Below are 1,153,433 nucleotides of genomic sequence, written 5' to 3'. Positions count from 1 at the left end.
CATTCATTCGTTCGTTTATTCATTCATCACATTAACTTTTCATTTAAAATGTATTGACAGAGCACGCACTACATGCTAAGCACTGTATAAAGCAGTAGGTATACAGAGGCAGCCAAACAGGCTGGTTCCTGACTTCTTAGAGTTCTGAGTATGAAATGTGCAATGGAGGAAGTTTACGTGGTACCAGAAGGGCATTAGTCATGGCGCTCTGCCTAGTTTGGGGGTCAGGGAATACTTCTTGAATCAGTGACTCACCTGGTCCTTGAAGGATCTGCAGGTTTAGGGCGGTTGCAGGAGTATGGCCACAGTGCAAAGGGAGCCATTGGCTGCAGACCCAGCTGCAGTCCAGAGCTGTCTCCTACGGAGTAATAGAAGCACATATTACAGTCTCATTATTCTCCATTGAATGAATCATGCAGAGTAATTGAGACCAGGTTAAAATGTCTAGCAAGGCCCTAGTGAAGGCGTGGGGTTATCAGCGTAGAGGACTTACATGGGAAATTCTTACAATGGGGGAGCCTCAATATGGATTCTTTCAGAGTCTCTGAGCCCAAGGCCCATCATGTGGCTGAGTCCCTCCCACAGGTAAAGGCTAGCCTTCTCTCCAGACACCTAGTAGAACTCTCATGTAGCCATTTATTTAATAAACAAACCTTTATTAAGTGCCTCCTATGTGCTAAGCACTCCTCTGGGCACTGGGGATATATAAAAATCCCTGTCCTAAAAGTTTCTATTTTAGTGGGTAAGAGGAAAGAGATAAATATGAGGCATATAAGACGGTGATAAGTATTATGAAGATAAAGCATATTAGGCAGAGGGGAAAGCTCCAGGTGGGGGTGGAGAGGGGTGCTATTAAGTAGAAAGTGTGCAGGTTAGGTATCTCTGACCAAATGCCATTTCAACTGGCGAGAGTAAGAAAGTCCCTTTGCTGCCTGGGGGCAGAGTCCACACTTCCCACTCCCTGTCAAGTCAGAGAGAATAATATGACCCCTCTGTTTCTATTCTAAAGGCCTACCCTCGAAGGTCACATTTTCTGCCCATGATTTGCTGCATCTTAGGATGACTGACAGTGTTAATATTTATTGCATTCAAGAGAAATCTGAAGGGAGGAACTAGTTTCTGAAGGTCTTTTGACCCTGTCTAGCTTCTAACAAATCTCTCAGTTTGGTCCACTAGTTTCAAATGGTTGCTGACGCCTATAATAAATTATTATAACCTTTGCTACTTTAAGGACAATTTTTGGACCTCACAGTGTGGTTTTATTTTGTCTTTTTCAATGTTACAGTCCCCTAAGAATAAGGTGGAACAAATAGAGCATACATGTTAGTCATTAGGGCCTGCTCAAAAATGAAATTTCTCTCACTCTGGGATTTAGTAGGATTGTTTTTCTCTGCCAGTTTGAACTTAGCCTTGGCCATGTGACTTCATTTGGACAGTAAAATGTGAGCTGAAGTGATTGATGTGTGTGACTTCCATGAAGAAGCTCTAAGAGCCGTTGTATAATTCACCATGTTTTTTTCCTGCCTCTGAGATCATGGAAATGATGTGTTGAGATAACAGTCTTCCGTTAGCTGGGTTCCTAAGTGATAGTGTTGAGTAGAGATCCCTGGCTTATATATGATAGAGTGGGCAATTAATAAACCTTGTTGCTTTAAAGCCACTAGATTTTGGTGTGTGTGTTTTTTTTGCTGTTGTCGGCCTAGTTTGCCTTAGTTTATCCTGGCTGATTCAATAGGGCAAGGAGGCAAGTGTTTTAGTCCCACGCACAAGGCTAAGAGTAGTCAGTTTGGCATTTACCTGTAAAAGGTTCCATCTGAGCTAGGAGCAGTATTATCCATGGAGAATATGAGAGATGAAAGTGTAGCTAGGAAAGAACTGGAGGTGAAGTCGAGGAGCAATTGGATCTTACATCAAGCTGAAGGCCCTGAAATAGTATCAGTGATCTTCACTGCAAAGACAGGGAGACAAATGGAGTGACTCTTAGGATGCTAATAAGGTCAGGCATTTAAGAAACAATAGGCCCGTGGCAGAAGATTTCTTTTTACAGGATCTGCAATATCCTGCTAGAATTGCGTGGCAGCTAAAACCACCGCTGAGGAATGGACAAGTGCATTCCTTTCTAATGAATTCTAAGTGAATTCCTTTCTAATCAACCCATGCCTTGATATGGGATAGTTTGTTGAGTACTTTACATTTGCTCTTCCAGAAGCATTCTGTATCCTTCTCTATGCTACTCTCTTTGCAGGGAATATGACCTGTATGAGTTGCCTTGATCTTTGGCTTTTAATTAAGTTTCGGCAATGGGAGGCCCCATCAGAGGATCGAGGATGAAAGGAGAATGAAGCAGCTGTCCTTGGTCTGCGGGCTCTACCCCTGCACAGTTTCTGTGGGTTGGCTGTAACCCTCTGCCCAAAGTCACAGCTCCTGACAGCCACCCTCTCCAGACAGACCTTTTCTCAGAGTGCTGGAACTCCTCCCTCCTGTCATTGCTCTGGTTGTGTAATAGCATCAGCCTGCTGTTTCTGGCTTGGGACACTGCACCTTTCCTTGCTGGTTCCCCTAAGCCTTGCCCACACTTTTGTAAATGGCTGCTTTAATGAACTGCCCTTCATGACTCCATCTGAGAGTGTCATCTGTTACCTACCAGCGGTCTGACTAGTAGAGGCACCTATTTTCTTATTCTCCTCTACTTTTTTCTGTTTCTCTACCTTCTCCAGTGCAATCATCAGGGCAGTCCTTGACTCCATGTTTGAGACACTTATGATTCTCAAAGTCAGAGTTACCATTTATTCTGTGGACTGTCATGGTCTTCATAGGACTCCCTGGGTTCTGTCTGGATATCATAAAATTTGTGAGGTTGGAATGCCAGTTATGCCCTTACTGGGATCCTTGCCATTTTAAAAATTTTCATTTATAGTTTTAAACACCTAAGCAAAAAGTAGTCATTGTAGAAAAAATTTCAAATTTTTCTACAGGTAATGATAGCTAGTAATTGCCAACATTTATGGGTAGTGCATATTATATGTTGGGTACTATTTTAGGTGTTGTGCATGTATTAACTAAAAAAACCCCTGAAATACTGTGTACAGAGGCACAAAGAATTTTGTTGTACATCCTTTGATTTTTCTTATGCAATACTGCATAATTATTTTTAACAAAAAAGAGATCCCATTGTGTATGTTATTTTGTAATCTAGTTTTTCATGTAGAATACGTGTGAACATTTCTCTAGGCCAATATAATCCACATCACCACTTTTAATAGAAGTGAAATTTTGCATTTTATATTGTATTTATATATTCTTCTATTGTTGGACATATGAAGTTATTTCCAGTTTTTTGCTATTATGAACAAAGTGGTGATGACCATCCTTGTAGATAAATCTTTGCCACATTTCTTATTATATCTTTAGGATAAATTCCAGTGCCTGGAATTACTGGGTGAAAGAATATGAACATTCTAAGACTTTTGTAAATATTACTAAAGAACCCTATCGAGAGCTGTATCAATTTCTCCTTACATCAATAGTGTAATAGTGTTTCTACATATCCTACCCCAAAAGGTTCTCATTGTTAATGTTGATCTTTCTCAATACAAGTTTGAAAAGTATCTCATAGCATTTCTTTAATTGCTAGTAAGACTGAGAATATTTTAAAATGTTAATTGTTATTTATATGTTATTTCTCATTTAGTGAAATGTCTCAATGCCCTTTGCCTGATTTCTACTAGAGTGTTTGGCTTCTTATTTTTGAATTTTAATGTATTTATTTATTTTTATTGTTTTAGTTTCTTTGTGGTATGCAGGCCTCTCACTGTTGTGGCCTCTCCCATTGTGGAGCACAGGCTCCGGACGCGCAGGCTCAGCGGCCATGGCTCACGGGCCCAGCCGCTCCGCAGCATGTGGGATCTTCCCGGACCGGGGAACGAACCCGTGTCCCCTGCATCGGTAGGCAGACTCTCAACCACTGCACCACCAGGGAAGCCCTAATGTATTTATTTTTAATCAAAGTTACATATGCACATAGTTTAAGGAGTCACTAAATGCATAGTTTAAGAAGACAGTAGTCCTGGGAATTCTCTGATGGTCCAATGGTTGGGCTTGGAGCTTTCACTGCCATAGCCCAGGTTCAATCCCTAGTCTATCCTGCAGGCTTCACGGCCAAAAATAATAATACTAATAAAATAAAAAAGACAGTAGTCCCATTTCTCCTGCCCTCCATTCATTTCCTCTTCCCCAGAGACAACCCCTTTCCATACTTTGAGTTGATTCTTCTAGCATTTATCTCTATATCTGTAAAACACTCTAGCTAATTGATCTTCCACTATGCAATATGAACATGCAGCTCTTTTTCCCCATTATTTCCCCAGCATGCATGTGCTCATCTCTCCATTCTCATACTATATTTATACCATCATTTTGGTTAACTCAGTATTCATTGTTTGTGTTATTATGAGTATGTATTTTTAGAGATAAGTCATGTTAAACTATGATTAATTTCCTTTCTGGCACAAATTTTTGTTTCTCCTGGGTTAAAATCTTTTTTTTTTTTTAAACCAACTTGTCTTTTTTCTTTGTTTGCTTAGTTTCAATAGCTGAACTTCAAATTGTCTTCCAAGTTCCTAATCTCATTTCTATTAGGTTTTCTGTCAAATTCACCCTCCTTTCTTTGCCAGAGTTGTAACTACTCCGGTATGGACTGGTGGTCTTCTATACCTGGAACACAGATGGTGTCCCGGGATCTCCCTTTATTCTCACCTATATGATTTCTTTCCTGTTTCTTTGGTATTGCATTTCCTGTGTCCTGTACCTCAGATGTTCCTCTTTTTGTGTTGATTCTCTCTCATTCTTTGTACCCTCCAGGTTCATGGGGTTAAAATTTTAGATTTTAAAGTCTGATAATGTCTTTATTTCTACATACACACTCGACTGGATTTTGCGCTGGATAGAGAATTCTAGGTTGTAAATAACTTTTCCTCAAGAATTTTGAAGCATTGCTTCCATTTTCAAATCTGAAGCTATTTTCTTTCCTGATCATTTGACTGTGATCTGCTTTTCCTCTCTGGACACTTGGGAGATCTCCTTTTAGTGTCAGTGTTTTGAAATTTTACAATGATATGCCTTGGTGAAAATCTGTTTTCATACAGTGCTGAAAACTTGATGGGTCCTTTTAATTTGGACACATATTCTTCAGTTCTGAGTACTCTGAACAGTTTCTTTAATAGTTTTTCCCTTCTCTGTTCTTTGTTTTTTGATTATTCAATTGTTGGACTCTGTGAACTTTATCATTTTCTTATTTTTCTGTTTCTCATTTTCTATCCCTATGTTTTTAAAAATCTCTTCCAGTTGAATTCTTCAAATTTACCTTCCAATTCTTCTAATGAGTTTTTTAAAAAACATGTTATTACATTTTAAATGTAAACCTTTTTATCTTTTGTTATTCACCAAATTTTTCTATGTGTATGGCATCCTGTTCTCATTTATAGTCCTGGGGATTGATTATCTAGGAGTAATACAGTTACTGGCCATTGCCAGTGAGACTTGGGTTTTCTTTGGCAGTTTGGTTCCCTCGGAAACCTAGTAGGCTTCTAGTCTAGTTGCTTCCAGTAGATTTAAGTGTGAGGAACTACAACAAATCTGTTTAAGTTTGAAGCTTTAGAACTTTTGGCTTCTGTGTTTTGAACACCCTCATTAGCTTAATGGCTGCTGCTTTGCAGAAATCTGAAATAACCTCTTGGGTAGAATGACTGACCTTACTATGGGCTTAGCTCTTTTGTTTCCTGCCAGAGAACTTTTAATGGAATGTGCTTAAGAAAGCCCAGGGTCACCAACTTCATTTTCTGTCAAGGTTGCTACTTTACAACTTGTAAGAGTTTCAATATGGGGTACAGAAGTAATTGGCTTTTATACCCTGAAAGAATCCTTACTGGGGACTCTCAGTCAATCTAGATTGCTTGCTGAAGGCAGAGTGTATCTCAGTAATGTTGTATTACTTTCCACTTGTGCAAGCAGAACGGCTTTCTCTAGTCTGAGTTTAACGTTTTTGCTGTTGTTGTTGTTTTTGTAGGAATTGGCTGAAAATTGCAAGAACTAACCATCATTTCCCACATTCTGAAAAGTCCCATTTTAAAACCACATACTGTGTTGAACTCCTGGTTTGTGTTCCAGAATGGGTCACAAATGTTCTGCCTCCACGGGACAAATGTCTCTACATTGCAGCCTGGAATGTCTGGGTATTTGATATTCGGCTGTTATCGCCACCTCTCAGGCAACTCTGTGTTTTAGGTTCTGTTGCTTGCAGTACCCTGATTTTGGTCTCCAAATTCTATCTGAATCAGTTATTAATTTCTTTACCTGTTAGTAACAGAAAACAAAATTAAGGGTGGTTTAAGCAGGTAAAGGTTTTTTTATTTTCTGTTTTCACATAATGTGTCTCGATATTGATAGTGCAGTTGCTCAAAGACATCCTCAGCATTCCAGGCTCCTTCTTTCTTCTGGACTTGCCATCCTTAATGTGTGTTTTTCACTCTTGTGGTTGTGAGTTGGCTGCTGTGCCTTTAACCGTTTAGGGAGAAGGGGAAAGACAAATACAGGCCACTTGCTTTTTTACCTTTGAGAAAGCTTTCCAGAAAGCCCTACTCAGCAACTTCTGCTTATAGCTTATTGGCTTGCCGTAGATCACATGATCCCCACTTGCCCAATCCCTGGATGGGACAGGTGTGCTGTGGATGAAAGTTGGGTTAGTCAACCCATAGTGTCAGCACAGACATTGTGCCTGAGTTATTGGGACATTTGTCCTAGCCCTCGGCCTGTCTGTGCTGACCTTTTATTTCAACTCTCTTGGATGTGATCTCTCTCCTGACCAAGATCCAATCTGAGTCTAGTTTCACACAGACTAGTGAGCTTTTCAGACTTCTAGTTCAATTGTGCAGAGCTGTCTGGCCTTCTTCCTTCTGTAGGTGGACTTCCCTTCTGCCCTGAATCAGCCTCATTTTCTCTCTATCCATATTCTCCTGTCTCTGCCTTGTTCAGTCAGACCCTATTTATAGGAAGTTTCTTATTCAGTGCTTTAAACTATAATGCATTCATTCATTTAAATGAACTCTAAAGATTTTACAGTGTGGTAAAGTTTTCCAACCTTAAGCAAAATATTCAATGCAAATTTTAAATGCATTTAAAAATACTTCAAGGCATGTAAATAGATCTGTATTTAATTTCTGGTTCTATTAGAGGGAAGATTGACAGTAAGAAAATCCCTTATCAATTTACCTGATCATATATAAATTTGGCTTTAATGAGAATGCAGGGGTCTCTATTTTCACATTATCACTGTCATTCTCATGTTGATCTTTCCTTGTCCTCTAATTTGTCTCTATTAGAGCCCAAAGTCACCTGGACACAGAATTCAGAACCTCTTCAAGTTTCTCTCAGTCATAAGAAAGCATGAATAAGCACAGTAGATTTTACTGAAGGAGACAAGAGGAAGGAGGGGATTTATATCTTGCACCTCACAGAAAACAATATCTATTTTAAACAAAGTCCTTTCTTAGTGGTTCTGCCATGGGAAGTCTCTCTGTGACCATTTCCCAGTAAGTGCTCCACTTTTATGCAACCTCTTCTTTCCTGCTGGATTCTAACCTCTGCCCTCCTTCACCTCACCTTTTGCCTTCTGTTATATGGAACAATTCAGTTCTGACCTGACTCCCACATGGAAAGTTGTACACACAAGCTCAGAAAGGGGCTTATTAAAGCAAAGCTCTGTTCTCTCCTTAGAAGACAGATAAAGTTGCTTTAAGGGAAATAAAAAGTTTTTTGTTACAATATAATCCAGTAATTCTCAAACTAGACTTCAGTCAGGAGAACTAAAAATATATTTTGTGGAATTTGATTATTTCAAATGAGTTGTTATATTTTTGAGAGACATGCTGGTCCATAGACCATTTTGGCTAGGTAGTCTTTGAAATTTTTATTCCAAATAGACCACAAAGGTAGAGTAAGAAGATGATACTAAAAGGGTAGAACTCCTCTGTTTCTCTATATATTTATCGATACATCTTTATGCATTATGACTGAGAGTCTTGGCTGTTCTCTTTTATAATAGAATCCCTGATTCTTTCTTGCAGCTAGGTGTAGACTTTTGAGTAATTTCTCTCCAATGGGATGTTATCAGAGTGTTGTGTTAAATTTACAAAAAGTGTCTTTCTTTGTCCATTTCTCTTTATTGCTGATTGGGATATAGATATGATGTCTGGAGCCCAAGAATTCATCTTGGATGATGAAGGGGAAGCATGTGTGTGGATGGCAGAGGAGTTAAGACGGAAGGAGCCTGATATCCTGGGACGCCAAGTTAGCTCTTGGATGCTTATCTCCAAAAATTTGTTTATGTGAAAAAGAAACAAACCCTGTCTTGTTTAAGCCACTCTATTTTGTGCATTCTGTAACATGCAGCAAAACCCATTTCTAATGACATATGTATATTTGATTCCAAGGATTTGATATATAACCAAAGAGTTGTCACTTTGTAGCTAGACTGACCTCTAAAGACATGCTTTCCAAAAGGAGTAACTATATACTGCAATATGTGCAAGATACATTGGGATATAGGAGGAAAATAGTAGAGCATTTCTGTTTAAAAAAATCTAACAATAGGGCTTCCCTGGTGGCGCAGTGGTTGAGAGTCCGCCTGCCGATGCAGGGGACACGGGTTCGTGCCCCGGTCCGGGAAGATCCCACATGCTGCATAGCGGCTGGGCCCGTGAGCCATGGCCGCTGAGCCTGCGCGTCCGGAGCCTGTGCTCCACAACGGGAGAGGCCACAACAGTGAGAGGCCCGCGTACCGGAAAAAAAAAAAAAAAAAAAAATCTAACAATAATGTAATAATAAAGAATTTAAGGGTTACTCACATTTAATTAATGAATTGACTGCAGTATCTTGACTCTGTCTGGATATTGGATAATCATGTAGCCCAAGGGAAATTCTACAACTTGGAAGGATTGGTGGTCACAGTCTCCATTCTTGGTTTCTTTTTAGCATATTGCAACATTCGGCATTTTACTTGCACTAATTAAGAAGAGTTACAAATCATATTCTCTAGTTTTAACTAAACTAACCCTCACAAGATGGCTAAATGACTGAATAATATTTCAGGAAAGAAACTATAGATTGAAGATAATGCTAACACAAATGAACACCAAGAAAATGACACTTACCCTGTTCTATGATTTGAGGTCACTCTTTGACTACGTTATGGGATGATTGCATCACCCCTATTTTACTTCATTAAGACATTATTATTATTTTTTAGTGTGAGGAAAATAGTTTAGTACTGTTAATAAACACAGTAAACCTCTCAAAAATATTGTTTATTCATATTAATTTTTCATTTATAATTTCTATTTTTGTATCTGTTTATAGTATACATAGTATGAGTAATGTATAATTTTATATATAAATATATATATATGGGGTGAGGTATTCTTTTTCCTGATGGGGTGAATTTTTCAAAAGTTCATTTTTTTAAGTTTGAAGAAATTGAAAAACTAAAAACCTGAATTTCCAAATCCTCTGTAACTGAGATTTCAAAAGACGAAGTGAAGGATGGACCTCCTTCCTGCAGTTAAGTCAGGCTATTTCTGAGCTAAAATTGTGATAACTCCATGACTAGCTTGAAAGAAGATTATGATAAACACATTTTGTTTCTTCTCTTTCTAGTGTCCTAGCAGGTCAGGCCTGAGGCCCTGAATGAAAGGAAATATGGAACTAGGGATAATAGTAGAAATAACCAATGTCTACCAATGAAACTTATCATAATTCTTGAACCATCTTTCCTGGATCAGGCTCACATGTTGACACTGGGCAGTGAAGTCAGCTCATTTCAACTCACTGGATGTGTGGGATCACTGTTTGTAGGGAAAATATTTCCTGGTATTAAAATTGAGAAATTCTCAAAGTGTTGAAAAAATACAGCTACTCTTTTCATCAAGAGCTAAGATTGTAGGCAATACGTCCTTTGTTTTTGCTACCATGACAATAATTTCATGGTATAAATTTCTTTCAGTCTAAGGCTAAGAATACTCATCAACAGAATTTCAGAAGATTTAGATCTGACTAGGGTAAATGCCAGAAATGTCTACTGTTACACTGAAATGCAGAAAAATATCATTTTCCAGAAAGGCTGAGCACTCGTTTCTTTGTCCCCAAGAATGAGATTCAAAGTAGAATCCAAGGTATAAGATATTCAGAGAGATGCACAGTGCAACCCATGTGGATGAATTTTTCGTCAACCTTTCTGTCTGTCCTTTGTCACTCTGATATTGACTAAATGGTATGAGTGACTGGTACTTGATCCTTGCTGGGATTTTCTGAAGAGCTTTATAAAATACATTTCCGAGCTGTTCATCTGTGGGACAAAGAGGAGAGTATTTATCAGTTCACATTCACCCATTTGTCAAGGGTGATCCCTAGGGCATTAACTTCTGAGATATGCATGATGTGTGCCAGGCTGATTTCTGATGGCATCTCATGCTGCATTGGAGAAGCCATGGGGTAGGAAGCAATACAGGTATACCCCACAGACACCAGGTGACGGGCTGTCAGGTGGTACCTGCACTCAGCTTGTTGAACCTCCATTGAACTCATTATTGCAGGAGGGGCTGGAGTAAGAGGTGGACCAAGAGGATCTGAAGTGGTGCACAAGTGGCATCTATTCTAATAGGTAACAGAAATACTATAGATTTATGGAAAAGCCAGCAGGCACAGGGTGAAGAAAATATTCCTAAAGATCCCTGATGATTAAGATGAGGTAAACTAGTATTGTGGGTAATTTCTGGTAATAATGTGGTTCATTTGAATACTAATTAGCAGTTCATTGTTTTTGAAAGTATCTCATTTAATCCTTAAAACTCTGAGAGGTGTGTATTTTTAATTCCTTTCTTTGTTTTTACATCTTTATTGGAGTATAATTGCTTTACAATGGTGTGTTAGTTTCTGCTTTATAACAAAGTGAATCAGTTATACATATACATATGTTCCCATATCTCTTCCCTCTTGTGTCTCCCTCCTTCCCACCCTCCCTATCCCACCCCTCCAGGCGGTCACAAAACACCGAGCTGATCTCCCTGTGCTATGCGGCTGCTTCCCACTAGCTATCTACCTTACATTTGGTAGTGTATATATGCCCATGCCTCTCTCTCGCTTTGTCACAGCTCACCCTTCCCCCTCCCCATATCCTCAAGTCCATCCTCTAGTAGGTCTGTGTCTTTATTCCTGTCTTACCCCTAGGTCCTTCATGACATTTTTTCCCTTAAATTCCATATATATGAGTTAGCATAAGGTATTTGTCTTTCTCTTTCTGACTTACTTCACTCTGTATGACAGACTCTACGTCTATCCACCTCATTACAAATAGCTCAATTTCGTTTCTTTTTATGGCTGAGTAATATTCCATTGTATATACGTGCCACATCTTCTTTAGCCATTCATCCGATGATGGACACTTAGGTTGTTTCCATCTGCAGGCTACTGTAAATAGAGCTGCAATGAACATTTTGGTACATGACTCTTTTTGAATTATGGTTTTCTTAGGGTATATGCCCAGTAGTGCAATTGCTGGGTCATATGGTAGTTGTATTTGTAGTTTATTAAGGAACCTCCATACTGTTCTCCACAGTGGCTGTATCAATTTACATTCCCACCAATGGTGCAAGAGGGTTCCCTTTTTTCCACACCCTCTCCAGTATTTATTGTTTCTAGATTTTTTGATGATGGCCATTCTGACTGGTGTGAGATGATATCTCATTGTAGTTTTGATTTGCATTTCCCTAATGATTAATGAACTTGAGCATTCTTTCATGTGTTTGTTGGCAGTCTATATATCTTCTTTGGAGAAATATCTATTTAGGTCTTCTGCCCATTTTTGGATTGGGTTGTTTGTTTTATTGTTATTGAGCTACATGAGCTGCTTATAAATTTTGGAGATTAATCCCTTGTCAGTTGCTTCATTTGCAAATATTTTCTCCCATTCTGAGGGTTGTCTTTTGGTCTTGTTTATGGTTTCCTTTGCTGTGCAAAAGCTTTTAAGTTTCATTAGGTCCCATTTGTTTATTTTTGTTTTTATTTCCATTTCTCTAGGAGGTGGGTCAAAAAGGATCTTGCTGTGATTTATGTCATAGAGTGTTCTGCCTATGTTTTCCTCTAAGAGTTTGATAGTTTCTGGCCTTACATTTAGGTCTTTTATCCATTTTGAGCTTATTTTTGTGTATGGTGTTAAGGAGTGATCTAATCTCATACTTTTACATGTACCTGTCCAGTTTTCCTAGCACCAATTATTGAAGAGGCTGTCCTTTCTCCACTGTACATTCCTGCCTCCTTTATCAAAGATAAGGTGACCATATGTGCGTGGGTTTATCTCTGAGCTTTCTATCCTGTTCCATTGATCTATCTTTCTGCTTTTGTGCCAGTACCATACTGTCTTGATTACTGTAGCTTTGTAGTATAGTCTGAAGCCAGGGAGCCAGATTCCTCCAGCTCCGTTTTTCTTTCTCAAGATTGCTTTGGCAATTCGGGGTCTTTTGTGTTTCCATACAAATTGTGAAATTTTTTGTTCTACTTCTGTGAAAAATACCAGTCATAGTTTGATAGGGATTGCATTGAATCTGTAGATTGATTTGGGTAGTATAGTCATTTTCACAATGTTGATTCTTCCAATCCAAGAACATGGTATATCTCTCCATCTATTTGTATCATCTTTAACTTCTTTCACCAGTGTCTTATAATTTTATGCATAGAGGTCTTTTGTCTCCTTAGGTAGGTTTATTCCTAGATATTTTATTCTTTTTGTTGCAATGGCAAATGGGAGTGTTTTCTTGATTTCACTTTCAATTTTTCATCATTAGTGTATAGGAATGCCAGAGATTTCTGTGCATTAATTTTGTATCCTGCTACTTTACCAAATTTATTGATTAGCTCTAGTAGTTTTCTGGTAGCATCTTTAGGATTCTCTATGTATAGTATCATGTCATCTGCAAAAAGTGACAGCTTTACTTCTTCTTTTCCGATTTGCATCCCTTTTATTTCCTTTTCTTCTCTGATTGCTGTGGCTAAAACTTCCAAAACTATGTTGAAAAAGAGTGGGGAGAGTGGGCAACCTTGTCTTGTTCCTAATTTTAGTGGAAGTGCTTTCAGTTTTTCACCATTGAGGACGATGTTGGCTGTGGGTTTGTCATATATGGCCTTTATTATGTTGAGGAAAGTTCCCTCTATGCCTACTTTCTGCCAGGCTTTTATCATAATGGGTGTTGAATTTTGTTGAAAGCTTTCTCTGCATCTATTGAGATGATCATATGGTTTTTCTCCTTCAATTTGTTAATATGGTGTATCACGTTAATTGATTTGCGTATATTGAAGAATCCTTGCATTCCTGGAATAAACCCCACTTGATCATGGTGTATGATCCTTTTAATGTGCTGTTGGATTCTGTTTGCTAGTATTTTGTTGAGGATTTTTGCATCTATGTTTATCAGTGATATTGGCCTGTACTTTTCTTTCTTTGTGACATCCTTGTCTGGTTTTGGTATCAGGGTGATAGTGGCCTTGTAGAATGAGTTTGGGAGTGTTCCATCCTCTGCTATATTTTGGAAGAGTTTGAGAAGGATAGATGTTAGCTCTTCTCTAAATGTTTGATAGAATTTGCCTGTGAAGCCATCTGGTCCTGGGCTTTTGTTTGTTGGAAGATTTTTAATCACAGTTTCAATTTCAGTGCTTGTGATTGGTCTGTGCATATTTTCTATTTCTTCCTGATTCAGTCTTGGCAGGTTGAGCATTTCTAAGAATTTGTCCATTTCTTCCAGGTTGTCCATTTTATTGGCCTAGAGTTGCTTGTAGTAATCTCTCATGATCTTTTGTATTTCTGCAGTGTCAGTTGTTACATCTCCTTTTTCATTTCTAATTCTATTGATTTGATTCTTCTCCCTTTTTTTCTTGATGAGTCTGGCTAATGGTTTATCAATTTTGTTTATCTTCTCAAAGAACCAGCTTTTAGTTTTATTGATCTCTGCTATCATTTCCTTCATTTATTTTTCATTTATTTCTGATCTGACTTTTATGATTTCTTTCCTTCTGCTAACTTTGGGTTTTTTTTTTGTTTTTCTTTCTCTAATTGCTTTAGGTGCAACGTTAGGTTGTTTATTCGAGATGTTTCCTGTTTCTTTCTTTCTTTCTTTTCTTTTTTTTTTGTGGTGCACGGGCCTCTTACTGTTATGGCCTCTCCCGTCGCGGAGCACAGGCTCCGGACGCGCAGGCTCTGCAGCCATGGCTCACGGGCCCAGCCACTCCGCAGCATGTGGGATCTTCCGGACCGGGGCACGAACCCGTGTCCCCTGCATCGGCAGGTGGACTCCCAACCACTGCGCCACAAGGTAAGCCCTCCTGTTTCTTAAGGTAGGATTGTATTGCTATAAATTTCCCTCTTAGAACTGCTTTTGCTGCATCCCATAGATTTTCGGTCGTCGTGTCTCCATTGTCATTTTTTTCTAGGTATTTTTTTATTTCCTCTTTGATTTCTTCAGTGATCACTTCGTTATTAAGTCGTTATAAATACCAACACATGTTTAGCCTCCATGTGTTGGTATTTTTTACAGATCTTTTCCTGTAATTGATATCTAGTCTCAGAGCATTGTGGTCAGAAAAGATACTTGATACGATTTCAATTTTCTTAAATTTACCAAGGCTTGATTTGTGACCCAAGTTATGATCTATCCTGGAGAATTTTCCATGAGCACATGAGAAAAAAGTATATTCTGTTGTTTTTGGATGGAATGGCCTATAAATATCAATGAAGTCCATCTTGTTTAATGTATCATTTAAAGCTTGTGTTTCCTTATTTATTTTTATATTGCATGATCTGTCCATTGGTGAAAGTGGGGTGTTAAAGTCCCCTACTATGAATATGTTACTGTCAATTTCCCCTTTTATGGCTGTTATTATTTGCCTTATATATTGAGGTGCTCCTATGTTGGGTGCATGAATATTTACAATTGTTATATCTTCTTCTTAGATCGATCCTTTGATTGTTATGTAGTGTCCTTCTTTGTCCCTTCTAATAGTTTTTATTTTAAAGTCTATTTTGTCTGATATTAGAATTGCTACGCCAGCTTTTTTTTGGTTTCCATTTGCATGAAATATCTTATTCCATCTCCTTACTTTCAGTCTGTATGTGTCTCTAGGTCTGAAGTGGGTCTCTTGTAGACAGCAAATATATGGGTCTTGTTTTTGTATCCATTCAGCCAATCTGTGTCTTTTGGTGGGAGCATTTAGTCCATTTACATTTAAGGTAACTATCGATATGTATGTTCCTATTCCCATTTTCTAATTGCTTTGGGTTCGTTATTGTAGGTCTTTTCCTTCTCTTGTGTTTCTTGCCTAGAGCAGTTCCTTTAGCAGTTGTTGTAGAGCTGGTTTGGTGGTGCTGAACTCTCTCAGCTTTTGCTTGTCTGTAAAGGTTTTAATTTCTCCATCAAATATGAATGAGATCCTTGCTGGGTAGAGTAATCTTGGTTGTAGTTTTTTCCCGTTCATCAATTTAAATATGTCCTGCCACTCCCTTCTGGCTTGCACAGTTTCTGCTGAAAGATCAGCTGTTAACCTTATGGGGATTCCCTTTTGTGTTATTTGTTGTTTTTCCCTTGCTGCTTTTAGTATGTTTTCCTTGTATTTAATTTTTGACAGTTTGATTAATATGTGTCTTGGATGTGTTTCTCCTTGGATTTATCCTGTATGCGACTCTTTGTGCTTCCTGGACTTGATTAACTATTTCCTTTCCCATATTAGGGAAGTTTTCAACTATAATCTCTTCAAATATCTTCTCAGTCCCTTTCTTTTTCTCTTCTTCTTCTGGAACCCCTATAATTCGAATGTTGGTGTGTTTAATATTGTCCCAGAGGTCTCTTAGATTGTCCTCAGTTCTTTTCATTCTTTTTTCTTTATTCTGCTCTGCAGTAGTTATTTCCACTATTTTATCTTCCAGGTCACTTATCCGTTCTTCTGCCTCAGTTATTCTGCTACTGATCCCATCTAGAGTATTTTTAATTTCATTTATTGTGTTGTTCATCGTTGTTTGTTTCATCTTTAGTTCTTCTTGGTCCTTGTTAAATGTTTCTTGCATTTTGTCCATTCTAATTCCAAGATTTTGGATCATCTTTACTATTCTTATTCTGAATTCTTTTTCAGGTAGACTGCCTATTTCCTCTTCATTTGTTAGGTCTGTTGGGTTTTTACCTTGCTCCTTCATCTGCTGTGTGTTTTTCTGTCTCCTCATTTTGTTTATCTTACTGTGTTTGGGGTCTCCTTTTTGCAGGCTGCAGGCTCGTAGTTTCCGTTGTTTTTGGTGACTGTCCCCAGTGGCTAAGGTTGGTTCAATGGGTTGTGTAGGCTTCCTGGTGGAGGGGACTAGTGCCTGTGTCCTGGTGGATGAGGCTGGATCTTGTCTTTCTGGTGGGCAGGTCCATGTCTGGTGGTATGTTTTGGGGTGTCTATGGACTTATTATGATTTTAGGCAGCCTCTCTACTAATGGGTGGGGTTGTGTTCCTGTCTTGCTAGTTGTTTGGCATAGGATGTCCAGCACTGTAGCTTGCTGGTCGTTGAGTGAAGCTAGGTGCTGGTGTTGAGATGGAGATCTCTGGGAGATTTTCACCATTTGATATTATGTGGAGCTGGGAGGTCTCTTGTGGACCAGTGTCCTGAAGTTGGGCCTCCCACCTCAGAGGCACAGCATTGACTCCTGGCTGCAGCACCAAGAGCCTTTCATGTACACGGCTCAGAATAAAAGGGAGAAAAAGTAGAGAGAAAGAATTAGTAGATGTAGAAAGAAAGAAAAAGAAAGAAAGAAGGGAGGGAGGGAGGCAGGAAGGAAGGCAGGAAGGAGGGAAGGAAGGAAAAAAAGAAAGAAGATAAAGTAAAATAAAGTAAGATAAAGTATAATAAAGTTATTAAAATAAAAAAATAATTATTAAGAAAAAAAAGAAAAACACACCAGAAAAAAAACCGGACGGATAGAACCCGAGGACAAATGGTGGAAGCAAAGCTATACAGCATAAATGTTGCTCTCAAAGTCCACCTCCTCAATTTGGGATGATTCGTTGTCTATTCATGTATTCCACAGATGCAGGGTACATCAAGTTGATTGTGGAGCTTTAATCCGCTGCTTCTGAAGCTGCCGGGAGAGATTTCCCTTTCTCTTCTTTGTTCTCACAACTCCCAGGGGCTCAGCGTTGGATTTGGCCCCGCCTCTGCGTGTAGGTCGCCGGAGAGCGTCTGTGCTTCGCTCAGGCAGGACGGGGTTAAAGGAGCCGCTGATTCGCGGGCTCTGGCTCACTCAGGCGGGGTGGGGGTGGGAGGGAGGGGCACGTAGGGCGGGGCGAGCTTGCGGCGCCAGAGGCCGCCATGACGTTGCACCAGCCTGAGGCGCGCCGTGCGTTCTCCTAGGGAAGTTGTCCCTGGATCCTGGGACCCTGGCAGTGGCGGGCTGGACAGGCTCCCTGGAAGGGGGGTGTGGATAGTGACCTGTGCTCGCACAGAGGCTTCTTGGTGACGGCAGCAGCAGCAGCCTTAGCGTCTCATGCCCGTCTCTGGGGTCCGCGCTTTTAGCCGGTCGCGCCCGTCTCTGGAGCTCCTTTAAGCAGTGCTCTTAATCCCCTCTCCTCGCGCACCAGGAAATAAAGAGGTAAGAAAAAGTCTATTGCCTCTTCGGCAGGCCCAGAGTTTTCCCGGGACTCCCTCCGGGCTAGCCGTGGTGCACTAACCCCTTCAGGCTGTGTTCACGCTCCCAACCCCAGGCCTCTCCCAGCGCTCGGACCGAAGCCCGAGCCTCAGCTCGCAGCCCCGCCCGCCCTGGCGGGTGAGCAGACAAGCCTCTAGGCCTGGTGAGTGCTGGTCGGCTCCGATACTCTGTGCGGGAATCTCTCCGCTTTGCCCTCCGCACCCCTGTTGCTGTGCACTCCTCCGAGGCTCCGAAGCTTCCCGGCTCTGCCACCCGCAGTCTCCGCCCGCGAAGGGGTTTCTAGTGTGTGGAAAGCTTTCCTCCTTCACAGCTCCTTCCCACTGCTGCAGGTCCCATCCCTATTCTTTTGTCTGTGTTTATTCTTTTTTCTTTTGCCCTATCCAGGTACGTGGGGAGTTTCTTGCCTTTTGGGAGGTCTGAGGTCTTCTGCCAGCGTTCAGTAGGTGTTCTGTAGGAGTTGTTCCACGTGTAGATGTATTTCTGGTGTATCTGTGGGGGAGGAAGGTGATCTCCGTGTCTTACTGTTCCGCCATCTTCCCGGAAGCCCTAATTCCTTTCTTAAGAGGGGGAAATGGAGGGTCAGAGATGATTAAATCACTTTCTTAAGGCTCCACAGTGAATTTTGTTTCTGCTCAGTACTTAGTGGAAGCTCAGTGAGAGAAATATTGATGCTGTACTGTCTGAGGTAAATATACTCTGTACAATATACTCTGTTTCTCCAGGTGAGGAGTTTCAAACTAATGTGAGTTACAGGGACCAAGCAGGCAGTGCTGATGACTGAGGTGGCAGAAAGGGGACAATGGCTAACAGGATAGCTGATCTTCAGCTTCCAGTGACCTCCTCAAGTTGGAATGGGTTAACAGTGGGGCTAGACCTACTAAATCAAATCAAACACACACTGGAATTGGATCTTATTTGAAACTCCCAATTTAAATGTGGGAAACAATAATAATAACATTAACAATAATAATACAACCCCAATGAAAATACATTTATGGGCTGGATGTAGTCTATTTTCTGCCCCTTTGTGACCTCCTCTTCAGAAACTTTAAGCCCCCATCATGGGACTGGTCATAACACGTCATTTATTCTTTTTTGTAGAATCGGTTTTACAGCATTGTGCTTTTGGAATATTGTACTTTCGGCTTACATCGAGGTACATGAGGTCCATGATAAGAAACTCATTCTTGCATTTATTCTAAGGCTATTTGGAGGACATTATTCACTGCGTTGGTCCTTGTTATAAAAGCCCAATGGGAAAAATTTCTCTCTGGACTCAGTGTTAGTAATAGTTGCACTTCTCATGAATAACTGTGTTTAAGTCTTATGGACCCTGTAAATTATGTAACTGAGCATGCTTTTTCACTTGTCTTGCTTGCCAGAAGGTTTGAAACCAAATTTGTGGTCCATAATAACAAAAGATTAAGGTAATAGTGACACATTATTTGCATGCTGATCTGACTGTGAATTTTATTTCATTTCCTGCTTTTATTTTATCTTTGCTCAACTTATTCTTGAAAATAACCTTGTATTGAATGCATTTTAAGCACACCACAGGGTATAAATGATATATGTCTAGTAAAGGTTAGAATCCGAATTTAAACTCAGAGCTGCAATTCTAAGTCCAGCCTTCTCTCCTTTAAGACACAATTTACTCTTGCTTTTGGACTCTGAAACTAAAAGTAGTTGGGTTGGAAGGGATGTGTAGTTGGTTATTTCAGTACAGTGCAATGCTTTTTTAAAAAAACATGCTTCTTGGTGTATGAATATGTGTGCATGTGTGTGTGCATGCGGACATGTGGGATGCTGTGAGGTTTGAAGGGGTGAAGGGGTTGCTTGAAATTGATAACTCTTTTATACATTCACAGCAGGGCTGCAAAAAGTTTGACTCTGAGCTTAATGAAAATTAACATCTTCCTTCTCTCAATTTCAGGCCATTTAGATTTATTTGGATAGAAATTGTGTTCTTGAGAAAGCTCTGAATGTGTGTGTGTGTGTGTGTGTGTGTGTGTGTGTGACATCTGGCTGTGTATACTCTGTTTGCCTGGAACCAGAGGTAATGCTTAGGGGAAGACAAGATGACAGTGGCAAAATCAGCTCAGGCCGGGGAGATTGTACAGCTGAAATAAAGAAAATCATGTATTCTGCTCACCTACTATCCCTTAGGGGTCACTACAGAAGGTTAAGATACCACATTTGCTCTCACACACTCCTTCAGTCCTAAAGTTTTTGAAAACTCATTGTGAAGCTTAAAAGGAACACCAAAATTGTCCCTGCCTAGCCCATTACTGTATTATTAACTCATCATCCAAAAACCTATTCAATTTCTTATTCTCCCTTAACTTTGGGCGTTTAATTTATCTAAAACTGTATAGAGCTATGCAAGCTTTCCAGAGGTCATTAGTTTAGCCTTCTGCTACCAAGCAAGACTGCATTTTTCAGCATTTCCACAGTCATAGATTTTATAACCTCCTTTGGAAACACCTTTGGACATTTAATCAGTTCTTGCCTTCTACTTAGCCTTCATCCCTCCAGCTGTATCTTGAACACAGTTCTTTCTAAGTGACAAAGAAAAAAACATCAATGATCTATACCAGTGTTTCTAAAACTTTGTATCAGAATAACCCAAGTTGCTTGCTAAAATGCATATTCCCAGGGCACCAGCATCAGAGGGGTAGATTAAAAGAATCTTGGGTAGCATCGAGGAATCTGTAATGTTCTAAAGCACTGGAGGCAGGCTGCTGTCCCATGCTTTAGGAAGCATTATTTTATGCCTTCCACCAGTGAGCCTCAGACTTTAGAATAGAGTTTGTTAATTTTAAATTTATTGCCTAGCCATCTTCCTGGAGAACCAGATTTTATAGATCAGATATTGGACCTGGGAATTCAGAGAAACTCTTGATGATGTTCAACAGTGTTTGAGATGTATATCATTAGGTCACCTCTCATCTCCTCCATAAATTTAAAGTTATGTAGTTTCTCTTCGCTTAAAGTCAAAACTTCTGTGTGTTACGTATTATATTTAATATTTCAGAGATATTCACACAATATTAAGTAAGGTATAAGTATGCATATGTCATAGTTGTTGTCATCCTGGAGCAAAATTTCTTTTTATAGATACTAAGGAAGTCGTATTGTTCACTTACAGGGGTAATTTTGTGTAATAGGTTAAAAACAAACCCAAAACCATACAGGAAAGTAGGGAGACTTACATAACAAATACCTAGATACCTAGTACCTGGATTTAACAAGTGTCGCCATGTTAGTGTATTTAATTCATATTTCTTTTACTTTTAATAAAATGTTATAGATAAAACTGAAGCATCCTTTGGATCCTAACCTCTTCAATTTCCATTCCCCCTGTCATGTTCTTGTAAGTAAATCTTAATCCATATGTATATTATTCTTCCTTAGGCTACATTTCCAGAAATCTAACTGATGAGCCAGCTTAAACAAAGATTTAAGATCTTGACAAAATTGCTCCAAAGAAAGAATGTACCAGTTTGTATGATTGCTGTTTTATATATATATATATGGTTGCTTTTTTCTGTTAGGACATTGCCAAACTGCGGGTTTGTCATTAACAATAATACCTAATTTTATAGGTGTAGGTAGTATATTATTGTTTGAATTTTTATTATTATTATTGAGTTTACACATTTATGTACATTTTTAAATTTAGTTTTTTTGAATATAGTAATATATTCACATTTTTAAAAACCCAGAAAGTATTAACAGGTATATAGTGAAAAATCTCTCTTCCATCCTCGATAGCCAATCCCCTCACAGATAACTATTATTTTTGGTAAATTTGTCTGCTTCCAGAGTTTCTGTATGTATATTTGAATATAACATGTATATTTCACTAGACTTCCATCCCTTTTTCCCCTTGACACACCAAAGTTAGCGTATTTATTCACTGTTCTGTATATTGATTTTTCCCCACATAACAGTATAGCTTGTAGATGTTTCTACAATGGTATACAGAAAAGTCTCATTTATTTTTTCCTGCTGCCTACTATTCCATTATACACCTGTACCATACTTTATTTAACCAGCCCCTATCGGTAGATATTTGGACTGTTTACTTACTTTTCCTATTACACATGGATTTTACATGTGTAATAATGTATGGCAGTGAATTTGTCAAGTCCAAGGGTATATTCATTTGTAATTTGATAGATATTGTCTTATTGTCCTGCTTAGGTGTTGTACCAATTTACTTCACTCAAGAAATGCATGGAGCTCCTATTTCTTCACAGTCTTACTGAAGTGTGATCATACTTTTGAAATTTTGCCAATCTGATAAGTGAAAAAGTTTTCTAAGTGTATTTCTATCCTAATTTTCTATTACTTTAAGTGAACTGAGAATCTTTTTTTATATGTTTGAGAGCCATTATTTTTATGTGAACTCTGTTCATATCTTTTGGCAATTATTATATTGAGTTGTTCTTTTCCTTATCAGTTCTAACACTCTTTTTTTTTTTTTTGCGGTACGCGGGCCTCTCACTGCTGTGGCCTCTCCCATTGCGGAGCAGAGGCTCTGGACGCGCAAGCTCAGCGGCCATGGCTCATGGGCCCAGCCACTCCGTGGCATGTGGGATCTTCCTGGACCGGGGCACAAACCCGTGTCTCCTGCATTGGCAGGCGGACTCTCAACCACTGCGCCACCAGGGAAGCCCTAAGACTCTTTTATGTATTAGGGAGGTTATTTTCTGTCTCTAATATGACTTGAAAATTATTTTTCTCATTTTTCAGTTGTCTTTTGACTTTACTTATAATTTTTATCCCCAAAAATATTAAAAAAAATTTTTGAGTCATTAAATTTATCTATGACTCAAAATCCAAAATGTACATGAAAATCTACCTTATCTCATGTAGATTCTGGATTTTGAGTCACAGATAAAATGACCTTACAACATAATTCTCCCATGTCTTCTCTTGCTACTTTTATCACTTTATTGAAAAAATATTTAAATCTTTGTTCCATGTGTAATTTACCCTAGTGTGAGGTAGGAATTGCATATTTAACTTTATTTTTCCACATGGCTAGTGAATTGTCCCAACACTTTATTGATTAATCTATTTTCTCCACTGGCATGAGACTCCATCTTTATCATATAGTGAACTACCATAGGTATTTGGGTCTATTCTGGATTTCCTTTTCTGTATCAGTGGTCTATTAATGTCTCACTACAATACTGATTTGATTATTGGTATTTAATAAAATGTTTTAATATCTGATAATTCTAATCCCCCCTTTGATTTTTTTTTTCCAGTTTTTTCCTGACTATTGTATTTGATTATTTTTCTATATGAACTTAAAGATCTACCCATCTAGTTAAAAAAACTAACTTTTAGGGATTGTTAAATTTATACATTTCTTTAAGGAGAGAACATGGTATATATTTCAATTTGTTCCTGTCTTCTTTTGTGTCTTTTTGTAGCATTTTAAGGTTTTTTTCATAATGGTCTTGTTCATTTCTTACATTTATTCATTGGTATTTTATCTTTTTCATTGCTATTCCATATGCAATCACTTATTCCATTTTGTTTTGTACCTGGTTGTTATTTTTACTTATGAAAATATATATTTCCTTATCTGCTGTGAAGATTATAGTTATCTATTGAATTTTAAATTATAATAACAATTTTTATATTCACAGAATTTCTATTATTAAAGCTCAGCTGGAGCTTTTTTCATAGTTTCTAGTTATTGTTTTAGTTTCTTAATAATTCTAAACAGTTTATTTTATGGTCTTTTTCAGCTCTCAGGGGCCAACTTCTCAGGGGAATCTGTTTTGTCCCTCATGGCACTACCTTTTCTTAGGAGATTTAAAATTTTTGCTCTGAGTTCCTCTTCAGCTGAGCGACTTTTCCCCACAGGAGTCCGTTGAGCTCTTGGTTGTGAAAATATTCCTAGAGTACTTTTGTGGCTGCTTGCTCCAGAGCCTTAACATTTTCAGTGGTTGTGGAGAGGTCTGTATCTTAATTTCTTGTCGTCAGGATGCCTTACCATGTAATTAGTGTAGGTTGAGACCCTGCCTGCCTGGGGTTTGATGTCTCATGAGTTTACTTTGATCCCTCCTTAGAGCCCTGGACATATGGCAAATTTTCGTGCTTTTTCCGCAGGCTTTTCAGTTTTTTTTGTTTTTGTTTTTGTTTTCAATGAAAGCAACAGCTCTTCAACACTCTGTATTTTGCAGAGGGCTCCACTTCAGCCTTTCTGTTTGCTGCAGGCAGAGACCAAGCCAATCTTCTCTCTTCCAGAGGGAGTGGTAACACTCCATGCTCTCATGTGCTGTTGGCCTATGTCTTCTTTAAAGAATCTTAGGACTGATAAGGCAAGACTGTCCAAACAAATTTAAATGAATAAGAATGTAACACTGGGAAATATTGGAAAAGAATAGTAGTGTGAACGTGGAGAAATTTCTTCCCTTTCTTATAGGGAAGTATTGGAGAGAAAGTCTGTAGTGCTTTTTCCCCAAATGAATGCCTCAGGGTTTATGTCAATTTGTACCCTTGCCTTAAGAAAAAGTTGATAAGGTCTGCATTTTCTTTTCTCACCTTCATTCCTTTTTATGTCAGAAGTTAATTATCCAGTCTCTCTAATTATTACCAGCACACAGAGTCTCAGGGCCTGCAAGAGGTTCAGAATTACATATGGGCTTTTATTTAGCAGTTTACACAGTATGGGCTTTGAGCCAATTTGAGAAACACTGAAAGCCATTATCATCTATCTGTAAAGTGCTTTGCCCTGTGTTTGCTGCCCTCAGAACAGTGGGTTACAAGAAAGCCACAAAATACTGGTGAAATAATTGGGCATGCAGTTCTGGGCATTTTGTAGACAGCCATTTGCTAGCTGCACATCCATTGTGTGCTTATTGGCTTTTTTCTTTTGAGAAGTCAGGCAAGTTTTTCTTTTGTTCTGGAGAATCACTATCCTATTCCAGCTAATCATTCCCTTCAGAAGATTTCTTTGCCATAATCCAATCTTCCCAGAAGACAATTGATTTTATTCCAAGTCTATGAGTGCCACATCCTTGTTGGCTGGGTCAGTTATTTCAGAGTGATATAGAGGGTTTTTCTTTCTTTCTTTTCATTGAGTCTAGGGATTGAGGAACTGGATTTCATCCAACAGTTGACTTTCTTCACTGTTCTTTCTCTACTTTCTATCTCAGCATTTTTCCCCCGCCCCCAACCCCGTAGGTATTCATACTAGAAGTTATCCAAGCCTTTGGAAATACTGTTTTTTTACCTTTTATAGTGTTCGGTAGACTGTTTCTATCTTGTATGTGAACTACTGTTTGGCTATGAAGAAAATTCTTTTAAATTATTTCAGTCTCTTGACAGTGATATAAGATTATATCATCTTTTCACTAGGTAAAAGACAACAGCACTATGCCTTCTTAGAAAATAAACAGCATCACACACCAATCAACAAGGTACCACGGGAACCCTCCAGTCCATGAGTGAGTGGAATAATGAGGGGAGGCCTGAGATTTGTTGCATTCCCAGACCTCACATACCCTACTGGACTCAACTGCACATTTGGCTGCAGATTCTAAGAGTAAACCATACCCTTGTGTTGTTATATGGAAAGAAACACATAAGTTACAAAGGAAACACATAAGCCTCAGGGATGCTTTGCCCAGAGCACGTGAGCCAATTTTGTGGCCAGACTTAGCATAAACTGAGATTTGCCAGTAGACCCAGAAATCTGCCTTTGGTGTTCCTAAGCTAATACCATTTTCCCTCAAGACAAAAGACATGCCACCTAGAATGGGGCCTCGGATGCAGAACTGGTTAGAAATGAGAAAGTCCTTCTTTTAATGACAGAGATTCCATTTGCACTGCACACTGATTGCAAGAGCAGTTTTGTGGGGCTCTCAGGCCTCACTAGGGATATATTTGCGGGAGAATGTGATGAGGATGGCAAAGCGGTACCTCATTGTCTCCCTGGGCTTCTTGCACAGATGTGCTGATTTAACTCAAGGATATGCTGAAAAGACTTTCTCTGCTTGGAATACAGCTTACAGAGAGAAGCACTCTTGCAGTCCATAAGAATGAGGAGATGACTGTTTGACCCAAGAGCATTTATTCCCCACTGGAATAAATGACCTCAAGATTTGATAATTATAATTGTTGTGGTTGGGCTGAAAGTAGGCCTCCCTCTTCCTAGGCTGACTGGGTAAAATGGTCTCTTGGTTGATGTGAGCATTACAAGTGTGAATTTGCTGACGTGGTTGGTCCACGTGATATTTCAGGAGAGGTGGGCACTGTGTCTGGCCTGTGGAATGGCAGATAATTGGCTACGTGTAGGGGCAGAGAAACAGTAACATACTTTAAACACCCACTTGCCCCGTCCCCTCCTTCTTGCAGAGAATTGTGGGTAACATACTTTAAACACCCACTTGCCCCGTCCCCTCCCTCTTGGAGAGAATTGTGGGATAATTTGGTCTAAAGTAACTCCTATCATAAAAGAAAACATTCTCTTGGCATGGGCAGGGCCTATAGTAACATGATGATTTTATATACTACTTTTCCTAAGGAAATTCTGGTTTTATCAAATGAACAACCTGGCAGTCCAAAACTCTTCTAATTTTTCTCTTACCTTAATCTCCTATAAAAGGCATTCAAACAGCTTGAATGAACAGGTTCCATTTTATGTCAGGTTTTCTGCTTCATTCAAATAGAATCCACTTTCAGTGCACTTTGTTATGAACATACGATGCTGTTATTTCTAGGGCGCATTGTTTAGGAATTGACAGGTATATGAAAGATATGTGAATCCTTCCACTAGGGGAAGTTTGTTACTTCAGGAAAGGAGTTTTGGTTTTCAAGAATTAGACACACTATTAAAATACCTGTAAATTACGGTGAAATATTACACTTGGCTAGCTACCCTCTCACCAGTCTAGCTTCATTCAGCCAGCTTTTCAGCAACTCAAAACACTTCACAATTTGGCTACAGCTGTTTGAGAAACTTGCCGGCCCCGAGTGTGACATTATTTTCTCCTTATTTACTATTTTGTCTCTGATGCAGAGCCCTTAAATTTAAGGGTCCTAAAGCATCTTTTAGAAACAACAATGAAAACAAAATCAAAGTGGAATCAGTTTATGAAAGCATTCCAACTCACTCGTACAGGTTGAATCCATGTTTCCACTTATCTTTTCACCAATGTGATGGGTCCCTCTCGTCATTGAACAGAGCTTTACTAAGCCCTCAGTGCTAAGCACTGGCAAGAATGCAGACCTTTACCAAAATCTGTATTTCCTCCCCTGAGTGTGACCCTCCCACCAAATAATCCTATTGTTTCCCATACTACTGGTTGTGAGAACTTTTTTGAATTTATTTTATAAGAACTTCCTTTTTCTCCCATGTGTAGGTGACCCTCTTCCTCCATGGTGGGAATGGGTGCATGGGTGGTACCGGGGGGAGGGGAGTAGGGAAAGAAGCTGTCAGTTCATTCTGTGTGGGAAATGAACAGTTTAAGCTTCCTTGAGTAGTGTAGCATGGGTTCTCTGTAATTCTCAGTTTCTCCATTTTGGAAACGTCTTTTCTAAAGTGGAACCACACTGGCTTTAATCCATTTCATACATTTAGAGTTTTACTGAAATAGGACGGCAAGTAAGGGTATGTAATTTGGATTCGTGTATAACAGTGCTCAAATCTGGTCTCACCACTTACAATCTATGTATCTCTGAACAAATTCCATTATCTCTCTGAGATCAGTTTTTTCATTGTAAAATAAGGCTGATAATCATAGCAAACCTATTACATTGTTTTGAAGATTAAATTGAATACTAAATGTGTACTGTCTGTTACATAGTAGTTCCCTTTCTTTTTTTTTTAAATATAATAAATCTGCCAGGAGACTAGTATCTCTATTCGAAATTCTGCATTCACTTCTTGACATCTCAACATCAGATGTTAAATTGGCAAAAGTGAAGGAAATTTAAAAGAAAGGGAGTGGAAGCAATTGATGTCATAAGATTTATTTACACAAGTAATAAGGATAGATGTATTTTTGTATAAACCATGTGGAGAACACACTTCTGCAAATAATTCAAATATAAAAGCATTTTAAATTTAATTTTTAAGTTAATTTATCAAAATGCTTATGCTTTTACTCAAGGATTTTGAAGTCTTTACCCCCGTTTTCAGTAAGTTTTCAGAATCCCATGAGGAAGGTATTATCTCTAAATTGTGGATGGGAGAAAAAAAGATGCATAGAGATAATGTGATGGGAGCAAAGTCACACAATGGATGAGGAGCAGAGACTAGCGCGGGCTCTGGCCAGGCCTTCACTGTTCTGGTCCAGGAGCCTGAATGTACAAGGTCACCAGTAACTACTCAGGAATGTAACACATGCCACCTTGGGTCTCCTTCGCAGAATCTGTTCAAATAGGAGGGATTAATCAACGAGTGACCTGCCACTTTCACTGACCTACGTCCAGCATAACCTCCATGCTTGGTGGCGATAATCCTTCTTTTGTCCCATTCCCTTCATTGTACTCACTTGTACTCTCCAACCACAACTCTGGTTAAATCCAACTCTCTAATTTCTCCAGGCCAGCACCCATATGACTTAAGAAAAATACATAACGAGGCTGACTAATCTCCTTAAATTCTTGACCTTGAACCTCATCTGGGCTCTGAGTGCCCACCGACAATCATTCCAAACTTTCCCTATTCTGCTCTGCTTGATAGCTAGTTTACTCTTTCCTGCTCCCCAAGCTTCAACACTTTCATTACCTTCATTTTTACAGAGAAAATTCGGGCATTGGAAGAGCATTTCCACAGCTTCTCATGACATTTACTTTCAAAGCCCTCTAGGGTCTGCACCCACATACTCTGCTGTCCTAGCTGTGACCATGGGTGGGTGTCTGTACCCCTATCTCAGCCCCCCGGGTCCCATCTTCTCTCAGCTACTCAAGGACATTCCTCCAGAAATTCTCCCCTCCCTCTCTGATGTCATTAGGGTTTTGTTTGTTTGTTTGTTTTACTGGTCTACTGGGTCATTACCATCAGCATTCAAACATGTGGCTGTTTTTATCTTACTAAAAACAAAAAACCAAAACAAAACCCAAAACAAGCAAGAAAACAACTCTTCTTTGACTTCACTTCTTCCAGCTCTTGTTGCCCAGTTTCTTTGCAGCAAAACTCTTTGAAGCAGAGTGGTGTAAACTCAGTTTCCAATTTCTCTCCTCCCATCTCTTTTCAATTTGGCTTTTATCCCCCTACTGTCCTCAAACTACTCTTGTCTGGGTCACTGATGTCTTCCTTATCGCGAAATATAGTAGCCATTTCTCAGTGCCCATCTTAGTTCTGTAGCAATGGGCACACTGCTCTGTCTTCTCTTTAATAGACTTTCTTCCACTGGCTTCTAGGATACCATGCCCTCTGTTTTCTTTCTACACCATTGGCTCCTCCTTCTCAGGTGCCTTTGCTTGTTCCTTCTCATCTCCCAGACCTCTTAACATCGGCGCGCCCAGGGCAGAGTCCTTGGATGCTCTATCTGTGATCTCATACAATCTTGCGGCTTAAATGAACAAACAAAAAATAACTCCCAAATTTACGTCATCCCATCAGATCTCTCTTACTGTCTCCAAAGTGATATTTTTGATTATTTTCTGCTTAGATGTCTAATAGATATTTCAAATTTAATGTCTCTGAAGCTGAGCTTCTGAATCCATCTTTGGATGACAGCAAATCCATCTTTCCAACTGCTCAGGCCCAGACCAGATAACTCATCTTTCACTCTTCTTTCTCTCATACCCCAATCCAGTTTATCAGAAAATATTGTTAGTTCTTTCTGCAGTGTATCTCCAGATATGCCAGAATTTGGCCACTTCTCACCACCTTGACTACTCCCACTGGTCCAGGGCTCTGTCACCTCCCCTTTTACTTGATAGCCTTGTCACATGGGCCTCCTGCTTCTGCCCATATCCCTCTGCCCATCCCCCACTGATTTACTGTTTACTCAAAATATAGCATCCAGAGTGAACCTTTTTAATGTGTTAGTCATATTATGTCACTTTGCTACTCAAAATCTAGCAGTAGGTGCCACTTGGGATAAAACCCAGTCCTTACACTGTTGTACAAAGCCTTCCATAGTCAGACCCCATGCCCCTCTCCATCCTATTACTGTGCCTCATGTCCACTCTACCCGGGCAGCACAGCCCTCCTTGCTTCTTCAAACTTGTCAAGCATGCTTCTGTCCTAGGACTTTTGTATGTCTCTCAGGAACCTTCTCCCCCAAATGTGCACATGGCTAACCACTTAACTTCATTTAATCCTTTGCTCAAATATCAGCTTCTCCATGGAGTCTAACCTGACTGTCCGATTCAAAATTGCAACGCGTACCATCTGCACATTCCTGAGTCCCTTTGCAATACTGGATATTTTTCTATAGTCCTAGTCACCTCCTGATATCTGTTGTATGATTTGCTTATTTATTATGTCTATTATTTCTTGTCTTTATCCTGCCAGAATTCAAGCTCCCCAAGGGCTAGAATCTCCTGCTTTTTTCACTGATATATCCTGAGTAAGTACAGTTGTATCAGGCAAAAAGTGGATGCTCGAAACACATTTGTGGAATGAATAAATGATTTTAGGGATCCTGCTGCCCTAGGGATGCAGTTATAGACAGGGTTTGCATTGGAATATTTTGGGGTTCGTGGTTTTCTGTTCCTGGGCTGACATTATTCTTTGTTGGAAAGAGTCAGGATATTCTGTGGGGCACTATTGTGGAACCCTGACCCAGTATGGATTTCACTTGGAGGACTCCAAAATTCTTTTTTCCTAAGATTTTACAAAAGTATCCCACATGTTTAGCACATTATCTGGTACATTAGCGAATGAAGGAAAAAAGCTCCATTTGCATTCTTGTAAAATAATACGAGTTCTAGAACATACTTCCTGGAGAGCAGGGAACCAGCTGGGTCTCCGTTGTGGCCAGCTCCTTGGGCCTCGTGGCCACTTGGCATATACTGAGGCATTGGAAATCTATTGGACTATGCAATGATTGTTAAATAGTTCATGCTGAGGTGGAAACAGCGCAAGCTTGAAGTCAGACAGATGTAGGATCAGGTCAGATCCTAGACTTAACGCTCCAAGCCTTTTTTTCTTTACTATAAGGTCATTGCAAGGTTCAAATGATATAGTGTAATGTTGCCAGCTCAGGGCAGGCACAGAGCAGGACCACTAAGGGTGAATTTTTTTCCCCTGAGAACTCTCTGCATTAACTCCTGTTATATTATTTTCTGGGCATCACAAAGGAATTTACCTTGCCTCAATATATGAACATACACCAAAGAGATTAATTTATGAACTGGAAGAAACAGAACAAAGGACTTCTTGCTTCTCTTTTATTAACTCTGAATGCCTCAGATTTACAATAGAAATTACAAGACTACAGTAGTTTTCCAGGGAATATCAATGAAAAAACCACAAATCATCAATTCTGGAGATAAAAGAACTCAGTAGCCATTTAAATTTCCACTAAGAATATGTGATTGTGAACATTTATTGAGAACCTACTGTGAGCAGTATTAGGTGTCTTGTAGAACCGAACACAGAAGAGATGTTAATGTGCTTTAATAGCACTGGGTGAAATATTTCTATCAAGACTACTGAAGTGCTTCTAAGGGACTTTCTCAGAGATTGTTAGGCACACTTTAGAGGATGCTGTTAGGAAGCTTTTGTGCAAATGCATAGTCAGCTTACAGCTGTTAAACACATTAATTAAAGCCAATTATTCTCGTGTGGTGGCCATAGTTTCAATTGAAAATGACTCCGCCGCATCTGTTTCCTTCAGGCACAAATTTAGGCTTCATTTGAGAGAGTGTGTAGGAGCTCAAGGATTTAAAAAAAATCCTTAGGAATGGTAAGAAATACAATTCCTGTGTAGTCCTCTAAAAATCACCTACCCATTTAGTGCTACAATTAGTTCACCTGTGAAATAGAAACAGTAACAATGCAAACAAGAATTATTTTTCTGGAACTTCTAATCGAAGTTCTCCAAAATTGAAGTGGGCTGAAAATGGCTTTGGAAATTATAACGCAGTGTAATGACTGAGGAAGCTCAATTTCATTAGAAGGCTAAGTATAGATTGAACCAGTGCTTGTTCCTGTTTCCCTGAAGTTGTTGCTGCTTACACCAGGAATATAACACTTTGGTAGCCAGTGCGAGTAATACCAGCTTTGAATTGAATTTGTCTAGTCTTCCATACTGAGTTATTTTCAGCCATTCAGAAAAATATACAAATGTCATACTTCTAATGATGCAAAACCAGTTTGGACTATTGGAACAACTTTAATTTATTTTCAAATAATTGCAACTAAACAACTGCTGCTTTCTAAGTATTAACTAGGTTGACATAAGCGATGACTTTAAGATACACTTTATTTTTTAAATTAAAAATATTTTTTAGCATCTTTATTGCTTTACAATGGTGTGTTAGTTTCTGCTTTATAACAAAGTGAATCAGCTATACATATACATATATCCCCATATCTCCTCCCTCTTGTGTCTCCCTCCCACCCTCCCTATCCCACCCCTCTAGGTGATCACAAAGCACTGAGCTGATTTCTCTGTGCTGTGTGGCTGCTTCCCACTAGCTATAAGATACACTTTAAAAGTGCAGCAGTAATTAAGTTACATATATAATTTGGTATGTCCTCATCAACAGCTAGGTGAAAAACCAGAACACAAAATTGAAATCAAAACATGATCTTAATTATGCAAAGATATTTATATACTTCACATTTTCTTCATGTATGTATGCAATAGAAAAATATTGGAAGTAGACATGGCAAATGTTAGCAGTGGTCATCTCTAGGTGATGAGATTACTGGTGTTCTTCTGTTTTCTTTGTATTTTCGATGCTTTCTGGGTTTCAGTGAAAATCTATGAGTCTGATAGTAGTAGAAAAAAGCCATTAAAATTGTGCTTAAATGTACTTTGCACAGGGCCAGGGGCATAGAACAGTAAATGCTGAGTGAATGAATGGGTCGATCAGGAAAGCTAACGAGCTTTACCAATTCTCTGGCAGCTTTGTCCATCTTTCTTGTAGGATGAGAGTAAAATGTCACATCATGAAGGTTTTGTTACAAAATAAATGATGACATGTTATAAATCACTACAGTAAATAATAAGATGGACTAATCAAGTCCATTTTGTGAAGAGACGGCCCTAATTGCTTTTTTTTTTTTTTTTTTGCCGTACGCGGGCCTCTCACTGCTGAGTCCTCTCCTGTTGTGGAGCACAGGCTCCGGACGCGCAGGCTCAGCAGCCATGGCTCACAGGCCCAGCCGCTCCGCAGCATGTGGGATCTTCCCGGACCGGGGCACAAACCCGTGTCCCCTGCATCGGCAGGCGGACTCTCAACCACTGTGCCACCAGGGAAGCCCCCTAATTGCTTTTAATTTCACGCTTTCCCTTACCGTACTTGCTAATTCTTAAATTTGTAATATCCAGTGTTCTCTCAGTCACTAGCATAAATTGGCGATGTTCTACTGTAGGCAAATCAGTTGGCTGAAAAAGTCAGTTGTGTGGAAAATACTGTAAATAACCTCTTTCAACTCAATTAAACAATTTTGGCGTGATACCCCAGGCTTTAAGGAACAAGTAATTCACTACAGCAGTTAAAAACCTCTGGGTCCAATCCAGAAAACCTTATACAGACAAAATTCTCACTTTCGTCAGCACTAATCTTATACTCCCAAGGGTATCAGGATAAGGCCAGAGATGAAATCCTATGTGGACAAAAGAAGAGGATGTGAGCTAACACTTACTGAATGCTGCACGCACTATCATTATTCTTAGTTTCCAAAGTAAAAATGGCGTTGGACATACACACTACTATATATAAAATAGGTAACCAACAAGGACCTACTGTATAGCACAGGGAACTATACTCAGTATTTTGTAATAACCTATAAGGGAAAAGTATCTGAAAAGGTATATATGTGTTTGTGTGTGTGTGTGTATCAGTGGTTTTCAATGGGCAATAGTCCCCTCTGTGGGATATTTGACAATGTCTGGAGGCATTTTTGGTTGTCACGTGTGTGTGGGTTGCTACTGGCATCTCGTGGGTAAAGGCCAGGGATGCTGCTAAACATCCCACAATGCATAGTACAGTTCCTCACAACAAGAATTACCTGGCCCCAAATGTCACTCATGCTGAGAGTGAGAAACCCTGATGTGGATCAGTGGTTCTCAGAATGTGGTCCCCAGACCAGAAGTATCAGCATTAGCTGGGAACTTGTCAGACACGTACACTCTCAAAGCCTCACCTTGGGCCTCCTGTTCAGAGTGGGCCCAGCAGCTGTACTTTAACAAACACTGCGGGGGATTCTGATACATGCTAATGTTCAAGAGCCACTGGAATGGATATTTCCATCTTCTTCTTTTTCAGCCACTTTAAAAAATGTGCTTTAAAAAATTCTTGCTTTCTGTTCAACCTTTGTCTTTGACCAGTAGCTAAAGTCTGAAATCAAGACCCTTCACCGACTCCAGTTTCTTCTACCCTCAAGAACCTTCTTGTCTGGTGGCCTCTCTCTAGTTCTCTGTCCCAAAGAAACCCCCTCCCCAGGAACAAGCTTCTCTTCTCTTGCATTGTTCTAAAATACAACAGCCAGTCCTGTGCTTTGGTCTCCCACAACTGGTCCACCACACAGCTTGTCTAAAGCTAGAGCTTTGTCCTCCAGTGAGTCAGTGCTAGTAAGTGGAGGTTTCACGCAGTTGCTCAACATGTGGCATCAAAGGGCTTTTGAGGTTAGCACTCTGTGTCTTCTTTAGTTTTGAACCTGTTACACCCACTTTTTCAGGAGTTTGGGGCGGTATCCCTTTCCCAGTCTGTCTCCTCACACCCGCCAAATCATTTACACATGGGGTTTCGCTCAAAACTAAAATCCACCCTGTAAAATGACTCACAGTGCACATCTCAGATGATGGGGAGTTAACATGGGCTTCTTCATGTATGAACAAGTGCACCACCCTTTCTTCCTGCCTGTAGTACAGGAAATGGAACTTCCAAAATTGTGAGACCAGGAGGTGAATTTTATAGCTTATACCTTTTGGTAACTTGAGAAGGACCTTTAGTCCTTAAGAAATACTGTTAGGAAGGCATTTGATTTGCCAATCTGTCCTTTCTCCATCATGCATTTAAACTCTTATTTCAGTGAAGGAAAAAAATAGGTTTTGAATAAGCTTTTATGATGGAGTGGAGAAATGTAAATCTTATAATTAAGAACCCAGTCTTCATTATGAGCCTGCAAATCATACAATAAAATAAATCTGGCAGACATGGCCAAATGTTCTTACTCGATTAATTTGGAAATATATTCATCTGTTGTGGGCTGCTATTGAAGCTGACAATTTTGCTTTTCTTCATCTCTATTAAGGTTTCTGGCAAGTGGTGCTGCCAAAGGCAGTGAGAACCTGAACAGGGCAATTGTTGCAAATGTGGAGGAGAGGTGGACCATGTCACCACCTGGAGTTTTCTTCCTGAATCACCCCCTCCATTTCCATGAGTGGTGGGAGACTTCTACCGATCGTAAGGCTTTTCAACCAGGTGATGGCCACAGAGCCACAATGAAGGAACCATTAACATACATCCCACATTGAAGATAAACTTCTGTTCCGACCTGCCACCTTGTCTCCTCACATCTCATTCAGGGTCATTCTTCTAGAATGGAGCGGTAGTCATGCTCTTCATGGCCCTAGACTCCTTTCTTCTTCTTGGTGTCCATAGAGGAGGGGTTGGGATCTGAATTTATTCTGTCAGCTTTTATCTAGTTTATTGACATAAATTTGCCTACTTTCTAAGTAGGCAGGTTTTTTTCCCCTTAAAAATAGCCCCAGTGTGGCTTCTTATGCTTTGAGGTAGCAGAACCTGTTTCTGCTCTTTAAAACGTAGTGAGGTTGCTGGGTTTCTTAAAGATGATCAATAAAATACACGCAGACAGATTCCTTCATAACAGTGATCACCCATCGGAACAGACAATTTAGGGATGACACTAATCTAGCAGCCTTGTTTTGTGAGTGTGTTTGCAAGGAGAAAGCAGTTTTTAATTCCCTGAATCTGTGCTTTGGGGGGAGGGGTTAGTGTGGGTGGTGATAGTCCTTGTTGAGGGGGTGTGTGTGTCCCTGACTGCAGTAGACAGTCTGGGGGATGGCATGGACTCAAGGAAGGAATAGGTGTTTCAGAGTAAGAAACAGTGGGTTGCTGGGGTGAAATCCTTCAGGCATTTATCAAATGCTTTCTAGGTCAGGCTTCCGTTTTTGGAACCCCTGCCTTAAACACTTTTTTGTCCTTAGCCATCAGTCATTTCTCAATGCCACTGCTAATTCCTTTCCAAACAGACCCTTTCCAGAAGAGTTGCCTATCTGTACTCTGCCACTATCATGCTTATCAGAGAATTCAAGGTTCTGTTTCATGAGCACCGGTAAATATAAGATACATTAATGTACCCGCATAAAATTTAGTTTCCACTCCTAAAACCTCTAGAAAGAAATAGAAGGGATATGGGGCACATCTCTTGCTCTGTTAATATGATTTTACACCATGCCTGTCACATTGCTAGAATGCAATAGTTTGTATCTTGAATTAATGAGTATGCAAGCAAAGATGAATTTGACTCCATTAGAAAAGCTAATATGGTTACCAAGAACCAATAGAAACAAGGGGTGCTCTTACTGGTCACTTAAACCATTCCTTTCTCTTGAAACGAAATTGTACATAATTTACTTCAGGTACAATATGAAAGAGAATTTTACAGTTGCCTTGTTCAACTGAGTTATCCATCCCAAACAGGACAACTTTGCCTAAACTAATGTAGTGACTCTGCTCCCCAACAATAGGCTCGAGCTTGTTCTACTTCTAGACTGTTGCTTAAGGATACAGTGGGGCAGTTACCCAGGTTAGATGAGAATACTGATGGTAGGCAGATTTCAACTCAGTATCTTGGGGGGAAAATAGGAGAGTAAGAGCCACATCTGACAGCCAAGAGAGCTGATACAGGTAGGGATAAATGTTACCCGACCTTCTAAATTCTGCATTGCTCCCTTCATATCTCTCTTCTGGAGAGTTTCTCTCCCCTTTGATGGGTCCCTTCATCATTGTTTTCAAAGTTAAACACCTTCCATTCTTTTCTAGTAGTTGGTAGATGTTTAGATTGTTTAACTTTCTAAACTGACTGACCTATTCCCTTATTAGCTGGGTACCTCGAAGAGCTTGATAAATAGATGGCTTGGCAAAATACGAGATTTGGGGTTTTTAAAAGGTCCCCGCCAGGTCAATTTATCAGGTCAATTTCAACTGCTTATCTTGCTGAACATCATGCTTATTGCCATCGCAGAGGGAGAGGTGCTAGCACGTACTGCTTAAATTCACACTCAGTTTGCTTGAGTTTCAATCCTCCTTCCGTCACTTTCTAGCTGTGTGACCTTAGGCAGGTTACTTAACTCTTCTGTGCATCAGTTTCTCCATTTGTAAAATGGGGTTAATAATACTATATTTAAAATGGATAACCAACAAGGACCTACTGTATAGCACAGGGAACTCTGCTCAATGTTATGTGGCAGCCAGGATGGGAGGGGAGTTTGGGGGAGAATGGATACATGTATATGTATGGCTGAGTCCCTTTGCTGTGCACCTGAAACTATGACAATATTGTTAATCAGCTATTCTCCAGTGTAAAATAAAAAGTTAAAAAAAATAGCTCTATATCAAAAAAACAAGCAGCCCAATCCAAAAATGGGCAGAAGACCTAAATAGACATTTCTCCAAAGAAGATATACAGACTGCCAACAAACACATGAAAGAATGCTCAACATCATTAATCATTAGAGAAATGCAAATCAAAACTACAATGAGATAGCATCTCACACTGGTCAGAATGGCCATCATCAAAAAATCTACAAACAGTAAATGCTGGAGAGGGTGTGGAGAAAAGGGAACCCTCTTACACTGTTGGTGGGAATGTAAATTGATACAGCCACTGTGGAGAACAGTATGGAGGTTCCTTAAAAAGCTACAAATAGAACTACCATATGACCCAGCAATCCCACTACTGGGCGTATACCCTGAGAAAACCATAATTCAAAAAGAGACATGTACCACAATGTTCACTGCAGCTCTATTTATAATATCCAGGACATGGAAGCAGCCTAAGTGTCCATCAACAGATGAATGGATAAAGATGATGTGGCACATATATACAATGGAATATTATTCAGCCATAAAAAGAAACGAAATTGAGTTATTTGTAGTGAGGTGGATGGACCTAGAGTCTGTCATACAGAGTGAAGTAAGTCAGAAAGAGAAAAACAAATACCATACGCTAACACATATATATGGAATCTAAGAAAAAAAATGTCATGAAGAACCTATGGGCAAGATGGGAATAAAGACACAGACCTACTAGAGAATTGACTTGAGGATATGGGGAGGGGGAAGGGTGAGCTGTGACAAAGCGAGAGAGTGGCATGGGCATATATACACTACCAAACATAAGGTAGATAGCTAGTGGGAAGCAGCCGCATAGCACAGGGAGATCAGCTCAGTGCTTTGTGATCACCTAGAGGGGTGGGATAGGGAGGGTGGGAAGGAGGGAGACACAAGAGGGAGGAGATATGGGAACATATGTATATGTATAACTGATTCACTTTGTTATAAAGCAGAAACTAACACACCATTGTAAAGCAATTATACTCCAATAAAGATGTTAAAAAATAATAATAATAATTGGGGACTTCCCTGGTGGTACAGTGATTGAGAATCTGCCCACTAATGCAGGGGACATGGGTTCGATCCCTGTCCCGGGAGGATCCCACATGCCACAAAGCAACTGAGCCCGTGTGCCACAACTACTGAGCCTGTGCTCTACAGCCTGCAAGCCACAACTACTGAGCCCACATGCCACAACTACTGAAGCCTGTGCACCTAGAGCCCGTGCTCTGCAACAAGAGAAGCCACCGCACCACAAAAAAGAGTACCCCTGCTCGCTGCAACTAGCGAAAGCCCGTGTGCAGCAACGAAGAACCAATGCAGCCAAAAAAAAAAAAAAAAAATAGTACCAGTATCAGCATATAATTGTACTAATTGGGTCGATATGTGTAACACTCTTAAAACAGTCCCTGGCATATAGTAAGCACTTGGAAAATGTTTTTATTGTCCTTTTTGTCTGTCTCCCTGTAGAATTAAGATGGTTCCCAAACAGAAAAAGACGTGGCTTCTTGTGGCAGCCATGGCTACCTCTCCATAGCATTATAGATTCTAACAGGGAAGGAGAGAAGCAGGACTTAAAGACACTTCCCTGGAGGGAACTGTGAGGGAAGGAAACTTTAATTGACATAGTTTGCTTCTCTTTTTTCCCATTTTTATATTGATGGCTAGCATATTTCTAGGGAAATTAAACATTTTTTATCAGTACAATTTGGGTACCTTTATTCTACCTAATCCATTTTTAGGAATGGGTGACAGTAAGATAATGCCTGACAGGTGGAGATTTATTTTTCTCATGACACGAGAAGTCTAGAGTATTGATTAATTGCTTAGTGGCTGAGGGTTTTTATGGTTGTGACTCTAATTCTTGTGGCCTTGTCTTCATATTTGTTACTTTACTGTCTGTCCCCTCCCACCTGAGAAAACCAAAGCTTTCCCAGAACTGCCTCCATCCCCACCCTACCTAATATCCAGGAACTTTCTACTCAGGTCTCATTGGCTAGAAACAGGGCACCCCACAAGCTCTAACTGCAAAGGAGGCTGGGAGAGTGGGGACAGGGTTGTCAGAATAGGTCTAAACAGATCATGATTCACTGCTTGGAATTAGACACTGACTGTGTGCATTCTCAGAAATCTGTTTGCAAAGAAAGCGGGGGGCAAAGATGGGCAGTGGCCGGGCCATTAGCAAAATGTCTTCTAAGTCAGCATCCATTTTACTGTTCTTGCCTGTCTCAGTGGTAAGCACTTTTATTTGAAATAGCTTAATTATTGATCAAGACAAATTTATAAGTAGGTATCTCATCTTGTAGTTGAGAAAAATGAGGAAGCTAGTAGGTGATGGGGACATGATTCCAACTCAGGCCCTCTGATGTCATGCTGGTGCCCTCACCCACTTTTCCATAGTGATTATATTAGAGCTAGAGACAAAGTGATTACCTGGCACCTCCTGAGAAAATGAAACATGATTTGTCAGACTTATTACTAGAGAGAAGACTCCGGAGTTTTCTCCATGCGAGTCCTGAGCTGAGAGTTTCTTGTCACAGCAAGTGACCCAGAATTTCCACGAAGCACAGCCTCTCTTCTGAGCCCCGAGACACTTTCATCTCTGTACCCATTTCAGGAATTCTATCTTGATCTTTTGTATCCTTCTGCCTGGGATCTCCTTTTTCTGTCAAATTATGGGCAAGTCCCAGGAAAGTATAACTCCTATAGTGTGGGTGACCCTGGCCATTTCTTGATTTGTGTCAATTACCCTTCTGTAATGAAATCTTTTCAAGAAACACACACAGTAAGTGTGCCTCCTTTCAGTGTTGGGGGGAGTTCACAGTTCACCCAGGATGCTGTTGCATATCTTCCACTCGGATGACGCTTACACTTGGTTTGAGGCCCGTCAGCTCTGGCCTGTGTGTCTAGCTGCACAACGGCAGAGGGTGTTGGTACTGGGCTCGCGTGTAAAGGGAGTTTAGCAGGACTCTCACAGAGGAAATCTAGAAGCCTCTTGTTTAGACTAGAGAAATGCTAGGGCATTCATTTTTTACCTCTGCTTTTTGGCTGTGGCGGACCTGGGCACACTGTGGTTAGCACAGTAAAATGCGATGCTCTCACACCTGTCTGTTGGTATTGGGGAAGCAGACACTCTTCCCCTTTAATCCCCACAATATCAACACATACCCTTAGCACTGGTCCTTCTCCTTTCCAACCTCCAACACAGAAATGAAAAGACATTCCATGTATCTGACACATCATTAGCATTTCAGTGTAAGTGTTATCTGGTCTCCTCATAACCTTTCAGAATCTGAGACAGGTTTGGAGACCTTAGCACCACCCTCTAGAGCAGAGGTCAGCAAACTTTTTCTATAAAGGGCCAGATGGTCAATATTTTAGATTTTGCCGGTCATACGACTTGTCAAAAATACTCAACGCCATCTATAATATGTAAGTAAATGAGTATGGCTATGTTTCAATAAAACTTTATTTGTAGACTCTGAAATTTGAATGCCACATAATTTTCACATCCTAGAATCTTCTTCTTTTATTTCTTCCAGCTATTTAAAAATGAAAAAAACCTCCTTATCTCATGGATTGTCAAAAAAAATTGGACTATGGGCTGTAGTTTCTTGAGCCCTGCTTTAAAGCACCTCTGTTTAATAGAATATTCTGTAATGATGGAAATGCTGTATAATGTCAAACACTTGAAATATGGCTAATGCAACTGAGGAGCTGAATTTTTAATTCTAATTCATTGAAATAGAAATCTGATTTTAAAGAGCCACCTGTGACTCGTAGCTATTGTATTGGACAGTCCAGAGCTCTGCTGTTTATCTGAACAAGATTCAAAATTTCCAGTTTTTGTGTCTTTTAGATTAGAATTTTAACTTCCTGGAAGAAAATGTCTGACTGGCCTAGTTAGGGCAAAATCACATAATGTAATAGACACTTGGCTTCTAGGAGTTCCCCTGTTGGTTGGGGTCAAGAGGGGGTGGTTCCTGCAGAAGAGAGCCTGAATGTACAACACAACATGGGTTTGCTACAGTTTCCTGAAGTCTTGCATTTCAAAAAGAGGTCTCTAATGGAAAGGAAAGGAATGATTTCAGAATGACACACTGTTGGTAGAATCAGCGCAGGAGAGAGATTTTGTGGCCGTACCTCATAATTCATACTGCAATGTTGACTTGTGTAACCCCAGGCCTGTTAGAAAATATAACTTATCATTTTAAAAGATGCTATTTGTGTAGTTAGTCAACAAGCATTATAAAGCATCTGCTATGTTCTAGGCACAGTGCTAGGTGCCCTTCACAAACTGTTTCAGATTTATTCTTCATCTCATGAACGTTCTCACACAAAATGCTGTTTTACGAAGAATTAAAATGAAATTAAATGACCTTATCATGAAAATATTATGGATTATTATTCTGTTACAGAGGGCATTTCAAAACTATATTATGAAAAAGTTAAGACTTGAGCCTTATGTCAACGTCTGAAACTCTGAAAAAGTTTATTAACATTCAGAGCTTTGTCTTTACAAATTAATGGCATGTTTACCAACTTAAGCTGCTGGTCATTCTTACCTGCTATTGGGAACCCCTTACCATCTCTGGAATGTCCTTATTTGTGTATGATGGGCGTGTGGAGATGGGGATACTAATTCTGAGTGAGAAATCGGGTAAGGCACCACTGACATTTCATATAAGACTTAAGTGGTAGGAAGGTGCAAGTTAGGAAGGTTTGGGAGTAGAGATTTCTAGGAACAGCAATTGTAGAAGCTCTAAAGCAGGAATGAGCTTTCTTTGTTAAAGGAAAGGAAGGTGGCCAGAGGGGCTTGGAGTATAATGTAGCAGGAGGACACTGAGAGGTGAATTCTGAGGACGGGCAATGGTCAGATCATGACACAAGGCATGTTAAGCACAGACCCAGGAAGGGATCTCATGTTAGCATACAGTAGACATAAGTGACGTCACTGACTTTGAAGACTCAAGACTGTTAGTTTATGGCTGAGTTGAAGGTGAGGGATCAGCCTTCATGAATGGACATGCATCCAACTGAAATAGAAAATAGGTTTATAGAATCATGTCCCCAGTTTCCTTTAAGGTATCGCAGACCAAATAGTTCAGAATGAAATGTCTCATACGGAATGCAGCAGAGGGATCTGGCTGTCCAGAAACCTCTGACTATGTGTGAATTGGAATGCTGGTAAATTGAAGGACTCAGATGACCAAGAGATACTAGCATATCAAATCACAGAAGATGTAGAGCTAGGATATCTGACACAATTTGCTCTGAACAGAAATCAACAAAAATGCTAAAGAACTAGAAGGTAAAACAACAAACAAATCAAAACAAATGTACAAACCTATGAACTCTCTAGACCCCAAAGAAGCTGAATATGCCACTTAGTCTGTAGTCTGGTTGCTGGAGCCTGGCCACAGCAAACCAAGGGTTTGAATCAGAATTGGTAGAGGTGCCATGACCACAGTGTTTTAAATTTCTATGAATGAAAGAAAAAATAGGATTCCATGATAGAGATAATTCACTTATTTCATTATTAATGTTTGGAAATATACCTATGAACAAGGAATTTACAAGGTAGTGTTTTCCATGGAGGACATTGAAACCATTTTGAACACATTTATTTGTGGTGGTAGAGTGGGGATGACAATTATTACTGAAAAGGCAGGCATACGTGACTATGGAGACAGAATGTGACTCTAAAGAACCTGTTGAAATCCATCAACCCCGTCGTACAGGCCACTGGTTTGAGGTTTCTGCCCAGTTTTTGAACACTGGCACAAAGGTGGTGTGATGTCACCATCAGATGTAACTTACTCAGTTCATTATGGGTATCAAAGTTATTAGAAATCACACTTTAGAGAATACAGACTTGGTGTTACAAAAAATGTTTTTTAATTTATGAAGATGCAAAATTTTTATTGTTAACAATAACAGTGGCTTAATAGTATGTAATACAGAAGAGTACTATAATCCCCAGAAAATTTTATCAAGATTTTAAGGCCTTTTTATGGTTATTTGAGGGAAGATAAGGCAACAATGCATATTTTCCAAGAACTTTAAATATAAAGCTTAAGAATTCCCAAGTTTTAAGTTGTTAATGAGGTCATTTAGATATTTTGTGTATCTGATTCATCCCAACCATTCTACTTTACTTTTAACCATTGAAGAAGCTTCTTGATGACATGAGATGAGCATAAATGTGGTAAAGGAAGGGGTTGCAAAGGCAGTGAATGTGGACTTGTAGTGTGGGTGTGGGGAGACGTGATCCATTTTCTAGACTCCACTGTATCTTTCTGTTTCAAAGATATAATTGGAAATTAAAAAATAAGCCACTATACTTAACTCAAGCACAAATGATAACTGTGGCCCAGGGATAAGATGTGATTTTTATTGTATAAATATTAACTATCATTCTGTTTCTAGCGAGGCTATTTCACTGTACCTGCTGAGCTGTATAATTTCTTGTAAGTTTCAAAATAAAACAAAAAATAAAACAAACCCACTTCAGTTCTGCTTCTTCTAATTAAATTATATCTTATATTACATCTTTGCAGCTGAGTAATCACCAGCCAGTGCCTTCGGCCCTAGACGGTGTAGCTTAAGAGGACCATTTCTCCTGGCATTGCGATATTGATCAGCCTTGCTTCCTCCCATCAGATACACTTGGCCTTTTCTGGTAAGCCCAGTTCTCATATATCTCTGAGTCCCAAAGGCAAGCCAGGGATGAAAAGTCATTTTTCTGCAGTATGACAGAATGAAGCCCTACATAGAGATACCTACTCTAACTTCTTTTAAAAAGTGCTTACTTGACTGTAAAATAACTCAATTTTAGAAAATGCTCTTTTCCTATTCCCACAATCTTAGGCGCTTTCTTTTAGCACCATGCACATAATAGTAGAAGTAAAGTGTGAACGGTGAAAATACCACCTGAGAAATGAATTATGGTTTAAATAATTGTTGAAGGAGAGCGAAGGTGATTTGAAGCCCACGCAGTTCTAACCCTCTGCTTCCCCCTAAAGGAGGATTCTGCCAGGAACACCATATGATATAATCAGGGGGGAGGGAGGCTTTCCAAAGACCGCTGAGCACTTATATTCTGGTAACCAGGTCATGTCCTATCCTATTCCTGTAATCTTTTTTGACAAACAAGAACAAGTTTTCTTTACCTTTTGGACATCAGAGAAATCTGATGCCCCCAATATTGACTTTTTAATGTAATTGCAATCTCATTTGATGGAATTTCGAACAAATAGGAGTAACAGTCCTGGATGTCAATTCGAATATATGCCCATTAAAAGACTTGGTGATGCAAATACACGTACACACGTACAAATACTCTTTTGGAATGGAATGAAGTGATTCTGATGGTTTTAGATTCTTCTTTAGAAAGATCATCAATTATTTAAGTTTTGAATGCAGCCCTCCAGGGGAGAATGTAATCTATAAGTGGCTGAGATTTTCAATTATACCTAGTCATTTGTCAAATGTTCACTTCACTTAGCATGAATGTTTATTGATAATTTTTATAGTCTCTAGGTTACGATGTCTGATCTTTTTGATCACTTTTTTCTTTTAATATTTATACCTTCAGATATAATTAGTGATTGCTCATCAATTTAAAAAGCTACTTAATAGCCTTTAAATATGCATTTGTAAATGTCCTTGGCTGGTTTGAATGTCTTTGTGTGTGTGTGTGTGTGTGTGTGTGTGTGTGTGTGTGTGTGTGTGTGAAGTTCTTCCTAAATAGCCACAATACAAGAATAAAGCATTTAAGACTGGCTTAAATATACATACTGTTCAGTTCAATCCTATGTAAATTATCTTGGGTTCAATTATGTTATTCCACCTGTTTTTATCATCTGTTGTTACAATACTTTATCATTTCTACATGGTATTAAAATGTAAATGAATCTAGAGGAAACACATCTGTGGATGGTTAGTTAATAAAACTACATTCGGCAAGTGAGCTGTCATAATAATTAATTAAATTTCACTGCCCATATACGCTTGTAATTGTATATTTAGTGTTTATTTGCATAATCACATAATGGGATCTATATGATTCATGCTTTGTTGAGCATAATCTGTATACACAAATTACCACTTCCTATACACAAATTAACCACTTCCAAACGAGTTACTGAATTTTATTTTATTTTTATACAGCAGGTTCTTATTAGTTATCTATTTTATCCATATTAGTGTATATATGTCAATCCCAATCTCTCAGTTCATCCCACCACCCACCCCTCCCCCGTGCTTTCCCCCCTTGGTGTCCATACATTTGTTCTCTACATCTGTGTCTCTATTTCTGCCTTGCAAACTGGTTCATCTGTACCATTTTTCTAGGTTCTACATATATGCATTAATATACAATATTTGTTGTTCTCTTTCTGACTTACTCTGTATGACAGTAGGTTACATATTCTTAAAGTTCAGCAAAGTAACAGACTGAAAAGACAATTCAGGTTACAGACAAGTCCTGGCTTTGTTCTTTGAAATCCTGCTTTTAAAAGTGCACTGGTATTGTATTTAGTAGTTTTTGATCAGGGAAAGATTTGCTCTTTTGAAGAGGTGGTGTGAACAGGTTAGATTAGGTATTGTTCTGAGCCAGGTTATATTTTAGGACCCCACATACAAGAATTTTTGATTCACTAATATTCCACTTAGTCTAATCCCACAAATAATTGATTCAATTTTTCAAAATGGAGCCTAGATAGTTGTTTTAGGACCATATCCTGGGGCAAAATTGTGCATACTGGCCTTAAATTCTTAGATGTATACAATTTACAACATTTGCTGAAGGTGACAGGGGACACTTTTCAGGAGTGACATACTGTAAACAGCAGGCTCTAGACCACCTCCACCTCCTCAAAACCCAGTCCTCTCCAGTTGCCCTGTGTTGAGCTGATCAAAATAACGCACAGCAAGTTTTGAGTGACAAAGGCTTAACCTCTCAGGTTTATCTGCATATTGAAAATGAAGCTTTTAATCAATTAGATTTTAAAGATGTCAGTCTGCTCTAACCACTCCCATGCCTGCTACCATTTCCTGCCCCCTCAGTGCATCAAGTTCAAGTTTAAAGTTCTCAGTGCATTTAGCATTGCCTGTCAGATCCTTCATCATCTGATCATCTTGGCTTTCCTCTTCTGCCTTCCTCATCTCTCACAGTTGTCTGTCTATGACTTAAGAACTGAATTGCCAAGAAACCTCCGGTGAGCACAGGTTGAGTATTATTTTTTTAAAATTGAGAAAATGGTGTCAGAGACTAGACTGTTTCAGTCTCACAATTATATTCTTCCCTGTGCTAATGGCAGATTAAGGAGTAGGTCAGTTGGGTGGCTGTTCCAGGTACAGTCACTTGAAAATGCTGAAATGTGATTGGAACAAATGAGAAATAGGGAACCAGTTAACTCATGTATCTAAGTGCAATACCTTTAATAACCGGACAAAATTAAAAAGTGCCCCTTATTCTGCCAAAGGAGATTGTGCCCTTGAGTGAAAATAAAAACGCAGCACATCACAGGTGCTCCGCACTGGTTTATCCACTGAGCACTCTTCCAATGGGCAGAGCAGATTCAAGCTGCAAGTTGAAGAGCTAGGGCAGGCCACCAACCCAGAGAACAACCAGAGGCACAGTTAACTGAAATTCCAAAGGAAATCAAACATTACTAATCTTTAAGAATGAGCGGGTTTGTTTTGGTATTTACATTTTAAACTCTTTTTGGAAAATATATGCTCCCTCCTTAAAAAAAAAAATTCTTCTCCATACAGAAAAATAAGCTCAAAATGGATTAAAGACCTAAATGTAAGGCCAGAAACTATCAAACTCTTAGAGGAAAACATAGGCAGAACACTCTATGACATAAATCACAGCAAGGTCCTTTTTGACCCACCTCCTAGAGAAATGGAAATAAAAACAAAAGTAAACAAATGGGACCTAATGAAACTTAAAAGCTTTTGCGCAGCAAAGGAAACCATAAAGAAGACCAAAAGACAACCCTCAGAATGGGAGAAAATATTTGCAAATGAAGCAACTGACAAGGGATTAATCTCCAAAATTTATAAGCAGCTCATGCAGCTTAATAACAAAAAAACAAACAACCCAATCCAAAAATGGGCAGAAGACCTAAATAGACATTTCTCCAAAGAAGGTATACAGAGTGCCAACAAACACATGAAAAAATGCTCAACATCACTAATCATTAGAGAAATGCAAATCAAAACTACAATGAGATATCATCTCACACCAGTCAGAATGGCCATCATCAAGAAATCTAGAAACAATAAATGCTGGAGAGGGTGTGGAGAAAAGGGAACCCTCTTGCACTGTTGGTGGGAATGTAAATTGATACAGCCACTGTGGAGAACAGTATGGAGGTTCCTTAAAAAACTACAAATAGAACTACCATATGACCCAGCCATCCCACTACTGGGCATATACCCTGAGAAAACCATAATTCAAAAAGAGTCATGTACCAAAATGTTCATTGCAGCTCTATTTACAATAGCCCAGAGATGGAAACAACCTAAGTGCCCATCGTCGGATGAATGGATAAAGAAGATGTGGCACATATATACAATGGAATATTACTCAGCCATAAAAAGAGACGAAATTGAGCTATTTGTAATGAGGTGGATAGACGTAGAGTCTGTCATACAGAGTGAAGTAAGTCAGAAAGAGAGAGACAAATACCGTATGCTAACACATATATATGGAATTTAAGAAAAAAAATGTCATGAAAAACCTAGGGGTGAAACAGGAATAAAGACACAGACTTACTAGAGAATGGACTTGAGGCTATGGGGAGGGGGAAGGGTAAACGGTGACAAAGCGATAAAGAGGCATGGACATACATACACTACCAAACGTAAGGTAGATAGCTAGTGGGAAGCAGCCGCATAGCACAGGGAGATCAGCTCGGTGCTTTGTGACCGCCTGGAGGGGTGGGATAGGGAGGGTGGGAGGGAGGGAGACGCAAGCGGGAAGAGATATGGGAATATATGTATATATATAACTGATTCATTTTGTTGTGAAGCTGAAACTAACATACCATTGTAAAGCAATTATACTCCAATAAAGATGTTAAAAAAAATGATAAAAAAAAAAAATTTAAGGAAAACCTGCACGTAGAACAAAATCTATAGAAAAGATGGAAATACTTTGTTGCCCTGGAAATAAAAGAAAAGATCATAAACATTTTAAACATATTTTGAAAAAGCCTAATTGGGAAAAAACTCTCTATAATTCATGACATTTTCAAATAAGTTAAAATGCGATATCACATCAGTGCATTTAACAATTACTTATTTTGAACATAAGGAAGAGACGTGATTTTGATTAAAATAACATGTTTCTCCCTGTCTCTGCGAAACATTGAACCCTCAGTTTCCTTCTGTGTCTCCTTGTCAGCAGGAACAACTCCTCCTCTCCTACGTAGCCTTCTCTCTTTTTAAAACTTTTAATTCTGAATTAATTTCAGACTTACAAAAACTTGCAAAAATAGTACAAAGAGTTCCTCATACACTTTAGCCAGCTTCTCTGTGAATAATGCTTCTGACAGTACACCATTGGTAGACTCATGGATGACTTACTCAGCCTAAAGTGATCCCACACAAGAGCATATCTGACAGAGGAAATCATTTCACAGCACAAGTGAGCCTGTGGGCCACGGAATCCTCTAGTTATAATTTACCCTGTAACCCAGAAAAAGTTGGCTTCATAGAACAATGGAATGGCCTACTGAAAACTCATTATGGCTCCAGCTGGGATATGATGCCCTGCAAATTGGTGATGCTGTCCTACAAGATGCCACGCATGCTTTGAATTGGCAGCTAATATAGAATGTTCTTTCTCCCATAGCCGAATCCAAGGGGTAGGAGTAGGAGTGATTCCTCTCACTGTTATATCTAATAATTCCTCCCTTCCCCACAACTCTGGTCTCTAATGACTTTTGATTTCATTCCCACAGCCTTGATTTCAGATGTTTCAGAAGTTTTTGTTACTAGGGGAGAAGGCTTCAATAGGGGTATGGAGGGGTGGCATAAAGATGGTTTCCGTGTGTTGAATTGGAGTTGAAGTTACCACTTGGCCACATTGGGCTCTTCATGTCACTGAACCAGTAGATGGAAAAAGAGGTTACTAGCCTCTTTTAGTCTAGTCTCAGCTAGTCTTAGTCTACTAGCTGAGAAGACTGATTTCAGTTGACAAGGGAAAGTTGGATTGCTCTTGCCATGGAGATGCCTGGGACCCAGAGTATTCACTGGGCACTTAGCACTTCCAGATAGAATAAAAAAAGTTAATGTGAGACCAGAACAATCCAGTAAAGGCTGGACCACTAAAGGCTGAGCTTCTTCAGAGAAGAATGTGTAGGTCACTCTGCCAGGCAGAGAATCTCTACCGCCAAGGTGTTGGCTAAGGGCTAAGGGCAAAGGGAACATGGAATGGATGGTAGAAGAAAGATGTGTTAAAATAGTAACAATCACTCATGATCGGTTACTAGAAGGAAGACCAGAAAAGATATGCATATTTTATATATGTGTGTGTGTATTCATATGTATAATGAATATGAGTTCTGTGTATATTGAGAAAGAAGAAAAGCAGCCTCTGTCATCTGGTAGCTGGTCTGCTGCTCATAGGTAGCCCAAATTATTCTCCTGTTGGATATAAACAGTTTCACAGAACATCAATATCAGACAAGGTCAGTCTGAGACCACAATGAAGTGAGACAAAAGCAAGGCCACTGAGCCAGCCACAAACAACCAAACATCCTCTTCTCCCAGATAATAAGAGTGACTGCTGCTTCTTTTTCGGTTTCAGATTTATCCTCGTTCTAGTTTACCCCCATTATAGATAAGGTTTTTTGAGTTACCCCATCATAGACAGCTTTCTGACAGCGCTCAATCTAAGGGGAACCCCCACTTCCTCAGAGCATCCTCAAATCACCCAGCTAAAGCCCGAGTCCTACCCTGTAACAGGTTATCTTTCACACCACCTTACCAAGTCAACTCTTGGTTCCCATGGCATGTGTTCTCCCTCGATGCAGTAGGTATTAAACCCAACTTGTTCAACTCATTCAACTGATGGCCTTTGGCTGAAGGACACTGACAATATTAACCACTCATTTCCCTTTTCTACTTTTCCCTTGCTCTACTATTTCATATAAGAAGTGTGCTCCTTAATTTCACAAGTAGTTTTTAGGTTACAGAATACCCTGGTAGGATTTTGAGTGAGTTAGATGAGAAATTCACACAGATGGGACATTCTCTCCCTTTTTGAAGGAGAAGGCGAGAGTATGTTAGCTTGTATGAAGGATCTTTGCATCACGATAGGCAGATACAAGTAGTTCCTGTTGTATGAAGGGTAGAGAGTGAAGATGGATGCTGAGGAGCAAACATCTGGTGCTTTACTCTCAGATGGAGCCCCTTTCTTCCTCTACACTGCTCTGTTTCAGGGGGGCCTGATCGCTATAACCCACACTACCCAGGCTTCCTTTCCCACTGGCTTCTGGTTGGGCTTGGCTGAAGGGAGGGCTGCCAGGACATTGGCAAGCACGAGTTTAGAAGAAGCTGGTGGTGCTTCTAGTGATGTTCAAGACAGTGGCTACATCTTTGTGGTCCTGGATCCAGTTATACACACTACTATATATAAAATAGATAACCAACAAGGACCTACTGTATAGCATAGGGAACTATACTCAATATTTGTAATAACCTATAATGTAAGAGAATGTAAAAAAAGAATACGTACATAAAATAAAGAATAAATATATATATAACTGAATCACTTTGCTGTATACCTGAAACTAACACAACATTGTACATCAAGTATATTTCAATAAAAATTCAAAAAAATGGTGTTAATACCTGTGGACATTCACATCCTAATAAGGCCACCAATGACATTGCTTAAAAAAAAAAAATGAAAGAAAGCCACTCCCTCCTAGTCACTTCTGCCTGGTTCCAGCTCACACACGGAGGCCTTCTCAACTTGCTTCTGATAACACCATCTACTCTATCTGCGCACTTGCCCTTAAATGGTAGCAATTTCCTGCTGTTGTCATTTTCTGGTTACCTCATCTTTCCTTGTTTTCATCTCTTCTCACATCTCTGTAAGTAGTTATCTGTACTAAATTTCCTCTCTGTGGATACCTGGATTGAATTATGTTTTCCTCATCTTACCCAAGATGGTACACTCTGTAAGCTTAATTTATAGATTCCTTTGAAACATCTTTATAGAAAATAGATGATGAGTCTTGGCACTGGTTATTTTGATAAAATTACATTTTCCGAAATGGGACAGCCTAATTCTAAGAAGCTCAAAGTGATTTTTGATAACCAAATCCTGTGCAAACACAAACCACAAAAAGTAGACACAAACCCATCTGTTTCTCCACATTCTTGCTTTATTTTCCTTCGTTACATGCAGTTTCACTAACACTTATAAATATATGAACCAATTAAGTGAAAACATTCTAAATAGTCATTTTCTAATTGTTTGAGATTATAAAATAGATATAATGTGACAGGGGTAGGGGGGTTAAAATGAAGCATAAATCTTAATGATTCTTCTGTCCCCAGAAACTGGTAGAAGCATATGAATTTCTCTTTTTGATGCACATCTGCCCTGGCTTTAGCTAGAGTTATACACAAATCTAGCTGGAGAAGAGGATCTTAATTTTTTATTCTCTCAGTGGGCACCTGTCTGGATCTTCTTTCTCAAGGCTAAACGATACTTGAAGGTGCTTTCAAGATCAGAATTGAGTAAGTCTCAAATGCTCGATATGTCTGTAGGAGACTTCTGGGGTAGGTCATCATCTTTGCAAATTGCCTCACACCTAAGCAAGGGGAAATAAAATCTAAGTGTAAAAAAATACAATTAACAAAACACTTGATGTCTCTAAACTTGGTACAATTTATCATTGGAGTTGTGTTGATTCATCTTTTTTGTTGGTATTTTTTCTTGGCTGCTACAATTATAGTCATATCTGGAAGTTTTTTTTAAACAATATTTAAATTGTGAAGAAATAATTCATTTTAGAATAAGAGTGTCAGTCATTGGTGGGCATTCTGCTTGGCTTTGGTAAAACCAAAACGCAGAGTTCTGCTTCCTCTGTGCTAGTTAACATGCTGCAGAGAGCTTGATATTTCCCACTGGCTCAGGGAAGACTCCTTACCCATCTTTGGGACTCGGGAATTTTGTTTCTCTTTTGGTTTTTCACTATATATTCAGCAAATGGGCCCCTTGTGGCCTGAAAGAATTAATGCACCACCTTAACTGTCCACATTACCTTTGGGGAGTGACTTAGAACTGTGGCAAATCTGGCTCCATGTCTTTGAAGAACTTTGAGCAAGTCGGATGAAAGCAATTGCCAAGAAGCAAGTAGAAATATATGCTATTTATTGAAGTGTTGAGTATGTTTATTAGATGAGCCTATTAGCTACAGGGGACATTTCAAAATTTTAGCAAGTAAACATCCAAACCAGATAAGCTTTGTGCATGCCTCTCTTCACATACTTGAGCGCAGAAGTCATTTTATAGACTGACTCTTCCGTTGATTCAGGAAAGGTTTCTTCTCTCCCTTTTCTGTTGTTAAAGAGGCAGGAAAGTGGGTAGAATCGTAGAGCTCAGTAATGTCAAGGAATCAGCGTGAAGGAATGGAGATTTCCACTGTGTATACAGTACACACACAAGTCCAGGGCTTGAGGCCTCAAACCACAAGTCATTTTAGATAAAGATTAAAAATATAACCCGGTAATGTGTTTTGATTCATACCTATTTTCCTATGTCTGAGCCACTTCCCTTTTTTTCTGCCAATCTAAATATCACCTACTTCTGAATGCCCAGTTCAGATCTCCCCTTCCTCCAGTGGGAGTTTTTCACCAACAGTTTAATCTGTAAAGATCTCCTGGGGCTTCCCTGGTGGCGCAGTGGTTGAGAGTCCGCCTGCCAATGCAGGGGACGCGGGTTTGTGCCCCGGTCCGGGAGGATCCCACATGCCGTGGAACGGCTGCGCCCGTGAGCCATGGCCTCTGAGCCTGCGTGCCCGGAGCCTGTGCTCCACAACGGGAGAGGCCACAACAGTGAGAGGCCTGCGTACCACAAAAATAAATAAATAAATAAATTAAAAAAAAAAAAAAGATCTCCTTCCTTTGAAATCTCATAGCTCCTATCGACTGTATCACTCTGAGGCAAAGTATAAGGTATTTAAGCTCAATCGATATTACTGAAATGAATCAATCAGAAACTTAAAATATTTTATTACCTTGCATTGTGTTGGAAAATCACATCACTTGCATGTTATTTTCATTTTCTCTTTGCATTTGCATTAAGATTTATTTCCCTTTCCAGACTATAAACTCATTGAAGACAGGGATTAGTTTTCATTTCAGCTGGGTATTATTCACAAAGCCTCCTGCAGTCCTCAGGTTATATATATACACCTATTTTTTAGTTATTGATGACCCCTGTCATGACTTTTTATGGTTGGCCTAGGGCACTCTGAGATGATTCCAGTACTCTTCTCCAGGGGTGGTCCTCGATCAGGTGGCAAGTGATTCAGCACCTAGAAGCCTGGGTGATTACCTTGTTAATTTCCCATGAAAAAGGCTCACTTCTTAGCACCGATCTGATCTATATTTCTTCAGACATAATGTTGCTCCTCTGAGTTTGGTGGGTCATAATTTGCCATTATGTTGTCACTTTGAAGGACGTAGTATCTCAGACATTCCATTTTTGGTAAAAAAATTTGTTTTAATATGATTTTTTTGCCCCAGGGAGCAGAGCTTCTAAGTGATTTAAAGCAGGTTCACAACCTTTATCGGAAGAAGCATTTTCATTTCTCTCCTTACGTCTGCCCTTAGAAATTATGAAAGTTCAGAAATGGAAATAGGCTGTGTAATTTGCTCAAAGGCTGCTGTGAGGCTTGCTACTGCAGGTTTCTGGAAATTTAAATAAATGAAGATGGTACTAATATTTTCAGAAAGAGCTTCTTTGTTAAATGGCTCAGTATTGATAAAGGCTTTTTCATATAGAACCACAGGGCCTGCTGAGATCTCAGAGTTCTATTGTGATTTTGAAGGGAAGAAAAGCAAGAAAATAGTCTTTAAAGGTCTTCTTGAGTCTAGCCAATAAAGCACAAAGAGGACTCAGTGCCTTCTGTGTGCTCCTATGCTAGGTCCTGGGATAAATGCAAACCAGCGACAGGCTCTGCTTACAAGAAACTCATAATCTAATGCAGGAGACAGAATATACTTAATAGCATGTGAAAAACTGCAATAACGAATGCATGTAGAAGATACAGAGATTGCGTAGATCAGGGGATGATTATTTCTCCTCTGAGTTACCAGAAGGCGGGTGACAGTAAAGCTTTTTGCAAGCAGGTTTTGAACTGGATTTTGAAGTTGGAATAAGAATTATCCAGACAGAACACAGGAGTGTGTATGTGGGTTGTTTGTGGCAGGACACGGGAAGGTGGGCATTCCATGAGAGACAACATCATTTATAAATAACAGGAGATGCCAGATGACATGGGCATGTAAACGATGTGGTGCTCTTGAGATGCTGTAAACTGTTCAGAATTGCTGGATCAAGTGTGAGAAAGGAGTAGCAGAAGATAAGTTTGTAAAGTTAGTCCATCCATCTACAATCGTGATGGGCTTGTGATGCTGAGGAATTTGGAATTTGGTCTGTAAGGGACTGGAATCCATGGAAATACTAGAACAGGAAAGAGACATGATAGATTATCATTTTAGAAATTTCTCCTGTGTGTTCAGGAGGTTTGTGAAGGGACACAAATAAAAGCAGGGAGCCCTAAAAGGGACTCTACAGTTTATGCAGTAAAGGAGCACCCACTATATCTCCATTTATAGAAAATTTAAAATTGTTTATTGGTTTTTGACACTGTTCTTCTCGGTGGAAATTCATATTTGCTGGAAAGGAAGATTAATTTCATATTAGCAGAGATGTTTCTGTATTCTCAAATATATCTTACCAATTATTACTTAGGTATCATCCTTTAACCTGTGTGTGGACTTAAGTTTTAAGGTTAGCTTTACAGATTCATATATGATAAATATATTTTTAGTTAATAAAATTTAAAATATTTTAATTAAATTGATTACTGAATATTTATTCTTGTGTATCTGACTATGGGAATCTCTAAAATCCCAGCACTATTTTATTTTCTTGATTAAAATAACATTTTAAAATAACTAGACCAGGCCAAATTTAAAATTTTAGATTATCAAACATTCAGAAAATGTTGAGAAGTAATTGCCTTCTGTCAACGGAAATATATTTAAAAACTAAGTCTGTGAATGGCATTTAAGGACTTCGGTGAATTATGAAAACTTTCATCTAGTACCAGAGATATTACACCCATTTAGGATACTTGCAAGTGGTTCATATGTACAATAGTCCAGAGAAGACTTTATCTTTCTGGTGTAAGTTATTTAAAATTTGTAAGAAACTAGACTCTTACTCCTCTTACACATTTTTAGCACATTTTAGAAGCATAAGTAGCCTAGGTAATGATTTAAAAATCTTTTGTACTTATTTCAATACCCCTTATCAAATAATTCATGGAATGAAATTTTATTAAGTGGTACTGATGTATCAGAATATATATCACATTCAATTCCACTTATATCAGTGGTAAAAATATTCACCAACATATACAAAGTAGAGTATAATTGATAGGTTTCTAGACTTTCTATTTTAAAACACATCAAAGACTTAAGCATTATGGGCAGTTTTCTTCTAACCCATAATGCATGGAAAAACAAATGTAGCAAATTATAGCAAACATTCATATAGGAGTTATGTGTCTGGCACATTTCAAGTGTTTACCAATATTGACTCATTTGAATCAGCTGGTATGTTATTCTATAAATTATGCCATAATGTATAGGATTCGTGTCCCAATAGTTGTCAAAGGCAATAATTATTGTCAAGGAAAGTCTCAGTGGTGTCCAAGGAATAATACTGTAGACTCCTGAATAGTTCAAATTATGTTTATGACCAACATGGCCTACTTCTCAAACTTAGAGAGTACACATATAGTCACTCCTCTTATGGTCAAAAATATTCGTTGAGTCCCAGACTTCATGTTGGCAGGGACCACACTCTCCTTTGCCAAATTATCCAAGGAAACTGGGAACTTACTTAATCATGGTATCACTGTTGATGCTGAGTTGTACATCCCATGGACACTTGTCCATTATAGCCTAGGCCCAAACCTGCAGGCAGCTGTGGTTCTTCTAGGGAGGAAGCTTGAACTCCACTCCTCCACCCCTCCACCCCTCCCCCACAAGTGATGAGCACCACCAAAGGGTGTATATACTAGGCTTCCCAGGACGCCAACTGTTTAGTTTACCCAACATGCTCAGCCATTTTTCCTCATTATTCCCAATCTCCCCACCAAGCTGGCTGAACCCTAAAGGTCTTCCAGCATTAGAAATGTACTGTTCAGAAAGCAACTCTCCCCCTGTACTCTTAGTATGAATCCAGTGTCATCAGCCTTGATGGTTATGTTATTTTGGGGCTTCCATAACTATACCCTGATACCAGAGTGTGATCAGGATTATCTAATATATCCTGAAAAAATTTCCCTAGTTTCAAATTTCAGAGAGTAGAAATTAGGCTTTAAGGACTATTTATGTATTTATTTATTTATTTATCATATGATCTTTTTTTATTGAATGAAAGTTTCTTTAAATTCTGTAACGCTCTACAATTTTCAGAAAGTTTCACATGTGTGATTTCATATAATCCTGTAATAACCCTTTTTTTCCCCTTCCCCTGTATTGCCCTTCCCCTCTTCCCTCTCCCCACTGGTAACACCTAGTTTGTTCTATATATCTGTGAGTCTGCTTCTTTTTTGTTTTATTCACTAGTTTGTTGTATTTTTTAGATTCTACATATGAGGGATACATACAGTTTTTGTCTTTCTATGTCTGACTTATTTCACTTAGCATAGTGTCCTCCAAGTCCATCCAAGTTGCTTCAAATGGCAAAGTTTAATCCATTTTTATGGCAGAGTAGAATTCCATAGTGTATATGTACCATATCTTCTTTATCCATTCATCTGTTGATGGACACTTAGGTTGCTTCCATACCTTGACAATTGTAAATAATGCTGTTATGTACATTGGGGTGCATGTATCTTTTCGAATTAGTGTTTTTGTTTTTTTGGATTATACTCAGGAGTGGAATTGCTGGGTTATATGGTAGCTCTATTTTTAGTGTTTTGAGAAACCTCCATACTGTTTTCCACAGTGGTTGCACTAACTTGCATTCTCACCAAAAGTGTAGGAGGGTTCCCTTTTCTCCACATTCTTGCCAACATTTGTTATTTGTGTTCTTTTTGATTATAGCCATTCTGACAGGTGTGAGGTGATATCTCATTGTGGCTTTTGATTTGCATTTTCCTGATGATTAGCAACGCTGAACATCTTTTCATTTGCATGTTGGACACCTGTATTTCCTCTTTGGAAGAAAAAGTTCTTCTGCCCATTTTAAGTGGGTTATTTGTTTATTTGATGTTGAGTTGTATGAGCTGTTCAACAGATTATCAGAAAGAGAAATTAATTCCATTTAACATTGCATCAAAAAGAATGAAATACCTAGGAATAAACCTACCTAAGGAGGTAAAAGAGCTGGGAAAACTATAAGGCACTGATGAAAGAAGTTGAAGACAACATAAAGAGATGGGAAGATATACCATGTTCTTGGATTGGAAGAATCAACATTGTGAAAATGACCATACTACCCAAGGCAATCTACAGATTCACTGCAATCCCTATCAAGTTACCAGTGGTATTTTTCACAGGACTAGAACAAATAATTCTAAAATTTCTATGGAAACACAAAAGACCCTGAATAGCCAAAACAAGAACAGAGCTGGAGGAATCATGCTCCCTGACTTCAGACTATACTACAAAGTAGTATGGTTCTGGCACAAAAACAGACACAGAAATCAATGGAACAGAGTAGAGAGCCCAGAAGTAAACCCGTGCACTTATGGCCAATTAATCTATGACAAAGGAGGCAAAAATGTACAGTGAAGGAAAACCAGTCTGTTCAATAAATGGTGCTGGGGAAAATAGACAGCTAGTTGTAAAAGAATGAAATTATAACGTTCTCTAACCCCATATACAAAAATAAACTTAAAATGGATTAAAGCCCTAAATGTAAGACCGGATACTATAAAATTCCTAGAAGAAATCATAGGCAGAACACTCTTTGACTTAAATCACAGAAATATTTTTTTGTATTCATCTCCTAAAGTAAAGGAAATAAAAGGAAAAATAAACAAATGGGACCTAATTAAACTTAAAAGCTTTTGCATAGCAAAGGAAACCACTGACAAAATGAAAATACAACCTACTGAATGGGAGAACATGTTTGAAAATGATTGGACCAGTATGGGGTTAAAACACCTTTTAATTCTAAAAGATGCTTTTTTCCCCCCACAAATTGATTTTATTTTGCCTTATCGATAATCTCTGAGTACAAGAGTTGCAAGTAGTAGCATCCCTCAGCCACACCTTAATTCAGAACAGTAGGTGTGTGTTTACTCTAAATTTCTATAAGTATATAAACTCCTTAAATGATAAAGAATAAAACTTTTCTTATTAAATATAATCAAACCAAACCACATTGCACAATGTCACACCAAATCAAACTAAAACACAGACAAAAAACAAAACAGGACAAAATATCCCAAACTGTATGAAGCTACATGCATATAAAAATGGTTATATGAATTTCTTTGGTTGCTCATCTTTTTTTGATTTAAATATATTCTGTCTTCCTGAGCTGGACTTGAATTCAAAATCCATAATCCAAGTAGGGCATACAATTTCCTTTGTAAATGACAGTCTGATCCTGTACTACTTAGGAATGAAGATTAAGCCTTCTGTAAAACATTTTAAGCCCAGCAATATCCTCCACTCTCATTCCTCTTCTTACAGAGAAAGATAATAAAAATAGAGAGGGAGAGGGCAAGGGTGTGTGTGTGTGTGTTGTGTGTTGTGTGTGTGTGTGTATGTATTTCTTAATTATTGGCTTAAAGGATGGAGTAGCTACAAAAACTATAGAACAATTTTGAAGGTGAGGAGGCAATATTCAAGGTAAAAGTGGCTCACAAATTGATCTTACTGAGTTGGTTTATATAAAGTTTTTATATACCTGGATATTGAGATTTATAAAAGAAGAAATACATATTTGGTTTTTATCCTGTTTCTGACACAGAGTTCTTAAAACCCTTGGAGTTTCCTAAGTGATGAGAACAATAAAGGTCTTTTATTATGTGAATAAGGTAACTTTAAGGAAGCACCTAAGAATCGGGGCTGGTTGCCAGGAGAACCAACCACGTGATTGTGATTGGAGGGCTGGAACTTTCAGTCCTACTCCTCAACTTCTGGGAAAGTGAGAGGTGCTGGAGGTTTTCAGTCACCAATGGCCAATTATTTAGTCAATCAGGCTCCATAAACCCCCCAAAGGACAAGGTTCAGAGAGCTTTCAGGTAGGTGAACATATGAAGGTTTGAGGAGAGTGGTGTGCCTGGAGAGGGCTTAGAAGCTCCACACCTTTTCCCCATATCTTGTGCTATGCATTTCTTCCATCAGGCTGTTCCTGAGTTATAACTTTTTATAATAAATTGGTGTTCTAGTAAGTAAAATGTTTCTCTGAGTTCTGTGAGCCACTTGAGAAAATTAATCCAACTTGAGCAAGGGGTTGTAGGAACCTTTGATTTATATTCAGTTGGTCAGAAGCACAGGTAACAGCCTAGATTCATGACTGGCATCTGCAGTGGGACAGATGGCAGTCTTGTAGGACTGAACTCTTAACCTGTGGGATCTGATGCTACCTCTGGGTAGATGGTGTCAGAATTGAGTTGAGGTATAGGACACCCAACTGGTGTCCAGAGCATTGCTTATTGGTGTGGGGAACACTGCTCCCAACCCCACTGGAAATTGAGTCTCAGAACACCCTAGTGTACCCTCAAAAGGCCATCATTTGACATATGAAATGAAAGCCAGGAGCCTAGATTTTGAGACTCAGCTGTTAGGCTTTGTCCTAAATGCAATGGAGTGCTGATAGAGCTTTAAGGAGAGTGATGTGATCAGATTTGCTTTTTATTTTATTTTTATTCTGGAGAATGGATTGGGCAAGAGCGAATATCAGATGATCGGTTAGGAGGCCATTTCAATTGTGCAGATAACAGATGGTGGTGGTCTTATGGTGGGTGATGAAGTCTAAAGGACAGTCTTTCTGATAGTTTTTCCTGATTTCATCCATTCAGAAGATTAGCTCATGGCACCAAACCTGAAATATCATGTGTAATTTTTAGTTCAGGAAGAAAGAACACATGGTTTTCATTGCTATTCTTCAAAGGGTTGAGGAAAGACAAGTTGAGGAGAAACTTATTTTGGGAGAGGTATATAGCTGTCACATCATTGCTGAAAGGTCTTCAGACAAGTAAATGAATGCACTCACTCCTGTGATATGTTTCAAGTTTTAATTTACATGATTTCCTGATGGAAGGAGAGTTGATTAGAAATAGATTTCTATCAAAATCACATTTATTATATTGACATAACATTTTAGTCATTATCGTTTATTAATTACATAGCTGGGACTCAAAAGATGACTGTTGACTAAAAACAAATTATTGTAATTTTGGTGTCTCGCATATTAGTGCACAGATATTGTGGTCCTGTAGCTCAGTCAATTACTATGGAAAACTGGTTTGCTCTATGAATTAGTAAAGATCTGGGGAGGAAATGAGCAGGCAGTTTTGAAGCTCAATGCCCTGGGTAAAGGATTTTTAGATACTTTGAAGCTCAATGCACTAAGTAAAGGACTGTTAGTTACTTAGACTTATAAGCTGAAATTTTAGAATATCCTCTTCCCGAAAGATCAGAGAAACATAGGTATGTTACCATGATGAGGATTTTAAAAAAGTAGAATCTGGCTCTTGAGACTAGGAAATTCTAAAACTAGAATCGTGACTGGACAATCTTCATTCATTCAAATGAGAAAAAAAAAGGGAGAGTATATATTCTTAAAAGTGTTTTCTGATGATAAAAGTTAGAAAATTTTGAAATTTGGAGACTACAGAAAAGTATATAGTGAAGTATTAAAAAATATTACTCATTATCCTACTAAACGAAGATGGATTACTTTCTAGATACCTTTCTAGGGTTTTTTTTTTTTTCTACCTGAATTTACATGTTATACATATATGAGAACATATGAAAATTTTGTTTTCTTGCTTTTAAAAGACATATTATTATATAAAACACATTTTACCGTATTATTAGGAAGTCGATAAAAATGCCTCTTTTGGATAGTATATGAAACTATCAAATTAATGTGTTGTTTTTAATTTTTTTAACCTTTAATGGTCATTTTCAAATACATAGAAATAGAGAAAATAGCATAATGGATTTCCAAGTTTTGGCAATTAACCACATTTAGATAATTTTGCTTCACTGATCTCCAAAATATTTTTTTTTAAGTGGAGTATTTCCTTTTTAAATTGGAATACTTAAAATTCCAGATGTAATTCCACTTGTAAATAGTTCCAAATGTATATCTGATAAATTTAAAAACTATAACTAGAATGGCATTATCACATCTAAAATAGGTAGCAGTAATTTCCTAATTTACCCAATATGCAGTTTATATTCAAATATTTCCAATTGACTCAATAAATATCTTTTTGATAGTTGACTTGTTTAAATAGAAGCCAAACACTACATTTAGTTGTCATGTTTATTAAATCTCATTTAATTTCTAATAAGCTTCCAGCCCCCCACTTTTAATATCATGTATTTGTCCCCTAGTGTGTTCCACATTGTTGATTTGACTGGCTGATTCTTCATGATTTGTTTTACTTCTTCTCACCCCTGTATTTCTTGTAAATGCATAGCTATATCTAGAGACTTGATTGGATTCAGGCTCAATTTCTTTTTATCAAGAATATGTCATAGTTTGTGATGTTTACTCCTTATTGCATTGCATCAAAGGCCCATATCATCTGGTTGTCCACATTTAGTGATGTTGAGGTAGATCAGGTGTTGTCAGCCCACTAGAACTCCCCTCACCCTTATTTATAATCATTAAACATCCATTGATGAGGATTGACTAGATCCATAACTTCATTAGGACTTTGCAAAATGGTAATTTTCGAATTCTACCTCCCCTTTTGCATTTAAGATCCACAAAGAACTTTCCCTCATTAACAATTTGGCTACTTCAAAAGATTGTACAGATAAAATCTTATTCTTTCTCTCTATTTCTCACCTTTCCTGATAAAGAATTGGTGCCTGAACAATCTCCAAGGGCAACCAAAGAGGTGTTTTGCTTTTTAAATTTCATGGTGAATGAATGCATTTTCATACAACAGTTTTTATTCTTTTTGATAATCCAATTGCCCATCTTTTGTCAGTGGGAATACGACAGTTTTTATTCTTTTTGATAATCCAATTGCCCATCTTTTGTCAGTGGGAATACGACAGTTTTTATTCTTTTTGATAATCCAATTGCCCATCTTTTGTCAGTGGGAATACCTTTAGATTAGTTCCTGTGTCCCTTTGACATGACCCTGTTTATATTGGATGTGTTCCTTGCTTTCTGGCACAAAGAAAAATATTCCCAGCTCTTGTGAATCTCTTGTCCCAGAAGTGGGAACAGTGGTTTCTCCTTAGTACCCTGGTACAAATTAAGGGAAAATCATATCAAACTCTGAAACATTTATAAGACATTGTCTTACTTTAAAACTTTTAATTTTAATAAAGATTTCCAGGGTTAACATTTTTGCAGAGAACTTTCTTAATTTCTGATAATTTTGTAAGAATAAATTTTAAGAATTACTCTGTCATAGAGCATCATTGTTTTAATGCTGTTGTTTTGTATTGCCAGATTGTCCCTGAAAAGGTTATATCAATTTGTATTTCTACCAGCAGTATTTAGAAGTTATTCTATACTCCTGTCAATTTGCTGTTATCCTTAACAAAAAGCAGTAGAAGGAAATGGTTTTTTAAAAAATTTTCTTTGTCTTTAATTATTAGTGAGGACGAACTTTTAATTTTTGAATGCAGGGGCAAGTTTTTGAGTTTATTGCACTCTGTGAATCATAGCACATTCCTATTATGCATGCATGCAAGACTGCTATATATCCATCTGTCAACCACCCATCCATCTACCTCTTATCTATCGTTACCTATCCATTCACCCATCATTTATTTATCTATATCTACTGATGTATTGATTCCTATGTATTTCATGCTTCATTCCCATTCTCTTGGTGTTGCATGTAACTATTTTATTATATTTCATGTATAACTTTTGACTCAAAACTTTTCTTGTAAAATGTGTATTATTTTGTTTATATGTATTTTAATCTATATTGGTCATATTATGTTATATATATCATTCTTTTTCCTGTTTTCTCCTATTAACTATTAAGTTCTAGGATCTATCTTTGTTGTTATTTGTATAGCAACTCCTTTGCTCTGACCACTGCAAAATTCTCCATGGTGTGCCACATTTTGCCCATTTCTTATTTCCTTTGGTGGACTTCCAGGGAGCCTTCAATATTTCACCATCAAAAATATTCCCATATGGACCTTTTTGAAAATTTCCCTGGAATTTCTGACTGTTGTATGCAGTAGTTAATTTGACTAAATAGGATCGTGGGATTTATTTCTATAAGCAGTACAAAAATTTTGCTATATACGCACATCCTCATCAACATTTGGTGTTCTAATTTTGCAGACTAAAATATGTATTGTCTCATTGATTTAATTTGCAATTCTGCGAACATCAATGAGTTTTGGCATCCTGTAATATGCTTGCTAAATTTATGTATGCATGTGTGCATTTCTAACTGCCTAATCGTATGGAGATTTTTGGAAGATGATCATTATTTTCCCAATTACTCTCCAGCCCTATCACAATCAATGTTGGGGTTATTATTCATATATTCTCTTTTCCTATTCTTTGATCTCAGCGTTAAAAACAGCAATCACTTTATTAAGGTATTGATAAACCCCAATTTCCACCTCTCTTGCAGCCTCTTCTGGATTGTTCTCTTTTATTTGAAAACTTATTGCAAAAATATTTTCAGTGTCGGCTTTTGGTGGTACATTTTTTGAGGGAATATACATGGACTTATTTTTATTTTGCTCTTATATATATTTTTTCACTTTTACATTTAAATGATACTGTGCTAAATAGAAAATTGTAGGTTTCAAGTTCTTTTAGCATTTAAAAATATATTTCTTAGTTGTGTTTTGCATAGAGAGAACTCTGATGGCAAGCTTGTTTCTCTGTAAAAGATTTGCTATTTTTTCTTAACGTCTTTATTGGAGTACAATTGCTTTACAATGGTGTGTTACTTTCTGCTTTATAACAAAGTGAATCAGCTACACATAAACATACATCCCCATGTCTCCTCCCTCTTGCGTCTCCCTCCCAACATCCCTATCCCACCCCTCTAGGTGGTCACAAAGCACCGAGCTGATCTCCCTGTGCTATGCGGCTGCTTCCCACTATCTATCTGTCTTACATTTGGTAGTGTATATATGTCAATGCTACTCTCTCACTTCGTCCCAGCTTACCCGTCACCCTCCCCGAATCCTCAAGTCCATTCTCTAGTAGGTCTGTGACTTTATTCCCGTCTTGCCCCTAGGTTCTTCATGACCATTTTTTTTTCTGAGATTCCATATGTATGTGTCAGCATACGATATTTGTTTTTCTCTTTGTGACTTACTTCACTCTGTATGACAGACTCTGGGTCCATCCACCTCACTACAAATAACTCAATTTCGTTTCCTTTTATGGGTGACTAATATTCCATTGTATATATGTGCCACATCTTCTTTATCCATTCATCTGTCAATGGACACTTAGGTTGCTTCTATGTCCTGGCTATTATAAATAGAGCTGCAGTGAACATTGTGGTACATGACTCTTTGAATTATGGTTTTCTCAGGGTATATGCTCAGTAGTGGGATTGCTGGGTCATATGGTAGTTCTATTTTTAGTTTTTTAAGGAACCACCATACTGTTCTCCATAGTGGCTGTATCAATTTACATTCCCACCAACAGTGTAGGAGGATTCCCTTTTCTCCATACCCTCTCCAGCATTTATTGTTTGTTATTTTTTGATGATGGCCATTCTGACTGGTGTGAGGTGATACTTCACTGTAGTTTTGATTTGCATTTCTCTAATGGTTAGTGATGTTGAGCATCCTTTGATGTGTTTGTTGGCAATCTGTATATCTTCTTTGGAGAAATGTCTGTTTACGTCTTCTGCCCATTTTTGGATTGAGTTGTTTGTTTTTTTGATATTGAGCTGCATGAGCTGCATGTAAACTTTGAAGATTAATCCTTTGTCAGTAGCTTCGTTTGCAAATATTTTCTCCCATTCTGAGGGTTGTCTTTTTGTCCTGTTTACGGTTTCCTTTGCTGTGCAAAAGCTTTTAAGTTTCATTAGGTCCCATTTGTTTATTTCTATTTTCATTTCTCTAGGAGGTGGGTCAAAAAGGATCTTGCTGTGATTTATGTCATAGAGCGTTCTGCCTAAGTTTTCCTCTAAAGGTTTTATATTGTCTGGCCTTACATTTAGATCTTTAATCCATTTTGAGTTTATTTTTGTGTATGGTGTTGCAGATTGTTCTAATTTCAATCTTTTATTTGTAGCTGTCCAGTTTTCCCAGCACCACTTATTGAAGAGGCTGTCTTTTCTCCATTGTATATTCTTGCCTGCTTTGTCAAAGATAAGGTGACCATATGTGTGTGGGTTTATCTCTGGGCTTTCTATGCTGTTCCATTGATCTATATTTCTGTTTTTGGGCCAATACCATACTGTCTTGATTACTGTAGCTTTGTAGTATAGTCTGAAGTCAGGGAGCCTGATTCTCCAGCTCCATTTTTCTTTCTCAAGATTGCTTTGCTATTCGGGATCTTTTGTGTTTCCATACAAATTGTGAATTTTTTTGTTCTAGTTCTGTGAAAAATGCCATTGATAGTTTGATAGGGATTGCACTGAATCTCTAGATTGCTTTGAGTAGTATAGTCATTTTTGCAATGTTGATTCTTCCAATCCAAGAACATGGTATATTTCTCCATCTGTTTGTATCCTCTTTAATTTCTTTCATCAGGGTCTTATAGTTTTTTGCATAGAGGTCTTTTGTCTCCTTAGGTAGGTTTATTCCTAGGTATTTTATTCTTTTTGTTGCAATGGTAAATGAGAGTGTTTCCTTAATTTCTCTTTCAGATTTTTCATCATTAGTGTACAGGAATGAAAGAGATTTCTGTGCATTAATTTTGTATCCTGCTACTTTACCAAATTCATTGATTAGCTCTAGTAGTTTTCTGGTGGCATCCTTAGGATTTACTATGTAGAGTGTCATGTCATCTGCAAACAGTGACAGCTTTACTTCTTCTCCGATTTGGATTCCTTTTATTTCTTTTTCTTCTCTGACTGCTGTGGTTAAAACTTCCAAAACTATGTTGGATAATACTGGTGAGAATGGACAACCTTGTCTTTTTCCTGATCTTAGAGGAAATGGTTTCAGTTTTTCACCCTTGAGTACGATGTTGCCTACTTTCTGGAGGGTTTTTGTCATATATGGCTGTTAATTTTTGTCGAAAGGTTTTTCTACATCTATTGAGATGATCATATCGTTTTTATCCTTCAATTTGTTAATATCATTTAACACATTGATTGATCTGTGTATATTGACTAATCCTTGCATTCCTGGGATAAACCCCACTTGATCATGGTGTATGATCCTTTTAATGTGCTATTGGATTCTCTTTGCTACTATTTTGTCGAGGATTTTTGCATCTATGTTCATCAGTGATATTGGCCTGTAGTTTTCTTTCTTTGTGACATCTTTGTCTCGTTTTGGTATCAGGGTGAAGGTGGCCTTGAAGAATGAATTTGCGAGTGTTCCTCCCTCTGCTATGTTTTGGAAGAGTTTGAGAAGCATAGGAGTTAGTTTTTCTCTAAATGTTTGGTAGAATTCGCCAATGGCTTTGGTGAAGGCATCTGGTCCTGGGCTTTTGTTTGTTGGAAGATTTTTAATCACAGTCTCAAATTCAGTGCTTGTGATTGGTTTGTTTATATTTTCTATTTCTTCCTGGTTCAGTCTTGGAAGGTTGTGCTTTTCTAAGAATGTGTCCATTTCTTCCAGGTTGTCCATTTCATTGGCATATAGTTGCTTGTAGTAATCTCTCATGATCCTTTGTGTTTGTGCAGTGTCCGTTGTTACTTCTCCTCTTTCATTTGTAGTCTGTTGATTTGAGTCTTCTCTCTTTTTTCTTGATGAGTCTGGCTAATGGTTTATCAGTTTTGTTTATCTTCTCAAAGAACCACTTTTAGTTTATTGATCTTTGCTATTGTTTCCATCATTTCTTTTTCATTTATTTTTGATCTGATCTTTATGACTTCTTTCCTTCTGCTAACTTTGGGTTTCTTTTTTTTTTGTTCTTTGTCTAATTGCTTTAAGTGTAAGGTTAAGTTGTTTATTTGAGATGTTTCTTGTTTCTTGAGATAGGATTGTATTGCTATAAACTTCCCTCTTAGAATGGCTTTTGCTGCATCCTGTAGGTTTTGGGTTGTTGTGTTTTCATTGTCATTTGTTTCTACGTATTTTTTGATTTCCTTTTTGATTTCTTCAGTGATCTCTTAGTTATTTAGTAGTGTATTGTTTAGCCTCCATGTGTTTGTATTTTTTACAGATTGTTTTCCTGTAATTGATATCTAGTCTCATAGCATTGTGGTCAGAAAAGATACTTGATATGATTTCAATTTTCTTAAATTTACCAAGGCTTGATTTGTGACCCAAGATATGATCTATCCTGGGGAATGTTCCATGAGCACTTGAGAAGAAAGTATATTCTGTTGTTTTTGGATGGAATGTCCTATAAATATCAATGAAGTCCATCTTGTTTAATGTGTCATTTAAAGCTTGTGTTTCCTTATTTATTTGCATTTTGGACGGTCTGTCCATTGGTGACAGTGGGGTGTTAAAGGCCCCTATTTGATTGTGTTACTGTTGATTTCCCCTTTTATGGCTGTTAGCATTTGCCTTATGTATTGAGATGCTCCTATGTTGGATGAATAAATATTTCTAATTGTTATATCTTCTTCTTGGATTGATCATTTGATCATTATGTAGTGCCCTTCTTTGTCTCTTGTAATAGTCTTTATTTTAAAGTCTGTTTTGTCTGATATGAGAATTGCTACTCCAGCTTTTGATTTCCCTTTGCATGGAATATCTTTTTCCATCCCCTCACTTTCAGTCTGTATCCCTAGGTCTGAAGTGGGTCTCTTGTAGATAGCATATGTACGAGTCTTGTTTTTGTACCCATTCAGCCAGTCTGTGTCTTTTGGTTGGAGCATTTATTCTATTTACATTTAAGGTAGTTATCAATATGTATGTTCCTATTACCATTTTCTTTGTTGTTTTGGGTTTTTTATTGTAGGTGTTTTCCTTCTCTTGTGTTTCCTGCCAAGAGAAGTTCCTTTAGCATTTGTGGTAAAGGTGGTTTGGTGGTGCTGAATTCTCTTAGCTTTTGCTTATCTGTAAAGTTTTCAATTTCTCTGTCATATCTGAATGAGATCCTTGCTGGGTAGAATAATCTTAGTTGTAGATTTTTCCCTTTCATCACTTTAAGTTTGTCCTGCCACTCCCTTCTGGCTGGCAGAGTTTCTGCTGAAAGATTAGCTGTTAACCTTATGGGGATTCCCTTGTATGTTATTTGTTGTTTTTCCCTTGCTGCTGTTAATATTTTTCTTTGCATTTAGTGTTTGATAGTTTGATTAGTATGTGTCTTGGTGTGTTTCTCCTTAGATTTATCCTGTATGGTGGTCTCAGTGCTTCCTAGACTTGATTGACGATTTCCTTTCCCTTATTAGGGAAGTCTTTAACTATAATCTCTTCAATATTTTCTCAGTCCCTCTCTTTTTTGCTTCTTCCTCTGGGACCCCTATAATTTGAATGTTGGTGCGTTTAGTGTTGTTCCAGTGGTCTGTGAGACTGTCCTCAATTCTTTTCATTCTTTTTTCTTTATTCTGCTCTGCAGTAGTTATTTCCACTATTTTATCTTTCAGGTTACTTATCTCTTCCTCTGCCTCAGGTATTCTGCTATTGATTCCTTCTAGAGAATTTTAAATTTCATTTATTGTGTTGTTCATCATGCTTTGTTTGGTCTTTAGTTCTTCTAGGTCCTTGTTAAACATTTCTTGTATTTTCTGCATTCTATTTCCAGTATTTTGGGTCATGTTTACTGTCATTACTCCGAATTCTTTTTCAGGCAGATTGCCTATTTCCTCTTCATATCTTTGGTCTGGTGTGTTTTTACCTTGCTCCTTCATCTGCTGTGTGTTTCTCTGTCTTCTCATTTTGCTTAACTTACTGTGTATGGGGTCTCCTTTTCGCAGGCTGCAGGTTCATAGTTCCTGTTGTTTTTGGTGTCCACCCCCAGTGGCTAAGGTTTGTTCAGTGGGTTGTGTGGGCTTCCTTGTGGAGGGGACTGTTGCCTGTGTTCTGGTGGATGAGGGTAGATCTTGCCTTTCTGGTGGGCAGGACTGCGTCCAGTGGTGTTTTTTGGGGTGTCTGTGACCTTATTTTGATTTTAGGCAGCCTCTCTTCTAATGGGTGGGGTTGTGTTGCTGTCTTGCTAGTTGTTTGGCGTAGGGTGTCCAGCTTGCAGGTCATTATGTGGAGCTGGATCTTAGCATTGAGGTGGAGATGTCTGGGATAGCTTTTGCTGTTTGATATTACGTGGAGCTGTGAGGTCTCTGGTGGACCAATGTCCTGATCTCGGCCCTCCCACCTCAGAGTCACAGGCCTGACACCCGGCCGGAGCACCAAGACCCTGTCAGCCTCATAGCTCAGACTAAAAGAGAGAAATAAATAAATAAATAAATAAATAAAATTAAGTTATTAAAATAAAAAATAAGTATTAAAAATAAAAAAAATAAAATAATTTAAAAAAAAACAAAAAATATCTGGAGAGACAGAACCCCAGGAAAATGGTAAAAGGAAAGCTATACAGACATATCACAAAGAAGCATACACATACACAGTCACAAAAAGAGAAAAAAGAATAAATATGTATCTATACATAAAAAAAAAGAAAAAGAAAGAGAGCAACCAAATCAATAAACGAATCTACCAATGATAATAAACTCTAAATACTAAACTATGATAAACATAAAATCAGAAACAAATTAGATGCATAAAGCAAACCTCAAATCTACAGTTGCTCCCGAAGTCCACCTCCTCAATTTGGGATGATTCGTTGTCTATTCAGGTATTCCACAGATGCAGGGTACAACAAGTTGATTGTGGAGATTTAATCCACTGCTCCTGAGGCTGCTGGGAGAGATTTCCCTTTCTCTTCTTTGTTCGCACAGCTCTTGGGGTTCAGCTTTGGATTTGGCCCTGCCTCTGCGTGTAAGTCGCCTGAGGACGTCTGTTCCCGCTCAGACAGTATGGCGTTAAAGGAGCGGCTGATTAGGAGGGTCTGGCTCACGCTGGCAGAGGCCGGCGTGATGTTGCAACAGCCTGTGGCATGCCGTGTGTTCTCCCGGGGACGTTGTCCCTGGATCAGGGGACCCTGGCGGTGGCGGGCTGCAAAGCCTTCCGGGAGGGGAGGTATGGATAGTGACCTGTGCTTGCACACAGGCTTCTTGGTGCCTGCAGCAGCAGACTTAGTGTTTCATGCCCATGTCTGGTGTCCGTGCTGACAGCCGTGGCTCGCGCCCGTCTCTGGAGCTTGTTTAGGTGGTGCTCTGAATCCCCTCTCCTCGCACACCCCGAAACAGTGGACTCTTGCCTCTTAGGCAGTTCCAGGCTTTTTCCCAGACTCCCTCCCGGCTAGCTGTGGTGCACTAGCCCCCTTCAGGCTGTGTTCATGCAGCCAACCCCAGTCCTTTCCCTGGGCTCTGCGGAGCCTCAGCTCCCAGCCCCAACCTGCCCCGGTGCGTGAGCAGACGAACCTTTCAAGCTGGTGAGTGTAGTTGGCACTGATCTTCTGTGTAGGAATCTCTCCGCTTTGCCCTCTGTACCCCTGTTGCTGGGCTCTCCTCTGTGACTCTGAAGCTTCTACCCGCCACCTGCCATCTCAGCCAGTGAAGGGGCTTCCTAGTGTGTGGAAACTTTTCCTCCTTCACAGCTCCCTCCCAGAGTTGCAGGTCCCATCCCTATTCTTTTGTCTCTGTTTTTTTCTTTTTTTTTTTTTTGCCCTACCCAGGTACATCGGGATTTTCTTACCTTTTGGGAAGTCTGAGGTCTTCTGCCAGTGTTCAGTAGGTGTTCTGTAGGAGTTGTTCCACATGTAGATGTATTTCTGATGTATTTGTGGGGAGGAAGGTGATCTCCACGTCCTACTCCTCCCCCATCTTGAAGGTCTCTCCAGATCCGCTGTTTCTATCTGGAAGCATTTAGAGTTGTATCATTGCCTTTGTTAGTCTTAAATTCACTATATGTCTTTGCAGGATTTTTACTTGTCTCTCACTCTCTGAGCCTTTTCTGTCCACAACCTTTTATTTAAATTTTTGTGACTCTTTGTTTAGCTCCTTAATACATTTTAAAGCCTATGTTATGTTTTTTTTTTTTTTGCGGTACGCAGGCCTCTCACCGTTGTGGCCTCTCCCATTGCAGAGCACAGGCTCTGGATGTGCAGACTCAGTGGCCATGGCTCACAGGCCTAGCCGCTATGCGGCATGTGGGCTCTTCCTGGACTGGGACACGAGCCTGTGTCCCCTGCATCGGCAGGCGGACTCTCAACCACTGTGCCACCAGGGAAGCCCTATGTTATGTTTTTGATCTAATTTTTTGAATAAATTCAGCTGATACATTTTATCTAGTTTTTAAAAATTCCAGTGAGATCCTTATACTTCTTGTTTTGTGAACCCATTGTCACTTGGGGGATGAGCTACTTTGTTTAGTAATGTGAGTTGAGAAAGGGCTGAAGACAGGCTTCCAAGTGTTTGCCTGTCTGGTGAACTTAAGGGGTGAAGGGGATGAACCCCAGTGCAGAGAGCCTCAGGTACAAAAGACCCAGTCTTGATTACTCCCATTTTCCTCCTGTATATCATCTCTCTTCTGCCTTCTCTAAAGCCTTAAGGAGAACAGCATTAGGAGGTTACCTCCCTAAGTTGTAACTCGCCAGCCCCGGGTGATTGGACAGGGAGGGATGTAAAAGCAAATGTCTGGGGCAGCTGCTTAATGGGCACCTGTTTATATAGGCCACATACACCAATGGGGCTTTTGCTCCTTGGACCATCTGCACTGGCATCTGAAAAGTTGCCACTGATTTTTATGGTGAAGACATAGGAAATGATGATCCCAAACACACAGAGGAGAGGCCAGAGCAGTATTTACAAAGTTATTCTAACATATCCTGTCACTGGTCCTCCAACTGTCCTCTGTCCCAAGCTTCAGGCAACTACCTCCCCTCAACATATCTTTTAAATCAGCTTTAGTATCACTATGGAAAAGTTAGTTTCTGAAATACATTTTCCTTCTCACTTCTATAGTTATTCCAGGGTTAATTTTATAGAGGGAGCCAGAAGCCCCATGTTAAGTTGCCATATGGGCAGGAACCAGAAGTTCCTACTATGTTGAGTAAATATTTTTTTCACAGGCTGATGTCCTATTTTACAAAGCATCTGTTCCTTTTTTTTGCCCACTTATCCTTTGGGGTCTTTATTTTTTAAAATTGATTTTATGAGCTATTTATGTATTATGGATATCATTATATTTCCTGCTATTTTAATACAATTTTTTTTTAAATGGTACAACCACTTTATTTATTTATTTTTGGCTGTTTTGGGTCTTCATTGCTGCATGTGAGCTTTCTCTAGTTGTGGTGAGTGGGGCCTACTCTTCATTGTGGTGTGCGGGCTTCTCATTGCGGTGGCTCCCCTTGTTGCAGAGCAGGGGCTCTAGGCACGCGGGCTTCAGTAGTTGTGGCACGTGGGCTCAGTAGTTGTGGCTTGCGGGCTCTAGAGCACAGGTTCAGTAGTTGTGGCACATGGCATTAGTTTCTCTGTGGCAAATGGGATCTTCCCAGACCAGGGATTGAACACGTGGCCCCTGCATCAGCAGGCAGATTCTTAATCACTGTGCCACCAGGGAAGTTCAATAGAAATATTTTAATGTAGATATTGAAATAAGGATATTTTCTCATTTTTTTGCTTTCCTTTTATATGCTGTTAGTGAATAAAATAAATTTTATATTTTCAATACAGGTAATTATATCTACCATGTCCATTAAGATGTCCTTCATTACTTTTAAGCTTAGAAAGTTCTAGGGATCAGAGGAAGTCAAGGTTAGGAAAAATTTAAATCACTTAAATATATAGGATATATATGTGTGTGAACATCCTGATAAACATAAAGTAAAAAAAAAATCGTGTCCAATAAATGTAAAAGGCATATACATCAATGACTAGTAATATGGAGAAAAATGCTCAGACAAAATTGAGGCTTATATAAATTGATTAAAATATATAGAAAACAAATCTTTTAAGACATTCTTTGGAATAAGGATATCCCAGGATCCAGGAACCAGGATCCAAGAGTCTTGAGTTTTAAAGGCATTTGAAACTTTCTAAAGGATAAGCTTATATATTATTTAGCCTCTTTGAGTCTGAACTTAAAAAACCTTTTAAATGATGATGATAATATAATTGAAAGTACATAGTTTTAACATTTTAAGCATTTTAAATTTAATAAAAACTTTTATATTAATCAATGGTAATAATGTTAATAATAAAAGTAACAAGAAATGACCAACTGTAAGAAAATAAGAGAGAGTTAGTGGGCTGTTAAATTTTGTGTTCACCTTCTAAGAAGGATTATGTAATATCCAGAAAGAGTATAACCCCCCTCCCCAGCCAAATGATCTCGCTTCACTAATGTAAGAAGATGATAGAATAATACTTAGGTGTTTTCTTTTTTTTTAATTTATTTTTCTATTGAAGTATAGTTGATTTACAAACATTGGTTAATTTCTGCTGTACAGCAAAGTGATTCAGTTATACACATTATATACATTCTTTTTTGTATTCTTTTCCATTATGGTTTATCCTAGGATATTGAATATAGTTCCCTGTGCTATACAGTAGGACCTTGTTGTTTATTCATTCTATACGTAATAGTTTGCATCTACAACCCCAAACTCTCAGTCCATTCCTCTGCACCCCCCTCCCCCTTGGCAACCACAAGTCTGTTCTCTATGTCTGTGAGTCTGTTTCTGTTTCATAAATAGATTCATTTGTGCCATAGTTTAGATTCCACATCTAACTAAGTGATATAATATGATATTTGTCTTTCTCTTTCTGACTTACTTCACTTGTTTGATAATCTCTAGTTGTATCCATGTTGCTATAAATGACATTATTTCATTCTTTTTTTATGGCTAAGTAGCATGCTATTGTATATATGTACCGCATCTTCTTTATCCATTCATCTATCGATGGACATTTAGGTTGTTTCCATGTCTTGGCAATTGTGAATAGTGCTGCAGCGAACATATGCATGCATGTATCTTTTGGATTATAGTTTTGTCCAGATATATGCCCAGGAGTGGGATTTCAGGATCATATGATAATTCTATTTTTAGTTTTCTGAGGAACCTCTGTATTGTTTTCCATAGTGGATGCACCAACTTACATTCCCATCAACAGTGTAGGAGGGTTCCCTTTTCTCCACACCCTCTCCAACATTTGTTATTTGTAGACTTCTTAATGATGGCCATTCTGACAGGTGTGAGGTGGTACCTAGGTGTTTTCAATGATTCCAGGATCAGACATCATATTTAAATCCTTCCACCTATTTTCCATTGCAACATGCAGGAGTGATGAAATGCACACACACAATATACCAGTGAATGCCTATGGACATTGATTAAACTCTTGATTGGTTCATAAAGTAGATCAAAGGTCAACACTATTGTGTTGCTTAACCAAGACATAAGTTCAGCTGTAGGTAACAGAAACTAAAAAAACAGTGGCTAAATTGAGATAATTTCATTTTCTCATACATGTAACTGTTTTTAGGTAGGTGTTTGATAGCTGATATGGCAGCTACGTTCCGGACACCTACACTCCTTCCATCTTTTTTATTTTCTCTGAAATATAATTGACATATAACTTTGAGTAAGTTTAAGGTATACACTGTGATAATTTGATGCATTTATATTTTGCGGTGTGATTACCACCATAGCGTTTCCTAACAACTCCATCCCATCACATAATTATCATTTCTTTTTTCTGTTGAGAACACTTATCATCTGGTCTCTCAGCAGCTTAGAAATATATAGTACAGTATTGTTGACTACAATCACAATGCTGTGCATTAGATCTCCAGAACTTGTTCATCTTCTATCTGTAAGTTTGTCCATTCTATCTGTCCATTCTACTCTCTGTTTCTGTCCATCCTACTGTCTGTTCTACTCTCTGTTTCTATGAGTTTGACCTTTTTTAGATTCCACATATTAGTGATATACAGTATTTGTCTTTCTCTGTCTGACTTATCTCACTTAACATAATACCCTCAAGTTTCATCCGTGTTGTCATATCTATATCTATATCTGTAGCTGCCTCATGTCTTCTTTATCCATTCATTTGTTGACAATGCTTAGGTTGTTTCCATGTCTTGGCTATTGTGAATAATGGAGCAGTAAACATTGGAGTGCGGATATATTTTCAATATCCTGTTATCATTGACTCTTTCCATTTAAATGCTCTGCTAGAATGCTGCCATCATCTGTCTAATATGGCTCACCCCCATGATTATACTCAAAGCAGCAGGATGGAAGAAAGCAAAGAAAAAGAACATGTCCCTCCCTTTAAGAATATAATCCAGAAATTGCACACTTGCTTTCTCTTACCTCTCAATGGCAGACCTTAGTCAAAGGTCTATTTTTGCTACAAATTTAATGGGGAATTTAGTCTTTATTCTGCACAAATATTGAGGTAAACATAATACTCTGAGAGTGAAGCAGAGGATGGATATTAAGGGGACCATCAGGAACCTCAGCATATTGGCTCTTTGGGCATTAGACCGCTTTCCTACTCAAATCCAAATTTGTATATTTTCCTTTGATTTGGAATTGGTTGTCTATTATGTTGTCTTAAATTCTTAATAATTACAGATTTGTAACCAGAACATGGATTCCCAGCAAGTTTTGAATAAACATTTAAAGAAATACAAAGTGATCACTCAGATTCTACTTTATAAACCCATCAAGATTGATTCACTATCAATAAAACCTTTGAGATTAATGAATAGTAAGAAAAGAATCATTGGATAGAAGGAGAAAAGTACAATCCAATAAAACATACTAATTCCATTATGCATTTTAAGAATGAATATTTATTAAGCACCTACTATATTTCAGATACTGGTCTAGACACTGTCATTAAAATGGTGAGGCCAAGCCACCTTGGTCCCTGCCAGCAAGAAAGGGAGCATGGAGTTACTCAGATCATCACACAAATAAGTGTGATTGGAGCTGAGGTAATTGCTGTGAAGAAAGTTAAATGGTGCCAGGAGAACATATACTAGGGGCATGTACCCAGTGGAAGAGATCAAGGGAGTGCTAATTTAACTATGAGCTGAAGGATGAATGGTCTCTGAAAAGAGATCTAGTTCTCATAGAAGCAAGAAGTCCAAAAGATCCCTCCTTCTCCCTTCTTCATTCTCTCCTTCTCTCTCCCTTCTTTCCCCTCCCCTTCTTCCTTGTCTGTCCTCCTTATCCCCTTTCCCTCTCCTTTTCTTTTCCTTCCATCTTCCCATTTGCCTTCTTTCTCCTTCCCTCCTCCTTCTCTGTTTCCTCCCTTCCTCCTGCCTTTCCTACCTTCCTTCCTTCCTTCCTCCCTTCCCTCCTTCTCCTCTATACGTAGATTGTACCCATCTCTGCTTATTTTTCTAACTGGGGTCATGCCACTGTTCTGAAGATAACTTGGCTCCAAGTCCAGGTTTTGTAAATAGCCTATGTGCAAGTTAAGGTTCCATAGAGATTTTTAAGAAACTAGGGCAGGGGTACCAGTAAGAGTTGGGGTGAAATTTACACATGATGAATCATTTGCCAAATAGGTCTACTTTCTTTACTCTAGCTGATTTTGACTGTGTTTTGGCCACTCTTATAGTAATGGAGAAAAATCCTTGATCTTGCCGTTGAACGCCTCTGGCTCTCTTAAAATTTAAAACTTAGTCCCTCTTTGATGAATTCAGTCTCTCTCGTGTCAATGATTAGTTTCTTAGCACCTCTGCCCTCTGTTGTTTTTTACATCCCTCCCTCTGCTTCCTGGCCAGTATCTCCTCACTACCACTACTGTCACCGCCATAGCCCTGCCTCCTGCCAACACTCAGGACCAGAAGGAAGCTTATAGAACATCATAGTGATGGGGAGTGTGGTTCACTGGCTCCTGCTGAGCTCTGGTTGAGGTGTAGCTCGTCTTGCCAGCTCTTTGGTTGTTGATTTATCCCCTTGCTGTCTTTGCTCCTGACTTATCTGTGGCTGCTGTAACGTGTAGTCTCCTTTCTCAGCATAGGCAGTCCCTGGTAATTGCTCCCATGTAGACTGGCCACCATCTCTCTATTATGTCTATCCCCTGCCCTCAACCTTTCACTAGTACCACACATTCCCAGAGATTCCTCTTTTGATTCCTGGTTTGGGAAGTTGATGCTGTGTCTTTCTGCTGGAAGATCACGATCTTGCATCTTCAGCTATCTTCTGAATCTACCAGTAAGACAAAAAGGAATTTCTGGATTCTCTAAATGCCAAACACAGACTGAGCAGAAACAGGGAGCTATTTCAAGTCCGTTCACCTGGGCCCTCCCCTCAGTCATTTCTATTCTTATCACTCAGGCACCGTGTTCAACATATTACCACGACAACCTCAGAGCTCCTCTGAAAGGCATGCAGTCTTTGGAGATTGTGAACAAGCAGTAACTCATTTATTCTGGAAATCTACTGAACTATTTGCATGTATTTACAGTCACAACTTCTCCCATCTCCCCCAGTCTCCCTGTTTGACTTTGGGGCTTCCTTGGAGGGTTATATAAAGAAGGCTTCCATCTTCCCCTCAGACTTCTTTTTTTCATTTTCTCTTTCTGTCAGGCAGGGGTAGTCCTAAGTCACTTCCTTCTGCTTCCCAAGATGGTATTTGCCCTCCACTTGCCTATGGAAATAAGAACTAAAGTCATATCTGTCTTAATAGCAGAAGAGCTGCAGAGAAAAATTCAAATTACACTGGGAAAAGTACCATCAGGGAATATTTTAAAGTGTATCACCCTGCTATAGGGTGAAGGGACAGATATTCCAGGCAGAAACAACAGTGTGTAGAGAGTCTCTGAGGTGGGAAGGAGCAAGGCCACTTCGGTGGGAATGGAGGGGTGGACGGTGGGAGTCCTAGGAGATGAGGCTGGAGGCAATGCTGACCAGATGTTGTAGAGCCTCCTAGACCATGTGAAAGGAGTTTTGTCGAAAATGTTTATATCCAGGTAAGGAATCTGGCTGTGGTTTTTTCTGATTTCGCAAAAAGCACAAACGAACAGCAGCAAAAAAAAAAAAAAAAAAAAAAAAAAAAAAAAATCCTTCCTCTTCTGGGCATCCTGTTGCATTTTATTTCAGCCTAAGATCTGATACGTTTCATGCTTCCATGCAGTAAGTGCAGAATAGATGATGACACAGAAACCCGTGGATGATCAGCCCAGGGTGAACATAAGGGGATTTATGGGGTGGGGGTTATTGTGCTAGAGATGTGTTACTCCAGCAGAAATGTGTTCATTTCTGCTGTCACCATTGCTAGTTGTGGCAAAGAGAAAAGAGGAAACAAATTCCAGGTCCAGACTGTACCAGGGTCTTATAGGCCTGCTGGTCATCTTGGTGACAGTTTTAGAATCTGATTATGGTCTCTGTAGACAGCAGAAAGGAGAAGATTGAAAACGTAAGGGAAACATTTCAAAGCAGCATGTGCAGTCTGAGTTGTGGGCCTTTCCTTCAGGTCAATGTGACCAAGAACTACACTGCCTGTCATATTACAGCTTACTGTTACCATCCAGGAAAGAGACAGGATGGAGGTTTCGGTAAAGCTATTTGTTCAGGTGGGTTTGCAACACTTGTTGTTTATCTTGCACTCTTTGGAATAATATACCACCTCAGCCTAAACTCGGCATTTGTTATTTTCAGTGTTCGAATGCACTTTATCTTTTTTTAGTGAGAAGAGATTTTGGAGAGCAGCCTAATGAGATTTCTTGTCAACAGTTTTTGTTTCCTGAGTTTTAAAAGGTGGTTAGTGTGACTTTGGAGAGCAGATTAAAATTGTTTGAAATTGCGAGAAGAGAAAGTAATCCTTCATTGAATCAGGACAAATCAAAATGAAAGAGAAAAAAAGAAAAGGAAAAAGGTCACACTTTCAAGTTTTCAAATATATGTCTTCTGAAAACTAGTAATTTCCACAATTGAGTTGAGACATCTGATCTAATTCCAGCTTCAATACTAATGATCTTTATGGATTTGGACAAATCCTTTGATATGCTGGTGGTTCAACTTTTGGAAATTAAAAAAAAAATTGCATAGATGAGATGCTATCTTATTTTTCCTCTTATGTCTTACTGTGCACTGAAGTATATTATATGCTCCCCAGAGCATATAATATATGCTATATGAAGTATATAATATGAAGTATTATAATATGAAGTATATAATATGAAGTATATTATATGCTCTCCCAGATTTTTGACAATGGATGTTGTGTGCCCAGACATGTGGTCAGACATTATCCTTAGTATGTCTGTGAGGGTATTCTAGATGAGATTAACATTTGACTCAGTAGACTGAGTAAAGCAGATTGCCCTCCCTAACGTGGGTGGCCCTCATCCCATCACTTGAAGGCCTGAATAGAACAAAAAAGACTGACTCTCCTGTGAATAAGAAGGCATTTCCTCCTGCCTGACCACCTTGAGCTGGAACATAGGATTTTTATTCCTGCCTTCTAACTCAGGCTGAAACTTTGGCTCTTCCTGGGTTTCCAGTCTGCAGACCTATGGACTTGGGAACTACCCCATCATCTCTCCTGGGTCTCCAGCTTCCTGTCTGCAGATCTTGGGACTTGTCAGCCTCCATAACTGCATGAGCCAATTCCTTATAATAAATGTTTATGTATATATACACACACAAACACACACACACACATATATGCACACATATATATATTCACACACACACACACACACACACACACACACACACACACACACACATATATATTCTGTTTCTCTGGAGAAATCTAATACACATGCTGATGACTTTTTTAGCAGCTATTCTGGAAAATGAAGACAAACTCCTCACTGGCACCATGGGCCTGCTGTTATAAACCAGTTTTATGTTTGCTTCTCAGAATGTGTATCTTTTCATTCTGAGAGGAAAGGGTGTTGAAGAAATGTATTGCTCGTTGACTTTTGCTGTGTGGCACACATCTCTAATTCCCTTCTGAACCACTTCTGAACATAAATGAAATAAACACAATCAAAGGATCAGATTTTTCATAATTAACAAGTCTTTGGTATAAAATTAGAGATCAAATATTTTGTCTTCCCTTTATCTTCTGTCATTTTGCTTATTTGCCATTCACTTTTACTGCCTTTAGGCTATTCCTGGCTGACTCAGCCTCATCTCAGGAAGGAACCACTCATCTGGAATCTGGCCAGGTGCACAGCTTGGCTTCCAAAGCCTCTTTCATCTTTCCAGGGAGCTGCCAACTCACGTCTTAGTTTGCATTTCTGGAGAACATCAGTAGGAGCATGGGCCTAAGCACTCATGTAGAAGATGTTGGGGAGCATATAATATACTTCAGTGCTAAAATTATAAGGAAACATATACCAGCACTTTATTTAGATTCAGTTTCTTATGGAAATTCTCCCAGATTTAAAATTCTGTACTGATGGCTTAATGTCTAGTTGATAATTGAACATTTTTCTATAAACAAATAGGTAACTTGTTATTAAAATATAACAACAGAGAATACACTTCTTGTTTAATTAGGAGACTTAGCTGATTTTCCCCTCCAAAATCCTAAAATTAAGGCTTTTCATGTCTACCTTTATGTCTTGAACATCTGAAAAATAAGCATAAATACTGAGAATTTTATCATTGATATTTCATGAAAAATCATGTGAAATGCTCTTAGAGATATGGGGCAGGTCTACACCAGAAAATAAAACAAAGATTTGAGGGAATTATCCAGATATTTTAAGCAAAACATGCATTTTTATTTTAGTATTAGTTTAAGACCCTTCTAGCACTTATATGTGATTCATTCCCTTGCTGTTTTTGAATTTTAGTAACTGATTTATATCTATACCGTATTTGGTTAGTATAGACAAGTATAGTCATGAATACAGAGGTAATTTCAAGTACTAAATGAAGATTTTTATAATATAATCAAAATGTTTTTACCGTAGTCCCTATAACACACCGGTGTTTTTACAAATGAATTTACACACTTATTTAGCAATGTGCTTCACCATAAAAATAGTATAGTATTCATTGCTAGCAAAAAACTAATAAATGGAACTAAAATCATGATAATTGAAAACCTAAATCTGAAGGTGAAAACTTCAAGGCTAAGCTGTGTTTTGCTGCAAATGTAGGTGAATTATAGGCTTGTTCTTATAATTCAGGTGTAAAAGCCTGAAGGTATTTGAAACTGAGCAACATCAAGAATTAACATGCTTAGGGCTTCCCTGGTGGTGCAGTGGTTGAGAGTCCGCCTGCTGATGCGGGGGACGCGGGTTCGTGCCCCGGTCCGGGAAGATCTTGCATGCCGCGGAGCGGCTGGGCCCGTGAGCCATAGCCGCTGAGCCTGCGCGTCCGGAGCCTGTGCTCCGCAACGGGAGAGGCCACAGCAGTGAGAGGCCCGCGTACCGCAAAAACAAAACAAAACAAACAAAAAAAGAATTAACATGCTTAGAATTAAATTGTAATAAGAGAAATTCAAAGGAAATTATTGTCATTGGTATACAAATTGTCTTTCTAGAATACTGTTTGTCATTTTTCTTACCCATATTTATTACTCACATTTATTCTTGTATAAGATCACTTTTTTTAACCCCTTAAAAAGCATAAAGTCCCTATGTAATATATATTTATTACATATACATGTATACCTTTTTAAGGGGTTAAAAAGGTGATCTATCTACCTATCTATCTATCTATCTATCTATTGACAGAAAAGAGGGGAGGAGGAAGGCGGGAGGGAGAAAGTTAGGAAAGACAGAGGGAGAAGGAGGATCTCAGAACCCGGAGTAAATATGCTCTTGTTGGACTAAGCTGTTCTAGAAAAGTTTTTCACATAGACATGTCTTTCTGGTCAGAATAGGGTTATCATTCTGCTTGTCAGTTCAGTCATGATTATTTCCTCTCTTCTATGCCAATCAAATAAATTTCCTTTCATTTGCAGATTATATCAGGAAATCAATATTGTTAGTAGATTGAGTCTGATAAGAGCCTTAGATTCAGAATTAACTTTCTTCCAATGAACACATCATTGTCAAATTTCTCCTGGCTGGTGCATAGGAAAGACATGAATTATACTGTGGAACTGTTATACTATGGAACTGTTATGTCACTTTGCTGGTCTCATGCATTCAATCAGCTCTTCTGCTCATTATACAATTAACAATTCACTGCAGTGCTGCTAAGGTTGTAATGATATTTTCCAACAGTGCAAAACACACCAGGAATTTAGATTTTTTAGGGAAGCCCTAAGCATGTTTTAATTATTTTTTTTTCCCACTGTATATCAACAACGACTTAGTCTTTAAGACACAGACCAGGGCGTCCTTCTCTGGAAAGCCTCCTTCGGTACCCTCAGCTGTTCTCTCATATCCCCTGTGCTTTCTTTTAACATAGCAAATTTTTTATTATAATGATAATGTTAATTTTCTATATCCCCAACTAGATTTTCAGCAAGTCAAGATTTATTGGTCCTTATCTCTAAATATTCAGTATCTGGTGTATAAATAGGGACTCAAATATTTGCTGAATGAACAAATCACTGGGCAAATTTATAGAAATTTTCACTTCCCTAAGTCCATTTCATTCTAGGAATTCACCAGGTAGAAAAAGGATGAGCCATATCAGGCAAATCATACAGTATGGACAGAGAGAGGATAGGTGAAGAGTTTGGTGTATTTGGGGGACAGCAAAGAGTTTAATAGGGGCATAGCACTATGTGTACTGGTAGAGACTAGGGAACTACTGTTTGTTCTTAGAGACAGTGCTCAAATATTCTCTCTTTGGAAAAGACTCATCAGACCTTCTTCCTTTTCTTTCACCCCAACCAGAATTTATTACTCTTTTTTTTTGCCATTACTTTATAATGTTCATATTTCCATTGTACTTTAAATATTTTATTGCAAGTGTTTACTTGCCCATCTTTCTTGCTTCAGCTCTTGGCAGAATAGTAGAGAGAACCTGGAATTTGCAGTTTGACATATTTTGGTTGAAATCCTGACTTTGCTACTTAACTGGGTAATTAATGATAAACAATCACTTAGTTTCCTTGAACCCTAGTTTCTTTGTCAGTAAAATGTGGAAAATAGTACAAACTCCATAGCAGTGTCATGATCACATATATTAAGTGCATGACAGATGCTCAATTATATTTCCCTTTCTCTTTCACCTTCCCTGAAGACAAGAATCATGTTTTATTAATTTACTCCTAGCAGGTACATTCCCTGACACCTAGGGGATGTTTAATAGATGCTGTTGAATGAATAAAGTATGTGTTTATTTAAATGTCTAATATAAATGTGTGTGTGTGTAAGAGTAGATATTCAGGAACTTTATTTGTAACTTATAACTTCTAAATTTAGTATTTCAGGGCATATACTACTACAGTAGTTCCCATATCTATCTACTCTACCATCCTGGCCAAATTTCAGGCCAGCCTGAATTTATATGTGGAAGATGGGAGGAACGTTCTAGGCATTCCACTTGCTCAGGGCACTCCTATAGGAAAAGCTGGGGCAATAATCATGCATGACTTAGCACAGCTACCACGTAAGTACGAATCATTTTTCAGCCTACCAAAATTTATGTCTTCCCTTCCCTGAGGAGGTGCACAGACAGTTAAATAAATTGAATCGGTGCTGTTTGTTACTGGTCTATTATAAGCATCGAGTGAGTGCATATTATTAACTAGGTTGCTTTAACATGCCATCCTCTTTGCATTCCCAAGCATAATTGCTGATTAAAGATTGCTTCCAGGGAGGCTCAGCTTTTCCTTTTGGCAGCACGTGCACATGAACATCTTATGTCATTTCTATAAATATTAACTATCAGCAGGGTTGGATAAGGTGCAAGGCAAGGTCTATGGATGACTCAGTCTCTTTCAACTTTTCATTTCACTCTGGTATTTGGAATTGGTTGGGCTTGCTTTTTCTCTCTTCCTTCTGCTTTTCTCCTCCTACTCTTTTCCTGCCCTTCTTCTCTTCTCACCTCCCACTCTCCTTCTCCATTTTTTTAATTGGCCCAATAGCTGGGCCAGTGACACAGACTGCAAGACTGCCTGGCTACATCAAGAATGTGATGAGGGCAGGTAAACTTTTTACCCTGGAAATCCCATTTTGGCTGACTGCTGCCTGTTGGGAAAGGTGGCTTCTCCTGCTACTCATTTGGAGAGTCCAATTACTTTGAAAAGCTTCAGTGTTTTAGTGAAATAAAGTGGAGAAATGAGATAATGTGGTTACGAGGGGAGGCCTCTTCTACTAAGTAATTTATCTGTTATCCTAACTGAGCTCTCAGTATTCAGTTATTATTGGTGGGGGCTGTGTAACCTAGTTGAATTTTCTAACTTTTTACAGTTACATTAATAGGAGTAGGTTTTACTGCAGAAAACTGTTAATTCCCAGGTGAATTTTATCTTATGTCATTTGATGTCATTCTTAAATTTTTTCAAATTAAATGTAGAATAATTTTACTCACAGAGGAAACTTTCGTACATTTCCTTTCTCATATTTGCTTTGTGCCAAATTCTCTTTCCACATTAATAAACAGCCATCAAGAGGTGTACCTTCTGTGATCTCTCCTCATCCTTCAGGGTATCTCAGGATTTGTTTTTAGATGCTCTTCAGTGTGTGGTACTCAACAGAGTCAAGGTATAATCTAAAGAAAACTATGCATTAAAATCTTAATTCTCATTAAATAATGGAAGAGTCTAAAGGTTGTATTGAAGAATTATTTTCCCAGTACAGGTGAAAAGGATACTTCAGACTGACTTAATGCCTGGTATATAATAAATAGCAAGCACATTTATAAGATTTACAGAAGCATATTCAGATATTAAAATAGTTTCTCTAGGTGTGCTGAAAAGCTGATGTGTATTAAGGAAGAGTCCAGTGCTTGAAGTGTTTGTGGGTTACAGGAGCGAGGTATTTTTCTGGGTTTCTTGCCCTTCCCATTGTGGAAGGCAGGCTTTACTTCAGCTGAGCTTGTCAAAGCCTATAGCCTGGCACTCTGCCTCTGTCACTGAACTCAATTCAGCCTTTTAAGAGAAAAATGAAAAACATCAACATTCTGTGTTTACACTTTGCCAATTGTTGTACATAAAAAAATCCCTTTTTGATGTTTTATATTTAAGCAATGTATTTACACTGGCACTTTCTTTTCACTAGTCAACGAAGTGTAATTGAAATGCAGCTAACTATACTATGTATTTAGGGGTTCATCCCACTATCTTTGATATAGTTTTACATGTGCTAATGCCATTATTCTTTTTTCAAGTAAACAGTAGGTTGAATTAAAGCATATTCTATAAAATGGATACTCCTTTACGGTAGAGAAATTATATTCCATTTCTTTATATGTTTACGGTAGAGAAATTATATTCCATTTCTTTATATGTTTTCTTATATTAGAAACAGTGACATTAACAAGGGGAAACAAATGATGTACTTAATATTCAGTTATGTCTATGAACTGGCATTCTTTCCACTGTGTTAGTTTAAGTAATATACAGGCACAAAGAATGGAGAATATTATTATTCCTCCCTGTTATGGACTGAATTGTGTGCCTATCCCTCCCCCCCGCCATAATTCGTATGTTGAAGTCTGAACTCCGAGTACCTCTGAATGTGAGTGTATTTAGAGATGGGGGTTTCTAAAGAGGTAATTAAGGTTATGTGGGGTCATATGAGTGGGCTCTAATTTGATTGGCGTCCTTATGAGAAATGGAAGACACATGGGATGCATGCAGAGAGGAAAGGCTACATTGTCATGAGGACACAGTTAGAAGATGGCCACTTGCAAGCCAAGGAGAGAGGCCTCAAAAGGAATCAAACCTGCAACACCTTGTCCTTGGACTTCTAGTCTCCAGACCTGTGAGAAAATAAATTTCTGTTGTTCAAGCCATTCAATCTGGAGTATTTTGTTAGGGAAGCTGAGCAAACAAATTGCACTGTCTGATATTCCTTTGAGGAAGCCTGATGGTACTCATTCTTCCTGAAGGAGAGAGAGAGAGAAAGAAGGAGAGAGAGGGATGGGGAGAGAGAGAGGAGAGGAAGTAGAAGAAGAAGAAGGGAGTGAGGAGGAAGAAGAAGCTGCAGCAACAAAGAGGAGGATAGAAGAAGAAAACATGATGAGATGGTTTATAGAAGCAGTGTAGAGGATATGTCACAGTTTTATTCTCTCAGAACAAAAGGGGAAAAAATAACAGTTAACGGTGAGAGAGTTTTAAATGCATCAGGATTTGTGCTAAACACTGTATGTGTATTAACTCATATAATCCCCTGAATCCTATCAAAAAGTATTATCATTATTTTTGTTCTAGTTCTGTGAAAAATGCCACTGGTATTTTGAGAGGGATGGCATTGAATCTGTAGATGGCCTTAGCTAGTATGGTCATTTTAACAATATTCATTCTTCCAATCCAAGAACATCAGTTTGTGTTGCCTTTAATTTCTTTCATCAGTGTCTTATAGTTTTCTGAGTACAGGTCTTTTGCCTCTTTAGGTAGGTTTATTCCTAGGTATTTTATTCTTTCTGATGCTGTGGTAAATGGAATTGTTTCCTTAATTTCTCTAATATATATGATATATATATATACGATATATATCAGATATACACAGTAGAATACTACTCAGCCATAGAAAAGAATGAAATTTTGTCATTTACAGCAACATGGATGGACTTGGAGGGTATTATGCTAAGTGAAATAAATCAGACAGAGAAAGACAAATACTGTATATATCACTTATATGTGGAAGCTAAAAAAATACAACAAACTAGTATATATAACAAAAAAGAAACAGACTCACAGATATAGAGAACAAACTAGTGTTTACCAGTGGTGGAGGGGGCATATAGGGGTGGGGGAGTGGGAGATACAAACTATTGGGTGTCAGATAGGCTACAAGGATGTATTGTATAATATGGGGAATATAGCTGCTATTTTGTAATAACTGTAAGTGGAGTGTAACCTTTAAAGATTATATAAAAATTAAAAAAGAAAGAAAAAAGGTATCCTTATTAAGCCTATTAGTCTTATTTTATAGATAGGGAAACTAGGGTTTATTGAAATTAAATAATTTTGCCAAGGTCACATATATAGGCAAAAGAGAGGTGGGATTTGAGCAGAGGTCTTCCTGATACCACAGCTGATGCTCCTAGATGCTATACACTATATTCTCTTTTTTTGGAAATAAAAGCCCTCAGAACAGTGAAATTGTGTTTTTCACATTTTCTCTCCAAGCACCAAGCTGACGTTTTCAAGTCTATCATATTTGGCACAATCCAATTTAGTAAACATTCTTTAAGTATCTAAATGGGAAGGAAGAAGACACGTACTCGAAGCAAAAATTCAATAGTAGTAGAACTGATGGTGAGTGCAGTAATCCAAGAATGTTGAAGATAGGAAGAAATGACACAATTTCCCAGGGGGTTGTGGTAGTGCTGCTGCTGATTTGCCATTTTAGTTTTTCTTCTTTAATATTTTCATGTTCTCTTATATTTTTTCAATGTCTTATGCCATATCCTTGTTGTCAGTTTGATATGCAGAAACAATACTGATTGATCCAGAATTAAAATTCCTTCAGAGGCTTTGCATTTAAGCAATACATTAATATCACCATTGTTTTCATTGGTTGTATTTTTGAACAATTATTTTATTTCCTAGATATTAGGCCCTCTCTGAACTCGTTCAGTAACTTGGCTACCTGTTTCAGAAATGATATTAATGTTGATATAAAAAAATCACATGGCCAATATAGACATATTTTATTTACAGATATGATTGGCTCTCAGCAGTTTCAACAACCTCACATGATTCTCTACTACTGTCAAGTTATCAGCCTATGCCGCTCCTTCCTTCAGTCACCAGAGTATCCAACATCATGGTCTCCCTATCCCTTCTACATGGTTTCTGATCAGATTTCTGCCCCCACAGCTGTCCTATACCAGCCTCATCAGAAGTCACCAGTGACTCTTACCCACCAATCACCTCACCTTTTCTCATCCTCCTCTTCTTTGATTGGTCTCTGCTCAACACAAGACCTTTCTCAAAATGCTCTATTCCTGGATTCCATGACGTGGCCTTTCTTGGTTTCCCCTGTTGTTCTCTGAAAGGCTCCCATAATCTTTCATGAAGTCCTCTTACCTTCACTCCTTAGTGACAAGGCTTTTCACATCTTTTTCCTTGAGGATTTCATTAATGCCTGGGACTTGAACTCTCATCTCTCTAAGGTTGACTTCCAATGTCATCTACTCTTCTAAGCTTAAAATCTCTCAATTAAACTTTACTCTTATATTTCTTAATACCTCCTTTTCTCTCTTGTTATAAAACACCAGCATTTAAAACCAAACAGATCTAAAATACTCTTTTAAGGACATATCTATTTCCATTTTTAAAAAAGACCTCATTTTTCCAGTCATCCAAATTAAAACTTTTATCATGGCTCTAAATCTTCCTCTTTCAGCCACAGTACCAGTTGCTAGTTCTGCCTGTAAACTCTATTCCACGAGGTTTCTTACATCCATTAGTTAGGATTTAGACTTTAGAGCCAGAATGCCAAGTTTGAATCCTGGCTCTTCCAATGAAATTCTGTCATTTTGGCAATAACTTTATTTCTTGTGATTATATTCCTTCTTCTGTAAAATGGGATACTAATAAGGGAGTTGCAATCATGACTGAATGTGTTAACATATGTAAACTATTTCAAATAGTGCTAGTACAGGAATCACATGGTCACCATCATCACCATCACCATCATCTCCTTTCTATTTTTAGATCCATCCTGTTTCAGGTTCTCATTATGTCTTGTTTTGTCCCTTATAGATCTCTCTAACTGTTTTCTCCCATCCTCAATCCTTCCTTATTCTACTCCATTCCATAACATATTTTGAAACCACCATTGCAGAAGCAAGACCAGATCATTATGGCCCCGTCTGGAAAAGCATTCAGTAGTTCCCCAGTTAATGATTTGTGTGATGTCAGCAAGTCACTGAACCTCTCTGGCTTTAGTTTTTTCATCTCTACCACTAGGGGTAGGGCTGAATGCTCGCCGCAAAATGATTGATTCTATAACTTTGATTGCCCATCGCCTGTACAGTGCAACACATATCCCTAATCATGACATTCAAAGATTTTTCTGCTTTGGCTCCAAACCGCATTCCTGGCATTATCTCATTCTTTTTTTTGTGACTAACCAGCCAGAATGAAATATAGTATTTGTTATTCTGTAAAAATATCTGGTGCTGTCCCACCTCCATGAATATAATTGTGACTTTCTTTCTGCTTGGAATGTCCTTTCTTCTTTATTTACCTTACAAAATTCTGACCTTTTTCCCATGTTCAGTTCAATGCCACTGCTTTTATAAATCTGCCCCACAGATAAATCCCCACACAGAATTACAATTCCTTTCTCCTTCATAATCGTATATGACTAGATAGTATTACATACTTGTTTATCTGTCTTTCCTCCCTTAATTGCAACTTCCTTGTGATTTAGGGACCCACTTTTGTTTATGATTGCCTTCCCTGTCCTCACACCTGGCATATGCACTGTGCTTGCCACATAGGTTCTCCGTGGATATTTGTAAAACAAGTATGTTGGACACCTAGTGTCAGCACTTTATGTGGCTCACCAGAAACTTACTGAAATGCAGGGGACACAGTATTGCTATATAAGGATCCTATGGTGGAAGAAGAATCTTCACTGTAATATAGTCACGGAGAACCCCAAGTTGTATCACCCCATAGATGGTCCTAAGCCATACAGAGAGACCTTTTTCTCAACGGCAGTGATTTGTGAGCCTGTTTTGATTTAGCTTTTTCAGATGACTTCTTATTCTTCTGTGCTCAGCTATTGGATTAGTCTCTTCTTTCCACTTCCGTGAGGACAAGTGCTGTGTCTTAAATAATATATGGGAAGTTATTGAAATGTGACCTTCTTATTCACAATGGCATTTGTAGGGCCTGGCAAATGGTGGGTTCTTCATGTGTCTTTGGGCGGGGAGCTGTAAGATCATGCCTTGTGGGTGGTGCATGACAGGCCCGTCTGAAGCTTGCATTCAATAGCCAAATTCATCTATGCCAGGGTTTAGCACATGGAGGCAGTAGAATCAGGGTCAACCAGAAAGACAAACTTCATAGTCTCTCTGAATAAATAACGCTAAGCTGAGTGACGCTAATGTCTATTTTATTTAGAGGTTTCCTAAAATATATACATTTTAAACAGGTGTCTGGTATTTTTTTCTGGTCACTGAATTTCCAGAGACTTTTTAAGTTATCAGGGTTAAAATAGTACTGTCCTTTGATTTAACATCCATGCATTACTTAGATGAGTCTGGTGTTATCTGTAATCTATTGCCATCTGTCCTTTGAAAGTTAATTGCTCTTCCCAATTCTAATGCAAAATCTCCATAAACAGAGAGAGGGTCGCTGGATTATCTAGAATTGAAATTCTACTTATTAAGCCAAATTCTCTTGATGACCACATAGAGCTAGCCCACAGTGTAATTGCCAATTTTCTATCTGGTGGAGAAAGTCATAGTAAAATAAACTTAAATAACTTGGCCGAGTTTGTATAGCAAACTAAGAACAAGGATAGGAATAGATGTTGAACAATGATGCAGTGTCTACAAACTCTTGTTTCCTCTGCTACTCCTGAGCCTTTCTTTAGGGCCATGAGTAACTTTACCCCTGCTATTGTGTTTGGCAAAAATAGAATGATGCATAAAGGTTTTGGCTTGTGAAGTTATCATCTCAGTCACACTCAAAGTTCTACTGTGTCTTAGTCTCATACCATGTTGGATTACTACATTTAAATTATAAAAAAATAATGAAGTGACCCTGCTATCACATTTAGTTAGTGTATGCACTTGGAGACAAGGGTTTCCTAACGAAATTTAAGAAATATAGTTGGTATAGAAATATGAGTAGTCCTCAAAGCCAGAAGCATTAACATGAAGGGAGGTTCAAAGTTCAGCTGACTTCTGAAGATCTTTGTTTCAATTCATTATGTAAGCATACTTTTCACTACTTTGCATGTGTTATTTTTGAGTTTTATAACCAGCAAAAAACAACAACATTTTATGCTACAACACCAATCCTTTAACAAGTGTCTTGAGATCTGGATTTTTACAAAGAATTTGGTTTGCATTTTTTTATCTACAAAAGCCCCATGCACAAAACTCATTTGTCATTTAAGTATATAGATCAACAATCCTCTCCTGAAACTTCCCTGGTAAACAGCTCCCAAACCAGTAAATTTGTGAGAGAGGGCAGCAGAGAATCATACCTATTAATAGAGTATACAGCAGAAGAACGGTGGTAAAGTCCAGATGGCAGCACCCATAAATCATACAGTGTCATCAATGCCACGTTACTCATGTAAAATGGATGTTTGTTCCAATTAGCCCAACATTCTTTCAGTGTAATGATGCTGCTGCTGAAAGAGTATAGTGCATGCTAAGTATTAAGTACTCTGGGTATCTGATAAGTGTGTCTAATTATGCCACATCATCTTTCATGGCCCCTTATTATTCTATTAAATAATGGCCCCAGTTTTAACCCTTTCGGCCAACCACTTCATTCCAATACAGTTTTTGACCTTTTCATGGCTATGTTGTCTTTCTTGTTACTTATTTAAATGGTTTCCTCCCACATAGTTGGCTATCAATTTCTTCTTCATGTATTCAAAATACCACTGAAAGATAATTTCTTCCAGGAAACCAACCCCCAAGTCACCTTGTAAAGTCAGAACTCAGATCGAGTGAAACTCCCTAACAGATTCAGCTGTATGGAATCTTTGGAGAGATAAATTCATTCCCCAACTATGCATTGAACATTTAAAATATGCTTCAGCTATGCTCATTTCTATGGGGAATATAAATACTCAAAGGTCTCTGCTTTTCAAACATTGCCATAATGAGTTGTGATAAATATTAGGAATGAAGAAATGTGTATTTAGCTAGAAGGATGAAAAGGGAGAGTATTAGTGTAATATTGTCTTTGGAGTTTACTCTCAAAGGCCTAAATATCGATAATGACAACCAGCATTATCAGAAGCAAGGAGTCCTTTTCCATTACATAAATACTGAATTTACTCTTCACAAAAGAATGGGGGATTCTTAAAAAACTTTGTCGTGTGTTTCAGAATTTAAATTTATAATAAACTTTACCCCATATCAACAAATGAAGGAAATGGGGGAAGCAATTAATGAAAATAACAAAATGAGATAAAGAAATATGGTAACAAAAAAAATAGAGTGAGCATAACCTCTTCTTGAGTTTTCAAAGATGCAAATGATCACCAAAGCCACATGAAAGTTGCTTTCAGCTTTTAAGATTCTAAAGAAATAAGAAATTCAAACCCCTGGAAGATGGAACAGAATGTTAGTAAATTTTAAAAAATGAAGTACTATTTTTAGAGAAGGGCAGTTGAAGTGAAGCAGTCTTTAAACTGCTTTTTAAACTGCTTTTATTTTTTTCTACTTTATTTCTAAAAATTTGAGAAAGATAAGGAAAATAAATTAAAATAATAATTTATATTTGATTTCCTTTCCTAGACTCGGAACACTAAGGACTTTCCAATGGAAAGGTTATGCTTTCTCATTAATGTTTTAATTGCATTATTAGGGTTTACAGTACAGTATGGGTGGTAGCTTCCTTGCAAAGTCAGTATTCTTGCTGACAAGTACACTGAGTTAAAACAACAGGAGCCAAAGAGCTTATTCAGAGTTGTTAAAATTTCAAAAGGATAATGTAAGTATCATTACTTAATCTTCGTGCTTGACTTGCGTTAGCTGTAAAAACCTAGTAATCAGAACAGCGCCATCATCTGGTGAGGTGTTCGAACAGGATTGTATTACATCGGAGAAACTTCCTTTTTGTTTTGTTCAAGTCCTAACTTTGCCAGTTTCCGTTCAGAGAAATGAAGCATTTTCATGAATATAACATCGTTTGGTTAAAGATACCACAGTAAGTCCATGTTTAACCCTGAAATGATAGACAAATATGATTCTTTCAGATAATGGTGGGTTGAACCGTAAGACACTGCTCATGTTTGGCCATTTTTGACTTAGAAATGGCGTGTTCATATGGTTTAACCCATCAGTAGGCAATATTTATTAAGTGCTCACCACTGCCATACCCTTTTCTAACCCATGTTACACGTATCTGTCATCTTCTTCGTAACATCCTTTCAAGGTGGGTACTATTGCTACTCTCCATTTCATAGATGAGAAAATTGAGGCACAGAGAGGTTAAGCTGCTTGTTCAGTGTTCCCAGTGATTAGGAAGGCAGCCATGAAATTCACCAATGTTGTATCCGTGAAGAAAAAGTTTTGAACAAATTAATGACTGGAGAGACTGTTGATAGGATTTTAGAAAAGTCACTCTTGTTCCATTCTATCTATCATCTGACAATTGGACCTCTCCATACCTCAGTTTTCTTCTTTTTTTTTGTAAATTCAAAAAAATTGGGAAAATTTTTAATATCTTTATTGGACTTTAATTGCTTTACAGTGTTGTGTAAGTTTCTGCTGTATAACAAAGTGAATCAGCTATATGTATACATATATCCCCATATACCTTCCCTCCTGTATATCCCACCCACCCTCCCTATCCCACCCCTCTAGGTGGTCACAAAGCACCGAGCTGATCTCCCTGTGCCATGAGGCTGCTTCCCACTAGCTATTTAGTTTACATTTGTTAGTGTATATATGTCAAGGCTACTCTCTCACTTCGTCCCAGCTTACCCCCCCAAACACCGTGTCCTCAAGTCCATTCTCTAGGTCTACGTCTTTATTCCTGTTCTACCCATAGGTTTTTCAGAACCATTTCTCTTTTTTTAGATTCTATATATATGTGTTAGCATATGGTATTTGTTTTTCTCTTTCTAACTTACTTCACTCTGTATGACAGACTCTGTGTCCATCCACCTCACTACAAATAACTCAATTTTGTTTCTTTTTATGGCTGAGTAGTATTCCACTGTATATATATGCCACATCTTCTTTATCCATTCATCTGTCGATGGACACTTACATTGCTTCCATGTCCTGGCTATTGTAAATAGAGTTGCAGTGAATACTGTGACGCATGACTCTTTGAATTATGGTTTTCTCAGGGTATATGCCCAGTAGTGGGATTGCTGGGTCATACGGTAGTTCTATGTTTAGTTTTTTAAGGAACCTACGTACTGTTCTCCATAGTGAATTTATAAATTTACGTTCCCACCAACAGTGCAAGAGGGTTCCCTTTTCTCCACACTCTCTCCAGCATTTAATGTTTGTAGATTTTTGATGATGGCCATTCTGACCAGGGTGAGGTGATACCTCATTGTGGTTTTGATTTGCATTTCTCTAATGATTAGTGATGTTGAGCATCCTTTAATGTGCTTGTTGTCAATCTGTATATCTTCTTTGGAGAAATGTGTAGTTAGGTCTTCTGCCCACATTTGGATTGGGTTGTTTGTTTTCTTGATATTGAGCTGCATGAGCTGCTTGTATATTTTGGAGATTAATCCTTTGTCAGTTGCTTCATTTGAAAATATTTTATCCCATTCTGAGGGTTGTCTTTTCGTCTTGTTTATGGTTTCCTTTGCTGTGCAAAAGTTTTAAGTTTCATTAGGTCCCATTTGTTAATTTTTGTTTTTATTTCATTTCTCTAGGAAGTGGGTCAAAAAGGATCCTGCTGTGATTTATGTCCTAGAAATCAAGAAACATATGCTTATGTTTTCCTCTAAGAGTTTTATAGTGTCTGGCCTTACATTTAGGTCTTTAATCCATTTTGAGTTTATTTTTGTGTTTTATGTTAGGCAGTGTTCTAATTTCATTCTTTTACATGTAGCTGTCCAGTTTTCCCAGCACCACTTATTGAAGAGGCTGTCTTTTCTCAATTGTATATTCTCACCTCCTTTATCAAAGGTAAAGTGAGCATATGTGTGTGGCTTTATCTCTGGGCTTTCTATGCTGTTCCATTGATCTATATTTCAGCTTTTGTGCCGGTACCATACTGTCTTGATTACTGTAGCTTTGCATTATGGCCTGAAGTCAGGGAGCCAGATTCCTCCAGCTCCGTTTTTCTTTCTCAAGATTGCTTTGGCTATTCAGGATCTTTTGTGTTTCTGTACAAATTGTATAATTTTTTGTTCTAGTTCTGTGAAAAATGCCATTGGTAGTTTGCTAGGGATTGCATTGAATCTGCAGATTGCTTTGGGTAGTATAGTCATTTTCACAATGTTGATTCTTCCAATCCAAGAACGTGGTATATATATCCATCTGTTTGTATCGTCTTTAATTTCTTTCATCAGTGTCTTATAGTTTTCTGCATGCAGGTCTTTTGTCTCCTTAGATAGGTTTATTCCTAGGTATTTTATTCTTTATGTTGCAGTAGTAAATGGGAGTGTTTCCTGAATTTCTCTTTCAGATTTTTTATCGTCAGTGTATAAGAATGCAAGAGATTTCTGTGCATTAATTTTGTATCCTGCTACTTTATCAAATTCATTGATTAGCTCTAGTAGTTTTCTGGTAGCATCTTTAGGATTCTCTATGTGTATTATCTTGTCATCTGCAAACAGTGACACTTTTACTACTTTTCCGATTTGGATTCCTTCTTTTTCTTCTCTGATTGCTGTGACTAAAACTCCCCAAACTGTGAAGAATAATAGTGGTGAGAGGGGGCAACCTTGTCTTGTTCCTGATCTTAGAGGAAATGGTTTTAGTTTTACACCATTGAGAACGATGTTGGCTGTCGGCTTGTCATATATGGCCTATGTTATGTTGAGGTAAGTTTCTTCTGTGCCCCCATTCTGGAGAGTTTTTATCATAAATGGATGTTGAATTTTCTCAAAAGCTTTTTCTGCATCTATTGAGATTATCATATGGTTTTATCCTTCAATTTGTTAATATGGTATATCACATTGATTGATTTGTGTATGTTGAAGAATCCTTGCATTCCTGGGATAAACCCCACTTGATCATGGTGTGTGATCATTTTGCTGGTGAGTGCTGGTCAGCACCGATCCTCTTTGCGGGAATCTCTCCACTTTGCCCTCTGCACCCCTGTTGCTGCACTCTCCTCCGTGGCTCCAAAGCCTCGCCCCCCCCACCAGCCCCTGTCTCCACAAGTGAAGGGGCTTCCTAGTGTGTGGAAACCTTTCCTCCTTCACAGCTCCCTCCCAGAGGTGCCAGTCCCATCCCTATTCTTTTGTCTCTGTTTTTTCTTTTTTCTTTTGCCCTACCCAGGTACGTGGGGATTTTCTTGCCTTTTGGGAAGTCTGAGGTCTTCTGCCAGCATTCAGTAGGTGTTCTGTAGGAGTTGTTCCACATGTAGATGTATTTTTGATGTATTTGTGGGAAGGAAGGTGATCTCCACGTCTTATCCTCCGCCATCTTGAAAGCCTCCTCAGTTTTCTTCTTTATAATGGAAATAATATTATTCCTACCTCATATGTGGTAGTAGGCAGCAAGTATTTTCCTACCCTGCTGTTTCTTTCTGTATCAGCCCTATTATCTGCAGACAGGCCAAATTCTCACACATCAGTCCTTTAAGTAACAAAGGTAGTGTTTGAATCTCCCATCTATCAAACCAATAGTTTGTTTTTCAATTGATTTATAACTTAGGTATGGAAACGGTTTTTGTTCTCCTCAAATCCCTGACAAATAGGGTTGGTAAGAGGGCTAAATAAGAAAAATGTATACAGAAAGTTTACAAAGTAGACTTTGGTAGTTATTAAGCCCTTATTACATTTACTGTTATTACTTAAATATAATCCCTGTAGCAAATTCATACTTTAAAATTCCTCCAAGGTCTTTAAGTTGCAAATTGCCCTTAAGACTAAAGTTACTAAAACTGTATTTTAAAAACATTCTCTACAATTCAGATATTTTGCTTTTACTAATTTGAAATATTTTACTAAGAAATAGTGAGGTTTAAGTATATCATATTTCATCGAATCCAAAATGCCAACAATAGTAGCATATGTTTATTTTATATGTCATTAAGAAAGAAAAATGCTTCCAATTAATTCTAAGATGAAATAGATTAAAGACACATCACAATATTAGAGGTTTAAATATGCAAAAAATGTCTTAGAATTGATAAAATATGGTAATAAAATCGATGAGTCTGATTTTTCCCTTCACCCATGAGTTGGGATAATTTGAGGCAGCAGGCAAGGCCATCCATATTTCTGAGCTGTATTAATGATTTCCCAGATCTTCCTGGCAGTACCAATAGGCTTCTGTTTCAAATGGGCCAAATCTGGGAAATTAATATGGACTGTACATTCCACAAAAATGTCCCTTTATCATGGACATCAACTATGTCCTGAAATGAAACCAGTATTAAGTTGCTGAATTTCAATCCATATTCAAATTCTGCTGTTTTTCTAAGGCACTAGCAAGTCAAAACTTTTTTTTTTTGGAACATTCACAATGTACTCATGGATGTGTATGCGTGACGGTTTGCTGAACTGGCTTGAAACAGAACATTTAGTTTACAAAAACTACTTAATGGAAAGCTAAAACATTAAAATAAACTCTGCAAAGCACCTCACATGTGTCAGTATTTCTTTTGATTTGAGTCAGTGTTTCTAAGAATGAGAGATTTAAAGAAACCAAAATCAATGTATACACTTTATGCAAAAATATCACCAGGAATATTTACAATTTTAGTGATGTATCATATCTTTCTGCTTTCCATTTTCAAAGCCATTAAAAAGAGAAAGAGTGAATATAAAATTCCCCTCAGCAAAGCTTTTTTCTTCAACTACTGTTTCTTTTTCTTTTAACAGTATTCTACTGCCCCATGGGCATGTTTATTCATGTGTCTCATTGATTCATGTGTATACTATACTCATTTATATCTAGTGCACAGTTGGTAGTATAAAGTATGGGTTTGTGGAGTAAGACTCTTGATTTGAAATAGCTGGCCAATAAAACTAAGCTATTAGATTAACAAGTCATTGCTTTAAAGGGAGGAATCAACACAAGGTTGATTTTCAGTCTGTTTATCGCTTCCTCACCAGATGAGAAAAAAGAGTGACTTGGTGTTTACATAGTTCTTTGGTCTGTCTGGAAAGATTTGTGTTCTTTGCTAATGTGCTGGCAGCAGTTCAAGCTTATAGTCTTCTGACTATCCATTCTATGTCCTTTCGATATTTTGTGGACTACTATACGATGAGACTCACCCAGAATGGCAGTAAACAAATACATATTTTATAGCAATCCACTAGTACTCTAGTTTCCTGATAATTTCCATCCTTCAAGGCCAACAACCAAGATACAGGGTATTTTCTGTTTCTGTATGCAAAATTTATTCTGTTTGTGGGGCAGTTCCGGGTCATAGGTTTCTTGAGCAATACAGGTTACAGAATATTTCAGGATATTTAGGACAACACCTTATCAAGGAGCCATTTAAAAAGAGCATGGCAGATTTTAAAAGGATGTTTTTTCAGTGGACTCTTAAATTTGAGGTTTAAAAACATTGTTACTGACTGAGTGCTAATAGGGAGAGGTTGGACTTGGTCAGTATTTTCCCACCTCTTGGGCAGTGGTAGAAACCAAGTAAAGATATGGAAGTTAACTCATTTCCTTATCTCTTTCAATCTTTCAGAAGCCTGGATCCCTGATGTACTTTGCCTATTGACAGAATGGTAACAATGGGATTGATTTTGATTTTGTTTGCTTTACCTCCTATGTTATAGAGACTTACTGCACTAACTATGGGCTGCCATCTGAGCCATCTGAAATGGGCTGAGACTCAAACTGTCCATGGGAATTGGAGGCTTAAATCCAGGCCCTCATGGGTTCTATTTGTAAGAGACAGGACTTAATCAACCACACTACTACTTCTAGAGCCTATTTCTCACCTGCTCTCTGTGCTAAGGATTGCAGAGAGTGTTTAGGGGGTGTTAAAGTGGATGGCAATCTTACTGGGCACCTGCTAAGGTCAGGTTACACCACAGTTCATCCATTACTCCTGATTCAGAGACCTCCGTTTTAATGTTCTCACTCAATTACTTACTCGCAGTTGAAAAGCACAGAGAACACTGAGGCAGGGCCTCCAAAGTTTGATGCTTATTTCTTTGACTAAGCATTTTACTTCAGCATGGAAGAAAAACTGATCTGAGCAAATGTTTTGCCCTGATTCCCTTGTTAAAGAAACAAATATCTAGAGCAAATACATAAATTCCTTGTAACCACCCCCCTCTCCAAAAACCAAATGCCAAAAAACCCAGCATAGAAAAATGACTAAGTCATAGACAGGCTCACTTGAAATCTGAAGAAATGGTTATGTGAAGTAATAATAAGGTGCTCTCAACCATGTTCTACGGGCTTCAGCACACTTCCGTTATCCCATGTCCTCTTAAAAGATATGACCTATCAGAGACATGAAATTGCTCCCTAGATGGATTGTTTCAGAACTTATAGGAAAGAATATCTGCTTTGGAATCATTCCAATGTGGATTTGAATCCCAGCTTTGCCACTTGTTAGCTGTGTGAATTTAGGTAAATTCCTTCTTATCTCTGAGCTGCGAGTCCCTCTTTTATCAAACTGGCATCGTAATATCACCCTGCAGAGCTATTGTGAGGGAAAAGTAAGATTATATTAAATACTTACAGCTGTTACTAGAGCAGCATAGATATACTGGCAATGCTCTCCTGCCCTGACTCCCTCAGGATGAATTCAAAATCCTGAGAATTTCCTTGCTGACGGTATGTTTATGTGAGGGAGATAGTTCTTAACTAGATTATACTGTTAGATTCCGAAACTTTTCCCCCCATTTTCTGTCTCTTTCTGTTTTTTTTGGTTCTCTTTTCTGGACATCCTTATTCAGCCTCATGTCTTTGATGATCACACCTGTGCAGAAGACCAGTGATTATCTACCTTCAGCCCTGATCTTTCTCGACAGCTCTCGGCCCCCATTTCTAATTGCCTGTGGACGCCTCACATTTGCTCTCCTGTCAGCACTTCTAAATAGGAGCGCCAAACTGAACCAATAACTTTTCCTCTCAGACCTGTGCCACTTTCTCCTTGGCTTTATGTCAGTTTAACCAACTAGCCTGGGAGGCTTGGGATTGTAGTTGATTCTTCTGTCTGCCCCTGTCCTTGACAGTCCAACAGTCAGAAAGTCACATGGAACCCACTCCTGGAAATTTCTCACTTCCATCCTGTTCTGTCAATTTCCTCAGCCCTCACCATGCCTTAGATCTTGTCGCGTTCTACCATCATTGTGGGGGAGGCCTTTTCACTGATTTCCCTGACACTTCTCTGTTCCCTTTTTGATCCATTCTTCACTCAGCTCTGAGAGTTGTCACAATCTCAAGGCTGTCATTTCCTTCTTAGAAAGCTCCCCTATTACTTTCAGATTACAGTCTAAAACATCAGTGTGGTAGTCACGTTTATGTCCCAATTTGGCCCAGACCTATTTTTTATTTTAAATAAATATTATTTTAATTTAATATAAAACATTTGAAACATGCAAGCAAGTACAAAGATTATATAAAGGAAACTAATATACCAGTTACTTAGAATTAGCATTTGTTGATATTTTCCAAGTTTCCTTCATATTTTTGTTCTATTTACATATTTTAAAATAAAATCTAGGGCTTCCCTGGTGGTGCAGTGGTTGAGAGTCCGCCTGCCGATGCAGGGGACACGGGTTCATGCCCCGGTCCCGGAAGATCCCACATGCCACGGAGCAACTGGGCCCGTGAGCCGTGGCCACTGAGCCTGCGCATCTGGAGCCTGTGCTCTGCAACGGGAGAGGCCACAACAGTGAGAGGCCCGCGTACAGCAAAAAAAAAAATAATAATAAAATAAAATCTAAAACCCTACCTCCTCATCTCCTTCCACTCTGTCCTTGTTATCTCTCTACCTTATTTTCCCCTTCCTTTCTCATATTTCATGTTCTTGGTGGTTGTGATGAAAGAGGGCTGGTATTTGGGGGATGAGAGAAGATCTCTTAAAGTAGGGCTTCTAAGGAGGTGATCTGAGCAGACGTGACTTCTCTCAGGGTAATATCTCCATGTTATATCACTGACACGTGAGGAATAGGCAGCATAACAAAGTGATTTCTAATCATGGCTACGACGCTCGCAAGCAAGGTACTCAACTTCTGTAAAGCCGAGTTTTCTCATATGTACATTGAATGTCACCATACCTACCTCAAGGATCATTGTGAAGGTTACCTGAGATAATGTACATGAAGTACCCAGATCAGAGCCTGGCATCGATATGTCAGTTGAGGAATTGGAATAGACCATAATGGACTAAATGATACAGGCCTGTTCTTTCCTTGCAGGAGCAATGCAACCTGAATGTACAAGAGCTGTAAAAGTGGCCCCAGGGATTTTTAGGGGGTTATCATGAAATATGGAATGTGTGCATTTGGTTTGAACTTGAAGCTGGCAAATACTAAAGTAACCAACTCTCCCTCCCTTTAGCCTGATCCTCTCCACCAGCCTCTGTGTCAGCCCGGGGTTAAAGTGCATAACCTTGTGTCAAGGTATTCATCGCTAAATGTCCCCAGGGAAACTACAATGCGGTTGTTTCATTAAAGACCTTGCCTCCTGCTACGAAAACCATTTCATGTCCCCCATTTCATTCCATTTATGTTTGTATTTGGGCTAAGAAATAGTTAAATGGGTTTCTAACATATCTTTGACTTGAGTCATGTTTAAGTGACTTCCTGAAATAAGAAACCAATGTTACATCTGTCACAGAAGCCAAAAAGAAATCCTACATATGTGAATGATTATATTCCTTGCCCAAGGTGTGAGTCCCCCAGTGCTTCAGAAAAGGCCGTCAATCCCTGCAATATCCCTGACTACTGCATGTTACATCCAGGTCTTAGAGTTACGGAGAGATATGTAGGCCTTGTGACAGACAGAAAGTGGGTTGGCTATAGCTCTGGGGAAGTTCTTGTGCCTTGCTTATTCCTGCTGTTCATCTTGTGCTCCTGAAGACTGGTGCTGTAACACTGCTACCTGCTGACAGGAGCTGAGTAACTTGTGTATGGCTGAAACATATGTCCTGTTGAGAAACCTCTCATCTTTGACTATTGGTTAAAGCCCTTCATGGATAATATAATATCCCATTTAATATAGGAACTAGGAACAACCCTTTCTTGTTCTGATATTGAAACTAAGTCTTATATGAACAAACATCAAAACATTGTTACATGAAAACCCAACATTTTGCATTTAAAGAAAGAATGATGTGTTTCTCATGCCTTAGGAAATTTTGAAAAATGTATTGACAAGGGCAATTCCCAAGTAACAGTTTACTAACTGAAAATTCAGATGGCATAGAGCTTAGGAAAGGACAGAAATTGTGGCTGGATTCTTCATATTTGCCTACCATTGAGAGTAATTTAGGTTGAGGAAATACATTTCCATAATTCACATACATTAGTGAATGAATGAATTCAATTTTTATTGAATAATTTTCATCAAGGATCTATACCCGTGAAAGCTGGGTTGGAAAACATGGGTTGATGTAATCATTGCTTATACTGAAGGGAGGAAACGTGGTTGAGTAGGTTGAATGTAGGGAGTGCTGAAACAGTACTTAATTTAAGCTTTCAAACTGGGAATAATGAATCAACTATTAAAATTTGAAGGTGGCAAAGCATTATGGATTAGCTATACTTCCATAAAAAATATAAATTTTAAAATAATTTATTAGTTGATTCTTTTGTTGTTAACTTCTATATCTCTAAATAATATGCTTATATTGCTATGTTATTATTTTAAAAATTTTAGGCTTTATCTTTTGATTTTCCACTAAGGATTTAGCTCTCTGTTGCCAAATTCTCCCATATTGCCACTACTCACATACACATCTCCATTTCCTCCAGTGTCCCATTTTATTTTTATCATTGTTTTGGTTATATTAATATTCATATTTATCTTCCTAAAATATGCAAATTATTTAGGATGGAGCCGTGTAGTAAACTGTAATTATCCTATTTCTTGCTTAATTGAAGATTAGTTATATTGTTTTTGATGAATCTAAAAATATATTTGTTACTAATACAACCTCACCTATTCTCTAGTGTTAGTAATTCTGTTGTTTTTGCTTGATTTTTGGAAAAGGTATTTATCAATAATTTAATCTCAATATCTCTTCCAGATATCTAAATCTTTTCAAGGTGTTCGTTCCCTTCAGGTATTATATTAGTTATATCTGTTTTTCTCAGAGCATTCTGACTTACTTCTACCTAGTCTGGTTGCCCTCTATAGATACAGTTGAATTTCTGAGATTTTTCATGTCTGAAAATGACATCACTTTATCCTCACAGTTGACTGGTAGTTTGGATGGATATACAATTCTAGGTTGGACAACCTTTTCCCTCGTGTTGTTGAAATCTTCTATTTTCAAGTATCTAGAGTTGCTGTTGAGAAATCTTAGGACATAATTTTTGACATTTTACAGCCCTTTTCCCCCCTTCCTGTAGGCTTGTAGTGTCTTTCCTTTATCCCTAGTGTTCTAAATGTTCTTTGGTCTCTTTTTGAGTCAATGATCTGTTTTTTCAGTTTGTTCCTTTTAGTATGAAAACTCATGTCTTTCAGTTATAGAGAATTTTCTAAAATTATTTCTTTGATGATTTCTGCTTCTTCACTTTTTCTGTTTTCTGTAACTATTACTATTTCAGATATTAGACTTCCTTCATTGGTCCGCTATTTAAAAAATTTTTTTCCCTGTCCTATTTTTAATTACTTTGTGCTTTGCTGTATTTATCAACTTCATCTTCCAACATTCTCCAACTGAGTTTTCACTTTCTGCTATCATATTTTAAATGTCCAAGTATTTTTTTTCCCAGAATGTTTCTTTTTATAACATTCTGTTCTTGTTCATGAATGCAGGATCTTTTCTTACCCACTGGAAAATATATTATTGAAGTTTATCTCTACGCACAGTCTTTGCTGTCTTTACGCTGCTTATTTCTGCAGGTTGTTTTAATCCTTGTCTTTCAGAGTAGAGATTTTATATCAGTATCTGGTGATGCTTGATTATATGTTCATATATAATTATGGGACATTTAAAAACATAATAGTTGCTCTATTCTCATGGACTAGGCTGGGCAATTGTGGAGTTCCCCATAGGATGATTCTACTCTTACCACTTGCTTAAGAAATTCCTGCTATCAGTATCTTTGTGTCTCTTCTCTGGTCTTGTTGGATTCTTCAGGTGGTTTTCTAAATTCTTACCTGAAGGGTTCTGGGAGCCAAACTGGGTAAGCAAATTAGGAGCCTGATTATCCAGGATATTAATCTTTCCTTAATTTCCTTGTTTACCCTTCTACACTGTAAAGTACTACCAGCTTTTTTTTTTTTTAACATCTTAAGTGAGACTCTATGATTTATGTAAACTCCTGATGCTCTGCCAGGGCTGGAGTGGGGCTGCCACCTGGTTGCATGGAGTGGGCAGATGGGATCTGGAAGTCCCAATGGTTCTTTAACAGATTTTTTCAACCTTTGTTCCTATTTTTGGCTATCATTACCTCTACTATCATACCCATTTCAAGTTTTGCTGTGTACGCCCATTTCTTTTTATTTAAACATCTTTATTGGAGTATAATTGCTTTACAATGGTGTGTTAGTTTCTGCTTTATAACAAAGTGAATCAGCTATACATATACATATATCCCCATATCTCCTCCCTCTTGCGTCTCCCACCCTCCCTATCCCATCCCTCTGGGTGGTCGCAAAGCACCAAGCTGATCTCCAAATGTACACCCATTTCTTTATAGTTTACTCCACTGTCAGTTCAGGATTCAGTTTTCTCTGATTTGCGAAATCAATAAACATTTCTCCAGCAGATTTTTAATGTATACGTATATGTAAGTATGTGTGTGTATATATATATATACACACACACACACACATATCAATCGAATTGATATATATATCAATATATGCAGACATATATATACATATGTAATTAGATTGATAACAGTGTCAGTCCTGGTTCCAGCAGGGATTAGATGGGTTAAGGTCTGAAGAGAGGTCATGATTACCTGTACCTGGAGGTAGAGACAGCTGTATAAGGAGAGGGCTGCTTGACAGGAATGGGTTTAGGTTGGATAGATACAGCCAGCTCATGGCAACCCTGCAGGAGGGAACCAGGGGAATAAGTACTGTGACCAATTCCATTTCCTCCTGCCATCTCTTGACGGTGCTCACGTTTGGTCAAGTCCGCGAGAAAATGTTAATGCCACTGATCCAGGTCAGTGAGTTATCTCCCCCACTCCCACATGCACATAACAAAGTGAAAAAGAAGAGAGATGGATCTGGAGAGGGAAATGAAAGTTAATCCTAATTGACTCTGTGATTACATTGTCGACATCATTTATTTTAGGAAAAGGTAAAGTTGAAGGGATTTAAACTGTATACAATTGAGCGGTAAGGAATAACTAAAGAATGTTATTCAAGACATTAGGAAAAACATAAAATGAAGTAGGTATTAGGTTTAATTATATAGTTTACCTCTTTGTGATCTCACAAAAATGATGAATTTGACTCACCAAGTTATATACACATATTTAATGTGATTTGATTCTTGTGGCTTCTGGACAAAATTGCTCCCAATTGGATTTCACCCCAATATCTTTTGTGTTTACATTTCACAAAGATGACTTGCAATTACTGTTTCATGAATGGCACCTGTAGAATAAATGCTATTCACGTGCTTTTACATTTCAAAATGATATGGTGGAACTTTTTCCACTCAAAAACTCTAGTGAATATAGCAATTAATCTTGAAGTTCTATTTCAAAACTAATCAAAGTAGACTTCCTGAGTTCAAATTCAGGTTCAAAGGCAAAGCAAGGATCTTTTCAAGTAACCTTGGTTTTAGTGAAAGTGTTTCTGAGGGACCTAATTATAAGTAGAATATTTTCTTATTGTGTTTCTCCCTGTTCTTCTAATCCTAGAAAAGACCACACAAATTTTGAACATGATGTTAAGTACACACAAAAGAGTTCAAAAGTTTAAAAAATTGAAGGGAGAAGTTCTTCTAGAAGGTATGGATGTTAAAACAGAAATAGAAACTTGCATTAAAACAGAAATAGAAACTTGTTTCTCCCAATATGATTGGTCACTGAAACCATTTCCATGCATCTGGAATAAATTAAACAAGATAACTAGATATACCATCCTAATACAAGTGTAAAGACTCATATATTACAAAGTCAGAGATTATATGATTATATGTAAAAGAATCAAACCGCAAAATATGGACTTTTGAGAAATTTTCTCTACGCCGAAGTCAATATCAATAAAACGGAAGTGTACTTATGTCCATGTGTGTGACATTTAGAAGTAATGATCTGCTCTTTTCCAAAACAGTAACTCTAATAGTTGGTAGGCATATAACTTTTATGTCTCTGAACATCCATGGGAGATTAAGAAGTCTGTGACACGGTCAGCTATGACAAGGAAAACTGGATGTTTCTCAGATGGCAGAAATGGCCTGCAGCTTTTCTCCCTGAATACAAGAATGAACAATGCAAGCCTGTGTAGTAGTGTGTTGGGAAATTAAACATTTTTCAAATGTAAGAGGTCAGATCCCTCTCGGCCTCACCTAACCATTTGAATACTTTTCCCTGAGTCTAGTCCTTGCCCTTCTCTTTGCTTTTCACACGTGCAGCTAAGGGGTGCTAGTACATGCACACCAGCAAAGTGTTGTATGAGGGTAGCCAATGTGTAAAGTGGGAGTGCTAGAAAGAGCAAAATGTTAACACACAGCTAATGCCCAGTTAAGAATACAGGGTATAGGAAGCCACAGATCATCTGTGGTCAGAACAGGTTAGCTGCTACAAGTTGGATAACAAAAAACAAAATAACCTTTGGTACATCATGAGACCAGAATCTCGATGTTATGGGTTTAACGTATGACTCCCCCAAATCCATATGTTGAAGTCCTAACTTCCAGTTTCTCAGAATGTGACCCTATTTGAAAATAAGATCACTGCCAGTTAGCTAAGGTGCTTCCTCAGCAAAGATCCCAAATAAACAGGTTCAGTGAAAAGGAAACATCAATACTCATCATGTCTCTTTTTATTAACTTTTACAGAATCTGAAAGATGGAATTTTAGGACAGAGGTGCATGAAATTAAGCCTTCTTTGTATCTAAACCCTATCAGTTATCCTGTCTTAATTTTTCAAAACTTTGTTGGTTTCTCAGAAGGATTAAGATGGGAGCCTAACAAAGCCCCAAGATCTCATTTTACAGATTTAGACCTTAAAACATCTGGACAGGGCTTCCCTGTTGGCGCAGTGGTTGAGAGTCCGCCTGCCGATACAGGGGACACGGGTTCGTGCCCTGGTCCGGGAGGATCGCACATGCCATGGAGCGGCTGGGCCCGTGAGCCATGGCTGCTGAGCCTGTGCGTCTGGAGCCTGTGCTCCGCAATGGGAGAGGCCACAACAGTGAGAGGCCCGCGTACCGCAAACAAACAAACAACAAAAAAAAAACCATCTGGACATGTGATTTTTCAGTGCTATTCCCCCTGGCTTTGCTAACAGTATGCCAATTGTCCCCTGGAAAAGGATCCCTCCCTCATCCTGCTTGGTCTTAGTGGATGGTCAAGGGAAGGGCCGCATCTCCTTCCCTGGCTAGGGTTTATATGTGCGATTGAGGCTAAAAGAATCAGATTCATTCTTCTGGGAATCTTAGCCTTGTCACAAGGACAGAAAACATTTGGAATCAGTCCATTTTGGTGGTGGTGCCTTGAAGAAACTCCTTTTGTTAATGGCCAGGAGAGGTCCCAAACTACCTGCCCCTGTTTTTCCCAAGATCTTAACTTTTTCTTGGGATTCTGTGAGATACTCAGTATCTGTCTAGTGAACACAGTTTTCTTAAGTTAATAAGGGTTGTTTTCAGTTGCATTTAGTCAGAGATCCTTAACTGATTCAGCCTACCATCCTTTTCCAGTGTTATAGTTTTCTAGTATTCTGACACTGGTATTTCCAGGGATGATAATAATCATAGGGAATTTAAATTACTCATTTGATAATTACTGTTTTGGAGATTTTTTTTTTCTCTCTGAAGCATCTAAATAGGCATTTTATAAATTGATCCTGGATCATTAAGTGGTTAAATTTTGCAGAGGAGTACAATAACTGGGAAACCATCCAGGGTTTTAAGTTTTGTGGGGGGGGATTTTTTTTATTTTAAAGGGCTTCTCAATAATGTATATTGTTTCCCAATTCCTTTGTATATTGTCCTTGAAGAGTAAGATTAAAACTAGAGGGAATGTTTTCAGTTCCCTGAAAATATAAATTGCTGGAGGAAAAGGGAAGGACATTCATGGTAGCCTACATAGCACTATATAAATGATAATTAATGTTTTTGAAAATGCTTTTTATCATTCAAGAGAAAGATTAGTTTGTTTATGTATTATTAGTCACAATTAATGAGAGTAAAGAAAAGCATCCTGAATTTCAGCAGCAAAAATGCAAAAAAAGCTCTAAGATTATATAACAAAAACAGAAAAGTCTATTTTAGTTCCTAATCCTTATAACACTCAGTTTAATAATTGTAAATATATAAAATATTTCTGATTATTCTGGTAATAATTCTAAAGATGCATGTAACTTTGACAAGAATGTATAAAATTATAAGGTTTCTAATTATTGGAAATTACCCAAAGATTAATTAGAAGTCAAGATTGTTTCCCAAATAAACAAAAAAGTCTGTATTTTTTCTAAATAAGGAGATAATTTAAAAAACTCAGGTTAGTTGGTTTGTATAAACAATTCTAAAACTTCAGACTTTTTTTGTTAATTAAAACTATAAACAATTTTATGTTTAAAGATAAATTTTAAAGTTTTCACTAAAGAAGACTAAAACAACAATATTTTAATATGCTACACTTGAATTTGTGATTTCGATTACGTCCATTTTATCCTACATCTGCTCAAAATTATATGCACGTGTGTATATATAACACACACACATACATACACATGCACTTGTGTTCAATTAAATACATAAAATATTTTTCCCTTTAAAATAGATGTAAAAATGCTCTGCATTTACAGTAAAAAAATCTGATAATGAAGTTCATTTCTGCTACTTACTACACTTGTAGCTGTTGCCTAATACAGTCTTGAAAATGTCCCTTAGTTTCTCTGGACCTCGGTTTTATCTGTTAAATATGACTGTTTTGCTTGCTTATATCAGTCATATAGGGTAGGTTATGTTGTGCTAACAAATGACCTACAAATCTCAGTGGCTTTAATGAACATTTAAAATTTTTCTCTCACTTAAGCCAAACATCTAACAAAGATTGGCAGGAGATGGTGGGGTTGTTCTTGTCACTTGGGGACCCCAGCTAACAGAGCATATTGAATGATGGCTGTCTCTATGCCAGAAGAAAAAGAGAGGGCTCAAGAAACTTACATTGCCAGCTAAGTGCTCTAGTCTGGAGATGACAAATGTCACTTGCATATTCAACTCATTGGCTGGTCACATGGTCCCATCAACCCCAGGGGGGGCCAGAAAATGCCATTCTATTCGAATGAGAGAGACAGATATTTTGTCAACAGTACTAATGGCTACCATATCACTGCATAGCATTCTTGGGCTTTGTAAATAAAAGTGCTTTGTAAAATATGAAGTAATATTTATACTCACGTCTTTTGGCTCCAAAGCCCCTCTTTTTTCCACCATACCAGATTGCTGTTAAACTTCATTGCCATCCTTTTGATCTTTCATTTAATTAGCACATATTTATTGAGTGCTTATAAAATGCTAATCACTGTGCAAGGGGTACAAATGTGGATAGGGCAGTCTTTGTCCTCAAGGCATCCGAAATTCAGTGGAGAAAAAGAAAACAGAACTCTGCTACCATGAGATTAGTTCTATGTTTGTCACAGAGAAGAGGATGAGCGTTTCTGCTGGGGTAGACTGAAAATAGTATATATGAAATGGGCTTTAGGTCATGATGAGGCTTTTGGGGTTCTAAAATCACTGAGTTTTCCTATCACATAATCTTTGCCCCAATCCACTTAAAAGGATAACACCTAAGCTGGCCGTTAAAAAAAAAAGAAAAGAAAACAAAGAAGACCATGTGCTGGTTCTGTCAAATGAACAAGATAATTGTTTTGCTGCATGGCCACAGTTATTGGGCACCTTTAAAACCAAGTTTAGATAACTTATTTTTAAGCTGCTTTTCCCTAAAAACAGACGCTTGCTTCAAATAGAAAAGCAAGTCACAGTTCTGAGAAATCCCATCTGTTTACCTTTAGCAGTACTTGATTTTAAAAAGGCACATTTAAAATTCTTTCACCTTTACGTATTTTAAAAAATTAGTCCTGAGTCCTTTAAAAAAGAAACCTCTTTCTTTTTTCTAAGTCATTTCAGCTGAAACAGGAAGGACAAGTAGGTAATAAAACCCGAGAATGGTGTCTTTTAGAAAAATTAAGAGTGTGGTGGAAACTGCTTTAGTCAGTGGCATTTAATTCAGTTAAACATCTATTATTATAGGTAAGCCATCAAGAGATTTACCAACTCGTGCGGGAGACAGACAAAAATAATCTATATTATAAGTTAGAATGGAAGTGGGGCACATATGTGTAGTGGAAAAACATCAGGGGCACAGAGAAAGGGTGATGATTCTGCTCACTCTGATGTTTCTGATAATGCTTCACAGAGCTCTAATCTAAGCTGGACCTGGAACAATGAATAGGATTTCAAAAGCAGGAAGGGAGGAAGAGAGTGGAGGTGGGACTGGGGTAAGAGCATGAGATTGAAGTCAAAATATGAGGGAAAAGCATAGTGACAAGAAAATGCATATGCCCTATTTGGGCAATGGCAAGCAGTCTAGAATGATAGGGCATTTTGGTGTGTGTGTGTGTGTGTGTGTGTGTGTGTGTGTGTGTGTGTGTGTGTGTGTGTGTGTGTGTGTAAGTGTGTGTAAGTGTGTGTAATAGGAGGTAAGTACAGCAGAGTAGGTTGAGGCTAGCTCATGAGGAGCCCTGAACATCATGCTAAGGTGTTCAGAGTTCATTCTTTTTTTTTTTTTCAAGTCCTCTTTAATGGAATAGATTGTTCCAAAACAAACTTTGAAATATATTAATTTTAAAAGGTTTCACTCACATCTTTAATCTTGAATACTATATAAAATTTAAAAAAATCAGAATTTAGTAAGACTATGTTATAAACTGGTGATATATTAGAATTGAAATTGTATATTATGATATTTCTTTTTTTAAATGATTTTTAAAAAGATTTATATTGGAGTATAGTGGATTTACAATATTGTGTTTCAGGGGTACAGCAAAGTGAATCAGTTATACATATACATATATCCACTCTTTTTTTTTTTAGATTCTTTTCCCATATAGGCCATTACAGAGTATTGACTAGAGTTCCCTAGGCTATACAGCAGGTTCTTATTAGTTATCTATTTTATATATAGTAGTGTGTATATGTCAGTGCTAATTTCCCAATTTATCCCTTTCCCCCATCCCCTGGTAACCAAAAGTTTGTTTTCTACATCCATGACTCTACTTCTGTTTTGTAAATAAGTTCATTTGTACCCTTTTTTTAAGATTCCACATATGTGATATCATATGATATTAGTCTTTCTGTGTCTGACTTACCTTACCTAGCATGACAATCTCTAGGTCCATCCATGTTGCTGCAAATGGCATTATTCTGTTCATTTTTATAGCTAATATTCCATTGTATATATGTACCACATTTTTTTCCATTCCTCTGTTGATGGACATTTAGCTCGCTTCTATGTCCTAGCTATTGTAAATAGTGCTGCAGTGAACAGTGGGATGCGTGTATCTTTTTGAATTCTGGTTTTCTCCAAGTATATGACCAGGAGTGGGATTGCTAGATCATATGGTAGTTCTATTTTTAGTTATTTAAGGAACCTCCATAGTGTTCTTCATAGTGGCTGTACCAGTTTACATTCCCACCAAGAGTGTAGGAGGGTTCCCTTTTCTCCACACCCTCTCCAGCATTTGTGCTTGTGGATTTTCTGATGATGCCCATTCTAACTGGTGTGAGGTGATACCTCATTGTAGTTTTGATTTGCATTTCTCTAATAATTAGTGATGTTGAGCAGCTTTTCCTGTGCTTCTTGGCCATCTGTATGTCTTCTTTGGAGAAATGTCTATTATATTTTGCCCATTTTTTGATTTGATTGGGTTGTTTTTTTTTATATTGAGCTGCATGAGTTGTTTGTATGTTTTGGAGGTTAATCCCTTGTCGGTTGCTTCATTTGCAAATATTTTCTCCCATTCTGAGGGTTGTCTTTTTGTTTTGTTTATGGTTTCCTTTGCTACTTTAAAGAATGAAGTCTAGCTGCCCTAAGAGGGTGTCAACTTGTGCTTTACAAATATAGTACTTTTATTTTTAATTTTTTTAGTAAAAATTGTATATATTTGAGGTGTACATGATGTTTTGATCTACATATACATAGTGAAATGATGTTACAGTCAAGCTAATTAGTATATCCATCTCAACATAATTATCTTTTGTGTGTGTGTGTGGTGAGAGCACCTGAAATCTACTCTCTTAGCAGATTTCCAGAATACGATACAGTATTATTAACTATGGTCACCATGCTGTACATCAGATCTCTAGACTTATTCCTCCTGCGTAACTGCAACTTTGTACCCTTTGACCAGCCTCTCCCCATTTCCTCCATCTCCCTGCCATGCTAACCATGGTTCTATTCTCTTGAATCTGAGTGAAGAATGATGTGTTTAGACCATGTGGAAGAAAGACCAGCTAGGAGATCCAGGGATGAGAAGCTGAGAAGCAAAACCAGAGCAGAGGTAATGGAGAGGAATGACTGTAGAAGACTGTGGAAGCGGACTTGATTGGCCTTGGCGACTGACTGCACATGGAGAGTGAGGGAGAGGCCAGAGTTGGAGGGAGACCTGCTGTTCTAACTTGGGCGATGTCCAAATCTTCTTAGCTTTTTAAAGTTACATTCCCTTCTCCTAGGAGTTGCTCAATTACTCCCATAAATGCAGGGGATTTCCCTGGTCTCTTCTTTTGTTTTCCCCTTTTACATTCATTCATATTGTTGGACTGACTGGTGCCAGATCCATCAGTTTGAGTCTGGGTTTTGAGTCACTGCCCACACCTTTGGAATTGATATACACACAGGAAAGGAAAGCATAAAAGTAATTCTATTAAAAGGACAGTGCCCCACTGATCTTTTTTTATTCCTCATTAGGGATAGTATCACTGCATCCAAACTTAGGCAGTCTCCATACCTTTTCTCTTCATTCTTAGGTAAGAAGAAGAAATATAATTGTTTTAAATAAGGAGAATGTATGGTCAAATAATAACAAAACTCAGAAAGGGATTTAAAGTTAAAACCTACTCCTACCACTTCTTTCCAAGCTGGGGCCTGCTTTGCAATGGCTGCTGGCAGCTTCACTCCTAGCATTATTTTTCTTTCTTTAATTTGGCAGAACTTGGAGGGGGGAGGAGAGATAAGGGAGATGCAAAAGTTGCTACTTCTTTGCTACCATTATAGCATGAATGTGCTCTCTCTGAGCCTGACAGATGGATTAAAGCTGATTCTCTTGTTAGCACATTTGTGGGGTCTTTGAAGACCCTGGCACATCCAGAGTGCCTCACCTATAGTGCCTTGATGCAGCTCAAAGTTTCCCTATTTCAGTGAGTCACTTACTTCCTCTGCAGTTCTCAGCAATTCTTTGGTCTTTCTTGAGCATTTATCTGCTGAGGGCTTATCACAAGTGCTCCTTATATATAACTCACATGTTGGCTGACCCTCATCTGATCCATGGAAAGCATGAGCCTGTTTTTAGCCCAGACAGGCTCTAGGAAAGCACATTTATCCTAACTCGGCAGTGTGGTGCTTCTAAACCGGCTCTCCAGGCCATCTCAACATCCGATTGCCCCAGTTGGAGTCAAGCAGTAGGTACATGTCCACAAATACTGAGGATACATCGAAGTCTGAGTGATCCCTAGGAACTCCCTCTCACCAGTCTGCAATGAGGAGCAGGCTTCTGCTGCTTACCCAGCTGCTCCTCCAGAGGTGGGACTCTGTTACAAGGGTAGAAATCCACTAAGGTGCCTTCCACACCAAAATGCTCCCTACTTCTGCTCTTATGCCTATTTTTTAACCTTCAAAATGGCTGAGATATTTGAGAGAATCATGGAATCAATGATTAACTCAGCATTTTGAAACATTTCATATAGTATAGCGCCCCCTTTTTAATGCAGCATTTATTACATTTTGATATTTCAGTTGAAATTTCCAACTTAACATAACTTTCAGTCACTATCCATTTGATTTTTGAGCCTGTTTTTACCTTGGAGCCCACCCTACTGTATTCAGTCCCCTGTTGCTCCATGACTTCCAGCTGCTTTAGTTTCAAATCCAGCTGTGAAGGCTTCTGGTATCCACATCTTCTCCAGAGCCTTGGGTCACTGGTTTGGCTGGAGGGGAGATGGACAAGTGAAGGGATTAGAGCAGTGTATCTCATTACTAGCAACATTTGGGGACAGATAATCCTTTTTTGTGGGCACTGTCCTGTGCATTGTAGGATACTTAGCATCAGTGGCCCTACCCACTAGCTGCCAGTAGAACCTGGCAACCAAAAATGTCTCCAGATATTGGCACATGTAAAATTCCCTATAGTTGAGAACCAGTGAAATAGAGAGGAGCAAGTTTAAGTTTTGTTTCTTGTTGGGGAAAGTAATGAATTTGGTTTTTTATGTTATGAGAGGAGCTATTTAACAGTTATAGAACAGTTATTAAACATCTGGAGTTATTTAACAGTCTACTAGAAATTGAGGTCTTGCATTCATGAGCAAAGTCAAGGTTCGACTTGTGATTTGGGAATCATCTATACACAGCTGATACCTTCACACTTGGGTGTGGAAGCACTCACCCTGTGGGATGAGGAGAGAGAAGGGCCAAAGAGCAATCATTGAAAAACATCTCTGTTTAAGGCATGGACCACTGTCATTGGAGATAGGAGTAGGACCAGAAGGGTTCGGTGGGGCAATCAGAAAAGGAGAGAATGTTTTAAAAAGGAGAGGCTGGCAAGAGGTGTTCAGGGATGCTGCTCTGTTATAAGCCACCCAGACCGGGGCCCACATAGGACACATAGATGTCCTGGGCTGGTCCTTAGTCCTGTTAAATGTGTGGAAAGCTCAGTATGGGGTCTGATATGCTGAGGGTCTAAATAATTTTAAAGTAATTCATCATACACAATAGCAACATGAAAACTCTGACATCATGGAGTTTTTTGTTTTGTTTTTAACAGTAAAGCTCTTAGATGTCCATGATGGCACAATACATGTTGTTCAGAACAGGATCCATGAGGTCCGTCTGTGGAATAGCATCATCTGATGTACCATTCCCTCAAATGGAATTATTGACTAATTTGTCTGTTTCAAAAGTAAGGATAAGAAGACTTTAGACTATCTTAGATTTTGTAAGGTAACATACAACTCAAAGTGGAACAATATACCACACAAAGACTATACACAATAAGATGGGTTATAGATGCTTTAGATCAATGGTTCTCAAACTTTTTGGTGTTAAGACCGCCTTATATTCTGTTTTGTTTCATTTTTTGTTTGTTTTTTTGGCCACACTGCATGGCATGTGGGATCTTAGTTCCCCCCACCAGGTATTGAACCCGTTCCCCTGCAGTGGAAGCACAGAGTCTTAACCACTGGACCTCCAGGGAAGTCCCGCTTTATACTATAATAATAGACCCATTGCTTATTAACATAAAGAACATATGTTTATTAAAAGGAACTATAATTTTCAAAACATTTCAGTAAAATCGTACAGTACTTTTCTTTCTCTGACTTGTTTCACGTAGCATAATACCTTCAAGGTCCGTCCACATTGTTGCAAATGTAAGGTTACATCTTTTTTTATGACTGAGTAGTGGAGTTAATAATCAATCATGCCTATTGATGAAGGCTTCATAAAAATCCCAAAAGGATAAGGTTAGGAGAGCTTCTGAGCTGGTGAACACATCTGCATATTGAGAGGGTGTGCTACAGCTTGAAAATTTTTCTAATTCAGGGCTTCAGGGGCATACAAATCATGAGTCCCCCAATCACATAGACAGGTTTGTGCACCAGTCAACTCCCATGATATCTTACCTGGCATTCCCAACAACACTGAAAGCTCTGGGATAGATTCATAATATACAGTGAATTTATCCCTTGTACCGTGGTTGATCAAAGCAGGATATTTTGACCCCAACGTTTTAACCACAAGAGCATTTGACTACACTGACTTCTATTGAGATGACATTCAGTCAGCATCAGAGAAAATTAGAACTCAGCCTAAAGTAATTGGAAGTACACAGAAGCACTGGTTTAGAAGTTCCAGACACGTAGTCGGCGTTCAATGAATAGTCATTGTTGTGTATGTAATGTATATTGAGTAACAAGTCAGATGTACATAAGACATTTTTCAGTGAACGTTGAAGCACCTTTTTTTTTTAAGGATATGGCATTTTAAATGATTCTTTTAATTCAATAATGGAAAACAGATTATTCTGGCTAAGTATATTGCTTCTTTAGAATGAAATGGCTACTCCTGAGGCAAAGAGGTGAAATTAGAGATACACAACTATTATTTCACAGTCTTGACCAGATCCACTGTGTTTGGTGGCTGCAGTTTTCCTCTTTATACTGCAGAGTTTCTTTATGTCTTAAACTTTTTATTCATGCACAGCATAGTTAACTTCTCTCTCATGAGTAAAAGAACTATTGCTAATATTTTTTTAATCTTAAATTTTAAAGAAAATCACTTCACTATATATTTATGAATAAAATAGATTGTTTTAATGCTCAACTTACAGAATATATTTCATACTTGGTTCATAATTGGTGTTCTCTTGGCATATTGATACTGTCCATTTTGGGGAATGGACAATTCTATAAGCAATTCCCATTTGCAAATATCAACACTTTATCTTTCCCTTGGCACCATAAACATAAATATATTCAGTGTCCATGCTGGAGTATTAAGGTCCACGATGGAAGTGTACGTGTAGAGACAATGTCATGAATTATTCAAATAGAATAGAAGGAATGATGAGCTAATGTATAACTTTGGAGAAATTTTACTCAGTAAGCATTGGTTGATCACCAAGAACATTGTAAAGACGGGTTTCTGTGGCTTTAAATACTCTGCATCCAAACCTCAAAGTGTTCAAAATTATGACATGAGATGAATACAAATATTCCATTTACCAGCAGTTTAGCTACTCTTCTGGTAAAGTAATAGTGAACAAGTTAGGACCAAGCCAGGACTTATGTAGAACATCAGAATTATAGCTAGAACATGATAACCTACAATGCTGGATTTGTAAAGGAGGTGTCTGTCTCTCTTCATTTCCACGTAGGCAGATCTGGTAAAAAGAAGGATTGTATATTGAGTAATCTCTCAAGCTGAAAGAAAAGAGTGGGATCCCTGTCTCTTATTGAGGATGGGGCATAAAGTAGGCAGAAATCACATAGGACACAATAAAAACAGCAATATCAAATGCTAAGTCAGCGCTACCTTGTGGGAGAAGAAACAGTTGCTGAAACTGCCATATTCGAATTCTGGCTGCACATGTACTAGCTGTGTAACTTTGGATGAGTTACTTAGACCATACAAATCCCTCAGCTTTTAGTTCCCTAAGGCAGAGATGAGATTATTGTTAATATTAGATGAGACAATGCTTATAAAATGATTAAAATAGTATCTAGGGCTTCCCTGGTGGCGCAGTGGTTGAGAGTCCACCTGCCGATGCAGGGGACACGGGTTCGTGCCCCGGTCCGGGAAGATCCCACATGACGCGGAGCGGCTGGGCCCGTGAGCCATGGCCGCTGAGCCTGCACGTCCGGAGCCTGTGCTCCGCAACCATTACGAGAAAGATGAGAAGACAAAGTATTCCTAAATTTTTGCCAAAGATATAGCAATAACTCAGTTTCAGTTTTTTCGTTCAAGTGGCGTATAATTCATTAGGTTCAGGTAAGCTTAAATTTTTTTTTCTTTTTTTTAGGGTAGAAGAAAACATTTATTTTCTAAATGTGTCCCTGTTATACTTTTACATGTGCAGGATTTAGAAATAACCCAAGGGCACTAAGGGTTGAAAAAAATAAAAGCATATGGCATTTACCTCTACAACTTTTTAATCCTGTTTTTAATCATCTTAATTGTTTTAAAACATTTTCTGTTAGATTTATTGACTGACTAATGGGTGGCTAGCTCCACTAAATTTTTTTTTTTTTTTTTTTTTGCGGTACGTGGGCCTCTCACTGTCGGGCCTCTCCCGTTGTGGAGCACAGGCTCCGGACGCGCAGGCTCAGCGGCCATGGCTCATGGGCCCAGCCGCTCCGTGGCATGTGGGCTCTTCCCGGACTGGGACACGAACCCATGTCCCCTGCATCGGCAGGCGGACTCTCAACCACTGCACCACCAAGGAAACCCTCCACTAAATTTTTTAAAAATTAAAAATACAAGAGACTGCACAACAGGAACGATAAGATTTACTTAAAGGTTTAGGGGAAAGGAGGTCTTCATCAAAATGGTAATGCTTAAACTGAGTGTTGAAAGATTGGATAAAATGTTTATTAAATAGGCTAGGGAAGAGCTAGGGAAGGGAGGATGTGATGAGATAGGGAAGGGAGGATGTGATGGTGGCAATCCAGGTAGAAGGAGCAAATTCAAGGAACAATAGTTTTGCTGGATCATGAAGTATGAAAAGATGGCTTAGTGCAAGGTAAGGATGACAAGTTACGCAGGGATCAGATCATGTAGGGTTTTACATTTTATGTTGAGAAGTCTGAACTTCATCCTATAGGCACAAGGAAGTCATTGGAGGACTTCAATTAGAGGAGTGACATGATCATATTTCACCCGAAAAATATAATGTTAGTGGCAATATGAAATGTATATTAGGGACAAGAATAGAGACAGAGAGACTAGTTAGAAGTTTAATGTAGCTGTCCAGCCGAGTTAAATGACTGCCTAAATTAATTTTTTAGAGTATGGTGTTTAAGAGAAATAGTCAAGTAGTAGCATTGGCAGATTTTGGTCACTGTTTGAAATATGGTGCTGAAGGAGAGAAGGAGTTTAAGTATTTAAGGTCACTGTTATTGAATAAGAGAAGTGAGAGTTTTGAGAGGAAAGAGGGAATTAATTGTGTCAAACGTTAAGAAGATGGCAGGTAAAATGAGAACCAAAAAGAATTAATTAGAATTTTTAACTAGGTTTCACACATACATGTATGTTGTATATGGAGGAAGGTCTGAGAGGATTAGTGGCAATTATTATAATAGCTGCTTTGGGGCTGTAAGATTGTGGAAATAGTTTACTTCCTACATTTCTAATGAATTATAATTATACATGAAAAATGGACAAACACGAGGAATAAAAAAAGAGAGGAAATAAATTAGTGTGTTTTTTTCTTTGTTTGCTTTATTTGTTTGTGTAAAAGCACTGCAGTTATGAGTGACTGTCTCTCATGGTAAAACTAGTGTGTTTCAGATTTGGGTCAATTTAGGCCCCAAATTATCTCAAATAAATAGAAATTGACTTATTGCATGCTCATTGCATGACATTTTATCAGAGGTTTCATGAGGGCAACATCAAAACTTAATTTTTGCAATTATTTAATGAGAATTAAAAAATAGTATAACTAAACGTTCGAGGACTTAAAAATATAGGAGGAGTAAGTTTATAATTTTCCATTAATACGGCACTACAATTACACATTTAATGCAGGGGAGGAAAGGTTATTGGAGATATTTGCCTGAGATGTTTCAGGACCATAGTGGGCATCGGGTCCCAGGACGAGCGAATGGGAGACGAGGCTGTGGGGAAAGAGAGGTGTTTGTTCTGAGGGATAGAGTGTGGAGTCTTGGTGAGTAGAAGGTGATAGCTGGAGGGGGACACCAGATGGAGAGGGCGGGGGTTTGGATATGTTTTTAACCTGGGAAGGAGCCGAGTGTATTTCCAGGCTGTGTAGAAGGAGCAGGGAAAGAGGGGCATTTGAAAATACAGCAGAGATGGGGGTCGGGGGTCCAGGATGGAACAGAGTCCTTGTTCCAGAGGAGATGGGAGGGAGGGCAGATGAGATCGAGCTCACAGGTGCAGGGACTGGCCTGAAACAAGACCAAAGGACACTTCAGCTTTTGAGACTTGAAAGGAGGGAAGTGAGGTCCTGATGTTTGTCATGCAGAGGGCAGGAAGTAGAAGGCTATTCTTCCTGACAGCTTCAATTTCTCTGTGAAACAGAAACAAGGTCATCAGCAGAGGAGAGCTGGGGAGAGGGAGGGATTGGGGTGGTGCTTGAGAAGCGGGAAGAACTCTGCGTGTGGCTTTTGTGAGGATGGGGGAGGTCTGGCCAGGGAAGGATGAACGGTTTTGCATGGGTCCCACCTGCATGCTTGTGCGATTTTCTGCAGCCCCATTCAGCAGTCTCCCATCTTCCAGTATAGATGGAAAATAGAATGCCCAGATCTGTATTCTCTCTTCTTTTGTACCCTTTAAGGTACATTTTAACGATTGAGCATGAAGCATTTCAATCAGCTCATTTAAAAAGAATCATTGAATTGCCATCTTCGCTGAAGGAGATGCAGTTAGGCCTTAGGTGACTGAGGTTATTTTTCTGACCTAGCTGTTTCTGAACATGTCTGGTGCTTAAAATAAGTGTCCTCTTGTCTCTCTCATTATCTTATAACTAATTAACTGAATAACAGAAGTTTTCCTTTAATTTTTACTACTTCACTGCTCTTTGCCTTGTTCATCTGCCACAACTCATGTTTAAATGGCTCTGCTTCCTGTATGTGACTTCACACAGGAAAAAACAGAACAAAACAAAGACACCAAACCCAGCATGTTTGGGTGAATCTCATGCAGTTCGAAATCACATTCTTGTTCTCTTTCAAACTCTCCCTATCTGTAAGGAGACAGGTTTAGAGTAGGGACCAGCAGACTATGGCCTGTGTGGCAGTTCCAGCCTGCTGCCTGGGTTCTATATACCTGGCCCATGAGCTGAGGATGAATTCTGCATTTTGAATGGTTGAAAAAAAATCAAAAGTAGGATAATATTTCATGATCTGTGAAAATTATGAAATTCAAATTTGAGCATCCATGAATAAAGTTTTATTATGACATATCACACTCATTAATTTATGCATCATCTATGGCTGGCTTCTCCTTTACAATGTCAGAATTGAGAGGTTGCTACAGAGATCTGTATTGCCTGAAAAACCTAAAATATTCACTATTTAGCCTTTTACAAAAGAGTTTGCTGACCCCGGGTTTAGAGGTGGTCTCTGCATATATTGTGTTACCATATGTTTAGCCTTTTTTCTTCTTGCTCTTTAGTGGACTTAAATTATTTAAAGGGACAAAGTTTTGACACTCTACATTTAATTCTTTTTGATAGACTAACATGTTTGATAAACTGTTTTATGGTACAGACATTCCCTCTGTCATTAATGTTTTCAGTTGATCTTTATTAAATCCCTACTAGCCTCTTATATTCACAGACACTGTGAATATAATTCTGGGTAAGATGAATATGTATAGTATATTATTATATAGTATATTACTCGGCTCTGGAGTCAGACAGCCTCAGTTCAAATTTCCTGCTGTGTAAAATTAGATAAGCTATTTTGGTTTCTTTATCTGTAAGGTGGGATATTACCCAAACTTACTTCAGAGTTCTCTTTTGTTAAAAGCAATTAAAGAAGACAATTTAGTATAACTGAGTCACTTTGCTGTACAGCAGAAACTAATACAACATTGTAAATCAACTATACTTCAGTTAAAGAAACAGGCAGTTTAGGTGATACAAACTTTATTCAGCACTTCATGAAGTGGGCAGTCTCTTTTTTCAAGGGTCCAGAGAACTGCAAAATGGAGCAGAAGGCAGGAAACTTTTATAGAATAAAGAATAAGGGGGCTTCCCTGGTGGCGCAGTGGTTGAGAGTCCGCCTGCCGATGCAGGGGACACGGGTTCGTGCCCCGGTTGGGGAAGATCCCACATGCTGCGGAGCGGCTGGGCCCGTGAGCCATGGCCGCTGAGCCTGCGCATCTGGAGCCTGTGCTCCGCAACGAGAGAGGCCACAACAGTGAGAGGCCTGCGTACCGCAAAAAAAAAAAAAAAAAAAAAAAAGAATAAGGAACAAGGAAGAGCAAAATAGAGAATGAATAAGAAACAAGGAAATAAGTATTGAGCTGAGTTGGCTCAGCGTTTGGGGATTGGCTGAGTGGATATGCTCTGTTTCTGATCAAGTAGGGCATTGGCAGGGACAGGAAAGTTACCTAAGTTTTAGTTTGCTGATGTGGCACCCTGGACAGGAGCATTCCATCTTGGCCCTAGAAATTTATTTCAACACTTGTGACTCTCTAATGAGATAATTCATATAGTAAAGTATCTGGAACACAGTAAGTACTCAAGGTGGTTGTTGTTGTTCTTATTAGTCTGTAATAATTTCTATGATGAGGGAAGAACCTGGTGCTATGGAAATCAGGAGGTCAGCTGAAACGTCTTGGGTGCTTCAGCTTGCACTCAGAAACCTGGTGGGAGACACTCTGCTTCTTTGAATGCTCAGGAAGCATTCCTGAGCCACTGCCAGGGCGTCCAGCACTTTTGGCCAGGTCACAGTGCTTTCTGCTTTGAAGTTGGCTTCCTGCTTTGAGGGCTCAGTAGTCTTCATGATAAAATCTCCTAGAACTCAATGACAATCATATACCAGTTTCCGTGGTTGGTAGAAATCCTTTAGAAGGAGCATTTCTTTGCTAGTATAAATTCTTATTCTCACAAACCTGCATTGTTAATAAGAACTGTGCATTTAATTTATGGGCCCACTTGCAGATGAGCTTTATAAGATGTCCACCTGCCTTATTCTAGTACTCTTCATTGATAACCACATGACGGGGAAATAATTAGACGCACTGCAAATGTGCTCTAAAAACTCCCATTCTTGTTGCTACTGCAACTGACTCTGGTTTCATAAATTAGTTAAAATTAGAAACAGGTAAAGGAAAGTACAAAGGAAGATACAACTAGGAAGTAGAATTAGTGGGAAATCCAGGTAGAATTCTGTCTGTTAAAAAATCATACCCACGGGGCTTCCCTGGTGGCACAGTGGTTGAGAGTCCGCCTGCCGATGCAGGGGACACGGGTTCATGCCCCGGTCCGGGAAGATCCCACATGCCGCAGAGCGGCTGGGCCCGTGAGCCATGGCTGCTGAGCCTGCGCGTCCGAAGCCTGTGCTCCGCAACGGGAGAGGCCACAACAGTGGGAGGCCCGCGTACAGCAAAAAAAAAAAAAAAAAATCATTCCCATGGTCTGAAAGCATCTTGACGAGGACACTGTCCCTACAAATGGAGAACCTCTGCCTTTTGCAAAATATCAAAGTAGCTGATTTGAAATGGTGACCAAGTTCAAGGCTGATTTTACTTGGATTGTGGCAACCTCAGTTATGCAGAGACTCAGAAAATATTTCCATGAGTGGGGAGCTTTTAGTCCAAATATTTCTGGTAACAGCATAGTCATACATTTTACTTTGAATAAGCAAGTCTGTCCTTACCTCTTTTTGAATTATTTGTTGTATTTTGACAATGGAATCAACACAGTGGGGTGCCTAAGGGGAATTAGTTTTGGAAAGAAAACTTGTTGGAATCTTGGTATCACATAAGTTGTGTGATCTTGGCAAGTCTTGTTTTGTTTTTGTTTTGTTTTTCTTATTATTATAAGGTGGGATAATAAGACCCATCTCACAGGATATTGTGTGGTGTATATTAGTAAATATGTGTGAAGTTCCTGGCATATCTTAAGCATTACCTAAATTGTAGCCGTTATCATATTAGAAATGATGCCTCTTTGCCTCAGATTGAAGGCGAAGATACAGTCGTTCTGTCAACCTCCTTTTTCAGAATCATTTATCCTGGAATAATTTTCTCTAACATATCAGTGCAAACTACCACTTAACTGTGTTTTAAAATGGATTTTTAGCAACAGCATTCTATCACAAAATTTGCTTTTCAGACAAAAAAGAAGCTTATGTCCTCATTAAACATTAATTTACAGAATGAGAAAGTCCATTTAAATGAACAAGAAACAGATACTCTTGTTACTTAGCTGATAGCTTGGTAGAAATTTAAATAGGTAATTTTTAAAGATTATAACTAGAAAAGTAACAGTGGCTTTTAGGCGCTGGTTTAGTTACTTGGAGTACAACCACATTAGGTTGAGAAATTATGTTTCTGATGAGGAAAGAGCCCAGAAGGATCGATGGTGATTAATAATAAAGCATGTGGCTGTTAACCGTTTTTCTTCACTGTACAAAAACATGTATTTCACAGGACAGGAATGAGAAGCTGGCCATAATTAAACATTTATATAGATTTATTTTTATGCCTGACTCCATGGATGGCCCTAGCAATGTAATCTGTGGCAGAGGAATATAATATAGTACCCTGTGAACTCGTTTTCACTACAATATAGTGAAAACGAGTTCACGAGGCCTAAGGCCACAGCCTCAGGTGAAAGGCTTAATAAAAACTCATGAAGAATTCTAAGTAAAATATAAAATAGTTTATCTCTAAATTATAAAGCACCTTTTCCCCTCTAAGGTTTATATAATTGCTGTTCTTTAGGAAAATGGTAAAGCATGTATATCACAAATTCCTTCTGAAAACAATACTTACCCCTAAAAATTCATATAGAAATCGGCAAATATTAGTGGAGTGATTATTCTATGTCAAGCACTGTTCTTGTGAACAAAATTGATAATGAACAGAGCAGGCAGGAATCTCTTCCCTTGAGGAGCTTACCTTCTTGTGGTCAGAGGCAGACAGTTATATTAATGTGTACGTACGCGTGTGTGTATACACACGTGTGTATATGCATATCTGCATGTGTTTGCACGTGTGTATGTATGCTTAAATAGTGATAAGAACTATTAAGAAAAACTAAATAAGGAAGGAGTATGTGAAGGGAGGGGGTGCAATTTAAAATAGGGTCTGGGAAAGCTTCACACTGCGAAGGTGACATTTGAGCAAAGGTTAGAAGACAATAAGGAAATGCACACAGGGGTTTCTGCAGGACGAGCCTTTCAGGCCGTATGGTCACGTAGTGCAAAGGCCCTGAGGGGGCAGTGACACTGGCACTTTGTTGCACGTCAAGTCGGCTGCTGAGGCTGGAGTGTGTAATAGAAGATGAAACCAGGGTGGTCATAGGTGGGAAAATTAGATTAGGGGGCCTCATAGGTCTCTAATGACTTTCATTTTTAGCCTTGGTGAGAGCGGGAATCATTGATCTCGTGAGTGAAATAATCTATCATATTTTAAAAGAACTGCTCTGGTTGCTGGGTGACTCTTGGACTGTAAGGATAAGAAAGGAAGCGTTTGGGGCAGTTAAGAGGCTTTTGTATATTTTAGGTGAGCTATGATGGCAGCTTGGACCTGGTGGTAGTAGTGGAGGTGCAGGAGAAGGTTGAATTCTGGATATATTTTAAAAATAGAACCAACGGGATTTCCTAACAGATGGCATGTGAAGTATACAATTTTTCCCCTTGAGTATTTGAAGGGTGGGGTTGCCAACTACTGAGGGGAAGGTAATGGAGGAACAAATTTTGGAGTGGGGTCAGTAGTTCAGTTTTACAATAATAATTTGAAATATCAATAGTATCCAGCTGAGTTGGTAGTTGGGTATAGGAGTCTAGATTTGAAGGGAGAAATCCGTGCTGGGCTTTTAGATATATAGAATAGAAGTTTCAGGCACCTAGATGGTATTGAAAGTCTCTGGTGAGATTACTAGAGGAATAATGTTTGATAGAAGAGAAGGTCCAAGGGCCATTCCCTGGGGCAGTCCTAAAATTCGGATAGTGTTTCTCCACTTTAGCTGCACATTGGAATTACCTAGAGACCTTTAAAAATACCCTTAATGGGGGACCTCCCCCCTAATGGTTCAGATTTAATTGTGCCAGTCAGGGAGCAGCCCGAGTGCCATGGAAGTTACATCCCATCACATTTGCTGTACTTATCCTCATCATTAGAAGCAAGCCATGAGTTCCAGTCCACACTTAAGGGGAGGGGATTACATAAAGGCATGAACATAAGGAGGTGGGGATCACTAGGGCCATCTTTCAAAGCTGTCTATCACAGTAGTTATAAGTTTATCTCAGTGCATATTTGAAAAAGTTTCACTTTTCCCACTTAAACCATAGTGATAACATTTTCTTTATAAAGAAAATTATTTATTATTAATTGAATTAATAATAAACAATTAATAAATAATTATTACTGAATAAAATATATTGAGTCACAGAAAAATTTGGTAAATAATAATAGAGGTAATGCAAAAATTCAAGACAGTAGTAGAAAGTATATACAGTTGGGAAATGATGTATTTAAATAGGCGACATTCTGTGTGTTAACATTATCTGCTACTTTCTACTACTGATAGTAATGTTCCCTTGGCTGTTATAGAAAAGAGAATCATAAGCCACTAGGCTCTGCCTGTTAGTAACTTCTAAAAAGTATAATTCAAAAATATGCTATAGGAACCATCAAAAATGACATTTGAAAACTAAGAGACAATAATCTCTGTATAGAATCTTTATTTTGCTGAAACTCAGGAATGGTGAACTGCTGTAGCAGCAATTATAGCAGTTGTAGAATTAAAGAGTGAAATCCTCCTTCCTTCCCAGACAGCTGCAAAGTTTGAATATTAATTATCATATTACGTCTGGCCCAAATAAAGCATGCAGTAACACAATGAAATTGAAGACAAATGCTCATGGGAAATTTTATAGAGAAATTTCAAAATAGATACTCAGGGCTTTTGCCAGTATTATCATTATTATGAGATTTTTCCTGCTTCTGAGGGCCAACCATCTTATTCCTCTTGCATATTCCTCAATAGAACATTATCCCATGAAAACAGATTTAAGATTATGAACTGAAATCGGAAACATTTAGGCTGAGCTGTGCGGAAGAAAAGGAAAGCACTGGTAAGTGCCTGTCATTAGTAAAAATTTTAATCTTGTTTCTTTCACTACAGCCTGGAGTGAGGCTCTTATAAACCCACAGAGCATTCTCTGCACCTGAGGATGTCTGAGTCATGGAGAGAGTCTAGTCTGAGAGCCAGGAACCATGTGTGTAGGGTTCTGGTCCTAGATCTTTGAATAGAGATGACCATCTATGTAACTAGTTTATGGATCGAAGAGAAAGTTTATGGATCTAAGACACCTTTTCTTTCTTATTTCATGGATTCCCCTGACCCTCTTCTCCAGCAGATTGTGGCACAAGTGTGTTTTGAAATGAGACTTGTTCTCTAACTGTGAAAGACTAGCAGCCAGTCTTATATTGGGCAAAATTTTTAAACTAGGAAATTGAAAATTACATCTGTACTAACTACCCTTGTCCTTTTACCAAACAGTCTTGGCCAATTGTGAATCACACCACCATCACCCCTTTGTAAAAGCCAGAAACTGAAGGGTCTCCTCTCATTTCTCTCATGCTTTATATCAAATCTGTAACAGAATTCTGTAGGCTTTATTTCCTAAATATCTTTAAAATCTCTTCACTTTTCTCCATCTTTACTATAAATAACCAATTTTGAGCTACCATTACTTATTTACTTGGATCGTTGCAATAAGGAAGTGAATGTTGTAATTTCTTAAGTTATGATTTTATGGGCATCAGAAAAGGCCTTGAAATTAGACATGTTAGACTTTCATATGATTGCTATGGAATAAGAAATGGTTCGATTTTGGAAGCCATCTTGTTGAGTCTGTCATTTAAAAATTAGGAAAGTAGGGCCCCAGTGGAAAAGTCTCATCAAAAGTTATATAGTTATTTAGTGTCAAAGCCACAGATAGCTGTTCTTCAGAGTCCCAACCCCACATGCCCAGGGGAAACTTGGTAGGGGGTTGGGGTGCAGGGGAGGAGAGGCAGACTATCATATTGATTAGTAACATAGGGTTTGGAATGGGGAAGCCTGATCTTGACCCTTGGTGCTGCCACTTACTAACTATATGGTCTTGGGTGATTTTCTAAATCTCTCTGGTCTGTTTCTTCTTTAGTATCTTTTCTTCAGGTATGCCATTCCTCCTCATCTTCTTTACGGGATTATTTTAAGTATCCAATGCTACAACATAAGGAAAGTAGCTGGCATGGTGTTTGATGCCCACTAAGCATTCAGTACGTCCTGAAGTCATACTTCTGTCTTGTTCAAAATTCAAAAGGTTTAAGATATTAAAATGAATTTTTTTCAAATTATGATCAAAATATTGCACTGTTTTCTAAAGTTTCACAGCTGGAAGGATCTTAAACCCAACATCTTAATTCTACAGATGAAGAAACTGAGGTCTAGATAAGTGAGATCATGTGTCCAAGTTTACATAGTTAATTGATGATGTGATGTGAACAGGAGAGGCTCCAGTTCTACTGAGATCCCTTAGGAAGATACATGCCTACATTTCCCTCTTCCCTTGATCAATCTTATCAATGATTTGACATGCACAATCAGAATTTACTTTGAACTCTGCCAAGGAATCCTTTTGCATGATGCAGATAACAAATATCTTTGTAGCAGTTTGACAAAGTATAATGACTTCTAATAATCCTTCACTGTGTACTATGTCAACAGACTTAGAAAGGTTATCTAGCTTCTGCAGGGAGTTAAATGAAATTTCCTCCAATCCATTTCATCTTTAAAATATTGTGAATATTTATTTTACCACCTGTATAAAATAAGACATAAACTCAAAGTAAATTGGGGACTAACATTTAACAACCAGAGATGATGATTTTGCATTCTTTAGACAGATTTCATTTCATATTTTAAAACATACATGAAAATCCATACTGAACATGAAATACACATTTATATAATTATGTGTGATAGAAGGGGAAAAATTACATGGGAATATGGGCAATGTGCCTAGACCAGAGATCACTTTCTGAAAGGAGAATAACAAAATTCCTATGAGCTCAAAGTTTTCCATAAAATAGTCATAAAATAAAATTTGATTGATTCTCCAAGAAGTGGTTAACAGATGAGTGAAAAGCAGGTTTACTAAAATGGTAGCTGCACAAAATACTTCTGGCTGCATTTAATTACAATTACATTCAACTTAAAAAGTATCCTCGTAAAATACATGTTTTTCCTAATGAATATTTGTTAATATACATTTTTTCCTTTCTAAATAGGGTGACCATAAAATTTATAACCCACAGAGACAAGCATAAACCAGGACTGTCCTGGGCAAACCACAGTATACGATAATCCTATCTCTGTTATGAATGTAACCAGTTAGAATAATGCATAGGGTTGACAAACTGGGACATGGGTGAAGTTTATTTTTGATACCTTTTTCTTTCCCTTTCCTCACACTGTTCACCTATTCTGATGCTTTCTCTTTCACTTTGCTACAGGCTCTTTTTTTTTTTTTTTTTTTTTTTGCGGTACGAGGGCCTGTCACTGTTGCGGCCTCTCCCGTTGCGGAGCACAGGCTCCGGACGCGCAGGCTCAGCGGCCATGGCCCACGGGCCCAGCCGCTCCACGGCATGTGGGATCTTCCCGGACCGGGGCACGAACCCGTGTCCCCTGCATCGGCAGGCCGACTCTCAACCACTGCGCCACCAGGGAAGCCCCTCCAGGCTCTTTTGACGCTCCTCCTATCCTGCCGTCCCTAGGTAGTGTTCCACATGCCACTGTTGTTGTCTGCAGGTGAAAGCCGCCATGGTCCCCCATGCTCAGTTTTCAGCTATGTACTGGAATCTGATCCAATCAACCAAGTCATACTATGTATAAATCATAACTTGGTCTAGAGGAAAAGCACATTAAAAAAAAATTAAACAGCTCTGGGTTTGAATTGTGTTTCCCTACTCTGGCTGTGTGGCTCTGGACAAGTTTATAAGCTCTGCAAACTGTCTCTAGAAATATGTGGACAGTACCTATTTATGGGATTAAAGCAGTATGTCCAGTTAGAATGGGGTGAACTCTACTAGATGCCCAACTGGGACAGCTAAAAAAAGAACAACTCTCCTTTCCTACCTTTTGCTTCTTTGCTTGGAGACAGCTGTAGTGCTCCAGGATCTGAGACATAGAGGAAGACATTGTCTGAGTGTAATTCTTACATTTTTAAATATTAATACTTGGCTTGACTATGGTCATCAGGTGCCAAGATGTTGAGTTAAATGTAGATTGTTGAGACTCACCAGAAGACAGAACAGAATCTCCTAGGGAATTCCCGAGCTAAGATACAGGATTGGATTATGACGGAAAGATAAAGCAGGTGTTTTTTTCCTTTTTTAAATGATTCTTCAGAATGTTTATTTGGAGATTTTTCCTTTTTTTGCTCCATTGCCCCAAAGACATCAAGACATTAATAAAATCTATAGTGTTGTATGGAACACTAATTTCTAAGTTATCATAGGACTTAAGGGGCTACTGTTAAAGTCATGACCTTGGCACCTAAAATAATACCTAATTAAAAAAAGTTTCTCAAGAATTAAATTAGATAATGCCAGTACCAAGTACATAACTAGTTGCTTAAACATAGATTTTCTTCCTCTAGCAACTCCCTAGTTTTTGTCTGAGTTTACATTTCAAAAGAAAGATACTAGAAAATAATCTAACAAGTCTTATAGTGTTTAATGAAGGACATTTCTGAGGGTCTGACAGGTTTTGGGGAGATACTTTTGGGCTTAGGGAGGGAAAACTGCGTTTTTGCTACCAAACCTTCTATTCTGAAAAATTTTTTAAATATACAGAAAAGATGGAAGGATTGTACAGTCTCTACCTAGATTCTACAATGAATATTTTGCTATGTTTGCTTAATCACATATCTCTCCATCTATCCTTATCTCTATCCGCCCATCAGTCTATCTTGGTTTTTGAATGAATTTCAAGTGAGTTGCAGGCATCTGTACACTTCACCCTAGACACTTCAGCATGCATATAATTAACTGATTCTACACTTACGTTTCCATTTTTAAGGTAAATTTTACCTACAGGGAAATGCATACATTTTAAATGCATACATCTTAAATTTACCTACAGGGAAATGCATACATCTTAAATGCATACATCTTAAGGAAATGCATACATCTTAAGCACTTGGTGAGATTTAACAGATGCATAGACATGTGTAATCCAAACTCCTCTCAAGATATTGAATATTACCGTGAATACAGAACTTTTCTTTCTAAGTTAATACCTACTTCTACCCTTCATACTCAGTATGTAGCCATTATGATGATGTTTTTCAGCATTGATTAGTTTTTTTTATAGAACTCCATATAAATGAATTTATATTATATGTACTCTTTGGTGTCTGAAACTCATCCATGTTGTTGTGAGTATCAGCAGTTCAGTCTTTATTGCCAATAATAAAGAATTGCCTTTTAGGAGCCCCTTTAATTATAACTCAAAGACAATATATTTCTCTGTTCAAGGGTAAAGACAATCCACAGTATCTTTTAAACAAAATGGGAAAAAAGTTACAGGCAGATTTTTATCTGAATTCCCCTGTTGAAGGATCTTCCATTTCAGGGTGTTTTTCTTAGCTGTTCCCTTAGGAATCCAACTTCTCCTTGTCCTTGTTACCATAAGAATTTGTTCCTGCGGTAAAGAACGTGATTATTTCATGGGGTTGAAAATGGACGGCTGTCCTTACTTATTATTTTTCTTTGCTTCCTGAATATACTTATCACGTACAGACAGCTGTGGCAATACACAGGGTGGAGAAGAGGAGAAAACTCAACATGTACGCCTGTTTGCTTCTGTCATTAAGTTGATGTGGGAGTGTTGGGAGTATAGTCTCTCGATTGCACAGATTTTTTCATTAGTTCCTGTTCTAAACCACAGAAAGCTTATGTAAAGAAAGCTTGACAAAGACCATGTTTTGCAATTGACACTCATTGGGTATGGATAAATCTATGGCAGGAGTGGAAAAAGAGATAAGCAACCAATTACCACTGTCATTCCAAGGATATGAAATTGGCTCTAGTTTAGGCCTGAAGCCACTGTTAAAAATATGTGCATGTGTGAAAAATTAAAGGAACGTTGTTGAGATGATTAACAAATGAAATAAAATGAAAAGAAACTCTAAAAGCTGTTTCATTAAAGCCCATAGAAGCAATATAAATATTTTACCCAATAATGTCAATGCTAGAGCAAATTGCCTACGCTTGAAAGCAAAACTGGGGTGGAGGAGGGAAATAAAAAGGTAAAAAAAAATGCTGCAAAAAATTGTCTTAATCTCTCTGGCATAATTTTTGTCAAAACTTCTCCTTTACAAATAAAAGAAAACCAAACCAAACCTCCATATCCCTGCATCTACGTTTTTGTTGTGTTTTTGTTTTTTCTGTTTTCTATCTTTGGGTGAAGTTATGTTCTTTTAAAAAAGTTTTGGAATGTTTCAGAGAGATACTTTTTAAAAATACAATAAAAATAAATTACTAGAAAAATGAAAACATAAAAACTAAAAAATACAAGTCCAGAGGGTTGTTTTTTTGGATTAAAAAAAGTTTTATCATGGTAATTTAAAAAAAGTAGAAAATGAAAAGCATATAAAATGCCATGTGTACATCATCCAGCTACAACAGTTATCAACATTTTGCAATGTTATTTCCTCTATCTTTCCACTTCTTTTTCTAAATTATTTTAAAAACAAATACTAGGTACCATAAATTCTTCAGAGCATATTCTAATGGCTAGTGACTTTTTTCATAAATACATTTCCATTATCATAATTAATAATATCAACAATACCATCTAATGATCAGTCCATGTTCAATTTGCCACTTATCTAAAACATGTCTTTTTACAATTTGTTTAAATCAGAATCTAAACAAGGTCCAAATATTGTACTTGCTTAATGTTTATATAAATTTTTTTTCCTCTCTGGCAGTTTCTGCATCCCTTTTTTCCCCTTGCCATTTATTTGTTGATAAAGAAAGTAGGTCTGGAAGACTTTTTCACATTCCGGATTTGATTTTTATTAGATTAAATGGATATAAAAATCAGTCTATCAATAGCTATGAAAGTTTACAAACACATCCTTTGACTTCCTCTGCTTATCATGTGTGGACCGGTAGCTGACAGTCATGGGCAGCAGTGCTGACTTAATAAAGGCAAGCGTTACTGTGTTTTGAAGGTTAATACGCCAAAAGAAAGAGACGAACATGAACAAATTTATTCTTATTTTTTAATTCATATTTTATTGAGGTAACATTGTTTTATAACATTGTATGGGTTTCATGTGTACAACATTATATTTGCCCTTCTGTATAGCCTGTATCCTGCTCGCCACCCAAAATTTAGTTTCTCCCCATCACCATACAGTTGATCCCCTTTACCCATATCACCCTCCCCCCACAGTTCTTTCTTTTTTTCCCTTTTTTAAAGAAAATTTTTATTGGAGTATGGTTGATTTACAATGTTGTGTTAGTTTCAGGTGTACAGCACAGTGAACCAATAAGGACCCACAGTTCATTCTTTAGAAAAACATTTACCCTTCCATTTACAGCTCATAGAGAGTTTACTGGTTGTTAGTAGCTTCTGTATCATAAGTTGATAAAGTGTTTAATTTCATAGGATAAATTTACACTTAACATTTTAAAACAAGCCAATATTTTCAATAAAGCAGAGTTCTTAATACAGAGTTATAATCTGAAAAATGATTGCCCTTCATAATAGGACTATAAAAAGTACCATAATCAATGAATTTGTTAATAGACATTCTGTTACAGATACGGTTAGTTTGATTTTCCTAAATATGTAGTCTGTTAGAAAAAATATGGAGGGTGTATCCTCTCCCTTTTCATCCCCTCCCTGCCCTACTTCCTGTTGCTTGATACATTTTGTCCAGTTCCCCCTCTTTCAGGCTTCAATTGCCATAAATACACCATGGCTTTTATGTAACTCCAAAGCAGCAGAGGGCACTCATAGTATTTTCACTGTTACCTGGCAAAAATAAATTCCTTTGTTGTTCGTAAGACACTTATCAAAAAGATAAAGTGCATATACTTCCAAAGCAATGCTAACTTATCTGTAATTCTACAAAGACTTATCTTCACACCAGAAGTGTTAAAACAGACAGAAACTCTGTCACTTCAAAAAGTGCCAAATTAGAAATTTAGCTTTTGAGTTCAGAGCACAGAGCATTCACGCCCACCAAATTCACAGTGCCCAACAGTTTCATAACTTTCATTTCTAATAAAGTTGTTTCAAAAATGCATGCTAATTTTTTACATCTTGAATGTATGATTTATTGTACTTAACTGGCTGTATAATGAGATTTTGCATGAAGATTGATTAGTGTATTGCTAGGTCAATCAGTATCATAAAAGGTTAAGAGTGAAAATATTAAAACCTGAATGAGCAGTTAAAACAGTGGAGCAGTGAGTTGATAGAGGAAACAGCTGCTGTGTTTATTATAGTTTTGTCCGTCTATGTTTATGATAGTATTGGATGACATCATAAACAGTTCATAAATTATGTACATTCCCAGCTTATTTCTTCTTGCAATATCATAAACAATGGCTCTTTTACAGTCACTGCACCTCTGTGTGTTTAAGGGGCCTTGCTGGGGGTAGTGCTGTTTTTAGCAGAAACTCATTACATTGCAGACATTTCTGGAATTGGATATAAAAGCAAAGAAAAACCCTGGAGCAGAGATACCCAGCAAGAAGGAAACGTAGTAGAGAAAATTACTGGAAACAAGGTCCCGACTAGCCAGAAGTCAATGGACACCATTCTCTTCCTGGCCTTGAGAAATGATGTGGTTGAAATAGATTGATATGGAGCCACAGAGAGTGGCTTATCTGTTTATTTTGTTTATGTCTGTCTCTCCCCACTGGAGTGTAAAAATCCATGGACATTTGTCTTTTTTATTTGTCACCAAATCCTCAGTGTTTGGCACATAGTACTCATTCAATATAGTAAATATTTGTTGAATGAATGAATGAATGAATGCCTTGTCTTTCTGAATGGATGGGTGGGAGGGACATCCCTTCCACCTCAGGAACTAGTAGACCACCACGAAACACTGCAAGGGGACTTGGATATGGTAGCTTTTTACATTATATCCTCTCTTCAAACGATAGCAGTTTAAACATTTTTAGTTAACTTAAGAAATATCGTTTTAGTTGAGAGAGACTACCAACAAGTACTTTAAGTAACCAGTGGGTCCACTGGGCCCTATCTGTATCTGAGGGGGAAACTTTTAGGTTAGTAACAATACAGTTTTGTTTTGTTTGTCTCTTTGTTTCATTTAGGTTTTTGTTTTCATAAACAATCCATCCCTCACTTAACCAAGATAAAACGAATAATGAGAACATGCTGATGTGTTCTTGAGAGAACATAAAGACTGGGCACAGTATGGTGCAGCACAGGGTTATTTAGCCTTCCCAGGTGGCTCTACATCAGGCAGACAGTGAGTGAAGATTTGGAGTCAGCAAAAGCACTTGAGGACAGTAACAGTGATATTGGGCAGGACCTCAGTGTTTCATGTTGTTACCAAATGCAAGTGAGGCCAAACAAACCGAAACATCTGAGCTTGGAGCAGAGAAATTTTTATTGCAGGGCCATGCAAGGAGAATGGGTAGCTCATGCCCCCCCTCAAACCCTGAACTCCCCAAAGGGTTTCAGCAAAGCATTTTTAAAGGCAAGGTGAGGGAGAGGCGTGGTTGACTGTTGCAAACTTCTTGGTGTAGGAATCCTTTGTTCTTGCAGCTGTCCACGTAGCTCAGGTCACAATGTTCCTGTAAACTTTCAGCAAGACAAATGTTCTTCTCTGTTCTGCAACTTTTTATCTCTATATGAATGAAAAAATGTTATACCCTTAAAGGTCAGAGCCTTGAGAATGGGCTGTCCTGTATATATCATGCTATAGGCAACATTCTTAACTCGAAGCAGTAGCGATAGAATACAAAGGTTAAAGTAAAAGAAACAAATCTGATATGGAGTCAGATTTGTTCTTCCCTATTACAATATGGTTACACAGGTCTTTTGATATTCCGATATTCTTCAGTCACAGTAGTTGCTGAAGGAGAGCTGTTAAGCGCAGGGGAGTAATAAGCAAGTCTTGTTCTGCACATCCACCATATACCCCTTATTTTGCCAAAAATTTGACCATAGTTCCCTAATTGTTCTAACTTTATTTTTGCTTTAATTCTCCACCCTCATTATTTTCCATCATTAATGGCATTGTTTCTGGGATATGAGCTGGTAATTAACATGTGAGGTTCTTCAAGTTGAGATTTAACAGTCTTACATCCTATCTTGTCATCTACCCAAGCCTCTAATAGCACAACAATGTGGCACAAAACAAATAAGAATATCTAACTTTCTTATTTCTGAATGATATGGAAAATACAATGAAATCTGTCAAGGAATAAGTGACCGTATTACATGATTGACAGAATGGAAAATAGGCTAAAAGTTAATGTGATTTCCTTAGTGGGATTTCAGATTTAAAATATGAATACCTCTTTGGGTAGAACTATGGATGTCATGACTCTACCATGAACTTAGATATTTTTTCATGTTTAATATCAAGTATGTTAGTGTATAACCTGTAATTCTATACATCTCTGTGTATACAGGTCAGTTTCAGATCATTTCCAGAATACACACACATATCACACACACACACAAATAAAATGAATAGGTTCAATCAAATTAACAAAATTTAATTCACACACTAAATTCCTATTGTTCAGTAAGGAGCATGGTTAAAAACAGTCCAAATTCATTCTGGATTATAGGTAAACAAGAGCTACTTTAAAATACTCTGTCTTTTCATTCAAAAATAATGGATGTTTTTATTCACATCTTCTGTTACACATCTGAATTAGTGTTTGTAGTTTTCTTCATAATGGTCTATATTTTGTTTGTGTTGTTTGGTGATTGACATCTTTTTCATCATGGTTTCTCTTTGTTTTTATATAAGGAAGATATTGATTTTTGCATACAGATGTTGTGGCCAGTCACTTTTGTGGATATCTCATATGGGTTCTAATTATTTTAATATAGTCTCTTGGGATTTTTATATAACAAGTCATATTGTGTGCCAAAAATAATAAATTTGACTAATTTCTAATGCTACGTCATTTCCCCTTGCCCCATGGTTTTTGAGTGGTGGCCATGTGATTTAGCCATGGCTGTGTGTTTCTACCTGGGAATGTAAATCTTGTGGAAGGAAAGCAAAGGGAAAGACAGAGGAGAGGTTATTTGCTGTAGTTGTAGAGGGCTTGAGAGCCCAGTGGTATAATGATGACTGTCCAATGACACTGGGGGCCTCCTGAACAGATCATTTCTATAAAAGGATCTGAGCTTTCTGCCTTCCTTAATTTCCTTCCAAAGGATCGTGACTGGGGGGTGTGGGTGGGGACTGGAGTAGAGGATGGAGATGCAATAAAGGCAGAATTTAGAAAATCATGATTAAATTTGGAGCAGCAAAGGATGTTCGGATTAACTCAGTAGTAGGGAATAGATTAGAATGATCGGTCAGAGAAGATTAGAGAGGGCTTTAGATCATGAATCTTAGACTAAGAAAATAGCCTGTGGGCTTTATGAGCATATGGTGATTTTTCATAAAAGTGTGAGTTAAAAATTACTTTTAACAGACTGTGAAAATAGAACTTACCTTAATTTCAGTGGAAATTGAGAATAATTGAACAGGGGTCAAATACCTACTTTGGGTCCTGCAGGACTGCCTACTGCAGAACATGCTAACAGATCGGAAATGTATTGCTACCAGTGTTGTGAATGCCCATTTCCATTTTTTAAATGTGTGGAAGTGAAAATACTAGAGGAAGAGAGTTTCTTGGGACAGGGGTGTCTGTGCATTATATGTCCACCTGTCCCCTACCATGGGGGAGAGCTAGGGACTGTGTCCTGGGAACTGCAGTCAGCAGTCCTAGTAGAGGAACTTTGAAAAGCCAATAAAAGTGCTTCCCAAGTGAGAAATGAATCAAAATGAAACAGTACTTGTGCATGCATTACATCCAGAAGAAGGAACACCTCTAATAGCATGTGATACTACACTGCTTATCTCTAATTACCTTTTATTCGTGGTCCTGGTTCTTGAGGTGTCAGACAACCAGGAATAGAGAAGGTGAAAGAGGAGTAGAGAAGAAGCAAAAATGTCCCCATCCGCCATTGCAGGCTTAAGTCTGATGCAGATGCTATCAGGGGCAGGGGGATGGGGGAAGGAGGAGGAAGGTTTTTAAATTGTATTGAACCAGATTGAGACAGTTTGTCACTAAAGGGCCTTAGAAATTTGGGGGAATCTGCCTGCGACTTGTGGCGGATTCAGGGAAAGAATTAGTTCGTGAGCATATTTGAAGGTAGAGTGGGAGAAAGAATAAAGGTGTTCTCTGCTTGTATCCTATTGAGTCCAGAGGATTCAATGAAATATTTACATATTGTTGTATGAGGGGAAAGTTTACTATGAGGAGACATAGGAAATAAGAAAATCAGGATATAATAACAGCTAGCTAGGAATGAGTTTTTTAAATCCTAAAGCTGGCAGTGGCAACAGAAAGAACTGGACAGATGTGAGAGAGATTTAAAGGATACATTATTGTATTTTTTTTTTGATGATGGCTAATTGAATTGAACAAGAAAATAAAAGATTAAAAGATTGCTTTGAAGTTTCAAGCCTGGAATAATGGTGGTACTATTTACAGAAAGAGAGTAATCAAAAGGGACTCATTATTGAACAAATGAGGAATAAAAGGGAAAAAAGGAATGTGTTTTGGAAAATGAAACTAAATAATAAAAAGAGAAATATTCGAAGGTCTTTGAAATCAGAACAATGTAGGAGCAGGTCAGTCTTCATAGAAGACTAGTGATAGAAGATAGTGATAAAGGGAAATCGTTTACCACAGAACTTGTAACATCTCTGACACTATCTACAAATCCCGAATAACAACAACAAATATAATAATAATTTATGTCATTGATACTTGGGGGAATACTTAATAGAATTTTGAGGGCTTACTATGTGCCATGTACTATGGAAGTGCTTTAAATGCATCACCTTATTTAGTTCATATAACAGCATTCTTAGGTTTATAGCATTATTATACTTACTTTAAGGAGAAGGAATAGGAGAATTACTAAGTTTAGGGAACTTGCTGAAGTCTTTTATTTATCATTATTTAAATATCCTGGTACTGATGATATCCAAAAAGGATTATCAGATATAGAAATGATCCATTTCCCAAATAAATCAACAGGTAAGGAAATAATCTCCCATGTATAGAATTTCAGTCACAATGATGACTAGTAATTGACTAGCATTTTCTACCCTTATGCTCTGTTTGCTTCTGTTGTTGGAAATCTGAAGATTTCCTTTCTGTTACTTGCTTTTTAAAAATAGTATATTGTGATTTTGGTTCTCATGTTCTGATTTATTGTTTTTCATGCAGCTATTATTTTCTCTAAACTTGCTGCTCCATTTCCTTTTTCTCAAATATAAGCGTTTTATTTTAGAACAGTTTTAAATATATAGAATTATTGGGAAGATAGTACAGAGAGCTCCAGTAGACTGCATATCTACCTTCCTCTACTGTTAATTTCACACATTTGTATGGTACGTTTGTTACAATTAATGAACAAATATTGATACATTATTATTAACTAAAGTCCATACTTCATTCACATTTCCTTAGTTTTTCCCTAATGTCCTTTTCTTTGTTCAGACTGACCCAGTATATTGTTTATATTACATTTAGTTGTCATGTCTCCTTGGGGTCCTCTAGACTGTGACAATTTCTCAGATGTTTCTTGTTTTGGATGACCTTGACAGTTCTGTAATGGATAGGTATTTTTTGGAATGTTTCTGAATTTGGGTTTGTCTGATATTTATCTCATGACCAGACTGGTGTTATGGTTTCTCAGGGATAAGAACGCAAAGGCAAAGTGCCATTTTCATCATATCATATCAGGGGCTATCAGTTTGACATCACTTTGATGTTGCTCTTGATCCCCTGGTTGAGGTAGTGTTTGTCAAATTTCTCCACTGTAAAGTTACTCTTTTATTTACTGTTTTCCATATTTATTCTTTGGAAGAATGTCACTAGGTGCTGCCCATTAATGTAATAGGGAGTTATGCCCCTCCCTCCTTGAGAGCAGAGTATCTATATAAATTGTTTGGAATTCTTTTCCATGAAAGACTTGTCTCTTCTCCCCAGTTTTTTAAAATTAATTCCATCATTTATTTATATCAGTATGGACTGATGGATATTCATTACTGCACCTTATTCTCCCACTCCCTTCAGTGAGATTTCATACATTTGTAACACATTTAGATTCTTTTGTCATCCTAATATACTAGTCTGCATTCCATACTAACATCTACCAACCTCTTAAGTGATTTTTTAAAAAATTTACATACATTAAGGTTTACTTTTTGTTTTGTAATGTTCTATGAGTTTTGTTTAATATCTTATATTGACCACTGCAGTATCATAAAGATACTGCCCTAAACAATACTGCTTCACTGACCTAAAAAATCCTTTGTGCTTCACTTGTTCAACCCTTCCCAACATGTTATTTTTCTATATCAGTTATCTCAGTTCTTTGAAAAAAATTCAAGACCTGTAATTAATTTATCCTTATATGAGTGTGTGTGTGTAATACACATGCACACATATGTATGTATATGTGTACACAGTTAACAAATTGGTTGCACCTTTTTAATAATGTAGGAATCACTTTAACTTCACTGCTAACTATGAACAGAAAGTGATACTCCCACTTACAAAGTTATCAAAGTGTCAAGAATATTGGTACCGTCATCACATGATGAAGTATGTTTGTGAGCTTAACCACTGAAGGATGTTGTATTACCTAATCTGTGTCACAAATCTGGTGAAAAACCTTCCGATTGGAAAAGTTTAATGATATCATTCTGTTTATTCCAAGGGATTGATGCTGAGTCATAGAAAAACAGACATCAAACACATATGTTTTTTTCATGTCCTCCCAAAGGCTTCATTCTCATGCCATTATTGTTTAGTATTTATTAACAATTATCTAATTGTCTTCAGGTGTTATAAATGAGACCCTAGGGCTAAAGATAGATAATTCAAGAACATGATCAATTTGCAACAGGTAGGAAGAACTAAAGCGCAAATGGAAATTATTCAGGACCTATCAGTATATAACTAAAATGATGCTCAGTAATTGCCCGGTCAATTTGCCAAAATTGGTCTCTGAATCTTCTACACTGCTGCCCAGAAGACAAATATGCTGCACTTTTTATTCTTTTAAAAAGCCAAAGATAACCTTAGTCATGTATTTAGTATCACCTTTTCATTATCTTTAAGAAGAAACTGATGAAGCAGGCTAAAGTTTCCTTGGGAGAAGTTCACATGGGATTTGTAAAAGTGCTCTGGGCTACTCCTCATTACTGGGCACCAATGAGAAGCAAGTTTTTCACTGAATGTTGAAAAACTGTGTACTTAAATCTGGTTCTGCCACTTTCTAGCTATGTTACTTGGGGCAAGTCATTTAATGCTCTAGTGTTATCAGTAAAATTGAAATAATAATACCTAGCTCATAGAACTATTTATCTATTTATTCATACAGTCAATAGATATTTGTTGAATGCCTCCTGTATGTCAGATGTGTTTTGATAGGCCCTGGAAATACAGAAAGGATCAAGAAATGTAGGTTCCTATCTTCATGAAGCTTTTATCTTGGTTAAGAAAATAGACGTTGTACAAATAATCAATTGCCTTTATGAAAAATATTACATAGAATAGATGTATAGCACGTTATGAGTTTGATGTTGTGAGGAACACACAATTTAACATACAAAAATACATAATTTGTTGTACATATTTGGTGCTCAAAAGATGTGAATACCATCTACCATTACCATTTAGGTATTCATTTACTGAGCTTGCAGTTATTGGCATCTTCTACATGGTAGTGGAATGTGTATGAGCAGGCACCATGTGTGTTTGTTACAATTAATAAACCTACATTGATACATTGTAATCACCCAAAGTCCATAGCTTACCTTAGGCGTCACTCCTGGTGTTGTATGTGATGTGGGTTTAGATAAATGTATAATGACATGTAGCCATCATTATAGTATCATACAGATTATTTTCATTACCCTAAAGATCCTGTGTGTTCCATTTTATTAATCTCTACCCTCCAACTCAGCTCCTGGCAGTCTTTTTACTGTCTTCATATTTTTGCATTTCCAGAATGTCATTTTATTGAAATCATACAGTATATAGACTTTTAAGATTGGCTTCTTTTACTTAGTAATATGCATTTACAATTCCACCATGTTTTTTCATAGCTGGATAACTCATTTATTTTTAGTGCTGAATGATATTCCATTTTCTGGATGTAGCACAGTTTATGTTATAGTTTTCTCATAGATACTCTTGGGTTTTCTATGCAGACAATTATATCTCCTGTGAAAAATGACAGTTTTTGTTTCTTTCCAATTTTTATTATTTGATTTCATTTTTTCTTACTTTATCACATTGATTAAAACTTTAAAAATTACATATCAAATTTTGTAATCATGATTATACCAGAAGAGTCAAAGCGTTTAGTATAATTGGTCTAATATTATCTGGTTTAATGTGTTTTAGAGGGAGAAATGATTTTTCAGTAGGTTTTTTGTCTTTTTATTATTTTATTTAATTATTCTTGAATCAGTTTTTATAATTTATATTTTTTCCCAAAGTTGTTTATTTCATGTTTTCAATTCTTGACAAATCATTATCATATTACTTCTAATTTCTATATTATGTACCCATTTTCTTTTCTAATATTCTTTATTAATGCCTTTGTTTCTTGAACAGTACTTGTAGAGATTTGTTACTTTTTAAAATTTTCTCTAAGAAACTTCCTTTGGTTTTATTGATATTCTCTATTCCTTTGTTTTTATATCATTAATAATATCTTTTATATTTGATCATTTTTTTCTTCTATTTTATTTATGTATGCAATATCTTTTAGATTCTTAAAATTAGCTCGGCTTCCAAAAATGTATCCCTGTGCTATTGCAGAACTGATGATTTTATTCACCATCGTCCCCAGGTAGAGTTCCGGCTCCTTATCCAGGTATGCAAACCTGATCTTTCCCATCTCTAGTCTCATCCTTTGCCCTTCCAAATTGTTTTAGTTCTCCACAGGCCTCATGCCCTTCCTTCTACCTGTAATTTTGGTCATCTTTTCCTTTCCCGACCAATCCTACAAACCCTTCAGGATTGATCTTAGGTATTCTCACTAAACCCTGGTTTGGACTAAGGGCTCCACCTGTCCTGTGCACCATTGCACCTTGTGAATCTTTTCATTAAACCATTAAGTGTTAGAATTGAGTTGGACTCTTCATTTCTGTATCTTCCCAAGTATGCCCCAACTACTCCAGGATAAGAGTCTTGTCTTAATTCATTTTAATATAGATGTTTTATTTTGAAATAATGCCAGATTTATAGAAAAGTTGCAAAGATAGCACAGAGAATCCCTGTAAAATCCCCACCTGATTTTAGTTTCTGTAGTGCTATCATCTGTGATTTAGTTTCTCAGTGCTATCATCTGTATTTGTCAAATCTAAGAAACCAACATTGACACATTAACTAAACTTCAAACTTTATTTGGTTTTCACCAGTTTTTTCATTAATTTCCTTCTGTTCCAGAATCCCATCCAGGATATCACATTTCATTTAGTTGTCATATCTCCTTAGCCTTTGGGGATCTATGACAATTTATCAGTCTTGTTTTGTTTATTCAGTTTTATAACCCAGCAACTAAGTAATCTAAACTGGTAACTTAGAAAATAGACAATGAAGTATTCTGGTTTTGATAGTTCTGCTCTCTCAGTTTGCTATTTGCGCAGTTCTGATTTTTCTAACTGCTGCTAAAAATTTGCTGCTTTATGCTGTGCACAGATTTCTGGCCACTAGTTCCAGCTAGCTTTACCTTTGGGCTTTATGCTAGTTACTTCTCACTCATAGGCCTTTCCCACTTCTTTTGGGCCCACGGAAATTTCTTGGATGGCTTGGATGAAAAGGTTGCATACATATGGTTAAAGGTTACAGAACTGAGAAGCTACAGTGTTTCGTATTCACTGACTGCTCAATATAACATCAAGGGGTAAGGTGAGATCCCACAATTCTTTGGAGCTCTTGCATTGTAAATGCAATACACTTCACGTCCATAAGACCAGATGATATCAGACCCTCCTCAGTATTTGGTACCATCGCCTCCTCGCTGGCTACAGAAGGGGATAGCGTGCTAAGGAACATCCATTACATATACAACAAACCTCTCTTTGGAGTAAACCCCCGATGTATGGACTCTGACCTTAATTGGATCAAGCAGCAGTGAGAATGTGCCCCAGGGCTGTGTATATGGCACTGGCACCAATAATTCACTACTTGGAACAGCATCGAGTGGTAAGATGAAGAGTTCTGGAAATACCTGTCTGCAGCTCTGTAGCTTTAGGCTTAGATTGTTCACTCACCTAAAGGCTCTTCTTGAGCCCCATGAATGACAACTTTGACCTAACAGACATGCTTTTAGACAAAGATTTTTTGTTTGGATGCTTAACTTTTATTCCCTTGAAGTCTTCAATGATACATAAGCCTGCCCTAAAAGCAACGAGTGAAAAAATTACCTGGTCTAACTGGTTACAGAAAGTAATTTTATAAATTTACTAACAATATCCCAATAGACTTTTCATATTATCCCCTATATAACCCTTGGACAAAAATACAATTTAGATAAACTACAGCTTTGGTAATACCTGCAGCTGAGAAATACAATAACGAAGATTATAGAGTTTTTCATGAATGTCATCCCCAAAGAGTTACAGCCAAATTATTTAGAACCTGTGGGGAAAAATAAAACTCAGGATTGCATTTATATGTAATTTTATTTGTCCTGAGGCCAGCCTGACTACAGAGGAGCAAAGGCTGATGTAGGGCACAAGGTTTTGCTCAAGATAGATGTTGGACTTTTGTATGATACCTGTTAGCACAGTAATTGGTACATGCGTAATTCCCTAAAAATTATATAATTACATAGGATACAAATTTAAAGCCAAATCTGGAAACCTTGGCCATCAATGTAAGACCAATAATTCACTACTGGCTCTGTCTGAAAAGCAATTGTTTAATTCTTTTGTTCATCTTGCTAAACGTGTACACAGCAGTCCCTATCTGCCAGCACCTGTTCACAGAACCCTCTATAGTTGGGCGACTAGTCTAGAGACTTGCACAAAGTAAGTAGGTGATCAAAAGATACTTGTTGATTGAATACATGATGGTGAATTTAATTAATATGATAAGTTTAATGGAGCAGTCCAATGCCTTCCTGGACTCAAAGAATTATCTTAAACTTGAGACTGACTTTGAGGGGGAAAAAATGGTTACGCTTCATAAAACTAGAGTGGACTTTAGGTGCCAAGTGAGTTTTCAGCTTTTGTTTTTGGGATAGGGGAATATTAGGTGAGCCAGTAGTACTAAACAAGATAGGTCATTCTCCATTCCCACAGAAACTCTCCCAACCTAGTCTTTTATGAACTCTCACAGGACCCCTGTAAATTGCTTCTTCATGTCTTTCCTTTACCTTAGAGAATGTTGCCTCATTAACTCTTTTTTAAGCACAACTCAGATCATTTCAGAGCTGCATGAGGAAAATTTTTAACAGCTTTGTTGAGGTGTAATTAATATGAAACATACTATACTTATTTAAAGTGAGCAATTTGATGAGTTTTGACATCTGGATACACCTGCAGATCCTTCACCAGGGTGTAGATAATGAGCATAACCACTACCTCCACCAGCTTCCTCGTTCCCCCTTATAATCCCTTCCTTCAGCCCTTCCCACCCACCCCTTCCACACCACCTCCATCCCCAGGCAACCATTGATCTTCTTTCTGTCACTGTTGATTAGTTTGCATTTCATAGAGTTTTATATAAATGGAATCACACAGTCTGTACTCTTTTTTTTCTGGCTATGTTCACTCACCATAATTATATCAAAGTGTAGCAGAGAACAACAAACCTGACTCCATATTGGATCTATTCCATTAGCTCTAACCCTTGTGCTTTGTCGCCTGTGTGTAGTCACGCTGGCTTTGCACCTTTTAAAGGAATGTTGCCTCTACCCTGAAACACACATGCTAACCCATTCTCAAGGTTCTGACCTTTAAAGGTATAACACTTATTTGCAGAAGAGAAAATAACACTTGTCTTGTTGGAGGTTTATAGGAACATTGTGTCCAGACCTACACTGACAGCTGCAAGAGCAAAGGATTCCTGCACCAAAAAGTTTGCAACAGCCAGCCACATCCCCTCACCTTTTAGTATAAAAGAAGCCTTAATTCTGACTTGAGTAAAATGGTTCTTTGGGACACTAGTCCACCATCTTCTCAGTCTGCTGTCTTTCCAGATAAAGTCCCTATTTCTTTCCCCAACAAATCATAAGTCCATTTATTGACCTGTCCTGCAGTGAGTGGTATGAGCTTGGACTCTCTAACAAAGGTTCATCCAATAGCCTATTCCTTTGTATTGATGAGTAGTATTCTGTTCAATGAATAAACCTCAGTCTGTTTATCTGCTTACCTGTTGATGGATATTTAGGATATTTTGAGTTTGGGCTTATATTAATAAAGTTGTTCTGAATAAGACACCAGACTTTGTATGGGCACATTCTTTCATTTCTCTTAGGTAAATACAAGGACTGGAATAGCTAGGTCATGTGGTATGTGTATATTTGACTATTTAAGAAACTACCCAACTGTTTTCAAAAGTGCTTGTGACATTTTACATTCTGATCAGCAGCACATGAGAGTTCTAGTTACTTCACAGCCTCATCATCACTTTGTATGATAAAAATTTTTTAATTTAAGAAATTCGAGGACAACTGACCTTCTAGTGAGCAGGATGCATCCGGATCCCAGGGTGATGGCGGGGACTCATTGCTGGACCCCCAGGCCCATGGCTTCCTCCCCATCCACCTGCTGCCCATTTCTTGGCCCAGGGCTAGGGCGGGGACCCAGGACCTGGGCAACTTTTGCCCCCAAAGTCCCTGGGCCAGTGATGAACACCGGGGAGGAGAAGGGTTCCTCCCCAACACTCACTCTTCCTGGCCCATGATGGACCAGCTCAGGCACTGGAATTCGCTTTGAAGTTTCACTGATGGCTGACCTCAGCAGGCAAGCATATTTAGAAATTTTCACCAACTGAAAGACATCCCTCCTGCATCACTTTCCATCAGTTGGACACCTTTTGTGCATGGAGAAATTTTACTTTTTTATTTCCACTGCTACAATGAAGAAACATCAGTAAATTAGAGGAATAAAAATACAGTAATATTTTAAAAAAGAAATTCTAATCAATGTGTACAAGTCTTATACCTTCTTGGTTAACTCTCTTCCTGAGCATTTTATTCTTTTTCATGCTATTGAAAATGGGAATGTTTTCTTTTTTAAAAAAAAAATTGAGGTATAGTTAATTTACAATGTTGTGTTATTTTCAAGTGTACAGCAAAGTGATGCAGATATATATATATATACACACATATATATATTCTTTTTCAGATTCTTTTCCATTATAGATTATTATAAGACATTGAGTATAGTTCCCTGTGTTATACAGTATGTCCTTATTGTTTACTTATTTTATATATAGTAGTGTGTATATGTTAATCCCAACCTCCTAATTTATCCCTCTCCCTCACTTTTCTCCTTTGGTAACCATAAGTTTTTTTCCTAAGTCTGTAGGTTTGTTTCTTTTTGTACATAAGTTCATTTGTATCATTTTTTTAGATTTCACATATAAGTGATATCATATGATATTTTTATTTCTCTGTCAAGGTTGAGAAACGTAAACAACCTACCACATACATAAAAATACAAATAGCAATTTAGACAAAATGAGGTGACAGAGGAATATGTTTCAGAGGAAGGAACAAGCTAAAAACCCAGAAGAACTAAGTGATTTGAAAATAGGCAATCTCCCTGGGTATGTTTTCTTAATTTCCTTTTTGAATTGTTCATTGTTAAGTTTATAGAAACACAACTGATTTTTGTATATTGTTTTTGCATCCTGCAACTTTGCTGAATTTGTTTATTAGTTTATAACTCTTTTTAAACTATATGAAAGAGATCAAATAAAATCATAAAAATAGTAAATCCCTTTCTTGCTTGGAACCTTGAGAAAACATAAATTGGATAATTTTTATAGGGACATCGAACAATATAATGAGAGGTGTCTTCAGTAGCAGTTTTATCAAAAGTTTCTTCATAGAGCCCATTATTATATCAGCCCTCAATAAAAGCTGAGGACATAATGCTAAATCATAGTACTGCAAAGACATTTCTATGATTGCTTGATTTCCAAGTATGACATGAACTGGAGGAAAATATGACAGTGTGACTTCCTTGTGTCCAGGACTGATAGGCTTATTTCTGAAGTCCACATTGCAGGGATAGAAAAAAAAAAAAGAACTTTGTAATAAGTTGTGAAATTATACTCAAATACTAAAAATAAGTGTCTTTTCCACTTTCTGTAGTATAATACTAAATATAATTACTTCTATATTAGCCTAAAATAAGAAATGTTTTATTGATTTATATGAATTTTTGAGGAACTTGGTGTAGAAGTCCATCTCAGTTAAAGGAGACGCTTTTAGTCTTAAAAATCTTAATTATAACCACAAGGTAGCAGAATCTTTAAACGACTTACCATGTTGGAAACTCTTGTAACTTAAATTGTGAAACTCTCAATTTCTACTTTGTATCTTTTAAAAAGGAGACCCAGTTAAGAATCTTTATATAAAGCACGTTAGACAAAACTTCTTAAATGAGGTGTAAACGCTAAAGTAAACAGGAAGGTAAGCTATCACTGCAATAAGGAAACAAAATGAAGTGTGTGTAAAAGTGTTAATAAGAATACAACAGGCTTCTACAACACTCAGGAGAGAGATGGGGGCTTATATATAGTCTTTTTCTTTTTAAATAAATGAAGAGAGGAATAGAATGTAGGATAATCAAAATTGCTGGGACACAGCTCTTTAAAAATAAGTTTTCAATTTGTACAACTGAAGGAATAACATTATTTTCTCTAAAGCCTCATGAGGAAATACAAGTAATAAAGCAGTAGGCAAAACAAAGTAGAAAATGTGAATGAAACAGAATGGTTTGCATTTGGGATACTGAAATCAACCAGCTTGATTTAAGTATTTTGGGGAAGCCAAACAGAACTTGAAAACAACAGTATTATTTTAAAAAAAAATTCATTTTATAACAAACAGAGCAAAGATTTATGTAGTGAATTCTACCTCAATATTTATTACTGACTAAATCTGAGTAAGTAAAAGAAGAGGGAAGGGATGCTGATGCTTTTTATGGGAAAATTAAAAATGATAATGATTAGTGGTGATACTTTGTCCCACTTTTCATCATGACTCATGAGCATGATCATTGTGATCACATGCTCCTGTGCGGCCTGCAAAATCTAAAATATTTACTACCTGGCCCTTTATGGAAAAAGTTTTCTAATGCTTAGACTGATAGCACTTGAATTATCTTCCACCTGGTTGTTCCATCTGCAAGAGATATGGAATAAAAAGCATTAGTAGAAGTGATTGTACGTACTTGATAATATTGGAGTCTAATATACATTTGTCATGACAATGAGCAACTTAGTAGTAGGAAAATGCCTTTTTAAGGGTTTGTTTCTGAAAGAATATAAATTCCTCTTGTTTGATAGTTTGATTTCCAAAATTCAGTGAAGAGAAATAGTATTTTATTCTTCTTTCCCAGTGACCTCAAAATCATTTTCAACCATTAATTAAGCCTCATTGCAAATATTATCCCTATTACAAATACAAAAATGAGAGCAGTGAGAACTCAAATTACTTCTTTAGAATCATGTGGTAAAATGATAGAAGGATTGGGAACAAAACAGTTCTCACAAGTCAGTATTTTATCCCTTTGATTATTCTCCAGCTCCAGCACACGGTTTAAATGCTTTTAAAAATGTTTCCATTTCTTTTTTTCGCCTCTTGGGATAAGAGTAAGAATACTCACTTGGGATGTTGTGACTATTTCAGCCATTACAATCAAACAAGACTGCAAAAGAAAACTAGACCAACACCTCATTCACATTCTTAATCATCCCTAGAATGTAAGAGTCAGGTGAGGACCAAGTAAAACAAAACATACAGTTTCAGAGGAAATTGGAATTATTTGCCATGGAATAAAGAAGGAATTTAATAAGGCTTAAAATGCACTAAAACTGTTCTTTCATTCCTTTCGGAAGTGTCAGTACATTGGTTGAAGCCAAGAAAACATCAAAGTATACTGAGTTGTTGGGCAAGGAGACATGGTTTCATAATTTTCATTTCATTCTGCAAGAGTAGAATCACCAAATCACTAAGTTGAGAGAAAGAAGAGTGTGAAGGATTATGCCTCTTCTTGAGACTGAAGCAATTATCTCTCAATATCTGAAATTCTACTTCTTTGTCAAAGCACAGTTCAAAGGCTGAGTCCTCCATGAAGTTTGCTTCTGCTTTGGAAGGCTTATCACACCTTCCTCTATGCTCTCTTACAATTCTGTTGAACCTCTATCACAGGGGTTCTGAGTGTGGCCCTGGGACCAAGCAACATGCGTATCACCTGGAAGCTTGTTAGAAATGCAAATTCTCAGACTCCTCACAGGTTTTCTGAGTCAGAAACTCAAGGGGTGGGGCTCAACAGTCTATTTGTTAACAAGCCCTCCAGGTGCTCCCAATGCCCACTGAAATTTGAGAACCATGGCTTTCACAACTTGTATTTCATTTGTGTTTTGTTGTAGCTTGCAACAGTTCCTCCAAGGGCTCTCCAAGGCTGCAGGTATGTCCATTTATTTATTTTTTTAATCTCGAATTCCTCGTATTGCTAAGACCATAGAGTTCACAGTAATTTGCATTCAGTATTTACTCGATGAATGTTTGCTGTTAAATTGATATCACACTTTGGTGTTTCAGTATATCACGTTAGTTGTATTTATAAAATATATACTACTGGATCATTTTCCTGGGAAAATAGCATAGTACTTGAGATAATAATATTGCATATTTTCTCTGATCAGATGAACCCTAAAAAAAAAGCTAATGTAGGTTTTCAAAGTTTGGTGTTCCTTGTACCATTCTCAGAGAAGGTTCCTTAGTGATTCTGCTATGTGCTTCTTATCCTCTTGGTGAAAGTGTAATGATTGAGTGCAAGCTTTGAAATCAGATCGATATCCCAGCTCTGCTACTTTTTCTCTGGGCTTATTCAAGTTACTTAACCTTTTTTATGCTTGAGTTTCTATCTGAAAAATAGGGTATCATGCTCATTTTGCTAAGTTGTTATGAGGTTTAAAAATACTGTCACATGTCAAGCAATCAATAAACATTTGCTGTTATTTAATTACTGGTTTTATTATTATCAACTTGAGGAAAGAATAAATATACATTTTCTACAGTGAATAATCATAGCATGCTCAGCTGATTATTCTGAAAGTACTACATAATTGCTTTACTATGAAAGAACATAATATTTCTATGCTAGGGAAAAAATGTCTGGACAATGGTTTATTCTCTAAATTGTCCAATTGATGAAATTACTATTTTCTAAAGAACTCAGTTGTTACAAATGCCCTTAAAAGAGACAACATGCTGTTTGAGAAAGAACAGTAGACCTGAAATCAGAAGGCCTGGGTTAGAGTCCTAGTTCACTTCTGGTATGGTTAGGATTTGAGTTTAGGTGACAAATCAAGGTGCAAGTTACTTAGCAAATCTGAACTTCAATTTTCTACCTCCATAAAATAAAAGCAATAATAATTTGTAAACTAGTTAATTTCATAGAGTTGCTAAAAGAAATAAAGAAATCATAAACATAAAAGTTGTTTATAAAATGCAAGCAGTACATAAATACAAGGTACAAAAACACCTTGCTATCGCTATTATTATAGTTATTATAAAATTGAGGTTCTCCACTGCTCATTATTTGCTAGTCTCTTGTGTTATATGGACATGGTTTGCTGTTGGAGTGCCAAGTGAGAGCAAATTGAGTAATATTCTTTCTTAAATTTATTTTTTTAATTTAATTATTTTATATTGGAGTATAGCTGGTTTACAGTGTTGTGTTAGTTTCAGGTGTACAGCAAAGTGATTCAGTTATGCATATATCCACTCTTTTTCAGGTTCTTTTCCCATATAGTCTATTATAGAATATTGAGTAGAGTTCCCTGTGCTATACAGTAGGTCTGTATAGCAGACCTATTGTTGATTATCTATTTTATATATAGTAGTGTGTATATGTTCTATTGTCTAGAACATAGTGTTGATTATCTATTTTGTATATAAGTAGTGTGTATATGTTCATCCCAAACTCCTAATGTATCCCTTTCCACCACGTTCTTGTCGATGTAGTCATACCCCCTAAGAATGGGGTTCAGAACTTTGAAACATTTCACACGTGCTACTAAAACGCTATTGGACGCAAATGACTTCTGCTCTGACAGCTGACCCTGCTTGGATTTAAATTGGTGTCCGTGAGGAGTGTGGCATTGCGCTATATCTTTCAGGGCTATCAGATTCTCTGCCTTTGAAGAGAAAATGTATTTTCTGGCTTAGTCACTACAGTTCTAGTTAATCATTTCCCTGGTGCTTCTCTTTTATGACTCCAGGCTGTGCAGTAGTTGTGCCGCAAAACTACATTCTCACAGGGCTCTTGATTTTATTTGAAGTTTTTGTGCTTATGCTTGAGTTTTCTATTTCTTAATATTTATGAATGGTCCCACAAACTTGATGGCAGTTTTAGAATCAGCCAAGAAATCCCCCAGGATATCTGATCCGGCTGTTTTTCTGAAAGAACAGCCACCACCAACCCCTCTCCTTTGCTTACTCTGGAGGTTCAATCAACAGAACCATAAGACGCATGCCTGAAGTCTGGAGCTTCTCTTGCTTTTTAGATTGAGGGTTGGAGATAGATCCAGCGTAGCCACTGGATATACTTAATGTGATACATACATCAAGGGACGTTTCTCTAGAAAGGCAGACAGAAGGATAAGCTTGGCTCCCTAGGGTATAAGACCTTGATAAAGAGCGATCTCAGCCATTGAGAATCCAGCTCAGGGTTGAAGTAAATTCCAAAACCCAGTTGGGATGGAGGGTCTTGACCTGGATACTAAGGAATGAAGAGAACATAAGCTGTGCCCACAGGGATAGTACAGTATGTGAAATACAGAAAAGCATGAGAGGACAAATGAAAGTAATATTAATATAACCGTGTAGTATATTACGTTTCTTCTGTATACTTCTCTGTATCTTCCAAATTTTATGTGGTGGACATGTATTATTTTTGTCAACAGGACAAATGTGCTGTGAGATATCTGAGGAAATAGTGTAACTACTTACAAGCTTCTTTCCTTCTCCATCCTTGTATTTCCAGAGGCTAGTATAGTGCCTGGAATGTTGTAGGCACTCAATAAATATTTGCTGAATGGAAGAATTAATTCATCTTAAAAAAACGTTGCAGAGAATTATGTCTCATATGACCATGAATATATTAAAAAGAAAAATATGATGAAATGGATAACATTACAATATGTATGAAGTCATTGGATGGTTTTGGTCACATGAGTGATATAACGTGAATAATATTTTACAAAAAGATCACTGGATACTGTGCAGAAGTGACCTTTGGGGAAGAAAGCAGAAATGTTTGTCCAATTAGAAGGCTATTCTGTATGATAAGCGTGAACCGAAGTGTTTGGTAAGGAATGGCTGCTGTTAATTGTATTTTGGCATAGCACTACAGTTCTTGTTAGCAGATTGGACATAGGCTGTGGGCAACAGAGAGTGGTAAAAAATGACTGCAGGTTTTTTGGCATGAGCTGCAGGATCAATGATGTATCATTTCCTGAGAAGGAGAATAGTGGCGGGGAGGATGTCTGGGGGGAAGGGGAGAGTACATAATTTTCTTTTGGTCATAATACATGTGAATTTCCCGTTATATATAAAAGATGCTCAGTTAATACAAATCTTATTTATTTATACAAATCTCTGCGGTTTAGGAGAGAAATCAGCTGAAGATATAATTTGTGTGTTGTACTGTCATTAAATATCTATACACTTAAACCATGGGACAGGGTGATTCTGCAGATATATATATGTGTATACACACACACACACACACACACACATACATATATACATAAAGTGAGGGGAGAGAGAAGGAGGGAAGGAGGGAGGGGAGGGGAAGGGAAGGGAAGAGAGGGAAAATGATGCAGGTGGGTGACAGGTTAAATGCAGGAGCAGTATCCTGAAAGAGCAAAAACGGATAGGATCCAGGGGCTGAGAAGAATGTTTGGATTTACAAAAGATTAGAGACAGTACCTTACAAAAGCATTGGAGAGAAAGGAGAGTATTTATACACACATGTAGGGAGGCCAATAGGCAGATTAGGTGATTAGAAGATTGTCTAACCGAGAGGGAGTGAGGAGTGAAGGGAGTGTATCTGCAGTTTGGATAAAGAGAAGGTCTGAAATAATATCTTAGCATGTGGGAGAACCAACTGACTATGACTAGACACGTGCTGAGGGTCTGCTTGAGATTTGTGCTTAAAAATATTAGGTGAAATCAGTCAGCAAGGTTGAGTGCTTTTCCTTAACAATTCTCTGATGCTTAGCTGCAGGTGTGGAATAGGAAGACAGTTGGATTTAACCAGGGCTTACATTCTGTAAAATGAGTATGATGGAGTGAGAACAAGAGAATGGAGGGGATATGAAAAGGAGTGATTTACAATTATAGTGAACACCCTACTTTACTGTATAATGTGAAAATTTCTCATGTTGATCAATATTCTTATAATATTCTAAGTATATATCCAAATCAATTTATAATATATCCAAAGCATCCCATCAATGCATAATCATTCTTTGATGTCTATCAATATCGACGATGTCTTCTTTTTGTACCAGAACTCTTTACACCTTCAAATATGTAAAAACTGCTATGAAAAAGTAGAGGTTGCTTTTCCCTGTGCTTATTTCAATAAAAGTTAGTGAACTCTATTGCCGGGTACCAGGAACTTTTTCTCTACAATCAGTTTGACCAATGATTTTCAAAATTGCTTTGTTCTTGAGTCCGAAGGTACCACTTTCTCTCCTTCAGTCCAGAATTTGGTCCTGCGAAAAATCCCTAAGGATGCACTGAGAGGGAACACACTGAGAAAAACGCTGTTCTTGTCTCGGGAAGGAATCCTGGCCCCTCATGGGACCCAACAGCGTTCCCTGTGGGTTTGGGCTCGTGGCTGGCCCTACCTCTCAGCCTTCTCTTTTCAGCTACAATGAATCTCTGGTCCAGCTGCGACAGGAAAGCACATTTTACTAGAGAAAAGCCAATCCTTGACAATCGACAAGAAGATTCACAGCCCCGGCAATTGATGATAGGATAACGTGTGGCTGACTTCATAAAATGGCTGCAGTCAGACAAAAATGTGCCGACTGTTAGGAAATGAAATGTAATAAACCAGCTACAAAAATAGATTTAGAACACCATAATGTAAGGAGAAACTGGAAGCCATGAAGGGAAAGTGGTAGGGCTATTAGAAAGCTGAGTATTCAAGCTCTCATTAGACTTGGCTGCGGTCGATGTTCCCAGGTTAGTGGTATGAACTGTACTGTTCAAGTTGACTCAGTTTTATTTAGGGGCCTTTTTTTCCTTTTATAGCAGTATACTATTGTAAAGAAGGATTCTAACATTTCAGAAGTGCCCTTTTCCCTTTATAGCCAAACTTGAACTCCTTTTAGTGTCTGCTTGAAGCTTTGGGAGGTGTACTAACTCTTTTAGGTCACTAAACAAACATTTAATTAATTAGCATTGTTGAGCCAGGGGAAAGAGCCACGAATATGTGTTGATCAAAAGGAGGTCAGGCTGTAGGGTTTCGGTTCCCGCTAAAGTGACCAGGGATGTGGACAATTCCCATGTTTGTGTGACATTTGTCCTGGACAACAGAGATTGTCCTGTTGGGACAAGTCAGTCTTCTGTTTGCCTAATGCCACAGCATGACATTTCACAGCGTGAAGGTGGGAGGAAAACCCTTCTGCATAAAGAAGGCAATAAACAAGCAGAGGAACTAGGGAGCTCTTCTTAATCTCCCTCTGGCAGCCCAAGTAAAGTGAATTGTAAAAGCCTGACTTGGAGCCACACTGTTTTGAATGTAAAGACAAGGCCCAAATGTTCTGAATTTACTCCTAGGGAGTGCTCAGTCCAGCTGACTGTAACATAAGGAATTTAATAAAGTAAAAGCAAGTTATCTAATCAGACCTCCTGCTGCTTTTTTATATTATCAAAATGAAAATAGGCTTAATTTGGTGTTATTGTAATCGAATTCATTACAATATCCAAACATGTTTTATGCTTTCCCCCCCTTGGATATTATATTGCCACTGACTGTATGGATGGGAAGGAGGTAAAATGCTCTCTTGCTGAATGCAGATTAACTAATTCTCGACACTGAGGTATTGTTCAACAAACTTCACAGATGGCAATTTATAAAAGGGTTATTTCAAATGGAAATATGATGGTTAAACTGAGTTCTCTTATTTTATTTAATAAAGAGTTTACTGGATGATTTTATATACAAGCTTATTATTAATCCAACATAAGGAGTTGTTTTCCATGAACTCATTGTAAGTGCGAAAGAATAAATTTGTAATTATCAAACAATTGCTATGAGCCCTGGTCTGCTAGGAACTATGTGGGCTTCTTCACATAATAGGAGTGTGCTCTCTGCCCATGAGGCTGGTCAACTAGACAAAGGAAGCACGTCAGAAACTGAGCCTTAAGGAATACAGAGGACAATAGAAGTGTCAGTCATGAGAGTTCAGAGAGTGAATTCAAGCTATTCCTTTGCTTGAATTCGTGTTATATTACCCCTTAAATAGAGAATTTAAGTTTTCCAACTTCCTATATGGTGATTTCTTGTATCTCTCATTTGCCTTTTTGAAGATTGTGATGAGCTGGGTTTCATTAAGAATAGGTGAAGAAAGATCATTAATTCAGGATAATCAGGCTGGCTCATCGGAATGTACTAAAGATAACAAGCTGATGCTTGTAGAAAACTTGTGTTTAACATACAATATAGAAATAGGAAGTGATATGTATATGCTGTATTCAAAACTTCCCAAATGATGATAGAATAGGCTGTTGGCTAAAAATGTTAAGCATGAAAAGGGTGGTGATATATTCCCAGATAGAAAATTGCTTGTAATGCATAATACAAACCATCAGTCAATACAGGGAAGACTTCCATAACTAAGAAAATGGGTGGGATATACTTACAGACAAAGGGGCAAGGCACACCATCTGTCTACAGAATGACGTTGATTGCTCGATTCCCGATTGTTAATTTATGTATCAGGTGATGACCAATTGAGGGAAGAGCAACTCCAAAATGGAACAGAGACACAGACCACAGACAGTTTGGAAGTCTGTGAGGAGGCTTCTTAACTTCTCTGGTCCTTGTCTAGGTGCTGTGGGTTGACGGTTGTTTGGACTTGCCATATTTTGTTTGTGTGTTGTGGGTTAGGATAGGACATTTCTCCTTTGAGTCGATAATTAGAATAAAAAGATCATATGACATCTTCCTCTCCTTCCTCACAGCCCTTGATTTGTGTTGGGGAGTTGTTATTCTCCCAGTCAATAGAGTGTGGTACCCTCCTTCTAGAGGAGCCTGACTTTGCCTTTGTTCTTGGTTCTTAAGTAGTCTTGGGATATAAGTATTAGTTATTTACCCTAGATAGGACTTTGGAAATTCAAACCCAACACAGTATTTTAGGATTTATATTCATGGAGAAAGAAGTGACCACAGAGTAGGACTGATGAGGAGAATAGAATATTGTCTCTCAGTCAAGATAAAGCATGGTCAAGTTATCAGTAACCCATAGAGTATTTGAATATGAAATAGGAATAATATCTCCTTCTAATTCACCCTCAGAGCACTGCTATCTAACTGCAAGCCCTAAGCGTACTGATGGAAGTGATTGCTAGCAGAGTAGCCTCAAAAGCGAGATGGGAAAATGTTCTCAGTAGTTAATAATAATAATTCCTTATATCTCAATGGAACTCTAAAATTTAAAGTAAGCTCCCACATATGCTATTTTATTTGATCATCAGTACAGCCCCTGAACTGTAAAATAAATCCAAGTGGTAGGAAAAGAGCACCCACCCCCTATTCCCTCAAACAGCTCATGATCTGTATGAGACAATATCAGTCCAGTCCATATTATATTGGACATCAGTAACTCATTCATTGCTTTTCTAAATCAATACCAATATCTGTGGCACTGTATTTTATTAGATTAGGATGGCCACATACACTTCTAGAAACCAAGGACTGAAGATAGAAATTAAATTACACAGGACCATAAAGCAATTAGAAAGTGAGCTGAAATTAGAACTCAAAATTCTTACTCTTATTCTAATGCTGACAAGGAAGATCGTCTCTGCTAATTATTTAATAAAGAGGAAGTCTGAGCTTATATATATATATATATATATATATATATATATATATATATACCTATATAGAGAGACATATATATATATGTCTCTATATATATTTGTAATGGACACTGGCCACATCCTTCTCAATTCAATATTTAACTACACAGTAGCGTATGATACTTAATTTAAAATTATCATTAACTTCCCAGTCAGCATGTGGCATTCTTCTTTTCTCACTTTAGATCACTTCATTCTGAAGGTATAAAAAAAGACCAGAGGCAGCAGTAAGACTTAACTGGACACATTTTCAAGTCAATGATGCACTGGATTTCAACATTTGTGTCTTGTAATCACAAGTTTGTACTAGCACTTTATATGTAAGGATATTAGCTAAATGGCATGGGGAAGATAAATTGTCCTCAGGTGCCCTTGCTGGCATTACAAAGGAGTTATTTTAGAGAGAACTTTTTATATCAAAGCCTTTTCAAAGAGCTAGTTCAGGGAACCATTTGGTATTTACAAAACTAGTATTTCTAAAACTGCAAGGCTCACATTCTATTAAAAAGGATTCTCACTTCTCAAAAATTTAAAGAACCCCTAGAATGCTAAATGTAAAGCTCTTTTAAATAGATGAAATGGACCAGCAGTGGAGAAAAAGCTGCAGCATGATCCAGTGGAAAGCAGTGGTCACAAGCTCCGGCTCTATCACTCTTTAGGTGTGTGACCTTGAGAAGGAAATATTGTTTCGGCTTCAGTTTCCTCATCTGAGATCAAATGAGGTTGGACTGTATCACATGCAAACACCATTTCCTATGACCATAACCTATGGTCATAAAACCTGTATTTTATAGTATTACGTATTTGGATTTGACTCCCTCACCAGCCTCACCAAACAAGGTTGTTTTAGTATTTCTACCCAGATTTCACTGAACACGTTTCTTCTCCTTTTTCCCAACAGACCTCAGCCTTTTGAAAAGTTCACCCATGTATTTCTGGAGGTTCCTGGGGGCGGCTTGCACATGCTCATGAATAAATCTCAGTGTGCCCAGTGGCCAGAGCTCCCCGCCGAGCCTCTGTCTGGGGCACTCAGCTCCACTACACCCACCAAAGCTTTGCTACTGCTCTGCTGGCCAATAGCCACCTTATCCAGATGCTGTCCCCTGGAACTCCCGAACTGTAGACCTTTGAGATGCAAACACTGTGCTGTATTTCCCACAGTCTCACTGCATCAGAACCAGTTTAGAAATGCATTTGCCTCCTGGCTTCAGCTCCAGTCATGGGACTGAACTGTGGATAAAGGCTGGAACGTCTTTATTTTCCTTAGTCACAGAACCCACACAGAAATCTCCTCCTCACCAATCCCTTTTCCTCTTAAGCAAATCATCGGTGTCTAGATTCCTGAGAGGTTGTGGACCCCACAAAAGCCATCTCAATTTCAGCCAAGTCAAGTCTTCTCTTTTACTGTACATTCACAGATATTTGTTGGTGAGAATTAATATTTTAGAATGGTACAGAACACCTCCTGCAACAATTAACTGCAGTCTTTTTAATAAAAGGGGGGGCAGTTAGCACGAGGACACGTGCCTTCAGATTAGAAGTGTCTTCTTGGAGCACATTGATTTTCCTATTAAAAGGTCTTTCATCTAATGTTTACTCTTAGGACTCTAAATTGTCTGAGTGATATGGGTTGCCACCATCAAGTAGATGTTCATAATTGTGACTTTAAAAAGAGGAGGTAATACTAATATTGGTATTGATTTAGAAAGGCAATGAATGTTATTAATGTCCAATATATTGATAATATGGACTGATACTGTCTCATACATATTATGAGGTGTTTTAGGTAAGCAAGGAATAATGGGTACACTTTTCCTATCATTTATATTTATTTTACAGTTCAGAGGTTGTATTCACAATCAAATAAAATAGTGTATGTGGGAATTTACTTTAAATTTTAGAGCTCCATTGAGATATAAGGAGTTATTATTATTATTTTTATTATTAACCACTGAGAAACTGTTCCCATCTAGCTTATGAGGCTACTCTGCTAGCCATCCCTTGCATCAGTACGGCTTAGTGGAAAGAGTTTGGGATTTGCAGTCAGACATGTGGGATCAAATCTTGACTGCAGCACTCACTGTATAGCAGAGCAAGTTATTTACAGTCTGAACCAATTTTCTCAGCTATTAAATGGAGATAATAATGCATAACTTGTAGAGCTTCTCTGAAGATTAAATGAGCCGATATATGTAAAGTACTTGATACAGTAAGCCTTAACATATGTCATATCTGAAGGAGTTCTTTTCCATAATGATTGGTTTCTTCTAGATTGTCACTACCTCTTAGGATATAGGGAGTGCAGAATGTTACTGTGTGACATTTATTGTGAAAGTAAATTTACTTCTCTGGTCTTTAGTTAGCTTAATGGAAAAATATGAAGTTTGGCTCCAAATGATTTCCAAAGTCCCCTGGAGCTCTAAAATTAGTGATTCCATAATTTTTAAATGTTTCATTCATTAGTTAAATAATATTACCTTTTCTTTTTGATACCTGTCAAATTCACTTTAAAAACTATTATCACACTTCATTTATTTCCTAATAAATTTCTGACAGCATGAATTAGACATTCAAGGATCCCACTGAGTTTTGTTAAATCAAGCCTACGTAATGCTAAGTGGGGTCTGAAGAAATAAAATCTTGTATTATGGTTATCACACATATTATTTAGTGAAGGATCATATGGAGTTTCCAGATGGTACTTATTTTTAGTGGGAGGTGATAATTAGCTTAATTCTGTCTATCAGGCAATGCACTGTATGTCCTTTCATCACTTATTTCCATTGCTCTATGTATGCAAAAAATCAACTGACTAAAATCAATAATTTTCTTTTTTATTGAATATAGTTGGTGTACATGCTATGTTAGTTTCAGGTGTACCACGTAGTGATGCAACATTTAACTGCATTAAAGATGATCACCACAATAAGTGTAGTAACCATCTGTTCCCATACAAAGTTATTACAGTTTAGTGACCATATTTCTTATGGTGTATATTACATCCCTGTGACTTATTTATTTTATAACTGGAAGTTTGTATCTCTTAATCCCCTTTACCTATTTTGCCTAATTCCCCAGCCCTCTGGGGAGTTCTCTGTATCTGTGAGTATGTTTTCGTTTTGTTTTGTTTTATTTTTTAGACTCCACATGTAAGTGAAATTGTAGGGTAATTTTCTTTGTCTGACATTTCACTTAGCATGATACCCTCTAGATCCATCAGTGTTGTCACAAATGACAAAATTTCATTGTTTATGGCTGAGTAATATTCCATTGTGTGTGTGAATATCTATATCTGTACACACCTGTTCTATATCCATTCATCTATCAATGGATACCTAGGTTGCTTCCATATCTTGGCTATTATAAATAATGTTGCAATGAATATAGGGGTGCACATATATTTTCAAATTAGCGTTTTTGTTTTCTTCAGAAAAATATCCAGAAGTTGAATTACTGGATCATATGGTAGTTCAGTTTTTAATGTTTTGAGGAATCTCCATACTGTTTTCCATAGTGATTGTACCAATTTACATTCTGACAAATAGTGTATTAGGGTTCCTTTTTCTCCACATCCTCACCAGCACTTGTTATTTATCCTTTATTTGATGATAGCCATTCTGACAGATATGAGGTTAAATCTCATTGTGGTTTTGATTTGCATTTCCCTGATGATTTATGATGTTGAGTATATTTTCACATATGTGTTGGCCATCTGTGTGACTTCTTTGGGAAAATGTCTTTTGAGGTCTTCTGCCAATTTTTTAATCAGATTGTTTCTTTTTTTGATATTGAGTTATATGAATTCTTTATGTATTTTGGATATTAACCTTTGGATATTCACCTTATTAAATATATTGTTTACAAATATATTCTCCCACTTAGTTGGCTGCCTTTTTGTTTTGCTGTGCAAAGTCTTTTTAATTTGTTGTACTCCCATGTGTTTATTTTTGCTTTTGTTTCCCTTACCTGAGGAGATATATCCAAAAAAATATTGCTAAGACTAATGTGAAAGAGCATGTGTCTGTGTTTTCTTTTGTCTATGTTTTCTTTTAGGAGTTTGATGGTTTTGAGTCTTACATTTAACTCGTTAATCTATTTGAGTTTATTTTTGTATATGGTAGGAAAGAGTGGTCCAGATTCATTCTTTCTCATGTAGCTGTCTGGTTTTCCCAATACCATTTAATGAAAAGGTTTTCTTTTTCGCATTTTATGTTCTTGCCTCCTTTTGCATAGGTTAATTGACCATATAAGCATGAGTTTATTTCTGGGCTCTCTACTCTGTTCCATTGATCTATTTGTCTGTTTTGTGCCAGTATCATACTGTTTTGATTACTGTGGCTTTGTAGTATAATTTGAAATCAGGAAGTGTGACACCTCCAGCTTTGTTTTTCTTTCTCAACTTTGCTGTGGCAAATTGGGGTCATTTGTGTTTCCATAAAAATTTTATAATTATTTGTTTTAGTTCTTTAAAATATACCATCGGTATTTTGATAGGGATTGCATTGAATCTGTAGATTGCCTTGGGTAATATGTATGTTTTAACAATATTAATTCTTCCAATCCGTGAGCATAGTATAGCTTTCCAATCATTTGTCTCATCGTAAATTTATTTCATCAGTGCCTTATAGGTTTCAGAGTATAGGTCTTTCACCTCTTAGGTTAGATTTATTCCTAGGTATTTTATTCTTTTTAATGCAACTACAAACGGGATTGTCTTTTAATTTCACTTTCCGGTAGTTTGTTATTAGTGTATAGAAATGCAACAGCTTTCTGTTTGTTAATTTTTTTATCCTGTGATTTTGCTGAATTCATTGATTAGTTCTGAAAGTTTTTTTTTTATGGAGTCATTAGTGTTTTCTATATATAGTATTATACAATCTTCAAAAAGTGACAGTTTTACTTCTTCTTTTTCAATGGATTCCTTCTATTTCTTTTTCTTGTCTGATTGCTGTGGTAGGACTTCCAGTACTATGATGAATAAAAGTGGTGAGAGTGGGCATCGTTGTTTTGTCCTGATCTTAGAGGAAATGCTTTCAGCTTTTTACCATTGACTATGATGTTGGCTGTGGATTTGTAATATATGACATTTATTATGTTGAGGTATGTTCCCTTCATACCCATTTTGTTGAGAGGTTTTATCGTAAATGGATGGTAAATTTTGTCAAAAGCTGCTTCTGCACCTACTGAGATGATTATATGATTTTTATTCTTCATTTTGTTAATATGGTGTATCACACTAATTGATTTGCAAATACTGAACTGTACTTGCATTGCATCCTTGAGATAAATTCCACTTGATCATGTTGTATGATCCTGTTAATGTTTTGTTGAATTCATATTGCTAATATTTTGTTGAGGATGTTTTTGTTCATCAGTGATATTGGCCTGTAATTTTCTTTTTCTGTGTGTATCGTCTTTGTCTGGTTTTGGTGTCAGGGTGATGCTGGCCTCTTAAGAGTTCAGAAACCTTCTGGAATAGTTTGAGAAGAATAGGTATTAACTCTTTTTTAAATGTTTAGTAGAATTTACCTGTGAAGCTGTCTGGTCCTGGACGTTTGTTTCTTGGGAGTGTTTTGTTTTGTATTGTTTTTAATTACTGATTCAATTTCATTACTGGGAATATATCTGTTCATATTTTCTACTTCTTCCTGATTGTCTTGGAAGATTGTATGTTTCTGAAGATTGTATGTTTCTAGGAATTTGTCAGTTTCTTCTAGGTTGTCCAGTTTGTTGGTGTATAATTATTCACAGCAATCTCTTATGGTCCTTTGTATCTGTGGTGTCAGTGGTAAGTTCTCCTCTTTCATTTCTGATTTGTTTATTTGGGTTCTCTCCCTTTTTTTTTCTTGATGAGTCTGGCTAAAGGTTTATCAATTTTGTTCAACTTTTCAAAGAACCAGCACTTAGTTTCATTGATCTTTTATATTATCTTTTTAGTCTCTATTTTATTTATTCCCTCTCTGATCTTTATTATTTCCTTCCTCTGCCATCTTTGTTCTTCTATATATATAGGTCCTGGAGAAATTTCTGGTCACACTGTGTCTTTTGATTGGAACATTTATTCCACTTACATTTAAAGTAATTATTGAAAGGTATGTACTATTGTCCTTTTGTTAATATCTTCTGGTTGTCTTTGTAGTTCTTCTATTTTCTTCTTCTTTTGCTCTTTTCCCTTGTGATTTGATGATTGTCTTTAGGTGTAAGGTAAGGTTTTTATCTGAGATTTTTCTAGTTTCCTGGGGTAGAGTTGTATCACTCTAAATGTCCTTCTTAGAACTGCCTCTGCTGCATGCCATAGATTTTGAATGTCATGTTTCCATTTTCATTTGTCTCCAGATATTTTTTGATTTCCTCTTTGATTTCTTCAATGACCCACTGGTTGTTTAGTAGCATATTGTTTAGCCTCCACGTGTTTGTGTTTTTCTCAGTTCTTTTCTTGTAGTTCACTCCTAGTTAATAGCGCAGAAAAGATGCTTTATTTGATTTCAGTCTTCTTAAGTTTATTGAGACTTGTTTTGTATCCTAGCATGTGATCTGTTCTGGAGAACATTCCATGTTCTTTTGAAAAGAATGTGTATTCTGCTGTTTTAGGATGGAATGTTCTGTCACTGTCTTTTAAGTACATCTATTCTAATGTGTCATTTAAGGCCTGTGTTTCCTCATTGATTTTCTGTCTGTATTATCTGTCCATTGATGTAAGTGGGGTATTAAAGTCCCTACTAGTATTGTATTACTGTCAGTTTCTCCCTTTATGTTTGTTAATATTTGCTTTATGTATTTAGTTGCTCCTGTGTTACGTGCATATATATTTACAAGTGTTATATCTTCTTGTTGGATAAACCCCTTTATCATTATATAATGCCTTTCTTTGTTTCTTATTAGTCTGTGTTTGGAAATCTATTTTGTTTGACATAAGTAATGCTACCTGGTTTTCGTTTCATTTCCATTTGCATGGAATATGTTTTTCCATCCTTTCATTTTCAGTTTGTGTATGTCTTTAGATCTGAATTGCAGGCAGCATGTATATGGGACTTGGTTTTGTATCCATTCAGCCACTCTGTGTCTTTTGGAGTATTTAATTCATTTACGTTTAAAGTAATTATTGATAGGTACATACTTATGGCCTTTTTTGTTATTGTTTTCTGTTTGTTTTTGTAGTTCTTCTCTTACTCTCTTCCCTTGTGATTTTATCTATCTTTGGTGTTATGTTTGGATTCCCTTCTCTTTATTTTTTGTGCATATATTGTAGATTTTTGGTTTGTGGTTACCATGAAGTTCACATAAAACAACCTGTGTATATCAGTGTCTCTTTTAAGTTAATTATCTCTTAAGTTTGAAAGCATTCTAACAGCCCTACATTTTTAATTCCCCCAACATTTTCTGTTTTTGACATCATATTTTACATCCTTTTATTTTGTGTATCCCTTAACTACTTACTGTAGATATAGATGATTTTACTACTTTTGTCTTTTAACCTTCCTACTAGCTTTATAATTTGTTGATCTACTAGCTTTATTGTATTTTTGCCTTTACCAATGAGATATTTCCTTTCCTAGTTTTTATATTTCTAGTTGTGGCCTTTTATTTTCCTCTTATAGACATTCCTTTAACATTTTTTGTAAAGTTGGTTTACTGGTGCTGAACTATTTTAGCTTTTCTTGTTTGTAAAACTATCTCACCTTCAAATAAGAATGATAGCGTTACCAGGCAGAGTATTCTTGGGTTTTTCATTTCATCATTTTTAATGTATCTGGCCTGCAACGTTTCTGTTGAAAAGGCAGCTGACAGTCTTATGGGATTTCATTTGTTTGTAACTAGTTGCTTTTCCTTTGTTGATTTTAAGTTTCTCTCTTTATCTTTAATTTTTTACGTTTTTATTATGTCGTGGTGTGGATCTCTTTGATTTCATCTTGCTTGACACTCTCTGTGCTTTGTGGCCCTGAATGTCTGTTTCCTTCCCCAGGTTAGGGAATTTTCAACCATTATTTCTTCAGATAAGTTCTCTGCCCTTTTCTCTCTCTCTTCTCCTCTGGTACCTCTGTAGTGCTAATGTTAGTATGCTTGATATTGTCTCAGAGGTCCCATAAACTATACTCAGTTTTTAAAATTCTTTTTCTTTTTCCTGTTTAGCTTGGGTGATTTCCAGTACTCTATCTTCCAGATTGTTGTTCCATTCTTCTGTATCATCTAATCTACTGTTGAGTCCTCCTAGTGCATTTTTCATTTTAGTTATTGTATTTTTCAGTTCTGATTGGCTTTTAAAATATTTTCTAACTCTTTATTGAAATTCTCACTGTGTTCATCATTCTTCTTCTGAGTTTGATGAGCACAGTAAAATGAGATCTCAAGGGCTTCCCTGGTGGTGCAGTGGTTGAGAGTCCGCCTGCCGATGTAGGGGACAAGGGTTCGTGCCGTGGTCTGGGAAGATCCCACATGCCGCAGAGCGGCTGGGCCGGTGAGCCATGGCTGCTGAGCCTGCGTGTCCGGAGCCTGTGCTCCGCAACGGGAGAGGCCACAACAGTGAGAGGCCCACGTACCACCAAAAAAAAAAAAAAGAAAGAAAAAAATGAGATCTCAAAAACGGCTGCAACTAGTTTTTGTCCCCAGGGGGAAGTCCCAGCTGCCTTCTGCCTCACTGGGAGGCTCTCCAAGATCAGCAAGTGAGTCTGACCCACGTGCCTTTTAAACTATTGCATTTGTGTGGGATTTGGAGTGTGTGAAGCTTTGTGTGTGCCCCTTAAGAGTGGAGTCTCTGTTCCCTTTACTCCTCTGGCTCTCCCAAATGTAAGCTCTGTTGGTTTTCAAAGATGAAGGTTCTGGGTGCTCATCCTCCCTCTGTAGAATTCCTGGACTGGGGAGGCCAATGTGGAGCTCAGACCCCTCACTCCTCAGGGAGGACCTTTATGGTTGTGATATCCCCTCTATTTATAGATCACCAAACCAGGGGTGTGGGTCCTGACTAGATGGCATCTTGGCCCCTCCTACCCATCTTGTTGTGGCTCCTTAATAGCTTTAGCTGTGGAAAATCCTTTCTGCTAGGCTTCAGGTCCTTCTCACAGATAGTTGCTCTGTAAGTAGTTGTAATTTTGGTGTACCTGTGGGAGGAAGTGATTTCAGGATCTTCCTACTCCACCATCTTGATCCTGCTGCTCATTTTCTGTGTGTCAGTTGAGTTTAGTTGTGCCAGAAGAATTTAATTTTGGAAGAGTGAAAGGTGCCAAAACAGCTTTGACAGCATAAGTTTAATAGATAGACATTTTTGTGGAATAGAGCCACAAATCAGTCCCCTTGCAAATCTGTACTACTGCAAAACTAGCTAATGCTATGATATTCCACTCCGTTTTAAAATGTTGAGCACAGTTAATTCCCTCACTGTATTCCATTATTATGTGAGTAAGCAATTTTTGGGTACCTGTTTTCCAAAGAAAATGTTTTAAATTTTTTGGACAATTGTTTCAACTTGCTTTTCTCTTTTGAAAACATTGTCATCATATGTTTCCTTTGTGTTCTTTCCAGAGTTGACCTTTTTAAATAACTTATTTCCCTACCATTTCTTCAGAACTCAATGTTTGCTTTTTATTTTTCTATTCAAAATCAAGACCCATGGACTTTCCTTAAAAATAATACATTTCATTCTTAGTAATATCTTTATATATTTAGCTATATACATTTACATTAAAACACTAAAACCTAAGAGTGAGGAATTAGTTTGAATAATTTTTTAAAACTTATCATGATTACTGCATTAACTGTTTATATTCCATATGAATGAAAATGGAGCAGCAGCAATGAACCCAACATATCTCTGAACTGGTGAGGTCTAGTATTTTGGCTGCAAAATTGTCACTTTACGCATTTGTAAAGGGCACTAGCTTCTCACTTGAATATTCTTTTTTTATTGCTGTTTTTCTATCACTAGATGGTTTGTTAGTGCCGGTATCTGGCACATGGTTTCTAGTATTTCAGTGTATATAGTATCAATAGACTCATTATAAAAACCTGTGCCAGTATTCCTACTGCAACCTCCAAGTATCTCATATTCCTCATAAAATTTATACACTGATTCTGTATTGCTTTTCACTATCTAAATGCAAGAGATCATTGATTAAAACACACATTTTCAAATTTTTTATTAAAGGATGAAATGAAATAATTTTATTAAAGAATGAGAATAACAAGAATTATATCATTTTCATTACAGAAAATTAGAAAAATCAGAAAGTAGGTAAAAATAAAAGTCATTTATCTATACCTTTAGGTCTCTAATGTAGCCACTATTAGTATTTACACTTGAGCAATGTGATTTGTTGGCTTTTAATTAGTAAGGTGCTTTCTTCTCTCTTATTTTGAAAGTGAATTGTTTAAATGCATTATATATGCTCTTGGCATTTCTGAATGACAAATATTTAGACAGGTAAGATTTAACCTTAGTCTAAATTTCATGTGAGAATCTGAGACTGAATACCACTCACTGGAATTTAAAATAATTGACAAAAAAATAACATAATTTTATCTTGTAGAAATTAAGTAGAAGAAAAAGTATTATATAGAGATTGAAACAGATGAAAATATTGTGACATTTGGGAAACATCCAAATCCCAGAATTTTATAACTCTTTCAAAGATACATGCTGACCTATTCAGAAGAGAAGATAATCCTGATCCACAACCCAAATATCATGAATTCCCTTTTCATGTCCTCAAGCACTAAAGAGGAGCAATACTCATGTTAATATAAATTTTCTTTGCTGTCTTCCAAAACTTTACTACCTTTCCATTCTTGACCTGATTATATAAGACAAACAGTAATTATTTTGCCTGTACATTTACTTATCTCCTAGTTTTGAGCAGAGAGAATGCGTAGTCACAAATGGAAGAATAGAGAACAAAAGGTAGGAAAAGGAAACAAACGGAGTAGTTATTTGTGTCACAAAAGCATTCATTAAAAATCACTTTAAAAAGTCTTACCTTTTTTTTCTAAAACATGGTTTAATTTAATCACAAAACTTTAAAAGCTAATAAAATGAGGGATATTGGATTAGAAATTTTAGTGCATTTCCTTTATAATCTATCTGGTGGGCTTATTCAAGAAATATTTATTGAGTACATCTTTTATAACACACTTTTTAAGCAAATATACTTGCCCTATTTGGGGAGGCATTGTTTAATACTAACCATATCAACATTACTGACAAGGAGCTATGGTGAGTTTTTCAGTAAGACTTGTTTTAACAGTTGTTCCAGATATTTTTTCTTATGGTGTGAGATTTAGCACTGAGCCAAGAGCTAAATGGATTCTGAATTGATATTATTTTTTTAGAAGATACTATGGTCCTACCCCACAGCTGAAGAAATTATCTAGGAAAGTAACAGTGTCTAATATGTGCTAGGAAAATATTACTTTATATTCTGTTTTTGGTTATCTTACTTCGGGGGGTTAGAAAGAAAAAATTGATAATGATCAGTCTGTGTAAGGGATTTCGTACTTAAGTTTTCTGTCCCTTGGACAAGATAGAAAAGACAGTATTAATATTTAAATAGTAAGCATATTTTGGAGAGAGACCTTCAAGGTGGCAGAGGATTAAGACGTGGAGATCACCTTCCTCCCCACAAATACGTCAAAAATACATCTATATGTGGAAGAGCTCCTAGAGAACACCTACTGAATGCTGGCAGAAGACGTCAGACTTGCCAAAAGGCAAGAAAATCCCCACGTACCTGGGTAGGGCAAAAGAAAAAAGAAAAAACAGAGACAAAAGAATAGGGACAAGACCTGCACCTCTGGGAGGGAGCTGTGAAGGAGGAAAAGTTTCCACACACTAGGGAGCCCCTTCACTGGTGGGGACGGAGGCGGTGGGCAGGGGGGAAGCTTTGAAGCCACGGAGGAGAGTGCAGAATCGGGGTGCAGAGGGCAAAATGGAGAGATTCCCGCACAGAGGATCAGTGCTGACGAGCACTCACGAACCTGAGACACTTGTCTGCTCACCTGCTGGGGCAAGTGGGGGCTGGGAGCTGCGGCTCAGGTTTCAGAGGTTAGAACCAGGGAGAGGACTGGGGTTGGCTGCGTGAAGACAGCCTGAAGGGGGTTAGTGCGCCACAGCTAGCCAGGAGGGAGCCCAGGAAAAAGTCTGGACCTGCATAAGAAGCAAAAGACCATGGTTTCAGGGTGCACAAGGAGAGGGGATTCCCTTTGCGTATGCCCACAGAAGGCAGAGCACCGCCTAAGTGAGCTCCAGAGATGGGCGCAAGCTGCAGCCATCAGCTCAGACCCCAGAGATGGGCATGAACCACTAATGCTTCCACCGCTGCCACCAAGAATCCTGTATGCAAGCACAGGTCACTACCCACTCACCCCCAGGAGCCTGTGAAGGACACCACTGCCAGGGTCCCACCATCCAGGGACAAATTCCCCAGGAGAACACATGACACACCTCAGGCTGTTGTTATGTTACACTGTTGCCGCAGGCTCGCCCCGCATTCCAATTATGACTACCGTACCCCTCCCTCTCCCCTGTCTGAACAAGAGAGCTCTAATCAGCTGCTGCTTTAAACCCCTCCTGTCTGGGCGGGGAACAGATGCCTGAGGGCAGCCTACACACAGAGGCGGGGCCAAAACCAAAGCTGAAACCCAGGAGCTGTGTGAACAAAGAAGAGAAAGGGTAACTTCTCCATGCAGCCTCAGGAGCAGCAGATTAAATCCCCACAGTCAACTTGATAAAACCTCCATCTGTGGAATACCTGAATAGACAACAGATGTTCCCAAAATTGAGGGGGTGGACTTTGGGAGCAATTGTAGACTTGGGGTTTGCTTTCTGTGTCTGATTTGTTTATGGTTTTATGTTTATCTTAGTTTAGTTTTTAGTGCTTGATATCATTGGTGGATTTGTTTATTGGTTTGGTTGCTCTCTTCCTTTTTTTATATATTTTATTTTTTTAATTTTGAAAAATTTTTTCCCTTTTTTCTCTTTTTGTGAGTGTGTATGTGTATGTTTCTTTGTGTGATTTTGTCTGTTTAGGTTTGCTTTTACCATTTGTCCTAGGCTTCTGTTTGGTGTTCTTCCTTTTTTTTTTTCTTCCTTTTCTTCTGAGCCAAGTGGCTGGCAGGGTCTTGGTGCTCCAGCCAGGTGTCAGACCTGAGCCTGCAAGGTGGGAGAGCCAAGTCCCGGATATTGGGCCACCAGAGATCTCCCAGCCCCATGTAACATCAATTGTCAAGAGCTCTCCCAGAGATCTCCATCTCAACACTAAGACCCAGCTCCACCCAACGGCCAGCAAGCTACACTGCTGAATGCCTCATGCCAAACAACTAGCAAGACAGGAACACAAACACCCCTATTAGCAGGGAGGCTGCTAAAGTTATACTAACTTCAAAGACAACCTAAGACACACCAATGGATGCAACCCTGCCCACTAGAAAGACAAGATCCAGCCTCACCCACCAAAACACAGGCACCAGTCCCCCCCACCACCAGGAAGCCTACACAAGCCACTGAACCAACTTCACCCACTGGGGGAAGACACCAAAAATAAGAGGAACTGCAAACTTGCAGCCTGCAAAAGGAAATCCCAACCCCAGTAAGTTAAACAAATGAGAAGACAGAAAAATATGCAACAGAAGAAGGAGCAAGGTAAAAACACATCAAACCAAACAAATGAAGAGGAAATAGGCAGTCTACCTGAAAAAGAATTCAGAGGAATGATAGTAAATATGATCCAAAATCTTGGAAACAGAATGGAGAAAATACAAGAAATGTTTAACAAGGACCTAGAAGAACTAAAGAGCAAACAAACAAGGATGAACAGCACAATACATGAGATTAAAAATACTCTAGAAGGAATCAATAGCAGAATAACTGAGGCAGAAGAACGGATATGTGACCTGGAAGATAAAACAGTGGAAATTACTGCCACAGAGCAGAATAAGGAAAAAAGAATGAAAACAACTGAGGACAGTTTTCAGAGACCTCTGGGAAAACATTAAACGCACCAACATTCGAATTATAGGGGACCCAGAAGAAGAGAAAAAGAAAGGAACTGAGAAAATATTTGAAGAGATTATAGTTGAAAATTTCCTTAATATGAGCAAGGAAATAAGTCCAGGAAGCACAAAGAGTCCCATACAGGATAAATCCAAGGAGAAACACGACAAGACACATATTAATCAAACTATCATAAATTAAATGCAAAGAAAAAATATTAAAAGCAACAAGGGAAAAACAACAAATAACACAGAAGTGAATCCCCATACGGTTAACAGCTGACCTTTCAGCAGAAACTATGCAAGCCAGAAGGGAGTGGCAGGACATATTTAAAGTGATGAAAGGGAAAAAACTGCAACCAAGGTTCCTCTACCCAGCAAAGATCTCATTCATAATTGATGGAAAAATTAAAACCTTTACACACAAGCAAAAGCTAAGACAGTTCAGCACCACCAAACCAGCTTTACAACAAATGCTAAAGGAACTTCTCTAGGCATCAAACACAAGAGAAGGAAAACACTTACAATAACAAACCCAAAACAACTAAGAAAATGGTAATAGGAACATACATATCGATAATTACCTTAAATGTAAATGGATTAAATGCTACCACCAAAAGACATAGACTGGCGGAATGGATACAAAAACAAGACCCATATATATGCTATCTACACATGACCCACTTCAGACCTAGGAACACATACAGACTGAAAGTGAGGGGATGGAAAAAGATATTCCATGCCAATGGAAATCAAAAGAAAGCTGGAGTAGCAATTCTCATATAACACAAAATAGACATTAAAATAAAGACTGTTGCAAGAGACAAAGAAGGACACTACATAATGATCAAGGGATCAATCCATGAAAAAGATATAACAATTGTAAATATTCATGCACCCACATAGGAGCACCTCAATATACAAAGCATATGCTAACAGCGATAAAAAGGGAAATTGACAGTAAAACAGTAATAGTAGGGACCTTTAACACCCCACTTTCACCAATGGACAGATCATCCAAAATGCAGATAAATAAGGAAACACAAGCTTTAAATGATACATTAGACCAGATGGACCTCATTGATATTTATAGGACATTCCATCCAAAAACCAGAATACACTTTCTTCTTAAGTGCACATGGAACATTCTCCAGGATAGATCATATCTTGGGTCACATATAAAGCTTTGGTAAATTTACGAAAATTGAAAACAAGTATCTTTTCTGACCACAGTGCTATAAGACTAGATACCAGTTATAGGGAAAAAACTGTAAAAAATACAAGCACATGGAAGTTAAACCATAGGCTACTAAATAACCATGAGATCACTGAAGATATCAAAGAGCAAATCGAAAAATACCTAGAAAAAAATGACAGTGAAAATGCGATGACCCAAAACCTATGGGACGCAGCAAAAGCAGTTGTAAGAGGGAAGTTTATAGCACTACAATCCTACCTCAAGAAACAGGAAAAATCTCAAAGAAGCAACCTAACCTTACACCTAAAGCAATTAGAGGAAGAAGAAGAAACAAAACCCAAAGATAGCAGAAGGAAAGAAATCATAAAGGTCCAAACAGAAATAAATGAAAAAGAAATGAAGGAAGCAACAGCAAAGATCAATAAAGCTAAAAGCTGGTTGTTTGCGAAGATAAACAAAATCGATAAACCATTAGCCAGACTCACGAAGAAAAAAAGGGAGAAGACTCAAATCAATAGAATTAGAAATGAAAAAGGAGAAGTAAAAACTGACACTGCAGAAATACAAAGGATTATGAGAGACTACTACAAGCAACTATATGCCAATAAAATGGACAACCTGGAAGTAATGGACAAATTCTTAGGAAAGTACAAACTTCCAAGACTGAACCAGGAAGGAATAGAAAATATGAACAGACCAATCACAAGCACTGAAATTGAAACTGTGATTAAAATCTGCCAACTAACAAAAACCCAGGACCAAATGGCTTCACAGGTGAATTCTATCAACCATTTAGAGAAGACTTAACACCTATCCTTCTCAAATTCTTCCAAAACATGGCAGAGGGAGGAACACTCCCAAATTCATTCTACGAGGCCATTATCACCCTGATACCAAAAGCAGACAAAGATATCACAAAAAAAAAACCTACAAGCCAATATCACTGATGAACATAGATGCAAAAATCCTCAACAAAATATTAGCAAACAGAATCCAACAGCACATTAAATGGATCACACACCATGATCAAGTGGGGTTTATCCCAAGAATGCAAGGATTCTTCAACATACACAAATCAATGAATGTGATACACCGTATTAACAAATAGAAGGATAAAACCATATGATAATCTCAATAAGTGCATAAAAAGCTTCTGAGAAAATTCAACACCGATTTATGATAAAAGCTCTCCAGAAAGTGGGCATAGAGGGAACTTACATCAACATAATTTAGGTCGTATGTGACAAACCCACAGCCAACATTGTTCTCAATGGTGAAAACTGAAACCATTTTCTCCAAGATCAGGAACAAGAAAAGGTTACTCCCTCTCACCACTATTATTCAACATAGTTTTGGAAGTTTTAGCCACAGCAATCAGAGAAGAAAAAGAAATAAAAGGAATCCAAATCAGAAATGAAGTAGTAAAACTGTCACTTTTTGCAGATGACGTGATAATACACCTAGAGGATCCTGAAGATGCTACCAGAAAACTACTAGAGCTAATCAATGAATTTGGTAAAGTAGCAGGATACAAAATTAATGCATAGATAATATCTTGCATTCGTATACAATAACGGTGAAAAATCTGAAAGAGAAATTAAGGAAATATTCCCATTTACCATTGCAACCAAAAGAATAAAATACCTAGGAAAACCTACCTAAGGAGACAAAAGACCTGCATGCAGAAACCTATAAGACACAGATGAAAGAATTTAAAGATGATACAACAGATGGAGAGATATACCATGTTCTTGGATTGGAAGAATCAACATTGTGAAAATGACTATAGTACCCAAAGCAATCTACAGATTCAATGAAATCCCTATCAAACTACCAATGGCATTTTTTACAGAGCTAGAACAAAAAATTTCACAATTTTTATGGAAATACAAAAGACCCCGAATAGCCAAAGCAATCTTGAGAAAGAAAAATGGAGCTGGAGGAATCAGGCTCCCTGACTTCAGACTTTACTACAAAGCTACAATAATCAAGACAGTATGTTACTGGTACAGAAATGGAACTTTAGATCAATGGAACAGGATAGAAAGCCCAGAGATAAAACCACGCACATATGGTCACCTTATCTTTGATAAAGGAGGCAAGAATATACAGTGGAGAAAAGACAGCCTGTTCAATAAGAGATGCTGTGAAAACTGGACGGCTACATGTAAAAGAATGAAATTAGAACAGTTCCTAATACCATACGCAAAAATCAACTCAAAGTGGGTTAAAGACCTAAATGTAATGCCAGACCCTATAAAGCTCTTAGAGGAATACTTAGGCAGAACACCCTATGACATTAATCACAGCAAGATCCTTTTTGACTCACCTCCTAGAAAAATGGAAATAAAAACAAAAATAAACAAATGGGACCTAATGAAACTTCAAAGCTTTTGCACAGCAAAGGAAACCATAAACAAGATGAAAAGACAAGCCTCAGAATGGGAGAAAATATTTGCAAAGGAAGCAACTGACAAAGGATTAATCTCCAAAATATTCAAGCAGCTCATGCAGCTCAATATCAAAAAAACAACCCAATCCAAAAATGGGCAGAAGACCTCAATAGACATTTCTCCAAGAAGATATACACATTGCCAACAAACACATGAAAGGATGCTCAACATCACTAATCATTAGAGAGTGCAAGTCAAAACCACAATGAGGTATCACCTCACAGTGGTCAGAATGGCCATCATCAAAAAATCTACAAACAATAAATGCTGGAGAGGGTGTGGAGAAAAGGGAATCTCTTGCACTGTTGGTGGGAATATAAATTGATACAGCCACTATGGAGAACAGTATGGAGGTTCATTTAAAAACTAAAAATAGAACTACTATGTGACCCAACAATCCCAGTACTGGGTATATACCCTGAGAAAATCATAATTCCAAAAGAGACATGTACCACAATGTTCATTGCAGCAGTAGTTACAATAGCCAGGACATGGAAGCAAGCTAAGTGTCCATCGACAGATGAGTGGAGAAAGAATATGTAGCACATATATACAATGGAATATTACTCGGCCATAAAAAGAAACGAAATTGAGTTATTTGTAGTGAGGTGGATGGACCTAGAGTCTGTCATACAGAGTGAAGTAAGTCAGAAAGACAAGAACAAATACTGCATGCTAACACATATATATGGAATCTAAAAAAAAGAAATGGTTCTGATTAACTTAGGGGCAGGACAGGAATCAAGGTGCAGAGGTAGAGAACGGACTTGTGGACACGAGGGGAAAGGGTAAGCTGGGATGAATTGAGAGAGTAGCATTGACATATACACACTACCAAATGTCAAATAGATAGCTCACGGGAAGCATCCACATAGCACAGGGAGATCAGCTCGGTGCTGTGACCACCTAGAGCGGTGGGATAGGGAGCATGGGAGGGAGACATAAGAGGGAGGGTATATGGTGATATATGTATGCATATAGCTGATTCACTTTGTTATACAGCGGAAACTAACACACCATTTTAAAGCAATTATACTCCAATAAAGATGTTAAAAATTTTTTTTAATAGAAAGTTAAATAGTAAGCATATTTTGTTTCAAAATGTGTTCAGGATATAAAGATAACTTTATGCTGGTTCTAATTATCCCAGCCAAAGAATGTTCTCATTTATTAAATCTGTCTCTTTAAGTCATCAAAAACGTTTTTGAACCAGTAGGTCTTAGAAGGAAATACATGAATGCGCAATGAGCACTTCATCTGCTGCTTCTGAGGTAACAATATTGGATTGAGAGGCTGGTTGAGAAGCTAATTTTGCTTTTATGTATGGAGTTTTGAGGGGTTGTTATAAAAGTCAGCTGTGTTCGGCATTACATTTATTCCATTAGGGTGATTTGTTATGAATGAACTTGACTTTTGTTTAAGGATTAGAAAATTAATCTTTGTGCCAAGGATGAGCCATTGACATCACTTCCACTCAAAGTCACAACTTTCCCTCAGAGAGCATGCTCCGGCTTATTAGCTTTCCTTAGAATGTGACCAGGAATGAGAGAAGGTGAAAGGGAGTTATGGTGGGGGAGCAAGGACTAAGAAATTGATGTGCTACCATTTCTCTCTTTCCCTTTCCATGCACATACCCAGTAAATGGACATCTAAGCCTCCATTTTAAAAATGTGCTTAGATCACTTGATCCTTGTAGAAGGACTGTGAAAACTAAACCAGGCAATGAGTTGTTGAAATTGGTTAATAAGCCATTTTGTAACAGCCAGATGTATTGTTGTTGTCATTTCACAGTGTATAGAAATACCAAACTATTATACTGAATACCTGAAACTAATATAATGTTACATGTCAATTATATCTCAAAAAAATCTCTCTGTACTCTATGTGAATTTAAATGAGATTTCATTTTGTTGTTGTTTAATAACCCCAAATAACGTAAAACATTTGAAGTTGGTAAGCATTTTTGAAACATTCTGAAGCCACTTGACTATATCAGTTTTATACATCATTAGAGAGGTTTGTATATGTTTGATAATTGCCACAGAACTTGTTCTCTGTTTTAAACTGATATTTTAAAAACTTTTTATTATGGAAAAACTTAAACATACACAAAAGTATAGAGGTTAGCATAAGTTTAACATATATAAAATATAGACAATATGTTCTCGCTTCATTCCATAGGGCAGTCAAACAAGACATAATGGTTGTCCTTAAGTAGCTTAATTCTGCAAAGGAGACAAAAAAAAAAATCAGTGACTATGGTGCCACACAGTACAAAGTGTTATGATCGATTATCTATCTATCTATCTGTCATTGATCATTATCTATTTGTATCTCCTTAGAACTATAGACAGAATCCTACTGGATTGGTTTAGAAAAGGGCTTCTGGAAGAAGGAGACACTGGTAAGGGGATCTAGTGATATCAGTAACAGGGAGATGAATGCACTTTTCCATAATGCCATGAGTGCATGTGCCAGGGCTCATGAACATTTGAAGCTACAAATATTACACCAAACAAGAATTCTAAGTGAGTTTGGGAGAATGTCAGGAGCTGAAACGGAGAGGTAGTTAGAAGACCAGATTCTGGAGGACTGTTGGTTTTAAAAATTCCAAATTTTGTCCTTAAAGCTGTAGGAGACACTGAAATCCTTTTTTAATCCTTATTGGCTTTATACCGATAGACACCGAGTACAAAAATTTTCAGTCTTAGGTGGTTTTAGTTGTTGATTTATTACATCATAGAAACGATAATCATCTATTTGATATGTGTTATTGGGTGTTTGGTGTTCTTCAAATATTTAAACCAAACTTTGGACTACTAATTATACTTCTCTCTGTGTTTTGCTCATTTCTGAGCTCAGGAGCTTTGAATCTGTCAGTGGTGTGTGGGGTTCTAGTGAGAGAGAACTACCTTCTTAGGAAAAGGTAGAAAATAAGTACCTAGAAGTTTGTTGTGAATGGCAGTGTGCTGACAAAAATGCTTGAAACCTCCATATTCATTTCTTTAAGAAGTAAAGTTCAAGTGCTTCCGCAAAGGTTTTCTAATAGCAGAAGCATGTAGTTCTCTGTAGAATCTCAGGTGTTGTAGCAGTCTGTGTCAATCTTACATTAAAATGACAGGAAAAAAATAAACCCTCACCAATTAAAAAAATAACCTATATTCTGCTCTAACATAATGAACATGTAGGAAATTTGTGTACACTTTGACTTAAATATGAAAAAGTATCCTAAATGAAGAGATAGTTTTTAACTTTGTTAGGAATAAAACTTAAAAGGTAAAAGAGCAAAGTGCTCCTTTTGGAACCCTTCTTCAGACTGATTAACATGAATATTTTCTCCATTTATCTGATTAAGTTGTGTTGCTTTTTATTGATCCACCTAGTTTATTTGGTTGAAAATAACAAAATAGCACTTCGGAAGCAAACACACAGAACACTCTGTATTATAATGAATTTAAATATCAAAATTTACAGATAAATCATAATATGAATACAGATTACTGTGAGTTTACACACACACGTACGCACACACATCCTATAAATATATGTACACAATATTGAATGTTTTTTAAGCACTTGTTAATTTTTTCCTAACGTGTGTGTTTGAACTCTTAGTAATTTATTCAGCTGCATTTGATAAATCACTCATGAAGTTACTCACATTTTTTATCGTTCCGATATAGCAGTACAGTATTGCCCTAGGTTAATTTACTATATCCAGTAATCTTGAGTAGAACAATGACTCCTGGCTAACAAATATTTTAGGCTGATTTCAATTTCTGTGTAACCTACTCCATTTTTGAATAGTCATTATATAAGAGATTATAATACACTAACCTCAATGGAGGGAATGGGGAAACTCTGCAATAAAAATATGATGTTTGCAAAGTTTTTTCAATTTGAAAAGTTGTTTTATCCAGTATTTTGTAGATCTTTTTAGTTCATTATTTTAAAATATTTTAAGTAAAAAATAACTTCCATTTATTGAGTACCTATGTTGAAATCCCTTCTGCACCACTTATTAGCTGTATGAACTTGGGCAAATTTTGTAGCATCTGTATATTTCAATTCCAGCATCTGTAAATAGGATATAATCATACTAATGACTTCCTAGGTTTTGTGAAGGTTATAGAAATTAATACATGTAAAAACATTTAAAGTAATCATTGACGGGTAACAAACACTTAGTATTTATTATATTGTTATTGTTATTTTACATGGAGGTTAAGTAACTAAGTTTCTGTATCTTGTAAGTGTTAGGGCAAGTTAGTTGCATCTGATTCCAAATTCATGTAAGTGCAATATATAATATCTCTTTGAATTTTCTGCAACCTGTAATGTTACCACCCTTTCCCCTTGCTTCACTGGTTTTAATTATCCTACTGAACTTCCAAGGATTCACATCTTCTGTTAAGATTTGTCTAAACATCTCATCCTATAAAGCTCCTTCTTTGTAGGCATCTTATCTTTTTGATGTATCTTTGCAACAAGAGTGTATTAATGTCAGAGAGATTTGTAACTTACCCAGTCCCTTGCAGAGTATGTGTTTGGTTGATAATTCTTTCTCTTTCTTCCTCTTCATTATCATTCCATAAATGATACACTAGATTACCTGGATCATAGAAAGACTGAGTGAATCATTATCCAAATTATCTTACTCTTTCCAATATGTCACCTTTGTTAGCCATAACTCACCCATCCTTCCATAGGTCTTTATATTCAGCTTTTCTTTTTTAGAACCTTTCTGTACCTTAGCAACTAAAGTTATATTGGAAGGATTACTGAAAAAAACAAAAAGTGCTACAAATGATACGCATTGGTCTTTTCCTAAATCACCTATTTGTTCTAGAAAAATTCAAATTTGATTGGCACAATTTTCTCCTTTAAGAAAAAAGCAGCTTTCAAATAGGGAAAGTGAAATCTTCATCCTACTGAGTATCATTACAGAACTGTGGCCCAGAACTGAAGCTTCCTAAAATTCTAAGAAAGCTTAATTGGATGTTCTATCCTACAGTGATAATGAGAGAGCTGAGTCTTTTGTGATACTCAAAGTGACAGGTTTTTGTTTTTATTTTTAATTTAAGTATTTTGACAAAGCAAGATTTATGCATTCAGAGAGTAATTTATACATTGAGATAGAGTTTGATTCATAGATCAAAATATAGAAAGAAAATTCAACTTATTTTATTATTATTATAGGCTATTTTTAGTGAAATTTTAGTAGACTTTTAGCATTTCAAAGAATGACCTTCCTGAATGGAATCAGATGATTCTTTTATCTTTCCATTTTTGGGGTATAAAATTTTGGATTATTCATGATAAATGAAGATGATAACAAAGCACTTTGCTTTTCAGACAAATGTGTAGAGAATCTGCCTGCTTCTGTAAATAGTTTGTGACCCTCCAAACAGTGAAATACCAAAATGACAGTTTGGAGTGACCTCTCCACAGAATGTGTTGGAGGCCAAGTGGAGAGAACTCATCTCTGTTTTGACAAAAAAAAAAAAAATCTCCATTGTGAATGTCAGCACCTTTGGAGACACTGGGATGGCCAGGAATCAGAAAGCTGAAAGCAAGGATCCAAGCGTTCTGGTGCATTTTACTTACTTTAATTCTAAAGAATGGCATGCTTTTTACACAATTGTGGTGTATTAAAAATCGATTCCCTTTTACGCCACGCTTCTCTGTATACCTCAGTATGCCTCCATGGCAATTTTCCATCCTGTATCCAATTTTATAGTCTTTCCTAAAAGTAGACTGCCTTTTATAGAATCAGGATACCTATGATCTGTGTTCTGACTTGGCATTTATAGATGGGCTATCCATGTACAAGTATTTTGACCTCTTCCAGTATTCCATTTCCTAATCTGTAGATGAGGCTTCTGAATTAGATAACATCAGGTGCCTTCAAACTTCCAGATTCTATTTTTTTTATCACGTTTGATCAATCTTTCAACATTTCCCCTTCCCTGTTTCCCTCCCTTCCTTACTTCTCTCCTTCCTTTTGATGTCAGAACAATTCTTGGAACAAAACATACAATGCCTCTGCCTTTATGGAACTTATATTGATCATAAGTTGAAGCAGAATAGGTATATGGCTCCCTAATGGGAGTGGCAGTAAGATCAGTGCAATACCCCAGAGTAGGTGCATAGTCTGGCAAAAGACTTTATACCAACTATGCCTCATTAACCGTATGTTCTAAGGAAATAAAATTGACTGTTCCTACTTGATTTAATTAATTAAGCCCCACTTAATTTGCAGGAAAACTTAAAAATTCCAATCTGAATCAACCAGATACCCATTTTATTGCCACATACTCATTTTATTACCTAATTTTCTGAGCTGAGCATCTCCCTTCTTGAACAAGAGGAAGCTTAAGAAAATGATGCTATTATAACACTAAATGTATGTATTGGGAAAGTTGTTCCAACCTTTCTTCAAATGGGATGAGTTGATCTAGTAAATACATAAGAAAAGAGATATTTAAAAAATTGGGGGAGACTGTTGGATCCTGGCTTAATGCTTGCACTAATTCCTGATGTTACAGAACATCACTGAATTCTACTAGTAAGGGGAGATATTGAGGGTAAGGGAATAAATGAAAATGAGCTAAATATGCCTAAGAAGACAATCAATAGGGCATAAAGCTCCAGAATTTCCCCAGTTCCTGATTGTATAATTATATAGGTGTGCTGGAGCCAGCTTGTATTTACTTACAGAGCTGCTTGTGTACATCTCTTTCCAACTCCGCAGTTCAGTGACATCATATTGCTAGCTCGAACTTGGCAATGGTGAAAGTGTTTATGGAAATTAACAAATGCTATAAATCAAGACATTTTCCCCCCAGAATGCTGTTGTTAACAATTTACCAGTGCATGGCAAATAGCAAATCCCTATACTGGTTCCCTTTAATTTTTAATATGAGTTATTATGTTGGGAAGGCAAAGTGGAAGTTCAGCGTATTGCTATAGGGGAAAGAATTCTGGTTAAGTTGCAGGATATAAACTGGAAATTGTGTGCTGATGGGGAGGAAGTACGTGTGCGTGGGAGAGTTTAGATCTTATTAGGCGGTGACATTTTTGGATTAAGGAAACAAAGGTGTATGTGTGGTGAGTGTGTGTGTGTGTGTGTGTGTGTGTGTGTGTGTGTGTACATGTGTTGAGAACCAAGTAAAAAAGAACATAATGGATTTATGTAGAGTTGGGGACTTCCCTGATGGTCCAGTGGTTAGGGCTCTGTGCTTCCAGTGCAGAGGGCACAAGTTTGATCCCTGGTTGGGGAACTAAGATCCCGCAAGCCGTGGCACAGCCAAAAAAAAAAAAAAAAAAACTAGAGTGACTCTTCATGTGCACATGATGCCCCCATGACTGTTACCAAGCCTTGTTTCTGGCCATGACTGATTAATTCTAGGAGAGATAGCAGGGCCACATTTGAATTTACTGTCACTGGGATTTGAATTTGAGCCAAGGTATCTGGAATATGGGGGTCATAAAACTCTGTAATCTATGGCAGGGTGACATTTTATTCCTGGAGAGTAATAATGCAATCTTGGCCCCACTGAGCTGGGTTTATTCCACCTCTAGTGAGATCATGGATCACATTTTTACCCCCACCTTGTTCACTAGAATTATCAGCCTAGTAAAGTGTTTTTCAAAGAAACTACGACTTTCATCACCACTTTGTTCTTTTTTTCTTTTAAATTCTTTAACATCTTTATTGGAGTATAATTGCTTTACAATGGTGTGTTAACTTTCTGCTTTAAAACAAGTGAATCAGTTATATATATACATATATCCCCATATCTCTTCCCTCTTGTGTCTTCTTCCCACACTCCCTATCCCACCCTTCTAGGTGGTCACAAAGCACCGAGCTAATCTCCCTGTGCTATGTGGCTGCTTCCCACTAGCTATCTATTTTACGTTTGGTAGTGTATATATGTCCATGCCACTCTCTCACTTTGTCCCAGCTTACCCTCCCCCCCCCCATATCCTCAAGTCCATTCGCTAGTAGGTCTGTGTCTTTATTCCCGTCTTGCCCATAGGTTCTTCATGACCTTTTTTGCGTTAGATTCCATATATATGTGTTAGCATACGGTATTTGTTTTTCTCTTTCTGACTTACTTCACTCTGTATGACAGACTCTAGGTCCATCTACCTCACTACAAATAACTCAATTTCGTTTCTTTTTATGGATGAGTAATATTCCATTGTATATATGTGCCACATCTTCTTTATCCATTCATCTGTCGATGTACAGTTAGATTGCTTCCATGTCCTGGATATTGGAAATAGAGCTGCAGTGAACATTTTGGTACATGATTCTTTTTGATTTATGGTTTTCTCAGGGTATATGCCCAGTAGTGGGATTGCTGGGTCGTAAGGTAGTTCTATTTTTAGTTTTTTAAGGAAATTCCATACTGTTCTCCATAGTGGTTGTATCAATTTACATTCCCACCAACAGTGCAAGAGGGTTCCCTTTTCTCTGTAGCCTCTCCAGCATTTATTGTTTGTATATTTTTAGATGATGGCCATTCTGACCAGTGTGACATGATATATCATTGTAGTTTTGATTTGAATTTCTCTAATGATTAATGATGTTGAGCATTCATTCATGTGTTTGTTGGCAATCTGTATATCTTCTTTGGAGAAATGTCTATTTAGGTCTTCTGCCCATTTTTGGATTGGGATGTTTTTTTGATATTGAGCTGCATAAGATGCTTGTAAATTTTGGAGATTAATCCTTTGTCAGTTGCTTCCTTTGCAAATATTTTCTCCCATTCTGAGGGTTGTCTTTTCATCTTGTTTATGGTTTCCTTTGCTGTGCAAAGGCTTTTAAGCTTTGTTAGGTCCCTCTTGTTTATTTCTGGTTTTATTTCCATTTATCTAGAAGGTGAGTCAAAAGGATCTTGCTATGATTTATGTCATAGAATGTTCTGCCTATGTTTTCCTCTAAGAGTTTGATAGTGTCTGGCCTTACATTTAGGTCTTTAATCCATTTTGAGTTTATTTTTGTGTATGGTGTTAGGGAGTGTTCTAATTTCATACTTTTACATGTAGCTGTCCAGTTTTCCCTGCGCCACTTAATTGAAGAGGCTGTCTTTTCTCCATTGTATATTCTTGCCTACTTTATCAAAGATAAGGTGACCATATGTGTGTGGGTTTATCTCCGGGCTTTATATCCTGTTCCATTGATCTGTCTTTCTGTTTTTGTGCCAGTACCATACTGTCTTGATTACTGTAGCTTTGTAATATAGTCTGAAGTCAGGGAGCCTGACTCCTCCAGCTCCGTTTTTCTTTCTCAAGATTGCTTTGGATATTTGGGGTCTTTTGTGTTTCCATACAAATTGTGAAAATTTTTGTTCTAGTTCTGTGAAAAATGCCAGTGGTAGTTTGATAGGGATTGCCTTGAATATGTAGATTGCGTTGGGCAGTAGAGTCATTTTCACAATGTTGATTCTTCCAATCCAAGAACATGGTATATCTCTCCATCTATTTGTATCATCTTTAATTTCTTCCATCAGGGTCTTACAATTTTCTGCATACAGGTCTTTTGTCTCCTTAGGTAGGTTTATTCCTAGATATTTTATTCTGTTTGTGGCAGTGGTAAATGGGAGTGTTTTCTTAATTTCACTTTCATATTATTCATCATTAGTGTATAGGAATGCTAGAGATTTCTGTGCATTAATTTTGTATCCTGCTACTTTACCAAATTCATTGATTAGCTGTAGTAATTTTCTGGTAGCATTTTTATGATTCTCTATGTATAGTTATCATGTCATCTGCAAACAGTGACAGCTTTACTTCTTCTTTTCCAATTTAGATTCCTTTTATTTCTTTTTCTTCTCTGATTGCCGTGGGTAAAACTTCCAAAACTATGTTGAATAATAGTGGTGAGAGTGGGCAACCTTGTCTTGTTCCTGATCTTAGTGGAAATGGTTTCAGTTTTTCACCATTGAGGATGATGTTGGCTGTGGGTTTTTCAAATATGGCCTTTCTTACGTTGAGGAAAGTTCCCTCTATGGCTATTTTCTGGAGGGTTTTCATCATAAATGGGGTTGAATTTTGTCAAAAGCTTTCTCTGCATCTATTGAGATGATCATATGGTTTTTCTCCTTCAATTTGTTAAAATGGTGTATCACATTGTTTGATTTGCGTATATTGATGAATCCTTGCATCCCTGGGATAAACCCTACTTGATCATGGTATATGATCTTTTAATGTGCTGTTGGATGCTGTTTGCTAGTATTTTGTTGAGGATTTTTGCATCTATGTTCATCAGTGATATTGGCCTGTAGTTTTCTTTCTTCGTGACATATTTGTCTGGTTTTGATATCAGGGTGATGGTGGCTTTGTAGAATGAGTGTGGGAGTGTTTCTACCTCTGCTATATTTTGGAAGAGTTTGATAAAGATAAGTGTTAGCTTTTCTCTAAATGTTTGATAGAATTCTCCTGTGAAGCCATCTGGTCCTGGGCTTTTGTTTATTGGAAGATTTTAAATCACAGTTTCAATTTCAGTGCTTTTGATTGGTCTGTTCATATTTTCTATTTCTTCCTGGTTCAGTCTTGGAAGGTTGTGCATTTCTAAGGATTTGTCCATCTTCCAGGTTGTCCATTTTATTGCCATAGAATTGCTTGTAGTAATCCCTCATGATCGTTTGTATTTCTGCAGTGTCAGTTTTTACTTCTCCTTTTCCATTTCTAATTGATTTGAGTCTTCTCCCTTTTTTTCTTGATGAGTCTGCCTAATGATGTATCAATTTTGTTTATCTTCTCAAAGAACCAGCTTTTAGTTTTATTGATCTTTGCTATCATTTCCTTCATTTCTCTTTCATTTATTTCTGATCTGATCTTTATGATTTCTTTACTTCTGCTAACTTTGGGTGTTTTTTGTCCTTCTTTCTGTAATTGCTTTAGGTGTAAGGTTAGGTTTTTTATTTGAGATGTTTCTTGTTTCTTATGGTAGGATTGTATTACTATAAACTTCCCTCTTAGAACTGCTTTTGCTGCATCCTGTAGGTTTTGGGTCATCGTGTTTTCATTGTCATTTATTTCTAGGTATTTTTTGATTTCCTCTTTGATTTCTTCAGTGATCTCTTGGTTATAAAGTAGTGTATTGTTTAGCTTCCATGTGTTTCTATATTTTACAGATTTTTTTCCCTGTAATTGACATCTAGTCTCATAGCTTTCTGGTCAGAAAAGATACTTGATATGATTTCAATTTTCTTAAATTTACCCAGGCTTGATTTGTGACCCAAGATATGATCTATCCTGGAGAATGTTCCATGAGCTCTTGAGAACACTTGAGAAGTATGTGTATTCTGTTGTTTTTGGATGGAATGTCCTATAAATATCAATGAAGTCCATCTTGTTTAATGTGTCATTTAAAGCTTGTGTTTCCTTATTTATTTTCATTTTGGATGATCTGTCCATTGGTGAAAGTGGGGTGTTAAAGTGCCGTACTATGACTGTGTTACTGTCGATTTCCCCTTTTATCACTGTGGGTATTTGCCTTATGTATTGAGGTGCTTCTATGTTGGGTACATAAATATTTACAATTTTTATATCTTCTTCTTGGATCGATCCCTTGATCATTATGTTGTGTCCTTCTTTGTCTTTGTAATAGTCTTTATTTTAAAGTCTATTTTGTCTGATATGAGAATTGCTTCTCCAGCGTTCTTTTGATTTCCATTTGCATGGAATATCTTTTTCCATCCCCTCACTTTCAGTCTGTATGTGTCCCTAGGTCTGAAGTGGCTCTCTTATAGACAGCATATATATGGGTCGTTTTTTTGTATCCATTCAGCCAGTCTATGTTTTTTGGTGGGACATTTAATCCATTTACATTTAAGGTAATTATCGATATGTATGTTCGTATTACCATTTTCTTGTTTTGGGTTTGTTATCATAGGTCTTTTCCTTCTCTTGTGTTTCCTGCCTAGAGAAGTTCCTTTAACATTTGTTGTAAAGCTGGTTTGGTGGTGCTGAATTCTCTTAGCTTTTGCTTGTGTGTAAAGGTTTTAATTTATCTTTCAAATCTGAATGAGATCCTTGCTGGGTAGAGTAATCTTGGTTGTAGGTTTTTCTCCTTCATCACTTTAAATATGTCCTGCCACTCCCTTCTGGCTTGCCGAGTGTCTGCTGAAAGATCAGCTGTTAACCTTATGGGGATTCACTTCTGTGTTATTTTTCCCTTGCTGCTTTTAAGATATTTTCTTTGTATTTAATTTTTGATAGTTTGATTAATATGTGTCTTGGCTTGTTTCTCCTTGGATTTATCCTTTATGGGACTCTCTGTGCTTCCTAGACTTGATTAACTATTTCCTTTCCCATATTAGGGAAGTTTTCAACTATAACCTCTTCAAATATTTTCTCAGTTCCTTTCTTTTTCTCTTCTTCTTGTGGGGCCCCTATAATTCGAATGTTGGTGAGTTTAATGTTGTCCCAGAGGTCTCTGATACTGTCTTCAATTATTTTCATTCTTTTTTCTTTATTCTGCTCTGCAGTAGTTATTTCAACTATTTTATCTTCCCAGCCACTTATCCGTTCTTCTGCCTTAGTTATTCTGCTATTGATCCCTTGTAGAGAATTTTTAATTTCATTTATTGTGTTGTTACTCACTGTTTTTTTGCTCTTTAATTCTTCTAGGTCCTTGTTAAACGTTTCTTGTATTTTCTCTATTCTATTTCCAAGATTTTGGATCATGTTTACTATGATTAATCTGAATTCCTTTCCAGGTAGACTGCCTATTTCTTCGTTATTTGTTAGGCTTGGTGGGTTTTTAACTTTCTCCTTCCATCTGCCGTGTGTGTTTCTGTCTTCTCATTTTGCTTAACATACTGTGTTTGGGGTCTCCTTTTTGCAGGCTACTGGTTCGTAGTTCGCATTGTTTTTGGTGTCTGTCCCCAGTGGCTAAGGTTGGTTCAGTGGGTTGTGTAGGCTTTCTGGTAGAGGGGATTAGTGCTGTGTTCTGGTGGATGAGGCTGGATCTTGTCTTTCTGGTGGGCAGATCCACGTCTGGTGCTGTGTTTTGGGGTGTCTGTGGCCTTATTATGATTTTAAGCAGCGTCTCTGCTAATGGATGTTGTTATGTTCCTTTCTTCCTAGTTGTTTAGCATAGGGTGTCCAGCACTGTAGCTTGCTGGTCGTTGAGTGAAGCTGGGTGCTGGTGTTGAGATGGAGATCTCTGGGAGATTTTTGCTGTTAGATATTACGTGGAGCTGGGAGGTCTCTTGTGGACCAGTGTCCTGAACTTGGCTCTCCCACCTCAGAGGCACAGCTGTGATGCCTGGCTGGAGCACCAAGAGCCTTCATCCACATGGCTCAGAATAAAAGGAAGAAGAAATAGAAAGAAAGAACAAAAGAAAGAAGATAAAATAGAGTTATTAAATTAAAAAATAAAGAATAATTATTAAGAAAAAATTTTAAAACGTTAAAAAAAAAAAGACAGGCAGAACCCTAGGACAAATGGCAAAAGCAAAGCTATACAGACAAAATCACACACAGAAGCATACACATACATAGTCACAAAACGGGAAAAATATATATATATATCGTTGCTCCCAAGGTCCACCACCTCAAGTTTGGGATGATTCGTTGTCTATTCAGGTATTCCACAGATTCAGGGTACATCAGTTTGATTGTTCACATTTAACCCGCTGCTCCTGAGGCTGCTGGGAGAGATTTCCCTTTTTCTTCTTTGTTCACAGAGCTCCTGGGGTTCAGCTTTGGATCTTGCCCCGCCTCTGCGTGTCGGTGTCTGCTGGTGTCCTTCGCTCAGACAGGACGAGGTTAAAGGAGCTGCTGATTCAGGGGCTCTGGCTCAGTCAGGCTGGGGGGAGGGAGGGGTATGGATGCGGGGTGAGCCTGGGGCGGCAGAGGCCGGCATGACGTTGCACCAGCCTGAGGCGCGCTGTGTGTTTTCCGGGGGAAGTTGTCCCTGGATCACGGGACTCTGGCCGTGGCAGGCTGCACAGCCTCCCGGAAGGGGGGTGTGGATAGTGACCTGTGCTCACACACAGACTTCTTGGTGGCGGCAGTAGCAGCCTTAGCGTCCCATGCCCGTCTGTGGGGTCTGCGCTCATAGCCGCATTTCGCGCCCTTCTCTGGAGTTCTTTAAGCTTTGCTTTTAATCCCCTCTCCTCACGCACCAGGAAACAAAGAGGCAAGAAAAAGTCTCTTGCCTCTTCGGCAGGTCCAGACTTTTCCCCGGCCTCCCTCCTGGCTAGCTGTGGCACACTAGCCCCTTCAGGCTATGTTCAGGCCACCAACCCCAGTCCTCTTCCTGCGCTCCAACGAAAGCTTGAGCCTCAGCTCCTAGCCCCCACCCATCCCAGCGGGTGAGCAGACAAGCCTCTAAGGCTGATGAGTGCTGGTCAGCGCCGATCGTCCATGCGGGAATCTATCCTCTTTGTCCTCCGCACCCCTGTTACTGCTCTCCTCTGTCGCTCTGAAGCTTCCCCCCTCTACCACCCGCAATCTCCCCCCGTGAAGGGGCTTCTAGTGTGTGGAAACCTTTCCTCCTTCATGGCTCCCTCCCACTGATGCAGGTCCCGTCCCTATTCTTTTGTCTCTTGTTTTTCTTTTTTCTTTTGCCCTACCCAGGTATGTGGGTAGTTTCTTGCCTTTAGGGAGGTCTGAGGTCTTCTGCCAGCGTTCATTAGGTGTTCTATAGGAGCAGTTCCATGTGTAGATGTATTTCTGATGTATCTGTGAGGAGGAAGTGATCTCCATGTCCTACTCTTCCACCATCATGAAGCTCCTCTCCACCACTTTGTTCTTAATTGAAAAGTAGAGTGAACAGTTGTCTGAACCCTGGCAATGAACACAGTGCGGGGATGTATGGGTGAAATGTACAGGATGGATCCAATCTAACATTACTGTCTCCTGCAGTCTTTGAATTCTTTCTTTGACATCCAACTAAGGGGTTTCTTGCTTTTTAATATTCCATAGCATGGGTCACCTTTTAATCTAGTTTTGCTTTGACTAAACAGAAAACTTGTTGGAATCATAGTTAGCTGCCTGCAAGGTGTTGAATTCCAAATTGCTATGTGTTTACCAATAGCAAATAATTAAGCCTTATCCAAAATCATACTCTGCTCCTTATGACTGAAAGCTCTCAAAAACCTCATCTCCAAATTCCCATTTTTTTATGATATAAAATTTTAAAGCCATGAAATCTTTTCTGGGTATAATTCTTTTATTCTCTGACTTTTTAAATTAAGTTGTTGGGGAAATTAAGAGGCTACAAATGTTAGAATTGAGTAAGTTATTAGATCTGTGCAGTAAGAAAGACACAATGGGAATATTTTAGAGCAGTTTTACGGGATGGGGTTCTCCAAATCCTATGAATGCTCCTAGATGCCTTTATTTCATTGATCAGGATTCCCTGATTTTCTATCAATATCATATATTTTATAAAGACATTAATGATACTATAAATTCAACTAATATTTTTAGTTAAGCTTCCCATGGAATCAGTTTCTATATTTGACTTTTAGCAGCTTCAGCTCTATGGCTACAAGAGATAGAGTTTTGTTTGTTTGTTTTTTTAGCATGGTAACATATAGGAATTAAGTATGAATCCCAGCCTTGAGGTAGGACTGTCAAGATTTGCTTTTAGGGTTCTCTCATTTTAAGTTACTCTGTGCTGTTAGTTGTAGCAAAGATCCTATCATAGCCCTGGGAGTTTTCATCCTTTGTTGTTTCTCTAGTAACCATAGTTACCAACTTGATTGACTAATTTACCACTTTGTACATGGGCTGGCACTTTCCTATCCTGGAAAACGGGCAAGTATCTCAACACTTTTGCTTTACAACAACCTGATGACAAATTCCCAAAGGATAAATTTCTCTGAGAATCTATGGCCCTTGCCCTACTCCTAGTTTCCAATTCTGTATTTGTTGGGGTGTTTGTGGTTGTAAGCAGTAGATAAAATTGTGATAGTGCCTGCCACAGACCTGCCATCATTACATGGTTATGTTGCATAGAATGTTAACACAACAATATACATTTTCATTACTTTATAATCTGCAGAGATGGCATTGGAAGCATAATACAAAATTATACATAAAAGTTGAGTAATAGGTTGTAGGTTACCTGGCTTTCTAAATTATTTCAGAGTCACAAAAGATTATTATCTTATAATTTTAGGGCCATAAGGTTGATGGTATAAGGTCTGTAAGCCTGTAGTAAGCCCTCTTATGGCTTCCCATGACCTGTTAGGATCTAGGGCCTGAGTAGGAGAATACCATCTCCACCAACCTAAGTATATTATCCATAACAAACTGGAGAGTATCAAGAAGCAACACTCACCCTAAAGCTTCTTCCTTTGTGCTTCCTACATGTTCCCTTGAGAATGTACCTTCTGTATTTTTTAAATGGTACCTTCTCTAAGAAAAATATGAGAATTCTTTTTCTCCAAGCCTCCAACCTAACCTTTTAGAAGATTGAGTCACAAACTTTGGCTAATATGAGGAAAAAAAAAATGTTTCTTAGAAGGAAAGTGGTACAGTTTACAAAGCTAAATAGCTGGATAATCAGGTCTCAGGAAGGACAGAAAATCCAACTCAAATTGCCTTAAACAATGAAAAAATTCATTGGCTACTAGGACTGCTATAGTGTTGTTTGACCAAAACTTTCACCAAGAAATTAGCTTCTTTCTTTCTCTCCCCCTGCCTTTTATATCCTTCTAAAGTTGACTCCTTTCATAGTATCATAGGACTGCAACCATAGGCTCCTAAGACTACATTCTTCCTTGTTTATATTGAGAGTGAGAGATTGAGTGTTTCTGTGTGTGTGAGGGACAGAGAGAGAGAGATGTTTCAGTCATTGCATAAAAGTCCCAGTCTTCACTGTGATTGGACTGATTTACCGCTTGTTTGTTCATGGAAAGCCATATACTAACTAGCTGGCGTAGGCATTGGTTTCCCGGTAAATGATGAAAATCAGCTCTCTGAAAAAAAAAAATAACCATGTACATATGTACATAAGTTTATTATAAATTTTACTCGTGTAAAGGATGTTTAGCAAACAATTTGTGAATAATAAGTATATAATACTTTTCAATGTAAATTCCATATGGCCAATTAATTTTCACATAATACTTGTGTTAACTTTTGCCAGACTTTTGTATCTGTAGCCAGCCTATGGTTGCAACCCAGTCATGATTTGAAAATGTTCTAGCTGTTGGGATTGGTTCATTCATTGATGATGTGAATTGTTTGCTCACTTGGACAATACTTTTCAAATACTGCAAGAATATATATCATTTGGCTATCAATGTGATGTCACTGACTACAGAGTTGGGAAAAGGTATGCAGTTGCCCACCATTATATAGAATTTCCACCCTGCACAGTAAATGTGAATAATCTCAAGAACATGGATGCTAATAAAGTATAGTAAAATCATACAAAATAATTAGAAATTGATATATTTTGCATATTTATTATCTTTTCATATAATTTAGATATGAGTTTGTATATAATTTTTAATAATGGCACTGTTAGTAAGTGACTTGAATGTTTGCAAGAAATTTAGCACCTGGCTCTCAGGAGCTGGTATGAGCCAGCTCTAGCACACCCCAGGCTGAGGTCCGGGTTACATATCCCTAATCTAAAAGTGGTGGCATGGGGATGGATTATGCTGTTGGTTTCAGCTGTTGGCTTCAGCATTTTAGGACAGATCTCGAACTAGGGATCAGATAATACCATTCAAACTACATGAATGGGGCCTTAGGTTACTGTTATGGCTGGGGAAGGGAAGGTGAATGTTAGAAAGGTAACTACAAATTTCTGCCACCAATAGGAACCTGAGCCTGCTGGGGTCTGCAGCAGCAGGAACTGGGGTCTTTTGCTATAGTGCTGCCCTGGCATGATTCAGCTACTTCACTTTACAATTCTGTGTGTCTTTTCCCAACCTTCTAATTCTTGGGGTAAAGAATAGGTTTGGTCCGGCTTAGATCACCAGGAGTCAACATTTCCTCTGAATAAAATGGCTAGATGCAATTGAAGTAAGCAAAATGACTCTAATATATACTACATAAAATATAATTGTCTCATTTTAATTCTCACAGTTGATAATAGATTACAAATTTAAACAAATGAAATCTCAAAGCATTATATTTTGGGGCATTGTATAACTGCATCATGAGTAAGAATTTCAGGGTCTTTGTATAGCCCTTGCTCTTAGATTTACAAAGTTTAAAAAAAAAAAGAAGAAGAAATGAATAACAATCTGATTGCTTATGATTGTGTATTAATTGAATTAGGTTTGGTTACAGGTAACAGAAAATCTCATATAGCAGTGGTTTTTAATAAAAATAAGAAGTTTCTTTCTTTCCTAAGAGTCCAGAAGTAGTTGAAAGATGCTGTGACACTGCAGAGTCTGAAAACCACGTAATTTCCCTTTTTTGTTCTGCAAAGACCTCAGTTCCCAAGGTAACCTCATGGAATGAGATGCCTGCTTCAGTTCTAACATTTATCCTCATTCCATCCAGTAGAAGAAAGGACATATTCTAGAAGTTTATATTTGCCTCTGTTCACGTTTCATTAGTCAGAATGTAGAGGGCTACTTTGTATTGCTGCAAGATATGCTGAGAAATGTAGCATCTGTTCTAGGACACCATGGTCCATCAGACTATTGAGGAGAAACAGATATCAAAGGCCAAGCAAATACTGAGAGAAAAATAGCCATTTCTGCCACAAAATTCGGCTAACCTCTTCTTTTTAAACAACCTGTTTTTTTCCCATTGTTAAAAAACCAATCTTACTATCAAGCGTCTGGCTCCTGAAAAATCTCTGTTGATACAATGTTTCCCTACTTAAGATATTTTTCATATTATCTTAATTTGCTGAAAGCACAATTAGGCCCCCAATACTATTACTTTAGAAAAATACACAAGGTTTTACATTTTTACATAAATATTATACGTAAAAAGGAAATGTTATATTATAGTCATAAATGGAAAATCCATCATCACTTCCCATAACTAGAAAGTAACCATACACATACATTAAATGTAAGTAATGTTAGGCCTCTGGCTTATCCAGATGCCAGTTTTACTCTATGAAGTGGAGTGAGTCTAGAGAATTCCTTCTTTGTTTTATTTTATGCAGATTTAATTCATTCAAATCTTTTTTCTCCTATTCTTCCTTTTCCTTTTTTAATGTTACACAATGGTTTTAATTTTCTTTTAAAATATACTTAACATATATTTAAATGTAAATAATGTATATGTGTATTAAAAGGAGAAAATATTTATAAAGACCTCCCTGAACTGAACCCACCACACAATCTAAGTACTGCAACATCACCAATAACTTTCATTTCCTATGTGTTCCTCCCCTCCCATTACTCTGGCACTCCCCCAGGGGAACCACTTGCTGAATTTTATGTTTATCCTTCTATGAATTCTTGTGGTTCATCACATATTTATGTATTCCTAAATAATCAATTATTTAATTTTCTTGTTTTTTGTTTTATTAAATGTAGTACTTTTCACTCAAGTTATTGTTCATTTCCCTGGCTCACCCATCGTTTTTCCTTTGCAAACTTGAAAAAACAGTAATATACTTGCATGTTTGTGTCATGGAAAAAACATAGGGACTATAGTCAAAGCAAAAGACAGATTTTTGAGCTGAATTTCTGTAGCAATATGCATTTGCTTAAAGATTTTTCAAAGATATCTGGCTGTGTTATATATAGATATTTAAAAATAAACTATCAATGTGGGTTAGGTTTAGTGATTTTAAGCCAGTATTTACATCAATCTTCATAAAATGAATGAAGCAAATAGGCATTGGGTCTTATTTCACTATTATCTATTTTTTCATATAGTAAATTAACAAATTAAAGCCATATATTTTTTGTATATTAATAGAATAGTATTTTCTCTATATGTTTTATAAACACACTGGACATTCTTGAAAAGAAGGGATATTTGGACCATCCTAAGGAAAATCCACCAGTGGAAGGGACTGTTTGTAGTATATATAAGATGAAAAGGAAATCTGTATTTGAGTAGTAGATATACATTCATTCATTCATTTACCCATCATGTAATTATGCATCATTGATATACTGACACTCTAATCTGTGTGTACAAGGTGAACAAAACACACACATGGATCTCTGGAAATTTAATGATAGACCCTAAACAGGTTAACCAACAAAGAAATATTTGCTTATAAATTGTGATTAGGACTGTGAAGAAAATAAGTAGATAGCCATACAAGGTGGAATATTATCAGTAAAATCAATGGTAGAAATTAATTTCCCTAAGAGGTAAAATAAATAAATCTGGGAAAGCTTCCTGGAGAGGCTTTTGTTGGGCTAATAGAATTTATAAAGATTAATAAAATGGAGATAAGCTTAGAAAGGGAATTTAAATATATAGAAAACATAAGAAAAATCAGACATCCAAAAATGTGGGATTTGTTCAGAGAGTATTATACAATCCTGTTGGTTGAAGTTAAGAATGTGTGAGTAGTAATAGGAATAATCTAACACTTAAACAGCATGTACTCTGTTCCGAGCACTGTTCTAAGTAGTTATTTTCATTCATTTACTCTGCATAGCCACGATTTCAGGTAGATTCTTTTATTTTTCCCATTTTCAGATGAAGAAATTGAAGCATGCAGTGGATAACTAACTTGCTTACATTCACAGAGCTCTGATTTTAGAAGGTCTAACTCTGGGGTCTAGTCTTAACCCTTGGACTATATTACTTTAAAATTGGAAAGTTGACTCTGTGAGGGAGGGCCTAGATGGTTATACTCAATAATTTAGACTTTATTCTGTAGGCAGTGGGGAGCTACTGAAGACTTTGAGTAGAGGTAGATGGACTTGTGTTTGGGGGATATTGGCCTTGTATTTGTGGGCAGGGCAGATAATTAAATAGACCAAGAATGAAGTATTATGTGGGGAGGTAGTAGAAATGACGCAAAGAAAATCAGTGTGAACCTTGACTGAATAATGAATAAAGCCTTGGGGAGGTTCTCTGAGACTGTAGTTTTCTTATATATAGTGCATATTCATAGTAGAATAAAATAGAAGGAAATGTTGGCTATTCTTTGGCCATGAGGTTTATGTATTGATTATTGATCCTCTCTGCAATATGAGGGTGAATTCAGGAAGGAGACAGGAATGTTTATTAAGCATCTGCTTTGTGCCTAGAATCAACTTTGGTTCATTTTGTTTCTAATCCTAACAATAGAACCATATGAATTAGGATTTCTCATTGAATTTCGTGCATCCTGCAGGTGACGAGAACGTGACTAATTTTTGAATGGTTTTGTCAGCACATGGTAGAACTGGAATTTGGAGTCAAGTCCTTTTTTTCCCTTACACTAGATAACACTGATGGCAGTGCTCCGCTCAGAAGGTAAATTTGCCAGTCACATAGCTTCCAAAGGCTTGGCCATGTGCTCATCTTTAGAAATGTTCTGAAATAAATATTCCTTTGAAATAGTCTTCTCTGAGACTACCTTGGCTTTAGATCTAAAGAACAACAGATTGAAGCACGATTGAAGAAATCGTATTTCTGAGGTACTCACATAATTAACTTATATGCACAAATCCGAAGACCTCTTCATTGAGAAGAAGAAGATGCTAAGTGTTCCCTGAGATTCCCAAGCTTTCTTGTTTCATGGAGTTTTCAGTGTCTCACTCATGTCATCACCATGTCCTAAGGCCAAAAGAAAGACTTAACAGTTCCACTTATTAAACAGTGAAGTCCAAATAATTCAATAAACATTTATGTCCTAATAATGTATTAGATGTTTGAAGAAAATAACACATATAAATTACAAAAAAATATATTTGATATTTAGATAAGCACAGTTACTTACTAGTGGAGATATCTAAGCACAGTTACTTACTAGTGGAGATATCTAAGCTTATCTCCAGTTTATTAATCTTTACAAATTCTTACTATTGGGGGAGCTTCAAGATGGCAGAAGAGTAAGACGTGGAGATGACCTTCCTCCCCACAGATACATCAGAAATACATCTACATGTGGAGTAACTCCTACAGAACACCTACTGAATGCTGGCAGAAGACCTCAGACCTCCCAAAAGGCAAGAAACTCCCCATGCATCTGGGTAGGACAAAAGAAAAAAGAAAAAACACAGACACAGAATAGGAACGGGACCTGCAGCAGTGGGAAGGAGCTGTGAAGGAGAAAAGGTTTCCACACACTAGGAAGCCCCTTTTCGGGTGGAGACTGTGGGTGGCGGAGGGGGGAAGCTTCGGAGCCATGGAGGAGAGCGCAGCAACAGGGTGTGGAGGGCAAAGTGGAGAGATTCCCGCACAGAGGATCACTGCCGACCAACACTCACCAGCTCTAGAGGCTTGTCTGCTCACCTGCCAGCACGGGCGATGGCTGGGAGCTGAGGCTCGGGCTTCGGAGCTCAGACCCCAGGGACAGGACTGGGGTTGGCTGCATGAACACAGCCTGAAGGGAGGTAGAGCACCACGACTAGCCAGGAGGGAGTCAAGGAAAATGTCTGGAGCTTGTTATCATTAGTGAATTTGTTTTTTGGTTTAATTGCTCCCTTTCTTTCTTTTTTACTTTTATTACTTAAAATTTTTTTTATTTTAATACCTTTATTTTCTTTTTCATTCTTTCTTTTGTTCTCCCTTTTATTCTGAGCTGTGTGGATGACAGGCTCTTGGTGCTCCACACAGGCATCAGGGCTATGCCTCTGAGGGGGGAGAGCCAAGGTCAGCACATTGATCTGCCAGAGACCTCCCAGATCCACGAAATATCAAACGGCAAAAATCTCCCAGAGATCTCCATCTCAATGCCAAGATGCAGCTCCACTAAATGACCAGCAAGGTACAGTGCTGGACACCCTATGTCAAACATCTAGCAAGACAGGAATACAACCTCACCAATTAGCAGAGAGGTCCTAAAATCATAGTCACAGATACCCCAGAACACACCACAAAACGTGGATCTCCCCACCAGAAAGACAAGATCTAGCCTCATCCACCAGAACACGGGCACTAGTCCCCTCAACCAGGAAGCCTATACAACCCACTGAACCAACCTTACCCACTGAGGGCAGACACCAAAAACAACTGAACTATGAACCTGCAGCCTGCGAAAAGGAGACCCCAAACACAGTAAGGTAAGAAAAATGAGAAAACAGAGAACAACACAGCAGATGAAGGAGCAAGGTAAAAACCCACCAGACCTAATAACTGAAGAGGAAATAGACAGTCTACCTGAAAAAGAATTCAGAATAATGATAGTAAAGATGATCCAAAATCTTGGAAATAGAATGGAGAAAATACAAGAAATGTTTAACAGGGACCTAGAAGAACTAAAAAGCCAACAAACAATGATGAACAAAGCAAGAAATGAAATTAAAAATTCTCTAGAAGTAATCAATAGCAGAATAACTGAGGCAGAAGAACAGATAGGTGACCTAGAAGATAAAATAGTGGAAATAGCTGCTGCAGAGCAGAATAAAGAAAAAAGAATGAAAAGAATTGAGGACAGTCTCAGAGACCTCTGGGACAACATTAAACTCACCAACATTCGAATTACAGGGGCCCCAGAAGAAGAAGAGAAAAAGAAAGGGACTGAGAAAATATAGGAAGAGGTTATACTTGAAAATTTCCCTAATATGGGAAAGGAAATAGTTAATGAAGTCCAAGAAGTACAGAGAGTCCCACACAGGATAAATCCAGGGAGAAACACACCAAGACACATATTAATCAAACTATTAAAAATTAAATACAAAGAAAAAATATTAAAAGCAGCAAGGGAAAAACAACAAATAACATACAAGGGAATCCCCATAAGGTTGATAGGTGAACTTTCAGCCAAAACTCTGCAAGCCAGAAGGGAGTGGCAGGACATATTTAAATGATGAAAGGGAAAAACCTACAACCAAGATTACTCTAACCAGCAAGGATCTCATTCAGATTCGATGGAGAAATTAAAACCTTTGCAGATGAGCAAAAGCTAAGAGAATTCAGCAACACCAAACCAGCTTCACAACAAATGCTAAAGGAACTTCTCTAGGCAGGAAACACAAGAGAAAGGAAAGACCTACAATAACAAAACCAAAACCAGAAAATGGTAAAAGGAACATACATATCGATAACTACCTTAAATGTAAATGGATTAAATGCTCCCACCAAAAGATGTAGACTGGCTGAATGGATACAAAAACAAGACCCGTATATATGCTGTCTACAAGAGACCCACTTCAGACCTAGAGACACATACAGACTGAAAGTGAGGGGATGGAAAAAGATATTCCACACAAATGGAAATCAAAAGAAAGCTGGAGTGGCAATTCTCATATCAGACAAAATAAACTAAAACAAACACTATTACAAGACACAAAGAAGGAACTACATAATGATAAAGGGATCAATCCAAGAAGAAGATATGACAATTGTAAATATTTATGCATCCAACATAGGAGCACCTCAATACATAAGGCAAATACTAACAGCCATAAAATGGGAAATCGACAGTAACACAATCATAGTAGGGGAATTTAAAACCCCACTTTCACCAATGGACAGATCATCCAAAATGAAAATAAATAAGGAAACACAAGCTTTAAATGACACATTAAACAAGATGGACTTCATTGATATTTATAGGACATTCCATCCAAAAACAACAGAATACACTTTTTTCTCAAGTGCTCATGGAACATTCTCCAGGATAGATCATAACTTGGGTCACAAATCAAGCCTTGGTAAATTTAAGAAAATTGAAATCGTATCAAGTATCTTTTCTGACCACAATGCTCTGAGACTAGATATCAAGTACAGGAAAAAATGTGTAAAAAATACAAACACATGGAGGCCAAACAATACACTACTTAATAACCAAGAGATCGCTGAAGAAATCAAAGAGGAAATCAAAAAATACCTAGAAACAAATGACAGTGAACACACGATGGTCAAAACTGATGGGATACAGCAAAAGAAGTTCTAAGAGGGAAGTTTATAGCAATAAAACCCTACCTTAAGAAACAAGAAACATCTCAAATAAACAACCTAATCTTACACGTAAAGCAATTAGAGAAAGAAGAACAAAAAAATCACCAAAGTTAGCAGAAGTAAAGAAATCAAAAAGCTCACGTCAGAAAAAAATGAAAAAGAAATGAAGGAAACAACAGCAAAGATCAATAAAACTAAAAGCTGGTTCTTTGAGAAGATAAAATTGATAAACCATTAGCCAGACTCATCAAGAGCAAAAGGGAGAAGAGTCAAATCAATAGAATTAGAAATGAAAAAGAAGTAACAACTGACACTGCAGAAATACAAACGATCATGAGAGATTACTACAAGCAACTATATGCTAATAAAATGAACAACCTGGAAGAAATGGACAAATTCTTAAAAATGCACAACCTTCTGAGACTGAACCACAAAGAAATAGAAAATATGAACCGACCAAAAAGCACTGAAATTGAAACTGTGATTAAAAATCTTCCAACAAAAAAAGCCCAGGACCAGATAGCTTCACAGGTGAATTCTATCAAACATTTAGAGAAGAGCTAACACTTATCCTTCTCAAGCTCTTCCAAAATATAGCAGAGGAAGGAACACTTCCAAACTCATTCTACGAGGCCACCATCACCCTAATACCAAAACCAGACACAGATGTCACAAAGAAAGAAAACTCCAGGACAATATCACTGATGAACATAGATGTAAAAATCCCTAACAAAATACTAGCAAACAGAATCCAACAGCACATTGAAAGGATCATACACCACGATGATGTGGGATTTATCCCAGGAATACAAGGATTCTTCAATATTTGCAAATCAATCAATGTGATACACCATTTTAAGAAATTGAAGGAGAAAAGCATATGATCATCTCAATAGATGCAGAGAAAGCTTTCAGCAAAATTGAACACACATTTATGATAAAAACCCTCCAGAAAGTAGGCATAGAGGGAACTTACCTCAACATAATAAAGGCCATATATGACAAACCCACAACCAACATCGTCCTCAATGGTGAAAAACTGAAACCATTTCCACTAAGATTAGGCACAAGGCAAGGTTGCCCACTCTCACCACTATTATTCAACATAGTTTTGGAAGTTTTAGCCACAGCATTCAGAGAAGAAAAAGAAATAAAAGGAATCCAAATCAGAAAAGTAGTAAAGCTGTCACTGTTTGCAGATGCCATGATACTATACATAGAGAATCCTAAAGATGCTACCAGAAAACTACTAGAGCTAATCAATGAATTTGGTAAAGTAGCAGGATACAAAATTAATGCACAGAAATCTCTAGCATTCCTATACACTAATGATGAACAATCTGAAAGTGAAATTAAGAAAACACTCTAATTTACCATTGTAACAAAAGAATAAAATACCTAGGAATAAACCTACCGAAGGAGACAAAAGACCTGTATGCAGAAAACTATAAGACACTGATGAAAGCAATTAAAATGATACAGTCAGCTGGAGACATATACCATTTTCCTGGATTGGAAGAATCAACATTGTGAAAATGACTACACTACCCAAAGCAATCTACAGATTCAATGCAATCCCTATCAAACTACCAATAGCATTTTTCACAAAACTAGAACAAAAAATTTCACAATTTTTTTGGGAGCACAAAAGACCCCGAATAGCCAAATCAATCTTGAGAAAGAAATCAGGAGCTGGAGGAATCATGCTCCGTGACTTCAGACTATTCCACAAAGCTAGAGTAATCAATACAGTATAGTACTGGCACAAAAACAGAAGTATAGATCAATGGAACAGGATAGCCCAGAGATAAACCCACGCACATATGGTCACCTTTTCTTTAATAAAGAAGGCAAGAATATACAGTGGAGAAAAGACAGCCTCTTCAATAAGTGGTTCTGGGAAAACTGGACAGCTACATGTAAAAGAATGAAATTAGAACACTCCCTAACCCCATACACAAAAATAAACTGAAAATGGATTAAAGTCCTAAATGTAAGGCCAGACACTCCAAAACTCTTAGAGGAAAATATAAGTAGAACACTGTATGACATAAATCACAGCAAGATGCTTTTTGACTCACCTCCTAGATAAATGGAAATAAAACCAAAACTAAACAAATGGGACCTAATGAAACTTCAAAGCTTTTGCACAGCAAAGGAAACTATAAACACAACGAAAAGACAACCCTCAGAATGTGAGAAAGTATTTGCAAATGAGGCAACTGACAAAGGATTAATCTCCAAAATTTACAAGCAGCTCATGCAGCTCAATATCAAAAAAAAAAAACCAATCCCAAAATGGGCTAATACCTAAATCGACATTTCTCCAAAGAAGATATACAGATTGCCAATAAACACATGAAAGAATGTGTTTAATCACATTCTCATTAATCATTAGAGAAGTGCAAATCAAAACTGCAGTGCAATATCATCTCACACCAGTCAGAATGGCCATCATCAAAAAATTTAGAAACAATAAATGCTGGAGAGGGTGTGGAGAATAGGGAACCCTCTTGCACTGTTGGTGGGAATGTAAATTGATACAGGCACTATGGAGAACAGTATGGAGGTTCCTTAAGAAACTAAAATTAGAACTATCATACAACCCAGCAATCCCACTAATGGGCATATACCCTGAGAAAACCATAAATCAAAAAGAGTCATGTACCACAATGTTCATTGCAGTTCTGTTTACAATAGCCAGGACGTGGAAGCAACCTAAGTGTGCATCGACAGATGAATGGATAAAGAAGATGTGGCACGTATATACAATGGAATATTACTTATCCATAAAAAGAAACATAATTGAGTTATTTGTAGTGAGGTTCATGGACCTTGAGTCTGTCATACAGAGTGAAGTAAGTCAGAAAAAGAAAGACAAATACTGTATGCTAACACATATATTTGGAATCAAAAAAAAAAAGGTCATGAAGAACCTAGGGGCAAGATGGGAATAAGGATGCAGAGCTACTAGAGAATGGACTTGAGAACAGGGGGAGGGGGAGGAGTAAGCTGGGACGAGGTGTGAGAGTGGCATGGACATGTATACACTACCAAATGTAAGGTGGATAGGTAGTGGGAAGCAACCGCATAGCACAGGGAGATCAGCTCGGTGCTTTGTGACCACCTAGAGGGGTGGGGTAGGGAGGGTGGGAGGGAAGGAGACACAAGAGGGAGGATATATGGGGATGTATGTATATGTATAACTGATTCACTTTGTTTTAAAGTAGAGACTAACACACCATTATAAAGCAATTATACTCCAATAAAGTTGTTAAAAATAAAATTCTTACTATGCATCAGTTGAGGACTGCACAACCCCTCAGATTTTGGAACCAAACTAGATACCACCAGTACCCTCATTTTACCTGTTCCACATTGGTTTTTGCTTGTACTTACTTTTCATCACAGCAATCACTGAAAATCCAGCTATGCAAAGATATGCCATTGAGAGTAATTTAGCACAATCTACTTCTAAAACAACTTCCTCAAGCTAGTTGTTTGCAGTAATCTGACAGATATCGAGTTTCACTGTGTTACCCTTAAAATTTAACATATTCCATAGTGCCTGGTGAATTTGCTGTGACATCCCAGGGCACAGTTGCAGTTTGGGAAACATGGGTACATATTATTTGACCCATATCAAGAATTTTGACCTGAACACATTACAATTTGCATTCAAGCATAATTCAAAAAATGTTTTTCAAATCTCATGTTTCTATTCCAAATACAGATTATTTTATAGATGTATCCAGTTGCTGGAAAAAAAAAAAGCATGGATTTGAAGTTATATTTTATTATTAACCAGCAATTTGTCTCTGAGCAAGTTACCTAACATCTGTTAGCCTTTTTGTTTTTAAATCTTTTAAGTTGGAAATATTAATAAGTACTTCTTATGGTGATTGTCAAAGTATGTGTAAATATTGTATCTGAAATACCTAGCACAATACTTGGCACCTTTTGGGCTTCAGTGAATGTTGCTTTCCTTCTTCCTTCCTCTACAAAGAGAGATTGTCTCATAAAATTGACCATGTTTCTTTCCTACATAACACGTATTTAAAATGAGAAATCCTTCCGTAAAGGCTGTGAAGGGCAATGATTTTTAAATTAGCAAAAGGAGGCTAACGTAGATGAGATCAGATGTTTAATTCTGGAGAACTTGCTGCCAGAACCATTAACAATCTCCTTTCCAGGAACAATTATCTCAGCAGCCAAGTAACCACTGAGTGATACAGAAGCAAGAAGTAGTAAAGGAAAAGACAGATGAATCAAGAAAGGTTGAATAGACAGGTGTTCTATAACAAAATATGTTTCATATGCTTCTAAAACATAAGTTCTAGGGAATAGTGTTCTTCCTGAATTTTTCCTTTATGTTAAGAGTGCCATTGATCAGCATTCTCATTGAGATGAATAATTCCTAACACATAATTTTCTGTGTTTATGTCATGACTGATTGTGGCTGAGAGAGATTGAACCACTGGATTCCCTTGCCCCTTCCACTAATCCTTCTCCTGGATCAGCCACGTGCAGTTGGGAAAACTGTTTCTACTGGAGAAAAATCTCTCACTCATTCAGCATTCCTCAGAGCTACATCAGATCATTAACAAGGATTTTCTCAATTAACTACTAAATTAGCATTTAAGGCTTAAGAGATACCTACTGCAAATAAAAGGGTTATTGATTTTAATTCAGTCACATCTTTTCATTATGGATATTAGTCACACAACCTTTAACTGTAAAATACTACTCTTCTCACCTGTTAAACATAGCAAAAGGAGGAAAAGTTCAATGATTTCAAGTGGAAAAATGGTCATGAATTAGGAATGAGACTGTACAGTATGGCACTACATTAAAAATAAAAGTCTGTATGCTTTACAACATAATTTTAAAATGACTTAGAATTTATATTTAGGCTTAGTTAAAACTTATCAGGCATGTAACACATGAGCACATTCATTGAAGGACCATATACAATTATAGTAATGAGAAGGCAACATGATATATGAACAGTTAAAGCTATATATACTCTTGCTTGTACAGATCAGTACATATGCCAAATCATGTTTTCATTAACATATTACATGGAAATGTAATTTGTTAAAAATAATAATGGGAGAGTGGTAAGAGTAGAGTACAGTAACCTAATGAATTCTTTACCATTTAAATTTATTAAAATAAAAATTCAGAATTTTTTTCTATCTGGATATGCTCATTTTAGTCTATGAGAATATGTAAAGTCTCATAAAAAATAGAAAAAATCCTGCAGCCCACCACCTTCTCTCTTTTACCAGATGGCAAGATTTTCTTTAGCATTCTTTCATGTTTGTCAAAGCTCCAGCTATCAGCCATGTGTTAAGTTTTGGCAACTTGGAAGACACAGTACTGATTCTAGTGGACATTGTTACAGTTATGCACAAAAATTTTCCTTGCCCAAGACCAATTCTATTTAGGCTTTGTTAAAATTAGTAATCCCAAACTTCATGCTAACTTATATGAGTGACAGCAGACTTTTCACAAAAGGATAGTTTCTGTTTATATCTTTATCAAATGCTACTCCTTCTAGTCTACCTTTTCATGATTGCAAATTAGAAGTATTTTTTCCTGTCCTAAACGGGTTCACAAGTGTCAAAGCAAAAATTGTTAAATAATTAAGGAAGACTCTATTCAGTATTTTCTGTATTGCAATAGAGAAGGCCAGACTAAAGTCTGAACTCAGTTCCACCGAAACAAAGGGTAGGAAGATTTTTAAGCACTGGTGTGAGAGGGAGGACACCGGCCATCTGTGTTGGCTAATTGGTTTTATTTGAAAGAAAACTAAACCTTGTCGTGTCTTTGTGATAGGAAGTAGTTTCACAACTTGGAGTAAGGCGTCCACTGAAGCTAGGCTCTTATCCCCTACAGAGATTGGGAGATTGCACTACTATATCTTCCTTGATTGACTTATCAAAGAGATGGTTTCTAGGTCCGGAGAAAGACAGTCCTGGGTTGTAAAACTGACAAGCTTTTTAAAAAATTTGCACCACAAAGGGGCAGAGAAAGAATTTGCAGTTACAAGTTTTTTAAAGTAAATGCTGCAAGAAAAGAGATATCAAGGGCCTGGAGTCAGGAATTAGCTGTCTAAAGTTTAATCAAGCTGACAGGAACTTTAAGTCCATTTTGATCACAAGTGTTACTGGGAGTTACTTGTGAGAACTGATGTGAATGATGAAAACCTGATAATAATGGCACATGGTTGGATGGATTTCAAAATTTAGTAGCTAACATATTCCAGTGTTTATTCCTCCCAGAGTCAATTATGGTTATGATGATGTACTCATTCAACACATTTTCAAAATCATTATGAAACCCATTCAGAAGGTGATAGTTTATTTTGTGCCCATTTGTATGTCATACTCTTCCTTCATTCTCACTTTTTCATATAAATATGTAAGATTGAAACTCCAGAACCTGTCATTGTTTCCCCTGAAGCCATGACCTTTCTATGGATTTAACTGATTTTCAAATTTGAAGAAGCAGGTTATATAGTAAGATTCTGATCATAGCTATGTGTCAAACACGTGATAGTGTTTATAGTTTCAAAAGTACTTTCTCATTCATTTTTCATTTGATCCACACAACAACATCTTGAAGCAGAGGGGGACAGATATTATGACCCAATTTTTATAAGAGACAAAATTGAGGTTCCCAGAAGTTAAGCAACTTGTCCAAGGTCACATAGACAGCAATTAGTAGAGCTAGCATCTACTTTGATATCTAGCTTTTGATATAAATTCTTCCCAAATGTTACTACTACCCTAATCCTCTACTTATAACTCAGCCAAAGTGAGAATTTTTGAGGCATATGTTTTTTTTTGTTTTTTTTTTTGGTGGGGTGGCCTTTGAACAAATCTGTCTTATTATTGAAGAGATATTGTCCAAATAAGTGAGCCAACATTAGGATGAATAATGTTGTCATTCCTGTCTTTTGGATGTTCCTCCTAATTTCTGTGTACTTGCTTTTTCAAATCCTCATCAAATATTAAGATAATCAAAAACAACATTTGATTTCTTTATTCTTATTACTTGTAAATGGGTAGACAGCCTTATATTTCTTGTACATCCATACGTATACATTTATTTTTATCAGCAAAACTTTAGTTTTGTATGCTTCTCAAATTCCTTGATTTCTAATGTTTACAAAATATTATTTCATGATTAACACTTTCATAGTTTATGTTAGAGTTAGTTTCCTTATTTTGGGGCCAAAGCTATGATTCTCAGAGTGTGCTCCATGATGTATCCTCTGGGAATAAAGTGCAGAATACAAATAGTGAATGAGAATCAATGAGAGTGGGTACAAAAAATCTTCATTTAAAGAAGGTTCCAGAGGATTCTGTGTACATTGTGGTTTAAGATACACTGGCTTTGATTTTTTAATACTCTCAACCATACATCTTGATCAATCTATTTTTTATTCTTATGAAAATCCTCACGAGAAACAAGTCTATCAGTGCTACTACTACTATAACTTATTAAATAACAATAATGTCAGTGATTTCATAGCACGTGTATTTCAAAATATTTTAATCTTCTTGTTAAATCCTTATGACCACATTGTATGAGGAAAGAAAATAACTTCCTCAGAAAACTTTGCAAATGAAAATCAAAGTCAAAACTAAAATTGTAGGCATAGGGGCTTCCCTGGTGGCGCAGTGGTTGAGAGTCCGCCTGCCGATGCATGGGACACGGGTTTGTGCCCCGGTCCGGGAAGATCCCTCATGCCGCAGAGTGGCTGGGCCAGTGAGCCATGGCTGCTGAGGCTGTGCGTCCGGAGCCTGTGCTCTGCAACGGGAGAGGCCACAACAGTGAAAGGCCCGCGTACCGCAAAAAAAAAAAAAAAAAAAAAAAAAGAATGCAGTTTTGGGAAATGTTTTAAATGTGGTACTGTAGTCTAATTCTTTTTGCAATATATATATATATATTTTACCTGTTAGGCTGAGGAGAATGTGTTTGATTTTGGAAGTGTCACTGTGATAGAATAAAACTGCCTCAGAAGAGAGGTGATTGTCAAGGGCAAGCAAGTACTAACACACTAACTAGTTCTAAACACAGTATTTGTATCATCTATGAAGTGGTGGAAAAATTTCCATGGTACTCTAGTAAATATTTTATATGAGTCACCATACTTTATAACTTGTAAGTGATTTTTATTGTTAAACTATATACCGTTCATTCCTAATTTGTCAGAAAATTTGTGGCAAGCTCTTTAAAAAATTTTTTATGGTAGTATAATTGCTTTACAATGGTGTGTTAGTTCTGCTGTACAGTGAATTGAATCAGCTATATGTATACATATATCCCCTCCCTCCCCCGCAACCATCCAACCCATCTAGGTCATCAGAGAGTGCCGAGCTGAGCTCCCTGTGCTATATGGCAGGTTCCCGCTAGCTATCTATTTCACACATGGTAGTGTGTTTATGTCAAACCTAATCTCCCAATTCATTCCACCTTCCCCTACCCCCGTGTCCACACGTATATTCTCTACATCTGTGTTTCTATTCCTGCTCTGAAAATATGTTCATCTGCACCATTTTCTAGATTCCACATATATGTGTTAATATACGTTATTTGTTTTTCTTTTTCTGACTTACTTCACTCTGTATGGCACACTCTAGGTCCATCCACATCTCTACAACTGACCCAATTTCATTTATTTTTATGGCAGAGTAATATCCCATTATATATATGTACCACATCTTCTTTATCCATTCATCTGTTGATGGACATCCCGGTTGTTTCCATTTCTGGCTACTGTAAATACTGCTGCAATAAACATTGGGGTACATGTGTCTTTTTGAATTATGGTTTTCTCTGGGTATATGCCCAGTAGTGGGATTGCTGGGTCATATGGTAGTTCTATTTTTAGTTTTTTGGGGAACCTCCATACTGTTCTCCACAGTGGCTGTATTAATTTACATTCCCAGCAACAGTACAACAGGGTTCCCTTTTCTCTGCAGCCTCTCCAGAATTTATTGTTTGTAGATATTTTGATGATGGCCATTCTGACCTGTGTGAGTTGATACCTCATTGTAGTTTTGATTTGCATTTCTCTAATGATTAGTGATGTTGAGCATCCTTTCATGTGTTTGTGGGCAGTCTGTATATGTTCTTTGGAGAAATGTCTATTTAGGTCTTCTGCCCATTTTTGGATTGGGTTGTTTGTTTTCTTGCTATTGAGCTGCATGAGCTACTTGTATATTTTGGAGATTAATCCTTTGTCAGTTGCTTCCTTTGAAAATATTTTCTCCCATTCTGAGTGTTGTCCTTTCATCTTGTTTATGGTTTCCTTTGCTGTGCAAAGCTTTTAAGTTTCATTAGGTCCCATTTGTTTATTTTTGTTTTTATTCCCATTTCTCTAGGAGGTGGGTCAAAAAGGATCTTGCTGTGATTTATGTCATAGAGTGTTCTGCCTAAGAGTTTTAGAGTGTCTGGCCTTACATTTGGGTCTTTAATCCATTTTGAGTTTATTTTTGTGTGTGGTGTTAGGGAGTGTTCTAATTTCGTTCTTTTACATGCAGTTGTCCAGTTTTCCCATCATCATTTATTGAAGAGGCTGTCTTTTCTCCATTGTATATTCTTGCCTCCTTTGTCATAGATTAGGTATGGTGCGCGGGTTTATATCTGGGCTTTCTACCCAGTACCATTGATCTATATTTCTTTTTTTGTGCTGGTACCATACTATCTTAATTACTGTAGCTTGTAGTATAGTCTGAAGTCAGGGAGCCTGATTCCTCTAGCTCTGTTTTTCTTTCTCAAGATTGCTTTGGCTATTTGGGGTCTTTTGTGTTTCCATAGAAATTTTAAAGTATTTTTTTGTAATTCTATGAAAAATGCCATTGGTAATTTGATAGGGATTGCATTGAACATGTAGATTGCTTTGGGCAGTATAGTCATTTTCACAATATTGATTCTTCCAATCCAGGAGCATGGTGTATCTCTCCATCTGTTTGTGTCATCTTTGATTTCTTTCATCAGTGTTTTATAGTTTTCTGAGTACAGGTCTTTTGATCCTTAGGTATGTTTATTCCTAAGTATTTTGGAATACACATATATACACATATATATGGAATTTAAGTTTTACTTCTTTTCCACTCTGTATTCCTTTTATTTCTTTTTCTTCTCTGATTGTCGTAGCTAGGACTTCCAAAACTATGTTGAATCATAGTGGCGAGAGTGGACTTCCTTGTTCCTGATCTTAGAGGAAATGCTTTCAGTTTTTCACCATTGAGAATGATGTTTGCTGTGGGTTTGTCATATATGGCCTTTATTATGTTGAGGTAGGTTCCCTCTATGCCCACTTTCTGGAAAGTTTTTATCATAAATGGGTGTTGAATTTTGTCAAAAGCTTTTTCTGCATCTATTGAGATGATCATATGGTTTTTATTCTTTAATTTGTTAATATGGTGTATCACATTGATTTATTTCCATATATTGAAGAATCCTTGCATCCCTGGGGTAAATCCCACTTGATCATGCTGTATGATCTCTTTAATGTGTTGTTGGATTCTGTTTGCTAGTATTTTGTTGAGGATTTTTGCGTGTATGTTCATCAGTGATATTAGTCTGTAATTTTCTTTTTTTGTGATATGTTTGTCTGGTTTTCATATCAGGGTGATGGAGGCCTCGTAGAATGAGTTTGGGAGTGTTCCTCCCTGTTCAATTTTTTGCAAGAGTTTGAAAAGGATAGGTGTTTACTCTTCTCTAAATGTTTGATAGAATTCGCCTGTGAAGCCATCTGGTCCTGAGCCTTTGTTTGTTGGAAGATTTTTAATTACAGTTTCAGTTTCAAGACAAGAGAGTAGGATAGCAAGGTGGCTGAAGATGTATTAAAAGGAAATGAGTGAGAGAGAATAATAGAGGATACAAAATGGAAGAGGAGGAAAATGTTCTTGGAGTTACATTACCCGAATAATTAAGTCCTGATTAGGTAATGGCAGCTTGGCTTCTATTCCAACCATTGTTCATGGCATTTAAAGGTTCAGACTGTTGGAACAGGAGAAATTGTGCTAGGCTGTCCTGTGTGGTTGCTACCAGACAAATAATGGCTATCTAAATTTGAATTAATTTAAATGCAGTTAAAATCCGTTTCCTCAGTTGTGCTAGCCACATTTCAAATACTCACTAGCTGCATGAGTTTTGTGACTACCGTATTGGGACAAGAGAGATACAGAACATTTCCATCATCATAGACATTTCTACTAGACAGAGCTGCTCTAAAGGGAGGGTTGGCAAACTTTTTCCATAGGGCCATAGAGAAAATATTCTAGGTTTAGTGGCCATGCATGGTCTATGTCTCATATTTTTTATAACTTTTAAAAATATAAAAACCATTCTTAGTTCATGGATTGTAAAATAATTCACTGCAGGCTGAACACAGTTGATTTCTGCCACTCTAGAGCATGTCATTCCTTTCTTCTGATAGACACAGGACAGGAGGTCAGAAGTAGATTCATGAATAAAAAGTTTTGCTCCATCCTAAGATAGGTATTTATACCTCAGGTTGAAACTTCAGCGAGAACTTTTGCCTCTACTAAGGAACATGATTTAGTCTGTAGAGTTTCTCTGCTATGCTCTGCTGAGCAGCGTCATATCCTTTATTTCAGTGATCCTAGATGATGGAACTTGAGAAAATGTGTTACAATATTATAATATGATTGCTCTGGAAGCATCAGTCTTTTCATACATGGTAATTTTATATCAATAAATTACTGAAAATATGTATTGATGAAATGTTTCTATGCTCTGATGCAATCTCATTGTAATTGTCTAAAAAATTCCTCTAAATGTTTAAAAAAGTGGTACAGTAAGATCTCTTATAGGGTATTTAGGTTCCTTTAAACAATCTTATTGATATTTACAGTGATGATTGAAGTTCATGTAAATTTTTTGCTTCATGAAAATGTGATCATCTATTTTTTTATTATTACTCTTAAAATATTCGATTTTATATTTCTCCTTTAGTCATCACCATTTGTAATAGTAACTTTGGGTCTTACATTTTCACTTGCTTTAAAAAGAGGAAAGTAAAATTTAGGAGTATTATTTAAAATATTTATGCCTGCAATTTAACAAGATTTGTTGCATATTAACTATGTGCCCAGCACTGTGGGTACAAAAATCAATTATGTAAATTCCTGATCTCAAGGAACTCACATGTAGCAGGAAGGCAGGCACATAAATCTGTAAAACGGTATATGAAATGCTATGTAAGTTGAAGAAAAAGATGTGGAAACCTGGAGCAAAGAGCTATATTAGAGTAATGTCTATAAAACCTTCAGAAGAGAAGAGGAATCTCTTTTGGACTTTTATGGATTGATAGATGAATGAGATATTTTGGAAGTGAGAGAGAGAGCCAAGGCATAAAACAAATAGCATGTATAAAACAAATAGCTGTATAAAACAAATAGCATGGCTACATATATGCATCTCTCTCTCTCACACACACACACACATGCACACACACATACACACACACACACACACACACTTGGAATAAGTACTCAGAGAAAGGAGGGGAGTATAGTTTGGCTTGAGCAGAAGTTGTGAATGTAGGAAGGTAACATATGTGTCTAGATTTATGGCTAATCTGTGTAGCTTGCTAAAGTTATTGAATGCTATAATAAAATAGGCAATGAGGTGAATTTAAGCATAGTCTTAAGCTTAGTCAGAAATATGATTCTGGCAGCAGGGTATAAAATGGATTGGATAAAATAATTAAAGTAGGGAGATGCCCTAGGAAGCTCTTTCTATAGTTAGGGGAAACAGTATTGAGAACATAAAGTTAAACAAATAGTACCACAATAGAGGGGGTTAGTAGGATTCTCCAGTATTTAGGAATAAACTTGAGCAGAATTTGATCAGTTGGTTTGGGGTAAGGAAGAAATTAAAAAATGGCTCCACATTTTATAGCTTGCTGTCCAAGTCAGCTTTGTAACTGTTAAAGGAGACAGGAAACATGGAAGAGAATAGGGTTTAAGAATGGAAATAGAGATTTTAGGTTGGTGAGGCTGATTTTGAAGAACCAATGGATCATATAGACAGAAATGTCTAATAGTAGTATAGTTATTGGTCAGAACAGAAAAAGCATTAAATTACCATATGATTATCACCTCATCAACACATTGTTTGTGAAGTGTTAAGTACTGTATTAAGTGTTTATCATTCACTGTGTAGTTTATTCCTTACAAAAAGCTTGTAGGGGGCACTATTATTTTACTCATTTTAGAAATGAGACAGATTTGCTTATTTCTGCCAGGATTATCTTTTCTCCACTTATATGATTCAGAAAAATGAGACAATATGTTTGAAAACACCTAACAATGCTTGGTTCACAGTTAAAACTCAACCCATTCAGATAGTAGAATATGGTAGTTAAGAGCGTGAGTTCTGGAATCAAACTATGGTTTCAAAATGCACTCCTGGGGCTTCCCTGGTGGCGCAGTTGTTGAGAGTCTGCCTGCTGATGCCGGGGACGCGGGTTCGTGCCCCGGTCCGGGAGGATCCTACATGCCGCGGAGTGGCTGGGCCCGTGAGCCGTGGCTGCTGAGCCTGCGTGTCCGGAGCCTGTGCTCCCCCATGGGAGAGGCTGCAACTGTGAGAGGCCCACGTACCACAAAAAAATCCAAAAACAAACAAAATGCACTCCTGTACCAAAAACAGACAAAGACATTATAAGAGAGGAAAACTACAGACCAATATCTCCTGTGAACTTACATGCAAACATCCCCAACAAAGTATTAGCAAATCAAATCCAACAGTGTATAAACAATTATACATCACAACCGAGTGGATTTATCCTAGGTATGCAAGGCTGCTTCAAAATTCCAAAATCGATTAATATAACTCATCATATTAATAGGCTAATAGAGAAAAAACATAATTACATCAATAGATCTATAAAAAGTATTTAAAAGGAGTCTAACACCCATTCATGACAAAAAATTCTCAGCAAATGAGGAAGATAGGAAAACTTCTTCAACTTGATAACATCCACAAAAACCCTACACCTAACATCATATTTAAATGATGAGAAACAAAACCTTCTCCCTAAGATCAGGAACAAGGCAACGATGTCCCTTCTCACTACTCCTATTCAGCATTGTAGTGGAAGTCCTAGCTAATGCAATAAGACAAGAAAAGGAACTAAAAATTATACAGAATGGGAAGGAAGCCATAACGTTGTCTTTGTTTATAGATGACATTTTTACATAAAAAATCCCAAAGAACCAAGAAAACAACTCCTTGCACTAATAAGAAATTATAACAAAGTTGCAGGATACAAGGTTAATATTAAAAAATCATTTCCTGTATACCAGCAGTGAACAACTGTATCTGAAATTAAAAAGACAATACTGTTAATATGAAAATAAAAACACAGCACCATTTGTATTTCAAAAAATGAAATACTTAGGTATAAGTCTAACAAAATTCATACTACATCTATATGAGAAAAACTAGAAAACTCTTGATGAAAGAAATCAAAGGAGATATAAATAAATGGAGAGATATTCCATGTTCATGCATGGGAAGATTCAATATTGTTAAAATGTCTATTCTTCATAACTTTATCTATAGATCCAATGCAATGCCAGTTAAAATCCCAGGAAAATATTTTGTGAATAATGACAGACTGATTTGAAAGTTTATAATGAAGTGCAAAAGATCCAAAATAGCCAAAACAGTATTGAAGAATAGAGTTGAAAGACTAACAGTCTCTGACTTACTTATCATACTTACTATAGAACTACAGTAAACAACATTGTGTGGTAATGGTGAAACAATAGACAAATAGATCAGTGTAACAGAATAGAGAGCCCAGAAATAGACCTACAAAAATTGGTAAACTTATATTTGACAAAGAAACTAAGGCAATGGAAAAAAATCTAACACCCAATCATGACAAAAACTCAGTGGAGATAGGATAATCTTTCCAAGAAATGGTGCTGGAACTACTGGACATCCACATGCAAAAATAAATAAAAATAATCCTACACTTTTAACTAAAGTTTACTAAAAGTGGATCAGAGACCTAAATGTAAAACACAAAACTGTAAAACTTCTAGAAGATAACTTCTAGGTGACCTTGGGTTTAGTGATGACTTTTATATATAAACCAAAATCATGATCTAAGAAAGAAAAAAATAAGTTGGACTTCATTAAAGTTAAAAGCTTCTGCTCTTTGAAAGTCCCTGTTAAAACAATTAAAATACAAGCCATAGACTTGGAGAAAATCTTTGCAAAACACATATCTAATAAAGTATTGTCCCTAAAATATACAAGGAACACTTAAAAGCTCAATAATAAGAAAATAAACAACCCAATTAAAAAATGGGCAAACAATGTGAATAGACAACTCTGCGAAGAAGATATATAGATGGCAAATAAGCATATAAAAAGATGTTCAACATAATATCTCATCAGGGAATTGCAAATTTAAACAGCAAGATACCGCTGTACACCAATTAGAATGAGTAAAATCCAAGACACTGACAACACCAAATGCTTGTGAGGATGTGGAGCAATAGGAACTCTCACTCATTGCTGGTGGCAATGCAAAATGGTACAGACATTTTGAAAGACAGTTTGGCATTTTTTTTTTAAACTAAGCATAGTCTTACGTTATGATCCAGCAATTGCCCTTATTGTGGATTGATTTGCATTGCCCCAGAAAGATACGTTGAAATCCTAACTCTCAGTCCTTCACATTGTGATCTTGTTTGGAAACAGAGTCTTTAGAAAGTTTATTAATTTAAAATTAGGTCATTAAATTGGGCCCTAATCCAACATGATTGGTGTCCTTATAAAACAGGGAAATTTGAACACAGAGACAGATGTCACAGCAAAGACAAAGTGATGACACAGAGGAAAACACCACATGAAGAAGGCAGAGATTGGAGTAAAGCATCTACAAGCCCAGGAACACCAACGATTGCCAGCACATCACCAGAAACTAGAGAGTAGCATGAAACAGATTCTTCCTTGCAGCTCTCAGAAGGAACCCCTAGTGCTGACATCTTAATTTCAGACTTCTAACCTCCAGAACTGTGAGACAATAAATTTCTGTTGTTTTTAGGCACCCAGTTTGTGGTACTTTGTTTCAGCCGCCCAGGAAACTAACACAGAGCTGCTGGGTAATTACTCAAATGAATTGAAAACTTACGTCCACGCAAAAAAACTGTATATGAATGTTTATAGCAGCTTTACCCATAATCTCCAAACTTTGGGAGCATCCAAGATGTCCTTCGTTAGTTGAATGAATAAATAAACTTTGACGTATCTAAGCAAAGGGATAAAAAATTAGCTATCAAGCCATGAAGAGACATGAAAAAACTTTAAATGCATAGTTGCTAAGTGAAAGAAACCAGTCTGAAAAGACTGCATTCTGTATGATTCCAATGATATGACACTGCAAAAGGCACAACTATAGAGACAGTAAATGATCAGTGATTGCTAGGGATTTGGCAAGAGGGAAGGAAGGATGAAAAGTAGAGCACAGGTAATTTTTAGGGAAGTAAAACTATTGTCTGATACTATTATGGTGAATATGCGTTTGTCAAAACCCATGAAACGCTATAACACAAAGTGAACCCTAATGTAAGCTATGATTTTATTAATGACAGTGTGTCATCATGTAACAAATGTACCATAATAGCAAAGTATTAATAATAGGGGAAACTGTGTGCAGGAGGTTGGGGAGGGGGAAAAGAGAGTATATGGGAATTCTCTATACTTTCTGCTCAATTTTCTGTAAACCTTAAACTGCTCTAAAAACTGGTCTGTTAATTAAGAAAAATACACTTTAACCTTTAGTAGTTGTGAGGCCTTGGAATGGTTTAACTTCTCTGTGCCTCAGTTTTCTCTTTTGAAAAGGGCCAATAACAGAACTACTTTATAGAGTTGTTGTGAAAATTAAACGTGATAAGACATGTAAATTGCTTAGTACAGTGCCTTGTACTTAGTGGGTAGTCAAGCGTGTTCTAATTATTTAAAGAGAAGTCAGTTTCATAGATGTCACATACTTGTATTTGTTTTTGAAATAGAAGTTTTTGCCATAGCTAGGCACTAGCCTGTTAGAAATTTAATATATACATTTGCATAGAGTTTAATTGCATTCCATTTCACTTTGAGCTTGTGACTGGTACATAGTGTTGAGACAGTCATCTTAAATGAAAGAATCTACTGGTAATATGTGTTTTCCAACAAGGGCGAAGAACCTTATGCAGCTTCTTGGCCTTATGCAGCAGATGCAAACATTGCATGAAATTTACCAAGTGGAGTTACTATGACAGATAACTGTGGACACATTTTAAATGCCTCATCCTTTGTGCTCTATTAAAACCATCCTGTTCAGACAAATAAGAATTTAGAGCCATATTAGTGCACATATGAGATCTTTAGGGACATTTAATAATGGTTTATCTCTTCTTATTTTATTAGAAATCTTGCCTTTATTAGCAGGTGAGGTTGAAAATCAGCTTTATGTTGTCTAACTCAATTTTCAAGCCCTAGCAACATAAAGCTTATAGGCTGGTAGCAGTATTTGTAAATTAAAGATTGCTTTAATCTTCAGTGACAGAGATTTATGAAATATTGCTTTAAATTTGTGCTTCATGTGGTAAAGCAAATTGAATTTATTTTATAGACAAAAGCAACTTGAAGAAACCCATAGATTACTTTGGCCACTGAAGGGTATAAATTATGTCGAACTAAATTTTGTCAGTGCTGTGTTTGAGCTATTTAGATAAAACATGTTTGTGACATTTATTGCAAAATGATACCTTCTTCTAGACTCCTGCATTCTCTGGAGTTGAGTATAGAATGAATCATTATGGGAATTAGTAATCCTTCTCTTGACAGGAATTGCATTATCCAAGGATATGAAAATTTGAATGTATTTTTCTAAGTAAATTATTATGAAAAAGTATCCAAACCTATTATGATGAATTTGAGGCAAGCCAAAACATTATACAACCCACATGCATAATTTCTAGCCAAATTCACTGCCATTATTTAGGATTTTTAATGTACATTCATTCCCACAGGGTGTAATCCCACGTACAGGCAAGGTAAGTAAATCACTGTGATTGTGGTACTTGTTTGTTTGAAGTAAAGCAGTTCTTACAGAGCGTGAAGCTTTCTAGTGGACACCCCACCACCAGTGTTTGTGTTCCTGTTATTATTTCTCTCAAGAAAGAGAAGAAAGCCATCCATTATGAACAAAGCTTTGCACTAGAAAGAAAAAATATATATGTTTTAAGACTCCAAGGACACAAGCGTTTATTGGGCAGAAGAGGCTAATGTGTACATGTATATAAACATTAAAACATAGACAACCAACCTCAGGGCTCAACAACTGGGGAGGAATGAAAGACGAAGCAAGGGTAGATGGTTTAAAAAACTCTATAACTGGATCCAGAAAAATTATTATTTGGTTATTACTAATATTTATAATCAAATTAGTGTAAGATTCAAATTTATTTATATAGCAAATGCCACTGAACAGCATTTCAATTTAATAATTTGGTTATGAATTATATTGGCTGTCATTAATTGGGAAGGAGATAATAAGTCTTTGATTAACAGTTGTTCATCTTTTTCTTGCCAAAAATGTTCCTCTAGACAAATATAACCCAAAACATTGCAACTTACATTTATGTTATTTATATTGACCCATAGTGGCCATGACATGCATAGCATGTAGCCCTCTCTCCTACCATTACGTACTGCTCCACACAAAGGGAGAATCACAACAGTTGGTGGGCTTCTCTGAATATTAAAGTTAACATATTTCATATCTGAAGATGCTTTTTCAACCCGTTTACTGAGTAAACTTCAGATTTTGCAAGGAGCCCAGAACAAAAGAAGGATCTGCAATAGGTTGAGGTTTCAGGGCAACCTGCTTTAACCCAATAGATCCAATTGCACTTAAAGGATAGAAAGGGACAATGCATGGAGCCTCTGCTTCATCCCAAAGAGACCATAATGCAGACTCCTAGGGTTTTCGAGTAAGTTTCTCCTGTGTGCTATATTCTGTGGCCAAAATGGGACATGATGATAGATTCCATACCAGAACCAGACTACCGTGTTTCCAGGTTAGTGAAGAGTGTTTTGTTGTTAGTTTGGATGATATCTCGATATTCCAATGGTAAATAGAACAATATCTCAAATTCTGGAACTGTATTGGGGTGTATCCACAGTTGGATAGGCAATGCTTCTGCAAATCAGAGGCCCCTGACTACCCTTTTGGACCAGTCACTTAATGAGCTTAATCTTGTAGGGAGAGGCTACAGTTTTGTTGGGTTTTTTTTTAACATCTTTATTGGAGTATAATTGCTTTACAATGGTGTGTTAGTTTCTGCTTTACAACAAAGTGAATCAGGTTTACCTATACATATATCCCCATATCTCTTCCCTCTTGCGTCTCCCTCACACCCTCCCTATCCCACCCCTCTAGGTGGTCAAGGTGAGCTGATCTCCCTGTGCTATGTGGCTGCTTCCCACTAGCTATCTATGTTTAAAAAAAAAAAAAAAAGTTATGAAGAACCTAGGGGCAGGACAGAAATAAAGACGCAGTCGTAGAGAATGGACTTGAGGACACGGGGAGGGACAAGAGTAAGCTGGGAAGAATTGAGTGGCATGGAATTATATATACTACCAAATGTAGAATAGAGACTATAGTTTTGAAATCCCTTTTGTCTTCATTTCTGGGAAGTTCTGAGCCCTCTCCTTATATGCCCTGTATCTTAGGTTTTAAGCAGTTGGTTCAATTCCACCCACTCTTTTGAAAGTTGAAGGAAGCCCCCATTCCTACCTCCCAGTACTTCATTTTATTAATCTATTTTATTTTATTTTTAATTTAACTTATTTATTTCACATAAATTAAGGCTGGGAACACCATCAGTCTCATCATATTTGGCTTCTTTATCTACAAGCCATTATACAGCCTTGCAAGAGGGAGATTCCTTAGAAGGGTCTATTGAGTGATTCTGTCAGGTTACTTGGTACCCTTGGGTACTACCTGTCTTTCTGGGAGGAGGGATAGTCAACCAGGCCATGCATTTTAGGCCATTTCTATCTTTATTTCCTTTTACATAGAACACGTAGCACCCTAGCAACACAATCCTGTCTTGGACTACTGTACTTAGTTTCAGAGGAAGGTGAAAGATGAAAGATGAAAGAATAAGAGCATCATTCCTCCCATATAGCTTAGCAAATTGTAACTTTATTGCCTACTCCTCTTCATGGAACCTGCTTATTTCTGGGAAACTCCCTTCAAGACCATTAATAACAACAAAATAATGTTATCCTTGGTTTCTGGTTCAGGATACAGTCAACACAGGAGATAAGTGACAAATTGGTGACCTGCAATTCGAATCATTATCATTGATGAACTCTACTACTCCCAGAAGAGTACTTTCTTAACCTCCCTTTGATATGTTTTTGATCTTTAGTCCCTAGGATCCCTTTGAAGGCTGTGATGGGTTTGGCTTTCTGCACCAAACTGTCAGACAAATGAGGACAAGTAACCCAAGAACACACACATCAGGCATGGAATGATGTTTATATTGAGAAACTTCTGATATAGGAGGACTAGTGGATTTGTAGTTCCTCCTGTAAAGGCAATGGAGAAGCACATAGGAATATAAGGCATCTAGATATCATGATGAGAGCTAGTCCCTGGCTGAAGAAGCATCATCACATGACCTGGACCGTGGGCTGAGGATTGAAGTCACAGCTCTATAATGTGATAGAACTTTGTCCAGCAGCACTGCTCTGCCACAGTAGGAGAGCACAAGCCCCTCTCCTATGATCAAGAACTGGGGTCTATGCTTTGCAATTGTAGATATATGACAGAACAAATCACTGGCTTCCAACCCTGATCCACCACTGCCTCAGCATTCTCACATAATTGAATTCCTTACTGCTTCTCTGTACCTCTTTTCTATGGAGCAGTTTGAGTTTCCAACTAGCCTTGCTCTGCATTTACCCAACACTCTCAGGAAGACCAGCCTATAGGGAATCAGCCTGGGAAATTTAATTCTTCTTACTTTTCATTTAGAATCTCTGAAGGGAAATGCTGAGAAAAATTATGTGATTTGAAATAAACCAACAGAACAAACTTTGGAGATGACATATTCACCTGGTAGATGAATCCTTTGTAAAAAATAACAGCGTATTGAAATACTGCAAAGCTTTGTATGTTGATGGTGCAGCAGCGATGTGGAAGGTTTACACATTAAGTTCAATTCGAAAACTCTGAAATTGAAGTATTACATTTTTCTATTCACAGAGAATCTCTGATATGTAAAGATTTGCCTAGAGTTCTGAAATCCACATTAAATAATGCTGTCAAAATGATGAATCTATTAAAATTCAAGCCTCAGCATTCCAATTCTATTTTCAGCTTTATTTAAAGAAATAGGATCAGAACACCACACTCTACTGCTTCATACTGAAATATGCCCATTATAAAAAGCAAGAAAATTGTGAAGAGTTTGTGCATTAAAAGAACTGTTGCATATGTGTGTGTGCGTGCGTGTGTGTGTGTGTGTGTGTGGGTGATGAGCGCATCTGTGTGATTATCACTTAGGAGATATTATTGAAGGAGACTTATTGGGTTTCAAGAATGACTTACCTAATGAAAATTTTGGAACATTCAAATACAGTTACAGAAAAGTACAAAGATTATATATATATATATAATTTGCATATGTATACTGAAAAGGTTTGTGGATTCACAGTCAAAATTCAGCTTTGGAAAAATGAAGTTTAAAATGCTTCCTAATAGGGAGAGAGCCCTTTGGGTGGCTGTGGCCAGGCTCTGCCACCCAGCATGTGCCCCTTTGCCAGCTACTTCATTTTGCCAATTTGACTTTCTACAAAGTGTGCACTGGACCAGTGGGTGAGCTGCACCTGTGCCAGTTTGGGCCCCGCGTGGAGGAACTGGTGCTCCCTGCCTTCCGCACGTTGGCGCTGCACCACCTGTGCAGCTGCATCTTCCAGCTGCATGTGGCCTGCGAGTTACTGTGTGCACTGCCACCGGGTGACTCCTGGCTGTCCTTCGAGGCCCAGCATGGGCAGCTCATCAACTTCTACCCCTGGGACCACCACGGGCTGTCCCCCAGCTTCTGTGTGCCGGGCCTCAACACGTACTGGGTTTTGCAGCTGTCACGCAAACCGATATTCAAGACTCAGTGACGCTGGGCTCTGTTCAGAGCCTCCCCTTCTCTCGCCTAGCAGTTTTCCAACCTAGTTCTGCAAGCCATGTGGCTGACAGGGTCTTGGTACTCCGGCTGGGTGTCAGGCCTGAGCCTCTGAGGTGGGAGAGTCGAGTTCAGGACATTGGACCACCAGAGACGTCCTGGTCCCAATTAATATCAATCGGCGAGAGCTCTCCCAGTGATCTCCGTCTCAACGCTAAGACCCAGCTCCACTCAATGACCAGCAAGCGCCAGTGCTGGACACCGTATGCCAAACAGCTAGCAAGACAAGAACACAACCCCACCCATTAGCAGAGAGGCTGCCTAAAATCATAATAAGGTCATAGACACCCCATAACACACCACCGGATGTGGTCCTTCCCACCAGAAAGACAAGATCCAGCCTCATCCACCAGAACACAGGCACCAGCCCCCTCCACCAGGAAGCTTACACAACCCACTGAACCAACCTTATGCACTGGGGGAAGACACCAGAAACAGTGGGAACTACAAACCTGCAGCCTGTGAAAAGGAGACCCCAAGCACAGTAAGTTAAGCAAAATGAGAAGACAGAGAAATACGCAGCAGATGAAGGAGCAAGGTAAAAACCCACAAAACCAAACAAATGAAGAGGAAATAGGCAGTCTACCTGAAAAATAATTCAGAGTAATGATAGTAAAGGTGATCCAAAATCTTGGAAATAGAATGGAGAAAATAAAATAGACATTTAACAATGACCTAGAAGAACTAAAGAAAAAACAAACAATGATGAACAACAGAATAAATGAAATTAAAAATTCTCTAGAAGGAATCAATAGCAGAATAACTGAGGCAGAAGAAAGGATAGCTGACCTGGAAGATAAAATGGAAATAACTACCGCAGAGCAAAATAAAGAAAAAAGATTGAAAAGAATTTAGGACAGTCTCAGAGACCTCTGGGAAAACATTAAATGCACCAACATTCGAATTATCGAGTCCCAGAAGAAAAAGAGAAAAAGAAAGGAACTGAGAAAATATTTGAAGAGATTATAGTTGAAAAATTCCCAAACATGGGAAAGGAAAGAGTCAATCAAGTCCAGGAAGTACAGAGAGTCCCATACAGGATAAATCCAAGGAGAAACAAGCCAAGACACATATTAATCAAACTATCAAAAATTAAATACAAAGAAAAAATACTGAAAGCAGCAAGGGAAGAGCAACGAATAATACACAAGGGAGTCCCAATAAAGTTAACAGCTGATCTTACAGCAGAAACTCTGCAAGCCAGAAGGGAGTGGCAGGACATAGTTAAAGTGATGAAAGGGAAAAACCTACAACCAAGATTACTCTACCCAACAAGGATCTCAGTCAGATTCGACGGAGATATTAAAAACTTTACAGACAAGTAAAAGCTAACAGAACTCAGCACCACCAAACCAGCTTCACAACAAATGCTAAAGGAACTACTCTAGGCAGGAAACACAAGAGAAGGAAAAGACCTACAAAAACAAACCCAAAACAACTAAGAAAATGGTAATAGGAACATACATATCGATAACTACCTTAAATGTAAATGGATTAAATGCTCTAGCCAAAAGACATAAACTGGCTGAATGGATACAAAAACAAGACCTGTATATTCTGTCTACAAGAGTCGCACATCGGACCTAGGGACACATACAGACTGAAAGTGAGGGGATGGAAAAAGATATTCCATGCAAATGGAAATCAAAAGAAAGCTGGAGTGGCAATTCTCATATCAGACAAAATAGACTTTAAAAACTATTACAAGTGACAAAGAAGGACACTACATAATGATCAAGGGATCAATCCTAGAAGAAGATATAAGAATTGTAAATATTTATGTACCCAACATAGGAGTACCTCAATAAATCAGGCAAATGCTAACAGCCATAAAATGGGAAATCAACAGCAACACAATTATAGTAGGGGACTTTAACACGCCACTTTCACCAATGGACAGATTATCCAAAATAAATAAGGAAACACAAGTTTTAAAAGATACATTAAATCAGATGGTCTTAATTGATATTTATAGGACATTCCATCCAATAACAACAGAATACACTTCCTTCTCAAGTGCTCATGGAACATCCTCCAGGATAGATCGTATCTTGGGTCACAAATGAAGCCTTGGTAAATTTAAGAAACTTGAAATCATAACAACTATGTTTTCTGACCACAGTGCTATGAGACTAGATATCAATTACAGGGAAAAAAACTTTTAAAAATGCAAACACATGGAGGCTAAGCAACACACTACTAAATAACCAAGAGATCACTGAAGAAATCAAAAAGGAAATCAAAAAATACCTAGAAACAAATGACAATGAAAACACGATGGCCCAAATCCTATGGGATGCAGAAAAAGCAGTTCTAAGAGGGAAGTTTATAGCAATACAATCCTACCTCAACATCTCAAATAAACAACCTAAACTTACACCTAAAGCAATCAGAGAAAGAACAAAACACCCCCGAGTTAGCAGAAGGAAAGAAGTCATAAAGCTCAGATCAGAAATAAATGAAAAAGAAATGAAGGAAACAAGAGCAAAGATCAATAAAATTAAAAGCTGCTTCTTTGAGAAGATAAACAAAATTGATAAACCATTAGCCAGACTCATCAAGAAAAAAAGGGAGAAGACTCAAATCAATAGAATTAGAAATGAAGGAGAAATAACTGACACTGCAGAAATACAGAGGCTAATGAGAGATTGCTGCAAGCAACTATATGCCAATAAAATGGACAACCTGGAAGAAATGGAAAGATTCTTAGAAGAGCACAAACTTCTGAGACGGAACCAGGAAGAAATAGAAAATATAAACACACCAATCATAAGCACTGAAATTGAAACTGTGATTAAAAATCTTCCAACAAACAAAAGCCCAGGACCAGACAGCTTCACAGGCGTATTCTATCAGACATTTAGAGAGGAGCACCTATCTTTCTCAAACTCTTCCAAAATGTAGCAGAGGGAGGAGCACTCCCAAAACTCATTCTACGAGGCTACCATCACCCTGATACCAAAACCAGACAAGGATGTCACAAAGAAAGAAAACTACAGGCCAATATCACTGATGAACACAGAAGCAAAAATCCTCAACAAAATACTAGCAAACAGAATTCAACAGCGCATTAAAAGGATCATACACCATGACCAAGTGGGGTTTATCCCAGGAATGCAAGGATTCTTCAAAATACGCAAATCAATCGATGTGATACACCATATTAACAAACTGAAGAATAAAAACCATATGATCATCTCAACAGATGCAGAGAAAGCTTTAGACAAAATGCAACACCCATTTATGATAAAACTCTCCAGAAAGTAGGCATAGAAGGAGCTTACCTCAACCTAATAAAGGTCATATATAACAAACCCACAGCCAACATCGTCCTCAATGGTGAAAACCTGAAACCATTTCCACTAAGATCAGGAACAAGGTAAGGTTGCCCACTCTCACCACTATTATTCAACATAGTTTTGGAAGTTTTAGCCACAACAATCAGAGAATAAAAAGAAATAAAAGAAAACCAAATCGGAAAAGAAGAAGTAAAACCGTCACTGTTTGCAGATGACATGGTAGTATACATAGAGAATCCTGAAGATGCTGCCAGAAAACTTCTAGAGCTAATCCATGAATTTGGTAAAGTAGCAAGATACAAAATTAATGCACAGAAATCTCTTGCATTCCTATACACTAACAATGAAAGATCAGAAAGAGAAATTAAGGACACACTCCCATTTACCATAGCAACAAAAAGAATAAAATACATAGGAGTAAACCTACCTAGGAAACAACAGACCTGAATTCAGAAAACTATAAGACACTGATGAAAGTAATTTAAGATGATACAAACAGATGGAGAGATATAACCATGTTCTTGGATTGGAAGAATCAACATTGTGTAAATGACTGTACTCCCTAAAGCAATCTACAGATTCAGTGCAATCCCTATCAAACTACCAATGGCATTTTTCACAGAACTAGAACAAAAAATTTCACAATTTGTATGGAAACACAAAAGATTCCAAATACTCAAAGCAATCTTGAGAAACAAAAACAGAGCTGGAGGAATCAGGCTCCCTGATTTCAGACTATACTACAAAGCTACAGTAATCAAGACAGTATGATACTGGTACAAAAACAGAAATACAGATCAACAGAACAGGATAGAAAGCCCAGAGATGAACCCACGCACAGATGGTCACCTTATCTTTGATAAAGGAGGCAAAAATATACAATGGAGAAAAGACAGGCTGTTCAATAAGTGGTTCTGGGAAAACTGGACAGCTACATGTAAAAGAATGAAATTAGAACACTCCCTAACCCCATACACAAAAATAAACTCAAAATGGATTAAAGTCCTAAATGTAAGGCCAGACACTATAAAACTCTTAGAGGAAAACATAGGCACAACACTGTATGACATAAATCACAGCAAGATTCTCTTTGACCCACCTCCTAGAGAAATGGAAATAAAAACAAATGGGACCTAATGAATCTTAAAAGCTCTTGCACAGCAAAGGAAACCATAAACAAGATGAATAGACAACCCTTAGAAAGGGAGAAAATATTTGCAAACAAAGACACTGACAAAGGATTAGTATCCAAAATATACAAGCAGCTCATGCAGCTCAATATCAAGAAAACAAACAACCCAATCCAAAGATGGGCAGAAGACCTAAATAGACATTTCTCCAAAGAAGATTTACACATTGCCAACAAACACATGACAGGATGCTCAACATCACTGACCATTAGAGAAATGCAGTGAGGTATTACCTCACACCTGTCAGAATGGACTTCATAAAAAAGTCTACAAACAATAAATGCTGGAGAGGGTGTGGAGAAAACGGAACCCTCTTGCACTGTTGGTGGGAATATAAATTGATACAGCCACTATGGAGAACAGTAGGGAGGTTCCTTAAAAGACTAAAAATAGAACTACCATATGACCCAGCAGTCCCACTACTGGGCATATACCCTGAGAAAACCATATTTCAAAAAGAGTCATGTATCACAATGTTCATTACAGCACTATTTACAGTAGCCAGGACATGGAAGCAACCTAAGCATCCATCAAGGATGAATGGATAAAGAAGATGTGGCACATATATACAATGGAATATTACTCAGCCATAAAAAGAAAGGAAATTGAGTTATTTTTAGTGAGATGGTTGGACCTAGAGACTGTCATACAGAATGAAGTAAATCAGAAAGAGAAAAACAAATACTATATGCTAACACATATTATGGAATCTAAAATAAGAATAAAAAGGTTCTGAAGAACCTAGGCGTAGGACAGGAGTAAAGACGCACACATAGAGAATGGACTTGAGGACACGGGAGGGGGAAAGGTAAGCTGGGACAAAGTGAGAGAGTGGCATTGACATATATACACTACCAAATGTAAAATAGATAGCTAGTGGGAAGCATCTGCATAGCACAGGGAGATCAGCTCAGTGTTTTGTGACCACCTGGAGGGGTGGGATAGGGAGGGTGGGAGGGAGACACAAGAGGGAGGGGATATGGGGATATATGTGTACCTGATTCACTTTGTAATACAGCAGAAACTTACACAACATTGTAAAACAATTTTTTGGACACCTATTTTTTGAGATATAATTGACATAAATGTATAAGTTTAAGGTGTGCGTATTGATTTGATACATTTATGTATTTGTAGTATGTTAACTACCATAACATTAGCTAACAGCTCTTATTATGTCACAAAGTTAGCATTTATTTTTTGTGGTGAGAACCTTTAATATCTAGTCTCTTAGCAACTTAGAAGTATATAATACCTTTTTGTTGACTATAATCACTGTGTTGTGCTTTATCCCTCCAGAACTTACTCATCTTCTAGTTGCTAGTTTGTACTCTTTGACCAACATCTCCTCCATTTTCCCATCCCCCAGCCCTTGGTAATCACCATTCTACTTTTGGTTTCTAAGAGTTCAACTTTTTGTCTTTTAGATTCCACTTGTCAGTGATATCATACAGTGTTTGTCTTTCCCTGTGTGACTACTTTCACTGAGCATAATGCCCTCAAGGCCCATTCATGTTGTTGCAAATGTTAGAATTTAACTTCTTTCTCATGATTGAATATTACATATATATATATATATATACACATATACACACATACATAGATGCAATGTGTATGTCTGTATCTGTATCTATATCCATTACACATCTTTATCTGTTCATTTCTTGACAGATAATTAGGTTGTTTCCATATGTTAGCTATTGTGAATAATGATGCAGTGAACATAGGCATACAGATATCTTTTCAATAATCTTGTCTGCATTTCCTTTGGATATACCCAGAAGTAGGATTGATGAATCATATGATAATTTTATTTTTAATTTTTTCAGAAAGCCTATGCTGTTTTCCATAGTGGCTGCACCAATTTACACTCCTGCTAACAGTGTGTTGATACAAGGGTTCCCTTTTCTCCGCATCCTCACCAACACTTATCTCTTGTTTTCTTGATGATAGCCATAAAGACGCAGATGTAGAGAATGGACTTGAGGACACGGAAAGGGGGAAGGGTAAGCTGGGATGAAGTGAGACAGTGGCATGGACTTATATATACTACCAAATGTAAAATAGATAGCTAGTGGGAAGCAGCCGCATAGCACAGGGAGATCAGCTCAGTGCTTTGTGACCGCCTAGAGGGGTGGGATAGGGAGGGTGGGAGGGAGACGCAAGAGGGAAGAGATATGGGGATATATGTATATGTATAGCTGATTCACTTTGTTGTAAAGCAGAAACTAATACACCATTGTAAAGCAGTTATACTCCAATAAAGATGTTAAAAAAAAAAAGGTGTGAGGTGATATCTCATTGTGGTTTTGATGTGTATTTCCCTGATGATTAGTGATGTTGAGCATCTTTTCATGTATCTTGGCCATTTGGATATCTCCTCTGGAAAGTTGTCTATTTAGATCTTCTCCCCATTTTGTAATCAGATTGTTTGTTTTGTTGTTGTTGTTACTGAGTTGTATGTGTTATTTATATAACTAAAATAGAAGACCTTATACCTTAAAAGTATAAGAAAGCATAGGGACGAAGCTCCTTGATGTTGGTTTTGGCAATGATTTTTTTAGATATGACAACAAAATCACAAGCAACAGAGACAAAAATCAAGCAGGACTACATCAAACTAAAAAAATTCTTCACAGCAAAGGAAGCAGTTAGCAAAGTGAAAAGGCAACATACAGAAAGGAAGAAAATATTTGCAAACCATATCAAACAGAGGGTTAATATCCAAATTACATTAATACTTAAAAAATTTTAGAATAGTTTTAGATTTACAGATAACTTATGGAGTAGTATAGAGAATTCTTTTATACCTCACACCCAGTTTCCCCTGCTTAATAACATATCAAGTTAATATGCTATATTTGGCACAATTTATGAACCAGTATTATAATTATTATTAAATGAAGTCCATTCTTTGTTCAGACTTCCTTACTTTTTACCCCAAGTACTTTTTCTGTTCCAGGATCTCATCCAGGGTACCACACTGCATTTAGTCATCAAGTCTCCTTAGGTCCTGTTGGCTATGAAAGTTTCTTAGGCTTCCCTTATTTTTGAAGACCTTGACAGTTTTGAGGATTACTATTCAGATATTTTGTAGAATCTTTCTTAATCAGTTTCATCTCATGTTTTTCTCATGATTAGAGTATGGTCGTGGGTTTTAGGAGGAAAGCCATGGAGGTAAAGTGCTGTTCTCATCACATCAAGGGTACATATTATCAACATGACTTTTCATTGCTGATGTTAACTTTGATCCCCTGGTTTACGTAGTGCTTGTCAAATTTCTTCAAGTTACTTTTACCCCCTCTTTCCATAGTGTACTCTCCAGAAGGAGGTCACTGTATAGTCCACACTTAAGGAGTAGGGGGTTATGCTCCAGCTGCTTGAGCAGACAGTATCTGTGTCAGTTATTTGGAGTTATCTACATAAACTATTCTCCCCCATTTATTTCTTTCTTCAGTCATTTATTTTTATTATTATAGACTCATTGATACTTATTTTACACTTTGACATATAATCCAACACTGGTAGTATTACTATTGGTAATAGTACTTTATTTATTAATAGCAAAATTTGTTCCATCTTCAGTTATGAAGAGCTCTTTCACTTGGCTCCTATGTTGCTACTGGCATACCCTCATTATTATATTTCCTTCCTAACCCATGGATTTACATATATCTATTTCTGTAGGTACCTATCTTTATATTAGGTTAAACAGGAGTTTATACTAACGTCTCCAACTCTAATCTAATATTACATGGACCATTCTAGCCTTCATCCTTGTTTATCTGTAACCTTCTATTCCAAAATTGAGAAACCTGGATCCCACCATCTGCCATTCATTTGCTTAATTATTAAATATAATTTTTAAACATCTTTATTGGAGTATAATTGCTTTACAATGGTGTGTTAGTTTCTGCTTTATAACAAAGTGAATCAGCTATGCATGTACATATATCCCCATATCCCCTCCCTCTTGGGTCTCCCTCCCACCTTCCCTATCCCACCCCTCTAGGTGGTCACAAAGCACTGAGCTGATCTCCCTGTGCTATGCGGCTGCTTCCCACTAGCTATCTATTTTACATTTGGTAGTGTATATATGTCCCTGCCACTCTCACTTTATCCTAGCTTACCTTTTCCCCTCCCTGTGTCCTCAAGTCCATTCTCTATGTCTGCGTCTTTATTCCTGTCCTGCCCCTAGGTTTTTCAGAACCATTTTTGGGTTTTTTTGGTTCCATGTACATGTGTTAGCAAGTGGTATTTATTTTTGTCTTTCTGACTTACTTCACTCCGCATGACAGACTCTAGGTCCATCCACCTCACTACAAATAACTCAGTTTCATTTCTTTTTATGGCTAGAGTTGATTTTTAAGTCTCAGAAAAAAATCATGTAAGAGGCAGGCTCTTCTTACTATGGCAAATTTGATCAGGAAAGATTGGCCATAATGAACCAAGAGGGTAATATCATGTGGATGCAAGAGCTCTTAACTTTATTGCTTCTCTTAATGAGGTCTCTCCATCATATTCCAAAAACATTGTAGTCTTAGCCCTGCCATGTCTCCTCCTGGCTGCCCAGAGGGAGGCTGTGCTTCCATCCTCCTGGAGGGGCCTTGAGCAGTTTACTTGCACTCACCTTGTCCAACAGTACAAGGCAGGCAATGGCCAGCCTTTTGACTTATCGATTGATTGAGTCATTCATTCATTTATTCATTCATTTATCTATTTCTAATAACTGAAGGACTGGAAATAAAATTTGTATACTCATTTTGAAATGAGTTCAAGACACTGCACTTAAAATTCATTTAGTTTCAAATATTCAGGTTCATTAAGAGTATGAGGGCAAGTGATCAGCAGCAGGCCTTCCACACAACTCTTTGAAAACTTCTCCTCCTTTCAGTGCTAATAAGAGTGTGGGCTTTAGAAACAACAGCAGGAAAACAAGCCCAAACGGTTAGAAACAAAGATTAGAATCTCATAAATGCTTGGGTTGACCCCGTGACATTTCTAACTGTCTATTTATTGTGCTGTACATTAGCCAGCTTAAGTGGACTTATTAGTAACAGGCTCATGCACGATCACATTGAGTGTATGAAGCTATTAGTGTTGCCGGATCATTTACATGCAGCAAACGCAGCAGGAGGTTCTCATACACTGCTTTCTACCTTTAATTGGAATTTTGTATTAAAAGTTCCCCTATGAAGGAAATATTTAGCTTCAGTTGTACAGACAAAAGAAAACCATGCCAATGCCATTTTTATCCTTATGCTCTGTTCAACTCATATTCATTTATTTATTCCACAAATATTGATATAAAATTTAAAATAATCTTCTATATATATATATAATACACATAAGCTTAATATATGTTTAAATTTATATGTATACATAAACTTAATTATATATACATACATATAAAATTAATGTAAAGGAAGTATTGTAAAGGAGTGTCTATGGATGCATTTTTTAAGTAAATGATATTGAGAAAGCTTGCTCCAGAGAAACTCAAGGTAAATTTTCACATCATACCATACGCTAATTTCCAGATAAATTAAAGACCTAAATGTAAAATTTTAAATCATAGAATACTGGGGAAGATATAGAAGCATAAAGTAATGGATAAAATTTTAAAGCTAAATTGATAGGTTTGACAATATACATTTAAAAAAATTCTGTACATTACAAACATAATACAAAATAGTAATGAACAAATGATGTAACTAATTAGAGAAATAGTTTCAATAAATATGTAAAGAGGTAATCTCAATGTATATAGATAACACAAATGAATAAGTAATGATCAAGGACTTAAATAGACTAATTACAAAAGGAATGAAAATGGTCAAGAAATTGAAAGCTATTCAGTATCATTTATAATCCAAGAAATAAGTGGGATATTATCACTTTTTCCCCACATTCTTAAACATTTGAAATATACAATATTGAATTTTACTTTCTTCACATTCACAGCTAACATTTATATATACTAAATATTTGCTAGGCACTGTTCTAAGCACTTTGTATATAGTCGCCAATGTAATTCTCATGATACACCTGTGAGCTTGGTACCATTATTATCTCCTTTTTATAGATAGGAAAATTGAGGCTCTAAGATATTACGTAAGTTTCCAAAAGTCACAAAGCTAGTAAGTGGTGACCAGGAACTAGAATGTGTGCGTTCTAGCTTTGGCTTTTTTTTTTTTAACATCTTTATTGGAATATAATTGCTTTACAATGGTGTGTTACTTTCTGCTTTATAACGAAGTGAATCAGCTATACATATACATATATCCCCATATCTCCTCCCTCTTGCATCTCCCTCCCACCCTCCCTATCCCACCCCTCTAGGTAGTCACAAAGCACCGAGCTGATCTCCCTGTGCTATGTGGCTGCTTCCCACTAGCTATCTATTTTACATTTGGTCATATATATAAGTCCATGCCATTCTCTCACTTCGTCCCAGCTTACCCTGTCCCGCCCCTAGGTTCTTCATAATCATTTTTTTTTTTTAGATTCCATATATATGTGTTAGCATACAGTATTTGTTTTTCTCTTTCTGACTTTTGATTCTCAGCCCTTCCTACTACCTTGCCTCTCAACTCTCAGTAAGGGCAGAGTGAGTCAGACTCCACGTGTGCTCATCAAATTGTATATTGATGGATCAATTCTGGAAAACAGTTGTATGGAAGCACACACACATATACACACGTATGAGTTTCCAGGAACTTTAGTTATATAACACAAAGAAAAACCTAATATTAGGCATTGAAATCAGAGCATAAAGTTTTCTGTATAGTATGACACTCACATGGGGATGTTAGCCATGGATGACATGGGGAAATAAGTTTCTAGGTGATGTTTTTAAAGCATACTTTTCTATGTTTTAAAATTTTCCTAAAATGATTTGTATAACCTTTTAGTCCAAAATCTCTGTAAAATCCTATTCAAATGTTAAAATAAAAAATAGTAACACATGGGTCTCCTTAAACCTTAGAGAGGTTACAGGTTAGACTCACTGACTACAAAAAAGGGTGATCTTGTCAATATTTATCCTTTGTTTGCTTTCCCACTTAAGTAGGCTAAAAATAAGGAAAAGCCCTAAGCCTGTATCAGTTACATTTGACTCACTAATTAAAAAAATACTAACTGTGGGCATTCTATGTGCTAGGCATTCTTCTCAGGATATTGTAGCAAACAAAAATATACCTAGTTTCTGCACTTGGTGGCATTTTCATTCCAGTAGGGAAAGAGAAACAATAAACAATCAAATATGTGATGAACGAAGAAGAAGAAAGCAGTAATCGGACTAGAGATTTACAGGGGATGCTATTTTTATAGGCTGGTTAGAAAAAGACATCCGCATTAAGTGATATTTATGCAAAGACAAAAAGAAGTAAGAGAAGAAGGTATTTAGGGAAGAGCATTCCGCTCAGAGGGAACAGTAAGCATGAAACCCTGGGGTGGGATTGTGTTTAGTTTGCTGGGGAACAGCAAGGAGGCGATATGGCACGTGTGAAGTTGGAATGAGGAATGGGGAGGAGGTCGGAGACAAATGCAGTCTAAGTAGGGCTTTGTAGGGCATTGTTAGAACTTTGCATTACATTCTTAATGAGTGTAGGTTTTGACCAGTGGTGTGAAAAGTTCTAACTTAATTTCTCAAGGCTCATTCTGAATGTTGGGTGGCGAAGAGATGCTCGGAAGGCAAGGATGGAGGCAGGAAGACCAGTGAGAAGACTGTTGCCATAACCCACATGTGATATAACTGGAACTCGAGCTAGTTTCATACATAGCAGTGGAGAGTGTGAGACACAATCCAGTTTGGGATAGATTGTGAAGGTAGACCTAATAATATTCTCTAATGGAGTGGATGTTGGGTATAAAGAAAGAGGGAAGTAGAAAATGACTCTAGAGTAAGAGAAAAAGAGCAAAGTCAATTTTGCTTAAATGATACAATACTTCTTGCTCTTCCACGTCAGAATCCTGCCCCCTTTTAGTCCCGCCACTTTCTGGGCAACATGGGAAAGTGCCTCCCCTTTGTGATTCCCCAGCATCCTAAGTTATCTTTTTGACCAATCCATGAGCCTCTTGGAGAAGGATATTGTGCTACTGTTATTTCTATCTTCAATACCTAGTACAATGCCTGGCATGTAGTAGGTAGTCCATGTAATATTTGTTGAATGAATATACTACTTGCTTAAATGAGTGATTAATTAGATGAATAAATAATTATTGGATTTTCTGTATAATTCATTATAATGTTTTACTCTTTTTTCCAGGGTGGACTCAAATTAATAAATTAATTATATCTATGTGTTTATTAAGGTTTCTTTCATTCTAGGGAGTCTTGAGTTTAGTTTTTCAAGTTGTTTTCCTAAATTACATATACTAAGCAACATGTAATTATTAAACTGGTCTCCAGATCCCCTGGCAAAGGTCCCAGAACCACAAGCTGGGCTCAAATCAAAATACTAATTCACTTTAGAGAGGCATGGAGCCTGCCCAGTGGGGATGACTAAGATGTTATATATCCTGAGTGTTGGGAGCTTCATAAATATTTCTGATGGCTTGATTTGAAAACTTGAGAGCTATTTTTAACTTTTATTTCTTTTTTTTTTTTTACCAGCCATAAAACCTACCAATTCTTCCTTTATAGAAAAATTTCCATTTCTTCATTCTCATGTATTTAGGCAATTATAACTTCAAGCCCAGATTACTATGATTTTCTTCTAACTGATATCAGCTGTGATATCCGCCCTTCTTCCTAATTCCTTCCTACGTATCACTTTCTAATTATTTTTTCTGAACCTCAGGATTCATTGGATCATTCCTCTTAGAAAGAACTTAAGATCTCCCCTTCAGTCAGGGGATAGCTCAGGTTCCTCAGCCTGATTTTCTAGGTGTCTTCAATTCTGCCCAGTATTTATGGAATGGCTCCCTGTGCAAGACACTTCTCTATATCACCTTACCTCTCTTCTCCAACTGGATTGCTCACACTCCCCTGTTCTAGGTAGAGAGACCTCTTTGCTGTTTCCCTTCTCTGCACTGCAACTGTATGATTACCATTTCTGTCTTTGATCTGATATCTCTGCCTTTTGAGCAGACTTTCAAACTCCTTTATGTCAATCTGAAAGCTGAATAATCTTTCAGACTGTATCCCTGCACACCACCAGCCATCTCAGCCTATCCTCTCCCACCCAGCTCTCCTGAGGAAATTATGTACTGCATGCATTTCAAACCTTTAAAGATGTTATTATATTGTAAAGTTCCTACAATTTTCATATGAGTTTTCTATTTCACTAGACTATAAGTGCCTTGAAGGCAGAGGATACATATCTTCTTTCTATTCCCAATTTTTTCATTACCTCACATAGTTTAGTATACTGTGAATTGTTAATAAGTGTGTATTGCCTTGATTTGATTTAAGAAGTATCATAGTAGATGTTAAACATCTTTTATATCAAATTTTGTGTAACCTTATTTTACATACAGTTGAAAACTAGCCTGACTCTACAAAGGAATAAGGTATAAAAGAAAGCTTTTTGATAGTTACTTTTTTGGTGGTCCATCAGCCTCAACTTTTAGTCTCCTGGCTTATGTGTTGACAACTTTTTTTTTTTTTTTTTTTTTGCTATACATGGGCCTCTCACTGTTGTGGCCTCTCCCGTTGCGGAGCACAGGCTCCGGACGTGCAGGCTCAGCGGCCATGGCTCATGGGCCCAGCTGCTCCAAGGCATGTGGGATCTTCCCGGACTAGGGCATGAACCCGCGTCCCCTGCATCAGCAGGCGGACTCTCAACCACTCTGCCACCAGGGAAGCCTGACAACTATTTTTAATATGATTAGTATTATTGTAATACAGTCTTTGACTAAATTCTGCTCTCAAGGAGCAGGTTTGTGTATTACAGGATTCGGGATTGGCAGCCACTACTACCCAAGCCTTCACCTTGTGACCACAATATCTATTTTTATTGAGCTTCTTGTCAAAGATTTAATCTTAGTCTGTGACCTCAGGTATTAAAAACCAAGCTTTATAAATTATATAAAAATGCATTGATGATATCTTGTCCATTTATGACTTCTGTTATGATGATTTGCAGAGTCAGTATAGCTTGGTAATGGTGAAACAGAGATTTTGGAGTCAATCAGACAGGAAGTAAAATCCCAGATTCACTTTTATTTACTCTAGGAACGGGCGATATTGTTTCTCTAGTCCTCTGTTTTCTGTACAATACTACAGATAATAATACTAACTGCTTTATAGAATTGTAATGAGACATGCATGTAAGGCATATAAAACAGTGCTTGACACTTGGGAATCCACAATAAATTTTAGGAATTTTTATTTCTACCATTATTATCATCATCTTTATTATTGTTATTAAGGTACAACATGGCCTCATTTAGTCAAAGACTATATTACAATAATACTAATCATATTAAAAATAGTTGTCAACCCATAGGCCAGGAGGATAAAAATTGAGGATGATGGACCTCCAAAAAAGTAACTATCAAAAAGCTTTTTTAATACTTTATTCCTTTGTAGAGCCAGCCTAGTTTTCAAAATTGTATGTAAAATAAGGTGGAATAGAAACCACAAGTTCATCCTGTCAGTAATAAGATACAAGAGTTGATTAAAAATAAACCTAAGAATTAGAGAATAGAAGTAACAAAAAATAAAAATTAGAAAAATTGGGGGTCATTTTGTATAAGTAACCTAGCATATTATGAAATAAAATCCTGAGGATATCATTTATTGTACCAAAATACTATAACTGATATATCAAATTACCATAAATTATCAAAAAGGTAAAATTATTTACGATAAACACTGTTTAAGAAAATAAAAAAAAGAGAATAGATATTTCTGCCAAATAGAATAAGAATATTTTATTAACTTGGACAATATATAGCACATCCAGCTAAAACTGTGATGTTGAGCACACAAATTTGTATCACCTCGTCCTGAAATACCACTAAAATAATAGTAATGGCGTTTTAAAATGGGTATAACACTCTTGGACGAAAAGTTGGGAGAGAAGAGAGGAGAAAGTAACAAAATCTTATTAACTGGAAAGCAGATAGATGAGTGGTAATGACCTAGCAAACCCAAGAAAGTTGAATTCTGTGTCAGTTGTGGTGAAGATAACTGACTTGCAAATAAAATTTCTCCAAAGACTCTGGTTTTAGTTACTTCTTGTTATCAACCTGCTATCTCTAGTTGTAGAGGTGAAGGAGGGACTAAAATCAGAATAATTAGTCAAAATACTCTGAGAAACAGATACACAAGGGCCCTTCTCCCATTCCGTCCAACTGGGTAACTAGTCGTCTCCCACTCTATCACAAGAGAGTAGTTTTATTCTCTTGAGATGGTAAAACCAAGGATGCTGCATTGTCCAAGTGAGACCTGCAAACACTTCCTCTACTCCAGTTCAGAGCATTGCCGATGTGGCCAACTCTCCTGTGCTGCTGTGGGTCAGCCAAAGGGAAAGTACCCCTGTAAATGATCAGGTCGATTACCTCACAGGAAATTCCATGGGCAACACACACAAGGAACCAGTGAGCTTTCTAGTGCTTCAAAATTGAATGTGAAAGAAAGAGATAATTAACAACAGTAGTAGCTTTGAAGAAGCAATTTCAGGGAGGAAAGGAACACTTCTGACCCATTATTATTAGGTGCAGAGAGATAAAAGTTGGTAAGCGTCCATGAATAAGACCCTGGTGAAATTAAAAAAAAAAAAGAATTATCCAGAGAACAAAAAGCGCTCTTGGATATTAAAAATATGCAGTAAAAACTAAAACTTCAATTAAATAATTACAAGATAAAGTTGAACAATTCTCCCAGACAGTAATTTTTTATATTAAAATAAGAGATGAAAAATAGAAAAGCATTATAAAGAGAACTATAAAGAAACCAAAAGTCTATTCCAGGAAGTCCAGCATGTATGAAATAGGAGTTCAAGAAAGGGTGGGGAAAAGAAATGGAGGAAAGGACATCATTTAAAAAATTGATTCAAGTAAATTTTCTAGAACAGGAATATAAGATTCCAGAATTTTCTATCAACTTCCTTACTGAATGGATGATAACCACAACTAAATGCATCACTGATATTCCTCAACAGTGAGGAAAAAAAAGATCTTGCAACTTTCTAGAGAGAAAAATCAACTTAATACGAAGTATTAAGCATAAGGATGGCACTGGATATCTTAGAAGCATAGTTGGAAGCCAAAAAACATTGGAGAATGTCTTCAGAATCCTAAGGAAAAGAGTTTCTCAGGAGACTATTAAAGGATGTCCTCCACAAAAAAGAGGGTAAAACCAAGAACGAGAAGAAAAAGGGATCCATAAAAGAGGAACTGCAACCCAAGTGAAAAGAGGAGAAAATCTCCAGGTTGATGGTGAAGGGAGATTCTGTCTTAGATTGGATTCCCTCAAAGCAGAGCCTACAAGGACTTGGGTATGGTTTTTGTGGGGGACAATCGCAGGTATCAGGAGTAAGGGAAGGGGTAAGTGAGACAAAGAAAGAGGAAAAGCTAATATAAGAATACCTTTATTAGGGTCACATTGTAAGCAACCATAGCTCAATTCCAGAGGACTTATCTGAGAAGCATCTATAATGGTCCTCAGAATTGTTCTCTTGCAGGAGAGGAAGCTGTAACAGTAATCCAGTGGCTATCATTCCGGTTGTTCAGTGTTAGCCATGGAAGGTTAACTCCTCAATTCTAGGCCACGTTTGGGGGTAGGCTAAGGCACTGAGTTAGAGCACAAAAAGGCATTCAAAGACAGCATGAGATGGGATGATGCCAAGTAGAAGATAAGCCTGAGATCACAGGGCACAGTCTACCCCAGTTTAGCTGAAATCAGAGAAGTGGAGAGAATTTGAAGTGAGACAGCAGAGGTGGCTGCTGTAGATCCCTAGGGTTCAGGGCTGCAGAGCTCTTATCTGAGATTGTAGCAAGTCATAATTCTTCAGAAGAGTTCTTCAAGAAGATGAACTGGGTAGATTATCTTGACTTTTTAACATAACTGAAGACACAACAGATGAGAGAGGGTGGGCTTAGAATATTTACTTATAGATTAGATCTGTAAGTAAATAGAAAACTAAGTAACAGGAAAAAAATTATTAATTCCAAGGAAGATTATTATTGGGCATTAAAGGATAACAGGCATAATCTGTTACATGCCTCAACAGTATCATTTACATGGTAGTAACAGTATAAATACTGAATAGTGAGCTAACTAAAATTATCATATAACTACATTGAGAGTTGTGGGTACAGGGAGTATTCATTTAGAGGTGAATGAAAGAGTGAGGTGCCAATAGTAGTGACTAAAATCTTACAAGTTAAAAGTAGCAATATTAGAACAGTCAATCCTTGAACAACTCGGTGTGGGGGGGGATGTTAGAGGTATTGATCCTCCACACAGTTGAAAATCACGTATAACTCATAGTCGGTCCCCCTGCATCCTTGATTTCCCTGCATCCTTTCCAGATTCAGCCAACTGTGGATCCTGTAAACCCCTGTTGTTTAAGGGTCAACTGTATATCATTTAGAAATATGGAATACATCAGGAAATGATGTGACTATTTTCATGTTTCTGCATGGTCAAGTCTTTCTGAACAATGGAAATTAACATTCTATAAAGATAGAGAATGCTTTCTTCCCCAGGCTGCTCTTCACGCCCTTAAGGGTGTAAACACTTGTCCTTCGTCTTGGAACCATCTTCTCCCACTAAAGGACAATTAGGGTAATAAAACCTTTATTTCCCCCAGAGCCAAGAACCTACATTTGAGGGTAGATACCTTCCCCTGTTTTCCAAAGAGAGGTTCTTTGTCTCTGTCACTGTCTCTCTCTTGCTGGAGGGGAGGAGGAGTGAATGTGCAGCTCCTGTATCTCCCAATTTCATAATTTCTGGAATTAGAGATACAGACACCCACCCCACCTCCACATACCGCAAAGTGACATCTTCCATCATCTTGTCGCCCTGTGGATGAAAATGGAATGTGGAGAACAGAGGCAAGATATTCTGTAGGAAAATAATAGATCTGCCTCTGATACAGAAACCTAATGTTTACTGTTAGGATAAAATAAATGCATATATATATAAAAACTTATAAGAATCATCCGAAACAATTGGATGATTTCAAGATTGGTTAACAGAGGTGGAGTCAGGCAGCAACCTGCTGTTCTTACTACAAGCCTTGTATATCTCTTTCACTCTTGAAACTATATGTGTAATTTTGATAATAGTGAACTTTGAGTTGAAATTTTAAATGATCACCTATAAACCTCATTATCACAAAAGAAGGGTAACTATTTAACATTATCTAACCAATTATATTGACCTTAAAATCTGCACTTGTATGATGTTTACATAGCAGTTTGATTTTTTTTTTTTTTTTTTACTGAATTGTTTGCTATATCTTACTGAGAATGAATTAACCTGCATTACATACTTGTGGTTCAACACATGAATTCAAGAGCTTTATGGTTAAAGGAGCTAGCTACATGCTATAATTATTTAAGTATGGACACAAATAGCCTTCAAAGAGCGCCTTGGGATTTTTTTCATTTTCACTGAGTCAATACCTTTCCTGTCCAGGACCTTTTGCTGCAAATGTAATTGCAGTTTATCAAGGCAGTTAGTCATACACAAAGGATTTCTGAGATGCCAGTTTGAGAAGGTCTGCACAGTGTTTTCCTAGCTGCTATCAGCTATATAACTTGGTGACACAAGGGTTTTATTCTCGTCGCACATTTTTGTTTCTTAACCTTGAACAGTACTTCTTTGTGTATCACAGTTATCTGAATAGCTTTTGTTGAAAAATAGATGAAAATGGTCCAAAGAACTGTTAATACATTTTGATATTAACATGAAATCTGCCACTTCAAAGATGGAGATTGCTAAATAATGAGTAATGTGAATTTCCAAAATTTGCTGCAGGTCTGAATTTATTACCTATACAGAACTTATTGCTTCTTGCATAAATGCTATTTTTTTCTGTAACTGAGATGTTTTATAGACTTTATTTGGGGGAGTCTTGAAGACTAAAGTTTTGGGAAGTTTCCTTCAGTGATATATCATTTTCTCTGCATAATTTAATTTACTTTTAAAATTTATATTCCCATTTAGTACTTAGTTGCCACTAAAATTATTCTGAGAAAAATTCATTTAAAAATATAATATCATCATTACCATGATTTATTTGTCAGGTGGAGAGTAGAGATAATAGCTAGAGGGGATAGTGGAATAACGTAACTTTCAAAAATAATTTTTTTTTTGTTTTGGGGGTAATTTAAGATTTACAGAAAAATTGCATAGAGAGCAGAGACTTGTGTTGACTGAAAAAAAGTGCACAACATGAGACTGTGATTTTCAGTTATACTTGGGGAACCTACTGAGGACTATAGCCTGGGTGACAGCTTCTCAAATAGCTCTGAGAAACTGCTCCAAAAAGATAGGGGGAAAAGCCAGTACATATGTGATTTTGGAGAAGGGGTACACGCGATCAAGCATACATCTCAGTAGGAGGTTCCTGCTAATCACGAGGAACTCAGTTAATGATTTTAGTGCTTATATAGGAAGATGCAGGAATCCAGGTTCATAAAAAAATTTCTCCTGTAATATTTCTAACTATCTAAGGGTATGTTAGTCTTTTCCCAGAGCACAGAGTGCCTCATCCTGATCCTTGCCCTGAATTCCTTTCCGGGTGTATTTTATGTAGGTCAGTAACTGCTGTGGCTAATGACTTCATTCTTGTAGAACTGGATGGTGGGCCACATTCTTATTTTTACAGTTGCTACATACCCCTCATCCTGTTTCAGTTTCCCCTAATGTTAATAACTTATATTGCCTTGTACATTTGTCAAAATTAAGAAACTGGTATTGGTGTTTTACTGTTAACTAAATACTTCATTTTATTTGGATTTTGCCAGTTTTCCCATTAATGCTTTTTTTTTTCTCTCTTCCATAATCCAATCTAGTCTAACATATACCATTTAGTAATCTTGTCTCCTTAGTCTCCTCTGGACTTTCATAGTTTCTCGGTCATTGCTATATTTGACGGCCTTGACAATTTTGAAGAGTGCTGGTCAAGTATTTTGTAGAGTTTCCTTCAATTTAGATTTGTCTGATATATTTCTCATGATTAGAAGGGGGATATGTACTTTCAGAAAGAATACTGTAGATGATGTGCCTTTTCATCACTTTGTATCAGGGTACATGATATCCACATGACATCATTGGTCATGTTAACCTTGATTACTTGGTTAAGATAGTGTTTGCTAGGTTTATGCACTGTAAAGTTACTATTTTTCCCTTTCCAGATTCTATTCTTTGGGAATGAGTCACTAAGTCCAGTGCATACTCATTGGAATTGGGAGTGGGAGAATTAAACTCCACCTTTAATAAGACAAATTTGTCTCTTTTCCTCCTATTTATTTATTCAACCAGTTATGCATTTATTTATTTAATAAATACACTCATGTATATTTACTTTATAATTTAGATTATAATCCAGTACTACATTTCCCCCCCCACCTTTGGCTATTAAGGGCTCTTTCAAGATTTGCTCTTGTGTCTCCTTGACGTGGCCCTATGGAATTATTTTTGTGCACTTTCTTACTTTTTGATACTTTAAGATACTCCAGGCTCTTGTGTTTTTACTGTTCAACCCTACACTCATCCAAGGAGCTCTGGCTTTTTGAAATGGAGGATGGTACTAGAAACCAAGATATGGGCACTGATGTTTTATATATGGGAGACTTGTATATTTGGTTAAGGGAGAAAAGTTCTAGTGGAGGAGACTAAAATAATAAAAGAAAATGTTACAACTGAAGAGATAAATAATTGGTAATAGGAATCAACAGCACAAATAGTCAGGTAGACATTAAGTGAAAGGCACACCCGTGTCTCTGATATTTAAGGGAAGAATGAGAGTGAGTCAGATATAGCTTGAAATGCAATTGATGGCAAGAAAAAAAACACATATGAGGTTTCCTTTTATTTATGTTATTTTATCACTTCACTTCATTTCATTTCAGAAGTAAGGTTACCATCCAGAACCACTGGTGTTGAATATGGGATTGAAACCTTGACTTGATTAGAAGGGATTTTAAACAGTTGATGGAATGAACAACAGATGATCTCTTAGAGATAAGTAAAATTATGCTAAATAGCAGGGGTGGTATCCATTTGAAGTTAGAAGAGCTAGCACTGAGTTAAATCAGTTTCTTGTTTCTCCAGTAATGCTCTGTAGAATGAAAGAAAATGAAGGAAAAGGTGAAATTACTTGCCCAGTAATGGTGTGATTTGGGTAATGATAGATACTAAGTATTTGTAAACACAATGAAATGTTTCCCAAAACAGAATTTTAAAACATTGTCACTGTTACGTTTTCAGGATTTTGCATGCTGGTTTATATCCCCTTGGTAGCTTGAAATTGGTCCTGATGGGAGTGTTTATATCATGCATTGGAAAACACAAACTATCAGGCCTTTTATTTCCCCAGAGATGGTTGTTGAATACATAGCAAAACACCACTGCCTCTGCTCTTGTCATCCTACTTTTAGAGAAGGTTATCTGTATCTTTTGCTCAATTTTGCCAACCTAAAGAAAACACTAAGGCTGAGCAATGGTATTCCCATGGAACAAATGGGCAATTTAACTTAATATCCCTCTCAGGTGGAGGTGGACGGACTTGTTTGTAAATCCATATGTGCTTAGAGGGCCAGATGGAATAAGCCTTGGGGGAAGAAGAAGGGAAAACTCAGGATCTGAGCAGATCACAACACTTCTATAGCCCCAAGTTCAGTGGTTACAGTCCTGAACTTTCGGCAGATATTTGGGGTGAAGATAAAAATTGAGGCTCAAGTGCCTTGCAGTGGGTCTAAGTGGCAAGTGGGAAGCAGTCCTGTGTGAACGTGACAAGACTCGTGTGTTCCTTGTGTGAAAGGAGCACTTCCCTGGGACTAAAAGTGATATCGTCTCATATGGTATCATACAATATAAGGGTGTTTGAAGAGGATGAAAGTATGAGACTTTGAGGGCATGAGATTAGGATGAAGGGACAGCCAATTGGGAGGAGAGATGGTTTCCGTGGCAGTGATTTAAGCAGCCCCACAATACCCTACAACCTGAAGGACCCCATGCTTGGTTTAATAATTTACTATTGCCATTTTGATATTCTTAATAATTTTATATGTGTATTTGTTACGACCAGGGCTCTTGGCCTCCTTAATCAATAGAAATTGATCAGAGGCCAGAGAAGAAATTCAGGCAAGGCTTTATTGGGGCCCCTGCTGCAGCAGGGGTGGGTGAGAACAAACAACAGGTTCTCTTGCTTGCTCCATCCCCAAGGGGGGCTGAGCTTGTTCCTTATATGGGGTGAGGGTAGGGGGGTGTCCAGGGGTCTGGTCGGAGGGGTGGCTTAGGTGGCTTGCCCATCCCTTAGGCGATGTTGTGTGCAGGGGGCATGCGCAGTACCCTGCTTTTGCTCTCGTCCCCTGATTTTGCTCTAGGCTCTTCAATAGTGGCTTTTGCTCCAGGCTCTTCAAGAGTTGGGGTTTTTGGTCTCTTTGTATCTTTTGTCCAGAATTTGCCCTAACTGCATGCATGCATGCATGCAGTTATTTTTAGCCCCATATAGTTTCTTTGTATTTTGTTGCTTGAGGAGAAGTGTGTCCAGGTGCAAGCATTGCAGCGCTTCAGCAAAGGGTCCCAGCCTGTCTCATATTTATGATTTGTAAGAGAATGATGGGAGCATGCATGTGAGCAGAGGAGATATACACAATATAGCATATCTAATGTTCCTTGCTTCTCCATTCACATGTAGAGTTCACTTGGCCCCATGAACACAGAATTACATGGGTAAACAATGTGTGGGAGTTCAGCAAGACTCAAAGGGAGTACAAAAGCAATGATGTTACTTTTTTTTTCTTAACATCTTTATTGGAGTATAATTGCTTTACACTGTTCTGTTAGTTTCTACTGTATAAAAAAGTGGATCAGCTATACATAAATTTATATCCCAATATCCCCTTCCTCTTACCTCTCACTCCCACCCTCCCTATCCCATCTCTCTAGGTGGCCACAAAGCACCGAGCTGACCTCCCTGTGCTATGCGGCTGCTTCCCACTAGCTATCTGTTTTACATTTGGTAGTGTATATATGTCCATGCCAATCTCTCACTTCGTCCCGGCTTACCCTTCCCCTTCCCCGTGTCCTTAAGTCCACTCTCTACGTCTGTATCTTTATTCCTGTCCTGCTCCTAGGTTCTTCAGAACCATTCATTTTTTAGATTACATATATATCTGTTAGCATACAGTCATTGTTTTTCTCTTTCTGACTTACTTCACTCTGTATGACAGACTCTAGGTCCATCCACCTCATGACAAATGAACCAATTTCATTCCTTTTTATGGCTGAGGAATATTCCATTGTATATATGTGTCACATCTTCCTTATTCATTCATCTGTCAGTGGACACTTAGGTTGCTTCCATGTCCTAGCTATTGTAAATAGTGCTACAATGAACATTGTGGTATGTGAATCTTTTTCAGTTATGGCTTTTTCAGGGTATATGCCCAGTAGTGCGATTGCTGGCTCATATGGTAGTTCTATTTTTAGTTTTTTAAGAAACCTCCATACTGTTCTCTATAGTGGCTATATCAATTGACATTCCCACCAACAGTGTAAGAGGGTTTCCTTTTCTCCACACCCTCTCCAGCATTTATTGTTTGTAGATTTTTGATGATGGCCATTCTGACAGGTGTGAGGTGATACCTCATTGTAGTTTAGATTTGCATTTCTCTAATGATTAGTGATGTTGAGCATCCTTTCACGTGTTTGTTGGCAATCTGTATATCTTCTTTGGAGAAATGTCTGTTTAGGTCTTCTGCCCATTTTTGGATTGGGTTGTTTGTTCTTTTGATATTGAGCTGCATGAGCTGCCTGTATATTTTGGAGATTAATCCTTTGTCAGTTGCTTCAGTTGCAAATATCTTCTCCCATCCTGAGGGTTATCTTTTCATCTTGTTTATGGTTTCCTTTGCTGTGCAAAAGCTTTTAAGTTTCATTAGGTCCCATTGGTTTATTTTTGTTTTTATTTCCATTTCTCTAGAAGGTGAGTCAAAAAGGATCTTGCTGTGATTTATGTCATAGAGTGTTCTGCCTAAGTTTTTCTCTAGGAGTTTCATAGTGTCTGGCATTACATTTAGACTTTAATCCATTTTGAGTTTATTTTTGTGTATGGGGTTAGGGAGTGTTCTAATTTCATTCTTTTACATTTAGCTGTCCAGTTTTTCTAGCACAACTTATTGAAGAGGTTGTCTTTTCTCCATTCTATGTTCTTGCCTCTTTTATTAAGGATAAGGTGACCATATGTGTGTGGGTTTATCTCTGGGCTTTCTATCCTGTTCCATTGATCTATATTTCTGTTTTTGTGCTGGAACCATACTGTCTTGATGACTGCAGCTTTGTAGTATAGTTTGAAGTCAGGGAGCCTGATTCCTCCAGTTCCATTTCTATTTCTTAAGATTGCATTGGCTATTCGGGGTCTTTTGTATTTCCATACAAATTTTGAAATTTTTTGTTCCAGTTCTGTGAAAAATGCCATTGGTAGTTTGATAGGGATTGCATTGAATCTGTAGATTGTTTTGGGTAGTATAGTCATTTACACAGTGTTGATTCTTCCAATCCAAGAACATGGTATATCTCTCCATCTGTTTGTATCATCTTTAATTTCTTTCATCAGTGTCCTATAGTTTTCTACCTACAGGACTTTTGTCTTCTTATGTAGGTGTATTCCTAGATATTTTATTCTTTTTGTTGCAATGGTAAATGGGAGTGTTTTCTTAATTTTACTTTCAGATTTTTCATCATTAGTGTATAGGATTGCTAGAGATTTCTGTGCATTAATTTTATATCCTGCTCCTTTGCCAAATTCATTGATTAGCTCTAGTGGTTTTCTGGTAGCATCTTCAGGATTCTCTACGTATTGTATCATGTCATTTGCAAACAGTGACAGTTTTACTTCTTCTTTTCTGATTTGGATTCCTTTTATTTTTTTCCTCTCTGATTTCTGTGGCTAAAACCTCCAAAACTATGTTGAATAACAGTCGTGAGAGTGGGTGACCTTCTCTTGTTCCTGATCTTGATGGAAATGGTTTCAGTTTTTCACCATTGAGGACAATGTTGGCTGTGGGTTTGTCATATATGGCCTTTATTATGTTGAGGTGAGTTCCCTCTATGTCTACTTTCTGGAAAGTTTTTATCATAAATGTGTTGAATTTTGTCAAAAGCTTTTTCTGCATCTATTGCAATGATCATATGTTTCTTATCCTTCAGTTATTAATATGGTGCGTCACATTGATTGATTTGCATATATTGAAGAATCCTTGCATTCCTGGGATAAGCCCCACTTAATCATGGTGTATGATCCTTTTAGTGTGCTATTGGATTCTGTTTGCTAGTATTTTGTTGAGGAGTTTTGCATCTATATTCATCAGTGATATTGGTCTTTAGTTTTCTTTCTTTGTGACATCTTTGTCTGGTTTTGGAATCAGGGTGATGGTGGCCTCTTTGAATGAGTTTGGGAGTGTTCCTCCCTCTGCTATATTTTGGAAGAGTTTGAGAAGGATAGTTGTTAGCTCTTTTGTAAATGTTTGATAGAATTCTCCTCTGAACCCATTTGGTCCTGGGCTTTTGTTTGTTGGAAGATTTTTAATCACAGTTTCAATTTCAGTGCTTGTGTTTGGTCTGTTTATATTTTCTATTTCTTCCTGGTTCAGTTTCAGAAGGTTGTGCTTTTCTAAGAATTTGTCCATTTCTTCCAGGTTGTCCATTTTATTGGCATATAGTTGCTTGTAGTAATCTCTTAAGAGCCTCTGTATTTCTGCAGTGTCAGTTGTTACTCTCCTTTTTCATTTCTAACTCTGTTCCTTTGAGTCTTCTCCCTTTTTTTCTAGATGAGTCTGCCTAATGGTTTATCAATATTGTTTGTCTTCTCAAAAGACAAACAAAATTGATTTTGTTTTTGATTATTGATCTTTGCTCTTATTTCCTTCATTTCTTTTTCATTTATTTCTGATCTGATCATTATGATTTCTTTCCTTCTGCTAACTTTGGTTTTTTTTGTTCTTCTTTCTCTAATTGCTTTATGTGCAGGGCTAGGTTGTTTATTTGAGATGTTTCTTCTTTCTTCAGGTAGGATTTTATTGCTATAAACTTCTCTCTTAGAGCTGCTTTTGCTGCATCCCACTTTTTGGGTCGTCGTGTTTTCATTGTCATTTGTTTCTAGGTATTTTTTATTTCCTCTTTGATTTCTTCAGTGATTTCTTGGTTATTTAGTAGTGTATCATTTAGCCTTCATGTGTTTGTGTTGTTTACAGTTTTTTTTCCTGTAATTAATATCTAGTCTCATAGCATTGTGGTCAGAAAAGGTACTTAATACAATTTCAATTTTCTTAAATTTACCAAGACTTGGTTTGTGACCAAAGATATGATCTATCCTGGAGAATGTTCCATGAGCACTTGAGAAAAATGTGTATTCTGTTGTTTTTGGATGGAATGTCCTATAAGTATCAATTAAGGCCATCTTGTTTAATGTGTCATTTAAAGCTTGTGTTTCCTTATTTATTTTCATTTTGGATGATCTTTCCATTCGTGAAAGTGGGATGTTAAAGTCCCCTACTATTATTTTGTTACCATTGATTTCCCCTTTTCTGGCTCTTAGCATCTGCCTTATGTATTGAGGTACTCCTATGTTGGGTGAATAAATACTTACAATTGTTATATCTTCTTCCAGGATTGATCCCTTGGTCATTACATAGTGTCCTTCTTTGTCCCTTATAATAGTCTTTATTTTAAATTCTATTTTATCTGATACGAGAATTGCTACTCCAGCTTTCTTTTGATTTCCATTTGCTTGGAATATCTTTTTCCATCCCCTCACTTTCAGTCTGTATGTGTTCCTCGGTCTGAAGTGGGTCTCCTGTAGATAGCATATATACAGGTCTTGTTTTTGTATCCATTCAGCTAGTCTGTGTCTTTTGGTTGCAGCATTTAATCCATTTACATTGCAGGTAATTATCGATATATATGTTCCTATTACCATTTTCTTAAATGTTTTGGCTTTGTTATTGTAGGTCTTTTCTTCCTCTTGTGTTTCCTGCCTAGAGAAGTTCCTTTAGCATTTGTTGTAAAGTTGGTTTGGTGGTGCTGAATTCTCTTAACTTTTGCTTCTCTGTAAAGGTTTTAATTTCTCCATCGAATCTGAATGAGAACCTTGCTGGGTAGAGTAATCTTCGTTTTAGTTTTTTTCCTTTCATCACTTTAAATATGTCCTGTCACTCCCTTCTTCGTTCAGAGTTTCTGATGAAAGATCAGCTGTTAACTCTACGGGGATTCCTTTATATGTTATTTGTTGCTCTTCCCTTTCTGCTTTCAATATTTTTTCTTTGTGTTTAATTTTTGATAGTTTGATTAATATGTGTCTTGGCGTGTTTGTCCTTGGATTTATCCTGTGTGGGACTCTCTGTGCTTCCTGTACCTTGCTGACTATTTCTTTTCACATGTTAGGTAAGTTTTCAACTTTAATGTCTTCAAATATTTTTTCAGTCCCTTTCTTTTTCTCTTCTTCTTCTGGCACCCCTATAATCCAAATGTTGGTGCATTTAATGTTGTCCTAGAAGTCTCAGACACTGTCCTCAGTTCTTTTCATTCTTTTTTCTTTATTCTGCTCTGTGGTAGTTATTTCCATTATTGTATCTTTCAGGTCACTTATCCATTCTTCTGCCTCAGTTATTCTGCTATTGATTCTTTCTAGAGAACTTTTAATCTCATTTATTTTGTTATTCATCATTGTTTGTTTGCTCTTTAGTTCTTCTAGTTCCTTGTTAAATGTTTCTGGTATTTTCTTCATTCTATATCCAAAATTTTGGATCATCTTTACTATCATTACTCTGAATTGTTTTTCAGGTAGACTGCCTATTCATAGTTGTTTTTGGTGTCTTCCCCCAGTGAGTAAGGTTGGTTCAGTGGGTTGTGTAGGCTTCCTGGTGGAGGGGACTGATTCCTGTGTTCTGTTGCATGAGGTTGGGTCTTGTGTTTCTAGAGGGCAGGTCTGCATCAGGTGGTGTGTTTTGGGGTTTCTGTGAACTTATTATGATTTTAGGCTGCCTCTCTGCTAATGGTTGAGGTTTTGTTTCTGTCTTGCTCATTGTTTGACATGGGGTGTTCAGCACTGGAGCTTGCTGGTCGTTGAGTGGAGCTGGGTGTTAGCGTTGAGATAGAGATTGATGGGAGAGCTCTCGCCGATTGTTATTCCTTGGGGCTGAGAAGTCTCTCGTGGTCCAATGTCCTGAACTCGGCTCTCCCATCCCAGAGGCTTAGGCCTGACACCCAGCCAAAGCACCAAGACCTTGTCTGCCACACAGCTCAGAAGAAAAGGGAGAAAAAAAAGAAAGACACAGAATAGAATAGAATAGAATAGAATAAAATAGAGTAGAATAGAAGTTATTAAAATAAAATGTATATTATTAAAATAAAAAAATAAAAGAATAAAAATGAAGAGAGCAATAAAACCAATAAACAAATCCACCAATGATAAAAAGTGCTAAAAAGTAAACTAAGATAAACATAAAAATCAGAAACTAGTCAGTCGTCTACAGCAAACCCCAAGTAGGCATTCAGTAGGTGTTCTTTAGAAGTTGTTCCACACGTAGATGTAGTTTTGATGTATTTGTGGGAAGGAGGGTGATCTCCACATTTTACTCCTCTGACATCTTTTTTTTTTTTGTGGTACACGGGCCTCTCACTGTTGTGGGCTCTCCTGTTGCAGAGCACAGGCTCCGGACGTGCAGGCTCAGTGGCCGTGGCTCACAGGCCCAGCCGCTCTGCAACATGTGGGATCTTCCTGGACCAGGGCACGAACCCATGTCCCCTGCATCGGCAGGTGGACTCTCAACCACTGCGCCACCAGGGAAGCCCTCCTCTGCCATCTTGAAGGTCCTCTACCTGATCTTTTTGATAATACCCATACTAACGGTGTTGAGGTGATATACCTTATGAGGTAATATACCTCATTGTGGTTTTGATTTGCTTTAATGAGGTAATATAACTCATTGTCATTTTGGTTTGTATTTTTGCATTTATCATCATTAATTTGATGCTTAATGATGCAGATCTTTTCATGTACCTGTTAGCCATCTGTATGTCTTTTTTGGAAAAACATCTATCCTGATCTTCTGCTCATTGTTTAATTAGATTGTTGTTGTTGTTGTTTTTGCTATTGAGTTGTATTTTTTCTTTTCAATATTGTTTTGGCTATTTGAGGTCCCTTGAGACTTCATATGAATTTTATGATGGATTTTGCAAAATATATCATTGGTATTTTGATAGGGATTGCATTGAATCTGTAGATTGCTTTGCATAATATTGATATCTTAATATTAAGTGTTCTAATCTATGAATACAGGATGTGTTTCCATTTATTCATATTTTTTAAAATTTCTTTTGGCAGTGTTTTGTAGTTTTCATTGCATAAGTCTTTCACCTCCTTGGTTAAGTTAATTCCTAAACATTTAATTTTTTGATGCTACTATAAATGGAATTATTTTTGTATTTTCCTTTTCAGCTTGTTTGTTGTTGGTGTATATAAATGCAACTGAGTTGCATTTGTTGTGTGTTTACTTTGTAATCCTGCTACTTTTCTGAATTTATTTTTTAGTACATATAAGATCATAGTTTATGAATAGAGAAAATTTTACTTCTCCCTTTCTAATTCATATACTTTTTAAAAAAATTAATTAATTAATTTATTTTTGGCTGCATTGGGTCTTCGTTGCTGTGTGCAGGCTTTCTCTAGTTGTGACAAGCAGGGACTACTCTTCGTTGTGGTGCACGGGCCTCTCATTGCAGTGGCTTCTCTTGTTGTGGAGCACGGGCTCTTGGCACGTGGGCTCAGTAGTTGTGGTGCATAGGCTCCGTAGTTGTGATGCATGGGCTTAGTTGCTCCGTGGCATGTGGGATCTTCCCAGGCCAGGGATTGAACCCGTGTCCCCTGCATTGGCAGGCAGATTCTTAACCACTGCGCCACCAGGGAAGCTCTCCAATTCATACACTTTTTATTTCTCTTGCTTGCATAGATATTCTAGATAGACCTTCCAGTGCTCTGTTGAGTAGAAGTGATGAAAGTGAAAAATTTCAGTCTTTCATCATTTAATTTGATGTTTTTTGTGAGTTTTTCATGTATGTTGTGAGCTTTTATTATGTTGAGGTAATTTCCTTTTATTCTTTGTTTGTTGAGTGATTTTATCATGAAAGGATATTGAATTTTGCCAAATGCTTTTCTGCATCAGTTGAGATAATCATGTTTTTTCCCCTTCATTCTGTTAGTTTGGTGTATTACATTGATAGATTTGTTTGTGAAGCCATCTTTACATTCCAGATAGAAACCCCACTTGATCATGATGCACAATTCTTGTATTGTGTTGCTGAATTTGGTTTGCTAGTACTTGATTAAGAATTTTTGTATCAGTCTTCAAAAGGAATATTTTTCTGTTGTTTTCTTTTTCTGTAGTGTCTTTGTATGGCTTTGGTAGCAGGATAATGCTAGCCTTCGTAAAATGATTTTAGGAAGTGTTCCTTCCTATTCAATTTTGAAAAAGTTTGATAACGATTGGTTTTAATTCTTCTTTAAGTATTTCGTAGAATTTACCAGCAAAGCCATCTGGCCTAAGACATTTCTTTGTCAGAAGATTTTGATTACGTATTCAACTGCTTACTAGTTATACTAGTCTATTTAGATATGTTATTTCTTCATGATTTAGTCTTGGTAGGTTTTCTATTTCCAGAAATCTGTCAGTTTCATCAAGTTTATCCAATATGTTGGCACACAACTGTTCATAGTACTCAATTATAATCCTTTTTATTTTTATAGAATCAGTGAAAATGTTTCCACTTTCATTTCTGATTTTAGTTATTTGAGTCTTCTCTTTTTTTCTTAGCCCATCTTGCCAAAAGTTTTATTGATCTTTTCAAAGAACCAACTTTTGGCTCCATTGATTCTCTCTAATGTTTTTTTATTCTCTATTTTATCTGAATTCTAATCCTTATTATTTCCTTCTTTCATATAGCTTTGGGTTAAGTTTGTTCTTTCTCTAGTGTCTCAAGTGGTAGAGTTAGGTTGTTAATTTGAGATATTTCTTGTTTTTTAATGTCTGCATTTACAGGTTTACATTTCCCCCTTACCATCACTTTCACTGTTTCAAAGGTTTTGGTATGTTATGTTTTCATTTTCAGTTTTTTCCAGTTTTACTTCTGGTACTGATTTCTAACTTCATTCGTTTGGTCAGAAAAGATACGTTCCCCGATATTTATCTTTTAAAATCTATTGAGATGTAATCTGTGGCTTAATATATGGTCTATCCTGGAAAATGTCCCATGTTGCATTGAGATGAATGTGTATCCTGTCGTTGTTGGGTAGAGTATCCTGTATATGTCTTTTAGGTCTAACTGGTTTATTACATTATTTAAATCCTTATTTCCTTTCTTAATTTCTGTCTTCTGTTGTATCCATTTTTGAGAGTGATGTATTGAGGTCTCCAACTATTATTGTAGAGTTGTCTATTTCTTCCTTTAGTTCTATCAGTTTTTGCTTCATATATTTTGCTAGTCTCTTATTAGTTGTGTAAATAATTTTAATTTTTATATCTTCTTGCTGTGGTGGAACTAATAATATATACTATCCTTCTTTTCTCTTCACTGCTTTTGATTTAAAGTATTTTATCTCCTATTAGTATAGCTACCCCTGCTCCCTTTTATTTCTGTTTGCTTGGAATATAATTTCCCATCCTTTCACTTTCAATCTATTTGTGTCTTTAGGAGTAAAGTGAGTTTTGTAAACTTTATATAGTTGGATCATGTGTTTTTATTCATTCTGCCAGTTGCTGTCTTTTAATTGGAGAGTGTAATCCATTTTATTTAAAGTAATTACTGATAAGGAGAGTTTGACTTCTGTCAATTTTCTATTTGTTTTTCGTACACCTTATAGATTTTTTTGTTTCTCATTTTGTGCATTACTGTGTTCTTTTTTGTTTAATTGAATTTTTTTTTTGGTAGTGAAAAATTTTAATTTCTTATTTTCTTTTATATATATTCTGTAGTTGTTTTCTTCGTGGCTACCATGAATATTACATTTCACATGCTAAAGTTATAACATCCTAAATTGAATTTATAGAAACTTAACTTAAATAAAATACAGAAACTCTGTTCCTTTACAGCTCCATGCCCATCCCTTTCAGTTGTTGATATCACAAAATTATATCTTTATAAACTGTGTACCCCAAAACATAAACTAATAATTATTTTAAAGGCATTAGTTTTTTTAATTATGTAGAAAACAACATGTGGAGTTACAAACTGAGGTTATAGTAATACTAGCTTTGGACTAATTTGAAAAATGTATATTAATCTCGTAAATCATGTAGAAAACAAAAAGTAGAGTTACAAATAGTTGTTACAATATTAGTAGCTTTTGTAATTGTCTATTTTTTACCTTTATTGAGGTCTTTATTTTTTCATATGGCTTCAGTAACTGTCTAGCATCTTTTTATTTCACCTTGCTAGACTCTCTCAAGCATTTCTTAAAGGGCAGGTCTAGTGGTAATGGATTCCTTCAGCTTTTGTTTATCTGGAAATGTCTTAATTTTACCCTCACTCTCAAAGGGTAGTTTTTCAGGATATAGCATTCTTAGTTGAAAGGTTTTTGTTTGGTTTTTTGTTTGTTTGTTTTGTTTCTCTTTTAGCATTTTGAATATATCATCCATGCTCTTCCAAATGCCAAAGTTTCTGGTGAGAAATCTGTTGACAGTCTAATTGAGGATACCTTATGTGTGCTCATCCTGGCTCCCATAATCTGTGTGCTGGCTTATTTAGGAACATGTGCACAGCTACCTGACACCGGCGTAGGGGTGGATTTGAGTAGATGCTACTGTGTTAAGAGCTGAAATTAACTGCAGTTTCCTATTCAAGCCTTCCCTTGAAAGTTGCAAGCCTTCAATAGACACTAGAGTTCCAAAATAGTTATATCAGACAGATTCTGCAAGTGCAATTTTGTTGTCTGTTTGGGGAGACAGACTCCTGGTGCTTCCTACTTTACCATCTTTCCAGAATCCTCCCCCATTTGGTTCTTTTTTATAGCTTTTTATTTCTTCTCCAAGGTTTGATTTTCTTTTCTCATCGTGATCATGTTTTTATTGAGCATGGTTATAAGTTATTTTACACCTTCTTATAATTTCAGTACCTGATTCTTCTTGGGATGGGCCTCAGTTGACGTTTTTTCTAGGATCTTGTTTACACATTCCTGATTCTTCATGAGCCAGGTAATTTTTAATTGTCCTGTGCATCATGGATTTTATGTTGTGGAGTCTCTGGATTTTGCTATATTTCTCAGAACTGTGTTGGTGATTTGTTTTAGTAGGTCATTCATTTGGTTGGAGTCAAATTACAAACTCTGCCTCTTGGCTGGCAGCTTAGATATCAGTTCAGTTATTTTATCTTTAGCTGTACACATTTGAGTTTTCCCAGTACATGTGTAGTTCAGGGGACAGCCAAGTATATGAACAGGGTATATAAGCAGAATTTTGGGCTCACATCTATGACTTTCTTACTTCTTTGAATTCACCTTTACTTTTGAATGTCTGCGATTTCCCTGAAATTTTCTCTCATCTTCTAGTATAGAAAGGCTGTGGGTTTTTTATTGAAATTTTAGCCACTTTTGTAGGGCCAACTTCAGTTTACCCTCAGGATAAAAGCTATAGTAACTGAAAACTTACTTTATCCTGGTTCATTCTGGTCCTGTAGAAACTTAGCTATTATGGAAGCCTGTTTTTCCAGTATTTTCTAAAATTTTATGGACTTTAAAAATACTTTAATATCATAATTTAGAGCTTTATAATATTACTTCATTTTATATTCAAATGCTGAATATTTCATGATGATTAAATCTTTCCAAAGACTCCTTCAAACACTTTCCAAAATTGAATTTTTCCAAATTATATTCAGATACTGATAGAATGATTTTACAGCTACCAAAATAGAATGTTTTTCACTTTAGGCATTTAAATTAACCAACTATATGATTAAACTCAATTAGGATGCTGAATATTGTGAAGCAAACTAAAAGTTTATGAAGAAGGTATTTCAGTATTCAGAAGGCTGTAGTGGGAATTTTGTCTCTGTAAAGACCAAAGATTTGTGATCTGTGTTGGTAGTCACCTTAGAAAAAAAATCAAGGGAATAAATTATTGTGTCAAAATTACCTTTATAGGTAATGTTTTTGATGTCAGAGGGCAAACTCTGCTTTCCTTTCTTCTTATAATTGTATCAGTTTCTCACTGTTAAAGAATTCCTCATCCCAAGCTACTCTATTATGTCTGGAATTTGTAGAAAGGTCAGTGAGTCTCAGGAGTTGTGATTACTTTTTCTAGCTGACATTTATTGATCTCATTACCTTCATGCTCATATTTCAAAAACTTCTTTTCATTCTGTTACCATTTCAAAGATGACAGAAATGCTGCAGTGCTCACTGTATTAGAACTGTATGTAATTAAAATCTGTACTCTGTGTTTCATCACAATTTCACTGTCAGAACCACAGCATGTATTATTTATAAATAAGATTGTAATAATTAGAATACACAATGTGCATAAAATCAAGGCTGAACATATAACATATATTTTATTTCTTTTCAAAGAAATGAATGTTGTAAAATCTTTGGGCATAAACCTTTTGCTATTGCTGAATGGTTCACTTGATTCTCACCTCTGCCTGTACTTAGTTTTAAATGACTACTTTCAGAGAAGTTTACACTTTTACATAAGCAGTTATGTCCTATAAAAATCCTAAAAACAAGGGGTAATAAAGAGATGTGAATAGAGGTGATTAAGTAAAATTAGACATAAATGTCTTTCAAATCTCCTTACTAAGACTGATTCGCAAATAGATATATTTATCAAATAAATATATATCTATTTCTAAATAGTTAAGTCCACAATTCTAGCCCAATTTAATTTGTTACATCAAAAAACATTTAAAGGAATTGTGAAAAATTTTTAAGTTATATTTAGATAAGGAGTAATAGGAGTATATATATAAGAATAGCCCTATCTTTTTTCTGTTTAAACCACAATTATACTTAGGGAATCTGTCCTTCCTATTTGCTAAAAGTCCATTCAACCAGAAAGATTTAAGGAGTCTCTCTATGAGAATCAAAAATAGGCCCAGGGGCGCAGTGGCGCAGTGGTTGAGAGTCCGCCTGCCGATGCAGGGGACTCGGGTTTGTGCCCCGGTCTGGGAAGATCCCACGTGCCGCAGAGCGGCTGGGCCCGTGAGCCGTGGCCACTAAGCCTGCGCTTCTGGAGCCTGTGCTCTGCAATGGGAGAAGCCACAGCAGTGAGAGGCCCGCATACCACACACACACAAAAAAAATAGGCCCAGTCATTCAGCTGTCATGATGAATCAGAAATCTAATTTATGAAATATTTTCTAGAGGATGTTTTAGGTTGATTAATTAACAAATGGCTCTAATTTACAGATGCTAATAAATTGTACTTGATTGTTATGACTGAAACCACTATTGAATAGGTCTGCCATTGTTTACTATGTAATCTTAGTTGTTTTTGCTACAGATTTGACTCCTATTAATTTATTTCTGGGAATCACTAATTTCTTTATTCTTCCTCCTAACTTGAGGGATAAGGTTTGGAGAAGCATGGCCTGCCTCTCAGTGCCATGCATGGTTTTGAGGAATCTATTAAGACCCTTAATCTAGAATTTTGTCCGTGTTTTTTTAATTTGAAGTTTCTTGCTTTACTCATATCTGTATGATGATCACTGACACACTGTATTTGTCAGGCAAATGCCAACCTTAAAGTTTGGCAAAAACAAAGGTATATATAGTAATTTTGACTTCAAGGCAAACGCCAACATTAAAGTTTGCCCAAAACAAAGATATAGTAATTTTTGAGCCAATTAGGCTCAAAAAAATTTCTGGATTGAAGACTCTGCTAGCCTTAATAGAATATGCTAAATCCAGGAAATAAGTGTTTTCATGGACCATTTTATAATATATGGATAATATATGTAGAGTTGAGAGGTTCTCTTTATAATAATTGAATTCATCTAGGTGGGCCATAAACTAGTTAAAAAAAGAAAAGTGGTCTATTTTAATGATACCCATGAATTCAGATGTTGGAGGCCACATCTCTGCTTTCATCGCCAAGAAGCTTTTTGTATGAGTATCGTTATGGTTAAAGCTGATTATATGAAATCAAATCAACGTATTTACTGAATATTACATTGGTTAGGTACCATGCTACCTTTAATAGAAAATATGAGAAAGGTTCTGGTACCAAGTACTGGGTTAGTCAGTTACGAGTGTTATTTTATTTGTTCCCAGCAACATAGAAAAGTGTATTAGTTCCATTTTATAGCTGATGAAATAGGTTCTTGGTTAGTAAGTAGAACAGAAATGATTAGATCCCAGGAATGCCAAAATCTAAAGCCCCTTGTGCTATGGTAATGCCTTCAAACTTCTTTGCTCACATAGCCTTTGAATGAATTGTGAAAAATATGTTACTCATGTAAGTTTAAGTAGATAGCTAAAAATTTTAGTTGAAATTTTCAATAGTCATAAAAATACAATTTGACCTATTATAAACTTTCACATAAAAATTAATCTTGGGCTTCCCTGGTGGCTCAGTGGTTGAGAGTCCGCCTGCCGATGCAGGGGACACGAGTTCGTGCCTCGGTCCGGGGAGATCCCACATGCTGCGGAGCGGCTAGGCCCGTGAGCCATGGCCACTGAGCCTGCGCGTCCGGAGCCTGTGCTCCACAACGGGAGAGGTCACACAGTGAGAGGCCCACGTACCGCAAAAAAAAAATTAATCTCCAGATCATTCTCTTAAAACTGTGTCTAATTAAACCTAAGTACCACAATGATTTGATGCTCTCCTTTATTTTTAAAAAGTACACAGAGATTATTTTTATGTTTAGTAGTTTTACATAATACCTTTTTCTCCTAGATCTCTGAGTTTCATTCTACAACCTTCAAAAAATTTTATCTTGAAATATTATTTTTAGGCTTGACATCTTTTATTGATCATCCTATTATACTTTTCTGTAACAAAAATATGTATAATTCAAAATTATGTTTTAAAATTTTCTATAATCATAAGGCTCTAATGTACTAAGAAATATCTTTATAATTAATCTGTGAATACAATTTTTATTAGTTCTAATGTGATCAGAACAATATACATATATTAAAAGACTGATAATTATTAAATATGAACATTAAGATTTATTGGTCATACATTTCTAAATGAGAAAGATGAAACTTTTCCAACTCTTCTATCTATGGATGAATATTAAAAATCGTTAGAATAAGGTAGAGTTCAATCAAGTCTGTTGGTTTTAGTTTCTGCTTTTATGAATGTAATTGCTGAGAATCCATTTCACATAATTAAGTGGATGGGAGTAGAGAAGTATCAATGTTATTCAATTTTTTTGAAGTTTTTATAGACATATGCCAAAAGGCACAAAAATTGTTTTTAATAATATGTTACTGATTTGACTGGACATGCCTTCAATTTTGTTGAAAGAATTTAAATCCAACTGACTTGCAAAACAAGTTGTTAAACGGTCATTAAAGTCATTCACTTGGTCAGCATTAACACCAGTTTTTCAATCAAACTGAACTTTCATTTGATGCCTGGGATAGTTTTATTGGCTAGGGTCAGACTTCACAGCAAGATTCTGGATAGTGAGAGAGAATCTTTTCTTGTGTAAAGTAGGAGGAAGGGTTATGAAAGGGGAGTTGGGAATAAAGAATTGGCAAAACCTATTCTTCCTCAGATCATTATTGGAAGGTCCACATAGAAGCTAAAGATATGAAAAGCATCAATGTTTCTTTGGAAACTAACCACCCTTTAGAAAGTCTTTGTGTATCCTCTGGTATATTTGTATCCAACCAGTATGAAAACCAAAGCTCCATGCCACACTGTGGAAATTGCAGTCTAATTAAAAAGAGTGAACAGGTATTTAATTTCAATAAAACAATACAGATTTTAATAAAAGTAGTTCAAATCCACAGTAAAACAAATGTCACAAGATTGTTTCAGATTAATTGCAATCACACCGCATGTATTTTTTCATTCCATAATTTGTCAATAATGTTCATGCAAACACTGACATTATATATAAGCCAGCATGTAGTATAAAATTGAGTCAAAGAGATCTAACATTCTTTTTATAGTTTAAACACTCAAGTTTTTATATATCTTATCAAATAAAGGTAAAAGAGCAAGAAATTGGTTTCCCTTCAGGCTCTCACCCCAAGGTGGCCCTTGAACTAAGGGCAGAACTGAAATTAGGCAAAAGTTACCAGCAATAATCCCCATCCATACTATTTCTCATCTGTTCTTACTGCCACCAACCACCATGCTCCCTTAAACATATAAACTCTGTGAGCCCCATCTGAGTTTGACGAAGATGTATTACAAACTCTCACAAACATCTTTCTGTCGAATCCTTCAGTCTCATGTTTGACTTTATGTGTTTCATGTAACAGACACGTAGAAGTGCATGGCTATTATAGCTATAGGGTAGATAATAACCCTTTGGTCAGTGTAAACAATCCTCGTTGCCTCTGCAATTTTTAAAAATCTACTCTGTTAATGTTGACACTTCTACTTTCTTCTTCTTCTTTTTACTTTGGCAAACTTTTATTTATTGTTATATATTTAATATTTCTGAAGCATTTTGCTTTAGATATATTTCTTCTAGGCGTAGTATATTTCAAATCAGATGAATCAGTTTCTTTTGCTGAGTGAATTTAAATGAATTATATTCATTGATATAACTGAGATGTCTGTTGTATTAGTTTTCTAGTGCTGAGTAAAGAATAACTACAAACATAGTGGCTTCAAATAATACCAATTTATGATCGTACAGAACTGTAGGTCATAAGTCCAGGCACAGAGAGACTCGGTTCTCAGCTGGTTGTGTTTTCCTCTGAAGCTCAGGTTCTTCCTCCAAACTGATTCAAGTTGTTGGCAGATTTCAGTTCCTTGATGCATGCCTGCTAGGGAGTCACTCTCATGCTCTCAAGTCCATGCCTCATGACCCCTCTATCTTCAAAGTCAGCAATGGAGAACTTCCTGCACATCAATTCTGTGTTCCAGAATTTGAATCTCTTTTCCAGGAAGAGGCTCACCTAACTTATCCTCACCTATGCTCAGGCCTACTAAGGATAATCTCCCTTTCTTAAGGTCAACTGTGCAAGTAGCATAGCCTAATCACAAGAGTGACTGTTCCGTAATATTCACAAAGCCTGCCTACCCTTCACAGAGGGGATTATAGTGCAGAAATTTTGGGACCATTTTGGAATTATGCCTACCATACTTGCCTTTACTTTTATAATCTTACTTTATAATTTATTTGGGCCTTTAAATTTTCTTTTCTAAAAATTTTTAAAAGACTATTTTTTAGAGCAGTTTTAGGTTTATAACAAAATTGATAGGTAGGTACAGAGATTGCTGGAAAAAAAACCCTGCACGCACACATTCATAGTCTCCACCATTATCAACATCATTCATCAGAATAGTCCTTTTTTTTGTTTTTTTTTACCAAAAATAAACATAAGGAATTTTTCTTTGTGAACAAACCTTAAATTATAGAAGTAGGGGCTTCCCTGGTGGCGCAGTGGTTGAGAGTCCGCCTGCCGATGCGGGGGACACGGGTTTGTGCCCCGGTCCGGGAAGATCCCACATGCCGCGGAGTGGCTGGGCCCGTGAGCCATGGCCACTGAGCCTGCGCGTCCGGAGCCTGTGCTCCGCAACGGGAGAGGCCACAACAATGAGAGGCCCGCGTACCGCAAAAGAAAAGAAAAATTATAGAAGGAGTTTGGGTAATGATTAAGCGTATGGTGGTCAAGGGCATAGCTCTGAAGCCGTCACTTAGATTGAGATCACACCTCCTATTCTATGTGACTCGGGGCAAGTTACTTACCTTCTCTTTGCCTCGGTGTCTCATCTGTGTAATGGGAGCAATATTACCTACTCCCCAGGGCAATTTTGATTATTAAGTGACTTAATTTGTGCAAGGAACACAGGGTCCAGGAGAACAGCATTCAGTAAGTGTTAGCTATTAGTATTTCTCTTTCACAGTTACATGGAAGATACTTATCCTGTTTTAAAACCTACTAGATTTCCACTATATGTTGAAACTATATTTCTCTAATCACATATAATATCTACTTCTATGTAATATCTAATGATGAGTTTAGCAAGTATTTGCTATTATGCATGTCCTAGTCTTTATTAACATTCTATTTAATGTCAGGCCTCTATGATAAGTTAACAGAAAATTGAAGAAAGTGAAGAAGCCTGCAATGTTGGTTTATGTGGAAAGGAGATTCATAGGCAAAGTGAACACAGGCTCTTGGGATGAGCAAGGGTCAGATGTGTTCTAGAAAATAGAAAATATGCCAGTGTGACTAGAGGTAAAAAGATGGAGTAGTTAAGAGTTGGGATCAGAGAGAGATCTTTTTTGGGCTAGATGGTGAGGGCATGGACTTTGGATTTTATTCTGAGGATGCTGGAAAGCCATGGGAGGTTTTTAAGCTGAGGCAGGACATGATCTGACTTTGTTTTAAAAGGATGGCCAAGGCTCCTTTGTGAAGAACAGACTGCATGGAGACAAAGGTGGAAGGAGAGAGTGCCCGTACTTGAAGTGGATGTTGATAGTGACTTGGACCAGGGTGGTAGCCATGGAGGTAATTAGAATTAGATTACCTCAAATTATTAGATTATGGATGTATTTTGAAGAAAGAATTGAGAGTATTTATTGTTGGTTATATGTAGTTATAAGGAAAAGAGAGAACTCAGTTACACCTCCAGTGTTTTGATCTGAACAACTGGAAAAAATGGAATTACCATTTACTGAGATGTGGAACCACGGGAGGAAATGCTATGGGGGAGATCAACAATTCACTTTTAAATATGTTAAATTAAAGATGCTTCTTACTTATGTAGCTGGAGAGGTTAAGTAAGCTACTTGAATATATTAATTTAGAGTTCAGGAGTGAGGTTTAGCTTTGAGACACAAGTGAGGAATTTTCAGTAGATTGAGAGTATTTGAAGATGTGAGTTTGTGTAAGATGATTTAGGAAGTGGATGTAGATAAAGATGAGAAGATTACAAGGACAGAGCCCTAGGGCATGCCAATACTGTGCACAGTGATACAAAAGAGGAAGAAAGGGAACAGCCACAGGAGTTATTTCTTTGGGTAGTCCATAGGGGATGGCATCCAGTGAGTGAGTAGAACAACTGAGTTTAGTTAAGAACTTTGTCAGTTCACTCATTCCAACAAGGGAGAACGCAGAGTCTAGTGCTTGGCATAAGAATTTTGCCTGGGTCGGTATAACATGGAGAGAGAACACTTTTTTTTTCTAGTGTAAAATAGTATCTTCTTAGGCATAGTAATTAGGACAATAATAGACCCCTATCCCTTTAACAGGAACTGGAAGGAAATCAAAAGAGAGATAAAGCTCCTTGCTTTGAGTGGAGAGGGCTCAGCAGTGGCCAGAAGCTAAGGGGAAGGGTCACAGAGAAGGAAGACAGGGTAAGGGCCGTAGCACTGTCAAAAAGCAGGAAGGCTGAGTGCACATATCTTGTTTAATAGTACTTTAAAACTCAAATAAAGAACACCTCAAGGCTTCCCTCATAAAAGTCAAGTGTCCAACATGGTTTCAAGATCGTCATGCACTTGTCTGGGGTTGTCATCTCATACCAGGGGCCAAACAGTGTACCTATGAAATTAGATTAGAAATATTTAATTTTATTATTAAATATTATCGGTGACCATGGATAGGTCCAACCACCCTTACTCCAAAGTAAAAGAAGAGAAATATGGTTTCTTGGACAGGAGGCATGTATTTGGAAAATATTATGCTCAAATTAGAGTAAAATTACTGGTACTAAACACCAAACAGAAATATTTATAACTATCTCTTATTGACAAAAATGCAAATAATTTATTGATGAGCTGTTAGAATTTTTTTAACTGTAACAAGACAGAAATATCCAAACACATCCAACTAAAGAGGCTAAATAATCAATCTTAAGACAGATCCAACTTAACAAACTATACAATTTTGACAGACTCTACTGGAATATATTAAACTTTACTTATGTGTTTTTAAGACTGCCTTTGTGGACATTCCCTCCACCTGACCCCAAATTACACATCATTACACATTGAAGAAAATTTTCAGAGGAAAAAAGTGGAAAATGGTTGATAATTTATGAAAAGAAATACAATTTGAAATAAAATGAGACATCATATTTGAGTTAATAAAGTAGCAAAAATTAAAAATATTGATCTTATTATTTTTTGGAGAGAATATGGAGAAAAGGTACTTTCATTTGTTCTTGGCTAGAGTTTAAATTGACACAGCATTTTTGAAGAGCCATGTGGCAATATATGTTAAAGTTGTAAAGTGTCATCAATTCAATTTCTAGGAATTTATCCACACAGAACACTCCCACCAGTGTGCAAAGATGAGTGTTCAGGTAAATTCAGTGGAGCATTCTTTGTACCAGGGAACAATGGAAAGAGCTTAAATATTTATCAATATAGGATTTAATAAATAAGTCATGATGCATCCTATAACCTCTAGATATTATTATAAATATTATTTATATTTATAATATAAATATATTATTATAAATATTCTAAAGAACATTTATTAACTTAGAAAAAAGTCCAGCATATGCAGTTATATTTTCCATTTAAAATACAGAGAGTAGTGATTAAACTGGAGGGTGGGCATGGTGGAGACAATCTGTCTTGAGTGCAGGCAATGTGGGCAATAAAAATGATAGAGAATTTCAGCACAGTAATAAAACCAACTACAAGTAGTCTGCCTTTTATTGTTACCATGAGCTGGTAGTTTACACAATATAAATCAAAAAAATGCCCCTCCCTCTGGGGTAAGTCACTCCCATTGCACACTTGGACCCCTGCCCTTGATTGGCTACTGCTGAAGATGAGAAGATGGGTGAGTAAGAGATGGAGAGGGGAGGGGAGAGGGGAAAGAATGCTAATAAGCAGTAAATTTGGGCATGGCCCTGAGTATTTCAAATGTGGAATCGTAATGTAAGTTTTTGCTGTATTATGAAGAGTCTTATATGCTGTGACATGGGATTTAGCAAACAGAGTCTTTGTAAATAAAATTTTATTGCAACACAGACACGTTTATTCTTTTATGCTTGTCTAGGTTGCTTTCTTCCTACAGTATCAGGGTTGAGTAGTTGCAAAAGAAACTGTTTAAGACCTGAAAAGCCTAAAATATTAAGCATCTGACCATTTACAGAAAAAGCTTATGGACCCCCTGCTATAAGTAATGGAATATTTTAATTATATTCAAGAACAATTATTTCCTATTAGGTTTGAAGTACTTTACTTAATTATTGAATTAGATGTTAATGGCTATTTTGGTCACCAGCAATTTCTTTCACATTTAATAAACGTTTCGTATGAATTTCTAGTTTACATATTTCAGCATTTTTGTGCGATTTATGAGCAATCTATGGGAAAGTTGTCAGCCTTTTAACTAAATAACTGAGACTTTTCTATTCAGTAAGTAGTCTTTATTTATAGAGCCTTGTTTGAACGCTGGGGGTTTTGTGTCTCCTGACTCTTTAGAAATAATATAATAAATATTTTAATTTAATAAAATATGAAGGTAAAATAAAAAGTATTTTATTTCTGCCCCTTTCCATAAATATATGTAGAAGGCATGATTACCAAGTTGCTACCTAGTTTTGGTGAATATGTCTTACCTGTCCCCGCAATTAAGTGCTCATTAAGTTCTAGGAACAAACCTACTATGTTTACTCAAAACTACATGACTTCCTTTAAATTATAGAATCATCCCCTGAAAGAAGTCCAAGTGATTTACACAGGGCCACATTTTAACATACAGGTTAGGTTGTGCTCTCACTTGAAAGTCCATTATTTTTTTATGAACCCACCCCCTACCCTCAATGGTTTACAGGTATCCTCCATATCTTTCTTAACAGAATGTTTGCCAGTAGCAGCTGTTCTATAAACTTGAATCAATTGAATTGTGTTTTCTTCTGATCTCACATTGAAGTGATTGTTGAATAGAGTGATAGGAAACCAAAGCTCCCAGAATATAAGGAAAAAGAGATTGTTGTTATTTGGTAGCATGTCTTCAGAGAAGACCAAGTCTCTAGAGTTTTACCACACCTGCCCTGGAGTTAGGCCTGTCCAGTCCTAATCAACTTTTCCCGCTGGAGATTCATTTCATTATTCGATCTTATAAATGGCACATCACAATATTGGTCATTTTTTTTTCTTTTAAAATCATTGCCTTCCTCTGATTTATTCATTTTACCATTAACTACTGAGCACTTCGCATGCATGAGACTCTTTTCTAGCCGTACGGGAGTATTAAACTGGACAAAATCTCTGTCCTCAGAGGAGCTTATGTTCTACACTCAAATGTAGCTATTCTTGTTCATATTCGCTCCCCCTTTTCCACCCCCGCTCCTGCTCATGTCTTCAAATTTTATCATTACTAAACTAAACCTTTTGCCATGGGATTCTTAGTAAAATGGAAGCCTGAATGCTTATCAATTCTCCACTTCCCAATTGTTTCTTTGTTGAAGGAGGCAGCAAGAATACTCTGTCACTCCCACAGAGGCTCAGCCCTTGCAGACCTGTGATTTCCCTGGGGGAAAGTAATGCCCATCTGCCCATGCTGAGTCCTGGCAGGGTAGGCTCTGTCCTGCTGAACTTCGGGACCTGCAGGAAAGTTAGAAGCTGAGAGAGGGCTGCCTCTTAAACTTAAGAAGACTGGAAAGATTCTCAGTAGTTGATATCTGGTCTGCAGTTTTGTTTTGCAATCATTTTGAGTGTTGTTTTTGTTGACCTGAAACAAATAGACTGCCAGATGTTTCTCTAGCGTAGATGGGTTTAGTCAGGGGCAGCAGAGAATTGTACTTGGGCGTCTGCAAGCATGGTGAGCTATGTGCAAGTCCCAGCCGGGCAAGGGAAGGAGAAAGCTTTTATAGAGAGGAAAAGGAAGTTGTGAGAACAAAAAAAAAACAAAAGGTCTGTGGCTTTTCATTGACTGAGTCCTTGCCAGGAAAGAAGAGGAGCTTTCTTCTTCCTGTTGGGCTCTGTTACTATGGCAGGGTGTGCGAGCGCCCCCTTCTGGTCTCCCAACTCTATTTAATTGAGATTTCTGTTCACTAATTTTTACATTTCTAAATTATATACCCCAGCAAAAGATGTATGGAAAAAAATGAGAGAAGAATAGCAACATCAGGCGATAAAGTGGATGGTTTATAAAGTAGCAAGCACATATATGTAAAATACAACCTCAAAGAGTACGTGTAAAGAAATAAACTAACAGATGCAGTGTGGTTGAGAGAAGCTGTCTGTGGAGAAATCAAGCAATGACTTGAGAAGGCATATTGGAAAAAGAATTGAATTTGAATGAGATTTAGAGGGATCAGTTTAATGAGGAATTGTGTTTAGCTGAACAGAAACTAAAAAGGTAATTTGAATGGAGCGAAACTAAAATTTCATGAAAAATGTTCATGTGTTTTGTACACATACCTTGAACTTGTACAAAATTGTGGTGTTGGTATTTACCAAAAACTTTCCTACTTTGGACTGAAATTTAAAATAATTTCAACAATTTGCTTCATTCTAAATATTTGATCCAAATTATACTTTTCATACTTTTTAGAATACAAATCAACTAAAGCAGATTTTGCTCGTATAAATCACACACACACACACACACACACACACACACAGATATGTAATGAGATTTTGTATAGTCTAAATAAAAATTGCCTTTTCTTATACACTCACAAATAAAAGAGATTTGATCACTGTTTTGGAAATGTCCACCAAATAATAAAATCTTCTCTGGGGACGTTATTAATAGGCCAATCTGATGAAAAGGAAAAGACACATTGAAATGCAGAACATGTTCTTCTTGAAAAGATTGATGTATTAAATATTTATACAAGCACATTAAATTGGCAAGTGTATGAAAACATTATTACGTATTCATCACCTTCAAATCTCATCTTTTTGAAAAGAACTTCTTTCCTATAAAACTAAAATGGATGAGTATAAGTTTTCCAAAGTCACATTTTTCAAATTTCATAACACGGACTAGTTTGTTTTTCAGAGTTTATATTAATTCACGTAAATAACAAAATGAATGTTGGAACTAGAAAAGACTCCTTATATTTATTCAAAATACAAGGAGTCAGGTACCGTTTCATCCTCAGCCTTTCTCCGTAACCCTGCCCTGGAGCCTCTTCATATAAAACTTGCTCCCCAAGAGTGAATATTCACTTTGAGGAATAAATGAGCTCTTTTAGGTCATGGAATCATTTAGCAAACAACTGGTTCTGTGGCCTAAATGTCAAAAGGGAATTAATGTATTTCCAAAGTACCTAACTTCTCCTAGAGTGCAAGAAGTCCAAAATTTTATGGTCTTTGGAAAGTGTTACTTAAATTAAAATTTAAATTGACTACACTTCTCATTAAAAGCTAGAAAGTTGAAATGATTTTATAGAGGCTCTACAAATATTCATGTTTAATATAAACTTCCATATTCTGCTGATATAGTGTTCTGTGTTCTAAGCTTGCTTTCTTCTCCATTTCTACCCCTTTTTCCAGCTGAACTCTTGTCCCATCTCTTACGTTTCCTGACTTCAGTGCTTATTTGATTTTTACCCTACTTCTATTACTGTGTGCTTATTTGATTTTTACCCCACTTCTATTACTATTTTACTCCTATAACATCCAGCTTTTTCATCCCTCTGCCCATTTCCACAAACTTCTCTTACTTTACTGTTCCCTTCTGCTTGCATCTCTTTCCTTTTTCACCTTTCTCCCCGTCTTTGATGTTTTAAAGACTGCCACTTTAATGTGTTATCTTTCCTCACTATGAGTCCTCACCATCTCTGTGTTTTGATAGTTTAGTCTTGGTAACAACCCTAGGGTGGGGTAGTAAGTCATTGGTGTTGGCTCTGTTTAATTTAACTTGCCTATTCCTACCATACATCATAGTAAAAAATAATCTATATTGTAACATGGAAGAGATGAAGGACGAGGAGAAAGAAAAAGATCAGAGTGTGGCTCTAGTTGGCTAATTTTAAAAGAAACTAGGAGTTTAAGGCTGGCTGAAATTAACTTCTTCTGTAATCCAAACCTCTGTCTGTGTGTGGCCATTCCGTAGCCATTTCTCCTTTACTATCCAAATGCATTCACTGCAACCCCATCCTATGTGCTGTATAAAAGGTCCCCTGCCTTCTCCAAATCTCTGCACATTTTCAGGTTTTTGTTCACTGCTCATTACTACTCCCATGCTCCTGCTGAAGGCTGGATTCCTTCTCTGTTTTTCCCCTTTCCTGCACTGCTTACTCTTCCCCGTCCTGTCTCTCCATAGGCATGAAATGCAAACCATGATCACTCGAACCCTAAAGCACCATTTTTTAAGAAAATCAAAAAATCATGTACTGAAGAATGGGGGGTAAAGGATAGTGATTAAGCTCAGGACAGCACAGAAAAGACAGTAGCATCAACGTAAAACTAAGTTGTTTAGTTGGACAGCTGCCTCGTCATGCCCACCTCGGTCCTGCTTGCCATTTTGTGCCGGATTATTTTCTCCCAAGAGATTGTTTCCCACATCCTCCTCTTCCCCCCATTCAGGGACCTCCAACCATGTTCTCCTGTGGTCAGGAAAATATTTTATATTCTTGCTACTTTATTATGCAGAGTGATTTATTTCATTTTGTATAACCACTCTGTATTTATTTCCCATGGCTGCTGTACCAGTTTACCACAAACTGTGTGGCTTAAAACAACAGAAATTGATTGTCTCACAGTTCTTGAGGTCAGAAGTCTGAAATCAAGGTGTCAGCAAGGCCATACTCCCTCCGAGGCTCTAGAGGAGATTCCTTGCCTTGCCTCTTCCCAGCTTCTGGTGGTGCCCGGCATTCTTCGGTTTGTGGCTGCATCACCAATCTCTGTCTCCTTCTTCGCATGACCTTCTCTTCTCTGTCTCTTATAAGGATACTTGTCACTGGATTTAGAGTCCACTTGAGTAATCCAAAACAGTTTCATCTCAAGATCCTTAAGTTAATTACATCTGCAAAGACACTTTTTCCAAGTAAGGTAACCTTCACAGGTTCCGGGAATTAGGGCATGGGCATATCTTTCGGGGAGCCATCACTCAGCCCATTACACAGTCTATCTAAGCAGATTTTGGTTTTCTCAACCTTCACAACAAGAGATAGACAAAATTTTACCATTTAATTTAAAGAAGAAAAAGTAATTCTGTCCCTCAGCATAATTCTATAGTCCTTCTAGGGCTCTTAGAGTGAATTACTGTTAGATTTTAAGTGATGTTTGTCTTCTCATTAAAAGACTCCAACCCGTTAAAAATGGTTAAAATGACATAACAGTTTAAAATATGGGAAAATTATTTATAATATCAAAAACTTAAATAAAGTTTGTATATATTTATACAAATGCCTTTATAATTTATGTATGTGTACATACATGTATTTGTAAAAGTACGTTTGTAATCATTATGTACTACAGCTGTATATTGTGCTTAATCTTAACAAATGATCAATCTTTTCAATATTTTAACATATTTTTTTAATTTACTATTTTTATTTTTTAATTTTAGTTAATTAGGACATATTTAATCATTATAGGAAATATAAATAAATAAACAAAAATTAATCACTTGAAATTCTACCACACCAAAACAAAATAACCAGTTTTGGGACACATACATCCTTATTTTTCTCAATAAATTATGTCCCCATAAATCCATACCTGTAATAGGTATATGAGTCTATACCTGTAACAACATCTACATTTATTTATAATTTTGGTTCTAACAAAGTTGAATCATACAATACTGTTCTATACCAGATTTTTTCATTTCTCCAGTTAATGTTATGTTACACTTTTAATTTTAAATTGTTTTATAATAGTATCATTATTCCATATATAACATATATGTATATATAGTACATCATTGTTTTGATGCTCCATAAATTATTATCATTAGAGATTATTTTCACTATTAAAATGAACACTGTTGGGGCTTCCCTGGTGGCGCAGTGGTTGAGAGTCCTCCTGCCGATGCAGGGGACACGGGTTCGTGCCCTGGTCCGGGAGGATCCCACGTGCCGCGGAGCAGCCGGGCCCGTGAGCCATGGCCGCTGAGCCTGCGCGTCCAGAGCCTGTGCTCTACGACGGGAGAGGCCGCGACAGTGAGAGGCCCGCATACCGCAAAAAAAAAAAAAAAAAAAAAAATTGAACACTGTTAATAAATATACTTTGTTTATTACATCTTTATAAATGTGTATAATTATTCCTTTAGGATTGTGTATAATCTTTATAAATGTATATACTTATTTCTTTAGGATTCTCATGGATGAATTTGTTGGGTCATAAAGTGTGTGGTATGTTGTGGCAGAGACTGCTAGTCAGTCACCTATCCAAATTTCTATTCTTCTTCGCCTCCTGGGTAGTACCAGGAATTTCATTTCCCAGCCTCACTTGCAGTTGGGTGTGACTGAGTTCTAGCCAATGGAATAGAAGAGTGTGCCTCTTTTATGCCATCTGTGGGTTAAGGTTATTAACAAGCAGATGTACTTCCTCCAGGTCCTCTTCCCCTAGGCTGCCTATAAACAGCAGAGGAAGAGGTCTGAAGGACAGAAGAAAGCTGTGCCCCTTAGCCACTGTGTGGAGGGAGCTATCCTTTCACTGGACCAGGAATATCTACCTCAGGGGTTAGTCGATGGAAAAATAAACTTCTGTCGTTTTTGAGCCGTTACATTCTTAGGGTCTTTGAACAATTACTGTTCTATGCTAAGTAATACACTTGGTTTTAGAAGTTTTGATATGTACTGTTAAATTGCATTTCTCAGTCTAAGCAGTGGGGTATCCCTGCTGCTTTTCAACCAAGATTATACTCAAATGTTTATGATTAATTTTAATATTTACTAGAAAAGTCCTGCCAACACTTTCTAGAGATTCTCCTACATTTATTCTCGCACACGACCATTATAATCATGTTGGCAATTTTCCTAAAAAGTCTTAGGGCAGATTGTTAAGGCTGCAGCTGATGTAAAACTATTAACTCTATCATTCGTTCATCTTTAAACCTTATATAGTCTTCTAATTATTGATTGTTATGTTGCTGTGATAAAATGTTTTCTGTATATAGATTTCCAGAGGTAGATTATTTCCTTGTATGAATTTCCCAGAAATGTGGGAATTTGGAAAAATGATAGGACTAAAAATACAATTTTCCATATGGGTTGTAGTTTGTCTTTTGTAAGGAATATGTAAGGACAGTCTCATCAGAGTAAGATGTAAAGACGGTCTCATCAGAGTAAGACAATTTGGCCCCTAAGTCATTATCATTGTGTTTTGATATTAATATTTTAAATATAAAGAAAAAATTTTACCTCAAGGTTAATTTAATTGCATTTCTTGAGTATCAAAATTGAACTTTAAATGAGGTTCAAATGGTTTAAATTCCTTTAATGTAAATTATTATCTTTGTCCACTTATTTTTTGGAGTCTTTATTTGAATAAAGTTTACATATTATTGATGGATTATCCTTCTGGTGATCTGTATTTAATTAAAGCTTCTTTGATTTGATTTTACTTAATTAAACAATTCATCAGGAACTTAGATTCATATAAGGTGTGTGACCTGTGTATCTAAATTAATTTATCCACAAATTTCTAATTAATTATTGTCATTTATTAATTAATATTCCCTTCTCTGTTACTTCCATATGTTACCTATGTCAAATAAAATTTTTTGTTATAAAGTTTCTTTCAGACATTTTTACTATGTTTTATTCTCTTTATACTTATCTTTGTTCTAGAGCATAAAGTTCTGATTATTGGTGTTTTAAAAAGTGACTTGATACCTGATTGAATTGGTCTGTTCTACTAAAAATATTTTTGAGCATCTCTCTTATTATATTTTTGCATTTTAAAAAAGGCTTGTTTAATGGCAAGAAAAGAACTGGGAACTATTTTAATGGGCATCATACAAACTCCACAAAGCAACTTATGTAAAAGTATCTTTTAAAAACTGATAGAGGTGGACGTTCAAGATGGCGGAAGAGTAAGACGCGGAGATCACCTTCCTCCCCACAAATACATCAAAAATACATCTACATGTGGAACAACTCCTACAGAACACCTACTCAACGCTGGCAGAAGACCTCAGACTTCCCAAAAGTCAAGAAAATCCCCACGTACCTGGGTAGGGCAAAAGCAAAAAGAAAAAACAGAGACAAAAGAATACGGACAGGACCCGCACCTCTGGGAGGGAGCTGTGAAGGAGGAAAAGCTTCCACACACTAGGAAGCCCCTTCACTGGAGGAGATGGGGGGTGGGGGGTGGGGTACTTTGGAGCCATGGAGGAGAGTGCGGCAACAGGAGTGCAAAGGGCAAAGCGGAGAGATTCCTGCATAGACGACCTGTGCTGACCAGCACTCACCAGCCTGAGAGGCTTGTCTGCTCACCCACTGGGGCGGGTGGGGGCTGGGAGCTGAGGCTCGGGCTTTGGAGGTCAAATATACATGTAAGTTGCAGAGATTTTTGCCTTACTTGAAATATCACCAGTTGCATGCCCGTCATCCGTGACAACTGCATTGTTCTCACATTCTGCATTTCCTTTAATATGGTAGTCTAGAAACCTACAAAAAGATGAGACACAATGTCTTACAAGGTTCAAGGGTTAAAAATGAAATGTTCAGTATTGTAGGAAATCAGGAAGTGGAAGGTTTCTGTGTGGGGAATGGAAATCTATTTATATCTGAAAGTTAATTAGATATTATGCCTTATTTATAACTAATATAGTCTAATTCATAATGAAAGTATTTTATGAAAAAATATTTAAATTTTCATTAAGACTTTTTGTGTTGGCAGTTTGCCTGTGCAGATGATTTGCATGAAGTGTGATTAATGATAACTAAAGAAACAGGCTAACAGGTAGAAGGAGATGAAAAATTACCCTAATAAAAGAACATTTTATAGGATAACCATTTCAACAACAAAAAAAACTCGATTCTTTGAAATTTTGTGACATAAAACAACTATGTGAAATGTTAATAAAGATAAACTTATAAGCCAGTGTTTACTAGTTTGATTTGTTTACACCAGGCATGAGTTTTCTAGGATAAAGTCTCACAGTTCCACTTCTTTGTAGAAACTGCACAAGGTCACAAGGCAAATAACCAGTTCAACACAATTTGACAGCACAAATGGAAACATTACAAACCAATTCATCTATAACTAGTTGAAAATGTTAAAATAAGCATAGTAAAACTGAAGTTTTCTGGTATATTATTATTTTACTGCTAGATTACATTCTCTGTTTCCTTTCCTTTGAAAGCAGGGACACCTTTGAGAAGGCCAGATCCATTTTACAGCTCATATGGTACTTTTTATGTTGCTAATGGCATAGATGTTTGTATATACCTTCCATAAAATATAAGATATAAGAGCCCTGAGTCACATGATATGAATGACTAATATATAAATTTATATTTGAAATACAATATAATAACTGGTTAATATTAAATAATATTAATAAAATTATGGAACTTATATATGGAATGAGTACATTGTAGGGCTCATTTATTTCAACTATGGTTCTTGACAAAGGTATAGTGGCTCAGTACAATCTTTATTCTGGCTGAGTGACTATGGATTTTTTATAATTATGGGAAGAAAACTGTACCATATTCCACATTCTTACTTGTAATAAAGGTGTGCTTGGGCTTCCCTGGTGGTGCAGTGGTTGAGAGTCTGCCTGCCGATGCAGGGGACACGGGTTCGTGCCCCGGTCCGGGAGGATCCCGCGTGCCGCGGAACGGCTGGGCCCATGAGCCATGGCCACTGAGCCTGCGCGTCTGGAGCCTGTGCTCCGCAACGGGAGAGGTCACAACAGTGAGAGGCCCATGTAACGCAAAAAAAAAAAAAAAGGTGTGCTTCATGGGCATGTGACCTATGTGGTTGCATAGGGTCCCCCGCTGTAAAGAAACTCACACTTGGTTTAATGTTCTGGCATTGCTTTTCTGAAATTCTTAATAATATTTGAACAAGAGGTCTCTCCTTTTCATTTTGCACTGGGCCCTGCAAATTATGTAGCTCTTCTGCCTGTAACCAAATACTATAGCCAAGACTTCCTTGTATTAAATTATCAGTTACCTTTAATGCAAAACTTCCGTCCTCTGCAAAAATATATGGGTTTTTTTCTCCCATACTTTTGTGTCCTTAAGGTTCAAAAAGAGAAATTATCAAGAGTGAGACCAGCATGGTTTTTCTACCAGTCATGTGACTTTTGATTTTCTACTACAACTCTTGCAATTTTCTTCCTCTTAGAAAATATGGGAATACTGTTACAACTGCAAGCTATATTACATAACCTCATATTTTCTCCCTCCAACAAAAAGAATACAATAAATTCCCTTATATACTTCGCCTAGATTCAGTGATTATTAACTTTACAGACTCTGCTTTGTCTCTCTCTATATATTCATACCCACCTATTTTTCTTCTGAATCATTTGAAAGTAAGGTACAGACATTTTGACATTTCACACCTAAATAATTAGCTTACATCTCCTAAAAACATTCTCCTGCATAGCCTCGGTACCACCCAAGACATTTAAACTTGATACAATAATATTATCTAATATTATTCTGATTCAAATTTCTCTAATTATCTCTACAAATCCTGTATAGATTTTTTTAAACCTAGCATCCAATCCAGAATCATACATTATGTTTGGTTCTCATGCCTCTAATTTAGTAAAAACAGCCATATTTGCTAATGTTCCTCCAGAGGATTTTCCACTTGATGAAAGTAGGAGCCCGTGGCTTATCCTTCTTTGATCATCCAAGGAGGCTGAATGATATAGGATGCTGTAAAGAGTCTAGGCTTTGATTCAGATGCACATGAATTCTAGCTCTACCACTTAGCTCTGTGACCTTAGATACAGTCTTTAAATTCTCTGAGCTTCAGTTATATTACCCACATTAAAGCAATTGGTGCGGAGATGAAATGGCATAATGAATATAAAGTACCTGGCATGTGGATGACACTCCATAAATATTTCCTCTTTCCATCCTTCCGTCAGTTTATGCTGATAGTGAGATTTTGGTATTGTTTCTTTTTTTCAATATGCAGTGGGGGATTGAGAAGAAGAAAAAAAGGAAATTTTCTGTCTGCTCATCTTAAGAACCTACATGTCTTGTACCATCTCCAAAGTGATGAGAACAGATTTGATAACATTTCAAGTATACTAAGATTCATTTTAAATTTGAAGAGTATATACAATCAGGTTGTATTTTAGAAATGTGGCACTGGGAAATCAGGAACAGTCAAGTCTGGAAAAGGCACTTTGTGTTTAAATGAATGGTTCCTGCCCTTGAGTGTGACAGGACCATGTTCCAGGAAAAGCAGAAGAGGGTCTCAGCTACAATGAATTACAGTGCTATCCATCCTTCCAGACTCTAGCGGGATTCTGAGCACCAGTAGATATGATGGTGGCAGTATTTCTTGGCATTTGCTGGCAGCAAGGCTCTCTTCTTTCTGCACAGTGTTGTCAAATTAGCGCCATAGCTTTGGGAAACAGTGAAATGAGAACAGCAAAATGCTAGGTAAGCAGCAGGGACTCCTGTTTCCCTTTGATTCTGTCATCTGAAGTCTTTTTCCAGCTCCCGTGCTTCAGGGACTCTTCTTTGAGGAGAGGGAGGAGTGTGGAATGGGATTGGGTGCTCTGCAGTTGGAGATTTTTGGATAGGTTGTGTTTGATTGGTTGTGTATCTCAATTATTGTGGGGAGGCTTTGTCTTTCTCTTGATGACTCAGGGCAACATCAATCAGTATCAGTAGTTTCTCTATGATGTAGTTTTCATTAATCCAGATTACTGAACTGAACTTTTTTTTGTTGTTTTTTTACTTGAAGGTATATCTTGGAAAATACTTTTTAACTAATTCCATGAGGTCAGATTGGTTTCATATCCTTTGCCCTATATTGTCATAGTTCACAGAATAAATTTAGCTGTATGACTTGCTGATGTCATTTTGCAAAATTAGTTATTGAATCTAAGTCTGAGGGAACCTTATCCTAAATTGTTTTCTTGACTTTCATTAAATCATCATACTGTCTTTGTTATTTGATCTACTAGGAGGCAATGCTCAAAATATTAAACCTTGTGCTTTAAGGGAGACAGGGTCCTTTAGTCACTCTCAACCCATTTTTAAACTCCCTTGGGTTCATTTCAGGGGGAAATATCACTATCTTAATGATTTTAACATGTTGCAGAAAAAGAATGCTTTCTCTTCCTCCCTCCTCACCTTCCTTCCTCTCTTCTTTTCTTCCCCTCTTTTTTTTTTTTTTTTTCTTTCTGGCTATCTCTCTTTTTTGGAATGCCTTAAGCATAAATGGAACTTCATCCCTGAAAGTTTGTATTTAGTCATACAATCTTAATACTTAATTTTAATGAAAGAATCACAATATATCTATGGTCTCTTTTACATATACTTCTGATAAAGTTAGGAAACTCATACCTGCTTCCCTCCCTGGCTCTGTGGTAGTCCAGGTCAGCACTGTCAGGGCAGCAGGGTCCTAGATTTCTGGTCTTCTAGCTCTGTCCCGTCACAGGAAGGTGGCCTATGTCGCCTGTGTTAAGTGGAGCCCACACTGAGGAGGGCTCAGATTGAGGGTGAAGGCCTTCACCTACTTCATGGTGGTTCCGAGCTGGGAGTGAGCATGATGAACACTTTCCTGAAGAGCGCACAATATCTGAGTTCGTTGCCTAACCCCATCTCCACATCAGGTCCAACATGTTTCCTGGGAAACTGGTAACCATGCTCTGTTCGTAAGCCTCATGTGAATCCACTTTCCACCAGCGATAAAGGTGAATAAAGAGAACCCAGAATGCTACCCAGTCACTGGGGACCACAGCACTGGTTTGGACTGTTACTCTGCACATGGACCAGAAAAGTACATGGGATTTTAAGCTCACCTCCTTTACTGGTATCAAATGATGACCAGTATACTGATCTTTTGTCCCTTTGCTTGTGCAGGAGATGGCGTGAATGAATGAATTAGCGACCTTAGATTGGTCACAGGAAGAAAGCCCCAAGAAACAAAACAAACAAAAAAATCCACCAGCGTGCCAGGCAGTGGGAGACCAGCTCCATCTCCAATTTGTGTGAGTTGAATATTTTTAAGCTTCCTTGGGTTCTAGTTTCTTCATCTGTAAAATGAAAGACTTAACTTTTTAAAAATATACTTTAAAATTTGATTTTGTAACATATATTAAGGAATGTGCAGATCATATGATGAATATTATCTGCCCCCCAGAATCAACCTCTGCTCCGCCTCCTCTACTGCTTTTAGTGGTTACTAACTACCTTTAGTGGTTACTAAAGGTAACCACTAACCTGACTTCCAACATCATAAACTAGTTTTTGCCAGTTTTTGAATTTCATATAAATAGAATTATACATTATATATTTCTTTGTTTCTGGCTGTTTTTGTTCAGCCGGATGTCCGTGAGATCCATCCATTTTCTTTTGTGTAGCAGTTTGCTTGTTTTTATTGCTATATGATATTTCACTGTATGAGTTCACCACAATTTTTATCCATTCTACAGTGGATGAACATTTGACTTGTTTCCATTTGGGGGCTATTATGACTAATTCTTCAATAAACATCTTGTATGTGTATTTTGTTGATCACATAGATATGCATGTGGCATGGAATTGCTGGGTCATAGGTTAATGTGAATACTCAGTTCTAGGAGATGTTACCAGCAGTTTTCTAGAATCGTTGTATTCATTTCAGTACATAATATGTTGAAGTTTCAATTATACCTTATCCTTGCTGATATTTGGTACTGTGAGTATCATTCACTTTAGCTATGTTGGTGGATATGTATTAGTATCTCGTTGAATCTTCAGTTTACAGCTCAAAAAATTTTTATACACAAATTCACATACACATAACACTTCCCAGATCAAGATATAGAGAATTGACAAGACTCAGGAAGGCTCTCATATTCATTGTAGGGCCGTGTGCCCCACGTAGGAGATAGCCACTGTTCTGACTTCCATCATCATAGATTAGTTCTGCTTGTTCTTGAGTTTTATATAAATAGAATCATGAAGTTTCTACTCATTTATCTGTCAATTCTTTTGCTCATTTTCAGGCCAGTTATATTAATCAATGTTATTACACATATCAGTCACTTTTCCTTTTCTATTGCTACATGATATTCTGTTTAATATGTTACATTTTATTAACCACTCTTTTGCTAATGGGCATTTGCTTTGTTCTAATTTTTGGCTGCTAGGAGTAAAGCACCTACTAATATTCCTGTATGTGTCTTCTGTAGACATAAGTACTCATTTCTCTTTGGTATTTACCTAGGAATAAGATTGCTGGGCCATAGTATAACTATAAATTTAGCTTCAGTAGATATTGCCAGACAGTTTCCCAAATTGTTTTTTCCAATTTAAACTCCCACCAGTGATATAAGATAATGCCAGATCCTCACCACAATTTAATGCTTTGGCTTTCTAAATTTTAGTCATTCTGGAGGGTGTGTAGTGCTGCTTCAATTTACATTTCTCTGATGAGTAATTAATTGAGCATCTTATGGTTATTGACTGTGTCAGTATCTTCCTTGGTCGAGTTTCATTGAAGTCTCTCTCTTACTTTTTAATTCTTTATAGTGATTTGTAGTTCTTTATATATTCTAGATGTAAATTCTTTATTGTGTCTCTATGTTGTCTGTTTCTTCTCCCAGGGCAACTCGCCTTTTCACTCATAATATTGTGTTTTTGTTGAAAACTCCCACTGTATTAAAAATACACTCTATTAGTTACCAATATTTAAATACTAGGTTATTTTGTATAAAAATACTGATTTATTATTTTTCTTAAATTACTACAAGGATTCTGCAACATTCTTCTTGAAATCTCATTTACCTGAGACTCTCAGTAGCTGCCCACATGAGATGCCCACCATGGTCCCTGTTGTTTCCTACACCAGCATAATTCACAGGTTCACATTCCCAGCCCAGTGTGGCACCCAGTATGGAACTCTGGTCTAAGATCTTCTCCATTTTAAAGTCTGAGTTCTGCTAACCAGACCTCTTTTGCCTTGATGGACTTAATCAGTTTAAGGGATAAGAAATGTCACTTTGGGGTGTCATGCACTTAAGAATGCCAAATCTCTGGCCACCAAATAATAAAGACTTTAGTTCAGTGAGTACATAGTTTCTACAATAGTTAATTTTCCAAGAATCAGGCTATAAAGCATGGCATTTGGGAGGAGAAGTTAAGAGTTCAAATGGTGTTTAATAATAGTGGAATTATTTTAGTTTAAGTAGAGGAAATAGTGGAATTTGACCAAATGTTTCTTAGGATGCAGACCTAAAAAAACTATGCAAACTAAAACTAATAAAAACCAAATTTCAGAGTTTCTTATATATGTATGTGTACACACAAATGCATGTGATAATACAGAAATAAATGAACTGTGCTATTAGCAGGTTAAAATAGAAAACACCTATTCATTCACTTCCCAAATGTCAAATAAGAACTGCTGCATCGGCAAGGTATTGTTTTAGGTGTTAGGACCACAGAAGTGGACAAAATGGAGACATTCTCTGCTTTCATAGTTGTCACTCAAGAATGAGAAATAGTCAATACATAAATACACAAAAAATATTAAAATATCTAATAGTTTAAAGTGCTAAAAAATAGATTCTTGTAGTAATCAAAAAAAGAGTGGTATTGGTGAAAGAATATACAATGAGATTAATGGCACAGAATAGAGAGCTCAGAAATAAATATCCCCCCCAAATCCAGCCAATCAATTTTTGACAAAGGAGCAAAGCTAATTCAATAGAAAAAGAACAGTTTTTTCAACAAATGTTGCTGGAACAAATGGACATCAACTCACACACACACACACACACACACACACACACACACACACACATCTAGACACAGACCTTATACTTCTCACAAAAATTAACTCAAGGCGGATCATGGGCCTAAATGTAAAATGTAAAACCATAAAACTCCTAGAAAATAGCATAGAAGAAAATCTAGGAGACCTTAGATTTGGTGGTGACTTTTTAGGTGCAGCACTGGAAGCACAAGCCATGAAAGAAAAAAATAATAAATTGGACTATATTAGAATTAAAAACTTCTCTGCAAACGACATTGTTAATAAATAAAAAGACAAGCCACATATTGGGAGAAAATAGTGGCAAAACACACATTTGATGATGAAGGAGTGGTATATAAACTATACAAATAATTCTTAAAACTTAATGAGAAAATAAATAACCCAATTATAAAATGAACAATTGATATGAACATACACCTCACCAAAGAAGAAACCCAGATGGCAAATAAACATATGAAAAGATGCTCAATGGCATTTGTCATTAGGGAATTGCAAATTAAAACAGCAATGAAATACCACTACACACCTTTTAGAATGGCTAAATCCAAAACACTGACAACACCAAATGCAGTGCTGTGGACCAACAGAAACTATCATTCATTGTTGGTGGGAGTGCTAGATGGTACAGCCACTCTGGAAGACAGTTTGGTAGTTTCTTATAAAACTAAATATAAGATAGGGGTATTTATCCAAATGAGTTGAAAGCTTATGTCCACACAGAAATCTGCTCATGGATGTTTATAGCAAATTTATTCATAATTGCCCACACTTGGAGGCAACCATGATGCCTTTCAGCAGGTGAATGGATCAACACATTGTGGTACATCTACACAATGTGTATTAGTTTCCTACAGCTGTCTGTAACAAAGTACCACAAATTGGATTGTTTCAACAACATAAATTAATTGTTACACAATTCTGGAGGCTAGAAGTTTGAAAACAAGGTGTTGGCAGGATTGGTTTCTTCTAAGGGCTGTGAGACTCTCTTCCATGTCTCTCCTAGCTGTGTGCTGTCAATCCTTTGCATTCCTTGACTTGTGGCAGCATAATTCCAATCTTCACATGGTGTTCTCTGTGCCTCTGTCCCTGTGTCTAAATTTCCCCCCTTTATAAGAACACAGTCATACTGGATTAGGGCTCACCCTACTGACCACTTCCTAACTTGATCATCTGCACAGAACCTATTTCCAAATAAGGCCATATTCGAAAGGGGTTAGTACTTCAATATTTGGGGGGACATGTGGGGGCGTAATTCAACATAATGGTTAAACTATTCCAACAATAAAAATGAATGAGGTATCGAGCCACTGTGAGACATGAAGGACATTTAAAATGCATATTGCGAAATGAAAGAAGCCAGTCTGAAAAAGTGGTATACTGTATAATTCCAACTGTATGACATTCTTGAAAGGGCAAAAAAGGGAGACAGTAAAAAGATCGTTGCTTGCTAAGGATTCAGAGGGATAAAAGGAGGGAGGAATAGGTAGAGCACAGGTGATTTTTAGAGCAGTGAAACTATTCTGTATGAAACTGTAATGGTAGATACATGTCATTTTACATTTTTCAAAACTTGTAGAACATACACCACCAAGAGTGAACCCTTATGTAAACTATGGACTTTAGTTAATAATATGTATCAATATTAATTCATCACTTGTAACAAATGTACCACACAAAAGCAAGACATCAATAGTAGGGAAAATTGGGAGGAAGAGGGGGAAGGGAAAATATGGGAGCTCTATACTTTCTGCTCAATTTTTCTGTAAACGTATGATATGAAACCATCAGATGGTTTAATAGGGATGTATTAAGATATGTTTAAAAATATCACTCTGGCTGTTAGATATAGAGAATAAATTGTATATGGAGGCAACATTGGAAGCAGGGAGATTAGCTAAGAGGATACTGCAATAGTTCAAGCAAGAGGTAATGACAGTTTGGGCTAAGGTGGGACAGTGGATATGAGGATATGGGGATCAGTTTGGGATGTGTTGATAAAGAGAGGATTTCTCATGATATCAATCATCTGGTACTCAGCCATGAATCTGGAATCATGTGGAAATGTCGGATTGGTTATAGGCTGAAATCCATGCCCTTTGCCGCTCACATCCCCTTCTGTGGAATGAGAACTCATCAGATCAGATATTACTTTAAATAAATGGGCCTTGTAAAATTGCACATGATTTTTACTTTTCATATTTGTTGTAATAGGATTTGACTTGTATCTAAAACAAGATAGGCTTTAACATAGGCTTAAAGTGTTTTACTTTTCTTTCACTTTTTCTGAAAATTTTATATTACTGGAGTTGGGAAGAAAGTCTCTCCATTAATAAAGAAGTTAATACAACTGATGAACTTTGTATTTATAGCAACTCTGCAAATAAAAACACACATTTCTGTTATTTAGATTGGGCAAACTAAATCTGAAATATAGGCCAGCAATGATGGAGAATTGTTACATACAATGACATCACACTGATAGACATCAGTCGCAATCTGGCAAGGAAAAGAAGGGAATTGTTCTTCTTTTGTTTGTTTTAAAAACTATTCTTAAAATCAGCTGAGAGTAACAAATGTGCCATTTTTTTTTGCCTCAATATTTTAAGATGGGTGGCAAAAAAAATTAGAAGGCAAAGAAGAGAACAACCATAATTGATTTTAAAACATGGCAAAGTAACAGAATTCGCATCATTCATTTCTAATGAACAAGGACCTCAAAAATTAAATAATTTTTAGAAATTAGAAAATCTTTAAGAATTTAGGAAAATTACTCTAGCCTTTGAAACATTACTGTAAAAGGGATTACTGTGTTTCCTATGGGAAAACTCAAATCCACATAGGATAATAGTGAAATGAACAAGATCACCAGGATAGCTAACAGATCATTTAAATAACAAAATAATAATAGGATGGTATATTTGAATTGTGTGATTTACTTAAGTCAGTCCTTTTCAGAAAAGCATACCTAATTCTTTAAAATAATCAAGCATTATTAGGAATCATATTCACTTGTAGAAGGCAGAGTGTCCTTGGAACTGTTATTTACAGCATGTGACATCATTCATTTTTCTAGTCCATTCAAGGATGTTTACACTTAGGTCCTCAATGCTGTTTTGCTACTTACATTTATGAAGAGTGAGATAGTAATTATAGACTGAGCCACACTATCTCCTTTTAAAATTCCACTTTTCTGGGGCAAGGATTTCACCTGATTTTGAAATTCATTCTTTGCAAATACATTGTTTCCTTTGCATAGAATATATCTAAATGTCTGTATATGAGTAATATTACTTACTCTCAGCTTCATGAAACATTTTACAACTCTAAGCTGAATAAATACAGCATTGTTAAACACATCCAGCATCTTCATAGAAAGGAAAAGGTGGATGTGTTGTATCTATTGTTTCTGCTATTTTAATTTCAAAAGTTCTTACCAAGATAGTTACAAAGTAAACAATTCCTACAGAATTTACATGACACTATCTCAGTCTCAGTAATTTTCAATTCAAAATTTGCAAGAAATTGACACTTTCACCTTATATACTAAGACGCTTTCTGGTATGTAAACACTTTAAAAAAACACTTGAAAAGGACAATCTAAAACCTTTAAAATATTAAGGATATAAGCTATTGTAATAATGTAAACAGAGAGTCAAGCCTTTATTGGGTAGTTAAAAAGTTGTATTCATTGGACTATTTTTTGCTTAAGAGTTTTATGAGTTGCCTGAATAGGAGAATTCTAATTACGTGCTTTCATTTACTGGTTTCTATCATTTGTGAGAGGTCCTCAGTGTCAACCAGGATGCAAATGAGGATTGTGTTAGAAGAGAAAACTGGGGAGAGGACTGAAATTAATTCCAGTGCTAAAGCAAAAGAAGGGAGGTGACCTTTCATCTTCTCCCAGCACAGACCAGGTGAGGGGGTGAGAGAGGTTACACTCAACCCTGTAAGGTCAGCTGTGAGGGCTTCCTTCTTTCAGAGCACATTTCTGCACGTCTTTAATTCTCAGTGCAGCTCACTCCCTGGTGGCTTTATTTGCAGTAAATGACATAAAGTCCATTAAAAACAACACTTCTGAAGGGTGACTGTTGGGGGTTGTGAAGACACAAATGTCCTATATAGACCAAAACTATCTGCCTCTTTAAGGAAACAGAAAGACTTGTAAGCAAATGTTTATAACTCTGGAAATAGATGATAAAAGGATAGATAGATGATAAATAGGAAAAAAGATAGGCACAAGTATACATGTTTCATCTTATTCCTTACGCGAGTTTTCTATCTAAAACTTGCTTCCTCCTCCATCCACTACCCACTCTAGCGCGCCTCATCTGTCTGCCCTGTTTGGGGCTGTACAGCACACCTTTACAGCTCGCTGGGGAGCTGTTGCTTCCGCCTGCGGCGCTGTCAGCCGGAGTACGGAAGAAATGCTGAAGGCGAGCCGGGAGTGACGGTAAAGAGAAGGCTCTCCTCTTGCGCACCTCCTCCACCGCGCCCTCCCGTCATCCCGCCCGCCGCAGCACAGTGCAAAGTTGGCCCAGAGACCGGGTGGAGGGACCAGGGGGCCAGAGCGGCTGATGGCGGGATGCTGGGGCTTCGCGTCCCGCAGCCCGGAGAGCCTCCAGCCGCCGCAGCCGCCGCAGCAGCCGCAGCAGCTGCAGCAGCTGTCACCTCCACGCCGAGCCACGGGCGTGCCCCTCGCCTCCCGGGTGGCTCCGAGCCGTCGCGCTAACAGCTCCCACTCACAAGTCTCCGCGTCCCCAGTTCTCAGCTCTCACCCCAGCCTGCCCCGTCGCCTCCCCCGCCCCCCTCCCCGCCACTGCAGAGGGGGGCAGCGATCTGGCGCTCCGAGGACCCCCAGCCACTCTCCCGGCACAGGCTGCTGCTGCTGATTCGCGGCGCCGCAGGGCCGCGGACGGTCGGGCCAGACGCTGGGCGCCCGCGCCTGAGCATCCCCTGCGCGCGCACTGGGTGAGAAGGCGGGGGCGGGAGGGAAAGAGAGGAGGACTTGCTGATTCCCTAGCGGACCCAGGAAGTTGTCCTTAAAATTATATATATCGCCGTCCGCGGCTGAGCAGCCACCTGGCCAGAGCAGCATGTGGACTGGCTCGTCGGGTCACCTAAGTGCTCTGTGGCTGCCGCTGCCGCCGCTGTCAGAGCAGCTGCTGCCGGCAGCAGGAGCCCGGCGCTGGGCGAGGAGCAGGGACGCGCGGCTGCAGCGTCCCCTGCTTACTGCTGGCCGCTTCTTCTCCGGAGGTGGCAGTCACTGTTGCTGCTGAAAAACCAGCCCACATTTCCACGGCTGGTCGCCTGGTGAGGAGTTGAGACTCTACACCTCCCGCCCGGAACCCACATGGCTTGTTACCTGGTCATCAGTTCGAGACATCTCAGCAATGGGCACTACCGGGGCATTAAAGGAGTCTTCAGAGGGCCCCTCTGCAAGAACGGATCTCCCTCTCTGGTAACCTGCGCGCGCACACACACACACACACACACACACACGTTCAAAATCAATATAAACAGAAAGAGATATTGTCCTGGCACAATGAGGGGGTGATGGATAAGCTACCTTGCCCGTAGGTATATTGTGTCTGTTTAGACAGTTTATTGACAGACTGTTACACAGTGAGGGGTGTGTGTTTACATGTGTATTTTCAACACAGTCATTAGCATCTATAGTGCTAGGTATGCAAATATTTACTGAATGCATTTAAGTGCAGGCTTGTGAAGGTAGCTCCTGTGTGCTGTGTCAAGTTATGAATCTGCTGATTTGGTCAGTATAGAAAGTTTTAGTGGCACTTTATAACCATACTTCATGAAGTCATCAGTTGGGATTAGTTTAATAATGCTGCATTTACTTTATAAGAAAATAAACTCTAAACATTTTGCATCAGGGTCCGGGCAAAAGGAAAAGTGTTGGATCCCGATAGGATGAAATCTAATGCTTCACTATGTAGGTTCTTCAGGGAAAGCCAAAGAGTTCTTTGTGAAAATATGAATTAGACAGTTTTTTGTACTATATACAGATGTATTCATGTGCAAATTTGAGTGACTGCTATTTAACTTAGTAAACTATTCAATTTAGTTTACTATTTGATGTAAGTATTTTTTGTTAAATGATTTTGACCAGAATCTATGACTTCAGTATATTGTCAGTTCATCCCTTAGTACATACTATAAATCATTTTTTAAAGGATTCAAATGTGTTTCAAGAAAAAAAAGTCATGATTTATTTTTTAAAGTTTTGGATTTTTAGTAAGTGACTAAGGGTCTAAACTTAAAGAACGATTTTTCTAGTGTAAGGTGAAAACTAGTACTTTAAGTTTTGTATGATATAAAGAGGGAAAATTGAAGGTGTCTGATTTTTATTTATTCATTTTTCGGTTCTCTCCATCATGGTTTAATGTTTCACCGGCATGAATTATTCAAAACTGCAATATATTATAAAAACCTGTGATTAAGGGCTATATGTGATTTGCATGAAAAATCTGAAATCAGAAAGTGCAGGTACCCAGAGATATCACTAGGACTCCTAATTGTGAAAAACTATTGCCTCACATGCTTTCATGTACTGTACAAAGTAGGTCATTGCAAACCCCCTGCAACTATTTAGTATTGAATTAAAAGTGTAAGATGGAATATACTGTTTATATGGGCATTTACAATTAAATTCACAGGGTTAGAAGCGTCTTGAAGGGTTTTAGATGCATAAAGCCCACATTCAATCTTTCTGAGCAGCTGGTCTGAATCTTTCCTATTTTTAAAGATTCTCAGGATCAGAATTTCCGCAGTCTCAGCAAACCACCTTAATGTTTAACAACCCATGCTGTCAGAATCTTCCTTAGAGCAGTCTTAAATTCTTCAAATTTTTCTTTAAGCTCATTTCATCTCGAAACCCGAGAATGTTCCATCTTTCTCATAGATTATTTTTCCACCCTTTGATAAGCTCTGTGGCTGTCTTCCCAGACCCTCTCTGGTTGTGGAAATCTGAATTGGGTAGTGCATTACAGGGTATGTGCCTTAATCATTCACAGTGTAAAGGGAGAATTACTTCATAGTTCTTACATTGTTTGGTTTCATTTAAGTTAGTTAGAACGTGGTGTTAATCTTCCAAAATCTATAGGGTTTGCAGAGGAAATTTCTGTCACAAGGTCAAAAGGTGTCCTGCCTCCCTCCCACCCCGCACCCCTGCCGCCCCATTATGCTCCTTCATCTCCCAGGGGCCTGAGTGACCCCATAGGGACTGGACATATGAATGTGGATGTAAGAAGACAGCCCATAACCCACATGGCCCTGCTGGCTGACCAGAGGCTCACACCCACAGGACGCTATTCTTATTCATTATTGGGCTGGTTTTCACTAAAATACTGATTCGTTTACTTTTACCTAGGTTCCACACTTTGATTCACTGGGCTGTTCTCTCCAATGTTTACACATTTGACTGTACTTAAATTACATTTGCATCATTTTAAAATATCTGAATTAGTCTGCGTAGGTATTTCCTAAACCTGATTTATTTTGTCTTCTTTTACATTTTGCTATGGAATTCGAATGACTTTTTCAAGGTTTGAAAAGTTTCTCACATGAGATGAGCAGTATGTGAAAATTGATGTTCATTCATTCTCTGTCACGGGCAGGTTGTTAAGTCAGAAATGCATTCACATTGCATAACATTTAGTCTTTCTCCTTAAATTGAAATAGGTCGCTATCTTCTGGACCATAGACCCTTGAGAATTTAAGTAATAGTTCCCTGGTCCAGATGAGTTTATATTTGCCTTCTTCATTAATGAGTTGCAAAGCATAAAACTGAAAGCTGGTTATACATCATTTTCTTTTAATATTCAGAAATACACCCCCCCCAAGTTACTTTCAGGTTAACATAAGTTTATTGATTTTTTTTAATCAGTACAAATATTAAACTCACAGATCCATAGTATACAGTCATTTATTTTTTATTAAACTATATATCTACTCTGACAGTAATTTTTTTCCAGACTTAGTTCCCAGAATGGCCTCAGATTGACCTCTATGTCAATGACTTAGTTATTTCCAGTCACTGAAACTCAGTTTATCTGGGATTATGGATTGGGGTATGACTCACTGATTTAACTCATTGTCACTAAATTCTACAATGATCTCAACTTTGGTTCTTACTTTTTCAATCTGAGTGTTCTGCCTATTTTAATCCATACTTTTCTGCTTTAGTAGAGCTGTTTAAAAGTAGCGCATAACACAGTTATTGAATAAGACTATTTTGTAACTTTCTTATAGAATGGAGAAAAACCACACTTCTTTTTTCCTATAATGAGTTTCTTCTTTGGTAGTTCTGATATAAATACACCTGGGTAATATGAATTTAACATGTCAGTGTCTTATAATTCTTCAGGTATATATTTAAAGCAATTGTATAATTTGTCATGTTCAAATCACGTCTGTAGAATCTGAACACGTGATATTAAACTAACAGTAAAAAAGGCAATGATTATATTTATATACACTTTTATTTCAAAGAATTTCATTTAGAAAACATTGAATCATTATATGGAACTCTTGTAGTAAATACTCAATGGGATACTTGAGAAATAAATAAAACATTGTTTTCCCAAACAGTTTTCACAGATCAGTGAACTGAAAATCCTAGAGTGAAATGCAGTTCCTATCTTCAAAGTGAAAACATGCAAATGTCTTATCTGTTACATCTCTCTTCTTTTTGGTGACTTGGTATGAAAAAAATAGCTTATTGCTTTTCATCCTAATTAGGATGTGAATAATTGATTTGAGTTAGTTTATGTTACTTTAAATCCAGGGATAGATTAAAGAAAAGTGACAGAGAGTATTGCATAGTGCTTATTGGTAAGTCTTCAATTTTAGAAAGTAAATTTATACCCTCCCACATTTTAGGATATTTATCCCCCACCATATTCCAAATCTATAATATGAATGAATGATGACTTTAAAAATCATACACACATGCGCGCGTATTTACACATAGATAGAGATGTAGATACACACATTGTTACCAGTGCTCAAGTATAGGAAGTTACCTATATATTACGTTATAATCTTTACTGTCAGATATGTTAAAGGTAAAACTTACAATCCAGGAACTTAAAAGTTCTTTTACCACCATGTTTGAATTCAAATAAACAAGTAATATCCTCTTGTAGTGTCAAAAATATATTTGAATAGATTCTTAGTTATCTTAAGTAATGTAAAATATCATCTCAAATTTAGAGACAAGTGTGGTTTGTTATAGTTTATTTAATCTGTGTGTGGTCAGTATTAAGACTATCATTCAGGATATGTAGTGATTAAATGTTAATGATAATCATTTTTTTATATTTTTTCTGTGGTACATGGTTAGCTTATTAGAGTGATACTTCTTAAGAAGTGCTTATTCCTGGGAACACTATAGATAGACACCAGGAATATCTGTTTCTGGGAATGTCTGTTGTCTTCCTCTGAAATATTTGATGTGAAGGAAATTCTTGGGATTTTCATCTCAGCAACAGATCAGGGTCCTTGGATGTTGTTGTTTACTTGTTATTTTGTTTTGTTTAGTGATCTTATTCTAAGTTATATATCTGACTAAATTGCCTAATTGAAGGAGGTGGCATACAAACAAACAAGCATTTTAAATGGACTAAAAGATTCTATAAAGTTCTCTTTTAAAAATTATCAGTGTATATGTATAACTGAAAGAAGTTCTAGAAAAGATTAATTACCTTGAGGATGTATCTATTCAGAGAATCCCTTATGAGGAAATGAGTGCAGTTACAACCTTGCTCTTTTTTCTAATGCCTATAATAATTGCATGTATTTCACTTATGCTTAATAAGTACATGTTAAACACATCCAAAAATGCTCTCAAATTGATGCACTTTTCATGTACCAAATATGATTATGAAGATATGCTCTCCCGTAGAGAAGGCACCTGCCTCCTCTTCTTTAATTCATGAATACATATACTGCCTTTTATGTTGAAACTTTCAGATGTTTTCAGTAAAGAAGACTCAGTTACAATTCTTAAAATGCATGTTTTCTTTATGTCAAGTATTGTATTAAGCAGTCTCCTGTCCTCTAGTTGCCTCTTCAACCCATTTCTTCTCTCCCCCAGCTAACTGATTTCGGAAACTTGTAGTTGGCATTATGCTTTCCAAAATAAGTCTCAACTTTCTAGGACTTAATTTATGTTTCTGTAACTTCAGAAGGTTTTCATGATAAGAAGAGTCCAGTAAGTATTTGAGTGCTATAATGTGTGACTTTATTAGCTCATACTACATTTATTTCACAATTAAAATTTGACGAGTCAGTCTCTTGATTTGTTTCTTTTAGACTTACAATTAAGATAAACTGTATTTTAGGTTTCTGCCCTATATTTTGGAAACAAAATAAAATGTATTTTCATCATGTGTAGGCTAAACGGGGATGGTATTTAGCATAGAACTTAATCATTTGTAGTTTTTTTTAAAAAATTAGCCTTAGTTGTAACTGTGAAATCTTTGTTATATAATGTATATGCACTAAGATACATACTTTCCATGTGTTAAATATTCATAGGGTTTGAGATGTCAGTAGGATTAAGGCTGTACTGGGAGCAAAGATCAAGAAGAGTAATATATATTTTGAATAACTTTATGAAGTGCATTTCAGTATGAATTTGGTTTGTCAAAATACACATTGGCAGAATAATTCTTTAGTACATATGTACATATTTTGTAGAAAATAATTTGAATCAAAATTGAAATAAAAATGCTACTTTGTTTGAAAATGTCTTTTGGTTTTAACAAATATAGTGTTCCAGGTAATTCCTATAAAATGACAGGTGGCAGCCTTTTGTAGACAGATTTTGTAAATCAGGCTTACTTAGTGGATAAGGTCTAGAGAGAGAAATTAAATATTTGATATGTTCTCATGCAGTGTAGAGTTATGATGATAATAGGAATATATAAATCACCGAGTTCCAGAGTCTCTCTTGCATTGGAAATACTTATTGGACGTGAAAAGAAACTGTGGAAAGATGAATTACTCCATAGTTAGACAGCATTCTCAGTTGTAACTAAGACATTGTTAGCTTATTGAAGACAAAAAATGCAAAGGAATATTATACAGTATTTAAAATGGAAAGGGATTTTAAAAATATTCACTAATGATCCTACTTTTCCCGAAATGGACCCCTGATAACATGCATTGAACTAAATGCTTCTTTCATTCAAATTTGATACCTAAAATTTAAATGTTAGCTTCTAAAAAACTGACAGTGTAATTTTCCTTCACATATGAAGAAAGCTATAGAGCTAACTATCTTTCCTTTCTTCTTTGGCTGTTGGGAAACCCAGAGACAAATGTGTGCTTCACACGTGATGGGGATTGACGTTGGCCTTCAAAACAGCATGATGTCCTCACCCCTACTCATCTCCTATTCCCGGTCTAGCTCTTATTTTAATTTTATTTTCCATGACTTTCATTCTTTTAAATTTATATTTATTGTTTTAACGTATAAAGTTTATTTTAGATGACTTAGGTCTGCTGTGAAAGCAAGCAGGCTATAAATAAATAATAAAATATAGACCCTCTAACTCTAGGGATGCTGCTCAGGATTTTAGACTGGACAGTCTTGAGCGTGATTCCCGGAGAAGATGCATTTTGTTCATTTGTAGCAAATATAATTAGGGCTGCCAATTTTTTGCTTTGAGAATTGGCAGATTCCTTTTGGCAAGTTTGCTTTCACTTTTGTGTGGGTGTAAGAGGCAGAACATAGTTTATTTTGAAACGCGTACTGCCAATTTATTTTGTTTTTCTAAACAGTCTTTTCCCTCCCCGTTATTCTTCTTGCCATTGATCCTTATTCCTTTCATTAGCATGGTCACTGTTTTTTTTCCAGCATCTTTTTTGGTTCCTGTATAAATGATGGCATATACTTCGAACTCCAGAGGCACAGGCCCCTGCAAATGGTGAGAGACACCCCGTTCTGTCTGCTGCCCCACCCAAGCCTGCAGGTTCCTTCTCTGTCCACCATCCACACGTAACATTCATCTCTAGCTCAGAATTTAGAGCTTCCCCCATATCTCCATTCAGAACCCACCTCCTACCAGTGTTCTTCCCCTGCCCTCTTTCTCACAGCTATTACACAGCACTTCATTTGTCTCGTGTTACCTCCCAGCAACAGAAAAATACCGTCAATTTCCCCCCACATGTGTCCTTTTCAGATCTCCATTTTGCTATGAATAATTATATTCCCTAACATGTTCCTTGGCAAGCAAAGGTGATATGCATTTCCTCTTTGTGAATGATATAAATACCAGATTCTAAAGAGAAGATAACTATTGAACGCCTTATTGAATGACGGAGGGGATGGAGGAGGCTCACTGAAATCTGACCCTCCCTGTTGATTTGCTTCATCTAAATGTGAAGTCAAGAGACAAAGAGGTGTCCATACTACGTATTTTCTTAGTATCTGAACATGTTCATAGTCCTTGGGTGATATCTAAGAGTCTTCATGATCTAGCCCCCACCTACCTCTTCAGCTTTAACTCTTTTCTCCCACCTGATCCTATGGTCCAGCCATACTGAGCTACTCAAAGCTCTTGACTGTGATGGGTGTTTATAGACCTTTATGTCATTGCCTATGCTGTTCTGTCTGCTACAAATCCTCTTTTTGCCATCATTTTTTGGGACATATCTTATATATTCTTTCAGACTTAATTGAAGAGTTGGGTCCTCATGTGAGTCTACACGAAGTTCCCTTGTCTCGTGGGTCAGGTGCTTCTTTTTCAGGCTCTAGTCACATCCATTGCTTGCCTTGATAATCACTGAATTGTGTTTGTTTATTGGTCTCCATTTCGCCATGAGATGTGAGATCCTTGGGGTTGTGTTTGCCATTGTCCTTATATCCCCAGAGCTAAGCACAGCTTCTGGTTTATTATTGATTTCAATAGAAAACAAAAGGATTTCAATAGAAATTTAACTGGTATAAATATGTTCCCTTTGTTCCTGCTGGTAGCTCCAAGAAGAAAACTTTTCCTTAGAGAATTTTTTTCCCAAGTAGTTAGTCAGAATCTTTTAGAATGCAAACTGTTCTACTGGATTAAGTGGCCACTGTTTTCATGGTGATCCTTCTTACTTTCAATTCTACCAAGATCCTGTGGTCAGTTGCCTCAAGTATAATTTAATACTTCCTATTATTCCCAATTGCAGAGTGCTTTATTCCGTGTAACCGTTTCTGAACATCTTTTGTTAAAGGCCACAAGAGGCTGAAGATTGGCTATATATAAATGGATGAAATTCATACCTGAGTTAGTCAAGCCATATTTTTCATTGGCACATATTTAGTAGCTTATGTGAAACAAATTACAAGTTAGGAACTTGACCATTCCCTTCCTATGTAGGAGTGTGTCGTAAGGAGGAAAAATAGTGGTTCACACACCATTTCTCCTTTTCTCACTCTCATTTTTCTTTCTTTTGAAAAAGAGACAATAATTTCCTGATCACTGGCCACTGTATCCCTTGAGAAAGCACCATCCTGGAGCAGCTACAGGGTGGTTATTGCATAATTGCCAACCCTCTCCAACTTATCAGTCACACACTTTCCAGCAAGGTTTTGCTAGTACTTTTTTTGTCTTAGATTAGTCAGGATATGGTCACTGTTCACAAAAGAAGCTTGAACTTCTTCTGAACAATGAACTTTAGCTAAAATATCCAGCCATCTCCAGTGGACATACAGAAAGATAGTAATAGTCTCCAGAGTGGAGAGAATCAGGTCTTTTGTATGGTCAGTTTCTTTTGCTACAGTTGTTAACAAATATTTGACTTCTTTGTCTTATTTAGTGGATATAAACATTGAAAGGACTCTTAGCAATCTGGTTTAGCCTCCCCCTGTATATATTTTAATATAGCACTATGATAGCAGAATAATGACTTCCCAAAAATGTCCACATTATAATCCTCAACACCCTTGACTCTGTTAACTTACATAGCAAAAGGGACTGTACAGATGTGACTAAATTAAGACGTTGAGAAGGTTTTCCTGGATTATGCAGGTGAGCTCAGTGGAATCACAAGGACCTTTATAAGAGGGAGGCAGGAGTGTCAGAGCCAGAGAGAGAGAGTTTTGAGATGCTGTGCTGCTGGCTTTTGAAGATAAAGGAAGGGGCCACAAGCCAAGGAATGCTTACGACCTCTTGAAGCTAGAAAAGGCAAGTAAATCGATTTTCCCATAGAGCCTCCAGAAAAATCACAGCCGTGCTAACACCTTGATTTTAGCTTAGTAAGACTTCTGACTTAATGGACTATAAGATAATAAATTTGTTGTCTTTTAAGCCAGAAAGTTTGTGGTAATTTGTCAGAGAAGCCATAGGAAACGAACATAACTACTCTTAACATGGGTGAACATTTCCAGTGGTAGGGGACCTCTCTGCTCACCAACGTGATTGATCCTCTAGTGAGACTAGTATAATTAATGCTATGTCTCCTCTGCCCTCCCCAAATGTCTCTGCCTCCTTCCATTCACTCACTGGTCCTCAGCATGCCCTTTGGAAGCAAAAGGATAGATCTACAACCTCTTCAGTGTTAACATCCTTTCAACTATTCAGAGAGAGTTAGTGATTTTTCATTAAAGGACTGAAAAATTTGTGAGAACTAACTAACCTTCTTCCATGTACATCACTTGCTTTATTTTCTTATATATTAATTGAACTTTGTACAACTCAAAATGCTTGATTACACTTTTTAATGTGATAGATGTTTTGAAGTACAATATACTGATGTTTCTTATATTCTTGAAACGTGGTAAACTCAATAAAATATTTTCATATATTTAGACAAATATCATTCACACTTTCAAATCATGTCTACTTTTTCCAGATAGTTCCCTTTTACACTGTATACATCATTTATACAGAAGATAAACTTAAGAACACAAAACCAGATCATTTTAAAGGCACATTTTAATGCTATCTTTCTTAGTTTGTTTAGTCTTTGATTTAGATATCTGAACATTTCCTAGGGGGCAAAAAAAGCTAGTTATAAATAAAAAGTGATGGGATGAGTTGAAATTATAATTTCATGAAATCTTCACCATTTTCTATTCTAGACATAGTGGTATCTAAATGGAAAATTATTTTTTAACTTTTGTACTGAAGTATAATATAATATATAAATTGTCACAAATCATAAGTGTACAGCTTTTTAATGCCTCAGATGTAGTATAGAATATTACAACTTCCTGGTAGCCCCAGGCGTGCCCCTTACCAAGCACCACCCAACCCAAAGGCAACTATTGTCCTAACGCCAGATTATAAACTGCCTTTTTTTTTTAAAATGATATTAAAAAAGGATGTAGTAAAAAACATATGTACTTGCAGCTCAACTGACAGCAAGGCCCTCTTTTTGGGTGGGGATAGGTAACTAGACAATGTTTCATCTGCTTACTGTCCTACTTCACTTTGACTGACCACAGCTAACTTAACTAGTTGAAACAAATGAACAAAAGAAGATAATTACATTTATGTCCCTTTTACTTTCCTGTTCATGATGATGATATACTTTTTCTTTATGATCTAGTGTTCTTGAACCAGGCTTCTTATTACTTGACTTCAACAAATCCATAGTCAGCTAAAATTGGATCATTTTTGTTTTTCACAGCATGTAATACAATCGGAATTTCTTGTAATTATTTCCCCTGTTGTAAAATCACCATTTCTTTTGTAACTTTAAATAAGAATGCTTTATAAATATATAATTATCTCCCAAAAAAAGAATACTGATTTGGTAAGTATGAATGGATTTATGCTAATACAGCACAGGGATTATATCCAAGGTGACATTTGTGAAGTATTTCATTATCTTTCCCTTAATTGTACATGTTGAAATGCAAAGATCTGACCATCATGTAGATTTCGATATCTCTTGAGAGTTGTTAGGAATGGCTCTGTTGAGTTTTCGTTATTCGAGGGGAGATGTGAATTATGTATTTAGTGGAAAAATAGTAAATGATTAAAAGAAAGAAACCTCTAGCTTGGAACTCTCATAAAAAATGAAAGTTATGTGCAAATGATGTGTAAACTTTATTGCAAAAGTTGTTAAAATTTCACACGCACGCACAAAGGTAAAATACAAGTTTGTGTTACTATGGAAACAGGATTATTGCCAAGGAGATTATAGATAAAACCCAAACAATGCTTATATTAATCAATCCTAAATTAAATGAATTTAAATATGTTTAAAGAACTGATCGTGTATTTTCAATCAAATGTAATGCTCGTCTTCCAATATCCATATGCTACATGGTATGAGTTCAAGAGTTCTGCATTATGTTGCTGGAAGAAGTTTTAGTGACGATCGCTGATGATGCTTTCTTATGATTATAGAAGGAAGATTTGTGAAATTACATTATAAAGGAAAAGTAATAAACTGCAGTACATTTTCCTTTATGTGTTCCTTCCAACAGTGTCACTTTGCTGTAAATTTTTAAAAAAAATCACACTCAGTTCCGTCCTTTGTGATCATCAGAATAGACTCCACCCCTGAAAGTGATAGAGAAAATCAGTTTTCCACAAGGAACAGAATAGGTGAGAACACATAACTGGAGAAAAATTATAATTGGCATAAACATATTCATAGGGAGTGGTCTTACGTGGACTTATATAGTATATAAGCATCACTTAATCTGCAGATCCTAGAATTAGATCCAGTAGACAGTAACTGGAATACAACTTCTGATCTACTTGTGTGACAAAAATTTGGGAACATAAAGTTTTAAATTCTTCATTAAGTCATGAATATAAGACTAGTTCTAAGGTTCAGTTTCTGACTGTGATGAGCACTGGGTGTGATGAAGTATGGAAGGACCTTCAACCTCACGGTTTCTTACCCGTCTGTTTGGAAACAAGTCACTAATGTTTGACCAGTGGTTTTCATGTTGCTGTAGTTGTTGTTTTATTTTTCCATGTATTCTTTGTTCAAAGGAGATCTTAGGAGCTAGGTAAAAGGCTCCTAAAGGTGGGGGAGAGAAGCTCTTGGATAGTGAAAGCCTCCTCCTTTTCCTCTGTATCTGGGCAAGAATGCTGGGCAGGGAAGACACATCTGGGCATAAGCCCTGTAGCTTTTTGATTTGAATACCACTTAGATGGACCATGAAGGGTAAGTATCCGCTGTTTCCAAAACATAATTAAAATGCATATATCTTATGCAGAGTAACTCAATTAACTATTTGACACATTGCCAGTTAATTCCATCACTAGACATTGATTAGATATTACTTTCACTCTAAGTTTGCAGTTTTTAAGGTGACTTTGGGATTTCAGAACACCTTCGTGAATAAGCTCGAGGAAGCTCAAGTTTTTTCCTGAGCTGAGTCCCTGAGGAGACTTTAGAGTTGATGGGAAATAGCCAATGTGTGGGACAGAAATCTAGATAGAGGAGCCTGGTCTGGGAGAAGCCTAAGATTTCTAGAATTGAAAACAGAAGAACATTTCAATTGAGGAGTCAAAGTCATTCATTCACTTATTCATCCAATCATATTTAACAAGTATTGTAAGGGTCTGCTATTTGCCCAACGCTTATTGGCCATGTAGCAAAACTGAAAGATAAATCACACTATGGGAAAAGAAGATATATTTTTCATGCACCAAATACTCCTGGGAAGTAGTTCTACCTACCAGCTTTGGTAAGTGACCAAACTCCTTTGGATAAAGCAGAAGAAAGAAGGTGGGGGGGAGCATCTGAAATGGATGAGCAGAGAATGTGGTTCAGTTGGCCCATGGCACTGAGCACTTAGGTCAGAGTTTAAAAGTAATTTTGACCTAGACAATTCTAAACTTTTATCTCTAGGCTTTATCATTTTGTCCTTTTGTTTTGTTTTCCTTTGGATCTTAGTAAAATTTTCTTTTTTTTAAACTTCAGCTGACCAAGGAAATGACAGCAATTGAAGTCAGGGTTCCTGTGATCCTGCTGACATTATTGTGGGATGTAGCCTACAAGGCCAGCACTGAAAGTCTAATCAGCTGAGGGATGAAGGGATGTGGTAGACATAGTCCCTAGAAGAGAGAAAGCATCAGAGCACTAGACAGGGCTTCATGTGGTGGTGTGAGGGCCTGAGTGCCTCCCTTTCCCTTGAGGTTCTGTATGTGGGGGAGGCATGGTTGGCCACCCCCATAGAGAAGGTCCTGTCTCTATTCTTTGGAGAATCTTCTGTTCTTAGTGGCCGATGCCAGACGTTTCAATTTAGATGCTGCTAACTGCAAATATACATAAGAAACATCTCTTCATCCTGCTACTGATTTAGTCTTTGATGTGAATAAAGAACCTGGAAAAGATTCTTCTCATAACCTAATACCTCAGGTGTTAGGTCCCTAAAAGAAAAAGAAGGAGACCACCGAGGAAATGAAAGCATAGGAAGGGAGCAGTGAAGATGAGTCTTACTTCAAAGTTCAGCTTTGGAAGGGCTTTAGGGGCTCCTAGAGAGTGGAGATCACCAAGAGGAAGGCCCCAAGAGAACGAGGAGGACCTAAAGGGCCCTGGTTGGAAGAGGTCTATGCTATCCTGCTTGGAAGATATACACACCTGTCACCCCGGGTTCCCAGTGGAAAATTCTCAGGGCAGTTATAGCTCTGCCTTGAAGCTGATGGAGTTCAGATCCTAAGTTTTCACAAATGATTTGGGGCCCTTACTACATGTTGGGCACTGTCCAAGGTGCTGATGATAGTGAGGTAAACACAATCGACATGGTTGGTATCTCTCCCAGTGGAGACTACAGACAGAGAATGAAGATAAGCAGTAAACAGATGTTTATTTCACAATACCCCTAGTTATAAATATACAAGTTCTTCTGAAGAAAAAGTAACTGATTCTAAAGAGGGATAACCCTCCTAGTGCTAGGACCATGGAAGAATTCCCAGAGTAAATGATGGCTAATTTGAGACATGAAGAATGAATAGGAATTATCCTGACACAGAGCCTTGAGGCAGGACCCAGAGAAAGACTCCCAGGCCTGGGATTTGCATGTGGGCTGAGGGACTGAGGGGGTACAAGACAAGGCAGGACTGGCAGGTAAGGGTCAACCACGTATGCTCCTGTAGGCTATGTAACAACGAAATAAGGAAACCATCTCAGGTAGAAATATGGCTTTTAATCTTAGTACAGAAGTAAACAGTCTGTAGTCCTGGCATGAGTACTTCTAATTACTTCCTGTGGGTTGTGTGAGATAGGAGGAAACCATGGCTTTTTCTGCTATTGTTACAAACAAAAATCAGAAATGATTTATAAACAAGAAAATAAGAGTACTGGAGTTGAATCATCATTAATCTTAGTTTCCTGTGTAAGTCCATTAAAACTAGGCTGTATTGGGCTTCCCTGGTGGCGCAGTGGTTAAGAGTCCGCCTGCCGATGCAGGGGACACGGGTTTGTGCCCCGGTCCGGGAAGATCCCACATGCCGCAGAGCGGCTGGGCCCGTGAGCCATGGCTGCTGAGCCTGCGCGTCCGGAGCCTGTGCTCCACAACGGGAGAGGCCACAACAGTGAGAGGCCCGCGTACCGCAAAATAAACAAACAAACAAACAAAAACCCTAGGCTGTATAAAGAGAGAAGAATTGAGAATTAACTTTATAGATCTGCACACAAGAATGATATTATGATTTAAGTTTCACTCAAAATACTCCTCTTTGATGTTTTAGGGTAACCGGGGGTGGTCTGGCCGAATGAGGGTTTTCTTGCTTTAAGGGTAGATAACATTTGTATCCAGAAAGCAAAAGAAAATGGAGGGTTTTTAGAATGTTTTGAATCAATTATAAAAACTCATTTTGTCTTTGTTAGGAAAATTTTCTCAGAAGGTATTAGACACCATTAATATAATAACATTGAAGACCCAAGGTAATAGTAACTTCTTTAGATGAGGTACCTCTCTGGATCTCTGAAATGCCACTAAAAATGTATCCCTTCTAGTGTTGTATGGTGACAAAGGTTGCATGTTTTTATATCAAAAATTTAAAATAAAAAAACCATGATGTGAGGAGGGCTTTACGGTGCCGTCTATCTACATACTTTCCCTTGTTTTATGCATTTACTCCTCCACCCCTACACTTTTAAGGTGAGAGCATGGATATTTTCCCTTCATATATTAAGTATAGAGAAGTGGTTAAGCATATAGATTTGAGTTGGACTGAACTGGTTTGACCTCTGACTCCAGCTCTAACTAGTTGTATGACTACTTCAGTACTAAGAGCTACAGCTTGTTCATTGGTGATGCTACTCGCCTTACGGGGCCATTGGAAGATGTGCGTGAGCAAATGGATGCTAAGTGCTTAGCAGATTTTCTGGTGCATAGTAAGCATGAAATGAAGACAGTCGATGGTTCCTCCTGGAGCACGTGGATTGTTCTGTTACTCCTGCAGCACGTGGATTGTTCTGTTAAGAACAGGTTTCCTTGACCCCTTAAAGTGTTCTAAGCACCTACTGCAAACTTAGCACTTGTATCAAATTGTTGAAACTGTTGCTGCTTTGGATGGTACTTTAAGATGGCTCTTTACCGTAGTTGTGTTTTCTTGGAAGACAAGTATAGGCGTGGGGGCCGGTTAGCTTTCTGTTTAACGCAACACTTGCAAAAAGAAACCCCGGGTTTTCACAACTTTCACAATGAAAATGCTCACTGTGCCCTACTTTCCTGATACACCTTTAATTCAAGACAAGGATACATTTGAAGTGGCTTTTCCATTTGTCCTGTTTTTGTCAAAGCGAATTGAGTTAAGCAGATAAATTGTTTTTATGATCTTGCTGCCATGTGGAAGGAATTTTTCTCTTCCTTTCCATACAGATAGATATTTAATCTAAAACTACTAACTTTGTGATGATAAGTATTCACCCTCTTACCGTGTTTAAATATCTTTATTTCACTGCCTTTGAAAATTCTAGGGAACCAATCATGTATTTTTCTCTCCCCAATAACAACCTGCTTTAATAGTAAAATATTTGAAGTGAGGACATACTAGGTAACTGAGGATTGTATATGTTACACCTATGTTCACATTATGAGCAAATATTAAGGTCCATGTGTAGGTATAAACTTTTGTGCACATACATTCTGCTCGGAAAATATTCAGTCATTTTGTTTCATTTGCCACTTTATGATGCAAAAAAGCATTTGTATCTGTCTAGTCAGGATAACAGAACCATTCTCAGCTTTTCAAACAGAGGGAAGCAATGCAAGGAATTGTTTACAAATGTGTTGAAAAGGCTGAGGGAGAGAAAAGGGGAAGATGCTATTACCCAGAGGTTAGTAACTGCAGGAAATCACTGCGGCCTCTAGGGTTGGAGGAGCAAAGGAGAAAGTGGTACCTAAACCCTACAAGCCTTACTCTGGTGGTGATGCTGCTTCTGCCACCACCTCACCACTGCTCTGCAGTCATCCAACAGCTTGCAGTCCCACTGGGGCTGGTGGATTTGCTGCCTGAGTGGCTGGTGCCTACAACTGGATGCTGCTGGCACCACTGTGCTGCTGCTGCAGAGGCCAGCAGTTGTCTGGTGCTGCCGCCACCAGTACCAGAACCCGTGAGCGCTAAGTGCCAAGGTGGCTGGACAAGCCGAAGAAGGAAAATCATGGCTTTCTTTCTTTTTCCTCACTTCCACTCTGACACCAGTCTTCCCATTGGCAGACCTAACCAGAAACCAGCTGGCAAGGAGCTCTGGGATGCACAGTTTACGGGTTCCAGTCCCCATAAAGGGAGGAATGATGAGGATAGAACTGATTGCCAACAGAGAAATACCGAGCACTGCAGTTACACCACTTTCTTCAAGATTGCAGAAAGTAAGAGGGAGAGGCATTAAATAATAGAGGAAATTATGTTTTATCTGTTATATAGAAATCCGAAGGATATTTATGTTCAGCCTAGACCTTATGGATATTAGGTTCCTATTGCTGCTGTAACAAATTACCACAAACTTAGTGGCTTCAAACAACAGAAATTTATTATTCTTCAGGTCTGTAGGTCAGAACTCCCACAGAGGTCTTGCTGGGCTAAAATCAAGGTGTAGGTAGGGCTGCTTTCTTTCAGGAGGATTTAAAGGACAGCCCATTTCTTTGTCTCTTCCAGCTTCTAGAATTTGCCTATGTTCGTTGGCTCATGGCTTCCCATCTCTATGTTCAAAGCCAGCAATTTCTTCTCCTACTGCCATCTCTCTGATTCTCCGTAGCTGGAAAAAAACTCTGTACTTTAAAGGACTTATGGGATCAGATTGGGCCCACTTGGATAATTCAGGCCCCTCTCCTCATCTCAAGGTCCTTAGTTTTAATCACACCTGCAAAGTCCCTTTTGACATGTAAGACAGTATTCACAGCTTCTGAGAATTAGATCGTGGGCATCTATGGGGACCATTATTCTGTTTACCACAACTCAGAATTTTGGATTCATAGGCATCTGTGGTTATTCACTGGTTATTATCTCCCATAGACATCTCAAACACGTAATATCCAAAACTAAATTAACCTTCCACCAAGTGCATGCTTTCTTAGTTAGGGACATCATCTTCATTTAATGGTGTAGGCTTGAATCTTGAGACTATTTTTCTTTAATTCCTCATCAGATTGGTAAATCTGCTCATTTTAGCTCCTAAATATTTCTCCAATCTACCCCTTCCCTCCAACTTTCCTACCACTCCTACCTTCTTGAATGCAAGCATTTTCCATTTTCCTGAAAATAAAATAATCCTTGATTAACTGTATGGCATTTATGCTAGCTGGTGGAGCTACCCCACGTTGTCTGCTCCAATGGAGTTTACAGCCTAGAATGGAAACACACACGTTAAGCAAATAAACCTGTATGATATATGTTCTAGAAGAGGACCTTTCTCATTTTTCTGATTATGATTCATTTTTCAAAAATTTTCTGAATATTCTAGAGAAAGGCCATCAAGTTGGCTGATTTAAATTCAATCAATAGTAAGTACTCTTGGTATATGTATGTTGCTTCCCCTGATTCTGGAGGATAGAGAGGGAAAATAAGACTGCTAAATTACATGTCATATATGGCAACTTAGTTACTTGTAGTAAACTCAAGCGAGAATGGCCTTAAGAGCTCATCTTCATCTGTTGTTGTTTAAATGGGGTTAAACTAATGATTTGAGGCCTCTACACTGGACTTAAAAGAATCACAATGCCTTGGGTGGGGGCTGGATGTGCAGTGTAAATAAGCAGCCCACGAGTTTGTTGTACACATTAACATTGTAGAATTATTGAACCAATGTGAACTTACCAATACTCCTTGGATTTACTTGGATTTAGAACTTCAGAGGCCAGAGCTGAGGAGGGTTTTATGACTTGCTCACTCTCTTTTCTTCGCTGGTAATTCCTATGGGAATGCCCTGTGATGCTTGCTTGGAGTTCAGACACCTGTCAAATGCCCAGTTCACAATGGTAGTAACAGGTAGGGAGCACTTATTCTACATCAGACATACTGTGCCCAAACAAGCCTTTCACACATTGTCTCATTTAATTCTTCAAACAATCTTAAGATGGAGGCACTATTCCATCTGCTACTGAGGGGCAGAGAGCTGTGGTTGGACCCAGGACCTTCAGAAGCCAAAGCTCAGGTGTGAAACCACTTGACTGAGAATTGATTATTCTCTCTCTATGCCCTCATGACAATTTTCACTTTCATTTATTACAACAGAATGGCATTTTAATTGTCGACTCACATACTTGTTTCTCTTTCGTTGAGTCTCCTGGCAGTAGGACCTGTCTCTTCTTTATCCAGGTAAATGACAGCACCTGGATGCTACAGAGTCCGGGGCTTAGTAGGCATTCAGTGAAACTCTTATCTCCTTGGTCATTCTTTTACACAGTCATTCAATCTTAGTTGATTAGAATGGGTCAAAATGAAAATATTAACTGAAAAGTAAAATTCGAGTATCTACACATATGACAAATTTAAATAAAAATTTGACCAAATATTCAGTTGTACAGCAATGTGTAGGTATAATTAACAAATGTTCAGATTTTAGTAAGGAACTAATGGTGCAAACTCTTGTAATTGGCAATTACACAAAACTATAAAGCACTTTCCAGGAGCCCAAAGACACTAATAATGTGTAATAATTAAAAAGTGAGGCACTTTTCCGAAATTTTATCTCACATAAATTGCAAATAACATTATAATTTTTCAAGGTGAAAACCCCAAATTATCTCTGTCCATAGGAGAAAATTAAAATGTGTATATTGCTTCCACTATTGTTATGTACTTTTTCTTACTTTGTCATATACTAATTTTGCTCATAGGTATGAATATTAAACATCAATTTATGTATGTCAGGTGACAAGGCACAGTGGGGTTATTACCTTTTTCTTTCGGGTACATATGATTAAGCAGCCAATTTTTTGTTAGAAACATATAATGGAAACAAAAACCCATAAAACCAACATAAGTCCATCTTCATCTTGTTAGAATTTGAGCTCTTTAAAATAATAATTAAAAAATTCCTTCATAAATATATTAAGCCACTTAATTACAATGATGGGTGATTTTTTAAATGTTCACATTATTATTGAAGAATATAAATTGGGTATTCACAACACACATTAATAAAAGTTAATTAACGGATCAGGGTCCAATTGTCAGAGTTGGTATTTGAACATCTATCAAAGGGTAGCTCAGATTCTTCCCGCGGATATTAAGAGCAACAGCGAAAGCCTGCTGGAGCACTTACTCTGTGCTTACCCTGCTAGGAGATTTTCTAGAATATCTCTAGACTACTGGATCCTTGCTGTGGAAGCATTATGTATCAACAGCTTGACTAATTGGCCCAACATTCTTGAGGTCTCCCAAAGCTGTTGGTCAGAATTCAAACCATCTCATGCCCTTGTCACAAAGCTTACTGTCATAACTGCATTATGGAAACGGCAAACTTTCAGAGCACACTCTGAACTCTGATGAATTCAACAAACACTTATTGAGTTGCTGGTTATTTTCATGTGTATTTTATCTCATTGAATATTTGGGTGCTCATTCAATTTATAGGTGAGCAAACAGAGGCCCAGAGAGGTTAAATAACTTTCTCCAGGTCACAGTCAGCCAGCAGAACATAGGAGATTTGAACATGAATCTTCTAATGTGAAACTGAGAACTCTTTGCACTGTGTGAGTAGGTTGCTTTGACAAATATTTGTCAGGCTGATAAGGAATTATTTGCTTCAAGAGGGAAAAAGATACCCACCCCTGCCAAACCACTTTAACTGACTTAAGCAAAAGAGAAGAAATTATTGGAAGGAGTCAGGTGTAGAAAATGCCACCAGGCCTCAGCCAGGGCTGGGAAATAGAATCAGGAGCTGAAGTGATTCTATCTCTCCACTATTCCCAGGCAACTCATGTCTGCTTCTCACTTCAGCTTCATCATTTGCTGCCTTATATATGGGCTTTCTCTGCTCCCGGTAGATAGTACTAATCCAGGCTGTATGCTGTGTGTGTGCACGTAATAGAGCAGAAGGAGAGAGATTAGGAGGAAGGGAGGGTGACAGGGTCACACAGTTGTGACCCACATGCAGAGCTTCTCAGATGGGAGTCAGAGTAGGGGTGAGGGAGGACATAATTGGTAGAGAAGTGATCTGCATTATTTATACGAAGCCTTTCTTGTACTACACTGTTAAACTTTGATAGTTAAATCCCTGGTTCTCGCACTTGATTGGGAGCAGATTTATGAATCTTAATTGGTTTCTCTAGTTTGGGTTTATATATATATATTTACATATATATACACACTGATCTCTCTTGTCATCTATCTACCTATCTATCTACCCATGTCTTTAATTATATTCCAAAAATGCACATAATTCTATTTATGCAAGCATTTTATTCCTATTAATCAACTGAGAGCTTCATTAAAGAGATATTTTGGTGTCTCTTAAAAATACAAAAGGGAAAACATTGTCTTATTGTCATTCATAAACTAATTACTTGTGCTTATACAACTGTCATTTGGTTAATATTAGCAAGAAGAACCAGGTAGAGCCAGAGATAAGAAATGGCACGTGTTAGTAGAACACGCCGACCTTAAGCTGTGGGTTTCCAGCTCCTCTGATGTAATAAAATACTCTGAGTAAACATCTTTAGCAACAGACATGGGTGAGTGGTCCTCCTAAGAATTATCCCCCAAAGCAGTTTTTATGGACAAGAGAACTCTTGAGGAAAACATCACACTCTTTTTAACTTAATATTATATGAAAGCCCTAAACTCACTTTCTAAAATCTTCTGCTACTTATACAAGAAGGTCAAAAGTGAAAACGTCAAACCTATAATTACCTTCCTCTGTATGTGGTGAAAGGAATACAGGAACTGCTGAAATTATCCCTTTATAAAAATCATCTTTCTAAAAAAAGTAAATATTCAGTACATTCTTGGATGACGTCCTGGTTTTTAACCAGGACGTTGGATGTTTTTTAAACATCCAAGGTAAGAACTTTCTTTGTTTCTTACAGATCATCACTGAGCTGTTCACTCTTCAAAACTCAACTCAATAATCATGTGGCTAATATGTCAAACTTTAAAAAACTTCATGTTGTTTGTGCTTTGTAAGACCGTAGAAAGTAATAGTTTGTGGATTTGGGGACATATTCTGTACCAAGAATAAGGCAGTAGAGCTGTAGTCTTGATTTCACCAGAAGGAATAAGATAGGTGTGGACAATGTCTAGTTCTTACTTTGTTATCAATCAGTACTGTGCTTTGTTAAGTCCCTACTTGCTCATTTTCCTTACTGAGGGACTAGACTGGAACAGACAATATCTAAAGCTCCTTCTAGTTCTAGTATTCATGTGCTTTCTTTTTTTTTAATTAAAAAAAATTTGGGGGGTTTTCTCTGATTTTTTTAAATTGAAGTATAGCTGATTTACAATGTTATGTTAGTTTCAGGTGTACATCAAAGTAATTCAGTTATACACACATATATATTTGTTCATATTCTTTTTCCTTACAGGTTATTACAAATTACTGAGTATAGTTCCCTGTGCTATACAGTAGGTCCTTGTTGGTTATCTATTTTATATATAGTAGTCATGTGCTTTCTTAACCTATAGTATATTAAAGAGATAATAGTCATGCTTCTTAACAAACAGTAAATTTTTTTGGCGGGGCGGGTAACGTCGTGTGGCTTGTGCGATCTCAGCTCCCAGACCAGGGATTGAACCCAGGCCACAGCAGTGAAAGCCCAGAATCCTAACCACTAGGCCACCAGGGAACTCTCAACACAGTAAATTTTTAAGAGGTGCTGATCATTGTTGAAGGTAGGTGATGGGTATATGGGTTTGCTTTACTATTCTTTTTACTTTTGTGAGGGAAACTTTTTAGAGAGACAGAGAAAGAGGACCATAGCTGTAGAAATTGGTAGCAATAATGAGGAAGTGCTGCAAGGAGTAGATGAAACATCTGCATCCTAAAAATCATGGTATGTTAGTTTATTTTCATGAGTCACCTGAACATGAAATGTGATAGAAGTAATAGGATGTAGTTGGAAGCAGAAATAGGGAAATTGGAAAACCTTGCAAGTCCCCTTGAGTCATTTCCGTTGAAATGCTTTATCATTTTGTTGTGAATGCCATATGAGGTGTACTTAGAGTCAAGTTTAATGAATATACATTACAGAGATAAATGGTTCATGAATTCACCATCATTTTGGATTATGCATTATTCCTCTTTAAAATCATTAGTTTGGAAAATTGAGATTTGATTGTAATTTGCAATTTCCTAGCATGCCCTGACTGGACAAAAAAGGAAGCAATTTGGAAAAGGGCCAGATTTCAGAGCAAAATTTACAGATGCAAAGTGCTTGATCCATAAAGTAGATAAAACACGTAATCTGCAATCAACTGTAAAGTTTGACAATGGAAATTGTTGAACCCAAGTTCATGTGCCCAACGCACAGTGAGGCCAAACAAGCTGAAATGTCTGAGTTTGGAGCAAAGTTTATTAGTCAAGGAGGTGCCAATCTGGAAGATGGGAGACCTAGACTCATCTCAAATCCATCTTGCTGGCTGGCCAGGGTGTAAGATTTTTAAAGGAAAAAGGGGAAGAGTGGTCTCTGTGATCCCAGATTTCAGATAAGATCTCAGCTGCAGACTTTTTGGTGCAACCTTATGACTTCCTTTGGCCCCAGGGGTCATGATTATTCTATATGTTCCTAGTCTGGTCTGGTGATTCTTTAACTTTCCTCTAGGAGAGAGCAGAAACAGTAGATGAGGCATTTTATTATTAGTTTAGGGCCTATGTAATGGTTCAGGAGTTTCAGTTCTCAGTTGACCCTTCCTGTGTTATCAATTTTTAAGTCTGCTTGGGGCCAGTTGGTTGAAGCCACAGGGCGTTACCTTAACAGTTTGGGTCATAAATCAAGGTATTGGCTTAAGCTAACATCATGGAAAAGATTATGTGGGGCTTGCTTTTCTTTTGTTTCTGCATTCCCTCACTTAACTGAATCCGATCTTTGGAACTCAGGGAAGGTCTATGAGACTAAAGCCTTTTTCTATAAACAGAAAGGCATATGTACCTGGGAGTGTCTCTTAGGATCCTGCTCGGTTTCAATCCCCCCTTTTCTTTGATACTTATCAATTTTGAGGGGAGCAGGTGTGGGACAAGAAAGGGAATAGGGGTTAATCATAAACTCGGCAGGGGAATTCGATTTTAGGGGGCAACTCAGTTTCAGAAATATGATAGAATAACCCAAAGTTTGAGCTGTAACATCAGAGCACACACATATTCTAAAGTCACTTTCTGGGCTTCCCTGGTGGTGCAGTGGTTAAGAATCTGCCTGCCAACACAGGGGATACGAGTTTGAGCCCTGGTCCGGGAAGATACCACATGCCGCAGAGCAACTAAGCCCATGCGCCAAAACTACTGAGCCTGCGCTCTAGAGCCCGTGCTGCACAGCAAGAGACGCTGCTGCAACGAGAAGCCCACGCACCACAAACGAAGAGTAGCCCCTGCTCGCCGCATCTAGAGAAAGCCTGCACGCAATAATGAAGACCCAATGCAGCCAAAAATAAATGAAAATAAACAAGTAAATAAAAAAGTACTTTAGCAAAAAAAAAAATATTAAAAAAGTACTTTAGCAGTGTTTTAAAAAAATAGTCACTTTCTGTGCAGCTAGGTTTCTTCTAGAGATTAATGCAATTATTTATGTAACCCAGATGTTTATTGAGCAAACTTTCTTTTCCAGAACTTTACAAAGTCACTTGAGGACCTTTACAGTATAAGACCATATCTGTGCCATTTGAAACTGGGTAGAGCTCTTTTCCTCTTGGGCCATGATTGGATATTTAATCTCACATAAGAGGACAGATTCCTTCCTTGAAACCAGAATAAACCAGTGGTCTTCCTTTTAATAAAAATTTTAGAGTTTTAAAAGGGAATTTTACTTGACCCTGCAAATTCACTAACAACTCAGCACCCAAGCTTTTAGAAATGTTGTGTGTACTTGGTCTATTTTCTCACCCAACACTCACTGCTCAGCCTGCTGCATCCTGCTTTTGCCTCCACTACTCTATGTAAGTCGCTCCAAGTCACCAAAGACCTCCTTGTCATAAAATATACTTTTTAGTCCTTTTCTGACTTGACTTTGAGACAGCAGTTGATGCTGATGAGTACTTTCTTCTTTAGCAAATGTTCTTCTCCATGACACTACCCTCTTCTTTGGTCTGCTTCTGGACAATTTAACTAAGGACATCTTAGAATTCTTTGTGGGTCCATGTTCTGCCCTTTGCATTCCCCAGGGTTTTAAAGTAGGCTCTCTTCCCTTCCACTCCATATACTTGTGCCAGGTGATAGCATTACTTTTGAATGCTATCGTTGTCTAGGGTGATTTTCAAGTCACCATCTCTATGCCAGACCCATCTTCTGAGCTTCAGGGCAATATATCTACTACTCTTATTGAGAGTTTAACATTGATGTTTCTCATAAACCTCAAATTCCGCATATTCAAAATGGAAAACTTCATCTCTCTCCCTGTGTAACTCCAGTCTGCTGCTCTTCCAGTGTTGTTGTCTCAGGGCACAACACCACTGCCTGCCAATTGGTCTGTCCTTGACCCTTTTCTCTTCTTCACACTTTCTGCTTTCAAACACCAAGATATCTGAACTATCTCTTGATTTTTGCCATCTCTTCTATTCTTGTTGCCATGATTTTTGCACAGACTTCCTATCATCTCTTTCCCTGATTACTGTAATAGCCTCCGAAATAGCATACCTATCCTGTCTAGTTACCTAGTTCTCGTTCAATCTCTTCTCTCAGTTCAAAATGGTCCTTCTATGATGCATGTCTAATCAGGGTCCTTCTCTGATTAAAACACGTCTGTGTCCTGCTTCACTTGAGAAGTCATTGTACTTATGTAACTGTAAGTGTCTGCATAATCTGGTCCCATGCCTAACTACTATCCAGTCTCATCTCTTATGATTTCCCTTTGTATTTCAGGTCCTGCCTTACTGAAATTCTTTCTGTTCTTCTAGCACAGTATGGCTCTTCTTGCCTTTAGGTTTTAGAACACCCCTCTGCTAGGGTGTGTGTGTATATATATATACATATATATGTATATATATATATACACACACATATATACATATATATATACATATATGTATATTTATTATATATGTGTGTGTGTGTGTGTGTGTGTATATATATATATATATATATATATATATATATATGTCTCCTCTGCCAGGAACACTCCCCTCCTATTCCTTGCCTTTTATTTGGCTCACCTCTATTTAACTTTCAGAAATCCTTGTGTCTTTCTCCCCTCAGAGGCTTCCCCTAATCCTGTAAACTAGGTAAAGTTAGGAAACCATTGCAATTTGTATATCCACAATGATAACAATTATCATAATTGTTTCATTTTCTTTTATGTGTCTGGGGTAGAGGGAGACAGAGACTGCATACTCTCCAAGGTAGAAATGATGTTTATTTGCACCCCTGAGCCCCCATGCCTGACAAAGTGCCTGACACAGTTTTTCAGTTCATACTTGCTGAATGACAAAATGCAGAGAGAGAGAATAAAATTCAATGTATGAGAAAAGGAAGAGGCAAGTCATTTCAGTATAATGCCAAAGGACAGCTTTTCACCTAAATTTTTATTGCAAATGGAATAAATGATGTACCAGTAGATTTGGAAGGGGGCCCTATGGAACCGTTTATATGTTTATGGCTTACCTGGCTCCTAACACATGACTGTACCTATAGAACTCAATCAATAATTATTGAATTAAATGTTTTGAATGACTTTTATTTGACTAAGGGAAGGAATTAAGCTTAATAAGTGCTGTTGATTTTATGTTTGACTCCACTGAATACAGCTATAAGATTCAGGGGAGCTGTGGTGGTGAATATTAGACTCAGGGTAATGTTTGGGATAATTTCTCTTTCAGCTTATTTTTTTAAATTTATCAAACTGCTTTCTTTCACTTTTCTTTCCTAGAAGTTACTTACTTATATGGGAAAATATATATTAGTACTTAGCCATTTCAACAAAGTATGAGATTTAGTATAATGCATATGCTCTAAAGCTCATCCAAAGATATTGATCATCGAAATATCAAACAAAGATAGTTCCAATCTGATGTAGCTATAATATGTCAGTAATTAAAAGGACAATATTTTCCTACAAACCCCATACTCCTTGTATATTTTCAACCTCAGGAATGGTACCATCTTGTTGAAAAAGCTAGAAAACTAATATATTTGACACTTTTCTCTCTCTCATAACCCAGGTTCCTTTACCTCCTGATTATGTCTCAAATTGGTCCCCTAGATCTATTTCTACCGTCGTTAATCTAGTTCAAGCTCTTATCATCTCCTGCCAGAAGACTTGTGACAACTTACTAAGGAACCTATCTGCACCAGCGTGTCCCCTGCCAGCCCATTCTCAACTCGGCAGCCAAACCAATCTGATTATGCTGTGCTTAAAATCTTCAGTGGCTTCTCATCAGCCTTACAGAAAAGTGCCCCCCTCTTCACTGTTTTTCTGACACAGTGCTACCAAACTTGATATTTAGATGTCATGATCTCGTATATCAATTCCTGGCTTTTCAGTTTCCCATCCATCTTTTCACTGAAATGGATGCAACCAAGATAGTTTTTTTTAAAGGAAAATGTTGGTATTTCCTTACAAATACTCTCCAATAGGGTAGATTAGTCATCCATTCAGACATTAGGCTTCACAATTTTAATAAAAAATACCTAATCGTACCCTCTGACTGCCTGACTATGAGTTAACATAGTCTTTCCTTTTGGCCACGTTTTTGGTAAGTTCAAGGGCTCATGGGCTTCTTTTATGATGCTTGTAGATTCTACGATGTAGATGAGCAGAGACCCCCAAAGGAATAAATCATTTGTTCAAGGGCACATAATGAGAGTACGTAACAAAGGTCAGTCATCTCGCATCAATGTTCTTTTCACTTTTTTCATTTAGATTTTGGCTGGAATAGGGTATGTGTTCAAGAATTGTCACTGTGTAGTATAGAAAATGAAGAATCAAAGAATTAAAATGCTACAAGGTGTGAAGTTTTTAATCTGTGGTAAAATACACCTTCTTGTCGAGTACTCTAATATTTTTGCTTTCCAAAGGCAAAGTAGCCTATAAACTGGGAAGAGAGGGAGGAGAAAGGTGAGACTTGAATCAGAGAGATCCCTGAGTGGAGGAGATGATTACATTAGTGTGCATTTTGGTAAAATGTAAATATGTTCAATACTCAGACATTTGTTTCTTCCTTCATAAATCAAAGCTTTATATTTAATGCATTGTTTTAAAAATAGTGTCCTTAAAAATGGCTTAGTATTTTAAAAACAGATCAGAAATGTGAACTACATAATTAAAATGGAATCAAATTTACACTTTTATAACCTAAGCAAATATAGAAAATAAATTGTAGTCTTATCAAGCATATATCTCAAAGAACAGATAACTATGGCTAGTGAAACAAGGACTTAAAGAACATAAAAAGAAAGCACCTTTAAGTATGGAATAAAGGTTGTATACCTTATAAGTAGCTTATTCAGAAAGAGTATTTTTAATCCAGTGAATTGGGAATGAGCTCCTGTACTTGGTTCAGTGAGTAGTATTATATAAATGCAAAAGTTTGACTGAATCACTCCCAGAATATATTCCTGGTATCCTTCCAAATTCGGGTGGAAGAAATTATTACGTGGGTAGAACTGAAGATTTCAGAGAAGGTGCAACCATTATATTTTGACTTGCTATTTTAGAGAGCTTCAGAGACAATGGCCAAACCCTGATCAGTCAGATATGAATATTTTAATGCATTGAAACTTCATAACCATTTTGAAAAGGTAAAATTAACCTTATGGAGAAATTCTTGCAGCTATTTTAAATGACTCGTTTTAAAAATGAGGCACTAAAGATACAAATACCAAAAAATTCCCATGGTAATTGCTTACAAGTTGCTGGGAAATGAGTATAAAAATAAACAGCAGCAATAAGACAGAAGATTTGCTAGATTGTGGTTGAGGACCATGTATGATGAGGACAGAAAAGGGTATCTTGAGTTTGCCAGGCTTCACGGAGGAAATAAGATTTGATCGATAAGGAGAATCTTTTTTTTTTTTTTTCCTATCACAGTAGCTTTATTTATTTATTTATTTAAACATCTTTATTGGAGTATAACTGTTTTACACAATGGTGTGTTAGTTTCTGCTTTATAACAAAGTGAATCAGCTATACATATACATATGTCCCCATATCTCCTTCCTCTTGCGTCTCCTTCCCACCCTCCCTATCCCACCCCTCTAGGTGATCAAAAGCACCGAGCTGATCTACCTGTGCTTTCTGGCTGCTTTGAACTAGCTATCTATTTTATTTATTTATTTATTTATTTTTAAATTTATTGGAGTATAGTTGATTTACAATGTTGTGTTAGTTTCAGGTGTACAGCAAGTGAATCAGTTATAGATATACATCTATCCAACATTTTTGGCAAATGAAAAAAAATGATAATATTAGGAGAAATTAGGGAGTTCCTCCTTTTTCTTTTTTTTTTAACTTTTGAAGAAGAATATTCTTTTATTTTCTCTTCTTGTGCCAATGCTCTTCTCTCTTTTATTTAATTTAATTTTTAAATTTTATTTATTTTTTTATACAGCACATTCTTATTAGTCATTAATTTTATACACATCAGTGTATACATGTCAATCCCAATCACCCAATTCATCACACCACCACCACCACTCCCCCGCTGCTTTCCTGCTTGGTGTCCATACGTTTGTTCTCTACGTCTGTTTCTCAGTTTCTGCCCTGCAAACCGGTTCATCTGTACCATTTTTCTAGGTTCCATATATATGCGTTAATATACGATATTTGTTTTTCTCTTTCTAACTTACTTCACGCTGTATGACAGTCTCTAGATCCACCCACGTATGTACCACATCTTCTTTACCCATTCGTCTGTCAATGGGCATTTAGGTTGCTTCCATGACCTGGCTATTATAAATAGTGCTGCAATGAACATTGGGGTGCATGTGTCTTTTTGAATTGTCATTTTCTCTGGGTATATGCCCAGTAGTGGGATTGCTGGATCATATGGTAGTTCTACTTGTAGTTTTAAGGAACCTCCATATGGTTCTCCATAGTGGCTGTATCAATTTACATTCCCATGAACAGTGCAAGAGGGTTCCCTTTTCTCCACACCCTCTCCAGCATTTGTTGTTTGTAGATTTTCTGATGATGCCCATTCTAACTGGTGTGAGGAGATACCTCATTGTAGTTTTGATTTGCATTTCTCTGGTAATTAGCGATGTTGAGCACCTTTTCATGTGCTTCTTGACCATCTGTATGTCTTTGGAGAAATGTCTATTTAGGTCTTCTGCCCACTTTTGGATTGGGTTGTTTGTTTTTTTAATATTGAGCTGCATATATATTTTGGAGATTAATCCTTTGTCCATTGATTCTTTTGCAAATATTTTCTCCCAATCTGAGTGTTGTCTTTTCGTCTTGTTTATGGTTTCCTTTGCTGTTCAAAAGCTTTGAAGTTTCATTAGGTCCCATTTGTTTATTTTTGTTTTTATTTCCATTACTCTAGGAGGAATTTTTATTTCCATTACTCTAGGAGGAATACTCCATTACTCTTGCTCTCTTTTATGTCAAACAGTGTTCTTCCTATGTTTTCCTCTAAGAGTTTTATAGTGTCCGGTCTTACATTCAGGTCTTTAATGCATTTTGAGGTTTTTTTTGTGTATGGTGTTAGGCAGTGTTCTGATTTCATTCTTTTACATGTAGCTCTCCAGTTTTCCCAGCACCACTTACTGAAGAGACTGTCTTTTCTCCATTGTATATCCTTGCCTCCTTTGTTATAGATTAGTTGACCATAGGTGTGTGGGTTTATCTCTGGGCTTTCTATCTTGTTCCATTGATCTGTGTTTCTCTTTTTGTGCCAGTACCATATTGTCTTGATTACTATAGCTTTGTAGTATAGTCTGAAGTCACGAAGTCTGATTCCTCCAGCTCCGTTTCTTTTGATTCCTCCAGCTCCGTTTCTTTCCCTCAAGACTGCTTTGGCTATTCGAGGTCTTTTGTGTCTCCATATAAATTTTTAGATATTTTGTTCTACTTCCGTAAAAAGTGCCACTGGTAATTTGATAGGGATTGCATTGAATCTGTAGATTGCTTTGGGTAGTGTAGTCATCTGTTGGTATCATCTTTAAATTCTTTCATCAGTGTCTTACAGTTTTCTGCATACATGTCTTTTGTCTCCCTAGGTAAGTTTATTCCCAGGTATTTTATTCTTTTGTTGCAATGGTAAATGGGAGTGTTTCCTTAATTTCTCCTTTGGATTTTTCATCATTAGTGTATAGGAATGCAAGAGGTTTCTGTGCATTAATTTTGTATCCTGAAACTTTACCAAATTCATTGATTAGCTCTAGTAGCTTTCTGGTGGCATCTTTAGGATTCTCTATGTATAGTATCATGTCATCTGCAAACAGTGACAGTTTTACTTCTTCTTTTCCAATTTGTATTATTTTTATTTCTTTTTCTTCTCTGATTGCCATGGCTAGGACTTCCTAAACTATGTTGAAAAATAGTGGTGAGAGTGGACATCCTTTTCTTGCTCCTAATCTTAGAGTGAATGCTTTCAGTTTTTCACCATTGAGAATGATGTTTGCTCTAGGTTTGTCATATATGGCCTTTATTATGTTGAGGTAGGTTGCCTCTATGCCCAATTTCTGAAGAGTTTTTATCATAAATGGGTATTGAATTTTGTCAAAAGCTTTTCCTACATCTACTGATATGATCATATGTTTTTTCTTCTTCAATTTGTTAATATGGTGTATCCCACTGATTGATCTACATATATTGAAGAATCCTTGCATCCCTGGGATAAATCCCACTTGATCATGGTGTATGATCCTTTTAATGTGTTGTTGGATTTTTTTGGCTAGTATTTTTTTTTTTTGCAGTACGCGGGCCTCTCACTGCTGTGGCCTCTCCCGTTGCGGAGCACAGGCTCCGGACGCGCAGGCTCAGCGGCCATGGCTCACGGGCCTAGCCGCTCCGTGGCTTATGGGATCCTCCTGGACCAGGGCACAAACCCATGTCCCCTGCATTGGCAGGCGGACTCTCAACCATTGCGCCACCAGGGAAGCCCCTGTTGGCTAGTATTTTGTTGAGGATTTTTGCATCTATGTTCATCAGTGATATTGGTCTGTAGCTTTCTTTTTTTGTGACATCTTTGTCTGGTTTTGATATCAGGGTGATGGCGGCCTCATAGAATGAGTTTGGGAGTGTTCCTTCCTCTTCAGTTTTTTGGAAGAGTTTGAGAAGGATGGGTGTTAGCTCTTCTCTAAATGTTTGATAGAATTCACCTGTGAAGCCATCTGGTCCTGGACTTTTGTTTCTTAGAAGATTTTTCATCCAGTTTCAATTTCATTACTTGTGATTGGTCTGTTCATATTTTCTATTTCTTCCTGGTTCAGTCGTGGAAGGTTATACCTTTCTATAAAATTGTCCATTTCTTCCAGTTTGTCCATTGTATTGGCATGCAGTTGCTTGTAGTAGTCTCTTAGGATGCTTTGTATTTCTGCGGGGTCTGTTGTAACTGTTCCTTTTTCATTTCTAATTTTATTGCTTTGAGTCCTCTCCCTCTTTTTCTTGATGAGTCTGGCTAATGGTTTATCAATTTTGTTTACCTTCTCAAAGAACCAGCCTTTAGTTTTATTGATCTTTGCTATTGTTTTCTTTGTTTCTACTTCATTTATTTCTACTCTGATCTTTATGATTTCTTTCCTTCTGCTAACTTTTTGTTTTGTTTGTTCTTCTTTCTCTAGTTCCTTTAGGTGTAAAGTTTGATTGTTTATTTGAGATTTTTCTTGTTTCTTGAGGTAGGCTTGTATAGCTATAAACTTCCCTCTTAGAACTGCTTTTGCTGCATCCCATAGGTTTTGGATCGTCGTGTTTTCTTTGTCATTTGTCTCTAGGTATTTTTTTATTTCCTCTTTGATTTCTTCAGTGATCTCTTGGTTATTTAATAATGTATTGTTTAGCCTCCATGTGTTTGAGTTTTTACGTTTTTTTTCCCTGTAATTCATTTCTAATCTCATAGACTTGTTGTCAGAAAAGATGCTTGATGTGATTTTAATTTTCTTAAATTTACTGAGGCTTGATTTGTGACTGAAGATGTGATCTATCCTGGAGAATGTTCCGTGCGCACTTGAGAAGTGTAATCTGCTGTTTTTGAATGGAATGTCCTATAAATGTCAATTAAATCTATCTGGTCTATTGTGTCATTTAAAGCTCGTGTTTCCTTATTAATTTTCTGTCTGGATGATCTGTCCATTGGTGTAAGTGAGGTGTTAAAGTCCTCCACTATTATTGTGTTACTGTCAATTTCCTCTTTTATAGCTGTTAGCCGGTGCTTTATGTATTGAGGTGCTCCTATGTTGGGTGCATATATATTTATAATGTTATATCATCTTCTTGGCTTGATCCCTTGATCATTATGTAGTATCCTTCCTTTTCTCTTGTAACATTCTTTATTTTAAAGTCTATTTTATCTGATATGAGTATTGCTGCTCCAGCTTTCTTTTGATTTCCTTTTGCATGGAATATCTTTTTCCATCCCCTCACTTTCAGTCTGTATGTGTCCCTAGGTCTGAAGTGGGTCTCTTTAGACAGCATATATATGGGTCTTGTTTTTGTATCCATTCAGCAAGCCTGTGTCTTTTGGTTGGAGCATTTAATCCATTCACGTTTAAGGTAATTATCAATATGTATGTTCCTATGACCATTTTCTTAATTGTTTTGGGTTTGTTTTTGTAGGTCCTTTTCTTCTCATGTGTTTCTCACTTAGAGAAGTTCCTTTAGCATTTGTTGTAGAGCTGGTTTGGCGGTGCTGAATTCTCTTAGCTTTTGCCTGTCTGTAAAGCTTTTGATTTCTCCATCGAATCTAAATGAGATCCTTGCTGGTTAGAGTAATCTTAGTTGTAGGTTTTCCCTTTCATCACTTTAAATATGTCATGCCACTCCCTTCTGGCTTGTAGAGTTTCTGCTGAGAAATCAGCTGTTAACCTTATGGGAGTTCCCTTGTATGTTATTTGTCATTTTTCCCTTGCTGCTTTCAATAATTTTTCTTTGTCTTTAATTTTTGCCAATTTAATTACTATGTCTCTCGGTGTGTTTCTCCTTGGGTTTATCCTCTATGGGATTCTCTGTGCTTCCTGGACTTGGGTGGCTATTTCCTTTCCCATGTTAGGGAAGTTTTCGACTATAATCTCTTCAAATATTTTCTCTGGTCCTTTCTCTCTCTCTTCTTCTGGGAACCCTATAATGCGAATGTTGTTGCGTTTAATGTTGTCCCAGAGGTCTCTTAGGCTGTCTTCATTTCATTCTTTTTTCTTTATTCTGTTCCACAGCAGTGAATTCCACCATTCTGTCTTCCAGGTCTCTTATCTGTCCTTCTGCCTCTGTTTTTCTGCTATTGACTCCTTGTAGTGTAGTTTTCATTTCAGTTATTGTATTGTTCATCTCTGTTTGTTTGTTCTTTAATTCTTCTAGGTGTTTGTTAAACATTTCTTGCATCTTCTCGATCTTTTTTCTCCATCTCCATTCTTTTTCCGAGGTTCTGGTTCATCTTCACTATCATTATTCTGAATTCTTTTACTGGAAGGTTGCCTATCTCCACTTCATTTAGTTGTTTTTCTGGGGTTTTATCTTGTTCCTTCATGTGGTACATAGCTGTCTGCCTTTTCATCTTGTCTATCTTTCTGTGAATGTGGTTTTTGTTCCACAGGCTGCAGGACTGTAGTTCTTCTTGCTTCTGCTCTCTGCCCTCTGGTGGATGAGGCTATCTAAGAGGCTTGTGCAACTTTCCTGATGGAGAGGGACTGGTGTTGGGTAGAGCTGACTGTTGCTCTGGTGGGCAGAGCTTAGTAAAACTTAATCCACTTGACTGCTGATGGGTGGGGCTGTGTTCTCTCCCTGTTGGTTGTTTGGCCTGAGGCAACCCAACACTGGAGACTACCTGGGCTCTTTGGTGGGGCTAATGGCAGTCTCTGGGAGGGCTCACACCAAGGAGTGCTTCCCAGAACTTATGCTGCCAGTTTCCTTGTCCCCATGGTGAGCCACAGCCACACGCTGCCTCTGCAGGAGACCCTCCAACACTAGCACGTAGGTCTGGTTCAGTCTCCCCTGGGGTCACTGCTCCTTCCCCTGGGTCCCAATGCGCACACTACTTTGTGTGTGCCCTCCAAGAGTGGAGTCTCTGTTTCCCCCATTTCTGTCGAAGTCCTGCAATCAAATCCCAGTAGCCTTCAAAGTCTGTTTCTCTCGGAATTCCTCCTCCTGTTGCTGGACCCCCAGGTTGGGAAGCCTGACATGGGGGTCAGAACCTTTACTCCAGTGGGTGGATTTCTGTGGTATAAGTGTTCTCCAGTCTGTGAGTCACCCACCCAGCAGTTACGGGATTGATTTTATTGTGATTGCGCCCCTCCTACCATCTCATTGTGGCTTCTCCTTTGTCTTCGGATGTGGGGTGTCTTTTTTGGTGAGTTCCAGTGTCTTCCTGTCGATGACTGTCCAGCAGCTAGTTGTGATTCTGGTGTTCTCATGAGAGAGAGTGAGAACACGTCCTTCTACTCTGTCATCTTGGTTTAGGGCCCTCCATAAGGAGAATCTTGCTAAGAGAAATGAGGAAGGAAGTTAAAGGTATAAAGGCATAAAAGCATGAAAGTATTGGGAAATCATTAGAGAACAAAGTGTGAGAAAGGGAATGATGAGTACAGATGAGGGTGGGTAGCTTAGTAAGCAAGAATCAGAGAATCAAGGCTTTGCAGATCATGATAGAACTTTGCTTTTTATATGGAAGATGAAATGAAAGCCACTGAAGAATTTTGATCAGAGGAATAACATTTATTAGTGTTCACTGTGTGCTAGGATCTTGCCACCATTATTTCATGCAGTGTCCATAACCAGTCTTATAGATACTGTTAATCACACTTATTTTGTAGATGAGGAAACTGAGGTGCAGAAGGTTAAAGAAACAGATTGCATCTCTACAGACTTTCAGAACCAGGTTTCAGTACAGCAATTTGATACCATAGGTGACTCTCTTACATCTTTTGCTATACTGCCTTTAACTTTGATAGACATATTACATAGACTAGAAAGACAGAGAGGCGGAAGAGAAGATTAGAGTGAGGGAGATCCCTAAGAATGGCACAAAAACAAGGCCAGACACTAGAAACACTTACTGTGGAAAATGAGTGGGGCCTGGATTGATTGGCTGTCAGTGAAATAAAAAGGAAGGGAGGAAATTAGGACAACTTTCAAGTTCCGAGTTGGCAACTGTGTGGAGAGTGGTCCATTTTACAGCAACGGGGAGTGCAGGTGGGGGAGCAGATTAAAGGGATAGTAGAGGCAAGGAATGATTCTTTCTATCCAGGACTCTTGCAGATGGAGGTGCCTGTGGAAATCCAGTCGGGTGTCTTGAAAAGGCATTATGGGAGGACTGGAGCACAGAAGGTGTTTGGCGTAGTAGTGAAGAGAGCACTTAGAGTTAAATCCAGACCCCTAACCATGACTACAGTTAACTAAAGTGATGAAGTGGAAATAGGGGACTAGTGTTACCAACTCTTGCTTTTACTGTTGGCAAAGCACTTAATGTCTTTTTCTGCACAACAGTGTGGCTGAGGGGGCAGGCAGGTAGAACAGACATTTGACAGGTACCTTTGGGGCTTCTCTTTATATTTTCTTAAAAACTATGCTCTGTATTTATTGTGTAAATCGTATCAGCAGGTAATCTGGAAATTTACATAATTGACCACAAGGGGGAGAACTCTAATTCTACATTAAGTCACTTACTAACAACATGAAATATTCTAAAAGTACTTGCTATATTCAGTCGTTGTTAAGCTGTCCCATTTCCACTTCCTCATGGAAGCTGGGGGAATTCTGTGCTAGAGATAGGTTTCACTGAATTGAAATGCTGTTTTGTCGTGCTAAAGTTATGATAAAGTCACTAAATGTAAGAATCTGTTTGTACTAACCAATGATTCTCCAGGAAGGAATTCAGATGCTTCTTTAATTAAAATGAAGACAGTAGCGCTTCCCTGGTGGCTTGAGAGTCCACCTGCCGATGCAGGGGACACAGGTTCGTGCCCCGGTCCGGGAAGATCCCACATGCCGTGGAGCGGCTGGGCCTGTGAGCCATGGACGCTGAGCCTGCGCGTCCGGAGCCTGTGCTCCTCAACGGGAGAGGCCACAGCAGTGAGAGTCCCGCGTGCCGCAAAAAAAAAAAAAAAAGAAAAAAAAAGAATGAAGACAGTACAAATCTTAAAATTCACCCCAGGAGGGTTTTTCCCTCCAAATAACATTATTTCAGTTGTCCTTCAAGAAAACTATAACCTTCCTGGAAGTCCTTGGTTACACTGAAACAAGAACAAGATTGTCAGCATGTCAGTCTATTGTAGAAGATATCAGTATCAAAACAAAAGGATGGGAATGGTGCTGGCCATGCCACTTAAATGTCGTATGTTCCTCAGATATATATGAGTATATGTTATATGGTCATTGTTATATGAACAGTGAATGTTGTATGTTCAGTGTTTAAATGCTCATTTTCTATTTGGTTTAACTTCTGTGCTCTGGTTTTATGTAAAGTTTCATTGTAAGAAAACTATAACCCTCATTGGGGTGAGAATTACCTTTTGAGGCTTCCTAACGCTCGAGTCACATTTTTGGACTTCATCAAATTAAATTACATTTGTCAGGTATGAATATAGTATTTCTGCATTTTATCTATATACCGAAACAGACACAGCTAAATGAGTGTTGTCCCCTTTAAAGATGTGATATTGGTAAGCTCTGTAGGACTCTTAATAACACAACTGTTACTGGAAACATATCTGTATTTCCCCTTAGAGGCAGTGTCACACTCTTTTAATATGTTCAGTGACAGCAGATCTTCCTTTGAGAGTGAGTATAATATTTAAAAATAAACCTTTCTATGAATGAAGTTTGAATATTAAGGTCACCAATCAAATTGCAATATATATTATTTGGGGTTCAGAAAACTAGATGTAACTAAAATATTTTAACTCCCTTTGATTTATAAACCTCCTTAATTTATCTGCCGTTAATGAGTCACAAAATGTTTTTAGCAGTGATGCTGTCACTGAAATAAATATAAACTCTCCTAAGGTGACTACTTGCATTTGAATAAACTCATTCTAGAGTGTCATTTAAATAAAAAAATAAATAAATAAGTAGTTTATTTATGCTTACTTTGTGCTTATTTTCCAATTATTTGCACAATTCATGCTTCAGGAATCCTTTAAATGTAAAGTAACAGTCTACTAAGTAAATCAGTGTTTTCATTTAGATATTTTCTATAACTTCTTCCAAAAATGACTGAGGTTTTTTTATGTTTTTTTTTCCTTTGGCCAATGAATTAATTTTCTATCAGTATTTCTCACACCAGAAAGTATTATAGACCAATAGAAGTTCTATGCTAGGCAGTGTGGAGGACACACGTCTTACTTCTGCTTGTATATCCAGTGCTTGGTGCCCTGGTAAATATTTACTGGTAGATATTTAGAAAATATTAGTTGTATAGATGAATGAATAAATAAATGATATGTACATATATCAATAAAATGTACATACAAAATTATTCTTGTTATATATTAGTGCTCCAGACTGCTGCATGAACATTCACCCAAAACTTAGTAGCTTGAATCAACAACAATAATTTTTGCTGTTCACAGATCTGCAGTTTAGGCAGGGTTCAGTGGGAGCAGCTCATCTGTACTCTACTCCTCCACATGGTGTCAGTTGGTCTGGCTTGAAATCCAGGGTTGGCTGGGAGGCTAGAGCCTGGAGTCACCTGAAGGTTCACTCAGTCACATGTCCAGTGGTGATGCTGGCTGTTGCCTGGGAGTTCGGCTGGGGGTGTCATCTGGAAACCTGCTTGGATTGCTCATAGCATATTGTCTAGGTTCCATTCAAGTGATCAAGGCAAAGTGCAAGGCATTTTTATGACCTTGGAGGTCACATTGGATCACTTCTGTTGTAGTGTTCATCTAGGCAGTCACAAAGAAAAGTCTGCCTGATTTCAAGGGGAGGGTATTTAGAACCCACCATGCGATGGGAGGTGTGTTGAGGTCACGTTGTAAGAAGAGCGTGTGGGATGGGATACATTGCAGTGGCCATTTTTGGAGAATATAATGTGCCGTACTTTTATATACTCAAATATGTAGTTTTACTTGTAAACTACTTCTATTCATTTTAACTTTAGAAAATATTGTTCCTAAACAAAATTTACCCCATTAAATGGATTCCATCTGGTCCAATAAACATTTTTGGTTCATCTTCTCCTTCCTGCTTTTGCTCGTCTCTGTTCTCTTAAATATGCTCATCTGCCCTCCCAAACCTCTTCCTTACATACATTCAAAGACTGACTGAGGCTTACTCTCTTTCTCTTTCTTTTTTCCTTCCTTCCTTCCTTCCTTTCTTTCTATTTATTTCCTCCTCGTCTTCTTTTTTTTTTTTTGGTGGCCTGGAAAGCATTAACTCAACTCCACTCACTTCGTCACTAAACATTTACTATCAATGGGTGCCTTTTCAGTTCAAAGAGTAAATAGCACATTGCTGAATATGAGGCGTTTGATATTTATCAAACTGATAAAATGTTTGTAAATTATATACTCTTTCTTAATTGGAAGAATTTTAATTTTCTCTAAAATATCCTTTATGTTACTAAATTTAAATGAATGGAACTTCAAGTCAGCTTAAAGTGAAAAATGTCATTCTTTTTCTAAAACTGTATTACTAAATTAAAAAATAGGAATGGTCTTTCCTGAAATTTGATTCTAATATGGAACAAATTATGATATTATCTACATATGACAAATTTGAAGTACATACTGAGATGGTTCCCCCCCCCCAAAGAGACTGAAAATCAAATAAGCAATGAGAAATGAAGTTAAAATGATATAACAGTATTTCTTCTATTCATTCCAAAGTTGATTTCATAGGATATTGAAGCAATTTTGGATAAATATCATTGAAGTAGTAAAACATTAATGTTGCTTAATTGCTTGAACAAACTAGAAAAATTTAAATAGTGCGAAAAAAAGCATTAATCTTGGGTAAAGGAAGGGAGAGACCAACTTGAAATAGGTCATATAGAAATTGCGTATAATTAATTGCTTTCTAGGAATTAAATTGAAGAAATAACCAATTTGTTTATCTTACATAGACTCATTTAGAAGTATGTTTCCCAAGTGAGGAGGGATCATGTCTTCTCTGGACCCTGACATATCCCTGTCATTTGGCAAGTGTCTGTCCTGTGAAGGGTACTCAATAAATGACTTTGCATGAAATAATACAATTACAATGCTTTCTGACAGTGTATTTTCTAGTCATTTCAAAAAGCTATTGTGTTCTTTAGCTTTATAATGTCCTCAGTATTCTTGATTATATCATCCAGAATATGTGAGCCTTGGTACTACTTTCAAATTTTAGGTTTTGTTTTCTGATTTCAGCGACCATACATAGCGAGATTACTCCCTTACTTTGTTCTTACAGTCTTTCCTGCATATTGCGACTATAATAATGATCATATCATACATCATATCATGCATCATATTTACTTTTACACATATTTGCCTCCAAGCTTAGGCTGCAAGCAACTCAAGCATTGTATATTTCCCCAAAATTTTGTACTCTCAGAACATAATACTGCGTGGTGACAGCTGCTCACTGATGGTTGAAAGAATGAATGAGAATCTGAATCACGTGTTTATCCTTTTTCATCTCTACTTTTCATTAAAAATTAAGTCATTTCATCAAAATGATGTTAACCTTGAGAACTTATTATGACCTTATTAAACCCCTTCATTATTGAAAATAATGTGTTGATCTTAATATTAGACCAGATAAATTTTCAAGTTTAACTCAACATACTCTGTAAAGATTAGTCTATTACCTTTGTGTAGATTGCTGTGTTGTTTCTTTCCTTTTTTAAAGAGAAAAGTAACTTTAGAAATATTTTCCTTTTATTTAAGTAGCATACATTCCTTAAGAGATTTGACTACACTGACCACATCATCTCTCTTCATCCTAGAAGCTGGAAGGAGTGGGCCATACCACCTCAGAATCCAAGGTGACATGTATGGGTTTATTATACATGTTTATGAAAGTTTCTGGGTCCATTAATTCTGCAGAATTGCATATGTACTTTATTATTTGTTCTGGAAGGAGTAATTCAGGTGCAACTTGGTGCAAATTATCGCCTGGTCCTTTAGTGCCCACTTTCACAGTCTTAAAAAGATGGAGTACTAGTTTATGGGTTTGGATGAGAAATTCTGTCATGACCTCTTGTAGGGACAGTGACTGTGTCACATCATCAAGATACATAACTGGCGCTTTTATTACTGAAACATGCCATTGCATAAAGAGCCTTGTTGGTATATTGTGTACTGTGACTATAATTTTCATTCCTTGGATAAAAAATTCTGTTTCATCCTTTTCATGGCTAAGATAATCCAAAAGAATTTGGTAAAGAGTACCATTGCAGGACTCCAGGATATGCACAATGGAATTAGGATATATGAGCAATAATCCTGTCACTGCTTCTCCTGGGTGATGTTTCAAAATTGACTGAAACAATTGTTCATAGTATTCAGCAATATCTTTTTTTTCTATGTTTGCTGTTACCCTGGCCACTAGGAACATCCTATGAAGAAGGAATTTCTTTAGTTGTAGTTTTTGCTTTTCTTCCTGAAAATGCAAGTAATTACTACGTGGAACTTGTGGCATTAGAAGACATTCCAGTGGAAGATTCTTTTTGTTGGTCTTTCGGGTACGGGCTGAGAAGGACATGATGAGTCCTATTTATTCTTCTAGATGATTCCAGTTTTTAGCTTATTACAGTATTTACATTATTAGGCTACCTCTTCAGTGATGAACTCTGTTTCTTCAGGAAAAAAAAAAAAAGTTTACTCAGTTGATCAAATGCTTTCCAGTGTTATCAATAAACAATGTCTTTGAAATTAAAGAGAATGTTGAAACAAGAATCAATTTATAGAGTTTTGTTTTAAAGTTTACAATGAAATAACTAACACTCACATCCTAGGGAAAAAAACTCTTCAGTAAACTGGGGGGTAGGGAGGAGATAGAACTTACTCTAGAATAAGTTTGTTATGTTGTTGTTTACATTATTATTTTCTTTTTTGATTGATAGGATTTTTTTTTCTCAGTGCCCATCCTTGAATCATACACACACCAACACACACACAAAGAGGAATGTATCTGCTGATACTCACTGACAGTAGCATTGATATTACATTAAAATGTCTTTTCATTTATGTAATGATGAATGCAGATTGTCCTTATTTGGTCAGATTTTTCTTAAAATGGTATTTTTACGATAATTCCCCAATTTCTTTTATAAATTTAACTAGTCAATAAATTTTTTAAAAATCTGGGGATCTCTTAACTACTAATTGACTTATTTTACCTTTACTCAGTACTCTAAAAGTTAATAGTATTGCTTGGATAATTACAGTAAACTTTTGAAGTAACTAGTTTTGGTTCTTTTTTATTTAACTCCTATCAGTAAACCTCAGAAATGGCTCTTTTTTCTTTCTTTCCTTTTTTTTTGGGGGGGGGGGTTGTTGCTGTAGGGGTCAGATGAAAAATTCTGTTACTTTTTTTTTTTTTTTTTCCGGTACACGGTCCTCTCACTGTTGTGGTCTCTCCCGTTAAGGAGCAACAGGTTCCGGACACACAGCCTCAGCGTCCATGGCTCACGGGCCTAGCCGCTCCACGGCATGTGGGATCTTCCCACGTGTTAAGTTGCAGGTCAACTTAACATTTCTTTCTTTCTTCAAGTGCTTCTTCCTTTTACCTGTCCTCGAGGTCCTGCTTGTCCTCCATCATCACTCTTCCAACTGCCAGTGTCTTGGGTGCTCTCAGCTGTCCCGTATTCTATTCTGGTTTCCATAGTGCCCAGGGAAATCAGAATGTCGGTGCTGTTAAAGGGCCAGAGTGCACTGGCAACTCTGATAAATGGTGGACCTGGATATCTTCCTAGACATATTCTTTTCTTTGTTCTTTTCGTCCACAATTTATAGAAGAGGAAACCAAAGCATGGATTAGTTATGTACCTTGCACACAATTCACATGTGCTCTCGACAACCTCCCTGTCTACTGAGGGTAAAGAGGTATTTATGCACTAATTAAAGACTATAAGAACACATACCAGATTCTGTGTAATGGTGACTGTTATAAGAATGTTCTTCTATAGGGTTTGGTTTTCTTAATTTAATGTAAATTTAAGTTACTTTTTATTTTTTATTTTTAAATTAATTTATCTTTTTGGCCGCACCACACGGAATGTGGGATCATAGTTCCCTGACCAGGATGAACCTGCACCCCTTTCATTGGAAGCGCTAAGTATTAACCACTGGACCACCAGGGAAGTCCCTTAAGTTACTTTTTAGAATAAAAATTAACAATATATCTTAAAATTGCATTCACATGAGCTCTAAACCACAATTTTAAAACAAGGTTAGAAAACACCCTTATTCAATTAAAAAAATTAAACCTTAGAATATGTTTCCTCCTCCCCCCAAAGGTTTGTGTTATCCAAACTAATGATCTGGTTTTAATAATATGCAGGGATAAATTGTCCCAGAAAGTGGAGGCTAAGAGGTGATTTGATATTCCTTAATTGTGTGGTACATAAAAATTGGCTATAATTCCTCACTGTGGTTCACTTTGTCACCCCCTGATACAATACAGTCTTTCCCAAGGTGCACAGAAACTTATCATTGCCCAGGGTAGAGATCGTTCTTACCCTCATTCCTACTGCTTTGCAGAATGTAATTATGTTGACAGCTTCCTTTATAGCCATCTCCACTCCTTTGGTTTCTATGAGTCTGTACTTTTCTGAATTTCTCCCCAAATCTTGATTTGTGGTCAAGTCCAGTTCCTTCTCACACCCACCTCTGGGCAATGCTGAGGCTCTGTAATCATCACACAGCTCCTCTGAGTCACTTTATCTCCTTGACCAATTTGCTTAGCACCACCTGTGTTTCTGTTTTGTGAGGTCAGGTGGGTGGTCCTTGATACCATGCTTCTCTACAGATAGAATGATCGACATTGCTGATTGACCGTGGAGTCTTTCCTGCTGAGTCCAGCTGTAGACTTGGACTGCTTCTCAATCTAAGGCTCAAGACAGATACAACTGATTTGCTGGGGTTGACAAAAAAGAAAAAAAACTGAGTTCCCATTCCAGTATTTTTTTTCTGTACAGAAGACTCCCAACTTGTAATCTTATTTACAACTCTTCTCCTTGGATGTACCTCTACCCTTTCAAATTAAAAAATGCCAACATTGTAACTGTTGTTTTCTTTATATTTTCCTTTACAAATATCCCAATTTGTGACTCACTTCACATTTTTCTCTCATCTCCTAGGCCAACATCCTTGGTCTTGTCTTTTCATGTTTTCTAAAAGTTACCTCCCAACTTTATTCTGTTGCTAAGTCCTTTTACTCACTTTGAAATGTATCTTGATTACCACTGCCTCCTTCATAATCCTAGCTCTTTATTTAGATTATAGTAGGAGTCTTCTACCCTCAATGTTTTCTAGTCTTTTCCACCTCACCTATTCAGCCAAGAGTATGAAACTGTAAGACCTTATGATACGTCTGCTTCATAAACTTCAGAAGATACTGATTTTACGAAGTCTTTCTTGTTTATTTCCCTTCCATAGAATTCTGGGAGAGGGAGCTTCTGCCTTTACCAGGTCCAGAGTGATTTCTGGCACTTACTTCCAATCCACAATTATGGATTATAACAGAGAAAATGGGGACATGCAACTGCAGGGTTTATTACTTAACACTGGCATTGATCAATGTCAGTGGGAGAATTTATAGGGCAATGCTACCCAGAAGCTCCTTTAGAACACACAAACTTAAATTAACCTTTTATACATAGTTAAGGTTCTTCCTCTTCATGACACCATTCTTAACTAAAGCACAACTGTTCTACTTTTTTTGCCCCTATGAAAAGGAGCTCAGTTGTGATTTTTCTCCCCATGTGTGCTTTGTGTTTTCCTTTTCTTTCATATATCTTGGTTCTTCCAATATAAACCTGATAGAAAAATGATAATCTTTCATCATTATAATTTCCCATGTAAACCACATTAAATATCACTAAACCATCCCTTCTTCAATAGAGTGATAATCTCTTTTTTGGTGTTGGCTTAAAACATATAAGAAACTGATGTTGACAATTTTGTATGGTTCGACCTAAAACATTTAGAAACAACGAATTTTACCACCATAGATAATAGTTTGGTCTACATTTTCCCAGTGTATTTTTCCATTTCTTGATGCATTTTTAATTACTGGGGGGTTTCTTCCAAATTTTAGTTTCACTGTCACATGGCGATCTGAAACATTTAAAGGCAGCTAACCTTGTTTCCTTGCCTTTCATCAGTCGTATTTTTAAGTGTCAAGAGAAAAGTTTTGGGCAGATAGGAATAGAAAAAACACAGTCTGGTCTGTTTTTGATTGATTGGTATATGTAATTATAATCGTAGACTCTCCTTTTAATGGACACTTAGCATTTGAGTTTCCAGATGCCACAGTCCTTGTGTTTCATCTGTTAAGGGTCAGCTATTTGCCGTCATGTGGTGACTCAAGCGGAAGAACTCTTCTATCTATCCAATGGGATGAAAAGACTTCAGTGTTTCTCCTCCCAGAGAGATCTGTTTCGAGTAGATACCCAAGTTCAAACAACTAACAAGTGGCAGAACCTGAACTAACATTTATTATACTGAGGAGTCCTCTTCCAATTATTCTATCTATCCATCGTTGTTATCCAACTTATCTCACATAAACACACAACATATATTTGTATTTCCGTTCAAGCAGTGCACCTCAATATTCGCTATATACTTTACACTCTGGTTTTATTATCTGGAGCCAAATGTTTCTGAAAAAACAATCTTCCAGTGTCCTTTTGTCTTTGTAAGGCGGAAGGAACAGATTAAAAAGATTAAATACCATTAATTGATTATTTACCATGCATCTTCTACTAGATGTTTTTACACTTATTAATCTTTACAACAAGCCTATAAGGTAGGTAGAAATTTTGCCAACAATTTATAATAGAGGAAACTAAAGTTATTGGGGTACATAGGTACCTTGCACACAATTCAAAAATGCTCTCAACAAACTCCCTACTCTGTCTACTGAGAGTAAGGAGAAGATGAATTGTTCCCTCTGTCTATTCATGATCACAGGGTCATTCTTTGCTCCTCTATGACATGACAATTCTTCTGGAAATGGAGGATAGCATATAGTTTGGAGAAAGTAAATTGAAAGGAAAATTCCTACATTATGCCTGTGATCCAATAAAATTGATGTACTGTCTTTAACTTCCCATTCATTTCAGATTTATCTACACCTTTGATATGCCAGGTAATATCATAGGCACTGTAAGAAACACAAACATGAAAAACGCCTGGTCCCTAATTTTAGGAGTTTAGAGTCCAGTAGGAGTGTGAGATGTCCATGAAAAAACAATAAATACCATGCAAATGTTGCTCAGTGCTTTAGAAACACTGAGGTAGAAAGGGTGGCTGGGATTTCTTAGAAACTTTAATGGGAGAGTTCACATTTGGGCACGGCCTTCAGGGAAACAGATTTGGGGAGTGGCTTTGTGAATGTTTCTTGAATTCATTACTTTAGAAGGTCAGGATGCGCATTAACAGAACTTGATTTCTACCTGGAATATCAGATCCCACTCTAACCTTTCACTTGTCCTCGTGTACTAGAAAAACAGAAAACTCTAAATCCCGTCCACTATCTTTCTTTGTGTTTTGACATATCTAAATAATTAGTGTAAGGGAATTAATGGTCTAAATAAATGGCTAATAACTTGGGTAGAACCTTTCACTAAGCGTATACATAAACTATTTTTTTCTATTATTATTTTTTAATTGAAGTATAGTTGATTTATAATAGTTCAGTTACACATAAACTATTAAGTAGACAACATATACTTGATTTAGCAGAGCAAACCAGAGTGAGCTTATTACCAAATCACTAGATATTTTAAGACTTATAAAAAAAGAAAACTAGATTACCTTCTCCGGCATTGCTTCTTTTTGCCAAAGCATTATGGAACAGTGTTTGGTAATTATTTATCAAGGAGAATGCAGGCTAGAAATGCTTTGTTATTTAGCATAAACATTTAACATATGTCTACTCTTTGTAGAAAAATATGCCAGACACTGTGGAGACCTTCTTGTGAATCAGATATTGTATCTGCACATGAAAAATTCAGTTCTCTTAGTGGAGCTTAAAGTCTCCACAACTATGTTTAATACAGGGCTGGAGAGAAGAAATACTATAATAAAGACATAAACAATGGACACTGAAAACATAAATACGAGAACAATTAAATGTGGCTGGAAGAATAAGCAAAGCCGAGCATAAAAAAAGATGTGATTTGTATGTCTGAGTGTGTGTAGGGAGTGGCAGTGGGGCAGAGATGGGGATCAGGGAAGGTACAAACAAACTGTAAGCTTGAAGCATAAAGGGCAAAGGACATACATTCACTTCATTAAGAAAATGACAATAGTCTGGTTTGGCTAGAGTGTAGTTCTCAGACCACAGAATCTGCAGCTTTGTTAAATTGCCAGTTCCTGGTCTCTAGCCCTAAAAGGTGTGAGTCAGTACGCTTAAAGTGAGGGCCAAGAATGTGCCTTTTTGACATGTTCTCCCAGTGGCTCTCTCTCTTTCGCTTTAAGGCAGAATGGGCTGGATTGTGGTAATTTAAACCTTGGCTATTAGAATCATCTGGTGGAGAACTTTTTAAAAAGTCGGCTCCTGGTTCTTATTTAATTAGTGTGGAATGGAACTCTATATATTTGCGAAAGCCTCTCCGGGTGATTCTCTATCTGGAGGAGAGCTGCTGGCTTAGACTTGAGAGTGAGCAAAGGAGAGAAGTGGAAGAGAAGGAAAAAAAGGAAGTTGCAGCCAGTGTTTGGAGGACCTGGACGCCATGCTCAGAGGTTTGAATTTTACTCTGTGTGTAGGAGGGAATCACGGATTTTTTGAGCACCTATAATCGTAGCTGTGTTTAGAAAGTTGCCTGTGAAGAACAGAGGAATTAGAGGTGAGGGATGCTGGGGGTAGCCAGAGCAGTTTTAAGAATTCTGTAGTTGGTGAATGAGTGCCCTTACTCTCTGCCAGTCAAAAAGTAAGTTAGTCCAAGTTTTCTGGAAAGTAATTTGATGATATGGATTACAAGCTTAAAAATCTCATACTTTTTGACTAAGTAATGTGTCTTCCAGGTACATATCATAAAGAAATAAAATTATTGACAAAGATTTTAATGTAAAGATGGTTATTATAGGAATTAAAAGAGGACTTTGAAAAATTGAATAGTTGTATTAATTATGTATTACTATGGTGCCTTGAAACCATTTCTGAAGAATATTTTAAATGCAGGGAAAAATGGTTATTCTCTAAAGTAAATAATATAATACACAAAATTATATGTAGCATGTGATTCTAATTTTTTTTTTGATATAGAAACCAGAGTAGAGAGAAATCTAGCCAAATGTTAAAACTGGTGGAATTTGGTGATGATATTTGTTTTGTATATTCCAAATGTTCTAAGCCTGTCTTCATTATTGTTCTGTTCCAAAGAAGAAATTGACACTAAAAAAACCCAATAAGGCTGTGGTCATGGTTTGATAAAAGGTAATGCACATGTTGTTCTCTTTGTGAGTCTGGGAGAGGCTAGCTTAACAGCCTCCTCATGGGTAGAACTTGTAAAATGGCAGATCCTGAATCAGGTTCAACAAGGGGTGTCTGGGCTTAATGACTGAGAGTCAAGATAAGAAGGCACAGAGATGAAAGATGGAGCCGTTATCAAGACAATGCAGGAGGCTCAGTCCAGAAAAACCTTACACGACATGAGATCTTTATATAACTAGCCTAAGGCATACTACCGAGAGAAGGATTGGTCTTTAAAGATTTTAGCCCAGTTGGATAGTTAGAATCTGAACTAAAGCAGTTGCTGAGATTGAGGAAGATATGCAAGTCATCACCAAGCTATTCATGACTTAATCAACTGTATGTGGGAGGTGAGAGATGCAAGGATTTAAAGATGACTCTGTGGGCTTGAATGTCAGTAACTGAGAGATCTACGTTTTTGCGTTCTTTTTTTTTTTTTTTGGAGGAAAAATAGTTTGTATGTATTATGTTGAAGTGGAGTTGCCATAGAAACATGCAGGTATAAATGCAATTAGAATCTGGAGAACTGGAGAAGTCTGGATTGTGATGCAAATTTGATAGTAATCTGTGTTGAGGGAAGAGTTGAAATCACCAATGTGATTGTAAGATATTGAAAGGAAAGGAGACAGTGGAGGTGGAGAAGAGTACCATGTAAACCTAATTTTAAGAAGTGGGCAAATGGGACCCAATGAAAGAGTGGCAAAACATCAGAGGTGGAGAACAAAGAAAACACAGAGCCTTGAAGGTCAATATCGGAGAGAGGTTTAAAAGTGGATGGTACTGATAAAATTCTAAAGAGAGGTCAGAAAGCTTGAGGACTGAGGTGACCTTCTAATGTTGGCAATTATAAGTTTCCTGGAGGCTTAAAAAAATAGATTAAAAAAAAATAGATTCAGTAAAATGGCTGAGAGAAACCAGTTTGCAGTTATCAGTGAGTCCATGTAGAATAAGTGGTCAAATAGTAGACCACTCTTCAAAACATTTGGTGATAAAGAATGAAAGTACTTTGATAGTAAATTACAGAGGAGGAAGATTATAGGGTAATTATGCTTCAGTGATCCTAGGTTTTTCTCTGTTAAAAACTAGCATGCTGTGTTTTTCTAAATTGCTGTTGTGTCCAGCCATGAAGGTGGAGTCTAAGAATGGAATGCATTTATACACTTTGAAAATATTTTAAGATCATCACTTCTATACAGAGATGTTGGAGACTGCTAATAACACTGAACTCTGAGTTATGTTTACTTTTCCTCCTTTATCAGATTTATTTTCTGGTTCTTTGGCAGATGGATGGGCTCTAAAGATGTATGGCTTACTAACACACTTGTTGTGTGTTTTATGTCATGTGACATCAACACAACAAATCTTAGTTTTTCAAAAATCTCTAGTAATGGAGAAGTTGCTTTCTATACACAAAGATAATTATGATTGGAGTAATCTTTATATTTTCAGTACAAGTATCTACTCTGGTCCATATAATATACTAGAACACATCATCAGTAAATTAATATCTATTTTGGTGTTTGCTTTTGGTTTAACTTTGATCAGTGTGCTGTGGGGAGTGGAGAAAAGTGAACTAATAAAAGTTTGGAGTTGGGAGGGAACTTAGCACCACTGACAACAAATTCCTCTTACTGTTAAGGAAGACATGGCACAAAGAAGCTAATTAATAATATGGCGCTCCAGTTGCTTATCTTATAGAAAGGTTGACAAAAACACATATACGTGAAATACTGAAAGAGAGAGGTAATATTTCTTACTAGAGTACTTTTCAGGAAATATGATAGATGTTTCAATGAGTAAAGTGGTGCTAGAGCTATTCAAAAAATAGTTATAGGAATCTGAATTTTGTGATGTGCAATAGAGAACCTTTAAATGTTTTGACCCAGGGAAGTAATATGATGGGTGCCACGTTTAATGGTATTAATAATTGTATTTGAGATGTTTGGAAAGGCATGATTTTAGAGTCAGAAATACCTGCTAAAATATTGTTGTATTCCATATATATAATGAGGATTTAGGCTAGAATGAAACTTTTAAAAGCATTTCTTTTTAAAGGAAGAGTATTATTAATCCAAGTCTAAGTAACCTCATAATTTTTATTTTATGTAACCAGAGAAGCAATGTAGTAAAAACAACATAGTGAAATATTTTAAAAAATTGTCTGTGTCCTAGACATCTAAATAGATTTTCATTAATTTAGCCAGCAAGCGTTTATCATCCTGCACCCTTTCCAGCCTATGATGAATTTGAAGGTCTTTTGCTCATTCTAATTCAGGAAAATTCCATATTTCTTCAGAAACTACACCCACTAACATTGGCAATTTGGGACATTTCAGAGCCTCATGGGATACTAAATATCACTGGTTTAATATATATAATTATAAGGAGCAGTCACTTTATTTTTGAAGTGAGTTACAGATTACGAAAGTATACTAGGGTGACTACTTTACTTGGGAGGACAAATTCCCAGGATCTTAAGTAACATGACAGTGGGGGCAGTGTAGGCATCTGGTCCTCCATCATCATTTCTCAGTGCTAGCATCTGCTGGAGATGCATGAATGCTTCTCTGGTCCATGCCTCATCTGTTACTCTAGTTCCTTGTTTCTATGACAGGGACCTCTCAGCATATATTGCCACTGTTGACCTCAAAGAAAAACCATTTCAATATGAATATTTATCCCAGGAGGGATCCTAGGCAAAACTACACTGGACTCGGTGTGTCTTTGTGTGCTGAAATATTGATAAATAATTATGTTGTGCCTCTTTTAGCCTCAAGAAGTTCTAAGCATTACATTTTGTAAGATATTGGCTGAAATAATTAGAAGGTCTAAACTCCTAACCCAGTGATCTAGTTAGTAGAAATAATTATGATTTCCATGTGAATATTTTGAGTTCTTGTAAAACTTTTAAATTTTCAGTTGCCTAAGCCACTTTCGTTCAGTTGTGATATACTCAGAAAAATCCAACCATCGATACAAGATGCCTAAAAGCATAACTATAAAGGCAAAATTCTCAGAATCATATAGTAAGTTTTAGGGTCAAATATTAAGGTCATCTGGATCTCCCACTCCTTAGAATTTTCAGCTCTTTTGGCCAAACAGCTTGAGTATTTGTTACACTTGCTGTTGCACTAGTCTGGCCTAGTCATTGCCTTACAGGTTAAATCTCTATCTATTCCACAAAATATTGTACCTAATTACTGTGGAGCCGTATTCAATGTCTATCTCGTGTGTGTGTGTAAATTTTCAGTAATAAGACAGCACTACAGTAAAAAGAAAGCATACTTTTAAACTTCAACTCTTGACTAAAGGCCTACTATGGATTCAGGCTCACAGGATTGTGGGAAGTGATATTTAATGAGTTTCCAGATGTGGAGGTGAATGGTGTGACTTGTTTGCAGTATCTCATCCTTAGTTGTAGAATTTGCCTCCAATGATATATTTAAGAACCAGGCTAGTCTTATATTTTTTATGAAGTCATTCTCTAAGACCTATGCCTCATAAAAGGAGGAAAATTGTTCTATTGTATTGAAAAACAATACTGGCCTAGTACATATCATTTTTGCCTTTAAGAAACTGTAAATTAAAAAATAGTCAATAGCTTTTTTGACTGAAGACAACTTTCCACTTACAACTTATACTTTTAAAAAGTGGATCTTTAGAAAAAGTAAAATCTTTTCAGGGAAAACTAAAGCACTCATGCTCTGCAAAATTTTAAAAATATGTTATCAGGTTGTGATTGCTGTTTTCTATTTGACTTATTAATTTGCTTTAAGTGGCATAATTTTACTATCATCCTTTAAGCCATTTTTATATGGTGAAATAAAAAGGTGGGCAATGAAAGGAGCAAAAATAAGTTTATGTTATGAAAAGTTAAATTAAAGAAGGAGAGATTTGTATTGGTAGGGTGATGGTAAAGTGAAATAAAATTGAGCCACAGCATACAGGGAGCTAGATTAAATCTTGAATGCTTTGTGTTACGTGAGTAGAAAAGAACCATCCCTCTGAATACCTGATAACGTCTGAATGGAGAGAGTGTTGCTATACAGCAGTATCTGGAATATACAATATAATCAGGGTATCTGAAGCCAGAATCTATTTATCTTAAATTAATCATTTTTCTGAGTAGGCCGATGATAATCCTGGTGCTGGATGCCAATGGCTTTTTACTCACGGCACAGATACAACTGGAGCTCTCCTAGATTGGTGAGAACTATACAATATGAAGGATTTCAGCTGTAACTCTTTTGTAAGTTTATGGACTGCTTTTTTGATTTTTTGACATTCTTTTGGCATTGAGAATCAGTGAATAATTGTTTCTAAAATGAGCACATTTAGAGCACAATTGAGCACAATTAAGTCTATTTTACCTTTCTGCCTTCAGGAGAGTATAAACAGGGTGTTCTAAATATGAGGCGGCAGCATCGTTTCTCCTTCGCTATTAAATTCTATAGTCAAATTGGTGTTTCTATACCTGAAGTGAAAAAGACTCCACTAAGGTGCTGAGCTCTCTGGGTGTTGGGACTCTGCTGTCAGTGGGAGCTATAGGGTGAGGGGCAGCATGGTGGCTGTGATACAGCTAACTTCCTATGCCCATGTGACACCACATTGCAGGCCAAGCAATTGAGCTTGCACTTTACTTCACTCTCTCTTCCAAAAAGTATACTGGAGAGGTGGTCTGATTCCTTTTAAATAAATAAATAATAAATTTTTAAGAAGTAGAACTTATTTCCTAAGCTTTGTCAGTTAAGTGTTATATTATCAACTTGCCTGGGGTAGAAAGTACGGTAGCAAAAAGACAGTGACGTTTCTTTGCCCCCAAACTGAACGGTTTACCAGTGATTTAACAGTCTTCTCACTCCTGCTTTCTCTCCAAATCCGTGTGCATATATACATGTTCATCAGGAGAAAGACTTTAGACACTGTGACTGCTAGCTGTAAGAGAGATCTAAAATTCAGTCAAATGTTGTGGAATATATGTATATGTAGGAATTGTGGTCCTAATGGAAAGAAAGAATCTAAAAATAATTCAGAACTGAATGAAGCAGTGTCTCAACATTGTTGGATTTAATTAAATGGCATAGTTAGGATGAAAGTTAATCTAACTTAAAAATTTGAGAAGGGTATGAGTAAATCTGGAATATGGGCTATGTCACTTTCAACATTTTGAACTCAACCCTCGCTAAGTTACAAAGTCCCTGTTACAGACTATGAATAGGTCTCAAGGTGACCCTTAATGGCACTGACCAAAATCCAGTCAGCAGCTTGGTGAAAATCTCCAACCAACATACAGCTTCAATTGGCTGAGAAGGTAACCTCAAAACTATTTGTAGTGATATCCATTCCTTCATGGATAAAGAGCTTTTAACCTTGGAAGATTTATAATTTACAGTAGAAATATTTAGCCTAGTTAAATGTTTAGCAGCAATATTTTTGTGTTAAGAAGAGATCTGTGCGTACTTGATATTTAAGGATTTCTAGTGTGTAAGAGAATTTGCCCCACCAAGTAACAGCCTAGACTTTTGATTCTATCTTAAAATGTGTAATAGAATAAATTATTTAGATGTTTTGATTGATTCACTTTAAGTTGAAATCTTAAGTTACGTATAGTATTGGATCATTTAAGATTTTACATATTTATCTATAATCTATCCATCTGTTTATCTACCTATCTATTCAGTTTTTCTGACAGACAATTTTTAAAGGGATAGCTTTTAAAACAAGAATTATTTTTAAAAATTGGACCAGTTATCAGTCAAAATCTTCTTATAAGTTACTATTAAAATATTTTAGACTAATAATTTGTAAATTGATCTAAAAACTTAAGGGTGAGTTAGGCTTTTAAATTTGCACCTTGAATAAATTTAATATTAAGCTTTCAAACCAAAGGAAACCTAGGAATGGTCTTTTCTATGCATAAAATCTTCTCTCAAGGACACAGAAACACTCTTTATTGACAACATTGATTTGTCTTCTCCCTTATCAGAATGTGAGGAGATAGCAGTCAGTACTTTCAGTTAGTTCAGAGTGAATGCCTCCTGTCCAGGTGTCCTCAGCCTCTCAGCTGTGTTGCTTCTTCTGACAGTGGAAGGTTGCCATCATTAATAATGGTGATTAGTGCCCCCTCTCAGAGACCAAGGTAAAGCAGTATAAACAAAACTGAGAAGTGGCTCATATGCATTCTGGCCAGGTTTCCACTCCTTTATTATTTTATATGACCAGGTCATATACATTTCTTATAGAAAATTTTGAAAACAAAGAAAAGGAACAAGAAGATCATATTCACCTGAACATCACAATTCAAGAAATTAACAATTATGCATATTTTGTGATTCTCTTTTTCAGTTGCAGCTGTGTGTAGTTATGTGTTTAGTTTCACATATAATGAGTTTTACTTAATATACATCACTGATGTTGTTACACACACACACACACACACACACATTTTTCACCCTGTGTTATTATGGCTTTCTACTTTGCTTTTACCACTTAGTAACATATTATGAATGCCCTTTAGTGTTAATAAAACATAAATAAATACAAAAGTACATTAAAAGTATATTTAAAAAACCTGTGTAAAAGTATATAAAGGCATTCACAATGTGTTAATAAAACATAAAGCAATAAAATTATGTTTAGTGGCTACATAGATTACAATGTACAGATGCTTTTATTAACAGATCCTCTTGAGCATTTTAAATTGTCTAAATCTTTCTTAAAATAAGCAACACTAAATGAACATCTTTGAATCTTCATTTTTGTTAATTCATTTCATAATTTCATTAAGATAATTCCAGATGTGAAATATCTGGAGGAATGATTATATATTTTGTAAGGGTTTAGAATCATATTGTCAAGCTCCCCTCCAGAAATATGGGGAGTTACTGCCCATACCAGTTACTGCCCAGCTATTTCTCTAAAGAACCCTAGTTTCTTTTAGTTGAGAATGATGTTTAGAAATTAGTATCTGGGCCCTAGGTCTACTAGTTGCTGTTGAAATGAAACTGATCCCAGGCCCTCCTCAGTGGACAGTTCACACACACACACACACACACTCTCTCTCTCTCTCTCTCTCTTAAATTGATATTTCTATATATATATATTGAAAATCATTTGTTCATGCTGATTGATACCTCCAATTTCAATTCATCACCACAGGATAGATAGTGTTCTAGTTTTCTTTCCATGTTTGTAACTCCTTTCTTTAACAGCAAGATGCCTGTTGCCTTCTCCCCATGTGATTACTTATTCACCACACTTGAACTCCATCCTTCCTTAACAAGCTGCCCTCTGCATGGGTGGTTAGTACTGCCCCACCCAGTGGCTTTGTGACTGAATTATCCATGAAGGGGAAGAAAGGAAAGGGAAAGGGTAGAGAGAAGATATTAGGGCCATTTTTTCCTGTTTAAAACCTTTTTTATTTGTAATTGTATTTATAAAAATAAACTTTTATTTTAGAATAGTTCTGGTTTATAAAATAATTGCAAATATAGTACAGAGAATTCTGGTTTACCCCACACCCATCTTACCTGTTGTTAAGATCTTACAATAGTATATTTGTCACAACTAATGAACTGACGTTGATAGATTTTTATCAGATATAGTCCATATATGATTAACATTTCTAGTAACATTTTTAAAGGGAAAAATAATTTTATTCCTGTGTTTTCAATTTACACTTTATTTTCACTGCTATTTTCCCCACTGGACTCGATTGTTATTCAGATAGAGAACACTGAAATTGCTGGTGTGGTAGGAATTCATAGGAGATCATCCTCCTTATTTATAGATTTTCTGGGGTTTTGCTGCAGCAACCTGTTATCTGTAACCCAGTGTGCTTTATTTATTTATTTATTTTTACTAGACAGATAATCTTATGAGGTAAGGTCTGCAAAGTGCCTGGCACAGTGCCCAGGCCATGTTATTTACTAGGCACCAAGTGCACAGCATTAGGGGGCCATGGGTTTTGCAGTTGCCTGCAAAAATAGGTTTGAGACCAAGAAAAAAAATCTATTCCCTGGAAATTATGAAAAAAGGCAAACTCTAAATGAATAAATGTTTTATTAAATGTCTGTGAAGTATAACATTATTGTCAACTTCATGAGTTGTTAAATGTAGTATTCACCAAAATGTCATATTTGAAAACAATTTGTAGGCTAGATTTTCCACAGAATGATTGCTGAGAAATGAGAGCTTATTCTAGTTAAATGAACAATGTGTAGTCAATAATTTCAAAACCAAAGTGATAATAGTAATTATGTCTAATATTTTTCCCAGCTGAAATTATTTTAATATGGGATCAGAATGAATTTTAATATGCTTGTTAGAATACCTATGATGATCGTAAAAATTTCCCACCTAGCAGGTAGTGAGTGACCAGCAAATGTTACTTCTCTTTCCTGCTCTTTCTCTATTTGAATGACTACTTTATACCATGGGAAATAATGACTTGATAATGTAGAAAATACACTCAGTGGCAAATTCCAACAGATTTGGCGATTTTAATTCGTTTTGAGGAATAGAGTAGAAGTAGGATATAGTGAGAAGAAACCCAGACTTATAGGCTGAAGTGTTGGCTGACTTTCTGCTCTGCCACTTACTTGCTCCTAAATATCAGGGTGCTGCATGCTGTCTGACTTTCGATTGCATCATCTGTAAAATACTAATTACGGCTGTGTTTCTACACTGAAGTAATGCTTCTGAAATCACTTAGTGAACGGTCAGGTCTATCAAAATGATAAGTGAAATTACTGATCATGATTCTTATTGTTGGCACTACTATCGTGTTTATTTAGATATATGTCAGAAACAATAAGATTGACATAATCAGAACATTTTAGGCTCGTCCCATAGTATTTAATGTCAGTTTTTACAAAGTACAGATTCTGTAAGTAAACAACAACAGGAGATATTAGAGTGCTTGACTGTATTCTCTCCCTTGCCCATTGTAATTCCCTATGAAAGTACATCCCCACTTTCTCTGTCTCCTTGATTTATTCTTAGTTCCAATGAAGAGTAGGATGCTTGAGGCATTTTAGGACCATCACCCGATGATAGTTTTCATCAACTTCTACCTGCTGTATTAGATGATACACACTCATCTAGAATGCTTTCTCCTTACTGGTTTGTCCCAGAGACACAATAATGCTTTGGCTATACACTTTCTCATAGGTTTTAGAAATCGATGAAGATGGAAAAATCTATTAAAATCTCCCCCCTGAACAATTATATGAAGAACATGAATTTTTAGGTAGCAAGTCATTATAAAAATCTATAAATTAAAAAAGGCCTATACACCAATAAGTTTAGCAAAATTGTTCTAACACTAAAGAAATTACGGTTTTCCTGTTTAATTGACAGCCTGGCATTTATTGAAGATTCCTCAAAATGGTTGATACCTATGTTTTGGGATCAACCATTTCTAAGCACAAGAAACTGATCCTGGTTTTGCTCAGGAAGTATAGTTTGTCTTGTTAAGCTTTTTAAAAGTAACTTTTGAAGATCCTCTAGACATTTTTCATCAGTTTTCTGAACTTACTGTCATTTTAAGTTGTAATGAAAGCTCTATCCCAAGTGTTGTATGGAATAAATACTTTTATGCCGCTTCTTTCTTTAGCAGTACAGGCGTGACCTGAAATGAGAAAAGCTTTTCTTTTAGTTCCAAACTAATTTAAGAACTCTAAGGTGGACATACAGATTCATAATTGGTGATACCTTTCACAGGATAGAGGCAGTCTATACTTTATTATAGAATACATTCTTAACAAATATGTTTGAGAAATCAAATGTCTGAAAAACGAACAAAATACTTGATTTTTTTTTAATGGAGCGGGTGTGGTGTTCCATTTTTGGAAAGCTAAAAATTAGCACTATTTTGTTAAATACCATCCCTGCAGGCAATCCAGTGGGTGGGTGTGAACCTTTATAGGCACAAGGGGAAGCAACAGCAGAATGGAATCCTGTCAGCTCCCTCCTAAAAACCAGAGAGATCAATCTGTGAACCTCCCTCTCACAGAACTCCTGCTTCTGTCTGATCTCTTCCAGGGGGCCTTGATCAGAATGTTGGGTGGCTTTCAGTCTTTAAAATCTCCTAGCCTGGGTGCTCACAGTGTTCTAGAGCACAGCTAAGACAGAAGGGAGCGGGGCAGATAACCCACACTTGTGCATGTGGCCCCGGGGGTGAGGAGACTCCCCAGCTGCCCTCCACAGGAGCCTCCTCTTCTTATTGCCACTCTCATTGCCTGGAGTTGAATTAGGACTGAGGAGAAAGAAAGTGTTTGGAAGGAAAGGGGAGACTCAATGGCGTAAGGGGGTAATTCTAGCTGTGGATGATGAAAATGCATTAACACACAACTTGAGGTGTCCTCTAGTGCTAGGAATCTGCCTAGGACTCCTCAGCGTGGAAGAGAGAGGGGGATAGAAGAGACTGTGGCTATCTTGTGGTGAACATGGTCACAAAGCATTTGGAGTGTTTGGTTTCGCCGGTGCTGCAACAAATAATAGTCTACAAATGACACCGTCACATCATGAAGGCTGACCTCCCTTCCCTTGCCCGAATCTCCATGGGTTTCTCTAAATCACTCACAATCACTTCTAGTGGGAAATTTTGAATTTGGCCTATGAAAGGTGGCTTAGGGCATGGATTTATAATACACAGCAGTATCTATTGTGTAAATGTCAAGAACGACCTTTGTAATGTGAGTTTACAAAGAAACTACAGTAAAACCATAATTCCCTGGTCACGATAAATCCTGGCCAACAAGTCCAGGTCCAGTGGGCATCACTAAGTGTTCATAGTAATCCCAAGACTGCAATTTGTGTTTGTTGAAATCTTACTTCAAATGAAAGAATTAGTTTTAAATAATGACCAGATAAAAAGAATCTATTTGTGATTTAACTCAATATTCTTAGTTTTTCTGTGTCTCTGTTTTTTCTCTAATAGATCTTTATTGGAGTATAATTACTTCACAATACTGTGTTGTTTCTGTTGCACAACAAAGTGATTCAGCCATATGCATACACATGTCCCCATATCCCCTCCCTTTGAGCCTCCCTCCCATCCTCCCTATCCCACCCCTCTAGGTCATCGAAAAGCACCGAGCCAACCTCCCTGTGCTATGCCGCTGCTTCCCACCAGCCAACTATTTTAACATTTGGTAGTGTGTGTATGTCGATGCTCCTCTGACTTCGCCCCAGCTTTGCCCACCCTACCTCATGTCATCAAGTCCATTCTCTATGTCTACCTCTTTATTCCTGCCCTGAAATTAGGTTCATCAGTACCATTTTTTTTTTTTTAGATTCCATATATATGCATTAGCATATGGTATTTGTTTTACTCTTTCTGACTTACTTCACTCTGTATGACAGACTCTAAGTCCATCCACCTCACTACAAATAACTCAATTTCATTTCTTTTTATGGTTGAATAATATTCCATTGTATATATGCACCACATCTTCTTTATCCATTCATCTGTCGATGGATACTTAGGTTGCTTTGATGTCCTGGCTATTGTAAATAGAGCTGCAATGAACATTGTGGTGCATGTCTATTTTTGAATTATGGTTTTCTCAGGGTATACGCCCAGTAGTGGGATTGCTGGGTCATATGGTAGTTCTATTTTTAGTTTTTCAAGAAACCTCCATATTGTTTTCAATAGTGGTTGTATCAATTTACATTCCCACCAACAGTGCAGGAGGGTTCCCTTTTCTCCACACCCTTTCCATCATTTATTGTTTCTAGCTTTTTTGATAATGGCCATTCTGACAGGTGTGAGGTGGTACTTCATTGTAGTTTTGATTTGCATTTCTTTAATAATTAGTGATGTTGAGCATCTTTTCATGTACCTCTTGGCCATCTGTATGTCTTCATTGGTAAAATGTCAATTTAGGACTTCCACCTATTTTTTAACTGGATTGTTTATTCTTTTGATATTGAGCTCCATGAGCTGTTAGTATATTTTGGAGATGAATCCTTTGTCGTTTCATTTGCAAATATTTTCTCCCATTCTGAGAGTTGTCATTTTGTCATGTTTATGGTTTCCTTTGCTGTGCAAAAACTTTTAAGTTTAATTAAGTCCCATTTGTTTATTTTTGTTTTTATTTCTGTTACTCTAGGAGGTGGGTCAAAAAAGATCTTGCTATGTTTTATGTCAAAGAGTGTTTTTACTATGTATTCATCTAAAAGTTTTATAGTGTCTGGTCTTACATTTAAGTCTTTAATCCATTTGGAGTTTATTTTTGTGTATGGTGTTAGGTAGAGTTCTAATTTCTTTCTTTTACATGTAGCTGTCCAGTTTTCCCAGCACCACTTATTGAAGAGGCTGTCTTTTCTCCATTGTGTGTTCTTGCCTCCTTTGTCATAGATTAGGTGACCATATGTGTGTGGGTTTGTCTCTGGGCTTTCTGTCCTGTACCACTGATCAATATTTCTGTTTTTGTGCCAGTACCATACTGTCTCGATTACTGTAGCATTGTGGTATAGTTTGAAGTCAGGGGGCCTGATTCCTCCAACTCCGTTTTTCTTTCTCAAGATTGCTTTGGCTATTTGGGGTCTTTTGTGTATCCATACGAATTGTAAAAATTTTTGTTCAAATTCTGTGAAGAATGCCATTGGTAGTTTGATAGTGATTTCATTGAATCTGTAGATTGCTTTGGGTAGTAGAGTCATTTTCACAATGTTGATTCTTCCAGTCCAGGAACATGGTATATTTCTCCATCTGTTTATGTCATCTTTGATTTCTTTCATCTGAGTACAAGTCTTTCACCTCCTTAGGCAGGTTTATTCCTAGGTATTTTAACTTTTTGTTGCAAAGGTAAGTGGAAGTTTTTCCTTAATTTCTCTTTCTGATTTTTCGTTGTTGGTGTATAGGAATGCCAGAGATTTCTGTGCATTAATTTTGTATCCTGCAACCTTACCAAATTCATTGATTAGTTCTAGTAGTTTTCTAGTGGCATCTTTCGGATTTTCTATGTATAGTGTTATGTCATCTGTAAACAGTGACAGTTTTAATTCTTCTTTTCCAATTTGTATTCCTTTTATTTGCTTTTCTTCTCTGATTGCCGTGGCTAAAACTTCCAAAACTATGTTGAATAATAGTGGGGAGAGTGGACCTCCTTGTCTTGTTCCTGATCTTAGTGAAAGTGCTTTCAGTTTTTCACCATTGAGTGTGATATCAATGCTTGGTGTGGGTTTGTCATTTATGGCATTTATTATGTTGAGGTAGATTCCCTCTATGCTCATTTTCTGGAGCGTTTTTATCATAAGTGGGTGTTAAATTTTGTCAAATACTTTTTCTGCATCTATTGAGATGATCATATAGTTTTTATTCCATAATTTGTTACTGTGGTGTATCACATTGATTGATTTGCGTATATTGAAGAATTCTTGCTCCCTGGCATAAATCCCACTTGATCATGGTATAGGATCCATTTAATGGGCTGTTGGATTCTGTTTGCTAGTATTTTGTTCAGGATTTTTGCATCTATGTTCATCAGTGATATTGGTTTATAATTTTCCTTTTTTGTGGTATCTTTTTCTGGTTTTGGTATCAGGGTTATGGTGGCTTCGTAGAATGAATTTGTGGGTGTTTCTCCCTCTGCAGTTTTTTCAAAGAGTTTGAAAAGGATCAGTGTTAGCTCTCCTCTGAATGTTTGATGGAATTCACCTGTGAAGCCATCTGGTCCTGAACTTTTGATTGTTGGAAGATTTTTAATTACAGTTTCAATTTTATTACTTGTGATAGGTCTGTTTATATTTTCTAATTCTTACTGTCAAGTCATGGAAAATTGTACTTTTCCAAGAATTTGTCCATTTCTTCATCATTGTCCATTTTATTGGCATATAGTTGTTTGTAGTAGTCTCTTATAATTCTATGTATATCTGCAGTGTCAGTTGTGATTTCTCCTTTTTCATTTCTAATTTTAATGATTTGTGTCCTCTCCCTTTTTTTTTGGTGAGTCTAGGTAAGGGTTTATCAATTTTGTTTATCCTCTCAAAGAACCAGCTTTTAGTTTTATTGATTTTGCTATTGTTTTCTTCATTTCTATTTCATTTATTTCTGCTCTGATCTTTATGATTTCTTTCCTTCTACTGACTTTGGGTTTTCTTTGTTCTTCTTTCTCTATTTGTTTTAAGTGTAGGGTTAGATTGTTTATTTGAGATTTTTCTTTTTTCTTGAGGTGAGATTTTATTGCTAAAAACTTCCATCTTAGAACTGCTTTTGCTATGTCCCATAGGTTTTGGGAAGTCGTGTTTTCGTTGTCATTTGTTTCTGTGTATTTTTTATTTCTTCTTTGATTTCTTCAGTGATCTCTTGGTTATTTAGTAGTGCACTGTTAAGCCTCCATGTATTTGTGTTTTATACAGGTTTTTTTCCTGTAATTGATTTTCAGTGTCATAGTGTTTTGGTCAGAAAAGATGCTTGATATGATTTCAATTCTCTTAAATTTTCCAAGGCTTGATTTGTGACCCAAGATGTGATCTATCCTGGAGAATGTTCCATGTGCACTTGAGAAGAAAGTATATTCTGCCACTTCTGGGTGGAATGTTCTATAAATATGAATTAGATCTATCTGGTCTATTGTGTCATTTAAAGCTTGTGTTTCCTTATTTATATTCTGTTTGGATGATCTATCCATTGGTGTAAGTGGGGTGTTAAAGTCCCCTACTATTATTATGTTACTGTCGATTTCTCCTTTCATGGTTGTTAGTATTTGCCTTATGTATTGAGGTGCTCCTATGTTGGGTGCACAAACATTTATAATTGTTATATTCTCTTCTTGGATTGATCCCTTGATCATTATGTAGTGTCCCACCTTATCTCTTGTAACAGTCTTTATTTTAAAGTCTATTTTATCTGATGTGAGTATTGCTGCCCAGCTTTCTTTTGATTTCCATTTGCATGGAATATCTTTTTCCATCCCTTCACTTTCAGTCTGTATGTGTCCCTAGGCCTGAAGTGGGTCTCTTGTAGATAGCATATATATGGGTCTTGTTTTGGTATCCATTCCGCCAGTCTGTGTCTATTGGTTGGGGCATTTACTCCATTTACATTCAAGGTTATTATCAATATGTATGTTCCTATTACCATTTTCTTACTTGTTTTGGCTTTGTTTTTGTGGATCTTTTTCTTCTCTTGTGTTTCCTGCTTAAAGAAGCTACTTTAGCATTTGTTGTAAAGCTGGTTTGGTGGTGTTGAATTCTCGTAACTTTTGCTTGTCTGAAAAGCTTTTTACTTCTCTGTCAAACTGAATGAGATCCTTGCTGGGTAGAGTAATCTTGGTTGTATGTTTTTCTCTTTCATCACTCTAAGTATATCCTGCCACTCCCTTCTGGCCTACAGAGTTTCCACTGAAAAATCAGCTTATAACCTTATGGGGATTCCTTTGTATGTTATTTTTTATTTTTCCTTTGCTGTTTTTAATATTTTTTCCTTGAATTTAATTTTTGTTAGTTTGATTAATATGTGTCTTGGTGTGTTTTTCCTAGGGTTTATCCTATATGGGACTCTCTATGCTTCCTGGACTTCGGTGACTATTTCCTTTCCCATGTTAGGGAAGTTTTCCACTGTAATCTCTTCAAATATTTTCTCATACCTTTTCTTTTTCTTCTTCTGGGACCCCTATAATTCGAATGTTGGTGCGTTTAGTGTTGTCCAAGAGCTCCATGAGATTGTTTTCAATTCTATTCATTCTGTTTTTCTTTATTCTGCTCCTCTGCAGTTATTTCTCCCATTTTATCTTCCAGTTCAATTATTCGTTCTTCTGCCTCTTATTCTGTTATTGATTCCTTCTAGTGTATTTTTCATTTCAGTTATTGTATTGTTTATCTCTGTTTGTTCTTTAGTTCTTCTAGATCTTTATTAAACATTTCTTGTATTTTCTCAACCCGTGCTTCCATTCTCTTTCCGAGATTCTGGATCATCTTTACTATCATTACTCTGAATTCTTTTTCAGGTAGATTGCCTATTTCCTCTTCATTTATTTGGTCTTGTAGGTTTTTACCGTGCTCCTTCATCTGTAGCATATTTTTTTGCCATCTCTCTCTTTTTTTTTTTTTTATGAGTGGGATTATGTTCCTTTTTTACTGGTTGTTGCCCTGAGGCTTCCAGTACTGGAGTTTATATGCTGTTGGGTAGAGCTGGTCTTGGTGCTGAGGTGAGGACCTCTGTGAGACCTCACTCCGATGAATATTCCCTGGAGTCTGAGGTTCTCTGTTAGTTCAGTGGTTCAAACTCGGAGCTCCTACTGCAGGAGCTTCTGCCCAACCCTGGGCTCACGAACCAAGATCCTGCAAGCCGTGTGGGGTGAAAAAAAAAAAAAGAGAACAGTAGCAAAGTAAAAAATAAAATTAGACTAGGAAACTAACAGATATGTTAGAAAGAATGTAAAAATAAAAATATAGATGCATCAACAACCGGAAGGTACATCAGTAACACAAAAGTAAAAAAAGAGGAGGAGGGAAAAGAAAAAAAAAAGTGGGGAGGAGGCCTTGGCTGTGGAGGGCGGAGCCTAAGCAAGGGCAAGATTTGGGTGGTGAGCAGGGCCAATGCTCAGGACCCACAGGGCTGGAAAAGGCCCTGGGGGCTGTGGGGGGTGGGGCTTAGGCTCAAGGAACAGAAGGGGCCCAGGCCTGCCCCCCCACCCCTGGTCTCAGAGGGCAGGGGACCTCACCTGGGAGCCCAGCAGGCTTCCTGGGCTCAAGTGAACAGGGCAAATGCCCTCCTCTCCTTTCCTGCTCCTCCGGTTTGGGGTCTGGGAGGGCCCCTCCCGCCTGCCTCTCCTGATCTCCCCTGCCTCCCTCCTATGCCCCCAGGACCAGTGCGGTGGGGGGAGGGGGGCCGTGGATGGCAGGGGATCAGCCTAGGAGCTCAGCAGGCTCCTCGTCGTTTTTCTGTGTTTTGAACAACCACAAACAGCGTTCATAAATCCACGTTTTCAACACAGATTCATTTTAAATTTTGAAAGGTGTCTCTTGTATATGAACATGGGAATGAGGAAAAGATAGTATTGCCAAAGCAATATTAGCAAGTATTGTGAAGGGGTAGGAGCTTACTCAGTGACAGTTACTTAGCAGTGACTCTTATCTCTAAACAATATCCTTTAGTTATGTACAAGGTTATCAGGTACTTGCAGAAATTTAGAATTGCAACCTCATAACCAACCCTCATGTGTAATTCTAAAAGAGAAATACCAAAGTCACACATTTTTTCTGGAAAATGTTAGTTTCTTTTCTTTAAAAATTTATTTCTAACTAATATTATTTTTATCAAAACCAAAGAAAATACCCTATGGTTCTTAAAGAAGACATCTATTTTCTTGCCAGTTGGGAAAAATAAGTTATTATAACACATGTATTGTAACATAATCCACCCTATTACATATACACAGCATTTAGATCATAGGTCTACTGCTGATTTTAGTCTGCCACAGTTTATACTATTGGTGCTTTATTTGAGGCGCTTTATATCATGAGAAGGAATACTGGAGCATCACTGGCTTTTGGAAACATTCTTTTCTATTATGGTAATGCAATAGTTTGCTACAGATGGAAAACCAAAATTTTCTCTATGGTATGGTGATAGTATGAACTACCCAATATTTGGATATTGATATCCAAATCCAGCTGCAACACTGTTTAGAAAGATTATGTGAATATAAGACCAACTAATGATATTACATTTATTTATTTTGTTTTACCATAGTGATATTCTAAGCAGAGTTCTCAAGGCAATGGAACTATGCAGAAAAAGTCTTTTATTGTTGTGAGTTGAGATTTTTGGTTGTTTTTTTGTTTTTGTTTTTCTAAAGCGAATTTTATGGATTTTTAAAAAATTTTATTTTATATTAGAGTATAGTTGATTAACAATGTTGTGTTAGCCTCAGGTGTACAGCAAAGTGATTCAGTTATACATATACATGTATCTATTCTTTTTCACGTTTTTTTTTTTTTCCCATTTAGGTTATTACAGAGTATTGAGCAGAGTTCCCTGTGCTATACAGTCGGTCCTTGTTGGTTATATATTTTAAATGTAGCAGTATGTACATGTCAATCCCAAACTCATAATCAGGTTGAGACTTTGAAACAGCCTCAGTTTCATGAAAATTTGTTTTACAAAAGTGAAACATCAAAAACAAACTTATTTTTATGGGAACAACAACAAAAGAGGCACTAAACATTGATCAGATAGCCTCATGATAGTCTATCCACAAGTAATTTGTTTGGTCATTTTCTCTGCTTAAAGTTCATTAACATTATTGCCACCCCTGTTTATAGTTATTGCTAAATGCAGCCCACAGGCCAGCTGGTGATGAGGGGAAGCCCTTTTATCCTAGAATGTTTAATTATCTCTTTCAGCCTGGGAAAGTACGGGCAAAAAGATAGTGAGCTTTAGTGTGAGAACAACTGAACGAAGTTCTATTTATTCTGATGCTTTTCCTCAATTGTAAAAAAAAGAGGTAATCCCACAGAGAAGCGGGGTGGAAAATGATAAAATTCAATGAGACGTAACAGTAGCATCACAATTTTTAAGTGACATAAATTCCAAGAATAGCTCTGTTCATGACTACTTTTAAATACAAGTAAAATAAGCAAACACAATATGAATGATTTTCCCTTTTAATTTAGTCACCTCCTTGGTTCTGTCTCTTATCTTAAGTAATCAAGGGTTATCTAAACAAGCATTCACTTGGTAGAAAGAATTGTGTAAGAGTTGACAAGGTACATTGTTAGAATTACCTGTGTGAATCTACTTATAAAAGTTCAATAAAAACATAGTACGTGTACACATTAGGGCTGGCATCAAAGTGTGAAGCACTGAAAATGAAACCCTCAAAAGCCATCTCCATGATGGCTATTACAGTTTCAGCCTGCCCGGGGCAGTGGTCCTTCCAGGGGATGTAAGAGTTTGAAGTCTATCCATATTGGAGGTTTGTAGATATACTGAAATGTTTGGCAAATTCAGTATCCCCTAACTAAAGCCCCAAGGATGGGACATTTTGGACATCTCAAGTTTCTAAGAGCCAGACGTCACCATAAGAACATTAGGAATTGGCAGGGGGCACCAGACTTAGGATCAGGGCCTGAATGCTGGGTGTGAAGGGAATGGGGAGGAGAGTCTGATGAGGAACGGCATTGGTTTCCAGTGCAGTGAACTGAATACACTTGGCCACAACCCTTCTCACTCCCCAGACAGCATGAACTTCTGGCAAACTGGAAAGCGCTAGATGGATAGGATAGCATCTGCTGTTAGGGCCGATCCACTTGCTGATGGCTGGACCCTGGAAGAGGAGGATGTTTCTTTACTGGTCTGAGATGATGATGAGATGAAAAGATGTGGAAACCAGAAAACTGATAGAGGCATTAAGTCCCCAGGGGCAACAGAAGCCAAGGGTTCCCACAGGGGGGACCCCAGAAAGAATGGGCAGCAGCCTCAATGCCTGAAAGGGAGAGGGGAGTGAGGCAGCTGTAGCTGAGAGACCACTGTGCTGACTCTGATTCTGTGGTTTGCTTTATGCATGATAACCTTCTCCCCAAGCCCCATTATTCTGAGAGAATTTGAACAGACAAAGAAAGAAGCTTGAGTGTCTTGGTAAAGAAGACTACCAATTCAGTAGAAAACTACTGGCAGGGACCAAATTTTGTCCAGCACCTTCAAGTTAATTTTGTTTAAACACCACTTCTTGACCTGTTCCTGGCCCCTTGCTTTATCTTTTGCCTGCTTCTTTGCAGTCTCCTATAAGCCTGATGTTGAATACAGCCCCTTTTGCATTTTCATTGGCTTTCTGGCTCTGTTCTTAATTTTTAGATTACGTCTGAACCCTATCCCAGAATTCAAGTTAAATTTGTCCTATCGTTTTGATGGGTGGATTTGCCAAAATAATATAAACCAGAGTTTTACAATCAGCAGTAATGATTAAATAGGTCTATGAAGGAAGCTTAGGACAAATGGCTCATGGATTATAAGAGTTTTTAGTGAAGAAGGCAAGATTAATCAACTGTAACCATATAACTGAAGGCAAATCCAACACTCAAGGTTTTTACAGAGGCCTTAGAAGCTCACAGGCCTAAAAGGCAATGAAAGATTAGAGTTTTCTGGTACCTCTTTGTCCTCATCTAGTTCTATGTTCAAAGGGTTACCATTTTAAAAAAGCAGATGGAAGGATGGATTAGGGAGAGTAGGATGAGCTGAGTGGGATCCTGTGGGAGATGCTCCTGGGCAGAAGTGAAGATACTGATCTCATTTTCCAGAATCACATTTCTCAGAATGTCAGGTACTTGATGGGCAGAGCTACAGGCCCAGCCATTGGCAAGAGTGATAATACCACAGTTTATATGCTATGGAATTTCTCTCAGTCATCTCCAACAATCAACAGAGGAAGAAAAGACTGCAAGAGAAAGAAATGACTTAAATTTATGGAATCCAAAGACCACAGGGTACTAGCCTCTGAGCATCTGGTGTGTGGAGGGCCAGAGGTACCAACCAGATACACTGGGATGCCAGGGGAACTCTCAGATTACAACCCAGGTGCACCCTGGCCTGTCACTCTATCCCTGACTTCTTTACACATGTGGTGGCCTGCAGATACCTGGTCTCCACGGTGTGGTGAAGTCAAACAAGGTATTCTATTCTATAGTACAGAATAGTCTGTTACATCCCAGGAGACCTGGCCTCTAACCTTGACTTATCCACTGACTTGAAGTCACTCTTTTCCTCTGGCCCTCAGTTTCCTCATCTTTTTTAGAAGAATTTGAGTCTAGGTGATTTCTGACGTTTCTTCCCAAACTGTGGATATTTCACTTTATCTTTTGATAAAATCTTGCCGAGTGCCATTCTGTGCCTATATGATGATGCCTCTGTCTTAAGTCCTTCTTATGTCTCAACCAAGGTCCACCAAGTTCTGTTTGACTCAGTGTCCTTTCTGAATCAACACTGGCCTGGTCCATTCCTGCCTCATCTAAGACAGAACAACATAGGATGAAGAGCATTTATTTTATATGTGTATGTCCTTTTGGAGAATTCAGTTTTGAACTACAAAGTCAGCAAATATTTTGTTGTGGACAAGTCAGCTTGTCTTTTAATAGAACAGGAAGGTTTCTCATAAAAGATGATTCAAAATTCCTACAAGCCTTAATGATCTGTGCACTTAAAGTCATCATGAATGAACTATGTGAAAAAATACTTGAAAATCAATGATACAGTATTGTCAGGAAACACTAATCTCAGTGCTCATACTTAAATTCAATGAGTTTAATACTTCTATTTCTTTTTCTACAACTGATTTTATGTATTTGATTAGAGGAAATAGTTTGTAACATTTCAAAACCTTTTAATTCACACAATATCCTCTCAATAATGGTAACAAATTTTGATTTTGCAAACTGCTTCTAAGCAAGTCACTTAACCTCACTGGATCTCCTTTTCCTCATCTGTAAATTGAAGAGGTTGAAATGGCTGATCTTGAAGGTACCTTCCAGTTTGCAAATGTTATGATCTGATGTTGCTTCTCACTTATTGTACACAGTGAGAACAACTGTTTCAGCAGCCAGGCACAAGAGAAAACCTAGTGATAATGGCTTGAACAGGGGTCTAATTAGGGCTTTTAGATATAAATTCAACTTATGCTAAGGTCTTTCTCATGAGACTTGGTTAGATGGTGGCTTTAAGGCATATTAGTAAGCTTGGGTGAATTCCAGTGCATCTTTATTTCATGGATCCAATATTTTTGCTTTACAGTAGAGTCATACTAACTTACTGTTATAAGTTCACAGTGTAGAAAGACTTTGACAATGGGGAATATTTTTTAAAGGGAGAATGCTGAATATATTTTGCATAGGGTTACATAATTTTAGAGACAGAAGGGATCCTGGAAAATTTATGCTGACTTACTTGTATAGGAACAATGATAAAAATAAGGCAATATATGGACCTGATTCATGAGTTAGAAGATTTTATATGGAGAATTTTTTAGCAGAAAGGAGTATTTGAGGACTAAATAATAAAAGTGAATTTGTTTCCAAGATAAAACAATTGTCCCCATCATTCTTGCCAGATATCCTGTAGAGAAATAAGCAGCAAAACTGAAAACAATTTTGAAAATTGTGTAGATTAATATTTTAAATATCATACGCTGTGAACATTAGGTCTGTAAAACCTCATTGCTCAAAAATGGGCATTGTATTCAAATAAATTGGGGAAACAAAATTAAGTCATATTTTAACTATAGAATTTTTAGGAACCTTAGTATTCTAGTTTGTGTTATATACTGTTAGTGTCCAAGAGACGGATACAGCACACAGTTCTGTTGAATAAATATTTGAATCAGGGAACCTTTAAGAATTTAGATATAGATTAAAATATAACTTAATAATTATAAAGAGAGGGTATCAGTATAAAATTTTAAATTCTATGTGTTATAAATGTTATAAAACATTCAGCTTAAAAATATTAGTGGTTTGAGTTACTTGTGCAAATGTGTCTGTTTGTTAACTAACAATCACTTGGGCAAATATTTAGAACAACTTTTGTGACAATGCCACTTGCCTTTGATGTTCTGATCTGTCTCCCAGAGTTTCATTTTCGGTTTTCCCTCTCATCTGAGCTCTAGGTACACTTTTTAACTTGCACTCGGGCCCTCAACAGTGAAAGCATAGAGTCCTAACCACTGGACCACCAGGGAATTCCCTTAACTTCTTAGTATCTGAACTGAATGTGACCCAACCTAGATTCTTCATCAATTGCCCACCTTCCTTGTCATGCACCTTCTTCTTTTTTAAAAAAATATTTATTTATTTATTTGGCTGCGCTGGGTCTTAGTTGCGGCACATGGGATATTTGTTGTAGCATGCAGACTCTTAGTTGTGGCATGCATGTGGGATCTAGTTCCCTGACCAGGGATGGAACCTGGGCCCCCTGCATTGGGAGCGTGGAGTCTTAACCACTGGACCACCAGGAAATTCCCCTTCATGAACCTTCTTCAGCATGCCACATCTCAGTAAACATGACGCACTTTGTCCTGTATGTCAGAAATCTGTGGGCCATTCTTCCCACTGATTATTACCAAATAATGACTAAATCCTGTTAATTTGACCTTCTAAGGTTCTCTTGAATCCATCCCATTCTTTGTCTCTGCTGCCAACAAGTTTAGATTAAGTTACTGACTTCCTTCCTATGCACAAGTGTAATAGCCTCCTAATAATCTCTCCAGTATACTTTTCCAAGTTCTTTTTCTTATTGTCATATTGATAAACACTTGAAACACAAATGCCATCATACCTCTCCCTCGCTCAAAATAAGTCAGTTTGAAGAATAGAATTTTTCTATAACAAAATCATAGAAAAATGGGTAACAGTTCTGGCAGGTTTTCAAAAATAATAACACAAAGTGAGACAGTTTTGAAGAGGATCCAGTGTTCATTTTGACAATTTCCTGAAACCAGAAGAACTCTAGTTTTTCTTTATTGTTGGTCAGTGAGTTTCCTAAGATATCATCAAATTTAGGGAAAAATTTTAGGCAGAATTTAGGGGACAAAAAAATACATTAAATTATCTAACATTAACTATTCTGTAGTAGTAGGAGTGCCCTGTGTTCTCATTACTGCTCCACCAGATAATTCAGCTACTGAACTGTTATGAGGATAGAGAGAGGAAGAAGAGAGAAAAGGAGGTAATTGTTTTGCTGGTCTATTCTATTATCCTTTATCTATTATCACGTATCTATTGTGGAGATTAGCTGTCTTGTTTTTGTTTTTGTTTTTAAATGATCTATGAGGTCACTGTGAGGGCTCTGTTGACCAGACCATAGTGCTGAATCCCTTCTACCAAAGCCACATGGGCCCAAGCCTGTTCTCTAATTAAATATCAATCATTATTTTAGGAATGCCTCCTTGGTGAGACATCCCTTCCAGCAGTAATGAATCATAAAGCGCAAAGAAGACAGTTAAAGGAGTAACTAGTGAATCTGCATGGTCCTCTTAAAGGGAAAGTGAAAAACTCATTTTAGCCAGGTATGAGATTAAACTTCGCAATTGATAATTTAAATGATTTCCCTTACTGAGAAAGCCAAGGAAGTTTCATATAACAAAATGAGCTAATATCTCATAGTATGTTTTAACTAAAAAAAAAAAATACACTGAGAAAGTTGGTAATGTGTTATTTTAATGGCTTATGTGACTTTTATTCATGAGTTCCCCGAAGACTTTTTGTAGCCTGGAAGCAGTCATTTGTGAAAATGTTAAAGAGTTAAGAGGTTTATTTTTTCATATAATATCCTCTTTGAGATGAAAATTAAAAAGTTGTGTTATTTAATCTTAAGTTGTGCTATAATATTTTTCTCTGAATATGTTATTGCACTAATGATTCTGATAGTATCATTAATTATGCTGTTGATTGTAATCATCTTGATTACCCTTACATCTTTTAAGGGTTTTTTTCCCTATATTAAAGGCATTTCTTTTTTTTTTTTTTTTCTGGTTGCACCGGGTCTGAGTTGCGGCTGGCGGGCTCCTTAGTCGTGGCATGCGAACTCTTAGTTGCGGTATACAAGTGGGATCTAGTTCCCTGACCAGGGATCAAACCTGGGCCCCTGCATTGGGAACCCGGAGTTTTAACCGCTGCACCACCACAGAAGTCCCTTAAAGGCATTTCTAAACCATATATTTCTGTTGTTTGAAGAAAGTTAGTTAAGCTGCTATTTCATCTCTAATTTATGATTATATAATCTCTCATGTGTCCACTGACATTTTGGCACAGTGCTGCACTGGCATAATTTGCTTAATGAGTGTGATGTAATGGGGCTAAGAGGGAAAGAAAAAATACTGCAGGTACTTCTGGAGGATTTCTTAAAACCAGCTCACGCCTGATTGTTAAAAAGGAATTAGACTGAAGCTTGTATTGCCAAAGGGCATTAGGGAACTCACATTATGTAATTAAAGTGTTTATGCTGATCAAATTAACCAGAGCACAGAGTAATCCGTAATAGGGATGAAAAGTTATATTTTTTAAAAAGCTTGTCAAATTGAATGAGGCATGTTTTATTTTGGAATGATTTTAGAGTTACATGAAAGTCGTAAAAATAGTACTTTTTCTGTGTACTCTGTACCCAGCTTCCCCCAGTGATAACATTTTATATAACCAGAGTACAATGATCAAAAGCTGGAATTGACCTTGGTGCAATACTGTTGACTAAAGATCTCATTTGGATTTTGCTGGTTTTTACACACACTCTTTGTATATGTTTTGTGAAATTTTATCTTCAGTGTAGCTTCTATTTGCATTTCTTTTATGGTAAATGAAGTAAATATCTTTTCATAAGGTTAAACATCATTTTTACAGTTTTTATGTGAATTGTCTGTTCATGTATTTTGCCCATATTTCTGATTTTCAGATGACTCACCTCAAATTTTAAGAGTTATTAAAATAGTAGGGAATTCGCTCTTTATTTGTGATATATGTTGCAAGTATTTTACCCAGTTTGTTGTTTGTGTTTTGACTTTTCTTACATTATTTTTAATAACAGCTTTATTGAAATGTAGTTTACATACCATATGATTCACCCATTTAAAGTGCATAAGTCAGTATTTTTAAGTGTATTCATGGAGTTGTGCAACCATCACCACAATTAATTTTATAACATTTTTATCACCCCCCCAAAAAAAACATGGCCATTAGCAGTCTCTCTCAATTTCCTCCCCCAAACTCCCAGCCTTACCCAGCCACCAACTTTCCTTCTAGCATTAAAGATTTGCCTATTCTGGAAGTTTCTCCTGAATTCTTTAATTAATTTTGTACAATACGGTGTTTTTATTTTTATTTTTTATTTTTTTTGCGGTATGCGGGCCTCTCACTGTTGTGGCCTCTCCCGTTGAGGAGCACAGGCTCTGGACGCACAGGCTCAGCGGCCATGGCTCATGGGCCCAGCCGCTCCGCGGCATGTGGGATCTTCCCGGACCGGGGCACGAACCCGTGTCCCCTGCATCAGCAGGTGGACTCTCAACCACTGCGCCACCAGGGAAGCCCAATACGGTGTTTTTAAATGGCTGCATTGTATTCGATGGTAGTCATGCTTCAATATTTACTTAAGCCATTAATGATTATTAAATATTTAGATCATATTCCAAATTTTCACATTAAAAATGATACATTCAATTAACATCCTAATGGATTTCTGTTCATGTCCTAAAGATAAATTTTAAGAAATCAAATTGGTTAAAGTGCAGGCACATTTTTAATGCTTTTGTTACATTTTGCCCCATAATTTTGAAAGATATTTCCAGTTTAAACTCTTTTCAGTAGTGGATGATAGTCCTTTAACCTTTACCAAAAACTAGAATTAGAGATAAAAAAAAAAGTATCTTATTTGAAAGGTGCTTCTAACTCTTTGATTAACAGGGATTCTAAACTTTTCTTCCCCACATTTATTGGATATTTGTATTTTTCTCATGATGGAATGCCTGTTCATGCTCTTTGCCCCTTTAAAATTGAAATGATTGTCTCTTATTGATCCCAAAGAGTTGTTCATATGTAAAATAACAGATTTTCTGTTATGTCCGTTGCCAATTTTTCTCTGCACTAGTTGCCTCTCTTCTAATTTTGTTTTTGCTCTTTATGTTGTATAGATCATAAAATATTTATAATTATCTTTATCAATCTTTCTATACCTGAAGAAATGTTTTTCTAATTCTTTGATTCATTCTCTTTTACCCATTAATATATGTGGAACTTACTGACTTGCCATGAATATTAGGTGGAACTCTGTTTCTCCAATTAATTAACCAATTTTGCCGTATGTGGGTTTTTTTTTTTTTTTTTTTGCGGTACGCGGGCCTCTCACTGTTGTGGCCTCTCCGGTTGCGGAGCACAGGCTCCGGACGCACAGGCTCATCGGCCATGGCTCACGGGCCCAGCCACTCCGCGGCATGTGGGATCTTCCCAGACTGGGGCACGAACCCATGTCTCCTGCATCGGCAGGCGGACTCTCAACCACTGTGCCACCAGGGAAGCCCGCCGTATGTGTTTTGTAGAAGGCAATGCTCATGCATTTCAGCCCAAACATGCACTATACCTACTCAGAAAACACATCAGTGAAAACCGTTTCGGGTCTTCCCATCCCATAAACACTGAAATTTATCTTATACATTTGCTACTGCTTAAAGTTATTGAAATCATTACATCACTAAACATTTACTAATTTAGGATCTCATATATTTTTGTTTTTCCTTTTGGCTCCCAGTCTATAATTAGAACACAGATCATCTTGGTCCCACAAAAAATCAAGAGAAGGATTAGTACTAAAAATAGTGTTGATTGTCATTTTCTAAATCAGTCATCTTAAGTGTTACTGACTTTAGTCATTGCTGTTTGAAACAACCAGCACATCTCCCCACCTGCTTTTCACCTGTGGGAAAAGCAAAGCAAAACAGTATGGGCCAAAAAAAAAAAAATCAACCTTCTCCTACCATCTTGTCCTTAGGAGCATATCTGATAGCCAAACTGAAGAAGCAGAGCTGTTCTACATCTGGTCTAGCCATTTATTTTCTTTTCCTTTTTTTTTTAAATTTATTTTATTGTAGTAAGAACACTTAACATGAGATCTACACACTTAACAGAACTTTAAAGTATATAGCCATGGAATCTGAGGGATTTAAGCTGGACTGTCAGTTTGAAAATATCTCAGTATCATTAGTATAGTGAGTCTTTTCAGTGCTAATTTCAATTCATATCCAATGCTTTTATTCAACCGGATATAAATTTAGATTCGGGTAATGCAGATTTTGAAATTTAACGTTCCTATCCTTTTTTCAGTGTTTCCTTTCTGCTTTCTTTTGTTCACCTGTCTTCCTCTTCTTAAGAAAATATTTTATTGGTGATGTGAAATGAATCCTCTTCAAGGATTTCAAAGAAAAAAATATTTACCTCTGTAATTAGAGTTAACCACCTTCTAAAAAATTAATTATCTTATTTTTGGCTGTGTTGTGTCTTCGTTGCTGCACGCGGGCTTTCTTTAGTTGCGGTGATCGGGGGCTACTCTTGGTTGAGGTGCGCGGGCTTCTCATTGCCGTGGCTTGTTGTGGAGCACGGGCTCTAGGCTCACAGGCTTCAGTAGTTGTGGCATGCGGGCTCAGTAGTTGTGGCTTGTGGGCTCTAGAGTGCAGGCTCAGTAGTTGTGGCACTCGGGCTTAGTTGCTCCGTGGCATGTGGGATCTTCCTGGATCAGGGCTCGAACCTGTGACCCCTGCATTGGCAGGCAGATTCTTAACCACTGCACCACCAGGGAAGTCCCACCACCTGTTTTTTAACATTAGAATATTTGACAATTCAATCTTACCTTTGTCATTTACAATCCCTGGGATTTCAAGGCAATTACTTAACCTTTCTGATCCTATTTTCCTAATGAAAAAAATGGATTGAAAACAGCTAATCTTTTAAGGTGGCAGTGAGGATTAACTGAGGTACTTCAGTTAAATTATAAGAAAAATTAGGTGATTACTTGTGCCTGGGATGTTTCTGGGGTATTACAATATTAAAATGAGGAAGGTAAGAACTTAGCCCTTAAGAAATTTTAGGACAAATAAAGAATATCGAAAGATAGAGTCTGAGAGTTTGAAGAAGACTGGTTCTAGGAGGCCAATGTAGTTTTAATTTCATTATTTCTGCTAATAATATAATGAAAAAAGTTTCTTGCCATCCTATTTGAATGTCTGTTTTTTGAATGAAAAGCTTTAATTCTATTGATCTAATGTGGGAAGGCCAAGCTTCTCAAATAGCCTGTGCTATTTATAAAATAACCCCCCCCCCCCCCCGAAAAACAAAGTTTAAGAATAGCTGATTCTGCACTTGTGAGTTTATCTCACTTGGGTGAGGAAACTGAGAAGCAGAGATTTGAGGTGACTTTCTCAGGGTTTAGTGATAAGAACAGGGCTAGGTTCAGGTTCCCAGTTGTTTTATATATTATAACACATTTCCAGTTACACAAAAATTGCTGAATTTTTTTTTTCTGTCAGAAACACTATTAAGAAAATGAGGTCAGACTTTTTTAGGTAAATAATACAATTTTTAAAAGTTACAGAGAAAGGTCTTCTCCATGAATAGGGCTAATTTTCAGCATCTGTTTACTTTTTAATACACACCAGTGAACTCTAGTCATTTGAAGTATAGATTCAAATGGGAGGCTATAATCAGAAATAATTTGAACTCCACATATTAGAGATACTTTGAGAGTAAGTGGCAGTTCTGTGTAAAAAAAAATCTCTGTTGTTAAGAAAAATTATGCACAAAAATTCTCTTTATAACTATTTTTTAACCAAATGCAATTGTAATAACATAAAAATGACAGAGGAATATAGCCTATACTGTGATCTAGTGTAAAGATTTATACTACCAAATATATAAAGATTCAATTAAATCCCTATCATTATTCCAATGGCATTTTTTCACAGAAATAGAATGAACATTCCTAAAATTTGTATGAAACCATGAAAGACCCCGAACAGCCAAAGCAATTTTGGGAAAGGAGAGCAGTGTTGGAGGCATCATGCTCTCTGATTTCAAACTATATTACAAACCTATATAATTAAAGCAATATGTTGTTGGCATAAAAACAGACACATTAGATCAATAGACCACAGTAGAGAGCCCAGAAGTAAATCCATGCATGTATATTAATTGATTTACAACAAAGGAGCCAAGAATATACAATGGGGAAATTATAGTCTCTTCAATAAATGGTGTTGGGAAAACTAGACAGCCCTATGCAAAAGAATGAAACTGCATCACTATCTTACACCATACACAAAAATAAACTGAAACCATAAAACTCTTAGAAAAAACATAGGCCGTAAATGCCTTAACATCAGTCCTGGACATGATTTTTTTTTGGATTTGACACCAAAAGCAAACGCAACAAAAGCAAAACTAAATGAGACTACAACAAACTAAAAAGCTTCTGCATAGCAAAGGAAACCATCAACAAAATGAAAAGGCAACCTATGAATGAGAAAAGGTATTCGCAATCATATATCTGATAAGAGGCTAATATCCAAAATATATGAAGAACTCATAGGACTCAAATCAAAAAACCAAACAGTTCAATTTAAAAATGGGCAAAAGACCTGAATATATTTTTTTCCCAAGAAGATATGGAGATAGCAAACAGGCACGTAAAAAGATGCTCTACATCATTAATCATCAAGGAAATGCAAATCAAGACCACAATGAGATGTCATCTCATTCCTTTTAGAATGGCTATTATTAAAAAGGCTAAAAATAAAAAAATATTTAAGAGAATGTGTAGAAAGGGCACCCTCATGTACTGTTGATGGGATTGTAAATCGGTACAGCCACCATGAAAAAGAAGTCTGGAGGTTCCTCAAAAAAATGAAAATAGAACTACCATATGATCCAGCAATTCCTCTTCTGGGTATTTGAAGAAAACAAAAACACTAATTGGAAAAGATACATACAGCCCCATGTTCATTACATCATTATTTACAGTAGCCAAGGTATGAAAACAAAGTATCATCAGTGGATGAATGGGTAAGGAAACTGTGATTGATATATACATATATAATATTATTTATAATATTCCATTATATATGGAATATTATTCAGCCATAAAAAAGAATAAAATCTTGCCATTGTGACAACATGGATGGACCTCGAGAGCATTATACTAAGTGAAATAACTCAGAAAGGGAAAGACAAATACCATATAATCTCTCTTATATGTGGAATCTAAAGAAAGAAGGAAAATAAACTTATGGATACAGAGAACAGATTAGTGGTTGCCAGAGGCATGGGGTGAAGGTTGGGAGAAATGGGTGAACTGTTTTTGTTTCTTTTTAGTTTGAATAAATTGAAATAAAAATTATTAAATTGTACCGCAATAAAGTAGAATTAACAAAAGATGAAGTTTAAATTTGACATCAGATTCACTGTTTACCAAATAGTTTATTTTTCCTTATTCAGTCTCTTAGCTCCTTATAATTTGGATTACTAGAAATGTAGCCCTTGGGAACAAAAACAAATAATTCTTTGAAAAATGTATAATGACATATTTACTTGCAAAATAGAACAATATATGATGAAATTTTTTATATCTATGGAAATCACCTGCTTTCCACAGAGTTCAGCAGCAGCATTTTGTACACAGTGCTACCCAGATAGGAGTCCATATGGCGTTGTTCTGGGTTCCTGTCCTGACTTAAGGGAAACTTTCATAACGTCCAGAGTCCTTGATGTCCTGAAAATGAAGGAGGAGGATGTCCTCAAATTCCTTGCAGCAGGAACCCACTGAGCTGGCACCGACCTTGACTTCCAAATAAAACAGTACATCTACAAAAGGGAAAGTGATGGCATCTTACATCATAAATCTGAAGAGAACCTGGAAGAAGCTTCTGCTGGCAACTCATGCCGTGTTGCCAGGGAAAACCTGGCTGGTGTCAGTGTCCTATCCTCCAGAAATACTGAGCAGAGAGCTGGGCCGATGTTTGCTGCTGCCACTAGAGGTACTTGTGTTGCTGGCTGTTTCACTTCTGGAGCCTTCACTCACCAGATCCAGGCAGCTTTCAGGGAGCTGCTATTTCAGGTGGTTACTGATCTCAGGGCCGATCACCAGCCTCTCACAGGAGCATCTTATGCTAACCTGCCCACCACTGCTCTGTGTAACACAGATTCTCCTCTGCAGTTTGTGGACATTGCCATCCCAGGCAGCAATAAGGGAGCTCACTCAGTGGGTCTGAGTTGGTAGATGCTGACCCAGGAAGTTCTGCACACCTGCGTTACCATCTCCAAAGTAACATCCGTGGGAGGTCACACCGCATCTCTAGTTCTACAGAGACCCTGGAGACATTGAAAAGGAAGAGACATTGAAAAGGAAGAGCCAGCCGCTGCTGAAAAGGCTGTGAACAAGGAGGAATTGTTCAGGGTGAATGGACTGCTCCAGCTCCTGAGTTAACTGCTAGTCAGCTGAGGTTGCAGAGGCGTCTGGAGATGCAGGTGTCCTGGGGCCTGGTCAGCAGTCTCTCTAGAAGATGGGCGCGCTCAGCCCACCACTGAAGACTGGTCTGCACTCCCACTGTTCAGGCCACTGAATGGGTGGGAACAAGCCTGAGTGGCCTGAAGCTGTTTGTCCACATGTTTAAACAGAAAATGCAGATAAGGTTGATAGAAAATGTTTCTTTAAAAAAAAGAAAAAGGAAGTCATGCACATGGAGAAAAAATACCCCTGGACTTTCCATGTCCTCTCACTCCTGAACAGAGCTACAGTGCTCATTTGTCTTAGTCAATTGATTTTTATATTACTTTAAAATCAGAGGTGTTAACAGAAGCAGCTACATCTTCTCACATGTACCACCTCATGCCAAGATTTTGATTTTTAATCCCAATCACAAAAAAAGGGAACTGGAGTGTCTTAGAGAAGATTTTATTCTATTCTAGGACAGAGAGGTTTCTGAATGGGCAGAAAACTTTCTATTATTGCCAAAAGTAGGAAAGTTTTAAAAAACATATCATGACTATTACAAAATAGATGAAGAATCAGCTGAAGGAGGCTGTCATCAGCTTAGAGAAGAAAATATAGGCTTGAAATCATAAATAACTGAAATAATTCAGGTCTATTAAAGGCCATGAGTTCACAATGCACTCAAAAAGTGAGAATAAAATACACAATGGGGTAGTTGTAATGCCAAAAAACAAAGATAATCTTTTTTTATCTATATTGGTATATGGTTGGTTTTTATTAATTTTAATGTTTTTATTGATTTTAATAGTTTTAGTACATGTGTACATGTACTCTACATGTACATCTGTTTCAACATTTAAGTATAAGTATATATAAGTATGTATGTATTACATTATGTATATATGTATAGTTATTACTGATAAGCAAGATAGCAACATATGCCTACAAGAGGAAGCCAATATAAATATATTGAGTTTACTTTTTCCTGCATATGCAGATTATATGTGTGTGTCTGTGTGTATGTGTGTCTGTGTAATCAGAATCTATAAAAAAGAATGAAGAGGACTAATTTTGAGTAGACAAATATTCTTCATAATAGTAGGAATTCTGCCAAGAACTCTACAAGATAGGACATTGTAGCAGATGCCTATTTACCAAATAATTCCAGCGCATGATAACTAGGTAGAGAGATTGTCCATCAGTTGATCAACTCTGGTGGTCATACACACTAATTAGTTAACATCCTGTTTCAGGATGATAATTTAGCCAGATGTTCTAAAGGGGAGAATTACTGTGTCAGATTCTAACCTTCATTTTCTAGTAGATAAAATGGCTGGATGAGCATTCTTTTTTTCAAAAAGTTTTTATTGAAGTATAGGTGATTTACAATGTGTTAGTTTCTGGCGTACAGCAAAGGGATTCAGTTATAAACACACACGCACACACACACACACACACACACACACATATACACACACATAAATATTCTTTTTCACTTTCTTTTCCATTATGGTTTATTACAGGATATTGAATATAGTTCCCTGTGCTATGCAGTAGGACCTTGTTGTTTATCTGTTTTATATATAGCAGTTTGTATCTGCTAATCCCAAACTCCTAATTTATCCCTCCCTGACCCCCTTTCCCCTTGGTAACCATAAGTTTGTCTTCTATGTCTGTGAGTCTGTTTCTGTTTTGTAAATAAGTTCATTTGTATCATATTTTAGATTCCACATATAAGTGATATCATATGGTATGTGTCATCTCTTTCTGACTGACTTCACTTAGTATGATAATCTTTAGGTCCATCCGTATTGCTGCAGTGGCATTATTTCATTCTGGAGGAGCATTCTAATGATTTTAAATTACAGATAAAGCCAACAGACGGTTTTAATCTTAATGAAAGATTTGTATAGGTAACTATACAAAGATAATGATCTAGGTAATACTGACCATTTACAAGTAAATAACAGTGCTTTCTGGAAATTATGGGAAAGGATTGGACTTGTCCCATGATGCAACAAATCAAATCATCTAAGTTATGCCAAGAATCATTCGATCCTTAAGCCAGAACCAGCAATGGCATTTAACCTGAGGTAGAATTCTTTCTATTTTGAAGTGGTCAAATTTATTGTTAATCTAGCAAGTTTCCAAAATAAATATCTAGTTAAAAAGCTAACCCTTAAGAGTAGGAATAATAATAATTAATAATATAATGACAACATGAATAAATGAATAAATACATAAACAAATTAGAAATAAATATATTGCTGCTCCAGACCCTAATGAACTCTTGAGGGAGACCCTCTAAAGATTTCCAGGGTTTTCTCTTTGTGTAGTTCACTCTTCTTTCCTGTGAACACTTAGACACTTGGGTTCTCAGTCTCCTCAACTCAGAGAGTCCATCGACGCTGCCTCATTCCCTCTCTTTAGGTCATGACCTGGAAACTCTCTCAAAGGAATGAATTAGGACACTGTAGAACTGGCTTCATTCGTTTCCCATCTGTCAAGGATCAGTGCTTTTTTGACTGACATCCAGTGTCTTTGAAAGCATTTGATTCATACATTTTGTCTGTATTTTTAGTTGTTGCAAGGGGGAGGATCAGTTCTGTCCCTGTCAGTACATCTTGTCCAGAAGCGAGAGAGCACATGTCTGTTTAATATTTTGTGTGATGAATTGAGAAGTATACAAAAAGCATTTTGCTGTATCTTGAACTATGATGGTTTTCTTAAGAAAAAGTACTTGTCCATTTGAGTTGAGAGCTGAACAACCTCCTCCTTTCCATGGAACACAATTTTTAGTTGAAAGATTAACTGACAGACAAAGTATGTTTTTTTTTTTATAGTTGAGTATTTGGCACAGATTTACTTAAAAATAAAAGAAGTCATCTTGTCACTTCAAAGGCAATCGACTGATAGTATTTGTTGCCAATGATGAAATTCAAGCTTTCAGGAGAAAATTAGAATTTGGGAAAAATTGCGATAGCTACTGTGAGCTTGAGAGCTTCCCAATCCTTACGGAGTTTTCTGATAACAATGGTGGAGATATTAACAAATATATTTTTATAAAATATGTTAATATTTGAAAGAATGGCATAACTCAGTGAACCAATATTTTTCAAGTGATCAATGTAGAAAATCATTAGAAAGTAAAAGACCAATCAAAGTGCAAAATAGACCATTCAGTGTAACAGAGTAGCAATGTTCATTGATTTGGTTTCAGATTTCACATTGCAGTGAAGTTTTAGTAGACAACCACTTATCAAATTTTGGTGTAAGTATCAAGAGGAATATACAAAGTTTTCTGAAAAGTCTATTAAAATACTCCTCTTATTTCCAACTACATATCTGTGTGAGTCTGGGTTTTCTTCAAATACTTCTATCAAAAGAGCATGCTGAAACACATTGAATTCAGAAGCAAATATTAGAATCTAATGTCTGACTTCATAGAAGTCAGGTAAAGAGCTGTGCGAGGGTGTAAAATACCGCCACTCTTCTCATTATTTCTTGGGAGAAAATATAGTTGTTTCCTATTAAAATATATTATTTACTTTAACCTATTTATTATTATTTTAAGATTAATGTTTTAATTTTCAACTTTAATTTCTTACATGGTCAATCTTGATACACATAACCAATTTAAACAAAACGTCTTGGGATTCTCAGTAAAGGGATTCAGAGACCAGAAAGTTTGAGAACTGCTTCTCTAATCACTGTGATACTTTTAGATGTAACTAATATTTTCAAACACTGACCATATGCCTGGTGTTATCAAAGTTCTGCTAATATACTATTGACTCACAATAGGACAATGAGATAAATATCATACATAAATATTATGATAACCTTCTTTTCATAGATGTGGAAAATGAGGCACAATTTCCCCAAAGTCATACAGCTATTAAATGGAAGAAATCAGAATTTGCATACAGGTGATATGGTTCCATAGTCTGTACTCTGAAACATCATTCTGTATTTCTATGCTATGTGCTGTCTAAATCTTACAGTGCTTTCAATACTTAAAGGAATTTTTATTAGAAGTATTTTAAATCAAATATTTATAGTGTTTTATTAAGTTTATAGTCAATTTTTAAATGTTGGAGATAATTTGCCAAATTCATAACTTTTAATTTATTTTTGTGTCAGTAGTGAGTAAACATTGAAGAATATTGATTGTTTAATGTCTAAAGAACATTCATTGTTTATTGGAGTTTTAAGACTTATACGTTGAATGTTAAACTGAGTTAGAGGGAGTAGTAAGGGCTTCTCTCCATATACAAAAGCTGAAGTACTGAGAACAAGCACCATCTGGATACCAGACATAATTGTGAAAATGATGGCAAATCACGTAAGAGCCTTGAGATGTACTTGGATTCAGCATGTAGCAACCCTGTGATTTGTACATCTTTTTAATTTGAGGATGATGATAGTACTTGACTGTGACAGGAGAATTTACTAAAGGCTCGCAGGTATTTTTGCTGGCAATTCCAGGCAAGGGTCATTCTATTCATATTCTAACTTTCTGAATTGGTTAAGATTTATAAGACTTGGGTATCTCTTGATTTAGACTCACTTATAAAACTAAGATACAGAAAATCAAATTAAGAATATTCCCAATAAAGCACCAAATGAATTATTTGTTCTTAAGGGATTCATGTGGAAGTATTAGGAAGTGAAATACCACAGTGTCTACAACTTAGTTTCAAATGGTAGAGGAAATCAAACCAAATCGAAACAAAACACCAACCCATTATGTGTGTGTGTACTTAGGAGGAAAACTTGTGCAGAGAGTTGAGTAATGTGCTCAAGGTTGCACAATAGTAAGTGGCAGTTCAGAGATTTGAAGTCAGGCCGACCATCTCATTCCCTGAAAGCTATTAGCATCTGTAGCCTTCTTAGCCTCAAGGAAAAACATTGAAATAATTAGATCCATTGATAAGCCTGTCCACAACACTAGATCCAGAGCAACTGGGCCATTCGGTGTCATCCTGCAACAGTTGAGACAATAGTATGGGGAAAGAATATTCTTTGGAGTACTCTAAAATGGGGATTGACTCTTTCACTGGCCACTTTGGCAGCTTCATCTGGGGGAGGTTCTTCAACCCTTGTGCACCTCATTTCTTCATCTGAAAATAAAAATAGACCATAATAGTCTCCACCTTATATGATAGCAGGAGGATTGAATTAATAATCTATACACAGCACATGACATATAATAAGCATTCATTATATGTCATCTTGCTCCTTATACTGGGGACTATTTTTACTTTGGCTACAAGTAGTCATTTCCCACTAGAAGAGAGCTCTTAAAAAAGACACCTGTCCTTGAAATTTCTCTAAGTGCTGGTCATGTGTTGGCCCCTTTATGATGAAAACCAAATCATTTTAGATGATCCTTAGAGAAGTGTAATAAAAATTGATATCCACACAGGAGACATGCTTTAGAGAAAAATATTCCTACAGGCTAGTACCACATTCTGGCATAGCAGCAGCATACCTGCAGCCTTCCGTGGACACAGGGGTGTTTTTTAGCCCCAGTCATGGCAAAGCTATGTTTTGACCCTCTGCAATCAGTCGCTCTGCAATCAGTTGTTCATATAACGTGTTTCCTTCCTGATGATCATCGTCATTAGGGTAATTTGCTTGATTGGCAGCTTTTTCTTTTCTTATGCTGGGTTCTCTGCTTATAAATATTCCCCATCTGGATAAATATATTCTGAATGGAACTTTTCATGGAAGAGTAATAATATACAGTTTTGTTTATACAACATGTATTTATAAAATAAAAATGCCTCGTATTTTATTTATTTTCAGAGTAGCACCAGTTAATCTTGTTAGTTTTGAAAATGTTAATCCTTATGAATAATTCTCCTTAAACTGGGAATACTGTAACCATGTGGTAGAATTGATCAGACTCAGTAACTAGGATTCCTAAAATATTTAACTTGGTTCTATTTAATGGACATTAACTCATTCCCATCAAATTAAATTATCTTCCATGGGGTAGTTTTAAACTGAAATGAGACTGAACTGAAAAAATTAACTAAGAAGTCACTGGACTGGATGGAGGGAGAACCAAGAGTTAGTATTGCTATAGTTGTGTTTAGGGAGGAGGGGGCAAGTGTATGGGGTATGATGAAAGGCTTTCTTAGTGAGTCAGAAAACAGCTCAGGGTAGACATGGATCTATAAAAATACTTGCTGATTAAAATAAAATGGTTTGAGATTAAAATGCTTTCATAAGTCCCAATTGTGGAAAGGTTATGCATCAAACTACATAAACTGAATAGTCATTGACTTCTAGGGAATAGAGTATTTGAGTGGGCAGTTATACTGTCCTAGTTAAGAAAGTTCACAGAGAGTAAAACTAGAGATTCACAATATACTTATCTACTATATATTTTTTAACTCCACACCTAAGTGTGAATGATCATTTAATATTTATTGTATAGTAAAGAATTTGGCCTTGGCCAAAGAAATATCTGGTTTTTTCCCTAGCCTTCTCAGAGGTCATCTATTTAATACCTGGTAGGAGCATCTTTGTTTAGAGTAGGGGCTGGCTACACTGGATCTTGGGGTGAGGTCATCCACACCCAATAGCTTTAGGGTTGGGGCTGGCCCCAGCATCAAGACCAACAGTGTGACCTAGGGTGGCGACTTTGGCTCATGTGGTATCAGTTGAGCTAGAGACTGGGTTCAGCCATGTGAGCAATCAACCAGTGTTGTTCAACCAATGAAAACTAAAGACACAGAAGCTTGGTTGAGCTTCCTTATTTTCAGTACTCTGTGTCCATTGTTACAAGTCAGTTCTAGGAAAGGAGAATGGAAGCTTCATGTTTGGAATCCTCCTAGACTCTGCTCTATGTGTCTCTTCCTTTGACTGCTTGCAATTTTTATCTTTTCTCTATAATAAACAGTAACCATAAGTATAAGTTTTCAGGGAGTCCTATGAAAATTATTGAATCTAAGGGTGGTTTTAGGAATCCCCCTGAACTTGCAGTTGGTGTCAGAAATTGGGGCAGCATTGGAAACTGTACTCTCATACTTCACAGTTTGACTATTTCTAGGCATTCTTAATAAACATTATAAGCATTGTTAAATCCTGAGTTGCCTTCTGAATTTTTTCAGCCTAAATTATATTTAGTGCCGTTATTTGGGGAATGTTCTATTTCTTAGGAAGAGATAAACACTAAAGTAATAATGTTTATTGATTACCTATTATCCATGTCTAGTTGATATGTACGATTGTTTTATTACTCCAGATATTTCTTTGATAGGGACATGTCATAGTTTCAGCCACGCTCCACATTCTGAATAGACTAACCAATATAAACAGTACACTCTTTCATTTAGTGATACACCATAAATATTTGGGTAGAATAGTCACATCCTATTCCAAATCCATCTCAATTTTTGTATTTTTACCATGGGGCAAATTAAACATGGGTTTGGCACTTTTTCCCAGTCTGATTTTCCCTAAGGTTGTCTTAAGACCTAAGAATAGTAAGACTAATTATTTTGTTGTGTCCTCATCACTTGTACAGGTTCATTGAACCAGCTGAGTAAGTTGGTTCCATTTGATTAGTTCCCGCTCGTTTGGCTTCAGCTATGGTCAGTTGTTGGGAAATGAGCTTACAGAGACCAGCTGTCCCATGAAGTGGAGCACTGCCAACTCTGTTGAGGGAACACACATTCTATCACAGTTTTAAATCTATTATTCATAAAACCTTGCACTGTGGGCTTCAGTCTGCAGTAGACGTTTATGAACAGGTCAGAAAATGAGGAATGGAAATTGAAACACGGAGCCTTTGACAACAGCTGCATAAATGGTAGCACTATAGTTACCGAATTGCTAAAAATCAGTTAAGGAAGGTGGCCACCTGATCTCCCTGTGCATAATCTATTTAAGTAGGTAGTCTGCTTCTGAAATCAAATGTTTCTGGACTCTGAGACTTTTTAACAGGATGCCATTTTACTTAGTATAATCCAGAGATTTCATGGGCCCTATTGTTTCAAAAACATATATAAGAAATAATTGCACTTCTCTGCACCAATTATCCAATCTCTAATGCAAGTTTATTAGGGAAACTCATCTGGTACTCTTTCAAAATGTAATACAGTTTTTGCAAATTAGTCTTGAAACCTCTTGAGTATTTTATAATTTTTACTTTACATGCTCACTAACAGAAATAATCTGTATTGAATGATTCTGCAATACAGAAGAAAAATCTTTCATTGAAATGTGTCTGTACTTATAATTTTTATAATCTTTAAATCATTAGAATTTAGAATTTTGATTCTACATTTTAAGAAATAACTAATCTACATTTTAAGAAATAGATTTATTGCATATGCAATAAATTTTGCTATAATTCTTCAATAGGAGAACTGTTTAAAAGTAGATGAAGAATGCTCTGAAGCAGAAAGAATCTTTTGAAAACTAGTCCAGTAAGGGACCTTTCATAATTATATTTTTAGTGTCATTGACACCACTGTTTATAATAATGCCACCATTCACTTAGTTATCATTGAATTCTAGCACCTTATACTTAGTAACTGACTTATTCCTCATATAATATGATGAATTTATTAATATTCTCATTTTATAGCTGACAAAATTTAAACTCAGATGGTTTTAGCAACTTGAGCAAGTAGATCTATGGGGCATCAAAATTGAAAATTCACTGATTTCTGGAGGATGGTTTTTCTGTGATGTGACGATAAATCATTTGTTGAATGAGGAGAATAAATGAATAATGAGTGAACAAATGAAGTCAATGTCAAACTCATTCTGTCTTACATCTAAATCACAATAGTGATTATAAATCTTTTTTGGCTGTTTTAGAAACATTTTTTATATAAAAAGAAGATTCCTATTGATGCCATTAATCCACTTAGGCATAAAACAAAGAAACTGTTTAACAATACAAGTTAATGTCACAAGTTAATATCACACTTACAATTGCATCAATTAAAAACATCCAGTTTTTTATGAAAACTTTCAATTACATGGAAAAATGTAGATTATAAAATAACTCCCATATACCCATTACCTTGATTTAACAAATGTCAACATTTTGCCATATTCCCTTTTCTCATTTTCTTGCTGAATAATTTTAAATTGCAGATATAACATCTCAAACCTAAAGATTTTTGTATCAACTCTAAAATGGGACATTTTCTACCATTAAAACATCAGAGAGTATCATTAATGCACCTAACAAAGTTAAGGAAAGTTCCTTAAAGTAATTTAATATCCATTACATTTTAAAATTTCACCAATTAACCAAAAATGTTTTATAAGTTTCATTTGTTTAAACAAATTGGTTAAGGTAAAGCATTGTTTTTAGTTGCTATGTTTCTTTGATCTCATTAGACTCAGCACCCTTTCTTCCCTACCCTCTGCCCAACTTTTTTTTGACATTTACTTACTGATGAATGGGTCCCACCTATTTGTCTAATTGCTTCCTCCACCTGATAGTGTCATCTAACTTGTTCCTCTACTCCTTTCATTATTTACCTGGAAGCAAGAAGTTAGATTTAGCAGCTTGGTTATAAACCTGTTATTAGATCTTATGAAGAATCCCTCATAGGTGATGCTGTAGACCCATTCCATTCTATTTGGATGCATACAAAGTCTGCTTGTCCCAGGATTCATTTTGCTGAGAGTGATCTGTGGGTTCAGGTGGTAACATTCTGGATCCTCTATGGTAGATTGTACTTTACCCTTCCTCATCTGGAGCTTGCTGTGCAAAATACAGCTGGAGGCTATATGTTTTTAGTCTTGAGTTTCATGCTAATTGCTCTAAGTCATACCCATATTCATTCTATTTTACATTTTCCTTTGCTTGACATATAATTCTGGTATTTATAATAGGAGACATGAGGAGCTCTTCCTTGAATGTTTATGGCCATATTCTAATTTGATAAGACTTCAAAAATATGAAACTGCTCATAATGTTTGTGGTTTGCAAGCTGGAAATTCCCTCAGTAAAGGAGAACCATCAGAGAAATCCTATTCTGTAGGTTTATTTATTTTTTATTTTTATTTATTTATTTTTTGTAGGTTTACTTTTGAAGGGACCTCGTTTCCTCCTTTTTTATAATTCCACAAGGCAAGCAGTGCAGGGTTTGCTTCTGGAAAACTTACAAGGCAAGTTGTTGATGGTTTAGTGAGGCAAGTGGTCATTCAGTGGAAAATTCTACTAGCAGATGGTTCTTTCTTCAGCCAGATCAGGTCACCTCCCTCATCATCTATCTTTTGTTGGACCTCTGATTCTATGTAAAATTTTACTTAAGGTTGTATGGTATAAACAGGACAAATAAAAGCATGCATATATACATGTAACAACATGCATTACACAAAAAAGGGCCACTTCTTGTCCATGTAGATCTTAGTACATGGTGTAGGGGCCTGAGAATCACTCAGATGGCATCACTCCCAAGGAAGAAGCTGGCAATCCTGATCACTGCAGCATTCTCAAGACGAGGGGCTATAGAAAGCCCTGTAAATTTTGCTAGTGTAACCCGTAGGCATGGCCTGTAAAATATTTTTATCATTTTTCCAATGAGACTGTCTATTTCAAGTCATTGGCTTTTGCTCAGGCTTGTTTTTTCTCTTGTGGGACTGTTCTTCCTCCTTTTGCTACCGTGACAACTCTTAATTGTCTTTCAGGTGCAGTATACAAGTCTTCTCATCTCTAAAGCCTTCCCTGAGCCTGTCTTCTAGCTTCTTAGTACAAAACTTACCAATTTGCAGATGATCTGTTGGTGTTAACTCTTTTCTGTCTAAACCGAGAGGCCTCAGAGTTAGGTACCATGTCCTTTGCATCTCTGCTAGTGCCTAGAATCTTGTAAATAATAAATACTATGTGTTTAATGAATGAATGAAAAAAGATTGTAAGCCTCTGTAACACTGGAAAAGAGGTAAAGAGGAAAAAGGAGAGTAGTAATCAATACAGTGGTCTGAGATGTGGTTTAAGTCTCTGGCTTTGGAATATCACCAACTTCCGGTGCAGAAAGGCACCAGTGGTCAAAGATACGCAGACACTGGCATAACATTGTACATTAAGCCGAACATTTGATTTAACTATTTATGACATTAACTTAATGTCCATAAGTCTTGATGTCCAATAACCCCCTTATTGTTTTAAACTCTCAAATGAGCATCTTTTGGAGTATGATGTACTGGAGCTGAGTCTAATGCATTTTGTATTCATAAAACCTCCCACACAGTCATGAGTAAGTATGTAAGTAAGTAAGTAAGTATGCTTATTGAGCTGAGCACACATAACTGTCTGCCAAAAAATGATAATCACAAAGAAGCATCCCAAGAAGAGACCAGAAAGTTTCCAGCTTTCTGAAAGTTTATGGAGCCTCCACAAAGGAGAGGAACCAAGATTGTGGGATAAGAGGCTCCAAAAGACAAACGTCATCTGGTGTTTCCTCAGTGTCTTCCAGGATGTGCTAGTCAGAATCTGTGAGCCGACATTTATCCACATACTCACGTTAGATGCCTTGGAGTTTGGGGCTGTCCAGTATTACCTGGGAGTAGCATAACCAGGGATTGGAGCTCACCTATTCACAACATTTCTTTCCCGAGGCACAAGGAGGAACAGGAAGGATGGAGGTTCATTTCCTCTTTAGTTTCACATTCTGTTCAGTGGGATGATGAAAAAACAAATGGTGTGTGTGTGTATATTTCATATGTATGACATATATAGACATATGTGAACTACACAGACACACACAATTATTTAAGGATATGCCACTAACAAATATTGCCCAAGAAACTTAGAAGAAAATAGAAAATGATGGCAAAGAAACTGGAAACAATCCTTCAATTTTTGGGAAAGATAACAAAAGTAATATTTTAAATTTGAAAATGGATACAGAATGCTTGAAGATGCTTTTAGTCCATAGTAGTGTTTATTAAATTTAGCAAAATGACCTATATTTTAGAAAACACAAAATGGTATTTATATATATAAGTGAAGTGAAAAAGTAAAGCAGAGAAAACTCTTTAGCAAAATGCTATCCATTGTAATATTATTCAGACTCATTGTTGTGAGTTATTAAGATTTTTCTGTTATGTTAATATCCAAACAAAAATATTTGTTGCACAAAAGCTGTGTTTTATTAAGAAATAAAATGTTTATTTCCTTTAATAAAATTTTTCTTTTTTATAAAAAGATATATAAGCTTTGAAGCTTAATTTTTAAACCATTTCTGTTTTTAGACACTTTTCTAAAGCTTTTTTTAAATTTATTTTTTATTGAAGTACAGTTGCTGTACAACATTATGTAAGTTACAGTTGTACAAAATAGTGATTCACAATTTTTAAAGGTTATACTCCTTTTATAGTTATTATAAAATGTTGGCTATATTCCCTGTGTTGTACAATATATCTTTGTACAACAAATAAAACAATTTTATGTCTACCACTGTTATTAAACTCGTAAAATAAATAGTAAGGGCTTTGAATATAGTTGAAATAATGTGTGTACAGTTTGTGTGATCAGGAGAATCAGCAGAAAAGATAATATTGAATGTTTTCTTCAATAACTGGTACATACATGCCAGGCATGAGCCTACAGGAATGGTTTGGATTCACATTATCTTCACATTCCTTTAAGTGAGGTGGATCTTAAGAAAATAAATTATGAGGAAGTGTGATGAGTGCAGAAGTGGGAAAATGCACATGATCTACATGTGTAATAGCAATGAGAAGAGAGAGATAAATTCTGCCTAGGGACCTGGTTATGCTTGATCAAGACAGTGACCCCTAAACTATTGTGGTGGTTGTTGTGGTAGTCATGGTAGTTTTTTGGTAGATACTTTATTTCTTTGTTGGTTTGTTTTCTAAGTGTGAATACAATTCTTCAAGTTTTCACTTATAGGAATATAAAGGAGAGAAGAAATCATGCTGATAGAGGCACGGACACACGAATCAGCATGTAGTGTTTGGGGAATTATTACTAATTTGGTATGGCTGGAGCAGTGGTTCTCCATCAGGAGTCATTTTTGCCCCCACTAGAAGATTTGACAATGTTTGGAGACATTTTTGGCTCTAATGGGGTCAGGGGTAATGTAGCATTTAGTGGGGAGAGGACAGTGATGCTATTAAACATCCTACAATATGGACAGGACATGCCCAACAACAAAGAATTACCTAGCCCAAAATGTCAATGATGACAACCTTGAGAAGGCCTTGGCTAAAGTATGAAAATTCAGGTGATAAGAGAGGGAGAAATAGAAGGAGAAAAGGCAGATAGTATCTATATTGTGGGGAAGGTGGGGTGGCTTTGAATATCAACCTCAGGAATAAATGAATTGCATGAGTATTATCAGTGATAAAGAAACAAAAAGATAAGGAGAGATGCAGGCCCAAATATACAACTGCTCAGGTATGCATGGAACAGATCTAGGGAGTGCATTACCTAGGTTACAGTGCATATTGTTTCCCCTGGAGTTGTGCAAGGCACGACCTCCACAACCAGTTGTTGTGAAGAAACCTATTTACAGGTATAAATTAAGAAGAAACTGTGAAAGCTGAAATAATGGTACAGTAGATTTAGGTTTCTTCAATGTTTTATATGAAAAGTTTTTTTTTAAAAAAACAAGTTTGTGTCTTATTTTAGAGATTATAGCATAATTATTCAAAAGGTTTGGGAACAGCATGTACATGGGTACAAAATGGGGAGTCTCGGGGACGAGAGGTCAAGAATTATATCATAGAAAAGTCTGGTTTAAATGGAGGGGGTGGGGACTCTCCTGACAGTCCAGTTGTTCAGACTGTGCTTCCACTGCAGGGGGCATGGGTTCGATCCTTGTTTGGGGAAACTAAGATCTCGCATGCTGCTCCGCGGGGCCAAAAAAATAAAATTAAAAAATAAATAAAAATAAAGTTAGTTTCTAAATAAATAAATGGAGGGGGTAGTATGGGAATTACTGAGCTATGAGATAGAAAAACAACATTATTTTATGGAGAGCTTTGGATGCTTGTTGTTGGAAGTTTAGGTTTGATGCAGAGAGTTAGCAAGAGTCCTTGTAAGTTCCTGAATAGAAAGAGATGAATGAAAATGGCCTTTGAGTAATATTGTTTTTCCAGCCCTGCGTTAGACAGATCATCGCATGAAGAAAATGAGGCATGTGACAGGGTGATCAACTAGGAGACTATTGAAGTTCCGCCCTCAATTTACAAACAAAATACTGCTTACTGCTACCCATAAAATATCCTTTCATATACATGAAATGTGCTGTCAAGTTTCAATTTTCTTAGGTATGTACACTTACTTAGTCTTTTAGCCTTTCCTCTTCAGGCACATTTCCCAACATTTCAGTGATTTATTTTGCTCTTGCCTCTTTACTCTCTCCAATTGTGTTTTTTCCATATTTCCCTTCATTTACTATCACAATTCAGATGGAACAGTGTATTCTAATAAAGTTCAGATCAAAACTTATCAGAAGGAAAGGATATTCAAAAGGGGACATTTCATATATATATATATATATTTTTTTAAGGAATTGATTTAAAAAAGAAGCATAGATTCAATCTAACATTTTATATTTTTTCATAAGTATGGAAGAGGTAATATGTGAATAACTGATTAACAAATGTGAGAATAAAGAAAAGTAGTATGTTAAAGATTATTTCTTACAAATATAAGCTTTAGTCTTCACTCAGAGCCATTGCAATTAAAGTAAAACATTTTTAAAATAATAATTGCAGCTAAAGCAAGGTTATTTTAAACCTGTAGAGTTAAGTTCTCCTCATATTCTTGACTAGTGAAAAGAATCTGCCATCCTCTTGTCTTTCAGTATAAATATAATAAAAATTCACCAGCAAAATACTTGAGTGTAAATCAATGCAGAGATTTTTCTCAAGCTCAAGACAGATTAAATGATAAAAAAGGAAGAGATTTCCACATCAGACAATAGACTGGATTTACCCATCTGAAACAAGTTAAAAAAGAAAAAAAACAGTCAAAATATTTTTAACATCGACTCTCAAAACATTTTACATCAGACACTGAAGACAGAGTTCCCTATGAGGGGGGAGAAAAAAAGAAAGGTGAGCTGTGTACCATATGACTGTCCTAGTTTACTGCCTGGAGAAATTTTCTAGGCACAACACAAGAACCCAAGAAGAGCTTGGCAGTTTTCCTGAGTTAAGGAGATAGAGCTGCGAGTCCAGGGAAGCCAAGATGGTTCAAGTATACAGGACAGAGATACACAGAAAGCCCTGGAGATTTGCATAGGGTCCCTTATGATTATTCAGTAGAGTTTTTATCAGTTCATATATATGTGAAAACTACATGAGACTTGGAAGACAATCACCTAAAATGATTAGAAAGAATATTTGGGAATAGTGCCTATTCCCATCAGCCAGAGTGGAAAAACTTGTAAGTCACAGGGGAGAGTACTCAGAATTGTCTTGCCTCTGTATAAACTTTATCACAACAGAATGCCTAAGAAGCTTAAAAACAAGACCCAAGAGTCAAACTATTTTTAAGGAAGTTAACCATGCCACAAACAAGGATCAAGAATATTTATAGGAATAAGAAAAATTCAGTGCCCAGTAAATTAAAATCCACAATGAATGGTATCCAAACAAAAATTACAAGGCATGCAAGAAAGCAGAAATATATGAGATTAATAAATTACTCAAAACTAACCCAGAAATGACAAAGATGATAGAATAAGTAAAATGTTATTGAGCATTTGTTATAACTATATTCCATATGTTCAAGAAGCTAGAGGAAAAGTTGAACATGCTAAATAGAGTTATAAAAGATACAAAGTGGACTTTTAAAGATGAAAAACTACAGTGTCTAAGAAAATATATCTAGATCTATATAGTGGTTGGATTTAACAGCAGATTAGACATTGCAGAAGAGATTAATGAACCTGTAAATAGGAATAGAAAGTATCCAATGGGAAACACACACACACACAAAGACTAAAAAATAGAAGTAGAACATTAATGTTGAACAACTTCAAGTATCCTAATATATGCATAATTGAAGTGCCTGAGGAGGGATTAGGGGCATAAAAATCTCACAAGAGATAAGACCTGGATATTTTCTAAATTTGATGAAAATATAAACCCACATATACAAGAACCTCAATAAACACAAGAAACATGAAGAAAAGTACACCAAATCATATTACAATCAAATTGCTTAAAACTAGTGATAAGAAAGAAAATCTTGAGTTGCTGATGTAGAAAGGTATGTTATGAAACAGAGGAACAAAGATAATGATGACAGCAGATTTCTTTGAAAACAATGCAAATTAAAAGACAATAGAGCAACATCTTTAAAACAGTGAAATAACAAAACCATAAACTAGAATTCTTTGGCTGGTAAATATATCTTTTAAAAACTAAGGTGTAATAAGACTTTTTCAGACATACAAAAGTGAAAAGAATTCACTACCAGCAGACACACACTACAAGAAAAAAAATATATTACCAGTTGGAAATCTGGATCTACACAAAGGAATTAAGATCATTGAAATGATAACTGTGAGTAAATATAAAGAGATTTTTTCCTCATTATTTAAATCCCTTTATAAGTAACAGTTGAAAGCAATGCTAATAATAATGCATCATGGAGTTTATAATACATGCAGAAGTGAAGTGTGTGAAAACGACAGTACAAAGTTTTGAAGGGGAGAAATAGATGCATATCATTGTATGGTTCTTGTACAGTATGTGAAGTAGTATAAGGTCTCTTGATAGTAGGCTGTTAAATTAAAGATGTGTACTATAAACCTCAAATAACCAGTAATATGCACAAAAAAGAATTGTTGCTAAGGAGATAAAATGGAATTACAAAAAATTCTCAATCTGAAAGGTAGAAAAAGAGGGAAAAAGGAACAAAGAAGAGTTGGAACAAATAGAAAAAAATATATAGAAAGATGGTAGTTTAAAACCCAATCATATCAATAATACATTAAATACAAAGTTAAAAAAATGTAAGGCAGACATTGTCAGGTTGGATAAGAAAAAATCAACTTTATGCTGCCTATAAAAATCCCACTTTAAAGGTAAAGACACACATAGGTTAAAAGTAAAAGGATGGATAATAAAGTAAAAGGATGATAATAAATGTACCTTACTCATACTAATCAGTGTAAGGCTCCCTCGGGTGTGTGGACTGTGGGCAGACACTGAGCTCCTATAGGTTGGCTTTGTCTGCATCTCGTAACTGACCTGTATTCCTATCACAGTGCATTTTTCAGCAGTTTCCTAAGTAACTTAGAGAATGTGCTAGGTTATGGTACAAAGGCCACTAGGTAATTTCTGCGTACATTTATGTCTCACCTGCCTATAAATTGGTGAGCACTGAAAACAAACAGGGGTTAAAAATCTTGTAAAAAAGATACTTTTTCATAATTTTCAGAGCATATTTGACTCTATGAAATGTGAAAGGAAGGAAGCAGAGGCCAATTAATACATAATTAATAGATAACCACTTTCCCCCCTTGGTGTCCATACGTTTGTTCTCTACATCTGTGTCTCAATTTCTGCCCTGCAAACCAGTTCATCTGTACCATTTTTCTAGGTTCCACATATATGCGTTAACATATGATATTTGTTTTTCTCTTTCTGACTTACTTCACTCTGTATGACAGTCTCTAGATCCATCCACGTCTCTAAAAATGACTCAATTTCGTTCCTTTTAATGGCTGAGTAATATTCCATTGTATATATGTACCACATCTTCTTTATCCATTCGTCTGTCGATGGGCATTTAGGTTGCTTCCATGTCCTGGCTATTGTAAATAGTGCTGCAATGAACATTGGGGTGCATGTGTCTTTTTGAATTATGGTTTTGTCTGGGTATATGCCCAGTAGTGGGACTGCTGGATCATATGGTAATTCTATTTTTAGTTTTTTAAGGAACCTCCATACTGTTCTCCATTGTGGCTGTATCCATTTACATTCCCACCAACAGTGCAAGAGGGTTCCCTTTTCTCCACACCCTCTCCAGCATTTGTTGTTTGTAAATTTTCTGCTGATGCCCATTCTAACTGGTGTGAGGTGACACCTCATTGTAGTTTTGATTTGCATTTCTCTAATAATTAGTGATGTTGAGCAGCTTCTCATGTGCTTCTTGGCCATCTGTATGTCTTCTTTGGAGAAATGTCTATTTAGGTCTTCTGCCCATTTTTGGATTGGGTTGTTTCTTTTTTTAATATTGAGCTACATGAGTCTTTATATATTTTGGAGATTAATCCTTTGTCCATTGATTCATTTGCAAATATTTTCTCCCATTCTGAGGGTTGTCTTTTTGTCTTGTTTATGGTTTCCTTTACTGTGCAAAAGCTTTGAAGTTTCATTAGGTCCCATTTGTTTATTTTTGTTTTTATTTCCATTATTCTAGGAGGTGGATCAAAACAGATCTTGCTGTGATTTATGTCAAACAGTGTTATTCCTATGTTTTCCTCTAAGGGTTTTATACTGTCCAGTCTTACATTTAGGTCTTGAATCCATTTTGAGTTTATTTTTGTGTATGGTGTTAGGGAGTGTTCTAATTTCATTCTTTTACATGTAGCTATCCAGTTTTTCCAGCACCACTTATTGAAGAGACTGTATTTTCTCCATTGTGTAACCTTCCCTCCATTGTCATAGATTAGTTGACCATAGGTGTGTGGGTTTATCTCTGGGCTTTCTATCCTGTTCCATTGATCTATATTTCTGTTTTTGTGCCAGTACCATATTGTCTTGATTACTGTAGCTTTGTAGTATAGTTTGGAGTCAGGGAGTCTGATTCCTCTAGCTCCGTTTTTTTCCCTCAAGACCATTTTGGCTCTACAGGGTCTTTTGTGTCCCCATACAAATTTTAAGATTCTTTGTTCTAGTTCTGTAAAAAATGCCATTGGTAATTTATTAGGGATTCCATTGAATCTGTAGATTGCTTTGGGTAGTATAGTCATTTTCCCATTTATCATAAAAACTCTCCAGAAAGTGGGCATACAGGGAACCTACCTCAACATAATAAAGTCCATGTATGACAAACCCACAGCAAGCATCATTCTCAATGGTGAAAAACTGAAAGCATTTCCTCTAAGATCAGGAACAAGACAAGGATGTTCACTCTCACCACTATTATTCAACATAGTTTTGGAAGTCCTAACCATGGCAATCAGAGAAGAAAAAGAAGTAAAAGGTATACAAATTGGAAAAGAAGAAGTAAAACTGTCACTTTTTGCAGATGACATGATACTATACATACCACCAGAAAACTGCTAGAGGTAATCAATAATTTGGTAAAGTTGCAGGATACAAAATTTATGCTCAGAAATCTCTTGCATTCCTATATACTAATGATGAAAAATCTGAAAGAGAAATTAAGGAAACACTCCCATTTACCATTGCAACAAAAAGAGTAAAATACCTAGGAAAAAACCTACCTAGGGAGACAAAAGACCTGTATGCAGAAAACTATAAGACACTGATGAAAGAAATTAAAGATGATGCCCACAGATGGAGAGATATACCATGTTCTTGGATTGGAAGAATCAATATTGTGAAAATGACTATCCTGCCTACTGTTCTTATTTGATCTTCTACATGGGCAGCTAAAGTTGAAGAGGAATATCCTAAAATTGTGCAACAAATTTATGGTTTCCCTAAGTGGGTCCTCCAACCTAATAATAATAATAATTACATTTATTTATTTTTACTCTAAGCCAGGCAATGTGCTAGCCTCTTAACAGGAGTTACCTTGTTTAAACCTCAAGTAACGGTTTAATTAACTATTTTACCTATTTGATGGATGCCAAACAAATGCTTAAGTAAAGTTTTCATTTATCCCAGTTTCACACACTTAGGAAATACTGGGACCCACCCTTAAAATTGGGAAATTTGATTCCAGAAGCTGTGCTCTTAAGTAGTGCATTTCTTTACCTATAATTATCTGTTCTTCCTGATCCATAATTTCTCTAATTCATAAATAGCAAAGGATATCTAAATACTTTCCCCCATCTCACATTAGAATGATCTCTGGCCTTTTCTAGATGGGTCTTCCCCACTTAAGTTCCCTTTTTCAAAGTTTTCTCTTGAGTATAAAACCTCTTGTGGCAGTAAGAGTTAAATTTGATGAAATTTTGATCCTTTCTTGCAAAAGATAGAAAGTAACTTTAACAAAAACAAAAAAAGAATAAAAATCAAAACTAAGAACTCACACAGCTTGAAGTCAAGGAATAGAGATGGGGTTATAATTCCTTCTGTGGATTAAGGCTGATCATTTTTTACACAGATTTTAATAGTTAAGATGAGACAGAGAGAATAGGACATGCAACTGAATTTGATGAATATTTTATAGTAGATGAAAAATACAGAAAATATTCAATAAATGCTGCCAAATTATATGGTCCCTGAAGTGCTAGGGCATGATGAATACAATGAAGGACTTTGAGACAAGTATAGACCTGGTAAGAAAATCGTTGACAGGGACTTCCTTGGTGGTCCAGTGGTTAAGAATCCACCTTCCAATGCAAGGGACACGGGTTCGATCCCTGGTCTGGGAACTGAGATCCCACATGCAGTGGGGCAACTAAACAGTGAGCCCATGTGTCACAACTAGAGAGCCCGTGAGCCGCAACTAAGACCCGAGACAGTCAAAATAAAATAAATATTAAAAAAAAAAAGAAAATCATTGACTGTAATAACATAATGAATTATATTTATATTAAAATATATTAACAATGTTATTATTAATGTTAATATTTCATAAAGAGTTTTAGAAGTGTTATAGCATAGAAAAATGCAGTGATATTCCAAAGAATAATGACTTTGAAAAAGAACTGTTAGTATTATGCATTTAGGAAAACACATCAGCAGCAACTGTGGACTTGGCGATGCCAGTATTTTCCAGCTTTATTCTGTTTTTCTGGTTCTACAGCTGTAAGGTGGACATATTTTCAATAGGGTTTTCAAGAAATAAAACAGCTTGAGATAGAGATTATTAATGGGGAGACTTATAAACATTTCCTGACTGTCTAGGGATAGATATATAAATGAACAGTCTTATGAAAGCATTAAAAGTAGTATTGTCATTTAAGTATATATTTTGCTTAACAGTGGGCACCTTTGTCCAGTGATCAGGTAGACTTCATTGGGTTTATTTTCAGGCAACACTCTTCATCAATAAGATGAAGGAAAATGTAGAAATGTTATATCAAGAGCTCTGTGTGTGTGTGTGCACGCGCGTGCGCGTGTGTGTGTGTGTGTAGTATGTTTCTGTATAGGTCATATGGGCGGGATGTTTTACCTGTAAGTATTTACAAAACAACTCAATGACTTACCAAAATCAATGAATTAAACACAAAAATTGGATCAGGCCATTTTTTTCATGTATTTTGCAAAAGTTAACATAAGCCATATGTTAATAAAAGGGCTCAACTTTTCTCTAACTGGTGATATTATCAGGCACTGTATAATTATAGTTAATTCAATCTATTTTATGAGTAGACATGACTTAGCAAAATTTTATTTGGGGAATAAGAATAAATGTACTCTTCTCTTTGATGTTCTCTCCTACTAGTTTGAAAAAACTCTTGGCACCATAATTTACAGACACATAAATAATGTATTTTGGTTTAGAACTTAGATCTGGCGATTTGAAAAGTAGTTTGTCAGTCATCAGACTACTAAGGTTAAAATATTTTCCACCAGCAACTATATGCAGCTAAGATCCTGAGGGAACGTTTGCATATGTATCCATACGTGCCCACGTAAATATAGTTTTATTTAGATGTAAAATGATATCTAGTAAGTAAACTAAGATTATATGATGGATATTTGAATAATCAGATCAAGAACATGTGCTTATAGTCAAGAGTATTTTCTAAAACTTATTACAATCATTTTGAAATAACCAAATGAATGTAAATTTCATAGTCTACCTCATAAAGAATACAGTTATCACAGAACTAAGTGTGTAAATTTCTCTATTGAGAAAATCAGTAATTTATAAATATTTAAAATTATAGAAAAATGTAAGATTAATTTTTGATGTTTACAAACTCTCTGAATTATATCATCTTATGTCCATATTTCTTTTCAAATCTGGTTACGTGGACTTCTTTAGATATGATTAACTCTACTTTGTTACTATTTGGAAAATCAAAGTTTATCAGATCTGATCTGACAGAAAATTCTCTTGCTCAGTGAGATCTGGCTTTAGATTATTACAGTAGAAGATATTCTGGAGGATAATGCTGTATTTGACCACATTTTTTTGAACAAATAACAAAAAAAGATATAGAATTAAGCTTACATTTATACATGTGGAATTTAATATATTTAATGTTTTAAATGTTTTTGCTTAACATTGGAGTATACTTTCTACTTTCTCTAAAGTACTACAGGTGATGTATTTATTGTTGATATAAAAAGTGAATTAAAATGGGCTTTATTGGATATTTTTATACGTACCCTGGTGGGTAGCAAAACCATGTTTAGATATCTTTGGCTTCAGTAAATTTTTTATTTTTCATGTTCAGAAATAAATAATCTCCTTAACTGGATCAAAGCAAGTTACCCAAATTTCATGTGGACTCTTTCTCAATAGGATATTGAGTTATGAGAATCTAAGGTTCGTATTTATAGGCCTGTGTCTGAAATAATTGGATTACTTTTGCAAAGAATTATGTTAACAAAAGAAAAATGAAAAGAGAGTGAGAAAAAAACTCGATTCATATAAATAGGAAGACACAAATGAAAGAAGTGAGTTAGTCACTACATTAACTAATGAGAATCAGAATATTCAATTTGTTTAAAACAGTGGACCCTCAAGACTTTTCCTGGTCTTTAGCTGACATATTCAAATTTTAAAAAATAGCAGCAGAACTTTGATTACATTATACTGTTCTGGGTAACACACTTTAATGTTTTTATTCTATATTCAAAGTAAGCTATTCATTCCTGGCAAAAATAAAACTTGAGCAAAGTCTATCACAGAATCACACTAGTTAATCACACTAAATTCCTGTCCAGGTTGCTGACTGCTTTGTATTAAAGTATGAGTCTTTAACTTATTTCCTTATTTGCAGTTTTATTATTGTTTTTCAACATCTATATATTAATCTACCACAGTGTTGCAGACACCAGAGAACACAAAGATGAGTGAGATGTGATCTGTCCCCATGGGGATCTTAGTCTACTATAGCAGAAATCCTGTACATGAAAAACATGGACTTTTAACACAAATTGTTACCATTTAAAGCACTAGTTAAATACCACGCTACAACTAAATTGATCTCATTAGCTCCGTTAACATTTCCATATTGTGAGTGGATACAGAATGCCATGGAATCAAAGAAAAAGTTGGGGCCAGGAGGCTTCAGAAAGGAGAGAGTAGTGCACTAGAGAGAGAACTGTTTCTGCTAAGGAAAGACATTTAAGTCAGGTTATGGAAGGGCATGGAGGCTGGAAACTGAATGCTGCAAATACCAGTTAATATCTAATTGCAAGGTGTTTAGTATATGATACTCGGGATTTTGGACTCTATGCTTAGCAGAAGTGGGAAGCCACTACATATTTTTCTTCGCATGGGTGTTACGGATCTCTTAGGTCTACCTGTCAAGTTTTCTGCTGTGGTCCCTAAAATCTTTGATACCCACAGTCTCTCGCATATTTTCACTTCAATAACTATCCTTTTTATATCTTAAATCTGTACTCATTCTTTACATTTTCAGCAGACTTTCAAATAAAAGATCTCATTTTATTCTCATCAGAATCTTAGGTAGGTAGAATACACTTTATATCCATTTTGGAAAAGGGAGAACAAAAACAAAATGCCCCAGTAACCAGCATAATATGCCTTGGGTATTTATCAATAGAAAAAGTCTAGAATCAGGAGAACAAGAAAGAGACTCAGCAAAGTGCTTTGGGGGAGAGTCGGTGGTGTGTTAGGGAAGGATAGATGAGAATAGGGACAACTTGCAATCACTGCTGCACCTGCCATCAGCCAGCCTCACTCAAAAACTTACAGCATTGCTTCTATGACAAACCACTATTTGGTATCATTGGGGAGTAAGATGTTTTACAAAATCAAATATTCTGTTTAATGTAACATTTAGATTGAATTGTGTGCTTTCAAATAAGTGGATAAAAGACACGTAATATATAAAATTATGCAGCTCGTATTTTAAGCATTCTTTGATCATTCAAAATTTACTTTAGGGTTACTCAGACCTTCTAGATCTTCATAAACTAAAAAAAAAAAAAAAAATCTTCATAGATTCAAAGCACCGTGTCTGGCACTGGGAATGCAAAGAATACAAAGAGGAAAGGCCCTTAGGGAGCTCACCAATGAGCCAATGATGCAATCTTTCCATTGATTAGACAGCATCTAATTATTCATGACAAGGTGAACAACAGACCTAAGAATAGTGATGGAAAACACAAGAGGATAGAAGGGAACATTAAACCCAAGGAACATAGAAAACAGTGTTATGAATTGTAGCTATCACTATAGATATGCAGAAATTGAAAGTCATAGAATATTCTGGGTGATAATTTGTGCCATGGGTCTTAAAATCATCCCTTCATAGATTACTTGTTATATTACTTCTTATTATTATTAATTTGAAAATGAAAATTTCAATTTATGAAAGGTTAAAAAGGTTGTGTTATTTTTATGAAATACATAATCACCACGTCATGTTTGTGTGGCACTGACTAGGACAAGAGAGTAATTTCCCAATCCGAAAAGATTTTATTATTTTATTTTTATCATATTATCATTTTTATCCTTTTATCATGAGTTCATTTTTGTAAACTGACCTCTCCCCCTTGTACTCAGCAGGTGCCAACTATAAAAGCAGATTGTGGTGTTCTTGATTCTTGGATGTTTATACTGTGATTTTATTTTTAACTCTGTCCTCCTTGACAGTTATATCATTCACTCCTGTGCACTGCTTTTCACTTTGCCCTCACCCTTGTCTCACTCTGAGAATCTACCATCTCACACCTGAATGAACGCAGTGGTTTCACCCATCACCCTACCTCTCACTGTGGTCACAGGAACCTTTTTGAATGATAAATCTGATCATATCACCCCCCTTCATAACACACCTCATTGGCCTTATAGGATCAGAACCTCTAATGTGCCACAAGGCCCTTCAGTGACCTGATGCCTGCCTCTCCCTCCAGCTTCATCTCCTGCCACCTTTCCCTTGCTTGCTGTGCCTCAGCCAGACTCACCTACTTCAGGTCCAGGAATGCGTTCTGCTGCTCCCTGTCTCAGGGCTTTCACATGCTGTTCCCTCTCCTTGGAATGCTCTGATACTCTGCCCCTCTGCTCCCCACCTCTTGACTCCCTTAATGCTTATATATCCTGTTAGCAGCTCAAAAAGCGCTTCCTCAGGGAACCCCTTCCTTGTCTTTCAGAAAAGGCTGGATACCTTTCTGCCTTTGCCGTGCCCATTCATAGCTTGAATCTCAATTTGTAATTATTTGGTCATTTTAAAATAATTTCATTCATCCATTAGCAAGTATTTACTAGACACTTACTATGTTCCAGACACTGGAATTATATTGAAGAGAAAGTAGGACAAGCTCTCTTTTTTCACTGGGCTTACATTTAATGCAATTTCACATAGTCCTAGTTGCTATACATAAAATAAAACAAGGTGATTTGGTAGAAAGTGACATGAGTAGATGTAGTAGGGTTAGGCTACAGAATTTCCAAGCAAAGGGAAAGGCCAATGCAAATGTCTGGAGGCAGAGACAGGCTTGGCAGTTGGAAGAAGAGGCAGGTTAGTGTGGCATATTTAATTCAAACTGGCCATCGTGTGCCTGTCTCCTTCGCTAGATTGCAGTGTCTGAAGCGTGGGCCCCGGCTCCTTTATCTCTGAGGCTTTTTGTACTGAGTCACATTTTAAAACTTGGCTCAGCACTTACCTCCTTTGGGGAAATTTTGTGTCCCCCCCCCTCCTGCTTCCTGGCCATCCCTGCCACATAGACACACACCTACAGTCACCCTGAATAGACCGCTCTCCATTTGTAATTCCATGCTACTGCATTCATACTTTTTCCTTAACAGGAAGAATACTTTCTTGTACTCATTTGTTTTAATGCCTCTCTCCTTTCTATCCGTGTCTTGAGGGTATGGATTCTTTCTGATTCATTTAAATATTTCAAAGGCTGGCTTAAATGCTTGTCATAATAAGCTAATAAGCATTCAACACATTTTTTTTTTTGCAGTGAATAAGACAATGAATGTGTACATGCCTATCTCTACTATGGACTCTATTTTAGTCTTGGTTGAGGTTTCCTGGAAATCAGAATCTGAGGTTAAGACTTAAGTGGTAATGTGGTTATTGAGATATGCAATCTCAGGGCCTGGGAAGCGGGCAGTGAGACAGGCAGAATGTGAGACAAATATGAGATGATGTTATACAGTTGGTTCCCAGGGAGACCAACTAGATTCTTGGCCATGTGAGATAGCTCCAGGTGCGCTGTACAGAAAATTCACCCCTGGGGGCCATTCAAAAGAGGGAGCGGGGAGGGAACTGATCTGTTGGTATCGTCCTTCCTCTTGTTTCCCATTAGGCAATGTACTGATATTAACACCCCTGGACCACCTGGCCTCTCCGGTGGCCTCTGGGGAAGCTAGATCCCATGCTTGTGTTTCATCTGAGATGCAATGGGAAGAACCAGAGCTCTGGTGTTGGTCTCAGGCAGTGGGCGCATGTGGGTGCACTCACGGTTCGTTGCTGCACTGGCAGCTGTGATGGAGCAAATGGCCAAGGACCTGAGAGGCAGGTGAAGCTGAGAGACTCTGAGAAGGTGCAAAAGCAGTGATTAATGAAATCATCAAACTGTATTTCCTCCTGGGCTCCTTCGTTTCAGTCTGTAAGAACATTTAAGTCAACCTAAAAAATCAACAACAAAAATAAAAAGAAGCAAACTCCTGTGACCCTAAATTCTCCTTCATTTCTCTACCCCATTTTTCTCTCTCTTTTCTGTCCAAACTTATGTCTAGCCTCTCTGTGTCTCACACTTGACACACCACATGGGGCCAGAACTCGGCTGCCTTTATAGCTCTATGCCTGTCTGTTCTTACATGGCTTCACTCTCTTTGATCCTGCTGTCACATCTACCTTGAATGGCCTTTTCTGCTTCTTCCTCTCTTTGTGACTCAGTCTCGATGGCATCTTTGCCAGGAAAACTTTGCTGACCCTTTCCCAGTTCAGAGTGTTGTGCTTCTCTTAATAATTGTGACATCCTGCCCTTACCCAAATCGTAATACTTATCACATTGGTCTAATATGGTATATTTTATACATCCTCCTAAAATATTGTAAGATTGAATTCTCTCACTTTTTTCACTCATATTTATATATTAATTGTTTGATTCAATGTCTGGTTCATATTGGGCAGTAAATAAATGGTTAAACAAAGCTATACTAGTTGGACTAAATGGTCCAAAAACCTTGGGGAGCAATATAGATCTTTTTATCTTACTTACTTTAACCTGGGAAAAAAGGCCAGTAAATATTTCTATTTTCACCTAGACACTAATAAAGTAAACTCAGGCTTTAGTTGTTATAATAAAAAATAATATTCTAAAAATCTATTGAAGCAATATTTATCTAGGATAGAGTTTTAAAAAATGGGCCTGGTCAATTATTTCCCTTTCTGTGTATGTTGCTTTCCCATCAGGAGGTAGTGTCTATTCCCTCTCCTGTTAAATTTAAGCTGGGTTTATGACTTGTTTTGATCAACAAAATGTGGAAGAAGTGACTGTAAGAAGATTAATGGCTTTCATTTTCACCTTGGGGGCATTTAGCTGCGACATGAGTGGTATATCTACCCTGATACCATGATACTGCCAGGAAGACCAAACTAGTCATGTAGAGGAAATGATGCCACGTGAAGGAATACTGAGGCACCAGATACATGAGTGAAGCCCTTCTGTACTTTTTAGCCCAGGCCGGCAGCCAAGTAAAATGCATCCAAGAGTATAATGCCATCCACTGCCACCTGGAACAGAATAACCACTCAGCTGAGCTCTTCGAACCAACAGAAATAACAAATCATTGCTTTAATCCATAAAAGTTGGGTGGTTTGTTGCACATCAATGGATTACTGAATTACCAGGTTTAGCTTTTCATTTCCTTTATAAATCTATCTTGATTTGATAACTTAGTACCAAAAAGGTTGATTGTTGATAATGGCCCTAGCTTTGAGGACAGTCAAGCATGATCATTCGGTTTACAAGAGTCCATTGAATGTTTATGTGGGTAGAACCTTACAGAGTGCACTATGAGATGGACCCAGTAGAACTGTGCACCTTGCCCAGTGGTAATAAACACAGAGTAGACCCTCATTAGTTGAATAATGAGTACAAAAGACATATGAGAAAAGAGCAACTGGTAAGGATACTCTAAATAAAGGAAAAGCATTGACATAGTTAAGGATAAACTTACTAACTGGAAATCATATGACTCCCTAGCAATTTGTCCAATATAATGTAGTAATGACAATAATCATAAGAAAATATATTTTTATGGAGTCCTTATATGTGCCTAGCAAATAGCATCTCATTTAGTACTCAGAGCAATCATATAAGATAGTTACTATGATTAAATCAACTTTACAATGGATGAAACTGAAATATAGAGAAGTTAAGTAAATTGTGCCAAGCCGTACAGCAAGAGTTAAAGTCTGACTGAAAAGTTGTCTGACACCAGAGCCTTCACTGTTAACTAATAACTATACTAAAATGTAATTTTTGGTTGTATAGTCATTTATATTATAGATGTGTCTATATATCACATATACAATATAGAATCATAAACCTATGTATGCATATATAAGTGTACATATATATTATTTATTTATTTATCTTAGTAATGTATACTACCGTTCTGAAATGTTTTGGAACGTTGAGATAGTGATTAGCTTTGGTAAATGGCATCCCTTTACTGATAGCCTGACCACACCACCCCTCCCCTCCTTCCATCCCTTACCTGGAGGTTGTCATTAGAATAAACTTCTCAAGTCCCACCTACTGCTCATTGGTCAGCCTATGAGCCAACTTGGCCATGTGTATCTATTATTAAAGAGTGACCATCTGATGATAGGACAGAATAAAGACATTTTGAATATAGTGAAATCTGTTATTTGCTCATTGCTACTACCCCAATTAATTATTATCCCCTAGTTTTCCAAGTAGGAAAAATTCTTTTTACCTACTCCGTGATTACTCTTGGAAGATATGCCGTGACCCGAATAGGAGGGTTGGGGAAGTCGACTTTAACCCTTCAGGCAGAATACCCATGTAAACATACCAAATGCTATTCCATCTGTCAGCTCTTTGCCATCAGCAGTTATTTGACTCACACCATGGCCAACCACTGCCAGCTTCAAATTGCTGACTGCCTTTATTGATGTTTTCAGGACCCAAGACCTTTGATTCATGTTCCCCATTAATCTCAGATGCTTTACAGCATATCTAAAGAGAGGAAAACATATTGGGTCAAATTTAGAACTATCTTTGAACTCAGTGGTTGAATCTGCTAAGCCAAATCTAGATTCCAGCCAGCAAAGTAGCTTTGAAATGCTGGTTTGAAAAAACTCAAAAGCTTTCTTAGATGCCAGTTCCTTGTGAGAGAAAAAGAAGGAAATCTCATTTTAATGACGTAAGTCTAGTTATATCACAAGTACGACATATTTATCTTATTTATTTATTTATTTATTTTAGTAGTGTGAGAAGTATTACCCATTGAAGATGCTTTGCTGTATGCACATATTTAGCCTGTTTTCCTTTTTTAAATACAACCCTATCACATATTAGAGAAACAGTGCATTTTTAAAAATCGTATGCTTACATCTTAGAGGATGTCTTGGTAATAAAATAATTCTTAGAATTATGAGGCAAAAGCATATTAAGATGTTCATTACTGGATTTTGAGTATTTTTTAAAGCTTTTCATCATAATTCCTTGGAGAAGAGATCTGGCATCAGCCACAACTGTAAAATATGACATTTGTTTTTGAGGCACTTTCACCTTTCTTCCAGTTCCATTTTTTCCCCCACCAGGAAAACCCATCCTGGGACCCGTCCCTCAGTGTTTGAGCTCACAGCAATAACCTATCACTGTTAAAGTCAATAGTTTCTACTGTGGGCAAAACTAAGAAGTTATTAATCAGCCCTTTTCTGATCTTTATGACAGTTTTCAACATTCTGCATCTCTCGTTACCTCATCTTCCTTCAGGGTTAGAAAACTTCCTCTTTCCTTCAACACCCCATAAGGCAAGGAAAACAGATATTGAGGATCATTTATTTTTTCATTGTCTAATCATAAGCCAAAACAGCCTTTAAACCAGATATGTACTTTACCAAAATTTGTTAAGTTCTAAGTTCTAATTGTGGCAATGTAAGGTCTTAGCCTCTCTTAAACATATTCTTGGGTATTAGAAAATGTGTGGGGAAGTGTTTTGAGGATAAAGGGCTCCTTGAATTGCATGTTTAACCTAAGGGTAGGTCTGAAGTTATTAATGATGTGGAGATTGGAAGGATGTTGTGGGGAAGGCAAACCCCCCCATGTCTTTCTTAAGAGAACAGGTAAGTCACAGGGTCACAAAGCTTTTCCTATTACTTATTTGTCCCTGGTTTTGAGGACTGCATCAAGCAGAGTTCAGTCACATATAGATAATTGCAACCAGCCTAGCAATTTTAAGAAAAAATGATTTAAAAGTAGGGAAATACACAATTATAAAGTAGTTGGAAAGGCTGAATGACCAGGCACTAGGTTGGCCACCATAACCTCAGGATAGAACAGTCTCTCTCCATGGATGCTGCTAATTGTCGCCAACAGAAAGGTAGGCAACTGGAAAATGGCCACTTCCTATTGGTCTTAACTGAGATTCAGAGATCAGGAAATTGCCTTGCCATCTTGTTAAAGCTACATCAGCTGAAAATAGATGTGTTAAAGCCATTGCCTCCAGCTGAAAATGGATGTGTCAAAGCCATTGCCTCCATCCCCAAACTTAATTTAAATCCAAATAAAAATCTTACCAATGACTGTGAGAACCTGTCACTTTCAGAGATCTAGCTGCAAGGGAGTCTTGACAATGTAGATATTTTTTAGCTTTCTATACTCTGTAGTACAGAAAGATATTGGAAAAGATGCCAAAGGGAGTCAATCTTGGTGTTTTGTTCAAAATTCAAGTGCTTAAGAACCATTGTTATCTCCCATTTAAAGTTACACATGGCAAAAGAAAGCATTACATACATAAACAAAACATTCCTGATTCGTTTGTTGTAAACAAGGACATTTTGAGGAGGGCCTTTGTTTATTTTTAAGACTTTTTTTGTTTATATTTATTATTGATGTTAATTAGATATTAATCTCTAATATGTTTTCTATAAGGAAGAATATTAACTGTTAATAAGATTCAGTAATTATATAGTAATTTAATATCATTTGCTTCTCACTAATTCCATATTAATTTCAAAAATTAATAAACACAGTCTGACCATATGATCCAGCTGTCACGCTCCTAGAAATTCACCTAATAAATTTGAAAACTTACGTGCACACAGAAACCTTCAGGCAAATGTTTATAGAAGCTTTATTCATAATTGTCCCAAACTGGAGGCCATCAAGATGTCCTTCCATAGGTGAATGGATAAACTGTAGTACATCCATATAATAGAATATTATTCAATGATGAAAAGAAATGAGCTATCAAGCCACACAAAGACATGGAGGACCCTTAAATGCATATTGCTTAGTGAAAGTAACCCATCTGATGAGGCTACATGCTTATGATTTCAACCAGGTGATATTCTGGAAAAGGCAAAATTTTAGAGATAGAAAACAGATCAATGGTTGTAAGGGATTTGGAGAGGGGGGAGATTGAATACATGAAGCACAGAGATTTTCTTTAGGACTGTGGAGCTATTCTTCATGATACTAAACTGGTGGATATGTGCTACTACCACATTTTTAAAAACTTCTAGAACTACATAGCACAAAGAGTGAACCTTACTGCATGCACATTTAAAATCAGTTAAGAGATTACAGTATTCATGTCGGAATGCAGAATGATGAAAGAGTATAAGTATTAAAATGTGTATAAAACAACCTAATTGAAGTGGGGGATTAAGGTTTGTTTAGCTTCGTTTTACTTTCTTTGAACTGTTATAATTTAGGAAATTATGGGAGATAAGACTAAAGATAAAAGGAACTGTACATAAATACTATACTCTAGTTGATAAAGTTGTTTCCAAAGGAGTTTAATTCTGAAACCATTATACTCGTGTATGAAGGTTGAACAAATAACGTAAATTCATGGCAGATGGTGGAAGCCAGGTTTCTCAGTGTTGAAGGGGGAAGTTACAGATAAAAAAGGGGGAAGGCTGGAATGAACCTTGTGAAAATGGATTAGAGTTGGAGGCATCAGTATGACTCTGTATTTAGCTTAATATAGACACAGATGTATACACAGAGAAATATTTATAGATATGTGTTAATGTACACACGGGTAAGTGTACAGAATTAAGTTCCTAGCTCCATCCTCTGAGAGGACCTAGAAGCTGAAGAGCACATCCAGCCCCGAAATCTTGGTATCTAATATCATTCTCCAATAAAAGAAACAGAGTTCCTTGAAGAATTGCCTGATTCTAGGTCTGGAAATAATCAAGATGAGCCTAGAGCATCTTGTAGTGCTAGAAAATAAGGAAGTGCTCCATAAACAAAACGATGGGGTGTGTTGAAAGGATAAAGGAACCAACTGCAAAAGCTCCCTGTGGCCAAAGCTAAAACAACATGAACAACAAAATAAACTACATTGGATTATAATCAAAAGTATAGAATGACTATCTGGAGTCTGTACTGGTATAAATAAATGATTGAATAATTAAATGGGAGAGAATAGACAAGTTTTCCTTGTGGAATGCCAAATAATTAATGTAGAAATGATTCCATCAAAAAGGTGGATCAGGACTTCCCTGGTGGCGCAGTGATTGAGAGTCCGCCTGCCGATTCAGGGGACACGGGTTCGTGCCCCGGTCCGGGAAGATCCCACATGCCGCAGAGTGGCTGGGCCCGTGAGCCATGGCCGCTGAGCCTGCGCGTCTGGAGCCTGTGCTCCGCAACGGGAGAGGCCACAACAGTGAGAGGCCCGTGTACCACACACACACACAAAAAAACCTAACCAAAAAAAACCCAAAAAGGTGGATCATAACTCCCCACTCCTTATGTGTGGGCTTCACATTGTAATTTCATTCCAAAGAGTAGGCGATTTAAAGGGTAAAGGGTAGAGAGAGTAAATACAATAGAGAAACTTGACAAACACTACCTCAGGGGATGAAGCTTAACATCATTAGTGATGCATCATGTTGACAGAATGTACCCTTAACATGATGTGGTGAGATAATGCTTTATCACTGTGGTCTTACCCACCCCCTCCCCACAAACTCTCTACCCTAGTCTAACCATGAGAAAGACAGCTGAGGAAATCCAAATAAAGTATGGAGTTTAGTTTATAATAATTATAAGATTGAGTCATTGTGTCAGATAGATGATGCTAATATAAGATGCTAATAATATGGAAAATTGGGTGTGGGGTATGTGGGAACTCTGTACTATCTCTGCACCTCTTTTGTACATTTAAACTATTCTAAAATAAAAAGCTTATTAAAACTGCACCGAAAATCAAAGGAATATTGAAAGCAAAATTCACGATAGTGTTTGTCTCCGGCAGGGAAAAAGGAGAGGAGTGAGGCACGTTGGGGACTTCATGAAGATGGGTAATATTTTATTAAGTAGGTAATACTTATATTTTATTATTCTTAATATTCACATATACCTCACAAACGCTTTTGTATGTATATTTTACAACTTAAAAAAGGAGCGTTTACCTGAAGACAAGTGGTACAGAGATGGAAGAAATTTTAAGGGTAGGCTACTCAGAGAGGTTTTTCTGAGAGGTAATACTCAATTGGCCAATCAATTTAATTAGAATGCTCTAGCTATAACTGATTTGGATTGGAAGTTGGAGTATGAAACAGCAATTATGTGATGTGCCCAGTACTTTTATAAGAGGAAAGTTGGAAAGGTCATCTTTCCAATGTGGGAAATTTATTTGGCAGGGCATTTGAAAGGGTATGCTCTGAGAATTATGCATATTAACTCTCTTTATAAAAGCAAATAATAATGCCCAAAGTGATAATAATAGCTACACTTTATTTATGCCTATTATGAGCTCAGTCACAAGCTGACTGCTTTCCAATTCCTGCTGAAGGCTGTGCATAGAGAATTGATAATCTAGAGAGATGTTCAGTAAACTTTTATTGCTCTTGTTAGTACTAATTTTATGATTACTCATATTCTACCAGCCACTGTACATACATTGTGGTAGGCTGGATAATGAAAGATATCCATGCACTAATGCTCAGAACCTGTGAATATATTGTGTTATATGGCATAAGAGACTTTGCAGATGAGATTAAATGCAGGACCTTAAAATGGGGAGATCAACCTGGATTATATGGGTGGGTCCACTGTAATCACCTGGATCGTCATAAGAGGGATGCAGGATGAGTCAGTCAGAAAAAGGAGATGTGAGCATGGAATCAGAGGTTGAAGTGATGTGCTTTGAAGATTGAGGAAGGGTCCATGAATGCAGGCATACAAGCAGCTTCTACAAGCTGGAAAAGACAAGATAACAGATTCTCTCCTTAAGCTTCCAGAAGGAGCACAGCCCTCCAAATCTGACACTGATTTTGGGCTTCTGATGTCCAAAAATTTAAGAAACTATATTTTTGCTGTTTTATACCACTGAGTTTCTGGTAATTTGTCATAGTGACAATAGGGAACTAATACATTATGTTATGAGATCCGACAAGAAGTCTAAATTGGGACTCAGATTCCTCAGTTTATAGATGAAGATTGAGTTTCAGCAAAATTAAGGAATGTGTTCAGCTTCTCTTGGCACAGCTGAGATTTGAACCCGGGATCGTCCTCCTCTGAGTCTATATTCTTTCAGCCCTTCCGCCAGCATAGTGCCAAGGCTCTGGAGCTAAGCTGCCTCAGTTGGAATCCTACTTTAGTATTTCCAAGGCAGAGTTACTTAACATCTTCAGAAGGAACCATAACTCCATTTTGCCTAGAACTCTTCCTCAACAAATGGTAGAATAACGGTACTTAACCTACAGTTTTGTCATAGAAAGTAAAGGAAATAATCTAAGTATTTAGCAACACATCTTCATATCTACCTAAATAGTCTGGAGTCCTTTTTAACCAAATATGTCCACAATTTAATTTATTATCCAAATTCTCAAACCTGCCCCACCTCCTATATAATCTCTGATTTCTTATAGCTTCATCACCCACCTTTTTTGTTGCACCTTCTCTTCTGACCTCCAGCTAGAAACCTTGTCATCTATGACTTCCCCTTCTGCTGTACACACATTCTGGAAATCTAGTTGTTCACATGTAAAATACTTCACTTGGAATCCAAGTATGGGCATCACATCTCATTTATACAGTCAAATGTCTTCCCCTCTCCCCTCCCCAACAATCTATTGTAGAAGCCTCTCCTGCTGCTATTACCACTATTTCTAGGATCTCCCCCTTCAGGCCTTAACCTTCCCTTAGAAATTGTTAAAGAATTCCAAAAACTGATTCCATTCAAAGAAAGTCGCTTTTTCTTCCAAGTGCTAGATGAAGCTTCACACTGCCCTTGATGTTGCTGCTAAAGAGAGGCCTGGGGGCTTGTTTACTCTGCAGTGATGTCACTGCTGGTCCAGGTCCCAGCACAGGCCGCAGGTGCCCATGGGCTACTGCTCCATGGTTGTGGCTCCCTTGGTTCATGTCATCATGCTCAGATATTGTTTCCTAGAACCGTACACCCAGGCCAGGTTGGTGGGTCCTGAATGCATGCAAGCTTTTTTTTGTAAATTACTATAGTTCCCTTTTTTTTTTTTTTTCCTCTTTTTTTTTGCGGTACGTGGGCCTCTCACCTCTGTGGCCTCTCCCGCTGCAGAGCACAGGCTCCGGACGCGCAGGCTCAGCGGCCATGGTTCAGGGGCCCAGCCGTTCCGCGGCATGTGGGATCCTCCCGGACCGGGGCACGAACCCGCATGCCCTGCATGGGCAGGCGGACTCTCAACCACTGCGCCACCAGGGAAGCCCTATAGTTCTCTTTTTCTAAAAATTTTATTGGAGTTTTTGATTTACAATGTTGTGTTAGTTTCAGGTGTGCAGCAAAGTGAATCAGTTATACATATAAATATATCCATTCTTCTTTAGATTCTTTTGCAATCTTAAGCATAGTCTTTTCCAGAACCAACCAAAACCCAACATTTTAGTTCTAGTTCTGAGCCCAAGTCAATAACACAGACACACATCCCCACTCAACACAACTCACCAATTTACAGTAAGTTCCATTCTGGGGCCCCTTCTTTCCTTCAGACATCTTCCTGGTTCATAGTGATATAGTTTCTAATATTTGAGCAGTGTGAGAAGAAAAGATTAATATTTTGTTCATAACATTTTGACAGTTTTATTCCAGAAAAATCTGGGCTCTTCATATATGGTATTTAAGGTTTTTTTTCTCACACTCTCATGTACACCAAGAGATACTGGAAAGGAACAGCTAAAATAACTCAAGGGAATGATCCTGTCAAAACTTTCTGCGGGCAATGATTACCTAGTCATCTTATGTAACCTCTCATAATAAGAAAAATCTGCTCCAAAATACATACACCTCCATATATAGACATTCAGATGATGTAATTTCCACAACTGTGTCTCACTAGTCATTCTATTTCACCTTGTTACTGGATTACACAGTTCTCACCTCTCTGGAAGCTGACCTCTCCTGTTCATATTCAATGTCTTAGTCTTCATTCAAGCCTACATCACTTTTCGCTTGAGACATTGCCTCACCTCCTACCTAGTCTTCTCATCTCCAGACTCTCCCCTTTTTAGTCTGTCTACTACTTAGGCATTTCTCTTCAAGACAGAAATAATGGATTATTCTTTCTTTTGCTTAAAAACCTTTTTTAAAAGAAATTTCTCATTACTTACGGGATCCATTTCAATGTAATTCAACAAATTTCAATATAAAGTCCACTAGAAATGGGCTACAACCTAACTTTCCAGTCTGAACTCCCAGCACTATCATCCTTAGTTACCCAAATCTTCTATATACTATACATAAAAGCCATTGATCCAAAGCATGTGCATTCTATAGACAGCCATTTTTTAAAAGGAGAGAAAAACTGTAAGTCCTTACTTTCCACATTGCTAGCTTACATATTTATATGATTTAGTTAATATATGGCTTTCATATGTAGATTAAAATGAATTCAGGTTGAAACACTGAGATTTATGTGACATAAAGTATTATGAATCTGGTGTTTCTCAAAATTTAAACTTCATGAATAGTACAATGAAATAATGAGAGCTTGTTTTCTAAGGCTATGTTTAACATTGTAGGTTGAGAATTCAAATTTCTTTTGAGGTTACAACAAGATAATAGGTTTTAAAAATTGGTTTTAGGGCAACAGTGTTAGCTGGCACACGCACTTTATGTGTAATGATTTGGATTTCTTTTGATTTATGCAATAGAGCAGCAAGAGAGTCGGTGAGTAAACACAGATGCAAACTGAATAGATTTCCTGTACTATAGAAAGTAGCCTAGGAAATAACTCCAAGTGCCTTCTCTGTGGAATTATTCACCCAAGTAACATGATAGGGATTTTAAAGAACTGATTGTGTTAGTCTTCAGAGTGAAGGAAATTACTTCAAATTCATTCATTAAAAATAAGTTAAAATAAAGAAAATAGATTCTCAGAGTAAATGTGGCACTAATTAATTGAGCTTTGTTCTCTTATGAAACATTTGTCTCATTATAAACTCTAAATATCTCAGAGAGAAAACTTTGTTTTCCTATAAAATAAAAGCTATTTAAATATTAGTGACTTGAATGCGAAAGATTGATAAAGTCACTCATGTTAAAATTAATGAATGTGTAGTAAAATTTTAAAAATAATGTTATTCCATTAGAGGAGGCTTAGTTGGGACAATAAATGGCAAAATATAGGTATTAATATTTTCATTGCCCCCAGGAATCAGACCAGAAATTGTTATTCTTAAAGTGAAAAATGCAGATAAGCCAAACTCTGTTTTAACTATAAGCTTCTAGTAGTTCCCTCTCCACCAGAATTATTTTTTTAACATCTTTATTGGAGTATAATTGCTTTACAATGGTGTGTTAGTTTCTGCTTTACAACAAAATGAATCAGTTATATATATACATATGTTCCCATATCTCTTCCCGCTTGCGTCTCCCTCCCTCCCACCCTCCCTATCCCACCCCTCCAGGCAATCACAAAGCACCGAGCTGATTTCCCTGTGCTATGCGACTTCTTCCCACTAGCTATCTACCTTATATTTGGTAGTGTATATATGTCCATGCCTCTCTCGCTTTGTCAGAGCTCACCCTTCCCCCTCCCCATATCCTCAAGTCCATTCTCTAGTAGGTCTGTGTCTTTATTCCTGTCTTAACCCTAGGTTCTTCATGACATTTTTTCCCCTTAAATTCCATATATATGTGTTAGCTTACGGTATTTGTCTTTCTCTTTCTGACATACTTCACTCTGTATGACAGACTCTAGGTCTATCCACCTCATTACAAATAGCTCAATTTCGTTTCTTTTTATGGCTGAGTAATATGCCATTGTATATATGTGCCACATCTTCTTTGTCCATTCATCTGATGATGGACACTTAGGTTGTTTCCATCTCTGGGCTATTGTAAATAGAGCTGCAATGAACATTTTGGTACGTGACTCTTTTTGAATTATAGTTTTCTCAGGGTATATGCCCAGTAGTGGGATTGCTGTGTCATATGGTAGTTCTATTTTTAGTTTTTTAAGGAACCTCCATACTGTTCTCCATAGTGGCTGAACCAATTCACATTCCCACCAGCAGTGCAAGAGGGTTCCCTTTTCTCCACACCCTCTCCAGCATTTATTGTTTCTAGATTTTTTGATGATGGCCATTCTGACTGGTGTGAGATGATATCTCATTGTAGTTTTGATTTGCATTTCTCTAATGATTAATGATGTTGAGCATTCTTTCATGTGTTTGTTGGCAGTCTGTATATCTTCTTTGGAGAAATGTCTATTTAGGTCTTCTGCCCATTTTTGGATTGGGTTGTTTGTTTTTTTGTTATTGAGCTGCATGAGCTGCTTGTAAATTTTGGAGATTAATCCTTTGTCGGTTGCTTCATTTGCAAATATTTTCTCCCATTCTGAGGGTTGTCTTTTGGTCTTGTTTATGGTTTCCTTTGCTGTGCAAAAGCTTTGAAGTCTCATTAGGTCCCATTTGTTAATTTTTGTTTTTATTTCCATTTCTCTAGGAGGTGGGTCAAAAAGGATCTTGCTGTGGTTTATGTCATAGATTGTCCTGCCTATGTTTTCCTCTAAGAGTTTGATAGTTTCTGGCCTTACATTTAGGTCTTTAATCCATTTTGAGCTTATTTTTCTGTATGGTGTTAGGGAGTGATCTAATCTCATACTTTTACATGTACCTGTCCAGTTTTCCCAGCACCACTTATTGAAGAGGCTGTCCTTTCTCCACTGTACATTCCTGCCTCCTTTATCAAAGATAAGGTGACCATATGTGCGTGGGTTTATCTCTGGGCTTTCTATCCTGTTCCACTGATGTATCTTTCTGTTTTTGTGCCAGTACCATACTGTCTTGATTACTGTAGCTTTGTAGTATAGTCTGAAGTCAGGGAGCCTGATTCTTCCAGCTCCGTTTTTCTTTCTCAAGATTGCTTTGGCTATTCGGGGTCTTTTCTGTTTCCATATAAATTGTGAAATTTTTGGTTCTAGTTCTGTGAAAAATGCCCGTGGTAGTTGGATAGGGATTGCATTGAATCTGTAGATTGCTTTGGGTAGTAGAGTCATTTTCACAATGTTGATTATTCCAATCAAAGAACATGGTATATCTCTCCATCTATTTGTATCATCTTTAATTTCTTTCATCAGTGTCTTATAATTTTCTGCATACAGGTCTTTTGTCTCCTTAGGTAGGTTTATTCCTAGATATTTTATTCTTTTTGTTGCAGTGGTAAATCGGAGTGTTTTCTTGATTTCACTTTCAGATTTTTCATCATTAGTGTATAGGAATGCCAGAGATTTCTGTGCATTAATTTTGTATCCTGCTACTCTACCGAATTCATTGATTAGCTCTAGCAGTTTTCTGGTAGGATCTTTAGGATTCTCCATGTATAGTATCATGTCATCTACAAACAGTGACAGCTTTACTTCTTTTCCGATTTGGATTCCTTTTATTTCCTTTTCTTCTCTGATTGCTGTGGCTTAAACTGCCAAAACTATGTTGAATAAGAATGGTGAGAGTGGGCAACCTTGTCTTGTTCCTGATCTTAGTGGAAATGCTTTCAGTTTTTCACCATTGAGGATGATGATGGCTGTGGGTTTGTCATATATGGCCTTTATTATGTTGAGGAAAGTTCCCTCTATGCCTACTTTCCGCAGGGTTTTTATCATAAATGGGTGTTGAATTTTGTTGAAAGCTTTCTCTGCATCTATTGAGATGATCATATGGTTTTTCTCCTTCAGTTTGTTAATATGGTGTGTCACCTTGATTGATTTGTGTATATTGAAGAATCCTTGCATTCCTGTAATAAACCCCACTTGATCATGGTGTATGATCCGATTAATGTGCTGTTGGATTCTGTTTGCTAGTATTTTGTTGAGGATTTTTGCATCTATGTTCATCAGTGATATTGGCCTGTTGTTTTCTTTCTTTGTGACATCCTTGTCTGGTTTTGGTATCAGGGTGATGGTGGCCTCGTAGAATGAGTTTGGAAGTGTTCCTCCCTCTGCTATATTTTGGAAGAGTTTGAGAAGGACAGGTGTTAGCTCTTCTCTAAATGTTTGATAGAATTCGCCTGTGAAGCCATCTGGTCCTGGGATTTTGTTTGTTGGAAGATTTTTAATCACAGTTTCAATTTCAGTGCTTGTAATTGATCTGTTCATATTTTCTATTTCTTCCTGGTTCAGTCCTGGCAGGTTGTGCATTTCTAAGAATTTGTCCATTTCTTCCAGGTTGTCCATTTTATTGCCATAGAGTTGCTTATAGTAATCTCTCATGATCTTTTGTATTTCTACAGTGTGAGTTGTTACTTCTCCTTTTTCATTTCTAATTCTATCGATTTGAGTCTTCTCCCTTTTTTTCGTGATGAGTCTGGCTAATGGTTTATCAATTTTGTTTATCTTCTCAAAGAACCAGCTTTTAGTTTTATTGATCTTTGCTATCGTTTCCTTCATTTCTATTTCATTTATTTCTGATCTGATTTTTATGATTTCTTTCCTTCTGTTAACTTTGGAGGTTTTGTGTTCTTCTTTCTCTAATTGATTTAGGTGCAAGGTTAGGTTGTTTATTTGAGACGTTTCCTGTTTCTTAAGGTAGGATTGTATTGCTATAAACTTCCCTCTTAGAACTGCTTTTGCTGCATCCTACAGATTTTCAGTCATCGTGTCTCCATTGTCATTTGTTTCTAGGTATTTTTTAATTTCCTCTTTGATTTCTTCAGTGATCACTTCGTTATTAAGTAGTGTATTGTTTAGCCTCCATGTGTTTGTATTTTTTACAGGTCTTTTCCTGTAATTGATATCTAGTCTCATAGCGTTGTGGTCGGAAAAGATACTTGATATAATTTCGATTTTCTTAAATCTATCAAGGCTTCATTTGTGACCCAAGATATGATCTATCTTGGAGAATGTTCCATGAGCACTAGAGAAAAATGTGTCTTCTGTTGTTTTTGGATGGAATGTCCTATAAATATCAATTAAGTCCATCTTGTTTAATGTATCATTTAAAGGTTGTGTTTTCTTATTTATTTTCAGTTTGGATGATCTGTCCATTGGTGAAAGTGGGGTGTTAAAGTCCCCTACTATGAATGTGTTACTGTCGATTTCCCCTTTTATGGCTGTTAGTATTTGCCTTATGTATTGAGGTGCTCCTATGTTGGGTGCATAAATATTTACAATTGTTATATCTTCTTCTTGGATCGATCCCTTGATCATTATATAGTGTCCTTCTTTGTCTCTTCTAATAGTCTTTATTTTAAAGTCTATTTTGTCTGATATGAGAATTGCTACTCCAGCTTTCTTTTGGTTTCCATTTGCATGGAATATCTTTTTCCATCCCCTTACTTTCTGTCTGTATGTGTCCCTAGGTCTGAAGTGGGTCTCTTGTAGACAGCATATATATGGGTCTTGTTTTTGTATCCATTCAGCCAATCTGTGTCTTTTGGTGGGAGCATTTAGTCCATTTACATTTAAGGTAATTATCGATATGTATGTTCCTATTCCCATTTTCTTAATTGTTTTGGGTTCGTTATTGTAGGTCTTTTCCTTCTCTTGTGTTTCTTCCCTAGAGAAGTTCCTTTAGCAGTTGTTGTAGATATGGTTTGGTACTGCTGAACTCTCTCAGCTTTTGCTTGTCTGTAAAGTTTTTAATTTCTCCATCAAATCTGAATGAGATCCTTGCTGGGTAGAGTAATCTTGGTTGCAGGTTTTTCTCCTTCATCAGTTTAAATATGTCCTGCCAGTCCCTTCTGGCTTGCAGAGTTTCTGCTGAAATATCAGCTGTTAACCTTATGGGGATTCCCTTGTGTGTTATTTGTTGTTTTTCCCTTGCTGCTTTTAATATGTTTTCTTTGTATTTAATTTTTGACAGTTTGATTAATATGTGTCTTGGCTTATTTCTCCTTGGATTTATCCTGTATGGGACTCTCTGTGCTTCCTGGACTTGATTAACTATTTCCTTTCCCATATTAGGGAAGTTTTCAACTATAATCTCTTCAAATACTTTCTCAGTCCCTTTCTTTTTCTCTTCTTCTTCTGGAACCCCTATGATTCGAATGTTGGTGCATTTAATGTTGTCCCAGAGTTCTCTGAGACTGTCCTCAGTTCTTTTCATTCTTTTTTCTTTATTCTGCTCTGCAGTGGTTATTTCCACTATATTATCTTCCAGGTCACTTATCTGTTCTTCTGCCTCAGTTATTCTGCTATTGATCCCATCTAGAGTATTTTTCATTACATTTATTGTGTTGTTCATCATTGTTTGTTTCATCTTTAGCTCTTCTAGGTCCTTGTTAAATGTTTCTTGCATTTTGTCTATTCTATTTCCAAGATTTTGGATCATCTTTACTATCATTATTCTGAATTCTTTTTCAGGTAGACTGCCTGTTTCCTCTTCATTTGTTAGGTCTGGTGGGTTTTTATCTTGCTCCTTCATCTGCTGTGTGTTTTTCTGTCTTCTCATTTTGCTTATCTTACTGTGTTTGGGGTCTCCTTTTTGCAGGCTGCATGTTTGTAGTTCCTGTTGTTTTTGGTGTCTGTCCCCAGTGGCTAAGGTTGGTTCAGTGGGTTGTGTAGGCTTCCTGGTGGAGGGGGCTAGTGCCTGTGTTCTGGTGGATGAGGCTGGATCTTGTCTTTCTGGTGGGCAGGTCCACTTCTGGTCATGTGTTTTGGGGTGTCTGTGGACTTATTATGATTTTAGGCAGCCTCTCTGCTAATGGATGGGGTTGTGTTCTTGTCTTGCTAGTTGTTTGGCATAGGATGTTCAGCACTGTAGCTTACTGGTCATTGAGTGAAGCTGGGTGCTGGTGTTGAGATGGAGATCTCTGGGAGATTTTTGCCATTTGATATTATGTGGAGCTGGGAGGTCTCTTGTGGACCAGTGTCCTGAAGTTGGCTCTCCCACCTCAGAGGCACAGCACTGACTCCTGGCTGCAGCACCAGGATCCTTTCATCCACATGGCTCAGAATAAAAGGGAGAAAAAGTAGAAAGAAAGAATTAGTTGAAGTAGAAAGAAAGAAAGGAGGGAGGGAAGGAGGGAGAGAGGGAGGAAAGAAGGAAGGACGGAGGGAAGGAAGAAAAAAAGAAAGAAGATAAAGTAAAATAAAATAAAGTAAGATAAAATATAATAAAGTTATTAAAGTAAAGAAATAATTATTAAGAGAAAAAAAAAAGGACGGATAGAGCCCTAGGACAAATGGTGGAAGCAAAGCTATACACACAAAATCTCACACAGAAGCATACACATACACACTCACAAAAAGAGGAACAGGGGAAAATATCATAAATCTTGCTCTCAAAGTCCACCTCCTCGATTTGGGATGATTCGTTGTCTAAAAGAGGGAAGGAGGGAAAGAAAGAACGAAGATAAAGTAAAATAAAATAATTAAAATAAAAAGTAATTATTAAAAAAATTTAAAAAAAAAACGGACAGACAGAACCCTCGGACAAATGGTGGAAACAAAGCTATATAGACAAAATCTCACACAGAAGCATACACACACACACTCACAAAAAAAGGAAAAGGGGAAAAACATCATAAAGCTTGATCTCAAAGTCCACCTCCTCAATTTGGGATGATTCGTTGTCTATTCATGTATTCCACAGATGCAGGGTACATCAAATTGATTGTGGAGCTTTAATCCGCTGTTTCTGAGGCTGCCGGGAGAGATTTCCCTTTCTCTTCTTTGTTCTCACAGCTCCAAGGAGCTCAGCTTTGGATTTGGCCTCGCCTCTGTGTGTAGGTCACCGGAGGGCGTCTGTTCTTTGCTCAGACAGGACGGGGTTAAAGGAGCCGCTGATTCGGGGCCCTGGCTCACTCAGGCCGGGGGAGGGGGGGAGGGGCACGGAGTGCGGGGCGGGTCTGCGGCGGCAGAGGCCAGCATGACGTTGCACCAGCCTGAGGCGCACCGTGCGTTCTCCCCGGGTAGTTGTCCCTGGATCCTGGGACCCTGGCAGTGGAGGGCTGCACAGGCTCTACAGAAGGGGGGTGTGGATAGTGACCTGTGCTCGCACACAGGCTTCTTGGTGGTGGCAGCAGCAGCCTTAGCGTCTCATGCCTGTCTCTGGGGTCCGCGCTTTTAGCCGTGGCTCGCGCCCGTCCCTGGAGCTCCTTTAAGCAGCGCTCTTAATCCCCTCTCCTCGCGCACCAGGAAACAAAGAGGGAAGAAAAAGTCTCTTGCCTCTTCGGCAGGTCCAGACCTTTTCCCGGACTCCCTCCCGGCCAGCCGTGACGCACTAACCCCCTGCAGGCTGTGTTCACGCCGCCAGCCCCAGTCCTCTCCCTGCGCTCTGACGGAAGCCCGAGCCTCAGCTCGCAGCCCCGCCCGCCCTGGCGGGTGAGCAGACAAGCCTCTTGGCTGGTGAGTGCTGGTCGGCACCGATCCTCTGTGCGGGAATCTCTCCGCTTTGCCCCCCGCACCCCTGTTGCTGTGCTCTCCTTCGCGGCGCCGAAGCTTCCCCCTCCGCCACCCGCAGTCTCCGTCCGCGAAGGGGCTTCCTAGTGTGTGGAATCCTTTCCTCTTTCACAGCTCCCTCCTGCTGGTGCAGGTCCCGTCCCTATTCTTTTGTCTCTGTTTTCTCTTTTGCCCTACCCAGGTACATGGGGGAGGTTTCTTGCCTTTTGGGAGGTCTGAGGTCTTCTGCCAGCGTTCAGTAGGTGTTCTGTAGGAGTTGTTCCACGTGTAGATGTATTTCTGGTGTATCTGTGGGTAGAAAGGTGATCTCCGTGTCTTACTCTTCCACCATCTTCCCCTCCACCAGAATTTTTAAGTGAGGAACAAATAAATAGAAAATTAAATAACTACCAATTAGAGTTTATCCATCTAGGTGCCTTGCTCATCTTTCGATGGTAGTATTAATCGACAGAAAAATGGCGAAATGGCTGGCTGCAGTAAGAGGGAAAACCAGAAGCTAGGAAGCTAGCTGGATAAGTCACATACTGGATAATCAAACCTGAATCCAGGTCATGATAGATAGTCTAGAATGCCTAATTAATAATGCAAACAAAAATTTGAAGAATATGTAGTTTTGATATTTGAGTCTTATTTTAGGAATATGGCTAGAAAAGTCAGGGCAGCTATGAAAGACAATATGGTATTAGGTCAGTTCAAATAGTATGCCTGGAATATAGAACCAATAGTGTGGACATTGTGGATTTTTATTTTATCAGGGCTTTTGTGCATCTTTTGTGCTTCTACTTCTCACTTTATCTGATCACTTTGTTTTGTTTTTTTTAATTAATTTTTATTGGAGTATAGTTGATTTACAATGTTGTGTTACTTTCTGCTGTACCTCAAAGTGAATCAGTTATACATATACATATAACCACTCTTTTTTAGATTCTTTTCCCATATAGGTCATTACAGAGCACTGAGTAGAGTTCTGTTTGCTCTACAGTAGGTCCTTATTAGTTGTCTATTTTATATATAGTAGTGTGTATCTTTCAATCCCAATCTCCCAACTTATCCCTACTCCCCCTTCCTCCCTGGTAACCATAAGTTTGTTTTCTATGTCTGTGACTCTGTTTCTGTTTTGTAAATAAGTTCATTTGTACCATTGTTTTAGATTCCACATATAAGCTATAGCATATGATTGTCTGATCACTTTGGCTTAATCCTGCTCATTTCTTACTAAAATACTGGCCCTGCCTCCCACCCTGCACACCCCAGTGAAGCCTTGTTTGAATTTTCGAAGTGCAGTTGTTAGCTCACTGGTGTATGTCTTGACATATCATGTTGGCATTGTGAACTCATCTTTATGTCCCTTTTACACAGTCTGGACATTTTAGACTTGCAAGAAATATGTATTTATTGAATCAGTGAATGCAGTTACAGATTAATATTCTTGGAGATAAATAAGTAGAGAAAATCTGTGCTCTTAGTGGCACTCTGAGATGGACATGGAGAAGCTTATCAGGTGTAGAAAAAAAAAATGTTCACTCCCTGTACCATATCCTCTGGGCAGGCTGGCTACTCTGTAGTAGCAGCAGGAAGCAGGGAGAGTGACAGATTGTGGCCACAGTCACTAGTGACATAAACCAGCAGACAGAAAACACCTCAAGAGGGAGCCTTGCTGTTTCTCAGCCCAGGGGTTTCTTGACACAGGTGTCTGGACAAGGACAGTGCTGTCGATGTGCATCTATGAGCACCTAGTTTATTCACTATAGTCACCACCTCGTCACAGGAAAAATGACACGCAAAGTAGTGCAGAAATTCAAGGCTCAATGCAGACCTGAAAGCAGAATCCTAATTACTGTCCTTTCCAGAAATTCTTCCCAAACTCCACTTTCCCACTTTCTTGCAAACAAACACCTCTGAAAATGTCTAATTTTATTGACTCAGTTCCATATCTTTCTGCCAACAAAACACAAAAATAAACATACTAGTAGCTAACATGGATGATCACAGGCACATCCTTACACGTGTTAGATTAACAACATATTTCAATCCTTTTTTTAAATCTTATCACTCTCTCCCATATGTTGGTTTAATCCTCAAATTTTAGTACTATCCATAATATGGTGATGGTTTGACAAACTATAAAAGAATCATTGAGCATAATTCTATAAGAAACTGTATAAAGTTTACTACATATTTAGTGCATAAAGTATAAAACTGTTCAATTTTTTTTGTCTGAGACTTCTAGTAAGAATACATTTTATTCTTTTCCATTATTGTTTATCACAGGATATTGAGTATAGTTCCCTGTGCAATACAGTAGGTCCTTGTTGTTTATCTATCCTATATATACTAGTTTGCTTCTGCTAATCCTAAACTCCCAATCCTTCCCTCTCCCACCCTTGCCTTGGCAACCACAAGCCTATGAAAAAGAACACATATATGTATAACTGAATCACTTTGCTGTGCAGCATAAATTAACATAATATTGTAAACCTTCAATAAAATTTTTAAAAGAATACATTTTATATTTCAAATTATACATATTCCTACCTACATACATATTATATTTTTTATGTAATTAAAATTACTTCAGGTAATGTTTAACCTGAATGTACAATCCAATAAAGCCAAATTAACATAAAATCATTTTATTATAATTTAACTACAATCTAGAAAATATACCATTTTAAACAATTAAAAATATTTCCTATGAGCCACTAAATTGATTTTGTGAACTTCTAGTAGGTGATGGACTATAGTTAAAAAAAAAAAAAAGAAGAAAAACCACACACAGTGCATTATAATGCTTTATAATGGAAGTACTTCACCTTGTTATTCAGTTTTTGAAGAAACCAATTAAAAACCAGTTGTTTCCTCCCTCTTAGAATATGTATATTTAATACTAAGTAAATTGGAAAGAATCAAATGATATTTTACCTGTTTACTATGTAAATTACGGTTTTGTGTTTCAGCTAAGACTAGGTTCAGTGAATACCAATATATTCAGTAAAAAAAAAGTATGTGTATTAATCATTCTCAAAATTAATTTTATTATGAAACCATTCATTTCTCTTCAAATTGGTTGATATTACATGTTTCATTGTTACTATAAGTTTTATAGTCCAGTAACTGAGCTCACTTAGATGAACAGATAAAAATTCTTCTCCATCAAGAAATCTGATAACTTTTCTCTCCATTTGTCGGTATTGGCTAGGAATGATTCTTATATCCCTGTTTAGGAATTAGTATATTATGACTAATATGTACATCTACCTGAAGAATAATAAATATTTTATCAGTAAAGAACTGAAAAAAATATTTTTAAAAACAAAGATCAAAGGAGGGCAACAGAGTCTGTGAGAAGACTGCCAAGGCAGAGGTGATTAAAGGTCGATGGAGTGGAAAGAAAAGAAATCAGAAGAGGTCTTGTAGTTTCCATGGACCTCCTAGAAATTCTTACCTCCATTAGTTGAGCCAGCTCACACATTAAAGTGCATTTGGATGCTCTGCTAACTGCAACCTGGGCTATCTCACTCAAGGTCTTCCTTATCTGTAAAAAGAAAGGGAAAGGGAAAAGAGAAGTTTTGGATAAGGGAGAGAAAGAGAGAAGCATAGGAAGCACAGAGCAGAATAGATGAAAACAAAAAGATAGAGGGTGAAAGTTGAGACATAGAAGGCAGAAAACGAAGGGCATTTGACTTAGAATTTCAAAGTAATTCAAAGTATCTGGGCAAAGCCTGCTCACAATATATATGGATTCTGGAAGCTCTTGTGCAAATTGACTCCCACTGGGGTGCAGAGGAAAGTATCCAGACATTAGTGATAGACACACCTGGAACTGGGTCTAGTTGTGTAACCTTAAGTAAGTTAACCAATTCTGAAGTACAGTGGTCTCGTGTAAAGGGAGGTTAAAAATACTCAGTGTGTACCTTTAATGCAGAGATTCCATACAGACATAAATCACTTGGCATGTCACGCCCTCACAAATGTGAGTCCCCGTTCTCTTGAGGGCATTTTGTTAAATCTTTGTTGGTATGTTGGAGTGGACTCATAAATTTCCATTTTTATAGTCTGATAATGGAACTCATTCAGATATGTGTGGGTAATGGAGTGTTCTAGTTAAATGTTACTTAGATAACATGGATACGCAGCAGTTGTCTAAATCATGTGCTCAACCTTGACTACTTATGTTTACCCCAATAGAGCGTCTTTTTACAAATTGGTTAGAACTTCATCAAAATTTAAAACTAAATAAAAGCAGACAGAGTAATTTTTCTAATTACTACTGGTTACCATTTTAACTCTTCCCCTTCTGTGCTGTAAAAATGTATTGCTGTTATGATGCATGAAGTAAAGTTTGCTCTCAGACAATCTGGCAATAATATAATTTTATAAAGGTTTAAAAAATGCAAAAATAGCTGCCTGCACAGGATCTGTGCTCCTGACTGTAGGGCCATACAGAGCCATGATACTTCTGTTCAACTTAATACTATATAATTCTGAGGATGTATATGGAGACGGCAGTGATATCCCAGGTGGGCAGAAGGATAACGATATAGAAAAAGTTGTATTTCTTCATAGAGTTTTGTCCTCATGTTTCCTTTATTCCTCCTAGTCAACCAAAACATCCGTTGCAATATGTCTGCTGAATCTGTTTTTTCTTATGTCACAAGTGGGTTTTTTCCCTGGTTTAAATAAAATGGGAAAAAATGTCATTCTAGATACATTAAGTCACATCAGTCACTTACTCCTCAGAGTAAAGAAATAAATCAAATTCCTTTGCGAGAGCCAAACTCAAAGGTGAGTAAGCAGCGAGAACATAAGAAGGTAGAGCTCTCATGGGAGGCGGTACAAGTAAGACAAGAAAATGATGCAGAACAGGGAGACTTGCTGGGAGCTGGGGGTATTGTGTCACTGAGACAAATTTAAATGAGTACAGTTAATCCATCAAAATATACTACTCCAATAACAACATATGTATTTCATGCATATGAAATATGTATAATCTGAATTCTAAAATAGGATGTATTAATATTATTGCATAGCATCATATAGAGATTTGATAAAAGAAAAATTTCATGAGAGATAATTACATGTGATGATAACATAGAAAAAAAAATTTCAAGGTGCTAACCACTTCAGTGTGTGAGCTCTTTTCTCTGCTATTTCTTCCATGGCATAGTCTATTCACATAGAAGCAGATTATCCTTTACAAATGAATGTCAAATCCTATCACTCCTCCTCACTGGTTTCCCATTTCACTGAGAGTAAAAGCGCACATTCTTATAATGTTGCCAGGACTGATTCAGTATGGCCCTTGCCTCTGACCTAATTTTCTATCTTATTCCTTCATTCTGTTTCTGCCACTCTGGCCTTCTTGGAGTTTCTGGAACACAGCAGACGTACTCCTGCCACTTTGCTGTGTCTTTTGTCTGAAATCCACTTCCCCCCATACATCCTCATGGCTAATGTTCTCATCTCCTTCCTGTCTTCACTCCATGAGGCCATTCCTGAGCAAGAAATGTAAATAGAAAACTCCTTTGCTTCACTTGTTTTCCATAGCATTTAACACCTTCTGACATGTTATGTGCCTTACTGTCTGCTGTTTTGTCCAATGCTATATGACTATCATCTAGAACAAGTCTGGCACACAGTAGGAATTCCATAAATAGTTGGTGAATAAATGGAATAAGTGAAAGAATGAGCATGGCATTCTACATTTCTTTATTGTCATGCTTCCTTTGAACACATAAGGATCATCTATGTGTTTGTAAACATTTATATCCACCTAATCACCATGAATGTGTCAACATACAACACATAGAACAATACTTTTAAATGCTTGACTATAAATAAAGGCCTCTTACTGACATTAAAACCAACGCATTTATAAATAACTGAAAAGCTTGCACAAAATGATCCATGAGATATATATATATATATTTTTTTGAAACTTACATGATAATAAATATTCAGGTATCTGGTCAACTTTCCTTACCTTTAGTTTTGAGTACATTTTTATTTAGATCATTTTATTTGATTCTTGGATTAGAAATCATTACACATGATGAACCATTCAGGTACCTTAAATATATATATTTAAATGGAAATGAATAAAGATATGGGTACTGCATTTCTATTAGACTTTACTGACTTTAAAAAAGGATGTTGAACAAAATATATTCGAAGATTTATATAAGCCAGAATACTTAAGAAATAGTTTGAAATTAAAAGACTATTACAAATGGAGAAATTTTTTCATTTTCATCTATGAACTTCATGATAATAAATTTCAGTTAAATTTGGTGATTCCGAGAGCATTTGTTAAGCACCTGGTGTGCACCAGGCATTGTGTTAAATGTTGGGAAAAAACAAGAAAAATCCCTTTGTTATTGAGACGTGAGTAATATACTCCCCTTCCAGCTTTAGACAGGTATATGAGCTAGTAATTACAATACTATATAAAAAGTATTGATACAATGTCTTCTGTACTTTAGATGGTCATCACATATTTCTGTTCTCCTTATTAAGTTAATGCTAATAATTTTAAGTGCAAAAGAGATTAGCTGTATTATCAGGTTGATCCATGGGAAAAAACTTCATATAAATTTGTCCTACTTTTTGTTTATATTCAGGCAAACAAAGGAAAAATATATGTTTAAAATAACTATTCAATAAGATGGCTCAAAAAAGTAATTTAATGATAAATTTTTCTAGAGGTTTGTGACTTATTTTCAATTTATCATATGTATATTCTGTTTTTCTTTCCTTTTTTCAAGTTGTTAGTGGCTTTTTTCTACCTTTATCCAGACTAATCTCTTGGTACTCAAAAGGTATAATCATATTGAATTGAGTTTTTTCTTCAATGGAAATAAAATGGAAATTTTATGAATGAGCTGCCTTTTAATATAATTCATTAGAATCAGAGCTCAACATTTTATCCCTTTTCAATATTTTTTCAACATTAACATTTCAATATAAAATCAAAGAAATAATCATTTAGGACCAAGTACATTAATTCAATTTACTTGTCTGAAGGGAAGTTGTATAAACCCAAGGCTTAAAGAAATTATTTTCTATTCAGTGTATTGACAATTCATTTCTCATTTAATTACTGATATATTTCCAGGAGTTTTTAATAATCACTTTCTATAGAATTCACCAAATCTTGGAATTAGTGTTTGTTCTTCATTCCATAAAATGTATAACATTACCAGCATAAAGCAAACCTGCAAATAAGAAATAGCAAAAGCAGCTTTAATATTTGCATTCCATTTTCCTTAATCATGGCTTTAGGATTAACTAGGAGAAGATCTTTGCAATTATCTTGGTAATTATTTTTCTCTTCTTCTTATCCATCTACATATTTATTGGTGTTAAAATGGTTATATAGACTTGTTGGGGTGGAGGCAGAGCTATTCTGGGTTAGATTTGGTTCAAAGATAAATTTTCAGGGGATAAAATTGGAAGCTACAGGCCTTAAATAAATTGGCCACTCAGTACATGTTTGTTGAATTGAGTTAGGTTGCAAAAATTCAGACTTTGAATTCACATAGTTTTTCTAGTATTGTTGGAGTAATCATAATGAATACTTAGAGATATGTTTTATTCTGGTAGTTTAATATGTTACTAAAGACAAAAATAACTTATTTTTAAGCCTATGTTCTCATTGCAATTCTAGAGAAGCTTCATAAAATGTGATCAAAACACAACATCATTTAGTTAATGGGCCAAAGCCACCCAAAGCAGGGGATAATAAAAAAATATAAATATATGCATAACTGAGCTATTTTAACATTAATCATAACTGGATGAATATTTCTACATTTATAATTAGATCTGAGGTCTTGCTCTTGAATTTCGGAGGTCCACAGAGAGTTTCATGGCTAAGCCACATGCTCATACATTCTATAAAATATTCAATTTTGATTTCTTTTAACTAGAGTGGGATAAAGGTCTCTGAGAAGCCATCTTAAGATACAATTCTAAGTTTTTATTATTTTCAAAAAGATATCATAATTGTTTAACCCAAATCTATTTTGACAAGTTTTTAGTAACATACCTTTGTAGAACCCTCCCAAAGCATTCAAATTAATACCACAGCACTATAACTCCTTTTCTCAATTTAGTACATATTATTACTTTTTAATTTAATTTTATAAATACAATAAAAGCATAAATGGTAAATAATTTGGGGAAATAGAGACTACTGATTTTGGATGAAAATAACTTACATGGTTAGAGCAGAAATAAGTGGGCATTAGTCAATAAAAATACCGTTTGTCTTCCTTCAGTAAATTGCATTAAATAGAGGCATTTTGATGTTGAGTAAAAGTTAATGTGGTCAGTCCATTAAGGGAAGGGTGATTAATGTTTTCCAAGAGCTTATGTAAAAAAATGTACTAGAGAAAAAATAATTTCCTACCTCTTTTCTACTTTAAAAATTATCAGTTCTGAAAGTAAATTTATTTAAATACTGTGTCTTGTAAAAGAAAATATATTGTAATACATGAGAGCACGGCTACGTTCTTTTAAAATACGGAGATGTATTTATTTCTGAGTTTCAGTCAAAGCAAGAAATAAAAGCAGTAAATCCCAAGGCGACATTTGCTATCTTTCAACACAAAACAATGTGAATTTTCTGTTCCAAAGGTGGAATACTAGTTTGTGATTTTAAAAGAATCATTTTTTGTATATTAGTAAACTACTAGTGTAATAATAATAACAACAACAAAAGCCAACACTACTATAGCATTACTATGTACCAAGAATTAATTTAATCCTTCAAATAACTCTTTGAGTGAGGTACAATTATTAATGTCCATGTTATAGGTGATGAAGTTGAGGCACCGACAGATTAATTAATTAGCCCAAAGTTATAAGGCCTTTAACCTTGTAAGTGGTAGAGACGGCATGTAAAACCAGGCAGCCTTGGCTCCAGAGTCCACGCCTGTACCACTTGTTTTTTTTTACAAAACATGAAACCAAATCCCATGTGCCTGAATTTTAGCCTTCAATTCTCCCCTGACAAACCCATTTATTCACTAACAAGGTCAGTTTTAATCACCAATTAAATAAATCCATGTTAACTGACTTCATTCAATCAGAAAAATCAGTCTGTTCAATCAAACAGCTGGTTTAAATATAATTTTTTTTAACTGCATTGACCATATGACTAAATTGGCCGGGACTACACGCAAAAACTGCCAGACTGTGAATTAGGAGCTTAGGAACAAAGAATCTTGGTGAGATTCCTAGTTAGTCAGTTAATATTTATGGAATGCCCTCTTTGGCAGGGTAAGAAAAGATATATACGATGTTTTGTTCTGGGTGCAAAAGTAATTGCCGTCTGGTGGGAAGCTTATAGTCTTGAACTCCAAAACTTTGAAATTGATGCTTGACTGATGATACTATTCTGAAATCATTATGATACAGTTCACAGGCCTTGTTTGTTTTTTTTTTTTGCCGTGTTGAGTTTTCATTGCAGCGCGTGGGCTTTCTGTAGTTGCAGCGAGCAGGGGCTACTCTTCATTGTGGTATGCAGGCTTCTCATTGCGGTGGCTTCTCTTGTTGTGGAGCACGGGCTCTAGGCGTGTGGGCTTCAGTAGTTGTGGCACGCGTGCTCAGTAGTTGTGGCTCACGAACTCTAGAGCGCAGGCTCAGCATTTGTGGCGCATGGGCTTAGTTGTTCTGCGACATGTGGGATCTTCCCGGATCAGGGCTTGAACCCGTGTCCCCTGCATTGGCAGGTGGCTTCTTAACCACTGCGCCACCAGGGAAGTCCCTGCAGACCCTATTTTTAAAGATCTTTTCTGTAGTCTAAGTGTAGTGGATATATGTGTTATACTCTGGTTGGCTCTCTAGTGTTTTGGGTCCTGTTTTTCTTCTGAATTATACTTATTTCAAGAAAAATAATTAATGCCTGCATTTTATAATTGAAAAAAAATCACAGCTTTTCTTTCACAGATGGCTAAAAATAATCATATTAAACTTTGGCAAGCACATCTTTTATTACCTGAATAAATGTTGCTGAAAATGTGTTTGAAACAGATTAAAAACACTTCTACCTTTGTTCATGTAGTCATCTATCATTTTCAGAAAATATCTGTTAGAACTCAAGAGAACCTTCAAAGCGTTCTAAAAATATTTTATTGGAGTATAGTTGATTTACTTTGTGTTAGTTTCAGGAGTACAGCAAAGTGATTCAGTTATACATACCCATATATTCATTCTTTTTCAGATTCTTTTCTCATATAGGTTATCACAGAATATTGAGTAGACTTCCCTGTGCTAAGGCGTTTTTCAAAAATATACATGTTGACCAATTTTTTCTTTTTATGCTGACTTATACTTTGCCAATCCTCCCCTCTCTCAATTGACTTTATAGAAGACTTTTGAGAAGAGGGGGAACATTTCACCTACTATGAACATCATATGATTATTTATAAAGATGTGTTCACTATCCATTCAAGGTGGCATGATGTGATGAGAATAATACCAGCTCAGGAGTGGGGAATCTGTCCCATCCTCCATCTGCCACTCTCTTACAGTTCAATAAGGAGCAATTCTGCTTATCTCTGAACATTTCTATTTATTTATCTAAAAAATGATGGGATCGAGACAGATAAAGTGTAAAATTTTATCATTTTTGAAGTATTTCTTGAGACATACAACACTGCAGATAGGGCAAATTCAAAGATTTAATATGGCAAGTATCCTGACCGCAAAAAGATTACCATTCAGTGAAAGTAGATGAGAAAAGAGAATCAATATTTATTTTTAAGAAGTTACGAAATGAAACAAATGGCAGATATTGGTTGCAAAATAAAGCCAAACATTCTCAGAACAGTTAGAGAACCGAAACCAAATTGTTCCCTCCCTGTATTTTCTTCAACTGTAGATTTTGCTCTTAGGAAGATGACCATGATTAAAAGGTCATCGGATGAAAAAGTATCTTTTCTTCTCTACATGAGAGTAACAAGAGTGAAGAATACGCTTTCTTTGACTCGGGTGGATTCTTATATTCAAATTGCTGAGTATTTTCCAAACCTGATGGAGAAGATAGTCATGTCAGAGCCAATTTACTAGAGTGCTTTTCATTGTGCATCAATAAGCACTGAAAAGGCAGAAAATGGCAGGGCAGGACATAAAGAAGGTGATTTTCTTTGTCTTCCTCTTCTTCCTCCTTCTCCTAAAATTACAGAACAGACTTCATTTTATTTCCTAGTAAATATTCTAATACCACAGTTAGCTTATGTTTTATTATAAAGTCATTCACCAATTCTCTGTTCAACTTTTCCTAATTCAGGAGATTTTACATTGCACAGGCTTGGAGTTTGCTTGATTGCCTTGTTAATGCTCTTATTCCCTAGCAATCATTTAGTTTGATTGATATTTTTTATACAGCCTAGTGAATTCCCTTCACTTGAATTTCATTTACAATTTTTTCCCTACTTCCTAGCAATCAATTTGACTTGGTTGCTATTTACTTCCTGACCTGTTGATATTGCAAAATTGCTTAAGTGCACTAATTACCTTCATGTCCACATGCAAATTTGGTTTTCTCCACATATTTAACTGCGTCTTTAATGCAGCTTTGTACGTTTGCTGTCAGGTGGACAGTAGCTGGAATTTATAATTGCTTATTTCTAACTTGGAATGTAAAAAACATATTACATTATCACGAGATATATTATACCTATTATTTTACAGAAATCTCCACTATATTAAAAAACATAACCAGGGGAAAGACTGAATTGGTAGATACAGAAAGACTGTGGAGACAGCCTCAGGCTATCTTAGAACACAGCAGGCATACCCTGCATATCAGGTCTCTCTCTAACCATTGTGAATTTTTAAAAAATAAAGTAGGTCACTAAAAATGGTCTCTGTTTCTGAAAGTAATTTCGGACAGCACTGATAAACTGAATAAATTCTTCAGTATTCCAGACAGTCTGAAACAAAGATCCCTCAATTTAAATTGCATCAAGTTGAAGTAGAAGCTTCTTTGGAATATCATATTTCTAATAGTTCTCTGAGAAATGTAATTTTATGTCTGCTATTAAAGCAATGCTTTGCTTAATTCCACGCACTGTCATACTCACTTTAATAAAGATTTTACACTCAAATAACCCTAGAGTATCTTTAAAACATGGAAAATTAGTTCTCCAAATGGTCTATTCAGTGTCTGGTAAATAGTAGATGCTCATTCAAGGTAGAGAAACTGCTCTCAGATCTATTTTGTAACCTAAGAGTTTCAAACTGTGAATCTTTATGCTTTCCTTCTTTTTATTTAAGTAAGAGTACGTTTCATCTGCTCTCTACCTTAAGCAGACTGTTGTATAATCCTACCATTGGCTCAATATTTGTGGAGACTAGGTGCAATGCAAGTGTGATTGAAGAATCAAAAGGAAAGATGTTCTGCAAAATGAGATCAGTGTCTCTCTACATCTGGTAGTCCTATCAGCTGTGAGAACTCACAATATTCCTTCAGCAGTGCTTTCTGCATGCCTGAATCTTCCAAGTATCATTAGAGTTAAAAAGTTTCAAATCTAGAAGAGTAATAAACACTGTGTTGCTGAAATAACTTTGGAATAAAAACAATAGCTTAATTGGCATTTATATAAAGTGCGAGAGTGGTTGCATGAAGGTCAGATAATCATGAACAATTTAGAGGATGTAATTTATGATCTTAATCCTGGCTTGAAGAAATTTATGGATACTTTAGTATAAAAGGAGAAAACAGGGCTTCCCTGGTGGCGCAGTGGTTGAGAGTCCGCCTGCCGATGCAGGGGACACGGGTTCGTGCTCTGGTCCCGGAAGATCCCACATGCCGCGGAGCGGCTGGGCCCATGAGCCATGGCCGCTGAGCCTGCGCGTCCGGAGCCTGTGCTCCGCAATGGGAGAGGCCACAACAGTGAGAGGCACGCGTATGGCAAAAAAAAAAAAGAGAAAACAGCAAAATAATATCAGGATGACAGTTTATCTGGAGGCAGAGAGGTTAAAATGGGCACTCGAGCCTAAGCGAGAGGAAATTGCATAGTGTGAAAGGACACTCGCAGAAAAGTTGAATATCATAGCCTAAGGAGAATTTTACCTTAATACACAATACAAAGATGCTATTGGGGAAAGAAAAATTTCCCCCTACCCTTTCTAAGTTCTTCTGGCTGGTCTAAGAATTAAATTGATGTGAGACAGATTAACAGAAGAAAAAACAAATTTAATTATGCACGTGTGGGGCATCAGAACATGAGAGTTTTCAAAGACAGGTAAGATGAGGAATATATGTCATCCTAGACTAAGGAGAAGGAGGGTAGGGGTTTGAGACTTCAAAGGGAAGGAAGACAAGTCAGAGGGAGATGAAAAAGAGCAAATGCTTAGTAAACACATGTTTGTAGGACGACGATGGGGCACAGAAAGGAATTTTAAGAAACAGACCTTCCTAGATTCTTCCCTGTCTACCACATCCAGCCTATATTATACTATAGTTAACTATGGTGATAGCACCCTTCCTGTAATAGGTCCTCTATCTAAATTGTTTTAGGCTGTTGGGAAGGTCAAAGGTTATTTGAGTCTTTTGGGCCTTGATTGTTTTAAGCTTGAAATAATCCACATGCCAAAGAGATACATTTTAGGGTGGCAGATTTTGCTCTTCTAAAATGCCTTTGCTTTTTCTGACATGATAAGCTTTTTAGCATCTGAATATTTCTTACTTTGTTCACCCCTTTGAAGAAGGCCTTCTGCCTATATTTTACCATTCAAATTCTATTTCTTGTTTAAGGCACAATACAAATGTATCTGCCTCTGTGTGTGTGTGTGTGTGTGTGTGTGTGTGTATATATATGCTTAATAATATGTATATATATACACACACACACACTTACTAAATTATAAGGCTACACCACCCCAGAATGTATATCTCTTATGGTCCACTCACTTAACAATTAATCTGTTATTGTTTCAGGGCAGACTTTTATTTTTGCTGTTATTTTTAGTTGAGTATAGGTTACATACAAAAGAAAACAAAAATCTTTGCTGTTGTGTTTCGTAGTTTGTTCTTTTGTGTTACTAAGTAATATTTATTGTATGAATATAAAAAATTTACTTATCCAGTTTTCTATCACACATCTGTGTTATTTCCAATTAGAAAATGATTGGTGTATGTTAACTTTGTAAGAAACCCTGAAAAGAGTTCTCCAGGGGGTTGTACTATTTTGCAGGCCCACCAGAAATGTGTGAGAATTCCAGTTGCTCCACATCCTTGTCAACGTTTATTGTTGCTGGTCTTTTTGATTTTAGCCACGTTAACAGTTGTGAAAGAGCATTCTTTTATTGTAGTTGCAATTTGCGTCTCCCTGATGACTAATTATGTTGAATACTTTCACATATGCTTTCTAGTCATTGGTATATCTTCTCTTGTGAAGTGTGTGTTCAAGTCTTCAGTCTTTTTCATTGGGTTGCTTGTTTTTACATTGTCAATTTTTAAGAACTCTTCATACATTCTGGATACAATCTTATGTCAGATATATATATATATATATTTATATATACCGAATATATTTTTCCCAATCTGTATCATACCTCTTCTTTTCCTTAAGTTTCTTAATGTTGTTTTCTGGTGATCAGACATTTTTAATTTTGATCAAGTACAGTGTACCAGTGTTTTCCTTTTATGGTTACTACTTTGTGTGTATGGCTTAAAGCAGCGGTCCTCAACCTTTTTCGCACCAGGGACTGGTTTCGTGGAAGACAATTTTTCCACAGGCTGGGGGTGGGGGGGTGGATATGAGGGTTCAGGCAGTAATGCAAGTGATGGGGAGCGGCAGATGAAGCTTCCCTCACTCGCCTGCCGCTCACCTCCTGCTGTGCGGCCTGGTTCCTAACAGGCCACAGACTGGTACCGGTCCATGGCCAGGGGGTTGGGGACCCCTGGCTTAAAGGACCTTTGCTGACACACAGGCCACAAATACATTCTCCCATGTGTTCTTCTGGAAGTGTTATAGTTTTAAATTTCACATTTTGTCACATAGCCATCTCAGATTAAGTTTTGTGTATGGAATGAGATAAAAATCAAAGTTCATTTATCTCCATTAAGCCTTATGGGTTTTTTTTTTAGCAAAATTTGTTAATAAGCTCTTTATTCTTTGTATCAGTCAATTTTTTTTCACATGAAAGCCTTATCTTCTTAACTCAGTTGTAAGTCTATTGAGAACTGAGGTTGTTTTTTCATATTTCTTTTTTCTTCATGGTATAGATTTCCATTGGAGTTTTTTGCTTTTTTAAAAATAAAAGTTGTGTTTGATGTGATGATTCTAAATTATTACTATTATTATTATTATTAGGCTTAAAGTGCTTAGTTTTACTTACCTAGATTCATTTATTAAAATGAATCACAACTTGTAATAGGAGTTGCAGATGGAACAAAAGGAGAAAACTATAAAAAAAGGAAAGATCAGTATTTATTAGATGCTTTCTCTCAGAAACTGTTAGAATAACCTTTTGGAATTAGACTGGTCTTAATATTTTCAAAACATTAGGTGAGGTTTTTTGCACTATTAACAGCTTAGGTAGTTTTTTGGTCAATGAAGACAGCATTCCTTTTTTTACTTACGCAAAATAAGTGGCTTCACAAGCACACAGCAGTATCTGATGGAGTTACCTCAGTGCTTTGCATGTATTTGCATTTATTTAACTTCCATTGTGCTGTATGATTCCTTGAGAGATGAGATTGGAATGTAAAGAGTTAATGAAATCATTGTAATATTTTAAAAAATATTATACCTCTCTTTATGAAAAAGATGCAGGTGTAACATATTTAGGAAAATGTATTTCTTAAATTCATTACATCTGCCAGTTTCTGGAAGTGGTACAAAGAGCAGTATCATTTCTATTCTTAAGAAGCTTAGAATGTGATGAATTTTTTAAAGCATCATCTGTACTCTTAAGCAGTATATAGTCTTTTCGTCTACATGACACAAGTGGACTTGCTGATGAAATCATTTAGTTAACTGTCAAAATGGTCATAATTTCTAGCAAAAATAGTGAAAGATAACCTGCTTTCCAAGAAGGCTGACTTTACTTTGTGAATGCCTGAGGATGGCTAAGAGGCTATGGCTGTTAAAGTGTCAGGCTGTAAATAGAGGGGACTGAGCAAAGTTGTCACGGGAAATTGGCAGACTTTTCCAGAAAGGGAAAAGCACTGATTGTAGTTGAGGTCTGGGCCTCTGTGGGAAAAAGTCTTATTGATTCCCATTGAATGTGCCTAAGGGGCTGCTAGATGCTAGGTGGGTTTGTGGGCAGATGTTCTGCCTGTTTCTCTACAACTTCCCTTACACTACTTCCACTTTAAATTTAGGACTTCAGATAACTAAGGGTGACAAATTAAACTAAAGTTTGAAATTGAAAATGAAGCTCCTCTTATGCAAACTTCAGCTTCACTTTTATTCCAATCAAAAAAATTGAAAATCTAAAATCCCTTAGAGGACTTCATAGGACTTTTCATACTAGAAGGATCCATGTCTGGCACAGCCTCCCAATTTTCCTTAGGTTTTTTTTTTTTTCTTCTTCCCTCTTTTTCACTAATACCCCTGCTAATTCCTCTAATTACAAATGAGATAAGTGTGGCCTCAAAAGGTTTTCTTTCCTGGGGACAAATGACCAACACCAGACATGGAACACCAATCTTTTGACCCTAGGCAGGGCCTGATCTGTCTCTGAGATACATTAGAGACTGCCTGTGAACCACCAAAACAGTAATTAGTAGAATCTCTCACACAAATAATGGCCAACGTTAAAAAAAAAAAAAAGCCAGTTATTTTATTAGTAAAGTGAACTTATTCAGGAATAGCAGAGAATTGCAACTCAAGACAAGTCAAATATGGAGAACCATAGGCAAGTCCTAAGAACAGAGGAGAGGGTGTGGCTTTTGTAGAGGAAAGGAGAAAACTGGAGAGGACTGTGCTGCCTCTTCATTGACTGCAGGTGGTGGGCAGATTGTTGTTTCTGGGTCAGAAGGAAATCTTTCCTCCTGCTGGGGTCTGTAAGCTGTGGTGGGTGATACTTGCCTGTGAACTCTCCCTTGAGGGCTTCCAGACTCCATTTTAAATGAGGTTTCCTTTATTCCTTTTCACACCGAAAGTGTTCCATTTTGGTTTCTTTTCACAGTTCACTAATACATGTTTTAATGGTTATGTTTCATTGTAATCATATAGAAATAACTGAGACTCATTAATAGATAAATGAAAAATGGAAACAGTTCACTGCAAATTGAATATGTGGAATATTTGAATTTGAATATTTTCATATTGAATTGAAAACCCACCTAGCATCTAGCAGCCCCTTAGGCACATTCAATGGGAATCAATAAGACTTTAATTTTTCAAAAGATATTGTTGACAAATGGATTATATTTTAACTTAAATGTGATTTGTATTTTGGTATACATCTTTGGTTTGTTTGTTAACCAATTTAAGTTGTAGAAGAAAATATAACTATAGGGATTTATTAGCATACACAATATTACATTCTTATGATAAAAATTCTTTACTCTGAGTTAGAATTTAAAATGTTTCCAATTGGGAACCTTATTTCTAAGTTGTATATAGATTTAGATTTAACCCAATCCAGTTTTTAAAAACTGGAATGGCCTATAGCACATTATCTCTCTCTACCTTCTTTTAGCAAAAAGCAGTTATTATTTATTGATCTACTAAGAAGAGTTGGATTAGATATATATACTGTATGTATACTTTTAGGTAGCTGGGCACCATTTTGATAATATTAATCAAGTATTACAAGAAAATAAGTTGCTTATCTTTAATGGGAATTTCTACTACCACTGATTTTTATTTTAATAGTACAATTACCTAACAATACAAACATTTTCCAGATACATGTCCTTACACTATACACTGCCAATAATTTTACCTGCTCTGATTGGCAGTGTTGGTTCGTGAATCCTCAATTCTCAAAGTGCATATTGTCACAAACAGAATCAACGACATATTAAAACTATCTCTGGTTATGCATGAAATGCTCTCGGACAAATGTTCCCAATAGAGATTCTGTTCCACCTTATCTAGAAAATTAAAAATGAGTACACATGATGAACAAATTACATAGCTGAATTTAGAGGCTGAGTTGGCCTATGCTTTTATAAATGGAAAGAAGATTAATGGAAGAAGATTATATTAGGTATCTATTTATGAATTTTTTAATTTTCAGGAAGAGATTTTTTTATTTCATATTTACCTTTTATGTTTTAGAGCCTTACAGAAGTTGAACCCTAAAGTGTAGGTTGGTGGACACTGAATTATTTTCAATAGCTAGAACTTAATACTTAATAATATGATCCCCCCAAAGGCTAGGAAATGTTTAAATACAGTGTTATTTCAGAAATAGAGAAGAATTGGAAGGATGTGAATACAGTTATTTAATGGCAGTAGTTAAGATTCATTCCCCAAAATTAAATAGACACTTGCTGAAATTGTACGTTCATCAGAAAAATGAGTACTGTAATAATACCTATAATGTAATGTTTAAAATTATATATTAAAAATGTTATGAAGGAATTTGTGCCCTATAGTACAGAAGGTTTAGTTAATCAGTGGTATCAAAAATACTTCAAATGGGGCTTCCCTGGTGGCGCAGTGGTTGAGAGTCCGCCTGCCGATGCAGGGGACACGGGTTCGTGCCCCGGTCCGGGGAGATCCCACATGCTGCGGAGTGGCTGGGCCCATGAGCCATGGCCGCTGAGCCTGTGTGTCCGGAGCCTGTGCTCTGCAACGGGAGAGACCACAACAGTGAGAGGCCCGTGTAGCGCAAAAAAAAAAAAAAAAAAATACTTCAAATGGCTCCAATGACAATTATTTGGAATGTATACATTTAAGATTATAAATCATCTTATACATATTTTGTAAAGAAAGCAAAATATCTCAGTCGACTTAAAAACCATATTAGTCGTTTAAAATGAAAACTCTTTTGGGAGAAGTTCTTGAGCTGTATTGACTTCTAAGACCCTTTTGACTTTTGTAGGAAGAATACGGGAGGCCATGGAGTTTGTGTGTTTCATTATTTATTTCAAAATTAATGTATAGAACTGGATCCCAGGTTTTTTATGTGTAGGTTGTGTCACACGTGGAGTCAACATATAGACAGCTCAGATTTGAACAGTTTGAACTCACCTAGTAAATGTGAATGCATGATGATCACTAATTCTCATAAACACTTAAGGATTTAAGTAAAATAATGTTTATAAGGTGTTTTCTGAGAGTCGTGTACATTATAACCTGTCATAATGATATTGGTAATGAAAGCAATGCCTGTGGTTGTAATTGACCGTAATTGCCCCACTGTATTGTGTTGCTACTGAACTACTTTGGAGATTCCATGCACCTTGGAAGACTTAGTTTGACAAAGAAAAATTAAAGATTATGTCTTTGACTCAATAGAATAAGATATAAACATCTTGTGCTGCTGACTTTTTTCCCACTATTTAGAAATCTAAAGGAATACCTACTTAATATATACAAGTTAGATTATATCATATTTCTCTGTGGCTTTTATTACTGTCATAATAGCATTGAAATGTTATAGAGTCCTTTATTTAGTAACGTTTTAATCTGTTGCATTATAAAACAGAATACTCTGTACTTTCAGACAGATATTATATTATGAATCACCAACATCTACTCAAAGTTTAAGAAAATTATGCAGTGTGGTTTTGGAAGGAACATAATATCATTCATATTAAGGCTATGTGTATATTTATGAGTTTCAATAATATAGTTTTTAGTGTTTTTAGTGAAAGGTTATTTGTTCAAATATGCAGGGTTATGCTCGCCAACTGACAGAACCAGCTGAAATATAATGTGCTTTAAAAAGTTAATATTTAACTGATCTGAATACACTGACTGCAGTAGTCATAAAGCTGTTGTTGGAATCTGCTAAAATGTTGATATTTGTACAAAGGCTGTGGTTGTACATGTTGAAAATAATAAAGAATACAAAGATTCTACAGAAAATACAGCTGAACATTTTTGTTATGGATGTTTTCCAGTTGTGTACAACATTTTGGTCTGACATATTATTTGATTTAATTGGTGATAAGAGAGATTCAACAGCTTCCTCTTTTTGAAGTGTATCTTTGGAATCAAGAGACCAAAGTTCTGTTCTCAGAATAGTGACACCCATTATACAACCCTCATATAAACTCAACTATTTCTTTAGTAAAACAATGATTATAAGATATTTTCTGAGAATCTTGAAAATTGCATCAAGATTGCCAGGCTAAATATGATGACTAAGTACTAAATTTTGATGATATAATACAAAAAAGATGTGTGGATGCATGGGTAGTTTCTGGCCATGTGCGTGGTTCTGGAGGATTGCTCTGAAAACCCGATGCCATTTCTTCCATTTTATTTTTTAATTAGAAGAAAGTTGTGAGCAAATTGAAGGAAATCCAGAGAAGTTGTGAAGATTTGAGTTATTCAGAATACATAGATAAATCAGGAAATGTGGAGTCAATAACCAAAAGAGAGGGAAGTACCATTTAAAGAAACAATTAATTTGAGATTTATCTAGAAATAATAAAAATAAATGAAGGAATATGTGGACATTATTATCAGCAAAAACTACCTTAGTAATGAAACTTGAGTAATAAAAGAGAGTGATTTCTTGTGGAAAGGTAATAGAATTTCTCTTCACTTCGAGCGTTTTGAAACTCAGAAAGATAAACCGTCAGCAGCGGTGCTAATGTCATCCAGAAAAAACAAGATAAGCAGCTAGAGAATCTCAGTTTTAGTTTCACAGATCAATAAATCCTATTAAAGAAACATGAGAATTCATTGCCTTGTGCTTTTAAGGAAGTATAAAATTTTCAAATTATTGCAATATTTGAATTACATAAGCTGTTGAATTTGCAGTTTTTTGGGTTCAATTCAGTATGATTAGGAGATTTTAGATTTCTTACTATCAAGTCAAAATTCAGGAGCAGCACTGGCTGGTACATTCAAGGGGCATCTTTTGCGTTAAATTTCATGATGATTCTTTGCATGAGTTATCACTCTATCTGCTGAGCAGAGTTGAGAAATAAGTGTCTTATTTCTCTAGAATTTTACTTTAATTGTAAACATTTACAGAAAATGTATACATTACAATAAAATTTACAATAAGATTTAAAATTTCACAATGGAAAATGATTTGTAGAGAATCATTCGTGCCTCTTCATATTCAGAAATTAATGTAATTAATTGTACTGCTCTCAAACATTATGTTGTAGTTTCTCAAATGGGACTAGACGGGTTGCATATATTCATAAATCGAGATGAATTTTTGTTTTGGTAAAATGTTCTATGGCTTCAATGCCTAAGGCTAGTGAGAAAATATAGAGTCTTCCCGATTCTGTGGTAAAATGAGTATTTCCCAATGAGCTTGGATGTATGCACATCTGTTTTTGTAGTGAATTCTCTGACTATATTTCTTACATACAGAGTGGAAAGCATTTGAAACCCTTCAAAGGAATATATGGGATTCAGCAAAAGGCAACAGAAAGGATGACAATTTTTAGTTGACTTGGGCTAGGAAAATCAAGTTAGTTAAAGTAATGCTTTATTTGGGGGAGGGAATTTACATTGCTCAGCTTTCCATCCTGAATCATATTATTTATTATTTCTGGATATGTTATGTTTCACTTTAGAGCTTCATGTTTAAATATAACTGTAGAAGTAGCATAAGCTGTATTTCTAGATCCTTCTTTTTGTGCTTGGAGAGTCTTGGATAGATCTTATTCTTATAAATTGTTGATGTTTTTAAGGCAAACTTGTTCACTAAGAAGTATAGTGAAAATAAAAGAAAATCTTAAAATAATTGGGATTTAGTTATTGGGTAATATGAAACATTCATTCGTTGGAATAGAGAAGAAAGGGAATTTTAATGATGCATGGGAAAATGGAAATCAGGCTCAATCATTAACCAGAAAAAGATGTACTCTGGACCAAAGGAGTACTGATAGCCCATATATTGAGAAGGATGGTATTCTTTTTTATCTATCTATCTATCTAGATAGATAGATAGATAGATATAGTTTTTGTTTTTGTTTTTTTTTTGCGGTATGCGGGCCCCCCACCGCTATGGCCTCCCCCGCCACGGAGCACAGGCTCCAGACGCGCCGGCCCAGCGGCCACGGCCCACAGGCCCAGCTGCTCCGCGGCACGTGGAACCCTCCCGGACTGGGGCACGAACCCGCGTCCCCTGCATCGGCAGGCGGACCCTCAACCACTGCGCCACCAGGGAAGCCCCTATCAATATATTTTTAATTGAAGTATTGTTGATTTATAATGTTGCGTTAACTTTTGCTATACAGCAAAGTGATTCAGTTATACAAATATATACATTTTTTTATATTCTTTTCCATTATGGTTTATCATAGATATTGAATATAGTTCTCTGTGCTATACAGTAGGACCTTGTTGTTTATTCATTCTATATATAAAAGCTTACATCTACTAACCCTAACCTCCCACTCCATCCCTCCCCCAACCCTTTCCCCCTTGGCAACCTCCAGTCTGTTGTCTATGTCTGTGATTATGTTTCTATTTTGTAGATAGGTTCATTTGCATCATATTTTAGATTCCACATGTAAGTGATATCATATGGTATTTGTCTTTCTCTTTCTAACTTACTTCACTTAGTATGATAATCTCTAGTTGCATCATTTTGCTGCAAATGGCATTATTTCATTCTTCTTTATGGCTGAGTAGTATTCCATTGTATATATATACCACATCTTCTTTATGAGAAGGATAGTATTCTTAAAGCAAGACATTTTAACATCCATTGGGTCCCTTTCAAAGGAAGCACTCTCTAATGCAACATTAAAATTTTGCTAAGGAAAATGAGTTCTATTTTTTAAAGACTTGTTATATTGGCTCACAAGTAGCTATATTTTAATATCTGTGATTCCAAAATTTTCAAATTGAATGAAAGTAGTTTTAGTCTAGTTTATTTCCTGTGGTCACATAGATCTGATCCTAGATTGACCCAGAATTTATGATCCAGGTACACTTCATCATAGCACTACTAAAACTGCAAAAATAATAGATTTCCCTGCTGTAATAATTCTGATTAACAGCCTAAATTCTGAAAAAGCCTGATTCTGAATGTTAGTCATGACCTCCTATATCCTAATCATTACACAGATCAGTAGAGAAGAAAAATAGTTGAATTTGTATTCAGACATGTGTTAAGTACAGAACCCACCAGAGGTGAAGGTCTGTCCTTTAAAGCAGTTCAAAAGAGACAACAGCCAAGAGCTCTGAGCCTGCATATTATGAGGTAGTCTTGACAGATGTAGAAAGAAGAACTTTAGGTAAATACAATTCAAGCATAGTTAAGGATCACCAAAATACAACCAGATTAAGTACTGAAGTTAGTACAGAAGGTTTAAAAAAAACTCTTTAAAATGTAGAACTATTTTTAAAAATCAGCCTAAGTCAGGACCCTCCTTAATAATTGTCTGGTAATTTAGAAATTGTTGTCTATAAAATTATATTGTTATTCAAAAGGAAGCTAACTCTTGGTTTTATATTCTTAATTTTACATAATTGGAATCATGTTAGAGATTTTTACTACTAATATAACATTACTACTAACATTCATCTGGTAACTTTCAAGCTAGATGTGCCATCTCACTATTACCAGGTTTTGGTCTGGTGAGGGCAGGCAGCGTTCCATGGGGCTGAGTGACAAATGAGCTAGATTGCAGTTCATTGTGACAATTGAATCAAAAGTTTATTTTCAGATATAGTAGTCAATAGACTCTAGCAATAAATGCATTTATGTAACTGTAATTTTATTTATCTTGTACTGTTCTAAAAAGTATTCAACGCAGTTTGCAAAACTGTGCCCTCTAAATGAGAAAAGTAAATCCATGAAAAAAATCTAGGAGAGACAGGAATGTGGTTACAACAATTAAAACGAAGCAAGGAGTTTAAGTTAGCAAACCAAATGCATGTTGTGACAGTGCTTAGCGTTTCTGGAGGTGAACGTTTAATTTGACTCTCGGTTCTCCAGGGAACAATGGCAATAAGAAACAGGATCAGTCGTTTTCCTCTACCCACTTGATAAAAACAAACAAATTGTCTAGAAATACTGAAACATAGATATTTCTCTTATGAGCCTAGTAAAAAGGGAACTATAATTTTACCAAAGTTTTAGTAACATTTTTTAGGAAATATGGTACATGTGTTCAGATATGCAAAGATCAAATCATTCCCGATTCTACATATAGAAGATAAAGTAAAAGTAAAATAGTGTGACTCCACATTTTTTAGGAAAAATTTTAATCCTTTCCCTCAATGTAACATAATAAATATTTGTATTGTGTTTCTTACTACAAATCTTAGCAAATTATATAAAGATGGTGTTTATAACCTATTTCCTATAGGACAGGCACAGTCAAGAGTTTAGTTGAAATCAAATTTGCTAATACCAATTTACCTGAAGATCTTCATGACTTAAAATATATTTTATAAACACATGTAGAGTAGAATAAACCCCCATGTTAGTAAATGATTTTTTCCTTAAATGGATTATACAAATCTCAAATCTGGACTTAGAAGTAAGCTTATTGAATCATCTAATTCATTTGCTCTTAAGCCTCATTCATGCTCGGAATATCATAGAGTATTAGAAAATTTCAGACTCTACCACAATCTATTGAATCTGAATCTACTTGGGGAGCAGTGTGTGTAGGTGTTGTATCCAGGAGGTGGAAGGTGGAAAGAAAAAACTGGAAAATTGAACCTTAATAGGAATCACTAGGGAATTTTGATGATGATTTAAATATATAGGAAGCAATCTAGTGAAAAACCATTTTATAGATACAGAAAATCATTAATTCGTTCATCTATGTGCATATTATTGAACAATTCAATGTAGATATATAATCGTCTAAGAGTAATTAAAATAAAAATAGATACTGTCCCTATCTGCTAAGACTTTGTAACCCAAAGACATGGGATGTGTAAATATTTGCATGACAATTCAACTCAACAGAGAATAAATTGTCAAAGTCAGTGGTGTAATTAGCAAGATATATAGCAAGAGCTATAATATCATGAGAAAAGCCCTGCTTTGGAAGTTATTATCAGCTCACAGAATTTTTCTGGAAATATGTGTCCTCCTGGATGAGAAAACTGAATTAGATTTTCTCCAGGATCCTTTGGCTCTACAATGTTAAGAGTCTGTTATTTCAGAGAAGGGTGGTGTGAGGTGGAGGGATGTGTAGATGGCACTTGAGGCCTGGTAAATGGATAAAGTAAGGATAGACAGAGAAACAGAGCTGGTGGAAGAGGAAGAGTGAGTTAACACGAACAGTAGGGTGGTCAAGTTAAGTATTAAGATTTATCAATAAATTCTAAGATATAAGCAGTTTAGAAACATGGGTGGATCCAGGAGGCCTCTGGGACTCCAAACTTAGCTCTTAAGGCCCTAGCTTCTCACATCAAATGCACCTTCTGGCCCAAAATAATAGAAGAGGTGTCTGTTCGAGGCGTGTAGGTGACCTCATTCAGTAGGGAGTGTTTTAGATGATAAAACATCTCCATTTTATACACAAATAAGTATATAGCTTATCTGATATTTTTAGGGAACCATACTCCATAAATCCATAGATTCTAGGTTTGTTTCCTAGAAGATATCCAGAAACCCCAAACCACAGACCAGCTACTCAAAGAGTTTCATAGATTAGGACTCTCACTATCAAGAGCCTTTTGTTTCATGGGAACCTGCCTTCTTCTCATAAACATCCCCAATAACAGGTAAAGAAACAGATCACACACTAGCTGCTGAAAACCTTTCTTCCCAGGGAACAAGATGTAAATTTAGGAATAAACATGATGTAGCAAGATGACAGTGAAAGTATAATTTGGAGATAAGGCTCTATTTTAATAGTAACAACATTTTAAAATTTGTTTGAGATTTGTTTCCACTGATATATAATTAACTGATCTTCACTGAATAAAGAAGGGTTTACGGTAAAGTTTTCAAAAATGCAAACCGTTCTGAAAAAATACATTTTATTCAAAGTTGACCCTTATGTTCAGAATCCATGCTTAGATGATGCCTTCTGGGAATAGTCTGTAGTGAGAAAGAAATGGCAGGAGATTATGACAGATCTTCAGGATCAACAGATTTCAGAATTTCCCCACCCTGTCCATTTTCCTATCCTGCTTCTGTCTGTGTGTATGTTAATACACACAGTAAAGTGTGTATTTGGGTATGTTAATACCCAAAGTAAAGCATGACATGTGCATTTAAAACTCATTTTATCACTATTATTCTTTACCACTGGTAAAGCTTATCAACACCTGTTACTGGGGGCTGTTATATTTCTCAGTTAGATGGAATGATTTAAAAAAATTTTTTTAATCAAATTTAAGATAAGAGACATCCTCTGTCCCTTTAACTTTATGCTGTGGTCATCTGAACTCAAAATTTTAAAATAAATTTAGCATTGGAAGTTTTACTTTTTATGAATTACAGTCAGATTAACGTTTACTAGACTGCTATAGACCTAACATTATTATGATGACATGGCCAGCAACTTAAGGTATCTGTATAATTCATATGTACACACATATTTTTATAAAATAATGTTTATGTACCAAAGACTCTCAAATCTTACAGAAATTAGTACTTAGCACTAAAAGCTAATTATAGACACATTAATATTTTTATTTGCCTCATTGATAAATGTATAGTTGGTAAAGGATGTACCACCATGTGATCTTTACAACCACCATTGTGACAGCAATCAATTTATGATATAATTACTTTTAACATCTTTATTGGAGTATAATTGCTTTACAATGGTGTGTTAGTTTCTGCTTTATAACAAAGTAAATCAGCTATACATAAACATACATCCCCATATCTCTTCCCTCTTGCATCTCCCTCCCTTCCAGCCTCCCTATCCCACCCCTCTAGGTGATCACAAAGCACTGAGCTGATCTCCCTGTGCCATGCGGCTGCTTCCCACTAGCTATCTATTTTACATTTGGTAGTGTATATGTGTCCATGCCACTCTCTCACTTTGTCTCAGCTCACCCTTCGCCCTCCCCGTGTCCTAGTCCATTCTCTAGCAGGTCTGAGTCTTTATTCCCATCCTACCCCTAGGTTCATCATGACCATTTTTTTTGTTTGTTTTTAGATTCCATATATATGTGTTAGCATATGGTATTTGTTTTTCTCTTTCTGACTTACTTCACTCTGTATGACAGACTCTAGGTCCATCCACCTCACTACAAATAACTCAATTTCATTTCTTTTTATAGCTGAGTAATATTCCATTGTATATATGTGTCACATCTTCTTTATCCATTCATCTGTTGATGGACACTTAGGTTGCTTCGATGTCCTGGCTATTGTAAATAGAGCTGCCATGAATATTGTGGTACATGACTCTTTGGAATTATGGTTTTCTCAGGGTATATGCCCAGTAGTGGGATTGCTGGGTCGTATGGTAGTTATTTTTCTCCATAGTGGCTGTATCAATTTACATTCCCACCAACAGTGCAAGAGTGTTCCCTTTTCTCCACACCCTCTCCAGCATTTATTGTTTGTAGATTTTTTGATGATGGCCATTCTGACTGGTGTGAGATGATATCTCATTATAGTTTTGATTTGCATTTCTCTAATGATTAATGATGTTAAGCATTCTTTCATGTGTTTGTTGGCAATCTGTATATCTTCTTTGGAGAAATGTCTATTTAGGTTTTCTGCTCATTTTTGGTTTGGGTTGTTTATTTTTTTGATATTGAGCTGCATGAGCTGCTTGCAAATTCTTGAGATTAATCTTTTGTCAGTTGCTTCATTTGCAATATTTTCTCCCATCCTGAGGGTTGTCTTATTGTCTTGTTTATTGTTTCCTTTGCTGTGCAAAAGCTTTGAATTTTCATTAGGTCCCATTTATTTATTTTTGTTTTTATTTCCCTCTCTCTAGGAAGTGGGTCAAAAAGGATCTTGCTGTGACTTATGTCATAGAGTGTTCTGCCTATGTTTTCCTCTAAGAGTTTTATAGTGTCTGGTCTTAACATTTAGGTCTTTAGTCCATTTTGAGTTTATTTTTGTGTATGGTGTTAGGGAGTGTTCTGATTTCATTCTTTTACATGCAGCTGTCCAGTTTTACCAGCACAACTTATTGAACAGGCTGTCTTTTCTGCATTGTATGTTTTTGACTCCTTTATTAAGGATAAGGTGACCATATGTGCATGGGTTTATCTCTGGGCTTTCTATCCTGTTCCATTGATCTATATTTCTGTTTTTGTGCCAGTACCATTCTGTCTTGATGACTGCAGCTTTGTAGTATAGTCTGAAGTCAGGGAGCCTGATTCCTCCAGTTCCGCTTTTCTTTCTTAAGATTGCATTGGCTATCCGAGATCTTTTGTGTTTCCGTACAAATTGTGAAATTTTTTGCTCTAGTTCTGTAAAAAATGCCATTGGTAGTTTGATAGGGATTGCACTGAATCTGTAAATTGCAGATTTTGACTATAACTGTATAGTCATTTTCACAACGTTGATTCTTCCAATCCAAGAACATTGTATATCTCTCCATCTATTTGTATCATCTTTAATTTCTTTCATCAGTGTCTTATAGTTTTCTGCATACAGGTGTTTTGTCTCCTTAGGTAGGTTTATTGCTAGGTATTTTATTCTTTTTGTTGCAATGGTAAATGGGAGTGTTTCTTTAATTTCACTTTCAGATTTTTTCATCATTTGATTTTCATAATGGTAATGGATTAGTTAAAAAGGTCAAAACTAAATGCTGCATTTAGTCTTTGATTTTTCAATTATTCTTAGCTTTGGAGGAAAAAATAAATTCAATTTATGGCATTCTAATAAATTAGACAGATACAAGTTATTCATCTTATGTTTCTATAATTGGAAAGAAAAAACATTGGGTATCTATGAAGGACATATAAAGCTATATGATTTTAAACCACATCCAATTCTACTAATACATTAAGTACTTACTGTAGACAAAATAACTCAGAGAGAAGCATTTTATATTCCATATCTTCCCTGTCTCTCATCATTTTATGTTCTTAATTATAAGGCTCGGCATATTAGATTCTCATCACTGATAGCTGAAAACAAAGATCAGATGGATGCAGGCTTTCTGTTATGGTATCATGGGTGATAGTAGGTTGCTCTGATCATAAAGATATCTGAGAGAGTGTTCATTACTGAGTTTATTTGTACTTAAGAACAGTACAGAATTCTATAACGTTGTTTTGGGAGTCTGTGCCATAGGACTGCCTCATGATAATTTCTTGTCAGTGGATAAAGATTCCCATCAAGTCCCTTTCCATTTTAAAATCTTATTGGTCAGTTTTATTTTAAAAGTTAAATTCACACTGGTCACTTCTGGACAGTTGTCTTTCACTCTTTCTGCTGTTGGAGTAAATGGAAAAGTCTGTAATGTCTTCCCCTCTTTTTTATTTATATGATTAAGGTTGCATTTATCAAAGGCAAAGTAACTCATTTAACTTGTTCAAAATGGTCAACTCACTGACATGTTCAACCTAGTTATATGGTGCTGTGGAGACAAAAATATGGCTGAAAGATATCCCTTCTCAAATCTCTTCAAAGGATATGATTTAGTGTAAAGGTCACTTGAGTACATGTTTTTCTCTTAAAAAATAATAGTAATTAATTCTGTCACCTTTCCTCATTTTCCTTCTGAGGTAATGATTATTATCAGCATCATATATATCTTTTCACACCTTACTCTGTCCTCATGCAAACTTATAGAAATAAGTATAGACATAGATAAAGGGGAGGTATCTTTATTTTACAAAAACAGGTAAGTTTGCTTTCTATGTTTAAGATATCATAGCTGGGGCTTCCCTGGTGGCACAGTGGTTGAGAATCCGCCTGCCAATGCAGGGGACACGGGTTCGATCCCTGGTCTGGGAGGATCCCACGTGCCGCGGAGCAACTAAGCCTGTGTGCCACAATTACTGAGCCTGTGCTCTAGAGCCCGCAAGCCACAACTACTGAGCCTGCGTGCCACAGCTACTGAAGCCTGCACGCCTAGAGCCTGTGCTCTGCAATGAGAAGCCACCAGAGTGAGAAGCCCGCGCACTGCAATAAAGAGTAGCCCCAACTCGCCACAACTAGAGAAAGCCTATGTGCAGCAGCAAAGACCCAACACAGCCAAAAAAAAAAAAAAAAAAAAAAGATATCATAGCTATTTCTTCAGGTCCACAGAAATAATTTAAAACTCATTTTAAATAGTTGTATAGTATTTGCTAAGTAGAATATACTATGATTTATATAGTCATTCTCCTAGCAATACACATTTATGTTGTTTCTAGTTGTTTTTTTTTTCTCTGCTACTACACATAATGTTTCAGTGTACCTTTCTAACTGGCACACTTTTCACTTTAGGGTAGATTTCTAAGAATTGAGTTGCTGAGCCCGAGGATGCATGTACCTTTTTTTTTTTTTTTTTTTTTTTTGCGGTACGGGCGTCTCTCACTGTTGTGGCCTCTCCCGTTGCGGAGCACAGGCTCCGGACACGCAGACCCAGCGGCCATGGCTCAAAGGCCCAGCTGCTCCACGGCATGTGGGATCTTCCCGGACCGGGGCACGAACCCGTGTCCCCTGCATCGGCAGGCGGACTCTCAACCACTGCGCCACTGGGGAAGCCCTGTACTTTTAAAAGATATTGCTGGATTGTCTTCAAAAATGGGTAGAGCAAGTCTGTACTTTTCTCATCAACTTATAGGCACTCGATGTATATAAACATCAACCATTTATTTGTTGCATGTTTGGCATTTATTTTTTCCTTGTAAGTTATTTCAAAATAAGGCACCACCTACTTCTGTCACACTGTGTCTTGCTTCTTTACCTCCAGCTTATACCAGCAGCCACCCTGATTTCCTGAGCATTCTCCAAGCAACCAAACATTTGCACCCTCTAAACCTTCTACCTACAAATCTCTTCCACGAGGGGTCCACATGGCTCCCTCATTTTCTTCAGGAGTGAAATAACACTACTCTGACTCTGTTTCCATGTTCAGCTTTATTTTTATTCATAGAAATAACATTTCTCGTTACTACGTATTACATATCTACCATTTTGTTCGTGATCTCCTCTGTGATACAGCAGTCTCCGTGAGAACAGGAATGTCTTTGTTTTGTCCACTCCTGTGCCCACAACATCTAAAACTGCCTTACTTACAGTAAATACTTTAGATTTGATGAGTAAATTATTTACTTGTATTTTCACCTTAATTAATGGTGCCTATAATGTTAACAAATCACTGAAATCTTTCAAGTAACTTGTAATAAAATTTTTGACCTAAGACTATGTCGTGGGTGTAAATTTGGTTAAAACACTTCCTCTTCCAAAACTTGTGTGTAGTAATATAGACAATGCTTAGTATTAGTTCCCAATGATCTGCCAATGAATTATTATTTATTTACTACTCCTAAGTCTCAAACCAGTAAAGTTTTTGGCAATAATTATGTAGGTAAGCATACGTACCATTCTAGAGCCTCTGCCACCAGTGAGGAGATTGGTGCTTCCTACCTGTTGTGAGCTGAATCATGTCCTTCCTAAGTCCGTATGGTCAAGTTCTAACTCTCAGCACCTCAGAATGTGACCCTATTTGAAGATAAGGTTTTTAAAGAGGTTATTAAGTTAAAGTTGGGCTCTAACCCATACTGACTGGTGTCCTTATAAGAAGAGGAAATCTGTGTACACATAGCGACATCAGGAATGTGTGCTCTCAGAGGAAGGGCTATTTGAGGCTATAATGAGATGATGCCCATCTGCAAGGCAAGGAGAGAGGCCTCAGGAAAAACCAAAAGTGCTTGATTTTGAACTTCCAGCCTCCATAACGGTAAGCGAATGAATTTCTATTGTTTAAGTCACCCAGTCTGTGCCATTTTGTTGTGGCAGCCCTAGCAGACTGATACGCTACCACATTCCTACTCTTCCACTGGACATAAACCATATGCCAGGGGGAATATATGAGCCTCGTCCTCAGTGACTCTGAGCTTTCTATGATATCTATGTCCAAGGAGGCTTAGTTCTTCCTAAGTTTAATGCCCTGTTGTGAGGGCAGCTGTAGCATCTGAGGACAGCATAGCCTTCACGGGGTCATGAATAAAAGGAAAAGTCTATGGTTCATTTAGTCTCTAGTGATGCAGCCAGGGATCTATACCTACAATTTAGTTTAATGTTTTGGTTAGTACTTGATAAATTGAAGATATGATATAATACCTAATTAAAATGTTATTTCTGAGGGAAAAAAATGACCCATCTGAATACAACACATATTTGAGTACTGGATTGCCTCTATTTGCCTCTATTTTATTATAACTGGAGCTGGCCTATATATGAAGGGTACTAGGAATTAAAAAAAAACAAGGATAATAGAAAAGAGAAAAATGTCATTTCTGGATGCCCTTCTCAAAGAAGCTGAGGAAACCCATCTGGCTGCAGCAGCTGGCCCCGGCAGGAGCAGCTGGGCCGTGGAATGCATAGAATAGAAAGGATGGGATAAGTTAGCTAAGAGCAGTCAGGGGTCAGTGGCAAGGGTTCTGATCCAGCAGACAAAGCAAAGCATGACAGAAGAGAGAGCCCTGGAAGTAGAAAAGACTGAAATCAGAGTAAGTGGCTAGGTGATGATTCTAGGTGAATTCTACAATTGTGGCATGTTCCCTGTGAGGCACAGTCAAATCGGAGGCAGGAGATGGAAAACCTGGGCTGGTTGCTAAGGGACCCATCTTGTAGACTAGAGTTAGGTCTCGGCAAGAAATGGGTTTTCTGGGCCAAAAACTTAAAACAGAAACCTCATTCTTTAGACCAGGTTATCGCAGCAGGCGGCAAATAGGAAATAGTTTATATCAGTCTGTGGCAATTTAGAATTCATTACTGCATTCCAGACAGCAAGCTGAAGCACCTGGTAAACCTTCTGATGCAGACATGGCTTGAGGAAAAAGGTGGCAACCATCTGTGGTTTCAGTGAGAAGGTCTGGGGAAGCTGAGGCAGACATTTAATCTGCTTTCTTCTTTTTTCTTCTTTAATTTAATTTAATTAATTTATTTTTTAACATCTTTATTGGAGTATAATTGCTTTACAATGGTGTGTTAGTTTCTGCTTTATAACAAAGTGAATCAGCTATATATATACATATATCCCCATATCTCTTCCCTCTTGTGTCTCCCTCCCTCCCACCCTCCCTATCCCACCCCTCTAGGTGGTCACAAAACACCGAGCTGATCTCCCTGTGCTATGCAGCTGCTTCCCACTAGCTATCTATTTTACATTTGGTAGTGTATATATGTCCATGCCTCTCTCTCATTTTGTCACAGCTTACCCTTCCCTCTCCCCATGTCCTCAAGTCCATTCTCTAGTAGGTCTGCATCTTTATTCCTGTCCTGCCCCTAGGTCCTTCATGACCTTTTTTTTTTTTTAACTTACTTCACTCTGTATGACAGACTCTAGGTCCATCCACCTCACTACAAATAACTCAACTTTGTTTCTTTTTATGGCTGAGTAATATTCCATTGTATATATTCCATCTTCTTTATCCATTCATCTGTTGATGGGCACTTAGGTTGCTTGCATGTCCTGGCTATTGTAAATAGAGCTGCAATGAACATTGTGGTACGTGACTCTTTTTGAATTATGGTTTTCTCAGGGTATGTGCCCAGTAGTGGGATTGCTGGGTCATATGATAGTTGTATTTTTAGCTTTTTTTTTTTTTTTATGTTCTCCATAGTGGCTGTATCCATTTACATTCCCACCAACAGTGCAAGAGGGTTCCCTTTTCTCCACACCCTCTCCAGCATTTATTGTTGTAGAAGTTTTTGATGATGGCCATTCTGACTGGTGTGAGATGATATCTCACTGTAGTTTTGATTTGCATTTCTCTAATGATTAATGATGTTGAGCATTCTTTCATGTGTTTGTTGGAAATCTGTATATCTTCTTTGGAGAAATGTCTGTTTAGGTCTTCTTTTGTTGAACATCAAAGGAATTGTCCACATCGTATGATTTCTTTACAAAGCCTCAAATGGAGGTGGAGGGAGTAATATCATATCCCACGGTTGTTAGCTAGCATTTCCTAATCCATCTTTCCCCCATCTACATTGACACATACATGATATTAGCTACTGGGTCATTTTCTTAATTCCTATTCAGAATAACCTGTAACACCAGTCTAAGATAACACCAACTTGCATTTATATATTGAATAGAACTTGTGATTTTTGCTAAATGTTTTGTATCTATGACTTCATTTTTTCTAAACATGCTGCTTTATTCTGATGGCTTAGGGTCTGCTAAAGTACAGATCAGAGCTAGATATTTGCCAGGAAAAAAAGAGAGAAACAGCGCTCTGCAGTTAGTTACACAAGTGCAGGTCTCCTCAAAAGAGTTAAAATGTGAGTGGCAGCTGATAAATTCTGGGGATTTAGTGAGCAGGAACTAGGTCCTTCAAGATCTTGTTGGAAATGTTCCTCTACTCCCAGGTGTGCCCTGATCATAAAAGCAGTGCCAAAATTGACAGATTTGGGTTTTTTTAGAATTTTTAGAACCTATAATTCAGATATGGTAAGTCAGAGCCAATTTTCAAAACTGCCTCATTGAAGACAATCTTTGGAGCGGCCATGGGGGAGTGAATACTCATTCTGTAGCATCAAATGCTGTTAAAGACTTTGATTAAATTAGATATAGAAATAACGACGTTTTTTAAAAAGAGTTTCAGAAAATCAGATGCATTTTTGAGAAAAGCAGAGTCATCTTAGTAAAGAAACAAATGGGTATTGCTTGTACTAGAAAACAATATTGTGGCTTAAACTGACAGATTTTTATTTCAATGCTTTCAACGTGATGAGAGGCATCACTTTGTGGGGGGACAAGGACACCTTGCTCACTTGGAGTCAAGTTTAAACTCACTTGGAGTTTAAGCATGCAGAGAGAGCTGCTTGGATCCGTGACCCTATGTATTTCTCATCTTATAGGCAGCCTGAAAATTGGCCTTATCTTATCCCAGTCCTTGAGACAAGTCTTGTCACAGTTCACAAGTTCATTGACTGCAGAATTTCTCTGACTCCTTCTCTCCTGTTCCCTCTCCCTTCTCCCCTCTCCCTTCTCCTGGGGTCTCTTTCTGATCTAGACATCACAGTTTCCAGTAATTAGTTTCTAGCCTTTTCCCAAGTCATCACCACTTCACTTTCAAACATGCATATGTCCTGGTAACTTTTGCCCCTTTGTCAGTTTCACAATCATATCCTCATTTACAGTAATAGGAAGTATACCTTGTTTGAACCTTGTCCTTGAGTTAACATACATTTAAATTTTTGCTTTACATGCTTAATTTTTCTCATGACTGAATTATTTTGTGAATCATTCTTCCACAAGCCTATATTTTCTCTTCCGGAACCTCAATTTATCCATGACTGTATCCCTAATATTGCTTGTGAAACCTCGTCAGTGTTATCATTGCCCATCTTTACATTTCCAAGCTGCTAGGTCCACTCTGGCTGCAATACATAGTGCAGTCATTAGAATTCTTGTGGAAATTTAGCTAATGAGTCCTCTCTGCCTCTTCATTCTTGTAGAATGGTCTTAACTTTTGATACCTTCCTTTAGATTTACACAATCTATGGTCTGTCCCAGAATCACTGACCCTTGACTTTACGCCTATGTTTAGAGAATTTCTTGAGCTTCCTGCACTGATCTTCTCGATTCTGAGCCATCCTGCTTCCACCTGAGCTCTAATTATGAAAACATATTCCGAATAAATGATACTAGGAAAAACAATCTTTGACTTATAAAGTAGCATTATACAGTGTAAGTATTTTTAGCTACCAGCTGTGCAGGCAATAAGTAAGAGACTTTTTGAAGTGCTAAAAATATTTGGGATGTGTCAAGTGGGAGTTGGCAAATACCCTGGGGTGAGAAAAGCCCTAGATAAGGTACATCTGGCACACATTTTTAGGATGTCCTATTTTTAGTCTGTATTTTGATTTCTGAAGAGATCCATGGGTGTTTCCCTAAAAAAGAAGCAAAAATGACAGAACTACCTTTAGTGAACAAGGTAATCTCTGAAGTATTCTCTCTCCCTTCCCTCTGCCCTTCAAATTAAAATTGTCATGATGCCTGACTTTAGTCTTGAATCATAGATAATCAGAAGCATTTGGATGAAAATTGATATATAATATCCAATTATGAGTGATAAAACACAGAATGTAACATTAAAGTGTTTTGTTTTTTGGTTACAGCTCTGAATGTTATCACTGCCATCATTGTTTTCCTAGTTATTTTTATTGACTAATTGTTACAAACCTTCCAGCAAATCCTTTTTGGTTCGGTTCACATCTGACACATATTTTGTACAATATATTCAATTGAATTCTTGCCATAAGTAGTTCAGTGAATAAAGAATGAAATCCAAGGAAAAATAAAATTTTGTGATAACTTAATTTTTTTGTTCTAGTCCTAATATTACCAGTTCTCAGCATATTTCCTGACTTCTATTCTCAACTTGAATATAGCATTGAGTCCCTAGGTAATGTCCTTTTATCATATTCAAAACTCAGGCTGAAAATTTTCTGTGGCCATCAGTAAAAATTCAACACCCCAAACCTCCTAATAGGTATGGAAATGGGGGAGGGCGAGAAGGAGGGTGTGAGTGTGCTCCTGCATAGAGGTGGGGTAGCTAGTTAAGATTTCTTAGTGAATTCTACTTTTTACTATATACTTAGGGTCCTGGAAAAAGAAAAAAATGATTAATTTGTGGGTTAAGAGGTGTCTCAAACTTACTTACCATAAATGTTGTTAACAGATTTTTAGCTGAAGGTATTGATCATCAACAGGTCTTTATCCAGTTATCACCTCTGACCTCCATTCATGCTATGGATTATGGAACCATTGCTTTCTTGTCAGCTCTCTGTCACATCTTCTACAGTTTGTATAAAGGACACTTGATGTTCAGGCCTTTCTTTAAAAATCTGCCACTTTCTCCATGTACATGAAATTCTCATTCTCTCTCTGTGATAGTGTTGGGTTGCTGTAAATATTTCCGGATTCTACTTGTCAAAAAAGTGTATTGTTTGACAAAATAGCTCTATTTTGGAAACAATATATTTGAGGGATTCTACTGCAATTCTCTCATAACTATAGTGGCGATTTTAAAGTATTTTCAAGATATAATCATTTTGTGATTTATCTTTTCTCAGTGATTTAAATTTACAAAAAAATCAACTTATTCACAATGATCATAAATCTATCCTTAGTATATTTATGTCTCCAAAACCATTTCAAGCTTTTGATGATCCAAAATTTTTTTCTCCAATTAAAAAAAATGCATTTAATTTAAATTCTCTTTAAAGAAAGAAGGTTCGGGAAAATGTATGTTTGGGTTATAGTCAGCGTAGTTGTGGAGTACCCATGTAAAAATTTACAGAAATCTTAAGTTTCTCATATTTATTATTCTCTACAGAACTTAAAATGTTCATAAAACCAAAATGTTAGGTTTCAGAATTCACTAGGAGATGAATTGTAGTTGTAACAGCATTTAATATTACTTATATTTTTTTAAAGTTTCTATTTTGATATTTTGTCATAATGTCTCAAGTTTTAAATTGCATTTAAAAATGCAGTGAGAAGAGAAATTTACTTGATTGTCTGCTGGGACACAGCTGTCAGCAATATTGACATTTGATAAGTGTACTCTAACATCTTTGAGAAGAGATGGAAAGTGTTTCTGTTTCAGATTTCATCACAAATAGCCAACTAACACTGTGACAATGTAAAAGGCAACCTGTTTGATCCTCTCTAAGACAGAGAGATTGCTGGCAAGAAAAGTATATCTTTAAAAAGTCATATTTTCTACTTGAACAAGTATCTAAATATAAATCTGAGACTTGCTCCAAAACAAGTCTCAGATTATATTTGAAAAGTGCTTCAATTCGTGTCTCTTGAATTAACTTTATGACTCATGTATTGAACTTTTATTACCATTAAAGAGAATTATTGAATGTGTATGCACGGGTGAATTAAGACACTATGTTTCGTGATAGTTGATAAGAGAGAGAGAGAGTGAGGGAGTGTTAATGGCTTGGTGTGCTGACCTTTTCCGGACTGTTGAAGAGAGTATTCACCAGGAAAGGGAAAAGTTTTGATGCTTCCGGCATTAATGATTCAGCAAATAAATTAAGGGTTATAGAATCTTCTTCTTACCACCACCCAGAATCAGAGAGGTGTTCCTTTATTTTATAACTATACCTATTAGATTATACTGCAAGTGCTGAAATAATATAGAGAGTTATCCAAGGCTTTTTCCCTACAAGAAAATGTCCTTCCTGTCATCAGTAGATAATACAGTCCAGCCATCACTGGCCATTACACTGGCTTTCTCTTCTTGATCAATAGCTTGAGAATTCAACCATAACATTTATAAATCTATGGTTTCTACATACCTGTCTACTTTATCACTGGCTCAGTGGAATTTGATGTATGTGTTTTGCCTCAGTAAGTCAGTTTATTGGTGCTCTTGTTGTAAGAATTGCATTTACAGGATAAACTTCCCTGGGAAAAATGCTTCTTGCCGTAAGACAAAGTTACTCATAAAATAATTCTAATTTTAGCCTACAAGATCTAAATTTAGGCATGAAGGCCATAAAATCAAATCCATGATTAATCCATGCATGATAATTCAGAGAAGTAAATAATTAGTATTTATATTTGAGACAAGTTCAGTATTTCAGCACAAAGATTTTATGTGTCTCTAAAAGTGGGATTGCTGTTACTGTTTCTTGAATGCACTAGAGTCTGTGGTTTAACTGTTGTGCAAGGCTGCTTACTTTATTATTTAGATAATGATATAGGCAGAGCATAAAGGAATGCCATCCCACCATCATAGAAAGAAATTTTATGAATCTTTAATACTATGTTAAATGTCAATACATGTTTTCCTCTTGAAAACAAAGATGAGGAGAGGGCTCCCTCATGTAATCTGGCATAAGCTTCTTAATAGATGTGATTGCAGTTATAATTTTATAAGTATTTATTATATGATTTTCTATATTCTGTATCTGATTATAAGCTCCACATAATCAAGAGTTGAGCTAAGTTTTGCTCATCATCATCTCTAAACTTTTTAACTTGTCTGGAATCTAGTTAATGCTCAGTAAATATTTGTTGAATGAATTAGTGAGTGAATAAAAGGAAAAGTAATCCAATATTTAAACAACCTCAAAACACTTTGCCATGCTTGATCAACTGAACCATGTGGAAGAAAGATTAGACTGTGATTAATGTTAATTTTTTCCCAGAACTATTGATGCTTCCCAGAAAGAAAAGGGAAAAAGCAAATACATATGCATTCACTCTAACACTCCAGTTTTGTATTATTTTCATTGATTTCTATTAGAATATAGTTGATTTACAATGTTGTGTTTGTTTCTGCTGTACAGCAAAGGGAATCAGTTATCTATATCTATATCTAATCTCCACTCCTTTTTATATTCTTTTCCCATATAGGTCATTATAGAGTATTGAGTAGAGTTCCTTGTGCTACACAGTAGGTTCTTACTAGTTATCTGTTTTATATATGGTAGTGTGTATACGTCAATCCCAATCTCCCAATTTATCCCTCCCCTACCCCTTTCCCCCTTGGTAACCATGTTTGTTTTCTACATCTGTGACTCTATTTCTGTTTTGAAGGTAAGTTTATTTGTACCATCTTTTTAGATTTCCACATATAAGTGATATCATAGGATATTTGTCTTTCTCTGTCTGACTTCACTCAGTATGACAATCTCTATGTTCCTCCATGTCACTGCAAATGGCATTATTTCGTTCATTTTTATGGCTGAGTAATATTCCATTGTATATATGTACCTCATCTTCTTTATCCATTCATCTGTCGATGGGCCATTAGGCTGCTTCCATGACCTGGCTATTATACAGTAAATAGTGCTGCACTGAACAATGGGGTGCCTGTATCTTTTCGAATTATGGTTTTCTCCGGATATGTGCCCAAAAGCCTTTGCACAGCAAAGGAAACCATAAACAAAATGAAATGACAACCCACAGTATGGGAGAAAATATGTGCAAATGACCAACAATAGATTAATCTTCAAAATATGCAAACAGCTCATGTAGCTCAGTATCAAAAAACAACCCAATCAAAAAATGGGCAGAAGATCTGAATAGACACTTCTCTAAAGAAGACATGCAGATGGCCAAAAATCACATGAAAAGATGCTCAACATCACCAATTATTAGAGGAATTCAAATCAAAACTACAATGAGGTATCACCTCACACCAGTCAGAATGGACATCATCAGAAAATCTACAAACAAACAAACAAACAAAAATCTACAAACAATAAACGTTGGAGAAGGCGTGGAGAAAAGGAAACCCTCCTACACTGTTGGTGGGAATGTAAATTGGTACAGCCACTATGGAGAACAGTATGGAGGTTCCTTTAAAAACTAAAAATAGAGCTACCATATGATCATATGTTTTTATTATATATATTTTATGAAAATTATTTTAAAATTTGTTCTTTTATATATGGAAGTTGATTCAACTAATTATGATTTCAAGACTTCAATCCTCCTGAGAGTTTGAACTTTCTTCCTCCCTCCCTCCCTCCCTCCCTCTCTCTCTCTCTCTCTCTCTCTCTTTCTCTTTCTTTTCTTCCTTCCTTCCTCGCTCCCTCCCTCCTTCCCTCCCTTCCTTCCTACCTTTCATAACATCTACCTGTGGACCTAGAATTCTATCATTGAAACAATCTTGGAAAGTGACTGCCTCATTTTAAAGATGAAAATTTAAGAGTGGTCATATTCCCGGTATTACACTGTTATTTCAGTAGCAGAATAAAAGCTTCAAAAATAGCTAATGACTCCTAATTTATGTCCATTATATTTATGCTAGGCTGGGAAATATAGCCACAAAAATATTCATAAATGAGATAGAAGTAATTATATCTGTTTATAGATTTATAGTTAGATCTATAATTATAATCTATATTAATCTATAATCTATAATATAGATTTATAATTAGATCTATTTATGTATTTATAGACAGGGATATATTGGAGTGATTAGGAGAATTCCAGCAAAACAGGAGACTAAGTTGATGCAAATAAGGCTGACTTCCAGCCACAAATACAGAGAAATAGTGGAAATATTACAAAAGCAGCAAAAAAAATTTTTTTATCCACATAGGTGAGTTTGAAAGAATGTAAGATTACCCAAAGGCCAAAAATAAATGGAAAAATTAAAAAGAGAATGACATGCAGAGGCCCATTCTGTAATGATCCACTAGAATTCTGTGATGTAGTCCACAAGGACTGTGGGCTAGAGATCTAGTGCCCATTTCTAGATAAAGAAATGCTTCATCTCAAACAGTGGACTAGAACCTAGATCTGCACATTTAAGAAAGAGTCTGAGATTGTTCTCTGTTCTTACGGAGTAGGAAAACTCTACTCACTGACCTGTAAAACAGTAAGGAAGCTGTTTAATCCAGTGGTTTGAATCACTGTGGGGGAGTATCACTGATAGTCAAAATCCCAGTTGCCCTATGCATGGATGAAGGGTTTGAAGTTATATTAACTACAGAGTGCAGGAATCTACAGGATAAGAAATGTAAAAATAGGGCCAGGATAACTGATACTATTTAAGCACCAGACAGAAACAAGTCTCAAACTTCCTTGTAATGGCATTTTCATAGTCTAGGGCACATGAAACTTCTATACATAAATAATCTAATATAGCTAGTAAGATGTCTAAAAGAAAAAATAAAGAAAATGAATAAGAACCAATGGTCAAAGAGATAGTGGTTAATAATGTTTTCAGAAATGAAAAGTCAATATGCATCTTCATAGTGAAGAATCACAGCGAGTCTCAAACTGCATAATCCAAAGCCCCACCTAAATTTAACTACAGAATACTAAAACAAAGGGAAACAACCTAAATCTCTGAGGGGAAGAGAGAGAGAGACAAAATAAAAACACAGCAAACCACACCTGGTTATCTAAAAAGGAATAATGCCAGTGGTAGTTTGATAGGGATTGCATTGAATCTGTAGATTGCTTTGGGTAGTAGAGTCATTTTCACAACGTTGATTCTTTCAATCCAAGAACATGGTTTATCTCTCCATCTGTTGGTATCATCTTTAATTGCTTTTATCAGTGTCTTATAATTTTCATTATAAGGTCATACAGGTCTTTTTTCTCCTTAGGTAGGTTTATCCCTAGATATTTTATTCTTTTTGTTGCAATGGTAAATGGGAGTGTTTTCTTAATTTCTCATTCAGATTTTTCATCATTAGTGTATAGGAATGCCAGAGACTTCTGTGCATTAATTTTGTATCCTGCTACTTTACCAAATTCATTGATTAGCTCTATCAGTTTTCTGGTAGCATCTTTAGGATTCTCTATGTATAGTATCATGTCATCTGCAAACAGTGAAAACTTTACTTCTTCTTTTCCGATTTGGATTCCTTTTATTTCTTTTCTCTTCTCTGATTGCTGTGGCTAAAACTTCCAAAACTATGTTGAATAATAGTGGTGAGAGTGGGCAACCTTGTCCTGTTCCTGATCTTAGTGGAAATGGAGGGAGGGAGATGCAAGAGGGAAGAGATATGGGGACATATGTATATGTATAACTGATTCACTTTGTTATAAAGCAGAAACTAACACACCATTGTAAAGCAATTATACTCCAATAAAGATGTTAAAAAAATAAAAAGGAATAATGGTTGGAGCAGAAGCAGAAGTCTCATCAGCAAAACAGTGGGAAAAAATACAAAGTGTTGGGATAAAATAATTGACTCAGAGTTTATATCAGCATATTAACAAGCAACCCAATTAAAAAATGGGCAAAAACCCTGGACACTTCACCAAAGAAGCTATAGAGAGGGCAAGTAAGCATATGAAAAAGAGCTCAACATCATATGTCAGTAGAAATGTGCAAATTAAAGCAATGAGATATCACTATACTTCCGTTAGAATGGCCAAAATGCAGAACACTGACAACACTAAATACTGGTGAGGAAGTGGAGCAAAAGGAACTCTGATTTATCGCTGGTGGGAATGCAAAATGGTACAGTCACTATGAAAGAGAGGTTGGCAGTTTCTTACAAAACTTAACATATTCTTACCATACAATCCATCAATCATGCTCCTTGGTATTTGTCAAAATGAATTGAAAACTTAGGTCCACATAAAAACCTACACACAGGTGTTTTGCCCAGACTTGGAAGCATTCAAGACGTCCTTCAGTAGATGAATGAATAAATAAACTGTGGTACACCCAGATAATGGAATATTATTTGAAGTTAAAAAGAAATGAACTATCAAACCATGAAAAACATGGAGGAAACTTCAATGTGTATTACTAAGTAAAGGAAGCCAATCTGAAAAGGCTATATACATACTGTATGATTCTAACTATATGACATTCTAGAAAAGGCAAAAATATGGAGACAGGTAAAAAGGTCATTGGTTGCCAAGGATTAGGGGGGAGTGAGGGATGAATGGTTATAGCATAGAAAATGTTTAGGGCAGTGAAATTACTCTGTGTGATTCTATAATGGTAGATACATGTCCTTATACATTTGTCAAAACCCAGAGACGACACAATACCAAGAATGAACTCTAATGTAAACTGTGGACTTTTCATGATAATGATGTGTCAATGTAGATTCATCAGTTGTAACAAATATACCCTCTAGTACAGGATATTGATAATGATGGAGGCTGTGAACCTAAAACTCCTGTAAAAAAAAATAAAATCTATTAAAAGATAGAGCATATCAACAAGCCAGTAAAATAGAAAATTTGGGGATATGGCATGAAAAAAAAAAGACTTGAAATTTAAGTATAAAATAGGCAACATAACTGTAGATTCAATAGTAGTTTTCAAAAGTATGGAAAACTCATTCTGATAAGGTAAAAATTAGATGAAGTTACTCATGAAAATTGACTCATGAAGAAATAAAGAACCTTCTGTCTATAAGCATTAAGGAGAATACATCACTGCATAGATGTATAATACTTTTTTATCACAAAAAAATGTTACAAGAAGAAAAAGAAAGGAAAATCCGTAACTATTTATGGTTACTTTAATCTTGATAGCGGAAGCAGATTAATAGCATTTTGAGAAAGAAAAAACAAATGCCATTTATGATAATAGACATAGAAATCCTAAATAAGTATTAACCAGCTAAACCCAACAATTTATGTGAATATCCATACCACAGTGTTTAACAATAAAACATTATGACCAAGTAGAGTTGGTGTTTTTTTTTGGTCCCCAAAATGCACGTGTAGGATGCCACTTTCAGATATTCTACTCCCTTCCTCCCTGAAACTCCCAGTTTTGACTCTCCTGATACTAAATTATGTCAGTGAATTTCCTTTATTTCTCAAAGACTTTTACTCTTGGCCTCCTGTCATTCTCTCTGAAGATACTCTTTTCTGAATTCTTAGATACATGGACATGTAGATGGTGTTTCCAATACCCTGACTGCTCAGATTCCCTTAACCTGCTCTCCTCAAGTGATCTTAACTTCTCTCCTGTATCATCCATTCAGTTCTATGGTCACATCCAAAGTTTTTCATTATCAGTAACTTAACTCCACAACAATTTTGTTTTATGTAACTCACTTTCTGATCTAGTTTTGTTTTGTTTTGTTTTTTTCCCCCAGCATGCTTCCTCTATTACCATCTACAGATATGCTGGCAACAAATTCTCTTAGTTTCCCTTCATCTGAGAATGTATTTCCCCTTCATCTTGAAGCACATTCTTGCAGGGTAAACAACTCTGGGTGAAAGTATTTTTCTTTCAGCATTTGAAAACTCTCATGCCATTTCCATGGTTTCTGCTGAGAAATCCATTGTTGTTTGACTGTTGTCCTTTTATATGTAATGAGTCATTTTTCTCTCACTGCTCCTAAGATTTTTCTTTGTTTTTGGAGTTTGAATATGATACATTTTGGTATTTGGCCTCTTTGGTTCATTCAGCTTATTGAGTCTTTGGCTTATGTCTTTGTCAAAATTGAAAAGTTTTTATCCATTATTTGGAATACTTTTGCATCCGTGTCCTCTTTCTCATCTCCTTCCAGGATTCTGGTGACATAAATTTAGATCTTTTGTTACAGTCCCTCGGCTCTTAAGGTTTTTTCCTTTCTTCTCTCTCTTTCTTTTTTAGTATGTTTTCTCTCTGTTCAAATTTGGTGATTTCTATTGTTCTACCTTCCAATTGAGTGGTTCTTTCCTCTCTTCCCTCCATTCTGCTGTTGAGCCCCTACAATGACTTTTAAATTTTTGTTATCATATTTTTGAGTTCTAAAATTTCTATTTAGTTCTTTTTCATATGTTCAGTTCCCTTCCTGGAACTTTCTGTCTTTTGCTTGTTTTAAGCATGCTCATAATTGCTTTTTGAAGTATGTTTTTTGGGGTTTTTTTGATGACTGCTTTTAAATTTTGAAAATAATTCTAACTTTGTCATTTTAATGATGTCATCTGTTGATTGTCCATTTTCATTCAGTTTGAGATCTTCCTGGTTTTAGTAAAACAATTGATTTTCAGATGAAACCTGGACATTTTTTGTATTACATTATGAGACTCTGGATTTTGCTTAAACATCATATTTTGGCTGGTTTTCTCTGCCACCACTCTGGCAGGGATGAAGGTGTTGCTACCTTATTACTGCCAGGTGGGACTAGAAGCCCCGGTTCCTAAATTGGCCTCCAGTGACTCCTGGGATGGGGATCCCTCATAACTGCTGGGCAGGGGTGAGAGTACTGGCTCCCCACTTGGCCTCCTTGACATCACTCCAGAGGAAGCATGAGGAAAGGGCACCTCTTTGCCTCTTTATTACTATGTGAGGGATGGAAGTCCAGGCTTCCCTCTGCACTGACACTGGGGTGGTGGTGGAGCCTGGTTGAAAGTCCCAACTGTCTATTTGGCCTTTCCTGACACCACCTTAGTGGAGGGGTTGGTGTGCCCTCTTATAGGCTGAAGAGTGTCGAAGTTTAGGCTTTTCACTCTGCCTTTGCTGGTATGAGCATTTGTGTGACCAAAGGTTTTTCCTTAGATTTGGCTGAAGTAGAGAAATTATTGTATAAGATTTCCATCTTGGTAACCTGCCCCTGTCTCATTTTTTTTTTCTTTTGCTTGAAAGAACCAGCTTGTGTTGTGGCTTTTTGTTTGCACCCATTGGCGTTTCTGAGTCACCAGCTTCTTCAGCTCCAAGTCTAGAATATATGAGGCAAAACAAACAAACAAAAAACAGGTAACTCATCCTCACATCATTCCTTGGGTCCTGAAGTCACTGGTCAGTGTGTTTCTTATCTCTACCTTTCAGAGTCTCCTTATGTTATTTTATATAGAGTGTCTTAGGTATTTACTTGTAACTAACTGGAGGATGCTCTTCTGTTTTCTTGGAAGTAGAAGTCTTCTTTCCCACTTACTGAGAAAATTGAAGTAATCCAAAGAGAACCTCTAAAAACTCCCACAAACTATTCATCCATCTATGATTATTTTTGCTTGCATACTCTTCTCCCACATCCTAGACTAATTATGTGCTCCTGTCTAAAAAAATCCCCCCAACTCTGCATTAGATCCCTTCTAATTTTGCCTACACCAAGTTATTGCTTCAGCAGTTCCTTATTTTTCTTTCATTATCAACTTTTCATTTTCTACTAGATCTTTTCTTTCCACTTTCCATTTTCTGTTAGACCATTACCTTCAACCTTTTCTTGAATCAAGTTCCCTTGTCAGATAAACATTTTGCAGCAAGTGGATAGTTGACAATAGTGTGTTGGAGATTTCATGCAATGAAATGCTGTAGAGCAGCTAAATACAATTGACTACATTTACATACAACAATTTAGAAATTTTAAGTGAAAAAAATTAATTCACAAAATACTTGTATGATTTACTCTGTTTCTCTGTACATTTAATATCTCTGTATATTTAATATCCCCCAAAGGTGGCTATACATGTGTGCATGTATGTGTATATATATCTATATAAATAGTTTACAGAAATATATTTATATATTAAATATTATAATATATATTACATCTATCTATCTATCTGTATATATATATATATATATATATACAATAAAAGCAGAAATACATTTCAATAGTAGTTACTTTTACCTTTTTAGGGGGATGAGAAGAAATGAAGTGGAGATGGTCTGGAAAGCTATAAAAAAATGGGCTTTGGCTGTCTTCACAATACTTAATTTCTTTAAAAACATCTTGAGCAAAGTGTTAACATTTGTTAAATCTGTGTAGGGTAGATTTTGGAGTTTGGCATATATTTGAAAATTTCCATAATTAAACAATTAAAATGTGTTTACTCATGTGTATACAAATGTCTTCAAATCCATTGTGAAATAGTAATAAAGTAGTGTTAATATGGAGATTAGCAACTTCTGTATGTTTTCATTTCTAGGTAAATAGTTCACATCAACAGTCATGCATTCAGACCTCATATTTAAGTAGATATTACTTTTATATCTCTCACTCTGGACTTCCATAATATTCTATTTATTTCTGTATTGTCTTATCAATGTTTTGAAATGATCTATGTGTTTCTGCCTCTACATTGACTCTATTCATCTTATTCTTCATTGTACTATCATTGGCTAACATTTTGCCAGTTGCACAGATGGTGCTCAGTAGAACATGGCCCAAATTAGCCAATGGTGCTCTGATACTTTTCCTGACATGTGTAAGACCATGTAAGAGTTTTCTTTAAAAATAGTAACTTAATTTCACTATGGGATGTGTTAGGGAAAAGGTAAGTAGAGATTGAAGTAGAGTGGAGTGAGAGAGATTGTGTTTTGGGATAGGTGTTTGCGTTTTATTTTCCTTTTTTTGTTACTGAATTATTGTAGGTCTTTGTCTTTCTTACCCACTGATGTATCTTTTCATCCTGGAAAAAAAGCCTAGCATAATCAAGGTGCTCAGTTAAAACTTTGAATGAATGTATGAATAAACAATGAATTACAGGAGACAAAAGGCCAATGGTACTGAGACTAGACCAGTGCTAATATCTAGTGAAAACGTGAAGAGGTCTTTACTAGTCTTGAGCTCTTATATATGAATGTATATTGGTTCTTCTTGACATCTTTTTCTTAAACATTTCTCTTCTCCTTTAAGTGTTTTTTTCATTGTCTTTTATATAATCACCACTGTGTATCTTATGGCACCGACTATAGCAGACCTCATTTTTAGGGGCAATATTAAGGTGCGTTGATCTGGAGTCATGTAACAACATTTAGATGCAATAAGTTTCATTTGTGGCACTCTTTCCCAAAGACCAGAATGACAGTTGTATGCATGAGTGTGTGGGTGTGACCTGTCATACATGCAGATGCATTTTACCATTATGTTTCCCAGCTGTAAACAATCATCATACAAGATCCTTAATAATTTTAATAGAGCAAATTATAAAGAGGAAAAAGCTTCTCCCTGTCTGTTTTCACTTAGCTTTACTAAATACTGAATATCAAAAATAATTTATCAGGATTTAATAGAGTTTTGTGGTTTCAGAAAGGATATTTCTCTATTTTATGTAATTGAAATTGAAAGCAATCTCTATCAGAGCCTGTTACCCAGCAGCAGTTCCCTCCACCCCTCTCTGGGCCCAGAAAATAGAGGTGTATAAACTACAGGAGTGTGATTACCAGCATAGGTATTGAGGGAGCGAGAAAATATATTTTCTCCCTGAGACCATGTCTCTTCACACTGAGTCAAGAGGATTAATGTCCATGTTTTCAAAGTCAAGAAGTGGGCTGGGAAATTGCACAGTGTTTATATAATAGCAATTGACTACATTTGCTACAATTGACTACATTGAATACAACTTTGTTTCAGTGTTTGGTTTGTTTCTGTATCAATGGGACTTTTATTCATGCCCAAATCAGTCAGTATTTTCTGTGTTTCAGTGTATCATAAGGAACAGAGAAAAATAGGACATATTGTCCCTGCCACTCGGAATGCTGTGAGTCCTCACTATTAAGAATTTATATTTCTGATGATTCTTTATTTATAAGATACTGCCTAAGATCTTTGATACACTTTTTTTTTTTAAGAAGACTTAAAAAGTCTTGGCATTTGAAGAGAGCCTTAAAGGACATTTAATCTAACCATCATCTAGAACATGCCCTTTACACTTCATGATGCTCTTACAGTCCCTTTTACGGATTACATGTTGCACACACTAAAGGCTCTAACAGAAGCCGAAAAGAAAATGTCTATTTAATATTGCTTAAACCAAGAGTTCCCAATATTTTTTGACCACAAGATTTTTTTCTTTGCTACAGCTATTAAAATGTGGTTTAAGAAACACACCACAACGTCCTCTGTAGGCAACGTACTACACTTGGACTGTTAGCAAGTACTTCCTTATATTGAAATACTTTTCTTTCTAATTTCTGACTGCGAAGATCCATACAACAGTGAAGTGTCTATAAACTGAAAAGTTTTGAGCTTTAATTTCTCCTTTATAGGAAAACCAATGCCTAGCTTTTTGCTTGCTTTCTTGGTCTGGTTTGTTGAGTTATGATAAAATAAAATTTACCCTTTTTAGGGTACATTTCATGAGTTTTGACAAATGTAAGCAGTGTTAACACTGTTACAATCAAGATATAGATTATCCCCATGACTCCAAAGAGCTCCCTTTGGCTCCTGTGTGGTCAGTCTCCTCCCTACTCCCAGACTTTGGGGAACAGATCTAATTTCTGCCACTATAATTTTGAATTTTCTAGAATGTCATATAAATTGAATCATACAATTATATACCACCCTGTATCTGACTTCTTTCACTTAGCAAATACTTTTGAGATTTATCCATATCACTGTTTGTGGCAGTATTTTGTTTCTTTTTATGACAGAGTAGTATTCTGATATGTGATGTATCAGTATTTATCCATTCACCATTTGTTGGACATGTAGGTTGTTTCCAGTTTGGGGCCATAATGCACAAAGCAGCTATTAACATTTACAAATAAATTTATGTTGAAAATGTTTCATGTTACTTGAGTAAAAGCCTAGGAGAGATATTGCTAGATTTTGGTGGGTGTTTCACTTTATACAAAATATCCCAAGTGTCTTCCAAAGTGGACAGTATTATTTTGCAATCCCACCAGCAACATATGAGAGTTCAGATTTCTCCATATTCTTGCCTTGCAGGACTTCAAATTGTCATTAAACAAAACAAAACGAAACAAAAACACTGTTAGCCATTCTAGTAGGTGTATAGATGTATCACAAAGTAATTTTTGTTTGCATTTTCCTAGTGAATAATGATGTTGAGTGCCTTTTTATATGTTTATTGGGATATGTATTATTTCCATGAGGTGTTCAAATATTCTGCCTATTTTTATCATTTTTTATCTTGTAATTATTGTTACAAGATTAATTTATTCTGCACACAAGTCTTTATCATATACGTGTTTACATACACTTTGTTCCTGTCTGTAGGTGTCTTTTAATTTTTTCAGTGTGTCTTACAAAGAGCAAACTTTTTTTGTTTTGTTTTACTAGTTTTTAATTTTGATGAAGTCCTCTATACCAATTTTTATTTAATTTATTTATTTACGTTCTTTTTTTTTTAAACATCTTTATTGGAGTATAATTGCTTTACAATGGTGTGTTAGTTTCTGCTTCCCAACAAAGTAAATCAGCTATACATGTACATATGTTCCCATATCTCCTGCCTCTTGCATCTCCCTCCCTCCCATCCTCCCCATCCCACCCCAACAGGTGGTCACAAAGCACCGAGCTGATCTCCCTATGCCATACGGCTTCTTCCCACTAGGTATCTATTCCACGTTTGGTAGTGTATATATGTCCATGCCACTCTCACACTTTGTCACAGTTTACCCTTCCCCCTCCCCATATCCTCAAGTCCATTCTCTAGTATGTCTGTGTCTTTATTCCCGTCTTGCCCCTAGGTTCTTCATGACTGTTTTTTTTTTTTCTCTTAGATTCCATATATATGTGTTAGCATATGGTATTTGTTTTTCTCTTTCAGACTTACTTCACTCTGTATGTCAGACTCTAGGTCCATCCACCTCACTACAAATGACCCAATTTCGTTTATTTTTATGACTGAGTAATATTCCATTGTATATATGTGCCACATCTTCTTTATCCATTCATCTGTTGATGGGCACTTAGATTGCTTCGATGTCCTGGCTATTGTAAATAGAGCTGCAGTGAACATTGTGGTACATGACTCTTCTTGAATTATGGTTTCCTCAGGGTATATACCCAGTAGTGGGATTGCTGGGTCATATGATAGTTCTATTTTTACTTTTCTAAGGAACCACCATACTGTTCTCCACAGTAGCGGTATCAATTTATATTCCCACCAACAGTGCAAGAGGGTTCCTTTTTCTCCACACCCTCTCCAGCATTTATTGTTTGTAGATGTTTTGATGATGACCATTCTGACTGGTGTGAGATGATTTCTCACTGTAGTTTTGATTTGCATTTCTCTAATGATTTATGATGTTGAGCATTCTTTCATGTGTTTGTTGGCAATCTGTATATCTTCTTTGGAGAAATGTCTATTTAGGTCTTCTGCCCATTTTTGGATTGGGTTGATTTTTTTTTTGATATTGAGCTGCATGAGCTGCCTATATATTTTGGAGATTAATCCTTTGTCAGTTGCTTCAATTGTAAGTATCTTCTCCCATTCTGAGGGTTGTCTTTTCGTCTTGTTTATGGTTTCCTTTGCTGTGCAAAAGCTTTGAAGTTTCATTAGGTCCCATTTGTTTATTTTTGTTTTTATTTCCATTTCTCTAGGAGGTGGGTCAAAAAGGATCTTGCTGTGATTTATGTCATAGAGTGTTCTGCCTATGTTTTCCTCTAAGAGTTTGATAGTGTCTGGCCTCACATTTAGGTCTTTAATCCATTTTGAGTTTATTTTTGTGTATGGTGTTAGGGAGTGTTCTAATTTCATACTTTTACCTGTAGATGTCCAGATTTCCCAGCACCACTTATTGAAGAGGCTATATTTTCTCCATTGTATATTCTTTCCTCCTTTTTCAAAGGTAAGGTTACCATATGTGCATGGGTTTATCCCTGGACTTTCTATCCTATCCATTGACCTGTATTTCTGTTTTTGTGCCAGTACCATACTGTCTTGATTACTGTAGATTTGTAGTATAGTCTGAAGTCAGGAAGCTTGATTCCTCCAGCTCCATTGTTCTTTCTCAAGATTGCTTTGGCTATTCAGGGTCTTTTGTGTTTCCATACAAATTTTGAATTTTTTTGTTCTAGTTCTGTGAAAAATGCCATTAGTTGTTTGTTAGTGATTGCATTGAATCTGTAGATAGTTTTCGGTAGTAGAGTCATTTTCACAATGTTGATTCTTCAAATCTAAGAACATGGTATATTTCTCCATCTATTTGTATCATCTTTAGTTTCTTTCATCAGTGTCTTATAATTTTCTGCATACAGGTCTTTTGTCTCCTTACGTAAGTTTATTCCTAGGTATTTTATTCTTTTTGTTGCAATGGTAGGTGGGAGTGTTTCCTTAATTTCTCTTTCAGATTTTTCATCATTAGTGTATAGGAATGCAAGAGAATTCTGTGCATTAATTTTGTATCCTTCTACTTTACCAAATTCATTAATTAGCTCTAGTAGTTTTCTGGTAGCATCTTTAGGATTCTCTATGTATAGAATCATGCCATCTTCAAACAGTGACATCTTTACTTCTTCTTTTCCGATTCCTTTTATTTCTTTTTCTTCTCTGATTGCTGTGGCTAAAATGCCAACACTATGTTGAATAAGAGTGGTGAGAGTGGGCAACCTTGTCGTGTTCCTGATCTTAGTGGAAATGCTTTCAGTTTTTCACCATTGAGGATGATGTTGGCTATGGGTTTGTCATATATGGTCTTTATTATGTTGAGGAAAGTTCCCTCTATGCCTACTTTCTGGAGAGTTTTTATCATAAATGGGTATTGAATTGTGCCGAAAGCTTTCTCTGCATCTATTGAGATGATCATATAGATTTTCTCCTTCAATTTGTTAATATGGTGTATCACATTGATTTGCACATATTGAAGAATCCTTGCATTACTGGGATAAACCCCACTTGTTCATGGTGTATGTTCCTTTTAATGTGCTGTTGGATTCTCTTTGCTAGTATTTAGTTTAGGATTTTTGCATCTATGTTCATCAGTGATATTGGCCTGTTGTTTTCTTTCTTTGTGACCTCTTTGTCTCGTTTTGGTATCAGGGTGATGGTGGCCTCATAGAATGAGTTTGGGAGTGTTCCTCCTTCTGCTATAGTTTGGTAGAGTTTGAGAAGGATAGTGTTAGCTCTCTATAAATGTTTGATAGAATTCGCCTGTGAAGCCATCTGGTTCTGGGCTTTATTTTGTTGGAAGATTTTTAATCACAGTTTCAATTTCAGTGCTTGTGATTGGTCTGTTCATATTTTCTGTTTCTTCCTTGTTCAATCTCAGAAAGTTGTGCATTTCTAAGACTTGTCCATTTACCCAGGTTGTCCATTTTATTGGCATAGAGTTGCTTGTAGTAATGTCTCGTGATCTTTTGTATTTCTGCACTGTCAGTAGTTACTTCTCCCTTTTCATTTCTAATTCTATTGATTTGAGTGTTCTCCATTTTTTTCTTGATGAGTCTGCCTAATTGTTTATCAATTTGTTTATCTTCTCAAAAAACCAGCTTTTAGTTTTATTGAACTTTGCTCTCATTTCCTTCATTTCTTTTTCATTTATTTCTGACCTGATATTTATGATTTCTTTCCTTCTGCTAACGGGGTTTTTTTGTTCTTCTTTCTCTAACTGCTTTAGGTATAAGGTTAGGTTGTTTATGTGAGATGTTTCTTCTTTCTTAAGGTAGGATTGTATTGCTATAAACTTTCCTCTTAAAACTGCTTTTGCTGCATCCCATAGGTTTTGGGTCATCGTGTTTTCATTGTCATTTGTTTCTAGGTATGTTTTTATTTCCTCTTTGATTTCTTCAGTGATCTCTTGGTTATTAAGTAGTGTATTGTTTAGCCTCCATGTGTTTGTATTTTTTACACTTTTTTTCCTGTAATTGATATCTAGTCTCATAGCGTTGTGGTCGGAAAAGATACTTGATACGATTTCAATTTTCTTAAATTTACCAAGGCTTGATTTGTGACCCAAGATATGATCTATCCTGGAGACTGTTCTGTGAGCACTTGAGAAAAAAGGGTATTCTGTTGTTTTTGGATGGAATGTCCTATAATTATCAATTAAGTCCATCTTGTTTAGTGTATCATTGAAAGCTTGTGTTTCCTTATTTATTTTCATTTTGGATCATCTGTCCATGGGTGAAAGTGGGGTTTTAAAGTCCCCTACTATGATTGTGTTACTGTCGATTTCCCCTTTTATGGCTGTTATTATTTGCCTTATGTATTGAGATGGTCCTATGTTGGGTGCATAAATATTTACAATTGTTATATCTTCTTCTTGAATTGATCCCTTGATCATTATGTAGTGTCCTTCTTTGTCTCTTGTAGTAGTCTTTATTTTAAAGTCTATTTTGTCTGATATGAGAATTGCTACTCCAGTTTTCTTTGATTTCCATTTGCATGGAATATCTTTTTCTATCCCCTCACTTTCTGTCTGTATGTGTCCCTAGGTCTGAAGCGGGTCTCTTGTAGACAGCATATATACGGGTCTTATTCTTGTATCCATTCAGCCAGTGTATGTCTTTTGGTGGGAGCATTTAATCCATTTACTTTTAATGTAATTATTGATATGTATGTTCCTCTTACCATTTTCTTAATTGTTTTGGGTTTGTTATTGTAGGTCTTTTCCTTCTCTTGTGTTTCCTGCCTAGAGAAGTTTCTTTAGCATTTGTCATAAAGCTGGTTTGGTGGTGCTGAATTATCTCCGCTTTTGCTTGTCTGTAAAGGTTTTAATTTCTCCATCAAATCTGAATGAGATCCTTGCTGGGTAGAGTAATCTTGCTTGTAGGTTTTTCTCCTTCATCACTTTAAATATGTCCTTCCACTCCCTTCTGGCTTGCAGAGTTTCTGCTGAAAGATCAAGTGTTAACTTTATGGGGTTTCCCTTGTGTGTTATTTTTTGTTTTTCCCTTGCTATTTCTAATATTTTTTCTTTGTATTTAATTTTTGATAGTTTGATTAACATGTGTCTTGGTGTGTTTCTCCTTGGATTTATCCTGTATGGGACTCTCTGTGCTTTCTGGACTTGATTAACTGTTTCCTTTCCCATATTAGGGAAGTTTTCAACTATAACCTCTTCAAGTATTTTCTCAGTCCCTTTCTTTTTCTCTTCTTCTTGTGGGACCCCTATAATTCGAATGTTGGTGTGTTTAACGTTGTCCCAGAGGTCTCTGAGACTGTCCTCAATTCTTTTCATTCTTTTTTCTTTATTCTGCTCTGCAGTAGTTATTTCCACTATTTTATCTTCCAGGTCACTTATCCGTTCTTCTGACTCAGTTATTCTGCTATTGATCCCTTCTAGAGAATTTTTAATTTCATTTATTCTGTTGTTCATCACTGTTTGTTTGCTCTTTGGTTCTTCTTGGTCCTTGTTAAACGTTTCTTGTATTTTCTCTATTCTATTTCCAAGATTTTGGATTATCTTTACTATCGTTATTCTGAATTCTTTTCCAGGTAGACTGCTTGTTTCCTCTTCATTTGTTAGGTCTGGTGGGTTTTTCCCTTGCTCCTTCATCTGCTGTGTGTTTTTCTCTGTCTTCTCATTTTGCTTAACTTACTGTGTTTGGGGTCTCCTTTTCATAGGCTCCAAGTTTGTAGTTCCCATTGTTTTTGGTGACTGTCCCCATTGGCTAAGGTTGGTTCAGTGGGTTGTGTACGCTTCCTGGTGGAGGGGACTAGTGCTTGTGTTCTGGTGGATGAGGCTGGATCTTGTCTTTCTGGTGGGCAGGTCCACGTCTGGTGGTGTGTTTTGGGGTGTTTGTGGCCTTATTATGATTTTAGGCAGCCTCTCTGCTAATGGGTGGGGCTGTGTTCCTGTCTTGCTAGTTGTTTGGCATAGGGTGTCCAGCACTCTAGCTTGCCGGTCGTTCAGTGGAGCTGGGTCTTGGCATTGAGATGGAGAGCTCTGGGATATTTTCACTGTTTGATGTTATGGGGAGCTGGGAGGTCTCTTGTGGACCACTGTCCTGAACTTGGCCCTCCCACCTCAGAGGCACAGCCGTGATGCCTGGCTGGAGCACCAAGAGCCTTTCATCCGCACGGCTCAGAATAAAAGGGAGAAAAAATAAGAAAGAAAGAGAGAAAGACAGAAAGAGAGAAGGAAAGAGGGAAGATAAAATAAAATAAATTTATTAAAATAAAAAATAATTATTAAGAAAAAGATTTTTTAAAAAAATACGGACAGACAGAACCCCAGGACAAATGGTGGAAGTAAAGCTATACAGACAAAATCTCACATAGAAGCATACACATACACACTCAAAAAAGTGAAAAGGGGAAAAATATATGTATATCTTTGCTCCCAAAGTCCACCTCCTCAATTTGAGATGATTCGTTGTCTATTCATGTATTCCACAGATGCAGGGTACATCAAGTTGATTGTGGAGCTTTAATCCACTGCTTCTGAGGCTGCTGGGAGAAATTTCCCTTTCTTTTCTTTGTTCACACAGCTCCTGGGGTTCAGCTTTGGATTTGACCCCACCTCTGCGTGTAGGTCGCCTGAGGGCATCTGTTCTTTGCTCAGACAGGACGGGGTTAAAGGAGCAGCTGATTCGGGGGCTCTGGATCACCCAGGCCGGGGGGGAGGGAGGGGTATGGAGTGCGGGGCAAGCCTGCGGTGGCAGAGGCCCACGTGACGTTGCACCAGCCTGAGGCGTGCCGTTTGTTCTCCCGGGGAAATTGTCCCTGGATCACGGGACCTGACAGTGGCGGGCTGCACAGGCCCCCGGGAGGGGCGGCGTGGAGAGTGACCTGTGCTTGCACATGGGCTTCTTGGTCGCGGCAGCAGCAGCCTTAGTGTCTCATGCCCGTCTCTGGGGTCCGCGCTGATAGCCGCGGCTCACGCCCGCGTCTGGAGCTCCTTTAAGCGGCGCTCTTAATTCCCTCTCCTCGCGCACCAGGAAACAAAGAGGCCAGAAAAAGTCTCTTGTCTCTTCGGCAGCTCCAGACTTTTTCCCGGACTCCCTCCCGGCTAGCTGTGGCGCACTCGCCCCCTTCAGGCTGTGTTCATGCAGCCAACCCCAGTCCTCTCCCGGGGATCCAACCTCTGAAGCCTGAGCCTCAGCTCCCAGCCCCCACCTGCTCTAGCGGCTGAGCACACAATCCTCTCGGGCTGGTGAGTGCTGGTGGGCACCTATCCTCTGTGCAGGAATCTCTCCGCTTTGCCCTCCACACCCCCATTGCTGCGCTCTCCTGCATGGCTCAGAAGCTCCCTGCCTTTGCCACCCGCAGTCTCCGCCCTGGAAGGGGCTTTTAACGTGTGGAAACCTTTCCTCCTTCACTGCTCCCTCCCAGAGGGGTAGGTCCCGTTACTATTCTTTGTCTCTGTCTTTTCTTTTTTCTTTTACCCCACCCAGGTACTTGGGGAGTTTGTTGCCTTTTGAGAGGTCTGAGGTCTTCTGCCAGCATTCAGTAGGTTTTCTGTAGGAGCTGTACCACATGTAGATGTATTTCTGATGTATGTGTGGAGAGGAGGGTGATCTCCGCATCTTACTCTTCTGCCATCTTGAAGCTTCTCCCAATTTTTATTTTAGATATGTACTTTCTGAATGCTGTATCACAAATGTTTCCCTAACTGTAGATCAGAGATGTTTTCTCCCATTTTTTTCTCTAGAATTTCATAGATTTAAATTTTACATTTTGATTTCTGATCCATTTGAATTTATTTTTAAAATTAATTTTGTATATTATGTGAAATATGAATCAAGAAGGCCTTGGTAACTTTTATTGAAAATTAGTTATATAAGTATGGATTTATTTTTAGATTTTGTGTTCTGTTCTACTGATATCCCCATCCACCATCACACTGATATCACACTTATATTAGGTAGTGTGAGTCATCCGAAGTTGTTGTTCTTTTTCAAAATTGTTTGGCTATTCTTGTCCAGGGTTTCTCAATTGTGGAATTATTGGCATTTTGCACAAGATAATTCTTGGTTGTGCAGGTTGTCCTGGGCATTGTAGGATGTTTAGCAGCATTTCCAGCCCCTTCCCACCAGATGTTAGTAGCAGCTCCCCTAGCTGTGACTTCCAATGCAAGGTTGATAGTAATTGTGAATGTACACAATTCTTGCTTTGTTTCTGACCTTAGGGGTAAAGAGTTTAGTTTCTGCTCATTATGTGACATTTAGCTGCAAGGTTTTTGTTGTTGTTCTTTGTTTTAAGATAGATGACCGTTAGGGACTTGAAGAGGTTTTGAAGCCAGCTAAAACTCTAGCTTGCTGAAAGTTTTAGATCAGAGGTGAATGTTGCGTTTTGTTAAATGTTTTTTCTGCATGTACTCTATTCTGCATCTGTTGAGACTGTGGTTTTGCTGTTTTAGTCTCTTAGTAAGGTAAATAACATTCATTAATTTTGAATATCAATTCAATGCTACATTCTTTGTAAGATTCATTTAGTCATGGTATATTATTCCTTTTTATATATTGCTGGATTTTTTGTTTGTTTTGCGGTACGCGGGCGTCTCACTGTTGTGGCCTCTCCCATTGCGGAGCACAGGCTCCGGACACACAGGCTCAGCGGCCATGACCCACGGGCCCAGTAACTCCACAGCATGTGGGATCTTCCCAGACTGGGGCATGAACCCGTGTCCCCTGCATCAGCAGGCGGACTCTCAACCCCTGCACCACCAGGGAAGCCCCCTATATTACTGGATTTTATTTGTTTATGTTTTAAGGATCTTTTGAGTCTATATTATTTATGGATTTTTGGCCTGTAGTTTTCTTTTATAGTAATATCTTTGTCTGATTTTGTTATTTGAGTAATACCAGCATCATAGATTGAGTCAGTCTTTTCTCCTCAAATTTCTGTAACAGATTGTGTAGAATTGGTACTAATTCTTCCTCAAGTTTTTCTTCAGAATTCACCAGTGAAGCCCTCTGGATTGGAGCTTTGTGTATAAAAGGCTTTCAACTATATTTTAAATTATCTACAGAGATTTTTAGTTTATTTATTTGTTTCTGAGTGAGCTTTTGTCATTTTGTCTTTCAAATTATTTATCCATTTTACATAGCTTTCAAAATTATTGGCAGAAATTTACTCATAATATTTATTTATTATAATTTTCTGTATCATCAGTGACGACTACCTTTTATTCTTGGTATTGGTAATTTTTTTGCTCAGTATAACTAGAAGTTTGTTAGTTTTATTGATTTTTCTTTAAAGATTCAGTTTTTGTTTCATTGATTTTTCTTTACTACAATTTTCATTGATTTCTACCTTTATCTTTATTATTTTTTCCTTCTGTTTGCTTTGGATTTAATTTGTTCTTCTTCATCTAATTTCTTAATGTGAAATCTTTGATTATTACTTTGACTCTTATTTTTTCCAAGATAAAAACATTTAATGCTATAAATTTTCCTCTAAGAATTGCTTTGTAATGCATCTCAGAAATTTTGATAAGTTGTGTTTTAATTTTCATTCAATTAAATAAGTTCTAATTTTCCTTTTGATATCCATTTGACCAATGGCTATATAGACGTGTTATTGATTGCTAATGTAATTCATTTCCAATATAAGAAAACATTCTGTGTGATTATTTTATATTTGTTTTGCAATCTCAACTTTCTTATGAGCTTAATAAAAGCTATGATTTTGCAAATCACACTACTTTTTCTTACAGCTTTCTAAATCTTAAGCAGAAGCAGAACTCCTCAGTTTTAAACATAATTACTAACAATGCATATTTCTATAAATAGAGACAGTACATCTGCATATTACTAGTACAGATTTTTTTTGCATTGTATCTGTGGTAGTAAAAATATTTCCATATTGTCTGTTTAATCCTTACCTATAAACTGTCTCCTCCATCAAATAATTTTCAAAAAGAAATTTTGAAAAACAAACCATTCAATAAAGTAGATAACCAGAGTTTCTTTTAAATTACAAAGCTTAAAATGTTTTCTGTCCAGCTGTTTATCTCATTTTTTATTGGGAATCTAAATAGCAATCACATAACTTTGAGTGTATGGAAACACAAGTAGAATTCTTTATTTCTCCCCAGTGGCTGACATGTAGACTGTAGCTTTATAGAATACTTTGGACTCAATGCCCTCTCCTTCCATTCATAAATCTCTGTGCTATGGATAAGCCTCTGTAAACCAACAGAAGTTTAGTCAAAGTAGTAAGAAAATTATATTTTGTGTGTATGAAAAACACACATTTTTTTCTCTTAATGTCTTTGTAGGTTTCAAGAAATTGCTAGCCATATTTGAAGCCTTATATTTGTTATAATTGTCAAATTAGATTGTGTATATGAAATTATATTTTGAGCTGTAAGATGAGAGTAATAAATGTAAATGAGGGAGTAAATAAATATTAGTAATATGGTTTATGGATGCAGTATATACTCCATAAATACTTTTTGAATTGGCAGTGCTTTTAGGGATGCAGAAAATTTCCATAGAACCTTCAAAGCCTTAACAAAAAAGGAAAATGAGTTATGGATTGCTGCTATAATTTTATTCTAGTTACTATTACATAAAATACTTTGGAAAAAATTACCAAGCAATTAGGAAAGTGTTGCTTTTGTGAGATTAGGAGTGTCATCTTTTAAATGCCATCCAACCAATGTACAAAGTGCCTAACAAATGTTTATGCTTTGCAGGAATTTGTGCAAGTTCTGTTGAATAATAAATATCTGAAGAACTCCAATATGGTAAAAAGATTTCAGTGGTTCTGAAGTATCTAGTACCACATATAGCAAGGATGGTGCTTCTTTTCTGTGTTAGTGCTCAGTCTTTGCTGTGCCAGCTTTAATCCTTCCTCTGTCTTCTCGCAAACATTTTCGAGTAGAAAACTAAAGAAAAAACTTAGTTATACACTCGTCATATGTTTCACTATTTAGTATTAAGATGAAATCTTTGGTCAGTAATCATGCTAATTTTGATTTGAACTAGAAAATGAATTTGAATCCTACCCTATTCAAAGGGCAACAGATTTTATAAACACACACACACAATCTATATGTGTATATTAATACATATTATGTATAACCCCTATTATTACCTTTTGTCATCAATTCAGTCATGATAAAAATAATGTCTTTTGTTGATAGTCTTTTAAAAATATTTGAAAATTTTAAGATGCACTTTCTGTGACAAATTATTTTTACATTCAAAACATTCAGGATACCTTTCTTATTACAAAAGGTTTCTTAGGAAATATAGAACTATATATACCTGGACACAGGAGATTGCCATTTGGGGATAGGCTAAATGACCGTCAAGTTGGCTAAATGACTCACCAACTGCACTCAACTCAAACATTTTTAAAAATATGAATTAATGGAAATGTAGGTAAGTCCTTCACTCTTTAACATATTTCTGAATAACTTATAAAAAGACAAGTTAAAAAAAAAACAAATGATGAAACTCCAAATTTAAAATATATAAACACTAAAAGAAAAAAAAAGCATTCCTTATCCAAGGATAAATTTCTCTTTATTTATATCTGTACCCAGCTGGCAGTGGGTGGTATCTCATTCCTGGAAATTCCTATCTTGAAAAGCAAATGCTTACGGGAATATTCATTTAGCTATGAGCAATGGCGTCTCCAGCACTGAAATGTCATTTTGAGAAGTCCCTGAGTGCAGGGGAGAGAAATGTGGCTGTGCTTTGGCAGACTCTGTAATGCTCACTTCTCTCTCATTGATGGGTCTTTGTGAATCCTGATGGCTTCATTGCCCACGCTGTATACAGCAGCTTGATGTGACTGGGCTTATGCCATATCCGCACTGATAGAATTATTGTCATTAGTATCATTAATATGCATGCATTCTCCTTTTTCTCCGGATTTGTTTGGAGTTTATAGAGGAGCCGACTCTTGGTGAAGCTTCAAACTGATGACCATGCCATTTTTATTTTTAAAGCCAGAGCAATGTATTAATAACCAGACTTGGGACTGAGTTGGAGAAATTGGAAGGACATATTAAAATGATGTGGTTCAGAACAAAATGAATTAGGTTTTTGTATGTGCAGTTTTGGTTTGTGATATTCTTTGTCTCATTTGTTACAATCCCTTCTTACGTTTTAGTATTTTGGTGTTGCTGATTTTAATGGCATCCCCAGGCTTTCATAGATCTAATAATAAACCAGGTTAAAGAAGGGGAAAGTCTTCCACTATAGATTGATTTTCAAACAGCTTTTATTCTTGATTACCAAAAGTAAAATATTGTCATACTAGGGACGTTGAAAAGCACTGGAGTGAGAAACCCCAAACAAAACTACCTACAACCTCTATTCCCACAGACATTTTTGATAATCTGGATCTGTTTGTCTTTCTCAGCTTAGGGAACATTGGCACCAAAGTTGGGTTTCTAAGTATGAGGACTTGAACTCTGTCCCTAGGTTTGTGTCAGGCCATGTCCTCACACAGTTAGTAAATAAAAGAAAGAGTGGCAGATACATTAAGAATATACTATTCGTTTTCCCAGCACCACTTATTGAAGAGGCTGTCCTTTCTCCAATGTACATTCCTGGCTCTTTTATCAAAGATAAGATGACCATATGTGCGTGGGTTTATCTCTGGGCTTTCTATCCTGTTCCATTGATCTATCTTTCTGTTTTTGTGCCAGTACCATACTGTCCTGATTACTGTAGCTTTGTAGTATAGTCTGAATTCAGGAGCCTGATTCCTCCAGATCTGTCTTTCATTCTCAAGATTGTTTTAGCTATTCGGGGTCTTTTGTGTTTCCATACAAATTGTGAAATTTTTTGTTCTAGTTCTGTGAAAAATGCCAGTGGTAGTTTGATAGGGATTGCATTGAATCTGTAGATTGCTTTGGGTAATATAGTTATTTTCACAATGTTGATTCTTCCAATCCAAGAACATGGTACATCTCTCCATCCATTTGTATCATCTTCAATTTCTTTCATCAGTGTCTTATAATTTTCTGCATACAGGTCTTTTGTCTCCTTAGGTAGGTTTATTCCTAGATATTTTATTCTTTTTGTTGCAATGGTAAATGGAAGTGTTTTCTTGATTTCACTTTCAGATTTTTCATCATTAGTGTATAGGAATGCCAGAGATTTCTGTGCATTAATTTTGTATCCTGCTACTTTATCAAATTCATTGATTAGCTCTAGTAGTTTTCTGGGAGCATCTTTAGGATTCTCTATGTATAGTATCATGTCGCATAGGCAGAACACTCTATGACATAAATCACAGCAAGATCCTTTTTGACCCACCTCCTAGAGAAATGGAAATAAAAACAAAAATAAACAAATGGGACCTAATGAAACTTAAAAGCTTTTGCACAGCAAAGGAAACCATAAATAAGACCAAAAGACAACACTCAGAATGGGAGAAAATATTTGCAAATGAAGCAACTGACAAAGGATTAATCTTCAAAATTTATAAGCAGCTCATGCAGCTCAATAACAAAAAAACAAACAACCCAATCCAAAAATGAGCAGAGGCCTAAATAGACATTTCTCCAAAGAAGATATACAGACTGCCAACAAGCATATGAAAGAATGCTCAACATCATTAATCATTAGAGAAATGCAAATCAAAACTACAATGAGATATCACCTCACACCAGTCAGAATGGCCATCATCAAAAAATCTAGAAACAATAAATGCTGGAGAGGGTGTGGAGAAAAGGGAACACTCTTGCATTGCTGGTGGGAATGTGAATTGGTACAGCCACTATGGAGAACAGTATGGAGGTTCCTTAAAAAACTACAAATAGAACTACCATATGACCCAGCAATCCCACTACTGGGCATATACCCTGAGAAAACCATAATTCAAAAAGAGTCATTTACCAAAATGTTCATTGCAGCTCTATTTACAATAACACGGGGATGGAAACAACCTAAGTGTCCATCATCAGATAAATGGATAAAACAGATGTGGCACATATATACAATGGAATATTACTCAGCCATAAAAAGAAACGAAATTGATCTATTTGTAATGAGGTGGATGGGCCTAGAGTCTGTCATACAGAGTTAAGTAAGTCAGAAAGGGAAAGATAAATACCATTTGCTAACACATATATATGGAATTTAAGAAAAAAAAATGTGATGAAGAACCTAGGAGTAAGACAGGAATAAAGACACAGACCTACTAGAGAATGGACTTGAGGATATGGGGAGGGGGAAGGGTAAGCTGTGACAAAGCGAGAGAGTGGCATGGACATATATACACTACCAAATGTAAAATAGATAGCTAGTGGGAAGCAGCCGCATAGCACAGGGAGATCAGCTCGGTGCTTTGTGACCACCTAGAGGGGTGAGATAGGGAGGGTGGGAGGGAGGGAGATGCAAGAGGGAAGAGAGATGGGAACATATGTATATCTATAACTGATTCACTTTGTTATAAAGCAGAAACTAACACACCATTGTAAAGCAATTATACTTCAATAAAGATGTAAAAACAAATAAATCAAATAAATGTGAAAAAATAGCAATTCAGTAAGAAAAAAAATAATATACTATTCGTGGTTGATTTGCAGGTGATATCTCTGAGCACAGGCAATGAGAGACAGCCTGTTAAGCTATGAGGTAGGCTGTGTTGGTACATTGTCCCTGGACCTTAGTTCTTGGAGGTGTCCTCTTGCTTGTACATAGTTCTGATGCCCCGGCAACATTTGTCTCCTGGTCCCCTGTTCCAAGCCTTCCCACTGCCACATGTTGACTCTGCACTGGTGTCAGGATTGAGTCACCTGTCCAACCTCCCAGGCTTGTAACTTTTTCTCTGATTTTTCTTCATTCTTACCTTCGACCTTAGATTACCTACAAAGCCCTACATGATTTGGCTCCAGGCTTCCACTCCAAATTCATCTCCTATCATCGCCCCTTTTGCTCAGTGACAGTCAGTTTTATATTCCTTCTTTCTGTTTTATTCCTTGAACATGTCAAACTCATTCCTGACTCAGAGCTCTGGACTGAGTTAACACATCTGGAATGCTCATGTCCTTGATCTTTACTGGTTCTGAGCCCAGATGTCACCTCTCAGATAGGTGTTCCTTGACCACCTTCTCCAAGTAACTGGTTCATCAACACCTTCACTTTTATTGATCCCATTAAAAAAATTTTTTTTTAATTGAAGAATAGTTGATTTACAATGTGTGTTAGCTTCAGGTATTCAGTGATTCAGGTATATATATATTCTTTTTCAGATTCTTTTTCATTATAGATTATTGTAAGATACTGAATATATTGATAGTTCCCAGTGCTATACAGTAAGCCCTTGTTGTTTATTTATTTTATATATAGTAGAATGTATCTTTTAATCCAAAACTCCTAATTTATCCCTCCCTGCCCCTAGCTCCTCTAAAAATAGAGTTACCATATGATCCAGCAAACCCACTCCTGGGCATATATCCAGAGAAGATAAAAACTCTAATTCAAAAAGATACATGCACCCCAGTGTTCATATCGGCACTGTTTACGATAGCCAAGACATGGAAGCAGCCTAAGTCTCCATTGACAGAAGAATGGATAAAGAAGATGTGGCAATTTTATATATATATATATATATATATATATATATAAAACTCAGCCATTAATAACAATGAAATACTGCTGTATGTCACAACATGAATGGAACTAGAGATTATTATATTAAATGAAGTCAGACAAAGACAAATATTATATATCACGTGTGGAATCTAAGAAAATGATACAAATGAACTTATTTACAAAACAGAAATAGACTCACAGACAAGGAAGACAAACTTATGGATCCCATTTTTTTAATAGCACACATTGTTTAAGATTGCCTTGTGACTTATGAATTTATTGCCTGTCTTGATTCTCGCCCACTGTCGCCCACTTGTTCTCACATTAGAATTTAAGCTCCATGTAAATAGGGAGTTTGTTTTACTCACCTCTGTGGTTCCCTTGTTTAGATGAGTCTAGCACAGAGGAAGTGCCTGATAATTAAATGCTGAATGAATGTTGCTTATTAGAGCCTGGTTATCCCATAGGATGAGTGTGATTTTTGGACAAGTTCCAGATCATGGAATTGCAAGAGTCTTTTTACACTCTCTTGGGACAGTGGGGGCCTCACCCTCAAAAATAAAAAGTCTGTCCACCTTCCCCAAAGACAATGAGCAATAATTTTCATTCCATCCTTATGTAAATACATGCTATACTACAGCATGATTTTTAATGACTGTGTAATATTTTGTCATATGGATATAAAACATTTTAAATCACCAGTCCCTTATTATTGACCATTTGGTTTTTTTTTTTTTTTTCCATTCTTCTCCAATAAATTTTATTCAAACAATCCTCCTCAGTTTTCTCCTAATCACTAGTAAGAGCTGACCTTCCCTTTGTCTCTTTGGAATTGCCTGTGGTTCACCATAGTTTACATTTTTCTTTTTTCTGATGACCTTGGGTGTTTGTTTGTTTGTTTTTAACATCTTTCTTGGAGTACAATTGCCCCACAATGGTGCATTAGTTTCTGCTTTATAACAAAGTGAATCAGCTATATGTATACACATATCCCCATACCTCCTCCCTCTTACTTCTCCCTCCCATCCCCCCGATCCCACCCCTCTAGGTAGTCACAAAGCACTGAGCTAATCTCCCTGTGCCATGCGGCTGCCCCCAACAGCTATCTATTTTACATTTGTTAGTGTATATATGTCCATGCCACTCTCTCGCTTTGTTCCAGCTTACCCTTCCCCCTCCTCATGTCCTCAAGTCCATTCTCTATGTCTCTGTCCCTATTCCTGTCCTGCCCCTAGGTTCTTCAGAACCAATTTTTTTCTTTTTTAGATTCCATATATATGTGTTAGCATATGGTATTTGTTTTTCTCTTTCTGACTTACTTCACTCTGTATGACAGACTCTAGGTGCATCCAATGCAGTACAAATAGATCAATTTCGTTTCTTTTTATGGCTGAGTAATATTCCATTGTATATATGTGCCACATCTTTTTTATCCATTCATCTGTTGATGGACACTTAGGTTGCTTCCATGTCCTGGCTATTGTAAATAGAGCTGCAGTGAACATTGTGGTATATGACTCTTTTTGAATTATGGTTTTCTCAGGGTATATGCCCAGTAGTGGGATTGCTGTGTCATATGGTAGTTCTATTTTTAGTTTTTTAAGGAACCTCCATACTGTTCTCCATAGTGGCTGTATCAATTTACATTCCCACCAACAGAGCAAGAGAGTTCCGTTTTCTCCACACCCTCTCCAGCATTTATTGTTTATAAATTTTTCTTTAACATCTTTATTAGAGTATAATTGTTTTACAGTGGTGTGTTAGTTTCTGCTTTAAAACAAACTGAATCAACTATACATATACATATATCTGCGTATCTCCCCCCTCTTGTGTCTCCCTCCCACCCTCCCTATCCCACCCCTCTAGGTGGTCACAAAGCACTCAGATTATCTCCCTGTGCTATGCGGCTGCTTCCCACTAGCTTCTACTTTATATTTGGTAGTATATATCAGTCCATGCCATTTTCTCACTTCATCCAAGCTTACTCTTCCCTATCCCTGTGTCCTGAAGTCCATTTTCTATGTGTCCCTATTCCTGTCCTGCCCCTAAGTTCTTCAGAAACATTTTGGTTGTTTTTTTTTAAGACTCCATATATACGTGTCAGCATATGGTATTTATTTTTATCTTTCTGACTTACGTCACTCTGTATGACACTCTCTAGGTCCATCCAACGCACTACAAATAACTCAATTTCGTTTCTTTTTATGGCTGAGTAATATTCCATTGTATATATGTGCCACATCTGCTTTATCCATTCATCTGTCGATGGACACTTAGGTTGCTTGCATGTCCTGGCTATTCTAAATAGAGCTGCAATGAACTTGTGGTACAAGCCTCCTTTTGAATTATGGTTTTCTCAGTGTATATGCCCAGTAGTAGGATTGCTGGGTCGTATGGTAGTTCTATTTTTAGTTTTGTAAGGAGCCACCATACTGTTCTCCACAGTGGCTGTATCAATTTACATTCCCACTAACCATGCAAGAGGGTTCCCTTTCCTCCACACACTCTCCAGCATTTATTGTTCATAGATTTTTTTATGATGGCCATTCTGACTGGTGTGAGGTGATACCTCATAGTAGTTTTGAGTTGCATTTCTCTAATGATTAGTGATGTTGAGCATCCTTTCATGTGTTTGTGAGCAATCTGTTTATCTTCTTTTGAGAAATGTCTATTTAGGTCTTCTGCCCATTTTTGCATTGGCTTGTTTGTTTGTTTTTTTGATATTGGGCTGCATGAGCTGCTTGTAAGTTCTGGAGATTAATCCTTTGTCAGTTGCTTCATTTGCAAATATTTTCTCCCTTTCTGAGGGTTCTCTTTTCGTCTTCTTTATGGTTTCCTTCACTGTGTAAAAGCTTTTAAGCTTCGTTAGGTCCCATTTGTTTATTTTGTTTTTATTTCCATTTCTCTAGGAGGTCGGTCAAAAAGGATCTTGCTGTTATAGAGTGTTCTGCCTATGTTTTCCTCTAAGAGTTTGATAGTGTCTGGCCATACATTTAGGTCTTTAATCCATTTTGAGTTTATTTTTGTGTATGGTGTTAGGGAGTGTTCTAATTTCATTCTTTTACCTGTAGCTGTCCAGTTTTCCAAGCATCACTTATTGAAGAGGCCGTCTTTTCTCCATTGTATATTCTTTCCTCCTTTTTCAAAGATAAGGTGACCATATGTGTATGGGTTTATATCTGAGCTTTCTATCCTGTTCCATTGATTTATATTTCTGTATTTATACCAGTACCATACAGTCTTGATTACTGTAGCTTTGAAGTATAGTCTGAAGTCAGGGAGCCTGATTCGTCCAGCTCTGTTTTACTTTCTCAAGGTGCTTTGGCTATTCAGGGTCTTTTTATTTCCATACAAAATGTGGAACATTTTTGTTCTAGTTCTGTGATACATGCCATTCGTAGTTTGATATGGTTTGCACTGAATCTGTATATTGCTTTGGGTAGTATAGTCATTTTCACAATGTTGATTCTTTCGATCCAAGAACATGGTATATCTCTCCATCTATTTGTATCATCTTTAATTTCTTTCATCAGTGTCTTATAATTTTCTGCATACAGGTCTTTTGTCTCCTTAGGTAGGTTTATTCCTAGATATTTTATTCTTTTTGTTGCAGTGGTAAATGGAAGTGTTTTCTTAATTTCACTTTCAGATTTTTCATCATTAGTGTATAGGAATGCCAGAGATTTCTGTGCATTAATTTTGTATCCTGTTACTTTACCGAATTCATTGATTAGCTCTAGTAGTTTTCTGGTAGCATCTTTAGGATTCTCTACATATAGTATCATGTCACCTGCAAACAGTGAGAGCTTTACTTCTTCTTTTCCGATTTGGATTCCTTTTATTTCTTTTTCTTCTCTGATTGCTATAGCTAAAACTTCCAAAACTATGTTGAATAATAGTGGTGAGAGTGGGCAACCTTGTCTTTTTCCTGATCTTAGTGGAAACGTTTCACTTTTTTCACAATTAAGAATGATATTGGCTGTGGGTTTTTTATATATGGCCTTTATTATGTTGAGGTAAGTTCCGTCTCTGCCTACTTTCTGGTGAGTTTTTATCATAAATGGGTGTTGAATTTTGTGGAAAGCTTTTTCTGCATCTTTTGGGATGATCATATGGTTTTTCTTCTTCAATTTGTTAATATGGTTTATCACATTGATTGATTTGCATATATTGAAAAATCCTTGCATTCCTGGGATAAACCCCACTTGATCATGGTGTATGATCTTTTTAACGTGTTGTTGGGTTCTGTTTGCTGGTATTTTGTTGAGGATTTTGGCTTCTTTGTCCATCGGTGATATCAGCCTGTAGTTTTCTTTCTTTGTGACCTCTTTGTCTGGTTTTGGTATCAGGTTGATGGTGGCCTCGTAGAATGAGTTTGGGAGTGTTCCTCACTCTGCTATAGTTTGGAAGAGTTTTACAATGATAGGTCTTATCTCTTCTCTAAATGTTTGATAGAATTTGCCTGTGAAGCCATCTGGTCCTATGTTTTTGTTTGTTGGAAACTTTTTCATCACAGTCTCAATTTCAGAGCGTGTGATTTGTCTGTTTATATTTTCTATTTTTTCATGGGTCAGTCTTGGAAGTTTGTGCCTTTCTAAGAATTTGTCCATTTCTTCCAGGTTGTCCATATTATTGGCATATAGTTGCTTGCAGTAATCTCTCATGTTCCGTTTTATTTCTGCAGTGTCAGTTGTTACTTCTCGTTTTCATTTCTAATTCTATTGATTGTAGTGTTTTCCCTTTTTTTCTTGGTGAGTCTGGCTAATGGTTTACCAATTTTGTTTATCTTCTCAAAGAACCAGCTTTTAGTTTTATTTATCTTTGCTATTGTTTCCTTCATTTCTGATCTGATCTTTGTGATTTCTTTCTTTCTGCTAACTTTTGGGTTATTTTTTTCTTCTTTCTCTAATTGCTTTAGTTGTAAGGTTAGGTTGTTTATTTGAGATGTTTCTTGTTTCTAGGGGTAGGATTGTATTGCTATAAACTTCCCTCTTAGAACTGCTTTTTCTGCATCCCATAGGTTTTGGGTCATCATGTTTTCATTGTCATTTATTATTAGGTATTTTTTGATTTCCTCTTTGATTTCTTCAGTGATCTCTTGGTTATTTAGTACCATATTGTTCAAACTGCATTTTTTTGTATTTTTCGCAGATTTTTTCCTGTTATTGATATCTAGTCTCATAGTGTTGTGGTCAGAAAAGTTACTTGAACCGATTTCAATTTTCTTAAATTTGCCAAGGCTTGAATTGTGACCCAGGATATGATCTATCCTGGAGAATGTTCCATGAGAACTTGAGAAGAAATTGTATTCTGTTGATTTTGGATGGAAAGTCCTATAAATATCAATTAAGTCCATCTTGTTTAATGTATCATTGAAAGCTTATGTTTCCTTATTTATTTTCATTTTAGATGATCTGTCGATTGGTGAAAGTGGGGTGTTAAAGTCCCCTACTATGATTGTGTTACGGCTGATTTCCCCTTTTATGGCTGTTAGCATTTGCCTTATGTATTGAGGTACTGCTGTGTTGGGTGAATAAATATTTACAATTGTTATATCTTCTTCTTGGATTGATCCCTTGATCATTATGTAATGTCCTTGTTTGCCTCTTGTAATAGTCTTTTTTTTAAGTCTGTTTGTGGGATATGAGAATTGCTACTTCAGCTTTCTTTTTTTTTTTTTTTGTGGTACGTGGGCCTCCCACTGTTGTGGCCTCTCTCGTTGCGGAGCACAGGCTCCGGATGCGCAGGCTCAGCAGCCATGGCTCACCGGCCCAGCCGCTCCGCGGCATGTGGGATCTTCCCAGATCAGGGCATGAACCCGCGTCCCCTGCATCGGCAGGTGGACTCTCAACCACTGCACCACCAGGGATGCCCCAGCTTTCTTTTGATTTCCATTTGCATGGAATATCTTTTTCCATCCCCTCACTTTCAGTCTGTATTTGTCCCTAGGTCTGAAGTGGGTCTCTTTTAGACAGCATATTTACAGGTCTTGTTTTTGTATCCATTCAGCCAATCTATATTTTTTGGTTGGAGCATTTAATCCATTTACATTTAAGGTAGTTATCTATATGTATGTTCCTTTTAGCATTTTCTTAATTATGTTGGGTTTGTTATTGTTGGTATTTTCCTTCTCTTGTGTTTCCAGCCTAGAGAAATTCCTTTAGCATTTGTTGTAAAGCTGGTTTGGTGGTGCTGAATTCTCTTAGCTTTTGCTAGTCTGTAAAGGTTTTAATTTCTCCCTTGAATCTGAATTAGATCCTTGCTGGGTAGAGTAATCTTGGTTGTAGGTTTTTCCCTTTCATCACTTTAAATATGTGCTGCCACTTCCTTCTGGCTTGCAGCGTTTCTTCCCTTGTATGTTATTCGCTGTTTTTCCCTTGCTGCTTTTAATACTTTTTCTTTGTATTTAATTTTTGATAGTTTGACTAATATGTTTCTTGGCCTGTTTCTCCTTGGGTTTATCCAGTATGGGACTCTCTGTGCTTCCTGGACTTCATTGACTGTTTCCTTTCCCATGTTAGGGAAGTTTTCAACTATAATCTCTTCAAATATTTTCTCAGTCCCTTTCTTTTTCTCTTCTTTTTCTAGGACCCCTATAATTTGAATGTTAGTGCATTTAATGTTGTCCCCGAGGTCTCTGAGACTGTCCTCAATTCTTTTCATTCTTATTTCTTTTTTCTGCTCTGCAGTAGTTATTTGCAGTATACCATCTTCCAGGTCACTTATCCATGCTTCTGCCTCAGTTGTTCTGCTATTGATTTCTTCCAGAAAATTTTTAATTTCATTTATTGTGTTGTTCATCAGTGTTTGTTTGCTCTTTACTTCTTGTTGGTCCTTTTAAAATGTTTCTTGTATTTTCTCCATTGTATGTCCAAGATTTTGGATCATCTTTACTATCTTTTCTTTGAATTCTTTTTCACATAGACTGCCTTTTTCCTCTTCATCTCTTTGGTCTGGTGGCGTTTTAACTTGCTCCTTCACCTGCTGCATGTTTCTCTGTCTTCTCATTTTGCTTAACTTACTGTGTTTGGGGTCTACATTTTGCAGGCTGCAGGTTCATAGTTCCTGTTGTTTTTGGTTTCTGCTCCCAGTGGGTGAGGTTGGTTCAGTGGGTTGTGTAGGCTTCCTGGTGGAGGGGACTGGTACCTGTGTTCCAGTTGATGAGGCTGGATCTTGTCTTTCTGGTGGGCAGGACCATGTCCAGCTGTGTGTTTTGAGGTGTTCGTGACCTTATTATGATTTTAGGTAGCCTCTCTGCTAATGGGTGGGGTTGTGTTCCTGTCTTGCTAGTTGTTTGGCATAGGGTGTCCAACAGTGTAGCTTGCTGGTCGTTGAGTGGAGTTGGGTGTTAGTGTCGAGATGGATATCTCTGGGAGAGCTTTCGCCATTTGATATTACATGGAGCCGGGAGGTCTCTAATGGACCAATGTCCTGAACTCGGCTCTCCCACCTCAGAGGCACAGGACTGAAAACTGGCCAGAGCACCAAGACCCTGTCAGCCACACGGCTCAGAAGAAAAGGGAGAAAAAAAGAAAGAAAAATAATAAAATAAAGTTTTTAAAATAAAAAAGTTATTAAAACTAAAAAAATTTTAAAGTAATTAAAAAAAAGAAAAAAGAGAGCAACCAAGCCAATAAACAAATCCACCAATGATAACAAGCGCTAAAAACTACGTTAAAAAAAGAAAAAAAATATGGACAGATAGAGCCGTAGGACAAATGGTAAAAGCAAAGCTCTACAGACAAAATCACACAAAGAAGCATACACATACACACTCACAAAAAGAGAAAAAGGAAAAAAAAATTATATATCTCTATATATATAAAAAAAAGAGGAAGAGAGCAATCAAATCAATATACAAATCTACCAACGAGAATAAACTCTAAATACTAAACTATGATAAACATAAAACCAGAAACAAATTAGATGCAGAAAGCAAACCCCACGTCTACAGTTGCTCCCAAAGTCCACCACCTCAATGTTGGGATGATTCGTTGCCTATTCAGGTATTCCAGTGGTGTAGCCTACATCAAGTTGATTGTGGAGCTTTAATCCACTGCTCTTGAGGCTGCTGGGAGTTTCTCTTCTTTGTTCACACAGTTCCTGGGGTTCAGCTTTGAATGTGGCCCCACCTCTGCATGTAGTTCGCCTGAGGGCATCTGTTCTTTGCTCAGAGAGGAAGGGGTTAAAGTAACAGCTGATTCGGGGGCTCTGGCTCACTCAGCCCGGCGGGGGGGGGGCGGTGTATGGAATGTGGGATGAGCCTGCAGCGGCAGAGGCCAGCGTGACGTTGCACCAGCCTGAGGCACGCCGTGAGTTCTCCCCGGGGAAGTTGTCCCTGGGTCACGGGACCCTGGCAGTGGCAGGCTGCACAGGCTCCCGGGAGGGGTGGTGTGGATAGTGACCTGTGCTCGCACACAGGCTTCTTGGTGGCAGCAGCAGCAGCCTTAGCGTCTCATGCCCATCTCTGGGGTCCGCACTGTTAGCCACGCTGGCGCCCAGCTCTGGAGCTCGTTTAGGTGGTGCTGTTAATCCCCGCTGCTAGCGCACCAGGAAACAAAGAGGCAAGAAAAAGTCTCTTGCCTATTCGACAGCTCCAGACTTTTCCCTGGACTCCCTCCCAGCTATCCGTGGTGCACTAACCCGTTCAGGCTGTGTTCACACCGCCAACTCCAGTCCTCTCCCTGAGATCCCACCGAAGCCCGAGCCTCAGCTCCCAGCCCCCACCAGTCCTGGCGGGTGAGCAGACAAGCCTCTCGGGCTGGTTAGTGCTGGCCGGCACCAATCCTCTGTGCAGGAATCTCTCTGCTTTGCCCTCTGCACCCCTGTTGCTATGCTGTCCTCTGTGGCTCTGAAGCTTCTCCCCCGCCCACCCGCTGTCTCCACCAGTGAAGGGGCTTCCAGTGTGTGGAAACGTTTCCTCCTTCACAGCTCCCTCCCACTGGTGCAGGTCCCGTCCCTATTCTTTTGTCTCGTGTTTTCTTTTTCTCTTGCCCTACACAGGTACGTGGAGAGTTTCTTGCCTTTTGGGAAGTCTTAGGTCTTCTGCCAGCGTTCAGTAGGTGTTCTGTAGGAGTTGTTCCACATGTAGATGTATTTCTGATGTATTTGTGGGGAGGAAGTTTATCTCTACATCTTACTCCTCCGCCATCTTGAAGGTCCTGATCATTTGGTTATCTTCTATCTTTTCTGTATTGTGAGTGTCATTTCCATAGATATCTTTGTACATATATCTTGAGTACAGTTCTGATTATTTCCTTGAGTACAATTCTGATTATTTCCTTCATCTACATTCCTTGAAATTAAATTGCTGTATTAAAATGTATTCCCCTCCTTGAATATTTTCCATACTATTATATGAAAACCTACCTCAACATATTTGTGGTTGAGACACTTATAAGAAAAAAATAGATCTTTTCAGAAAAGTTTAGAATTCTTGAATCCACTCGTTTAACTTTCTAGTTTTAATTTCAGTTTAATTGCATTATTAAAGTGGATAAAGATTGATTTTTTTCCAGAAGAAGAGCCAGAGAAAATTAATTTGTCTGTCTCACTCTAGGGCCAGTTCAGCCAAAATAGGAATGTGAACGCTTTCAAGCTGTCACTCTTCCTTTATCTTATTTACTGTGTTACTCTTTAAATAAATGAAGTTCAGAAGAAACTAGACTCAAAATATACCAGAAAGCAATAATATCCGTATTGCTCATAATTTTAACAAATAGAATCCTTTCATCTTACTTAGAGAGATGTGACTCTCTTTCCTTAAAAGTTAAACTTTATATTTTCTCTCAAAGGATGACAGTTCCTTGTTATAAAAACACTTTCTAAAGCAGGTGGGGTTTTTTTTGTGTTTTTCTTACACTTGGCGTGAGCAAAGATATGTAATGCACTTGCTGCCCTGCAAAAAACACCAATCATATTGTACTCCAGAAATGTCTCACTTAAGAAGGAACAAAGACTTATAATATTTGGCATTGGTGGTCATACCCTTACCATACAACTTAGCAATCATACTCCTAGCTATTTATCAAATTTAGTTGAAAACTTCGGTCCACACAGAAACCTACACAGAAATTAATAGCAGTTCTATTGATAATTGTCAAAACATGGAAACAAGTAAGATATTCTTAAATAGGTGAATGGAAAAACAAACTATGTTGCATGCATACAGTGAAATACTACTCAGTGATGAAAACAACTAAGCTATGAAGCCACCAAAAGACATAGAGGAACTGTAAGTGCATATTACTAAGTGAAAGAAGCCTATCTGTAACAGCTCCATACTGTGTAATACCAACTGTATGACATTCTGGAAAAGGCAAAACTATGGAGACAGTAGGAAGATCAGTGGTTGCCAGGGGCTTAGAGGGAGAGAGGGAGGGATGAATAGGCGGAACACAAGGGATTTTTAGTTTGGTGAAATTTTGAAGATACTCTAATGGTTGATACCTGGCATTATATATTGTGAAAATGCATAGACCTATAAAACACAAATATCAAGCCTTAATGTAAACTGTGGACTTTAGTTATAATAAGTGATATTGCCTTGTTAATTGTAACAAATGTAACACTAAAGCAATATGTTCATCATGGGGGAAACTGTGTGCAGGGAAAGAGTGATATATGGAAACATTCAGTGCTACCTTCTCTATTTTTCTGTAAATCTAAAACTGTTCTAAAAATGAAGTCTGTTAATTAAAACAAAAATCAAAAGTGGCTTTTTCCTCCTATATCTATCTCTTCAGTATGGTCTAGTGACAGGTTATATCTAATTTGTTTTTGTTTTTGTTTTTTTTGGATAGAACTATTTCTTCAATTTAATATTACAAACTCTCTGACAGGCTTTCTTAATTAGGTGATTGTATCAGTCAGTCATTCTTTTCAACGTCAGGCTCTCTCTTGGTCTTCTGGAGCCCTGTATTAAAGCCTGAAAGTGATTATCCAAACCATTGTCTTTGTTTGCTTGTTAGTTTGGACTTATATTTCTGTGGTACAGCTGTATTACGGTTTTGTCTGAAAAATGGGAGAGAGAATGTTGAGTCTGTGAAACCTTTCATTCTAGGATGCAGCGTAGTCTATATTATCTGATCTGATGTTAAAGGGAAAGATAGTGTCTATAAGTCTACATTCTAGTTTTCTTTCAAATCAAAGTATGTCCATGACTTCGCTGTTATCATCTTGCCTATAAAGTTTAAATTAATAATGTCAGGGCTTCCCTGGGGGCGCAGTGGTTGGGGGTCCGCCTGCCGATGCAGGGGACGCGGGTTCGTGCCCCGGTCCGGGAGGATCCCACATGCCGCGGAGCGGCTGGGCCCGTGAGCCATGGCTGCTGGGCCTGCACGTCCAGAGCCTGTGCTCTGCAACGGGAGAGGCCACAACAGTGAGAGGCCCGCGTACTGCAAAAAAAAAAAAAAAAAATTAATAACATAACAGTAACAATTTTCATAACACTCTATTTCCATATTATAAAAAATTAGCTGTATATCTACAAGCAAAGAAAGGGACAATATCTTGAATTTTAGAGAAATTTCTTCCATCTAAATATTTAATTTTCTAAGCTAAATTAATCTGAAAGCAGAGTAAATGGCACTCAAGTGGGCTACCTGTAACTTGGATATAGTTTTTTAATGTGATGGACAAAGGAAGAGAAGGAAAACTATTAAATGTAGTTGATTTCACTTCCCTCTGTAATTCATTACAAACACGTTCATATAAAATTGATGCCACCCTGTACACGTTATTCCATACTATGGAAATCATATTGGTAAGACTCCATGCCATTCAGTGTTTCTCTAATATTATCTATAAATGCTAACACAGGCACTGTGTTCCCTGTGTTGCACCTGCTTTTCTCGTGTCATGAAAGTTCAATTTAGATACAGCAAACTGTGTGTCCTTATTCATGCTGCAATAATTAGGGCAGCTTCTTTTCTTCCTTAGTGGATGAATCGTGCCTGAGAGTTCTGATATTCTATCTCATGTTGATGAGCAAATTCCTTTAGAACTCCTTGAATGGCAAGTGCGTGAAAGCTCAGTAATAGGACTTTGAAACTGTCACCTTGCCTTTTCTCAGCTTGACTCAGTACCAGTGTTGTGTATTTACAGAAGGAAGTCCATTTGAAGTAGGAAGCTTCTAGTTCCTTTTGTGCTTTAATGTTTCCTTTCTCTTCAGTTAGATCAGTGTTTGTCCAGAAGACCAATTTTTGTGGTATAATAATTGAACATGCTCAAAGCTTTTGTTCATTGAGCTATCCTAAATCTTGCTTTCTTTCAATTTAATAATTAAGAAACCTTTGACTAACAACAACTACATCATAATTTGTTCAGAGAACAATAGTTTTTGCATCAGTGTCTGCTTATTTATAGGCAGAATAAAGAAGCTAAAGTAAATTTATGTAGATTTCCTCAAGCACAATTATACACTGATAGAGCATTACTGTGTGAATAGTACCTGAACAGTAGTATGTGTGTTTCTTTAATGCAGAAGTTATCAAACATATTAATTAAGTAAATAAGTATTCAAGGTCTGTAATAACTAGATAAAAATTATTTTATGATATTCTTATATAACATATGAAAGACAATTGTGGTTATATTTTTTAAGGTTTTTGGATCATTCTCACTCTTGGATGGAATTTGGCTTTTCATCAGATGGGATTTTGAGAAAAAAAATCTTATTATTTTGAAGAAAAATTTTCTAGCATAATATTGATAGAGAAATTCAACTCTAAACTACAATTTCATTGAGTTATTAAATTTTTTTCTTCTCTAGATCTCTAAATTTTCTTCTTGGTCTTAACTCTTTAAAAAGAATTTCTTTAAGCACGGAAATATACCTAAAAGGAAATTATAATTGGTAACTTACTTGTAAAGTATTGAGCTAGTGTCTGCATTCGCATAAATACATATATGAGTGTGTGCATATATATACACACACACATATATACACACACATATACAAATGTATATATAGAGAGAGAGATAGCGAGAGGGAACTACTTATATTCTGTATTTATATATGTACTCAATTTGGAATGGAAAAACAGCTGACAACATTTTCTTAAAGGCAGATTATGTTCCACAACAGTGAACGATGCCATCAGATCATGGCATCCCAGACTTCTTAGCCGCAAAAATAAGATACCAACCCAAAGGCAGGAACCATGAATATTTATCATGGACAACACTAGCTAAACATTTGAAGCCCACTGGATCCAGACTTTCCCTTAGAAATTCAGTTGATTTTGACAGTTGGTAATTTGTCTTCATATGTCTTTATTTCTCGTATGAATATTTTATTTTGTAAATTGAATGGATTCAAACACCAGCAATAAGACTCCACCCTGCCCTCAGAATGCTCATGATCTACTGTGGTGGAGGGAGCAGGAAACAGACCTGCATGGTGTAGTGTGACTTGAGCTCTGCCTGAAGCTAATGTGCGAACACAGGCGGTGTTGTCTAGCCTGGAAAGGAAGTGGAGGAGTCATGGGAAACTTCTTGGAGGGAGATAATCTGGCATATTGGGGCATGAGCAGGGAGGAAAATAGGAGAATACAAGGAAGAAATGTAGAAATCGGGAGTGATGAGAAAGGTCATGGAACAGTCTCTTAGGTGACCCTAAGGTAAGAGCAAGCTTAAAAAATACAGACTACTGTTAGCTTTCTTAGAGATCTTTTTGTTCAAAATACTACCTTTTTGACTTTTTAAAGTATCTTCTCTTACGGTCATGCAGTCAAGTTATCTTTTTCCTTTCTGAGAGGTAGCACTGACTCCTATGAGCTTTGTGAAAATATATTCAGCTGAAAAACTACCTACATAATATAAGTTATATGCCTGAGTGAATTTCATCTCCTTCAGACAACGTGTAGGTTTTTTTAAACAATAAATAGCTATTTAAAAAAGAAGAAAAATACATCATTTAACTGGCTGTCAATCTTCTATTTGGATAAAAGCAAACAAAAATTTTGTTACTTGTTTCCCTTCTGAATTCACCAGTGATTTTGTCATTTACTAGTAGCCTTAGATAATTAAGATTTATTAAATATAATACCTCTGAATAGATAGTAACTACGGAGCGTTTTAGTGTGTGAAATATATTTTAGACATTAAAGAACTGAGTGTGAGTCAACCCCCAACCTGCATCCTATCACATGTGCTCTAAGGCACAAATAAGGAGAAAAGGCCCAATTCTACTTCAAAGAGCTTTGTCCTGAAGTTTAACATGTCTATTACAGCACAAAGGAAAGTTTTTAAAGTGAAGACTAACAATGTTTAAATATTTATAGATCAATTAAAAAACAGTCAGAGTAGTTAGTGTCTTATGATTTTTAAATGGACAGTATATATCTTCCTTGGTTATGTGGGACCATCCTTCACTGATTATTAAAGTGGTCGTTTGCTGGTCTTCTCCAATTATGTCTCATAGTCTGTGTGATTTGTAAATGTTCACATGCTGGATGAAAGTTGATTTTTGTCCTGAACTTGACTTTCAGGTAACCACAAGGGACAGCATCTTTGGTGATGTCTTTTTTTTCTACATGACTATTTTGTTTTTGAGTTTTCAACAGTATGTATCCCTGAATGCAGCAGTGACCACTTTATAGCTTTTATTTAATTTATTATTTTTCCTTTTTTATTTTACATCTTTATTAGAGTATAATTGCTTTACAATGGTGTGTTAGTTTCTGCATTGTAACAAAGTGAATCAGTTATACATACACATATGTTCCCATATCTCTTCCCTCTTGCTTCTCCCTCCCTCCCACCCTCCCAATCCCATGCCTCCAGGCGGTCACAAAGCACCGAGCTGATCTCCCTGTGCTATGCGGCTGCTTCCCACTAGCTATCTACTTTACGTTTGGTAGTGTGTATATGTCCATGCCTCTCTCTCGCTTTGTCACAGCTTACCCTTCCCCCTCCGCATATCCTCAAGTCCATTCTCTAGTAGGTCTGTGTCTTTATTCCTGTCTTACCCCTAGGTTCTTCATGACATTTTTTTTTTCTTAAATTCCATATATATGTGTTAGCATACGGTATTTGTCTTTCTCTTTCTGACATACTTCACTCTGTATGACAGACTCTAGGTCCATCCACCTCACTACAAATAACTCAATTTCGTTTCTTTTTATGGCTGAGTAATATTCCATTGTATATATGTGCCACATCTTCTTTATCGTTTCATCTGATGATGGACACTTAGGCTGTTTCCATCTCTGGGCTATTGTAAATAGAGCTGCAATGAACATTTTGGTACATGACTCTTTTTGAATTATGGTTTTCTCAGGGTATATGCCCAGTAGTGGGATTGCTGGGCCATATGATAGTTCAATTTGTAGTTTTTAAAGGAACCTCCATACTGTTCTCCATAGTGGCTGTACCAATTCACATTCCCCCATCAGTGCAAGAGTGTTCCCTTTTCTCCGCACCCTCTCCAGCATTTATTGTTTCTAGATTTTTTGATGATGGCCATTCTGACTGGCATGAGATGATATCTCTTTGTAGTTTTGATTTGCATTTCTCTAATGGTTAGTGATGTTGAGCATTCTTTCATGTGTTTGTTGGCAATCTGTATATCTTCTTTGAAGAAATGTCTATTTAGGTCTTGTGCCCATTTTTGGATTGGGTTGTTTGTTTTTTTGTTATTGAGCTGCATGAGCTGCTTATAAATTTTGGAGATTAATCCTTTGTCAGTTGCTTCATTTGCAAATATTTTCTCCCATTCTGAGGGTTGTCTTTTGGTCTTGTTTATGGTTTCCTTTGCTGTGCAAAAGCTTTGAAGTTTCATTACGTCCCATTTGCTTATTTTTGTTTTTATTTCCATTTCTCTAGGAGGTGGGTCCAAAAAGATCTTGTTGTGATTTATGTCATAGAGTGTTCTGCCTATGATTTCCTCTAAGAACTTGATAGTTTCTGGCCTTACATTTAGGTCTTTATTCCATTTTGAGCTTATTTTTGTGTATGGTGTTAGGGAGTGATCTAATCTCATACTTTTACATGTACCTGTCCAGTTTTCCCAGCACCACTTATTGAAGAGGCTGTCCTTTCTCCAATGTACATTCCTGCCTTCTTTATCAAAGAAAAGGTGATCATATGTGCGTCGGTTTATCTCTGGGCTTTCTATCCTGTTCCATTGATCTATCTTTCTGTTTTTGTGCCAGTACCATACTGTCTTGATTACTGTAGCTTTGTAGTATAGTCTGAAGTCAGGGAGCCTGATTCTTCCAGCTCCGTTTTTCTTTCTCAAGATTGCTTTGGCTATTCGGGGTCTTTTGTGTTTCCATACAAATTGTGAAATTTTTTGTTCTAGTTCTGTGAAAAATGCCCATGGTAGTTTCATGGGGATTGCATTGAGTCTGTAGATTGCTTTGGGTAGTAGAGTCATTTTCACAATGTTGATTCTTCCAATCCAAGGATATGGTATATCTCTCCATCTATTTGTATCATCTTTAATTTCTTTCATCAGTGCCTTATAATTTTCTGCATACAGGTCTTTTGTCTCCTTAGGTAGGTATATTCCTAGATATTTTATTCTTTTTGTTGCAGTGGTAAGTGTGAGTGTTTTCTTGATTTCACTTTCAGATTTTTCATCATTATTTTATAGGAATGCCAGAGATTTCTGTGCATTAATTTTGTATCCTGCTACTCTACCAAATTCATTTATTAGCTCCTGTAGTTTTCTGGTAGCATCTTTAGGATTCTCTATGTATAGTATCATGTCATCTGCAAACAGTGAGAGCTTTACTTCTTCTTTTCCGATTTGGATTCCTTTTATTTTCTTTTCTTCTCTGATTGCTGTGGCTAAAACTTCCAAAACTATGTTGAATAATAGTGGTGAGAGTGGGCAACCTTGTCTTATTCCTGATCTTAGTGGAAATGCTTTCAGTTTTTCACCGTTGAGGATGATGTTGGCTGTGGGTTTGTCATATATGGCCTTTATTATGTTGAGGAAAGTTCCCTCTATGCCTACTTTTTGCAGGGTTTTTATCATAAATGAGTGTTGAATTTTGTCGAAAGCTTTCTCTTCGTCTATTGAGATGATCATATGGTTTTCCTCCTTCAATTTGTTAATATGGTTTATCACATTGATTGATTTGCGTATATTGAAGAATCCTTGCATTCCTAGAATAAACCCCACTTGATCATGATGTATGATCCTTTTCATGTCCTGTTGGATTCTGTTTGCTACTATTTTGCTGAGGATTTTTTCATCTGTGTTCATCAGTGATATTGGTCTGTACGTTTCTTTCTTTGTGACATCCTTGTCTGGTTTTGGTATCAAGGTGCTGGTGGCCTCGTAGAATGAGTTTGGGAGTGTTCCTCCCTCTGCTATATTTAGGAAAAGTTTGAGAAGGATAGGTGTTAGCTCTTCTCTAAATGTTTGATAGAATTCGCCTGTGAAGCCATCTGGTCCTGGGCTTTTGTTTGTTGGAAGATTTTTAATCACAGTTTCAATTTCGGTGCTTGTGATTGGTCTGTTCATATTTTCTATTTCTTCCTGATTCAGTCTTGGCAGGTTGTGCATTTCTAAGAATTTGTCCATTTCTTCCAGGTTGTCCATTTTATTGGCGTACAGTTGCTTGTCATAATCTCTCATGATCTTTTGTATTTATTCAGTGTCAGTTGTTAATTCTCCTTTTTCATTTCTAATTCTATTGATTTGAGTCTTCTCCCTTTTTTTCTTGATGTGTCTGGCTAATGGTTTTTCAATTTTGTTTATCTTCTCAAAGAACCAGCTTTCAGTTTTATTGATCTTTGCTATTGTTTCCTTCATTTCTTTTTCATTTATTTCTGCTCTGATTTTTATGATTTCTTTCCTTCTGCTAATTTTGGGGGTTTTTTGTTCTTCTTTCTCTAATTGCTTTAGCTGCAAGGTTAGGTTGTTTATTTGAGATGTTTCCTGTTTCTTAAGGTAGGATTGTATTGCTATAAACTTCCCTCTTCAAACTGCTTTTGCTGCATCCCATAGGTTTTGGGTCGTCGTGTCTCCATTGTCATTTGTTTCTAGGTATTTTTTGATTTCCTCTTTGACTTCTTCAGTGATCACTTTGTTATTAAGTAGTGTATTGTTTAGCCTCCATGTGTTTGTATTTTTTGCAGATCTTTTCCTGTAATTGATATCTAGTCTCATAGCGTTGTGGTCAGAAAAGATACTTGATACAATTTCAATTTTCTTAAATTTACCAAGGCTTGATTTGTGACCCCAGATATGATCTATCCTGGAGAATGTTCCATGAGCACTTGAGAAAAAAGGGTATTCTGTTGTTTTTGGATGGAATATCCTATAAATATCAATTAAGTCCATCTTGTTTAATGTATCATTTAAAGCTTGTGTTTCCTTATTTATTTTCATTTTGGATGATCTGTCCATGGGTGAAAGTGGAGTGTTAATGTCCCCTACTATGAATGTGTTATTGTCGATTTCCCCTTTTATGGCTGTTAGTATTTGCCTTATGTATTGAGGTGCTCCTATGTAGGGTGCATAAATATTTACAATTGTTATATCTTCTTCTTGGATCGATCCCTTGATCATTATGTAGTGTCCTTCTTTGTCTCTTGTAATAGTCTTTATTTTAAAGTCTATTTTGTCTGATATGAGAATTGCTACTCCAGCTTTCTTTTGGTTTCCATTTGCATGGAATATCTTTTTCCATCCCATTACTTTCTGTCTGTATGTGTCCCTAGGTCTGAAGTGGGTCTCTTGTAGACAGCATATATATGGGTCTTGTTTTTGTATCCATTCAGCCAATCGGTGTCTTTTGGTGGGAGCATTTAGTCCATTTACGTTTAAGGTAATTATTGATATATATGTTCCTATTCCCATTTTCTTAATTGTTTTGGGTTCGTTATTGTAGGTCTTTTCCTTCTCTTGTGTTTCTTCCCTAGAGAAGTTCCTTTAGCGTTTGTTGTAAAGCTGGTTTGGTGGCGCTGAACTCTCTCAGCTTTTGCTTGTCTGTAAAGGTTTTAATTTCTCCATCAAATCTGAATGAGGTCCTTGCTGGGTACAGTAATCTTGGTTGCAGGTTTTTCTGCTTCATCAGTTTAAATATGTCCTGCCAGTCCCTTCTGGCTTGCAGAGTTTCTGCTGAAAGATCAGCAGTTAACCTTATGGGGATTCCCTTATGTGTTATTTGTTGCTTTTCCCTTGCTGCTTTTAATGTGTTTTCTTTGTATTTAATTTTTGACAGTTTGATTAATATGTGTCTTGGCTTATTTCTCCTTGGATTTATCCTGTATGGGACTCTGTGTGCTTCCTGGACTTGATTAACTATTTCCTTTCCCATATTAGGGAAGTTTTCAACTATAATCTCTTCAAATATTTTCTCAGTCCGTTTCTTTTTCTCTTCTTCTTCTGGAACCCCTATAATTCGAATGTTGGTGCGTTTAATGTTGTCCCAGAGGTCTCTAAGGCTGTCCTCAGTTCTTTTCATTCTTTTTTCTTTATTCTGCTCTGCAGTAGTTATTTCCACTATTTTATCTTCCAGGTCACATATCCATTCTTCTGCCTCAGTTATTCTGCTATTGATCCCATCTAGAGTATTTTTAATTTCATTTATTGTGTTGTTCATCATTGTTTATTTGTCTATTCTATTTCCAGATTTTGTATCATCCTTACTATCATTATTCTGAATTCTTTTTCAGGTAGACTGCCTATTTCGTCTTCATTTGTTAGGTCTGGTGGGTTTTTATCTTGCTCCTTCATCTGCTGTGTGTTTTTCTGTCTTCTCATTTTGCTTATCTTACTGTGTTTGGGGTCTCCTTTTTGCAGGCTGCAGGTTCGTAGTTCCCTTTGTTTTTGGTGTCTGTCCCCAGTGGCTAATGTTGGTTCAGTGGATTGTGTAGGCTTCCTGGTGGCAGGGACTAGTGCCTGTGTTCTGGTGGATGAGGCTGGATCTTGTCTTTCTGGTGGGCAGGTCCACGTCTGATGGTGTGTTTTGGGGTGTCTCTGGCCTTATTATGATTTTAGGCAGCCTCTCTGCTAATGGGTGGGGTTGTGTTCCTGTCTTGCTAGTTGTTTGGCATAGGGTGTCCAGCACTGTAGCTTGCTGGTCGTTGAGTGAAGCTGGGTGCTGGTGTTGAGATGGAGATCTCTGGGAGATTCTCGCCATTTGATATTATGTGCAGCTGGGAGGTCTTTTGTCGACCAGTGTCCTGAAGTTGGCTCTCCCACCTCAGAGGCACAGCACTGACTCCTGGCTGCAGCACCAGGATCCTTTCATCTACATGGCTCAGAATAAATGGGAGAAAAAGTAGAAAGAAAGAATTGAAAGAAAGAAAGAAAGAAAGGAGGGAGGGAGGAAGGAACGAGGGAAGGAAGAAAAGAAAGAAAGAAGATAAAGTAAAGATAAAATATAATAAAGTTATTAAAATAAAAAATAATTATTAAGAAAACAAAAACAACAACAAAAAAACGGACGGATAGAACCCTAGGACAAATGGTGGAAGCAGAGCTATACGGACAAAATCTCACACAGAAGCATACACATACACACTCACAAAAAGAGGAAAAGGGGAAAAAAATCATAAATCTTGTTCTCAAAGTCCACCTCCTCAATTTGGGATGATTCGTTGTCTATTCATGTAGTACACAGTTGCAGGGTACATCTAGTTGATTGTGGAGCTTTAATCCACAGCTTCTGAGGCTGCTGGGAGAGATTTCCCTTTCTCTTCTTTGTTCTCACAGCTCCAAGGGGCTCAGTTTTATATCTGACCCCGCCTCTGCGTGTAGGTCGCCGGAGGGCGTCTGTTCTTCGCTCAGGCAGGACGGGGTTAAAGGAGCCGCTGATTCTGGGGCTCTGGTTTACTCAGGTCGGGGGGTGGGAGGCGCACGGAGTGCGGGGCGAACCTTCGGCGGCAGAGGCCGGCGTGACGTTGCACCAGCCTGAAGCACACTGTGCGTTCTCCTGGGGAAGCTGTTCCTGGATCCTGGGACCCTGGCAGTGCCGGGCTGCACAGGCTCCCCAGAAGGGGGGTGTGGATAGTGACCTGTGCTCACACACAGGCTTCTTGGTGGCGGCAGCAGCAGCCTTAGCGTCTCATGCACGTCTCTGGGGTCCGCGCTTTTAGCTGCGGCTCGCGCCCGTCTCTCGAGCTCCTTTTAGCAGCGCTCTCTCCTCGCACACCAGGAAACAAAGAGGGAAGAAAAAGTCTCTTGCCTCTTCGGCAGCTCCAGACTTTTCCCTGGACTCCCTCCCGGCTAGCCGTGGTACGCTAACCCCCAGCAGGCTGTGTTCACATCGCCAACCCCAGTCCTCTCCCAGCGCTCGGACCAAAGCCCAAGCCTCAGCTCCCAGTCCTGCCCGCCCCGGCGGGTGAGCAGACAAGCCTCTCGGGCTGGTGAGTGCCGGTCGGCACCGATCCTCTGTGCGGGAATCTCTCCGCTTTGCTCTCTGCTTTGCCCTCCGCACGCCTGTGGCTGCGCTCTCCTCCGCGGCTCCGAAGCTTCCCCCCTCCGCCACCCCCAGTCTCCGCCCGCGAAGGTGCTTCCTAGTGTGTGAAATCCTTTCCTCCTTCACAGCTCCCTCCCACTGGTGCAGGTCCTGTCCCTATCCTTTTGTCTCTGTTTATTCTTTTTGCTTTTGCCCTACCCAGGTACGTGGGGGGTTTTTTGCCTTTTGGGAGGTCTGAGGTCTTTTGCCAGCGTTCAGTAGGTGTTCTGTAGGAGTTCTGTAGGAGTTGTTCCATGTGTAGATGTATTTCTGGTGTATCTGTGGGGAGGATCTTACTCTTCCATCATCTTCCCCTCCTCTCCCACTTTATAGCTTTTAAAATGGAAAGAAAAAAATATCAAGCACTGGTTTGTAAAGCACTGAGCTGAAATGAAATCCTTCAAGAGCTCGAGTATTCAATTTATCCCATATCTTCTCACAGAATTTGCCCTCATGGGCATGATGTTAAAAAAAGTAGATCTCAGTGGTTCATAATTAATGTCAGGGAACTATGATCCTGGCATGACACAAACTATATCACCAAAAGAAAAAGTAAAGAAAAATGATGATTGCTCAGCAATGTACACCAGAGGATGAAAGGGAAAGGCATTTTAAATTAATGGCCCTAAAGCCTTGATGTTACCCTGCCAGATTCCATCAGTCTTTTCTGAGTTGTATCTTCTATGAAAAGGGGACCTCACAGTCACTTAGGGAACACCAGACAGCAATTTTTTCAAAAGAAGGCGGCTTTTAAATTTTAGTTTAGAATTTTCTCTATAGTCCATAAGCTTTTAGTGTGGAATTTGATTAAAACAAACTCTGCTTGGCATGGACTAATATATACTACCAAATGTAAAATAGATAGCTAGTGGGAAGCAGCTGCATAGCACAGGGAAATCAGCTTGGCGCTTTGTGACCACCTAGAGGGGTGGGATACGGAGGGTGGGAGGGAGACGCAAGAGGGAGGAGATATGGGGGTATATGTATATGTATAGCTGATTCACTTTGTTATAAAGCAGAAACTAACACACCATTGTAAAGCAATTAAACTCCAATAAAGATGTTTAAAAAAAAAACACACTCTGCTGCCTGGAAAACCTTTTCCTTATAAAACGTTGTCTAGTTTTATTGTCAAAATGGTATCTGACTGCAATATCTTTAATTGCCTTGAAAAAACTTGTAGTTACAATTCATTGTCCTGAGGCTTTTATAGACGTGAAATGCATTGTCTCTGTACTCACTTCCTTAAGGACCAGGAAGTTGGCCTTTGTAACATTTGAATAGAACATTTTTCGTACTGGTAAATTGTGATCTCTCTTCTTTACATAGCATCTGTAGGGCTCTTCTCTCCACTCAATATACTATCTAATGCTTCAGTTTATGTAGCAAGCAGATGGCCAGAAGAGGATATGTAGCTGTATCAAAATAACTGTAGAACATCACTATTCAGTTACCTGGAAAGGAAGAGTAATGAGGGCTGTGATCTGGTTTGAACTTTCTCCTCACTAAGCTCAGTATTGCTCCATTTTAGGTCATTTTTCTAAAGGCACAGAAGGAATAGTGCCGAGGAGAATGGCCAGGCGTCAATACTTAAGAGGAAGCATAGTTCATGACTGTTCTATTTTACAAATTGTGTCTAAGTTTTGAGCTAATTATGAAAATATGTACAATATTTTTTTAAAAAATTATTTCATTTATAGATGTGTGCAGTTAACACAAGTGGCTCTGTGACATTACCTGCTTTTCAGAGAAGAGTGTTGAATACACATACATATGAATATATATATATATACACACCACATATACACATATATATAACTTCATACATACATGCACATATATATGCATATATTTAGATAGTTCACATGTAGAGAGACCAAGATTTGCCTAGGCATTCATTGCAGTTCAGAGAGAACTCTTGGGTGAGAGTGTTCTGTTTGAGACATTGATTTTATGGGATATGAAGATTTGTAACATGCAGGGTATCAATTCCAGGAAAGAATGTAAACACTTGAACTCTTAAATGTTAAAGGAGAGAAACAATATAACAGGTAGAGGTGTTTTTCCTGACAAGACCACATCTTCATTCTACCTTTATTTCATTGTGGTATGATCACAAATTTCACCTTGATTTAGCACTTAGTTTCCTTACAGGAATAACTTTTTTTTTTCTTATATCATGGGCTGAAATTATGTGTTCAGAGGACTTGGAGACAGTATAGATCAGGGAGATACCCTATTGGTTTTCTATCTGATTGGGATGCTGGAATCAATGGAATTTCTTAACACCGTTAAACAAGTGAATCTGTATAAGTCCACACATGGAGTGGATGTATGAGTAGAAGCTATTTTCTGCTCATAGAAGAAAACTGAATATTCTTGTTGAATATTCTTCTACAAGAAAGTTTAACCTTGAAAGGGAGAAATGAGAGACGGCAACCCACATATGAGGATTGCCATTTTCCCCTCAATGTTTGGCTATCACAAATACGTCTGAGCTATGAAGAGATGAGAAACGTGAAAACAGATGGCCCATCTGCTTCTGTCTATATGAATTGTAGAGCATTTGAAAGAAACGTCAATCACATTAATTGAAATCTAAGAGTACTCTACCATTCCATAAGTGTGTCCTTATAAGCAGTTTGTGAATCGCTGCCATATCTTTTCCTTATTCCACTGAATTGAGAGTATTTGCTGCTTATTAGGATAATTTTGATATTTAATAACATGTCATTTATCTGTAAGTAATACAAAGCAAACAGGGATTGATATGGCAAGCAACTAGAATCATGTGACTTTTCTCAAATGATCATTGTAAGTGAATAATACCAAATGAAGCACAATTATGAAGTAGCAGAACTGGGTGGAAGATCACAAATTTAGGAGGCAAAAATCCTGAGTTTAAATTATCTTAAGTTATTTTAATTTCTGTGTTACCCTCCGTTAAGTGGGAATTGAGGAATTCATATATATATATATATATATATATATATATATATGTAATAAACCTCTTACAAGGAAGAAAGTCTTTCATAAATTATTTTGCATAGATTAAACCCTGTTGACAACTTTGCAATAATCCAAATCTCTCCACCATGTTCTTTAGAGACTTCTTGTTAATATCATATATAACAATAGCTAGTATTGTATGTATACGTACATATTTTACATATACATACTTATTTATAATATAAATAGTGCTATGTGTAATTTTATTGGATATATGTTTTTATAATTTTATGTATGTGCCATAAAACTTCCAGGTTTTTTGGGGGAAGGGGGAGAGAACAGGCATAATGATTAACTAAGATAATTCTAACATTGGTCTATAACTACTATAAACATATAAACAATCAGAACTGTACATCAGAACCACAAGGGGAACTGGCTGAAAGACCAAGATGCCCAGACCTCACCTTTTGAAATTAATTTGGAGGGTTTGGGATAAAGCTAAGCATCATCTGTCCATTTTAAAAGGACTCGCCCTGGAAATTCTCACTTGCTTTCTCTAGTTAATATTTATATACAAGAATGAAACCTCAGCATTTCTGTATTAGAAAATTACCCCCTAAAATATGTTATTATTGTAACCCGTAGGTAGAATAAATGAGACAAGATGGGTTTATTTATTTCCCTTTCTGTCCTTCTAAACTCATGCCAAGGGGCTATCTTTTCCTAACTGTGTGTGAATTTTTGGTGTTGGTCTCCATGACTTTTAGAGTAATTTTCAAATAACAGTAGTCATCTGGTCACCCACACATACAGAGTATTCTCAGTTCAGTTATTAGTATTTCCAGACCGGTGTAATACTGTAAATATCTCTAAATGAGCTTCCGTCAGAGTTAAAATCTCCCCTTACCCCAGCACAGCTTTGGTGATTAAACTGCTGTTTGTTGCATATCAGAGAAGCCTGCCACCCACAGAATCCAGCATTATGGATTTTTCAGGTTTAAGTCAGCCTCAGTCCACGGTGTCCTCCAAAGCTGAGCTAGGAGACACTTACCAAGCTTCTAAATGGTTAACTTGGAACATCTTTCATTTTACTTACATATAGTTTACAGAATAACATGTAAATTTTTCAGCTTCAGTAGTGTAAAAGGAAAGGTATAGCTAATAGATTTGGAGGGGAGAATTGAGGAGAAGCAGGTAAGGGAAAGGCATCATTATGTATAAATGTCTAAGGTTGATGATTATAAGAGGCAGAGATTTAAGAATACAGTTTAAATTTCAAAGGTAACCAATAGTGTTACTAATGAAAGAATAATAAAAATTTTTGAGGAGGCAGGAGAGAGCAGTTGATGAGTGATATAAATGGACATGTTCTTATCTTTCAGGGTGGGGAGTCATAAATAATGACTAGAATTGATAAACCAAGAAAACCGCGTATAAAGAGGATTATAGATAGAAAAGTTAACAACAGAAATTTTAAAATATTCTACAAACACCCTCACCCTAAAGTGTAAGAGTGTGGCACAATATTGTGGCCCTTCTCTAATACTAACTTCACTGGAGTTAATAAAAGCATTTTAAAATAATAATATGAATTTATTATTCAGTCATTTCTAAAATAAATTCATTGGGCAAGTCCTTTCTAGGTATACTGGAAATTTAATAATAAAAATTGTCAACCTTAATTTTTTTACCAGTAATAATTATCAATAAATGATGTTAGATACTTATCATGCTAATGATATTTAGTAAGGCAATAATTAAGTTGCTGGGGACCTTACATTATGTTGAAATTTACTAATATCATTATGCTTTTTTAAGCAATGTTTTGTTAAAACAGCAAGGAGGCTCTCAGTGGTCAAAAATCAGTGCACAAATTGTACCTTCCATGATGCAGAAAAATCCTGACTCCTCATTTCCTTCTTTAAGTGAATCTTCTTTGCTCCTGTCACTAATTTGTATCCTTTTTTCTTTTCTGTAAATGTGAATACTCTCCAGTGTTCTCAGTTCTTTGCTCTCCTATTATCTGGCTATTTCTCTCCACTTTCACAGTTTTATGCACTTTGATATTTTGCTGCTTCATATTTTCCCTTACCTGCAAGATTGTTTCGTTTCGACAGATATTCTAAGTATCAGGATAACACAGTGTCTGGAGCATGGTGGCTACAGTGAATGGGGTGCCTAGGATGGGCGAGGTTATGAATGAACAAATAAATGAATTTATAGAAAAGAAAGATGTATAAATTGCTCTAAAAATATAAGGACATTCTTCAAACAGGAAATGTTGTTCCATAACATTTAATTACAACAGTAATTACTCCATAGCATTTAATTACTGATAAAGTCTCAACTGTTTCCTAATCAGGAATGGTAACCAGAAGCACTGTGCTACCTTGGGTAGTTGACGATATCCTGTTTACACCCTTAATCCATATGACGTGTGCTAGGTTTGATTTCTAAATATACACAATTTTCTTGGACACATACCTTTTTCACATATATATTTGTTATTAAATATACATTTTAGAACTTTGCAATTCTATTGTCTTACATACAGAGTGTTTATGTTAACCCTTTATCAGATCGAGTATTTCCTTTTTCACTGTCAAGTAGAAATTGGGTTTTTGTTAAAGTAGCTGATCTTTCCCTAACTTCCTTCAGTTATGTTAAAAAGTGTCTATCTCTTGCTTTTATGGATCAAAGAACCCATAACCCCATCAAAATAAAAACTATTTGCTAATGATTACATTTGGTTCACAGTGACATGAAATTCATTTTCCATGAGGACTCCGTTACTGAAGCTTCATTTAGTTACCAGTAATGAAGATTCTGACTGTCTTAGTCACCCTCTTATTATTATAGCAATGTGTAACATTTAAAAGTGAGTGGCTTGATGTTAAATTCAATTTTATAAAACATCAAGGTACATTTACTTTGCCCTGTATAAGAAACTGATGAGTATGCAAGATGAGGTTAATGCAATGGGTAAAATAAATCAATTCCATGTCTCAACTAATAGCCTTAAAAGTTTAACAAACCACATAAAAGTTTGCTTTTAAATGGACACTTAGGCTAATTTGACAGCATGCTTGCCATTAGGTAACAATTACTGTCATTAGAGTGACAATTTTTCTTTTATCCCTAATCAAATCTAGGAAAAAACAAGAGGGAGGAAGAAAGGAGGACAAACTGTTTACTTCTAACATTAAATTCTAGTGCCTGTGAGTCAAACTCATTATGTTTGTATAGCTGAAGCAACCAATAAATTTTCACAGCCAGTACCTTGCACCTGAAACCTTTTGTGTGTGTGTGTGTGTGTGTGTGTGTGTGTGTGTGTGTTTAACATCTTTATTGGCGTATAATTGCTTTACAATGGTGTGTTAGTTTCTGTTGTACAACAAAGTGAATCAGGTCTACTATACATATTTCCCCATATCCCCTCCCTCTTGTGTCTCCCTCCCACCCTCCCTATCCCACCCCTCTAGGTGGTCACAAGCACCAGAGCTGATCTCCCTGTGCTATGCAGCTGCTTCCCACTAGCTATCTATTTTACATTTGGTAGTGTATATATGTCAGTGCTCTCTATGTCTGTGTCTTTATTTCTGTCCTGCCCCTACGTTCTTCAGAACCATTTATTTTTTTACATTCCATATATATGTGTTAGCATATGGTATTTGTTTTTCTCTTTCTGACTTACCTCACTCTGTATAACATCGTTTCTAATTTCTCCAGGCAGTGTTAATTGTTCCAATCTCTGTGTTAAAATAGCCCATTATTCAACTCCTGGTTGCAATCCCTCACATTTTTTTGTGGGAATTATGTATTTACTTGTCAGATTCTTTTCCGAATTGTCAGTCAGCTTTCAGAGGTCAGGAAATTGTGTTTCACTCATATTTCCCCCCAGACTCCAACATAGTTCCTGCCTGACGTAGCATCCACGCTTAATAGTAATAGAGTATGATTGAAAAAAATCCCCTATTCATTATCATTTTTTCGTAAAGACACATTTAACCAGAAAATATAACATTCTTTTGAAAAATAGAAGAGGGTTCTTATCTAAGAGGATACTTTTAGATCAACATTTAATCATCTTTGGAACTCATTGTCACTTCAACAAATATTTTGTTAGAACTGATAATGTCAACAATATTTGGAGACTGCTGAGGCTGATAAAAAAAAAAAATCAGAACTCTAAGGCTTCTGTAATTCTCCTTCCTAGTAGTATACCTGACTCTAAATCGAAAGGAGAAGATGTGTTGGTGAAAGGTGACATATTTGAGTCAATATAGTATTATGAGTGATAATTAGACTTGCAGATTGAATTTCTACAGACTTCTAGGCTAACCAGGCCTTATTATGGGATATTAAACTGTGTTACTATACTTACTTCATAATTTTTAAGAGGTAAATTCTCATATATTCCAAAACCAATGCCTGGCATATAGATATCCCCCAGAGATTAATGAAATTATTGATTGAATATGGAACTAACTATTGGTATTTTATTTTATTTTTTTTAACTTTTGGTATTTTAATGCTTTTCTCCTGAAGAAAATTCAGCCACTCTTTACTGCCACAATAGTTGCTTCTCACATATGTCACTTTCAAGCATTCATTGAAATAATGCAGAGGGGTTTTCTGTACATATTGTAATCCATCATGTCCTTTAAGCAATGTAAGGTTATCTTTAGGGAGGGACCCTGTATCCTTGTGAACACAGTTTAGTGCATGATAGATAACGCCAGGTCAGCTCACTTCAGAGCTCATAAGTTCTGAAATAATAGGAAATATTTTGATTTGAAATAATAGGAATCAAAAGCCACAAGAAATATGTTCAGAGAAAACAGGTCAATTATGGTATATTTACTTGTATATCTTTTTTTAAACCTGCAGGTTGATATGTTTCCATCAAAACCCAGCATGCATCAGTAAAACCTACAAACCTATTTAATTGTGCTTTTTAATTTCCTAACAGGCAGTGTTCCCTTCTAGAGCACTTTAAAATGGATTTTTTTTTCTTTTGTAAGAAAAATGTTATTGACTCAAAGATACAAAATAAATGCAGATATGCTGTTAACAGGAGACTTCAAAGTTAATAATTTTGACAGACTTTCATGCTATTGTGACCTACTCTCTTGATCTTGGGAGAAAATGTGTATTTTATTGACTATTCATGATGCCATGATAAAGTTCAGTGTTACTTCTAGGATCCAGCTTTTGTTTGTAATTGACTAAATGATCAGTGGTTTCCCTTTTCATCTAGCCTTTGCTTATTTGAAGAAAAGAAGTGCAGATAGTGCGTATAGGACTTTGGGCAATGCTTAGTCTTTGTATTAAACAAACAGGACTCACAAGATGCCATTATGACATTGACACAACTATCCTTTTGTTCCCCACAGCCCCTTCTCCTGTTCCTGTAAGAAAACAGTGCAAAATTCACGACTTTTCTGAACTTTCTTAGAAATTATAAAGCCCTGGATTTACTTTAGGTCACAGTCGTAGTACACTTCTGAAGTATGAATATCTAATTTCTGACCATAATCCAAAGGCAAATGATTAATATCAGAGTGTCTCCCCTCCTGACATGGGACTTCCTGCAGTGGGAGTGGGTGCCTGGTCCTTCGCTCTCCTTGAGCTCTTCCCTACCTGCTAAGAGTCCTTACAGACCCTTCCCAGTTTGGAATGCAGGGGTTCAGGGCTGTTTCTTAGTTGACCTCTCTGGGTATGTAAAAATATTAAAAATACTAATCACAAGTAAATAATAATACATGTTTTCTACATATGGAAATATGTATCATATATATATAAAGTATTTTATAATATTTAACATACTCAAGCTGATTCTTTCCCTCATGTGTGCTATCATAGAATTGTAAGAGCCTCCTGTGACGTGCCCTTCCAGCTGCAGCTCCCAAACTGGCACTGGTGCCCTTTTTTGTTTGTTTTTGTTACTGAGTAGAGTTCCCTGTGCTATATAGTAGGTCCTTGGTGGTATCTATTTTATGTAAAGTAGTGTATATGTGTCAATCCCAAACTCCTAATTTATCCCTTCATCCACTTTCCTCTTTGGAAACCATAAGTTTATTTTCTATGTCTGTGGATCTATCTTTGTTGTGTAATAAATAAGTTCATTTGTATCTTTTTTTTTAACATCTTTATTGGAGTATAATTGCTTTACAATGGTGTGTTAGTTTCTGCTTTATAACAGAGTGAATCAGTTATACATATACATATATCCCCATATCTCCTCCCTCTTGCTTCTCCCTTCCTCCCACCCTCCCTACCCCACCCCTCTAGGTGGTCACAAAGCACCGAGCTGATCTCCCTGTGCCATGCGGCTGCTTCCCACTAGCTATCTATTTTACGTTTGGTAGTGTATATATGTCCATGCCACTCTCTCACTTTGTCCCAGCTTACCCTTCCCCCTCCCCATGTCCTCAAGTCCATTCTCTAGTAGGTCTGCGTCTTTATTCCCGTCCTGTCCCTAGGTTCTTCATGACCGTTTTTTTAGTTCATTTGTATCGTATTTTTTTTAGATTCCACATATAAGCAGTATCATATATTTGTCTTTCTCTGTCTGGCTGGGGCTCTTTGTTTACAGGCTATCCTCCACCAGCCCACAGTTTTCTCTGCTCCATTAAACTCAGGCTGTGGCTGTGAAATCCTCTTGTACTACCTTTCACGTCATCCTCTTGGTCAGGACTAAAAAAGTTTTGAGGTTGCGTTTCTTTCCTGCAGCGTTCACGTTTGGACCACAGGAAATACACAGGCATCCATTTACCCACCTTAAAACGGAATTTACTCCCAGACACAGCACTACCCACTTTGGCTCCCCTGCCAGAGTAACTCACTGCCATCATTCCTACTACCCAGGTATCATGGGCGGGAACTTGATGACAGATCACTGAGTCCTCCAAACTCTAGGAGAACTACCTCTTCAAGAACTACCTCTTCAAGTCCCTCTTGCTAAGCTTTAGGTGAAAGAAGTAAGACTCTAGCATGCCTGGAGGGGGGATGGGACTTGCAGCTCTTTCTCCAATAATCTGTCTTCTAAAACTCTCCCTACCCTCCTTCAGATTCTAGATCTGTGGTTCTCAACCCTGGGGGTTGAGCACCACTGCTCAGTCCTTTGTCACTTCAAGTGTCATCTGGACCAACTGCATCCGTATTACTGGGAGATTGTTAGAAGTGAAACAGCTCAGGCCCCTACTGAATCAAATTCCACATGTAACAATATCCCCAAGTGATGTGTATCCACCTCAATATTTGAGAAATGTGCTCTTTTAGACTAGTGGTGCTCAAACTTTAGTGGATATCCTAATCAACTGGAGAGCTTGTTAAAACACAGAATGCTAGGTCCCACCTCCAGAGCTTCTTATTCAATAGATCTGGGATGGTTCTGAGAATTTGCACTTCTAGCCAAGTTCCCAGGTGATGCTGATGTTTCTAGTCCAGGAATCGCACGTTGAGAACCACTGTGTTTACAGCTACACTGTCTGATACTACAGCCATAGTCACGTGGTGTTATCAAGCACTTGAATAATGCACTGAGATGCGCTCTAAATATAGAATACACACCTGATTTCAGATTTAGTATTTAAAAATGCAACATATCACATGTATTATTTTTATGTTGATTACATGTTGAAATGCTATTATTTAATGAGTTAAATAAAATATATTATTCAATTATTTTCACCATTTTTATGTTTACTATTTTTGGTGTGACTACTGGAAACTTTCAAATTACATATATGGCTCCGCTTGTATTTCTATTGACCAGCGCTCTTTATTTTGATCTCCCTCTGGCTAAGGGGTTTCTGAGGGATTTCTGAAACTGATTCTTTGTCACCTCGATTGCAAATTTATTATTTCGTGGTGCCTCTTCCTTTGGTGTGCCATATCTAACAAATCTTGGCACCTCAGGGAAAATTACAGTTTTAACATTTTGGGTTCCACATACAATAGCTTGTTTAATTCTCATAAAAATCCTACGAACAGGCTATTATTCTCTGCTTTTTTTCAAATGAGAAACCTGAGAAATAACTTACTGAAGTTCCTCTACCAGCAAGTGAAGTCCAAGGATAGGTTTGTCTGACTTTCAAGCCCACACTTTTCCACTTTACTGTGCAGCCTCCACTCTGGGACAGCAATATGTGAAAATCTGTTCTTATGAATTATTTGGAAACTATCTGCTCAACTTTGTACAAGTTGAAATCTGTAGGAGTTTTACATAAGAGTAAATACTGTCCTGTTTTTTGAATAAGGCAATCATTTCTTCTTAATGAAGCAGTGTAATTCTTCATGTTGCAAACGTCAGTACTTTTAAATGCATTGTCACACTTTAATTGCTTTTTGCTGATAGGCCAATTCAGTTCTGGTGTTAGACTCGGACACCATTAGCTATGTTGTATCATTGTTTTTTGTAGTTAACATTTGATTATAACACATTCATTCTATACAACTGGACTCTACCTTTGGCAATTTCTTCTATATTTGTGCCAGACTTCTGAGAAGCCCTTCTTCTCTCTGACTTCATGAATGGCCCAAACAAATGTAATGATGCAAAGCGATAGGTTGTATCAATGGAAAAAATCCTTGACTATTACATTCCAAGTTAGCTCTCTGGAGCTAAATGACTCAAGCCATTTGATGTACCTCTGTGTGATGTTTTCTGTAATAAGTAGACAGTATCTTTCTCCTCTAAATTCCTATAACCTTTCTTTAATTCTTCTAATTACATCACTTAAAACACTTTATTGAAATTGTCTATTGCATGTTCATCTCTCTGATTAGAAGATGATTCTCTTGAGGACAGGGATTAAATATATATATACATATTAAATATATATACATTATATATATGAACATGTATGCATGCAGTGAATGGTCTTCCTTGAACTTAACCCAATGTTGAAGTGGTTTTTAAATCTATAAGAGAAATCCTTTACCTTCATTCATAGTTTTCACTTGACTGTCAAGATGAGCACCAAGAGTTACAGTTTTATAATGTTAAACTTTTCATTTGGGGGATGTCAGAATATCTCTATTTTTAAAGTTCTATAGTCTGTAGTAGTAGTTTATAGGTATATGGGTGAATGGACTAACATTTTTCAAAAAATATTGAAAATCATATTTTTATATTGCTATGTAAAACCACTAAACATTTGTGTTTGTTTAACAAAAAAAATACACAATCTCACTCCTTTTCTGAAGAAGGTTATTTTTAAAGAATGTAATCTAAAATAATTTAGAATGTAATCTAAAATAAAATAACAATTTTTGAAAATATAAATTTATTTAACATCTTTATTGGGGTATAATTGCTTTACAATGTTGTGTTAGTTTCTGCTGTATAACAAAGTGAATCGGCTATCTGTATACATATAACCCCATAACCCCTCCCTCTTGCGTCTCCCTCCCACCCTCCCTATCCCACCCCTCTAGGTGGTCACAGAGCACCAAGCACCGAGCTGATCTCCCTGTGCTATGCGGCTGCTTCCCACTAGCTATCTATTTTATATTTGGTAGGATATATATGTCAATGCCACTCTCACTTCGTCCCAGCTTACTCTTCCCCTTCCCCGTGTCCTCAAGTACATTCTCTACGTCTGCATCTTTATTCCTATCCTGCCCCTATGTTCTTCAGAACCATTTTTTTAAAATTTCCATATATATGTGTTAGCATGTGGTATTTGTTTTTCTCTTTCTGACTTACTTCACTCTGTATGACAGACTCTAGGTCCATCCGCCTCACTACAAATAACTCAATTTCGTTTCTTTTTATGGCTGAGTAATATTCTATTGTATGTATGTGCCACATCTTCTTTATCCATTCATCTGTTGATGGACACTTAGGTTGCTTCCATGTCCTGACTATTGTAAATAGTGCTGCAATGAACATTGTGGTACATGACTCTTTTTGAATTATGGTTTATTTTTATTTAAAAATTTAATACACTACTCTCATCATGCTCTGTCTTCCATGAACTCTACTTGGCACTGGTCCATGGACTAGGAGAGGGCAGCTTCTGTGAGATGCGTGCCATAGTATAGACGTGTGAAGGGTGGTGAGAGGAATCTAGTGACGCCCCCTTGTTTGCACGGCCTTCTGTACACAACACACAGCAGAAGCTCCTCTGTGATCGGTTCATGTGTCTGAGTTAGTTAACCTTGCATCTTTAGCTTAGTAGGACTGTCATTACAGAAAAAGTAAGTAGCACAAAAATTTATGCTCTAAAAATGTTATGTCCTGTTTTAATGGGAAGATGTGAATCAGCATGCCTTATATATAGGGAAAGGATCAGAAATACTAGAAGATTGTAACAGGCACAGGAACCACAGACCCTTTGGCATTATAAAAACATTCTGTGCACACCATGGGTGATTTACTGATTCTTACTTGTTGACAAACTGATTGCATACATGCCAAATGAATTGGAAGCAGAAGTAAATTCAGATGTAAACAAAGCCATTATGGAAGATACATTTTCTTCTAACAGGAACCAATAAACCCAAGTATTCCTTCAACATAATGCATCCTGTGCCTCAAATATCCCCACGTAACTGGAAATATATTTTCCAATAATTTATTTCTTTGGATGGGTCCTCCATTTATAAAAGGCTAACAGGGCATATGCAAGTTCTGGCAAACAAAGACTCTGATAGTCATAAAATACATTAATGTAATATTAAAGCAATAGAGCCAAGAAAGACTGCCAAATTGTTTAAATTCCTTCTCCCTTTTTCTAGTCCCTATTCCAACAGTAACTATTTTCCAACATCCTCATTTATTTCTTCTCATATCTCCAATCTCTTTAAAGAAACGAGGAGCTAATGACAACTAATGATTTGTGATTCACCTTATTTTTAGTAATTGTGGCATTTCCTTCCTGCCCCACAGCACAAATAATCTGTTTTTAGAAAATAATACCAGTCTATTTTCTTGCTTTTGCTGTGTTTACCTTCTTATCCGAAGGAATAAAACCAAATTCCTGCCCAAAGTGCTTAATGCTTACTGCCTACACAAATGATGAGCATTTCACTCTACCTAATATACTTAAGAACCATGCATCCAGTAGAAAGAAACTCCAAGGATCCCAGTACATAAACAAATTCCAGTCCTCTTTCACCTTGCCCTGCTCTGTAGCTTGCTTTATTCCCTGTTGCTGACATCTTACACCCTATAATACTTTTCTTTGTTTGCCCCCTACCCTTTGTTTCCCTTTTACTTGATGCATCTCCTCTGGCATTCATCTCTGACTCACCTTAGACACCAACCTGCATTTGCCCTCATCACAGTCTACTCTGGAGCTTGATATCTATCTTTTCTTCTACCCCCAAAGCTAGTTCTAAACCTTGAGACCCTATGTCAGTCCTATTTCATCCTACAAAAGAAAAGTGGGCTCAAAACTAAACAATGATGAACTACTTACTAAATAGTTAAACTTTTTTTAGTGGTACCTTATTTCCAAGTAAATCATTTTTTAAAATAATGGTGATAGTTCCTTAACTTGAAACAATTTGAGTCATTCCTTTTCTTGGAGTCTGTTATGCTAAATCCTCTATCAAATAGCTCTATGTAGCACAGCTTGGGGTTTTTTTTTCCATGCTTTTCCATAAGATTGGTTATTTACATGACCCTCAAATGTGTGACTGTTTCACTTGTATGTCATTTTCTTCCTTACAATAAACGTCTGTAACTCTTTCAAAGCATCCTTCAGCTCAAGCGCCTTCAATAATCAATCAAGCGTATCCTTATGACAGCAGCCATGTGGCCTCACCTATTTCAGAGTGCACATGCAGGAGCTTGATTTGTATAGAATTTATATTATTACATTGTTCTAAGGAGAATTTTCAAGTGTAAGGTTTATCTCCCCAACTGGACTCCAAGCACAAGAAAGAAATCAACTGTGTCCATATATCTTTGTGTTGCTTGAAAACCTAACATATTTCTGATAGGAACATAATAAACATCAACAGCCTGGCTTTGTAAGGAATCAGTCTCCCTTTTCATACTTCAAGTTTATCATGAGAACACATTTCTTATTAGTGTATCAAAACAAAACTTGTCTGTAGCCTAAAGAGTAAGGACACACTAAAAGCTTTTTACCACCCATAAAAAGAAAAAGAGAAAATCTCTCTATATCATGAGAGTATGGATTCAAATGACAAACAAATGAGATGGGGAATGAAAATAAAATATCACCAGAGAGATATCAAAGCTTTATTTGTTCTTTTGAAACTGTGGAGATTTGGATGTTCAGAGTTATTGCCTGAATTGTTTGTCAACAGGAGAGAGATTTGCTGCTCTCTTTTGCATCAAATGATACTTGACATGGGAGCATATATTTTAAATACCATTGTCAAATAAGCAATGAACATCATGCATTCACTAATGTGTGTATAGCATAAATGCTTAATTATTACAATAGTTATTGCAAAACTTTATATAATACAAGAAGGAGCAGAGATCAAACAAGGGGAGTAGAGAGTCCACAACTAATATTTAAGAGGAATTATGTCAATTATAGGGAATTATTTTATTACCATTTCCAGTATTCTTGAAAAATAGCAATAACAAGTGGATGTGGATCTTGATATAGAAACTTTAGACAGATTGATTGATTGATTGATTGATTAAATCCTCTTAAATATGTGATTTTTGCAACCACAGAAAATAAGAATGACACAAAGAAGAATACCTCTGTAGGAAGAAGGAAAGTTGATATAAGAGCACAACTAAAGGAACTTAGGGAAGAGAAAGAAGAGACACTTTAACACTGATTCACACTACAAGGATTAATGTTGCTTTATCTCTATATGCACATGAATAGACCTTCCATTAAATCAGTGATTTCCAACTCTAATTGTACCTTAAAACATCCTGGGGAACTTTCACAAAATACTGATGCCTAGGTCCCACCCTCAGAGATTCTGATTCAACTATAAGTTTCCCAGGTATGACTATGTCTTCATTGTAGCCAACCATTGCAATGGGTAATTTTAAAGGAAACTTTACTTTGTTCATATCAAGAGTGAGTACACCTCAACCTACATTGCCCATGAATAAGATGACTAACCATTGGACCCATCTTGGCCTCTTTGCATTAGTGCCTCTTCATCAGGGACACAGAAAACCTGTGAAAATCATTCCCAACCTAAACTTTGATTTCTCTCAGGGGATCGTTTGAGCCATAGTTCTGGTTGCTCCACCCAAGGGCCACCATATGTTCAGGCTTGGAGTAGCCATGCAAGAATGATAAAGCATGCAATTTGTCCTCTCCTCTGATGTTTTTAGAATATGTCCGTAGCTGTAGTCAGATGCCTCCAGTGACCATTTGCCTAGTGATATCTATAGATAACCTATAACTTTGCTCTTTTGTGGGGAGAAATCAAAGCAGCATTGATATGAGCCACCTGAAAATTAAAAAAAAAACAAAATATTAATTAGTGCTTGCTTCGAAAGCACATATACTAAAATTGGAACAGTACAGACAGAAAAGACTAGTGTGGCCCCTGTACAAGGATGATATGCAAATTTGTGAAGCGTTCCCTATTTTTATCAACAGATGATTGGCTTAAGAAGACGTGGTATACATATACAATGGACTGTTACTCAGCCATAGAAAAGAATGGAATATTGCCACTTGCAGCAACACGGATAGACCTAGAGAGTATTATATTTAGTGATGTAAGTCAGACAAAGACAAATATTATATGATATCACTTATATGTGGGATCTCCAAAATAATACAAATGAATCTATATACAAAACAGAAACTCACAAACATAGAAAACAAACTTGTGGTTACCAAAGGGGAAAGGGAGGGGAGGGGTAAATGAGGAGTAGGGGATTAACAAAGTACTATACATAAAATAGCTAAGCAACAAGGACTTACTGTGTAGCACAGGGAACTGTATTAAATATCGTGTAATAACCTCTAATGGAAAAGAATCTGAAAAAAAAATAACTGAATAGCTTTGTTGTATACCTGAAACTAACATAATATTGTAAATCAACCCTACTTCAATTTAAAAAAACCCCACTAATTAATGAACTAGCATCGTGAATATATGCAGCCTAGAGCCCTAGTCAAGACAATCACTGGAAAACCTAAAACTGGTCATGTGACCCAAGGGTCGGTCAAGAGTGCTATATATCAGGGCTTTTTGCTTCAGTATTCCACACTGGCAGGCTCACATATGATATGGCCACAATCCACGAGTCACATTCCATGAGGGCCTCTCATTCAGTAGCCTGAAACACGGAGCTAAACATAGAGAATGCTTTAGATAATGTTTCCAAAGTGAGAGGGAAAAAATGAGAATACTGACATTTCTCTCTCTTTACCTTTATTTCTGTCTTCTGCCTCACTCTCCCACAATCCTCAGGGATCATAAAGCTTTGGTTATTCTTTTACTTCCTCTGTGTCAGCTCCTCCTTCTTTCTATTCCAGTTTCAGGGTTAAACTTGAGGATGGACAGTATGGGAATAAAGTCCATCATAAAACCTAGCCATTGATGTTGTAAGTGGTGCAAAAGAGTCCTTAATTTCTTCTTCTCTTCCAAAAATTTGGTTTTAAGCAGAATATATTGCTTAAAAATTATATTTTGAATATTAGTGGTTAAATAATAACTCTCTTTTCCCCTGTCTTTACAATGCTTTGTAATAGCCCTAATCCTCTCTCTGTCACCTGTCTTTTCTTAGACTTTGGACTTATTTAAGGTCCCGTCAAGGTTTAAACAATCTACAGTTCTATGTTACTTCCCTATGCTCTCTTAGCAAATTGACACAATTTTGGTGACTTAAAACAACACGCAATTATTATTTCTTAGTTCTGTAGATCCCAAATCAGGGTGAGCTCAACTGAGTGCTCTGCTCAGGGTTTCACAAAGTGTCAGCACTGCTGGACCCTTACCTAGAGGCTCTGGGAAAGAATCTGCTTCCAAGCTCATTCAAGTCAGTGGCAGAATCCAGTTCCTTGTGGTTGTATGACTTAAGCCTCTGTTCTTGCAGCCTGTTGGTCAGGAACTGCTCTCAGCATCTAAAGGCCGCTCTCAGGTCCTTATCTTGTGGCCCCATCTATCTCAGTAATCGATAAATTCTCTAACTCTGTCTTCTGCTACCAGTCGGAGAAAACCTCTCTGTCTTGTAATGGCACATGGGATTGTTTTAGACTCAGCTGGGTAATCTCCTTTTTCATTAACTCAAAGTCATCTGATTAGTAACTTTAATTACGTCTCCAAATTCCCTTTTGCCACGTGAGGTAACATAATCAAATGTGTGGTGTCTCATCATATTCACAGTTCCAGGGATTAGGGAACAGAATCTTGGTGGGTCACTTTTAGAATTCTGCCCGAAACAGTTCCTTATTTTAAATCAGAAAACTGAACGGTGGGACTTGTATAACTCTATTGTTTACAGTAGCCTTAAGAGTGCTTCTCAGAGTTCATAGAAGCTGTGATAAAATTATTCCAGGGATGAAATAATATTTATACTTTTTAAACTTCTATTGTGAAAACAGTGATAATTTTTTTGTTGGTGTTGTTGTAGAGGCCACATGATTTATTAAAAGAAGATGGCACAACATAAAGAGATGCCTGAACTACAGGCATACCTTGGAGATATTGTAGATTTGGTTCCAGACTGCCAGAGTAAAGAGAGTCCCATGAATTTCTGGTTTCCTAGTGCCTATAAAAGTTACTTTTACACTATACTGTAATCTGTGAAGTGTGCAATAGCATTCTGTCTTAAAAAAAACAATGGACAAAGCTTAATTAGAAAATACTTTATTGCTAAAACAATACCATAATCTGAGCCTTCAGTTGGTCATAGTATTTTTGCAATAGTAACATCCAAAAATTGATCATAGATCACTCTAACAAATATAATAATAATGAAAAATTTTGAAATATTACCAGAATTATCAAAACATGATACAAAGACATGAAGTGAGCAAATGCTGTTGGAAAAAATGGTGCAGATGGACTTGCTTGAGGCAGGGTTGCCACAAACCTTCAATTTGTAACAATCACAATATCTGCAAAGTGCAGTAAGGCGAAGCATAATAAAACAAGGTATGCCCATAAAATTTAGTTTATAAATATTTAGCTTTTTGGTATTCTTTACACATATGCTCATTTTCATTATGAAATCCGGTGTTTAATTCTGATGCTTTCAAAGTATAGAAAACATATTGCCTTCATTTTTACTAAATATTATTATTACCATTAGCAAGAAGGTATGAAAGAAGTAACACTACTTTCTTTGCATACGGTTGTTATGTCATTATTCTACAAATCATTTGAATCACCTTCTCCTAAGAATGTTGAAATTCAGAAAATATGAGGCAGATTATGTTAGCCTTACCAAATCCTTGATGATCAGAGTAGTGTTTTGCAAAACGAGGATGAGACTAGGTTGATACTTGACAACATAAAAAGTTAAGTGAAAGAAAAATAAAAGTTGATTAAATTCAGAATGAGTATAATGAAATATTACCTTTTTATTAGCTACTTGGCCTGCATAATTTAATGAACAAGAAAAGTCAGTGATTCAAAAAGAGTTGTTACTACTTGCATTAAAGATACAGCAGAATTGCTGTCCTCTCCCAAGTATTCCTCAAAGCTTTTTGTTCAGCTCTCCCCAAAAAGTGCCAACAAGGCCATCAGAAATAAGCATCTGCTCATTTCAAACATGTAAAACTCACTTACATGCTAGAATATCTATGTAATACATAAATGGAGGTATAGGGTCTCATTAGTGGATTTTGAGAAAAGCAATACCATTATTGGAGCAAGGCTTCGTTTCATTCATTTACAAAACGTTTACTTGATTTTATTCTTATAAAGCTAATTAGTGTTTGTTCTGGGCAGTGGTGAGAAATAGAAAGTTTGAAAGGAAACAAGTGATCATCCAGGCTCACAAAAGCTTTCACTGTCAATATAATATTAGATGTGTTTGTTCCAGCTTTCTTTCTAAGATTTTTCATAGTTTTGATCATATATGTATAGTGATTTATTCACTTAATATTACAATTTCTTCATAAAATCAGTTTTGTCTCATTGATTCATCTTACATAAATTTCATCATCAATAATATCATCTTACACTAGATTTTCGCTGTGCTTGAGTTAATGTCTTTAAATTTGAGTGATTCAATCCTTTCATCATATGCTAACTCTTCCCCCATTAATTTCTTTTATTCAACTGATTTCTGCCTAATGCAGTCAGTTATAGAAAATTTTGAAATAAAATTCATTAGCAGTATTATTATAAGTATTTTTCCCTGTTTCTACAGCAGCTCTTTATAACCATTAAGCATGCAGAAATAAGAGTGATGCATTTATGTATTTTTGACACATTACAACATGTAACTGAAATTGTTTTTTAAAGCTATTTCATGACATTTACCATTAATTTTACTCTAGATATCTAATTCCAAAAATTGACCAATTCTTAGAGAAAATTTAGGATATTGGTTTAGCCAAAGTCATCAAAAACCTAGAAAATTATAAAAGGCCTAAAAGCTCATAAACCTCTGTTTCCCCATCCAAAGTTACTGTTTCTAAATATTTATTTTATTGATGAAACAGAATTTGAAATAGAATTGCAATGTAAACCAATCATGTGAGTAACAAGTGTGGGGAAAAAGTAGCAGTCATACTGCTGTTACAAGGTGGCCTGCTCTGCAAGGGTGTGTCTCCAAAGATGGCTAGCAGAGGTTCCAAAATCTTTAAAAATAAATTAATGGGGGCTTCCCTGGTGGCGTAGTGGTTGGGAGTCCGCCTGCCGATGCAGGGGACACGGGTTCGTGCCCCGGTCCGGGAGGATCCCACGTGCTGCGGAGCGGCTGGGCCCGTGAGCCATGGCCGCTGAGCCTGCGCGTCCGGAGCCTGTGCTCCGCAGCGGGAGAGGCCGCAGCGGTGAAAGGCCCGCGTACCGCAAAAAAAAAATAAAATAAAATAAAAAATAAATTAATGTTTTTAACCAAAGTATCTGGAAGAGATGTGGAAATGAGTATTTTACCACTTTGCACACAGCCACACTTTGTAAAAACTATTCAAATTTTGGCCCCAAATTTTCCTTCATCTTGGCTGCTGCCCAATTTTCTCTGTCTTTTAAAAATATGTCTCTCTACTTTCCCAGACTTTCTAGGTTATTTTCTGTTCCCAGAAGTATCATCATGTCCCTTCTCATAGGAATCCATCTCTCCCTTCTCTGTCCTACTTCATTCTCTAATTTTGATTCTAATCAGCTCAACAAAAGCCTGATTGGACAAAGAAGAAAAGAGCCTTTCTCCTTACAGGCAGTGGATCTGATTGCGCACATCTGCTCTTAGGTGCAGTGAAATGAGGTTCCCTCACACCCTGTCTCTTCCTCTGCACACACACACACAGACACACACAGACACACCCACACCCACACCCACACACACACACACACACAACTAAACTCAGTAGCACTCAGACAGTATAGATGGAATACCCCCATCTCTGGCACATACACACAGACATGCCTAAGTTTGTGATGGATGAGGACAGTGGCTATAGAAAGTAGAGCACAGATTCAGATATATCTTGGGGTCTACATACCCTGGAGAGGGCACCAAGTCTCATTCCTCATCTTGATCCTTGAGTCAGCTCTGTTTGTGCTACAGGGATGGTCTTGTGGAATTATACTGGAAAAACTTCACTGGGCCCCCAAATTGCTATGGGAGAGTCTAAAACTGTACCTGCCCTGATCTCTAAGAAAATAAATAGGTTTTCTATCTCCCTTGCTTACATTTGGTATTTTCGGAGTTGCCTTATGGCTCTGTAAATATCAAAGTACCACATGAGGCATTAAAGGGATACTAGTATTAGTTCCAGTTCACTGATATAAGAATTTATTCATTCATTAACTCAGCAAATACTTATTGAGTTCCTGTTATTTTCTGGGCACTCTTTTAATTTCTGGAAATACTGCAACAAACAAAATACATGAAACTGTCTACTCTCAGTGACCATACATTACAGTACGGAGAAACAAACAATAAGCAAACTACTTGTTAGGTGGTATACTAGTCTGAACAAATGCTGTTAAAGTCCATAAAAAAGAATGAAATAATGCCATTTGCAGCAACATAGATAGACCTAGATATAATCATACTAAGTGAAGTAAGCCAGGCAGATAAAGACAGATACCACATGATATTGCTTATATGTGGAATCTAAAAAAGAATGATGCAAATGAACTTATTTACAAAACAGAAACAGACCCGCAGACATAGAAAACAAATTTATGGTTACCAAAGGGGAAAGAGGGGGGATAAATTAGGAGTTTGGGATTAATATATACACACTACTATATATAAAATAGATAACCACCAAGCACCTACTGTATAGCACAGGACACTATACTCAATATAAAGGAAAAGAACCTGACAAAAAATAGATCTATATGTATGTATAACTGAATCACTTTACTGTACACCTGAAACTCACACAATATTGTAAATCAACTATACTTCAATAAAAATAAATTTTATAAAAACTAACCAAAAAAAAAATCCAAAAGCTGGCTCAATTTCTTAGTAAGACCCAAGGCTTACATAATGCCAACAGTAATAGCTGACAGTAATATAGCTTCTGCCTCATAAAGGCACTGCCCCATATATTTTACACATATAAACTGATTTAATCTTCATGGTCACCCTAAACAGAAGATATTATGATTATTCACATTTTATAGCTGGAAGAACTGCAGTAACACAGAGATTAATTAATTTACCCCCCAATTTTGCCAGGATAAAGGCAAAGCCAAGATTTAAACCCAAGAAGTCTACTTCCAGAAAACATTCCTGAAAGCGTCTTGATATTGAGGGCCACATACTCCAAACTGTTGTGACATGCTGTAAATATACCACATTGGAGAGTGGAGTCCATATGTGTAGTTTATCTTAAAGCTAGCATTTCCAAAGGTCATTCATACACCTGTTACGGCTCATGGAAAAATCTTCGTGGCAAAAAGAGAAAGTTAATGACAATTCATAATTGTTTCATAAAGCTAATTTAGATAATAAATGAATCTCTTAGGATCAAGAATCCTTTGGGAATTAGATATAAAAAACTATTATTTTTAATTTATTTTATTGAAGTATAGTTGATTTACAATGTTGTGTTAATTTCTGCTATACAGCAAGTGATTCCGTTATACATATATATACATTCATTTCATATTCTTGTCCATCATGGTTTATCACAGGATATTGAATATAGTTCCCTGTGCTATACAGTAGGACCTTATTGTTTATCCGTTCTTTTTCGTTAATTTTTATTGGAGTATAGTTGCTTAACAATGTTGTGTTAGTTTCTAATGTATAGCAAAGTGAATCAGCTATACGTATACATACATCCTCTCTTTTTTGGATTTCCTTCCCATTTAGGTCACCACAGAGCACTGAGTAGAGTTCCCTGAGCTATAGAGTAGGTTCTCATTAGTTATCTATTTTATACATAGTATCAGTAGTGTATATATGTCGACCCCCGTCTTCAAATTCATCCCACCCTCCTGTCCCCCCTTGGTGTCCATTCATTTGTTCTCTACATCTGTGTCTCTATTTCTGCTTTGCAAAAAAGATCATCTGTACCATTTTTCTAGATTCCACATATACACATTAATATATGATATTTGTTTTCCTTTTTCTGATTTACTTCACTCTACCAGAGAAAACCATAATTCAAAAAGAGTCATGTACCACAATATTTATTGCAGCACTATTTACAATAGCCAGGACATGGAAGCAACCTAAATGTCCATCAGCAGAGGAATGGATAAAGAAGATGCAGCACATGTATACAATGGAATATTACTCAGCCATAAAAAGGAATGAAATTGGGTCATTTGTAGAGATGTGGATGGACCTAGATATAAAGGAAACTTTTTAAAAATCTGCTTTGGGAAATATTGGCCTTGTACACCATTGGTATTCAGTTTTGTTTTCTTAAATAATAGAAATATTTATTTAATAAAAATCTTAAGCAGAAGCCCTATATGTAAAATTAAATAAAAATGAGCAGCTGAATAGTTGCACTGACTGAAGCAAGGGCAGCAGAAGTGCACATCTCAGAGTTTACTCCGCAGCTCTCTGCCCCTGTTACTTTGGCAGCCCCTGAGGTGCTTCCTCTGTACTCCTAAGTCTTTGTATACCACAGTTTGTCAAAAGACCATTACAGTTTTTCAAAATAGGTAATGCTTTGTTCTACATTTAATTTCACTGGTCTAATATAAGCTTCAATGGCGAAGTGTGAGCAGTGTCTAAACCTGATAGGATGAGGCCCTGCTAGTTTCTAGCACTACAGGGACGGTCTGATCTCCTCAGACTTCCCAGGTATCCCAGCCTCAGGGCAATAGGTCACTCGGTGGCTCTAGATGCATGGTTTCCAAGTTTTCTAAATCTTCTCTTCCCCACAGTTTTCTCCATATTTAGTATTTAGTGCATTTCTCATACTACTCACAATTACCTACCAACAAAAATGACCTTGTCAAAGAATTGTTACATATAAAATCATTTCTCAAATGCTTAAAGCTTGCATTCCCCCAAGACAAAAACCATACTCCTTAATTTGTTGTTCAAGATCTTGCAGAATCCATCCCCAGCCCAGTCTCACTGCTCTCCCATATCTTCTGCATGAGATTTATTACTTTTTTCATGATTCCCACTTATGTCCATCTCTGTCAGGCCTTCATGCCATCCATCCTGCTATCTCAATTCTTTCTAGAATCCATTGCCCATCTTTATTTCTCCAGACTCCTATTCATCCTTTGAGTTTTCTACTCAGGATGGTATTTATAATTTCCCCAAGACAGTAATATACGAATCTTTTCTTAACACTACTGATACCAAAGAACATTGTATTCTACTCTATCAGTTTTCCTGTCTGTCTCTTCCGTTAGAGTGCTCACATGTTCTTGTTTGTCTAGTATATTTCTCAGTTCCCATAGCAGATTAGAACTAAAGTTTTAGAAAATTAATCAATACATTTTTCATAACTTTTATTATGTTTGTTTCAGTGTATTACAAAGCCTCAAAAATATCTGAAAAAATAGGGTTGATTTAAAAAGCAGACAATATTTGTTGGCATGGAAGTTTTCAAATGATAAGCTAAATGTTGAAATTTTCTCTTGGTTACTTTTAATGTTACTAGTGTAGACTTTGGCTGCTTTTTTGTTAGCTAAAAGCTTCAACTAAGATATTATTGTATTTATTCAGATTGTGTTTGACTCAAAGTGTATACTTCAGGAGTCTTCCATAGAAATGTTCCTATCTTTAACACCATCCTTCAAGAATAATGCTTCTATTTAGAGATCTTCCCTGCTTTATTGGTTCATCACATATTTATTTGTTGCTACAGTTTCTTAAAAACACTCAAATTGTTTTTGCTTTGTTTTAGTCACATTCATTTATTTTTATCACATTCATTAGTATAATAAAGTTTACATATGAGATGAGTATAAAAACTTGTCCTCTTCATCAGTTTCCTGCAGATCCATTTTGCATAGAGAAGAAACAAATTATAAAAATTAATTCCAGGCTATATGCCAGCTTCCAGATTGAAATCAGTTAACACAGATGAAGAAACAACTGATGGTCTGGACTAGATTGTTTGATTTTGTTGTTGCTAATGTCATTTGTTTTGTTTTGTTTTCTGGAAGAAAAATGAATGCTAAGTGATGACTAGTCCTTCAAGAGCTTCAAATTTCCAGAGATCCTGGCATATCACCTGCTTTTCTATTGCTATGGTCCTATTCTCCCTGTACCCACAGGTGTGTAAACAACATGGGAAATAATGAGAGGGAAGATAGAGGTGTCATAGAAGGAAGGTCCTTGATTTGCACATGGGAAAATAGATAAGCAAAGATGAAATTAAGTGGTTAGAAAATTGAACCTTTGTTATAAAATATTATTATAAGTAGTTATGAACTTTAAGTCACACATGAAATACACTATAGTAATAGAGCATATAATACACATACTATCTAACTGGCAAGGAAGGTTCTAATTTTATCGAATTATATCCCAAGGAGATCCCTAGGAAAGCGTTATGAGTAGAAATCACAACAAAAATAATCCATGGTGTTGTTCCAATATCATAAAAACATGCATCTGACTCAAGATTGATTTTGTACAAAGAAACAGCCCATTGCATATTTCCTCTCTTAGACAATTCTCTCCCTAAATTACAAACACACCCACCTCCAGTTGGACTGACGGTGCCAACTCCCGGCTGGAGCCTGGTTTGGCGATTCCTTGGGCCTTTGTCCCACTTTCTTTCCTCCCTCTCAGAGAGATGCAGTATAGGCTGTCTTCACCTCATTTCTTCTGCTGGTACTTCTTATAGTTATGAAGGTACATCTTTGATAATCTTTTCTTATAAATACACATAAATTCTTTGTAACAACTCTCTACCCTTTGTGTTTTCCATTTTCTGGCAGGTATCTTAGGAAATCACTTCCGGTATAAAATGTTATAAAAATACCTGAATTATGAATGAAAGATAAGACAGACTTCTCTTCTTACCATATACTCTGTCTTGATTAATGGCACCATCAAATGCGTATTTTAACTTCCCCATCTCTCAAACCAGTAAAGAGGCAATCATAGATGTTCATTCCTCCCTCACCCCAATGATAACAACCAGTAATTGAGACCAAGTGTCCATCTCTTTATCATCCCTCATATCTGAACACTCTTCCTGTTCCTCAAGAGTACTGGATTATTAACTTAGTTCTCTTGTTTTCACCATGTCAATATTTTCCTAATTGATCCTGCCTCTTTTGTTACCCCTTTCTTACCCATCCTTAAGATTGTCATCAGAGTAATGTTAAGTCAAAAATGAGATCATGCCATGCCTTTGCATACAATTCTTCATTAGCTTCCCATTCCCCTAAACTTAAATCCCATCTTCTTGGCATGGCACATGAAGCTTACGATAATTAAGTTTCTGCTTGCCTGTCCAGGCTTATTACAATCCACTGTACATCACACTCTGTGTATTCCAGCAAGCTCAGAAGTCACCGTACTGGTTTGCCCCTTCACAGATGTTTTCTCTGCATTTAATGGACTTCGTACTCTCAACCCTTGCTTTCTTTGCCTAAGCAACTATATTCTAAGAATAATACAACACTACTTCTCATTTAATTGTTTTAATGTTGCCCTTTGTACTTACTAATGTTACTTTCTATTATTTTTTATTGCAAATATATACCCTTACAATTGTATTCTGAGTTAAATAGGCCTTTGTGAGCTAGCCTAGAAATCATACCATTATTTATAAAGTGTTTCAAAACAAAAGCCACAAGTTCCAAATGACTGACTGGAAAGCAAACATTTGGAACATAACCTATTTGTAATTTTGGTCCCAGTGGTTATATCACCAAATGAGGTAACAAGATCAAACCTCAGAGGAAGATTTGTTTGTTGTTAAAACATATGGTGCTGGTGATGTAGGTATGAGAGAATAAAGGAAGGTATATCTCTATTTAACTTCTTAAATTAAATGTTAAATGCTATTTACACACGATAAAAATTCTGGAAACAACAGGATTTGGCTCTAAATTTAAATAAAGTAGTAGGGGATTGACCCATTAAATAAATAATGAATGGCAAACGGTAGAGCCGGGTTTCTTACTGTTGGAGTGGGAGAATATAGCTAAGTAAGGGGAGAAGTATGTTTAGGGGAGAATTATACACACACACACACATGCACACACACACACACATACGCAGGTTAGTATACATATGTATATTATCTTGCTTTGTCATCTGCGAGGGCCTAGAAGGCAATGACACCCCAGTAGCACAGAGCATACTTAGCACCCATATCTTGGTTTCTAACATCATTCTCCAATAAAAGAAATCAAGGATCATTAGAGAAATGCCTGATGGCCTGATTCTAGGGCTGGGCACTGAATATACAAGATATCCTGGAGCATCTATAACAAGATAGATGCTAGAAAACAAGGAAGTGCTCAAAAACAAAAACAAAAAAACATCGATGGTTGTACGTCAAAGAGACACAGGAGTCTAGTGAAATAGCTACCAATATCCAAAACGAGAAAAATTGGAGCAAAAAAAATATAAAGAATATATAAAGTAGTATTGGATTATAACCCAAAGTATAAAATAAATATCCATGAGTCCATGATGATATAAAAAAGTGATTGAATAAAGAAAGAAATGAGAGCATAGACAAATCTTTTGTGCAATAGAATCCCAAATAATTTATGTAGATATTCAGTCCTCTAGGAAGGGGAACGTAACTGCCCACTCCTTAAGTCCAGGCTGTGCATCATGACTTTTTTTCCAAAGAGTATAATATGGAAAGGAGGGAAAAAAGAGTAAATTTACAGTAGAGAAACCCGACAGACCCTTTAGCCAGGTGAGAAAGTTTAACCTTAGCAGTGATAAATTATGTTGATAATATATACCTTTGCTATGATGTAATAAGGATGGCTGTTAACCTCTGTGGTCTTCTTCCCCAAACCCCATAACACTAACCTGATCATGGTGAAACCAGACAATTCCCAACCGAGAGACATTCTGCAAAATACCTGGCCAATATGCAAAATTGTCAGGGTTATCTAAAACAAGGAAAAGTCTGAGAAACTGTTAGGACCTGAGAAAATACGATGACTAAATGTAATGTGGTATCCTGGATGAGATCCTGGAACAGAAAAGGGCATTCAGTAAGAAAATACGAATAAGCTGTGAACTTTAGTAGATCATATGTATCAATATTGGTTTATTAATTTTTACAAATGTATCGTACCAACATGATTTTAATAATACAAGAGATAGGGAAAGTCTCTTGACTACAAATTGTGTGCATTTTCAAAGAAAATATCTTGTACCTCCCTCCTGTATTTTCTGTATAGAAATAGTGAGCTTGTATAGTGTTTTTGCATAAAGGAACTTGTATCAGATGTAAACCTTTCATCCTTTGGGAAAAACGTTGCATTAAGTTCAGCTGGCCCATCCCACTGCTAGTGTTCACACCCAGAACGTTCTCTTATGTCGTGCTTGTTCACTGGCTATTGAATGCAATTCTCTCTCATATTTAATGCTCTTGGAGTATCCTTCTGACACATTTTAGTGAACAGACACCATTATCTATCTCCCTCACGTGTTTTTTTAATCGCCTATTAACATTACCTTTACCATGCCTATCTGAACCAATACATTGTGCTTTTGGATGATAGCTCTGAATGGGAGGTTCTGAATAATACAGCTTAAATATAACAATTTAAATTTAGTAGTATTTGAACTTTTTCCAATATAGAGAGTCTGGTTATCACAGGCTATTTACTTTAAAGCAGTAATATGGCTTTTTTTCCCTTATTATTTATATTATTTAAAACATTTACAACATAGAATGACAAAGAACAAAATGAATCACTACTCTATTAAGTAGCAAAACTGTGTGAATGGCCTCAAGGGGAATTTGAAAATCTTGACATAATGAGATATAAAATACAATTGATTGACAGGGAGCCAGGACTGAGGCCCTCACTACCATGACATTTAGGTTGGAAGATATCTGTAGTGTGCTTCCATCTGACTCAACAGATGGGCATGGTAAAAGGTGTGTGCGCATGGTGTGTGCGTGTGTGTTTATATAAGCTAGACCTGCTGTAGCATATTGAATGCAAGTCTTTATTAGAAATGTTCTGTATAACTTTTTATAAGCAATATATGTTTTATTGACACACATTTGGAATGCTTAAAGTATGAGCTGGAGGCCACCATCCCAAACTAGATTTGGGAGATACACTGAGGACCAGTTAATCAACCATTAAATTAACATCATTTTTCATTTCTATCATCACTTATTTATTTAAAGTAGTCACCTTTTTTTGTGGTTATCATTACATCCAGTTAATAAGAGGTGTGATTGAATTTCACACATATGTTAATTTCACATCTTATTTTCTTAGCTGTGACTCAGCCTCATTAAGTCCTTCAAAGGAAATTATAACATTTCTTTGAAAGGCATGGAGTTTTATTTAAACTACAACACTACCTGATCTTTTTTTAATGAAAGAACGACAGAATCCTTATTAAGGAGGTTGCTGGTAGTTGCTTTTTGTTTTTACGTATTAACTAAAGTTCTATTTCTAAGCATAATGGTAATTCCAAATGTTTACATGTGACACACATCCCTAGAAACTTTGAGTAAAATATGACATCAACATCTGTTTTACCTTCAGGAGTGTCATGTCTACTGGCAGGAACAGCCACCCAGATGCTTGAAAGAATCACCTATGTAGAAAAAGTGTTAGGCTATATCTACGTTACAGATTTTTGCTTTAATTCATTTAAATTGTTCACAGACTGATTCTTTCAGCCATTGCTTAATGAATTCCTTCTGCCAAAACACTTCCTCTCCTACTGCATCTCTCAAAATTTGACCCATCCTTCAAGACTTAGATTAAATGCTATTTGCCATTAAGTTGATCCTAATCCTCTCAAATATGTATGATCTCTCATCCTTCAGAATGCTGGTAACCTTTTTTTTTTTTGTGCGGTACGCGGGCCTCTCACTGTTGTGGCCTCTCCGGTTGTGGAGGACAGGCGCCGGACGCGCAGGCTCAGCGGCCATGGCTCACGGGCCCAGCTGCTCCGCGGCATGTGGGATCTTCCCGGACCGGGGCACGAACCCGTGTCCCCTGCATCGGCAGGCGTACTCTCAACCACTGAGCCACCAGGGAAGCCCCTGGTAACCTTTTAATATTATCTTTTTGAGATTTTATTATAGTCTGCCTTGAATGACAGTTGTTTCTGTACATGTCTTGGTACCAATACCCTCTTTTAGCCTGTCTCTCCTGGAGAGGACTGTCTGCCCCTTTATCACCCTTAGCCTCACCTGGCACAGGCCACTACGTCCTCCAGGTAAGGTCACTGACCACAACCTTATATTTCCACCCTGTGCTGTAAACTTGTGCTCTTCCTACTCACATCCCTGCTCTGCCCCCGCCCCCCCGGTCTGTCTTCTCTAGTCCTCCTGCTTTGAGCATCTATTATTTCTAGTATGCTCCCTGTTCATCTAATCCTAGTTGGTCTTCTACTCATTTCCTATCCATAAACTTCAGAGCTTCTGGGGAGGATATTCTAATCCCACAGGGTTTTGAAGAAAATGGGAAAGTGGAATCTGCCCTTCAAAATGGAAGCATACGGGTGCCAGCTCCAAGTGTGCATGAAGAAAGATGGAAGACAGACTGGATGTGCATGAAGAAAGATGGAAGACAGACTGGATGTGCATGAAGAAAGATGGAAGACAGACTGGATGCAAGTATGCACGGAAAAGAATATTCCATGGACTGGAATCACAACGGGTGAGAGAGGTCATCCTCAGGAGATAAGAGCAGAGGAGGAGATGTTATTTCCAAATTTACCTAATCTTAAAAAGTACCTTGCCCACTTGTTAAAAATGTAGATTCAGGAGACCCACCCTAAGCCAGGAAAATCATAGTCCCTTGAGGAAGGGGTCTAGAAGTCTGCTTTTAAGAAGTTCCAGAGTGATCCTTAAGATTGGTTAATTTTGAGAAACCCTGGATAAATTGATGGTAAGGTCACAGAGACATAAAACGTCAAGAGAACCAGCAAGCAGGAGCAATGACCTTCCTCATCCCACAATGTGGGATAATTGGACTAAAAGCAGGGGCGCAGAGCAGAGTCCTAATGCACAGAGTGCTGTGGCTTCCTGAACGAGCCTGCATTAACTCTGCTGGCCGCAAATACTTCTCAGTAAAATATGAGGAAAAAGGCTTTTACCATAAGGCTACCAAGATTTTGTTAAATATGTTTAACCATTAAGGAAAATGTGGGAAATTGACATGTTTTCTTCTTCTGAAGCAATTATTCACTATTAGTATTTAGCCATAAATTTACTTTATTCTCTTTTCTGTTCTTAGTTTCTCAACCTATGGCAGTGGACTTGAAAACATTATTTGAACGACATATGGAGAAATCACAAGATTTCCATATTCGTTTTAGAGCAAAGCCAATAATTTATGTTTTAGAGACCATCAGTTTATTTTAAGAGAATCATCCTAGACTGTTCCTTACTGATAAAACTGAAACAAGCACAATTTAACTAAAAGTTCTTTATAAAAATAATACATATTTCATAATATTAGTACTAAAATGTCCCATACCAATGGCATGTCAAGTTGCTGTCCCTATTTTAACCTAAAGCCTAGCACTGGAGGAAAATAATAAAATTCACTTATTCATCATGTTTTATTTATTTTTTTCAACTGGATTTATAATCTGGACTATCGAAAGAGAAAAGTATGGACAAGGGCAATTCATAATTAAAGAATTTGTCATAACTTGTTTTGTAGTATCTACTGATTTGATTATTACTTCTCCAATAAAGAATTCCATTTCTCATTCAGTGCACATAAAGTTAATTGTAACCAAAGCATTTTTATTGCCTTATGCTTAATATAGTTGATATTTTTCTTAGTAAAACATGAATAGCTGTTTGAAATTAAAAATAGCAGTTTTTGGAGAATGGGGGGATGAATGAATCAGTATATCAAAATGTTTTTCCTTTTCATAAAAAGCTTATTTAATTTTTAACACTCAATTCAAAAAGCTTACAAAGGGATAAGCAGAAGGGAAGTTTGGCTGTGTATATTCTGACAGTCACTTACTAAAAAACCATTTATTTCCAGATATTTTCTTTAGGCACATAATTAACATTCAACTTAGTCTAATGTCTTTGAAAGTTTGTTAACAACTATATTCTTTGTTTCATCTCTCAGTGATATGTAAAAATAAAATATCTTTTTTAACTCAATGCATAAATGAGAAATCCCTTGATTATTCAATACTTTCATCATTTCCTTGAGTAAGAGTGAGAAATATGTTATTTGCTAAGAAAGAATCCAAGGTTCTAGAAGACTTTTGGAATGGCACTGTCTTTTAACGCAATCCTGTTGTCCCAAGAGGACTCAAAAGGGCATCAGGGTCTGCAAAAATTGTTACTAAATATCTTCTTACATATTCTGTCCTAATTCAAGACATTTTCTTTTTTTCCATGAGACTTTTTTAAACTTTTATTTTATATTGGAGTATAGTTGATTAACAATGTTGTGTTAGTGTCAGGTGTCCAGCAAAGTGATTCAGTATACATACACATGTATCTATTCTTTTTCAAATTCTTTTCCCATTTAGGTTATTACAGAGTATTGAGCAGAGTTCCCTGTGCTATACAGTAGATCCTTGTTGGTTATCTATTTTAAATACAGCATGTCAATCCCAAACTCCCAATCTGTTCCTCCCCCGCCACCCCACCTTTCCCCCCTGGTAACCATAAGTTCATTTTCTAAGTCAGTCTGTTTCTGTTTTGTAAATAAGTGCATTTGTATATATATATATATATATATATATATATATATTTTAGATTCCACATATAAGCAATATCATATGATATTTGTCTTTTTCTATCTGACTTACTTCACTTAGTATGATAATCTCCAGGTCCATCCATGTTGCTGCAAATGGCAATATTTCATTCTTTTTGATGGCTGAATAGTATTTCATTGTGTATATGTATGTACCACATCATCTTTATCTGTTCCTCTGTCAATGGAAATTTGGTTGCTTCCATGTCTTGGCTATTGTCAACAGCACTGCACTGAACACTGGGGTGCACGTGTCTTTTTGAATTATGGTTTTCTCAGGGTATATGCCCATGAGTGGGATTACTGGATCATATGGTAGTTCTATTTTTAGTTTTTTAAGGAACCTCAATACTGTTCTCCATAGTGACTGTACCAATTAACATTCCCACCAACAGTGTAGGAGGGTTCCATTTTCTCCACACCCTCTCCAGCATGTATTGTTTGTAGACTTTTTGATATGGCCATTCTGACTGGTGTGAGGTAATATCTCATTGTAGTTTTGATTTGCATTTCTCTAATAATTTGTGATGTTGAGCATCTTTTCATGTGCCTCTTGGCCATCTGTATGCCTTCTTTGGAGAAATATACATGACATGAACAAAAAAGATAGATACGTTTTCTGGATGGTGGTGAAGGTTATCTAAATTCAAAATATACTTGTCTTAAGTTGTAGTTTCAAGAAATATAGTTTTATATTCTATGATATATATAGGTGTCTGACTAGAGGAAAGATGCATTATTAACATGGATTTTACCTTTAGGCAAGATAATTGTGATTATGATTGATTCATATTTCATGTAGAACAACAGTACATCATTAAGCAATGGATTGTAGAAGAATAATGTGAATTTGATTATTTCAGTAGATCAGTGTTTTGATCACAGTGTTTTGTAAGGTGATCCCAAGATAGATCCCCAATTTCCTGATGAAATTCTAAATGAATCTTTAAATTCTGAAAAGAAAAACAGCATCAAAAGGTATCCACTCCAATAACTTTACTGCTTTCCCATTCATCTTGTGGACAGACTTTTTGGGAAAGAATTTCATACTTCCTGCCTTCCCTTGCTCAAGTCTCATTCACACCTCAACCCACTAGTGTGCTAAACCAGGTTTTGGTGGTAACAAAAGTCAGCTCCTAATTTGCAAAATCCAGTAGATCCTCTGTGGTCTCAACCCCCTTGTCTACTGTAGCATTACTGCTGCTGACTCAGGTCTTCTTGAAGCATTCTCTTCTTTTGTGTACATAATATTACTTCCCTTGATCCTATTTTGTCTGCTCAGTACTCTCCAGGGTTCTAGTCAAGATCTTCCTCTCTCCTTATTTTATAATCCTCTTTGTAAAAAGAAATTTTTATTGTAGTATAGTTGATTTATTGTTGTGTTAGTTTCAAGTGTACAGCAAAGTGTATAATCCTCTTCTTATACAATCACACATATGGCCATGGTCTGTATGCCAGTGACCCCTAAAACTCCACCACCAGGCTCCAAACTCTTTCCTACATTCTTGACATTTCATTTCCATCCAGTTTCTGGATATAACATCCAGGTATTTCAAGTACCAGATGACCCAAATAAATGTGTTACATTTCCACACAGGCACACGCTTTCTACTCCTGAGTAATCTGTGTCTCTTTAATGGCATTACCATCCATCCGCATCTTCAAGAATGTCCATTATGTTCTTTCAGACTCCTCCCTACCACCACATTAGATTTGTCGTCAATTCCAGTTGATTCTTACTCCAAAATATCTCAGGGTATAAAGTCGGCTAAGAGTCGGGATAAAATAAAATCAGTGAGCCTTTGCAGTAGTGGTGGAAAAGGAAAAGGAGGGGACAGATTAGACACAATTCTCTTCCTATCTCACCATCCTCCCCTTGATTAAAATTCAAGTATGTCTCCATATTTCTTACTGGATAATATTCAAAACTGCTAACAAGGCATGATCATATCCAATTCTTTTCCTAAATGCCCTACATTTTTTCCCCTGTTGAATGACCTTTTATTCATGAGTATATCTTTCACTTCCATACTGCTGTGCCTTTATTCATTCCATTTTCTTCTCCTACAATGTCTTTCTCTTGTATTTTCTTCTGGAAACTCCTTCTTGTCTCCACCAATTCTTTCCCTGGAGCCTCCTGTGACAACCCACAAGTACCATTCCATCCTCTGTGCTTCCAGGATTTTGTAGGTCTCCTGTGGCCCCTTCTTCACTAGACAAAGCTTACTTCCCCATATGTCTGTCTGCAAGTTTTGACCTCTTCAAGGATGGAGACTGTTAGACACTTAGCACATATTCACCCAGAAAACAGACACTGAAATGATAAGTAAGTGAATGATTTGTTTAAAGAATATTCACATTAGGTAACTGTAGGGGAAGTTAGTTGATTCTTCAAATTCTTTTTATATCAGTAATGGCCAAACCAAATTTTCTCATGTTTAGTCACAGTTACCTATTTTTCCTACTTCCTGTAGCATAAACTGAGTATAGCATTTGGCGTTCCCTTAGTCACATAGATCATAACAAATGGTAAAGGCTCAATAAAGAAAACTTCACTGGGAATGTGGTTGTTGTCATAAGGGGAACTACATGCTTCTATTCAGTACAGGCTGTTAGCTCTGTCATGCTAACAGTGTAAAAGCATTTGCTCGTTCAGTCAACACATGTTTACTGAAAACCTGAAACAGCTACAATACGCACAATATAAATTAAAGAAGGATGATTTATCTCGTAAAAGATGATTCCTAGTTTTTAGTCATTAAGTTCTATACAGGGAGCAATCTTCTATTGCTAACACAGTAACTGAATGAGTAAAGAGCAAGGCTCCATAGTTACTGGCTCCTGGAGGACTTTACAGGATTCTATGGGCAATTCTCTTATCCTTTGGTCTTTTGAAGATCCTCTCTGTGGATCCAGTCATTTAAATCCAACTCTATAACACTCCTGGGAAGGGAGGGCAAATAGGAGAGAAATGCCCTTCAAACAGAAGCTCACACACTCTGGAGATACCTGAGAAAGAAAAGAAAGGAGATAAATGCCTACTTCTCTGCTCTACCTAAGCCCAGTTAAATGAAATGGGAAGAGAGCATCATTATTACTTGACATTCTACAAGGATGAATCATTTCCCACTTTCCTTTGTAAATGTGATGGAAGCAGCAAGGGGCTGATTGTGATGAGAAAGATGGATGGTCAACAACCCAGAGGGTTTCAGTTCCAGAATCTCAGCAAGCCGAGGCACAGCTTGCTGTGGCCTTGGGCAAGTCATTTCTCTTCTCTAGGATCTGAAGGTTCTCACAGTCTCTTTGCATAATGATGCAATGCATATGGTGTCCCAGAAAGCACATCCCTACTCTTGTGAATTCCATTTGCCAACTAATTCCAAGAAAGATTAGCCGGTGTACCATGAAACATCAAGGGACAATTTCTACACTGACTCAAAGAAGTGGTAGTTTAAAGAGGCCATTTCGTTTGTAGACAAAGAGAAGATAAAAGCTTTTTACTCAAAAGTACTGTTACTAACTGTTGTTCTTTAGATAAAGGATTTGCCGTGTCACCACGCACAATGGGCAACTTCTTTGGATGTTGGATGGATGCAAACTAGGAGTTTTAAATGTACAAATTTTATAATATATGTAAATTTAAAGCACTTCTAAGTAACTATCGTATAAATGATTTTTGAGTGTAATGTATAGATAGGGCCATACTATTTAAGTGCTTGATTTAGTTAAACTAGAAAGTAAACTTAGTAAGATTTAATGAGCTTCACAGTGAACAACAGTTTACAAATCCTATTTCAGAAATTCATATGCAAAATCTAATATCTTATAACTTGTATATTTTTTTCCACAGTAATATGTTTGCAGTTCTCTCACTTTCCATATTATTGAGCACTTACTATGTTCAGGTCCGGTGTTAAGTACTTTACATGCATTGTGTATTATCTCATTTAATTATAAACCAATTGAGTAGGTACAGTTTTTGTGAAAACACTTTGTAGATGACAAAAGTGATGATACAAAAGATGAAGTCCCTTGTTATAAATACTTGTGAAGGTACTAGAATCCACAACTATTTCCCTCCAAGTGCCATGTTCTTAACGTTGTATTGACCCTGCCCTTCATGGACTTGAAAGCCCTTGTGTGATATACAGGGAGCCAAATCAACTGCAGCCTTCTCATCTCATGTTGGAGGATATCTTCAAGCTAGCTCTGTGAACAGTAAACAATTGGCTGAGAAAAAAGGAAAGTGAGCCAAATGTGTTGGGGACAATATAGTCATAAAAAAGGTAGAGGGGAATGAGGCCAACAACTGTTAAAAAATCAACTGATCACGCTGCTTTCTACATCAGCACAGCTGGAGTCCATGCTGAGGTAGAAGTCAACTCAGTTCTTAAATGTGAATTCGGTCGAATTCTGAAGGAGCCTTCAGTTGTGATTTGAGGCATAGTTATTACACAAGGTCACCAATTACAATTGTTTTCACACTCCTATCCTGTACTTTTTCCACAATCCTTACCAATTTTCAGAGGCCAGGGTTGGAGTAGGCAGATGTCCCACCAGATGCATTTCAATTTCGCTTGCAGAGTAACAGCTAACTGTTTCCTATCTGGGAAAGCTCTTCTAGACTACAAAAGCACAGAAAGGGTATATCTAATTTGTTCTCAGGTTCCTTAACTTCTTTAGGATGCAGCGATGTAACAGGAGAAACAGCCACGGTTGAATATGAGAATAAGTCACTGCAGAGCTAGCCCAGACATTTGATTTTAAAAAGCCCATAATACCTTTAGTTGTTTTGCTGTACATCGTGCAGATATTTTGGAAGAGTACGCTTCACTTTGCCGGGTTCAAAATGCTCAGTGGCATAATTTGTGATCTGGAACTTGCTGAGATGCGTGTAAGAGCTGAGACGAATTGGCAGAGAGAAGGTACTGGCAACACTTTTAGATGCAATTCCTAGAAACTAAAGAGCTATATGACCAGTATACAGAATGACTTTCGATCATAGTGTTTTAGTACCAGACTGAGTCATTTAGCATCAACTCCCTCAATTTATCAGTGAAGAAACTAAGGCTCAAAGAAGTGACTTGCCTGAAGTCAAATGAGTGTCAGAATCAGAATGGAATCTAAATTTTCAGATTCAAAGCCAAGTACTATATTGAGCTTCTTGTCTCATGCTGTCTCATCAATCTACCTCTGTCTCACAAATTTAATGCAATTATTCAACTTATAAATAGTGTTCTGTCTTCATAGCCAGGATATAAATCATGTGGATGAAAACCCATTCATTAATGGTGACAATTCAGTTATATCAGTTATGTTTAAACATGTGGTAGAGTCCACTCTGACTACCTGTGAATACCATAGTCTCAGAAGGAACAATTTTGTGTGGCCATTCTGAAAACGGAGTTTCATGCATAAATTTGTATGTTCAGTTTGTCAAGTAACTAACAGGATGAGAGGGATTTTGCAACATAACGTGCAAATCAAATTCTGAATAATTTTTTAAAAAGGACATTAAAACAATTCAAAATGTGTTTTCATGTTAGGCAAGGATTGGTAGATTTGGCATTGGTAATATCTGTTTAGAGATTTTTAAGTGTATCAGGAAAAGCAAATCAATGAAAATTAAGTGATCTATAAATAACACTTAACTGTCATTAATTGAAACAGTTGATATAAAATCGACCTATTTAGGAAAGAGTGATTTTTTTTGTTTTTCTTATGAATTTCGTTATATATATTCAGAAGAATACTTTTTAAACTTTGAGCTCCCATGAATAGTCATTTTAATATGAAGTGTGATCATAAAGTTAAGGAAATGCATATGGAACAGTTGAATTACACAAGGAATGCAAGTTTATATTATGAAGCTGTGGGCCTTGTTGAGTTAAATAGTTTCTGTTTGCTTTGTTTTTTTGCATCGTCGTTGCAAGATTATTTTGTATTACGTTAGGCTATAATTGTGTTATTCATAGGAATGAATTGTATAATCATAGTGCGGTGATGGCATTCAGGTAACCATGACTACTACTATTGTTCCATCAATTTTTGCTTTATGCAGCAGTGAATATTTTTAGTTGTTCTATTATTTGCTCTTTTAAAATTTGGAACCTAAATTATGTCACTTCTATTTTTTAAAAATCTTGCATAATTTTATATAGTGTTTCCTCCTTTTAGATACTTAGGTATGGAATACCATAAAGGAAGCTTGGGCAAGAGTCTTCTAATTTAGACAATAAATGTCTGTCAGTGAGGCCACTGTCTTCCTCATTTCCCAGGGTATAATATTTACATTTCTTAAAATTTCTTTCTAGCCTTTCTTTCCCTATAATCATTAGTTTCTTTATTATGAGAATTCTAAAAACCTTCCCTTATAGCCCATTCACAAACACCAGGCCTTCGCCACTCATACCTGGGTCATTGAGATACCCTTCTGACTGGGCTTCACACCATTCTCAACATTATGTGTGACTTAATCTCTTCCCACTAACCCCTTCTGCCTGATTCCATTCCTCCTGATTCCATTCCAAAGCAGCATCTTTTCTATTACAAAAGGTTTTCCAAAACTGGGCATTTCTCCTAATGTCAGAGATTGTAGAACTTGATGTGAATATAAAATGAATTATTCTTTAAGTAGGGAGCATTATTGGTTTTATGGGGTGTCCCACTGGCTGGGTACAAAGCTCTGAGTGTCAGGGTACTTGGAGGCTTTGTAGTATACATCACAGATTTTTTTGTTGTCTTTCTTTTGATAGTTATGAATTTGTTGTAAGCAAAACTCCAAGGTCAAGGGTGATCATACAGTTGAAATACTTCTGAGTGTGTAGACTGAAGTGCAAATAAACTATTGCTGTTAATTTAGATGAGGCAGTTTATTTTTCTCAGTTAACAACAAAATACTCAAGAAGATAAATAAAACCCTTCATTAGTGAGGTTTTCTACTGAGGAAAACTTAGTTATTGCAGATGTAAAATACTCTATGCCTGATACGAAAACTACTCATAAATTCTAGAGCCACTAGTGCAATCTGAAAGCAGTGTTATGATCAAAGGAATAGAGTCCAGTAATCAAAAGTTATATCAAATAGTTCAAAGTCTTTACTTGCATGTCTTGAAAAGTGTGAAGTGTTTCAAAACATAACACTAATAAAATTCTCCTTTTTCCCCACAATCTCTTCCTTTGCAGATCTGCAACACTCCTCAGAAACCCACCCCTCCAACCAGATTGAGTCTTTTTTTTTTTTCATTTTCTGCCCCAGATTTTTTATTATGTAAACACATCTGACAGTTCTCTACAAGGCATAATTCTTCTTCTTTAATTTAGGGAACAAAGAAAACTGGACTAGATATTCTCTTTGGCAGAATGAAGAAGGCGGACACCTCTGAGCAATTTCGAGTTGATTTTCAGTCATGAAAGTAAATGTTTTTGTAACTAGATTTTTGAAAGACAATTTTATAAGAACGTATACATGATGGTATAGTAGAACAGACTGTGCTGGAATTTGACAACAAATCCTTTGGATTTCAAGGGGGTTCAAGGCAAGAGAACTTAGTGCTAAATAAAATAATGATTTTTTTTTTATCACTACACAGTCTTTTCCTAATCTCCCAGATTACAACCCAGAGAGGTTTCGTTTTTGTTTTTTTTTTTTTCTTTTTTCCTTTATTTATCATTAGACCAATATTTCTTCTCTGCTTAATTCACTGTATCTGAGATGCCTTTTCACATGGATAGGAGTCTCAAACAATTCATTCTTAAGACACCTTATATTTTAACTGGTCACACATATAAAAGCATCCAGCAGAATGTACAAAAATTTTATATAAATCAAGTTTGAAACCTATTCATTTTGGTCATTGTGAAGACCAATATTTTGCTTATCTGATTTTCAATCTAATATGGAATAATACTTGGGAAAATACAAAACTTTATTAAAATAATTAGTGATTATTTTATTTATAATAATAATATAACAAAAATTACATGTGGTTGGATGCCATGACCATATCAAAATTTTGTTACATTCAATGTCTGTACTTATGTAAGATAAGAGTGAGATAAGAGGGAACAAAAAGCTCTAAAAACACTTCTCTGGGGCTTCCCTGGTGGCGCAGTGGTTGGGGGTCCGCCTGCCGATGCAGGGGACACGGGTTCATGCCCCAGTCTGGGAGTTTCCCGCGTGCCGCGGAGCGGCTGGGCCCGTGAGCCATGGACGCTGAGTCTGCGCGTCCGGAGCCTCTGCTCCGCGGCGGGAGGGGCCGCAGCGGTGAGAGGCCCGCGTACCGCAAAAAAAACAAAAAAACCACTTCTCTGACCCTCAAGCTCCACAAGGAGGCACTTTTTTCAGGAGAGGCTTCTCAGCTATTTGACTCACCTGAGCTCCTCTGTAAATGTAGATCTTCGGACTTTTTTTTTTTTTGATTGACCACATATATTATTTCTTATGCACTAACAGTGTCACCACAGGCTATTAAACACTTTTTTGCAACTGAATGTGCCCTTCTTAATAACCGGGGCAGCCCTCCCCAGGGCCGGTGGCTTGGCCGGCTGTGGAAGCAGCTGTCTACCTCCTCTGCCTTCTGGCTGAGGGCCTCTGTGCCAAGCACGATTTTCACCATTAGATGCAACAGCTCTCATCTGGTTGCTCCTTTTGATTTCATTCCAAGCCCCAAGTCCCTTTAATTCCTTCTCAGCTTCGCAAGAGGGAGCGGGGAGCTTGGCAGTCTTCCAAGGAAGAAGTGGCTCGTAGTGGATGGAGCATGATTTTTTTAAAGTGGGATTTTATACCAGATCTGGAAGAGGCATCCCATAATCTACTATCTATGCTAAGTGAGCCTCCATCTCTTAATTACACTTTACAAAATGTAAAAGGCATTTTACAAAATATCTCTTGTTGTTAACCTGTTTATATTTAGTCAAGTTCACAAGGTTGGGGTGGGTATTGGGTTAGGTTTACCAGGTTCAGGAAATTCTTAAGAGGAAGTCAGTCTTTGAATGTGTTATATAAAGCTATCCATGATACAATTTAAAATATATATATATATGTTTTTTAAAATAAAAATATTGTAATGCTTTTAAAAATTGCAGGGACAGATGAATATTTAAAAGCTTTAAAATATTTAGAAAGAGCAGTTGTAAAGAAGGAAATAAAAAGAGACTCAGATATTACGACCTGCTAAAAAGAGAAATTTAAAGAATATAGGCAGTCAGGGATGTTGAAATAAGTTTGCTAATTCATGTAAAACTAGTTAATTACCTGCAGAGCAATAAAATGTCATGTTTTCTAGAGAAGGGAAATCAATTGTATCTTAAATGAAATTCATTTGCATTGCTATGGACAGTAATCTTTGCATGACAATCAGTTCCATTAACTTCAACTTCTACTAGTCTAGTTAATAGAAAATTAATTAAATGTACCTATCCCTATTGAATAAGAATTTCTCATTAGTTTCCCATCTCTCCTGCTCTGCACATTCTCACCTGTACCACATGACCTTACCCTCTACTTAAGAAGAAATATTGAGACCACCTGGCATACTTTCCCTCGTGTATTTCTACCGCCTACTTACAACAGGCCTCCCAGAATTCCACTCAGCCTAAGAGGGAAAGTTTTTCTCCCTCTTTCAAGGAAATCCTTCTACTCTTTTCATTCCCATCTCTTTGAGTCTATCCCAGGTTTAGCCTCTCTTTATAAGTATTTTCAACTTTCCTCTTCCAATGACTCTTTCCGTTTTACCTATGTTGAGGTTTCTCTCACATGACACATTTTTACCGAGCTCAGCTACCTTTCTTACTCTGAAGACTTTCATATGCGTGATGAACTCCTGGATGATGAGTTCCCATCCTCTCTGCTTCCACAAGGTAATTGTTTATTTCATTATTAAACTTTGGGAGTTTACGGTTCGCTTTTGCTTGCCATGTTACTAAAAAGTCCTTTCTCAAACCTTATCTTCTAGTGTCAGCATTATTTCACAATCCTGTAGTATCGGCGTCTTGATTTTCAGCTTTCTTTCTTACACCTGCGATTCGTCATTCTCCTGAACCTCTGCCTTTTCCTTGCCACTCTCTTTGCCTGGCTATGACAGCATTTATTGTAAAGATTCTACCCTTGATTCTTGATCCCTCTGTAAATATGAGCCACACTCCTAATTTCATTGTTTTAATGAAACCTTGAGCCAAAAATATAGCTCCAGGTTGAACCTCTCAAATTCCAGTCACATAATTCCAATTGCTTACAAAAGATAAATACTTCTCATGGCAAGCTTAATATATCTGAAACTGAAAACACTTTCTCTCTTCACAAATGGAGTTCCTTTTGGACCAAACTAGTTTCAAAGAATATTAATACATTTTTCCAAATCTCATGGGAAGACTTTCATTAAATTCCATATACACAATGTTATTGAATCTTATCAGTGTTCTTGAATGTTGTTTCCCAAATTTATCCTCAGCTTCAAATCCATCACCAAATCCTTATATTAGTATTATATTTAGTGTTTTTGTGTATACACTTACTTCACTTCCCTACTAGATTATAAGCCACCTAAACAAAAGGATTGTATCTCTTGAACAGGTCAAGTAATTAATAATTAAAAATACAAATACATTGCATAACTTTATAATTTTTAAAGCACATTATTTATTTTCTAATGTACTCTAATGGCTGAAGCTCAGAGAGGTCAAGGGGTATTGCTCAAGGTTTCAAAGGCTGTAAGAAAGAGAACAGGAAATTGTGTTGCTCAATTTGCATCCAATGCTTCTTCATAACAATATTCATCAACTACTTAGTCACGTAGAATGATATAACAGAAAAAAATTAAACCCATATTTAACTGTTAATCTAAAGCTGTCGTTACTAATTCTTTCTTAGTGTAGAAATTCTCTCTTTTTCTCTCAGCATTTAAGTAACATGAGAATTCCTGGGGTGGCACGGAGGGTTCTTGGAGTAGAAAAAGATTTGGAAAATTGAGAAGTTTCTCTACTAAATGGGCAACATTTGCTTACTGAAAATAGTCTCCACAGAAGCATTTTATAGGATCTTTTCACTCCACTTTGGAAAAGCAAAGTTTTATGAAGTGTTATTTGCTTCGTTTTCCCACCCAGAACAGTGAGAGCAGATATCCTTGCTGTAAAGAATTATTTTTACATCTTATAAAACTCTCTCGTTTAAGGGCTGCATTTCTCATCCACCATTAGGGAACTAAAGTTATTGTGTGTTTCAAACCAGAGTCTACAGCTGTTGAAAGGTCATGTAAAATTTACAGCTTTTTTAATCCCACTTTGGAACATGTTTCTTCTATAAAATGTTAGATTTTGATTGCTAAGCTTCTTCACAGGATAAGTCCAGGATGTTCTGTGGTACGGAGATAATTTATTATTGGGCAGAAGGTTTTGATAGAGTAAAAATATAGTTACTTCAGTATTTTGTCCTGATAGTAATAAGATTTTATCAGAGAAAGGTCATTTTAAATTAGTCATGCACCTGAGAGCAATTAAGAGAGAAGAAACAGGTGGGAATTAGAAAGCTCCTACTCACTGTTAAAAAAGCTCTAGCTGGTGAATTGTTTACTTCAAAATGAAGCATTGAATCTACCAGCATGATCTCTCATTTTCTCATGATGGTGGACAGCTGTCATCTGTGCCCTGCGAGGGCTGTATTTATGTGGAACATACCTTCCTTTTGGCGCTTAAATCTGAGAGTCTTAATTGTCAGGCTGTATCTTAGGTTTTTGTTGTTGTTTTGTTTTAAATTTATTTTTTCTTAAAATTCTAAGTTTTTGTTGAAACTCTAATTTAAATATCTTTGCTTGTTTGTGCTGTCAATGATTACTGAAGGGCCTATAGGCATGTGGGACAGTGTTTTCTATAACTTCCTAAAGGGAAGGTTTCTTGATCAGAAGTGCCTCCTTTGGAAAGAAGCTTGAGGGTTGCTTCCCTAATTCTTAGATAAGGGCACGATATCACAGAAATACTCAACTATTCTTAACATCTACTTTTTGCTCATCAGTGAAAGAGAACATGGGATACTGCATGTGAGTAAAGCAAGGCAAAATTAAATAGAAGAAAACAGGCTAGATGGAGAAAGAAACTAGAAGGGAAATCTAGTGTTTTAAATAAAAATAACCCACTTTCATCCACCTTAATCCATGAAACAGATCTCACATACTCTAAGAAAAAACTGAACTGGATGGATAAATAAATATACGCAGCAAAAGAACTGACTTCCACAAATTTTTGTCGTCAAGGACAATGAGAGAAGTTAGCCATATCCACACATCAGACTTCCAAATCCGTAAATACCAAATGTCTATCACGAAAAGAATCATACAAGAATTTGATAGGAATATTTGCTCCTTCATTTGCTGGTGTTCCTTTGCCAGTTCTACCACTTTCTTTAATAGTTGAATAGGTAGGTGGTAGCTACCTTAGGTGTTTTTTCAAATGCAATTTCCAACAGTAAACAGCATAGTATGAACTTCCCCTGTGATTCTGTCTTTCTCACTAGTGAACTTGATTGGCTCAGTTTGTTCAAACACCCAACTGAGGAAACTAAAGCCCTGTGTTTTTAAGTCCCTAGTGGGAAAATGTGTTGGGATGATAGACATCTTTCCTCACTGAACATAGTGGTCAGTATGTCTTGACACAAACAGATTATCATTCCTCTGCTTCAAGGAAAATAACCTCAAGAATACTGCTTTGTTGATGATGCAGAAATGAAATAAGATCATACATGAAGTTCAGCTAAACTAATACTTAAGGTGATATTGATTAATTGATTTACAATGATTAATTGGTATACATTGATTCATTCATCTCTACTAACCATTTCAAGGGACTTGGACATTTCACCAAATTGAGTAATTTCCCATTAGGCATGCAGTCTTGTGCAAGTCTCAATGTCTCCTCAAAGCACTAGGTAAAGAAAAATCCGTTTGTTCACACCAACAGCATTCAAGATTAACATACTTTTGCATGAAAACGCATGGAAAATCAGTCTATGGAGAAGTAGTGTCCTGTACAATGCTTTTTTCATTAATTCTCTTGTCTGACCATTCTTGACTCCCACTTTAGCTGCTCCTTCCTTTTAGGCCTCAGCTCATGTACCTAGAATTTTCTTGACTATAGCACAGCATCACTCTTGCCTCATTGTTCATCTCACTTTTTCCCATGGAATAGGAAGTTCTAATTGGAGAATAAAGTATAATGAAACTAAGCTGATGTAGGATTCTTAACTTTGCCAAATTGTAGGCAAGACTCTGACAAGTGGAAGGTGTCTGGGGCTGCACTTTGACCCTCACTGTATGTCTTCTTTCACCCCATGACATGTCTTTAGATGCTCTTACATATTTTACATTAAAATAATGAAGACGTCTTTGCCAAGCAGGTGTAATTTTGCAGAGCTCTCGTGTCTAATATTATCCCATTGAGTAGATGAGATGTAACTTAGCCCTCATGAAACTAGACTATGAATAACCATTCATTTGTAGTTGAGAGAAAGCAGGCATAATTTCTTCTGACAGGGCCTATCCCATACTTTCCTTTGCAATATTAGATAGTCGTTTATTTTAGGTGACAATATGTAGGGTGGGGAGGTATATTTCCTTGCTCATTGATTATTATGGCATCTTAGCCTCTCCCTCCTGAATAAACAATTTAGCCCACTAACTTATGGTCACCCTTCCTTTTACATATCATAACACCTGCAGATGATAATATTTGTTTTACACATTGGGGTAAAAATGTGACTGTCCCTAGGGCTCTGTCCACTCCAAAGTCTGGACAGTCACTACCTTCACACATGCTTAGCTGTTTGTTTATAACCAGTGGCATAGTTATTAGGTGGTTCTGTAACTATCTCTGTTCTGGGACTTGCTGAGAAAGCTATTACTTTCTTTATAAACAGTTTCCAGGATCCTCTCAGAGAGGGGTCTCACTCTTTTTTCTGATGAGTAACTAGGACAGTGTTCATTCCTTTGGGTGGTCCTGATTAGTATCACTTCCTGTGTGCCTGCATGATCTACACAGCCATCAGCCCTCATTCTTCCTGTCAGATATCCTGGTATTAAAGATTCTCACATGTTAATACTAATGGAGAATCATCCTGGGGCTAGTCTTCTGCCTCAATTATAGTTACCTCAGAATAGAAGAAATAAAACAAATGAAAAACAACAACAAAAAATACCCAAACAGCAGGTAGAATAGGAAAAGGCTCACCCTATTCTGCAACTCTTCTTCTTTCCCTTTTAAACCCAATCTTCCTATATCAAGTTCATAGCAGGAGTTCAGAGATAGTTTTGAGGTTGTAAGAGCACGTGTAAAGAGCACAATACAGTCTCTTTGACAGTAGTATGGAGGATGACAACATAGCTGGAATTGGGTAAAATACACAACATTTATTCCCAGAAACCTTGACTTGTGCTGCCTCAAGTTTCTCCCCAGTTTGTTTCAAAATACATGCAATGTTGGTACCTTCCCAAGTCAGTTGTTGCATAGCCTTTTATGCATTCCAGCTCTTATCAAGCCTGGGCTCAGAGACAGACAGACTGAGTTATACCTGGAGTTGTTACTATTTCTTGCAATGTAAAAAGAAAGCAATCACAAAGAAATGTCTGAGAGAACTGGGATTTCCTTGAAAGCACTAATAACCAGAAGCATTGCCTTAGCCAGGATTTGAAAAAAAACTACATTTGCTTTAGCTTGAATCTCAAAATATCCACTAATCGCAGGTTTCTTTGGCCTCTGCATTGCAGGATCCATTTACAGTTGTCTTTCAAAGGAACCCCTAAAGGCTTGATGGCAGGAGAAGTTAGGACATAATCTGAGCTTTGGGTTTTTTTCTTGGGAAAAATTTTTTTTTCTGTCAGGTGTTTGCACCATGCCCAGACATGGCTATCCAGTACCAAAATGCATTGGTGATTAATGCTAACAGGCCTTAAGGTATATACCTATATGAACCCTACCAATTAAGAAGTGTATCTTAACAGAAACATATGGTGCCCATTTCAGGCCTGTAGGGAATGGGAAGGGATGAAATCTTTCAAGTAGCTGGTTATGCCTATTCCTATGGGGATAGTCACACAACCCACTATAATGGTATATGATTTGCCCACTTTTACTACTTCTCAAGTCTTTTTTACTTTCCTTCTCAGTGCTTACTATACAATTTAAAATAGTGATCTAACGATTAGTCTTAAACATTTTCTTGATTTTCAAGTACTCATAAACTGAGTTTGAACTAATAGAACTCAGAGATGTTTTAAATCTGCAGAGTCAACTCAGCCATGGCAATAGAGATAGACTTTTTGCTTTTAAATGAAATTTAAGTGGGTGGATGTTGTGCTTGATGAGTGATATAGGTCTTGTTATTTGTAATTAGTTAAAATATAAAATTAATCGTTACAGTTTGAGTCCTTGGCTTGTCATTTGTTATGAGACCAGCGGGCTACAAAGTAATTCAAGCAAGCTCTCTACTAATTAAGGTATGTCCTAAAAGTGCATGTGATATTATTTGCATATTCAAGATGCCATGTCTGGAGACCATTCCAGAATTAAATATAATTTTATTTAATGCATTGTATAGAAAATCAACCTGCTTTGAGATTATTCACATGTTTAATAAGACAAATTGTTCTCTTTCTTGGGCAGTTTCAAACTACTGCTATAAGGTGGTAATCATATTCATTGCTCTGTTTCCTCATAGTTTGTTAAAATGAAATTTCATTATTTTTACCTTTCAAAAGCAATTATACATATATATGTACCACATTTTCTTTACCCGTTCATTTGTTGATGGACATATAGGTCGTTTCCATATCTTGGCTCTTGTGAATATTGTGAATGCTGCAATGAACGTGGGTGTACAGCTATCTCTTTGAGGTCCTGATTTCAACTCTTTTTGGATATATATCTAGAAGTGGGATTACTTGATCATACGGTAGTTCTACTTTTAATTTTTTGAGGATCCTTCACAGTGTTTTCCATAGAGGCTGCACCATTTAGTAATCGCACCAACAGTGCATGAGGGTTCTAGTCTCTCCATATCCTGGCTGACGCTTGTTATTTTCTGGTTTTTTTTGCTTTTGAATAATGGCCATCCTAACGTATAAAATGATGTCTCATGTGGTTTTGATTTGCATTTCCCAGATGATTAGTGATGTTGAGCATCTTTTCATGTACCTGTTGGTCATTTGTATATCTTCTGAGTCCTTTTTTCCATTTATAAATCAGGTTATTTCTTTGTTTATTGTTTTGCTATTGAGCTGTAGGAGTTCCTTGATATTGATACATGGTTTACAAATATTCCTCCCGTTCTTTAGTTTGCCTTTTCACTCTGTTGATTGAGCTTTTTGGTTTGATGTATTCCCACTTGTCTAATTTTGCTTTTGTACATTGTGCTTTTGGTGTTATATCCAAGAAATCGTTGCCAAGCCCAATGTTAATAAAGATTTTCACCTATATTTTCTTCTAGGAGTTTTATAATTCCAGGTCTTACATTTAAATCTTTAGTACACTTTGAGTTTATTTTTGTGCATAGTTTAAGATAAGGGTCAAATTTCATTCTTTTGCCTGTGGGTATCTAGTTTTCCCAACCCTACTTCTTGAAGAAACTGCCCTTCCCCCATTGTGTACTCTTGGTACCCTTCTGTTCCATTCATCTATATGTCTGGTTTTATGCCAATACTGTACTATTTTAATTACTATAACTTGGTAATATCTTTCAAAATCAGGGAGCATGATACCTCCAGCTTTGTTCTTCTTTCTTTAAGGTTGCTTTGGCTATTCAGGGTCTTTTGTGGTTCTATATGACTTTTACAATTGTTTTTTCTATTTTTGTAAAAATGCCATTGGTCTTTTTATAGGGATTGCACTGAGCCTGTAGATCACTTCCGGTAGTGTAGTCATCTTAACAATATTAATTATTCCAATCCATGAAAATGAAATGTCTTCCCATTTGTCTGTGTCTTCTCTAATTTCTTTCATCGATAATTTGCAATTTTCACCTCCTTGATTAAGTTTATTCCTAAGTATTTTAATATTTTAAATGGGTTTGTGTTCTTAATTTCCTTTTCAGGTAGTTTATCATTAGTATATAGAAATGCAACTGATTTTTGTATGTTAATTTTATATCTTGCAACTTTACTATATTCATGTATTCTAATAGTTTTGTGTGTGTGTGTGTGTGTGTGTGTGTGTGTGTGTAGTCTTTAGGATTTTCCACCTCTAAGATCATGTCATCTGAAATATCAATATTTGAAGCATCAATAAGGAAGAAAGAGTTCACAAGTGAAATAAAGAAAAGATGACTAGAAAGCCAGGAAGAAATAATGATAAATTAAGAGAATTCATGGGATACAAAGTTTCAAAGTGTTGATAGATCAAATAACATAAAGCATTGACTGAGAAGTGTCCATTGGTTTGTGTAAAAAGCAAATTGCTGTTGGCTTATATGTTAGTGATAGAGATTAACATGTTTATAATGCCAGAGGAAAGGAGCCAGAAAGGAGAAATATTTGAAGATACAGAGAATAGAAAGAAGAATCTTTAGAGCTAGCTCTCCGAGGATATTGGATGGGATAACATTCTGCACAAAGGTGGATGGATTGACCTTAACACAGGAGAGGGATTTCTTCTGTTGCAATAAAGTAAAATATAAGCAAAAATGTAGTTAGGTTTGTAAGATTAGAGCCTATAAATGAAAAAAGGAACCAACCTTAGATTTCTTAGTACTTCTTCCTGCCTTGCAGCTGGCTAAGTAAAATTTTGTAATTTTGACATTCAGTCGCTAAAACTACAAATTCATTTTTGAGGGTACAATAGCCAAAATAAGGAGTATTAAGCGTATTGTTCTCTTTTTTCCTTTTCTTTTTTTCTTTTTGGTTAGATATAGGAAGAGAGGACCTCTTCTAGATGACTCTGCATTACTGTGTGTGAAACTTAAATGCAGAGACAGAGACTGTTGTGGAAGAAACTGTTCTTAGAACATGTCACTTTTTTGCATGGCAAAATCATTTCCCTAGGGATTGGTTTATGGCAGATGCAAATGTTAATCTCATCTCTGAGAGAGTCAGGTGACTCTCTAGCCTAATGGCCCTACCTGTCTCACTTTACACCCTCAGTGTTCTGCTTCTTGTTATAGGAAAGAATCAGCAGTTTCTCAGCTCCTTATTTGGCCTGTCTGAAAATATGGAAGGCCTATCAGACTGGTCAATTGGTTAATTCTTTGACTTTTTACCTCTGGAATTTGTTTATTCTCATTTGTCTAACAGAGATCTTTCTTTACGTATTTACTGAACCCATGATTCCTCGGCTCATCGTGTTTATCCAACATGGGACCTTTGGCATATTTAGTTTAACACGTGATTATATAATGGTTTGTTATATGCTACTTTAAAAAATACCAATATATAACATAAATCACACAGAGGGGGTATTTTCTACAGTAATCTTAACCCAAACATTTTCAGGAATTTGAGGTGATTACAAACAGTAACTTGATTAACTCCCATGAAATAGAAAGCAGAGCCATGTACTAAGAGTGAGCAGGAAGTAGGGTATTTGTTGGTTTCAGTATGATGGGAAAGCATGAAATGACATTGGAGAGAACACTCTAGCAAGAATGCTGGAAAACTTCAGAAGCTATTTGAGGTTGGAAACCATGGAGATATAGTGACCTGATTGCACGCAGTTGTCAAATGTGCAATGTTGTTGGTGCATTTATGGCGCTATCTCTGTGGCTTTGAATGCCCTTGCTACTATTAATTTATTAAGAGAAACCTGACCCTTTAAGAATCAACTCATATGCTTCATTCTCTGTGAGGCCTTTCCTAATTTTCAGGCAAGAAATGCCACACAATAAGCATTTCATAAATCCTTGTTAGAAAGATTAAAATTATGCTTCCTTTGTGCTTACTCTTCTATGGTGATTTTCTTCAGTTCTTTGTGCTTCAGTTTCTCTACCTGTCAAACATGGATAATAACAATGCCTATTTCTTAGGGCTGTTTTCTAGGTTAAATGAGTTCATACATATAAAGAACCTGAAGCAGCGCCTGGCACAATTTAACTGCTCAATTGAAATTACTCATATACATTACTATTTATCAATGCTATTGTTATTATTATACTTAATGGTATTCCCATCATTTATGTACATGAATTGATCTTATATTGGACTGTATATCACCCATCAAAGTTGTCTTTATGTTTTCAAGAGCTAAGTATGGGCTTAACAAGTGTAACAGCTCTATGTCAAGTGCTTGTTGAACAAATGAATGACAGTGGATGAGATAATAAGTACATTTTTTGGAAAAGCTGATATTAACAGAGGAAGGATATCCTGAGATGAAATATGCAGTAAAAGGAAAGAAATATACAGGCTTTGGAATCATATTGAGTTTCTAGCTGATGATCTTGAGCAGATTGCTGAATTTCCCTGAGCTTCCAGTTGTTCATTTGCAAAATGAATATAAGGGTACTCAACTTGTGGAGTTGTGGTGATGATTATACATACTTTCACTAAAGACGTAAATGTTTGGTTATTGCTGTCACCAAAACCACAAGTTTCATCACTGAGGTCACTGTTTTCATCCTCATGTCACTTTTTACCTTTCAATTGTTAGACTTAAAATGTTATGACAGGGCTTCCCTGGTGGCGCAGTGGTTGAGAGTCCGCCTGCCGATGCAGGGGACACGGGTTCGTGCCCCGGTCCAGGAAGATCCCACATGCTGCGGAGCGGCTGGGCCCATGAGCCATGGCCGCTGAGCCTGCGCGTCCGGAGCCTGTGCTCCGCAACGGGAGAGGCCACACCAGTGAGAGGCCTGCGTACCGCAAAAAAAAAAAAAAAAAAAAAAAAAAAATATATATATATATATATATATATATATATATATATATATATTATGACAAAACACCTTAGTAATAGTAATTTTTCTACTTCCTAAAACGTAACTTTCATTTTCATTAGCTTCTCTAACCACTAACATAAATATCTTGAGTGGTGGAAGTTGGAGTGATGGGTGCTGCCTAGGAATTTCAGGTGGTACGATGTTAGTAATATTCTGATGTTTGCCTAAATAACAGGAGCAGCAATTCTGTACAAAAAGACAAGGCTCAATTTTGACACAAAATCTGATATACAAAGAGACCTATTTTGGGAACAAAACAACTAAAAATACCAGGGTTGTGCTTAAGTTACCAGCTGTAGGCATTAGTCATGACTGTGTTACAAAAGAGTTAATTAAGTTCTTTGGGTGAAGGAGGTGCAGGAGGAAGTCAAACACAGTTTTCTGATGAGATGAGTCACTGTGATCATATCAGGAAATAACACAGGGGTTGAAAAAAGCTCTGACTCCTAGTTGGATGCTATATTGCAAGATCAGCCTCTCTAAAAAACCGCAGACCAGTAGGAAGCTCAGAGAAAAATAGTGCTGTGTAAAACCTCATTAATACATAAGAAGTTTGAATTTTACGATTACATTTTTAAATTGTATTTTCAAGGGCCAGAGGAAAGTGAACCAGTTCTTAGATTCTTAACATTGGTGGAAGTGAGTGAGGGTTGGGTATTGGGAGTCGTGTTCCCCATCTTGAATCAAGGTGTTAGAGAGTATATTTATTTATTAATTAACATGTATGTCTGTTTATGACAAAGCAAGCTTAAAAATAAGTAAACCCATTAATACTTCTTTCAACCTCATGGTTTACTACCTTGTTCTTATTTTTCTCCTTCTCCCTCACTCATTGGTCTTATGTTCTATGATTCTAACCTTAAATATCCACCCCTTTTGGTCCAGCTTCATTTCTCAATTAAATTTTGTAAAAAGTGGTTTCCATTTCCCTGTATTTGTCCTGAATTATTTTATACAATATATGAAAAATATCATTCTCAAACCCAAATCAGTCACATCACTTCTGTTCAGTTTCTCCCCTGGGTTCCCACATTCACTTAACATTAATGGCCCTTAATAAGGATATGTAACCTTGACTGCCACTCCAGTCTTACTGACTTGTGGTTTCTTCCTCTGACATTATGCTTCATTTACAGTTGTTGCTGTTTAATATATGTACCTTTTGTATATATTCTTACTGATGTTCCTTTGTATATACTGTGAGCCTTTCCTGGAATGTCCTTCCTTTGGCCTTTATCACTTGTCAAATGCTGGTTCTTCCTTCAAAACCCTATTGAATTATTTCTTCCGCTGTTAAACTCTCCCTGACTGTATCTCACATAGGCTGAGATATTCACTCTTGCCCCTGTGCCACCATGCACAAAGTTCTCCTATGGTTGTCTCACTGACTCTTCCCATCATAGGTTTATATATCTACCTTCACCACTGGGCACTGACTACTTAAGGGCACAGCACATTCAAATTCTTCTCTTTAATTTTTAAAAGGCTTGACACAGGGTAGAAGATAAACAAAATTTTGTCGAACTTAATTCACAAATTATATAATCTAGATAATGAAAAACTTCATCAAGATCATAGGATAAATGGGAGCATAAACAGTGCATCCGATTTTGCCCTGGAGTCCTAATGATTTCACAGTTTTCATGAAGGGACAGTCTCCTTCGAGGATATTAGTAGCACTGTTTTTGAAACTGGAAGAAAGTCAAGGAGAGGTAGGAGATAAATGCAGTAATCCTGCGTACTGATATGCTGATACTCTTAATGGAACTGAAATCTAACAAGGAAGGGAATAAAAAAGAAAGTCGTTTTAGGACAAGGCAGTTGAAACACCTACTGAATGCTGGCAGAAGACCTCCGACTTCCCAAAAGATGCCTGAGGGTGACCAACATGCAGAGGTGGGGCCAAAACCAAAGCTGAACCCCAGGAGCTGTGCAAAGAAGAGAAAGGGAAATCTCTCCCAGCAGCCTCAGGAGCAGCAGATTAAATCTCCACAATCAGCTTGATGTACCCTGCATCTCTGGAATACCTGAACAGACAATGAATCATCCCAAAATAGAGGTGGTGGACTTTGGAAACAACTGTAGACTTGGGGTTTGCTGTCTCAGACGTATTTATTTCTGATTTTTATGTTTATCTTAGTATAGTTTATAGCACTTGTTATCATTCGGGGATTTATTTATTGGTTTGGTTGCTCTCTTATTATTATTTTTATTTTCATCATTTTTTAAAATTTTATTTTAATAATTTTTTTAATTTTAAAAAAATTATTATTATTTTTTATTTTTCCTTCTTTTTTTTTCCTCCGTTTTCTGCTCAGCTGTGTGGCTGACAGAATCCTGATGCTCCGGCCTGCTGTCAGGCCTGAGCCTCTGAGGTGGGATAGCCGAGTTCAGGACACTGGACCACCAAAGACCTCCTGGCCCCACATAATATCAATCAGTGAAAGCTCTCCCAGAGATCTCCATCTCAACACTAAGACCCAGCTCCACCCAATGGCCAGCAAGCTCCAGTGGTGGACACCCTATGCCAAACAAGTAGCAGGACAGGAACATACCCCACCCATTAGCAGAGAGGCAGCCTAAAATCATACTAAGTTCACAGACACGCCAAAACACACCACCAGATTCAGTCCTGCCCACCAGAAAGAAAAGATGCAGGCCAAACCACCAGAACAGAGGCACCAGTGCCCTCCACCGGAAAGCCTAACAACCCACTAAACTGACCTTACCACTGGGGGCAGACACCAAAAAAAACTCGGGAACTGTGAACCTGCAGCCTGTGAAAAGGAGACCCCCAAAACAGTAAGTTAAACAAAATGAGAAGACAGAGAAATATGCAGCAGATGAAGGAGCAAGGTAAAGACCCACCAGACCAAACAAATGAAGAGGAAATGGGCAGTCTACCTGAAAAAGAATTCAGAATAATGATAGTAAAGACGATCCAAAGTCTTGAAAATAGAATGGAGAAAATACAAGAAATGATTAACAAGGACCTAGAAGAACTAAAGAGCAAACAAACAATGATGAGCACACAATAAATGAAATTAAAAATTCTCTAGAAGGAATCAATAACAGAAAAACTGAGTCAGAAGAATGGATAAGTGATCCGGAAGATAAAATAGTGGAAATAACTACCACAGAGCAGAATAAAGAAAAAAGAATGAAAGGAATTGAGGACAGTTTCAGAGACCTCTAGGACAACATTAAATTCAACAACATTCGAATTATAGGGGTCCCAGAAGAAGAAGAGAAAAAGAAAGGGACTGAGAAAATACTGGAAGAGATTATACATGAAAAATTCCCTAACATGGGAAAGGAAATAGTCAAGTCCAGGAAGCTCAGAGAGTCCCATACAGGATAAATCCAAGGAGAAACACACCAACACATGTTAATCAAACTATCAAAATTAAATACAAAGAAAAAATATTAAAAGCAGTAAGGGAAAAACAATAAATAGCATACATGGGAATCCCCATAAGGTTAACAGCAGATATTTCAACAGAAACTCTGCAAGCCAGAAGGGAGTGGCAGGTCATATTTAAAGTGATGAATGGAAAAAACCTACAACCAAGATTACTCTACCCAGCAAGGATCTCATTCAGATTTGATGGGGAAATTAAAATCTTTACAGACAAGCAAAAGTTAAGAGAATTCATCACCATCAAAACAGCTTTACAACAAATGCTAAAGGAACTTCTCTAGGCAGGAAACACAAGAGAAGGAAAAGCCCTACAACAACAAACGCAAAACAGTTAAGAAAATGGTAATAGGAGCATACATATCGATAACTATCTTAAATGTAAATGGATTAAATGCTCCACCCAAAAGACATAGACTGCCTGAATGGATACAAAAACAAGACCTGTATATATGCTGTCTACAAGAGACCTACTTCAGACCTAGGGACACATACAGACTGAAAGTGAGGGAATGGAAAAATATATTCCATGCCAATGGAAATCAAAATAAAGCTGGAGTAGCAATTCTCATATCAGACAAAATAGACTTTAAAAGAAAGACTATTACAAGAGACAAAGAAGGACACAACATCATGATCAAGGGATCAATCCAAGAAGAAGATATAACACTTGTAAATATTTATGCACCCAACATAGGAACACCTCAGTACATAAGGCAAATACTAACAGCCATAAAAGGGGAAATCGACAGTAACACAATCATAGTAAGGGACTTTAACAGCCCACTTTCACCAATGGACAGATGATCCAAAATGAAAATAAATAAGGAAACACAAGCTTTAAATGACACATTAAACAAGATGGACTAAATTGATATTTATAGGACATTCCATCTGAAAACGGCAGATAACACTTTCTTCTCATGTGCTCACGGGACATTCTCCAGGATAGATCATGTCTTGGGTCATAAAGGAAGCCTTGAAAAAAAAAAAATTGAAATCGCATCAAATATCTTTTCCGACCACAACACTATGAGACTAGATATCAATTACAGGAAAAATGTAAAAAATACAAACATATGGAGGCTAAACAATACACTACTAAATATCCAAGCGATCACTGAAGAAATCAAAGAGGAAATCCAAAAATACCTAGAAACAAATGACAATGGAAATACGACAAGCCAATACCCCTGGGATGCAGCAAAAGCAGTTCTAAGAGGGAAGTTTATAGCAAAATAATCATACTTCAGGAGACAAGAAAAATCTCACATAAACAACCTAAACTTACACCTAAACCAGCTAGAGAAGGAAGAACAAAAAAACCCGAAAGTTAGCTTTGGGAAAGAAATCATAAAAATCAGATCAGAAATAAATGAAAAAGAAATGAAGGAAACGATAACAAAGATTAATAAAACTAAAAGCTGGTTCTTTGAGAAGATAAACAAAATTGATAAACGATTAGCCAGACTCATCAAGAAAAAAAGGGCTTCCCTGGTGGCACAGGGTTTGAGAGTCTGCCTGCCGATGCAGGGGACGTGGGTTTGTGCCCCAGTCCGGGAGGATCCCACGTGCTGTGGAGCGGCTAGGCCCGTGGGCCATGGCCACTGAGCCTGCATGTCCGGAGCCTGCGCTCCGCAATGGGAGAGGCCACAACAGTGAGAGGCCCGCGTACTGCAAAAAAAAAAAAAGAAAAAAGAAAAAAAGAAAAACGGGAGAAGACTTCAATCAACAGAATTAGAAATGAAAGAGAAGTAACAACTGACACTGCAGGAATACAAAGAATCATGAGAGGTTATTACAGGCAACTATATGCCAATAAAATAGACAACCTGGAATAAATGGACAAATTCATAGAAAGCACAACCTTCTGAGACTGAACCAGGAAGAAATAGAAAATATAAACAGACCAATCACAAGCACTGAAATTGAACTGTCATTAAAAATATTTCAACAAAGAAAAGCCCAGGACCAGATAGCTTCACAGGCAAATTCTATCAAACATTTAAAGAAGAGCTAACACCTATCCTTCTCAAACTCTTCCAAAATGTAGCAGAGGGAGGAACACTCCCAAGCTCATTCTACGAGGCCACCATCACCCTGATACCAAAACCAGAAAAAGATGTCACAAAGAAAGAAAGCTACAGACCAATTTCACTGATGAACATAGAAGCAAAAATCCTGAACAGAATCCTACAGCACATTAACAGGATCATACACCATGACCAAGTGGGGTTTATCCCTGGAATGCAAGGATTCTTCAATATATGCAAGTCAATCAATGTGATACACCATATTAACAAATTGAAGGAGAAAAACCATATGATCATCTCAGTAGATGCAGAAAAAGCTTTGGACAAAATTCAACACTGATTTATGGTAAAAACCCACCAGAAAGTTGACATAGAGGGAACCTACCTCAACATAATAGAGGGCTTATATGACCAACCCACAGCCAGCATCGTTCTCAATGGTGAAACACTGAAACCATTTCCACTAAGATCAGGAACAAGACAAGGTTGCCCGCTCATACCACTATTATTCAACATAGTTTTAGAACTTTTAGCCACAGTAATCAGAGAAGAAAAAGAAATAAAAGGAATCCAAATAGGAAAAGAGGAAGTAGAACTGTCACTGTTTGCAGATGACATGATAGTATACATAGAGAATCCTAAAGATGCTACCAGAAAACTACTTGAGTTAATCAGTGAATTTGGTAAAGTAGCAGGATACAAAATTAATGCACAGAAATCTCTTGCATTCCTATACACTAATGATGAAAAATCTGAAAGAGAAATTAAGGAAACACTCCCATTTACCACTGCAGCAAAAAGAATAAAATACCTATGAATAAGCCTACCTAAGGAGACAAAATATCTGTATTCAGAAAAGTATAAGACACTGATGAAAGAAATTAAAGACAATACAAACAGATGGAGAGATATACCATGTCCTTGGATTGGAAAAATCAACATTGTGAAGATGACTATACTACACAAAGCAATCTACAGACTCAGTGCAATCCCTATGAAACTAGCAGTGGCATTTTTCACAGAACTAGAATAAAAAATTTCACAGTTTGTATGGAAACACAAAAGACCCCGAATAGCCAAAGGAAACTTGAGAAAGAAAAACGGAGGAATCAGGCTCCCTGATTTCAGACTATACTACATAGCAGCAGTCATCAAGAAAGTATGGTACTGCTACAAAAACAGAAATATGGATCAATGGAATGGGATAGAAAGCCCAGAGATAAAGCCATACACATATGGTCACCTTATTTTTGATAAAGGAGTCAAGACCTACAATGGAGAAAAGACAGCCTGTTCAATAAGTGGTGCTGGGAAAACTGGACAGCTAGCTACATGTAAAAGAATGAAATTAGAATACTTCCTAACTGCATACACAAAAATAAACTCAAAATGGATTAAAGACCTAAATGTAAGGCCAGACACTGTAAAACTCTAGAGGAAAACATAGGCAGAACACTCTATGACATAAGTCACAGCAAGATCCTTTTTGACCCAGCTCCTAGAGAAAGGGAAATAAAAACAAAAATAAACAAATGGGACCTAATGAAACTTAAAAGCTTTTGCACAGCAAAGGAAACCATAAACAAGACAATAAGACAACCCTCAGGATGGGAGAAAATATTTTCAAATGAAGCAACTGACAAAGGATTAATCTCCAATATATACAAGCAGCTCATGCAGCTTAATATCAAAAAACCAAACAACCCAATCCACAAATGCACTTCTCTGGTGGCACAGTGGTTAAGAATCAGCCTGCCAATGCATAGGACATGGGTTCGAGTTCTGGTCTGGGAAGATCCCACATGCTGCAGAGCAGCTAAGCCCGTGCACCACAACTACTGAAGCCCATGCACCTAGAGCCTGTGCTCTGCAACAAGAGAAGCCACTGCATTGAGAAGCCCACACACCACTGCTAGAGAAAGCCTGCATGCAGCAACGAAGACCAAACACAGCCAAAAATAAATTAATTAATTAAAAAAAAACATTTCTCCAAAGAAGACATACAGATGGCTAAGAGACCCATGAAAAGCTGCTCAACATCACTAATTATTAGAGAAATGCAAATCAAAACTACAATGAGGTATCACCTCACACCAGTAAGAATGGGCATCATCAGAAATCTACAAACAACAAATGCTGGAGAGGGTGTGGAGAAAAGGGAACCCTTTTGCACTGTTGGTGGGAATGTAAATTGGTACAGCCACTGTGGAGAACAGTAGGGAGTTTCCTTAAAAAACTAAAAATAGAACTACCATATGACCCAGCAATCCCACTACTGGGTTTACACCCTAAGAACACCATAATTCAAAAATAGGCATGTACCACAATGTTCATTGCAGCACTATTTACAATAGCCAGGACATAGTAGCAACCTAAGGGTCCATCGACAGATGAATGGATAAAGAAGATGTGACATATATACAGTGGAATATTACTCAGCCATAAAAAGAAACAAAATTGAGTTATTTGTAGTGAGGTGGATGGACCTAGAATCTGTCATACAGAATGAAGTAAGTCAGAAGGAGAAAAACAAATACCGTATGCTAACACATATATATGAAATCTAAAAAAAAAAGTTTCTGATGAACCTAGGGGCAGGATAGGAATAAAGACACAGACGTAGAGAATGGACTTGAGGACACGGGGAAGGGGAAGGGTAAACTGGGACTAAGTGAGAGAGTACCATTGATGTATATACACTACTAAATGTAAAATAAGTAGCTAGTGGGAAGTACCTGTATAGCACAGGGAGATCAGCTCAGTGCTTTGTGACCAGCTAGAGGGGTGGGATAGGGAATGTGAGAGGGAGAGGCAAGAGGGAGGGATTTGGGGGATATATGTATACATATAGTTGATTCACTTTGCTATACATTAGAAACTAACACAATATTGTAAAGCAATTGTACTCCAGTAAAGATGTTAAAAAATCAAACCAAAAAAACAGTGCATCCTATATGTTTTTGTTGCTTTGTCATTAAAATTTATTGGATTTAGAAAAGGCAGATATTCTCTATGGACTATTGTTTTCCCCATATTTACAGAAACAGTTGAATAGATAATAGGCAAGTCCCTTTTCAGAAAAATTATGTTTTAAGCCTATATTGAGACCACTGTAATAAACTGAATAAACCTCTCTTTATGTCTTAAAATATCTGCATGACCTTATTTTTCAGACAATTTATATCATATCATGCAAGTTTCATATTCCAGAGGCTAGTCAGTTACTTCCTAGGAAGGACTGTTGAAGGTAAGTTTATATCTTTAGGTGAAAGGCAACCTTTTCAAAAATCAGTATGGTTCCAAAGCTGAGAAATCATTTCATATTGGCCAGTGTTTTAATATTTCTACACTTGTATATTTTTTTTTCCTGATACAACCTGTTCAGTGACTTGGAGGCAAATACTCTGTTGTCTCCTTTGTTTGCAAGCTTTCATTTTTGGTGTATGGATAATATATTAGCTATGTTTCAGGCCAAGATCACGCAAGCCATTTTACTTTGAGTTGAAATAAACCTGAAGCTTTTAAATATGATAGGACTAGCTAATCTTGCAACATTTTCAGAAGGCTGATTTTTTTTCCTCAATTTTTATGTCATAGTGATATGAGTATTACAAAGAAAGCCAGAAATGATATCAACTTTTTGTGGTTTCAGTTGTGGGAAATGTATGCCCTGAAAGTTTTTTATTATATATTCCAGGGACCTGAAAAGAGTGCATTGGCCGGTGGGGTGTGTGAGAGAGAGAGAAGGAGGGAGAGAGAGGGTGAAATGGAGGCAATAAAGAGAATGTTTTAAGGGGAATATCTTAGACTCAATAAATATTTAAATATTTCCGGGGAAAATTTGACTAGGTTTTAAAATAAATGTTAAATGTTAGGAACTAATACGTAGGAAATAAGAGTAATGAGGTTTTCATTTTAAATGAGGCAGACAATATACTTACCTTTCTTTATCTTAGCTTCAGAATATTTTTAAAATTATGAGATCAGCCTTACTTTAATAAGGCTATTTACATTTAAAGAGATGTCATGTTCAGAAACATGATAATACACATAAAACTGGGTGTTAGAAATACATACATACATGGTCAGGGAGGCTTGGGACTTTACAAGTTGAGCAGCCTTGACTATGAATGTCAGTCTGAAAATAGGAGGGACATCAATGAGTAGAAGATAGATGTGAAACTGTTAGAATTCCCAAGCAAGACCTACCTGGGAATGCAGAACCCTTTACCTTAGTGGAAAACAAATATATTTCCTTTTAAGTTCAAGGTGAAGTTTAAAACATGAATTTATAAAACTTCCATTTGTGTGTTTTTTCCATAAAGAAAAAAATGCCATCTTAGATAAATGACGTAATTAAAGAGACTGGAAAAGAAATATCAATCCAAAGACTGGTTATGGTTAGCCTTTAGAATATAACTAGGAAATAATGAGAAGTTTATTAATAGGCAGATGAGAGGTACTTTGTTTTGAGCCTTCAGATTTTCCAATCATAACATTTTTGAGATTAGCCACTAGCTAGTTAAAGAATTAATTATGAACATCATTCACTACATAATTTTTAATTTTATTTATCACTAGTATAACATAAGCATTTACAAGTATGTGTTTCATTATTTTTTTAAATACAAAACATATTAAAATATGCTGTAATAAATGAATTTTGAAGTATAGTCTCTTCCTACATATTCATATTTATGGTATATTTGGCATTGAATACCAGCTAAATAAGTTCAAAATCATTTTATGTCTAATCCACTCAGTAAACATCTGTTGAGTACTGCATGCATTAGTTCTTGTGGAGATTGGAGATAATAGATTAATAAAATGCAGTCTCTGCCCTATAATCAAATAGAAAAGGTTTTAAGAAAACGATTGTTAATTATATCAAATCACATCCACTAAGCCCAATGTAGTATGCTTGAATACGATTTTTCTTCTCTTGTTCAATATAATTTATTAGAAAAATGAAATTTAAATGTTCCTGCATAATTTATTCATTATTTGCTGTTCTCATTCTATAAGAAATTTTGAGCTGATAGTTTATCACTCTCTAAATTTTCTATTGAGGAAATGGTAGAGACTGAATTTCTACAATTGTACATTGTGCATTCACATATCACCATAGACAGTTACATTCGGAGATGAGATTATATGTGCATAAACATTTTGGAGAAATACAATGGTGAAAGCGGTATTTCAAAAGAGGATTTTTTTGCGGCTTCCCTGGTGGCGCAGTGGTTGGGAGTCCGCCTGCCGATGCAGGGGGCACGGTTTCGTGCTCCGGTCCGGGAGGATCCCACGTGCCGCGGGGCGGCTGGGCCCGTGGGCCATGGCCGCTGGGCCTGCGCGTCCGGAGCCTGTCCTCCGCGGCGGGGGAGGCCACAACAGTGAGAAGCCCGCATACCGCAAAAAAAAAAAAAAAAAAAAAAAAGGATTTTTTAAAAGTGCTTTAAACCAGATATCACTTATTTTTTTGTTACACAATCTATTTGGAAAAGACCCACCTGCTCAAAAAGAAAGAGCAAACATGATTACTGTTGTAATTATTCAGAGGGGATGCTATGTGAGCAGGAATATCACAGGCAATTCAATAAAAAAAAAAGTCTTGGTGGTTTCTATCACTAACAATGAATAGGGTTTAATTTCATTTCATTATAGTTCAAAAACCTCCCGAGGGTGTAATTCTGACTTCTTGCCACAGGAGCCAGTTGTGTTATTAGAATAACAAGATGTTGTGCTTTTTAATCACCTACGTTGGCTTTTTATTTTGAAGATAGTGGAGCATTTGTGTGTATATGTTTAACACATGATGAAAGAGATGAGTTGAGTGCGACATACATGTTTAGAATTAAAGCCTGGGAGCAAAGTTTGTGTTCTGGGCAAAGCTCTAAGTGACAAGCTTTTGATGAATGTTTCTTTTTTTTTTTTAAATCCCACATTTGTTTATTTATTTATTTTTGTCTGTGTTGGGTCTTCGTTTCTGTGCGAGGGCTTTCTCTAGTTGTTGCAAGCGGGGGCCGCTCTTCATTGCGGTGCGCGGGCCTCTCACTATCGTGGCCTCTCTCGTTGCGGAGCACAGGCTCCAGACGCGCAGGCTCAGTAGTTGTGGCTCACGGGCCTAGTTGCTCCACTGCATGTGGGATCTTCCCAGACCAGGGCTCGAACCCGTGTCCCCTGCACTAGCAGGCAGATTCTCAACCACTGCACCACCAGGGAAGCCCTGATGAATGTTTCTTATCCTCAGGCAATTTCTTGATCAATTAACAATAAATTAGGCTTTGAGACATTACTTAGCTGGCACGGTCCTATTTCAAAAATGTAATGAACAAAAGAAAAGGTTTAGCAGTTGCTAAAATCTATGAAGATACTGATTCAAGCATAATGGACACATTCAACTGTGGTATTTTTGTTAGTACATTGAACCTACAACATATGGGAAAAACAACACACTGGGAAATTTGCAGTCATTCAAATATATATGATTTCCTTGTTATTTATGGTTTGAAACTCTTTTCCTCTCTACATTTGTTTGATGTGGATTATAAAAGTAAACACAGGATTCTAGTTTAAAGGAACAGAACAAAAAACAGTATGAGGCACCTACAATGCTCACAGCAGTTAAGCACTCAATGTTAACTCTGAATTTCCAGGAAACCAAAGCAGAAAGTGACCTATATTGGAATATATAGTTCTTAGATTTCCTGAGTTGATATTTTGACTCATCCACTTAATAGCTATAGGTAAACTATTTACTTTCTCCGTCTCTAATCCTCAAGCATAAGAGAGGATAATAATAGTACCTACATAATGGGGCTTTTGTGAGAATTGCAGCTATTGTTACATGTAAGACACTTAAAAGAGTGCTGTGTACATACCAAATGCTCAGTATAGTTCAATAAATATTAGCAATGCATATTAATAGTGTTAGTATTATCTGATAAATGAGAGTATGTTCATTTATATAGGGAGTTTCTTCCTCCTTTTCCCTCCCCCAATAATTACATTCAAAAAAGCACACAGGGGGCTTCCCTGGTGGCGCAGTGGTTGGGAGTCCACCAGCCGATGCAGGGGATGCGGGTTCTGTGCCCCGGTCCGGGAGGATCCCACATGCCGCGGAGCGGCTGGGCCCGTGGGCCGTGGCCTCTGGGCCTGCGCGTCCAGAGCCTGTGCTCCACAACGGGAGAGGCCACAGCGGTGAGGGGCCCGCGTACAGAAAAAAAAAAAGCACACAGGGCCAGGATAAACGGAGGAGAAATTGGTTAATATAATACACTCCTTATTTAAATGTGACATTCAAAAAGACGCATGAATATATTCTACAAAAGTACATTTCTTTTATCAACTCTCCCCAGAAACCGAGACCTTAACATTAATGCATAATGCAGAAAAGGCTTTGTTATGGCAAAGTGCCGAAACAGTATGGTGTGGACACCTGATTTCCCAGTAATCTACTACAGGAGTAAAGCTTTGAGAACTTGGGGTGCTGAACACATGATGCTGCCCCTTCCAGTCACTAGGAGTCTGAAGTAGCCTATGTTTGGCTGGAGTCACTTCCAAGCTGAATTCTTTTAAGTGAAGAGGCACTATTCTGTCTAATGAGTAATGTGAAGTCTACATGCTTAAGTTATCAGACATTAAAGAGCCTGACTTGGCATGCTGCTGTGAAGATGTGGAAACCAAAATTGTTTTCTTGCTACAAGGTTTATCTACTTTCTCACATCAGTGAGTCTTTGGAATGCCTGTAGGTATAACCGATATTTTCCTGCAAAATGAGCTTTAAATCTCTTTAATTACTTGGTACATTACATGGATGAGAACATTTTAACCTAAAGAAAATTTAAGGACAGATGTTATCAATAAATCACCCTAACCCCCTCCCAAAAACAGAAAAAAAGAAATTTGCATGAGTCCTATGAAGGAAGTCCATATTTCAGTAGAACTATTTTCGAATTGGCCTGCCAGAATGAACTGGCTCTTAAGAACACCAGGAGGAAGTCGAACTGACCAGTTAAGATTACTAGTACGGGCCACCTAAAAGGTTGAGAAAGGTCTCTGAATAGTATTTTAGTGTTGACATTGTTCTGTGATGCCAGATTGTTGCTTTGGGCCTCATACTGTATTTTACCAGCATATAATAAATGCCATCATACTAGAAGAAGCTGTTGATTGTGCTGGTTTTGGTAACTGAACTGAATCAATTTAACACATGTATCAAAATATAAATTTAAAGTTGAATTCAAATATAAATTTAAAGTTAAATTTAAATATAAATTTAAATTTAAAGTTAAATATAAATTTAAAGTTAAATTTAAAGTTAAATTTAAATATAAATTTAAAGTTATGGTGTGTGCATCTAGAACATAGAAGTGATATTAAGTTTTAAAGTTAAGATTCAGAGTTATTTTTTAAGTAAACTATTCCTGCCAGTGGAGTCAAAGCATGATAAAAGATCAAAGAAGGCTGAGAAACGAGTTACACTTTTTCTAGTTCAGCTCAACTATAGACAGTAGCAAGTACTGGTAAAGAACACACATTCTGGCTATGGATTCAGAGAAGGAGTTGGACTTTAGTCTCAGTTTTAATATTTGCTTGCCATGTACTTGCTGTATATAGAAATGAGAATATCTCTGAAAGTTCTGCTCGAAGTTCTTTAACTTCGGAAGATGAAAAAAGCCTGTTTGAGGAGTTTCATGAGGATTTTTCTAGAGAGTATTGTTAAAGTTGTCTCACTTTGGATAAGATGTAGGACATGCCTACTTGGTATTGATTGAGATAGTGAGAATGATTTGCCTTAAAATGTTTACAAAATGAGACTTTTCACTACTGACACTGAGCCGTATTAAAGGGTTGGGATTCCTAATGATTTCTAAACTTTGTTTTCTTATATAATTAGGTTACGATCTCTGTAAGTCTTAGGGAAAAAAGTTCCATTGTGAAATGAGCTCTAATTTCAGCTATAATAATTTGAGACTAGTGCAGAGCTGGTCCCACTCAGAAGGATAGGATAGAAATGTGTTCTACTTTATCAAGTACTCCATCCCCTCTAAGATAACCAAGGGAATCACTGATGACATTGAAATCTAGAGTTTGTGAATGAGTTTTATCCTCTTCTGCTTCTTAGGCAAAACTAGCTCAAAACACTTTTTTTTTTCATAGACCAGAATATATCATATTTGTATTGTGGAGATATGAGGTGGAAGCAGATTTTTAAAATCTGGAGGAGAGGTAGCAAAATACTGTATATAATATGTACACAATACAATATTATCAATTCAATCTTTGCTAATAAAATATGAGAGTATATTCATTTCTGTGCTTCATTACATAAAATATGCCTGTTTTACTGACTTCTTGCACAGGAATTGTATGTGTAAAACTAATATGAAAATCAAGGATAGCTGTGAAGTAAATCATAGTCAAAATGCTGAAAGAAGAAACTTGAGATGCTCCTTTAAAAAAAATAAAATGATTTCTAAATCAACTCATGGTTGTCTGACGTTCCTCCTGATTAATGCCAGGATGCTCTGAGGCATGCTAATAGGATAAACAAGGAAACATTTAACTTCTTGACATAGAATGAGGGTCATTTTAAAGATATGCATGCCCCATGGGGCTTGCCTGGCTGTTCAGTGGTTAAGACTTCACCTTCCAATGCAGGCAGTGCCAATTTGATCCCTGGTCGGGGAGCTAAGATCCCACATGCCTCGCAGCCAAAAAACCAAAACTTACAACAGAAGCAGTAATGTAACCAATTCAATAAAGACTTTAAAAATGGTCCACATCAAAAAACTCTTTAAAAAAATAAAGATATGCATGCCCTTTATCTTTTAATTACAGACTTATCTTTTAATTACTAATGTCTGCAGCCTAAGGCAGAAATTTCTTCCATGTGAATATTATAGAGTTAAACACAATAGTGTTAATATCATTTTACATCATCACCCTTCATTGTTTCAAATATAGCAAAATAAAACTAACTCCTACTATTAATTGCAAATATCTAAATGAAATGTTGAATTAAATGAAATATTTTCTGAATGGGTTATAGAACACACTTAGTTATGGAAGTGCTTGAAACGATGTCGTTGAGAAACATAATATAGTATCAGCCATAAAATGTCATGGTTGATGAGAAACTCACTGAGAGCCATTCAAAGCGTTTCTCTATTAACTTTTGCAAATACACACTTTGAATCTGTAATTCATTTTTTTTTAATTAATTTATTTTTATATTTATTTTTTTGGCTGTGTTGAGTCTTCATTTCTGTGCGAGGGCTTTCTTTAGTTGTGGCAAGCAGGGGCCACTCTTCATCACGGTGCGCGGGCCTCTCACTATCGCGGCCTCTCTTGTTGCGGAGCACAGGCTCCAGACGCACAGGCTCAGTAGTTGTGGCTCACAGGCCTAGTTGCTTCGCGGCATGTGGGATCTTCCCAGATCAGGGCTCGAACCCGTGTCCCCTGCATTGGCAGGCAGATTCTCAACCACTGTGCCACCAGGGAAGCCCAAGAATCTATAATTATTTATGGGAAAACATTTTAACAAATGTACTGTGGTTTACATTTAAAAGCACTGTTTTGTTTATAGTGAAAAGCAATTATGATTCACTCTGCTCATCTAGTTAAGGGCAAGGTGCTCACAGAACACAAAATCTACAACATTTAAGAACAGTAACGATTGTTGTTTAAATTCAGAGCATCAGCCCCCCTCCAAAAGGCGTCAGCAATATCCTTGTAATAAGACCAGCTTCACAGAATACATATTAAGGGATATTAGGAGCTAAAATAAGTTAATAGAAAAGGAAACATGAAAAGATGGTGGTAGAACTGTCTGTTGCCTGTATCTACCAGTGTATTCCCAGATGCCCTCAGACTTAGGAAAAAACTCATGACCTCATCCTCTCCCCACTCCTTGGCAGGTTATTTCTTCTTTTCCTTATGCTTTTTTAGTTAGTGGTGGCCTCTTGTATCCAGTTGTTCAGTTAGAAACCTCAGAGTCATCCAGAAGTCCTTTCTCTTCTAGCTTCTCCCATATCCACACAAATCCAGATCTTAAATTTCTCTTTTCATTTATTGTCATTATCTCTTCTCTTGTGGTTTTCTTGCCTCCATTTCTGTGACTCTTTTCAGTCCATCCTCCACTCTGTGGCCAGAGAGAACTTTAGAACCGCAGCCTCAAATATGTCTCCTTGAACATTTGACTGTTTACCCCTTTCACAGAATTAAGTCCAAGTTCTCTAGCATGGTGCTTAAGGGTCTTGAAAAGCCTTTTCTATGTTCTAGTCCTGTTTCCTGTCTCATTCAGCCCTTTCTGACCTTCTTGTTATATTTCAGTTACTTGTTGCTTTTCTTGCTTCCAGATCTTGGGTTACTCCTGAATACCTCCCTCTTTTGCTGTGTGGTAATACATCTGCTATTTAAATTACTTCAAATTACACTTCTTATCTATAGCTCTTTAAAAAACTCACTTGATGTCTTCCTTGTGTATTTTGTGACTCCCTTTTCACAAGAGTTTTGTACTAATTTCCCCACTGTATTATGACATTGATTTGCCTTTCTGACTCTCCTGTACTCAAACAAAAAAAGTATCTTATTCAACTTTGTATTTCATAGTCTAACTTAGATTTTGCCCTGTTTATTACTTATTTATTGATTGAGAAACTAACTGACAATTAGAAGGCCTAGCCTGTAATTCTGACTTAATGCTAATTTACTACCAGGATCTTAACAGGACACTAAATTTTGCTAAGTATCTATGGAATGAAGGGTGGGACAAGACAAGTGGTTCTCAGACTTTACTAGTTCTTTAATACAATCTAAAACCAGTGCACATAGAGAATATAACCTGTATTGTGTTGGCTCACATTGTGGGAAGTGGCAAACAATTTTCCTGCAAAGTTTACATGTCTAATTTTTTTTAAAACTTTATTTTACTTTTTATTCAAGATTTAAAATATATATATATTTAACATCTTTATTGGAATATAATTGCTTTACAATGGTGTGTTAGTTTCTGCTTTATAACAAAGTGAATCAGTTATATATATACATATGTTCCCATATCTCTTCCCTCTTGCGTCTCCCTCTCTCCCACCCTCCCTATCCCACCCCTCTAGGTGGTCACAGAGCACTGAGCTGATCTCCCTGTGCTTAACAGGTACTTCCCACTAGCTATTTATTTTACATTTGGTCGTGTGTATATGTCACTGCCACTCTCTCACTTTGTCCCAGCTTACCCTTCCCCCTCCCCGTGTTCTCAAGTGCATTCTCTACCTCTGCATCTTTATTCCTGTCCTGCCCCTAGGTTCTTCAGAATCTTTTTTTTCTTTTTTTTTTTTAGATTTCATATATATATATATGTTAGCATATGGTAGTTGTTTTTCTCTTTCTGACTTACTTTACTCTGTATGACAGACTCTCGCATTTCATTGCAAGGGACTGAGCATGATTAAGATCAAGTCTGACTGGGATGCCAACATATAGCCCACAGCTAACATCATAGTAAATGGTGAAAGTAGAACGACAGGGTTCTGATGGGCTGAATAAAGCCTTCTCTCCTGTGATTGTTTGAAAAAATGTCTAGATAGGTGGATAGTGTGGTTAGGTAGCTAGTTCAGTGAATCCCCCTAAAGCATTCAGGCTTGTTAGAATCATAAAGTTATTGCTATTGCAAATGATCTGGAAGATATGTTTCCGATCTTGGAAATTTCAGTTTCGATTTTCTATTTTGACCAATTTTGAAAAAAGAAACTGGGAAGTTTGAGTTAGTTTGAGATTGCCCATATAGTTCCTGATTTCCCAGGTGTTAGATATATCCTGCTACTTGCTGTTTTTCAGCCTCCAGAGAGAGTGATTCTAATGCAAATATACCCACAAGATAGAATACAATTCATTAGATCACTGATGTAGTCTGGTTATTATAGCCAGTTGAAATTTATTTCTTACAACCATTATTCCTCACTTGCTTTAATAGCTTCATATATTTGGACATAGTCATATATTCTTGAGACTATACCCTGAATAACTTAATGAACTAACTTAATGAACTTACATTTTTTCATATGCCTGAAGTTATCTGTTTTCTGACTCTTCCTTAGGGCAGGTAATTTTTTAAGATGGTTGAACTTACCCTTTATTTCTGAGTTTAAAATTATGTTAAATTCCTGTGGTTAACTTCAAGTTTGGGATTGTACCTCACATTACTCTCTTCACTTCTTGTGTGGACAAGCATCAGCAGCCACAGATAATTCCTTAACACCAGTAACATCATTGTTGTAGGATTTCATGTCTTAGAGTTTATGGTGTATTGGAAGTGCTATTGACTGTTGGGAGATTTAGATGATCAAATACCATTAAGCAAAGACAAATCTCAGTAATGCAGAAAACAAGAGTTCTCTTATTTAAAAAATATGGAAAATATAGTGTAGACTATCAAAATAGACAGACCTGAATTCAGATCCTGGCAGTGATATATTTACTGGTTGTGTGATTTTAAATGTTAGTTAATTTCTCTAAACTCTGATTTCCTCCACTTACTCATAGGGAAAAATAGCAGTTTTCTGGCATTTTTACCAAAAATATTAGAGATAATGTATATTAAAAGATCAAGAATAGTGATTGGCACTTTTTACATAATACTATGATAATTATTTTAATAAGTGATAATACATTGCAATTAAAAATAAGTCCTTAATTCAATTGTGTTAAGAAGGTAACTTAATTAGAATATAAGCCTGCTACTAGATTGAAAGATGGTCTTGAAATAAGAGAAGTTGTATAATGCAAAGATGATAGAGATAGAAAATTCAGAGTTTTTGTTACAGAAGTTTCCTTTGCTTAACTGGTTATAGTACCTGTCTCACCATTCCCTAAGGACTGCTCTTAATTGTTTCCTTTCTTTGGATTAGTTAATGGTTTTGCTTGACCTCTTGTAGATTTTATGAGATAAATCAAAGCCAAGTTCAAGGTAGAATAAGGATTACTTTTAGGTAAAGCAAAGTAGGATCTTAAATATGGAATCTGTATGACAAATTGTCTAGCCCTTTGCTTCAGTTTCAGGGTTATGCTTTTGTATAAAACACATACTGACAAAGTAAAAACATAATTTTAATTTCTCAGTAAATAGCAAACATATTTGTAGTCACATTTCCCAAGTGCTTCCTCTTTGGATTATGAAAATTAGCTATTGCCATCATTATTATATCATTAATAATCATGTCTTGTGAGCATTTAATAATTATCTAGCTGTGTTCTGGGGCTCCTTGAGGTACCATATATACAATAAGAATGGGAAATCACCTTGGTTAGTACAGGGTCATTGAGCAGGCTATGTGGGAGAAGATAGGAAGAATCACGTTTTCTCACCAAGCCAAACGCTCCACCAAATGGAGGCTGCCATTTGCTTCTTATCAGGATGATCATCACTGTCGGAAGATTGGGCTGACCTTATAGTACACCTGGATGATGTGTTGGAGCTGGCTCGTATTGGTTTGCAAGAGCTGACTATTAGAATTTTAGAAAATTTGCCACCTGGTTTTTAAATATTTGGTAGCTTGAAATTGGCCATAGTGTAAGTATTTATACCACATACATTGAAAAATGCTTCTGCCCTTCTATCCCTCAAAGATCCTATTGTTCAACATTCATTAGCATATCTGGTTCATTTCCACAGCTTCAGCACTTAGTCAAAGTGAATGTCACATAACCATAAATTTAAGCACTCTGAGATGGAGATGCAGATATAAAGAACTGATTGAGAAAATCTGACTTCTGTTTAATTGAGGTATTACCAAAAGCAACAGGATCCTGATGGATATATTTATTCTTTATTATCAAGTTTCAAGTGAAAAAGTTTTAAAAATATATGCCAGAATCTATACTTCTCTGGATATAACTCCTTTGAGCAGTTGAAAATTTCCCTCTAAATCCAGAAATAAATATCATTTTCCATTAATGAACAGGGTACCACAGCTTGGCTGTTCTAGGTTCAAAGTGCTGATGCTTTCAATTTAAATGCATATTTTAGAATATAGATTAAAGTTTTAGAACATTTTTAATGGAAATGACAAAAAAAAGATTATTACCAAGTGACTTACATATGGAATTTTATCCATCAATGCAGCATCTTGAACTTTCTGTAAGACTTCCTTTCCAGTCCCAGATGAAATGGGATTATAGTTTATTGCCACAGAATCAGATTCTTAAAATAAATCAATATTCAAGTGGTCTACAATAATTGCTCCTATAAAACAAAGTCACACCATTTTCAATCTATAATATAATTAAAATGGAAAATTGGCAAAATTCCAATGCTTGCTCTATGGTTATGGTTTTACAACTCATTCCTTATATCATAAGTGCATGAGCCTTGGAGTCATGTCCCAGATAATCAGAGAGTCACTTTATTAATTCATGTGTCCATCAGGACTCACTTATGATACTCTTTTCTTCCCAGATACCGTTTAAAGTTTAATAGAGAATACAATACTGATGTTTTAAAGGTGCATTAAATATCTTATTAAAAGACCTTTCAATAAAATATCTAGGAAATTTTCTTCCTTTTTCAAAACAGGGTTCATTATTCATTTAACAAAATTTGCTTTTTAATTACCTAATTTATTTATTTATTTTTGGCTGTGTTGGGTCTTCGTTTCTGTGCGAGGGCTTTCTCTAGTTGTGGCAAGCAGGGGCCACTCTTCATCGCGGTGTGCGGGCCTCTCACTATTGCGGCCTCTCTTGTTGCAGAGCACAGGCTCCAGATGCGCAGGCTCAGTAGTTGTGGCTCACGGACCTAGTTACTCCGCTGCATGTGGGATCTTCCCAGACCAGGGCTCGAACCCGTGTCCCCTGCACTAGCAGGCAGATTCTCAACCACTGTGCCACCAGGGAAGCTCAAAATTGCTTTTTAAACAATAGAGAAAAAGTTAATCACTACAGTTCCTCTTAATTCTTACCTTCCTGTGCTAACAATTTTTGACAATGTGTATGTCATTTCACATCATTCTCAAAATATATACAAATACATACACAAATTCATACATTCATTATTATTTTGTTTGAGATTTTATTAAGATGAAAGAACAGCATAAACTTTGTCCTCCAACTTTAGATATTTAGTTAAAAGAATATTATAGGTATCACTTTTGGTCAATAGATGCAGATTATACTCATTCTGCTTACTAGCTACATAATGTTCCTTGACATAGATATGTCAGTTTTTTCAACCATTCACCTACTCACAGACCTGTGTGTGCATGCCTGTGTGTGTGCTTTTACTGCAGTATAAAAGAATCTCAGGAGAGTTATTGCTATCTTAATTTTAATTTTAATAGATATTGCCAGGTTTCTCTTCAAATATATTCTTTAGTTAAAGTCAACTGTGCTTAAAATCATTCATTTCTTCCATAGCATTGAAACATTTTAAACATGATCAGAAATTCTGTTGATACAAATCATTAAATTTAGATATAAATATGAGCTTCATAATATATTATTCTGCAAAATTGAATAGAATCTGTTTCTTCTGGGAGAATTTTGTAAAAGACATTTTGGTTGTGACTTCTATAATACTAGCTGTCAGAAGGATATTCTGTGAAATGAATGAATAAGTGACATTACTTTAGTCAAAACCATGCCCTTATTGCATTTACCTTCTCATTGTCTTTATAGCAGAAAGTCATAAATTCTATTGGACAGACACCTGGAATCTTGTTGCTGAACTCAACCATGTTTCTTGTCACTTTTCCTTTACCTCAGGTGCTCTCATTTCTGTGTTAACTCCAGCATCTAGAAAAAAAAAAAAATATATATATATATACATATATATGCAACTTAAGCTGAATAGTAAAGTTGATTTGGGTGAATTCTCTCTTCAGCTAATTTTGAACATTTACTGAAGTAATATTAAGAATAATATTAAAATAAACTAATTTGTATTTGAACTTTCCAATGGGGATAAAAGAAGAGTTTTGTATAAATGTTATTATTTTTGACAGAGGCTTACACCTTGAGTTTTTTTGTTTTTGGTTTTTTGCTATAGTCATTGTCTTTTCAGTTCTAACAATCATTGTTTGTAATTTACTTCTTCCCTTCCTCACATTGTTCTCTTCTCTCTCTCTCTCTCTCTGTCTCTCTCTTTTTCTTTCTGTCTTTTGTTGAATAAAACAGATTAGATGTCTCTTATTGATTCTGAAAAAAATCCCAAGACCTGTAGGGACACTTTTATATTGACAGTAATAGTATGAGAGTAATATGAGAATTGAAGGTAGAAACTGAAGTTCTAGCATAATGCTGATTACTGGTCTTCTCTTGATAGCACTGTTATAGAAGGGAGAACATAGGGAATAGGTTCTATGTTGAAGTGTTATTGCCACTTTTGCCACTTACTGTCCAATTTCAGCACTCACATGTGACTTTAATCTCTTCTTACCCTGTACAGTTACATTTTCACAACTGTAGCCATGCTGCTACTTAATATACAGTGTTTATCCTTAAAACTCTTCTTTTTTTATATATAGCAGTGTGTATATGTTAATGCCAATATCCCAATTTATCCCTCCCCCCTCTTGCCCCCTGATAACCATAAGTTTGTTTTCTACATCTGTAACTCTATTTCTGTTTTGTAGATAAGTTCATTTGTATCCCCCATTTTTTAGATTCCACGTATAAGCAATATCATACGATATTTGTCTTTCTCTGTCTAACTTAGTTCACTCAGTATGACATATATACACTGCTATAGATAAAATAGATAACTAATAAGGACCTACTGAATAGCACAGGGAACTCTACTCAATACTCTGATGGCCTATATGGGAAAAGAATCTAAAAAGGAGTGGATATGTGTATAGGTATAACTGAATCACTTTGCTGTACACCTGAAACTATCACAACATTGTAAATCAACTCTATTCCAATAAAAATTAAAAACAACAACAACAAAATTCTTCTTTACCCACCAAGTTTCATGCAGAGTTCAGAACCCTGTGTCTGTCTCCTAGAGCATGTGACTTACCTAGCAGGTGGAGGCTTTCACTGGAGTAAGTGTCCTTATTAGCCTGGTCCTCTTCCTCAGTGTCCTTCTTCCTGGCATTCACGCTGTCTTTCAGAAAACTAATTCCTACCTTGTGTGTTCACTATGTAATAATAAAATCATGCAGACCTTCAGGGGTGGAAAAACATTGCACACCAGTACAGTGCCTAGCACATAGTACAAGTTTGATAAATATTTGATGAATTGGTTGTGAATATATGAATCACAGCAGAATAGATTTTCCTCTAAAGACTAGTTTTTTGGAGAAATGCCTGGAACATACCACTGGTTAGGAAATGGTTGTGACATAGGAATGAAGGAAACCGAGAAATGAGAACCAAGAAGGGACAACCAGGCACTAGGTAAATCTGTTTTCATTTTTGTTATTTCTCAGCTGACACAGGGCACTAGGAATGTCTGTCTATTTTATGTCTCCATCTTCCAATAGACAAATGCCCTGCCTATTTTAAGAGACACGTCTGAATCGTTCATTCATTCATTTTTACAGTGTGGAATGAGGAGGCATCAGATATTTTCTGGGAGGCTGATCTCTGCTTCTGTCTGATCCTAGACCCTCCCTACCGGCATCTGTCTTTTTCCTCTCCCTACCTTTTATCTTTTCTTTCTTCCTTGTCTCCCTCCTTCCTTCAACAAGTGTTTATTGAATGTCTACCATGCTTTAGGCTCTGTTCATGGCAATGAGATAGATCCATAAACACAATGGGCAAGACTCTTGCTACTGTGCAGCCTTACATTTTACAGCTGGGAGACAAATAATGAAAACAAATTCTTAAATGCAAAATGTTAAGATCATTATTGCTATAAAAATTAGTGTGATGAGTTATAGAACAACGGGGGTATTGTTGAGGATTAAGTTAGATTGGGTGGCCACAGAAGACCTACCTGAGAAGGTGTATTCTGGGACAGAGCTTGAACAAGAGAGAAGGGCCATTTTTGTGAAGATCTGGGACAGAGGGAGGAACACTTCTGAGGAAGGACTGAGCTGGTAGAGGAGGTCCTTGTGGATGGAACCTGGGGAGTAAAGGACAGATGGTGGAAGATGAGATCTTGGAGGCCACTGTAAGTTCAACGGGAGGCAAGTGGATTGTTATAAGTAGCAAAATGCTAAGATCTCATTTGCAGTTGGCTCTTGTGTTGAGAAAGCATCGTTGTGGAGCAGCAGAGAGATCATTCGGTGGGGGCAGGATAAATTAATGGGCATCATACTTAGGATGATCAGGTCCACCTCTAAGATGTGTGGTCCTCGGGCAAGAGAGCAAAGCAAATGGAGGATCCTGGCCGAACAACCTCCTTCCCCTCCTGTTGGGACCCTCTTTCCCTCTGCATAGCCTCACACATACAAGTGAACACTCCAGCCACTTGGGCAGGAAATTCCATGTCCCCTTGTATTTGGAAATAGATATAGAAATGGGATTGTGGAGTGTTGAGAGGTGTGAATGCTTGGCCCCAATAATTCCTTGCCCTGCAGGGAAGGGTGAAGCTGGAGGTGGGCAAGAGTGGGCCTAGTAAAGCTGGGAGCCCAGGGACAGGCACCCTGGTTGCTTGGCTACAAGGGACGTGCTGATGCCAACCTAAATAAGGAGAGAAGTAGAGATACCATGCATGATTGGAAGTTAAGTCAAAAGAGGGGTCAAGGGGGGGTGTTGAGGAAAATAGACAGCATGTGTCTTCTTTGTCGCAGGGAAAGTAGGCATAAGGTCAGGGGAGACTACTATGATAAAAACTAGTAGCCCTCTAATACGACAAAGAAAACCCGTCCCACTTGCAAACCCGTGTGTCTTTTGTGTGGGGCATATTTGTTGTCATAACACTCAAATAGACAGGACTGAACCAATGCAGGAAAACATAACACCATTCAAATTTTAGAGAAGCAATCAATGAAATACTTTTCTTTAAATGGGATGATATGGAAGGTTAATTATCTGTCAAAATGAGTTTGGATCTGACCAGACAGGCCTAATTTCCTGAAGCCAGCTCGACCTCTAAGCAGAGGACAAGAGGGGGAAGATTCAAGAGAAAGGGAAACCAAGAAGCAGGTTGTACAGTCCTAGGGAGTGACAGGGTTTCAGAGTGAGGACCACAGCTCCTCCAAGGACAGCAGAAACAAGACAGAACCCTGTTCATTTAATTTTTTTAACTGGTTAATTAATAAAAACTATTTACTTCTGGGCATGGAGAAGCGTAAATAGAATTACGCCTGCCTTCATGAATGTCGAGGTACTGAGGGCATTGAGACAAGTGTGGGGAATGGAGAGAGATAGGCCTGGTCAGAGCAGGGAGAAGTCAGATGATATACGGCCACTGAGAGAAGCAGTGGGAGTGCATCTGTGGAGTGGACTTGGGATGGGGTCAAGTGGGGATTTTTTTTTTTCAAATGAATGAAAGAAATACTGATTCTGTAGTTTGATCCTGTGCTATTAAATTATTAGTCTGAAGCTTCTTGACTCCCTCCCCAGATTGAGGAGTTTAGTGCCTGATCTGAGAGAAAACGCTACTTGGATGATTAGGCTAAGACATCCTCGTGTCCAACATAAAACAAAATATGAAATTGAAACTATAATCAGCTTAAGTGGAAACAATACTATCTGCTTGTGATTGCTATTCCCATCATCAGTTGAATTAGCAAACATCCCGGACTGCATGACACCAAGCTAAAGGCTTTCAAACACCCACGGACTGCTGTTCAGCAACGCTGCAGAGTCAATCACGGAGCTGGCCAGCGGTGACCCTTTAGGAAAGCTCCTGAAACTTTATGAGTCTCAGTTTCTTTATTCACAAAATTATGAAAGCAAAGTCTGTGCTGCAGGGTTGGAATGGGACCCAGTCAAATAAAATAAAAGGTGCTCATTTATTACCATATTGATAAATCAGGTTTAGTTCTTCTTAGGAACATCTTAATTATGTGGGGCACTAAATTTAAAAAGAAAAAGAAATGCAGGGGTGGGTAGTAAGTACATCATTACAAAACCTAATGTCGATGATGACCTAACTTAAGTGTGGAATTGAAGGGGGAAACTGAGGGCTTTATCAGTACTCTGTCCCAGGAAAGGAGAGAAGTGTTGCAGTTTCTGGGGGGGGGGGGAGGTCAATTTTCAGGCTTAATAACATCAAAACAACATTAATGTAGCATCCCGTATCACTGACTTGATTACATTTTTCAGCATGCTTACTTGCCCTTATAACTGGTAGTAAGGTGGTTTCCTTATATTTATTAGAAAAGCAAACTTTATATTAAAGATCTGCAAACAAAATGTGTTGAAATATGGGAACATTTTGAAACTGCTTAGGTATGGTAGAGGTTAATGATTTCAGTTATATCTTAATAATTACTGTCACTGGGTTTTTTACCCTTATAGCTTTTTAATTGTTTAAAGATGATAAACCAGAAAATTTAACACAAGCTTGAGAAAGATCCTTTATGGTATAACATAATTTTATGTTGATATTATCACTATAAAATGCTTCACCAAAAAAGTATCTTAACGGACTTTACTTTCCTCACTTCTGATTAGTATTTTGACTACAATATACTGTGCACTCTGTAGCATGCTACAACATTCCTGCTAAATGAACGTTATGCTTTTATTTAAAGCAAGCATTTTAAAGTTTTACCTTTTACCAGGCATACCATGAGGTTGCAAAATGAGGAGCAGGGAGGTCTGACAAGATCAAAGGACAAAGGAAGGTTGTACTATACCGGGAGATGTCAAATTTATCCCTCAAAACCCTCACAGAGAATGGTTGTTTTCAGGCCAAGTAATCCTCTTTTGGCCAAATTCATTTGCCTCATTCAAACATGTTGAGACTACTCATGAACCTCCGTGTGTGTGTGTGTGTGTGTGTGTGTGTGTGTGTGTGTCTTAGTATCAGGGGAAAGAATACATCAGAGAGTGTGAATTTCATCTGTGTTCAAAGATTTAACTGCCACCTGTGTATTTGATAATTCTGAAATGTACATATCCAAAACTGTTCATCCTCTCTCCAGAGACCTACACTTATTTCTGAGAGGCAGTGCTATTGTGGATGATGCAGGGACTTTATTATTTTTTTTAATAAGACAAGAGAAATGAAGGAAAATAGAAATGAGTGGGGAGAGATGAAGTGTATTATATGTAGACTTTGTGCCAGGGTCTGTGTTTGGCTCCATCTCAAATTCTTCTTGCCCTGTTGTACCAAATGGTACAACACCCATCACAAACAAGCCCTGCCAGTTCGCAATTGTGTTAACCTTTCGGATGAAGGAACTCATCTCCTCCTTCCAGTATTGCCCGTGTAGCCATTTTTTCACACAACGGACAGAATAGTCTTCCTTAAAAAAAATCTGAATATAACACCTCCGACGTAAAAAAGTTCAATAATCTCCAAAAGTCCTTGATAAAATGGAAGCTTTGGAACAAGATGGTTTTAGTCAAGCCTTATACCAGCTGTGCGAGCATGTAAGTTACTTACCTCTTTGCGATTCAGTTCCTTCTCATTAGGTTGCATAATGATCGGAAGGGTTAATATATATGAAATGCTGAGAAGAGTGCCACATAAATGATGATATTTATCATTAATATCATTTCTTCTGCCTCTTGCACATCTCTCTGGGGATGTCTCACAAACACCTAAGCTCAGTATGCATCATTATCTCTCTCCCCTCCCCTCAATCCCCTCCTCCTGTCTTATAACAAATGTTGGCTATTACCCAAGTCAGGAACCTTGCTTTTCTCCATTCATCCATCTCATCTAGTTAGTTCCACAATCCAGTAGTTATGCCTCCTATACTTATCAAAAATGCCATCCTCTTCATCCCAGCTGCCAGTGCCTAGCTGGACTTACACCATGTCCAGGCTGGACCCCCATAATAACCTCCTGTTGAACTCTGCTTCCAACCTGAGGGCACTTCTACTCCATCCTTAACACTGTTGCCAGAGGGATCTTTCTGAAATACTGATAAGAAAACACAATCCTATCAATCACTTGCTTGACAATCCTTCCATAGATCTTTATTCTTCACAGAAGAGCATCTGAACTTCTTGACAAGAAGTGCTCGGCACTCATGGTTACTTTCCCAGCAGCCTCTTGCCTTTTGCCCCCAACCTCCTGCTGGACCCTGTTACCTCCCCATTTTTATCCCTCTCAAACACTTGCTTTAAGCAATAGTGAAATGTATACTCATATTATTAAATATACTGTTAGATCAGGCTTCTATGCCTTCGTCTGTGTTGACCCCCTGCCAGAATGTACTTTCTAGGTACTCCCTCACCCACCTATTTCCTATGTATCCTTCAGACAGTTAAAGGGGAGCCTTATTTGTGGAGGATTCCCTGTTTCAACACACCTTGCACCCCCCAAAAGTTAGTCCTTCCTCTCTGTGCTTCAGTCAGAGAGGAATAATCAGTCCCTCAAATCTGGCATTTGTCGTATTATCTTAGGACTTCTTGTTTATGTGTTGATTTTTGTCTTTATATGACCATAAGCTCCTTGAGGGCAAGGTTATACCTTATGACTTTTGTTTCCTGGTACCTAGAGTAGAGCCCAGAACACATTAGACATTCAAATAATATCTGTTGAATTAGAGAATAAAATAGTCTGAGATAAGTCAGAGAAAATGATAAGATAATTACGATGGTGGAAAATATTTTCACCTATTATTTCCCATAGAGTGGACATAATCAAACCAACTCTTAATTTCGTAGATTAACTAAGGTGAGTAGAATTGATAATAATTCAAATATATATGTATACTTTATATTCAAAATTTTATGGTCTTCTCTTACTTTCTGATATTCTAAGGGTTCACTTACGAAACAGTACATTTACATCACCTGAAGAAACTTGTTATATTAGAAGTTAAGAATGGACTAATGACAGACTTGTTTTGAATCTTTACTTTGCCCTTACTAGTTATTTGATCTTAGGTTATATACTTTAAATTTCTCAGGTACATTCTCACATTTAATATAATAATAAAACTTTATTTCACATGGTTTTTGTGAGAAAATAATCCAGTTACCGTACTTGGTACAGTGTTGGACATTCAAGTAAGTGCTTTGTAACTACTAGCAATGAATATTATTTAACCACAGCAGCCATGCTCCTCCCCGCTGGAAAGAAGTGCTAGTCAAACTAAGCAACTTTCTCCACTCTTTACCGTCATAAGAGGGGTTAAATTTGGGCCATTTGGGGGACCTTCTCTGTATCGGATGCTGTGCTAGACTCTGAGAGTATAAAGCTATGTAAGACTGAATCATCAATCCAGGATCTCATCGTCTATGTTTCATCCTCTTCAAAATGTTCATCCTGGAATGTGGGATGGAAGCAAAAGAAAAGTAGAGACCCATCTTAAATGTAAATTGAACTGGAATGTCAGCAGAACAAATGATCAATCAACACGTACCTGTTAGGTTTCATGCCATGGGGGACTCACAGGAGGAAGTTTAACACTATTCAGATAATTATTATGGAGGAAGATTGGTAGTGAATAAGGTGGGCAATCAGAGAAGTATATGCAGACTACCCTATACACCCTGATTTATAGAAAGTGAAAAGAATGGAGAATAGCTTCATGTGGAGAAAGAAGAGGACCATGAAAAAGCTTAAAATACTGCCCTTGCTTTCAAATGATTTAACTAAAGTTGTTTGCATCTGTGGAGGAAGAGCTTAATATTTCACTCAATCATCCATTTCTTTGTTTATTCACTAACTGTGTTCTAAATAGCAAGGCATATAGAAGACAGTGAATCGCAGTTTGTTGGATAGATGCGTGAGTAGCTAGGCATTGTTCTTGGTGCTGGTTATAGCTAATCAATAAAAAAAAATCCCTGCCCTCAGCAAGCTTCTGTTTTAGGACTACTAACATTGTGTATTCCTCTTAATAAACTGTCCGCTAATGTTTATTGGACGGTTGAGTATTGGGGTTTATCAGCGATACAGTTTATGTCCTTCAGGAAGCAGACTCTGAGAGAGGGTTTAGGGTTCAGGATGTTTACTAGGGAAGGAGGTGAAACAGGATTTGGAAGAAGGAGAGGTACAGCTGCACTGCAGGCCTGAACAGCAGCCATTGCTGACCCCACAGGGAGCTCTGGACCTTAAATGACCACTCAGAGTTGTCCAGAGTTAGGTCCAAATGGCTGCACCTCAGCAAGTCACCAGATATTGTCTGCCCCAGAAGAGCTTGACTTCGGGTGAGGCAGTTCTCTACTTTGGAAACAATCCTTGAAGGGCTGACAGCTGACTATTCACCAACAACACTCCCTGCATCGGGGGCAACAAGTCCTTCCTTGAAGGGGAAGTAGCCCAGTCCAACTCCATGTCTACCATGATTGGTTACGGAGTTTTCAGTTGTAATAACTTGAAAACAATCAAACTGGCTTAAATAATATTGGCTCACCTAACTGAACACTTAAGAGCTGGGTAAACTGTAAATGTGGCTTGGATTAGAGCTCACATCTAGCTGTTTGTTTATTACTTGTTTAGAGAAGTCTCTTCATAAAACTATGGAACAAGAGTCCTGAACTTTGCTCGATTATAAGGAACAGTAGGGTTCCTTTCTGGTGGGGTACACTGTAGGGTGTTTGGCAGCCACCCTGTCCTCTACCCTCTAGGTGCCTACAGCAAACTAGAGATGTCCTTGTGATTAACTCTAATCCTCATTACACGTTGGTGGTAAATATTATTAGCCTCAGTTGAAGGTGGTTCTGCTGAGGCTCAGGGTGGTTAAGCAGACACGCTGTAAGTGGCAGAAGCAGATTTGGATTCTGGTTTACTCCCAAGATATTGCTCTCTTCTCTAAACCACACTCATTTTACCTAAGAGTCATCCAAAATGGCAAGAATTGAGGTGGGTACGGGCTTCTATGATGGTCTCCAGAACAGTGTTAAGTAGATGGCCAGCAGGGCAACTGCTTGGGAAGTCAGACCACAAAAGCCACTAAAATATAACTGGAAACATAATGAGTTTGGGGGAAAAAAATCACCATCATTTCTCCCAGGGGAATGTATTTGGTTAAAAGAAATACTTCAGTGAGCCACCTGACAAGAGGAAGAATCCTCTGAGAGGAGCTAGCTGGAGCAGCTGCCTTCTAAGGCATGCCAGTAAATCAACTGCAGAGCATGTGTTTAGAGGAATGAGGCAGGCACACTGAATTAGAACTGAATTGTTCAGAGTAGTATCGCCCCTGGCTGCCTTTTTTCTCAGCCTTAAAGCTAGCCTGCTGGGACCAGCACTGAGTTTTTTTCTTATATGTATACCAAACAAAATGTATTGCTTGATGGGGCACCTGTTACTAGCTGGCACAGGGCACTTCTCCACCTTGACTATCTCCCAGGGCTTAGGGCTTCTTCATGGAAGCATCTACATATTTTTTTTTTTTTTTTTTTTTTTTTTTTGGTGTATGGATGTTGCAATGGAGCTTATGCTTCGGAACCCCTCACCAGCATGGGATCCCTTTAGAGCCCTGGAAGGGGCCCAGCAAGGCACACACATGTGTATTAGTTTCTTATTGCTGCTATAACAAATGACCATATAATGGGTTAGAGCACAAATGTCTTCTCTTACAATTCTAGAGGTCAGAAGTCTAAAACCAAAGGGTTGGCAGAGCTGTGTTCCTTCTAGAGGCTTCTCGGTTGGAAATCTGTGTCTTTGATTTTTCTAACTTCTGGAGGCTGCCTTTGTTCCTTGGTTCTTGGCCCCTTCCTCTCATCGTTCTAATCTTTAGCTTTCATCCTTATGTTGTATTCTGTTTTTCTGATTTTCTGCCTTCCTTTTATGAGAACACTTAGGACTCATTGTGCCCACTTCCTGATAACCCAAGATAATCTCCCCATCTCAAAATGCTTAATTGAATCACATAGGCAAAGTCTCCTTTTCCATAAAAGTGGATTTGCACAGGCCTGGGGATTAGGATGTAGCCATGCTGGGCAGCTGTTACTCAGTTTACCAAATATGATCATACGTTTGTATGCAGTTTGTAGAAGTAAGATACTTCATGCACAATCAGTTAAGATGGCCATCTCTTTTAACTTCTTTTAACTCAAGTCTGGTAGTGTTGGAGTACTTGCTGGCATTTGGGGTTCTAATGGGAATTTGGGTTGAGAATACACTTAGTTTGGCTTCAATAGGATGTCTTCATAAGGTGTAGCTGGCTGTCAGGTGTGGGAGTGGCTTCCAGGAGTCCTACTGCCTGTTGTGCCTACTCACTAAACATTGTGCCTTGAAGGTTCTGTGCCAAAGGTCCTATTGCAATACAAATGCATCCTAGAGTACCCCAGCCTCTGAGTATATAGGTAATGAGGGAGAATAGGGCTCAAAATACATGGAGCCTGGAGCCAGTCTGTGGAAAAGTATTGCAACCATCAAACGTGTTACAATTATAAGTGAAGAACTGGTTTTTATCTGACATCTGGTCAAAATTATTATTAATAAAAAACAAGTTTCAGTCAACTGTGCTGCAGAACAGACTGTATTTTTTAATTCTCTTTATAGAAAATGGTATTACCAAATTTTCATTAAATGGAGAGACAATCAAGTAGTAAAATGTTAAAAATTTTAGAGAAAAAAGTATTTTAAAGCTGTGTCAGACAGTTCACAATAAAAATGAACCATTTTTCCGGGTTATGTGATCTTGTGATATTTGTCAGATGTTAAAAATTTATTTCTTGTGAGTCTTTTATCAACCTAAATACTTATTTTGATACCTAAATATCCACATACACTCCAAACTGTGTAAGCTTCAGGCCCCACAGAATCAGAATCTGTCACTGATAGTGCTTGTATCAGTCATGGTTTAATCAGAAAAGCAGATTATCTATCTATCTATCTATCTATTTTCCATCTATCTACCTATCTACCTACCTACCCACATACCTATTTATAGGAAGATGTGTAGTACAAGAAACTAGTTTATGTGATTATGTGTGAAGGCTGGTTAAGCAAGTCTGAAATCTATAGGGCAGGTAGTGAGAAAGGGAAAATCCAGGGAAGGAGCAGTAATTGTAGTCTAAACTGCTGTTAGGGGTCTCTTTCACCAGGAAGAGTTTAATTCCTTTTAAAGTCTCACCAGGTTACGTCGGGCCCATCCAAGATAATCTCTTCTCTTTAAAATCAGCTACTCAGGGCTTTAATTGTACAGTTGACCCTTGAACAACATGGTCTGAAGTGTGTGGGTCCACTTACACGTGGATTTTTTTTTCACTATGTACTATAGCACTACACAATCCACCGTTGGCTGAATCCGTGGATTTGAAACTGTGGCTACGGAGGAACCATGGATACTGAGGGCCTATTGTAAGTTATGCATGGATTTTCAACTTTGTGGAGGGTCAGTGCCCCTAACACCTGCGTTGTTCCAGGGTCAACTGTATTTGCAGAAATCCCTTCACAGCAGCACTGAGATTAGTGTTTGTTTGAATAACTGGGCAAAGGTGTGTGTCTGGTACAAAATGACTGCTACCCTCCCTTCCTTTCCCATAGCTAAGTCTAGTGAAGTTGACACATCAAAACTCCATGACAATTCTCTTAGGGTTATTGGGTGAAATAACAATGAGCACTGGAAGACTGTCATCCTCTTAAAATTCTCTTAGTACCTGATTAGCTTCACATGTATTCCAGGCAGTAAATTCGTAGGAATTGAAGCAGGTTAATATCAGTAACTAACTATAGGAGTTCTGAAGCCACATGATCTAGGTTTAAGTTCAGAGTCTTCATCATATTCCATCTGTGTGACTTTAAGTAACTTACTGAACCATGATAACTTCTTAGAGAGCTAATTACAAATTTAAAAAGCTTGAATGAGATAATACATGCAAAATGCTGAACACAGTAAGGATAACACAGTACCTAAAATATTGGTAATTAAGAGCATTTTAAATATCCATTCTTTTCTACCAGATAACATGCTGAATTATTTTATTTACACCTTTTCATTTAATCTTTATAATTATTGTTGGAAAGTTATAAAGACAGGGTTGGGTGATTGGGAAAATACTGTGAGCTCTGTCTTTTTAGAGCTGTGGCAACATGCCCCATCTTGTGACTTTTTATATATTACGTAAGTATGACATTTAGAATGGTATTGTGTATATTACCGCAGCCTGATACTATTTTTATTATATTCTACCTAATTAAGTACCCTGTTGTGTTATATGAATATTTTATGAAGTTGAAACAATGTTCCTAAAACCTAAGTGTTTGCCTGCAGTCATTACCAATTTATAAATAACTTCTATTCACTGATCTCTCTCCAAGGGGAGTGAATGTGATCAGAAGTGTGAGCACATTACTAAAAAGAAACACTTTATTAAAAATAAAGTTATCCTTACATTTTTCTAAATGCCTTCGTATGCCAGGTTTAGTTGCCCTGAATTGGGACTAGAGGGCAAAGTATTAGAAAGAGAAATAAAGCTACAGACTAGATATGTTATAGTCATAGAGTATAAGAGGTCTATCTGGGATCTTTTAAAATTTGTGATTTGCCATTTAAAAATCAGCACTGTGACTGAGAATCTCACCATTAACCTCTATGTGAACAGATTAATTCCAAAGTCATCTAAGAATGTATAATTGAGAAAAGAGCCAATATTGTGCCCAACTAGTCTAGAAAATTTTCCACTGTGAAGAACAAGACACTTAGAGACACTTAAAAGACTGCAGACAGTTGTGGAAGCTGAGCTGAGTTTGTGCCCGGAAGAAAAGGCCTCTGAAATAACTGACTAAAGTCCAGTGCTCAAGGCTGGTGACTGGGATTCACTGAGCATGACTTGTGATTGGACAACAGAGAGGATGGGCAGGCACTTTCCTACATCAACAAAACCAGCAGAGACTTACCAAAACCCAGTAGGCAGAGGACAGGAGAGGGAGAATTTCCAGGGTTGGCCTGTTTATTTACCATGTGGCTGCATTTATGAAAGAAGGAAACATATATGTACAAGGCCTGTTTGCCATAATGACCTTGGGCAAGGTAGCAAGAGAAATTCTTTAAACCTCTTTATCCAGAATGATTCAGTTAAATAGAGTGTGAAGGGGTACAAAGGGCTTGAAGGGCAAGGCCTTCCCCCCAAAAGACTCATGTGTCATTAGAGTCTAAATGTCTCTGATGAGACTATGTATATGAAATTAAAAGTCCACGCCATTACAGAAGTTTATTACAAGCTCATTAAGGATAAGTAGGACATTTTCTAAAGTTAAGAATGTTTGTATAGAGTGATTTCATGGGATGAAGGGGTCAGGAGACTCAGACAAAGGCACGATTATCCAAGAAATATATAAATGAAACTGTGGTATCAGAAAGGAGTACTTCCCACAGAACATTACTCACAGCAATAATCACTAAATGGCCAATTCAGGCACTAGCTTGTAGCCTGTTCTTCTGTCTCATTAGAGCACAATTTTCTTATTCTCAAATTCAGGTCCATTTTGCTATATTTCCAATTTAAAATGTATGACAGGACCACATTTTAACAACAGAAATATGCTTCTCTGTGAGTATAAATATTTGCAAGTATTTCTGTAAATAAAAATTTTCAAGTATGCAGAAGAGCTTTGTGTGTATGTACACACACACACACACACACACACACACACACACACACACACACACCACTCACACATAAACATTTACCTTCCAAGAGCATCCTTCTGAGAAATGCTTCTTTCTCCCTCCCTAATCATGAAGTCCTTCTTGTTATTCCTGTAATTTTCTTACAAACTCTATTTGTTCTCTGTCTAATTTGTCACAGTTGGGACCTGTGCCAGCCTGGGTCTAGCAAAGACCAATATGCCCTGGTGGCAAGTGATTAGAATGGGGAAGAGAGGTTGACCTAAGCTAGGCATGTCAGAGACCTTTCTCCAGAGTTTCAAGCTTGGAAAGAGAAGGGTTAAGTTTTAGCTCCTCTGTAGGTGGAAATATGAGGCTTTATTTAGAGGAGTGCTTTCCATGACCCAGCCCTTAAAATGATTTAGTCTGAAATAGGAAGAAATAAGGTCACTCAGCAAAGGAGAGAAACCTGCATAAATGTTAGAAGGATAACAGTCTTGTTTTCCATGTTCTTGAGTCCAGTTTTCTCTGAGGCCCTAGTAACATTTCCTTTCTACACTTGGGAAGGCACCTCTGGAAACTTCAGGAGTCCAGGCTTGTAGAAAGTCCTTCTGTGCCTTCTTTTCCTTTTTTAGTTCCTACTGCCCAGCAGATTGTGTACCTACAAACCAATGCTTTTCAATAAAAGACTGAGCACTGGACTATACTTGAAATATTCTTTCAACAATTCTTAAACATGTGGGTATCTGATAGAGTATGAACTTTCTTTAATTCATCCAAACTGACCTTCTCTTCGAAACTATTACCTGAAATCTGGGGCACTGCAGCAGAGGGAGCCAAATCATGTACTCTCCCTTCAGGTTTCTGGGAAGGTGACTTAATATATCAGCGTGAATAAAAACTCTACACAAACTGAATAAGGAACTCCCAAAAAAGATGAATTCAATAGAGTGGCATGAGGATATATAAATATAATCAGAAAGGCAACACAGAATAACCTATTGTTTAAGAAGAACTCTAGGGATTCTTTTTGTTATATTTTTTCTTGTTTCAGCTATATTCAGAAAGTGAAAATACACAAAGAAGGAATAAGGCTCTTGCTTGGGAATCGCAGGTGTGAGCTTTTTAATTTTTACCTTCCCCTACTATATATCATAAAGAGGAAACTCAAGCCTCAGAAATGCACTTGGGTAATAAACCATTAGATTTTTGAAATGCATTCAGGTCAGGGTATTCTAAGAGCTTGTTCAAGAAATTAGGAAGCAGTTAAAAATCTTCAATCAAAGATTATGGAGAACCAAAGTCTGAAATGATGGCCCAATATAAAAATTGATAAAATAATACATTCCAGAAACTTTTATAATAATTTCTGTCAAAACATGTTAAGTGAATTTTCAAAAGATTAGTTGTTATTGACTAAAATAAGATAGTGGCCACTGGAAGAGAGCAAGAAAAAAAGTAACCCAGGGACACTTTTGATTCAGTCCCTTATAGCTTTGTAGAAATTACGTATATACTTTGCAAAATAGCCCTTTGTAAGTACAGCCTGGAAAGTATTTAGCTTGTACCTTGAGGAGGTATGAACTCATAAGATGAGGCATTCCCTACGTGGGGGGAGGGTGTTCAGATGTGCTGAGTGAACAAAATGATGCCCACTAAAATAGATTTTTAGTAGAAAAAACAATTCTTCTATTGCTATTCTACTTAAAGTTTTTATTATAAAAGGCTACTTATTTTTAACTAAATGGGTTTTCTGAGTATACTGACATATGATGTGATCATTCCCTTAATTTTGATAGATTTCCTACATCAGACCGTTCTTGCATTTCTGCATTTGAAATGCTGCTAGATTCTTAATGTTTTCTGGAAGTTTTTCTATATTCATAAATGAAATTCATCTATTTTGTTTTTACCCCATCTTCTTCAGTTTTGTTGTATTGGTTTTGTTGGATTCATGATAAAATTTGGTATTTAAATAATATCAGAATGACTTCTTTTTAGAGGTTACATAAAAGTCAGCTGTGAAATAACTGTTGCCTGTAGATCTTTAAATACTTTTAACCTATCGACTATGTTTAACCCCTGATCCCTGAATTATTATTATAAAATTATCCTTTGCTTCTAAATTTTAACTTTGTTGTCAGAGTTTCACATCATATTCAAGATGGTGCAAATCTTATATTCCCTGTGTCAGGTTATGAAGATTGATTCTGAGATGATCACATGATCCCAGTCAGGAATTTAGCATCCGCCCAGGTCTTTTGCTGCTCTTAATAGGATTATTCACCTGTGGTGCCAGGGGACACCACAAGGAAAATATCAGTCTGTAGGAAACAACACAACACAACACAAAACAAAACACCAGGGAAAGTAAAGATGAGAAACAGGGACAGGTGGAGTACTGATAATATTATTTAAGTATCTGGATACAGCTGTGTCTGAAATAAAAACTATCTCCTGGAGTGTTCATTTATGTTAGTCAATAAATTCCAATTATGTTATGCCAGTTGGAGTTGGGTATCTTGTATAGTCAAAAGAGTTTGATTAAAATAATCTGTACTCCCTTTTCAGGACAAAAAAAATACAGACATACATATTCAGGTAAAGGAAAAAATCAGTTATAAAGAACCTCCTTATACACATAAGAACATTGGTGAGCAGTGCAACTACTTATGTACAAATAATTTTTGATAATATGGTTGTGATATTTAATGTAATTGTTACTGAAAGATTCTTAGAAGAAATTTTTGTATAAAATGAAATGTAGTAGCTAAGCAGCATGATGTGAATGAGAATCTTTAAAAATGCTAGAGGCTTAAGCATGTTTGCAGGCTGACAGGAAGGATAGAATTGTGAGTGGGTGAATGTATGAGAAAAAGAGGTGATGCTAGGATGGTTTTCTGAGAACAGGAGGGGTTGGGAATGTCCACTAAAAAATATACACAACCGAAAAGTTGAGAGTTATGTTTTATTCCGTGGGAATTTTTAGGACTTCAAGCCCAGGAGGCAGCATCTCAAGTGAACCTGAGAGAACTGCTCCGAGGTGAGGGAGGACCCAGTATATACAGGAGTTTTGCAACAAAGGGCGGTAGTAGGAACAAAAGATTACCGTTAATTAAAGAGAACTAGAAGTCTCAAGTTAAGGATTTGAAGTGCTTTTCTCTGTATGGGAACATGCAAGAGTCTGGGCTCACTGACATCATTCCTTTGATATACACCTCAGCTATCTGGGGCCAGCATCCTGTGTTTTCAAATCCCGAGTTTCTGCAGGGTTTTCACATCCTGCGTTTCCTCAGGGCTCAGCTTCAGGAGTGGCTGCAGTCTGATGGCTGCTAGATGGCAGGTGTTCTTTTCCTTCCTGAGTTTCCTCAGGGCTCACCAGCTTACCATTGGCTGTGGCTGCAATCGCTGATGACTGCAACATCCTTTATTTACTGATATGGCAGGCAATATTCCATTTATCAGGAATTAAAGCACTGCTGGAAGAATGAGGTGAAGGCAATGAGAAGAAGAGCCTAGGGGTGGCCCACAAGGGGCCGTGTGGAGTGTATTAGGTCAGTGAGAATGGTCCTGTCTAATGGCTTCAATTTCCTACAGAATATTAAGTGAGATAATCTAGCGTCAGAGGATATGTGCGGAGACTGTAGTTAGGAGGACAGTGGAGGATATTTGATATAGTGACAGTGAAGAGCTATCTACACAGTGTAGAATGCTCCTTTGATGTTTCTTTCCCTGTAAATTCAGACTCAGTAATCAGCTCTATTGTGTCACTTTCTTCAAAAGACTTGGTTGCCCCAGGGAAGTTACAGGGAAGCAGTTTCATGGGATCCTTAAGAGCTGCACAAGAGTTTAGATGGGGAGGGAGGAGGGGAGTAAAGGCAGAGAGGTAGGAGGGTGTAGAATTTTGGCAGGAAGGTTATTGATCGAAATAATGGACAACAGAATCGCAGTAAATCAGTGAAAAAAGAAGTTTGACAATGTTTTTTCAGCTTTATTGATGTATAATTGACAAATAAAATTGGAATATGTTTAAAGTATACAACGTGTGATTTGATACACATATACACGGTTAAAGGATACCCAGATCGAATTAACACATCCATCACCTACATATTTACCTTTTTAAAATTGTGAATGCTTAAGATCTTAGCAAATTTCAGTGATGCAGTACAGTACTGTCAAACTATAGTCACCACATTATACATTAAATCCTCAGAATTTATTCACCTTATAACTGAGAGTTTGTACTCTTTATCCAACCTCTCATCATTTCTCCTACCCCCGAGCCATTCTACCCTCTGTTTCTATGAGTTTAATTTTCTTTTCTTTTTTGTTGGGGGGAGGCGGGGTGGTTTCCACATATAAGTAATGCCAAGCAGTATTTGTCTTTCTTTCTCTGGCTTATTTCCCTTAGCTTAATGCTCTCCAGTTTCATTCATGCTATAACAAAGAACAGGATTTCCTTCTTTTTTAAGGCGGAATAATATTATTCCGCCTTAAAAAAGAAGGTATATATATGCCACATTTTCTTGATCAATTTATCTGTCAATGGAAACTTAGGTTGTTATTATGGATATGATGAATAATGCTGCAATGAACATGGGAGTACAGTTATCTCTTTGAGATAATGATTTCATTTCCTTTAGATATGTACCCAGAAATTGGTTTTCTAAATCATGACAGTTCTATCTCTAACTTCTTGAAGAACGTCCATACTGCTTTCCATAATGGCTGTATCAGATTACTTTCCTACCAGTTCTGTACAAGGAAGCGTTCTCTTTCCTCCACACCCTTGCCAGCACTTGTGATCACTGACTCTTTTGATAATAGCCACCCCAACAGGTGTGAAATGATATCTCACTGCGGTTTTGATTTGCAGTTCCTGACAGTTTTTAAAGTAGAAGTTCCTAACTTCTATAACGGATAAAATTGCTTACAAAAGTTACGCATTTAAAAATTAGAACTGTTTTAACTGGATGTTGTTTTGAGGGAGATGATTTAATGAAATGGATTATTCTTCACAAAGATTTTGAAATAACAGAAAGAGGAAAAGAGAAAACCTCATGGCCCTTGGTGCTATAGCAGTTTATGTTCTGCCCAAGCTAAAAGCTTTTTAAAAGTCATGAATTTGAAAATATGATTGTGTGGTATTTTAAAATGTCAGAAACACTGCTTCTTCCTAATCACTTATTTTTTCTTTTATGAAAAATATTATATTAGATTCCCCAAGTTTCTCCCTCTCTTAAGCTAATCAAGGGGATTCAACGGAAATTAGGTGAATTAACAGTGAAAGATATTTAACTATATCAGTATAAATAAAAGCACCTAGAGTGTTCTCCAACTTAAAGATATTTCCAGAAAGGGCATCAGGGAAACTTTAGTATATGACATCTGGTTGAACTATTGTTCTCACGTTTATTAATTGCACGTTCCAGTAGAGCCACTTTCATATTAAAATAGTTTCTGTAGTAAATAAACAAGGCTAATAAGAGCTATATTCAGAAGGCATTACTCTTTAATAGATGCTTTCTATGGCTGTTGAGAGTAAAGAGGACATGATTCTATTAGTTAACATTAAATGTTTACAAACCTACTAATGGGAGAATGAGTTAGAATGTCTCAAGTGTCTAAATTGTTTCCCATTAGTAAGGTGGGTTGTACCATGAAGACAAACTAATTTTTCAGACTTCCACAGTATCTCAAAGTATATTATTGCTTCAATGACCTGAGCACTGAGGGGAATAAAGTGTAATCAGTACATTCTTTGCTGGGTAAATAAATCCCAAATTTTACCTCCCTTTAACATAACATGAACTCACTGGAAGTACTCAATTAAGAATTTTAGAAATGGTTGGTCTTGCTTCTAGCGTGTTATATCCTCTAAAGACCGGTATGCAACAGTCTTTGGAATTAATAGATTGTTGAGAAAATAGAATCTATTAATTCCAAAGACTGTGCTTACCAGCCTTTAGAGGATATAACACATTAGAGGCAAGACCAACCATTTCTAAAATTCTTAATGGCAAGAAAACATACAACACATTTTCTAGCTAAAATAGCTAGAAAATGTGTTGTATGTTTTCTTACCATTCTCTACCAATACACAAGAGTTCATGACATTTTATTCCCATCAATGAGGGATATTTACTATGACAGGAAAGCCTGCCATAGGAAGGGTTTTCTTTCTCCCACAATGTTATCTAAATATTTTCTACTTTGGTGAATGAGATAAGGCGTTAAGGCAATATAAAACCAAAGAATTTCAATTTGTCTAAAGCTGTGTTTTAAGAGTTTGTTACCTGTCTTAGATATTTACTTTCTACCTAAAACTTTTTCAGTTATTTCCAGAAGTGTTTCCAGTTTTACCTGCTCCTCTGTAAGGGGGTAAAATGAAAATTGAAGAAGAAATGAAGGAGTCTGAGAAATAGAATTTAAAAATTTTTTCTTAACTTCCTTTTCTTACCATCGTTACTCTTTTGAAAAAATATTTTACATTTTCAAAATTTTCCACTGGATTTTAACCATGATATTATAAGATAAAACGAGGCCAACTTTATTCATTCAGGAGATAGAAGGAGATGGAGTATGGGGCTAACTGTTTATTATGACAGTTCTGAAGTAGCGGTTGTGGCTCTTGTTCTTTTCCTCCATTTTATTTATTTTTTTTTAATTTTAATTTCTTTTTAATCATAACTCTTTCAGCTTTGAAAGGCTCAAAATGGAACTGCCACTTCTCATGTTCAATTGTATCAAATCTCATTTAATCTTCCAAAATATACATACCCATTTAACAAAGAACACATTTCTGTAAAGACCAAGAGATACAGAGATTCCATTTTTGAATGGAAGATAAGGGTATAGAAGTGCAGCCCTGACAGTGGTTCTTGAATATATATATTAGATGTTCTAACTGGAGCTGGAAAATTAAATGTTACTTGGTCATTTCTCCACCCAGAGTCAGGTTCTAGGGTACATGTTTTATATCTGGACATTCTCTTTACAGTTCTATGTTTAGAAGGTAGCAAATGCCAGCTTAAGTTAGGTAGCTGTCACAGATTAGTAAGTAAAACATCATGAAATAAGAAAAAGACCAAATTTGATGACAGGGTCCTTTACTCTTAGCCATATGACCTTCAATTAATTATTCAACTTCTGGGAGCATCACTTATTTAGTCAACAAATACTGATTAAGCACTGTCCCTCTTCCAAACACTCTTGGGGGTATTGCAGATACTGCAGTGAATAAAGCTGTCCTTATGAAACTTACATTCTAGTTGGAGCAGACAGGCAACTCAAAAAGATGACAAAGTAAAATGTATAGAATTTAGATATTAAGTGGAAGTGAAAAAACGGCACACAATGAATGGGGACAAGAACTGATATAGGAGGACTGTTATTTTAGATAATGTGACCCAGAGAATGCTTCTCTCGTAAGTGACTTCTGAATGAACTAACTATGCAGATATCTAGTGGCAAAGTTTTCCAAAAAGAGGAAATACTTTGTTAACAGCTTTGAGATGAGATTCATCCTGACATGTCCAAGGAGCAGCAAGAGGCCAGTGTGGCTGGTATATAGTGAACAAGTTTGGTAGTAGTAGGAGATGAGAGATGAAAACAGAGTCACTTAGGAGCTCAATTATGGAGCCCTGTGTGGGTCGTGGGAAACCAGTGAAGGCTTTCAACATAGGCGTGACATGGTTTGACTTATAATTTTACAGAATCACTCTGGCTGCTGGGTTGAGAATAGACCGAAGGTACGCAAGTCCAGACACAGGGAAGGCAGTTAGGAGATACTGCAATAATTGAGGAGGAATATGGTGGCTTGGATCAGCGTGGCGATAGTGGCAATGGTAAGAAGTAGTCAAATTCTAGATATATTTTGAAGATATTTCAATCAAATCCTATTGAAATTAATTAAATTTGCAGACTTACTGTGCGTGTGAGAGAATGAGAAGACTCTTGCAGTTTCAGTCTAGTCACCTGAAAAGAATGAGCATAATTTTTGCTCTTTTGCTTGTGGGATTGCTGTGAAATACATGTTGTAAGAATTAAATAAATTACAGTTATTGTTATTTGGTGCATTTGCACTAACTAAAATCAGAGTTTTCCAAAGACTGAATGTGCAGGATGACATCATTTTCAGGAGAACTTTCTTTCTGAATATAGGAAACTCTATAGTAAGCTCTTTATGTCCGAAGAACATTTCCTTCATTTGCATTTGTTAGGATTTTGATTAATAAGGAACTGATCTGTAAAGATCCAAGCAACCCTTCATAGTTCATCAATGGCAGCCATGTCATCTGGCCTCAGTCCAGTTGGTTGTGTGTCCTGAGGAAGATCCCCTTTGGATGAGGGGACCGATTCAGTTCTGCTTCAGCTTTGCTCAATCTAGAAATCCCCAGAAATGTGAGAGGCGATCTGTTATAAAGAGCGGTCTTCCTATAACTTTTAAGTATATTTTGTAGCAAGTCTAAAACATATTATGTTTTTCATTTTTATTTTTTATAATAAAGAATCCCCACATACACACCTTAAACTTATTGGGGAAAAATAACTAAATCTTTACTACATATTCAAATCCATCCACAGTTAGAAATCTATCAAAAATTAATGAACTGATGATTTTCTTTACACTGAAATGTGAAAAGCATGATGGTTCCTGAGTGTTTTGATTTGATACATAAAATTGGATGAGGGGCGCTACAAATGCTATAACAAAGCTAGACTTTCAGAGACAGGGGACAGTTAGCCAAGGGATGTTGGAGCAGCAGAGATGAGCTAACTTTTGCTATTGTGCACCTAATAGAGCTAAGGTTGCTCTTCATGTTTGGAGGGAAAAAAAAACAGCCTTCATCAGGGACCGGAAATTTGAAACTTAGTGCCAGGAAAAGAAAAAAATAAACAGACAAAATTGAAGGTAGGATTGAATCAGATTAGCAAGTAGCCAGGGAAGGAACTGAGTGGGATCACCTGTTCTTCAGAAACACCTTCCTAACCTTTCCAACTTGATATACTTCCTTCTATTGGCTGTTCTCATAACTTGTTGAATGCTTCCTTATGAGTCATAAATTTACATTTCTTTAGTTATTTGATCAATATTGCTCACTTCCAATCCACTGTAAGCTTATAAATTCCTCCAGGGCTGGTTTTGTTCACCACTATGAACATTATGCATAAGCTCAGCCTATGGTAAATAAATGCACACAATCAGTTGTTAAAGGAAATAAGGGAGAAATGAAGGAAAGTAGGTCATCAGAGGATCAAGATGTTAGCAAATTAATTTTAAATTACATGAAGACCATGCTGAGGTATAGATGCAGATTTACATGATCTCTAAAATGAACATCTTTGGAAAATGGATTTTTCTTATATATTCCTTCACTATTTAAAAAATCTGTGCTCATTCTTCTCACTTTGCTGTCTCTACTGAGCAAATTTTTCATCTTGCTGTATTTTAGTCTTATGGATTATTCTGTCACTGACCTATGAAAAGCGAATCACTCTATATCCAATTTTCTATACTTTAGTTTTTTCTTTGAAACAGCCCTTATATCTGAAACAATTTATTCTCTTCTTCAAATCTAAAGAGCCCTCTTCTCTTCCTTCAAATTCCATGAATTTAACAAAATGATTTCTAAGCTTCAGGAAGCTCTAACATTATCCAATTCTAAGAATTATTTCTTGGTGGAATACCAAGTGGAACCTTTCAATCTTTCTGCTTGTACGTTTTGGGACAAATATTGTATCAGTTGTTCAAGATCTATATGGTACTTGTCTCTCCATGAGCAATCAGAATACCCCAAATACACATGAAGGGACATTGGTAAATAGCCCCTGCAGATTATCTGTAAATGTCGATAATAAGATTGAACTGGTGAGATAGAATAAGTACAAAGAGACAGCTTATGAGCCATCCTAAATTATTATTATTATTTTTTTAAAGAAGATGTTGGGGGTAGGAGTTTATTAATTTATTTTTGCTGTGTTGGGTCTTCGTTTCTGTGCGAGGGCTTTCTCTAGTTGTGGCAAGCGGGGGCCACTCTTCATCGCGGTGCGTGGGCCCTTCACTATCGCGGCCTCTCTTGTTGCGGAGCACAGGCTCCAGACGCGCAGGCTCAGTAGTTGTGGCTCACGGGCCTCGTTGCTCCACGGCATGTGGGATCCTCCCAGACCAGGGCTCGAACCCGTGTCTCCTGCATTAGCAGGCAGATTCTCAACCACTGCACCACCAGGGAAGCCCCATCCTAAATTATTTTAAGACTCGAATATAAGTGTATGTTCAAATGCAAAATAGATCATTTAAATAATCAAAAATAAGATACAGAGTGTCTCTCTGTTTTATCCACATATGTTTCCCAGTTAGGCTTTCTTGAACTGAGAATTGTATATTGGGGAAAACGGGTCTTAAGCATTCCTTACCATTTCTTTTTCTCACAAGTGCCTACTATCCTAATATTCTCTTTATATTTTTCCATTCAAATTCAAAACAAAATAAAATACTTTAAATCTTTTTCACATGAAGGAGAAGACTATATTATACAGTTTGTTGTATGACCCACATGGAGGGAAAAAAAAAAAGCAAAAATAATTCTCTCTTTGAGTGAAAGGCCATTGATTATCAAGTTGAAGATAGGTTTTGGAGTAGGAGTGGGTTTGGGGTTTGTAGATCTGAAATTGTACCCTTACTTTCCTTCTAACTAAGCTACCCTGTAGGGCTAATCTAAGTAGTTAAAATAAAATCACCAACTCATATGAACCACTCATTTGGAAAAACGTGATTCCCAGGGATCTCACAGTTTTCAATGAAAAATATTCATGGTGATCTATATAAGTGCAAAAATCTTCTGGAGTGTAAAGGAAATTAACTCTCTGAAGATAATTTCAGTTCTTCAACTAAATTAGCAGCAGTTGACAATTCCCTAGATATTCAATTTTTAGGTAACCACATTTATTGGCAATTTGATGATTGATATCTACTATTAACATAAAAGTATTTTAATAACAGCCTCTGTTTTCTTTGTTGCTCAAAGAAAAGAACAAATCAATGCTCTTTGGAGTTAAGAGTTTTCAAAGGGATCTTATTTTTTAAACTCTTGACATAAAGATCCTCTTTATAAAAAAAGAGAATTTTAAACAGAAAATTTTTTAGTGTACCATATAATTTGAAATTCTGCTAATTGGCCTAGCAAGGGTAAATGTACTACATTTACTGTAAGTAAATATAGTGTGGAGCACATTTTCACACACACACACACACACACACACAGATGAAAGTTTAATATTCCAAAGTTTTCCTGAGTGAATATGTGCAATTATTTTGACTTTCTGAAATATTGTGAATGCTGTAAGAAACAGTAGGTGTTTATAATCAAATTTGTTAGTAATTTCAGTTCATTGACTGAATCCTTTCCAAATGAACTCTCCTAGTTCTGAATTCCTAATCATCTGGGGGCAAACCAGTGTTATTAAAAAAAAAATAAAAGACCAAGCCAAGAAGGAATGACCCTGTTTGTTATTGTAAACTTCAGATACTCTTATTTTCCACTTCTTCCCAAATTGGTTATTATAGTACATATTCAGAAACCCATGTATTTGAGGATGTGTGTCTAACTTTATATGGTTGAATAAGACCTGTTCACACATTCCAAGCTTAGAAAAACCCATATACTTTGAAAAGAATTGCAACCAGTATAAATACTAAGTTTCCTCTAACTTAATCTAAGTATAGGAATAAAAACAACCCATATTGAGACATTTTACCTTTGAAGATATTTTTGTTTCCAGAAATTAAAACCCGCAACCTATGGGGCATGTTCATACCTGGAGAGAAACTTATTTCTCCTGTTTGTCTTTGTATTGAACCTCAGAGGATGGGAAGATGTGGTGGTTAAATGTCTCCAAAGGTACTTCAGATGTGGGTAGGGCCCATGTGATCATGCCTGAGGCCCAGTGTCAGTATAGAACCATGATTTCAGCCATGTTGTTGTATCTTCAATGGTTTTTATAAAGCCTCGTGAGAACAGTTGGGGAAATGAAAGAAGCTGGGCACAGAAGAGACAGGACAAAGATAACTGAACAGCCTGTAGGCCAGCTGGTCTTGGGGAGTGGTCCAGGTGTTCAAGTCACTGGTCAAAATGGCACATGAAGAAACTGGATCTACAGGTAGAGCCCAGAAGATGGAGAAACCCAACTGTCACAATCCCATAAGTTAAAAGAGGAACATGATTCTAGGAGATATTCACAGCCCATGAGTATCTATTTGCCAGTCTCAGAGAGTGGGAGTGGGTGGGTAGAAGAGGGTTGGGAAGTGGGAGACAGAATGATAGAACCCTAGCAAGCTGATTGGATTTCAAGAGAAGGCTCAAATCTCAGGAGCATCAACTATTGTCAAATTGAAACACTGAAAGAGAGGTTGGAGGATACAGAATAAACTGTGCTGTGTTGTTAGCAGAAGTCTGTAGATCACAGATCTTCATCTCAGGCACAGTGGATACCAGGCTATGCCCGCCCTACTGGGCGGTGGCTGCTAATAATATTTCCCACCATGGCAAGGGCTTAGCATTGCTATGCATGAGGAGTCAGTCTCAATGACACCAGAAATAGGCTTATTCACATCAGTACTGGGACTCTAACCATTTAGTTTAGTACTGCTGGAACTGACATAGATTTTTGTAACAAAAAGGTCAAGTAAGTGGAACGCATTACTGAGACTGATTTTAGAACGTCTCCATAAATGCCTGGAAATGTTTAGATAACAGCAAGTAGTTTTATTTAACAAAATAGTTTCCCTAAATTAAATAATTCTCCAAAATAACTACTAACTATTTATTATCTGATTTCCTTTTTACATATTTTTCTTTTTCAAATCAGATTTTTAGAACTTATGCAATAAAATATTTTTTACTAATGTTTTCTAATAAATAAAATTATCATGGTGAAACCTGGAGTATGGTAATTTCTGTAAATAATCATTTAGACTACCATTTTATTGTAATAAAAAGATGAACATGGGCTTTGAAAAACATGCACTGTAGCGTTTTTCATTTCAAGGGGATGAATTGATTCTGTATAAATGTCATTCTCCTGGAACTCTCCTTAGGTTTATGTTCCCAAATCAAGTAACCCTGTTCAGTGTTCATTCTGTAAGTTTAGAATATGCTTGTTCATATCGAAGCTGTCTTCAAAAATCAATGCTGCCTTTGTCGCTGAGCATTTATAAATTGAGATGTTTTCTCTGTTTGAGAAGTTCTACCTTCTTCCCTTTCTTCTGTACATTTTAAGGTTTACAGTAGTTTGCCAGAGGAAATGATTGAATCTTTAGTTTTTATATAATACCAAATAGGGAATCATCTATTGTTTTTCTTGGATACCTATAGTTTCTGAAGAGTTTTGAGCAGGAACTTTTATTTCCCCACCTAAGGAGAGCTTTTCTAGTTGTTGAGAAACATGCTTGGAGTTGATGAATCGAAGTGTAATTATTTTCTGGCTTTTAAGTGCTTCCCAAATCTGCTGTGTTCATTCTGCAAGAGTGAGTGTTAACCCATTGAAGCATAGTTAATTGTGGGCTTGTAGATTCAATGATGTTTGGATGTTTCACTTGGAAGCATGAATACTCTGTGTACCACTCAAATGACCGCATTCTGTTTGCCTTACAAGTGTCTCTGTGACACTTTGTAGGATCTTTTGTCTCTGTGCAAAGGAGGCACACAGCTGTTAATTGACAAGGTGAGTAATCTTCTGATTACAGTAGTTAAAAGCTGTTCTCTAATGAATTTTACTTGTCATTTTTAATTCTTTTAAATCTTTGCATTTCATTAGGATGGCTTTATCATTCAGATTGCTCTCCTCTTGGTTATTTTGATAGATTTAATGGTTTATCTTCAAACTGTGGCAATCCCTTAGAAATATGATAGAGTGATATTTAGATTCTTCAGGAACTTTTTACACTTCATTGCTTTTCCAACCCATTTTTCCTCTCTTACACTTTACATTTTTGCAAATCAAGTATTTTGCATTTTCTACATGCCCTGAGCAAGCTTCTGCTTTAATCTTTCATGACTTAATCTACTGACTAAATATGAGATAGTTGGTGAGGCAGCGAGGAAAGACTGTTATTATTTCCTGTTCTGCTTGCCTGCTGTGATTTGATTTTTTTTTTTTTTTTAATTTACAAGCAATAGGCTTTCACTGTGCAGTTTCCTAAGAGATGATTCAGGTACTGACAAAAATATTTGTAAGCCTTTTTAGGGTCTAGTGATAGCACGAAAGTGAATTTGTAAGAATGGTTTATTATGCATTTCATGATGCAAAAATGTAACATTCAGCCATTATTTATTCTATAAGAGAGCATTTTTAGATCTTGCATATGATCTCCTGTATATGAAAATGACAATTCACATACAAATATGTATCTTGAGATCATATCTCATTTCTCTATAGCTAATGCATTTATCAAATAGCTCTTTTATAAGGTATACTCTAATTAGTAAATTATGCCAACCTAGGTGTTTGGTTGGTGGGAACAATTAATTCATGTAAGAGCAATATGGAAGATAAGAAAATGCAAAAAATTTGGTAGTAGATAGAGATAAGATAGAGTATCTGGACCTTTTTGTACTTAATAAATTGGGATAATATTGTCCTTAGTTGCAAGTACAATTGAATCATTTAACAGTCCTACCTGGCAAAGGTTATGTGATGTAGAACCATGCAGCAGATGGTAGAATTACAGGATGCAACATCTCATGGGTCCTTTTTCAAAGTTTGCTAAAGTGAGTTCTAGTACATGGCTTTAATTACAAGTTAATTCTGCCTGGAAGCTTGTATATAAGTAATTTGTCAATTAAGTTATAATGGAAATCTGTCTTTGTATAAAATGGAATCCATGCCAAATTCTTCTTTTTAGTGTTCAGAGCATAGATTCTCAAAATGAAAGGAAGCACAATTTTCAAAGAACTCAGTGTATGTATTGATTTTTAGAATGCATCAGTGAAGTGGAAAGACAAAATTGATGTATGCTCAGAGGTTAAATGGATTTCATTTTTTGGTAATGTAACCAAGAGTTTTAAAGCATAAGTGTGAAAATGGACAAGACAAACAGTGATCATTTTCAATTTTTGATTTTCCCTTATTTAAAATGCAGTTGTGCCAAATTGATATTCATCTCAATTATTGTATGTCTTCTGATTATAAAAAAGGGTTCACATTTTAAGTAGTAAATGTGACTATTAAGTTTGAAAATCCTAGAAGTCATCTCAAATCCTTTAAGTGACTGGGTAGAGAAGAAACAAACAAAGATCAACATTAATTAGAAAAAACAAAACCCACAGCATCAATGTAAAATGAATAAATATTAAAATTAGTTGAATATACAAGCACAGTTGCTCACTTAAATAGTTGTAATATATACTTAAATATTTTTATTTGCATATTTCAACACAAATCATATATTTGACTCTATCTTTTAGTGTCTGCTGATCTTTAAATGTTAAAATATACTTCACTAAAAATTTTTAAATTGTGGAACCCATTGCCATGGAACCCAAGTGTTCCATTTATGTTTGTCTTCTGTGTAACACAGACAACTGTGTGATTGGTTCTGTTTTTCCTTTTTTGCCTTTTCCCAAATCTTTCATTGTCTCTTCTTACTACCTACTACAAGAAATATATATTGTATGCTGGGTAGAGTCCTCTCTTCTTGGCCAGACCCAAAGTTAAAGAGATTGTAGAGGAGATGGCCATGTTCAGTTAGAAAATCCTTTGCAATAAAGATCTCTCGACAAACATATGGCTGTGATTCATATAGCACTTATACTTTGCCAGGCACTTGTCTAAGTGTTTTTATATATTAACTTATTTAATTCCCAGCACGACTCTTCAAGATAGGCATGTTTGATATTATAGGCAAGAGAATAAGCTTTCCCTGGGATCACACAGTTTCTAAGAAGTAGAGCCCGCATTCCAACTCAGTCAGGTTAACTTGAGAATTTGCATTCCTATCAGTGTTCTGGGGCTTATGTGTTTTACGGTTTGGTAATTGTTAATGTTAAAGCATGAGAAACAAGGTCAAACAGACAGGGGAAAAGATCTGAAAACTAGATCAGTCAGATAGATACTGAAAGGAAATGACAAGTAAAAAAATCCCCATCCATGAATATCTGAAAAAAAACAAAGTGGCAATAGGAGACAGTAATGGATCTTGAACCATTAAAAAGTCTAGAATAGATGATAGTTCCTTAAAGTCCATTACAAGCTATTGCTTACCTATGACATGTTCTCGTTGGCTTTTAAAAATGATTTGTATTTGGGCTTCCCTGGTGGCGCAGTGGTTGAGAGTCCGCCTGCCGATGCAGGGGACACAGGTTCGTGCCCCGGTCTGGGAAGATCCCACATGCCGCAGAGCGGCTGGGCCCGTGAGCCATGGCCGCTGAGCCTGCGCGTCCGGAGCCTGTGCTCCGCAACGGGAGAGGCCGCAACAGTGAGAGGCCCGCGTACCGCAAAAAAAAAAAAAAAAAAAAAAAAAGCTGATTTATAGTTGATTCTCAAATAGAGTAAAGAGATGTATTGTGAGTTAGACCCATAGGTAAAGGCCCCAGGTAACGTGGACTGGATTCAGTTGATACTTCACCCTAGGTCCTCACACTTGCCTTGCTTTCTGGCAGGAATGGCCGTGGTAATACTTGCAACACTCCTGTATCCTGGAGACAGGTTGGCTGCTGCCTCTGATGTTGCTTTTGTTGTTTGGAAGCCAAACAGTACAGTGGCCCATGCCTCCAATTTCTGGGTTTCCTTGTTGCCTTGGACCAGCTCCACCCCACCTGAACAAACTGGGAGTTAGCACCTTGTGGAGGCGAACTTGAACAGTGGAAGATCGGAGCTAGCAGCTATTTTTCTCTCTTCTTCCCCTAGCTAGATTTTTCAAAGACACAGTAGCTACGTAATGCTTCTCTGAAGATGTCTGGTGAGACTGAGCCATCAGCCTGTTACAGAGCTGTGGTCAGCTCAGCCATGCTCTTCTTTGTACTCACCGCCCCTCCTCCTCTGCCTCGCTCTGCTTTATTCTTACTCCTCCTTCCCTGTGCTCCTGGATAAAGTGTTGTCACATAAGCTTTGGCCTCATATTCTCTTTTCTCTAACCCTAACCCTAAAGAACACTAAAGCATAGCATAATAGCTCAATGCACTTTGATTCCTATGAAGATTACACATAGTGGCCTTCAAGAATTGTCCTTAACTGATGTTTATAGATATTTTATATAGTAAACAGTATTTCTCAGCTGAGTGCTAATTCTTGAGCAAGGAATTCTACAATGTTGAAATTACTATCCTCTTGATGTAACAAGACATAATGTTTTATTGTGTTGTATTAGTTGCCTGAAAATATGCTGTGCTTAGATACAGGTTACTGTGTCTTGGGAAACATTTTCACATTTCTCTGGATAGGTATCTATAGAATCACACACCTAAGTATGTAGTGTGTTTATTTATATTCTGCTTTGACAGCAAATAATGTCTCGAAAATTTCCTAATAGCTCCCTTTGTAAAGTAAAAGTGAGCAGTGCTTTAAATCAAATATCTTTATTTTAAAACGCTTCATAAGAGGTAGGGAAAGCTCTTTTTATTTATTCTACCTACACACACACACACACACACACACACACACACACTCACCCAAGCACACTTGCCTATCACAAAGGCAGAAACACCTTCAAACAAAACACCTAAATATGTTGGAATATAAATATTCAAACATAATTAAAATGAAATTCAATTCATTCTCAGGTCACTGTAATTTTAATTTGATACTATGTACTTGCAAATGTGCAAGTAGCAAGTGCATATTCAAAATGCAGATGTTGTATTTTCTGCTAACTTTACTTTCTAAAGAAATTCGTGTACTGATTCTTATGGAAAACTATACTCAATAATCCTCAGCTAGACAGTATTTACCTAGAATGGATTCTAGGCTGAGCTATCTGAAATATATGAGGGAGAACCTTCCAGAGATCTGTGTATTTGGATTATTTAGAGAAAAAATTACAGGGCCAGAGTTCTTTCTCAGATTTGAAAAGTACTTGTTAAATTTAGAGAAAGTAAAACAAATATATCTGGTCATTACAACCGCGAAACACAAAAAGAAATTAAACACAAAGCATATTCTGAGATTTAAATATCTAGTGGGCAATTGGGCTTTCTCATCTTATTATCATTAATTAGTAATGGATGAGTGACTACATTCATGCCTCATATACTAAACTTTTCTCATCAAAATCTCAGTATTTAAGTAGGAAGAGAATAAAAGGTCCACATGAACAGAATTTCTGTCTGTTTTGTTCATTGCTATAGCGCTAGCTCATAGAAGGCTTCCTGGCATATAGTAGGTGCTCAATAAATATTTGTGGCCTGAATAAATATGAAAATAAAACAACGTTAGAAAAAATATCAGAAGAGATGAAAAGTGTCAGGGAGAATGGTAGGTACTCAGGATGTGTTTTCAGGATGTGATTACTTTGTTTCTCTTTATCTCCTAAATGAATAGTATGAATGTTTAGCACGTAGGAAAGCAGCGTTATCAAAAAAAGTTGGTAAAGTAAATTTAAACCAAATCATTGTGTACAGGTATAGTTTCAGTTTCTTGACTACTTCTGGATAATCGGTTGCCTCATGATGAGTATTAGACTACAAAGATGGGAAAAATAGAACATTCAGCATTACTGTCTACTTTATCAAGAAAACCTATCTGGTAATTTGGGTACTTTGGGCTGCCCAGTTCCCCATATAATATAAAGACCCTCCATAATACAGCCCCCTATAATACAAAGGCTTTTCCATACCCCATTTACCATTCAAAAAATTCAAAAATACTATTTTGATCTTTAAGAGTTTTGTGATTTATTTTGGTAGACTGAATACAAACACATGCATACACGTATAGACACACACACACCAATGCACATTTCTATACACAGAATATAAAGGCACCAAAAACATTTAAAAAGCAATTAATAAGCACAGTTTGATACAGGCTAAGTGAAATGCAAAAATGCTGAGGGATCACGTATGTCATTTAAAATAAAGGGCAGCAAGTAACGCATTTTGAGGAAAGTTTGGATATACATTGAGCAGAGAAGAGCAGATTTTACTTATTTGTCTAATTTTTGCTATCCCCTTCATTTTATCTTCTTATGAATTCTTCATTTTTATCAAAAAATTTAATGATAGTTTTATAATTAGATTATATAAAAGATTGGCTTTAACAATTTGGAGCAAGGCTAAAATTTCATGGGTTTTGGGATGCCAATCACCTTAGGTAATGCCAGTTAGGGAAAAAAAATAGTAGTTAGTCTTTCAAATTAGCTAACTTAGATGTAAATTAGATGTAAATCACACATCATTTTAAAGAGTGACAAACAATTTTCTTTCAAACACGGTAAAACCTAGCTAAAACAGTAACAGAAATAACTGGGTAGTAACAGGTGTCACATTTACTGCAGGGCAAATGGTTTATTCTTTTACAACACTCTTCCACCAGATTTGCCTCAGTTTTTTGGGGTATTCTCACAGCTTTGAGTGAATACGTCTAACTGAAAAGAGAGCACAGATAAGTCGCCTCAGTCAAACTAAAAGTATGTACAAAAAAAAAAAGAAGAAGAAGAAAACATGGTACAGTCTTGGTAATAATCAAAAGAGAATAAATAAGCATTTGATTGCTGGGAATTTTGAATATATTTTGCCAAGAGCAATAATACATAGTAGTAATGGGCTGGCTTTTGTCTTGACTTCCTGTCTGTGTCCCATTCTCCTTTTCATTGAAACCATCTACCAGGATTCTGTGTCTTCCTGTGGCACACTGCACAGGACTTCCCACCTAGGGTTTTAGTAAATGAGTGAAACTGTGAGTTCCAGGCATTTTTTTCTTTCCTTTTCCTCATCAACATGTGCCTGTTCAGAGTCTTCTGCTCTACTTGCTTGGGTGGGCAGTCTCTACTTAGAGTATGTGGAATTCTTAGGGACAGAGAAAATTTCTATTCTCCCTATTTGTTCGCATGTATATGGACTTACAATATTTATTTTATACTTTGAGTTATATTCCTATATTTACTTTAGTTATTTTTTTGCTCAAGTTGTTCCAGCTTTGGCCATTGGGAGCTCTTTCAGTTGGCCTTTTGGTCCTTTTACATAGTTCCATCACTGTCACTATTTTTATTATTTTTTTAGAACTTCCTTACTTGCTTGCACCTTAAGATGTATCAGCTCATCTTGCATATTTCCAAGGATTCCTGGTCCCTTTTATTGGAGAATGATATTGGAAACCAAGATATGAGTGTTAGGTATACTCACTGCTACTGATGTGTCATTGCTTCTAGGCCCTTTCGGCTGAAACAGCAAGGAAATTATATGTGTATACTAACCCATGCATACCCATAGATCTATAAGTCTTTCTATATGTAATTGTAGGTATCTATATGAGACTGAAAAAGAGTTCATTCTGTTCTCTCCAACTTTAAGCCATTACCACATGGATTTTTCTAGCTTTCTCCTTTCACTTGTCTGTGATCTCCCACTCCGACTGTGAGAAAACTAACTCACTAAGTTCATTTACTGAACTTTCCACTTCTAGTATACATGAAAAGTGGTTTCAGAAATGTTATCTGTACCTCTGTGGGGAATAAATTCTTCAACTAGAGTACAGTGCTATGTACAGTTCCTTTTGCCTTTAGTCTTGAGGACTCCTCTCGTTTCCAAAGTTAGTTAGGCCAGCACACTTTCTCCCTACTCTTTAAGTGAGATCATTTCATAATTTGTAAAATAGTGAGATTCTTTTGTCACATTCTACATTCCATTCTAGGAATCCCTCATACTTCTAAATGATTTGTTTAAATTTTATACATTAAAGTTTACTTATTGTGCTTTAAAGGGGTCTATGAGTATTGACAAATATATAGCTTCATGTATTGACCCCTACTTGTTGTGACTGCCCTAAAAATTCCCTGTGTATATTCACATTGCCCTGTTTTTTTTTGTTTTGTTTTGTTTTTCTGCGGTACCCGGGCCTCTCACTGTTGTGGCCTCTTCCGTTGCGGAGCACAGGCTCAGCGGCCATGGCTCACGGGCCCAGCCGCTCCGCGGCATGTGGGATCTTCCCGGACCGGGGCACGAACCCGTGTCCCCTGCATCGGCAGGCGGACTCTCAACCACTGCACCACCAGGGAAGCCCTGCCCTGTTTTTAAGGCTCTCTTAGGGACTGGTATTTGTTAATTTGACTCTATCATTGGTCAAGAACATGTTCTTGCTTGGGAGATAGAGAATTTAACCTATACACTTGTATGCATAGGCGTAGCACGTGTCTGAAGGTGCCACTCAGTTGTTTTGGTCTCCTGGTGAGCTTGCTCACCAGTGGGTGTAGAAAGAGCCACACTGTCCAAGGTTGGTCTTTTAGTAGTTCAGGTATTGAAATACCTTTTATCTCAAGACCTGGGCTCTCAACCAAAATGACCTCATTTGTCTGGAACTGAGTTAACTTTTTGAAAAACCACTCAAATTTTTGAGGGTCAGCTCTTCTCATTATTGGTTGGCAGCTAACTCCAGTTCACAGGGCTCAGAAGCCCACCAGGGTAAGGGACTTACTGTTTACTCATTGATTCCATAAATATACTGGCATATTTTGGTCAGGCACTCTGTGGTACTGTCAAGCATTTGGAAGAGCAGAAAAAGGAAAAAGAAAACAAGGCTAATATTTATTGACAGCTATTGAAATGCAGGTATCATTCTAGGGCCTTTAGATCACATACATAAAAGTTCTGAAAATCTCAACTAACAAAGATTTTACTCTGTTAAACCAACATCATGATGCCTATACAAATTGTCAATTCCCATACGCCCTTCTTTTCTTCCAAAGCAAGACTGTGACTTCCACTGTTTTCAGATGTTTATTTTACTTCTTTTCAAAAATGTATATGGTAATGTTGGCAAAATGGCCGAACCAATGTTCCTCACAAGGGTTCCCCTTCAACAACAATAATTTGGCATCCATCACAGTGCCTTTGTGGGAGCTTTGGGACGCAGGTAGGAGACTGTGAAACCATAATGCAGTTCCAGATCAAAGAGTACCATGTTGAGAAGGCAGGCTCTACCTAGGCTCACGCACCAACCATGGTGGATACAGAAATAGAAACAGTTTGGCACTCTTGAGAATTCAGCTAAAGCTTCGTCTGGCTTTGGATCTGTCAGCAGCATCATAAGCCAAGGAACCCAGGAGGACTACATGGGTAATAGACATACAGACCTCGGTCCAGCTGTGCACCATGAAGTTGTCTGTGAGCCCCTGAAGATGAGCTTGACAAGCTTGGTCAGAATGTAGATTCTTGAAAGTCCGTGTAACTGAGCTCCAGCTAATCCCAGCCATAGTCTGCAGAGCCCTGTTGGCACAGGGACCCAGTAGGAGACACTCCTGTTTGCACTTCTGAAGATGCTGAAAGGGCCCTGTACACAGGAGCAGGTTCCTTATAGCCATAGTCTGCCAGTTGGCCAGCAGTCCTGAGGGTCAAGGGGCCCACAGGAGATTCTACCATATGCACCCCCCAGAGATGGTGAAAGGGCCCTATATTTGGCTCCAGACTCTCTCATCCACTGCCCTGGGCCAGTCCTGCCCACCCAGGGACCCATCCAGGGACCAGGCAGCAGCCTTCTCATGGACCTAGCAGGAGCCACACCCTGCACATCTGGTAATAGGCCCTCTGTCGCAGGCTCCAGCAGTGGACCTTGATGTCGATACTTGTACCAGTGCCATCCTACCCACTGAATACAACACTGGAGGCAGTCCCATCTACCCAGGAAGCCAACAGGACCTGAGCCCCTGGTAACAAGCCCTCCAGGTGCAGACTCCACTGCCCAAGGACCCTTATAGACAGCTCCAACCCAGGAAGACCGTGATTCCCTGCAAACCTTTGTACACTGTTGGTGGGAATATATTGATAAATTGGCGCAGTCACTACGGAGAACAGTATGGAGGCTCCTTAAAAATATTAAAAATAGAGCTACCATATGATCCAGCTATCTTACTACTGGGTATGTATCTGAAGGAAATTAAATCACTATCTCGAAGAGATAGCTGTACTCCCATGTTCATTGCAACACTATTTATAATAGCCAAGACATGGAAATAACTAAAGTGTCCATCAACAGATGAATGGATAAAGAAAATGTGGTATAAACATATGTGTGTGTGTATATATATATATACACACACACAAGTATATACATATATAGAGAGAGAGAGAAAGAGACAGACATAAGCACAATGGACTGTTATTCAACTATAAAAAAGGAAGGAAATCCTGTCATTTACAACAACACAGATGAACCTTGAGGACATTGTGGTGAAATAAGTTAGAGAAAGACAAACAATGCATGATCTCACTTATATGTAGAATCCAAAAAAATCCAAACTCACAGAAACATAGAGTAGAAGAATGGTGGCTGCCAGGGGCTGGAGGGTGGGGAAAACGGGGAGATGCTTTTCAAAGGGTACAAACTTCCAGATGAATAAGATGGGTAAGTTCTGGTGATCTAATACTAAGTATGGTGACAATAGTTACCAATATTCTATTACACACTTGAAAGTTGCTAAGAGGATAGATCTTGAATGTTCTCACCACCCACTCATAAAAATGCAATTATGTGAAGTGATGGATGTGTTAACTAATTTTATATAGTAACCAGTTCACAATGTATATGTGAATAAAATCATGTTGTACACCTTCAACTTATACAACATTATGTGTCAATTATATCTCAATAAAGCTGGGAAAAAACCCCAAATATATGTCTGACCTCATTTAAAATGTTGTACTTCAATATCTTGTAATAACCTATAATGGAAAAGAATCTGAAGAAGTATATATATATATATATATATATATATATATATATATGAGCTGAATCACTTTACTGTACACTTTAACACAACATTGTAAATTAACTCTATTTCAATAAAAAAAATATACGAATACCTCTTTCCAATTGCCTCTTTCAAGTTTCCTAAATGATAAGGTCCACACTTTTCATCCTTTCTAAGTATTGCAGGGTTTTCTTTTCCCTATGTTAGTGTCCCAAGAGAACACCTCCACCTCGGTTCTGCTGTTCATAAAATAATTCTTGGACGATAATGTGGGTATATTTTTAAAACAAGCAAAAAACCTGGAATTTTGATGCATTTGTACCTGAAGTGCGGTCCTTTTCAGACTCTGACTATGGGCACTTTCCTCCATTCCTACAATGTAGTTCTTATTAATAGCAAAACCTTGTTTATACATTTTGAGTCTGTCTCTTTTTTCTAAAACATAAATGGTGATTGCACTTTTATATCAATTTCAGTATGAGCTGAAGTCTTTATTTTGCTTATATAAGAATTGATGATGTTAATATTCACATTAAAAAGTCAGTGCACATGACAAGAGACCTAAAAAGATAGTTTGCCTTGTAGTCTCAGGATACGAGTCAATTTAATCTGACTGAGAAGCTTTAAAGGGGAGCAGCAGCAAATATTATTTGTTTCAAAGTTAAGTCTGTAGAAATATCTATCACAGACTGTATTTTTTCATAAATATAAAAGCTAAAACATAACTTTTCCAAAAAAATTAAACATGAAAATTCTTATAATATGCTATTGTGTCACAATACAGTATGTTCTATTACACATAATTGTACAAGAGACAATTGTGCCAAAATGAGAGCATGTGTTGAAAGGCATATCTGAGTCTTGCCTGATGTTAGACCATTGATTACAGAGACATGCACAAGTATGAAATAAAACAAAGATCAGTGTAAATCATCATTCTTCCTAATCAGTGATAAATTTACAAAATTTAACTATATGCTATGGGAAAGCAAGAAAACTGTTACAAGATTGTACAAAAGTGAATTATCAGGTAACTACAAAAGTTAGCAAATGAGATTTCCAACATGTTAAAATTTGATACACAAGGCATTTACATTTGTTTCAAGTTTTTAAACTCTTTAAAAATTTATATAGAAGTATTTTTGGTTAAACTTCTGCAGCTATCCTAGAACTTCCTGTAGGACTCATTAAAAATTCATCCACACAGAACCCAGTTTGAAAAGTCAATATTCCAACAAATAAGAAATGTATTAATTTCTGGTGATATAGGCAAGGATGAGACAAGTTTGATAGGCGGAAAGGAACCATGGAGGTGACAGTTGTCCAAAGATTGAAAGGGCACTTCTTGGGGGAATTGATCCTGAGGCAGGTGTCGACCAGTAGTTCTCAAATGCTCCTTTTGGTTGGCCTTGCCTAGAGCCTTCTTTGGTTATCTTTTGTGGTCCTTTTTGACCCAAGGTGACCTATGCATTGTAGTATGAGAAGTCATATGTTTGCTGTTATTACTACCCAAATTGTTGCTTGGGTGGGTGGTTTTTTGTTTTTTTTTTTCCCCAGTTCCTGATTTTAAGATAATCTAGTTTGAAAGATAAGTAAGGAATTTCAGAAAGATGCCTTAATTTTTTTCTGTATCCCTTAAAAATGAAATGATCTGTTCCATTTATATTTTTGAATGCAGGTTTCCTATTGCACTCCTCTTCAAAGTAATTTTTATTATATGTGTACTTTTTCTAAGTTGATTAGTTAATTTTAATCTAGATGGCTGACAAACAGATCCTTTATATAGGGCACCACATCTGTATAAAAGGAAATCAAGTTGAAATTATGCCATAACTCTGGGTATTTTAGTCTGCTCTGGACCTTCCCAGCAGACGCTATTCTCAGATCCTCAGATCATCCTCACAGTGCAATGTTGAATTATTCCCACCTTACGTTTCATCCCTAGCATTGTTGATCTTTAATCTTTGCTTATCATGAAAGTCATTCTGGTTGCAAAGACCACCTTTCTCAAAGCCTCACAGATTGCTTCAGGCTAAATCCTGTATTCAGGTTCAGGTTCATGCTGAATCCCCATGCAAAATTAATGAGAAACGTGCAACTGCATTTCCGGATGGACCTTCTCTTCCCTCGCCTCCTTCAGTCCTCCTCACTTGCCTTTTAAGCACTTGGAGGGCTGTTGCGACTGCTTCAGATCAAAGCACACACTCTGTTTTGGTGACTTTCTTGCTGGCTCATTTCACTTGAAGGCTGAATTTTCTTGTACTTGGGCCACAGATCAATTTTAGTAGCGTGGATGCTTGTAATATACATTAATGACGTGGATGAAGGCAATGAAACAAAATTTCTGAGTCTGCAAATGAAGCTAGAATTGGAACCAGAGAAAATAATGAAGTGCAATGAAACCTGATTCAAGGAGAAGAGGTTTGAGTGTGAGTGCCAACAGGCACCCAATCAACTTAAATGAAGACAAATATTAAATAATTTACGAGCAAAGAACCAAGCTGGAGACTATCTGTTAATTAGAATAATGAATCAGCCGTCCAATCAGTATATGGTTTGAAAGTTATTATAGAAAATCACAAAAGCTTTCAGCTCAAATAAAACCTAACAAGAAATTAATAGAAACACAATAATGATTTATATTTTGAAAGTGATAGGATGCCTATCACAACAGTGAAAAAATTACAGTACAGAACCTTGATTATATCACTGTAGAAATATTCTCATTTACTTAAATTCGTAAAGGACTTTATTGAGTTGGAAGTCCCATGAAGATGCAAACTCTGATTTACTTTATGATGAAGCTTCTTGTAGGAAATTTTGTTTTACTACAAATGCACTGCCCCCTTTTTGTATAAACTGTTTATAAAACATTCCAGTAAAATTATCTACTTTGATAAGATTGTGCCTACTTCATCATATCATGGAGCTGCCATATACTTAGCATTTTAAAAACACATTCAGAAGTTCTATAATAATGTAATAATTTAATGCTGATAGTGTTCTAGCTTGGGCACTGACCCAAACACTTTACATTTTACATATATTATCAAGTTTAATCCTTTACAAAAATCCTTTAAGGTAGGAACAGGGAATAATTTATATTTCAATTTTAAAGCCGGGCTGGGGGGCAGGGGGAGCTGAGAAGTTAAAAAACTTGTTTGAGGTCATGCACAGTAAGAAAGGGAGCCTAGTTTCAAGCCCTGGTTTGCCTTCAGAATCCATGTTCTTAATCACCGTGTTATCCTTACGAATTCTGTGCCAAGCAAAAAGCTTGTAGTAACTTTTACTAATGAAGAAGCTGAGGTACAGAGTAGTTAAATAATGTCATAATGTTACATAGCTATTAAATGGCTTCACGTTCAAAATTCCAATTGTCTTAACTTTGAACTGCATTCTCTTCCTATGTGACATATGCTTCCTACTCTCCCAAAACTCTTACCTTTCCACCTTTGGGTACAAAATGGGATAAAGGAGAAAAACCCATGACTCTAGACTGTAAACTGCCAGGATGAATCACGTCAATAAATAATTGTTTACTTGCTCAGATACCTGTCCAAAGTCCACCAAAACTTTGTATTTTTACCCCTGGTCATAATGAGCATTGATAAACCAATCCCTCCAAAAGTTTTAACCATAAATAGCTTGATCAACTTTTCCTTATAGTAAAACCTGAATGTAGTTGAGACACTCTCTTAAGTGAGATGCCTTGATTCTATCCACACATTAAGGAATATGTGAGGAAATACAGTGGCTGAGATAGTCATTAATAAACACCTTGTGTTTTATCAAACTTTTTTTCTAAACTGAGTACTTTGTTCAGAAGTATACTAAGAACAAAGCAATAGACTGTGGCTAGATACTGTGATGAGAACTTCATCTTGGAAATCCTTGAGGACACCCCCAGAAGGTGAGATCATAGAGCTAAGACCTGTGAAGAGCCTGCTCTTCTGCTGTATCATAGCTTGACATCCTTTCTTTGAAATGATGATCTAAAGATTGCTCTGCAAAAAAATGGTAAAAGAGAGAAGAGAATGCAAAGCATCATATTTTCCCCAAAATGTTAAATTACATGGCACACGTGTCTCATATGTGTGGAGACATGTTTTGAAATCTACCTGCTCACTGGGAAGTAGCAGTCACTAGGAAATAGACCCAGTCATAGTGGCTGGGAAACGGTACAGTTCAGTGAAAGGAAAATGGTATTCAGATGTGACAAACAAGCGGAGCTGGAGGTTTAGGCAGACAATGAGCATCATGGGTATCAAGCCATTATAATGGAAGTGCTGTGGTGGGGTTGGTGGATGGGCGTGGTGAGCACGAGTTCAGGCCTGAATCACGTCCATGATTTTCTCGTTGAGAGATCTCTGCATGGGCAAAAAGCTCAGTAGGGTTTGTACTGGGATTTTGAAGTAAGACATCATCTCACCCAGGGAAACTGACAAGAATAAGGCAGACCTCTAGTTTTAGAAGTGTTAGACAAGTTATAAAGACAAGGGTCAGACTCAGAGATGCAAAGCAGAAGCAGCTTGGGTACAGTAACTGGGTGGCAGGATATCTGAACTGAACTAACTGCAGATCCCCAGACAGGTGCACAAAAGCATCTTTTTTTCTTTTATCTGGAAGAGGCTTCAACCTTTGAGTGTTCGGTCATATAGCTCATTGGAAAGAAGGGGTAAATTTTGAAACCTGGAATCCAGGTGGAGGCTAAAAGTATGCATTTAAATCACCTCAGATTAATTAAACCAGTGTTTCAAGCACATGTATTTTACCAACACATTTTCCCTCAGGAAAATGACAACAAGAAACCATATTATCAAGGTAGTTCCAAGGTTATATACCGTACATGTGGTTTATATATATCAGGTTGGTTTATATATGTCAGGTTTATATCAGGTACGTATGGTTTATATATATCAGGTTTATATTGATATTAGATACATATTTTACCTGTGTTTCATCAGAAACTTTCAGATGTGATTCATATCAAACTACTGCCAGAAATAAATTAACACATTCTTTCTATTTTAATCATTTTTCTTGAAACCAGAATTCATTAATGGAACACAAAAAGCAATGCAATTTCAGAATGAAATCCTTTAATGTGGCAGTTTTAGTGCACACAAACTGATTCGAAAGCATCTAATTTTCTCACAGTCACTACAATAAAACTCAATAACAACTCCTCCAGGAGGCAAGCTTAGCTTTGAGCTATTTGCATGGTGTGCAGATCGCCAATTTGGCAGGGTTGGCATTCAAACAGGTCAGAAGTGAATATTTTGCATTATTAATCAGATATATTTCATTTATGACAATATTGCTATACTTCTAAAACTCTCTTCACAATACTCTCCATTCGATAAACTTAGTATTTTTTTAAAGGTGAACATAAATAGCTACCCTCCCTTTAAAATATAAAATTAGATCTATTTATAATAGTCAAGTATCTTAATTATTTTGCACTTTTTAGATTATAAAGCAGTTTAACTCATAAAAGGAGTAAAAAGTCCATTACTTCTAGCAAGATGGGCTGGAAGGTGGGAAGACCAGGTAGAAGGTTACTGTAGCAATACTGGCATGAGGTTTAAAAAAAAAGGCTGAACTGAGATGTGGTAGGAAAAATTTATACGACGAAAACAGGACCAATTGAACATAGAGGAAAGACTAGAGTAGGAGGAAGAAAAGATGGATCAGGTTTTCAAGCAGGAAGCAGGTGATATGGTTGAATATACTGGGGACACCAGGATTTTGATTTTGGAGGTGATAACTTTGGTTTGGAGCTGAGGGATTTGATGACTATGACTCCTACTGGAAATGTTCAACAGGAGTTGTAAATATAGTTCTGAAACTCAGATAAAAGAACATGTATGGAGATGGAGCTATAGTTGTTAAAGACAGAGTTATTATTATTTTTTAATTTATTTATTTTATTTATTTATTATTTTTGGCTGCATTGGGTCTTCACTGCTGCACGCGGGCTTTCTCTAGTTGCGGTGACTGGGGCCTACTCTTTGTTGTGGTGTGAGGGGTTCTCATTGCAGTGGCTTCTCTTGTTGTGGAGCATGGGCTCTAGGCGTGCAGGCTTCAGTAGTTGTGGCTCGCAGGCTCTAGAGCGCAGGCTCAGTAGTTGCGGCGCACGGGCTTAGTTGCTTCGTGGCATGTGGGATCTTCCCGGACCAGGGCTTGAACCCGTGTCCCCTGCATTGGCAGGCGGATGCTTAACCACTGCGCCACCGGGGAAGCCCCAAGACAGAGTTATTAGAAGAAAAGGAAAAGGAAGAAAATGGGTGAGCTTTTCAAGAATGCAGTCCAAATGGAAATTAACCTACTAGTTTTAAATATTAGTTAATAAGTAAACCACTTTTATTTATAATTAATGTCATAAGTTTATACATTTCACTAGTGTAATTTTTAATTCTTTTGATATTGAGATTCACTTTTTAACATCATGCATGATGAGGGTTATTCTCTTAATGTGTGTTGACTTGAGAATGTACTGATCAACTATAAATTCAGTGATTCTTATACAAGAAAATTTATATTAATCACTGCCACTAAATACATTTGGAATATTTTGCATATTATGAGGTATCTATGATGGAGTAGTATGTGAAGTACAAGTTGATGAGCTTTTTCCAGACTTCCTGTTTCAGCCACTGACACTCTTGTTAGCAGCTCTGTGAAAGGACTCCTAGTGCCTTAGACATATCTATAGCTGAGACCAAAGTTTTACATGTTTAAGATTCTAAGTTTTAACGCTAGGAGTTATAAATTGATTAAGGGATGCCTGTGAATAGATAAACCCAGAATTTTTCTTGCTGTCAGGCAAGATATTTGACCTTGTTGGCTGGAGAGAGTTGGGGGATGGAGGTGGATAATTTGGGGGAAGAAGAAAGATTCGGTGTGGTCATGCACTCTGTTCCCTCCGCCCAGGAATCTGGGTGGTTGGATTCAGGTTCCTTGGAAGTGTGAGAGCATGGCAGAGTTGTGTCCTACATCTCAGACTTGATCTACACAGAAGGGACAAGTGGAGAGGGCCAGCAACAACTTATAAAAGTTCTCAACAATTACTAAGCGGCATGGGAGGTAGTCTGTAAATTTCCTGTGGGCTCTGTGTAGGGTGGCAAATTGAGATGACAGCAAGAGTGGGTGCTCCCCAGGAAGCTGCCTGATTTGGGTGAAGAGCTAAGCATCACAAAGTTGTGGTGTGGGTCACATGTCTGGTGCTAGAGAAGGAAATATCTCAGTCTCCTAGGACTGTCAGAGCCAGGAAGTCAAAGAGTCATCAGAGGAAAGAAAAGGCAATCATGAAACATCTGAACAATATAAATAATTAATAATAGAATATAATTTTGCTATACGAAAAAGAGGAAACATAGGCATAAACAATTTGAGATTAAAAGAACTTAACCATTTCCTCCCTTTCACATATTAGTGGGCATTAGTTATGATAAAATGAAATTAATTAGTTGTTTTATTTTCTTCTCTTCCCATCTACAGAGAGCTGGGAGGGGTAGATCAGACAAAATTTATTTAGAGAAAAGCATAGACTTGAATGCTGATCCTTCAGGGGATTCTCAGTTAGGGAGGGAGGAACCAAACCTGTCATGGTGTCAATGGTTTCTAAAGAAAGATGAGGCATGAGGTAAGAGAAAGATGGCAGGCCATCTCCACACACAATAAGGAAGTAAAACATTTCAAGAAAGAAGTATCAAATACTTTTTATATTATAGAATAGTTTCCAGACCTTGGCTCAAGAGGACCTCACTTTTAAAAACTTTTCCCTATTTCTAGAATGATTTCACTCTCCTGAAGTAATCTTACAGGTCACCTCTGGAAGAATGATCAGACTTATTTGGAAATGCAGGAACAATGCAGCAGAAAGGCCACAGAAGTTGAATGAGGATGATTCTATTAGATGTGGCAAGATCTAAGACAATAGGGACCTTTTAGGGAACTATTTCTGTAGAAGGGCAGGCAGAAGACAAATTGTGAGGGGTTAAGTAAGAAGTGCATGAGGAAAAAAAGAAAGAAATGGCTGAAAGTCAAGATATGTGCCTACAATAAAGTGGTTGGTAAACAGGCAGTTGTTAGAAAGAATAACTTACGTAAAACGTAAGCCAGAAAGGAAGACTCCAATGGAGAGATATTGCTTGAAAATCCTGGAGGGAGAGAAGAGAGAGAGAAAAATAGCTCATGATTTGCTGTTACATTTAAACTGTAGACCTATTTAATATATAAATGCTTTCCTGCACAGTTGTGTCATTAGCGTAGGAGAAAAAATGTCCAACTAATAGTTATCATCTATTCATAAGCATGAAGTAAATCATGTTGGAGTATAATTAGTAAGAGAGCATCAATAAAGGAAAAAAATATTTTTAATCACAATAGCCCTGGAATAAATCATGCATTAGGTATAATTACTGAGAGAATACTTGGATCATTGCAAATAACTTGACATCATTCTATTTAGTTTACCTACCTATTTTAAATGAAAACATGAGGCTCGTTATGTATTTTATCGTCTGTTTGTTATACCAGCACCCTGAAGTGAGAATAAGATTACTGTGAAATAGTAAAGAATCGCCTGTACTCCTAAAGAGTTGTGAGAATAGCCAAGATAGCCTAACTTAACGTCAAATTTTCTAACATTAGTAATCAGAAAAGAGCACAGACACGAGGAGAAAAGTTAATGTTTCAGAAAAATAAGTTGGTGGTTGGCGTGCTAGGTACGGGTGGTAGTTGAATCAGGGGTGCCCCAAGCAAATAAAGTAGCACAACAAAAATGTCATACAATTTAGTACAGTCACAAAATTGTAATTAGTTCACTACTGCCAGATGATGAAAGACAATGTGGGTTAAATAGCCAGTGGGGAGGACCTAAATGATTTGAAACGGTGAGGTACCATAATACATTTTTCAATGTAGAGCCAAATATGTTGGAAGCAGTGTGGAGGATCGATCTGAGTTGAATGAACTAAAGGCAAGTTAACTAGAGAGGGCTATGACAGCAAGATAGGTGAGCTGTAAAGTGTGTCTGGATGAAGAGAATGCCAGCATGGATGGAATACAGGTAACGGATTTAAGTGACAGCTCAGTGCTCTTCTTTCTAATTGATAGATTTTAGGCTTTAGAGTAGTTTTAGGTTTGCAGAAAAATTGAGCAGAAAGTACTGAGATTTCCATATACTTGCTCCACTGACACCCCAGTTTCCCCGATTAGATACATCTTGTATTACTGGGGTATATTTGTTACCATTAGTGAATAATGCACGGATGCATTATTATTAACTAGAGTCCATAGTTTACATTAAGTTTCACTCTTTGTGTTGTACAGTTTTATAGGATGTGAATCAACAGGAATGCACACTATCACGTCCACCGTTACACTATGATAACAGAATAGCTTCTCTGCCTTAAATATACCCCGTGTTTACATATTCATCCCCTACCTCACTAAATACAAGGAAACCACTGATCTTTTTATTGTATCTATAGTTTTACCTTTTGTCATATAGTTTGAATCATACAGTATGGAATCTTTTTAGACTGCCTTCTTCAACTTAGCAATATGCTTTTTTTTAACATCTTTATTGGAGTATAATTGCTTTACAATGGTGTGTTAGTTTCTGCTTTATAACAAAATGAATCAGATATACATATACATATATCTCCATATCTCCTCCCTCTTGGGTCTCCATCCCAACCTCCCTATCCAACCCCTCTGGGTGGTCACAAAGCACCGAGCTGATCTCCCTGTGCTGTTCAGCTGCTTCCCCACAAGCTATCTATTTTATATTTGGTAGTGTACATATGTCCATGCCACTCTCTCACTTCGCCCCAGCTTACCCTTCCACCTCCCTGTATCCTCAAGTCCATTCTCTACATCTGCATCTTTATTCCTGTCCTGCCCCTAGATTCTTCGGAACCATTTTTTTTAATTCCATATATATGTGTTAGCATACGCTATTTGTTTTTCTCTTTCTGACTTACTTCCCTCTGTATGACAGGCTATAGGTCCATCAACCTCACTAAAAATAACTCAAGTTTGTTCCTTTTTTTTTTTTTTTTTTTTTGGCGGTACGCGGGCCTCTCACTGTTGTGGCCTCTCCCGCTGCAGAGCACAGGCTCCAGACACGCAGGCTCAGCGGCCGTGGCTCACGGGGCCCAGCCGCTCCGCGGTATTTGGGATCTTCCCGGACCGGGGCACGAACCCGTGTCCCCTGCATCGGCAGGCAGCAGGTGGCAGGCGGACTCTCAACCACTGCGCCACCAGGGAAGCCCTCAAGTTTGTTCCTATTTATGGTTGAGTACTATTCCATTGTATATATGTGCCACATCTTCTTTATGCATTCATTTGTTGATGGACACTTAGCTTGCTTTCATGTCCTGGCTATTGTAATAGCCTCCCCCTTGCATCTCCTTCCCACCCTCTCCCTTGCATCTCCTTCCCACCCTATCCCACCTCTCTAGGTGGTCACAAAGCACCAAGCTGATCTCCCTGTGCTATGCAACTGCTTCCCACTAGCTTTCTATTTTATATTTGGTACTGTATATATGTCCATGCCACTCTCTCACTTTGTCCCAGCCTACCATTCCCCATCTCCGTGCCCTCAACTCCATTCTCTATGTCTGCATCTTTATTCCTGCCCTGCCCCTAGGTTTTTTAGAACCCTTTTTTTTTTTTAGATTCCATATATATGTGTTAGCAGACGGTATTCGTTTTACTCTTTCTTACTTCACTCTGTATGACAGACCCTAGGTCCATCCACCTCACTACAAATAACTAAACTTCACTTATTTTTATGGCTGAGTAATATTCCATTGTATATATGTGCCACATCAACTTTATCCATTCATCTGTTGATAGGCATTTAGGTTGCTTCCATGTCCTGGCTATTGTAAATAGCACTGCAGTGAACATTGTGGTACATGACTCTTTTTGAATTATGGTTTCCTCAGGGTATCCCCAGTAGTGGGATTGCTGGGTCATATGGTAGTTCTATTATTATAAGGAACCTCCATACTGTTCTCCATAGTGGCTGTATCAATTTACATTCCCACCAACAGTGCAAGAGGGTTCCCTGTTCTTAATATCCTCTCCAGCATTCATCGTTTGTAGATTTTTTGATGATGGCCATTCTGATTGGTGTGAGGTGATACTTCATTGTGGTTTTCATTTGCATTTCTCTAATGATTAGTGATGTTGAGCATCCTTTCATGTGTTTGTTGGCAATCTGTATATCTTCTTTGGAGAAATGTCTACTTAGGTCTTCTGCCCATTTTTGGATTGGGTTGTTTGTTGTTTTGATATTGAACTGCATGAGCTGCTTCTATATTTTGGAGATTAATCTTTTGTCTGTTCCTTCGTTTGCAAATATTTTCTCCCATTCTGAGTGTTGTCTTTTGGTCTTGTTTATGGTTTCCTTTGCTGTGCAAAAGCTTTGAAGTTTCAGTAGGTCCCATTTGTTTATTTTTGTTTTTATTTCCCTTTCTCCAGGAGGTGGGTCAAAAACAACCTTGCTGTGATTTATGTCATAGAGTGTTCTGCCTATGTTTTCCTCTAAGAATTGTATAGTGTCTGGCCTTACATTTAGGTCTTTATCCATTTTGAGTTTATTTTTGTGTATGGTGTTAGGGAGTGCTCTAATTTCATTCTTTTACAGTAGCTGTCCAGCACCACTTATTGAAGAGGCTATCTTTTCTCCATTGTATATTCTTTCCTCCATTATCAAAGATAAGGTGACCATATGTGCATGGGTTTATCTCTGAGCTTTCTATCCTGTTCCATTAATCTATATTTCTGGTTTTCTGCAAGTACCATACTGTCTTGATTACTGTAGCTTTGTAGTATAGCCTGAAGTCAGGGAGCCCGATTCCTCCAGTTCTGTTTTGCTTTCTCAAAATTGCTTTGGCTCTTCAGGGTCTTTTGTGTTTCCATATAAATTGTGAAATTTTTTGTTCTTGTTCTGTGAAAAATGCCATTGGAAGTTTGATAGGGATTGCACTGAATCTGTAGATTGCTTTGGGCAGTACAGTCATTTTCACAATGTTGATTCTTCCATTCCAAGAACATGGTATATCTCTCCATCTGTTTGTATCGTCTTTAATTTCTTTCATCAGTGTCTTATAGTTTTCTGCATACAGGTCTCTTGTCTCCATAGGTAGGTTTATTCCTAGGTATTTTATTCTTTTGGTTGTAATGGTAAATGGGAGTGTTTCCTTAATTTCTCTTTCAGAGTTTTCATCATTTGTGCTTTGTGACCACCTAGAGAGGTGGGATAGGGTGGGAAGGAGGTGCAAGGGAGAGGGGATATGAGGATATATGTATACTTAAAGCTGATTCACTTTGTTATACAGCAGAAACTAACACACCATTGTAAAGCAATTATACTCCAATAAAGATGTTAAAAAAAGAAATTATGCATATTTAAATAATGATAATGTTCTAAGAAAATTTCATTGTGGCCTTAAATGAGAAGTAAAAATTCTTCACAGGGTTTTACCTATTGTGAACATGTCTAATTTCTTAACAGAAGATCAAGCTTTTGGCTAATTACAGTTATAATTATTAGTGAATATTAATTAGTCAGTTATTTAAAAGTCAGTGAAAGGGAGTTTTTTTAAAATTGAGGACAGAAAGAGTAGACCATGTCTGCTGAATAAGGTATTTGTATTGTCTGTGGTTCTGTATGTATACGATTTATGACAGGCATGGTTATTAAAAACCTTATGTTACTATGTTAATTAAAAGACCTGGAAAACACAAGGTAGCTTTGTTATTACTGTGTAATCTGCATCTCCTGCTCCATATGAAAAGTTCTCAAAAGAGTGAGTGTCCATTTCCATATTTGGCCCTTAAATCCCCAAATAGGTTATTTTGAGTCTTCATAATCTCTGATTAAAATAAAATTACCAACAACTGTGTCTTGTATAACTTTGAAGAAAAATGAAATAAATTATACCTAAAATTTATTTTAAGGGTTCACATATTAAGCTTCAGTTCTAGAGATAATAAGGTCTTCTCACCAGTTATGCTGATGACTAGTGCAGAGACTTCATTTTCATAAAAGTTAGTGACATACTCATAGGCTTCATTTTTAATTGATTTACCAGCATAGTTCCTTATATCTCCTTCTTCCAACAACAAAATTTGGAGGTAATAATTGGAAAAAAAAATTTTTTTCCAAGCGTAGACTCTTAAGTAAAATGGATTCCATTAGAGCACTGTGGTAGACTGAATAATGGTCCCCACAATACCAGATCCTGATACCTGGAACCTGTAAATGTTACCGTATATGGCCAAGGCTTTTCAGATATGATTAACTTAAGAATACTGAGATGGAGATATTATGCTTGATAACTATGGTGGGCCCTAAATGCAATCACATGTATCTTTATAAGAGGGAGGCAGAGGGAGATTGGACTACACAGAGAGGAGAAGGAGATGTGAAGATGCAGCTCTGAGAAAGTTAAGGATGCTGGCCTTGAAGACTGGAGTAATGTGCCATAAACAAAGTAATTCTGTTAGTCATCAGACACTGGAAGAGCCAAGGGGTAGATTCTCCCCTAGAGCCTCCGCAGGGAGTGTGCCCAGGTTGACAACCTGATTTTGGCCCAGTGATACTGATTTCAGACTTCTAGCTTCCCAGAGTATGACAGAATAAGTTTCTGTTGTTTTAAGCCAACAAGCTTGTAGTTATATGTTACAACAGCCATAGAAATCAAATCAGGCACCATGCATTACCTATAGATAATAATATTTTATGACAACAATTTGGTTATGTTAGGCCAATATCATTCTCATATGTTTCTTTCAAATTGAATATTACCCAGATAATGGAAGTTTCCAAACATCCTTTAAAAAAAAACAAAACTACATTCTTTGTTGTTATGGCTTATTCACTGCAATTGATTAACTCCCTGGTTACAATTTAAAATAATTAATATTGTACTTCGTGTAGACTTTCTCCAATCGTGAATCAAAAGAGCCATTACCCAGTTTGATACCCAGGTGGATAAGTTCAAGTAATTTGCTCAATGAGGTGAAGTCTGAAAAGGTTCAAATAGTGATTCTTATCAGGCACAGTGTTGATGCTGTCTTGACTGAATTGTAGGTATATTAAACTTAGGGTATTTTTGGTGGTGAGAAAATTTCTTATTCAAATTCCCATATTCATAAACCATGTGACTGTTGAAAAACAAGCTTTAAAAGCTTGTAATCATGATGCTTTCTTTTAGAGTTTGCACATAAATATAAAATCATACTTCGAAGTTTTAAAAATATTCCAGTAAAGTTTTTAGGGCTTTAGTTTTGTGACATTTTCTCAAAGTTGTTCATGAATACTTTTTCTTCATTTCAACTACCTTTAAAAAAAGATGGAAAATGTACCATTTGTCAGCAGACGTTTGATTGTGTTGTGAGCTTGATGTACGTTAGGAAAAATTCTTTTGTGCCCAGAGGAAGGTTTCTGCATTTGACAAAAGAAAATTGCAGTCAAGGAGCAACCAATCTCAACCTAGACCAGAAAGAAACTGGATACACCTTCTTTCACATGTGGACTGAAAAAAAATTGTTTTGCAAATTGACACACATATTTGAATGCTACCACATGCTGCACTCTTAATCTTACAATTATTTTATGAAATATTTATTTTTATTCCCATTTTACAGCTAAACTAGCTAAGGCTCAGAGCAATTAAACATCCTCCCTTTGGAGTACTGAGTCAGGCCTGGGAGCCAGGTCCAACTGGTTCTTCCGTATCTCCATTTAGCATTACCTTAATAACACAATCAGTTAACTAATTATTATAATAATCCCATAGTTCCTAGACCACTTAACTTTATTTGTATATAGGAAATGGAATTTTGACTGCACATTTTGCAAACTCCATCTTCTCTCAGAAATTACAGAAAAAATGTCATTCATTCAGCAAATAATGTAATGGGGCTTAGTTTGATTAAACAAAAACAAAATGTTACCTCTTGAGTTTTACAGTGCAGTGTAATGAGTTTTTCAGAAGAAAGGGGTGGGGGGGAGTTATAACATAAAGTGCTCCTGGATCTCATACTTTTAATGTCATGAAATTAAGTTCCATCCCAAAGTGCAGTGACTAGTTATCATTTTTGGATTATTTCAGTTGTTAACTAAAAGGTAAGCAGGCCCAAACTTGTTTTGGCAGGAAGTTATAGAACTCTAAGTCCTCATTAAAAATTGCAAAATTTGTCCTCATCATACTTCTGTCTGACATCCCCCATTCATCACTCCAGAGTTCCCTGCAGGAAGGGCTGTATAGAGATTAGATGAGGTCAGTGATGATGATGATGATGTTGATGATGGCAGATCTGACATGAAAGAAAGTTCAACCATGGAGAATTCTGTGATCCATTCCCAGTTATGTCCATGTCAATATTAGATTTTTTTCAATATATACACCCTTTTTAAATTTTATAAGCCAGTTTCATCCATTAATGCATCATCGTTAGACTCAGTTCAGTGAAAGAGTAAAGGAGTATGACATCTGAGTACTTACTGTGTTCCGGGCACTAGACTGAACCCTTGGCATACATGACCTCACATGACCACAGTGGTCCTTATTATCACTAACAGTGATTTCCCACCCTGGCTGTAAGTCAGCATTATCTAGAGACATTGAAAATTATTGATGCCTGGCTTAGATACCATTCCAGAAAAATCAGAATCTTTCAGAAGTTCTGAGACAAATATCAGGTTTTGTTTTCCCTAAGTCTCCCATGTGAATTAAAATATGAAACCTGGATTACGGAAGGATCATCAACTTCAAGGTAAAAATATTATTCCATCTTACCTCTATTTGGTCAGTTTATAAAATTCAGGAGGCCTTTCTTCATTGAACAACCTTTCTGGCAAAAAATACCTCTATAAAGTATGAGGTATTGAAGTATTAATTCAGTTTGCTTTCCCTCATTCTTCCTCATAATCAAAATAAATCAATAATCATAAAATAATTTACCCAAAGGACTCTAACTCTGATACACTTTATCTTCTTTGTCCTCAATTTAATGTTTCCTTCTATAAGTCAAAAACATGTATCTGGTCTGTGGAATTCCAGTGAAGAGAACTAGAAATTAGAATAGGGAGCATGAAACATAGCACCTGGCTGTGCCCAGTTACTTCAGTCAGGACCAGCCTTACTTGATAATCCTAACATGGGAAACTACTAAGGCATAAAAATCAATTAAAATTACGTATTTTTTTAAAATATGAGTTTTTATTGATTTTCTCTCTACATATTTGTTTGTTTACCCAACACGTTCGATATCTCCAGCAAAGTTTACTTCCAAGTGGGTTGGTTTCCTTTGACCTGTCTAGCATCTTTTTTCATCTCATGGGCTGAAAAAGAGATGGAACAAGGTATAGAGTTACTAGTAAATTTCAACTAATGACCCTCATGAGGTACAGAAGAGTTATCACAAACAGAAAATTCTTTCTTAAAATAATACTATTTCAGGTGCAGCTTTTTTTGATCCTTTTAGAAACAAAGATTAAAAAAAAAAAGCCCAGCACTCTTCTCCAAGTTAAAAAAAAAAACAGAAAACAAACCCTGAAACTACTGTTAATCATCAACACCTAAAGTTTAATGACTTGGATTTTAATTTAGGTGTTTTTTATTTGTTAATTTGTTTGTTTGTTTGTTTTTACTTCCATTTTGATGTGGCAGAAGACACCATTTTTTGTCAACTCTTCAAATATTTTGCAAGGGAAAGCAATAATAATACTAGTAATTATTATTATTTAAAAGTAGGCTTCTCAATAGAGGAAGATGTTCAACTATGTTAATGACTACTATGTTGAGTGAGGTACTTTGGGAAACTACATTGCTTTTGCCAATAAAAGTAGAGCTACCATTGATGTGGCATGTACAGTCCAAGACATTCTGCCTATATTATCTGACTTAATCATCACAAAATATTCTTTTACTTCCTCATCTTGTAAGGGTAGCAGCTGAGAACCAGGGAGATTAATGAACTTGCCTAAGAGTTGGCAGAACCAAGATGTGAATCCACAGCTCTTGTTGTATCTCATACCAGCAAACCCTCTGCTCCTCAAGACTTTGTGGCACATCAGTAGAGAGCTAACTGCTCTGTGGTTAGAGTAACAACTCACCATTTGGCTGAAAAGTCTTGAAAGCCTCTTGGTTTCCTCTAGGGGTTGGGTTGATGTCTAAGACACATATGAGTCCCACGTATAATTTTACCTGGGAACACATATTCTATGAAGTCTCTATGTGAATTGTTAAGATGTCTTCAATACGGTGGTGTACCTAGCATACTTGACAGCTCATTTTTAACATTTCCCTCTCTAGTACAGAAGTATTTTTAGTAATAATCATGGAATGAAATAAATGATGAAAATGACCAAAAAAGTAATGCAGTTAAAGTGTTTATTGAAATTTTACGTAAACATACTTAATTCAGGAAAACAAATAAATGTGACACTACAAAAAAGCAATATGTAATACTTTTAAATTACATAAAGTTATTTTTAAAAAACACAAAATAGCTACATATTGGTCTATCATAATAATGGATAATAACATTACAAGTTCTGTTTCTAGTCTTCTGTCAATTTCTAAATTTTTAATACAGAGACTAAGAGTTATACAGAAGGATAGATAAAGTAAGTCAACTTCTCTTTCTCCATTTTTATAATCATTATGTTATTAATGTTATGAATGGAGATCTAGGTAGTGCCACAGAGACATGAACTGCACAGGAACAAACTTTAATGATTCCAAACTGCTTTGAACTTATTCTCAAAACAAATTGTGTGTAACTGGGTCTATGTATGTAGGAGGGCAACTGTATAACTAAAAAGTATCTGAAGTAACACCCACGTACAATATAGTTTTTATTAAAAAATAGGTAAACAAATGTGCTAATTAAAAATGTATATATCTATACATGCATATGTATAAATTAACTTATTATCTATTAAACTGTATAAAACTAATATATATTAAATATTTATATAATTAGACCAGTAACCACAGTAGTTCTTTAGAACTGTGCTGTCCGATATGGTAGCCACTGGTTCCTGTGGCTACTTAACATTAAATTTAAATTTATTAAAATTAAAGAAACTAAGAGTTCAGCTTCTCAGTCACATTAGCCACATTTCATATACTGAATAGCCACAGGTGGCTGTGACTACAGTAAGGGACAGCATAACATTTTATTGAGTAGCATTGATTTGAATCTTAGATCAGTCAAAACTTTTATTGATGAAAACTACTTTATTACTAACATTGTTTAGAATTGCCAGTGCAAGAGAATGATAAAAAGCAGACTGACTTTTAGCAGGTGTTGTTATTATATAAAAATTCTCTAAAGGCAATGCACTCCTCATTGCCTTTCCTGGGGGCCTCATTCTCACTGGCCCGTCCTGGGGTTACCACTGTTCTGTGGGTCCTTGAATGCTTCTATGTCTCTCCCCTAAACTCTCACAGCTATGCAGTGGGAAGTAAACTCTCCTCACCCCCTTACCAAGCTTTATGCAGGGCATGATTCATGTGGTTTGGATGCCAAGTTACCCACCCCCTCAGGGAACACACACCATCAACCATTCTCCATCTTTACTTATTGGCAATTCATCCTCAATCTAAGCAAGTATGTCTCACCCTATAAAAAATCACATTCTTGTACCTTGGTTGTGTCTTGTATCTCTAGAGAACTTTGAACAATTACCTTTCTTTTCACACTCTGATCTCCTGAAATAGTATTCCATGGTTACTTTGTTCCGTTGTATTCTATATTCCACAAAACCTTTTCTGGTCATAGCCACCCCGAGGTCTATAGGAACTCAGCCCTGGCCCACTTCTGTGCTCCTACAGCATCTATGCATACTGTTTTCATACTACTTTTTACAGTGTACTTGACAGGGGAATTTGCTTGCCTCTTATGCTTGAGAAAATATGAACTCTTAGAAGATATCAGAAATGTCTTCTTCAATTCTGAGTCCCCAGGATTCAGTTCCGTGCTCATTTGTAGGGGTCACTAAGTAAAGATTTACAGAAGAAAGGAAGGATAGGAAGAAGGAAAGAAGAGGGGGGAGTTTTACTATTATTTTGAACAACTTAATTGTGAGTTAGGGGTAGGGGCTAGGGGACCAGCGATTAAAATGAAGTGCATGCATGTCAGCTACATGGTCAAGACTGTAGAGCACTTAAGATGATGTATTAATATGGCAAATAAATTATTTTGCATGTATCAAGATTCTCCGTAATGTTCAAATTATTACAGGTGTATTGATGATCAATTATAAATCAATATTCTGAAACTCTTCATGGCTCTATTCAATTCAATGTAAAACATATAATAAAGGGCTTGCTTTGGGTTGAGCACTCTGCTAGATAATGAGGATACTAAGATGACAAAGATGTTATATCTGCCCTTAAGAGGTAAATTGATTTGTTAGGAACAAGACACAAAAAATTAAAGATAATTGTGATGACAGTGATAGATAATGTTCATGTAGCACTCACCATTCTTCAGCGCCGAGGGCTTCTCATGTATTTCCTAACAGCTTATAAGGTAGGTAGTAACCTTATTGCCGTTTTACATATGAGGAAACTGAGACAAAGAGAGGATGAGTAAATTGCCAAAGGTCACACAGAGAGTAATTGGCAGAGTTGAGATTCTATCTAGGTATAGTGTGACAATTTTGGATATTTTTAAGGCTTTGTAAGACTCCCCAGGGCATAATTACCTATGACCTTCATTTTAACCCAAAAGATGTGATGTGGTAAGAGAGAGTACACGCAATCATTGGGGGTCTAAGACACAACTAAGTGCAAACTCCCCTCAGGTCCTTATTCACACCAGTTGGGCTTTGCCCCCGCACTGTACCACCAAGAGCTTAGCAATAAAACTCTCTTGGCTTTGAGAGAGCTTCAGGTAGGAGTTGCTGGCAGGGTATGTTATGCCCTTGTAGTCACTAGTCCAGCCTGGCTGTCTAACAGGTTATGAGCCATGAAAAGCATCAGTAAACAGATGATTCTGAAGGTAGATGGGGGAGCTCTGGACTTAAACAGCACATCATAAACCCCACTGTTCTTATCTTGAAAGTGTCAAAGCCAGGTGTCCTGGTATCCTCAGGTATAAAATACACTTTCCCAGTCTAGATGTAAATTAACCTTGTCCTGCACAGAAGGGCTAGACGTGGTAATGAGGATGCAAGGGAAAAAGCCGGGAAGAGAAAAGTTTAAGGGAAGCATACGGATGATCCATGGGTTAAAGCACACAGCAAAATCATAGGAGTGAAGGATGTTTTCCTAGTGCTCTGCCTGGGCAAGGGATAGACTTGAATGTCAATAATAAAATAACATTAGCTGACATGAAGTATTTACTGTAACTGTGTGAAGTGCTTCATATATATAAACTTTAACCACACAGTAACCCTGTGAAATGACAGTGATCTCTCATTTACAGATAAGAAGGCTGAAGCTTAGTGAGAATAGCAATTTGTCAAAGTTTAGTTGAAGAGAAAATATGTTAAAGCTCTATCGGCCTGTTTCAAAAGTCAATGATTATACTTTTACAGTGTGGTCTGTAGGCGAAGGCCAGTGGAGATTTGTGGTTCATTCAGGACCAAATGCACAAAAGGATCACGTTGGTAATTCCAATGTACAGTTTTCTGGTCCTTGCTAACTTCAAGGTCCTTGAAGAAAGTGTTAGGAGCAGTCTCATCCCAGAAATATTTGCTGTCTTTCAAGCATCCTCTTCTGGTCCACATTTGCAGGACATTCTAGGGTCATCTGGGTAGGGTTATGTTCTTTATTGTTCCCAAGACCAATGCTTGGTCTGCTGATTGACCTTCACTCTTCTCAAGAGAAACACTCTAGAGACATTGTTTCCTAGCTCTTTAATTTTGGTGTGCCAATATGGCAGATATCAGGGAAACTTCTTGGCTTTCTTCTTAATCTCTTAAGCGTAAGTGGGTGTCGAACAGCAGACCTGATTCTGGTGATGAGCTGGCTGTCACATCTGTAAGTAGCACTAAGGAGGAGAGCTAAATAGAGTTTTAGAACTTAATGGTATACTAGTAAAATTATTGTAAACAGAAGTAGTCCATTTCTGAAGTGGTCTTATGAATATGTATTATATTAGATATTGATATGAAAATATATGCATGATATATTTATACGAGCTAATTAATCACATATATATTATATATGATTCGTGGGTGAATATATGTATATAATATGAGTGATTAATTAGTTTGTCAGAAATATAGATTTTCAAAATAAGTTATGCTTGTACTGACTTCTAAACTTCTTGCTTTTATTTTTCTTCTTAATTCTTTAGGTCAAAGTAACTAATTTCTACCAAGATAAATCTCTACTTTTTTCATTTCAATTTAAAAATCCTAATACTCTTAGTAACCAATATAGGTTACTGTCAAACATTCACAAGTATTCAATTAAGGAGAAAGGAAATATGGGTATGGATTTTAACTTAAATTTTTTTTTTTTTTTTTTTTTTTGGTGTTATGCGGGCCTCTCACTGTTGTGGCCTCTCCCACTGCGGGGCACAGGCTCCGGACGCGCAGGCTCAGCGGCCATGGCTCACGGGCCCAGCCGCTCCGCGGCATGTGGGATCTTCCCAGACCCAGGCACGAACCAGCGTCCCCTGCATCGGCAGGCAGACTCTCAACCACTGCGCCACCAGGGAAGCCCTTAACTTAATTTTTTTTAATCAAAAAAATAAAATTTAAAAATTGAGCATACTATTTTTAAAGACTGAAATTTTATTATTTCCAGGGTAATGGATGTACCTCTTTTTCCTTCAGTGCGTGCCTCTAGGTCTTGACATTTTGTTACAGAACAGGGTGAGCAAATTATAAACATCATTAGTTTGTGTATGTGTCCTTTGCTCTCAGGTGCCTGCAACTGCTAATTTTAGAGCACTATGTTAAAACTCCAATAATCTAAAATAATTTAAAATGAGTATACATATGTTTATGATAGAACAAAATGTATTTTATACCAGATATTTTTCATCAATCATTTCAAGAGTGGTTTGAGCTTCTGGGCAAAAAATTGACTCAAGTAACATATTGATATTCTGTTTCCATGACTTGTTAGTAGGTATTATTTAAGGAAATGGATTTTAGGGGAGGGAACTGAAAAATTCTGGGCAATCCATATTACATAAAGTTTTTTTTTATATTAGTCTGTAATATGCTGATTTTCCTTACAAGTATCTAAAAGGTTAGTGCCATATACTGGATTTTCCAAAAATTTTCACCTCCAAATCTTTTTTAAAGAGCAGCTTCCTGATGATTCCATGGTCATGGAATGCCCTTTGGGAAATACTGGATTACAATAGAAAGTCTTAAGGCTTCTGGGAAATGGAGCTAAAGCCAGTCTTAAATTAACACCAATTTGCAGTCTGAACACAAAGTAATCCACACAGACTGCTGAGTTTGTTTTATTCATGATGCCTACTTATCTTACAAATACTAAGTTTTAGAATTCATTCATGTCAAAAAATCAGAATACAAGTCAGGAGAGTATCGTTAGTTATTAAAAAACAAAGTATCAGAATTTTATATCATATTGTTGGAATTTAAAGATTCTTTCCTTCTGCTTTTTGCAAATTTTAAAATTAGGTTTGGTTTTCTTTTGGTGACCCTATAGTTTTTGAAATACACGAAAGACCCAAGTGTTCATATTCTTCTACAGATTCAGGGATCAGGGATTCTTTACTTATCAAGATCCTTTGAGAGTAAGATATTCTGTTCCTTCCATAAATTTTACACGATGTGGTCTCACATGAAGACCTGTAGGCTGTTAAAGCACCGTTAGTATACTGAGATAGTAACATGATAAATAAATCTTACACAAATAGTTTTACATTTTGGAATGCAGATTTCTCCTAGGAAAATGATACCTAAGCTATCTACTTCACAGGGCTGTCAGAAAATAAATATGAAAATAATACACTGTATGTGAAATTCTTTTGTAAATTGCAAAGCAGTCTACAAAAGACAAGGAAATTTGATAATGATAATGATCATGATTCCTAACTGTACCTGATGGTTTCTGGAAGATAGAACAGCTCATAAGTTAACCAAAGCAAAATATTCTTTGACTCAAATACAAATTTGTCAAGGCAAATGTTTACTTCAAAACATAATTCATTTTGGAAAAACACTAGAAAAGTAAATATTGATACTGATTTTCAGGGGCTTTCAAAAAATTCAGAAATCAGCTCTTCAAGAAACTAGGAAAGTAAAAATAATTGAGTGGTAATTTTTTTGTTTTGAGGTGGTTTGTTTTTGACTATTTTTCTTCTTACAACATTGGAAGAACACAGTACAAAAACGGAGTTTTTTTGTTTGTCTTTTTAAGTTACTATGCTGTTCAACGTAGAGTTATTTTAAGTTCAAATCTCTGAGGCAGTGAAGAAAATATACTGAAAGTGCCTCAATGAACAGGAAGTTTTCTTCTTGGGAAAGTTGTACACTTATTTTAAAAATACAAGTCAGAATTTGTCTTTGCTCTCAATTTTGATTTTTATATAACTCCCAGATGTTTCTACAGCAGCTGGATCTCTATGGATGTAGTTAAGGGAAGGAAATGTAAACCCAGCTAACATGTAGTTCTTTTTGGTCCCATAGGAAGGCCATACTGGTACATTACTGAATAATATATGTTTAGGTTAACCCAAATCACACATAAATCTGTTTTAAATATAATTAACACATTTTTTAATTTTAAAAGAGAAAGATGTAATTGTACTTTCTGATGAAAAATACAAGCAATAACAAAGCAAAAGGCAAAGAAAAATCATCTAAAATCCATTTCTTTTTAATTTTATTTTATTTATTTTTTTATACAGCAGGTTCTTATTAATTATCCATTTTATACATATTAGTGTATATATGTCAATCCCAGTCTCCCAATTCATCACACCACCCCCGCCCAGCCACTTTCCCCCCTTGGTGTCCATACGTTTGTTCTCTACATCTGCGTCTCAATTTCTGCTCTGCACACCGGTTCATCTGTACCATTTTCCCAGGTTCCACATATATGCATTAATATATGATACTTGTTTATCTCTTTCTGACTTACTTCACTCTGTATGACAATCTCTAGATCCATCCATGTCTCTACAAATTATCCAATTTCGTTCCCTTTTTATGGCTGAGTAATATTCCATTGTATATATGTACCACATTTTCTTTATCCATTCATCTGTCGATGGGCATTTAGTTTGCTTACATGACCTGGCTATTGTAAATAGTGCTGCAATGAACATTGGGGTGCATGTGTCTTTTTGAATTATGGTTTTCTCTGGGTATATGCCCAGTAGTGGGATTGCTGGGTCATATGGTAATTCTAATTTTAGTTTTAGAAGGAACCTCCATACTATTCTCCATAGTGGCTGTATCAATTTACATTCCCACCAACAGTGCAAGAGGGTTCCCTTTTCTCCACACCCTCTCCAGCATTTGTTGTTTGTAGATTTTCTGATGATGCCCATTCTGACTGGTGTGAGGTGATACCTCATTGTAGTTTTGATTTGCATTTCTCTAATAATTAGTGATGTGGAGCAGCTTTTCATGTGCCTCTTGGCCATCTGTATGTCTTCTTTGGAGAAATGTCCATTTAAGTCTTCTGCCCATTTTTGGATTGGGTTGTTTGTCTTTTTAATATTGAGCTGCATGAGCTGTTTATATATTTTGGAGATTAATCCTTTGTCCGTTGATTCATTTGAAAATATTTTCTCCCATTCTGAGGGTTGTCTTTTCTTCTTGTTTGTAGTTTGCTTTGCTTTGCAAAAGCTTTTAAGTTTCATCAGGTCCCATTTGTTTACTTTTGTTTTTATTTCCATTACTCTAGGAGGTGGATCAAAAAACATCTTGCTGTGATTTATGTCAAAGAGTGTTCTTCCTAAGTTTTCCTCTATGAGTTTTATACTGTCCTGCCTTACATTTAAGTCTCTAATCCATTTTGAGTTTATTTCTGTGTATGGTGTTAGGGCGTGTTCTAATGTCATTCTTTTACATGTAGTTGTCTAGTTTTCCCAGCACCACTTTTTTTTTTTTTTAAATGAAAGGTTATTTATTTATTTATTTATTTTTGGCTGTGTTGGGTCTTCATTTCTGTGTGAGGGCTTTCTCTAGTTGTGGTTAGCGGGGGCCACTCTTCATCGCGGTGTGCAGGCCTCTCACTGTTGTGGCCTTTCTTGTTGCGGAGCACAAGCTCCAGACGCATGGGCTCAGTAGTTGTGGCTCATGGGCCTAGTTGCTCCGTGACATGTGGGATCTTCCTGGACCAGGGCTCGAACCCGTGTCCCCTGCACTGGCAGGCAGACTCTCAACCACTATGCCACCAGGGAAGCCCCTCCCAGCACCACTTATTGAAGAGACTGTCTTCTCCATTGTATATCCCTGCCTCCTTTGTCATAGATTAGTTCACCATAGGTGCGTGGGTTTATCTCTGGGCTTTCTATGCTGTTCCATTGATCTATATTTCTGTTATTGTGCCAGTACCATATTGTCTCGATTACTGTAGCTTTGTAGCATAGTCTGAAGTCTGGGAGTCTGATTCCTCCAGCTCCGGGATTCCTTCTTTTTTAAACTCAAAAACAAAAAGGCTATTTATTTATTTCCACTGAGTGACAGGAAAAACTAAGAAGCATGAGGTGATTTTCATCCCAGCATGGAGAAGATCTTCACCTACAGAGCAGGTGGAACAGGACAGGGAGGGAACAGGTCCCTTTCTGCATTCCCCTGACCTAGTTCAACACCTATAGCAAAGCAGTGACGTTAATTTGTCACAGTTCAAATGTATATATCTTCTGAAGACCCTCTAAAAACATGACATTAAAAATTGGAATTCTAATGATGTCACTGGCAGAGATGGCCACCTATTTCACTAATCCACAGAGTAGGCTTAAAAGTCCTCGAAAATATCTAAGATAAAATTAGATAATATGCCTATGAAAACTGTGCAGCCCACTGCTTGGCACAGAGTAGCATTCATAAACGTTTGTCTTTTCCCTAAGGAAACAGGGTATTTTCTTACTAAAGAAACAAAAATGAGAGAAGTTACATCAAGTTACCTGTATTTTAGGAGCTGAGGGACTGAGTTTTGTGAAATCCTTTTATGAACCCATGTGTAAAACTCAGATATAGCCTATAGTTTTGAAGAACTGTTCCATCAATTTCTTTTATCCTGACTCATTTCTATTTTCTGTATAGAAGCATGGGAGCACATCTCATCAGTTTCTCCTTTAGATTGTGATAATCCTGATATCGAAGCCAGAAGTGGTATGGCTTTGGATTCATGTCTGCCCCTTCTTACAAAGGTTAAAGGCAAGTTCACATATCTTCGAAGAGCTTTGATTGCAGGGAACATAGAACTGAAATTGACTTTACGTAGCACTTTTTATAGAGAATTAGATGAAAATAAAAAGCCTAATATCTAAGTCTGCTTTGTTCTAATTTAAAAGATAATCAAAATGTCTTCACTGTGGGAGGTCTCTCAGTAAACAGGGGTTTATATTTAGCACAATTTATTTGAAAAACAGAAAGGCTGCCAAAATGATCCAAACATTAAACTATTTCACTTTTAGAGGGCAGATATTAGTGAGAAGTAATAAAATATTGCCAGCCTACATAAGTAGCTCATCATCACTACTGAGAACTAGACAAGATGAAAAGACCGATGATGCCTAACATGGACAAATGTTGGTTAAAGGGTAGACCGCATAACTGCCAAGCCATGTCCGAAGGCTGTAATCACAGAGCAGGTGGGGAAAAAGGGCTCAAAACAACAGCAAAAGCTGCAAGGAGGAGTCATCTGATGAAGGGGGCAAGGTGGGAAATTTTAAAGGAAAATGTCAGAGGAAATTGCTTGGTAAGAGCTCTACTCATGCATGACTCTTAAGGAAATTGTCTTCTTAGGAAATTGTAAGTTCCTAAAATGTCTTAAATAAAAAAATGGACATAACTAAGCATTCTATAGGTCACGTTTAGTATTTTCAGACTGTAGAGAAATTGTTTCCACATGTCATAGCTCCTCACTCTTCTGAGGAAGACTCAGGATCTACCTGATCTTGGGCTAATAAAGGAGTTCCAAAGAGACACTTGCTTTCCATTCAAGTCTGGTAACACAAAGGTTAAGCTAAGATCCCATCAAAACCTAATTGGGTAATGTTGTATGTGAATAATTACACACAAGTTCAAATGAGATAGCATATATAAAATGCATAGTACAGCACTATACAGACAAGGTGGTGTTATGCATAAGATGTGTATTGAGTACTTATTAAAATGAACTCAATACTGTGCTCTGAATAGAAGGGATAAAGAAGTCCTAGTTTTCAAGGTACTAGGAGGCTATTAGGGAGAAAACACATGCATGAGAAAAATTTTAAAAACAGTATGATGCAATGTGTAATTAAGTACTATATTATAGAGCACAGGATTATGAGAGTTCAGAAAAAATAAATGTAATGAAACTGGAAGGATCTTCTGGAAAAGGAAGAACTTAAACGTGGGGCTTGGACAGTGTATAAGATATAGAAATTCAGAGGTTGAAAGGGAGGATATTTCATGAAAGACGAATAGCAGCCCAAATATTCAAGGGAGAGAGAGGCAAGGAGATTGGACTAGGGAACCAGTTTAGCATAGTAACTAGGAACACAGGCTCTGCAGCCAGATTTATCTGGATTTGAGTCCCAGCAGGTGTAATCTTAGGCATTATGTGATCATTCCGTGCCATACTTCCCTTGTCAGTAAAATAGCACATCCATTTTAAGGGAATATTTTGAGCATTAATGGGTTCATATACATAAAGCACTTATACTAGGACCCAGTACCAAGAAAACATTCAACAAATGTTAGTTATTATTACTATTATTATTGTTGTTGGGCACTATTAGAAGATGTGATTTTCATGGCTAGAATGAAACCAAATTATGTAACAACAGCAACTACCCCTTATTACAGTCAGTGATGGACCCTGTGCTCAACACTTTGCCTGCTTTTTCTCTTGTGTTCCCAGCAACCACCCCCTGGAGAGGGAAATATCATTTCACTCACTTTACAGATGAGGGAGCTGAGACTAAGAGAAGCAATTTTCTCAAGAATTCTATAGCTGGTAAAGAACAGTCAAAAGTTTGAAGTCGTGTCTTTTGGCCTCACCCCGGTGTTTTAAACTGCTGTGTTACCTTGCTTTTAAGCCTTAGGGGGTCCTGAGATTTCGGCAGGGGTCAGACACAAGTGCACAAGATGAGTTCAAAGTAGAAGAGGTGAAATTCAGGAACACCAGCCAAGTAGATGTTGGTGGCAGTGGCAGTACTCTCGGTAAGGTGAGGTGAAGGAACGAAGATGGCAGCACTGAGCCTGAGAAGGCAGAACCAGGATACTAGATTCCTTCAGCAGAAAAGAAATGGGTAAGATGTTATTCTGGGTCCTGAACGTAAGAGATAGTGACTCTTGGTTATGGAGTCCAAAGGACTAGGAGAATGGTGGCTTCTGAAGGGCTGACATGGAGGGAGGTGCAACTCCTTTCACGTAAGCCCAGAGCTAAGGGAGCCTGTCTCCTTATTTTTTATGATGCTAGCTGGGCTGGTCTTTCATTGCCTTCATGAGATTGGGAATTAGCTTTCCTGTTGGCCTGCATTGCATTTCACTTGCCCCTTGGGGGCTCTTGCTGACATTCTCTGAGCTGCTTGCTGTACAAAAGTCACTTAAGGAAGGACAAAGTAGTTCTGGAAGACAACAGTTGCTCCTAATGCAGTTGAGAGTTGTCTATACAAAGCCTCAAACACTTTGCGAGCAAGAAGTAGAAATAGACATCAGAGCTAATGCACTTCAGCAATATAAAAGGTTTCTACAAAGAAAATGCTGCTAACAGTAAATGGTTTATATAAAACAAAGATAAATCATAATGGAGTGGTAATATGACTTTCAATTGTACCTCTGCTTGGGGAACTCCAAGTGCTCAAAAGACACTATCTCATTACTATCTTGAGTACCTCTGAGAAATATGTAAAAAGCATCATTTTCTCCAATTTTTGTATAAGAACCTAAGTCACAGGGAATTTAAGTGACTTGTTAGTGCATAGAAGTGGATTATTTATTTTCATGAAAAGGATTGTTTCAGTGAACTGGCTGATTGTCTCATGAAATTTGTCACTCAATTTAAGGGAAAAAAAACACAACCAAAGTCCCCCATTAAAAACAAATAAGCCGGGGCTTCCCTGGTGACACAGTGGTTAAGAATCCGCCTGCCAATGCAGGGGACATGGGATTGAGCCCTGGTCCAGGAAGATCCCACATGCTGCGGAGCAACTAAGCCCATGCACCACAACTACTGAGCCTGCGCTCTAGAGCCTGTGAGCCACAACTACTGAAGTCTGCATACCTAGAGCCTGTGCTCCACAACGAGAAACCACTATGATGAGAAGCCCACGCACCGCAACAAAGAGTAGCCCCCGCTCACCATAACTAGATAAAGCCTGCGCACAGCAACAAAGACTCAATGCAGCCAAAAATAAAAATAAATAAATTTTAAAAAAAACAAGCCAAAAAAATACCTCTTAACCTATTTCAATACGTATTTTGGCAACACTTTGTAGACTTGTTTGAGCTTAATAAATAAAACTAGGTACAGAATATATTCTACTGACTTTGTCCATTGGAGTAACTCATCACATCATTATTTGAAAGTTACTGGTGAGAAAGATGAAATTTTTCAGAAAAAAGGTAGGAAACCTGAGGCTTCTGGGGAAATGCGTGGCCTCCACTGTCTCAATTAGGCCAACTCTACTCAGTGACAAATTGACATCCTCACCAGAGCATGATCTCTGCACCCAGAAATGACAGTAAAAAAAGATATATCGCTTTCTTAGGTTTCTAAGGAAATTGCAGTGACGTCCATTAACTCACTTAGGCGTGCTGCTCGCTGGAGCACCTACCACTCACTGCCCAGCCAGAGAGTGCCGTACTGCTTATCTGCACACCGTTCCCACAACCCTCCCCATTGCCCCCAGCTCGCCTCAGGTGTGTAGATTCAGGAATCCCTCAAGTCAGAGCATAGTTCTGGAAGATTCTAATGCTTATCATCTTTGGTGATCTTTATGGGCAAGTTGTATGTAGAGAAATTTAGCTTATTATGTTTGATCTTTCTTCCTAGAGATAGTATCCCATATTTCCATTGCTGTTAATTGTATCTATTGCTAAACATCCTATTCTCCCATTAACCCACTTTCAAAGGGAAACTTTTTTAACTGCTGAGTATAGCCTTCTTTATGGATGCAGATCTCTAGCCAGTAATTACAATTTGTTATTTTTAAATAGTTTTATTACCTTGACCATATACATATATATATATATATACACATATACATATACATATATATATGTTTCAGTGGTGGAGAAGGATACTTGGATAGTAAACCCTACATTGATGGTCTGGTAAATCATTCAGCATGAACCCTTATTCTCAGTTACAAAGTGATTAGAAAACACTAATTGTATTTGGTAATTAGAAAGTTGATGAGGACTGAATTTACATATTCATCACAATTCTTCTTCATGCCTGACCTCCAATAGAAACCTACGAGTGTTAATCCCCAAGGTACTTTTTCTGATCTGGAAAACCTGAGAAAGTTGGGCATTCTTTGGTGCATATTTATGTGAGGTGTGGAGCCATATACAAACCCAGAAAGTAGCTTAAGTATTCACTGTTCTTTGATATTTCCGTAAAGGTGTCTGTGCAACTGTCTTTTCTCTAAGTGAGCACCTGATGGGTCTGTTCCTTCTTTACTCCTCCTCAGCAGCTCTTTTTTTTTTTAATGTTCAAGATATTTATTAAAATATTTTTATGCTGCCCTTCCCCCTAAATAGGGGAAAGGTCATATAAATTACGGTTCATCTAAATGATGTAATCTTATGCAGTCATTAAAACATATTTTCCAAGAATGTTATAATAAGAATATAGTTATGGTGTTAAAAGTACAAGATATAGAACTCTATATGGGGTAAGATTCTATTTATATTTATACAGATATTTCCATGGGGAAAGCATTGGATATATACAAAAATGTTATTAGTGGGTTTCTTTGAGAGGATCTTTGGTTATCTTTATGTTATCAGCAGCTCTTGATAGTCATATTTTCTTCTGTCTGTATCAGAGTTTAATTTGATTAGCCACATTTTGACTTTGAAAACTTATGACTGAATAACATTTGCTTTATCTCACGTAGCTGTTTCACATCAGGACTCATATCACGAAAGTCTTTGTTGGTTGTAAATTTCTTTAACTGTACAAGCTATTAGATATGTTGCTATTCTTATATCTTTCTTGTATTTTCTATAAAACACATACCCCATCTGAGGCACAGAGATGGTATTCAGGTGAAGGCTTTTTCTTAGCTCATTGTCATCTTATCCTACTATCAGAATTGATTTTAATATATTTTTGTTATGAAAAGAGGTATAACATATCTCCTATCTACTTTTGACATCTTTCCACATATTCTTGTCTGACAGGAAACATGAATGTGCCTCTCACCAACTTAGATGTGTTAACCCCAAGAGAGAAGACAAGATTACTGATCTATATGTTCTAAAACACATTTGAACCTGTTGTAAATTAACAGAATGCAAAGCTCTCATTTGGGTTAATATTCTTTATTGATAGATTATATCACAGTAAAGACAAAACTCAGAAATCTCAACTGCATTTTTGTATTGGAATTATTTTTTAACTGTGAAAAATAGTTCAAAATTTATGACCTTGGTATTTATTTGTGGCATGCTAATGTCATGTCCTGAAATGATAACACCATAACCAGCAGATTTTATGTAGAGCATTAGAATTCATGAGATGATTTTTTTTAATATAACCACAAAGATTCTAAATACTCTTCATTTTTTTCCATCGAAGAGGAAACAAGCCCAGACATTTTGACGTTTCCTTTAGATGAAGGTTCCTTGCCCTTTTTGTATTTTGTGTGGCCTGATTAATATTTTGTTAAAAAGAATACTTACCACATTTATTTCATCGGGTAGGAATATTATTTGTACTCTTTTTTACTGTGGTAAAATACACAGTAAATAATATTTACCTTTTTAATACTTTTAAATATTTTGTATAGTTTTTAATCACCCTGTACCCATATTATACATTTGTAACCTATTCTTTTTTTACTTTATTGTGAACACAACATGAGATCTAGCCCCTTAACAAATTTTAAGTGTACAATAGTGTTGTTGATTATAGGCACAATGGTTATACAGCAGATCTCTAGAATTTACTCATCTTGCATAAGTGAAATTTTGTGCCCAGTGATTAGTAACTCCCCATTTCCGCCTTCCCTTAGCCTCTTGAAATCACTATTTTACTCTGATTCTATGAATTTGACTATTTTAGATACCCCATATAAGGGGAATCATATCTTTAAATAAAAGTATTTTCCTTTTAAGTTCATTAATTTCGTTAAGGCGTTAAGTTCATTCACATTGTTGTACAATCATTACTATTCATTTCCAAAACTTTATCCTCATATCCCAAACTGAAATACTATACCCATAAATAATAATTTCTCATCCCCCCAATGCCAGCTTCTGGTAACCACTATTCTATGTCTCTATCAATCTGACTATGCTAGATACCTCATTTCAGTAAAATCATACAGTATTTGTCATTTTGTATCTGACTTCTTTCACTTGGCACGTTTTCCAGGGTCATCCATGTTGTAGCATGTATCAGAATTTCATTCCTTTTTAAGGCTGAATAATATTAATTGTATGTACATACCAAATTTTGTTTATCCTTTCATCCATCAGTAGACATTTTTGTTGTTTCCACCTTTTGGACTGTTGTGAATAATGCTGTCATGAACATGGTTATACAAGCGTCTGTTCAAGTCCCAGCCTTTAAAACCATCAGATTTTGATTTAAAGAATGGTTTATACCTTATAAAACAATTGTAATCCTAAACAAGATCATAAAAGATGATCACTTTAGTATACTAATTGATTCATTCCACAAACATATACTTATTTCCCACTGTGGGGCAGACCCTGTTCTCCATGTTAGTGAGCGGAGGTGATGAATACAATGTGCTTCCTTACCTAGTCTGCTTGGAGACATTTCTTACAATTGATTCTGGATCAGTGCACTAATCCAGAGGATAAATCCTCTTTTTGTTTTTCATTTTCAGTTAGTTCTGTAAAGCTTAGGCTAGGGAATTAAAAGAAATAAAATAAAATCTGTTCTTAACCTTTAAATTTAAAGTCACAAGAATTAGACATATTTTCCATTTACTTCCTGAATTCTGTGCTGCATTAGCCACTCTCAAAAAGTTTCTGACATGATACCAAAATGAACTGGGATCATCAGCATGCTCTGAATCAGTCTCCAAATAAAGAGGTCACTGAGCTTCCAAATGATGTTTAAACTCATTATCCTCCAAGGGGAAACATTAAACTGTCATCCCCTAGAAACATTATTACCATGGAACATCTGTAAACATCAGTATGTGGTCAAAGATATTGATGGGATCCACCTTTTTGTAAATTTAAACATACTCAAAAGATGATTAAAAAAAATCAATGAACATTTTTCAGTAATGAGTCAGAGAAAATGACCATATAGCTTCAGCCCATTTTGTTGGATGTAATAATGTACTCATAAAGCTACAGAATTACTTTTAAACATATTAGGATGTTACATTCATCTAAATGTGGGGATAATGAACATGACAATAGAAATTGCCAATCAGGAATTTCTAAGAGTGCTTGTATTGAAATTATGAGCCATCTAAATTGTATTAAATTTAAAATCCGACAGTGGGTGTGATTGACAATCTGGGGGTAGTTTTCCCATAGATGTCCTTTAGATGTTAGCATCTAACGTCTGAAGACGTTCTTTATTTTTCTTTCCTAATGTCTTCCATATAAATAGACAATTCTCCAAATGGTACACCTTGACATATTTCAGAAATAATTCCTGCACATTTTTGAAACTAAGGAAATCAGAATAGTCAAGGTAAATATACTTGGGCAGACATGTATTGTGTGGCTCAGATGAACCAGGATAAAATGAACTCTGTAAATTAAGTGTTAAAGATAAATCACGTAATTAAAGTGTTTATACATGAACATGTAAAGTATTAAAAAATACATGACCACAATATGGGTCTGCAAGCAGTCATAAACAAAATTTATCATGTTACAGGATGCCATGTGTATGCTTCCAACCTCTGACCAATCATCATCTGAATCTCTAACCCAGACATTGGAGAGCAAAGACCAGGTTCATTGGTTCCATTATCAATTAAAGAATGATAATGATTCCATTTCTCATCTTGCACCTGTTGATTTTCCTATTAGCAAGTACTAGCAGATGATATAAAAAGTGATCTAATATTAATGGGGAAAATGTCAAAATCATTATCATGTTGAATTAAATAGGCTTATTGTTTTAGTTCTCGAATATAGTAATAATTATTACATGATTTGCATACATATAACGTGAGGAAATGTAGTGCAGAAAGGAGGTGCTCAGAAGTCTGGCTGATGTGGATTCATATTCCGGTTCTGCTACCTTTGATGCCTGTAATCTTGGACAAATCACTTAACCTCTGTCAATTTTCATTTTCCAAGCTGCACAAGTAGGGTGGAATATCTATATCAGAGGGTTGTTATAAATAGTTAATTAAGCTACTTCTTGTAAAATATTTAGCAGGGCACCTCACACATAGTACTTTCCCAACATTTGGTAGCTATTTTATGGATAGATTATAATTCAATTATATTAGTTGCTAGTAAAATATTCCCAGTGTGTATAATATAAGTAAGAACAGTACGGTTTCCAGATACTTCTAGCATACAGCAAATAAGAGTATATGGGCAAGAAAGAGAAGAGAAGTAGGTAAGATGCTCATTCTCCTGTAAAATTCAATATCTTATTTGTATTTTATTTTTAACTCTGTCTACTATGGACAAAGAAAAATGTGGGTTATATTACCGAAGCAATTCCAAAATAATGTTATCTATTTTAAAATATTAGTATCAGTATCCTGCTGTGTAAAATAAAAACTAATTTGGAAATTAAATCAATATTTTCTCTAAAGAAATCAAAAGAACCTGATTCACACACACCACACCCCCCCCACTTGAAATGCAGGCACTTAAGAGTCCTGTGAATAGAACTTTTAATAATCACATACCACAGGCCCTCTTGTCAGATAGACAATACCTAGAAGAATCTGGTAAATTATGTGGTATTGATTTGCATCTGTTGAATAGTCCCTTATGTGAACTCAAGTTTTTTTCTATTCTCTGATTTCAATTTCAATTTCACTCCCTTTCTCTCTGTTGCTGCCTTAAAAAAAAGGAACAAGCTAACCATAAACAATCAAGTTGACGGATGCCTATGAGAATTATGTTACTCTTTCTGAGTCACTCCCAGGGCTTCCTTGGAAACTGAGTTTCTGCCCTGGAGACTTAGGCTGATTTTCTGCTTCTGACTACTCATCCTGTCACTTTATAGAAGGCATTAGAATGTTACCACTGAGCTGAAATTGAAGTCAGAGCCACTGACGCTACTGTACGAACCTTTCATTTTCTTCCCTAGGATGGGTCATTTCTTACTTGTCCATTGTAAAATTTCAGTGTCTACTCACTGAATTCCTATTCAGTATTTAAAATCAATTTCCCAAGGGCTTCCTAGGAAAACAAGCACAAAAGAACACATTTTGAGCTACCAGGCTTACCTGTCTTATCTTTGCAAGTGGGATCCATTCTAAATAAAGCTATAAAAGCTTGGTCAAGAATTTGAATTTAGGGCTTCCCTGGTGGCACAGTGTTGTTGGGAGTCCGCCTCCCGATGCAGGAGACACGGGTTCGTGCCCTGGTCCGGGAAGATCCCACATTCCGCGGAGCGGCTGGGCCCAGTGAGCCATGGCCACTGAGCCTGCGCGTCCAGAGCCTGTGCTCCGCAACGGGAGAGACCACAACAGTGAGAGGCCCGCGTACCGCAAAAACAAAAACAAAAACAAAAAACAAGAATTTGAATTTAAAAAAATATATAGAGTCACAAAGTTGTCGTTCCATTCAAAGTAATTATAGTTACCCTATGTTAGCTAGTATTGGTAATAAATTAACAATGGAATTATTATTTTGCTTCAAAATAAATAATATGTAGTGAGTGAATATACAAAGGCAGTAATTTATGTCTTCTCAGCTATTGTAAAAATGGTAAGGCACTTTTGAAATCTTAATGTCAAAATAGTCATTATCTAAAACCTGAGATAAGAGTTTTATCACTTAACATGTAGTGAGGAAAATCCTCAATTCTATTTTTGTTGTAAGTGCTTAATCTCAGAGATTCCATCCTTCCAAAAATTCATGCAGTCCTGGCACAAGGAAGCAAATAGTAGACCCCTTCTTGAAACACAAGCTGGCAGGAGCAAAGGGGCTTATATAGGCGTCTTCAACAATATATGAAGTCAGCACTGAGGTTCATCCGGAAAATACCACTTCAAAACATCCATTGCTGACAGCTGGTATCTTTTTGGACTAGATTTGACTCCATTCTGTTTTTTGTTTGTTTGTTTGTTTTGCGGTACGCGGGCCTCTCACTGTTGTGGCCTCTCCCGTTGCGGAGCCCAGGCTCCGGACGCGCAGGCTCAGCGGCCATGGCTCATGGGCCTAGCCGCTCCGTGGCATGTGGGATCCTCCTGGACCGGGGCACGAACCCGTGTCCCCTGCATTGGCAGGCGGACTCTCAACCACTGCGCCACCAGGGAAGACCTTTTTTTAAAAAAAAAAAAAGATGTTGGGGGTAGGAGTTTATTTTATTTATTTATTTTTGCTGTGTTGTGTCTTCATTTCTGTGCGAGAGTTTTCTCTAGTTGCGGCGAGCGGGGACCACTCTTCATCGCAGTGCGCGGGCCTCTCACTATCGTGCCCTCTCTTGTTGCGGAGCACAGGCTCCAGACGCGCAGGCTCAGTAGTTGTGGCTCACGGGCCTAGTTGCTCCGCGGCATGTGGGATCTTCCCAGACCAGGGCTCGAACCCGTGTCTCCTGCATTAGCAGGCAGATTCTCAACCACTGCACCACCAGGGAAGCCCTGACTTCAATCTTAATGGTCCGTATCTGTGTCATAATGATTATTAAATATTTTGAATACTGTAGGTTGCTGTGCCATTGGAAAACCTGATTCTATGATTAGAATGGTAGAGCCCAGGAAGGGCCCAGGAAGCTACAAATGTATAAGAAAATGCCTTCTCATTGAGGTGATCTAGGGAACACACTTAGAGAAACATCTTGTCTTGTTAAGAGAAGCATGGCTAGGAATCTGTTGGCCTGACCTCCAGTCTCACTTTTTGTACTAGTTAAATCTCTACTCTTAGGTAGGTCACTTAACTGTCTCTGCATCTCAGTTTACCTGGAAAGTGTGAGTTTTAAGAGGATTTAAAAGACATAAGAGCTATAGAGGTCATAGATCCTTCTAATAGCCCTTTCATTTCTAAAGTAATATTTCTAGATTTGGTCGTTGCTAATAACCATCAAGAGATGTAGTTGGGAAATTAAGTGCTTCTACCAACAGACAAAATGGGAAAGCTTGAAAAGAGGCAAAATAGTGAGCCGTGTTCTGGAAAAGGAGGGAGGAAGGTAAGCCTGGATCAAGCTTTCTGGAGAGCTAATCTTTCCTGGAGTACATTGTAGGCTCTTTGGATGGTGTCTCAATACTGTGATGCCCTTAAATATTATTCTGTGAGTTTCTACTTAGGAAGCTAGTACACACCTTAAGCAGGTGAGAAATTGAAATCTGGACTTAAGGTGTGTTAGTCAAAAGGGGAAAGGATACATTATTAAAAATTAAACTAAATTTAGTATATTAGAATTAGTATAACTGCTATAGAGTATACTGGGGTAGACATTTTAGAGAGAAAAGAAAAAGACGAAAGAGATCTGGAAATCAAATTATTAGATTGTGAAAAAATCATGTTTGTTTTGATCCATTTTTCAAAGTAATTAACTTAAACACAGAAGACTCAATTGAACATCTCCTTTCCCAGCCACTGCCACATCTGAGATTTGGAATACTGTATTTGATGTTTAGGTGAGAATTGGGGGGAAAATAAGATGGCATTTCTTGACCCTTGAAACATCTTCATTCCTAGTAAAGACTGCATGGAAATTTTGCTGTTTTATTGTACTATTAACTCCTTGATCCAATTTATTATTTTATTAATTTGCTTATTAATCTATCTCATCTATCATTGGCACCATGACCTATCCATTCCTTTGTGATTGTAAGACACATACTCCGATCTAGAAATAGTTGTAAATATTAAAACACCTGTGGTCTCTCTTCTTAAGAAGCAAGTTAATTGCCAATGTGGAACTGAGCTCACAGAAAATAACTTATTTCATTGAGTAGAGAGACCACAGGTGTTTTTCTTGATTACTGTGATTAAGTTTCATCCTTCACAATGTGTTTCTGGCTACGAGATGGTAAATGAATTTACTACAAAATGTATACAAAACTCTTATATGTACAGAAATGTACAAACCTCTTAAGTATTCAAGAATATATACCAAGATGTGACAGAGAACGGGCATCTAAGTAAATCTATTCTGACCTCCTAAAAAAGCAATTTCCCTCAAAATAAGTGGCAGCATCCCAAGAACCCTGTCTCAAGAGCCTTTGGTTAGAGCTGTAAATCCAGAGCACTAGTAGGCAGGGGAGATGGAGGTGCAGGAGAATCCACACTCATGGACCATCTTTGCTGTTGAAGATCTACCTGCAGGGAGGAACATTGTGTAAGGATTAAGCCACAGGATGCAGATATGGTCTTGTTTGTTGGTTTGTTTGCCTGTTTTTCAGGTATGGGTGTTAGACATTATTGAAAAATTGGGGGCATTAATTTTGATAATCCTTTTTTTTCCTTTCTCTTTCTTAACTGTTAACATACGAATTCCACTAGTAGAAATATCAATGTTAAACCATCCTGGTGTTCCTGGGGTTAACACAACTTGGACAATATGCACTATTATTTATATTGATTTATAAATAATTTACATTGTTTATATTGATTTATTATTTATATTTATATGGATTTGGATATGTTAGAGTTTTCCCACGTATTTTTTTACCATGAAAATATTTATTGGTGTTAATCATAAGTCAGTAAGACCAGCACAGACAGACACGGCCTCTGCAGCTCTGGAAGGGGTTTTATGTTTATAAACATATCCACATGCTCACAGTGGGGCTGACAGACCATTGGGCTAGTGAAACCACTGCCAGATCCACAGAGACGCCCCCTTACAGCTGTGTCCCGAGGCTTCATCACTCCCCTGAGAAGCCGCCAAAATCTGAGCTCTCAGGAAGGACTGGGGTGGCATTGACTGGCCTGAGTCGGTGCCTCAGTTCTCCTTTGGGTCTAGTTTTGCAATCGTTGGCCAAAATCCCAACTAAAATTCTAAATTAGAAAGTATGGAGATTTAAAGCCCAAAACATTCAAAATATCACCCACATACTTCTTATCCTTCAGGGCTGCACGGAGTAAATTAAGAATTCACTTCCATTTCCCCAAGCATCAGCAGCTACTCCCATCATCAAGATGACAGTCCCAGATATTCTGCGAGTTGGAGTTTTCCCATATATTTTTAAGTGAGATAAGGGAGATAATTTCTTTATCTTTCATAGAAAGGAGTGAACTAATATGCTTTCAAACTACAGCACATTTTTCTTAAACTACCAATTTGGTTTTCAACTTGTCCTTACTTTAGGGAGATAGTTTAGGAACTCATAGATCTTATTAAGAAAACATTTGTCTAAAGTTCAGCAATTTCTTCAGCTTCAATGTACTTCCTTTTCTTCTGCTACATTCAAATAAAATAAAACATTTTTAGGTAAAAATTTTGTATGATCCTATTTTTCAGTCCATTGAACATTTTGGACACATGCAGAAAGAGGTGTCCAAAATAATGGTCTTACATTTTAAAATGATCACTATTTCTCAGTTTTAGTTCATTTAAAATTTTATATTCTCAGTCTTTTCTATTGCTAAATTTTTTCATAAACATGCTTTAATCTTTCAAGGAAAAAAAAGCTGTATTCTTTATAGAAAATACAAGAAATAGTTACTTATTTTCTTGCTGTTAATATCGACTAAACTTAATTCACCTCGATATTTTCTTGTTCCAAAATGTAGTCTAAGTTACTATTGCTGCTGATTGACATCTTTGTGTATATCCTGAGCTTATGCCAGCTAATGTTCAAAGGACAAGCACCCGTAGGGTGTGAAGGCTGGAGCGTGTTCCAGATCATTGGCCATTTGTTCTGATTGGCCTTTCCCATGTCCCTTAGTCCTTAAGCATTTTGGATATCATCCATGGGTGTATGCACGGATATTAGCAACAAAAACTAAAATGTCATATCTTTTTTTAAATGAAGATTATAAACTATTTTAACATTATTAGATATCCATCATTTTACCCTGTTGTTATGAGTCTGGCTTTATATCTATATCTATTTATCTATCTCACATATAAGTGAGATCACCCAATATTTGTCTTTCTGTATCTGGCCTATTTTACTTAGTATAATGTCCTTTAGGTTTAATGGTGGTTACCAGAGGCTGGGGTGTGGAGGAAAACTGGAGAGGAAGGATGGAAGGAAGGAAGGAAGAAAGGAGGGGAGGAAGGAAGGGAGGGAGAGAGGAAAGGAAGGAAGAAAGAGAAATGAAGGGGGGGAAGGAGGGAGGAAGGAAGGAAGGAAGAAAGGAAGAATGAAAGAAAGAAAAGAAGGGAGAGAAAGAGCAAAAGAGGAAAAGAAAAGGAAGGGAGGGAGGAAGGAAGGAAAAGAGATAGAGAAAGAGGAAGGAAAGAAGGGAGGGAGGAAGGAAAAATGAATAGTGGTTGCCAGGGGCTGGGAGAGGAGTGTCACAGCGATTATCATTTAGTGGATACAGAGTCTTAGTTTTGCAAGATGAAAGAGTTCCAGAGATGGCTGGTTGTGAGGGTTGAACAAAAATATGAATGTATTTAATACCACTGAACCATACACTTAAAAATGATTGATAGCAAGTTTTATGTATATTTTACCACAATTTAAAAAAAGGCATGATGGCAAAAAAATTATTAGGAGCTAAGACTAAAAAGCATGCTATTTTGTAAATATCTTATGTTTTTTACACAACATGAAAATTACATGTGCTCTATAAGTTCATATATCATATGGTTGTTTGAAACTTTGGGAGGACTCCAGTCAGATGATGGGACAACAGCCTGAGTAGAATGAGGGATGGAGAAGTGAGGAAAGCACAGAGAGGACAGGAGACTGAACTTCCAGGAGGTTTTAAACCAACAGGGGTGAGGAAAGAGGACAGAGTTGTTCAGCTTCTGGTTTGATGTCTCTAACTGGCTGCTCCGTGGTACTTCACACTGGATGCATCGGACACATCCATGTGATCATCCAGCCTGAAAGACAGGAGTCAGCCCAGATTCCTCCCTTTGCCAAATGCTTCATGTTACTGTCTTCGCTGAATATCTCACCATCTCTCACTGGGATAATTGCAAAAGGCTTCTCCTACCTGGCCTCCCATTCTCTGATCTGCCTTCCAATCCGCTGTCAGCAAGTCTTCGAAAATGCACATCTGATTGTTTTGTTCTCTGCTGCTGCTTTTCTCCATTTTCTGTCAAATCACTCTGTGTCGTGGCATGGGGGTCCTTCATCACCTGACTTTTTTTGCTCTCGCCAGCCTTCCTCTCCCTGTGCTCGCTCCACCTTGAAGTCTTGCCGTTAGTACTCCAACCACCCTGAACGCCTTGCACTTTTCTAAACATAACAGTCTCTCTTGTGTCTTTATGTCATTTCTCATTCTATGATCTTCGCCTAGAATGCCTTCTTTGATTATGAACACTTGCTTTCTTTTTCTTTTTTTTCCCCCAACGTTTTCTATAAACACTGCCCTTTCTAAGAAGTTTCCTGACCTCCTCTTTCACAGGAGGAATTTATTTCCCTGGCATGTGTTCCCTTGTATGCTTTAACGTTACTTCCTTTATAGTGTTTACATTGGTATCACACTTGTTTGTTCATTTGTCTCATCCTCTCTCCTAGATTATATCCCCTTCCAGATAGGAATCATGTTTTCATTTTTGTAAATTCTTATTTGCCTGTATATTAGAGATACTTAATATAAAATTTACAGTGAGTGAATACAAGTGAAAAATGACATTTCTTTGAAAAGATGTAGTATGGTATCAACAGGAGAACTAGACTTTGAAGTCTTGGCAGGCATTTTCTGATGGTTTGAACTTGTCATATTACAATCCTCTCTGATAATCCAGTTCATGGCTATAAAATGGAAATAATAACACACGCTTCTGAACATGGCTGTGAGAGTAAAATGAGATAAGGTACCTGAAAATGCCAGGAATGCATAGGTATTCAAAAAAGTATTGACACTTTTTCTTTATCTCTGTGTCTTGGTAGAAGCTTGCCTCCTCTGGAGAGAGTTTTATTATTATTAATTTCTTTAATTAACTGGTTGCTTTTGTACCACTTCCCTTAGACAGACAATGTTAAAATAGATTTCCTTTTGAAATTATCTCTAAGTTTGGAAAAAAATGAGAGTTGTAAGTATATATCATTATACATCAAGACTGAACTTCTACACCTGTCGAGGACAAAATGGCTCAAGTGATTGTGCCTTACCTTTCTTCTCCAAAAAGGACAATTACTGGGCTTTTCATTGCTGCAGTGAGAGTGATTCAGAACCTGATAACCAGTGAGAGAAGAGGAAGGAGGAAAAGCCAGTGGTGGGATTTACCCTTCTTCCTTTTCCCTTTTTCTCTCACACATGAGTCTAATCAGACTCATGTCCTTGAGACCAGCACAGAGGTAGAAGAAGAGGCATAACAAAACCGCTGTGGGACAGGCCCTCTGCTAGGGTTGCTGTTTATATTTAAGCCAAGGACACACACAAAAGATAGGACTTGCTGATAACCAGGGCCTGAGGTAGCTCCCTACATATATGGGATACAATTAGGTTGGACAGGGCTTCCCTGATGGCGCAGTGGTTAAGAGTTCGCCTGCCGATGCAGGGGACATGGGTTTGTGCCCCGGTCTGGGAAGATCCCACATGGCGCGGAGCGGCTGGGCCCGTGAGCCATGGCCGCTGAGCCTGTCCGGAGCCTGTACTCCGCACCGTGAGAGGCCACACCAGTGAGAGGCCTGTGTACCGCAAAAAAAAAAAAAAAAAAAAAAAAAAAAAAAATTAGGTTGGACATAGGTAAATGCAAGATATCTCTTATTCTTTCGAATCATTTTAAACATAAATAGTGTTATCTGAAATACAAATTAATTAACACATCCTATGTAATAAAAAGGAAATGTCAAGATCTCCTAAGCTAATTAGTGATTCATCTTTCTCAACTATCACTTATCCTCCCCAATTAGCGAGAAAGCTTTTGATTGTTGTAGCTGTCATTTTCTCTTTTTCTAAGCTGTAAAACATGTACTCAAAAGCTTCTTTGATGAACATATTGTCACCTACTAAAATGTAATGGGACGTGAGTGTTTTTCAACAAAATGATAAAGAATAAAAGTCTTTGATAATAGTATTCTTTGATGTTATAAAAGTTATCAGATTTCCAGTCTGGTGCCTGCAATTTTGAAAAGGATCCATTAATCACAGTGGATCTTTGGCAGTCATCTTTCTCTGAGTCATTTCATGACTTTTCAAGTCAGTCTGAAGGGGAATGTTATTTTAGAGTTAAGGGGAATAGAATATTCATAGTGTTTGGTGAAGAAAGAGTTCCAAGTACAAAAAGCTGTATTTAAAAGACAGTGTGTAGTGAAATAAGCACAGCCCCATAATCATGTAATGACCTCCAGAGCTTAATCCTGTGTCTACTGAATTGACATTGACCTTCAACATGAACAAGGAACTGGGTGTTGCACAGTAGATTGTGTGCGGATGAACATCAAGATTTCCTAGATATAACCATATTGGGCTTCACTCAATTCCCCAGGTGTGACTCATATAAATAAACTCATATACTAAATAGATGGAAGGCACATCAGGCCAAATGTTTCTCTAGTGCCTGGTTCAAACATTTTTCATCTTCTCTTTTGTTTCTGCTCACTTATATAGAGAAGGTAAAAGACAAGTCAGGTGAGAACTTGACGCTGAGCCAGGAAAGCAGGTGTAATTTGAAAAATTACTTTCAAAAAAGGCTGAGAATAGATAATTGAGGCTAAGGTAGAAAATATACTGTAAAGTTGATACTGTCAATTAGATGAACTTGCCAAATATACTTAGCTTAATGACTAACAGCATAAACTGCAATTGATGGAAATTACTAGTCTGTTCTTTCAATATTTTGGAATATATGAATTAATTTCTGAAAACATCATAGGGATGTTCTTCTTATGACAACAGGCCTAATTTGACCCTAACCCCAGCTTGGGGCTTAACAAAGGAATATATCTCAACAGACTCACAGGATGAATATAGTTTGAATTATTTTCTTTGCTCTAGCGTCGAACTCTTTTATGAGATCCAGACTCTGGTTCAGACAGCTGCTAAATGATCCAGAGTTGTTCAATTCAAAAATGTTTGTCACTGGATTTCTTATCTCCCTAAAGCAGGGGTCCCCAAGCCCCAGGCCGCAGGCTGGTATCGTCCTTGGCCTGTTAGAAACTGGGCCGCACAGCAGGAGGTGAGCCGCGGGCGAGTGAGTCGCTCCCCATCGCTCCCCATTGCTCGCATGACAGCCTGAACCATTCCCCCTCCAGCCCCCATCCGTGGAAAAACTGTCTGCCATGAAACCAGTCCCTGGTGCCAAAAAGGTTGGGGACCGCTGCCCTAAAGTAAATCGTCATTTAGTATTTTGTTTAAATTAAAGGTACTGCCCTCCATAAAATCTCCTCAACTCAAAATCTCATAGTCACCTTTATCTCCTGAATCCCCTCTTTCATCCTCCATCCTCATCCTGTTGCCAAGTTCTGTCAGCTTCATCTCTGAAACACCTCTCGGATCATTTTCTCTTTTCTATGCTCAGGAACATTGCATTAGATCCTGCTGTCATCTTTTCTAACATTGATAATTACTATGACCTTCTAACTGATGTCTTGGTCCTATTCTCACCCACTCTAATTCTGCTTCTAACTGCTGCCAAAATAATCGTACAGAATATAAATCTTCTCCCTTTGCTTAAAATGCCTACTTATTTTTCAATGAATTACAGTTTATATTTATTGAAGCGTATGTTATCTTCTAATATGACCCCAAACTGTTTTCCTAAGTTCCTCTTCTACACTTCTTTCTTCCCTTCTCCAATCCACCTTTTCATCCTCCATGTGTTTGAAAAAGATTTTCCTCTACTAAAAGTTCACGTTCACAACCTTACATAGGTCTTTCTCCACCTGGCAAACGAATAGTCATTCTTCAGGACTCTGTTCAAATGTCCCTTTTCTGTGACAAATTTTCCTAAAACCCCAAGAAAGATCAACCACTTCCTGCTATGAACTTCATCAGTACTTTTAGCAAATACTTATCTATCATATAAGACATAGTTGTTCCTAAACTTGCTGATTGCCGGAATCACTTGAGTAACTTTTAAACAAAAGAACTACACATTCCAGGACTCTTCTATTCATTTCTGAGTTATTTCTGGAGATGGAGTCCCAGAAGCTTCCAGTACTTGAATGCAGTGGATTTGCTTAGGCATCTCTTTATTCCCAACCTCAAGGGTGTTGCCTTGTACACGAAAGTACATTAGTGAGTGTTGGCCAAAGAAAAGGTGAACTCCATTAGTCAGTCAGTCCTCCAATCACATCTACAAGTTCACTCTGCCCTCACCTTCAACCTTAATCTGGAGATAGCTTGGGCTAGTACCTACTGAAGCCCAGAGTGGATGAGCAACTGGAAATCCCATGGGCCACAGAACTTTGTAGTGTCAAAGAGCTCATTACAGAGTGAATTGAACAAGGGTTTTGGAGATGGATAGAGCCTGGATTTACCATTTTCTAGTTCTGTGATCTTGGACATGTTACCCAATAAATCTGAACGCCAGTTTTTTCACATGTAAAACTGTTACAAGATTACATTGCTATACGGAGTTGGAAGAATTAAAGTAGTTGGTGAAGCAAAGCACAGAATAGGCGTATATTAAATGGTGGCTCCTAGTATCACAAACCTTTAATGATCTTCACTAACTTCATAAGTCAATACCTGATAATATTTCATAAATGAGTACTTTCTTCCAATATTTAACTCTGAAATCTTTAACTGTGAGCATAGAATTATGCTCACTTATTTGAAATACTTACATGGCTTCTGCTCAGTAATCCTTTAACAGGAAAATATTCAGGGTAAAGTGAAAACTCTCCATCCATGGTTTAAAATCCTGCATCAGTTAAGGAAAGTTTAAGAATGAGAATCAACTTAAAGAATTTAAATTATTTGGAAAGTTCCTCAGACAGCCATCCTTTCTACAGGGTCACGGGAACACTTTATGAGCACTCAAAGCAAAGCAAAGTCCACATCAAGCTAATATCTGGTACAAAGATAGCTACCTAGCTGAGTGATGACATAACAGCATTTGTGTGGCCAAATGATGCTGTGACATTCATATCTACTCATCATTTTCTCTTCATCTTGATACCTTTAAATGATAGTAATTCCAGGGCAGACACTATCCTTTAGAATATCCCATTCTTAAACATGTTTCTGAAAGAGTTCTCAATTGATCATTGATAGTGAATTATTTTGGCTTGGACAATCTAAAATTTTGGCAACTGCACTTTGGGACAGCATTTCCTGTGATATCTTTGTTTACACTTTGTATGTGTGCACGTGTGCAATAAATCAGGCTCAGTAGCGTCTCTCCTGTCACATTCCATCATGTCGCACTAATAAAATTTGACATGCTCTGGGATGTGGTGATAAATAACCGTATGTGGTGACAACTTGGAGAATGCTTAAAAATTATGCTCTGCTGTGGTTTCAGAACCTTACGTGTACTTCCAAGTTGTTGAAGTAACCCTTACAAAATAAAATTCTCCAGCCATGAAAAGATCAATTTAGGACTTTAGTACAAAAATCACCAAGAGAAATTCACATTAAGCTTATCAATAACCATTAAATAACACAGGGTGATAAAATGGAACATACCTAATATTGCAAAAAAGACATACCATATTTTATATGAATGAGGATACCAGAGCTATAAGACACTGATCAGAAAAAATAAAGACATTTATCATAGATTAAAGTACCTTAATCTGTATGTTTTTTTCTTTTGGTTGGCTTTTGGATGAGTCTGTCTCTTGAAATAGTCATGATTTATATACTGTGGAACTACCTTCTGAACTGAATGCCCTGTCCATGCTAAGAACTTTATAGCACCTAGTTTTGCTGCCATCCTGTATTGTTATTCCCATTTGCTAGTTGAAGAAACTGAGGCTGAGACAGTGGAATTAGTGGGTCCAAAAGTCACACAGCTAATAAGTAGTGGAGAGAAGATTAGAATCTGAATATTTTGTGCTCTTTGCAAAAACTGAAATTTCCTGGTTCTGCTAGACCAAGCTGAACATCCTGCCAGGACACCATATCCTTGTGGCACTCAAATCCCTTTTCCTGGAGAGCTTTCCTCATGGCTAGGATTCCATTCACCAGGAGAGAAGGGCTGGTGACTTCTGCCTGAGAGCTGAGGACCTTTGTCTCCTGGGAAAGCATACTGTGCAATTCTGCTCTGATTAGCAGCACAGCATGACTTCTGAAATCAAGCAATTTCTAAAACCCAACAGGATTCATCTAGAGAAAGCCCTGTCAACACTCTTCTTGAACTTACACATACTAAATTCGGTGCTGAGCTTTGAAACTGAAGCCCACAGAACATTCCCTGGGTGGAACGAACTCAACATGCTACAATTTTATATTAAAAACAATTCTCCTGTTGGAATAAACTGATGTTCCTGAAACACTGGCTAAGGCAATATAGAGTGTTCATGATTTTATTAGTATTTAACTTGCAGGTGGTAAAAGTGGTATTAAAATGATAAAAGAAACAAGGGTTTTATTGCTTTCATTTAAAAGTTTTTTTTTTTCTGAACGGGAAATTTTTAATAAAGAATTTCTTGCCTTTGTACAGAGAATTGGCAAAATGTCCCCAGATTTGGGTAAAAGTGAATGAACATCATTAATTCCAGTTTGAACAGATATTAAATTATGAAAGCATTCACTCATACTTTCTGACCTAGGAAATACATTATCATAGGGATTTATAAATGGTTAATTTCTATACCAATACGGGATAGTGAATTTTATCCCACATTTATTACATGTAACATGATTTCTCATAAATAACATGTTGATAATGGCTTACATAGAGAGTGACTGGACAATGTGATGGTTAAGAAGAACTTATTTAGGATTCAACATGTGATGTATTATTTTGACACTCTAATAATATCAATTATTCTGGAATCAGCTTAATGTCTGTACTTTAGTCTGTAGCATGTGGACAACATCACTACTAGGGGAAAAGAGAAAAGTTTTATTGAATGTGAGTATAACTTGCTACAACTGGTCACTATTTTGAAAACGAAATATAGATATGTATCTTCCTAGCCCTCTTCCTTCTCCTTTTATTTTTTTCAAAGATTCAACTCCCCAGTTATTTCTGAAGCTTTATTAGAAATTCATCTTATGACCGTATGCAGGACTTTAAAGTTGGGGTTGGAAGTGACTATACCATCTAACCCTATTGTTTTTCAAATGCGTTTTAGCTATAGGACCAAAATCAAACTCCTAAGTAGCTTTTGAGCCAAAAATAGAATCTAGGAAAATGCAGTGCAGTTGTTGATTCAATGCACTGTAATGTAGATATCAAATAAATTTTCCCTCCAGTTTGGAAAAAAAGTTCTCCTTAATTCATTTCATTTACAAACACCTTTTATTTTTTCCAGTAGTGAAACCACAGCTACCAACAGAGGCCACCAGCAGCCTTAAAAACTTTCACACTTGTAGCCAAAGATAGGAGCTCAGTATTCCTTAACTTAAAAGCTTTGTTTAGTGTATGTCACTTTTTAAATTGAGAAACTCTTCTTTTTCTTTTCCCTTTTTTTGGGGGGAGGGGCAGGGAGTGGGGCCTTAATGTATCAATTTGTTGTCTCTGTGACAGAGAAAATGTTAAAAAAATCAGCCAATGCAATGACGGTATACACTTTTGTGAAAGATGGGAAAAGTGAGTTAACTCTAATGCTCCCATGTCATTTAGTGTTATTCTTCTTTCCTTTGCTTATTTGTCTTATTTCCATCACTTCTGGGTTATCAGTAGAAAATCTAGCCAACAAAAGGCAGTTATAACTGGAAGTGTTATCTAGATGTAAGAATAAAGATATCTTTATGAATCATTTATGAATTTTCAATGTATTATCTAGAGTTTGACTAGATAATAGAGCAGTGGCTTGAATCTATAACATCTTCATAAATCTTTTCCACATAGAGCTTCAAGTGAAAAAAAACAAAAGATTATCCTAAATGCAGGCATTGTCTTTTTAATCAGTTAGGACTATTTTCTTCTTTCATTTTTCCATTATTCTTTCATTGCCCTTTTCTCCCTTCTTCTTTTCTTCTCTGCTTTCCTTCCTTCTTTTCTCCCTTCCTTCTTTTCTCTGTTCTTTCCTTCCATCCCTCCTTCCTTCCTTCATTCCTTCCCCCTAGATATCTTGGCAAATATTACCTGATATTTCCACACAAGGGAATGACCATTTTGCATTTTCTTAGTTTGAAAGGATTTTTTTTAGCAGCTAAACCAGTATCTGTCAAACAGTGCTTCCTGAAGCATCCTTTAAGAGCGAAAAAAATTTATCACTCAACATTAACAACATTGCATCATACATTTGAAAGTTGCTGAGAGAGTAAATCTCTAAAGTCCTCACCATAAGAAGAAAGAATTTGTAACTGTATGAGGTGATGGTATTAACCAAACTTACTGTAATCATTTCACTTTACATGCATATAGCAAATCATTATGTTGTACACCTAAAACTAATACAATGTTGTATGTCAATTTTATCAAATAAGCCTGAAAAGAATAAATAAATGTGCCACCCAGAATACTCATTTTGTAATCAAATGAGTTTTTACAATATTGCACTGTCTACTATAAAACAATCTAGAAGAGTCTTATTGACATTAGCATATAAAGGGTCCTGAGAATAACTGCAAAAATATCTTTCTCTCACCCATTAACATCATGTGGCACTGTTTTCCCAGGCACAGCAATTTAAGAAACACTGAACTGAGCCAATTATAGTTGTATGTCACCATTCATGTGATCTCACAAGTGTCCCATTTCTTTACATTTCTGAGGAAAGTATCACGGGGAATTGGGTAGAATTATGAGTAGATTAATTTTGATAGATTGGATATTTTGTGAAGCAAGCAGAATGCTTAACATTGGTTAAGCATTGGTTCTGTTGGTTCTGTTGTAATAGACTGAGGGAAGCTCTAGGGAGACTTCAGGAACTTACATGATTCTCTTGGTGTTGTGTGTGGCAAAAGGGCACAGCATAGTTTTTGTTCTTGATGTTGACATTCGCAGTAACTCTCTCCATCATGCCTTTAAACAATATTGAAAAAAATGTTCTCTTTATGTGTTTATTTCAATTCCAGACTTATCTTTATCTTTACTATTTTGATGACGAGCTTTCTAATATTTATAACAGGCTTCTCTATTTTCTTAAAGACTATAATAATATAATTCTGACGGTTTAGATGCATGGCAAACCCTCTTTTACTGTACTGAACATTAATACTAATGTCTATAACCTGTAGGTATTAAGGACCATTTGTTTCTATCCTAAATAATGAGAATAATAATTTAATAGTGACAATTTACCAAGTGTTTTCTGTGTGACTGGCTGTGTACCACATATTTCACTTGTTATGTCATTTAATGCTCACAGTAGCTATATATGTCATTATTTCTACCTTATTTTAAAATATGAGTAAACTGTGTTTCATTAAGATCAAATAGCTTACCCAGTATTACACAGCTAATGGGTAGAATAGTCAGGATTCAAACCCAGATCTACCAGGTTCAAAGCTTGTGTTCTAAACTGATTATTCTGCCTCATACTCCAACTAGAAATCTACAGAAGGAATTAGTTTGATTGTTTATAGTATTTTCTGCCTTTCCTCCAGTGTGGAAATATATGTATAACTGAGGCACTCCATCCACCACTGAGCTATCTCTAAATTTTAGGTATTCTGCTAATGAGACATGGGCTCTACAGATAGTGAAGTGTCTGGGGTCTCTACAAGGTATGGAGGATACACAGAGTAATTACAAAAGGTGAGAAACACAAGAGAATTAGATTGAATTGATGAGGATAATGACAAAATTTTATTTCACAAAAACATAAAAAATGGCAAAGTAAAATGAGGGAAATAAAAGAAATGAGAAAGCTTGGTGGGGGTGGGGACACATTTGTCCAATGATAGAGATTTTAATAATTTTTTTGGAAGTCACAGACCTCTCTGACGTAGCTCAGAAGTAATCTAAGACAGGAGTTTTAGCATGGAACTTGCAGGAAGATTTTGTTTACAGATTTCGTAAAGAAGCCAAAGAAAAGGTAATCTAACAAGAACTGAATAAAGGCACCAAAAAGCAACATCTGGAATCACCTGTAGAGACATGTTTAAATGCCTGTCTTATGGGTTAGCCTATATCCAGCTGAAATTAATACAAAGACTGTAAGTGTAATTAATTTTTTTCTATTTACAGTCTGTAAAGAAAATTTGCACCCCAAACAGCAGATTCTGTTTAGAGAGTGTGATTGTGAAGTACTGTGCCAGGCTTAGATTCTAGAAACTCAGACTTTAAAAAATACATAAATTTGACTCACCTTCTCTGAGGAAGGTGAAGTTAAATGAAGTTAAACAACCCAAGTATACAATCATGTTGTTAGATGATTTTAGAGGAGAAATAAGAGAGTTCCTAAATAGAATCATTGCAAGTCAGTGTGGACCTACTGCATAGCATCCCATGTGTTTGTTATCAGAATGTGTTTTAGGTAGTTTTATAAAACATTTTACTTTATGCCTTGAAAAATTATATTGTGTTTGTTTATAAAATGACTTTTATATTGCTAGAGACTCTTTTGGGCATAGAAATGATTTCAGAATGCCATCCTAGTTTGCATAATTCTTAGAAAAGAGTTTCTGGACTGGCATTCTCCCCTCCTGTCCCTACACATGCAATGCTTGCAGGTTATACTGCTTAGTAGGCCATTATCTTCTTGAATATTCATTTTTGTACATCAGGATTCCAACACGAAATGAATTTCCATGCATCAGAAAAGCATGGGACTTCATCACCAAGCTGGATTTTAAACAAAGCAACTCATTCCTGACAAAGGAAGTTAGCACATATGCAGAGTATACTTGCTTCTACAATGCTTTTAAAAGATTATGAACAGTTGGGATAAGAGTTGCCAAAATTAAACAATGGCTTTTATGAGGAGAATAAAAGAAAAGTCCTGCTATAAAAATGCTTTAGAGTTCATTGAACTCTGCATATTCCAGCTCAGGTAGAACTGCAAATTATGACATTCATTATGAAACTAGGCTTGAATCTCTAACAGAGAAATGAGGGAGCCCAAGTGATGACCATTAAATTATACAACTTATCATAAACTCTCTTATTATTCTATTATTCTATGTAGCCTCATCTTTTATTACATCTTAAATACAAACTAAAGAAACCACCAAAAAAGACCTTTTCTAGCAAGAACAGTAAAGTAAAATAGTCATTAAAGCACAGATACAAAGATTTAATAATAACATACGGTACATATTCAAACAAAATCAGTACGTTATGCTTAACTTTGAGTGCCAGTAATCTATATTTAAATGTGATGTTCAATAAAATGATTAGGGAAATTAATCATCTTATTAACAGAGACAGCCTTATCCACCGAGAAAATAACTATCCCATTACTCTCTCTCAAGGTGGGCATTTTTTCTTTTATTTCTCCCTTTTATAGTTTTCATAGTATTTATATATTGATTATCATATGCTTTTTCAGTGAAGTAAATCCTGTTAAGAAAACACAAACCAGTGGCATGAAAATGAGTATTTGTTCACAGACCTTCTGAAGCTAAATGAAATCCCTATATGATTATTTTTAGATATGTGGGCAAACTGTTCCACTACGTTTTTTTTAACACATCTCAGAGCTAAATTGAGGGAGAGAAAAAAGTTAATAAAAGGTTGAGCTCTAGTTGTGCTAATACCTCTTAATTTTTTAAATGCATTTAAAAGGGAATTTGATATTCTTTCCTTTGTGCCTTTTAAGTCCTAACGGGCAGTTGAAGCCTTCTTAGCTAATGCTATTGGGACTTGTGGTTGGTGGTTGGTTAATAAAAACTGATCCATCAGGGGCTTCCCTGGTGGCGCAGTGGTTGGGAGTCCGCCTGCCGATGCAGGGGACGCGGGTTCATGCCCCGGTCCGGGAAGATTCCACATGCCGCGGAGCGGCTGGGCCCGTGAGCCATGGCCGCTGAGCCTGCGCGTCCGGAGCCTGTGCTCCGCAACGCGAGAGGCCACACCAGTGAGAGGCCCGTGTACCGCAAACAAACAACAAACAACAACAAAAAAACTGGTCCATCAAAGCCAGAGATTATGAGACATAATGCATACAGAGTTTACAAATTTTAATTTAGAATATTTTTTAACATCTTTATTGGAGTATAATTGCTTTACAATGGTGTGTTAGTTTCTGCTTTATGGCAAAGTGAATCAGCTATACCTATACATATACCTCCCCCGTATCTCCTTCCTCTTGCGTCTCCCTCCCACCCTCCCTATCCCACCCCTCTAGGTGGTCACAATGCACCGAGCTGATCTCCCTGTGCTACGCGGCTGCTTCCCACTGGCTATCTATTTTACATTTGGTAGTGTATATACGTCCATGCCACTCTCTCACTTCGTACCAGCTTACCCTTCCTTTTGTAGTAGAGCTAAATACTTTCCTTTGAGCATGAAACTGCTTATTGGAGTGGAGTTGCATTTTGTCTCTTTTTATATAAAACATATTCTAATTCATCATTCACAATTTATTTGCTTTACTCAAAGTAGAATGAGAACTTAATTGATAATTGTGAAGCAATATGAATGCCAAATCTTTCTAGATTGTGCTCTTCCTCTCCATATTTTAATGTCATTTTTCTCACACGTAATTCAATAACATCAATTCTTGAGTCTTTCCAAAGCATTGAACCTGTTTTTCATAGAAACAGCTCTTTCATTTCAAACATTTATTTTATCAGTATATAAAATATTCAATTAAAATATAATTATAGTTACAAAAATAAGTGACATGAATAGGTTGGGGAAGAAATAGGAATAGTTTATGAAAGCATAGAGCTTGGGTGTTGGGAAGTCAAGTGCTCAAATTCTGAAGCATGGTGTACAAGACAAGCCTTCACCGAATCCTAGGATTCAGACAGTGTGGTTTAGAAAGGACAAGAAGTTACTGGTAAGCCTTCAAGTCAGTTCTTTAGAGATCAGTTCAGAGTGCTTTTACTGAAAAATTTCAAAGGCCTCTGGATAAAATGAGAAACCAACTTTCAGTGCACCTCAAATCTACTTCAACTTTCTGTTTGTACACTTAGAACAGATCTAGGAAATAATCATTTGGAAGGCATGGTAGCTACTGACTTTAAAATGAAGTCACTAGGGGCTTCCCTGGTGGCGCAGTGGTTGAGAGTCCGTCTGCCAATGCAGGGGACACAGGTTCGTGCCTCGGTCCGGGAAGATCCTACATGCAGCGGAGCGGCTAGGCCCGTGAGCCATGGCCGCTGAGCCTGCGCGTCCGGAGCCTGTGCTCCGCAACGGGAGAGGCCACAACAGTGAGAGGCCCGCGTACTGCAAAAAAAAAAAAAAAAAAAAAAAATGAAGTCACTAAACATTTTATTTTTTTGCGAAGTTCTGTGTGAAAACACATATTGAGTTGAATTAGGTACGACCAGAATTATAAAATTTTACTCTTTATATCAAAATGGGGGAAATAGATATTTTATCTTTTCATACTGTCATAATACCTCAAGTTTGCTGTCATGACCCAGAATGATTTGCCTAATAAATGAATGTGTTCATCATTTGTTTTCATTCAGTAATGGACATACAGATTCAGAGACTATAGGTACACCGATGCCTTTGCCCTTGTTCTTTACCACAGTGAAATTAGAGATGACTTCACCTCTAGACCTCTCTAAGCATGGGTTGATCGTTTTTTATTAAGCCTACAAATTGAGAAGGAATGGAGGTTTATTTCTTCCAGTTTATACCTGGGTGAGCTAGGAGTGGAGAGGTTGGGGCACTGGAGGAAGGAAGTGCTGAACAACGTGCCTCACTAAAGGAGGACACTTGAGTCCCCCATAGAATCTAACTTTGTAATTCAAGGTTGTGGGCTTGTAAAGGAAAAATCACAGGAGCCACATTCTGTTGTTCTAAGCAGAGCAGAATGCTCTTCTCTACCTTGCTTACTTTTCCCCCTGCAGGGTGGTACTGGAGGCATTCAGCCATCTGGGCTTTCCTGACTCGCCTCTGTCTGTCTTTACATCTCTGTACGTGGGTTTCCTCTGCCTCAGAAACCCTTCCCTCATCCACAGCCAAGCAATTGTTAACTCGTCTTTCAACAGTCAGTCCAAAGGCCAGAGCCTCTAGGGTAGCTCCTTTGATTTACTCCTTTGGCATGATCATATCCTGGGCCTATTTGAGAGTAACACCATAGGACACAATAAACCAGGAAATATGTTTATGTGAATGATCAGTAAGGTTAGTCTGATCTAGCCTGAATTAAACTCTGGGTTTTGGTAATTTGAAACATGTGCTTATGCTGTTCATTTCTACTTAAATAAACAGTAAAAATAACAATAATGATTGATTATTTGTGGTTTAAAGAGTATAAATACTCGTATTTAAATTCATCATCTTATACTGATCCTTTCAGAACTGGACTTGTGTAATTGACCTACAGTATAGGATGGCTGTCAAAAGGCTTCATGGTCTCGTCAAATCCTGCACTGGAGGGGCACTTTGAGATCTTGGTCCCATATTTTATTTTATTCTGCTTTATTGAAGTATAGTTGATTTACAATGTTGTGTTAGTTTCAGGTGTACAGCACAGTGATTCATATATATATATATATATATATATATATATATATATATATATATAATTTTTCAGATTCTTTTCCCTTACAGGTTATTACAAAATATTAAATATAGTTCCCTGTGCTATACAGTAGGTTCTTGTTGGTTATCTATTTTATATACAGTAGTGTGTATATGTTAATACCAACCTCCTAATTTATCCCTCCCCCCACCCTTTCCCCTTTGTTAACCATAAGTTTGTTTTTTATGTCTGTGGTCCTATTTCTGTTTTGTAAATAAGTTCATTCGTATCTTTATTTTTCTTAGATTCCACATATAAGTGATATTATATGGTATTTGTCATTCTCTTTCTGACTTACTTCGCTTAGTGTGATAATCCCTAGGTCCATCCATGTTAAAGCAAGTGGCATTATTTCATCCTTTTTTGTGGCTAAGATTCCATTGTATATATGTACCACATCTTCTTTATCCATTCATCTGTTGATGGACGTTTAGGTTGCTTCCATGTCTTGCCTATTGTAAATAGTGCTGCAGTCACAAGACCCATATTTTAAATAAAGCTAGTCATATAAAAGGAAGCATGGTAGATTAAGGACTGGTAACCAAGGCACTCATAGAACAAATGAAGAGACAGAGGAAACTAGAATATCCAACTGAGGATTTAAAGATGCATTTGATTTGGAAAATAAAAGTTTTTGATGACCTTTGAGAGAATAGTTTCAGCAGGAGATGGAGGAGAGCACAAGTTTGCATTAAGAGTAAATGGGGGCTTCCCTGGTGGCGCAGTGGTTGAGAGTCCGCCTGCCGATGCAGGGGACACGGGCTCGTGCCCCGGTCCGGGAAGATCCCACATGCCGCAGAGCGGCTGGGCCCGTGAGCCATTGCCACTGAGCCTGCGCGTCCGGAGCCTGTGCTCCACAACGGGAGAGGCCACAACAGCGAGAGGCCCGCGTACCTCAAAAAAAAAAAAAAAAAGAGTAAATGGGTAGTAAGGAAGTGATAGCAGTTAGTACAGTCTGTCTTTCAAACTGTTTAGCTAGATATCAAAGTCAAACTCTTCAGTTAAGCAAAAAATCATGTCTAGGGTGCTTGTGACTATGACAGTCAACTATCTATAAATAGAAGGTCACCTGGCAATAAGGGTTGATTGTATTCCCAGCAATGTATTTTTTTTTTTTTTTTTTTGCCTTGTCAGCTGTTTTACTGACTGTAGAGTCACTTTTTTTCCCACCTGAATAGAATAAACTTAAGATATCCTACCAGGTATGTTTTATAGTCATGTAACAAATTGAATGTGCTTAATTTACATTTGTAGAACTCGGTATTTGAAATATAGGTGTTTATAAATAACCAGAATTTATTGTGGTTAGGCACAACTCAGAGAATTGTACCTCACACATAGCTTAAAATTTAAAGCAGGCTTCTTCTCCGCCACTGCACTCCATTTTGAAGTAATAAAACATGATCTTAGCTTAGGAATTGGCCTTTGAATGGAATAAAAGTTCCCTCAAATTTTTGATGTGTATATTTCATCCTCATCTGTACTCAAAATGAATGAACTTTGAAAAGCAGAGCTAATTCTGTCACAGTATTGGGTGAAAATGCTTAAAACACAAGGGAATGAGTGATTCTAGTGGTGCCATAGAGCCCCAGGGATCCTAGAAGTAATTCAAGGCACTGATTGCAATTTGCAGTTGCCGCATGAGCCCTCCTGGGGCATCAGTTAATCGCTTGAACTCTTCCTGATCTACATTATTTAACAAGGGACCTAAAATTAATGGTATTACTTCTTTGACTCAATAAGTTAATGCCTGACTGTGTGAAACATGTGTCTGGCTCTCTTTGTAAATTGTGATGCAAAGTTACAGAATTTTACATTTTATCCCACCCTCAACCAATCAACAGTAATCTCCTCTTTTCCCTGTATTTTTGAATTGTTATAGCGGTATCTGTATTTTCCATATTTATGCAAATTTTAACATTTGAGTAATTTGATGTAATGTATTATAGACTACTGAATATCATGTAAGTATGAAAATGTTTACATTAAATCTGCATATAAAATATTTGACAAAGCTGAACATTTGTGTATGCTATGACCGAGCAATTTTACTTCAAAAGATACGTTAAAATATTTATAACAGTTCTATTCAATATAATACCAAACTGAAATCCACTCAAATTGAGAATGGAATGGATAAATTAATGATAATATATTCCTATAATGGGATACCACATAGCAATGAAAATGAACAAGATATCATTACACGTAATTATATAAGTTGATCTGAAAGCTACAATTTTGAGTAAAAGAAGCAAGACACAAAAGCACGTATGTTGATGAGTCTAATTATCTATCTACCTACCTACCTTTCTGTTATGAACTGAACATTTATGTTCCCCGAAATTCATATCTTAAGATCTTAATCCCCAATGTGATGTTATTTGGAGGTGGGGCCTGTGGGAGGTACTTAGGTCTAGAAGGTACAGCCTTTGTGAATGGGATTAGTCCCCTATGAAAGCAGCCTCAGGGAGCTCCCTTGCTCGTCTTCCCATGTTAAGACAAAGCAAGAACTGTTCACAGAACTGTTATAAATAACGCATCTTCTGAAGTGGAATTACCTTTTATGAACCAGGAAGTGGGCTCTCACCAGACACTGAGTCTGCTGATTCCTTGTTACTGGACTCCCTACCCTTCAGCACTGTGAGAAATTAACGTTGTTTAAGCCACCCAGTTTATGGTATTTTTGTTATAGCATTACAAATGGACTAAGACATGATGTATCACAGGCAAAAGTGGACTGTACTAGAGTTAAAAGTCAGGGTAATGAATATCTCTGGGGGGTTTGCTGTGAGAGGGTTGATGATATTATGCAGCACTGATGATTTTCTGTTTCTTGATCTGGGCACTGGCTAAAAGGATGTGTTTACTCTATAAAAACTCATTGAGCTCATGATTCGTTCCCTTACTGTATGTAGGTTATGTTTTAACAGAAGTTGGACTTTAAAAAGCATACTTGCTAAGAGAAACTTCCTAAGATGCCTGTTATGTGCCAGTTTATTCTCTATTAGCAAACAAATCAATAGAATGCAGTCTTAATATTTCAGCCTGTGAGCTTTCTGAATTCAGAATTAATTGCAATGGAAACTGCAACAAATTAACTTGAGCAGATGACATTTAATTCAAATAAGATCAAATAGGAAATTGCCCTTTCTTAAAGATACTATTAGAGTGATGTGCTACCTAATTAAAAATACTAAATCACTTGCTTTTGTTCATTCTATTTTTAAGAAGCATGGTGTGGTAGGTAGCATTCATGAATCAAAAATTTAAATAACATGTGAAAAGACACCTAGAGGTACCGTTAAAGCACGTTCTCCAAAGTCAGACGAAGCTAATTTGAGCTTAACCTTATCAGCAATCCAAATTCAGCAAATACAGCATACTGTGATATTCATGAGAACTATATGTGGCAGTAGAAGACTTTAGATTTCAAAACATGGTAAGAGAGGACAAGTATAGTTGTAGCTACTGTCCATAATAAGCATGTACTAGGTAAAAACCCAAGGAATAATTTCTTCTTATTGTTGAACAACACTCCTTGGGAAATATGCTTTCAAATTAGTTATCAGAAACACAATTTTGAAGTGACATAAAAGAGGGAATTTTTTTTTTTTTTTTTTTTGCGGTACTCGGGCCTCTCACTGTTGTGGCCTCTCCCGTTGCGGAGCGCAGGCTCCGGATGCGCAGGCTCAGTGGCCATGGCTCACAGGCCCAGCCGCCTCGCGGCATGTGGGATCCTCCCGGACCGGGGCACGAACCCGTGTTCCTTGCATCGGCAGGCGGACTCTCAACCACTGCGACACCAGGGAAGCCCCAAGGAGGGAATATTAAATTTAGTTTTTCTTGATTACTTTGTAAAAGACAAGCTTACCCCTCCCTCCAGAAAACGAAGGAAGACAGTATAACTGCTTCTCTGCCTCTGTTTCCGTAATGGTGGGTACTAGAGAAAATATGCAGTGATTATGGAAAGTTATTGCTTAGTGGAAATTATCAGAATTGAACTGAATACTGTTATCGCTGATCTGTATTCTCTGATTTGATCTAGCAATGATCAGATTCTGCTCATGATTGTATTTTGGCTACAACTAGAGTTTCTCTGTCCACATGTGAGGGGAAGACATTTCCATTTATTTGTTCAGAAACATATACTTTGAATGCCTATTTTGTACCAGGAAATGTGTTAAAAATATGGAAATAGGTGCGTGATCTGTGTTTTCAAGAAATAGACACTAAAGACAAGGTATATAGGAAGGAAGAAATTGATACAGGGCATATAAAAAGAACAGAGGGCAATGGGAGCTCATGGCAAAAGATTTCCATTGACCAGCGTGACAAAGAAGCCTTCACGGCATAGACAGAGTAAATGAGTTGAGTTGGCTGAAGTTTAAACGTGAGAAGGCAAGAGAATGACATTCCAGGGAGAAGAGTTAGAGCAAAGGAACAGAGGAGGAAAAATAATGGACACGGATAATAACAGTGAATCATTTACTGCGATGAGAACATAAGATATGATAGGAAACCATGAGAAGACTGAAAAGTGTACTGGAACCAGATCACAGAGGAATTAAGCACGGGCATTTTGTTCATTAGGCAAGTAACCCAAAGGACATTATTTATTGGGCAGCTGTATGTAAGATGTATTACTGCATACAAAGAACCCCTGAAAACCCCGAAGGAATATTGTAACTTGGTCTGCTCATCTATACAGGAGAAAAGTCAGGGTAAAGACTGGCAGAAAGAAAAAAAATCTACAAGATGCATCTGCTGTTAAAAAATATTTCTTTTTTTCTTTAAGGAAGGGACGACGTAGCAAGCTTTCCTCACGCTAAATATATATATTTTTTGTTCCTTTATCTCCAAATCCTGCATTCCTAAGTACCTTTGCAAGCTCAGGTAGAGCAAATCTCAGATGTGAATAGAAAATGGAATGCCTTTAATTTTAAAATAATGCCTTCGTTATTGGAAAAATGGCTGTGACAAGATTAACCAGAAGCATAGCACCCATTTTAGGGAGAAAAATAAGAAGTCATTGACAGTCATTTTACTTATACAGCCATCTGCACATTCATATCTAAATCCTTCTGGCATTTAAATATGCAGTTTCCAAATTCAGGATCTTGTTGAGAGGCCTGAGTTATTCAGAAGCCGGCAGGAATGACAGGCACCAACAAATCTTTTTGTGGGCCCTTCATTCTAATCTTTTATACAGTTAGCCTTTTTATGAGCTGCTGTCACTGTGGAATCAAGCAAATTCAAGTAAATAAGCACACAGTTTCTTGGCTCTCCACCATACAAAGGCTGGTCTGGTGGAAGATGAGATGTATGGAAGGTGGTTCAGAATAAGCTCCGAATAGAATGATGGAATCATTGAGTCTGTGAGGTGAAAGGCCCTTAGCGATGGCCTAGCTGAGCATTACATTGTGCAGAGATACTGTAGAGAACTTTGGACAAGCCCTAGGGTTGCAGGGAGTCCAACCTACATACATAGCCACATGAGCACACAGACACACACACACACTTCAATCAAAGCAGCACCCCTTTGGTCTGCTTTAAACATAGTACTGAATATTCCTCTGATAAATAACAGTAGAAACTGCATGCCTAGTAGAGCAGCTTATGGAATCCCAGTTTATGGATTCATTTCATGGATGCTGTTACAGTTTAGAAAAGGATAAATGACCTGTCTTTTTCCTCTTCTTCCCCTAGCCTTCTCTTAGAGATGAATGGTTAATAATATAATATAGTCTTTTTTTTTTTAGTCTTTACAAGGTATTTAACATAGGGTATGTTAACTTTAAATGCCATTTCTTTCTCCTGTTAAATTCCTTTTGAGTTCTGTGTTCATGATATTGTATTTCATGATTTCAATATTTATAAAGAATGCTTCTTTGGTGCTTTTTTTTCTGGTATTTAAAGAACACTCCTAACTTTCTTCCTTGCTACAGACACAGATTTCATCATCGATTCTATAGTTTCTATGAGTTTGTGGTATCCTACTTTACAGAAGCTACTCTCCCCACCTATTACCATGTTTAGAGGCTAAGACCCAAGTTGTTCTAGAGTTTCTAGAGAACCATATTTGAGGCAACCCACAATTTATGTATTAACCTAGATGCCTATTTGATATCAATATTATAATTAACGTATTTTCCAAACCTAAAATTGGTTGTCCTAGGGACAACCAAACAGGATATTTGACATTAGGACTCTCCCAGAAAATCCGGGAACATTTTTGAGTTTTAATTTTGATTAGTGTTAGTGCCTTAAAAGCCTTGCTGCTTTAAAAAATATGGAAGGCATGTGAAATGATTCTATCACTGCATTACAGTTTATTGTGCCTCCACACAAATATTGATATATTAAACTATTTGAACGTGTACTTGTACAATGAAAAGTTAACCATTAAAAAGAAACCATGAAAATTTAACAATCAATAAAAACATGCATATGTTGACAATGTGAATAGTGATAAAATAATTTTATAAATAAAAGATGTAAAACACCCCTTGCACATATATAAGGAAGGTGAAAGTATTTATAAAGCAAATTACCACTGCCACAAATGGGGATAATCTTAAAAATATTATTATACACAGTATAATGCTAATTCCTGTTTTAGAAAATTTGATGAACTTTTAAAAAGTTTACTTTGTGCCACCTGAAGTTAGTCTTTGAGTGAGTAAGGAGATACCACACTATAAATAACATTTTTATTCTTATATAGAAAAAGTCTTTGCTTGTTTGATATAGTAATATTTATCTGATATTATTTTATAAGAACTACCCCCAAAATTTGGGGCAAAAAAAGTGAACACTGAAAGAAAGCGATTCCTGTCATGTAGCCAAATGCATAAAACCAAACATCTAAACATAAATACTTTCAGAGTTCATTTTCCCCTGTATTTGCATTTAAAGGTTACACTCCCCGCCCCAACTCTTCATTTGTGCAGAGAAAGGCAAAGTACTTTGTCCATATCTGAGGGACAGTTCCTGGTATGCCTTATGCCAACCATCTGCTTTTGAAATAAGTAATCCCCCCCATAGTAATCTTTTCTTGATTAAAAATGACGTTTATAAAAAGGAAACAATATATTTGTTCACCTACAGGAGCCATGAGTGATACGGCTTAGTAGTTGTGTTGCATTTATAAATACATCTTTTGGCAACTGAGAAAATCACTTTTATTCTGCTCACTTAGAAAATGATGAGAGCCCTTCGCAATATAATCTCCAAGGAAACAATCATTCCAAGGACCTCGATAGACAAGACTCTGCCTTTCTAATCTAAATCTTTCTGTCAAGATCTGATAGATTCTTTCAATGGTGATGACTGTCTTAGAATGTAATTCCAAAGGTACTCTCAGCATTTTGTTTGCAAAAGCACAAATATCAGAGTCCTTTGATTTTTTTGGAGATTGGCTTCCTCCTTAGCTCTGCACTTGGAATGTTGCCTTGTGGGGCTCCATATTTGAAATGCAATGGCATATCTCCTCTAATCAGTGCATTCACCACCATCAGCAGAGAGTTAACCTTGGCTCTTAGTGGTTGGGATTGATCCTTTCAATTTTCAATGTTTTTCTTTTGTTTTCTGACAAAGAAGCTCATTTAACCAAAAGAGAATATTTTCTACCTTACAAATTTCAATCCATCATATCTTTTTTGTTAGTGAACTGCAAATATGACAGTTCAGCAGTAAAAACATTACATTAATTTCTTTGAGTCATTTATCTTGGCTGAGTAGAAACTAAGGGAGCACCAAACAAACAAACTGAAAACAAATAAAAACAAAGTAAAAAACAGGCTAAATAAGTGGGTGTCACACATCTAGACGGTAATTGTATAATCAGATGTCTTTGTTTTTAAAAAATTATTTTAAATTGGAGCATAGTTGATTAACAATGTTGTGTTAGTTTCAGATGTACAGTAAAGTGATTCAGTATACATATACCTATTGTTTTTCAAATTCTTTTCCCATTTAGGTTATTATAGAATATTGAGCAGAGGTCCCTGTGCTATACAGTAGGTCCCTGTTGGTTATCTATTGATATTTTAAATATAGTAGTGTGCACATGTCAATCCCAAACTCCCAATCTAACCCTTCCCCTCACCATCCTTCCCCCCTTGTAACTGTAAGTTCATTCTCTAAGTCTATGAGTCTCTTTCTGTTTTGTAAATAAGTTCATTTGTATCATTTTTTAATTCAGCATATAAGCAATATCATGTATTTGTCTTTCTCTGACTTACTTCACTTAGTATGATAATTTCCATGTCCATCCATGTTGCTGCAAATGGCAATATTTCATTCTTTTTGATGGTTGAGTAATATTCCATTGTATATGTGTACCACATCTTCTTTATCTAGTCATCTGTTGATGGACATCTAGGTTGCTTTCACGTCTTGGCTATTGTAAACAGCACTGCAATGAACACTGCAGTGCATGTATCCTTTCAAACCATGTTTTTCTCCAGATATATGCCCAGGAGTGGGATTGCTGGATTATACAGTAGCTCTATTTTTAGTTTTTTAAGGAACCTCCATACTGTTTTCCATAGTGACTGTACCAATGTACATTCCCACCAACAGTGTAGGAGGGTTCCCTTTTCTCTGCAACCTCTCTGGCATTTATAGTTTATAGATTTCTTGATGATGCCCATTCTAACTGGTGTGAGGTGATATCTCATTGTATTTTTGATTGGCATTTCTCTAGTAATTAGTGATGTTGAGCATCTTTTCATGTGCCTCTTGGCCATCTGTATGTCTTCTTTGGAGAAATGTCTATTTAGGTCTTCTGCCCATTTTTTGACTGGATTTTTTGTTTTTTGATAATTGAGCCACATGATCTGTTTGTAAATTTTGGAGACTAATCCTTTGTCAGTCACATTGTTTGTAAATATTTTCTTTCATTCTGTGGGTTATCTTTTCGTTTTGTGTATGGTTTCCTTTGCTGTGCAAAAGTTTTTGAATTTAGTTAGGTCCCATTTGTTTATTTTTGTTTTTATTTCCATTACTTTTTCATTTTGGCACAAATAAGTTGAGTCAAGATATTTGGAAGATTTTGATATGCTATTAAATCCTAGGAATGTGTGACAGGTGACATTTAGTATAATGTCTTCTTGTGCCCTGGGCTTTGTCTACAGTGGAAAAAGGTTGGAGAAGCAAGTGAGTATCCATCCATTCTAGATGAGTGAATCCCTGTGGAAACCAGGGAGCCTGAAAAATTCAGGTTCCTCTCCCCAAAACACTTTCCTCGCTTTTGCATTTTATTGTCAGAAAGATTCTATTAACCAACTCTTTTTCTCCTGAAAGAAACACATCAATATTTAAGAAGACTGTCCCCAAAAGACAAAAATTAATGGCATAGTCTTAGAGTTCAAAAGATACTTGTCAATTAACCAAACCCCTATTTTAGAGATAGGAAAACTAGAGATAAGAAGTCACACATATCAGGCTGGTTGTAAAGCTAGGTATAAACTTACCTAGTTTCCCTGTCTCCTACCTCAAAAGAAGAGTCAGACACCATTTATTTCATTTTCCTCATAAGAATGACTTTTTTAGATTATATGTCCAATTTAGGTAAGATAAATGTTTGCTGACACAGAAGTTTTAAAAAATCAACCTAAATTGAACCAAGTTTTCAAGGATAACATAAATTTAAAAATACATAAAATGTGTAAAGTGTTCCTTTTAAATACCAAATTATCATAGGTGTTTCACAAAAGTATTTTAATATAAATATGTATCAATGTTTTAATTTTTAATATTTATTGTGAACCTATAAAATATTCAAGTGAGCAGTTAATTTCAATATATAATTCATTGTTGATTAGCCATCATGTGCAGCAACCACTGTCAAGTTGCCATAAGGTACAAAAAAAATATCTTTTATGACACAAAATTGTCACCTAAATTCTGTTAATGCCTCATAAACATGGACAGAGTGCAAAGAAGGGTCCACCAAATTAGTGAATTTGCTTTCAACTCAATGCTGAATAATTTATCAGCTGTTACGATTATGCCTACAGAGTATGAATTAACTATCTCATCAACTGAACCACTTGTTATCACTTCAGTAATGTTTTAACCTCTTTGTAATGAATCATGAAATCTATATTAAAAAATATTTGAACGACATTCCATTGTATTCTCATCCTGCACGCAAGCATTCTCTACCACCTTCATAAGACAAAGGTAAAATATACCACCAGGCTAAACAGAATACATGAAAAAAGAGAAAAATACTCGCCTGAGGATATTATGTAGGGAGCAGAATAAAAAAGCTGTAGCCAAGTGGTAGGGGAAAGTTCTGAACTGGATTTTTTAGAAGTGCATCTACCAAGCGTATTTTTCATATAAGTTGTACCTCACTCACGGAAAGGTAAATGTGTGAAGAAACTTTATCAGGCAACAAAATGATTCTTGACATTTATGCAAAATTATGAAAGTAGATTGCATTTTTAGGATGAGATAAAGAAATAGCTATATACTGAAAAAAAATACAGGTTTCCACAAAAGTCTGACAGAAAGAGGGTAAAAAGCAGATGCAAAATATATTAAAGTTTTAGGGGTTCCCTGGTGGCGCAGTTGTTGAGAGTCCACCTGCCGATGCAGGGGACACGGGTTCGTGCCCCGGTCTGGGAAGATCCCACATGCCACGGAGCCTGCGCGTCCGGAGCCTGTGCTCCGCAACAGAGAGGCCACAGCAGTGAGAGGCCTGAGTACTGCAAAAAAAAAAAAAAAAAAAAAAAAAAAAAAATATATATATATATAAAGTTTTAGCTTTAGTCACAAAACCAGCTCTCCATTTGTTGCTGGCTTCATTTTGCAAATTTGTCTTCTCCCAAAGAACATATCTGCATAATAGCTCTTCCATTTTTTTCCCTTTTCCTTCCACTGGCTGAATACAATCATATTTTATATGTGTTATAAATTTGCACATCTTATCTCCATTTTGTAACTTCTACATTAATATAAAAAGGGGAGAAATGTTTTTGAAAGTTTACTTATGAGGAAACGGGAACCTTAGCTATTAATTTAATATCTTTGTCACTTGGTTACTCATTGGAATTCATATTTAGCTCATAAGAACCACTTAGGGTCTTGATTTTTTCCCTTATTATAATAGATGGTTTATGCATAGTTTGGTGCAGTTAAATTTAATTTAGTTAAATGGAGACACCAGAAAGTAGAAATTTTTCTGCATTTTTAGTTTTGAATATTGAAGAAACTTGATCTCATTTTTATCTGAATAAATTATTCTTCAATCAATTAGCAAATTGAATGCTTAGATGTTACTAAATATCTTTTAAAGTAATGACATATTATTGGTTTATTTTGACATACAGATCTGGTCATTAAAGATTGATGAATAGAACACTGACCTTATCCGAGTTATCCAAGGTTATCCAAGTTTTCATGAAAATATTAACTAAATGGACAACAAAAGAACTGACAAACATCAGGAGATAATTAAAACTTTACAAACTTATGTTTGATTATAATACTAGCTTGATCAACTCATGAGTTGATTTAAGGCACATAGGTTAAATGGGAATATTTTTTGGAAATGCTACCACATAAACACATATACACACATAAGTCCTTTTTAAAGCTTTTACTTGCTAAACAGGCAAAATAATTGGTGTGGGTCTTGACAGCCTTTTTAGTTAAAGCCCATAAAATTTATCCTTGCCATTTTGTTATTAATAATAAAATGCCTAATGTTTAAATCACCTTCCAAATTTGTGGTCACACTGAGTGAGTGCCTATTTCTGTACAATAATAGTGGCATTTGTAAGATACACTTTTTTCTTCTTTTAGTGAAAACATTATAGAACCAATTAGGTCATAATGCAGTTAGTGAAAGACACTAAGTTGGCAAGTGTTTTATACTAAATAAAAAATAAACCTTGAGACCGTGATATTATTTGTTATGTTACCTAAGGGATATTGTCACATAAATGTAACAAAAATTAATACACATCCTTGCAGAAAGAGTATATATTGTTAATCTCCAATGTAGATTTCTATATGTTATACATTAATAAACTTTCAAATCATGATTTTTGTATAGGGTAGTAAAAATATAACAGAAAATATCTAAAGCTTTTTTTTTTTTTTTAAATAACAAAAAATGTCCTTAAAAAAATTAGTCTCTCTGTACTCCTGCCAAAGGCAGAAATCCAAAAGATACAGTAGCAGAAGGCCAGGTCAGGAAGTCAGCTCAGCTCACCATCTATAGTAGAAAGCAGAGCCCGTTTACAGAAAGAAAAATGTATGTTTAATGCAAAGAGCATTATTTCTAACAAGTAACTTATCCAGAATATGGTACCGTGGGGCGTTTAGAAATAAAAGAGTCAGCAATAACGGGCACTCGTGTCCTCATAGGGGCATGATTAAGGGTCTGGCTGAGGTTGCCACTTGTTTTTGCACTGGATTTTTTTCCCCTTTAGTTTGCAACACAAAGACAGGTCCCATAGAAAGAAGAACTTGTCATCCACATAGTACATCACTCAGTCGGGTACAGATAACTAAATCTCTCCCCTGTGGGAAGAAATGCTTTTTATTGGAGTTTGTGGGCCCGTTCTTTGTACATTGTTGGATGTCAGTTATGGGAAGCTCGACTCCCCTTTCCTAGTTGAGCCAGCATCTTTTAGTGCAATCCTCAGGGACCACCCCCGCCCCGCCCCGCCCCCATCAAGTCTCCATTCCCAACCCAGACAGTTCTGCTCTCAACCAGCCAGATATCTGTCTTCAATTGTCACTGTGTATCACATTCAAATCTAATGATGTGTTTTTCTATTTGCTATTAAACTGTGTAAAAACAAAACCTAGAAAATATAAACAGATAGCAATATTAGGCTGGTATTATGCCAAGTGTTTCATTTGATTTGCTTCCACAATCAGTACCACCGTCCTATGAGTTAGTTACTGTTATCATGTGCTCCTGTTTTGAGATGAAGACACAGATAAAGATGGAATTGCTGGATCTTCCCGCCCCCCATCATGAGAAACAGACCTTTGATTTAAACTCAGTCTGTCTGATCCAGAACTACACTCCTAACCACAAGGACATATTGCCTCATCTATTTTTAATAACTAATTTCAAAACTTAGAACTTCCTAGACACCCTTCCTCCTGGCATATTTCCACTTCGGCCACTACTTCAGCATTTTAAGACTATAGTTTTTTATCTATAGCTATCGATGATAGGTAGGTAGGTAGGTAGGTAGGTAGGTAGATAATGTGACTGCTGAGTGGTACCTGGAATGGTATTAGGTGCCTTTTATGTTTGAACTTATTTAATCATTATAATCATCATGTGAAGGTGACATTACTATCCATGTTTTACAGAATTTAAGTGATGCATTGAAGGCCATGGAGTTTGCAAGCAGTTGAGCTACGATTCATACTCTTACCTTGATCTCTGTTCCTCCCTAGATGGACATCCAAAGTGCAGCTATTGTGGTATTTGGGCGCACAATAAACCAGGAGGGATGCTCCTTTGTGAGTGTTTGCTGCTACTCTTAGGGAGTGCCTAACGGTATTTACTTACAAGTTTACGGGCATTGTCATTTCTTATCAGTGAAGGTTCTCTTTTCTTTTTATACTATAATGACTTTTTTTTCCTACATGTCCCTGCTATCACTGCCGCTAGTACAGAATAGAGATTTGCTGACAAATTCATCCACTAGTGAGAACACAGATTCCAGCCCCGAGCTGTAACAGAATATTCATGCAGACAGCAGACAGTCAAGATTTTCCATGGCATAATTGATGGAGGCAAAAAGTTCTATAGGAATTAATTTTTAAAATCACTTAATTGTGCTTTGGTGATCAAAGTGAACTCAGACTTTGTGTAAAGACTCTGAAACAAGAAGCAGTGAGTCCAAGAGAGATGTCCTGGGAAAATAATCACAAGGAGGACACTAAGGAACGACGTGGGCAGAATCATAATTCTTATGTTAGTTACTGGTCAGAAATAACACCAGCTGTAATAGAAGAGGAGACAGGGAATAGGATTCCATTCTCTCTAAAGTCTGTATGGCTTTTTGTTTATCAGTACATAGAGTGAAATCTGTATTATTCTCATAACAAAATGTAGGTTGATTCATTCTCAGAAATACTTTATGCCACCTTTTTTTTTTTTTTTTTTGCGGTACGCGGGCCTCTCACTGTTGTGGCCTCTCCCGTTGCGGAGCACAGGCTCCGGACGCGCAGGCCCAGCGGCCATGGCTCACGGGCCCAGCCGCTCCCGGCACGTGGATCCTCCCGGACCGGGGCACGAACCCACATCCCCTGTATCGGCAGCCGAACTCTCAACCACTGCGCCACCAGAGAAGCCCTATGCCACCTTCTTAAACTCCAGAATTAAAGACTGATGAAGTGACATTCATTTTTTTATATGTAAGAGTCAAATACAAGACCATCAACTTAGGCTCTTTATAAAATTCTATCTTAATACGTTTATTCTACTTAGGTATATAGGCACATTACAAAGCATCATGGTATTTTCCCTTCTCTGAATACATACAGCACTTTAAATCCCCACCATATTACTGTATATTCCTTTCTGTTTTCACTTGCAATTTGTGAATTAATTCTGTCCCTTCAGGTGGTCTGAGAGTCTCTTGAAGACAGGAATTATGTGTTATTATTATCTTGCACAGTAGAATAACACAGTAACTAATCCAAACCTTTATAATACAACTAAATCCCCACCATACATTAAATTCCTTCAAGGGCGGCATAGAAGTTAAAAAAAATCATGTTAGGTATGAATTCTTTTATCTTCTGCTTTTTCTTCTCTTTCATCTAAGATATCCCTCCAATCTCAGAAAAGAAGGTAGCTTCCTCCTTTCTAAAGCCAGTTTTAGCACTGGTTCAGCTCAGTGCTCAATCCACTGTAACTATAACTGACAATCTATGGACTAGCTAAGCTCTTAATATATATATTTTTTTAAGCTTAGGAGAATAAAGGGAAGAGGAAGTCCTCTACTGAGAGTGATTCTGTCTCCTTCTGTAGGAGATGGTTTAAAATTGAAAATTTTCTATTTCCGGCATTCCAACCGTGAGAACATACTTTCTAAATATGATGTTAAATAGATTTTGACTGTGTTGTTTAAGAAAAGAAAGAGAACATCTTTAGACCTATATCAGCTTAAAGACTGCAGATACTCATTTATCCATTTCAAGGTTCAGAGGTGCAAAATTTGGTCGTCTAGCTCAATCTCCCCTTCCAAGTAAGGACACAGGCCTTGTAGAATTTGTGGCTCTGCTATTGTTCACCAAGGTTGGAGTCAAGGACTTGAATTAGCCCAGATCTGCTACTTATCATTCTACATCAACCTGGGCAAACCAAAGAACTTCTGGATTAAATTTATTTAACTAGAATAGATTTTCTAAAGTCCCTTCCATGCCTGTATGGTGATTCTGACTTTTTTATTCCACTTCTTTTACAGTGGACCCACAACTTCTGTTCTATTGTAGCTGGCTCTCTTTCCAGACTAACTCTATGAACAGTGCACACACGCACACACAAAATCACACACAGTAGACTCGGGCACGCTATATGGCTTATTGAGTGGGTGCTAGTGTTAAAAATAAGTACGGATCCTCCAACTGCTCAAGCAGCTGTGAAAATCTGTTTCAACTCTTCACCACAGTCTGGGTGGGCCGTACTATCAGTTCTGCCTTTATGACACATACTAACCTTTGCCCCAGTTTCCAGCTCATCAGCCTTTCTGACTTCAATTGACAATTGTTTTTATTTTCAATAAAGCAAGAGTATATCCATAAAACTGGTAAACACCCTTTCTTTTTGAGGATTTCTGAAGTCAATGACTCAAGTTTTATAAAAGTTCTATGAGAATAATAATTAATAGATAATATATGTGACAAATATTTCTTCCAAAATATATGCAACAGAGCCAAGTTTTTTTTTTTTACATCTTTATTGGAGTATAATTGCTTTACAATGGTGTTTTAGTTAGTTTCTGCTTTATAACAAAGTGAATCAGTTATACATACACATATGTTCCCATATCTCTTCCCACTTGCGTCTCCCTCCCTCCTACCCTCCCTATCCCACCCCTCCAGGCAGTCACAAGGCACCGAGCTGATATCCCTGTGCTATGCGGCTGCTTCCCACTAGCTATCTACCTTACGTTTGGTAGCGTATATATGTCCATGCCACTCTCTCCCTTTGTCACAGCTTGCGCTTCCCCATCCCCATATCCTCAAGTCCATTCTCTAGTAGGTCTGTGTCTTTATTCCTGTCTTAACCCTAGGTTCTTCATGACATTTTTTTCCCCTTAAATTCCATATATATGTGTTAGCTTACGGTATTTGTCTTTCTCTTTCTGACTTACTTCACTCTGTATGACAGACTCTAGGTCTATCCACCTCATTACAAATAGCTCATTTCGTTTCTTTTTATGGCTGAGTAATATCCCATTGTATATATGTGCCACATCTTCTTTATCCATTCATCCGATGATGGACATTTAGGTTGTTTCCATCTCTGGGCTATTGTAAATAGAGCTGCAATGAACATTTTGGTACATGACTCTTTTTGAATTATGGTTTTCTCAGGGTATATGCCCAGTACTGGGATTGCTGGATCATATGGTAGTTCTATTTGTAGTTTTTTAAGGAAACTCCATACTGTTCTCCACAGCGGCTGTATCAATTTACATTCCCACCAACAGTGCAAGAGGGTTCCCTTTTCTCCATACCCTCTCCAGCACTTATTGTTTCTAGATTTTTTGATGATGGCCATTCTGACTGGCGTGAGATGATATCTCATTGTACTTTTGATTTGCATTTCTCTAATGATTAATGATGTTGAGCATTCTTTCATGTGTTTGTTGGCAGTCTGCATATCTTCTATGGAGAAATGTCTATTTACGTCTTCTGCCCATTTTTGGATTGGGTTGTTTGTTTTTTTGTTATTGAGCTGCATGAGCTGCTTATAAATTTTGGAGATTGATCCTTTGTCAGCTGCTTCATTTGCAAATATTTTCTCCCGTTCTGAGGGTTGTCTTTTGGTCTTGTTTATGGTTTCCTTTGCTGTGCAAAAGCTTTTAAGTTTCATTAGGTCCCATTTGTTTATTTTTGTTTTTATTTCCATTTCTCTAGGAGGTGGGTCAAAAAGGATCTTGCTGTGGTTTATGTCACAGAGTGTTCTGCCTATGTTTTCCTCTAAGAGTTTGTTAGTTTCTGGCCTTACATTTAGGTCTTTAATCCATTTTGAGCTTATTTTTGTGTATGGTGTTAGGGAGTGGTCTAATCTCATACTTTCATATGTACCTGTCCAGTTTTCCCAGCACCACTTATTGAAGAGGCTGTCCTTTCTCCACTGTACATTCCTGCCTCCTTTATCAAAGATAAGGTGACCATATGTGCGTGGGTTTATCTCTGGGCTTTCTATCCTGTTACATTGATCTATCTTTCTGTTTTTGTGCCAGTACCATACTGTCTTGACTACTGTAGCTTTGTAGTATAGTCTGAAGTCAGGGAGCCTGATTCCTCCAGGTCCGTTTTTCATTCTCAAGATTGCTTTGGCTATTCGGGGTCTTTTGTATTTCCATACAAATTGTGAAGTTTTTTGTTCTAGTTCTGTGAAAAATGTCAGTGGTAGTTTGATAGGGATTGCATTGAATCTGTAGATTGCTTTGGGTAGTAGAGTCATTTTCACAATGTTGATTCTTCCAATCCAAGAACATGGTATATCTCTCCATCTATTTGTATCATCTTTAATTTCTTTCATCAGTGTCTTATAATTTTATGCATACAGGTCTTTTGTCTCCTTAGGTAGGTTTATTCCTAGATATTTTATTCTTTCTGTTGCAGTGGTAAATTCACTTTCATATTTCTCATCATTAGTGTATAGGAATGCCAGAGATTTCTGTGCATTAATTTTGTATCCTGCAACTTTACCAAATTCATTGATTAGCTCTAGTAGTTTTCCGGTAGCATCTTTAGGATTCTCTATGTATGGTATCATGTCATCTGCAAAGAGTGACAGTTTTACTTCTTCTTTTGCGATTTGGATTCCTTTTATTTCCTTTTCTTCTCTGATTGCTGTGGCTAAAACTTCCAAAACTATGTTGAATAACAGTGGTGAGAGTGGGCAACCTTGTCCTGTTCCTGATCTTAGTGGAAATGCTTTCAGTTTTTCACCACTGAGGACGATGTTGGCTGTGGGTTTGTCATACATGGCCTTTATTATGTTGAGATAAGTTCCCGCTATGCCTACTTTCTGGACGGTTTTTATCATAAATGGGTGTTGAATTTTGTCGAAAGCTTTCTCTGCATCTATTGAGATGGTCATATGGTTTCTATTCTTCAATTTATTAATATGGTTTATCACATTGATTGATTTGCGTATATTGAATACTCCTTGCATTCCTGGGATACACCCGACTTGATCATGGTGTATGATCCTTTTAATGTCCTGTTGGATTCTGTTTGCTAGTATTTTGTTGAGGATTTTTGCATCTATGTTCATCAGTGATATTGGCCTGTAGTTTTCTTTCCTTGTGACATCCTTGTCTGGTTTTGGTATCAAGGTGATGGTGGCCTCGTAGAATCAGTTCGGGAGTGTTCCTCCCTCTGCTATATTTTGGAAGAGTTTGAGAAGGATAGGTGTTAGACCTTCTCTAAATGTTTGACAGAATTCACCTGTGAAGTCATCTGGTCCTGGACTTTTGTTTGTTGGAAGATTTTTAATCACAGTTTCAATTTCGGTGCTTGTGATTGGTCTGTTCATATTTTCTATTTCTTCCTGATTCAGTCTTGGCAGGTTGTGCTTTCTAAGAATTTGTCTATTTCTTCCAGGTTGTCCATTTTATTGGCATAGAGTTGCTTGTAGTAATCTCTCATGATCTTTTGTATTTCTGCAGTGTCAGTTGTTACTTCTCCTTTTTCATTTCTATTTCTATTGATTTGAGTCTTCTCCCTTTTTTTCTTGATGAGTCTGGCTAGTGGTTTATCAATTTTGTTTATCTTCTCAAAGAACCAGCATTTAGTTTTATTGATTTTTGCTATCGTTTCCTTCATTTCTTTTTCATTTATTTCTGATCTGATTTTTATGATTTCTTTCCTTCTGCTAACTTTCGGGGTTTTTGTTCTTCTTTCTCTAATTGCTTTAGGTGCAAGGTTACGTTGTTTATTTGAGATGTTTCCTGTTTCTTAAGGTAGGATTGTATTGCTATAAACTTCCCTCTTAGAACTACTTTTGCTGCATCCCATTGGTTTTGTGTCGTCGTGTCTCCATTGTTATTTGTTTCTAGGTATTTTTTAATTTCCTCTTTGATTTCTTCAGTGATCACTTTGTTATTAAGTAGTGTATTGTTTAGCCTCCATGTGTTTGTATTTTTTAGAGGTCTTTTCCTGTAATTGATATCTAGTCTTATAGCGTTGTGGTCAGAAAAGATACTTGATACAATTTCAATTTTCTTAAATTTGCCAAGGCTTGATTTGTGACCCAAGGTATGATCTATCCCGGAGAATGTTCCATGAGCACTTGAGAAAAAATTGTATTCTGTTGTTTTTGGATGAAATATCCTATAAATATCAATTAAGTCCATCTTGCTTAATGTATATTTGAAAGCTTGTGTTTCCTTATTTATTTTCATTTTGGATGATTTGTCCATTGGTGAAAGTGGGGTGTTCAAGTCCCCTACTTTGAATGTGTTGTGTTACTGTCGATTTCCCCTTTTAGGGCTGTTAGTATTTGCCTTATGTATTGAGGTGCTCCTATGTTGGGTGCATAAATATTTACAGTTGTTATATCTTCTTCTTGGATCGGTCCCTTGATCATTATGTAGTGTCCTTCTTTGTCTCTTTTAATAGTCTTTATTTTAAAGTCTATTTTGTCTCATATGAGAATTGCTACTCCAGCTTTCTTTTGGTTTCCATTTGCATGGAATATCTTTTTCCATCCCCTCACTTTCAGTCTGTATGTGTCTCTAGGTCTGAAGTGGGTCTCTTGTAGACAGCATATATATGGGTCTTGTTTTTGTATCCATTCAGCCAATCTGTTTCTTTTGGTTGGAGCATTTAGTCCATTTACACTTAAGGTAATTATCGATATGTATGTTCCTATTCCCATTTTCTTAATTGTTTTGGGTTCGTTATTGTAGGTCTTTTCCTTCTCTTGTGTTTCTTGCCTAGAGAAGTTCCTTTAGCATTTGTTGTAAAGCTGGTTTGGTGGTGCTGAACTCTCTCAGTTTTTGCTTGTCTGTAAAGGTTTTAATTTCTCCATCAAATCTGAATGAGATCCTTGCTGGGTACAGTAATCTTGGTTGCAGGTTTTTCTCCTTCATCACTTTAAATATGTCCTGCCAATCCCTTCTGGCTTGCAGAGTTTCTGCTGAAAGATCAGCTGTTAATCTTATGGGGATTCCCTTGTGTGTTATTTGTTGTTTTTCCCTTGCTGCTTTTAATATGTTTTCTTTGTATTTAATTTTTAACAGTTTGATTAATATGTGTCTTGGCGTATTTCTCCTTGGATTTATCCTGTATGGGACTCTCTGTGCTTCCTGGACTTGATTAACTATTTCCTTTCCCATATTAGGGAAGTTTTCAACTATAATCTCTTCAAATATTTTCTCAGTCCCTTTCTTTTTCTCTTCTTCTTTTGGAACCGCTATAATTCGAATGTTGGTGCGTTTAATGTTGTCCCAGACATCTCTGAGACTGTCCTCTGTTCTTTTCATTCTTTTTTCTTTATTTTGCTCTGTGGTAGTTATTTCCACTATTTTATCTTCCAGGTCACTTATCCGTCTTTTGCCTCAGTTATTCTGCTATTGATCCTATCTAGAGTATTTTTAATGTCATTTATTGTGTTGTTCATCATTGTTTGTTTCATCTTTAGTTGTTCTAGGTCCTTGTTAAATGTTTCTTGCATTTTGTCTATTCTATTTCCAAGATTCTGGATCATCTTTACTATCATTATTCTGAATTCTTTTTCAGGTAGACTGCGTATTTCCTCTTCATTTGTTTGGTCTGGTGGGTTTTTATCTTGCTCCTTCATCTGCTGTGTGTTTTTCTGTCTTTTCATTTTGCTTATCTTACTGTGTTTGGGGTCTCCTTTTTGCAGCCTGCAGGTTCATATTTCCCGTTGTTTTTGGTGTGTGTCCCCAGTGTGTAAGGTTGGTTCAGTGGCTTGTGTAGGCTTCCTGGTGGAGGAGACTAGTGCCTGTGTTCTGGTGGATGAGGCTGGATCTTGTATTTCTGGTGGGCAGGTCCATGTCTGGTGGTGTGTTTTGGGGTGTCTGTGGACTTATTATGATTTTAGGCAGCCTCTCTGCTAATGGGTGGGGTTGTGTTCCTGTCTTGCTAGTTGTTTGGCATATGATGTCCAGCACTGTAGCTTGCTGGTCGTTGAATGAAGCTGGGTGCTGGTGTTGAGATGGAGATCTCTGGGAGATTTTCGCCGTTTGATATTATGTGGAGCTGGGAGGTCTCTTGTGGATCAGTGTCCTGAAGTTGGCTCTCCCACCTCAGAGGCACAGCACTGACTCCTGGCTGCAGCACCAAGAGCCTTTCGTCCACACGGCTCAGAATAAAAGGGAGATAAAGTAGAAAGAAAGAATTAGTAGAAGGAAGGAAGGAAGGAAGGAAGGAAGGAAGGAAAGAAAGAAAGAAAGAAAGAAAGAAAGAAAGAAAGAAAGAAAGAAAGAAAGAAAGAAAGAAAAGAAAAGAAAAGAAAGAAGGGAGGGAGGGAGGAAGGAAGCAAGGAGGGAAGGAAGGAAAAAAGAAAGAAAGAAGATAAAGTAAAATAAAATAAAGTAAGATAAAATATAATAAATTTATTAAAATAAAATATAATTATTAAGAGGAAAAGAAAAAAAAAAAACAACGGACGGATAGAACCCTAGGACAAATGGTGGAAGCAAAGCTATACAGACAAAATCTCACACAGAAGCATACACATACACACTCACAAAAAGAGGACAAGGGAAAAAAAATCATAAATCTTGCTCTCAAAGTCCACCTCCTCAATTTGGGATGATTCGTTATCTAAAGGAGGGAAGGAAGGAAGGAAGGAAGGTAGGAAGGAAGGAAAGAAAGAAAGAAAAGAAAAGAAAGAAGGGAGGGAGGGAGGGAGGAAGGAAGCAAGGAGGGAAGGAAGGAAAAAAGAAAGAAAGAAGATAAAGTAAAATAAAATAAAGTAAGATAAAATATAATAAATTTATTAAAATAAAATATAATTATTAAGAGGAAAAGAAAAAAAAAAACAACGGACGGATAGAACCCTAGGACAAGTGGTGGAAGCAAAGCTATACAGACAAAATCTCACACAGAAGCATACACATACACACTCACAAAAAGAGGACAAGGGAAAAAAAATCATAAATCTTGCTCTCAAAGTCCACCTCCTCAATTTGGGATGATTCGTTATCTAAAGGAGGGAGGGAAGGAAGGAAGGAAGGTAGGAAGGAAGGAAGGAAGGAAGGAAAGAAAAGAAAGAAAGAAAAGAAAGAAAGAAGATAAAGTCAAATAAAATAAAGTTATTAAAATAAAAAAATAATTATTAAGAAAAAAATTTTAAAAGAAAACAATGAAAAAACGGACTGATAGAACCCAGGGCAAATGGTGGAAGCAAAGCTATACAGAGAAAATCTCACATAGAAGCATACACATACACACAAAAAGAGGAAAAGGGGAAAAAATCATAAATCTTGCTCTCAAAGTCCACCTCCTTAATTTGAGATGATTCGTTGTCTATTCATGTATTTCACAGATGCAGGGTACATCGAGTTGATTGTGGAGCTTTAATCCGCTGCTTCTGAGGTTGCTGGGAGAGATTTCCCTTTCTCTTCTTTGTTCTCACAGCTGCCAGGGGCTCAGCTTTGGATTTGGCCCCGCCTCTGCGTGCAGGTCGCTGGAGGGCGTCTGTTCTTTGCTCAGACAGGTCGGGCTTAAAGGAGCCGCTGATGGCGGGGGCTCTGGCTCACTCAGGCCGGGGTGGGGGGTGGGATGGAGGGGCACGGAGTGCTGGGCGGGCCTGCGGCGGCAGAGGCCAGCGTGACGTTGCACCAGCCTGAGGCGCGTCGTGCGTTCTCCCGGGGGAGTTGTCCCTGGATCCCAGGACCCTGGCAGTGGCGGGCTGGACAGGCTCCCCGGAAGGGAGTGTGGATAGTAACCTGTGCTCGCACATAGGCTTCTTGGTGGCAGCAGCCGCAGCCTTAAGCGTGTCATGCCCATCTCTGGGGTCTGTGCTTTTAGCCGTGGCTCGCGCCCGTCTCTGGAGCTCCCTTAAACAGCGCTCTTAATCCCCTCTCCTCGCGCACCAGGAAACAAAGAGGGAAGAAAAAGTCTCTTGCCTCTTCGGCGGGTCCAGACTTTTCCCTGGACTCTCTCCCGGCTAGCCGTGGTGCACTAACTCCTGCAGGCTGTGTTCACTCCGCCAACCCCTGTCCTCTCCCTGTGCTCTGACCAAAGCCCGAGCCTCAGCTTCCAGCCCCGCCTGCCCTGGCGGGTGAGCAGACAAGCCTCTTGGCTGGTGAGTGCTGGTCGGCCCTGATTCTCTGTGCAGGAATCTCCCCGCTTTGCCCTCCGCACCCCTGTTGCTGTGCACTCCTCCGCGGCTCCGAAGCTTCCCCCTCCGCCACCCGCAGTCTCCACCTGCGAAGGGGCTCCCTAGTGTGTGGAAACCTTTCCTCCTTCACGGCTCCCTCCCACTGGTGCAGGTCCTGTCCCTATCTTTTTGTCTGTGTTTATTCTTTTTTCTTTTGCCCTACCCAGGTACCTGAGGAGTTTCTTGCCTTTTGGGAGGTCTGAGGTCTTCTGCCAGCGTTCAGTAGGTGTTCTGTAGGAGTTGTTCCATGTGTAGATGTATTTCTGGTGTATCTGTGGGGAGGAAGGTGATCTCTGCGTCTTACTCTTCCACCATCTTCCCAGAAGCCCCCGAGCCCCAAGTTTTGTACATCATTTCATGATCTTGAAATGAATGTAATGTAGTTTATAGCATTTCCTTTAGCCCTTGTGAATGCCTTCCTCTCAAAGAAAACTAGCATTTTAATAGATTTCCTTTACTTTGACACATTTTCCCAGCTTGAAGTTAATATTTCAAGATTTGAGACACAAAGCCTCTGTATAGCATACTTCTTTCACAATTGCTGGTTTTCTCTAAGTTTGAAAGTAAATTACCTATTAGAATTTCAATAGATAGAACCCTGGAGCAGCCAGTTTGAAATAATGAAGTGCCTTTGTGAGCACAGTCACTTTTTAAACATCTCTGGTTATAGAACAAGTAAACCAAATGTAGCAGACTTTTTAATCCAACAAGATAGCAAATGTTCAGAAAAAACAGAAAGAATGTCCTTGGAGTTTGGGCATTTTTCTGGTTTGTGTGTCCTTTTTTAAAAGCAAAAACTTTGTCTTTATACTATTTTAGCACATCATTTTAGGAGTTTCTAGGCCTGTTTTAGCACATGTAGAACAGAAACACGGCTTTTTAGAATTGTACAGATGAATTCCAGAGCAACCTGAGAAGGCCTTAGAACAGGAAGTCACTTAACAATCACCTGAATCTTTTTGAAGGAAGCATATTTGCCATGAATTCCCATGCAAAAGTGAAGCAATGTCTAGGTCAGCATCTCTTAATGACAATTTCTCCCCTAGATAGCTGTTACAGATGTTGAATTTTTAAAAAATGGTTTGTAATTCAGCAGGTGTCACTAGCAACTTTCCAGAAAACTTAGTTAGCTGACATTTTTTATTGATTTCTCCTATATTAGAAAATGAAATGTCAGACACTATTAATTGCATTTTTAAAATAAGTAGTTGCAGCAGGAGTAATGGGTAAATGAAAGTACTTCCTGTCTAATGCACAATAGATGTATTCATTTAAATGTATTCAATTTAGATGAATGCAATATGTCTGTATTCATTACAGTTATACATATCTGTGGGCTGAATTGATGGAGTGGTAATTACTACCTTTATAAATGGGACACTATTGTCAGTCTGGGGGAAGAAAACTCATTTTCTTATCATATTTTACACACCCACAGCATAGACTCATTCTAAAATCTTTCTTTCAAATATAGAAATTTTACCCGTGAATTTCCAGTGGATCTAATGATTATAAATATGGTCTGTCAGTAGTCCTGCTTTTCTCAAGGATTGCTGAGGGTTGTTCTCTCTCATGGAAAATGACAGAACGGAATTGGGGATCTCAAGATCTCTCCATACAAAGGAGCCCTCCTTGTCACCTGGCCCCACCCCTGGAGCTCAGCCATGTACATTACATAACATGGATTAGGTTATTTTTACATCATGCATTGCTTTTCTTTGAGTTCAGTGAAGGTAGGACTATAAAAATGTGATTTCGTTGTACACTTTTATTTTCTAAATACTGGAGTATTTTTTAAGAGTATTTTTAGGTTCATAGCAATATAGATCAGGAAATACAAAGAGTTCCTGTATACTCTCCCCTAATTTTATATATAGTTTCCCTTATTATTAACATTTTATATTAGTGTGGTGGGTGAGTGTGTTACAATTGATGAACTGAAATTGATGTGTTATTATTAGCTGAAGTCTATATTCCACATTAGGGTTCACTCTTTGAAGTGTACAAGTGTATGGGTTTTAACATCACCATACTCATTTCAGGTTTTCCAGTTCTCTCCCCTTTAGCACAATAAGTAAACAGGAAAAAGGTCAGAAAGAAATTAAATGTATTCATTCCTTCACTCACTACATTTATTCATTCATGAATTCATTAATGGACGTTTATTGGGCATGAACTCTAGGCCAAGGACTGCTATTTAATGGATTCGACCTTGTCCTTGACCCTGGGTAAATTTACATATATTTTCATGTACTCTCTTTTTGTCTCCCACCCAAAAATATTGCCTGTTTTTACTGGTGAGGGCTGGGATGTTCTGTGTAAGAGACTGGTAGTCCTTGCATCTTGATGGGCTCATACTACACTGTGTCCAGTAAATCTCATTGGTTTACATGTATTTTACTGTTTCATTAGTTGTTAAAAATACTCTGAAAACCAATGCATAACCTTTATGAACTTGTGCAATGCAGCACCTGTATCCCATTGGTAAGCAATATGGAAATTATATGTGCGCCTTTTTTCCTTTATGGCAGACATGCGTAGTTAGGTAATAAAGCAATAGCTACTGTTATGATTATTTTAGGGTACACCTGGGACTGCATTATATACTTATGTGTTTTTCTGGTAGAGGAACTGTATATTAATTTATGCTGAGGAAGATGAAGTTGGTGGTGTAGAATACTGATGAACAATGGTTCTAACAGATATGCATGTGTTTTTCAAAAATAACCTCTGTTCAAATGCAGCCAATTGGGAATCTTCTCCAAAATAAGCAGTTATACAAGCAAACTTTAAATATTTAATTGTTGCTTCATGAACAGAAATGAAATCATTACTCTGGCATCTTGCCAGTAAGTCAGAAATTCATCATTCTTTCCAAATTAGAAACGATGCTGAGATGTTCACAAAGCATGCCACCCAGTGATAAGTTCACATATTTAATGTGGTTGTATTCATCTTCTCATCTGGGCAGCTTGAATGAATCACTAATAAGAGGGGAAAAGCTCTTTTTCAAATCCAGGCAGTGGCTGACATTATACCTACCTGGGCATTGCTGGAAAGGTCTAACTTTGGTCGTGTCCAGTTCAAGTCTGGGAAACCAACACTTGATTCTCAACAAATTTTAAGGAGAACTATTGATTATGGTAAGACAGGAGGAACATTGGAAATCAATAATCTATAGTTCTGATTGTGAATCTGTATGCAGTTACCACCCTCTATTACTTTAGGCTAATTCTTCAGTAAGCTCCTTAGACCTCAGAGTCCGTATTTTTTTAAAAGATTGTTCCAAAAGTTCCATATACTTAGAATCATACTCATCTGTTTATTCTGCCATCATTTCAGCAGTTTAATTCCCCATGATATAACTTAACATTGCCACAGTGAGCCAAGCTATCTATTACTTAGTGGGAAAAGCATTCTCTGGTTTTTATTCATTAATTTAACTTATTCAACAAATACTTACTGAGTTTCTTCTAAGTAACAAGTAACATGCTAGATGCTATAGAATGCAAAGACCATATAAAAGAAGCCCGTCACATCTTTAGGGAAAGCAATATTAGTAATATTAATGTTAATTAAGGGCATCCAGTGCTCTCTTGACTGTGTGTGGGATTTCTAAACAGTCCAAAAATTAAAAACAAATTGTGAGGGCTTCCCTGGTGGCGCAGTGGTTGAGAGTCCACCTGCCGATGCAGGGGACACAGGTTCATGCCCCGGTCCGGGAAGATCCCACATGCCGCCGAGTGGCTGGGCCCGTGAGCCATGGCCGCTGAGCCTGTGCATCCGGAGCCTGTGCTCCGCAACGGGAGAGGCCACAGCAGTGAGAGGCCCGCGTACCGCAAAAAAAAAAAAAAAAAACAAAAACAAAAAAACAAAAAAAACCCAAAAGAAAAACAACAAATTGTGAGATAAAAACATCTGAAAATCCTATTTATGGAAACCAAATTTGATTTTCTATCAGGGATTGTGCTTTCATATGAGACGGTGGGTTGAAGAGAATAAGGATTCCTATCACTTGCTCAAATTTTCATCAGAAAATGAAAGTTGCTTTATAGACTCATAGGAGAATTGTATTAGTTTTTAAAAAAATCTTAGTGTCATATGGATACAACGATACCCATACATATAACACAAAGACACATACACACAAAATATCCAAACATCAAGTACCTACTTTTAGCATACACTGTACTAAGTGCTTCCATGAGACTGATCTCATTTTATACTCACAACAAGGATTGCTTCAAGCTACCCACTACTCCCTTTAATTTATCCTGAGAAAACTGAAAATTTAAAGTTTAAACTGCTGTAAGAAAGAGGCTGAGATTCAATTTAGTCAGTCTTCAAACACTATTTTTTTTCTCCATCACAAAAATAAAATAAATACATGAAGAAACCCATCTAAATCAAGTTTCCCATTACCCAGTCTATTACAGAGGTGCAAGGGGACAATGGGGACCAAAAGAGATTTTTTGAATCAGCGACAGCCACTTGATCAAAGGAGGAGGAGAAGTCACTATCTTTGAGACAGGATTTTATCTGGGGCCTGTGTAACAGAACAGGTTAGAGAATGTCAGAATTCTTAAAGCAATCTCTTACACATAACAGTGAAAGGTCAAATGTGAAGTTTCATGCAAAGAATGTGAATTCAGTTCTCAAAGCTCCGAGCTGGTATTGCCATCAGGGAGATACGAAGAACAGCAATTGATTTCTTCTCTTTCTTTTCAATAATCAAGGCACATATTCACAACCAGCAGAACAGGACTACCACCTTGTATTTTCCTAGCGCCCATCTCTCAGCTTCAAGAGCTTTATAGATTTTTAAAATTATAATTAGTCCTCTTACTCTCTCTGGGAGCAAGGGGCTCTGTATCATTCCAAATCTACCAAAACAGTTAGCAGAGACAGCTCAGAATTATGCAGCATCTGGATAAAGGCTAATTAGGGCAGCCACGAGCCTGGTGATTAATAGCTCTGAAGACAGGCAGATCTGAGTCTGAATCCAGTCTCTGCTCTTCAACATTGAGTGAGTTTCTAGATGTGTTTGTGCCTTGTCTTCCATGTCTTTATATGGGATAATAAGAGATGATACTTAGTAAAGTCGTTGTGAAGATTGAGTTAACAAACATGAAGTGCTTGGCAGATTTCTATTTTACAAAGAGAGAGCAATGGATTTTAGTGTGTAAGCATCATTACAATAATAAAAATAATTTGGTAGCAAACATACATATTTCTAACTAAACACATTACTGTAGTCAGAATACTTGCCACTTTACAGATACACGTGTTATATGCATGAATGTAAAATTCTTAGTGTGAAAAAGTATATTTACTCTCTTTGCACCCAAAATATTAATTATGAAAGGTAATTAATTACTATGGAATTCTTACTGAACTGCAACATAATTGCCCACTGGCAATGCCTAATGTTTTAAAAATGACTTATTAAGATAACTCACATTCAATTTATAATTCATTTTCAACATTTAATGGATCATTGAGAATGCTTAACAAGAAGTTTTCTTTTATTTCATAAATGTTATTTTTTCTATTAAATAAGCTTCCGAAGTCTCCTCTTCTAGGCAAACTGTGAGAAGGGAAATTTGTATGACTAGCAAATCAGTGATACAGCTATACATCAAATGTTATATGTCTAATGTATTATTATAAATTTTATTCACTTTTAATTTTAAAAATTTACTGATACTGAGAATAGGTGGCTATTTACTCCTTTCATATTTACTCCATATCTCAATATATTTAAAGACTGTAATTATTTCAAAGAGTAAATCTCACCTTAATTTGCCTTCAAAGCTATTTGACCAGTAAAAGTATCTTGTCATTAAACAAAAAGGCAAGAAATGCTGAGAACTTACAGCGTATCTAATGCTATGTGTGAAGAAGAGAGAGGGAGAAAAAATCTGACTTTTTCTTCAAATTATTCTTAACTAGTATGAACTAGGTAAATTCTATAACAACTTATGATTATCACTGTATTGCAATTTACAGTGTTTACCTGTTCATATGTAATTATCCCATGCTAGACTGTAAAACTCTGAGGTAGAGACCTAGTAAGAAACTGACGATTACAGGTTGCTTAACAAGAGGTTCTTGACTGTTTAAGTGCTTGATAATAGTGCGATGAATGTGTGGTTAAATGAACGGATGAATGATTGAGTGGATGGGGCAGCGTGATACAATGGAAAGTGCACCCCTGCTTTACTGTTAGCTGATTTTATTCAAATCACGAAATTGCTAAACATCAGTTGCCTCTTCTGCTAAATGGTAGAATTAGATAGACTATATGATTCCTCCCCTACTAGTCTGAGACCTTACCCTCCAGCCTCCTGGCACACAGAGATGGGCCAACTCAGCTCCATCTCCACAGGTCGTCCACTTTGACACTTCAGAGCAAGTCTACCTTATGCTGAGTAATACCATGGACCACTGAGTTATAGTTATTTTACTAAAAGTCAGCTCCAGCTCTAATCTCAGTTTTCAAGTTTCGCCAAAAATTCTTAAGGATTTTTGTCTTTCTTTTCCTCTCTGATTCGTCTATCCTTACCCAACTCGGCTTGTAGTCTCCTCTGCCTGATATTTCTACTCTCAGGCCTCAGTTTCCCCATTTCTATTCCCTAGTCACTGCTGTTGGGTCTATGCTTTTACTTCTGGCTTTGAGGGACACACTGGATTGTGAACTCTGTATGTTTTGCTCATGGCATTTATATCCCACCTGTGCATCCTTCCTCTCTTAATAAGGGGACTAGGATATGCTGTGGGAATATCATTAGTCCCTTATAGGGAAGAGAAACGGGTATATCAGCACTATTTCCCGGCAAGAAAAATGAAGCAAGAAACAGGGCATGTAATTTAATCTGATGGCTTTGTAAAATGTAAACATTTGTAGGAGATGGTATATGACTAAAATGTTGGTAGAACTCTCATAACATTTTTCATTGAGAGTCATATATTATAATATCATAATTAAAGGGAGTTTTAGAGATAAAAATTGTTTAGATATAGATGCCAAGAGTAACTGGAAAAGCTCCACTCCTGGCCATTGAGCTATTGTCACAAAATCCTCTCCAAAATCTGGAATAATAAGAAAACACATTTTTAGCTACAGATTCACCCTGAATTCTCAGTCGCCACCCCTACTCCACTCCCAGTTAACATAGCTGAGGCAGAGTTGCTCAATATCCAAGGCACATGGCCAGTTTTCTGAGTCTGTTGTTCCTGGGTCATCATAAAGTAAGAACTATGGGTAAACCAAAGTAGTCCCTGTTCCAATCCAATCCCTGCAATTATACTGAGAAAGGGCATAACAAATTTCTAGTGAGAAAGACTGGATGAAAAATAATGGTTTCCCCTGATTCTAAGTGTACTGCATCAAAAGATATGCTCTACCTCAATGCTATACTGCTCCCTCAGTTATCAAGTGACTATATTATCTCCATTCGTTGAGCAACTGGGTTTTTGTCTTGAAATCGGTATCCACATTCTCATTACTGGATACATCCTGTCAAGTAGCTTTTATTTGCCTCATCGGCCTAGAATGTAACCACATTTCTACGTCAACTCTCTTAGATAGGCAATCCAGATATTTTGTCTAGTTTGATCTTTGTTAATGTTACTTCCTTTCTGCTTCTTGCCATGTGTTTTAGACACTTACATTTGGGCTTGAATCATTATGTTCCATGTCTGAATTAATTGCCCCATCACTTCTCCCAACCCTGTAGAATCTGCCTAAATTCCCTGTGTTTGCTTTCTTGTCTGGGTAGTGATAGCCCTATGATTTAGGTTTATGGCCTAAGTTCTTTTTATAGAAGGTTAGTCATTTTGGAGAAACAAAGCTGAAATCCATTCTTTATTTTGTTCACCCATTCTTTATGCATATTTATTTGGTATCCTCTAAGTGCCAGTCATTCTTTTATTTAGGCCTTGGGATAATAGAGAAGAACTTACAGAATGATAGGAAGCATGAATATGTAAGCCAGCATTATCTATTAATTTATGTAATGCATATTAAATAAGCACCTATTCTGGGCTAGACAATACGTTTGGCACCGTGGACACAAAAATGAATAAAACAGTTCCTGCCTTCAAAAGATTTATGGGAGCCTTAGACATGAAAACAAATCTTTTAATATCATGTGGCATGTCTGCTAATAGAATTAAAGAGGGTAACATGGGAGCATGGATTGATATAAATGACACTGATGAGGTAGGAAGGAGCTTGTATGGTATATTAAGGGGATTGGCCTTAAAGGGAGATGGTAAAGCACAGCTGTTTACTAACAAAGGAGGTAGGCCTTGGTTATTTGAATTCAAATCCTTTCTGCACTTGGTAACTCAGGGACCACAAGTGTGTGATCTCTCTGAGTGCTGGTTGATGCATGTGTAAATTGTAGATTAAAATAGAACTTATTTTTATAGGGTCGTTGTGAGGAACAAATGAGATAATTCACATACTTAACCTAATACCTGGCACATTGTTTGTGCTCAATAAGCATTTGTCACTATTATCCTATAGGCAATGAGAGAATTCAGGCGGATTTTAAGCAGGAGGATGATATGGCCAAAGTTCTGTTTGAGATAGAGCATAGTCAAAATTGTAAGCGTAATAATTTTGAAAACTGTGCAGTACACTCATTGGCAATGTCTAGTAGGAGCTGATGCTTGTGGGAGAAGCTTAGGCTGGAGGTAGAGATTAAGGATAAATAAGGCTCTAACTATAGTATGAATGGGGTCACTCAGGGAGAGTGTGTAGAGTGGATAATTCAGTTGGCCGAAGATGGAATTGTGTAGAATCCAAAAAATGTAAGGGGTAATATCAAAGAAAGAAATGTCCATGAAAAAGACAAAGTAGGGATGATCATAGATGTGTTTAGTAATAAGCAACATAATGGAGGCTTTCTCCTCCTTGAAATGTCATGGAAAATGATTCCCAGAGGGGGCAAAGAGCTGGGTATTGGGAAAGGAGTAGAAGCTCACCAATTTAATAAGGTGGGAAAGGCACTGTGTGCAGAGAGAATAGTAAGTCCCAACACATGATCTCAGGGAGGCTAAAAGTGAGCAGTAGGTGAACAATACAAAACAATGCAATCAGTGCCCCAATAAAATATTGTCGTGGAGAGGTCTTACAGTGTTTCAGATGGGCTATTGGATAGGCAGAGGAAATGGGGATGAGTATTCCAGCAGAACCACACCTGGAAATGGATGGCAAGAAGAAGAATGAGTAATGACCATACTGCAGCTGAGGGCTCCTTTATAATAAGTCATTGTGTGTTTATTGATAAGTTAGGGATAAGGCTAAGCTGAAAGTTGCTTCCACAGTGCCATGAATTTCTGAAATGTAATGTGACTAACCATATCCTTTTAGTCACAGTAAAATTAAATACCAACTTGATTAATATGAGATCTGATTATGCTATTAGAGAGAAATGTAACCAACATTTTTGCCTTTTTTTTTAAGGATTTTCCAGAAAAGGAGAAGTCCACAGCAAAGGCCCTGGAAGATGTAAAGGCAAACTTTTACTGTGAATTATGTGACAAGCAGTACCACAAACACCAGGAGTTTGACAATCATATTAATTCTTATGATCATGCTCATAAGCAGGTAAGTCAAAGTGGGAAATAGCCTTCATATTCCTGGATTTATACCTTCAGAACACAATATATGCAACTGGCCTTATTTATCCTTGTCTAAGATGCTGAGGTAAAACCATTTTATACCTTTTTTTTTCTTGAAGGTTGTGTTTTCTGTTTAAATATTGGGTGAAATACTTTTTCCTAGAAGGAATGTAAAACTGTAGGTTAACTTACAGATGATCCAAGGGTAGATTGACATTTATTTTAGAGTTATGTATGTGGGGGAACCAGGACCCATTAAAAATAAGGCCAGATTCAAAACCACCTAGCTACTTAGTGCGAGAACTAGAACACTGGACTAGTACTGGGACAGAATCTATCATAGAGTTCTTTCAAGAGTTCCAAGGTATAGGGAATACTAAGTCTTTGGGGAAAAAATTTTCAATATAAGGTTACATTTTCCCAAGAATACCCTCTTAGGAGGGTCAAAGTGATTACTTAATAAATGAACCATCGCACACAAAGAAAATCTTGACAAAGGCAAAGTTGAGGGGTAATGGCAGGTATAAACACTTCACATTTCATTTTCTTTTTCTACACATGGAAGCTAAGATTCTCTATTTCTATCTGTCTGTGAAAGAGGAGGTTATTGTTCTCATCTGTTAAATTTTATCCTTGCCGCATGAGGTATGAGAATACTAGCCTTTTAGGAATTAGGAGTGTTAAATACCACTAAGAAAGAAATTCCACATGGCCAGAGGATTATTGCTAAGAGCTGAGAAGGTGCACACTCCTAATATCTTTGAATATATGAGTAAGTCTCGTATATTCTAGACCTAGAATGTTTATTCAGAGTGAACAGCAATAAAGGTTTTGACTAGCATCACTAATATTTATTGAGCACATATAAAATATATGGCTTTGGGAGATGCAAGACACAATTTCTAACTTTAAAGATACAGCATGCATATATAATTGACTGGATGTCTCTGACAAGAGCAAGAACAATGGGATGAATTGTTTAGGACTATGATTCCCAAATCTCAGTGTGCATAATCATCACTTCGCAACCTGTTAATAATGCAGATTTCCAGATTCTCCTTTAGATATTCTAATTCAATAGTTCTAAGATGGAGCACAGGAGCTTGTATTTTGAAATGACACAAAATAGAATTTTTCAATCATAAATAAAAATGAACTATGTGGCTACTATCCAACTCCAATAGCAATCAGTCTTGTTTCATTTATAGCACCACCACTCACTTCCCCACCCCTGCTACCACCGTGCATTATTTTGAAGCAAATTCCAAACATTGTATCATTTCATCTGAAAGTAATTCAGGATGAATAATGATGCTTAAACAACATAGCCATCATCATACCTAAAAATTAACAGTATTTTGGTATCAGTGGGTGGTCTTGTTTTCTCATTTGTCTAATAAATGATTTATAAATTTGGGTTTGTTGAAATCAGGATCCAAACCTATCACACTTTTGGTTGACACATCTTTAAGTTTCTTTTAATATATATTTAAACTATGGGTTTTTCACTCCCTCTTTAAATTTTACTCCTTGCAATTTATTTGTTGAAAAACTGTATTGTTTCACAAATTTGAGATTTTACTGAATACAACCCAGTGTTGTCTTTGCACGTTTTCTGTCTTATATATTTCCTTTAAACTTGTTGTTACAGATAAAATCTGGTCAAATGCAGGTTAACATTTTTTTCTTGGTAAAAATATATTAGAGGGTGTGTTGTGTCTTTCCATAAGGAGGTGTATGATGTCTAGTTTTCTTTCTTTTTATGACTTGAAGTTTGATCAGTGGGTTCAGATACTATTGCCTTGATCCATCCATCATTAAGTACCCCACCAACCTTTTTCCACTAATAGTTCTTGTATCCATAGATGATCATTTGCTTAAACCTATTACTTCATTTGGAGTTGTAAAATGATGATTCTAATTCTATCATCCTTTTGTCATTTATTAGATAGAATATGTCTATAACGGCAAACTTCCCAAAAGTATCACCTAACGTGAATTTTATGTAGGAGTGCTTCAGGCTGCATATTAAAAAAAAGTCACTCTGGAGATTCAGAGAAATAGGTGACCACAGAATGTCTCAGGGGATAGTGACATTTGACCTGTGCTTTAAGTGTGCATGTGTAAATGTTGAAAAAGAGGCTCAAGATGGGATGGAATTCTTGAAAGTGGAAACACAAGGAACTAAGGTGAGGAAATGGAGGGGTATGAGGCCTCTTTTGAAAACAGTAGAAAGTATTGGACTACCAGAGGGTGAATTCACCACCCTCTACAGCCTGCCTTTCACTCTGCAATTCTGCCTCATCAATTTCCCTTTTTATCACTTTCCTCAATCTTATTTCCATTGGCTTTCCAACATGTTGATAAAACTACCTTTCCTCAATCTTTATATTCCATCTATTTGCCCATTTCTGTCTTTCTTTAGGCTTACTAACACTCTAAGATTCCTAGGCATACTCGTTGTTCAAACAGTGGTTGAGTTTCCACTATGTGCTACTGTGCTTACTAACATTCTAAGATTCCTAGGCATACTCCTTGTTCAAACAGTGATTGAGTTTCCACTATGTGCTACTGTGCTGGCTGTTGAAAGTGGACAAATTTAATCCCTAATTTCAGGGAGCCTGTAATCTGACTGGGGAACCTGTAATCTACCTAATCAATCTGTAAAATACATTGATTTAAATATTGTAGAATTTGTATATCTAGGATACTAAGAGAACACATAAAAATTATTTAAGAATGAAAAGATGACAGGTGAGCTAGAAGTCCTAAAGAATGAATTATAAGTTAGCTATGTTAACCAAGAATGGAAAGTCCATTATGGTAGAAAACCTATATCAAGGCATGGGAGCCTGTATCAAGCATAACCCAGAGAAGCTGCAAAAGATTTGCTGTGATTACTAAAGTCACCATCACTCTCTTGGAGAGCTCTTTAAAAATCTTTGAAACTGTCCCTCATTCCTCCCATTCTTCTCTTGCAGTAGACCTTGTTCTCATTCTTCCTTTTGCATTCTCTTTTCACCATTCATGTTTAATATCACTCCTGATTTTTTGCTAGGGCCTTCTAACTGGACTCCCTGCCTCCAGTATTTTCCCTTCTCCACACCAACCTATCCATTTTTAGCCAGATTGATCCTCCCGAACTACCATATTTATTCTATCACTCCCCTCCTTGGAAAGCATCAATGGCTGCTGGCTGACTTTTAAAAAACTCTGAATTACTTAGTCTGTCATTCAAAATGTCCACAGTTTGGCTCGGGCATCCATTTCCAGATTTATCTCCTGCAACCCCAGAATTTCCTTATAGTTTCTTAAAAGATTCATTATGCTTTCCCACCTGCTCTTATTGGCTCATAATCTTCCCTCTGTCTGGGATGCCTGGGGGCTGTATTTCAACATATACTTCAGTAGATTTAATACATAGACTGACAACTTATATCCAGATATAAAAAAAGCTGAGATCTCATGCTAAGCCGATTTAACAGCGTTTTCCAAATTCCTTTTGATCAACACATTCATATTGTACAGAATTTTGTACATGCTGCCCACTTTGGGAAACACTGGAATAATTAAATTTGCCATAGACCTCATAAAACTGCTTTCTTAGATAAATGTTGAAATACTTCCATCTAAAGATTTATTTGGGCCCAAAATATTTTGAAAATTACCTGAATTCTAAATGAAGCTGAGTTTACAATTTGCCTTTTAAATGAAACTGAATTTTAGGTACAAGAAATAGGAAATATGCACTAAAGTAAAATATGCAAAATCTTTTTTTTTTTTTCCCAAATCCCAAAGCTAAATATTTCTACTTGGTTCTTGCTGGGGATTTGGATGAGAGTATTTTCTGGCCTAAATAATATGAACAGTTGCCTTAATTTTATTTTCCATGTGGATTCAGAGTAAATATCTGGCCTCTTGTGCTGAACTTCCAACAATATGGTCTTTTGGTACACTTAGAAGCGAATCCAAATTCACATGGAATTAATTCTATTACTCATTAATGAATAGTTTAGAACTAGAAACAGGGTAATCTGCATTACCTCTCTACCTCCTCTCATTTATAATTACTCAGGATCCTTCATTTTAATAAGTGATTTCTAAAGCTTTTGTGTTACCTTGTATCTAAATTGCAGTCCTATGTGTTTATTTTATTGCAAAGCTTGTATGATTTACAGATTTATTGTAATTCTAGAGAAGTAAGCTAATATATAACTTTAAATAATAAAGTAAAATAATCTGGGATTCATAGCTTTAAAGTAATTCCATTGGACATTTAATAATGTTTTCTATAGTTTAATAAAAATTGAGATATGTTTCTTGTAGAAAAAGTTTATCAGTAACAAAGCTGATTTTTTTCTGTTTCTTCAACAAGGAAAAATTGAATTTCCAGTTTTGACAGCCACATTCTATACCTAACTCATGTTTTTGGAAATAACTCGATTGTTTTAGCTATTGCCTTGAACTTTTAAAAATTCTGTGTAAATGTTGAGCATTATTACTAAAGCAATTTGAACATGTATACAAATTACAATAAAGAGAGTTGTATTGGATAAAGAGAGTACTGTAACTATTAATATAGCTAACATGTCAGTAACAATTAATTACTTCTGAGACTACCAAGTCATAATCCCTTTCTTGGGACTGTTAGCTGCTAATGCATAATATTGAAACAAATAATACACATCCTCACAAGCAGCACAAGTCTCTCCTGCCCCAGAGACATACTGGCTCATCTCAGCTTAGAAAAAACAGATGAACCGGATCCCCATACAATTAACCCATAAAAATACCTTCAATAATAAAAAACAAATCCACTTTCAGATCCTCCACATGTGACACTTAATCCTCCTAATCTTCGTTTGCTTCACAATAGAATTTATTTTCACTCTGGAGGAGCTGTTCACTTCTCAAGCCTGGATTTGAACTCCAACTGATTCATTCTTAAAATGTTATTTTGGATTCTCCCCATCTCTACCTGCTCAAGATAAAATAAACAAAACAGAATTATCTTTTGTCATCTTGACGCCAAAGGGAAAAGATTCCCAAAGCTGATAATTGAATTTAATCCAGTTATTCTTGCTTTGTTCCTACAATTTGATTTATATTTTATCCAAAGACTGCCCAATGATACATTTCAGCATAGTATATTTAAGCTACTAGTCATCTTAATATGGCAACAGGATTTAAAAGTATAGTTAATTTGTAGGCTTGGCAAGATTGAAGAAGAAATATAGACTAGAGTGTCTAGAATGATCACTGAGAACCATAAATGTTGGTAAAATAGAATAATACTTATTTCCTGCTGTATTTTGTATTCTATAAACCCAGGTTTCTGGTAGATTTTATATTTCTATATCTGCACCACCACCCTCCCCCAAGAATTACCCAGCAGTAATTGGAAACTCTATTAGCAAAGAAGTACAAAAGAACCAAAACTGATCTTAGCTTCTGAATCATAATTCACCTCTTCTAAAATACTGCTTTCACCCTGGCTGAGAGACCTTTTGATCTCAAGGTGAGCTCCCAACTGAAAAATAAATTAAAAATATATGTTCTTGTTCTTTCTGTTTTTCAGATGTGCTAAGTGATTTCCTGCCTTAGTGTGTTTGCCATATCTCTTTCTTCCAGAGCTGTTTTTTCAGATGACTTTCAACTTTCTGATTCCTCTTTTCATTTGTGTCTTAGCTCAATGTCATCTCTTCTGTAGGATCTTTCCTTTGCATTCTAACTCAAGTTAGAATGTTGCCACTTCTCCAAATAATACCCTATTGGCACTGTCAGTGGTGGTTGGAGTCAGCCTACACTGGCTCTCCAGAGCCAACTGTTTAATATTCAAAAAATTTGTGAGCTGGTTCTTAAGCCACTGGTAGATTGAAATCAGCCATGATGGGAGATCCACACACACTACAAATAGGGCTTTATATGTTTCATTTGATTTTTCCAGAGTTGATATACCAGCACACCATACTGACCCTGCTACTCTGTCCTTTGTCAATATATTCTACCATCATTGACTAATCACTTCTTTTTTCCTTTATTGAGATATAATTGACATATATCACCATGTAGGTTTCAGGTTACAGCATGATGATTTTTTTAATTTACCATTTTAATTGTTTAAAAATGTACAATTCAGTGATTTTGGCATATTCCCAATTTATTTACATATATCATGAAGTGATAATTATGGTAGGTGTTGAGTTATTTGTTTTTGTACTGAGTTGTATGAGTTCTTTATATATTTTGGATATTAACCCTTTATCAGATATATAACGATAATATTTTTCCCCTTTCATAGGTTATCTTTTCACTTTGTTGCTGGTTGGGATTACTACTTGGGCACTGTAGGTCTGAACTCAGTCTGCCAAGATCCAAGTGTCGTTAAGACCCCTCACCCCAATTCTCTGTCCCCATGGTTGAGCCCTGAAGATTCCCTTGCAATCTGGGGCAAGATCAGAGTAGGGGCTCCCACAAAGTGACCCACAATGCTGGGGGTAGGGATTGGTTGTCCGCCCTGGGTTTTCTTTGCTCATTGGAGAAACTGGAGGCTGAAGGGAGACCTCTCCATGTGATGCTGCACTGGCCTGGGGGAGGGACAATGCAATCAATGTGTAACTTCTTCTCTCACCTTCTGATTTAGTGTCTTGGTCTCTGTGGTGCAAGGGGTACTTTAGCCTCACCCCTGTGTTGTAGGATTTTCTCAGTGATGTCTTATTCTTGAATAGTTATTAGTTGTTCTTCTCCTGAGGGGGAACAAAGTCAGCAATCACCTATGTCACCATCTTGGTGATGTCACTCCTTAATCACTTCTTAGGTAGTTAGAGTGAATACTATAATGAGCAAAATTAGCTCTCTAATCCCAAGTTCTTTATAATTATTGAGCAAAACCTGTCATGAAAACACATTTTTATAATTTAAGAAAATACTTGAGCCCATATTAATGCTGAAGTAGTGTTCCACTTGAAGAATTTTAGACTTTACTCTATGGGAAATTGCTAGTCTTCATGGGCTTTTAAGCAAGCAAATGATATTATCAAATTTGTGATTTAGAAGAAAAAACCTAGAAGCAGTTTAAAGGTTGGAACACAAGGAAGAGAGCTTGGCTCTGCCGTCAGATGGGAGCCTAAGAGCCCAAGAGATATGACTGAAATATTTACAGCAGTGACAAGGAGAGGAAAGGAGAGGGGTACATTCAGAAGACTGTCAATGACTTACAACATATGAACACATGGTCTACCTCACTTGTAATCATATAAATACAAACTTGAAGAGTTTTTCAAAAAAATGGTGTCAAATATGAAAAAAGAATACTACCCAGTGTTGACAAGATGTGAGATAATAGATACGGTTAAACATTGCTTGTGGGGATATAAATTGTCTCAATTTTTTGATGTTCAGCTTTGGATTACTTATCAAAGACTTAAAATGTGAATTTTTCCTATGAACAATTCCATCTGGCATGTATTCTAGAAAAATAATCACATTAATTCCAAAGATTTATACATGAAGATATTTAAAATAGAAAAATACCAGAAGCAATCTAAACATACAATGAAAATAAAGTGGCTAAATTATGATGCACATAAACTGAAATACTGTGTAAAAGTTAAATTACATTTTAGATCTATCTATCTATCTATCTATCTATCTATCTATATATATATATATTTTTTTTTTTTTTTCCGATATGCAGGCCTCTCACTGCTGTGGCCTCTCCCGTTGCGGAGCACAGGCTCCGGACACACAGGCTCAGCGGCCATGGCTCACAGGCCCAGCGCTCCGTGGCATGTGGGATCTTCCTGGACCGGGGCATGAACCTGCGTCCCCTGCATCAGCAGGCAGATTCTCAACCACTGTGCCACCAGGGAAGCCCTGGATCTATATTTTATACAAAATTAATTCTTAAAAGGAATGCTTAGATACTTGTTTATATTAAAAATTAAGGAATATATAAGTATGGAATGTTAAGTAATAGCATTTAATTACAATTTGGTCCATATCTTTTTAGATAAGTTTCTAAATACTTATTATCAAGTCATAAACTCTTGTATAAAACATAAACATAAAATGTGATTATACTATACACATTATTCTGCCTTCATATGGTTTCACTTATATCTTGTCAGTCCATAGGGATTTGTATTTTATTGTGTTAAGTCAATGATCAGAATTTATGTCACTGTGACTTGTAGTTTTTTTTTTATGTGACCCTCATAAGGTAGTGTGATTACTTTATAATTATATTTTCTTTCTTGTATACCTATTTTTTCCTGGAGTTAGAAACTACCTTATTTTTATATTTGCTCAATTTTTTAAAACCACTGCCTATTTCTAATTCATCTCTGAACTATTTACCGTACATAAGAAAAAAGTCTGATTCAGACATCAAATTCAAAACATCAGATAAATGAAATAATAGATCAGTCCTTGTCCAGCCCCTCCCTCTTCTGGTGAAGTCCTGGGTCTTTCTGCTCCAGTGTTACCTGGTTGCCTTCCAGACCTGCTGCACAGCTGTTCTTTTGGCACTTCTCTTTATCATCATCCTATGAATGCTTTTGTTTCTCTCTTAGGCTGTAGTCCTTGTTTCCTTGATCTCATGATTTCCTATATCTTATTTTATTCCTCCTTTTGGTGGAAACTATTTTCCCAAAGCTTCCTAAGGAAGAATACACACAAGGTAAAATTTGGGAGCCCTTGTCTGTCAGTAAATATAAATGCGTTTATTCTGTGCTCACATTTTATTTATTTTTCAACTGGGTTTTAGCCTTTAGTGTTGCTGTTGAAAAGTTATATGTCATTTTGGCTCTTAATCCTTCTTTTCACAAACTTTTAGACTTTCCTCTTCATCGTTTCATTTTATAATGATGAAACGTTATAAAAAGAATTGAGGACAGTCTCAGAGACCTCTGGGACAAAATTAAATGCACCAACATTTGAATTATAGGGGTCCCAGAAGAAGAGAAAAACAAAGGGTCTGAGAAGATATTTGAAGAGATTATAATTGAAAATATCCCTAATATGGGAAAGGAAATAGTCAGTCAAGTCCAGGAAACACAGAGAGTCCCATACAGGATAAATCCAAGTAGAAACATGCCAAGACAAATATTAATCAAACTGTCAAATATTAGACAAAGAAAAAATATTAAAAGCAGCAGGGGAAAAGCAACAAAAAAATGTACAAGGGAATCCCCATAATGTTAACAGCTGATCTTTCAGCAGAAATTCTGAAGGAGAGTAGGAAGTGGCATGACATATTTAAAAGGATGAAAGGGGAAAAAACTACAACCAAGATTACTCAACAAGGGTCTCATTAGGATTCAATGGAGAATAAAATCTTTACAGACAAGCAAAAGCTAACAGAATTCAGCACCACAAAACCAGCTTTACAACAAATGCTAAAGGAACTTCTCTAGGCAGAAAACACAAGAGAAGGAAAAGACCTACAATTAAAAACCCTATGAAACTATGAAAATGAAACTATGAAAATGAAATGAAACTATGAAAATGGTAATCGGAACATACATATTGATAATTACCTTAAATGTAAATGGATTAAATGCTCTTACCAAAAGGCACAGACTGGCTGAATGGATACAACAACAAGACCCATATATATGCTGTCTACAAGAGACCCACTTCATACCTAGGGACACATACAGGCTGAAAGTGAGGGGATGGAAAAAGATATTCCATGCAAATGGATATCAACAGAAAGCTGGAGTAGCAAAACTCATATCAGACAAAACAGACTTCAAAATAAAGACTATTACAAGGGACAAAGAAGAACACTACATAATGATCAAGGGATCAATCCAAGAAGAAGGTATAACAATTGTAAATATTTATGCACCCAACATAGGAGCACCTCAATACATAAGGCAAATGCTAACAGCCATAAAATAGGAAGTCGACAGTAACACAATAATTGTAGGAGACTTTAACACCCCACTTTCACCAATGGACAGATCATCCAAAATGAAAACAAATGAGGAAACACAGCTATAAATGACACATTATACCAGATAGTCTTAATTGATATTTATAGGACATTGCATCCAAAAAAAACAGAATACACTTTCTTCTCAAGTGCTCATGGAACATTTTCGAGGATAGATCATATCTTGGGTGACAAATCAAGCCTCGGTAAATTTAGGAAAATTGAAATCCTATCAAGTAACTTTTCCAATCACAATGCTGAGACTAAATATCAATTACGGGAAAAAAAGTGTGAAAAGTACAAACACATGGAGGCTAAACAATATGCTACTAAATACCCAAGAGATCACTGAAGAAATCAAAGAGGAAATCCAAAAATACCTAGAAACAAATGACAATGAAAACATGATGACCCAAAACCTTTGGGATGCAGCAAAAGCAGTTCTAAGAGGGAAGTTTATACAATACAATCATAGATCAAGAAACTAGAAAAATCTCAAATAAACAAATTAACCTTACACCTAAAGCAATAAGAGAAAAAAGAAGAGAAAAACCCCAAAGTTAGCAGAAGGAAGGAAATCATAAAGATCAGTTCAGAAATAAATGAAAAAGAAATGAAGGAAACAATAGCAAAGATCAATAAAACTAAAAGCTGGTTCTTTGAAAAGATAAACAAAATTGAAAAACCGTTAGCCAGACTCATCAAGAAAAAAAGGAAGAAGACTCAAATCAGCAGAATTAGAAATGAAAAAGGAGAGGTAACAACCGACACTGCAGAAATACCAAGGATCATGAGACATTACTGCAATCAACTATATGCTAATAAAACGGACAACCTGGAAGAAATGGACAAATTCTTAGAAAAGTACAATCTTCAAAGACTGAACCAGGAAGAATAGAAAATATGAACAGACAAATCACAAGCAATGAAATTGAAACCATCATTAAGAATCTTCCAGCAAACTAAAGTTCAGGACCAGATGGCTTCACAGGTGAATTCTATCAAACGTTTAGAGAAGAGCTAACACCTATCCTTCTCAAACTCTTCCAAAATATAGCAGAGGGAGGAACACTCCCAAACTCATTCTACAAGCCACCATCACTCTGATACCAATACAAGGCAAAGACGTCACAAAAAAAAGAAAACTACAGGCCAATATCACTGATGAACATAGATGCAAAAATCCTCAACCAAATATGAGCAAACAGAATCCAACATCAATTTAAACGGATCATACACCATGATCAAATGGGGTTTATCCACTTGATAATTCTTCAGTATATGCAAATCAATCAATGTGATACACCATATTAACAAACTGAAGGAGAAAAACCCTATGATCATCTCAGTAGATACAGAAAAAGCTTTCGGCAAAATTCAACACCGATTTATGGTAAAAACCCACCAGAAAGTTGACATAGAGGGAACCTACCTCAACATAATAGAGGGCTTATATGACCAACCCACAGCCAGCATCGTTCTCAATGGTGAAACACTGAAACCATTTCCACTAAGATCAGGAACAAGACAAGGTTGCCCACTCTCACCACTGTTATTCAACATAGTTTTAAAAGTTTTAGCCACAGCAATCAAAGAAGAAAAAGAAATAAAAGAAATCCAAATCAGAGAAGAAAAAGTAAAACTGTCACTGTTTGCAGATGACATGATAGTATACATAGAGAATCCTAAACATGCTACAAGAAAACTACTAGAGCTAATCAATGAATTTGGTAAAATAGCAGGATACAAAATTAATGCACAGAAATCTCTTGTATTCCTATACACTAATGATGAAAAATCTGAAAGAGAAATTAAGGAAACACTCCCATTTACCATTACAACCAAACGAATAAAATACCTAGGAATAAACTTTCCTAAGAAGACAAAAGACCTGTATGCAGAAAACTATAAGGCACTGGTGAAAGAAATTAAAGATGATCCAAACAGATGGAGAGATATACCATGTTCTTGGATTGGAAGAATCAACATTGTGAAAATGACTCTGCTACCCAAAGCAATCTACAGATTCAATGCAATCTCTGTCAAGCTACCAATGGCATTGTTCACAGAACTAAAACAAAAAATTTCACAATTTGTATGGAAATACAAAAGACCCCAAAGAGCCAAAACAATTTTGAGCATAACGGAGCTGGAGGAATCAGGCTCCCTGACTTCAGGCTATACTACAAAGCTACAGTAATCAAGATAGTATGGTACTGGCACAAAAACAGAAATATAGATCAGTGGAACAGGATAGAAAGCCCAGAGATAAACCACACACATATGGTCACCTTATCTTTGACACAGGAGGCAAGAATATACAATGGAGAAAGGACAGCCTCTTCAATAAGTGGTGGTGGGAAAACTGAACAGCTACTGTAAAAAAATGAAATTAGAACATTTCCTAACACCATACACAAAAATAAACTCAAAATGGATTAAAAACCTAAATGCCAGTCTAGACACTATAAACCTCTTAGAGGAAAACATAGAACACTCTATGACATAAATCACAGGAAGTTCCTTTTTGACCCACCTCCTAGAGAAATGGAAATAAAAACCAAAACAAACAAAGGGGACCTAATGAAACTTAAAAGCTTTTGCACAGCCAAGGAAACCAGAAACAAGACGAAAAGACAGCCCTCAGAATGGGAGAAAATATTTGCAAACGAAGCAACTGACAAAGCATTTATCTCCAAAATATATAAGCAGCTCATGAAGCTCAATATCAAGCAAACAAATAACCCAATCCAAAAGTGGGCGGAAGGCCTATATTGACATTTCTCCATAGAAGATATACAGATTGCCAACAAACACATGAAAGGGTGCTCAACATCACTAATCAGTAGAGAAATGTAAATGAAAACTACCATGAGGTATCATCTCACGCTGGTCAGAATGGCCATCATCAAAAAATCTACAAACAATCCATGCTGGAGAGGGTGTGGAGAAAAGGGAACCCTCTTGCACTGTTAATGGGAATGTAACTTATTACAGCTTGTTACTATGTTACAGACTTGTTACTATGGAGAACAGTATGGAGGTTCCTTAAAAACTGTAAATAGAACTACCGTATGACCCAGCAATCCCACTACTGGGCATATACCCTGAGAAAACCATAATTCAAAAAGTGACATGTACCAAAATGTTCATTGCAGCACTATTTACAAAAGGCAGGACATGGAAGCAACCTGAGTGTCCATCGACAGATGAATGGATAAAGAGGATGTGGCACATATATACAATGGAATGTTACTCAAACATAAAAAGAAATTAAATTGAGTTTTTGTAGTGAAGTGGATGGACCTAGAGTCTGTCATACAGAGTGAAGTAAGTCAGAAAGAGAAAAACAAATACCGTATGCTAACACATATATGTGGAATCTAAAAAAAGAAAAAGATTCTGATGAACCTAGGGGCAGGACAGGAATAAAGACACAGAGGTAGAGTATGGACTTGAGGACACAGGGAGGGGGAAGGGGAAGCTGGGATGAAATGAAAGAGTAGCATTGACATATGTACACTACCAAATGTATAATAGATAGCTAGTGGGAAGCAGCTGCATAGCCCAGAGAGATCAGCTTGGTACTTTGTGACCACCGAGAGAGGTGGGATAGGGACCGTGGGAGTGATGCACAAGAGGGAGGGGATATGAGGATATATGTATACATATAGTTGATTCCCTTTGTTATACAGCAGAAACTAACACAAAATTGTAAAGCAGTTATACTGTAATAAAAATGTTAAGAATAAAAACAAGAGCAGTGAATTGAAAAGACTCACAACTATGGTAGATATTAATCCAACTATATCGATAATCACTTTAAATGTTAATGTTCTGAATTCATCAATTAAAAGATAGAGACTGTCAGAGTTCATTAAGTAAAAGAGAGAGAGGCCCAAATATATTTTGTTTGAAAGAAACCCACTTTAAATATAAAGACACTTTAAAAGTAAAGTGATGGAGGAATAGATGCTATGCTAACACTAATCAAAAGAAAACTAGAGTAAGTATATTAATTTTAGACAAAGCTGCCTGTAAATCTAGGAAAATTATCAGGGATAAAGAGAGGCATTACATAATGATAAAGAGATCAAAGCACCAAGGGACATAACAAAACTTCATGTGTATGTGCCTAACACCAGAGCATCAAAATACGTGAGACAAAATCTGTTAGAACTTCAAGGAGAAATAGATAACCCACTATTATACTTGGAGATACTAACACTTATCTATCAGTAATTGATATATTGAACAGGGAGAAAAGCAGTTAAGAACGTGGTTGAACTTAATACTGTCAGGTTCAACTGCCGTCTATAGAATACTTCAGCAAACAGTATCAGAATACATACTCTTTTCAAGCTCACATGGAATATTCACCAAGATAGACCATATTCTAGTCATAAAACACAACTTATCAAACTATAAAAGAATAGAAATCACCCAAAATATGCTCTCAGATGAAAATGAAATTAAAGATCAATAATGGGAAGATACTGGAACACCCCCCCCCCAGATAACTGGAGATTAAACAAGATATTTCTAAATAGTATGAATCAAAGAAGGAAGTCTCAAAGAAAAAAATTAAAATATTTGACCTAAGTTAAAAGAAAATATGATTTATCAAAATTTGTGGGCTGCAACCAAAATAGGTCTTAGAAAAAAAATTAAAGCATTGAATGTTGTATTAGAAGAAAGATCTAAAACCAATAATGTAAGCTTCCACCTTAGAAAACTACAGAAAAAAGAGCGAAGTAAATCCAAAGTAAACAAAAGAAAATACATTTAAAAATTAGAGCAGAAACCAATGAAATTAAAAACAGGAAAGTGATAAAGTCAGTAAAACCTAATTCTGGTTCCTGAAAAAGATCAGTAAAATTGATACACTCTAACCAAGCTAACTTAAAAAAAGAGAGAGACAGAAGACACAAATTACTAATATTAAAAATGAAAGAGGAGCCATCTCTACTGATCTCATGGACATTAAAAGGATAATAAAGGAATGTTAGGAACAACAATATGCCTACAAATTTGATAACCTTTTTTCTTCTAAAAGATTTTTCACCAAACCTGAATCTTTAGAGCAACTGTAGCAATGGCTTTCATAAAGGTAATTCTATGGGAGAACCAAAGAAATTATGCCAGGGTATAAATATATGTGGTTTTATGCATTACTTAGAAAGTAATTCTGGGCAGAACAATCAGTGCATAGTGAAGTCTTCTTTTGATAAACATAAATTTGAGGTGTTCTTTGTAAGTATGAATATAGTCATTTCATTTAGTTTAAAGACATACCCCTGTGTTTGGTCCTGTGAAAGAAACAAAATTAAGTTCATCTCAATGTGGAGATGGGCTTCTGTTTAAGGAGTACGTTGGAGGAACACTGAAAAACACAGCCAAGATTTTTCTTAACAAGTAGTGTTATATCTGTTCCAGTGCAGAGAGTAAAGTCCTCAATATTTTTTAAGCGAGTTTAACTCAATTTTAGACAGAAAACAGAAATGAAGTCTCATCTGTTTTGTAAAAAGTGAACTATATCTTCAGCTTAGCCATAAAGTCATCTCAGTCAATAACCATTAGAATTTTTAGCTCAATAATACAGCTCTCTGACTTATACCCCAAGAAGAACTGTAAAACACATACCTAGCTAATATAATGAGCTTGTTCTCAAAGTGGAATTATTAAATACAAGCCAATTAACGGTTGAAGTATGTAAACTTACATTTATTCCTTTCGTTTGGAATTATTATTCTGTGCTAGATTTTTCCCCTTTTCTTTCTTTTTTTATTTGTGGTAAAATCCCTTTTGTTTTGTAATAATCAGCCCAGTGGGAAGAAGTGTATTGAATTGACTATGAGTAAAAGAAATCTTGGAATCAGACTAGGCTCTAACCCTAGATCTAAAAATCTACTCAACCTCTTTAAGCAGTAAGTGATACCTACTTCATAGGATTTCCAAAAAGTTAAATATCGTAATAAAATTGTTCAATGCAGTGCTTGATCCAAATAAATACTACTTCTATAATAAAGCTTTTTTAAAAAATATATAATAGAATTTTAATCTTGTTCTTTTCTATTGGGAGTGTCAGTTTTCTAGCTCATCAAATACCATCAAATGACAAACCTAAAAATTAAAAAGATAATCAAAATTTTCTTTACTGGAAATTGCTATCTGATAAGTCCAAAGAAATATCAAAGAATCTGAATTTTGAGGTATAAAAATCTTATGAGCATTAGCAGACAGTAGTGTATTGAACATTCATTTCTTATACTGCAGCCAGATCTTCTTCATAGAGTCAAAAGCTAAAGGGAAATAAACAAAATGAGATTTTTCCACAAAATAATGGTGATGAATATGGGCTAGATGTATAAGAAAGTCTGAATGATCTTCAGACTTTATGGAAGTCCATATGTTCAATGCATCATTAAAGAAACTGAAATACATTTGAGATTCAATTTTGAATAAGCTAACGTGCATAAAAATTTGAACAGTATAAAAACTGCCCTTTACAAAAAAATTCTGGATCCAGACACATAACTGAAAAAAATAACTTAACTGGCCATAATACTAACAGTCATGGTCACCTATTCTTCAGAACAGTTTTTTTGTTTGTTTGTTTGTTTTTAATGATTTTGGATAACAAAGATATTTTTCTTGCACAGGAAAAACCTGATGACCATCTTAATTTGGGCCAACATAATTATTTTGAAGAATTAAACAATTGGCAAAACTGAAATAAAATGGTTTTCTTTTTTTAAATTTTTTTTCTGAAGTTATTACAAAATATTGGCTTTATTGGCAATATATAATATTGGATGTATAAAATGGTTTTCTTAGCACTTTCCACAATGTATACTCAGAACAAATGTTTAGTAATAGGTCCTAAATTAATATTTATTAAAAAATAAAAACTTTTAAATATTTTGAATCAAAACTACCCTTTAAAACCACTTTCATTCTGAATAATTAATTGGGAACCACATATGTATTTTTAAAGCTGAGTCCCAAGTTTGTGTAGCTTCTTAAATACAAATCAGATTATCAAATTACACTTCCTTTCCTTTCTTAATTCAGTTCCTGGACTTCCTTCCAGCTATTAGCTGAAGCCAGAGCTGAAGTCCCATTGAGAATTTTGTGCACTGCTAGAAATACTATGATTCACTTAGTGGGCAGTTCTGAATTTTTTTTTAAATATCTTTATTGGAGTATAATTGCTTTACAATGTTGTGTTAGTTTCTGCTGTATAACAAAGTGAATCAGGTATAGGCATACGTATAACCCCATATCCCCTACCTCTTGCGTCTCCCTCCCACCCTCCCTATCCCACCCCTCTAGGTGGTCACAAAGCACCGAGCTGATCTCCCTGTGCTATGCAGCTGCTTCCTACTAGCTATCTGTTTTACATTTGGTAGTGTATATATGTCAGTGCTACTCTCACTTCGTCTCAGCTTACCCTTACCCTTCCCTGTGTCCTCAAGTCCATTCTCTACGTCTGTGTCTTTATTCCTGTCCTGCCCCTAGGTTCATCACAACCTTTTTTTTTTTTTTTTAGTTTCCATATATATTTGTTAGCATATGGTATTAGTGAAGTAAGTCAGAAAGAGAAATTCTGAAGTATTTTTAGAAGGAATATGTCTATAAATCACCTCATGATTATATCAGCTTTGCCTGGGATTGTTTATACAAAGCCCATGGTGGGGTGAAAGGCCTTTCCCCTCTCTTCTTTTTTCTATAAAAAGTGTGTTTTGGGGCTTCCCTGGTGGCTCAGTGGTTGAGAGTCTGCTTGCCGATGCAGGGGACACGGGTTCGTGCCCCAGTCCGGGAAGATCCCACATGCCGCGGAGCAGCTGGGCCGCTGAGCCTGCGCGTCCGGAGCCTGTGCTCCACAACGGGAGAGGCCACAACAGTGAGATGCCCGCGTACCGCAAAAAAAAAAAAGAAGTGTGTTTTGTGCCACTGGCATTGTCTTATGGTTACTTTTTTTTAAGTGAAAAATCAGTATATAGTTGGCCGTGTATCTCATGTCTCCCTAAATAACTTCTGCTATTTATAACTTAGAAATGAATTTTCCCCTCACTGACCTCTTGTTTGATTTATAATTATCATAGCTCTTATATTATCTGCTTGTACCCTTATTTCATATTTGGTACATCTCAACTGCTTTTATTTTATTTTTTTCTTTATCTTAGATTTTGTTTTCTACTTTCATATTCATCTTCTTCAACTCTCTACTCCAAGTATTATTATTAAAACATAGTCTTAAACCTTGGGGGGGCAGAGCATAACTTCTTACTCAGCACTTAAATTTTTTCCTATTAAATAGTAATCTATAATTGCTTTATCCACTGGTTATTAAGATAAGCCTTCAGTATTTCAAAATGTGCTTGGTATATTGTTTTAAAGACATGATAGACTCATTTTAGCCCATTCATAGTTGTGCTTTAGCCTTTATTTAGATTTTAATTACAATTCCAAACTGTACAGTATCTGTAGCAGACACCCGCAGTGCCCCATCCTCATAATTCAGAACTTCCACTGTTCCCTGGATTTCTCTCAGTTGTCAGTACCTACACTGCTATGCCTGAATTGTTTGTTTTTGTTTCTCTACCTGAAACCACAGATGCCCACTCTTATGTATAAAAGAGGCTGTATTAACACCGCCCCATCCTCAGGAATCCCAAACAAATGACTCTACTGACTATAAATATCCCATTCGAATTCTCCGTAGACAGGAGAATTCCCAGGCATGGGTTTCATCTCTTTCCCCATACAGATATCCCCCGCTTTTTGAAAGTTTGCATTACATCACTTGGCTTTTCGGAAACACTTACATTAGTACCTGTTTTCTGCTAACAACAGAAAGAAATCCAAGGAGGATTTTCGCTTTTACAAAAAGAAGCGAAAAGGGAAAATAGTGTTCAGCGTTGTTTGTTTTGCTGTGAGTCCTTGTAGAGGCAGTGTACAGCCGGAGCAGCAGGGCGGTGCCACCAACCGCCTTCCCTGGGAACTACTCTCAGCATCACAGCGTCAAGCCTGCACAGCTTCGGACTGTGTCTGTGAGCATCTGTGCTTTATCTCAGTGTTTTGCATCCATTAGCAAGAGTGTCCTAAGGTAACGCTTTACACCATTTCAGCTTACAAAAGTTTTCACAGGAACATTCTACTTTCAAATAACAGGGGAAGCATGTACTTTCCCTGAGATGAAGCCTCAGTTGCTCACTTAATAGTTAAATAGTATACCTTTTATTGGCCTTCTTCCCTACTTTCTACCACCACCCCTACTCCCTGCCAGTTTTTCCTTGCCCTCCTAAATACACTTCTTGCCCTCCAGTCCTTGTCTCAGGATCTACTTCAACATTATTCTTGCAGTTATAGTTCCCTCATCTATAAAGGAGTAAGGACACCTTAATTTGGGGAGAATTAATGTACAGATCCTAACTCATAGTATATGCTCTAATATCATTGTATCTGGTTAAAATAAGTGTTATCTTCTGCAGCTGAGTACTCTCTCCAAGATATAATTTTGTTTCTTCTGTATCTCAGTAGGATGAGTTATTTCACACTGGATGGAGAGGGCCATCCCAGTGGTCACCAATGTGACAAAATTCAAGGATTGCCTATGAGGAGTTCACACATTTCTCTGTCAGTGATACAGGTGATTCCATCAGCAGTCATACATTTCCATGCTGTGAGAATAATCTTTTTCTTGCAGTCCTATTTCAATCACTGCAAACACTAAAGAGAAGGGTAAAGTTCAATGAAAGGCTATGGAAGAGCCTATCTTTTAGTTTTTCCTTTTCTCCCCCATAGAAGAACAATCTACTGTAATCTTTTACACTTTCCACCAACTTCTCTTCACCAGACTATTTACTACTCACCTTGTAAAAATCAATTTATAGGTCTTCTACAAAGCTTGTCATCCTCCTTCACAGCTTTTGGATTACCTTTTTTGTAACCTGCCCTAGCTCACAGTATTTATTCCTATCAGAGCATATCATCTACTGAACTAGTAACTCCCTGTTTATCCCATTAGCAAGATCCTAAATCAATTGGACTGGATTATTTATTATTGCAACTCCAGCACCTAGAACAGTATTTAGCATATACAGACACTAAACTGTTAGATAATAAATTACACTTATCAATAGTGTTGGAAATAAATGTTATTGCAAGATATTGAAGTGGTTTTAATGAAATCTATACAGTTATGGAATATTTGCTATCGCACTGCCTCAAATGAGCATAGTTGATTGCTGGCCTTCTCATGTATCATCCCTACTTTTATGATAATATGCAATTAGCCATATTCCTTCGTTTCCAATTTGTGACCAGCATTAAACTTGCTGGTGGTTAATCTCTGAATACTTTTGACTCTAGATACAAAGAAGGCATTAAGTCATCTCTTGCAGCATAAAAAAAGTAAAAACAACTTAAAGTAATACAATGTTTGAATTTTATTTAATTTCTGCTTAAGTGAAAGCAGGGAAAACTAGATGTCAAAATGGATACTGTTTCCAAAGCATGTGGAACATAAAAATAACATTTAATTATTTCACTTTTTATGTTTATAATAATCTATCACTTAATTTTTTATGTATTGATCTTCTAAATGTTGGGACATAGAGTTTATTAGTTTAATAAAGGGTTAAATAATGTGCTTTACTTACTTATTAAATAACTATGTATTACAGCAATGCTGCGGGAGAAAAACTTAAATGATCAAATACCACTGAGCACAGGCCAGTGATTGCTTTTGCCTTAAGGCAACAAATTCCAGCTTTAAATGTCAGCTTACACAATTTGTTTTTAATTTCAAATATATGCATTTGTGAAGACAGCTGAGCTGTATTAAGAAATGCTGTACCTGCCACACTGGGAACATTTTATTTTATGGCAAAGAAAGCAAATAAATCAGCAATTTTAATATTTGGAAACAGTATGTTTGAAATAATTTTATTGTAATCATTACTCTCTAAAAAGTATCTAGCAAACAGAACAGGGATCCCTTTACATTTAATGGTTAGATAAGCTATTTGTTATTGAATGTTGGTTACAGAGGAATTACATTTGCCATATTTTAAAGTGAATGCTAGTCAACATGGAAATGAGCAATTTAACCCTCTTTAAATTAGAAAAAACCCTTGGGACAGTTATTTCATTGTTGTTATTGATGGTCAAATCACTTAAGATGATTCTTTACAGAAGCACATTGCTTTTGTATTTAGAACAGAATGAATGACATTCCTGACTGGCAGAGAATATTTTATTATTTTGTTTGTGTACTGATGTTTTAATTCTTCCGGAAGAGTTGAAACAAAAATATCCAGATGGAAACTGTGGATGTGTTAGGTGGGGGTGATGCAAGAGGAAGGGTTGTCGCAATAATGTTCTGCATCATATACTGAACTACCTAAGATTTGAGTAAATTCAGGTAACAGAGTTACCTAAAGCCCTGAGATTTTTACCCAAAAGCTTTTCTATCCCAGACCCAAAAAGCAGGGCTACCCTGCTCCTTATTGCTCCTTAGCTCTTTGGGTTCTTGCAGCTATATCTCTGGCGGACAAAGTCTCTTCAGATTCTGATGTTGGCCAGCATCACATTTTTAGGACTGAAAAGAGCAAGAAAATCTGAGAAGTCCATGAGGTCTGCCTTGTCCATCTGTCTTCCAGATCTTGATCTCTACTTATGCGTGGGTTCAAGAACACTAGCCTGCTCATTTACTAAATATTTCATTCAACACATACTTATTATGCACTTATAGTATGGCAGTGACTTTTGGTCCACCCAGTAAGTCCTAGTGAGAAAAGCTAACTCCAACTGATAACTGAAGGAAACTTACATTCTGAGCAATCACAGTACCTTCAGACCAGAAGTTTCTTCCTTGAATACCAAGTAAAGCAGAAGATAGCTATAACTCATTAAGGTAAATGGTGGAGCATGGAGGAGGGTGTATGAATAGGGAGCTGTAGTTGGTAAGCTCTAACCAAGTCATAACTCTCACCCTGAGATAATTCCAAAGATCTAAGTACTAATCAGGTGCCTATGAGCCATTTGAAGTGGGTCTGCTAGATTAGTGCTTAGATAGGGAGATCCAGATCTCAGGATAGCACTTCCATGTGTAGTTGTGCTGGTCATGCATCACAGACCAAAAGGCAACCATCTGCAGTTCACTGTCTTTGTGGACATGTGTGATGACTCCTATAGAATGAGGTCAGATTCCTGGAAGTCACCAGCTTATAACTATGATTTAAGCCAAAAGACTGGATAAGATCACCGGGAAGATACTTTTGAGTCAAAAGAGTACCTAGGACTCAGCCTTGAGGAACTCCAACATTTTAAGTTTAGGTAAAGCAGGAGAGGTCAGCAGTAATCTTTATATGGAGTGACCAGAGTGGATGAAGGAATCCAGCAGTGTGTTAAAGCGGAGAGTTATTCCATGCAAAGGGAAAGGTCAACAGTGCTAACTACTGAAGAGAGGGAGAGTTGGGATTCAAACTCACTACTGTCCACCCAAAGCTGTACATGTTCTTGAGAAAAATCACACTATCCCTCACTAAATGCATATAAAAAAATCCAGTATTTTTGAATCTGGCACTCAGGGATGTCATATATGGTTGGCTAATAAAGCTTTCTAGGCAGTCTCTGATCACAATGGTATTAAATTAGAAATCAATTATGTTTCAAATAGAAAATTTCACATATTTGGAAATTTTAAAAATTACATCTAAATTTTTGTGAAACCAAGGAAACATCAAATTAATAAATAAAATATTTATTTATAATTGAATAAATATAAAGTAAATGCATTTCCAAACTTCTGGCATGTACTAAGGTAATACTTAAAGGAAAATTTTAGTTTAAGATCTTAATTTAGAGCAGAATTAAGGCTAAAAGATAAGCTAGATATCCAACTTAAGATATTGAATTTTTAAAAAAGAGGATAATTTTAAGAAACAAAAAACAAGGAAATATAAAAAGTAAAAATTAATAAAAAGTTCATTAGAGAAGATCAACAGAGCCCAAAGAGGGTTATTTGAATGAATAAATGAATGAAATGAATGAAATGAATAAAATATATAACTCCCTGGTTGATTAATAAAAAAGGCACCCAAAACACACTAATTTGAAAGACAAAATAGTTATGTCTAGAGATGCTATTGGTATTACACAGCTAATAAAAGGATATTATGAAAACTCTATACATATAAAACTTAGATACAATGAATAAATTCTTATAAGAATTCAACTCATCCAAACTGATTCCAGAAGGAATAGTCAATCTGAATGGTTTTATCACCATCAAAAAAAAAAAAAACACTTTCTTTTTAATCTTCTCGATGTAGTAATATGAGGTCCATGTAGTTTCAAAGGCAAGTTTTTTTATTCAGATAATTTCAATTTACACCAGTTCTTCCAGACCATATAAAAAAAAAGAAAGACTGACAACAAAAACAAAAGAGTATAAAAAATTAAAAGGGAAATTACATGCCAAAATTATTCATGAGCAGAAATGCTAAATACATCATTTGCATCTAAATCCATTTATGAAATAAAAACATATAATCTAAGATGGATTTTCCCCAAGAATTCAAAGTCCATTTTTTACTAGAAAATGAATCAATGTAATTCACCTATTTATTCCTATAGTAGATGTAGAGGGAAATTTTAACATTCAGTGTCATGTCAGGTTAAAAATTCCTAGGAAACTAAAAATAGAAGGGAACTTCCTTAGAATGGTAAATGATTCTTACTAAAATATAATAGATAATACATAACATCATGTTAATGGTATATGTTGAAAGCTCTCAGTTAAAATTAGGAATAAGGAACAAGTAAATCGTTCCTGATATCACAATTTCTATTTAACATTGCACTGATCCAAGCTAATGTAGTGAGATAAGACAAAATATAAAGATAAATTAGAAAGGAAGAAACAATGCTGTCATTATATCTAGATAACATAATTGAACTCACTGATTAATAGAATTAATAAAATAATTAGTCTTGTTGGATAGATATCAGTATTCAAAAAGAAACTACATGTTATACAACAGTAAAAATCATTTGGAGAATGAAATTGTGTTAAAAGGTAGTAATTGGGCTTCCCTGGTGGCGCAGTGGTTGAGAGTCCGCCTGCCGATGCAGGGGATGCGGGTTCGTGCCCCGGTGTGGGAAGATCCCGCGTGCCGCGGAGTGGCTGGGCCTGTGAGCCATGGCCGCTGGGCCTGTGCATCCGGAGCCTGTGCTCCGCAATGGGAGAGGCCGCAGCAGTGAGAGGCCCGCGTACCACAAAAAAAAAAAAAAAAAAAGTAATTGCAATAACATCAAAAATATAAAATACCTAATAATTAAACTAACAAAAAATGAGCAAGCTCTTTGGGAAGAAAAATACATATGAGTTTACTGAAAGATATTTAAAAACACCTAAATAAAAAGAAAGAAACAACATGATCTTAGATATAAAATTTCAGTATTTTATATGTGCCAATACTCTGTTAACTTATGATACCCTTTCTCAAAACAACGACAAAAACAACTCAACAGTATTTTCTGTGGAATGTGGTGAAGTGATTCTATATACAAGAGTGAAAGACCAAAAACAGCCAGGGAACCATTAAAGAAGAAAAATAAGGTGAGGGAATTTCCTTTTAAGCATCCAGTTTTATTAAAAACTATAGTGATTAAGACTGAATGATACTGATGAAGCGATAGGCAAGTAAACAAATGGAGTAAAATAACAAGTCCAGAAACCATCTCATTCATGAATGCAAATTTTGTTTATAGCAGAGTGGGCACTGAAAATCAGTGCAAAAAGGAGAGCCTATTAAATAAATATTGGGAAACTTGGTCATCTATTTGAATAATAAAATGAAATTAGATTTCTACACAAATAAATATTAGATGGATTAAAGATTGACATGCATAACTATAGGAAAATATTTTATAATTGTGATGGAGGGAATTTTTAAATCAAGTTATAAAAAGTACATAGCCTAAAGGAAGAAATTGAAATTTTAACAGTATAAGACAATTTAAAACAAATTAAAATAAAGACACTTTACAGATAAGCAAAATGCAAGTAGTAATCTAAAAGATATTTCCGCTATTTACAACTGGCAGAAAACTGTTTTTTTTTTTAATATAGTAATTTTGTATTTTTTGTTGTTTTGTTTTTGTTTAACCTCTTTATTGGAGTATAATTGCTTTACAATGGTGTGTTAGTTTCTGCTTTATAACAAAGTGAATCAGCTATACATATACGTATATCCCCATATCTCCTCCCTCTTGCATCTCTGTCCTCCCCTCCCTACCCCACCCCTCTAGGTGGTCACAAAGCGCCCAGCTGATCTCCCTGTGCTATGTGGCTGCTTCCTGCTAAAATTAATATTCAGGATACAAACAGTAAGAACAGGTGGTTCATGGAAAATGGGTGAAAAACATGAATAGGCATCATGCAGAAGAGGAAATATAAATGTTCCATAAACTTATTTTTAAAATGCCTAAACTTTAATAGTAGTCAGGGAACTTGACATTAAAACCACACCCAATTCCCAAATATAGCCACCAGATTGCAAAAATTAATAATTTGTTCAATATTCATGTTGGGATGAGTATAAACGATAAAAACAACTTTGGTGATTTTAACTAAAAATAATTTAGCATGAGTGTGCTTTGTGACCAAGCAAATCTATTCCCATACATATAGACTAGAGTAATGTTTTCACATTTGCTTCAAGGGATATCTATAAGGGTAAATTCTTAGCAAAATTGTTTGTAATGGCAAGAAATTGGAAACAACCCAAATAAGCTATCAAAAATAGTTGGCAAAAAGTACTAAGGAGGAGTTATACAGTGAAATGCTATAAAGTGTGGAAAATAAACATTCTATCACTAGTATATCCAGATGGATGACCCTCATGCATAATATTGACCAGACAAAGCCAGCTCATAGGAGAAGGCATACAGTGTAACTCCATTCACATAAATCTGCCAACCATATGAAGCAATAAAATATTGTCTGGTCTTACACGCCTTGGTGGTAAAATTATAATGAAAGTTAAGTGAATGATTTACCCTCTTGATGAGAGTAATTACCTCTAGGGGGATTAGGGGAGCAGTTTTGCTACAACAGACACCTTTATAGTGCTGATAGCTGATGATACTTTCTTAAATCTGGTAGTGATTACACAGGTGCTTTTAAAATTATTATTCTCTAAACTGCATATGTTTAATTTTAGTTTACTTTTAATTTATGATAGATATCAGAATTATTAGTTTTTAATATAGCATATGCTTATGGAATGTAAAATGCCATCGTGGGCCAGGTGATTGAGTTAGACAAGTTGCTGCTTTTCCTAGTGTGTTAGTACTCTGTAAAACGGCTCATGAAAGAACAAATTTTTGGACATTTTCTTCTCATCAACTGTGCTGAGTTTAATTAAAAACACACATAATAACCTGAGCTAAGAGACTGAATTCTCTCCTGTAGCAGAAGAAATTTCCCTCAATTACACAGTGACATTAAATACTGAAATTAATTCCTAAAGGAAATTATCAAATATCCTTCTATGAATCCTTTTAAAATTTGCTTTGAAATCAGCATATTATATACTTAAAGTTCTGCATGGTTGGTGCTAAATAAAATGCTATATTTCACAGTGTAGCGGGAAGAATACTGAAAGAGGAATCACAATTTCAGTTCATGTTGGTTTTGTCTCTTATAAACCTAATCTCTGAATCCTAATTTCATCATCCAATGTCCATTACTTGTGTTGTGTAAACAGTTACATGAAATTAAGCTAACAGCAGTGCCCTTTACATATGAAGGAGGTCACTACTCTTTGGCTTTAATCACTGTTTCAATGAAAAGCTCTACCTGTCTTTAAGGTACATTATATAGACTTTGATATCTCATAGTCACCCCATCCAAATTTGCCAACCTTGAATGATACCTCATCAAAATACATCTTTATTCCTCTTAGTTGCTCAGGATCCTGCTCTCCTGAGCTAATGAGTAATGAACATTTAACCATGTCAGAGAAGCTATGAGTAATAATGTAAGGGTATGATTATTAATTTTGGCTGCGTAGTTGTACTGTAACAAAATAATTTAGGAAAAATCAGAGAGGCTGAATAAATAGGCAAGGCAACACGCTTGTAATTGGAGAATGAAATACAGGTGGAGATAATAAGAAAATTTATAGATATAATGAGGTATTATTATCCCATAGCTTAGTCATTTGGATCTTCTTTCCGTCCAAGTCACTCTCTCTGGGTCAGTTATAATGCTTGTATTTATGTTTTCATGTTGATTATCTAGAAATATTTTTGGAAAATACAACTCTAGGATTTAAGGATCTTTCCCTAATTAATCTGAATTTGAAAGAAGAAAGAAGTTTTAGTACATCTTTTAAAGGAATGAAAACACCTTGTGAATTACAGAAACACACATTCTTCCATTGTCAACTTTGTTGATTATCCTGGACTCTACAAAAGAAAAAAAAACTGAGTAGAGATGGGGCATTTGTCATTTTGGTTTCTTTTATATTTTAATCATTTCTGCTCTCAGAGAAGTTCTGGTCTTTCTTCAGTTATGGGAGTTTCTCTACTACGATTTATTTAATTATGCCTCCTGTCCAAGCTTATTATTTTCATGCTCCAGCAGTTTAGCATAATGATTAAGAACTGCTGTGGGTATGATATCCTCCTCTATCTCTCTGTTAATATATATTAAGCATACATTTTTAAAACTCTATTTGGATTGCTCTTAACTCTTTGGACACACATACATTTTCCATTGATTAGATTTTCCGTCTCTCTTTCAGGGTTGTTTAATATTTGTGGCTTAGTTGTGCACTTAGCTCTGTAGCCAAGGTGTTCTATATGACTGTCTCCTCTTTTTTGTTCAGAGAGATGTACGTGAGCTGATTTGTGGCTGTTCTCTTTTCTGGTGACTATAAGAGTGGCATCCCTTGGCAGTTGGTTTTCTGAGACTGGGTACTCACAAACAAGTGCTGTTAACCATTTGGGATTCATTTGTGGCTCCCTTTTTCTAAACCGCTTCACTTACCATTTCTACTTGGAGAACTTCCCTTCATTGTTGCCAAGAGTGACCTAGCTGGCTGCTCCTGTGATACCATAATTAATAACTCTGTTTGTTTCTTCCCAGGCCCCTCCTCTTCACGGGCTCCACACCCTCCTGGTATAGACTATCATGATGTTGCTTCTATATTTAACACTGTGGTTAGCTCTTTGGCTCTTTTTCTTTTTGCTTTCTATTTCTCAGGGATTCTTAGAGTTTCTGGTTTATGTAGAATGACTCCTTTGTTTTTGAGTGGGGTTATGTATTTCTTTATTTTTGTATAAGACAAAATCATGTCATGTCCTCCCATATCCTACCTTTGTATCTGATTTAAGCAATTATTTTATTCTGGTGTATGAGATGTTAAAATTGGATCTGGAATGATAACTCATTTTTATCTCAAGTGCTATGTCCTATTGTTTTGTAGGGGCTGCCTAAAGTGAGGGCTGAGAAGGATAGTGAGGTCACCTCCAGAGTCAGAAGAAAGACTGCTACAGTTGATGACAGATAGACAAAATGACAAGGCCGGGGGACACTAGCAGCATCTGACCCTGAATTTATTTTCCAGGATCATAAGATTATAAAAGTCACAGGACAAGTGTATATTTGTGATTTGTGATAAATTATTATAGCAAATAAATGGATGAGTCCAAAAAGGATGTGTTAGGTAGTGGGAACAAAACCAGCAAGAACTAGAGGGGGAAAAGGAAACACTAAAGAGAAGCTTGAAATTTAATTTGTGTAGAGCTGAAGCTCCCGTACGAATGTAGGTGATGGGAGAAAGTTAGGTTGGGCCCTAACTGATTAAAGCCATCCATGCCAAGTTAAAGATTTGCTATTTAAAATAATATGAAAAGATAGAATCCTGTCCTTTCTTGTATTGCTGGAATTTATTGTTTTATTCTATTTGAGCTTACTTTTAAATTCCTTTATAGGGTAATTTGAGAGAATAAAATGATACAATGACAATAATAATTATTCTAAGATAATAGAAACATTTTGTGAAAATTCAGGTTATTTTTCCACTTTAACTAAGAATAGGAGTAACAGGAATAAGGCATCTTCTGTCTGCAGTGTCACCCACCATCTGTTTGTTCCTTGATCCCTGGCAATAGTTCCAGGCAAAGATGAAAACCAGCCCTGGGGTGGATGCAGTCACACTAATTTGCACTAGGGCCTCAGAGTAAGTTCCCATATTGCAGTCCTTTTAGGGTGAGACCTCTGGTCACTCCACTTTACGACAGACATCTCAGCTAATGGAAGAAGTGATAATTTTACAGATTCTCTATAGCCATGAGCACAAGTAATTGACGCAAGTATTCTACTATTGTCTGCATTTATACTTTTTTTTTCCTCCCACTATTCGTCAGAGGATTTGAGGTTTACAAATAGATTCTTGAAGATGTCATTCAGGGCTTTCACTGACCTCTGAAACAGGGCCATTTCTATTCCTCTTCTGAGCCACTTGTCTATTTGTCTTTTACAAGCCACCAGAATAGCTGCCCTAACACCCCTGCTGTTGCTATTTCTGATATTACCAGTCTTGCACCAAGGTTGACTTATTTTTACTCTTTTTCCATCGTCAGCTAGGAAAAAAAGAACTGTTCTTCATGATAAAGGTCATATTTACATTTCAGAATTTTGAGTGACTGCACTGCCAGATGTTAACGCATTTTATAAATAATATGGACTCCCAAATTTCTAAGTAGCATTGATTATAAATAAATATACCTCAGTAAGAACTACAGGAGGGCTACATATCAATGATCCTATCCAGTTACAAAAATGTAGATTTAACTTAGAACATTCTTTTCTCTGACATACAATTCTACATATGCAATCAAAATGACAAGTACAGTCCAGATAATTCCACAGTTCTTCTCGCATGAATCACCTTCTACAGATGTTATCCTAACATTGATCTCTCTTTTAACTTCAAAGAGAACTAACTTTTCACTCTGAAGAATCAGACTTTGTACTTCATTGGTCACTTTAGCCACACATTCTTTCTCATTATGTTTCCTTATTTAATTCTAAAATTATTGCTGTTATGATAAGTAGAGTATATTAGAAAAATAATTTTTATATTATATATTATATTATTAAAAATATTTAGTTCTCCTTTTCAGGAAATAAAGAAAGGTGGAAAATGGCCCCATAAACCTAGTAATACGATTTCAGATTGTGTGTGTGTGTGTGTGTGTGTGTGTGTGTGTGTGTGTGTGTGTTTGGGGGATGTGGACAATGCAGAGAATTTTACTAAAGTTGCATATACTGAGGTGTATCGATATCTTGTAAATCAGTTGGAATAGATATATGCTACTAAATTGGGCAAATTGCCTATTTGAAAGGGAGTTTTCTCATAATTGAGAAGTTGATTGCTTGGAGTGCTTTGGCCAACTGGTTATTTTATCATTCTTCAGATCTTGATTTAAACCCTATTTTATATCCTTGCATTACCTCCCTTGATTTTGTTGATATAGATACTTTGTTTCCTCTTATTGTTCCCTCTAGACTATGGAATGCCCCTACTTCTTTTCAAAAATATACTTCCCATTCTGGTGATTGGATTCCCCTCCTCCTCCTCTGTGAACTTAGTCCATCCATTGTAATTTTTCTGTTTTGTGTATTTTACCTTCTTTATAGTAGCTATTTGATTTTAGCCGATATTGTCAGGATTCTGGTGGTTGCAAATGACAGATCAAACTAGTGTAATTATCTATGGAAATTTATTGGTTTACAAATTTGAGAAGCCAAAGAAAGACCTAGTCTTACACATGACTGCATCCAGGGACTCAAGTGATAATATCTTTCTTCCATCTCCTCACTCTACTTCTCTCTGTGTTTTGGTTAAACTTACTTCCACCAAATATGGTCTAGTTCCACATGGGTCCCTATAGACATAGACACTTTATTTCTCCAAGCTAGTACCTTCAGAAAAAGAGAGGACTTCCAGTTGTCCAACATACTCTAGGTTAGAACTACTGCCAGAATCAAACAGAATGGATAGTGGGGAAAGAGTTCTTTTCTAACAGAAGAGTTTTTCTTATTGGAGGAAGGGAGGAAGAAATATACAAGGAACAGAAGTCCTCTAAATATGTTTGTTTCTCAACCCTCCTCTATGACTCCCCATTTAATTATTCCTTTATTTGCAGATGACTCTCTCTTTCTCTCACCATATAAATGCTGCCTACATTTCACATTACTCTTGCTACTCATCTTGCTGAGATAGACCCTTTGACCCAAAAGTCTACTGAAAGTTTTCCTCCTATCTTTATTAACGACATCATCCTTCCTAAAATTACTGACTGCTTTTCTTTTTTCATAGTACTTGATCACATCAACTTTGGCATTGTTCAAGACTGCTTCTTAGCCAATATAATACATCTCTATCCTGCATAATTTTCTAACTTGCACCTCCTTTTGAATTTTTTTCTTTTCCTCTTCTTCTATCTATTCATTAAATAAATCTTCCCCAGGGTGCTCTTATTTTATTCCAACATGCAATCTCCTTTCATGTTTGATTTACTTGTTTGTAGCTTTGATTATCCCTAAATGACAATAAGAACAAATTCATTATCTTTTGCCCAGAACATTATCCTGAAGTGCAAGCCAATCTTTCCAACTGCCTATCAATAGGTACAAGCAAAAAACACAATCTATAAATAAATCAGACTTTCAGTAATCACCCCAAATCTTTCCCTTTTCTTCTGTTTCTGTATGATCGAATGACTTTACCAAATTCTCAGTTAAAGCACCTATGAAGATGAGTTAATATTGGCTTCTCTCTTTTTCATCTGCACATGCAAAATGTCAGCAGATCTCATCTGGAGTCTATTTCCTACTTTCCAGTGAAACAGTCTTATCAACAAAACTTCCTTAAACTGTTTTGATAGCTTCCTATTGTGTCAATAGTCTCCAGTCTTCCCCCATTCTAGGCGGCAAGCATAATGCTACCTGATTTATTATTCTACCAGATAAGTCTTTCTTTTAGGAAACTGAAGATTGTTAAAAACTTTCAGTGCCTCTCTTGCTTATAGGGTAAGGTTCAAACTCCTTAACACCAAAATTTTCAATTACTGTCCTTCCTCATTACAGACCCACAACTGCCCATTCCATATTTCAGCCACCTTAAAATATTTGCCATTTTTCCCACATGTCGTGCTTCTTAACACCTCCATCTCTTTGCTCATTCTGTTCCTTCTGCCAGGAAACCCTTCCCCACTGAACTCATACTCATAGGACCAGAAAGTGCTTGGTACATAGTAGATGCTCAAAAATTATGCATTGAACGTATGAATAAATTAATTAGTACTTAATTTATCTTCATTTTCATATTTTCTAAGTTGGGATAAAAATTTATGCCATGAGTACCTCACAGGCAAAATGAAGAAGGTTTTTTCAAAATCGATTAAAATTTATTAGTTAAAATGAATGTTTTAATCATGTGGTGATGTGATACCTAATGTGGTAAACCTGTTCCTTAAACACAAATAATACAGGAGCCAAAAAAAACAGTATACAAGAGTATGATTTTTTACTACATTCCACAAAATGACTATTGAGGTTTTGTTACCGACTCAGGTTCAGCCGCTCACTGCTCAGAAGCCAGTAATCAAGAGGTAAGTGTCAACAGAAAGGAAAGATGTTTTAATCAGAAAAATTAGCAATCTGAAGGGAAGGTGGCCTCATGTCCCAAGGAGACCAACTCCAAAGATTCTGCTCAGCCATGACAGTTTTTAAAGGATCAAAAGGGGGATGAATCTTAGTGAATCATTGAGGCAGGCGGTTGGATTCTGCATCATTCTCCATTGCATGAAGACTGCTTGACTCTCTCTTCAGATGTTATATTGCCCTCGTGATCTTCCTGCAGGATTGCTAAGGGGGCTGTGGGGCAGAGAGCTAGTCATTCTTTAACTACTTCGTTCTTTTAATCTAGGAAAAGAATCAATAGGTTAGGCAAGGCATGGTGTGCGTTCAGGAGGGCAAAAGTCAAGAGTCAGCTTAAATCGCCTAGTGATCTCATTCCTGTAATTAGGTCTTTCAAGGTTAGAGGGAAATAGAAATGGGAAAACAGGAAAGGGGCAAAAGAGCTGCTTTCGTTTTGTGACTATCCCTTTATTTTCCTGTCACTTCTTAAAATGATCATTTGAACTTTATTTGTAGCACAGCAACTCTGAGAGCTGTAGAAGAAAAAAATGTATCTTCTCTCTTTCTCTTTCTTAGATTTATAGGTAAAATATTTTTTGATTTTTTAAGAAACAGTATACACACCACCCACCATCACAAAATCAAACAAACATTTAATTAACTCTCTCAGAACATTGGAAAGGCCAACTCCAATTCTGTTTATCTACTCCTCAGCTTTTGAAAAACATTGCATTTATACTGCCTTCATGTTTTCTGACAGCGTTTGTGAATCAGAGAAAAACAAATATTATTAAATTGATTTTCAAATGCTTGTGTAGCTTCAGGTTTAAAAAATAAAAGTTCTTTCTTTTGATTCTAGAAAATGTTTTAACTGATTAAAAGACTGTTTCTCAATTTTTATAACAACCCTAAGCACTGTGTCCCTATAAGTAGTTTTGAGGATATTTTACTAAAATCAGAGTTTAAAAGAAAAAGTCAACTTCAAACAACAGACTAAAGCAGTAACCTCATGCTACTCACTACAAAGAGGCAACTTTAGACAATAGGGCCGTCAAAATGGAAACCATGCCAAGTCTAATGAAAGGAAGGCACTAAATTTCTTTTCACTCTTTCAAAGAATACTTTCATCAGGATTTCAAAAGATCTCCTGGATTACAGATAAAAGGCAAGTGCAAGTGGCTAGGTGGGGTTATTGGTTAAATGTTTCATTTTATTACAATTAATTTCCAACTTAAAATTATTTAAAGTGTTCAGGTTCTAACTCAATATTAGAAATTCATCCACTTTTAGCTGGTTTATAAATATTTACCACCAGAAGCTCTCAAACAATTTACTCAGTTTGATATTTTTCATTTGCAAGGTATAATGTGATTAGGAAATTGACAACTGAAAAAGATAAATGGAATTTAATCTATTATTTCTGGAATATTTTTCATATTCATGAAGCTTCCCTTGTAAATCTCACCTTGATACCAAGCACATATTATAGGCTCAAGTACCTAATGTTTTATCGACATGCAGATACATGGTGGGTGTTTTGAGTGGTAGTTTTAAATTTTCCCCAGAACTCCCATTTAATTCTCATTCCTTAGGTCATCAGAATTTCCAACAAGTAAAACATTGAAGAAGAAACAAAACAAAATATGAACATCTTTCTGAAGAATGATAAAAATGACAACATTTTGGGGCAGTTATCTTCTGTATCAATAAGATTACATGTTAATTTCAATAAAAAATCTTCCCTTTTTTCTCAAGTCAGTCACTGCATTCTGCACCTAATAGTCCAAATAGGGGTCTTCCAGATCTGCATCTTGGTTATAAAGAGCAGTCATACTAAAAGTCCAGTCTTTATGTAACCACCCACTCTGATAGATGGCTATTTCACATCCTCTTCTCTGCACTAACACCCCAACACTACCTCTCCAATCACTATTCTTAGCTTATAACATCTTTCCTATTTAAGTGAGAAAATAGACAAACTTAGAAGAGAAATTTCCCAAACTCCCAGCCACATAACCCACTGCCAGCTTCTGTGATCATTTCTTCTGCCTTCCCTCCAGTTATGAAAAGTCTGTACATCCATCCAAAGCCTTCTATCAACTCCTCTATTTGTATTTATTTCCTTCTCAACTACTTATTCAAGTTTTTCTTCCAGGACACTACTCTACCTGGCTTCTCCTTCACTTTCACTGACCACTCTTTTTCAGTCTGACTTGTGTATTTCTTCTTATCTCCCAACTTCTAAATGTTGGAATATCATGGGGCTCAAGCCATGGACTTCTCTCTCTTCCACCTTTATGTAGTCCCTTGGTGATTTCTTCTGGTCTCATTGAGATGGAGAATAGAAAACTTCAGAATTTACAGCTATAGAATGAACCTCTCTCCTGATTCCAGATTTTTATGTGGATTAACCGACTAACATCAGCTTTTGGATTTCTAATAGACATCTCAAAATTAAAATGTCCTTAAAAGAGACAAAAAAACTTACTCTTGATCCTTCTCCTCAAAAACCTACTTTTCCTCAAGGCTTTCCTTCTCAGAAAGTGGAAAGTCCAGCCTTTCAGTTTCTCAAGCCAAAAACATTGACTTCTCTTTTTCTCTCTTACTGCATATAAAATCAGGAAAACATGTTGTCACTATAAAAATGTAGCAACTACTTACCACCTTCTTGGCTATTACCCTGGCTTTGTCTGAATAACTGTAATAGCCTTTCAACTAGTCCACCTGGTTCTGCTCTTGCCCATTCCTCACTTAGTCTACTCTCAGAAGAATAATAAAATCATTGTTATCATTGGATCAAAACCCTCCATCTCTTTTGCACCTCTCTCAAAGTAGAAGCCAAAGATGACAAAGATTCACCCCTCATACCCCTTTCTTCTAATTCATTGCTCTCTAAGCACTAGCTACTCTGTCCTCGGTGCTCTGGCACTTGTAGTTTTCTCTGCCTGGAATGTTCTTTCTCCAGTATCTACACAGCTAATTCCCTGATTTATTTCTGATCTTCAATCCAATTCCATTTATCTCAATAGGGCCTTTTCTGACTGTCTACTAAATTTGCAACCTATCCCTTTGTTATTTCACATCTCTCATTTCCTGCTTTGTTATTTTTTACAATTTTCATTATCTCTTATGCTATATATACATCTTTATGAATTTATTTTTTGTCTTCCTCCTACAAGAAAGTAACTGCCATGAGGACAAAGATTATTCTTTGTTCCTGTTGCTAATGTTTCCCCAGCATCTAGAAAGTTTACCTGTACCTATTAGACATTCTAAAAGTGACCTGTTGGCTTTGGGTAAATTACCCAATGTGTAGTTACATAGGTAACCTGTCTACATAGAATACTTTTTGGATATATGTATATCTAGTATATATCAGTTGAGTGTTATATTTGTATAGAATGCAAATTCCCTAAAGCTGTATTGTGTTTTTATGGGGGAGATTTACTAAAATATAAACAATTTTAAATTTACCAAAATTATGCTTTTTTGAGAGTACAATAGAATTGAAAATTCTGAGATAAAGATATGTTTAAAAAGGTATTTTATGAATGTTTTAAGAGGGAAATTTTAAATACATTGTGACAATCAAAATAAAATCATAAAAATTTAATCCAGGACTTACAGTAGAGTTTGAGGCTCTTTGAAAAGACATTTGACTATAATCATAATACCTCTATAACTGGACATTTGACCATATTTAGATTAATTTTGAAATTTTCTGGTATTAAAATATTTGGAGAACTTATCATTTGAAAACTTTACTGTGTAAGATGGCAGTGTAGGAAGATGCCAAGTTAGCATCTCCCCACATCTAGGGCACCTGCCAGCTGCTGGTGGGGGATCCTGACATCCAAGGAGATGGGAGAAGCCCCCAAGTGAACCGCTAGGATGTGGGGGGACTGAGGGGAGAGGAGAAGTGGAGGCCAGACAGGATGCGTGCCCCTGAGGCTGGGAAGATCAGGAGAGGCATGCAGGAGGGACCCTCCGGGAAGAGTGGGAGAGGAGCAGAGGTTGATTGCCCCACCCACTCGAGCCGGGGGATCCTGCTGAGCTCCCAGGCCAGTTCCCTGCCATCCAAGGCCCCCTCTCCCCAAGGAAGCCTGCTGGGCTCCCAGGTGACGTCCCCTACCCTCTGAGACCAGGGGTGGGGGGCACACCTGGGTCCCTTCTGTTCCTTGAACTTAAGCCACACCCCTGCAGGCCCAGGACTTTTCCAGCCCTGTGGGTCCTAAGCATAAGCCCTGCCCACCACCCAATCCCTTCCCTGGCTTAGGCCCCGCCCTCTACAGCCAAGGCCTTCCCCCCTCCTTTTTTTTCTTTTCCCTCCTCCTCTTTTTTACTATTGTGGTACTGATGTACATCCCAGTTGTTGATACATCTATATTTTTATTTTTATATTCTTTCTAACGTATCTGTTAGCTTCCTAGTCTATTTACTTTGTTACTGTTCTCTTTTTTTTTTTTTTTGCCACACCACATGACTTGTGGGATCTTGATTTATGAACTTGGGGTCGGGCTGAAGCTCCTATAGTGGGAGCTCCAATTCCAAACCACTGGACTAACGGAGAACCTCAGTCACCAGGGAATATTCGTCAGTGAGGTCTCACAGAGGTCCTCACCTCAGCACCAAGACCCAGCTCTACCCAACAGCCTACAAACTCCAGTGTTGGAAGCCTCAGGCCAAACAACCAGTAAGACAGGAACACAATTCGATTCATAAAAAAAAATAGAGCACAAAAACGTGTCACAGATGAAAAACCAAGGTAAAAACCTACAAGGCCAAATAAATGAAGAGGAAATAGGCAATCTACCTGAAAAAGAATTCAGAGTAATGATAGTAAAGATGATCCAGAATCTCAGAAATAGAATGGAAACACGGATTGAGAAAATACAAGAAATGTTTAACAAAGAGCTAGAAGAACTAAAGAACAAACAAACAGAGATGAACAACACAATAACTGAAATGAAAAATACACCAGAAGGAATCAATAACAGAATATCTGAGGCAGAAGAATGAATAAGTGAGCTGGAAGACAAAATGGTGGAAATAACTGCCAAGGAGCAGAATAAAGAAAAAAAGAATGAAAAGAATTGAAGACAATCTCAGAGACCTCTGGGACAATAATAAACACACCAACATTTGAATTATAGGGGTCCCAGAAGAAGAAGAGAAAAAGAAAGAGACTGAGAAAATATTTGAAGAGATTATAGTCAAAAACTTCCCTAACATGGGAAAGGAAATAGTCACCCAAGTCCAGGAAGGACAGAGAGTCCCATACAGGATAAACCCTAGGAAAAACACACCAAGATACATATCAATCAAACTAACAAATATTAAATACAAAGAAAAAAATATTAAAAGCAGCAAGGGAAAAACAAAAAATAGCATACAAAGGAATCCCCATAAGGTTATGAGCTGATTTTTCACCAGAAACTCTGCAGGCCAGAAGGGAGTGACATGATATGCTTAAAGTGATGAAAGAGAAAAACCTACAACAAAGATTACTCTAAACAGCAAGGATCTCATTCAGATTTGATGGAGAATTCAGAAGCTTTTCAGATAAGCAAAAGCTAAGAGAACTCAGCACCACCAAACCAGCTTTACAACAAATGCTAAAGAAACTTCTCTAAGGGGGAAACACAAGAGAAGAAAAAGACCCACAAAAACAAACCCAAAACAATTAACAAAAGATAATAGGAACATATATATCGATAATAACCTTGAATGAAAATGAATTAAATGCTCCAACCAAAAGAAACAGACTGGCTGAATGGATACAAAAACAATACCCATATATATGCTATCTACAGGAGACCCACTTCAGACCTAGGGACACATACAGACTGAAAGTGAGGAGATGGAAAAAGATATTCCATGCAAATGGAAATCAGAAGAAAGCTGGAGTAGCAATACTCATATCAGATAAAATAAACTTTAAAATAAAGACTGTTACAAGATATAAGGAGGGACACTACATAATGGCCAAAGGATCAATCCAAGAAGATATAAAAATTATAAATGTTTATGCACCCAACATAGGAGCACTTCAGTACATAAGGTAAATGCTAACAACCATGAAAGGAGAAATTGACAGTAACACAATAATGGTAGGGGACTTTAACATCCCAATTACACCAATGGACAGATCATCCAAACAGAAAATAAATAAGGAAACACAAGCTTTAAATGACACAATAGACCAGATAGATTTAATTGTTCCTTATAGAACATTGCACACAAAGTGGCAGGATACACTTTCTTCTCAAGTGCACACAGAACATTCTCCAGTATAGATTACATCTTGGGTCACAAATCAAACCTTGGAAAATTTAAGAAAATTGAAATCGTATCAAGCATCTTTTCTGACCACAATGCTATGAGACTGGAAGTCAATTACAGGAAAAAAAAAACTGTAAAAAACACAAACACATGGAGGCTAAACAGTATGCTACAAAATAACCAAGAGATCACTGAAGAAATAAAAAAAATACCTAGAAATAAATGACAATGAAAACACAATGACCCAAAGCCTATGGGATGCAGCAAAAGCAGTTCTAAGAGAGAAGTTTATAGCAATTCAATCTCACCTCAAGAAACAAGAAAAATCTCAAATAAACAATCTAACCCTGCACTTAAAACAACTAGAGAAAGAAGAACAAAGAAAACCCAAAGTCAGTAGAAGGAAAGAAATCATAAAGATCAGAGCAGAAATAAATGCAATAGAAATGAAGAAAACAATAGCAAAGATCAATAAAACTAAAAGCTGGTTGTTTGAGATGATAAACAAAATTGATAAACCTTTAGCCAGACTCATCAAGAAAAAATTATAAATGAAAAAAGGGGAAATCACAATTGACACTGCAGAAATACAAAGGATTATAAGAGACTACTACAAAAACTATATGCCAGTAAAATGGACAACCATGAAGAAATGGGCAAATTCTTGGAAAAGTACAATTTTCCAAGACTGAACCAGTAAGAATTAGAAAATATAAACAGACCTATCACAAGTAATGAGATTGAAACCAAAATTAAAAATCTTCCAACAAACAGAGCTCTAGGACCAGATGGCTTCATAGGCGAATTCGATCAACATTTAGAGAAGAGGTAACACCCATCCTTCTCAAACTCTTCAAAAAATTGCAGAGGGAGAAACACTCCCAAACTCATTCTATGAAGCCACTGTCACCCTAATACCAAAACCCGAAAAAGATATCACAAAAAAAGAAAATTATAGGCCAATATCACTGATGAACATGGATGCAAAAATCCGGAACTAACTACTGGCACAGTCCAACAGCACATTAAAAGGATCATACACCGTGATCAAGTGGCATTTATCCCAGGGATGCAAGGATTCTTCAATATATGCAAATCAATCAATGTGATACACCATATTAACTAATTGAAGGAGAAAAACCATATGATCATCTCAATAGATGCAGAAAAATCTTTTGACAAAATTCAACACCCATTTATGATAAAAACTCTCCAGAAAATGGGTGTAAAGGGAACCTACCTAAACATAATAAAGCCCATATATGACAAACCCACAGCAAGCATCATACTCAAGGGTGAAAAACTGAAAGCATTTCCACTAATATGAGGAAGAAGACAAGGATGTCCACTCTCGCCACTCTTATTCAACATAGTTTTGGAAGTTCTAGCCACAGCAATGAGAGAGAGAAAGAAATAAAAGGAATCCAAATCGGAAAAGAAGAAGAAAAGATGTCACTGTTTGCAGATGGCATGATTCTATACATAGAGAATCCTAAAAATGCTACCAGAAAACTACTAGAGCTAATCAATGAATTTGGTAAAGTAGAAGGATACAAAATTAATGCACAGAATTCTCTTGCATTCCTATACACTAATGATGAAAAATCTGAAAGAGAAATTAAGGAAACACTCCCATTTACCAGTGCAACAAAAAGAATAAAATACCTAGGCATAAACCTGCCTAAGGAGGCAAAAGACTTGTTCTCAGAAAACTATAAAACACTGATGAAAGAAATCAAAGATGACATAAACAGATGGAGAAATATACCATGCTCTTAGATTGGAAGAATCAATATTGTGAAAATGACTGTACTACCCAAAGCATTCTACAGATTCAGTACAATCCCTATTGAACTACCAATGGCATTCTTCACAGAATTAAAACAAAAAATATTACAATTTGTATGGAAACACAAAAGACCCTGAATAGCCAAAGCGATCTTGAGAAAGAAAAACGGAGTTAGAGGGATCAGGCTTCCTGACTTCAAACTATACCACAAAGCTACAGTAATCAAGACGGTATGGTACTGGCATAAAAACAGAAATATAGATCAATGGAACAGGATAGAATGCCCAGAGATAAACCCATGCACATATGGGCACCTAATTTATGACACAGGAGGCAAGAACATACAATGGAGAAAAGACAGCCTGGGAAAACTGGACAGCTACATGTAAAAGAATGAAATTAGAACACTTCCTAACACCATACACAAAAACAAACTCCAAATGGATTAAAGACCTAAATGTAAGGCCAGACACGATAAAACTCTTAGAGGAAAACATGGGAAAAACACTCTTTGACATAAAGCACAACAAGATTTTTTGACCCACCTCCTATAGTAATGGAAATAAAAATAAACAAATGGGACTTAATTAAACTTAAAAGATTTTGCAGAGCAAAGGAAACCTTAAACAAGACAAAATGACAACCCTCAGAATGGGAGAAAACATTTGCAAATGAAATAACAGACAAAGGATTAATCTCCAAAATATAAAAACAGCTCATGGAGCTCAATATCAAAAAGAAAAACAATCCAGTTAAAAAATGGACATTCCATCAAGGAAGACATAACTGATGGCCAAGAGGCACATGCAAAGATGCTCAACATCCCTAATTATTAGAGAAATGCAAATGAAAGCCAGAATGAGGTATCACCTCATGCCGGTCGGCATGGCCATTATAAAAAAAGTCTAGAAACAATAAATCCTGGAAAGGGTGTGGTGAAAAGGGAACTCTCCTGCACTGTTGGTGGGAAAGTAAATTGATACAACCAGTATGGAAAACAGTATGGAGTTTCCTTAAAAAACTAAAAATAGAACTACCATATACCCAGCAATCCCACTATTGGACATATACACTGAGAAAACCATAATTCAAAAAGAGACATGTACCACAATGTTCATTGCAGCACTATTTACAATAGTCACGATATGGAAACAACCTAAATGTCCATCAACAGATGAATGGATAAAGAAGATGTGGTTCATATATACAATGGGATATTACTCAGCCATGAAAAGAAACGAAATTTTGTTATTTGTAGTGAGGTGGATGGACCTCGAGTCTGTCATACAGAGTGAAGTAAGTCAGAAAGAGAAAAACAAATACTATATGCTAACGCATATATATGGAATCTAAAAAAGAATGGTACTGATGTACCTAGTTGCAGGGCAGGAATAAAGATGTAGATATAGAGGATGGAGTTGTGGACGTGCGATGGGAGGGGGAAGCTGGGGCAAAGTGAAAGTAGCTTTGACATATATACACTACTGAATGTCAAATAGTTAGCTAGTGAGAAGCAGCAGCATAGCACAGGATGATCAACTCAGTGCTTTGTGATGACCTAGAGGGGTGGGATAGGGAGGCTTAAGAGGGAGGGGATATGGGGACATATGTATGTATATGGCTGATTGACTTTGTTGTACAACAGAAACTAACACAGTATTGTAAAGCAATTATACTCCAATAAAGACCTATTAAAAAATAATAATAAACTGTTAGAAACAACTCTATGGAAAAATATTGTATGGTATACTGTTTGCAAATTGTTTAAAAAAATCAAGGAAATTTGCTGTAAAAATTTCAATTCTTTCCATAGTTCATATATAATCTCTATTTTTTCAATTCATAAACTAATTTTTAAAATAAACTGATTTTCTTAAAAAAAACTTTATTGTGTATTTGTACTTAATATGAATCTAGGGGTGTTGCAATACCCCTCAGAGTCTTTTTTTTTTGCCACGGCTCACTGGCCCAGCTGCTCCGCGGCATGCGGAATCCTCCCGGACCAGGGCACAAACCTGTGTCCCCTGCATCGGCAGGTGGACTCTCAACCACTGCGCCACCAGGGAAGCCCTCCTCAGAGTCTTTTTATCACATCAATCTGTTTAACGGTGTAGATAGCATTGTCTAAATCATAGAAGTGGTGTTTATAAGTTGCTTGTTCCCTTTTCCTGAAAATTATTATGTCTGTGTTTTAGTGTATATGTTTTTATTTTTGGGTTGTTTATACATACAAAATTTGCTTGCATAGGCAATAGAAATGTACACTCAAATAATTGAATGTAATTTTCATTGGTTTTCAAATTTAATTGACTTTTTCAGTTTAGTACAAGTGTGTGTGTGTGTGTGTGTGTGTGTGTGTGTGTTATTATTCATATCTGATGCTAAGATCTACCAACAAAAACATAAAAGAATTTTTTCAAGATGCTTACATTTCAATATCTGTGATATAATAGCTAATCTTTGTTTAATCATTAGTGTCTTGTAGTAAACTTCAAAAATATCATGACCATCTGCACCTTTCACTTCATGATTGATGTTGAGGATTTAGTGGCGTAATTATGTCCTGTGGACCTACTCATACATGCTGGTGCTCATGGATTTGTATTGTAGAATATTTTTCTTTAAGGGATACTTCCTTAAGGTTTGCATACCATTATGTTAGCTATAAATGATTGTTTGGCATGGTATTGAATTTATTATCTAACTTGGTCTGCAAACATTAATAATCTTTTATTTAGCTCCCAGGGGAGGAAGATAAAAACAGCTCTACATTAATTATTTTGTGTGGGAGTCTTACCAGCTTCTGCTGAATTGGATTTTCACCAGTATTCTCTCAAATGCTATGATAACATTTTAAATGTCCATAACTAATGCTAAATTACAGTGAATCATCTAAGGAAATATATATATCTTACATTAACATGAATGTATTTCAACCAGGATAATTTGTGATAATTCATAATACTAGTTTTTTTTCAAGTTAATACCAGTAAAGGGCACAAGATAATAAAAACAACTAAAATTTCTGGTCCAGATGACGTGACAAGCCTAGGTTATGACACAGCTCTCTGCTTCAAACACGTGGCCGAGCCAAGTACAGTATGAACATAGACAGCAACAACAAACGATAGAGCTGGGTTCCAAATGAAGGAAATATCTCAGTAGATTACAAATAGATCAGAAACACAAAGCATGGCAAAGTCCTGGTAGATTCTGAATCCAAAAGCAAGAAAAAATATTCCCACAATTGCAAAGTAAAGAGCAATAAACATAATGAACTCGGACAGAGTCTAAAACTCTGCTGGAAATATGGCCTTGAGTTAGGCTTCCCCACACTGGAAAGAAAGGAGACAAAACATATAACTTCAACAGTGACAAACCACCAACTGTGGCTACTGCTTTTAACAAGTTGCCAGCCAGGGAGGGTATCAACCTTATGACTAGGAACTGTGCACATGCCTGTGGTATTAGAAATATCATAATGGGATGGAAAGTCCAGTTGCAACCAGGAGACCTGATTAGCATAGAGCACCCAGGGACAGGAAACTTAAAAAGTGATGAAAGGAAGAGTTGACAAAAATAAAGAAACCAACAGCAACAAAAATAAAGACTTTGCATTTAAAGTAAGCCTCAAGGTAAAAAGCCAAAACAGTGAAGAAATAAAATGATAAGTGTAGTAGGCAGAATAATGGTCCCCCAAAATATCAGGTTCTAATCCCGGCAACCTATACTTGCTACATCATTTGGATAAAGGGCCATTACAGATGTGATTAAACTAAGTATCTTGACATTGGAACTTTATCCTGGACTATCAGAGTTGGCCTTAAATGCAATCATATGTAACTATATAAGGGGAGACAGAGAGAAATTTGACCTCACAGAGAAGAGCTTCCTCTCCCATGTCATTATGGAGACAGAGACTGGAGTAATGCAGCCACAAGCCAAGGAAGGCTGGCAGCCACCAAGGCTGGAAGAAACAAAGAACAGATTCTCCCCTAGGGCCCATGGAGGAGGTTTGGGCCTCTCAACACCTTGATTTCAACCCAGTGAAACTGATTTCAGACTTCTGGTTGCCAGAATTGTGAGATAATATATTTCTGCTGTTTTTAAGCCACCAAGTTTGTGAAAATTTGTTACAACAGTCATAGGAAGCTAACAAAACCAATCAGAGCATGAAATAAAGGGGAACTTATTTTACTGAGATTTTCTATCCCTTTTCTCATGGCTGATGGGAACAATGACCTTGCCAGATTTATACATTCTAAGCAGAAGCCAGAAATCTATTTTAGATTTTAACTCCAATGTCTTTGAAAATATTTGTGTTTTTCCCTCACATAAGAATGCTGGTTTAATAAAGTATAAAATTTGAGATTCAAAATCATTTTCCCTCAGACTATTTATGATACAGCTCCATTGTAGCCTAGTAACCATACTGATAATGATAATTGTGTTTCTTCAAGTTCTGTGTGAAGAGTTTCATGGCACTAGTTTCCCTCAATTATGATGATTCCTGGCAGTGTATAATTTTTGTGTTTGCAAATTCCTGCTGACTGGTCTGAGGATGGTAGTTCAATGGGTCTTATTCTATCTCTGGTAATTATGTAGGAGATCAAGATGTGTCATTGTCTGAGAATTCTGATAGTTTTTATTTTGAAGGTGAAGGCTTATGTAAACATAGAAGAGTTACAAGGTCAGGAAATTGAAGATTGAGATAACACTGTTTTCTAATGCCCATATTCAAATTTCACCAATTGGATCAATAATGTCCTTTAGAGCTATTGTTACCTGGGACTAGGATCCAATCCAGGATCAAGCATTACATTTATTTATATCTTTCTTGTCTTCTCTAACCTGAAATACTGCTAATCCATGGTCTATTTGTTTATAGTTCTTTTTTTGGGGGGGAGGTAAAATTTCTATATAGTGAGCTTCACACATTTAATGTTTTGACAAATGAAGGTAATCAGCACTGCTATCAATATACAGGATATTTCCAACATCTCAGTTCTCCTTATAGGTGGAAATATACAGTATGTGATATTTTGTGTTTGGCTTCTTGAGCTCAGAATAATGACTTTGTAATGTGCTCATGTTTTTGCAGAGAGCAGTTGTTCATACTGTGTATTACTATCTCATTATTTGCATATATCACGTGTTTATTCATTTAGCAGTTTGAAGTGGTGGGAAATTGTTGCTTTTTTTTGGATGTTATGATAAAATGGCTTTGAAACATTTTGTACAAGTTCTTTTCAATTTAATTTTGTGTACATATATTTTAATTTCTTTTCAGTAAATACTTAGGGATGAATTGCTATATCATAGGATAAATATAAGTTTACTTTTACAAAAAGCTGGCACAACTCTTTCCAAATTGGTTGGTTCATTTTATATTCCTACCAGCTATATGTGAGAGTTGCCAGTTCCAAAACAGGTAAAAGTTAAAATTAAAAGTTAAAGTTTAAAAACATATCATGGGACTTCCCCGGTGGCACAGTGGTTAAGAATCTGCCTGCCAATGCAGGGGACATGGGTTCGATCCCTGGTCCAGGAAAATCCCACATGCCGTGGAGCAACTAAGCCCACGAGCCACGACTACTGAGCCTGCATGCTGCAACTACTGAAGCCCACGTGCCTAGAGCCCGTGATCTGCCACAAGAGAAGCCACCTCAATGAGCAGCCCAAACACCACAAGGAAGAGTAGCCCCAGCTCACTGCAACTAGAGAAAGCCCATGTGCAGCAACAAAGACCCAACGCAGCCAAAAAAAAAAAAAAAAAAAATTAAAAACATATCATGTTTTTAAACCTTCAAAAATGCAAACAAAAATTCCAACAATAACAACAAAACTCAGCTGCTTCATTTTAAGTGCCTTCAGCAATGTACTCATTTGGGGAGTATCTAATTTTCATTGTGGATTAAACACCTCTGACCTGACTCACTGCTTTAAAATCTCCAGTGCCTGATAATAAGGTTTAGTTTTATTTTCCCTAAGGGTCTGAAGTTTAACTGCTTCCTCCCATTTAGCTCTTAAAAATAAAATGTATGAGTCTATTTACAATATCTCCTTCTCATTATAAGAACTAAGCTACTTGTTTAATTATACCACTAATGGCCTTAATCAAAGGAAAATATCTTACTGAAACAAATTATTTATTTTGGAAAAAGTAGTGTCAAGAGTGCAAATAGATCTTTAATTGATGAGTAATATCCCAGCAGTTAATTCTGCTGTCTAAGTATTCCCCTCTGCTAGCCCCTCCTCACACTGCTTCTCATTTTAGGTCAGGACCCCATCATCTCCTGCTTGGTTAGTTTTCTTGGCTCCCATTTTGCCCTCTCCCCTCTGCTACCAACCTCATCTTTCTAAAATGCAGTTATAGCCATATCACACTCCTCTGCTTAGAACATTTCATTACCTTCCTTCTCATATACCACTGTATAGTTCAAAATAATGCTTAACCTCCTTATGTTGACTTAAAAAGCTCTGCAGATCCCAACCTACCTCTCCTATCTCATCTCTTACCTTTCTGTACTTTTCACCCCTACTCTGCTTGCAACTATATTCTAGCCTTATAGTTGCACTGCTGTGTATGGAACTTTGTGCATGCTCTTTCTTTGATCTGGAAAACTCCACAGTGGTTTTTGCCCTTTACCAGTTAATTAATATTCTTCCATGGTGTACTAGTGACTAAGGGAAGGAGATGGCAACTGTTTTTAATTGGTAATGTATGGGTCTCTGACTGCATAATCCTAGATTCTGAAGAGGAAAATATATTGGCATCTAAGGAGAAATGAGTATAGTCCAGAAAGGACATGATTCCTGAGTTGGGAAAGATTATGGAGTATTAAAGTAACAGAAAGAAGTCAGCATAGCTGAAGAGCAATAGAATGGGATAACTAGGGTAGGGAAAATGACAAAATATAAAGCTGGAAAGGGACAGAGTGTTTAAATCATTTGTAGTTTCAAAGACTATTCAAAGGATTTGGATTTTAGTCTTAGATCATTTCTAAACCACTGATAAGTTTTAATCAGGCAAGAGGCTTAATCTAAAGATATTTTAAATGATTTCTCTGTTTGCTTTACGAACAGTGGATAGATGTGAGGGAGATTGAAATTGGCAGGTGAGAGCACAGCTAGAAAATTACTATGATATTTGGAAAGGATATGATGATGGCTTGAGTTGGAGTGGAAGCATTGGATAAAAAAGCTATTAATATAAGCTATAATTTAGAGGTAGAGTCAAATAGACTTGCTGATGGATAGGGAGTTGAGGAAAACTGTCTTGCATTTAGGTAGAGAATTCAGAGAATCGTATTTCTCAAGTTCTTTCTTTTCTATTTTCTTTTCTGAAGTGATAACAGCTGATAGACAAGAAACAGTAATAGATGCCTTAAGCTTAACACTTACTTTTTTTGACAACTTTCCATCTTATTAGACTTTAGCTGATCTCTTGGTTATCCAAGTTCATTCATATAAGGCTGCAAGATGCTTATTATTTATATCATCTAATAACGTGTACTGCAATAGATGATCTTGTCACGACAATGCAGTAGTCTCCTTGCCAGATTCTTATGGCATCTTATTCCCTCTCCCAACCCAACCTGTAAACCCTTTTCACTACCATCACACTGACTTTCATCAATAACAATTTCTATTAATTTTCTCTCCTGCTAAACATGGTTTTCATGACCCACAGTGCTCAGGAACAGATTTATGTTTCAGGATTGGTATCTCTTATACATCCCATGTTTCAGCTAAAAACAGTTGCTCAGTGTTCCTTAAACACTCCAGAATTCTACCATCCTCTTGCCTTTACTCTTGTAATCTTCTACAAGACATATTAGAATCCTATCTCTCTAATAAAAGTCTGCCATCATCAGGGCTTGGAATGACAGTAATGCACAGTGGGTAAGAGAATTAGCAAAGAAACATGGGCTAGAATCTGCCTCTATAAATTATTAGATATGTGGCCTCCAGTGAGCTCTTAGCTTCTCCTAAGGGCGAATTTCCCTTTCTCTCAGATGGGGAAAATAATAGTATCTATTTATAGTCTTGCTGTAAAAATTAAATGGCATAATACATTAATAGATTTTATAACAGTCTAACATAAATTAAGCATTAAATTAATGATTGATATCAATATCTTTATGAAGGCTCACTTTAAATGCTATAACTGTATACAAAAAAAGCTCATGACGCTGGTTAGAACTATCAAATGTGGTGTTATATATTACAGTTCTTTATACACACACATGCATGCACACACACATGGTCACATATACGTGACCAAAAATAACCTCTTACATTTTCACTATCATAATAATTTGTCCTCCTCTCTTGCATACTTCTTATCACATTCTGCTGTACATTAAGATTATGTATGTACCACTCAATTTCCTGTGCTGAACATTTTCTCCTTTGCCCTGCACCCAGTTCTTACAGGGCTTATTTCCTTTTTTCAAACTTTTACCTGCAACTCCTGCTAAATGAGAGTTAAGCCACAGCTCTCACGCCCTCTGTCAAACGTTATTGGGATTGGATGGATCCCTGGCCCTTGTTTTGCAAGGTATATTCTTTCCCTTCTTGACATAGAAATCAGAGTTAGAGAATCTGTCTGTTTCGGCACAGTAAAGCCGGAGCCTGGAGTGGCCATGTTCGGGTCTAATACATTCCAAAATAGAGAAAGGCATGCTGGGAAGAGATAGAAGAATGGCATTTGAGTGCCCAGAGAAAAAGAGATGGAGATCATTCAATCCTCTGTTGACAGATAAAATCATCTCAGTTCAAAGCTTTCTTGTTCCTGGTGTCAGTCCCTTTCGTAGCCTAACCACACTTCCTGCCAGGTCTCTGAATTGAGATACCTGGTGCCCTTCCATGAAATCATCTCCAGTTTTAGTAGATTTCTGTTACTAACAAGAAAATCATCCTTGTTGGAGACCACGTCCTTATCTCCTTTCCCTTTGTGTGCCTGTAGCTGTGTGAGCATCTTTTTCTCTCATCCAGAACTCCTAGATCAGTGCCTCACACAGGTCAGCATTAACAACCTGGATAACTCTCAATTGTTTTTACCATTTCTAGATATCTTGAATTTAATACCATACTGCTCAGAGTACTGAATCAGACTTATTTAAAAGTAAATTGATTTTCTTTGAGGACTTTGGCAGTGTTTTATAAAAATCCTTGAGATTTTCTTTAAGACCCTGGATTGTGGCAAACCTGTATTGGGAATTACTAAATTGGACTGAAGTATATTAAGGAGCATAATTGGCTTTTCTTATTAGTAATTCACATGCATTTGGAAAGAGTAAAGCTATTTCCTGAGTTGGACCCTTACTCCATTAAATAATAATTTTTCTGAAGTTGAATTGTATCCCAGAGGTTTCACTTGTTAACCAAGGAGAAGGCAGATGTTTTCATGTTGTTGGCCCAGAGACATTCTAAGTTTCAGATGCTGAATCCCAAGTGAACATTTCAAAGCTTTCATAGGTGCATGTTTTTAAAACTACAGTTTAAATGGAATGGAAAATATAACTTGTGAAATGTAATTTAAAAGTCTTTGTCCTGTGAGGATGGTAATGTCATGATTCTAAGGGTGAGTAATGATGGGTTGCAAAGTACATAAAGAATCTATCAGAGAAAATAGAGTGTAGAGGTTACCAGCCAGGGCTTAGGGGTCAAGCAGTATGGACTTCAAATAAATTTTATAAAACTGATTTTTAGTTGTAGAATTCTGAGCAAGTTACTCAGCATCTCTTAGCCTTGATTTTCTCATATTTAAAAAAAGTGAGATGTGGGTACAAATAGCAGTTACAGAGTCTGGGGGCAAATTAAATCAGGTTATTTACGTAAAGGGCTTAGAGTAATGCCTGACATGTGAAAATCTCATAATTCATGAGAGTGGATGCTGTTCTTGTTTTGTTGTTGTCATTATAGGCAGATTTTCATCTGATTTTAATTGTTTCATGGCTCTGTTATGAATTGGTTGGAAAAGACTACAAAACTTCATGAAGGACAAAATTTATATTTATAAAGAAATGATGCATGAACCTTGAAAGGGCAAACACCAAAATGATAACAGGGATCTTTGCCAATAAATTAGGTTAATGAAGATTTTTAATTCTTTCTACGTGGTGCAAATACATTTTCCAAACTCTCTACTGATCAAAATGGCCTTAATGCTCTCCTCAGTTTTATTAACTTTAGACAGGTTTCTTCCTCACTATAGGCCCCTGACCTCCCTTTTCTCAGAGCATTTCCTTTGGAAAACTTGTAAATTTTTTCTCTGTCAGTTTGAGATGTAAAGATTCTATAATCCAGAAATGTCTTTCTTAAGACCTGGGAGTCAGACCTTTGAAATGTAATCATGGGAGGAGAGAGAGCCCGAGTCTCTGTGGGAAGAAGAAGGCCTAATTTCAGTAAGGGACCACTGATAAACACAGATGGCCTACTCACATTGACTGAGGTATTAATTTTTAAGATGAGATTTTTTTCAGCCCACTTCTATTTGAACTTCATAAGAAATTGATTAACTCATGGTTTCATACCTATTTATATCTGAATACTGATGTGTGCTTTTTTATGATCATATTTATTCTAATAATTTGTAAATCAACTAACGGTTAGATGACTTTGTTTAGGAAAAATGAAATGTGTGGCCTTCTGAACTTATCACTCCTAATAGATTTAATAATTTTTTTGTCCAAGTTTTGAATTACCATAGTTAATAAGGTTTAGGAAATTTGATTAAAAATAGTCTAAATGAAATAAGGGGTAAATAAAGAGCACCATTAAATAGCTGTTGATAGCTGAGTTATCTAAACAGATTTCATTTCCAGGCGTCATTTATCTCCAATCAACAACCAATTCAGATGTCAAAGAAAATGTTTTTTACTTGAATTGCAAATTTCAGTTAATTGCATAATCACATTAACTAAATATCTTATCCCATTATAGTTGTATTTTCATGGCATTTTTTGATTTAAATGTAAAAACAGGTACTTTGACCTCACAATTGTGAATTTTAATTTTTAGTTGCTTAAAACGTCCTCATCTCAACTGATATTCTATTCTATTTTATTTTATTTTATAGAAGTATTAAAAGCTGTGGTATTATGTGGCTCTGACACTGAGAAGGTAAAGTTTGGAGGCTATAGACTCTTTAGGCACTGAGTTTGATGAATTCGTTAGACTCAAATATTTCTTAAGGCAACAAGAACAGCAGAAGTGATGTGAAAGACTTTCTCTTTTTTAATTTTAATTCAGCTAATTTCAGAACTAAGGGTAAAGAAGATACTTACATACCAAGGAAGAAAAACAATGCAGCTTATAGACCATCGTTATAACTTGCATATCATTCCCAGAAAGAAGCTGTCACAAGCAATTTGAGTAGTGGTTAAGAACAAGGACGCAAGAATTAGACAATTTTTTTTTCCTAAGCTTAATTCCATCAATATTATTACAAGAAACAGCCTTTGTTCAGTTGTGCAAATTTATCTGAAGGATGCATTCTAGACAAGGAATTACTGAGCCATAGGGATAGTACTTATAGAAATATAATTGCTGTTGCCAAATTCCCTTCTGAAGGGATTGCATCAATTTATACTCACACCAAGAGTGAATGAGTGTGCTGGTTCCTCATGTTTCTAATACTACTGGGTTTTATAAAACACAATGACTTCGTTAGTTTGAAAGGTGAGAAAAATGGAGTCTCTTTGATGGTCGTATTATGTTTCTTTATGAATGAGATTATTTTATTTTTAAAAGTCAAAATGAATATAAGTAGCCTTTCTTAGTGCCTCTGCATTTCATCCTAGAAGTTTTATGTAATAAACATATTTGGAGATACAAAACACATAATGAATAATACAGTTTTAGAAAAAGTATAGACATAACTAATCCTTCGGGGTTTTTTTGTTTGTTTGTTCGTTTGCGGTACGCGGGCCTCTCACTGTTCTGGCCTCTCCCACTGCAGAGCACAGGCTCCGGACGCGCAGGCTCAACGGCCATGGCTCACGGGCCCAGCCGCTCCGCGGCATGTGGGATCTTCCCGGACCAGGGCACGAACCCATGTCCCCTGCATCGGCAGGCGGACTCTCAACCACTGCGCCACCAGGGAAGCCCCCTTTGTTTTAATAATATTTTAAAAATAGTGAATAGCATTCCTCAAAATTTTAAGTCTTTTAAACCCTGGCCAAATTTTATATAAATGTTATACAGTTGTCTAAAAGCACACTTATATTTATATTCTACTTACATATCAAAATTTACTGAAAAACTTGAGAAAGTTAATTTTGAAACAAATTCAGTGTTTCAGAAGTTTAAGTTTTATGAAGTATCTTGCCATTTCAAACTAAAGTGTAAGTTTGATCTTAGCGGTAATACATTCATTTGTAATCCTTTTCTAAGAAGCTTTTGCAATCACTAAAAGAAAGAACATGTGAAGTGCTAGTTTTGAGTAGTAATAGCTATGGATGTTGATAAAATTTTGTTCAGATGATTTCAATTTCACAAAGAATACACTGCCAATCAAATTATTTGCTTGTCAAAGAAGCACTAACTATTGTGAAAATAACTAAAGTGAACTTAAAGAAAAATTTGTTTTTATTCTCTAGGAAGTGAAAATTTTGAAAAAAAAATTCTTCTCTAAAAATAAATAAAATCCAGTTTATTTCAGGAGGTAAAGAAATCAAGAGTTAAATTAAAAAGAGAAGATGCTCACACAGCCTTTGCCTAAAATCCACTTTTACTCAAGTATATACTCAGCTACAGCCTTGGTTTCCCAGACTCTTTCAATTAGCAGTGAGGCATGCGATATAATTTCCCACAATGCACTTAATAAATGGAGCTATACTTTTGAAAAACAAAAGCAGAATAAAAATATTTAAGAAAACTACATATCATTTTCACTTGCATAAAACAAACAAACAAAAATACCCAAAAAACGGTGAGTCTTTTTTAGTGTTACTCAGAAACGATGCTCTTTGTTTTTGAAACGTCCAAACACTCTTGACTTAACTCTCTATATTTTTCTTATTTATTTTCTTTGCCTCCAGGCAAAGATAGGCAAAGTATAGAAAAGACCATGAATCTCATATCTGCCTAATGTTGTTTTCTGTGAACAATGCCAGAGAAACACTTGAAATAAGTGATGATCCAATCTGCTGCGTTCTGAAAATTAATTGTGCATTTAAGTAGTTCTGGGGGATTCTATTCAGTGAGAATATTCAAGGCTTGATTTGTTAGCAAAGTCAGGCTTGATTCAGTTAGACTTCCTGTAAGAAAGTTGGGAATGTTAAAACTAAGTCAACATCTTAATGGGAATACAGGCATATCTTGTTCTATTGCACTTCGCAGGTATTGTACATTTTTACAAACTGAAGGTTTGTAGCAACCCTAAACTGTCAGATAATGTTTACCCTTTTTTTGGCAACAAAGTATTTTTAAAGTCTGTGCATTTTTTAAGACATAGTGCTATTGCACACTTAATAGAGTACAGTAGAGTGTAAACATAACTTTTATATGGACTGGGAAACCAAAAAAAATTATTGTGACTTGCTTTATTTTGATATTCACTTTATTGTGATGGTCTGGAACTGAACCTGCAGTATCTCCGAGGAATGCCAGTACTAAAAGTTATCCCATAAGCACTGGAGGTCTTGCATTCTGGAGTTTCTATTACTATCAGTTAAATAAGATTGGATATTCCTCCAAATACCGTTGTGTCTTTTTCCCACCACTATCTGCTTCTTTACTGTTTTCCTTGACCTGGCTGTTTCTCACTGGGAAAGTATCTCATGTGGTGTGTAAATATGGAATTAACACCTCCCGCATCCTGAACTAAAAAGAACAGGGCTGTTTCTCTCACTGGGGTCGGCAAATGTTCTGGAAAGGGTCACATAGTAAATATTTTTGAATCTGTGGAGAATAGGGTCTGTTGCAAGGACTTACCTCTGCCATTAAAGTAACCAGAGATGAGATGTAAAGAAATGGGTGTGACTGTGTTCCAATAATACTTCATTGACAAAAATGAGCTGAAGGCCAAATTTGACCCATGGGCCTTAATTTACTGACTCCTAATTCTAACACTGCATACCTGAGTAGAAAATCAATTCCAAATCTTTTTGAGAGAATTAGTAATTTTAAATTAAGGCCTCTGTAAGGATGTGGAGTAAAATGATCTGGAAATTTCTTGCTATCCTGTTTTGCAGCCCAGTGGCTTAGAGCTTGTAGAGGGGAATTTTATACCTGAAAGAAGCAGTGTGCTTGATTGAACACTAACTGCACCCATTCCTTTTGGCCATATTTAGCAACTTCAGTAGGACAGATACTGCTGGTTACCTACTCACTGGTCCGTTCCACCATCTTTCCTTACCGATAAAATCCAGATTTATCTGAGGCCTGGCCACATGCCTAGCTAAAATCCTGAATTTCCCCAACCCCTTACTTAAATGTCAGTAGCGTGTGACATCCCCTTAGCAAATCGTATTCCAGTGAAGTCTACTTGGTACAGCTTCCACAAAACTGTTGTCTCTAAGGTAAAAATTGTAGAGTCAGCTTTTGCCTTTATCTCTTCCTTCCTCCTACTTGGAATGCCGTTTTGATACCTGATATTTCTCAGGTATATTGCAACCAGGAGGATAAAGTTGCAAGAAACTGAGAGCTGAAAGAAGATTGGGCTGTGGACTTCCTTAGAAAGTATAAGTGCCATGGTATGCTTGAATATAGATTCTTGGTTAAGAGTAAAATAAACCTCATTTGATTATGTCACTGTAGCCAAGTTTCTGATACATGTAGCTCAACTCATTACTAACTGATATCTTTAGCTTTAAAACATCATCTCTATTTATTGTATGAGTCACATGATCCAAGATTCAGTTTTATACCAGAGTCTAATTTCACTGATTTCTCATGTCTGTTCCTGTCTCTATTTTAATAGTTTCCTCTCAAAGACAGTTCTATTTCAGAACAACATTTAGGTAAGGAATTGAAAAAATCTCAAGAACACTTTCTCTGCACTAAGACGGTCTTAGTTTGCAGGTATGTTCAGATTAACTACTTCTGCCTGCAATATTCTCAGCAGGCATTGCTGACCCTAAACTAGGGTATGAAAGAGTGGGAGGATGAAGTGGAAACTGAAAGAGCTTTTAAAAATCAATATAATGTTAGGTTGTACAAGGTGCTGAAATACAAGAAATTGCTCTTAAAGAAACAGCTGGAGAGCTGGGTCAGAGTGCATCAGGTGAAGATTTCTTTATGAACTGAATTAGGAGGAGGTGACCATAAAGGCATCATACAGCTGGGAAAGAAAGCTGCAGAGCAGATAATAACCTGCCAAATACAGATGGCCTCGTGACAGCAACCAAGCAATCTTCTGGGAGGGCAGAGGCTGGCCATGGGATTCTCTTAAGATTTCATTTTTAGACTCCTAGGGCCTAGTGCAAAAACATTTACTTCCTAGAATGTCCCCACAAGGAATGTGATTAATTCTCTTGATCTTTAAAAATAAATAAATGAAAGATTCCCTTAAGGCCTTAGTCTCTTCCACATGTAACCGGGAGTGTTAGAAATTAGCATCATGCAGAAGAATCTCCGTAACTGTTTGTTTTGATACCCATTCTAACTCTATATTTTGATATTTAGAGGTATTTCAGAAAGAAAGAGATTTGTAAAACTTACTTAAGCATTTTTTGACATGAATAATACTTTTTAAGAAAAATTATAAGTAATTTACATACTTGCCTATAAAGAATGTATGAAACATTCTGGTACTTTCCACTTTTTCTCTAAGGAAATAATTCTGAAACTTTCTTGCATGAGGAAAATTGTCTGGATTTTCCTGGTCTTTCTTTTGCTTCTCACATTGAACTTATTCTCCATGGTCTAGACTGTGATAGAATGCAAAATTATTTTTTCAGAAGCCTTGTTAACCAAGTATTAGTCTAATCAAATATTGACTCAAGACATAATCTTTAATTAATGAATTTTCATTTGCTCATTCCATAAATGGTGGACTTCTCCAAACCTGAATATACTCTCTGCAGACACTTCATGGGAATTAATATTTTTCTAAGGTGGCAGGTGTGTTCTTATCACACTATGAACATGGAGAAGGGTGGAGATTAAAAGCCCTTTGACTTCTACTACTAAACCAGTCTAAAAAGCAATTCCCATTTCTAATCACGAAAGCAAAGTGCTTCCTTTGTAATGCTGTTAATCATTTCACAACAATAATCACTAGAGGTAATCGATATTGACATAGTATTGGCTATATTCTTGCCTGATTTAATATGGCTTACAAAGGCACTACCAACTTTAGCTTTGGTTATGCCGTGGTGAAGAAAATAATAAACCTTGCAGTTAAAACCAAATAAAAATCTGTGCTTTGTATCACTGCTGACTTGGATCCTGACATAATAGCTAGAGAAAGGAAGGAACTGGGTAACTTCTCAGAAATAATGGGAACACTAGAGCCATCCATTTGCCCTTTGAGGACTTCTCAGGGAATCCTGGACCTTGCAAGGGGATGGTCTGGTGACTTGCTTGGGGCATATACCTTAATCACCTATGTATATGCTCCCCCCTAAGCCATGGAGGTATCCCAGGCTACTCTGAGTTAGTAAGAAAATTTTTTTTTACATGAACCACATTTGCAGGTTGTCCTAGAATCCAGAAACATCCCCAAACTAGCACTTAGTCAGCGGTGTCTTCAGGCTTGGCTATATCTCTCCTGAGCATCAGGGTCAGCCCATCCAAGAGCCCAAAAATGAGCCCAATAAGGCATCTCCAGGTCCTGACTGTCAAAGCACAGTTGGCTGACCACCAGCAATTAGATTTAGAGACTAGGAATTCATATTCCAGAATGTATAGGAAGAATCCTTCAGATCCTGTTGTGAAGTATTTAACTTAGCACTTGTAAAGAAGAGGATGGGGACAGAGTATCAGCCCCAGGTTCATTTCTTCTCAGCCATTCTTAGCTTGCTTGTGGCACGATTGGTCCTTGGAGCAGGGAATCCCATCTAGAGATTATACTCAGATGCATTCATTCTAGGCACCTCTGCCTGGTCAGTAGCCTGAACTGCAGCTTCTACAATGGGAGACTTAAAAAAAATATTTTAGGTTGTTTCAGTGTCTGTGTTTGTACAGCTACCAGATCGCAGAAAAGATAATGGCATGCAGAAAAAAACAGGAAATAAGGAAAGCCCCATTTCAACATGGAGAATTCTTTTGACACATAATACTTTTCATGTAATTTAATTCTTATATCTTGATCATATTGTTGTTCAAATTATATCAACTCCTGTTCTCAATTATTGTTTAATGATCTATAAATGTCTTCGAAATCATTTTGGTACAAAACATTTTGAAACAATGAACAATACTTCAGAACTGGATAGACTTGTAATTTCATAAAATGGAACTATTGTCAATTTCTAGACTTTTACATACATTGTTCTGAGTTTTCCATATGCTAATGAACATTAGACATCCTGTTTTCAAGTCACAGTTCTTTTCTTGGCCTCTTCTTTGATGTGGATCAAGTCATTCAACCTTCTATATGTTTGTTTCTTCATCTCTAAAATGAGGGTAATCATTTTGACCTTTTGCACTCGGGTTTTGCTCTGCTGTGAAGAAAAGACATTAATGCCTGCAAAGTGCCCTGGGATCTATGGAGGAAAGTCCAGCGATGGAAAGATTTATTCTGTTTCAGAGAGGAAAAAGCAGATAGATACGCTTGCATAAATTCATTTCACATGTGTGTTCTGCTTCAGTGAAGGTGAACGAGAATGGTTACTGGAGTGGGATGCTGTTCGCAGGCTTGTTCTGACTGGGAAGCAATAATATTGGGAGTATTGCTATTCAAAACACATGGAGACTCCCTGCCCTGATCAATTTGCCTCTTTATTCATAGCTGAATTCCACTTGCAATGCAGGTGCCAAGCATTCTTTTTGGCAGGTAGGGAAATAAAGATTGCTTAATTTGCGCTTTTAAAATGAACCTGAGAAAAAAAATTAAGTCCTACATATTTCATAAATGTATTTAAGCCAGTATATTTCCATAAGCCTTATTTCGCTTGTTGCTGAGAGAGAATAAAAAGCATTGTGAAAGCTGCAGAAGATACGTGAGAACTACTTTTCCTTCTTTACCTTGACCTCTGCGACAGTCCTTTATCGCATTGCTTCTGACCTGGGCAAAGATCATGTCAGTTACCCTGCATTCAGGACCATGAAGACCATCTGCTTTGCCATTTCCCCTAAATCCCTTTTACAAATACAAGGACATGAACTAGATGTCCCTATTTCCCTCTAGAAAATACTAGATGTCTAGTCTTTTACCCTATTTCCTGATTGAGTTCTGTTTTGGATAATATTAATACCCAACAGCAAGCTTCAAATAAACTTTATCAAAGAAAAGTTTGACAACAAATCATGCTTTAATCCAAAATTTATTATTTTCTTCAGTAGTGACATATGATCTTAGATTCCCCAAAATTACAAATATTTCCCTTAACCATTATAAATTATTCAAGACAAGGGTGAGGAATATACCCAACATGCTTCCTTTTTCTGTCCTTTCCTTTAGAGAAGGCTCCACCCACAGATCTTGTAAAACCCTCCAGATGAAAACTAATCAAACATTCCGTTTTCAATAAGAATGAGTCAAATGCTCTTAATGGCTCCCCATTGCCAATTAAATCACGGGCTTCTTGTTCATCCTGTTCCTTGTTCGGTTCCATAAAATGTAACTGTTAATCTTACTTGTAAATTGATAATAGCTCATATTCATTGAGCATTTGCTGTATAGCAGGTGCTGTATAGCAGGTGTTTTACCTTTCCCAACTCAAATAATAATCCCAAGAACTCTACAAGGTAAATCCTGATAGTTTGCCAAATTACAAATGTAAATGAATTTAGGGAAGACTGAGTAACTTTCTTAAAGTAGCAGAGCTAGTGTTACCGAATCCAAGCTTGTACTGCTCGCCCCATGAACAGGTCAATAAATCAAGAATTGTTGGGACAAGGAATAGTGACTTTATTTGAAAAGCCAGCAGACCAGAAGATAGTGGTCTAGAGTCCCAAACAACGATCTTGCCCGGGTTTGGGTGCTAGTTTTTTTTTACAGAACAAAGAGGCGGGAGGTGAGGAGGTAAAGTTAAAAAGGTGATAAGTTGTTGCAGATATCTCCTGGCTCCTGCCAGACTCTGGAAGGGATGTGTTAATTTCTTCTTTCCTGCAGCCATTCACAAGTGGGCCTGGTCAGGATGTTTCCTGTGAGCTTAAACAAAGGTATTTTAGCTTGACGCTCAAGCATGGGAGGCAGGATTCCTGGAGATGGGTCATTTGATATTTTAAGCTATAGGCAACATCCCTTTAGTGATTAACTTGTAGCAAACACAATAGAATACAAAGGTTAAAGTAAAAGAAATGGGAGGAATTTCGGCGGTCCAGTGGTTAAGACTTGGGCTTTCACTGCTGTGGGCAGGGGATCAATCCCTGTTCAGGGAACTAAGAACCCACATGCTGCAGTGTGGCCAAAAAAATAAGTAAAAGGATCCAATATGGAGTCAAATTTGTTCTTCCCTATTACACTAGTGAGTGACATAGACAAGATACAAATGCAGGTCTGATTTCAGAATCGTTGTCTTAACCCCTACAGGATGTTGGCTACCATCCAAACCCCTCTGGAAACCAGAGACTGTTTTAGTCCCTGTATTGTTAGGTGCTGCTTTCTGTCTTCCTTACTTCCCCTCACAGTGAGTTTCAAACTCTCACCTGCTCTAACGCATTCACTCTGAGTTCCTACAGCTATGCAACTTATAACTGAGCTTCTGTATTTCTTTGTAAATGTGTGAGGGAGCAGTTTTTCCTTGTCTGGATCTGATCTCATTAAGAGCTGACCTACTATATACCCACAAGAAACTTGTTTTTGTCCAAATGTTTTCATTCTTTAAATTGAGTAATATTACTGATAATTATAATGTGCCATTGCTTAAATAAATTAATTTTTATCAGAAAAGGGGAAAAAAATAGAAACTTGGGAAAATCTGAACTTCCTGGCAAAATTTGACCTCTGGATTCTTGGAAATCCTCTTTAACTATCCAGTATCAAACAGTCCTCATTTCATTAGACAAATCAGCTCCTGGAAGGGTCTTTTATAACAGGCATGGTCCCCTTGAAGTAACCTGTTACAGAAATATTGGATTTGCAATTAACATTTTGTTGTAGTTTTGTGGAGGGGCGTTGAAAACTCCTATTATAATAATTGTGGATTTAACTTTTCTCCTTGTAGTTTTATCCATTTTTTCTTTGTGTATTTTGAAGCTGTGTTATTAGGTGCATAAACATTTAGGCTTATTTGTTAACCTGATTAATTTACTTCATCGTATGATGAAATACACTTTCTTATTCCTAGCAATATATCTTTGCTTTAAAATCTATTCTGTTTCATAGTGATAGAGCCCCTCCATCTTTTTTTTTTTTTTGACATATTTATTGGAGTAAAATTGCTTTACATGGTGTGTTAGTTTCTGCTGTATAACAAAGTGAATCAGCTATACGTATATATATATATCTCCATATCTCTTCCCTTTTGTATCTCCCTCCCACCGTCTCTATCCCACCCCTCTAGGTGCACACAAAGTACCTAGCTGATCTCCCTGTGCTACGTGCCTGGGCAAAGGCACGTAGCACTACGTGCCTAGTGCTTCCCACTAGCTATCTATTTTAAACTTGGTAGTGTATATAAGTCCATACCACTCTTTCACTTTGTCCTAGCTTACCCTTCCCCCTCCCCGTGTCCTCAAATCCATTCTCTATGTCTGCCTCTTAATTCCTGTCCTGCTCCTAGGTTCTTCAGAAAAAAATTTTTTTTCTTTTTTAGATTCCATATATATGTGTTAGTATATGGTATTTGTTTTTCTCTTTCTGACTTACTTCACTCTATATGACAGACTCTAGGTCCATCCATCTCACTACAGATAACTCAGTTTCATTTCCTTTTATGGCTGAGTAATATTCCATTGTATATATGTGCCACATCTTCTTTATCCATTCATCTGTCGATGGACACAGGTTGTTCCATGTCCTGGCTATTGTAAATAGAGCTGCAGTGAACACTGTGGTACATGACTCTTTTTGAATTATGGTTTTCTCAGGGTGTATGCCCAGTACTGGGATTGCTGGGTCATATGGTAGTTCTATTTTTGGTTTTTTAAGGGACATCCATGCTGTTCTCCATAGTGGCTGTATGAATTTACATTCCTAACAAAAGTGCAAGAGGGTTCCATTTTCTCCACACCCTCTCCAGCATTTATTGTTTGTAGATTTTTTGATGATGGCCATTATGACTGGTATGAGGTGATACCTCATTGTAGTTTTGATTTGCTTTTCTCTAATGATTAGTGATGTTGAGCATCCTTTCATGTGTATGTTGGCAATCTGTATATCTTCTATGGAGAAATGTCTGTTTAGGTCTACCGCACATTTTTGTATTGGTTGTTTGTTTATTTGATATTGAGCTGGCTGCATGAACTGCTTGTATATTTTGGAGATTAATGCTTTGTCAGTTGCTTCATTTGCAAATATTTTCTCCAATTCTGAGGGCTGTCTTTTCACCTTGTTTATGGTTTCCTTTGCTGTGCAAAAGCTTTTAAGTTTAATTAGGTCCTATTTGTTTATTTTTGTTTTTATTTCCATTTCTCTAGGAGGTGGGTCAAAAAGGATCTTGCTGTGATTTATGTCATAGGGTGTTCGCCTATGTTTTCCTCTAAGAGTTTTATAGTGTCTGGCCATACATTTAGGTCTTTAATCCATTATGAGTTTATTGTTGTGTAGGTGTTAGGGCGTGTTCTAATTTCATTCTTTTACATGTAGCTGTCCAGTTTTCCCAGCATCAATTTTGAACAGGCTATCTTATCTCCATTGTATATTCTTGCCTCCTTTATCAAAGATCAGGTGACCATATGTGTGTGGATTTATCTCTGGGATTTCTATCCTATTCCATTGATCTATATTTCTGTTTTTGTGTCAGTACCATACTGTCTTGATTACTGTAGCTTTGTAGTATAGTCTGAAGTCTGGGAGCCTGATTCCTCCAGCTCTGTTTTTCTTTCTCAAGATTGATTTGGCTTTTCGGGATCTTTTGTGTTTGCATACAAATGTGAAATTTTTTGTTCTAGTTCTGTGAAAAATGCCATTGGTAGTTTGATAGGGATTACATTGAATCTGTAGGTTGCTTTGGATAGTATAGTCATTCTCACAATGTTGGTTCTTCCAACCCAAGAACATGGTATATCTCTTCATCTGTTTGTATCATCTCTAAATGTTTTTTTCAGTGTCTTACAGTTTTCTGCACACAGGTCTTTTGTCTCCTTAGGTAGCTTTATTCCTACATATTTTATTCTTTTTGTTGCCGTGGTAAATTGGAGTATTTCCTTAATTTCCCTTTCAGATTTTTCAACATTAGTGTATAGGAATGCAAGAGATTTCTGTGCATTAATTTTGTATCCTGCTACTTTACCAAATTCATTGATTAGCTCTAGTAGTTTTCTGGTAGCATCTTTAGGATTCTCTATATGTACTATCATGTCATCTGCAAACAGTGACAGTTTTACTTCCTCTTTTCCAATTTGGATTCCTTTTATTTCTTTTTCTTCTCTGATTGCTGTGGCTAAGACTTCCAAAACTATGTTGAATAATAGCGGTGAGATTGGCAGCCTTGTCTTGTTCCTGATCTTAGTAGAAATGGTTTCAGTGTTTCACCATTGAGAACAATGTTGGCTGTGGGTTTGTCATATATGGCCTTTATTAGGTTGAGGTAAGTTCCCTCTATGCCTACTTTCTGGAGGGTTTTTATCATAACTGGATGTTGAATTTTGTTGAAAGCTTTTTCTGCATCTATTGAGATGATCATGGATTTTCTCCTTCAGTTTTTTAATATGGTGCAGCACATTCATTGATTTACATATATTGAAGAATCCTTGCATTCCTGGGATAAACCTCACTTGATCATAGTGTATGATCATTTTAATGTACTGTTGGATTCTGTTTGCTAGTATTTTGGTGAGAATTTTCGCATCTATGTTCATCATTGATATTGACCTGTAGTTTTCTTTTCTTGTGACATCATTGTCTGGTTTTTGTGTCAGGGTGATGGTGGCCTCATAGAATGAGTTTGGGAGTGTTCCTCCCTCTGCTATATTTTGGAAGAGTTTGAGGATAGGTGTTCACTCTTCTTTAAACGTTTGATAGAATTCGCCTTTGAAGCTATCTGGTCCTGGGCTTTTGTTTGTCGGATGATTTTTAATCACAGTCTCAATTTCAGTGATTGTGATCGGTCAGTTTATATTTTCTGTTTCTTCCTAGTTCAGTCTCAGAAGGTTATGCTTTTCTAAGAATTTGTTCATTTCTTCCAGGTTGTTGATGTTATTGGCATACAGTTGCTTGTAGTAATCTCTCATGATCCTTTGTATTTCTGCAGTGTCAGTTGTTACTTCTCCTTTTTTATTTCCAGTTCTATTATTATGAGTCTTCTCCCTTTGTTTCTTGATGAGTCTGGCTAATGGTTTATCAATTTTATTTATCTTCACAAAGAACCAGCATTTAGTTTTATTGATCTTTGCTCTTGTTTCCTTTATTTCTTTTTCTTTTATTTCTTATCTGATCATTATGATTTCTTTCCTTCTGCTAACTTTGGGGTTTTTTTGTTATTCTTTCTCTAAATGCTTTAGGTGTAAGATTAGGTTGTTTATTTGAGATTTTTCTTGTTTCTAAAGGTAGTATTATATTGCTATAAACTTACTTCTTAGAACTGCTTTTGCTGCATCCCATAGGTTTTAGGTCATCATGTTTTCATTGTCATTTGTTTCTAGGTATTTTTTTATTTCCTCCTTGATTTCTTCAGTGATCTCTTGGTTATTTAGTAGTGTGTTGTTTAGCGTCCATGTGTTTGTATTTTTTATAGATTTTTTCCTGTAATTGGTATGTAGTCTCATAGCGTTGTGGTCACAAAAGATACTTGATACAATTTCAGTTTTCTTAAATTTCCCAAGGCTTGATTTGTGATCCAAGATATGATCTATCCTTGAGAATGTTCCATGAGCACTTGAGAAGAAAGTGTATTCTGTTGTTTTTGGATAGAATGTCCCATAAATATCAATTAAGTCCATTTTATTTAATGTATCATTTAAAGCTTGTGTTTCTTTCTTTATTTTCATTATGGATGATCTGTCCATTGGTGAAATTGGGGTGTTAAAGTCCCCTACTATGATTGTGTTACTGTCGATTTCCCCTTTTATGGCTGTTAACATTTGCCTTGTGTATTGAGGTGCTTCTATGTTGGGTGCAGAAATATTTCAATTGTTATATCTTCTTGGATTGATCCCTTGATTATTATGTAGTGTCCTTTTTTGTCTCTTGTATTAGTCTTTATTTTAAAGTCTATTTTGTCTGATATGACAATTGCTACTCCAGCTTTATTTTGATTTCCATTTGCATGGAATATCTTTTTCCATCCCCTTACTTTCAGTCTGTATGTGTCCCTAGGTCTGAAGTGGGTCTCTTGTAGACAGCATATATACAGGTCTTTTTTTTGTATCCATTCAGCCAGTCTATGTCTTTTGGTTGGAGCATTTAATACATTTACATTTAAGGTAGTTATTGATATGTTTGTTTCTATTACCATTTTCTTAATTGTTTTGGTTTTGTTATTGTAGGTCTTTTCCTTCTCTTGTGTTTCTTGCCTTCTCTTGTGTTTCTTGCCTCTTGTGTTTCTTGCCTTTAGCATTTGTTTTAAAGTTGGTTTGATGGTGCTGAATTTGATGGTGCTGAATTCTCTTAGCTTTTGCTTGTATGTAAAGATTTTACTTTCTCCATGGAATCTGAATGAGATCCTTGCTGGGTTGAGTAATCTTGTTTGTAATTTTTTCCCTTTCATCACTTTAAATATGTCCTGCCAGTCCCTTCTGGCTTACAGAGTTTCTGCTGAAAGGTTAGCTGTTAACCTTATGGGGATTCCCTTGTATGTTATTTGTTGCTTTTCTCTTGCTGCTTTTAATATTTTTTCTTTGTATTTAATTTTTGATAGTTTGATTAATATGTGTCTTGGTGTGTTTCCCCTTGGATTTATCCTGCATGGGACTCTCTGTGCTTCCTGGATTTAATTGACTATTTCCTTTCCCATATTAGGGTAATTTTCAACTATAGTCTCTTCAAATATTTTCTCAGTCCCTTTCTTTTTCTCTTCTTCTTTTGGGACACCTATAATTCGAATGTTGGTGCATTTAGTGTTGTCCCAGACATCTGAGCCTGTCCTCAATTCTTGTCTTTCTTTTTTCTTTATTCTGCTCCGTGGTAGTTATTTCTACTATTTTATCTTCTACGTCACCTATCCATTCCTCTGCCTCAGTTATTCTGCTGTTGTTTCCTTCCAGATAATTTTTAATTTCATTTATTTTGTTGTTCATCATTGTTTGTTTGCTCTTTAGTTCTTCTAGGTCCTTGTTAAACGTTTCTTGTATTTTCTCCATTCTGTTTCCAAGATTTTGGATCATCTTTACTGTCATTACTCTGAATTATTTTTCAGGTAGACTGACTGTTTCCTCTTCATTTGTTTGGTCTGGTGGGTTTTTACCTTGCTCCTTCATGTGCTGTGTATTTCTCTCTCTTCTCATTTTGCATAACTTACTGTGTTTGGGGTCTCCTTTATGCAGGCTGCAGGTTCATAGTTCCCATTGTTTTTCGTGTCTGCTCCCAGTGGGTAAGGTTGGTTCAGTGGGTGTGTAGGCTTCCTGGTGGAGCGGACTGGTACCTGTGTTCTGGTAGATGAGTCTGGACCTTGTCTTTCTGGTGGGGAGGACTGTGCCTGGTGGTGTGCTTTGGCATGTCTGTGAACTTATTTTGATTTTAGGCAGCCTTTCTGCTAATGGGTAGGGTTGTGTTCCTGTCTTTCTAGTTTTTTGGCATGGGGTGTCCAGCACTGGAGCGTGCTGGTCATTGAGTGTAGCTGGGTGTTAGCATCGAGACGACGATCACTGGGAGCACTCTCACTGATTGATATTCCATGTAGCTGGGAGGTATCTGGTGGTCCAGTGTCCTGAGCTCGGCTGTCCCATCTAAGATGCTCATGCCTCACACCTGGCCAGAGCACAAAGACCCTGTCATTCACACAGCTCAGAAGAAAAGGGGGGTAAAAATAGAAAGAAAGAAAAAAATAAAATATTTAAAGTTATTAAAATAAAAAAAAATTATTAAATCTAAAAAAGTAATATAGAAATAAGAAAGAAAGAAGAGAGTTACCAAACCAATAAAGAAAACCACCAAGGGTAACAAGCACTAAAATGCATAGTAGAAAAAGGAAAAAAAAAAAAAAAACAGACAGACAGAACCCTAGGACAAATGGTAAAAGCAACCTATATGCACAAAATCACACAGATAAGCATACACATACACACACTCACAAAAAGGGAAAAAGAAAAAATTATATATATATTTAAAAAAAGAAAGAGAGCAACCAAATCAATAAATAAATCCACCAATGATGATAAGTTCTAAGTACTAAACTAAGATAAAAATAAAACCAGAAACAGATTAGATGCAGAAAGCAAACCCCAAGTCTACAGTTGCTTCCTAAGTCCACCGCCTCAATTTTGGGATGATTCGTCATCTATTCAGGTATTCCACAGATGCAGGGTACATCAAGTTGATTGTGGAGCCCTAATCCACTGCTCCTGAGGCTGCTTGGAGAGATTTCTTTTTCTCTTCTTTGTTCGCACAGCTCCCAGCGTTCAGCTTTGGATTTGGCCCTGCCTCTGCATATAGGTCCCCCTGTTGCATCTGTTCTTCACCCAGACAGGAGGGTGTTAAAGAAGTGGCTGATTAGGGGGCTCTGGCTCACTCAGGTCAGGGGGAGGGAGGGGTATGGAATGCAAGGCGAGCCTGCAGCGGCAGAGGCCTGCATGACGTTGCAACAGCCTGAGGCACACGTGTGTTCTCCTAGGGAAGTTGTCCCTGGGTCACGGGACCCTGGCAGTGGTGGGCTGCACAGGCTCCCAGAAGGGGAGGTGTGGATAGTGACCTGTGCTTGCACACAGGCTTCTTGGTGGCTGCAGCAGCAGCCTTTGCATTTCATGCCCATCTCTGCTGTCCGCGCTGATAGCTGTGGCTTACGCCCATCTCTGGAGCTCATTTAGGCGGTGCTCTGAATCCCCTTTCCTCGCACACGCAGAAACAATGGTCTCTCGTCTCTTAGGCAGTTCCAGACTTTTTCCCGGTCTCCGTTCCAGCTAGCTTTGGTTCACTACCCCCCTTCAGGCTGTGTTCATGCAGCCAACCCCAGTCCTCTCCCTGGGATCTGACCTCTGGATTCCGAACCTTAGCTCCCAGCCCGCACTCACCTCAGTGGGTGAGCAGACAAGCCTCTCAGACTGGTGGGTGCTGGTCAACAGCGATCCTCTATGCAGGAATCTCTCTGCTTTGCCCTCTGCACCCCTGTTGCTGTGCTCTCCTCTGTAGCTCTGAAGCTTCCCCCCTGCCCACCCCCATCTCTGCCAAACTTTCCTAGTGTGTGGAAAATTTTCCTCCTTCACAGCTCCCTCTGAGAGGGGCAGGTCCCATCCCTATTCTTTTGTCTCTGTTTTTTCTTTTTTCTTTTACTCTACCTAGGTACGTGGGGAGTTTCTTGCCTTTTAGGAAGTCTGAGGTCTTCTGCCAGCGTTCAGTTGGTGTTTCGTAGGAGTTGTTCCACATGTAGATGTATTTTTGATGTATTTGTGGGGAGGAAGGTGATCTCTATGTCTTACTCCTCCACCATCTTGAGGGTTCTCCCCTCCATCTTTTTTTGACTAGTGTTGACATGATATATCTCTTTACATTTTTTTCTTTTAACTCATCATGTCTTTATTTTGAAGTTTGTTTTTATAGTCAATGTATAGTTGATCTTGCTTTTTTTTTTAATTGAAACTGTCATTCTGTACCTCTTAATTCCAGTGTTTAGACCATTTACATTTAATTTGGTTAGCAATATATTTAGATTTTGTGGTATTGCTATTTGTTTTATAATTGTCCCATCTATTTTAATTTCCTTTTTACTTTTTTATGCTTTCTTTCGGATTGAGTAAATTTAATTATTTTCTTTTATCTTCTTTGGTGTCCTATTGGCTGAAACACATTGTTTTGTTATTTAAATGGTTGCTGTAGGATATATAGTATATTTCTTTAACTTATCACAGTCTGCCTTCAATTGTTATTATATTATTTCATGCATAGAATAAGGCCTATCAATATTATATATCATTTCTCCTCTCTTGGGCTTTAAGCTATCATTGTCAAATATTTTATTTATAAATTTTTTATAAACACCAAAAAACATAGCTATTGTCTTTTTGTTAAACAGTCCAGATATGTTCAAATAATAAAGAATATGTCTTATTCATCATTATAGTTACTATTTCTGGTGTTCATTCTTTTTTGTAGACACATATATCTACCTGTTAATATTTTCCTTTTCTTCAGTGATATTCTTTATTTCTTATCATGTGGGTGTGCTGCTGTTAAATTCTTTCAGCTTTTAATGTTTGAAATCATCTCTGTTTCACCTTTTTTTTAAAAGGATATTTTCACTGGGTATAGAATTTTATTTTGAATAGTTTTAAATTTTCTTTCAGAAATTTCAAGTTGTTGCTCCATTGTATTCTCAATTGCCTTTTTCCAATGAGAATTCTTCTGCCATCCTAGTATTTATTCTTCTGTACAGAAATATATCTTTTCTCTCTGGATGCTTTTAAAATTTTTCCTGGTTTTGAAAAGTTTGATTATGTTGAGCCTTGGTGTAGTTGTCTTCATGTTACTTGCGCTTGAGGTTTTGGGTGGGGGTGGGGGTGGGAATCTGTGGATTTAGAGTTTTCAGAAAATTTGGAATATTTTCACCCATTATATTTGCAAATATTCCCTCCCCTTTCTTCAGAGACTCCAATCACGCAATTGTCCACTGTGTCTTTTCTACTTTTTGAATATATGGTATACAGTTATAACTGTCTTAATGCAGTGTTCTGCCAATTTTATCATCTGTGTCAGTTCTGTATTGGTTTTAGTTGGTTGACTTCCTCATTTTTGGCTGTGTTTTGGCACTTCTTTGCATGTCTAAAAATCTTTGATTGTATGTTGGATGTCATTAATTTTCCCTTGTTTGTGAATTTTTGTATTTTTTAAATATTCTTGGATTTGGTTCTGAAATGCAGTTATGTTACTTGGAATCAAATTGATACTTTTACTTCTTGATAAAATGATGAAAATCATTTGTTAGGCAAATGTAAAATAGTGTTCAATCTATGGCTAATTTTTCTTTAGTGAAGGAAGACTCCCTGAATTCTCTACTCAATGTCCCAAGAGCTTTTCTAATTTTGTTGGTAAGAACAGGCACTCTTCCTGGTTCTATATGAATGCCAGGCATTGTTTCCTTTAGTTATTGCGGGTGGTTCTTTTCTTGGCCTGGAATATTTGCCTCACACACATGCACTGCTGATCAGTATGGTGAAATTTTGAAGGGCTCCCTCTGCAGATCTCTGGGGGGATTCCTCTGCATAGTCTTGAGCACTCGGCATGGGCCAAGCCAAGACTGTGGCTAGAGGTCTTCTTCCAGTTTTCTGTGTTCCTTAAAAGTATTTTAACTTTGCTGACTTCCTCAACACAGCAATGCTCCATCCCACCCCCCAATCTATCTTAACTTTTCCTGTGTGCTTCCAAAGCATCTGTGTCCACTCCTGTTAAGAAACTCAATACTATCTTATAAAAGTATCTGTTCATTTGTCTGTCTCCCTTGAGGGAAAAATAGTTGATTTGTACATTTCTATATCCCTAGTACCTAGTAGGAGTTAACAGTATTTGCTGTTGGATGAATGAGACCAAATTCTCAATCATTTCTGTAACTCAGATATAGGAGTACAGTATTGGAATCTGAAAGGCTAATGAAAGAAACAGGTATACCTGGAAGTTTCAAACAGGATTCCAATAATGAGATTCAAGTATCAGATATTGTGAGTAAATGAATCAGCTTCCTCTCCTAGGTGGTTCAGGTTTTATATACTAGTAATATCAAATATTAAATAAATATATTGTAGAGTATTTTATGTTCAAAAGTAACTGAGAGTTAAAAAAAAAAATCCCTCTCCTCTTTACCAAAGTAACCATGGTCTTTCTTTGATGCAGTTGAACTACATTCTCTGTGGGCTCCTAAATTATGTTGCATGATTTCCAAAAGGTCTTTACTCATAAGATTAGCCTTAACCCCAAGAACTAGATGATTGTGCACATGGGGGCTGAGGAAGTGTGAGTAGAAGGGTAGTAGAAATGCAAATTTTTATAAGCCTTTCTGTCTTCTGACCAAGGCTATCCTTTAAGGTTTAGACCCTGTGCTGTTATCAGCTCTAGAGAATTGTTGATCCTTTTTTTTTTTTTTTCTGACAACACATGGGCCATAATTTTATTTTTTGAAAACGTCTGGTTTTTAAAAGGCTCTGAAGCTTTTGTCAAAAACTGAGTTCAGGTTGATACTACTCTTCTCCCTGTGGCTGTTTCTAGTTCTGTGAAACGCTTGTTCTTTGTGCTCAGAATATTCTCTCTCTGAAAGAATACTCTGCCTCCTTCCTTAAATACTTAGCCTGGAAGCAGTTATTTGGCTATCATCTCCCCTGAGTATGTTCCCTTTCAAGAAGGAATCTAATGATTGTTAAAGGTCTTGGCACTTGTTCTATGGGTGGGGGAGGGGATAGTCTACTACAAAGTTATTATCTCACTTGATAGCTATGTAGTTTTTGTCATTCCTGGAAAACATGTTTTTATACTTGATTTGGGAAATAAAAGCAGATTAAACGGACACAGATTTCAGGTCGTTTAAAGTCACTTTATATGGGTTAAGAAAGGCTAATCTTCAAACATACTCTTAAATCAGGATTAAGACCCAAACTTCAAGATGCTCATTTGATTGTGGCTGTTTCTCAATTTGTTCAATATCATTAGGTGAGCTTAGTGACAGATTCTGAAGTAGAAATCTGAACAGGTAATGAGTAACATCCAATCTTCATGTAAGCCAGTTGTTTTACAGAAAAGATTAATTAAAAGAAGTAGGAACTAAATTTAAATCAAGCAAGGCCAAGCCTCTATCCTGAGTTTAAATCCCTGACCCATTTTTTTCCTTCTGGATATAATACAGAAATTTGAATTGGATAAATATCTCCACCAGAAAAAAAATGAGTTAAGAATTGCATTTAGAACTTTGAACTAAATCTTTTCACAATAACAGATGTTCTTTACTGAAACAAGCTCATTTCACCCAGTGTATTTAATCACACCAATTTTCAGGAATGAGAGTAAATATGTTTTATAAGTGAGAGGGCTGGAGACAGTGCATGGAGGAAAGTGCATCCCATAACTTCCTCTCCCTTTATACACATTTATATATTGCACATTTTCCCCATTTATGTTTTCACAGGCACAGAGATGATTGCAAATACATACCCAGGGTGGTCCTTGTCAGGACTGGGGTCCAACATTGCAGCACATTTCTGCAGTGACTGTGACAAGCTTTGATAAATAACCCAGTTGACAACTAAATGTATCTTGGAGCAGAGAATAGAATTGATGGAGAAGTTGCTTTTACTCTCCCTATCCAAAAATTCACCTTTGTGCCCAGGACAAAGTTTAAAAAGGAAGTTTTTGGGTGGAAAAAGATATATTACTTATTCATAGTGTCCTTTCTGTTTGTCTTCTTTTGTCCACAGAGACTGAAAGAATTAAAGCAACGTGAATTTGCTAGAAATGTAGCTTCCAAGTCATGGAAAGATGAAAAGAAACAAGAAAAAGCACTTAAGCGACTTCATCAGCTGGCTGAGTTAAGGCAACAGTCTGAATGGTAAGAATTAAAGGTGCCTAAGATGGTTCAAAACTCTCTTCAACTTCTGGGGAAATTTCAGTGATAAATTTACTTGGTTCACTATAGCAATGTAAACAAATTATAATTAATCAACAGATTTATCTGAAGGCAAATGTTCCTAATAGTTAAAAGTCTATAAATTAATGACTTTGACATCTGGGTTTTTTCTTTCCCAATACTGTTAATGTGTTCTTTAATGAAATGATCCAAGAATGATTCTAATATACTAGCATTTATTCTATCCAGGTGATTTATATGGATCTATATATCTCTTTCTAATTATTTTGAGTTTTGTAATATTAATTTTGAAAACCATAAATAGCAATGCATCTTTTTGGGGAGGAACTAAATCTGTGCATTCTTCTGCACACACCTGAAACTAGAATAAATGGCACTATCATTGTCTGGATGACAAACAAGATGTAATTAATGCAGTTAAATTTACCACACAGTGCCGTTTAAGTTGACAATTATAACAAGCATTATACTAATACATTCTTGTAGCTGAAAAATAGAAGTTTTACATGAGCTTAGAACTGCTGAACGTTTTGAAGTGAGAAGACTGTTACCTGGAACTCAATTACATTTGCAAATTGTGATTTGTGTTCATATGAATCATAATGTAGAACACTAATGTAGCTAATTAATGTAGTTGACAGCATTCTGGTGAATTGTAACACGTATAGCTCTGTGCCAGAATTTAAACTCCTATTGTTTAAATGAAAAACAATATACAGGACTTCCCTGGTGGTGCAGTGGTTAAGAATCTGCCTGCCAATGCAGGGGACACGGATTCGAGCCCTGGTCCAGGGAGATCCCACATGCTGCAGAATAACGAAGCCCGTGAGCCACAACTACTGAGCCTGCGTGCCACAACTACTGAAGCCCATTTGCCTAGAGCCCATGCTGTGCAACAGGAGAAGCCACCGCAATGAGAAGCCTGCCCACCACAACAAAGAGTAGTCCCTGCTTGCCGCAACTAGAGAAAAGCCCACATGCAACAAAGGCCCAAAGTAGCCAAAAGTAAATAAATAAATTTATAAAAAAAGAAAAAGAAAAACGATATACAATAAGCTTGGGAGTGAACAACTCAATTATATTAGCATAAAATATTAGACCTCATATTTACTTTTAAGAAAATATTTACTTTTTTTAGGATCAATTATGAGTAAAGACACAGTATTCAGCCTTCAAATATTCATGTATTTGCACCACTGTCTTAGAGTAATTTAATTTGCCTATAAAAATATAAGAAAATATAATCATATTAAAAATAAATGAGAAATTTGGTATAAAGAAAAAATAAAGGTTGGAAGACCATGTGCCCAGAGGTGAGGTTAATACAAAAATGCATGTTCTTAGGGAGCATATGATCGTAGAAACAGGACAGATATCTGGTACTGAACTTTTTACTTGCCAACACAATGAAGATCTTAAAATATGTTATTCAAACACATTGTCAATAAGATATCAGACAGCCCTTGTCAAAACAGGACTTAGAAGGAAAAGTCTAATGGTTATTAGGTGGCATGCAGGAGAAAATTGAGGGAAGATATTTAATTCCCGGGTGATTAATTATGAGGTACCAAAAAAACTGAAAAAATAAGACAAGGCTTGCTATAGATATACACACTTTAGATAGGTTCTTTAAGGCCACACAACAAAAAATCTGAGTAGCCTTAATGTAATTTCGGTTTATCTGTTACTATGCAAGTTGTCACACTTTGACATTTCTCCTTACTGATTCTGTATTTTCTTTTGGAAGAAATAGACAAAGGATCAGAGGAGCCTTGATGATGATAGTGATGGTGATGATGCTTTCATTTAGAAGTTCTAAGTCTGTAGATCTACCCATGAAGTGTCTTCCAAAGTAAAAGAAATTAACAGATATACTCTACTGGGGTTGAACTGCCCTTTTAAAATCTTATCAATTAAACAGACACAAACCTAGCCATATCCTCTATAGAGTAGGTAGGCTCTCTAAGTCCCAATCTGATCATATTGTTAGGGAAATGATGGGTATTCAGCTTTCCAGATACATAACTTGGAACTAGGCAAATTACTTCATTCTTTTTCTATTACCTTCCATCTGCACTCCAGGCAATTGTTCTCTCTGATTAAGTAGCCTCATGGCCTAAGGGAAGTCACTTAATAGCATTATTAAATATTTTCATTTTGGCAACTGAATTGACAAGTGAAAAAAAAATCACCTGGGTTGCTTCTTCCCTGGAAAACCTTTGTCCTTTATTCTCATAAAGAGGGCTTCTGAGTAAGATGCTACAGATAACAAGAAGGTTCTTCCATGGCCCTGTGGAGAAGAGAGGTGAATTTACTGGTAGTAAGAATATTTGAATCAGACTGATGAAAAAAATGATGGCAGAAAACTGTTAATGGATCTTGAAAAGGGCAGTCAACCTTGGTCAGCTCTTGGGTAGATCAACCCAACATGGTTCCTCAGCAAAACTAGTTCTTTTATTAGGGGAGGGGAGAGATTCACTCTGTTTGCAAACTTCTACTATGTGTAAGTCTAAGTATAGTGCATCTTGATATGGACATTTTTTCAAATTTTAAAAACTGTAGAACCATTGATTCTGAGAATATAAAGGTCTTTACATAAGAGCTGGATAATGTGGGACATTAGGAAATTACATCACTTAAAGAAATCATGTTATTTTCATGTGCTTTGTTTCCTGTTTGGAAAATGTACTTCTTGAACAGGAGAGAATTAAATTGTGCATATGCTGAGTTACCAAGAACTAGAAGTTGGGGGGAACTATCAGAGTGGACAATCCATTAATAAGAACTAAAGGGCTGACTAATGTCATTTTAAAATTATAAATAAAAATAATTATGTAAAAAATACAGAAATAAACTAAATGTTCTAGAGGAGACAGTGAAATCATAAATGAGGGTATGACTATAAAGATTAAGCCTTTAACTATGTCATAAGGCATAAACTTGAATTAAAATAATAGAATTTTAAATACCACAAAGATAGAAAACTAGGATTTTAAAAAATAATAAAAGTAAATTATATTTAAAATAGGGGTAGGGCCTTCCCTGGCGGTCCAGTGGTTAAGACTTTTCACTTCCGATGCAGGGGGCTTGGGTTTGATTCCTGGTCAGGGAGCTAAGATCCCCCATGCCTTGCAGTGTGGCCAAAAATAAAAAAAAAATTAAGATAGGGGCAATTAAAGTTTTCAAAGCAATGAGATAAAAGTTTAAAGCATAAAAATAAGAGGTATAAAATATTAATAATGAGGATAAAATGTTAAGCTTGTGACAAAATATAATCATAAGTGTATATTGAACTGTAAAGTGAGAACAAGAATAAGGAAAAGGAGAGCAAAATGTAATACAAAAACAATAAGAGCAAAGAGGTTTAAAAATATTTGAAAGAATATAAAAGGAAGAAGCTTACACATATTAGAAAGATGAATGGTAGAAGGAAACAGCAATACAGGAAAGAATGTTTAGACTAACATAAAGCAAGCAAATGCACAAAACTCTGCCAGAATAATAAGCAAAAATATTATATTATTAAGGAAAAAATGGAATATAAAAATAGTCAAATATCTGCATCATAATGGAATCAGAAGGGGTAGAGTGATGATATACATACACCAGACTTTTGAAATAATTTTTGCTAAGTGTAGCACAGATAATATCAGATTGAAGTTGCTAGAGAAGGTAACTTAATGCAGATGTATTACTCCTACTTACTCCAAAGTAATGGAAAATATGGAAAAGAATCTTTTTGGCACTGAGGCAAAATTCAGTGCTGCAGATATTTCTAAACCTCATCCTTCTATCCACAGGCTACAGGCACCTTTTCAAAAGACCAATAACTATAGTAAACCTCTATGCTTCCTATTTCTCTTTATGTTTGAAAGAAATATCCAGTAATTTGTATACCATCTTAGAGTATTTCCATTTCTCATATTAAATATACCTAAACACCCTCTCTAAAGAATGTAAAACATGATTCAAAAAAGAAGATTAATGTGATGAATAAGAGAAAAGCTTTCATTATGAAATAGTTACTGTAAGGAGCAGACGCTTTAAAATTTTTTCTGAAATTAGTTTTCCACAAGATTCAAAGGCGCACTACAGCTCTAAAGCTACAGACATTATTAGTTCATGGCGAGAGGACAATCTGAAATTATGAAGGACTGGTGGCTAAAATTGTTGTTTGTAAATTAAAATTTGTATGGGTATAGTAAACAACATATTGGTCACTGTAAAATGTTGAATCCATAAAACGGAAATTAAAAACAAAATTTTTTTTCTGAACCAGAACAAAAGACTAAAAATACTAGAGTACGAATATAAGTAGTAAGACTGAAAGATATATTCATGAGAGCAAATAAATTTAACTTATAAATTCTAGGATAAGAAACTAGGACAGGGAAGAAGAAATAATCAGAGACGTCAGAGAAGAAAATGTATCTGAGCTGAAGAAAGTTGAATTGAAAGTGCCCAGAAATACTGGCAAAAATTAACCAAAAGAGATCAATTTGTAAATATGGCCTGGTAGTGTTATATATATATATAACACTTATGTGTATATATATATATATATATATATATATATATACAAAATTTGTTGTGTGTAATAAATATAACAAAATACATTATATATAAATAAAAAGGAAAATTTACAAAACCATATAAATACATGAGCAGATCTGTTTCAATACGAATGAAAGGAGGCTAATTAAATATGTCTCTGTAATAGTAAACATATAAAGACAGTGAAGCAATGTACATGAAATTTGGTGGACAAAAGGAATATGACACCAGAGTTCTATGACAGTTGGCTGAATAGTTAAGTAAAGGCAATAAGAATTTCTCAGATGGAGGGCTAGGAAAGGACTCCTCCCCATTAGAATTTAAGCTACATATGGAAAAGATATCAGTTGTTTTAGTACTGTTTACTCAAGCAATAAATGACTGCATAAAAATGAAGTAAAATTTGAAAATAGAAAAAGGCCGACAAAACACATCCAAGAATATGAAAATAAGGAAAAGAAAGCCAACTCAAAGCAAACACGCAAAGCAACTCAAAGCAAACCAGCTCAAAGCAAGAAAAAGGAAAAGAAAGCCAACTCAAAATGATGTGATTTGTATTGCTTTCCCTCCAATAAGATTTGTTTTGTCATAGGGGTTTCATAGATAGAACATTAGAGGCAATTTTAATCTGAAGAGTTTCATCTCTTGTATGTATGGCTCTTTCCAGTTTTCTGACTGAATTACTAGTTAAGCTCAATAGAATGAATAATCTTTAAAGATCTGTTAAAAGATAAAACATATATGCAAAAAAAAGATAGAAGAAAAATATTTTGGTGAGTAAGAAGCTAAAAAAAGGATTTCAGACTAATTGAAGATATTGAGATGGCATGTAAATGTGTATTACTTTCTTATAATTGATCAAATTAATGACAAATCATAAATAAAGAACTAAACATCCTGTTTCAAAAGGAAACAAACATGAAAGAATTTTAAGACTGAGGAAACAAAAATTATAGAATGCTAGAACTTTAAACAAAAAAGCAAATAAAAGAGATAAGTTTATGCTTTGGAAGTGACTTTTAATTCCATTTTATTTCCTATTTAGGTGAAGGCACTGATTGGAGAACTCTTTGCAAAATAATGTTAAATCTGTATTCCAAAGAATTAGTAGGTTCTGGAGGACATAATGCGATGTAAATGCGATACTTTATTTTCTTTTGCAGCACTAGCATAAGATATTCACCTGCTATTGCTTTTTGCTAATTTCAAAAGAATCCACTTGAGATGCATTTTAGAAATAGCCACTATAAACCATAGATATACTGAGTTATATAAGCATAGTGAAATTGTTACATTACAATAGACATAGTTAATAAATAGTTTCAGAACCCATCATCAAACACTATAAAATGTTCACATATAGGTAAGATTTCAAATCTGATGTCTTAATCATTTAAATATTTATTCTATTTACAGTGTTTCTGGAAATGGACCAGCATACAAAGCCCCCAGGGTAGCTATAGAAAAGCAACTCCAGCAAGGAATTTTCCCAGTTAAGAGTGGCAGAAAGGTATCGTGCATGAAGAGTGCTCTTCTCCTTAAAGGAAAGAATCTCTCCAGAAGCATTTCTGATAAACAGCAGTCCACCACACCAAATCAACACCAGTTACAAACGGACAGATGTTTGTTTGGAAATCAGGTACCACAAACACCCTCAAATCTTAGCAATGCAAATCACAGGACAGGAGTGTCATTTTCTTTTTCCAAAAAAGTGCATCTAAAATTAGAATCTTCAGCATCAGTTTTCAGTGAGAACACAGAAGAAACCCACGACTGTAACAAGTCACCCGTCTATAAAACAAAACAAGCCACAGAGAAATGCATGCGCTGCAGGTTTGCAAATGAAGATACACACCTCACTAAGGAGAAAGATAGAAACATCTTATCAAGCCATCTGGAAAGTATTTTACACAATACCTTCTCCGTAAGTTCTGAAATTTTGCAAGACAAAAATGACTCTGTTGATGAAACACTAGAAGATTCGATTGGCATTCATGCTTCATTCAGTAAATCTAACATTCATCTTTCAGATGTGGATTTTACTCCTTCCAGCAGAGCAAAAGAAACTAGAAATACAGTGAGGAACACTTCAGAAAACCTCAATAATCACTCATGCCAAGCAAATGTTTCCTCCAGCCCACCAAACATTTACAAGCACAGTGATGCCAGGATATTTGAATGTTTGGATGAGCTTCCATCAATAGAGCCAAGTGAACAAAGCAGTACAGTTCATCTGAATCCCAACTCCAGAAAGGAGAAGAAAGAAAAATCATTAGATAAAATAGAAAGAGTTAGCAGAAATGTACAAAGTCTTGTGAGAGAGGCATATCCCCGTGATGTGAAGTCCAAACCACTGCCTTATCTCCACGTACAAAGCAAGGATGGCCATACCACTCTCCAATGGCCTACAGAACTGCTTCTCTTTACAAAAACAGAGCCCTGTATCTCTTATGGCTGCAACCCATTATATTTTGATTTTAAGCTTTCTCGAAACACAAAGGATGGCCATTATCCAGAGGACTTAAAAACAGAATTGCTGAAAGAGCCCTCAGAAATGAAGACTACAATGGAAAACCAAGTCTCAGGTTTAATTAAAGACCAACAAAAACTGATCCAAGAAGATAATCCGTCTCTGAAACCAAAGATGATGTTAGCTAATCCAGATTGGGAAAATTTCCAGAGAAAATATAATTTGGGCTACAACAATTCTGAGCCCAGTGCGAGTGAACATAATTTTAGTGCAAGTGATTTGGAAATGAAAAATCCTGAAGTGCCTGCTTACCTTGATATGTCTCTAAAGAATTGTGTAAGAAAGAATAATAATAGTGATAATGAACTTAAGGAACCTTCAAGGGCCCATTGGCAAAGCTGTCAAAGGGCAATTCTAAATGATGCAAATGAGGGCCTATCTTTTTCTCCTTATATCTCCAGGACTAAAAAACATAAACTGATTTCCTGTGATCCTCATTTGGATTTTGAAGATGGGAATAAATTCACTTGGAATTCTAGTCCTTACACAGTAGGGGGCCACAGTGACCATGGGAAGGACTTCAATGTAATTTTGAATAGTAACCACATCAGTATGACCAGCAGGGTTTCTGGATGTGGAAAAGCAAGTTACAAGAGAAGTTCTCCAAAGGTGTCTCTGAATACATGTTCTAGCCCTTCAGACACATCCCCTGGCAGTACATCCAGCTTGAGAAGTACTTGTTCAAAGCATAGGTCCAGTAGTCATGGTAGAGGTAACTTGCTCTATTTTTGTGAAAGAGAACACAACTCAGTCGAAAGGCACAAACGGAAACGCCGAAAGCACAGCTGTGTCTTCTTATCTGATGAGCTAGCAAAGAGTGACTGCCCACAGTCTGAAACCCAGAGTGACAGGGGCTGCAAGTTGTGGGAGTCAGTTAAAAATGAAAAATATTCAAAACATGGTTATGGTCACTGCAGAGAAAAATATAAACTGGGCAAAAATCAACAATTTTCAGGGTCAAAATCCAAGAGAATCACCCGTTGTGATTCTAGCTCACGGTTTTCTTGTGCTGGAAACAGTGAAAATCCACCTAATTGCCAGGGACCTCAGCACAGCAGATTGGGCTCTTACTCAAGAGACAAAATGTATTACTTAAATAAAAGTGAAAGAAGTCAACAGTCTTTGGACAGCCCTCATATTTGTGATCTGGAAAAAGTAAAACCCATGCAATGTAACTCTGGGAATATCAGCTGTCTTCTAAAGAACTGTTCAAGCAGCCCTTCAGAAACCACAGAGTTGAACACTGTAGAAGGAGACAGGACTCCCCTGACAGCCAAAGGTCTTTTAGAAAGAGTACAAGCCAAGAAATGTCAGGAACAATCAACTCATTTTGAGGTCTCTTCAAACAGCTGTAAAAATGAATCGGAGGCTCCTTCACAAATCCCATGCACGGTGCAATTGACACCACCAGGCTGTAACAGACATGCATTGCCTTTGTCTGAAAAACTACAGAACACAAGTAGAAGAAGAAAGGATAAAGGTAGTGCAATGCAAAGAACTATTGACAAAGACAAAGTCAAAAATTCCCAGACAAATGATTTTACTGTTTTAGTAGACACTGATTGTGATGATCATCTTTCTAACGGTATAATTCACGTAGTAGCAGAGTCTCAGTTACCAAACGTGAAAAAGTATCCAACAACAAAAGAACAATCAGAGTCATTAATTAGTGAAGTCCAACCTTTTATTCAAAGCTGTGACCCAGTACCAAAAGATTTCCCTGGTGCTTTCTCATCTAATAGATATACTGGTGTTACTGATTCAACAGAGACCAAAGAGGACCAAATAAATCTAGACTTACAGGATGTAAGCATGCATATGAATCAGGTAGAGGGGAATATAAACTCTTACTATGACAGAACTATGCAGAAGCATGACAAAGTAGCAGATGACTTAGAAGTGTGTCATAAATCTCTCTCTCCCCCATTAATTCAACAGCCCATAACATTTTCACCTGATGAAATAGATAAATATAAGCTCCTACAGCTACAAGCCCAGCAGCATATGCAGAAACAGCTCCTATCAAAGCATCTGCGAGTTGTGCCTGCTGCAGGGCCCACTGCCTTCTCTCCAGCCTCTGCTATACAGACAGTTCCAGGTCACCAGCAGGCTTCTCTCACCACCATCCACCACACGTTCCTGCAGCATTTTGTTTCTGCTTCCATAAATGCCCACAGCAGTCACCTCCCTATAGCTCATCTGCATCCTCTTTCCCAGCCACATTTTAATCCATTCTCATTTTCAACTCTGACTCCAACCATCATCCCTGCACACCCCACTTTCTTAGCGGGTCATCCCCTGCACTTGGTCACTGCTGCTCCCTGCCACCCATCTCACATAACACTTCAGCCCCTGCCCCCTGCAGCATTTATCCCCACATTGTTTGGCCCTCACTTCAACCCGGCCACAACTTCTATCATCCACTTGAATCCTTTAATTCAACCACTGTTTCAAGGTCAAGATCTTTGCCATCATTCTTGCTCCAGTCAGATGCAACCATTAAATGGAGTGAAAGAGGCCTTAAATGTGTCAGCTCACTTGAACTAACAGGTGTTAAAGCCCCTCTTCTGGATAAATAAAACAAATTGTCACTACCTACAAAATTATGTATTTAAAGTGGTCTGATTATTATAAGATTTAAAATAGTGGTACCAATGCAAAATGTGACCAATATAGAAATATGAACTGAATTGCCAATGTTGAAATACAAGCATTTTAAGGATTTCTTTTAATTTGCAAAAATAATTGGACAAATTTAAAGTAGTTTGATGGAAAGGTAGAGGGAAACGTGTTAAAGATATTTTTGAATGAGTTCTCACATAATGTTATAAAAAATAGAAAAAAGTTAGGCAGATCATTAATATTACAAAGAAAATTAAATGAAACATAATACTCTATCTTCTAGGTGTTCGTTGAACGAGTGAACAAGTGAATGAATGAATGCATATTTGGTTTTATTTATCAGGTAATAATAAAAGGTCAGTGAAAGAAAATTATGTGTTAAAAATTGTTCATATGGTTCACTGTCGACTAACCTTTCAATCAATACAATGTTTCAACCAATATAAACTATATTTTCATAGGAAATAAGAGATGGCAAGAAATTTTCTGACTAATTCAAATTGAAAACTGCTCTTCAATGCAAAACAGTCTTATGCAGATTGTATGGCTGAGTTTCTGTGGAAGACTGAATTAACTTCATTTCACACACTTCTATGTCAAGAGAATTTTGTAATTGTAAGAATCACCAACATCTAAAATTAATAATGTTGAATTTTTGTATAAGAAAACATATATAAACTATCATTAGTATTTGATAATGCAAAATAAAAAAATAAAGTATACTCAGAGTAATATTTTGTATATATTGGTCAAACTTTCAAATATTATTGGGGCTAAAATGTTAAGTTTTCTTTATTCTCCTCCTCAGAAATCTGTGTTCAGCCAACATATGTATAACTGGAGAGGTAAAGCTTTGGAAATGTCAAAAATTTTACATGATATTTATTGAGAAAAATCTTAAAAGTATTCAGTGTATTTTGTTCAATTTTACTAGATATTTATAAAATACCATGAATGATGATGAATAAAATCACCATTCCTATAATTTTGCAAATGATTTTAAACATTCATCCAAAATGTTTTCTGACCCACAGAATTTGCATTTCTTATATCTGTATTTCTCAGTGGCCCTCCAGTTAAGTTTATTATTTTATATTCTTAAAAGAAAGAAAACTTGTGTGGCTGAACATTCCCCATAAGCAGGGGTTTCAGAGAAAGTCAAATTAAACAAAAATAGAGGTAATCAGTCATCACTACTGTGTGTATGATGATGCAAACTCCTCTACCACTAGAAGATGAGAAAGATGGCTTATACAGCCTTGGCCTCACAGGAGTGAGAGCTGTACTTACTGAAGGCCTACTGTGCACCAAGATAGGTTGAGCACTAAGCCCTCATTATCTCATTTACTCTTCACAAATGTATTGGTATTTTGAGATCAGTATTATCATTCCTCCGTACAGATGAGGAAAATGAAGTTGAAAGGTTAAGTTCTTAACGCTTGAAAACAGTAGGAAAGGACATCTTTGATGCTGGTAGGGGAGAGATGAAGAGAGAAGAGAGAGAGAGAGAGAGAATAAAGTGAATTAAAAACTTTAACATAAACAACGTAGTTTCCTAGATATCACCAGAAACTTGTGGGATGGAAATTTTGACTGGACTATGGCAGTGAAAAAGCCTAGCTTATCTAAAAGGAATAGAAAAATGGAAACAAGACATCAAATAGCAAGAAATTCTATACTTGTGTGGAACTCCATAAAAGTGATTATAAAAGAACATTGATAAACATTGAGTGGATTCACAAAAATGAAATAAATGGAATATTTCTTATAAAAATAGATGACAAATGGCCCAGCACATAAAAGGAAAAGTAACGTGGATGACTGTTTCCTAAAACGGGTTACAAAGCTGATGTAGCGCCAAGACAGAGTAATTCTGAGGATTCACTAGAAGTCTTATTATGAAAAAGACAACACCTGGTTAATATTTATAATTCTCTTGGTGACAATTTAACCTCTCAGTAGGTTAGAATAGAGAACCTCTACTGGGCACTTAATTTTGACTAACAAGGATAGATTGGTATGAATTGACGGCATGGAAATGACTATCTTGTATTATCAGCAATGAAAATGTTCACTGGATATACTTACTGTCTTGGACTAAGGGAAAGCAGACTTCACCATTTAAATAAAAGATAACTTGTACTCCAGGGTAGGAAATTATAAAAGTTATAGCATCACATGAGTAAAGCCGCCATTACAAAAGATTCCAATGAGGCAGAAAAATGTAGTCCTTTAAACAGTCCAATATAAACGGAATGAGGAAAACATTCAGAGTAATTGTTCAAGTACCATACATACGTAAACAGTAAGACGATAGCTATGGATCAAAAATGAACAGAGATTAAGTTAATGCCTTTTAAATATCTCATTTATTGGGAAAATCAAAAGATTTTTTTTTGCTTCTGCATACTGCTAGGCAGATGATCTAATAACAACAACAACAATAATAATAAAGTAGTGTTACTTAAATCTGATTTTGTTTTGTTTTCCCTATTAAGGAGAAAGTTCTTCAAAGTGGAAATTATAGAACCGACATGGATAAGAGTTTTGGAACATACAGAGAAAATTATTTCCTTGCCATTTCAAATAAGTTTGAATCTTCACATTTACAAGAATCTTACCATAGAATATTAAAATTTCCTAAAGAAGACCTCATGACATCAATCGTCCTTGAGAAATTAGGCAGACTGGAAGAGAAATTAGAACAAGCATCTCTACTTTTATGAAAGGAACAATATTTAATATAGGTATTACTGATTTAAAAGTTAGCATATTTATAGACAAAATTTTAAGCAGAGTGTTTAATGAAAAGATAATCATTAGTAACTAACAGGTATACTAAAAACAAATAATACAAAAACATAAGTATTTTATTTTTCCTTTATTCACTTTATTTTCTTTCTCATTTAACAAGTATATATTAAGGACCATGTGCTAGGCAGTAATCTAACTGGTGTTGATATAATAATAATCAAAACTAGAAATAATGCCATAATATAATTTAATTCTAATTGAGTCATGCAGACAAAAACCAGAATAGACAAGTGATATAATACTATGCCAGATGATGATAAACACTACTGAGGAAAATAAATAGGGAAAAGTAGATAATGGTGCTTGGGCAGGAGTAGTGGCTAAAGTACAATTTTAAATAGGGTAGTCAGAGGAAGCTTCACTGTGAAAGTGATATTTCAGCAAAGACCTGAAGGAAGTGAGCATTCTAGGCTAAGAGAAGACCAGGTTTCAACAACTCATTGGGTATGCTTGTCATACTTAAAAGATAGTATGAGAACACTGTGCCTGGGAAAGAAGGTTTCAGAGACAGAATTATGGGAGATAAAGTCAGAGAAAAAATTTTGGAGCAAAATCATGTGGGATCATGCCAAACATTATAATGACTGGCTTCTGATGGAAACTATTGGATAACTTTAGCAGATGAGCAACATGATTCTTCTTAGATTTTACCAGGGTCATTCAGCTATTGCATTGTGAATAATTGCTAGGGGAGTGAAGATTGGAGTACGAAGGCCAATTAGTAGGTTGAAATGTTTCAGGCAAGAGAATGCAGTGACTTGCTCAGTGATAGTCTAATGGAAATGTTGAGATGTGGTGAGACTCTGGATTTATTTTGAAGGTAGGGCTGAGAAAATGTGCTTCATATTGGGTGTAAGGTATAAGACAAAGAAAGGAATCAGAGGTGATATATCAGTACTTTTTGCACAAGCAACTAGGAGGATGGATTTACTGATAACTGAAATACAGAATACTGTGGGAGGAACAGGAGAGGAGAGAAGGATTGGTTTAAATATTCTATTTGAGATGCCTGTTAAATATTGAAGTGGAGATATTGAGTTGGTAGTTGGAAATATGAATCTGAAGTTTGAGTAGAGGTGTGAAAAGAACAAATACTTTCAGGAATTATTAAAGTATAGAAAGAATCTGAAGCCATTAGCCTGGGTAATACCAACAGGGGTAGGTAGGGTGGATAAAATGTTCAGAGACTGAGCCCTAGTTCACTCTGATTGTAAGAGTGGAAGTAGAAGGAACCATATATCCATTCTTTTTCAGATATTTTTCCCATAAAAATGAGACCATGATGAACTTCCAAGTTTCATAGGAAAAAATCAGAACAATGTGTGCCTATAAGGCAATTAAAGAAAGTGACTCAAAGAAGTGAGAGTGATCAACCCAGTCACATGTTGCTGAGTCAGGTAAGAAGAGGATAGAAAATTAAGTATTCCTTTAGTTACGTAGAGCTTGGTTGTTACCTTGACCAGAGACATTGTGGTGAAGTGGGTAGTTGGGGGCAAAAGATAGTAAAATGTGTGGGTATTTTATAGAGAGACATTTTATCATTCTTATAAATATCCTTATGGACAATAGTCAGTGCTATATGACAAATGTGCTTTAATTGCTAGTTAAACAACTATACCCCAAGAGTATTGATACTTGGACTAATTTCATTTTCGAGGGAGGGTTGTAGAGACTGGTTACAAGTCTTTGTGTTGTAGTCTGTTATATTCAACATTTCATAAAACGTGGACAAAATCATGGAAGGCATGTCTAACAGATAGGAGGAAAACACAAACCCAAGAGGACCAGGAATGGAGTGAATGGCACAATACCATGTGAAAAAAATTCAAAAATCATAAAAATGGGAAAAAATTTGAAAGGTGAAATTCAGCACGAATAAATGTCAAATCATACATTTATCTTTAATTAACAGAGCCTTGTACACATAGATTGTTGAGGAGACAGAGCCTAATTCTAGTTTATCAGTAAGATGAAAGGTTTAGTAGATTACAAGCGCCATGGGACACAGTGATGTTAAGAAGCTGGTGAAAAGCTATGAAATATTAGGTTATTCTAAAGGAATTATACAGAATTAGAAAAATGGCATTATTTTAAGTTTTTAAAATTAATTTTATTAATATATAATTTATATAACATTAAGGTGTAAACCATAATGATTTGATATTTGCATATATTGCAAAATGATCATCACAATAAGTCCATTTAACATTCATCACCATATGTAGATACAAATTTTTTTTTCATGATGAGTACTTTTATTATTTTTTAACACCTTTATTGGAGTATAATTGCTTTACATTGTTGTGTTAGTTGCTACTATATAACAAAGTGTATCAGCTATATGTATATGTATATCCCCATATCCCCTCCCTCTTGTGTCTCCCTCCCACCCTCCCTATCCCACCCCTCTAGGTGGACACAAAGCACTGAACTGATCTCCCTGTGCTATGAGGTTGCTTCCCACTAGCTATCTATTTGACATTTGGTAGTGTATTTATGTCAATACCACTCTCTCACTTCATCCCAGCTTACCCTTCCCCCTCTGCATGTCCTCACGTCCATTCTCTATGTCTGTGTGTTTATTCCTGTCCTGCCCCTAGGTTCCTCAGAACCATTTTCTTTTTTTTTTTTAGACTCCATATATATGTGTTAGCATATGATATTTGCTTTCTCTTTCTGACATACTTCACTCTGTATGACAGACTCCAGGTCCATCCACCTCACTACAAATAACTCAATTTCGTTTCTTTTTATGGCTGAGTAATATTCCATTGTATATATATATGCCACATCTTCTTTATCCATTCATCTGTGAATGGACACTTAGGTTGCTTCCATGCCCTGGCTATTGTAAATAGAGCTGCAATGAACATTGTGGTTCATGACTCTTTTTGAATTATGGTTATCTCAGGGTATACACCCAGTAGTGGGATTGCTGGGTCATATGGTAGTTCTATTTTTACTTTTTTAAGGCACCTCCATACTGTTCTCCATAGTGACTATATCAATTTACATTCCCACCAACACTGCAAGAGAGTTCCCTCTTCTACACACCTCTCCAGCATTTATTGTTTGTACATTTTTTGATGATGGCCATTCTGACCAGTATGAGGTGATACATAATTGTAGTTTGGATTTTCATTTCTCTAATTATTAGTGATGTTGAGCATCCTTTCATGTGATTGTTGGAAATCTGTATATCTTCTTTGGAGAAATGTCTGTTTAGGGCTTCTGCCCATTTTTTGGATTGGGTTGTTTGCTTTTTGATATTGAGCTGCTTGTATATTTTGGAGATTAATGCTTTGTCAGTTCTTCATTTGCAAATATTTTCTCCCATTCTGAGGGTTGTCTTTTGGTCTTGTTTATGGTTTCCTTTGCTGTGCAAAACCTTTTCAGTTTCATTAGGTCCCATTTGTATACTTTTGTTTTTATTTCCATTTCTCTAGGAGGTGGGTCAAAAACGATTTTGTTGTGATTTATGTCACAGAGTTTTCTGCCTATGTTTTCCTCTAAGAGTTTTATAGTGTCTGGCCTTACCTTTAGGTCTTTAATACATTTTGAGTTTATTTTTGTATATTGTGTTAGGGAGTGTTCTAATTTCATTCTTTTTCATGTAGCTGTCCAGTTTTTCCAGCACCACTTACTGTAGAGGCTGTCTTTTCTCCATTGTATACTCTTGCCTCCTTTATCAAAGATAAGGTGACCATATGTGTGTGCGTTTATCACTGGGCTTTCTATCCTGTTTCCATTGATCTATATTTCTGTTTCTGTGCCAGTACCATACTGTCTTGATTACTGTAGCTTTATAGTATAGTCTGAAGTCAGGAAGCCGGATTCCTCCAGCTCCGTTTTTCTCTCTCAAGATTGCTCTGGCTATTCAGGTTCTTTTGTGTTTCCATACAAATTGTGAAATTTTATTTCTAGTTCTGTGAAAAATGCCATTGGTAGATTGATAGGGATTGCACTGAATCTGTAGATTGCTTTGGGTAGTATAGTCATTTTCACAATGTTGATTCGGCCAATACAAGAACATGGTATATATTTCCATCTGTTTGTATCATCTTTAATTTATTTCATCAGTGTCATAGATTTCTGCATACAGGTCTTTTGTCTCCTTAGGTAGAATTATTCCTAGGTATTTTATTCTTTTTGTTGCAATAGTAAATGGGAGTGTTTCCTTAATTTTTCTTTCAGACTTTTCATCATTAGTGTATAGGAATGCAAGCAATTTCTGTGCATTAATTTTGTATTCTGCTACTTTACCAAGTTCATTGATTAGTTCTAGTAGTTTTCTGGTAGCATCTTTAGGACTCTATGTATACTATCATGTGATCTGCAAACAGTGACAGTTTTACTTCCTCTTTTCCAATTTGGATTCCTTTTATTTCTTTTTCTTCTCTGATTGCTGTGACTAAAACTTCCAAAACTATGTTGAATAATAATGATGAGAGGGGGCAACTTTGTCTTGTTCCTCATCTTAGTAGAAATAGTTTCAGTGTTTCACCATTCAGAATGATGTTGGCTGTGGGTTTGTCATATATGGTCTTTATTATGTTGAGGTAAGTTCCCTCTATGCCTACTTTCTGAAGGGTTTTTATCATAAATGGGTGTTGAATGTTGTCAGAAGCTTTTTCTGCATCTATTGAGATGATCATATCGTTTCTATTCTTCAGTTTGTTATTATAGTTTATCACGTTGATTGATTTGTGTATATTGAAGAATCCTTGTATTCCTGTGATAAACCCCACTTGATCCTAGTGTACGATCCTTTTAATGTGCTGTTGGATTCTGTTTGCTAGTAGTTTGTTGAGGATTTTTGCATCTTTGTTCATCAGGGATATTGGCCTGTGGTTTTTTTTCTTTGTGACATCTTTGTCTGGTTTTCGTATCAGGGTGATGCTGGCTTTGTAGAATGAGTTTGGTAGTGTTCCTCCCTCTGCTATACTTTGGAAGAGTTTGATAAGAATAGGTGTTAGATCTTCTCTAAATGTTTGATAGAATTTGCCTGTGAAGCCATCTGGTCCTGGGCTTTTGTTTGTTGGAAGATTTTAATTCACAGTCTCAATTTCAGAGATTGGTCCATTTATATTTTCTATTTCTTCCTGGTTCAGTCTTGGAAGTTTGTGCTTTTCTAAGAATTTGTCCGTTTCTTCCAGGTTGTTGCTTTTATTAGCATACAGTTGCTTGTAGTAATCTCTCATGATCCTTTGTATTTCTGCAGTGTCAGTTGTTACTTCTCCTTTTTCATTTCTAATTCTGTTGATTTGCGTCTTCTCCCTTTTTTTCTTGATGAGTCTGGCTAGTAGTTTTTCAATTTTGTTTCTCTTCTAAAAAAACCAGCTTTTAGTTTTATTCATCTTTGCTCTTGTTTCCTTCATTTCTTTTGCATTTATTTCTGATCTGATCTTTATGATTTCTTTCCTTCTGCTAATTTGGGTTTGTTTAATTCTTCTTTCTCTAATCGCTTTAGGCGCAAGTTTAGGTTGTTTATTTGAGATGTTTCTTGTTTCTTGAGGTAGCATTGTATTGTTATAAACTTCCCTCTTGGAACTGCTATTGCTGCATCCCATAGGTTTTGGATCGTCGTGTTTTCATTGTCATTTGTTCCTAGGTATTTTTGGATTTCCTTTTTGATTTCTTCAGTTATCTTGGTTATTTCATAATGTGTTGTTTAGCCTCCATGAGTTTGTATTTTTTTACAGATTTTTTCCTGTAATTGATATCTAGTCTCATAGCGTTGTGGTCGGAAAAGATACTTGATACAATTTCAATTTTCGTAAATTTACCAAGGCTTGATTTGTGACCCAAGATATGATCTATCCTGGAGAATCTTCCATGAGCACTTGAGAAGAAAGTGTATTCTGTAGTTTGGGGATGGAATGCCCTATAAATATCAATTAAGTCCCTCTTGTTTAATGTATCATTTAAATCTTTTGTTTCCTTATTTATTTTCATTTTGATGATATGTCCATTGGTGAAAGTGGGTTGTTGAGGTCCCCTACTATGATTGTGTTCCTAGCGATTTTCCCTTTTATGGCTGTTAGCAATTGCCTTATGTATTGAGGTGCTCCTATGTTGGGTGCAGAAATATTTACAATTGTTATATCTTCTTCTTGGATTGATCCCTTGATCATTTTGTAAGTGTCCTTCTTTGTCTCTTGTACTAGTCTTTATTTTAAAGTCTATTTTGTCTGATATGAGAATTGCTACTCCAGCTTTCTTTTGATTTCCATTTGCATGGAATATCTTTTTCCATCCCCTCATTTTCAGTCTGTATGTCCCTAGGTCTGAAGCGGGTCTCTTGTAGACAGCATATATACAGGTCTTGTTTTTGTATCGATTCAGCCAGTCTGTGTCTTTTGGTTGGAGCATTTAGTCCATTTACGTTTAAGGTAATTATTGACATGTATGCTTCTATTACCATTTTCTTAATTGTTTTTTGTTTGTTATTGTAGGTCTTTTCCTTCTCTTGTTTATCCTGCCTAGAAAATTTCCTTTAGCATTTGTTGTAAAGCTGTTTTGGTGGTGCTGAATTCTCTTAGCTTTTTCTTGTCTGTAAAAGTTTTGATTTCTCTGTCAAATCTGAATGAGATCCTTGCTGGGTAGAGTAATCTTGGTTGTACGTTTTTCCCTTTCATCACTTTAAATATGTCCTGCCAGTCCCTTCTGGCTTGCAGAGTTTCTGCTGAAAGATCAGCTGTTAACCTTATGATGATTCCCTTGTATATTATTTGTTGCTTTTCCCTCACTGGTTTTAATAATTTTTATTTGTATGTAATTTTTGATAGTTTGATTAATATGTGTCTTGGCATGTTTCTCCTTGAATATATCTTGTATGGGACTCTCTGCACTTCCTGGACTTGACTATTTCCTTTCCATGTTAGGGAATTTTCAATTGTAATCTCTTCAATTATTTTCTCAGACCCTTTCTTTTTCTCTTCTTCTTCCAGGAGCCCTATAATTCAAATGTTTGTGCATTTAATGTTGTCCCAGGGGTCTCTGAGACTGTCTGCAATTCATTTCATTCCTTTTTCTTTATTCTGCTTTGCGTAGTTATTTCCACTATTTTATCTTCCAGGTCACTTATCCATTCTTCTGCCTCAGTTATTCTGCTCTTGATTCATTCTAGAGAATTTTTATTGCATTTATTGTGTTGTTGATCATTGTGTGTTTGCTCTTTAGTTCTTCTAGGTCCTTGTTAAACTTTTCTTGTATTTTTTCTGTTTTATATCCAAGATTTGGGATCATCTTTACTATCATTACTCTGAATTCTTTTTCAAGTAGACTGCCTGTTTCCTCTTCATTTGTTAGATCTCGTGGGTTTTTACCTTGCTCCTTCATCTACTGTGTGTTTCTCTGTCTTCTCATTTTCCTTAACTTACTATGTTTGGGGTCTCCTTTTTTCACGCTGCCAGTTCATAGTTCCCATTGTTTTTGGTGTCTGCCCCCAGTGGCTAAGGATTTTTCAGTGGGTTGTGTAGACTTCCTGGTGGAGGGGACTAGTGCCTGTGTTCTGGTGGATGAGGCTGGATCTTGTCTTTCTGGTGGGCAGGACTGTGTCCAGTCATGTGTTTTGGGGTGTCTGTGAACTTATTATGATTTTAGGCAACGTCTCTGCTAATGGGTGGGGTTCTGTTCCTGTCTTCCTAGTTGTTTGGCATAGTGTGTCCAGCACTGTAGCTTGCTGGTTGTTTAGTGGAGCTGGGTCTTTGCATTGAGATGGAGATCTCTGGGAGAGCTTTCAGCATTTGATATTATGTGGAGCCAGGAGGTCTCTGGTGGACCAATGTCCTGAACTTGGCTCTCCCACCTCAGAGGCACAGACCTGACCCCTGCCTGGAGCACCAAGACCCTGTCCGCTATCCAGCTTTGTAAAACATTCAGGTTCAGCTATTTTGCATTACATTTGACCCATCCATTCATTGCTGGTTTCTCATTAAATTCTGGGTGACAACCTTAGGCTTCTAAAAATGCATCTAAGCATCCACTGCATAGAAGTCTGATTTTCTCCTGTTGTAATTCACTTTCTAGTCCTTGCACAGTGGCTCTGTTAGGTCACTTTTTTGATGCTCAGCAAGGCTCCTCTCCACTCCAGTCAGTGGCTCATTCCCTGCCTTAAGTGGGAAGATCAGACAGAGGGGAAAGGTTTCTCACTGTGATTTTGTTTTTTATTTCCCTGATGATTAGTGATGCTGCAGATCTTACACACACATATTGGCTATCTGTATGACTTCTTTGCAAAAATGTCTATTCAGGACCTCTGCCCATTTGTTAATCAGAATTTTCTTTTGCTGTTGAGTTGTGTGAATTCTTTATATATATTGAATGTTAACTCCTTATCAGATGTATGACTTGCAAATATTTTCTCCTATTCAGTAGATTGCCTTTTCATTTCATTGACGGTTTCCTTTGTTGTGCAGGAGCTTATTAGTTTGATGTAGTGCTGCTTGTTTATTTTTGCTTTTATTGCCTTAGCTTTTGCCGTCAAATCCAAAATATCATTGTTGAGACCTAAGTCAAGGAGCTTACCACCTATGTTTTCTTCTAGAAGTTTTATGGTTTCAGATCTTACATTGAAGTCTAATCCATTTTGAGTTAATTTTTTTGTGTCGTGTAAGATAGCACTTCAGTTTATTCTTTAAGGGTATTTTTTTGAACTTGGGGAAAAAACGACCACTTGTGGAAAACTATGTATTGTTTTAGGACACAATTATTTTTTTAAATATTTTTATTTATTTATTTGGTTGTGCCAGGTCTTAGTTGTGGCAGGCGGGCTCTTTAGTTGCAGCTCGCTGTCTCCTTAATTGTGGCGTGTGAGCTCTTAGTTGTGGCATGCATGTGGGATCTAGTTCTCTGACCAGGGATCAAACCTGGGCCCCCTGCATTGGGAGTGCCGAGTCTTAACCACTGCACCACCAGGAAAGTCCCTGTTCTGGGACACAATTTAAGAGAGTTATTCGTGAACTGAAGTGGATCCATAAGTGGCAGACCTGGCCAATTAAGAGACCAGATTAATTTTATTTTTTTACACTGATGAACCATATGAGTTCTATGAATTTACAAAAATTATTAACTGAATACAAGTTCAATTTTCAAATATTTTAGAGAAATATTAGGTTAAATAGTTTTATTTCTTTACTTTGGCATATCTCAGAATATTTGACAAGCAATATCCACTAGACATTTTCAGAAGAAGAATAGAATATATTGAATTTCCAAAAGTAATGATAACAGAAATATATATATCATTTGCCTGTGCACCATCTCATGGAATTAATGTTTTGTAGAACAGACTCTGGAAATTGCCATGTGAAAAATGAAACCAATGTGTGCATTCCAAAGGAAAGAACACTTGCTGAGGAAAGAAATAGATGGGAATAACTTTCTAACTTTAAATATCTGAAAGGTTGCACAGAGCTGTGTACTGTGGAAGATCATATTCATTCTCTTTAGGGCAGAAAAAGTAAATACTACAAAAAGGTAGGTGTTGACTCAACATGAAGAATAACTTGACAATTTGAGTTATTCATATTAAGTTGTAAAATCTGCATCCTGAAACATTTAAGAACTTTTTCACATTTGGATGAGCAAAAAGCTTAGTGATTTTCAGAATACTTTTCCCGGAATTTTGCTTGTGATCAATGATATATCCAGTTATTCTCTCGGGTAATTTCCAAATTTCAGATGGTTGATTCATAGGGCTTAGTTTTGGCTTAACATTTTTCTTCTGATCATCATTTTTCTCCTGATATATTACTGCTATAGAGAACATTCTGAGCCATCCTCTTACTTCCCCCAAATTAGTCAGTGTGGGCTCAAACATTTTATTTTTTATTTCACTTAAGCAAAGGAGACTTTGAAAGAAAATGAAATAGCAAGAAGTCTAATTATATATTGAATTCTAAAATAGATTATTTTTTTTAATTGCCACTGTGATGAATTATATTTTCAGCTGTTTCTTTCCACTTACACAATTATTTATTTAACAGTTGATTTTCAGCGTTAAACCTCTTTTATGCCTATTGCTTGGTATTTATGGGATAATTCTTTTTATGCGATTACTCTTTCACACTTGACTCATAGAGGCAAGTTTTTGTATGTGTCTTAAATTATAAATGCTTAATTAAAAACTGAAAATGTTTTAAGAAAGACTGTAAAATCTTTACACACACACACACACACACACACACACACACCCCTATCTATATATTTTTCTTAGAGGTTAAGAATGAGCCTAGCCTCTCTGGATTCAAGGGATAGTTAGACAAATGCTTTGTATGAAGAACTGTAAATTTGAAAAACTTCATCTACTTTTTCATTCCCTGCCATATTCAGCAAGAAAAATTAGAGTGAGTTATAAAAAAACTATATTTCAATATTTCCTTTGAGTTCACTTTTATATATGATATAAAATATAGAAAAGAATTAGAATATAGGGAATAGTTTGGAAAGTTGAAAGTTCCCAGTTCCCAGGATTTTTTCCTTAGGCAGACGTTTCACGAAATGATCCCCTGAAATTTCTATTTCATTCACAGAAAGTGGATTTGACAATGACTCCTTTTATTCAGTTTTTGCCAGGACTTAATGGAATCTCCCTGTTTTCTCTGAATAGAAATATATTCAAAGAAACTAGTCCTACACAGCTTTCCCATTAAATGGACTATTTAATCAGTAACATTACTCAGGATCATATTTCCAGCTCCGGCCGTCTCCTTAGTGCATGAAGTTTTTGGTTCCTTACAAAGTTCCCAATGATGGCAGCAACACAGCTTCTAAATTTTACCATAATACTTTCAAGCTGATCTAGAAACTTGATGTATTTCAAGCATTTGGAACAATATTTGGAGATACTGGAGACGGCTCTCCCGCTTAGAGTACCCCTTGGTATCCCAGTGTTCTAAATGTCAATGAATGAAATGTCCAGTGCCCTCCCCGGGCTGTATGGAGAGTTCACTGCCTTTTTATTAGTGAAACGACATTGCTGATCGTCTCAAACCAGTAGCATATTTTTCAGTTTTCCTTAAAAATTTCCCCATGTGTTTTCAGAAAGGTGGTTGAACATTCTGAAGAAAAATATGTAAATATCAGATCCAGAGAATCCAAATCTCACACATCAGTGTACGTAGCTAATGGACCTAGGAGCAAAACTGAGCTAGTGCTTATCTCTGGCCCAGCAGGGCTCAGGAGGAATTTTAATTTTGATTCTTTAAATGAATGGACTCCTGAAAAGAAATGTGCTCTCATTGGAAAATCGAGTATTAAAAAGAAAGCACATGACCACTTCCATACAGTCATCAGGCAAACAGTTGACTACCCTTTGTGTCTCAGACTGAAACTACTTCAGTAGGATGGAAGTTTCCTCCTAAAATATGTTTTCCTGCCAATAAACCTGGGTCTAGAGGATTTTCAAAGGTTATCATTTTCATTCCAGCAAAAACATTATCCACTTCTATTAGGCAGACGTTTGAAGGTGATTGCTGTATTGCTTTGGATTAAGCTATGTTAAAATGGATGCCTTGGCTGAATCGGTAGGTTTAGAATAAGCCAATAATTAGAGAGATAAGCTAAAGGGTCTTTTTTCATTTTATGCAGCCATGTATCAGAGGGAGACCTCCCAATCCTTTTCTTAAATCCTTTCCCAAAGTCACTGCTTCCTTTTGCGCCTCACCCCCTTTGTTAAATAGTGAGAGCAAGACCTTCTTGACAAAAAGATAAATCAGGCAAATTGGAAATCTACAAAATACGTGTGTGTGTGTGTGTGTGTGTGTGTGTGTGTGTACATATGAGTGTATATGTGTGTGTGCATTCTTAAAAATATACTCTTCAGTGTTTAGTTATAGATCTTGATCTTTGTTCAAAATAATGTTTTTCAAAACATATCCACATATTGAAACAATCAACTTCAAGAAGGTTTCTTTTCCACCATGCGAAATTGTCTATTCCTCCTATTTATGAGAGATTATAAAATAGTTGATAATGTAGAATGGTTATGTAGCTATTTAAAACAAATTCTCACTTTAATTTAAAGTATTCACTTTGTAATTAAAGTAGATAATAATCTGACAATATCATACACAATCCAATAATTTTATTTTGTATCCTCTGTACAAAGCTTTTTTTTATTATACTGTGGCTAAGTAAATTGCACTATTGTACATGCAAAGCAGCTTTTTTAGTTTTTCAATAAATTACTTGGACTGTAGTTCAATGCAATAATATTATTTTCGATAAAAAGCTTAATGGTATAAGAGTGTTAGTCATGTATTTCTAACAAAAAGCATACCAAAATATAAGAACAAAATCAAAAGCAAGATGGTATGGAAATATACTGTATTTTACACTGCTGAATTTAACATTTTATTTATTATTGTATATATTTATATTATATATTTAAAAGCTGGGATTTCTTAGGCTATTTCTTAAAATTTTAGTGTTATAAAATAAAGCTGTTTCCTCAAGCTGAAAATAAATATGACTTTCAAAGTTCTATAGGTGTATTCTTTGTTGAAACCTATTATGTGTATACTGTGTGAAGCCCTGTTTCTGTTTGTTTACTTAAAAAAAACTGTGATCTAGTAGCTTGTAATGCTTTAACAAAGCTCTATAAATACTGTCTAGAATATATCCTCTAACTGATAATGTAATATAGACATGGTGGCATTCTGCCTACTATAATAATTTTAATGTAAACTTGGAAAAATACCTTAATTAATAACCCCAATAAGCTGTTATTCTCAGAAGGACTCAACTCACTAGGAACTCTCTTTAATGAAGCATGACCAATGGTGTGGGAATATGGCTTGAGACTCCACTTAACTGTCACTCCTCACTTTATTTTGTCTCTGCCTTTCCCAAGACAACAATACAGAGCCCTTATCTCCTAGACCTTAGTATGATTTATTCTGTGCAGAAACTCAGACCAGGTGTTCCTAGAAATGACCACAAGATGCTCTCTCTTTCTTGAATCACGCTGATCCTTACTCTTACCTGTACCCTCTAACAAGCTTTAGCCAAGTCCGAAAGCTCCTTGCTTCTGCACTTTAATTGGATGCCCTGTCACTACCTGTGTGTTAATGGAACAGGACTCTGCTTTGCACTGTAACCCAGTGGTCGAGTCCGAGCTTTCAATGGAGAAATGTTTCAGCTGCCAATCACCTGCCTCCCCAGACTTCTACCTTAGATTCTCTATTACTATGTTGGATTCTTTTTCAGAATCCTCCTGAGGAATCAAGAAGTACCTTGCACACAACACACACACAAATGCATATGCACACATACTGCTGACTAGAGTCATGACAGACAAGAGTCATGACAGAAACTGTCATTTCTTAATTGTCACCATTTATTGATTACCTATGTGAACCCTGTTCAGCTATCCTCCCCACTAGCTGAATTCCTGGATTCCCTTTGAGCCGGAAAATCAATTTTACTTGCAAATGAAAGGAGATGGTATTACCAATTGAACAGAGATGCAGAAGCAAATGTGATGTATGGTCTGTATATTCAGTGTCTGCCCCTCTCTCATGTGTGAAGCTTCTGCCAGTCAGAGCTTTGTTCACCTTCTGTGTAATTTTTGGTTCATCATGGAAATATTCGACACTGACATAAAATGGGAATCACATACTCTTGAGGTTGTGTTCTCTTACTATATCTGGTAGAATTGAGTCGATTCCCAAATGGCATTTGTTAATGCTTTGAATCATAGAGATAAAATTAGCAGAACTTTGTTAATTTGCTCAGCAATAAATAAATGAGAGCTACTCAGCAGCCTGGCACACTCATGAGAGTGCCATGCTACTTTAAAAAATCTTCGGGTGTTTGTTTTTCTCTTTCTGACTTACTTCACTCTGTGTGACCTACTCTAGGTCCATCCACCTCACTACAAATATCTCAATTTCGTTTCTTTTCATGGCTGAGTAATATTCCATTGTATATATGTGCCACATCTTCTTTATCCATTCATCTGATGATGGGCACTTAGGTTGTCTCCATCTCTGGGCTATTGTAAATAGAGCTGCAATGAACATTTTGGTACATGACTCTTTTTGAATTATGGTTTTCTCAGGGTATATGCCCAGTAGTGGGATTGCTGGGTCATATGGTATTTCTATTTTTAGTTTTTTAAGGAACCTCCATACTGTTCTCCATAGTGGCTGTATCAATTTACATTCCCACCAACAGTGCAAGAGTGTTCCCTTTTCTCCACACTTTCTCCAGCATTTATTGTTTCTAGACTTTTTGATGAGGGTGGGAGAGAGGGAGATGTAAGAGGGAAGAGATATGGGAACGTATGTATATGTGTAAGTGATTCACTTTGTTATAAAGCAGAAACTAACACACCATTGTAAAGCAATTATACTCCAATAAAGATGTTCAAAAAAAAAATCTTCGGGTGAACAGTTTACAAATTAAATATTTTCTTCACCATTTTATCAAAGAGATAGCTCGAAGGTATTTCAATTATTTGGCTTGGTTATAGCATATAACATCTTCAGAGGAGGGATTAAACCCTGATTCTCTTCATGAGACTGTTTCATTCATTAAGAAAATATTTTAATAGACACTTGTCCTTTGTCATTAGTTATTCATAGTTTGTGGGCAAAAAGATTTATTACACATTTCTGAGATTTTCAGGGAGTAAAGATAAGTTATTATAGAAATAGTTCATTAGGACACAGCAGTGATATAATTTTCCCTCTTTAAATTACTCATTCCTTAAATAGTTGTTAGGAGGGTTATTCAACCAACATGGACTAAAACAAAGGTCAAATTAATGATGAGTGGAAAAAAGTATGTGATGGATCTAGTCATTTTGGATTATTTTTTCATCTGGACATGTGTCCTTATCTGTATATGCTAACATTGACTATCAAACTCTCAATTTAAGACAATGAAATTACATTATCCAGTCAGAGCTCAAAAATTTCCTTTAACTTGACTTAATTATAATCTTAATACAAGTATACAGATAATTTTTAGGACTGTACAAATTGCAAAAAGCCTACTAACTTCTATTATTCTAATCCATAGCCAGTGTTTACAGAAGAGTCAATGTGCTCAATAAATGAAGTGTGCAATGTTGGAAAGTCTGGCATAATTGAATTTCAGAAATGAATTCAAATACATTGTATTTGAAGCACTCAGGACATGAGATGAATGCAAATATCACATCCTAATCAGCCAGAACATTCCTGAGAAAGGTCCCTTTCGAACCCCATGATAATCTATTCTCAACATTTATTACTCTTCTTATTTGAAACAGTTTCTTCATTTTTGACTCTTGAACACAATGTACTTTGATTGTCCTTAAGTCTGACGGGTTTCTTCCTTGTAGCTTTTTTTTTCTTCCAGAGCTTCTTTGTTTTCCCAACCTTTAAATGTTGTAGTAACCTAGGGCTTATAGTCTTCAGTTATCACCTTGTCTCTGTTATACAAACTATGTGATCTTATTCAGTATCAGGCCTTAAAGCATCTTTTGTACACCGATGGTTCTTAACTTTTTACCTTCAGGTATGACTTTCCCTTAACCTCTGTACTTGTGTATTCAACAGCTCACTCAAAAGCACCACTGAATGTCTACCAGTAATCAGGAACTTAACGTCCAAAAAGAACTCTTGGTTTGCTTTCACAAATACATTCCTTCCCCAGGGCTCCACATCTCAGGAAAGAGCTCCATCAGCTCCCCAGGTTCTCATATTTAACTCTTAAGCTTCCTCCTGGATCTCCTTCTCACATCACACATCGTTATCACCAACTGATCATCATGTACTTCTAGACCTACCTTCACGATGTATCCCACGCTGACATCTTCTCCTCATCTCCATTTCTACTTTCATCATCTTCTCCCACCTATAATATAGTAATAACCTCCTACCTAGTCTCTCTGCATCTCATGGTCCGAGAGCCTAATTTGCAGAGAGGAGAGACTACTATCCTAAAAATAAAAGTCTTTTCAATTGTTTCACATTATTTTTGGAATAAAATCCAATGTTCTTACAACAGTCTTTAAGATTCAATTTCATCTAACCTTGCTGTTTCTCAAACAGACCAAGCATATCCCATGCAGAGTCTTTGCATTTGCTGTTTTCTTTTCTCTGACCAGAAAGCTCTTTCCTCAGGTTCTCTCATGATTCCTTTCTCTTTTCATTCAGGTGTTTTTATAAATATCTCCTCCTCCGAGAGACCTTTTTTAACCACCCAATCTAACAGAATATTTACTTTATTATTCATACAATTAGCTTTGAATTATTTCTTCCAGCAATTAGTAATCTACTAGTCTACTATACATTTACTTTTATACCTATGTTTATATATTTTTTAACTCCATCTTCCTAGAGTCAAAAAATAAACTTTTTGAGAGGAGAAATTTTATGGGAGCAGAAATTTTTCCTCTGTTGTTCAGGACTATTTTTTAATTTCTTAGACTCATACTGGGAACATATGCGAGACCCTATTTGTTGAATAATATAATGTGATGAAGAAGATTCTCAGATTGTCAGTTGATTTGAGGTAATATTAATTTACTGAGCACCAGTGTGCAAAGTTTCATGCAATTTATTAAATAAATTATAATTTAAATATTAAAGCCTATATCTTCAACCAGAGAGTAGATGTGAAAAAAAAACCCTTCTTGATTAATTGATAAAATATTTGGTGAACATGAGGTGTTATTTAGTTTATTTTCAACTTATCCATAGGTCATGATGTATTTTCCTGAAGATGTAAAATGTACAGGCCTACATAAAGTGCTAATACATACTTGAAAGTTTACATTGATTTGTAAAAGTATTTATCATATAATTCAGGGACTGTGTTTGATCCTGTTGGTCAGAGACAGTATAACCGTTAGCATCTGGGTGCATATTTCTACTCCACACATAATGCTCCTACTACTCTCTACAACGGGTGAGACAAGCTGGAAATCCTGTGGGGAGTGGTTTTCTCAATGATTCAATAAATATATAGTAAGTAGCTACTATATGCAAGACAGATATAGCGGTACATAAACATTCGAAAATATTTGTTCTTATGGATCTTACCTTTTACTGGAGGAGAAAAACCAAAATAAGTAAGCAAACTATGTGTTAGGATAAATGATAGCAAGCGCTAAAGAAGTTAATGGCAGTTTGTGCATAATGGAAGAGGCCGTGTGTGTACCCAGATCTCTGTTTTGTTCCCAAATCCTTTTTTCTTCTATTACATGAAATGGTGTAAGATAGAAATTACTGTCTGGTTAATAATTAATAATGCTTCCTTCTGTTTGGTTGCTTCCTTCAAAGAAGTATGATGAATTGAGGAAAATCCGTTTCTTTTGAATGGCCTGCAGAGAATCTTTATAGAATTTACCCTAGTGTCACCTACATCTTGACTTTGAGACTGTAATTACATTAGTTCAAAATCTGTTGCTATTGAATAATTTAAAATGTGATGGATATGCTTGGGAGAGATAATAATGACATATGGGCTCATGACATATTTACATAGATATGAGAATGTGCTGTGGTTAGATTCTACTGCTGTCATCGGCAACTAATGCATGTCCAGAAAGGGAAAAATCTGATTTCAGAAAATGACAGGTGAAGTTGTCCTTTGAGAGCTCTGTTTCAGGAAAGCAGTTTTGTATGAGGCAAACTTAAAGCTTTTGGCAAACTTTCCAGAGAAATTTCATTTTATTAAGAGGCTAGGTACTCCAGGATTTGTTGCTACTCAGTTTAACTAGTTCCTGTGTTTATTAACGTGTGACTGTTTCTTATATCTCTGATACGCAGCCATTTTCTTATGTATTTTATAGCCAGCAGCCCTTCACTATGCTTTTTTGTTGTCCGTTATCCCAGTCATTTCATTTTTCTCACCAACTTGAGTAATAGCCAGATTCCTTTTTATCCTAAGTCTAGGAGCAGAAGGAAGATAGTAAAAAATGCCATATGAAAACCTGAATTCCCTAGGAGAGGTATCTTCCTGATTTCTGATTGGTTGTCTTTGCCAACGATAAAGAAATGTACTATCATTAAAGTCTGGCTGATAAACGATACTTTTTGGCAACACTGTTATACAGGCAATGGTGTCTTTTGGTCCATATCCAGTATTTCTCCTTGGAAGATCATACTTTGAATTGCAGCACCAGCCTTGGCTTCTTGTTTCCAGGTGAGCTATTTCACCTTGATGGCAGCATGAGATTGGTACTGTCATTACTTCTAGAGATGTTTCAGTGCTTCTGGCTGATTTCTGGCACCTCCTTGAAGCATTACCCTGCCCATCCTGAATGCTTCTGTTTCTGTTTCTGTTCTGCCCTCATCAATTTTCCTCACATGCCAATCCTGTCAGAGTTGAGTTTTCACAATCACTGTGTCAAATTTGAAGAAGCATATGCATCCTGAACCCTGACCAGCGGGGATTTTATTCTGCCTGCTGAGGTTGTGTGGGTGGTATTTGCATTAGAATTCAGAAACCGGCTGTGTTTTGTAAAAATTGCCATTGGAATCTCTATAGGGATTGCATCAAACCTATAGAGGCTTTGGGTAGTATGGATATCTTAACAATATTAATTCTTCTAATTCATGAACACAGGATACTGTTCCGTTTATTTGTGTCTCCTTCAATTAATTTCATCAGCGTCTTGTAGTTTTCAGTAAAGAAATCTTTCAACTCCTTGGTTAAATTTAATTGTCAGCATTTTGTTGTTTTCATTCTATTATAAATGAGATTATTTTCTTTATTTCTTTTTAAGATAATTCATTGTTATTGCATAGAAACCCTGCTAATTTTCGGATGTTAATTTTGTATTTGCAACTTTACTGAATTTGTTGATTAGATCTAACAGTTTTCTGGTGAAGTCAGGACTGGAAGACCAGGGAACAACAACCTCTCAGGTGTTCCCAATTAGTCTTTCTGATTGATAAGGGCCAGGAGCTACACTCAGCAGTGGGTGGGCCTATGAATTCTCTCTTCAGCCTGGTGAAGCAAGGGAAACCTCCAAGCCTGGCAAGTCTTTTAGTCTGTGGTCTTGAGCTGACCTGCCCTCCAAGTTCCCTGGCCAAATGGTGCCACTGGCTTTGCTCTGTGGACTATCAGCTCCGCCTACTATAGCCTTGGCTCAAGCATTGCTGGGCTATACAGCTTCCAGGTGTTCCTGATCAGGCTCTTCTGTCTGGGAGGAAGCCTGGGAGCTACACTTAGCAGCGAGCCACGCCATGACTCAGCAACCTTGCCTGATGACTCAAATCAGGCAAACCTGCGCCCCGCTGCGTTTCCTCGTCAGACTGTGCTCATCTTGGCTCTGAAGAGGAGCAAAGTTGCTGGTTGGGACTACGACTTGGGCGCTGCAGGTAGGAGCCCCCGTCTGCCAAGATTCTAGTGCTGGTTGTTGCAAACCCCTTCCCCTGTGCTCCCTGTCACGGGTTCCCAGCGGTCAAGGCCCACAGATTCCCCTCCAGTCCCCACGGGGGAAGACCAGAATGGGTACACCCAAGAAGTGACCCTAGGCTCTCTTTTCGCCCTGGAGGAAATGTAGACTTGGAGAGACCTCCGAGCATGGTGCTGTGCGGGCCTGTGGGAAAGAGAATGCAGTCAGCATGCAGCTGCTTCTCTTACGCTCCTAGTGCAGTCTGTCTTGGTCTTTGCGGTGCGGGAGGGCCTTCAGCCCTTGTGTTCTAGGATTCTCTCAGTGTTGTCTTGTCCATAAATAGTTCTTGTGAAGGGAAGCAAAGTCAGGAACGACCTATGTTGCCATCTCAGGGTCGTCACTCCCTTTCTTACAAATGTAAAAATTTCTAGCTGTAGTTCCTACTTAATATATATATATGTATACAGAGTTATAGTTATACATTTTGGAATTTACATAAAATGAGAATATTTGTGAGAGCTTATACTGCCTGTTCTTTAATGGACTACAAATGATACCACGCCTTAATCATGCTGCATGTTTTTATTCCTTGACCTGCGTACCTATACTTTATACACTATCCAAATATGTAATTGTCTGACTAGGAATCAAATGTTCTCCTCTAGGATCTTGTTTCTTGGCATTGCATTTCCCATATTTCCTTTAAGAAGAGAAAATCGCACTAAAAATAAATGTCAGCTAGCCATTTCCGAGCTATCCATAATGGAAAACTTCTGTTCCCACGGAACGTAGTATCACAGATTCTTACAGTTAAGAGGCTTTCCAGCTTGTTTAGGGCCCAGAACGATGGCTACAACCTTGTGGACGCTAAGTAAGAATTGTTTGAACTAATGAATACATCAAGTACCAGGCTTCATTTTATACACAGTGTTTTTAAAAAGTGTGTTCCAGAAATACAAATGACTTTGCCAAGGTAACCTGGTGTTCAATAAAAATAATTAGCTCTTCATTATAATACTCTGCCATCTAGATTTGAATGAATGGCTAGATTTAAGAGTATTAGTAATAATTACTTGAAATATGGACTTTAGAATCAGACTGTCCAATTTCAAAAGCTAGCTCTTCTGCTTGTCAGCTGTGTGACCTGAGGCAAGTCCCTCAACCACCTTGAGCCTCAGTTTCTTCATTTAAAAATGTAGATGATGATAGCACATACCTCATATCTGTGTAATAAGAAATTTGGCTGGGAGGTAGGCTCTGAACCCTTGGAAAAAGAATTTGGTTGGTCTATGACCTGGGTTCCTGGGAAGCAGCCTCTAAATTCATGGAATTTCCTAAGTAAGGAGTGTCTTTGCTATTCATGGTGCGCCCTGATCGTTTATCCTAATGAGGTGACTCAGGGTCTGACCCTAGAAAGTTTAAGCTCATGACTCAGGATAGAAGCCGGCTGTGCCAGAAAGACCAATCATGTGTTTACAGGGTTGGGGCTTTAAGCCACATGATATCGGCCCAACCTCTAGGGAGAAGAAGTAGACTGGAGACCGAGTCTAATGGCTAGCAGTTCAATCAATTATGCTTATGTAATGAAGCCCCAATACAAACTGTGAACAGCTGAGCTAAGGTACCTTCCCTGTTTGGTAACAATCCGTGTCCTGACTTCACAACAGAACCATGGAAGCTTCGCATTTGGAACCCTCCCTGACCTTGCTCTATATGCTGCTGCTTTTGGATGGTTTTGATTTATTTACTTTTGGCTGTAATAAAACTATACTCACAAGTATAGTGTTTTCCTGAGTTCTGTGAGTCATTGAACCTGAGGGGTTAGTAAGAATCTCTGAATTCCTAGCCAGTTGGTCGGAAGTGAGGGTGGCCTGAGGACTCTTGAACTTGAAGCTGGTGTCTGAAGTGAGGACAGTATTGGGGAGGACTGTGCACCTTGTCTGTGGTGTCTGTAGTGACTGTGGGTAGTTGATGTCAAAAGTTACTGGAATATCTCCAAGTTACTGCGAGAATGAAATGGTGTTCACTCTTATAATTAACGGTTCAGGTTCTTCATGACTGATAAATATGGCAATCATAATCGTTAGTCATTGTTTACTGAGTATGTTTTATTTAACCCTTAGAACCATTCTATAAGATGTTTCTATAAAGCCACTTTTCAAATTGTTTAAGGAAATATATTTAGTAAGTGATGAACGGACATTAAATAAAAAGTCTGTGCTCCTTAGTACAATGTAACAGCTTTTCCCACTTATTCTAGCCTAAGGCTGGCATCTCATTTTCCAGAAGAAATTATTATGGGTACAATCTCTTAAAATTTTGGCCTGATTTTTTGTTGGTAAAAGAAGAGGAATGGAAAATTTACCTCTATATTTCCTTATAATGGAACTACTCATTACTGTATAGAATGTTTGGCTATCTGTCATAACAAATAGACCCCAGAAATTAAAATAATGCAAGCTCAATATGCTTATTTCTTAATAAACTTTATTAAGGTTTATTTTTATTTGTTTATATATTTTTTTCTGCGGTACGTGGGCCTCTCACCGTTGCGGCCTCTCCCGCTGCGGAGCACAGGCTCCGGAAGCACAGGCCCAGTGGCCACGACCCACGGACCCAGCCGCTCCGCGGCACATGGGATTCTCTCGGACCGGGGCACGAACCCACGCCCCCTGCATCGGCAGGCGAACTCCCAACCACTGTTTATTTTTAAATAAACAGTTTATTTTTAATAGAAGTACTGGGTTTATAAATACATCCATGGGGCTGCTTCTTGTGGTATTCAAAAAAAAAAACCCAAACTGATAGAGGATCTTCCATCTTCAAGTAATGGCTCCCAAAGCTTCCTTGGGTGTCATCTCCAATTAAGCTGAACAGAAGTGGTGGGAAAAAATGGGGATAAAATAGGAAATGTTTATATGGTTTAAGCCTAGAAGTAATTTCAGCTCACATTCTGTGGACTAGATCACAGTCGTATGGGCACATCTAACTGCAAAGCAGGCTGGGAAGTACAGCATAGCTGTGGAAGAAGAGGAAAAATGCAATACTAGCAGTTTAGTATTTCACTGTTAATTTTTCATATACTTTCTTTGCAGCCCCATTAAATCCTGGCAGAAAGTAGTCAATAACAATTAAGTGACCATTGATTATCTCCTTAAAGTCCTCCCCTTCCATAAAAATACCCTCTTGCCTGCCACAGCTGAAAAATGTTATTCTTTTTCACTGGCTGGTTCCTTTTGCCTAAAATTCCACTGTAGACGTTTCAAGCTTTTGGTATTCACTGTAGAAATTTACCATAGGCATTTCTGGCTTAATTCCTTATTAAAATGCAAATTACATCATCAGGGATAAATGTTATCAGCCATTTATACCTTGGAAAGCACGTATTTATCAGACGCTTTGCTACTGGCTCTAGTTCATTGAAAGAGTCTTTTCACTGGTGGGAGTGGGGAGAAACATAGGCAGGCAGGTCACCAAGTGAAACGGGCAAATGCAGAAGCTCCATCGCATCTATTCTCACAACGCTGTCTTGAGAAAGCTGGGATTCATTTATACACACTCCAACACGTGTGCTGGGTCTCTTACTTCTTCAAGGAGAGTGAAATAATAGATCTGATTCTGGCAATCTTAAATATTCATTTCTTCTGAGTAAATGAAATATAAAATGTTTAAGATTCTTCCTGCCTTTTTTTCTTTTCTGCTTTTTATCATAAAGCTGAATGTTTGCTTCTCTTCCTCCTTCTCTTGGTCTAAATCCTGTGGCAAAAAAAAGAGTGGAGAGATGGTGTTTGCTAGTCCCATGGATATGGAAATATATAATTGCAGAACCTTGGGGTTAAGGAATGGAAAACTGTCCTGTTGTGATTGCGTAGTGTGATCCAGACCTCTATTTTATAGCAGGTCAGTTATGTACCCTCTGACTCACACCACCCTTTCTCCTGATATTTTCTGTCTTTTAGTTCCAAAATATTATTTTTTTAAAAAACTGAACAGAAGAACTAACATTGCTCTACTGCAAGTAGAGTTTCTTAAACCTTGCACCTATGACAGAGTTTCCCATACCACACCTTCCAATTCATTGAGGAACAGCGTATTTCACTGCATAACTCCTAATCTTGCAGGTCTATTTCAAAAGCCTATGCAATAGACAACCACAGACTTTATTAAAGTTCTTACCTATAGGTGCTTATCCAATTGACATATGTAATTACATATTTAAAACTGACAAACATTGCTTATGGTTATAACTCTTCTTTTTACTTGATAAAGTCCTGGCAAGTGAGCAGACATAGGCTGCATTCCCTTTGAACAAAAACTTCATCTCTCTTGGTAGAGAGAGGTAGGAAAGAGGTAGGAAAGAATCACCAAAATGAGCACTTAGGATGTCACAGCAACCCTAGATCCTCACAGAATGTGACCTTTCCTGAGGGTAAGCGTAGCCTAGGTAGAATGTTACTCAGAATCATCATTTCAGACCTCTTATACTTAGAAACAATGCTGCAGACATACAGTAAAGGGAGGACCAGGAAGGAAGGGAAGGAGGAGGAGGGAGAATTCTTTCCCATCAGTGGTTTCCAGAAAGGTGGATGAAATTAGACATTGCCACCACTTGTTTTCAGAGTAGACTTTAAGTGGTGGCTAAAAATGATCAATTAAAAACTAATAGAAGGGAGATAGATCAAAAATTCAGGTGGTGAGAATTTAAGGCAATGACATTTCATATTGATATTTTTCTTAAAGAAAAAGTATCCATTTGAAGTGTCTTGATTTGTCATAGATAATCCCCTAATATTTCTTCCATTCTTTATGCATTTATTTTGCTTATTTAGGATTCTGTATCTACATAAACATTTATACACATATACAGATATACTGTAAAATGTATTTTCTTTCATAACAGTCTTGTTTTCAACCAGAAATAAAGATGGCAGGAAAGTTAAGGACCAATGGGAGAAAAACTGAGACTCTTTTATCAAAAGAATTTGAACTGAACAAATTCAGATCAGCTCAGAGAATATTTTGATGTTATGTCTGGTTTTCAATCCAGCACTTTTATATAACATACAGCTTTGTTTCCTCTTCATCCTGGTTCATTTAAGCCTTATTTTAGAAAACAAAACAAAGCAAAAAAATGAATTTGGGCCACATATCGGGGGGAAAAAAAGCCTATTCAAAACCATGCAAATTAGCATAATATGCTAATAGCATGTAACAAGTTGAAATGAATACATTCAGGCCAAGTCATGGCCGATTTCAAGACTGAGTAACCTGTGCCAGGCAGGTTTTCGTCCTCACAAATGTGTCTCTGCAGTATTTCTAGGGACCAGTGTGACTGCAAGTACTACAGGAAGCTCCGGATAACAATGAATTGTCTGGAATATTCTATACACAATGTGACTAAAATAGTATGTGATAGTTGAAAATTCTAATTTTTGCCCCAAAATTTGTATCTTAAAAAAATATAACTTCTGAGAGGCATGCTACAGAGGATTGAGAATGAGACCTTTGGCCTCCTACTGCCTGAGTTCAGATTCTAGCTCCATCTTTTAATAGCTATGGAAATGGGAAACGACTTATCTTTCTGAACCTGTTTCCTCCTCTATCAGAGAATAATAATGAGGATAATTTCTACCTCATGAGGTTGTAGTTTAAGGCATTTAGAGTCTGGCACAAATAAGGGTTTAGTTAGTATTGACTATCGGTAGGATTGCTTACCTTCCATTTAAAAGCAAAATATTTTACCAAGGTAATGAGAATGGGGGTGGGAAACCCTCAGTTTGGGTTTGGCATAAAGAAAAAAGACCATAAGCCTCACTCCGCCTTAGATGGACTCAGCCACTCATGCCCTTTTATTTCTGGTCTCTTTGCTTATCTATGGACTTTAGGGTAAGGTAAGAATGGAACCCCTGCTTTCCTCAATTGCCTTGACTGACCAGGCCCTAAACACACCTGCTTCTTTGGACCATATATCACACTGGTATTAATATATAAAATAGCATCCTGTTGTACCCAGGAGATTCAGCCTTGATTATCTTGGAGAAAATTCCAAAATAGGAAAACTTGCTATCCAAATCATTGATATCAGCAAGGATCACATAATCTTGTCATTAAAAATTATTTTATTCATCTCCAACTTTCCACCTGTGTGAAGTAGTGTCTTCTGAGAAGCAGATGCCAAATTAGGATTAGCTGTGCAAGAAATTTATTGGCAAAAATGCCTGTGAGGAAAACTCAGGAATAAGTCAGAAAAGATTCAGAGAATTGTCAGACCAAGATGCAGGTCTAATTCCTATGAAGGAGAGAAGGAAGCAAGGAAGGTTGAGTAGAAAAAGGTTTTGACTATAGAGCAGTTCAAAGGAAGTTTTAGCAAAGCCAATGAGGAGCTCTCGAGCCAGAGTCACCAATCATAGGAGTCTCATATCTCCCAGGAAATGGCCTGGCTTCATATCCTTGTTGCATTCAGTCACTGGCTGTGAGCAATCTGGTGGAAAGCAGGGCCGCTGAGCAGACACATCAGGAGATTTCAGTGTACATCACTTGGGTCCACCGGTCAGTTATGCTCCCTGTCGTGAGATATATGAGAGGCTACTTCATGGCCACCAAACCATCTGATGCTTGAACCTCTTCCTCTATGCTATCTCCTCTCCGTAATGATGAGATGTCACCACCTCCTCTACTCAGGCACCAGCTTGGCTCCCCATCCCCTTCCCTCTCTGCCTTTTCTTTTATCTCAACTGATTTTCAGAACACTCCTTATGCCTTTGACTGTATCACAATAAACTCCGAAGACAACTGTGATGTTTAAATTTTTTGTTTAGGGTTAACTATTAGCCACACTCTAGATATATAAAATGTAAATAATAATTCCCAGAGCAAGCACGATCTCCAGTTGTTATTGCTCTTTGCCAAGACTGATAAATTGTGGTAGAGAACCAATGACATGAAACTTTACAGACTCAGAAGGACAGATCAGAGCGTTAAAATGGTGTAGGCAACAGTCTGCATTAATATTGTGCTTTGTTCATTGATGATACTTATGATCTGATTGTAAGAACAAATGAATATTCAAATATCCTGAAATCTTTCCAAATCTATAAACAATAAGCTTTCCCTTTTTTGCTTTCATCAGTGTTTACTAATTTAAACAATGATGGAAAATGATAACCAACGATAATCAAGTCAATTACAAAATGGACTTTACAGAAAAGAGCATTAAACTTCAAACCAGTGACAGTAATCAGGTTACCAAGCTTCCAAATGTACATAGGCCAAACAGTTCTCATTAATGTTTTCAAAACTTTCAGATGTGGTAGAATTTTATAGCAAATTGTAAATGACTTACGAAAAGAAAAATTTGTAGTCAGTCTCTGGCTAGAGAAACAGAGAAAGGGAGAAACTCCCAGAGCTAATTCCACAGTGCTTTGCAGTTAGCTTTATTAATTCCAAATGCCCAAATAAGGTAAATCACATTTTTTCCTCTAGTGTTTTAGCTCAGGTTTCCACAACAAAATACCACCGATAAGGTAGCTCAAACAACAGAAATTTATTTCTTACAGTTCTGGAGGCTGGGAGGTCTACCACCGAAGGCCAGAAAGGTAGATTTCATGCTGAGGCCTCTTCTTTTGAGCTTGTAGGTGGCCACCGTCTTGCCGGGTGCTCACATGACCTCTTTTTTTGTGAATATGGGGAGACAGAGCAAGCTCTTTGGCATCTGTTCTTGTAAGGACACTCATCCTGTCATGAGCACCACCCTACACTCATAAGTAAATTCAACCCTAATTACCTCCCCAAAGTCCCATCTCCAAATATTATTGCATTGGGGGTTAGGACTTTAGTTTGTAAGTTTTTGGGGTGGGAGCAAAAATGTTCAGTCCATAATATAAAGTAATTGCTGTAGCTTCAGAGCTCACATCTGTAACACAGCATGAATCACAGCACGATCAAATTACAATACCTCCCAGCTTAGCTGGAGGTCCATTATTTTTCATCTCCAGTCTCTTTGCAAATTCTCTCATGGATCCCCAGGTTCTTGACAAAGATCACTGTTTTATTCCTTCTTTGTATGGAAAGTTATCTGCTGTGAAATTGGGGTGTCAGGGATGTTCCTCAAAGCCAGCTGCCGTAACAGTGACGACCTCCTGGTCTGCTGTTTTGGGCTACTTCCAGGCTACTCACCATAGCCAAACTGAGATCTTAGAGTTACTGATTAAACCATTACAACATGAAGCAATGCCCCATATGTAGTATAGCATCACTGCCATCCCAGTGCCATCTTGCTGCCTCTGTGGTGCTGATGTAAGTCTCTGCTGATTCTTCCAGGACTCTGTGAACAACCCAGGTGTCCTACAGCAAAACCCACCAAGTATTACAGCTCTTTGTCATCCAGATTGTCACACATATGCAACATGCATGCATATACACAAATACACAAACACAGAATTGTTTTCCCACCAAGCCACCTAGAGTGATATCAGTAGTTACTTATGATACAGAGACCAAACTCTCTCTGCCTCAATACTCGGATGGTGTAGAGTATTAAGCACAAGTCCAGATTCTTCTTCCCTTATGGTGAAGTTTATCTCAGATGCCTCATTGGCCTTTTATCTCCATATTGCTCCGCCAGGCTTCTTCTGTTTCCTTCTATAGATTTCGGTACACATAAAATTTCAGAGAGAAAGGTCAGAATCTATTGACAAAGCTGGTTTGATGCTATGTTTAGCCAAAAGTTTCTGTTGTAACCTTCTTCACAATGAAATGGGTACATGCCTTATATTGAGATATATAGATAAATAGGTAGATAGGTAGGTAGGTAGATAGGTATGTAGGTAGGTAGATAAATAATGGGTTTTTATTCTGAAATTTTAATCTGATAAGAAAAGCATTATAATTGACTGTAGAGCACAGGGAACTGTATTCAATATCCTGTAGTAACATACAATGGAAAAGAATCTGGAAAAGAATATATATATATATCCATATATATTCTTATATATATGGATAAGAATACATATATATATAATATCTATATCAATTCTGTATACCTGAAATGTAAATCACCTATACTTCTAGAAAAAAAAAAGAAAAGCACTGTATCCTATCAACCCAAACAAACAATGACAGGGTCTCATTGTGGACGTCAGTGCTGTGGGGAAATAATCTTGATACTCTGGACTGCTTTTCCTCTGACTCTAACTTTCATGCTATATTATGAGGTTGAAGAACAATAGAATAAAAATCATGACAGTTCTAATATGTACTTCCTCGATATGCCTTGCAAACCTCATTCTTGGGGTGAAATTCTACAACTTTCTAAGTGTTAGTATCAATAGGTCTGACTTTTAAAGGAAGCTCCACAGGTGAAAGATACATGTGCAGGTATCTGAGCTCCAGAGGAATACACTCGCCTGGTTCAAATCTTGCCTTGTGGGGCTTCCCTGGTGGCGCAGTGGTTGGGAGTCTGCCTGCTAGTGCAGGAGACACGGGTTCGAGCCCTGGTCTGGGAGGATCCTGCGTGCCTCAGAGCAACTGGGCCCGTGAGCCACAACTACTGAGACTGCGCGTCCAGAGCCTGTGCTCCGCAACAGGAGAGGCCACAGCAGTGAGAGGCCCACGTGCCGCAAAAAAAAAAAAAAAAACCTGAGCTCTGAAATTAAAGCTGCGTTATATCAAGTGTCTTGGGAATCTGAGATTTGTGTCTTACTGGCTTCCTCAAGTTTCATTTCTTAACATGAAAAAAATTCTCCCATTCACGTCTTAGGAAAGAGAGAATACGCAGACTTTAGGAATTTAACAGCATCTAATCACAGCAGCAATACCCATGGTAGCAGATCTGTAGACACAACAGCATGGAAGTTTAACTGCTTGTTACTCTCATAAATCTGCTTGCTGTCACTCTAGCTGTCCCTCTGTCTCTTACTGTCTCTCTGTCATGCCACGCTAGGAACTGATTTCATAGTTGACATGTTGGTCTCATTTCCTAAACTGTAGCTTCCTCCAGGCCAAAGACCACATCCTCTTACCTAGAGCATCTGGCAAGTCCTGGGACATGGTCAGTGTTCCATCAGCATTTGATTTTAAAAGAAGAATTAAAAAGGGCCTGTTAAACCTGCATTCAGACTGCTTCTGGGAGGCAACTTGATGTAGAATTGCTAGCCCAGAGTATCAGTATTTCCCTGGGGCTGCTCTGGTGATGGTGCACTGGCTGGTTCTGTGCCCCTTTCCCCAGAGGGAAGACGCAATGTCCTCCTGCATCCCTCATGACAGTGCTCAAGGGTGATTCATGGATGTAGGTCCAGATGGAAGACATATACTGCTTGTTATAGTGTAATTAGCAATCTGATGGGGCTCTACCCATATTAGGAAGAAAGTATAGCATGGGTAAATGGGGAGACTTCAGTCTTTTAGCCTGAATTTGAGTCCTTTTCAATTACTAGATGTATTACTGTGAACTAACACTCCTGAACGTTAGCTTTTTATTTTCAAAATGGAGAAAATAGTATCTTCTTTTCTGTGGATTTTCATATATATGATCTGAAATAGTACAAGTAAAAAAGGCTTGTAGATCATAAAATATCATTGGAATAAAAATATATCATTGCTATCTTATCTATAATAAATTTACTGATGGTAAGGCACTGAAATCTTCTATCAGATACTCTTGCAAAGTCTGGTCACTCAGTGTAAATTATGCAAGAATTGGATAATTTTGTAGTAAGTTCTGAAATAAATGCAAAGCCCTCCAGTTGCAGTTTGCATTGGGTTACATATTGAGATATAGGTGCAATAGGTACTCCTAGCAAATGAGGCAGCAAGTGAGACCAGTCTCCAGACTACCTGATCCCAGTTAAGAATATCAATGACTTAAAAGAAAATTCCTACCAGCAAAACCATAATAACTTACCACAGGAAGGACATGGCTTACAAGACCATAAAATGAAAGCTATATTTTGTCTGTACATGTAATGAGAAACAAGAGTTGCAGTGGAAGCAGCCCCGGGAATCATACCCCACAGAAGCATGCAGGAGCCCTAAATAATCACTGGTGCCCTAAGACCTGAAGAAGGGGACGTGTCCTGATATAAAAGATGCAGCAGCCCCTGTGGCAGCCCCAGACTTGCTGATGCCCAGGAGAATCCTCCGCTCATCCAGGGTGAGGCTTGGAGCAACTGCCGCTGCTCTTGTCACTGCAATCAAGGTTTCTGGAAGCTCTCCCCCACTTCCCTTGACTTCAAGCCTTCAGTAACAATGTTCAACCTGCCCCCAATCATGTGCATTTTTTCTTTCATGAAGAAATGCCTATACTTAGAGATGGGGGATTACTCTTTGTAGCAAAGCATTCTCTGTATTTTCAAGTTGATGGTATTAATATATACATGCCATGCGGAATATCTCAGTTGTGTTGACAGAGTGATACCATAAACTGTTTAGTCATAATGAGTCGTAGCTTTTTAGTTTAAGAGCTGTATAATTTTTTTTGGGGGGGTGGGGTGGGTTCTACTTAAAGTGACAGTGGAACTACATTAAGTCCCTAGGACCAGAAACCTAAAAGTAAAAACAAGGCTCCATAATTTTGTTGGAAGGCATCTTTCTGTAAATTAAACAAATTGCCCAAATGCCTCTTTCTCTGATTGCAGAGACATTCTTCATGAGTAAATTCCCTCTGGGAGTCAAAATGTACATCCAGTAAGAGTTTCAGTCAAGCATCTAGGAATCTAGGCTTTTGATGTGTGATTAGCTTTCCCTCCTGATGTGTCCTTCCTACGCATCGAGTTTAGAGAGTTGTTTTTGTCCTGCGCCCAAGTCTCACTGCATCTGTCAAAGAACAGCCCAGTTCAGCACACAGCAGATTCCAAGGCTGCAGCTTTCCATATGCTTTCTATCCCATAGCATTTGGGTCCAAGTACACATTCGTTCTTGTTTCTTTTTTTTTTTTAATTCAGGCATTCTCAAAGTATTTATTAGAATCTTGCCAGATGAATGTGTGAACCGGTAATATAGAGGATTACAGTGAGGTGTACAACTGTATTCTTAAAGTTAAGAGCTTTGTCATTCAGACATAAAGACAGGAGGCCACTGTTTGTTTTGCATGCCATCTTATCTCCAGAAAATATTATAGATTCTGGCACATAGTAAACCCTCCATGTTTATCAGATGAATGAATGACTTAATAAATGAATGAGTCATTATACTACAAAGGCTCATGTAAAGTGTCTTAAGAGAAAAAGAAAACACTCCACCTTTTGGGATCTTTGACTACCCTTATCGTGGGGCCAGAGGTGACTCTTTGGGTGAACACTCTTCAATTAATAACCCCCAAACACAGCTGGGAAAGTCTACAGCCCTACATTTACCACTCTTTTATTTTGTTTTATTTTGTTGCGAGATGATCACCGCAGAAAGTCAGTCTAGTTAACGTCTATCACCACACAGTTACAATTTTTTTTCTTGTGATGAGAACTTTTAAGATCCACTCTCTTAGCAACTTTCAAATATGAAATACAATATTAACTATAGTCACCGTGCTGTACCTTACATCCCATGACTTGTTTATTTTATAACTGGAAGTTTGTACCTTTTGGACCCCCTTTATCCATTTCGTCCATCCACACGCCCTGTCTCTGGTAACCACCAGTCTGTTCTCTGTATCTATGAATTTGCAGGGTTTTTTTTTTTTATTCCACATATAAGTGAGATCATATGATATTTGTCTTTCTCTGTCTCACTTATTTCACTTAGCATAATGCCCACAAGGTCCCTTATTTACTGGACTCTCTTGAGTGGACAGGGTACAGCTTTAGTTGGAAAAACCTGGAAGAGTTCACCTTATTTCTACACTGCTACACTTTTTTGTTTTTTATCCAAGTTCAGTATTTGATATCCAGACACCAAATTAAGTCCAAATGTTCCCTAAAGGCACTTTGAATAATTGTTACCGATGCCAGGTCACAGTGGATTCTGAAAACAGGAAGGGCTTTCCCGTGCAGAGATAGGGATCATTGTACCATATGGCAAGATGCTCACAAGTAAACTCCCGAGGGGAACAAATACACAACACATTTAGAGAAATAGGAGAAATATTTCAGTGTGGTGTTTGGGTTTTTGGTGAAGGAAGAACTGATGTCTAGAAGGACAGGTTTGGGCAAAGCAGTCTTCTTTCTGTCCCTTATTTTGTGTCCCATGTCAAGGTCCTTGTTATTTCGTCTATTTGGAAGGTCATTTACCTATATCATTTCATGAATTTTTCCTTCACAACATTCAGACACAACTCAAATTTCCTCTCCTCAGAGATCCTTCCTTGACTACCTAACTGAAGCACTTCCCTGTCATTCTATAATGTTAGCCTATTTTATATTCTTCAGAGCACGAACAATATTTTATGTTTCTTCATGTTCACCATGTTTATGCCACTTATACTCTCTTTGCAGTCACCCCTCTCCATTGCTATGTCCAAGTGCCTGGCCAAGGATAACTTGGCGGAGACTAACTGAGGGGTAGTAAAGGGCTTTGAATTCTAGATTTTTTTGAGTGGACAAAAGGGATTCATTGGAATTTCTTTAGCTATGGGAGGGCACACGTCTAGAATTGTGCCTCAGAGAAATTACACTGGTGGCAACATGCAGTCTGGACTAAAGAAGAGAGATCCTGACACACAGAGTTCAGGAAAAATAAGGATGTTAAATTGCTTTTTTCACTATTTGATGTGGAAAATATTGCTCCAAGTTATATTTCTTTGTACAATATAGTAGCTGTTTAGACTAGAAACAGGTTTTAAACTAAAGGAAATCTATTATTTAAGACCTGTTAAATATCATGCATTATACATATTTCCCAAAGCAGCTATTAGTGTGTGTGTGTGTGTGTGCGTGTGTGTGTGTTTAACAAAGTCTCATTTGGTTGCTAAAAGCTATCAACATGGCTCTATAAAGATGAAGACAACTGTTAACCAAAGGACCTAAGCATTTTAACCCAGACAATGCAAAGCGTCTTGGAATTCAGAATCTACTGTAATTATTGCTGTTAAAAAATAGTGACGGCTATTTAAAAAGCTTCCTGTCTTGAGATGGTATGTCCTTGTGTTCCAGGAACTTAATGAGGGATAATAATAATGATTATGATAATGATAATCTCATCAAAATCATGCAAGTATCTTTAAAAAGCCTAAAATGAGTTTCCTATTGAGATGATGAATAGGATTGTTTTCAGGCCAAGTAGAGAATTGAATTTCTACATAGTCCAATTAACTTCACACAGAGGAAAAAAAGACCACAACTATTACGTGGCTCCATGCTTTACTCTCAACCATGTGCGACAACCACAACAGATCAACAGTATAGTTATTGAGCAACTAATGTGCTAGGTACTGATGGTTGAAAACTGTTTACAAATATATGTCACCGGCCAATTAGGAAACTATATAAAGTGTGGATAAGTCAGTACAAACATCGCACGTACTGGCAAATGTTAGGAAAAAAAGTCATTCAAACCAAAATAATCTTTTGGGGCATTCAAGAGCTTTCTGTTGTGTATATCTCTTGATCTCTTATGACTTCTCTATATTAGATTGTTATAATTTTTCAGGAAAAAAGAAAGTAATTTATTCCCATATTTTTATCACATGGCTTTCAAACCTCCACTTCAATTCTGTGGTGTCTATTTAAAAGACATGATGTATATGAGTCAAATCATTATGTTGTACACCTTAAACTGATACAGAGCTGTGTTAATCATATCTCAATAAAACTGGAAGGAAAAATACAAATAGGTAAATTTGTTTTTAATTAATTAACCAATTAATTAAAAACAGATCTGATCATGATTCTTTTCTGCTTATAACCTGTTAATAGCTACCCAGAATCAATAGGAAAAGGCCAGCCCTCTAAACGTGACACATAAGGTCCTCCATTGCTGGTGCTTTGCCTAATTCTCCAGCCGTGTTTCCCAAAACCCTCTACTTTACACTTAGTATATTAATACCAAGCTGATTTTTGTATCTATGCAGTTTCTCAACTGCTTGTTTCTATTCATGCTGCCTGGAATGCCCACCTTTCCTACCCCACCTTCTTACTTCCTCTCCTAACTCTTACTTAACCTTCAATAATAAGTTTAAACATCTCCTCAAAGATGCTTTCTCTATATCTTCACTTAAGGCTTAGTTAAGTGCCTTTAATCTAGACTTCCATTGCACTCAGGATATTTCTATCATATACTTATCATTAACCTTATTGGTACCTACTTACATCACTCTACCTAATTCTTCAATAACATCTGGACTCATTTCATTACAAAAGTGCATCATTCTCACTAATTCTTTCAAATGGCTCATGAAAGAGTCACCAAGGCCATCCTTTATATGAAATATAAATCATTTAACTGTTACTGTATTGTTTGACTAGTTGCAATATTTACATAGTTGAACATTCCAAATTTTAACAAATTAAATAATGTTAAAGTATAGTATAAAGTAAAGTATAAAGTATAGTATAAAGTATAGTATATATAAATTCCATAAATTATACAGGTACAGGTTAATAAAATTTTTCATAAATTGAAGATACCCATGTAATTACCACACAGGTCAAGATATCAAGATATAGAATATTGCCAGCACCACAGAAGCCCCATCTAGGACCTCCCTGTCATGACCACTAATTCCTATTAAAAGTTAATTATCGAAGATTAATTTTGCCTGATTTTGAACCTTATATAAATACAATAACATTATTTGTACTCTTTCGTGTTTGGAATATTTCCCTCTAGACTGGGTTTGTGAGATTCACCGTGGCCTCTCATGCAGAAATAGTTCATTGCTTTACAGAGCCGGGTAGAATTCCCTTGTATCAATATATCATGAATTGCTTACATATTCTTTGCTTGATGATTGTTTGGTTTCTTTCCAGCCTGTAGCTATTGAGAACAACTGTGCTCTGAACATTGTGTACTTGTCTTTTGCTGTAAATATGTATGTGTTTTTATTGGTTATATGCCTAGGAGTAGAAAGTCAAGTCACATGGTATGCACGTGCTAATCTTTAGTAGATACTGACAAACAGTTTTTCAGACTGGTTATATCAATTTAAATTCCCACAAATAGTGTCTGATAGTTCCTCTTGTTCTGTATCATCTCCAGCAGTTCTAATTTCAGCTGTTTATTTATATATGCAGTTAATTTACTGGTGGTTTTAATTTGCAATTCCCTCATCACAACGATGAGTTTTGTTTTTCCTCACCTGAATTAATATATAATTGGTATATAATGTTGTGTAAGTTTAAGGTGTACAATGTGACGATTTGATACATATCTATGTAGATATTACAAAATGATAAACACAATAAGGTTAGTTAATACATCCATCACCTCACATGTTTACAATTTTATTTTTTTATGGTGAGGACATTTAAGATTTATTTTTAGCAACTTTCAAGAATATAATACATTATTCTTAACTATAGTCACCATGCTGGATATTAGATCCGCAGAATTTATTCATTTTCTAACTGGAAGTGCATATCCTCATTTCCCCCACACCCCAGTCCCTAGCAACCACTTTTCTGTTTCTATGGGCTGGATTTCTTTTTAAATATCACATTTAAGTGAGATTATACAGTATTTTGTCTTTCGATGCCTGACTTATTTAGCTTAGCATAATGCCCTCAGGGTCCACCCATGTTATTCCAAATAGCAGGATATCCTTCTTTGCCATGACTGAATAATATTAAATTGTATGTATACAACCACGTCATCTTCTTTATCCTTTTATCCACTGACAAATAGGTTGTTTCCATATCTTGGCAATTGTAAATAATGCTGCAACGAACATGAGAGTGCAGATATCTTTTCAATATCCTGTTTTCGTTTCCTTTGCATATATACCGAGAAGTGGAATTGCTGGATCATATGGTAGTTCTATTTTTTATTTTTTGAAGAACCTCCATAATATATTCCATAGTGGCTGTGCTAGTTTACATTCCCACCAACAGTGCCCAAGGGTTCCCTTTTCTTCACATCCTCACCAAAACTTGCTATATTTTGTTCTTTTGATGATAGACATTCTAACAGGTGTGAGGTGATATCTCACTGAGATTTTGATTTACATATCTCTGATGATTAGTGATATTGAGCATCTTTTCAGATACCTGTTGACCATTTGTATGTCTTCTTTGGAAAAATGTCTATTTAGGTCCTCTGCCTAATTTTTAATCAGATTGAGTTTTTCTGCCATAAGATACATGAATTCCTTATGTATTTTAAATAGTAACTCCATATCTGATATATGGTTTGCAAATATTTTCTCCCATTCTGTATTTTAAGCTAATAACAACTTACCTTCAATTGCACATGAAAAATCTATACTTTTACTTCTTCCCCCACATTTTATGCTACAGAGGTCACACTTTGTATCTTTTTATATTGTGCATCCGTTAACAAATTATGGAGCGGCTAGAGCCGAGTTTAGGGACCTTTTAAGAGTTTTCTCAGGTACAGACATGAGTGTCTCCCATCTGGTCTCTTTGCCACCAGGACTGCTCATGGACCGTGGCTGGAAGGGGTTGGAATCAAATATAGGGTGCTTTCAGGTTCTCCCAGAATGCAAACAGAAGTATCTCCCACTGTGTCCCTGGCCAGCAGTATCGCTCATACTGTGCAGGGATAATCAAATTTTGGAAATAGACCCTGTTGCTTCTCTGTATTTTGATTCTACCAGGAGAGGAATAAGGCAGTCAATACCCTCATGAACTATTATTTGATGAGGTAGGCTCAGACAAAATAAATAAATAACTACAAGCAGTGTAATAATTACCAAAAATATCCTGAAGCTACAAGTGAAGGAGAATGAGTAGAGTATCAGTAGCAGGACAGTGATTACCTAAAGTTAACAAATGGAGGTGAGGAAAAGTTTGAGCCGCAAAGCTGATCTGGCCCCAGGGCCTAGAGCAGGGCCAAGTCAGGTGACAGAGTCCACCAGACAATTTGCTGCAACTCTCACCAGCACAGCTTGCTCCATATATAATACGTAGAGCCCTACTTTCTTCTTCACTCTGCATCCCAAACACAAGTGCCAAATATTATAATTGATACCTTCCCACAGGAAGAACAAGTTATTTGGCTTTCTGCCCACTCTTTAGTTAAATACCAAAAGTTGTCAGGATACTCTTTCGCACAATGGTTCTTATTGCTATATTGAGTCCGTGAAATGGAAACAAAGTTTTTCTCTTAAAAAATAAATTAAGAAGATAAAAATTAAGTTTAAAGTGGAGTTAAAATTGAGACATCTAAGAGATGTTTTTGTTATTTCAGCTCTGTGAAATATAAAAGCTGAAGAAACATCAATAAAATTTAAAGAACTATGAAATTGATTTGACTCAGTACCATCCTAAGTGGCAGCTTTAAGGAAGCCTTCCTCTTTCTTGTAAATTACCTTGACCAGAGCTCTTTTTGAAATAACTTGCCACTTACCAAAATCCTGTCTTGGTGTTTTACTCTATTAGTGAATATCTTCCATTAAGCTTGGGCCAATTACAGAGCACAAATGCGGTCTGAAGTTGTTTTTATTTATTTTTTTCTTCCTGCCAACACAAAGGTCAAATGTCTTTGTCTGGGTGGATTGAGTTTTCTTCTTGGGATGCTCCCAATTCTTGGAGAAGGCTTTGAAGCTCCTGACATTCATCCTTACATCCCTCTTCAGGCTACAGTGAAGCAAGTGATGAATTAGCTGCAAGGACTTTTGCATGATGTAGCAATTTTTCTAACTAGTGGCGCCGTCGGGTAGTAACAAGGGGTTTCCCAAGCACACATTGTTGGTTTTGCTCCAATCTGTTTTTAAAGCAGATTTACCTTTCTGGTTCAGCTTAGTTGAGGCGAACTGTCAAATGTGTTGGTTTCTCCTTGGAGAGTAGAACCTGAACTCTGTTGGATGCCAGGATAAATGAGCCTGTCATTTCTATATCTGTGGGTCACTGTCCACAGCACTGATGGGCTGTATTTGTTCGTAAATGATAGCAAGCTATGTAGTGTGGCTGCTCTAAATATATTACATGGTAATAATTTTTATTAATCCCATTGTTCTTAATATGTTTGAAAGTACTTTCAAAATGATTTCAGTAAATTCGTGAGGCCTTAAACTTGACCATTAAAAAAGAAACAATTTGAGAGAAAATATAACATATATTAGTGACCACAAAAGTATCACCATTTTTGTATATAATAATGTCACTTTTTTTCCTCTAAAGTGTCATTCCCAGAATGATACTAGTAATGGTCACCAAATTACATGGTGATTTGGTCAAAATTACATTTGGTAATTACATTTTGACATTTCATGCATTCTGAGAGTTTGTAATCTTCATATATAACTTGCTTCTAATCTTTTGTTAGGCATGAAAGTTAGTTTTAAATAAAGAAATATAATTACTTTACATGCGGTCCACCAATTTGTGAGCCTATACGTTTTCAGTTCCTTGACTTGAGAATTGATGGTGATTTTCTCGAGCCCCACATTAATACCTAGAAGCAAAAACATGAAAAAAAAATAAGCCTTGTGTTAAATATATACTATTTTAGAAACAGCTGGTGGGATGATAAATACAACTTTCTGCAAAGGAAAAGAAATGCTCTCCTACATAACTTAAAAAAAATTTTTTTTTTTTTTTGAGCGCTGAATGTCAGTTTTATTGTGGTGGATTTCCCCTCATGTCTTCACAACTCACAGCAGCACTGAGTGTGACAGTCATGGTGGGGAGGGCAGTCTGGGCTCAGGAAACAGGCAGCTGCCACTCTGGCATCCCAGTGGGCTCACATGCTCTTAGGGCAGCTCTGGAGCTGAAACAGGTGGGGCTGGTGATTGGCTGCCTCAGGCAGAATAGGAGAGGAGATGGACAGGCTCAGGGTGAGTTGTCCTTTGTTTCTAAAGGCCTACTCAGTGGAATCTTCCTCATTCATATCCTAGTATTAGGTGGAAAAGTTATGGACAAAATTGCTCACTGAAAATAAAATTATAAATAAAATATGAAATTATTTAATGTAAAATCGCATCCATGAAATTGAATATTATACTGTCATCAAAAGGAATAAAATAGAACTATGGTTACAGACGAGAGTGCTGAAATATGTTTTTACAGGAGTGAAATAAGGCAAATTGTTAGAGTATATGATAGATATAGATATGCATATAGATTGCAAATATGCCTACTTGTGATTGTTCATGAATATGCATATATACTGCATATTGATAGGAATAGCAATTTCAGCAGAGTTTCCATTATTGTACTCTTGCTCTAACGCTATTGTTTAATTACTATAGCTTCATATCTTGATTTTTATAGTCAATGATTTTATGTGAACCCAACCTTGTACTTTTTTTAAAAATTGCCTTTTCTTTTTAACACAATTACACTTTTAATTAATTTTTTTAACTCACCTGTGAGGGTTCATAAAACTCTGGTGGGATTTTGAAAGGTATTAATTTGGATTTATAGAGTGATAAAAAAAGAATCTATATCTACATAAAACTGACACCATCATTCCCAAAATAGCATGACTCTGGAATTTAAGACCCTTTTTGTTTTTCTATAAACCTCCGTGGATTTTCTCCATAAAATTCTTCCACCACGTTTTAAAAATTAAAAAATTTTCTATTTACATTTTGTAAATGTAAAATACATTAGTTTTGTTGCTGTAATGCATCATTTTTCTATTATAAGTTTTAATTGGTTGTTGCTTTTGTAGAGAAGCACAATTGAATTTTTATGTTGATCTTGTATACAGCAAGCTTGCTGAATTTTATTACTTCAGTGCATTTTAAATTTGTTGATTCATTTTGTTTGTAGGGAAAAAAAACCCCGATATTTTCTTTTATCCTTAAGTAATGCCTTGTAAAATCAATTGGTCTGTAACCCATCTGGTTCTTTGCTCTAAAACAGTTTATATAAAACAATAATTATTTTTCCTTGAGGAGTATATAAAGATATTTGAGCTTATGGTAATTTTGTGTATGTCTGTGTATGATTTAATTATATTTTAAATTTGTTTTTAATAATATTTGGCAGTTCATCCCTAGAAACTTGTCCGTTTTATCATTTTATCTAGATTTTCAATTTTACTAGTATAAATTTACTAACATTACCCTCTTATAATTTTTAGTTCTTTTTTCTACCAAAATATTTAAATTTTTAAAAATTAATAGTAAACAAATAGTAAATTAAACTATTTAAATTAAAATTAAGCAGTTTAACTATTTGTTTAATTACTATTTGCTTTTCTCTGTAATTACTCCCAGTGTCTTCTCTCCCTCATTAAGTTGCAGTTTTTTGGGTTTTTTTTTTTTTTTAGTGATTTTTCTTTGCAAGTAACAATCTTTAATTTTCCCTATAATTTTGTGCTCTTTTGTTTTTTATTTTATCTTTAGCTTACTTGTTTGTTGGAGGGTGGTTTTATTTTTATGCTTGATTCTGAAAGGATCTTTTGGTTCACTATATATTTTTCAACTATGTATAATCTGCTCTTTACCCATATATTTTGTTTCATATCAACAATTCTTTATTAGATCTCTAATTTCTTGTATTGTCATCTTTTTTGTTTTATACCATCCTGTTTTCATTTCAGTAATGATTCCTTTCATTGTCTCATAGACTCATTTTAAAGCTCTTTTCTGATGTTTTAGTAACTCTAATTTCTTTTAACATAAGATCTCCTTATTGTTGTATGTCTATCAAAATATTGGCCTTTTTCAGATTTTTTTTTCCCCCCTCAATGTCTGTGAATCTTTACCAGCCTGGTAGCTACAGCTGTAGCTACCTCTGTAGCTACACTGAGTTGACCTCCTGGGATGGTAGACCTCTAAGTGTTTGCAGGTGGGACTGTGCCACCTTTTGGGATGGCCTTGTCTATGGCAAGCACTGGGTTTACCCTGAAACATCACTTGTTAGGCATGCCCTATAGCTCCTGCCTGCTGTGAATCCCTCTTGCTCTTCAGGAGTTTGCATTTGTATTACTAAGTTTAATGTTAATATATTGTCTGTCATTTTTCAGTTTGCTTGTAGGTGGGGAGACTTGAACATGAGTTCATTATCTGGATGTACAAAGCACTATGTTACTTATAATGAAAACTTTTTTTAAAGTTAAAGTCTACAGACTTGGAATGTATTAATTTGCTTGTAAAAGTCTGTTGAACTGAATTGAATTTTATAGTTTCTTACAGTTAAAATGTAATAAGCATAGATCTTAATACTTAATCAAATTTATCTTTTTCAAAATCAAACAAGTCTTTATTACTATTCATTTCCAGATAATGTACACTCTTATAATAACACAAAGCCATTCATTTACTTTACTGAATCACAGTATATGCCACAGTATAACTTCTAGGCACAGAATCTAGACCCACTACATGCCTGCCTTTTATATGGAAATTCTAACTAACCTTCATTCATTATCACTTTCACAAGTCATCTATCCTTTACAGTGAAAAATGCATATCTTTATAGGATGTCTTTTTTCATTGACTTCCTCAAAAATGATAATTAGCTGTTATAAATTAAAAACTGGCATTTACCTGACATGGCGGGGGCGGGGAATTTTCTCTTAATTTTATTTACAGTATAACCTGAAATGTTACAGATACTCATGCTCAGAAACTTACTTTAACTTGGCAACTTTTTCTGCGGATTGCACCTTACTTGCCTCTTGCTCCCTAAGTTCTGTAATAGACTTTGCCCCAAAGTAATAGAGTTTGACCTAAAGATAAATGAAAGGAGTTTGCTTTTGAGATGAACTCTGAAGTTAAACTTATTTAAAAGTAATCATTTCTTAAAGTATCTGAGCAATTTAATATTATTATATATATGTATTGGGCTTTCTCAAAGAAAGGCAGATATTAATATATCTCTCATACATAGAATGGTCTTTCCTCTAGTTTTGAACAACAGAGAGATCATATGATAAGAAAATGTTAATGTAGAATGAGAACCTTAAAATAATGCTTTACAGACTTGGTCAGGTAATACTTTTTCCAGCGTTCAAGCTAGTTGCATTCTTAAATTTCAGGACTCACTCTTCCTCTAAATACTGAGCATTCTCCAACATACTAGCAGCAGGCTCATGGACATTATGCCCACAGAATGATTTTAGATGATATGATAACCTTCTCAAAAGTATATCTTACTTAAATATGATATAGGACAGCTTGAAGAAAGTGAGTAACATTGCAGTTGAGTATTAAAAGAGTGTGTCATTTTTCATTCCATTTTATACCAGATAAACCACATCACAGTGATACTGGTGCAATTTTAGGTTTACATCTCTTTTCCTTTCTTCCACTTTCATGGTTTCTGTGGGGAACTTATTGATTACAGAAGACTTTACTAAGAAGATTTATTGATTGGTTGGTTTCATTTTGAAATAACTGAGAACATTTTATTGGAATGAAAATTGATGAGCCTAGTGTTACAATACATGATAAAGTCTCCACTGTTCATTACAATGGGGGGTTTGCTCCCCCCATTGTAAATCCCCACTGTCAGTAAGGGAGGTGATTTGGGAACCAGGACAGATTCTTTTGCAGGGAGAATGGTCTCTTACTGAAAGGTAGCTTATTTCTAGTTGAGTTTTGGTCAGATTTATGAAAAAATATTCAGATGGGATTATCTTATGCTAGTTTGTGTTCTAATTGCACAACATTAAACAGTTTTGAAATCCATTTGAGGAAAAGGGGAACCTTTTTCCTGTCCTAATCTCTGTTCAAGTTCAGTTTTGCTTTCATGTGATGAGTATCCAACCTGGAGAAAACCATCCACATGACTTTCTTCAAAGGCAAGATCTGAAAGGCAGGATCCAAAAGAGTGGGATTCCCAGGGTGGTGGAGTTGAACTCATACTTACACCTTACACTAGGCTACAGTTTATTTCAGTTGATCAAATATTTAAATGTAGAAAATTAAACCATAAAATTATTGAAGAAAGCAATTATATTCCAATAATCTTGGAATATAAAAGATCTTTCTAAGAATGTTAAAAATTGATGAAAGTCACATAAGAAAGGTGAGATATTTAGATAACATACAGAAAATTGAAAGGTAATAGACAAACAGGAAAAAATAGTTGTAACACAATGTCTAATCATATATATATGTGAGGTATATTTGTGTGTGTGTATATATATGTATGTGTGTGTTTATATATATATTTCTAATAGAAAAAGGAGCAAAGACTACCAGACTACCCATGGAAAGTTCATTAAAAGATGCAAATAATCTTTTTTAAAAATAAGAAAAAAAAATTCAACCTCATTTAAATAGAAATTCATTCTGAAACTTTAAAAACAAAATTAAAAAGATGTGATATATTCAACCAATAAAATTCTACACACAACATGAAAAAATGAACTACCAACATTTGAAGGGACATTGTGTTGCGTTAAAAAATCAGAAATGAAAATGCGTTAAAAAATCAGAAATGAAAATATTCATAGTATATAATTTATATTCAAGAACAAGCAGGGCTATTCTGTTGTGATAAAGGCCTGAATGCTGTTTGTCCCTTGGGAGGTTGGATATTGACTTGAAAATGAGCAAAGAGAGATTCTGGGATACTGGTTATAAGTCTTGATTTGGGTAATGGTTGCACAGGTGTATACATATACAAATTTTCATTAGACTGAACACTTTTATTATATACAAAATAAATGTCAATAAAAAACAAAACTTCAATGAGATATAATATTTTATCTCTCAGATTAGCAAAGATAAAACAATCTAATATTGATGTATATTATCTAATAATTATATAATCTAGTAATATATCTATGATGGTTGATTGATACACAGCTACATAGAAAGGTAATGTGGATAGTAAATTGGTATAGCCTCTGTAGAGTACAATTTAGTAATATCCATTAATATTACAAATAGATATAGAATAGGTGTAAACTGAATATATGAAGCACTGTTTGTAATTCCCAAAGAAGAAAAGAAGGCTATTGTCAGTCAGGAGGTTGTGTAAGTAATCCATAGACGAGAACACCTAACAGCAATCATAAAAACGAATGAGGAAGCTCTTTGCCATCATAGAATAACTTCTAAGATATATTAATTAGAAAAAGCAAAATACAGGGCAAAATACAGCACTATTTCATGTTAACAATGGATTGAGCTCAGAGACCTTTACTTGTATGTGCATAAATTATTTCCAAAAGGGTACACAAAAAATGGTAAGATTAATTTCCCCAGGAAGAGGAACTTATGTGACTGAGGTTGAAGGTGGGAGCAAATAAATGTTTGTATATTTTTTGTAACTTTACATGATTGAACCACATGAGTACAATATGTACTCAAAATAGTAAAATAAAAAAACTGAAGACGTTAGTTTGTGGATAGACAAGTGTCAGAGAGTGGTAGTTGCCTCTGGGGTAAGGCATAATAGTGGTGATAGAATAGGCTTGAGAAGGAGACTATTTTTACAGTACGGTTTTCCCCTGGTATCTACAGTGGATTAGTTCCAAGAGCCCCCACCCCACCCCCCAGGATCCACAGATGCTCAGGTGCCTTATATTAAATAATGTAGTGTTTGCATATAACGTACGCACGTTCTCTTGCATACCTTAAATCATCTCTAGATTACTTATGATACCTAATACAATGTAAATGTTATGTAAATAGTTGTAAATACATGTAAATGCTATTTAAATAGTTGCCCAGTGTATGGCAAATTCAAGCTTTGCTTTTGGAACTTCCTGGAATTCTTTTCCCCCCAATATTTTCAGTCTGTGGTTTGGTTGAATCCACTGATGCAGAACCCACAAATATAGAGGGTTGAGTGTATACACGTTGATATATTTTGAGATTTGTCTCTATATTGTACTATTATATTTCCTGTGAATAATCAATGACAGACATTTTGCAGAACACTGGAAGAAGTAAATGATTTGGGAAAGATAGATAATTAGGATGATCACTAAATGTGTTTAAAGCAAGTTCCTATGGAGAAATAGGTAAAGACCCTGGCCTAAGAATGTTACTTCTCATGAGAGACAAGAATGACACAAGAATCACATATAGGCCACCTAAAAGAAAGTGAAGGCAATTGAACAAGAAGATGAGGGACTGATACTTTTCCTGACTCTTGTCTGGTGCAAATCAATTTAAATTGTTTCACGGTAAACAGATACTGGGAAATACCAGCCAGTACTCCCGATAGCAAGTTAGTTTGTCCTTTTTTTAAAGAATTTTTTTTTAGAGGGACAAAACTTGACTCTTAGTCAAGTATGACTAATTCTTGGTCAAGCAAATAAAAGGAATAAAAAGTTTAATGTAGGGATCCCTGAGTCAGGCTTTATAAAGTTTTATAAAATTAGGGTTGGAGCTGGCATTATGTTCCTCTCTCACTGAATCTGAAAGAGTTTGTTTCTCAGCTTCTCTGATTTTTCTCCCCTTTTCTTTTCTGTCCAGGTCTGCCTTTTCCCACATAGAGCACACTGTGCCGCCTCATGATCAGTACAATACCATCGCCAGGCTTTGGGTCTATACGATCCTAGTTTCTTAGTTTAGCTACTCATTGAAAACTGACTGAATTTATCAGTGGTCTAATTTATGGACCTTTGAGAGGGAAGAATCATACTAATTCAGTCCACTTGATGCTTGCCCTTGAATTCAGGGGGTCTATTCAAGTCCTGATAGCCATGACCAACATGTGTGGGATGTGAAGGGTATTTTGTTCAATTACATCAGAAAGGGCAAAGGAGGATTACTTTGTAATGGCAATGGCTTGTATCCTAATAGCATTGTATATTTTGTGATCAAGCAGACTGTATGTTTACATGGAAATAATTCTCATACCCATAGGTAATTTATTTATTTTGTAACTTATCATTTTGTTTTCTCCATAAAACTATGAATTTTGAAAGCAGCAGCAGTAAAGCAAACCCTTCTAAATACAGTTATAGAAATATTTGTCTGGGTGGACTCTACCTCTCATAGTCAAGATATCTGTGCTTCAAATAAGTCATAAAATACCTCTAACACCACACAAAATGATGTTTTCATTAGGTCTTGTTCTAGGGGAATGTGACACGCAGTCAATGTACATGTAGCTTTGAGAACAGAGAATACGGATTTGTAAGGATTCTTCCTAACACTGTACCACTTAAAATACACTAAAACGGACACTAGGAGAATGAAATCTGTCTGTTCTTTTAGCAGTTCACATCAGTTTGAATCAGTTAATCTTGAGGAATAATATGAGAGTGAAATTTAAGAGCCCTGTTATATTCAGAAGATCTAATGTAAAATGTTTCAGGAAACTACAATATTTACGGTAGTCTTTCTACACGGCCATGAGTACTAGGTGAGTTACCACAGTGAGTGGTATTTCAAAGGTTAATAAAGATTTTAATATTCTTAGGTCTTTTGTGTTACTGAGCTCATGTTTATGATAGCTCAGATTATGATAGGCTCAGATTATGATACCCACACATATGTGTGGCAATGCAGTGAACATGTCAGTATCCAGTACAGGACACAGAAAAGTGAGCATGATGGTGAAGTAGGAATGTCCCTAGACTACTCTTGCTTAGGAAATGTTTAATGATGCTACATCAAAAGGTGTTTAGTCTTGGGCAATGGACCATCTGCAGTTAATCAGAACAGAGACCAAAAATGGTTCTTCCTGCCAAAGGGAACAGAATACATTGCCCCAACAGTAGAGAAAAAGCATCCAGCAGTGAAAGCACTGATAGCGGCAGACAACAAAAGTGAAAAGGATAAAACATAGAAAAGCAATTCCAGGTTAACAAGAAAAGTGTATAACAAATATTTTGTGGATATTACTGGAAGTAGCATACTTTTATATAAATTGATGAAGAACTGTAGACCTTTATAAAACTTCACAAAAGAACCTTACAAAAAGGACCCTGGGACTTAATCATTCTGTGGACCAGTAACAGTACCTGGGACACATAAGAGACCATCATCAGATCTGTGATAACACCAGGAGTCTTAACTAGGCTATCCATTTGGAAACATGAACCAAGCATTGATTGGGATTTTTGAGAAGACTATAAATGCTTATACCACTTGATAGTTTCATTAATATAATTGGCAATGCACTCCCACTTTTCCACGAAACAGAACTATGAAATTGGCTAAATATTCATATTGATTTTTCTAAAAAGAATGAAAATTGCTAATTTTTCTCTAAATTTTTAGATGTCCTTCTGGCATTATTGCAAGATACTGATGTAACTAACAGTCATCACTAAGTATTATATTTAGCTTTGATATTGAGAATAGAGTTTATTTGTTGAGCAAGGATCATAAGTGAGATGTCTAATAAATTGTTGAACTGAAAGGACTGTGTAGATTAGCCAACGAAATTTTTCATAGTTAATACATTACATCAACTCCTCTGTAAGCTAATGATAATAATAATAGAAATATCTCACAATTATGACACAATCGCCAGGCTCTATGCTAAATGTTGATACCTTTTTACTAACCCTCGGACAATCCTATAAAGTAAGTACTATTGTTATCATCATTTGACCGATGAGAAAACTGGCTTAGAGAGGTTATCAGTCAAGACCCTGTTAGGAAACAAATAATACTATTGAAAGAATAGCTAAAGGGACTATTTACAGAAGTATAAGAAAGGTTAAGGAAACCAACCAGGTATAAGATATTGAAAACAGACAGTGAAAAGTTGCTATACCTCTAGGCTTGAGTGGTAAGAAGAACAAGAGAGGGAACAATGTTATTGGAAATGAGTAAGAGCTGAAATGGTATAAAAAGGGGCAGTATGGAGGTTCCTTAAAAAATTAAAAATAGAGTTATCATATGATCCAGCAATCCCACTCCTGAGCATATATCCAGAAATGACAAAAACTCTAATTTGAAAAGATAATGCACCCCAGTGTTCATAGCAGCACTATTTACAATAGCCAAGACATGGAAGCAACGTAAGTATTCATCAGCCAACGAATAGATAAAGATGTGGTATATATACAGTGGAATATTACTTAGCAATAAAAAAGAATGAAATAATGCCATTTGCAGCAACATGGTTGGACGTAGAGATTATCGTACTAAGTGAAGTAAGTCAGACAAAGACATATCACATGATATCACTTATATGTGAAATCTAAAAAGTAATACAAATGAACTTATTTACAAAACAGAAATAGACTCACAGACATAGAAAACAAACTTATGGTTACCAAAGAGGAAAGGGTAGGGCAAGGGAGAGATAAGTTAGGAGTTTGGGATTAACAGATACACACTACTAAATAGAAAATTGATAAATGACAAAGACCTACTGTATATCCCAGGGAACTGTATTTAGTATCTTATAATAACATATAGAAGAATCTGAAGAAGAATATATATATATATATATATATATATTTTTTTTTTAAAAAGGGCCACACTCTATCAAACAGAACTCTGGATACTTGCTTCTCAGTCTAGTTACCTTTTCACTGTAGCATGCAATTAAGCAGATGGCTATCTTAAGATGTGCCCAGTGCCATAGCTTCAACCGACAGGTGAAAGTATCTAGTTTAGATTTGGTTAGTTGTCTATGGGTTCAGCATCTCATCCCTCCTGCAGCAAAGTGGGGTGTGGAGCATTAAATGCATCTGGGGTATAGTAACTAAGTACTATGTGGTCATGAGTGTCATTTGCTCAAGGAAATCAGATAAACCATCCCAGTGACCTTTCATCAGTAGGGGTGGAGGGAGAAGCAATGGGAATGCAAATCAGGAAAAGTATAAGATAGTTTGAAATGGGGAATAGAGACAGAGTCTGGTAAATATTCTAAGATAATCTTATAATAATCATTTAATGAATCTTAAATTTTTTGAAAGCCCATCATACTTTGCATAACGTGGATCCTTTTGGAGTATTTCCTAGAGGCTATATTTTTAAAGGATGGTTGGCCAACACGTGTATGTACAGAGACAGCCAAGGAGGAAGTGTGAGATTCTGGAAAGCCTGTGTACCAGTGCTGAAAGAAATAGGTTTATCCAGGAAGAGGAAAAAAAAAATTTCAGTGGAGTCTAGTATTAGAATAAAACTTATCCTGTCTATTTATAATGGGCAGAACTGGGACCAGTAAGAAAAAAATGATCAGAAAGCAACTTGATTTTGATGTAGAAAAACAAGGTTCTATTTATAGTTCTAATTGCTAAATTCTGTCTAAAATGGGTTGCCTTGCAAGGTGGTGAGTTCCTTGTCACATGAGCTATTCCAGCAGGATGTCATAAAAGAAATATCTAATGTGAGATTGAACAAGATGTTATCAAAGATACTTTTGAAATTTAACATTCTGTGAAACGTCATTAAACTAAAATATCAAATTTAGTAATATTTCTGGCCTCTCTGTGGTTTCTTATCTTACAGAGAGATATTTGCCCTGACAGTTCAGCTGGCTGAAAGTGAGTTCCCAAAAGTTTTCAAAAAAGCAATTTTAAAATTATACTTTTTTCTTCTAAATTACTTTTTTAATGAATTCTAAGTAAATTTTAAAACTCAATAGGATATTGCCAAAATATATAGAACTTTTATTGTTCTATTTTCATTTGATTAAATCTTTGCGGTACACATCAACTCTTTAGCCAGAATTCAGAGAATGAGAAGTTTAACATATTTCTCCCATTAGCATTCTACCATTAGTACGCTAAGCAAGTTAAATTTCTGCTGGTGCAACGTACTCTGCCTAAGACAATGGAAATCTTTTGCATTAAGGAAATTCTTCAAGGTGCAGGGTATCATATCACTAACTCAGCACCTTGTGACTGTACTCTTCATATTAGAGTATAATGAGAGAATCAACAATTCTGTGAGCTTGGAGTGGATGACATATGAGGCTTTGCTGGAATAAAAGGAATCACAAAATGGATGGCAGATTCTAAAAATCAACAGATCTGATATGTCTTTTTTAAAGATGAAATTGCCATGTACAGAGAGCCTTTTATAGCTCAGTACATTTCAGCCAGTCATAAGGCACTGTCATTTTCCTTGAAGGAATTAGTGGCTCCCAATCTTATGACTCTGACAGAAGGCTTGCTCACCAAGACCCTGCTTCCTCAGCAGAGAAATTCACAACTTGAATTGTGGGTCACTGTGGGTCAAGAGCAGTAGCCCTACAGACAGAGGCAATAAACACATTTGGCTAAGGAGTGGCACCTCCTGAAATCTTCAGGAAGACCCTGACTCATATCTGATGGGGAAAGTTATTTCCTGCTTTCTTGGTTAGCTCTCATTCCCACTTCTTTCCCATAGGATCCTTAATTGTCCAGACACTCCTCCTACCAAAACCTTTCTGAAGAAGAAAGCTGAGATATTCATACACACTAATGATGTTCTCAGGGATATTTATATTTTAAAAGCACTCACATACCTAATCCCAAGAATACAAACAAATAGACTGTCAAAAGACAACTTCAGGTACTTGTCAGGGGGCCTCCCAGCACCCGGGCTCTGTACCCAGAGTGTTCCTAAGATCAACCCTGCTTGTCCCTCTGCTCCAGCTACAGTACTTCCCATGTTGCCAAAGTACAAATATGAGTGACTGAGGGAATCGCAGCAAACTTGTTCAAGTCTTTCAAATTGTAGACTAAAATATGAAACAGAACAACAACTAAAAACCTGAGGCTCAAAAGGGATGAAGGCACTTGATTGACACAAAGTACAGCGCTCCAGTGTCAAAGCCAAAATGAAAACTCATCTTCCCTATTTGTATTGTAGCAAACATTTCCCCATCAAACATTCTTTGATACGCTACAATTTTTGATGTAATATCTCATTGTTACCTCGATATTCCTTATATATGGGGAATATTAAAGTAAAAAATGTGATTTTTAATGTACAACTTCAGCCATGTGATATCTAAAAGTTTATTATTTTTAGAGGAATATTTTGATGAGTGAGTGTGTGTGTGTGTGTGTCTGTGTGTGTGTTGGTAGGGGCAGAAAATTAATGTCTGAGGGTAAAGATGTATATTTTTTATGCTCTTAAGTAAAACTCTATTTAAAAATTTGTTTTTATCTTACTGTACATCATTGAACTAAGTGGCCACCCTTGTGTTACTGAGCTGTTCCTAAGATAATAAATTGGCTACAATAAGGTAAATACAAGTTATAATGGAACTTGCTGTAGTCTAGGGTACCTGCATGCAGGTAACACACATATATACACATTCAGCAAGAGAATCCAGCAAGCAGCTGTGTAACCATAAACTAAATCAGAACATAAAAACATGGTAAAAATTAGAGAAGTGTTTCCAGTATTTCAACTGCATTTAACACATTTGTAAAATATTGGAAACATTAACCATCTTGGTTTAGTAGATAAAACTTTGTCCCATCAGTTCTGTGTATTCAGCAAATTGAACATTGTCATTCCCCTAAATTCTGTAGGTACTTCTGTAAAAAAAAAAAAAAAAATTAGTAAGCATTTGTCTTTTAAATCTGTTTTAAATAAACTCTCAAAAGCCTAAAATGGAGCTATTAACTGATGTAAAGTTAGTTTTATTTCTGCCAAAGATTCCAATTCAAATCGTTCTTGATAACTCAACTGTAAGCAGAGATGACATATTCATTGTTTCCCCAAATCAGGAGCTGCCAAATGATGCTCTTATTTTGGTCTCACTTGAGAATTACATTGAGATAATTCGACAGCCTCTCAGATATTTATGATTGCTCTTCATGGGGAAAATAATAACCAGGTTTGAGTGTTAAAATGAAAAAGTGCCAAGAAAGTAATAATTTTCATAGAGGAAGGCATTAAAGCAGCCTCTTATGATCAACTTATTTCCCATTACTGGAGATAAGCTCTCTGCGGGAGAAAAAGGGCAGGTGAATAGTTGTCCAGAATAGTTGTCTTTAAAATTTGATGTTAACTGGATCTACTGTCATATAGACTGCTTTAGTTTACTAAAAGGAGAGTCCCTATCTGTGGAATGCTTTTAGTAAGATGCTCCTAGTGTAGGATTCCTATGGTAAACAAATCTAGAATCTATGGATTCAGGAGGCATGGCGCCATGAAAAATGTTTTAACTGCAACCTGGTTTCCTTGTGAGAATAGTGCCTCATAAGAGTTCTTTCACATGGAAATTATTTTATCCTTCACATCTCTTGTCTCACCTTGCCCTTGTCTTTGCCTTTCACCTCCATTGTTTATCATTCCTTCAGTCTCACACTGACTACACAACTTGTTACAGGCTTCTGACACCTCTGATGATTCATTCCTTGTTGATTTTGGTTCTTGGTTCACTATAATGTGATTCATCAAGTTTAGCTGTTGCCCACAGACACACATTGCTATGAAAATTCCTATATATGCATCTGGCAAATTTTTAAATGGTCTGAGGTCCAAAGAATGCCCTCTTCTTTAGAATCTGAACCTCTGTCATCAAAGATATGTGTATACTCTTGTCCAACTCTTTCCCACATTTATTTAGAAGATATTTCTAATAAGCTGGCCTCTCAGTTCCTTGATCTCCTCTTCTCCAGTGACCTTGACTTTCAGTCCATCTCAGGCACTCATTCCTGTTTATAACTTAGTCATTTAATTCCTAATAATTGTTCTAAACTCTGAAGTCTCAATCCTTATTTTTAAAACATTTATACAGATATAGATACAGATATAAACCCAGATACAGATACAGACATAGATAGGTGGAAAGAGATTTAGAAGGAACATTTTGAGGACTTCCTTCCTGACCCACCATCAAAGAAGCTGGGCATTTCTAGAGGACGTTTGGTTGTGTTTATTTAGCTTTTTGTAGATACCAAATGAGTCTTCAATCTTTCCTATATAATTATTATATAGAGATTTTCCCTCTGATTTTTACTTCCATATGTAGTCATACTCGTGGTATTATAAGATGAATTTTGAACATTCAATATTAAAATTTTGTCCATTGTTTTAGACATTTGGTCTCTGACCATTACATTTAAATTATCTACTTATCATTTCTTATATTTGCCACATGTTAAGTGTGGAAGTGTGGAACCAGAGGAAGTAGAGAGCAGAAATGTGTTTAAAACAGCAGAGGCAACTGAAGAAGGGATTGTGTTAGCTAAAATAGGGGTGGATAGGCAGAAGAATAAACAGGGAAAATAATAATTAAAATTTATTTTATTAAGGTATAATTTACCTACATTAAAGCAGGCAGGTATTAATTATTCAGCTCAATTAGTTTTACAATCATATACACCCACGTGGCCACCACCCAAAACAAGATATAGAACATTTCCATCATTTCAGAAAGGATTCCATTCTCCTTTCCAGTTTGGACTCCCCCCTTCCCTCCAGAGAAACTTGCCAACGGGTTCATTTTTCCTTTGTTTGGACCACATAGACATGGGATTTATATTGTTTTACTCATGAGAGTGAGAGAAAAATCTAATATTATAAGAAAAAAAGGTGGTTATTTATTTTAAAAAGAAACAAGAAATTTTAAGCCAATAAAGATTAGTTTTTAAATGGAAAGAAACTTTGCATGACTGGTTCCATATAAAGCATATATAATAGAATGGCCTTTCTCTCCCTCTCCGTCTCCCCCTCTCCCCCTCTCCCCCTCTCCCCCTCTCCCCCTCTCCGTCTCTCCCTCTCCCCCTCTCCCTCTCCCTCTCCCTCTCCCTCTCCCTCTCCCTCTCCCTCTCCCTCTCCCTCTCTCTCTCCCTCTCTCTCTCTCTCTCTCTCTCTCTCTCTCTCTCTCACACACACACACACACACACACACACACACACCTTCACATGCAAAGTATTATAAATACAGTGACGATGAATAGATCCTTAATCTATGGTAGAAAATGGATGGTGTAGGGCTGAAGAAAGTAAGGAAATTCAGGCAGCAATCCAGGAATTTCAGGCAAGTGGAGCCATTGGCTATTTGTAAAAATTAAGCTCCACCGGGTACAGAAGGCCTGAAAAGCTAAAATTCTTCTAATGAGCCACACAACAGCACTAATCAGCTGTGCTGACTTGGTAAAATGTCGCTGGCAAAATACCAACTGGCTGCACTCCCAGTATGGTTCCATGCCTAAATATTGATTTCACATTTATTCAAAGGGTTTTATTTTTATAAAAGAAAATATTACAGCACCCCACTCTGATGCAGTTGACTTGTTGTAGATGGATGGGGGGGGGGGGAGTGCTTACAGTAAAATACTTAACCTCTAACAATTCATCAACATTATCTCATTTCTCCCTGATTCTAATCCTTTTTTCCCCTGAAGCATACACATTAGAGACAAAATACACTGTCCTAAACACAGATTGCCCTCTTCACTGTGGGTTCATGCCCTATATTGGTCTTAATGTTTTGGCATAAACATGACAGCACAATGCCCAATAAGATGAGGAACTTTCTAGAGTACATGTAGTTTCTCTTCTAATTATAATAGTCACCATGCTGGGTCTTGTCTGCAGTCTCTAGATTTTTTGAAAAGAATGAAGAAAGTCACTGTTGCCTGTCAGCTAATACCAACAATTCCCAAATATTGGTCCTCCTCTTTCAATAAGAGAACTCATTTTTAAAAGGAGATCGCAAAGCAAAGCCTAAGAGGACGTTTTTCTTCTTCCTCCCTAACTCTGCTTGATAAACCCTCAAAATTAGAAAAGGTTTATCAGCAAATTTAGCAATGGATATCTACAGTTCCACATACAGTATTCTCATATATCTAGAGAAATTTTAAAATTTAATTACCAGTGTTATTAAAGTGAACATTAAAATGATCTACTGATCTCTGTATTCCTGAATAAACACAGGGGGATGGGTTCTTACCAGCCTAGGAGACAATACAGAAGAAAATGCTAAAGGAAAATGTATGGTTGGCATTATGCAGCCAATTTTTACTTTATTATCTGCCAGTTGTCCAAGCTAAAAACCTTGGAGTCACTCTTAACCCTTACAGACCAGATCTGATTTTTCAGAATTGGATCACTTCTCACTGTGTGCACTGGCTACAACGTAGTGTCAGCATCTCCCAACTAACTGCCCTACTTCTGCCCTGGCTTTCCTAGAGCACATGCTCAGAAGAGCAGCTGCCAGCCTATGCTTGGAAAGCACGTGTCAGATTACACCACTCCTCTGTTTATACCTTTCAGCGGGTAAAGCCCAAGTCTTCCTGATGTCTTAGAAGCCCTATCTAATCTGCCCAACAGCAGCCTATTACATCTTGTCTTCTACATCCCCCACTTCATTCTGCACCAGCTACACTGATCATTTTGCTCTTCCTGGAAATAGACCCACTACTGCTTCGATGTCTTTGCATTGGCTGTTTGCTTGGTCTTCCTCCCAACTTCCGTCATGTCTTGACTCAAATGCCACCTACTTGGAAAGACCTTACCTACACACTCTATCTACTGAACTCTCAAACTGCACACTATGGAGGCTTCTTTCCTTCTTATTTTTCCCAGCTCACTCATGGTTTGCCTTATATTTAGAATGGAAGCAACTGATGGCACTGAATTGTTGCAAAGGTTAAAGATGATAATATATGAACACATATGGCTCATTATACAGGCCCAGTGAACGATTATCTCTTATTTACTATTAGGAAAAATATATCTAAGAGACTATATGTATTATATAGGTCTCTAAAGCGATTATACCAATATTCACTTCTGCCAGTAGTATACTGAGTTCTCAGTATTCCATATTCTGACCACAACTGTGTATAGATAGTTTTATGTTTTCCAGTTTAGTAGGTATAAAAGGGTATCTCATTATGAAATTAATTGCCCTGATTACTAATGAGCTTGTGCATCTTTTCATATTTTGATTAATCATTCATACTTCCTGTCTTGTGAAATACCTCTTCATGGTTTTTGTTTTTTTTCTCCTTTCCTTTGTCTACACTGAGTGGTCTAAGTTTTTCTAATTAAATTGTCTCTTTTTAATGCTGGCTTCTTATTAATTTGTAAGACTTTTAACACATTTTGGATATAAATTCTTTTTTGATTAAAAATGTTTTAAAATATCTTCTCCAAGTTTGTGGCTTAGAGTATCTTTGAGTCATGTTAATGTAGTCAAATATGTAAATCTTTTATGATTTGACCTTTTTTGCATCTTATTTTAAAAATTCTCCCTATTCCAATGTCCAAATACATATTTTAATTTTTTTATACTTTTGAGGTTTTGTCACTCATACTTGTCAATTTTTTTGAAGTATAGTTGACTTAAAATATTATATCTGTCCAACATAATAATTCAGTATTTTTATAGATTATACTCCATACAAAGTTACTATAAAATAATGACTATATTCCCTATGCTGTACATTACATCCTAGTAACTTATTTACTTTATATCTAGTAGTCTGTTCCTCTTAATCCCCTTCACCTATTTTCCCCTCTCCCCACCTCTCTCCCCTCTGGAAACCACTAGTTTGTTCTCTGTATCTGTGTCTGTTTCTGTTTTGTTATGTTTGTTTGTTTTATTTTTTAGATTCTACATACAAGTGAAACATTATTTGTCTTTTTCTTTCTGACTTGTTTCACTAAGCATAACCCCATCCGGGCCCATCCATGTTGTTGCAAACTTCATTATAATATTCCGTTGTGTATGTGTGTGTATATATATATATATATATATATATATATATATATATATATATATATGTATATACCACATCTTTCATTTAATAGGATTTTCAACAATATTGTGAGATAGAAGACATATTTTACTTTCATATGTATTGTTAACTAATTTTCTCAGAATCATTAAGTAACCATTTCTCTATTGATGTCCATTGTAATACATCAAAGTTCTCTCTGTCATTTACCATTTCTATTGATTTTTGACCACAGTGTAACCTTCCCAGTGAGGAATTCTTTGGTTTCCCTATCTAAAATTGAATCTCATCTGCCCCTTCACAAACACACATGTACTTTCCACTGCCTCCCTCGCTTAATATATATTTCTTCACAGGACCTATCACCATCTAATATACTATATTTTACTTATTCATCTCATTTATTGCTTTTGCCTCAGCTATACCTAAGCTCCACAGAGTTTTAGTTTTGTTTGCTCTATCATTGCTGTATCACCAAACCTTAAAACGAAACCAGAATATTGTAGGTATTGAAAAAAATACTTTAAATTGTACTGAATTGATCGTCTACATGCCTATTGTCATTCTGATACAAACTGTACTTTATAATAAGGTATTTTACAGCTTGATCCCTTCCCCTGGTCTTCATTAAGAGTATCTCAGACTGAGTCTTTGATCTTCCAGCACATTTGAGAATTAGCTTTCAAAACTACAAAAAGAAAATCCTGTTTGGGGGGTTGGTATTAAATCAGCACACCAACTTGGAAGGGACTGAAATTTTTATTACACAGAGCCTTCCTCTCCACAAATATTATTTATCTTTCCCTATGTAAAATTCAGGTCTTAATTGCCTTCAAAAACATTTTATACTTTTATACATAAAATTCTTACATACATTTTGCTAGTTTAAGTTCATTATATATTCATTGCTACTGTGAATAATAATTTTTAAGATTAGAAGTTGCCATGATGGGAAATAAAATGGAAACGTGCACTCACTTTAAGACAGTAGTTTTTAACATTACTGCACATTAGAAACATCTAATTTATTAAAAAAAAAAACACAACTGGGCCCTATTCAACACCAATTAATTCAAAATCTCTGGGTGTAGTGTTCAGGTATTTGTAATTGTAATGTTTTTGTAATCCACTAAGCAATTCCAATAAACAGCCAGTGTTGAAATACACTGTTCTAGGAAAAGTACATCCCAGGAAAGCAACCATAAAGATATTTTAAAAGAACATATTAATAGGCAACACTATTGGATGATAATTAATACATTGAATTCCCAGACTTTAATGTTTATATCTTCTTTGACTTAGACTCTCCACATCCCATGGCTAATTAAAAGATCAAACATTGTATTTCAATATTAATGTCCCATAACAGGTCTTTAAATGTATATAAAATAACAAAATATCATTTTAGTTTTCAACTGTTTAAAAGTGGAAAAAGTATTTTGAGATCAAAGGATGTACAGCCAGAATCACCAGATGGTAAACAATAGCAAACAAAACTAAGTGTAACAAACATCTCAATATCGATCAAAAGGAAAAATGAACTTTTTCATGGATTTGATAATTTTCAAAACGGCCAAATTCTTAGAAATTTTATTAAAATAATCCACATAAAACAAAGTTTGTATTATTCTAAATACAGCAATATGGGAAGATTCTCTGGATAATAGGGTCTGCAGCATTTCAGCTACAAAACAAAGACATGAAGACATCTGAGAGGGAAAAGAAAGAAAAAATAGGCAGACCAATATTGAGCATAAGATTTAAACAGAAAGTGCTTATGTAAGAATTTGTCTTAGGAAAACAACTCTTTTTAATTAGGGAAATTGGTGGGGGACCTTTTTAAGTGTTAAATGTGACATGTGTCCCTCTCCATAGCCAGAATGGGAATAAAGAAATAATTAGTATCAATAAAGTTGAGATTTTTTAAATTTCTTGATACAACCTAAGAGAATCAGGGAGAGAAAACACTCAGCAACATAGCAGAATGCCAGAAGAAGCCTGAGGGAAGAGGCTGACAAGATTTGATTTGCCCTAGAAGAGAAATCATGGCTACATAGAATGGAAAGAGGGTATCACACCAAGAAGGAACCTACAATTTGGAGTCCTTATCCATTTCATTTCATTTCATTTTAAATTTTAAAAAGAATGTGAACTCTATGTGACTGGAGGACTTGAGGCTTTCTAGGCAAAAAACACCTGGGTTAAGCACACATGACAAGCCCTGCTAGGTAGCCTGGAAATAAAGTTCACTAATGTCAAAAATCTAAATCCAGGAATCTCAAATCAGGGCACTGCAGAGCTGGCTTTTGTGTGCGAGAGGAGAGATTAAGATGTAGGATAAAGGTCATCCTAGAGTTTGGTCCTTAAATTAGGGTATGCACACTGTGGGTTACACAAAAACTTTACAAGGGGGCAGCATAGATGTAAATATTAAGATAATGTTCAAATTTCAATTTTCCATATTTACTCCTTAAAAGTATTGGGCTGGCCAAAAAGTTCGTTCGGGTTTTTCCATAAGACGTTGTGGAAAAATCTGAACGAACTTTTTGGCCCACCCAATACAACTGCAGTCTAGGTCTCTTGTTAGCTCTCTATTCCCACTTTTTCTTTCAAAATGTCTCATCTCAGTCTACAAAAGAAAAGCACTTTTCCCCAGCCTGTCAGAACCTTTCCAAGCTGCATTGTGATGGAGTGCAAAAACTTCTAGAGAACAAAGTGACAATTTTAATTATTAGTATTGAGAGGCTTCCTTTTAATCAAGACATCAGAAACCTGTAGTAGGCTTTGCATCTCTACATGCTTTTTACATATTAATGTCCAGGACAATGGGTGGTATTAGAAATAGGATATGTTGGCCTGTGTTGAGATATTCTGAATTCAAGTGTATTGTAGAGCATGGTGGTGAGATTGATGACAATTTTCACGTAACTCCTTTCCTTTTCCTTTCCAATAACCGTTGTCAAAGAATTCATTATTCTTTAGGGAGAATTCTTTGAGATTTTTGGTCAAAAATTATACATATAAAAGGTTTGAATTTATCTCTCTTCTAAAACTATAACTTACAAGATTTCCAGAACCTATTAATTTTTAATTAGAAAAGATGAATATTAGTAAAATGTAAAAAAAACTAAAAATATTTTGCAGTCAATATTCATGGAAGCCTCTTCCAAATTAGCTTTGCTCCATGTGAAAGCTAGAAATTATACATGATTGTAGAATACGTTGTAATATCTGTGGCACTTATTCACAGTTTAAAAATATTAGATGCCAAACCTATTGTTACAATTAAATTGGTTTCTCCTATTCAAACAGCACTATACTTTGTAGAGATCAGGTAATAGGGAAGATTGTTCAATACATTTTGACAGAAATTGTTGTAAATAAAATATATATACCTTGGGTACCGAAGATCCAGGGATATTTCTAGTCATTGTCAGTTAATAATATATGTTCACATGTACAGGAAAGAAAATCAGCATTAGTAATTATGGTATGGTGTGCAATTCTTGCCAAATAATCACTTGGTAAAGAGCTTTTCTGAACATTAGACAGTGTTGAGTTGATTCTGGCTGGATGGGCAATGGTCAGGTACAAGAATGGTTTATTGCTCATCCCTGCACTTGAAACCTTAATTTATTTTGAGAATGCTGTTTTTTTAACAGTCTGTTTAAGTTATGTGTCAGCTGGGAACTTTAGTAAGTATTGAAAAACAATAAGTTCAAATATAATCTTAAAATCAAAAATAGACTAAGGTAATATGAGATTTTAAGTACATAGATCTGAAAAAATCAAGTTGTTAATGATGTTGTCAAAGAAACATGTACCAGGGCTGGTGAAGTAGACAGAACTAGTCAATCTGAAAATGGTAGAACGTAGTTAGAGGCTTCAGTAAAACATGAGTTTTATATTTATGGAGAGGGAAATTAGTGTTGGAAATAAACATAAATTTACCTATTTTTTCTAGGCTGAATATTCTTAATCAAAAGGCAAAAAAATGTGTCTAATTTCCATGTCAAGATCAGAGCACTAAAAATAAATTGAACAGTTGAGTGAAGAATGTTGATCACAGCAACAGTAAACATGCTGATGTTTTCATTCATTGATACTTGATACATTTACAGGTCTATAATCTCTTATTCTCAATTCCAAAATCCAAAGTCTTCTGAAAACCAAAATAGTTGTATAACTTATTTGGGAACAAAAACTGATGTGAAACTACTTTTAGTCTTTATGTTACTTTATCTTACTGAGTATATGTTATTATACCTTTCAGTGCAGAGGCAGTAATAGGTTTGATTATAGGGTGCTGTTCTAGACTCAGCTGAGAATGTTTCATAGTATATGATGTATTACTCAAAAACATTACAATATCTGAAAATTCTGAATATCAAAACATACCTACCCTAAACAATTTAGAAAAGATATTGTTGACCTGCTCAGATTATTAATGTAAAATAAATTACAGGAATCACTAGTCATGTTTCTATGCTGAAAAGACCTTTGGCCTGGGTTCCCCTGAGATGATAAAAGAGCCTGACTGGCCTGTGTGGGACCACGTCAGCCATTCATTTGAACTGAGCAGGAAGATGACACATAAGATTGTGTTCACCAAAAAGAACCCTGAAAACATCACTTTTCAGTATCTTTGGCAGTACTTTCGATTGCCAAAACACTGAAAAAAAAAAAAAGCTGTAACTGCATGCTTGCACATATTTGTGTAAATTCAGCTTTCAAAATATTGTAACACCAAACTGAGAAAAATGTTACCCGAACGTGAACATAATATGTCACTCATTCACTTAGCAACTATTACGGAATGCTCCAAGTGTGCCTGACAGTGTTCTAGGTGCTGGGAATGCAGTGGTCATGCACATTTGCTTTGGTTTTTTTGGCCATGGAGCACATTTTGAACAGTTTTCTTATATCTAGGGGACTTTCTATGTTAAGAAAAAAACTTCTCAAATGAGAAGGGAAACTCACTTTTCTTGCCCTTGATCTAGAGTTCAGCTCTGTGACCTGGAATTCACTAATCATATGCATGTACTCAAGACTTTGGTCCTGAAAAAAAGAACTATAGGAAACAAATACTAACGGGCGTACTTTTCTAAATGCTTTTCCTGATAGGTCAGAGCCCATAGCCAAGATTTGGGGGTTCCAAAGATAGCCTGTCATCAGCAGGTGGACGATGGTATCTGACTCTGGTGGCAGTCGCGATGGAGTGGGTTGAACCATCCACACTGTGAGGCTTCCGCACTTTTCCTGGTGGCTTAACCTCCAAGCCTGGGTAATCTTGCACTCTGGAGAGTCCATGAGCACCCTACTAGCTTTTAATAAATTTGTTACTTTTTATGATAACTATGGGTTTGGTTCTTTTGCAGTTAATAACCATGATTCATATAAGCAATGAAAAATGTCCCTGACCTCATAGGGCTAGCATTCCAGGAGGGGAAACGGGTAATTTAATATGCCGATCAGCGTGAAATAGAGTATGAGGTTATATTTTTAAAGAGCACATGGGTGGAGGAAGAGGAAATACTATTTTAGAGACATGGTAAGGGAAGAACTACCAGAGAAGAAGGCATTGAAACCTAAGTAAAATCTAACTGAAGAGAGGAAGTAAACTATGTGAATATCAGGCAGAGAAACCATGAATGAAGTTATAAATAGTTTAAATAAATATATAAATAGTTTTTTTATATATAATAGTTAAATATATAATAATATATAATAGTTAAATAAATAGTTTATATAGTTATAAATAGTTTAAATAACTATAACTATTAAACTATAGTTTAACTATTAAACTATTAGTTTAATATTAACTATTTAACTATTAAACTATTAAATAACTATAACTATTAAACTATAGTTTAACTATTAAACTATAACTATTAAATAACTATAACTAACTATAACTATAACTATTAATAACTATAACATTTAAAATAAACTTTAAAATAGTATCATTAAACTATAAACTATTTGAAATAGTTTTTGTAGTAAAATGAAGAGCTACATTATGTGGTAGGATGCAAATTTTGCATGAGTTTTAAAGTTGTAACAGGAGAGCCCCAAAGATAGTTTAACTTTGTGGACAATTTAGAGTAAATCTCCTTTGGGTATGGGTTTCATGTTAATATCTTGCACATTTAGGTATCCTTAGTAGGAAAAGTTTGAGAAGAACTACATTGGTAAGCAATGTACAATGAGAAAAGTGAGTCAAATGTGAATTAAATGGACATTAACAAAGTTTTACTCATCTGTGTAAAACAATGTGATTTAGTGAAAGAGCGTGGAATTTCAAGTATTTGAATCCAATACTGGATTCAATCCAATACTGTTCTGTTCTGGCGTTTACTACCCAGATGACCATGGGAAAGTTACTTTAATGCTCAGCACTTGAATTTCCTTATCTGTAAAATTAGGGAACATGAAACATACACAAATTTTTATAAATATTAATTAGGCAGCATCTCTAAGGAACAAACTGAGATGTTTCCCATAAATGACAAAATTATATGTTAGTTTTCTTTTTAAAAGCTTTATGCTTTTATTTGTTTTCTAATTTGTTTCACAGCACAGCTCAAGAGCTGAAAGGGAAGCAGAAGGAAAAAAATATGCTTAGAGTAATATTTTATCCTCACAACGGCAATAAAAACAAACGTTGTTTAACAAAAAACCTTTCTATGAGTTTCCATATCATAATATAGCTTGGGAACTTCACGCCTGTTGATGAAATCCATAGGTTTTCTGTTGAAGTTACCATCGTTTTCTTTATTGCTCCCTATCTCTTCAAATCACCTGGAGATATAAAAGCTAATAGGAATAAATCAACATGCTTCCCACACCTGAACGTAGAATAGGAATAAACTCAAGATATTGACTTCAAATACAACTGGTAGATAAGGTTAGTAAACATTGTAAATCTTAAGAAATATACCAGTGAAGGAAGAGCTCAGAAGCTAATATTGAAGACATGTAACACTCCAGAATATACTAGGACATATATATTTGGATACAGGTTGGCCATCTAGAACTGGAGCCAACAAGAAACCAATATAAAGATACAACCATTAGGAATCTAAGAAATTCTAAAAGATATGTGCAGAGAAGAGGCCACACTCAGAAATAGAAAAAATTAAAATTTAATAACATAATAAAGCAATTAACGAGTATGTAAAATATCTCAACCCCGTAGGGAAACTCTGAGGGACTATGAATAGAGGGGCATTGGGTGGAATAGTGCGATCAGTAGATTTTCCACAGTTACTGTACATCAAATGGAGAACATTACTAGCAGAAGGAAAACTTGGGGAAAGACATGGAATTCGTCAAGGGACCAAAAGGGCTCAAATTGTAAATAGCAATTCCTTAGCACAACACAGCACCAGGGAGTTATTGGTGGTGGGTTTGGGGGCATGAGTATATGAGCATCCAACGGGTATGGCAAATTTGTGTTGCATTCAGTTAATAAAGTGCAAATAGTGACCTTATATTGCAATGCAGGATTTACAATTTGTTGGTATGGCTTCAAATCTGCCTCTTTTATGTAACTGTTAGTGTAGCCTTGGGCAAAGACTCCTCATCTGTAAAGCAGAAATAGCAACTCCTGTCTCATAGCATATATAAAACAACTGATAGGTATCTAGTAGGTACTTGAAGCAACATTGTTATTATTATTTTGTTATTGATATTATTAAAAGTCAACATGAACTTCCCTTTTCATAAGTCTATTTACAATCAAATTTAGATATCTCTGCATCTCTTTCTGAAACTTTAATATACATTGTTATATGATACTGTATTCTTATATCGACTATTCAAAAATATGGGAGACTGTTCAAGATCAAGATATCATACTAACATATTATTAGCTCTTGTTATTTCTAAGTAAAACATGAAACATCAAGAACATCAGACTATAAGGCCTAAGGGAAGGATGTGGTCTTTTTAGTCAAAAGAAACAAGATACTGCTAATGCTTCTGCATGATATGACTGAGACCTTGATATATTGTTTCAAATTCTTTCCATTTAAGTTTAAAGATAGGTATTATTTATTTTATTTTCCATAAGCAGATATAAGCTATCTGGTGTTTTAATTCTCTACCAGTGCCCAGACATTCCAGTAGCTACTCTGGGCATTAAAGATCCTACTAGAGGTTTAACTGGCTTCAGTTAAAAGAATTATTTCAAAAGCATCAAGTTCAGGGGAGAGTTTTCCTCCGGAGAATTTAAAGGATGGTGGTGCTAAAATATGCAGCGTCCAGAAGGTTTCAGACCCGCACGTTTTTCATCGGCTTTCTCAGAGCACGGCAGGATTTTATCATTTTACATCTCTAGCTCAGCCTGTCTCTCTAGTAAGTACTGTGGGTCCTATTCTTGATCAACCTCCCTATCAGTTTGTGCCCAGGTACTGAGGATAGTTACTAGATTAACAAATCTTGGGATTTAAACTTGGCGAGTACTTCCTCTCTGACAGAGAACACAGGCACTGGAACAAGCTCCCATTTCCTGCTCTTTATTAAAATGCTAGGAAATAATTTTTAACTTCTGAATTTATATTGTGAATTAAATATTTTTCCAGCAAGTTGACTGACATTCTGGGGAAATGCATATTTGGAGTTTGATTTTCGGTTAACCTGTGAGCCTGGATGTAAAATTGGAGCCATCCTCCACATCAGTTCATTGAATATGCAGCAAGAGTGGCAGCCCAGAGGGCTTCCCTGGTGGCACAGTGGTTGAGAGTCCGCCTGCCGATGCAGGGGACACAGGTTCGTGCCCCGGTCCGGGAAGATCCCACATGCCGCAGAGTGGCTGGGCCTGTGAGCCATGGCCGCTGAGCCTGCGCGTCCGGAGCCTGTGCTCCGCAACGGGAGAGGCCACAACAGTGAGAGGCCCGCGTACCGCAAAAAAAAAAAAAAAAAAAAAAAAAGAGTGGCAGCCCGTGTGGAAACTGATGGGCAAACAGTGCAGTGGGTCAGCTTGATACCCCCAGTCATGACCATTTAAGTCAGTGAAAGAAGAGAAATTAATTTTGCCAAGACTTCAGTAACAGTGGTAACTTCCAGATGTTCTACTATGTGAAAGTAGAGTCAGTATTCTGGCATTTGAAAACTTACTGGCATTTAGACATTTATTGAACACCATTTCACTTTCTCATCAACAGAAATTTCTTTGTAGAGCTACAAATCGCCCAAGACTAGACGAAGTCTTTTGTCCTAAAGAGTTATTACCCCAAAGTAGAGAAATAACTGTCATTTCGAGGATTGGTGTCATAGGAGTAGAGTTTTCTTGCTGGGGGAAGAAATTGAGAACAGGCTCAGGTGAAGAAAAATAGCCAAGGCAGCATTATTTGACTTTGTCGACCCAGCCAGCACAAAGCAATCGTTGTAAAGGTGTTTTCTAAATATACTCAGGTAATCATCTCAATTCGTCCATTTTGCAGATTGGAGAGATTTAATAACAAATTGCTGTTTAGATAGCACTGCTCATAGGAAGAGCCCAGTCTAGGTGACAAGGAATGGGTGGAAAGCCAATCGTCAAAATTATTTCTTTGCCTACCTTTCTCAAGTGTGTGTCATTAATGCCTTCTGCCCTTTGAAAGCTTCCATGCTGGGCAATAGTCCCAGTGTATGCTGCATGGATTTTAAATTAGGATAAAATGTTAGATGCTCCCTCAGCTTCAGGACCAGGGAAGAATGAACTTGCCCATGGTGGACGGAGATGGCATCGTTTGAATAAGCAGCTTTAAAAAAGTTAGGCGAGGTATCCAAAATTCACGGATCACTGAACTCAGGGGAATTACATAGCAGTGCTCAGGAAAAGAAAGAATATAGTGTGAAACACTTTGCAAAGCTTTTCGCTGTGCTTTTGTATTGTCATTCGCTCTCTAATCTACTTCAAGAAACAAACTCTAGGGGAAAAAAATGAGAGAGGATACTTGAAAAAACAGCCTCAAACATATTGTCAGTAACTGCCTAAATAGTCTACACACTTTGAAAAGTCAAAAGATTCTTGGTTCTGGCATTGGGCAATGCTCTCGTCTGATGAACAGACACATATCGATATGCCTAATGGCTGAAAACTGTTACTAAATTATCAAACAATCATTTTGTTTGTTAGTGCATAGTAGCTGTGAGGACTATTTTTGTGTTAGCCAGAAGCACTGTTTACTTTTCCACATGTTCCCAAGAATTCCCCATGAACTTGCCTCTTTAAATTTGCCTTTTATTTAAATATTCTGAATAAATGCTACCATATAAGAAAAGCTGTTCATTTCAATTTTACCCTAATGGTGGCTGTTCTACCAAAAACAGATCAGAGCAATTTCTCAGTCTCAGACTTCTATGAAATAAGCTTCTGGCTTTTTCCCATCTTATTTTTAAATAAAGAAGGGCAACAAAAATGTATGGGTGTAAGCTGGACCAAGGCAATAAGTGGGAAAAGTGAACTAGCAGTGCTGGGATTTAGTCCTGACTCTTAGTCATACTTCTGGGCCTCATTGTCCTTTTATATAAAATAAAACAATCTAGATTAAAATGGCATCTAGAGTCCTTTTCAACTGTAAAATATCATGAGTTATTATACTTTCATGACCTGTGTATGCACAAGAAACAATAGTGTCTTTCATTTTGGAAGTTCTGTAGTTTTCAAAATTTTATTAATAATGATCCAATCCACCTTTATCTTTAAAAAATCCATTTTTAATTTTTTTTTATTTTTTATACAATTTTCAAAGGTTACTTTCTATTCACAGTTATTACATCCCCTTGGTGTACGATAGATACATCCTTAAGTCTATCTTACACCCACTAGTTTGTCCCTCCCGCTCCCCCACCCCTATATTTCCGCTCCCCCTCACTGGTAACCACTGGTTTTTCTCTAATATCTGTGAGTCTGCTACTTTTTTGTTATATGCACTAGTTTGTTGTATTTTTTAGATTCATGTATAAGTGATATCATAAAGTATTTTTCTTTCTCTGACTTATTTCATGTAGCATAATGCCCTCCAAGTCCATCCATGTTGCTGCAAATGGCAAAGTTTCCTTCTTTTTTCTGGCTGAGTAGTATTCCCTTGTGTGTGTTTGTGTGTGTGTATGTGTGTGTGTGTGTGACTGTATGCTGCCGCATCTTCTTTATCCATTCATCTGTTGGTGGACACGTAACTTGCTGCCATATCCTTGCAATTGTAAATAATGCTGCTGTGGACATTGGGTGCATGTATCTTTTCAACTTAGTGTTTTGGGGGGTTTTTTGGATATATATCCAGGAGTGGAATTTCTGGGTCATATGGTAGTTCTGTTTTTAGTTTTTTGAGAAACTTCCAGTGTTTTCCAAAGTGGCTGCACCAGTTTACATCCCCACCAACAGTGAAGAAGGGTTCCCTTTTCTCCACATCCTCACCCACATTTGTTATTTATGTTCTTTTTGATGATAGCCATTCTTAGAGGTGTGAGGTGATACTTCATTGTGGTTTCCATTTGCATTTCCCTGATCATTAGTGATGCCTAAGGTGCCTAAAAAACCAGCCATTTTTAAATAACACTAACATGGATTAAAATCTCTATACTCATGCTCCAGTGACAGAAAAAAAATCATTAAAAATAGTTTCAAAAGAAAAAATTAAGAGAAATGCCTAGGTAGATATGTATATGGCAATAAATATATATAGCTAAGATATCTACATCTGTAGAGATAGCTAAATCAGGATATACGGCTGACCAGAAAACAGTATGAAAATACTGTTTACAAATACTATAAAACTTAAAATGTACTAAACTGTGTAAAATGAAGAACTACTGACTGTTAAGAAGTAAATAAAATAGTATTACGAGTGAATTGGCCTTGTTCTAGCTGTATTGAAAGCCTGACACTAATATTGCTCAGGCCAAGGCTGGAAGGGAAATGTATTGGCCTGAGTTCCCTAGAAAACAGAACCTGAGGCAAAAAGTTATACCCTGATATGTTATTGCGGTAGCTAAGGGGACAGTCCCTGGAAGCAAAAGTGAATGACAAAAGGGAGACCATATGGAAGGAGAACGAACCACAAGGTGGTTTGTTACCATATAGGCCTCAGCTTCAAGAGCTGCATAGTGGATAGCTCTATTATGTGAGCTGTTTAAAGAGAAGCTGTAAAAGAATTCTGTGCTTGGATCAATAGATCTACTGGGGATTGAAGGAGGGAGGAAAGGCTAGTGAATTACCTCTTCGTTCCTTTTCCTCCTTACTTCTAGATTGTAGCACCTGGACTAGCTGGGCAACTTTGGAGGAAATTGGGGCTTCCAGAGGTCCAGCCCAGTCGATGCTTTGTGCAGCAGACTCCTCCAAGGTTTTGTATGTGTATGTGTGGAGGAGGCGGAGACTTGGCTGGCGATGGTTGTGACTGCTTGAGGGCAGTGGCAATGAGCTAGGCTTTATGATTAGGATAATGGATGAGGCATCTCTGAGGCTGTTCCAGCCAGGAAATAGAGTAAACTGCTGAGACCTGGGGGATGAGGTAAAGTCAAGGAGGTTTAGAAGGCCACAACTCATATTCACTCACAGCCTATAACAATCTTCAGGTCTCACAGGAGAATACTTTGCATCCATTTCTTCCCTGGGAAGGGAGATGTAGATCTAATCCTTTAGGTGATGGTCAGCGCAATCTCCTAAACTTAAAGAGGTTTAGGGAAAAAAAGCTATATTCAAACTGTTGCAGGTGGTGCAGAATTGATACTTCTCATCCTTCACCCAAACTTTCTGGCTTTTACCCTCTCCCATCACTTCAACTGTTGCTTGTTTCAGGAGGTGACTACAGCATTCATTCTTAATGGGTTTGAGATCTTAACTTGCCTTTGTTGGGTCCTGGCTGTTGAAATTTTCATTCATAATTATCAGTGGGTATAGTAGCATCAAAAGATGTACCAGTGAGTCTCCTAGGCCATAGACAGACCCCACTCTGCCTCCGTTGTGTAATGGTAAATGTATCCAGCCTTACATTCCTGGTTCGTAACCATTAACGTTAGGCTCCACTCCCACATTGGTTCCCTGGTTCCTGCTGGTGTATATTGACCAGGGCTTTAATTTCTTTGTGATTTAGGCCATTTCTTCCCAGAGCAGAGCCTATTCTTCCCTTCTTGAACTGTGAGGAGACTTGATCGGCCTGGAGCCAGTGGGGCATATTAAGGGCAGACCTCGTGGAGAACAAACATTATCTCTTGAGACCCCTGCTTTAGGTCAAGTCAGTTCACAGTACCAAGGAAAAAGCAGGTGGTTCTCTTCTGACAAGGTCTTTTAGGGTTGTCTCTATTGGACAAGAAGATTAAGGAAAAGTCAGGAAATTGACATTCACAAGTTGATTCATCCAAATATAAGCATCTCAGCTCTTAGGGTCCCCCTCTTTCCCTATCAAGGCCCTAGTTTAGCATGAGAGACTTGTTAAGATGACACATTTAGTCTTCTTTCCAGGTATACTATCCTATATTGAGACCTTAGACTTGCTTTTCAGCGCCATCTACCAGAAGAACAATATGTGAAAGACTTTTGAAAGCTTTCCTAAAGGTCCTTTGGTTTACATGGGAAATAGGTGTTGTAAGCCTTATCCTTTTATTTTTCGCAGTGTTCCAATGTTCCCAAAAGCTCAGTTATGACTGTCCCCATAATGATTAATGCAACAGCCACGTGATCTTCCAATGTCTTGCCTTCCACTTGCACTCAATTCTAATTAACCACAGGTCAAAACATTAGCAATTATGATATCTCTGAATATACCCTCCTCCACTTACCATGAGCTACATGGTCACTTTTGCCTTTAAACAGGTAGAGAATCCAACTCCGTATCCCATCCTAAAGGGTATATGCCGTCAGAGGCCACTGCCTAGGATTTCCTCAGAAACAGAGCCTGACAGAAAAAGGAAAAGGAGAACTCAAACAAAGAATACCTTGCTCATATATTACAATTATTTATCTTCCTCTCCCACCTCCAAAGTCTGGAGGGAATCTTTGCTCAACACCCTCTAAGACTGGAACCTCAGGAGTTGCCCATTCTCAGGCTAGTCCACATCCAGGCTCCAGAAGTTTCTGAAAATTACCACTTAAGTGTTGCTAGCAGTTTATAGCTCCAGGAATTTCTACTTCAGGTAAACTTTTCTCTCCTGTGACTCTAAACTTGCCTGTCTTTCCAGATTTTGAGGTGACAGTTTGCCCTACAACATCAATTCTCTGATGAGTCCAAGGAAAGTCAATGATTTTAAGTTTCTTCGACTATTTCTTACTGTAAAAAGAGGAGTGGCAGATTCTAAGCTTTTTACATTTTGGCTTAAACTTGCAAGTAGAGTTCATTTTCTGTTTCTATTCCATTCACTGTTGAAAATATAATTTTCCTTTGATACTTAGACAAAATATAAACAATAGTCAGTGACGTGTCACTCATTTTTTGATACTTGGGTCAACTTGAAGAAAAGCAGTATCAAGGCTTCCATTTGCTTTTCCTGATTTTGCCCTACTTGGAGCAAGGAGATTAGCGATGACAGGTCAGGTCGTGTCTGGAGTTAGGACTACAGGTGACTCACAACTTGCCTTTTATGCACTCCCAGCACAGACTCTTTCCTCTATAAGAAGTAGTATTAATACTTACAGATAAAGTAAACTCAAATATGGTCACAGAGTCAGCACTTTTTAATTATCCTCAGGCCTAAAATATGGAAAAAATATACTACTATTAAAAAGATAATTACAGCTGCTGCTTTTCCTTTTTTATCATTTTTGTCTCCCTCTTCCTTTTCCTCCCCATTTTCTTTACGGAAAGCATTTTTTTATAACCTAGGATAATTAGAAACCTAATAGTAATATATTTCAGCAAGAGCACAGTTCTTTCTACTTTATAAAGCTGGTCAAACAAAATGGATAATATTAATCTCAGTTAAATTGGTTATTTTACTATAGACAGATGGAAAAAGGAGTCATTATTCATCAGTTTAGTAAGTTTCACAAATCAACTGTTACAACCAGAAAGGATAGTCTCTCAGGGAAACATTTTCTCATTCCTTCAAAAACCCAGAGTTCTTCATTTGTAACGCTTTGGTACCCTCGTTTCCCTCTCTCTGGGTTACACAATCCATTGACATTCAAGCACAGTAAAAGAAAACACTAAAATTTGATCATGAATATTAAAGCACAAGGGTTCCTGTGAATGGTGAGAGATTTCCTGGAGAGGGTTACTTGTCAATACTAAGCCCAGCATATTGATAGAACGAAAATAACACCTAACTCCCTGGTAAAATATGTACTTTCAATAGATGAAAAATAATCTTGTCTTCTATCTATTGAGAAAAAGTAGTTTAAATTCTAAAGTGTAAAAAGTATAGTTTTTAGACGAAGATACGTGAATTTTACTCCTGCACTAGCTAGGTAGCTTCAGTGAGTCAAACAATCTGTTTCCTTACTCTTAAAATGTATGTACTAATACTAAATTGGCAGGGTTGTTGAAATAGTTAATTTGTTTCATCAATGTAAAGAATGTAGAATGGTAGTCAATAAATGATAACTATAATTATTTTTAATATTTTAAAATAGTCACACAAGCATATATTTATTTAAAAATAAGAGTTACAATTTGCCATTTGAAATGGATAGAGAGAGATCTTTCACTCTATTGGTAATCTTATACATCTAGATAACATGATCTTTTTGCCTGGAATAAAAATAAGAAAAGGAGGAAAGTCAGGAGGAGGAAGAGGAGAAAGAAGAAGAGAGTATAAGATGAAGATGGCTGCATTCCAGAATATTTTTGTATGATTTGGTATTTAAGCACTTCATCCAACCCCTTTGAGAGACAGTAGGAAGCCTCTACTACTTTTATTCATGCCTAGGGAAGTCTGTATCTTGTCCAAATTTGATAATAATGAAAGTTTGTTTTCAGGTTCCTCAGGACTCTCGTTTAGTGCTATTTCCCACTCCAGATTAGACCCTCCCACCTACACTCAGAATTTTTAGGTCTTCTTCACTTGATTCTGTTCTCTCGGAAGGACTGATAGCCTTTATATATTACCTTTCTCAGATACGTTGATATTTGAGGTCTTATTTCTAATTAGGGAATTGTGGGTTAGGGATATTGTAAGGAATAGGATAAGGATATTGCAGCAGAGATAGCATAAAGGATTCCTAGGTAAGGGGTCTCAGGCATCATTCAGAAGGGAAGAATGATGTGTATGTGTCTGTGTGTCCCAGCTTATGGCCCTGTGGACCTTCGTGTAGAACATGGATGGTAAGGATGCCAAGTAGACTGAGAATATAGATATTGTTACATTTGGCCATGCAAAGGCGTGCCTTTTTTTGAATACTTGTTTTCAGAAATCCTTAAAAACTTAAAGTTCAACAGAGAAAGAAAATATCACTTTCCCAGTTTATTTCGTAAATTGGAAACAATTTGTGAATGTTTAAAATGTGTTATTTATTCCAAAGGAACTCATAAAACATTGAGAACATGAGCAAACTATGCTTAAAATACCTTCATAAAAACAAACCACAAGTATTGAATAAGCAAATTGATTTCAGCTTTCAAAACCTGAGGTTTTTGGTTGTTGTTTGAGATAGTGCTGTTGGTGGTAATGTATGTGTTTGTGTGTACATGTGCGTATTTTAAATTATAAACGGCTCTGAAATCTTTAATACCGGAACTTCAGCTTTCAAGTGGAGTTTCACCAAACTATGTGTGAAAGACTAATGAGAGGGTAAAAAACTTCACAGGTTCCCAAGAAAAGAAAATCATGAAATAAATCCACCATTTAATTCTAAGTGGTACTACAGCCTCATTGAAATAACAAGGAAATTATAACTTTTCCAAACAATAAAAAAAAATTAAAGCAGCTTAAAAATAGCCCTAAGTGAACACATGACAACCAAAAACAAAGGTGAAGAATAGAAATTCAGCTCCTACCTTACAGCTGAAGAAATTTAAGTCATTGGTACCCATATAATTGGGTTGGCCAAAAACTTTTTGGCCAACCCAATACTTTGTTTCTCTAGTGGTACAATGAAATTTAAAGATACTTCTAAAGTGCCTTCAGTTTTCACATACAATCAAGCCTCCATCTGAAAGAAACAATCATTTGATTTTCTTAGCAAATCATAAGGGCACTTATGAACAAAAGCAATCATTTGAGGAGGTCAAGAACGGTTTTCACTTTGGATGAGTCGAGCTAGAAGTTGCCGGAATTCCAAGTCCATTAAGCTGATGTCTGTAGACTAAGTGGCAGGCTGAAAAGCAAACAAATGAAACCCTACCCATAAACAAACAAACAAAAACTTTTTAATTAACTTGAATTGTAAAGTGCCAGTTGAGAGAAATTGTCAAGGGAAATGATATCATTTTCTTGGTCCTGTTGGAGAAGCAGAAAAGGAAACCAACATTTGAAAAGAATATTCCGCATCAGATACTAGAAAGAATTGTATAACATCTAGTTAATGGTAAAATTTGGGATAAAAAAAAGCAAGTAGATAGTTTCCAATCTCCTCGTACCCACAAACACATACCCACATTCTCTCTCTCTCTCTCTCTCTCTCTCAGTCTCTTTCTCCTTCTCTCTCCTCTCTCTCTTTAATGTTATTGCTTTGGAATTCACCAAGTGATATTTAAAAGCATAATTACCTTCCCCATTGTAATTGTTATTCATGTAAGTGTCAGAATATACTCCCTGACCGCATACTGTTTCTGTGATCCTAATGTGAGATAAAGGGCATCTATCCTAAGAGGTTTTTTACTGGTGATTCTTTCTTAATTTTGTTGCCAATTTGATACAACTTCAGGTTTATTTCTGTTATAAAGACCTCTTTACATATCCATATATTCTAAAAGTCTACATGAAAATATTTTAATAAAGCCAATTTTAATTTCTAGTTAATCCATATTGTAGTTTTAGAGATGCTATAACTTCATTCTTTAAATCTTTCTTTGAATCAGCTTTATTGAGGTACAGTTTATGAGTAATTAAATGTACCCATTTTTGGCATAAGTTTCAATAAATCTTGACAAATTTATATACCCATGTAGCTACCAACACAATCAAGATACAGAACATTTCTATAACCACAAAAAGTTCCCTGATGCTTCATTCTCGTAACCCCTGCTCCACTCCAGTCCCAGAGAACATCTGATCTACTCTCTAAAATAATATATTAGCATTGCCTTTTCTAGAATTTCATATAGGTAGAATCATACAGTATGTACTCTCTTGTATCTGGCTACTTTGGTTCCACACGATGATTTTGAGATTCATCCATGTTGTTACATATATTAAGACTTCATTTCTTCTCATTGCTAAGTAATATTTCCACTGTACTGCTTATATATTTGCCAGCTAATGGGCATTGTTTCTTCTCAGTTTTTGCTATATAAACAAAGCTGCTATGAATCTATGAACATATAAATACACATCTTTGCAAGGACGTATATTTTCATTTATTTAGGATAAGTAATTTCCCTGATGACTTACCTTGTGAGCTTGACAAACATTTTAAGATTTTCCAGGTATGTTTTTGCTTTTGATTTATAGTTGAATTCTTTTGTATTAATAGCACATACCTTGCACTTTGTAACATTTTTGACGCTTAGTTTATGGCACAGAATATGATATATTTTGAAAGCTCCTTGTATACTTGGAAAGTGTATACTCTGCTTTTGAAAATAGATTTCTATAAATCTCAGTTTGAACAATTTGTTTTATTTTCCTGTTTAAGTCTTCCATACTCTTAGAAATTTTGTGTTTACTTTTCCTGTCCTATCAATTATAGTAAGAGGAGTGTTGAATTCTTCATATATAACTATAGATTTATCATCTTCTTTATTTTCAGATTTTTAATGTACTTTGAAGCTCTGTTATTAGTTTCATATATATTTGATATTTTAACTTTTCTTTTTATTGAGGTAACATTGGTTTATAACATTAAGTGATTTTCATCTGTAGAGCATTATATTTATATTTCTATATACACTACAGTGTTCTCACCACCAAAAATTTAGTATTTGATATTTTTATGTGTTCTTCAAACAGACCTCTTATTATTATAAAATTTCTCTTTATTCCTTATAATACTCTATATTAAAGTATGCATTGTCTGATATTAATATAGTCCTCTAGCTCTCTTTTATTTAGTATATGCAAGATATATCATTCTCTATTATTTTACTTTTAACCTTTCTAAACCTTTAACACCTTTAGAAATCTTTCTAAAGCATGTATTTCTTACAGACAACATATTTTTGGTCTTACTTTTTTTTAATCCAATATGACCATCTCTACCATTTAATGGGAATATTTAGACCATATAAATTTAAGGTAAAATGATAATGTGTGTAGTAGGCAAACTAATGGCCCCCTAAAGATGTCCATATCCTAGTCCAGAGGACCTGTGACCATGTTAGGTTACATGGCAAAGGAGATTAAAGTTGCAGATGGAATTGAGGTTACTAATCAACCAATATTAAAATAAGGAGAATAATGTAGTTTATCTGAGTGGGCTCTAGATAATCCAAGTCCTTAAAACTGGAAAAGGGAGGCAGAAGAGAGAGATGGTAGCATGAGGACTTGGCCCAATGTTGATGAAGAAGAGGGACCATAAGTCAAGAAATGTGCGTAGCCTCTACAAGCTGATAAAGGGAGGGATATGAATTCTCCTCCAGAGTATGTAGAAGGAGTATGGCCCTACTGACCCCCTTGTTTTAGCTCATTGAAACTCATTTCAGAGTTTTGTTGTCCGGAATTGTAAGATATAAATTTATATTGTTTAAATCACCAAGTTTATGATAATTTATTACAAAGGTCATAAGAAAATAATTCAGGTGTCACATAGAGAGCTTACCAAATAAAACTAGTTGGGGCCACACTACTTTGTCAAAATCAGAGGTATGTGGGAGGAAGTAATGTAAACTACTTCCAAGTCTGGCCATCTAAAACATGATGTCTGTGGCATCTTCCACCTCTCTCTCTCAGTTGCTATGACTTTCATGGCCCTGTGGTCCAGGTAGCATAGCTATAGATGGGGAGAGGCTTTGGTTCATGAACCACCACTTGTAGGAGAACCATTTACATTATGAGAGACGCTGGATCCACATTAAATGTAACAAGAGCAAGAAATAAACCATATTTATTAAGCCACTGACATTTTAGGGCTTAATTGTTGCTGTATCATATCCCACCCTGTTTACAGATATTGAAATAGGTTTTTGATAGTACCTTATTTATGGAAATGCTGATAACGTATTGTGTAGTAATAAATCACCCTTAGATTGGCAACCAGAGAAACGAGATGCTTCACTGTTGATGCATTGTGACCCCTTACAAATACACCCTTACTTCCTCTACTGAATATCTGATTGAACAAATAAAGATGTCTTTATTTGCTATAACCTAGGAGAAATGCTACCTATGACAAGGTGGAAACATCAGTTCGTTAACAGTCTTTATTTATTTATTTATTTTTTGCGGTACGCGGGCCTCTCACTGCTGTGGCCTCTCCCGTTGAGGAGCACAGGCTCCGGACGCGCAGACTCAGCGGCCATGGCTCACGGGCCCAGCCGCTCTGCTCATGTTGGATCCTCCCGGACCCCGGCACGAACCCATGTCCCCTGCATCGGCAGGCGGACTCTCAACCACTGCGCCACCAGGGAAGCCCCGTTACAGTCTGAAAGAAAAAAATATCATTTAAGTGTCAGATTTTCATTGGCTTTAGTCTTCTGTCAAATAATTAATCAAATCTGACATTAAGTCATTAAACCTTTATGTTATTAAGCCCTAGAAGTATATAATTTTTAATCTAAGCTATCAACAATTACAACTTTTAATTATCTATTTGGATAATTTTGAGTCCAAATGTGTCTGTAAGTAAGAATTTTTTACTGCTTTTTTAAAATTATGCAATATCTACTTTGTCTAGGGCAGTTAACTCCAAAAGAATTTGCAGTTCATTTTGGAAAACAAGCTAAAATGACACAAAAGAATTAGAAAACAATCAAGTTTAAAAGAGGGGTACAAAATGAGAAGCAGTTAGATACAGGCTTTGTAGTCAGACAGACAAGAAATAGTGTCTGTTGGTATCCTGAGCGCTTACAAAATCACCCTAAGCCTCAGTTTTCTGACCTGTAAACTGAGATATTTGTGTCATTCTCAAAGCTCTAAGAAAGAAACAAGATATAATGGATATAAAGTTCTTAGCACACAATAAGCACTCAACAAATAATGTGAAAGTGTAGCAGCCATCATTTTCATCGTTGTGTGTGCTCTGAAAATCAGGGAACGTTTCTGAAGAAGATGGGTCTTAATCAAGGACTTAGCTACTAGGAATGGAATTCAAAGTAGTGACAATAGACTGGGAAAAGGTAGGGAATTGAAAATAAGCATGATGTGTGTCAAGGGAAGGAGGAAAGTGGAAGAAGTAGCAGAAATAATTTATTAAAAAGCATGTGTACAAGGTAGAAAGCATAAGCTTTGAAAACAGAGAAATGGAGGTTCAAATTCCACTTCTATGACTTAGGACAGTTATTTATCCTCTCCAAGCTTTAATTTCATTATCTAAAAATGGGAATAATATCTTTGGGGGGATTTTTAGAATAATTAAGGTAGAATATATATAATACATTTAAAGCAAAATATTATACATATAATCTAATATAATCCCTAGTACATGTGGATGCTCTATACTTAAAATGGATTATTAGACATTAATAACAAATGGCATGCAGGGCCTTAAAACCTAGAGAGAAAAAGCCTATTATTTTGGTAGGTAATTCTTATTTGTACAAATTGATTGTAACATCACAATGGGGAGCAACCTCATCCTAAATGATAAAGAGATTTTTAGGCAATTATTCTCTAAACAAAAATGAACATTTATGATTTATAAATGAATCTACTTCTGGGAAATAATATAGAAAAGTGAAAATTGGATGAAACTTTTCATCTCATCAGTTGGGATACACATACTCCCCTTCCACACACACAATTTAATCGTATTTTAGTGCCTTCATTACGTAATTTAGTAGATTCAGAAGTATCTGTCCCTAAATAGGTTATATCTAGTGGGCATGGTATATAATAACTGGAGAAATTATAATACAAAGCATTCTATGATATTTAACAAAAGTAAAGCACAAATTGAATAAAAATGCTAACTAAGGGATAAAATTACTAATCTGTTGTACCAAATGGGGACTGCACAAGTCTCTATGGAAAAGTTTGCATGTGAAATAGATATTGCAGAGAGCTCTTAAATGCCTTAACTAAGAAGTATGGACTTTAGTCAACAGCTAATGGAGAAGATGAAAAAGAATTTTATCTTTTCCTTTTTAAGTCAGAAGTCATCAGACATCTATTTTAGGAAGATTATGTTGATGGTGTTGAAGGAAGAGATGAGAGTGGTAAGAATATGGGGGAGGGGTGTCTAGTCAAGAAGCTACTGCAATAATTCATTGCTGAGAGACAAAGGAATGAGCTCTGTAGTGTTAGAACTACAGAGGGGAGACAGATATGAACATAACAGGGGTAAAATAAATGGAGTTTGAGGGCAGAAGAATCATGGGATGATGAGTGCAGGGCCTTTGGAAAGAGAATGAAATTTATCAGAGAAGAAAACATGATTCCAAGGATCTTCCCAAGCTGTCCTGTCCCCGCAAAATGCCTCTGTCTTTGGGGAAGAATAAAATCAAGGTTTACCATGTGTTTGTCTCTGTTAGGCGACAGCTAGAGAAATTGTATAAAGGAGAGCTAAAAAGACACATAATTCATACAGTGGATCTCCTGAGTTTCACTTTTAATGATTAAATTCCTTATCAGTTTGGTTTATGTATTATTATTGTCATGTATTCATCCTCGGCTGCCAGTGTCTTAATAATTTGATTAATCATTATCGTGCCCACCAGATGGAAAGAGAAAGGCTGGTAAAATGGAACTCAAATTAGTTCCCTTTGCTACTTGCCAGCAATATTCTGAAAAAAAGTTAATAAGATGTAGGTTTATAAATGGGTTTAATCTGTATTTTCCATTAATATACAATTGAGAGATGAATATAAGTAGGAAGCATACTGTATTTGATCTTTGGAAACCTTCATAACCAAGACTTTTGTTCACCTAAGATTTCAAAATTAACAAGCATGAGAACTGAGAAAACGCTCGATTGCTCACTCCATGGACTTGTAACAATAGATTCTTATTTATGCAGAAGCGTGAAATTATTCTTTAACATCTGTCCCTTTGTGATGTCTCACCTGGAAATTACGTCCCAACCTCAGGAGAAATCTTAGAATATTCACAGGCATATATATATTTTTAAAGACTACTAATTAGCACAACATAATTCTAATTTACAAAGCAATTAAACATTGCCTATTTTAATATGTATTATGGAAAGAACCTGTAATTTTTTATTTTCCCTAATGGGTTATCTGTAATAAAATAATGTAATTTTGTTTAGAAAACACTGTTATTTATAGGTATAATATAAGGAAGCCATTGGAAATTAAGCAGTTATTTTCCACCAAACTTCTTAGAGATCACTCTACCTAACTTACAGAATACTTGGTCCTTGTGGATGAATAGCACAAAGACCTTCATAGAGGATGATTCCATTAGCTCTCTGGGTTATGACAATGTTAATGGGGTAGGGGATATAGTACTGAGTTCATAAGCTTTTCCTCCATGGATTTTTGACACTGCCTTGCAAACCACCTCCTACTGAATTAGAAGTCTTTATTACTTCAGAAAGCGTGTATTTGCCCTCGAGATAGGGAGATATTAAATAATCAAGTAAAAATAAGAAAGGTAACTGAGAATCTAAATGTATTTCTTATAACTCATAGCAAGATACCATGCTTGGGCTTCCCTGGTGGTGCAGTGGCTGAGAGTCCGCCTGCCGATGCAGGGGACATGGGTTCATGCCCCGGTCCGGGAAGATCCCACATGCCGCGGAGCAGCTGGGCCCGTGAGCCATGGCCGCTGAGCCTGCGCGTCCGGAGCCTGTGCTCCGCAACGGGAGAGACCACAACAGTGAGAGGCCCGCGTAACGCAAAAAAAAAAAAAAAAAAACCATGCGAAAAATCTTTTTTGATTTTTCAATCGTATATGTTTTTGAGGAGGAAAAAAAGGAATCTTATGAGTTCAAAGAGCTTGGCTTAAAATATTAAAAGATGTGGGCTAGTAGGTAATGCTTAGATGACAAAATAAAGATGTTAAATGATACAAAATCTGGCTTTCCTTCCCCAAAAGCAATAAAGTAGACTGGTTGGCAGAATGAGGGACAGCTGGGAGCCAAAGAGTAAGAGTGAAAGGTTATATTTTAAAATTTGAGAAATGACCTCATCACTCCTTGCTCTCAGCCCTTCTATCTGTGACAAACTGTTTATAACATCTTGTTCCAGGAACATGTAGGAAAGAGTTACCTGCGTTGCACACTATGAAAGATCATAAATTCTGGAAAATTCATTTCTAATAACACATAGAAACAAGACTTTAAAGTGCAGCTATGTTTAGACTTTATGCCGATAGACCAACATCTCTTAAATTTATTAAGTTATTAGCAAATTTTAAAAATAAGAAAACGACTTATAGCTGATGACTTCATGGGCAGAAGGACTCCAAGTTTTGGAGAAAACAAGAAAATCACTTCTCAATTATTTCTGCAATTTATGTCAACAGTAAATCACAAAGTTCTCAATCCCCAACCTTCCAAAGGGGAGCCTAAAGGAAGAGATACATGCTGCTCATTTGTTAACAAGGGGACTAGCAAGAAGCAGTTACAATGCAAAGATGATGTTTCCTCCTATTGAAATTTATTTCTGGATGTTGTTTCCAAATGTGGGTTTTTGGCTGCAGCGAAACAATAAACACTTTTAGAACAAATATATAGCGGTAACATCACTACCAACAATGACCCAGGACTTCAAGTCAGGGTGAAAAACAGAGCAATAATTATTGCCTCCCCCCACCCCTCCAATCTCCAAATAACATGCAGTTTTGTGTTTGAGGAATAAGGAAGGAGGAATAAGTGGAAGTTAATTGCAGAAAGAGGGATACTAAAAGGGAAAAAGGGAAAAGAAATGTGCAAAAACCAGGAAATGGGAGTGCTAGGCTACGTTTTATGGCTACCTCTGCTGCTCTGGTTACACACACCCATCTCTTTCCTGGTCCCAAGAGTTCTAAAGATGCTATGTACAAGCAGCAATGCAATAGTGCCAGAGAATAATTTCTGTAATTTATTAGGTCTGTAACAACTCTCATTCTCATTATCATCATATTACCTTTTACATTCCCTGTTCCCAACTCAGAGTGGAAAATGCAGATGGCAAGTTCCTTTGAGAAGGAACATTGTTTTTGTTGCTTAGTGTTTCTAAATGAAGATGTATAATGAATTGTGCATAGCACGTAATTACAGCTTATTTACTGTATTTAGAATTGAACAATTCAGAACCAGATGCAAACGTCTGAAGAAAACCAGGAGGGTCTCTTACTAGGCACATTCCACAACATGTGTAGACCTAAATTTATAAACCATAAGCATAAGCACTTTTGAATGGAAAAACTAATAGATATTTGACTACAGTGACAAAAAAAAAAAATCATGGCTCTAATGAAAATTTTCAAAAGTCCCATCAGGCTGAAGCTAGACAAAAATAAGGGACACAGAATTTTGCCGCCCTTGCTGTTATTTGTTTGTTTATCATTAGGAAAAGAAGGAGAAGCTGTAGTATCTAGCCTCAGGTAATACATTTCTGGAAGCTGTTTATAAAGAATACATCAGCAAGAGAGCTGACAAATTCTAGTTACGTTGTAAAACATCAGAGGTTTATATTTATTCAACTGTTCAACGTAAAACATTATTCATAGTCAAAAGAAAAATCCTTAAGCCTTTTATTAGAATTTCTCATAATGTTATTTAGACACACTGCCAGCATGCCTTTATAAGATTGCCTTACAAAGCAGATGTAAAGTTCTAGGCTGTCTTTGAAACAGGGTTAAAAGTGATTTACATTTTATTCCAGTAATACATGCCTCATGGAAATGGACTCCTGAGTTTTGCTTGTATGTTTGAAACTAAATGAACATGAGAATAATCCCATCACTTTCATCCCCCTCATGTTCATAAGAAAAAGAATAAATATTTCTAATTATTTGATGTTTGGTAAGAGTGTACAATGGACTCTTCCATTTTGTGGATATAACATTTGAGTCATTTTGTAGATATAGCATTTGAGCAAGTTTGCTGTACGTAAAGAAATTCTTTAAATGAGATTCATAGTATTTGCATTGTGATATATCTACTTTTTCATTAAGGTATTAACCATGCTTAATTTTATTTTTTATTTTATTTATTTTTTATTGACGTATAATTGACTTGCAATATTATGTTAGTGATTTGATATTTTTATACATTATGAAATGGTAACCTTGCTAAGTCTAGTTACCACTTGTCACCATACAAAGTCATTACAATATTATTGACTATATTCCCTATGCTGTACATTACAGCTCTGTGACTTATTTATTTTGTAACTGCAAGTTAGTTCCTCTTAATCCCTTTTCCCAATTTCTCCCATCTCCCCACCGACCTCCCCTCTGGAAATCACTAGTTTGTTCTCTGTATCTGTGAGTCTGTTTCTGTTTTGTATCATTGGTTAATTTGTTTTGTTTTTTAGGTTTCACATATAAATGAAAACATACAGTATTTGTCTTTCTCTGTCTGACTCATTTCGCTTAGCGTAATACCCTCTAGGTCTACCCTTGTTGTTGCAAATGGCAAGATTTCATTCTTTTCAGTGGCTAATATACCACTGTGTATACATGTACGTGTGTGTATGTGTGTGTATGTATATATATATGTGTGTGTGTGTGTGTGTAATATATATATTTTACATCTTCTTTGTACAATCATCTATCAATGGACACTTTGATGATTTCCATATCTTAGCTATTGTAAATAATGCTGCAATGAACATAGGGATACATGTATCTTTTCAAATGAGTGTTTCTGTTTTCTATAGATAAATACCCAGAAGTGGAATTGCTGGATCATACGGTAGTTGTATTTTTAAATTTTGAGGAACCTCCACACTTTTTTCCATAGTGGCTACACCAATTTATATTCCCAAAAATAGTGGGTTCTCTTTCCTCCACATCCTTGCCAATTTATTTGTTGTCTTTATAGCCATTCTGACAGGTGTGAGGTGATATCTCACTGTGGTTTTGATTTATATTCTCCTGATGATTAGTGATGTTGAGCATCTTTTCATGTTCCTGTTGTCCATCTGTATGTCTTCTTTGGAAAAATGTTTATGTCCTCTACTCATTTTTTAATCAGATTATTTGTTTTGCTGCTATTGAGTTGTATTCGTTCTTTGTATATTTGGATATCAACCGCTTATCAGATATATCATGTAAACATCTCCTATTCAATAGTTTGCCTTTTTGTTTTGTCAGTGGTTGCCTTCACTATGCAAAGCTTTTTAGTTTGATGTAGTCACATTTGTTTATTTTTACTTTTGTTGCCCTTGCCTGAGAATACAGATTCAAAAAAATAATGCTAAGACCAATGTTAAAGAGTGTACTGCCATGTTGTCTTCTAGAAGTTTGATGGTTTTAGTCTTACATTTAAATCTTTAATCCGTTTTGAGTTTATTTTTGTATATTGTGTAAGAAAGTGGTAAGTTTCATTCCTTTGCATTTATCTGTTCAGTTTTCCCAATACCATTTATTGATGAGAATTTCTTTTCCCCATTGTATATTATTACCTCCTTAGAGATTGATTGACCATAGAAGCATGAGTTTATTTCTGGACTCTTCATTCTGTTCCATTGACCTACATGTTTGTTTTTGTGTCAGCACCATACTGTTTTGATTACTGTAGATTTGTAGTGTAGTTTGAAATCAAGGCACATGATACCTCCAGTTTTGTTCTTTTTTCTCAATATTGCTTTGGCTCTTTGGAGCTTGTGATTCCATACAAATTTTAGAATTATTTGTTCTAGTTCTGTGAAAAATACCATGGATATTTGCAATACTTCAACTTAAAAAAACCATTTTATATCCTCATTAAAAACTTTGTTCCATTCCCCCTAATGCATGCATGCACACACACACCCTTAACTCTTGATAGTGTTTGTGATGGAAGACAAAGTCATAAAATATCTAATGCTTTATTTCATTTTATTGAAAGAACTATACGGGGATATAAAAAGCATTCATGAAAACTTCCTTGTTGTCAAAGGTCAATTGAATAACTTGAACTGTTTGTGACCTTAAATTACATTTCCCCTGAGTTCCAACCTTGTATAATTCCTACTCAGCATACCTACTGGGGTGTTAATTGGTATATCAAACTTTAACATGCCCCAGACAGAAATCCTGATATCTACCTCCTTCCTCTTCAAATCTGCTGTTCTTTGAGCCCCCTTCACTTTTTCAGTTCATGGTTCCTCTTTCCCTTTCTTCTTCCTTCCTTTCTTCTTCCTTCCTTTTTTATTTCTTTTCTTTCTTTACTTTTCTTTCATGACTTTCTTTCTTTCATGTCCTCCTCCTGCTCCTCCTTCTTCCTCTCTCTCTCTCTGTGTGTGTGTCTCTCTCTCTCATCTTTTTTTTTTTTGGTGTAATTACAACCAGAGACACAATACAAAACATTATATATCTATATCTCCCTATACACATATACTAGAGTTTCTTCAGGGTCTAAATCAGGGCTGTCCAATAAGAACTTCCCGTGATAATGGAACTATTCTGTAAGCTGTGCTGTCAAATAAGGTAGCCACTAGCACTTGAAATACATCTAGTGAGATTGAGGAACTAAATTTTCAGTTTTATTGATTTTGAATAAGTTTAAATAATTTAAATTTACATGTGGCTAGTACTGGAGAATTCCAGTCTATTCCAAGGAATGGAGTTGCTAGGTAATCATTTATGCATATTTAAACACGAGCTGATGTTGACTTGCTCTCCAGAACAGGCTTCAGTGTCTCTATGCAATTATATATTTGATATCTTTTATATGCAATTATCTATTTCTTTACCTCCTTGACTATATTTCATATTATTAGGCTTTTACACTTTCTGTGTAATTCGGTGGGTGTGAAATAGTATCTCATTAATGATTTAATGTGTATTTCCCTGCATGGTCTTATATTACTCATACATTTATAGGCCTGTCTTATTTCTTCTTCTTTTAATTACCTACTTATTTTTCTATTGAAATATTTACCAGTTTCTTATTAAAAGGTGTGCTCATATTATGTTCTTCCAAAGAGGAAGTAGGACTCTTTAGTTTAAGTCCAGTCTTTAATGATATTTGAACTTGAACTCTCTAAATGAATTTGAAAATAATTTTTTCATGTCCATGGAAAACTGAAGGTTTGATCCTAGTTTCATAAAATATAAATAATTTGAGGCCAAGTCTTCTTATCTACAAAAATGACATATGTTCCAGATTATAGATTTTTCATGTTCATAAATAGCATTTTGTACATTTCTCCATGTTTTATTTCCCAGTTAGTATATACATTTATTATTGTGAATCATACCTTTTTCACTTACTATATTTTTAATTGATTATTAAAAATAATAATAGAATGATGTTAACTTTTAAAATGTAAATCTTCAATAAACATGGTGAGTTACAAAACCATGAGCTAATACAGGATTATTGTTTTAAGCCACTGAGTTTATGATAATTTGTTATATAGCAATACAAAACTAATACAATTGACTTGTCTTTAGTTTTAATGTAAATATTTCTAAAGTTCCACAGTTATATAAGCTGTTTTCTTTATGGTCTTAATAAATGTATTTTATCAAATTAAAGAATTTCCTTTCTGTTTCTCATTTATAATTGTTTAAATTAAAAATCAATGTAAGAATATGTTTAATGATTTTTCTGCAACTGTAATATAATAATATGGTGTTTCTCTATCAATAGTAAAGTTAATATGTAACACTGGATGTTAGTATTGTTATATTTCTTCCTTGCATTTCTGAATTATGATCACTTGTTTTATTATTATTTTATACTAAGATAACAATTTGTACTTGTCACTAATCTCTGGAATCTATCTATGGTGCATATTTTCTCTTATTTTTATATTCTACCGGACATGTTTTGAATCATCTTAGGGCGATGGACAAAGGTGCTTAGACAAGCATGCTTAGGTTGATTTCCTATCCAGAAGCTGTAACTAATTGCTATTGAAAGTACATCCTAGCCCAAGGACCTTGATAAATTAAAAGATGGTGAGATATAGTCATGGGCAGGTCCTCCTAGGAAATAGATTTGGAGAGAGCTGAGCATGCAGCTAAGGATTGACTAACACCCCTGGAAGGAAAGGGAAGAAGGCAGGAGTGGGCCATGGGTAAAGTGAAGCTACTGTACAGTGTCAGCCTGGGGAGTCCTGGACTTGGAATGTTCCTTCGGAGCTGTCCTGAGTTGGCCTGTGATGACCAAGCTTTTATATACCCACGTTGTTTAGTCGTTACTCATGGGTCACCCCAGGAAGGGGTGTGAGCTTGAATAGGGCAGGTCTCTGCAGCTGAGACAGTCCCTGAAGGCGCTGACAGTCTCTACTGTCAGTGCTCCCAGCAGCTGGAGCAGCAAGTTCTTCCTTGAAGAGTTGGTTGCCCCCTCAGCCTCTACCACAAATATGAAGAGATAATGAGAAAACTTCTTTAGGCCTGAATGACCTGTTTAGACAGGGGCAACACTGATTTTAGGTGACTTATATGGGATGATCAGGTACTGCAGACTAATCTCGGGTACATTGAAAGGGACCTTGTGTATGATTGTAGATATAAAAATAGTATGTGTTGCTTTGTAGCCCACACGTCTAAATTAGTGGAGGTACGTACAGAATGACTGTTAGACATTTTCAGTGTTTGTAGTTTCTCTCTTCTCTAAAGCCTATGGAGACTATCACTGGTCAAAATAGCCTTCTAGCTAGTGAGAAGTAGGAAATTAGCAGATATTCCGAACCAGAATTGCTCAAACTGCAAATTTTGTGACAGAAGAGTAAACATCTGGTGTCTGAGGTTTTAGTTGCAACAGTGCCTGCCCTCCTCCAGAGTTGTGCCACATGGGTGGTATAGACAGGATAATGTCAAGTTTAGTCCCCTTACTTCTCTCCTAACCTTTACTTTCTCTTTGGTCCAGGCTCCCTCAAATGCCTAGTTGATTAAGAGGTTGTTTTATTCTGCTCAGCCTAAGAATTTCATTTCAAAAGAAGAGCGGAAACTGGGGAGTATTTGATTTACGCTAGTGCTACATCCAAGGACTCTATGGAAGAATAATATACTTTTTTATGAGATAGCAGTGATGTAAGTGGGTGTACAAAATGGGAATGGATTATGGTTTGGCCACAAGCTCGTAGTCCAGAAACCAAAGCCTTAAGTTTCTGCTCATTTGTTAGCAGACTTCAGACCAACTCATTTCACCTGTATGGGATTTATTTTTCCAGTCTCCCCAAATGGAAATGATAAACTATATTGTTGAGATTTATATTGCAATTTCACACTGTTTCTTCCATTTATCCAATTCAAAGAATATTCAATTCAAAGAACTTTCCACACACTATTTTACTTACTTGTATCTCTATAGAAGTGGCATGTCTTTCATTAAAACCCTTTGTTGGGGCTTCCCTGGTGGCGCAGTGGTTGAGAGTCCGCCTGCCGATGCAGGGGACGCGGGTTTGTACCCTGGCCCGGGAGGATCCCACATGCCGCAGAGCGGCTGGGCCCGTGAGCCATGGCCGCTGGGCCTGCGCGTCCGGAGCCTGTGCTCAGCAACGGGAGAGGCTACAGCGGTGGTAATTGTTTTAATGGTCATTGTTTTAAAACAATGTTTTATTGTTTCAATAGCCTAGATTGAAAACCTAAGTATTTGGAAGTAAGATACACAAGCGTTTGCCACACTGCTAACATTTATGTTATGTTGTGGCGGGCAAATGATTATATCCTTAATAGGTGGTCCAATTCCAAGAAAAAGTCTGGCTCAGAAACCTTATTTAATCTCTTTTGCTTTTATAGTTTTCTTATCAGTGTGAAATATTTTTGATTTGGTGACTGATAATTTATCCCTTCCAGGAAACGTTAATCCTTGTTTAGCTCTCAAATTTCAATATTAAACACATTGAATGCAAATCTTAAGTAAAGTTCATCTTGCTGAAAAGTAAGGACATTCTCTTTACTCATGTAAAATCACTCATGTAAACATCCAAAACTGTCAAGAGTCCCATAAATTTTATATTTCAAATAGAAAGACTTTATATGAATTATATTGCTAAATGTATAAATAGGCAGTAAGTTAAAACAGGCTAAGTTGTTATTGATATGCATATTTTCATACAGAATATGACAACAGTGATTTCTCTTGTATTTCTTTTTTGAAAAGAAATGAGATATAGAGGAGATTCAATATTTTTAGCAATCAGAACAGTCTTGGGTAAGATTTTTTTAAAAGATAAAAGTAAAACTGTAAGAAGACTACTGATCTGAGAGTCTGAAGACTCAGAATAAGCAGGACTTTAAGTCATGATATTTCCCCTTAGGTTAATACACTGATGTACTGTGTATTGCGATATGTTGTGATCTAATGTGGATTAGAGTTGAAATACTCTCAGTCCCAGGTATTTGGAAGAGATTAGATTCTTAGTTTCTATTTAACTAAATTTAAGGAATCGAATCACTCTCTCTGAATGTTATTTGGCTTTAACACTAAGGTATACACACATCTTTCTAGTGTCACTTCTTTAAACAGTGGCCTCAGCCATTAGACTCAAATGAGAGAATGTATGTGAAAATATATAAATCCACCATGCCAATGAAAGAATTATTATTTTTATTGTCTTCACATATGATGCAACCCTGGTAAACCCCTTCAGAAGGGAACATTCATTAATAATTCTAGAGATAAAGATATAAACCTTATTCCTGCCTTGGAGAATTTCTTTGATGGTCAGTTGCTCACCTAGTTTTGCCTCCCTAGAAGTTAAAATCCTGAACTTCAGAGAGAGGAAAACAGTACTATTATTTCTTAATGAGTACGCACTGGGCATTAAATTAAGGGCAATAACTACAACAACAGCAACAACAAATAAGAAAATATGACAATACCTGCTTGAATTCTAAGACAGTATGTGACCTTTATTCTCTCTTTTTTTTTTGTTACCTCTATGTTAATTACCTATTTTCCACTTGACACTTTCCCATACTTTACTGTAGGATATATTTAGATTTGTGGGATTTTCTAAATGATGTGGAGGAAGTCTCTTTCTGATGTTTTGTCAGAATCCTTCCCTAACCTATCAGAATGGATTAAAATTAGAGCTTGGAATATCTACTGGTGGCAACTGGCCATCCATTTTTCTTAGTGTAATCTAATATTAATGAAATTAATTGCTAAGCTGGAGTACCCACCAGCATACATGAAAAGCCTCCAGCCTGCCATTCCAAGCATAAACTTTTTCAGCATGGTTTTCCAGTCTGTAGTATCCAGATATTAACCAAGTCCTGTGCCCATTTCCCTCTCTAATAATAACTGATTTCTAGTAACAGTTGCTGTTTTGGTTAGTTTGTTTTTTTATTTTTCTATGTTTATTCTTCACACCTCTCACCTCTGATTCCAATGTACTAATCATTATAATTTAACAGTTCTGTTTTAAATATTTAAAGCTAAAATATTTTTAAATATTTAAAAGGAAATTAAACAACATTTTTATTCCAAATATATAAGCCTACACTTAAGAAGCTAAAAACATGTCTCGGCCCCCATTTCAAACCATATGACTTTGGGGACATAATTACAGGCAGAAACTATGACTTAGGTCCAATTACAAGCTGGGTCCAAGTTGGGTGCCTCCTGTTTTTCAAAGAGTAGCCAGAATTAGAATTTAAATTGTCAGCTCGAAGAAACCCAGGGTATATATTTGCTTTCTGCTAGTTAAAGTGTCATATGGGAGCCCAGAGGGGCAGACTCCCATGTCATTCGCTTCCTTCCCTGAGTTGACCCAAGCCTAGGTTTCTCAGAAACTGATAATTAAACACAGCTCTTCTCAATTACTTATCTTTGCTCTTTATGAAAATACTTTATTGCGAGAATGTGTTTCTATTCAGTATAAATGAACATAACTCTATTCTCCCACCCTGCATATATGGGATGGGAGTGGAGGGGGAAGGGAAATGGAAGGGAAAATGAAAACCTCTTGAAATTATATAGTAATTAGTTTCTCTATTTGAAAGCTCTAAGTTTCATTAAACAGCAATGATAGCCAGCAGTAAACTGCTACCCCTGGGAGAGGGGAAAAATGTTAAATTTCATTTTGAAAAGACTTTTGCAAAAACGCAGACACAGTCGATTCAGTTTTATTCTGAAGATTTCTTTCATACCAGTCAAGCTACTCAAGATTAATTCAAACCTGTCTCCCAGATGCAATAAGTGTGAAGAACTAGAACTTACTGTCGGTTGATTTTGTCACATCTCGCCGTCTCTAAATATCGTATACTGATGGCAGAAATAATACTACCAAAATTCTGTGTTAAGGAAGTTTTAGCTCAAACAATATATATGCTGGTATAACATTGTATGGGCGTAGTGTGTGTGTGTGTGTGTGTGACAGAGAGAGAGATTTTTCTTTAGGGTAATCCATTTGTGTATATGCAAATTTCCCTTTCTTATCACGTAAGTGTAACACAATGGGAAAAAATTATTTTAGCCTTCTTAAAAGGAAGGTCTTACTGCCAGATGCTATGTTAAATGATTTCACTCACCACTAGAGAAGTGACATGTTAAAAAACAATACAGCAATTCCTTTGAAACTATACTAATGAGTCCCAGAATTAATTCAGGTGATAATTAACTGGTTATAAGGCCAAATCACAACATATGTGTTGCAATTAAAATAGTAAACAATCATTTCACTCACTGTATGACTTGTAAACTGACAAAGATCCATTGTAGAATATGGTATCAGGGAACCTAGTCCATGCATACTTAGAAATATTTGTAGTATCTCTAATTCCTTTCAAGGTGGATTGGAATCAAAATAGTTTAAACAAAAGGCAATACGTCTCAAAGAAGATATACAGATGACAAATACATAAAAAGATGCTCCACGTCACACGTCATTAGGGAATTGCAAATTAAAACAACAGTGAGATATCACTATACACTTATTAGATGACCAAAATTCAGAAGACTAACAGTCCCAAATGCTCGTGGGGATGTGCAGCAAGAGGAACGCTCATTCACTGCTGGTAGGAATGCAAAATGGTGCAGCCACTTTGGAAGACAGTTTGGTATTTTCTTACAAAGTTAAACATACTCTTACCGTATGATCCAGCAATCTCTGTCCTTGGTATTTGCCCAGAGGAGTTGAAAACTGTCATGTACACAAAAACCTGTACACAGATGTTTATACAAGCTTTTTTCATAACTGCTAAAACTTAGAAGCCACCAAGGTGTCCTTCAGTAGCTGAATGGATAACTAAAGTATGATACAGTTCAGACAGTGGAATATTGTTGAACAGTAAATATAAATGAGCTACCAAGCAATGAAAAGACATAGAGGAATATTAAATGCATATTACTATGTGAAAAAAGCCAATCTGAAAAGACTATATACTGGAGGATTCCATCTATATGGCATTCAGGAAGAGGCAAAGTTATGAAGACAGTAAAAAGGTCAGTGACTGCCAGAGGTTGTATGTGGGGAGGTGGAGGGGGCGGGGTGGTAAGGGATGAATAGAGCACAGAGGATTTTTAGGGCATGAAAATACTCTGTATGATACTATAATGATGGATAAAGATAATTATACATTTGTCCAAACCCATAGAATGTACAACACCAAGATCAATTCATAATGTAAACTGTAAACTTTGGGTGATTATCATATATCAGTGTAGGTTCATCCTTACTAATCCGGTGAGTGATTTTGACGATGGGGGAAGCTATGCATGTGTGAGGACCTGGAATATATGGGAAATCTCTGTACTTCCCCCTCAATTTTTCTGTGAACCTGAAACTGCTCTAAAAAATTAGTGTTTTAACAAAAAGTCAGTATTCTTCCTTTGGTAAGGCAGGTACCTCTAACTCTGCTGCCTGAAGTTGTCATAATATAAAATAGCAAACACCAAAATCATGGAATGATATGATTCACATAATATTATAATAGACAATAATGTTAATGATAGCAAAAAGATATGCCTAATAATCATTTGAATTGGTTTCCTTCTTTTGTCTCCCACTCACCCAATATACAACATCCAAAATTAATGAACTTTTTCTAGTGTTATGCATTGTACTAAATGAGTATTTGGTAGACACACAAAGAGAAGTGCTTTCAAGGAAGTATGAACTACCCTTGTTTGAGGCCCCAGAACATCCAAACTAACAGGTTGGCAACATTCGACCTTTAAGAATGTATTAGGGGCTTCCCTGGTGGCGCAGTGGTTTAGAGTCCGCCTGCCGATACAGGGTACGCGGGTTCGTTCCCCAGTCCGGGAAGATCCCACATGCCGCGGAGCGGCTGGGCCCAGTGAGCCATGGCCGCTGAGCCTGCACGTCCGGAGCCTGTGCTCCGCAATGGGAGAGGCCACAACAGTGAGAGGCCCGTGTACCGCAAAAAAAAAAAAAAAAAAAAAAGAATGTATTAGAATGTTAGTTAATTTTTTCTTACCCATTTATATGGCAGCCACTTCTTTCTACCCTGCTCTGCCAAAGGTGAGACACGTTGCATGTCCTGTCTGTCCTTGGGAAGGCTTGTCTATCTTTGGAATCAGTAAATGCAGGTTCTCACCCTTAAGTGCACATAAGAATTACCTGGAAATCAAATTATGGTAATGAAAAGGATTTTTAAAGTCATTTTTATATTTTAGTTGATATGACATGGGTAAGGACGGAATACCCAATGGTAAGTAACCTTGGCTATTTACATCCCCTGGGGAGCTGTGAAAAATACTGATACTTGGGGCCCACCTCCAGAGATCTTGATGAGATTAGTTTAGGGTGCAGCTGAACAAAATCTTTGAAGATAATGCTTAGGATTTTCTTTCCTTCCCAGTCAGTGACCTGATCTTATATACACAGAATACGAGCACGTTGCGTATAATCCTGTTTTGTCTGTAAAACCCTCCCTTTCCTTGCTTATGATCACCAGGAACCTAGGTCCATCGACATTGAAAACAGTTTCACCTCTTGCCAAGAGGAAAATAATTGGATGGGATTTTGAAAAGGGAGACCTTCACACAGAATGCAAGAGAATAGGCCCTGCTGATAAGTGAAGAGATGGCTTTCTAGATTCTTCCTTAATGCAGGGGCCAGACCTATATGCACTTTGACATAATTCCAAAACCAAAGAAATATTTTTTCTGCACAAGTGAATAAGCTAAATTTTTTTTCCCCTAAGCTCCTATGCGCTAATATATGTACCATTAAGGTAGCCAAAAGGAAAGATTTTTGTCAAACTGTGTCTTATGCCACTCCCCTGCACTACCTAAAAAGCTATAGTATACTTTTCCTGGCCCTTCCATATATCCTTGATCTAAACTTGCTCATATGGTTCTGTAAATTTTTTTTTAATTGGGGTATAGTTGCTTTATAATGTTTTGTTAGTTTCTGCTGCTGTACAGTGAAGTGAATCAGCGGTATGTATACATGTATCACCTCTTTTTTTTTGAAGATGTGTGTATTTACCCCAACTCTACCACACAGCAGTCTGAGCAGGTGCTGAGCTTTCTTTCTATAACAATCCTAACTGAAACACCTTGACGATGGGAAGGCAGGGATGAAGCGTGAGTCACCGCCACACATTTCTTAGAATTCTCCACAGCCCGGCTCTGTTCCCAGGGTTAAGCACTTCCATTGAGGTGCAGAGAATTTTCCTTTTATCCTACACCTTTTTCTTCCTAAGCTATATTTTAGGTATCCATATTTATCCCCTGTTTTTTGGATTTCCTTCCTATTTAGATCACCACAAGCATTGAGTAGAGTTCCTAGTGCTATACAGCAGGTTCTCATTAGTTATCTATTTTATACATAGTAGTGTATATATGTCAATCCCAATCTCCAAATTCATCCCACTCCCGCCCCCTTTCCCCCTTGGTATCCATATGTTTGTTCTCTAAGTCTGTGTCTCTATTTCTGCTTTGTAAATAGGTTCATCTGTGCCATTTTTCTAGGTTCCACATATATGGGTTAATATATGAGATTTGTTTTTCTCTTTCTGACTTACTTCACTCTCTATGACAGTCTCTAGGTCCATGCATATCTCTACGAATGACCCAGTTTCATTCCTTTTAATGGCTGAGTAATATTCCATCGTGTACATGTACCACATCTTCTTTATCAGTTCATCTGTTGATGGACATTTAGGTTGCTTCCATGTCCTGGCTATTGTAAATAGTGCTGCAATGAACATTTGGGTGTATGTGTCTTTTTGAATTATGGTTTTCTCAGCATATGTGCCCAGTAGTGGGATTGCTGGGTCATATGGTAGCTCTATTTTTAGTTTTTTAAGGATCCTCCATACTGTTTTCCATAGTGGCTGTATCAATTTGCATTCCCAACAGTGAAATGAGGGTTCCCATTTCTCCACACCCTCTCCAGCATTTATTGTTCGTAGATTTTTTGATGATGGCCATTCTGACCGGTATGAGGTGATAACCTCATTGCAGTTTCGATTTGCATTTCTTTAATAATTAGTGTCGTTGAGCATCTTTTCATGTGCCTTTAGCTATCTGTATGTCTTCCTTGGAGAAATGTCTATTTAGGTCTTCCGCCCATTTTTTGTTTGGGTTGTTTGTTTTTTTGATATTGAGCTGCATGTGCTGCTTGTATATTTTGGAGATTAATCCTTTGTCAGTTGCTTCATTCGCAAATATTTTCTCCCATTCTGAGTGTTGTCTTTTCGTCTTGTTTATGGTTTCCTTTGCTGTGTGGTCCTGTAAGTTTTTACAGCTCAGTTCTGAAATGGATTTTGTGTCATAACCTTTCTTAAATTAAAAAAGGTCTTTTTCTGCACTGCTAAAAAACTACGTTTGGGGCTTTACTGAAGAAATATGGGGTCCCAATATACTTGTTAAAATAAGAGTGTTGGTCATATGATATAGCTTGAAAGGAAAATAATATACCTTTAAAAGAAATAATACATCTTTAATAGAAAGTAATGCATCAACACCAGTAGCCAGTTTTTTGCTTATGCAGTGTAAAAGCTCTAACTGCATTTTGCACATAGGTATGACTATTTTAATAAGTCCCTAGCACTCCTACCCCTAAGTGTCCTTGTATTCTTTTTATAGGTATGACAATATTATGAAACATACCACAAGACACATGCAGAATAAAATTCTGCTGCTGATTCAGTTTCTTTCACATCTTAATAGTGGTACATTGACAATGAAGACTGTACTGTACAGTATATTTTTAAATTATCCTTGTATAAACCTGAGTGAAATATAATTAAAATGCACTTATTAGAGAACTACAGTATGAAAGGTCTATTATGTTCAGGGACACATTATAGGAAATATAGTTGATTTCTTAACAAAACTACGAACTCTTTTGCAAAACCAAGAAAATTAATTTATTTGCTGGGTAGATTTATTAGCAGTTATTCTTATCCTAGGTTAAACAGTTGGAAGAAGTAAATGTTTTATAAGATGGTAGAGTTAATAAATGTACAGTGATTCCACTTCCTCCCCTCAGAATTGTTTCTACCCACAGTTCACTTAAGGAAAAGCAGGCTGATTGTTCTATTTATTTTAAAAGTTCTCACTCGCTCTGTATCTCAAATGTACCTTGTAGGTATTGGTTCTAGTGTTTCATGTTGGCACATTGTAGTAGGATTATTGCTATAGACCAAAAAAAAAACAAAACATAAATTTTCCTTTAGCAGTAACACAATATACTTCTTGTTATTGTGGCTAAATTCTCATCAGATAAAACAACTTAGCCTACATTCAGTACCATCTGCAATTAGTTATTTAATCTGTACCTATATAAGACAGTTATTTGTTTAACACTAGTACAAACCAAAAGACCACTATATTTCTCTTTCTCTTTCATGCTATCATTGAGAATCCAGAGAAAGATTAATAGTCCTTCAGCAAAATTGTTCTTAATAAGTCAGACACTCTTCATTAAACAAACATTTTGATTAAATGTTTAAGTATAATTCAAAATAATTATAAAAACTAGAGTGTATATACAGTTGTACTTTTCTTCCATAAAAAGTATACCAATTATTTGATATAAAAACCTGATTAAGTATTTTCAATTTGGGAATAAAGTAAGATGAAGATAATTCTATGATCAAAATAGCTTAAATTATGAGGTTAGGTTTCTTCAAAGAGATATTTGGTTATTAGGATTATTACTTCTAAATCTATAATCTTAGCTACATAAGTATGTTAATCAAATAGGTAAGCTGCCTGTATTTTTTTTTTAACATAGATGTGATAGTTTACACTTGACATTTTCCAGTTAGTATCAAGTAAAACATTGCTGGTCAGAAGTCTCTAGGAATACTTGAGTTCAAGCTTTTATTTTCCTTTCTAATTAATACCTGACAATTTATGATATGGGCTTTCCCCTGGAAATTTCCTCATGACCTCTGGAATGTCTGCCTCAAAGGTCATGGAGTGGCTAACTCAATTTGCCTTCAGTAAATTTCCATGATCTGGTTGTTTTCAGAAGAACAATGTTATGTGTGTGATTTAGTCAGTGATAATAAGAGTGTGCTAATTGGTCACTTTGCGGTCAGAATACTACAAACGTGGTCAGGTTCCAAAATAGATATTACAATCTCAGTGAAAACTTGCTGTATTTGTAAAATCTGGTCATCTATGAAGAGCTAAAAGCAGCGAGGGGATGGCTATGATCGCAGAGGTGAGTTGATAATTCCCAGGGATCCCACAGGACATTTTCTCTTCCCTCCAGAGATTCGCAGGCAAAGGGAGAATATTATTTGCAAAAACTATCAGTTTGTCCTTGGTCAAGGTCATGAGCAGTTCAGCAATAAAGCATAAAACGAATGTACTGCATTCTTAACATTTTCAAGTGCTAGAGACACAGACATAATTTACTTGACAATAATAGCAAACTATCACAGGCAGGGCAGAAGTACTTTCAAGGAGATTGAATCCATGCTCTGCACAATTAAGCAGTGCTACCCACCCAGTGAGGATGCTTTATAGTGTCTCATATTTTTATAACAGCCAGACAGTTTGATAAATTTAAATGAAAGGTTTAGTGGGTCTAACAGTGACTGACCTGGCTAATGAGATGTTAAATCAATGAAAGAAAAAGAAAGAAAGAAAGAAAGGAGGGAAGGAACAAAGGGTTGGAGGGAGGGAGGAAGGAAGAAAAGATAGATAACTTATTTAAACACAAATCACAATTACAATAAGACATAGAGGCTAGCTACATAGCGGTTTAGACTAAAGCTGTGCTTTGACATATAAAAAAGGGATAAATCTGTAAGATAAGCACAATAAATAGGTCCTATGGCTATTGGGATATAATGTTACAGTAGCTTTGCTATAGCTTCAAACTAAAAATGCACAGTATTAAGTTTTAAATTTATTGTTCCCATAGAATTTTAGCCACAAACAAGTTGAAAATATTCGGTAGCAATGGCTGCAATTGCCATCATGAACCCAAGTTTGAAAACCATGGTACAATATTAATAGAACCTAGCATTTCAATATTATGATTAGTCTTTTGCCAAAAAAAATTGTAGATATATTTTTCAGATTAGAGGGCAGAAGGAAGGGAGTAAAGGCAATATTTTTTTTGAGTGCCTACTATGTGTCTTGGTGTATTCTGTTGTATATCTCCATTAAATATCACAGTGATTTTGCAAAACAGGCCAGTTGATAAAAACTGAGATTCAGAGAAGTTGTCTAACTTTGCTATTAGGTGATACGGTAAGTGGGGTTTACCTCTAATCTTGTTTTTCCCAGATATGCTGAATTATTAGGAATGGAACTGCCATTCATCTGGTCACCAAACCAAGATTAAACAAACATATTTTAATTCATGCAAAGTGCTTCGTGTAATAGCTAACACAAAATAAGCTCTCTATAATGTTTTAATGATAATGATCATCATATCAGAATTCTCCTTTGTATCTGAGTAGTCCCACACATCTCTCCGTATTATCTGCCTAATATTCTCTTAGCAGTCCCTTTCTTCAGCTCTCCATTCTAAGCCTTCATTCAAGCTCCTGTCATCTCTTGGTTTGACTATCATAACAATGTCCAAATGACTTCTTACCTCTAGTTTTGCTGCCTCTTCCCAAAGCTATGTCCATTCTTCCTATAATTGTCACTGTGGTTTTTCTAAAGTGAAATTTATGTTAGTACTCATTGCTTAAGACCCCTCAGTGGTTCCCAGTGGGAGGTATGGATCCTTCTTTTCATGGTACATAAATTGTCTTATCATATATCTAAAATATAAAACCTAATATTTATCCCATTATATATTATCTCTCACCATTTCTATTTCCCAATAGCAAAATTAAAATTCTTACATGGTGTAAATGATCCTGTGCTGACAATTTGCCCTGTGATTGCCTATTAAACATTAGCTCTCACCACTCCCATTTAGCATATATTCTAGGACCCTGAAGTCCAACTTTCAGTTCCTTAAATCTCCCAGAATGTATCATGGCTTCATGATCCCTCACACTGATCCCTTTGACAAATGAATTTATTGAAAGAAATATATATTTAAATATAAATATTACTTAGGTGCAAAGGCTGTGTTGAGAGGTACAGTTTTAGGCCAGAAAAGTTGGGGGAAGGAGGAGTTGAGGAGAGAAGGAGGGAAAGCAAATATTTTGGAGTATGAGAGCAATCTGGCTATAGAGGTGTATGAGAACTCAGCTGGTTGTTTGTCATGAGAAATGTCTTCCAGAGAAGCCATGTAGAATCACATTTCCTCAGTCTAGTTCATTGGGAGGAGGAAGGGAAAAATATTTACCTGCTATATCCTTAGAATCTCTTCTCTCTCATTTTAAAATATTCTCCCCATGGGCATTAAATTCCCTGTTCTTCTGGGTTGTCTTCCTCAGCCTGTTCAGGCAATTGCTGGACAAGCTATAGATGTTGCATCCTGAGGCTGAGCTCTTCCAAAGAGTTAGAAAGAGGTGGAAGGGGACAGTGACTATGTGGGTACAGTTCATGAGACTGCATTACTAGAGTTGCTCTGAAGACTTTCTGCCTATTTATGTAGGTCTGTCCACATACATTTCCTAGATCTATTTTCCTTTACTATTTCAATATTGCTTTTTTCAGGCTTCTGACCAACTACCCTAGGTATTCCTTATTTCCCAGGAGTTAGTGTGTTATCTATATCTATGATTGATTTTCCCTCAGTAAGAAGTGGATTTTCAAGCATACTGCTCACAGATCTAGCCACTGGAAGAATGTTTCTTTACCACTGGTTTAAAAAAATCACTCTCTAATGGGACTGTAATCTAGCAACAGATCAATTCTAGCTAGTATCATCGTATCATGCAAAATTACTCAAGGTCCAATTGTCATAATCTGTACTAGAGCACAGGACCTGCAGCTTAATACATTCATTTAATGAGCATTTTTAGTTAAACAACACACCGATAAATAACCTTCAATTAAAATATGAAGTCTTGGAGGAAAAATTAAAAATGCATAAAGGAAAATACAACATATCAAAATTTATGGGACACATCACAAGCAGTGACAAGAAGGAAACTTCTGGTCCTAAATATGAAATTGGAAAGCAGGAAATAATCTAAACTCCCACATCATGGACATAGAAAAGAAGAGAAAAATCAAACTAAACCAAGCAGCAAGAGAAAAAATAATAAAGATAAGGGCATAAATCAAAGAAATTAAAAACAAAAAAGATAGAGAAAACCAATACAACAAAGATCTGGTTCTTCGAAAAAGATCAGTGAAATTGACAAACCTCTAGCAAGACTGAACAGAAAAGAGAGAGAACACAGTGTACCAGTGTTATGACTGCAACAGAGGATTTCGCTACAGAACCTGCAAACATCAAAAAGATATGAAAAGCTCTATACACATAAATTTGACAGCTTAGATGAAATAAACCCTTTCTTGAAAAACACAAATTACTACAACTCACTTAATATGAAATAGATCATTTGTATAGCCACATAGGTATTAAGTAAATTTAGTTCATATAACTACCATTTATTCCCCCTGAAAAAAATCTCTAGGCCCCAGATGGTTTCACTGGAGAATTCTACCAAACTTGAATGGAATTTTTAATATTAATGCTACACATAAAAATATTATAAAAGCCAGACATTCTCTACAATGTAAAAAAGAGCCCCAAAGGAAACAAAATCCCAATATGATGTAGCCACGTAGGAGATTATGATTAAATTCAGGTCCAGGGATATGATCATAAGGGTATCAAAGCCTCCATGGATATTAAACTAGCAGCCTCTAAAGGTTTTTTATGTTAATGCCAGCATCGTTACAGAAAAATTGATTAGATTGGGAAAATTCAAATGGATAAACCCAAGACTATTGACTTTTTAAATTCTTCTTACCCCTCCTGCCTGATACAGGCAGTCCCTTGCCACTTACCAGAGCTTCCCCTTTGCATGGAGACCCTGCAAAGACCTCACCTAAGCAGGTGTCGAGTAAAATGCTGTCCTCCTGAAACCCACCCCACCTATTGCCTCCAGCCCAATAACCAGAATCAGGTTTCAGCACATCATAAGTGGACTGGAAAGCAATTCTCCAAAGGAAAAGAAGGAGGACACCTGGAAATATGAACCAGAAGCCACTGAGTACATATGTATGGTCATGGATCATAAAAGTATTAGAGCAGAAGATGCAAAAGATAAAACTAAGTAGAAGAGAATTCATGCATATGAGGGTATGACCCAGGATTCAAAATGTTGGCAAAAATACCTGTAAATGCACCTAATAATTTTATGGAATGGGTCCTTGAAGTCTGAGCATGACAACAGTCTACAGTAAATGAGATAGAGAATCTGTACGTTTATTTGACAAAGCATTGAAGAAGGACTCAGGAGCGTTAGGGAGTTGGAAAAGTTAGAATGGATTTATTCTGTAATGCCTAGGAACAAACAATCTTTCTATTTTTATGAAATAAGCCCAAAGATACTTTAAAATTTTATTGAGGTGGTGAGGAATACCTTAATAAGTGAAGCATCTGAACTTTGAGAAGCTAAGTGATGGCTGGCGACTGCAGTCCAGAGGCAGTGAGACGTGTTGCTATATAATTAGGGTACCTAATCTCGATGGGAATGATGGGAATCCAGAATAGCACAGCCCAGGGAGCAGAACTTAGCTGTGAGAAGTAAGGGAGGCATAATTACTGTACTAGGCAACAATGTTTCTTCCTATTAGAGACTATGGTAACAGCTAATAAACCATGACACACCTAGGGATTTGACAGATGGGTACCTGACAAGGATATTCCTCCACTTATATAACAAAACAATCAAATGCTGGCAAGCAGAGTGTTGATAGTCCTGCAGTGGAAATTATAAAAATCTCAGAGTACATGAAATATTAAAAGCACTATGCATTTTGATAATCATTAGTAGTATCCTCCTTGGGATAACTCTTTAGGGAAAAGCATGTCATTTTATACAGAAAGATGATCTTTTAATGGTCATTAATGTATAATAAAAATTTCTCAGATTGTTTCTTTTTTAATGGTCAAGTTGAAGGCCTCACCAACTTATTGAAAGGTTCAGCTGAAATCATTTTGAAAGTGCTTTCATTATCATAAGAACAATGGGATTAATAAAAATTAGTATTGTCTCATATATTTAGAACAGCCATGCTGTATAGTTAGCTCTCACTTAAGAACAAATACAGCCCAATTCTGTGGACAGTGGTCCACAGATACAGCAATGACAGGCCCATTTATTCTGGCATCCAACAGAGTTCAGGTTCCACTCTCCAAGGGGAAACCAACACATCTGACCGTTCACCTCAACTAAACTGAACCAGAAAAGTAAACCTACTTTAAAAACACAATGTTCATCAAGTTAAATCTATATGACGTAGGATTATCCCTGCTTTTCTGGATGATCTCTGCTATCACTCTACTCCATTAGCAAGGGGAAGAGAGGGTGGGCTGTAATCACATCTTATCCATAGATAGTATTTGAAATCATATTTCTCAAGGGCCTTCACTAAGTTATCTTTAGAAAATGACAGGCATGTTCATTTACACCCAAATGTTAAGGTGTAGTGAATAATTAAGACTAACTATCCAGTGCTGACAGGAACACTGAGTTTGTGTACCAATGAGTAAGAAAATAGACCAATCATGGGAAATCACCACCTGCAGGAGTTTGTGTCCCTACTCTTGCTGTCCTAGTTCATATTTATGGAAATGGAAATGTTAATTTATTTGGGATCATATCCCAATAGAAATGTTAACTTCTAATCAAGAATATTAAATGTATTGATTCTTTTATTCATTTTTCCCTTTGTCTCCTCCCAGATAGGATTTATAACAGGTTGATCATTTCAAGATGTTGAAGTTAGTATCCAAATAGGAAGTGGAAATCTGATATTCAGTGGGACACATGAAATCACCATGTAAAAATGCGATCAGAATACTATAAAATATTCTGGTCAGAAAGACTCTAGCCAAAGAGATGTCAAAAGCAATGGAATCTTATGCAATTAAGTATAAAACTGCATGAAAATCTATTAATAAAAATTAAATTGTCAGCTCTGTAGTAAGCTAAGATTGACCTTAACTAGTTACTGTTTCTCCTAAATTAATTTTGCAAATTGAAGCAAAACCAACAGTTTGTGCTGGGAAATCCCTTTGTTACTACCCACTGTGCCACTAGTTAGAGAAATTGCTACATCATGCAAAAATCCTTGAAACTAATTTATTACTTGCTCAGCTGGAGCCTGAAGAGGGGCGTAAAGATGAACATCAGGGACTTCAAAAGCCTTCTTCAATAACTGAGGGCATCCCAAGAAGAAAACACAATCCATCCAAACAACAGTTTCTCAGATATTTGACCTTTGTGTTGGCAGGAAGAAAAACATATTAAACAACATATGTGCTCTGTAATTGGCCCAACCTTAAGGGAAGGTATTCACCAGCAAAGCAGAGCACCAAGACAGGAGTTTAGCAAATGGCAAGTTATTTCATGAAGAGCTCTGCTCAAGGTAATTTACGAGAAAGAGGAAGGCTTACTTAAAGCTGCCACTTAGGATTGTATCAAGTCAAATCAATTTCATAGTTCCTTTACATTTTATTGATGTTTCTTCAGCTTTTGTATTTCACAGAGTTGAAATAACAAAAATGTGTCTGAGATGCCTCAATTTTAAGTCCACTTTAAGCTCAATTTTTATCTTAATTTGTTTTTCAAGAGAAGAGGTTTGTTTCCGTTTCAGGAACTCTGAATATAGCAATAGAAATCATTGTACTAAAGAGTATTCTGACAACTTTTGATATTTAACTAGGTTGTGGGCAGAAAGCCAAAGAACGTGTTCTTCCTCTGTGAGGGTATTGATGATAATATTTGGCACTTGTGTTTAGGATAAATCATGAAGAAGAAAGGAGGGCTCTGCACATTATGGGGCCAGCTGTTCTGGGGAGAGTTGTAGCAAATTGCAAGGTGGACTCTGTCACATGATTTAGCTCTGCTCTAGGCCCTGGGACCAGATCAGCTTTGCAGCTCAAGGTTTTCCACATTTCCATTTGTTAAAATTAGGCAATCATTGTCCTGCTACTGATATTCTACTCCTTTTCCCTTACTTGTAGCTTCAGCATATTTCCAGGTAATAATTATATTTCTGTAACTACAAGATAACATCTTGCTTTGTCACAGCCTACCTCACCAAATAACAGCTTTGAGTGCCTTGTTCCTTTCCTGGTAGAATCAAAACTCAGAGAAGCCAAGTGTCAGGGTCTATTCCCAAAATTTGATCATCACTACTCAGAAGAGACACCCATATTACTTTGAAATATTGATACTTTTATGTGCTTCTAACATGTGTGTCTACATTATAATTTCCCCACTTCCTTGAGTGTTAATGTTCAAGTTATTTCTATGTGTTTCTTCCTGAGTAAAACACAATGGTTTCATTTTTTTCTGCAGGGATTTATAGTTTCATATAATTGCAATAACAGAATTTTGTCCTTTTAGTTTAATAAGATTGTATGTTTAGTATTTTCCAATGTTTTTACATTGCTTTAATAAAACATAGTACACAATGATCCATGGTGTTTATACATCATAATTTACTTAACTGATCCTCTACCGGTGAACATATAGGTGATTTATAAATTATGCTGTTAGATTGAGACTTTCAGGAAATACATATATTCTCTTCGTACACTTTGCCCCTTTTCTTCTAATGAATAATTATTTTTAGAGTAAATTGCCAAGAAGGGAATTTTTTGATCAACACTATGAACATTCAAACAACTTCTGATATATAGTTCATCATTATTAAAACTAGTATTGTAATTATCCAACATCTAAAATATAGAAATATGAAAATAATAAAACTGATACCTAATGTATACCACTGAGATTTAATTTAATAAATTGTCACATTTTGCAATGTTTATTCATATACCTTATTTTCTTTTAAAATAAAATGTTAGAGATACCAGGTCCATGCTTTCTAACACTTTATCTTCCTGCCTTCACCTTAAGTTCTACTCTGAAGGCGGTGTGGGTGCGTGTCATTCTCAGAAATGCTTATGTGTTTTACTACATGCACATGTATCCAAAAAATATATAAATTACTGTTTAAAGAGTTTAAACCTGCATAAATATTATTACATTATCCTATTCTGTATATCCTTTAGCTGCTTGCTTCTTTGTTCCTTTTGAGAAAAAAAATTTTGAAGTATAGTTGATTTACAATGTTATATTTGCTTTAGATGTACAACCTAGTGACTTGATATTTTTATAGATTATATTCAATTTAAAGTTTTTTAAAAATATTGGCTATATTCCCTGTTCTGTATGTTACATACTTGTATCTTATTTATTTTATACCTAGTAGTTCAAACCTCTAAATTCCCTTCCACTATCTTGCCCCTCCCTGCACCCCTGTCTCCACGGTTTGTTCTGTATACTATGAGTCTGTTTCTGTTTTGTTATATTCATTTGTTTGCTTTATTTTTTAGGTTCTACATATAAGTGAAAAAATACAGTATTTGTCTTACCCTGTCTGACTTCCTTCACTAAAAGAAATACTATTCAAATACATCCGTGTTGCTGCAAATGGCAAAATTTCATTCATATTTATGGCTGAGTAGTATTCCATACCACATCTTCTTTTCCATTCATCTGTTTATGAACACTTAGATTGCTTCCATATCTTGACTACTGTAAATAATGCTGCTGTGAACATTGGGGTGCATGTATCTTTTTGAATTGGTGCTTTCATTTTCAGGAATATACCCAGGAATGGAATTGCTGGATCATATGGTAGTTCTATTTTTAATTTTTTTCCTGAAACCTCCATACTGTTTTCCATATTGGCCGCACCAATTTACATTCCCGCCAGCAGTGTACAAGGGTTCCCTTTTCTCCACATCTTTGACAATATTTGTTATTTGTGGTCCTTTTGATGATAGCCATTTTGATAGGTGTGAGGTGATCTCACATGGTAGTTTTGATTGGCATTTCCCTGATGATTATTGATGTTAAGCATCTTTTCATGTGCCTATTGGCCATCTGAATATCTTCTTTAGAAAAATGTCTCTTCAGGTCGCCTGCATATTTTTTAATCAGGTTGTTTTTTTGATATTGAACTATATGACCTCCTTATATCGTTTGGTTATTAATCTGTTATCAAACATGTCATTTTCAAACATCCTCTCCCATTCAGTAGATTGTCTTTCATTTTGTTGATGGCTTCCTTCGCTGTGCAATTTAAGTTTAATAACGTCCCATTTGTTCATTTTTGCTTTTGTTTCTCCTGCCTGAGGAGACAGATCCAAAAATATGTTGCTAAGACTTATGTCAAAGAGTACTGCCTACGTTTTGTTCTAGGAGTTTTATAGTTTTCATTCTTACATTAATGTCATTAAGCCATTTTGAGTTTATTTTAGTTTGTGGTGTGAGAATATGTTCTAATTTCATTCTTTTACATGCAGCTGTCCAGTTATCCTAACACTACTTATTGAGGAGACTCTCTTTTCCCCATTGTATATTTTTGCCTCCTTTGTCATAGATTAACTGACCACATGTGCTTCGGTTATTTCTGGGCTCTCTATCCTTTTCCATTGATCTATGTGTCTGTTTTCATGCCAGTGCCATACTGATTTGATTACTGTAGCTTTGTAGTATACTCTGAAGTCACAGAGTGTGATACTTCCAGCTTTGTTCTTTTTTTCTCAAGATTGCTTTAGCTATTCAGGGTCTTTTGTGGCTCTATATAAATTTTAGGATTATTTATTATAGTTCTGTGAAAAATGTCATGAATAGTTTGATAGGAATTGCATTAAAATGTACATTTCTATGGGTAGTATGGACTTTTTAACAATATTAATTCTTCGAATCCATAAACATATGATGTCTTTCCATTTCTTTGTATCATCGTCAATTACCTTCATCAATGTTTTATAGTTTTCAGAGTATGAGTCTTTACTCTGAAAGAGTAAATAAACTTAACAGGTTAAGTTTATTTCTAGGTGTTTTAAATATTTTTGTGATGGGATTGTTTTATTGCTTCCTCTTTCTGATTATTAGTGTATAGAAAAGCAACAGATTTCTGTATATTGATCTTGTTTTCAACAAATTTACTAAATTCATTTGTTCTAATATTTTTTGTAGAGTCATTAGAGTTTTCTACATGTAGTATCATGTCATCTGCAAATAGTGATAGTTTTACTTCTTCCCTTTCAATTTGGATACATTTTATTTATTCTTATGTGATTGCTGTGGCTAGGACTTCCAATACTATGTTAAATAGAAATAGCAACAGTGAGCATCCTTATCTTGTTCCTGACGTTTTTAGGAAAAGTTTCTAGTTTTTCATCATTGAATATGATCTTAGCTGTGGGTTTGTCATAAATGGCTTTTATTATGTTGAGATATGTTCTCTCTGTAACAACTTTGTTGAGAATTTTTATCATGAATGAGTATTGAATTTTATCAAATGTTTTTGCTGAATTTATTGAGATGATCATGTAATTTTTCTTTTTTTTGTTAATGTGGTGTATCACATTGATTGATGTGCAGATATTGAACTATCCTTGTATCTCTAGAGTAAATCCTAGTTGATCATGGTGTATGATCCTTTTTATGTGCCATTGAATATGGTTTGCTAATATCTAGTTGAAGTTTTTGCATCTATGTTCATCAGAGATATTGCACTGTAATTTTTTTTGTAGTATCTTTGTCTGGTTTTCCTTCCAGGGTGGCCTCATAGAATGAATTTGGGAGTGTTCCCTCCTCTTCAATTTTTTTGGAGTTGTTTGAAAGGATAAATATTAACTCTTCTTTATATATTTGGTAGAATTCCCCTGTGAAGCCATCTCATTGGACTTTTGTTTGGTGAGAGTTTTTTGATTATTGATTCAATTTCAATATGATTAATTGGTCTTTTCAGATTATCTGTTTCTCACTGATTCAGTCTTGAAATATTGTCTGTTTCTAGGAATCTTTCTGTTTCTTCTAGGTTGTCCAATTTGTTGGCATATAACTGTTCATAATATTCTCTTATGGTTATCTGTGTTTCTGTGATATATGTTCCAATTTCTAGTCTTTCATTTCTTATTTTGTTTATCTGGGTCCTCCCTCTCTCTTCTTAGTGAGCCTGACTAAAGTCTTATCTATTTTGTTTATCTTTAAAAAAATAGCTCTTGGTTTCATTGTTTTTTTCCTATTTTTTTGTTCTTTATTTCATTTATTTCCACTCTGATCCTTATTATTTCCTTCCTTCTGCTGACTTTGGGTTTTGTTTGTTCTTTTCCTAATTCTCTTAGATGGTAGGTTAGGTTGTTTCTTAAGGTATGTCTGTATCACTATAAACTTCCATCTTAGAACTGCTCTAGCTGTATCCCATAGATTTTGGAAAGTTATGTTTTTATTTTCATTTGTTTTCAGGCATTTTCTGGTTTTTTTCTTTGATTTATCTGTTCACCCATTGGATTTTTTAGTAGCATGCTCTTTGTGTTTTTCTCATTACTGTAATTGATTTTTATTTTCTTACCATTGTAGTCAGAAAAGATGCTTGATGTAATTTACACCATCTTAAATTTGTTGAGACTTGTTTTGTATCCTAGCATGTGATCTATCCTGGAGAATATTCTATGTGCACTGAAAAGTATGTGTATTCTGCTGTTTTGGGGTGGATTGCCCTGTAGCTATCTATTAAGCCATCTGGTCTAATGTGTCATTTAAAGCCACTGTTGCCGTTTTGATTTTCTGTCTGGATGATCTCTTCATTGATGTAAGTGGTGTGTTAAAGTTCCCTACAATTATTGTGTTACTTGTTAATTTCTCCCTTTATGTCTGTCAATATTTGCTTCATATATTTAGGTGTGCCTATATTAGGTGCATATATATTTACAAATGTTACAGCCTCTTCTTGCATTGATCCCTTTATCATTATATAGTTTTTTTCTTTGTCTTTTATTACAGACCTTGTTTTAAGTCTACTTTGTCTGATATGAGTATTGTTATTCCACTTTTCTTTTTATTTCCATTTGCATGAAATACCTTTTTCCATCCCCCTCACTATTAGTCTGTGTGGTCTTTAGCTCTGAAGTGAGTCTCTTGTAGATAGCATATAGAAGGGCCTTTTTTTGTTTTATCCAGTCATCCACCCTATGTCTTTTGATTGGAGCATTTAAACCATTGACATTGAGAGTCATTATTCATAGGTGTGTATAATTGTTTGTTTGTCACTTGTTTTCTGGTTGCTTTTGTAGTTCTTCTCTGTTATTTTCTTCTTCCTTTAGTTTCTTCTTTTGTGGTTTGATGATTTTCTTTAGTGTCATATTTATGTTTCTTTCTCTCGTTTTTGTGTGTCTGTTGTAGATTTTTTATTTGTGGTTACGTGGAGTTCAAGTATGTTGACCTATACTTGTATCTGTGTATTTTAAACTGATGGTAATTTAAGGTCAAACATACTCTAAAAGCTCTATGTTTTTTTTATCCCACACATACACACATTTGTGTTTTTGTTGTCATATTTTATATCTTTATGTCTGTTCCTTAACTATTTATTGTAATTTTAGCTGATTTTACAAGTTTTGTCTTTTAACCTTCAAACTAGCTTATTTAAGTGGTTGATTCACAGCTTTTACTATGTTTTTGCCTTTGCCAGTGGGATTTTTCCCTTCCTATAATTTCTTATTTCTCATTGTAGCCTTTTCTTTTTCACTTAAGACCCTTTAACACTTCTTATAAGGTTAGCTTAGTATTATTGTTGAACTCTTTTAGTTTTTGTTTGTCTGAGAAGCTGTTTATCTCTCCTTCAATTCAGAATGATAGCCTTGCTCAGTAGAATATTAGGTTGTAGTTTTTTCCCTTTCAGCACTTTAAGTATATCATGCCACTCGCTGCCTGCCTATAAAGTTTCTGAAGAAAAATCAGCACTCAACCTTATGGGAGTTCCCTTGTATATGACTCTTTTTCTCTCGCTACCTTTAGAATTCTCTCTTTATCTTTGACATTTGCCATTTTAATTATGATATGTCTTGGTGTGGTCTCTTTGGGTTAATCTTGTTTGGGACCCTCTGTGTTTCCTGTATCTGGCCATCTGTTTCCTTCTTCAGGTTTGGGAAGTTTTCAGTCATGATTTCATCAGATATATTTTCTAAGCCTTTTTATCTCTCTTCCTCTGGGACCCTTATAATGCAAATGTTAGTACACTTGATGTTGTCCCAAAGGTCCCTTAGATTATTCTTATTTTTAAAATTTGCTTTTCTTTTTGCTATTCTGATTGATTTCCATTATTCTATCTTCCAGATTGCTCATGCATTCTTCTATATCACACAATCTGCTGTTTATTCCCTTTAGTGAATTTTCCATTTGAATTATTATATTCTTCAGCTCTGACTGGTACTTTTTGTATTTTTTTAGTTTTCATTAAAATTCTCACTACGTTCATCTATTCTTTCCTATGTTTAGTTAGCATTCTTATTACTGTTGCTCTGAACTCTTTATCAGGTGAATTATTTATCTCTGCTTCATTAGGGATTTTTTCCAGGTTTTTTCCTTTTTCTTTCATTTGAAACATATTCCTCTGTCTTCTCATTTTGTTTAACTTTCTCTATCTTCATGAAATTATGTGAAACAGTCATCTATCCTGGTCTTGAAGGTGTGTACTTGTGTGGAAGTGTCCCTGTGCAGTCTGAGTGTGCCCAGGGGCTTTGGTGGGAGAGCTGGATCTAAAGGGAGCATAGGCTGTGTCTTCCCTGGGGGTGTGCTGGCAGCTGCAGCCTTGGTGGGAGGTAGGGTTAAAGTTGGAGGGGCCAGATTCAGAACCAGGTGTAAGCCCTGGGGCTTCTTTTGTGTTCAGTGGCCTCATCAAGGACAGGGTGGACCCAAGGGCCTGGAGCAGGAATCTTGAGCGAGTTGGGTTTCTCCCAGATGTAATGAAAGTCTCTGACTTGATTTGGGGTATGGCTGGGTCTGAGGACTTGGGACTACAATTCTGTGCTGCCTTCAGTTTTTCCCCTGGTGTGCATGCCTTGGTTAGAGGTTGGTTGTGACCAGAAGAGGTGGTGCCACACCACTGCTCTATCTTTGCATCCTCCCAAGTGTGTGTAGTTATGGGTGCTCCTGCTATGGCAGTGTCCGCCCTGGAGTTAGTTTAGCTTCCTCCTGGATATGTGTATTAAAGTGCTCACTGGCAACAGCAGCGTCCACCTTAGTAGGGAGCAGCACTGGAGAAAGAGGGGCTGGAGTAGGAGCCTGGTGCAGGCTTGGGTAGGGGGGCATACTGACGTGGTCCTGGCAAGCTGGCCAGAGTCCCAGACAGTTTTTAATCTGCTGCCTCCATGTTGTGACTGGGAGTAAGCAAGTCTGTGCATGTACTCTTAGCAGAGTCTTGTTTTTTTTGTTGTTGTTTTGTTGTTTCTTTTTTTGTGTGTGGTACGCGGGCCTCTCACTGCCGTGGCCTCTTGCACAGCGGAGCACAGGCTCAGGACGTGCAGGCCCAGTGGCCATGGCCCACGGGCCCAGCCGCTCCACAGCACGCGGGATGCCCCCGGACTGGGGCACAAACCTGCGTCCCCCGCATCGGCAGGCGGACTCCCAACCACTGCGCCTCCAGGGAAGCCCTGTTTCTTTTTTTTTTTAAGTAGCCCTCCAGTAAGCCCCACTGGTTTTCATGGTTTTCAAACCAGTTAAGGGGCTTGTGGTCCTTGTGTTGGACTCTAGGGTCAGGTGCCTAATATGTGGCTTGAACCCTTTGCTCCCCAGGAAGGATCCCTGAGCCTGTGATATCTCCTTCCTCTTCTGTGTCCCCCTCCAGGCATGTGGGTCCTGACCAGATTGCTCCTCCTTCCTTCCTACCAGACTCTGTGTGAATCTTTGTTTACAGCCCTGGTTATAGAATAGCTATCCTGCTAGTCCTCATGCTGATTTCAGTGAGAGTCGCTCTATATGTAGTTGTGGTTTTGATGTGTTTGTGAGGGAAGATGAGCCCAGTGTCTTCCTACTCTTCCATCTTGATCTTTCCAAAATTGTTTTTGAGGTGTATCCGTGTTGTTGCCGACAGATATAATTCATCAAGTTTAACATCATTGCATGTTTATTTATCCATTTTCATGCAAAGGATGCTGTTTTTACTTTTATTAAAATTTTTGAAATATTGTAATAAACATATTTGTCAGCTGGGGCACTTACACGAGTTTCTTCACGATCCATACCTAGGAGTAGAATTGTTAATTCCCTTTAACCCATATTCTCCCTTGGTGTTACAGGAACTATGGCACTTCGCCTATTGAGATGATATTAAGTTGTTTTCCATTTTTGTTTTTATTTACTTTTTCATGTTTACTGCTGAAGTTGAGCTTTTCATATATTGGGCATTTGGTTTACTTCTGTGTGCATTGACTATTCACAACTTTGTCCAGTTTTCTCTTGGGTTGTTTTTTATTTTGGTTAGTGATTTCAAAGACTGGTTTAAATTATGGAAAAATTATTTGTTGGTGTTGTGCTTTGTGGCTTGTCTTTTCACTTTTTTATTCCGTATGTCATTATAAGGAAGTTTTCATTGCAGTGTAATCATATTCATAAATCTTTTCTTTTGAATTTGGTTTGTTCTTATTGTTTCTTGTTTAAAAATTATTTCCCTCCCCAGCATCACACAGATACTCCTCACCACTTTTTAAAAAAAATTTTCAGTCTGGCTTTTCACATTTATGACCTTATTCAATAAATAATCCATTTTTTTAGTACTCAGTTTTGCCAAATTTTTGCATTTGCTCTTTTTCAAATAAAATGTTTTGGAGTTTTATCTCTAATTTTTGTTATTTGCTATTTAATAATTACTGTCATTTAAAATTTTGTCTTATTTTGATTACCTTCTTTCAGTTTGCTCTTTTTCTTTTTCCTTATTTTTTGAGTTGGGAAGTTTATTAATTCTATGTTTATTCTTTTCTCATATAAGCATTTAAGACCAAAGAGTTTATGAAACTACTGCTTTACCTACATTTAACAAGTTTGCACACATTGTATTTTCATTGTTAATTTAGTTCTAAATATATTTCAGTCTCCATTATAACTCATTTGGTCCATGAGTTAATTGGAAGATTCTGAATGATTATCTTCTATCCAAATATTTTGGGAAGTGGACATTAGCTTTCTACTGTTAATTTCTAACTTTTAAATTTAACTGACTTTTGGTCAATTCTATGTGATTCAGAGTCTTGGGTATTTCTTGTGATAAATTGTATAATCTATTACTTGGTAAATTTTTTATGTTTCCCTTGTAGGCAGTAGTCAGTAGTGCTATTTAACAAAATATTTCCAAATCTTTCCAGTTGTCATGAAACATGTACTGTATTGCTAAGTGTCTATAATCACCATGACTCAGTGTTTAATTGCATTGTTATTGGGTTGGCCAAAAGGTTCGTTCAGTGTTTTCCATAAGATGGCTTTAGTAGCATTCAGTTGTCTTTAACTTCATTCAAAACAATTTTGTTAGATTGTATGTGATAGCTGTCCTATCAGCATGCATTAAAAAAAAAGACGTCAAAATTGGTGAATTTTTGTGTAACCATTTTAATATTGAAGAGGGAAGAAGAAAAGCAACATTTTCAGCATATTATGCTTTTATTATTCAAAGAATGGTAAAAACGCAACTGAAATGCAAAAAAAGATTTTTGCAGTGTATGGAGAAGGTGCTGTGACTGATCAAATGTGTCAAAAGTGGTTTGCAAAGTTTCGTGCTGGAGATTTCTCACTGGATGATGCTCCACAAGTCAGGTAGACCAGTAGAAGTTGATAGCAAACAAATCGAGACATTAATTAAGAACAATCAATGTTATACCACGTGGGAGATAGCCGACATATTCAAAATATCCAAATCAAGCGCTGAAAATCATTTGCACCAGCTTGGTTATGTTCATCTCTTTGATGAACATTTTTTTCTCTTAACTTATGGTTCCACATAAATTAAGTGAAAAAAACCTTCTTGACTGTATTTCCACATGCAATTCTCTGCTTAAACATAATGAAAACGTTCCGTTTTTAAAACAAATTGTGACGGGCAATGAAAAGTGGGTACTGTACAATAATGTGGAATGGAAGAGATGGTGGGGCAAGTGAAATGAACCACCAACAACCACACCAAAGGCCAGTCTTCATCCAAAGAAGGTGATGTGTATATGGTGGGATTGGAAGGGTGTTCTCTATTATGACCTCCTTCCGGAAAACGAAAAAATTCATTCCAACAAGTACTGCTCCCAATTAGACCAACTGAAAGCAGCACTCGACAAAAAGTGTCCAGAATTAGTCAGCAGAAAACACATAATCTTCCATCAGGAAAACGCAAGACTGAATGTTCCTTTGATGACCAGGCAGAAACTATTACAGCTTGGCTGGGAGTTTCTGATCCATCCACCGTATTCACCAGACATTGCACCTTCAGATTTCCATTTATTTCGGTCTTTACAAAATTCTCTTAATGGAAAAAAACTTGTCAATTCTCTGGAAGACTGTAAAAGGCAACTGGAACAGTTCTTTGCTCAAAAAGATAAAACGTTTTGGGAAGATGGAATTATGAAGTTGCCTGAAAAATGGCAGAAGGTAGTGGAACAAAAGGGTGAATACGTTGTTCAATAAAGTTCTTGGTGAAAATGAAAAATGTGTCTTTTATGTTTACTTTAAAACCGAAGGCACTTTTTGGCCAACCCAATACGTGGCACCAGCATAAAGTACGTTTTTGTTGTGTTAACCCACTGAGATTTTGATTCTTTTTGTTACTGCAAGATTATGAACCAATCCTGATTTGTGGATATGGGGTGATGATGTTAGAATCCTGACAGTGAAAAAGGTAGCAATTCATGTTATACATTAGCAAAATATTTAATTAAACTATCACCTGCTATTACTTGGATGTCCAGCCATGTGTCTAATGATTATGTAGCACTAGGAGAAGTGGTTGAAAATCCAAACAATATTAGCATGTATTAGTTGTTATTAGCTGTTCTTATCAAGTTATTATGAAAGAGACTCAAAGAATGTGTGCTTATAAAATATATTTTATCTTATCATTTGGCACAGGGTTCCATTCTAGTCCATCAGATCAACTTGCTAATTGTGTTGTTGAGATCTTCTATATTTTTACTAATTTCTGTCTGGTTGAGCTATTACTTTCTGAGATTATTTTAAAATCCCTTACCATGTGCAAGGTAAACATTTCTTAAACAGAACCTAATAAGTATTAAGCAAAAACACTCTTAACAAATTACATGTTAATAGAATTACAAATTTCTGTCAGTCAAAAAACACCAATAAAATAGTAAAAAAGGCAAACCAGAGAGTAGTAAAAGATATTTTCAATACAAAGAGCAAATACTTCAGATCTACAATACTCAAAACTTCCTGTTGTTGTTAGAACAACAACAAAAAAAAACCAGACAACAAAAAAAGTCAAACTAAAAGAAAAAATGTGTAAAGACTTATGGACACTTCACCAAAAAGGATATTCAAATAGCCAATAAACATTTGAAACGGTTCTTAAGGAAATGCAAATCAAAATCACAATAAGAAATTATTATACATGAAAAACGGTACAAGTGAAAAAATACTCTCTTGCACTGCTGCTGGGAGTGTAAATTTGTACAACCTCTTTGCGAAACTGTTTGCAGTATCAAAGCTCAAAATATGCATATACTATGACCGGACTATCCCAGTCACACAGTAATGATCTTTGAGGATCCCAGCTTTATGTAAAGGAAACTCTCTGGACTGGCTAGGCTAGTTGTAGGGCTCATCTCATTTGTTTACCCTCTCTCAGGAAGAATTGTTCCGTGTTGCTTGTTGTCCAATATCTTAAAATCACTGTTTCAAATATTTAATTAGTTTTTAGTATTTCAAGGCAGGAGTTTAAACTGGTTCATAGTGCTCATCCATCTTGGCTGAAAGCTGATGTCATGTGTGACTTTTTGTTGGCTAACGGCTCTGGCCATTTCATCCCCTGCTGGGTCACAGAACATGTAGCTGCAGTTGTCCTAGTAAGCACACCTGTGCTATGATGTCTGTCTCAGTTCCAGGAATTTTTGCCAATAATCTGAAACACTTTAAACCCATGCATAATTGGTTTGTGATTTTTGAATTTTTCTATTCTTTTTCCAGGAGTTAGACAGGAAATTAAAAATTCTTTCCTTCCACATAATTTGATTTTTTAAAAATCTCTTTATTATAAACCCATGTTCACATTTCCCCACATGGAAATGTAAATCCTAGCTGATAATTGTATTTCAGTTTGGGAGTTTGCAATGAGACCACATATTTGAACTTGCTTTCCTTGTGTTTTCATATGTTGATTACAGCAGAAAATGCTATTCTTGTGTATTACTAAATTTTATGATAAAACTCTCTAAAACACTTGGGATTGCTTATTAAGCTGTTATAAAACTAAAGTTGTTCTTTAACATAAAATTTTTATGAAAACGAGTAAGCTACTAAAATGTGTGATGGTCCAAATGTAAAACAACGGTAGTTTAATTTCTCTTTAAAATCAATTTTTTACATCTTACTTTATCCAGCAAAGAACCAAAAGGTGCATTCTTCTGATATTTTGTTGCTGTTGCCCTTGTTGTGGAAGCAGTATGTATGTAATCAGGGTACCATTAAATAGCCATGGTAATTAAAAGTGACTCAGATAGAAACTTACTAAAGAACCTGCATTTAAATATTTTATAATTTTTTATACAATTTTTAAAGGTGACTTTCCATTTACAGTTTTTACAAAATATTGGTTATATTCCCTGTGTCATACAGTACATCCTTGAGTCTATCTTACACCCAGTAAGCTGTACCTCCCACACCCCATTTTTTTAACTTCACTCCTTTGTTTAGCAAGGCACTGGTTGGCAAAATGATTGAGTAGCTAAAGTTGATGTTTTGGTTCACTCCCATTAATTTCACCTCTTCTTCCTTATTTTACCTCTGAGGTAGCCTGCAGCTCATGTGCCTTTCCAGGATGTTAGCACCCACGGCCACGGAAGTTGACATTGTCCTTTTAGGTTCTCTTTTGCCTTCTCTACAAAGTATTCACTAGTATATATTGACTCTCATAAGCATAGTTCAAAGTTAGTTGTTACTAATGGTTTAACACAGGGTCAGCTACTTTCTCTCTAAGGGGCCAGATAGTAAATATTTTTAGTTTTTAGGCCATACAGTCTCTGTTGCACCTACTCGACTCTGTCATTGTGACACAAAAACAGCTCTAGGCACTATGTAAATGAATTGGTGAGGCTGGTACCGTTAAGACTTTATGTACAAAAGTAAGCAGTGGGCCAGATTTGGCCTGTGGCCATAATTTGCTGAGCACTAGTTCAATACGTTATCCTTCCCAAAGCAGTATGTTGGAATTTTAACAAAGACCTCTGGGAAACCCTGTAACTCAAATTTTAAAAGTGGGCTTTCAGGTGGCAATTTCAGGTCCATTAATAGAACTGTAGGTCATATATATTTTAAGCCACTCAGCATCCAAAGCAAATAGTGTTACTGAATAGATGCATATGCATATGAGGAGCGCCTCATGAAAAAGACCGTTTTCACAGTTTTTCATATTTGCTATAGGCACTATATGAGAGTTTAATGTCCACTGCAATTAAAGCAATACTGAAAAAGAGCAAGGCTGGTTTTTATTAACTTTCAAAAGCGTTGTCAACTGATGATTATGATACTTGAGAAACATTTAAAAATAAGAGAAAGTATGTAATGGTCAGATATGGGAGTCTGGTAAATTACTTAGTCTCTCATTTAAAGGAAGCCTCGTTATTTTGCAAAATTATTTTCTAATATGGATGTGTACCCATGTTGTCTGAGTGGAGATCTACCCTAATATCCAAATATCCAAATGAAGATCCGTACATAAGCCATAAGTCTCAATGGAATGAAGGAACATGAGTATGATTTTCTGTTAACTAACTTTGAAAAATACTGTCATTGTAATTTCTCCCTAACAAAGGAGCAGTTGTCTACTGGTTAATGTTTTTGTATCTGTGGCTATATGTAGACTGTAAAATTGCATTTCTTTCTTTTTTTTTTTTCAATTCTAGTCACATTTCAATTTTAGTCAAATAAAACTAAAACTAAAATTTTACTAGAAAGTCGTATGATGGATTTGAAGACTATGTTCAAAGGACAGATCCATGGTTTCAGGTGATTTGGGGGAAAAAAATCAGTCAACCGGCGTTTTCTGCCATACTGTCACTTCTAGTTCTTTAAGTCTCTTTGTGTTGGTAGCTTTGCAGTAAAATATTTTTGTTTTACTGAGATATATTTGGCCATTGCAATGACATTCTTTTCTTGGCTAAATCCTGGTAACTTAGTAAGTTTCTTGAAACTACATACAAGAATTGAAAGTATTATTAAACCATTTAGAACATTTTTAAAAAGCATAATCAAAGATTATTGTGGTCACCAGGCAGGAACATTCCCTTTCTTATGCCAGTAAGAATTCAATGCGCTTTTATAATACCACGTAGGTCAGGATCTCAAGTAATTTTTCAAGTCATTTCACAGTAATTCCAAAGTTATACATTTATTCTTGAAATTAATAACACATCATAAATCCTGACTTTCATTTTTACTTAATAACTCATGCCTTCATTTTTTTCAGCAAATGCATGTTAAACCTACTATGTGCTAAGATTTGGGAAGTCAAGGATGAACAAATTAGATGTAATTTCTGCTCTGATAAAATTAACATGCAAGCTAGGTGAATCAGACACTAAACAAGTAGAAATATATATATATATATAATAATTGCAGATACATACTAAACAGATACATATGTATATAATAAGTGCCTCATGAAAGAAACTGTCTTTTCACAGTTTTTCATATTTACTATGAGCTCTATATGTGGGTTTAATGAAGGAAATGACCATGTGACATTAAAGAGTGACAGTTATTGGACCCTGTACCAACCAACAAATGAGGATCCCAGCAATTCCTCTGCTAAGGAAAAGTGCAAAACATGAAGCAGTATGTCATTGTTACTCTGTTTTCTAAGGAGTTTTCCTAAGGAACAGAAATTTCCTAAGAAATAAGGGCTATTTCATAACAGAAGTAACCTGTAGAATGAAAAACTATTTCAAATTTGTAAACTCACATCAAAATGATTTATGATTAACTTTAGTTTTTCAAGTTTCTCAGCTCTGTAATCCCATGGACATGCCCACAATAATCCTTTATTCTTATAAGTTCAAATTTGAGAAACACTTAGGTCCCTCACCCCATTGCTGCTCTGAGTGGGAGGCTGCGAGTCAGAGGGGAGAGGCCACAGGACATCTCCCTGCCCCCCTCCAATTGACAGGTGGTAAATTTCTCTGTAAATCTGACATCAAGAGATGGAGACTAAACTCCCACAGAATTGTTTCTTTTGCAATGTCAGGCTTCCCTGTACCCAGGGCACTCTTCTGAAATGGAAACAAGATTCAGGGCTTTCATCTCACTTCTGATTTAACTGTATTTCATATTAGTCCATGTGTGGAAAGTGGTGGTCACTCCAGAGAGCTTATTCTTACTGTTCCTCTGGATATCTAAACACCTGCATAGCACTCTCAAATCCAACTTAATGCCTAAACTTAACAGCTGAAAGAAGGAAGCACTGTGAAAAAGTCACACCTCTGCAAGGGTATGAAACACAGAATGGCAAGTATATCAAATGATACTGCATTTTTCTACAAGCAACAGACAACCTGGAAAGCAGTGGTTTAAATTACTAATCAGTCTATTTTTCTTCTTGTAAATAAGAAGTAGGCAGTCCACTGTTGATCTCATGGAGTCATCAAAATCCAGTTTCCCTCAAGCTTTCTGTTCAGCCTTCCTTAAGCGTATAGTTTTCATTCTCAAGTTTTCCCCTCAGTTATTCTCAAAATTTCAGAATTTTACCCTGACATCGAACAAACCCAGTTTACTTTTTCAAGAAGGTAAAATGCCATTGGATGCTATATAGTCACAAAACTTTCTAAAATCCGGAGAGCGCCAGGCAGCAAAGAGAGAAAGAACAAACTGCTTTACTTATATTCGACATCAGTGTTGTCTGAAACTTGACAAAGCACAGCACTGGCTCTGAGGAACCAAAAGGCAGAGCTTGAAAGCTTGCAGGACTAGAGATGGAGGAGAGGGAGGCAATGTGAGAAGAATGCTGCCCATAGAAACTTGTGATGGCAAAGATGGAAGGACAAATGGTGCTGCCTCCTTCCTGCCAGACTGAGGTGAACATTTAGGATCCCCGTATAACTGACACTGACGTTGTGCATGGTGAGGGAGCCTCATCGGCTGGAGGGAAGGAAGGTCCTTCCTCCCTACTTAATCTACTTAAACCCCAGGGGGTTGGGGGCGCCTTTTATAACTCCATGAGGGTGGAGGTCTAGGCTAACCACTTGGCCTTTGCTGGGGTGAGCAGGGGTGGTCGTCCACAAGTTTTTTTTCTGCAATGTTTGGCCGGAGTAAAGTGGTTATTGTCTAAAAGTTTTCTTTAGCTAGACTGCCCTAGACTGTTCCTTTGGCTAAAGAGAGCGGACTTCTCTGGTGCTTTTGTAGTGCGCACTGTTGACATTTCCACATTGTGGATTATTCAGCTCCCAGTCCGGGATATGTGGGGCAAAGAGAAAACCCAGGGAACACGCCACTGTGTCTTTCCTCAGGTTGCAAGTTTCGTAGCCAATTTGCCTTGTTTCCTCTACCTTTTGGCATCTTCTCATGACTATTTTATATATAATGTCCAGGATTTCCCATTGTAGTTAGTGGGAGAAAGAGGGAAAAGTACATTTACTACATCTTCTTGGAAACAGAAGTTGGCTAGAGCCATGCACATTTTTTATTTCTGCATGTAGCTATATTGAATGTTGAAAAAATAGAAGTCCCTTTTATTTAACCCAGTATATTCAGAAAACCTCAGAAATTCAAAATGTTAATTTCAATATACTTGTGCCAGTATAACTTACTTTCTATGTAAGTTGAAAAACTTATCACTAAACATAGTATTTCAGGTCTTCGAAAGAGCTCCCCCTACCCCCAAAGCTAATGGCAAGTCCAGGAGATGAATAGTGAGAATATTTGAAACAGATTACATATATTTGAATACATGAAAGAAGCCATTTTTAGCACCCAGTATTTCTTACAGATTGTCTCCTGTTTTGCTCTCAAGTTGACTCCCCACAAGAGAAATTCTTTGTCGTTAGCCACAGGATAGAAGAGTTGAGGTTAAGTTCACTAAAGGAAATTTGCCATCATCCCTTTGCACACTCAACTGATTTCAGAATGTTTCATTGAGGGCCAAAATGTCCTCATTCTAATGCCATGCTTGACCTTTAAAAGGAATGACATGCTTTATTTGTTTTGAGGTGCATTTTTCCTCCACACATTACCGTCTCTTGAAATCAAGTGCCTCTTGCAATCATGATGGGGTAATGATGGTCATTTCCTACACATGTGCACTGCAAGATCAAAAGGTGTAGATTGGGCGTCAGTGGCTTAGAAGCGAATCTCAAAGACAATACTGTAGCACTCTTTTATTTCCTAGGAAGCAAATAGCTGTAAGATGGCTAAATGTGGTCAAGCAGAGGGTTGTGCTTTATTCCCAAACCCAGAAAACAAGCAGGCTAGCTGTATTCGGTTGCAAAGCCATGTTAGGAATTATCTCTAATGACTTTTAGTACTTGTAAGATTATTTTAAGAAGTCCTGTGCCACCAACGCTTTTGATGCAACAGAGGTAGATATTTTGTGGGAAAATATGGACATTCATTACTCTAGATAGAAAAGGGATTCCAAATTTCAAACTGTAAACTTGAAAAATATTTAGGAAAATCTTAACCAGTTTATTTCACTTATGTGTTTGTGCATGCATAGAAGTAATATGTGATAAAATTCCATGAAAACATATCTCTCAGTAAGTATAAAGTAAAATTTTGTGATAAGAAAATGTGTCATAGTTCAATTGGCAGTATGGGTTTCTTTCATAGTTCTTAATAATGGACAGGTTCTTTGATAGCATTTTAGAATATATATTATGTATATTAATAGTAATATATGCATAATTTATTGTATATAATATTATATATATTATACAGTACAAGCGTACCCATTTTAGGTGCCAGTAATTTAAGTTACAAATATTAAAAAATTATTAATCTGGAGCAATTCTCAAAGGCTTTACTATGTGAATGCTTATGTTGAATTTTTAAAATAATGTTATATTCAAATTTTATACACATTTTTTTCTTATAGATCCTCTTACTGAGACACCTTGGAAAATGGTTTGCGTAATATTGTTCTAGCTTCTTTTATGTTACGGTGCTCTCATATATATTCTAATTTTCTATACACTGAAGTATTTAACATAGTAACAGAGATCATATTCTTTGTTAATATTTTCCTCAACATCTGTGATAAATTGTTATTTATGTTAGAAAGGTTTTTAAACATAATTTTATTAACCTATAAGACATAAATAAGCCTGGATACATAGTAGTTGTTCCATAAATGCCCAACCAATAGGATCACCCAATATTTTCCTTTCCGCCATGCTCAAGAGAGGAAACCTAGCAATGATTTGTTGGAGGGAGCGTCCTTTGCTGGGGCTGTTACACATGTTATACTATATATCACCCTTCTATACTTATCACTTCATTAAGTCTATGAAAAATCAATCCTTGTATCTAAAATAACCAGTAGAACAAAAATTCAAATTGAGGCCCTTTGAGTGCATCTTCTTTCCAAATTATATTGATTATCATTTTAATCTAGCGCCTTTTTTCATGTTGCTGAAGTATTCTGAATCATGTAGGAGATTTATTTTCTTCTGACATTTCTCTGTCATTCTCTAGGTGAATGTCTCTTTTAGTCACATGTCTATTTCCCTTGGACCCAAATTCCCAAACGATGGAATTATTCTTGTAGCAGTTACCATTGACTCACTGAAATGTCTGCTACATGCATGTTGAATGACAAAATGCAAATCTGACATATTTGTCAAAGAATCAAGAGGAGAGAAGGTGAACAATTAAAAGGAAAACCTTTGCATAAGATGGATGTCTATCAGATGTCCTCCAGCATCATGATTAAATTTTCCATGTTCAAAGAAGGTTGAAAGGGACTAGGCAAGAAATATTTTGTACAAGGAAATAGTCACCTCTTTGAAGCACATTTAAATGTTTGTAAAGCACATCTTTAAAAACATTACACAGAAAATACAAAATTATAAGTGATTCACTTTTTGTTATTATAGAAAGGTACATTTTGGTGGGTAGTAAAAGTGTTGGGCTTCTTTCCCCTCTAATAATAAACTTATCATATGAAGTATTTGGTTTATTCATAGTGGTTCATGATGGGACTCAAGTTATTCAGTTATTTTTCCAGAAAAAGTAAACAATCGTTCATTTAAAACAGGGAGTTGAGTAGGTGAAGCATAAATAAGAAGGAAAGTACAGGCAGTGAAGCCTCAACTTTCAAAGCACTGGGTTTTTTCTTTCATTTTCTTCTCTTCCCCGCAACTCCCCTCTCGCTCTCCCCACCCACTCTGTATTTCTACTCTCTACCTTTCATTCTGAGGACTGCTCATTATTCTTTTTTAAATGCCAAGGGCCATTCCAACCTTATTAAGTGGAAACTTGACCGATAGCAATGAAAAGGTCACTTGTAATTCAAGCTACAAGTGATAAAATTTTAGGGGTTAAGATCAACAGAGACTGGGAGGAATATTGAAAAAATAGAAATAAAGATTTATAGACACGAGGCTATTCAAAGAAGACCAATCCCTGCCAGTTGCTGAGAAATCAAATTGATGACCAGAAAATAAGATCAGATTAAGGAATATGAGGTTGGTAGGGTCTCCTGAGGCACAGGCAGGGGACGGGACACTGAGATATATTTTTAGTCGATTATGAAGGGTTTGGGAATGGATAACTCTGAAATCCTTTTACACTACATCACAATATGTCACATATTCCTTGAGAAACTCAATTACCAAACATCCCAGACAACATGAGTGGCTCTTGCTGAAGTGAGAAAAACTTTGAAAGTGACATGAAATGCTAAATTGGCTTTCAGGGTTCAAGATAGTATTTTATAAGTAGCCTAAACTCTGATTTTCTTCGGCACAAGAAGCTCATATCTACAGGCAACTACCTGTGACCTGTGAAAGGTAACTAAGTAGATTTTAAAAAGGTTTAAGATTGTCCTGAGCCCTTAAAATGAGCACAGACATGCATTTTTACTTGTAATTATTTAAGGTCTCTTCTCTTTAGTTTATCCTTCCTCAGCTTTAATTCACCTGGGAGAAGCACTTAGGAACTCCTCAAAAGTAAACAAGTACAGGAGGTATATAGGTTGAAGGACTGCTTGTGAAGGAAAGTGGGAAAGAGGTTTTTGTTTGGTTTGGTTTTTTTTTTAAGGGATGGAACCAAATAGAATTTTTGAAACAAATATTCAGATAAATAAATATTTTGAAATAAATACAGTAGGTAACATTCAAATTCAAATCTTGGTATGTAGTAAGAACTATTCTAACTTTTGATATAGGGACTTTGATTACTATACCCACTTTACAGGTGAGAAAACAGAAGACTAAGAGAGAATAACTCCCCAGGTCTGAGCTGAGCCAGGCTTTGAGTTCAGGAATTGTAGCTTCTGGGCCTTGAGCAACTATGTTGTACTGCGTCAAGAGCAAATACTTCTTCCTCTTACTTAATAAAAATAGACTGGGGACTACTAATTGTAGTAAAAAAGAGCTGCTGAAATGTGCTGTGTGCTCTTGCCCTTTTCCAAGCTTTACCTTTGTTACATTATTTAACTCTTCAAACAACTCTGAAAGGTACTTATGGTCATTATCTCTGTTTGAGAGGATGGACCTGAGCTTCTATGAGGTTAAGTAACTTGACCTAGGCCAGTGGTTTTCAATTTTGAATGTACATAATCATTTCCTTGAAAGTTCATTAAAATATAGTTTCCTAGGCCCTGACTCTGGAACTTCTGATTCAGTAGGCTCAGGGTATAGCCAAGATTTGCTGACGTTCCTGGTCAGAGGACCGCACTTTGAGAACTACCTCTCTAGGTGATAATGTTAGCAATTGAACCCAGACAGTCTACGTTCTGAGCCCTTAATTTTAGCAACACATGTGCCTATAGAATTTTTGTGATGTTTATTAAGTCCATATTGATTGATATATCCTTTCTGGATGAGAGCACCTGCCAGTTGAGCCCTACATTATGCTCCAGCTGCTTCCTGGCTTCTTGATGTATCTTCTAGTCCCTTTGGCTCTGGAGATGATAAATCTTACCATGTCAGGATGACTGGGTGCCTCAGTATTGTTTCTTTGTCATTGCTTTGCATTAACATATCCTGGTTTGAGCCATCCTGATGCTGAATCTGGCCTCTGTACCTCAACACCGAATTAAATCTCAGAGACAGAGTTTGGGGCTGAAGTAGAAAAGAATAGCTTTATTGCTTTGCCAGGCAAAGGGGGCCACAGTGGGCTAATGCCCTCAAAACTGTGTGTCCTGACCTGGAGAGGGTAGTGAGGAGTGTTATAGTAATGGTTCAAAGGGGAGGGCATGATCAGCTTGTGGACATTCTTCTGATTGGTTGGTGGTGAGGAGGTTGGGAGTCAGCATCGTCAACCTTCCAGTTCCAGCTGGTCTGGGGTCTACGTGTTTGTGGGCAGCAAACAGTTAACTTCTCCCACCTGGTGGGGGTTACAGTATCTGCAAGACAGCTCAAAGATATTGTTATGTATATCCCTTGAGGGGGAACCAGGACCCCGCCCCAAGGCTGCACTATTGTTTCTTGACTGTTCCTCCCTGGTCTCCACGTCCCCTCCCTTCCCTGATTAACACCTGTTTGAACCTGCTCTTTGGAATTCAGGGAAGGTCATGGAGGCTGAATGAAGCCTATTTCCTGTAATCAAGAAATGGGTGACACAGAAGGCTTTCGTGCCCAGGAGCCCCACAGGGTCCTGCTTGGCTTCAATCCTTTTCCTGCAAAGACCTTACTGGACACAAATAATCAAAAAGGTTTATAGTAAACCTTCAATAAATTGTAATTTCTCCATCCAAAACATGTAAACAATAAGGCATCGCTCATGAATGTCTTCTGTGGACTGAAGATGCAATAGCTATAAAATATTTTGCAGAGTTTCTGGCATACACTTGGTACTCTATGCTATGACTCTTCCTAAAGGGTTGAATTGAGTGCATGTACATGGGGTTAGTTTGTATGAGCTTTTTAGCAAGATGATAAATTCAAAGCAGAACTGTGAAGCATCAGTTTCACCAAGCAAATAGATGTTGTTTCCTGGAGCTGGCATGTGAATGGCAATTAAATCAAATGGACTTGGTTTGGCCCCCACTGGGTGCCTGAGAACTTGCTGGTGTGGCAGGAAAATGACTAACCCTGCTCACAAAATGGCAGACCCATTTGCATGGGGGCAAGAATGAGGTATGATGCCCAAGGAAGAGCACAAAGCAACCCTTGATCAAAGTGCAGAGAACAGAAAGATTGTCAAACTAGCCCTCCTTACCAGAAGGCACTTGGAAGGGAGGGGAATTAGAATTTGAAATAGTACCTCCTTGACAGGTAGGATTGATTTCTTAGAACGTCCATTTTCACTTGATACAAAGGCAGTTACTGGGCTGCAAAGTGGAGTAGCTGCCTCAGGAGGGCCAGCCACCTGAGGTTCACTGAGGAATGAAGCCCAGAACTCATGCAGGTAATATGCCTGCCTGGAACTGATGAAGCCAGGAGAACCCAATCTCAGTAGCAAGGGGCAAAGGAGAGTGAGAGGACCCAATCTGGCGATGAGACACAGAGAAGGCAACATAAAGGCCAAGGAGGGAGCCCTTAGGATAATAGAGTCAGTTATTCTCAAATGTGAGTCAGAGCAGAAGAGATTTGTCTTTTATATCTGGATTTTGAAAGGCTCTGAACTTTCCTTCTTTGAGGGTTAGAAGTGTTAAAGGGCACGGCCCAGGTGGGCCTTAAATCAGAATATGCTGTGGGTTGAATCATGTCCTTCCATGAAATCCTAAGCCTCAGGATCTCAGAATGTGACAAGAATGTGATCAGGTCTTTATAGAGGAAATCAAATTAATAAGAAGTCATTACAACGATTCTATCAATCCCAAACTATTTCATTCAGTAATTTGTTTCTGAAAAGAAGAATGTATAATTAAATATTTCCTACTTTTTAAAAGTATAATTGATTTACAGTGTTGTGTTAGTTTCAGGTGCACAGCAAAGTGATTTTTCATTGGAAAAATCATTTAATATTTTTGGTACTCATTCTACTCATCTGTTAAAAAAAGTCTCATGATCTGATCTTAATATGCTGTGATTTCTGGGATTTATATAGTAGAGGACCCCATGGATCTAACACAGCCATAATTTTTTGTAGTGTTTAGGTAAGCTTTCTTTTTTACAGGTAACTTCTTGATTAAATTTTAAATTAAAAATTATTAATTTAAAAATACCTTGATCATGAAAGACTTGTATACTCATTGTTAAGCATTTTTATGCCGAATTTATGGAGATGGTAAAATTGTTGACATAAGTATGATTCATAGACAACTACTGCTAATATACATATATATATCTATATATATATATATATTTTTTTTTTTTTTTTGCGGTACATGGGCCTCCCACTGCTGTGGCCTCTCCCGTTGCGGAGCACAGGCTCCGGATGCGCAGGCTCAGTGGCCATGGCTCACGGGCCCAGCCGCTCCACGGCATGTGGGATCTTCCCGGACTGGGGCATGAACCTGTGTCCCCTGCGTCAGCAGGCGGACTCTCAACCACTGCACCACCAGGGAAGCCCAATATTTTTATGTATTTTATCCAAGCTATTTTTTAGGACGGATCATACAATTTAAGTTTATTTATTTATGTATTTGGCTGCATTGGGTCTTCGTTGCTGTGCACGGGCTTTCTCTAGTTGTGGCAAGCAGCAGCTACTCTTCATTGCAGTGCACGGCTTCTCACTGCGGTGGCTTCTCTTGTTACAGAGCATGGGCTCTAGGCGTGCGGGCTTCAGTAGTTGCAGCATGCAGACTCATTAGTTGTGGCACGTGGACTCTAGTGCACAGGCTCAGTAGTTGTGGCGCATGGACTTAGTTGCCCCGCAGCATGTGGAATCTTCCCAGATCAGGGATGGAAGATTGTGTCCCTTGCATTGGCAGGCGGATTCTTAACCACTGCACCACCAGGGAAGACCTTCATGCAATTTGATAAGAGGACACAATATTGATTTATTATTTAACCCTTGTTTAATGTCTGTATTATTGTGTCTTTTAAGTTGCAACAGACATGTTTGTAAGAAAGCAGAGATTTTTATGCATAAGGAGAATTCATTTGGAAAATGTCTTTTGCAACTACTTTATCAGATTCAATTAAATGTAGACATCACCTTCCTTTAAATTAGAGTGGCTTATCAAATATATACCATAGGAAATTCATTCATGCAGATTAAATTATTTATCTCTAAAAGTCTTAGGGGTAAAAAAGTAACATATCAGTCACACAAAGATGTTGGGAAACAAGAAGCATATACTTACAAAGAAAAATTGTAATCTTCAAACAAAAGTGACCACCAGAGAAGCACAACTGGGCATAAATCTTTTGTACAAAAACAAGCTGATGGAATTGACAAACATTCCAGACACCTGATAAAATAAATGGCTGAGGACAGTACACAGTAACTTCTACCTGTAGCCACTGCTTCTTCTCTTAGATGAACAACAGTATAGCTCATTGAACAAAAGACATTTATCCATTTATGGAAAAATTTAGCTCCAATATAAATTATATTTGTATTGAAAATAACATTACGTTCCGTTTCTGTATTTGAAAGCAGTGGCTAAATGATACTTCTTTCGAAGGGCACATACACACACATACAGCCACCCACACACACCCCTCCAGAATGCTGAAACACAAGAGGAAATTGAAATTTAATGTAAGTTAATTGGGAAAATTATGTAGAGCAATCATAGACTCTCACTGAAAATCATTCATATGCAAAAATATTCATAGATGTGGACAATCTTTAATAGCTAAACCCTATTCTGATTACTTTTCAATATATAAGGGTTTGTATATGCTATTCAGCCTACTCCTGGAATCTGTATTGCACTTGTATAGTAGACATCCAAAGGGAAAATGCTCTGTGGCCACTCACTAGTCCTATAATGAAATTAAGTTCTGATGACAAAGCAAAATATTATTGGCACTCTTCTAAGCAAAAATAATCTTTCTAAAACTCATCAACTCATAATCAAAAAGCCACTGACATGGCCATAGGGATGTGGATTGAAACACACTAGAATAAGAATAGAAAATTAGGGGAAAATAGCAGCTTCCAGGATAGCACTTGCAAGAGCTGGATTAAAGGCTTCAATGAAAGCAATACAAGCAAGTTTGACTCTTCAGAGAAGAGAAACTGTAAAGAGAGAAATTGGCCATTAGGCTTGATTGAAGTAGATTGGCATTTGTATACAGGAACTAGGATATTTCAAGATTTTAAAATATGGAAAGGTATCTCACTGTTCACTAAACAGCTTAACCCACATCACTTCTAGAATCCATCAGGAATATGTTTCATAGAGGAGAGCACCCAAGTTCTCTTAGGCCAGAGAATTTTCCTAGTAGCAAAGAAGGTATTGTACTTTCATTTATCCAGTGTACCAAATCCAGTGCAAAAAGACTGAGAGCATAGATGCAAAAATGGGCCCGTGAGCCACAGCTACTGAGCCTGCGCGTCTGGAGCCTGTGCTCTGCAACAAGAGAGGCTGCGACAGTGAGAGGCCCGCACACCGCTGTGAAGAGTGGCCCCCGCTCACCGCAACTAGAGAAAGCCCTCGCACAGAAATGAAGACCCAACACAGCCAAATAAATAAATTTATTTAAAAAAAAATAAGACAACATTAGCATTTGTCCATTTCAACTTAAATTTTTATGCAAAATCAAATTTTTCTAATTTAAAACATGGCTCGTTAACAGAGCACTTCAGACCTTTGGCCTTCTCTCCTACTTCCCGTTGCTCCCAGTCCATCATAATGATATCAGAAGACCTTCCAGCTAAAGATCAAAATTTCAAAAGAAATATTACATCCAATAGTGCTCATGAAATAAAATGGTGATATTGACTTGAGTGACTTATTCATGAGTGAGAAGTTGTAAGAGACAGAGGTGGAAAACTTATCTGTAAATTATGTTTAACAGTTATTAAAGCATTTTCAACGAATTACTTCATGGCATCCTCAAAACTGTGCTGAGCTAGTAAAATAGGCATCACCAGCATTTCAAAGGCACAAAAACTAAGACTGAGGTTAAATGAAATAACCAAGGCTGAAGTCTGTGTTTTTTTTTTTGTTTTTTTTTTTGTTTTCTTTGCGGTACACGGGCCTCTCACTGTTGTGGCCTCTCCCGTTGCGGAGCACAAGCTCTGGATGCGCAGGCTCAGTGGCCATGGCTCACGGGCCCAGCCGCTCCGCGGCACGCGGGATCCTCCCAGACCGGGGCACGAACCCGTGTCCCCTGCATCGGCAGGCGGACTCTCAACCACCACGCCACCAGGGAGGCCCTGTGTTTTTTAATGGTAATACTACGACATCAACTAAGATTCACTACTCTTGCGTATTTCGGTTGTGTATTTTATATATAATTATATAAAACAGCCACAAATCCTCCTCCCCTACCTCTTTTGTCAAATCAAATCACCAAGGCTATATTATATTGGTATATAATCCTTTTCTATTAAAACTCAGAAAATAGTACTCGTTTGTTTTCAAACATGTCACATGAGTGACCAAATCTCGTGCCCACTGATCACTTGTATGTTTATCGGAGACATGTCATATTTTTCTGGAAACGTTTTACAGTCTTCTGTTTCATCTTTGTGCTCTGAAACTTCAGAAGGTTTTATCAATATGTGGGACTGACTATTCTACAGATCCCTGGAGGACCATATAATCTAAAGATTTTTGTCTTTCTTAAACTATGAGAAATCAATTTATTTCTTATAAAATATTCCCCTCAATCTTTTTCTGATATTTTATCTTCTATAACAAAGATTTTATCCCCTTTTACTCAGTCTTTGCATTCTGCCCTCTGCCAGATCTCTCTCTCTCTCCCCCTCTCCCCTTCTCCCCCCTTCCCCTACCTCCCTCTTTGCCCTTCTTCCTCTCTGTGTGTGTGTTTTAATTTCCTGGTTTCTGAATGTTGCCTTTTTAGTACATTTTCTGCTGATTTTATAAATTTGTCTGTGTATACCAATTAGAACTTTTAAAATCTCTTTTACTTTCTGAATTACCGCTATAAGTTTTGGTCTTTTGGGTCAGCAGTTCTGTTATTCATTCTCTTCTGATGTTGAAATCAACATTTCATTTGTCTAATTATCCTTGACTATTCATTTATATTTAAAGAATTAGAAATTTGGTTAATCTAAATAGCAGGTATGCATTTCCTCCATTGTGTATTTAAGTCTCTTTCCCTCATCAGGTACACACCAAAATGGAAAGTTTGGCCAGACATACTATAAAAAAGTAGTTTGTGGTAGGTGTAGTGTGTCAATTACTAGGTTCTGCTTCGGGTCTAAGTGGTCAGGATATTAGTTGGAAAGGTACAGATGCCAGAATACGAAGGGTTTTAATCAACGGTGGTGACAGCCACATCCATGGCCCTGTTTCTCCTTAAATAGAGTCAAAACTTCAGTTAACACTCCAAACAATTTTAAAGAGAGAAATAAATGCCTACAGCTATAATATTTAGACTTCCCATGGCTATAATTCTATAGCTTCAGATATTGGTTGGTAAATATCTTAGAAATCAGTAATCCTTTCGAAATCCATTCAGCTACTCTATTTTTGTGTATAATAATTATGCTCTCAATAAAAAATGCGTGGACTTCAGGAAAATTCCAGTGTTCAGGTGGAATTTTATCAATTTCACATGTAGGTTTTATACTGAATTTTATTTACTTGCGTGAAGATTATTGCAAGAGCCTCAAGCTAGACAGACTAACAACAAAGCTAATATCAAGACCATGATTGCTTTGGTACAATGGATTAAAACGGCAGAGTGATATTTGGGAAGGGAGGATGATCTATAGCCAAGAACAAAACTGAAACCTAGGAGGAAGAAGACCATATAAATATTGAATAGTTAATGGCACACGCATTTGAAGGAGAATTGTAGCATCTGCTCTAAAGGCGTTCCAAGTGTATGCAGTTATCTGATGGACTGTGCAATAGGGGAGGATGCTGTATGATGAGAATCATTAGAGGGAGATGAAAGAAAGTTAAGGTGGAAGTGAGCCATGCAGGGCGAATTTGCTTACCTGCAAGATACCTCCATAGGTTGCTAAATGAGTGGTGACTGGAGCTGTGCAATTTGGGTAACCTCCTTAGTGGAGCCTAAGACAGATTAGAGTAAAAACTTTTCTAAAATACCAGTGGCATGAATATTTCCATTAGGATATAACCCTCTTCATGAGAGACCCCATCACATGGGATGTGGTTGGGAGTGTTATGGCGGGAGGGGTAAAGGAGATGCAATAGGGTTTTTATGACAAAATATATATAATAGCTACATGATGCTAGTTGCTTGGTGAAGGTCAATCAAAGAAATTTCCAAATAAAACAAATAGGATCCATCACTGATGAAAGAACTTTCTCAAAACAATATTCTAAAAACGGGATGTGAAGTTCATTGCTTACGAGATTTATTAGCCACAAGTGGGCAAAAAGTTGGATTTTTAGCTTTACCCCCATATTGTGAAAAAGTTCTTAGTTAATTCATAGCACAGAGCAAACAAATGCTAAAGTCAATGTGGAACAGTAAATAAATAAAAAGGACAGCTTGAAGGAATCTCATTCAGAAGTGAAATCACAAGATAAGCTTTCATCGCGAATCAAGACAGCAGTCTTCACAATCCAAATAGCCTGGTAATAGCCCGAGCACGTGATCACCAGAAATAAAGCACAAAGTCCCAGCCTCCCTTTCTGAATGGCAATCACAGGAGCCAGATGCCTGCCTTTGAAAGACCTCTCACTAGCAGCAGGATCTGACACACTGGCAGGCTTTTCAGATAGTTTCCCTGGCAGCTTTGAAGTTGCCTCTAAGTCAGTTATGTGATTAGATTCTTCAGGGAGCCTGGGTTTGCTTATCTTCCTCTGTGCCATATCTTTGGACAATGCAGCTTCTCACAAAGACAGGTAACTGTGCAGTTCCCATCAGTTTGGACTGTCAGTTTTCCAAGAGTGAATATCTATTTTGTTAAATAATCACAGTCAATTTTCTAGAATATACTTGCCTAAGCAAAAAATCCTGAGTGGACAGAGAGAAAACATGATTATTGTGTTTTGACTCTGGGTGCCTGGTCTTTCTTTCTTCCTGGTCCCCTTGCCTACTTTAGAGTTTCCAAAGATTTCTTCTTCATCTTCTCTTACCCTAAGTAACCAACCACTTCCTCTTGGATCTTTCTAAAATTACATTTTCTGGTAGAGTTAGGGGGAAGAAAAACAGAAGTTCAGAAGAAAGGAAGATTAAGAATGGTCACTGGAAATGTCTTCCTAGTTTATATCATCACTAGGTGTTTTACCAATGCATGGAACTTGAAGACAGATGTGGTTTTTTAAAAAGTTTAAATCACATAGCATTAAGGAAATCAACAACAAATAACCCTTCTTGGTAAGCTTTATATATCAAACTTTTAGAGTAGATTCAGTTGAGTCCATTTACTCAGGGCCCTGAGAGGACCAAACTTATACATATATTATTCTAGTGATGTTCAGTGAAAGTGTGATGCATCTTATTTTCAAGAACTTAAAAGCAATGCCAAATAATATATTTAATATATAAGTTGCAGTGCTTATTTTTTCCATTGTGCCAAATTCAAAAGAATATAGGAAGGCTGTATATGATAAAACACCTCCTTAAAGTTTCACATTGATAACATAATTAATTTATCATTTCTCTTACTAGTAAAAATGTTCTTTCCTACCTCCAAAGAGCCTTTCTACATTTTAATGACAGTGCATATTTGATTTATTAAAGTAGGGGTCACTGTGAAGTTAGAAATGAAATAATAGCATGTCATCTGTCTTCAGCTCTCTCTACTACAGGACTGTGTAGTTTTTATTTTTTCTATATACTTTGCTCTCCATTCCCATCTGGCAAAGGAGGTCTGCCTAGTTATAGCAGAGGTTGCTCTCACTGGGTCCAAGGGTGGAAGCAGGTGTGTTCAACCTCAGAACCCTTTTCCTTAGCCAAGGGTACCGAGAAAATTACAAATGAGACAGCCTTGATCTTCAGCCAGGGGAGACGGTGCTCATCAATCTTAACCATCAGACCATCCCCTGCTTGAGTTTTCAGCCAGCTCGAGAGAAGGTTAAACAGAACTTTTTCCCATTTTCTTTTTTTCCCTTCTTTTAATATTTTTGCTGGTGTTGTAAGAAAAAGGAGGGATGGAATTTAAGCAGTAGATTTTTTATTCAACAAATCTACTTTATGACTCCCAAAGTAAAGCTTTCAGCACTGTAATTGGCTGGGGAAATTAACAGCGTAATATGTAATGTGTGAACTATAAGTTTAACTTGTTTCTAGAAAACCTCATTTTATCATTTGGCTAAAGAGGAGATTTGGAATTCGTCCTCTTTGAAGAGAACAGAGTACAGATACTGACCCAACATTTCAGCATAGTAGATTCTGGATTGACATTCATAAAAGCATGAATGTTATATTTTGGAAATGTGAGGAAATAATTTCCTTTCAATTTTAAAAGCAAAATTCCATCTCATTTGGGTGGTGGCACCTTCCACAGCAAATGTATGAATCAAGTCATGTTCATTTTCTTCCATTTCCATTCTGTCCAATCTGCTTTTACCACTTTCCATTATAGAACTTCTTTATTTTTAATTAGTTAGGGCTCCAAGTTGCTCAATTGCCAAACTTTGATAAATAAGTAAAAACTCAAATTATCTTTGGTATTAATATCACAAATGTGTACAATGCTTTACTTTTTCATCTTTCACGTGTACCGTGTGTCATTTGAACCTCACGTAGTGTACCCAGGGGAAAGGGTTATTATCTGAGTCTTACAGATGTGGCAATACAGGTTCAGAGAGATTAGGTGAGTTTACCAAGTTCTAAGTGATACAGCTAGGATGTGTTACTTTTTAGATTTAAAGCCAGAGATCTCTAAGCTGTGGGTTCCACTATTTTGATCTCCTTAGCTTTTCAGTTGCCAAGCAGAGTTTAGGTGACACTAATCACCTAACCACTTGCCTCCACCTGTAAAAAGCCTCATTCTTTACACCTGTGGGCCATACACCTATTGTCATGTTTTTTATGTGCCCTATAATAGGAATATAGTAGGGAAATATTGCTACACACTATCACTGTTCCCTAAAACATTTACCTACATAGTTTAAATTTTATTCTAAAATTGGATTAGTAAATCTTTTTTTCTCGTGTTTGAGCAACTTTTGTGTTTCTGCTTCAATCAGCAAAAAACTATGTCATAATTAATACAGTGATTTTATCAATCCCAAACCATTTCATTCAATAATTTGTTTCTGAAAAGAGGAATGTATAATTAAATATTTCCTACTTTTTAAAAGTGTAGTTGATTTACATTGTTGTGTCAGTTTCAGGTGTCCAGCAAAGTGATTGTTATACATATATATATAATACATATATGTTCTTTTTCAGATTCTTTTCTCTTATAGGTTATTACAAAATACTGAGTAGATGTCCCTGTGCTATTTAGTTTGTAATCTATTTTATATATAGTAGTGTGTATATGTTAATCTCAAAATCCTAATTCATCCCCCACTTCCTTATCATGTGGGTTCACGTAAATTTCTTTCTTCAGGGTACATACGAATCCCTAACCAGAAATCTCTTACTATTTTTCAAGAAGAGAACAGATAAAAGAATATATGTGTATATACATCAGGGAGAGAGAGAAAGAGAGAGGGAGAAGGAGAGAGAGAGGTAGATAGTGTAGGTATACAGGCATACCTTATTATATTGTGTTTTGCAGATATTGTGGGGGGGGTTGTTTTGTTTTACAAATTGAAGGCTTATGTCAGCCCTACATCAAGCAAGTCTATTGACACCATTTTCCCAACAGCATAGTCTCACTTCATATCTCTTGGTCACATTTTGGTAATTCTCGCAATATTTTGAACTTTTTCATTATTATTATATTGGTTATGGCGATCTGTGATCAATGATCAGTGTTACTATCGCACAAAAGATTATGGCTCTCTGAAGGCTCTGATGATGGTTAGCATTTTTAGCAATAAAGTGTTTTTAATTAATATACATACATTATTTTTTAGACATAATGCTATTGCACACTTAATACCCTACCATATAGTATAAACCTAATTTTTATATGCCCTGGAAAACCAAAAAATTCATGTTAACTCACTTTATTGCAGTACAGGCTTTATTGTAATGGTGTGCAACTGAACCGACAATATCTCTCAGGTATGCCTGTAGATATAAACTATATTTGTTGCTCTAAATCGGAATGTGTCCAATTAATTAGCCATTTTCTTCTTAAGATGAAGTTGAACGTATCTCTGGAAGCCATGACAATATTGAAGCCTCATCCCCACTCAGTAAAAGTAACCAAAAAATACTTTTGAAAGTTGATTTGCCATTCAAAATTTACCAGGTGCTTTTTTTTTTTTTACATCTTTATTGGAGTATAATTGCTTTACAATGATGTGTTAGTTTCTGCTTTACAACAAAATGAATCAGTTATATATATACATATGTTCCCATATCTCTTCCCTCTTGTGTCTCCCTCCCTCCCACCCTCCCTATCGCATCCCTCCAGGCGGTCACAAAGCACCGAGCTGATCTTCCTGTGCTATGTGGCTGCTTCCCACTAGCTATCTACCTTAAGTTTGGTGGACATATATACACTACCAGGTGCTTTTATGTGTGTTTTCTGTTTTGATATCTCACAACAATTTTTTGTGAATCAGCTATTATTATCGCTGAGTTTCAAATCAGAAGGTGGTTGTGAGACATAAATTCTCCTCCAATTGCTTAAAGTCATGTCTCAGTCTAGAACTTCCTAGGAGTTCTGAGTAGTGATCTTGACTCACAGTGTCATTTCTGTCCAACTGATGCTTCCGCTAATGTTTATCACTTGGTGCCCCTCGTAATAACCCATGAAATTCTTGAGATATTGTTGTTTCCTCTTTCTTTGCCTGAGGTATTCTGAGACTAAACAAATTGCCCAGTTCTCCGTACCTGGGTTGTTAACCCCAGCCATCTCCTCACACCTTCAGGATCCGCAGACCCACCTAAGATAAATGGTTTAAAATGAATTATAGTTTTCAGTGTAAAGATAGATTAATATCACAGAACCATTGAGAGACATAATTTCCACCAAGGGAAGAAGATGGCCATTTCATCACAGAAAGTTTTCATAACTGGCATCCCTCGACTTGCAGCACATTTGCTAGTGGTCACCCTTAATATTAGAGGATAATCAGCTCACAGCAGTGGAGGATGAGCACACACCATCAAGTAGGAGCTGAGAAGCCAGAAAACCACATGACCAGAATAGATCCAGAATCCCAGATGGCTTTAGCTACTGCCAGAACATTCTGACTCTGAGCAAAAATATTACCATCATTTGCTCCACGGCCCCAAAGTCACACTCAATCCCCATCCTCACATAAATATTTCGTACTATAACACCCCTTCAGAGCCCTAGAGCTCTCGCAAGCTTCTTTCAAAATGACGGATGACCCTCTGCCCCACAGAGACAGATTTCACTGACTGCCTCAATGTAAGTTTCGGATGGAGTGTTGTGTGATGAATTTTAGTAACAGCAGTTATTCTGCTGCTCACAAGCCTAATAGCCAGACAGCAGTGTGGAGCCTTGACACCAAATTCCTAGCCTTAGGTTCAGCAGTGCGGACAGCAATCGACTTGGATGTCTGGTAGACATCGTCTCCGCCTCGGTGCTTGATACATGGCAGGTCATTAACTTCAGAACCGTCAGACTGACAAACTAGGGAGACCATCATCTAAAGAGAGCCTGAGATTTGGAATAGCTTGTTTTTAATGTTAGGTAAGGACTTGTAGGAGTATATATTCTAACTGACCATTATCCCATTATATTATATAAAGATGTTAACAACACTGACCTAAAAACACCAACAGTCTCAAGAAGTTTCTTTAACCAAAATGTTTCTATTCCTGGACAAAAGCCAGATGTTTTTCATCTTCATCAGCCTGTAAGTTTCTTCAGTGTCCCCAGACTAAGTGTCAGACACACTTTCACTCTGAATTCCACCACACCCAACATCACAAGAATGTAGTGAGAAGAGGAGACAATTGTGTTTACAAAGCGTTTTCCTGTTTTATCCATCCATCCATTCATTCATTATCCATTCAATCATCTACTATATTTACACAGTATCTACTGTATGTTGATCAGTGTTCTAGGCACTGCCTATAGAGTGGCAAGTAAGATAAAACCAACATCTAGTAGCAGTCATGAATTATGAATCCTATATTCTACTGGAGTCATAGGGAGTGTGTGTGTGTTTGTGCATTTGTCTGTCTGTGTGTTTAAAACGGTGCTAGGAAATAATACTAATAGGTACCCATGTGCCAGATAATATAGGACTTTATAGACTACAGAAGACAAAGTTTGTACCTTTCTAGGTATTCTACTTTTTATTTTTTATTTTATTTATACAGCAGGTTCTTATTAGTCATCAATTTTATACACATCAGTGTATACATGTCAATCCCAATCGCCCAATTCAACACAGCACCATCCCCACAGCCCCAGGGTTCCCCCCTTGGTGTCCGTATGTTTGTTCTCTACATCTGTGTCTCAACTTCTGCCCTGCAGACCGCTTCATCTGTACCATTTTTCTAGGTTCCCCATACATGTGTTAATATAGGACATTTGTTTTTCTCTTTCTGACTTACTTCACTCTGTATAACAATCTCTAGATCCATCCATGTCTCTACAAATTATCCAATTTCGTTCCCTTTTATGGCTGAGTAATATTCCATTGTGTATATGTACCATATCTTCTTTATCCATTGATCTGTCGATGGGAATTTAGGTTGCTTCCATGACCTGGCTATTGTAAATAGTGCTGCAATGAACATTGGGGTGCATATGTCTTTTTGAATTATGGTTGTCTCTGGATATATGCCCAGTAGTGGGATTGCTGAATCATATGGTAATTCTACTTTTAGTTTTTTAAGGAACCTCCATACTATTCTCCATAGTGGCTGTATCAATATACATTCCCACCAACAGTGCAAAAGGGTTCCCTTTTTTCCACACCCTCTCCAGCATTTGTTGTTTGCAGATTTTCTGATGGTGCCCATTCTAACTGGTGTGAGGTGATAACTCATTGTATTTTTGATTTGCATTTCTCTAATTAGTGATGTTGACCAGCTTTTCATGTTCTTCTTGGCCATCTGTATATCTTCTTTGGAGAAATGTCTACTTAGGTCTTCTGCCCAATTTTGGATTGGGTTGTTTGTTTCTTTAATATTGAGCTGCATGAGCTGTTTATATATTTTGGAGATTAATCCTTTGTCCGTTGATTCATTTGCAAATCTTTTCTCCCATTCTGAGGGTTATCTTTTCGTCTTATTTATGGTTTCCTTCGCTGTGCAAAAGCTTTGAAGTTTCATTAGGTCCCATTTGTTTAGTTTTGTTTTTATTTCCATTACTCTAGGAGGTGGATCAAAAAAGATCTTGCAGTGATTTATGTCAAAGAGTGTTCTTCCTGAGTTTTCTGCTAAGAGTTTAATAGTGTCTGGTCTTACATTTAGGTCTCGAATCCATTTTGAGTTTATTTTTGTGTATGGTGTTAGGGAATGTTCTAATTTCATTCTTTTACATGTATCTGTCCAGTTTTCCCAGCACCACTTACTGAAGAGACTGTCTTTTCTCCATTGTATATCTTTGCCTCCTTTGTCATAGATTAGTTGACCATAAGTATGTGGGTTTATCTCTGGGCTTTCTATCTTGTTCCATTTATCTATGTTTCTGTTCTTGTGCCAGTACCATATTGTCTTGATTACCGTAGGTTTGTAGTAAAGTCTGAAGTCAGGGAGTCTGATTCCTCCAACTCCATTTTTTTCCCTCAAGACTGCTTTGGCTATTCGGGGTCTTTTGTACCTCCATACAAATTTTAAGATATTTTGTTCTAGTTCCATAAAAAATGCCATTGGTAATTTGATAGGAATTGCATTGAATCTGTAGATTGCTTTTTGTAGTATAGTCATTTTCACAATATTGATTCTTCCAATCCAAGAACATGGTATATCTCTCCATCTGTTCATATCATCTTTAATTTCTTTCATCAGTGTCTTATAGTTTTCTGCATGCAGGTCTTTTGTCTCCCTAGGTAGTTTTATTCCTAGGTATTTTATTATTTTTCTTGCAATGGTAAATGGGAGTGTTTCCTTACTTTCTCTTTCAGACTTTTCTTCATTAGTGTATAGTAATGCAACAGATTTCAGTGCATTAATTTTGTATCCTGCAACTTTACCAAATTCATTGATTAGCTCTAGGAGTTTTCTGGTGGCATTTTTAGGATTCTCTATGTATACTATCAAGTCATCTGCAAACAGTGGCAGTTTCACTTCTTCTTTTCCAATTTGTATTCCTTTGATTTCCTTTTCTTCTCTCATTACCATGGCTAGGACTTCCAAGACTATGTTGAATAATAGTGGTGAGAGTGGACATCCTTGTCTCGTTCCTGATCTTAGAGGAAATGCTTTCAATTTTTCACCATTGAGAATGATGTTTCCTATGGGTTTGTCATATATGTCTTTTATGATGTTGAGGTAGGGTCCCTCTATGCCCACTTTCTGGAGAGTTTTTATCATAAATGGGTGTTGAATTTTGTCAAAAGCTTCCTCTGCATCTATTGAGATGATCATATGATTTTTATTCTTCATTTTGTTAATATGGTGTATCACATTGATTGATTTGCATGTATTGAAGAATCCTTGCATCCCTGGGGTAAATCCCACTTGATCATGGTGTATGATCCTTTTAATGTGTTGTTGGATTCTGTTTGCTAGTATTTTGCTGAGAATTTTTACATCTATATTCATCAGTGATATTGGTCTGTAATTTTCTTTTTTTGTGGTATATTTGTCTGGTTTTGGTATCAGGGTGATGGTGGCCTCATAGAATGCGTTTGGGAGTGTTCCTTCCTCTGCAGCTTTTTGGAAGAGTTTGAGAAGGATGGGTGTTAACTCTTCTCTAAATGTTTGATAGAATTCACCTGTGAAGCCATTTGGTCCTGGACTTTTGTTTGTTGGAAGATTTTTAATCACAGTTTCAATTTCATTACTTGTGACTGGTCTGTTCATATTTTCGATTTCTTCCTGGTTCAGTCTTGGAAGGTTATACCTTTCTAAGAATTTGTCCATTTCTTCCAGGTTGTCCATTTTATTGGCCTAGAGTTGCTTGTAGTAGTCTCTTAGGATGCTTTGTATTTCTATGGTGTCTGTTGTAAATTCTCCTTGTTCATTTCTAATTTTATTGATTTGAGTCCTCTCCCTCTTTTTTTTTTTTGATGAGTGTGGCTAATGGTTTATCAATTTTGTTTACCTTCTCGAAGAACCAGCTTTTAGTTTTATTGATCTTTGCTATTGTTTTCTTTGTCTCTATTTTATTTATTTCTGCTCTGATCTTTATTATTTCTTTCCTTCTGCTAACTTTGGGTTTTGTTTGTTCTTCTTTGTCTAGTTCCTTTAGGTGTGAGGTTAGATTTTTTATTTGAGATGTTTCTTGTTTCTTGAGGTAGGCTTGTATAGCTATAAACTTCCCTCATAGAACTGCTTTTGCTGCATTCCATAGGTTTTGGATCATCGTGTTTTCATTGTCATTTGTCTCTAGGTATTTTTTGATTTCCTTTTTGATTTCTTCAGTGATCTCTTAGTTATTTAGTAACGTATTGTTTAGCTTCCATGTGTTTGTGTTTTTTACGTTTTTTTCCATGTAATTCATTTCTAATCTCATAGCATCGTGGTCAGAAAAGATTCTTGATATGATTTCAATTTTCTTAAATTTACTGAGGTTTGATTTGTGACCCAAGATGTGATCTATCCTGGAGAATGTTCCATGCACACTTGAGGAGAAAGTTTAATCTGCTGTTTTTGGATGGAATGTCCTATAAATATCAATTAAATCTATCTGGTCTATTTTGTCATTTAAAGCTTCTGTTTCCTTATTTATTTTCATTTTGGATGATCTGTCCATTGGTGTAGTGAGGTGTTAAAGTCCCCCACTATTATTGTGTTACTGTTGATTTCCTCTTTTAGAGCTGTTAGCACTTGCCTTATGTATTGAGGTGCTCCTACGTTGGATGCATATGTAATTATAATTGTTATATCTTCTTGTTGGATTGATCCCTTGATCATTATGTAGTGTCCTTCGTTGTCTCTTGCAACATTCTTTATTTTAAAGTCTATTTTATCTGATATGAGTGTAGCTACTGCAGCTTTCTTTTGATTTCCATTTGCATGGAATATCTTTTTCCATCCCCTCACTTTCAGTCTATATGTGTCCCTAGGTCTGAAGTGGGTGTCTTGTAGACAGCATATATATGGGTCTTGTTTTGTATCTATTCAGCAAGCCTGTGTCATTTGGTTGAAGCATTTAATCCATTCACATTTAAGGTAATTATCGATATGTATGTTCCTACGACCATTTTCTTAATTGTTTTGGGTTTGTTTTTGTAGGTCCTTTTCTTCTCTTTTGTTTCCCACTTAGAGAAGTTGCTTTAGCATTTGTTGTAGACCTGGTTTGGTGGTGCTGAATTCTCTTAGTTTTTGCTTGTCTTTAAAGCTTTTGTCTCTCCATCAAATCTGAATGAGATCCTTGCCGGGTAGAGAAATCTTGGTTGTTGGGTCTTCCCTTTCATCACTTTAAGTATATAATTCCACTCCCTTCTGGCTTGTAGACTTTCTGCTGAGAAATCAGCTGTTAACCTTATGGGAGTTCCCTTGTATGTTATTTCTCATTTTTCCCTTGCTGCTTTCAATAATTTTTCTTTGTCTTTAATTTTTGCCAGTTTGATTACTATGTGTGTCAGCGTGTTTCTCCTTGGGTTTATCCTGTATGAGACTCTCTGAGCTTCCTGGACATGGGTGGCTCTTTCCTTTCACATATTAGGGAAGTTTTTGGCTATAATCTCTTCAAATATTTTTTCTGGTCCTTTCTCTCTCTCTTCTCCTTCTGGGACCCCTGTAATCAAATGTTGTTGTGTTTAATGTTGTCCCAGAGGTCTCTAAGGCTGTCTTCATTTCTTTTCATTCTTTTTTCTTTATTCTGTTCTGCAGCAGTGAATTCCACCATTGTGTCTTCCAGGTCACTTATCTGTTCTTCTGCCTCAGTTATTCTGCTATTGAATCCTTCTAGTGTAGTTTTCATTTCAGTTATTGTATTGTTCATCTCTGTTTGTTTGTTCTTTAATTTTTACAAGTATTTGTTAAACATTTCTTACATCTTCTCGATCTTTGCCTCCATTCTTCTTCCCAGGTCCTGGATCATCTTCACTATCATTATTCTGAATTCTCTTTCTGGAAGATTGCCTATCTCCATTTCATTTAGTTGTTTTTCTGGGGTTTTATCTTGTTCCTTCATCTGGTACATAGCCCTCTGCCTTTTCATCTTGTCTATCTCTCTGGGAATATGCTTTTTGTTCCACAGGCTGCAGGATTGTAGTTCTTCTTGCTTCTGCTCTTTGCCCTCTGGTGGATGAGGCTATCTAAGAGGCTTGTGTAAGTTTCCTGATTGGACGGACTGGTGGTAGGTAGAGGTGACTGTTGCTCTGGTGGGCAGAGCTCAGTAAAACTTTAATCCACTTGACTGCTGATGGGTGGACCCTCCCTGTTGGTTGGTTGGCCTGAGACCACCCAACACTGGAGCCTACCTGGGCTCTTTGGTGGAGCTAATGACAGAGTCTGGGAGGGCTCATGCCAAGGATTATTTCCCAGAACTTCTGCTGCCAGTGTCCTTGTACACATAGTGAGCCACAGCCACCCCCTGCCTCTGCATGAGACCCTCCGACACTAGCACATAGGTCTGGTTCAGTCTCCCCTGGGGTCACTGCTCTTTCCCCTGGGTCCCGATGCACACACTACTTTGTGTGTGCCCTCCAAGAGTGGAGTCTCTGTTTCCCCCAGTCCTGTCGAAGTCCTGCAGTCAATTCCCACTAGGCTTCACAGTCTAATTCTCTAGGAATACCTCCTCCCGTTGCCAGACCCCCAGGTTGGGAAGCCTGACGTGGGGCTCAGAACCTTCACTCCAGTGGGTGGATGTCTGTGGTACAAGTGTTCTCCAGTCTGTGAGTCACCCATCCAGCAGTTAAGGGATTTGATTTTTCTGTGATTGCACCCCTCCTGCTGTCTCATTGAGGCTTCTCCTTTGTCTTTGGATGTGGGGTATCTTTTTTGGTGAGTTCCAGTGTCTTCCTGTCGATATGATTGTCCAACAGCTAGTTGTGATTCTCGTGTTCTCGCAAGAGGGAGTGAGAGCATGTCCTTCTACTCTGCCATCTTGGTTCCTCTCAATACCTTTCTAAGTTTAACTAGAATTGAATTAAGGGATTTGAGCAAGAGAATGAAATGATGAGATTCACTTTGTTGGAATATCCCTTTGGCTACACTGTGGAGAATTTGAGAAACTGTAGAAGCTGAAAGATCAGTTGGGAGTCTAAAGCAGCAGTGCTTGAGAAAGCTGAGGGTACTTGGGGCTGGAGTGAGACTGGCAAGGGGATAAAAAGTTGAACAATTTTGAACCAATTTTGAAGTTTGACGTGATAGGAGTGAATGGGGGTCTGAGAAAACACTAGTGAAAGGCTGTTAATTGTTCATCTAAACTGCTGGATGTCTGGTGCCATTTACTGAGATAGCAATCAAGAGTTGTGTATTAGGGGCTTCCCTGGTGGCGCAGTGGTTGAGAGTCCACCTGCCGATGCAGGGGACACGGGTTTGTGCCCCTGTCGGGGAAGATCCCACATGCCGCGGAGCGGCTGGGCCCGTGAGCCATGGCCGGTGAACCTACGCGGCCAGAGCCTGTGCTCCGCAATGGGAGAGGCCACAGCAGTGGGAGCCCTGCGTACTGCAAAACAAAAAAGTAAAAATAAAAGAGTTGTGTATTAGATTTAGAATTCTGAGATGTCTTTTAGATAGCCAGTGGAATTATTATTTTGGCAGTTGGAATACAGGTCAGGGAGAGGTTGGAAGTGAACTTACAAATTGAAGACTGATTCATCCACTACATAGGTGATGTTTAAATACAAAACATTAGGTAGAATCACTTATGAGTGAGAGTAGACATAGCAGAGGGGTCTGAGGACTGAACTTTGGAGCACCTTATCATTCAGAAATAATGAAGGGAATGATACCTCAAAGGAACCTGAGGCGTGAATGAAGTAAAAGGAAAGCCAGGGTAGCATATTTCTTGTTCATATTATTATTGGCCACAGGAATCATTGTGGGAAGAGCATCGTTGTGTTACCAGGAAGAAGTTACCAGAGTTTATCTCATGTTTCTTTTTCACATTGTACAGTTCTGAAATCAGGATGCATCTTGTAATTGATGGTATCTTAGGACTGTGTCACAGTTTATATGGCAGAATTTTTTCTTGAATATTGGCACATAAAATAATAGTGTATCTCCTAATTGATGCTGTTTTAGCTCTAATGAAATTTAGTATGATGACTGTACAGCACAGCACATACACAGGCAGATTAGTAACATTCATATTCTCTCTCTTTTTCTGTCTGTCTGTCTCTCTCACATCATTAAGTATTTGAACACTCTTTCTTGAGAAGGCTTGAGGATCCCATAAGGGAAATTTCATTTTCTTAATATAAAATAACAGGAAACAAATGAACAAGTTCCTGTATATGATATTTGAGGAGGAGGATATTCTAAAGTCACATGGTATATTATCTACACGTTTCTTATTGTATGTCAACTTTGTGATTTGGTGGTAAATATGTTATGCTCAGATTATAAATCCTTCCAATCACAATTTACTCCTCTATCAAGCACATAATTTCCAGTAATTCTTATAAATTTCACAACTAAGATATATCTTGATAAAAGTTATTGAGTACTTTCAATTTGCTAGAAATAAAGGAAAATCATTGCCATGAAAGAGCACTAATAAGTTTTTGTTTGTGATGATTTTACAACTGAATTTTACCTTCAAACATTTAAGAATTGTTTTTAAAATAAAAATTGACACTGAAAATGATTTTAAATTATACAGCTATCAAAAGTCTTATGTAGGGCTTCCCTGGTGGCGCAGTGGTTGAGAGTCCGTCTGCCGATGCAGGGGATGCAGGTTCATGCCCCGGTCCAGGAAGATCCCACATGCTACGGAGCAGCTGGGCTCGTGAGCCATGGCCGCTGAGCCTGCGCGTCTGGAGCCTGTGCTCTGCAACAGGAGAGGCCACAACAGTGAGAGGCCCACGTACCTCAAAAAAAAAAAAAAAGTCTTATGTAACTTGAAGTAGCAAACAACTCATTATTTTACCAAAGCGTAGTAAGTTTTACAGTACATATAGTCATTGAACATTGGTCATGTTCAGGAATTGTTGCATTGTAGCAAACTGATATTAAATATTGGAAATAATATTGAAATTAAATACTGAAAAAATATCAGCAAATTTGCTAGATGTATGGATATAGGACATTACCAATTTATGCAGCTTATTACTGCTCTCAGTGACTTTTTTTTCTTTTTTCTCCTTCAAATTCTGTATTTAATTCATCAGTAAGTTCTGGCAGCATTACCTCCAAATATGTCCCAAATTTGACTACTTCTTCCCTTGTTTATCATCAAAATATTAGTCTAAACCACTGACATCTCTTACCTAGTTTACTGTAAATTCTGTCTAACTTGCTTCCCTTCTTCCTCTCTTGCTACCACACAATCCACTCTTCACACAGCAACTAGAGTGGTCTTTTTTTTTTTTTAACAGACTTTATGTTTTAAAAAAGTTTTAGGTTCATAGCAAAATTGAGCAGAAAGCACAGAAAGTTTCCATGTACCCCTGCTCCGATGCTCACCTAGCCTCTCCCACTATAAACATCTCATACCACAGCTGTATGTTTGTTACAATTGATGAACCTGCATTGACATGTCATTATCACCCAAAGTCCATAGTTTCTATTGGTGTTTGCTCTTGTTGTTGTAAGAGAGTATAGTTTACATTAGGATTCACTTTTTGTTTTGAAAAACGTAAAATGTCATCTATCCATCATTATAGTATCATACAGAATAGTTTTACTGCCCTAAAAATCCTCTGTGCTCCACCTGTTCATCCTTTCCCCCCCAACCCCTGATCTTTTTGCTGTTTCCATAGCTTTGCCTTTTCCAGAATGTCATATAGCTGGAATCATACAGCATGTAGCCTTTTCAAACTGGCTTCTTTCACTTATCAATACGCATTTATGTTTCCTCCATGTCTTGTCAAGGCTTGATTGCTCATTTCTTTGTGCTAAATAACATCTCATTGTCTGGATGTACCAGTTTATTTATCTACTCATCTACTGAAGGACATCTTGGTTGCTTCCAAGTTTTGGCGATTATGAATAAAGCTGCTGTCAACATCTGTGTGCAGGTTTTTGTCTGGACATAAGTTTTCAACTCATTTGGGTAAATACCAAGAAGTCCAGTTGCTGGATCATATGGTACGAGTACGTGTAGTTTTGTAAGAAACTACCAGACTGTCTTACATACCATTTTGCATTCCCACCGGTAATGAATAAGAGTTCCTGTTACTCGCCAGCATTTGGTGTTTTCAGTGTTTTGGATTTTGGCCATTCTAATAGGTGTAGTGGTATCTCGTTGTTTTATAGAGTTGTCTTTTTATTTTTATTTTTTTAAAATAATTTATTTTTATTTATTTATTTTTAACTTATTCATTGCTGTGCCACACGGCATGTGGGATCTTAGTTTCCTGACCAGGGATCAGACTCACATCCCTTGCAATGGAAGCATGGAGTCTTAACCACTGGACAGCCAGGGAAGTCCTCTAGAGTTGTCTTTTTAAATCCTGAATTTGATTGTGTTGCTCCTCTTTTTAAAGCTTTCCAGTGATTTTCCATTACAACAACTCTCATTTCCAAACTCCTTATGATGACCCACAAGGCCCTGCATAATTTGGCCTCTGCCAAGCCATTCCTTTCTGATTGGTCTACACCTGTGTCATGCTGGTTGTGCACTTTGATTTCCACCCACTTCTTCACCTCATCAGATACCGTTCTCCTCATGGCCACCAGCCAGCTTGGCCCTCTTTCATTCTTCAAACATGCCATGCTCATTTCTGTCTTAGGGCTTTGCACTTGCCATTCCTTTTTCTTGAGGTGTTTTTCTGCCAGATCTGCCCATGACTGCCTCCTTCTCATCAGTCAGGTCTTGGCTTAAATATTAATCTCTAAGAGAGGACTTTCCTAACTCCAGGCACATCTGGATGGATGGATGGATGGATGGATGGATGTGGATCCACTGAGTAACACTGCCAGTGTCCTTCATCAGAAATTGGGAATGATACTGCATCCTCCATGAGCAGTGATGAGGAGTGGAGTCGATCGTGCAAAGCTACTGGCATAGGAGAGGATCTCCATAAAAATGGCCGTTGTTAAGATGCCCGACTCTGCCTCTCCAAGTCTGTACCCATGTCTGTGTACCTTTAACTATGGCCCAGCATTCCTCTCCTCAATGTCGCTCTAGTCTCACTCTAAAGGGTCCCTTTCTTTGCATGGTTGGCATTTCTCACAAATATCCATCAGCAGCATTCCCGGTTTCCATGACCGTGGTCTCTTCCCATCTCAGAAGCATGCCCTGCTGAGCCTCGGCTGCCTACGACTCAGCCCTCCTCTCCGCCCCCCCTCCATCACTACTCTCTTCTCGTGCCACATCTTCTATTTCACAGCTTCTCCAGCCCTGTGGGTGCCAGGGTCCATGTCTGAACTCTAGGTCAGCCCTAAGCCGATCAGAGAAAGTCACTCTTTACCCATCAGCTAAATGCCCTCCTTTATGTCCGTCAATGCTGCATCAGAAAGTAGGAGAAAATCCTCCTCAGACTGCCACCCTCAAACACACCACCCTTGCAGAGGGCTAGAGGAGAGGAAGCAAGTTAACATTGTTGCCTGAACCTCAGGGCACTCACTTCAGAAGGCTTCTGGGAAAGTTCAGGAAGATCCTGAAGCACGATCCTGATAGGAGGGAATTCATCCACGGATCTAAATGATGCCCTCCCTGGCCTACAGAGAGGAGAGAGGATGGACCAGCTGTGGGGTCTCCGGCTTGACAGGGAAAAAAGTCCGCAGCTCCAGGCACCGAAACATCAGAGTTTGGAGAAGAGAAAGGTTTTATTGCAGGGCCGTGCAAGGAGATGGTTGGCTCATGCCCTAAAATGCCTTGAGCTCCACAGTGACTTTTAAATGTTGGTAATTGAATAGGATACTGCTTGACTGAGGCCGTTTTATAATTTCCTTGTAGTTTGTTTTCATTAGTTTATTACATTGTTATTCTGTTTCGAAGCTGGAGATGAACTGTTATCCTGGCTTACCATTTTGTAGGCAAATATTCATGTCTGTGTCCCTAAGTTGTTCAGCTTCAGTAATGAGTGAAAGATCAATTAAGCACAGCCCCATAATGGATCAAGGCACAAAGATTTTTTTTTTTCCAATCCATTTGAATCTAGAAGGAGACAGCCTGGTTTAATCTGTCTTCTGAAACGCAAGGTCAGTGGACTGGAGGATATTGGCTGCCACTCTTTTTGACACCTTCAATCAATCAACCTTGATTGGCCATGCGGTTGGACTTTGGAGTTAAGAAAATGATGTTTCTTGCCTCCTCTACTAATGCTTGAGATGAAAGTAAAATGAATCTTGATTTCAAATTTTAAACAAATGGCAAAGTTTAGTTTTCATGTATTATTCAAGCCTGGTCTGTAAGACATACAAAATATATTTCAATGAAGAGCTAGGTTGCATTATTTTCCTTTAAAAATAGAATTAAATTTTAAAACAACCATGATGAAAAAATAACTTACAAATATGTGTGTCACAGAATCCTTTATTTTTTACCCAAACATCATATTTATATCTAAAGGGACAATGAATTCTTGCTAATGAGATGAAATAGAAAAATAGCTTGTTAGTTCACGTTTCCCTGATGATCATGAAAATGGTTTGCATTTCAGAGATTGGTGTGTACATGTTTATTAGAAGAGTTATAGGTTCAGATGGGACCCAGATAATCTGTCTACAAAGACAAAGCTAAGCAGAACAGTGGAAGCAGAATGATCCAGAACATTTGGGCTTATGCTCATACAATATCCAGAATTAGAAACTGGTCACTTTATTTGTTGCAGTTGGGGTGTGAGGGTGGGGAGGGGTCACCTAAGCGGAATTCTTTGTTTTATTTGGTGATGTTTTCCTTGTTTGCCCAGATTTGTTCTGTGGAATGGTTGTACAATTTAACACTGAGCATGACAGCACCATCTCCTTCTCCTCACCCCCTCTTCCCATCCCTGATGTTTTTTCCATGAGTGTGGCCTTGGTCTTGGCCTTGGCATAGCTCATGTTAACAAAGCCCAGCAACATATTCTCTTTGAGCGGGTTGATTCTCTTTTGCTTGAAATGTCTGGTGGAGGGAACTTTTTACTTACCCTTGTGGAGATTCGTTTCCAGCATGTTCTCCAGCAGTGTGATGCCTAGTCTTTTGGAGTCATGTTTGGGTTGAAAACTTTGATATGTTTCATGTTACTCAAAAAAAAAAGCATATTTTCTGCTTTAGATTTCATTTCTGCCAAGAGATAGGCTCTATTACATGTCCACACATGTTGTCCACTTATTTCTAAGTGTTCTTAGAGGAATAGTAACATTCCAGTTTTGGAAACCCTGCAACATTGCCTAAGCCTTCCTTACAGGTGTTTTTCCAAAAACATGGCCATAGTCAGCATGTCTCCAAAATTTTTATCCCACTGTTTCTTTGTGGCTTCTACATGACAGATTTAGATTTAGATTTTGCCTGTGAATTGGTTTCTAGAGTTCTAGGCTGTGAGGGCCTGTAGAGGCCCCTAGAGTCCCTGTTCCCTAAAATGTCTATGGAAAAGCACACCCCCTTCCCCAACATCACACACACAATAAATAAGCTGCAGTGGCAAAATGATGACAAGGACCTGAATAATTCAGCACAAGTTTTGTTTTGGGTGGAAAAATAAAGGGAAGTCTTCTTCATCCATATTTTTACAGGGTCATTTTCCTAGGAAAAAAATGTCACTTTTGACTGTAAATCTAAGAAGGATTGAGCAGTCAGGCTATGGTCAGTACTAGAAAAAGATGAATGGAAACTACTGTGGCATAATTAGGTATCAGTATGGAATCAAAAACACATCAATCTCACTCCGGAGTAAAACATAAAGCAATCAAGAGGTCCAAGTGAGGATAACCAGTCATGATCAGAAACACTGGGAAGTAGAGTCAGATCCACTAAACAGAAGTCAGCAAGGGTAGCTACAGAGGTTGAGGACATTCAGGAGGAAGATAGAAGGGTCGCCAGCTAAGAGGAGGTGGCCTGGGAGCCCTAACTCCAATGATCAAGTGGGTGCTTTGCCTAGCTTGTAAGTTACTTCTCGGAGATTCCAGGTCCCTTTGGATCTACTAGCCTATGGCGCTATAAACTATGACTGTCTCATAGAGAAGATAGAGAGCAATAAGATCTCTCCCATCATTGTCTGAAGGTTTCCTATCAAATGGCCCTCCTTCAGATTACCAGGCATTGATTTTAGTTGTTAAATCATTAAACATATTAAAATTTCCACTGAATTTGCCAGGATAAACCACGGACTTCAATACATATGCCTCTACAATGGAAAATCCCATATTGTTGCAAAGGTGAGAGTACCAGTGGGAATACACCACTGAGGTGGAATATAGAGAACAATAGAATATAGAGAGGAATAGAGAGAGAAATAGAGGCAAAATACATATTATAAGTCCAAGAGCTTACGATATAGTGTGGCAGACAGACAACTACTAATATAGTTATGCTATTTCATGAGATAATTTCAACTGGGACATATATAAAGGGCATCTACTGTAGGTAGAATGAAACACTGCACTCAATAACATTGAAGAAATAATCTGTGTAAGAATAATATATGGCAAAGTGGGCTCAATGTCATAGGAGGAATAAACCACTCCTCAGAGAATCAGGGAGGGAAGCTAATTCATGAATGGTAGTTCAAAAGTATGAGGTTAAAGAGAAGTAAGGGCTAGATAATGCAGAATTTGTTTACAGATGGTAGTAGTTAGTTTGGAGTACAGAATATGTTAATAAAAAGAAGAAGGTATGGATAAAATTAAAAGTAAAAAAAATTAATATTTGTTGTGAACTTGTGATACTTTGGCCATGGTATATTGAAATTTACATATATTACTTCATTTATCTTCACAATCACACTATCAAGGTGAACAGTATTATCATCAATTTAGAAATAAAAAGATCAAGAGCCAGACAACTATAACTTGATTTAGATCAAACAGAAAATAAGAAGGGAAGCCAGAATTTGAACCAATGATATTGGAGTCTTTCCATTACAACATGCTGCATCGTAAAAGAAAAAAAAAAAAAAAAGTCAGATGAGACCAAAACACTCTCTCTCATAAACCAAAGCCTGAGAGCCTCCTGGGTTCATGCATGAACTACATGAATTCATTGCATGAATTGTCCTTAATAATAATTTAAGAAACATCTACTCAAATTTTTTCACACTCTTCCACCTCACCCATCACATGCTCTGGTTTCTGATAAGAAAGTACAAGCCCAAAATACTTGTTCATTTTCCTTCCAAAGTCAGAATTAAATGTGGTAAGTTCTGTTCAAAAGCTTAGAATAGGGTGAAGGAAATGTAGTCCCACATTCTGCAGTGTTTTGCCAAAATTAGTTGTAAGCATGACATTAATTCTTCTTCAATCATACATTAATTCATTAAATCACTTAACATTATTATATTACTGACAAGAAAACAGCAATACTATGTGAGTTTGTGCTCTTTACTAACTATATTTGCTCTTAAAAATACACAGAATATCTTTTGTTTTCTGAAAACTTATTTGGAGTCCTTAATCATAAGGCTTAAATAGATTGAATGAATGATGTATGAGAAAGTGGCTAGCCTGGTGTCTGACATATTTAGATTATTAAATGCATATTAATTCATGCATAGAATTTAATTACATTTTATTAATTGAAACAAATCAGCTGTGGGGAGTTAGTTTAGATATCGAAACACTGCCCATGATACTCACTGCATGAATTATCCCCTCCCAAAATGTAAATTTGTTTTCAGACAATATTTTATAGCATAAAGTATCAGAAGGCAGTATCATGTCTTTTTAATTTGCCTTGTAAGAACAATGCGAACAGGAAGTAGGCACTGGATTCTCTTAACAAGGATAACTAACTCATCTCCCTTTCTGCCTTCTATTCTCCAAATAATTACCTTTATTTTTTCCCCTATTTATACTTCCTATCCTTCTGAGCATTTTGATCACTACTGACCACTCTCAAATCCATTGCTGTGTTTGAGGAGCAATAGGAATATTGAGGGTAAATAAAAGTTTAAAACGGCGAAAGAATTCTTGGATGTAGATTCGGAAATAAAAAGATGCTTTTGGACAAAATATGCTTTCTTAGGTTGGGTTTCCTAGAAACAAAAACTGAGTTGTGTGTATTGTGCAAGTGGTTTACTAAGCAGAAATCTGTGGGGAAGTGAGGGAAACACCACGGGATAGTAGAAGAACCTTGGTAAAAAGATAAACTCAGCCGAAGGCTAGCCACAGTCTCATCTCCTGTGGATTTCAGGAGAATGGACCACACCACAGAATTGTTCTGATTTGCGGCAAGGTAGCTGGACTTTTACATCCTATTTCAGTCAGTTATTGACTCTGGAGGGTGAAACCTCCCAGGAATCCCTGGGAGAGGTGACACTTTTCAGTCTAGATCAGTTGTTTTCAATGTATGGTCCCCAGATCAGCACCACCTGGGAACTTGTTAGCAATGATGGTTTCTTGGACCTCAGCCCAGACCTACTGAATCAGAAAGTCTGGGGGTGGAGCCCAGCAATCTGTGGTTTAACAAGCTCTCCAGGTGATTCTGATGCACAATGAAGTTTGAGAACCACTGGCTGAGGGCAGTTCTCCAGAGGAGAAAGCTGTGAGCCCTTAGCAGCTGATCCGCACCGGATTGTTGGTTCAATTGCCCTGGATGCCGACAGCATCCACCACGTAGGCAAATTGCTTCCATTGTGTTATAGTAAGTCATCCTTCTTGTTTTAACCACCATTGTAGCCTCTGTAAGCATCATAGTTTAAGATCTGCCCTCCATGCATACACTAGTTATACCTCATTCTGGAGAACCAGACAATCTACCTAAATCACTTTGCTTTGGCATCTTGCCTTCATCATTACTCACTCCCCTTCTCAGGAAGAGTCCTCCTCCTGGGGACTAGTTTTCAAATATAAACCAATCAATCCAGAGCCCACTTCCCCCAACCCATTGGGCTGTGTCCCTACAGACCACTACACACCTGCCCAAATGACCCCCAAGGCCAAGTAGGAGACAACTTGGGACAGCCCCTTTGCCCCAGAGCCCACTGAAATTATTTGAACTAGCCAAACCTAAACTTGCTTATTTGCCTCACCTGTTCCTTCCAGAGCAAGCCACAATCAAGATCCTTGCCCACAATTCCTCTCTCTCCCTCTGCCTCTCGACCTACCTGGCTCTCAGAGCTTCCCTGTGTGTCCTCCCGTGGCGTGGCCTGCCTCCCCGTCTTAGGAAGGGTGAGTAATAGCTTATTACTATTTTCCATGGCAGTTGTTTTCCTGACCTGTTGGCCTTACTGTACCTCAAATTTCCATTAATATGCTACATTTAAAATCACCTCTCCATAACAATCCACTCATAAGAGGTGCACATTAGATTCAAAGGTGGATTGAAGCGTCATACCACAGTGTGTGTGAAACCAATTGGCAAATCACTTCTGCAGATCTGAATTAAAATTTCAAGTTGGGGTGGATAAGGGGAAAGAGATTCCAAACAGATGCCATATAAAATTCTATCTCACATAATTCTCACAATGTGAGAGCAAACAGACTCAAAGTTCACTGCAGAGCTAGGGCAAATATTTGAGTCTTCCACATAAGACTTTGCCTAGAAAAGAAATTCAACTTGCCCTCTGTGTGAGGATTTAAATAATCTTTTCCTTTGAACATCACGCTTTGGTTGCAAACATCCCTTTTGTGCTCACATGCAAAACACAGTTAAGATTTTTATTATGAAAGCTGTAGTATGTATATTTTTGGTCAGAACAAAATAACAACGAACAATTCACTGTTCGCTTTCACAGTGAGAATATACATGCCAAGGCTGAAACTGAAGGTGAGAAATAAACATTAAAAATACTGAGTATAAAACTAACGTAATTATATTATGAAGCAATTTTCCTGCAGTAAGCAATGTGACATGTATTCTTTGGCATTGATTTGCATTGATTATTTCTATGAATTGTTCAGAGTCAGAAGGCAGTACTTTATGATGTGTTGATTCTTGTTCATGAATGTGTGTTTCAATTTTGAGTGAAGATATTTTATTTATCATGGACTTAAAAAGTGTGAACACAGTCCCAGCTCTGGTGACCTTGTCTTTCAGGTATTCTCTGGTGTACCAAACAGAGAAAACTGCAGGAGATGCATTTATCTTCATCATGTGTGTTTGGTAGCAGTTATTGAATTTTTAAACTTAAATAGTTTTCAGGCTATTCTAGAGTCCAAAATTTTCTGCCAAATTTTCTATCTTATAAGTGATTTATTTGTGGGTCCAAAGCACCAGAGGCTATAAAGCTACGGGCCAAAAGATTCTTGCTCTGTATATAGAGTAAAAGGTTTATCTTACTGGAGGTACAGCTAACTCTTTGCATAGATGCCAAAACCCAATGGTGTGTGACATGGACAACAGGTCGTATAATCTCCAGTGGTCAGAGCTGGGCTGGACATTGGTATCTTTCTCCCTTGTGAAATACTCCATAGTTAAAAGAGTTTTCAGTTACCTGATGATTAAGAATCATTACCGGCATAATTCAAGATTTAATTCTACTTCTGATGTTAGCAGAACGATGGAAAGAATAATGTTTGATTGTTTACAGGACGGTTATCTAAGCTTTTAACATGGGGAAATGTTAGACGGCTTAGCAATACCAGGCAAGACTAAAACTCACTGTGATGATATAACAGAAGGCTCTATTCCAAGACACATAGATTTGTTTATAAGATTTAGTTTTTACTTGGGGGGAAAAAGATTAAGACTTACAATTCGAAACCCACAGCATTTAAAATGCATTATTCTCTCCAGCTGGTAAACTTTTTAAGCACAGAAAATTGCTTTCTTTATTAGCACCTCCTGGTTGTCTGTTTCATCACTCCTAACAAATTCAATTAAACGTGATGACTGTGGCAAAATAAGGATAATGGTAATGACAATATTAGTAATACTAGCTGTAATTTCATAAATGTTTGTAGGTATCAGACCTTGTCCTAGGTGCTTTGGTTGTGTATTTTCTTAATCATCAGAGCAATCGCATTAGGTTCATTTTCCAGGTGAGCAGAAGAGGAGCTCATAAGCCTATATATGGGACACTGGAATCGGCCAGACTGGGTTCAAATCCAGGCTCTGCCACTGGCAAGATGGGTGACCATGGGTGTATTACTTGACCTCTGACACACATTATTTGACCTTTAAATAGTTGACTACTTGAAGGATCCTTAAAGAGAATGCTGTTTGTAATGTGAATAATACCTCTGATACGGATTGTTAGCTTTTCTTCTGTAATGTCCCTTGATTGAGTTCCCTCCTATCCACATTCACAGTGGCTTTATGGTTTATTTCACCTAGACAAAGCCCATTCTTTTCCCTTGCCATCAGTGATATTCTAGAGCAAACTACTGGCTCATGAGAACACATTGTTAAATATTCAGGAATTCAGAAATCCTGTTATTAAACCATTGGCAGCTTGAAATCAGCCACAGTTGGGAGTGTTTACACCAGGTAAATCTGTAAACTCTACAAATCAGGGCTTTTCCCCACCCATGTCCTGCAGGAGATCCAGTTTACCAGCACGTCAGCCTTTACACTGCCAGCAGAAGAATATTCAAAAACATGCATTTAATCACTTTTTGATACACTCCTATTCACTTCCCAATTCCTAGAGTCCAGACTACTTAGGGATCACTTACAATTATTTTTATACTTGAATGCAGTCAGTCTTTCCAGCCACTCCAGCTCTCACTTTTTGGTTCATACGTGTTTACACTGTATTAGAGCAACTCTTGACCTCTTATTCCCCAGACATATCATGAACTCCATGTTGTCATTCATGCTGTTTTCGTCTGCCTAGAATTCCCTTCATATGATGTATACTAAGCAAACTTATTTTTTGAATCTTTCATTGTTCAGTTTTGTCTTCTAATCTGTCTAACTTCTTAAAGCCCCTCATACCCCCGGGGAGAAATGGGGAGGGGGACAAAATCTCCCATAGCTCTTTTTTACAGCACATGTGTAAATGTGAACACTGTGCTTATCACACTCATTTATATTTGCTTAGTTATCTAGCTGAGTATACCCAACGTCTGAGGTGATGGTTTATTACCTAGAATACAGTAGGCATTGGTCAAAGAAAAATTGCACCAGATGGAGGTAAATAGGCAAGGAAGACTTTAGCCAGTACTACCGCAACAGGGGAGAAAGAATGAACTCAACTGTCCTGAAAGAAAAGTTAAGAGAGTTCTTAAGCACTGGGGTGAGGGAGTGAAAGAGTACTAAATGATGTTGGATAAGCAGGTTGGTCAATGTGATTACTGCCCTCCATGTAACTGGCATTATCAAAGTTGGGATTTTACACTCCCCAGAGACGGGGATATAGGAGCTCTGCTTTTGTGATGATTACATTTCAAAGAGAGAGTTTTCAGGTCTTTTTTTCTTAGTGTTTGTTCAGTTTTACTGAGATTATCGACACACAACATTGTGTAAGTTTAACGTATATAACATAATGACTCGATAAGTGTGTATATTGTAAAATGATTATCACATAAGTGAGTTTAGTTAATATACATTAGCTCATATAATTACAATTTTTTCCTAGTGATAACTTTTAAGATAACGTTCAAGTATACAAGATTGTTCACTATAGTCTTCATGATGTAAATTATATCCCCAGAACTTATTTATCCTAAAATCGTAAGTTTGTACCTTTCGACAAGCTTCACACATTCTACCCACTCCCCTGTCCCCACCCCCTTCCCCGCCTCTGGCAACCACCAGTGTGTTCTCTGTATCTATAAGCCATGAGTTTGTTTTCTTGTTTGTTTCTGTTTTTAAGATTCTGTATATAAGAAGTGATATCATACAGTATTTGTCTTACACTTTCAGACTTAATTCACTTAGCATAATGCCTTCAAGGTTCATTCACGTGGTTGCAAATGGCAGGATTTCCTTTCTGTGGCTGAATAGTATTCCTCTGTGTGTGTGTGTGTGTGTGTGTGTGTGTGTGTGTGTGTGTGTGTGTACCTATTCACATTTTCTATGTTCAGTCATCTGTTGATGGAAACTTAGGTTATTTTCATGTCTTGGCTATTATAAATAATTCTGCAATGAACATGGGAATGCAGTTATCTTTTCAAGATAGTGATTTTGTTTTCTTTGGATTGCAGAAGTAGAATTGCTGGATCATATCTCCATCCTGCTTTCCACAGTAGCTATACCAATATAAATTTCCACCAACAGTATACATGGGGTCCCTTTTCTCCCATCCTCACCAGCGTTTATTATCGTTTGTGTTTTTGATGATAGCCATTCTCATAGGCGTGACCTGAGATCACATTATGGTTTTGATTTGCATTTCCCTGATGATTAGTAACGTTGAGCCCCTTTTCATGTACCTGTTGGCCATTTGAATATCTTGGGGAAAATGTCTATTTAGGTCCTATGCCAATTTTTTAATTGGATTGTTGTTTTGCTACTGAGTTCCTTACACGAGTTCCTTATATATTTTGGATATTAACTCCTTACCATATGTGTGGTTTGCAAATATTTTCTTCCATTCTGTAGGTTGCCTTTTCATTTTGTTGATCCTTTCTTGTGCTGTGCAGAAGCTTTTTAGTCTAATGTAGTCCTACTTGTTTAACTTGGCATTTGTTGCTTGTGCTTTAGGTGTCATATCCAAAAAATCATTTCCAAGACACGTCAGGAAGCTTTTCCCCTATGTTTCCTTCTACAAGTTTTACGAATTTGGACCTTACATTTAAGTGTTTGATCCATTTTGCGTAAATTTTTGTGCGTGGTTTAAGATAGGAGGTCTATGTTTGTTCTTTTTTACTTTTTTTTATAGAGTATTATGAAATATCTTTAAAACCCAAATGCACTTTATTTTTTTTTAAATGTTATTTATGTATTGTTTGGCTGCATTGGGTCTTTATTGCTGTGTGTGGGCTTTCTCTAGTTGCTACGAGTGGGAGCTACTCTTCATTGCAGTGCATGGGCTTCTTGTTGTGGTGGCTTCTCTTGTGGCAGAGCACAGGCTCTAAGCACATGGGCTTCAGTAGTTGCAGCACATGGACTCAGTAGTTGTGGCTTGTGGGCTCTAGAGTGCAGGCTCAGTAGTTGTGGCGCATGGGCATGTGGGATCCTCTGGGACCAGGGCTCGAACCTGTGTCCCCTGCATTGGCAGGCAGATTCTTAACCACTGTGTCACCAGGGAAGTCCTATGTTCATTCTTTTGCATGTGACTATCCAATTTCCCCAGAACTATTTATTAAAGAGACTGTCTTTCCCCAAGGAGGTTTCTTGGCTCCCTTGTCAAATATTAGTTGACCTATACGCATGAGTTTATTTCTGGTCTTATTTCTACAGTCAGGAAGATACCTGTCTAAAGTCTAGTCAAGCTGAGGGGAACATCAAGTTGATCTTTTCTTTTTTAAATTTTTATTTTTTTATTGAAATATATTTGATATATAACACTGTGTAAATGTAAGGTGTACAACATGTTAATTTGATACATTACTATTTAATATGATTACTATATATGTTTATATGTAATATGATTACTGTCACCAGTGTAGTCATAGTTAGCACCTCCATGTTACATGATAATAATTTCTTTTTTGTGGTTGGAATAATGAAAATCTCGTCTCTTAGCAAGTTTGATGTTTATAATACCATATTGTTGTCTATATCACTATAGTGTGCCTTCAGTCTCTAGGACTTATTTACTACTTGTTGCAAGTGTGTGCCCTTAACAACATCTCTTTCCTCTACTCCCTACCTAGCCTCTGGGAATAACCATTTTATGCCCTGTTATTATGAGTTTGGCTTTTTTGGATTCCACAGATAAGTGATATCATACACTATTTATCTCTCTCTACTTGATTTACATCACTTAGCATAATGTCCTCAAGGTCCATCCATGTTGGGTTTTTTTCTTCCTTTTTATTATAAAAATTTTCAAAATAAAAAAAGTAGAATAATATAATGAACCCCCAAATATTTATCACCCAGTTTCAAAAATTATTAATTCGTGACCAATCTTATTTTATCTCTATTCCTACCTACCTACTTTGCCTCCAGGATTTTTTTTTATCAGAATTTTTTTTTTAATTGGAGTAGAGTTGATTAACAATGTTGTATTAGTTTCAGGTGTACAGCAAAGTGATTCAGTTATACATATATATGTATCTATTCTTTTTCAAATTCTTTTCCCATTTAGTTTATTACACAGTATTGAGCAGAGTTCCCTGTGCTATACAGTAGGTCCTTATTGGTTATCTATTTTTAATATAGCAGTGTATACATGTCAGTCCCAAACTCCCAATCTGTCCCTCCCCACCAGTAACCATAAGTTCATTTTATAAGTCTGTGAGTCTGTTTCTGTTTTGTAAATAAGTTGGTTTGTATCATTTTTTTTAGACTGAGCATTTAAGTGATGTCATGTGATATTTGTCTTTCTCTTTCTGACTTATTTCACTCAGTATGATAATCTCCAGATCCATCCATGTTGCTGAAAATGGCATTATTTCATTCTTTTTAATGGCTGAGTAATATTCCGTTGTACATATGTACCACATCTTCATTATCCATCTATTGATGGATATTTAGGTTGCTTCCATGTCTTGGCTATTGTTAACAGCACTACTATGAACGTTGGGGTGCATGTATCCTTTTGAACCATGTTTTCCTCTGGATATATGCGTATGAATGGGATTACTCGATCATATGGTAGCTCTATTTTTAGGTTCTTAAGGAACGTCCATACTGTTCTCCATAGTGGCTGCACCAATTTACATTCCCACCAGCAGTGTAGGAGGGTTCCCTTTTCTCCACACCCTCTCCAACATTTATTGTTTATAGAATTTTTGATGATGGCCATTCTGACTGGTGTGAGGTGGTACCTTACTGTGGTTTTGATTTGCATTTCTCTAATGATTAGCAATATTGAGCAGCTTTTCATGTGCTTCTTGGCCATTTGTATGTCTTCTTTGGAGAAATGTCTATTTAGGTCTTCTGCCCGTTTTTTTTTTTTTAACATCTTTATTGGAGTATAATTGCTTTACAATGGTGTGTTAGTTTCTGCTTTATGACAGAGTGAATCAGCTATACATATACATATATCCCCATATCTCTTCCCTCTTGCATCTCCCTCCCACCCTCCTTATCCCACCCCTCTAGGTGGACACAAAGCACCGAGCTGATCTCCCTGAGCTATGTGGCTGCTTCTCACTAGCTATCTGTTTTACATTTGGTAGTATATACATGTCCATGCCACTCTCTCACTTTCGACTGGGTTTTTTTTTGATATTGAGCTGCATGAGCTCTTTGTAAATTTTGGAGATTAATCCTTGTTGGTCTCATCGTTCGCAAATATTTTCTCCCATTCTGTGGGTTGTCTTTTCATTTCATAGTTTCCTTTGCTTTGCAAAAGTTTTTGAGTTTGATTAGTGCCATTTGCTTATTTTTGTTTTTACTTCCCTTACTCTAGGAGACAGATTGAAAAAGATATTGCTGAGATTTATGTCAAAGAGTGTTCTGCCTATATTTTCCTCTAAGAGTTTTATAGTATCCAGTCTTAAATTTAGGTCTTTAATCCATTTTGAGTTTATTTTTGTTGATCATGCTTAATAATGTCTTAAGAATTACTTTGACCAGTGATGTGAATCCCATTAGTCAATGCATTCTAACCATGTTTATGGCTAAAAGCAATTAATATGTTAACTTTTTATACAGACTTCTAGTAATTTTCTAAATGGTTACTACCAATTGATGTTATTTTGGGGGTATTTTCCTATCAGTCTATCTAAATATATGTTCCTGAAGAGCTGTGTGCAAATAAATGTTTTATAAATAACATCATATTTTAAATATAGTAAAATAGTTGACTATTTAAAGGTCCCTTCAAGGGAAGGTTATTTATATTGGTGATAATACCACAGAATTAAATGTTTTATAAAAATGTATCTCTTATACTGATCACCCTTGAAAAGAATTGAGGTACTTTTGGTGTGCTAGGGATATTCTGTTTCTTGATTTCAATTCAGGTTAACACAGGTGTTCGTGAAAATTCATTAAACTTTACCTTTATATGTGCACTTTTTCTGAACATAATGTTCCTAAATGCACATTTTTCTGACTATTTATTATGCCTCAATATAAAAAGACATAGAAAACATGACTTGAAATTTGGAATTCAGGCCTTGGCTTACAGACCTAAGGAAAGTTGCTTAACTGCTGTGTGTGTCAGTTTCTGGATCTGTAATGTAATATCACTTACCTGATGTACTTATTGTTTAGATCAAAAGGAATCGTGTAGAAAGTACAGTATATAAACCATGTTATGTAGAAATATGAGTTATTATGAATATATTAATGTTCATAATATTCCATCTTATTTAGGGTTTGACTTGTAACCCTGTAGTGGAAAATGATTGACATACTATGCAATTTGTTTATGCTAAATTAATTTATTTTATTTTATTTTTCCTTTCCTTTTTTTATTGAAGTATAGTTGATTTACAATGTTGTGTTAGTTTCAGGTGTACAGCAAGGTGATTCAGTTATACATACACACCTATTTTTTTCAGATTCTTTTCTTTATAGGTTATTACAAGATACTGAATATAGTTCCCTGTGCTATACAGTAGGTCCTTATTGGATATTTATTTTTAATATGTATGTATATGTCAATCCCAAACTCCTAATTTATCCCTCCTCCCTCTTTCCCCTTTGATAACTGTAAGTTTGTTTTCTATGTCTATGGGCCTGTTTCTGTTTTATATACAAGTTCATTTGTATCCTTTTTTTTTTAGATTACACATTTAAGCAATATCATATGATACTTGTTTTGTCTGGCTTACTTCACTTAGTATGATAATCTCTGGGTCCATCCATGTTGGTAAATGGCATTATTTCATTCTTTTTAATTGCTGAATAATAGTCCGTGGTATAAGTATACCACAACTTCTTTGTCCATTCATCTGTCAGTGAACATTTAGGTTGTTTCCATGTGTTGGCTATTGTAAATAGTGCTGCAGTGAACACTGGGGTGCGTGTATCTTTTCGAATTATGCTTTTCTCTGAATATATGCCCAGGAGTGGGATTGCAGGATCATATGGTAAGTCTATTTTTAGTTTTTTAAGGAACCTCCATACTGTTCTCCATAGTGGCTGTATCAATTTACATTCCAGCCAACAGAGTAGGAGGGTTCCTGTTTCTCTACACCTTCTCCAGCATTTATTATTTGTGAGCATTTTAATAATGGCCATCTGACAGGTGTGACAGTAGTTGCGGGCTCAGTAGTTGCGGCTCACGGACTCTAGCGCGCAGACTCAGTAGTTGTGGTGCACAGGCTTAGTTGCTCCACGGCATATGGGATCTTCCCGGACCAGGGCTCAGACCGTGTCCCCTGTGTTGGCAGGCAGACTCTTAACCACTGTACCACCAGGGAAGCCCCTGCCTTTATTTTTAAATATATTTCTGCTAGGATAGAATTTTAAGTTGAAAACTTGTTTTTCTTTAAGTGCTTTCTGTGTGGTTTGCAGAACTTCTGATAAGTCTGATGTTAAACTTCATTTCCCTGTCTTCTCCTTCTGGGTCTCTAGTTTGTACATATGTTAGATTTAAATGGCTTGATAGTGTATCATGACTCTTGGATACCCAGGTATTTTACTTTTACTCTTTTTCTCTTTGTGTTTCATTTTGGATAATTTTTATTGACATACATTCAAGTTCCCAGATTCTTAACATTTTTTATTCTTCTGATAATCCTATTGAAGGAATTCTTTGTCCACGATAGCATGGTTATATTTCTAGCATTTTCATTTGACTTTTTTCTATGGTTTTAATCTCTCTGCCAAAATTGCCTACATTCATGTATGTTATCCATCTTTTCCCTTAAATCCTTTAACATACGAATCATAGTTATTCCAAAATCCTTGACATATTTTATTAAGTAGTTAAATTTCAAGATAAACTTTTTTAAAATTTAAGACATCCAGGTATAATAAGTCACAAAGGAGAAAAAGTAAGGTGGCCTCAGACTTAACATCAGCATACAATGTCCAAAAACAATTTAACAATGTTCAATAAAATTGTATCCAATCAAACATACTTAAGTTCCAATGCAATTAGGCATTCACAAACATGAAGGAACTCAAGGAATTTGCTAGCATTTATTAACTAAATTTTTAGGAAAATCAGTTTGATTATTTATTGCGCATTAAATTGGTTAAAATATGAAATGATATAGTCCTATTAGGAAAACTACAATCTGTGGTCAATTGTATTTATCTCTGTTTTTTGTGTACATGCACAGAAAAATGTCTGCAGTCACCAAATGCAAAATATAATGGTTTATGGATGGTGCAAGCAGGATAAACCTCACTAGTAAATATGTACTTTTGAGTATTCCTACAAAGTAAAAAATGATCATGTATTAACTTTACGAATTGTTTTCCTTTCAAAGGAATTTTATCAAATTAAGTTATACAATTCCAGTTTAAAAACACTCTGCCTATAGAATACTCTTCAGCTGATTTTCGTGGCTGAAGCTTTCTTTGAGGTTTTGTTTTTTTTAAATCATTCCCCATAGGATATGTTTCTCAATTTATAACTGACCAGTAGTCTTGCTAGGTCTTAAAGGATCTGTTTTAAAAACCAAAGAATCTGTACTTTTCCTGGACAAAAGGATAGTATGTATATTTTTTTCTTTGGATTATCTTAAACTGAATTACTTTATTTCCAGTATTCTGATTCCGTGTTTTTCATTTTGGCTGAGAAAGTTCATCGAGAAACTATACCAATTCTGATTTCCTTCTTCTGTCTTGCTTTGCTAACCCTTATACATTTCCATCCACCTGCCTTACTAGCAAGCTCCCTATGTGCTTTACTGTGACAACTAGATACTAGTCAGTCTACTAGTACTGTTTGGGAAGCTTTGTAGTAGCTTAAATTATCCTGGATAAATTCCTGTGTTATGCCTTACCACTTTGCTCTTTCTTACCCTAGACCATTTTTTTCCAAAGTGCCCTCATTAGTATCTCTGTCCAAAGAAAACTGAAAAGTTCTTATGATTTAGCAACATAGATTTTTCTTGAAATACATGAATATACATTTGTCTAATTAATTTTTAAAACATTCACTGTTTTAAAGAACTATTTTTATACCTTCCACTGTCTCTTTTCAGTAAAGCACTTTATAAGATGAAATTTATCCCCATAATAATATAAAAACAATAACTATTCTCAGGCACTATCCTAAATGTTTTATATATATTAACTCGCTTAAAATAATCCTATGAAGCAGGTAGTATTATCTCCATTTTGAATATAATGAAACTGAAGCATAGAAATCTTAGAAAGCCTAAGTAACATGCCTAAGTCCTAGAGTATCATGTGGTACCCCTAGGAACATAGGTTTTGGTAAATTTTACTTTATGGTCATATTATTGTAATTTCATGAATAATTTTTATTTATCCTTGTTTTTATAAATAATATCATGAAAATTTTGCATATATGTTGAAAAATATAAAACATGTTTACTGTTTAATTAGTAAATTTATGAAACTGTGCTTTGCTATCAAATAAGACAAAATTTATTTCTAAAAATTTGGATTTTAGAATAACATGAGGATTGTTTAAAAAGAACCTGTGTTCTCTCCTTTTGTAAAATCAGTGAAAGCTACTGGTAAATGCTACTGCTTAAAGAACTAAAAATATGCATGGATTAACAAATTTAATGGAAATAATAACAGTGCTGTGATTGTTGTGAGCTAGGAATACTTTTCTCATTATTTTATTCAATGTCTCTGAATGACTATAGCCCCCAAAAAAGGGTTAATTTCCCTGATACTCTTTAACTGTTAGTATCTATGGAAGAAGCACTTACATTAAAAGCGTGTCCTATGTAGAAACTGAGAGAGAAGGCTTTTCAAAATGCCTAAATACAGAGTACAAGAATACTGTTATAAAAATAATGCTATCATGTAATCAAATGCATAATCATGACTAATTTAACTTACTGTCATAATTTTATAAAACAATAGAACCTATGGAATGGGTTCTTTTCCTTTAAAACATATGAAACTAAAAGAGATCAAACAAGCAAGCAAGTTTGAAAATGACACATTAATTTTAAATTCTTCTATTCAAATGGTGTCTACCATATATTAATAGTGACAACTGCAAAATGCCAGGCCATTTACTGTTCATGTGTTTCTTTTTAGTTCAGTTCAACATAAATCTGGAATGCAAAGAGTACTTTAGATGTGATTTTCAAGGATTTCATCAGACTCAGAGAAGGGAAGCCCTGGGGGAAAAATATCAACCTATTCTTAGAGGACATGAAAGATGGAATTTTTAATAATTCTGAAAACTGAATGAAGTCAAGTATTATCCTTTGACTCTTGATCGAAATTTTGTCAATCACTTGACTTTTTTATTCTTATGCCATCAGGAATGTCAGGACAAGTCAAAACCATATTACTAGTCAGTCATTATGTCCTATTGATTCCTTTCAGCACTTTTCCCATCTCCAATGACCTTGCCTAAGGTCAAATTGTCTTTTTGATACAATCTCTTAAATGGTACCTCTGCCTTCATTCTTCCCTTCCATATCACAACCTCTGTCCCCTAAAACCAGTCCATTTTCAGTGCTGTCATAAGGACTTCCTAAAATTCATATCTGATGGAGTCACTCTTTAAAATCTTGAACACGGAGCCAGACTGCCTGGATTTGAATCCTGGCTCTCTTATCTGGTAGATTTGGAACTTTGAGAAAGTCATTTAATTTCCTAGTGCCTCGGGTTTTTTGTTTCCATGTATAAAATAGGGATGATAATGGTAGCTAACACAATAAGGTTGTTACAGAAATTGTGTTAACATACATAAATTGTTAAGAGTAGGACCCAATACAGAATAAACAATATAGGCACTACTTTGTGGAAGAATAAAAGAAAAAAAAATAGTAAGCAGCCATTACATTAAGTTATATATATTTAAATGTATACAACTAAATGTGATTTTAGTTATATAGGTATAAGACTAAACATAATGGCTACCTATGCTTGTTTAAAGGTGTGTGTGTATAATATATGTATACGCGTAATATATAAGTATATATTATAGACACATATATTCATATAAAAGTATTGGGCTGGCCAAAAAGTCCACTTGGTTTTAAGTAAAAATAAAAGACACATTTTTCATTTTCACAAAGAACTTTATTGAATGACATACTCACTAACTGGACAAACTTTTTGGCCAAACCAAAAAGTTGACATTAGAAATTTTTACTCACTGCCAAAAGCCAGGATTAGAAGAAATGTAAAATTGTCAGAGTGGGAGTTCAAAGAAACTTTAATATCTTGTTCTAGATACCAGAATGAGAAAGCAAGCAAAGTAGACATGGACCCAGGTTATGCTGGTGGCAGGAATCCCCTTTTTCTGGGATATAGAGAATGGGAGAGATCTAACCCTTGGAAGGAATCAACCAATAGCAACATTCAGTTTAGGTTCAGGTTCTGAGCATCATATAGAATATAGTATAGCACAATGAGACAGAAAGAACAGGTCTATGTCCAAGGCAGGTGGGCAGGATATAGAGAGTCTGGGAATCTTACAGGGATTTATAGGGACCTAACCATGAGCAAGGACCTATCCAGCATCTCTGGAGCTTGATGTCTGCCTTTGATTTCAAATTTTACTCCTGTAAAACTCTTAGAGAAAACTTTTGCCAGAAGGTTTGATACTTTCTACACGGTTACTCTCCAGTGGTTTTGAAGCAATCAGAAGCAACCCTGAACACATTGCTTCAGACCTAGTTCTCAGATGGGTGACAAAATAGAATCAAGCAGCAAATTCAACCGTTCTGGTGGTCCGTTGGCTACTGGGACTATGTCCTAGACCACTGACCTCAGACCACTTTATCTGCAGTCATTTGACCGTGCTCTACTTTTTCAATTATTGTATATTATGTCATTGCTACCCACCTGTATGGACAGCAGAAATCTCAATATGTTTTGATCTCTAGTTCTTGTAGTTTTGTTCCTTAGTTTTCCTGCAAATTCTTGTTACCCAGTCTTTGCATTAAGTGATTTCCAGTTCTTTCAAATAAGCCCACCCTGGAGCAGACAGGTCTCATTTTCAGGGATGTTCTGCTATAGATATGAGCAGATTCTGGGACACTCCCCTGATTACTCCAGGCAGATTAGGAGATGCCATTTATATACATTCCCATTGCAGCAATAATGGTATTATTGTGCAATGTTTGGTCTACTTGTGAATCTCTCCACTAGATTTTAAACATTTTGGCTAGAACAATAATTTTTTACTTGTGCATTTATCCCCTGTGCCTATGTCAGTGCCTGGTCTAAAATGAATAATATAGAAAAATAATTTTAATAAATCAAGGACCCAGTTGACAAAGGTATGAACTAATACTTGGCAGAAAAAGAGCTGAATCCATTGCCAGACAAATATTGATAGGGAAGCTGTGCAAGTGTCTTTTACAAAAGGAGGCATTTTCTTGAAATAGTCTAACTTTCCAAGATTTATTTCCTTGCTATGCTAACTTATTCAAGTCTCCCCTTTTTATGGCAAGAATATTTATATCTCCATTGTTCTGAGAACTAGAAACCAAAATAGTTATAGAGAATACATTTTTAAGCTGTATATACTGTCATTCACTTTAAAACAGTGCTACATCTTACATATCTATTTTAAATAAACTTAGAAAATTAAAGCCTTCATATCTCAAATATGTGTTAAATCATTTGTAGAGAAAAGTTCTCATAGATTGGAATTCTGGTTATATAATCCTGGAGCTTTATAGACCCTATAAGGAACTGAGCTATTTCAACTGCTGGAAAGGGATGATCGGACATTTAGGATCTTAAGTGGAAGACATTCATGAATGAACATAATGTGAGCTAAAGAGGAATCAAAGTAGGAACATTTAAAAAATAGCTTATGACTTTTCTTTACTGCTATATACTCTGGAAGTTAGAAGATAACATACCATCTATCTCCAATCTTTAAGTGACATGATTTAATATGTTAAACTTTGCCATTAGAGAATTTTCAAAATTTCATGTATGGTTATATTTCATGATTGGCATCTCTCTTTATTCCCTTCTCTAAGCTTGACTTTCCTTCAACAAGCATATCAATGAATTTCTAAAGCAACCAGAGCAACAAAGCAAAATTTCCCTTTTTTGCCAGGTTGGTCCTACAATTGGCATGAGCTACAATAGAAATAGAACATAAGTGTATGTTTGGACTAATATGAAAAGTCTGTTTCTTGCTCATGTGACATTTATATCCTGGAGTAGGAGGGGAAGGGGAGAAAAATGTCAAATGAACAAATACATGAAAAGATCATTTGCAAAGTGCCATGCAGGAACAAATCTGGGCAATAAAACAGTACGTGAGGGGGCAACATTAGTTACGGTTGTCAATCAGGCTATGACATGAATGACAGGAAGGAATAGACCAAAGGAATATTTGGGGGGAAGAGTATTACAGGCAGAGGAACCAGCAAAGGCAAAGGTATGAGGCTGGGACAGGGCTGCTGGCTTAACGTGACCAATAGGACACTAAATGGTTAACAGTCAGGTGGCAGAGTTTGGCAGGGGTCAACTTATAAAAACAAAATTATGTGTAGGACATGGTAACAATCTGGATTTTCAAAGTACCCTGAAAACTATACAAAGATTTTCAGCAAGGCTGAAGACATCTAATTTTCATATACATTTTGAACGACTGATTGGCTGCCATCAGTGAATGACTTTTACCTGACCGAATTCATGTACGTGGAAAATTCAGTTTAGATGTCAGTGCCATGGCCAATGAGTAATGATTGTGTCTTAGACTAGGGTGACAGCAATGAATAAGTAAAAGAGTGATCGAATTTGGTGTGTGTATTAGAAGTAGACCCAACATGATTTAACAGTGAAGTGTGTGTGTGTGTGTGTGTGTGTGTGCGCGTGTGTGCGTGTGTGCGCTGAGGGGAGTGGTGGTGAGGGAAAGAAAGGTGTTAAGAATGGCTACAGGGTTTTTTTTGGTTTGAGCAACGGAGTGAATGACTGTGTTCTTTACTGAGATAGGGAAGATTGATGGAAAATCTTGCTGTCGGGGGGGAGGCACAAATCAAAAAGTTCTATTTTAGACATGTTTAATTTGAGATGCCTATTAGTCATTCCAGTGACAGTTGGGTTTATGAATTTGGAGCTCAGGGGAAAAATTAGACATGGGGACATATGTTCGGAACTTACTGCCCAGTTCATAGTATTTTAAGCAATGCAACTAGGTGAGATGATATAGGAAGAATTTTTAGAGAAATAGTAGAATGGAGCTTAAAATCAAGTTCTGGAGCCCTTCAATATTCAAAAATTGGGTAGAAAGAGAGTGGTATCTACATAACAAACGATCAAAAATAGGAATGAGATAGTTGTCAATTATGTTGAATGCTGCGAAGCATGGAGATCATTAGTAAAATTAATGAGAGCAATTTTAGCAAAGTAGAGGACAAATGCCTGATCAAAGGAGGACTTGAAAGAAAATGGAAGATGAGGACAAGGAAAAAGCAATATAATTAATTTTAAGTTATTCTGTGAAAGGGTATGTAAAAGCGGCAAATGTTGGAATGGAATGTAGCATAAAAGTTGAGACTTTTAAATAATAATATTTTTCTTGTAAGATTAGAAATACCAGAGCACATTAATGTAATTATTCAATAGAGCAGAAACAATTATTGGTATTAGATAATAAGAGAGGATAAACAAAGAGTGAAATACTTAGGAGGACAAGAAGGGGTAGGATCCAAGTCACAAACATAGAATCGGCCATTAGTAAGAAAATGGACACATCTTCATAGTATTAGGAGGAGACACAGCTTGGAGAAACCTACCAAATCCAAAAGGTTATAGGTTTGTTTACAGGAAGATTAAATCATTCCTTTCTGTTTCTGTCTTGGTAAAGAAATATAAGGTGAGGTCATAATCCGAAATTGGAATGTTGGAGGTGTCATGATATTAATGGGGTCAACACAAAGGGTACAATCACAGTAGGAGATGGTTGTGGTAGAATATAGCCCATTTGCATTGGAGATGAGGAGGTCAAATAGCTCAAAGTGAAACTTTTGCATTAGAATAAATTTGAGTATCTCTATAGTTTCACAACTCCTCTTCCACATTCATAACTCTAATGAGGAAATCAGCAAGGAAACTATGTATTTTACTTACTATGGTTTTGCATTCTCTTTGTCAGGTCAGAATCCTACAAAAGGACCTCAATATAAGAATAAGTACACTTTTTAGTAAGTTGAGGTAATCCATTTTGTGTTAATGTTGAAAGAGTCCTTCAAGCTGTGATTATTTAAATTATAGATCCTAAAAAAAAAACTTATGGTAATACAAGAAGAAAGAGATACCTTTGACTTATACTGTACAAATAAAACTCTAAGCATTTTGGTTTATCAAAATTGCAGATTCTTTTGTAAGATGGTGGTATTCAAAGTTGGGTTATTTTTCATATTTTGAAAATACAATCACCAATTGCACTGAAAACATCATTCAGAACTTTGGATAATTCATTACAAGCGTTCTCTAGCTACCAGATAAAAGATTTTGAGTTCTTGCTTCCTTTGTTCACTAAAGTGGAAGTTTTAGTCCTTTCCTCTAGGTCACTTTCACAATGATCTCTCTGCATTTGACCTAAGTACCACTGAGAAGATACTATTAAGGAGAATAACTCTGTGTTGGGACTAAAAGTCTGTTCATGTTCCTACTGGAATGAGGAGCACCACATCCATTAGTTGTTGCCATTTGTTTTTCCTCTGTTTAACATTTTTCACAGACTTAGGAACTGTGAAATACATTTGTCATAACTACATTGCTTCTTGCCATTCTTATTTCCTTAACTCCTAGAATAAAACTTAGCTATTAAAATAGTAAAACTGCTTAATTTTGGCTTTGACCATATGGAATTAAAGAATGCAAAGGATCTAAATTCTTCAAACTTTCAATTGTCAAACATACAGACTTTTAAACACTTTTGGATAACTTATATTCTTTTTATCGATAAATATCGACACAAGCCTGTTACATAGCCTCATCCAACAGAGGGCAGACAGCAGAAGCAAGAAGAACTACAGTCTTGCAACCAGTGGAACAAAAACCACATTCACAGAAAGATGGACAAGATGAAAAGGCAGAGGGCTATGTACTAGATGAAGGAACAAGAAAAAAAAAACAGAAAAACAACTAAATGAAGTGAAGATAGGCAAACTTCCAGAAAAAGAATTCAGAATAATAATAGTGAAGATGATCCAGGACCTCAGATAAAGAATGGAGGCAAAGATAGAGAAGATGCAAGAAATGTTTAACAAAGGCCTAGAAGAATTAAAGAACAAACAAACAGAGATGAACAATACAATAAGTGAAAAGAAAACTCCACTAGAAGGAATCAATAGCAGGATAACTGAAGCAGAAGAACGGATAAGTGACCTGGAAGACACAATGGTGGAATTCACTGCTACGGAACAGAATAAAGAAAAAAAGGATGAAAAGAAATGAAGACAACCTAAGAGAAATCTGAGACAACATTAAATGCAACAACATTTGCATTATAGGGGTCCTAAAAGGAGCAGAGAGAGAGAAAGGACCAGAGAAAATATTTGAAGAGATTATAGTCAAAAGTTTGCCTAACATGGGAAAGGAAATTGCCACCCAAGTCCAGGAAGAGCAGCAGGTCCCATACAGCATAAACCCAAGAGAAACACACTGAGACACATAGTAATCAAATTGGCAAAAATTAAAGACAAAAATTATTGAAAGCAACAAGTGAAAAATGACAAATAATATACAAGGGAACTCCCATAAGGTTAACAGCTGATTTCTCAGCAGAAACTCTACAAGCCAGGAGGGAGTGGCATGGCATATTTAAAGTGATGAAAGGGAAGAACCTACAACCAAGATAACTCTACCCAGCAGTGATCTCATTCAGATTTGATAGAGAAATCAAAAGCTTTACAGCCAAGCCAAAGCTAAGCCAACTCAGCACCACCACACCAGCCCTACAGCAAATGCTAAGGGAACTTCTCTAAGTGGGAAACACAAGAGAAGAAAAGGACCTACAAAAACAAACCCAAAACAATTAAGAAAATGGTCATAGGAACATACATATCAATAATTATCTTAAACGTGAATGGATTAAATGCTCCAACCAAAAGACACAAGCTTGCTGAATGGATACAAAAACAAGACCCATATATTTGCTGTCTACTAGAGACCCACTTGAGACCTAGGGACACATACAGACTGAAAGTGAGGGGATGGAAAAAGATATTCCATGCAAATGGAAATCAAAAGAAAGCTGGAGTAGCTATACTCATATCGGATAAAATGGACTTTAAAATAAAGAATGTTACAAGAGACAAGGAAGGACACTACATGATGATCAAGGGATCAATCCAACAAGAAGATATAACAATTATATATGTGCCTAACATAGGAGCACCTCAATACATAAGGCAACTGCTAACAGCTCTAAAAGAGGAAATCAACAGTAACACAATAATAGTGGGGGACTTTAACACCTCACACCAATGGACAGATCATCCAAAATGAAAATAAATAAGGAAATAGAAGCTTTAAATGACACAATAGACCAGATAGATTTAATTGATATTTATAGGACATTCCTTGCAAAAACAGCAGGTTACACTTCCTTCTAAAGTGTGCACGGAACATTCTTCAGGATAGATCACATCTTGGGTCACAAATCAAGGCTCAGTAATTTAAGAAAATTGAAATCATATCAAGTATCTTTTCTAACCACAATGCTATGAGATTAGAAATAAATTACAGGGGGAAAAAACATAAAAAACACAAACACATGGAGGCTAAACAATACGTTACTAAATAACCAAGAGATCACTGAAGAAATCAAAGAGGAAATCAGAAAATACCTAGGAGACATGACAATGAAAACACGACGATACAAAACCTATGGGATGCAGTCAAAGCAGTTCTAAGAGGGAAGTTTATAGCAATACAAGCCTACCTTAAGAAACAAGAAAAACTCAAATAAACAATCCTACCTTACACCTAAAGGAACTAGAGAAAGAAGAATAGACAAAATCCAAAGTTAGTAGAAGGAAAGAAATCATAAAGATAAGAGCAGAAATAAATGAAATAGAAACAAAGAAAACAATAGCAAAGATCAATAAAACTAAAAGCTGGTTCTTTGAGAAGGTAAAACAAATTGAAAAACCATTAGGCAGAGTCATCAAGAACAAGAGGGAGAGGCCTCTAATCAATAAAATTAGAAATGAAAAAGGAGAATTTAGAACAGACACTGCAGAACTACAAAGCATCCTAAGAGACTACTAAAAGCAATTTTATGCCAATAAAATGGACAACCTGGAAGAAATGGAGAAGTTCTTACAAAGGTTATATAACCTTCCAAGACTGAACCAGGAAGAAATCGAAAATATGAACAGACCAATCACAAGTAATGAAATTGATACTGTGATAAAAAATCTTCCAAGAAACAAAAGTCCAGGACCACATGGCTTCACAGGTGAATTCTATCAAACATTTAGAGAAGAGTTAACACCTATCCTTCTCAAACTCTTCCAAGAAATTGCAGAAGAATGAACACTCCCAAACTCATTCTATGAGGCCACCATCACCCTGATACCAAAACCAGACAAATATACCACAAAAAATGAAAATTACAGACCAATATCACTGATGAATATAGATGTAACAATCCTCAGAAAAATACTAGCAAACAGAATCCAACAACACATTAAAAGGATCTTACACCAAAGTCTAGTGGGATTTATCCCAGGGATGCAAGGATTCTTCAATATATGCAAATCAATCAATGTGATACACCATATTAACAAATTAAAGAATAAAAACCATATGCTCATCTCAATAGATGCAGAAAAAGCTTTTGACAAAATTCAACACCGATTTATGATAAAAGCTCTCCAGAAAGTGGGCATAGAGGGAACCTACCTCAACATAATAAAGGCCATATACGACAAACGCACAGCAAACATCATTCTCAATGGTGAAAAACTGAAAGCATGTCCTCTCTCACCACTATTATTCAACATAGTTTTGGAAGTTTTAGCCACGGCAATGAGAGAAGAGAAAGAAATAAAAGGAATACAAATTGGAAAGGAAGAAGTAAAACTGTCACTGTTTGCAGATGACATGATACTCTACATAGAGAATCCTAAAAATGCCACCAGAAAACTACTAGAGCTAATCACTTAATTTGGTAAAGTTGCAGGATACAAGATTAATGCACCGAAATCTGTTGTATTCCTGTACACTGATGATGAAAAATCTGAAAGAGAAATTAAGGAAACACTCCCATTTACCACTGCAACAAAAATAATAAAATACCTGGGAATAAACCTACCTAAGGAGACAAAAGACCTGTATGCAGAAAACTATAAGACACTGATGAAAGAAATTAAAGATGATACCAACAGATGGAGAGATATACCAGGTTCTTGGTGGAAGAATCAATATTTTGTAAATGACTCTACTACCTAAAGCAATCTACAGATTCAGTGCAATCCCTTTCAAATGACCAATGGCATTTTTTACAGAAATAGAAGAAAAATACCTTAAAATTTGTATGGAAACACAAAAGACCCCGAATAGCCAAAGCAGTCTTGTGAGAAAAAAACGGATCTGGAGGAATCAGACTCCCAGACTTCAGACTATGCTACAAAGCTACAGTAATCAAGACAATATGGTACTGGCACAATAACAGAAATAAAGATCAATGCAACAGGATAGAAAGCCCAGAGATAAACCCACACACCTATGGTCAACTAATCTATGACAAAGGAGGCAAGGAAATACAATGGAGAAAAGACAGTCTCTTCAATAAGTGGTGCTGGGAAAACTGGACAGATACATGTAAAATAATGAAATTAGAACACTCCCTAACACCATACACAAAAATAAACTCAAAATGGATTCAAGACCTAAATGTAAGACTGGACACTGTAAAACTCTTAGTGGAAAACATAGGAAGAATACTCTTTGACATAAATCACAGCAAGATCTTTTTTGAATCAACTCCTAGAGTAATGGAAATAAAAACAAACATAAACAAATGGGCCCTAATGAAACTTAAAAGCTTTTGCAAAGCAAAGCAAACTACAAGCAAGACAAAAAGACAACCCTCAGAATGGGAGAAAATATTTGCAAATGAATCAATGGACAAAGGATTAATCTCCACAATATATAAACAGCTCATGCAATTCAATATTAAAAAAACAAACAACCCAATCCAAAATTGGGCAGAAGACCTAAATAGAGATTTCTCCAAACAAGACGTACAGATGGCCAAGAAGCACATGAAAAGCTGCTCAACATCACTAATTATTAGAGAAATGCAAATCAAAGGTACAATGAGGTAACACCTCACACCAATTAGAATGGGCATTGTCAGAAAATCTACAAACAACAAAAGCTGGAGAGGGTGTGGAGGAAGGGGAACCCTCTTGCACTGTTGGTGGGAATATAAATTGATACAGCCACTATGGAGAACAGTATGGAGGTTCCTTAAGAAACTAAAAATAGAATTATCATATGATCCAGCAATCCCACTACTGGGCATACACCCAGAGAAAACCGTAATTCAAAAAGACACATGCACCCCAATATTCATTGTAGCACAATTTACAATAGCCAGGTCATGGAAGCAACCTAAATGCCCATTGACAGACAAATGGGTAAAGGAGATGTGGTACGTATATATAATGGAATACTACTCAGCCATAAAAAGGAACAAAATTGGGTCATTTGTAGAGACATGGATGAATCTAGAGACTGTCATACAGAGTGAAGTAAGTCAGAAAGAGAAAAACAAAATCATATATTAATGCATATATGTGGAACCTAGAAAAATGGTACAGATGGACTGGTTTGCAGGGCAGAAATAGAGACACAGATGTAGAGAAAAAACATATGGACACCAAGGGGGGAAAGCGGCAGGGGTGGTGGGTATCGTCATGTGATGAATTGGGAGATTGGGATTGACATATATACACTAATATGTATGAAATGGATAACTAATAAGAACTTGCTGTATAAAAAATAAATAAAATTCAGAAAAAAATCAGAATGTCTGCTATGTCCTGGACATTATGTTAGGTGCTCCAGGCGCATTCAGTGAAAAAGACAGGCATAGCCCCTGCCTTTCTGGATCTTGCTCTTTATTGGAAATGATGTATTTTTTTAATATCATCTACTATTACTGTTTTTTCTTTCTGGTAGTAGTATTTTATTTTATTTTTTAATTTTTATTTTATATTGGAGCATAGTTGATTAACCATGTTGTGTTAGTTTCAGGTGTACAGCAAAGTGATTCAATTATACATATTCATGTATCTATTCTTTTTCAAATTCTTTTTCCACTTAGGTTATTACAGAATATTGAGCAGTGTTCCCTGTGCTATACAGGAGGTCCTTTTCGATTATCCATTTTAAATATAGCAGTGTGTACATGTCAGTCCCAAAGATATTTAAGCACAGGGAACTACAGGATGTTAAAGGAGTACAAAATGAGTGGACCTCAACAGATCGATGAAATCAAGGAAGACCAACTGGAAAAAATGAGACTTACCTTGTTATCTGGTTGATAAAGGTTTTCCAGGAAATCCAATTCTTCTAGGCAGAGAAACCGCATATTCAATGATTTTGAGGCAAAAAAATTTAGAAAGCATTTAAGAGACTTAAAGAAATTCAAGAAGTTTAGATTGTATAATGGGAAGGGTCAAGATGGTAAGGGATAAAAGAGAAAGAGTGGAGGGGCCATAGGGAGTCTGCAGGGAATTGGCAAGTCTGCAGGTAAGTGACTGGTTTTATTCATATGTTCATAAAATCACTCTAGAAAAAGAATGGAATATCTGCAAGAATAGAGTAAGATTAGAAGCAGGCAGGGACAAAGTTATGAGATTGTCGAAAGTAGGTCAGGGGAGATAAAATGGTGGTCGGCAACATTGATTAATTCATTCAGAAGATATTTACTGAATAGTCATTATATTTCAGGCAATACACTATGTATACAGTGGTGAATCACCACAGCTAATAGAAATATGCATTAAGAGTATTTATAATGCTTGGTGATTATTTGGATTGGGTTATGAAAAAGGGGCTTGAGTAACTTGGTGGATTCAGGCCACATGAAAGTAGGAACAGACTTAAGGTTGTGTGCTAGGAGTAGAGGATGCGTTGTTTGGGGCATGTTTCATTTGAAGTAAGATATCTAACAAGCAGGAGGCTAACGAGTCTGGAGCTGTAAGAGATCTAGGACAGAGTTAGGGGTCACCAACTACTAGATAGTTACGAAAGCTTTTAGGGATAGATGAGCTTCCACAAGAAAGATGTGTGCAGAGAGAACGAAGTGGGCCTAAGATAGCTCTGTGCAGAAAGTAGCCTGCAGGGGATAAGTGAGGAAAGATGACTACAAAGGAGAGTGGGAAGTAAAGATCATGCATTTAGGGTAAAAGTTCCGGCTTTGTTTCCGGGGAGCCTAGGGAAACAAGCGTTCCAAGGTGAGGATTGATCGGTAAACATACATGAAACCTCTTGACCCCTCCCGTCATCAACAAGAAGACAAAGGAAAAATAAGAAAGCAGTAGTGGAAATATTCTTACTCCAAGTCTGAAAGAAGTCTTTCAGTCTCTTTGACTGAACTCTTACTTGAGGATGGCTGAAAGCTCCCCACAAACATACCAATCTTCATTATTTTATTTAAAAATAGCAATATTTTGTCTTATTCAGCAAAATTTAAAGGAGTGGAAGATACGTTTTAATAATATTGCTTAAGACACACAACAATTAACATCCTCCTCCCCATACAGTTTTCCTCTTTGACAGCGTTTTTTTTTCTATAAGTAACTGGAACTTTCTTTAGATAAATTAAGCATTTTTTAAAGCCATTTATTGGAAACGTATCAACTAGCTGACAGAATTCTTTTTAAAAAGGGCTACAGAACTGGGCTCAGAAAACAATAGGAAGCAGGAAGCTTCAGTGTTCTAGTTATAGAAACTCATCTGTAGTTTTTTTGTTTTGTTTTAAGTCTTTATGACCAGGTTTAATAAACTCCACCTACTTTAGTCCCCTTAAAACTCTTTACTCAAGAACGATTGCCTGGGGAGATACAGAGTGCACTAATTCTATTTGGATTGTGTGTCCCCTCCTTAATGAAGGTGGTCAGGGAAATGTACTGAGGGTCACTTTGGGACTGTACACAATGAGGAAGAGTCACTTACCCACACAGGAATCAGTATGCCATTATCAAAGCAGGAAGGAATGACCTCTGGGTAACTACAAACCTGTATTTTATTCTTTATTCTTAAACAAACATTCGTATACTAGATTCTTAAGGTAAGCAAACTACAAATATTTTGAACTTCAAACTGCATAAACTCCATTTTTCCTGATTTACTCTTTTGTTTTCTCTGATTTTTTTTAAAAGCAGGGTTATTGAAATATATGGAAATACAGCAAACTGAACACGTAAAATTTCACAGGTTAGGTTTTGCATGTGTATATACCCTGAAATCATCTCCATTACCAAGACAAAGAACATACACCCCACCTTCAAAATGTCCTTACACCCATTTGAAATCCCTATCTCCTGTACCTCTCCACTCCATCCCCTGCCAGCCCAAGGCAACTGCTGATCTGCCGTCTGCTAATATTAATTTCCATTCCCTAGAATTCTGCATAAGAGGAATCATGCAGTATATACTCGTTTTGTCTGGGTTTTCATTCAGCATAATTATTTTGATATTCATCCATATGATTACCAGTATCAACAGTTCATTTTTTTCCACTGCTTAATATTTTATTGTATGGCTATACGAGTTTCTTTATCGAGTACCTATTAAGTTTTCAGTTTTTGTCTATTCTAGATAAAGCTGCTATGAACATTCATGTACAATTCTTCGTATGAACACAAGATTTTATTTCTCCTGGGTAAATACCTATAACTAGAATGGTAAAGTGCTAAGACAGGTGTGTATTTCACTTTAAGCATAACCAAACTATTTTCTAGACAATTGTTTGATTTTACATTCTTACCAGCAGTACATATGGGTTTCAGGTGCACCACAACCTGGCAAATCGTTGGGATGCTCCTTTTTTTTTTTTTTGAACATCTTTATTGGAGTATAATTGCTTTACAATGGTGTGTTACTTTCTGCTTTATAACAAAGTGAATCAGCTATACATATACATATATCCCCATATCTCCTCCCTCTTGCGTCTCCCTCCCACCCCCCCTTCCTACCCCACCCCTCTAGGTGGTCACAGAGCACCCAGCTGGTCTCTCTGTGCTGTGCAGCTGCTTCCCACTAGCTATCTATTTTACATTTGGTGGTGTATATAAGTCCATACCACTCTCTCACTTGGTCCCAACTTACCCTTCCCCCTCCCCATGTCCTCAAGTGTATTCTCTACACCTGCGTCTTTATTCCTGTCTTGCCCCTACGTTCTTCATAACCACCTTTTTTTTTTTTTTTTTTAGATTCCATATATATGTGTTAGCATACGGTATTTGTTTTTCTCTTTCTGACTTCACTCTGTATGACAGGCTCTAGGTCCATCCACCTCACTACAAATAACTCAATTTCATTCTTTTTATGGTTTAGTAATATTCTATTGTATATATGTGCCACATCTTCTTTATCCATTCATTTGTCAATGGACACTTAGGTTACTTCCATGTCCTGTCTATTGTAAATAGAGCTGCAGTGAACATTGTGGTACATGACTCATTGAATTATGGTTTTCTCAGGGTATTTGAGCAGTAGTGGGATTACTGGGGCATATGGTAGTTCAAATTTTAGTTTTTTAAGGAAGCTCCATACTGTTCTCCATAGTGGCTGTATCAGTTTACATTCCCACCAACAGTGCAAGAGGGTTCCCTTTTCTCCACACCCTCTCCAGCATTTATTCTTTGTAGAATTTCTGATGATGGCCATTCTGACTGGTGTGAGGTGATACCTCATTGTAGTTTTGATTTGTATTTCTCTAATGATTAGTCAGGTTGAGCATGTATTTGTTGGCTATCTGTATATCTTCTTTGGAGAAACGTCTGTTTAAGTCTTCTGCCCATTTTTGGATTGGGTTGTTTGTTTTTTTGATATTGAACTGCATGAACTGCTAGTAAATTTTGGACATTAATTCTCTGTCAGTTGCTTCATTTGCAAATATTATCTCCCATTCTGTGGTTTGTCTTTTTGTCTTGTTTATGGTCTCCTTTGCTGTGCAAAAGCTTTGAAGTTTCATTAGGTCCCACTTGTTTATTTCTGTTTTTACTTCCATTACTCCAGGAGGTGGGTCAAAAAGGATCTTACTGTGATTTATGTTATAGAGTGTTCTGCTTATGTTTTCTTCTAAGAGTTTTATAGTGTCTGGCCTTACATTTAGATTTTAAATCCATTTTGAGTTTATTTTTGTGCATGGTGTTAGGTAGTGTTCTAATTTCATTCTTTTAAATGTATCTGTCCAGTTTTCCCAGCACCAGTTATTGAAGAGGCTGTCTTTTCTCCATTGTATATTCTTGCCCCCTTTATCAAAAATAAGGTGACCATATATGCGTGGGTTTATCTCTGGGCTTTCTAGCCTGTTCCATTGATCTGTCTTTCTGTTTTTGTGCCAGGACCATACTATCTTGATTACTGTAGCTTTGTAGTATAGCTTGAAGTCAGGGAGCCTGATTCTCTAGCTCCATTTTTCTTTCTCAAGATTGCTTTGGCTATTCGGGGTCTTTGGTGTTGCCAAAAAAAATTGTGATATTTTGTGTTCTAATTCTGTGAAAAATGCCATTGGTAGTTTGATAGGAATTGCATTGAATCTGTAGATTGCTGTGGGGAGTATAGTCATTTTCAAAACGTTGATTCTTCCAATCCAACAACATGATATATCTCTCCATCTGTTTGTGTCATCTTTAATTTCTTTCATCAGTGTCTTACAGTTTTTTGCATACAGGTCTTTTGTCTCCTTCGGTAGGATTATTCCTAGGTATTTTATTCTTTTTGTTGCAATGGTAAATGGGAGTGTTTCCTTGCTATCTCTTTCAGATTTTTCATCATTAGTGTATAGGAATGCAAGAGATTTCTGTGCATTAATTTTGTATCCTGCTACTTTACCAAATTCATTGATTAGCTCTAGTAGTTTTCTGGTAGAATCTTTGGGATTCTCTATGTATAGTATCATGTCATCTGCAAACAGGGACAGGTTTACTTCTTCTTTTCCAATTTGCATTCCTTTTATTTTTTTTTCTTCTCTGATTGCTGTGGCTAAAAATTCCAAAACTGTGTTGAATAATATTGGTGAGAGTGGGCAACCTTGTCTTGTTGCTGATCTTAGTAGTAATGGTTTCTGTTTTTCACTATTGAGAATGATGTTGACTGTAGGTTGGTCATATATGACCTTTATTATGTTGAGGTAAGTTCTTTCTATGCCTATTTTCTGGAGGGTTTTTATCATAAATGGGCGTTGAATTTTGTCAAAGCTTTTTCTGCACCAATGAGATGATCATATGGTTTTTATTCTTCAATTTGTTAATATGGTGTATCACATTGATTAATTTCCGTATATTGAAGAATCTTTGCATCCTGGAATAAACACCACTGGATTGTATGATCCTTTTAATGTGCTGTTGGCTTCTGTTTCCTAGTATTTTGTTGAGGAGTTTTTCATCTGTGTTCATCAGTGATATTGGCCTGTAGTTTTCTTTTATTGTGACATCTTTGTCTGGTTTTGGTGTCAGAGTGATGGTGGTCTGGAAGAATGAGTTTGGGAGTGTTCCTCCCTCTGCTATATTTTGGAAGAGGTTGAGAAGGATAGGTGTTAGCTCTTCTCTAAATGTTTCATGGAATTCGCCTGTGAAGCGATCTGGTCCTAGGCTTTTGTTTGTTGGAAGATTTTTAATCACAGTCTCAATTTTAGTGCTCGTGATTGGTCTGTTCATATTTTCTATTTCTTCCTGATTCAGTCTTGGAAGGTTGTGCTTTTCTAAGAATTTGTCCATTTCTTCCAGGTTGTCCATTTTATTGGCATAGAGTTGCTTGTAGTAATCTCTCATGATCTTTTGTATTTCTGCAGTGTCAGTTGCTACTTCTGCTTTTTCATTTCTAATTCTATTGATTTGAGTCTTCTCCCTTTTTTTCTTGATGAGTCTGGCTAATGGTTTATCAATTTTGTTTATCTTCTCAAAGAACCAGCTTTTAATTTTATTGATCTTTTCTATTGTTTTCTTCATTTCTTTTTCATATTTTTATGATCTGATCTTTATGATTTCTTTCCTTCTGGTAACTTTGGGGCTTTTTTGTTCTTCTTTATCTAATTGTTTAGGTGTAAATTTAGGCTGTTTATTTGAGATGTTTCTTGTTTCTTGAGGTATGATTGTATTGCTATAAACTTCCCTCTTAGAACTGCTTTTGCTGCATCCCATAGGTTTTGGGGCGTCGTGTTTTCATTGTCATTTTTTTTCTAGCTGTTTTTTGATTTCCTCTTTGATTTCTTCAGTGATCTCTTGGTTATTAAGTAGTGTATTGTTTAGCCTCCCTATGTTTGTATGTTTTACAGATTTTTTCCTGTAATTGATACCTAGTCTCATATTATTGTGGTTGGAAAAGATACTTGACATGATTTTAATTTTCTTAAATTTACGAAGGCTTGATTTGTGACCCAGGATATGATCTATCCTGGAGAATGTTCCATGAGAACTTGAGAAGAAAGTGTATTCTGTTGTTTTTGTATGGAATGTCCTATAAATATCAAATCTATCTGATTTGTTGTGTCATTTAAAGCTTGTGTTTCCTTAATAATTTTCTGTTTGGGTGACCTGTCCAGTGGTGTATGTGAGGTGTTAAAGTCCCCCACTATTATTGTGTTACTGTCGATTTCCTCTTTTATAGCTGTTAGCAGTTGCCTTATGTGTCGAGGTGCTCTTATGTTGGGTGCATATATATTTATAATTGTTAAATCTTCTTGTTGCATTGATCCCTTGATCATTATGTAGTGCCCTTTTTTGTGTCTTAAAATAGTCTTTATTTTAAAGTCTATTTTGTCTGATATGAGAATTGCTACTCCAGCTTTCTTTTTTTTTTTGTGGTACGCGGTCCTCTCACTGTTGTGGCCTCTCCCGTTGCAGACACAGGCTCCGTATGCACAGGCTCAGCAGCCATGGCTGATGGGCCCAGCCACTCCGCGGCATGTGGGATCTTCCCAGACCGGGGCATGAACCCGTGTCCCCTGCATCTGCAGGTGGACTCTCAACCACTGCGCCAGCAGGGAAGCCCTCCAGCTTTCTTTTGATTTCCATTTGCATGGAATACCTTTTTTCCATCCCCTCACTTTCAGTCTGTATGTGTCCCTAGGTCTGAAGTGGGTCTCTTGTAGACAGCATATATACGGGTCTTGTTTTTGTATCCATTCAACCAATCTGTGTCTTTTGGTTGGAGCATTTAATCCCTCTACATTTAAGGTAATTATCGATATGTATGTTCATGTTACCATTTTTTAAATTGTTTTGGGTTTGTTATTGTTGATCTTTTTTTTCTCTTGTGCTTTCTGCCTAGAGAATTTCGTTTAGCATTTGTTGTAAACCTGGTTTGGTGGTGCTGAATTCTCTTAGCTTTTGCTTGTCTTTAAAGGTTTTAATTTCTCCGTCGAATCTGAATGAGATCCTTGCTGGGTAGAGTAATCTTGGTTGTAGGTTTGTCCCTTTCATCACTTTAGATATGTCCTGCCACTTCCTTCTGGCTTGCAGAGTTTCTGCTGAAAGGTCAGCTGTTTAACCTTATGGGGATTCCCTTGTATGTTTTTTGGTTTTTTTCCCCTTGCTACTTTTAATATTTTATTTTTGTATTGAATTTTTGATAGTTTGTTTAATATGTGTCTTGGCGTGTTTCTTCTTGGGTTTATCCTGTATGGGGCTCTCTGCGCTTCCTGGACTTGATTAACTATTTCCTTTCCCATATTAGGGAAGTTGTCAACTGTAATCTCTGCAGATATTTTCTCAATCCCTTTCTTTTTCTCTTCTTCTTCTGGGACACATATAATTTGAATGTTGGTGTGTTTACTGTCCCAGAAGTCTCTGAGACTGTCCTCAATTATTTTCATTCTTTTTTCTTTATTCTGCTCTGCAGTAGTTATTTCCACTATTTTATTTTCCAGGTCGCTTATCAGTTCTTATGCCTCAGTTATTCTGCTATTGTTTCCTTCTAGAGAATTTTTAACTTCATTTATTGTGGTGTTCATCATTGTTTGTTTGCTCTTTAGTTCTTCTAGGTCCTTGTTAAATGTTGCTTGTGTTTTCTCCATTCTATTTCAAAGATTTTGGATCATCTTTACTATCATTATTCTGAATTCTTTTTCAGGTAGACTGCCTATTTCCTCCTCATTTGTTTGGTCTCGTGGATTTTTACCTTGCTCCTTCATCTGCTGTGTTTCTCTGTCTTCTCATTTTGCTTAACTTACTGTGTTTGGGGTCTCATTTTAGCAGGCTGCAGGTTCGCCGTTCCTGTTTTTTTTGTGTGTGTGTCTGCCCCTAGTGGGTAAGTTTGGTTCAGTGGGTTGTGTAGGCTTCCTGGCGGACGGGACTAGTGCCTGTGTTCTGGTGGATGAGGCTGGACCTTGTCTTTCTGGTGGGCAAGACTGTGTCCCGTGGCGTGTTTTGGGGTATCTGTTACCTAATTATGATTTTAGGCAGCCTCTCTGCTAATGGGTGGGGTTTTGTTCCTGTCTTGCTAGTTGTTTGGCATAGGGTGTCCAGCACTGTAGCTTGCTGGTTGCTGAGTGGAGGTGGGTCTTAGCGTTGAGACGGAGATCTCTGGAGAGCTTTCGCCATTTGATATTACGTGGAGCTGGGAAGTCTCTGGTGGACCAATGTCCTGAACTCAGCTCTCCCACATCAGAGGCACAGGCCTGACACCCGGTCAGAGCACCAAGACCCTGTCAGCCACACAGCATTAAGTGTCAAGAGATATGCTTCCACATGGTGGTTAAGAGACCAAGGCTTTTTTCCATCTTTTGCTCCGCCATTCCTCCAAGTCCTCTTCTGAATGGTCTGCAACTGGAGAAGCATCGCACAGCTGCTGCTTGGTTTGGTCCTTTTAAAAAATAGTAGACATCCTACTTGGTATGTAGTAAAATCTCATTGTGGTTTTCATTTTCCCTAATAACTGATGTTTAACATTACTTCCTTTTTTTAATTTGCCATTCATATAGCTTCTCTGAGTATTCAAACCATTGCCCTTTTTTTCTCTTGAATTATCTTATTGAATTTTGAGACTGTATATTCTAGATGCAGATCCTTTATCAGATATGTGATTTGCAAATATTTTCTCTCAGTCTATGGCTTGGAGTTTTGTTCTCAACATCATCCTTCAAAGAACAAAATGGATTTTCTTGGTAGGTCAGATTTATTGTTTTTTCTTTTAATACTTTTAGTGTTGTAGTTAAGAAATATTTGCTTAAACCAAAGTCAAAAAGATTTTATTCCATCACATTTTATTTTAGAAATTTTACAATTTATGGTTTTAAATTTGAAATTCCCTGGTACTCTCCCTTCTAAAGTTCCTCTCTTCACTCTTTTTTTTTTTTTAAGTTTTATTTTGGAGAATTTTGAACATATATGAAAGAGACAAGATAGTATAATGAACGCCCATCATTTTGTCCTAACAATTATTAACTCACAGCCAGTTAGGCTTTATTCACACCCTAGTCACATCCCCTCTTAATATTATTTTGAAGCAAAACTGACATCATATTATTTTACTTATAAATATTTCAGTATGTATCTCTAAAAAAAGTTCCATTATTTTAAATCACAGTACCATTATTACATCACAAAAATTTAAAAATAATTTCTTCATATCATCAAATAGCCTGTTAGCATTCACATTTCCAAATGTCTTAGAAATATCCTGTCTTTCAATCTATGCAGTGTATGGAGCTATAGCTCCATTTTTATTCCTATTATTATTTCTTTTCTTTCACAATTTAATTTTTTTGTATTTATTAACTTTTGTCTGTTATTTTTTTTATTGAAGTATAGTCGATGTACAGTATTATATGTTACAGGTGTACAATACAGTGATTCACAATTTTTAGACTATAGTCCATTTATAATTATAAAATAATGATTATATTCCCTGTGTTGTGCAGTATATCCTTATAGCTTATTTCATACCTAATAGTTTATATCTCTTAATTCTCTAACCATATACTGCACCTCCCCCTTTCCTTCTCCCCACTGGTAACCACTAGTTTGTTTCTTTTTTGTTATATTTACTAGATGGTTGTATTTTTCAGATGCCACATATAAGTGATATTATACAGAATATGTCTTTCTCTGTCTGACTTACTTCACTTCTCAGCGGTTTCGTTTTCTCCAACCTTTCATCTGTGGATTCTCTAACCTGAAAGACAGTGAGCTTCCTATTAGAGTTTTAGACACTGCATCCCTATAACAACTGGAGCTGCCCTCACAGCAAAATTACACAAATATGAAACATTACAGGGCTTCCCTGGTGGCGCAGTGGTTGAGAATCCACCTGCCAATTCAGGGGACATGGGTTTGATCTCTGGGCCGGGAAGATCCCACATGCTGCTGAGCAGCTAAGCCCATGCACCACAACTACTGAGTCTGCACTCTAGAGCCTCTGAGCCACAACTGCTGAGCCCGCATGCAACAACTACTGAAACTAATGTGCCTAGAGCCCTTGCTCCACAACAAGACAAGCCACTGCAATGAGAAGCCCGGTCACTGCAAGGAAGAGTAGCCCCCACTTGCCGCAAATAGAGAAAGCCTGCACACAGCAATGAACACCCAACACAGCTAAAAATAAATAAATTAAATAAATAAGTAAAACATTACATTGCTTTCTCTAAAAATTTTTGTTAATACACTGTGAGAGGATTCCCACCATCTAGTTAATTAACATCATCACATCCATGGTCTCACATTTTGTTTTCAGTTTTGTTTGTTTGTTTGTTTGTTTTAGTGAGAACATTTACTTCACTCTTAGCAAATTTCAGTTCCACTTGACCATTGAACAATGCCAGGGTTAAGGACACAAACCCTCTGCACAGTCAAAAATCCCAGTATAACTTATAGTCAGCCCTCCAGATCCTCATTTCCTCTGGATCCTAAATTTCAACCATCCACAGTTTGTGTAGTACTGTGGTGCTTACTACCGTAGAAAATCTATATGTAAGTGGACCCAGGCAGTTCAAACTTGTGTTGTTCATGAGTCGATTGTATATGATACAGTGCCATCAAGTATAGTTGCCATGTTTCATGTTAGATCCTCAGACCACTAATCCTATACCTGAAAGTTTACATCTTTTTACCAGCCTCTCCCTATTCCCCCCACCCCTTGCTTCCAGCAACCACTTCTCTACTCTGTTTCTATGAGTTTGACTCTTTTCTTTAAAAGTTTCTTCATGTAAGTGATGCTGTGCAGTATTTGTCTTTCTCTGACTTATTTCCCTTAAAATAATGCCTTCCAGGTCCATCCATGTCATCTGAAATAATAGGATTTTCTTCTTTTTTATGGCTGAGTAATATGTGTGTGTATCACATTTTGTTTTTCTTTTTTTTTGAATATTTTATTTATTTTTTTATACAGCAGGTTATTAGTCATCAATTTTATACACATCAGTGTATACATGTCAATCCCAATCACCCAATTCATCAGACGACCATCCCCACCCCCCTCCATGGCTTCGCCCCCTTGGTGTCCATATGTTTGTTCTCTACATCTGTGTCTCAACTTCTGCCCTGCAAACCGGTTCATCTGTACCATTTTTCTAGGTTCCACATACATGCGTTAATATACGATATTTGTTTTTCTCTTTCTGACTTACTTTACTCTGTATGACAGTCTCTAGATCCATCCACGTCTCAACAAATAACCCAATTTGGTTCCTTTTTATGGCTGAATAATATGCCATTGTATATATGTACCATATCTTCTTTATCCATTCATCTGTCAATGGGCATTTAGGTTGCTTCCATGACCTGCCTATTGTAAATAGTGCTGCAGTGAATATTGGGGTGCATGCGTCTTTTTGAATCATGGTTTTCTCTGGGTATATGCCAAGTAGTGGGACTGCTGGATCATACGGTAGTTCTATTTTTAGTTTCTTAAGGAACCTCTATACTGTTCTCCATAGTGGCTGTATCAATTTATATTCCCACCAACAGTGCAAGAGGGTTCCCTTTCCTCCACACCCTCTGTAGCTTTTGTTGTTTGTAGATTTTCTGGTGATGCCCATTCTAAATGGTGTGAGGTTATAACTTGTTGTAATTTTGATTTGCATTTCTCTAACAATTAGTGATGTTGAGCAGCTTTTCATGTACCTCTTGGCCATCTGGATTTCTTCTTTGGAGAAATGTCTATCTAGGTCTTCTGCCCATTTTTGGATTGGGTTGTTTGTTTCTTTAATATTGAGCTGCATAAGCTGTTTATATATTTTGGAGATTAATCCTTTGTCCATTGTTTTATTTGCAAATATTTTCTCCCATTCTGAGCATTGTCTTTTCATCTTGTTTATGGTTTCCTTTGCTGTGCAGAAGGTTTTAAGTTTCAATAGATACCATTTGTTTATTTTTGTTTTTATTTCCATTACTGTAGGAGGTGTATCAAAAAAGATCCTGCTGTGATTTATGTCAAAGAGAGTTCTTCCTATGTTTCCCTCTAAGAGTTTTATAGTGTCCAGTCTTACATTTAGGTCTCTAATCCATTTTGAGTTTACTTTGGATATGGTGTTAGGGAGTGTTCTAATTCATTCTTTTACATGTAGCTGTCCAGTTTTCCCAGCACCACTTATTGAAGAGGTTGTCTTTTCTCCATTGTATGTCCTTGCCTCCTTTGTCATAGATTAGTTCACCATAGGTGCGTGGGTTTATCTCTCGGCTTTCTATCTTGTTCCATTGATCTATGTTTCTGTTTTTGTGCCAGTACCATATTTTCTTAATTACTGTAGTGTTGTTGTATAGTCTGAAGTCAGGTATTCTGATTCCTGCAGCTCCGTTTTTTTTCCCCGCAAGACAGTTTTGGCTATTAGGGGTCTTTTGTGTCTCCATACAAATTTTAAGATTTTTTTGTTCTAGTTCCGTAAAAAATGCCATTGGTAATTAGATAGGGATTGCATTGAATCTGTAGATTGCTTTAGGTAGTATAGTCATTTTCACAATATTGATTCTTCCAATCCAAAAACATGGTATATCTCTCCAATTGTTGGTATCATCTTTAATTTCATTCATCAGTGTCTTATAGTTTTCTACATACAGGTCTTTTGTCTCTCTAGGTAGGTTTATTCCTAGGTATTTTATTCTTTTTGTTGCAATGGTAAATGGGAGTGTTTCCTTACTATCTCTTTCAGATTTTTCATCATTAGTGTATAGGAATGCAAGAGATTTCTGTGCATTAATTTTGTATCCTGCAACTTTACCAAATTCATTGATTAGCTCTAGTAGTTTTCTGGTGGCATTTTTAGGATTCTCTATGTATAGTATCATGTCATCTGCAAACGGTGACAGTTTTACTTCTTCTTTTCCAATTTATATTCCTTTTATTTCTTTTTCTTCTCTGATTGCCGTGGCTACAACTTCCAAAACTATGTTGAATAATAGTGGTGAGAGTGGACATCCTTGTCTTGTTCCTGATCTTAGAGGAAATGCTTTCAATTTTTCACCATTGAGAATGATGTTTCCTGTGGGTTTGTCATATATGTCCTTTATGATGTTGAGGTAGGTTCCCTCTATGCCCACTTTCTGGAGAGTTTTTATCATACATGGGTGTTGAATTTTGTCAAAAGCTTTTTCTCCATCTATTGAGATGATCATATGGTTTTTATTCTTTAATTTGTTAATATGGTGTATCACATTGATTGATTTCCCTATATTAAAGAATCCTTGTATCTGTGGGGTAAATCCCACTTGATCATGGTGTATGATCCTTTTAATGTGTTGTTGGCTTCTGTTTGCTAGTATTTTTCTGAGGATTGTTACATCTATATTCATCAGTGATATTGGTCTGTAATTTTCTTTTTTTGTAGTATCTTTGTCTGGTTTTGGTATCAGGGAGATGGTGGCCTCATAGAATGAGTTTGGGAGTGTTCCTTCCTCTGCAGTGTTTTGAAAGACTTTGCGAAGGATGGGTGTTAGCTCTTCTCTAAATGTTTCATACAATTCACCTGTGAAGCCATCTGGTCCTGGACTTTTGTTTCTTGGAAGATTTTTAATCACAGTTTCAATTTCATTACTTGTGATTGGTCTGTTCATATTTTCTATTTCTTCCTAATTCAATCTTGGAAGGTTATATAACCTTTGTAAGAATTTGTCCATTTCTTCCAGGTTGTCCATTTTATTGGCATAGAGTTGCTTGTAGTAGTCTCTTAGGATGCTTTGTATTTCTATGGTGTCTGTTGTAAATTCTCCTTGTTCATTTCTAATTTTATTGATTTGAGGCCTCTCCCTCTTTTTCTTGATGAGTATGCTTGATGGTTTATCAATTTTGTTTACCTTCTCAAAGAACCAGCTTTTAGTTTTATTGATCTTTGCTGTTGTTTTCTTTGTTTCTATTTCATTTATTTCTGCTCTGATCTTTATGATTTCTTTCCTTCTGCTAACTTTGGGTTTGGTTGTTCTTCTTTCTCTAGTTCCTTTAGGTGTAAGTTTAGATTGTTTGTTTGAGATATTTCTTGTTTCTTGAGGTAGGCTTGTATGGCTATAAACTTCCTTCTTAGAACCACTTTTGCTGCATCCCATACATTTTGGATCATCTTGTTTTCCTTGTCTTTGTCTCTAGGTATTTTTTGATTTCCTCTTTGATTTCTTCAGTGATCTCTTGGCTATTTAGTGACATATTGTTTAGCCTCCATGTGTTTGTGTTTTTTACATTTTTTTCCCCTGTAGTTTATTGCTAATCTCATAGTGTTATGGTCAGAAAAGATGCTTGATATGATTTCTCTTTTCTTAAATTTACTGAGTCTTGATTTGTGACCCAGGACGTGATCTATCCTGGAGAATGTTCCGAGTGCACTTGAGTAGAAAGTGTAATCTGCTGTTTTTGGATGGAATGTCTTATAAGTATCAATTAAATCTATGTGGTCTATTGTGTCATTTAAAGCTTCTGTTTCCTTATTTATTTTCATTTTGGATGATCTGTTCATTGGTGTAAGTGGGGTGTTTATTATTATTATAATATAATATTATAATATTATTGTGTTACTGTCAATTTCGTCTTTTAGAGCTGTTAGCACTTGCCTTGGGTATTAAGGTGATCCTATGTCAGGTGCATATATATTTATAATTGTTATATCTTCTTGTTGGATTTTTCCCTTGATCATTAAGTGTCCTTCCCAAGTGTCCTTCCTTTTCTCTTGTAACATTCTTTATTTTAAAGTCTATTTTATCTGATGTGAGTATTGCTACTCCAGCTTTCTTTTGATTTCCATTTGCATGGAATACTTTTTCCATCCCCTCACTTTCAGTCTGTATGTGTCCCTAGGTCTGAAGTGCGTTTTTGTAGACAGCATATATATGGGTCTTGTTTTTGTATCCATTCAGCAAGGCTGTGTCTTTTGGTTGGAGCTTTTAATCCATTCACGTAAGGTAATTATTGATATGTATGTTCCTAAAACCATTTTCTTAATTGTTTTGGGTTTGTTTTTGTAGGTCCTTTTCTTCTCTTGTGTTTCCCACTTAAAGAAGTTCCTTTAGCATTTGTTGTAGAGCTGGTTTGGTGATGCTGAATTCTCTTAGCTTTTGCTTGTTTGTAAAGCTTTTGATTTCTCCATCAAATCTGAATGAGATCCTTGCTGGGTAGAGTAATGTTGGTTGTAGGTTCTTCCCTTTCATCACTTTAAGTATATCATGCCACTCCCTTCTGGCTTGTAGAGTTTCTGCTGAGAAATCAGCTGTTAACCTTATGGGAGTTCCCTTGTATGTTATTTCTCATTTTTCCCTTGCTGCTTTCAATAATTTTTCTTTGTGTTTAATTTTTGCCAGTTTGATTACTATGTGTCTTGGCATGTTTCTCCTTGGGTTTATCCTGTGTGGGACTCGCTGCGCTTGCTGGCCTTGGGTGGCTATTTCCTTTCCCATATTAGGGAAGTTTTGAACTGTAATCTCTTCACATATTTTCTCTGGTCCTTTCTCTCTCTCTTCTCCTCCTGGGACTCCTATAATGTGAATGTTGTTGCATCATGTTGTCCCAGATTTTTCTTAGGCTGTCTTCATTTCTTTTCATTCTTTTTTCTTTATTCTCTTCCGTGGCAGTGAATTCCACCATTCTGTCTTCCAGGTCACTTATCCGTTCTTCTGCCTCAGTTATTCTGCTATTGATTCCTTCTAGTGGAGTTTTCATTTCAGTTATTGCATTCTTTATCTCTGTTTGTTTGTTCTTTAATTTTTCCAAGTCTTTGTTAAACATTTCTTGCATCTTCTCGATCTTTGCGTCCGTTCTTCTTGTTCTTCTTCCAAGGTCCTGGATCATCTTCACTATCTTTATTCTGAATTCTTTTTCTGGAAGGTAGTCAATCTCCACTTCATTTAGTTGTTTTTCTGGGGTTTTATCTTGTTCCTTCATCTGGTACATAGCTCTCTGACTTTTTATCTTGTCTACCTTTCTGTGAATGTGGTTTTTGTTCCACAGGTTGCAGGATTGTAGTTCTTGCTTCTGCTCTCTGCCCTCTGGTGGATGAGGCTATCTAAGAGGCTTGTGCAAGTTTCCTGATGGGAGGGACAGGTGGGGGGTAGAGCTGACTGTTCTGGTGGGCAGAGCTCAGTAAAACCTTAATCTACTTGACTGATGATGGGTGGGGCTGGGTTCCCTCCCTGTTTGTTTTTTGGCCTGAGGCAACTCAACAGTGGTGCCTACCTGGGCCCTTTGGTGGGTCTAATGACAGACCCTGGGAGGGCTCTCACTAAGGATTACTTCCCAGAACTTCTACTGCCAGTGTCCTTGTCTCCATGGTGAGCCACAGCCACCTCCAGCCTCTGCAGGGGGCCCTCCAGCGCTAGCAGTTAGGTCTGGTTCAGTCTCCCCTGGGGTCACTGCTCCTTTCCCCTTGTCCTCATGCACACACTACTTTGTGTGTGCCCTCCAAGAGTGGAGTCTCTGTGTCCCTTAGTCTTGTTGAAGTCCTGCAGTCAAATCCCACTAGCCTTCAAAGTCTGATTCTCTAGGAATTCCTCCTCCCGTTGCCGGACCCCCAGGTTGGGAAGCCTGACGTGGGGCTCACAACCTTCACTCCAGTGGGTGGACTTCTGTGGTACAAGTGTTCTCCAGTCTGTGATTCACCCACCCAGCAATTATGGGACTTGTTTTTACTATGATTGCACCCCTCCTACCGTCTTATTGTGGATTCTCCTGTCTTTGGATGTGGGGTATCTTTTTTGGTGAGTTCCAGTGTCTTCTGTCAATGATTGTCCAGCAGCTAGCCGTGATTCTGGTGTTCTCACAAGAGGGAGTGAGAGCATGTCCTTCTACTCTGCCATCTTTGTTCCTCCTCTGTATCACATTTTCTTTATCCATTCATCCATTGATGAACACTTAGGTTGTTTTCATGTCGTATCTATTGTAAATAATGCTATGATGAACATGTGGGTACAGATACCTTTTCTTTTCCTTCAGATGAATACCTAGAATTGGAGTCGCTGGATTACATGGTAGTTCCTTTTTTTTTTTTTAATGTTTTTGAGGAAACTCCATACAGTTCTCCATCTTGTCTGTACCAATTTACATTCCCTCCAACAGTGCACAGAGGTTTCTCTTTCTCCAAGTCCTCACCAGCATTTGTTATCTCTTGTCTTCTTGCTGATAGCCATTCTAACCGATAAGAGGTGTTATCTCATTGTGGTTTCGATTTTCATTTGTTTAATTAGAGATGTTGAGCACCTTTTATGTACCCATTGGCCGTTTGTATGCCATCTTTGAGAAAAATGTCTATTCAGTTCCTTTGTCCAGTTACAAAAGTATAAAACATTCCATTGCTCCCTCTAATTTGACTCCCTTTCAAAGCAGGTCCCCTCCCTGCTTTTGCTCACTTAATTTTTCCAGAATTTATGATTGTTATTTGTATTGGAATCACTTGTGTGTTTTTTTGTTTTGGGGCTTTTTTTTGGATTACATCTTTGTAATCCAGAAGCTGGATTGTCAGACCTTTAAATACATTTTTTCCTACATATCCATGGGGGATTGGTTCCATGACTCCCACAGATAATGAAATCCATGGATGCTCAACCCCTTATAAAAAATGGCATAGTATTTGCATATAACCTACTACATATGTAAATAAATTCCAGGTACATGGCATATTCAAGTTTTGCTTTTTTGAAATTTCTTGAATTTTTTTCACAATATTTTCCATCTGAGGTTAGTTGAATCTGCATATGTACAACCTGCTGATATGAAGAGCCAACTGTATATTTAATATATAGCTGTTGTGTTGGTTTTAGCCATTTTTATCAAAAATCAAAAACAGGTGAATTCAAAATTAGTAAATAATGTATTGGGCATCTCCTATTTGGCTCATCAACTCTCCCTTTAAGCCACTGATGGGTTACTGGCTTCACACAGGTGCAACCTGCCGTCCTGTTGCTTTGGACCCATGCAGTTAACCCCTCATGTCCTGCTCTGAGACTTCAGTTATGTTGTTAAATGCCTATGGAAATGGCTCAGTACTCACTTATGACTGATATATTTTTAAAATTTAATGCCCCAAACAGATTTCAAAAATATCCTCAGGAAGTTCCATGGGGCTGTGTAGCTAAGCACCATTTTCTTGTAGCAGTGGTCAGCTCAGTAATGCCTGTTTTGTATTGATTTTTATCCACTTTTGTGCTTCAGGTCACAAGTTTGTCACTCCTGCTCCTTGGGGTCATATTTCAAAGTTAGTGATCTGCATGTAAATCTTTGTTTCCAGCTCTGCCTTCAGAGAACCCAGGCTTAGACTAATTTAGTTTATGCCCCAAGTGACCCTACTAAGCAGACCTTTAGGGTGGGATTATAGAGCTGGATCACTCACAGGTCAGACAGCGATGTGGACATAGTTCTTGATGGTAAGTGGGATGATGAAATCCCCTGATACTTGATAGCATCACAGTTATGGTGATTCTCATCCATGGATTGTGAAGTGATGCAAAACAATGGTGTGGCCCTTGAACAATATGGGCGAGGTGGTTATTATATGTATTATGAATTGGCTGGAGTTTGTTAACTAATATGGAAACATTGAATAAAGGAGTATCAGGATCAAGTCAGCCATCTACAAATTCAGTGAACTCTGAGATTCAGGTAGCTTCCAGGTCATCTTTTAAGGAGATCCTCATCTACTACATCTGCATTTAAGATTATACAATTGACTCTTGAACAACGTGGGGGTTAGGGGAGTTGGCCCTCCTCGTCATTGAAAATCTATCTATAATTTTACAGTTGGCCCTTTGTATCCACCTTTCCACATCCACAGATTCAACTAGCCACAGATTGTGTAGTATTGTAGTACATATTTATTGGGAAAAATCCGTGTGTAAGTGGACCCCCACAGTTCAAACTTGTGGTGTTCAAGGGTCAACTGTATTTAAAATCAGTTAAATAAATTAAAAGGATTTAATAGAATTGCCCTAATGTAAGGCACTTCACTCGATGGTTTGTGGGTTTTTTTCCCAATTTTGGAGACATCATATCCTACACTTAGGAAAATTTCCATCTCTCCCATTTATTATTCTAGAAGTTAACACACTTTTTCTATGAAAAGTAAGATTAGTATTTAAGCTTTGCAGACCAAGTGGTTTCTGTTGCCACTACTCAACTCTGCTGTCTATAGCACAGAAGTAGCAATAGATGGTACATAAACATTGGGTGTGCTGCTCTTCTAATAGTATTTTTTTTTGAAGTGGCAGATTGGATTTGGCCCATAGGCCAGGTTTGGCAGACTTTTATATTAATGGGTGACTTGGGAACTCTACTAGTCTAAAGTGGGGTCCAGAGAAAGCAGCTGCTTTGTAATTCCAGATCCAAGTCACAGGTCCAGACTGTGGGGAAGGTTTCTCTGTTACCAGGCCATATGACCCAGCAGATCTGATGGTACTAATCTTATTTATTGTGTATAAGATGCTGAGTAGAGCCTCTGGCAAACTGCAAGAAAGGTTGTATTGTACCGACCAATAAGCAGATCCTTACCTCAGAACACACTGATTACTACTTGATTTCTGCTATGGTACTTCTTTGATACCATTGTATATGAACCCCTGCAGCATCCTGATCAGCACTCATGCATATGTACCCAGGAAGTCCAGGGTAATTAACTCTTCGTGAACCAACCTGGATAAGTTGTACAGGAACTGATGGTCAAAGGCTTTTGCCTTTCATCACCTGGGTAGACAGTTCTAAGATACATTTTATAAGACTTGCCAGAGACAACTGTGGGAGAGTACTAACTGTCCATAGTGATGGCCAACTCACTTATGCAGCCTTCTGTTTGCTTTCCCTTCTGCATTTACTTTCCTCATCTATCAGTTTGGCTTCCTGGGATTACCTTCCCCAAAACATCACCTATATCCACATATTTGTCTCAGACTTATTTCAGCAGAACGCAGTGTTAGAGATACCCTGTTAAAACTCATTTTATATGCACAAAACAAAATTGCATTATTCTAGTGTTCCAAGATAAGAGCAAGGTTTTTTTTTTCCTGCATGCATTTAATTATGAAGAAACAAAATATCCCCCAAAAAACTAATTTAAAATACAACAAAAATAGAGGAGGGTGAATCTTCTTTTCTTCCTCATGTAAATGAAGGAATGATATATTTGAATATAGATTTAGAAATCAAATGTAGTCAAACAAGTATGTCAACTGAGCTGGTCAGCAGTATTTGATATAATTTCAAGTTTCATAAGTGATACCTCTGTAGCTCTGTGTAAAGAAATTAAATTCAAAGCAATTGGTTTTTTACAGATGCAAACACACATCAGTTATCCCTTTGAGAATTTTTCTACTTCCTCTAATCTTTTGTGTGGTTTCCTTCACTTTATTTTTGTCAGGGGAAAGTTTGGCAAAACTGAGGTAGAATATTCAGGAAAGGGACAAAGGGAAAAAAAATCAAGATAAATGGTAGTTTTCCCTACTCTGTTTGAATATTTTTTGTTCTTTAATTCCCTAAACTAGAGATGTGCTGTGTGTAACACAATATGTCACTCTTAAATGGGTTGCTACTTCTAGCTGTCACTTTTGATCAGAAGGCACACTGGTTTGGGGCATGAAACTTGCAAATAAAAATCAGGGAAATAAAAGCAATTTCCATTTCCACTTAAAAATTTACAAACTGTGGTGCTCTGAACAGCATGGGATAGTTAAAAAACATGTCTTTCATTTGTCTTGCTTCTACAGAAAATACAATTTGGAGAAAGCAAATGCTGAAAATATATCTTTTGGCTTCTTGAATATTTGGGAATGCTGTGAAGAAATCACTTAATTTAAAAAAAAAAAGGCTATGAAGTCTTGTTTCTCTCCTGTCTTGGGCCTAACGTGGCCAAAGAGGCAATTATATGACATTTTAACTCATTGGTTGATAGAAAACATTTTGTATTATCTGCCCAAATAGTCAAAATTTCCAAAACAAAACACAGCTTTTGAGTTCCCCATTGGTTCCTGACTCTATAAATTAAGTGCTTTCTTACGACAGCTGTGACAGTGGTTGATATAACAGAAGCTGAAACAGCACTTAGAATAAACAAATAATCAACACCTAATGTCATGACTAGTTAAACCTCTGCTTTCTCTGTCTGCAGAATCTTATCTGCCACAACGACTCCTATTAGAAATCATCATATTATTAATTTTCCGTTTTTTCTCAATGGATCATGACTTTTCATTCCTCTTTTGCTAGTAGAATCTCCACGAAACAGAATTCTTCACTCTTTATGACTAAAAAGCCCCATGAGATAAAAACATATTTTATTGTGTATGAAACAATCATGGGCCTACTGATTCTACTTGTTTTAGGAAAAAAATCGCACATTTATTTTAAAAAATGTAATTCTTTTAATGCTTTAATATCACTTTGATCAGTTTCGGGTGACATGTGTGTCAAATCTGGTCAACTGAACCCAACTAAAAGGTTAAAATGATTTCCTCAAAAGTGATTGTGTATGGCCATCAGAATGGCCAAAATCTAGAACACTGTCAACACCAAATGCTGGTGATGACGTGGAGCAACAAACTCTCAACCACTGCTAGAGGAATGCAAAGTGGTGCAGCCACTTTGGAAGAGTTTGGTGGTTTCTTACAAAATTAAATATTCTCTTGCCTTATGATCGGACAATAGTGCTCCTTGATATTTGCTCAAAGGAGCTGAAGGGCTTCCCTGGTGGCACAGTGGTTGAGAGTCCGCCTGTTGATGCAGGGGACATGGGTTCGTGCCCCGGTCCAGGAAGATCCCACATGCCGCGGAGCGGCTGGGCCCATGAGCCATGGCCTCTGAGCCTGTGCGTCCAGAGCCTATGCTCTGCAACAGGAGAGGCCACAACAGTGAGAGGCCTGTGTACTGCCAAAAAAAAAAAAAAAAAGAAAAGGAGCTGAAAATTGATGTCCACACTAAACCTTCACACAGATGTTTATAAAAGCTTTATTCATGATTGACAAAACCTGGAAGCAACCAACATGCCCTTTAGTAGGTGAATGGGTAAATAAACTGTGGAACATTCAGACAGTGAAATATTAATCAGTGCTGAAAAATGAATGAGCTATCAATTTACAGAAAGACTTGCAGGATTAAATTTAGGGTGGTCGGTTTTCCAGAGTGGTAATTCATTCAAGTCAGCTAGCATTTATTTAGTGGTTACTGCGTGCCTATCTGTTTTTACGTAGAAATAAATCATAGTTTGATATTTTTTTTAAAAAAGACATGAAGCAATTTAATGCATATTACTAAACGAAAGAAGCCAATCTGAGAAGGCTATACTGTATGAGTCCAACTATATGATGTTTTGGAAAAGACAAACTGTGGAGAAAACCCATTGAATGTACAACACCAAGAGGGAATTGGGGGATATTAAGAATGGAGGAGTCTATGCATGTGTGGTGGCAGAAAGTATAGGGGAATGGCTGTATTTTCCTCTTAATTTTGTTGTAAACCTAAAACTGATTTAAGAAAAATAGTAAGAAATGCTGACTGGGCAAAGGTAAAGGTTGGGGAGTGGATATGTAGAGATCATTATAAGAGAAGTAACAATTTGGAATTAGAAGATGCTGCATTACCAGTTAGCAGCTTGGCAATCAATCAGGGCCAAATCTCTTAAACTCTTTGAGATTCCACGTCTACGTTTGTCATATGAGACTGATAATACTTGTCACACCAGGTTTCTCAGGGAGAATATGAGATAATATATATGAATATATATTTTATCTATTATTACTCAGACTGCAGAATCTTTAATATAAAGTATATCTAATTATAGGATAGCTTATAAAATAATAGTGATATCTTACAGATTTATTATGCATTAGAATCAACTGAGCTAACACTCAGAATTTTTTGGTGTTTGGTAATTCTTCTATTTTTAGAAAGCTACTCAATGATTACTTGTCTATTTATAATTCAGACTATGATACATTTTAGAACTGAGAATTTTTATCCAATGTCATTTATTGATTTTGCTGTAAGTCCAAAGAAAGGAAAATCTACTTTCCAACCTGGGCATTTCTGCCCTGAGGTCATATTTAAGCACATACATAGGAAGCCAGTGTCTTTTGGTTAGATCAAAGGTGGGGACAGTGACTAAATACATCTGTGTTCCATCCTCTCACCTTTGGGAATCGTTACTTTAGTTTTGTTTTAGCCCAACAGTTTCCCCTGAGGTCCTGAGATCTGAAATAGCAGTGACTATAGGTCAGGAGTTCTGAGAAACCAAAAGTCTTGGTGATAATGAAGGAGAAGAAAACTAACACTTTTCCAAAAGGGGATTCCGAGAAGGATTTGGAGTGAATCTAAATTGCACTCTACTCAGTCTGCTTTAGACTTGTCTTTGAAAGACTAAACTCGGATTATCATTTCAGTTTTAACTTCCATTCAGAATTTGATTCCATAAGTTTTTCAGAAAAAAATCCATATATTTTGCCTGAAAAAGAACAAGTGCATCTAGTGCTACTACTTGATAGAAAGAAGCATGTCTGTGACAGGAGGAAAAAGAAGATGAACCCAGAACATCTTAGGCTATAAAGTAAAGAAGTACTCAGAAAGTGAGGAAGACTTGTCAAAAGGATATAGGAGCCAGCTTGCAGTGGCTCCCACAGGCCAAATGTGGAACAATTTAAAATCAAAATAAACAATATTAATGGGTTATAATTCACGGAAAAAACAAGAATCCATGAGTCTTTATGCTCACATAGATAAGTGTAAAAATTGGAAGTTTAATGAGATAGGGATATTTACATAGTTTCAAAGTACCTCCTCACAAAATACTTTTTAATTCAGAGGACAAAATGAACAACTTTACAGTGAAGTCTGGGAGACACCATAAGATGTATGGAGTCTTTGATTATGAATCATGTGATCAAAGCAAACATCATCAATAACTAAATAAGTTAAAATACTTTGCCACTGTGTAGCATGCAATAAAAAAAAAAAAGTATCCCATGTACTCCATGAAGAATGTGAGCTTATTCCAAGTAGAAGGATATGCTACAGAATAACTGGTCAGTAATTTTCAAAGGTGTCAAGATCATAAAAGCTAAGACCAAGGAATTGTTTAAAATTGAAAGAAACTAAAGAGATAATATTTAAAGGTATTGTGAGTCTCAATGTGATCCTTCTGCTATAAAGGACATTACTGAGGTGACAAAGCCTGAATGACTACTGAGGTTTAGATAGCAGTAATGTATCAATGGTAATGTCTTGGTTTTGATGGTTTTAGTCTGGTTACATAGAGAATGTATTGTTTTTTAGAGAAGACACACTAAAATATTTGAGGGTTGTAGAGCATCAGGTCAGCCACAGAATCTCGATAGTATCGGGAAAAATGTCTTTGCATGCACTTGTGACTTTTGTGTAGGTTTGAGATTATCATTTATTTATGACTCTATCAAAAACCAATCATTAAGGTTAGTAGGAATTAAGCCACAGAAAGGACTTTGCTTATTTTAATGACTTATTCCTTTTTGAACTACATAAAATTATCAGTGAAAATAATAGAGAATTATATATCGTGAAAAGTAAAATTTCTCTCTCAGCTTTCGTCCTTCCCAATCCACTCTCCAGGAATGAACACTATTAGTGCCTTGGAGAGTATATCCTTCCTGGCCTTTTCCTTTGCATGTACTAGTATGAGAATGGGCAATATAGTTAAGACCACACCATGTAGCCAGCCTGACTGACTGAGTTCAAATCCTTCTGCTTAGCATTTCTGCAAATATAAGCACATTACTTAACTTCTCCTTACTGGAATTTATTTCTGCAGTGGGCTGATAATTGTGTCTACCTAATATGTTTGCTATAAGGATTAAGGCATATAATACATGTGGAGACCCTGGAACTATGTTTGGCTATAACAATCTTGCTTGTCTCTTAACTTAGACAAGTGTGTCTAGTTTTTTACACACACTCAGAAAATGATAACGCAATGTCTCTATAGTTGTGCAATTTTATTTCTTCCATAATCAACATTCACATTGGTTTTTTATTTCAATAAAAATTACGATAATTTCCTAACTCAGATTGTATCATAATCACATCTTTTCATCTATAATTCCAGAAGAGAGCTGATTAGATTATCACACTCACTTCAAAATTCTGTAACTTTACTGGTTATCCATTTTTTCACCAGGGACCCAAGGTTTTCCACTCAACAGTAGCTTTGTTCAGCATCGCCTTTGAGGTAATCCTGACAGCACCTAGAGGTTCAACAATTTGAGAGCACAATTGCCCACTGGTGCCACGCCACGGGCAACAGCTGATGTGCTCAGACATCAGGAGGGGTAACAGGGGAGCCAGCATTAGGAGAAGGGACCAGAAAGATGGGGAAAGGCTTCCCTTTAGTCTGGAAGTTGGTGATAGTGGTTGAGTTGAGGATCCAGTACCGAAAAGGATCAGACTTGGAGTCTGAGTGGGTGCTTATGACACCAGAAGTCACTGATGCAGCCTGCAGAATAGGAACCAGAGAACCTCAAAGGCTTAGGAAGGAAGGTAGCAAGCCTCAGGCTCTCAGCCATGAAGGAGACAGAGTTCAGCCTGGAAAAGTGGGCTGTGAAGACAAGTAGACACAAACAGCAGCAAGAAAATCTATCCTTCCGACACTGCACCAAAACTCTGCTTTAGTTTCAGGACATTTTCTATGAAGGCAAGGACCAAGTCCCAGCCTGTGTGACCTGAGTGTGGCAAGAGAAAATGGCCACATTTAGGTGGACATGAGGTACAAGGAGCAAGCAAGTCCTGACAGCAGAAAGCCTAGAGCCTGTCGTCAAAGATGACACGTAGGCTGAGTGTGGAGGCCACAAGCCAGCTAAAATGAAAATCAAGGATTTCCAAATATTCTTCAGTTTCTGATAATATGCAGCTCACAAGACAGAAATAAACTTTATTGAAACAGCATTCTGTCAGGGATGTTTTTTTACTTTTTTTGACCACCAAGAGCACCAGAATCTTTGCCATAGTAATAAAGAAGTATTCTCTCTTCCAGGAAATAATTTATGACACTTATAATAGAGAGTATTTAATTTGAAGTTTAGTAAAAATGGGAAAGTTATTTGTGGATATTGGCAGTAACCACACTGAGGAAAGAGGGAACTTCATGGGTTTATTATTATTTTATTGGAGTACAGTTGATTTACAATGTTGTGTTAGTTTCAGGTGTACAGCAAAGTGAAGCAGTTATACATATATCCACTCTTTTAGATTCTTTTCCCATATAGGTCATTACAGAGTATTGAGCAGAGTTCCCTGTGCCATACAGCAGGTCCGTATTAGTTACCTATTTTATGTATAGCAGTGTGTATATGTCAATCCCAGTCTCCCAATTTATCCCTCCCCCCCTTCCCCTCTGGTAACCATAAGATGGTTTTCTACATCTGTGACTCTATTTCTGTTTTGTAAATAAGTTCATTTGTACCATTTTTTAGATTCCACATATAAGTGATATATGCTATTTGTTCTCTCCTCTGTCTGACTTACTTCACTCGGTATGACAATCTCTAGGTCCCTCCATGTTGCTGCAAATGGCATTATATTGTGTTTTAAAATATATCAACTTGAATAAAGAATAGAATTCTAATATCCAGTTACAAAGTGTTCTGACAAAAGGGGGAATCTCTTTAGCCTGGGTGACAAAGGAAGAAGTCATGTTCTGCCCTAGTTTCTGAGGCTTTGGACTGTGCTGGCGTAAGCGGGTAGTACCTGCTACGTTGCACAACTCCAGAATGTCTCCTTCACATAGTGTTGTATTGTTAAGGGTCCGCCCTAGTGTTACACAGTGAACGCATCCTGCAGAGGCAGAATTAGCAGCCTTGCTGCTCATCTTTTTCTTTAAAGCTTGTTTCACAGTTGTCTGTACTAGATTTAGCTCCTTCTGTAATTATATTTATATTCTTGGTCTCCTCTTTCACAGTTGTTCAAAACTGACTTTAAGAACTGAGTTTTTCAACTGATATCTGTAGCAGCTCTGATCCCCTCATTCCCCTCACAATGCTTCCTGTATGCTAAGCCTTATGTGCTGTCTTTTTTTTTTTTAAAAACATCTTTATTGGGGTATAATTGCTTTACAATGGTGTGTTAGTTTCTGCTTTATAACAAAGTGAATCAGTTATACATATACATATGTTCCCATATCTCTTCCCTCCTTTAAGCAGGATCTCTGCCTCACCAGCATCGTCTCCTCGGTCTCGTTTTGCTTCTTCACTGTAAAGGGAGAAGTTTACTTTCATAAGTGAAAGAAACACATTCCAAGTAGCATCTTAGCTAAAACTATACTGTGACATGCAACTTTTTTTTTTTTAAACATCTTTACTGGAGTATAATTGCTTTACAATGGTGTGTTAGTTTCTGCTTTATAACAAAGTGAATCAGCTATATGTATACATATACCCCCATATCCCCTCCCTCTTGCATGTCCCTCCCACCCTCCTTATCCCACCCCTCTAGGTGGTCACAAAGCACCAAGCAGATCTCCCTGTGCCGTGCGGCTGCTTCCCACTAGCCATCTATTTTACATTTGGTAGTGTGTATGTGTCCATGCCACTCTCTCACTTCGTCCCAGCTTACCCTTCCCCCTCCCCGTGTCCTCAAGTCCATTCTCTACCTCTGACATGAAACTTCTTGATACTACTGGATGAATATTGGTGTTACTCTCTATTAATATCACTTAATATTTTTAGACTACAAACTACTTTGCAAGATGTGGCCTGCTATAATGATATGGTAATATTAACATGAATAAGACCTGATCTCTCTGCTCAAGTTGCTTATAGCTTTGTAAGGGAGGAGGACAGGAACACAGAAAATTAAAATTCCGTGTAAACTCCTTGAGGGCGGTGTAATTTCACTGGCTCCTGGAGGGCAGGTACTCCTATTCTTCCTGTTTCCAGTCTCTAGTACATACTTTACCATTTGGTGATTAAACAGGTGCTATTCTAGAATATAAATAAAAGGCTGAATTAGCCTGGCACATGACAACAACTCCTACCAATTGGTTGAAATCGAAAAAGCTACCAATGAGGGAAGACTAGTCTATCTCAGCTTTGAAAGATAAGTAAGGTATTGGTAGGCAGAGAAGTTACGAAAGCATTCCTGACGTAGACAATAGTGGGACCAAAGCCAAACATACATGTTCTCTCTGCCTGGTGCTCTCTTCCCCCAGACATCATGTCTCACTCCTCACTTCATTCAGGTGTCAGATGTCACCCTACTGGAGTCTCCTGCCCTGATGACCTTTTCTAAGGTAACTCTCCCTCCATCAGTCTCTTTCCCTTGCCTCTCTTAAAGTTTTACTTCTTGTTACTCACATATGTATGTATTTTATCTATTTTTTAGTGTCTGTGTCCCCTCATTTAAATATAAGCTCTGTAAGACGGAGAAAATACTATCTATTTTGTCTAGTGTTGAAGCTTCAGATTCAAGAATGATGTGTAATACAGAGGAAGTATTTAATAAGGTTTGTTTTGGTTTGGAGATAGTGAGGCAGGTAGGAAGGAAATATAACTGGGAGTTATGATTATTAAGGATAGTTTTAACTAAGGTTGTTTTTCTTCCTTGGTTCAGCTCCATGGCGAACAAAGTCAATACTTGGCCACCATATTCTCTGTTCAAGAGGTCACTGGGGTTACCACCATCACTCCCCCATAGAAGCCCTCTCTGCTCCTTCCCCACCCCAAAGAACAGGCACTTCACTATTGGCAAATTCAGTCATCTCCCAGCATACTTTTGCACTAGCAGAGAGACGATCTTTGCAATAGAAATAAAACTGTGCCTGATTCTGGTTATATCTGAACGGATACCGCCATGTGAGATTGCTACCTGTAAATGCTATTTTGCAGCTTCACGACCTGTGTCTATAATCAGCAGCTCTGATAAGCTTTGCCTTCCTTATTGTTCCGTTTCAACGTTCACATCTTTATCATTTTTCTTAGTTATGACTTTTAGCAGAGCACATTTCACACCCCATTTCACCCACATTTGCCCAAGCATGGGTAACTATTTCATTGTCTTGAACAGCAGCACTCTGGACCTAGTCAAGTGCTGCTTTCATGTTAGCGAAATTATGCCTATCCTTTGCCTGCATCATGTGTCAGTATTTTACTTAAGACACAATTTTCAACATGTGCTGCTTGATCTTGAACCATTCTTGATAAAGTATTTTACATGCTGAAGTTCAGTCTTAATCAGGTTAGCAAAGTTCTCTAATTATCAAAATAAGGGATAAGTGCCTAATTATTAAACCTACCCTTTCTAACACCCAAATTGGTTTTCTTAGCAAACTTGGATTGCCTTAGTACAGAGAGGTGAGTTAAATTAACTGTAATGTATCAAGTGCTGTTTCATGTTGGTTGCCCTCCCCAGGATCTAAGGAAGCAGGGATACTCAACACTTTTCATAGAGCTTTTTTCCTCCAGAATTTTTGATCTGACCTGGAGGTAAAACTGAACAGTCAAATCTCACAAAACTGGACAGTTCAGGACAAATTTATTCTATGAACAGAATCCTTTTTTTAAAAAAACTGTTCTAAGAACTGTTTATTTATAAAAGAATGCCAGCACAAAACATTTGGAATTTTAATTGGAATTGGAATTCCACCCAAACTATAGGTCAATGAAATTAAAAAATATATATGTATATATATTTATATACATATATATACACATATGTATATGTTCTATATATACACATAAAACTATAGATATCTAGATATCTAAAATTCTCTGCATAAAACTCTCTCTGTAAAACTATATATATAAATATATAGAACTACATTGACTCTCTCCCTCCAAAAATATAACATATCACTCTATTTAGCTGTTTTAAAATATCTTTCAATAAATTTTTTGAATTAAAAATAGTGCCCAGAATCAGATATAGTAGGAGTATGGGAAGACCTAAGAGCTGGTAAACAGAAATCTCAAACAAAGCTCTCTGTGGGATTTTTGTGAGGAATCTAATGCTTGTGCGTATCCATACATCTAATTGGACTGCTGTGGAAACATCACTTTGTCTGTTCCTAATGTGCTCAATGGAGCATGAGCCATAGACTCATAGTTTCAGGCTATGGTAAGGGAAGACAGCCCTGAGAGATTTAGACATTTAATTAGACTTGTAGTTAGAGACAGAGTTGGAGAGCAGAACTCCTGTGATTTCAGTAAGCAACTCCAGCACCCAAGTCACTTATGCTTAATAGATATGTATATATGTATTGGTGACTGAATGGATTAGTGAATCTAAATTTGTTCCATAACTCATTTCATTTTTAGCATGGGTTTTACAGATGTCACACCCACACTATGTTAAGATTTCTTTGTTCACGAAAAAAGTTAATCCCCAAAATGACATTGATCTAGTGGCTTAAAGATAAGTCTAGACCATACTAGGGACATGTGTAGGTAACTTTGCTTAGATGCAAGACCCTTAAACCTGTCAACTATTCTGAGTTTCTTGGTCAATAAGGAAAGAACTTTTTATCTAATGGTTTATAGGCAAGCCCATTTTAATAACTTTATCCAAACACAGTCTATTTTATTATTCTTCTTGTCCAAGTAGAATTCTCCCAACTATTCTTTTTTTATCCTGTTATGTTATGCAGTTTTATTTATTTATTTACTTATTTACGGCTGTGTTGGGTCTTTGTTGCTGCGCGTGGACTTTCTCTAGTTGTGGCGAGCGGTGGCTACTCTTCATTGTGGTGCACGGGTTTCTCAGTGCGATGGCTTCTCTTGTTGCGGAGCATGGGCTCTAGGCACGCGGGTTTCAGTAGTTGTGGCACGTGGGCTCAGTAGCTGTGGCTCACGGGCTCCAGAGCTCAGGCTCAATAGCTGTGGCGCACAGGTTTAGTTGTTCTGTGGCATGTGGGGTCCTCCCAGGCCAGGGCTCGAACCCGTGTCCCCTGCATTGGCAGGCAGATTCTTAGCCACTGTGCCACGAGGGAAGTCCCTCTCACCTATTCTTAAAAACCCTAAGCAGGGAAATAGATTCAGGACTAGGATAGTCAGAACACATTACCATACCTTTGCAATGTACTTGTATACTTCTTTTAGGAAGTAAAGAAAATACAAAGGATAGAAACTTGATTCCCAGCTATGTCAAGAGAAGCATCGTTACATTCCTGTCCTTAATCTTTATTCACATCATTGAGAATTGCACTTTGCTACAACTCTCTGTTCGGTAGCTCTAGAGCACGTCAATGTTGATTACATGATTGTAAATAATGATATAGAGAAGTCAGCAGCTAGAAGGAGGCCAGAAAACAAGAAACTGTAGCTGTATTAAGGGTCATGAAAATAACACAGAACTTGAAGTGAGAAAAATTTTGATTCAAATCACATCTCTTTTACTTATTTGCTGAAAGATCATGGACCAGTTACTTAATCTTTTTAAGATGCAATATGTCCAATATAATGGAGATGCATTCCTGTGAGGACTAAATTAGCACTTTCTGTATATTTCAATACTACTGGGATGTTCAATATAGTAGCCAGCAGCCACTTGCAGTTATTGAGCCCTTGAAATGTGACTAGTCTGAACTATGATATGCTGTAAATATCAAAAACACCCTGAATATTGGGAGACTTAGTGCTAAAAAAGCAAAATGTCTCACTCATAATTTTATATTGATTGCATGTTGAAATGACATTTCAATAATATTTAACCTTATGTATCTAAACTTAATTTTACTTTTATTTACTGTATTATTGTAGCTACTAGAAGACTTAAAATTACAAATATTTCTATTGTACAGCATTGTCCTGTATGAATATTTTGCCTTTTCTCTCCCCACTGGACTAAAACCACTCTGAGAGGAGGAATCCTCTCTTATTTATCTTGTCCCAATATCACGTGAAAATTCTGCAAATATATGTAAAATTTATGTTGAATAAAAATAGTAACTTTAATCAGGAGTGTTTAATACAGTTTCCTAAAAAAGCATTGTTTTCTCTATTAATAGGCAAATTCAAAACCATCTTTCTTGATTTTCATCTCATTTATTACTCAGAGTTCCAAATAACATTTGTTTTGGTTTCACTGTTTCATATAACCAATGGGTTGAAGGAGAAACTACAAAAAAATTAGAAGGCATATTGAATTAAATGAAGGTTAAAAAAAATCCACATATTCACATTTGAAGAATGCATTTTAGTTAGTGCCTATAGCATTACATGGAAAAGAAATTCTGAAATAATCTAAACCAGCACCTCAAAAATAATAAAGAAGAGCCAAGTAAAGTCAAAGTAAGCAGAAGGAAGGGGATAAAAATTTTTTAATGAACATATTAGTTAAGTAAAAGGAGAAAAATAGAGGAAAATAAATGTACCTAAAATCTTATTTTTTGAAAGATAAGAAAAATTTATAAATTCCTAGACAGAGAGCTCAGAAAAAAGGTCCTATGTTAAAGGCATAATAGGAGACTATTACAAATTATTGTCGATAATTCAACATAAATGGAATGGAAAAATTCCAAACTAGCAAAACACTAAATAAATAAATACCCTGAATCATTTGTATCTGTTATGTTAATTGAAATTGTAGCTTAACACCTTCCACAAAGAAAAGTCCAGACCCATGCGGCTCCAATGCTTAATTCTATCAAAGAAGAAATATCAATTTTATGCATACTCTTATAAAAACTAGAAGAGGAAATATGTGAGGTGATGGATATGTTAACTAACTTAGTGGGGGGAATTCTTTCACAATGTATACACATATCAAATTATGTTGTACACTTTAAATATCTTACAACTTTATGTGTTAATTATACCTCAATAAAGCTATAAAAAATTCCAAAGTACAGATCAATATCCTTTAGGAACATAGAACAAAATTCCTTAGGAAAATTTTAGCTAACTGAATCCAGTAATATGTAAAAAGAGTAACTTATGACCAAGTATACAGTTCAAAGATTTTTTGGCAAATGTACAATTCCAGGAATTCAAGGTTAGTTTAACATTATAAGTAATTATTGTAATTCACAATATTTATAGACAAAAAAGCAAAACTATTAAATTATCACAACAGAGTCAGAAAATACTTTGTCAAAATGTAACTCCCACTGATGATAAACAACAAACACAACACGGTAACTTGTGGCAAACTAGCTAACATCGTACTTAATGTTGAAAGACTAAATATTTTCACCCAGGATATGGGAAAAGCCAAGTGTATCCACTCTCAACATTACTATTCAAAATTGTATTGGAGGCCCTAGCCAGTGCAATAATACAAGAAAAAAAATGCAGTGTGTAGGTAGAAAAGAAGCAGAAAAATTATCTTTATTCATTTATAATATAATTCTAAGGAATCCATAGAAAGTAACAAAGTCAAAATAAAACAGTTAAGTAAAAATTTATGAATGATTTGAACAGAAACGTCACTAAATGACATGTTAATTGCTTAAAAAGCACATGAAAAAATGCTCAGCATTATTAGTCATCAGGAAGATGCACATAAAATCTACAGTGACATACCCACTAGGCATCCATCAGAATGGTTAAAATAAGAAAGACTGACTATATCAAGTGTTGATGAATATGTGTAGTAATTGAGAACCTTAAACATTTCTGATAGGAGTTTAAGTGATACAACCAGTTGGGGAAATATTTTTTGCAATTTCTTAAAAACTTAAATACTTATCTTGTTACTCATCAATCCTCCTAGGCATTAACCAAAGAGAAATAGGCATATATGCACACAGAAACTTACATATGTATATTCATAAGTTTTATTCATAATATTCAAAAACTGGAAACAACCAAATGTCCAATAGCAGATGGATAAACAAAATTTGGTAATATTTATACAATAGGTTATTACCTGGCAATAAATAAGAATGAAGCACTGATCTGTGCCACCACACAGATGAATCTCAAAAAGAATTATGCTGAGCAATAGAAACTATAGATATAAAAAAGTAAGTACTATATGAATGCATTTATGTGGAGTTCTAGAAAAGGCAAAACTAGTGTTAGAAAGCAGATCAGGGCTTCCCTTGTGGCGCAGTGGCTGAGAGTCCGCCTGCCGATGCAGGGGACATGGGTTCGTGCCCCGGTCCGGGAAGATCCCACATGCCGCAGAGTGGCTGGGCCCGTGAGCCATGGCCGCTGAGCCTGTGCGTCCGGAGCCTGTGCTCTGCAACGGGAGAGGCCACAACAGTGAGAGGCCCACGTACTGGAAAAAAAAAAAAAAAAAAAAAGAAAGCAGATCAGTCCTTGCCTTCGTTTCAGGGTGTATGTGAAGGGGTGTGGAGGTGAGAGCGAATTTTATTGTAAGGATCATGAGTAAAATCATGTGGACATGTTCTATATTTTGAATGTAGTGATAATTTGTCAAAATTCACTAAAACATTTAAAATGAGTTCATCTTCTGGCTTGTAAATCACACGTCAATGATGTAAATTTAAATAGTGAAAATGAATTGGTTGCTAGGGAGAGGGAATAGATATGAACAAGGTAAGCTCATGAGCAGAGGCACCTAGGGAGGAAAGCATATGGCATGTGTGGGGAACAGTGATGAGTTCCATTTGACTGGAACAAAAGATAAATGAGTAAGAATTGTTGCAACACAAATTGGAAAGGTAAATAGAGTTAGAACATGCAAGGTCATAAATATCAGAATAAACATTTCAGATATTATCTGTGAACCAATGAATGATGGGGCATCAGTTTGTTTTGTTTGCCTTCCCCTTATCCCTTCCCTTCCCTTTCTTAACATTTGGAGTGACATCCTCAGACAAGTGGGTAGACAAGTCTCCAGCAAACCATGGGAGAAAGCATGCTATGGTTCCTCCTTAAATGGTAGGATCTCTTTGTTGTCTGATTTGCGTAAGCTCCCTGCCCATCAGTGGCAATGTTCATTAGTTTCTATCATGTCAGCCTTTCTCACAGATACCATCAGCAGAGATCTTAAACACATATGTTCACACAACCAAAATGGAATCACAGTGGTGGGCTCTAGGCATTTCTGGAAAAATTTTAAAAAGCATTGGGTAACAATCAAATATTTTATCAAATATATATTTTAGGTACTATTAGTCTTTCTTTCCAAAATAACTGCCTTGAGATTTGGATGGAAATATGAAGGCTTTGTCAACTATTTATTCCCAACTCTCAAGCTTAATTTCCATTTGAAGAATCATAAGGATTGGTCACATATACTGGAATATTCCAAAGGCTAGAAATTCTTTATAAACCTATAAATATGTTGAGCTCAATATTAGGCAAGACAATGTTTTTCAATCCAGATGGCTAATTTGCATGGCTTCATTTAACACCTGACTTTTCTACATATGTTTGCTTATTGTAAAGACTGTTATAAGAAATGCATTACCTAAAATTTTGAGAGAAAAAATAGCCTGCAAAAACTGGCTGCCAGATTTGTCTTGCTATTCATGTTTCTAAAATGAAGAAGAAAAGAGGTTTAAAGGATTTGGGGCTTTGAAAAGGCAGTAGCTGTTTCTGCAGCCTCCAGTGAATTAGTCTTCTCTTGGATTAACAAGCTATTAAAGTTTCAGATAGGAACATTTTAATATAAAGTCTTACCGGAAAAGTACAGAGTCAAAATTCAAGTACTACTGTTATTTAATAGTTAAAACTGTAATACAACATTTTTCAAAGGTTTCATAATAAATAATAAAACAGCTAAGTTAAATGGAATTTATTATGTTTATATCCATATGATATAGAATTTTGACATCATTCCTTTTAATGTCCCATCAAGCAGAGATTCACAATCCTTGTCTTCAAGACTAAACACTACCAATAGTATTACCTATTTGTGTGTGGGATTCCTGATAATTATTTCTTCTTAATGATTATTTTAGCACATTTTTATAATACCACATATCCCATCCATCATTGAGAACTGGATTTTACAGAGTAGCTCAGAAGCATTGTCTGGGGTAGAGATGATGAGATATTGCGACTTGGTCATTTCCATCCCTTCTCTCTGAAATCCTCATTCTGCGTTGCAGTGAATTTGCACAATCATTTCATAGTTATCACAACTGCTTTCTCATAGGCAGCTAAAGGGAGGGTGGGGAGAAAGCCAGGCAGGAACACAATAAAAGACAACATTTGAAATTATAGAGATTCACAAACAAAAGGCATTTGGGAACAGGGAGATCCTAGACTTCAATTTTGTCATTATTCAGACTGAAGCCAGAGAGATCGAAGCTGAGATTTGAACTCTACTTCTCCAACCGAGTGTTGCTTAGGAGAAGTGCAAATTCTCTTGACCTCAGTTTTGTCAACTATAAAATGATAAAAGCTAACTATACATAATAGGGTCTTGTGAGGACAAAGATAATTTGTAAAATTTTAAACTAAATTAAACATCATAGATAGCTACATGGTAACAACATCAACATCAACAAAAAGCCCCAATATGTGGAAACTTGAATTTGAGTCTTGACTCCAGAATTGTTAATTAGATGAGCTTGGCATGTTTTCTAAATTTCTCTGAGTCTAATCATTTTTGGATGATAATAATTTCATAGAGCAGTTGTGAGAATTAAGTGTTAGTCTTTTTATGGCAACATACAAAATGGCTGGTTTTTGCTGTGATAGCAATTCTAACAAATTCTAAATGTTGAACACCAGCCCTATGGATGAAGTGGCTCTCTCTTCCATTGGCTCAAAATAAAGGCAAGCTCTTCAAACATAATTCAGGCAGAAAATATAGTCAAAGTTCTTTATATTTCTCCAATAATTACTACTTCCAGTTTTGCGGGGGGGGGGGGTTGTTTTGTTTTAGTCAGAATGAATGCTTTCTCAATAATCAGGCTGGTGTTTTTCTTTATAATATTCCATAATAAATGCTATCCGGGTATGCTAAGGGACCAGTACTCAAATTTAATTCTGTATTCTTTCTTCCCCTCAACTACTTCTAAAAAAATAATTTTCATAATTCATCTATGTCCCTAAATTGATCATTTCTTTTTCCCATTTTCTTCTGTTTCTTATGCTCAGGAACCTGACCTGTTTTTTCAATAGGTTAAAAATTATCATTTTCTACACAAATTAAAAACCAACTAAAAGATCAGTAGAACACAGTTTTTAAAATTCTATTTCAATTAACCAATTTTTCACGAGTCAGTTACTTGTAGAAGGTATTGTGCTAAGCCCCATAGGGAATTTTTTAAAGTATAGATCTCAGTATACTTATAATTTAACTGTAGATTTGAAAAAATGTACCTACCATGTTCAGAAATTATGTTAGATACACTATATTTTATTTATTTAGTCCTCACAGTAATCCTCTAAAGGTGCATTATTACCATACAGTTGGGGAAACTAAGGCTTAGAGAGATTCCTTGTCTTGCCCAAGGTCACATGACGAGGAAATTTGAATTGAATTGAATCCAGTTTGGCTCTGTATCCTTTATTCTTTTAATTGTGCTTACTAACACATGACTTGGCTATGTTTTTTAAAAAAACACTCTATTACTGCATTTGATTTGCTAAACATTTTTCAGGGACTTTTCATAAAGGATATTGGTCTCTAGGTTTCTGAGAGTGGTTTTGTCTGGTTTTGATATCAAGGCTAATGCTGGCCTCATAAAATGAGTTGGTACATGTTTCCCCTCTTTTATCATCTTGAACATTAGTATATAATAGGTATTATTTATTTGTTTGGTAGCATTCATAAATAAAGCCACCTGCACCTGGAGTTTTCTTTGTGGGAAGGTTTTTAACTGTGACTTCAACTTTTGAATAGATAAAGGGAAATTTTGGTCATGTATTTTTTTTCTTGAATGAATTTTGGTATTTTGTGTTTTTCAGGAAATTGGTCCATTATAAGTTGTCAGATTTCTTGGAAAAAGTCATTCCTGGTATTTCCTTATTTCCCTTTCTATGTCTGTAGAATCTGAAGTGATATGCCTTTCTGCCTGGTACTGTCAATTGTTTTTTTTCCTCTCTCTCACTGTCACACATTTATTTTGGTTACTATGGACTAATGTTTGCAATCTTCCTGATCTTTTCAAAGAACCAATTTTTAATTTCATGGATTTTTTCTGCTCCTTAGATGTTTCATAAATCACTAATTTCAGCTCTTATTATTACCATTTCCTTTATTCTGATTATTTAGAATTCAATTTGGTTTCCTTTCTCAAGTTTCCTCACATGGGAGTTTCTTCAAATAAAAGTTCAAGTGATTTGAGCCCTTTATTTCTAATTTAAGTAATTAGTTCTATTAATTTATTTCTAAGGACTCCTTTACCTTAATCACAAAAATTTGATATGTGTGTTTCATTTTTGCTTACTTCAAACTATTTTCTATTTTCTCTTGTCATTTCGTCATTGTCCCATGGGTTATTTAAAAATGTATTGTTTAATTTGCACATATTTGGGTATTTTCCAGATTCCTATCTTACTAATTTCTAGTTTAATTCTGTCATAGAGAACATATGCTGTATTATGTCTAATCACATAACTTAAATGCATTTTATGTCTCAGAATATGATCATATAACTTCAGTATCCTTAGAGATTTCTACCTGTTATATCAATTATTGAGAGAGAAGTGTTAAATTCTTCAATTATAACTGTGGCTGTATCCATTTCTACTTTTAGTTATACTAGTTTTTGCTTCATAGGTTGAGCTCCTCTTTTTAGGTGCAGATAAATCTAGGATATTTATTTTTCCCTTCGTAAATTGGTTTTTCTTTGTCATTGTGTAATGTCCCTCTCATTCTTGGTTCCCATATTTCTCATTCTGAGGCTTACATTATCTGATGTGAACATAGCCACTCCAGCTTGCTTTTGATTAGTGTTTGCATCGTGCATATTTTTCCATCAGTTTACATTTAATCTGTTTTTTTTTCTATTTAAAGTTAGTTTCTTATAGACAGCATCTATTTAGATATTGCATTTTATTGAGTGTAATAATTCTGCTTTGAATTAGAGTGTTTAGCTCGTTTACATTTAATAAAAAAATTTTACATGGTTAAATTAAAATTCATCTTGCTATTTGCTAGTCTAACCCTTTTCTTCTTTGTCTTTATTTTGATTTTTCTCCTAATCTATTTTATCTCGTTATTGGCTTTTGTTTTTGTTTTATTTGTACTAATTGCTATAGATTTTCTAAAATTCACTTTTAGTTTATCACAGTTCAACTTCAAATAATATAATTACAACTCACATACGATATAAGAACCTGACAACACCATGTTTTTATATCTTCCCACTTAATCTTGGTGTTATTGCTGTCATGCATTTTGTTTCTCTGTATGCTACAAACCCTGTAATATATTACTATCTTATTTTAAACAATTATCTTTTATACTATTTAATAACAAGCAGCATTGCATTCTAAATATACCCATTTTCCATTTCTCTCACTCTTGTATTTTGTGTGGATTCAGATTTCTATCTGATATCATCTTGCTCCTACCTGATGACCTTTCTTTAAGTTTTCTTTCTTTTCCTTATATTTATTTTTTATTGAAGTATAGTTGATTTACAATGTTGTGTTAGTTTCAGGTGTAGAGCAGACTGATTCACATATGTATATATATTTTTCAGACTTTTCCACTATAGGTTATTATAAGATATTGAATATAGTTCCCTGTGCTATATAGTAGGACCCTGTTGTTTATCTATTTTGTATATAATAGTATGTATCTGTTAATCCCAAACCCCTAATTTATCCCTCTCTCCTCCTTTCCCTTTTGGTAACCATAAATTTGTTTTCTATCTATTTGTATCTTGTAAATAAGTTCATTTATATCATTTTTTTTAGATTAAACATATAAGTGATATCATATGATATATGTCTTTCTCTGACTTACTTCACTTAGCTTTTATTATGGAAGCTATGTCTATGTAGAGTTTCTGCTGAAAGATCATCTGTTAACCTTATGGGGATTCCCTTGTATAGTATTTGTTGCTTTTCCCTTGCTGCTTTTAATGTTTTTTCTTTTTGTTTGATTTTTATGTGTCTCAGCATGTTTTTCCTTGGGCTTATCCTATATGGGACTCTCTGCACCTGGACTTGATTGACTATTTGCTTTCCCATGTTGGGGAAGTTTTTGACTATAATCTCTTCAAATATGTTCTCAGACCCTTTCTTTTTTCTTCTTCTGAAATGCCTGTAATTAGAATGTTGTTGTGCTTAATGTTGTTCCAGAGGTCTCTGAAACTGTTCTCCATTCTTTTCATTCTTTTTTCTTTATTCTGCTCTGCAGCAGTGAATTCTACCATTCTATCTTCCTGCTCACTTATCCGTTCTTCTGCCTCAGGTATTTTGCTATTGATTCCTTCCAGAGTATTTTTAATTTCAATTATTGTGTTGTTCATTACTGTTTGTTTGCTCTTTGGTTCTTCTAGGTCCTTATTAAACGTTTCTTGTATTTTCTCCATTCTATTTCTGATATTTGGATCATCTTTACTATCATTACTCTGAATTCTTTTTTGGGTAGTTTGCCTATTTCCTCTTCATTTATTTGGTCTTATGGGTTTTTATTTTTCTCCTTTGCCTACAAGATATTCCTCTGTCTTCTCATTTTGTCTAATTTACAGTATTTGAGGTCTCCTTTACCCAGGTTGCAGGGTCATAGTTCCTCTTGCTCCTGTTCTCTGCTCCCAGTTATAAGGATGGTCCAGTGGCTTGTGTAGGCTTCTTGATTGGAGAGACTGGTGCCTGTGCTCTGGTGGGTGGAGCTGAGAGTTTTCCCTCTGTTGGGCAGAGCCATGTCAGGTAGTGTGTTTTGGGGTGTCTGTGAGCTTAGTAAGACTTTAGGTAGTCTGTGTGCTGATGGGTGGTTTTGTGTTCCTGTCTTGTTTCTTGTTTGGTGTGAGGCGTCCAGCACTGGGAGCTGCTGGCAGTTGTGTGGAGCCAGGTCTTGGATTTAGATAGAGGCCTCCAGGAGAGCTCTCAGTGATTTATCTTCCCAGGGCCGGGAATTCTCTAGTGGCCTAGCATCCTGGACTCAGTGCTCCCACCCCAGAGCCTCAGGCCCAACTTCAGTTGAGGAACCAAGACCCCACAAGTCACTCATCCTGCCAACAAAGGGGATTAAAAAAAAAAAAAAAACTAACAAAACCCCAGACAAATGGTTAAAAGTAAAGTCAAACAAACAAAAACAGAAACAAGGGAACACGTGCGCACACACACACACAAAAGAAACAAAAACAGAACCAGATAAATCAAAAAGCAAGAGAACAACCAAACAAAAGAACCCAAGAATGAAATCAAACAAATAAAACAAAAAATGACAAAAACACAAAACCAAAAAACAAAACCAAATCAGAGTGCCAACTGAAGAATGAAGCAAAGAAACAAACTGACAAAATTGATAATATATATATATATATATATATATATGAGTAATGGGAAAGAAGACAGAAGAACAGAAAAGCAATGTAGAAATAGAAATATATATATAAAAAAAGAAAATATACTAAAGAAAAAGACAAAATCCCAGAGAAATGGTAAAAGCATAAACAAACAGAAACAAAGGAACACACACGCATGTAAAAGAAACAAAAACAGAACCAAATTAAACAAAAAACAAGAGAACAAACAGAAGAACTCAAAAATGAAATCAAACAATTAGGATTAAAACTAACAAAAACACATAACCTAAAAACAAAGCTAAAGCAGTGTGCCAGCTGAAGAATAAAGCAAGGAAACAGAACAAACTGATAAAAATGATTTCAAAAATAATAAAATAAAAAGGGAAAAAACAGAGGACAACAGAAAAGCAAAGTAGAAATGGAAATATAAAAAAAAAAAAATGTTATAAAACACGGAGATCCCAAAAGACTAACTAAAATAACAAAACAACAAATTTTTGTAAAAGAAAGAAAACTGGAACAAAACAAAAAGCCAGAACCAACAACAGAATGAATCAAAACATAATAAAATTAATAGTAATAATTATGTTTTCCTGGGGTCTCTGCGGTAAGGGTCCTTGCACACACTGTGAGCCACAGCCCACCTCCACCTCCCCAAGAGGGTCTCCTCTGCCTCTGGGCTGGTCTCTGGACCTGATGTGGGCCCTGTGAGGACCACTCAGACTCTGACCTAGCCCAATTCCTGCATGTGCTTGACCCCAAAGTCCACAGCTGCCAGAGCTAGACTGTTTTCGTTTGTTGGAATACTCAGTGTCTCCTCAGATATTCCATAGTTGTGGGGTCTGCCTAGCTGATTGGGATTTAATCTGCAGCTTGTACAGCTGATGGAAAGATTTTGGATCTTCTTCCTTAGTCGCCCAGTCCCTGGGGTTCAGCTTTGGTTTTATCCCCACCTCTGTGTGTGGTTCACCCACAGGAGTCTGGTCCTGAGGCTGCCTTGGAGCTCTTGGTTCTGCCCCAGTGAGAACATGGTGCAGAGGTGGTATGACTGCTTGGATCATGGGAGCCCCAGCAATGCCAAATGTGCAGGGAGGCCAGCGGCCATGGGCACAAGAGACATGGCCCTAGTGCGGGCCTTTTCTGGTGCCTGGCAGCAGGCATGTGAGGGCCACCCCTGAGAGGGCTTTTTTTTTTTTAATTGCCCTGCAGCTGGCATGTGAGGGCCAGCTCTAAGGTTTTTTTTTTTTTTTTTTATTGCTCAGCAGCCGGCGCCAGCATGTGGGGAGAGAGGTTACAATAGTGGCTCTTCCCACTGCATGTGACTCAGCAGTAGTGCCCTGCTTCCGTGGCAGTCTGGTCTTCCTCCATTCCCTGCTGCAGATTTCCTCCCTCCCGCCCCCTCAGTCTATCTCCCCACAGCCAACAGCAGTTCTTGCTTCGGGCCTGTTCTCCAATCCCCACACTCCAGCTCCCAGCCCCCTTGCAAACCTGTGAACACATGTCCCAGTCCGGGGCATGTAGGGCCGTGGTACGGACCATCTGTGTATTTCTCACTCTGTCCCATGTGCCACAGATTTGCCGGTACACCCTCTTCCAACAGTCTCCAACTCTTCCCTTCTGTCCCAATCGATTTCCCCGTCAGAGAGGGGGTTTCCCCCAATCTGGGACTCTCTCCTCTGCTTCAGCTTCTTCCTCCTCCTCCTCCCTTTTTTGTTTCTGTCCTACCCAGTTATGCAGGGATCTTTATAGTCCTTTCCCGTGTCCAAGGTGTCCTGCTAGTTTTCAGCCAGTGTTCTGTGAGAATTGTTGCATTGATAGATGTATTCCTGATGCATCCGTGGAGACAGATGAACTCCACGTCCTCCTCCTCCTTTGACATCTTGAATCTCCCTCTGGGCTCTTATCTCTTAGAATAGTTCTGTCCTGTTCTTATTCTCATTACTTTGTAAGATACTAATTCTACATGTGGTAGATGGTTTGACAATAGCCCAATGTTTTGGATGTTCTGTTAAACTGATTATCATGTTTTTCTTTGTGTCTTTCAGTTTGGATAATTTATATTAAACTATCTTAAAGATCACTGATTCTTCCTGGAACATGTCCATTTTATTGCTAAAAGCCTACTAGTGGAACACTTCATCTCTGATAATCTTTTCATTTCTTAAGTTTCTTACAGTTTTATATAATTTTCATTTCTCTGATGAAATTCCTCATCTCTTCATGTGTGTTGTCCATATTTTCTTTTTACTGTAACTTTTAATATATTAATCTTAGTTATTTTAAAGTGTCTGACATTTCAAGTATCAGGATAATCTCTGGGTCTGGTTTTGTGAATTGACTTATCTCTTGACAATGGAATGGGCCTTACCTTTTTTCTTTTTTTTTTTTTTTGTGGTATATGGGCCTCTCACTGTTGTGACCTCTCCCGTTGCGGAGCACAGGCTCCGGACGCGCAGGCTCAGTGGCCACGGCTCACGGGCCTAGCCGCTCCGCGGCATGTGGGATCTTCCCACACCGGGGCACGAACCCGTGTCCCCTGCATTGGCAGGTGGACTCTCAGCCACTGTGCCACCAGGGAAGCCCTTATGTTTTTTTTTTTTCCGTGCATTTTTATGTCTCAAATTTTGGAATAAATTCTAGGCATTGTGATTAAAAGTGGAGACTAAGTTAAATAATATTTACACCCAGAAATACCCCTTCTTTTCTAAGCCATTAGTGTAGAGGATTGAGTTAATCTAGCTGCCAATTGGTTTGTTTTTAGGTTTTGGTTTTGCTATAGTTTCCTTCAGAGTAACACACTTTGAATTCCTCAAAAAGTGGACTGTAAATACTCTGTGACTAGTCTGAGTTTTGGGATACAGGAATATTTTTCTTACTGTTCCTGCTCCAACCTAGCTTTCAATAACCTCAGCATGTCTGACCCAGAGAAGGTCTCCATGCTCTTATGTCTCCCCCAGAGGTAAACTATTAGTTCATGAAAAGATTCACAGTGGGAACTAGAGGCATTTTCTCAGTTATATTGTAGTATCTTCATGATTTTTCATACATTGTGCCCTTAAGCCCCAGGAGTGGTTTCCTGAGCATTCCTAACATTTTCTTCCCTATGAAGAGAACTGGGCACAAGACTTTGCTGCTCTTTCTTCAGTGATCACAGAACTCTGCATTGTATCATCAGAGGATCCTAGGCACAAGTAGGTTTCCTGACCTTTCCACAGTGGAAAATATCCTCTGCTTCTGTTTATCCCCAAATGAGAGAGGAGGAATACAGGAAAGAAGAGTTCACTGACACTCCACCAGCAACAGTCATTTTTTTTTTTTACTTCCAATGAGAGAAAGGTCCAAGAAACTGAATAAGCTCTGGCTTATCATCCAACAGCACCCAGTTACTGTTTGCATGTCTGTGTCACTAAGGCATACTAATTCAAGTGTCTTTCCTGTCCCTAATCTTCCTTCTGAGGTCTCCCAAGAAAACTGTCAAATAGGTGATAATTCCTGTTGTGTCTGGAACTCCCAGTGATTCTCAATTATTGAGTAGGCACCTACTTAACCTTTAAAGATTTATTAAATTGTTACTTTTTTTCTTCTGCTCGCCTTTCTATCTGTTGCCTCTTCTTCTCATGCTCTGTTTAATAGAGACACAGTTTATGTACTCCATCTCTCCTCATGGGGTCTTATTTCTATGAAATTCAGTTCAACTTATTATTTTATGTTTGTAGCTTGCTAATGAGCCTTAAAAGCATTTGTGATTGCATAGATTACTCAGATTTTACATTTAATAATGTAGAATCTCTTGCTATATTCTACATCCTAACCAGAAGTGGAACTTGAGCACAGGAACATTTGGAGTACAGTTTTTGACTATTTATCCTCAGACCAAAGACTGAAAAAGTATATAAGCAAATATTGAATTCTAGCTAATATGTTTGTATATATGTATTCATATTCCCTTTCCCTCCTTTGTACAATGGAATGACAAATTATAAATGCAGAAGGAATGGTACAGTTAGAAAATCACATTTTGGCAATCAACACAGCAATTGAGAAAAGGATTATAAATTAATACTAAAGCTTATGGGTGAAAGTTTGATGAGGAACAAGATACAGTCTCAAAATATCTCCCTAAGAAATACTTATAAATTACAAAACCAAAAATAGAAACACCTTAACCATGGGATTAAAGCTGTCATAAACAGGATTAAGACAGGAGGATGTGTTTCTCCTGACAAGATGAACTGAAAATGATACAACACCACTTCTGTGATAATTCTGCCAAATATAAATCACCTGAATCTGATAAGGAAATATTAAGCAAACCCAATTATTGGACATTCTACAAAATAATTGGATATCTCTTTAAAACTGTCAAAGATATGAAAGACAAAAAATGATAATAATAAAGACCTAAGAATTATATTCTACATTAAAGGAGGCTAAAGGGCATGACACTAAGTGAATCACATCTTGGACCAAAATAACTTTTGCTTTTGCTCTAATTAGACATTATTGGAGCTTGTTTAGTTTGTTAACAAGATCTGTAATTCAGATGATAGTATATCAGTGATAATTTAGTGATTATGATTATAATATGGTGGTTATGGAACTTTTTATTAGGAAATATACAATAACTTATTGGGGTGATAAGATGTCATATCTGCAACTTACTCTCCAATGGTTCAGAGAAATATATTCAATATACATATACAAAGATAAAGAAAATGTAGGAAAAAATCTTAACAGATGGGGAACCAAGTTGAAAGTTATACAAAATTTCATAGCCTTTTCTTGAAATTTTTCTGTAAGTTTGAAATTCTTTTGGCAATGTAGATTTCTAATACTTGATAGTGTAAATCTCACTAAAAGATTATGCTCTATGTTTTCCTTTGCTTTTCTTTTGTGTCTTCCCTCCAGCTTTATTGAGATATAATTGACACATTTTGTAAGTTTAAGGTGTACAAAGTGTTGATTTGATACATTTATATATTGCAGAATGATCACCACCATAGAATTAGCTAACACTTTCAGTTATAATTTCTTTTCTGTAATGAGAGCATTTAAGATACACTTTTTAGCAACATTCAAATACATAATACAGTATTATTAACTGGAATCACTATGCTCAACATCAGATCCCCAGAAGTTTTTCATCTTATACCTGTAAGTTTATACCCCTTGACTGACATCTCCCAACCCCCCTCCACTACCCTCCCCCTCAAGAACCATCATTCTAGTCTCTGTTTCTATGAGCTAGGTTTTTTTAAAAAATTCAACATATAAGCAATACCATGCAATATTTGTCTTTCCCTGTCTGGCTTATTTCACACAACATAAAACCCTCAAGGTCCATTCAAATTTTCACAAGCAGCAGGACTTCCCTCTTTTTCATGGCTAAATAATATTTCATTGTTTTGTATATACCACATCTTCTTCATCCATTCATCCATTGACAGACATTTAGGTTGTTTCCATGTCTTGGCTACTGTGAATAATGCTTCAGGTAACATTGGAGTGCAGATATATCTCTTTGAGATACTGATTTCATTTCCTTTGAATATATAAACCCAGAAGTAGAATTGCTGGATCACATGGTAGTTTTATTTTTAATTTTTTGAGGAACCTCCATATGTTTACCATAGTGACTATACCAATTTGCATTCTCACCATGAGTGCAAAAGCATCCCCTTTTCTTCTCACCTTAGCCAACACGTTATCTCTTGTCTTTTGATGATAGCTATTCCAACAGGTATATGACAATAGCTCATGTTTTTGATTTGCATTTCCCTGATGATTAGTGATGTTGAGCAGTTTTTCATATTGGTCATTTGAATATCTTCTTTGGAAAAATACCTATTTAGTTTCTCTGCCCATTTTTTAAATGGTCTTTTTTTTTTTTTTTTTGGCTATTGAGTTTTGAGTTCTTTATCTATTTGGATATTAAACCCTTAACAGATACATGATTTGCCAACATTTTCTCTTATTCCATAGGTTGCCTTTTTATTTTGTTGATTACTTCTTTCACTATGCAGAATCTTTTTAGTTTGATATAGTCCCACTTATTTATTTTTGCCTTTGTTGCTTGTACTTTTGGTGTCATGTTCAGGTAATTGCTGCCAAGAACAATGTCAAGGAACGTTTTCCCTACGTTTTGCCTTGTGGTTTCAAGTTGTAAATTTATGCAATCTATGTTGAGTTTATTTTTGTGAGTGGTGTAAGATTAGGGTCTGATTTCATTCTTCTGCATGTGGTTATCCAGTTTTCCCAACACCATTTACTGAAGAGACTATCCTTTCCTCATTGAGTGTTCTTGGCCCTCTTGTCAAATATTAGTTGACTATGTATGTGGGGGGTTATTTCTGGGCTGTCAATTCTGTTCCATTTATTTATGTTTTTATTTTTATGCCAGTACCATACTGTTTTCATGACAGCATCTTTGTAGTATAGTTTGAAATCAAGAAGTGTTATATCTTCTCCTGTGTTCTTTCTCAGGATTGCTTTGGCTATTTGGGGTCATTTGTAGCTTCTTACAAATATTAGGGTTGTTGTTTTTTGTGAAAAATGCCATTGGAATTTTGATAGGGATTGCATTTAATCTATAGATGGCTTGTGTAATATGGACATTTTAACAATGTTAATTCTTTTGATGAAGGAACAAGGGCTTTCTTTCCAATATTTTGTCCATTTTTCCATTTCTCCATTTTTCCATTTCTTTCATTAAAGTCTTGTGGTTTTCATTGCACCATTCTTTCACTTCCTTGGTTAAGTTTATTTCTAGGTATTTTATTGTTTTTGATTTTATAGTGAATGGAATTATTTTATTTTTTAAATGTTTTGTTGTTAGCATATAGAAATGCAACTGATATCTGTCTGTTGATTTTATATTCTGTAACTTTACTGAATTCAGTTATCATTCTAGCAGTTTTTTGTGGGGACTTTAGAATTTTCTATGTATAAGATTAGATCATTTGCAAAGACAATTTTACTCTTCCTATTTGGATGACTTTCATTTCTTTAAAAAAAATTTTTTTTATTAATTAATTTATTTTGTCTGATGGCTCTGGACTTTCAATGCTGTGTTGAATAGAAATGGTAAGAATGGTCACCCTAGTCTTTTTCCTGATCTTAAGGGAAAAGCTTTCAACATTTCACCATTAAGTATGTTGTTGGTTGTGGGTTTGTTATATATGGCCTTTATTTTGATAAGGTATGTTCCTTTTAAAACCAACTCATTGAGTGTTTTTATCACGAAAGAATGTTCTGTTTTGTCAAATGCTTTCTTTGGATTATTGATAGGATCATATGATTTTTTATTTCTCTTCTTTTAATGTGGTATATTACACTTATTGATATGTATATGTTAAACCATCCTTGCATCCCAGGGGCAAATCCCACTTGGTCATGGTGAATGATCCTGTTCAATGTGGTGTGTTAATATTTTGTTGAGAATTTTTGTATCTCTATTCATCAAGGATATTGGTCTGTGGTTTTCTTTTCTTGTAGTATCCATATCTAGTTTTGGTATCAGGATAATGCTGACCTGGTAAAATGAGTTTGAAAATGTTTTCTCCGCTTCCATTTTTTGGATGATTTTGAGAAGTATCAGTGTTAATTTTTCTTTAAATGTTTGATTAAACTTACCAGTGAAACCATCTGGACTGAGGCTTTTCTGTGTTGAGAGATTTTTGATTACTGATTCAATCTCCTTATTAGTAATTGGTCTGTTCAGGTTTTATGTTTCTTTATTACTCAACCTTAGTAGATTATATGCTTCTAGGAATGTATCCATTTCTTCTAGTTTCTACACTTTGTTGGTGTGTATATATTCACAGTAGCCTCTCATGATCTATTGTATTTCTGTAGTATCATTTGTAATGTCTCCTCTTTCACTTCTGATTTTGAGTCTTCTCTTTTTCTTAATCTAGCTATAGATTTATCAATTTTGTTTTTTTCAAAAACCAGCTCTCAATTTCCTTAGTACTTTCTATTATTTTTCTTGTTTCTATTTTATTTCTCTTCTGATCTTTGTTATTTTCTTCCTTCTACCAAGTTTGGCCTTGGTTTGTTCTTCTTGTTCTGGTTCCTTGTGATATAAACTGAGGTTGTTTATTTGAGATCTTACTTGTTTATTAACATAGTGTTTATCTCAATAAACTTTTCTCTTAGAATTTCTTTTGTATCTTACTATAGGTTTTGATAGGTTGTGCTTCCATTTTCATTTGTTTCAAGATGTTTCTTGATTTCCTTTTGGCTTTCTTTGACCCATTGGTTGTTCAGGAGCATGTTGTTAAATCTTTACACACTTGTGAATTTTCCAGCTTTCCTCCTGTTATTGATTTCCAGTTTCATACCATTGTGGTCAGAAAAGACACTTAGTATGATTTCAATCTTCTTTATTTGCTAAGAAGTTTTCTGACCTATCTTGTGATTTATCCTGTATAATATTCCATGTGCAGTTGAGAAGAATGTGTATGCTGTTATTATTGGGTGAAATGTTCTAAAATTGTTGGTTAAGTTCATTTGACCTAATGTATGGTTCAAATCCAATGTCCATGTTGATTTTTTTTTTCCTGCATTATCTATCCATTGCTAAAATTTTTGTGGTATCTGGAGTCCCTTACTCCTACATCATTGGTTACTACTTTTCTCTTCAGATGTTAGTATATGCTTAATATATTTAAGCCTCTGATGTTTGGTGCATATATATTTACAATTGTTATACCTTCTTGATGAATTGACTCCTTTATCATTACATAATTACCTTCTTTATCCCTTGTTATCATTTTTGCTTGAAACCTATTTGTCTTATATAGCTACCTTGCTTTGTTTTGGTGTCCATTTGCATGGAATATGTTTCCATTCCTTCACTTTGAGCCTATACATGTACTTAAAGCTGAAGTGAAGTCTAGTAGGCAGCATATAGTTTGGTCCTGTTTTTTGTTTTGTTTTTTTTGTTGTTGATTTTTGTTCTTACAGATGCCACCTTACTCATTGTTTTATGGCTGTTTTGTACTTCCTTTTTTCTTCTTTTTTGCTGGCTATCTTAGTAAAGTGATAATTTTACATGGTGGTATGCTTTGATCCCCTTCTATTTACCTTTCGTTTATCTATTGTAGATTTTGCTTTGTGGTTTCCATGAGGCTTATATAAAAAACTACACACACACACACACACACCCTACACAGAGGTCTATTTTAGGTTAATAATAATAATTTAACTTTAATCACAAAAAAACCCTCTGTTCCTTTAGGCCCCTCTTTTATGATTTGCTGTCACCATTTATATCTTTTTAATTGTGTATCCATTAGCAAATTGTTCATGCTATAGCTACTTTTAATACTTTTGTCCTTTGACCTTTATTCTAGAGTTAAGTTAGCATGTCACCATATTACAGTTAGGATATTCTGAATCTGACTGTATGCTTACCTTAACCAGTATTGTATGTTTTCAGGTTACTAGTTAGAGATCTTTTGCTTCAGCTTGAAAACTCTTTTCAACATTTTTTTTTTTTGTAAGTCAGGTTTAGTAGTGATGAGGTCCCTCAGCTTTTGTTTGTTAGGGAAAGTTTTTATTCCTCCTGTAATTCTGAAGGACAGCTTTAATGGGTAAAGTATTTTTGGTTGGCAGTTTCTTTTTTCTAGTACTTTGAATATATCATCCCATTCTCTCCTGGCCTACAAAGTCTGAGGAACCTACTGATAACCTTATTGGGTGCCCTGGTATGAAAAAAATCTTTTGTTTCTCTTAGAGATTGTAAAATTCTTTCTTTGTCTTTAGTTTTAGACAGTTTTATTATTATATGTCTTGGAGAAGAACTTTATGGATTGAAATTTTGAGGTGACCTTTCAGTTCATAAACTTAGATGTCCAAACCTCTCCCCAGGTTTGGGAAGTTCTCAGCCATTATTTCTTTAATAAGCTTTCTACTTTTTCTCTTACTCTTTTCCTTCTGGGACTCCAATAATGCATACATTATCAATTTGGTGGCCTCTCCCTAATTCTCATAGGCTTTTTTCATTCCTTTTCATTCTTTTTTCTTTTTTTCTCCTCAGATTGGATCATTTCAGTATGCCTTCTTGCTCACTGATTCTCTCTTCTGCCTGTTGAAGATGGCTAATGAAGTTCTCTATTGAATTCTTCAGTTCAGTCATTGTATTCTTCACCTCTGAAGTTTCTATTCGGTTCTTTTATGTTTTTTCCTCTCTCCTTGTTGACTTTCTATTTTATTCATGTTTGTAATCCTGATGTTAATTGTGTGTGTTCTCTTGTAGCTCTTTCAGCATACGTAGAACAATTATTTTGAGTTCTTTGATCTCCATTTCTTTGGGGTCAGTTACTAGAAGTTTGCTATGTTCCTTTTGTAGAGATATGTTTCCCTGATTCTTTGTGATCCCTGTAGCCTTATGCAGATGTCTGCATATTTGAAGAAGCAGCCACCTCTTCCAGACTTTATGGACTGATTTTGATAAGGGAAGCATTCACCTGTGAATAAGAGCACACTACATCATGCTGTGACCCTGGGTCTGCTTGTATAGGGTGTCAAGTTCAGGGGCACATGGCAGCACCTAGTCTGGGCAGGATATTATGTCTCTGAGGCCACTGGGGTTCACAGTATCAACAACTGTGTTCTCCTTGGTGAGTACTGTGGTGGGTGGTGGGTCCACAGTGGCTACAAAGGGTGTTAGGGTCTTAAGGGGCACCTCCTATTCCAGTAGCTAACAACCAGGGCAGGCAGCAGTGGTGTCTAGAGCCAGTGGTTTTCACATCATCAGCTGTGGTGACTAGCTGCAGGTGCCTATATGGTGGCAGAGGCCAGGTGCAGACACACTGATAGTGATGGGGGTCAAGGCAGGTAGCAAGGCCAAAGCCAACTATGGGCTCACTTGCAGCTGTCAAGGCCCTGGCTGTCAGGGTTCTCTCCTATGGCTGTGTATTCTACACTGGGGTGTGTGCAATGCAGTGGAGGCTGGTGATAGGGGTCAGGCAGCTGGGCATGCTGATGCACATATGGAGGGGCTAGTTATAGGTTGGCACAGTGGTGCCAGCCATAACAGAAGAAAGGGCCTGCTCTGGGCCTGCAAGCAATTGCATGGACCCTGGGATCAGTGCACTCACAGGCAGCCTCACAGTCCCCCTCTGAGCATACACACTGCAGTGGAGGCCAGTGACAGGGGTTTGGCTGGGAATGTGCAGGTGCACAGCTGGAGAGGCTGTCTAGAGGTGGACTCAGTGGTGCCAGCAAGCACCAAGTGTGATCGAGACCCATGAGCAGGGGCCCTGGATGTTGGTGTGTTCTTCTGTGGTGTGCAAGCTGCCATGGAGGCTGGTGATGGGGGCCACACTGGGCCATGCAGGTGCACAGCTGGAAGGGCAGAGAGGGATTGAGGTGGTTAGTGTTAGCAAATGCAAACACCTGTTGGGGTGACAACTTGTAGATCTGAGGGAGGTTCTCAGTGGTTGTACTACCTGGTGACTTTGTCAGTGGTGGAAGCTGCTGTGTTTGTCTGCAAAGTCTCTGTGAACCACAAACATGCCCATGTGTGACTGCTAATAGTGGTCTCTGCTTTTCTTCCTCATTCCTTGCTGACTCTATATATCTCAGCTTTGCCAGTCTGGGTGGAGTAAACTCAAAATAGGACCTTTGCACAGTGCTTGGAGAGGCTGGTTGTTCACACCATGCTGCTTTTCCTGGTGAGAGAAACTCTTTCTAGCTAGGAAATTCCTTTTTGGCACTGAACAATGCAGACTTGGGGGATGTGATGATACAGGTGAAATGAAGTTTATTCCTTCTCTTCTTGAGTGATTATTCTGGGTTTTTTTTGTTCCATGGTGTTGCTAAAATTTCCTAAGTGGTCTTCCAGAGTCTTTTTTGTTTGTGAATAGCTGTCCAGTCATTGATCTTTGTGGGGGGATGGGGAAGCTGGGTTCTTGTATATTGCCATTTTTTCCTGCAACCAACTTCTTTTGTGTCTTGATGAAAGTATTGTAATATTACCCTGTAATAAGAAGAACCATGACTTGAATACTTACACATTCATTGCTGTTTCACAGAAGTTTTGCATATTTGTTGCATTTGTAACTTATAAAATTATTTTTCTGTGAGATGCCCTCACAAAGTATCTTCCAATATTATATTTACAGAGAAAATAATTCTTACAGATAAAAAATAGAATCACTTACCTCATACAGGCTTTATACCTAGGTTTCTAGTATGATGTAAAATTTCCTTGTTAATTAATACATGATGCAGGTATAAATCAGTCATGAAGAACCAAACATATTTGTTTCCATATGTTCTCACTGATTTCACTAAGTTGAAACCTCATGGATAAACTTCTGTATAATTAGATGAGCATGATAACTTCCCAGAAAGACAGGCTTTCCTGGGATACACTACTATCCAAGTGCATGTGAGTTTGGAGAGAAGCAAGGATGGATGTATGCATAATCATATGGGTACACTAACCAATGAATAAACTTGAAACAACCAATCATTTCAGAGCTATTAAGAAAATACTGAATGTGGCAAAATGTGATCTGCTAATATGTTTTGCTAAAATACTATTTTAAAAACCATAGATCAGACTAAATAGACAGGGTTATGCAGTACAGGCTGAATAAATCTGTCTCTCTCTGGATTGGGTCAGTATTTAAGTTCTTTAGAGAAATGTATGCCATGGTGACTAGACTTAACATGATAATCATTTTGAAATGCACAGAAATATAGAATCACTATGTAGTGTACCAGGAACTGACATAGTGTATTTCAATTATACTTCAAAAACAAAGTCATAGAAAAAGATCAGATTTGTGGCTACTAGAGTTGGCGGGTGGGGAGAGGGCGAACTGGATGAAGGCAGTACAAAGGTACAAACTCCCAATTATAAGATAAATAAGTATTAGGGATGTAATGCACAACATGATAAATACAATTAACACTGCTGTGAGTTACATATGAAAGTTGTTGAGAGTAAATCCTGAGAGTTCTCATCACAAGAAAAATTTTTTTCTATTTCTTTAATTTTGTATCTATTTTGAAATGATGGAAAACTGTGGTAATCATTTCATGATGTATTAAGTCAAATCATTATGCTGTATACCTTAAACTTATACAGTGCTGTATGTCAATTATATCTCAATAAAACTAGAAGAAAAAAGAAAAATATATGCAGCTCTCCAGACATAATACATTAAGAAAACCATGTTCTGTCTTTTAAAAAATTGAAAAGACATAGGAATGCATATAGTTTGATTTTTTAACCGGAAGTCAAAAAGAGTAAATTTTTTATATTCATGATGAACTCACTGAAAACTCAGTTCATGAACTTGATATTAAAAAGAGTTATGGCAAATCTGAACAGATACTTTATTGCAACTGCCAATTTCTTTTTATCTAATTAGATTTTACTTTTAGTTGTTTTCAGAAGAATTAGAACTATACAGAGTTGTGAAATAAAAATGAACTCTAACACTCTGAACCAAGAGATATGAAAAGTTTATAAATGATTGAAAAGTCAAAAGAACACATTCCTTTGAAAAAAAGGAAGAAGGCTAGAGGAAAAAAAATATTTAATGGAAAAATAAATGAATTAGAGAAATGTCATAAACCAAATATGCATTATAGATCAAACATTTTCAATCCTGTTGATACAATCTAAGTATCAACACAACGCTCCTGTGAGAAATCAAATGGAATTTTCAATGACAAGTGTAAAGGCTCTGTGCTACAACACAGAATTGAAGTACTTTGTTAACTCCCAATTTTGACAAATTTAAGAAAATCCTTCTGTTAGAATCTGTTTTATAAACTATTGATGCACTAAAGAAATAAAGTCTTTGGAGATAAAGAACCCTTTTACTACACTAATATGATTAAGAATGTAATAAAATAATTGTGTATTAATAGATCATTCTAAGAATATTCTAAGTGTAGCTTTAATTCCTACAGATTAACAGAATATAGATATCAATTACTTAGGTGAAGAGCGTGGTAAGAAGTTCCAAATGTCATGGTAGAAATAAAGCAGTAGAGGAGGAAATAAAAAAGAAATAGGTCTAAGACTAGCTGGTGGAAACACAAATAATTCAGCATTTACAGACAGGATAGAATTTGTAATTGCTAATGGTGAAGGTCAGGGATACATGTTGTTGCAAATGGCAGAATTTGATTGTTTTTTATGACCGAGGAATATTTCATTATATACACACACACACACATATATATATATATATATATATGTACACCACGTCTTCTTTATCCATTCATGCATTGTTGGACACTTAGATTGCCACCACGTCTTCTTTATCCATTCATGTATTGTTGGACACTTAGATTGCTTCCATATCTTGGCTCTTGTACATAATGCTGCTGTGAACATTGGGGTGTACTTCTTGGCTAGCATTGCAGGTCTTGCAGACCAAGAACATTTTTGTCAGCACAGAAATTTATATTAAGCAGGCTGGTCTAGAATACCTCGTGCTTGTATCATTTGTTACTTCTTTTTTAAACGTTTTGTGTTTTTTTAATTGAGACAAAATTGATGTATTACATCCTGTAAGTTTAAGGTGTACAACATGTTGATTTGATACATTTATATATTGCAAGATGATTACCACCTTAGTGTTAGTTAACACCTCTATCACATCACATAATTGTCATTTCTTTGTTGTGGTGGGAGTAATTAAGATCTAGTCTCTTAGCAACTTGCAATACAATATTATTATCTGTAATAACTATGCTGTGCATTAGGTCTCCAGGACTTATTTATCCATTGGTTGCAAATTTGTACCTTAAACAATATCGCAATTCTCCCACCCACGAGCACCTGGTAACCACATTTCTACTCTGTTTTCATGAGTTTGGCTTTTTCAGATTCCATACATAAGTGAGTTTTTGGTTTTGTGTGTCTGACTTATCTCACTTGGCATAATGTATTCAAGTTCCATTCATGGTGCAAATGGCAGGATGTTATTCTTTCTCATGGCTGAATAATATTTAATTGTGTGTGTGTGTATACCACATTTTCTTTATCCATTCATCCATTGATGGACACTCAGGCTGTTTCCATATCTTAGCTATTGTGAATAATGCTGCAATAAACATGGGAGTGCATATATCTCTTCAATATCTGTTTTCATTTCCTTTCAGTATATACCGTGAAGTACAGTTGCTGGATCATATGGTAGTTCTATTTTTAATTTTTTGAGGAACCTCCATATTTTCCATAGTGCTTGAACCAAATTACATTCCTACCAAGAGTGTACAAGTCTTCCCTTTTCTCCACATCCTCACCAACACTGGTTATCTCTTGTCTTCTTGATAGCCATTCTAAAAGGTGTGTGGTGATACCTCACTGTAATATCTCACTGTGGTTTTGATTTATATTTCCACAATTATTAGTAACATTGAGCATCTCTTCATGTAGCTGTTAACCATTTGGATGTCATCAATGGAAAAATGCCTAACTCTTCTGCTCTTTTTCAATTCAATTGTTTGGCTTTTTTAAATTCAGTTGTATAGATTCCTTGTATATTTTAGGTATTAGCCCCTTATCCAATATATAGTTTGCAAATATTTTCTCCCATTGCATAGGTTGCCTTTTTGGTTGTTTATTTTGCTGTGCAGAAGCTTTTTAGTTTGATGTATTCCTACTTGTTGATTTTTGCTTTTGCTGCTTATAGTTTTGGTGTCATATCTAAAAAATCATTGCCAAGATCAATATCAAGGAGATTTTTCCCTATGAATTCTTCTAGTACATTTATGGTAACAGGTCTTATGTTAAAACCTTCAATATATTTTGACTTCATTTTTGTGAGAGTGTAAGATCCAGTCCAATTTCATTTTTCTGCATGTAGCTGTCCAGTTTTCCCAGCACCATTTATTAAAGAGATTATTATTTTCCCAATTGAGTGTTGTTGGCTTTCTTGTCAAATATTAGTTGACTGTAAATGTGTGTGTGGGTTATTTTTGGGCTCTCAATTCTGTTCCACTGGTTTATGTGTCTATTTTTATGTCAGTACCATACTGCTTTGATTACTATAGCTTTGTAGTATATTTTGAAATCACGAAGTGTGATACCTCCTTCTGTGTTCTTCTTTTTAAGGATTTCTTTGGGTATTCAGTGTCTTTTGTGGTTCCTTAAATATTATAGGATTCTTTTTTAAAAAATTGTGATCCTTGCAATGCTGTTGGAAATTTGAAAGGGATTGCACTAGATCCATAGATGGCTTTGGATAGTATGTACATTTTAACAATATTCTTCCAACCCGTGAACAAAGGATATCTTTTCATTTGTGTCTTCTTTAATTTCTTCATCAAAGTCTCATAGTTTTCAGTGTATAGATCTTTCACTTTCTTGGTTACATTTACTCCTAGTTATTTTATTGTTTTTGATGCTATAGTGAATGGGGCGGTTTTCTCTAATTCTTTTTCAGAAGTTCTCTTTTAGCATATGGAAATGCAGATGATTTCTGTATGTTGACATTGTATCTTGCAACATTGCTAAATTCATTGATTAGTTCCAACAGTTATTTGGTGGAGTCTTTGGGGAGTTCAGATCATTGCAGATCATATTATCTGCAAATAAAGAGAATTTTACTTCTTTCATTCCAGTTTGAATGCCCTTTATTTTCTTTGCCTTGCTTAATTGCTATAGTTAGGACTATCAGTATTGTGATGAATATGAGCGTGAGAATGCATACCCTGTCTTGTTCCTCATCTTAAAGAAAAAGCTTTCAGTTCTTCACCACTGAGTACTATTTTAGCTTTGGGTAGGTCATATATGGCGTTCATTATGATGAATCATGTTCTCCTTATGCCCAGTTTGTTGAAAGTTTTTTATTAGGAAAGGATGTTGTATTCTGAGATGCATCAATTGAGATGATCATATGATTTTTGTCTTGCATTTTATTATTGTGATGTGTCACATTTATTGATTTATATGTGATGAGCCATCCTTGGGATAAATCCCACTTGATCCTGGTGAATGACCCTTTGTAATGTGCTGTTGAATTTGGTTTGCTAATATTTTGCTGAGAATTTTTACATCTATGTTCATCAGGGATATTGGTCTATAGTTTTCTTTTTTTTGCAGTGTCCTTATCTGGCTTTAGTAAAAGAGTAATCCTGGCCTTGTAAAATAAGTTTGGAAGTGTAGAGGAGTTTGAGAAGGATTGGCTGTAATTATTCTTCAAAAGTTTGATAGAATTCACCATTGAAACCATCTGGTCTGGGGCTCGTCTGTGTTGGGAGCATTTTGATTACTGATTCAATCCCCTTACTCATTATTGGTCTACTCACATTTTCTGTTTCTTCCCAATTTTGGTAGGTTGTGTGTTTCTAGGAATCTATTTCTTTTTAAGTTATTCAATTTGTTGACATAATATGGTTTATAGTAGTCTCTCATGATCTTTTGTAATTCTGTAGTATCAGCTGTAATGTCTCCTTTTTCATTTGTGACATAATTTGAGTCTTCTCTCTTTTTTCCTAGTTTATCTGAGCATATTCTGTCTACTGGAGCTTGATCTCATCTCATTACTGCACTCAGGAGCTGGCTGCAGAGTGGGAGGAGGTGTGGATAGGGTACTGGGGGTGATTGCTGACTCCCGTAGGGAGTGCTCCTGCTGTGCGTACATGTGTGGTACTCCCCAATACTCATGGGTGGACTTCCTGCTGAGCACACGCATCATGGTCTGTTTTCCTTTAATGCCCTTTGTTATTCTTATTTCCCTGTTTCCTGATTTCCTCCCTCTTCTCAGTCATGAAGGTCCTGTCCTCAGGACTCTGAGTGCTGCTGGAGAGAAAGTTTTCTCCAGCTGGGTTCTGCATCACTGGGGTAGTTGGACACTCACTCACTGCTCTCCTTTTCCCCTGAGGGAGAGGTCACCACCACCTGACAGTTCAGCATTGTGCAGGCTTGCCTTGGGTGGGGGCAGCACTGTTGAAGTTGTTCTTACCAACTTCACTGCACCAATGGCATGCTAGAATACCCCTTCAGGAAGTCAGGAAGGCTGGACTTCTGAAATGTCTCTCGTGTCTGTGGATATCTGCTCAGGTCAGCACTCTTCAGGCTTTTTCCCAACTGTGGCAAAAGGTGCGGGGGCAAGTTTGCTTCTCTTCTGGTTCCACAGTCCATGCTAAAGTCTGTCTACCTCTTGCTGGATACACAGATGGGTGAGACTCCTCTTACGTCCCTTGGCATATGGTGCTGGATGCCACAGCTCCCACAAAGGCACTTTTGTTCATGAATAAATGTCTAACTTTTTATTGAAAAGGGGGAACTAAAAAGAGGAACCATGATGCTGACATCACTTCTGTAATTACCTTTAATTTACCAACTAGACTATATCTCACACTACTGAAACTTTCTCCTATACATTTTTGTTTTAGTTATGTTTCTAATGTCTTGCTAACAGAAACAAGTAAATAATAAAATGTTTTCCTGATAACTTTTCTTCCCCCTTCAAGTATCATTACATCAAAATATCCTCCTGGATTTTATTTGCACAAGTAGTCTTAATTTGTATTCCATAGACAATAATTTCCCTTTAATTGTTTTCCTAGTCTAATGATTTCTTATTTAGTCTCATTTATTTAACAAACATTTTAAATGCTTATCGTAATCATAGCTAACATCCACTAAGCCTTAATATGCTGAGTATTATAACAGGCTCTTTACATTGAGTCTGTTTTAAAATTTTCACAACAGAATAAAATATATTATTCTTTCCAATTTACAGATAAGGGAAATAACTGAGGTTGAGAGGGTAGATGATTTGCCTAAGGAAACACAGCTAGTTTTTAAAAAATTCAATGACAAAACGTCATAGTCTGCCCTCTTAACTACTGTGATATTTCCTTTGTGCCAGCTGCCTTAGTACCCTTACCCTGACTGTGTGGAGAAGGAATGAGGAAGGGGGAGAAAAGATAGTAGCTACAAGCTTAATAAGACATGAAACGTCAGAGAATAACAGACAAGCTCACCTCTGCTATAGAAACAGGAATGAAAGCTAATACGTATGTCTACATATGCTGTGTAGAGACTTGCAAAATGCAGTGTGATTATGCACAAACCCTTGGGTCACTGGCCTCAGAGGAATCAAGGGACAAATTATGTCCATTTGCAGATAGAACAGTAGCTGCTGTAAACAAAAATCGCAATGTTCTGTAGTAACCATTTTCATAGGCCAAAACTGGATCAAAAACAGACGGAGATTTTCTCAACTTGGGCAGAAGCAGGCAGAGAAGATAAAAGAGCAAGCTGGGGAAATGGACCCATTTGTAGGATTAGCTCTTTAGAAAACAGGATAGGAAGAGAGAGTCATGCTATCCAATTGTTAGTGACTTAAGAGACAAAGCCTTCTCTGATTTGATCAAGTCAGAAGTTGAAGTCCTAGCCAAAATCTGGATCACAGGCAAAGAGCCCAGAAAGCAGGTAACAGGGAAAAACAGGTTTGAGTTGGAAAGCTCATCACTGTAAGATCCTAGTTAGTATTGAGGATATAGAAAATAATTCGTCACCCAGAAGACAGGGTTTCAGACAGTGTTAAAGTGTCAGCTGCAAACAATAGAGCTGAGGTTCTAGGTAAGGCTTCAGCTACAGCAGACAACTGTAGTACCAGGCAGAGTCATGGAGGAAGAACCCCAGGCCAAGGCAGTGGAGCAGAGGGTGGTACAAGTTTGATCCCCAGGGGTCACGTGGTTATTCAAAGCTCACACTATTATATACGGGACAACAGATCTTTGGCAGTAGATGTATTCTATACTTAACCATCTGGTAAAGCTGGAGCTCTTTGCATATACTCCTTGATTAAGGTAGAGATTAGTTAGGTCAGTCTGTGTACAGCAACTGAGAGGGTCTGGAAAAAGGCAAAAGGTGGCATTCTCTATTGAACAAAGGTGGTTCTGATCTCTAATTCTGGCATCAAAAAATAGTCTTCTGACTTGCAAAGTACTTGTCAGTCACTGATAAACTGCCTTAGCTGTTTTGCTTGCATAAGCCCATCAAAGGCAAATTTGTATTCATCCATATATTTTCTAGTAGGTTCTTCTCCCTCCTTCCGTAACCATAGAAAATGTATTCTTGGTATATAGATCACTCACAGCCTGAAGTAGATCTTATATAGAATTTTAAAATACTCATTGTGTATTCTTAGTGAAGCCCGTGTGGCTTGGTCATATGGCTTTATAGCAGTATATAAGCAATATCCACTTACAACACTTGATTAATGCTATTTGAGAAGATTCATTTAAATAATAAATTCTGTTGTCATACCTGGATTTTTATATTTGTTCACAAAATGTTCTCTTAATTCCTAAGAACTATTTTGAAGCTCTCTTCGTAAGAATCAAGAAAAAACACATAAGGGATTTTCGGCTTTTTGTTTATTCTTAAAACATTGATAAACAAGTACCCGGATTATTACAATTCAATCCCACAAGTATTTAATTTGTGTACATACACTAGAGACACAGAGGCGGATAAGATGCTATAACTACTATGAAGAATCTCAGTCTATATCAAGAATCTCAGTCAATCCTGGGTGAAGGTAAAGAGACACACATTCACAAGTAACTACAATGCAAGTCCACAGTGATAAATGGTGTAAAACAACTGTAAACATTTCCTGTGGGAGCAAAAAGGAAAAAGTGATTGAGATTATGGATATTTAGAAAGAGAAGCCTTGCAAAATATGTAACATTTGAGTTATACCTTAAGGTTAGCTATATCAAGGCAGAGAAGGAAAATGAGAGAAGGGGTAAGGGAAAAGGCTGTTTTTGGCAGAGGAAGGAAAGATTCAGAGACCGAAAATTGCATGTTTTATTCAAGGGCAGGAAATAGTATCCTGTGTCTGAAGTACAGCGGGTAAGGAGAAGGGGGAACGCTGTTGGAGATAGCAGATTCTGATTATGAAAGGCATTGAACACCATATTGGGGTTTAATTTCAATCCCTAGGAAATGGGAACCCCTAAAAACAGAACTCATAATGGAGACTCAGTTAAGAGAATATCATAGCAGATTTATAAAGTTTGAAAACTGCTTGCTTAGATTCTGGAAAGGTTGCTTAATAAAGAAGCACTAGTGGTGGTAAGACAAGTTTGACTTTCAAAATGATTATGTAAGAGATATTGTTATCTACACTAGGGTAATGGTTTAAAACAATGCACTTCAGTGTAGAGAGGTCCATTTGTATATTGTTGAGACAGCACCCTCAAAGAGCCGAATGGTCTTCCTTTGACTCCATAATCAGAGTAAAATGAAGATTCTACATTTTATACATTTAGAGAATGAATGGAGGGAGATATAATCAAACACATTAGGAGGATAGTAAAGGGAAGAGGTGTCAGGAAACAATGAATTTGGTTTGAACCTTTTGTCAGAGGTTTCTAATATGGGCTAGCCACATACCCTGTCTACATTTCCCAGAGTCCCCAGTAGTTAAATGAACCACGTAACTGAGCTCTATGCAAGAGAATATAACTGCAGTGATGTGTACCACTTCCAGACCTGGATAAAAAATTCCCCTGTGCATATTTCTTGTTTTATCTTCTCCTGCCACTGAATGCAAGTGACTGTGCTGTCCTAGAGAAAGCAGATGGTGCCTCAGTTCATGGATGAGAGATACCTGAGAACTAGACATACTTTCCTTGAACTGTTAACTTGAGTGATCAGTAAACCTCTATTGTTTTTGAGACATTGTATTGGTTTTGAGACATTGGGGTCTCTTTTATTCTGAAGCTCAGCTGAACTGAATACAAATGTATTGAGTTTAAAATTTCTATAACACAATGGTTACAATGATCCACGAGACATAAATAAGCAGGGTCCCAAGATTACACAGAGGAGAAGCACCTAACTCAGAATGAGAAGGCTGTGAAAGCTCCCAGAAATTTACCTTAAGCTGAGACCAGGAGTTTGATGAGATAGAAAATTACTGGGAAAGGCACTCCTCAGAGTAAGAAAGAGTCATCTGGATATGAATATAATATTGAACGCCAGGCTTTTTGTGAATTTTGTTTATTGCCATTTGGATTCTGGAAGCAGAGATAGCAATTAGTTAGTCTTGCTGAGATGTATTAGTTTTATTAAAAATTATTTTGTTAGGGCTTCCCTGGTGGCCTGCCGATGCAGGGGACATGGGTTCGTGTCCCGGTCCGGGAAGATGCCACATGCCGCGGAGCGGCTGGGCCCATGAGCCACGGCCGCTGAGCCTGCGCGTCCGGAGCCTGTGCTCCGCAACGGGAGAGGCCACAACAGTGAGAGGCCCGCGTACCACCAAAAAAAAAAAAAAAAAAATTATTTTGTTAAAGGTACAACTCTAAGCAGGTTCTTTTGTCTGTTGGATCAAGGAGGTCTTTATTTAATACGTAGTCTTTAATGATGTGGCGAAACTTTAAGCAAGCTTTAATTCAGCTACCTATGCTCCCTAGACTAAGTTTTGAAGCAACTAAAGGTCCCTAGGCCAAAAAAAAAAGTGGTTTCTTAGCATTACATTAAGGTAACTGCAGAGACTGTCAACAGAGAACAGGGGCGGGGGGCAGGCGGCAGGGGGGAGGTAAAAGTATTTTGACAAACTGTGGTGCCAAAGGAAATTGGATTTTCCCTCATTTTGTCAGAGGAGGAAAAGCGCTTTCTAGTGAGTGTGAGAATAACAGCACAGACCAAATTCATCTTCTGTTACTTAAATGATTCTCCTTTGCATTTCATATAAATTTTAAAATGAACTTGTTAATTTCCAAAAACGCAAAATAGGTAGACATTTTATTGGGATGACAGTAAAGCTATATATCAATTTATGTAGGACTGCCATCTTTATAGTACTGAATCTTTCCATCAGTAAACATCATAAATTTCTACACTTAGGCCTACTTTAATATTTTTTTGTCAATGGTATGCCACTCTTTTTCGTATAGAGTAGTAGCACTTGTGGCAGTTTTGTAGTGGCGGCTGTTGAAAAATTCTATCTATTCCTAGAAGTTTGCTGGTTTATAAAATGGTAACATGTTCCCTACATAGTTGAAAACTTTTAAAAATATCATGTCTAGTCGTCTGTTGCTGATACATAGACATGCAATTGATTTTATATACTCATCTTATATCCAGTGATCATGCTAAATTTGCTGATTAAGTCATTTATTCATTCTTTTGGATTTTCTCTAATCACAGTCATGTCAACTATTAAAAATGGCAGGGGCTTCCCTGGTGGCGCAGTGGTTGAGAGTCCGCCTGCCGATGCAGGGGACACGGGTTCGTGCCCCGGTCAGGGAAGATCCCACATGCCGCGGAGCGGCTGGGCCCGTGAGCCATGGCCGCTGAGCCTGCGCGTCCGGAGCCTGTGCTCCACAATGGGAGAGGCCACAACAGTGAGAGGCTCACATACGGCAAAAAAAAAAAAAAAAAAGGCAGATCTGTCTCTAACTCTTCTTTTTCATGACTTACAGCACTGGGTAAGACCTTCAGTACAATGTTTAATAGAAATGTCGTAAGCTAAGCTGACATCCTCTTATTCCTAATCTCAAGTAGAAAGTTTTTAGTATTTCACACTTAAGAATAAAGTCTGCCAAATATTTTTTATAGATACCATCTCTCAGATTAAGAAAACTACCTTATGGTCCTAGTTGTTTTTTCTACTACTGAGTGCTGAACTTTATCAAATACTATGTATACATCTAGCAGTATGATCATATGATGTTCCTCCTTTAGTACCGTAATTTCCTTTGTAAATGTATACCTTTCCTTACATAAGTTAGTAGTTTTTTCAATCAGATGTTAGATTTTTAAATTAGATTCAAAACCCACTGAAACTCTGCATGGAAGATTTTAATCTGTTAGAAAAATTCTAAGTGTCTACACTTATAATTTTATAGAAAAGGTTTTTGATAATATGTATGTGATTCTGAAGCCAATACAGATAAAAAAATTTTAAATACCATTTTAAAAAATGCTTTCTCCAAAGGATGTTTCTCTCACATACATTTTTTGCTCATTTTCAAAATGTTTACTTTTGAGAATTTAAACTTCAGGTCCCCTTGCACATTTTCGAAAGGATGTGTAAGTCACTGCAATTGTATTTGTTAGAGCAACAGGAGAAAACTTATGTATCAGAATAGGCGATGTTAGGTTCAACAGACAACACCACAATTGTAATGGTTTAAAACAGGAAACTTTTATTTATTTCATCCTCCATGCTCAGTGAGGGTCTTTACATGGGCTCTGCTTAGAGAATTTATTCACCTACTAGAAGCTTATGGAACGGGAACTGTCCGGAAACACTGAGGGCTGCAGTGATGGAAAAGAAAATGTCAAAGTCTGCCCTATGCTATAAAAATGCTGACCGTATCAATTCTATTTATTTATTTATTTTGGTAAAAGCAAGGCACATGGCCAATTTTGGCCAATGAGAGTAGTAATTTGAACATAATTCTCTTCTATGGTAGGAAACTGAATATTAGTGAACTAATAGGACTGACCACAATCTTCAGATCAGCAAATCTTTGGTTTCCTCCCTCTCTCACTTACACACTCACCTCCTCCCCAGGGAAACTACCCAAACACCCCGTCCATTTACTGCTTTGATCTTCAAGCCCTAGGTCTCAGACAGTCATTCTGGCACACCCTCTGCCAGACCCAGAGTAGTGAAACAAGGACAGCATACCTGCTATGAACACCTCTATTCAGACGGAGAAATACTGAGAAACATGCAGCAATTACTCACATTTAGCAAGGCCAATTCACGCTGGCCAAATGCAGAAGAAAGTGGAGAATAAGCCTCTGATTTGTCTTCCTAACCTAAGAGTAATTCCCAGTCCACAGCGATCCATGGTCCTTGAGTCCACCCTCTGGGAGGTAATTCTTTTTCCATTATCTTCCTAGGCTACAACTGAAGAAGACATGTGACAACATAACTTTTTAAGTGGTGCAAAGCTTTCTCAGCCCATTTTCTGCCCACAAAGAGAAGCACAACAGTCTACTTCAGTCCAGGTTAGTGTTTCTCTTCATAGTATAACTCTGAAATAATTTATTGACCTCTTATTTATTTGATTTCAATCATCATTAGGTACATACAAATAGCCACAGTCAGATTCTTCCCAGGACATTCCCCTCTATGTATACTTAATGGCAGATACCTTGAGCTATCAGAGTTATATTTTAAAGAAAATCACATCCTTAGTCTTTTTTCACTAAACCATCTTTCCAACAAAAAAATGTATTGCAGGCCACTTAACCTGTTCAAATGTTTTAGCTCTTATTTTATGGTCCATATGTTTTATATGATCTTTGCTACAAGGCTGATTTCACAGGCTTTTTCTCTTAATTTTACCTTTTACAGTTAGAAATCAAGACACAATTTCCTCTTACAAGCCTCAAGTCCTAACTTTCAGGACTGTCTTCTTCCTTTTCATTTTTCCTTTCAAACTGCCAATTTCTGCTCTGGGCTTATTTATTTCTTCTTCAAGTATAGTTAACAGTAGACAACCCACACTACTAGTATTCTGTTTTCCAACCTGTTCACCAAACTATAAAGGATGTTACTAACTTGCAAGTTACTGCAGACTACAGTTAAGTTACTGCAGACTACAGTTTTATCACTGGTTCTCCAAAGCTTAATGTAGACCTCCATCCTTCCAACTTACTTAAAAATTTTTTTCTTGCAACTTATTTCCTAACCAGGATGACGATGACACATAGGTCTATGTTATGGTAGCACACTAATTCTGGTATCATTTTTCATGTCAATCATGATATGGTAACAAATGAAAACATACGCCTTGTGGATTTTAGCAGTGTTTCTCATTCACACAAGGTGTTTAATTAACTAGCACGGGTCCTAATTACTGTACTCCTTCTGGAGTACACATGGAAAGAGTACCCTTTCCCAGGTTGAAAAAGGAATTGTACTGGTTTCATTGTCCGGTTAAGAAGAAGGAGAGGGAAGGGTAAGAAAAGAGAGAACATGACAAAATATTCACTGTCCCTTAAAGTTTGTACTGTAAGAGACATGTCACTGCTACTCATGTTTCATTGGTCAAAACAAGACGTGGCTGGAAAGTGATAGAGAAGTGTGATCTCAAAGGTCAGGAAATGGATATTGCTGAACACAGCCTACCACAAATGGGACTTGTAAATTAATTGTGGGAAATCCATATAAAAAATCTCAAACAGCTATTTTAAAAATAAGAATGATGATGTATGGTATGTAATGATATAGAAAGACCTCCAAGACTAGTGTTAGACTTGTATGTATAATATGCTAAATTCTGTGTGAAAAGAGAGAGGGGGAGATAAAAATGCATTTTCTTATATAAAGTCTGGAAGAATATGCAAGAGACTGGCTAGAGAAAGGAGGCTATTCACTCACTCTATACTACTTTTTATTCTTGCATTTTGAACCACATAAATGTATTTCCTCTTCAAAAACTATATTTTAAAGGGGCAAATTGTTATGCTTTTAAATTTAGAACAATCTGCTAGGTAACACATGACTGACAACTACATCACAGAAAATGTCAACTCCTGTAAAACCCCTGGCTTGGTGAAAAGAAAATGTTCAATTTAACTCTGCCAATTATTTTTACATTCGTTACCCTAATACCCAGGTAAGCTTTTTAACATAACAAAAGTCTCAAAGCCATTACCCATGTCATTACATAATAAAAATTTTTACTATTGAAGGTCCTGTTTTTATAAAACTAACCACATTGATGATAGTATTTTGTTCACTGGGGGTTTTCATGTCTGTTTCTGAAATGTTTCTCTGAATGATGTAAGGACTGCATTTCAGGTATATAGCTATAGCTGGAAACTTATATTAAATTCTTTTTAAAATCACAGATAAAACAGTTCCAACATTGATAATGACATTTGCAAGTTTTTACCTTAAAATATTTTGTTATGGAAAACATTTATTGTCAATAACTTATTTTTTTCACAGGATGCTAAAGTACCAGAAATGGTAAGTTTCTTTACTAAAAACAGTCTATGGCAAACAATCTAAGACGAGTTTTGAAAATCTATTTTTAAGCCACCGTATAGCAAACTGAATACATTGTTTTAAATACATTGTTCTCAAATATATTCAATATACTTTTTATTTTAGGAATTTCTGTTTTCCAGCACTAGATACTGACCAAGGTATGTGACTAGTTAGGTATTTGATGTTTTAACTTTTACTACTAAGCAGAAACTTCAGAATCACCTGACGAACATTTATCAAATTTAGTGAAAACATTCTAAAGCACACATTGTTGTGCTGAATTTCAGATGTCCCAAATGAAATAAAGAGTAAAGTTTTTCCTTATATCCTTGGGGCTGAACTTTTGAAAATTTCCCTAACCACGATGACTTCAGTTTCATCATTAATCATAGACTGCTAAAGAATCTTCTTGACGATTTTGAAGTTTGAAACAGGTTTCTTGTTACATTTATTACTTTAACCTCATCATCTACCCAAGAAAGAGACTATTCTCCAATTTATATGAATCACCTTGAGCTACATTATTAGACATAGGAAAATCTCATCTATAGATTAAGGGAAGACATCATTGTTAACCTATATATGAAACCCAGAAGATTTTAATATTTAACTTTATTTTTAAAATACAATTTGCCTCCCTCTCTAATAACTCTCTTAGTGTCTACTGATTCCACTGGTCGATGCACCCCCATATGGAGACTGTAAGTCCAATACCAGAGCTATGAGTATGATTAGGGAATCTATTATACTAGAAGGTCAAACTGGATTTACTGCATCTTAAGTAATTGTTCAAAGTATCTGCCTAACCTGCTACTGACTCTTCTATGAATCTGTCCAATATCTTCAAACTCCATTCAAACATATTAGCTATATAAAGTTCTCGAACATATAAAGTATTGAATATAATAGCCAACCTTTCATTATCAACTAACAGTAGAATAGAGAAACTCCCATCACTAAAAATGTTTGAGTGAAACAAAGCATTTTCATATACAAAACAAAAACTCACCTGAAAACCATGTCTGAGATTTCACTTGGAGTAAACTTCCCATATAGTGAAATGAGGTCTCTTCTCACAGAGTGTGTTGCAGCTATAGTTGACCCTTGAACAGTGCGCGGGTGAGGGGTGCCCACCCTCTGTATCTGTGGTCTGTATCTGCTGAATGTGTAGCACTGTAGTAGTTACTACTGAAAAAAAGCTGCATATAGGCAGAGCCACACAGTACAGAGCCACATTGTTCAAGGGAAAAGTGGATATATTTTGGCAAAACACTAACCCCATCATACTATTTTGTTCAGCTTGCATTGAACTTTATAAAAATGTAACCATAGTGTAGTTAATCTTCTACAAGCTTATTTTGCTGTTCAATATTATTTAAGATATATACGTTTTTTACATATAGCTCTAGTTTATTTTCACTGCTTTAAATTATGCTATTGAGTGAATGTACTATAATTTATTAATAATCATTAATTTTGATAGCCATTTATTTTTCTCCACTTTTTTTCAATTACAGCTGTGTTGCTAAGAATATTATTTTCCATATGCCCTAGTACATACCAGTGATTTTTTCCTCTACAGGAAGCTGTAATTGCTACTATATACATACATTCAAGTTTACTAGCTTATTCTTGTTTTTCAGGACTCCCATCAGCATTTTATGACTTGGCATTACACTACATTGCCAAAACACTTGGTATTTCCAAACTTTTTGCTAACCTGGAGGGTTTGAAATAGGATCTCCTAGATGGACAAGATTTTATATGCTAAAAGAATTTAAAAGATATTATTTACTATTGGAAAAATTGGAGGGTATTGTCAGAATAGTGTACTTAAAAAGTGAATTTTCCAAAATAAATAATCTTTTTTTAAAAAAAAATTTTTACTATTATACACTTTCCTCTTTCTGTGACACAATTCAATGCTGCACTCAGGGTGCCTGTGCTACATGGTCTCATCTTACCTGAAACATTTTTTTCCTCCTCTCTTGATAGCATTTGCTCAGGCTTCTGCCTCTCCTTGTATCATTGCACTTGCCTCTAGTGATGCCAGCTCCCTCGTAGTGGTGTTTCTAATAGGCAGTGAGCTGAGGAACAAAAAACCCAATCTTCTTTCTTACTTTAAAATATGGATGTATGTATGTAGATATTCGGCTCTGAGTTATTAGGCCTCCTCCTTCTAATAAAGTTTCTGGCTATGATGACTGTTTTAGTTGCCTAGAGATGGGTTGCCTAGAGATGGTTTTCCCATCTTACTTCAGAATTTAAAATACGTCCCAGAGATCTGAAGTTGTTAGTGACTCAGCTCTGGATAAGTGCTTAAAAATTAATGCATTTAAAAAAATGTTTTCATGTCTGATAAAACACAATTATAATAGTATTCTTTTTATTTTAAGTTTTCCTTTTTTCTTCAAAAAGGCGAAAACGATCTACTTTCACATTCTTGCTAAGGTATCAATGGTTTTTCTTTTGGCATTGGTAATATGCCTATTTTTATTTTTCTGAAAAGTAAGGGCAAGTACTTAATCAGGCAAAAATTTCATTTCATCTACTATACATGAAAGAGAAGAGTGAGTCACTGAAGTCTTAGTAGTAAAATAGCAGAGAATTGGCCAGAGCTCTAAATACAGACTTTTATCCTCATGCCACAGTCTTGCAACCCTAGCAAGTACTATAGACTGTACTGACAAAAGAAATATCTACTTAGCAACTGCTCTCACAGCCAGATACATTAGTACCTGATTTCCCCCTGCCTAAATTTATCAGTATATGTAAACATTTTTCAGAATCCTCAAAGAACTCTGCTCAGGGAATAGATTATGCATAAAATAAGCTGATGTATTAAATCAATGCAGCAATTGCAAAATATCCAAAGGTAGTTATCTACGATGTTGCCTATTTCAGCTGTAAATTTTCTATAATAATTCTTGAGTTCTACAAAGATTTATCCAACTGTAATTTCCAGGTCTACCTCTCATGGTAAATATTAAAAGCAACAAAATTTAATTGTACAGTAAGAAACATGTAACTAAAAATAAGTTATGCTATGTAAAAAACAATACGGTGCATCACCAATAATCCCCAATCATGTCAGTCAAAATATAAATGCTTTCATTTCCCCCAGGAATGTGAAGGAAAACGTCTTAGCGGATTATGAAACTAAATAAAGCTTTTCTTAAGCATGATGAATAATAAGTAATATATTTTAAGTGCACATTAATACAATAACTTAGTTTTCCAGTATCTTTTAAGAATCTTTTTTGGGGAAATGAAAATTCATCTACTTCCACAGGGGGTAAGTTATGAGAGGAAAATTGGAAAATAAACTCTTATAAGCCAAGTGATTCCTTTACTTATATTTTGGGTTTAAAAGGTAAAATGTTTTAGCCCCCAAAGATTGCTTTTCTCATATTCTTCTCAGGCATATTATTGTAATTTGGAAAGAGATTCTGAAAATAGAGGCAATAAAACTGTTTCTGCTTGCATGCTGTGAAATCTCCCCACAAGGTTTTAAATTGAACTTGCTCAACAGGCAGAGAGAACTGCCTTCTTTCTTCAAAGACGTAAGAGGATTTGCTCAGTAAAAGGACTAACAGCATTCTCTGAAAGGGACACATTGAGAGCGCCTGTGATTGCCGCTCCGATCAACTCTCCTCCAATCCATCATCAGAACACACCAAAGAAGCAGAATGTGATGCACGGGAGTCAGTTAAAAAACAAGCTAACCTAACTGGCTGCAAAAAGACATCTTAAAAATTTGCTTTATGGTCTGAAAGTCCAAAAGGACCAGTGCTTAGTATATCAATAGCTTCCTCAGTCTGCTACAGGTAAAACTGGAAATAAATTCCATTCTCCTTGATACAGCAAGGTGTAAGACTTGCTTAGACTTTGACTCTAGGTTGGGGGGGAGGTAAAAGAAGGATAGGGAAATATTCTATTATTCATGTTTTCTATAATAATGAATTCTTTTTAGTCAGTTCTTCAATAAAAGCAAAAGTGATTTTAACTGGAAATACATACTATGAAGTTCTAATGAGGTTTGAATCATAAGCCTTTCACATATTTGGTAAGCACTCTGTAAAAATACAGTACCATTTCCATTTTTAGACTTTTGCATGTGGGGATAACTGAAAAGATCAATTAGTTCGAACTGAGTATTTGTTACAATGTTTGTGTCTCCCTAAACTTCATATGTTACAATCTAATTCCCATTATGATGTTATTTGTAGGTGCTCTTTTAAGAAGTCAGAGATATAGATCAATCTCTTTCTGCCACATGAAAACACAAGGTGAACTCAACAGTCTGCAACTATGAAGAGGACCCTCGCTAGAACCCGGCCATGTTGACAACATGATCTGAGTTCCAGTCTCAGAACTTTAAGAAGTAATTTCTGTTTATAAGACCCCCAAGTCTGGTATTTTGTTAAACCAGCCAAACTAACTAAGACACAATTTGACCCTATCCAGACACTTCTTGCTTGGACTCTGCAAGGTAAAAAGGTGGCTGTGAACACATGAGGGGAGAAAGGTACACTGAAGAATTTAGATAAATGATTAGATAGGAAAATCTGAATGTGAGGTGCCTGTAAAAGGGGTGAAAAGTGGCATCACAATGGGATGCTTTGAACTACTCCAGAATATAAAACTAACCCTCAGGAAAGTGTTTCGAGTAGATAAAAATAAAAAAAAAATAAAAAAAAGGAAGACATTCTTAGATCCCACATAGAGGCAGGTTGCTTCAGTCTTCAATAGAGAAAAGCACGTAGAGCTCTGACTTGTCCATGACAAGTGATGATGTTGGACCATTCGGCAGCTCAGCCTTGTCTCAATGCTAATATTGCACACTGCTGGCTTCCCACTCTAGAGCTTTCCTACTGTCTCTGATGATGAGACATGCAGAACCCTCTTCACACACAAGGTACCGGGGGACAGAGATCTGCTCGCTCATACCTGTTTGCTAGCCAGCCATGGTTGCTGTATTCGTATGGGATCTGGCTTCCCTGAAGGCTGTTTGGAAGGGCCAGATGATGTCACATGAAAATGTTAATGCCATTTAGGATGAATTTTAACCAATAATGGATGGGAAACAGAAAGAAGCCAAATAAACGCTTTTCTCCTCTTCTCCCCTAGTAGATACATCACCCTTGTAACCAGCTGTAACTTTCCAGTAAAACTGTCAACTCTGCAATGCACCACTTTCTCTGCCCTGCTTGCCTTTTATCCTCACATTTGTTTCTATAATATTGCACCCCACACTCATTGAATATAAGTAGTATGTATGTCTTACCTCATGCTCTTCTTCTAGGAAATCTGAGTAATTGAAAAGGGGGTTATTAGGGAAAATGGCTGTTTTTTGCAGCTATTTCTCTTAACTATGTACGAATGAAAGGAAATTGCAAAATAGAACAAGTAAGCAACTATGCAAACAGGAAAAGAAAGAAAATGAACAATAAAAACACTCCACTCAGTCATAAAACTCAACAGTTGAGGCAAGAATAAATATATTAGCTAAGTTGCTTTACTTTGGACCACAGCTTGGTAGCATAAGTTGGCAAACTTTAAAGTGAATTCACTAAGATTTTTTATAAAGGTGGTCCAGGTTTCTAGGACTTTTGTGTATTGTATACATTTTGAGAGTCATTAACTCAAGTAAATAAGATCTGGTGATGACTTTCAATTATGTTGCATGAACTTGAGAAAATTAATGAGAAAAACTTTAAAAGAAGTAATTGAAAGAATTATCTGAATTCTTTCAGATAACACTGCTCAATGATGTAACAATATTGGTTGGGGTTATATGGGTGTGGTGATTTTAAAAGCTACTGCTAACGTCTTCAAATTTAAGATTGGCACTATATACCCATGATATGCTTACAAGCAAACCAGGATGTCTAGATTGCTTCTTAGTTACACCCAAGTAGCCATGTATAAGGATTTTAGCTTTTCTGACTAGGAGGCTTGGAAGCAGACTCATATTTTCTATGCAAAAATCTATGCTAATTTTTGACTGAAATGCCAAAGTTGAAAATAACGAGAAATAGTTTCTTAAAAGGTTGGGTGAAATCACACACAAAGAGTCAGCTGATTCCCATGAGGCAAGTAAAGCCATTTAGGCAGAGGATAAGAACTCCTTAAGAAAACACAAACTGCCTTATGCAAATGCAAGGCCAACCTTCATGATTGCTTTGCAAGTTGAAATGTACCTCTGCGACTTCATTCCAGCGTTGCTGGAGGCCAGTGACTAAGATATCCACAGAATAAAGAAAAAAGCAATGGAATCACTGTTTAGTTGGAAGACATCTGACCCAGTGCTGTAACTGAGCACACCCAAATGGTCCAGGGGAAGAAGTAGCCACACAATAGCTAGAAATCATCTGCTCCTCTCACTATGCAGCTGAGGCAGGAGTACAACAAAAATTAAAAACTATAAAGACAACCCTCAGAAGGGGAGAAAATATTTGCAAATGAAGCAACTGACAAAGGATTAATCTCCAAAATCTACCAGCAGCTCATGCAGCTCAATATCAAAAAACAACCCAATCCAAAAATGGGCAGAAGACCTAAATAGACATTCTCCAAAGAAGATATACAGACTGCCAACAAACACATGAAAGGATGCTCAACATCACTAATCATTAGAGAAATGCAAATCAAAACTACAATGAGATATCATCTCACACCAGTCAGAATGGCCATCATCTAAAAATCTACAAACAACAAATGCTGGAGAGTGTGTGGAGAAGAGGGAACCCTCTTGCACTGTTGGTGGGAATGTAAATTGATAGAGTCACTATGGAGAACAGTATGGAGGTTCCTTAAAAAACTAAAAATAGAACTACCATATGACCCAGCAATCCCATTACTGGGCATATACCCTGAGAAAACCATAATTCAAAAAGAGTCATGTAGGGCTTCCCTGGTGGTGCAGTTATTAAGAGTCAGCCTGCCTATGCAGGGGACACGGGTTCGTGCCCCGGTCCAGGAAGATCCCACATGCCACGGAGTGGCTAGGCCCATGAGCCATGGCCGTGGAGCTTGTGCTCCACAATGGGAGAGGCCACAACAGTGAGAGGCCCGTGTACAGCAAAAAAAAGTCATGTACCAAAATGTTCGTTGCAGCTCTATTTACAATAGGCAGGACATGGAAGCAATCTAAGTCTCCATGGACAGATGAATGGATAAAGAAGATGTGGCACATATATACAATGGACTATTACTCAGCCATTAAAAAAACGAAATTGAGTTATTTGTAGTGAGATGGATGGACCTAGAATCTGTCATACACAGTGAAGTAAGTCAGAAAGAGAAAAACAAATACCGTATGCTAACATATATATATGGAATCTAAGGGGGAAAAAAAGGTCATGAAGAACCTAGGGGCAAGACAGGAATAAAGACACAGACCTACTAGAGAATGGACTTGAGGATATGGGGAGGGGGAAGGGTAAGCTGGGACAAAGTGAGAGAGTGGCACGGACATATATACACTACCAAACATAAAACAGATTGCTAGTGGGAAGCAGCCGCATAGCACAGGGAGATCAGCTCGGTGCTTTATGACCACCTAGAGGGGTGGGATAGGGAGGGTGGGAGGGAGGGAGATGCAAGAGATATGGGAACATGTATATGTATAACTGATTCACTTTGTTATAAAGCAGAAACTAACACACCATTGTAAAGCAATTATACTCCAGTAAAGATGTTAAAAAATAATAAATAGGAAACCCAGAATAAAATGCAACAGTATATAAATATTTCAAAAAGAAAATGGCCATGGCTTTCTTTCTTAAAACCTAGGTTGAACTGAATCTATACATAATATATATGTTAAGAGGGCGAGTCAACAAAATCTTAACTTCTTTGTACTTGTTATAAAAAAGTAAAACTTCAGAATGATTTTTTACAATCCTTTGAGAAGACTGCATGTAAGAGCACCAGGAGAGTAAGTGTTACATCTCCCATTACTAGAAGGTCCATGAGATTATTTATGAGGATTAGGAAAGTTAGCCTCACCCAAACATGATGCATTATTTAAGATTTATTATTCTTGAATAAGCAGTCCTTTCTCTAAAATGCCAAGTGCCCCAATAGGATTAAGTGCATGATTAATAGTTATTAAAAATTCATGTGAATTCAGTGAATTAAATGCTTTCCCTAAGGCCAACTGAGTTTCCATCAAACATACAAGAAGATTATATCTACTAGCTAAGGAGGAGGAAAGTATGTACCAGGCTGGATAGCCAGGCTGGATAACCAAGCTAGGGATATGCTAGGATCGTGGGAGCTACCTGGGACTGCAAACGGAAGAATAACATTTGGTCCTTGAAAACGTTGTACATGTCTGACTTTCCCTACTCTTTTTTCTACCAGTAGCAACTTCAAGCTCCCTCCGAAAAATTAACACTAACAAGACTGTAAATGAAGCAGAAATTTTTTGCCGTCTAAGAACTAACCAAGATATAGCAGAATAGGTATAGTTTTTACAGAAAGCCTACTGATCTCCATGGTTCATGTAAAGTGGCCCATCTCTAGCCATGACCTCAAATGAACCGTATTTTTTCTTTGCCTCACTTCATCATTTTCCTTTCTTCTGTTTTCTATTTCTATCTTCCCTCTCCCCACCATGGTACTGAGAGTTTTGGTCCAAAAACCAGCAGCACTGACATCACCTTGGGAGCTTGTTAGAAATTCAAAATCCTGAGTCCCTCTTCAGATATTAAATTAAATTCTGCATTTTAACAAATTTCATAAATATTCATAAATAAAGTTGCTTATCAAATTTTATTTATAAATTTAAACGTTTTTTACATTATTTTTCTTTCCCTTTCTCACCTCTGTTTTCTTGGATCTCTTCATCACTTTCTTTATGTGATGTATTTTTGCTCTTTTTTCATCACATCTTTAGATGATATTTCCTCAATAAGTCTCTAGTAATGCTTTCCCAACTTTGCTCATGAAACTTCTGTCAAGAATGGCCTTCTGCTTAATGTGTTGGTATTAGAGCTGAATACAAAATGTTATCATTTCAATGCACGCTTCTCAATGAAGTCAGTGATAACTCACTTTTGTAACTCTTGTATCACAGTTTCCACAAATCTTGCATTAGCTACATTTTCTCTTATTCGATTTTAAATTATTGGAGGGATTTAAATGAAATCCCTAAAGGTCAACATGCTTTTAATAAATCCTATGCAAATCTTGGCTGAAACATTGCTGGCTTCCTTTCACACTTGTTAAAGGCTGAGCTCGCCTGGTTTTTGAATAAAATGCCCTTCTCCAAATGGGACACAACCTGCTGAAGTTTTTAAAGAAAGCGTACTGATCTCCATGGTTCATGTAAAGTGGCCCTTCCCTAGTCATGACATCAAATACCTTGCTAACTGCCTAAAAGAAATCCCAAGGGGATACTGTAAGATTTGTCCATTTCCTGAAAGACCAATTAAACTAACCTCATTATATCTTACGTTGCTGCACACCTCCGTCACTGCCAAAAACTCAAGCCTCCCAGAAAGGCCATCATGACCTAGATATAAAACAGAGCATACCTCTGTACATCTACTCATCAACACCATTTTCCACCTGGCTGTTACTTCCCATCCACCATTTCCATTGTAATTCAAGTTCTGATATCAGTACAATCTAGTCATCTACCTCTTCTCTGAAAACTCCTCATACTACTTGCTCTAATCAAAACCTTGCTGTAACCCAAAGACACTGTTTCTCTTAAAACACTCTCAAAAGCATTCTTTCTTCTCTATTCTTGACAGACCTCAGAGACTCTGAGTGGATTAGGTGGCTCTTGGATACTTCCAGTTTATATTTCCTCAAAAATACTCTTCTACTGAAACTTTCTTTTAGACTGTGCTATCATCTGTACTTATTTGTTGAATATTTTAGCCTTCCTCACCATAACTGCACCGAAATTCTTGGAAATTTCAATACCCACATATACTATTTGTTACAGTTCCTCAGCCTTCACTTCCTTGACCTCCTTACTGCCTACATCAGGTTATTCGACCTCATCTCAGTCATCTTCTGTCATGAGGAAATACTTGATCTTCTCATCAAAAGTATTGTGTTATCTCCAAAATCTCTGATCGCTTCTTCCTTTGTCTCCAGTTAATATACACTAGGAATAATACTTTGATCTATCAGGGCCAAGTAGAGAACCAGATCTTTCATTTTTCCATCCAATAATCAGGTGTCCCTATTTGTGGTGTCAGTGACAACCATATGAATAATTGGACCTCCCACTCCCATCCAGCAGTAATGAGAACTTTCCCTTGGGTTTCAATGAAAGCCAAATGGTGAAAGCATACTCTACATTCACCTGCCAGTGATGAGATAACACCTCTCATCCCTAGCAGGAACAGTATCAGACAAAAACAACTAAATAGGATTAAATAAGATTCAGAGTCTCTTAAAAAAGTACTACAAATGTCCAAGTTCCAATAAAAAAAAATCAGTCATTATATCAAGAGCCACAAAGATCTCAAAGAATGAAAAAAGACAATCAATAGAAGAGAACACAGGTGACAGAGATGTTAGAATTTTCTGACAAAGATTTTAAAGCAGATATTATATAAGTGCTCAACAAGTACTTGTTCACATGCTTGAATCAAAGAGCAAAATATAATGACTCAACAAAAATACAGAAAGTCTAAGCAGAGAAAAGATATAAAGAAGAACCAAACAGAAATTTTAGGATTGAAAAAAAACTTAGATATTTAACTAAGGAGATTTCCAAACAAAGTGTTGAAGCAAAGCATACTATGGCCTGATTTCTTCTTGCTGCTTTTAGTAAAATGCAAGAGGAAATTTTAAACATAAAGGAACCAGGGCATGATGACTGTAGAAATCCTCACCTGGCAAAAAATGCTGAAATTAAGGGATTTACTGTCAAAGTATCCTATAGAGAAAAATCTGAGACTGAGGCTTCATAACTTTTTGCTAATACTTTTGAAAGATGAAAAGTTCACAGTATGCAGTTACATAAGTCTCTTTAAAGAAATTAGAGATTAAACAAGGATTTACTATATAGCACAGGGAATTACATTCAATATCTTGTAATAATTTATAATGGGAAAAAATTGGAAAAATATACATATGTATAACTGAATAACTTTACACCAGAAACTAACACAATATTGTAAATCAACTATACTTCAATAAAAAAAGAAAAAAAATGAAATTAGAGGTTAACTCATTCATCCCCTCTACTATGTCAGTAAAAACAAAAAATAGAGGAGATTACCTCAAGAAAGATCTGTGCACAAATCTCATGATTAATGGAGTAGATCCCTTTGGCCTACATGGGAGATCTACAGCATGCTTCAGAATGTTATAAGAGTAGAAACGCTACCAGTTTGGCTTGAAAGAGAAAGAGGGAAAAAATGAAAGATGGCTGTTGGACCTGCAATATTTTTCAAACAGGATAACAGGTTGATAACACTATTCAACTGTAGACACATTCTACTATTCATGAAAAAGGATGAGTGACTCAGAAGGTGGAGTCAAGAGCCCATCGCAGTTATGATTCTAAAGAGTGGATCTGTGAGCCTGGTAAAATTATTCCCAGGCCCAGACAACAAAAGGAGTTTGCCCAACTACATTTGAAAATTGCTCAGGACCAGTGACTTTGTTTTTCCTTCACCTTTTCTCCTTTTGAATGTGAATATCTGTAACTACTACCCTATGCCTCTCTCATTATATTTTTGAACAGATAACTTGATTTCTGAGTTTCAAAGGTCCACAAACAAAGATAAATTGTGCTTCAGGATGGATTATACCCAGAGCCTCATCCCTGTCTTGTATTTATTATTTAGATAATAATATTTGGGACTCTTGAGCTTCTATGATTTAGATGAGATTTTGGATTTGAGTTGATGCTGCAGTAAGTTGAGATTTGGGGGAATGTTTGAATGGGGTGAATGCATTTTGTGTGTAGTAGGGTGGTAAATCTTTGGGGGCTATAATGTAGTAGGCAGAATAATGCCCCCTGCCAAAGATGCCCACACCCAGAACTTGTGAATATGTTTCGTTAAATAGAAAAAATTAATTAAGGTGGCAGATAGAATTGAGGTTGCTAATTACCTGACTTTAAGCTAGGTGGGCCCAATGTGATCACAAGGTTCTTTAAATGTGTATGAGGAATGCAAAAGCATTGGTGTCAGAGAGATACATCTAAGAAAGATTTGACCAGTCATTACTGGCTTTGAAAATGGAAGGGAGCTACAATTCAAGGAATGCAGAAAGTGTCTAGAAGCTTGAAAAGGTAAGAAAAACAAGTTTCCCCTAGAGCCTCTAAAAAGGAATACAGCCTTTCCAATACAATGACTTTCAACCAGTGAGACCACTAAAACTGTACGATAAATTTATACTGTCTTAGGCCACTACAGTTGTGGTAATTTGCTATAGCAGCCATAGGAAAATAAAGATTTCAATACTAACACTTACAACCATTTGTTAGAATTACCTGACAAAGTTTTTAAGGCAGCTATCATAAAGAAGCTCAACAAGCAATTACACACATGCTTGAGAATAATGAAAAAATTAAAAGCCTCAATGAAGAAATAGAAAGTTTTAGGAAAGAAAAAGAAGTAGAAACAAATGGAAATTTAGAACTGGAAAGTGTAATACTAAATAAGAGGCTCAGTGAATAGACTCAGAAGCAAAGTGGAGGAGACAGAGGAAAAATCTGAAATTGAAAGATTAAAAAATAGAAGTTCCTCAATTTAAACACAGAGAATTAGATTGAAAAAGATGAGCACAGTGACATGGAGGGTTATAATAAAAGATCTAACATTTATGTCACTGAAGTCCCTGAAGAAGAGGACAAAGAGGGGAGGAATGAAAAAGCTCTTGAAAAAAAAAATGGCTAAAAACTTTTCAAATATGGCAAAAAACATAAAAATACAGCCTAAAAGAGCTAATCAAATCCTAAATGAGATAAACCAATGCAAAGCCACATAAAAATTAAAATTCTGAAAACTAAATACAAAGATAAAATGTTAAAAGGCACCAGAGAGAAATGAAACCATACCTGTGGGGAAAAGAAACTTCAAATGACAGTGGATTTTGCATCAAAAACTATGGAAGCCAAAAGGAAATGGCACTATATTTTTCAAATACTGCAAGAAAACATCTGTTATAACCCAGAATCCTAGATCCAGTAAAAATATCCTACAGGAATGAAAGAAATTAAGACATTCTAGAATTAAAGAACACTAAGAGATTTGTCACTAGCAGACTTACCCTAAAATAATAGCTAAAGGAAATTATGTAAACAAAAAGAAAATGATAAAAGAAAGGACTTTAGAATATCATAAAAGAAGAAACAAGATGGCAAATAAAAATATGGGTAAATACAACAGACACTCCTCTTTATTTTCTAAATTGTTTACAGTTGAAGCAAAATTATCACACACTCTGAAGTGGTTCTAAATGTACTTAGAAGAAAAGTTATGACAATTTACTATAAATGCAGGAGGATAAAGGAAGTTAATTTGAAGGACTTTTTCTACACTTTAACTGGTAAAATGATGAATACAAAAACTGTGGCAAGTTATGGATAAAAAAATTTTTGAACTAAGTAAAAATAAAAACACTACTTTTCAGAATTTGTGGCCTGTAACTAAAGCAATGCTTAGAGAAAGTGGATAACACTAAATGCATACATTAAAAGGAAAGAACAATCTAACATTAATAACATAAGCTTTCACCATATAAAACTAGTGAAGAGCAAATGATCCTGAAGCATACACAAGAAAAATTAAATGAAAAATAGAACAGAAACGAGTGAAAACAATAGAGAATATCAACTAAACAAAAAGATGGTTCCTGGAGAAGTGCAGGGGAGAATACAATTATAAACATCTAACCAAACTAATTTAAAAAAAAAAATGTAAAACAAAGATTTCCACTATCAGAAATGAAAGGGGTATCATCACTACTGCTACCATGGAAATTAAAAGGACAATAAAGAAAACTGCAAAGAACTCTATGTGAACAAATTTGATAAATTATATGACATTGCCTCAAAAAACAAACTACCTAAACTCATCCACAGAAAATACATGTGTCTGGTGCTCCAATTTTTACAGCTGCTGCTGGGGGACACCTGTACATTTCCTGCCTCTGGTGGCCAGTGGAGCTTACATTTTTGGGTCCCACAGGACTGTAACCAATGAAGAAAATGTTCTTAAACAACTACCACCCCCAGAGCATAGCAAGAGACAAGAGACGCAGGAGCTTGATCTGTGAAGGAGGCCCTATTATCTAATTGTTATGACTGAGGCCTGAAGGGCAGGCTTCTAATTAAACACACATTTAGAACTGATTGTAATCCTTTCCAGGGACCTTGGAGGGTAGGCACTATATTTGTGTTCACCCACTGGCATGTCCCAGGGCATGAGTTCTTCTTGGAGGCGTGATGTACATGCATCTTGTGCCCTGGTTTTTATGTCTGGTGCCCAGGAGACACCCCTTGATAACCTGGCTCTGGTGGCCAGGGCGATTTGCATTCCTGAATCCCATGGGACTGTGGCAGTGTGAGAGATGGTTCTTGACAGGCAACCACCCACAGGACACTGCAGGGATGTATGGACTAAGGCACATCTCTCCAGGCTTTCTATGAAAGAGGCCCCTTTTCTTGTCCTAGAGCTTCAGCATGACGGACAGGCAGAAAGAAAAACAGGTATAAATATTATTTGAAGACATAATTGCTGAAACCTTCCATAGCCTAGGGAAAGAAACAGACATCCAGATCCAGGAATCCCAGAGAATCCCAAATAAGAGGAAACCACAGAGACCCACACCAAGACACATTATAATTAAAATGTCAAAAGTTAAGGACAGGGCTTCCCTGGTGGCGCAGTGGTCGAGAGTCTGCCTGCTGATGCAGGGGACACAGGTTCATGCCCCGATCCAGGAAGATCCCACATGCTGCGGAGCGGCTAGGCCCGTGAGCCATGGCCACTGAGCCTGTGCGTCCAGAGCCTGTGCTCCGCAATGGGAGAGGCCACAACAGGGAGAGGCCTGCGTACCGCAAAAAAAAAAAAAAAAAAAAAAAAATGGTGCAAAAGTGAAGGACAAGGAGTGAATATTAAAAACAACAGAAAAACAACTTGTTAGTCTTAGGGGTTTCCCTTATATATATCAGTAAATTTTTCAGCACAAACCTTGCAAGTCAGAAGGAAGTTGCATGATATATTCAAAGTGCTGAAAGAAAAATCTTCCAGCAAGAATACCTTGCCTGACAAAGATATCATTCAGAAGTAAAGGAGAGATAAAGTGTTTCCCAGGCAAGCAAAAGCTAAAGGAATTCATCACCACTAAACTGGCCTTACAAGAAATGTTAAGGGTCTTTCTTTAAGCTGAAAAGAGTGCTAATTAGTAACAAGAACACACATGAAAGAATAAATTTCACTGGCAATAAGATAAATATGTGGTAAAGATAGTGCATTAATTACTTATAAGGCTAGTATAAAGGGTAAAAGATAAAAGTAGTAAAAATAACTATGATTACAATACTTAGCTAAGGAATACACAAGATAAAGAGATGTAAAATACGACATCAAAAATACTGAATGTGGGTGAGAGTAATAATGTTGAGTTTTATAATGGCATCAAACTTGTTGTTATTAATATAAATAGACTGTAATAGATATAAGTTGTTATACGTAAGACTTATGGTAACCACAAAACAAGAAACCTACAGTAAATACACAACAGATAAAGAGAAAGGAATCTAAGCATACAACTAAGAAGAGTCATCAAATCACAAGGGAAGAGAACAAGAGAGGAAGAAATAGACAGGAACTGCAAAAACAGGCAGAAAACAGTAAACATAATGGCAATAAGCACATACCTATCAATAATTACTTTAAATGTAACTGGACTAAATTCTCCAATCAAAAGTCAGAGTAGCTGAATGGATTAAAAAAAAACAAAATGACTTATCTATATGCTGCCTACAAGAGACTCACTTTAGATGTAGACACACAGAAAGAATGAAAGTAAAAGGATGGAAAAAGATATTCCATGCAAATAGAAACCAAAAGAAAGAATAGCTAAACTTATATGAGACAAAGTGACTTTAAAACAAAGATTATGATGAGACAAAGAAGGATATTACATAATGATAAAGGTGTCAATCCAACAAGAAGGTATAACATTTATAAATATTTATGCACATGACATGGGAGCACCTAAGTATATAATGCAAATATTAACAGAGCTAAAGGGAGAAATAGAGAACAATACAATAATAGTAGGGGACTTTTTAATATCCCACTTAAATAAATGAACAGATTAGCCAGGAGGAAATCAATAAAAAAAAAAATTGGCCTTAAATGACACCTTAGACCAGATGGACGCAACATATATTTATAGAACATTCCATCCAAAAATCAATGAAATACACATTCTTCTCAATTACACATGAACATTTTCCAAGATAGATGATCTGTTAGGCCATAAATCAAGTAAAAAAAAAAACACAATTACATGAAGAAAACAGGAAAACTCACAATTATGTGGAAATTAAACAACATACTACTGCACAAACAATGGGTCAAAGAATAACTCGAGAGAAATGAAAAAAATATGAGACACTGTACACCTAAAATTAATATAATATTGTAAGTCAACTGTACTTCAATAAAAAAAAAACCTTGATAAAAATGTAGTGGAAATTTAACATATCAAAATTTATGGGATGTAGTCAAAGAAGTTCTAAGAGGAAGTACATAGCAATAAATGCCCACCTCAGGAAACAAACAAAAAAAACCAAAAATGTCAAATAAGCCCCTTAATTTTACACCTCAAGAAACTAGAAAAAGAACAAATGAAGCCTAAAGTAAGTAGAAGGAAGGAAATAAAGATTAGAGTGGAAATAAATGAAACAGAGACTAAAAAGACAATAGAAAAGTTCAAAGGAAAATAAGAGCTGGTTCTTTGAAAAGATAAACAAATTGACAAACCTTCAGTTAGCCCCACCAAGAAAAAAAACAGGACTCAAATAAATCAGAATGAAAGAGATGTTACAATTGATACCACAGAAATACAAAGGATCATAAGAGACTACTATAAGCAATTATACGTCAACAAATTAGACAGTCTAGAAGAAATGCATAAACTCCTAGAAACATACAACCTACCAAGACCGAATCATGAAGGAATCAAAAATCTGAACATAGTGATTCCCAGTAAGGGAATGAATTAGTAATTTAAAAAAACTCCAAACAAAAGTCCAGAACCTGATGACTTCACTGGTGAATTCTACCAGATATGTGAAAAAGAATTAACACCAGTCCTTCTCAAACTCTTACAAAATATAGAAGAGGGGGGAATGTTTCTGAACTCATTGTATGAGGCTAGCATTACGCTGAGACCAAAACCAGACAAGGATGCCACAAGAAGAGAAAACAGGACAAAATCCGTGATGAACACAGATGCAAAAATCTTCAACAAAACACTAGCAAACTGAATCCAGCAAGACATTAAAAAAATCATAGACATTGATCAAGTGGAATTTATTGCAGGGATGCAAGGATGGTTCAAAAATCTGCAAATCAGTCAGTGTGATACACATTAACAAAATGAAGGATAAAAATTATATGATCACATCAATAGATGCAGAAATCCCATTTGACAAAATTCAGCATCCATTTATGATAAAAACGCTGAACAAAGATGGTAGAGAAGGAATGTACCTCAACATAATAAAGGCTGTATATGACAAGCCCACAGCTAGCATAATACTAAATAAAAGTTGAAAGCTTTTCCTCTAAGATCAGGAACAAGACAAGGATGCCCACTCTTGCCACTTTTATTCAACACAGCATTAGAATTCTTAGCCAGAGCAGTTGAGCAAGAAAAAGAAATAAAAGGTATGCAACCTGGAAAGGAAGAAGGAAAACTGTCACTCTTTGTAGGTGACCTGTTATTACGTGTAGAAAATCCTAAAGACCATATCAAAAAAACTGTTAGAACTAATAAACAAATTCAATAAAGTTACAGGATATAAAATCAGTATGTAAAAATCTGTTGTATTTCTATACACTAATTATAAGCCATCAGAAAGAGAAATTAAGACAACAATCCCATTTATATTCACATCAAAAACAGTAAAATACCTAGGAAGAAACTTAACCAAGGAGTGAAAGACCTGTACACTGAAAAGTATAAGACATTGATTAAAGAAATAGAATAAGACACAAGTAAAGGAAAGATATTCGGTGCTCATGAATTGGAAGAATATTTGTTAAAATGTCCATACTACCCAAAGCAATATACAGATTCAGTGCAATCTCTATCAAAATCCCAATGGCATTTTTTACATAAATAGAACAAACAATCCTAAAATTTGGATGGAACCATAATCTTGAGAAAGAACAACAAAGCTGGAGGCATCATACTCCATGAATTCAAATTATATTACAAAGTTACACTAATAAAAACAGTCTGGTATTGGCATAAAAACAGGCACATAGATAAATGGAACAGAAATAAACCCACACACATATAATTAACTGATTTACAACAAAGAAGCCAAGAATAGAGCTACCATATGATCCTGCAATCCCACTCCTGGGAATATAACCAGAGAAAAACATGGTCCAAAAGGATACATGCATCCCAATGTTCACTGCAGCTCTATTTACAATAGCCAAGACATGGAAGTAACCTAAATGTCCATCGACAGAAGAATGGATAAAGAAGATGTGGTACGTATATACAATGGAATATGACTCAGCCATTAAAAAGAATGAAATAATGCCATTTGCAGCAACACGGAAGGACCTAGAGATTGTCTTACTGAGTGAAGTAAGTCAGACAGAGAAAGAGAAATATCACATGATATCACTTATATACAGAATCTAAAAAAAAATAGAGATTAAAAAAGAAGGCAGGCAAGAATATACAAAAGGGAAAGACAGTCTCTTCAATAAATGGTGTTGGGAAAACTGTACAGCCATATGGAAAAGAATTAAACTGGACCACTATCTTACACCATACCCAAAAAATAACTCAAAAAGTATTAAAGACTTTCAGACCTGAAACCATAAAACTCCTAGAAGAAAAGCTATGCAGGAGGACCTTCAAGATGTCAGAGAAGTAAGACGTGGAGATCACCTTCCTCCACACAAATGCATCAAAAATACATCTACATGTGGAACAACTCCTACAGAATACCTACTGAACACTGGCAGAAGACCTCAGACTTCCCAAAAGGCAAGAAGCTCCCCACGTACCTGAGTAGGGCAAAAGAAAAAAGAAAAAACAGAGGCAAAAGAATAGGGATGGGACCTGCACCTCGAGGAGGGAGCTGTGAAGGAGGAAAACTTTCCATACATTAAGAAGCCCCTACACTGGTGGAGACTGGAGGTGGGTGGGGGTGGAGCTTCGGAGCCACGGAGGAGAGCGCAGCAACAGGGGTAGAGAGGGCAAAGTGGAAAGAATCCCACACAGAGGAATGCTGCGGACCAACACTCATCAGCCCAAGAGGCTTGTCTGCTCACCTGCCAGGGTGGGCGGGAGCTGGGAGCTGAGGCTCAGGCTTTGGAGGTCAAATCCCAGGGAGAGGACTGGGGTTGGCTGCATGAACAAAGCCTGAAGGGGGCTAGTGCACCACAGCTCACCCGGGAGGGAGTCGAGGAAAAACTCTGGAACTAAGAGGCAAGAGACCACTGTTTTGGGGTGTGTGAGGAGAGGGGATTCAAAGCAGTGCCTAAACGAGCTACAGAGATGGGCGCGAGCCACAGCTATCATCAGCAGACACCAGAGATGGGCATGAAATGCTATGGCTGCTACTGCAGCCACCAAGAAGCCTCTGTGCAAGCACAGGTCACTATCCACACTCCCCCTGGGAGCCTGTGCAGCCCACCACTGCCAGGGTGCCGTGATCCAGGGACAACTTCCCCACCATGCCTCAGGCTGTCACAACGTCACACCAGCCCCTGCTGCACAGGCTCGCACCACATTCCGTACCACTCCCTCCCTCCCCCGACCCCAGCGTGAGTTAGCCAGAGCCACCTAGTCAGCAGCTTCTTTAACCCCGTCCTGTCTGGGCAGGAAACAGATGCCCTCAGACAACCTACATGCAGAGGCAGGGCCAAATCCAAAGCTGAACCCCAGGAGCTGGGCGAACAAAGAAGAGAAAGGGAAATCTCTCCCACCAGCCTCAGGAGCAGTGGGTTAAACCTCCACAGTCAACTTGATATACGCTGCAACTGTGGAATACCTGAATAGACAAAGAATCATCCTAAAATTTAGGCAGTGGACTTTGGGAGCAACTGTAGACTTGGGGTTGGCTTTCTGCATCTAATTTGTTTCTGGTTTTATGTTTATCTTAGTTTAGTATTTAGAGCTTATTATCATTGGTGGATTTATTGGTTTGGTTGCTCTCCTCTTTCTTTTTAAATTACTTTTTTATTTTTTCATTTTTAATAATATATACATTCTTATTTTAATAACTTTATTTTTTATTTCTTTTTTCCCCCCTTTTCTTCTGAGCTGTGTGGATGACCTGGTCTTGATGCTCCAGCTGGGTGTCAGGGCTGAGCCTCTTAGATGGGAGAGCTGAGTTCAAGACATTGGACCACCAGAGACCCCACGTAATAGCAAATCACGAAAGCTCTCCCAGTAATCTCCATCTCAATGCTAAGACCCAGGTCCACTCAATGACCAGCAAGCTACAGTGCTGGACACCCCATACCAACAACTAACAAGAATGGAACACAACCCCACCCATTAGCAGAGAGGCTGCCTAAAATCATAATAAGTTCACAGACACCCCAAAACACACCACTGGGCATGGTCCTGCCCATCACAAAGACAGGATACAGCCTTACCCACCAGAACCCAGGCACCAGTCCCCTCCACCAGGAAGCCTACACAACCCTCTGAACCAACCTTACCCACTGGGGACAGACACCAAAAAAAACGGGAACTAAGAACCTGCAGACTGCCCCAAACACACTAAGTGAAGCAAAATGAGAAGACAGAGAAATACACAGCAGATAAAGGAGCAAAGTAAAAACCTACCAGACTAAGCAAATGAAGAGGAAATAGGCAGTCTACCTGAAAAAGAATTCAGAGTAATGAGAGTAAATATGATGCAAAATCTTGGAAACAGAATGGAGAAAACACAAGGAACGTTTAACAAGGACCTAGAAGAACTAAAGAGCAAACAAACAATGATGAACAACACAATAAATGAAGTTAAAAATTCTCTAGAAGGAATCAATAGCAGAATAACTGAAGCAGAAGAATGAGCAAGTGACCTGGAAGATAAAATAGTGGACATATCTACCGCAGAGCAGAATACAGAAAGAAAAATGAAAATAATTGAGGACAGTCTCAGAGACTTCTGGGACAACATTTAATGCACTAACATTCGAATTTAGGGGTCCCAGAAGAGAAAAAAAGAGGGACTGAGAAAATATTTGAAGAGATTGTACCTGAAAACTTCCCTAATATGTGAAAGGAAATAGTCAATCAAGTCCAGGAAGCATGGAGAGTCCAATACAAGATAAATCTAAGGAGAAACACACCAAGCCACATATTAATCAAACTATCAAAAATTAAATACAAAGAAAAAATATTAAAAGCAGCAAAGGAAAAGCAACAAAGAACATACAAGGGAATCCCCATAAGGTTAACAGCTGATATCTCAGCAGAAACCCTGCAAGCCAGAAGGTTGTAGCAGGACATATTTAAAGTGATGAAGGAGAAAAACCTACAACCAAGATTACTCTACCCAGCAAGGGTCTCATTCAGATTCGACAGAGGAATTAAAACTATTACAGACAAGCAAATGCTAAGAGAATTCAGCACCACCAAACCAGCTTTACAACAAATGCTAAAGGAACTTCTTCTCTAGGCAGGAAACACAAGAGAAGGAAAAGGCATAGTATAACAAACCCAAAACAATTTAAAAAATGGTAATAGGAACAAACATATCGATAACTACCTTAAATGTAAATGGATTAAATGCTCCCACCAAAAGACACAGACTGGCTGAATGGATCTAAAAACCAGATCCGTATATATGCTGTCTACAAGAGACCCACTTCAGACCTAGGGACACATACAGACTGAAAGTGAGGGGAAGGAAAAAGAAATTCCATGAAAATAGAAATCAAAAGAGAGCTGGAGTAGCAATTCTCATATCAGACAAAATAGACTTAAAGCCTATTACAAGAGACAAAGAATGACACTACATAATGATCAAGGGATCAATCCAAGAAGAAGATATAACAATTGTAAATATTCAAACACCCAACATAGGAGCACCTCAAAATATAAGGCAAATGCTAACAGCCATAAAAGGTGAAATTGACAGTAACACAATCATAGTAAGAGACTTTAACATCCCAATTTCAGCAATGGACAGATCCTCCAAAATGAAAATAAATAAGGAAAACACAAGCTTTAAATGATACACTGAAAAAAATGGAATTTACTGATATTTATAGGATATTCCATCGAAAAACCAAAGAATACACTTTCTTCTCAAGCGCTCATGGAACATTCTCCAGGATAGATCATATCTTGGGTCACAAATCAAGCCTTCATAAATTTAAGAAAATTGACATCGTATCAAGTATCTTTCCTGACCACAACGCTATGAGACTAGGTATCAAGTACAGGAAAAAAATCTGTAAAGAATACAAACACATGGAGGCTAAACAATACACTACTAAATAACTGAGATCACTGAAGAAACCAAAGAGGAAATCAAAAAATACCTAGAAACAAATAGCAATGAAAACACAACAACCCAAAAGCTACGGGATGCAGCAAAAGCAGTTATAACAGGGAAGTTTATAGGGATACAATCCTACCTCAAGAAACAAGAAACATCTGAAATAAACAGCCAAACCTTACACCTAAAGCAATTAGAGAAAGAAGAACAAAAAAACCCCCCAGAGTTAGCAGAAGGAAAGAAATCATAGACATCAGAAATAAATTAAAAAGAAATGAAGGAAATGACAGCAAAGATCAATAAAACTAAAGCTGGTTCTTTGAGAAGATTAACAAATTTGATAAAGCATTAGCCAGACTCATCAAGAAAAAAAGAGAGAAGACTGAAATCAACAAAATTAGAAATGAAAGAAGTTACAGCTGAAACTGCAGAAATACAAAAGATCATGAGAGATTACTTCAAGCAATTATATGCCAATAAAATGGACAACCTGGAAAAAATGGACAGATTCTTAGAAAACCACAACCTTCCAAGACTGAACCAGGAAGAAACAGAAAATATAAACAGACCAATCACAAGCAATGAAATTGAGACTGTGATTAAAAATCTTCCAACAAACAAAATCCCAGGACCAGATGGCTTCACAGGCGAATTCTATCAAACACTTAGAGAAGAGCTAACACCTATCCTTCTCAAACCCTTCCCAATATAGCAGAGGGAGGAACACTCCCAAATTGATTCTAAGAGGCCACCATCACCCTGATACCATCATCAAAGATGGCCACAAAAAAAGAAAACCACAGGCCAATAACAATGATGAACATAGACGCAAAAATCCTCAACAAAATACTAGCAAAGAAACAGAATCAAACAGCACATTAAAAGGATAATACACCATGATCAAATGGGGTTTATCCCAGGATGCAAGGATTCTTCAATATATGCAAATCAAAAAATGTGATACACCATATTAACAACTGAAGGAGAAAAACCATATGATCATCTCAATAGATGCAGAAAAAGCTTTCAACAAAATTCAACACCCACTTATGATAAAAAACCTTCCAGAATATAGGCATAGAGGGAACTTACCTCAACATAATAAAGGTCATATATGCCAAACCCACAGCCAATATCATCCTCAATGGTGAAAAACTGAAAACATTTCCACTAAGATCAGGAACAAGACAAGGCTACCCACTCTCACTGCTATTATTCAACATAGTTTTGGAGGTTTTAGCCACAGCAATCAGAGAAGAAAATAAAATAAAAGGAATCCAAATCAGAAAAGAAGAAGTAAAACTGTCACTGTTTGCAGATGACATGATACCATACATAGAGAATCCTAAAGATGCTAACAGAAAAGTACTAGAACTAATCAATGAATTTGGTAAGGTTGCAGGATGCAAAATTAATGCACAGAAATCTCTTGTATTCCTATACACTAACGATGAAACACCTGAAAGAGAAATTATGGAAACACTCCTATTTACCATTGCAACAAAAAGAATACAATACTTTGGAATAAATCTACCTATGGAGAAAAAAGACCTGTATGCAGAATACTATAAGACACTGCTCAAAGGAATTAAAGATGATACAAACGGATGGAGAGATATACCGTGTTCTTGGACTGGAAGAATCAACATGGTGAAAATGAGTATACTACCCAAAGCAATCAAGAGATTCAATGCAATCCGTACCAAACTACCAATGGCATTTTTCACAGAACTAGAACAAAAAATTTCACAATTTGTATGGAAACACAAAAGACCCCGAATAGCCAAAGAAATGGAAGTGGAGGAATCAGGCTACCTGTCTTCAGACTATACTACAAAGCTAGAGTAATCAAGGCAGTATGGTACTTGCACAAAAACAGATATATAGATCAACGTAACAGGATAGAAAGCCCTGAGATAAGGTGACTATATGTGCGTGGGTTTATCTTTGACAAAGGAGGCAAGAATATACAATGGAGAAAAGACAGCCTCTTCAGTAAGTGGTGCTTGGAAAACTGGACAGCTACATGTAAAAGAATGAAATTAGAACACTCCCTAATACCATACACAAAAATAAACTCAAAATGAATTAGAGACCTATATGTAAGACCAGACACTATAAAACTCTTAGAGGAAATCATAGGCAGAACACTCTATGACATAAATCACAGCAAGATCCTTTTTGACCCACCTCCTAGAGAAACGGAGATAAAAAGAAAAATAAACAAATGGGACCCAATGAAACTTAAAAGCTTTTCTCAGCAAAGGAAACCATAAACAAGACGAAAAGTCAACCCTCAGAATGGGAGAAAAATTTGCAGACAAAGCAACTGACAAAGCATTGATCACCAAAATATACAAGCAGCTCATACAGCTCAATATCAATAAAACAAACAACCCAATCTAAAAATGGGCAGAAGACCTAAATAGACATTTCTCCAAAGAAGATATACAGAGTGCCAACAAACACATGAAAGGATGCTCAACATCACTAATCATTAGAGAAATGCAAATCAAAACTGCAATGAGGTATCATCTCACACCAGTCAGAATGGCCATCATCAAAAAATCTACTAACAATAAATACTGGAGAGGGTGTGGAAAAAAGGAACCCTCCGACACTGCTGGTGGAAATGTAAATTGATATAGCCACTATGGGGAACAGTATGGAGGTTCTTTATAAAACTAAAAATAAAACTACCATAGGACCTAGTAATCCCACTACCGGGCATATACCCTGAGAAAACCATAATTCTAAAAGAGACATGTACCACAATGCTCACTGCTGCTCTATTTATAATTGCCAGGACATGGAATGAACCTAAGTGTCGATCGACAAGATGAATGGATAAAAAAATGTGGCACATATATACAATGAAATATTACTCAGCCATAAAAAGAAACGAAATTGAGTTATTTGTAATAAGGTGGATGGACTTAGAGAGTGTCATACAGAGTGAAGAGAGTCAAAGAGTAAAAGAAATAACATATGCTATCACATACATACGGAATGTAAAAAAAAAAAAAAAGGTTCTGAAGAACCTAGGGGCAGGACAGGAATGCAGATGTAGAGCATGGACTTGAGGACACAGGGAGGGGCAGGGTAAGCTGGGATGAAGTGAGAGAGTGGCACAGACATATATACACTACCAAATGTAAAATAGATAGCTAGTGGGAAGTAGCCACATAGCACAGGGAGATCATCTCAGTGCTTTGTGTCCTACTAGAGGGGTGGGATAGGGAGGGTGGGAGGACGATGTAAGAGGGAAGAGTTATGGGGATTTATGTATACGTTGTAAAGCAATTATACTCCAATAAAAATGTAAAACAGAGATAGATAGAGAAAGGGAGGAAGGAAGGAAGGAAGGAAAGAAAGAAAGGAAGAAAAGAAAAGAAAGAAAGAAAGAAAAGAAAGAAAGAGAGAGAAAGAAAGAAAGAACAAGAAAGAAAGAAAGAGAAAGAAAGAAGGAAAGGAAGTAAAGCTAGTCAGTATGCTCCTTGACTTTGGTCTTTTTTTTTTTTTTTTTTTTTGCAGTATGCAGGCCTCTCACTGCTGTGCCCTCTCCCGTTGTGGAGCACAGGCTCCAGACACGCAGGCTCAGCGGCCATGGCTCACGGGCCCAGCCGCTCCGTGGCTTGTGGGATCCTCCCGGACCAGGGCACGAACCCATGTCCCCTGCATCAGCAGGCAGACTCTCAACCACTGCGCCACCAGGGAAGCCCTTGACTTTGGTCTTGATGATTACTTTTTAAACCTGACACCAAAAGCAAAGCAAGAAAAGCGAAAATAAGCAAATGGGACTACATTTGCTTCTAAAAAGCTTCTACACAGCAAAGGAAATCATTAACAAAATGGAAAGGCAACCTGTGGAATGGAAGAAAATATTTGCAAGTCATATATCTGATAAGGGGGCAAATACCCAAAATATATACAGAGCTCGTACAACTAAAAAAAAATCTGATTAAAAACTGGGTAGAAGATCTGAATAGAAATTTTTTCCAAAGAAGACATACAGATGGCCAACAGGTACATGAAACGATGCCTGACACCATTAATCATCAGGGAAATGAAAATCAAACGAGAATGAGATATCACCTCACACCTGTTAGAATGGCTATTATCAAAAAGATTAGATATAACATGTATTTGAGAGCATGTGAAGAAAGAGGAACTCTCATGCCTTGTTGAAGGGAACGTAAATTGGTGTAGTCACTATGGAAAACAGTATGGAGGTTTCTCAAAAAATAAAAAAAGGAACTATCATACGATCCATCAATTCCACTTGTATTTATCTGAAGAAAATAAAAACACAAACTTGAGAAGTTATTTGCATCCCCGTGCTTTTGCAACATTATTTACAATAGCCAAGATATGGAAACAACCTAAGTGTCCATCAATGAATGAATACTTAACTGCGTGATAGATACATATGTAAAATATTATTCAACCAGGGCTTCCCTGGTGGCGCAGTGGTTGAGAGTCCGTCTGCCGATGCAGGGGACACGGGTTCGTGCCCCGGTCCGGGAAGATCCCACATACCGCGGAGCGGCTGGGCCCGTGAGCCATGGCCGCTAAGCCTGTGCGTCTGGAGCCTGTGCTCTGCAACGGGAGAGGCCACAACAGTGAGAGGCCCGCGTACCGCAAAAAAAAAAAAAAAAAAAAGTAATACTATTCAGCAATGAGAAGGCATGAGCTATCAAGCCATACAAAGACATGAATGAATTTTAGTTATTTATTGAAAAGTGAAATAAGTAAGGCTACATTCTATATGATTCCATTTATATGGCATTTGTAAAAAGTAATTATAGAGACAGTAAACAGATCAGTGGTTGCCAAAGGTTTAGGGTTAGGAGGGATCTGGAGGGTTAGACAGACAAGGTACAGGAAATTTTTTAGGGTGGTTATTTTATGTGATACTTAAATGGTGGATATATACAACTATGCTTTTTGTCAAAACTATTAAAACTTTACAGCACAAAGAATGAGCCTTAAATATGAAAATGTTTAGGAAGCTGAGGACCCCAGGATGGGATACAGGCTGTGACACAAAAATCTAAATATAGTACAAATATATGAAACATCTAAAGAGGCTGGGAGGAAAAGGTGCTAAGCTAAATAACTTCGGAAATGTGTGGTTTCTGTAAGAATAAAGGCAAAAGGAACTACACATAAGCATTGTGCTATAATTGATAAAGTTGTTTCCAAAGGAGGTATGAGTAAATAATTCTGAAATCACTACATATTTATACTAGAATTAAACAATTAAGAAAATGAATGATGCATGATAGGAGCTGAGTTTTACACTGTTGACATTCAAGTTACAGCAAAGCAAGGGGAGAAGACCAGAATGATCCACATGGTAATGGAAACACCAGTTTAGAATCATGTTTAGCTTAAAATAGATACAGATATCTAGAAATATTTATAGGTATGTATATATACACCAGTTAATATACACAAATATATTTCTTTTATCTGTCTGCTGAGAGGGCCTAGAAACAGTGGCACCATAGTAGCAACAAACATACCTAGCACCCAGATCTTTCTTTGTTTCTAATACCATTCTCTAATAAAATGAACTAAGGCTCCTTGGAAAAATGGCTGACTCTTGGGCTGGGGCAGGAAACTTGCAAAATGAGCATGGGGCACCTTATAATGCCAGAAAGTAGAGAAGTACTCTGGAAAAAACCCACAGTGAGGGGGTATGTCAAGAGACACAGGAACCAATTTGAAGAGCTTACAGTTGCAAAAGCTAGAACAATCTGATAAGCAAAAAGTGACATTGGATTATAACTCACCTCGAAGTTTAAAATAAATATAAGTATATACTGATACAGATAAGTGATTGAATACATAAATAGAGAATAGACAAATCTCCCTTGCAGAAGAATACTACATAATTTATGTAGATAATCCACTTTCAAGGAGGTGAAACATAACTCTCTAGTACGTAAGTTTGTGTTGCACAATAGTGAAGTCTTCCAAAGAGCACAAGGGGAAAAAGAGAGTAACTTTACAGTAGAGAAACCTGACAAGCACTACTTCAGCCTTGTTGATAAAGGTCAACATCAAGAGTCATAAATCATGTTGATAGTATTTATCTTTGATGTGATGTGACAAGAATGGTATTTAACCTCTATGGTCTATACTTCCAAAAACCCATAACTCAAGTCTAATCATGAGAAACACATCAGAGAAATCCCAATTGAGAGACATTCTACAAAATATCTGACCACTACTCATCAAAACGGTCAAGGGCATCGAAATCAAGGAAAGTCTGAGAAACTGTCAGAACCAAGTGGAGCCCAAGGAGACACAACTAAATGTAATGTAATATCCTGGCTGGGATCATATGGGAACAGAACTAGGTGAGAACTAACTGAATAAGATATGCACTTTAGTTTATGATAATGTAAAAATATTGTTTCATGAATTGACACAAATGTGCCACAACATGTTCATGATAGGGGAAACTGGCCATGGGTTTATCAGGACTCTGTTATTTTTACAACTTTTCTATAAATCCACAACTATTCTGAAATAAGTTTGTTTTAAAAAAAAATGCGTGGATCAACAAGCACGTATTTCTCAAACTTTTACAATGGTTCTACATAACTAAAAATGTATTTACAAAGACAGACAATCTAATGTCACACCCCAGTTAGATACCAGGATTTTGGAGCCTACTTCTTTGCGTGTGGCAAACTCTGGATGAATCAGAGCTTCCCAGTCTGGGTGATGACACAATCTGCAAAGTGTTTTAAAAACACAACTTCTGGAATCAAATCACCCATTGTGGATACCAGATAATTCCTTGACTGGTGTGGGTTAAGGATGGAAGGTTACTTTGCAGGGATTGCTGTAGGGCAGGAACAATCATAGCCCTTTTTTACATGTTAATTTCTTGTCAATACCACTCTCTTCAAAGTTGAGTAGAATTTGGGGCAATTTGCATTTGGTCCACTCCAGAGGCGTTATTGAATCAGGATTCCTATATCTATAGCTTACTCTGGAGATTGTTTTTGTTAGCAGCAGGCTTTGGTGTTCTTGCCAACTCACCATCCTACCCAAATCCCCAATCAAGAACTCAGCTTAATGTCTTCAGTCTTGGTTTCTAAGAAAGTGCAAAGCAGAGTAGCCTAGACTGGGCAGTTACATTCTCTCCCTTACTCCAAAGCTAGATCTCTTCAGAGACTCCTTCTAACGTCTGCAGTTCTCGAGGTGTTACAACAGGGAATATGCCACAAAGGAAGACTGAGAGGGATCTGGTAGACAGAACAATAAATAGATTGGCTACTTGGTTACTTGTAAATTACTGAATCAATTACTGCATTCAAGAGGAAGGAAGGTCCTAAAGGATTAGGTCTGCATCAAGGCACCATCTCTGAAATGGGATGCAGACAGCCACATCTGAAATACATTATACAAGAATGAGAAAAATATGGATGTTCTTACTAGAAGATGTTGGAATTAATGCTAAGCGGGCAAAAGCAGGAGATACCCACTACCATTCCCTTGCCTTATTATCTAAAGTTTTATTCAATAAAATATGAAATCCAAGACTTGGCTTCTTCATGGCTATTCTTTTGGGAATCAGGTACTGAGGCGCCACCTGCTTCTGTTTACTCTGCTCAAGTGTATATTACTCCCATACATATGAAAATGATAATTTGTTCACACTATTCCACCGACTCCCAGGAACAATATGAAAACTCATTAGGTTACAGCTGTGAATCGCATCGAGTATTTATGAGGGCAGTGTCATTTAAGCATAATTTACAGTGTTATTCTTATTGAATAATTTTTGGTGACCTGTGCTCTGAAAATTTCCACTTGTTCCTCTTTATAGTTAATGATAAAATGTCATTCAAGCAGCAATTGAAAAAAAGATTTAAAGCAGATGTTTAAATAAGCTGTAAGACTGATTTTCTGAAGTGACTGCTAGAAAAAAAGAACAATGAAAATAATTCTAGCGTGGAACAAAAAAGCATTGATATAAATTTGTAAATAATTTTTCAATAAAAATTGTAAAGTCAAAACATGTGTATTTTCACACATAGCTCAGAGATCACATAAATGCCAAAAGAAGTCGCTGAAATAAATGTGTTTTTTATGAGAAGCAAAGTAGTAAAACAAGCTAAACAGATGCATAAAATGGGTAAATTTTCAGTGTATTAGTTATTGCTGCCTCAGGGAAGCTGTAAATTACAAATATGTTTTTAACTTTTTTTTTTGGTATTCATGAAAATATTTCAGATCTGTTCTTCCCTCTACAGCCCTTGTGATTTAACCCTTTCCTGATTTATAATCTTTTTTAAAGTTTATAAATCAAAGGGTACCAGATAGTTGGAGAAAAGATTCATGTACAAACTAAAATGTGAGGGCAGATAAGATACTAACTTTAGAAACATCATTGTTAAAAAAGGTTTAAAAGTCAAAATAAGTGCAACAGTTCATTTCATCTCCCTTTATCAAAAAAGTTACTTTTAATGAATATAAAACTTATTATTTTGCTTTTTTCTTTCAAAAAATGGGCAATGCTACATAAAATGACTCTGAAAGATTTAAATGACAAATTCTCATTCATCTGATCTAACCTTCCTCATAGGTCAAGGTGATTAACTCTGCAGTGAAAACATCTGTAATGAGATATAGAGAAAAACTATAAATTAAAAATGCTTTTATGGCCTGGCAATGAATCCTTTAGACAGAAAAGTCATTTTATTATCTTATATCGAGGACTAAACGTTTCACCCCAGCACCTTGAGCCACAGAGAACAGAACAGAGAAAATGAACTACTGAATAGCATTGCTTCCAGAGGACTACATACCCTAAAGCACACACCTGGCATCCATTTATACAATCACAGTTAAGAACTGAAACAAAAATGGCAAGAGCTATTAAAAATGTTTGGTTCTCCATCTCTTAAGCAGAATATCAGACCTAGGACTGAAATTTAAATTAACTGCCAAAGGTACCGATTGTAAGAGAGTAGTAGGTTAGATAAAGTTTACAATTAATGTATAACTCTTTTTCATTTTTTCCCAGACTTATTGAGGTATGACTTACAAATAAAATTGTATATTTTGAGGTGTTCTGATAAAATGTATACACTTTTGTGTATACCACAAATCAAGCTAATTAATATATCCAGTACCTCACACAGTTAGATTTGTGGGTGTGTGCTGAAAACACTTGAGATCGATTCTGTTAGAAAATTTCAAGATACAGTATGTTATTACTAACTGTAGTCACTGTGCTATACATTAGGTTGCCAGAACTTATGCATCTTATAACTAAATGTTTTTACCCTTTGATCAATATCTCCCTTTTTCCCACCTCCTAGCCTCTGGTAACCACCATTCTACTCATTACTATGAGTTCAAGTTTTCTTTTCTTAGATTTCCCATATAAATATGATCACACAGTATTTGTCTTTCTGTACCTGGCTTATTACACTTAACACAATGTCCTCCAGGTTCATTCATATTGTTATAAATGGCAATATTTGATTCTTTTTTGAGGCTGGACAATGTTCCATTGTATATAAATGTATGGATAGATAGGTAGGTAGGTACATAGGTAGATGGACAGATGCATAGATGCATGGATGGATGGATAGATAGACAGATAATCACATTTTCTTTATTCAATTGTTAATGGACACTTAGGTTGTTTCTATGGTGAATAATGCTCCAGTGAAAATGGAAGTACAGATATTTCTTTGAGATACTGATTTTGTTTCCTTCAGATATATAATCAAGTAGGATTGCTGGATCATATGGTAGTTTGAGGAGCTTCCAAAATGGCTGTATTAATTTTCATTACAATCAACAATGTACAAGGGTTCTCTTTCCTCCACAACGTTGTTAACGCTTGTTATCTTCTGACTTTTTGGTGATAGCCATCCTAAGAGATGTGCCATAATATCTAATTGTGGTTTTGATTTGCATTTCCCTGATGATGAGTGATGTTGAGCATCTTTTCATATACCTCTTGGCCATCTGCATGTCTTCTTTGGAAAAATGTCTACATTTGCCCATTTTTAAATTTGGTTGTTTGGTTTTTGTGCTGTTGATTTGTACGAGCTCCTTATACATTTTAGATATTAACCCCTTATCATATATTTGGTTTGCAAATATTATCTCCCATTCCATAGGTTGCCTTCTCATTTTGTTAACTTTCCTTTTCTATGGAGAAACTTTTCAGTTTGATATAGTCCCACTTGCTTAATTTAATTTAGTTTTTAGTCATGAATGGATGTTGCATTTTTTCAGCTGCTTTTTCTGCATCCATTAAGATAATCATATGATTTTTACCTTTTATTCTATTCACTGGATGGTTCATATTCATTGATTTGTGTATGTTGAACTATCCTTGCATTGCAAAGACGAATTCCTCTTGATCATGGGTATGATTCTTTTAATGTGCTGCTGAACTGAGTTTGCTAACATTCTGTTGAGGATTTTTGTATCTGTATTTATCACAGATATTGCCCTATAGCTTTATCTTCTTGTAGTGTCCTTACCTGGCTTTGGGATCAGTGTAATTCTGGCATCAAAAAATGAGTTTAGGAGGGTTCCCTCCTGTTCTATTTTTGGAAGAGTTTGAGAGGGATTGGTATAATTCTTCTTTAAATGTTTGGCAAAATTCACCAGTGAAGCCACCAGGTCCTAGGCTTTTCTTTGTTTGAAGGTTTTTTATTTGATTTAATCTCCTTACTCATCAGTGATCTGTTTAGATTTTCTGTTTCTTCCTGATTCAGTCTTTGTAGGTTATATATTCCCAGAATATTATACACTTCTTCTAGGCTATCCTGTTTGTTGGCATGTAGGTGTTCATAGTAGTTCCTTACAATCTTTCGTACTTCTGTGCTATCAGTTGTAACAATTTTTCTTCATCTGGTCCTAAGGTAGCAAGTCCCTTTGAGATTTTCTACAGATACGTAGGCTCTTCAAGATATTTCGTACCTATTTTCCATGCTGGATGAATATATTAAGACTTTACTGGAATTTCCCATTCATCATCTTTCACAGAAGCACTTCTGATCTCTGAGCATGGAGTCAAACACCTTTCAACATTGAATGAAAAAAAGTTTTGTTTCTCCTTGGACGACATATTTCAGAGCATATGTTAGAACGTCATCTATTATTTATGTTTAAATGCTGATTTTTTTTTTTACTGGATTTTTGTTTGTTTTCTTAGTTATAATAGAATGCTGATCCAAGCCACAATTACCAAACTGTTCTTATGTTGGTCCTCTCCTAATGGTTTCCTGTCTCTACCATTAATCCTTCTGTTCCAACCTGTTTATAGAGGCAGAGTAATCTTTGTAAAACAATCAGATTATCCCTCCCCTGGCTTCCGTTTTGTTATCAAGGCCTACAGATGCTACAGGATTTGGTCCTGCTGTTTACCTCCCTAACTCTTTTCACTCCTCATTCACTGCTCTCCATCACACTGGCCTTCTAGCTGTCCTTCAAACAGGCCAACGGTGATACCACCTCAGGGGCTTTGCACATGCTCCTCCTGTTAAATAATTCTCTTCGCTGAAATTTTACTCCGACATTTTCTTTCTCGTTATTCATGTCTCAATTTTGAGGTGGCTCTTCAAAGCAGTCTGCTTTACCCACATCACTAAAGCAGTACCCCTAATGCTATTCTTCCATTTTATCTGTTTAAGAGCACCTGCCAGCTCTAGAAAATATCCTAGTTAATTTAGTTAGTTAGCTAGTTAGTTCACGTGAGTCAAGAACAGAGGTGGTCTGAAATTTTACTTTACCTGCAACTTAACAAGTTAGTCTGTCATATCTTTATGGTTGCTTGCAAAAGACAAGAGACTGCTGGGTAAAGGCAAAGTACATTAGTACTCACAGCAGTAGCATTTGTTTACCCATCTGTTAGGGTGACTCAAAGAGTCAGGTAAAATGGGAACGCAGAGTGAGTTGTGTTATAGGAGAGAAATTCTGAGCCTAGGAAACTCAAAACTTTTATACTGGATTTAAGCAAACCTCTGCTACAAAGGAATACACTACATATATGCTATATATTCCAAGGGTGTTCCCTTTACAAAATACTATCTTATGTTTTCACCGTCGTGTGTATGCTACTTATTAATTTATCACCTCTCACCTTTGAATTCACCATTTAATATACATTCTGTGATAACAGATGGAATTCCTTTAAGTATTTCTCTTTTAATGTGAGCATGACTTTAAGCTCTCTCCGTACAGAGTGCTGGAGGGAAATTGCACATGGAAGGGGCCCTCCAGTATCTTCCAGCTGTAGCACAGGGTGGAAGTGTCAGAAATATGGATGTGAGGATATCAGGTAAAACTCTGCTGTAGCCACTGGCCCGGAATGCAAGAATCTTTGGCAGCCTTACAGTCCTGACCTGGAAATAAGCTTTCTATGGCTCACTTGACCAAGACAACCGTTGCCCTAAGTGTCTCATCCACATCAGCACCAAGATTTCCTCTGCCGTTCCCTGAGCAGCATGCCTGCAGCCTGAGGAATCCCATGCCCTCCTGTTTTCTCTGCAGTCCTTTGTATGGCCCACCCATGCCCCAGGGAATGCCCAGTGAGCCTCTACTAACACTCAGCTCTCCTGCAGCCCAAAGTGTTCCCACCTCTCTAAACTTCTGCTACCAGCTGCTGAATGCCTACTCCTTGCCTGCAATCTAGATGGTTGCCTCCTGCTTGCCCAATGATGGCAGATAAGCTCCAGCTTCTCTCTACTATGGTTGAGCTTGAAGTGAGCTCAACCATACCTTCTCCAAATATATTTGTTACATCAGTCAGATATATGTGTGTATATATGCTTTCATATATATATATGTTACTCTCTTTGTAGAGTTTAATGATTCTATTTTAAACCTCCCCTGTGTGTATCTATCTCCTAATTGGATCCAGATGGATACAATGCAATTAACCAATTCATATTGTGAACCTATTTGCTGTTCATATTTTTTCACTATCATTAAGAAAACAACAAAGAACGTCTTTGATCATAAACCTTTGCATGTGTCTGTGATTATTTCCTTAGACAAAACTGCTAGAAGAGGAAAATTATATACATTTTTGAGACCTTGATATATTGTTTCAAAATAACCCTCCAGAAAGGATGTAATAAAAGTATACTTCTAGGAAAGTGTAGAATGCCTAAGTCCCATTACCTTATAATAATCATGGTTTATAGAAAGAGAAAAAGAAAAAGAAATGCACTAAGATTGCCCAACAGCTTCCCCATAGCCTACAAAACATCTACCAAAGGTGAGTAAACCCACTTATCACAGCTTCTGTTGGACTCTTAGAGGTTATTACTTAAAGAAATAAAAGCAGTATTGAATGGAAAATTATTTCTAGGTCCCTCTTGACTTGCAAACCCACCACACCCCAGTGCCCTCTCCACTTTCACCGGAAACCAGAACCTCTTCACATCTCATCTCTTCATTCATTAAAAACCTCAAAGGAACTCAAAAGGCTTACAGCTAAGCCAAGTGTGAGTTTAAAGAGCTGATCAGTCACCTTAACCATCATTTACTGTCTTCCTGGAAAAAAGCATTCTGATTTCCAAACATATTGTAGTGTTAAAGAAAAAGAAAACTTTTTTTTTAAACTAATAAAGTATTAAACTTTATTTCCTCAGTGAAGAGCATGATTAAATTCTGAGAATTGAAAGACATTTGCCACAAACACTGAAAATCTGAAATTCCTGATTGTTGATCTGGCTTAAATCAATAGACATCACTTTAAATTAATAATAACAGTCCACTGAATTGTACTTGTACAGACAACAGATCAAATTTTAACAAGCTGGTAGTAAAAATTAAAATTAAACTAACTAGGAAAAGGCAGTGAGTCGAGATGACTATAGACTTGGAAATCAATTGACTCACCTCCCAGTAAACCTGAGAAATTCACTTCAGCTTCTGGCCCTTTTCAATCATTAACTAGGAAATCCAGAACCACCTTATATACTTTTTCAGAACCACCTATATTTAACAGGTATACTTAGAAAGAGGTAAATGTCTGTGCTCTAAGGTCTAAGGCACTTCACTGTTCCTAAATATTTGCTATCTACTCAATCACCTAGATTCTGGACCTTAACTCTTTCTTTAGACACTCAGCAAGTGTGGCAGTCTTCATTTATTCCAAATGTATCAACTGCTTTGCCCAGGTACCTGGGCTCCCACAGGTCATGCTACAGTGACTTGATAACCAGGCTGAACCTCCTCATTGACTCTCTCTTTGTTCCAAACATTTTCCAGACATGATACTAATTGATCACCCATAAGAACATAAAAAAAAGGACTAAATTCTCAGGCTGCTTGATTTGGTCACTTGTATAGATGTATCCTTCATATTTTGAAATAAGGCAATAGTTTTCCTACATTCTTGCTAATTAAAGTGTGAAGATTAGTGGCTTACTGTTTTTAAAAGCTTTTTGGTGTCCTCAAGAATAAGATCTCACTAATAGGCAAGCGGTCATTATGTTTCCACTGTGTTGCTTCGTAACTGCACAGAGATGAAAAATCTAGTAACCTAATTCCATTCTCATTAGTTCCATGAATTTACTATAAACTCCTGGTCAGAGCCTTGGCACTGTCCTATTAATAGACATATGAAAAACCAAGAAAAGAGAGCACAATCTTTTGAACTTGAACTCCTCGTTGACAGGAAATGAATAGAGCAGTGTTTTCTTTGAGAAGTCCCTGCACTCAGCAATCCCAAAGCTGAGGCTGCTTCAAAGAGGCTCCCTGCAGAGTGACAGACTCCCTTCTGAGGAAGAAAGATGGGAATGAAAGCTCTACTGGATCTCAGCATCACAGGGTTCTGCACATGGCAGCATTTCAAAGTCTCCCTTATTCCCTTCTGCGGGACAATGTCACTTTAGTAAAATGTGACTACGTAGAAAAGTAAAGTGAAATCATGCAGCTTTTTGTCACCTACTCAGCACCTCTAAAGCTCTATCACATCCCCCACTTTGTTGAGAAGATAAAAATGTTCAGTCAAGTTTTGGGGTATCCAAAGAGTTCAGAACTCACAATTTGACAATGACATTTGCAGAACTGTGGTCAGCTGAATAATGCCCCCGAAGATGTCCACATCCTCATTTCTGGAACCTGTGGATATGCTACCTTACATGGTAAAGGCTACTTTGTAGACGTGCTTAAGTTAAAGACCTTGAGATGAAGGGGTTATCCTGGATTATTCAGTTGGGCCAAAGTAATTAAAAGTGATCAAAGTCATACAAAGGAGATGTTACCATGGAAGCAGATGTTGGAGTGCTGAGCTTTGAAGATGGAAGATGGGGCCACAAGCAAATGTATGCTGGTGGCCCCTAGAAGCTGGTAAAGGCAAGGAAACTGATACTCCCCCAAAGCTTCTAGAAGGAATACAGCCTGGCCAACGCCTTGATTTTAGACTTCTGAACTTTAGAACTGTAAGAACATAATTTTCTTAATGTCACTGAGTTTCTGGTAATTTACTACAGCAGCCATAGGACACTAACACAGGAAGCAATTAACATATATCAAGTGTCTATAATGAATTTAGGTTTGTGACTGCTTAGGGATCTCATAAGGATGATATTCATGACAAAGAATGAGTGCCACTAAAATCTCCAAAGACACAAGAAAGGAACATCCCAGAGACTGGTAGGAGCTAAATGGTGGCCTGGGATAGAGGCCAGAGCAATTCTCCGACAAACCCAAAAACATCATCCTAAAATCCACCCCCTTATTGAGTCATGTTCCCACTTGAAAAGTCTTTGGTCTAATAGATTACTTGTTAAAACACTGAATGTGGTATTAAAACATGTTGATATGTTGTGTCCAGTCTATCTCTTAGGCCTCATTTCCTCCTTGTACAGCACATGCCAGATGCATCCCTCGAACAAACTCCCCAGTGCTGGGCCCTCTGATTAGAATGCCTGACTTACTTGACATATGTCTACTAGCTCTTCGGGGCATCCAGGGTACACAACCTCTTTTCTAAAACACCTTTCCTAACTCTCTGGATTCCGTCCCTGAAGGCCTAAATACTTTGTTTAACAAGACATTGCACTTTCAGTTTTATTATTAATGCGATTTATAGTATGATATAATTTGTCTTTTTAAAAATCTGCCTACCGCATTTGCTAATGGTCTTATGAAGGATGAGGAGAGACCTATCTTATGAATTCTTTGATTCTTGATATTTAAGTTTGGCACTCAGAAAATGAATGAACGAATAAATGAAGGAGTGCACGTTTTTAAAGTATGGTATAAGGCACACAAATGATTGAATGAGTTCAATTAATGTAGTTCAGTCAATCTACAGGGGGCCTGGAGATTTCAACATGTTCTGTGGCAACACAATGCCAACTCCTGGCCATAGCTAACAGGGCCCTGGGTCACTTGGCTCCAGACACGTCTGTCTCGTTCCTGCTTCCTTGCACTGGTTCCCAACCATGCTAACCATCTTCCAATTACTCAAAATCAATATTCTTTTCCTTGTCTTAGGAATTTTGTAAATGCCTCTGCCCATTATACAACCTACATTGACCAAATCCATTTTCACCTTCCATTCCGCACTGTTAGCTTCTTTCTATCCAAGAGATCTCACATTAAATACCAATTTTCATAAAGGCCTTCTGTGACCACCCAATTTAAAGCAGATCCCCTATTATTATACTCTCTCATGGCTCATATTCTTTTCCTATATATCACAACTTGTAGTCATATGCCTATTTATTAGCTAAATTTAGATCCCTCCCACTGGAATTAAGTTCTACAAAGACAGAGGCCATGTCAGTTTTCCTCCCCACTACTGTATCCCTATACCTTACAAGGGCTGTACACAATGTCAGTGCTCAAAAAATATTTGTTGTATGGTTGACTAAATGAATGATACATCCATGAAAAACACATATGTGATCTCATGGCCAAAGTTTCCTAACCAGAGATGGATACTTTACCATATGTTTTGTCACAGAGAATCAGTTAAGTAAACACAAATTGATGAATCTACCACTGTGTTTGTAATACGTGTTCAGATCTGTCCATTCTAATTCGAGTTTGCAGAAACACTTGCTATATATCATGATAAACAGGTGCTTATTTAAATAGGAATTACACTCAGGAAAGAAATAAAATGCAAACATTTTATACAAACATCAAAGTTTTTGTTGAAGAAAATAAAATGAAATACATTTGACACTAGATTGCCGTTTGCCCCAACGGTAAATATTACTTCTGAACTTAGACAGTCCCTTTCAGCCAGAGATTCAGAGTATTACTATTGGTTCCTACCTTGCACTTAAATGTGTTTTCAGGGAATAATAGAATTTGTACAAATTTCTTACTTCACAATTTGCTTTCTGTTTTATTTATGTGTTGTTTGTTTCATATTATAGAGAAACAATTCTATGGTATTGTATCAATATGTTAAAGGTTCTACCTTCCGGAAGGTGTGAATTCTCTAGTCTAGAGTGATGGCTCCATTGCAGTCACCAGTCAAAGCCCCATAATTTTATCAGGCACAAGTAACCTTTTCAGAGTATTTTTAAAAGGTAATTATGTTAATTATGACTCTTACTAAAATAACCTCCAAGTTCTTAAAATAATTAATCTCTTGTTTTTAAGACCTCTTGAATTTCTGCTGTTTTCTGGGGCTAAGAGACTAAGAAGCATATACAGGGTAATGATAATAATTATAACATTTTACTTACGTTTTTGCAATTTTGTTCTTAAAGCACATAAGCACTTATTCTTAGACGAGGCTCAGAAGCATACTAAAGGTTTTGTTTCTCCTCCATGTCCCCTTATCACTGTAAACATCTTTATCACATTATATAAAAATAAAACTTTATCAACACTGTTATCTAAATAACTATGAACCACTAGATAGATAGATAGATAGATAAATATTTGTTTCCCATACCAACAAAGATTCTAGTTTATTCTGCTTGGTATCACAACCCTCTACAATACCCATCACACAAAAGACCTCCAATAATATTTACTGAATTGAACAGACTGGAGTAGTGGTTGTATATATTAAATATCTTTTAGAAACTAAAATTTTAGGTTAAGTGTGCAATCTATTTATAAGGTTCAAAATTGACAAGTAGTAAAATCTGGACTAGAAGTTACCTGATAGCCCAAGTAAAGCTCTTTCCATGAAATAGCATCTCTGAATGTTTTTTGCCATGTTTACATATCCCTAGGAATTAGAAGTAATTGGCAGAACTAATATAGCAAATTATTCAAAATAATATAATGAATAGGTATGTAAAATATCATTTCTTTGAATTTTGGTGGGTTTGGAGTTAGTACAGTTGTTTAATCACAGGCTACATGGCTTTTTAATAGCGATAGTGGAGGGAGGGCTTGAGCATAAAAAGGATGGTTGGGGTAGTTGAAGTCCCTTTCATCAGGAAAAGTCCATGGCTCTATTTTTGCAGAGAACTGTACTTCTAATGAAAAAATAATAATAAGAAGAAGTATCCCTTCATATTTTATTTACAAATCCTTTGTGATCACTAAAAATTAATATGGAAAAAAACCCACTAGATCCTAATCCAAAAATAGGGTTCTAAATCTGATACTATTGACCTGGAAAAAGTAATGACAGCACAGTGAAATGGTTCTGAGTGGGAGATATGGAGTTATCCTTGTTGAACGTAAGTCCTGACTTTACTTTTGTGTCCTAAGCACATAACTTAACCTCTATGAGATTCAATTGCCTCATCTGTAAAGTGGAGATTATGCCACCATGAAGTTTCTATCAGGAGTAAATAAAATAAAAGCTATAACATGCTTAGCAGAGTGTCTGACCTGGAACATAATACACGGTCAATAAATGTCATTCCTCTTTCCCACCCTGTTTTCTCAGATGTAAAACAAAAAATTGTGTTAGATCAGAAATATCAAATAAGATAGTAAGGGTACCACCAATCTCACACATATAGCACACATTTCCAAGCAACTGCCACACAGAATCCTGAGGCACCAGCCTGGTTTTGAGAATTCTTCTCAACACAACCAATAGCTACTAGCAGTTGACCAAAACTGGCAGAGGAATTGGACCAACTTGTGCTATCCAGACTCGAAGGCACTAAGATTACTTGCCATTCTCTAAAACAAAATAGCAACTATAGTAAATGATACAGGGTCACAGGACTGTAGATGTGATGCCATCATTTATCTTTTGAAAGTTCATTTGAAAATAGAGTAAATGCGCGTTATGAGCACACACACGCACAATCACAGTGGGTTTTACTGAACTGAATCCTTATTCACTGTCCACGTTAGAAAAAGAAGCACTTTTTCCTATTCACTATCTCCATCTACCCAAAGTCGTATGAGAGCATTCCAAAAGAATGGGCCATGTCAGAATGATGAAGAAAATTCTAAGCTTATAGCATCAATTATATCACATATACACATTATTTCTCATCATCATGTAGTATCAGATGCATAGTGTAAATAGTTATTTGGGGTTAGAGTCAAAAGAAATGAATATATTTTCTTTTCAGTGAGGTCTGACTGGAATGTGTTGGTATAGCCGATTTAGAGTATGTTAAAAAAGTAAATTAATTTTCACTTGATATACTCTCTTGCTTATTTTTATCATCTGTCTTTATCTTTTAAGTTATGGAAATATGTTGTTAAACAATGGGAACAAACTGGAAAAAAGGATTAAATGCCTTTACTTAAGGTGCATTTGTTAACAATTCATATACATTTAACAGTTCAAATGAAAGAGAAAATGGTGCTAAAATTAATGGAAACCAACTAGAATAATCTGTGCCCTTCATTCCTCTTACTAAAGCTCAGTTGCACCTACTGTCTTCCTGATGGTTGGCTATCAATCAGTTGAGTAGTGTACACATGGTTGTCAATCACATGACAAACAGAATGTGGGAAACTAGAAAATCTGAGGTTTCAAGTAAAGCAGCCAGATAGATTATCAAAATCCATTTTGTTGTCTTTTGTGATTTTACATTTGAAGACCACTATCTACTATTTGGGTAGAGAAAATTATGAGAAATTAAATTCTCCGTCTTCCAACTCTGGCTTTTGTGACGCTACAAAAATGTTTTAGCAATTGTGATGCATGTTGATGATTGTCTTTAGATGTAATCTGATAAGCATTTGATTCATCTGTCCCAACTTTATAGCTAGTTATCTAAAGCAGCATTTTAACAAAGACATTTGATAAACAAGTTGCTTTCATTTGGTTTGGTTTGAATCACATCTCAGAAAAATCGTAATGTCTCTCAGGTGTATATTAGCAAGGTTTAAAAAGTCATAAAGAGTGTTCTATAGAACAATAATTCATTTGGATTTATCTTAGCATAAAGCTATCAGTCTGCCTGCCTATACAAACACTAATGGTGTAAGGGAAGGTATATAATAGACAGAAGCCTGAAATCAATCTGTGCATTTCATAAGTTCTAATGATTTGATTTTGAAGTATTTAAATTGCTGAATATATCAAGAAATAGAAAAATGTGGAAAGGAAAAGAGCAAGAATCAAGAAATAGTTCTCAGATACAAAACAAAATTTCTGTGCCTTTCTCCAAATTTTAAATGCTATCCTTGAGAAATGTTCTAAAATCAAGTATTTCACAACTAGATGGTAGCAAATTATTCACGGGTAGTTGGGTGAGGTATGAAATAATAATACAAATATTAGTCTACAGAAAATCTATCGTAATTTTTTATGATTGTACTTAAGAATAACTATTGTCCTCTAGAATGTCTGAATGTAGCCCAAAACATAATTTTATAGACAAATGGACCATACGATATTGACATTTTTAAAAAGTTTTTATTTTTCAGAAATGTCAGTTTCATAGGATTCAATCTATTATTTTTTTTTTAACAGAAAATACTTCTAAATGCAAACCATAAAATTAAATTATACCAAGTAGTGGAAGATTAGACTTAAGCTATCTCAGGAAATACTCTAGTTTTCATAGGAATGATTATATCAGAATGAATGTTCAAAGAGAAAGTTTTTTTAGGTTTTCAGAAAGTAGTTCAACAGGAGGAGTGAATTGGTCTGGAAGTTTGATTTGTCTACAGTCTAGACTACAATATTATTGTGAAATATACTATATTGTGAAATATACAAGCAAAGCATTTTCTAAAAATAATTTTTAATTAATAAAAAAGTAGACAGTACATATGCAAAATAAACCTTTCCTATTCAACTCAAAATGTCACAGTCCTCCAATTGTTGAATCTTACTATGTCATATTTACATAAGGAATAGAAATCACTTTTAAAGTTATATCTTACTATGTTGTATTTATATAATCAATAATAGAAATCATTTTTAAAGTTTAAAACATAATAAGACAATGTTATAACTGCCTTTTAACAGGCATAGCTTAATTTTTTTCACTAAAATGTATTCCCCGTGAAAGTGGTTTTAAAGAGATAAATCTATAAAAGAGAAAAAGTATGTTTTACTGTGCTTCAAAGATCTTGGGCAGTAACAAGTTGAGCTTTTTCCTTTCACAACCCACAACACCCCTTCTACACACGCCTCCTTTTATAATGTAAAGGGGGGAAAATACCTTAATTTTCAGCTAGTGGAAAAGAAACATGCAAAATGAGAGCAGGTGCAGGAATTTCCGGTCTGAAGGTCAGACCGGGCTGTCATTCTGTTAAAATTGATGTGGTCACACCCCCAGGGGTCACAGAAAAACGTTTCACCTGGGGAACTCCTTGAGCTGAAGAGCAAATGAAATCTGAGAGTGTTTAATAGCAGTAGTAGTAAGATGTAAGAAGTAATGACAGCCTGAAGTCACAGTCCCAGGGAGACAGTTGATGAGAGTAATTTACCTAACACTTTGGAACCTCTGCAGTCTCTATCTCATAATTATCTGCCTGACTTGCCTTCTCTTCATTTATCCACTCCCTCTTCAGTCATTCTCTTTAATTCTGGGAATGTGCTTCCACAGTCTTGCTTCCTGACTTCTTAATTTGTCTGAGCCTATCTCTACAATTTGAGCACCTCACCACCACACACACACACACACACACATTAACGCCACATTTATATTTTCTTTCCTTTTCTCTCTTCCTTACTAGGCCTATAACCTGCTTCTTAAGGAACTGCATTGTGAAACTCAAGGAGAAGATTAAATATTGATTGTACCGGGCTTCGCTGGTGGCGCAGTGGTTGAGAGTCCGCCTGCCTATGCAGGGGACACGGGTTCATGCCCCGGTCTGGGAAGATCCCACATGCCGCGGAGCGGCTGGGCCAGTGAGCCATGGCCGCTGAGCCTGCGCATCCGGAGCCTGTGCTCCGCAATGGGAGAGGCCACAACAGTGAGAGGCCCGCGTACCGCAAAAAAAAAAAAAAAAAAAAATATATTGATCGTACCTTTTAGAATAACACTTCATTTTCTTTTTACTGTAAAACTCAGATGAATAAAATATTGCCTCTGTTTCTTTTTAGAATTTCTAACTAAATTAATTTGCCTTTCACTTTTATTCAACTACCACTATATAGCTTAGGGAACTGGAATAGAAAAAGTTATGCCACTATGATGTATCCTCACCAAAAATATATTTTGGCATAATTAAATCTTATGGCAACAATGAGGACCCAGAACCTTTGCCAGTTTTAAATATATTTCTGTATAATTTATCTATGAAATTTTGATCTAATCTTTGGAGTCACAGAAATAATTTAGGTAGAAAAAATAGCTGTAACTGATATTGTATTACATCTCTCAAATGTATTTTTCTTTTCCCACTAATCTGACTTTCCCTTTGCTCTTAATACAAACACATCACTTCAACAGCATTCACTAAAAAGTTATTCAAGCATTTTGCACATTTATACTTTCAGCAAATCATTTAAGAAAATCCAGCACCTAAAATCTGGATAGTAGTCTAAAAAGTCACAATTTTTCAGTTCATTTCCTTCTTTGGCACAATCAAAATCTCTTTTCAGAGATAAATTACAATGCTTGGCTCACACAGCAGATATCAGTTGATTGGACTACCATATCAGGGCACAAAATGACCTTATTAATTGAAAGTCATTGCAAGAAGCAGCAGGGATTTAACAAGACTGGACTCTCAAACGATCAAAAGGCTCACTGAATCCAGGAAAAATGCCCCAGTATGGTATAATGGTGATGTGTGATGGCTAATGATACAGTATTTATTTATGTCTTGTTCTGATAGTCAAGCATACTGAAGGGTGAACAGGATCAATTACTGAATGTTAAAAATTAATTAAAGTTGCAAGTATAATTCTTCTAGAAAATGGGATTTTCCCCCTAACTCAAAACACTTGGAAAAAGTCAGTTTGTCATCATGATTTGAGCAAATCATGTCAATGTCAAAATAAAAGCAGAATTCAGCTTTTCTATCTAAAATTGCCCCCTAGCATATACAGTTAGGTAGTTATGTGCACATTTGTGTGTGTATATAGTCCTGCACCTTGTTTTGTCCCTTAACCATTTATTCAGGATCTGGAAGCTCCTTCCCACTAGTTCATGAAAAGTTGTTTCATTCTGTGTAATGGCTCTGCAGCAGTCCACAGCATGAATTTTACATAATTTATTTAGCCTGCTATGTATTGTAGACATTGTTATTCCCATTATTATGAGATTACAAACAACACTGCAATGAATATTCCTGTATGTAAATCAACTTGGACATATGTGAGTTTATTAGTAACAATAGTCCTAGATGCAGAATTTCTAATTCAAGGGTCATGGCTCTTTTGATAGAATTCATCAAAATGCCATCCAACAAAAAAATATATGGAAAGACGTTTCCTTAAACTTCACCAGCGGTATAATCAAATGTTTTGATGTCCAGAAAGTATTTAGATGAAAATGCTGTCGCCTTGTTATTTTAATTTACATTCTCCTTAAAAGCGTCTTGACAATGTCTTTTATGTTATCTTTGTTTTTGTGTCTAGTCTTTACCTATTTTTCTATAGGTTATTAAAATTTTTTAAATTGTATTATTAATTTTCTTACATTATAAACAATTGAGAATTAGATCTGAAACACACAATACAAATTTTCCATGCTGTCATTCGCCTTTTGACTGTTATATTGTTTATTTCAGCTGCACTGAAGCATAATTTACATGCAATAAAATTCACCCATTTCAAGTGTACAGTTGTGTTGTACCATGTGATATAGAATGTTTCTGTCAACTAAATACCTAAATAGTATTCTCATCCCCTTTTTCATCATTTCTCTCCTCTTCATCTTCCCAAGTAACCGTGATCTGATTTTTATAACTACAGATTAGTTTTCTTGTTCTAAAACGTTCTATATAAATGCATAGCATATACTCATTACCTGGCTTCTTTTGCTTAGCATCATTTTAGAGTTTGTCTATATTATGTGTAGTCTTCTTTATTCCTGAGTAGTAGTATACTGTGTGAATATACAAAATGTGTTCATCATTTCATCAATTGATGGACACTTGATTTGGGTTGCTTCCAGTTTTTGGCTAATATAAATAAATTTATTTACAAGCCTTCATGTGACCATTGTTTTTATGTTTTCATTTCTTTATATGACACTGTTTAACCTTTAAAAAAAATACCAAACTGATTTCCAAAGTGGTTGGAAGACTTTACTCTCCATCCAGCAATATATGAGTTCTGGTTGCCTGATGTTATGTCAGTCTTTTACCTTTAGCTGTTCAAGGTGATGTGTAGTGGCATCTCATTGTGGTTTTACTTTGAGATGCGCAATAAATATGTTGAATATCTTTTAGTATGCTTATTTTCCAGTAATATATTTTAAGGGGATGTTGCTCAAAATTTTCTATTGGGTTGTCTTTATTTTATTGAGGTTTAAGAATTCTTTATATATTTTGAATGCAAGCTTTTTGTCAGCACACATACACACACAACTTTCACTCAGTCTGACCTGTCTTTTTATTTCCCTAACACTTTAAAGACCAAATGTTAAGTTTTCAATATTAATGAAATCTGATTAACCAACATTTTTCTTTTGTGTTCTGTTCTTTGTGTCATATCCAAAAAAGATCTGCATCTCCAAATTCCCGAAATTTTTCTACGCTTTGCTTTATAATTTTAGGTTTTACATTTAGGTCTACAATCTCTTTTTAAATAATATCCATGTTTTGAGTTAGGGGAAGATGTTGTCTTTTGCCCATAAATACCTAATTGTTCCAGCACCATTTCTTGCAGACTCTTTTCCCCATTGAATTACCGGGGCACCTTTATTAAAAATACATTTTCCATGTATTTGTGGGCCTATTGCTAGACTCTGTTCAATTCCATTGACCTATATATCAATCCTTTCACAAGTGCTATGCTATCTTGATACTATAGCTTTATACTAAGCCTTGAAACAGCCAAAGTCTTCCTATTGTTTTCCTTTTTCAAATATGTTCTGGCTATTCCAGTATATTCTAAAATACATGTTTTAGAATAGCTTGCCATTTTCTTTAAAAAAAAAAAACAACACTGTAAAGATTTGGGGTAAAATTACATTGATACTGTATATCAATTTGAGAACAACAGACATCTTAATATTGGTATTGCCAATCTATAACCATGGTATGTTTATATATTTATTAAAAATCTCTTAAAGTTAATACCTTCTGTATTTTGTGGTTTTCCATTAATAGGTCTTGTACAGTCTTTGTTGCATTTACCTCAAGTATTTCTTGTGTTTGGATGCTATTACAACTGGTATTTAAAATTTTTCTTTTCCAGTTATATGTTGATAGCATATAGAAATAGAGTTGCTAAAGTCACCTTAGTTTTCATAGGTCACTGTGGATTCCTTCAAGTTACCTATATACCTGCACATGTAGTTTCCAAATAAATACAGTTTTACTTCTTTCTAATATATATGACTTTTATTTCCTTTGCATGACATATTGCATGGGCTAGGATCATAAGTACAATGCTGAGTAGTAATAGTAGTAATAGTAAGAGGCAACATCTGTACCTGTACCTTTTTCCTGATTTTGGAGGGAAAGTATTCACTATTTCAACATTAAATGTAATTTAACTAGGTTTTTTGGTAATTTATTTTATTAACTTAAATAAAACTATATTCCTTTTTTTTTTTACAAACATGCTTATTAGGTTGCACTTAGCCCTTGTGCTTGCTTTTAAAAGTGAAATTTTGGCATTTTATTTAGTCTGGACATTTAATCCAGACTAAAGCTCTTTGGTATCGTGACTTAAAATATCTTCCAACGGCCAAGATTTTGCAGCTTGGATAATACCTTTGGAAAGGTTAAATGAGGCAATTTTCTAAAGCCGTTGTGGGCACAAGCACAGGACTTTCTGCCCTGCTGAAAACGGGGGCGGGGGGAAGCGGGGAACGGGGTTCTCCTGGCCCAGCCTCCCCTCCCGTCTGTCTGCCTCTGGGTCCACAGGGATCTGCGGGCGCTGCGGGGCCGCGGGCACTTGCACCAAGCATCCCGGCTGCATCGGGGAAGGCAGGACCACCTCGGTCTGCGTGGCTGCAGCCTCCCAAGAAACTGCAGCAGGATCCGGAGCAGGCCAAGGAGGAATATGAAATATGAAATTTTCATTATTTACTAAATTTGTGTATGTATGTGGCCATATTTTTGCACTCTATTGATTTTTACTATTTGTGTACAATTACCTCATTTTAGTTACTTTGGCTTTATTTTATTTTTTAATTTTTTTGCAGTACGGGGGCCTCTCACTGTTGTGGCCTCTCCCGTTGCGGAGCACAGGCTCCAGACACGTAGGCTCAGCGGCCGTGGCTCACGGGCCCAGCCGCTCAGTGGCATGTGGGATCTTCCTGGACCGGGGCACGAACCCGTGTCCCCTGCATCGGCAGGCGGACTCTCAACCACTGCGCCACCAGGGAAGCCCTGGCTTTATATTTTAATGACTGTTATGAGTAGACTAATTAATTACTTCCCCTGCCTGACCCCAATTTTCTGGCATTCTTACTTCTCTTTTTAATATATAAATTTTATAATCAGCTTCTCTAGCTCTTCAGAAATTCTACTGTTACTTTTATTGGGATGTTGCAATTTTGATAATTTATATATTAATTTAGACAATATTTATTATGATGATAATGAGTCTATCTTATCCAAAGCATTTTTTCCAAGTCACCTTTTGTGTTCTTCAACAGCATTTCAGAATCCTTCATAGAGAACTTGTCAGTTTATTGTTAGATTTATTCTTGTGTCTTTTATCTTTTAAACAAATGTTTTTGTAAGTCAGTCTCTTTCTTCTATTACATCTTCCTGAAGTGTCTGATTCCTTATAATGGCCCTGCTCTTATTAGGTTGCTGAAGTCTTTCAGCTATTCAATATGCAAACGAGACACACTGCCGAATTTCTTGAGGTCAAGACATAGTCCAGATGGCATTTTCAACTTCCAAATTCAACAAAGCCATTGATGTGTCTGCTGGTATAAGCATTCTTCTTTGAAAATCATGATTGGGAAAGCAGCAAAGAGCAGCGTTAGAGTACAGAAGACAAAAATTCTGTAACTGGGTAATTAGGTGACACAAGAGATGGCCACTTCCACTTCTACCCCTCAGTTCCTAGATATGTGCATTTTGGTCAATAGGTTAAAGTTCATATTTTCTATATAGGACAGCACCCAACTCTTCAGGAAGTTGTCTCCCAGCCCAAACTGTAACATAAGCTTCAGTGAGCGATTCCACACTTCTGTAAGGCACATGCTTCTAGATCTGAGGTCTGTGATGAGACCAGTGATTCACATGGGCAGAAGCATGTGGGAGACTGATCGCTTCTAAGACATTCTGTAAATCCAGCAGTGGTGGTGATGGGAGAAGCACTGCAGGCGTCTAACATCAATACAAGTAAGTGCATATCGAATAGGTATATATTGCAATGAGAACAAATCCTTCATCTTAATGAAGAAAGAATATCCAATCTTCTACAAGGTAGCTGGCTGCCACTCAGCTCTTGGAACAATGTTTTGGATTCTGCTATTGGCAAGTTGGGAACTTGGCAATGGTAGAAGCCAGAGAACACGCTGCCAAAGGCAGAAGCCTAGAAAACATATTTTTCAGGGGTCAGTTCCTGTGATACAGAGAAGAACAGGACAGTAGTGGATATGAAAGTAATCAGGCAGACGACTGAGGAGTTGTCTTGTGATTACCCTCATACATATTTCTGCTCTTTTCTCTCCACAAGACTTTCTTTCCCTCTACGACTAGATTTTATCTCCTTTGCTTATTTTTCTTAGTATTTCCAGTGTTTCCCCTTATGCATTTAAATATACTTATATCCTATTGCTGATTTTTTCAAGTTTACAGTGATAACTTTTGACCCATAGTTTTAAACGGGTAAGTCAATCTGCATACTAACATCACTTCTGTCCCCTTTCTTTCCGGTTCTATTCGCAGAGTATATTGGTACTATCATTTTTACTTTTTCATGATTTTCAATATTTATTTTTTATTCTGAAACTGTAATTGCTCGGTCCTTCAGTTGAATAGGTTTACATTAGTCTTGGTCCTTCAGTTGAAGGTCTGATGCTCATTTCATGTTCTATTGTCACCTGTTTCTCCATTAACCTCACTTGTCTTTGAACCCTTATTCAAAGGATGAAAGCTTAAGTTTCTCTAATCCACAGCTGTATATTTGAACACAATTTTCATCTGGTTCATGAAAACTTTTTTTATGAGTGTTCTTCATCTGTTAATTGTTTCTGTTATTCCTCTTAAGCAGATTCCTTTTTGTTTACTATTCATCTTTTTTAATAAAGTTCTTTCTGGCACAGTTAATTGTAGGCAGTTCATATTGAGTAGAACGGGACACTGCTTCAGGCTAGTAGGGTTTCTCTTAGGTTCATGTAAGTATCGTCTGAGATAGTTTATACTATGACTGAGGTTTTTTAAAAACTCAAATTTTAGATTCCTTTTTTGGAATGAAACCAGATCTGTGCTCTTTACAAGGTTATTTCTAAACTGCAAAAGTTATTTCCCTTCCTCTCTCCATGTTTTTGCACTTCCTCCACTCAATCCTGGCTGCCATAATCAGACAGAAAATACAAGGACACTTCTCTCTTGCATCTGTAGTGAAAGCCTTAGTGAGCTGGTGTTTTTTAGTTTGTTTTTCCATCTTTACTTCTCCTTCAGTGACAAAACTCAGTAGATGCATTCTGGCTTTCCCCCTTCAGAATTTTTTTCTCCAGCTCACCAAAAGGCACCGCTGTGTGTTTCCTCATCAGCCTCACCTCTGATTGTCAAGGGGGTTGAACAGAGTTCTAGACAAAAGTCAATACACCCATTTCTCTTTCATAAAATTTAAAAATAATTTAAAATAATTAAAAAGAGCATTTTTAAGTTTTGGCCTACATGGTACCACTTTATTTACTATGGAGAACTCTGTACGACTACTTTTCCCTAAGATTTACAGTCATGGTGTCCTCTGTATAGACCTTCCCTTCCCTTTTTACTCCATTCCATAAGAGGTCCTTCTCTGCTAGTTACAACGAATTATGAAAAGAGGAGCTTCAATTTTACTGACATCCTCATACTGGAACGATGCAAAAACTGATATTCAATAACAGACAGTTCCATTGAGCTTACAAAACATTCATAGATTTATGCCCCTGTCAATTACAACAACGTTACATATATTTTCTTGCCGTTTCTTCTTGCAAGAGAAAAATAATCACATGTTCTTAATCCAACTTTCCCTATTAATGTGCAATTCTATGAAAACCAAAAGGTAAAAATGAAAGGAAAATTATATTGATCCTACTGTTGTTTCATCATTAGTATACTTACGTCTGTTCACTTGTCCATTTATTCAAAAATTATTAATTACCCACTAAGTCATATAACTATATTAGGGTCATGGATGAATAACCCAATCACTCTCAGAGTAAAAAAAAAGACATGAAAGTAAATGATATTCAATAAATGTTAAAATAGATATGCATATAAAGATGCAATGGGAGTACAAAACAGAGAGGCCCTAAACCACAGCTTTTATTCTGTGTCAATGTGTAGATAAATTATAAAGATATAGCATTAAAAATCAGGACAACTTGTTAGCTATTTCAGTATTAAAAATTGTTTGCTGATAGTCTGATGCCCTTTGGTAAAGAAGAGATAATGTTAGAAACTGAACTGAAGCTACCCTAAGGATATATAATCTTCAACTACCTATCATTCTGTAAGAATTTGATGAACGGGCAGATGTAGGTAACAATGGATAAAATAGGGTATCAGAGGTTTAGAAGGGAAAAAGCCCATTTAGATGCTTCTGAGGAGTGATGAATGAGAGTGCTGCGAGAGGTATAAAAACTGAGTCATTTCTATAAATATCACCACCTGGGAGGCTTTCTAGCTAAGCAGTGGTTCCAATTGCCTTGATTTTTAAATATGTGTATGCATAATTTTTCTCAACACATCCTTTCACATCTTATTTGAAATACAAAAACTTTTTCCTCTGTCCTTTTCCACACATTTCTCTGCTTATCTTGATGGCTTTCTACCAGAGAGAGCAGCAATCTTTGTTGATACTTCTACATTTTAAAGCCACAAACATCAGATGTGAAATAATAAACTTATAGCAATGAAAATCCACAAAATTGATCCATTCAATCAAATTTTCATTCCTTGGAATCAATCTGGAAAATGAGTATTTGGAGTAAATCAAATGATTTTTAAGCTTCATATGTACACTAAGAATTTCTCAGGTGAACCGATGGGCATACACACAGCTTTTGCAACCGTAACTCTAGACACGGAGTTCTTTCATCTGGAAATTTTCTTGAATTTCAGAACAAGGTTTTAGTGCATCTACATCTAATAACATCTGGCATACAGGAATAAAACTTTTATTGACTAAATTTTATAATAATCGCAATAAATCAATTGGGTTATATAGAGCTGACATTTTAAGTAGATTTCAAGATATAGTCATCGAAGTGTAGGGTTTCTTGATTTATCATTTTCAAATAAGGAATCATTTTCAACTGATCTAAATTTATAAGAGGTTTTAGAGGAATATCACTTTCATAAACACTGGCAGTTTACCACCTTCAGACCCCCAAACCTTTCTTCCTTCACTTAGAGGTTTTCGAACGGGTAGTTTTATAGTGATCTCCACCTCCTCATTTCCATCCATTCTCAATTTATTACAAGTTGTCTCTGCCTCCATTATCCAGAAACTGGTCTCATTAATGAACTCTAAACTGCTATCCAAAAGACACTTTCAATCCTGATTTGAATTCTGCATTGGATGAGATAATGTTTTCCTCATTGAAGCTCCCCTTCTTTGACCTTAGGGACCCTCTATTTTCCTGATTGTGTTCCATCCTTCCTTCATTGTCATTTTGGGGTTATTCCTCAAACATTAGTGAATCTGAGGGTGCTATCATCATCCTCTTTTTACCTACTCTCACTGAGTGATGTCATCCAACCCTACTAATCCAAACACTACTTATAGGAGATTGTATTTTTTTCTTCAGAATGCTTCCTACCTTTTCTATAGGTCCCTCTACAGAGGGCACATTATACTTCCTGGCCCTTTTGATGGTGGACTTAGCCATGTGATTTGTTTTGGTCAATTGATTATGAGCATAAGGGCGATTTGCTGGGTGCACCCTGAGCTTTTGCTAGCTCTCTTAGCGTTTTGCCATCATCCACTATGAAAAGAACATCTCTTGAGAAATTTCTAACCCAGGGTAAGGAGACCCATGAAGCAGTACTGAGACAAACTGCAGCCTGAAGACAGTGCAATCGAGTCCAGCAGAGCCACATCTAATCCACAGACCCAGGATCAAAAAATAAGTACTTGTTATAAACCACTGAACTTTGGGATAGTTTCTATTTAGAATTTTTTAAACAAGTATTTGCTACTTGTATTTGCTACTTGTACAAGTATTATGCTACTTGTTTGCTAATGTCTCTCAAATCATTCTCCTGAATTTTAAACAAAAATATCCAACTCTCATTTTAATGTAACCCATCTGGAAGATTCATGGGTACCTCAAATTTAATATTTATAAAAATGAACTTACCTTCTCTCTAGGTAAGCTAATTTCCCCATGTTATTTCCTATTTCAGTAAAGAAGAATTGCGTGTGTCTACTTCCCAAGCAAAAAATCCAAGGCACTATCCTCTCTTTCTCCCCCTTCCTAGACCTAATTGATCAATCACTAATTCCTTTGATGGTAATATAATCTTAAGAGCTACCATGTTTTTCTGCTGCATTTTATATATCCCTAAAAGCTACTTTAATTTTTTTTTTTTTTTTTGCGGTATGCGGGCCTCTCACTGTTGTGGCCTCTCCTGTTGCAGAGCACAGGCTCCGGACGCGCAGGCTCAGCGGCATATGGGATCTTCCCGGACTGGGGCACAAACCCGTGTCCCCTGCATCGGCAGGCAGACTCTCAAACACTGCGCCACCAGGGAAGCCCTAATTTTTTCATGAAATAAGGCAGAATAGAAACAACCAAAAGAAAAATTCCTGCTGATTATTTTTTTCTCCTCATCCCGACTGCTACTACATTGGTTTAAACGCTCATCATTTCTTACAAGGAATACTACATGTACACGTCTAACTTCCTCCAAGTTACTTAGTCTCCTATGTATTTCTCCACTCTTCTTTCAGTGTGCCTTTTAGTGTCCCTTTGAGCTACTTAAAATCCTCATTTGCTAGCTGTTTTTGGCATAAATACAACCAAAGAACGTATGAACCCAACTTGCTATCCAAATATGTTAACACACTACAGCTCATTTACATGTTTTTTTAAAGTAGTCCCCTTGTCATGGAATCATCCATTGCCTTCTCCCCACAGTCCATCCACTCTGCTGACTCCTACTCATCATTCTAGCTCCATTTCGCTGTTATCTCATCTGCTGATCCTTTTTAAACCACTCTATACTACCTCCTCCACAGTTAGGCTGAGTTAACTCACCCTTGGGAACTTGTGAATACATCTATAACATCTCACAATACTGACTTATGCCCCTGCCTTCTGCTTCACAGAGAACACGAAAAGTGTAATTTATTATATCTAGTTTCTGGGGAGTAGTCTTATTTACCACTGTATCTCAAGCATCTATACATGAACAGTCAAAAATATTTGGGACATGAATGAATGAATGTAAATAGTTAAGGGGTAGGCAATGCTTTAACTTAGGGGTCTATGTCTTCCAATAAAATTAAAATCTACCAGAAACTCATCAAACTAATTTTCATTTAAGACACAGAAATTCAGGAAGAGCCTCCACAGAAAGTCTTCTTCAATCTGCCAAAGCAAGAGTTGGACACCCAAAGCGGCTTAGCACGTTATACAAACTTTAATCATCACAACATATGGTTATGATTTGTTTTCAAGCCTGACTCTCCCAGTAGACTGTGAAATCCCTCAGGCCTAAATGTCAATCTCATTAAGTTGTAAAATCCTAAAATGAGCACAGTTAAATCCCCAAACTGAATGCTCTTACTTTATATGTTACTGATCAATGCTTGTTGAACCAGATCATTCACTTCTTCAACAGTAATAGAGCTTTCTTATGTGCCATATACAAATCCCAGAGGTGGGAACAGAGTAGAGGTGTCACAGGACAATCAGCTACACATATATGCTATGAAAACTTGTAGTATGGAATTCAGAAGAGGAAAAGGTGGTTAATTTTGTTCTTTCTACAGTTACAGGATATTTGAAAATCTAAAGGATTTCATCTTTAACAGTGGCTTCAAGAAACTGAGTTGAATTATCCCCAAATAAGCCAGTATTTGTTACTATTCTATTACCAATTGAAGTAATGTATAATTGCACTTAAAGATTTATTTTGGTTTCAATTCAATATGGTCCATAATATTAAAATATAACAAAATCTCATTTTATAAAATTGTTACTAATCCAACTGACTTCTATTATTATATTTTATAAGTGTAGCAGGTCTTTTCCTAAGCTCTTCAGTGCTGTTGTTTTTAATATGCATCTATATTTTTTATGTCTGTTTTCAAGCTCTTATAAAAATTATTACTTTTGATGGATGTCCTGATTTTAAGAATTGTGTTTTCCTTTTTTCATACTGCATATCACCCTAATATTAAGTCATTTTAATGACTACTTAAAATGTGTAAGTGCTGCTGGGTGACACTCATTATATGCTTTATATCACAAATTCAGAGTATTTTATTATTATTTTTGAAGAGCTCTGAAAAATCAGTAAACTCATCATAAAAGAGCCTCTAAATTCTTTATGGATTTATCATCAAGATTGTATTTAAAATACATAAATATTATGATAAATATTTAATTAAAAACTCTGCTTTGAGGATATAGGTATATAAATTAATAATATTCTTCTATAACCTAATAAAACACTATGATATCTAACATATATATAATGCCATATATTTCACTTTCTTCTACAATTAAAATGGCTAAGCAACAGTAAATATGACTCAGAATTTAAATAGTGACTTTACTTCTACCAATGTGAGGCATAAAGAATTCCTTGATTAACAGCTGTGGCTATTTATAAAATTAGTCTATCTATCATATAGTGTTACTTTGTCCTTTTGAGTCCAAAATCATGTGGGGATAATTCAAATTCTAGGTGTATTTTTTATAGATGACATATTCTTACTCCATGTTTTCTTTTGTAATTACAGTCAAAAGTGTTTCAGGTATTTTCATTTAAAAAATGAAATCTGGGCTTCCCTGGTGGCACAGTGGGTGAGAGTCCGCCTGCCAATGCAGGGGACACGGGTTCGTGCCCCGGTCTGGGAAGATCCCACATGCCGCGGAGCGGCTGGGCCCGTGAGCCATGGCTGCTGAGCCTGTGCGTCCGGAGCCTGTGCTCCACAACGGGAGAGGCCACAACAGTGAGAGGCCCGCGTACCGAAAAAAATAAAATAAAAAATGAAATCTGAGGTCACTTGAAAATCTCACAATCAATGACCCTAAGACAGAGCCCTTCCCCTACACTGCCTCTCACAGCATCAGAGTGAAGCTTGCTAATTGCCCTATATTCTCTTATCTCCTAATCCACGTGGCACATACATGGTATCCACTGCACATGAGAAAATACTATTACACTTAACCACAAGCTCTCCAATTGCACACATCTGGGGTGCACTTAATTTCAATGAACTTCATTCTGCCTGGTCCTGATCATATCTTCAATTTATAAAGATCACTTGATAATTAGGTCCTACTATTTACCTGCCTTGAAATAATCTGTAAACTTAATGATTGAAGCCTTAATTTCAGATTCAGTCACTGATGAAAGATTGCTATATTCCAAACTTGACTGCTATATGATCTTAGAGTTGACACTATCCACTGTTAAATATACTGATCTTGAAAGGAAGCATTAAAACACTGTAATATATTAAGATAGATTATGATGATTTTTAAATTCTTTCATTTTTTCAAAATTGATAAAAGTTATTGAAAGGGCTTTGTTCTTTATGAAGATACTAATTCATATTAAATTCCTGATTTCACTAAGGGATACTGAACACTGTACTGAAACATTATGATTAGGTATATTACAAACTTTTATTATACTATATAAGCATAACTTTGCTTAAAATATTTTTGATTTGAGCTTTCTTTTAAATTATTCATCATTTTTTCTGTTGACTTAGTATGCTACTAATCAGAAATTGCTAATTAATTGGTCTAGCAGACTTGAGTCTTAGAATTGCAGACGGTGATTACTTTTAAGAAATTTCTATTCAAGTTAAAATTATGGCAATAATGCCAAAACTCTGGGTAAGCATGATAAGTGCTTCCATATCTACTGGCCAGTCTAGAACATATTAGAAGGTTACTGGGATACACTTTTTTTTTTCTTTTAAAAAGCATTTTATTTTGAAATAATTATAGATTCATAGGAGGTTAAAAATCCTGTGTACCCTTCACCCACCTCCCGCAATGGAGACATCTTTTATAACTTACACATGTAATATCAAAACCAGGAAGTAGACATTGGTGTAATACTATTAACTAGATACAGACCTTATTCAGATTTCACTACACTTTTGAAGGAAACTGCCTATATCACTGAAAATAATAATAATAAAAATCTTACATGTCCATGCCATTTGATTTCTGCTTCCCAATTACAAAGTTATTTCTCAAACTTTGTACAATCATAAAGCATATTTTGGACCACCTCATTACCAAAGAATGTTGGAGCTAGAACAGCCATTATAGATCAACTAATTCAAACTGGTCAACATGCAAGGAAATCGAAGTCCCAATTGACAGAATATACTGCCTTGAAAATGGGGAAGTTTGGACGGGACAGAGCAAGAATCAGAATCCAAATCTTCTAATTCTCAGGCCAGTGTTCTTCCAGGTCATTTGATGAGACATCATGTGAGGCAAAGAGTGAGGATGCAGTTTAGCATGAGGGAAAAAGAGCCTAAAGGGAAATTTTGGCAAGGTCCAATTACAGGGTCAGCCTCTGTGATGTCTCTCAGAACTGAGGGATGGGAAGGGGAGGAGATGAGATGTCTGATGAAAATCAGATTTTTGCTTTTGCTTTGTGTGTGTGTGTGTGTGTGTGTGCACTGTCCCTTTGTATCCTTGCATGATTCTCTCTTAGCCACTGAAATTAAGAAAATTTAGAAATATATCTAACTGTGGGTTTTTATTTCTTTTATCTTTCCTGACTTTCAGAGCCCCTTCAGTTTGCAAAGTCTTGCCTTTTCCTAGGTAAAGATGTTTTCTTCTTCAGTTATTTCCATTGTTTCTCCTCACTCTCCTGCTTTGAATATTGCTGTCCTTTAACACTTCTGGAACTAACAGTCCTCATTTTCAGCAAATCTATGATCCCATCTACAATAAAATTTAACTCAATTTCAGAGATATTATAATGCAAAACAAATAAAGCAATAGGAATTGTAATATAGTATAATTGCTAGACACATCCTGCTTCCAGAGTTATTGATATATGGAAAAATTGCTCCTGAAAAGCAATAAATAAGGAAAATCTTATGGTTTTTAGAAAGTAATTGATTTAGTCCTCCCTCATAAGTTCAAAGTCTTTATTATTCTAAATTCTTTTAGCATATCTCAAGCCCATCTTCTAACCATCAAGTTTAATACAATAATATCCTGTCACTGCATACTGGATTTTACATGGAATAAACCATTATAATTTTAATAATCATTGTTTTAACTTCTGGAAACTTCAGTTCTCTTCTTCTTTGGAACATTCTAGTGTTGTGTTATGCTCTCTACACGGCACTCTCATTATTAAACAAAATAGTTTTCGCGTATTTAAAACTATTTGATTTGAGTGCTCAGGGGCCCACACTGTTAAACCTCAGGGTGGATTTAACTCATTCTAACTCACTTAATGTTGGTAATTATTAGCTGTCAGAAACTGCAGTCACATCTCATTTTTATCAGTCCCAAGTAAAACAGACAAAAATAGAATATACAAATACAAAAATAAGAAAATATAAAAATTATAAAACTTTATTTTTTTTTTTTTTAAAGCTTCAAGATCCAGTATGACTGCCATGGGAGATGGGATAGAATTTTAGGCAAAGAAAACCATAATTTCACAGAAACTGATTTGTGTGAGTTAGATGCCAAATGCTGCAATGCTTTTTAGCTGTGTGCGGTAGGTTGCCCAGGCTCCTGGATGCCTGTGTGCAAAGTTTATGTGACTTCTATGGGTTACTTTACTTGGAAGCTTCTGGCATTTAGCGAAAAGCCTGGGATCCATCTCTCCAACTCCTTGCCACAGTTTTAAAGCTCATCCTTTTGTTCAGAGTTTACTTTGAATTAAAAGATGTTATTGGGGTTCTAGAGAAGTTGGCATGGGAAATATTGAGGAATCACTTTACCTACTTCACTGAGGCCTCTCTATTCCATCTGATGAGTTTTCTCAATTTAGCACTGACTGACAATAAGCTTGAAAGTATCATATACACGATTGGAACATCTCTTTTTTCTATCTATTTAGAATGCCTTAACCCTTAATACATTCATTGATACATTCTGGGAAATAAAGAGAAATATAATATAAAATATCCATAGCTTCAGTATACCATCTTGATCTGTGTATTTAAATTCCAGGCTATACTTTCTAAACTGGAAACTTACTATTACAATTTTTTGTGTGTGTGTAAACTTTGCCAATGCCACTTATAAAAAAGGGCAGACTCATTAGAATTGCAAGCTCCTTGATAGCATGGTCTCAATCTTTTCAAAGACATTTCCCAGAATACTACAAATGCTCACTAAACTTTATTTTTAATAGTTAGTCATAGTTCCCTGAACCTGTTATGTTCTTTCGTGCCTTATTTTGCTTATTAAGCCTGAAACATGTTCCTACACCTTTGCCCAAGAAGTATACTCCTGCTCATCTTTCTAGACTCAGCTCAAATGTCATCCATTTCATGAAGCTCTTCCTGGCCCCTTCTACCATATTTGGACTCCCATAATGCTTTGTTTATAGGACTTATGTGATAGTCTTCTAATGATTTATTTACGTGGATTTGTTCCAGTGACTCAATTTTCCACCATATATGGAAAGTCAAAGGCCTGTGATATGGGGGTCAAAAATCCTAACACTTTCCCCATCCTAATCCCTCAATGGCCTATTTTACAAACTGCAAGGAGCCCCAGTGGTAGCCTATGAGTTCTGCTTATGGCACTCCTCAGAGCTATATCTTTGTCATTTAATAATTAACTAATACAAATATTGAATGCTAAAAATAGGTTGTGCATGTTTTAATAATAAATGAAAAAAATTTTATAAAGGCAGGGCTAACCCAAAATGATATTTTCCATGTGAGGGTTATATCAAAACATTTCTTTGGCAATCTCAACTCACATCTTTCAGAGTCTCCTTCCCATTTCTAGGTGGTACATCCTTTTACCAAATTCCAGACCAATTACCTGGAGCTCTTAGTTCATTATTTGGGTTTTTCACTGTTATTATTCCTAACTCTACCATGTGCCTAACACTTTCTGAGTACTTTACATACATTAACTCACTTAACTGAATCCTGAAAACAACCCTAGGGTGCGGGTGCTATTATTATTTGCATTTAATAAAGAAATAGGGAACAAAAGAGGAGATTATCTTTGACTCTATAAGTCTTTCCAGGCTCCCTCAAATTGTATCATTATAGTATCATAGTACCATTATTATTGGTCACAATAAAATCTTATCAATATTTTATTAGAATAGAATGTTTGATATTAAAATATTCACATTTCCTTATATTTGTATAGTGCTTTATCAGTTAGAAAACACTTTTATAAACATGATCTAATTTATTTTTTTGCAATGACACAGTAATGCAAGTCACACCATATCCACGTGAAGGGTGAATAAAACGAGGCCTAGAGAGGTTGAGAGGTTAATTTGCACCAAAGTGCTTATTTTATGCCAAGATACCATTCTTTGTTTAAACTGGGCATTGTCATAGGCTAAATAATGGCTTCCAGTGATATCAAGTTCTAATCTCTGAAAAAATGTGAATGTCACCTTGTTTGGAAAAAGGGTCTTTGCAGATGTGATTAAGTAACTTGAGATGGGAGACTGCCTTGGATTACACAAGTGGGCCCTAATTGCCATCAAGTATAACCTTACAAGAGAGACAGTGAGAGAATGCACACAGAGAAGGTGATGTGAAGGAGCAGACAGAGATTTGAAGGTACTGGACTTGAAATCTAGAATTACATGCAGCCACAAGCCAAGGAACCCTGGCAGCCACCAGAGGCTGGAAGAGGCAAGGAGGAGATTTTCCCCTAGAGCCTTAAGAGAGAGCGTGCCTCGGCCAACACCTTGATTTTGGCCCAGGAAAACAGATTTTGGACTTTTGGCCTCTAGGACCGTAAGAAAATAAGCTCCTGCTATTTTAAGCTGCAATGTTTGTGATAATCTGTTACAGTGGCCACAGTAAACTAATACAAGCATGAACTGAAATGTACATTAGTTCTGGACTGATTAGTGATTAAATGAACATAGGTGTCCCCTAGTTTCTTGCTATATAAGGTCCAAAGAGTGAAAAGAAATCTAGTAAATCTCAATTTCTATGCATTCAATAGGGAAGAGTCTCTTAATTTCCCCAATTTCACAAGAAAGAATATTAAAAATAGGCAACTTGTTGCTATCGTTTCAACCCAATTTTCCTGCTGCATCAATACTCATCTTAAGACATCAAATGCATACATAGTTGCCACCTCTCAGCTACTGTCCTTGAAATTCTTCTTTTGTCTCTAGATTATTGTCTTCTGGACTCTCTTGTTTGCTTCCTCCTTCCCCGTGATTTATGCGTCACCAACCATTCACCTCTCTCATTGGGTTTCTGTCCTCAAAGCTTTCTAAGACATGTCCCTCTTCTTCTACTATACTCTCTAACTATGTGATTCCCATCTTCCCCCATGTTCTTAGCTTATTTAATTCTTTAACCGCTTCTTCATCCACCTCCTCCTTTCTGGTTTCCTGAAATTTCCGAGATTTTTAAACTTACTTCCTTTGCTAATGTTTACTCATCAGGTTTTTTTAAAGCTATTGCTATGAACTCTTTAAAAGAGCTTAGCGTTAACAACAAATTCCCATATCCCATGTGCAACAGAGTTGTATAGCATCATTTTTCTAATACAGTTAACATTTCTGAAAATGTGAGAGAGGTGTGATGCTTTGATTTGTAACAATCATTCTTTTGCTGATGTACCACATTCTGTGAGTCTGTGCCAGCATACTTTTTTCCTAAACTGAGCTGACACAGCTTTTGAAGTAATTATTGAAGGACCTTAATTTCTTAAAATGCCCATTTTACATCCTTTGAATCCAGTTACTGTCTAAGATAAAGAAACGAGACACTAGAGTGGAATCTTTATCAGTAGGTCCAAATCATAATCTTTATAATGCAACGCCTGGGCCTTGCCACTGGGGTCTATTGACAAGACCATAACAGCCAAGCTGATGATTCAGTGTTCAGTTCACCCAGTTTAGCAGGACTGACAGCTGAGCATCAGAAACTCTGCCTACCTGCAAATCCATAAGTGGTTCCTGGAAACCACGTACCCGAATTTTATTCATGTATTTGCTTATTTATATCCTGACTAGCTCCAAACAAGAATTTAAGGCAGCTAATAGAGATAAAATACATTAAAAGAGGGTAAGACCAAAAAAGGGGAAGCATGTTGATCATGTGAGGCTTGGCCAAAGCTTCAGCACCAAGATTTCTAAGCAGGCAAAGAGGGAAAATAATTGTAACTCAGTTCAGTGAACTCAGCTCTTCTTCATCTGAAAACTACAAAGAAATTTCTCCCAAAGGTCCTCAAGAAAAAGATCCTGCACAGGAGATGAGCACTCTCCTTACATGTGACACCACAAACTTCCACAGGGCCATTTACAGTACTCATAAATATAAGTCCTTGGTATCAAAATAAAGTATTAGCGAATAAAACACTAGTCTAAGGGAAGGTGAAAATTTGATCTGTACAATTCAGCTATGCTATCGGGAATCCCACAGTCCAAACAACATATCTGACACTTTCCCAAATCTCTCTGTTTTTACTGTCATTTCCCATTACTACTGGTAATTTCTCTTTATATCTTTAACTTTTGAAAAGCTACAGATCTGTCAAAGGCTAGTTCAGATATGACATTCAGGCATGTAATAGAGTGAATAAGAGCAGAAGATTTGGAGTCAGAAAGAGCTAGGTTAGAATCCTGGCACATTTCTGTACAAACTGTGTGACCTTAGGCAAGTTAATTAAATTCTCCAAGCATCTGCTTCCATATCTTTACAACGGAACTAAAATTCTGTCTCATAAAATTACCAATAGCTGTAAATCTAATACTGGAACATAAGAATTCAATAAATGATAACGTTAGCTGACTAGAAGAGCATTTTTTAACGTCATTTCTCTCTTCGTGTTCACACAGAAGCATGGTGTAGTGTAAAGATACATAAGATATGCAGCCATGCTCTGGGAGGACCTTCAAGAGGGTGGAGGACTAAGATGCGGCGATCACCTTCCTCCCCACAAATACATCAAAAATATATCTACATGAGGAACAACACCTACAGAGCACCTACTGAATGCTGGAAGAAGACCTCAGCCTTCCCAAAAGGCAAGAAACTCCCCACATACTTGGCCATGTGGCTGACAGGGTTTTGGTGCTCTGGCCGGGTATCAGGCGTGAGCCTCTGAGGCGGGAGAGCTGAGTTCAGGACACTGGACCACCAGAGACCTCCTGGCCCCACATAATATCAATTGGTGAAATCTCTCCCAGAGCTCTCTGTCTCAATGCTAAGACCCAGCTCCATTCAACAACAAGCAAGCTCCAGGGCTGGACACCCCATGCCAAACAACCAGCAAGGCAAGAACACAACCCCATGCCCATTAGCAGAGAGGCTGCCTAAAATCATAATAAGGTCAAAGACACCCCAAAACACCCCACTGCACGTGGTCCTTCCCACCTGAAAGACAAGATCTAGCATCATCCACCAGAACACAGGCACCAGTCCCCTCCACCAGGAAGACTACACAACCCACTGAACCAACCTTACCCACTGGGGGCAGACACCAAAAACAACGGGAATTATGAACCTGCAGCCTGCGAAAACGAGACCCCAAACACAGTAAGTGAAGCAAAATGAGAAGACAGAGAAATATGAAGCAGATGAAGAAGCAAAGTAAAAACCCACGAGACCAAACAAATGAAGAGGAAATAGGCAGTCTACCTAAAAAGAATTCAGAGTAATGATAGTAAAGATGATCCAAAATCTTGGAAATAGAATGGAGAAAATACAAGAAACATTTAACAAGGACCTAGAAGAACTACAGAGCAAACAAACCACGATAAACGACACCATGAATGAAATTAAAAATTCTCTAAAAGGAATCAACAACAGCATAACTGAGGAAGAAGAACAGATAAGGGCCATGCAAGATAAAATAGTGGAAATAACTACCACAGAGCAGAATAAAGAAAAAAGGTTGAAATTAATTGAGGACAGTCTCAGAGACAACATTAAATGCAACAACATTATAGGGGTCCCAGAAGAAGAGAAAAAGAAAGGGATTGAGAAAATATTTGAAGAGATTATAGTTGAAAACTTCCCTAATATGGGAAAGAAAATAGTCTATCAAGTCCAGGAAGCACAGAGAGTCCCATACAGGATAAATCCAAGGAGAAACACACCAAGACATATATTAATCAAACTATAAAAAATTAAATACAAAGAAAAAATATTAAAAGCAGCAAGGGAAAAAAAAAAATAACACACAAGGGAATCCCCATAAGGTTAACAGCCGGTCTTTCAGCAGAAACACTGCAAGCCAGAAGGGAATGGCAGGACATATTTAAAGTGGTGAAAGGGAAAAACCAAGATTACTCTACCCAGCAAGGATCTCATTCAAATTTGACGGAGAAATTAAAAACTGTACAGACAAGCAAAAGCTAAAAGGATTCAGCACCACCAAACCAGCTTTACAACAAATGTAAAAAGAACTTCTCTAGGCAGGAAACACAAGAGAAGGAAAAGACCTACAATAACAAACCCAAAACAATCAAGAAAATGGGAATAGGAACATACATATCGATAATTACCTTAAATGTAAATGGATTAAATATGCCCACCAAAAGACATAGACTGGCTGAATGCATACAAAAACAAGACCCATATATATGCTGTCTACAAGAGACCCACTTCAGACCTAGGGACACATACAGACTGAAAGTGAGGGGATGGAAAAAGATATTCCATGCAAATGGAAACCAAAAGAAAGCTGGAGTAGCAATTCTCATATCAGACAAAATAGACTTTAAAATAAAGACTACTGCAAGACACAAAGAAGGACACTACATAATGATCAAGGGACCGATCCAAGAAGAAGATATAACAATTGTAAATATTTATACACCCAACATAGGAGCACCTCAATACATAAGGCAAATACCAGCAGCCATAAAAGGGGAAATCGACAGTAACACAATCATAGTAGGGGACTTTAACACCCCACTTTCAACAAAGGACAGATCATTCAAAATGAAAATAAATAAGGAAACACAAGCTTTAAATGATACATTAAACAAGATGGACTTAATTGATATCTATAGGACATTCCATCCAAAAACAACAGAATACACATTTTTCTCAAGTGCTCATGGAACATCTCCAGGATAGATCATATCTTGGGTCACAAATCAAGCCCTGGTAAACTGAAGAAAACTGAAATCGTATCAAGTATCTTTTCCAACCACAACACTATGAGACTAGATATCAATTACAGGAAACGATCTCTAAAAAATACAAGCAGATGGAGGCTAAACAGTACACTACTTAATAATGCAGTGATCACTGAAGAAATCAAAGAGGAAATCAAAAAATACCTAGAAACAAATGACAATGGAGACACAACGACCCAAAACCTATGAGATACAGCAAAAGCAGTTCTAAGAGGGAAGTTTATAGCAATACAATCCTACCTTAAGAAACAGGAAACATCTCAAATAATCAACCTAACCTTGCACCTAAAGCAATTAGAGAAAGAAGAACAAAAAATCCCCAAAGTTAGCAGAAGGAAAGAAATCATAAATATCAGATCAGAAATAAATGAAAAAGAAATGAAGGAAACGATAGCAGAGATCAATAAAACTAAAAGCTGGTTCTTTGCCAAGATAAACAAAATTGATAAACCATTAGCCAGACTTATCAAGACTAAAATCAATAGAATTAGAAATGAAAAAGGAGAACAACTGACACTGCAGAAATACAAAGGTTCATGAGAGATTACTATAAGCAACTCTATGCCATAAAATGGACAACCTGGAAGAAATGGACAAATTCTTAGAAATGCACAACCTGCCAAGACTGAACCGGGCAGAAATAGAAAATATGAACAGACCAATTACAAGCACTGAAATTGAAACTGTGATTAAAAATCCTCCAACAAACAAAAGCCCAGAACCAGATGGCTTCACAGGCGAATTCTATCAAATATTTAGAGAAGAGCTAACACCTATCCTTCTCAAACTCTTCCAAAATATAGCAGAGGGAGGAACACTCCCAAACTCATTCTACAAGGCCACCATCACCCTGATACCAAAACCAAAGAGGTCACAAAGAAAGAAAACTACTGGCCTATATCACCGATAAACATAGATGCAAAAATCCTCAACTAAATACTAGCAAAGAGAATCCAACAGCACATTAAAAGGATCATACACCATGATCAAGTAGGGTTTATTCCAGGAATGCAAGGATTCTTCAATATATGCAAATCAATCAACGTGATACACCATATTAACAAATTGAAGGAGAAAAATGATCATCTCAATAGATGCAGAAAAAGCTTTTGACAAAATTCAACACCCATTTATGATAAAAACCCTGCAGAAAGTAGGCATAGAGGGAACTTTCCTCAACATAATAAAGGCCATATATGACAAACCCACAGCCAACATCGTCCTCAATGGTGAAAAACTGAAACCATTTCCACTAAGATCAGGAACAAGACAAGGTTGCCCACTCTCACCACTATTATTCAACATAGTTTTGGCAGTTTTAGCCACAGCAATCAGAAGAGAAAAAGAAATAAAGGGAATCCAAATCGGAAAAGAAGTAAAGCTGTCACTGTTTGCAAAGGACATGATACTATACATAGAGAATGCTAAAGATGCTACCAGAAAACTACTAGAGCTAATCAATGAATTTGGTAAAGTAGCAGGATACAAAATTAATGCACAGAAATCTCTTGCACTCCTACACACTAATCATGAAAAATCTGAAAAAGACACTAAGGAAACACTCCCATTTACCAGCAACAAAAAAAATAAAATATCTAGGAATAAACCTACCGAAGGAGACAAAAGACCTGTATGCAGAAAATTATAAGACACTGATGAAAGAAATTAAAGATGACACAAGCAGATGGAGAGATATACCATGTTCTTGGATTGGAAGAATCAACATTGTGAAAATGACTCTACTACCCAAAGCAATCTACAGATTCAATGCAATCCCTAGCAAAGTACCATGGGCATTTTTCATAGAACTAGAACAAAAAATTTCACAATTTGTATGGAAACACAAAAGACCCCGATAGCCAAAGCAATCTTGAGAAAGAAAAACGGAGCTGGAGGAATCAGGCTCCCTGACTTCAGACTATACTACAAAGCTACAGTAATCAAGACAGTATGGTACTGGCACAAAAACAGAAATATAGATAATGGAACAGGATAGAAAGCCCAGAGATAAACCCACACACATATGGTCACCTTATCTTTGACAAAGAAGGTAAGAATATACAATGGAGAAAAGACAGCCTCTTCAATAAGTGATGCTGGGAAAACTGGACAGCTACATGTAAAAGATTGAAACTAGAACACTCCCTAACACCATACACAAAAATAAACTCAAAACGGATTAAAGACCTAAATGTAAGGCCAGACACTATAAAACTCTTAGAAAAAAGCTTAGGCAGAACACTCTATGACATAAACCACAGCAAGATCCTTTTTGACCCACCTCCTAGAGAAAGGGAAATAAAATAAAAAATGAACAAATGGGACCTAATGAAACCTAAAAGCTTTTGCACAGCTAAGGAAACTATAAACAAGATAAGAAGACAACAGTCAGAATGGGAGAAAATATTTGCCAACGAAGCAACTGACAAAGAATTAATCTCTAAAATATACATGCCGCTCATGCAGCTCAGTATCAAAAAAACAAACAACTCAATCCAGAAATGGGCAGAAGACCTAAATAGATATTTCTCCAAAGAAGATGTACACATTGCCAACAAACACATGAAAAGATGGTCAACATCACTAATCATTAGAGAAATGCAAATCAAAACTACAATGAGGTATCACCTCATACCAGTCCGAATGGCAATCATTAAAAAAATCTATGAATAGTAAATACTGGAGAGGGTGTGGAGAAAAGGAAAACCTCTTGCACTGTTGGTGGGAATGTAAATTGATACAGCCACTGTAGAGAACAGTATGGAGGTTCCTTAGAAAACTAAAAATAGACGTACCATATGACAAGGCATTACCACTACTGGGCATATACCCTGAGAAAACTATAATTCAAAGAGTCATGTACCACAATGTTCACTGCAGCACTATTTACAATAGCCAGGAGATGGAAGCAATCTAAGTGTCCATCGACAGATGAATGGATAAAGAAGATGTACCTTATGTATACAATGGAATATTAGCCAGAAAAAGAAATGAAACTGAGTTATTTGTAGTGTGGTGGATGGACCTAGTGTCTGTCATACAGAGTGAAGTAAGTTAGAAGGAGGAAAACAAATACCGTATGCTAACACATATATATGGAATCTAAAAAAAAAAAAAAAGTGGTTCTTAAGAACGTAGGGGCAGGAGAGGAATAAAGACACAGACGTAGGGAATGGACTTAAGGACACAGGGAGGGGGAAGGATAAGCTGGGGTGAAGTGAGAAAATGGCATGGACATATATACACTACCAAATGTAAAACAGATAGCTAGTGGGAAGCAGCTGCATAGCACAGGGAGATTAGCTCCGTGCTCTGTGACCACCTAGAGGGTGTGATAGGGAAGGTGGGAGGGAGACCCAAGAGGGAGGGTATATGGGGATATATGTATATGTATAGCTGATTTACTTTATTATACAGCAGAAACTAACACAACACTGTAAAGCAATTATACTCCAGTAAAGATGTTAAAAAAAAAAAAAAGATGCAGCCATGTTTAGTTCATTTTTTATCAGCTATGTGACACTACTTACATTTAGGTACTCATGTGGCCTCAAAGATTCCTACCCATTGGTTTACATCTCCTAGCCTGTTTCTGGGTTTCTGAGCCACAGGAAGTGAGATGATAAGTATTGTCATTTTAAGCTGCCTAAGATGTGTTAATGTGTTACACTGCAATACAAAACTAATACAGGCACGTTGGTTAACCGTTATGATCTTAAGCTGTCTCGTGTGTAAAATGAAGATAATGGCATTCATTGTCCAGAGGTGTTGTGAGGGTCAATTATGATTATAAGTGTACACATATTTATAAATACCAAATAATATAAAATCTGGGATGGCATTATTAATCTTAGAAACATATGCCACTTAGGGATCACTTTGGTACTCTGGTAATTTCTTCACGGCTCTTATCTCCCCCCATTATATTGTGAGCTACGGAAAGAGGAAGTTTCCATCTTATTTCTCTTTGGATCTGAATAAAAAATTCTTGCAAAATTAGTCATGATGATAGAAATCAGAATAGTGGTTGCCTCAACAGGGCAGAGGAGGAGATGAGCCTGGGAAGGGACACCAGGAAACTTATGGAGTTTGAAAATAATCTGTATCTTAATCTGGGTAGTAAATATATGTAAAACTCTTATGTATACGTGTACTCGTGGATTTTTTTGTATTTAAATTATCCAATTTTTGAAGATGCTGTTGAATTAATCCATGATAAACATAGTATTATTTTTAGTGGAATATATATTTTTTATTACCTAAGCAAATTTGACAGAAAATGAAATGGACACATACTAGGTTTTCCAGAGTAAAAGCCACAGCAGCAGCTATACTACACTTTCAAAAATGGCAAGATGAACATCCTGTCCCTGGGAGAGAGTCTCAGGATTGTCAGGGAAAGCTTTACAGATAAGTGGCTTCAAAACAGATCTTTCTAAAAGCAATAAATGAATAAACAAATAAATAAACAAATCAAAATCATAGAAGTAGCTCATTCAGTCCTAGCTTGTGACTTAGATATTCCTACATCTCAGTACCTCCAGGGTTCAATAATCAAATATTACAGTCACCAGCATATTTAAAAATTAAAATTATGTATTTAAATGGTATTCACAAATTATTTAGCTTTGATAAGGAAAATAAAAGACATGATACTCATGGAACACCAAGGCTAATAGTAAAAATAGCAAAGGGGTACGTGCTTCTGGGACCCTTTCCTGAAACAACATTGAACTCTCACTGGCAGTGTCAGCAGGTTAATGAAGAAATCTCTTCGGCACAGCACGTGTTCAGTCCAGATTGACATCACTTGAGACATCGTTTTAACAAATGCTGGTTCATCAGTACTCAGCCAGCTGACTGACCTGAGTTAAAATTGGAAAAATGCCACTTGCTTCAAGGACTGAATGCCTGCAAAATCATTGCATGGAAGAGTGAGAGGCAACCATCTGAGGAAAATCAGAAGATACACAGCATTCAGTGTCAGACCACTGCAGTGGTTTACTCACTTCAGTGAATCTAAAGCCTGTTTTAGAAAGTAGCACAGCAGACACTTTTCATGACTTCAATCTCAAGAAACTAGGAAAATCCTCCTATTATCATCCTTAACTTTCAGACTTAGTCTCAGAGCTTGAAGAGACTCAGTGATCACCAAATCCAAACTCCTCTATTTGCAGGGGAGAAAAAATACAGCCCAGAGATTAAGCTTCTGGGAGAAGAGAGGATCAAGAAAGGACTTATGTTAATGTAATCATTATTCTCATTTTAATATAAGACAAATATATCAGTGTAGTAATTAATTTTAAGAATTATAAAACATCTACTTTACGGAAAAGCTTGTAAAGGATTTTGAAAAACTATTTTCGGTTCTCTGGTGAGGTAATAAAAACTCAAAACTTTCTTCTGGTCACTGAGAAATCTCTGGTCAATGAAATACAGAGGACAAGAATAAATGCATTGTCACTACACAATTTGTGGTCAGTGGAGAGGGAAAAGCAGAAAACACAGGTGGAGTCTGAGCAGGTTCAAGCACAGATTTAACTTTTCTTGTCCCCCAACCCTCTGGTTTCCCTGATAACAGACATCCCTCCTTGGGTCAACAAGAAATGACTACATAAATGAAGTTAATGATATTTAGGAGGCTGAGAAACTGCAATTAGAAAGCCCCGCTTGGGGGCTTCCCTGGTGGCGCAGTGGTTGAGAGTCCGCCTGCCGATGCAGGGGACACGGGTTCGTGCCCCGGTCCGGGAAGATCCCACATGCCACGGAGCGGCTGGGCCCGTGAGCCATGACCGCTGAGCCTGCGCGTCCGGAGCCTATGCTCCGCAACGGGAGAGGCCACAACAGTGAGAGGCCCGCGTACCGCAAAAAAAAAAAAAAAAAAAAAAAAGAAGCCCCATTTGGAAAGGTCTGGAGAGAAATTTAATAAGTGTTGCTGCTGCAGACAAATGACTAGACTATGGGAGGAAAAAAAACTCAAGTGTTTTAAGAAAGGCATTAAACTCATCTGAATGATCAATCACTCCTTACTGCTGCACGTATCTATTGTTTCTTCCTCTGGTTTGGACACAGTCAAGGTCAACATTGTGAATGTTCACAAATCCATGTGGTCTGCCTAGGACTCCTTGTCAGCATGGTTACCAGAAAGAGTTTTGATCTGGGGTGCTACCAATTTCAATGAGCTGGTAAACTAAGTAGACTGGCTGGAAAGTAGAGCAATTTAGCCACTTGCTGTTTAGATCACTCTCCCTGCTGCTTAGATATGCCTAGGAGTGTCAAGTCTGCCCAGAGGGTAGCTGGCACAGAAGCAGGTATCAATGTAAGGAACTTACGCAACACTACAGCACTAGTCACAGGAGCTAGCACCCAAACAAGGCTTCATGATTCCCTACCCAGTGTTCTTTCTACCCCATCAGATATTCACCCATGAAGGTATCTTCCAAATTCACTTCTACCCTGTACAAATTTTGAATATATGCATTTAACAGTATAAACAGAAGCTAGAGGCAGACCGAGTACAACAGTTATATGAACAGTTAGTCTTTGTAAAAGCCTCTCTAACTCCACTTCTGGACAACCTTAAGTAACATTCTTCTTCATTTTCCATCACACTACCTGTTACCAATTAGAATCACGTTTACATGAGGATAGCAATTCCCCTATGGGAACACTACCCCAGGTCTCAGAGTCTTCAAGTTACGTCTCTAGTTGCTACTGTCCAATCTGATACAAGCAACGCCATCCTCTGTCCCACATTTTATTTTCCTCAACTTCTCAGCAAGTTGCCTGCCCTGTGCCTCCTTCCCACCTAGGAGGCATGCTCTTTAATCAACAGCAGCTAATGAATAATTTGCAAGCAATTATGTTTTTATGCTTTGCTCCATTTAGAGCCAGAAATACCAAGGTAATCTAGTTCAAGCTCATCATTACATAAATGAAAAATGTTAGCCCACAGAATTTTACACTTTATCTAACATCCTAAAAATAGTAGAACTACAACCCCCAATTCTGGACACCTAACAGTGATTTTTTTTTCTACCTTACTATGATGCCTCAAATCATACTGATCACACTAGCTCTGTAAAGAACTAGCTAAAATGCACGAACCATTCTAACATGTTAACCAGTATTTTTTTTAATCTTCAAAAATAAAAATAAAGTTTATCCACAGAGATATAAGTATATTAATATGTAAAAGTATACACTGCTGTGAAATTTGTAAGATAACAAAGGACTAGAACAAGGCTTGACACTCCAAGCACTCTGTTTATTTTTGAACACAAATACAGTTGCCCCTTGCATAACTTGATGTTTAGGGGTTCCAACCTTCCACACAGTCAAAGATCCACATATAACTTATACTCGGCACTCCATATACGTGGTTCCTCGGTATCCATGGTTCAGCATCTGTGGATTCAACCAACCCGGGATCATGTAATACTGTAGTATTTATTACTGAAAAAAATCCACACGTAAGTGGACACATGCAGTTCAAACCCATGTTGTTCAAGGGTCAACTGTATTCTATTTAGCACGAAACTGAAACTCATTTCAATTTTGCCACGAAATACAACTATAATGTTCAGATGGTACTTGAGGAAACCAGAATTTTCATAGAACACATTACAATCTGTTTTTTTTTGCAACTCTTTCATCCAGAAAAAGTATTTTCTAGCCAAAAACGAAGGAATTATTTTGACATATTCCACCTGATGCATTGATAAATAAAATTTCTTCCATCTTTGAAAAACTTTCAAAGTAATTATTGGGAAAACGTTCATTTTCTTCATTAAAACCAGTTATCTAAAAAATTACCAGATAGGAAAAGAAAGTAACAGGATAAAACTGTATTTTAGGAGTAATGAAGAAAATTTCTGGATGAATATAAAAGCTACTGGATAACAGAATTGCATGGCAAACCCAAGATCTTTTTTTCATGTAACCTGATAAACTACTGCTATTCCTATTTCCTTCCCACTGTTAATGGTGTTAACTTTGTCCCAATTACTCACTCAAAATCCAATCTTATTTAATTTTTCTCTCTCTCTGACCACCTCTCATTCAACGAGTAATCAGTTCCTACTGGGTCTATATTCTCAATGTTTTATAAACAAACATTCTTCTTTCCCTTCCCACTATTACAGTCTCAGTACAAATATACCTGTTGCTTGCTTTCCTCCAGTCTCACTCAGTAGGAAGCATCAGGCACCTGATTGCAAGAGTGATATTCCACAAGCACAGTGTAGGCTTGTCACGTCCTTTTAAAAAAACCATCATTCCCCTCTGAAAATATAGCTCAAATTTCTTACTATTGCATTTAAGAATCTGTGTAATTTGAGCTAAATCTACTTTCTTTCATTTCTCAATAATTTCCCATTGAGGTCTCCATGCTCTAGAGCAATGCTGTCCAATAAAACTTTCTGCAGTGATGGAAATGTTAGACATCTGTCCTGTCCAATACAGTGGCTACTGGCCACCTATGCCTACTGACCACTTGAAATGTGTCTAATGCAACTGAGGAACTGAAATCCTGATTTTATTTAATTTAGATTTAAATAATGTAACAACATGTTTCTGGTGGCTACTGTATGGGACAGCTCATCTCTAGTGGTTCTCAAATTTTATCATGCATCAAAGGCACCTGGAGGGCTTGTGAAAACAGATTACTGGACTCTATTCCAGCGTTTTCGAGTTTGGAGTCTGGGATGAGGTCCAAGAATCTGCATTCCTGAAAAGTTCTCAAAAGATTATAATGCTGCTGGTTAGCCTGCGGTGCACATTTGAGAACCACTGTCCTAGACAAATTTAAGCCCTATTGTCTCTTGAACAAATCTAGTATGTACATGTATTTATATCTGCATAGGTTTCTGTTTGTAACTCCATTCTGCCTTGTGTTATATTTACTTGCATACCCATTATCTCCTTCATAAATTATAAGTTACTTGAAAACAAAGACTATGTCATTTTCATGTGTAAGACTTGCAGACAAAGACTATGTCATTTTCATGTGCAAGACCTAAAATGTCTCAGTCAGTCATATAAACATAACAAACATGCAGTAGGGGTTGTTGGATTAAATTAGAAGCCAGTTGTTTTTAAAAAATGTTTAACATTTTAAATTGATTTCATTCATTCTAAATTTAAATTCTGGTTAGATGGAAGAATTAGTTATAAAACTATGCAGATCTCCTTAAATTTTAGAATTCAGATTACATAAATTTGAGATTCTCATGGTTCTCTATCGAAACAGTCATATAATTACACTCCACTGGCATTGGTAATTATATTTCTGAAGTAAAAATGACAAATATCACAGAGGTATTAGAGAGAGTGGCTAAAGTCACAGTATTATAAACTTGAAAAAAATAAGAAAAACTGACCTCTGTGCAGAATTTTTTGAACTAATGAGAAACTTTTTTAGCAGCTTTAAACATTTTACACATGATTCTGCTTTTCAAAAAGTGAAAATAGCTCACATTTTCTGTGGAAATGGGGCTCAATACAAGAAAAGTAAGGCATCATTAAAATGAAGCTCAAGGTGATACAAACACCACGAGAAGAAATATTTTCAAGACTTCTTACCGCAGTGAGCCTAGTTAACGTTGGGCAATTAGTTTACTGTCATCAGCCACCTTTAAACCTGCAATTTGAAGGAAACCACCTAAAAGGAAATCACTTCCACTTCTTTTTAAATTATAGTAAGTCACCACCAAATTATTTTTCTGCAAATTATCAAAGAAGTTTACTCAGCACATTTTTAAAACAAGCTTGCACTATATTAGAGACTCAAATAATGTGTGGCTGTTTCATTAGCCAAATCACTCTTTCCCATTTTCCACACAAATATGGGCCTTTATATGAACATCAAAGAAATATGGTTAATGAATAAACACTCAAAATCTTAGCACAGGGATGAGTCTAGAGGGCATCATCTGGCCTCAGCGCAACATTATCTGTTGCTAGGTAACCAGAGATAATAAAAGGAGATCTGAAGCAAGCCCGCAAAAGAAAACCAGCCCCAGCCCATCTTTAATATCAGCTCTGCTGCCACCATTAAGTTTGTAGGAGGTCCAAAATCAAAATGCAGCATCAACATTAGAGGAGGTAAAGTTGACTTTACGCTGTGATCTAATGCCAACCTTTCAACACCAATAAAAGGCTTAGCTGACAAGAACTTCTCTAAGAAAAAATACTCCGTTTTGGGTGTAGTCAATGTCACTTTGAACTTGAGAGTCATTTCTAATATTCTATGACAGCCATTCAAATATCCACTCAGTAAATACGTGACAGCTTAAAATGTATTCTGGAAGAGTCTGGGGAGAATAGTTTGTTTTGGTTGACAGTATTTTTGTTTTGTTTTATTTTGTTGTCTGTTGTTTCTTGTTAATATAATTTACGACCTAAGAATTTTAAATCTCTTCAGGAAATAGTATCTACATGGGCAAATCAACAAACAACAATAGTGGCCCACAACTGCAATTAAGGACCAAAGGGCACACACAAAATTTAGATCTAGATTCAGAAACTTCTGTGTTCTACATTCGCAGAACAAGACCTCATGGAATAGGTGGGGTTTTGGCTCTGTCTCATCTAAAGGATTATAATTTATATAGGAAGAAGCAGCAACTATGCACAAGGAAATGGGAGTCAAAAGAGCCTGATGTGTTCAGGACAAAGTGATGCTTGCCTCAAGAGGAAAGTTCATTATTATTTTATTAGTGGTAGTTCATTGAGAGTCTATCCAAAAAAAGAAGAAAAAGAGAAAAGAAAGAAGTACTTTTTGTACCTGATCTCATTAACCATGTTGGCAGCCCTCTGAAGTATGTACTATTATGTCAATTTTATAGATGAGGATAGATGAGTAGATGGATGGATAGATAGATAAAAAGAAATAACTAATACCAAGCCTAAGACATTTAAAATTTGCCTAAATTCACACAACCAAAATCTAGGTATGTCTGACTTCCAAGTTCAAGTTCCTAATTACACTTTACAATCCCCTCTACAAATACTGGGAGACAGAAGAACAATGCAGGATAGGTAAAATTAAGATAAATGATCAGAATTCAAATTTGATTTGGTGATTCCATTCAATATGGATACTAGAGAAAAATAGTTGTTTTAAGTAGGAGAGTGAAAGAAATTAATATTAAAACCATCAGAAGAAAATTTCTCAACCTAACCACATTGCCATTTTTTTAAACAGGCTATATTATACAGATATGTCAAAAATATATTTAACCAGTACAATATTATTGAAAATTTGATTGTTTCCAAATTCTTGTCTACTACAAAACAGTGCTACAAAGAATATCCTCCACACATATCTTGACAAATCTTTGCAGTTATGTCCATGAGCTATATTTCGGGCAGGAACACATTTCTGTTAGGAACAGAACATGGTTAGGATTTTGCTACCAAAGTTAGGAAAGGGGGCTTTGGTCTGTAGGGATGATCCTGTAATGAGGCTGAAACATTATAGGCACTAATGCAGGGTTAAGTTATTTTTATTCAAGGCAAACTAATTTTAAGCACTAGAATTGAAAAACCTAGATCTGGAGATAGATGAAGTGGACACTTCTCAGGGGGAATAAAGTAAATAATCATCTATTATTGTTTCCTGTCAACCTTAATCTGAGGTGAATAAAGAGTCATGGTACAGGCAGGACCTGATGAACCCTCAGAGCAACCAGGTGAGCTGCATCAGCCCATTTGGGCTTCTACGCCAAGTGGACTCAGGTATGGCGCAAAGGGCTGGGCCTCGGGGGCCAGGGAGAAGATTTAATGATACATCAAGTTTATTTTTCAACACAAGGCATTTTTAATGGATTGAGAACATGAATGCACAACATAAAGTGATTCTAAGACTTTTTATCGCTTACAAGTGCCTGACTTTTGAGCTTACAGAGCCTGCCTGACTTTTTTTTTTTTTTGCGGTATGCGGGCCTCTCACTGTTGTAGCCTCTCCCGTTGCGGAGCACAGGCTCCGGAAGCGCAGGCTCAGCGGCCATGGCTCACGGGCCCAGCCGCTCCGCGGCATGTGGGATCTTCCCGGACCGGGGCACGAACCCGTGTCCCCTGCATCGGCAGGCGGACCCTCAACCACTGCGCCACCAGGGAAGCCCCCTGCCTGACTTTTGAGCCAGGGGGAGGAAGGACTACTCCAGGCGAATGAATTTTAAAAGGAAACGGGAGAAACACAACGTGGTATATACATACAATGGATTATTATTCAGCTATGCAAAGGAATGGGCTTCTGTCACACGATGGATGAGCCTTGAAAACATTATGCTCAGTGACAAACATTACGCTAAGCCAGACACCAAAGGACAAATATTCCACGATTCCACTTATTTGAAATATCTAGAATGGGCAAGTTCATAGAGACAGAATGTAGATTAGAGGTGACCAGAAGCTGGGAGAAATGGGGAGTTCATTATTGCCTAATGGGAACAGAGTTTCTGTTTGGGGCGGTGAAAAATTTTGTCAATAGTGGTGATGGTTATTCAACATTATGAATATACTTGCTGCTGCTTAAAATGGTTATAAATGGTAAATTTCATGTGATATATATTTTACCGCAGTCAAAAATAGTATTGAAAAAGGAAAGATGAGAGAACAAAGAAAACTGCTTTGATAATCATATCTCATAATCCGCAGTGTATATAACACTATGAAAGACAAGATGAGAACCACAGAGGGTAACCATGGGCTAGGTGAACAATATCAGATCCATGAAGCCATTTTTCTAAAGGTAATGTGAAGGGAAATCAAGAAAAACCAGTGCACAGGGAGGAATGATGGGGGCCACGACCCGGATAGATATATAGGAGGAACTAGCTGTTTCAGGGGGCTAGCATTCAGGAGAGACCCAAAAGAGGAGAACATAATATGTCTGTGAGGCTTCTACCACCTTATGATAGAAGGCCTGAGAAACAGTGGGGGGTAAAAAATAATTAGTATGATGAATTGGAGCGTAACTCTCCATCCCCTAAAAGCCCCTGTCGCCTCTGGGAATGACAGGGAAGAGAGGACCGCCATTCAGGATGCCAGGCAGGGAGCTCCAACCGGCCCCACCAGGGTAGTTAAGGCTGGGCACAGCCCAGGCACACATTGGTGTGAAAGCTCTCGTCAAGGTGCTGCAGCAACTCCTGACCATGTGGAAAATCAGAACAACAACAAAAAATCATAATGGGAAAGAATACGAAGAAGTATATATATATAACTGAATCACTTTGGTGTATACCAGAAACTAACAAAGCATTGTAAATCAGCTATATCTCAATAAAAATAAAAATTAAAAAAAAAAAACAGTGATTCCTTCGTCATGATCCCATTGTCCCATGAAGTTAACGATTTATGAGATTGACATACATTCATACCTACTACGTGAACATATTTTATTTACCATAATGTCTGAAACTATTTTATTTACCATAACTTTATTCTATTGTCAGGTTTTTTTTTAACAGTTTTAGCTCAATTTTAATAGGAAGTCATCAAAAAGGAAGAAATATAAATAAGAGAGAGAAGTAAAAGCACTTACATCACCAAATTGGGCCGACACCTATATCCACACTTGAACAGTGCTGGGAACTCCCGGAAACAGCAATCTGGAGTCCCAACTGGGAAAGGACCTGGGCAGTGCATCCGCTCCATGGGTTAGACTTCAGATTGTAGTCTAGGAGAGTCCCGTTTATAATACCAGGCCGCAAGGTGATATCATCAGTTTACATGCAAATACGCAGCTCTGGTTTTCTTCAACAATGCTGTATGTTTTACCTTGTGAGTCACAAGATTTTCCAGACCCCGGGGAACCTGGCCAGGTTCTCAGGGCTCGAGAAATTCCAAGACCCAGTCCCTTTCTTTATCTTAAGTGCCACCAGACTTGCTGACAGCAGTTTATGAGCAAGCATGTAGTCCAGGCGAGGTCACGAATTGGTCAGAGGCCTAGTATTGCCTCTGAAGCCTGAACAGGACGATTTCCATTTCAATTTTCCTGACAGTCGGCCTCAGGATTGTTTAGGCCCGAGGGCATAGGAAAAAGGCAAAATAACACGAGTTGTTTTCCTGATTTGGTATGACAAATGGCAATTCCAAATAGTGAACTGAAATAGTACAATCAATGCAACTAATAAAGGATTAAACGGTGTGGAGAATAGTTTTGTGGCACTAGGAGACTGAGTGAAGAAAACGTCCCACCAGGAGTGAGACGTGTTTTGGGACATTTACGTTTACATCCAGCAATTTGTTTGCAGCAATGGTAGTGATTACAGAATGTTCTAATAAAGAACGATTATGTTTTCCAATAAATTTGCCTAAATTTTTTGTGCCCTCTAATATCTTTTTTAAAGGTTCTAAAGGTAGAGTAGCATTAGTAGTGGGTAAAGTAGGAATCGACAACTGTGTTCACAATGGTTTTTCTTTAACAGATAAAAACTTATACCAAACACCTTTCCAATATAAATTATCAACATGTGATAAACAACCAGAAAATGGAACTTCTAAATGGTAAGCTGAAATAGTGTTTTCATCATTGGTGGCAATACATAAGAACTGGGGAGCCACTTTGAAAAACATACAACAAGATTGAGGGTATATGGTCCATTAACAAGTTGATAGAACATTCCAACAAACAGGGTTCCCATATCCTCGAAGTTTGTCCACAGACTGGTCCTTCAGCTGCTCGCACACAGTCCAGTAAAAGGTGTGTTTGATTATCTGAATCTAGGTAACTTCCATTAAAGTGGGGTAGCCAATATTCATCATTAAAAACAACTGGTAACACATGAAATTGACACATAGTAAAATTATCTAAAACGTTATAATGGTACAAGGTGCCTGTACTCCAAGTATCTGTACGTTTAGTAGTTCCTTCTGGAATCGATAACCAATGATTTGTAGGGACTCACTGAGCAAATATTTTTCTCCATGCATATACATTACTAGACATTAAGATTTTTTGAGCCTTATCCTTTTGGACCAACTGAAAACTTTACTTATTTTTTGAGTTTGCTTCAGCTTTCCAATTTGGGATATGTTAAATAATTGCATGAATTCTTTATCATAATTCAGGGTTAGCTCATGGGGTTTCATAATAGTGGGCATCCACTGAACATTAGTTAAAGCTTGAGCTATGTCCTTTCCAGTATTATGTAATCGATTAGCTAGAGTTTCTATGTCTATGGAGTTAACTAGGCCCATACAAGTTCCAGTAGCGCCTAATAAAGTATCATTCCAAGCTCTTGTAGTTTTACATTTAGGCTGGGCAGGGAAAGAAATATTAAAGTGTAATGTATGTTTTTGATATTGTTGCCCCACTGTGATGCAAGATTGAGGAATCCTTACCAAGGGGTGGAGGATTACAGGTGGATGGTTTTGTAAAGCTGTTATATGACCACTCCACCATGGTCCATTTTTGATTTCTGCGCCATGAATACATAAAAGGAATGACACTTCATGAAGGGAAAGAACATTACTAATAGAAGACCTATTCTATAAAGACGGATTGCTAAAAGTTTAATGAACAAGTGATCTCGACCACCGTTCTAGCAAAGTTCCATTTCAATGGCCTCGAGTGAAACAAAAGTCATAGCATTTTATAGAAACTAAAAAGTTGATTGTTATGCTTAATTGTGAAGAATCAGACATTTGTACAAATACTCTAGACGTAATTGAATTAACCGTAAAGTTGAGTTGGGTCCATAGAAGGTGAAGTTTGTATGTCTGCAGAAAGAAGAATTAGCCGTGCAGATGTAGTTATCTTGTGTGCGGTCTCACAAACGCCAAACAGAAGAATTATGTCACCCGAACTTGACTGGAGATGAAATCTGGGTTTTCATGGGATAGGCGGGGGTGAAAGCTGTTATCAAAGCACCATCCATAGTGGCCATAATAATAGGCATAATTCAAAAACCTTTAGCAGGAAAGGCTTCAAGTATGCCCACTAACACCCTCTGGATAGCTCTCTAAAGGTCTCAGCTCTGCCACAGACGTGGCGGCTGGCTTCCCTCGGTCATGAACACAGTACCCTTTGTATGGTGGGTCACTGAGTCCCCGATGTGCTGCTCCATCTAAGCAGCCATGTCTTCTGGTTACAGAGTTCCACGAAGCAGCCAGTGCACAGCCCCACAAGTGGGGCTGTTAACTGAAAGCACACTGTGGAATATTTGTGCAAACGTCTGTGGGTCTTCTTGGGGCACAGAAAAAGAAGCCTGACTGCTGTGTGGCCACAAGACTTTTAGCTGATTCAGTCAAAACAGCAACTACCAGATCAGTCCTGTCCTCACTGCCGGACTGTGGAGGAGAATAACATCTCCTGCCAACCCAGCGAATCCTCTGCGACCCCACATCGGTGCCGGTTCTCGTTCCGCGGCTCCCCAAAGATGACCGCTGAGCTTTCCCTCTGAGGCTACTTAAGCTCACGTTCACCTACAGCTCTGCCTTCTTCATACAAACGCCAACAGCGCAAAATAACCTCCTTGATGAAACACTAACTCTCGGGCGTCCCAGTGCCGTGCTCCGGCATTTCCAGAAAAAGTAAGGGCCCGGGCCTGGCGGTGCACACCCTTTGATAGCTCAACTGGTAGGGCGGAAGACTGTAGACCCGACACGTGTGGACAGCCTTAGGTTGCTGGTTCGATTCCCTCTATTGTCAGTTTCAATGTTAAAACCTCTGGGGTCTCAGATATGTGTGACATGTCAACTTCATGAGCCATTTAATCCAGTTATCCACTGCTTCCATAAAATATATCCAAAGACATTAAGAATGGATTATTAAATGTACAAATATAAAACTACGGAGTATTTGAATCATAATGTAACAGTGAATTTAACCTATGATATTATGAATAAATATCTTCAAGCAAAGCTGGCTTAATGACATTGTTCCCCTATGGAGACTGTCATTAGAAGGGTAGCTTTTAGTGAAGTCCAAGTGGATTACTCAAATGGCTTCTAAGCTCACTTAATTAACATGAACTTAGAAACCTGTTTTTTGGTTTGTTTATTTGTTTGACAGCCAAAGGATCAATTCAACCCAATTGTTGGATTTTACTTAAATGCAGATAAAAAGAATACCAGTACAAACAGTTTTCTGAAACATGGAGAACTGAGAAATGCAGTTCCTAAGTGTTGGTTATTCTAATCAATTGGTATTTCATTAGAGGTTATATTGGAATTCAATTGGTAGAAAAATTTAAGCACCTCGTTTGACTGCCTCAGAACAATTTCTAGTCATCTATGGCTCCTCTGGGTGAAAACGAGGGGTCTTGCTAATCTTAGCTTTCACTCCCTTTCCATCTATACTCTACTACCTCTTGTCTCCTCAGCATTCACCTCCCACATAATTGCTAATGGAAAGACCTACACATAATTCCCAGGGCCAGTTCAATCTGCTCAGGAAGAGCCTTCTCATCACTAAGAAACTTCAGCTTTTATACTAGAAAACTGGGTCTTCATTGGTGGAAAGCAATTTCGCATCTCTGAGAGAAGGATGTGAACATTCTTCACGTTCATCAAAGGGGTAATAGGTTGAAAACAGTTGAGAAACAGCTCTATCAATGGTGAACATTTATCTGTCCATCCTGGCTGATTTGGCAACAGCTCTTCCTTCTGCCTGTAATTTCCTCCTCTGTCTTCTCATGGTCAATGTCTATACATCCCTTAAAATCAAGTTTAGGTGTCATTTCCTCTGAAAGCCTTCCCATGAACATTAGACTGGATTTATGCAGCTGTCTCCCACCAAGACTGTAAAGTCCTTCAATACAGAGATTGTGTATTATCCCTCTTTGGATCACAGGTACCTATCATGATTCTTGTCACATAAGAGAGGCTCAAATAATGTGAGATGAACTGAAATGAACTGGACTTTCAATCTAAGTAAGTGATCCTATCACTGCTCTTACTAAGAAGCATGAGAAAAAGTCTTTTCTTCCAATGTACTGTGTCTCTTTTATATCACACTCTGCTCTCTTGCATAGCCTTGTTCTTCAGTCTGCACTTACACTACCCTCTTTCCCTCTCAGAGCGGAACAAGCCTAGCCCACTTTCTAAGGATAACACCTATGCTCCCTGTGAACGCATTCCACCATTATACCCTTTCTCTTGCAAAGCCTCACTCTTCTCCTGATACATTTCTTTTGCCTACAAATATGCTCAGTTTACTTAGTCTAAAAACCCTCTTGAGAGACCTTATTATCCCCTTAAATTATAATTTGCTTTCACTCACAGATTTTCCCAAATAAATCTGCAGGTCAGTAAACAATAAAAATTATTTGTAAATAAATGAGAAAGAGAAAGAGGGGAAGATATTGAGAAGCTGATTTGCAACTATTAGAGAAGGAATAGGCTACAGGAAGGCAACAAAATATACTGCTTATATAGAGACTAACATAGTACTTAATAAGCTCTACTTTCTCACCAAAACCCTGTACGTTAATAACGAGTTGTTGTGACTCAACTCTTACCATATATGAACATTTCCCTAAAATTCTGAAATTTGTTTAGCATGTATCTTAATTCCACGTTAGAAATCTTAATTTCCAAGTATGGATATGCAAAATGAGTGTTATGTAAACTTTCTCTAAAAAATACTTTATCTGCTTTTTGTCAGAGTCTGAGGGTTTTGATTTTTGTTTGTTGGGTTTGGTTTGTTGTGTGGTCATTTTATGTCAAAAGAAACACATTGGTCATGATTTAATTTTTTGAGGGGTTAGTGAAGAAGGATGGTGGGATGGAGGAAGGGAAGAACGTTCAAGTTTTCTACATAGAAACAAACATATGTCTCCATAAGACATATGTGTCACCAGGAAATTATTTGCTACAGGAGAAGCTATCAAGCAAATAAATTCTTATGGCATCAAGCAAATAAAATTCTAGTGAATAGGCAATGCTTACATTTTGTGTTTTAACTATTTTCTTATGAAGTAAGAGAAGGCTTAATGCGAATAATTCCATAAGACCTCACTGTGGTAGATTATTGCAGTATGGTCCCAAACTTATTCATGCCATTCTGTGTTTTCACCTTTGGCTGATGCAATACCACACTGACTGATGGGCTTTCTCATAAGGCTTGCTTTGGCCAATAGTGCATAATATGAAACAATGGGATATAACATGGTACAAACGGAGATTTGAAAAATGCTGGTGCCTTGGTGCTTATGTTCTTGCTGCTGTTGAAGTGAGTCTCTATGTGAATAAGCCTGGGCTGGCAGGCAGGAGTGAGCCACTGTGTGGAGGCCAGCATCCACCAACAGCCCCCAGATGGCTGAAGACACATGAGGAAGCCTAGATAAAACCAGAAATGTTCAGTGAAGTCCAGCTCAAATTACTAACCAATCACTGAATAATTTAGTCTGGTATTTTTATCCCATGATAATTATACGAATTAGTTGTACTAATGAACTTGTAGTAAATATAAATTTTAGCAGTACTATATGAACCACGAATACTTAAGCAAAGCAATGAAGGGCTAAATTCAATAAGGTACAAGTACTTGCAACATAACTCATTTTATCCTGGAAGTTCTTCAATAATGTTGAACTTCTAAATAAGGTAACCTCTTAAAAATAAACTATCTGTATTATAATGCTCTTTGGTAAATGTTCCTTACTTAAAAATACAGATTTTATTTACTATAGTCTCTTATATAAATATTTAACATATAGAAACATAGCAGTAATTATCTAATTCACCTCATTTTTCATTTTCAGATTTTAAATGCATACTAAATTTTAAAGACAATGCTCTTGAATATTTGAAGCTATATGTCATATCTGTGGTAAAGATAAACAAACTAATGACAGAATTACAGTTTCTCAATCCAGATAGTCTTTGGATATGCAAGAAGTCAGTGGAAGCCTAGAATGATTTATGTGCTTATCTAACCAGTTTGCATAGCATTTTGTAAATCCCTTCTTCCTTAAAGAAAACCTACTTAATATTCAGGTTCTTTAATTTGGTTCTTTTCTGCATGTTATACATTTAGTTTTTAAATATAATATTTATATAAGGCAGAATTCAAGTCTACAAAACCATAACTCTACATTATAATGATAACATAGGTATATAAACTAGGACATTTATTTATATTAAATTTAAGGTTCACATACTGGCAAGTTTTACCTGGCCGAGTCATTACCGCTCTTCTGCAACAGAAGATTAGTGAGATATAACAGTGCAAATGCAAAGATATTGCAGCACATTCTATTACTATCATTCCCTGAACAGAAAACATTCTTGCAACAACAAAAAAAAATACACAAACTTTTGTGAAGCTGACATAAGCCTTGTTAAAATATTACTTATACACACAGAAGGCAGATTTCATCAGATATTCAAGTGATTAAAAATATCTTTCTATGGGGCTTCCTTGTTGGCACAGTGGTTGAGAGTCCGCCTGCCGATGCAGGGGACACGGGTCCGTGCCTCGGTCTGGGAAGATCCCACATGCCGCGGAGCGGCTGGGCCCGTGAGCCATGGCTGCTGAGCCTGCGCGTCCGGAGCCCGTGCTCCGCAATGGGAGAGGCCACAACAGTGAGAGGCCCGCGTACCGCAAAAAAAAAAAAAAAAAATCTTTCTATGGAAATATCAGATCTTATTTGTTTTCTTATGCTTGTGCTAATATTTCTTTACGCTTTCTCTGCTCTTGAGAGGATTATATGAGATGAAGTTGTGAGAAATGGACAGGTATGAAGCTGAGTGCCCAAAGTGGGAAAAAAAAAAACAATAGAGGCAAGACAAGAGTGTAGATGAATCTGAGAAGTTAGAATATGGTCAAAAATCAAAAACATGTATGTTAGAATTAGGGTTCATAATAGGCAGTAATATCATGGGTGAACAATAAGGCAGCGCCAAACATATATTCCAGAATCAGTTATGAAGGAAAGAGAAAACAATCATTTGCTCAGTGCCTGCTATGTGCGGGATACTATTATGTTCTTGTTTGGCTTAGATTACCTCATTTACTCCTCACCATAACCTTCTGACATAGGTATTATTGTTTCCATTTCATCAATGAGGAATTGGGGCACAAATAAATTACATGACTTGCCTATGGTCACTAATTTAAGTGACTACAGAAACCCAGGCATGTTGGGGTCCAAAGCCTGTGCTCTAAATCTGGCATCGGTGACAAGACAAGAGAAGAATGATTGCTGAGTTAAATTTCTTCCTCAGCCCCAGGACTGTTTTACTAGCATTCCCAGTCTCACACTCTGTTTACTAACAATCCATTCTTTTTTTTTTTTTGCGGTACGCAGGCCTCTCCCTGCTGTGGCCTCTCCCGTTGCGGAGCACAGGCTCCGGACGCGCAGGCTCAGCGGCCATGGCTCACAGGCCCAGCCGCTCCGCGGCATGTGGGATCTTCCCGGACCGGGGCACAAACCCGTGTCCCCTGCATCGGCAGGCGGACTCTCAACCACTGCGCCACCAGGGAAACCCAAAAATCCGTTCTTAAAAATGGTCACTACTGCTCCATATCCCTAGCTTCGGTTTGTAAGTTGTCCATGGAGTGGTGGTTTCTCTATCTAATGCAATTCTAGTAGGCTTGGATGATCTCATAACACTCATCTGTATGTCAGGCTAAAAGTAGTTTAAGTTATAAAATGAATTTTTACTGAGCTATCCCTGTATAAGAGATTTTTATTCTTGTACGAAAATGTAACGATATGATAACAACCACTGCCTTGTAGGAGGTTAAAGCTGTATACAAATGGCTTAAGTACGCATGGTTCTCCAAGGGAAAATCAAACTATTCCAAACTCAATATTTGGCACGTAGGAACCAAAAATGTTTTCATGTTAGTAATAGCAAGACTACCTAATCACCAGGTTTACCCATGTTAGAGGCGGAGCTAAGCCATGACTAAGGATAAATGGTAAGATGCAATTAGTATGTTTAGCACAAAGCCTCGACATAGCAATGGCTCGATAAACGTTCAGTTTTATTGTCATAATGAGTAGTAAAACAGTCAAAATTGTACAGGAAGAAGTAGTTCTCAATCCCTTTCACTTCTCATTGAAAGGAAAACATTATGCATGCCTTTTGCTTTCAGGAGAGACCAAGAAGAGAACAGTCTAAGCTGTGACAAGTATTTATTATAAAAGAATGATAAATATAACGCAATGGAGAAAATAAGGTATAAAGAAGTTCCTATGAGAGTCGAGAAGAGAAGAGGTTATTTCAGGATATAAAATATGAATTCATTTTATCTTTGTTACACCTATGGCTGTCAAATGCACTGTTAGTTCCTGAGTATATTTCAGGACTGGCTTGTTCTTTTTAGAACTCACATGCAAAAGTAAGATATGTAAGGTTGAGAAAAATATCTGGACAGCAAAAGCATCTCACTGAACAAAAATAAAGACTTAGGAAAAAAATGTATGTAGATTACTCAATACCATTTCAGAATAAGTGATTGTTTTAAAAATAGGGTTGCCAAAACTCTACACCTAAGGGAACCAAAACACATCACGAAATTAAGATCAACCCAGTTAATCAGTATGGTCTTGAACTTACATGGACAGCAGCACTACTGGTTTCAGAGCCCACTGAGCACTGATGTCCAGTGTAAGCTGGGACAATATTACCAAATCAGATTATTTATCTGATTTTGAGAGCCACAGTCTTGGAAGTAAGCAAGAACTTTCAAGAATCAGTCTTACACCAAATGTCTTTCAAGTTATCACCCAAAATTATTTGAATAGCTCTAATGTGGTGGAATTTTCCATCTTATAGCAGAATATGCTCATTTTTAGTACTCTGATAATTAGGCTTCTTCTTGATTATTGACTCAAAATCTTTCTTCTACTCATTTCTACCTTTTGGTTCTAGTTCTATCTACACGTAATAAGCACTTCCTCTTTTTCCTATGATGACTCTTCAAATTTCGAAATCATCGGACTACCTGTTGCTAACTCTCCATTTTATCATTCATCATGTGATGCCATTTCCAGGCTTTTAATTATCCTAACCTCCCTTCTGTGAAAGTTCCACTTAAATTTTATACCTGAGTATGTACAAGTACCACAGACATGTGTACCCATTGCCACAGATTACCTCCCAGGTCAGTGATTCTCTTACTATCTATAGTGAAATACCACTGAGCTTCTATTCCGCTCTCTCTTGAGGACCAAAGTTTTGTTTAAAAATAAATTAGTAAAACAGTGAAAAAAGACACAAACTATAAGCCCTGTTTATTATTATTAGATTCATCTAACATAAAATTACTCAGCCAATTGCTTCCTCTCTATTTCTTTTCTTAGCTCTTCATGAACCGGTGACAAATAGTTTTGGTTGGCCAGCAATTAAGAACCATGCTTTGAGCAGCGCTGTCCCAGGTAATAGATGTTGTACTTAACTTTGTGTAGCCCATGCTTGTATGAGTACTGAAACTATATCCTTTAATTGAGACTCTGTCAACCAAATTCCCATTAACATCTATTAATCTAAATTATTCCAACCAGACCTACTGTATAGCGCAGGGAACTATACTTAATATGTTGTAATATTGAGAAAAGACTCCTATAAGAGAAAAGACTCTGAAAAAGAAAAAAGTATATATTTACACACATAACTGAATCACTTTGCTGTACACCTGAAACTAACACAACATTGTAAATCAACTATACTTCCATTAAAAAATTTAAGTTTATTTTTTATGTGGTTAAATAAATCCATCCAGATCTGTATTATTGAATTTCTTTTGAAAATATAAATTCAGTAATTTTAATATATTAATATGACTGTAAAATGTCAATTTACTATGTCAACAATTCCTATCTTTATTTTCTTTCTGATATATTTATTTTTATCATAATAATACATTTTCAATGTGGATAACATAAAAGATGCAAAAATATGTAGTGTATAAAGAATAAAAGTAAAGTCATAATCCCACCATTTAAGACTAGCAAATTAGGCCATTGCCTTTGCAGTCAGAAAAAAACTGAATTTAAATCTAACTCCAAAAGTTACTTATTTGCCTAAGGTTTCTCATTTTAAGAAGAGATGACAAAATCCTCTGTATAGTTTAGCTGTGAGCATTAAATGCAATAAAGTTGTAAATTGCTTAAAGGGCAGACAAATATAATAAACATTTAAGCAAGTTAGCTGTTATTACAGATATAATATTATGCTGTTCATAATCTGGTGTTTCTCCCCCTATGTTTTGTACAAAATTGAGATTTTACTGTATTTACTTTTTATCCTATTGCTTTCACTTAATATTATAGTATGCAAATATTCTATCACCTTAAATTGCTTTTTAAGAGATCGTTAGAATGGCTTCATTGTTCTCTTCTCCACAATATTAGACATCTTTACTGCTTTTGTGCCTTCTGCCATTTTGAAAGATTTCTAACTTCATCCAAATTATCGATAAAAATTACTGAAAAAGAAGTAGTTCAGCTTGTAGTTCACCAGTAGAGATCTTCCTCTAGTTCACTGTTTCTCAAATTTGATCATTTCTCTTTTAAAAAAAAACTGTGTTTTTTCTCCTCATATGAAACCGTAACATAAGCACTTTCAAAATTATGTGAATCACAATCTTTTTTTGATAAGGGCATGTCATTTCAGGGCTAAAATTTCCTACTTTTTTTTGGCCCAAGTAGTACATCTTGCATTATCCCAAACAGGACTCAGGAAACTACATCCTACACCCCAAATCTAGCCCACATCCTATTTTTTGTAAATGTCATATTGGGACAAGCCACATTCATTATCTACTTATTGTCTATGGTGGGTCTCACATTAAAATGACAAAGGTGAGTAGTTATGGGCCTGTACAGCCTGCAAAGCTGAAAATACTTGCTCTCTGGCACTTTACAGATATAGTTTGATAATTCTTGCCCTAGGCAAATGAGAAGAAGAAAAGAAATAGACTTAATGGACAAGTAATAATTTTATTGCGAGTGAAGACCGAAGATATCATCATGGACTGAGGCTCAAATAAAAGAAACTAATAGGAAAAGTGGTCACACAGACACTTGATGGCACGTGCAAGTCAAACACGCAAGACCTTGTGCCACAGCAGTCAGTAAAGCACTTCCAACATAGGGAATGAGTTAATGTCTAGAAGACGATACAATGCTGTATCAATAGTTATTCCACCTGGGTTTAATTTAGCTTCTTGTATCTATAATCTAACATTTTAAAATTAAATTTGGGGCCTTTGGGAACAATTATTTCTTCCAATTTAATTTTGTTTCTTTTACTTTCTCTTCTTTTTCTGGAACTCTAGTTAACATAGGATGAACCCTGACCACTGCCCCACACGTCATCTGAACTTCTAAGGTTCTGTTCATTTTTCTTTTGTCTTTTTTCTCTCTGTTCTTCAGTTTAGAAAATGTCTATTGATCTATCTTCAAGGTGACCGATGCTTTCTTCTGCCAATTCACATCCACTGTTGAGCCCACCTAGTGAAATTTTCAGTTCAATTATTATGCTTTTCAACTCTAGATTTTCCACTTGGAGATCGAGGCAAGGAAGAGATTCTCTTTTAGAGTCTCTGAGCAACCATTGCCCTACAGATCCCTTGATTTTGGACCTCTGGCCTCCAGAACTTCGAGAGAATCACTGTCTATTGTTTTAAATGACCATGTTTGTGACAACTGGTTAAGGCAGCCTTAGGAAACTTATAAAGGCCCTCTCTAAATTCCTGACATAGACTCCACGAGCATAATAAAATAACTGTTGTTTTATGCCAATAAGTTTGAGATGATTTGTTATGCAGTAATAGATAACCAGATCAATTCTCGTGTATATATTTGAAAATCCTGACATATTCAAAAAGAACAGTTAACTATGCCATTATTACTGTTGTGCTGAGTTATCATCAGAATTTTCATATGCTATTATTCTTCCTTTCTCACTTTAAACAAGTGTTAATTTTGTTTTATTATTATTAGATTACTAGGTGAGATTCTACTGTACACTGTCTACAATGTACAGTAGAATGTTTTGCACATTTTAGCCCATGATTTTTCAGTTAGACTCTAAGACATGTATGTATGTATCACGGCTTACTTGTGAATCATACTTTTATTTTCTTGTTGAAGCTGGTGTATATGTGTGTGTGTGTGTGTGTGTGTGTGTGTGTGTGTGTGTGTGTATATAATTTTGGTTGAATTTCCATAATGGCTCGCTATTTGTGGTGTGCTGCTTGCAAATTTTGTCATTTAAGTAAACTGCAATGTATATAATATTAAAACAAATTACTGAGTAATTTCTAATTTTATTAGACATAATTTTGTAACATTAAATCATGGGTATTCAGTCATGTTCTTCTCTTACAAGCTAAATAAAAACTATTTTTCCACGGAATGTGAGATAGTTAGGAGATGTTTTTTCTAGCTAAGAGAGCTTAAGTTAAAAAAAAAAAATTAGTTTTGCACTAGTTGCTTCCACATCCACTGAAAAAGTGACCAGAATTCCACTTAAGAGTGATATTATAGAGCATATGATTTTTTCTTGTGTATAAGCAATCTTGGTGAGATGCCTGGCTTATATTAACATGTATAAAGACTGTCAATTTCCTCTTCTGTCAGCCTAATTACCCTCTGAAAAAGAATGGCAGGTTAATTTGGCAAGAGTTGAAGTTACTAAAGATGTTAGCTAATAGTATTTTCTAAGTTCATTCAAGCCATGCGCTTAAATAATTCATTCTAAAGTGTTAATATAAATCAACACCAAGCTCTTTAGTTCTCAGCTTCTGAAATCTAATTTACTCCCATTTGGAAAATCTTTATTTTTGTCTATCTCCATGCTTGTGGTACCTTCTTAGATATTTCCAATAACAAATGCAATGCCCATTTAACCAAGAATCAAAACAATAATGAAGAATGTCCTGGATACTTTTTTGTTCAAATCATAGTCTAATTCTTGGTTAAATTGACTGTAAGTGTTGCTTTCCTCTAGGAAATTGGAGAAAATAGCATAGAAAATGTATGTCTTATTTTCTGCTCACTGTGTCCTCATTCTCATCTGTTAGATGGAGTTCAGTAAAATTTTTTTTAATTTTAAAAGTAAAAGTAAAATTAAAAAAGTAATTTCCAAAAAAAAAAAAGTAAATTCCTCAATTCCTCTGGCTCTCTTTAAGCTTTCATTCTGAGGGAATGAAATATATACATATGTACACACACACACACCCCTATGAAAAAGATTTGTAGAAAAACCAACCCTTTCTTTATATTCAACCCTAAACTGTTAAATAGCTCTTTTGCTTCCAATCCACTCACATTTTTGTTTCTCTTTGCTATTTATGGAGGGAAGTATAATAAAGGTAACTCTAGCTGCTGTAATACATAAAATGCCTCAAACCAAAGTCCAAAAGAGTTGTTCTTATTAAGCAGGTGGCTATCCTCCAAGTGGAAAATCAGCACCCATTGTCCTTCCATGTTTTGGTTCCACCATATTCCACATACGGTTTGGTTTCCAAGGTTACTGCTCACATCTACATCAAGCCAACATGATGGGAGAGAGCATGGAAGATCTCCCATTGAAGAATTACATGTACCATGGCTTGAACTGGTGCATATCGCACTTGCCAGGGTTCCACTCACCCAATTACTCACTCACATGGCCAAAACTAATCACAAGGGAGGCAGAGAAATGTAGTCCAGGTTCACTCAAGTCAGAGTGAAATTGACTTAAGGAAAAGCCAGCCATTTTCTTATATAAGAAGACAAAAACCAAAGAGTTCAAGAAATAACGGATAATATAGATACAAATCATGTTATACAACTGTCCTTTTTATGAATTATTCAGATTTGCTATTAATATCTCAAACGAGGTAAAAAGTTGGATGATTCTCAGGTTACACATTTGCTGTTAGGTCAAATTTTTTCATTAGTCAAGGGAATTATTTTCTAAGAAAATTCCAACTCCATATCCTCAGCATACATCAATATTCATAATTATAATATTATATTTGTATAACATAAAGAATGAAAAATGTTAACATGTTAAATGTAGTCTCTGGGGGGGAACCACATTTGTCTCTTGATCACTGATATACCTCAATTGCCTAGAAAAGTATCTGGCACAGAGTTGACATCACTATTCACAGTAGCCAAGAAAAGGTGAAGCAGCTCAAATATTCATCAACTGATGAATGAATAAACAATTGTGGTATATACACGCAATGGGATATTATTATTCAGCCTTGAAAAGAAATGAAATACTGATACATGCTATACTTTGGATGAACCTTAAAAACGTTAGGCTAAGTGAAATAAGCCAGACCCATATTAAGTATTTTATGATCTCATTGATATAAAATCTCTAAAAATAAATAAAACCATAGAGATAGAAGGCTTATTAGTGGTTGCCAGGGACTGGCAGGATAGGGTACTGGAGAGAATGTACTTAATGCACACAGGGTTTTATTTTGGAGTGATGGCAACTCCAGGGTTTTGAAACTAGATAGAAGTGGGTTTTGTACAGCATTGTGAATGTACTTAATGCCATTAAAATTTTTCACCTTAAATGATTAATTTTATGTTATGTGACTTTTACCTCAATAAATAAGTCCCTCTTGTTTAAAAATAATGTAACTATAGCTATCTGTAAATCTATATGTTAATACATGCAAAGGGAAAAAACACCCAGAGAAATCATACAAAATTTTAAAAATGGTTTCACTAGATTTGGAATTATGGAGTTTTTTCTCTTTCCGAATTATTATTTCTATAATTTTATAAAGAGGAAGTATTTTGTCACCCCAGCAATCTTATACATAATAATGGTACATGCATTATACTGAGAGATATGTTTGGTAGACCAGTTGTTACTGTTCCTTAAATGTGCATTTGATTTGAGGTTGTTGAAAGTAACATATTTGATCTTAGACTGAGTTTATAATAAGAGTGAACTAGGAAGGGAACTGGAAATAAGTACAAAAGTTGTTTCTATATCTATAACAATTCTATATCAGATGGAGTTTGTATGCAGTTTCCTTCTAATTATACAGTAAAAGTATACATACAGTAAATTTTACAAAATAATGTATATACAGTAAGTCATGTGTAGCCTTGAAAACAATAATAGTATAAGCTTTACATTCTTGAGGTTTATAGCCAAAGACCCAAATTTACAACCACAACTATATAAATTCTTTCCTTTGGGAAGGGTTTTTTTTTTCCATAAAGATACAGACATTTTATAAATTCAATAAAACTGCACAGTTATTTCAAAAACAGCATTTTAGATGCAGATGCTGGGCTGTGGACTAGGATTAATGTGGTAGGCAGATGGTTTCCCAAAAATATCCCATCTACAACTATGAAGACTGAAATATGATAAGCTATTACTTCCATTATTATGTTATGTTCTATGGCACAACTGATCTTAAATCTGGAGATTATCTGATGGGTCTTATCTAATCTTATGAGGCCTTTTAAAAGCAAAGATTTTCTCCAGGGAGCAACAGAATGGGATGTCACATTTCAAAGCACAAGAAGGATTTGACATGTCACTGAGATAGAGAGGGCCCATGCAAGGAATGACGAAATGGGTCAAGAGGCTGAGAATAAACCTCAGTTCAACAACCTACAAGGAAATGGGAACATTATTCCAGATCACAAGGAACTAAATTCTGCCACTAACAGCAATGACTTTGAAGAGGAACCAAAATTCTAGATAATCACATAGCTGGCCAATAACTTAATTTCAGGCTTCTGAGACCCTGAGTCAAGAATCCAACCATACCATACAAGACTTCTGAATTATAGAACTGTGAGATAATAAACGAATGTTGTTTCAAGCTACCACATTTGTGGAAATTTATTATGCAGAAATAGAAAATTAGTATAATTACCAACTACCTAAGTGATCCCCCCACACACACTGTAAAAACTGCTATTCAAATATTGCCACATAAAATGTACCCATCACTACCATGTACCTCACTCAACCTCTCTGCCAATAATGTCGTTAAATAATTCTCAAGGGAAAGGGTAGCTATACACTGGATCCCTGTCCTACAGGATAACAGCAAGGTTAGACCAAAGGTCATGGAAACTACCTCAGGATGATATTAGGAAAATCCCAAAATTAATGAATGAAACCTATGAAAAAACCCTTGGGAATGAACATGTGGCTAGAGTGCTTTCTGACCCAGAGTCAATGAGTGAATTAGAGTATCTGTCTAAAAGATACTCAAATAACTTTACCATATACTATGACCAGAAAGAATGGGATGTAAAAACAGACTTTGACACTGCATATATGCCAAGCACAGACCAAGTGGATTTGGAGGAATAACACTGGCCCTCCAATCCCTAGAGAAGTGCCCTTAAACTGAGGATCAGAAAGGGCTTAGAGGGCTCACCATGGCATGGAGGACACATCCTTGAAAATGCTGCATGCCCTTTTCCTCTCATTCTTGCACATCTATAACCTTCCAGTCTGATATGTGTCTGGGGGTGCATATAATGAAAGGCCCAAAGATTCTCATGACTAGGAAAAAGTATTCCCAGATTTACATCAAGATTCTAAACTTGGTTAATATGAATCAGTCACCCAAGTTCAACTAATTCTGGGTGCCTTAGAAAATTGTAGTTCTCAACCTATGAGCCATACTCTGGCCTGAACTGATCTTCTTTTTCTCTCTCTTTTTTTTTTTATATATCTGCACAAAACCGTATCATGTTTATTCTTCTAAAATTTTTATAATTTTTTGCCACATTTTGAATTACAAGGTCAATACATGTTTATGGAATTAAAACTAGAAAATACAGATAAACAAAAGGAAGAAATTAAAAATTGCCAATAATCCTATCACCTTACCATTATCAACATTTTGATATATAGGCAGTCCTTGCTTTGCACAGTAGTGCTGAACCATAAAAATTACCATGCAAGCCGAAATGATGCAAAAATGATCTCAATAATCAATGGAAAATATTACTATTGTTTCATAACCTTTAAAAATTTTTGTCAGAACATTAAAAGCTCTCTGATGGTTATAAATGAACAGGGAATTGAAAAATAGAAAATCTAATATTTATGTAGTACATTGTAATTTTTTTAACATCTTTATTGGAGTATAATTGCCTTACAATGGTGTATTAGTTTATGCTTTATAACAAAGTGAATAAGTTATACATATACATATGTACCCATATCTCTTCCCTCTTGCATCTCCCTCCCTCCCACCCTCCCTATCCCACCCCTCCAGGTGGTCACAAAGCACCAAGCTGATCTCCCTGTGCTATGCGGCTGCTTCCCACTAGCTACCTATTTTACGTTTGGTAGTGTATATATGTCCATGCCACTGTCTCACTTTGTCCCAGCTTACCCTTCCCCCTCCCCGTATCCTCAAGTACATTCTCTAGAATGTCTGCATCTTTATTCCTTTCTTGCCCCTAGGTTCTTCTGACCATTTTTCTTTTTCTTTTTTTAGATTCCATATATATGTGTTAGCATATGGTATTTTTCTCCTTCTGACTTACTTCACTCTGTATGACAGTCTCTAGGTCCATCCACCTCATTACAAATAACTCACTTTCATTCCTTTTTATGGCGGAGTAATATTCCATTGTATATATGTGCCACATCTTCTTTATCCATTCATCTGTTGATGGACATGTAGGTTGCTTCCATGTCCTGGCTATTGTAAATAGAGCTGCAATGAACATTGTGGTACATGACTCTTTTTGAATTATGGTTTTCTCAGGGTATATGCCCAGTAGTGGGATTGCTGGGTCATATGGTAGTTCTATTTTTAGTTTTTTAAGGAACCTCCATACTGTTCTCCATAGCAGCTGTATCAATTTACATGCCCACCAACAGTGCGAGAGGGTTCCCTTTTCTCCACATCCACTCCAGCATTTATTGTTTGTAGGTGTTTTGATGATGGCCATTATGACCAGTGTGAGATGCTATCTCATTGCAGTTTTGATTTGCATTTCTCTAATGATTAATGATGTTGAGCATTCATTCATGTGTTTGTGGGCAATCTGTATATCTTCTTTGGAGAAATGTCTATTTAGGTCTTCTGCCCATTTTTGGATTGTGTTGTTTATTTTTTTGATATTGAGCTGCATGTGTTGCTTGTATGTTTTGGAGATTAATCCTTTGTCAGTTGCTTCATTTGCAAATATTTTCTCCCATTCTGAGGGTTGTCTTTTCATCTTGTTTATGGTTTCCTTTGCTGTGCAAACGCTTTTAAGTTTCATTAGGTCCCATTTGTTTATTTCTGTTTTTACTTCCATTACTCTAGGAGGTGGGTCAAAAAGGATCTTACTGTAATTTATGTCATAGAGTGTCCTGCCTATGTTTTCCCCTAAGAGTTCGATGGTGTCTGGCCTTACATTTAGGTCTTTAATCCATTTTGAGTTTATTTTTGTGTATGGTGTTAGGGAGTGTTCTAATTTCATTCTTTTACATGTAGCTGTCCAGTTTTCCCAGCACCACTTATTGAAGAAGTTGTCTTTCCTCCACTGTATATTCTTGCCTCCTTTATCAAAGATAAGGTGATCATATGTGTGTGGGTTTATCTCTGGGCTTTCTATCCTGTTCCATTAATCTATATTTCTGTTTTTGTGCCAGTACCATACTGTCTTGATTACTGTAGCTTTGTAGTATAGTCTGAAGTCAGGGAGCCTGATTCCTCCAGCTCCGTTTTTCTTTCTCAAGATTGCTTTGTCTATTCGGGGTCTTTTGTGTATCCATACAAACTGTGAAATTTTTTGTTCTAGTTCTGTGAAAAATGCCATTTGTAGTTTGATAGGGATTGCACTGAATCTGTAGATTGCTTTGGGTAGTAGAGTCATTTTCACAATGTTGATTCTTCCAATCCAAGAACATGGTATATCTCTCCATCTGTTGGTAGCACCTTTAATTTCTTTCATCAGTGTCTTATACTTTTCTGCATACAGGTCATTTGTCTCCTTAGGTACCAATCATCTTTGATTATTATCACACTACGAGATGCTCCTGGCCAGCCAGCTAGGCTCTCATATGATTTCTTTATCACATTGCTCGTGTTATAAATGTTTTTAGTATGCAAAAAACCACAAGTAGTCCAAATAGTATGATGAAACCTTATGAACATTTCCCAGTATTGTCAATTATAATGTCATGGTCAACCTTGTTTTATATATACTCCACCCACTTCATCATCTCCCAAAATACACACACACACACACACACACACACACGCATGCACACACATGGAGGCTTGTTTTGAAACAAATCTTAGACATTCAATAGTTCTATTAGATTTTTTTCAATATAGATTTCATTAAATTTTTCAGTATGTACCTCTAAAAGGTAAGGACATTTTAAAAACATAACCATGATATCACTATCATACCTAAAAGACCATAATTCCTTAAAATGATGAAATATTCACTACATGCTCATATTTCTCAATCTGACTACTTCAAGTTATTTCTTTGAATTAGGATTCAACAAGATACAAACTATGCTTATAGAACTTCTAAGTGTCTCAGGTAAAAACACTATGAGGTCTACATTATTCCCTAAAGGAGTACAGTGTATATTATACCATATCCCTAATAATCTATTCATCCTACTTTGAAACAGATATATATAGAAAATTTGCACTACAAAAATGAGTGGAAATTACTTGCAACTTGTTTTCAGTATTTTCATGAAAAAATTAACTTTCATACCTAAAATGGGTGCGGGGTGCAGTAGCATCATTCTTCGACATGTTAATACAAAGTATGATACTCTTTTTCAGCTAGGTAAACTCTGTTTCAGTAAAATGCAGAATGCCATTTTGAACTAAGCTTTCTGGAAGAGTACAAGGAGTTATGATTACCAAACTGTTTATTTCTAAAGCCAGTGACTTTCAAAGTTTTTCTAGAATTAGACCACTGTTTTCCATCTGCAAGACTGACATCTTGGTCCAAGTTACCATCACCTGTTTCCATGATACCTCATTTTTCTCCTAATCTGTCACTCTAAATCTGACCTTTCTCTCCTGCAATTTGGCTTTAACAGAGTAGTTCTATTAAACCATTTAGGATCATATCTATTTTCTGCACAGAACTCTCCAGTGGCGTCCCACCTCACTCCTAGTGAAATCTGAAGTCTCTATTGTGACTTATAAGTCTGACACAGTGTGACTCCCTATTACCGCTCTGATTTCACCTTTTACTACTCATCTACACTTAATTTCCTCCAGCCACAGTAGCCTTAGGGCTTTTAGGAACATTTAAGGATTTGGCAGTATTTTTTTAAACTTCAGCCCACAGTGGACCTCTTCCTTCCCAAACCAGAGCTGCCTCATCCTCATGCCGAGTGTGATTCATCATTCTGTAGCTTTCTCTGTCACTAAGGATTGACAGGTACACCAAAGGTACCACTTGCAGCAACTTCTCCATATTCCCAACTCATTTACTACCAAAATTCTTTTTTCTTAATTTTATTTTTTTATTGAAGTATAGTTTACTTAACAATGTTGTGTTAGTTTTAGGTGTACAGCAAAGTGATTCAGTCATATATATATATAATCTACATATGTGTGTATATATATATTCTTTATCAGATTATCTTCCATTGTAGGTTATTACAAGATATTGAATATAGTTCCCTGTGCTATACAGCAGGCCCTTGTTGTTTATCTATTTTATATAGTATAGTGTGTATCTGTTAGTCCCAAACTCCTAATTTATCCCTCCCTCCCCCCACTTTCCCTTTTGGTAACCTTAACTTTGTTTTCTATGTCTGTGAGTCTATTTCTGTTTTGTAAATAAGTCCATTTGTATCAGTTTTTCAGATTTCACTTAAAAGTGATATCATATGGTATTTGTCTTCCTCTGTCTGACTTATTTCCCTTAGTATGATAATCTCTAGGTCCATCCATGTAGCTGAAAATGGCATTATTTCATTCTTTTTTATGGCTGAGTAATATTCCATTGCATATGTAACACATCTTCTTTATCCATTCATATATCGATGGACATTTAGGTTGTTTCCATGTCTTGGCTACTATAAATAGTGCTGCTATGAACATTAGGGTGCATGTATCTTAATTTAAACTTCAAGAAACATCTGAAAGCTTTCCAATTCTCTTCACCTCCCCTACCAATCTTGATTATCTCTAAACTGAATTGCTGAGTTTTTCTCTCACTGTTTTCAATGGAATCCCTCTGGCCTCCCTCAAACTATTTTTCACCCAAAGAATTCCTAAAGAATAAATCAAACCACATCACTTCTCTCTTAAGACAGTTTAATGCTTTCCCTTCATGTTGAGAAGACAATTCAGACTATTCAACTGACCTGCAAGATCCTGCTGGTCCAGACCATTGCCCATCTCCCTAAGCTCTTGCACTATTGTCTTCCCTCACGACAGTAGTGAAACTGGCCTTCCTTCAATTCTTCAGCTACAAATTTCACTTTCAAATAAATGCTGCCTCCCGACTCAAATGCTTTACTTCAACCTCTTCACCAGCCTGACTCCTTCTCATTCTTCACACGCCACTCTCATCACTTATCTTTCACAGCATTTATCACAATGTGCTATTGTATGTGTGCTATGATATGCATTTTTAATGTCCTTCTCATGCTGCCCTAAAACCCAATATAGTGGGGATCGTAACTTTATTCACAATGTACATAATTTAGCAAAAAACTACTCAATAAACATTTGTTAAAGGAATAAATGTGTGCATCCATGCATGAATGAAAAACTAAATGGATTACTTACTTAATCAGGCATTTTGCATAATCCTAGCCATCAGGTCTCAAATAGAAAGAGGAGATGATAAGCATGTCTCAGGGCATGTTTACTTTTATAATTGGAAAAAAAAGTGAGCTTTAAGAAGAGATCTGGCTCTAACTGAAAACAAGGGAGGTGAATCTGAAACACTATGTCCCTGCTCAAAAGTTGTTTCTGAGGTTTGAGTGACCAGGGCTGAAGGATTCTGCATTCTGTTGATGGTCTGCTATGCAGAGTTAAAATCATGTATTTCTCTGGGATGGCAAAGTGGTTTGTAGAAACCCTCTGACCCAAATGGAGCATCATTCCCACAGTTCCCCTAAGCAGTTAATATATACATTTAATACATGGTCCCACCAGAAATAATACTCTAGCGACCCATGTATGCCAAAGATGCCTGGAAAAATATCTTCTACCCCATGTGCTCTTCTGTAATGTGACCTTACCAGTGCCCCATTAAGAAAGGAAGTCTAATTTCCTTGAATCTCAACTGACTCTATTGACTTACCTGAAGCCAATAGAATGGGATAGAAGCAACTCCTGTGACTTCTGAGATTAGGTCCAAAGAAGCCTGTCCCCTACAAAGCCCTACATGATTTAGTTTCCTGTATAGCATCTTGGTCTGCTTGGACAATAGGAACACTGTGCAACAGTTGTTCCCTTGAAGGACACTCCCTTTCAGAGCCAAGACACCATATTGTGAGATGTCCAAGCCACGTGGAGGGCCTGTGTGCGAGCACTCCAGTAGTTAGTCCTACGCTGAGCCCAGCCTTTGAATCATCCCAGGCCAGCAGCCAGACAAAACCTCCGGAGAGAATCATCATTTAAGTCACCCCCAGCCATTCCAGTCTTCCCAGCAGAGGCCCCAAATAGAATTCTATCTCCACAGTGCCCTGTCCAAATTCCTGACCACCAAATCCATAAGAATAATAAAATTGTTGTGGCTTTATGTCACTAAATGTGGGGTGGTTTGTCATACAGGAATAGAGAGTCAGGACACCAGAGTTACTAAAAGAATGTGTAGAAGTGCATCCTGTTACTATATAAAAAAGAATATACCACAAGTATTTTAGGCAGGCGTGTACTTCATTGTGGCATCATCTATAACAGCAAATTAGCTTCAATCTTAAGGTTAAATCAGCCAGAAATAATTTACTTATACATTAATAAAATGGACAATTCATTATGCAGTCATTAAAAAGAGTATGAAATTCAGAGAGCAATCAGGAAAATGTGTATGCTCTAAGGTTAACCTAAAAACAAAAAGGAAAACAGCAAATGGTGCAAAAATATGTATTTGTTAAAAAGACACATATGCATGTAGACAGTACTGACAAGCAGCAGGCAAGAGGGAAAACTTTTACTGACATCAGGCATCCAGAATATGAGTGATGATACACCAGATTTTCTTAAATATTCTGTATAGTTATTTTTCCTATAAAAGTATATGTCATTTACAGACAATCCCATATCTCGTGGGTAGTTACAGAACTAATTCTTTCAAATTAGGTGGGGCAGTGGGAATAGAAATGAAGAGAGGTTCTCCTTTTTGTACCCTGAAGGACACTACTGCTTCTGCTCTAGTGGGTATGAAAGAAAGAGTTATTTCTTTTTAGCTCTGAAGCACACATCTGTAGATGCATCCAATGGTTGGATTTGGGTCACAAATATACACTCTTTGCTGAGTGAAGTTCAGAAACGGACCTTTAAGTCAGCCTTACGTTATGTTTTCTTATGATTTACTTGAGCAGTTATGAAGGCAAAAGCTTTTTTTTTTAAAAAAAACATCTTTATTGGAGTATAATTGCTTTACAATGGTGTGTTAGTTTCTGCTTTATAACAAAGTGAATCAGCTATACATATACATATGTCCCTATATCTCCTCCCTCTTGCGTCTCCCTCCCACCCTCCCTATCCCACCCCTCTAGGTGGTCACAAAGCACCGAGCTGATCTCCCTGTGCTAAGTGGCTGCAAAGCAGTTTAAAATTTTATTGTTGTTAGTGTTTTTCTATCCACAAAAATGAAGGCAAAAAAAAAAAAAATGCTACCTAAGAAGCTAGCAATATAGAATTCTAAGGAAAGATCTCCTCTTGGGTGTGCTACCAAAGATGATTTAGAAGCACAGAAAATCTAAAGTTTGTGTATAAAGCTCTATGGAATTTGCTATTTCTCTGGCTTGGATCTAAGTGGAAATGTTGATATCTCATCAATACTAAAATATGATCCTGCCCTCACGCTCAGAATAAAAAACAACAAACCTCGAAAGCAATAACCTGAATGTGCCACAGATGTGCAGGGAAAGCCAGGCTAGAATTAAAACATGATCATTAACGACTGAGAAATAACAGAACCTCATTTCCATAGATAAAAGATGCTCCTTGCACAAAAATATATTCAAAGTATTGAATTCAAAAATACGTCTTTATTTTTAAAACACTTTAGGATTATAAATCTGTACTTAACATATAAGTATGAAAGTGGACTTTTGGACAGCAAGGAGGCTTAGAATATCACAATGATATATGCATTTGTATTATTCTACTCACTTCCTTTATAAGACAGTCATATCATACAAACACAATAACATCATGGAATCTTTAATTTTTAACTCTTCCTATGTCTCAATGCATTCCCTGTATTAATCATTGCATCCCCCCTTGAAGGAAGTCTGTGCTCTACAGAAAAATCTATGAGTCATGTGATTTAACGTGCTTGTCTTTTCTAGTGGTGTTTACAAAACTAAAATCACTGCTTTGTTGTCCTTCTGGGTAACTGCTTTTTATTTTTCAGCACTTGTCTGCCAAGTCCTGCTTGTATCTGTCAGTTTTAACACGGCAAATATCACTCGCCGAATTTATATTGTACTAAATTTAAATATATCAGAGTTTATGAGGCTGAGACCACACATTCCCTTTCTCACAAACTAGAAGCTCCTGGCATCAGGAGAGTTTTGCAAGTAAATGCCAACAGTCTGATTCAACTTCAGATCTGCCAGGAAAACATTTCTGATGGCGAATACTCTGCTAGGATTTTGAATACCATCATTCTGGTAAGAGTTGGAAATGATCCTTTGAGACAGAAGAGGTGGCATAAGCTACTCTCTGAGGTAGTTCCAGGCTATTTCTCAACCTCATCTGTGTCCTGCAGCTCTGACCTAAAGATGCCAGAGAGAGAAGGTTGCCAGTCTGGGGATAGGGGAGCAGGTTCAAACATATGCATCAGACAGGTGTACCACAGAGAGACCGTGAGAAACTACACATGACTGGTGAGCTCTTACAACAACTTTTCCCATGGTGCCCTAATAGAGTTGATGAGCTGAAGAAGGCACTTAGAACTGACGTATTAATTAGTAAATTCAAGATTTCATAGTATAATATGCCATACTCACTCAACTCTATTTTATTTTTATGACCCTCTCCACTCTTAACATGTAAGAATTAATCCCGTCCTCTGATTATAGCCCCAAGGGCATGAAGGTCATCAAAAAGCAATTGGACTAAAAGGAAAAAAACAAATAAAAATAACTCAGAAATACATAGAGAAATTACCATTATAAACCAAAAAACCATTACTTTATGTCAATGGCATTGCTAATCAGATAACATATCTCTAGGATGATACCAGATGTTCTTTTCTTCTACTAAATTTCATGTGTAGAGTCCACTGAATTAGCTGTATCTCAACCAAAATACTTAATGCATAAATATGGTGCTGAAATTCCACATATGAATGTAAAGTATAATTAGTTGTGCTTGAACTTTACAATTCAACTTACATATATTTAAATTCTACAATACTCACACTTTGTTTCAATTCCAGAATTTCTGTATGAAATTCAGAAACTTGAATGATAGGGAAAATACATGACTTTTTCTCTTATTTCACCATGATTTACGAAAAATACTGGTTCCTTATTACTATTTTATCTATAATCAGAAAACTTCAAAATTAAGATTTTATCTATAATAACTCCAATAACCCAAAAAGGTCATTAGTTATTAAAAAAAAACAGTAATGTAAAGGATTTGTTGCACCCAAGGCTCATGTATCTACAAGCTATTTTTTTTTCTTGGGTGCCCAAAAGACATTCAGCAGACAATGTTTAATAGTCCTTTCCTGGGACATCTGAGACAGAGCTCCTCAGGTAGAGCTTTAGAACATTCCTGGATGAGCCAGGTTTTGCTCTATCTCAAAGAAATAAAAACATTTACCAGATTCTCAAGGAATTTAAATTCTCTGGTAATTATGTCTGCTTTGGAAATGCCAATCGCCTCTGAACATTTTTTTAGTATCATTCAATTTACAAAGCTCTTTTATACGTATTATCCTATTTTCCCCTTATATTCTTTGAGTGATAGGCTTTCCAGGACTCCTTATTTTCTACATGGACAAACAGAAGCTCAGGAGAGTTACTCTCTCATAGTCACATGATTTGTAGCCCCCAGAGCCAATGAAACAGATTTGATATTATGTAACTGTCCACTGCATGTTAAACAACATCATTTCCACACTGATCTTTGCCTTAGACACTGAAACAAAGATTCCTCAAAATAAGGTTTTCCAATTCTGCATTATGCCATGATAAGTCTCATCTTACCCTAACAGCTGGCACCTAAGTTAAAAGAGTAAAGAAGTATTTAAAAGGGCTTAAAATTAGGAACTGGCAAGAAACCGAACAACATTATGAAACAAATTTCAGCAAAGTCAAAAAAAAAAAAAAAGCTAAAGCTCATACTTAGAGTTTATAGCTTTATTTCCATGGATAGAGGAAAATCCATAGAAATTATGATAAAATGCTGACTCTGGCATACTTGAAAAATCAATTAAAAAAATTTAATTTTCAGGAGTAGGGGATATTTTGATGATATCAGCTTCATTACTTCCACAGATTTAAATGTGCAAGTCTTTTAGGAAGAAATGACATTTCATTATGACAAAGTTTCCCTTTACTCCAACAATATGCTGAATGCCATGATATATAGACACTGAGGGCTTATGGAGCCGCTATTACAACAAATAGCACCTTTAAAGGGAAATATCATTTCTAGAGAAAGGATATATTTCTTCTTTAAATATCGACTTTCCAAGCGAGACTTGTTAGTCCTGTTTTAATCTACACTATTCTGGTTAAAATATCCAATTCGCTCTTTTTGTGTGTGTTATAATCATTTCTATGGTGTCATCATCCATGATAATAGCTATTAGGGACAGCACTTGAAAACTCATAGTAATTCCAGTTTCAACCATATATGCTTCACGCTCAATGGCTCTAAATATAACAAGGAAGGCATGCAATATGAAAGGTGAAAATGAATAAAAATAATAATCAACATAATAGGATAAAAACATTTGACCGCTCATACATATGGACATACAAACACAAATACATAACATATAGGGAATTACTGCAACAGGCTGACTTGGAATGTTTTAGTCACTTAACTGCAAATGCTCTGATGCAGAATGCTATGGCCTGTTCCTCAAGATCGCGATTTAAATACTAACTAGTTTTTGGCAATCAGTCCATTAATAAGCTTATGAACCTAAGTGTCTTCCTTATTTTCATTTAGTACTCACGTCATAATAGTATAAACATGCAACAAGAGTACAAGAAGGTATTGCCTGTATGATCAAACAATTCAAATAAAAAGTAGCTCTGTCTTGAGAAGCTGAGAATCATTCTGGATGAGCGGAAGGAAACAGGTACAAATTACATGGAAAGTATGTATTCATTTGGCACCTCTTCCTCCATCTTTTTTATTTTTTTTTTTTACTTTTTGGTAGTCAGGGATAAGAATCATCTACCATATTGCTGGCCTGGCTCTGACTTACCTGAGCAGCTACTACTTACCAAGTCCCTAATCTTTGTGTTTCTCCCTCCCTCTGATGCAACCTGCAGGGTTACTGTTAAAGAAAGTTCTTCCTTAGTTTCATAAACTACGGTATGTTCAACAAATTATGCTGTCTTGGACTTGGATTCAGCTTGTTCTAGGCACATGGTATGAAAATCAACCTTTGGAAGTACTGGATCACAGAATCAATACGAGAATCAGGTTCAAACATTCTATCAGGGGCACTGTCTTAAGAAAGCCTTCAAGGGGAGCTTCTGTGATGACAGCAGTAGCAGAAGAACTCCTTGAAGCTGCACAGAGTTAGGTTTATCTCCTGCCCCAGCTGGTTTCTATGCCAGAGTCAGAGAGAACTATTTCATATTTAGCCCAGTGCTTTCCTCACACCCCACTTCTTGGTGGCACTGTGATACACCAGGAGGAAGTTAAACCACTGCACTTGTTATTCAAAGATGGGCCCTGGATAGTCTAGGTACATTAATACCACTGTTTTACATAAACTCTACAGCTATTATTGAGGAACTTAGCTGATCTCTATTTAAAGAGGATGACACATGTGAAAGATACCCAAGACATGGTTAAATAAATGGCTTACATGAATCTCAAGGTCAATTCTGATATTAATTGCCAAGTGACCATACATTCTGAATAGTTCTGCCTGCCCTATATAATATAATCAAGTGCTGTATGAAGAATGAACCTTCTTCTCTTATCATAGTGACTGCTTATTTCCTCAACTGAAAGCTCTGAGTTTAAAACTCTTAAAAGTTGTGTCCTGTACCTCATTCAATAGCTAATAATTGGGAGACCTTCAAGATGGTGGAGGAGTAAGATGTGGAGATCATCTTCCTGCCACAAATACATCAGAAATACATCAACATGTGGAACAACTCCTACAAAGCACCTACTGAATGCTGGCAGAAGACTGCAGACTTCCTAAAAGACGTGTGGCTGACAGGGTCTTGGTGCTCCGGCCGGGTGTCAGGCCTGTGCCTATGAGGTGGGGGAGCCAAGCCGAGTTCAGGACATTGGTCCACAAGAGACCTTCCAGCTCCACATAATATCAAACAGTGAAAGCTCTCCCAGAGATCTCCATCGCAACACTAAGACCCAGATCCACTCAATGACCAGCAAGCTCCAGTGCTGGACACTCTATGCCAAACAACTAGCAAGACAGGAACACAACCCCACCCATTAGCAGAGAGGCTGCCTAAAATCATAATAAGGTCACAGACACTCTAAAACACACCACCAGACATGGTCCTGCCCACCAGAAAGACAAGATCCAGTGTCATTCACCAGAACACAGGCACCAGTCCCTTCCACCAGGAAGCCTACACAGCCCACTGAACCAACCTTAGCCACTGGAGGGTAGACACCAAAAACAATGGGAACTACGAACCTGCAGCCTGCACAAAGGAGACCCCGAACACACTAAGTGAAGCAAAATGAGAAGACAGAGAAACACACAGCAGATGAAGGAGCAAGGTAAAAACCCACCACACCAAACAAATGAAGAGGAAATAGGCAGTCTACCTGAAAAAGAATTCAGAGTAATGATAGGAAAGATGATCCAAAATCTTGGAAATAGAATGGAGAAAATACAAGAAACATTTAACAAGGACATAGAAGAACTGAAGAGCAAACAATGATGAACAATACAGTAAATGAAATTAAAAGTTCTCTAGAAGGGATCAATAGCAGAATAACTGAGGCAGAAGAATGGAGAAGTGACCTGGAAGATAAAATAGTGGAAATAATTACTGTAGAGCAGAATAAAGAAACAAGAATGAAAAAAATTGAGGACAGTCTTAGAGACCTCTGGGACAACATTAAACACACCAACATTTGAATTACAGGGGTCCCAGAAGAAGAAGAGAAAAAGAAAGGGACTGAAAAAATACTTGAAGAGATTATAGTTGAAAACTTCCCTAATACGGGAAAGGAAAGAGTCAATCAAGTCCAGGAAGCACAGAGAGTCCTATACAGGACAAATCTAAGGAGAAACACACCAAGCCACATATTAATCAAACTATCAAAAATTAAATACAAAGAAAAAATATTAAAAGCAGCAAGGGAAAAATACCAAATAACATACAAGGGAATCCCCATAAGGTAAACAGCTGACCTTTCAGTAGAAAAACTGAAAGCCACAAGGGAGTGGCAGGACATATTTAAAGTGATGAAACAACCAAGATTACTCTACCCAGCAAGGATCTCATTCAGATTTGACGGAGAAATTAAAACCTTTACAGACAAGCAAAAGCTGAGAGAGTTCAGCACCACCAAACCAGCCCTACAAAAATGCTAAAGGAACTTCTCTAAGTGGGAAACACAAGAGGAGAAAAGGACCTACAATAACAAACCCCAAACAATTAAGAAAATGGTAATAGGAAGATACATATCAATAACTACCTTAAAGGTAAATGGATTAAATGCTCCAACCAAAAGACATAGACTGGCTGAACAGATACAAAAATAAGACCCGTATATATGCTGTCTAAAAAAAACTCACTTCAGACCTAGGGACACATACAGACTGAAAGTGAGGGGATGGTAAAAGATATTCCATGCCAATGGAAATCAAAAGAAAGCTGGAGTAGCAATTCTCATATCAGACAAAATAGACTTTAAAATAAAAACTATTACAAAGACAAAGAAGGACACTACATAATGATCAAGGGATCAATCCAAGAAGAAGATATAACAATTATAAATATATATGCACCCAACTAGGAGCACCTCAATGCATAAGGCAAATGTTAACAGCCATAGAAGGGGAAAGCAACAGTAACACAATCATAGTAGGGGACTTTAACATACCACGTTCACCAATAGACAGACCATCCAAAATGAACATAAATAAGGAAACACAAGCTTTAAATGATACAATAAACAAGATGGACTTAATTGATACTTATAGGACATTCCATGCAAACACAACAGAATACACTTTCTTCTCAAGTGCCCATGGAACATTCTCCAGGATAGGTCACATCTTGGGTCAAAAATCAAGCCTTGGTAAATTTAAGAAAATTGAAATCGTATCAAGTATCTTTCCCAACCACAATGCTATGAGACTAGATATCAATTACAGGAAAAAATCTGAAAAAAAACCCAAACACATGGAGGCTAAACAATACACTATTTAATAACCAAGAGATCACTGAAGGTATCAAAGAGGAAATCAAAACATACTTAGAAACAAATGACAATGAAAACACGACGACCCAAAACCTATGAGATGCAGCAAAAGCAGTTCTAACGGGTCAGATTATAGCAATAAAATCCTACCTAAAGAAACAAGAAACATTTCAATTAAACAACCTAACCTTACACCTAAAGCAATTAGAGAAAGAAGAACAAAAAACCCCCAAAGTTAGCAGAAGGAAAGAAATCCAAAAGATCAGATAAGAAATAAATGAAAAAGAAATGAAGGAAACAATAGCAAAGATCAATAAAACTAAAAGCTGTTTCTTTGAGAAGATAAACAAAATTGATAAAACTATTAGCCAGACTCATCAAGAAAAAAAGGGAAAAGACTCAAATCAATACAATTAGAAATGAAAAAGGAGAAGTAACAACTGACATTGCAGAAATACAAAGTATCATGAGAGATTACTACAAGTAACTCTATGTCAATAAAATGGACAACCTGGAAGAAATGGAGAAATTCTTAGAAAAGCACAACTTTCCAAGACAGAGCTAGGAAGATAGAAAATATAAACAGACCAATCACAAGCACTGACATTGAGACTGTGATTAAAAATCTTCCAACATACAAAAATCCAGGACCAGATGGCTTCACTGGTGAATTCTATCATACATTTAGAGAAGAGCTAACACCTATCCTTCTCAAACTCTTCCGAAATATAGCAGAGGGAGGAACACTCTCAAATTCATTCTACGAGGCCACCAACACCCTGACACCAAAACCAGACAAAGATGTCACAAAGAAAGAAAACTACGGGCCAATATCACTGATGAACACAGATGCAAAAATCCTCAACAAAATACTAGCAAATAGAATCCAACAGCACATTAAAAGGATCATACACCATGACCAACATGGGTTTATCCCAGGAATGCAAGGATTCTTCAATATATGCAAATCAATCAATGTGATAAACCATATTAACAAATTGAAGGAGAAAAACCATATGATCATCTCAATAGATGCAGAGAAAGCTTTCGACAAAATTCAACAGTCATTTATGATAAAAACCCTCCATAAGGTATGCATAGAGGGAACTTACCTCAACATAATAAAGGCCATGTATGTCAAAGCCACAGCCAACATTGTTCTCAATGGCGAAAAACAGAAACCATTTCCACTAAGATCAGGAAGAAGACAAGGTTGTCCACTCTCACCACTATTATTTAACATAGTTTTGGAAGTTTTAGCCACAGCAATCAGAGAAGAAAAAGAAATAAAAAGAATCCAAATTGGAAAAGAACAAGTAAGCTGTCACTGTTAGCACGTGAGATGATAGTACACATAGAGCATCCTAAAGATGCTACCAGAAAACTACAGGAGCTAATCAATGAATTTGGTAAAGTGGCAGGAGAGAAAATTAATGCACAGAAATATCTTGCATTCCTATAAACTAATGATGAATAATCTGAAAGAGAAATTAAGGAAACACTCCCATTTACCATTGCAACAAAAGGAATAAAATATCGAGGAAAAAACCTACCTAAGGAGACAAAAGACCTGTATGCAGAAAATTATAAGACACTGATGAAAGAAATTAAAGATGATACAAACAGATGGAGAGATATACCATGTTCTTGGATTGGAAGAACCAACACTGTGAAAATGACTATACTACCCAAAGCAATCTACAGATTCAATGCAATCCCTAGCAAACTACCAATGGCATTTTTCACAGAACTAGAACAAAAAATTTCACGGTTTGTATGGAGACACAAAAGACCCCGAATAGACAAAGCAATCTTGAGAAAGAAAAACAGAGCTGGAGGAATCAGGCTCCAAGACTTCAGGCTATACTACAAAGCTACAGTAAGTAAGACAGTATGGTATTGGCACAAAAACAGAAATATAGATCAATGGAACAGGATAGAAAGCCCAGAGATAAACCCACACACATACGGTCACCTTATCTTTGATAAAGGAGGCAAGAATATACAGTGGAGAAAAGACAGCCTCTTCAATAAGTGGTGCTGGGAATACTGGACAGCTACATGTAAAAGAATGAAATTAGAACACTCCCTAACACCACACACAAAAGTAAACACAAAATGGATTAGAGAACTAAATGTAAGGCCAGACACTATAAAACTCTTAGAGGAAAACATAGGCAGAACACTCTATGACATAAAGCACAGCAAGATCCTTTTTGACCCACCTCCTAGAGAAAGGGAAATAAAAACAAAAATAAACCAATGGGACCTAATGAAATTTAAAAGCTTTTGCACAGCTAAGGAAACCATAAACAAGACAAAAAGACAGCCCTCAGATTGGGAGAAAATATTTGCAAATGAAGCAACTGACAAAGGATTATCCTCCAAAATTTACAAGCAGCTCATGCAGCCCAATATCAAAGAAATAAACAACCCAATCCAAAAATGGGGAGAAGACCTGAATAGACATTTCTCCAAAGAAGATATACAGATTGCCAACAAACACGTGAAAGAATGCTCAACATCACTAATCATTAGGGAAATGCAAATCAAAACTACAATGAGGTATCATCTCACACCAGTCATAATGGCCATCATCAAAAAATCTACAAACAATAAATGCTGGAGAGGGTGTGGAGAAAAGGGAACCCTTTTGCACTGTTGGCGGGAATGTAAATTGATACAGCCACTATGGAGAACAGTATGGAGTTTTCTTAAAAAATTAAAAACAGAACTACCATATGACCCAGCAATCCCACTACCGGGCATATACCCTGAGAAAACCATAACTCAAAAAGAGTCATGTACCACAACGTTCATTGCAGCTCTATTTACAATAGCCAGGACATGGAAGCAACCTAAGCGTCCATCGACAGATGAATGGATAAAGATGTGGCACATATATACAATGGAATATTACTCAGCTATAAAAAGAAACCAAATTGAGTTATCTGTAGTGAAGTGGATGGACCTAGAGTCTGTCATACAGAGTGAAGTAAGTCAGAAAGAGAAAAAAAAAAATACCGTATGCTAACACATATATATGGAATCAAAAAACAGAAAAAAAATGTTTCTCAAGAACCTAGGGCCAGGACAGCAATAAAGATGCAGATGTAGAGAATGGACTTGAGGACACGGGGAGGGGGAATGTTAAGCTAGGATGAAATGAGATAGTGGCATGGACATTTATACGCCACCAAATGTCAAATAGATAGCTAGTGGGAAGCAGCCACATAGCACAGGGAGATCAGCTTGGTGCTTTTTGACCACCTAGAGGGGTGGGATAGGGAGGGTGGGAGGGAGATGCAACAGGGAGTAGACATGGGGATATATGTATATGTACAGCTGATTCATTTTGTTATACATCAGAAACTAACACACCATTGTAAAGCCATTGTACTCCAACAAAGATGTTAAAAAAATAGTTAATAATTAGTACTTTTATTAGGTCTCTGTAGATTGCAACTAGCAAAAAGCCACTAAATAAATTATACTAGAAAAAAGAATTTTTAGAATATAAAAATGTCTTATGGAGCATAAAGGATCTAGCTTCAATCAGGCCTCAGAATAAACCTGTAACCAGGGATACAAATGCCAACACAACACTCTTCATCTCTCATGTCTGCCTCTCTGAGTACACCATAATTCTAACTCATAAAATACCACCTTTCCTTATTAAAAGTTCACATGGTAGCACATGGGTGACCATATCTCTGAGGTTTATAGATCCTGTACTGAAAAGTCCAGCGATGCTTAAATCCTGACTTCATATCCCTGCCAGGAAATCCTGATTGGGCCCACTTGGTTTAGCTGCTCACTCCTAAGCCTGGAGTAGAGTCAGGTTATATAAATATTCAAACCCCCCTTTGGGGGGAGTAGTTCCTAATATGGTACTAGAGCAACTGTGCAGACAAATAATAATAAAAGCTACATGACACTGTTCTTCTTGGGCCTTCAAAAGAAAATATATGGGCCATAATTCCTACTCCAATAACAAACCCATCAGTTAAGCCCTACAGCACAGAGCTTCAGACACTGAAGTAGCTGAAGCTTTATGACCCTACCTTCTTTAGAAATGGGTTTTGAGTTTACCTTACTCTTCAAAATCACAGAGTTCAAAAAATTGTATGAAAACCGTAAGGAGATACTGCTTTGCTGTTCATTCGTTTATTCCATTATTGACACTTCCTAGGAGCTGCAGAAGAACTATTATTACAAAGAGTAAAAGGAGAACCAGAGTTCAGCTGGAGCTGGGTGTGTATTCGTTAAAAAAAAAAAAGGCCTTTCTAAGAAAGTGACATTCAAGCTAAGACCTGAGTATGATGAGGAATTTAACTGGGTGAAGAGTGGGAAGAAAGAGATGCAAGCAGAGGGTGTTTTAAATGTAAAACTCAACAAACTAGAACAGACAATTGTAGGAGCTGTTAACACCAAATCCAAGTTGAAACAATCAGCAGAGAGCATATTGAAGCACATAAGTGATGTAGGAAATATATTATCCTGTACCAAATGGTTGTTTAATTTTTAATTACATTCAATTACCACAAATATTTAATTAAACACAGGTGGTAATACAGCATCCCATTTTGGTTCCCAGTTCCAAAATATTATGTGTGTGTTTTTGTCTGCAGTCTATATGTACATATACATATTCATAGAATGCTAGTGAGTATAGATTTAACAGCCTGAAAGAAAGCTTTCCAAGAATAAAAACATTCTGATATTGATAAACGACTGCCTGATTCACAGTTTCCAGTCCAGTG

The 1,153,433-nt window shown here is 36.8% G+C and overlaps 2 protein-coding genes and 1 non-coding gene across 3 annotated transcripts; 2 read left to right on the top strand and 1 right to left on the bottom strand.

The window, feature by feature from the left end:
- Positions 1 to 289,565: 289,565 nt before the first annotated feature.
- Positions 289,566 to 786,924, top strand: ZNF804B (zinc finger protein 804B). Its single transcript, XM_060019907.1, has 4 exons — positions 289,566 to 289,673; positions 704,456 to 704,599; positions 777,124 to 777,254; positions 783,264 to 786,924. The coding sequence occupies exons 1-4, from the start codon at positions 289,566 to 289,568 to the stop codon at positions 786,922 to 786,924; spliced, it is 4,044 nt and encodes a 1,347-aa protein (XP_059875890.1).
- Positions 329,796 to 330,694, bottom strand: TEX47 (testis expressed 47). Its single transcript, XM_060019906.1, has one exon. It carries the CDS (start codon positions 330,555 to 330,557, stop codon positions 329,796 to 329,798), a length of 762 nt encoding a protein of 253 aa, XP_059875889.1. The 5' UTR covers positions 330,558 to 330,694.
- On the top strand, positions 518,279 to 518,389 carry LOC132431439 (U6 spliceosomal RNA). The gene has a single exon (XR_009520743.1). It is a non-coding gene; the product is annotated as a U6 spliceosomal RNA (small nuclear RNA).
- Positions 786,925 to 1,153,433: the final 366,509 nt, after the last annotated feature.

This window comes from Delphinus delphis, chromosome 9 (genome assembly GCF_949987515.2).
Source record: "Delphinus delphis chromosome 9, mDelDel1.2, whole genome shotgun sequence".
In the NCBI taxonomy this organism is placed as follows: domain Eukaryota; kingdom Metazoa; phylum Chordata; class Mammalia; order Artiodactyla; family Delphinidae; genus Delphinus; species Delphinus delphis.
This window is presented reverse-complemented; position numbering and strand designations above follow the sequence as displayed.

Excerpts from the sequence above, each read along its gene's own strand:
- TEX47 (XM_060019906.1), bottom strand. The coding sequence starts at position 330,557 with ATGTCCTTCTCAGCCCGTACCCGAAAGACCAACAAAAAGAATCTTCCA.
- ZNF804B (XM_060019907.1), top strand. The coding sequence starts at position 289,566 with ATGGCTTGTTACCTGGTCATCAGTTCGAGACATCTCAGCAATGGGCAC. Across the intron at positions 289,674-704,455 it reads AGAACGGATCTCCCTCTCTG|GATTTTCCAGAAAAGGAGAA; the intron begins GTAACCTGCGCG and ends TTTTTTTTTAAG. Across the intron at positions 704,600-777,123 it reads ATGATCATGCTCATAAGCAG|AGACTGAAAGAATTAAAGCA; the intron begins GTAAGTCAAAGT and ends TTTTGTCCACAG.